This window comes from Rhinoraja longicauda, chromosome 2 (genome assembly GCF_053455715.1).
Source record: "Rhinoraja longicauda isolate Sanriku21f chromosome 2, sRhiLon1.1, whole genome shotgun sequence".
In the NCBI taxonomy this organism is placed as follows: Eukaryota; Metazoa; Chordata; class Chondrichthyes; order Rajiformes; family Arhynchobatidae; genus Rhinoraja; species Rhinoraja longicauda.
The window spans coordinates 68,304,425-69,227,499 of record NC_135954.1 but is presented as its reverse complement, the minus strand read 5'-3'; the positions used below and the strand labels follow the sequence as shown (position 1 = coordinate 69,227,499).

Sequence of the window (923,075 nt, the reverse complement as noted above, 5' to 3'; positions counted from 1 at the left end):
AACATGTCTGTTAACACAACAGTGATGTAGCATTGTTTGTTCTGCAATATTAAAGGAACTCTGTAAATGCATTATTGACCTGAAATACCAGCTTTGTTTCTCTTCTCACAGATGATACCTGATCTGCTGAATATTTCCACCGCTTTGGTTTTTTGACATAGAGTCATACAGCAGGGAAACAGGTCCTTTGGCCCAAGTTGTCCAGGCCAACCAGGATGCCCCTTCTAAGCTAGTCCCATTTGCCCAGGTTTGGTATATAGTCACAGATTACTTTGGATCTTGCTGAGGACTCCTGATTTTGCACCTCCGACAAGGCTTCTAGGTGTGTGTGAAACAGCTAATCATTCAAAACATATGAGCAAATGAACAACACTAGTAATATAAAGGTAATAAAAGATAATATGCAAACTGTCACTTGTATGCCAAGATCATCAATGTGTCGGTGCTATGGTTACCTTGATTTTAGCCATTATTGTTTCTGACAATTGAATTGCTGTTCTAGGTTGTGATTAAACACTAACTGGTTCTATTACTTCTGCCCACCGTGAATAAGACGGATCCTTCCCTTAAATAAGTCTCTTGCCAGTATTACTTTCATTGCATTCAAAGATGTATCCATTTCAGCACCAGTCTTTCTTGCTCATCAGAATTGACCAAATGCAGACAATCTCACAGAAGATTCCTGACAGATAGCTTCCAAATAATAGGAAAAATACCTGACTATGACAATTTACAATAGTCAGCATTATGACTGCACATGGGCAGAATTTCACAGGCATAGTCATCCACTTGCCAGATGAAGTAGTTGAGGCAGGTACAATAACAACATTGAAAAGTTTGTACAGTACATGGATAGGAAAGATTTAGAGTGATAAGGGCCTAATGAAGGCATATGGAACTAGCTTAGATGGGGCATCTTGGTCAGCATGAACAAGTTGGACCGAAGGCCCTGTTTCCATGCTGTTTGACTCTATGACAGTGCATTGAAACCCAGTCCCATATCGCTGGCAATTCTCATATAAAAAATTAAATGTCATTTAATCTTCTTGGGCTTTTTTGTCTTGGAAGGTGATTCTTTGATAACATTCCTTCAGAATTGTCCTGAATTTTGACAAAATAATGGTGAAGGCGTAAAAAATAAACTGCATGGAAATAAATGCAAGCTAAACAGAATAATTTCCCTGAAATGTATCAGCCAAAGTGCTGAGAAACTATGCATACATCACATGCATAGGATGTTAGCAAATACTCTTGACTAAAATAGTAAAACCATGCTCGGGACCATAGGAGGAACCGACACTTTTATACAAAGATGTTAAAAGTCAAGTGAAATAATTCAATGGATATTTTTAAAATCATTTTATTGTGAATGATTGAATAGCTTTATTTTGTCAAATAATATTAATAAGTACTTGCTGATTGCTAAACAACCGAGATAACTGACCACTTGCATTAACTGATGGCTAATTTTGCACTCACCAGAAACACCTCTTGACTTGTCAAATCATTAGGCTTAATATTCACTTCAGTTGGGCACCCTGGATGGTAATGGAGTATATACTGGGTGGCTTGATACTGAACATCTCCTTTAAATGTTGGCCTTTTCACCTTAAAATGATGTCCTTTAATCTTTGACATTTCGACTCTGGGAGAAACATTCTGACTGTCTACCCTCTCTATGCCTCTGATAATTTTATATTTAATAATTTTTTATACTTCTATCAGATCTCCCTCAACCTCCACCATTTCAAAGAAATCTGAAGGCGATTACGGGAATTTTTTGGGGAATTAAGTGGGATTCATATGAAAGGACATTTGATGGTTGGTGCAATATTTAAAGGGCTTGTTTTCATGCTGGCCGGCTCTCTGACCTTGTGCATATGTATTTGAAATTATTTGTCAGTAATTTCTAGAGCAAAAAAGACACTACAGACTTTGGTTATTGAGTAGAACAAATGCTCATGGAAAAAAAGCTGTTTTTATGTCTGGCTGTGGCTGCTTTGACAGTCCGGAGTCACCTTCCAGAGGGAAGTGCTTCAAAGGTTTTGTGGCCAGGGTGAGAGGGGTCAGAGATGATCTTGCCCGCTCGCTTCCTGACCCTTGCTGTGTACAGTTCGTCAATGGGGGGAAGGTTGCAGCCAACAACCTTCTCAGCTGAGTGAACGATCCATTGTAGCCTCCGGATGTCGTGCTTGGTGGCTGAGCCAAACCAGACCATGATGGAGAAGGTGAGGACGGACTCAATGATAGCAGTATAGAATTGGACCATCGCTGCCTGTGGTTGATTATGTTTCCTCAGTTGCCGCAGGAAGTACATCCTCTGTTGGGCCTTTTTGACTGTGGAGTCGATGGTGGCCCCCCATTTAAGGTCCCTGGAGATGATGGTTCCAAGGAACTTAAATGACTCCATAGATGTGACTGTGGTGTTGTTGATGGTGAGTGGGGGGAGGGGAGGGGGATCTCTTTGAAAGTCTACAATTAGTTCCACTGTCTTAAGAGCATTGAGCTCCAGGCTGTTACGATGGCACCAGGATGCCAGCTGTGTCACTTCCCCTCTGTAGGCAGATTCCTCCCCATCCTGCATCAGTCCAATCAGGGTAGTGTCATCCGCAAACTTGAGGAGCTTGACAGAGGAGTCTGTGGAGGTGCAGTCGTTGGTGTAGAGAGAGTAAAGCGCGGGGAGAGTACGCAGCCTTGCGGTGCTCCTATGCTGATGGTCTGTGGGTCCGAGATGTGCTTTCCCAGCCTCACATGCTGCTTCCTGTCTGTCAGGAGGTTAATGATCCACTGACAGAGGGGTTCAGGCACAGTCAACTGGGAGAGTTTGGAGTGTAGTAGCTCTGGCACAATGGTGTTAAAAGCAGAGCTAAAGTCCACAAACAGAATCCTAGCATAGGTCCCCTTGCGGTCTAGGTGCTGGAGGATGAAGTGCAGGCCTAGGTTGACTGCGTCGTCCACCGATCTATTAGCCCTGTATGCAAACTGCAGAGGGTCCAGCAGGGGGTTTGTGATGCTTTTCAGCTGGGCCAGCATGTCTTTCAAAGGTCTTTCAAAGGTCTTCATGACTAGAGTCCCAGGATTATGTTTCTGTTTCTCGAACCTGCAGTAAAACTCGTTCAGGTCATTGGTCAGCTGATGATTGTCCAAGGAGTGGGTGGGTTTTCTCTTGTAGCTGGTAATTTCTTGCAAGCCCTTCCAAACTGAAGAAGAGTCATTAGCTGAGAACTTTCTCCTCAGTTTCTCAGAGTACCTTTCCTTGGCAGCTGTGATTCCTCTTCTCAGCTTGTACTTGGCCTGCCTGTAGAGGTCTGCATCCCCGCTCCTGTAGGCCTCATCATTTGACTGGTGAAGCTGTCTGAGTTCTGCTGTGAACCAGGGCTTGTTGTTGTTGAACCAGATCCGGGTCTTCGTGGGAATGCAACTGTCCTCGCAAAAGCTGACATAGGATGTCACAGTGTCTGTGTACTCATCGAGGCTTGTGGTTGCTTCCCTGAACACATTCCAATCAGTGCAGTCAAAACAGGACTGTAGTTTTTCAATGCCCTATTGCTAGATGTTTAGAGAAATAAATAGTGTTTATCAATTTCAGTGGATACCATCAGCATACCTTTTTGTGGATACCATCAGTCAATCTAAACCAGTGCAAATGGCACATTTGATGCTAAGACTTGCAGTATATTTACATTTGAGATTTTCTGCAAAGTAACATTCATAAAAGATTTCTTGCTAAAAGCTGTTCCAAGGCTTAAAAAATGCCCACAGTGGCAGTCATTGAGATATCTTGCTTGTAAGTTAAAAAAAAAAATCTGTGAAAGAAGAAGTGGTTATTGTTAGGGAAGTTGCAATATACTATGACAATATAAATCTACACTAATGTTCCTCATACATCATCTTCAGATGGAGAATTAACCTGTTAGTTAGTCTAAAAAAAATGAAAATAGCTTCCTTGAGCAGTATGTTTTATGTCAGAGGGTGTGTAAATCCTGAAAATTTATTTCAGATGCCATTCCAGCTTCCCAGAAAGTACATATTACTTAGCATTAGTTTAATTCGGTAAAATTTCTCTCCTTTGAAGATGTTGTTATTTGAGTTTGGATCAGAGCCAGCCATGTGCAGAATTAGGTTTCTTAAGCAGCAATACATATAACATTTCAAACCGCCAAAAAATGTCATGGCATAAGAACTCAATTGAATGCGCACTGCAGAATGGCAGCTGTAATAGATTGTTGTATAGACTGTATCCATTATTTCCATGCAAGCACCAAGCAGTGACAGCCACATGACTTGCTTCAGCAGCCACTATTATTACTGCAGCAGCATACAAATGATTTGCAACCATCAGCTGAAGGCACAGGATATAATTGTTACAAGTGCAAAAATGCTTCTTTGTGACAGGATTTGATTCAGGTGTTGGTATGGGAACAGTGTTTATGTATTTTTTAAATTTCTCTGTTGCCCAAACATGTGATTATCATGAGATAACATTTTAAACATTTCACTTGTTTAATAGGTCTACCTTTGATTTAAACCAGCATCTGCAGTTCTTTCCTGTACATCACTTGTTTAATGCTTCATTCAAACAGTATGCCAAGGTAAATATTGTTTGTCCATCATTCAGGCGCATTGATTTAGCCTTGAAATTCCTGACAATTTACTTTTGAATTAGACCATATCTAACACATTAAATAATATAAATGTGTAGTGTAATAATACCACAATTTTACAAGAGACAGAAATTATTTCCGTTTCTCAGAATTTGTCTGCAGTTAAATTATACACACTGAAACAAGATTCCGAAGGACCAAGATATATAAAAAATCAATATCTAATACAATTATAGCACAACATGAAAATAGTACAAAACAAGATTTGAAGTCATTGCAGGTTGTGATCTTAATATTTATATTAAAATGAAATATAATGTTATTTCATACCTGCTACTCAGTTCAACCATTGATCAAGTTTTTGGTTTCCAGACAAATTTTTAATACCTTTTTTCATCAGGATGGTTTCAAAGTGATACGTGACAATACATCTGAATTACCCAAACTTCCTTGCCTAAGCCAAAATCATTTACGTCACACTGTCATAACCAAAAAGCTTAAATACATAAACAAGATTTCCACAATCATCCTCAAAGGTAACAAGTAAAATCTACTGTCGTGCAATAGAAAACTAACTATGGCTTTAGTTAATAGTGGTGAAAAGAAAAAAAAGGAATTTCCCTTAATTGTAGTAAAGTAACATTGCGGAGCAACAATCTGCTGGAGAAATGCATGGAGTCAAGCAGCATACTGTGGGGAGCAAGTCCTGATGCAGGGTTTTGACATAAAACGGCAACAATTCCTTTCCTCCAGTAGGTGCTGCCTGACCTGCTGAGTTCCTCCAGCAGATTGTTTCTTACGAATGGACGCAAAAAGCTGGAGTAACTCAGCGGGTCAGGCAGCATCTCTGGAGAGAAGGAATGGGTGACGTTTCGGGTCGAGACCCTCTCGGGTCGAGACCCTCTCGACCCGAAATGTCACCCATTCCTTCTCTCCAGAGATGCTGCCTGTCCCGCTGAGTTACTCCAGCTTTTTGTGTCTATCTTCGGTTTAAACCAGCATCTGCAGTTCCTTCTTACACAGATTGTTTCTTACTGCAGATTTAAGTATCTGTAGTGTCTTAAGTATCTCTGGTGTCTCCAACAATGCTCAACTCATATTTAAATCGTACAATGACTTCTATTGTCTGCCAAGTGTAAAATGTATAATCAGTAATGTAGAATTTCTTCTTGAAGCACACATATAAAATTATACCCAATATGTGGTTGAAATTGCTCTGGTTATCGAAATACTAAAACTCTCATTTGTTTGTTTGTTTGTTCCTGAACTACAGCCAAAACGGTACACAATAGCGCGACAATTTTAGGCCCACCTTACTCACCGTCGTCCCTTTGGTGCTAATGGAAGAAGTTTCATTGAAATCGGTGTTATATTTTTAAAGTCACTCACATTTTAAAGTTTAAATCTATCTTCTAGGGAGGGAGGGGGGAGAGGGGAAGGGAGAGATGGGGAAGGGAGGGAGGGGGAGGAGGGAGGATAAGGGGGGTTGAGGGGGATGGAGTGGGGGAGGGGAGGGGAAGGGGACAGAGGGAGGGAGGGGGTAGGGAGGAGGGAGAGAGGGAGAGGGAGAGGGAGAGGGAGAGGGGGAGGGGGAGGGGGAGGGGGAGGGGGAGGGGGAGGGGGAGGGGGAGGGGGAGGGGGAGGGGGAGGGGGAGGGGGAGGGGGAGGGGGAGGGGGAGGGGGAGGGGGAGGGGGAGGGGGAGGGGGAGGGGGAGGGGGAGGGGGAGGGGGAGGGGGAGGGGGAGGGGGAGGGGGAGGGGGAGGGGGAGGGGGAGGGGGAGGGGGAGGGGGAGGGGGAGAGGGAGAGGGAGAGGGAGAGGGAGAGGGAGAGGGAGAGGGAGAGGGAGAGGGAGAGGGAGAGGGAGAGGGAGAGGGAGAGGGAGAGGGAGAGGGAGAGGGAGAGGGAGAGGGAGAGGGAGAGGGAGAGGGAGAGGGAGAGGGGGAGGAGAGGGTGCTGCACCAATGCAGGAGAGGTTTGGGCCCAACAGCTTAACATCTGTGTTAAAAACAGAGAACGCTGATAAACTTAGATCAGGCAGTATCTGTGGCAAAAGAAACAGTCAATGTTCTGGGTCAGAACTGAGAAAGAAAGTGATAGCAATTCTTTTCAACAGGAGAAGCCGTGAAGTATGTGTAGAACAGGTGAAGATGGAATGACTTCATGGCTGTAGTTACCAGCACATTAACTATCAAGTTTCTTGGTCTGTGTAATGAACGCGTTGTTAAAGAAAAAGTTGTGGGACTTGCCTAGCAGGCCAGACTATCAGGTTAAGAAAATCGGCACCAACATTATACGAAAATAGACAATGGAAAATGTTGGACAAACTCAGCTGGTTAGGCAGCATCTGTGAAAGGAGAAACATTGATTTAACATTTCAAGTGAAGGCTCCTTCATCAAACCTGAGAAGAAGTCCCCAGATGGACTTCTACCCTCTCTAGATCTTTTTATTTCTAACTGCTGGCAGGACATCAACTATCTTCATTTTTCGACTATCTTTCCCTTTACCTACTCTAACCGCACCCGCTCTGAATGTATAGCCCTCCACTCAGTTGGCAATAAACCTGACATTATCATCAAACAATGTCGACAGAGAGATGTCGTTGTAGCTTGGCGAGCTGACCTCTACCGTGCTGAGGCCAGGCGCCAGCTCTTGGACACCTCCTCGTACTTCCCCTGGATCATGACTCCACAGATGAGCACCAGGCCATTATTTCCCAGACTTTCTCTGATTTTATCACTTCCGGCTGTTTGCCCTCCACAGCCTCCCACCTTATTGTTCCCCAGTCCAGCATGGGCTGGTTTTACCTCCCTAAAATGCATATCCAGAACTACCCATTGTTTCTGCATGCACCTGCACACCAAAATCATTTCCACATAATCTGATTCTATCCCATCCCTCCTTCTCCAATCCATTCCCACCTATGTCCAAAACACCTCATACACCATTCAACTCATTAATAACTTTCGGTTTCCAGGCCCACTTTCCCTCATCTTTACTATGGACATTCAGTCCCATTACACCTCCATCCCTCACCAGGAATCCCTTAAGGCTCTGTTTCTTCCTTGACCGCCAATCCCGCCAATTTTCCTCTACTAATAGTCCCCTATGCCTAGCGGAACTGGTCCTCACCCTTAACAACTTCTCCTTCCACTCCTCCCACTTCCTCCAAGCCAAAGGTGTAGCCATGGGTACTCACATGGCCCCCAGCTGTGCCTGCCTCTTTGTAGGGTACGTTGAACAGTCCCAGTTCCAGATTTTAACTGGGCTTTTCCCTCAACTCTATCTCCGCTACTTTGACGACTGCATCGAGGCTACCTCCTGCACCCATACAGAACTCAATAGACACAATGTTCTGGAGTAACTCAGTGGGTTAGGAAGCATGAGGCAGATGGGAAATTGTTCAACCTACTTTGCAATACCATAAGATGACCAATCACCAACCACTTCTGCAAGCCATGAAAACTCTACCTGGAAATAACTAAATCAATCTACATTCACAACATCTGTGATAGCAGACAATTAAATGTGCTGGGCTGTGCTGCCCATAGACAGCAGAATCATATCCTTATTCAATGCTTCCTTCTCTTTTATCCCAACTTAAAGGCTTTGCACAGGCTGATGATGAATAGAAGCAATCTGCTTTCTCTCTCAATTTAAACAATATACAATTCTTCTACTCCTCCTATCAACATGGATTGCCTCAGTTTTCTCCATATTAACTCCACTTGCCAAACCTTTGTCCACTTGCCTAACTGTCCTTTGGGACTGTCTTCGTTCACACCAAATGTATTTCCCCCTATCCATATATTGCCAGCAAATGCTGCTTCAGAACACTGCATCCTTTTATCTAAGCTATATATTGCAACCAGCTGAGTGAGGCTCCAGCACGGATTCCTGTGAAATCTCACTAGTTACAGCTTGCCAACCTGAAGATGATCCACTTGCCTGACTCAACTTATTGATTGCATTCTAGAAATAACAATACGTCATATTCACCATTCCCCCAAATCCACTCTGCTTATTACAAGTTTAAAAATTCTAATTTGTCAAACATAATCTCAGTAAACCATCGTATAAGTAGTCTTTGCCATTGCAAGTGAGCAGCCTTAAACAGGTTGACTGTAACCATGTGAGGAGAACACCATGTATGAGCAGCAGGACATGCAGAGGAACAGGGAGTGCAGGCACTGAAATTGTGATGCAATGGATGATTATCAGCTTGAGAGGAAAAATAAGATGGAAGCTGTGGTGCAATGTAGATTTCTTTCAACTTACTGGGAGTTCTGCATTTATTGATCCCCACTATTTACCACTGAGAAAGTGGTGGAGAGCCACCCTCTTGACATGCTGGTGAAGGAGCTCCTAAAGTGCTATCAGCTAGGAAGTTTAAGGATCTTGTCCCATGGACAAATATTAAGGGGGGGGGGAGGGAGGGGGGGTTTATGCATCTGTATGTTTGTGTGTGTGGAACAAACTTTAACGTGGTAATCTACCCATGTAATTGCTGTCTCAGACTTCCCTGATGGTAAAGGTCATGCATTTGCTGGTTTGTTGAAGAAATCCTGGTGATTTGTTGCCATGGATGTTGACAATGGTATTGCTTCACAATAATAAAAAATAATTCTTTCTTTTCAGTATGAAAGTGGACGCACAAACAATATATTTTATAAAGCCAGACAAATATCATAAATACACAGTGTCAGGTCCAGTGGTGAAGTACGAGTTCATTTCTGCGGGTGATGTGGAACATTAGTCATTCACGACTTTTCCCGATGATTATCCAGTCAGCCCCTCTTGTAGAAATTTGCCCTACAGCTTTAATTTATCACTGGAATGACTGTGTGACACTGAAAGGTACCAATAGTTCTTCCTATGTATTTGTTATAGCACTGATTGTAAATCGAATGCACAGACTTTATTTGCAGGGATTAGCAGCATGTTAATCGCGGGGCTTGGGTCGGCCCGCTGTGGACCTTTCACCGTCCGGCGCGGCCTGGAACGTGGCAACTTCAACAGCCTGACCGCGGGAGAAGATGGCAGGGAAAGAGAAAATACATTCTGGCCTTCCATCACAGTGAGGAGGTGACTGGAGGAGACTCACTGTGATGGATGTTTCTTTTTTTTTTTTTTTTCGTGTTGGTTGTGATTGTGTGTGAAATTGTTTATTTTTATTGCTCTATTGCTGGACTGTGGGTGACCTTTCATTTCACTGCACATCTTGTATGTGTATGTGAGAAATAAACTTGATTTGATCTCTATTTTGGTATATTAAATAGTGTAACAATAGTTATAGCCAGCAACAAATACCACAGGAAGTAAGAGCTGATTAATGTAACCATGGTGACTGGATACAAAATTGGAGTAGGTTGAATCTCTTTAAAGATATTTTCCAAATGGGCTTTTGTTATTCGGTGTCACAGTCAGTCTTTTCAGCTCCAAATAATAGTTTATTTTAGTTAGTCATAAATTCTCAATGTTTAGATTATATGTAAGTGGGTGTCTATAATCTGAGAGAAAGGGTTGCAGTTTAGAGGTAGAAGATTGCGAGGATTTGAAGAAGAATTTTTGGTTGAAGTCTGAAATCTGCAACTTGATGGGGAAGTGGAAGCAAGTAAACACACAGTATTGAATTGAATTAAATTGAATACATTTTATTAGCCAAGTATGTATGCATGCATAGAATTTGCCTTGGTGCTTTGCTCGTAAGGATAACAACACGATATACAGTAGACAGTAGTAAAAATAAAACATTATAATTTAAGCCTGTGAAGAATAAAATAAAATACCAGAGCAAAAGGAGGCTACAGACTTTTGACTGTTGAGTAGAGCTACTGCTCGTGGAAAAAAAGCTGTTTTTATGTCTGGCTGTGGCGGGTTTGACAGTCTGGAATCGCCTTCCAGAGGGTATTTAAGTGTATTTAAATGAGGACTTGAAAAGCAAGAGGATAGAAGGCTATGAATTGAAAATAGGATAGTATAATTGGTTCTTGATGGGATGAATGGCCAGCTATTGTGCTTGAGTCTACAACTCCACGACTCCATGAAAATGAATGCTGCAAAAGATGTTGTCCCAGGAGAATTCACCAGACACAAGATTGAAAGCCATTGTTAGTTCAGTGTAACAACACTTTAATCTTTGCGTCAAATATCATAATTAAATTTCCAATGCATGATTTTAGAATTAAAGATCTAGGCTGGCATTGAAGCAGGTTGAGTTAGTGCGACACTTTCAGAGCTACTATTTTTTAGTTCATCAATTCAAAGCCAAGGCTTGTCTACCTATCTGATGACTCAAAGTCCATTGAAGAAATGGATCACTTAACAAAACACTGCTGATGTGGGAAATCTTAAATAAAATGGAGAAAATATTAGAAGTCAGGCAGCATTTGTGGAGAGAGAAACATAGTTAATGTTTTTAATTGAAGATCTTTCATAGGAATTACTTTCTGCTGAAAGGTTATTGACCTAATATGTATCTTTGTTTACCCGTCTGCAAAGGCAGTCTGACCTGCTGATAATTTCTATTAGTTTCTGTTTTTATTTGAAGGAGTGCCGCATTAAACATAGATCAAATGTTAATTCATCTCTTTCCAATTTGTGAGTTTTTCTTGTGCAAAAATCACATTAATAACGACAGAATAGCACACCGTACCTCATTCTGTGTAATATGTTTAATAAATTACTGAGGCTTATGACACAGAGCTAGGCGTGTCCAAGTTATTTTCTTCAATGGCATCAGCTCTTTTACAAGAACTACCCATGCAAAGAAATTCTTCAGCAAAATGGTAATGGACGCATGTTGGGAGCAAAACCAGCATGGAATTTAGAGGCTTATTATCAGCATACAATTATCAAAATGGGAATAGAACTCATAATGACAAAACAAATGTACAATTTTTCAGAATGTTCCCATAAACCCAACTAAATATGACCCTTGGGATTGACTCTTGATAGGTAGATTATCTATATTTTATGCTTATTGGAGTTGTGGAGAAAAGGGTAACATTTCATAATGTTGCCCCAAATATACCTTTCTGGATGCAATAATGAACTCTATGGTCAGGGTGCTAAATATTTCCCTGCAGATTTTACCATCAAAATGAAGCAAGAATCAGAGTAAACAATTTTGTGAGCACAGTATGTTTATAGTCCATATTACATCCACATCATAACTCATGTTTGAACTCACGGTTTAGATCAGTATGGTCTCGTACCAGAGGTTCTGATTCATAGTTTTCCATAATGACAATGTCAGAATCAGATGATCCATTAGTAAGCGAAAAAAGTTAAAGTTATCTCTTGTGTATTTCATCCTTCCATTAGCACAGACAGCCCAGCAAATCTATGTAAAAGACATACATTGTAATTTACTTCCTGAACACCCACCAGTATATTCAGCTTTCAATTCCATCGTTATAAGCAGTACATCAGTTCTAAATTGATCATTGTTACATTCCACAGACCTCCTACACACTTACTCTGTCGCTTTATCACATATCCTGTGACTTTCCTGTGACTCCTGCTCTTTTGTGAGGCCTTGATCGTTAGTTTCCACTCCTCTACCCTACCATACAAGAAATATACGAGGCGATGTAAAGGGAAAGAAAAGACCTTTTGTGACCTGACAATTTTTAATGTGTTTTACAGCCATGAGATACTTGTGAGAATTACGCAGGCTGACTATGATTTATCATCACATATTGACCCATCTCTTGCTGTAAAGCACATCATTAAATAAACATTTTTTACATAAGTTGTACTGCATTTCAGCGCCTTGTAAATTTAATCCCCAAACATTCTTTTAAGATCTTATGCCCAGGCACCTTTCAATTAGGATAATTTTTATAAAATTTGTTTGCTAATAAGTTTTCGTTTTTAGTTTTAGAGATACAGTGCGGCCTTACAGTACCAGAGAGCTGGATTCAATCCTGACTATGGGTGCTGTCTGTACAGAGTTCGTACATTCTCATTATAACTACATGGATGCTTTGGTTTCCTCCCACATGCCAAAGATTTTCAGGTTTGTGGGTAAATTGGCTTTGGTAAAATTGTAAATCATCCCTGGTGTGTAGGGTTGTGCTAGTGTAGGTGATGATTGCTAGTTGGCGCGGACTTGGTGGGCAAAGGGCCTGTTTCCACGCTATATATTTCAAAAATGTGGAAACAGTCCAGCAAGTCCATTCTGCCCAAAAACCGCCCTGAAATGTGGGAGGAAACCAGAGCATCCAGAGAACACCCACGTGGTCAGAAAGAGAATGTACAAACTTCATACAGACAGCACCCGCAGCAACTCGACCGCTGTGCCACAGTGCCACCTTTGTTAACAGCCCAGTGATACAGCAAGAATATTTTTCTGCCCTAACACATGCATTGAAGTCGTGCTCTACAGTGATCCACCCAGTTTCTGCAGGTGCCACTGTTGCCTGGGTTTCTATTACATTCCTTGTGCAACAGCATGGTCCATGTTTTAGAATATGGCATATTCTTTACATACTTTCTTATGCAAACTTTCTTATGCAGTGCCACTAGCCCCATCAAGTCCATGCCATCTTTAAAGTCAAGCAATCTGATTAACCCAGATACTGTATTTCTTGGTAATCTATTTTTTACTATATTTCAATTTTCCCATCACCCACTTACACTGAAGATAATTTGCATTAGCCAATTAATCTACTGACTGGTGTATTTTGGGGATTTTTGCAATTTTGGGCTGTGGAAAGAAACTAGAGCTGCACAGGAAACCCATGCAGTCACAGGGGGAATGTGTGGCTCCATTCATATATTTCCAAGGGTCAAAATCAAACCTGGGGCACAGGATCTGGACAGCAACATGGACTGCAATATGGACTGCATCTATATGTTGCCCAGACTATTTTGCAATTGGCACATGTTAGCAAGCAAATATTGCAAAGGTGCATAGCTTCATGCAACTGGGCAAAGGCAGAACTGAAAATTTCTTCAGATAGCCCCTCAATCTACTTAACAAAACGTGTTACAGAAGAAAGACACAAAAAGCTGGAGTAACTCAGCAGGTCAGGCAGTATCTCTTGAGAAAAGGAATAGTCAAGTCAAGTCAAGTCAATTTTATTTGTATAGCACATTTTAAAACAACCCACGTTGACCAAAGTGCTGTACATCTGATTAGGTACTAAGGAAAAAAATGAAACATACAGTAGCACGCAAACAGTTCACAGCGGCTCCTCAATGAGCCTCAAACGCTAGGGAGTAGAAATATGTTTTGAGCCTGGACTTAAAGAAGTCGATGGAGGGGGCAGTTCTGATGGGGAGAGGGATGCTGTTCCACAGTCTAGGAGCTGCAACCGCAAAAGCGCGGTCACCCCTGAGCTTAAGCCTAAACCGCGGGATAGTGAGTAGCCCCAAGTCGGCCGACCTGAGGGACCTGGAGTTAGAGAGGGGGGTTAGAAGATTTTTGATGTAGGGGGGGGGGAATGTCCATTTAGGGCTTTATATGTGAATATGAGGAGCTTGAAGTTGATTCTGTACCGTACAGGGAGCCAGTGGAGAGAGGCCAGAATCGGGGTGATGTGGTCCCTTTTACGGGTACCCGTCAGGAGTCTCGCTGCGGCGTTTTGGACCAGTTGCAGGCGGGACAGGGAAGATTGGCTGATCCCAGTGTATAGGGAGTTGCAGTAGTCTAGGCGGGAGGAAATGAAAGCGTGAATGATTTTTTCTGTGTCGTCGAATTGGAGGAAAGGTTTGATTTTAGCTATGGTTCGAAGTTGGAAGAAGCTGGCTTTTACCACAGCGTTGACTTGCTTATCAAATTTTAATGCAGAGTCAAATATCATGCCGAGGTTTTTGACATGCGGTTTGACTAGGCAGGATAGACTTCCAAGACTGCCTGTTATCGATTTGATGGAGTCGGGGGGGCCGAATAGGATGACCTCAGACTTGCTCTCATTTAATTGGACGAAGTTCTGTGCCATCCAACATTTTATGTCCTCAAGGCAGTGTAAGAGGCTGTTTAAATTTGACTGATTGTTGGGTTTCAGGGGGAGGTAAAGCTGAGTGTCATCGGCATAGCAGTGGAAAGAAATGCCGTGCCTTTGAATGATTTGGCCAAGGGGGAGCATGTATAGAGAGAAGAGAATGGGGCCTCGGATGGAGCCTTGTGGAACTCCACAGGAGAGGCTAGCTGGAGCAAAGGAATAACTGCCTATGTTGATGGCGAAACTCCTATCTTTGAGGTACGAAGCGAACCAGCTCAGGGCAGTGCCATCAATGCCAACCGCGTACCGGAGACGGTCAATAAGGATGGTGTGGTCCACTGTATCGAACGCTGCGCTGAGGTCGAGAAGGAGCAGGATTGCACAGTCGCCGGTGTCGATGGCGAGAAGCAGGTCGTTGTGTACCTTCAACAAGGCAGACTCTGTGCTGTGGTGGGCTCTGAAACCTGACTGGAAACTTTCCAGGATGGTGTATTGGTGCAGGTAGGGCACTAATTGGTTTAGAATTGCCTTTTCAAGGACTTTTGACAGGAATGGCAGTTTGGAAATGGGTCTGTAGTTGCTAGGCAAGGTGGGGTCTAGGTTAGGTTTTTTCAGTAGGGGCTGGACCACCGCGTGCTTGAAACTGGTTGGAACAGTGCCAGTGGCCAGAGAACTGTTGATAATAGAGAGGATGCTGGGACCGGCTATTGCAATGACATCCTTCAGAAGGGCAGTGGGGGCAGGATCAAGGGGGCAGGTTGCAGGTTTCATAGTGGAGACAAGCTTTGCAAGGGAGGATAGAGTGACCGGTTGGAAGCAGTCCAATTTAGATGAACAGACTAATGAGACAGCTAGGTCACGGGTGGGAGGGGAAATGTTCATTTTAATGTTCTCAACTTTGTTGGTGAAAAATTTAGCGAATTCTTCGCACTTAGCAGGGGACCCAACTAAGCTGGTACTGGGGGCGGGACATATGACAGAGGTAATTGTTCTAAATAGGACCTTGGAGTTATGAGAGTTTTTGGAAATAAGGTCGGAGAAATATTGTGCTCTAACAGACTTTACTGCTTCCTGGTATTGGAGAAGATTGTTTCTCAGAATTTCGAAGGAAATTTGAAGCTTGTCACATTTCCACCTCCTTTCTGATTTTCTGCACTCCCTTCTTAGGGCTTTGGTGGTGTCATTGAGCCACGGCCGACCTTTGGGCTTAGGCTTTTTCATTTTAAGGGGAGCGATAGAATCCAGGATGGAAGAGCAAGTGATATTAAATAAAGAGGCGTTTTATTAAATAAAGAGGAATAGGTGATGTTTCAGGTCGAGACCTTCTTCAGTGAATGTCCCTGCTGAGTTAGTCCAGCTTTTTGTGTCTGTCTTCAGTTTAAAGCACTATCTGCAGTTCCTTCCTGCCCTTAACAAAAAGTGTTATTAGTTTCTGAATGCAAGAATTCTGCCCCATTAGATCTCCTCTAAAAAAATGGACAAATGGTGTAGATGGACTTGAACGTCATGGAGCGTGATCCTACCAACATAAAAAATTATCTCACTCAGATTTGTTGTTGGAGTTGCAATGTCGGAGTGCCACAAGAAGACACATGGCCATCGATGTGGTTCAATTACAGATGTACAGTGCGTGAAATCTGCAGAGACGACATTAAATCTTCATAATATTTCCTGCTGTTTATACGAAGTAGCATTCTGCCTTGCAAAAGGACAAATAATCTTCCTTTGAAAGCTTTTGCCCATCAGGTTTGGGTCTCCCAAATGTTTTTCATCCGTTTTAAACACATTCACATAAATACTGAAACACACATCTGGTAGCCACAGCACACACTTGATTTTGATTTTAACAGTATCACAGTACCACATTTTGTTTTTTTGTGAATGACAAGCTGTTACAAGTTGGTTCAAAACTGATACTCATGCTCTATAGTAGCTGACCAAGTGTATTTTAATGCTTTGGGCTAATTGTTTTTTTAAAGGGAACTCAACCCACAATGAAACCTGATTTTATAATGGTTAAATATTTGCTTGACAGGAAGTAGTTTCATTAAACTTGCAGAAAATGCACCTTAAGTCAAAACATGAAATCCATCATTATGATGCCATGTTGATTTAGGTAATTATTAATAATCTGGCCATGAGGATAAAGGTAGATAGAGCAAACAAAGACACTATTATTTCAGCACCTCCACAGACTACTTTCCAAATTCATATGTTATATATTAACTATAAGCATTCTTTTGATGTAATAGTAGGTGACGTTATTTGAGCATCAATCACCTCAGACAAAATCAGGTATTTGCCAAAATGACAAATCACCAGACACACATTGTGGGATATTAAGGGAACTGTTTGAGTGTATTTTCATGTCAACTCTATGTCAAAACAATGAACTAAATGAAGAAAATGTCCAGGAGTTTATTATCCAGATCTGCCATACTGAAGTCAAAACAAAATGCTAATGGAGTTTTTAAGTAGTGAGACTTAATATTGTTTCTGTTAAACAATGGTCAGAAAACCTGGCTGTGTGGCACCACTGTGTAGATACCAACAGCACTGAGATGGTTCAGCACGGTGACTCTCCTGAATGCACACATTTATTGAATGTTGCATTCTCCCTGCACCCAGTTTGTCAAGCCCTTTAAGTATGTTGCGAATTTTGATTCCGTGGAAGGAAACGGACAGATAATGCTTTAGGTTGAGACTCTTCTTCAAACTCAAGTCTGGAAAAATATCACAACCTGAAATTTCATCTGCCCATTTCCCTCCACAGATGCTGCCCGACCTGCTGAGTTCCGCCAGCAGTCTTCACCCTGGTTTACTCAATCTCTCCTCATGTAGCAAACACACCAGTCTGGCGCGTCATGCTGTATTCCATCTATCTTTTCTTTTGGAAAGAGACCAAAACTATACACAATACATCAAGTCAATTTCAACAAGGACATGTACAATTGCAGTCAGACTTCCTTATTCTTCGTGTAATAATGGCCAACAAAACTGTTTCCCTCCTAATTACCTGCTACACCAACATATTGACCTTCAACAACTCGTGTACAAATACACATAGTTCCCTCAGGACATTAAGACTACCCATTCTCCCATCATTTCACAAATACTCTGCATGTCTCCTATGTGCATCAAAGTGAATGAGCTCACATTTTTCCACATTAAGCTCCATCCGCCATGCTCTCAATCATGCACTTAGCTTGTGCGTGTACTTTTGAAACCTCTGTACATCTTCCTCTAACCTCACAATTCCTCCTAATTTAGCATCAGCAAACTGAGAAAACTGACGTTTTGTTCCCTCTGCCAAATCTTTGACTTTGATCATGAGCAGCTGGGGATCAGGTATCAGTCCTTGTGCTGTCCTATCCGCCACAGCCATCCACCCTGGGAAGGAACGCTTTATTTTCAGACTTTGCTTTCTGTCATAACAAATTCTCAATCCATGTCCAGTGAGGAACACTTGGTCAGTGGTCTTCTAATTGTCAAGTGTTTCTACCCTGGAGCTGGTGGAAATACTTGCACCATTTCCCATTTTACCAGGAAGGGCGGGTCACTGAGATCCACTGTCCAAAAAGAATCGAGTGTGTTTCATGTTTGCCAGATGTGGTCTGATCATGAAAGATCCTGAACAACCCACATGAATACATGAAGAATGCCAGCTATTTCATTGTTCAGTGGGCTATTGACCACACTCAATTGCTTTGCAGGAGCCACATGCCATGTCAGAGATATATGATCATCAATCAGAATTCCATTGCTCCATGTTCAGCCACCATATGATCATACAGAGAAAGCCAATGTCAAGGCAGCAGACACGATGGTTTCATTCTGCAATAGTCAGTTGTGCCCATCTGCACGTGAGTCACATTGCCAAATCCTAGGGTGGCTACCAAGTGAAATGAAGCCTCTATTGAGGGAAATGGCACTTGACTCTGGCCACACACACACTCACACACACACACACACTCACAAAGTCATGTTGGCACCTGCACATTGATAAAACAATCCTATGGCATGCTCAGACAATGATGTGATTTTACAAATTGCTGCAGATGATGATCTAATGCATGGCAGCTACAATGATCACTTCCAGCTGCGCTGCTGGTTATGTCGTGAGCAGCTGCAGAGCCAGAGGAAAGGGAAGAGAAGGGAGAACAGGAATACGGAGGGGAGGAGGAGGTAAGTATGTCTATGAACAACTCATCTGACTATGATATCTTAACCCTAATTCTCCATTCATCAAGAGTAAATGCTTTACTTTAGATGGAGTCAAAGCAGAAGAGGGATGAATGTGATAAGGTGGATTCAGATAGAGAAAAAAAGGAATGGAAAATATTAGTTTAATGATATTTTAAGTTAAATAGTAAATTTTCATTGTAATCATTCATTGACAATGAATTTCAATTACCATCTTATTAATAGAATCTCTTTCAGTTCATCAAATATTAATCAAACGTGTCCAAACGTTGAATTAATTAGTAACTACTGTGCAAATAGCTCATCACCTGTCGACTCACCTTATTTTAATGGTGTGCCAGCAGAAAAATGTCACCTTAATAAAGCTAATAGCAAGCTAGTTGTAGAGCAATGTTTGAATTTTTTAATTTAGTTTCACTCTCATCCAAGGTTAGTGTAGTTTTTGCATTTAAATATACAGCTATCTTGCTGTTATTGTGACAGCAAATTGTGGACTACGGGAACACAATGTATTTGTTGACAGAGCCACTTGGAGCACCTGGATAGAACTCTGCTGTTTTTGAAATAATGGCATTGGATCTTTAACATACACAGAATGAATGGAACAGAAAAACATGATAGTATTATCAGTTTGCCCACCATGAATAATAATCCTTGAGTGCTGCAATGATGTAGCATTATGAATCATATTTCAAAATCCAAATGGAAGCATAAACTGAGAAGCTTTTGTTTCAGATATATACTCTAACACTATTTGTAATGTATAAGTTTATAAGTCATCGGAGTAGAATTAGTCCATTCGGTCCATCGAGTCTACTCTGCCATTCAATCATGGCTGATCTATCTTCCCCTCTCAACCACAATCTCCTTCCTTCTCCCCATAACCATTGACACCATTATTAATAAAGAACCGGTCAATCTCCACTTTAAAAATACCCAATGACTTGGCTTCCACAGCCATCTATGGCAATGAATTCCACAGATTTACCACCTTCTGATTAAACAAATTCCTCCTCATCTCCTTTCTAAAGGTACGTCACAGAGTCATAGTCATAGAGTGACACAGTGTGGAAACAGGCCCTTTGGCCCAACTTGCCCTCACTGGCAAACATGTCCCAGCTACACTTGTCCCACCTGCCCATGTTTGGTCCATATCCTTCCAAACCTGCCCTATCCATGTACCTGTAGAACTGTTTCTTAAATGTTTCTTAAATGTTGGAATAGTCCCAGCTTCAATTGCCTCCCCTGGCAGCTTGTTACATACACCCACCACCCTTTCTGTGAAAAAGTTACCCTCAGAATCCCATTAAATCTTTTCCACTTCACCTTAAAATTATGTCTGGTCGTCAATTCACCTACTCTGGGCAAGAGACTCTGTGCATCTACCCGATCTAATCCTCTCATTATTATATACATCTCAATAAGATGACCCCTCATCCTCTTACGCTCCAGTGAATAGAGTGCCAGCCTACTCAACCTCTCCCTATAGCTCAGAAACTCTAGTCCTGGCAACATCCTCATAAATCTTCTTTGTACCCTTTTCAGCTTGACAACATCGTTCCTATAACATGGTGCCCAGAACTGAACACAATACTTTAAATGCGGTCTCAAACAACTGCAACATGACCTCCCAACCTCTATACTCAATACTCTAACTGATGAAGGCCAATGTGCCAAACGCCTTTTTGACCACCCTATTTACCTGCGACTCCACCTTCAAGGAACCATGCACCTACACTCCTAGATCTCTCTGCTCTACAACGCTCCCCAGAGCCCTACCATTCACAGTGTAGATCCTGCCCATGTTAGACTTCCCAAAATGCAACACCTCACATTTTATGACATTCAATATCTTCCCTTCCAGAAGCATTCTGGTAACTTATTACTTTAGCAATGTGAATCCATTGACAGAGGAAATTATGCTGGTTACCAATTGTGAGCAAAGAACTTCAGCCAATGCCGCAAGACTGGACTTTTTAGTTTTTAATTTTAGAGATTCCACAGCATGGAAACAGGCCCTTCAGGCCACCAAGTCTGCACTGACCAGCGATCCCTGCATATTAACATGATCCTACACACACTAGGGACAATTTACAGGTGTAGGAAAGAACTGCAGATGCTGGTTTAAATCGAAGGTAGACACAAAATGCTGGAGTAACTCAGTGGGACAGGCAGCATCTCTAAAGAGAAGGAATAGGTGATGTTTAGGGTCGAGACCCTTTTTCAGACTGATGTCAGGGGAGTGGGAATGTAGTTGGGGACAGTAAGACTGGTGAGAGAACTGGGAAGGGGAGGGGATGGAGAGAGAGAGGGAAAGCAAGGGCTATTTGAAGTTAGAGAAGTCAACATTCATACCGCTGGGGTGCAAGCTACCCAAGCAAAATATGAGGTGCTGTTCCTCCAATTTGTGCTGGGACTCACTCTGAAAATGGATGAGGTCCAGGACAGAAAGGTCAGATTGGGAATGGGAGGGGGAGTTAAAGTGCTGGGCAACTGGGAGATCAGGTAGGTTAAGGCGGACTGAGCAGAGGTGTTCAGCGAAACAATCGTCGAGCCTGCGCTTGGTCTCACCGATATACAGGAGTTGACACCTGGAACAGTGGATATAAAGTTGATGAGGTTGGAAGAGGTTCAAGTGAACCTCTGTCTCACCTGGAAAGACTGTCGAGGTGGAGTCAAGGGGGGAGGTAAAGGGACAGGTGTTGCAACTCCTGCAGTTGCAGGGGAAAGTACCTGGGGAGGGAGTGGTTTGGGTGGAAGAGACGAGTTGACCAGGGAGGTGCAGAGAGAATGGTCTCTGCAGAAAGTAGTGGGGACGGGAAGGTGTGGCCAGTAGTGGGATCCCGTTGGAGGTGGCGAAAATGTTGGAGGATTATATGCTGTATGCGACGGCTGATGGGGTGGAAGGTGAGGACAAAGGGGACTCTGTCCTTGTTATGAATAGGGGAGGAGGAGCAAGAGCGGAGCTACGGGATATTGAGGAGAACCTAGTGAGAGCCTCATCTAAAATGGAACTCCCGTCCATTATAGTCCCCCCGAACCTCCGTTCCCTAAAGATTGAGGACATCTCCGATTACCTGGTTTGGAAAACCACATCCTGGGTGCAGATGCGGCATAGACGACGGAATTGGGAATAGGGGATAGAGTCTTTACAGGAAGCAGGGTGGGAATAAGTGTAGTCTAGATAGCTATGAGAGTCAGTGGGTTTGTAATAGATGTTAGTCAATAGTCAGTCTCCTGTGATGGAGACGGTGAGATCTAGAAACGGTAGGGAGATGTCGCAGATGGTCCAAGTGAATTTGAGTGCAGGATGGAAATTAGTCGTGAAGTTGATGAAGTCAGTCAGTCAGGGACAATTTACAATTCTATCAAGCCAATTAACCTACAAATCTGCACGTCTTTGGAGTGTAGGAGGAAACCGAAGATCTCGGAGAAAACCCACGCGATCACGGGGAGAACGTACAAACCCCCGTAGTCGGGATCGAACCCCGGTCTCAGGTACTGTAAGAGCTGGAAGGCAGCAACTCTACTGCTGTGCAACTGTGCCGCCCTCAGTAGTTTACTTTAATATTTACAGATAATTATTAGTGTACAACCATCACCATCACTATCACTTTTAAGAATTACCTATTGTCATTCTATGGTCACACTATGACCAGTGTGACAGAAAGTCACACTGATTAGTTGATACAGTATTACTTTTCCTTGTTAACTTTATTCTCATTAAAAAATCAAATGTATTCATTGCCTTTGCTGTAGAAACAAAAAACAGAGTCTGCAGGTCCCTGATTGGCCTTATTGCTTACTTTGGAACCCATGTATATTCAATCAATATGTTATAGATGGAAGAAAAATAAAATAAGTGACATTTTTAATTACCATTGTTTGCAATATTGTTTCTAGTTATTTCAAGTGATCTGGATGACTTTGTCTCCACTTTTTTTTAAACAACGTTTAAAAAATCTAAAACAAATATTAGGATAGATTTTAATTCTTTTTAACATAATTTACCCCTTAAAGGTAAAATTAACAGCAACAGCAAAACCCAGGTGATATTGGAAAAGTTCTATTCCCTGAAACCTTGAATCTAGTATCTGATTGTTTCTGTTCAGCCTGAGAAAACTTGCTTTGGTGGGTGTATTGTCTGTTAATCTATATTTGTGTAATAAGTCTATTGCATCAATTCATGCACATCTGGTGTTTGATTATCAAACATTATCACTGACCACTGATAATCCTTTGTAATAAAAACGTTAAGACATAATCTACATTTCATAGACATCGTAAGCATATTTACCCTAATCACTATTTCTATATGATTTTCTTTTTGGATGGTTTTAACCAATTTTGTGGAAGGCAAGTTCAAGCAACAACTCTGTGCAATGTTTTCAGAGATTTTATTTTTGTGTTCCCTTTCAGCAACATATTCCAGGATATGACTAGATAACTTTAACATGCATGAACTTAAAAAGGAAAAATTAGTATCTATTTGTTTGTTCTTTCTGTCTTCAGTTTTAAAAACAAACATTGTACAATGTCCAATAATAATGGGAATAAATCACTCGGTGACATCGTAATCTGTGGAATAGCGCTGATGATAACCAAAAGATCCACTTTTCTATTAAATTATTTAGATACTGTAGCAAAGATTTCACAGAAAGACTTTGACAATGACACTTCTTAAAATGTTATCAAAATGTAGTGAGGGGCAAAGAATGTTTTAAAATTGGAAGTGTCTGATTTGACTCCCAAATAAGTATTACTATGAAGGCACTGAAAGCAGAACGGTAATCTAAAGCTGAGCAGCATGCAGAATTTGCCTGTCACCACTTTGAATTGGAGCTCCCATATGTCGTGCAGCATGCTCAATTAAAAATGGCACTTTTCAAAGCAGGCTAAATGGTGTCCTATGTTTCTTTCATGACACAAATGGCCTTTTCAGTAGCTGTGGCTTCCTGCTCACCCATTTTACATTTTACGTCAATCAGAGAGATCATGGATGCAACGAGATTGGAGAGTGCATTGAAGGAATCATTAACTGCTGTCAGGCAAATCATTGGTTGCTTTATTTGGACTGTCAGACTGCAGCTTTTGACTTTTTTTCTTTGTGTTTTAATTTTAGGAACTGACAGTAATTGCTTTTGGTATTAATTTGCCAGGGTAGCTAGTGGTTTTGATCCATGCACTGGAGGCAGACTTCTGACTTATTTTATTGGGCATGATGCTTGCACCACAATAGTTTGACGGAGGAAGAGCAGACAGGTCTATGGTGAGCTGAGGGGGGAGTGGAGGAGGAGGGTGCTGCACCAATGCAGGAGTGGTTTGGGCCCAACTGGACTTGGTCTAGTCATATCTAAATGGCACACACAAGTATGGCATCACCCTTCAGTGTAAGCTGATCCATTGACATTGCTGCACATATCCAGCACAAGATACAAATACACTGGGAAAGCCGGGTTAAAACCTTTCAAGAAGTGTTATTAAGTTTTAGATAAAAAACAATTAAAAATACCATTAAATGTTTAGATATATCAATGTTATGATAAACATTATATTTCATGTTTAGGCACCATTGGAGCATTGTGTCTAATTTTGGCACAACATTTTAGCATATCATGGATAGATGCTGAAGGGACTGAACAAAATGATACATTTGCTGGGGACCTCATTTACCTGAGGAAGCAAGAGAATCTAATTTTTCCTTTGAGAAGAGAATGTTTATGTGAGGATTAAGTAGACGTTAGCAGAAATGCAATGTTTTGATGGAATATTTGGTATTTGCTTTAGTAAAATTATTATAGATATTTAGAGCTAGAGATACAGCATGAAAACAGGGAACCTTCAGCCCATCAAATCCACACTGGCCAACGGTCACCTGTACCATACTACGCATTAGGGACAATTTACAGAAGCCAATTAACTTACAAACTCACAACTTGCGCATCTTTGGAATGTGGGAAGGAACTGGAGCACCCGGAGAAAACCCAAGTAGTCACAGGGAGAATGTCCAAACTCTGTACAGACAACACCCGTTGTGAGGATCAAACCCAGGTCCCGGGTGCTGTAAGGCAACAATTCTACTCCCAATGCATATCTAAGAATACATTGGTGGAAACAATTGCAATGGTAATTTTCAAAAAGCAAATTGAATGTATTCTTGAAAGAAAATATTTGCAGAGCCTGAGGAACGAGTAGGGGAGTGCGAATAACACTAGACAACTCCTTCAAAGAGGCACATTGAGCCATTTGCAAAGTGCAAAAATAATCTAAGCAACTGCAATATTAAGTGTAATTTATGGATATTATCAAATGTATAAACATTTTCATAAATTAGAACATGAAATCAGGATTACAAAAAGAAAATCTCAGGGATATTAATACAGTATATCAAATTTAAATGCTAGATACATGCTGCAAAGTACCGGAGCTCCCTCTGGTGGAGTTGCATGGAATGTGCACATCTTTTGACATTCCAGTTGGCTGACGACGTTAAGGCACTTGTCGGTGCTATTAAAGTGTTTTATAACATCATTGTTATACATATTTAAAAAAATGTGAAATTAAAAGAAAAACGAAGACAATATTACATTTTACACGTTCATCACCATCCATTTAGAATCATAGTCTCACAGAATCATTCGTAGAATTCAATTGAAAATTGTTTCAATTATTTCCCAACTATCCCTGCCCCAAACGCTCCATTACTCATATATTGTTTTCTAGACCAGTCTTTGCTTCCAGCCCATCAGACCTAAACAATGATAAGAGTGAGGCACTTAGTACTTGAGGTACAGGATGTGGTTAAGCTAATGCTTCGATGTTTTCTAAAAGACAATTGGTGAGTATAGACAAGTCAAGGGAATGAAAACACTCTGCAGATATGGTGAGATGAAGCATTAGAATGGGAGTTTGCCTGTGGGTGTAATGTGGGCTGGGTTGGAACACTTTGCACTTTCTAAATCTAGCCAATTAAATACAACACACAAATTAATGGCTTGGATGTTTTTTTATATGATTCACTCAATTTTATTATCTTTGTTCATACTCCTCTCCAAAAATTAAAAAACTGTTTCATGTCCAATACATCACCCAACTGTTTTTCCTTTCCATACGTGAACAAAACTTGGTCTTCAATCACCATTGTAGCAGACGCTACAAGGCCTTCTACGCCCACACCTCCAGACTCAGGAACAGCTTCATCCCCAGTGCCATAGCTGCTATGAACCGGTCCTGCTGAGCTGGGTGGTCACATCGCACAGTGAACCGACACTTGGACTTTATTCTGTTTTAAAACTGTTCTAATTTGTTTCATTGTTTTTTTTAATTAATACTGACTAGCTAATACTGACTAGCTGACTGCGGCACGGTGGCGCAGCGGTAGAGTTGCTGCCTTACAGCGAAATGCAGCGTTGGAGACTCAGGTTTGATCCTGACTACGGGCGCCATCTGTACGGAGTTTGTACGTTCTCCCCATGACCTGCGTGGGTTTTCTCCGAGATTTTCGGTTTCCTCCCACACTCCAAAGACGTACAGGTATGTAGGTTAATAGACTGGGTAAATATAAAAATTGTCCCTAGTGTGTGTAGGATAGTGTTAATGTGCGGGGATCGCTGGGCGGCGCAGACTTGGTGGGCCGAAGGGCCTGTTTCCGCGCTGTATCTCTAAATCTAAAAATCTAAAATCTAATTAATTTATTGCATCGTATGGGAGGCGCATTCACAATCTCGTTGTACCCCTGTACAATGACAATAAAGATATATTGTATTGTATTGTATTGTATTCTTTTCCAATTGAGCTTTATATTAATGTCTATCACGAAATTCTATATTTCCTGAATAATCCCAAATAGTGAAGTTGATGTATCTGGGCACCAAGTAAAAACAAATCCTAACACATAATTAAGGGTGGAAATTTTTTTTAAAAAGTATTTTTCACTGTAATGATTGAGAAAATGTTTATTCCTTCCAGTCAATGTCTCGTTGCTGAAAATTAGCAAGGGTGTCAAGAAGGGTCCCAACCCGGAACATTGCCTGTCCATTTCCCTCTGCAGATTAGCTGATTTACTAGTTCCCAAAGTTTGATTTGATTCACTCTTTGATATTGCATTTAGCAAAGGCATCAAAGAGAATAGAAAGACACAGCACAGAAACAGGCCCTTCAGCCCAATTTGTCCATGCCGATCAAGATGCCCCACCTACGCTAGTTCTACCTGCCCAAATTTGGCAATATATCCCTCTAAACCTTTTCTATCCATGTATCGGTCCATATATAATTTAAATGTTGTCATAGTACCTGCCTCAATTATTCCATATACCCACCACCCTCGGTGTGAAAAGTTGCTCATCAGGTTCCTATTAAATCTTCCCCCCCTCACTTTAAACCTGTCCTCTGGTTCTTGATTCTCTTACTCTGGGTAAAATACTCTGCGCATTCTCGCTATCTATGCCCCTCATGATTTTAGACACCTCGAAAAGATCATACCTCAGTCTCCTTTTCTTCAAGGAATAGAGTCCTAGCCTGTGCAACCTCTCCCTACAGCTCAGGCCCTGGAGTCCTGGCAACATCCTTGTAAATATATAGTTGGACTTGCCCCTCTCCCATTCAGCTCAAATCAATGTTGCTGGAAGTTGTTGTTATTTCTCAGAAAGGTTGCTGGGATCCGAAAGAACAAGGTAACCATTTGGATGTATACTTAACCAAGGGATTCAATGACTGGAAATAAACACAGGAAGAAATGAATTACGGAGTAAATTTAATTAATGTCAAATTATGTGTAAAAGAGAAGTAGAGGAAAAGTAAATGGAAGCAACAAATAAGAAAGACAGGAAAATTAAGAAAAAGTTTTTTTTAATTGATTTTTTTTTTTTAAACTTCAAAATAAATTAGACCCTTGATCAAAAAACAAACTGCTAGAGCTACTCAATTAGTCAGCAGCAAACGTGGAGGGAAATAGACAGGTAACATTTCGAGTTGGGGCACTTTTTCAAACCATTATTAGTTTTCAGCAAAGAAACCCTAACCAGAAGCATTTAATGTTGGTCCCATCATTAAAAATGAAAATTATGATTTTTAACTTTCACCCTTAATTATTTGCGTGGTTTTATTTTTACTAATTGTCCACATTTAGATACTTCACTGTTTAGGATTATTCGGGTTTATAGAATTATGTGATAGGCATTAATTCAAATCAGAACCAGTTATCAGAATACCTGTTCCAATATAAATAAGGATAGCTTTGTAAATAAACAGTTACAGACAGCAGAGCACTGGCTCATGGCCTACTGCAGGAGCCTGTGTGTCCATCCAAGATATATGATTTGCAAATGGACATGACCATGAGACATTCTTGTATGCATCAGCAGGAAAGGGGAACGAGAAGGAAGTATTAGTTGAAATTGAACATTTCAATTTTAATATTTTTGGGTTGCAGGCTACCCAGCGGCAATGAGGTGCTGTTCTTCCAGTTTACATGTTATCTCACTCTGGCAATAGAGGAACCAAAGGACAGAAAGGTCGATATGTGAATTGGGAAAGGGAGGTACAATGAATTGCAACCAGGAGATCCAGCAGGCCTTTACAGACAGCGTGCAAATATCCGGTGGAATGGTCACCTAGACTATTTGTGGTCTAGCCGATATACAGGAAACCACATCAGGAGCACTGAATAATATTTGATGGTTGGCATGGACATGCTGGGCTCAAGAACCAGTTTCTGTACAGTATAATTCAATGACCATAAGATATCATGACATTAAAAATAATTTGTACCAGCATCTGCAGTTATTTTCCTACACAACATGACATTAAAAAGAATGCTTTTTCAGAAATGTACAAATGATAACATTTTTGGCAAGTTAATTCCAATTTGCTAGGTACTGTGAATACAGAAATATCCTCCCATTCTACACATTTGAATAAATCAGACAGTGAGAAGCATCTTGAGCAGCTACTTCTGGATTTGACTGTGTTGCAGCCCTTCTGGTTCTGTGCATTGAGATAACTGTACAAATTCTGGGCAAACCATGGGGAATTTGGAATCTTCATTATTTTAATAAATTCTCATCCACTAAAATAAGCATGATCAGGAAACAAATCACAATTCATACGTTACCCTTCAAACAAATTAGTCTGTTAAGATCCTAATACTAATATCAATGACCCTTCACTGTGCATTGACACCATAGTGAAATAATTTCTCCATCTAGTGGACACTATGCATTTTCTTGCATTCTAGTACTACACCAGATGAAGCTCAGAATTCAGTGCTGTGTACATGTTCATACTTTACTTTAGTTGGCTTTCTATTTGACACTACTTCCATCAAAAAAGAACAAGGAATCCAGGCAGTATTGACAGGAATGTGGGGAGAAATGAATGGAAGAGGATAATGTAAAAGAGGGTGGTTGATGGCCAATGTGACTTGGTGGGCCGATTTCCATGCTATATCTCTCTAGGACTCTATAACAAAATGATGAACTTGCTTGCTCCAGCAGACTGTGTCCTCAGCTTAGCCCAGAATGCCGGTGTTTTCCAGCAGCCAAGCATTGTTTGTGATGTTGATTGAAGGCTTCCTCTGGCCTGTCAGTCAGTGATAGAGATTGGAGCGGCCCTATGGGAGGGCATATCATCACATTGCACTATCCTTTTTAATTAGGACTGGTCACACTACATGGCAGCCATGGCTGGAATATATCAAAATCGCCATCATACAGCATGGAAACAGGCTCTTCAGCCCAATACATCCATGCCCACCAAGTTGCTTCTCTAATGTAATCTCATTTGGCTCATATACCTCTGATCCTTTCCTTTCCATCTACGTTCAAAAGTCTTTTAAATGTTGTTATAGCACCTGGCTCATCTACTTTCCCTGGCAGCTTGTTCCATTTAGCCACCATCTTCTATGTGAAAAGGTTTCCCCACAGGTTCGTATTAAATATTTCCCCTCTCACCTTAAACCCATGCTCTCTAGTTCTTGATTCTCCTACCTTGGCAAAATGACTGTATTCACCCAATCGATTCTCGGTCATGGTCTATAAGATCACCCGTCAGCCTCATGTACACCAAGGAAGAAAGTCCCAGGTTGTCTAACCTCTCCCTATAGGTCAGGCCATCAAGTCTGGCACCATCTTCGTTAATCTTATCTGCAGCCTTTCCAGTTTTATGGCATATCCATGCAGCAGGGCGAACACAATGGAACACAATAATACAAGTGTGGTCTCACTAACATGTTTAGATCTGTAACATAACATCCCAATTTCTATACTCAATTTTCTGACTGGTGAAGGCCAATGTGCCAAAAGCCTTCCTCACCACCCTATCTCCCTGAGATGCCACTTTCTGGGAATGACTTATTTATACTCCCAAATCCCTTTGCTCCACAACACTCCCCAGAGGCCTACCTTCACTATGAAGATCCTGCTTTGATTTCCAAAAATGTAACACCTCACACTTCTCTGAATTAAACGTCATTACCTATTCCTCAGACCATTTGCCCAGCTGATCAACATCCTACTGTAATTCTTAATAACCATTTTTACTATTTACAAAACTGCTTATGTTAGTGTTATCTGCAAACTTATTAATCATGCCTTGTACATTCTCATCCAAATCATTGATATAGATGACAAACAGCAACGGGCCCAGCACCGATCCTCCGAGGGACATCAGACCTCCAGTCTAAAAAACAATCTTTCAACACCACCTTCTGCTTGCTACCATGAAGCCAATTCTGTATCCAATTAGCTGGCTCTCATTGGATCCTGTGCAAAATAACCTTCCAGAGCAGTCTACCATACAGAACATGAAATGCCCTGCTAAATCACATATAAACTACGTCTATGACCCTGCCCTCGTCAACATTCTTGGTTTCTTCAAATTTGTGAGACGCGATCCCTAACCCACGTACAAAACCATACTGACTATCCCTAAATAACTCCCGTCAATCCAAATACATGTATATCATATCCCTTATAATCCTCTCCAGTAACTTGCCTAATTTATTGTTTCCCTTAATATTATGCACACTAGTCTGCAGTAAGCACCTAATAACTGAAAATGTCACATACTTAGTGTCACACACAACTATTGACTGAGAAGATGCTGGTTTAAACCGAAGACAGACACAAAATGCTGGAGTAACTCAGCGGGACAGGCAGCATTTTGAGGGAAGGAGTGGGTGGCGTTTCGGGTCGAGACCTTTTTCTGAGAATCCTCAGTGTATCTGAGGCTCCAGCTGCCAAATGCCCGCTCAAGCTCTGCAGCACAAAGCACCTCTCTCTGTTTATATGTCCGGGATCTTTGGTAGACAGGAACACCCATTTTATGCCCAAAACTATCACCGGTGTCAAGCACTGTATGTCAATGTGAGAGTTAAAGGTTGGCCAACCGTGAAGATCAGCTTTGCCGCCCTTTATTCAGACTCATGGAGTGGAGGAGAGGATGCAGGCAGCACTTTGTGTTTCCCCAGTGTGGGACTGGGATCAATTGTATTTTCAGTGAGTGAAGGAGGAGCAAGATGACCCCTGTTGGCCGATGATCTAAAGCAGCGGATCCCACCCACACACACGCCGGCTTCCACTTCCCCACCGTCTGCCTCTCTCTCCCTCCCTCCCTTTGCAGACAAGCCGCCGCCTCGGGGCAAAGAGTCCCCTGGCTGCTCGCCTCGTTGAAACAGGCGAGTTTGGTATAAGAAGATAACTTGCAGATGCTGGTACAAATCGAAGGTTTTTGATTCACAAAATGCTGGAGTAACTCAGCAGGTCAGGCAGCATCTCGGGAGAGAAGGAATGGCTGACGTTTCGGGTCGAGACCCTTCTTCAGACTCAGTGAGGTGCCGGGCCGAGGGAGGCAGGGTCAGGGGGTTTAACGAAGCGCCGCGCCCTCCGTCCGTCCTGTCCCCGGCGTTAGTCCCCAAACACTGCCCTTCGTCTGCGGACCCACCGCCTGGAGACTCCCCTCACTGACACTGTCCATTGACGTCGCCCAACCACGGGAACGTGGTTCCTGTTTCCAGTCTTTGGCTGGCATTTTACCAAACCGATACAGTCAGTCAACCCTCCCTTCCCCAGGCAGGTCCCCCGGGAACAGGGCAGCGCAGTGGGAGCATATGCATTTCAGTGGAGTCATGCGGGAAAGAACCGACTTAAACGCTATCTGCAAGTTTGCAACAGTACACGCACACACAACTGGCAGTCGGAACACGACATAACTAGCAGTCGGAAATAACCAGCTCATTACGTTAACATCCCACTGCACCATTTTTATTTCCACACATGCAATACATCTATTTCTACGTCTATTTGAAGGTGCTTATTTTCCAGTCTGCTACAGTCCTGCTAACTTTGTCGCACTCGTCAAATTAATAATTGTGCTCGGAAGTCCAGTGAGAAGCTCAATCATGTGATTACTTCACGTGACTAAACCCGTGGTACTTGGGCGAGCAAGTTCATATTTAGCAAAACGCAAAGTGCTGGAGTGACTCGGGCAGCATTTGTGGAGGAATAGATCGGCGACGGGTCACATTGACAGATACAGGAGTTGGGGGAAGGACGCTGAATACACAGGTGTGGAGGCAGTGTTGCGCTACTAATTTGTTAGGTGCCGCAACTGTCACTGGTGCCGGAGCGGTGCTCCGATGAGCTCCGGCAGTACTGCACCCCTGTGCAGATGGGTGGAGAAGTGACAAAAGGGTTGCAGATAAGGAGGGAAAATGAATTAAATGTAAAGCCAAGGGGAGGGGTGGGATAGTGGGAGCAATGGGTGTGTTCTGGTTTGGGGGCAAAGGGAAAAAGAGAGGGAGGGAGTTATCACTTAAAATTGGAGAATTCAATGTTCATTGGGTTGTAAGTTTCCAGAACCTGTTCCTTGTTTCAGTATTCATATGATATGATATGATATGATATTCATATTTATAAGGGTCATAAACAGAACCAATGTATGTTTTAATAATAATAATAATAATATTCATTTATTGTCATTGCAACCAGTACAACGAAATTAAAAAAATAGCCAATCCTGACGGTGAGTAAAAACATATATGCAATAAATGCGAAAACAAATAAATGCAATTATATTAAGTACAAAAGTTTTAACAGTGTTGCCTAGTGCAGAAAGTAGTGTTCAGTTCCAATGTGAATTGTAAGATAATATATTTAAATAAATCAAACAGGCGATGAGGCTTTTACTTCCCTATTCTTTCTGTATTTTGGCGAGCAGAAGTGTACACAATTCTTGTCCAACCATTGTTTTATACAACTTCAATGATCCTTCCTGACCTGCCGAGTTACTTCAACACTTTAGTCCTTTACTTCAAGATTTAGAGTGGTGTCGTCCAAATATTGGCAGGTGAGACTAGTGTATTGGGGGCATTGTGGTCGGCATAGGCAAGTTGGGATCAAGGGCTTGTTTCTGTGCTGTATGACATGACTAAGAGGATTGATAAATGTTTTGAATTTATATTGCATTGCACAGAATGCAGGTTTCCTTGAATATGAATGTTTTTCTTTTCATGGCATTTTCAAGAATTTGCCAACTAAGTTAGGCCTTGATTTGTTTGTTGGTAAGGGACCTTGAATTAGAGAATTGCTTTGCTGTTCTGTTTTTCTTCATTAATATAATTTACATTGACTTTTTACACAGTTATGTTTCCCATGGCATAATGACACTGGGGTTATCTGTGTGTTTACCATATACAAAAGAGGCATTTCACATGGTTAGCATCTTTTGCTCAGATGAACTGTGATACATTGTGAGAACTGCCCCCTAAGTCTCATTCTGAGTCAAGGTGGGTCTGCAATTGCTTGTCTTGTTCTCAACTGGAATCTATGTGTACAATCAGAACTGTACTTTTGGTACAGTTTCTTGTGAGGAGAATTTGTCTCATGTGGTGATAAAAAATAAAATGCACAGAATTGTTGTAACATATTGTGCAATGCATTTCACAGTGCATGTTGATTGCTTCAATTATTGTACACTGTACCTTTGTAGATTTAAGGTCCAAATTTTAATTACAATAGTCTGCCATTCTGCGTCAGCCTGTCCAAGAATTGGGTAATGTGAAGCACTTGTTTTGTCAGTGGTACAGACTTTGATCTCCCCTGGGGTATGGGTTCGCCTGTAGTGAAGGTGGTGGTGTTGCTGAAGGTAGATCAGTCTGGATCTCCATCATTGTTGATGAGGTTGCACTTGGAGCGTTGTGTTCAGTTTTGATCATCCAGCTATAAGAAAGATGCTATTAAGCTGGAAAGAGTGCAGAGAAAATATACAAGGATGTTTAACAAGACTCAAGGGATTGAGTAAGAGGGAATGATTGAGCAAGTAGGGTCCTGATCCAAACCGTCATCGATCCTTTTTTGCCAGAGATGCTGCCTGACCTGCGAAGTACTCCAGCACTTTGTGTTTATCTAGGATTGTCCTTGTTAGAGGAGACTGTGGGGTGATCTTCCAGAAATTTATAAAATCATGAGGGGAATAGATATTGTGAATGCACAAAGTCTTTTAATCAGGTTTGGGGAATCAAGAATTAGATTGCATGTATTTAAAGTAAGAGGAGAAAGATTTAATAGGAAGCAGAGGGGCAACTTTTTCCACAAAGAGTTATATGTACATCTATGGAACGGACTGCCAGAGGAAGTGCTTATGGCAGGTACAATAACAACATTCAAGACATTTGGAAAAGCATGTGAAGAGGCAAGGTTTCTAGGGATATGGGTCAAATGCTGGCAACCGGGACTAGTTTAGATGGGCACCTTGATCAGCATGGATGTTGGGCCAAAGGGTCTGTTTTCATTTTCTCCTCCATCAGTTTCTGGTTTGTTTCAAAAAGCTAGGGTGTATTTTGGAATGTGCTGCTCCCAAACACCATGAAATTGGTGTCCAAGGTTCGTTGTTCCTCTGACTTCTCAAAAAACAGCATCTAATTGCCTTGCTCTTAATCCAATCATTTTAGTTTTGTTGTGATATCCAATTCATATTGTGTTTATCATGCCAGGTCGTCTTTCTTCTTGAAACATTTTCTTTATTGCCCTGAAGAGGATAAATAAAACTGCTGTTACCTGCTCTCTTCACACAGGTTTTAAATGCCCTGCAGAGGGCAGCATGCCATTTCAATCTGCAGTTGACAGGAATTTGTAGTACAAAATAAAACTGGCACAGGCAAGACAAACAACAGTCAATTCAGATGTTATGTTTTGTATTGAGACAAATAAGTTGGAACATTGTCCTAGTAAAAATAGAACTGGAAGAAGCTGCTGCTGCCCAGATTATCAGCAGACATTGAGTCATATTTGCTGTGGTAAAGGGAAGTTTCTTATTTTATTACAAATATGTGACATCTTAGTGTCTCTCCTCTACTTTGTGCCTTACAGCTACAGTGCCCCCAGTTTGATTCTGATCACCATGCTATCTGTACGGAGTTTGTAAGTGCACCCCTGAGTATCTTGATTTCCTCTCTTTCCCTCAGATGTGCATGGTTGTTAGGTTACTTGCTTGTTATAAATGCCCTCTGTGGCTTTTGAAAAAATCAGGGTGTTAACGGCATATATGAGAGAAAAGGTTTGCAGAGAAGGAAGTGGAGGAATTACATTGATTGGACTCCATGCGGCCTCTCATGTTGTCAGGAAGAATTAAACAAAAATACTGATACTATACTTCACAGTTTCTCTCTAAGCAAGCCTACAACGTAGAAATTGATTTTGCATGATTCCACATGAGCTCACCAGTGTCTTTTGAAAAAGTGCAACTAGTAACAATGGTGAATTCTCAACACAGATTGATTAATGAACAGTAGGATTGATCTAGACTGAGAATTAAGCACAATGTGTAAGTAATGCAAGAGCATAATTACCAATAAATGTACATCATCTGCATTAATGTTGACTTTATAAAGCACACTCATACAATTATTAAGATTGACTAGTGTGTTATGCCAGACTGTTTAAATAATTACGGTTTGATTTACAACTCTACAGCTGGAGAGAATTTTTTTTTTTTGCTCCGTCTAAATTTTTACTTTCCTGTATGTTCTTTAGGATGTGGCAGACACGACTATTTGCCATGGTGCTCATCTCCATTCAGCCAATCTGCACTTCTGGGAAGTTTTCTTTTCTCCGTCGCATGTTTAAAGAGGTCACGGTTTCTGTTCCACCGACAGGAGATGTTGATCCTGGGAAGCCGCTTTTCCTCACTCCCTACCTGGAGTCTGGACAAATTGAAAAAGGTGAGTGAAAATAGTTATCTACAGTCTACATGATTTCAAATGGCATGCTTCTTGAGTCCAGCTCCAAAGAGCACATTGAGATTTGTTCCATTTGTTTATCTTCAAGTTAGTTTTCCAAATTTATGATTGATTATAAAAGCATTAATTACAAAAGCATTAGAATACAGATTGTATGTTAACAGGTTTTAGCAGTGAATTTCTTGTTGGGATTTTGACTGCTTTTGATAGCAAGCTAAAATGTAGGATATATCTGTTTTAAAGTTGGCTGACGTAATTCATGTCAAATATTCTAAGTAAACAATCACAAGGACACATTTTCCCTGCTATGTCTCATTTTATTGAAAGGCACTAGTTCAGATGCTAAAAATCTGAAATAAAATTAATGAGTGCTAAAATTATTCAGCATCTCAGGAAAACCTTTTCAGTCAGAGTTGTAAATCTGTGGAATTCACTGCCTCAGAAGGCAGTGGGGGCCAATTCTCTGAATGCATTCAAGATAGAGCTCTTAAGGATAGTGTGGTCAGGGTGTTTGAGGAGAAGGCAGGAACGGGGTACGGATTGAGAATGATCAGCCATGATCACATCGAATGGTGGTGCTGGCTCGAAGGGCCGAATGCCCTACTCCTGCATCCATTGTCCATTAAGAGGAAACTGGGTTGAAGATTTGACTCAATGACCCCTTGAGACCCTCTCTCCACAATAACTACCTGACTTCAAAACTATACTTTGTGGCCTGGTTGGTTCTTTTTAAGCAATGACAAGAGGTTTTTAGGACTTCGTGCAGTGAATTCTCCCAGGGAACTTTTCAAAACAAAATCTGACTGAGCCATGTATGATATTAAAGTAGGAAAGTAGTCATTGGTATTGTGACAGAAGCGTCTCAAAAAGGCAGGAGGAGTAGACGAGCCAGAGGTTTAATTGCAGATCTTGGAGCGTGGCAGCCGAGTTCACTGCAACATGAAGGCCTGAGCTATAGGGAGAGGTTGGGCAAGCTAGGACGTAATTTCTTGGAGGCTGAGGGGTGATCTCATAGAGGTGCGAAGGTAGGATCATGATGGGAATAGATATGGTGCATGCACAGAGTCTTTTACCCAGAGTAAGGGAATCAAGAACCAGGAGAAATAGGTTTAAGGTGAGAGGGGAAAGATTTGAAAAGCATCTTTTTCACACTGAGGGTGGTAGGTATATGGAACATACTGCCTGAAGAGATTGACGAGGTGGGTAATATAACAATATTTAAAAGGCATTTTGACAGATACATGGATAGAAAAGATTTAGAGGGATGTGTGCCAAACGCAGGCTGGTTGGACTAGTGCAGACCAAATGGAAAAAAAGATTAATTTCTCTGGCAGAAGTGAGTCAGAGGCACAGCTTATTTTTCATCTTGGTCAGCATAGGTAAGTTGGGCTGAAGGGGTTTATGCTGAAGGGCCTGGTTCCGGACTGTATGGCTCTGTGGTTCAGCTTTAAAATCAAGTATTCACACGAAGCACAAAGTGAAGTTTGTATATATCCAGTAATGTTCATAAGGCAGAAGGATGTAAATCAAGTTTGTGAAATAGTCATAATTATGGCATAAATTGATCCATTATAATGTAGCAGCTATTTTAATTTTAATACCTAAAATATATGTAACACAGCAGCAGACTGTTCAGTGTATTATGTCTAAACGGTACCTCTGACTCTCTTCAACCAGTGAAATTAATCTTTTTAAATTTTCAAATATTTATTCACTTCCCTTGAACTTGTCTCCACAAAATGCTGTTTTCGGCAATAATTTTTTTGTGTTTGAAATCCTTCGTGAATTTAGATATGTTAATCATATCTTCCCTTAATCTGCTTTTTCTGATGGCAAAAAACAATCTGGGTTAATCTTGCCCTGCTCCATGACTTCTGGTTATCAAATTACAGAATATGATTCAAATCCTGAATTTCCATGTAGTTATAAGCAATGTAATTTATCCAGCAGCCTTGAAGCAGTGACCTTGGTTAATGGTTTGTATTCAGAACCATTTTCTAGCTTTGTTTTTTTATTTTGTTTGAGGGATGGGTTAACTTTTTAAAGTTTTTTAAATGAGTTCTATGGAGAATTTGCAAAAATACTGATTTTTCCAACTTCAGATAGTTCCTCGGTCCCTCTCTTTCCCCTCCCCTTCCCAGTTCTCCCACTAGTCTTCCTGTCTCCTACTACATCCTATCTTTATCCCGCCCCTTCCCCTGACATCAGTCTGAAGAAGGGTCTCGACCCGAAATGTCACCCATTCCTTCTCTCCCGAGATGCTGCCTGACCCGCTGAGTTACTCCAACATTTTGTGTCTACCTTCGATTTTTCAGCGAAGTCAGTAACACTGTATTGTGTCGCATGAAGATATTGTCTCTGTGTTTTTTTCAGCCAGAGAGCTAAGTTTAGTGGGGCCTCTCGATGGGCCACGTGTGAAGAGCTACTCGGGCTATTTGACGGTGAATAAGACCCATAACAGCAACCTTTTCTTCTGGCTTTTCCCTGCACAGGTAAATATTCATAACCATGTGAACAAAACAAAAACCCTTCCTCGGAAAACTACTGAAAGAGTGTAACAACAATTGAGCGTAGATTTTTCTTTTTTGCTTGCTTTGATTAATAACATCAATTGAAATAATTCTAAAAGTTAAATAATGGGAGAATGAAATATATTATATTTGTATTTCCCTATGGTTACTGGACGTATGAGTGTTTTTCGCAAAACCCACAAGATAGCTATAGTGGAACTTTTAATAGGGAGGGCAGGATTTAAGAAAAACCACCACTTTGCTAAGGTAGAGATCCTTATTAATACATAACCTGGAATCGAGTGGAAAAACTAGATTTATCTTTAACTTTGTCAGTGGTCATATGAATTCTCACCTTTTTATTAGAGCACTCATGATCCATTTGATCTATCAGCAGACTTTTCTGTTCTTAATACACCTGTAATTTTTTCAAACCATGTGGTAGTGCTTAAAGAGAGGAGGCTGAAGCAGAAGAACACATGGATAGGAGACTGCTAAAACAGACTCAAATAGCTGCAGCAAGGAATGTAGACTGGGAGAGTCATAGAGCATAGAAACAGGCCCTCCGGCTCAACACACCCAGGTCTGAGGACGGGTCTCGACTCGAAACATCATCCATTCCTTCTGTCCAGAGATGCTGCCTGTCCCGCTGAATTATTCCATTCTGTTTTAAACCAGGATCTGCAGTTCGTTCCTGCACCTGCCTTGATGCCCATCCAGGCTGATCACATTAGCCTGTCTTTGGTCCACATCTTTCTGAACCTTAGCTGTGCATGTACCTGACCAAGTGCCTTTTAAATGTTGTTATTATAACGGCCTCAACCATTTCCTCTGAAGGCTTGTTCCACATACATACCACCCTGTGTGACATAGTTCCTATTAAATATTTCCCCTTTCATCTCAAACCTATGCCCTCTCCAAAGACGTACGGGTATGTAGGTTAATTTGACTGGGTAAATGTAAAAAATTGTCCCTAGTGTGTGTAGGATAGTGTTAATGTGCGGGGATTGCTGGGCGGCGCGGACTTGGTGGGCTGAAAGGGCCTGTTTCCGCGCTGTATATATATGATATGATATGATAGTTATAGATATTCCAATCCTGGGGAAAAAAGACTATATGCAATGACCCTATTGACAGCACTCATGTTTTTGTAAACTAATCTGAATTAAACTCCATTTCCAATTCCTCAGCCAACTTACCCAGCTGATTAAGATCCCGCAGTAACTCTTGGTAACCTTGTTCACTTTTTACAATGCCACCTATTTTCATGTCATCTGCAAAGTTACCAATCATGCCTTGTACAGTGGAGGACTGAGAGCAGCTTTGAGAGCTTATTAAGGCAGCACACAGGACTAATGTGGCTGAAACTAAATAGTGGAAACGAAAAACTGTAGAAATAATGAAAGTGAAAGAGTAAGAGGAAGGTAACTGGGTAGAAACAACATGGAGAATAGAAATACAGGCTGTTCAAATGGTCAGAGAAAGTTGGACCGCAAGAATCAAAATGAGATCAGGGAGAGGGAAGTGACGGGAAGCCAACAGAAGTAGATTGTTGGGGGTGAGAGACAGTGGGACCAAAACAGTGAGAGACATCAGGGACATCTGCGAAACAAACAAGGCTGGTTGAATTAAAGATGATATAAACTAAGAGGAATATCTTCCATTAAAAATATATATTTTTTTTTACAGTAGCTATTTGTTCTAATTAAGTTTAAGATATTGATTTGAATTGGGTAAAAATATTTCCATGGAAAGTTGAGGGAGAATCCCACTTTTGACAACCTCAGGCAGATGGCGCTGTGGAGCTGAGCTGCACCGTGACCTGGGAAAAGCCAATGTTGGCAGAAACTGAAACCCCAAGTACAACATGAATGTATAGGAAATCTAAACCTGATCAGATTAAACCAGTGTGACGGCTTGTCATGGCTGAAATAACTTTATCTCAGTTTCCTGCTGGTAAGGGAATTGAAAACTAGATGTTAAACCTTTACTGTCTTTGTGATGAATTCTCAGATTGAATAGGAGCATACAGTTTCTGTCATCTTTCTCTTGTCTTCAATATTTATCTTTTTTGCTTCTCTCTCTTGCTCGTACGATTCTTTTTTGGTTCTATCTTTCTTTTTGAATGCAGGGGAGGTGGTTGATGATGGGAAAGGAAGTTGATTAGGGGGAAATGTTGTGCATTATGGAACAGTGCAGCACAAGAACAGGCACTTTGGCCCACAATGTCTGTGCCAAACGTGATGCCAAGACTATAGAAACATAGAAAATAGGTGCAGGAGTAGGCCATTCGGCCCTTCGAGCCTGCACCGCCATTCAATATGATCATGGCTGATCATTCAGCTCAGTAGCCTGCACCTGCCTTCTCTCCATACCCCCTGATCCCTCTAGCAAAAAGGGCCACATCTAACTCCCTCTTAAATATAGCCAATGAACTGGCCTCAACTACCTTCTGTGGCAGAGAATTCCACAGACTCACCACTCTCTGTGTGAAGAAATGTTTTCTCATCTCATCTTTTATCTACCTGCACATGTCTATATTCCTCCATTCCTTGCACATACAAGTGCCGATCCGAACCGCTCTTACATGACACTATTGAATCTGCCTTAGCCGCCAAGCCCAGCAGCTCGTTCCAGGCACTCGCCACCCCCTGTGTGTAATAATAATAATATCTTTATTTTTTAAAGTTGCCCTGCCTATCTCCTTTGAACTTTACCCCTCGCACCTTGAAGCAATGCTTTCTACTATTTATTTTTTGCATCCTGGGAAAAAGGTTTTGGTTGCCTCTCGTAATTTTTTACACTTCTATCAGGTCTCCCCACAGCCTCCGGCATTCTGGAGACAATAACATGAGTCTGACCAACCTCTCCCTGTAGTTAATATCCCTAATCCAGTCGTCATTCTGTTAAACCTCGTCTGGACTCTTTCCAAAGCCTCCACATCCTTCCTGTAGTCGAGCGACCAGGACAGCACTCAATACTCCAAATAGGGCCTAACCAAAGTTCTATAAAGCTGCATCATGATTTCCTGACTCTTATATTTGATGCCTGACCTATGATAGCAACCCTACCATGTGTTTTTTACAACTCTATCTGCTTGTGTTGCCACTTTCAGGGAGATATCGACTTGGACCCCAAGATCCCTCTGTACATCAATTTTGTTAAGGGCCAAGCCATTAATTATATATTGTTCCCTTAAATTTGACCTCTCAAAGTGCAACACCTGACACTTGCTTGGATTAAACTCCATCTGCCATTTTTCTGCCCATTTCTACAGCTGATCTATATCCTGCTGTTTACTTTGACAATCTTCCTCACAGTCTGTGTCCTGACAATCTTAATCTCATCTACAAACTTACTAACCAACCTGTCCACGTTTATGTCCAAGTCATTTGTATATATCAGAAACAGCGGAGTTTAAAGCACAGATTCCTGTGGACCTCCAGTGCTTACAAATCTTCTGTCTGATGATTGTCCTTCCATTACAACCCTCTGTCATGTGCCAGTATGTCAATTCGGAATCCATATAGCCAAGTCACTGTTAATGCCGTGCATCATAATCTTCTGAATCAGCCTACCATGGAGGAATTTATCAAATGTCTGACTAAAATCCATGTAGACAACATCTACCACCCTACCCTCATCGATCACCTTTGTCACCTCCTCAAAAAAAAACTTGATCACGTTTGGTTTATGGTGGCAGTTACAGGATAAGCAGGGTAGTTAGCAATATGCACATCAACCCCTTTCCCACCTGTTCCTGCTGTTCCCACCTGTTCTCTCCATTCAGATAAAGGTCAAAATTGGGCTATTTTCTGTCTTCATGGGGTACATGATGCACATTGTTGAGACAAAGTGCAGTGCAGTTTCTCTCCCCTTAATTCACTTCCCACCATCCTTCTCGTTTGCAGTATCCCTGCCAACCAACATCATTAAAATAAAAATGATCTGGTTATTCTCAAATTTCTACACATGAGATCTTGCCACATGAAATCAAAGTTTGCATTTCCTAGATTACAAAATGCTTGCACTTATGGCAATTTCCTTAGCCATATAAAATAATGTGGCCCGTTTGAAAGGCATTTCCTAAATACACTTTTCTGGATTTCATGTACATTAACTTTGAGAAATTATAGTTGAGATAATGTGCAGAATTGCTGTAGTTGCTATTTTAGTGCTTCATCCAAAATTGAAACCTACCTTGGTCCAATGGAATGAAACAGCTGTTCAGTTCCAATATAAAGTGAGCTGAGGGCTGCCTCGAGCTAGGTGTTTGTGTCCCACAGAATCTTCTGCAATCCATTCAGAATAAATTATTTTCTGGCAACAAATGCTGGTTTAATTCGTGGAAAAGATGGCAGGCTGAACGAAAGGTGCTCCGGGTTAAGGTGAAATTAGAACTGGAGATCGGTGATGAACCTGACTGTGCCTAACACAAGAATAGGCTTTTTGGACCTTCTCATCTGCTTCAGCATTAAATAAGGTCTTAGCTGAGCTTGTCTCTCAGCCCCACTTTCCTGTACTAATTCCATATTTCTTGATATTCTTAATTTAGTTTAGGTGCACAGCTGAATAATATTACTGCGATTTTTAGTTTAGTTTAAAGATACAGGGTGGAAACAGCTCTTCGATCCACCAAGTCCACGCCGACTATCGATCATCCATTCAGTAGTTCGATGTTATCCCACTTTCTCATCCACTCCCTCCACATTAGAGACAATATATTAGGCCAATTAACTCGGACTCAAACATCTTTGGGATGTTGGAGGAAACGGAATCACCCCGAGGAAACACATCTAGTCACAAGGAGAAAATGGAAACTGCATGGACGGTAGTTGAGTACGGATCAAACCCAGGTCTCGGGCGTTGTAAGGTAGCAGCTCTACCAGCTGTACCTCTGTGCTGCCCAGGTTGGTGGGTATGAAAAGTGTAACATTTTACAGAATTAAAATTCTTTAACTTAATGCATAAAAATAAGTCATAAGGTCATAAGTGATATGAGCAGAATTAGGCCATTCGGCCCATCAAGTCACTGCCATTCAATCATGGCTGATCTATATCTCCCTCCTAATCCCATTCTCCTGCCTTCTCCCCTTAACCCCTGACCCCTGTACTAATCAAGAATCTACCTCTGCCTTAAAAATATCCATTGACTGCCTCCACCACCTTCTGTGGCAAAGAATTCCACAGATCCACCACCCTCTGACTAAAGAAATTCCTCCTCATCTCCTTACTAAAGGAAGGACCTTTAATTCTGAGTCTCTGACCTCTTGTCCCAGACTCAACCACTAATGGAAAAGTCCTCCCCACATCCACTCTATCCAAGCCTTTTGCTATTCGGGAAGTTTCAATGAGATTCCCACTCATCCTATTTAACTCCAGCAAGTACAGGCCCAGTGCTGTTAAATGCACATCATATGTTAATCCACTCATTGCTGGGTTCATTCTTGCAAACCTCCTCTGTACCCTCTCCAGAGCCAGGACGTCCTTCCTCGGATATGATACCCAAAATTGCTCACAATGCTCCAAACCATTTTGGAGGCCTGACGAGCGCCTTAAGGAGCCTCAGCATTACGTCCCTGTTTTTGTATTCTGGACCTCTTGGAATAAATGCTAGCATTACGCTTGCCTTCCTTACCAACGATTTAACTTACAAATTAACTTTTTGGAAATCCTGCACCAGCAGTCCCAAGTCCCTTTGCACCTCTGATTTCTGGATTCTCTTCCCATTTAAAAAATAGTCTACGCCTTTGTGCCTACTACCAAAATACATGACTCCACACTTTGCTACACTATATTCCTTCTGTCACTATCCTTCCCACTCTCTGAACCTGTCCAAGTCCTTCTGCAGCATCCCTGCTTCCTCTACACTACTGCACTACACACGCATTCATTTCCTCCCGCCTAGACTACTGCAACTCCCTATACACTGGGATCAGCCAATCATCCCTGTCCCGCCTGCAATTGGTCCAAAACGCCACAGCGAGACTCCTGACGGGTACCCGTAAAAGGGACCACATCACCCCGATTCTGGCCTCTCTCCACTGGCTCCCAGTACAGTACAGAATCGACTTCAAGCTCCTCCTATTCACATACAAAGCCCTAAACGGGCTTGCCCCCCCATATCAAAAATCTTCTAACCCACCACTCTATCTCCAGGTCCCTCAGGTCGGCCGACTTGGGGCTACTGACTATCCCGCGGTCTAGGCTTAAGCGGTTGCAGCTCCTAGACTGTGGAACAGCATCCCTCTTCCCATCAGAACTGCCCCCTCCATCGACTCCTTTAAGTCCAGGCTCAAAACCTATTTCTACTCCCAAGCGTTCGAGGCCCTCTGAAGGGGCACTGTGAACTGTTCATGTATGTGCTGTTATGTTTGTGTGCCATTGTATGTTCGTTCTTAGTACCTGAACTGATGTACAGCACTTTGGTCAACGTGGGTGGTTTTTAAATGTGCTATACAAATAAAATTGACTTGACTTGACTTGCCCCTCCACCTATTTTCATATCATCTGCAAATTTGAAATACAGCTTAAAATTATCAAATGATTGGTCAGCAGGACAAGGGGGGCTGGAAGAGGTTATTTCTGTGCTGCACATTTATATAATTGTATGATTGCTTTTCTCTGTGGATATTTTTTTCTGCAGCACAATTTATTTTAATACCAACATGTTGTTGCTTTTACAGTCCTGCAGGTTCCAATAAATGTTGATAGGATGGTATGGAGAATATCTTCATTTGACTTCTGCATGTGCAGAGATTTGCAGTGCCTGTAAAAATGATATTTTACAGTTTTTTCCTGGTGATTTATCAAGCTGTTCTATTTCTGTTCATGGCCTCTTTCGTGTTTCTTCTGATGAAACATTGATTTTCTATAGTTCTTATAATTTACATTAGTTTTGATGCTAAGCACTCTGCTATATATCCTCACGGGCATTTTTAATCAATGTTATTTATCATGATCATTTTTGTGAATGTTAATTTTCAGACCCGGCCTGAAAATGCTCCTGTGCTGCTGTGGCTTCAAGGTGGCCCTGGAGGTTCATCTATGTTTGGCCTTTTTGTTGAACATGGGCCTTATGTTGTGACTAAAAACCTGACGTGTAAGTGCAACCTTTTTCCAATAGGCTGAATGTTTACTGTAATTAAGTTTTTCTTTAACTTTTCTTTTGAATCTCTTTTTGTGTCTCCCACAAATGTTTTGTAGAATCATCCAGTTTTTCAAGATACCTGCGAGTTGGGACTTTTTACTTTATCCTACATTGTTTTAATTCTGAATGTTAAGATAAAATATATGGTGCTTGCAGTTAATTAGTTGTGTATTTTTTATGTATACTATGATTTAGGAAGGAAATATTTCCATTTGGTTTTAGTAAGTTATTTTGATATCTGCTTTACCTTCCTCCAACACCAGAGTACACGGCACTCTGATCAGATGATCATTGAAATGTTACTTGTATGTGAATAATCAATGCCTCTTCCATTTCCTTATTTAATGTCAACTGATGTGAAAGTAATCATTCTATTACTTCAATCATATAACAAGCAAAAGAGGATGTAGGGCTTTGATAGTGCTGTTGAGATATTTTTCAGATTAGATTTTTGTTGAAATATAGAAAAGGTTGCAAGGAAACTCCTTGTTCATAAGCCCACGGGATAAATAGTATGCTTACAGTAATGATAAATACAACATTAAATACAATGACGCATGCAAGATTGTAGTTCATAATCTGTGTAGAACAAAAGAATAGTAAAGTACAGGGCAGCATGGTGGCTCGGCGATAGAGTTGCTACCTTGCAGCGCCAGACACCCTGGTTCGATCCCCACTACGGATGCTGTCTGTACAGAGTTTGTACATTCTCCCTGTAACTGCATGGGTTTTCTCCAAGATCCTCTGTTTCCACTCTCACTTAAGTCGTACAGGTTTGTATGTTGATTGCCTTGATACAAGTATAAATTGTCCCGAGTGTCTAGGATAGTGTTAATGTGCGGGGATCGCTGGTCGGCGTGGACTCAATAGGCCGAAGGGCCTGTTTCCGCGCTGTATCTCTAAACTAAACTACAATAACCAATGTGGTAGAGTTTATAGTATGTGGCAGCAGCACCAAAACTGACCTCTGGTGTTCTGCATTTGTTAACTGCTTTACGTAACTGCATAGAATTGTCAATGTATGAAAATAGCAATCTACCAACTACAAAAGCTATCCACTAAGTAGAAACCAATACTTTAAATATATGGTGCTGAATTATGGGTAGACACAAAATGTTGGAGTAACTCAGCGGGTCAGGCAGCATCTCGGGAGAGAAGGAATGGGTGATGTTGTGGGTCGAGACCCTTCTTCAGACTGATGTCAGGGGAGGGGGTGGGACAAAGATGGAATGTAGTCGGAGACAGGAAGACTAGTGGGAGAACTGGGAAGGGGAGGGGATAGAGAGGGAAAACGGGTACTATCTGAAGTTAAAGAAGTCAATGTTCATACTGCTGGGGTGTAAACTACCCTGTTGTGCTGAATTATTTTGCAAAATGGGAACTTTATATTCTAGAACAGCAACAGGAAGCTGAGAGTATTAGCCATGATTATGTATGAAAAATGTGCATTGCATTTGAACGTGAGACTCATTTTATTGAATTTAAATTTAAAAATAGTGAACCTACAATTCACGAGCTAAAGTGAACTTTATTGTTCTGTTCTGACTACTTCCTTTGGGGGTTTAGAACATATGGAGCAGAAAACAGCACAGAAAAAGAGTTTTAGTTTTTAGTTTTACAGATACAGCGTGGAAACAGGCCCTTTCGGCCCACCGGGTCCGTGCTGACCAGCGATCCCCGCACATTAACACTATCCTATTCCCACTCGGGACAATTTTTACATTTACCAAGCCAATTAACCTACATACCTGTACTTCTTTGGAGTGTGGGAGGAAACCGAAGAAAGCCTTCGCAGGTCACAGGGAGAACATACAAACTCCATACAGACAGCACCCGTAGTTGGGATCGAACCCGGATCTTCGGCGCTGCATTTGCTGTAAGGCAGCAATTTTACTGTTGCGCCACCATGCCATACTGGAATAATTGAGTGGGTTCAGGCAGTATCTCTGGAAAACATGGATAGTTAATGAAGGATCCCGACCCGAAACATCATCTATCCATGTTCTCCAGAGATGTTGCTTGACCCGGTGAGTTAATCCAGTGCTTTTTTTAATGTAAACCAACATCTGCAGTTCTCTGTAACAACAGAGCACGGAACAGGACCTTCGGCCCACAGTAGGATTACCATAGTTGGATATCATCAGGGCCATGGACAATGTGTAGACAAATAACATCCAGTGCATATATGGATTCCCATTTTCAGATCATGTTATCAGTCCTCAAATGTTTGTTGATGTTTACATACGGTGTAAAGAATACTTATACACTGTAAAAGTACCATTTTGAGAATCATTGTTATGAAAGATTGATCTTTCTTTGCTACTTACATGTTAATCAAAATATTTTTTTTCTGTACCGCTCAAATTTAGTGGAAGCCCGCAAGGTCCCATGGACATCAAAGTATTCAATGCTGTACATCGACAATCCTGTAAGTTTTCTAATTGTTATGTGGGTTTAATTGAATTAGCTATTTAGTAGTAGGATTCAGAAATACATGTTCAAAAAGTGATTTTATTAGATTTATCGGGCTTCCTAAATTGGATTCCTGATTGAAGACAAATCATATTCGTACTCTTATGGGGAGTTTTCTTGATTGATGATGAATTCCTGTTTTCAATTTCCAGTACAACACTCGGTATCCACTTTAATCTTAATTAAAAACTCTGAAAATGTCATGGAGGAAGATATTGTTTACATTACAAGCAAGGTCCCTTAAAGTATTTATACTGCGGTAACTAAAATAAATACCATAAGCTCTGTTTCATTACTGACAGTTGCAATATGCCATTAAAAATTACAGTCCAGCAGTGAATGAAGCACAGTTTCAAGCTCGCAGATCATTCCAAAATCCAAGTGAAAGTGCAAACGATACCATATTTTGCATTCTCTTTTAAAATCAGCAAATTGAAGGGCAGTGAATCTGCACACATGTTCCTGCGTTTACCATCAAAGGTTTTCCAGCATGGAAAATATGCATGCAAATCAAGGACCCAGAAATTTAAATTCAGCCTTTTCACTATTAAAATACACATTTAGGATTATAACTATTTTAATCATTAATAACTTGACTAATAAAATTTTGACTGTCGAGTCCACCTTTATTTTGCCCAATTTGGCCAATGCGTTTGAGATCAGAATAATTATCGGACATGGAGGATTATCCTCTCTAGAGCTATGGAGAAAATTGCAAATGACCAACTGCAAGTGGAAGATGTTAGCATCTGTTTTGATTGCTTTGGTTCCAATTAAATGATCAAAATATAACATGGAAATCTAAGCCACATCTATGGTACATGCAGCATGTTATTCAGCAAGTATGTGAATATGAAATATTCTGGTAATGACTGTGGACCACACAATTTAAATTGAATAATTACACCTGCATGGATATAATGAATGGCTTTCCATCATTTATCTTTGTTTTTTCAAGTACGATAGTTTTGAAATGTTCTTCTCGTAAAAGCCAAATTACAAGCCTTTCAAGTATGATAACAATAAATCAGAAGTATTTTCTATAATTTAAAAGTGAAATTGTACTTGCGCGCTAATAGAATCTTTCTGCAGTATCTTGCTAACTTTATACACGCTTACAACTGACCTGTCTCACTTTTTTCATTTTCCTTCTGCTGCTGAAGGATTCTTGTATAAAAATGCTGCAACAGTATACATTCCCTTTTTGATTTTTTTTTGCAGTACTTTTCCATATTTATATTAAAATAATTTTGCCAAGACAGAAGTGGGGTCACATTTAGTTCAGTTGAGTTTTGCTGCTATTTTATGTGCTCAAAACAAAATGAGAAAGAAGTTGGCTATTTCCTATCGTTTTTACTGAATTTGAGATTAGCTGAAAATTTGTGTAGAAATTGCACCATTGAGGGGAATCAACAAAGCAAAATGGCCCAAAGTGAAATGAGTGACAATAACCAAAAACCTCAATCAAGGAGGAAGCTTGTAAAGGTAATCTTATAGGAACAAAGAGAGTCACGTGGCAGAGAGAATGAAGGTGGAAGTTCTGAAGCTTGGGAACTAGGCAGTTGAAGGCATTGCCACCATTGGTGGAGTAATTATATATGGAGATAAGTATATGGAGTAATTATATATGGAGATAAGCATGGAGATAGGAATCAGTAAGTCCACAAAGTATTATAAACAAGAAGATGACTTTTAAATCGAAATACATTGAGACATATGAGTATCATAGACCTTACAGGCCATATTAACATACCACATGATTTATAAAAAAACATGCCAAATTAATTTAATGTCTCTCGGCCAGTTCTTGAGCTTCCCATAGTGATCGCACCAGGGTGGAGGCAAGGCTCCACACTTGCGCTGCTAGAAGCACACAGAAACAAGGCAGTCTCTCAGAACCCAGGCCTGGAAGGCCCAGTTTCAGACCACAGCGATTTCTATAATTGAGCATTTGGCTCGGCAGACCACTTGTGTGGAATCATAATTTTATAACTCGTAGGAACAGAATTATGCCATTTGGCTCATCAAGTCTTCTCTGCTATTCAATCATGGCAGATCTACCTGCCCCTCTCAACCTCCATTCTCCTGCCTTCTTCCCATACCCTTTGATTCCCTTACTAATCAAGAACCATTCAATCTCCGCTTTTAAAATACCCAATGACAACCTCCACAGGTGTCTGTGGCAATGAATTCCACAGGTTCACCACCCTCCGAGTAAACAAATACCTCTTATCTCCTTTCTAAAGGTACATCCTATTATTCTGAGACTGTGCCCTCTGGTCCTAGGCTCTCCCACGAGTGGAAACATCCACTCCCTTCCACTCTATCCAGGCTTTTCACTATTCAGTAAGTGTCAATGAGATTCCCCCTCATCCTTCTGAACTCCAGCGAGTACAGACTCAGAGCCGTCAAACACTCATCATACATTAACCCAATCATCCTCTGAATCATTCTCATAAACCTCCTCTGGACCCTCTCCAATGTGAGCACGTCCTTCCTCACACATGGGACCCAAAACTGCTCACGATACTCCAAGGGTGGTCTGACCAGCTCCTTATAAAGCCTCAGCATTACATCCCTTTTATATTCTTGTCCTCTCAAAATGAATGCTAGCTTTACAGTTGCCTTTCTTACTACCGATTCAACCTGCAAATTAACCTTTTATGAAATCTGCACCAACAGTCCCAAGTCCCATTGAACTTCTGAATTCTAAATAGAAAATAGTCCTGTAATGCAAAGAGCTATGGAGGCTGATTTGTTGAACATATTAAAGACTGAGAGGTTTTTTGATAAAGGGGAAATGTAGCATTTTCACTATCAGGAAGGAAAGTCGCTTTGAGGCTAAAGATCGTTGAGTGTTTTGGGAGCCGTGTGCTCCACATTTGCTTTGATTTCTCATGTCCTTGGGAATCGCTTGTATAGTGGTGATGGTGGCAACGTGAGTGGTGCTCTGCTGGGAGAGGGGGAGCTCCACTGCTGCCATTGGAGTCATGGCCTTCCCCTGGGTGGGGCTGCTTGTCATTTCCTGGAGAACTGACTGCTGCAGTTCTGTAACACCCTCAAATACTGCCTGCTGCCAACCAGAGTTCTGAGATCTCGGTAACACTCACAGATTGATGACTTCTTGTGTTGGAACTGTGTCTAGGGTCATCAGTTGCTAAATATTTGCCTGGACAGTAAGTATGAAAACCAGTGCTGGCCATCATTTCCATGCTGGAAGGAGATGCTCCAGGCTCTGAAAGACAAAAACATCCTCTGCCCTCTGCTGTCTCACAGAGGCATTTGGGAAGGGTGTGCCTGATTCACCTTTTAAATAAGCCACCCCATCAAAGTTCTCTTATTTTTACTGTAAACCCACCTACATCTCTTTAACCTCTTCCAACTCTGTCTTCTGTAATGATACCATCCCTTTTCCTCAATGTCTTTGTCTCAGATATTCCCAAGATAAGGCTTTCTGCTCTACAACATCTGAAACATTCTCTTCCTTCTGGAAATGAAACATGTCCATTTCCACCTGTCTCATCACCTCCTTCCTCACCACATTCCCGGGATCTAATTAGTCATTCTATGTGGGACGAAGAATCTCCTGCACCTCTTCCGGTCTCGTCTATTGTATTTGGTGGCTTTAACGTTCGCTCTTCTACATTTGTAATATGGTGCATAGAAAAATTGTCCTTTTGCAGAACACTTAGTGCCTGAGGATGTATGGGGAATATCTAAGTTTGATGGAAGTCATAAGTGGGGATGAGTGGTGGTGTGTAGTATGGAGAAGTATGCAAGGCTAATTGTGCAGTTGTTTGAAGGTGTGATGTGTTGAAGATTTTATTGATCATCACCTTGTCTGAGGTCATTGGATCATGTCGAGCAAAGCATGTATTCCATGGGAGTATTATTCCCAGCACGGACCCATCTGTAGCCTCCATACTGTTGCTTGACTCAATATTTGGAGGCCTCTTGGATCCTCAGGTGTGGAGAAAGTCTCTCCATCTTAACCACTGTGGCATGCAGAGCCATGGCTGAAAATTATGGTCCCAGCTCTCTGTCATGCCCAGACTTGGCTTTCAGTGAGCACCCCAAACTTTAGTGATGGCTTCCACCAGTGGTTCTATTTGTCTCTATTTATAAAGTGCTGGTAAGTGCTGGCTTAATTCCATACCTTGTATTAAATACCTGTTTGGTTGAACTAGTTCTAGAAAGGTGGGAAATAATACCATAAACAACAGATGGTGGTTGCTAGATGCAATAATCACAATAACACAGATTTTCTGTTGACAGATAGGTGGTGCTTAACCTGTACTATTTCACACCCTAGTCTTTAAATCCAAATTAGAAGTCACTCTTTTGTAAGGCTAATTTTGGGGTGAAGTCCAAAGCATAGTTTCTCCCTCAACTGGAACCGAGGATGAAGAAGGGACCTAAAGGTCATTAGATTTGAAATGAAACGGCATTATTAGCTTGGGCTCTGAAACTGAAAGATCAAATTCAGAGACCAGCTTTTCTAACTGGAAACAAAGCTATTATAGAGAAGTAAGTAAATCAGCCATTGAAAGGGACAGGACATAGTTTATTATTTCTCTTTTAGAGGAGAGATGTGATAATACACAGACTTTGATTTAAGTGCACATTTATTTCCAAAGTCAAGCATCTTATCCAGCATCCCCCACTGATTTATATCCAGCATCCCCCACTGTCTTTTACAATGCAATGTGACATGGGTGAAGTGTACAATATCCATTTCAGGAGACAGGGAGGTCCGGAGAAGGTCATTTGGGAAGTCTGGAAAAAGTGCCCCTTTTATTTCTAAACTTTTTAGCTTGGTCTTTGGTCTCAGGCTCTCACTTTGGGTGTGGTGTATATATTTTGTTTTAAAAAACACTTTATTAAAACATAATTAATGGATATGCTCTTCATACTGGCTCAGCCAACATTGTGGTAATTAAGCATTGTTTCTTACTTTTGTAACACTTGCCATGGAGTGACATTGCTATTTGTTGACACTGGCTTTTGTCATAAGAACTAGCAGTCATGAATCTACAACCAGTCTCTTCTATTCACTTTCGTCATTGAATAAAACTGCTGCCATGTCACTTCTGCCACCATCACAGTGCAAATGGTAACCCTGATGCATCCAGCCCTACCACCCCTTTTCTTTTGCTACCTGCGCCTACAACTTTTAAATATCTGTTCATTCTGTGTAACTCCGTTCTTCAACTCAATTAAGCATCTTGAATTGCAGCCATCAAAAATAGCAGTTACAGAACAGTAGATGCTTAAAATTGCCACCAATATTGTTGGCCTTTACTAAGGTATTAGAGTAAATTAAACTTCTCTCGTCGGTATTTCAAGGCTCCTCCCTGAAATGAACAGGTAAGCTAGTGGATGTGTTTCTCAGTATTGCACAGGCTGTCTGAGTAGTATGTGAAGATAAGTGGGTATCATCCAATGTTGAGTGAGCTTCAGAAAAGTATTAATTACTGGCCATCCTTAGTTTTTAATTGACTGCATTGTTCTTCTGCTTCCCCTAACACTACTTGGCCGATTTATTTTTTCCCTTGCACCACAAACCCAACCATTCCCAGCCCTGGCCATCTTACCATTGCTCCTAAACTTCAGATTTGCTGTGATCTGTGAAAGTGTTTGAATAAAGAATGAAAATGACTGATGTGCCAATAGGTGACATTCCACAACCTGCAACTCCAGTGACATAGAGTTTGTTATGAAAATTGTAACGTTATTAATTTCCATCAGAATTATTTCAGGAGATAATCCCCAATGTAATGGGATGTAATGCTGAATTAATTATGAAACTTGATGTTTGCATAATTAGTGCGAGGCTGGCTCTGTAATGGAAAAGGTGATCAAAATATGGTTTCATGTGTTTATGGCACATGTTACAAATAGAACATGTTAAATGTTATCTGTTGCTGTTAAAATTGTTTAAGGACTGGTTAAAAACATGATTTATGACCATTAATGGGCCTCGGCATTTGTGACTTGCTCAGGTTAATGGTAATGGAAGAAGAGGACTAGAGTTCTGATTTATCATTGTGGTAATAAATCTGATGGACAGTGCATTCTGCAAAGATTGTAATTCCCCCATTGAAGTAACTTTAATCCCTCGCATGCCAGTGGGCTGGTACTGTTCAGGTTACACCCTTGAATATCATAGCAACACCCGATTGAAGACTGGGCAGGGTGGTAGACCTTATGGACTTCTGGTAGGCAGTTGGCAAAATCCCGCATGGTAGGCTGGTCTAGAAGGCTGAGAGATCCAAGCCGAGTTGGCTAATTGGATTCAAAGTTGACTTGGTGATGGGTGGCAGGGTGTGGTGGTGGAAGGATGCATTTCTGATTGGAATTCTGTAACCAATGGTGTACCTCTGACCTGGATGTTAATGTAGAAAATGGTTAGTAAATATGATAAGCAAAATTCAGTCATAGTATGGATAGTGTGGAAGATTGTTTAAAGCTACAGCATTGTAGGAGCCATTTTGCATTTATTTGTTGTTTTTGCTTATTAATATCATTACCTTGTATACTGCTGTAGTTTGGACACTATAGAGTTAATGCAATGCTTACATAGGGGCTGGGCGGAGCTAGAGTACGGGCAGTTGGGTACGTGCTGGGAGAGCGTGTCTGTGAGCCAAGGAGGTGCTGACAGAGGGTCAGCCAGAGGCACCGCCAATAGATTATTAGCCGAGATGTAATTGCCTGTTTTATTAACAAGGTGATTAATACAAACTATGTCGAAGTTATATCTGGCAATTCGTATCGATCCCATAGACTGTGGTACGATATGGAATTTTAACTAGTAAATCAATAACAGGTCGATGACAAGAGATATGCCAATATGTTTATTGCACCTTCAAATAAAGAGGACTAACTGTTCAAATGTCGAGGAGGATCTCTGTTATTATTTGTTCGAGTCATTACGCTTATCGCTCACCCGGTCTATGCAAGTGGCAGCTTGGGAGCTAATTGATAGACGAGAAGCTGGCTGCTACAAGCAGTATATTAGATCTGATGGAAGGCTGGGCAGAGTGCTGGCAGATGGAATGATGTAATAATTTGGGAAATTAAATGGTGATAGGATATGTACAGTAAATGGCCAGTCGCTAAGGAATGTTGATTAACAAGAAGATCTTGAAGTTCAAGTCAATAGCTCTTTGAAAGTGGCAACTTTGGTAGATAAGGTGGTGGGAAAAAGCACATGGCATGCTAGCTTTCATAGGGCATAAAATATCAACGTTGGGCCATTATTTTGCAACTTTACAAAGTACTGCTAAGACTGCACTCAGAGCATGGTGTGTAGTTCTGGTTGCCACATGAAGGAAAAGGTGAAATTGTGCAGGAGTGAGTGCAGAAGAGAGTTGTTATTATTTAGAAGGATGAGGGGGGATCTTATTGAAACGTATAAGATAATTAGGGGATTGGACACATTAGAGGCAGATAACATGTTCCCAATGTTGGGGGAGTCCAGAACAAGGGGCCACAGTTTGAGAATAAGGGGTAGGCCATTTAGAACGGAGATGAGGAAGAACTTTTTCAGTCAGAGGGTGGTGAAGGTGTGGAATTCTCTGCCTCAGAAGGCAGTGGAGGCCAGTTCGTTGGATGCTTTCAAGAGAGAGCTGGATAGAGCTCTTAAGGATAGCGGAGTGAGGGGGTATGGGGAGAAGGCAGGAACGGGGTACTGATTGATAGTGATCAGCCATGATCGCATTGAATGGCGGTGCTGGCTCGAAGGGCTGAATGGCCTACTCCTGCACCTATTGTCTATTGTCTATTGTCTATTGTCTATTGGCACTTGGATTGGCGGACTTTGAATATAACAGTATAACAGAGCTTTATTTGTCATTCGGCACCAAGGCACCGAACGAAACCACATAGCAGTCACACACAAAAAAGAACACAAGACACACAACCCCAACACAAACGTCCATCACAGTGACTCCAAACACCCCCCCACTGTGATGGAGGCAACAAAACCTCCACTCTCCTCCCCACGCCCACGGACAGACAGCTCGTCCCTGACCGACCCGCACAGCCCCCGCAAGGGGATGGAAGTCCCCCCGGCCGAGTCGCACCGGGCGCCGAAACGTCTCGCGGCCGAGCCGGGCGATGGAAGGCCCCGCGACCAAGCCCTGCGCATCAAGTCCCGTGGCCGAGCCGCACTGGGCGATGTTAAGTCCCGCGGCCGAGCCGCACCAGCGATGAAAAGTCCCGTGGCCGAGCTGCACCGGGCGATGTAAAGTCCCGCGGCCGAGCCGCATCGGGCGATGTTGGGCCCCGCGGCCGAGCCGCACCGGGCACTGTTAAGTCCAGCGGCCGAGCCGCACCAGCGATGTAAAGTCCCGCGGCCAAGCCGCACCGGGCGATGAAAAGTCCCGTGGCCGAGCCGCACCGGGTACTGTTAAGTCCAGCAGCCAAGCCGCACCGGGCGATGCAAAGTCCAGCGGCCGAGCCGCACCGGGCGACGCCAGGCCCCGCAGCCGAGCCGCACCCCGCGCCGCGAGGAAGAGACCCAAAAGAGAAAAGTTTCCCCCACCCCCCCGCGGGAAACATTGGATATGCTGGGTTTGCTTTCCCTGGAACAAAGGACGCTGAGGGATGACCAGAGAGAGAGAGATACAAAATTATAAGAGACATAGATAAGGGTCAATAGTCAGAATCTTTTTCACATACAAGAGACCATAGATTTAAGTAGAGAGGAGGGGGTTTTTGATAGGATTGAACAATACACAAATTGTGATTGATATCTATCTGTAACTCGTGCCAGAGGAGATGATGGAGTCTGATACAATCACTTTGTTTATCACTTTGTTTAGACAGACACTTAAGTAAGCAGGATATGAGCCTACTGAGGATTAAGGGGATTTGTATATTTTTACAAAACATCCAGCACAATATTTATTTAATGCTAAACTGTCTTCTCGGCAGAGATGAAATTGCTGGCAAAGATTTAAAAGCCGAAAACTACCATTTTTATTCTCTTAAAATGAATTGGGGGCGTGGCTGTGCTCTGCAGCTGCGGCTCACCGGCAGTCTCTCTGTTTTTTTGTTGTTGTTTTTTGTCATTGTCGTCGTTAAATGTACGTTTTGTTTTATTTTTAACTCTGTGTATGTGGGGGGGTGGTGGGGGGTTGGGGGAAACCTTTTTTCAAATCTCCTCCTCAACGGAGATGCGACCTTTACCGTGTCGTATCTCCGTTCGCGCTACGGCCTAACATCGTGGAGTCGGCGGCCTCCAGCTGGGATCGACCTCAAAGACTCCGGTCGCATGGCCTGGACTTACCATCTCGGAGGCTTCGGCCGTGGGCCCTGCAGATCGCAACATCGGGAGTTCGCAGGTCCCTGGCTGGCGACCGGCTTTCGGGAGCTCCAGCCGTAGCAGCTTCAACCGCCCCGAAGCGCGAGGTATGATCAACCCGCTCGCAGGCCCTTCATCGCCCTGCGTGGCTCGGCCCTGGGACTTTCCATCGCCCGGTGGGGGCTCAGGACTTTCATCGGCCTGCTCGGCTCGGCTTGGCCCTGGGACTTTCCATCGCCCGGTGGGGGCTTCAAAAAGTTGGGAGCCTCGATCACCTCGTGGCACTACGGGAGAAGAACGAGGAGGAGATAAGACTTTGCCTTCCATCACAGTGAGGGTATGCCTAGAGCAATCACTGTGATGGCTGTTTGTGTAAAAAATTATATCTGTGTGTCTTGTGCTTTTTAATGTCTACTGCCGGACCCTGACGTGAGAGGACGCTGGCGTTGAGTATTCGCCGCTTTTCCGTCAGGATAGTTTGTCTGTTTGTTTCTATGTTAATTGTTTTTGTAAAGCGCTTTGAGCATGTGATAAGGCGCTATATAAAATAAATGAATTATTATTATTATTATATTGTATGTGCTGGTGCAGAGTTTCCTCTCTGCAGCTAAACGTTGTATCATCATTCATCTATGGAAGTAATGTGACTACAGAATGTTTTCTGTCACTAGTTATTGGTAAAGGTGTAACCAGGATAACAATACCCAAAACAATATCATGGGCAGCTGATGTGTCTTGAACCTTTCATAGAAATGCTACCAGAATGACAATTAGAATATAACTGGGGAAAGCTTGCTTCAACATTACTTGCTACTTCTAATGTTCATGCATTAGTCTTGGCAGTCAACCAATAGAATAATCAGGAAATGCGTACCAACATAAATTAAATTAATTACATTAGAATGAAATTTTTATTCCACAACTAATGGCACTTGTTTGGGGAGCTTAGGATCTGGAAATTGCTATGACAGGAGGGGGTTATGGAGAATGGATTTCATAAGGTCATAAATGATCGGAGCAGAATTAGGCTATTCAGCCCATGTTTACTCCACCATTCAATCATGGCTGATCTATCTTGCCCTCTTAACCCCATTCTCCTGCCTACTCCCCATGAACTCTGTCACCAGGACTAACCAAGGACAATCTTGTTATTTGCAAGAAAGAAAAGGAGGCTGCATTTACCTTGTGCTTTTCACAACCTCTGGCGTTCCACAGTTCTCAAACGCTATCGTTGGAAAGTAATCACTGTTGAAATATGAGAAGTGCAACAGCCAATTTATACTGGGCAATCTCCCATGAACAACATGTGAAATCCACCTGACAATTTGCTTTTGGTAGTGTTGTAGGAAACAAATAAATGTCAGGATGAAATAAAGTGCGAGAAGATCTGTGAAGAACCAACATTACCCAAGACCTGTTGCATCATCTGTCTGCACCTTGTGTCATATATGATGACAACAATTACTTGGCTTGTACAATAATAAGAGCATGAAAAATTTAGAGCCGTCAAATTTAGGCTCTTTGGTACAACTTGTCTCGCATGACTGTGATGCCTCACTTTGCTGATCCCATTTGCCCATACTATGCATAATTCCCCAGTGTGACCTCATCAGTTTTTTTGTTTTATTGCAACATGACATTCAAACTCTTGTGCTCAATGCCTCGGCCTATAGAGGCAAGCATGCATTACCTTTTCCACCTGTTTTGCTATTTTCAGGCTGAGGTGAACTTTTTCCTCGGGGCTTTACCTTGAGGACTTTAACTCGTCCTACTCCTGAGGTCCCGGATATTTATTGTATATGTCCTTATTGATATTTGTTGTCCCAAAATGCATTACATCAAACCTACTGTATCTGGATTAAATTCCATTCTTCTCATCTTTTCATCTTTCCCTTGTATCTTTTCAGAATTTTCTTTGCTATCTACTAATCTACCACCTTTTTCTGTCATCAGCAAACATATGAATCAGTCCATCTACATTCTCACTGGTTACAAACTTACAATCAGAAAAAATACCCCACAAGCACTACCTCCTCCCTCCACCAGCTGAGACAATTTTGTATGCAGTTTGTCAACATATCTTGGATCTCATGTGTCCTAACTTTCTAGACCAGCGTACCATGTGGGACTTTGTCAAAAGCAGTTGCCAAAGTCCATATAAACCTGTCTATTGCCCTGCCTTCAACAGTTTTATCTATTGAATTGCAGTTTGAGATGTACGGAATTGAATAGTAAAAAGAATTCGATTGAATTCTAGTACGAGGTGTAATTTTACTTCAACTTAAACATGTTGAGATATTGTTTTATTGTTCCTGGAAATTAGGTTGGCACTGGCTTCAGCTTTACTGACAAGCCTGAAGGTTATGCGCAGAATGAAGACGACGTTGGAAGGGACCTGTACAAGTGAGCTGTTTCTGCATTCTTTGACTTTTCTCAGTAGTCTGTTATGGATACTCTATTTGATATTAAGACCATTACCCGCACTGTTCCCCCTCCAAAAATATCAATTAGCTTGTGACACACACAACTTTGATTACATTGCCTGTTAAGTGCAGCTGGTCAAAATGAATTTCTGCCTCAAATTGTCTTGATAATTATTTCAGGTCTTTTTTCAATCTATTCCCATAAATAATTTCACCTTATTAGTTATTTCATTCTGCATTGCCAAGTCTGATGGAAGTTGGTTTACATGGAAAATCAATAGGGCTCGGCTAACTGGATATAGATTGACTTAATATAAAGACGTGACCCAATTTCCCTCTTTTCATTTTTGACGTCTTCCATGTCCTTTGAACTTAAACTTATTTATTTTTAAGCTATGCTAAAGTTGATATTTAGGACAAGAAACTGTTTTAATCAAGATCACTTTGCTTCAGCCTAGTTTGAAATTCTTATAGAGGCTCGACAGAATGAGCCTTTATGAAACTTCAGGGACCAATATTAAACAAATGTTCATAAAGCTGTTATAAAATGTGGACAGGCTCTTTGGCATTTGGCTGTGGCTCACTAGACCTTTCCATACTCCAACTAAAGTTGCGTTTACAACTTTCCTTATTTCTATAGGCAGCGGGAGAGTTGCTGCCTTACAGCGCCAGAGAGGCAGGTTCGATCCTGACTGCAGGTCCTGTCTGCATGGTGTTTGCACGTTCTCCTTGTGAATGCAAGGGTTTTCTCTGGGATCTCTGGTTTCAATAGACAATAGACAATTGTCCTCCCACATTCCACAGACGTGCAGGTTAATTGGCCTCTCTGTAAATTGTCCCTAGTGTGTTGGATAGAACTAGTGTACGGGTGATCGTTGGGTGGCGTGGAAGGCCTCTTTCCACACTGTATCTCTAAATGAAACTAAATTAAATGCTGTAGCTTCTGCACCCCAGAGCACTGCACATGGACTTTAAAACTAAATTAATTAAAATTGAAACTTTCCTTTCTAAGCTTTCACTGGTGGCAAACAATTTATTTTTATTGTAGCAAAATTGTTGGAAGAACTCAGCAAGGCAGGCACCAGTTTAGAGAAAGGTTTGGCCTGTTCCTTTTCCTCCACAGATGCTGCCTAACCCACTGTTCCTCCAGCAGTTTGCTTTTTGCTCAGGATTCCAGCATCTCATGTCTCCTTGATTTTATTATGTTAGCGAGCCAATTGGTACCTTCTGCATTACTCTAGTGATGTTGTGGTTTTACTTGTATGGGTTAGATGTCATTACAAATTTTAACATTAATTTTTTTTTTAAATTTGCAGATGGTGGAAATCTTAAACAAAAACAGAAAACACTGCAAATACTCAACAGGTCAGGCTGCCTCTGTGGAAAGAGAAACAGAGTTAGCATTTCAGGTCAGAGGTCTTCTGAGAGGTCTTTGACTTGAAATGAAGGGTGTTTTTCTTCCCACAGGTACTGCTTGACCTGAGTATTTCCAGCATTTACTGTCTTTATTTTAACAAGTTAAATTAGTTACAATTGTTACTGACAATATATGGCTGTCCTCTGTTAGCTGACTATTGTTTATTTATATGGATATATATAATATGAAATTGCATTGCTGTCCTACCAGCATTGATCGGGTTGTGGTTGCGAACAGCCAAAGAACAATGTAATTAAATGATAGGAGTAGAAGTTGTCGGGTACAATGTCGAGCTATAAGCTTATTAAAAATGCAGTGTTTCTTTGTTTCAGTGCACTAATCCAGTTTTTTCAGATATTCCATGAATATCAGCAGAATGAATTTTATGCTACAGGAGAGGTGGGTAATCCAACTATTTCTGCACACACAAAAAAAAACTTTCCTCAATTTTAACTATGTTATGTTTCATAGTCTGTGATATATCTTGCCTGTGCAGTGAAATTCAAAAGTAGTATTATAATCCACACAAGCATGTTGTGTGAATGTGACATTGATGTGCTTTTCTTTTGTCTTCTGTTCTCCCATTTCATGATGGAATGCACAAAGAAAATTTATGGTGATCCCTGTCTTTGTAATTGTTATTTTAGTGCAAAATCTGACACGCTTAGTTGCATTGTTACAAATAATTTAGTAACTTTGTGTTTGGATGAAATTCTTAAAACGTCAGATTTCTCATTAAAATTAATTATGTAATTTATTAAAAACTTTATAACCAGTGCCTCTATAAAGCCAAGTATTATTTTACATAACATTTAGTGAAAATGTGATTTACAATGTGAGGATTGCGCATCGGTAGAGTTGCTGCCGTACAGCATTAGAGACCTGGCTCTGATCCTGATTACGGGTTCTGACTGTACGGAGTTTATACGTTCTCCCTGTGACCTTGTGGGTTTTCTCCAGGTGCTCCAGCTTCCTCCCACACTCCAAAGATGTACAGGTTTGTCAGTTATTTGGCGTCGTTAAAACTGTAAATTGCTCCTAGTGTATAAGATTGTGTTATTGTACAGAGATTGCTGGTCAGCGTGGACTTGGTGGGCTGAAGGGCCTGTTTCCATGCTGTATCTCTGACGTCTCTAACATAATGTCTAACATCTATTGTGTCCGGTGGGTCCCATTTCAATCGTATTCTATATGGTCATATTTTCTGGAGTCCACATGCTTAGTCAATCTCGCAGAAATGTATAATTTTCCAGCCTTTTCTGGAAGGTGAGTGAATGGAAAATCATTAAGCTCCACAAAAGAAAGCAACCACCCATGACTTTCCTCTGTACACTCCGGTACTGTAGTCATTGCTCCGGTACTGTAGTCATTGCACGGAAGGCAAATCTAGCTTTGCCTGCAAATTTTAATCTATATTGAGGACAATGCTGCAAAATTGCTATTCTTCAGAATAAGTATCAAACCATCGGTGTAGAAGATCCATTAGAGCCACTTGATGAAGTACAGGGAGTTCTCTGTATTCCAACAGTCAACACCACCAGGAAAAAATTGGAGTGATGAACCACCTTCTCTTTATTGGTTTGCTGTGGCAAATCATAGTAAAAGTAAAACTTTTATCATTGTTCAACTTCTATCAAGGAGAAGTTATACTTCACCCTTGTTAGACCACATTTGAACTACGCAGTTGCAGCATGAGATCCATGCACAAATAAAAACATTTCTTCCATCGAACGTGTCCAAAGACAGGCAGCTCGTTTTGTTACAAATACCTATGAGAGAGAAGCGGGTGTTACTGAACTTCTAAATTCATTGGGGTGGAACCCGCTCCGAGACAGGCGTAAAGCCCACCGTTTGACCTGTTTTTACAAAATGTTAAATGGTCTGCTCGACGTAGATTACCACATCTACACCAAACCCAAACCTATCAGGAGTTAGCGAGGGCATTCGAATCAATTTGAGATACCAGCTATCAAGACAGATGTGTATAGCAATTCATTCTTCCCTCACACAATTAAAGCATGGAATAGTCTTCACCCTACTATAGTTACTCAACCAGACGTAACTAAATTTAAGGCAGCTCTTCTCCAAGAAGCCCTTCTTGCTTAAGTCCATACTCCACCACCTCCAGTTTAAATTCAAATTGGAATATTTTGGAGGACCAAGAATCAAGAACCAAATAACGATCACTTACTGTGCATCCAAACATTTCTGAGAAATTATACAAACGTGTTTCTGATGGCCTGCAAGGTGAACTCAGATTCTCTTTCCATAGATGATGCCTGATTGAGGACTATTTGCAACATTTTCTATTTTTATACCACTTGAGTTTAAACACTGCATGTTAATGTGAACTATCTAGTGTGAGAACATTGCACTGAGTTGAGGAAACATAGAAACATAGAAATAGGTGGTCCTTCAAGCCAGCACCGCCATTCATTGTGATCATGGCTGATCATCTACAATCAGTAATCTGTGCCTGCCTTCTCCCCATATCCCTTGATTCCACTAGCCCTTAGAGCTCTATCTAACTCTCTTTTAAACTCATCCAGTGAATTGGCCTCCACTGCCTTCTGAGGCAGAAAACTCCACAAATTCACAACTCTCTGGGTGAAAAAGTTTCTTCTCACCTTCGTTTTAAATGGCCTTTCCTTAATTCTTAGACTGTATCCCCTGGTTCTGGACTCCCCCAACATTGGGAACATTTTTCCTGCATCTAGCTTGTATAGTCCTTTTATAATTTTATACGTCTCTATAAGATCCCCTCTCATCCTTCTAAACTCCAGTGAATATAAGCCCAGTCTTTCCAATCTTTCCTCAAGTGGCAGTCCCTCCATCCCAGGGATTAATCTCATGAACCTGCGCTGCACTGCCTCAATAGCAAGGACGTCCTGCCTCAAATTAGGAGACCAAAACTGCACACAATACTCCAGATGTGGTCTCACCAGGGCCCTATACAACTGCAGAAGGATTTCTTTGCTCCTGTACTCAAATCCTCGCGTTATGAAGGCCAACATGCCCTTAGCTTTCTTCACTGCCTGCTGTATCTGCACGCTTACTTTCAGTGACTGGTGTACAAGGACACCAAGGTCTCTTTGGGTCAAGTTGTACTTCCCCTTTACCTAATCTGACACCATTGAGATAATAATCTGCCTCCTTATTTTTGCCGCCAAAGTGGATAACCTCACATTTATCTACATTATACTGCATCTGCCATACATCTGCCCACTCAACCTGTCCAAGTCACCCTGTAACCTCCTAACATCCTCTTCACAGTTCACACTGCCACCCAGCTTTATGTCATCCACAAACTTGCTCGAGTTACTTTTAATTCCATCATCCAAATCATTAATATATATTGTAAATAATTGCGGCCCCAGAACCGAGCCTTGCGGCACTCCACTCTCCACTGCCTGCCATTCTGAAAAGGACCTGTTTATTCCTATCTTTGCTTCCTGGCTGCCAACCAATTCTCTATCCATGTCAATACCTTGCCCCCAATACCATGTGCTCTAATTTTGCTCACCAACCTCCTGTGTGGCACCTTATCAATGGCTTTCTGAAAGTCTAGATGCACTGCATCCACTGGCTCACCTTCATCCATTTTACTTGTCACATCCTCAAAAAATTCCAGAAGATTAGTCAAGCAAGATTTCCCCTTCATAAATCCATGCTGACTTGGACCAATCGTTTTACCGCCACAAACAACATTCAATTAGAAATTGTTGGTTTAGAAGATGTATTTTATAACATTTTACATTACATGTAATGTTTACCTGTAATCATGCCAAATTATAGCTATAATTGGACCATAACTGGGCAAAGGAATACTTTATTTGCAGGAACTCTCTGCATATCAGTTTTATCATGTCATGGAGAGAAGCAGAGCAGGCCTGTCAGCCCACAGTTATGCTAGCCATTAACCAACATTTTGCACTAATCTTGCATTAATTTCATTTGATGTAATTTCACCACATGCTCACCACCTCTTCCCAGGTTCTATCACCCACCTACATACTTGGGGCACTTTAACAAGACCAATTACCCTATCAGCCCACACATCTTTGGTTTGTGAGAGGAAACTGGAGCACCCGAAAGAAACCCACATGGTTACAGAAAGAACTTGCAAACTCCACACAGACAGCACTGGAAGTCAGAGTTGAATTTGGGTTACTGGAGCTATGAAGCAACAAATCAACTCAATCTATAGATGTAATCATCATCCTAGGGCACAGCAGTCAAGGGCGTTTAATCATCATATGTATCCACAATGAAACAATAACATTCATACTTGCAGCAGCTTAATGGCCATAAACTCAAAAGTATAGAAAAAACAAAATAATCCAAAATCCAAGTGTAATGCAATCCAAGACGCAATCTAAATACGTTTGTAGTTCTAGAGATTAGTGTTGTGTGGTCGTCAGGAGCCTGATGATTGTTGGGAGAAGCTATTATTGAACCTGGTAGTCACAGTTTTTAGGCTCTTGTACCATCTTCCCAATGATAGGAGTGAAATTAGTGCGAAGGGTTGTATGGTTTCTTGATATATTGGCTGTCTTTTTGAGTCAACGCCTCCTGCAGATACCTCCGATAGTGGGGAAGCCAGTACCTGGCAGTATTTACCAGGTCAATCACAGGAAACAATTACTGGGTGTTTAGTTTTAGTTCTTGTAACGCATATTCATGATTGAAAGACTGCTGATTTGGCTTGCATGTGAAGAAGGGGCATCTAGATAAATTTTGGTACATCAAAAGTCGCAATATAGTATAGACATTAAACTGTTAATTTCTGACTATCTCATTTTACTACTATATGAAATATGATTGATCATTCTTTATGAATATAGAATTGAATATACTCTTTTATTGAATGTTGATACCCAACGACCAAGTAGCAGAATCATGATGTAATAGCAATTTCAGTTGTTTTGTATCTTTCTTTAGTCCTATGCCGGAAAGTATGTGCCTGCAATTGGTTACTATATTCATATCAACAATCCCACTGCCAAACTAAAGATCAACTTCAAGGGAATGGCCATTGGAGATGGACTCTGTGATCCTGAAGTAGTAAGTGGTTTTGCTGTAAATTAAACGGCGTACTTGAATTATAATTTAGTTTTATCATGATAAAAGGAAGTCTGTTCTCAGACAACTTCCTCATAACTTTAAGACACTAATTTTTACCATATGTTCATCCAGCCAGTAACGACTAGATTGCTTTAAATTATACCTTGCTGACCATGCTGATTGCAGTCTTTGACTTTGAAAAATCACTCTGGTACTTTTTGAAATAGAATTTTTGTAAAGTGACAAAGTTACTCCTTTGTTGTGTATCTGTTACACAGATGTTAGGTGGTTACGCGGAGTTCATGTACCAGATTGGGATCATCGATGAGAAACAAAAGCAGTATGTCCAGCAGCAAGCAGACAAAGGAGTGCATTACATCCAGCAGAAGAAATGGGTGGAAGCCTTTGATGTATGTACCAGGGACTTGGTATTGGCCTCAAAATTAGAAACATCTGAGTTCTGCAGGGGTCAGGGCAATGCATGATGGAAGGTCAGAGGTTTGCTGCTTGATGGCACATTGTTCAGTTTAAATGCAATCAATGTTGTGGCATTCTAATGAGCTCTCCCTTTCTAAAGCTTTTCCAAAATGTACGATAATCTGCATTTCACAACAAGAACAATTCTAAATTATACCTCTGTTTTAAGTAGCATCTTTCTGTCCTGATCCAAATTTGACACTGGATGAGATTTGACACCGATGAAAAGTATAACGAACAAGAAAGTTCTTGTGATGTGAATATTAAAAAAATATCTGTCTGTTTCAACTTTGCTTTGCTTATACTGGAGTAATTTTAATGATATTCCATTTTTTCATTAAGTAGCTTTCTCCTTGTCTAATTCATTGTTGCACTTACAGCTACCTGTCAAAATTGATTGCCATTCCTACAAACAAAGCTAAACAATGAAGATAGACACAAAAATCTGGAGTAACTCAGTGGGACAGGCAGAATCTCTGGAGGGTGACGTTTTGGGTTGAAACCCTTACTCAGGCTATACAATGCCTATGTTTCAGTCATGTAGATCTTTTCAATCTACTGGAATGGTACAACTTAATATTTGCGTAACTTCCCATGAATAGCTTATTCTAGATATATCTTTACCAAAATCACACAGCATCATAATTTTTAATGTCTGTATTTCAAGCATGCACAAAAATAAAGGTGCACTTCAACAACTTATGATGCATACCTCTATTGTTCTTATAAAGTAGTTCTTCCACAATTATGTTAGATAATATTTTTCATGGGACTAAGAGAACAATTTCCTTTCCCTAACCATATATATTTTTCCTAGTTTTCTCTTCCACCTCTGAACGGCACTGATGCACTGTACAATTCCTTTGCTCTTTCATTATGTTATGCAACCATCTTGTCTTCACACAAAATTGGTGGCAAATAGCATTTTAGGCTTGTAAGACATTGTAACCAAACCCAACTCTATCTCCATCTTTTACAAGCATGCTTCCAGAAGAAGTAATTAGATAATGTTTTGTCGTGAGAAGATCTGTAAAATTCCATCCTCACTTTACCCAAGTATCTCCCTTTTCCTTTTATTACAGGATGTGGGTGTAATTAGCAAGACCAGAATGTCTGGTCTAGCTGTAATAGCCTTGAAAGATGGTGGTGACCCACATTCTTGGACCCCAGTAGTATTTCTCATGATCAGTTGTTTGGTAGGAAGTTCGGGCATTTAAAATGAGTGGTAATGCAGGAATGGCAATATTATATCCAGCTCATGGAGGCAGAGCAAAAAAATGCAAAGTGCTGCATCTTGCCAGGAAGAACAAGGTGAGGCAAGATAAGTCGGCGGCCAAAATTAATAAAGGAATGCAAAATAAAGAGTGAGTGCATATGTGCAAAATTTGGGACAATGTGAGCAAATTCACAATGTGATTTTAAAAATGCATTCCAGATACTGAGAATTATAAACTGAGGCACATAGAACAAGAGCAAGGAAGCCATGATGAACTTTTACAAAATACCTGTTTGGTCATAACGAGTGTCTTGTCCAGTTCTGCATGCTGTAAATCAGGAAAAGCAATACATTGGAGAGGGCATTGGAATCATTTCAGAGATATACGGCTTTAGTTACATATATAGACTGGAGAAACTGACATTATTTTCCATGGATGGAGGAGGTTGAGAGGGAATTCGAGTGATTTTAAAATCTTGAAACATTTAGACAGAGATGTTGGAGAGAAACTGTTTCCAGTGGCCAAAGAGTCAAGAACCATAGAAGTCAGATTGAAGATGATTGGCACTAGAACCAAAAGTAACGTGTAAAAAAAATTCTACGCAGCGGGTGATTAGGATATGGAGTACACTGTCCGGAGCAGTATTAGAGGTGGCATTCAAAAGGGAGCTATTTAAGAACTTAAAAGATTTTGCAGTGTTATGGGGTTAGGATAGATGAGTGGAACTATCTTGATTGTTCTTGCACAATGCATTATGCTGCAGGCTAGTTCCTTTTAGTTGAGAGAGAGAGAGAGAGAGAGAGAGAGAGAGAGAGAGAGAGAGAGAGAGAGAGAGAGAGAGAGAGATAGATAGAGATCTGTAGGCCTCATGAACATGTATGTTTGTATTGCCTCATTTTCATTCTTTTGTAGTGTAATGATGTGACCTGCTTAATGTAGTGTTGCAGAACAAAATACTGAAGAAGCTCCTTGCTACATTGCAGAATGTGCCAGACGTAAAATATTGAATGCTAATGTCAACATAACAGTCACAGGCAAACACTGCCCTGGCTTCACCCTGTGGTTCTGGTTGCAACATTGGAATGTATTCCAGTCAGAACTTCCACACTAAAGTTTGTCTCCGAGTAAGTTAATTTTTGCTGACGGGCCCAAGAAAAAAAAAAAAACATATGAAGATCCTTTCTGGATGGGACCTGTTGTTAAGCTCTCTTCTCCCTCTTATGGCAAGTTGCCCCACTCTGTCTGACTCTGTCTGACTTCATTCTCCCAGGCAAACTGCATGCCAGGGGCAATAATAACTCCAACGTTTCCATCTGAAATTGTGGCCAGAACTTTTCCTCCCACATTTTTCCTTCAGGCTTGATTAATAACAATAATCTCTGAAAATGATGTATTTGCCTGGCCAACACTCTGTAGATCATTTAGGATGTAACTAGCAAGTAATGGATCCCTTTAAACAGTGCAAATGGGGAACCTCATCTTTGTGCTAAAGATTTGATTCTCTGTGCCGATTGGATACATAGTATTAGTTGTACCAGTAGAAGCCCAATTTGGCTTTTAATTAGGCTTGTCATAATTGATTGATGTTATGATCTTCAAACTCTGCCTACGTTCATTGTGTAAAAGCATTGCCACGCTAATACTCTTGAAACCCAACCAGCCCAATTCACGCTGCAGATCACACTAATTAGGAATCAAATCAGTATAATGGGGCTTAAGCAATGGATCCTGCAAGGTCAACTATTCCAGTGTAAATATTGTGTGTCATTCATAGACCTTTTTTATAGTAATGCACAGAAGGTGACTATTTGGCCCATCAACTGTGCTAACACATGACGGGCTGAATAGCCTAAATTCCACTACATCCCTGCAATTTTTTCACTTCCTTTCTGTAAGATACTGTTGTATCTGTCTCCATGATCCCATCTTGCATCCTGGCATTTTTTCTCATATTGCCTCTGGTGAATTTATCAGCCACCTGAAATCTCTGGTCTTCATTATCAGCTGCTTGGCAATGGAAACAATACTGCTCTATTAACTAATCCAAACGTTCAGTAAACTATTCTTCATACCCTAATCAAAGAAACTATTTTGAATATTCCATATCCAAATGATAAATGCCTGTAGCAAATTAAAGTAATTATTTTGTGGCTGGTTATCTGTGAACTTATCTCAAAATATGTTCAGAATGGTTTATATCTCTGCAGAAGGCAAATCTGTTTTGAATGTCAGCCTCTTAAAATGCAATCTATGCATCTGTGTTCCCATTGCTTTTACTTCAAAGGAATGTAATATACCTTTTCCGAATTAATTTGTGGAAGTAAGGGGCAGCACAGTGATGCACTTGTAGAGTTGCTACCATACAGTGCCAGAGACCCGCATTTGATCTGACTACAGGTGGTGTGCAGAGTTTGTACGTTCTCCCTGTGACCACACAGGTTTTCTCCAGGTTCACCAGTTTCCTCTTGCATTCCAAAAGACGTGGCTTTGTCAGTTAATTGGCTTCTGTAAATTGTTCCTTGTGTGTGGGATGGAACTAGTGTATGGGTGACTGTTGGTCCTTGTAGGCTCGGTGGGCAGAAAGGCCTGTTTCCACGCTGTATCTCTAACCTAAACTAAAAGAAAAACATAGGAATGCAAAGGATATCAATATTAACCATATATGCTGCTACTTCATGACTTAGCATCTAGCAAATTTGAGTGATGCAGCCCAGATATCGAATTATATTGGAAAAGGAAGTTCTAACCTCATCCTACCACTGTCTCCACTCCCCTTGTTATCAATTATCTTGCTACAACTAAATGATTTTGCGTTAACCTAATTCTGTCATAGAGTTGCAGACACAACATGTTTTCCAAATGTTTTCACCCTAGTTAATGTGCATTACTTAAGAGAGGCACATTGAGACTTATTGTAGTTCTGTATCATAGCACGCACTTTAATCATCAGATAGTTTGGGAGTATTTTTACTTGCACGAGGAATACATCTATCATTCGTTCTTCGAGGTTGATAAGAAGGTCCATTGGTCTCTGTTACAGGAGTCAGTAGTTGTACTAATTTATAGTTGGGTGTTTTTATTTTAATTTGTGCTGCAGGCAGGAAGATCATAAAATAAAAACATTCTTCAACAATCTCTGATACTGATCAATCTATTTAAAAAAGCCAGATTGTTTGTTATTCACTTTGAGTGTAATGCAACTTTTTAGGGGGTAGTGTACTTCAAGTAGAACAAGCTCTTGAGGAGATATCAGCAAAGTAACAAATTTCAAAATGTCATATGTAGCATGAAACTTTTCTCAACCATCATTCTTACAATTTCAAGGTGAAATCAATGAATAAAAATAGAGATTGAGAACTCTGACAACCTGATTTATTCTTCTGTTTGATTCTGATATTAAGATTCATATATTTGATTAACATTCTTCAGGTCTACTTTAGAGTTAACAAATGAATTGTGATAATATTGTTAAAATGATGACTTCGATATAATATTTCCATCTTTTCTGTATTTATTTCTTCACTTTAGGTTTTTGATCGTTTGTTGAATGGAGACACGGTTGAATATCCATCTTATTTTGAGAATGTGACTGGATGTTCCAACTATTACAACTTTCTCCAGTGTACGGTGAGTGCCTGGAATCTAAACATTTCAACAGGTTTGTGAGTCATAGGATGGTAAGATAAGAAAATGCTATAAGTGAGGTCATGTGGCATAATACTTGTGTGAAACATCTCCAAATATATTCATTCAAAGTTTACAACATAAGTCATTGCCAAACATGTGCTGACCATAGGAGGTCAAATAGGAGGATGAAGGGCATGATATCATTATGTTGTAACAAAGAAGCTCAATAAGGGATTTGGTAGAGGAGTACAAAATAATACCTGGTTTTGATGGGGTCCATAATGGTTCCTGTCAGCAGATGATCCAAGAACAAAGGGATGCCAATCTAGAATTTTGGGCTGAAAGTAAACGTGCAGGTACAGCAGACATATTTATTCAGAATTAGGTGAATTACATGTGGTTGGTATCATAATACTTATGGGTTTTTTCTATTCTAAAGGATTTACTTGATGTTCACACAGCATTTCTGTCAGTCTTACTAAAAACAGCAAGAATTATGAAGGAATGAGGCCATATAAGGACATACTGCCTGAACAAAAGTAGTGTTGACAAGTGGAGAAATTGAACATGCTGTTATTAAAAGAATTTGTGTTTGGAAGATCATTGGAAGAAATTACTTTTACCTTGTGTACTTTCTATGATCACTCATCAATCTCCTCTAAAAATTAAGAACCCTCAAATCTAGTGAAGGTGTAGGCTGTGGAATAAAAAGATGAAGATGGGGAAAAATGGACACAAGGAAAACTAGACGAGGTCAGGCAGGGAAAATGGAGAGAAGTGGGAAGAAGTGAGTTGGTGAAGATGGTATAAAAAGATTGAGCAGCACAAGAGGTGGGGGGGAGGGGGCAGAGCAGTTAGGGGTTTTGCTGCAGAGGTAATTTTCTTGCAATTTGCATATTGTAACACAATTTCTAAAGCAACCTTTATAGATAATGTCTCTTAAAGAGAGTGGTGATCCTTTTAATCTGATTTATTTAGACATTTTAACTGATTTATGTTATGTAATGTTAATCTTATAATTTATTTTGTCTTTTCTCATATTGTTACTTGATGTTGTTCATGGATTTATTCCTAACAGGAGCCACCAGATCAAAGTTACTTCAATAACTATTTATCGCTTTCAGAAGTGAGGAAATCCATTCATGTGGGTAATTTGACTTTCCATGATGGATCAAAGGTGGAGTTACACCTGCTGGAGGATATTATGCAATCAGTGAAGCCATGGTTGACAATATTAATGAATAATTACAGGGTAAGAGCAACTTTTAAAATCAATTTTACGAATGCTCAAAGTTCACATTTTGAAACATTGTGGATTTATAGCACCTGTGAGAATGGTTCTCATATTCTGGCAAAATCATGTGTACAACGGTGAGAGGGCATATGAAACAACAATAGTTTACCTTTATATTGCATTCATGGATATGACATACATTGGGCATCAGTGATGTAATGAACAAAAATGCCCGCTGAACCAAAGGACATGTTCAGTTACATTGAGAGGAACCAAGGTTGAAGGCAGAACCACCTGTCAAACCGTTGAAATATATTTTTTAATACTTCTACTTTTACGACTAAGTTATAGCCTTAAAACAAACACTCAAGCCCATCATATCCTTGCTGACCATTAAGTAATTATCTATACTCATCTCATTTAGCAACACTTGGTCCTTAGCCTATTGTCTGTGAAGGTGAAGCAGAGCATGTTCCTATTGGGTTCTAGTTCTAATTAATGGAGTAACAGAGCAGTGTCTGAGTCTAATGATGCAGTGGTGAGATCAAGATCCTGAAGATGTATTTGGCAGTGAGGATTACTTTGACAACACATAAGATTGTGTGGCTCAGCTTGCTGGTCATCCCACATTGATTCCTGACTCTGATCTCCACAGTTATTGTCACTAATTCCTGCATGTGTATTTGAAGGGCTTCCTGGCTCCTTGTACATATGGACAGGTCTTTTTTTCCCCATCTGCTCCAATAAGTCATCTAGTGAAACGACAAGAGGGGTTGTGCCACAAGTCATTTGACAAAAGACAAATGGCATCAACATGACCGTAACAAATCGCAGCAGACATATTAGGCACCTTCCCCTGAGTGAACTTGAATCAGCCATTCTTAAAATGGGAATCCTGGTTGAAGTTATAAGTGCATGAAGAGGACAGTTGGTAGGATCCTGCCATGGTTAAAATGAGCAGCTGCACGACTTCAATTTTCTATTGCACCAGATCAAATTGACATGGTTAATCCTCTTTTACAGTCCATTCCGCCTATTTATGGGACTTCCAAATTCATCAATTTATTGGTCAACTGGGAAAATGTTTGAGACACAGAGAAAAATGTCTCTGGCATATTCTGGACTAGTGTAGTGATCTAGTGTAGTGATCATCATTAAATGGTGCAATAACAATAGACAATAGGTGCAGGAGTAGGCCATTCGGCCCTTCAAGCCAGCACCACCATTCAATGTGATCATGGCTGTTCATTCTCAATCAGTACCCCGTTCCTGCCTTCTCCCCATAACCGAATGTCCAGAAAAATAGCCGTTAGAGGGGCAATGCATGGCAGGTACGTAGATAGAATCTAATATCTGCAAACTACCTCACCATAATATCCCTACCTCAAAGATATTTTTGATCATTATTCTTTCCACCTAACCATATCTAATCTCTATTGCAGTTATTCAAATATTAACACTCAAATTCTTCCAGCAATCCCATAATCTGGCTTTGACCTTTAGATAGTTTAGAGATACAACATGGAAACAGACCATCGAATCCACGCCGATCATTGATCAACCGTTTATATTAGTTCTGTGTTGCCCACTTTCTCTTCCACTCCCTACACACTGGGGACAATTTATTGAGGTCAGTTAACCTACAAACAATTGCATCTTTGGGATGTGGAAGGAAACCAGAGCACTCAAAGGAAACCCACACGGTCACAGGGAGAATGTGCAAACTCCACAGACAGTTCCTGAGGTCATAATTGAACCTGCATCTCTGACGCTGTGATGCAATGGCTCTACCAGGTGCGCCACCGTGCTGCCTGTTGGAACAGTGTTGACCATATTCAAATCCCCTTGGCAAATGCAACAGGTTTTAACCAAAACTTTTCTGGGTTCCATTGACCCAATGGGATAAAGATTGTTGAAATTTGTGTGGCTTCCACCTGCTTTAAGCAAGTACTTCATCTGCCTGCAAATTTCTTCAGGTTAACCAATGCAAACATTTGAAATCTGATCAAATAACTAAGCTGCTCATTAATAATTAATCCCCTTGGTTCCAGAGGAGGGATTTAAAATAAATTCTGATATGCACAACATTGTTTAAAGTTTTATTGCAAGAGGATTTGGATGTTTGTGTGGATGGTCCACAGAATATTACTAATGAAGGAAGTGTTGAAGGAAATGATATGCTCATTAAATACTTCTGCTATTCTCTGATCTCCTGGCACATTTCCTAAGAGGATCTGGCTGTCTTTTGAGCTTACTTAACTAAATATTCCCTGGACTTCTTGCTCTAACCTGTCATTTATTTGTCTTGTCATATCTGATTTGTTAGGACTCCTGGCCTATGTTCATTTTCTATTTTTTTCATCTCTTTTTAAAATACTGCTCTGCCTTTAAGTTATTTTGAAGGCCATATTTAATGATTGTAACCCCACTTTTCTTTAAATTTGTTGTGTTGCTCCATTTTCACATTATTTTTTTTAATAAACACCTTGCTTCCCATTTCGTTTTTCCTCTTAATACACACAAGAGCTGTTTTCTTAGTTCAAACTTTTCTGTTTCAAAGTCATGGACACTTGTCCTAGTTTGCCCTTGGTGATTGCTGTAGTACAAAATCCAAATATACAATAATTATTGGAGTCAAATCTTCACTTAGTGACAGAATGCTGATTGACTGCTCAGACCCTGAGGGTTACAGCGACAGTTTAAAAATAAATGCATTTCGGATAAATAAAGCAGGCAAGCAAAATATATTGCACGTGTTCAAAAATGAAGTTTTCCCTGTTGAAGCGATTTGGCCATTTAAAACTGTTTGGTGAACACATTCCTTCTGTTTCTTCTCTTCTGCTTGATTGGAAATAAAATGATTTCTGTCCTACATTATAGAAATTTCACAAACAAATAATTATTTAAAATCTTTAAACCTTTATCAAAGTGATTACTGACAAAGGAATTTGTCAGTTGCAGAAATTAATTCATGGATTGTTATCTAGACTAATTTGGTCCCTCAGGCCTGATTGACGTATTGTACTTTAATCTCTGTCTTGTGTTCAGGGACCACTTGATTATTTCCACATTGCAACATTCACACAACAGCTGTGAGGGTTCTGAACAGAACACTTAGCAATTGTCCTTTCTTTTGGGTTCTGTTTCTGAAAGCATAAGTAAATCCCTTTGCAGTCAATTTATTGGGTTATTTTATCTGCATTATGCCTCATGTTTAAATATTTTATATTGCATGAGAAGGCAAGCAAATGATTGAACAACTTGCACATGAAACAACATGATTAAGATTCCAAAAACCAAGTAAAGATACTTCTGAAACTTGGGGTAAAGTTAGTTACACTTAAACTTGTGAACATGCTGTTCTCAGATTCCTAATCCTTCATGTAATCTATTTGAACATAGTGCTTCTTGCAAACATCATTCATATTTCTTATCCTCATATTTGTTTCTTTCTTTATCAGGTATTGATGTATAGTGGCCAGCTTGATATAATAGTAGCTGCTCCTTTAACCGAGCGTTTTCTCCTGACTGTGCCATGGGACAAAGCTGCAGAGTACAAAAAGGCAGAGAGACACTTTTGGTTTGTCAATCCCAGTGACAAAGAAGTGGCCGGCTATGTACGAAATGTTGGGGAATTTCATCAGGTACGATAATTCCAAGTCCAAAAATTAATCAACAGCATTGAATTATTGTTCCTCAGTGTTCTGATGGCACTTACTACAGGTTGAACACTGATTTTCAGGCACCCTCTGTTCCAGAGCCTTTCTAGATTATCCTTTTTTTTTTTTTTAGCCAAAAGAGGTCACATGAAAATGAAACTACAATACACCCCTGGCCCGCTAATGTGTCCTGTTTCTCAAAAGCACCATGGAGAGCCAGAAACTTTATGTTTTAAAAATATATATAAAATATAAGTTTAATGTGAATGAAATAACCTGCCGACCCATCCCTGGCTTCCACTGTCTCCCCGGCTTCCGACCCCACTCCCGACTTGCAAGTTGTACCAGTGAACCCTTCTCACCTGCCGATGTTTCTTGCTGTTCCCCCACTCCCAGAGTTGCTGACATTCTCCACCTTGGAAGCAACAGCAGGTGAGAGGAGAGGGAGTACCATGGTAACCGCACCAAGTTTTAAAGTGAAATGACACAAAGTGGAGTAACTCGGGTGGAGTAACTGGAGTTACTGGAATAACTCAAAGTGGAGTAACTGGAGTAACTCAGCCGACTGAATCTGTTTGAGGAAGGATCTGAATGTTACCTATCCATGTTCACCAGAGATCCTGACCCGCTGAATGACTCCAGCGGGCCAGGATCTCTTTGTGTCTTTTTGTCTATTAACCGTCATCTGCAACAGCGGACCCCACCCCTTCCATCATGCCCGGTTTACAGTAAACCTTTGTTATAATGGTTTATAGCAGAGGGAGCGGTGTCTGTTATTGCCGATGACTGCAGATGATGGGTCGTCCTCCAAACCCCACACCATCCTTACCATTGGTGGATTCTGGAAGCCACTTGCTGACAATGTTGTGGGTATATACACATATACAGTAACAATTCCCGCAGTTCACAAAGGCAGATCACGCGGCAACCAGGGTTGGCCAATTAAACACTGGCTCTGTTTGTGGAACCCACATCACTTAAATGAACATTTTTTTTTTTAAGTATCCACCAATTAATCTTCTCATGTAGTTTCCTAAAGTTACCTTCTCGAAGGCTGGTGATGCCGCACTTGGAGTATTGTACGCAGTTTGTCTCACTGTTATAGGAGAGATCCATAAAGTTGGAAATTGTGCAGGGAAGATTTACGAGGATGTTGCCAGGATACAAGGGCCTGAGTGTCGGACCTGAAAGGTTGGGCAAACTAAGACTTTATTAATTGGAGCATAGGAGACTGAAGGGTGATCTTACAGAGATATATAAAATCATGATGGCAATAGATAGTGTGAATGCAATTGGTCTTTTTTCCCCCAGAGTAAGGGAATCCAATGCGAGGCCATAGATTTGTGAGGGCTGAAGATTTAATAGGAAAACATGAAGAATACCTTTTTTCACACAAATGGTGTGGGTATGTGGAATGTACTGCCAGAGGAGCTAGTAGAGGCAGCTACAATAATAACATTACAAATATACTTGGACATGTATATGTATAGAAAAGATTTAGAGAGCATGGGTCAAACGTTGGACAAAAATTGAGTATGTTTAGGCAGGGCATCTTGGTTGGTATGGACAAGTTAGGCCGGAGGGCCTTTTTCCATGCTTTATGACTCCGATTCAATGACTACCTCAGAATTTCATCATTTATAGTTCAGAATTTTGATTCTCACCTACAAATGCCATCATCCCCAAACCCCTAATCTTTTGCAACCTTTCTACGTATATGTCCATGCACATCTCCTCTTCTAATTTTGCAGCATGTCATCTGGCAGCAAAACTTGTACTGCTAAGCCAGAGCCATGCTTAAGCCATGCTCAATGGTAGAGAATTTGTTCTGTCTATCCTTCTGTCTTCCTTGCTGTCTCCTCATGTTATAAAACCTTAGCTCTTCAATTGTGCCCTTGACACCTTCATTGTTGGTCAGTGGTAACATTGCGACCTCTTCAGCCCGTCCAGGTTAACATTTAAGAGCATGAGCCTAAACAAAGACCCAGATTGTTCTGTCATTTGGATGCAAATCAACCAACTTCACGAAAATAGTTTATTATTGTGTTGTTGTTTGCGCAATCTTGCAGCCATTTTTTTACGGCAGTGTATAGAGATTAAGATGTATGCAAGATGTTAGAAATATGAAATTAAAACTGAGAAACTTCGAAATGCTCAAGTTCAACAGCATCTGTGGATAGAGAGAAAGGGTTAAAGATTTAGGTTAATGACCTTGTTTCCAAACTCATTCACTCACCTTTGCTGCAAAGTGTGCTGTGTTGGTCTAATGTTATGCAAGTCCTCCCCGTTTCTTAAAGAGCAATTTCATTTTAATGAACAACTTGTGGAGTAAATCAGCTTGATTTCTTAATCTAGGTAATATTGTGAACTAATTTTTGTACACTGTGCACATTTTGCTTGATTTGTTTTTGATTACAGGACCCCTAAAGCTTCAAATTTAGCAATTTATGGAGACTCCATTTATGTAAAATTAAAGCAGTTAAAGTCCAAATTATACAATCCCCAAAATCTTGTTTCAGTACATTTGAGCAAATTCAGAAGCCCGCAGATCCCTCAAACACATCCAGATGGCAACAAGCGTGACACGGGGAGGAGGAAGCTTGATTTTTTTTTTTTTTAACTACAAGAACAGTGCAATTATGTTTTCACTTTGAGAGAAAAGTTTGCACATGTGCAGGTTTGTGGGGGAAAAAGTCCACAGTTTGAAAGCTGAATTGGATTTCAAAACATGTGAAGGGGTTATCTCCTGTTTGTATGTATACTCGTACAAGCAGAAGCGTAGACTATTTATGATTAGATCATAGGTCAAGGTCCGATTTTTAAAAAAAGATCATAGATCCAATTTTAAAATAAAAAAAAAAAAAAAAAATCTTATCCAAAAGAATGTTGGTTAAAATTAAACACATGCATTTGAAGGCAAGGTTGCTCAAAATGCAAAGCAGATTATTCGACATCTTGGTAAAAAAGGCAAGAGCCTAAAACATTCACTCTGTTTCCCATTTCACAGCTATTGCCAGACCTGGTGTGTGTTTCCAAAGTTCTCTTTCTCAATCTGCTTTTCAACATCTGCAGTTCCTTTCAAATATACCTAAAGACAAGCTCACGTTTTGAATGAAGAATTGCAATGAGTGTTAAATTGAACAGTGAGATGGTGTTACAGCATCACCATCTCTTTGTTTAAAGAAAAGAAAAAATGTAACGTGAAATTATCCCAAAATCCTTTACAGTTAATTCAATATTTTTGGACTATGTCACTATTGTAATGTAAACTGTTAAAACATTATTCACAGGGTGGAATAATCAAATAGTAGACAGCATAGCTTTAAGGTGAGAAGGCAAAGTTTAAAGGAGATGTGCGGGGCACAATTTTTACACAATGTGGTGAGTGCCTGGAACACACTGGCAGGGGTTATGGTTGAGACAGATACAATAGTGCCATTTAAGAGACTTTTAGATAGGCACATGGATATGCAGGGAATGGAGAGGTATGGATTATATGCAGGCAGATAAGAATTGGTCTTGGCATCATGTTCGGCACACACGTTGTTGGATGAAGGGCCTGTTCTTGTGCTGTACTGTTCTATGTTCTAGGACACATGGCAAGTAGTTTACACACACCAAACTCTCAGAAAGAACTTAGGCCTGAAGATTTTGTGAAAGTTTCATAAAGGTAGAGATTCTCCATCATAAGATTCACAGAACAAAGTTGCTGGTTTTCCATATGTAACTGCTCTGAACACTGTCAATTTCAGTGCAGCTTTCCCCATTGATGTATTGCAGTTCTGAACATCAAGCACAGCAGATGTGACCTTTGCAGCCAGTTCTTAAAGAGATAAACAGTATAAACAGCACTCTTCCAGATACAGGGAAGTGGTGCTACTGAATGAATGGATGCTGCAAAGAAGTGATACTATGGAAGAGGTGTCCTGGAAACTGAATGAGATTGTTAAGAACATTGCCCTCAGTAGGAAAGGAATTTGGTTGAGGGGGTCACAGAGCCAACCAGTGCTGCCAGGGAGGACTCCATGAAGGACCAAGTGCACTTTCTGAGTACTTGCATTTAGGTGGAGGCCTGCATTGCATGCAAATGCCCGTGAAAGCTACGGAAAGTGTAGGTCTTATTTCCATAAATATGAAGAATTGGTGTTTTTCAGGCCAAATGAATTAATTTTTAGTATTATACTATTGACATAATTTGGGGAGATTTAATCCCAGGAAGAAAGGAAATCACTTCCAAAAATGAAGCAATCTACTTATCAGGAGCTAAACACCTGCATGAATTTGCTGCATCGAATTAAGATAATTTCCAAGAAAACAACACGTTTTTGGCATTGTGCGTGTAAACATTTTGGTAATTTGTTTTAGTAATGTTCATTAAGGGATAAATATTGACTGGGGGAGTAAAAGAGTCATAATGTCTTACAATGTCTTAATTTTTGACAACCATCTTCTCTATCTGTCATCTGCAAACTTGCTAATCATGCTTCCCAACTCAAATACCACCTCTCTACCAATAACCTGTATGAAACTTTCCAATCCGGATTCCGCTCCAACCACTGTACTGAAACTGCGCTCCTCAAAATCACAAACGACCTTTTCCTCTCCTCCGACGCTGGCAACCTCAACATCCTCATCCTACTTGACCTCAGCGCCGCCTTTGACACCATAAATCACTCCATTCTCCTCACCCGACTTGAAACCTCCTTTAACATCACCGGCACAGCCCTATCCTGGTTCAAATCTTACCTCTCTGACAGGCACCAGTTCATCTCCATTAACAACTGTAAATCCCCCACCGCTCCCCTCCCCTAAGGTGTCCCCCAAGGCTCAGTCCTTGGCCCCCTCCTCTTCATCCTCTACCTGTTCCCCCTTGGTCAATTAATCCGCCGTCATGGTCTCAACTTCCACTGCTTCGCCGATGATATCCAGCTCCTCATCTCCACCAAGTCAATCTCCACCACCACACACACTACACTGACAAATTGCATCTCTGAAATAAAATCTTGGCTTCAATCAAATTTCCTCAAACTCAACTGCAACAAATCTGAAATCATCATCATTGGTCCAAAAACGCTCACCAAATCCACCCAAAACTTCATCCTCAATATTGATGGTCTCCCAGTATCCACCTCCCCTCACATCCAGAATCTTGGAATCATCTCCTTCGACAAACACATCAAACACATCACAAAGACAGCCTTCTTCCACCTCAAAAACATTGCCCATCTCCGTCCATCCCTCTCCTTCACAGCTGCAGAAACCCTCATCCACGCCTTCATCACCTCCCGTCTGGACTACTGCAACAGCCTCCTCTATGGCTCACCCTCAAAAATCATCAGTAAACTTCAATACATTCAAAACTCCGCTGCCCGTCTACTCACCCACTCCCCGATCCGTGACCATATCACCCCCGTCCTTTACAAACTCCACTGGCTCCCCATCCCCCAGAGAATCCAATACAAAATCCTCCTCATGACCTACAAAGCCCTCCATAACCTGGCCCCATCCTACCTGACTGACCTCCTCCACAGGCACACTCCCACCTGCACCCTCCGCTCTGCTGCTGCCAATCTCCTGTCCGTCCCCCCCCCATCCGGACCAAACTCAGATCCTGGGGGGACAGGGCTTTCTCCATCGCTGCTCCCACCCTATGGAACTCACTACCCCAAACCGTCAGAGACTCCTCCTCACTCACCACATTCAAAACATCACTGAAGTCTCATCTCTTCAGCACTGCCTTCAACCACTGAAGATCACCTCACCTTCTGTCTCCTTTCTCTGTTCGTTTACTTATTTATCTATTTATTCACTTCTCTATGTTCTAGAAATCCCTGTAAAGCGTCTTTGAGTGTTTGAAAAGCGCTATATAAATGTAATGCATTATTATTATTATTATTATTATATGTGTCCTCATCCAAATAATACGTTCCCATCCATCAATCTCTGAAAGACTGCCTCTAAAACAGTCCATTGCTTATAAAATGTAAATGTGCTAGATATCATCCTATCAATATTATGAGACAACAGCCATAGAAAGATCCATAACGGGCGTTTGAAGCAGTAAGGTAGTTCAAATAACGTTTGCTTCTTTAATTGCTTATTGTTGCATGTGTTTCAATATGGAAATGAAAAGCAATGAAGCTGACAAATGTGTTCTAAATAGAAAAAAAAACATACAAGTAATCATGGATTTGTAATTGTGGATGAACTTTAACAGTATTTAAATATTTTTGACTGAGACAATGCAGGAGTAATTAGTTTACCCTACACTTGGGCTTTTGTATGAGAATTTCAGGCCTTTAAATTTGATTGCTGGGTCACTGGATTCTGTTTATATTGATGAGTTGCCAAAGTTATGACTTTATAACCTAAAACTGACGAGCAAATGCAGTATCTGCTTTTGTAGGTAATTGAGTGGCTCCCGGTTATACTCCAAACCAAAGATAGACACAAAAAGCTGGAGTAACTCAGCAGGACAGGCAGCATCTCTGGAGGGAAGGAATGGGTGATGTTTCAGGTCGAGAAGGGTCTCAACTCGAAACATCATCCATTACTTCTCTCCAGAGATGCTGTCTGTCCCGCTGAGTTACTCCAGCTTTTTGTATCTATCTTTGGTTTAAACCAGCATCTGCAGTTCCTTCCTACACATATACTCCAAACTAGATGGCTGTCGGCCATGTCCCAACAGTAATTTTCATTCAGATTAATTAATTTACATTGAACTGTGTGCGAAAGTGATATTTGGAGTTTCTAGTTTTATAACTTGCCGATGTCTTTGCCCCACTCCTTTTGATTCCTCAAAAAACACATGCAATGAAGGAGAGAGTGTTGAAAAATATCTTGTGTAATTAAACTCAAACTCATTCCTTTGTGCATTGCTCTCATGTTCACCAACTTGGTATTTTGAGTGTAAAAAAGTGCCTTGGTGTGAAAAAGTTGGTTTGTGGAAATTTTAATTGATGATGTAAAATCTTTTTCCAAGGCATCCTTTTATACAGGATCTTAGGCCTGTATAAAACCTATGTTTTATGCTTTCTACATTCTTGGTCCTACAGAACTGCAGATATGCTCAAAGAAATAGATGGTCTGGAAAGAACTTCTAACTACAGCTGTACAAATAATAATGATAAAACATACTTTCTGAAGGTTTTTGGAAGGCTTTGGCGGATTCAATTGCTTATTTTATTTTATAATTGCAACACAATGCAGAAATAACCCGTCGCTTAGAGACGCAGTAATAAAATAGTGAGATCTTTAACATGAAGAAACCAACCAAAAGCTGCATCCGTTTGGGCAGTGTTTCTGATTGCTTTCTAGGGAAGGATCTTTACATATATCTTTTGGAGACAATATGGATATTTATACATCTGAGCACAGATTCCAAGGCATGATTGTTATTTCTTCAGTCTGAATCGTCAGTTTATAATCATCAATCAGAAGAAGGGATTTGACCTGAAACATCACCTATCTAAGTTCTCCAGGGATGTTGCCTGACCTACTGAGTCACTACAGTACTTTGTGTCCTTTTGCTGTATCTTCACTGTGTTAGAATATGTTGGACAAAATCTGCTGTGCAATAAACATTAGCCAGTCTCTCTTTTCAAACCTTTGAAGAATAGGCTGTTGGAAGTATTCTCCAGAGCTGTTAAATATTTTGCATGTTTTGGCAATGACTAGGGAGTATCAAAAAACAAATGGTGGGGAAACTCAGCCAGTGAGGCAGCATCTATGGAGGAAAGTGTTCAGATAATGTTTCAGGTTGGAACCCCTCTTTAGTGGAGAGAAGAACTCTGATCATAAGATCAAAGGTGATAGCAGAATTAGGCAGTTTGGCCCATCAAGTCTACTCCACCATTCAATAATGGCTGATCTATCTCTCCCTCATAACCCCATTCTCCTGACTGCTTCCATAACCCCTGACACCTGTGCTAATCAAGAATCTATCTATCACTGCCTTAAAAATATCCTTGATTTGGTCTCCACAGCCATCTGTGGCAAAGAATTCTACGGATTCACCACACTTTGACTAAACAAATTCCTCCTCATCTTCCTAAAGGAACGTCCTTTAATTCTGAGGCTGTGACCTCCAGTCCCAGACTCTCCCACTAGTGGAAACATCCTCTCCACATCCACTCTGTCCAAGCCTTTCACTATTTGGTAAGTCTCCATGAGGTCCCCCTCGCCCTTCTAAACTCCAGCGAGTACAGGCCCAGTGCTGTCAAACGCTCATCATATGTTAACCACACACAATCCTGGGATCATTCTTGTAAACCTGCTCTGAACCCTCTCCAATGCCAGCACATCCTTACTCAGATATGGTGCCCAAAATTGCTCACAATACTATAATTTCTGCTGGTAGAAAGAATGAATGGGAAGAGGTGGGAAAAGATCTGCTTAGTGACAGGTGTATCCAGGTAAGGAGGGGTTGGTTGGCAGATAAGTCATGTTGGAAGACGAGATTGGAAATGGTCACAAAGAACTAAATGGAGAAGACAAAGGGCTCCATATGGTGTAATCTGATAAGAAAAGAATATGAAGAGTGAAATGTAGAATCAGAGGTAGGGATGGTGGGTAGATGAAAATGAGGAGATGGTGAAAGGGGTAGCGGGAAGTGGTAGGGGTGGGTGGTGTGCAGAAGGAGGAGGGGAGAAGAGGAAAGGAATTGGGTGACAGGGGAAGGGACATGGATAGAGAATTGGGCCGGGAAGGGGGGGGGGGGGGGGGGGGGGGGGAAGGAAGGGTGCGGTGGTAGGGAATTACCAGTAATTAGAGATTTGAATGTTTATTCCTTTGATCGGCAGGTTATCCAAATGGAATATGAAATAATGTTCTTCCAGTTTGTGTGTGGCCTCCCTCTGATGGCGATCTAACCGATGTAGAGGAGACCACATGGACAGTGTTGAATGCAATTGACAAGGATGGAGGAGATGTGTAAATTTGTCTCACCTGAAAGGGTTGTTTGGGTTGCTGATGGAGGTGAGGGAGAAAGTGTAGACACAAGTATAACACCTTCTGTGATTGCAGAGCAAAATGCCCGGGGAGGGTTAAGGGGGGTGGGGGAGGGATGAGCGGACCATGGAGCCAGCTCTTTCCAGCTTAATGGCATCTTTCCTATGGTAGGGTAACCAAAACAGAACACAATACTCCAAGTGTGATATCACCAATGTCTTGTACAACTGTAACCTAACATTCCAACTTCTATATTCATTTCCCTGACCAATGCCAAAAGTCTCCATCACCCTATCTACCTCTGATGTCACTTCCAGGGAACTACATACTTGTATCCCCTGGTTCCTCTGGCCCTACTGTTTACTGTCAAGCTTCTGCTCTGGTTTAGCTTCCCAAAATTCAACACCAGTCATTGAATAAACTGCAGGTTGAAATGGACAGATTTTTGGATTTAAGGGGAGTTTAGAGTAGGAAAGTTAGATCAATTCTGATTATTGTGTAAAATGGAGCAGCCAACGGGCCATATGGTTTCTCCTATTTCTCGTTATTTTTACAACAAAATATGTAATTTTGGCCTGTTATGAAAAAAATTAATTCTGAATTTTAGTTATTGCATATTTCAGAAAGTGTAACACAAACTGTAAAAATCACTGATGCATTTAACATGTGCCTCAAATTAACTACCCTCTTCTCCATTAGATTTTCCAATAACGTATCGGATATAATAAGCACAAATCCTTTCCGAAGACAGGAACTTGACTGTTTTCCTACTAAAATCCCAGAGAGTTTAGCAGAATGTTTGACATGTTTAGCCCTGACTTAATATAAGCTTTAAAACTATTTAGTCTAAAAGAATTGCAAATTACAAATGGTGTTTTGAAAGGAACATTTCAACTGAAATTTGCATTAGCTTCTTCCTTTGTGGTCTATTAATAAGTCAAAGAGCCTATCAATTTTTAACATTCCAAAAAATTGTAATGGCCAGTCGATTGTCTGAAATAATTTTGACAATGGCTGTAAATGAATTGAATGTAAAAAAAAATAATCTAAAGCTATCCTTTCCATTGAAAATGCTTTCAAGTAGATCTATTGCTCAAACTAGTTGGTATGCTTTGGGACTAAATGGTGTAATTCTGGCCCTAATTCTCCATGTGACCTTTCAGTCCAGCCAGGGAGATAGAAATCTCTCGTGGCATAAATAAGTCTTTCCCTTGCCCAGTAAGAAAAATGAAATCTGAAGGTTTTGAGTTGCACTATGCCTCTCCAATGTAAGATTGGACAGCGTTGCTGGAAATCCAAGAACAAATTCCTAGCCTATCCTTTCAATCTATTCTAGAAGAGACAGTAAAGTGGGTAAACTAACAGGACTGAGATAATCTACAGCTCCAGATTGCTCAGAGTTGAGTTACAATTTTTACAGGGTATTTTGCAAGTTTCAGAATCAAGTGGCATTTACTCATCAATATATTGTTCATTGATGCTCAGCTTGAGTTTCATTGGGATCGCTTATCTCTTGATCACATTACAGGGTGGTAAAAATTGGATGAAATAGCTAAGTTTCAGAGATGACAGCGGTCACTCTTGATATCAAGGCAACATGATTCAGTATTGCATAAAGGAACTCTTGTAGAACTGAAGTTATTGGGATTTGGGGAGATAATTCTCCATCGGTTGAAGTATTATTGGGCAGGAAAGAAAATAGTTGTAGTTGTTGGAAGCCATTCGTTGTAGACTCCACATACGAGTTCAGAAGTCAATGCTACAGAAGTTCCATAAGGCAGTAGTCACACTCGGCCATCTTTTGCTTCATTAACACAATTCCATCCATCATATCATCAGAAACGTTCATGCTCACTGATGATTACAATGTTCAATTCCACCCAGAACTTTCCAGATAGTGAAGTCTTAAGATGATAGTGGCAAGTTAAACTCCCAGCACCTGTGCCAGCCCATTAATGAGGTTCTAGGAGATACCATTGACTTGATGATCCTCTGACCTGAAAATGTAATTGCTATTCTTCTCCATTAATGATTGTACGTACAATGCTAGAATAGTATAGGAAAGTTAGTGCTTTCTCAGCTAATTTACAGAACAGCCCATTTGTCCTGTGCACAACTGTCATACTTGCTGATGTGGTAGTTTAATGAGTATTGGATGAATGTGGTTAACACTTTTGGGTGAGAATTCCTTCGTGAGAAAGTTGCAAATTTGCAGAGATCAGCCACCTGATCCAGAAAACGCTCAGTAGAATTTGTCGAGAAACTTAGAATGGTCGAAGAGAGTTCTGATATAATATATTGGTAGCGCAGCGGTAGAGTTGCTGCTTTACAGCGAATGCAGCGCCGGAGACGCAGGTTCGATCCTGACTACGGGTGCTGCACTGTAAGGAGTTTGTACGTTCTCCCCGTGACCTGCGTGGGTTTACTCCGAGATCTTCGGTTTCCTCCCACACTCCAAAGACGTACAGGTATGTAGGTTAATTGGCTGGGTAAATGTAAAAATTGTCCCTAGTGGGTGTAGGATAGTGTTAATGTACGGGGATTACTGGGCGGCACGGACTTGGAGGGCCGAAAAGGCCTGTTTCCGGCTGTATGTATATGATATGATATGATATTAAATGGATTTGTGTATTCCTGCTCTTCAAACAGACAATGAATAATCTGACACTGATAATTATGGCATTTGTGATGCACTCTGAGTTCGTGAGAAGTGCAATAACCATAAGGATTTGTCAGTATGATTTAGAATCGATGGCCTCTGCGTTTATGAGGGGAACAGATGATTTTTTTCAGTCAGGAAACTAGGAAATATGGATTTCCCCTGTTGCATGTTTAAGGCAAGACCAGCTGGCCCTTTTGGAATTATTTTCCTGGTCACATTTGTCACCTGAGTTGGTCTGTGACACTAGCTCGTGCAGGGGAGAGTAGAGGCAAAGAGGATCATCCATATTGAAGAGTGAAGATGGACACAAAGTGCTGGAGTAACTCAATGGGTGAGGCAGCATCTCTGGGGGGAAAAGGATGGGTGATGTTTCGGGTTGAGACTCCTCTGCAGACGTGCAGACTAGTCGCGCGAGTCAGTCCCGACCTGAAACGTCACCCATCCTTTTTCTCCAGAGATGCCGTCTGACCTGCTGACTTACTCCGGCATTTTATGTCTATCTTTGGTATATACCAGCATCTGCAATAGTGTGGAAGAGTGGGCTGATTGCAGAATGGGAGTGAACTAAGATGGGGCTGAAGGGAGGATAAAAGAGTTACCCCAATTAAAAACAAAAACGTTGCAAACACTCAGCAAGTAAAGCAGCATCTGAAAAATGAGAAATAGGTTGGAAAATCCTTCATCAGAACTGAAAACTGGGAAAGCAAGATAGATTTCAGTTGATTGGGGAATGGATGGAACAAAGGCAATTACTCTGACAGGGTGAAGGCAGGGTTGCTGTGGTAACACTTAATAGATAATATGGTAATATGTGGTAATACTTGATAGATTAATGAGGGCAGTTATTGGGAAGACAAAAGGATAAAAGCTGTGAAAATGTAGGTCGGAGCTATTGCAAAGAACAGAGGCATTCTTGTCATTCATCCAACCCTCTCCCATCCACTTTTTCAAACTTGGCTGCTTTCTTTCTTTCCCAATTTTGACAGTCTCTAACCTGAAATGTTAACTTTCTTTTTCCAAAGGTGCTGCCTGACCTATTGAGCATTTTCAGCATTTCCTGTTTTTATTTCAGATTTCCAGCAACCACAATATTTAGATTTTCAGTTGCTCTGGAGAAGAGTAATTTATGGAGGACATTGAAGCACTGGATAGATTAACTATGAAAGTTCTCAAAGTGTTATTAGGGGTGGAGAGGACATAATTCTTTCTTCTCTTGGCCTGCAAGCGGTTTTAGAAAGGTATAACAGTGATTGTCCTCTCCCTCCAGATGTTGGGTGTGCAGATCCCCAGAAAACCTAATCAATCAATTATAACTATGGGTAAAACCAAAAACACAAGCCCTCATTAGAGAGCAGTGCTTCCATACCAACACACCCGCCTTATTTATTTTGTTTCATTTCCCATTGGACCCTAATTAATCTATTTCCTTTGAGGAAGCCACTGAACTAAAATAAATTATTTTAATTGCACGTTTTCTGTAAGTATTTTGTTTTATTGAAGGATGTAATTAAGGGCAATTATAATTCATGATAGTTGAGAATTGCCTCTGCTCAAGGCTACAGGGTATGGTGTAAGATGCATTCAGTAGAATTGAACAGGAAGATGTCCTCTGAATTTTTTTAATAACACAATGTATGAGTTATGAGTGACCTTGGGTTTTGTCTTTTAGTATGGTAGCTTTTTTTGTTTGATCTCTGATGGGTGGAATGTGCATGTTCTCCCTGTCATTGCACACATTTCCTCTGGGTGCTCCAGTTTGTTTCCTCTTTGTGAAGATGTGCAATTTGGCAGGTTAGTTGGCCTTTGTAAATTGCCTCTAGTGTGGGTGAGTGGTAGAATCTGGGGGGAGTTTGTGAGCAGGGAAGGATTTTATTTCATTTGGGTTTGCACATTTTAATTTCTTTACCCAGATGTTCATGGCCTTTTTGAAGGAATGGACCCAAGAGTTTAATGTCTGTCCCATTCTAATGTGTTTTTATTGAATTTAAAACGTTGTTCAAATGGTTCCTCCAAAATGTATACGAGAACAATGGACAATTTTGTCAAATTTTCCATTCAGTACTTTTCAAATAAACAGTGAAGTCAGGTATTAAAGAGCTTGCAAACATCTACCAGAGAATATGTTGCATAGGTAACTATTGGGTAAAGTTATCCTACATGATCCGATTGCATTAAATAGAGGGAAGAATAGGAAGTAGAGGTGAATATCCTTTTTGAAAACATAACATAGTTGGCTGATTAAATTACTCATTTTTATTTTCCTTCAGGTCAGATGAGAATGAGTGCCAATGAAAGGGATGCAGCTGCTAGATATTGTTTCACATGAAACCTGCTTCTACACAAGCTGAAATCTTGTTATTGTTTTGATTTGTTGTTGTTTTTTGTCCACTTGAATAGAACTCCATAATCCTGTGTGAAATGAAGGAAATGGTTTGATGAATTAGTAGTTTACTCTTGAATGGAGCTTTCCTTGAGGTCACCAGATGTACATTCTGCACGTAAATAGAATCCTGTCAAGAAAATATTTACATGTAAACACAGAATTGGATCAGAATTGGCAGGTGAAAGTCAAACGCATTAGGCTCCAACATAGGTGACCAGGCAAAGTTTAAAAAAAATTGCTGGAGGAACTCAGCAGATCAGGTAGATCATATTTTGTGTCGAGACCCTTTTCAGTCTGATGGAGTAGAGGTGAGATGAGTGATAGAATGAGGTGAGGGGAGGGATGAGGCAAGAACTGGCATGATAAGTGGATCCAGGAGAGGAAGGGGTAACTGGCAGGTGAGTCAGATGGGGAAGAAAGGGTGGAGAAAGTGAAAAGACAAAAGGTTGCAAATGGTGGAATGGTGACCAAACGGGTGTCCGATTTCCTTCTCCATGTATACTTGTGGATTATATGACTTTTTTACATTCATTTGATAGTTTCATAGTCACTGAGTCTAGATTTTTAAAATGTCAGATTTACTTAATTACTTGAATTTAAATTTCTCATCTATCATGATGGGATTTGAACTTTTATTCCAGAATCCATAGCCCAGAGTTCTGGCTGGTAGTCTAGGGATATAATCAGCCACCAGCTTAGAAATTCAGATATATGTTTTGTTTAAAGATTAGAGACAGGACCTGCGTTCACTGGACTGCAGCCAGGTCAGGGAAACAACTTGAGCGAATGCCAGTTCACCAAGATCTCACGCACGTTCACTGCAGAGGACTCGGCTGTAGATGTTGATGCAGAAGCCTACAGGGGGCAGCCATTGGGAAATTCCTGGCGCATTGCCAGGCTTGTCAGAATGCCAGCGTACACTGTCAGGGCGGTGGAGGATTCCAGCACCAACATGATGCAGGGTTTTGTGCAGAACCTTTGTTAAAGTTCTTGACCTTGTAACTTATAGACAACCACGCTAATCAATTTAAAACACAAAAAGCTTACCCACTAACGCCCAGGCGGGAAGTGGCAGAGCCGGCTACAAGTATGTTGCTATACTTGCCAGATCTGAGCACCCACTTCAGCAATAGCAGGATACAGCTTCTTTTTATTATGGAGGTGACACGCAAAATCCACAAACAGATGGCTTTACCATATATGGAATAAACCTGCTCCAAAAGTTAGCTATCTGAGCTAAACTTTATGCACGTTTCAGTGCTCAAGGAACATAATAGAGGCACACAATAGAGGCAATTATATTGGTGTAACCAGACATGAAGGCAGTTTAGGTCCTTGTTACATTCGGACATCCAACCATGTAAACAATAGAGGCAATTATCACACTGGGGTAACCAGACATTAAGGCAGATTCAGCCATTAACAACCTCCATGCAACTGACACAATAGTTAAGTATCTCTGCAACCAAATTAGCTGTCTGGGTTTGACTTCTGCAGTACACACATTTTTTTAGCTACATTTTCTTTAGTCAAGCATCCCATCAAACTGATGATAAAAGGCACATGGAGACGCTCATTACTTGATGTTAAGGTTAAACGGGGAGTTGATGTTGGTAGCGACCATCACCTGGTCCTGACTATTCTCAAAGTTAAACTGAGGAAAACAGGGAGCAAAAAGACAGGCAGGCAACAGTTTGTCGTTGAGAAACTACATGACCCAAAAGTGAAAAGTTATTTCGTGCTACAATTAAGGAACAGATTTCGGGCACTAGTAGATATGGATGATCACACAGAGCCAAATGCAAATATTATTAATATTAATACTGTGTGAGAACAAACCAAAATAGCTTGTGTGAAAACCAGTGAAGCCTGCCTGGGGTTCAAGCAGAAGATAAAGAAGAAATGGATAACTGAAGACACATGGCAAACCATTAAAAATAGGAGAAAATTAAAGAAGCAAATAAATGAAACAAAATCCAAACGGCTGCAAGAAAGATACAAGAAGCAATATCAAGAAGCAACAAAGCAGTTCAGAGGAAAGGCAGAGCTGACAAACGGGCATGCGTACATACCTGGAAGATCTAGCCAAGCAAGCAGAAGATGCAAATAAGAAAGAAGAGCAAGGGAAGGTCTACAAGATAACCAAAATAATCTGTGGCAAACATCGTTGAACCACTGAGACACCAATTGTGGACAAAAAGGGCCGACTCCTAACAACGGAACAAGAAGCCCACTGGGTGGAACACTTTAATGAAGTATTGAATAGAACACCGCCCATAATAGAGGCTATCACCCAACAAGCAGAGGATGACCTAGATATTAGCACTGAATCGCCAACTAAGGATACCAAAGAAAGGCAACTTAAGAGAGTGTAACAATTGGAGAGGGATCACTCTTCTATCAATTCCAACCAAGATTCTGGCAAAGATTATAATACAACGTACCTCAGAAGCAGTAGACAAACAATGCAAGTGTTACAGGGTATGGGGGATTGCATAAGTCCTTCAGTTCAACCTTGAATGTCCACCAGATACTGCATCTCTTTCATTGATTTCAGTCTGCCATTTTCATCTGCTACTGTTGGGAAATATTAAGCACATATTAAGCCCCTTCCTACCCCACAGATCAGTAGTGAACTGTATGGAGAAGTGGGGAGGGAAAAAGTCACATGCTTATCTCTTTTGTTTCCTTCAGCAATCTAAGCTGAAATTGAGTAATGCTCCATGGCATGAAGAATTACGAAATAAAATACACGGTGGTTATTCATGAGGAAAGAGTGAAGAATGATTTCATAAACGGTTATGATATCTATGGCTTTAGAAAATGTCTTCCAACAAGATGGCTGCAATGATTCTTGACAGATAAACAATATAATATATAAAATTGTTGCTGGAAACTACATAATATTCAGGAAGTGTTAATTTGCAATAATGGCAAATATTTTTTTTTGCTGCCATCATTGTAATAAGATGGATTTTATTATTTCTGTTCAAGGTAATTATTCGAGGTGGAGGACACATACTGCCATATGATCAACCTGAAAGAGCCTTTGACATGATTGACCGCTTCATCACCAACACAGGATTTTTCTTTTGATCTTTGTTGTGGAATGAATTATGTGGAGCAGCAGGTGGAAGGGATTGTATGTTAATGAGATAATAAAGAATAAAACATTGTTGTGCAATGTAATGAAAGCTTTTTTTAACCATTTGTCAAGGCATGGAAGATGTGAATGGAAAAATAATTGCCTTATTTTGTGGACTTACGACCTGCAGTCACTTCCTATTCCCATGTGTCGAGTATTAACAACCTCTTGTGCCAGATGTGTTAAAAATGTCAATGAGTATTTCCTCAATGGGAATAAAAATTAAGTTGACTTTGAGTAAACTAATTACAAATTCACAATGAAGTGTTATTTTTTTTAAATAAGTGTACAGAAGAATGTTTTTCCCTTGGAGAGAGCTCCTCATTTAAAAGTCAGTTTAACCCTTGGGATGCCAAAACTGCTCGTGTTCAGGGATACAGTAAACCCTTCATTCCTCTTCTTTCCAGCAACCCACCTTCAACCCATCTCCATTTTCCTGATCTTTACCTCCAATTTCAAATGTGATTCTCTTCCATAAAATTGAGAAATGTGAGATTCTGGGACCAAACCTCCTGCAAGAGAATCTATCTATGCCTTAAACTCTGATATTTCTCTAACTTCTCTCTTCTTGCAGTCTCTGAAGTGTTTTTCTGTCCATGAGATGATCTTCCTTGCCACCATACTGTTGACAGTTTCTTTCCTCTTGTTACCATCCCGCAATTTAAGAAAAACTCTGCTATTGTGACCATTCTGAAAAAAATTCCCTCTGCTTCTATATTACAATGCCATCTCCAAATTCTATTACACCTCCGTTCTGGCTCCATCTCCCACCTCTCCTGGTTCCACGTACCAAACACTCACACTCCCTCCTCTCCCCTCGGTATGCTGGTTATCTTCTATCTACAATGCCACCTCTGAAGCAAGGTCACAATCTGAAACATTGTCCTTTTGCTTCCACAGATGCTGCTGAGTTCCTGCAGCCGTTGTTTTTTGCTCCAGATTCCATCATCTTCAGTGTCTTGCATCCCCTAAATATGCTATTATCTCCCAAGTCCAGGTCAACTCTTCCTTGAACTCCATATTTTAATTCATCCAACTGTACTGAAAGAGCTCTTGTGCAGTCACACACAAAACCCAGTCGGCACAGCAGTGGAGTCACATGCCTAAAGGCATGTGACTTTTGACCAAGGCTCAATCATGACTACAGGTGCTGTCTGTAGAGAGTTTGTTCATCCTCCCTGTAGGTTAATTGCCTTCAGTAAAATTGTAAATTATCCCTAGTGTGTAGGATAGCACTAGCCGATGGTCGGCGTGGGCTGAAGGGCCTGTTTCCGCGTTGTAGCTCTAAATTCTAAAGTAAAGAAAACCCTATGTGACGGTAACAAAAATGATCCATCCATCCCTGAATTGGAGCTGTGGCCGGACGACCTCAGGAGAATGAAAGTGTCATAGATAGGATTTGTTATGAGGTGGCCACGCCCAAGGTGCAGATAGAAAGTAGATGGGTGACCACCAGGAAGGGTAAAGGGCTTAGGCAGAGAGCGCAAGAATGTCCTGCGGCTGTCAAGTGAAAACACTTATACCCTTTTCAATACTGTCGTGGGGGGATGACTGCAGGCGAAAGTAGCAGCAATCAGATCTGTGGCACCAGGACTGGCACTGAAGAATAACAGGGTAGGTTGAAGTGAGATATGGGCGATAGTGATAGGTGATGTTATAGTTAGGGAAACATACAGGAGGTTATATGGACGTAAATGGGACTCCAGGATGGTCTGTTGTCTCCCTGCTGTAGTATGTCTCGGGGCAGCTGGAGAACATTTTCAAGAAGAGAGTGAGCAGCCAGAGATCATTGTGCACATCAATACCAATCACATAGGTTGGAAAAAGGATGAGGTCCTGTGGAGTAAATATAGAGAATTGGGAAAGAGGTTTAAAAGCACAATGTTGGGTGTTAATCTCTGGGTTGCTCCCAGTGCCACATGCTGGTGAGGACAGGAATGAAAGGATAGACCAAGTGAATGTGTGGTTGACGTGTTGGTGCAGTGGGGAGAGATTAAAATGTTTGGATCACTGGGATCTCTTCTGGGACAGAGGTGTTCCAGAGCAAAAGGTAGACAGACAAGAGGTTGTGGGCAAATACTGTAATCAAAGAGAACAACATTGGCAGCAGGACAGGCAGGTGCACAATAAAAAGAGAGGAAAGACTGATGGTATTCAAAACGCATTAAATTTTAATGCTAGAAGCTTACTAGGCAAGGCGGTTGAACTCACACATTCGATTGGCTCGTGGGACTGGGATATTATAGCCACAACAGAAACTTGGCTATGTGAACTCCAGGACTGGCAGCTAAGTATTATTGGATAAAGATGCTACAAGCATGCAGGGAAGAGAAGGGCATGACAGATTGGTTGTCTTTTTGATCAGCGAGGACATAATAAAAGGGTTTCGAGAGAATATTCTCATGGGATTGTCCTGTGAGGCTAAATGGGTAGAATTTAAAAATAGGAAGGGAATGATTGCACTGATGGTAGAAACTGTGGTGGATGTTTATGTTAACTTTTATGTAGTTGTGTGTCTTGTTGTTTTTTTTTTGTATGGCTGTATGGTAATCGAGTTTCACAGCACTTTAATTGGTACACGTGACAATAAACAGACCTTTGAAACCTTTGAAACAAGGAACTGCAGATGCCGATTTTTTTTTAAAGACACGAAGTGCTGGAGTAACTTGGTGAGTCAAGCAACATCTCTGGATTTCCAGAGATGCTGCTTGACCTACTGAGTTACTCCAGCACTTTGTCTTTTTTACATTGATAGGACTGTTTTTATAGTCCTCCCATTAGTCAGCATGAATTAGAGGATGTTTGGGAGATTGCAGATAGCTATGAAAATAATAGAGTAGTAATATTGGGAGATTTCAACTTGCCTTATATTGACTGGATCACCCATAGTGTAAAGTGCTTGAACAGGGTGGAATTTGTTAAATGTGTCCAGGAAGGTTTCCTTAACCAATGTATGGAGGGTCCTACAACAGACGATCTATTCCTCTACCTGTAAGAGGAAAAAGTAGAGCAGGTGACTGAAATGTCAGTGGGTGTACAGTTTGAGACCAGTGACCTTAATTCTTTTAGTTTTAAAGTAGTTGGGAAGATGGATTGGACTGGATCATAGTTAATGTCCTATATTGAGGGCAAGACCAATTTTGGAGTCATTATCAGAAACCTGCAGAAGTCAATTGGGTGAATCTGTTTACAGGGAAGGATATATGAGACATCAATTTAAGAGTCTGATTACTGCAGGGAAGTAGTTTTTCCTGAATCTGGTGGTACGTGATTTCAAGCTTCTGTATCCTCTGTCCAATGAGAGAGGGGCGAGGAGAGAATGACCAGGATATGAATGGTCCTTAGTAATGCTGGCTGCTTTCCCAAGGAAGCATATAAAAGTGCCAAAGGACCAAAGCATCTATCATAAGTCCCTATATAGGAAAAAGACAGGACATCAAATGGGGATGTGTTATAGGACAGAGGGTTCTAGGAGTGCAGGTATATAGTTCCTGAAAGTGGTGTTGTTAGTAGATAGCAGGAATGATGGTGGAACTGCAATGGATGGAATTTCTGGGCATAATCCGGAAGATGCAGGATCATTTCATTCCAAAGCGGAAGAAACATTCTAAGGGGAGTAGGAGGCAACTGTGCCTGACAAGGGAAGTTAGGGATGGAATAAAACTAAAAGAAAAGATGTATAACACAGCAAAGAGTAGCAGAAAGCCAGAGGATTGGGAAACTTTCAAAGTACAATAGAAAAGATGAAGTACGAGGGGAAGCTAGCCAAGAATATAAAGAAGGACAGTAAAAGCTTCTTTAGATATGTTAAGAGAAAAAGATTAGTAAAGACAAATGTGGGTCGCTTGAAGGCAGACACGGGTGAAATTATTATAGATAGCAAGGGAATGGCAGATGAGTTGAACAGGTACTTTGGATCTGTCTTCACTAAGGAAGACACAAACTACCTCCCAGATGTACTAGAGGACAGAGGATCTAGGGGGATAGAGGAACTGAAAGAAATTTGCATTAGGCGAGAAATAGTATTGGGTAGACTGATGGGACTGAAGGTTGATAAATCCCCAGGGCCTGATGGTCTGCATCCCAGGGTACACAAGGAGTTGCCTCTAGAAATAGTTGATGCAATGGTGATCATTTTCCAATGTTTAATAGATTCAGGATCAGTTCCTGTCGATTGGAGGATAGCTAATGTTATCCCACCTTTCAAAAAAGGAGCGAGAGAGAAAACGGGGAATTACAGACCATTTAGCCTGACATCGGTGGTGGGGAAGATGCTGGAGTCAATTATTAAAGAGGTAATAACGGTGCATTTGGATAGCAGCAAAAGGATAAGTCCAAGTCAGCATGGATTTATGAAGAGGAAGTCATGCTTGACTAATCTTCTGGAATTTTTTGAGGATGTGACAAGTAAAATGAATGAAGGGCAGCCAGTAGATGTAGTGTATCTGGACTTTCAGAAAGCCTTTGATAAGGTCCCACACGGGAGATTGATGAGCAAAATTAGAGCACATGGTATCGGGAGTAGAGTGTTGACATGGATAGAGAATTGGTTGGCAGACAGGATGCAAAGAGTAGGAGTAAACGGGTCTTTTTCAGAATGGCAGGCAGTGGAGAGTGGAGTGCTGCAAGGCTTGGTGTTGGGGCCGCAACTATTCACCATATATATTAATGATTTGGAGGAAGGAATTAGAAGTAACACTAGCAAGTTTGCAGATGACACAAAGCTGGGTGGCAGTGTGAACTGCGAAGAGGATGTTAGGAGGTTGCAGGGTGACCTGGACAGGTTGAGTGAGTGGGCAGATGCATGGCAGATGCAGTATAATGTAGATAGATGTGAGGTTATCCACTTTGGCGGCAAAAACAAGGAGGCAGATTATTATCTCAGTGGTGTCAGGTTAGGTAAGGGGGAAGTGCAGCGAGACCTGGGTGTCCTTGTACACCAGTCACTGAAAGTTGGCGTGCAGGTACAGCAGGCAGTGAAGAAAGCTAATGGCATGTTGGCCTACATAACGAGAGAATTTCAGTATAGGAGTAAAGAGGTTCTTCTGCAGTTGTATAGGCCCCTGGTAAGACCACATCTGGAGTATTTGTACAGTTTTGGTCTCCTAATTTGAGGAAGGACATCCTTGTAATTGAGGCAGTGCAGCGTAAGTTCACGAGATTGATCCCTGGTATGGCGGGACTGTCATTTGAGGAAAGATTGAAAAGACTAGGCTTGTATTCACTGGAGTTTAGAAGGATGAGAGGGGATCTTACAGAGACATATAAAATTATAAAAGGACTGGACAAGCTAGATGCAGGAAAAATGTTCCCAATGTTGCAGGAGTCCAGAACCAGGGAGCACAGTCTCAGAATGAAAGGGAGGCCATTTAAAACTGAGGTGAGAAGGAACTTTTTCACCCAGAGAGTTGTGAATTTGTGGAATTCTCTGCCACAGAGGGCAGTGGAGGCCAAATCGCTGGATGGATTTAAGAGAGAGTTAGATAGAGCTCTCGGGGCTAGTGGAATCAAGGGATATGGGGAGAAGTTGGGCACAGGTTACTGATTGTGGATGATCAGCCATGATCACAATGAATGGCGGTGCTGGCTCGAAGGGCTGAATGGCCTCCTCCTGCACCTATTTTTTATGTTTCTGTTTCTATAAGGTGGTCAAGTGGGCTTGCAGTGCATTGGCCTTCATCAATCAGGATACTGAGTATAGGAGTTGGGATGTTATGTTAGAATTGTACAAGACGTTGGTGAGGGCACATTTGGAGTATTCTGTTTTGGTCATCCTGCTAGAGGAAGGCTATTGTTAAGCTAGAAAGAATGCAGAGAAGATTTACAAGGATGTTGCCAGGAGTTGAGGGCCTGAGCAATAGGGAGAGGTTAGACAGGCTAGGACCATATTCCTTGGAGTGCAGGAGGCTGAGGGGTGATCTTATAGAGGCGTATAAGGTCATGGGGGAATAGATAGGGTAGATACATTGAATCTTTTACCCAGATTAGGGAAATCAAAATGGATAACTTGTTCACATCTGATGGGCAACATTTTCACACAGTGGGTGGTGGAATATGGTATATGGGTGGTGGGTGGTAGTATACAGAAGAGGTAGTTGAGGCAAGTACTATAACAAAATGTAAATGACATTTGGATAGGTACACGGACAGGAAATGTTTCGAGAGACATGGGCCAAATGTTGGCTGGTGGGACCTGCATAAATGGGGAATCATGGTTCCTCAGGTCTCCACCTCACCGTGAATCAGGCTCCACGCTGCATAGCTCTATGACTCTGACTTTAATGATAAAAAATCATCTCCTTTGTACCCCAGCTAATTCTAACTTACTGTACATTGAAGTGAATTGAACTAACTATAAAGTTGGAAGGAACGTATAAAAGGAGAAAAGAGATTTGGAAAGGTTTAGAGAAGACATCTTAAAGCTACCATTACCAATGGTCCAGTGAAAATCAGTGAATTTGATTACAGATTACAATGATGGGGAATAGAAAAGTCTCTAGAAGGATTTAAAAAAGATGAGTATTTAACTAACTCCTTTACTCTCCTTTACTCTCTCTACACCAACGACTGCACCTCCACAGACTCCTCTGTCAAGCTCCTCAGGTTTGCGGATGACACTACCCTGATTGGACTGATCCAGGATGGGGAGGAAGCTGCCTACAGACGGGAAGTGGCACAGTTGGCGTCCTGGTGCCATCGCAACAACCTGGAGCTCAATGCTCTTAAGACAGTGGAACTAATTGTAGACTTTCGAAAAGTGCTCCCCCTCCCCTCCCCCCCACTCACCATCAACAACACCACAGTCACATCTGTGAAGTCATTTAAGTTCCTTGGAACCATCATCTCCAGGGACCTTAAATGGGGGGGCCACCATCGATCCCACAGTCAAAAAGGCCCAACAGAGGATGTACTTCCTGCGGCAACTGAAGAAACACAATCTGCCACAGGCAATTCTATACTGCTATCCTTGTGTCCGTCCTCACCTTCTCCATCACGGTCTGGTTTGGCACAGCCACCAAGCACGACATCCGGAGGCTGCAACGGATCGTTCGATCACCTGAGAAGTTTGTTGGCTGCAACCTTCCCCCCCCATTGATGAACTGTACACTGCAAGGGCCAGGAAGCGAGCGGGCAAGATTATCTCTGACTCCTCTCACCCTGGCCACAAAATCTTTGAAGCACTTTCCTCTGGAAGGCGACTCCGGACTGTCAAAGCAGCCACAGCCAGACATAAAACCAGCTTTTTTCCACGAGTAGCAGTTCTACTCAATAACCAAAGTCTGTCGTCTCTTTTTTGCTCTGGTTTATTTTCACCCACATGTTTAGACCATAATGTTGTATCCTTATTGGTCTGATATGGTTATGCTTTATTCTTAATTGTTAACTGTATGTTTGTGTTGTCATTTGTGAGTGGCGCACCAAGGCACATTCCTTGTAAATGCACATACTTGGCCAATAAACTTATTCACTCGTTCATTCATTGAACTCAGCAGCATTGCTAACGAGTATTTAACTAACTCAGCAACTAACTCAAATATAACTCAACAACATTGACAAAGTAGATGGTATCAGTTGAATACAATCAGGAGATCTTGGATGAATACAACTTAATGGAGGTTGCAAGGCTAGCCAGAAACCATTCAAAAAGTAAAACTTTAAGTTAAAGATATGGATGACGATTTCAACAGTACTTGAATTAAACTTTGTACAGCGAGGATGTGGCATCAGAAAGTCAGATTGGGTCAAATAACTTTAAATCTCAGCACCAGACAGTGGCTTTAGAGAAAGGAATGAAACTGTTAGGCTTGGAAATGATCTGTTGGCAGCAGACAAGGGAAACACCCACAAATTTCATAATATTTAATTGTATGAAAACTTTGCTCATCTAATCCTGGATGTTGGACAAAAAAATATGACATATCAGAGGCAGCGGGGAAGAATTGAGATGATAATGATGTAGAGCAAGATGTCACTGGCATTTGGGTGGAGCCCTGTTGTCCATCTGGAATTCCAGAGGAATTAAATTCCAATTAAAGGACAAGCACAGGGAACTGCACACAGTGGAAATGGGAATTGCTGGAAATAGGTGAGGCAGCATCTGTAGAAAGAAAAACAGAATTAACATGTCATGTCAATGATTTTGAGAATTGGGGATATATTTTAAAGATGGATATGCTTTAATTTGTAGAGAAGACAGAGAGAACTCAGGCAATGTCTGTGGTAAGGTGGAGACAAGGGAAGATCAATGACCCAGACTGGTGTCCGACGGAGATGCAAATAGACGGACAGCGGAAGGAAAAGACCTGCTCAAAGTGTAAGATACAAAACACCGCAGCCTGAAATGGATAAGAATGCTGACAACACACAGATCATGCAGTAATTTTGGAGAGAGAAAACTGGAAATATATTGGAACCAGCCAGGGATTGAAAAGCAAAAAAAAACATAATTGCAAATGCTGGAAATTAAAACAAGAACAGAAAATGCTGGAAACACTCAGCAAAGGATCAGAACTGATGCCTCAGGCCAATGAGCACCCCCTCCCCTTGACCACAAGAGACCATGTCCCCAACCCCCACCCCTCCCAGCCCATGCTGCCCAACCCACTGAGCTGCTAAACATTACCCGCATTTTCTGAATTTATCCCACGTGGAAGAGGAAACATTCATCACTGGAAAATACTCCAGAAAACATTGTTTTGTTTTTCTCCCTGGCCTGACCATTCCTGAAAACAATACAAAAAAAAAGACATTTCAATCCTTGCTTTCCAGTTGCTTACGATCGATAAATATTTAAATACATGATGTAAAACATTGGCTGAATGCCTTTGCTCGCCACTGAATTCCAAAGAAAGTTCAGACATTCTTTGTGCACTAACTCATATAGAAAGTTGCATTCTGTTGTCAGTCCATACCTTCTGACAAAGTCCTGCATGACAACACTTTAGCAACATAAATTCTGCCATCAAAGCACCTCAGAAAAATTTTGATACTGGACATTAACAAACATTCAAAAGTTTTTCTGACATAAAATGTAAAAAAACATTAAATACTTAAAGCACCTAAGAGTAGTTTATTAACAATTTGTTTTTAAAATGTCTTAATGCCTAGTATTCTCCATTGATTAAAATGACTATTTTATGCAATGCCATTCCTATACACTATGTCTCACTGCACATTTAAGTTTCAGAGGTTATTATAAGACAAAACCAGGTCTAACATTCAAGCTATATTATTTAAATAGGAGCTAAAAACCATTCAGAAATTTTGTTTGGCTGATCTTATGGATTCAATTAGCACACATGGGAAACATTTTCAAGTAGGATTTTACTTTGTCTCTCTGGGAGGCTAGTCATCCTGTGAGCTGATTCGGTGGGGTGCCCTGGGCCAAATATCTGAGAATTGGCTGAGGATCACAGTTACTATTAACTATAAAATACTGCTCCCTCTCCAGGATAAGTACAAAGGTAATGAGGAGAAAGAGGAGGATACAAAGATCTTCCTGTTAATGCAGTCAACTATTTCAGCCAATTCTCTCCAAGGTTTGAATTTCAACAGTTTTTAGGAACATCCATCATTTTTTATTCATTTTTGGTCAAGCTGTGGCTTAAAACACCTCCTTTCCTTTAAGAGTAATTAGTGTTTGTGTTTGTGTTACTTGTCGGATCTTTTGTTCAGATAGATTGAATTGTGACAGGCTGGTGACTGGTTTTGGATATACAAGAGCCAGAAATCCTTTCCTCAACCAACTGTTGCCAATTATGGTTCAAGAAGGGTTAATGTCCCTGGCTCTGGACTGCTGGTATTGAAACTCCACCCTCAGAGAGGCAAACCTCTCTAGCTATGTTTTGCTGGTAATTCTACTACTCCCTCTGAGAGGGGTGAGCTTGTCTGTACAAACATTCTAACGGTAAGTGTCTATTTAATACCTGTTTCCTTAAGAGTCTCAACTCAGAAACAATAGCTTTCTTTGCTGGACTAAGAAACCCATGTAGTTTCACGTTTGCTCTGTGCTGACTCTTCAATATCCCTTTTTCCCCTCACCTGTTTTCATTTAACTCACTGCTGTTGTTACTTGCTCATTTTCAACTTTCATCTCTTTATCTCCACTGTGTCAGACTCTGCTGTCTAACAGATAGCTGCAATGCAGGAGGACACTGTCCCAGGAATGGTATTACTAGTTTGTAAATCATCATACTCTTACCCATTCACAACTGGGAATCTTTCAGTCTGATGATCCTTTTACTTTGGTGCAACTGAACCTCAATTCACTTGCGCCAGGATTTTTAAAAAAAAACACTTTCTCAGTTTATGTTCAGTTTTATTTATTCATTATATTTCATCTCCCAAGTTTCTTCATTCAAATGTCAGCATCTCACTCCTGATGAAAGATGTTTCATATTCTTTACCTAAGTTCGTACAATCACTTTGGATTTATTTTCCCCAGTCTATAGCTCACTTCCCCCTCTCAGATCATTAATTGTAATCGGTCCCTATTTAAATGGCATTCTTTAGTTTGGTTTATCATTTAAAACTGTGCTCATCTTTAAGTAAACTGTTGCTCCTTTGTTGTAGTCTGTGTCCCTTTGTAATGGTCACTGTTTTTATGCACTTGATGAACTTTTATATCCAACTGTGAGCTTCTGGATGCTATAATACATTAAACTATGAGGGAAAATTAACGACAATATAATTACTATTTTGATTGCTTTGCAGTGGTAGATCTAGACTGTTCAAAGATAAAACTTTGCGCATTGCCTATCCCCATAATCCAAATCTCTGCTGCATGTGTATTATCCCTCACCAACTCCTGAACATCCTGTGTTTATGATCCACACCAGCCTCAATTTTTAAATAATGATTCTTGCTTCAAATTCTGCAACTCTCCATCTCTTACTCTCGTAGAGCTTTCCAAGATATCTCCACTCTCACAAATTGGGCTTTTTGAGTATCATAATTTGAATCACTCCCCCCTTTGCTGGCCATGCCTACAACTTTTCCAATAGCCTGGATTTCCCTCCTTAAGCATATTTCACTTTTTCTCCCTTTTAAGATACTTCTTAAATGTAACCTCTTTCATCAGATTGTTGTTCCTTGCCCTATTCTCTCTTTATGTAGCTTTGTGTCTCAAATGTTATCTGTTGTCACTCCTGCCAATTGTTTTAGGGCATTTTTGCTGCCAAATATATTCTTACAAGTTATTGTTGTTTCTTGTATTTTAATGGCGAAGAAATACTCCGGTGATGCTAAGGAGTTCAAATGAGGTTAGACAACAGCATGTTTGTGCTTATGGATGGGCACGTGCATGTGCACTTGTTTAAGTGTGTGCGTAATACACCATCTCCAAAGGTGGTTAAATGTATATTCTTGTCCTCTGCGTATGAAATGCAATCACTAACTACAACAAGTATGGTGTATATATCAAGTTAACCGGTTGAGAAACATATTCAAGGCTCAAATCAATGTATCCTTGACTAGCTCAGTGGACTATCCCTTTAAATCTCCTTGCAAGAAGCAAATGCAGTCTCAGTTCTTGCTTTTTGTAGCTCCACCCCAATAGTCGATCTGTGTTTGTAGCTGTTAACTCTTAGTGAACAGGCATGATCTTAAATGCTCAGCACTATGCAGTAATACTTGCAAAATCTCTATTCAATATTGATATTGATATTTTGGCAAGTGTTCAAATTCACCAAGTAACTCATTACAAAGGCCCTACATTGAATGTCCTTGATTGACAGTATAGCACAATGACATCACAGGATTCATATTGTTATTCCAGTTAAATTCCTCAATTATCATTACCAAAAAATTCAGACAAAGTTCAAGTCTGAGCTAGTGAGTACCTAATAACTTTAAGCATTTGATTCTGCATAATATAAGAAAATTATGTCCAGCATGTTATCATGTAATCCATAATCTGTAAAATAGCAACACAAACATCCATATTTCTGAAAGTGCCTTTACGGATGGTCTGGCTGGATTAGGAGCTACCATCTATTTGTAAGCTTTGTTTAATATTTCCTTAAATTCTATTTGGACCGCTCTACCAATCCCAGACTAAATGAAGTCGGTTGTTAGATCTGTCAAACCATTCATGACAGGGATGTAATTAACTGCTACTTGCCAGTTCATTAACAATGAATTTGAACATCCGGATGGATGCATTTGCCAGCAAAAGCTTACAGATAGACTTCTTCATAAACAGGCACCAAAGCACTATTAAATGCAATAACTTTCTTGGAGATTGTTTATAGTAATAGTAAACTATGAAAGCAGTTCAAATGTGAATAAATGGGGGGCGGGCGGGGGAGATATTTGGCTGGAGTATGCAGTGGATTTATGAAAAGCAGGTAAATCCAGCTAATCCACACTTAAGGATAGTTCTGTTTATTATTAGTTGGATAACTTTCCTTAACCTTATTTTACTAATTTATTGCATTGAAGTTTAACCCTTTTTAATGGTTTCATTTCATTTCCATCTGTGGGTTGCACATTCAATTTAACATTAAAATTGAAAGTGTCATAATTTATTTGCAAACAATCCCACTGGAGATTATAATATACGTGATTATATATCACTTGTGATTTATTAGGGTTCTATACCTGTAACTAGAACAGTATTTACTTTGATTGGAGCATTGTAGTACTTGTAAAAATACCAAGAAAGGAGTGTGCAAATTTTTGAATTAAACTTACTGTCTGGGTTCCATCCAAAATCGGAAAAATGGATCCGAGGAAATAATGGTCTTCACTACTTTCAAACGGTTGGGTATGTTTTTGAAGAAAACATATTTTAATGAGAATCACGTGTTTCATTCTAAATGAAGCACGCTGTTGTGTGTTTGCAGATTCCTTGAAGCCACTGGCAGTGAAAGTGTCCTGGACAGTGTATCTCGATATTATACCACTCCCACTCCCTGCTCGACCTTTGCATAAACACATCTGCGTTTTGGCTGAAGTCTCTTGAGGGAAATGCAGGGAAGTACAAATTTCCGGCTGTTTTGGCATATATTTGTGCATTTTCTAAATCTGTCCTCGTCCAACGTTCCTTGTTTGTGTCTTGGTGCTTTCACGACTGTGAAACACAACTATTAGGGGCACAGTTTTGGTGTAGTTGTGGGGTGGGGGTGGGAGCAGCAATCTTTGCTGACGTTGGCCTCTTAGGCTGCTCTTCACAACCAGGGGAATGTAATTGTGCTTCCAAATGAAGTCTGCAAAAGAAGTTAACTGGGAGCCTTCATCCTGTTCGCGTACTTAACAAAGCATAGAAGCGAGGAGCTGAATATTTGTAAAACAATTGCTCGGCTTCTTTGTGGAAAGGTTCAAATCAGGCGAAACCCCTGCATGGAAGAGGGAATGCAAAGGATAATAAAAACCAAGGCACTGACCACTGGGAATGGAAAGTTTACGGATGGTCTGGCTGATGTTTCTTTGTTTGACCCGTTCCGCTAACTCTTTCTGCCCTGAGCAATGTGAATGTCAGCATCAGCATCTCCTCTGTGCAAACCGAGGTCTCCAGACTGTGCCGGAAGCCCAGCAAAATGCCATGGACGTCTTGACTTACAGCCTAGGGGGCAATTTTATCAGCAATATCTCGGACGTCGATTTCACTAGTTTTACCAGGTTGCTTCGATTGGACTTACAATTCAATAAGATTGAACACATTCATCCGAAAACCTTTGAGAAACTTTCGAGATTGGAGGAGCTGTACTTGGGTAATAACATCATCTCAAACATTCCTGCTAATGCTTTCAATTATCTCCGGAGACTGAGGCTCTTAAATATGAATAACAATAGTTTGAAGAAGCTGAATCAAAATGTCTTTTCACACCTAGATAACTTGGTTAAGTTAAGACTTGATGGAAACTCTTTGGAGATCCTGCAAGATGCAATTTTCAAACACTTGGGTAATCTCCTTTACTTGCAGTTAGAATCAAACAAGATTCATGTTATCAGTGGGAGCACCTTTATAAATTTAAGGAAGCTCATATATTTAAACCTTGCCAAGAATAACCAGACATCCATACACAACAGTGCTGTGTTTGCACACCTTGGCTCTCTGACAACTTTGATCCTCGATGAAAATAATATCAAATATATTGGAAACCGAGTTTTCCAAATGTTACAGAAACTCTCCAGACTGTCTCTCAGTAAGAACAAGATTTCTTACATTAGTTCCGAAGCTTTTGGAGGCCTTTACGGGTTGAAGGAGTTGTTTATTGATGATAACTTACTGAGAGAAATCCCATATAAACTGCTGAATCCTTTGGTAAAGTTGGAACAATTAGATCTCAGTCAGAACCAGATCACCAGTGTCCACCCACATGCATTTAAACAGCTGACGGCTCTCAAGGTGTTGAAGTTGAAAAACAATCGTTTGACCTACTTATCTGGAGACACCTTTGCGTTTACCAACTCACTGTACAGCCTTGATCTGAGCAACAATAATTGGACGTGCAACTGCAGGCTGAAAGGCTTAAAGCGGTGGATGAGCTTGGCACATGCCCAGGGCAGGCTGCTAACTGTATTTGTCCTGTGTAATAACCCCATCGGTTTGAACGGGAAGTATCTGGATTACTTGACGGACTCCGAGATGTGTTATTCTCATAAAGCTCAGTCGTTGTTAAACTTTTCCAAAGGCTCTGTAATTGATGTTCAATCAGACCAAGAGCGCATCCTGGACGTAGAGAACATGCACACTGATGGACATTTAGGCCAGCAACAGAAACCGTCTTCTTCACCTGTTCCAGTCACCAGCCTATCGCCCAGAAGTAAGCATCTTGTTCTCCAATCTTCATCGATTAAGTCAGTTACAGTCAGCCCAAATCAATGGGAAGCCTTAGAGTCTCTGATCACAGCCCGGGAGACCTTGGATGTTTTAACACCTTCCACCACTTTTCCAATTTCATCGAAATCTGAGCGATATTATCTCCTGAAATCTAAGGATAAATTGGTGCAAAAACCGCTGATAACAGACCCTTGTGAATTCAATAAGCTCTACATTACCAACCTGACAATGGAGGAGGTGACCTCATCCACTGCCACCATCAGATGGAAGGTGGCACATCCAGGCTTCAGGAATACTGTGCATTTCCGTGTGCTCTTTGACAGGTTCGGCCAGTCGGTGACGTTTCACCGCTTCATATATGTCAAGGATAAGTCGGAGTGGGTCACTCTGAGGGAGCTACGGGAGGAGACTCCTTACATCGTGTGCCTGGAAAGTGTCATCGCTGAGCACGTGTGTCAAGTGGCATCCCGTGACCATTGCCTGGGTGTCCTTACCTTGCCACCAACGAGAGGCCCTCTGGATGTGCAGCATTTCATTTTGATTTTATCAGGCACCAATGCTTTCTTGGTGCTCCTGGGACTCATCATCTGGGCGTCCAAGGCGCTAAGGAAGCTGCGACGGAAAAGAGCACCAGTCAATGTGCGGCGGATGTACTCCACACGACGTCCACTACGCTCCATGGGCTCTGGTGTCTCAGCAGGAGATTGCGGAGGCTTCCAGTCCAACAGATCGAGATCAGTCATGTATCAACTCAATGAGGCAGATCTGATGGACTTTCAGTCAGATCGACTCATGGACATTAACTTGAGGAGGGAAGATATTGGGCAACGGTACGGTGATTAGTGCTCATCATTAATCAAGTCATTACTCCATGATGGTAAAACAAAGAAAAATATACAATGTGATGCCCTGTTATTACTATGATCTGTTCATTCTGACTGGCAAAGCATTATCTGAAGTTTCTCGCCATTCCAGATTGCTGCAAGGGTTGCCCACAGCTCATGGTCTAACCAACTTAAGGTTTCAATAGGGTTGAAAAATGTTTTGTCAATAGATGATAACATTGTTTGACAATGTCTGTTACCTGTGGATAAGAGTACAGAAAGAAACTGCCACAATAATGTGTTTTCAGTGACTTCAGGGCATCCCAAAACAAATTATAGCTAATGAGAATTTTAAATGTTAATGGTAATAATAAAGTTGGGAAACAGCAGCCAATTTGTGTACAAGGTTGCACTAAGTAATCAGATTATTTGTTTTGTATTGTTGCTTTGGAAACAAATGCCAAATACTAAAATCACATAATATCTATAACAAATACCTAATCACCAAAATTATTCTGTTTATCCCATTGGAAAGGGATGCATGATACCTCTCCATTCATCTAAGGAGACAGATCAGACAGTTTAATATCTTATCCGAAAGGTGGCATCTCAAATGAGCATAACTCCCTTGATGTGCAGTGGTTGTGTCCATAAATTTATGTAAGTACTCAAATATCTTGATTAGAGTTTTGAACTACAAATCTTCTCACTCAAAGAAAGAAATATCAAAAGGTGATAAATCTGGTTCTGTCACAGTAAGATACCAAACTTAATTTTGCCTTGTTTCCAATCCTGTCCATTAAATTAATAAATAAGACCATGTGTCCCATAGTTTATTCAATGTTGCTACTGGGATTAGTTATTACTTAACTTGGAAGTATAAAGGACACGTTAAAGCAACATGCAATATTCATCCTTTCGGATAAAGTTTTTATGGGGAGCAAAGCAAGTTTCAAAATAGTAATAGTGTCCCCTAATGTGTGTCTTTCTTTTTTTTCTTGTGATTTTCTATAAATTTAGTAAAATAGTAAGTCACAATCTCTCAAGTCATACCAATGAGTTTGCTTTATCTGAAAATTTTGAAATGAAGGTTTTCATCTGATGGACACTATTACTGCAACACGTTAAAGTACATTACAAATGATTACCAATTTAATGCATTTATTGAAATTTCCTGCATGTTATATTTGTATCTATTTTTCCCTTAACTGTTTTCTAAATCTCTGTCTCATTTCAAGCTACCAACATTATGACAGGAAGGAAAATAAATAGTTTTGTGCTGTCATTCTCCGATGTGGAACTAAACAATTATCTTTGATTTCATGGATTTCCATTACCAAGTAGCACCTAAACTGAGTGACCTGCAATTCTTTTATATGTAGCCAGTAGAGTTCATGCATTTGGAGATTCAGACATCTCAACTAACTTCACTTCACACAGCAGAGTAGAAGGCCATTCACCCCATCATGACTGTTCAAGTTCCTTGAAATAGCTTTTTAATAGTTGGCAGTTGTAATTGACATTCTTTCAGGTGGTACATTCCAACTCACTCAAATCAGCAATATAAAGTCTCCTCAATTTTTCCAATGTCATTTGGCAAACAACCAGATAGCACTAACGTTAGACACAAAAAGCTGGAGTAACTCAGCAGGCCAGGCAGCATCGCTGGAGAAAACAAATAGATGACGTTTCGGGTTGGACCCTTCTTCAGACTCGGATAGCACTGATTGATGATGATCAGTTCTTCCGCCGCAGGAAACTGAGCACTCTATCAAAATGCTGATAGCATCGAGCACAGTATTAAATCTTCCCTTAGCTTTCTGTACTTCAAGGGGTGCAAAGCCCCCCTGATGTCAATATTCCAAGAAATACTCTCTGCATACCACCCGAGGCCAGTTTAAAATAAGGTGCCCTGTATTGGATACAATTTTCCAGTTACCTCCTGGAGGATTGCTTGCTCCGTTCTTCCCATTTATAAAGTCCAATGTTCAATATTTCCCAGCTTGGATACAGCAGGATGTATTGCATAGTCCTGCAGGTGATTTGAGAAATGATCTATCATCTAAAGTACGTACTATATAGCAGCATCAGAGTACTTGTTCATTTGCTATTGTAAATCTGTGCAATCTTTAGCTTGAGAAGGATGTTTTCCACTGATTACTCAGAATTTCACAGGTAGATCAGAAATTGCAAACCATTTAACAGATCTGCTGCATATTTAACTGGTTAACAAGTAGAATTTCATATATTTTATAAATAGAAATTATACATTTTAGTACATTCGAACTTATCACAAGAGGAGGCAGAGGATGATCTGATTTTTGTTAGTAGTCAATGAGAATGTTGTTTTGAATCATTTTGTTCAATTTAGTTAGCATTTGGGAGGCGATTTCTGAAGATTCATAATTGAATTAGTTGCTAAACGTCAGCAGAAATTTATTTATCAGTTTATCATGCTGAATTTCAAAAGAATGCACTTAGTTCAAAGCAGTTGCTTAGAGTGAGCGATTACAGAAATACAATTTTGGAAATTAGCCTAGATAATTTTTACTTACTCAAATCGGCTCATCCTGAAAGCATCAAAGAGGTAACAGGCAATAAGCTGTTTTTGTCCATGCACTTAAATAACTTTTCAGCAGTGAAAATGAACTTCAGGCAAACAAATTAAGTCCAGTCTAGTCAGGTTAAAGACTATGTTAATGAAACAGAAATGGCAGATTCAAGGAATAATCAATGTTTTTATCTTCCGTTTAAATGTCTTAACATTTATTTTCATTAAAGATTAAAAAGAGGCTGCTAACCAAACATGCAGATATTTTCAGTAAATTTATCTTTGTCATAATTATTTTCAAGTTTGTTGTAATGAGCCACATTTAGCAGCTGATGCACCAACACATAAGATATTAGATACATTTTATATTAATGGAAATGTTCCTGCATGTGTTTCAATTGCTACACCTCTCCATAGCTCTGCACCATCTTCCTGTCCTATTACCACACTCATCAACACCATACATGACCAAAATTCACCATCACGTGAAATCCTCCATCATTAATTCTTGCTTTTTCAATTACCCAGATCATCAAAAATCCTGCCAATTTTTGCTAAAGTTCTCAGCCACTACATCTGTTCTCCTTAGAATTATATCAAAAATCAATCTTTGAACAGGATTTTAGTTTGTCCTCTGAATCATTTATTCTTCATCAGTGTCTTGTTTAGTTGTGCCTTTGTGAACAAATTCAAGCAATGGAGATGATAAGAAAATTGCACTTTCTTGTTGAAATGCATCTAGGTTGTTACCATTTTCCAAGCACAACCTTTTGTTCAGTGAATTTGTCTGGATCTGCAAATAATCCTTTCTGTTGGCAATGTGTTATTTTCATGAGCTTACATTTTTCAAAAATCAGATGCAATAGCAATTAATTTGAGCCTTCTTATCCATTTAATCTCTTCAGGAAATTTCAACGAGGATGTATGCTTTATGGTACATTACATCTGTGTTTTGAAATCTGCACTTTTCCAACTGAACATCTGTTGAATATTAGTTAAAGGATGCAAGAGATATAAAAAAAAACATAACTGCCTATCAACTCAAACAGGAAGACTTTGAACCAAACAAATAATCAGTCTTGAGGAAGTAAATGAATAACATCAGAAACCTCAAGTTATGTGCCCAACTATATCCTTCAGTAATCCTTGTTGATAAACATAAAAAGCTGGAAGTATGGACAAGTTTTGGGGAATTGAAATTAAACTCTGTAGAAAGAGCAAAAGTATAACATGAAAGTATTTCAGTAAAGTTGCACCACCTGCAAAAATTGATCACGGCAGTGCAATCAGAAGTAGAAACTGCCACTAATGTACCCCACCTCAGCATAGTAACACATAGAACTCTAACTAAGCTTCAGCTGATTTCCCCCCTCAGTTACACAAAGATTTTCCTTCTTCAATCTGTTTGAGCTAGTCACTGGATAAATAGTGATTCATTGAGCCATTTATCCTCATGAATTTAACTAATTCACCAAAATTTAAGAGAACAAATTTGGATTATACACGTCAGACAATATAATGATTACATGAGTCATGTGGTGAAATTAATTAGACTTTTTGGAAGTGGTTTTGCATAAATGCTTTATTCATGAAGTAGTTTGTGAAAGAACCTTGTGTTGCTGTATGATACGATGGATTCCTCACATTCTTTGCTTTTCCCCCAACATTTAGACTTTGTTTTTTCTGTCAAACTGGACCTCAGTGCTATCTGCTTCCTGCAGCTAGCTAATTTACCAGATTTTTTTGTCTTATTTGCTCTGGGGATTAATTTGATGGTGGATGAAGAAAGAGGGCTGGTGATGCAGCAGAGTAAATTGTGGCTTTGGAAGTAAGGAGTCATGATACTTCAGGCATTATGACTGTGATGTAACTTTAAAATGCTGTATTTTTTCCCACTGATGTTTGTTTTCCTCTATTTGGTTATCTGTATACCAATATAGTGAAGTGTGTTTAATTGTCATATGTACTGGGAGTGAATAATGTAAATCTTACCTGCTGTCTCTTTACAATAATGCAATGCATTGTTAATCAGTAATACTAGGTAACCAGATTATAATAGTGTAAAACTAAAGTATGTGGTGTAACCAAAAACAAAGTCTATCGTCCATTAGGGCGTCACAGTGGTGCAACGGCAGAGTTGTTACCTTACAGCGCCAGGTTGATCCTGACTACAGCTACTGCCCGTGTGATGTTTGTACATTCTCCCTGTGACCGCATGGCTTTTCTCCGGGTGTCCCGGTTCCCTCCCACACTCCAATGACGTACAGGTTTGTCGGCTTGTACGTTAATTAGGCTTCGGTAAAATTGTAAATTGTTCCTAGTGTGTGGGATAGCGTGAGTGTATGGGATGATCGCTGGTTGGTGCAGATTCGGAGGGCTGAAGTGCCTGTTTCCACACTGTAACTCTAAAGTCTAAAAGTCTAAAGTAAATTGTTGCTAGGGTAGGATTGTGATTTGGTTTGTGCAGTGTGATTCAAGAGCCTGGTGGTTGCTGGTCACAATACCAGCCATCAATTTCATTTCTTTACTTTCAACAGAATCTGAAATTTAACCAGATTTTCACTAAAATGGGTTTAACATTTGATCCTGTGTTAAGCTTCAGAATGCATTTCCCCATACTATCTCTAAAACCACCCATTCTGCTCTTATTTCATCTGAAACTCTATTTCAGCTACTGATGAATCTATCCACACCTTTATTAGCTCCAGGCAAACCTATTCCAACACTCTCCAGACTACTTGTTTAAATCCTTCCCTCTGTAAACATGAGCATATCCAGAACTCCGTTGTTCATTCTAATTTGCAGCAAATCCCATTCACACTTCAGTTCTGTGCTGCTGCCCAATGTTGTCTCTCAGTTAAACCTTGCTTTGATTCCTAAAGTTTAATCTTTTTGTCTAATCCTTCCATGGCCTCATCCTTGTCTATCTCTGCAATTCCCATCAGCTCCATATCCCGCCATGTAATCTGCATCCCTTCAATTCTAACCTTTTTCACCAAATTTAATCCCTCTGCCGATGGTGGCTGTTTCTTTAGCAACAAAGACGCAAAGCTCTAGAGTTCCTTCTGCTGATCTCTCTGCCTCCCATTGATCCTTTACGGCATCTTAAAAAATTATCTCTTTGACCAAACTGTTGTACACCTGCCCTAAGTTTTCTTTATGTGGCTTATCCAATTTATGAGGCTCCTACAAAGCAACCATTGACAATTTGATATTTGGAGAAGGCTCTAAAAACACACATTGTTGTTATTTGAGCTTCAATTATGTGAGAGAAATAAAAGCTAGCCTTCGAGTGTTAGTATTTCATTGCATAACTATAGGGTTTCTTTTAATGAACAGTTCAGATGCAGATCTGTGTTTTTTACATCAATTTTGGATAAAAACAACTTGACAATTTGTTTTTCAATGATTTAATACATATCAACAATGTCTGATGATTTATTAAAATAACATGTTCAGTCACTTATGTTACTGTGCAGGTGCCTTTTCCATTACACAGTGCCTTGGCAACATTAGCCATAGTAAGCAGAGATTCAATGATGGTCAGAAAAAGATGTGGCACTGAGCCAATTCTGCTTGCACATAGTTGCAGAGGAACTGAAAGGCTATTTGTCAAAACAAATAGTTCTGGTAGCAGGCTTTGCAAACCAAACTATTTTTAAATAAATGGTGTAAGGATTTATGTTGCAACTGATAATGTGAAGATGTTGCATTTTCTTTCTGGCAATTGCCAATTATGTTTTTTTGAATATAGTTACCTGAAATAATGAATTTTGACGGTTTATATGAAATCGCCTTGCTACTGGATAGCAGCTTTGACCTCAAATTCAGCAGTTTGATTTCCTGACTTAGATTTTGTGTTTTTTGAAATAGTTGTATTGTTGGAATATGTGTACCAAATGTTTTGAAGATTTCATTTCTTTTGAATACATAAATTATTCAGATGAAAATAATCATTGTGGTATAATTTGGTCCCAGGTATCGCTGTATGTACCATTAATAAAATAATTTTCATACATATTTTTGTCCCTGTATTTTAATTCTCCAGAATAATCAACATGAAAAGGCTTTGCTTTATTTAGTTTCACTCTGTACACCATTCCCACTGTTATTAATCATTTCAAAGGATTTCCTAGTCCTCTGATTTAGCCGTGCTGTTACATTGGCACTGTTTGTAACCAGAGGTAAATATGATTGAATGAAGTTCAGAGGGGCACAGTGTGTGTGACAGTATACTTCCATTACCGAAGGACACGTGACCCAGTCATGTGGGCATATTAGCAGACTTACTTTCTGCAACCTTTCTCCACCGACACCAGCACAATCATGACCTAATTTAGTGGAATTAATGGGAGCCTTCTTTGCAAATGCAGAATCCCATTATTGAGAAGGGTGTGACGTGGACCCTTCATGAGGATTATTTACATGCCCTGGTCTTCACAGGATGAATTTACCTTATGGTCTAGAAGTTCATTTGCAGACCACCTGAGGTGTTGCTCTGGTTGTCTAGGCTTAATTTTTTTTAAACTCTATAAATAAATCTCATTAATGGCAGGATTATTAAGGTATCCGTTGCTCTATTTCAGGGGAAGAACATAAAACGTACTCTCCACCCAACTCTCCTTTGCCATTTGATTACTCCAGATGGCCTCCTAATGGCCTGAGTGTTCACCACAGCTTACGAATGACTGTTTACCAACAAAGGACTGTGCAGACATGATAAACAGGCCCCATGGGTGGAGGCATCCTTGCCAAGACATTGTGTTGCAAATTATTTAAGCGATGATGTTTAACCACTTTCACTGCTTTAGAACGCTTAAGGGCCCAAATGAGACTGTGGTAACTGGTCAGTTCTGCTTTAAATCAGTGGGATTTATAATTTTACTCGGTTAATAATCACAACATGAATTTGTGAAATGAGCTATCTCGGCAAATACCAGTTTAGACTGAGTCTATGGTATATACTGAATCAATTAATCTAATCTGAGTTTTGTTCAATTGTGAAGCTTCAAAAGCCAAGTTGACAACTAGTCGGAGTCAAAACGTGGTGCTGAAGCAAAGCCGAAGAGTCAGACGTCAGGCAGACCCATGGTAGTTGGGGACTCCATCGTGGGAGGTACAGACCAGGCAACAGGCAGGATTCAAGGATGATGTGTTGCCTCCCTGGTGCCAGGGTCCAGGGCATCACGGAACGACTGCAGGGCATCCTCAAGGGTGATGGTGAGCAGCCAGAAGTGGTAGTGCATGTCGGCACAAATGACGTCGGGAAGAAGAGCAAAGAGATTCTGCGAGGCTGAAAAGCAGGACCTCCAGGACGGTTATCTCCGGTTTGTTTCCAGTTCCTCGTGCTGGTGATCTGAATGTGTGGCTGAGGAGCTGGTGCAGGGGGCAGGGATTTAGATTCTGAGACCACAGGGATCTGTTTTGTGGTAAGAGTGAATTGTACTAAAGGGAGGGGTTGTACCTTAACAGGCGGGGGACCAGCATTCTGGCAGGCAGGTTTCCCACTGCTATATGGGTGGGTTTAAACTAAATAGAGTGGGGGGGGAGACAAATTGGAAATGCAAGGATGAGGGGTGGCATAGGGGCTGATGACGAAGAATCACTGTGGATAGAATTGAGGAATTGTAAAGATTAGAAGACACTAATGGGAGTTATCTACAGACCCCCAAACAGTAGCCTGGATATAGGGTGCAAGTTGCAGCAGGAGTTCAAATTTGCATGTAACAAAGATAAAGCCACTGTGGTTATGGGAGATTTCAATATGCAGGTAGACAGAGAAAATCAGGTTGGTTCTGGACCCCAAGAAAGGGAGTTTGTAGAGTGCCTCCGAGATGGATTCTTAGAGCAGTTCATATCATATCATATATATACAGCCGGTAACAGGCCTTTTCAGCCCACCAAGTCCGTTGTACTGGAGCCTACCAGAGAGAAGGCAATTCTGGATAAAGTATTATCCAATGAACCATATTTAATAAGGGAATTCAAGGTAAAGGTACCGCTAGGAGGTAGTGACCATAATATGATAAGTTTTATTCACAAAATGCTGGAGTAACTCAGCAGGTCAGGCAGCATCTCGGGAGAGAAGGAATGGGTGACGTTTCGGGTCGAGACCCTTCTTCAGATAAGTTTTGACCTGCAACTTGAGAGGGAGAAGGTTAAATCAGAAGTGTTAGTGTTGCAGTTGAACAAAGGGGACTATGAAGGCATGAGAGTGGAGCTGGCCAAGGTCGACTGGAAAAGGATCCTAGCAGGAATAACGGTGGAACAGCAATGGCAGGAATTTCTGGGCATAACCCAGAAGATGCAGGATCATTTTATCCCAAAGAGGAAGAAAGAGTCTAAGAGGCAATTGTGGCTGACAAGGGAAGTTAGGGATGGAATAAAACTAAAAGAAAAGGTGTATAACATAGCAAAGAGGATTGGGAAACTTTCAAAGGACAACAGAAGGTAACAAAAAGGGCAATATGGGGTGAAAAGATGAAGTACGAGGGGAAGCTGGCCAAGAATATAAAGAAGGACAGTAAAAGCTTCTTTAGGTATGTTAAGAGAAAAAGATTAGTAAAGACAAATGTGGGTCCCTTGAAGGCAGAAACAGGTGAAATTATTATGGGGAACAAGGAAATGGCAGAAGAGTTGAACAGGTACTTTGGTTCTGTCTTCACTAAGGAAGACACAAACAATCTCCCAGATGTACTAGAGGACAGGTGATCGAGGGAGACAGAGGAACTGAAAGAAATTTACATTAGGCGAGAAATGGTATTGGGTAGACTGATGGGACTGAAGGCTGATAAATCCCTAGGGCCTGATGGTCTCCATCCCAGGGTACTCAAGGAGGTGGCTCTAGAAATCATGGACGCATTGGTGATCATTTTCCAATGTTCTATAGATTCAGCATCAGTTCCTGTGGATTGGAAGATAGCTAATGTTATCACACTTTTCAAGAAAGGAGCGAGAGAGAAAACGGGGAATTATAGACCAGTTAGCCTGACATCGGTGGTGGGGAAGATGCTGGAGTTAATTATTAAAGAAGTAATAACAGCACATTTGGATAGCAGTAAAAGGATTGGTCCAAGGCAGCATGGATTTATGAAGGGGAAATCCTGCTTGACTAATCTTCTGGAATTTTTTGAGGATGTGACAAGTAAAATGGATGAAGGAGAGCCAGTGGATGTAGTGTATCTAGACTTTCAGATAGCCTTTGATAAGGTCCCACCCAGGAGATTAATGGGCAAAATTAGAGCACCTGGTATTGGGGGTAGGGTATTGACATGGATAGAGAATTGGTTGGCAGTCAGGAAACAAAGAGTAGGAATAAACGGGTCCCTGTCAGAATGGCAGGCAGTGGTGAATGGAGTGCCGCAAGGCTCGGTGCTGGAGCCGGAACTATTTACAATATATGTTAAAGATTTAGATGATGGAATTAAAAGTAACACTAGCAAATTTGCAGTTGACACAAAGCTGGCTGGCAGTGTGAACTGCGAAGAGGATGCTAGGAGGTTGCAGGGTGACTTGGACAGGTTGAGTGAGTGGGCAGATGCATGGCAGATGCAGCATAATGTAGATAAATGTGAGGTTATCCACATTGGCGGCAAGAACAAGGAGGCAGATTATTATCTCAATGGTGTCAGATTAGGAAAAAGAGAAGTACAACGAGACCTGGGTGTCCTTGTACACCAGACACTGAAAGTAAACATACAGGTACAACAGGCAGTGAAGAAAGCTAATGGCATGTTGGCCTTCATAACGAGAGGATTTGAGTATAGGAGTAAAGAAGTTCTTCTGCAGTTCTACAGGGCCCTGGTGAGACCACATCTGGAGTATTGTTTGCAGTTTTGGTCTCCAAATTTGAGGAAGGACATCCTTGCTATTGAGGCAATGCAGCGTAGGTTCACGAGGTTAATCCCCGGGATGGCAGGACTGTCCCATGAGGAAAGATTGGAGAGACTGGGCTTGTATTCACTGGAATTTAGAAGGATGAGAGGGGATCTTATAGAAACATAAAATTATAAAAGGACTGGACAAGCTAAATGCAGGAAAAATGTTCCCAATGTTGGGGAGGTCCAGAACGAGGGGCCACAGTCTAAGAATAAAGGGGAGGCCAATTAAAACTGAAATGAGAAAAAACTTTTTCACCTGAGAGTTGTGAATTTGTGGAATTCTCTGCCACAGAAGGCAGTAGTGGCCAATTCACTGGATGAATTTAAAAGAGAGTTAGATAGAGCTCTATGGACTGTCGGAATCAAGGGATATGGGGAGAAGGCAGGCACAGCCTACTGATTGTAGATGATCAGCCATGATCACAATGAATGGTGGTGCTGGCTCGAAGGGCCAAATGGCCTCCCCCTACACCTATTTTCTATGTTTCCATGTTTTCTAATGTTACTATGAATGGACTATCCTATCAGGGGGACTCCAGTCTTTGTGAAATTCTATCCAGGTGTGAATTAGTGTCTTTGAAGGAAAGAGAATGGACATAATTACATTCATCATATCAATGGCAAACATGTAAGGTCTCTTTGGAGCTCAAATAGTCCTGATGGACCAAACGGCCGCCTATTGTGTCATTATAAGAATATATCAACTTCAAAGGTTTCAAAGGTTTCAAAGGTCTTTTATTGTAACAATTAAGGTACAGTGATATGCGAATTACCATACAGCCATACGAAAAAAAAAGCAATAAGACACACAACTACATAAAAGTTAACATAAGCATCCACCACAGCGGATTCCCCACATTTCTCACTGCGATGAAAGGTAAAAAAGTCCAAACATCTTCCTCTTTATTCTCCCGCAGCCAGGGCGATCGAAGCTCCTGCAGTCGGTGGTCGAAGCTCGCGCGTCGTAACGATCGAAACTCCCACGTCGGGGTGATTGAAACTCCCGCGTCGGGGCGATCGAAACTCCTGCGGCTTGGAGTTCCCAAAGTCGGTCTCTGACCAGAGACCGCGAGCTCCGTGATGTTAAGTCCGCAAGCACCCATGGTTGGAATTCTGAGGTCAATCCCTAGCAAATGGACCGCGGGCTCCGCAATGTTAAAGTCCCGTTGTTTCCCCGCGGTGGACCTCTCAAAAGTCGGTCTTCAGCAAAAGCCACCAACCCCTCGGTGTTAGGCTGCAGTGCGGAGGGCGATACGATATGGAAAGAAAATCGCATCTCCGTCAAGGTAAGAGATTAGAAAAAGTTTCACCCACCCCCCACATAAAACAAGCTAAAGAACACTAAAAACATACATTTAACGCAGACTATTAAAACACAAAGAAGGAAGGGCCAGACAGACAGATTGTTGGCGAGGCAGCCATTGTTGGCGCCACACGGTGTCTCTCGTGACATTTTCTGGATGGCTGACCGGATGAATCCGGGATGTGTTGACTCTGCTGCAACTGGTCCTGTATCTCCCAGTGTGACGGGTGGGCTTGTAGTTCCAGGTGCTGTTGTATGATATCAGAGCTCTGAGATCCTTGTTGCAGACACTCAATCGTTTAGCCCTTATCGATGCTGTAATCGCTCCAGAGCAGGTGCTGATATTGCACTGCTTCATGTTTGCATTCCTTGAAAGATGTTCTCATGATCTGTGTCATAAATCAGCCTGGAGCGAAAGGCTTGATTCAGGAGTCTGGAGTTTTGCGTCCGAAACAACATGGCTGGCCCTCTGTTGTTGAAGTCAGAGGTCACTGCTTTCACTTTAGCTGTGCTCATTTGGCAGAGGATACTGGTATTGTTCATCTCCCCCAGGCCCGGCTGATGATAATTATCATCCAGAATCTATCTTAGAAAGAGAATTTTCATCTATGAAAGATCTCCTGGATGGCTTCCAGCACAGCTGGAAGGGTCATTTAGCCCATTGGTTCCGTGCTGACTCCCAAGTGAGCAGTGCCGTTTGACCCATTCCCGCTTACTTCAATATTGATGTCTGGCTTTGATGGATCCTGCTCTGGATCTCAGCATTCACTCAATGAAATGACACAAGTGAATAAGGACAGAGGGCAAGGAGAAAATGCAGAAACACAATGTTAGGGAGGCATATTCTGAAGGGTCAATGAGAGCTGCAAGCACGTGTGACAGGGGAACAGGATTATAAATAGACTAGGTGCTTGAGAGGGTTTCAACACATACATGTGAGACTTAATAGAAAGTTAGCATAAAACTTATTTGCAGATAAGGGTGTGGGGACATTGAATGCCTTTCCACAAGGAATGTTAGAGGAAGAAACCATTGTCATATTTCTAAATGAGCACTAAATATTTAAAGGAGAGAGAGATATATTGTTATTGAGAGAGCACCAGGCAGTGATTCTGATTTCTAATGATCCCAAAACATACATAGAAACATAGAAACATAGAAAATAGGTGCAGGAGTAGGCCATTCGGCCCTTCGAGCCTGCACCGCCATTCAATATGATCATGGCTGATCATCCAGCTCAGTAGCCTGTACCTGCCTTCTCTCCATACCCCCTGATCCCTTTAGCAAAAAGGGCCACATCTAACTCCCTCTTAAATATAGCCAATGAACTGGCCTCAACTACCTTCTGTGGCAGAGAATTCCACAGACTCACCACTCTCTGTGTGAAGAAATGTTTTCTCATCTCGGTCCTAAAAGACTTCCCCCTTATCCTTAAGCTGTGACCCCTGGTTCTGGACTCCCCCAACATCGGGAACAATCTTCCCGCATCTAGCCTCTCCAACCCCTTAAGAATTTTATATGTTTCTATAAGATCCCCCCTCAGTCTTCTAAATTCCAGCGAGTACAAGCCCAGTCTATCCAGTCTTTCCTCATATGCAAGTCCCGCCATCCCAGGGATTAATCTGGTGAACCTTCTCTGTACTCCCTCTAAGGCAAGAACGTCTTTCCTCAGGTTAGGAGACCAAAACTGCACACAATACTCCAGGTGCGGTCTCACCAAGGCCCTGTACAACTGCAGCAGAACCTCCCTGCACCTAAACTCAAATCCTCTTGCTATGAATGCCAACATACCATTCGCTTTCTTCACTGCCTGCTGCACCTGCATGCTTGCTTTCAATGACTGGTGCACCATGACACCCAGGTCACGTTGCATCTCCCCTTCTCCCAATCGGTCACCATTCAGGTAATACTCTGCTTTCCTGTTCTTGCCGCCAAAGTGGATAACCTCACATTTATCCACATTATATTGCATCTGCCATGCATTTGCCCACTCGCCTAATCTATGATGGTTTCATGATGGTTGAATAGCTCACTATGCCACTCACTGGAAATGTACAAATCTACATATAAGTAATGCAATCTGATTTTCCCATCTTGTCAAATTGATCTGTATTTTATTGCAGAATGCAATATATTAATAGTTGAAGCAAGAATTGGACAGAATATTCCAACTGCGGCTTGATAGGGTATTGACATGGATAGAGAATTGGGTGGAAGACAGGAAGCAAAGAGTAGGATAAACGGGTCCTTTTCAGAATGGCAGGCAGTGGCAAGTGGAGTGCAGCAAGTTTGAAGATGACACAAAGCTGGGTGGTAGTGAGAACTGCGAAGAGGATGTTAGGAGGTTTCAGGGTGACTTGGACAGGTTGAGTGAGTGGGCAGATGCAGTATAATGTGAATAAATGTGAGGTTATCCAATTTGGCGGCAAATGCATGGAGGCAGATTATTATCTCAATGGTGTCAGATTAGGTAAAGGGGAAATGCAACGAGCCCTGGGTGTACTTGTACACCACTCACTGAAAGTAAGCGTGCAGGTACAGCAGGCAGTGAAGAAAGCTAATGGCATGTTGGCCTTCATAACGAGAGGATTTGCATATAGGAGTAAAGAGGTCCTTCTCCAGTTGTATAGGGTCCTGGTAAGACCACATCTGGCGTATTGTGTGCAGTTTTGGTCTCCTAATTTGAGGAAGAACGTCCTTGCTATTGAGGCAGTGCAGCTTAGGTTCACGAGGTTAATCCCTGGGATGGTGGGACTGTCATATGAGGAAAGATTGGAAAGACAGGGCTTGTATTCACTGGAGTTAGAAGGATGAGAGGGGATCTTATAGAGACGCATAAAATTATAAATGGATTGGAAAAGCTAGATGCAGGAAAAAAAATCCCAATGTTGGGGGAGTCCAGAACCAAGGGCCACAGTCTAAGAATAAAGGCGAGGCCATTTAAAACTGAGGTGAGAAAAATCTTTTTCACCCAGAGAGTTGTGAATTTGTGGAATTCTCTGCCACAGAAGGCAGTGGAGGCCAATTCACTGGATGAATTTAAAATAGAGTTAGATGGAGCTCTAGGGGCTCGCGGAATTAAGGGATATGGGGAGAAAGCAGGCACAGATTACTGATTGTAGATGATCAGCCATGATCACAATGAATGGCGGTACTGGGCTAGAAGGGCCAAATGGCCTCCTCCTGCACCTATTTTCTATGTTTCTATGAATTCCATAAAGTTTCAATATAGCATCTGTAAGAACCATTTATTCTACATTGTCCCTTTTTGTTTTATTCAAAATGTATTACTTTATATTTTCATCTTACCAATTCAATATCCAGTTCTGGATAAACCACTGTTTCCTCCTGTTAACCTCTGAGAGATCCCCAGCACAAACTGTCTGCCTTTTGCTCAAATCCTGCTCTTCCCTCCACTGTCTGGTCATAAACGTGGCATTCTATTTGACTGCAAGCTGAGTTTCAGAGCCCTGCTGCATTGCTCATCTCCGCTCCCCCCTCACCCTGTCTAGTGTTTAAAACCTCATCTGTGCTTTTGTGACCTTCAGGCCTAGGCATTTCAATGCTTTTTATAACCCAGGGTACTGCTCAATTCACCTCTACCCCATTGAGGCCTAGAGGTCTTTGTGTAAGGAACTGATGCGCTATAACATACTACAGTGCCGAGACCTATGTTCTGCACTCCGTGTATCCCCTTTTGCTCGATCTATTTGTTGTACTGGTTGCACTGGTTGTATCTATGTTTGGTATATCTGATCTGTTTGGAAGGCATGCAAAACCAAGTTTTTCACTGTACCTCAGTACATGTGACAATAATAAACCTAAACCTTTCCTCATTGAAAAAAGACACAAAGTACTGGTGTAACTCATCAGGTCAGGTAGAATCAGGTAGAGAAAATGGATAGATGATCTTTAGCTTTGGGATCCTTCTTCAGACTGATTGTACTGGGGGTGAGGGGGAGAAAGCTGGAAGAAAGGATGGGCGGGTCAAAGCCTGGCAGTAAATAGGTTGAGAAATGTGAGGCAGGTTATGGAGAGGCAGCTGGTTGGACAGAGGCTAGAGATGAAAAGACAGCAGGTGTGAGACAAAAGGATTGAAGAAGGGACTGGACCTGAAACGTCAGCTATCCATGTCCTTCAGAAATGCTCCCTGACCCGCTGAGTTACTCCAGCACTTTGTGTCATTTTTTTGTAAACCAGTATCTGCAGTTCCTTGTTTCTACCCTTTTCCCATTGATTTTCGATTCTCCACTCTTCATAAACTTGTCAACAAAAGCTTTACTGTTGCTTCCGATCTCATGTGCCAGTCATCTCATGATTGCTGGCTCTTGATGGCTGTGATGGCTCTCCATTTCCCCAAATGCACACTAACCTAATTTTACCACTCACGTACTCAAATTCCTCATGGCCTTGCATTTCCTCATGGCCCTTCCAGAACAAGGGGTCACAGTTTAAGGATAAGGGGGAAGTCTTTTAGGACCGAGATGAGAAAGTTTTTTTCACACAGAGTGGTGAATCTGTGGAATTCTCTGCCACAGAAGGTAGTTGAGGCCAGTTCATTGACTATATTTAAGAGGGAGTTAGATGTGGCCCTTGTGGCTAAAGGGATCAGGGGGTATGGAGAGAAGGCAGGTACGGGATACTGAGTTGGATGATCAGCCATGATCATATTGAATGGCGGTGCAGGCTCGAAGGGCCGAATGGCCTACTCCTGCACCTATTTTCTATGTTTCTATTATGAATTCTCTCTTTAAGCCTCTCCCCTGACAATGCACTCACCTAAAACCGGTCTCTCTGGCCATGATATTATTCATCTCTCTGTATCCCCTTCTTTGGTGCAGTTTCTGTTTGATCTTTCCATAAATCACTTTGACATGCTTTTTGACATTAAAGCTGTTATATAAATAAATGCTATTGTCGTTATGCCATCATTATAATTTGGGTGAATTTGTAGGTTATGTGTGCATGTAATATTTGTGACTATGATTTTTGAATCGTGAAGGATAAGTCCCATCGTTAATGCTGTGTTGTAGCAAGGTACTGATTTCTGTCATTCTTTTAAATTTGAAACTTTTTTTTACCTTTGCATTCATGTCGAATTTATGGTGCTTGTCAAGATTTTGACATCATGAAAGCTTGTAGATTTTATCTAAACAATTTCACTTTCATCACCATTATGTCTAAATCTAGCAGCAGTCTACCTGATGGCACTACATGAGTATCTTCCCTGAATGAACTGCAGTAGTTTAAGAAGGTGACTCATTACCACCTTAAGAGGCAACTTGGGATGGCCACTATTTAGCCACACCAGTGATCCCCAGATCCTAGAAAATGCGTGAAGAAATAAAAACTCGGAATGATAACTGGACGCTGCTGGTATCTTTTCACTGCTACGTGTTTGTTCACAATGAGAATCCAATGGTTCTTTATTATCACATGTATCGAGGTCAGGTAAAATTTTTTTTTTTTTTTGCAGACAGTTCAGTAAATTATTACTATACTGAAGCACAATCCCAGATTAAGTACAAAGTGCATAGAAATTGTCCACTATTTCAAGACCATATTCAAGAGTCGCCAGGTTTTGGCACCATTTTCAAAGTCCAAGCTGCAGCTCACCATTTAGGTTTATTGCAGCCATTGCCTTGATTCGGATCGGCCAGTGAACGGTCGTCCATCTCCGTGCCGGGCCACCATTCAGTTTTTGTGCTCTGAGGAAGCCTCCTGCGGCCAACCTTAAGGGTGCAGAAGGTAAGACCACAGCTCCTCTTACTAGCCCTTTTGTTCTTGTGTCCTTTGATGCTGGCACCCTCCACCCTCCTCTCCAGTTCTCTGTTCCTCAGGGATGAGCAAGGGCTGGGCTGGGCTGGGCGGCTTCCCTCTTCATGCACTGATTTGTTTTGTCTCCAGTGTTATTTGTCTGTGTGTGTCGTCCCTGGTGCACTCCCATGCTGTGCCTTTGTCTATTCGATGCTGAGTGAAAGCATGTATTGGAAAAAGGAAGGAGAGAGGGGGGGGGGTGAAGGGTGAGGGCAGTGATAAAACTCAGTGTCAAAAATGCAGCCGTGAAACAAATGGAAAATGAAAGGCTGCCTTCTGCACTGTGATTTTGCAAGTCTTAACAGATCAAAGCAGTGTTTGGAGCAAAGCAAGGGAGAGTGATAGTTGAATACGATCAGTAGATGGGGAAAAATGGTCTGAGATCCAGGAAAGGAAAAGTTATGCTGGAAGGGAAAGGTGAATAAAAATACAAATAAAGAAATTAAATGCTGTTTGAAAAGGCAGATCAAAAGTGGGAGAGTCAGTGGGGTCTGTTCAACAGGGTGGAAGTAATTACAAACAACCCCCAAGCAGTGACTGCAGACCACTCAAGTACAAGTGACAGGAGCAGGAACAGTGGAGTGCAGGGGAAGGTTGGAAACAGCCAAGTGCTGGAGACTGTGGGTCAAAGCCACCGAGACTCCAAAACAGGGAGGAGGTAAAAGGTCAGGTCAGTAGTGAAGGAGCAGGATAAGATAGGGCAAGGTTACTGGAGGTGGAGTGAAGGTCAAGTCAAAGGCAAGGTTAAGTTCAGGGAATAGACCATAGAGACAGAGTCAGGCAGCACAGAATACTCACAACTCATACCTGCCAACCATAAACCTAACCATGCTAATCCCATTTGCCCATATTAGGCCCATATCCTAATGCTATCTAAATGCCTTTTAACGATTGTAATTTGATCTGCCTCTTCCATTCAACCACCACCTCAGTGAAACAATTGACATGCAGATCTCCTTTACATCCCCCCCCCCTCCCCTCACATCACATATGACCTCTGGTTTTAGAATACCCCAGTCCAGGAAGATTATTATGACTATCTACCCTATTTACGCCCCCAGATCATTTTATAAATCTCTATAAGGTCACCCCTCAGCACCCTATATTCCAGTAATATTAAACCCAGTCTATCCATTCTCTCTTTGCAAACAAAATACTCTGTTCCAGGCAACATCCAGGCGAAGCCCTTCTGCACAATCTCTAATGTTAACGTTCTTCCTGTAGTGTGGCATCCAGACTTTACCCAATAGTCTCAGTGAGGCCTTACCAATGTTTCGTAGGTAAGTTCGGGTGTCAGTGGTTACAGGGAGAAGGCAGGAGAATGAGGTTGAGAGGGAAAGATAGACCACCCATGATTGAATGGTAGAGTAGCCATGATGGGCTGAACGACTTAATTCTGCTTCTACCACCTATGAATTTATGAACATCTTTGAGACCAACCTATTGCATGGAACTTTATGATTTTTTTTTCCAAAGTCCATGTAAACAATGTCTACTGCCCCAAGTCAATGTCAATTACCCCAAGTTAAAGTTAGTTAGTATATTATTTTTGTATGAAATTAATGGAAAAAAGTAGAAAGAAAATGGAGAAAATTAAAATGATCGTTCATTTATCCAGTTATTGTCAAACTTTTCAACTTCTCTTAAATAGCATCTTTCCTCTTTGACCATTAGAAGGCCATTCCCCATGATAAAAAAAGGCGGCACAAGAGAGTGGCTGCTCTTAAAACAGTTAAAACAGCCTTTTATGATCGCTTCCCCTTAATATCTATCTGCTCCATTGCTTTGAAGGTCATTACCTTCAGAGCTGAAAGTCTCCTGTCAATCACTGCTATTTCAAAGGGACTCATGGAAATACTGATCTTTATTAGTCCCGGTGCACAGTGGAGAGCACTAATGAAGCAAGGAAGTCCACCAGTCGGGGAGGCTCCAGGTGCCGCTGAAGCGACTGGGATTTTGGACCTCCCACCTCCCCAATGTATTTCTAACTTACTTTCATTCACGAGAACAAACTTGAAGAGCTCAGAGCAAGGATGCTGTTTCAAAGAGAGATCAGGAACTGCTTTGTTTTACTGAAACAGGATTCACCCCGACTCACCTGATCCCACTATATAACCTGAGGGATTTCCATTTATCATGTGGACTGTACAGAATCATAGAATATAGAACATAAAACAATACGGCATGTGAACAGGCCCTTCGGCCCATAACATGTGAACAGGCCCTTCGGTCTGTGCAAAACATGATGCTAAGTTAAACTAATCCCCTCTGCTTGCATATGGTCCATATCCCTTCATTCCTTTCATTTCCATATACCTTTCTAAAGCCTCTTAATTGCACTATTGCCTCTGCTTTCACCAGCATTCCATGCACCCACCACTCTCTGTGTAAAAATGACTTGCCCCGTTCATTTACTTTATGCCCCATACATTTAAATGTTCCCCTCTGATTTTAAAGCTATGTCCTCTAGTCTTTAATATTTCTACCCTGGAAAAAAGATTCTGTCTGTCTACCCTATCTATGCCGCTCATAATTTTATTCTTTCAGGTCTCTCCTCAGCCTCCAACACACCAGAGAAAACAATCCAAGTTTGATGCTCGGGCAAGAGGAAAGACAGTAGTGTCTGTTTTTTGGTCAATGTTGCATGGTGCACTGATATGATAGTCTTAGCTCAAATTCTGCTTCTCTCACCTGACATCCAAGTTGATAAAATGCTCTCCCGTTTATCTTCCAAAGGAATTTGTCTCTACCATCTTGTTGGCAGTCTACTTACATCCCCAAGCCAATCCCAAGGTCGCAGTGGATGAATTATACTTGGTCGTCAACTCTCTAGAGCCATTGAACTCTGAGTCCCCATCCATCATTGCTAGTGACTTCAAGAGTAGTCAATAGTGTTTAATTGTTATATGCACCATGAACAACAATAAATTCTTATCTTCTACAGTTTTACAGGCACATTAACACAAAACACAAACAAACACACATACAATAAGCAGTAATACCATAAATTATCAGTTCTACCAAACAGACTATATGGTGTGAAGTAGGGACTCGACCCAAAACGTCACCTATTCATTCTCTCCAGAGATGCTGCCTGTCCCGCTGAGTTACTCCAGCTTTTTGTGTCTATCTTCGGTTATATTAATGCAAGTATGTGGTGCAACTGACACAAAGGTCACAGTAGTGGGACTAAGGTTGGGACTGGGGTGGGACTATGGTTAGGATTGTGCAGTGTGGTTCAGGAACCTGATGGGTGATTGGAAGAAGTTGTTCTTGAATCTGGTGGTGATGGTTCTCAAGTTCCTGTAGCAGCAAAATGTGAGCTTGGCCAGGGCGGTGTGAATTTTTTTCATGATATTAGCTGGTTCTTGAGGCAGTGCTTCCTGTAGATCCCTTCAATAGTGGAGAGGTTAACACCCTTGATGGACCAGGCAATACTGACAGCAGCCTGCTAAAAATTCATGTGAACAATGTATAATATAGCAAACAACAGGCATTGTTAGACACTGTGGGAAGCCTGAGAAGAAATTGCAGGCACCCTGCCTGAGATATACAAATCATCATTAGGCATGGGTGATGTGCCGGTAGACTGGAGGGTGGCTAATATTATGCCACTATTAAAGAAAGGATGCAAGGAAAAGCCAGGGAACTATAGACCAGTGAGCCGAACATCTGTTAACCGCAAACAATTTGTTAACTAACAACAATCTGAAGAAGACCCAAAATATCACCTATGCATGTTAGAAACATAGAAACATGGAAACATAGAAAATAGGTGCAGGAGGACACCATTCGGCCCTTCAAGCCAGCACCACCATTCATTGTGATCATGGCTGATCATCCACAATCAGTAACCTGTGCCCAACTTCTCCCCATATTCCTTGATTCCACTAGCCCCCAGAGCTCTATCTAACTCTCTCTTAAATTCATCCAGTGATTTGGCCCCCACTGCCCTCTGTGGCAGAGAATTCCACAAATTCACAACTCTCTGAGTGAAAAAGTTCCTTCTCACCTCAGTTTTAAATGGCCGCCCCTTTAGTCTAAGACTGGCACCTGGTTCTGGACTCCCCCAACATTGGGAACATTTTTACTACATCTACCTTTTATAATTTTATATGTCTCTGTAAGATCCCCTCTCATCCTTCTAAACTCCAGTGAATACAAGCCTAGTCTTTTCAATCTTTCCTCATATGACAGTCCCGCCATCCCAGGGATCAATCTCGTGAATCTACGCTGCACTGCCTCAATTACAAGGATGTCCTTCCTCAAATTAGGAGACCAAAACTGTAAACAATACTCCAGATGTGGTCTTACCAGGGCCCTGCAGAAGAACCTCTTTATTCCTATACTGAAATCCTCTCGTTATGAAAGCCAACATACCATTAGCTTTCTTCACTGCCTGCTGTACCTGCACGCCAACTTTCAACGACTGCTGTACAAGGACACCCAGGTCTCGCTGCACTTCCCCCTTACCTAACCTGACACCATTGAGGTAATAATCTGCCTCCTTGTTTTTGTCGCCAATGTGGATAACCTCACATTTATCTATATTATACTGTATCTGCCACACATCTGCCCACTCAATCAACCTGTCCAGGTCACCCTGCAATCTCCTAACATCCTCTTTGTAGTTCACACTGCCACCCAGCTTTGTGCCATCTGCAAACTTGCTAGTGTTACTTCTAATTCCTTCATCCAAATCATTAATATATACGGTAAACAGTTGCAGCCCCAACACCGAGCATTGCGGCACTCCACTCGCCACTGCCTGCCATTCTGAAAATGACCAGTTTACTCCTACTCTTTGCTTCCTGTCTGCCAACCAATTCTCTACCCCCAATACCATATGCTCTAATTTTGCTCACCAATTTCCCGTGTGGGACCTTATCAAAGGCTTTCTGAAAGTCTACATACACTACATCCACTGGCTCCCCTTCATTCATTTTACTTGTCACATCCTCAAAAAATTCCAGAAGATTAGTCAAGCATGATTGCCCTTTCATAAATCCATGCTGACTTGGACTTATCCTTTTACTGCTATCCAAATGCACCGTTATTACCTCTTTAATAATTGACTCCAGTATCTTCCCCACCACCGATGTCAGGCTAACTGTTTTCCAGAGATGTTGTCTGACCTGTTGAGTTATTCCAGCATTTTATGTCTTTCTTTGGTAAACCAGCATCTGCAGTTACTTGTTATTGTAGTCTAACTTCTGTGGTAGGCAAGTTACTGGAGAGGATTCTGAGTGATATATATATATTTCTATTTGGATAGAAAGAGCAGATTAAGGTTAGATAGCATGGTTTTGTACATGGGAGATTATGCCTTATGAATCTGATTGAGTTTTTTGAAGAACTAAAATGCTGAGGAGAGCAAAGCTGTAGACGTTGTCTATATGACTTCACCAAGGCATTTGAAATCGTTCTCCATGGTAGGCTGCTCTGGAAGGTTAGATCACATGGGATACAGGGAGAGCTAGCCAAATAGATAGAGAATTGGTTTCATGGAGGGAAGCAGAGGGTGATGGTGGAAGGCTGTGTTTCGGACTGGAGGTCTGTGACTAGTGGTGTACCTCAGGGTTTGGTACTGGGGCCATTGCTGTTTATGGTTTATATCAACAATTTGGATGAGAATGCAGAAGGCATGATTAGTATGTTTGCAGATGATACTAAAGTGGGTTGTATCGTAGATAACAAGATAGTTATCTATAATTACAGCAGGATTATGATCAGTTGGAAAGATGGACTGAGGAATGGTTAACGGAGTTTAATACAGATAAGTGCGTGGTATTGCATTTTGGGAAGTCAAAGCAGGGCAGAACCTTCGTAGTGAATGACAGCACCCTGGGGAGTGTTGTAGAGCAGAGGAATCTAGAATGCAGGTACATAAATTAGATCCTTGAAAATGGTGTCACAGGGAGATAGAGTGGTCAAAAGGCTTTCGGTACATTGCCCTTCATTGGTCAGGGTATTGAGTCTTTTACACAGCATTAGGGGAATCATGAAACAGAGGACATAGGTTTAAGGTGAGAGGGGAAAGAATTTATAGGAACCTGAGGGGCCACAGAGGGACAGGCATCCAGTCCGATAAATAATCTTCCACTATTACCTTCCGCTTCCTACCATGAAGCCAATCCTATATCCAGTTAGCTCCCTGGATCCCATGTGATCTAACTTTCCAGAGCAGCTTATCATGCGGAATATTATCAAAAGCTTTGCTGAAGTCCATATAGCCTATGTCTGTGGCTCTGCCCTTGTCAATCTTCTTGGTTATTTTTTCAAAATCAGATTTCTGAGCTATGATCTCCCACACACAAAACCATGCTCTATCTCTATCCCTGATTAACCCCCTGTCTTTCCAAAAGCATGCACATTTTACCCCGCAGGATCTTCTCTAGTAATTTTGCTGACACAGTTGTTAGGCTAACTGGTTTTTTTCTCTGCAGCCCTTCTTAAAAAGTGGCACAACTTGATCTGACTATCTTGCACCTTCTTTACAGGAATGTAAGTCGTGCCAGTGCATCAGTAACAGGCTTAAAACAATAGGTATTCTCCATAGTTTGCAATATTGTGCCTGTGCATTTTTATTTATGAATAACATGCAGCAAATTAATTTAAGAATTTAATTGCTTTTTCTGTTCTTGACTTGGTAGCCTGATTTGACAAGTTATGGTGACAGTTTTAATTGCACATTAATTGCCCATTCTCAGTGCCTCCATTGAAATTTCTTTCACTTGGTACTTATGTCTCTTTTCCAGTGTGGGTTTAGGATAACAAATGATAAGCAGCATTTAACTGTGGGGGAGGGTCATGGTGGGAGAAATGTGTGCGTGCCGGGATGGGGGATGGGGCGGGAGGCACGGGAGAGAGGGTTTCAAATCACATCATGTAAATTGATTTGTGTAACCAGGCAACAGCACAACCTTAGTACTCCACAACTAAACAGGCGTGAGCAAAACAGCAGTCACAATTCCACAGATTAATTTATTCACTTAACAGTGCCCAGTAAAAATAAAGTGCTAAAATCACTGCTAAAATGAAACTAGAGAAAATGCAGAGATTTCAAGTTTTTGTACAGTCTCCATAGGACATTAAAGGGAAAGAAAGGTTCTTAGAAAATCAAGGATATTAATAAACACAATAAGGCAAATTAACATGTTGAAATGAAAATAACTCTTTTTGTAGTGTGCTGTGGACAAATGTGGCTTGTGAGGGATGCTACTAGTTTATATCGGCAGTACAAAATAACCTCAAAATATATCCATATATCAACTGGTAATCATTTCAGTAACAACTCAAATAATCTATACATTTATCATTTCAGCAGCTCAATACATTTCTTTCTCTGTAAGGAATTTCCCCACCCCACAACAGTGAGGTATTTTGTTTATGTTACACATTCTGCAGCTGCATACCAGCAGCGGGGTTCCTTGCACAGTTGTTTTGCTGCTCATCTGTTTATTGTTTTAGTGGTGGCAATGTTCCTTTTCCTTTCACTATTTCAATTCATTCAGATTTCATTCAGATCGTCTCAATCTCATCACTGCATTTGCTTTCTGCACAGAGTTGGCATCTGGACCCAGCTGTAAAATATTTTGTGTTACAGTGCAGGATTTCTTTAATTACCAAGAGTGATCAATGTGAGAAGTTGGTAAATGTTTAAAGATATTCAAATCCACCACAAAAAAAAGCATAGTTGTGGTTAAATATGCAACATGATTGAATGGCGAAGTAGACTTGACAGGCCGAATGGCCTAATTCTTCTCCTATCACTAATGAACTTATGCAATGGTCTCAATGTTGGTCTCCCATTGCAGGTTAAAATAAGATGATGGGGTGTAAAGAGAATGTCCCTAATCAAGGGCACACGGCCAGTTGACATTTCATGGTGACCCATTTTGGGGCATCTGAGTATTCCACACAAGAAAGGCAAAACATTTCATAAATATAACTAAATCCATTGAGCTCTCACAATTGAGGACTGTGAATGTTTCACAATAAAGGGGAGGTGGGATCAAGTCAGCAGGAGTAGACGGCATCACAGGGCTTCCTTTGGTCTCCGCCCACTCATTGTGGCCTCTTCCACGGCCCCTGACCTCCTGTACTCAGCCCCAAGCTCTCCTTACTCCCTCCTGCCAATCATATCAGGACCCATTCCCTCGCTAGCTCTCCAGTCACAGACATCTTCGCTTCCACTCTCACTCCCGACCCTGTTTTTCTCACAGCTCCGATTGCTACAGTCCATCTCCAGGCAGCCCGCCCACTGCCTGGTGCTGCTGGTTTTCCCACCCAACAGATGGTCACACTGCCTGTCATCCCTGTTGTTGGAGTAGAGACAAATGAAAAAGGTTGGCTGAGGTCCTGCCATTGGGCTCAGCCTGAGCATCTGCAAACTGGCTGGAGAACATGTCCATTCTTTCTACCATCTTACTTGCACCCTCTCACTACCTCCCCACAACTATCCTCACTCATAGAGGTCAATTTGAGTTTGACTTTTGCCCATTTATAGCTGTAAAGTGAAATAAAACAGCTGCAAACTTGTTGCTGAAAATCTGATGTGTTCTGTTGTGATTTGACTTGAGTAGCCAATGCACCTATTGACAATGAGCAAGGAATTTGTTAGTATTTCTCAGCTCCTGCTGTAATTTTGCCCTTGCCTTTCTTGATGCCGGTTTTTCAATCTTTCTGCTAATCATTGTTGGCAGAAGACGGAAACAGCCATTTCCCAGATGTAATTTAAGAGACCCTCAGTTGAAAAGCTGGGAGGCACTTTTCTTTTCGCCTTCAGGCAGTTTGGCCACAGGTTATTTTAAAGATCTTTTAAAGGGTGTACAATGTCCAGAGCTCTTAAAAGGTACTGGTGGCAGAACACTTTTTATTAGGGTCCTTTTGTCAGTTCCCCCGAGGCTGAAGGAAGTAACAATTGGAGAGGAGAAACATAAATGCATCTCTGCAAAGCATGGATATCTGGGCATTGCAATATGGGACACTTTACAGACAACCTGTACTCAGACTTCACCTGCAAATAGTAATATAATAACAACAAAATGCTGTAAACACTCAGTAGGTCAGGCAGCATCTTTGGGAAGAGAAACAGGGTTAACTTTTCAGCTTAAAGACTCTTGGCCACAATTTGCAAAAATATGTTTAACCTGAAGTGTTAACACTGCCATCTGCCGCAGATGCGTCCTGGCCTGCTGAGTGTTTCTAGCATTTTCTGATTTTATTTCAGATTTCCTGAATCTGAAGTTTTGTTTTGATTTCCAGCAACAAGATGGCCACGGCGATCATGACATCGTTCCAATGATCTGGAAACTCTAGGCATGCTGTGCAGTCACATCGATGACGATTTTGTTCATTTGCCCACTTCAGTTGTCCATAATGTGCTGCCAGAGGTGGTGGTGGAAGCAGTTTCAATGGTAGGATTTAAAAGGCTTATGGATACGTTGGGAATGAAGGGATATAGATTATGTGCAGACAGATGAGACTAGTTTATTTTGGAATCATGTTCAACACAGACATTGTGGGCCAAGTGCCTGTTCCTATGCACTGTTTTATGTTTTATGTTCCGTGAACATTTGTTGAAGTTGATTGAGAGCACATCCTGGTCATGGCATGAAAGGGTTTTTAGAAAACCTAATGAGACCTTGATGGGTCTCAACTGCAAGCTAACACCACTGGCAGAGCAGACTATCCAGGTACCGTAGCAGAATGTGGGGCTGGCTCATGTGTTCTCACAAAGTCACAATCTCCCGACTTTGAATTGAAAGTACTATCTCTGTGGCACTGTGGACTCTGGAGGAAATGAGCCGAAGGGAGGCCAAATAGGAGGCGAAAAGAATGTGGCAATTCATTACAGGCTCTGGCATCTAGAGAGCATATAGGCCAAAACAGCTGGGGAACAGTTCACGGGGAGAATAAACTACTTTAAGGAGGCAGTGAGACAATTGACTTTTCTCTTGCAACAAGGCATGGACCCCACAACTACAGATAGCACTGCATCACCAATGCAGTTAACATTTTTTCCATCCTCATTGTCTTTGCTTCCAGTTTCTCCAGGCCATCAAAGATGAAAACATTGGTCAATCTGTTGTTGGGCAGCTAACTGATGTTGTGCTTGTTCAAATTATTTTCTCTGTTAGCAACACAGAACAGCAGGGAGGACTCTGGGATTCACTACTAAGTCACTACTTGATGGTTTTTATCTCTTTTAATATGCAACGGGTGATAGATCACGTGCACTGCCTCTTACAGGTCTGTACCTGTATTGTGAGATGAAGTGTACAACTAGACTTCAGCCCTGGTGCTGCCATTACCTTAACAGTCAGTTCCTCATTAGTATCTACACAAGGTTTATGACACCTTTAGCCTTGGCATAGTGTGCAGGGCGTGCTGGGTACAGCACCAGGAACAGCTTGGAATCTTTCCTTCCTTGTGTGTGGAAAGACAAAGGCTGGAAAGTTCCATTCTCCATCTCAGTAATAATTTTATACAACTCAATTAAATCTCATCTCTGCTTCCACTCGTTCAAAGAAAGCAACCCAGGTTTAGCCATTTTTTGCCTAAAGCTAAAATTTACCACTGGGAAAATCCTCATAAATCTCCCCTGCACTCAACAGTGCGATCACTTCCTGCCTGGTTTGTGTTGGCCAGACTATACAACTGCACTAGTAGTGTAGACCTCCAGTAGACCTCCACTACAATGCAAGCTGCAGCCAACCTTCACCTTTGTGCAGCTCCAGTACAACCAAGAGGTAAAAAATATAAATTGGCCCTAGTTTGTGACATAGTGCTAGTCTACGGGGATCACTGGTCGGTATGGACTGGGTGGGCCGAAGGGCCTGTTTCCTTGCTTTATATCTAAAATAAACTAAACTAAACTAAACTAAACTAAATAGTAGGAAAAAACACCTGAAACTACTGGAAATCTCAAATAAATCAGATTGTATTTCACTTAAGCATAATCTCCTTCTTAGTATTCAGATAAAGATAAAGAGCAACCTCACCAAAGTATAGGAATTATATTCCCTGCCCTCTTTTCCAGCATCTGGAAGGCTATTTTTCAGGGATGGCTCAAAAGGAAAGGATGGAACAAGTTAACTAGATTTTTTCTATGTAGTAAGTAGTGGAATCAATTAAATAATGACATTTAATTACATTTAGTTGTCATTGTAATTAATTACGGTTATTGGCAGCTTTAGTTCGGAAATCCTCCCTGTATAACTCTCTTCTTTATCTGTTTCACTTATTCTTTTACTCTTTATATCCCCCTCTCTTTTTCTGGTTACTCTCCTGTGATGCATCTTGACAATTTGCTGTTGAAAATAACGCAGCTCAGGAGACTGTTTGGCTGAAATTGCCTGTGCCTGCCTCTTTGAAAGAGCTATCTAATTGGTCCCACTCCTTTGTTCATTCATTCTGATAAATTTGCTTTTCAATAACAAATTCCAATTTGAAAATTCTTTATTGAATCTACTGCTTCCAACCTTTCTAGCAACAAATTCAAGATTATGAAAACATACAAGCCAAAATAATCAATTTCCTCTGCTTAACAGGTCTCTTGGCCATAGAAATGGTTTCTTCTTATTTTGTTATTATTAAAACCCTTCATAACTTTGAAGACCTGCATTAAATTCTCTCTTAACCCTCTTTGCTCAAAGGAGGAACTTTTAACTGCTGTTGAACATTACAGAAGATGCTTATCCTTGGAACCACTTTAATAAAAACATAAATCTTGATAAGCTTTGAAATATTTTGAGGAAACACTTGCATTTATATTATGACTGCAAGTTCCACAGATTTTTATAGAAAAAAACATTGATTTTTGTCTTAAAGTATAGTCAGTGTTTTAATATAGGAAACACAGCAGTAAATCTGCACACAGAAAATTCCCATAAACACCAGTTTTAACATGCCTAGGACCAAATAATACCCTGAATTTTTTGAAAATGGCTTGTCTCAGTCATGCCTCAGGTGAATATTCATAACAGGTTCGTATTGAGCAGACTGAACTTGCTGAAGGCAAGCCTAGATTTTAAACGGCAAGGTCATGTAGCCTGAGCGATCCACCCAGCAAAAGTGTTGTTTTCTTCAATACCTTTGTGCTGCTGTACACTGTGGCAAGTAGCAAAGATAGAGTTACCAATAAAACACCCCTTCTTGAAAATCATCAACGTGCAGCTCAACAACGCATCAAGTTAAAGCTCCACGCTGCACATTTCTTAAAGGTGCGACCACATTATAAATCTGAATATCCCTCATTGCTTCAAAGCTTCTGAAAGTCCATGAAGTATTCCAGGACACTGAATGTTTTTTTTAATTGCTCAAATGCTGTAAAAAAATTTAAATCAATTATGCAGAATTACTTAACAAGAAATTTAATTTGCCTTATTTTGACCGTCCTTCCTTGCAGTTATTCCTGTTCATTCAAATGAATAGGATTGCAGATCTAGCTGAATGGAAGTGCTGAGGAGTTCAGGAAATCTGTGGTCCACAGTTGAACAAGTCAGACAGCAGCCAGTGGTCTGCTGATGGGGCTGAGTGAGCAACCTGGAGGCTGTCAGAGAAAGTTGGACATGGCAGGCACTTATGAAGGTAAAAGCTGGGATTCACCAGGAAATTCCTTCTTTTCATTGACTGAAGGATGAATCAGGGAAAGCACACATGCTCTTCTTTCAGTGTGGGAAGTAGTACCATGTGGACTTATAAAGTGACCTGAGAGAGCAGACAGGGGCTTTGATTAATGATTAATATGACAACTACAGTTTAACATATTATCTGCTGATTCTGCAATATCTAAGTTTAACATGTATATGGTGGTTTTTATGTACTTGTTTTGTTTTTTTATTGAAATGTCTATTATAGATTCTTAAGTTTAATTCTCAATAATAAAATCAATCCTGTTTTGTTCATTCTGCATGAACCAAAAGTTGAACACCAAAACTGGTTACGTTTAAACGGCATGTTTCTTTAAGACTACATTACTTTCTCTGCCAAGTGATCTCTTCCCCTCTCCGATCCTGCACAATGTCCCCTGCTGCATCTTTATGACTTTTACTGCTGGCAACTGCTTCAATTACATTTGAACTGTTTTCCAGAGCAATAGATTAAAATATAGATAGCGACAGAGATAAGAGTAGAGACAGAGGACTTTGTCTCTTTCACTTCTGGGTCTCTGGCATGAAAGACATGGATGTTCAAAGTCATTATTCTGCTAACATTATCTGTTACATTATATATTACTTTCATGGCAACATTTGCATATCGTTTATATTTTCCTTGTCTTCAGCTCGCACTCTATCCTACCCGCCTCCCTTATCCCCAGACAATTCATTCCTTCACTGCAGGATTCTCAGAAATCCCATTTCCTGGCTACATGTTATCCTGACTTCAAGCCCCAGCCCTGGTCCATGGGCCCACATATCTGAAAGCCTCAACACCAGCTGCTACTATTTTCATTGTTCTTCAGTAACTGGCTGCAGTCTGCTCCAAATCATTACATTCATGCTAGAATTTCTCTTGGTGTGGCTGATTAAAAGATGTCACAGAATATTTCTTGCATCTTAACTAGTAATTTAAACGCTCCAAAAGCAGACCCTCCGGCATTTACGTGCATGAAGCTGAAGTGACAGCCTGAATTATATGCTGTTATTCAGACAAATCTGCTACCAGTTGAGCCAAGCAGTTGTGGGCTATCAATTAGTAGGCTCTGGGAGCAAAAAGCATTCTGTCACTTTACGCCATTTGTCTCAAATTTCCGCTGAGTTTCTGTTAATTGAATTGGAAGAATCCCTTAAAGGGAGATTTCTTTCGAAAATTCACCTCTTGTTGGTTTTGTTTAAAAAATGCGGGTCATAAATTTAAAGGAAATGTAAACCAAAACGTATAAAGCGATGCATAATGCTTTATGACACAAAGATCGGTGGGTGAACAAATTACGAGAAGGACATAAAGAGTCTAAAAGGTAAGTTCAAAGGTTAAATGATAGACAAGTAGATGGAACATGCAGTGTAAAGTCGGGAAAATGTGAAACTATTGACAGAAAGGAAGAATTTATTACTTAAATGTAGTGAGATTAGAAGATGCTGCAATGCAAAAGGATCGGGAGGTAATAATGTTAGATAATGTTTGACGCAACTTTAGTGAGCATGAGAGAAATGGCACCATTAGTATTGCATACAGTTTAGATCTCCATCTTTAAGGAATGGTATTAAAGGAGCAATGCAGGGAGGTTTCACCAGGTTGATTCCTGGGTTTAAGGAGTTGATGTATGAGAAATTGGAGCAGTTTGGCTTGGATTTTTAAAGAATGTGTTCTCATTGAAACATGTAAGATTCTGGGAGAGGTCAACAAGTAGATGTGGTGAGTATCCAGACGTATAGAGAGAGGTAGGTTCACAATAGTGCGCATCCATTTAGGTCAAAGATGAACAGGAATTATTTTCTCTCAGAATGTCATAAATCTCTATCTGAGAGAACTGTGGAAGCAGAGTCATTGAATATATTTATGGTGGAAATTGACAAGCACTCAAGTACAAGGAATATAGGATGAGAATGGGAAAGTGGTGTTGAGGTGAAGTATGGGTCAGCGATGATCTTCCTAAAGAGTAGAACAGGCTCAATGGACTGAGTGGCCTACTCCTGTTCCTGTTTTTTCTGTTTATGCGTGACATCATTAATGCTGTTTCTCTGTGCCTTTCATCAGTCTGGCCCACCACCCACCTGCTTTTGGCTTGAATATGCAACTTTATAAAATAACGTTTGGTTTAGAGACACAACATGGAAACAGGTTCTTCGGCCCATCGAGTCTGTACCAACCAGCAATCCCGCATGCTATCCTACACACGCGAGGGACAACTTACAATGTCACAGAGCCAATTAGCCTACAGACCTGTACGTCTTTGGAGCTTGGGAGGAAACCGGAGCACCCGGAGCAAACTCACGTGGTCACGGAGAGAACGTACAAACTCTGTACAGACAGCCCCTGTAGTCAGGATCAAACCCGCATCTCTGGCGCTGTAAGGCAGCAACTCTACCGCTGCGCCACCGTGCTGCAGATCCATGTCTTTATGACTCTCGCATCCAGTCACATGTCCAGCAGATGTCTGTTATAAAAATGAATTAAATGATGCACATTTTCAGCAAAAAGCCAGCCTGAAAAAGAGAAGTATATCAGTATTATGGCAAAAACACTGCAATCGTTTCCATCCCATAACCATGTCTCATCACAGGAAAAGAAAAAATATTGAATAAGGTTAAAATGTGATACCTAATCTTATTGTTTTAATATCATATATATCAGACTAATTATATTAAATTATTATTATTGTTTGAAAAAACATAACAATTAAAAGTAAAATGTTTCTAAAAGGCCATTAGGATGCAACAAAGTAATTTCATATTTGCATTGTATAGTTGGCTAGCCTGGTTTCAATTCAAAATTCTGGTTTAGATTTCAATTACTTATTAATCTAATTTTACCCAGATTCATCTTGCTTATATAACCATTTTGTTGATTATTATTTTGGAGCTCCGCGTTTATCTGAGGTTTTGTATTTCAACTGGGCATTAAATTGATATTCCAGCAGCCTGATTTTTTTTCATCTCTGTGGAAATAAATACTACTGTACGTGTGTGAAAGAATGCTTTTCTAAATAAAATGAAATGTTGCTTCTTATAAAAAGGAGGCAGCTGGCCTGCAGGCTTTAGCTTTAATTATCTCATGTTTCCCTTCGGTTCCTTTTGCAATGTCCAACTTGCTGGCACAAAGAAATCCCAGTAAGTGAAAGATTCAAGTCGCAAACTTATTAAATAACTTAGTTGGTAAATTAATTCCCTACTGACAATGAAACTCAAGAAACAAACAGTATCTGCTGGTCACTAATCCGTGCTGTGTTAGCTATTCATACTAAGGGTGACAAGACTGATGCAACAGTTTGAACATTCCTCGCACGGTGGCGCAGCGGTAGAGTTGCTGCTTTACAGCGAATGCAGCGCCGGAGACTCAGGTTCGATCCTGACTACGGGTGCTGCACTGTAAGGAGTTTGTACGTTCTCCCCGTGACCTGCGTGGGTTTTCTCCGAGATCTTCGGTTTCCTCCTACACTCCAAAGACGTACAGGTTTGTAGGTTAATTGGCTGGGTAAATGTAAAAATTGTCCCTAGTGGGTGTAGGATAGTGTTAATGTACGGGGATCGCTGGGCGGCACGGACTTGGAGGGCCGAAAAGGCCTGTTTCCGGCTGTATATATATGATATGATATGATATGATAAGCTGAGGAACGAAACTGAGGAGCAACACCAGCTGGAAAAGCTTGATATGCAGATTTAAAGTTATGATTGGACTAATTAGACTTACAACTCATAGAGTCATAGAGTAGCGTGGAAACAAGCCCTTTGGCCCAACATGCCCACACTGGCCAACGTGTCCCATCTACACTCGTCCCACCTGCTTGGATTTGGTCCATAACTAAACCTATCCTATCCATGTACCTGTCTAAATGTTTCTTAAATGTTGTGATAGTACCTGCTTTAGACAGCTCATTCCATACACCCACCACCCTTTGTGTGAAAAAGTTATCCCTTCTAAAGTTCCTATTAAATCTTTTCCCCACTCATCTTAAACCTATGTCCTCGTGTTCATGATTCCCCTACTCTGGGCAAGAGACTCTGTGCGTCTACCTGATCTATTCCTCTCATGATTTTATACACCTCTATAAGTTCACCCCTCATCCTCCTGCGCTCCAAGGAAACTCCTTCCACAATTGAGCTATTGACTGCCTTTAAGGGACTGAAAGCTCACAGCAAATGCATTATATGTTTCCTGGTGATATCAAGAAGGAAGGGGGTGGAGACAGTAAAAATGTATTTATTTCTTTTAAAAGTACCTTAGCTTTTATTGTTTTCTCATCAGTTACATTGTCATTGATTACTGGAAATCCTGCACCACCTAAAGCATTAATCCTATCAACGTCATGTGGACGTGTCTAAAGTACAAACAAGATGTTTCTGTCATATGCGTGACTATTGCATGGTCATGAACTATGCTTTCCTCCATATGTGAAGAAAAAGTTAGAAGCGATATGGAGAATTTCCATAATTCATTTCACTTGAGTTACAGTGTTCCCTTTTCAACCTATCTGCTTATTATGGGAGCATTAAATTCCCGACTATTTCATCTATGGTAAACCACTGTATATTATCCACAAATTGCTTCTATAAATTCTTTCTCTACGTTTTATTCCCAGTATGGTGATAACTCCATTAATATTTCATCATTAGCTCCAGACAAAATACAAGAAACACCAATAATAAAGCACCATTTCTTTTATAGTTGTTGCTATGTTGATAAGATCACTATCTCTTCAAGATCACTATTGATAAGATCACTATCTCTCTTTCCTGCTTCTGAAATGTTTGTGCCTGCAAGTACTGAATTACCTGGATTATTCTGGGTTGAAACCCTTTATTTAGAGAGAACAGGAAGCATTGCTAGTATATAGCAGTGTGAGGTGGAAAGGGAGTATTAGAGACCGGTAGGGTATAGGTAGAAGCAGATGTGAATGGGATAGTGGACACATTGAATCAAGTGGAGGAGAGGGAGTTGGACAGAGGCTGGTAGGAGATGTGTGGAACCAGATGGGGTTGGGATCATTGGTAGATGGAACCAGGCAGATAGAATCGATGGGAGGTATGAAGAAAGGGAGAAGGGAATTACATGGTCAGTGTGTGTGTGGGATGAGAACACTGGGGATGTGGGTTACTCAAAATTGGAACATTTTATTTTCCATAGCAAAATTGGCTTAAAAGACACCAAAGCAAAATATGAGATGTTGGCCTTCCAATTTGCATTTGGCCTCTCTGTAAAAATGGAAAATGCTAAGGACAGATGAATCAGTACGGGACAGAGTGTTAAAATGACATATAACCAGAAAGTCTGGACAGCCAATACAACCAGAATGTAGACACTCTGCCATATATTGGTATTAGTATTGCTTCTTTGGACCAATGTTCTATCACAAAATATTGATAAATTAGAAGAAATGTACATGACCTGTTCACTGCTTCAAGTTAAAATCACAAGGAAAATATTTTTATAGCTGGGCTCCTTTTCTTGTTTAGAATTTGCCCACTCACCTGCACACTTGGGGCAATTGGCAGTGGCCATTGAACCTATCAACCCACACATCTTTGAGGTAGAGAGAAGACAAAAGCACCCAGCGAAAATCGATGCATTAAGGCAAACTCCACATGTGCCACTCCTCAGGTTACGATTGAATCCAGGTCTCTTGTGATGTGAGGCAGTGGCTCTACCAGCTTTGCCTCTGTACCACACTCTTTTCAGTAATGTTTACTGGGTTCAGTTTATTTTCGTGTGTACAGTGAAAAGCTTTTGTTGCGTACTAAAAAGCTAGCGGAAAGATTATACATGATTACAATCGAGCCATTTACAGTGTATAGATACACAATAAGGGAATAAAGTTTAGTGCGAAGTAAAGCCAGTAAAGTCTGATCAGAGATAGTCTGAGGGTCATCAATGAGGTAGATAGTAGTTCAGGACTGCTCTCCAGTTGTGGTAGGATGATTCAGATGCCGGATAACAGCTGGGAAGAAATTGTCCCTAAATCTGGAGGTGTGCGTTTTCACACTACTATATCTTCTCTCCGGCACGGTGGTGCAGCGGTAGACTTGCTGCCTCACAGCGCTTGCAGTGCCAGAGACCCGGGTTCGATCCCTACTATGGGTGCTGTCTGTATGGAGTTTGTACGTTCTCCCTGTGACAGCGTGGGTTTTCTCTGAAATCTTCGGTTTCCTCCCACACTTCAAAGAGGTACAGGTTTGTAGGGTAATTGGCTTGGTATAAATGTAAACTGTTCCTTGTGTGTGTAGGATAGTGTTAATGTGCGGGAATCGCTGGTCGGTGCAGACTCGGTAGGCCGAAGGGCCCGTTTCGGCGCTGTATCTCTAAACTAAACTAAATTAAGCCCGATGGGAGAGGGGAGAAGAGGCAGTGGCTAGGGTGCGACTTGTCCTTGATTATGCTCACAATAACAATAACAACAACTTGTACTCATGTATGTGCATTAAATATAGTTAAATGTTTCTAGGTACTTTAAAAGAACAACATCAGAAGGTTTAAACTCAAAGGATAGCAGACCTAAAGACCAACGGTTTGGTCAAATAGATTGGTTTTAAGGATCATTTTGAAGAGATGAAAGGCAGAAAAGCTAGGAAGTGAATTTCAAATGTTTGGAGATTATTATCATTATCTTTAATCAGACTTTAATGGACTTTATCTTGCACTGAATGTTATTCCCTTTATCCTGTGTCTATACACTGTGGACGGCTTGATTGTCATAGAGTCATAGAGTGATACAGTGTGGAAATAGGCCCCTCAGCCCATACCAGCCAACATGTCCCAGCTACACTAGTCCAACTTGCCTGCTCTTGGTCCATATTCCTCCAAACCTGTCCAGTCCATGAATCTGTCTAATTGCTTCTTAAACGTTGGGATAGTCCCAGCCTCAACTACCTCCTCTGGCAGCTTGTTCCATACACCCACCACCATTTCTGTAAAAAAGCTACCCCTCAGATTCCTATCTTATACAATTGCAACATGACCTCCCATCTTCTATACTCAATGTATGATGAAGGCCAATGTTCCAAAAGCCTTTTTGACCACCAAACTTCTTAACTTTTGCAATCATAGATTTTCTTTTCGCTGACTGGATAGCATGCAACAAAAAAGCTTTTCACTGTTTCTCAGTGACAATAATAATAAACTAAACTATACAAGGATCTGTAGTTGCGAGAATCTTGAGCAAAACACAAAGTGATGGAGTAAGTCAGAAGGCCAGGCAACATCTGCGGAGGAAATGGATAGGTGACATTTTGGGTCAGGACCCTTCTTCAGACTGATAATAGTAAGGGTGGAAAACTGGAAAGGAAAAATGTTGGGGGACATAGCCTGGTAAGTGATAGGTGGACACAGGTGAGGGGAGATACAAGGAATTGCAGATGTTAGTTTACCAAAAAGTCACAAAGTGCTGGAGCAACAGTGGGTCAGGCAGCATCTCTGGAGAACATGGATTGCTGACATTTTGGGTCGGGACCCTTCTTACTGGTGTTGGTGTGGTGGTGGGGGGGGGTGGGGGGGGTGGGGGGAAGAAAGCTGGAAGAGGTGGGGACTGGACAAAGTTCGGTGAGTGATAGGTGGATCCAGGTAAGGGAGGGGTGGGTTGATAGGCAGATGGTTAGAGAAAGGACCGAGACGGAAAAACAAAAAGTGTGAGATAAGAATACAAGAGGTGAAAATTGTGATGCTAGGGGAAAGAATATTGACAGATTGATTGGCAGGTTTGATTAACAAATGGATGGAGTAAGTGTTAAAGGCTAGAGATGAAAAGGAAACAAAAAGGTGTCAGATAAGGAAAGACGAGAAGTGAAATGTAAAGCTAGAGGTGGAAGAGGAGGACGGGGGATGAATGCGTAATAGTGGGAGAAGTCATGCACAGTGGGGGCCTTGGGGGAAAGGGGAGAAAGGGGGGCACAGGAAAGAAAGAGGGGGAATGGGGGTAAAACTACTAACAAGAGGAGTTAAGTATAGGAGCAAAGAGGTCCTTCTGCAGTTGTACAGGGCCCTAGTGAGACCGCACCTGGAGTACTGTGTGCAGTTTTGGTTTCCAAATTTGAGGAAGGATATTCTTGCTATTGAGGGCGTGCAGCGTAGGTTTACTAGGTTAATTCCCGGAATGGCGGGACTGCCGTATGTTGAAAGACTGGAGCGACTAGGCTTGTATACACTGGAATTTAGAAGGATGAGAGATCTTATCGAAACATATAAGATTATTAAGGGGTTGGACACGTTAGAGGCAGGAAACATGTTCCCAATGTTGGGGGAGTCCAGAACAAGGGGCCACAGTTTAAGAATAAGGGGTAGGCCATTTAGAACAGAGATGAGGAAAAACTTTTTCAGTCAGAGAGTTGTAAAGCTGTGGAATTCTCTGCCTCAGAAGGCAGTGGAGGCCAATTCTCTGAATGCATTCAAGAGAGAGCTGTATAGAGCTCTTAACGATAGCGGAGTCAGGGGGTATGGGGAGAAGGCAGGAACGGGGTACCGATTAAGAATGATCAGCCATGATCACATTGAATGGTGGTGCTGGCTCGAAGGGCCGAATGGCCTCCTCCTGCACCTATTGTCTATTGTCTATTGTCTATAAAATTAGAGAATTCAGTGTTCATACCGAGGGATTATAAGCTACCCAAGTGGAATATGAGGTGCTGTTCCTCCAGCTTGCATGTGGCCTCACTTTGGCAATGGAGGAGGCACAGGACAGATAGGTCAGTATGGGAATGGGAGTTCAAATGATTAGCAAACGGGAGATCCAGCAGGCCTTGGGTGATTGATTGCATGTATTCGGCAAAACAGTCATCTAGTCTACATTTTATCTCATCAATGAAAAGGAGGCCACATCAGGAGCACCAAATGCAGTAGGTGAGGTTTGAAGAGGTGTATGTGAACCTCTGTTTCGCCTAGGAGCTTCTAGCTGGAGGTGAGAGAAAGTCTAGGAACAGGTGTTACATTTCTTGTGGTTGCTGAGGAAAGTACCTGGGGTGGTTTGGTTTGGGTGGGAAACAAATAGTGAACGAAGTTGCAGAGCGGGTGGTCTCTGTGGAAATTAGAAAGGTGAGGGAATTGGAAGATATGACTGATGGTGGGATTATATTGAAGGAGCCGGAAATATCGGGGATGCAAAGTATGGTGGGGTGAAAGGTGAGGACCAGGGGAACCTCTATCCTTGTGGAGGGGTGGGTGGAGGGGTGATTAAACTCAGGAATGATCAAGATGCAAGAGAGAGGGGAAGGCAGCTATCTTGGAAGGATGTAAGACTGGCAATATAGTGTGAGGTAGGATGAAGTGAGATGAAAGAGGAAATTGGTAAAAAGGATGAGAATGCTAAATTTGAGATTTTTTTTAGCTGAGCACGAGCATAGATCAGCAAGCATAGGACATGGTGGGAGTTCTGACATGGTAGCTTTGTCGTAAATGGCATCAAGGGAAGCTGGCCAGGAATCTATTAGGAGTGAAGTAGTGAGGAAATGGGAAAGAGTGTTGTCAAAGAAATGAATGTTGAATGGTTAAGGAACTGTTAATAAGTGGTCGTGGCCCTTTGCTTATCTCGAGATAGAATATGACACTAACATTGACCTAGTCTAGTTCAGAATCTAAAAGGTTCCACAGACAGGATAAGGGGCCACGGTGGCGTAGTGGTAGAGGTGCTGCCTTGCAGCGACTGAGACCTAGGTTCAATCCTGATTAGGAGTGCTGTCTGTACGGAGGTCTTATGTTCTCCCTGTGACTATGTGGATTTTCTCCAGGTGCTCTGGTCTTCACCCACACTCCAAAGACAGAGGTTTGTAGGTTAAAGAAAATAAGAAGGGTCTCGACCCGAAACGTCACCCATTCCTTCTCTCCCGAGATGCTGCCTGACCTGCTGAGTTACTCCAGCATTTTGTGAATAAAGAGGTTTGTAGGTTAATGGCCGTCTGAAAATTGTAAATTGTCTCTGGTGTGTAGGATGGTGCTAGTGCATGAGGTGATCACTGGTCGTTGCGGACTCGGTGGGCCGAAGGGCCTGTTTCCACACTGTATCTCTAAAGTCTAAAGCTTCAGTAACCAGGGCATTAACCTTGTGGCAAGAACTGAAGGCTTTAGCCTGCTCTTCTGGCTACTAGTATTTTGGGAGAGGAAGGAAAGATATATTTAACAGGTAGGGGAGATGTTTTTTAACTTTTACTTTGTGTGCTGTACATAATGTTGCAGTTTGTTTGGTAGGAACTAAAAATAAACTAGGTCGTCCTTTACATATTCTTCAGAAATATTATGGGCTTTTATTTTATGTGTGTAGAATTCTGCCACCTTGTGTTCAATGTGACTTATAACATGTGAAGATGGCATATTGTCAACATAGAAATTCAAAAGTCCAGAAACTGTTGTTGAAAAGCTTTATCCTGGCAGAAAATGAGCAAGATATTGAGGTAGAAATTTCAAAAGCAATCATGTAATCCACTTTCTTGAACAAAAAATATACTACCATGTTCCAAGAGGTCAAATCAATGATACAGCAACAGAAGATAGACACAAAGTGCTGGAGTAACTCAGCAGGACAGGCAGCTTCACTGGATAGAAGGAATGACGACGTTTTGGGTTGAGACCTTGACCCGCTGAGTTAGTCCACCACTTTTTGTCTATCTTCAGAATAAACCAGCATCTGCCCTTCCTTGCTACACATACAGCAACAGCTCTTTAAGAGAACACTTGATATTCTTGGTATCAAAATACTTTGTTCTTGTTCATCCCTGACATCCTCATTCACCAGAGTATGTTTTATTCTATCTCCAAAACATATTGCATTGACGTCAATAGATGAATCATGGAGGCCAAGAAAGACCAAGTACAATGCACTAACATGGCTGTGTAGTGCTTTTAGCAGCAGCAAGCAAGGATGAGTTCCTCTGCAAAAATTATACTTTTTAAAGAGGGATGGACCTCTTCAGAGAAACTGCAAAATATATATATAGAAATGTCAAGGCAATGTAAATAGCTTTGCAAATCTACTCTCTTTTACTGATTCTGTATTCAATGCTTCAGTTCACTCGAATGAGCGGATTCAGATCAGCAAGGTAGCGGTGTCTGCTGGTAATGCTGTATGGGATGTGATATACATTGATGTCCCAAGTATCTCTCTTAGCAGGCTATAGTAATAGCAACATGGCTCGGGACCTACAGTTTAGAATTTTTTCCTATTCAATGGGCATCAAAATCAAAATGATGATGCTTTTTTAAGGTTAAAACTATGGGCATCTGCAATGTTCATGAGGTTGCTGATTCTTGATAGAAACATAGAAACATAGAAAAAAGGTGCAGGAGGAGGCCATTAAGCCCTTTGAGCCAGCACTGCCAATACATTGTGATCATGGCTGATCATCCAAAATCAGTAACCTGTGCCTGCCTTCTCCCCATATCCCTTGGTTCCACTAGCCCTGAGAGCTCTATCTAACTCTCTTTTAAATTCATCCAGTGAATTGGCCTCCAATGACTTCTGTGGCAGAGAATTCCACAAATTGAGATGGAGGATCAGTTGTGATCCCTTTGAATGGTGGAGCAGGCTCAAAATGGCCTGCCCTTACTGCAATGTTTCTGTGTGGAAGATGCCAGGCAATGAATTCAGAGGCTTACCACCTAAGAGGTGTATGCATAGGAAATTGCGAAGGACACTAATGGACACAAATTGTACACTGTCTTGTTTAATGAAATAATCTTAACATGCTTAATGATTATTGGGGTGGGGTGGGCAAGAGAACCATTCCCTGGATGGGCAGACATCCTATGTACAAACACCACACATGCAGTGGAAGGGCAAGATTCTTAGAGTCAGAGTTATACAGCATGAAAACAGGTCCTTCAGCCCAACTTGCCCACGTCGACCAACATACGCCATCTACACTTGTCCCACCTGCTTGCATTTGGCCCATATCTCTCAAAAACTATCCTACCCATTTTTTTTACCTGTCTAAATGTTTCTTAAAAGTCGTGATAGTACCTGCGTCAACTGCCTCCTCCAGCAGCTCATTCCATACACCGGCCATGCTTTACCTTTTACTGTTTACATCCTTTAATCGCTTGTCTATATGTATTGTATTGTATTGCACTGTCTAATTGTATTGTACTGTATCGTATTGTTGAGTCCTGACAACATCCTCATAAAACGTCACTGTATCCTTTCCAGCTTGACCACATCTTTCCTACAACATGGTGACCAAAATTGAACACACTAAATGTGGCCTCACCAATGTCTTATACAACTGTAACATGACCACCCAACTTCCCTGCTCAATATTCTGCCTGATGAAGGCCAAAGTGCCAAAAGCCTTTTTTGACCACCCTATCTACCCATGATACCACTTTCAAGGAACTTTGTACCTGCACTCCTGGATCACTCTGCTCTACAACACTCCCCAGAGCCCTACAATCCACTGTATATGTTCTCCCCTGTTAGACTTCCCAAAATGCAACACCGCACATTTCTCTTTATTAAATTCCATCAACCATTCCTCAGTCCACCTGGCCAACCAATTAAGATCCTACTGCAATGTTTGACATCTATCTTCACTATCTGCAATACCACCCACTTTTGTTTCATCTGCAGGCGTGCTAATCTTGCCATGTACATTCTCATCTGAATCATTAATATGGATGTCAAACAATAAAGGGCCCAGCACCGAACCCTGAGGCACACCACCAGTCACAGACTTCCAATCCAAAAAACATCCTTCCACCATCACACTCTGCTTCCTTCCATGAAGCCAATTTTCTATCCATTCAGCTATCTCTCCTTGGATCCTATGCAATCTAATTCTTCTTGCAATTTTTCATCGCATATCTTCTTCCATACTAGGCATTTGGATCGAATGCACTACTGTTAAAGTAATTTTAATTGTAAGCACCATATTGTAAATTATTCAGTAAAGCTAATTTATTTTTGTATAATATATTTATTACTTGGAGAGCTTTTAGTGATATCTTAGAAAATACAAAGTCAAAATATTTATATTACCTGGACACCAGAGGTTATTTAATAATGTGGTTTTTAACTGTGCCTATTTAGTTGAATTATCTGTAGATGAGAAAATGAAATTGGAAAAAAATAACTGTTTCAATTATCCTGCTCTGTATTAGGTGAATGGTGTATGGAAATACATACTTAACTAAAAATTACGGTTCTTATTACACACATGAAGTCATTATCTGTTAGAATGAGCTTGGGGAGAAAGAAGAGTATTATTGTGGAAGATTGCCTGAAGCATTTATATAATACACTTTATAGAACACATTTGTTTCATTTTCCAGACCATTCATTTGATTAGAACACATGAACTTATCCTGTGACCCTCAGGGTGAATAGCATTTTAAAGTAATTAATCTGAAGGTTTACTGAGCAGAATTCCACTGATAGGGCAGCTTTGTGTTTCCTAAGAATCATCAACACAGATCCAGTGTAAAGGAGCCAAGTGGGGAGTGAATGAGAGGAACAGATTCCTTCAGGACCTTGTAGCCCACAATTTTCCCACAATATTTTCACAAACACTGATTTCCAGTGTAATTACTTAATTATCCTGTGCATGTTTTTAGTAAATATAGTCATAAGCTAATTGATACAAGTGATGGGAAAATATTAGGACCTCAAAATTAGATACAATAGCACTGGAATTTCTTTCAGCTTCACGGGTCCTGATCCGTGCACAGTTCTGTTTGAGATTGAGTTAGGAGTTGAGTGAGAAAGGATATTGTGGTCAATGAGACTACAGAGAAGATCTTCACTGGTATGGCATTGCAGAAGGTTGAGCGAAGACTTCCATGATTTTGAACAAATGTGATGGTTCTGCTGTGGGCCTCCAGCACAACCAACAGCTGATAAGGCCGAGAGGAGGCTGAAAGGGGCACGGAGCAAGGGCTTAGACCAGGAAGGCCATTAAACCTATTGACAGTAGCTGGCTAGGGACAATTGTCCTCCCTCAATGCATCTGCACTGAGAGGAAGGAAGTGGTATTCAAATCTATCATCTTCTGCAGGCACAACTCGTTGATTATATATATATATATATATATATATATATATATATATACATATATATATATATATAATTTGGACAAAATGTCAGTGGGCTGTTTAGTAAGTTTTCAGTGTACCAAGACAATGGCGTAGTCGTGGACAGTGAGAGCGGTCAAAAGATACAACAGGATCTCGATCAGTTGGAAATATGGGCAGAGAAATGGTAGATGGACTTTTATCCAGACAAGTATGAGATGTTGCACTTGAGGAGGTTAAATGTAAGAGGAAACTATAATGGCAGGCCCTTAGAGGCACTGATGAACAGTAGGATCTTGGGGCGCAAGTCCATTGCTCCCTGAAAGTGGCAATATCAATAGCCAGGGTGGTAAAACAGGTTTAAAGCATACTAGCGTTCATCGGTCAGGGAATTAAGTATAAAAGTTTACAGATAATGTTGTGGCTCTATAAAACATTGGTTAGGACATTTTGGAGTATCGTATGCAGTGCTGGTTGCTACATTACAGGAAGGATGTGGAGGCTTTGGAGAAGTACATAAGAGGTTCACAATGATTATGCCTGGATTAGAGAGTATAATCTATAAAGAGAGATTTGACAAACTTGGATTGGAGTGTCAAAGGCTGAGGCACTGAGGGCTGTGCAATAGGTACCCGGAACACGCTGCCAACAGAGGTGGCAGAAGCAATGTTTACATGAACAGGCTGGGAATGCAGGAATATAAACCATTTGCATATTTGCATAAAAAACATGAACCGTGATGTTCAAATTGGCATCATAGTTGGCACAAACATTGTGGGCCAAAGGGCCTGTTCCATTGCTGAACTGTTTTACGTTCTATGTTCAAAATTAACCATTGATACACTGACTGATAATTTCTGGCCAGCACCCTCAAGGAAAGAGAATTCGTCTTATATTCAGATTACTCCCATTTTCTCCATTCAATCAATGAGACTTATCCCCCTTTTGGATCACTTCCCTATCCCCTCACAACCCCACCATCTAGATGCTCACCACATGACTGAGACTCTTCCTGTGGTTCAAATATTCCCCAACCCCTATAGTCAATCCCTTCAGGTTCTGAACCCCCATCCCTTCCCCCATTATGTCACTCATTCGTGCTTATCTGCTCTCATTGATTTCTTCCATATTCTCAAAGCAGATTCCAACTTGTCAAACTGCCTAAAAGTAGAAACTCCAGTAAAAAATGCCTGGAATTAACATCTGCACAAAATAAGAAAACCCTCTCTTCACTATGTTTTCCACAACAAAATAGTGCTACTTTCCCCACCCACACTCGTTCCCCACACAGAATTCACTTCCCTGGTAAAACCCAGGTGAACTTGTAAAACTACAATAATCCACTACCCAATTTTTTGATCATTTCGAAGGTTCAGCATCTGGTTCACTGGATGTTGTTTCCCACACTTCCTTTAAACATACTGGGTTGACTGGAAAAGTTATCTTCCTACTTACCATATTACATCTTCAAAACAAGAAGTGAATTAAGAATGTGTTGGAGTATTAACAGGAGCAACATCCAGCAGTCCAGAAAACCACCAGTCTGACCTCACCAAAGTCCTGAGAGTGCTGGATTATCGGGGTTTTTACAGTACATCATAAAATGGGTTTTCTTTACAGCTCTTCTTAAATAGAGGCACAACTTTAGCCAATGTATGGTTTCTGGCACCACTTTTGTCTCATGCTCATTTATATGTCACATCAAGGGCTCCCGCAATTTTTTCTCTAGCATCCCACAGTCTTTTATCTACATTCATACATTTTTGGACATCTAGTACCTCCTCGACTGTAATATATTTATTTACAGACCTTGCTCCAGACATAGGTGACCTCCTTGGTTTCAGATGAGTCCTATTCTCTCTTTAGTTACCCTTTTCCCCTTAGTATACATACAATCTCTTTGGATTCTTCTTAATCATATTTGCTCATTGTTCCTTCATAGGGTTGGAAATATTCTTCAATACCAAGGCTGTTTTTGTGAATGTATGCATCTGCACACTTAATATGAAGCTATGCTTTCCCTTTATGATTGGAGCCACACTGATAAATTTTCTCCTGAAGATTAAAATAAATCATATTTCAAATGCAAGCATGTTCATACTTCTTGCAGAAAAATATTAAAATATGCCAAGTTCAGTAATACCAATACATTATGATTAGACATTCAATGTTAAATGTTGAATTTGTTTGTTTGCAATGACCAGTTAGGCCCAGACTTCCTCTGAGCTGCTTGCACACTTCTTATGCAATCTCACTAAAATGTTTTCTCTGTTTCATTTCCACATAGATCAATAGATCAAATATGTTGAAGGCATAGATAAGAGAGAGAAAGGTGGTAGAGCTGCTGCCTCACAGAAGCGCAGGTTCAATCCTGACCTCAGCTGTCTGTGCATATTCTCCCTTTGACTGCGTGGGATTCCTCCAGATGCTTGGGTTTCCTCCTGCATCTGAAAGAGGTACAAGTGCGTAGGTTTATCGGCCTCTAAAATTGACCCAAGTGTGTAGGGAATCAATGAGAGAGTAGTGTAGGAGCCATTTATGTTTAGGCTAGCTACTGTTGGCATATTATATTATTTTGTCTCGATATCTTGCCGTATTATTTTGGACACTTGGGGGCGATCATTAGATGTACAGTGTATATATATGGGCATAAGGGACTGGGAGTGGCCAGATACAGGGAGGGAGTTCTTACCAGACCTGGACAGACCATTGACTAGAAAGACCTGAGAGCTGGGACCAGACCAGGAACAGAGCAGCCAGCTACGACTTGTATGCGAAATAAGTATAGCCTGGTATGTTCATCTCCTTGTTTGTACAACTACTTCAATAAACAACTAATTAAACTGGAAAAAATGACTGGAAGATGTGTTCTGTTGGGTCTGCGTAAGATCACTCCTACTCCCTGTGCAGTAATGGCAATTAGAAAAGAAGTCACTGGAAAAGTCAGAAAGTTGCCATTACAAGTAGGATAATATAGAACTAATGTGAATGGGTGATCAATGGTCTGCGAAGACTCAATGGGGCGAAAAGCCCGTTTCCATTCTTTATCACTCTAATATTAAAAACTAAAGAAACAGCAAAAAAGGTAAATGGTGGTGTAATATTTGCTCCATGCTCTTCAAAATTCAGAAAGCATTTTAAAATGTATCCATCATAATAATTATACTTTATACTTTATATTTTTAACAAGAGGCATGTGTTGAATTCTGGAGCCAGCAGAAAGCCTCTAATTTTCATATTCAGCTTTGTGAATGGTTGGAAAATGTAAACAGGCTGATCACTAACATCTGGGAGAAATACTTCAGAATTATTACCATTTGTGAAAGAGCGAGAGGCAGAGACTAAGTAATTAAAAAAGTGATTAAGAAAAAATTAAAGAGAAGATAAGTTGTGCATTCATTATTTCAAAGTAATTATTGTGAAAAGGAAGTTCAATTTTGAAAGCATGCTCTATCTTTCCATCAAAAGGCGAGCGTATGGAGGACGGTTGGGAGAGAAAGAATCAGGCAAAGATGCAGGATTTGATAGCTCCTACCCTTGGGGGAAGCAAGGGGAAGCAGTGGATTGAGGGGAGTTTGCTATATATTTCAAGGGTCAAGGGCTTACATTGCTGATTTAGCCAAGAGTCTATTTTCCAATGAAAGACACACTTATCTATCAGGATTTACTTACTTTATTTTCCACAAATGTGAAATAGTGAGAATTCTTCTTGAGCGCATTGTTCACGATTGAATTTGCCCAACCAAGGTCTCTCAAGGTAATTTACTTTCAAAGCTTCAATGTCCATTTATTTCTAAGGCCCTTTGTAATAATTAGAGCTTTCCATTCCATGCTGTGACCTCCTTTATTCTCACACAGTGTGCTGTACCAGACAACGTAACTGAGCTCACAATCCTAAACCAAACTGAATTGAAGAAGAACATGACGGTAAACTAAAAGTAAAGAGACATTACTACTTTTCACCTCCCACCCACTCCCCCACCATCATTTATGGTGTAAGAGTTCATTCCAATGGTCAGGTGCTAGTCATGAATTTATTGACATTCAGCACCTGATTGATCAACTGTTTGAAACATAGGGCTGAAAATGAGGCTCCTCTTTGAAAAGGTAGTAGCATTGTTGTGTGGCATATAATAACATTGTTTGTGGAACATTTAACTTCCTGAGTTTAGTCATAGAGTCATAGAGTGATACAGTGTGGAAACAGGCCCTTCAGCCCAACTCGCCCATACCGGCCAACAATGTCCCAGCTACCCTAGTCCCACTTTCCTGCCCTTGGTCCATAACCCTCCAAACCTGTCCTATCCATGTACCTGTCCAACTGTTTCTTAAATGATGGGATAGTCCCAGCCTCAACCTCCTCTGGCAGCTTGTTCCATACACCCACCACCCTCTGTGTGAAAAAGTTACTCCTCTAATTCCTATTATATCTTTTCCCCTTCACCTTGAGCCTATATCCACTGGTCCTTGATTCCCCTACTCTGGGTAAAAGACTGTGCATCTATCCGATATATTCCTCTCATTTTACCAAAGACGTACAGGTATGTAGGTTAATTGGCTGGGTAAATGTAAAAATTGTCCCTAGTGGGTGTAGGATAGTGTTAATGTACGGGGATCACTGGGCGGCACGGACTTGGAGGGCCGAAAAGGCCTGTTTCCGGCTGTAGATATATGATATGATATGATATGAAGATCTCCCCTCATCCTCCTGCGCTCCATGGAATAGAGACCCAGCCTCCTCAACCTCTCCCTATAGCTCACACCCTCTAGTCCTGGCAACATACTCGTAAATCTTTTCTGATCCCTTTCAAGCTTGACAATATCTTTCCTATAACACGGTGCGCAGAACTGAGTTGTGGTTCAAGTTTCTTTATTGAATTTTGGGCAGTTAGAAATCTAGGCACTCTGAAAAAGTGAAGCTTTTGCTGATTGATCTGTCATGTCTATATCTTCTAGGTAAACATTATCAATTCACCCGCTGGGACTAGTGAAAGAAGATGATAGTGCAAAACAGGACAGCTTTAATTTTCTCGCACTATGGGAGGAATATGACATAAGATATTGGAGGTTCTGCTTCTGCGATTTGGAACGTTATACAATTGTTTCTCTCCTGACACCGAAATCATGATGACACAATTTCAGTGACATAAATTGGAAATTCTGCACGCAGTTTCTTGGACAGACTTGATTCTGCTCTGACACAGATATACTTGCCTCCTTCCTGACTTGTTATTGTCATCCATCTCCAAGGCCAGAAGACATTCCTAATGGGATGCCAATACTGTCCAAAAGACTGCTGTGATCAGTGAAAAAGAAAAGAACATTAACTGAAAAGTAAGAACGAAAAAGATATCCAAAAGAAGAAAGCTTTACTATTATAATTGTATAACTACCAAAACTAGTTCAAATGACGAAATATTACTTTTATGAAAGACAAGTCGCACTTCCTCTTCTCCTCTTTCCCATCAAGCAAGAGGTATAGAAATGTGAAAACACACCCCTCCATATTCAGGGACAGTTTCTTCCCAACTGTTATAGGGAAACTAAACCATCCTGAAATAAAATCTTGGCTTCAATCAAACTTCCTCAAACTCAATTGCAACAAATCTGAAATCATCATCATTGGTCCAAAAATGCTCACCAAATCCACCCAAAACTTCATCCTCAACATTGATGGTCTCCCAGTATCCACCTCACCTCACATCCGGAATCTTGGAATCATCCTTGATCAAACCCTCTCCTTCGACAAACACATCAAACACATCACAAAGACAGCCTTCTTCCACCTCAAAAACATTGCCCGTCTCCGTCCATCCCTCTCCTCCACAGCTGCAGAAACCCTCATCCACGCCTTCATCACCTCCCGTCTGGACTACTGCAACAGCCTCCTCTATGGCGCACCCTCAAAAATCATCAATAAACTTCAATACATTCAAAACTCCGCTGCCCGTCTACTCACACACACCTCGATCTGTGACCACATCACCCCCGTCCTTTATAAACTCCACTGGCTCCCCATCCCCCAGAGAATCCAGTACAAAATCCTCCTCATAACCTACAAAGCCCTCCATAACCTGGCCCCATCCTACCTGACCGACCTCCTCCACAGGCACACTCCCACCTGCACCCTCCGCTCTGCCGCTGCCAATCTCCTATCCCCCCACATCCGGACTAAACTCAGATCCTGGGGGGACAGGGCTTTCTCCATCGCTGCTCCCACCCTATGGAACTCACTACCCCAAACCGTTAGAGACTCCCCCACACTCACCACATTCAAAACATCGCTGAAGTCTCACCTGTTCAGTACTGCCTTCAACCACTGAAGGTCACCTCACTTTCTGTCTCCTTTCTCTGTTCATTTATTTATTTACTTATTTATCTATTTATTCATTTCCCCTATGTTCTCAAAACCTCTGTAAAGCGTCTTTGAGTATATGAAAAGCGCTATATAAATAAAATGTATTATTATTATTATTATCCTACTGACAACTAGTGAGCAGCCCTGAGCTACTGTCTATCTCATTGGAGACCCTTGGACTATCTTTGATCGGACTTTATTGGAATTTATCTTGCACTAAACATTATTTGTGTTATTCTCTTTATCACATTTGTATACACTGTGGATGGCTCGATTGAAATCATGTATTGTCTTTCCGCTGACTAAACTAAATTAAACAGGGTATACAGTGCAAAGTGCAGTCGGAAGAAGGGTCTCGACCCGAAACGTCACCCATTCCTTCTCTCCAGAGATGCTGCCTGTCCCGCTGAGTTACTCCAGCTTTTGGTGTCTATCTTCGTATACAAGTGCAGTCAGGCACATATTTATCCGTTACATAGCGGCTGTGGAGAAATGATATACCTTTTCTTCATAGATATTCAGTTGATACTTCAGCAAAGCATTACGATTTACGGTAGATCTAAATGTTTCTATAATGTTGCAAAAAATGTAGAGGCAACTTGCTTATTAGCAAGAGGTTTCTACAGCCACCGACCATTTATATATACTGTCAATCTTCAATTTATGAAAGGAATGCATTTAGGGGAAATGTTTCATGAAACAGAATATTATAAATTGTTCGGGTTAAACAAAATGCATTGTGTTTCTGTGTATTTCTGTGCATAGTATGTTATTCATTACAGTAAAAAATAGCTTTGCAGATCAAATAAATCGAACGTTTGCATTATAGCAAACATTTCTAAACTGAACATTTTAAAGTCAAGGAATTACCATTGATACTATAATTTAAAAAAACAGAATAAAGCAATCCTTTCGTTCTTGCTATTGCTGATAATGCCTGAACAAAGTGTCCATTATGAGTTGCATCAATGGTATGCTCGCCCAACCCAATCTAAGTTCAGCAAAAATAATAATAAACTGATAAATGTGTCCAAAGAGATGGGATTTCGAGTTGGCTGTGTATTAACCAGATACCATCTACAAGATATATAGGAAGGAACTGTTGACGCTGGTTTAAACTGAAGACAGACACAAAATGGTGGAGTAACTCAGCGGGACAGGCATTATTTCTGGAGAGAAGAAATGGGTGACTTTTCGAGTCTGTACCCTGATGGACTAAAATGATGATCAGACTGATGGACAGTCTGAAGAAGGGTCTTGACCTAAAACATCACCCATTCCTTCTCTCCAGAGATACTGCCTGTCCCGCTGCGTTACTCCAGCATTTTGTGTCTACCAACTACAAGATGCTGTTTTCCCAAACATGAAAAAATTCAGCGCTGGGACCAGAAACAGTAACACCTTGTGTGTGAATGTGGCTGCTCTTCACTGTGATGGCTAAATCAAGATTTCCAATTAGCACTTGCTGATCACAAGAAAAGTCTCCCACCATCCATGACTGCATTAGAAATCTGATGCTGATGATCGATCAGCTGCATAAATGGGCCACATGTTTGAATGTCTCAGGGGAGATGTTGGGTCAGCAATTAACGCCAAGCAAAGATGATAAGATTTAAAGGTAATGTCTCAGCCCGATTCGTAACCTATATTTTTGCTGATTACATGGGAAAAGGCTTCTGAGCATTATATTATTGATAGCTTCTGATTTTCTAAAGAAATTGATTGCTTTGAAGATGCAGTAAATTATAAAGGCAGACACTAGGTGCCAGTGTAGCTTGCCAAATGAACACCTGGACCAACAGTAAGGACAGCAGCCATTATAATTAAAAAAGAGAGCACTCAGTCCTTACAGAATTCAGGCATTGCTCAATAATTGGGGCATCCGCAGAGACAAGTTTAGCAAATGTGTCTGCAGATTTTGTAATTGACGATAATGATGTAGACAATCAGTCTGCTGGACAGAGAAAATAAAGCTGTGAAGGAAGCTATGAAGTGCAAACGTGTAATGAAATCAAACAGACCTACACAAAGCACCCCATGGATAAAAGACGCAAACTTCCCCAAATATTAAAGGTTATTACAGATAAAAGTGTATTTAAAGTGGATGCTTTTGGCAGAGGATGGAAGCAGAGTTTTGTTTACTCGATAGTGTGGAATTGGCCCACTATATTCAAGCTATTTAAGTTAAAATCCCTTGGTTTAATAAAAAAAAGAAATTTAACTGTGCTGAAAGAGAAACTATTGGGCATCGTAATTCTTTTAAACTGATTGCTTTTTAACAGAATTCTATTGATGTTAATCACATATTTTTCTAAATAATGGATTTTAGTCTTAAATAAATGTAATATTTCAGCTTTAATAAGTGACACAACATTTTTCATTTTTGACTTAAAATCAGTTTTTATCTGTTAAATTTTTGCTCTAAAAGTCCATATCCATAGCTGGCAAGTTTGGAAATCACTTCTTGTGGCATTATGAGATCAAAGAGATGAATTAGAAGCCCTCTTCAATAACATATACATACATTCATCTCCAAACAATGAATCATGCAGGCATGATATATTTTCTGACAGACGTACTGTCACGCAAACTGCAGCCACCGGCTCTGCCACACTGGTGCCATGAAGAGAACAGTGGCCCTGAAGTAACCACCACACACATACACAAAACAGATATGTATCGCATGTGTGTGCATTCATTCACACACAAATCCCCCAAATCCACTGATAGGATAATTGAATCATATCCCAGACTCAAATCCCCAGCACTGAGGCCCACAACCACTCAAAGTAGAAAAGGATATCAGGATGGCATTGAGAACCATGAGTGCATTAGTCATTAGGATAGAGAAGCCCTATTAAATGGTGGGAGGAACAAGCGGTGGCACTGCGGTGCAGTGGGCAGCACAGTGGCATGGCTGGCTGAGCTGCTACCTCACAGCGCCAGAGACCTGTATTTGATCCTGACCTCAGGTGCTGTCTGTGTGGAGTATGCGCATTCTCCCTGTGACTGCATTGGTTTCCTCCAGGTGCTCCGGCTTCCTCTCACATCCCAAAGATGTACAGGTTTGTAGGTTAATTGGCATTTGTAAAATTGCCTCTAGTGTTTAGGGAATAATTGATAAAGTAGGATAACATAGAACTAGTGTGAACATAGCTGGACGCTACCCTCAACGACACCATGCGGATCATCACTGGCTGCCTACGTCCTACTCCGACGGATACTCCTCGCAGGTATCGCAGCCGCCAAGCTTCGCAGAGAGTTCTTCACTCATCGGCTGGTGTGCAAGGCCCCATCGGACGCCACACATCCTTTGCACCACCTCGCCCAGGATTCACAGCAACTGGGACCTCAACGCCTGTCATCTCGTCGCCCTTTCTCCCGTCATGCAGCGACCCTCTGTGGCTCCGGTTTCAACATACTAGGAGCATGGAGAACCAGCTGGGATCAGACATCACAACCTCCTCAATTCACTGTTGCACCGAACACCACAGCCCCACCCGGATCGGACATGCCCCGCAAAGAGTGGGTCGCCCTGAACCGGCTCCGCACTGGGGTCAGTCGGTTCAATGCCAACATGCATAGTTGGGGGTTGCGTTCATCAGCAGCCTGCGTGTGTGGAGCAGATCAGCAAACAGCGCAGCACGTCATTTTTGACTGCGCTGTCCTCCGTCCCCCTGGTGATGGGGTAGACCTCACGGCCCTCGACAATAGCTCATTGCACTGGCTACAGCGCCTGGAGGGCAACTTCTGCTGCCTCAAACGCAAGAAGAAGAAGAAGTGTGAACATATGATCAATGGTCATGGACTTGGAGGACTGAATAGACTATTTCCATGTTTTATCTCTCGGCTGAATTAAACTGCTGTCCTGTCCACCCTACTAAGCTTGACCTATCTATGGCAGACTTTGCAGCTCTCACAGTTGTCTGACCATCCACTTCAGAGCCCATACAACTAGGGTGGAAAGTCACACGGACTTTTTCTCCATATGTTACTAGTGGAGACACAATGGAGACTGCAGGAGCTGGAATTTTCAGCTGGAATAAACTGCTGGAATATCTCAGCGGTTCAGGCAGCATCTCTGGAAAGATGTTTCATGTTGGGATCCTTCTTCAGATTCATGGAGTGGAGGGGGATGAGGGGTGGCGGGGGGGGGGGGGTGGAAGCTGGAAAAGAGAAGTGGGGACTGGGCAAAGCCTGGCAAGTAATGGGTGGACACAGGTGAGGAGGGTGGGGCATGTGACTGGTAGATGGGTGGAGAGATCGATAATGCCTAGATGGGAAAAGAAGACAAACGTGTGCCAGGTAAAGAAATAAGCAGAGGAGTGTGATGTAAAGCCAGAGGAATGGAAAGGCATATGTTACTGTATCCACCTATCACTTACCAGGCTTTGGCCCCACCCGCACCTCTCTTTCCCAGCATTCTCCCACTTGCGCCGTCAGTCTGAAGAAAGTCCTGAGCCAAAACATGTGTCACCCACGGCCAATGTTTTGCTGGCTCACAATCAAAAGGCTTAAAAGTTTTAAAAGATTAGTCGAGAAATAGTGGAATTGGGATGTTCAGTTTGGCCATTTACATCTTGAACCCATAAGCCTGTTTGTACTTTCTTCGGACATGACCCTCTATAGTTTAAGCACAATGGGGTTTTTTTAACCAAAAATGAATTTCATCAATTATTACAAGAATAATATGTACAATACAAACAATACCAACAAACCCACTCCCAGCAGGACAGGCAGCATTCCTTCTCTCCAGAGATGCTGCCTGTCCCGCTGAGTTACCCCAACTTTTTGTGTCTATCTTCGGTTTAAACCAGCAGTTGCAGTTCCTGCCAACACATTTTGTCTGCTCCGTTGCGAAATCTCCTCAAGGTATGTCTACTTTGAAGAATTTCTCCTCCTCTCCCCGACGAGAGTTCTGCAACATCCTCGCTCCCTGCTCCCCCTCTGTGATTCCTCCTGCTCTCCGACTATTCAGTGTTCCTTATCTCTCTACATCATCGTCTATATCTCTCGTTTCCCTTATCTCCTATTAACCAGTCTGAAGAAGGGTTCGACCCGAAACTTCACCCATTCCTTCTTTCCAGAGATGCTGCCTGTCCCGCTGAGTTACTCCAGTTTTTTTGTGTCTATCTTCGGTTTAAACCAGCATCTGCAGTTCCTTCCTACACAGTTTTGAAGTAGCTGCATCGCTCGCAGCAGCCCATGGTAGCGCGTCTACCTCACTGTCCAGCAGGTGGCAACCCTCATCCATGAAGCCAGGGATGAAAAGGGTAATTCTATGAACCAGTTAGCAACTGGGGAAACCTCTCAGCTGGCAGCGAAGAAGCAAATGCTGCAAATGCAAAGAAGAAATGGTGCTTGTGCAAGTTTTAGGGAGCTGATGGACTGACTGGTAGGCATTGCAGGCCCTGTATCTCTGCACCATTTGTTTGTAGTGACAAATTTGTTGAAACGTTTTTTCAGCGAGCTGAGTTTCAGCTGAAAACACCCACTCATTCTAACAGCAGCATCTGCAAGATGTATCTCAACTCACAGGGTGGAACTGGATAAACAAATGAGTAAAGAAATTCCATGGCAACATCACAGACTGACACTTTGTTTTTCACATTCACATATTGGCTACATTTTAAAAAAAAGAATAACAAGAAATTAACTGCTGAGGTTACTCCAAACCAAAATTGTTCATAGAGCATTTGTTCATTAGAGTGCCTTACATTGGCAAAATGTGTTGAAGTTTAAATGGACTGTGGGCTTTCATTGAAGAGGAAATTGTTAAATAAAGAATTATAAAGTCATAATAAAGAGGACATCTGCCCATTAAGCCCATGCTAGTTCTTTGCAGGGCATTTCAACTATGTGCTCTCTTCATGTGCTTTGCAAATTATTTTCCTTCAATTAACCACGCATTCAGGTTTTGTGTTGTCTTTACATTTTGGATGCATATCAATATAACTAAAAAACAACAGTTTTCTTTGTACGAAATGCAGAAAAAATATTCTCCACCATCTTAGAGCCATGAAATCAGACAGCACGTAAAACTGTTCCTTTGGACCTCCATGTCCTTGAGAGCCATCCATTGTGCCAGATACTGACTTCTGTGGCCTGACTATGAGTGAGGAAGACCATCTGTACATCTTTGAACCATGAACAACAATGAACAAAGCCCTGTTTGCTGGGATAGCGGTCCAGGCCAAATTAATTGTGATGCCGTGGGACAACGACCAGAACAATATTAATGACAATAATGGCAAAGTCCGGAGAAGGGTCTCGACCCGAAACGTCACCTATTCCTTTTCTCCAGAGATGCTTCCTGACACGCTGAGTTACTCCAGCTTCTTGTGTCTCTCTTCAGTGCAAACCAGCATCTGCAGTTCCTTCCTAAAAATACTAATGTCATTCTTGTCCATTCCTTAGGGATTCCTAGAATTTCGGAGTACTTTTTTTCTCTTCCCTTTGTTTCTCTCTTGTTCCGATGTCCTTTTAAAAATACTTTGTTATCCTGAGTGACCTGTTCCAATCCTTTAGCTCTTACTTCCCTTTCCACGTTTAAATTATATATTTTTACTTAATATAAAAATTAATTCCAATAAATGACACGGGAAAAGTCAGTTCACTTTAAATGTAATGGTGTAGCGACCATAGAGAATGGTCCAGGTCGTCGAACCCTCGGATTGGCCAGCGAGGTCACGTGGGAACGCGACCATGGGGATTGGTCCAGGGAGCGACATCGCTGATTGGCCAGCGATGTCATGTGCGCGTTTGGCGCCCGATTTAGTCAGATCGGCGAAGTCTTCAAGGAAGACAGTAAGTTTGTGATGGTTGTCCTTTACCTTGTTGTTTAACTCTGTATTCGAATATTGCGGCTGCAATAAATTTATTCTACAACCAACAAGTTTCGGACTCGCCATATTGGTGACCCCGACGTGATCTGGACGATCACCGACTGAGCAGGAACCCGACGCCTCGTTGACGATGACCGAGCCGGGCACACCGGAGGCAAGCACCGGAAGCGTTCATCTTCCGTGGTTTTGGACGCACGCACCGCAAGCTTGGTTTATCCACACCGAGGCTCAATTTCATATAAAGAAGGTGTACATCCACGATGTACTACTACCTAGTCAGCGCTCTATCGCCGGACACAACCAAGCGCGTGATGCGGTTCATCATGGATCCACCTGCGGAAAACAAGTACGAGGCCATGAAGAAAGTATTACTGCGAACCTTCGGGTTTAATAAGCATGGTGGTGCGGCAAAACTTCTACACCTACCAGATCTTGGAGACCAACTGCCTTCCGTCCTCATGGCCGAAATGATGATGCTAGCCGGGTAGCATACGGATTGCCCTATGTTCGAACAGGCATTCCGCGAGAAACTTCCCGAGGATGTCCGACTGCTGCTCACGGATTGTTCTTTTAAGGACCCCGAAGCATATGCAGCGAAAGCGGACGCGCTCATAGCGGCAAAAAACAAGGCAAGTGGTTCGATCAACAATGTCTCGACATCAGTGACCACGCCACAGCGACGGCAAGATGGCGCCACGTCTCCCGCCAATTCTCCGAAAGCCCGCCAAAAAGATCCGCACAAGCGCGGCTGGTGCTATTATCACCTACGATGGGGTAACGAATCCCGCAACTGCCGTTTGCCTTGTACCTTCGCGGGAAATGCCTCGGCCGATCGTACATAGGGGCAGTTACGATTGGCCAGAACCGGGGCCTCTATGTCCATGATCGATTCACGGACACAGAATTTTTGGTAGACACGGGAGCCATCGTCAGCATAGTGCCGCCGACCGACCTCGAAACCAGATCGGGTAAGACAGGTCCCACCCTCATCGCGGTTAATGGCAGCCCAATTCGCACTTTCGGTACACGGAAGATGTCCCTTGTGTTAGGCCTCCGCACGTACGAATGGCCATTCATCATAGCCGACGTTAAACAAGCGATCCTGGGCGCAGATTTTCTCTGGGCTTTTTCACTGGTTCCTGATGTCCGCGGTAACGACCTCCGACCCTTCGCCGAACATGAGCACGTCGCTCCGACAATCGCCTCCTCGCCCAGCCCTACTGTCCAGGCCGTCGTCGCGGCCCCCGACTCGTATGCTGCGATTCTGGCAGAGTTTCCGGAGCTGCTCGTCCAACGTTTTGACACGCCTTCGGCTAAGCACGGTGTGGTCCATCACATCCGCACCGAAGGCCCTCCCGTTTTCGCTCGGGCCAGGAGACTACCGCCAGACAAACTGGTGGTGGCAAGGGCGGAGTTCAGGAAAATGGAGGAAATGGGAATTGTCCGTCAGTCTGACAGCCCGTGGGCCTCGCCGTTACACATGGTCTCCAAAGCATCTGGGGGGTGGAGACCATGTGGCGATTATCGGCGTCTCAATGCTGTCACCACGGCTGATCGCTACCCCATACCGCACCTACAGGATTTTTCATCTGGGCTGGAAGGAGCGGTGGTGTTTTCCAAAATCGATTTGGTGCGAGGATACCATCAGATTCCGGTGCGACCGGAGGACATACAGAAAACTGCAACAATTACTCCGTTCGGGTTGTTTGAATGGTTGCGTATGCCTTTCGGTTTAAAGAACGCGGCACAGGCTTTCCAGCGACTGATGGACCGCGTGGGCCGGGGTTTACCGTTTTTGTTTATTTATTTAGACGACATCCTGGTAGCCAGCCCCTCCGTGCAGGAACACCAGGCCCATTTGCGGACCGTGTTCCAGCGGCTCCAAGACCACGGGCTCATAATCCAACCCTCCAAATGTCAATTCGGCCTTCCTGCTCTTGATTTTCTAGGGCACAGAATTACCCCTGCCGGCGCCGCCCCTTTGCCCGAAAAGGTGGAGGCTATCCGGGCATTTCCTAGGCCCACCACAGTAAAAGGGCTACAGGAGTTCGTAGGCATGGTTAATTTCTACCATAGGTTCGTTCCGGCAGCTGCGCGAGTCATGCGCCCGCTCTCCCAGTGCCTTGCAGGGAATCCGGTAGAGTTGTTGTAGTCCCCGACCGCTGAGTCGGCTTTTACAGCAGCTAAGGCAGCCTTGGCAGACGCCACCATGTTGGTCCATCCGAGCCCCTCCGCCCCCACGGCCCTGACGGTTGACGCCTCTGACGTGGCGGTGGGCGGGGTTCTGGAGCAGCAGGTCGGTGGCCGTTGGCAGCCTTTAGCGTTTTTCAGCCGGCAACTAAATTCGGCCGAGCTGAAGTATAGCGCATTTGACCGAGAGCTTCTGGCTCTCTATTTAGCTGTTCGTCATTTCAGGTACTTCCTCGAAGGCCGCCCATTTGTGGCCTTTACGGACCACAAACCATTAACATTTGCTTTTTTGAAATTGTCTGACCCATGGTCGGCCCGCCAGCAGCGGCACCTGACTGCTATCTCCGAATTTACCACCGATGTCCGTCATGTCGCGGGTAAGCTTAATGCCGTTGCTGACGCCCTGTCTAGACCTGCTTTTCCCCCTATTTCGGCGGTGGACTGCGAAGTGGATCCCCAGGAGCTTGCGGAGGCACAGCTTCTGGCGGATACCGTTTCGGCTTACCGGTCCACCACTTCGGGATTGAAGTTGGCCCAGGTAGCTTGTGGGTCGGCGGGCACAAAAGTCTGGTGCGATGTTTCTCTTCCCCGTCCCAGGCCGGTAGTACCGCCCTCCCTTCAGCGCCGGGTTTTCGATGCCATTCATGGGCTGGCGCACCCGTCCATCCGCTCCACCTCTGCCTTGGTAGCAGCGAGGTTCGTCTGGCATGGCCTACGGAAACAGGTAGCGGGGTGGGCACGTTCCTGCGTGCCCTGTCAGACCGCTAAAGTCCAGCGCCACGTCCAGCCCCCCGTACAGGATTTCGAGGTCCCGGCTGTTCGTTTTTTCCACATCCACGTGGATTTGGTCGGGCCCTTGCCTTCCTCCCGGGGCTACACCCACCTCCTCACGGTGGTGGATCGGTTCACCCGGTGGCCAGAGGCTTTCCCATTGTTTGATATTTCGTCAGCGTCTTGTGCTAGGACTTTGGCCCTTCATTGGGTAGCTCGTTTCGGGGTCCCGGCAGTTATTACCACTGACAGAGGGCCACAGTTCACTTCGTCCCTCTGGGCCGCACTTGCAGAACTGTACGGGTCCAAGTTACAACCCACGACTGCATATCACCCCCAGGCAAATGGACTCGTAGAAAGGTTCCACCGCCAACTTAAGGCGTCCCTCAGTGCAAGGCTTGAAGGCCCGGACTGGGTAGACCAGCTCCCTTGGGTTCTGTTGGGCATCCGGACTGCTCCCAAGCTAGATCTCGGTGCGTCGTCCGCAGAACTAGTATATGGCTCGACACTTCGAGTACCCGGAGATCTGTTTCCGGACCCTTCAGACCAGCTGCCTACAGTCCCATCAGTGTTAGCGTCTCTCCGGGAACGGGTGGGCTCCCTGGCTCCAGTTCCGACTTCACGTCATGGGTGTCCCATGGTACATGAACCGCCTTCCCTGAAGGACTGTGAGTTCGTTTTTCTGCGAAAAGATTCCCATCGCGCCCCGTTGCAGAGGGTCTATCAAGGGCCGTTCCGGGTTTTGCGTAAGGGAACGGCTACCTTCACCTTAGACATGGGCGGCAAGAGTGAGCTCGTCTCGGTGTCCCGGCTAAAACCTGCCCATTTGGATCCGGATCAACCAGTCCTGGTCGGTCAAACCCCTAGGAGAGGCCGACCTCCGTTAGTTCCGCTCAGTCCAGGACCCCCCCGTTCCGACAGTCCCTCCAGGACCCCCCGTTCCGGCAGCTCCTCCAGGACCCCCCGTTCCGGTAGTTCCTCCAGGACCTCCCGTTCCGGCTGTTCCGCCAAGTCCGGAACCCCCGGCTCCTGTGGTTCAGGCTGTCCCTCTCCGTACTCGTTATGGTCGCGAAATCCGGCTCCCTGCTAGGTTCCGCACCTCGGGTTCTGGGGGGGGTCATGTAGCGACCATAGAGAATGGTCCAGGTCGTCGAACCCTCGGATTGGCCAGCGAGGTCACGTGGGAACGCGACCATGGGGATTGGTCCAGGGAGCGACATCGCTGATTGGCCAGCGATGTCATGTGCGCGTTTGGCGCCCGATTTAGTCAGTTCGGCGAAGTCTTCAAGGAAGACAGTAAGTTTGTGATGGTTGTCCTTTACCTTGTTGTTTAACTCTGTATTCGAATATTGCGGCTGCAATAAACTTATTCTACAACCAACAAGTTTCGGACTCGCCATAATGGAAGCAATTTACTCCTTGCTCTAATCAGAAATGCCACAGCTTCTCACTGGTTAATCAGCAGCCTGCTAGCCTGTGATGTCACTGACTTTTCCCATCATGCTACAATCCAGGGGTGTTGCAGGTAACTCTCCCCTCAGTTTGTTTTCCTGCTTATAGTACTCTAGGTAAGTGAGAGCCTGGAACCTGGGCTTGGATTTATCATCTTCCACTTGGTCGTATCTCTGCTGTAGCCAGTGCTTTCAAGACTATCAGTTAAATATACTCAAGGCCAGCATTTGTGCCTACTTGCCAACGGTTTGAACTATGGCAGTCCATCTGATGAAGAAACTCCCACTGGGATGTTTATGGAGGGAGGTACTGGATGATTTAGGGACAGTGACACATTTCCAAGTCAGGACGTTTAACGGCTGATTTAGGAATCTCAGCCATCTTACAGTTAATGAGAGGATGCATACATCTGCAATGCAATAGTGAAAATCAGGGCAAGGAGATCAGTGGATACAATGAGAAAGTAATGAGAAAAATAAAATAAGGCATAATTGATATTGCTCCTTTCACATGTTAATAATGTCCCCGTGTGGCTTACATATGTAAATACATTCAATAAATACAATGCATAAATAAATACAATTTGGAGGAACCTCAGTGGTTAATTTCTTATTATCCTTTTAAAAAATGTAGCCAACAACTTACTGTTGTTACATGCATCACAGTAGAAAATGGCAGGATCAATATCTCAGCACATTTGAAGCTACATTGTTGTATTGCATCATTATATTGAAAAACAGGCAGAACTGGAATTTCTTTGTGGTAAAATCAATACCAACTGAAAATCAAAGGTGAGGAGATATATCACAATATCTAACTATGTCCAAGGAGTGCACAGCCGTGACTAACATGTACAGACTTAGCCAGAAGATGTTTCCATGGAAACACTTGACTAGAAGCTTTGAATTAGGTTATGTTCATGCAAGAGTGTTGTGCAAGCTGTTTCCATCTGTGTGCAAACATACGTGCAAATGCAAATTGTGTTTATGTGTACTGTTGCATTTTTGGGTCTTTTGCTTGTTTTTTAAAAAATATGTTCTGTTTAGCGCCAGCATGGAGTCTGAGAAGAAATACTATTCTGCACAAACTGGAATATGCCTTTGCATATAATGCCTTGCTATCTCCCGGGGGCTGACAGAAATTCTTGCCTTCGCATTTAGTTGATTGAATCTATCACTAACTCCCTTGTGACACCCATTTTCAGACCCTGATGAATTGGAGAAATATAGTCTACTGCATGAACATTAAAATAACAAATAAGTAAGGTATTAAAATAACTTGGTAGTCTACAGAACATGTTGGGACAAAGTTAGCCCACTAGTGTCTGATTTTTCCTTGCTATCATTTTCCTTAAACTTTCAGAATAATATTCCTTGTATATATGCAGACTTCAAAGATAGTGACATCAATCAACAGGCAACACTGTTTTCAAAGAGTCGCAGAGATATCCAGCACACAAACAGATCCTTTGGCCCAACTCGCCCATGCTGATAAATTGCCTAACCCAGCTAATCCTACTTGCTAGTGTCTGACCTGCATCCTCCAAAACGTTTCTATTTGTGTAACTATGGTAGTGTTCTTTAAATGTCATCAATATATCTGCCTCTGCTCTTTCCTCTGGCAGATCATTCCTTATATGCACCACCCTTTGTCTCGAAAAGGTTTCACTTTGGGTCCCTTTTTCAATCTAGCCTATTCACCCTCTCCTTTAAAGCTCAACCCCTCCAGATCCAACAACTTCCTTGTAAATCTTTCTTGCATCCTTTTTAGTTTAATTACATCCATCCTAAAGCAGTGTGACAAGAACTCTGGATGGTATTCCAAATGTTGCCTTATCTTGTATGGCTGTAGCATGACAAACCAACTCCTGTACCCAATATCCTGAACAATAACGGCAACCAAATGCGACCTTCACCACCCTGACGATCTGAATCTCCACTTTCATGGAACGATGTACCTACATCCCAAAGTCTCTCTGCTCTAGAATGCTCCCAAGGATCCTGCAACTTTTGACAACAGCACAACCAGTTTGGAGCTCAGAGTTTCACCTGTGTCCTCGCTTAACCTCCCACAACTGAACATAACAATAGACAATAGACAATAGACTTTCTTAGAGAGAATCTAAACATCAGCCAACCGGCCCCACCCTTCCACAAGTTCTCCATACAATTAAATATATCGTCAGCTATTCATTGGTTGATCTCTGGTCTACTCCTTCTGACCGTGGCTTAAATTCCACACATTTTACCTGATTTCTACAACTTCAGGAATTCTGGTAAGGGGCCAGGCAGTGAGATGTTGTTCTGCTGGCTTCAATGCTTCTGCAGAAACCACCAGAATAGAGTAATAAATCTTCCTGTTGGTATTGATCGTGACTGGGAGCATGAGGGGAGACTGCAAGACATAAAGGAAGCAAATGGATCTCAGCAAGTGCCCATCTGTGTGTAGGGAGTGTAGTGACTGTGGCTCTAAATATCTACATGTCTGGCTCTTTCCAGGTTTCTGTTGGAGATGTAAACAGTGAATCTTGGACTACAGTGCATGGCAGCAATAAGGGATGACATAAAGTTAATGAAGGTAAGAGATCTTCAACGCATTTCTCCTGCTATCCTGGTGGGGGTATTGAGCACAATTGTCCACGAGCAATGCAGATTTTCCAGCATATGAATTTGTCATTCTGTTGATTTCTGTAAACCTTCACTCTCCATCCCTTTTCCTTGTGATGTGGAGCGGATCATGTTGCTCCAAGTGTAATCTCATGATAACTTCAAACAAGCTGAGAATAGTTTCTCACCTTTTCAATTCCATTCCTCATGAAGCAAAGTGCAGCACTTGGACTGCTCTATTGATGACCATTTTAAGAGTAGCAATATGCATTATGTATTTGCACTCCAAATGTCATACGTTTCTTACTGAATGTAATACACTCTGACTGGTGGCAAATTTTAACATTTGTTTGTCTATTCTGGAAGGTTTTATTTAGCTTGTTAGATGCACTGCTCTTCAGAGTTGATCAACTTTCCACCAGTGTCCTCCACTGGTTTAGTGTTATGAGCAGGAGGGCTGTGTGTGTGTGTGTGTGTGTGTGGTCACCAAATGACCGTTCTGATCCCAGCACTTTTCTCCTGACCTTTGACAGCTCATCGAGTCCATACCGACCAGCTATCACCGCGTACACTAGCACTATCCTACATACTAGGGACAATTTACAATTTCACCGAAGCCAATTAACCTACAAACCTGCACATCTTCGGAGTGTGGGAGGAAACCGGAGCACCCGGAGAAAACCCACAAAATTCTGTATAAATGTTTCTGATAATCAGATGCATGAAGGCAGTAAATGCATTGTAATTTAAAAAAAATATATATTAATAAGTGTTGGTTAATTAAAAAGACAAATATATTGTTATAATCTATGTATTAAATGTAAAAATATATCTATTTAATATAGGTATATAAAGATATATTATATATCCTTAATATATCTATATTAAAGATACATTTTAAAAATTGCTAAACCTTTAAAGGAAAATGGGCAACTCCATTAAGTGAAGGAGGCAGCACTGTATGTGCAGTGATTGAGGACTTAAAGCTGAGGGTACTGAAATGAACTGTATTCCCCTTTGGGGCTTTGTAACTTATGCAACATTTCTGGACTTGGGAGTGATTTTTGCTGTCGTCCCAGCACCGATCTTGTGGGACCCCATTTCCCACAGTTTGCAACTTGACTGTCTTTCTTTTAGCTCCATTCTCTATTTCCCTCTAACAATCACCTGTCTGCTACTTGACCCCCTATATCTGCATGATCTGATCTTATTCAGGTGTATTGAAGTCCATTTGGAAATCTAAGATAAATTATATTTACTGTATAAACTTGCTGATTCTCTCTACTCCTGCTTCAAAGGATTCAATGTGGTTTATCAAGCTAGACTTTTGCTTTCAAAATCCATGCTGTCTGTTCTTTTTCATACTTCCGCTTTCTAAATACATTTCTATTTTCTCTTTCTGGAGAGGTTTTATTATTTTTGCTACTACTAGTAATGGGGTAACGAATCCATAGTTCCCTCGATACTTCTATTTCCCATTTTAAGTATAATTTTGATGTTAGCTATCCACTAGTTCTCCAACACTGCAGCTTTTTCTGATTAGTTGCTAAACATCTGCAGTAATGTCTGCAACTTCTCTGCACTTGAAATTAAAACGTGTGGATGCAATCTGTTCATGCAGCCAGTTGTATCCTCTGAGACTGTAAAGGTGATTTAATATTTCTCCTCTAAATTTTAAAAATGTGATCCATATTGATTTGTTTATGCTTATTCACTTTTACTGTTGCCCCCCTTTGTCATATTGGTTTAAAACTTTTGCCACCTCTTATTTGCCACCTCTTATTTGCCAACTTTTATTTGCCATCTTTTATTTGCCACCTCTTGTCCTCCAGTTCAGATGAAGTCTCTGACCCATTAGTACAGCTGCTTCCTGACTCAGTCCTAATGGCAGAGTCCCATGAAAAGGAACTCTTTCCCACAATATTTCTTGAGCCATGTGTTAATTCTCCTGATATGCCTGGCTCCATGCCAATTTATGTTTAGTTCAGTCACAGGTCTGGCAGCATTGCCAACAAGTGCTGTTCTTTAAATTAATTGCATATTCCTTTTATTCCCACAGTAGATACAATTCCCCATCCTTTTCATTATCAATTGTTCAGATGTGAACCATGACAATTTGACCATTCCATCACTTTCCGACTTCCTCTGCAGTCACCATGATACGTCACGTCCTATTGATTATCTAGGCAATGCTCCCATCAGGAATCTTGTTCATGACTGCAAAATATGCTTTTTATCTCCGTAGTTATCACCATCCCCTATCACCACCACATCCTGATTCTATGTTACACTCTCTCCCTTTGGACAGTTTATTGAAATGTGATTCTTCGGTGCATATTGTGACGGAACATCCTGCAGGTTTTCCTTTTGTTGTCATAACAAATACATTGTGATGGTGGAACCTCCTTGTCAACCTCCCTCCCCACCAACAGTCATGCTGTCCTTTTGTTGGACCTGTACTTTCATCCAGGGTGGGGTCTCTGGGTAAAATTATCCAGAAATTCCAACTCCTCCCTTCTGTCTCAGTGTCTCTATCTCACATTCCATTTCAATGACTACGAGCTGGAGTTCCAGAAGGCAGAGATTGTTCCTGCAGATGTGGGAATCAGAAATGATCTTGCTCTTCAGTTACTCCCAAATATTGCACTCCTCATGCACCCTCTGCTTTGGCATTGTTGTTGAGTGGCCAAATTAAAAGTATTGTCAATGTTTTTTAAAAACATTTTTTTTGTCTTATCCAACACTTTCACTTAAACTTTCTCTTCTGCTTGCCAAGAATGCCTTTTAGCTTTCATGGGCCCTTCACTCCATCAAATAACTCAGATAGTTATGTACATTTTCTCAGCTATTGGCTTTACTGTCCACTGCTGATCTTTTGCTGCTTCGAACTTGCTCATGCTCCACGATACTGATCTATAAACCTATAAGAAGCCAACCCCTGATAATCTCATACCCACAATTTGTTTGTCTTGCGATAATGCCTTTCTCTTTAGAATTTATTTCTCGATATTGAGCTAATGCTTTGGCTGTAACATCATAAGGGTAGTATTCCAGTCAGCGTTAATGAGCTTGGCTGATAACCACGGTGTTTACACATTACATGCACTGCGGACCCAGAATGACGATGTTCAGTGCATTACAGACAAGAAAGTATCCAGTCATGGTCTGGGCCAATAATCCTGAACAATCAGTGTACGAGTTCCTTTGCTTTTTTTTCAGTGCCGTCTGCCACCCTCTTTGCTTGGCCTTGGGAACTTCCGATCAGTAAACACATTCCTGGTGATATATTCCCGTACTCGCCCTAGAGTAAAAACATGTTTTAAAAAGTACTCAGAATATTAAATACTAAGCCAATTAATCCTGCCATAAATAGATCTAGTTAATGACATAGAGAATCTTTATAGTTACTTGAGATTGCATTTAATTTATCCCCTACTGCAAGCGTTTTATTACAATGAGGCATTCAGAGAATCAGCCAATTGCATTTAGAAAGTGCTCCTTGTGATAACAAACAGAACAATTTCCTAACTGAACGGTGTTACCGTCTGTCTTCTGGTTTCATTCTAGTCTGCCTCAGATGGTAGAAACACTGCCTTAATTAAATGAGCAGTTCCTTGCATGAGTCACTCCAGAAATAAATTTCACCTCCATTTTAGGATGAATTTTAAATTAAAAAATGCTGCTGAGAACAAAATTGCAGAAATGTTAGTTTGACTTTATTGATAGTGATAATTTGCATAAATCAGTAGACTTGTTTATTTAGGTGGGGTGAAGTTACAACAGATTAACTCAGAAAGACCTCTGTCGAAATATTTTGTTCTTGCCATTAATTATACTTTGAGAATCCTTGTCCTGCTTCATCCATCAGCTATCAATCTTGGCAGCGTAAATCTTCACAGAGCAAACAAACATAATGGTGGAGGTACTCAGTGGATCAGGCAGCATCTGTGGAGGGAATGAGTGAATTAATGCTTAGAACGAGAAACTGGCCTGGAGATTGAAAGGGGCTGTTTTGCTCTCTTTCACCTTCGTTTTGATCTCATCCCAAGTAAAAGCTCCACCACCCTGATGAGACAAACTGATTCCCTGAAATCTGCAATCGTGCCACTTGGTAAACTCTTTGATAGTTGGCCTAGGTCAATCTCCCTCCTGCACTACATTTCCAGAATAGAGAGAGAGACAGTGTACAGGCTGATGAGATTAGTTTAAATTTGTAATATGGTTAGTACAGACATGGTGGGCCGAATGGCTTTCTCCTGGGCTATGTTCTGTACGTGCACTATTTTGCAGCATTCGTTGAATAATTCAAGAGCTGGAACATTTTCATTTCATGCCTGGTCTAAGACACTAAATCTGGAAATAAACCTGATGGATTTTATTGCAAAATAATGATGAACTACTCTGTGCTTGCCTCCAACAGTTATTAGGTGAAGAACTCCCTCAACTCATTTAATTCAAGACACAACAAAGCTTCAAAGGCGTATTTTGGACCACTCATTTTGTGCCAGCCTTAAGTCAGTCTTGCTTTACTGTGTCAGAAGGAACTGCGGATGTTGGTTTAAACTGAAGATAGACACAAAAAGCTGGAGTAACTCAGCGGGACAGGCAGCATCTCTGGAGAGTAGGAATAGGTAACATTTCAGGTCGAGACCCTTCTTCAGACTGCCTTACTGTATCAGTCAATCCCTTGTTTCAAATCAGACTTAGACAAGTCTTCATCCAACAAAATGTAGATAAGGTGGGAGTGGCTTGAGTTCGAAGGTCATTGTTATGCCGTGCCTGCTTTTATTTTACAGCATGCTGCTTATATAATCAGCATTTTACTTTCCATTAGCATATTTATTATATTGTTGCTGAAGGCATTTAACAGCACACATCACTGCATGACCATATCATTTTGAGCTGATTCTAACACAACAGAATATACAATACATTGGATTTTTTGATCAGCTGAGAAGGAAACTAAATCACCGATGATTATTTAAAAAATATATACTTTTGGTGATAGTCCAGATGGGAACTTGGGAGAATTCTCAATTCACTATATGTCAAAGGGGCTGTCCATGTGTTCAATGTTATCACATCAAGTTTCTGAAGAAAGTCCTGCCTGCAAAGTTGGAGGCAACAAGGCTATATCCCCAGTCTCACCCATTAATCAGTCTTGAACCTTTTAAGAAATGTTTCTGATAACATCCAAACCATTAACTTTCAAAACAGTCTTGTAGTTAAAAATCTTTATTGTTCTATATCATTACCATTTTAGCAGTTTTAAACAGTTTCAGAGATTTTTAAACATTTAAAAAAATCTAAATAAAGTCGTCATCGGTGATTTTCCATTAAAATGCTTGAAATTATTTAAAAGATCTTTCACATAGGTTAAGAAATATCCATGTGTAGGAAGGAACTGCAGATGCTGGTTTATATTGAAAATGGACACAAAATGTTGGAGTAACTCAACACGTCAGTTAGCATCTCTGGAGAAAAAGTATCGGTGACGTTTCGAGTCTGCCTGAAGAATGGTTCCGACCCGAAACGTCACCTATTCCATTTCTCCAGAGATGCTGCCTGACCCGCTGAGTTACTCCAGTATTTTGTGTCTATCTCCTTTAAAAATATATCAATTCCCACCCATGCCTCTCGAAAATAGGTGGCATCGCAGACAGTGAAGAGGATTATCAAGAATTTCAATGAGATTTTGATCAGTTGGATAGGTAGGCCAAGGAATGGCAAATTAATTTTAATTCAGATAAATGCAAGGTAAACCATGTAGGGAAGTCAAACCAGAATAGAACTTTCACAGTGAATGATAAGAACCTGGGAGTGTTGTAGAACAGAGGAATCTGAGAGTACAAGTATATGGTTAACTGAAAGTGCAACTAAATAGGGTGATGAAGAAGGCGTTCAGCATAGGAGCCTTCATTATTCGGAGAATTGAGTATGGAAGTTGGAATGTTATGTTACAGTTATACAAGATGCCGGCAAGGCTGGACTTACTGTATTATGTTCAGTTTTGGTCATCGTGCTATAAAAAGTATTCCATTAAGCAGGAAAGAGGGCAGTAAAGATTTATGAGGTTGATGCCAGGACTCAAGGGCCTCAGCTGTAGAGAGAGGTTAGGCAAGCTAGGACTTTATTCCTTGAATTGCTTGAGGCTGATGGGTGATCTTATACATGTATAAAATCATGAAGGGGATAGATGGGGTGAATGAGCCTTTCCTGGGTTGGGGGAATCAAGAAATAGTGAGGTGTAGGGTGTAAGGTCAGAGAGGAAAGATTGAATAGGAATCTGAGGAATAATATTTTCACACAAAAGGGTGGTGGGTATGTGGAATGAACTGCCATGGGAAATAGTTGAGGCAGGTACAAAAACAACACTTAAAAGACATTCGGATAGGAAGGTTTCGAGACATATGGGCCAAACAAAGAAATGGGGCTCTTGGTTGACATGGTCGAGTTGAGCTGAAGAACCTGTTTCTGTGCTTTACGACTTTATGACGATTTTCCACTTTTCCCCATTGTCATTTCTCTCTGTAAGACCAAATGAATCTTTAACAATTATACAAGTCATCCAATAATGGGAGATTCAGTGCAATTAGCTTTATCCTCCTGGAAAACTTTGCATCAGCAACTGCTCAGAAAAGTCTAAACTAAAAGTCAGGCCTTTTAATCACCTATCAACATTCTGGTTAATCATTAAATGCAGTATTCCTGGCTTGTGCCAGTTTTGCAATGGATGATTGCCCAAAAGAATGGCTTCAACTGGCACGGCTTCACTGTATTCTGCGATCAGCAAAAGTCATGTCAAGCCTCCCACGGACTTTTTATGGGTAAAAAGAAATAAACCACAAATCTTCAAGATTAGAAATAAAAACAAAGTGCTATGGATATGCTACAGATCCATTAATGTCGGAAAAGAGAGAGATGGCTTAATATTTGGATAGATTTAGATGAATATTTATCTGAAATATTAATCTTTTAACAGATGTTCATGCATCTGCTATATATTTCCAACATTTTCTGCTGCATGCTAGAAGTAAACTGATACCAGGTGGCAGTGACTGTGGCAGCGGCAGTGATTATATTCACTCCCAATGCGTTTTTATATATATTAATCGCATTTGCCAGGTTCAAAAGTTGACCCTCTTAGCTGTGGCTCAGTGATTAACACTTTCACCTCTTAATTAGAAAGCTGGAGATGGGTTCAATTTGCTTGGCTGCCTGCAACTCTGAACTGACATTCCGACACAGTACTGGGCAAGCGTTATGGTGTTAGAGGTGCATTTTTTTCAATGAGAGTATAACCTGAAGGTGACTGCTTTTTTCGCACGTTGTGAGAGATCTATTGTACTTCTCCAAAAAAAAAGGTATATCCAGCATTCTGGCCATTATTTATAACTCAATCCCAGTGACAAAAGTAGATTATGTGGTCATTATTAAATTACTCTGCTTGGAGCTTCTAATATATCATATATTACAACAGAAAACACATTTCTAAAACGACTTGGAAACAAAAAATGCTGGAACTCAGAACAAAAAACTCTTTAAAAAATGTCCTAACCTGAAACGTCATTTGAGCATATCCCTCCATGGTTGCTGTCTGACACATTGAGTTTATCCAGCAGTTTGATTTTTGCTCCAAATGAACTTTTAGATTTTAAATTTAGAGATACAGCGCGGAAACAGGCCCTTCGGCCCACCGGGTCCGCGCCGCCCAGCGATCCCCGCACATTAACACTATCCTACACACACAATTTTTTTTTAACATTTGCCCAGCCAATTAACCTACATACCTGTACGTCTTTGGAGTGTGGGAGGAAACCGAAGATCTCAGAGAAAACCCACGCAGGTCACGGCGAGAACGTACAAACTCCGTACAGACGGCTCCCGTAGTCAGGATCGAACCTGAGTCTCCGGCGCTGCATTCGCTGTAAGGCAGCAACTCTACCGCTGCGCCACCGTGCCGCCCTTTTAGTCAACTTTGTTGACTATAAAACAATTATATGAAGCTTCATAATTGTGAAAAGTGCTACATAATGCATATTTTTTAATTTACAAAGCACCACTTTAATTTGTCTCACTTGGAGAATTATGGAGTCAGTATTTTCAGTATTTTCCCATCTCCTACATCTCCCTACCTTTTCTGGATCTCACCATCTCCGTCACAGGAGACAGACTAGTGACCAACATCTACTACAAACCCACTGACTCCCACAGCTATCTTGACTACACTTCTTCCCACCCTGTTTCCTGTAAAAACTCTATCCCCTACTCCCAATTCCTCCTATATAAGGTGTTCCATATAAGGATGTCCTCATTCTTTAGGAAAGGGGGGTTCCCCTCTTCCATTATAGATCTTAGGAAAGACATTCTTGCCATAGAGGGAGTACAAAGAAGGTTCACCAGATTGATTCCTGGGATGGCAGGACTTTCATATGAAGAAAGATTAGATAGACTCGGCTTGTACTCGCTGGAATTTAAAAGATTGAGGGGGGATCTTATAGAAACTTACAAAATTCTTCAGGGGTTGGACAGGCTGGATGCGGGAAGATTGTTCCCGATGTTGGGGAAGTCCAGAACAAGGGGTCACAGTTTAAGAATAAGGGGGAAGTCTTTTAGGACCAAGATTTTTTAAAAAAAATTCACGCAGAGTGTGGTGAATCTGTGGAATTCTCTGCCACAGAAGGTAGTTGAGGCCAGTTCATTGGCTATATTTAAGAGGGAGTTAGATGTGGCCCTTGTGGCTAAAGGGATCAGGGGGTATGGAGAGAAGGCAAGAACAGGATACAGAGTTGGATGATCAGCCATGATCATATTGAATGGCGGTGCGTACAGGCTCGAAGGGCCGAATGGCCTACTCCTGCACCTATTTTCTATGTTTCTATGAGGCTCTCACTAGAGTCTCCTCAATATCCCGCAGCTCAGCTCTTGCTCCCCCTCCCCCTATTCGTAACAAGGATAGAATCCCCCTTGTCCTCACCTTCCACCCCATCAGCCGTCGCATACAACAAATTATCCTCCAACTTTTCCGCCACCTCCATTGGGATCCCACCACTGGTGACATCTTCCCATCTCCACCCCTTTCTGCTTTCCGCAGAGACCGTTCCCTCCTAAACTCCCTGGTTCACTCATCCATTACCAACAAACCACCCCCTCCCCAGGTACTTTCCCCTGCAACCGCAAAAGATGCAACACCTGTCCCTTTACCTCCCCCCTCGACTCCATCCAAGGACCCAAACAGTCTTTCCAGGTTTGGCAGACGTTCACCTACACATCCTCCAACCTCATCTATTGTATCCGCTGTTCCAGATGTCAACTTCTCTACATCGGTGAGACCAAGCGCAGGCTCGGCGATCGTTTCACTGAACACCTCTGCTCAGCTCAGTCCGTCTGAACCAACCTGATCTCCCGGTGCCTCAGCACTTCAACTCCCCCTCACATTCCCAATCTGACCTTTCCTGGGCCTCCTCCATTGTTAGAGTGAGGCCCAGCGCAAATTGGATGAACAGCACCTCATATTTCACTTGGGCAGTTTACACCCCAGCGGTTTGAACATTGACTTCTCCCACTTCAGGTAGTCCCTGCTTCCCCTCTCTATTCCCTCCCCCTTCCCAGTTCTCCTACTAGTCTTCCTGTCTCCATCTACATCCCATCTTTCTCCCACCCGCTACCCTGACATCAGTCTGAAGAAGGGTCTCGAGCCGAAATGTCACACATTCCTTCTCTCCTGAGATGCTGCCTGACCCGCTGAGTTACTCCAGCATTTTGTGTCTACCTTTTCTCTTCACTTCTGTGTTGAATGCCAGATTGTACAATTGAGTAATCCTCCATTGAGATGATTTAATCTTCATGCTGGTGTTGTATGAGTCATTAAGCCAGTTGTAGTGCCTATTATCGTAGTGCTGCAGACAGCCTCTGGGAGTCACTGGATGAATGTCAAGTGACTATACAAGAATATTTTATCCAGAACATGCCTGATAATTTGTGACCAACATTTGTACGCAATGTTTTGGGTAAGAATTAATACCATTAAATAAGAACTTAATCTCTAAAGCATTCCCATACAGCTACATGTAAGCATTTTCTTTGAATTCCAATGTAATTCATAAAGCAGTATTCAAAACATCATTTAATTTATGAATTCTTAATGTCAGATAACATAAATGTTGAAAAACAATCCAGGGAGTACACAATGAAAACAATAAGGATTGTTATTACTAATTGTGGATTAAATATAAAAGAAAGTGACATCCTGAGGCCGCTGTCATCAGTCTTGATCACATGCACAAGCGCTTCAGTTTTATCTTCATTTTTAATACTGTCCCCATGGACTGCCCACATCTTCCTCTTCGTACGTCTGAAGGATGGATGGAAGACATAATGAAATGCTTGTGGGAAAAACTGAGATCTAGAAAGCCATTTTTGATACCAAGCTCGAGCGGTTTATCATAACAGGGAAAGGATGCACTCAGTTAGATAATGACACAATCCACTGAAGGTAGAAAAAAAAATGAGAGGACTGGATTTAAACCATTACTTCCATAAGCATTTGGGATTATTATTATTATTATTATTATTATGTCATTTGCCTAAATACTGAATACAGGGTAAAGTTTCAACCTGCTGCTATTTCCTATGGTTGTAGAAAGTATCCTAATTTATTTCCAATAATATTGATGGAATTTAAACTTGGATGGTTTGCATCGCACTTTGTCAATGGTAACATTATTTTCACAAGATCAGTTGAAAATCTACCAGGTTAATCACATCAGCTAATGTGGCAACAGCAGACATCGCATTGGGACCTCTCCTGAGCGATGTGTCTCAGTCAACCATGTATATACGGCCAAAAAAAGAAGTTCTGATTGCCAGGGGATGGGGGGAAATGAAACTAATCCTCTATCAAGAATGCAATTGCATTAGAAATATGGTTTTCAATAAGATAAGATCCCATTAGGGATTATTACTTTTGGTCAAATAATTTTAAGGTAATACAAATTGTAATTGAATGGAGCAACAAAATGCACTTGCTTAGCAGAACTGGCAAACCACTAAACTACACCAAAGCTCCTTGCTCTGTTCTTCACAAACAGATGAGTAATACCTGAGACATGATTCATTTCAAGCTCATGCTCCGTAACAGAATCCTTTCATGCTGGCTTCAAAATGCTGCCATGTTTTTTTTAAACTTTTGTATTACAAATTTCATTAAGGTAATGAAAATAACTTGCCATTACATTGCTCGTTTCACAAACCTGGTATGCCCCACAACACTTCACAGCCAATGAAGCACTTTTTGAAGAGTAGTCCCAGTTGCACAGTGGAGAACATTTTGTCCGAAGATGTTTTCATTTGTTAGGACTAAAATTAATCCATGTTCCTCCCTGCATTGTTCTTGGATGAGAAGGAGTCAGGAAAGGGAATGCCCCTCTTGCTCTTTCAGCAGGCCTCTGCACAAGGTAAATCTGCTCATGAGTGTGAAGAATAAAATAGGAAACACTTGTGTGGGAGTGAAGGACAATATTCCTTTTGTTGACTTGTCTAGACTGGATTTAAAAACTGTCTAAATCACAGCTTTGTAAGATTTTGTAGCATACTTTGCATAAATCTACTCTGGAGATGACAGCAGACCTTCCAGGAAAAATGCTGACACATGGCAGCTCGGCTTAAGGCCAGACTACATTAACACGATCACAGAGCCACCTAAGTGACTCCAGTTTATAGCTCCATGCATAATATGTTTAAATCTTTGCATCTTTGCTGAAAAAAAGTATACTTTTGTATGTTGTTTGTGCTTTCCTTAAAATGGCATTCATGTTCATTTAAAATGTTGAGGTATTTTAGTATTGGGAACTTTAAAGACTTTTAGGAGTCATGTTTGAGTACAAAACCAATCTTTCTAATCATCAATAAACTGCAGATAAATGATTAGATATAGCAAACACTGAAATCAGTGCAGGGATTAGGAGATTATGCTTGGCATGTGATGGTCTAACAATTGATGTGACTATTTATAAATCCATGACACTCCTGGTAACAATCTAATGATGGTCACGATGCAACTGGCTTGTCAGATTTATGCAGGTTGGAACGGAATGATCAGCATTTGGGCAAACAACTCTCAAGAGTATTTGTGATGAAAGATTAAAGTGCAGAACATTGTCTCCATGGTGAAATGGTCTAATTTGTAACAGATTCTTTAAATTCAATTGAAATGCTCACGGGTTAATAAATTAGTAGGATACGTGCTTGGAAAATCATCATTTTCCAGCATCATATAAATTTTAAAAATAATTATTTTCTGAATGTGGCATGGTAATGATCTTTTCTGGGTGACCTGTGTCACTCTGGAAATTCGACAAGACATTTCTTAGCACGAGTCACCCTTGAAACCTCCACACGGTTTCTAAAGCAAGGGTGCTTCAGACACTGCCTTTTAGAGCATCTTAGAGAAATTTGGACCATGTTGCCCTCAGGGTGCTTGGCATCGGACACACTTGGAGCAAAGTGGTCTTTGGAACACAGCACCATTCAGGGGGTCCTACTCTGTAAGTACTTAAGTACATCCTGTTACTACCACCATCACTTCTGCCAATGTGGGTGCTTTAGTTTAGTTTAGAGATACAGTGTGGAAACAGGCTCTTCAGCCCACGAAGACCATGATGCCCAGTGATCCCCGCACACTAGTACCGCCCTACACACACTAGGGACAATTTACAATTTTACCAAGCCAATTATCCTACAAACCTCTACGTCTTTAGAGTGTGGGAGGAAACCGGAGCACCCGGAGAAAACCCACACAGGTCACGGGGAGAACGTGCAAACTTCATACAGGCAGCACCTTTAATCAGGATCAAACCTGGGTCTCTGGCGCTGTAAGGCAGCAACTCTACCACTGCACCACCTCTACCGTTGCTCCTGATGCCCACTGAAACCCAGGTGCTACCCACCATCATACCCTGCTACAGACTATGCTATCTGTCTCCCACCACCACCCCTGGCCACCACCTAACCATAATTCCAGATTTTCTGAATGATGAGTTTGGTTTTGCTATCTCACCCTGAAATAGCATGCATCATTAAATATTACTTAAATAAGTCTTGAATCCAGTGAGAACAACCTAGTCCATGGGTTGTTAGGCAAACAACTTTGTTCGGAAGCAAAGATACAACACTGAATGTTGACAGCAACATTTGGTGTCAATCATAAGGAAGACTTTGCTATCAAGGTTTGTTTTTACACAATGTTCATTGAAGATGGGGGGGGGGGGGGGGGGGGGGGGGGAGAGAGAAAAGATGTAACGTGACACAGTAATGCCTCATATCTTCATGAATTGGGTTTAATCCTGACCCCTGAGGCTTTCTGCACATTCTTGCTGTGACTGTGGGTATCCTCAGGGTGTTCAAGTTTCCTTACACATCCAAAAGACATATGAGTTGGCAGGTTAATTGGCCACTGTAAATTGATCTTAAGCATGTAGGTGAGTGGGAGAATCTGGGTAATCATGGTAACATGAGGAAAATAAAATGGGTGAGAATAAAATTGGATGCTTGATGGTCAGCATGGACTTAGTGGGCTGAACGGCCTGTTTTCATACTGTATTTCTCTACAACTAATCGTTGAATAGCTATGTTCTCATCCAGGTTAGGTCACCACCACTGGAATGTTGGTCTTTTCCTATCACTTTAGAGCCCTTGGGCTCTCCGAATGGTGGATTAAGTGAAGTTTAATCTTGGTCACCCTTTGTATTTCCTCTTGGGAGAAGAATAAAGTGTTATGTCGTCTATCTTAATGCCTTAAACCAATTTTCTTATCTCTTGAGATGAAATCTAAGAAAGGCCTTTGTCATTTCTACTAAAGTTGATAAAATGTCTAGAATATTTTATAAATAAATATCAATATATTGTGGCGGATCAGGCCACTCCTCGGGTCAGCCCCCTCGTTACGTGACGGACAGGTGAAAGGGGTTAAAAGCCAGACCAAGGGAAGGCGTGGATCATCCCTAGGAGAACTACGCTGTGGGCACCAGCTCACAGCCTAATAAAGAATCTAACTAAACACTGCCTGGCGTCTTGCCTTTTCTCTGGCCTCCGCCAGGCCACTACATTGGTGACCCCGACGTGATTTGAACACGCAGCCTCCGCCAGGCCACTACAATATGGTCAAATTACTTACAATTAAGCAGGAATGCAGGTGAAAATACAGTGAGTAAAGAAAGTATGGAGAGATCTGACAACTGATGAGCTGATAATGTTTAAGCAGGAGAGTCTGATATCATACAGCTGCCGTAACATTGTAAAATCATCTTCACTGCATGTCAGCACAGTTTCTGGCCCCAGCATTGACAAGTTTCACACAGGAGGCTGTGGAGCTAAACTGTGTTTTTTTTTACAGGATCCCACATGTGAAAAGCCCAGTTAACAGAATAGCTTTTCTGTTGAGCAGGGTGTACTCCGTGAAAGTCTACAGGAGTGGAACTTACAGCTGTGACATGGAGCGGAGGGGTACTAGCCTAGTCAAGGGAGAAAGCAGGGTGCGGGGTCTAGGCGGTTCTTTGTAAAGCAATGGTTCTCATTAGGAAGGGCTGGGCTGTTGTAATGAAAGGTGGAAAGCCTGTGCGACCAGAAGGGGCAGCACAAAGGAAGGCCAACTAAGATGGAGTTTTTAAAATGGATAATGAATAAGAAGATACAACAGGAGGTGTGTGGCAAGATTAGTTATGCTGGAGGATATCGCATGGACAGAGAAAGAAGCTACCAGGATTAGTTTGATTTTTCCCGATTGTCAGCAAAGCTTATTTGAACATCCACTGCCTTTGGTCCTGATTGTAAACCAGTTGACCTCAGCAAAGCTTCCATAAAAAATCCAAAGTAAACCCCAGATGATATGTCAAGCAGAAAATAAGCAATTTAAAAAACGGCCCAATGCCATCATCACATTCAAAAACATAAGTTTTGCTTTCAGTCAAACCGTCGTGCAGTGCTCATAACACATCACAAATTAAGTTTTTGCAGATTTAATCCACTGCACACCTGAGCAAGATCATTACTTTGATTTACTGTTCACTGTAATTGTGGCACTATGCAGCACTTATATCAAGTTCCAAAACTGTTAATGTCAGTTTTATTGTTTGCAGTTATCACTGACTCATCTCCACAACTCAAACCTGTTCTCTGTTGATTCCATTTTTTTTTTGCATGCCCATGATTCAACAATCAAACTAACTCTAGCTGTATCTTAGTAATAGGGTTATATCTCTCCAGCTAGTCCACGACTTTGCACTTCCCTTCATCCCATTTCCCTATTCTCTGTTTGTTTACGATAACTACCATATATTGGTCAGAGCAATGATGGATATCCGCAGCTCCGCTCTTGCTTCCTCTTCCATCATTCATAACAAGGACAGAGTCCCCCTTGTCCTCACCTTCCACTCCATCAGCATATACAGCATGGAACATATAATCCTCCAACATTTTCGCCGCCTCCAATGGGATCCCACTACTGGCCACATCTTCCCATCTCTACCCCTTTCCACAGAGTCCGTTCCCTCTGCAACTCCCTGGTCAACTTGTCCTAACCACTCCCTCCCAAGGTACTTTCCCCTGCAACCGCAGGAGATGCAACACTTGCCCCTTTACCTCCCCCCTCAACTCCATCCAAGGATTCCAACAGTCTTTTCAGGTGAGGCAGAGGTTCACTTGCACCTCCTCCAACCTCATCTACAGTATCCGCTGTTCCATGGGTCAACTCCTGTACATCGGCGAGACCAAGCGCAGGGTCGGTGATCGCTTCGCTGAACACCTCCGCTCAGTCCACTTTAACCTACCTGATCTCCCGGTTGCTCAGCACTTTAACTCCCCCTCTCATTCCCAATCTGACCTTTCTGTCCTGGGCCTCCTTCATTGTCAGTGAGGCCCAGTGCAAATTGGAGGAACAGCAACTCATATTTCGCTTGGGTAGCTTACACCCCAGCGGTATGAACATTGACTTCTCTAACTCCATCCCCTCCCCCTTCTCATTGTATCTCTGTCCCGCCCACTCCCCTGACATCAGTCTGAAGAAGGGTCTCGACACGAAACGTCACCCTTTCCTTCTCTCCAGAGATGCTGCCTGTCCCGCTGAGTTACTCCAGCATTTAGTGTCTACTCTAAATTCTCCTGTTTCTTTCACTGATTTTACCAAAGTTCCAGTCTGTGAAAATAAACCTCACAATTGCAGGGTTGCCCACATGAAATAGGGAAGGTCACTGTGCCACTCTGGAAGCATATTAGATTCAAATTGAGACATTTGCTCTACTTCTTACATGGGGGCAGAGGATTTGGTTCAACAGAGCTTGCACCACAATTCAACATTGTGTTTTCACAACCTCAGTAACTGATTACTTTATAAATAGCCTCCTGTTAGTTCATCTGCTGTTAATCATGAAAGCAGATCTAACTTCAAACGTTACCTCTGAAATATCAGCCTTTGTCTTACTTTGGTGCAAGTTTACTGAATCAGCCCCTCATTTGTTGTATTTGTTGGTATTTTAAGTAAGGTGGTAACTTACAAATGAAACATTACAGCAGTGGTTTGGTTATTCTCAGTTCTGCAGTTTACAAAATTTGTCTTGTGGTTTAATTGCTGCCTGTATATTTAAAAAAAGGTGTGCCAGCATTTGTGCATTTGTGCATATCTGCCACTGTTATCAGGTAACTGAACCATCCAACCTCTACAACTAGTGAGCAGTCCTGAACTACTATCTGCCTCATTGGAGACCCTCAGACTATCTTTGATTGGATTCTACTGGCTTTATCTTGCATTAAACGTTATTCCCTTTAGCATGTATCTTCTATACACAGTGGATGGCTTGACTGTAATCATGCATTGCCTTTCCGCTGATTGGTTAGCATGCAACAAAAGCTTTTCACTGCACCTCAGGACACGTGACAATAAACTCAACTCACCAACCACATGTCCTTAACAAAGCTGCTTCCAAAGCAAATTTCCATAAAAATGTCAAAATCCCAGACTGTATATCAAGCAATTTTAAGCAAATTCAATTTAAGCAATTCAAGCAAAATAAGCAATTTAAAAAACATCGCGATGCCATAATAACAATCCAAACACAATGAGAGAATGTGTCTTGAAGTAAGGGAAGCAAGTTCCACCCCTGCATAAGCACAACAGTTGAGACCATCACTCACCATACTCCTGGTGAGCCACCTATTTTCCAGCCTCTCTTAATAACCTCCTTTAAGATTATGCTGTCTACGTCCAACTTTACTATCCTTTACCCATAATCACCATGTTAACAACCTTGCATCATCCCTGACAGTTGGCTTTATTTTACAATTCTCATTATTGATTTCAATTCCCTCCATAGCTTCACCCTTCCTTTTCTCCATAACACGTCTAGTACTGAAATACTACACCTTATGAGTTCAGGGATGAGCACATAAAATATCTGGAGCAGCTCAACATTAAGAAGGAGGTGGTTTTATATGCCATAGTGACACAGATGCTTTATAAATCCCCAGGGCTGGATGTTCCCAAGTTGTTATGGGAAGCAATGAAGGAGATTGCTGAGGAGATTTTGGCATCTGTAGTAGCCATAGTTGCCAGAAGACTGGAAGATCAACAGAAATAACCTACATAACTAAAGGTCAGTAAGTCCTACATCAGTCATAGGAAAATTACTGGGGACAATCCAAACAAATAACATTTATGTACATTTGGAAAGGCAGGAGCTGATCAGGGAAGTCAGTATGCTTTGTGCAAGGAAAATCCGGTCACTCAAATTTAAGATTTTGCAGAAGTAACCAGGAAGATTGATGAAGGCAGAATGATAGACGTTGTCCATATGGACTTTAGTATGGCCTTTAGACACGTTTCTACATGTCAATCTAGAACTTCAAGGAATCCATAGTGAGCTGGCTAGTTAGATCTAAAATCGGTTTGGGGATGGGAGGCAGAGTGTGGTGGTGGAAGGTGTTTTTCTGATAAGGTCTGTGTATCACAAGGATCAGTGCTGGGACCTTTGTAATTTATGATGATATCTGAACTACTTGGATGTGAATGTAGAAGATTAATTAGTAAGTTTATGAAAGACATAGAATGGTGGTGGTGTGGATAGTGAGGAAGATTGTCAATGGCTACAGCAGGAAACATATCAGCTGGAATGTTGAAGGGATCATTTGTGAATGAAATTTAATGCCAGCAAGTACAAGATAATCTATTTTGGGAAGCTAAATAAGGATAGGACACAAACTGCAAATGGTAAGATGCTCAGGAATGTTGATGAACAAAGAGACCATAGGGATTCAAGTGGATAGTTCTCTGAAATTGGCAACACAGGTTTGTTGCGATGGTGAAGAAGGCATGAGGCATTAATAAGTCGGGGCCTAGAATATAAAAGTTGGGACATTACATTGCAACTTTACAAATTAGATAGACCACACTTGGAGGATCGTGTGCAGTTCTGGGCACCACGTGTAGAAAAGCAGTCATTGCACTGGAGAGAATGCGGAGGTGATTCACCAGGATGTCATCTGGATCGGAGGACTTTAGTTATGGGAGAGAATGGATAGGCTGGGATGTATTTTCTTGGAATGAATCAAGTTGAGAGATGACTTTATGGAAGTACGTAGGATTATAAGAAGCATAAAATGGGTAGATAAAATCTTTCCACGGTTGGGGGTATCAAAAACAAGGGGGCATATGTTTAAGGAGCAAGGAAGTTGTTTTAAATGGGATCTAAGCGGAGAGTTGTTGCACAAAGTTGTTGATATTTGGACTGCACTGCCAAAGGAAATGGTGAAAACAGATACAATCACTCTGTAGAAACATTTAGACAGGTACCTGAACAGTAAGGCATCGAACTTTATAAACCTAATGCAGGCAAATGGGATAAGTATAGATGGACAAAAAGATTAGCATGGATGTGATGGGTCAAAATGCCTGTTTCTATGTTGTACGTGTTTTTATGACTATGTTACTCCAAGCTGGCCTCTTATAGACCCTAGTTTTTAAACTCTCCTCTGTTTATGGTATGCCTTTAGGCCAAAGGCCTTGAGCTCTGAATCTGCCTTTCAGCTTTTGTTTTCTCTCAGGGGAATCTTGAAAACTCTGTCTCATACATTTGTTGCAGTGTCAAGTTTTGATTAATTTTCCAGTGAAGTGGTTTGCATAAGTTGTATAAGAAAAAATCTTATAAGTTGCATACATTGAATGAATGCAAGTTATTTTTAATTTTGTTGGGTACTTGGAATTACTGGGCAGTTAAAGTTATTCACCTTAAAAATAATATTTTATAAAAATCTAAGGAATGATTTGGGATAATTGAAATTAGAAGTGATGCAGAAAAAGTTGTTGATATCCTCAAGGCTGTAACTGAGGAGCCAAAATTCCATAGTAGTCCTTGTTGAAAGTTGAGGACATACAAATGCCCCATGGAAACTTCCTTCATGTGAATGGTATGCACCTCATTCATCACAAAATATAAATATTCCTAGAACTCAGCACATCAATCTGCAGTCATCAAACACCATCTCTCCTTTACATATCAATGCTCAGCAGCTTTCCATAAACAGGCTCCCTTCCCAGTTGTATATTTTGAGTAGGTGTTTATTAGATTACCCATAATTAACAGGATCGGTTTGGATATAATTTATGTCCCTAGATTTGCATCTCTTCCATCTTCTACTCAGAGCAGGCACTGGTACTGGAAATGCCACAGAGCAATTTGGCCTTGTGCACTGTAAATAATAATTGTTTTTAAGGGAGTTATTTAATCCATCTTCTTCATGAAATGAACACAATTATTCTACGTAACCTTGCTCTATTATGAGTCACAATGTCATGTCGCACAAATGGGCTCTTTGACCCACTACGTCCAGACAAACCATAAAATACCTATCGATACTAACTCCATTTCTCATCATTTACCCCACCATGCCTTGGTAATTCAAGTCCATGTCCAGATCCTTCTTAAATATTATGAGAGTACCTGCCTCTTCCATCTTCTCAGGCAGTGTGCTTCAAATTGCAACCACACTCAAGATGAAAGCATTCTTTCTCAGGTCTCCTCTAAACCTCTCACTCCTCACCTTGAACCTGGTCTTGATCACCACAGGGCATCGTTTGAGGGGAAAAGATTTGATACGACCTTGCAGGGAAAGCTTTTTCACACAGGTTAGTGGGTGTCTGAGCCGTCAGCAAAGGTAGTTGAGGCAAGTACAATAACAAGATTTAAAAAACTTTTGGATGTGTACATGGATAGAAAGAGTTTAGTGGTATTTAGGCCAGTCGCGGGCAAACGGCATTAGCTTAGACAGGCCATCATGGTTGGCATGGACGTGGGGCTGAATTCTGTGCTGTATGTCTCTATGGCAATGACTCCATGACTTCTGCCATTGGCATTTACTACCCATTTCAGTTTCTTCTTCACAGGATCAAACACCAATTATGATCTGAATCGAAGTGAATCAACCCCTTGGTTGTGATGTTTCATACATGACAGAGTTTTTAAAGTATTGAAAAGTGAAGCTGAGATATTGTAAAATTATGATTTACTCCTGGCTATCAAAGCAAAGTAGTTATTCAAGCAATTTGAAGTATTGTGGTAATTATCCCTTAAAATATTGCATCAATGTGAATGATTTCATTATATGTGTAGTCTCCTCCCTGTAGATATAGATCTCAGCCAAGCAATTACTTAACCTGTGGGTTTTTGTATGTAATCGGTGGTTGGCAGATTGCTCAGCACATTACTCTATGGTGTCTAAGTGATGTAAAGGTGATTGGACTGAACCACAGTTATTAATTCTCCTTTGTAGCTTATATTTCTAACAAAAGGGCACTTTAATATCTGTTTAATAATAGGTTTCTAACTTGAGCCTAATACTATGGTAGCAAAGATAAAGACAATGGCTTTCAAATTCTGCTGCAGCCGTAAGGGTATGTTTGAAGGTGATTGCAGCACCATGCCAGTGACCTTCAGTAACTCCCAAAGGCGGCTGAGGGCGGTCAAGGGTTTCAGAAGTCAACTGGGCAGATCAATGGACAAGAGCGATTGGAAGGTTTGTGTGAGGCTCAAAATTAGCAGAAATGGGATTTTTACTTGTAAGTCCCAAATCCAGTGCTGAACTACTTTGATATGTTTGTCTCAGTGTCCAATGATAGGTTTCTACCAGGAAAGCATGGTATATTTTCCCTGGCACTACACCAAAGAGGAGCTTATACAGGGAAAGGCATAATTTGATATGTGCCTGAGGTGAGAATTGTGGCTCACGCTGAGAAATGTTCAATTGAATTTCTGAAGAATTGTAATATAGGGTAGTGGTGTTTGTTGCTACATCAATAAATAATCAATAGTATAAACATGAAATGGACAGCACCATATAAATCAAATTTTCCAATTTCAAATATTCTGCACGCTCTCCAAAGCCTCCACATGCTTCCCATAATAGCACGACCAGAACTGCACACAATACTCCAAAAGAGATCTAACCATAATTCTAATAAATGACGTCTTGACGCTTACACTCAATATTTCCAATGTCTAAGGCCAACATATCGTACTCCTTTACCTACTTGTATTGTCACTTTCAGGGAACTATGAACTTTGACCCTGATATCTCTCTGTATGTCCTTGCTGTTAAAGGTCTTGCGATAAGCTGTATACTTGCGTCTTACATTCAACCTCCAAACGTGCAACACCTTGTACTTTCCTACATTAAATTTCACCTGTAATTTTTACAACTATATCTCTAACTGATCTATATCCCACTGCATCCTTTGATAGCCTTCACTGTCAATTTTGCTGTTGTCTGAAATCCTCCGAACCAATCAATCATTATTTCCCCAAGTCATATACAGTGGCCTCCATAATGTTTGGGACAAAGACCCATCATTTATTTATTTGCCTCTGTACTCCACAATTTGAGATTTGTAATAGAGAAAAATCACATATGGTTAAAGTGCACATTGTCAGATTTTATTGAAGGGTATTTTTATACATTTGGTATCACCTTGTAGAAATTACAACTGTGTTTATACATAGTCCCCTCATTTCAGGGCACCATAATGTTTGGGACACATGGCTTCACAGGTGTTTGTAATTGCTCAAGTGTGTTTAAATGCCTCCTTAATGCAGGTATAAGAGAGCTCTCAACACCTAGTCTTTCCTCTAGTTTTTCCATCACCTTTGGAATCTTTTATTGCTGTTTATCAACATGAGGACCAAAGTTTTGTCAATGAAAGTCAAAGAAGCCATTATGAGAAATAAGAATAAAACCGCTAGACATCAGCCAAACCTTAGGCTTACCAAAATCAACAGTTTGGAATATCATTAAGAAGAAAGAGAGCTTACTAATTGCAAAGGGACTGGCAGGCCAAGGAAGACCTCCACGGCTGATGACAGAAGAATTCTCTCTATAATAAAGAAAAATCCCCAAACACCTGTCTGACAGATCTGAAACACTCTTCAGGAGTCAGGTGTGGATTTGTCAAAGACCACTGTCTTCAGAAGACTTCATGAACAGAAATACAGAGGCTACGTTACAAGATGCAAACCACTGGTTAGCCGCAAAAATAGGAAGGCCAGGTTACAGTTTGCCAAGAAGTACTTCAAAGAGTAACCACAGTTCTGGAAAAAGGTCTTGTGGACAGATGAGACAAAGATGAACTTATATCAGAGTGATGGCAAGAGCAAAGTATGGAGGAGAGAAGGAACTGCCCAAGATACAAAGCATACCACCTCATCTGTGAAACCTGGTGGTGGGGGTGTGATGGCCTGTACATGTATGGCTGCTGAAGGTACTGGCTCACTTATCTTCATGGATGATACAACTGCTGATGGTAGTAGCACAATGAATTCTGAAGTGTATAGACACACCCTATCTGCTCAAGTTCAAATGCCTCAAAACCCATTGGCCAGTGGTTCATTCCACAGCAAGACAATGATCCCAAACATATTGCTAAAGCAACAAAGGAGTTTTTCAAAGCTAAAAAATGCTCATTTCTTGAGTGGCCAAATCAATCACCCAATCTGAACCAAATTGAGCATGCCTTTTATGTGCTGAAGAGAAAACTGAAGGGGACTAGCCCCCAAAACAAGCATAAGCTAAAGATGGCTGCAATACAGGCCTGGCAGAGCATCACCAGAGAAGACACCCAGCAACTGGTGATGTCCATGAATCGCAGACTTCAAGCAGTCATTGCATGCAAAGGATATGCAACAAAATACTAAACATGACTACTTTCATTTACATGACATTGCTGTGTCCCAAACATTATGGTGCCCTGAAATAGGGGGACTATGTATAAACACTGCTGTAATTTCTACATGGTGAAACCAAAATGTATAGAAATGGCCTTTATTAAAATCTGACAATATGCACTTTAACCACATGTGATTTATTCTATTACAAATCTCAAATTGTGGAGTACAGAGGCAAATAAATAAATGATGGGTCTCTGTCCCAAACATTATGGAGGGCATTGTACATGCAACGGTGAATGATAAGGGTAGGATGGTGGTTGTTGGCTACATGCATTTAAGACATCTAATAAAGTCCCTCATGGTAGGTCGATCAAAATGATCAAGAAGCATGGGATCCATGGTGACTTGGTGGATTGGATTCAGAACTGGCCTTACCTATGGAAGGCAGAGGGCAGTAGTGGAAAGTTGTTATTCCGCTGGAGATCTGTGACCAGTGGTGTTCCGCAGGGATGTGTGCTGGGACCTCCGTTGTTGGTGAGAATATATATATCCAAACTGCCAAGTCACCATGCATCCCATGCATCTTGATCTTTTTGACTGGCCTACCATGAGGGAATTTATTAAATCTCTTACTTAAATTCATGTGGTCAAAAATCACTTCCCTACCCTCATCAATTACCCAACTAGCACTCTATTCTTAACCATTCTCCCATAATCTTACTTCAAACACCAAATGGTTCCCACTAACCTTTTTCACCCCAGACTACCGCCACCCCCTTCGGCCATGTTCCTTCAAGACCTTCTTGATCAATATCCGATAATCCACTCAGCACCCACCACATCACACCATCCCAGAAATTACATCATCACTACTTACATGGAAATCAATGTATTTGATTGGTCCTGACAGAGTAAGTAACCCACTTTCCAATCAGAAATCATGCTGCCTTTTGGATCACATCAAAGACCCCAAGGCCATCAGTGCCGCTACGACGATGAATCCAATACCTAATGGTTGTGGGGCCACCATGCCGCTCTGTTGAATGGCATTAAAACAGGATGCAATATTCTGAACTATCAGAAGCTGGCTTCAGGGGCGAGGTCTGCAGGACAATAATCTGACAGGAAAGAAAATATTGCTCACTGCTATCTAAACCAAGAACACATTGCCAGAAACAATGGTATATCTCAGATTTTTTTGCTGGCATTTCTAAAGCACAGAAATAAAAGTGCCTAAAATGAATGGTCCACAGAAGTAATGGGAGTATGAATAAGGATAAATAGTTGATCTGCTTCACTGGAACTGTTATTAAGTACAAATAATCATTCTGAAGTAGTTACTTATTGTAATATCTGCATTGCCATAGTGCTTTATTAATTATATTGCAGCGAAATTTAATATTTTTACAAATGCTCGTCTTTTCTAATAGGATAAGAAAGAAATGTAAAAATTAAAAATATTTCAACAGATTTAATATCATTATTATTCACTTGCAACAATGAATATTCTCATTAAGCTTAAGCTTAAAATACAATAACAAAAAAAACATAAGTGCTGATAAACAAGTATTTACAAGTATGTACCAAATATTTACTCCTTGTACCAAGGAAAATGGTGAACAAAATCTCCAGAAGAACACAAGATGACTGTTGTCCACACTGTGATATCAATGAGTACCAAAGCTTATAAAGAGAGGATGCAATCTGCTGGCACACAATGATAATGTTGTTACACGGTTTGAAGCGGTTTAACAAGATTGTTGAACAAACAGTATAGGACATTTTACCAAAGTGGAAGCAGCTTCAGCAACACATGGATCTACATTTGTATATTTGGAAAATATATTCCAGATGAGTCAAAAGAAGAGAACACTGTCTCAATGAAGAGCTGAGCGATTAACCATTATTTCACACTTGGACTTAAAGCATGTGGCCACAGTTACTTTTGTGATTGTTAGTGTATTCAGGTGCATCGACATGGCTTTGGAGAAAATAGACTTTAATGAATTTCTTTTTTGCCACATTGCTGGTACACATCAATCTCAATTATCTAAACTGAAAGCATAGGGTGGTCCAACTCTGGATTTTGCTTTTTAAAAGCATTTAAACTGATAAAGGATAAAAGCTACATTGCTCTCATACTACTAGGCATCAAAATCTGTCCTTTTAACAGAGATGACAATTATCAAACTCTCTTTAAGGCAACATGGAAAAATTTATAGGTATGATTCAGGAAAGTCTCCCAATAAACAAGCCGTTTAGTGAAACATCCGTGTTCCCTAAAGTGCCCATATGCCCCGAATAACATTTCTAAATTTTCATAGGCAAAGAAAGTACATCCATTTCTAGAAATCAATACATTTTTGTCAAGCTTTCTAGTAATAACCATTCCAAGGAAGCATTATGGAAAGCTGATTACGATTGTTCAACACAAAGAAAAAAATACCCTTTTTAATTCAAACATCTTTATCAACCATAATTATATTCACAGTGCTTGTTGGATAACATAGTTTCCAAAAATAAGAGAGCCTATTAAGTTTCTATTTGAGTTTGTAGAAACTGGAGAAATATGCCATTTGCTTTTCTAACATTACAATTGGAGTGAAATCAGTTTTGAAACAGAAATTCTTCTGAAAATAAAATCGATAATCCTCTCAAACATTAACAAGGATATCATGTATTAGTTTCTCCAATAAGTATCAGTTTATAAATGCAAAATCATTTCATTAAATTTTCCCTGGAATGTTGATCACATTAGAAACTTAGCACCTTATAGGAAAATCTAAATAAACTTCGACATTTATTTGGTCCTCAAGAGTGAATGACACTGTCAACCAGTTGAAATCCATTGCTTATTATTTTATAAACTGATGAAAAATACAATTAATAAAACTAATATGGAATTCACTCATCAAAAAATGAACATCCCAAGACCCCCAACAGTTCCAAGCTAAGCATAGATACTCTTATTGTTAGGCATAGTCTGAATAAATATTTGGGACATTACATTACCACTGGACATTCATCAAAGCCCAGTTACAAGGTTTCAAGATTTTATACAGAATTGCGTGGAATATAAATCCATAGAAAATCATTTCATGTTAGCCAAGAGCTCACCTGTGAAGCAGAATGTGGTTTTGTGGTTTTAGAGTATATTTAAATTCAGATAGCTAAGTGATGGATTCGCTCAATCCTGCACTATATTGCTAAGGATTCAAATTCATAACTGAAGCAACCCCCCACATCAATAGAATTAAAGTTTGTTCCTGATGCTGTCATTGTTTTGTATAAATCCATATGTTTGTCCATACTTTTTGAATTTATAGGATGTGACTGCTTGATTTTCACAATGACTTTCAAACAAAGCATTTGTCAGTAACAAAAGTGCATGAATTCCATCCAAATTCTGTTCCATCTTCCCTTTTAATATTAAAACCATAATTTCAGTGAAGCAATCTTGTGGGCCTTCTGCATTAGACTTTTATGCATGAAGCAATATGTCAGATTGAATTTGTCATTGCGATAACAGACTGTAAAAGACAATTGTAACAGGAATTAAATTGGAATCATTAATGTAAACAACATTTTTGTAACGGGGATGCGCATTAGATAGTCTCATGTTGCTGTGTAACCTAGATTCTGTATTTTAGTGCAACCAACATCAGGTAGGTTGACAGTCCAGGTAAAGTCTAATGTGTCAATTATAGAACCTTGAAAGGCAAAACTAAATTATGGGTCCACCATTCATACTTGCACATGAAAAAAAACAAAGTGCACAAATACAATGCATGCCAAAGTTAAGTAGAATATGATCCTTCTCTTAGCTTAATACCCAAATTTATTCATTGAGTACCATTAAACACCAATGATGCATGCCCCTTTTTCCCCTTAGATTTAAATCAGTTACAGATTCTGAAGAACAATTGCCACGTATAACACAAAGAATGATGGACCACAGCTAATGTAGATTGAAGAGCGTATCAGACAAATTGTCAAACATGCCTAGTGATAAAAAGAAATAATACAATAGAATAAGCTAGGAGAAAAGTTCAACTCTGTAAAGTGCTGTTCAACATGCATAGACTCTGCTTCACTTTAGATCCTTTTTTTATACTAGTAGGGTTTTTTAACCCACAAGCCCTTCAGGCAGTCTTTGTAAAAGCACAGAAATTTTGTTCTGCTCCTATATATTTTATGAATAATGGTTCCATGCTTGAAGGCAATGTAATTCAAAGAATCAAGTGTATTTGGGTCCAATCTAATTAATGCAACTTTGATATTTAGTGAGGCCAAGATGTTATCAATATTGAAATTAATTCAATAGCAAAAGTCACATCCAGTGGAGTCATTTATACAATATTGTAGATTTGTACTGAATGTACTTTTATAATGTTTAGTGTTTTAATCATCCAGAGATTTTTCTGATAATATTAAAGAGGATGGTTAACCATCATGGGTAACTATTTTTAGTGCAAAGCCCTTAACTCCTTTTCTTTCATGTGGTTATGTTTCACATTTACTATGAAAAAACATTTGTTTTATAAAGAGTAAAAGCTTACTCTCCAGCATTGATGACTGACGTTCCTTTGCTGTCATTTGAGATCTCCAGAACTTGGATGAACTGTAATTGTCCAATGAGTTGGGGGTGCTACACTGAACTGAGTTGGGAAAACTATGGGCCAAATATGGCTTAAATGTAAAATATTGGAAGACAAGGTCTGATTCGTAGTGAACCATGAAAAATCTGCTGATCATAATTAATAGATTGACCAAATATCTATATATGATTGCCATCATGTTATACCCATGTCTTACGATTTACAAACGTGTTAGGCCCATTTTCTTTGGTGTAAAATGGTGCAAAACAAACTATGAAATCCCATTAAACGTATGCAACTTTTTTTGGATACTTTGGGTATCTAGGGTAGATACCTAAAAATGCGTGCAAGTTCACTTAAAAATGTAAATTACAGGTGTAACACATTTTGAAGGAATATTGAAAAATTAGTCTTTGTTGAGTGTGCCACAGACTCCACATCCTTTGGTGACTGGAACTTATACCACTTATTGGAGCTGCTTGGAGCTCCTGCCAGAGTTGATTCGTGGTGTTCCGTAGAAGAAAACATTGACAGCACAAATTACCTTTACTCATTCCATTCATTCTTGTCAGAAAAAAAAAATGCTTGGGTATATAGAGCAATCTTTTGGTTAAATGCTTCAGATTTACATGTATGTAGACAATAGACAATAGACAATAGACAATAGGTGCAGGAGTAGGCCATTCAGCCCTTCGAGCCAGCACTGCCATTCAATCCGATCATGGCTGATCACTCTCAATCAGTACCCCGTTCCTGCCTTCTCCCCATACCCCCTCACTCCGCTATCCTTAAGAGCTCTATCCAGCTCTCTCTTGAAAGCATCCAACGAACTGGCGTCCACTGCCTTCTGAGGCAGAGAATTCCACACCTTCACCACTCTCTGACTGAAAAAGTTCTTCCTCATCTCCGTTCTAAATGGCCTACCCCTTATTCTTAAACTGTGGCCCCTTGTTCTGGACTCCCCCAACATTGGGAACATGTTTCCTGCCTCTAATGTGTCCAATCCCCTAATTATCTTATATGTTTCAATAAGATCCCCCCTCATCCTTCTAAATTCCAGTGTATACAAGCCCAATCGCTCCAGCCTTTCAACATACGACAGTCCCGCCATTCCGGGAATTAACCTAGTGAACCTACGCTGCACGCCCTCCATAGCAAGAATATCCTTCCTCAAATTTGGAGACCAAAACGGCACACAGTACTCCAGGTGCGGTCTCACCAGGGCCCGGTACAACTGTAGAAGGACCTCTTTGCTCCTATACTCAACTCCTCTTGTTATGAAGGCCAACATTCCATTGGCTTTCTCACAAAGACCAAATACAACCACTGTGGTCATTAAATGATGTATATTTCCAATGAAACCCTTTCTACATAATTTGGCACTCCCTTTTAAAAGGTACCTTCAACAAGCTGGTGCTAAATGCTGTCAATTTCTCCTCAGTTTGAAAAACGTGAGGTTTGTACATAGAGAGATTTTATTTTAAAGATATCAAGTGAGGCATCAGCCAGCCTAAACTTTCTAGTGTGTTAATAACTTTTGTTTCATTGTGTATTTTCCCTTGTTAAAAAACAATTAAAAACAAGTTAAGCTATTGTTATAGAAGGTTGATTTTTTTTTGTCCACTGGTTAATGAATGATTTCAAGTATGTGATATTGTCAGCACAAAGATGGGATGTAATTCACTTCAGCGTGATATTGGTTGTGACAATTTAAAAACACTATTTCTCCACAGTGAAGAAATCTAAATTTGATAAATTATGAACAGTCTAGTCTTTGAGTTCAAGCATCAATTTCCAGTTTGATTTGTTGCACAATTCTTTCACAACAGTACTTTCAAACAAAAATCTGATCAGAATTACAACATTGCCTTCCAATGTTTCAGAGCTTCATGCATTTTCACTCTATAAAAACCAGGGCTACACTATAATCACCACCTCTCCTCCTAGAGTTTGCATTACGTCTGGATCAGGATCACTTAGACCAAATCCAGTCCCAAAAGGTTTGCTTTTAGGTTTAGCTTGATTCACTCCATGTGACAGATGGTATTAAATTACCAGCTCAGTGCATGTGTAGAGCTTTTCCCTTCCCCATAGGAAAAGGCTGGAAATTTGCAGTAAAGGCTGATGCAAGTCATCTGCTTTTCAATGCCAATTTCAATGCCAAGGGGTGGATGTTTTATTCCAATCCCTGGATAATGCTCAATTTATATTTGAATGTTTAGGTGAAAAATTGAATAAAGATTTGCAGCTTGATTGCAAGTAGCCAGAATTTCAGAATTCACATGGTAATGAGTTTAATAATCATGGGGAAGACTTATGGTGAAGCGAGAAGTCTCCAGATCACACACAAATTTTGAGGTGCAGCATTCCCTTCAAGCTTTTAAAGAGAAAAGAATGAGGCTCTTTTTGTGTAAGCGGTTTATCAAAATTGTTACACTTCACCTCTTCTTCCCTCTGCCCTTGAATTTTCACACCTAGGTAGGCTACCTGGTGAAACACATACTGGACAGCATTACAGCATTTAAAGGGGGCAGGCCAGTTTAAATTTATCTTTCTTTAAAGTAGAGGTAGGTAAATACACTCAGCGCCGTAGATGGCTGCTATTTGTATACATTGGGTATGCAAGCAAAGAATTTCACTGTGCCTAGTCACATGTGACAATAAAGTATTCCATTCCATTCCATTTCCTACTGCTCATTTTCACCTGCCCTCTCCAAGATAAAGTATACTCCCATAGTTGGGCATTCTTGGGCCGATGTGGCACCAGCAGTAAGTTTAAAATGAGTAAATGATTAGCCAATGTCCCAGTGCTATGGGCTTTCATTTTCTAGGCAGCCTTTCCCGGGTGCAGTTATTTCACCGTTTTGCATCCCGCTCATTCATTTTTATACTTATGGACCACACTGTGAGAAGTATCCAAATTAGGCTTGATATTAACTTAGTGTTGCTTTAGGTTCGTCCATTAAAGGTGGTTCAGTCAACCAATAGCAGAACCTGTTATTATTGAAGTTGCTATGGCAAATTTAAAGCCAGTAGGTTGGCACATCTGATAGCAAATTATAGTCTTTCAATAATAATTAAAGATGAAATAACAGAAGATACGTTTTAAAGACCATTCACTGAGATTTAGAAGGATATGGCCCAAATATAGGCAAATGGGACTAGCTGAGGGGGACACTTTGGTTGCCATGGATGCATGGAACTCAAAGGTCTGTGTCATATAGCTCCATAACTCTATGACTCGATAAACTTTTACTGTTATATTTTTCCACTGAATATGCTCCAATGCATAAATCCTTCAAACATGTATACCTTGAGTGCCAAGCCTTTAGTCCCAATCATCAATAATTTTTTTGAACATTACTACTCTTTCCATTTTGATGCTTCAAGTAAATGGGGATGTAATCGGCTTAACATGGACTATAACCAATTGATTTCATACGCTGTTCTTAGGTTTATAAGAACATCAAATATGCTTTGTCTCTATGGCTACACTTCCTCCCGATTTGATCACAATGTTTATTAACATTTTATACACGAGACTTTACTCATGTAAACTGTTTTTGCACAAATAGAACTGTTGCACCTTGCATGAATGATGACCACTATTATTGCATTGTCAATGGGATGTAACTGCATAAGGTTAAGCTCAGTAGATCGTTCTTATCAATCTTAAGAGATGATGCTGGAGTAGATAGCAAAATAGCTCCTGTAAATGGAGAAAGTGATGAATGCAAAACAGATTCTTCAGATGTGCAGACAATGAAAGTTACAGCTTGTATTAAATTGATATTGTGGAAAAAGGAAGACGAAGTGACATCATATTTCTAATACTGAAATGCATTCTTCAATATATTCTGCTGACTCAATTAATGACTCAATTATCTACTCAATATCAATTCATAATATTTGATCTTCAGTGCAAATGAACAATTTTAAGAAAGAAGCTGCATTATGGCTATATCTATAGCTTAGACTGGAGGCTTCTTTTCAGTGATGACATTGCCGTTAGATACCTTAGTCCAGTTGTTAATTTGCAGGTTGGTTAGATACCTAGATCTTGCCGCTGATAATAAGTGGAGACTATATACATGGTAATAAAATTCAGAAAGTTCAAAAAATTCTTAGCAGAATCTTCAAATTGGTACCAGCAAGTTATGAGAAGGCATTAAAGCATTCCCAAGCTATCAGCATTTTTAATTGCATATTTCCCTTTTTCATAACTAAAGTAAAAAAATTAGCATTTTGATAACTATTAAAATGAACAGCGAAAGTCTTTTTCTCCCTAAAGTCTATTTAATTCCAGAATTATCTTGTTCTTTCAAAAGTCCTGACAAAGTGTCATTTTTTTGTTTCTCCTGCCAATGCATCCTGATAGAAGGCAGCACTTAGAGGATAGGGTTCCGATCTGTTCTCTGATTCCCAAGCTGGGTGAGGGTGGAGCTGCCTACAACCTCACTGTTGGCAGTTGAAGTGCTAATTGAATTGTGCTGGATGACTTGTTGTTGAGAGCAAACAGGGATAGGGCTTCCAGGTGGACTGTTCTCAGGACCTAGGGAAAAATATATTACATAATCAGAATTAATATAACCTGCAGCTTGAAAAGATTGCAGTAAAATACTTTGTTTTAAACAACATCAAAAATGCACAGATGGAACAATGTGTGATAACGTGTAACAATATGGAGCAATTGACCATATTCTATCTACATATTACATTGTTCCCTTTCCACATTATTCTGCTAAAATGGACCCAAATTGTAAAATAGCCATTGCTTCAGAAGGGACAAGTAAATATCAAACACTGCAATCTGAAATAAAAGTTCTGGTAATACACAGTTGAGAGAGTTAGGCTGGGGACTTGCTGAAAATACACAAGATGAACTTCCTACTTCTCTCCACTCACCATCCCCCACCAGCCACCCCCACCACCAAACTCGCTAAACAGAATATTAACGACCTTCCCAAATGTCATCAAAGTAAATGTTCCCTGGGAACTCGATCCCAATGTGCATCATGTTATGTCTTTCCTCCATGTACAATTTTTTTTTGTTTTAGAAGAAAATACATATTTTGTGAAGTTACTGCACATGAAGGTCATCTGATGGTGGCTGTACACACAACAGGAAATAAACATTGTAGTTGGGTTAATTTTACTGAAGGTCCTGCAGATATCAAGACCACTGCTTACCCCCTGCAGGACAGGACTCCTGCAATTGGTGGGCTGCTGCAGTATTGGTTTTTATCCTGTATTTAGGGGCATCTAGGGAGTGTATATTGATACTTTTGGAAAGTAACTGAATTGTGTGGGCTGCTGCAAAGGGGTTCCATGCTGCGTGAATATAAGAAGTTTGATAACAGGTTAAAAAACAGAACCTCGTGGGTAGTAGTCTCTGCATTACTCCCAGTATCACGTGCTAGTGAAGGCAGGAATAGAAGCATGGACCAGCAGAATACAAAGTCGAGGAGCTGATGCAAAGGACAGGGGTTCAGCTTTTTGGATCACAGGGACTTCCTCAGAGGTGACCTGTACAAGAGGGATGGGATGCACCTGCACAGGAAGAGAACCAATATCTTGGGAGGGAGACTTGCCTAGATCATATGGGATCCAGGAGGAGCTAGCTAATTGGATACTAGATAGGATTGAAAGGAGGAAGCGGTGGGTGATGGTGGAAGTTTGCTTTTCGGGCTGGAGGCCTGCGATTAGTTATGTGCCACAGGGACTAGTGCTAGGCCCATCGTTGTTCATCATATATTTATATGCTTTGGATGCAAATCTACAAGGACTGATTAGTAAATTTGTACTAATATTACACTACAGTATGAGATATTCCAAGTAGTGAAGAAGGTTGTCAAAATTTACAGTAGGATCTTGATCAGCTGGGTAAATGGATGGAGTAATAACAAATGGTGTGCTCATTTGCCATTCCTCTCCTTCTTGTTTCACTGTTGTCATTGGGAAGATGCCTGAAAGCTGTAACATCCAGGTTCAGGAGCAGCTTCTTCCCAACAATCAACAAGCTATTAAACACAATCTCCAAATAAGCTCAGAACTACATAGACTTGGGGGCATTGCTTTCGTCTTTGCATTATTATTGTTTTTTTTATATACACACTGAACTATTTTTTGTTGTTTAGTATGTTGTTTATAAAGTAATATGTTTATATGTTTATATATATTACTAAGTAATATGTTTATATATCTGTTGTGTTGCTGCAAGTAAGAATTTTATTGTTCCGTTTCATTTGTCTCTGTTGAATCAGATAAGTGGGAGGTACATGCATTTTGGGGAGTCATAGGACTTTCATAGTAAATGGTAGTGCCCTGGGGATGTTGTGGAATAGAGGACCCAGGAGTACAAGCACATAGTTTCTTGAAAGTGGGACCATAGGTAGACAAGGTGGTGAAGAAGGCTTTTGATGTGCTGGCTGTCATTAATGTGCCAGGACATTGAGTACAAGAGTTGGGATGTTCTGTTGCAATTGTATAAGACACTGTTGAGGCAGCACTTAGAGTATTGTGAAGAGCTTTGGTTACTCTGCTATGGGAAAGATGTCATTAAGCTGAAAAGAATGTAAAGAAAGATTACATAAATTTTGCCTGGACTTGAGGGCCTGAGTTATAAGGTTGTCCAGGCTAGGACTTTATTACCTGGAGTGTAGGAGATTGAGGGATGACCTTATAGATATGTATAAAATCATGAGGTGCATAGATAGTTGAATGCAAATGGTCTACCTCACTGAGAAAGGGAATCAAAAACTAGAAGGCATAGGTTTAAGGTGAGAGGGGAAACATTTAAAAGGCACTTGAGGGGCAACAGATGTTGTTGCTGGAGTGATTGAGGCAGGTACAATAATATTTGAAAGACACATAGGCAAGTTCAATGACACAAAAGGTTTATAGGGATATGAGGTAAACATGGGACTAGCTTCAATAGGCACCTTGGTCGGCAAGGATGAGTTGGACCTATGTCCATGATATATTATTCTCAGAGTGTATGCAAGTACCAATAATATTGCAAGGAACACTGAGTTTTAACTTGCTCTTGCCAAAAAAATACATGCAAGCATTGGCTGAAAGCCAAACTTCTTACGGTCAATTGTTATTCTCTTCAGACGATCACCCCAACTAGTTTCAAGTGGGATCATTATTAAAATGTTAAGTAATGAATCTGCTCAGCGGTCCTCCTGCAGTCATCCGTCAGAAGGAATAGAATATGCATCTCTGACTAATATTCACTTTGTGTGCTTTGCTCCATCCATTGGCTTATAGTCATGAAAATCAGACCATTTCTCCTGCCATTTAATTACCCAAGTGCCGTGTCGGTCCAGATTCAAGGAATAATTGATCTTTCAATGTAAATTGAAACAAAAGTTGGAGGGGAGAAATGTCTGTGGCCATGTATAGGAGACTGGCAAAGTGATAGAATGCTGATGATGGAATCTTGAGCAAACACACACATGAGCATAGCTTTAAGATGAGAGTGGCAATGTTCAAAGTAGATTTGCAAGGCAATGTTTTTTTTTTACACAGAGAGTGCTGAGTGTCTGGAACGTGCTGCAGGGGTTGGGGTGGTTGAGGTTTAGAGATACCATTTAGAGATTTAGTTACTTGGATTTTCACTTCTGCCCATGCGTACTAAAATCTCAGAATATGTAAAATTTACAAAACTGTACGTTATAAATATTACTAAGTGATCTCCAAAATAATTATTCAGCAAAATTAAAGCCTCTGCTCATGTTGTGCAATTGATCATTTTAATTACTCTCAATTTTTATTGAATCGTTCATGGCACATAGACATCTTGTGCAAGGCTAACATTAAATGCTCCTTCCTAATTGCTCTGAGAATGAGAAAGGGGCTGAGGACCAACCACATTGGTAAGTCTGAGTCATAGAGGGTAAGATTTCCTGAAGGACATGAGTGAACCAGCTAGGTTTATTATGACATTCTGGTAATTCTATGATCACCATTACACATACAATCTTTTTAATACCATTTTGGATATGTTTCTGTGGTATTTAAATATGTTTTTTTTAATCCAAGGGCAGATTTCAAGGGGTGGAAGCTGTAATAAAAACCTCGACTTTGTTTCCCAATGATGTGCTTTCCAGCACGTTCAGTGAACAGGACAGGCAGGAACATGGCAGGGAGTGAAGGACTGTTGGATTAAATTGCATTTATTTTAATGTGACATGCCTGATGGGTAAGGCAGGTACGATAAATACATTAAAAAAGACATTTGGATAGGTACATGGATAGGAAAGGTTCAGAGGGATCTGGGCCAAATGGGACTAGCAGAGATGGGGCATCTTGGTCAGCATTGACAAGTTGTGCCAAAAGGCCCTATTTCCAGTAAGACCATGATTTCAACACACCAGTATTGCTCCTGCTGTGAGTTCCAGGCTGTGGCATCCTTTATTTGGTGAGGTGCTTGTTACTCACTCAAGTAGCCTTGTGATTCCTTCTGCATTGTGATTGGACAGTCTTTATGCGTCAATAGCAGTTGTTTCAGCTGTGCCACTTCGTTCTTCAGGAGGGAGACTTCATTCTGTGAACACAGTTTACACATCAACATTATTTGCTGTCTTCACTTCTGAGACCTGGGTGCAAACTGATGGATAAAAATGAGGGGCAGAATATTACAATTTACCTCATTGGTGACCCTCGGATTATTTTTGATCGGACTTCACTGGCTTTATCTTGCACTAAACGGTATTCCCTTATCATGTCTGAAGAAGGGTCTCGACCCGAAACATCACCCATTCCTTCTCTCCAGAGATGCTGCCTGACCTGCTGAGTTACTCCAGCATTTTGTGAATAAATCGATTTGTACCAGCATCTGCAGTTATTTTCTTATATGGTATTCCCTTATCATGTATCTGTGCACTGTGAATGGCTCAATTGTAAACATGGTCTTTCTGTGGACTGGTTAGCACACAACAAAAGCTTTTCACCGTTCCTCGGTACACGTGACAATAAACTAAACTGAAATTACCATTTTACAAACAAAAAAGGGGGTAAAAAGAAAATCTAATTTGAAAAAGGACACAAAGTGCTAAAGTAACTCAGCAGGTCAGGCAGCATCTCTGAAGAACATGGATAGGTGACATTTCAGGTTGAGACCCTTCTTCAGACTCTGAAGACTATCCATGTTCTTCAGAGATGCTGCCTGCACACATTGATTACTCCAGCACATTGTGTCCTTTTGTATCTGCAGCATCTACTGTTCTTTGTTGCTACAGAACAAATTTGTAACTTTTTCTGTCTTTGAGCTTTAATGTTGGCAGCTTAAGGAAGGCAAGGGCCACAGTGGCTGAACAAGTGTCTGGGTTTCTGGCACTGCTTGGAGTCATTCAGAGCAGGCATGTTTCATCATGGAGTACTATGGCAACCACTAAATTTGCCGGTGATTTTACCCACACGTCTTTTCCCAAAAACACACTTGTAAATAAGTGTCCTTTTATTGTCTTACATGAGCAAATTGTGATCTCAATCTCTTTCTTCACACTCTCTCCAGCCCCATCATGAAAGTTCACTTTCTCCATTCCTCCTCCACACTTCCTACCTATGTATGATTTGGTACCACAGTCAAAGATCCACAAACCCATCTTCATCGATGGGATGGTCGTGGTGAGAGTCGAAAACTTCAAATTCCTGGTATATTTATATATATATATTGGTGTTTACCGAGTACTGTGTCTGTTGTGTTGGTGAAGGTAAGAATTTCACTGTTGTGTTTCAGAACATATGACAATAAAACACACTTGACTTTTAATTTTTAATTTTATTATCATTATCATCATCAGTGAGCCCTTGACATCTCTCCAATGTCAGCATCTCGCTTCAATTGACTGTAGCTGGAGTTTTAGGCAGGGAACGTTGTAGCAAAGTTTTCCAAATATCATAGAAACATAGAAACATAGAAATTAGGTGCAGGAGGAGGCTATTCGGCCCTTGGAAAACTTTGCTATAACGTTCCCTGCCTAAAACTCCAGCTATAGTCAATTGAGGCGAGATGCTGACATCGGAGAGATGTCAAGGACTCACTGATGATGATAATGATAATAAAATTATCATCATTTTTAAAAATAAAAAGTCAAGTGTGTTTTATTGTCATATGTTCTGAAACGCAACAGTGAAATTCTTACCTGCACGAACACAATAGACACAGTACTCCGTAAACACCATAATATATATATATTAATTATATATATATATACCAGGAATTTTTTTAACTCCAGGGCACAATTAAATAAAATGCCTAAGATAGACATGTAAGATAGACATGCTGGAGTTTTAAAAAGTTATATAGTACACAACAACAAAATAATGTGTTTCATTTAGATGCACAATATGTGAAATTAAACATTTCATATAATGTTATTTGATATTGGCGATTTATTTTCGAAATTCCAATTGATTCCCTCTGAATCAATGGACAAGTTTTCAATTTTAATGCTAATGTTACTAAAAGACATCAATACCTTCATAGTCTCTTGAGCCAACCCTGTAAATCATATTATAAGCAGATTCTTTGGCTTACTTCATGTTTTGGCTTTATTTGTAATGGATAATGTACTCATTGAAGAGATGAGATATTTCATCACTGATTAAATAATTTTGTAGCTACCAGATTTGGAACAGAAAGCATAATGAGAGACATAATGTGGTTGCATTAGAGACTTCAATATATTTGCTCTATTATGCCTACCTAATATTACAGTTATTAAACTATTATATTTTTGATTATTGCATATTATCTGTGTGTTGGTGCTTTAACAGGCTGCTAAACTGCAGCAAATAAGAATTTCATTGTTCCGTTGTCGCTACATATTACAATAACTAACTCTTGAAAAACAGAAAATGACAAGTACAGTACTCTTACGCTTCATATTCTCAGAAATGTAGTTAATTTATATTTGGTGCAAACTTGGTGTTAAAATATCTTAGGTAGTAATAAGATTTGATTGTGTTTACTGGCCTGGAACTTTTGCTAAATGGCAAAGACTTAGACTTGACTTAGACTTGAAAATGCCATAAAATATTACAATTGAGATGAAACTATTTATTTAAGAAGACATGATTAATGATTGATAAGAAAATATCATACTTGAAGTTGCATGTTTGTTTGCGTAAGTTCCTCTGCTTTCTTTTCCAGTGATATCACCCACACTTTCCTCTTCTGCCTGCAACGGGTTGCAGCTGCACGGTTCCTTTCGAGAAACTTCCTCCGTCTTTCATCGGGGTCTTCATCGACCACTCTTCTCCTGCGGCCCCCGCTACTTGGATTCGGGTGTCCTGATTGAGGAGACTGTATCTGCTGTGCCCCAGGTGAGACCTTGAAGAAAAGTTCAAATATAAAAAAAAATTGTGCCGGTCTTTATGAAGCAAGGAATGTGTCAAATAAATTCCAAATAATCCAATTCATCAGTTGAGTTTAGTATCAAGATACAGTGTGGGCCTGTGATCCTCGCACATTAACACACATTCGGGACAATTTTACATTTATACCGAGCCAATAAACCTATAAACATGTATATCTCGGAGAAAACCCACGCGGTCACAGGGAGCACGTACAAACTCTGTACAGACAGCACCCGTAGTCAGGATCAAACCCAGGTCTTTGGCACTGAAAGCACTGTAAGTTCAGCAACTCTACCACTGTACCACTGTGCTCAGTTGTTGGATATGAGGCAGGAATCAAATGGGTAATATCAGAAAATAACACAAAACAATTGAAAATAAATATTACATTTTAGCTTCCTTTTACCTTGTGAAAAAACTATAGTTCATAAGAGTCCCGGTCTCATATATAAAAAGCACTTTGTATTTTAACTGGCTAATCTTGTTTGGCCCTCAAACTGTTGCTGTCTATGTACAGGAACCCTTGTAAAATATGGCAGGTATATTCTGTAACATCCAACATGTCCATGTACACTGTCAACTCCCAGAAAACAATATAACCCTAGCTTTACAAATTCAATGGTCAGGATTTTCCACTTTGAAAATTGCAACTATTAAAATACTGCAGGCTTAGGCATTGCACTGCCATTCCCCCTCCTGTCATTCCTCCTACTCCCCTCTTTTCTTTGCCCCTTTCATCCACTCCAACATCCAAAAACCCAAGTAGTAATAAAAAATCTCTAGAGTTGAACTCAGAACTTTGTGATAAACAGCAATCAATATTTTTCTTTTCCTTTTAATACGCCCACACATATCAAGGGAATACATTTTGCGGCCACATTTAATGAGATCCCAGTGGAGATGCTCCCAGATATTTCCTTCGTTATTTATGGGAGTTATTCAAGGGAGTCAGTATGACTTCAACAAAAATCCTGTCTGCATATAATTCTTAAACAGCATAGAGGACGGGTCATAACAACAGACTGAGAATGTTACTTCTATCCATTCATTGAGAATGGAAAAATGTGAAAAAATGAGTCATTCATTTCCTTCAAATCTAACTTCAATCCTGAAGCATACCAATTCTTTCCACATTAAGAGGGAAACGATTGCTAGCAGTAACTTTATTTTGGAGATTATGTCGGGTTTTTTTCCAGAAGAGGACGGTTGAGGATGAGTTGAGAAGGGTGAGAAGGAAAGATGAATACGCAGATTTGTGAACTCTGATTATTTCAGATCCTTTTTGTTAACAACACAAACAAAATATAAACTTTTTTAAATGTTGTTGATATGTACGAATGCAGAAGCTTGAGTAGTACAAAAATGCCCCATCATTTAAACTGAATCTTGATCGGGTGTTTTTTTTGCCATTAAAGCTATACTTTGTCATTTTGATTGCAGAAGAACATGGATTAGGAGATATAAAAATGCTATGGTGAAAATAATGTGGTGAATACTATAAAAAGGAAATAATTAGCAATTATATGAGAGCTAACCCTGTCAGTGAGATGAGTATAAGCAAAAGTAAATGAAATAATATTACCAGTATGGACCTTTGTGGCATGAAAATACAGATCATAGATTTAGGCATTAATGTATATTCCGACATCATTTGCTCATCTCTTTACTGAGCTTTTTTAAAGGTTTTTTTGTCTTGTAATGTCAAATGCAATGCTGTAAGTGGTTCACATTTAGTTTTACTCTGCACACTTAAAGATACTGAAATTAAAAATATTTTCCCCAGAGCTTTCACAAATAGAAATCGGTATGTGTTGCACTCATTTTACAGGCATTAAACAGATGCAAAGCATCATCAATTTAGCAATGAGTCTCTACAAAGAGAGTAAATTATGAGGACAGGTTGCAGAGACTAGGTTTGTTCTCCCTTGAGTATAGAAGATTAAGTGGATGAGCTAATTGAGGTGTTTCAGAATGATTAAAGGACTTGACAGACACTATTTCCTCTGATGCAGAATCTAGAACAAGAGAGCATAACCTTAAAATTACAGCTAGGTTATCAGAAAGCATTACATTAAACCAAGCTGATGGAAATCTGAGTGTGCATTCCATAAAAGCTGTTGAAACAAAGCTAATTTTAACATTTTCAGTTTGTGTTTTTGTGCATGAATATGTTGGACACAGACCAAAAGCATGTAAACAGCATTTTTTTTAAAATCATCGTTGATCTAATTAGATCACACAATGGCCTATTGGGGTTAAATGGCCCACTCCACTTCCTTTCTCCTGGGTGGCTGCCTAAAATAGGTACTTTACCTTGTATATATTAATTAAGGGCTTAACTTATTAAAGAACAGTTATTAAAGTACCTCCTGTGTAAAATCTGCAACTGTTAAGAAGGGTGGGTGTCAGGCCTGCTCTACTCAATATTCCTAATGATCCCAGTGCTTTCTTCCTATTGCTAAGATGTTTAATTGTTTTATGCAAAGCCACTAGAGTGTCTTCTGCCTTCAGTCCTAGCAACTTCCAACACATCCGACCCACATTGCATGACTCAATAACCCAAATCATTCCTAAATTCTGGGAGGCCTGGTAAGGTTGGCAAACAATTTTTTTCCCCAGAAGGTGAGAAATGGCTGGGCGCATTCAAATAAGGAACAATTTATGCTGTTTTCCAAGTTTCTTCTTGCAGGGATGTGCTACCTCCACGACCTTGGGCCCAGTTGTAAATCTACCCAAATGCTTTTTTAAGATTTCACTATTATTATTAGTTGACAAAACCATTATGAATTTACTTTGAGATCGCAATCCCAAGCAATTCTTACCTCCTTGCATGATGCCACAGAAAAATGTTCTCTAATATATGCATCAAATAATTTGAATCTTATAATTGAATGAAATTCCTAGTATTGATATAATGATGAAATACAAAAGTTATGATCACTACTTCTGGCAGAAGGTGGTGAATCTCTGTACCCACCCAGGAGATTTATGGATCATGGGGGTATCTAAAAAGGACGCACTTAAAATTTTGAAAGATCAGGGCATTTAATGTAATGGGGCACTGGGCCAGAAGGCCTGGGCAGATCATCATGGACATACTGAATGGCAGGAAAGGCTTGAGGAGCCAAATATTCTCTTATGTCATCATCACATCATATTCCATTTCAACACAGTTTACCTGTAATAATATTTTAAAAGATCCTTGTGATTTACCTGATTTTGTGCTCCCGTGGGCAGAGACTGAAGTGGAGGGTTGTGGTGCTGTGGGTTGTGTGTGTGTAGGCTTGGATGGGGATGGGAATGGGGATGGCTTTGCTGGTGGTGGTGAGGATGGTGCTGATGTGGATGTGGTTGATGCTGATGTGTGAAGGGGTGTTGTGGTGCAGGCTGGTGTGCGTGTGAGTGCATGGGATGATGCGGCTGTGGTGCCTGGTCCTGTCTGGATGTCATCATCTCCATTACTTGACCCATCATATTCATGTTTCCGTTCGACAAAGCGGTCGGGTGATGATTCAGTGCTGCTTTAAGTCTCTGCAGAGTAAGCAAAGTAAGAAATCCTGATTAAAATCTCATTGCTTTTCATGTATTTAGAATATTAATGATGTTATACTCATTCTCTACCCAGTATCCAAAATTTCCAGTTGATTCAGTAAACAATAGGTCATGCTGGTATTAAAAATATATAATCAAACATCTCTACAAGATTAATGCTTTGCATTTCATTGACATTTGGACTTTTTGTTTTTTAAACAGGCCCTTTTTATATAAAGTTTTTCTTCCTTGTAAAATATTCTGAGCCCAATCATTTTCTTTTTATGTTAATGCAGCAATAATCATTACATTCTTTGAATAAAACAGGTCCACAAATATTTATATGTATTCTGGAGACTCAAGAGACTGCAGATGGTGTAACCTGGAGCAAAAAACCCCCAACCTGCTGGAGAATTTCAGCGGGTTCGAGCAGCATCTGTGGAAGAAGAGGGATGCTCAATGTTTCTGGTCAAGACCCTACATCAGGAGGGTGTCAATATGAAATGCCAACTATCCCTCAGCCTCCACAGATGTTGCCTGACCCACTGACCTCCTCCAACAGGTTAGTTTTTGATTTGCATGTTTTCATTGTATCGTGTTTAAGATTTAAAACTTGAACCCATGAAATGCGTTCAAAACTGTTCAGGGGTTTTGCAATTAACTTCTTTAAATTACACTGTTAAACAATCTTAGCATTGTGAATATTTTAAAATAATTTTGCTTTCATAACCTCTGAGTGCTTACAATTCTCCTGCACAACTGTTTATCGCAGTTTCTTACTCCTCCTCATTTCCTCCATTTGTTCAACGCAAATTCTATAATCCTAAAGTGTCAGCAATTCTGACATCTCCCCAATTTTCTTCATCAGAGATAATCAAATTGTTTGGTTAACGGGCCATATCTTTAATTCATTGTCCAATTTACCACCAATTTTAGTGTAATCTGTAAATTAACTTATCATGCCACCTACATTCACTTCCAAATCATTAGTATAAATAATGAATAACAATGCTATTCATGTCCTTGCTACAGGCCTCCAGTCTGAAAAACAACCCTCTACCTCCACCCTGTTTCCTACCTTCAAGGCAACTTTGTATCCAATTGGCTAACTCACTCTAGATTCCATGTGATCTAACCTTCCACACCAGGTAACCATGTGGTACCTTGTCAAAAGTTGCTGAGGTTCGCTTGAACAATGTCTATCACTCTTCCCTCATCTATCTTCGTCATCTCTTCAAAAAAACTCAAATTCATGAGACACAATTATGAACACAAACCCATGTTGAATTTCCCTAATCAGTCATTGACTGTCCAAAGTGCTTGTACCTTCTGTCACTTAGAATGCCCTGCAATAACTTACCCACCAGTGAAGACTCACCAATCTGCAGTTCCTAGACTTTCCTTTTCAGCCTTTTGTAAATAAAAACACAACAGTAGCCATCCTCTAATCTTCCAGCACCACATCGATGGTTAGTGATGTTACAGATATCTTTGCCAGTGACCCTGCATTTTTCCCCTGGCTTCCTACAATGTCCAAGGATGCGATTAAATAGCCCCTTGGGATTTATCCACCTTTATGCATATTATGACCACCAGCACCTCTTCTTTGGCAATGTGGACTTTCTTCAAGCCATCACATGTCTGAGACACATAGCATCCCTGTCTTGCTCCATCACCTGAGCATCCACACATAAAACATTTTGCTTGCCCTTATAGAGATCCTATTCTCTCCCGAGTTAATCTTTTGCCCTTAATATACATGTGGAATCACTATAATGATGCTCACCACCAACTTCTCAAAGGGAATTAAGAATGAGCAATAAATGCCTTGGTAATGACGCGTACATTGTGACGAAAGACTAAATAAATATCTTGTATAAAAGATAATGGAAATGGAATAGTGATTAAACTCAAAATCGTCAGTTACATTAGTATGCACAACTCACAAAGCAATAAGGTCATAAGTTCTTAAGTGATAGAAGCAGAATTAGAACATTCGGCCCATCAAGTCCACTCCATCATTCAATCATGGCTGATCTATCTCTCCCTCCTAACCCCATTCTTCTGCCTTCTTCCCATAACTCTTGACCCCCGTACTAATCAAGAATCTACCCATCTTTGCCTTAAAAAATATCTATTGAAGGCCTCCATAGCCTTCTGTGGCAGAGAATTACACAGATTTGCCATCCTTTGTCTAAATAAATTCCTTCACCTCCCCTTCCTAATGGAACATCTTTTAATTCTGAGGGAAGATTTGTTTGCCCCACCCTACCTTCCTCTGCTAGCTCTGGAATTGTACACCATTTACATTACACTCAAGACCTAGAGATTTAAGTGCAATGGACTATCAACGTGGGCGTGTTATGCAAAAAACACCATACTGGGGTAATTTTGCTTGAGGTGCAAAATAATTCCCAGGCAATTACTACTAAAATTCGTACTTTTGACGAGTAAAATTAAAATGATTAAAAAAAGTTTAGAATTCCATTATAATTCAAGAAGGGCAAAGCTGTGGATAAATATTGGAAAATGCTACAGGGTAAAAGGAATAGGAGAAGAGCAAACTGGAAGTGAGTTTTACCAGACACACTGTGCTCAGAACAACGAGTGAGAAAATCCAAGCTATAAAAAAGTAAAATTAACAGGCTAGGTTAAGATAAAATATATGAAATATTTTTAGATGCACTGTTATTTGTGGAACGCGTACTGGAGCAGAGTCACATTCGAGAGGATTCTGAAGTCAGTTTGGCAGAGGTTCTGAATAAAACTGGTTTTGGCCTATTGCCTGGATTTACCTTCACCATGTGGATGTCAAACCAGCCAAACCTCCAGCATCCCAAGAGGTGCAACAGGCTGTAACTGGTGAGTAGGTCTTTGCAACATCCCACTAAAGTCCCACTCCAGAACACCTTGACAGCGTGTGAGAGTTTTCCACAAAGACTGAATTGTTTTAAATGTTTGATCTTCAGAGTGTCCAAGCAGATTTAAATAAACAAATAAAATAAAGTTTAAAATTAAAATAATTAAAACTTCTTAAACTATAACAAGTAACTAAAAACATCAACAGAGTTTAAAATAATACAAGCACGCACTTTTTCCCCAATAACCCCATCCGAATGGTGCCTCTACCTGTCTGCCAGCCAGCCCTGAGTTAAACTGAGGGCACAGATGAAAAATGTATCGGGCTCGCTTTCCTCAGCACAATGGTGCTCTGTTGCTAGGCTCAATGATGAGCCCAGCATCAGATCTCGAGCATTTGTACTCAATATTTAGCCGAGCAAAGATGGAAGTTCAGGAAGGGCTGAGCCACAAGCACCTGAAAGATTGCTGTCAATCAGCTTGTTTTAGTCCATTAAGCATCAATGCCTAGGACTGGAAGACTGAAAAGATGTTATTCGCATTGCACAAGAATAATAAAGCTGATCGAGAAAAATACAACGTAAATTGTGCTGAGAAGGCATTAACATGCAACGTTAGTTCTCTTTTACGATGACAGGCCTTACAGAGAACTGATCAAGGAGTTTGTGGACTGGTGCCAGCGGAACCGCCTCCGGATCAACGCAGGGAAAATCAGGGAGATGGTGGTGGATTTCCGCAGGCGCAGCCATGTCCCCCCGACAGCAGTGAACATCCAGGGAATGGACATCGGGAGGGTGGACTCTTATAAGTACTTGGGTGTTTACCTCAACAATAAACTTGACTGGACCGAAAACATCAATGCACTATACAAAAAGGGCCAGAGCAGACTTTATCTGCTGAGGAGACTCAGGTCCATTCGAGTGCAGGGGGCACTCCTCAGGACCTTCTACAACACTGTGATTGCATCAGCCATTTTCTATGGAGTGGTCTGCTGGAGCAGCAGCATCTCAACAGCGGAGGGGAAGAGACTCGACAAGCTGGTCAGGAAGGCCAGCTCTGTCCTGGGTTGCCCCCTCGACTCAGTACAGGTGGTGGGAGAGAGGAGGATGATGGCAAAGTTAACATCGCTGCTGGACAACGACTCCCACCCCATGCAGGACACTGTCACTGCACTGAGTAGCTCCTTCCGTGACAGACTCCTTCACCCCAAGTGTGTGAAGGAGAGATATAGGAGGTCCTTCCTTCCCGCTGCTGTGAGATTGCACAACCAGCACTGCTCCCAGCAGACGAGTCAACAGTAACAGTTAAGGAATACACAGTAACTTGATGACAATTTATCCTAATCTTTATTTTTATTTATAATGAATGATCTCTTGCTATCCATTTTGTTGCTGTAACACTGCAAATTTCCCCGGTGTGGGACAATAAAGGAATATTATTATTATTATTATTATTATTATTATTATTATTATTATTATTATTATTATTATTATAATTATTATAATTATTATAATTATTATTATTATAATTATAATTATAATTATAATTATAATTATAATTATAATTATAATTATAATTATAATTATAATTATAATAATTATTATTATTATTATTATTATTATTATTATTATTATTATTATTATTATTATTATTATTATTATTATTATTATTATTATTATTATTATTATTATTATTATTATTATTATTATTATTATTATTATTATTATTTTCTCTCTTTACAGAAGCTGGCTGGCCTGCTATGTATTTCAAGCATTTTTCCAATTCCAGTGTCTGTGGTATTTTACTCCAGGAAACCCCAAGCAAGTTGCCCTCACTATCATCAGTAGAAAATTAAAAAAAATAGAATGTGCTGAATCCGCCAGGGTACTTGCAGGTTAGAATGTAAGACTCCAACTTGTCCATTTCCAAACAGCTAACTATCCAAACATATGGAAGGCCACCACAACATGTTAGTTACCTGGCACACCAGTACCAACAGTTGGTAAATGATTTTGCTTTGCTTTCAACACACTATTCCTATCAGGAGGAAAACCTGCAAATTCAGCCACTCTTTTTCTTTTTATTCTGTGCTCTGAATATGGTATATCCTGCTGCCATTCCCAGCACAGAACATTACATAACTTTTACAATTGAAAGCACGACCACAGTCACCTGCACAACAAACAGCAAAGCAGCTAAAGGCTGACACTCATTCCTTGCAATAAAACACAGCCTTGGACTTTTGAAATGTGGCATTGCAACCAGTCAGAGATTTTAATAAACAATGAATATGTAGAATCTAAACCCTGCATGCAGCTGGTCTTCAGTCAAGAAAAGTAATTTCAAACGATTAACAGAATTTTGCAAGCTTTTCGTTCAGCAGACCCCAGTGTAAAAGTCAACCAGATGGGCTGGATCACAGAAACAGCATGAAGCTCAGTGACCTGCAGCAGGATTGTCCAAGGCACCATTGATCAGACCCTGGTGCCTCATTAATTTTTGCAGAAATTCTTGATCCTCCATGCTGAGACTGATCAATGTGTTCTTGGCCAACGATATTGCTCACAACAGCTGCAGCCCAGTTCGGTCTGCTCAGTTAACTTTGTAAACAGAAGGGTAACAGTCATGATGGTGATCTACAAACAATTCACACAGTCGGGCCCAGATGAACAGATATCTGAATAAGCAGAATTATGTCCATTGTTTAGGAATGCAGAAAAAAAACAATCAATCACTTTCCACATGCTCTCGAACATAATGATGGAAGCCAAATACTGCAAATATTTTTAAATTTCTCATTTGGGTAAGAATGTAATCCCAGGATTCAACCATAATCCCAGTTGAAAGCACCTCTTGGCTGTGTGTGCTTTAGGAAGAATAACTGCATCAGCTGTAAAACAACTGAATATACATGCACAAGTTTTATATCAGGATTGCAAAGTGACAATTGGAGTAATATTTCATAAGAAGTATTGTCACAAGAGTTTTTTCGTAAGCATTGTGCAATCATTGGAGGAAGTTAATGTTAACAGTGTACTTTCACTAGATGAGGAACTTAATGTTAGAATTGTACTGTCACCAGAGGATGTTAACGTGAGCACTGTGTTGTCATGAGAGGAGTTTAACATCTGGACCATACTAACACTGGAATGCAAGTTTAATATTGAGGCCTTAGAAACAGTGCTATTTCAAAACAGGAACAACATGCATAATTTAATATCAGGCCTGCATGGATATTGTAATAAAATTACAAATTATTCTTCCAATACAGTAAACCTTTGTTATAACAGACCATGGGGGGGGGGGGGGGGGGAGAGGAGGATTGGTGTCCGTTATTGCCGATTGGCCAGTGTCCAGCTATAATCCAGTGAGGGTTCTTCCCCATTGACATCATTGTCTGGGCGCCGGGTCAGAATCTTGAGCCCCGTCACTGAGAACTCGGTGGGCCCTCCCTCATCACACAGAGCGCAGCAGCTCATTAAGGCTGCCTGGCACCACCTTGTCCAGTGCAGCTGGGGAACAGCAATGGCCGTTGCCCCGGCTGCTGATTCCCACATTCAGAGACTGAGAGCAAAATGGGTCTGGGACATTAGGATGGTGAGGTGAGGAACTCCTGTTCCGCTCTCCCACTGTGAGATTCCCACGATCAGCTGCCCGCCCCGAATTCAGGGTGAAAGGACATCGACCTCTAAGCCATGGCTCATTAATTACAATGGTTTGTCAGTTTTGCTATAGTCCGCTATAACCAAAATCTGTCATAAACGAGGGTTTACTGTATATAGCTTTAGAAATGCTTTTGAAGTTTTTTTTAATGGTGGCACGGTGGTGCAACGGTAAAGTTGCTGCCTTACAGCGCTTGCAGCACTGGAAACCCGGGTTCAATCCCGACTACGGGTACTGTCTGTACGGAGTTTGTACGTTCTCCCCGAGACTGCATGGGGTTTTCTCCGAGATCTTCAGTTTCCTCCCACACTCCACAGACGTACAGGAATGTAGGTCAATTGGCTTGGTATATGTATAAATTGTCCCTTGTGTGTGTAGGATAGTGTTAATGTGCAGGGATCGCTGGTCGGAGTGTTTCTGCGCTGTATCACTAAAACTAAACTAAATGGGAGCTGCACATAAGAGCTTAATTTGGTGGGAGATCATGCTGGCACAGGGTATATTACCCAAATAAGTTCATGGATGGAGAATCCTACAGGGCCCAATAATCTCTGACATTCTGAGGAAGGTAACAAAACTTGTGTATTTATCCTCATTGGAGGGTTAACACTCTGTGGTTGCACAACGTATGACATAGTACTGGATATCTTTATCTCAGAACCTTTTGTTAAAGTATTATTCTGTTCCACAATTAAGCAACATTCTTTTGATATTATCACAACATATTATTCATGCTGAAAAGCACTTGTAGCAACAATTTCTAAACTCTTTTTACATTTATACCTCATCGCTATTTGTCATTTGAACAAAACTTTCCTCTACACATGGTGAAAAGATGAAAGACCAAATTCTTTACACCAGGTTAAACAATAAACGTTTCCAAAATGGCATTTTACTTTATTGATATTATTATTACCTCAGAATCAATTACCCGTGAGACCAGTAGCATCATAAGAATTTTTTTTAAAGACACTGCAGAAGATAAAAAAATATTTTGATGCAATTCGGATTTAGAAGATATTCCAACTATTGTAAAACTCTAATAATCTGCTATCTGACTATTCAAAATCCCATAGGGTCAGCATCTGGATCATGGGGTGATGTTTGTCATGCACCCTTCCCATTCACAGGACCCCAGTTTCCATGCTTCCTTTAAACTTACCTGGTTCACTGGAAAATGTTTATTTTCCATGTGGGACAACCTGTGCAAATATTGACACAATCTAGTCTAAACGTTTAATAAATAGGGTTGATTATGTGAATGAAGAGTGCTATGATGACAGAAAACTAATTTTATAGATTATTCATTAAAAAAAATATGCCAATGAACAAATGTTGACAAATGGGCAGAATTCTGCTCTTTAAAACATTGAAAAAATCTGGAGTAATAGCTAAAGTATGACTATTAAAAATATAGAAACAATGAATGAAACAACGGTTTTGAAAAAAAGAGTTGTTCTAGATCTTCCAACTGGACAATAACATGTCAAAGCATGACAGTGCATGATTGTGTTCCATGATGTGGAAACACAGCATTTAATCAGACCAAGACCTTTCAGAGGTTTCAAATTAATATTGATAACATTTCATTTCAATAAATTTTAAATCTAAAGTCACCTAATAATTTCACTGTGCTTTCCTACTGCAGTGCTTCAATGCTCTATGACATAAAGACTGAAGTTTAAGAATATTGATATAACCATATGATTAAGATACACATTTGATTCATTTTACGTGTCAACCATTTATGGATTACAATTAATACTATTGAGTCTGAAAAAAGTTTATTTGATTGGACATATTGGATATTGGACAATCATACATATCGCCACATGTGGCCAGCATGTGTTAGTTTAGTAACGGGAAGGCCACAATTTAGTTGAGTTCCTTCGGAACATTGAATCAATTTAGCTGTGGTGAGAAACAAACCACTACATGTGTTCAGCGCCTTTCACTGCTAAAATAATTGTGGATCTGTCGCACAACAGAATTCCTTCACCTCTCTAATAGAATTCTTGAGTCACAGCTTTAAGGTTCATCTCTGGAATATATTTCCAAACATGGAAAAACCTTAAATTCATTAACTGTATTAAATTTCACATACAAACTTCCAGTTGCATAGTTACGCTATGTGGAGTAGAACAGAAATGTAAGAAAATCCAGGAACAGATTAAAACACTAACTGAGCGTGCAAGGCCAGAATGAGAAAGGGCCTTTTTGCGTGCATATCCAGATAACTATTTTCAATAAATATGTAACTTCCTTCTGGAGCTAGTTTGAATATAAGGTAGACTCTATATTTATTTTAAATTATTTGCAAATAACAACTCTTGGCATTGGTAGGCTATCATGCCTCACCCCAAATTATTTGCAAATAACAACTCTTGGCATTGGTAGGCTATCATGCCTCACCCCAAATTTGCAAATTCTGTAGCAAATTTGATAGAATGAGTCCCTTTTTTTTGCTATAACTTGATGGCCATGAATCTCCCATCCATAGTCACTGCAAACATTCACCTCTCACTGGGATTTACTGCAGCTGAAAGGATGATGCTGCTTGACCATGTGGTCTTGGAGCTGAGGGATGAGGTGTTGAGTGGAGACAAAACCTCAGACCATGGAAAGGAATGAAAGTGATGGGTCATTACTACATCCGTTCACAAAACCCACCTGGATACATTTGACAGTTGCCAAAGCCCGACTCCTGGCTTTTCAGGCTTCAATCCAATTAGGTTCTTTCCAATATGTCTGAATCTCATATATGTAACTAGTGACAATGAAATAAAGCATTTTCAAAATTACTTGTTTCCCACATCAAACTTGATTCATTGTCCCTGCTTCAGTCACACATAAGCTCCAGTGTTTCATAAGTGAGACATGTGGGGATAGATATCACTGGCATTATGATTGGCACACATTTTAAAACCTTTTGATTTCCATTTCCATTAGCCTCAAGAGTCTGGAAATTTCCACTGTACGCATTTTGAGTCACATTACCCGTCTGGCACTTGGGTAGTAATTGAAAATCTTCCTATTCCACTGAAAACTAACTACAAGACGCACTAAATACACAGGCTCTCTGTAGAGCAATCCAATCTGGCCCATTACCCAGATACTTCTGCAACCCTGCAAGTTTAATTCACCCAACATACGATGACCATCCAGCCCCTTTTGCTTCCCTATATCAAGCCTGTTCTGCTTTTTAACAAGATAATATCAAATTGTTTACCTTACAACCATTCTCCTGCATTAATCTCCACATCCCTTAATTCCTCCAATATCCAGAAATGATCAATCCAGTTTTTAATATAATTAATGACAGAGTCTCCACGATTCTGCCAGGTGGAGAATTCACCACCATCTAAATGAAGTAATTTTTCCCCAGTTCAGTCCTATACGGTGTACCCATCTTTACATTGTAATGCTTGGTTCTGGAATCTTTGGTACATTAATTTCCCCTGCAACTAACCTGGCAGGTTCTCTTAAAAAAAATCAATGAGTTTGCCTTCCATTTTTCTAAACTCTACAGAATAGTAGCTGAAGAATGATTGAAACATGAATCCTGACAGCATGACGGTGTAGTGTCAAATGAAAAGATATAGCTACAAGAAAGGGTGCCAGACATTGACCTACCCAATCGTATTATTGTTTTCTAAGTGCTTTTATTATGGGTTCCAACATTTTCCCAGTTACTGATATCAGGCTGAGAGGTCAGTCATTTTCTGTTTTCTTTCTCCTTTCTTTCTATAATGGTGTGCTGATATTTGCTTCAATTTACAAGCATCATTCCAGAATCTATAGAATTTGCAAGATGATAACCGAGCATCCATTATCTCGCCGCCTGCATTGAAACTCTAGGATGTAAATCATCAGACCTTTGTGATTTATCACTTTTCAGGCTCATTAACTTCTCTGGTGGTATTTCTTTACGGATTCTAATGTCTTTACTTTGTTTGGACTGGACCCCAGGTTCTCCAGTATTTTTGGAAATAATTTTGTGCAGCCTAGAAATCAGAGTCACACAGCAGAGAAACTGGCCCAACCCTGTACCACCCATCAAACAACGATTTACACAAATTATTCAGATTAGTTTATTGTCACGTGTTACAATGGAAAGCTTTTGTTGCATGCTAACCAGTCAGCGGAAAGACAATACATGATTACTGTAGGAGCCATTTATGGCAGCCAACTGCCATTACAATTACAATGGAGTCATTTGCAGTGTATAGATGCATGATAAGGGAATAACATTTAATGTAAGGTAAAGCCAGCACAGTCCGACTAAGGATAGTCTGAGGGTTACCAATGAGTTAGATAGCAGTTCAGGACTGCTCTCTGGTTGTGGTAGTATGATTCAGTTGCCTGATAACAGCTGGGAAGAAACTGTCCCTGAATCTGGAGGTGTGCATTTTCACACTTCTATACCTTCTGCCCGAGAGGGGAGAAGAGGGAGTGGCCAGGATGTGACTCTGCCTTGATTCCACCCCAGTTTTCTTTTAGCTCCTTCCAGATTCTACCGGTCACATGGCTGCTAGAGACAATTTACAGTGGGTGATTTATCTACGATCCACATATCTTTGGAATGCGAGAGGAAATCCCTGGAGTCAAAGGGTGGAACATGTAACCCGCATGCAGATAGTACCAGATGTTTGGTTTGAGCCAGGGTTGCTGGAAGCTTGATGAAGCAACTGGACCGGGTGTGCCAGTGAGCCTTTTGATTATGCCATTTTGTAATTCCCCATTATAAAATGTCGCTTCTCTATCTGGAAGGGACTCACATCTGCCCTTGCTTGTTTTTTCATCACATTCCTGTGGAAAGTCTTATAGTATTTATTTTAGATTTTCTAATTGGCATAAGTGTAACCGGGTGCCTATTTAGCTTCCACTGTCCTCATCAATGAGTTCCAAGTCATTATCACTCACTGCAAACATGTTCTTCCTCAGATCCCATTTGTATACTAACGCATTGAGACTTATGCTCTCAAGTCCTTTTAATATCAGCTAATAAGAGTTTTTCCCTGTATTTATAAACCTATCACAAACTTCTCCCAAGCTCCCAGCAATTTATATTAGCTTAAAACCCTCATCGCTGGAATTCCTCATCCCTGGAATTCTTCTGGTAAATCTTCTTGGTATGCTTCCAAGAATCTTCATATCCATCTTAAAGTGTAGGGCCCAGAGCTGGGTGCAACACGCAAGCTTGTTGCCAAACCAAAGCTTTGTAAACATTCACCATAACTATATACTTTTGGACTCAAAACCTCAATGTAATAATATCTCGTACTATGAAGGGAATGCATGCTTGAATGCAAAACATTTCATAACATAAGACCATGTAAAGACACAAAAGATAATTATTCACGAGACTAGGCTGAATGATTTGAATCAAATAAAATAGGAAAAGGCGGCTCCAGGCCAACCTTTGTTATGATGATTTTGTACTTATAACATTATAACTCATGCTTTGTAACATGAGATATTATTCTATCTTCATACCAAGAGCCACATGCTTTGCTAACTGCTCTCTCCACATATATATGTTGAACTATTCATCTGAAATTTGGTTCCACTTAACTCAGCAGAATTAAATTTCAGAACCAAAGTTCAATCTGCATTTATTTTCAGGTGGATTTAGTGAAAATGGAAAAGAAAAACTAGGGCAAAAATGAACAACAGATGACTTCTGTTACACTCCCAATAAACCAGAAATGAAAATAACTTTTAAAAATCCATTGTTCCTGAAAACGGCGAGGAAATCATGCTGTTTAATTACCTGTTGGCTGTTAATTGCTCACTTTGTGCTGCCTGCTCGTTTAAGTGATGTGAGCATTCAGGAAGCTATTACTGTCCTTTACTTTTCACAGATGCAACCGCAGGGGGATAGAATGGTGGAAGGCTTGCACTGTTTAAAGGTAGCTTGTACCTCTTAAAGGGAATGTTTGTGTGACTTGCGCAGTTCTTGAAGTTAAAAAAGAAGTATGAGTGTGATGGGTTTATGGACACTCCACTGAGATCTTTGCAGAAGTGAAATGCAAAGTTAGAGGAGTGTATCATATGTATAGGCATTTAGAAGGACAAACCAGGAGGTAACGTGAACAGATTGGGGTCAATAAGCTCCAAGGACTTTTCGACAATTTTGCAAGAAGTCCAAATACCTCAAATCAATGGTCAAAGTCAGTTAGAGCATCTCTAAGTTGCGCATCTCACCAACTGTACCACCAGCCCTAAACACTACTATTACATTCCATCATTGCCATCGTAAATGTTTTGATGATTCCAGAAGAATATCTCTTATTCAGATGCTTCATCAAATTCCTTCTTAAATCTCCAGGTAATCAAAGACAGCTTGAAGCAAGGGCAAAGTGGGATTTAGAAAGGATGTTGCATGAAAGTTCGGCCAGTTACAATTAGTTTCATTTAGAGCTACTGCGTGAAAACAGGCCCTTTGGCCCACCGAGTCCGCGCCGACCAGCGATCCCCGCACACTAACACTATCCTACACACACTAATGACAATTTACACATACACCAAGCCAATTAACCTACATACCTGGACGTCTTTGGAGTGTGGGAGAAAACCGAATATCTCGGAGAAAACCCATGCAGGTCATGGGGAGAACGTACAAACTCCATACAGGCAGCACCCGTAGTCGGGATCAAACCCGGGTCTCCGGCGCTGCAAACGCAGTAAGGCAGCAACTCAACCGTTGCCCATTGTTTGAACCTATTTGAACCCATTGTTCCACAGGGTCAATAATGCCATCTGTCTGCTTACCTAACATCCCTTCCATAGAGTTTGGGATTTGCAGCTATACCTGTCCCTTCCTGTTAGCCACCACTCTCAAGGCTTGTGCATGGCTGCAATTCAGACATGACATCCATATGAGCCAAAAAGATAGCATAATACTTGATGGCATTAATTGCTTCCCACTTACAGGACAAGATGTTGTACGCCCAGAGTAAGGCAACACCTTAACAAGAATGGTGCAGCTTATCCCCAATTGGAGAAATCTTAAAAACAGGCTTGGCAAACGATGGTGATTTGCACACTCAGAATCACACACCAAGTATAGCACAGGTGCCAGCTCACAAGAGGATAAGGTTGCAAAAGATTTGATTGGGGCTTTAAATAAGACAAGATGCAGAACAATGTGATACCCAATGGTACAGGCGGTGCAAAGGGAAGACTACTTTCATTCTGGACCGCATGGAATGATCTGGCAGTTGCCTGGCACAAGGCTTCGCAAAAGGTTATAACCCATTCGTTGCATGATTGAAATGGTTGGCAAACTCTTCCGACATGTCCAATCATGGCGTGGTTTCTGATTGCTACTGAGATAGCACTCTTTGACTGCCGGAACAGCAATGTAATGACAAGAGATGAAAATGTTGAGAAACTGAAACTGATGAGAGGCTCTCACCGTTTACACTAATGCAAATGTCCACTCTTTGACTGCTGGAACAGCAATGTAATGACAAGAGATGAAAATGTTGAGAAAATGAAACTGATGAGAGGCTCTCACCGTTTACACTAATCCAGCAAAATATCTTGTAAATCTAAACCAAAACCAGAAAACGCTGGAAATACTCGGCAGGTCAGGCCAATAGAGGGGAAGAAAAATAAAAGGATTTCTGACCTGAATTATTAACTCAAGCCTCTTGGACACAAAACTGATTAGTTGACTTTTTATACGTAATTTGGCAAAATCTTTTCTCTACACTTTGGTTTGAATGTTTATTTTGTGCTTTATGTGGTTGCTGCAGTAGACACGGACATATGGTGACACCCGCTCTACATGCTGCAGGCTCCTCCACAGCAGCAGAAATCACTGCTTCAGTACTCCTGCAGTACAAGATTCTGCATGGCAGCTTGGATCTCACTGTATACAGGCTGCAAGTGTGCATTATAAACTGAATGCTTTGTACAAGTGGACGGTCTCTTTCACCCATTACCCGCCTTTTAGTTTGGCAAAGCAGATCGCCTCGGATTGAAGCACTAATAGCTTCTGCCAGTATGTGTTGCTAACTATACTCAAATGCAAGATGGGACCTCCAAGGTCATGAAATCTATTTTGATTCCATTAGACCGGAACTGATCACATATCAGTAATGTAAGGAGTTTGTACGTTCTCCCCGTGACCTGCGTGGGCTTTCTCCGAGATCTTCGGTTTCCTCCCACACTCCAAAGACGTACGGGTATGTAGGTTAATTTGACTGGGTAAATGTAAAAAATTGTCCCTAGTGTGTGTAGGATAGTGTTAATGTGCGGGGATCGCTGGGCGGCGCGAACTTGGTGGGCCGAAAAGGCCTGTTTCCGCGCTGTATATATATGATATGATATGATATGATATCAATCCTATTATTACTGACCTACATCAAACCCTTGTCTTCAAATGTCTAAATGTTCAGATCCCTTCATTCCTAACTCTAACCTTCTCCGTTCCCACAACCTCCTGGTATCTCAGCTGCACACTCGAACACCCTCCCAAAACTCAAGTTTGTCCACCTCCTGTAAGGCTTTGCTTAAAATCCTTCACATTGACCAAGCTTTCAGTTCTCCATTCTAACATTGGCTCAAAGCCTATTTCCATTTTGTTCTCTTGAAACTTATTTTATGTTAATAACACTGTTTAAATGTGTTTTTTTTTAGCTAAGCACACAGCTAGTTAAACTTTCATTCGGGATATCTGAACATAGATGCTTAGCATCCATAATAATGTCAGGAAAAATGATAACCAACCATTCAGGGAATACACATTCATTCCAACAACAGTCCCCACGACACAAACCAGCATGAGCATATAAATTCATGATAATACTAAGCAATAACTACAGTCCTCGTGTTATCAGGTCAGACTATAATAAATTCCTCAACAAGCAACTCATCATTATATACAATTTACTGACACACTCAGGATACTACACGCTTCAGCAGTCAAGCAGATTTTCCCCTTCAGAGTGTCAGGCAACTGCATGATCACTGCAGTCTAGAAAAGTAATAATATATGATCAAAATGGCAAATAAGACTGTCTCGTGGCTGGTTGGTTGGAACCTCTCCAAATAAAAGAGTAGACACTGAATTTTCCAGTAGCAAGGTTGCAGCAGTAGGTGATAATTTATTGCACAATCTGGCAGTGTGCCAGCTGGCTCTCGTCAGAGCTGTTTATTAATTGAATCACACAACTTGTTTATCAGCAGAGGCCACATTCTCCAGTCACAGGCCAGGTCCTGATAGTTCCAGTCAGTCTACTGCTGTGCTTTGATGACATATGAAAACTGCAAACACCATAGTTAAATGGCTTTCAGGCTGGCAAAAGAAAGGCTGCATTCATTTATCACCTCAACAGGTGCTAACAGAAAACACTGCCATAGCTAGTTATTAACATAGCAGGCACACAGTGTGGTGAATAAGGACGGATACCCCAAGCTCATCTTTGACTTTCAGGTGCATATCTGATTACAACAAAATAACGTCTGTCATACATTCTAGGTTTTCTCCATGGCTTTAGCGTTTCAAAGGTGAACACTTGAGCTGTGCGGGAGGATGTTTTTCTTCAAGTCTTCCCATACATCTGTCACTTCAGCAAAGGTTCAGCAGGAATCTTGTCATGGGTCATTGGGTTCTCCACTGCATATATGACAAAATTACTATAAATTGACTCTGAGAAACCTCACCCTCAACAATTCAGAATTCATTTGAGTTCAACACGAGATATGCAGGCCATGATTCAAAGTTTACTCAAGTGGGAAAGAAAACTTTTAAACAGAGTTATTAATGGCAACATGAAGCAATGCAAAAACAAAATACTTCAGATGCTCGAAATCCAAAAATAAATCCCAAAAATGCTTGGTGTTTTGCAGATCAAGTAATATTTGTGGACAGGGAAACACAGTTTATATTTTCAATATCGTTACACTTCACCAGATCCAAATTGAGTTGGCTAATACACGCTTTTCCTACTAGTTACAAGAGCCAGAGGCGGCTGATGCACATATTTCAGGGCATGGCGGAGAAGTGCTGTCGTTGAACAGGCCCCGATGTGCATGGGCTTCCTTGGAGTGACATGTGCCTCACAGAACTTTCTTATAGACTAGAATTGATCAAGAGACAACTAAAGTGATGTCTGACAGAAATCACATTGAGGCCAGTCATGATTTTAATCCCCAGGATACATGACAGAACTGATTATGATATAAAACAATTTTTGTAAAATTCCAGAATTTTTTAGCTCAAAGCAAATTCAAATTACTTTTAAACTTGCATCCTTTGAATTTTAGCCTTGACATCTGTATTTCAAGTAATGTATTGTGGCATAGTCTCTGATATATGCAGCACTTTATGAGGACGACAATTATTCTGTAGCTAAGAGACATGATGTGTTCTCGGTGATGGAGCAGATATATGGTCAAAAGCTCATCCCAAAGTGGAACGTTATGCCAAGATTGTGGAAAAACTATTTTAACCTTGGAAAATGGAAAATCAGGGTTGGGGTTTGAGATCAGGGATTAGAATTTGTGTCAGGGATTGAAAACAATGGCCACAAATGATGAGCATTTCCACAATAACAGATAGCCACAAAAGAGGCAAAGACCACACTTTTTGTCCAACATCCATTTCTGGATGAGCAGAAATTCCCTGTAAAAAATATTGAAGCATTGAAGATATTATGTTTGATCATTAACTTTGTTCAAGATCTACTGTATCATTCCCATTCCTTGTCCATATCTTTAAATCAGAACTCTCACAATCTTTATGATATATTTACTCTGGGATAAGCTTTTGACTGCACATCCATTCATTGACAACTCTCATTGCCACTTCTGTATCAAGACCCATTATCCACAACTTCAATTCTTGTTCTTGCTTTTATTCCTTCCAGACTATGTTATTTCTGCACTCTTCTGCCTGGCCTCCCAGCTTGTAAACCATACAAACGTAAGTTCATCCGAGAATCCACTTGCAAAAACTGCTGTTCATCTAATACTTAACCTTTAACTTTCATATCTCACCTTTAACAATGCCTCCTATAGTTTAAAGATTCCTTTAAATCCAACAGGAGGCATGCATTATGGTCCCTAGGACCCGGGGCAGAATTTGCTGATTGCATCTTCTGGATTTCCATGTTTGCATTTGCAAGTATGGAAAACTCAAAGTTACTGGCAGATTTGCAAGGCGATGACAGAGAATGCTGGCAGTTTCACCAACATTGCTGAGCTAAATCCCAGTCTTTGTGTCTGACAGCGGAGGAAAGCAGATTCCTGCCTCCCTTCTGCGGGATTACACATTTCTGATCTTGGCAATTAGTAAATGAATAGAAGAAAATGGAGAGAATGAGTCAAGTTAAGGAAGTACAATGATTAAGGCCCGGTTATTGAGTGGCAATCCTCATGGGAATGGTGTTGTCAGAGATTTGGGGACAAGTGAAGGAGTAGGAGATGTGATGCTTGTGAAGAGCCTTGAAATGGAATTGTTATCTATTGCTTGCAAGAAATTGTTTTTTTTAGGTGTTTTATTGGGTTGATGATTGCCTTTATGAATATGTTTTTAGTTAAAAAATCCATGATTGTTATAACTTAATAACACCCTACAGCACAGAAACAGACTATTTGGTCATTTCCGTGTCATTGAAAAAAGTACTAATTACCATAATGAACTGAATCCAATACAATTGTCTGACTAAGATTTTCAACATATATGCCTCGGACAGAATATTACTTAGCATTATGTACAATTTTATCACATCAAAAAATGATATACATCAAATCTCAAAGCATGTAAACTCACCAACCATGATTAATAAACAAATCAGTCATTTTGAAGTCAGCCATTGTGACTCTGAGGGACAGGGGGATCTGTCTCCATTTCACTCCGGAGAGACTGTCAACTGGTTGTGGCTTCTATGTTCACCGCTATCAAACCACAAGGACATGCACTGGAATTTGATTTTGACTGCTTTTGGACGATCATTTTAAACACATATTATGTACACTTCTATGCATCTATAATGGAGGGACATGGTTTTCTGCTTCCACCATTCATCTTGCCCACTAATCTAATCTCAAACTCTTTACTCACATACATAGGTCAGAGCTCAGAGTATACATGTTGCTACGTCCCAATTTGTATTTCTTTCTGTAAAATCATTTATATGATGTTTCAATTTCTGTAGTCTGCGGCTGCCCTTTTAGAGTTGCAGGAGATTTGTAGTTGTTTGATGGAAATTAGGTGAATTTTCTCATAAAAGCATATGAATATGGAGTTTCAAAAAAAAATCAGCCAGTTTCAGTCGTATACCATAGATTAGTTCTTAAAGATTCACTCCCATTTAAGGTACTTTGAAGCCTCATCGTATTTTTGTTTGATAGCCTCTTTCTCAAGCTGCTTATATTTAAAAGTCGTACTTGCAATAAACACAGATAAATCAAAGGTACCAGATTAGCGACTGCTAAGGACCAACTAAAATTACATTTATTGTCTAAAAAGACAACATTTGGATTGGAGGTTATACACTGAGCACTTGGGTATGATAATGAATCATCCTACCACAACCACAGAGCAGTACTGAACTACTATCTACCTCTTTGGTAACCCTCAGACTATCCTTGATCGGACTTTTATTCACAAAATGCTGGAGTAACTCAGCAGGTCAGGCAGCATCTCGGGAGAGAAGGAATGGGTGACGTTTCGAGTCGAGGCCCTTCTTCAGACTGATGTCAGGGGGGCGGGACAAAGGAAGGATATAGGTGGAGACAGGAAGATAGAGGGAGATCTGGGAAGGAGGAGGGGAAGAGAGGGTCAGAGGAACTATCTAAAATTGGAGAAGTCAATGTCCGCATTGACCAAACTGATCTCCCGGTGGCCGAGCACTTCAACTCCCCCTCCCATTCCCAGTCTGACCTTTCTGTCATGGGCCTCCTCCAGTGCCATAGTGAGGCCCACCGGAAATTGGAGGAACAGCACCTCATATTTCGCCTGGGCAGTTTGCAGCCCAGTGGTATGAACATCGACTTCTCCAACTTTAGATAGTTCCTCTGTCCCTCTCTTCCCCTCCTCCTTCCCAGATCTCCCTCTATCTTCCTGTCTCCACCTACATCCTTCCTTTGTCCCGCCCCCCTGACATCAGTCTGAAGAAGGGTCTCGACCTGAAACGTCACCCATTCCTTCTCTCCCGAGATGCTGCCTGACCTGCTGAGTTACTCCAGCATTTTGTGAATAAATACCTTCGATTTGTACCAGCATCTTCAGTTATTTTCTTATACTACTTGATCGGACTTTGCTGGTTTTACCTTGCACTAAACGGTATTATGTCATCTTATATTTACACACTATAAATGGATCGATTGTAATCATGTATTGCCTTTCTGCCGACTGGTTAGCACACAACAAAAGCTTTTCACTGTACCTCTGCATGCATGACAATAAACTAAACTGAACTAAACATAAAAATAATGGTGCCCTTAAAATTACAGTGAAGAGAGTAGATTACTAACTTTCTCACTGAAGTGAACAAGCACTTTAACTTTGAGAACACAGTCTTATCATCTAAAATAATAATATTCTGAAATCACAAATGATTCAAAAACATGAAATGAATAAAAAGTATTAATTACAAAGGGTTTACGGTAGTTTTCTACCCAGGTGAATGCCGGATTTGTTGAGAAAAATGTTTTTTTCAATCCGATTTCCTTGTTCCAAAACAAAGTATACATCTTAAACAGGGTTATGCAACTCGCCTTAAAATTACCACAATAAATCAATACAGTTTCTTTCCCCGGACGAGGCTTTCACTGAAACAATCTCCTGAGTGTGGACATGCCATCTGCCGTGGATCTACTGCTCTCCACCTTGAGGCTAATTATAACCATTAACTTTCAAATTCAATGCATTAATTACTCTTATCAGATCCGCTGCTCCTTTCCTTCTTTGGGGAGGTGATATGCAACTCCCCCGGGCTATAATTTGGTTTACTAGAGATTGTAAACGTTATTAATTTTTACTCTATCAAGCAGATCATTGACATGCGTTTGTGGCAGCTCCTCAATAGGATTAATGGGGAAGAAGTACCTTTAGCACACTAAGAAAGAGGTCTGTAAATATTCATACTGGAAGCATTTGACCTTCAAACTGCTCAATAACTTTAAGTTCTAATTACAGGAATGTAACTTCCACTCTTACTTTTAATTCTGTCATCTCCTCTTTTATACCCTTTCCATTATTCAAATATCCATAAATTTGACGTAAATTATAAGGAAACTAAGTCTGATGCAGTCCATTTTTGAAAAAAAATGTGTATTGGCACCTCTCCCCCAGCCAAAAGGGGAAAGGGTACCTTATTTTCAAAAAAAATCTGATGGTAGGAAAAAAAACTAACACTGGCTGAATAAGCAGTTGCATGATGAATTTTTTTTCTGGGCAGTCAAACATATTTAATTCAACAAAAGAAGCTTTATACATTGCAGGGCTTTGCTTCTTTGCTTTTCAGGTCTGCATGAGTCATGTGCCGATGGTAGACAGGAGAGTGAGTGTGCAGGACTTCAGTCGTAGAGTCATAGAGCACGGAAACAGGTCCCTCAGCCCAACTTGCTCATGCCGACCAAGATGCCCCATCTATACTAGATCCACCTGCCCATATTTGTATCCATCTAAACCTTTCTTGTCCATAAACCTGTCCAAATGTCTTTTAAAAGTTGTAATTGTACCTGCCTCAACTACCTCCTCTGATAGCTCGTTCCATATACCTACCACCCTTTGTGTGAAGGATGGTGTTTGAACATTCACAGAAGGCTCAGAAAGCAGAGGGTGATAACTTCCATTAGGTATTTGTTGCTTCCCATGAGGAAACTCTGCTTGGGGCTTCCTCATGGATGAACAACTGAGTCTTGACACTCAGCATCATGGACAGACTATGATATTGATGGGAAGCAGTTTATTGCATCTCCAAAAGATTTTTCCCTTTAGTTTTGGAGTTTTTTAACTCATAGTTGCTTACTGCAGAATAACTTCCACTAGTGGCACCTTTCAAATAATTAACTCTGCAGTTTAAAAAAATCAATCTTCTCAACGTTTAAAGCATTCATACCACAACCCTTAATCGTGATCCAGCTTGGTCACTGACTTTACTTGTTGTGAAGCCAAATAACTTTCCATCAAGAAATAGTTAATAATTTCAAGAACAAGGGACTTCTTAAAATTCCCATGTTTTGGCTCAGGGTTGCTAAACGAATAACCTGGCCAAACCACTGTGAGGCCTGTTAGAACATTATTGGTACAATTATGGGCCTTTCTCTAATGCTAAGCTAATTATACTATAAAGGCCTGGTTTCCAAATCACTAAACCAGTATACACAGACAGATGGAGATGTAAATAAAAATCATCATTAAATCACACAAATGGCATCTCAGCAGAGACAACAATAGCACCAATTTTTTCTGGTCTGGATTAAAAATGATATAACTTCTTCATAGCTAACCCAATGGCAGTGGTGACATTAAGATTGCAAACTAAACACTCAATACACATGAAACTAGAAAGCTGCATATAATGCAACTGTCTCCATTTTCAAGAATCATTCAGTGCTCTATGGGATCAAAGAGATCAGGAAGGCCACGTAACCTCAATGAATTGAAGATGAATTGCAGTTATCTTACAAATACAGTGCCATATATGAGGAGAAAAAGTTGTTGACTATAATTTTCAAAAGATAGCGACAGAAAGAGATATTGACTTCATTAATAGAAACCCCAACAGATTAATTCAATCACAAAATTAATACACTTGCTCATTTATTTTAAATTATTTCCCTGATTGAGGGAATTGTTTTTTTATCCATTAAAGCCTGACAGAAAAACATTGCTTATTTTTATTATAAGCTTCCCCAAATGCTACATTAACTTTCAAAACATGGATATTGGCAAAGAACCTGCATCTGAATGGAATGAAAGGTGAAAAGACTTATCTCCAATGCACCACTTCGTTACATGGCATTTTACATCAAAACCAACAGAAACCTAGTAGAATAATGAGTAGTTTAAAAATGAATGAACAGAAATCTTTCCACTCCATTTATTATCATTTTGGAACTAAAAATTACACCCTTCAATGTAAGTTCAGTGGTCTGAAATATGAAAATTTAGTTAGATTTAGATCTAGCTCTGGGCTAAAGGAATCAAGGGATATGGGGAAAAAGCAGGAACGGGGTACTGATTTTAGATGATCAGCCATGATCATATTGAATGGAGGTGCTGGCTCGAAGGGCCGAATGGCTACTCCTGCACCGATTTTTCTATGTTTCAATGTGTCAATAAAAACAGTTATTTGCGTAGAAATTTGATAGCATGAGGATATTTTCACAGGAATCATGAGGATATTTTCCTCCCTCAAAATGCTCTGCCAAATGCTGCCTTTTCAATGTGATCAATCAGTTCTCATTCTTTTACATTTAGATTAGGTTAGTTTATTATCATGTGGACTGAGGTACAGTGAAAATCTTTTGTTGCATGCTAACCAGTCAGTAATGTTTAGTGCAGGGCAAAATTCAGTAAAGTCCGATTAAAGATAGTCCAAGGTTCTCCTTTGATGTAGCTAATAACTCAGGACTGCTCTCCAGTTGTTGAAAGGATGGTTCAGTTGCCTGATAACAGCTGGGAAGAAACTGTAGGTGTGCATTTTTCTACTTCTCTACCTTTTGCCTGATGGGAGAGGGGAGCAGTGACTCATCCTTGATTATGCTGGTGGCCTTGCCGAGGCAGCGTGAAGTGTAAATTGAGTCAATGGAAGGGGGATACACACAAAATGCTGGAATAATTCAGCGATACAGGCAGCATATCTGGAGAGAAGGAATGGGTGACGTTTCGGGTCGAGACCCTTCTTCAGACTAGTCAGGGGGAAGGGAAACGAGAGATATAGACAATGTAGAGAGATATAGAACAAATGAATGAAAGATATGCAAACAAACAGGTAACAATGGCCTATTTCCTTTATCATCGATATTTTTTTATAACTATAACCAATGAAGAAGGGTCTCGACCCAAAACATCATCCATTCCTTCTCTCCAGAGGTGCTGCCTGAACTACTGAGTTACTCCTGCACTTTGTGCCTATCTTTGCTTTATGAAAACACCCACCCATTGTGGATAGCGAGCTGAAGGGAACACATAATGTAAAAGCCCAAAGATAGATGCTTGTGAAAGAACATTTATACTGACTGACCACGAAGCCCATTCCGTTACATCGGACAAACAATTCCAACCTTAATCATACTCTCCATGTGCATTCATTTCACAGACTGCTAAAGTTCCAAATGTAAGAAGCTTGAAGTACCATTTCTATTTATGATTCATGATGCAGATGTCAGCAACAAATAGGAGGAATTTCAACTTTTAAATAAATGAATATTGTTTACATTTTAAAATTTGTCACTTAATGATTCTGCTTTCTATCAATTACCAGTGCCTGCATTTTTCCTGGGACAACATCTCTCTGTTGCTTTGTTTTACTGTTTCAATGGCATTCAACATTTTTTAAAATATCATTTTTATTCACAGAATATGAGTATCTTTTTTATTTAGAACTGGAGACTTCCAAAATAATTCCTTTAAATTTTCTTTATGCAAACAACCTGAACATTTCTCAGTTGGATCCTTTCTTCTCTGTTCTTCCCAGTGAGAGAAGTCACCAATCAAAAATGGATTTAACCAGCTTTTCGATGGCTCAGTCAGCACTTGTTAATTATTTACAGTGACTCCTGTTTACAGGAAACAACCTCAGCTATGGTGATCTTTACAACTAAATAATCCATGTGTTCACCAAGCTCATACACAAAGGCTGGCCACTTGGATAAGGTAATACAGTGGAGTAACTCATGAAACTAAACTCAGAGTGGAGGACATGCCTATAGGAAAGGAGTGAAAAACAATGGTTGAGATGAAGGGGATGTTTTTTAAGAAATCATTTGAAAGTATTCATTGTAAATGTTTCCTGTTCAAGGCACCAAACCCAATGGGGAGTGAAGAAGAATATTTATAATGCAATTAATCAAACATAATAATCTTGTAATTTATTCCAAGAATCTGACCACCAACGGGAGGTTTAGCACTTCCACCTAATTTAAACCTAGTTTAGGATATTCAGCCTTTGTGTTCTCTTTATCTTTTTCTCTATGTATGCATTTTGAAAGTCTTTGTCAAGATAAACGACTCAATATTAATATAATTACTCCATCCTGAAAATCCATCTGTCATTTAAATGATAATCAGTGAATTAGAAAACATGCTTACTTCACATAAAATTCCTCCTACCATCTTGGTGCAATTAATAAAGAAGTGCTGCTATTCGTCTGAACCCACGTAATTCAATTGTGTTTTTAAGTCAGTGGATACACCCAGTGTTTACTGCTGCCAGAACCTCACTGTAGATTTATATTGTTTACAAGATGCTGTGAAATTATGAAATCAAATCTCTCCAATAAAACTAAGCTGTCAATTGAAGCACAGTAATTTTCCCAACTCATTGTTGTGTGAAATGTGAATTCAATCGAAATGAAATACATCTTAGTGACAACTGTGAATCAGGATTAGAAATCAAATTGAAATTAAAGAAGCACTATTTAAAATGGTTCTCATGAAAGAAAATAAGTAACACAATTGAAAACTGGAAAATCTAAAATTAATAGTTGAGAATTATATTTGTCTTGCCTTTTTTTTTACTTTGGTTTTGCCAACATTTTTAATTTCCAGGTATGATCCATTATTTTGTTTTGACTTAATCACCCCCATACGCCCCCACCCACACTTATGGCTCTTCCTTAATAGGCAGATGTCATGGTAATTTACATCATATTTAAATGCATCACGTGTTACTATGAGTCAAAAGGGTCAGAGGAGACATGTTGCGGGGATGTAAAGGAATGGCGGGCGAATAAGCCAAAAAGTTTATGTTCAGTTTCCTTGAAGCGTGTTTATTACCTTCGGATCCAGGCGAGGATCTGACAGCAACTATACTGGAAAATAGAGCAGATGTGCAATCTTCGCTAAATCTTTCACCTAAGATAGGGAAGCTGAAACTGCACACTGAACAATGTTCGTCAGGATCCCAGAATGACTACTCCAATTTTCTCCCTCTTCCTTGATTTCTCTCTCTGAGAAAGGAGAATCATGGATGCAGCTTCACACACGACACTTTGTGTTGCGGCTTCCGTACATTGTATTTGTGATGCATCACCCTTGGACAGCTCTTTATTGAGAAAGCATACGTTCTCTTGAACAAAAGGATTCCCAAACAAATCTCTGTACTAGCCTGACATTATGCATATGGCTCTCTTCAGTGGAAATGAATGATAACTTTTCCTTTTGGAATGCATTTCAGTTGCGTACTACTGTACAGAATTCAATTTAGGCATAATGTGATTTTTTTTCTGCATCTCAGCCTTGAAATAAATTTCACAGGCATATGGCATCCACCTACTATAATCTACATGCAACACTATAATTGCACAGGGCATACACCACAGAAACTAGTTAAATAATACATGCTGATTTTTGTTGTTGTTTGTCCATTACACTTTATCACATTAGAATATTACTCTGACAGAGCAACAACAATTTAAACATGATTACAATGATAAAGCTACCGGGGGGAGGGGTTATATTTAACAACTTCATCCTTGATTTGACCCTAACCAGATCATTATTTCTGCTCTCAATGTCAGTCATTATTTATATTAGATCAGGTATTTAGGATTACAGATTCCAGCACGTATATCAAATCTTTGCAAATACACAGAGGAAATGTGTATATTGTCTCAAAATATGTCATTGATATCTTTGTGAATTAGCTCCGGTCACAAAAATACAACACTTTAAAAGAAAACAGTGAGGAGGAAATGACTCAGGGTCCTGATATTGAGCCCAGCCCAGTGCTTGTCAGGGAAAGTGAAGCACGACACAGAGTTTCTACTTCACTACTCCATCGACCAAGGTTTGATCCTAACCTCCCATGCTATCTTAGAGGAGTTTGCATATTCTGATAATGACTCTATGAGTTTCTCCTTGGTGAATGATTTGGCCCTCGGGAGTGTTGTAGACCATAGGGATCTAAGAGTATAGGAATTTTAGGATGGTCAAAAGGCTTTTGGTATATTCGCCTTCATCAGTCAGGGTACTGAGTATAGAAATTGGGATGTTATGTTACAGTTGTACAAGATATTGGAGAGGCCACATGTTTTGGTCACGCTGCTAAAGGATGTCATGAAGCTAAAAGGAGTGCAGAGAGAATTTATGAGGAAATTTCCAGGACTTGAGGGCCTAGTTAGAATTTTATTCCCTGGAGCACAAGAGGCTGAGTGGTGATCTTATAGAGGTGTATAAAATCACGAGGGGAAAGACTGGGTCTTTTTATCTGGAGGGTGCTTGATTCCCCTACATACCCAAGATAGGGAAATCAAGAACCAGAGGGCATAATTTTAGGGTGAAAGGGGAAGGATTTAATAGGAACCAGAGGGATGACTTTTTCACACAGTGGGTTGTGAGTATATGGCACAAGCTGTCAGAGGAGGTAGGTGAGGCAGGTACTATAACAACATTTAAAAAACATTTAGACCGATACATGGTTAGGAAAAGTTTAGAGGGATACGGGCAAAACACAAGCAGTTGGGACGAATGTATATGGGCATTTTGGTCGGTATGGGCAAGTTGGGCTGAAGGGTCTGTTTCTGTGCTGTATGACTCTATGATGTGTACTGAGGTACAGTGAAAAGTTTTGTTTTACATGCTATCCTATCAAATAAGATAATACTATACATAAATACAATCAAGTTGAACTCAAATACAATAGGTAGAGCAAAGAGCAAGATACAGAGTGTTGAATACTCTGTATCTTGCTCTTATGGAAGAGCACTAGTTCCAGAAAGAAAAAAAAATGGGGTAAGGTGACTAGGACAGTACCCTAGCTTATGGAAGGACCATTTAGAAGCCTGATAACAGAGGGGAAGAAGATGTTCCTGAGCCTGATGGTGCGCACTTTCAAGCATCTGTATCTTTTGGTCCACAGGAGTAGGGAGAAGAAGGAATGACCGGTGCGGTTAATTGGCTGCTGTAAATGACTGAAATTGTAACTGGGCAGTAGTTGTTGGGCACGTGAGAGAGAAAAGCTGGCATGTCTGGCGTGAATAGTGGGTGGATGGGATTGCTCATGTGCTAGCACAGATTTGGTCAGGTGAATAGCCTCCATCTATGTTGAAAGAAAATATGGAAACAAAGTCTGACCACGTGTGAGTTCAAGGGAATCTCTCCTCCACAACTAAAGTTTGGACTCTGATGTCCGTTGGCAGTTGCTTGTTGTTACTCACAAATTCCTGAAGGTTTGAATGCAGCAATTTCATTTCCAAGAGGTATTCGAAGAAACTGTGTTTTTTCATTAACATACCAAAGATATCAACATCAATTTTAGCCATTGGCCTGAAGTTGACATACTTTGTGATCCTTTATGCTAAAAAGCCTGGTATAATATGCACCAAGTAATTACAATAATAAATGTACACATTTGATATTTCCTAATTATTTCAACGATGCCATTTATTTTCCATAATCTCCTTTTCATTGGGCAGGCAGTTCTTCAGCTTCAAAGAGAACTTAGCCCCACTTTAGTTTTGTGGGTCCTGAGGTGGGTAAATTATGCCAATATTGAAATTCCATACTCTTCCCCCGATGGGGCAGGGGGTATCTGACAGAGTGGATGGGTGGGTAGTTTGAGAGGTGCTCTACTGTTTCCACCACTCAAGCAGCCCTTCTGCATGATCCTGATGCATTGTCTCAAGATTCTCCTAACATTCCTCAATGTTCCTTCACCACTTTGAGTGGTCATTGCCCAGAGATTACTTCATGAGCAATTTGAGCACATCCTTGAGGCTTTTCCTCAGTGGCCTGGTGATCTCCACCCATGACATAGGTTGGAATAAAATGTCTAATCTTGGAGTTGAATGTAGGACTTGTGAATCATGTGACCTGGCCAATGTAACCAATCAAGAGTAACTCACGCCTTTGTGCTGTGCCTTTGGCTGAGAGATGACCCAGGTTGTTTTACTTGCCTTTCCAGTGAATTTGCAGAGAACTTTTTTTGAGATTTTGTGGGAGGCCCTTCCTATCAAATCCTTCCTATGTAGTCAACATCTCATTTGCAGCACCCACTGCTCTTGAGATGAAGATGAGACAATCACTCACTTCTTTGTGGACTATGGATTTACAAACAAGGTCTAGAAAAGGATGTTCAGGTCCTTGTCAAGGTGCATCCCAAGTAGCTGTGTAACGGAAGACTCTGATCTCCGGGCTGTTTCCAGGGAACGCATACTGAAAGAAACTTCACCTGCTGCTGAAAGATAATCATTTCAATGAACGACAGACTTTGGCCTGACCAAAACCAGTTGGTCTCTCAGTACAATGGGATGTCAGCAAGGGAATGCTGCCGACTGGCACACTCCAGGCTGCAGGAGTACCTGCTAAAGGGTGCACTGAAGCTTGGTGCAGTCAACACAAAGGCTTTGTAGGGACGGACTGCAGGCTGAGGTACTGCTGTCACAAGATATTGAGGACTGAGTTCTGTGAACAAACCTCTCAAATACTCTTGTGTCCAAATAGGGCACATGAGTGGCAAAAGTTCCTTGTACAAAGCGTGAGCTAACACCACAAGCGAATGCACCTGATGGCACTATGAATGTACAGATAAATAAAACTATATATAGATAAATCGTGCAATGAATGGAAAGAAAACTGTGCAATGAATTTATGTTTCTTGTGTAACTTTTTAATGAGTAAAGTTTATTTTGAAATAAAAATAGAAGCAGGTGAGTAGTGGAATTGTCCCTTTCAGAAGATGGACACAAAATGGTGGAGTAACTCAGTGGGTCAGGCAGCATCCCTGGAGAAAAGGAATAGGTGATATTTCGGGTCGGAACTCTTCTTCAGTCCCTTTCAGATGTTGACTCTAAGGCCTATGCATTCGCACATTTAAGTGAAAGCATCGAGAATGGCTTGGAGTTTGCTTCTGAATATGTGCAAACCCGAGTATTGTCTGCATAGTGCAGATCAACTACTGAGGTTTGGGTAATTCTGGAATGTAGTTGTTATCGGTTGAATAACTTCCTGTTAGTTCTGACTATTAGCTCCACTTCTGAGTAATATTTGCTGCCTCGGTTGCAGATGGTTTTCCTCCTCTTCAATCCAAAAATTTGGCAGTGAAGAGTTTGATTCACAAATATTAACCACAAATAAGTCAGCTTCAAGAAAGCAGTCGTGTGACTGTGTTAACTGCAGATACATCTCCCTGGTGTCGCAGTGACTGAAAAGCAGTTTCTGAATCACAGAGTGAATATAACCTTCACATGAACACTTGAAGAAAAATGCTGGGGACAGCACTAACTGCTCTATCTTCCCAAGGCTTTTATCTTCATCAGTTGTGAGGGACTGTGGAACGCTCTCCTCATAATCAGCAGCCCAGAACAATTCATCTCATGTATAGGAAGGAACAGCAGATGCTGGTTTCCACCAAAGATAGACACAAAATGCTGGAGTAACTCAGCGGGCCAGGCAGCATCTCTGGAGAATAGGAATAGGAGAAGTTTCGGGTTGAGACCCTTCGTCTTAACCCAAAACGTCATCTATTCCTTTTCTCTAGAGTTGCTGCCTGACTTGCTGACTTACTCCAGCATTTTGTGTCCATCTAATTCATCTCAAGTATTTGCTCAAGTCATATATCCTCTCAAAAAAGATTAAAATTCTGACTAACATAACTTATGTTTCCTTGTAGTGCAAATTCTCTGTCACAACTGATTTTCCATAAAAGTAACTATGTCACCAAAGAGCATCACTATCTCATTTATGGAATGACAACTGCCACTAATTTGAACTAGTGAATGGAAAACACTAGTTGAAGCAAGAACAAATCTTAAACAATCTAGCATCATGCTGAATAAGAATGTAACTCTTGTCTTCTTAATTCCATATACCATTTGAATTCGGAAAACAAAGTTAATTGTATTGTTAGAATTCGTTTAACAGTAGAGGTAAGAAGTCAACTACTTTTCTCCAACAAATTAGGTATTGATCTTCATTCAATTTTGTTTTGTGGTTTTATTCCTTTTTACATTTATTTCTGTCTTAACAGAAAATAGAAGATGAACATTTTTTGTACCACTTTAAACGTTAAAATCCTTTGCAATTAGTTCCTGGACTGTTCAACATTGTCTCAGTATCACCATATTTTTAAGAAAGTGAATTGGCTTTACTGATTGGCCACAAATCCCAAGATAGAATTTATAGCTAGTTCTCAAAAGGATAACATTTTCCATTCTACTTTACACAATATCATGGATATGTCAATTATTTTTATTGTCTTGGTGTAACACAATACTGATTTCTGTGTTTTAACCAGCCATCTACAAAGAGACTGTGGTAATGCACATCACCACTAGATGTTGCCTTTGTAAAAACAATTTCCAAGACAATAAAAATGGAAAATGATCAACTATCCTTTGTTAAACCAAATGAATATGTGGATATTTAACCAAAATTCATACAGTTCAACAGAGCTTTATTTGTCATTCGGTACCAAGGTACCGAACGAAACTACATAGCAGTCACACAAAAAAAGAACACAAGACACATAACCCCAACACAAACGTCCATCACAGTGACTCCAAACACCCCCTCACTGTGATGGAGGCAACAAAACTTCCACTCTCTTCCCCACGCCCACGGACAGACAGCTCGTCCCCGACCGACCCGCACAGTCCCCGCAAGGGGGTGGAAGTTCCCGCGGCCGAGTCGCACCGGGCGCTGAAACGTCTCGCGGCCGAGCCGGGCGATGGAAGGCCCCGCGACCGAGCCTTGCGCAGCTAAGTCCCACGGCCGAGCCGCACCGGGCGATGTTAAGTCCAGCGGCCGAGCCGCACCAGCGATGAAAAGTCCCGCGGCCGAGCCGCACCAGCGATGTAAAGCCCCGCGGCCGAGCCGCACCGGGCGATGTTAAGTCCCGCGGCCGAGCCGCACCAGCGATGAAAAGTCCCGCGGCTGAGCTGCACCGGGCGATGTTAAGCCCCGCGGCCGAGCCGCACCGGGCGATGTTAGGCCCCACGGCCGAGCCGCACCGGGCACTGTTAAGTCCAGCGGCCGAGCCGCACCAGCGATGTAAAGACCCGCAGCCGAGCCGCACCGGGCGATGAAAAGTCCCGCGGCCGAGCCGCACCGGGCACTATTAAGTCCAGCGGCCGAGCCGCACCGGGCGATGTTAGGCCCCGCGGCCGAGCCGCACCCCGCGCCGTGAGGAAGAGACCTAAAAGAGAAAGGTTCCCCCCCCCCCCCGCCACCCCCCACCCACACCACCACCCCCCACACATACACAACCAAAACAAAAAAAAACCATCCCAACACCGACACACATCAACATAAAAAAGTAAAAAAGACGAACAGACTGCTAGCGAGCCGCAGCCGTTAGGCGCCGCCTCTTCCGCTTATTTTACCCATGTAAAATGACAGGCCTTTCTCTTATCAACAGTTTCTCATTCTCTTTGTCTGTCGTTCAGCTTTAATGAAGAACCAACATATGCCCCAAAAAGCACATGATTCTCTGAAACCCGAAAATGATCTTTTCCTATCCCAAAATTACTCTGAACATTTAAAGTTAATCAATGTACCCTTGGCTGCTATATGTATGACTCAGATAAATATGCCAATGAATTGTTTAAATATGAAGAATATATTAATTAATACCTCACATTGATCTTTGTCCCACCTGGAAAGGCTGCTGGGATCCCTGGATGAAAGTAAAACAGGAGGTGTAGGGACAGGTGTTTCATTGGGGCAGCACAGTGGCACCGTGGCAGAGTTGCATTACAGCACCAGAAAACCAGGTTCAAACCTGACTACAGGTTCTGTCTGTACAGAGTTTGTACGTTCTCCCTGTAACCGCATGGGTTTTCTTCAGGTGCTTGGGTTTTCTCCCACATTCCAAAGACATGGAGATGAGAAATATATGACCGGGATCACATTTTAGGTGGCAGAAATGTCAGAGAATGGGGTATTGGGTACTGATGCTGATGGGGTGCAAGGCAAAGACGAGGTGAACTCTTTTCTCGCTCTGTCTCTGGGGAGATGGAGTGAGAGCAGAACTGCATGACAAAGAAGACACAAGTGAAGGCTTCATCGGCAACTGCATGGGGCAAACTATTTTCACTGAGGAAGGAGGATGTCTCGGCTGTCTTTGAGTGGAATGCAGACTGAAGGAACAGCATCTCATATTCCGCCAGGGTAGGTTACAACCCAACTGTATGAACATTGAATTTGTCACTTTCAAGTAATAACCCCCTCTTTCTTCTCTCTTTCCAATGTCCCCTCCCCACCCTATGCTCACCCATTTCTGCCACCATTTCCCAACCCCCAGTCACCCTGCTCCTTTCCCCTTCTTCATACACTCATCTCCCATCCCTGAGTACCCTATTTTCCTTTTAATCCCCCCTCTTTCTCCTCCCATCTATGCCCTTTTCTTCCACACATATCCCTCCCTCTGGCCTTAAATTTCACTCCTCTTCTTTCCTTCTCTGACACCCTTTTGTCTTCTTTTCACTTCCAGCCTTTTTCATATGCTCCATCCATTTGCCACTCAAACCAACCCCCCATTACCTGTATTCATATATCACTTGCCAATCTTTGTCCTGCCCCCACCACTCTTTTCCAGTTTTCTCCCCCCTATTCCAATCAGTCTGATGAAAGGTTCCAACCTGAAACATCATTTCTCCATTCCTCCACAAATGCTGCCTGACTCACTGAGTTCCTCCAGCACTTTGTTTTATCCTCAAGATTCTATCATCTGCAGTTCCTTACATCACCAGGACGTTGCCCAGATTATAGGATATGAGTCATAAGGAAAGGTTGAACAAATGTGGTTTGGTTTTTTTTGGAGTCCAAGACTGAGGGGCGGCTTGATAGGAGTTTATACAATTATGAGAGGCATAGAGAGTCTCAGTCAGAACCATATCCCTAGGGTGGAAATTTCAATGCTAGAGGGCACAGCTTTAGGGTGAGAGGGGAAAATTTAAAGGAGATGAGCAGGGTAAGTTTTATTTTTACACAGTGAGTGATAGGTGCTTGAAGCACTCTGCCAAGGGTGGTGGTGAAAGCAGATACAATGGTGGTGTTTAAGAGGCTTTTAGTTAGGCACATGGATATGCAAGCAATGGAGGGCTATGGATAATGTGCAGACACAAGGGATTAGTTTAATATAGCTTCATGTTCGATACAGGCATCGTGGGTCAAAAGGCTGGTTCTTGTTCTGAAGTGTTCTATGTTCTTAAAGCTTTGGTTATTTTTTATTAGTTCACATGTTCTGATTATTCCAGGTTAGTCCAACCCTGTTGTCCATCTCAAATTTCCCTTGAACAAAATTATTTCCTAGTTATTTCAGATAGGGTACAGTTAAAAGTCAACAAGATAAATGCCAGACTAAACCAGCAGATAGACAATAATAGACAATAGACAATAGGTGTAGGAGTAGGCCATTCAGCCCTTCGAGCCAGCACCGCCATTCAATGCGATCATGGCAGATCACTCTCAATCAGTACCCCGTTCCTGCCTTCTCCCCATACCCCCTCACTCCGCTATCCTTAAGAGCTCTATCCAGCTCTCTCTTGAAAGCATCCAACGAACTGGCCTCCACTGCCTTCTGAGGCAGAGAATTCCACACCTTCACCACTCTCTGACTGAAAAAGTTCTTCCTCATCTCCGTTCTAAATGACCTACCCCTTATTCTTAAACTGTGGCCCCTTGTTCTGGACTCCCCCAACATTGGGAACATGTTTCCTGCATCTAATGTGTCCAATCCCCTAATTATCTTATATGTTTCAATAAGATCCCCCCTCATCCTTCTAAATTCCAGTGTATACAAGCCCAATCGCTCCAGCCTTTCAACATACGACAGTCCCGCCATTCCGGGAATTAACCTAGTGAACCTACGCTGCACGCCCTCCATAGCAAGAATATCCCTCCTCAAATTTGGAGACCAAAACTGCACACAGTACTCCAGGTGCGGTCTCACCAGGGCCCGGTACAACTGTAGAAGGACCTCTTTGCTCCTATACTCAACTCCTCTTGTTACGAAGGCCAACATTCCATTGGCTTTCTTCACTGCCTGCTGTACCTGCATGCTTCCTTTCATTGACTGATGCACTTTGGTGAACTGGATGAGTTTATAGAATAGTCTAATAGTTCTGTAGTCAGTAATACTTTTATTCCACATAATTGAGTTATTTGCTTTAAAATAATCCAGATGCCTTGATGGGGTTTGAGCTCAGGTCACATACTTCTTCACCTCTGTGCATGAAAACTGAGACAAATTGGCACTTTACTGTAGAAGATAACCACTTCCACACCTGCCATTCACCAAGCAGCAAACAGCCAAGGCATTCATCTAATCTGTAATAATAAGCTACAACACTTGTTATTTTAGGGTCATGCTCACATCAGGCAGTTCTCATCAGCCAGAACCTGATTCTAGAGACAATCCACCGATAAACGTGGCAAGTCAGTGCTTAAAAACCGGCACGGTGGCGCAGCGGTAGTGTTGCTGCCTTACAGCGAATGCAGCGCCGGAGACTCAGGTTCGATCTTGACTACGGGCGCTGTCTGTACGGAGTTTGTACGTTCTCCCCGTGACCTGCGTGGGTTTTCTCCAAGATCTTCGGTTTCCTCCCACACTCCAAAGACGTACAGGTATGTAGGTTAATTGACTGGGTAATATGTGAAAAATTGTCCCCAGTGTGTGTAGGATAGTGTTAATGTGCGGGGATCGCTGGGCGGCGCGGACTCGGTGGGCCGAAGGGGCCTGTTTCCGCACTGTATCTTTAAATCTAAATTTTTTTATCCGGATTCACTGGTGTCGACAGCTGCCCATAGGCCTTGTACAGCTTCATGCTGTCACATGGACAGGCCAGAGCAAGCTTGCCCACAAAACCACTAAACAAAATCTTTGACAGCTTGCAAAGTCACAGCCCAAGATTAGACAACTGTCAAACTTGTCAAGCACATTGAATCCATCAGACTGATTGAGAAACATTCAACGTCTTTTCAAAAATGTTAAAATTAAAACATAACGAATGGTTAAAAAAACATTAAAATATGACAACTAAACATTCAAACAACTGATGGCATTATAGCAAAATCAGTTAATTAAAAACCATGGTAAATGTGCCTTATATCTAAGCCACTCCAGTCTTTCCTCTCCATTCAATTAATGGATTCATGTTTTTAGACTAAGTGTAACCTAACGTCAGCTCTCTAGGCAGTTCGTCCGCATAACTGCTGGGGAGTTACAACAAATTCACACTCTGTTACTACGTTCCAATAGTGAAGCGCGACAAAGTGCACTAAACAAGTTCGGGATTTGCATCTTTGTAGGGGAATCACAAAGTCGATGGTACTTACACTGAAAGATGCCAGTGTTTTGGCATGCACTTCCCAGCAGATTAGACTCCAATGTAATTGCCACTGTACCTATTTTCACTCCTTATTAATTCTTTATTAACTTTTGTCGGTTCTACAATCCCAGGCATAGTAATGCAATTATTTGGCATAATCTTGAGACCACCATTGCTAATCCATCTGAATGTGTCCAAATTCTTCAAAACAGTCTAAAATTTCAAATTCAACTTAAACTAAAAGTTATTATAAGTAAAAGTAAATGCATATGCAATCCCCAATTGGTTCCTCTGCTTAATGAGTCCAGTGCCAAACCAGCAAAGTTGATTCGTAGTAAATCTGTCTGCCTAGCAAACCAATCCACTACTAACAAATAAATTATAAGATTGCCCATATCCTGTGTAAAATGTATTAAATTTTAAATAATTTCTTACTGTATTGTTCAATGAACAACATTGCAAAATGGAAATGTAATCATTTTAATAGAATCATTAATGTAACTAATGTGCACATTTGCAATTATTGTGGATAAAGATAAGAATAATTTCACCCTTTTATCAATCGTCCCACAATACTCAAATCTCTCATGCATATCACGGTCAAAGTTAGAAAACTGCATCCTCAATTCAAAGCCAAATGAACTAGAAAGTCTATGGTCTAGTCGTACCTGTAATTTATTAACCCTCTCTCACCTATTGATTTTTTTTCCAGTGCAGCCTATCTGGTTCCAAGAATATACAGTGAGCTCATCTAGGCTCAGTCTCACTGCCAACTTTAATTAGCAAATGAAAACACCAAGCATGTTTCACTTAAAGAATACGCAAAATGCCTGAATTTTTAAGTGGTATTCAAGCAGCAAACTAATTCTTTTTCACTGTATTTTTTCCTTCTTTTAAATAAGAAAAGGCATGGAAATGATGTGTAGTTGCTGTGAAGAAAATTTTGTATAAGGTCATTTTAAGTCCAAAAGGATCCTTTTCAACGTAATTTTAAACCGTAAAGGATAAGTGGCCCAAATGAACCTCCTGATCTTTGAGTTAATGATACTGAACGCTGCACGCCGAAACGTGAAAATAAAATCTTATCAGTCAGCTCTGTTTATAAATCAACATTAAATAAGGATATGAATGTCATACTTAGAAGATTACTTAGAAAATTGGTCCGCATGGAATAGTGTGAAACTTGTACAAAATGTCTACGTTATTGAATGTGCACTCTTGACTACTGTATCATTTATGTTTTAGCTAAGGGTATCTTAAATTTTGATGGTCGATTTTGCAAAACTGAGAATAAGATGACTGTTGGGTACATTAGAATTACTAACCAATTAAAGATTGCTAATGATGTACAGAACATTCCTGTTAAACACTGCTCAGGCCCAAAGACTATGAACAACATCTTCTGCATATCCTGCAGAAAACCGTTATATCTGTGAATGTTTAAGCCAAGTACTTAACAAATACAATGAAACTCTTCAGTCTGAGAGTAGATAACATTAATATGTTTGGGGATTTCCAAATAATCTATTTCAAAAGACATTGCAATGTAACATTTGCACTGTGAAAGCCAATGCTGTCTTATTGCTATTTTTAAAAGTCAACCAGTTCTGCAATTGTACAGAACTCACAAACAAAAGACTGTTTAAGACACAGACTATAACAGAAACTCGCACAGGGATCAAACTGTACAAATAAAATACAAATCCAGTATAATCAGTAACCATTACTTCAAAAGCTGAACTCATCCAGTTTCTGGCTTGTGATTTTAAATTGACAAATTCTTGAAATTATTAATAAAGTTGCAGTCAATGTTTGTAGTTTTACTGAAATATTATGGGCACTGTAAAATCTTATGCCCCAGCCAGTTGAAGAGAGGGTCTGATAAACCTTGTAAAGAGAAAAGGAAATATTCATCAGTCAATGAAATACAATAGATTTCAATTTCCATCATGTGATGTGATTATGCTTTCATTGTAGCTTTAATGAAAGAACACAATTGCTATACTCAGATAGGATTTTCTTTTCAAAAACATTAAACTCTACATCACTTGTGTTAGTTCTGCAATGTTAATACACAGTTTAATGTTGAGGCCATACTACCTGAATAACATTTTCAGTGGGTGTCAGTTTTGAGACTGTCTTGCACCGTTAAAGAAACACTAGTTAGTTGTACTAATAAGTCCCAGCCTGCACACTGTAGATTCAGCTGTGTGCAGTTACCTCACCTTCCTTCTCCAGTGACCTCACCCTCTGACAATGCTTCTTTTCAGACAGATGTTGTGGAAAAACTTGCTTACAAAAGCTTCATTTTTTTGCCAGATTAATGAGCAAGTGCTACCATTCTGATTTTTAAAAAAAGAAATAAAATAAACTGCATTTTAAGTACAGCTGCAAAAAAACTGTTGTGGTATGTATAAGTTTCTGTACACTTAAAGCCCTTGTTCATCTTTTATATAACAGAATATTTAAAGTCTTAGCCAAACAAGGATGCTGGAAGTATTTCAAGATCTAAAAGTTGGAACAAAATGTTAGTTTTGGTCGGATTATACATAATATTTGTTCTAATTCAATTGCTATGAATTTTTTTAATGTATAAATTTGTAAATACTTTTCTCCAAAATGTTTCAAATTTTAGTAATGCACTAGTAAAATTGATACATTATGTGGAAAACCATGTTGCAAATTTCAAATATCCATTTTCAACTATAATGGAAAAACAAAACGACTTTAGAAAATGCTAGGTGTTTTCACTCTTATGATTAATAAAAACACTAGTTATTAAATAAGAAATTGGAAAATACAAAAATCTTCCATGTAACACACCGTCATCATTTGCTCAGGAAGCAAAAGCTATTGTATTTCATTGATTGAAAAGTATTTCAATTTTTCAGTACATGCTTACACCACAAAAGTATACTTCAACATAATAAACCTTTTTAGGTGGTGCATTAAGAATAAACTAGTCCAGATCATGCCTGATGAATATTGAAACAGAAGAGTGAATAGAAGACGGATATCTAATTGAGAGATGCAGCTAATGTCATAAAATTTAAGACTGAAGCTTGGAATGTTTATAGCTGATATCCGGAACTGACTCTCAAGAAATTAAAAAAGAAAATGAGTGATGCTTTGGCTGAAATTTTTATTAGAGTTTTACTAACACTGGGGCAGTACCCAAAAAGTAAAGATAATAAATATATGCAAGATACAAAAGAAATAAAGCCAATACACATAAATTATAGGACCATTAATTAAAAGTCCATCGTGGGAAAGTGCTGAAGGGAATTTAATAAAATTCCATTAATAAGCATTCAGAGAACATGTAAGAAGCAGTAGTGTAATCCTAAAGATAACAAAGTATGGTGTGGTCACAAGTAGAATTCCCAAAGGAAGAGTGCAAATGATGGATATGGTCGTGTGAGTAGATATTATTTTTTTGTTTCTTTTCAAATAGTTTGACTGACACTTCAAAGGATGCTCATGGCAAACTGTGAGATATTTATTTATTTATAGAATGTGAGCTTCACTGGCAAAGCCAGCAATTACTGCTTTTACCTAGCTGTTCTCGGAAAAGTGTTCATTAAGTCACCAAGCAGCCCTAAATGTTGGGTGCTATGTGTGTGAGTTTGCATGTCCTTCTTGTGAACTCGTGGATTTTTTCCAGATGCTTCATTTTCCTCCCACATCCTAAAGACATGTGTGTTGGTAGATCAATTTACCGCTCCTAATGACTTCCAGTGTGTTGGTGAGTGGTAGACTCTGGGGGGTGGGGGAGATGAAGAACATATGGGGAAATATTAAAAATGGGATTTGTGTTGGATTGGTGTAAAATGGAATGTTGATGCTACCTCGCTGGGATGTCAATTGGCAGAGAAAAGATACAACATGGAAACAGGCCCTTTGGCCCATCAACGCAGCATCAAACATCAACCGTCCATTTTACACTAATCCACCATTAACCCCATTTTTTTGGATCCAATTTCTTGGATTACTGTTGCCCTGTCTTTGAGGGTACTTCCACAGTGTTGTTCCAAACCCTGAACGCAATGGTAGTGAATGAATACAAATATGTTTCCAAGCCAGCATGGTGTGCAAAAAGCCGCAAAGTTGACAAGGTGAATTGAGACTCTGATGACATACAGAAACTCGGGATTCAATGGAAAATAATCAAAAAATGTAAATATGTAAATGTAAATGATGTTCTGGGGAGATCTGACCTGAGACTTTCTTCTGATGGTGTATTATGGTTAGTGTAAAAAAAACAGTTGATGAGAATGTGTGAATATTCTGTGGGGTGGGGTGCCTGAGCCAATAAGGAAGGCTGGTGTAAGACATTTTATCGGGAATCAATAATAAAAGGATCCATGCATTGGAGTTCATAGCGATTGGTTGGGTCCGATTATTACCATTTAAGTAGCTGTGTATCCTTTTTAATGAAGGCCTGCCGACACCAGTCATTGGTCATGCATTTGTAAATCAACTAACTGTAAGGGATATGAAAACGTGTCATGTGTGACTTGATACCATTGTATCCTCCCAGATGCCTTTGGGCATTGATCTGATATATGCATGGGAGCCCAGCAACAGAGTGAGTGCTACAACGGAATGATACAGTTAGTACGAAGGGATTAAAAGTACCATTAGCAAATTTGCAGATGATACTATGTTGGGGGGTAGTGTGAATTGTGAGGAAGATGCAATAAGGCTGCAGGGTGACTTGGACAGGTTGTGTGAGTGGGCGGATACATGGCAGATGCAGTTTAATGTAGATAAGTGTGAGGTTATTCACTTTGGAAGTAAGAATAGAAAGGCAGATTATTATCTGAATGGTGTCAAGTTAGGAGGAGGGGGAGTTCAACGAGATCTGGGTGTCCTAGTGCATCAGTCAATGAAAGGAAGCATGCAGGTACAGCAGGCAGTGAAGAAAGCCAATGGAATGTTGGCCTTCGTAACAAGAGGAGTTGAGTATAGGAGCAAAGAGGTCCTTCTACAGTTGTACCGGGCCCTGGTGAGACCGCACCTGGAGTACTGTGTGCAGTTTTGGTCTCCAAATTTGAGGAAGGATATTCTTGCTATGGAGGGCGTGCAGCGTAGGTTCACTAGGTTAATTCCCGGAATGGCGGGACTGTCGTATGTTGAAAGGCTGGAGCGATTGGGCTTGTATACACTGGAATTTAGAAGGATGAGGGGGGATCTTATTGAAACATATAAGATAATTAGGGGATTGGACACATTAGAGGCAGATAACATGTTCCCAATGTTAGGGGAGTCCAGAACAAGGGGCCACAGTTTGAGAATAAGGGGTAGGCCATTTAGAACGGAGATGAGGAAGAACTTTTTCAGTGAGAGGGTGGTGAAGGTGTGGAATTCTCTGCCTCAGAAGGCAGTGGAGGCCAGTTCGTTGGATGCTTTCAAGAGAGAGCTGGATAGAGCTCTTGAGGATAGCGGAGTGAGGGGGTATGGGGAGAAGGCAGGAACGGGGTACTGATTGAGTGATCAGCCATGATCGCATTGAATGGCGGTGCTGGCTCGAAGGGCTGAATGGCCTACTCCTGCACCTATTGTCTATTGTCTATTGTCTATAATCATTTAGGGTTTAGGTTAAATTGCTGCGTATAAACTGCAAATACATTTGTTGATGACATATTATTCAAATGCAGATTATAATTGGAAAGGAAATTCAAAAAGAATATTAATAATTATGTAGCTATACAGAGATTCAGCAAGTGGATTTTAATATGAATAAATGTATTCTAACAATCCCAACTCGAGGTCAGTAGGTCCTGTTTCAAGCTCTCTAGGAAAAAATTGAGCCTCTGATATAGGCTGGTATTGCAGAAACATAGAAACATAGAAAATAGATGCAGAAGGAGGCCATTTGGCCCATCGAGCCAGTACCGCCATTCATTGTGATCATGGCTGATCATCTCCAATCAGTAACCTGTGCCTGCCTTCTCCCCATATCCCTTGATTCCACTAGCCCTTAGAGCTCTATCTAACTCTTTTAAATTCATCCAGTGAATTGGCCTCCACTGCCTTCTGTGGCAGAGAATTCCACAAATTCACAACTCTCTGAGTGAAAAAGTTTCTTCTCACCTCAGTTTTAAATGGCCTTCCCTTTATACTTAGACTGTGTCCCCTGGCTCTGGACTCCCCCAACTTTGGGAACATTTTCAATGCATCTAGCTTGTCAAGTCCTTTTATAACTTTATACATCTCTATAAGATGCCCTCTCATCCTTCTAAACTCCAGTGAATGCAAGCATAGTCTTTCCAATCTTTCCTCATATGGCAGTCCCTCCATCCCAGGGATTAACCACGTGAACCTACTCTGCACTGCCTCAAAAGCAAGGACAACCTTCCTCAAATTAAGAGACCAAAACTGCACACAATACTCCAGATGTAGTTGCACCAGGGCTCTATACAACTGCAGCAGGACCTCTTTGCTCCTGTACTCAAATCCTCTCATTATGAAGGCCAACATGCCATTAGCTTTCTTCATTGCCTGCTGTACCTGCACGCTTACTTTCAGTGACTGGTGTACAAGGACACCAGACTCGTTGCACATCCCCTTTACCTAATCTGACACCATTGAGATAATAATCTGCCTCCTTGTTTTTGCCGCCAAAGTGGATAACCTCACATTTATCTACATTATACTGCATCTGCCATGCATCTGCCCACTCACTCAACCTGTCCAAGTCACCCTGCAACCTCCTAACATCCTCTACACAGTTCACACTGCCACCCAGCTTTGTGTCATCTGCAAACTTGCTAGTGTTACTTCTAATTCCATCATTCAAATAATTAATATATATTGTAAATAGTTGTGGCCCTAGCACCGAGCCTTGCGGCACTCCACTCTCCACTGCCTGCCATTCTGAAAAGGACCTGTTTATTTCTACTCTTTGCTTCCTGTCTGCCAACCAATTCTCTTCCCAAGATAATACCCTACCCCCAATACAATGTGCTCTAATTTACTCACCAACGTCCCGTGTGGGACCTTATCAAAGGCTTTCTGAAAGTCTAGATACACTACATCCACTGGATCTCCTTCATCCATTTTACTTATCATATCCTCAAAAATTCCAAAAGATTAGTCAAGCAGGATTTCCCCTTCATAAATCCATGCCTGCTTGGACAAATCCTTTTATCGCTATCCAAATGCGCCATTATTACCTCTTTAATGATTGACTCCAGCATCATCCCCACCACAGCTGTCAGGCTAACTGGTCTATAATTCCCCGTTTTCTCTCTCGCTCGTTTCTTGAAAAGTGGGATAAAATTAGCTACCCTCCAATCCACAGGAACTGATCCTGAATCTATTGAACATTATAAAATGATCAGCAATGTGTCCACGATTTCTTGATCCACCCCCTTGAGTGCCCTGGGATGCAGACCATCAGGCCCTTGGGATTTATCAGCCTTCAGTCCCATCAGTCTACCAAATACTATTTCTCGCCTAATGCAAATTTCTTTCAGTTCCTCTATCTCCCTAGATCCTCTGTCCTCTAGTACATCTGGGAGATTGTTTGTGTCTTCCTTAGTGAAGACAGATCCAAAGTACCTGTTCAACTCTTCCACCATTTCCTTGTTACCCATAATAATTTCACCCGTTTCTGCCTTCAAGGGACCCACATTTACCTTTACTAATCTTTTTCTCTGAACATACCTAAAGAAGCTTTTACTGTCCTTTTTATTCTTGGCCAGCTTCGCTTCGTACCTCATCTTTTCAGCCCGTATTGCCCTTTTTGCCATCTTCTGTTGTCCTTTGAAAGTTGCCCACTCCTCTGGCTTCCCGCTACTCTTTGCTATCTTATACATCTTTTCTTTTAGTTTTATTCCATCTCTAACTTCCCTTGTCAGCCACTGTTGCCTCTTACTCCCCTTAGAATTGTTCTTCCTCTTTGGAATGAAATGATCCTGCATCTTCTGGATTATGCCCAGAAATTCCTGCCATTGCTGTTCCACCGTCATTCCTGCTAGGAATCTTTTCCATTCGACCTTGGCCAGCTCCTCTCTCATGCCTTCATAGTCCCCTTTGTTCAACTGCAACACTGACATTCCTGGTTTAACCTTCTCCCTCTCAAATTGCAGATTAAAACTAATCATACCTCACTACCGCCAAGCGGTTCCTATACCTTGAGTTCCCTTGTTAAATCTGGTTCATTGGACAACACTAAATCCAGAATTGCCTTCTCTCTGGTAGGCTCTACACTACAAACTCCCTTTCTTGGGGTCCAGAACCATCCTGAGTTTTCCAGTCTACCTGCATATTGAAATCCCCCATAACCACAGTGGCATTACCTTTGTTACATGACAATTTTAACTCCTGCTGCAACTTACACCCTATATTCAGGCTACTGTTTGTGGGTCTGTAGATAACTCCCATTAGTGTCTTCTTACCTTTACAATTCCTCAACTCTATCCACAGTGACTCTACATCGTCAGTTCCAATGTCATCCCTTGCAAGGGACTGAATTTCATCCCTCACCAACAGAGCTATCCCACCTCCTCTGCCCACCTGCCTGTCCTTTCTATAAGACGTATAACCCTGAATATTCAGTTCGCAGTCCTGATCCCTCTGCAGCCACGTCTCTGTAATCCCCACAATGTCATACCTACCAATCTCTAACTGAGCCTCAAGCTCATCCACTTTACTTTTTATAATGCGCATTCATATATAGTACTTTTAATCCTTTGCTCATCTCAGCTTTCACATTGATTCCTATTACACTTGGCCATTCTCTCCTATTCATTCGTGAGCTTTCTTTCCTGTTAATTCTGGGGTGTTTCTTAATTTTTCCTATACTCTCTTTCCCTTTAACTCCATCCTTGTCTATCCCATTTGAACCCCCCACTATTTAGTTTAAAACAACCCATGTAGCAGTGGCAAACCTGCCTGCCAGAATGCCTGTTGAGGTGCAAGCTGTCCCTTTTGTACAATCGTAGAGTGGTCTTGTCTCTCAGATGAAAGATTAAAGTGACCACCCACCTTTTTGATATATATAACACATTCCATTTACTTAGGAATTCATAGGATATACAGGGCAACCCATGCCTTCTGGTATTTATACTCCACTTAAAGCTTCTCCCTCACATCTTTGCTCAAGCTCTCTTTAAATGTATTCATACTGGTCATTACAATCACCATTAGTGGTAGTAAGTTATATGTTTTCACAGGTTTGGCATCATTTTCAATTGTATCCTTCTGGAAATAAAACCTACTAATCTATAAAGCAACTTTTAGTTATTGGTGCATCTGGACTTCCTTTGTTCCTCCACCTCACTTAGATATGCACACTCTAAGTAATATTACACCAGGTGCTGTCCGACCACCCCATTATCTGTGCTAATTTACCAACTATTATTCATTCTACAAATTTATTAGTCCTACTTTAATTTATTGCCAATCTACTCAGTTTTGACTATTCCTCTCAATCTTAGAAATGTTGTTTTTAATTTCAATGTCTAAATCATTAATGTAAATTCTGAAGAACTCTAGCCCCTGCGCTGATGATCTGAGTGGAACACCCCCATTTCTGAAATCTGAAGTCCGAGTCTGAAGAAGGGTCTCAACCCGAAATGTCACTCATTCTTTCTATCCAGAGTGGCTGCATGTCCTGCTGAGTTACTCCAGCATTTTGTGTCTATCTTCAGTGTAAACCAGCATCTGCAGTTTCTTCCTACTATTTCCCACCTACTTCCATTGTTGAGGGTACTCTTTATTCCCTTTCTCCACTTTCTGTCCTGAACACTGGCAGCATTTCATTCTGCTACTTGGCCCGGTCTCTATCTGTTCTTATGTTTGTTAGTCTATTTTGCAGGAACATTTGGAATCTAGTTTGGTTACACTCACCACATTACTGCTTTTTAATCTGTTACCTCCACAAAAATAAGACTGGCTGAGTAAGACCTTCCATTTTGAAAACCATGATGACTAATCATTATTATACTTTTCATTTAATAAGTAAGTAGCAACTTTTGGTAAGCTAAACTAAACTAAATTTCTCGGTCTTCCTCTAATCACTCATTTAGTAATTTTTCCTACTTCTGATGTCAAACTGACTGGCTCATAATTCTCTGGATATATTCTCAAATATAGTTTGGCCAATTCTTTCGCACTGCAACATTTTATAACAGATGATCAAATTTGTGAAGTAATGCTTCTGCTGTTTCTTCCCTTGATTCTAATAAAATGCATGGATTCAATACCTCTCAAGAAGAAGTGTTTGATTAGTTTATTTAAAGTACCTCCTTTTATTCCATTTTAAATGCATTCATCTCATAACTCAACTTTCCATTCACTATCATGACCATCTGTTTTATCTCCCTGGTAAATATAGAAAAAATAATGATTTAATATTTCTGCCATCTTCCTTTCTTTAGTGCAAGGGGGTTCACCTTGTGGCCTGGACAATATACCCATCCAACCAACAACATAGATACATAATCTGAACACTTATTTCGTCTGGTGTATGTAAATTAGCTACTGCAATTTGCAACATTAAAACAATGACCACGTAAGTAGTTTGTGAGCTTCAAGGCATTGAAATATTCTAAAGGGGACTGCTTAAATGCCAAGTCCTTTCCTCGTTAACCATGGATGTGATGATACAGCCAGGGAACAGCAGGAATTTGAAACCATGTGTGGATAATCATGAACGTCAAGGCAACAGGGGTTCTTTTAAGAATCCTTCGTAATCATGACTGATACGTTTCTGTGCATTGATGTCCACTGGAAGTTGGATCAAGGCTCATGAACTCATTTTGTATGTGCGTGGACTGCACTCAAACCAGACTCCCTGAGGTGAAATCATCCTAATCCACTGATTGACAATAAACAGTTCCACCCCTTCTGTGTGCCCAAATAACTGGCAATAACAGTGTTTATGAAGCACGAATCAAATGTTTCCGTCTCCATTATTTTGCAGACTTGTTATTATGAATTTAATTTATTTGAACGTTTTGGGTGTAACAATCTAGCAACCAATCTTTGCCACAGTGCTATCCGGACAGCAATGTGCTAATATTAGAATTTATTACAACGAATCATTAACTATGCACCAAAGTCCTAACTACCTCATGAACAATTTAGCTGTACCGTCAAGGAAGGCTGTACCACAGCTGAGCTCCCTCTGGGCTTGAGTAATCAATTACCAGTCATTAAATCTAACAGTAGTACATAGACAACATTATTACACCCTTGGGTTGAAATTTGAAAGGTCAGTGGCTAAAATGTAGTTACATGAAATAGGGCAATTTAGACTATTGCCTGAAACTAATTTCAATATTCTGCATTGGTGATACCCAGGTCTAGAAAAAATAAAAGGCTGTTTGTCTATAATAGGCTGTGAATCAACCAGTATGTTTTACTGAACCCTCTAGTATTTCAAGTCCTACTCCAAATGCCCTACTATGAAGTGTAAACTTAAATTTTGAAAAATTATTTTTTCAATGTCCAAAGATAAACAGAAAATTGTTTGCTATTGATGGCTGACCTTCACTCTACCCAGTAATTTTTCACAATGCTTCATTGAACGAAAATACAATGAATATAAAACATTTCCCAACACATTGTGCAGAGCACATGGCCTATCTCGATAGTCAAACTTTATCTCAATGAACATGATCTCAAACTTTGACCTCTCATGTTTGCTTGTTGGAGCTTGTCAAACATATAGCATTACTCCAAATTACTATAAACACATGTAATCACCAGTCAACTTAGTCAAAGTTATTAAAGCAACAGCCAACAGTAGATTAAAAGTGGAGAGAACTTGTCAAGAAAACAAATATTTAAAAAAATCACAGGGTTCAAGGAAGACAATCGGAAGTTCAGAAAGAGCATAACTGTAATGGGACATAATGAAACTAAAATCAGCAGAATTCTGGGCCAAATGCAGTCAGATTTGCACAGAGTGCTTGAGTACTCACACATTGCTTGAGTGTTGGCAATGTGGTGATTGATTGATTGAAAGATACCGCATGGAAACAGGTCATGGTACAAGCTCACCAAGTCCACTCCAACCATCGTTCGTTCACCTGTTCATACTGATTTTACGTTATCCCATTTTCACATCTACTTCCTAAACACTAGGAGCAATTTAGAGCAGTCAATTAGCCTACAAACCTACATGTCTTTGGGATGTGGGAGGAAAATCGAACACACAGATAAATCCACGTAGTCACAGGGAGAAAGAGCAAACTCCACACGGACAGCACACAGTTCAGACCGGTATTTCTGAAACTGTGAGGCAACAGCTCTACCTGTTGAAAAACTGGTCTCGAGTCTGTTTCTCAGTATTTCTATTTAGAGTAAAGTAAATCTCTGTTATTCCGACATGTTTGGGACATTGGTGGTATTGGATTAGCAACTTTTCAGAATTATTGAATGTTATCCCTTTTAATACACCATTCTTTGTATTCATTTTTATAAAGAGGAAGTTTACACTATAAAATAATATTCTTCAATAAATCTGAGAAGTTTAAAGGGAACGTGGAGGAACAAAGCCCTGGTAAATTTCATGGGATCATGGAAAACTGAAACAGGTGATTTAAAGAGAGCACCAGAACCTGGATCTTGATGTGTTAGAGGGTGTGTGGGAACTGTACCACACAGTATGTGAAAGGCAGTATGAGAACTGGAAACCTGGGATATTAAAGATCAAGCAACCCGAGAGCCAGATACCAAACCATTGGGTTTCAGAATAATCAACGGGCCAATTATTGGAGTGTTACTATACCAGACTTCACGTGTTTTCAACACTTAAAGAAAACACAGGCCTTGAAGTTCCACAACAAAATCATCTACGCAAGACGCTGCCTCAAAAAGATGGCAACTATCATCAAGATAACTGTTAACTTTGGGTAGGAGGCACAGAAGCCTGAAGCCAGCCAAATCGTCAGGTTCAGGAACAGCCACTTTCCAACAACTATCCAGTTCTTGAGCCGAACCACACAACCCTAATCCCACCATAAGCAATGGAACATTTCGGACCACCTCTGGCACTACCATGGTGTTGTTTTCGAATTATGTATTTTTGCACTAATGTCTTGTTTTTTTGCAGTCTTTTTCTTTTCAATGCCTTGCAGAATATAGGTTTATTTTATGCATAATATATCTATGTTTTTGTGGGAGGATCGAACTCGGGTCTCTGGCGATGTAAGGTAGCAACTGTAGCAAATATGCCAGCAAATAAAGAAGATGTGGTCAAGGGCTCTATCTGCTCTGGGGGGGAAACCACTGATCTGGAAACCTTCAGCCCATCAAAGGCTGTGATGGTGTTCTGTGGCTAGTGGGGGACCAGGATTGGCCTCACGAGTAGGAATTCCCACCAAAGCTCATGAAACATTGATGGATGAAGAACCAGGTGTGTACAATCACTCCAATCAACCTTCCACATCAGGTAAATGTGGGCAGGTGTGAACGATGGGTTAGAGTGGGCAGATGGAGTTGGATTCAGTTCAATGCATTTCTGCTGACGTTATGTTCGTTCGGAATGCTGTGTAACTGTTCCTGTTTTGTGGTTTATCTAGACCATCATAGCAAACTCCAAACCAGACTGAGGTGTTTTGAAGAACACAGAAAAAGTGCGTTTCATTCAAGCTGCATGCTTTACCTGATTTGAAACTTAAAAGTATGAACAGCAACATCCACCATTATGACACCTTTGATGAAGCAAATCATCTCATTATATCTCAGGGTAGCAATATCAGTCAAAGCCTGATATTGGGCCATATACCGAAATATTATATCAGATTATAATAGACTTTGTAAAAAAAAAACTACACGATAAATTGTAGGTGGAAAAATATAGAGAAAAGTTAACATTTATGGAGGACCTAGCCAATTTGTTGAGGCAAAAGATGAAAATGACTAAGTGGATAATTGGAGACCAGAACTAGATGAACAAAGCTATCTCAGCACATTGGATAGACTGTAGAGACTAAGGTAGGTAAGGTTATGCAAGGATGTGAAAACAAGAATAGGAATATTAAATCCGAGATGATGCTTAATAGGAAACTGATGTAAGTCAATCAGCATGGTGAACAAGATAGTAGGAGTGAGGACATGGACAGTCGGACCATATGGAGTACTGTATGTGAGGGGGCAATCAGGAGTTTGTTGGAATAGTCAGGTTGAGACCTAACAAAGGTGCAGAAAAATATTTTACCAGGGGGTGGCGAAGCCAGTGGTGGCATCAGGTGATATTACAACAACAAAAATATATAACATTTGGTGATGGTTGAATGTCTGAAATGTAGCTCATGGTCATATACAACACAGATTCATAAACAATTAGGTGTTTATTAAGAGAGTTTGTGAAAGATACTGTATTTGGTTTTCCCAATACTTGAAGGAAATCATTGAGAAGACCAAAGCCATCGCCTTTTCTTTAATTGGAAGATATTTTGCTCATCTGCTTCTGGATACCAGTCGAGCAATCTGCAAATTCAGAGGCAGGGTGTTAAGTTCACGAGAGATGGAGGTGATGAGACAAAGCCCGTGTCATCAACGTCTATGTGAAATCTGTCACTGTGTTTTTATACAGAGTTACAGGCTATGTGGGGGCTCTGGCACAAATTTTCAGAGCCTCTCTTGCAACAGGGGATGTAACGGAGGACTGGAGGATAGCTAATGTGGTGCCATTATTTAAAAAGGGCAGTAGGGATAAACCTGGGAACTACAGGCTAACATCGGTGGTGGGGAAGCTGCTAGAAAAGATTCTGAGGGACAGAATCAGTCTTCACTTGGAGGATCACTTGGAGGATCGAGGGTTAATTAAGGATAGTCAACATGGCTTTGTTAAGGGAAGGTCGTGTCTGACTAACTTGATTTAATTTTTTGAAGGGGTGACCAAGGAGGTAGATGGGGGTAGTGCAGTGGATGTGGTATACATGGATTTCAGTAAGGCTTTTGACGAGGTCCCACACAGGAGACTAGTCAAGAAGGTAAGAGCCCATGGGATCCAGGGCACCATGGCAAAATGGATAAAAAAACTGGCTTAGTGACAGAAGGCAGAGGGTGATGGTAGATGAGTGCTTCTGGGACTGGAGGCCGGTGTCCAGTGGGGTGCCGCAGGGATCGGTGTTGGGTCCCTTACTGTTTGTAATCTACATAAATGATCTGGATGTCAACGTACAGGGCATGATCAGCAAGTTTGCAGATGACACAAAGGTAGGGGGGGTGGTGAATAGCGAGGAAGGGATCTGCAAGCTGCAGGAAGATATAGATGAGATGGTCAGATGGGCGGAGCAGTGGCAGATGGAATTTAATCCTGAAAAATGCGAGGTGATGCACTTTGGCATAAAATAACTTGGAGAGGGAGTACACCATGAATGGAAGGACCCTAGGGAAGACAGGGGTACAGAGGGACCTTGGAGTACAGGTACACAAGTCCTTGAAGGCAGCAGGACAGGTGGACAGGGTGGTTAAAAAGGCATATGGGTTACTGGCCTTCATTAGCCGGGGCATCGAATATAAAAGTAGGGGGGTAATGATGGAATTGTACAGAACACTGGTGAGGCCACAGCTGGAGTATTGTGTACAGTTCTGGTCACCACATTATAGAAAGGATGTGATAGCTTTGGAGAGGGTGCAGAGGAGATTCACCAGGATGCTGCCAGGGATGAAGGGCCTCGGCTATGAGGAGAGACTGGGCAGACTGGGGTTGTTTTCCCTGGAGCAGAGAAGGCTGAGAGGGGACATGATCGAGGTGTACAAGATTATGAGGGGCATAGATAAGGTAGATGGCGGGGAACTTCTTCCACTGGTGGAAGGTTCAACAACGAGGGGACATAGATACAGGGTAAGGGGAGGGAGGTTTCGGGGGGATGTGAGAAATAACTTTTTCACCCAGAGGGTGGTTGGAGTCTGGAACTCACTGCCTGGGGTGGTGGTGGAGGCGGGAACACTCACAACGTTTAAGAGGCATTTGGATGGGCACTTGAAATGCTACAACATTCAGGGCTACGGTCCAAATGCGGGAAAATGGGATTAAAATTAGACTGTGTTTGGTAACGGGCGGCGCGGACACGATGGGCCGAAGGGCCTCTTTCTGTGCTGTAGGACTCTATGACTCTATGTTTTAAAGGTGTTCAGGACAGAATATCCAAATGAGACAGTTACAGTAGCAAACAAGAGGAAATAATTTACAATATCAGCTTATGGGGCAAAGAAGGGAAACTGAAAGAACAACATTTTACTGGAAGAGGTCAGAGGAAATAGGATGACGAGTTTCCTGGACAAAACGTGTTGCATTAATTTAGATGATGGTTTTTACTTCAGACGTAGTATATACAAGCCCCGTTCAAGAATGAACACACACAATCTGGAATGGTATTGAAGATTTTTGGATTTGAGTCAGTGAATTTTGACCTGCCATCTCTTGTGTCAGGTGTACTATTTTTGTGATTCTGGCAGAAGCTCAAAATCCGACAGCCCCACTGAATTAAGTGACCTTGTAGTTCTTCTGATGGCTCCCATAGCCAAAATTATTCTCTTAGCCAACAAAATGAAAAGCAGATTAATTCATCAATCACAGTACTTATTGCTCACTTTACCTTGCAATGGTTTTCTATGGTAATGCTTTTATTAAATGTTTTTTTAAGTCCCTGAGGTGAAAGATACAATACAAGTTATTTTAATCTGCATTTTAGTTGCAGGTTATAGAGCTGTAAAGATATTGCGGCACACGAGAAGGCCATTTGGCATCAAGTCAATAGACAATAGACAATAGACAATAGGTGCAGGAGTAGGCCATTCAGCCCTTCGAGCCAGCACCGCCATTCAATGCGATCATGGCTGATCACTCTCAATCAGTACCCCGTTCCTGCCTTCTCTCCATACCCCCTCACTCCGCTATCCTTAAGAGCTCTATCCAGCTCTCTCTTGAAAGCATCCAACGAACTGGCCTCCACTGCCATCTGAGGCGGAGAATTCCACACCTTCACCACTCTCTGACTGAAAAAGTTCTTCCTCATCTCCGTTCTAAATGGCCTACCCCTTATTCTTAAACTGTGGCCCCTTGTTCTGGACTCCCCCAACATTGGGAACATGTTTCCTGCCTCTAATGTGTCCAATCCCCTAATTATCTTATATGTTCCTTCTAAATTCCAGTGTATACAAGCCTAATTGCTCCAGCCTTTCAACATACGACAGTCCCGCCATTCCGGGAATTAACCTAGTGAACCTACGCTGCACGCCCTCAATAGCAAGAATATCCTTCCTCAAATTTGGAGACCAAAACTGCACACAGTACTCCAGGTGCGGTCTCACCAGGGCCCGGTACAACTGTAGAAGGACCTCTTTGCTCCTATACTCAACTCCTCTTGTTACGAAGGCCAACATTCCATTGGCTTTCTTCACTGCCTGCTGTACCTGCATGCTTCCTTTCAGTGACTGATGCACTAGGACACCCAGATCTCGTTGAACATCCCCTCTTCCTAACTTGACACCATTCAGATAATAATCTGCCTTTCTATTCTTACTTCCAAAGTGAATAACCTCACACTTATCTACATTAAACTGCATCTGCCATGTATCCGCCCACTCACACAACCTGTCCAAGTCACCCTGCAGCCTTATTGCATCTTCCTCACAATTCACACTAACCCCCAGCTTAGTATCATCTGCAAATTTGCTAATGGTACTTTTAATCCCTTCATCTAAGTCATTAATGTATATCGTAAATAGCTGGGGTCCCAGCACCGAACCTTGCGGTACCCCACTGGTCACTGCCTGCCATTCCGAAAGGGACCCATTTATCCCCACTCTTTGCTTTCTGTCTGTCAACCAATTTTCTATCCATGTCAGTACCCTACCCCCAATACCATGTGCTCTAATTTTGCCCACTAATCTCCTATGTGGGACCTTGTCGAAGGCTTTCTGAAAGTCGAGGTACACCACATCCACTGACTCTCCCCTGTCAATTTTCCTAGTTACATCCTCAAAAAATTCCAGTAGATTTGTCAAGCATGATTTCCCCTTTGTAAATCCATGCTGACTCGGAATGATCCTGTTACTGCTATCCAAATGCTCAGCAATTTCGTCTTTTATAATTGACTCCAGCATCTTCCCCACCACTGATGTCAGACTAACTGGTCTATAATTACCCGTTTTCTCTCTCCCTCCTTTCTTAAAAAGTGGGATAACATTTGCTATCCTCCAATCCACAGGAACTGATCCTGAATCTATAGAACATTGAAAAATGATCTCCAATGCTTCCACTATTTCTAGAGCCACCTCCTTAAGTACCCTGGGATGCAGACCATCAGGCCCTGGGGATTTATCCGCCTTCAGTCCCATCAGTCTACCCAAAACCATTTCCTGCCTAATGTGGATTTCCTTCAGTTCCTCCATCACCCTAGGTTCTCCGGCCCCTAGAACATTTGGGAGATTGTGTGTATCTTCCTTAGTGAAGACAGATCCAAAGTAACGGTTTAACTCGTCTGCCATTTCTTTGTTCCCCATAATAAATTCCCCTGCTTCTGTCTTCAAGGGACCCACATTTGCCTTGACTATTTTTTTCCTCTTCACGTACCTAAAAAAACTTTTGCTATCCTCCTTTATATTATTGGCTAGTTTACCCTCGTACCTCATCTTTTCTCCCTGTATTGCCTTTTTAGTTAACTTTTGTTGCTCTTTAAAAGAGTCCCAATCCTCTGTCTTCCCACACTTCTTTGCTATGTTATACTTCCTCTCCTTAATTTTTATGCTGTCCTTGACTTCTCTTGTCAGCCACAGGTGTCTCTTACTCCCCTTAGAGTCTTTCCGCCTCTTTGGGATAAATTGATCCTGCAACCTCTGCATTATTCCCAGGAATATCTGCCATTGCTGTTCTACCGTCTTCCCTGCTAGGGCCTCCTTCCAGTCAATTTTGGCCAGCTCCTGCCTCATGCCTCTGTAATCCCCTTTACTATACTGTAATACTGACATTTCCGATTTTCCCTTCTGCCTTTCCATTTGCAGAGTAAAACTTATCATGTTGTGATCACTGCCTCCTAATGGCTCTTTTACCTCTAGTCCCCTTATCAGATCAGGATCATTACACAACACTAAATCCAGAATTGCCTTCTCCCTGGTAGGCTCCAGTACAAGCTGTTCTAAGAATCCATCTCGAAGGCACTCTACAAACTCTCTTTCCTGGGGTCCATTTCCAACCTGATTTTCCCAGTCTACCTGCATGTTGAAATCTCCCATAACCACCGTAGCATTACATTTGTGACACGCCAATTTTATCTCCTGATTCAACTTGCACCCTATGTCGAGACTACTGTTTGGGGGCCTATAGATAACTCCCATTAGGGTCTTTTTACCCTTACAATTCCTCATTTCTATCCATACTGATTCAACATCTCCTGATTCTATGTCACCCCTTGCAAGGGAATGAATATCATTCCTTACCAGCAGAGCAACCCCACCCCCTCTGCCCACCTGTCTGTCTTTTCTATACGTTGTGTACCCCTGAATATTCAGTTCCCAGCCCTGGTCCTCTTGTAGCCATGTCTCAGTGATCCCTACAACATCATACTTGCCCATGACTAACTGAGCCTCAAGCTCATCCACTTTATTTTTTATACTACGCTCATTTAAGTACAACACTTTAACTTCTGTATTTACCTCCCCTCTCACATCGGTCACAAATGGCCCTGCCCTTAATCTCTTTTCCCCTCTAGAACTTCTGTTCCCATTCTTCCGAGAGTCTTCTGCAATATCTCCTGTATTCCCTTTAACCTCATCTTCATATTCACAATTTGTTAACCCCTCCCCCCCACTACTTAGTTTAAAGCCACAGGTGTCGCACTAGCAAACCTGCCTGCCAGAATGTTTGTCCCCCTGCTGTTAAGATGTAACCCGTCCCTTTTGTACAAGTCACCCCTAGCCCAGAAGAGATCCCAGCGGTCCAGAAATCTAAATCCCTGCTCTCTGCACCAGCCCCTCAGCCATAAATTCATACCCTCTATCTCTCTGTTCCTGGCCTCACCAGCACGAGGTACCGGTAGCAGTCCAGAGATAACCACCTTCGACGTCCTACTTCTCAGTCTTTTTCCTAACTCTCTAAACTCCCGCTGTAGCACCTCCTTCCTCTTCCGTCCGACGTCATTCGTGCCCACGTGCACAACGACTTCAGGTTGATCGCCTTCCCTCACTAGGATTTTCTGAAGCCGGTCCGTGATGTGCTGAACCCTGGCACCAGGGAGGCAACAGACCATCCTCAAGTCCCTCCTGCTGCCACAGAATCTTCTGTCCGTCCCTCGGACGATGGAGTCACCCACCACTACGGCTCTTCCTGACTTCGGTCTCCTCTGTCGAGTATCCTTGCCATGTCCATGTCACATCTCCGTCCGTCCAAAGTCCATGTCACATCTCCGTAGAACAACCCAATCAATCTATTGTGTAGAAAAGAACTGCAGTTGCTGGTTTAAAACGAAGGTAGACACAAAATGCTGGAGTAACTCAGCGGGACAGTAGCATCTCTGGAGAAGGAATGGGTGACGTCTGAAGATGGAACTCGACCCGAAACGTCACCCAGTGATGCTGCCTGTCCTGCTGAGTTACTTCAGCATTTTGTGTCTACCAAACAATCAATTCCTGGCTCTTTCTTCTTCTACACTGTAATGTTTTTTTCTTCAAATGTTTCTTTTGGTATTCATTCATCACCTGAAATTTGTGACCTCTAGTATTTGCATCAGCAGCTTGACGGCATCAGCCTTTCTTTGCATATATTCTTATCTAAATCTGTCATAATGTTGTACACCTCAATCAAATTGCCCTTCAACCTCAAAAGAGAACAAGGTCAGCTTCTCCATCCTAAGCTTTTAATTACGATCCCTCAAACCTGGAACCATGCTTATAACTCTCCTCTGCCTCCTAAAGGCCCTTTGCAAGCTTTCTAAGCTGTGGAGATACAAGCAACAGCAGATGTTGGAATCTGCTGGAAGAACTCAGCAAGTTGTGGGTGGATCAGTATTTGTGCACACTGTCAAACTTGCCACAGAAATCACAGATTTACTCATTTGAATGGAAATATTTTATACTCGTGTGGAAGGTTATAAATAGAGCATAGAACAGTACAGCAAAGTAACACACCTTTGGCTCTCAGAGATATTGCCTGTCCCGCTGAGTTTCTCCAGCTTCTGGGTCTGTTTTCCACATGAAAAAGTAAGGTGGGATGTTGCTTTGACTTTACATTGTCACCTGATACAATAACATATGCAAAGACTTGCGACAAAGTCTCTTACACAGAACAAAAAAGGCCCATGAATTTTGCGTAAAGTATATTGCTAATGTGCTGCCATTGTTCATGGAAAACTATTACATGACTAGTTGATTCAAATTGTCCAAAACCACATTGCTCTCTGCCGGATTAACTTTTACAAATGAAAACTGAGTTCAAACAAGTTAGGCCTTAATTCACAATAGAAAATAAGCACTATTGAGTTAAGTCAGCGAATGAGTTATCAGTTTTCCCCTGCGGATTTCACCTTGTCCAGTCACAAAGATTTCAAGGGGATGAAATTAAATTAAATTGTGTCACGGATGATAAAAGATTAAATTGAGCATTTTTATAATCAGGTAAAGGTTTCAATATCAGTGCGAGACAGTTGTTACAGACCAAAACAACTGCACATCATCACATTACCAGATAACATCAGTGATTCAGATACTGCAAACAGCACCATCTCCATTGTTTATATCGCTTGAAATTTGAACCATCTGCCTGTCATCAGACAACGACACACAGATATGGTGCCAACAGAGATCCGGATCAACTAGCTTAATCAAGTTTGTTACTTTGCCCTAAATCTTAAATAGATTGCAGACAATATTATTTAATCAACTATACGAAATAGTGAAATAATTTTTGAACATGCATTTTATAACATTTTACCCTGATTCAGAAATGCTTCCTGCACAAAGAATTATCAAGATGTGCCATCACAATTATGTTAATAAATATATGAGTTAGTACAGCAATATTCCTGCACCAACATTAATGTATAGGAAGGAACTGCAGATGATGGTTAATACTGAAGATAGTGCTGGAGTAACTCAGTGGATCAAGCAGCAACAGTAATGTGGTTTAGTTGTACAATAGGTAGACACAAAATGCTGGAGTAACTCAGCGGGACAGGCAGCATATCTGGAGAGAAGGAATGGGTGACGTTTCGGGTCGAGACCCTTCTTCAGACTGATCTGACTGAAGAAGGGTCTCGACCCGAAACGTCACCCATTCCTTCTCTCCAGAGATGCTGCCGGTCTCGCTGAGTTACTCCAGCATTTTGTGTCTACCTTCGATTTAAACCAGCATCTGCAGTTCTTTCCTACACATTAATTGACCAATACATTTGGTGGTCAAGACATCACAAAATCAATCTGTTCTTACATGGCACTGCACTGACTGGTCTGTTGGTTTAACAACCCAAGCTTGATGTTGTCAAGCTGGAAAGGGCACAGAGAAGATTTACGAGGATGTTGCCAGGACTAGAGGGTCTAAGCTATAGGGAGAGATTGAGTAGGCTGGGACTCTATTCTGTGGAGCGCAGGAGAATAAGAGGTGATCTTATACAATTGTATAAAATCATGAGAGGAATAAATCAGGTAGTTGCACAGAGTCTCTTGCCCAGAATAGGTGAATCGAGGACGAGAGGACATAGGTTTAAGGTAAAGGGGAAAGGTTTTAATAGGAATCTGATGGGTAACCTTTACACACAAAGGGTGGTGGGTGTATGGAACAAGCTGCCAGAGGAGGTAGTTGAGGCTGGGACTCTCCCAATTTTTAAGAAGCAGTTAGACAGGTATATGGATAGGACAGGTTTGGAGGGATATGGACCAAACACAGGCAGGTGGGACTAGTGTAGCTGGGACTTCTTAGCCGGTGTGGGCAAATTGGGCCGAGGGGCCTGTTTCCACACTGTATCGCTCAATGACTCTATAACCCAAACTTAGAATGAGACCATAAGTTGCGCAGTACTGCATTGAAATGTCAGGCAAAGTCACAAGTGGGATGGGTCTTGAAAATGGATAGCTTTGATTCAAGGAAAGAATCCTCATAATGATCTATGCTATTAATAGGATATCCTCAAAACCTTCTAGGATTAATTCATTCAGAACTCATTGGTACTGGCTGATCATCTGCTGTAACCAGACCTAAGGTGCAAAGCTGCAACATTAAATTGTCATAGACAATAGACAATAGACAATAGGTGCAGGAGTAGGCCATTCAGCCCTTCGAGCCAGCACCGCCATTCAATGCGATCATGGCTGATCACTCTCAATCAGTACCCCGTTCCTGCCTTCTCCCCATACCCCCTCACTCCGCTATCCTTAAGAGCTCTATCCAGCTCTCTCTTGAAAGCATCCAACGAACTGGCCTCCACTGCCTTCTGAGGCAGAGAATTCCACACCTTCACCACTCTCTGACTGAAAAAGTTCTTCCTCATCTCCGTTCTAAATGGCCTACCCCTTATTCTTAAACTGTGGCCCCTTGTTCTGGACTCCCCCAACATTGGGAACATGTTTCCTGCCTCTAATGTGTCCAATCCCCTAATTATCTTATGTTTCAATAAGATCCCCCCTCATCCTTCTAAATTCCAGTGTATGGTGGTGGGTCATGATTTACGAACATCTCTACAGCATTACGCCGAGAGGACACTGACCCCAAAGTCAGTACGTTTCCTTGGGAAGCTGCCACATGGCACCAGGGAGAGGCACAATTTTAAATCAGTGAATGTGAGAGGTCCCAAAAGCTGTCAGATTTTCTGCTACATGCTGGAGGCTTAAAGTCCACAGGCCAGCTCTTTACTTGGACTCTGATCATGATTATGATTAGAGCAAGTAGTCAGATGACAAGGAGCAAAATATACAGCAAGCTGAATTCAAATTTATTTGAGATTACAGCCACTGGCTCATACACATTTCTGAATGTAGTCACAAGGTATTAAGTAAATATTTATAACAATATATAGTTCCAAACTTTGGAAGCTTGCGATAAAAATAAAATGCCCTTCTCAACCAAACAATATCTCATAGGTTGTTTGCAGCTCAGAAGCATTTTGAAGTACGGTCACTTCCGTGAAGAAGGAAACACAAAAGTCAATTGATACACAGCTAAATTCTACAAATAGCCTTGTGGTAATTGACTTGAGAATCTCTTCTGGAGATTCTGATTGAGGCATAAATAAAAGTCACCGGGGAAAGAAAGGGCTTCCACGACAATGTCTCCTTGGAGTACAAGAGATAAAGATTAAAGTGAAAAAACAAAGAAAGACAAATTGAGGATTTTAAATCCAAGGGAGAATTGAGATGAACAAAGAAAGTATAGAGGAGGAATAAAGGGATAGATGGAAAAGAATGAGAAAAGATTGGAGGCTAATATAAAAAGGAATGCTAATTACTTTTAGAAACATAAAAGGATTGTCAAAAGGACCACATAAGGATCAAGAATGCTTGCAGAAATATTGCACATCGATGAGGTATAGAGTATTTTTCTCCTGCCTTCATTACATGATATAAAAATAGAGAAAATACTTAAAAGGCTCACAATTCCAAAGAAAATCCCAAGGAACTGTTCATTTGATTTCAAAAAGGGAAAGTCAGGACATCGCAACCAGTTTACATTGTGGGTTGAAGGTGAAGACAGTCAGCAGCTTCAAACCCCTGGGCATTAACGTCTCAGATGCCCAGTACTGAGCCAAGCACATAGATGTACTCACTAAGTAGACAAGGCAATGCCTCTACTTTCTCAGAAATTTAACAAAATTCATGTCACCAAACATTTTAACTTCTACAGATGCACAATAGAAAGTATACTGACTAATTGCATCATGGCAATTCCAATGCACAGGAATGCAGGAAGCTGCAGGAAGTAGTAAACTCAGCCTTGTCCATCACAGGCACAGCCATCACCAACTCAAGAAGGTGGCATCTATCATCAAGGATTCCCACCATATGGGCCTCTTCCTTCTGCTACCATTGGGCCGGAAGGACAAAAAAAAAATTGCACACCACTAGGTTCAGGAACATCAAACTTCCTAAAACATCACTTTCTTGAACCAATTCATACAACCCCAATCCTAGCTTGACAACAGACACCTTAGACCACCTCTTCTACTACCATGAACTTGTTTTCCAATTTTGCCCAGACTAATTATTTTCCACTGTCTTGAATAATTTAATATTTTCATGTTATCTGAGGTTATGTGGTTGTGATGCTGCTGCAAGCAAGATTTTCATAGTACCTGTACCTCACTGTACTTGTACATATGACAATAAACTTGACGAAATTAGTGAAGTCATATGGTTCATAATTAATGCTTCCTAGATTTCTGGGGGAAGTTTCTGGAAACAATCCTTAGATCAGAAGATAGGGCCACGGAATGGAAGGTTTGCAAATATTACACTTAGGGGAAAGGGACAACTATCACAATTAAAGGTAGTCAACCCAATGTTATGATAAGGACTTTTAGAGATGATATTCTGGAACAAATTGAATTCCTGTAAAATTATAAGCAAGTAAATGAGAGTAAATGAGAGTCATTACAGATTGGATAAAGTAAATTACTGATTAATCTGACAATTTCAAAGCAGTAGAGGTGATGGTGCAGCAAACATTGGATGCATGGACTTTTGAAAAATGTTTGACAAAATCTGCCAGACTTAATTTAATTAAAGCCATACTAATAGATGGTAGTAGCAATGTGGATTAAAAAAATGGTTGAGGGCAGAAAGCAAAGCAGAATGGTAAATACTTGTTCATCAGACTGGAAATTACAATAGTGTTCCCATTAGTTGCTGTTAAGATAACAGCCTAGATATAAGATAAATTGCCTGGATATTTCAGGTTAGAATATTTTTACATTTACAAACAATATAAAACTTTAAAAATGTAATGAAACTATAGAAAGTACAGAAACAATTTTCAGGTCATGATACATGGCACATGTAAAATATGTTGCGTAGAAGTGTGAAGTGATATATAATGTCAGAAGAATAAGTGCCCATAAATTAAATGATAATGTCACAGAAACATAAAGATCACAAATCTTTGAAGGTGAGAGGACAAGGTGAGAGGAAGTGCTTGGCTTCAGTAATAGATATAATTATAAAAAGGAAGTAATGCTAAACGTTTACAGACCTCAATTGGGCCTTGTCTGAAATATTTAGCATTACTTTAAGTGCCATACTTTTGGATGGATATCAGGGTGCAGAAAAATATTACCAGAGATGAGAGACTTTGATCTTATCTGGAGGGATTGCACATGCTGGGGCATTTCTCCTGAAAGGACATAAGCAGCTGGAACAGAAGTGGGCCATTGGTAGGATTGCCAACTTTCCAACTCCTAAGTAAGGGACAAAAGCCGCCCGGGATGCGCCCCACGTGACCTCACCCGGTCACCGCCCACGCCCCATGTGACCTCACCCAGCCAGCGGCCACATGCTCCCGCTCCACCAATGGTGGTCGCCCGGGCCAGGATGCTACGCAACCTCCGATCGGCGAACACACTCAGCCCCGCTCCCAAACACACTCCGTTAGCCTACACTGTCGGGGCCTACAGCGGCCCCCGGGCCTACAGAGTCCGGGCCTACACTGTCCAGACCTACAGTGCCCCCTGGGCCTAATACGGGACAAGGGCGGTCCTGTACGGGACAAACCAGTTTAGCCCAAAATACGGGATGTCCCGGCTAATACGGGACAGTTGGCAACCCTAGCCATCGGGCTCTTCACATTTGGTGTAATTTGCATGTAAAAATTGTCCCTAGTGGGTGTAGGATAAGTGTTAATGTACGGGGATCGCTGGGCGGCACGGACTTGGTGGGCCGAAAAGGCCTGTTTCCGGCTGTATATATATGATATGATATGATAGTAAAATATTCTCTCAGTACCTACCCTTTCAAGCCCCCTCAGATTCTCACACACTTCCCATTTTTTCCAACATGTATTGACCCAATCTGCTCAGTCTATCCTCTTAATACAATCCTTTCATTCCAGGAATCAACCTTGTGAAACCTCTTTAAAGAACAAGTATATCATTTTTAAAATAAGGAGCATAAAATGCAGAGTAGATGAAAAGACATTACGCAGACTAGAATATTAATTACTTTTCTCCCTCCACAGATGCTGGCTGATATGTGGAATATATCCAATATATTCTTTCTCCTTGTCAAAACCACTCACAGTACTTCATCAACACCTGGCACACTTATCAACACCCTGTGCAGCTATTCCAAGGCATCTTGAACTCGCTGGTCTTTGCAATAAAGACTAATGTTCAATTTACCTTTCTCATCGCTTGGTGCACTCAAATGCTAATTTCCTGTGTTTCATCCAGGAGAACATCCAGATATCTCTGTATAACAGCCTTCCATTATTCCTAATCATTTGAAAAATATTCTGCTTTCTGTTCTTCCTACCAAAGTTGATAACCTCACATTTCCCCATTTCTTCCAAATTTATATTTCTTTGGTATATTGAAAATTCAGATTTAAGGCACTTAACCAAAAGAATTAGACACAGTCTAAGAATAAAGGGGAGGCCATTTAAAACTGAGGTGAGAAGAAACTTATTCACCCAGAGTTGTGAATTTGTGGAATTCTCTGCCACAGAAGGCAATGGAGGCCAATTCACTAGATGAATTTAAAAGAGAGTTAGATAGAGCTTTAGGAGCTCTAGGGGCTAGTGGAATCAAGGGATATGGGGAGAAGGCAGGCACAGGTTACTGATTGTAGATGATCAGCCATGATCACAATGAATGGCGGTGCTGGCTTGAAGGGCCAAATGGCCTCCTCCTGCACCTATTTTCTATGTTTCTTTGTTTCTGTGTTAGAACAAGAGATGATATGAAGAATATTTTTTTAACACAGGATGTTATAGCGATCTTGTGTGTCATGGCTGAATGAATGTTGGGCAGCAGATTCAAAAAGAAGTTGGATTATTATTCAAAAGCATAACATTCCCAGAGATTCGTTTAAATTAATTCATGGAATGTTACGATTCAGGCAAGGTCTGCATTAAATGCTCATCCCTAAATTTGCGTGGAAAGATTATCGTGAGTCTTCTTGAACGGTTGCAGTCTTGGTGTGAAGCTCCTATGTTCCGTTTGAAAAGCAAATAATGTGTCGCTGGGATGGAAACGACCATTCATATTCACACAAATGGAGGGCACTTAAATGATTGATGCTTTCAAAGATCACAATCAGAGGAGTGTTTTATTATTTTATTAACAGGATCTCAAAATAGTGAAAAGACACAATGGCACAGCTGCTGTCACACAACTCCAGCACATAGGTTCAATCCTGAACTTGGGTGCTGTCTGTGTGGAGTTTGCATCTGTCTATGATTTCATGGGTTTCCTCCCACATGCCAGAGATACCCGAGTTGATAGTTAAATTGGCCATTGAAAATTGTTCCTTGTAAAGGTAAGTGCTAGGATCCAGGGAGAGTCAATGGGAATGTGGGTAAAATAAAAAATTAAATTAATTTTTTTAAAATTTTTTTAATGTGATTAGTGTTCGGTTAGGATATATTTGTACTTGATGGTTAGTTTGGATTTGATGGGCCATAGGGAACATTTCTGTACAGATGTTTGAAAATGCATACCTCCAGATTCAGGGACAGTTGCTTCCCAGCTGTTATCAGGCAACTAAATGGTCCTCTCATCAACTAGAGTGCAGTCCTGACTAACCCACCCACCTCATTGGAGACATTTGAACTATCTTTAATGGGACTTTATCTTGCACTAAATGTTGTACCCTTTATCATTTAATTGTACACTGTAGACAGCTTGATTGTCTTAATATGATCTTTTCTTTGACTGAACAGCACGCAAACAAAAGCTTTTCACTGTATATCGGTACATGTGACAATAACAAACTAAACTCAACTAACCTAAACTATGACGCTTGGTATTGGTCTATTATTGTCCTGTGTAATGAGATGCAGTGAAGACTTTTGCTTTGCATGCTGTCCAGGTAGATCATCCATACATGAATATAAACAAACCCCTTTGACTATGTCAGAATTTTCAAATGAGTATTCATGTGGTGGTGCCTTGGTAACACAGTGGGGAATAATATCCTCGCCTGAAATGGTGTCACAATGTACTCACTTGAGGCTAGATGAGGCATCAGTTTAACTTCTCATATGTAACATTGAGGCATAGGAAGCCTTGTTGCGCTTAAAAAGCAGGCTGTATATGCCAAGGTTTCACATTGTAATAATAACATTGACCCGAATGAGTAATAACTATCAAATGAGCATGAAATGTTAGGGCAGAACTAAAGGGTTACTCTAATTAGACTTGGAACTTCTTTATTTGCTTTTTTTCCCTTAGACATTCTCCCTAAATATTTTTTAAAGTCTGTTTAAACTATTTAGCTCATATTTTTTTTTAATCAAATGTCATCTACATATTTCATCATTATCAATCACCAATTGTTGAAAAATGGAAGCACTCAATGAATGATATGTACATAATTTTTAAATAAGATCATGTGCTCTTTAGGTTTGTTCTCGGAGGACCAAACATTTATCTCAACTGGATCAATGTTTTCAATAGCAACCATAGATGGAAAGGTCACTGGAAACTCAAACATCTGGTTTGAGTCAAAGGCATATGGTAGTAACAAAACAATTTTGTCCATACAGGTAACTGTGGTACAAAATGCTATGGGATTTGCTCCACATGATTCATTTATGTTGCACAAGCCATTGATCATAAGTCAAATAACATGATGTGACCTGGTTGTCATTGATTCTATTTTCTTTAATGAAAACTACATTGGGGGCCAAACATACTCTATATAGTAATTAATTCAATGAATTATTAGTTATCCTTGTAAATGTTTACTCTTCAATTAGCTCATACATTTCTTTATTCTCAGTTGTGTCGATAGAAAATAGTGTTTAATGAAAATTGTATGTTGTAATTTTTTTTAGAAGTACACTACTAGTGCCTATCTATCCATAAAATATGAAAATGACAATGTTTCTCTTTGAAATAAATAAATATATTGCACCACAGTGCAACTTATAATTGGCATTTCAGAAAATATTTTACACTCAAGTACTTTCAAAATAAATGCTGTTTTACTTTGTCAACTTTCTTCATAGGGAGAAAAAGTAATTCTACTCTAAAATCTATTCACTTCAGATATCTTTAGAACAAATGATTTGATCAAAGTAAACTGAGATTGGATTTTACCTATTCTGGGTGAGTTTTCCTTAAGGGCCTGTCCAACTTAGGCGATTTTAAGGCGACTGCCGGTGACTAGGCTGTTACCGAACGTTCGCCAGGGAGTTGCGGGCATGATCGTGAGGAGTCTTCAATGAATCGTAGCGGATCTCGGCGCGTCGCGGAAAAAAATTCCAGATAGAAATTTCTCGCCGACAGCTGGCTTGTCGCCAGGTATCGTAGCTTATTGCGGGCGCTGTCGCATGCTGTTCCCAGGTTTGCTAGATTGTCGCAGATGCATTTAGAAGCACGTAATATTAAATTAAGAAAAGGCATTTGAAGATACCAGAAGATAGTTTTGTTTAACCAATTTATTTACCGTCAGGACATTTGACAGGTAGATTGGAGGCGACAGTTTGACGGTCAGGTAAGCGTGGGAATTTCACGATGTTTCTGAAGATGGTGTAATCTCTTAGCCAGGTGCTAGTTTCATAAAAAAAGTCATCTGTATCGACCTGACTCGGCATTGTCGTGGTCATTGTCGTAGGGTAAATGAAAATTTCGGCGATCTGCTACGACTTTGACAGTCGCCGGCAGTCGCCTAAAAAATCGCCTAAGTGGGACAGGCCCTTTAAGGGTAGGATTGAGGATTGTCTACGATCACCCTCAATCTTGATTCTAAAATAGGTCGAACTTTGTTTGGAAGATGTGCCAGTTACCCTTCTCAAATAGCTTCTGCCTCAAACATGAGTTGAACAGTAATAGATTAACTATTACTGAAATTGCCCTTTGAATACATGCCCCAAATTTAGACATGTATTCCCAAAATTAATTGACTTGGTAGCAGGATGGCTTAAGTCCAATCCTGCTACCAATTCAATGGCTGGAACAATATTATTAATGTGTCGATAGATAATCAGTACAAAATAATTGCCTTCAAATACTGCCACGAGGCAATTGAAGGAAAACTAGTTTAAACAAAACCCCAAGATACTCAGGTGAAGATCATGGTACTGAGAATTGGGGTGCACAAAGGGGGCATTTAGTGGTAGCGTGGAAGTGAAATGCTCTTCCATGTGGATGCGATGCAGATGCAATTGGGGGCAGTCCTATCGTTTTTAAGATTGTTAATCTAAAGGTCTTCCACTTGCTCCTTTTGCTGGTGTGTGCTGGTATGCATTAACAAACAATGCTCTTTTTTTCCCAGATATCACCAACTTTATTGCTGGCCGAGTTTTAAACTAATGGAACAATTTAAAACACAAGGCAGTTTCTCAGGCAGATTGACAGAGCACCTAAAACTTTCTTATTCTGGATTTAAACGTCTAAAATACAAAAAGGAACACCAGTTTGTTAATATATCCTAAGCATTGCATTTTAATTATGCTAGATGTTTCATGAAGGATGCATATTAAGTTTGGATCAGTCTAGTATATCTCATATTAGCATTATTATAGAAAATGGTCTTCTAATTGCTTGAATGAAACACAGGAAAGAGACAAATGTTTAGATTAAAATGCAACTAACCATTGAACATTTCTTGCAAACTATAACCGTGGAATATTGCTCAATGAAAACATGTTTTACTTTTTTGGCTTGGATTCAAGTGGTAAAAGTTCAAAAAATATTGTGGTATGATCAGTCTGTTTCCATGGTAATAAATAGTATGATTGGGTTGGGGGCACAGAAGACAATGAATCCTAGTATAAACCAATTCATTTTCACAGTCTATAAAGTACATGTGCTGACCTTTATTTCCTTTGATATCAGAGCAGTCAATAATATTAAAATCTTTGCCTAAATTCTACCCCAAACTAAAGGATTTAGGAAATATATCTGTAAAAACATCTTGTCTTTCTTTCCTTTACATGCTGAGATGTCAAGGAAAAGATTAGAAAAGACTGATTTTTACATTTGTAAAACATATAATACGTCAAAACACATAATACATTGATATTTCATTAAAAGAATATACACAACTATTCTGGTGGAGAAGTGGTCAATGTAGAATGGTGGGCATTTGTTGTGAATGTGAACTTTCATGAAACCTAATACCTTTTCATTCGAATTATGAGTTGTGGGACTGCAATAAACATTCACATGCTTACTAAATCAGCACAAATGAGTAGGTATAATGTTACATGGAGTACAGTTATTTTGCCCAAAATGCTCAAGAGGTGTGGCCAGAATTGATCAATTGACTTCATAAAATTGGAAACAAAACCAGAATCTAATCATTAAAATCTTTATAGATTTATAGCGCAATGATTGAAATGTGATCACACTTAATGCAAATATGATAATGCTGATACCTTCAATGTATGTCGCTGATATTTATAAGCCATAAAAAGATCCTTTACATACAAAGGGGGAGTCGTGATATTCAACGTATTCTTTGTAAGAACTTTCTATCAAATTTCCTCACGATCTGATATAATACTCATTATTTTGGTTACAAAAACATTTAGCATAATTTTTGAAAAATCATCTCCAGATCCGTACTCATTTTGGCACCGGGAATACAACTGATTAGAAGAAGGCATTACGTAGTTCATTCCATTTCATACATTCATTACAGAACTGCCCAATTGGACAACATCAAACTGAAACAGCTGAGCTCATAACTCAATGAACAAAGTTGCAGCATGTTATGAGGCTGAGTCATGTTGACAACAAAACTTTATGTTTAATGTTTAGTGATCATGATCTCAATTTCAGAATCTCGGAAAGACAGGCATCATAGATAATCTTAACTGACTATTAAAACAAAAGCATTCCAGCTGTTCACTGACATTCTGATAAGAGCCAGGAGTAGGCGGTGCTCTGGAGATTGAAGAACACGTCTTGTTGCTGGAATAAATTTGGGTCCAAAATCTTTTCAAAGGTTCAGTTAAGTTCACCCAGGGACGGTACGAAAGTAAAGCAGAATCACTGTAAGGTTCTGGAATTTATAGCAGTTTTCAAAGATAACTGGTCCTCACCAGCCCATTGTTTAAATAAAGGAAACTGCGATTTAACCAGGACTAGATATTACACTGTCAAGCAGCAAAGAGATAGAGCAGAAGTCACAAATTATGAAGAACGAATGAGATAGAACTGGCTTTTTGCAACACATAAATACAAAAATCACGAACAGAAATAGGCTAGCCATCTCATCATGATTGTTAATGATCTAATCTTTGGCTTTATCTCCACTTTCTTGTCCGATGCTCCTATCCTCTGATTTGTCTGTAATCCAAATACTTATCTTAAGTTTAAAAATAATTATCAATTTGGTGCCAACAGTGTTTTGGCAGAGAGAATTCCGAAGCATCATAGTCCTTTGAGACATGAAATTCTTCCGCACCTGAATGTTAAGAGCCCCTGCTCTGTCTCTCTTGGGTTTAGATTCTTCGGGGGAAATATCCTCACATAATCATTCTTGTCAAGTCCCTCAAAATATTGCATGTTTATGAGATCACCACACATTTCTCCAGTTTAGAGATTATATACCCATTCTGCCCAATCTTTACTTATTGACAATCTCTTCATCTCAGGAGATAATCAAGTGAACCTTTGTAGCACCACAGCTAAAACAAATTTATTCCACTTTATATAAGCTGGTATTCCAACTCTGGCGCTACCAACGCAAAGCACAAAACATCCTTTCTCCTCTTCATACTCCTTGCAGTGAAGGCCAACACTATATCCTCCTAATTACTTGCTGTAACTGTGTTAACCGTGTTAAATGTACAGACAGCCAAGATATTTTAGCATTCTATAGCCTTAAACTAATTAAATAATATTCTTCTTTGTTATTCCTCCACCCCTTCACATTCCACTCAGTATACTCCATCTGATCGTTCCACTGAACACCTCCGCTCAGTCCGCCAAGACCTACATTATCTCCTGGTTGCTAAACACTTTAACTCTCTCTCCCAATCTCATGCTGATACTGCAGATACTGGCTATACTAAATAGCCAACATAATGGAGTCAAGCAAGTGTGAGATGCATTTCAGAGTGAGGTTCAGTTTTAAAAAAGGATAAGGAAATGTAGGATAAAAAGGACATAGAGATTCCTGTTCAGGCCTGGATAATGGGGTCATCTTAGTGGAGGTGTAACTTGAATAAAACGTTGATGGGAAGTAGTAGAACCAGGTGTCTCAATTAAACATTTACCTTTTCCCAATTGACAATTGACAAAGAATCAGCAAAACCTTGATCAGTGGTTGTTTTTGCATTGAAGGTAGAAGTGGCATAAAAGGATAGTGTGATGAGGCAGATCTAGTGAAGAAATGCATGGTTCTTTGTATTGCAGAAAGATCCTCAGACAAATGACAATTGGGAAAAGGTAAATGTTTAATACTAAATCTAAGCTTGACAGATGTTTAATGGCTATGAGGAAAACATGAGTATACTGGGTTTGCCACAAATCATCTGAGATCTTGACTGAATGGCAGAATAGGCTCGAAGCAACTTTTCATGTTCCTATGTTCTTCTATATTTCCCATCTCCAGCAAGACTACAATTATCTCAACTACAAGACTACAATTAACGCAATTGATATCAATGAGGCTTACTGAACACAGATCACTTGCAGAACTCTGTACATTCCCCAAATAATGTAAATACCCATGTGTTCCTCTTGCAGCAAAGTACAAATCAATTGATATCCCTCCCTCAGGACAAAACTTATATTTTCTTTACTGATCCTTGTTCCAGGAGCAGCCTCATGAACAATATAGCAAGGGGTGGTTAGTTTGTACTGAACAGATTTAATGTCCCTAATACTCACATATACATGGACATGTATTCACAAACATGCATACTCAGTCACTCTCCCTCTCAGCTCGCTTCACCCTTCCTCATCCCCCTCAGTTCCCCTGATCTACAGCCCAGGTGAATCCCAGAATGTGGTTCCCTGGTGAAGGAGGTCAATTCATCCTGTAGGAGCAGAAGCATACCATTTGGCCACCGATCATCGCACAGCATTCGCAAGGACGTGAAAGTAATGGGTCCTCTGTTTCGCCGAGGGCAACTCTGAGGACCTCAAAATCTGCATGAAACCCGACAAATCCACCAACATTTGCATTTCAACTCACCAGTTAACACACTGAACTTTACAGGCAAATTATGCAGCTAGTTAACTATGTGCTTCCTTTGACAGGAAATTCCAAATGTTTGTAGAATGCATTCCCACAGGTAGATTAAATTAGTTTGGCTACATGAATGAATGTATACAGCTGAAACCTAACTAGTTTCATCAGTGTGGTTTAACTTTTAATACACTTACATTCGTTTTGCGTTGCAGACCTGAGTTTTGCACACACAGATGCTGAAAAAAATGATCTCCCTTAAAGTGTCTAATTGATTGCAGACAAGGATTTGGTAATGAAGGGTGCCTGGAGAAAACAGACTCCAAGTTATTAATTTGTTCGCAAACCTTTGTAGTATCATTGGTGTTTTGTACTCTGCCTCCAAAATTAATTGTAGCTTGCATAAATTTAGTTTGCATCAGCATGATTAGAACAAAATCCTCTGTCATCGGTTGCTGAGCATTAAGACACATTGCACTAACAAGTGAATATTACTTTGATGTACTTTTTAATGAAGGGCAGTGAGAATGTGTAGAACACAGGATGCCAGCTGGGAGCCCAAGTTATGAACAGCAAGAACAAGACAAACAGGTTGACCAGTGCTTTGTGATCTGTATAATTTGACTCATCTGCACCTAGCCACTTTACACAGCCATGGATCAAACAGTTTTGTTATGGAACAAATCAAATCTGCAGCCAGGAAATGGCTAAGTTTCATGCCACAACAAAGTCACATCAGCCGCTTCTCACCATTTGATATGGCTTTGGTTGATTGAGAACATCTGTTAGAGGCCCTGCAAAAATCAATGAGCAGCTGCCCATTTACAGGGGTTTCAAAGTGATAAACAAATCATTGGAGTAAGGTTGCAAAGGTAAAACAATAAAGACATTTCAGGCAGTGCTATCATGATTTTTTTTGGGGGGGGTGAAATCTAGGAGTGCATTCTAAGCCAGAGTAGTTTATTGAAATGGAATCTGTTGCAATATGTCTTGGAGTTGAGAGGTCACAGAGCAAATATTCATTACCTAATTTGATTTGGGTCGCATAGCATTACCATAGTCATGGAAGTGAATTCCAGAAGCTGCTGAAAATGATGTACAAATCACTTCCAATGGTTGCTTCCATTTTTTTGTTTGTAATTTACGTAAAGAAAGTTTCTACATTTTGAATTTTATGCTACAGGGCTCCAAGGAAGAAAACAAATGTAAAATGCACTACAGATTAAGTGACCACCATGGAGAGAGAAACAGAGGTAACTTTTTATGTTGGTGACCTTTAATCAGACGAATGAATGAACGAATGAATGAATGAATTAATGAATGAATGAATAAGTTTATTGGCCAAGTATGCATATAGAAGGAATGTGCCTTGGTGCTCTGCTCACAAATGACAACACAAACATACAATTAATAATTAAGAATAAAGCATAACACATCAAAACAATAAGGATACACATTACAGTCTAAACATGTGGGTGAAAATAAACCAGAGCAAAAAAGAAACCGGAAGCCGCAGAGATTTGTGGTGACAGAAGCAGAGAACGAAACAAGCTTAATTCTCTTTAGTAGAGAGAGAGAGAGGTAAGATTGAAAACTTGTGGAAAATCAGACTAATGAAAAATTGCCGATTTGAAACATTAGCTCTCCATAGATGCTGCCTAACTTACTCCTGTTTATCTATGTATGTATTTCCGATACAAGATGGCTGTCTACGTCAAGCTGTGCTGATTGCTTCAACCAACAAATGGGATAAGAGGTCCATGCACTAATGTTTATTCATTTGCTGCCATTTTAATTTGTTCTGATTGGAAAATCAGTGTAAATGCTGAACTGTTTTGACCAGCAAATACTGTGGCTAAGGTCAAAACAAAATTAATCTCCAATTAGCTCAGCTGGAGTTGCATTTTAGTCTTCCTGCAACATTCACTTAAGGCAGAGCACCATGGAGTGATGCTAGTGTATAACAAGTTTAGCATTATTGACCAGGGCAGAATTTCTTCTTATTTGGATTACTTCAACCGATCAATATGCCAGCCTCCAGTCCCAGATAATACCTTGACTGAACTAAGGCAGAGGATCACTGGTGATCACACTTCATTCTCACACTTCATTGGGCCTATCTGAGCAACATCATTTCCACTTCACATTGCACTGGAATCATCAGGATTCACTTCAACTGGATCACTGCCATCTTCAAGTGGTTTCCAGACTCCACAGGACATTTGGCAGATGAGAAAGGGAGCTTGTTAACAGCTTTCAGTGTAACATGTTACTCACCTAATAAACTGAGAAAAAACATTTATTTACTCCTGAAACAATGGTCGCAGTCTTATCAAATATGCAGAGCATAGGGTGAACAGTATTTCACTGAGAGAAACCGGAAGCCGCAGAGATTTGTGGTAACAGAGGCAGAGAACGTAACAGGCTTGTTTCTCTTCAGTAGAGAGAGAGAGAGAGAGAGGTAAGATTGAAAACTTGTGGAAAGACTGGAGACATGTCATGGAGAGATTGAAGTAAGGAGCAAGGAAAACCTTGCAAATGTTAAGTTGGTCCATGGACAAATAGTGGCATTTGGGTATCTGTACTGTACGCCTTGTCAGGGCTCCGGGGGAATAACCTTTGGGTTACTTGAAGTAGAGAAGCCAACTGCGTGGTCAACCCCTAGACAGCGTGTGCGCCCAGCACCGTGACCGTGTGTGCGCCCAGCACCGTGACCGTGTGTGCGCCCAGCACCGTGACCGCGTGTGCGCCCAGCGTCGTGACCGTATGCATGCCCTGCACCGCAACTGTGACTACGTGTGCGCCCTGCACCGCAATTGCATGTGCGCCCGGCACCGTGAGTGCATGTGCGCCCGGCACCATGATTGTGTGTGCGCTCTGCACTGTGATTGCGTGTGCATCCATGCACCGTGATTGTGTGTGCGCCCTGCACCGTGATTGTGTGTGCGCCCTGCACAGTGATTGCGTGTGTGCCCTGCACCATGATTGCGTGTGCGCCCAGCACCGTGAGTGCATTGCACAAGGTGAAGGCTACAGCATGATAGATCTCAGGATGGTTGACAAATTTCCAAGGTTTCCCCAAGGCACACAATTCACTCTGGTCAATAATGTCAATTCCAGGATATTCAAAAGGAATCTGTGCAGTTGCTGCACATGGGCTCCAACAACCTACTGCACTTGTAAACCCTGAATATGAGATTTGTTACAAGTTTAAAAGAAAATTAAAAAAATTTAGAGACACAACATGGAAACGGGACCTGCAGCCTACCCCAACCATTGATCATCTGTTCATCCAAGTTCTATGTTATTCCATTTTCACATCCAAACCGTACACATTCGGGTCAATTTCAGAGGCCAATTAGGCTGCAAACCTGCACGTCTTTGGGAGGAAACTGGCGCACCCAAAGGAAACCCATGCGATCACAGGGAGTTTGTGCAAACTCCATACACAGAGCACCCAAGGTCAGGATCAAACCCAGGTCTTCCGTGCTGTGTAGCAGCAGCTCTACCAGCTGCACCACTATGCTGCCTTTAATCTATTTATGTTGTGCACACCTCATCATTTTCACAGTACGACAATGATAAATCATCATCATATTTACACAAGGCTCCCTCAATCCATGTGGAAGTATTTGGAGAAAAAAAATCTTTAAAGGCACAAAAATTCAACAGGAAAAGTGGGAATCAAAAGAATAAATCAAAAGAAGAGGCTTACAAAGTTGCCAGAAATAGCAGCTGGCTTCAGGAATGGGAACATTTTAGGAAAGAAGAATTTGATGAGGATAGAAAAGATAGAATATCCAAATAAAATTCAAAGAAATGAGAAATTTGAAGGAATGAGAAATGTCTTCACATAGACAATACTGAATCTTTGAAATATCCTCCCCTGGAATGCTGTGGAAACTCAGTCACTGAGTTTGTTTAAACATAAATTGATAGATTACTGGATACGAGGGGAATCAAAGGACATGGGAATACTGGAGAAAAACAGGACTGAGGCAGAAGATCAGCCATGAACCCAATGATTTTTAGAGCAGATAAGAAGGGACAAATGGACTCCATCTCCTCACCATTCCTATGATCTTATAGCAAAAACTGTGTGGTTTCACAAGAACAAGAGAGACGAATGGATAGAGCCAGCCGGTAAATAATTATTAGATTATTCCTTTTCATTCAGAAGGTCGATTGACTCTTTGCCAATGAAACCAACATCCTGATGATGTCCCTGCGCCATCCCAAATGATGCTTGGCCAAACCCTTCCTCCCACTCCCTCTGCCATGTGTTCTTCCCTGGTTCCCTTATCCTGATTGCTGTCACGACCTGCAGTCCACCCAGATCTACTGGATGCCAGTCTCTTTACTCCCTCCCCTCCTCTCTTCCCTCTCCCCTCCACCCCTGCTCTTCCCTCCCACACCCTCCTTCTGATCTCTGCTGATCACCATCACCAACATTTTCCCAGTGTTTATCTTCTTCCACGAGCTTTCCCACCTGGCCACCCCTCTCGAAATGGACAGTTGTCAGTCAGTAAATTAGTTGAAAATATTATAATGGGATCCTGCGTTTGAATAGGTTGGTTTCTGCCTTCCCTGTATATCAAGATTTATATCATTAAAGACACGTGCCACCTCTGCCGTACCAAACATTGGTTCAGTCTCTCAAAGAAATGTATCACCATTTTCAGACACCAGACTGTGTCTACGATTAGAAACTGTTGATTACACAAAGTCACCTCATGTGTCTGAGAAAACCTTGTGAGTGAATGCTCTGCATTGGATTTGCAACATTAAGCACAAAGACATTTGAATACTTTTGTCTGGCCAGGCAATATTTTGTAACCAGATAACATTTCTATACAATAATATTCTTCACCTTCTTTTGTGTTACACATTTATCAAGCATGTGTGTCAACATTAAAAGATTTATACTTGGAAGAGAGCTTTGGCTTAAAGCCAATTACATTTCATCAAGTCCAGAATCAATTCTCAAGTTTTGTTTGTGTAGTTCTAGATGGGTTATAAATTGTAAATTCAAAAACTGCAATGTGAAAACAAAGTTAATTAAACCCAAAAGATCCAAAAGTCCAAAAGATCACCAAATAACTAAAATATACAATGAACCTATTTCATGAGCAAATAATTCAGATGCCAGCCATTATGATCTTGGGACATACTAAATAATCATATCAAACATACAAACAAAGAATACAGATGGTGGTTTACACAAAAGGACATAAAGTGCTGGAGTAACTCAGTGGGTCAGGCAGCATCTCTGGAGAAAAAGAATGGGTGACGCTTCGGGTCAGGACCCTTCTTCAGACTGCCTGACCCGCTGAGTTACTCCAGCACTTTGTGTTGATCTATCATATCAAACACATATCGATAAAAATAGTATTAATTTTGGACACAGCTGACATTTTAAAAAACATTCTTGGAAACAGAGCAATCCCCAATAACGCTACAAGAGAGAACCTATTGCCATTCAAAGGAAAAGTCAGGGCCCAAGAGATCACTGGAAACAAATTATTCAATCGATGCTAGCTAAAACCATTTTATGTTACTAGATTTTGTGGCACTACAAATAATATAATTAATTATATATTATTTATATTTAAAACTGTAGCTGACAGAAATTCTGGATAACACTTCATCCTTCCACCCACATGCACATTCACACTGATAAAGGTGCAATTTGATGTTTATTACCATTTTGGCCTCGGAGTGCATTTGGTGAACTTGAGGGGGTCCAGGTATCCCCATGATATTAGAACTCATGGATAATTGTCTGTCCATCTTTGGAGAGAAAAAAGAAATGTTTTTTTAAATCAATGTTAAACATTTAGCAAAATAATCATGCAGAATAGATATAAAAAAATAATTGAAATGAGTAAAATCACATTTTGATGATGGGCTGTACCTATTTGCCGTCGAATATCAAAAAAAAGATTAAATAAGGCCATCTTGAATATTTTGATTTTATTTGCAATAAAATGAATTCTTGTACCAAGATCAGGAGTAGAGGGGGCAAACCTTTAGAATTCCTTTGGCATCCTGGACAACTGAGTAAAGTCAGTCATTGTCTGCTCATTCAGAAATTTAAAGAGACTGATAAATTTTCTGGACATGGAGGGAATCAAGGGATCTGCTGGAAAATGCCACTGTGGTAGAAGATCAGCCCACAGTGTTGATGAATGGCACATCAGCTCCAGGGATTGGATGACCTACTTCTCCTTTTATTTTTGTTTCTTATATGTAATCAGTAACAATCATGACAAAATAAATATCATTTTATTTTATGTTTCATTAGTTGCAAATCATTTAGCATGTTTTAATCAAAAAAGATTCAATTCTTAACTGCACAACATTGTTAGATTCAGCAGAGACAGGACTGTTTTGAAGTTGAATGACTGTTTTGCTCTGCTAAGTTATCTACTTTAGGCTTACGGAGCAAGAGAGAGCAGTTTAACATGTCTGAACGTCTCATGCATAGAAATAAAAATTGGTCAAGCTTCACGTTCCAAGGAGAACTAATCCAAGTGAATGTGTAGACGTTGTATCGGAACAAGATCAAACTCATTGGTGTGGTCTGTTAGATGAATAGCTTGACACTCACTGTCAAACTCAAACATGAATTACAGCCATGTTGGCCGGGCGCCAGAGCAAACTGGCATGCGCCTCTGCAACAGTCAGAGCATTCAGGAAAGGAGGAGGAGGGGAGAGATGTGGCAAAATATAAAATATTATAAATTTGTCAATCTTACTCATCTCGCTAAACCTGTCTGAAAATTTTACGCTGCCTCGTCAGCTATTTAGTAACTCTTGTAATTCTACAAAATGAGAATTGCACCATATTATATACCATTAAATCAACCTGCTCAAAACATTCTAGCAATATGCCAGAATCTTTCACAACAGTTCAACCATACTATTGTGTTTCCATCCATCGCTCCAATATCATCTCCAGGAGCATAAAGCATGTGGTTTTTGTCCAGACCTACACAACATCAGTTAGATTCCATTTCATATTTCTCTGCAGTTAGTACTTTTAAGCTCGAGGCTTAAACTTTCAAACATGTTCAGATAGAGGTGCAAGAATGATAAATTAGTAATGTCAGCTTTGTTCTGATTCCAATAATTTTGAAATCATGACTTTTCACTGGTTCCATCTACCTATTATCCTTCCCCCTCCTGGTTCCATCTGCCTATCATTCCATCTCCCATTTGGTCCCATGTATCACCTGCCAACCTCTATCCCACTGCCCGACACACTGCTTTATACTGGAAACTTTTCCTCTTTCCTCTGAGTTCTGATGCCGGCTCTCAACCTGAAATGTGGATTTTCATCTTTTGACTGCTAAGATGCTGCGTAACTCACTGATCCTTTCCAGCGTTTAATTTTTTGCTCTCAATAATTTCCAGCATCTGCACTCTCTTTTGTCTTCACCAACATTCATGAACTGATCATTGAAGCAAACTAAAGAGGCAGAAGATGAGCAGCAACTGTCAGCCTTGCTTCAGTTACAGTTTTGGGACTGTGAACTGAGATTAATGGACAATGAGTGCTGCTTTGGTATTATGCAGTCACCTGCTTTATGTTATGACAAAAGCAGAATCTGCTTCACAATTGCAATGGGGTTCTTATCAAATGGCATAGATATTATGCAAAACTATCAAAATTATGTTTTAAAAGCGTGCTGCATGCCAGGAAGATAGACTAGAAAGGATCAAGTATCCAATTCACATGGCAAGTAAGTGAAAAAGATTACAACTGATGCCACACCATTTTGGGATTTTAAACTTTCTAGTCTGAAAGTTGAAGAAATTTGAATTAAATGCGCTACAATCAGTCAGACCTATTTGCTTGATTGCACATTGCAGGCAAGGGGCCAATTCTTAGAACCAGAACCTGAACTATATTTACAGAGGGATTGGAAAAAGTCACATAAAGAAAACTGAAGCATGACAGTAAAAAAAACATTTTAAAATGTATTCATGGAGGGCTTGGAAAAAATAATCACAAAAAAAACTGAAGCATAACAGTAAAATTACTAAAATGCATTTACATTTATTTTTAAATTTTAAACATTTTAAGGAGCCTCAATATTCTCATATATGAATGATTCCCGAATCAGCATGTTACAAATGTTACAAGAATGAAACAAAAACCTGACATGTAACAAAATCCAGAGGTGAAAGAAAACTTAACTCAGAAATATTTAGCCGACAGCGAGAGCAGAATGATCTAACTACATTCTCCCCAAACCTTTAAGAAAAACTGGTATGTGGAAGATTAATTTCCAAAAACAAGTAAAACAAATTTCTAGTTCAGAAGCCTTGATAAAATGTTTTGAATGAAAACATATTTCTGTTCTGTCATCTTGAAACTAAGGCAGGAAGTAGTTTGGTAAAGGAAACCGTTGACTGTGACTGCTATAAATGGATGTGAATCAATGTGTCAATGCAAACCTTTCTGAGAATGTGTGCAAGTTCTTGAAATTATCAGGAGAATGGAAAGGCTTGGGAAATTGAATTGATGACAAATTGAATTAGATTGCATTATTTTAGTTTTAACATACCTGATTTGAACATTATAAATTCACACAATTACTGTTAAGTTTAACAAACACTATCAAAGAAAGTTGGAAATATTTCCATTTGAAATATTAATCTGCAGAAGATTTGATTCATTTTCAACAAGTGATCATCATTAGCACGAGAGGAACCGACTTGACGTCAAACAATAGCATTTGAAATGCACATATTCCAGATTACCCATTTGTGTGGGGAAATAGCTGAAAGCATATATATGTCTCAATCGGCCTGTTGAAGTGGCCCTTTTTGCAGGAACTGCCAGTTTGTCTCAGGGTCATGGCAGCCAAATTCCATCATGGACAACATTCAATGAATAGTGCTCAACAGGTGAAGTGCAAGCAAAAGACTTTCTTGCATCAGTTCTGTCATTGTCTAGAAGAGGAGAAGTCAGTCGTTTGGTGCATCAGCATGGTGGAGTAGGAGGTTGGGGATTGTTTAAGGGAGGACTTTATAATTACGGGAGATAGAGAGCACTAAACTTGGAATCTATGGTGATGACAAGGGCTGATTAGAAACATCAGAGAGAGTAGTCGTGGGTGGTGGTGCTGGTGGCAGGGGTGTGGTGAATAGTGGTTTGGTTTAATCTAGGGTTGCCAACATTGTAATTCAAAAGTACCAGGTAGTTGTTGCTATTCACTTCTTTCTTTCTTCCCTCCACCTCTTCGAGATGTAGCAGTTAAATAATTTATTTTTGGAGAGAGGGCGGGTACCAGGGGTAGGAGGAAGGCAGGTCGTAATTAGTTGTCGGAATTTTGTGGTTGTAAAGAGCAGGGTTTACTGATACTCTTAAGAGGTATGCATAGGTAACATAGTTACTATGTGGAAAATCACATTGATATCGATTTATCATTGTCACATGTACATACAGCAGAAGTCAGTCATTTATTTTGCTTACCAGTGTTGGAAACCACTGTTCAAAAGTTCACAGTATTAAATTAATGCCTGACAGTGGTTCCAAAGCATCTCTGGACCACCATTATCAGCACAATTCACTAAAAATCAATTCTTTATTGAATAGATTAAGTCCCCGATACTTACAAACCTAACAATTTGCAACAGTAATTAATATATGTGAGTCAATTCAGTGGTTTTTCAATAGACTTGAAAAAGTGCAAGGGCATGAAGTATTAAATCAAATTCTTGACCCACAATTTCCATCATGGTGCAAATCTAGGTGTTTAGGCCAAAAGGTCACGATTATTATACCTTCTCCTACACTCCCCCCACAATCCCACTTAATTGTTAATAATGCCAATGGTATTTGGGCAAATGAAACCTACAGTGAAATTGTGACATTTATTTTTAATGCAAAACCACACACCACGCAGAGTTAACTTTTCATTTGACTGTACAAGGAAATTGAATTCAGCGGAAATTCCTTTTTAGAAATGCATCTGCAGTCAAGTGAATTCCTGAGGGGGAAATGTAATATTCTGTACTGATTTCTACAATAGCAGCAAATAAGTTCATTTGGTCACCTTCTTAGTTCTCAGCTATAATGTTTTGGGCTCATACTACCCTGGAGAATTTCAAGCTGCTGGAAAAACTGCCTCTGAAATTCTGCAGTGGTGACCGATCTCCCACTATTACTGTTGGTTCACAGGAGGCGCATTAGTCTCCTGCTAAAGGAAATTGCAAGGGCCTATTTAGGCCATTAATGGTGTCATTATCCAAATGCCAGGATTTTGGTCCTCTCAATTATTTTCTGCAGTTATTAATTTGCCCAGCATATCCGTCATCTCTATCTTTGACAAAGAGATACCAGTGAAGCTTTAACTCTCTTCCACCCTGCTTGTCCATGTGGTGCAGGCATAAGGATATTTAGATCACATGGAATCCAGGGTGAGCTAGCTGACTGGATTCAAAACTGGCTTGGAGGAAGGGGTCAAAGGATAAACACCGAGGGTTGTTTTTCCGATTGGAGGCCTGTGACCAGCGGGGTGCCGTAGGTCTCTCTGCTGGGTCTACTGCTGCTTGTTATTTAAATTAATGATTTGGATGACACATTGTCAGTAAGTTCACATTGTCAGTAAAGTTGCAGATTATACCAAAATTAGTGATATAGTATACAGTTGGAAAGTTAGACCAAGGATTAGCGAATGGAATTGAACTCTAACAAGTTCATGTTCATAGGTTATAGGGCCTGAATTAGGCCATTTGACCCATCAAGTCTACTCCACCATTCAATCATGGCTGATCTGTCTTTGTGTCTCACCCCATTCTCCTGCCTTCTCCCCATAACCCCTGACACCCTTGCTAATCAAGAATCTGTCAATCTCCATCGACTTGGCCTCCACAGCCATCTGTGGCAATGAATTCCATAGATTCACCACTCTCTGACTAAAGAAATTCCTCCTCATCTCCTTTCTAAAGTGTGAGGTGTTGTACTTTGGTATGTCAAATGAGGGCATGACTTACTCCATAAATGACTGAGCCCTGGAGAATGTTGCATGACAGAGAGATCTGGGAGTACAGGTGCATGTCTCCATAAAAGTGGTAGGCCAGATGGACATTGTGGTGAAATAAGGCATTTGGCAAACTAGCCTTCATTGGGAAGGATATTATTGAGTGCAAATAGTGGGATATCAAGCTGCATCTGTAAAAGTAATTAGTGAGACCACACTTGGATGTTGAAAGACTGGAGCGGCTAGGCTTGTATACACTGGAATTTAAAAGGATGAGAGGGGATCTTATCGAAACATACAAGATTATTAAGGGGTTGGACACCTTAAAGGAGGATAGTAAAAGCTTTCTTAGGTATGTGAAGAGGGAAAAAATAGTCAAGGCAAATGTGGGTCCCTTGAAGACAGAAGCAGGGAAATTTATTATGGGGAACAAGGAAATGGCAGACGAGTTGAACCGGTACTTTGGATCTGTCTTCGCTGAGGAGGATACAAACAATCTCCCAGATGTTCTAGTGGCCAGAGATCCAAGGGTGACAGAGGAACTGGAGGAAATCCACATTAGGCAGGAAAAAGTTTTGGGTAGACTGATGGGGCTCAAGGCTGATAAATCCCCAGGGCCTGATGGTCTGCATCCCAGGGTACTTAAGGAGGTGGCTCTAGAAATTGTGGACGCATTAGTGATTATTTTCCAATGTTCTATAGATTCCGGGTCAGTTCCTGTGGATTGGAGGGTAGCTAATGTTATCCCACTTTTCAAGAAAGGAGGGAGAGAGAAAACGGGAAATTATAGTCTGACATCAGTGGTGGGGAAGATGCTGGAGTCAATTATAAAAGACGAAATTGCAGAGCACTTGGATCGCAGTAACAGGATCGTTCCGAGTCAGCATGGATTTACGAAGGGGAAATCGTGCTTGACTAATCTACTGGAATTTTTTGAGGATGTAACTAGGAATATTGACAGGGGAGAGCCGGTGGATGTGGTGTACCTCGACTTTCAGAAAGCCTTCGACAAGGTCCCACATAGGAGATTGGTGGGCAAAATTAGAGCACATGATATTGTAGGTAGGGTACTGACATGGATAGAAAGTTGGTTGACAGACAGAAAGCAAAGAGTGGGGATAAATGGGTCCCTTTCAGAATGGCAGGCAGTGACTAGTGGGGTACCGCAAGGCTCGGTGTTGGGACCGCAGCTATTTACAATATACATCAATGACTTGGATGAAGGGATTAAAAGTACCATTAGCAAATTTGCCGATGATACAAAGCTAGGTGGCAGTGTGAACTGTGAGGAAGATGCTATGAGGTTGCAGGGTGACTTGGACAGGTTGTGTGAGTGGGCAGATGCATGGCAGATGCAGTTTAATGTAGATAAGTGTGAGGTTATCCACTTTGGTGGTAAGAATAGGAAGGCAGATTATTATTTGAATGGTGTCAAGTTAGGAAAAGGGGACGTACAACGTGATCTGGGTGTCTTAGTGCATCAGTCGCTGAAAGGAAGCATGCAGGTACAGCAGGCAGTGAAGAAAGCCAATGGAATGTTGGCCTTCATAACAAGAGGAGTTGCGTATAGGAGCAAAGAGGTCCTTCTGCAGTTGTACAGGGCCCTAGTGAGACCGCACCTAGAGTACTGTGTGCAGTTTTGGTCTCCAAATTTGAGGAAGGATATTCTTGCTATTGAGGGCGTGCAGCGTAGGTTTGCTAGGTTAATTCCCGGAATGGCGGGACTGTCATATGTTGAAAGACTGGAGCGACTAGGTTTGTATACACTGGAATTTAGAAGGATGAGAGGGGATCTTATCGACACGTATAAGATTATTAAGGGGCTGGACATGTTAGAGGCAGGAAACATGTTCCCAATGTTGGGGGAGTCCAGAACCAGGGGCCACAGTTTAAGAATAAGGGGTAGGCCATTTAGAACAGAGATGAGGAAAAACTTTTTTAGTCAGAGAGTTGTGAATCTGTGGAATTCTCTGCCTCAGAGGGCAGTGGAGGCTAATTCTCTGAATACATTCAAGAGAGAGCTAGATAGAGCTCTTAAGGATAGCGGAGTCAAGGGGTATGGGGACAAAGCAGGAACGGGGTACTGATTGAGAATGATCAGCCATGATCACATTGAATGGCGGTGCTAGCTCGAAGGGCTGAATGGCCTACTCCTGCGTCTATTGTCTATTGTCTATTGACAAGTTAGAGGCAGGAAACATGTTCCCAATGTTGGTGGAGTCCAGAACCAGGGGCCACAGTTTAAGAATAAGGGGTATGCCATTTAGAACGGAGATGAGGAAAAACCTTTTCAGTCAGAGAGTTGTAAAGCTGTGGAATTCACTGCCTCAGAAGGCAGTGGAGGCTAATTCTCTGAATGCATTCAAGAGAGAGCTAGATAGAGCTCTTAAGGATAGCGGAGTCAGAGGGTATGGGGAGAAGGCAGGAACGGGGTACTGATTGAGAATGATCAGCCATGATCACATTGAATGGTGGTGCTGGCTCAAAGGGCCAAATGGCCTACTCCTGCACCTATTGTCTATTGTCTATTGGAGTACCGTGTGCAGTTCTAGTCATTCAGCTATATGAAGGGTGTCATTAAGATGGAAAGGGTGCAGAAGAGATTCACCTGGATGTTATCTGAACTTGCAGGCTTGAGATATAGGTTGGATAGACTGGGATACTTTTCTTTGGAGTTTAGGAGGCTGAGGGGTGACTTTTGAGGTGTACAAAGTCATATGGAACATTGATAAAGTAAACACACAGACTTTTCCCCTCAGTGGAGGATTCTAAAATTAGAGGGCATCGAAAGAAGATAGATTTAAGAAGGACCTCATGGGTAACTTTTTCATTTAGTTTTACATTGATTCTATTACTCAACTGAAATGGCAGACATTGCCATGATCAACCACTATGGGATCTTCGCTAAAGAACAATGGTTTCCCAGTTCCTGAAACTTAAAATGTGCATTCATATTCTCACTTTACACTCTTTGTGTGACTTTCTTCTAGAGCATCCAATCCAATCTCACAATTTCCACATCCACAATAGAATTCCCTTCCTAAATGTTTCCATTTTAACTTCCCTCCTTAAATCCCATAATTTTTTAGCATGTTTCTTCCATTTCTTTTTCTCACTTGGCTTCCAGATTTTCTTCATTCAGCCGCTGAATCACCTTGGGGTAATTTTCCATGTTACAAGGGTGGAGCATAAATGCATGTTGTCACTGCTGAGTTGCTTATTAAGGGGTTGCTGCACTGATTACAAAGTCTAAATGCTAATCAAATATATCAGTCAACAATTTCAATGTGAAAACCATATATTTCTTACTGTAGACTCAATATGAGCATAATCTGCAGGTTCACTAGCGTACGAAGGTTAAACACTTTCAAAATAAAACCCAGTCCCTACTCAGTTTGTAGAGTAAGGAGTGGTTCCTTCATTGCTTTTACATCTTAAAACAGTAGTTCATATTGTTCTGGTCCAGTAAATAATGGAGCCACTGAATGAACTTGTACACTACTTCTCTGTATATATGTCTTCACATTCCACTGAGTTTTTCTAAATATTGACTTAACTTGTTTGTAATTACAAAATTACTACCCAGTCAAATGGTCCTTTCAAACAGAAATAATTAACATATGTGCACAATGAAGAATTCTGAAATTTATTCCATTAAATATATTAACTGGCATAAATATACACATCTTTCTGCAATACAAAGTAAACTCATAATTCAACATTGCTTGCAGCTGGAATCTAATGCTGCCTGTATCCTACGATTTTACCAGAAAATTACTTTGCGTTGCCAAAAACAGCATTAGCAGTTCCCTGAAAATTGCTATCTATATGGCATCCTGCCAAGAAGGTGGAAGGTGGCTGTTATATGGTTACAGGTCCTAATTGTCTAGTTAACTATTTGTGTAGACACAAATGAAATAACTGATTTAGGCAAGTATTATTTGCGGCACACTTTAACAGCTTTATTTTAAGCAAAGCTTTCTGTAAATACTCAATCTTTTTAGTAGTTCGTAACTTTTCATTAATCCATTGATTCTCTGTTAGAACAACAAACAATCTTCCTGAGGAACTCATTGGGTCAACCAGCTTCTATGGATGAAAAACAATGGTCAACGTTTCTGGGTGAAACCCTGCATCAGTTCCAATGCTGATTGACCCAATGATTTCCTCCGGGAGTTTGCCTCCAGTTTATTGCTCCAGATTTCTGCAGTCTCTTGCGTCTTGACACTGTGAGAGTTTAGTTTCAGTCCAAATAACAATTTTTATCTGTGAGCTTTGACAACAAAATTTTTGCAACATAACTTTTTTTCTTCACCTAAAATCCAAATATGCACATGTAAAAGTATAGAGATCAAGTTCAAGATTCCCGACTATCTTTTTGCTTTTTATAAAACCAATTACTGTGCTTGTTTTGCCAATTCTGGCTGAGAACAAGTGACCAATTTCAGCAAGGAAGTTGAACTGGGACCTCTGGACTTGCAAACACTTCATAGGAGATTAGATTATTCTTTGATGATAACTCATTACAGGTGATAGCAAATGGGCAGTTTGTATATTCCATCGCTCTTGTTTTTCCCATTAATTTCAACGGAAAGTCAACAGTTGATTCCTGATCATTCCTCTGCACACATCTCCAAACTCCATAAAAGCATTGTTCTCAGCATCTGACCCACAACATGCTTTATTGGTCCCTTATTAGTTGTAAGATCTTTAGTAGCCAAATAATCTCTTTCCTGGGAGTTTATAGTTGTATTATATTGTAGAAGTATTTCTGTTGATGAAAAGTTGGCTGTTAGTGGTGCCAGAGTACTGAAACATATCAGTTTTACCGCATGAAGGATTTAACAGCAACAATTGTTAATGCACTGTGTGTTAATGCACACAATTGCTGTTTATGCACTGGTTCCTCAGTTTGCAAAAGGAGCCTAAAACATCAATGCATGCATAAATCTTGTGCTTGATGTAAGTTTACAGAACCTAATCAGGAACTTTCTCAATGATGTGAAGGTGCTCACAAGACAATTACAGTAAACTTTTAAGAAGATTTGGGATTTATAAAGCATCAAATTCAAATGCAAAAGATAGGCACATATACTTTGCTAGGCACATTCTAACAGGTTGGTAGTAACTAGTGAATTCTCATTTGAGGAGAGGAACCATGCGCCAATGAAATTGGTAAAGTCCTTATCTGTCATAATTCCCTCTGATTCCATTTCTGTCAGTGAAGACATCCTTTAGCATGAAAGGGGAACGCATTAAGATCAAAAAAGTTGCAGTAAGCAGAAGTGAAACTTCCAAAACAGTCAAAAAGAGATTTAACACTGGAGCCCACAACATAGGACCTCACTAGCCAACTGCAAATATTGAAAATTTAGATGTGTATATATTTTTGTGTGAAAATTTTCTATTTTCATTTAAATATTTTGTAAATTCTTTCTGAAATAATGTCGCTCCCTCTATCGACCCACAGGATAGTAAATTATCCAGTGTCAGATTATATGAATGTGAACGTAACTATAGGAATAGTATACAATATTTAGTATAACTTTTGCTGCAGTGTTATATGAGCCTCTGCAGTTTGGTGAGGGTTTAATAAAGCATGTTTTGTTGGTAGCTCTATTCTTGCTCCCTGCCTTCAGTAAAGAGTAATGCAAAGGAATCGACATTAATTATTAGTTTGGATAATATTGCAGTTTGAAGGAGTACCTCTAAAGTCATAAAGAACAGGGGTTGCAACAATTAGCCCTGTATGTATAACTTGTGTTCCTGAGAGCAAATAATATTGTCAAGATTCTGAGGGAGGACCCACAACAGAGAGATGAACTTCACCTGGAATGGGTACAATGGAGATGTTAAGTTTGGCCTGAAGGATAGAGTTTACAGTTGAGAGAAACACATCTATGAAAATAATAGCTTAATTGCATATTATCATGTTTATAGTTAGCCGCTGTATAATTTAGTGTCTACAGATAGATGATGGATGGGACTTTCTAAAAAAAATAGATATGAATATGAGTAAACGTTCATTATTTTGTTCACTGCGTTTTATGACTTTTGAATCATATTTGGTTGTTGGTTGAATGTTCACCTCATTTAACCAATTACCCGATTGCAAGCATTGTCTCACCTAAGTTGCAAAGCTGAGCATTGACATCCTAACCAACTCCCCACCCCTGGCCGCTTGTCTGGCCGTCAAAACAACAGCTGACCTCCGGAACAGGTTGTCTGCTCTAAACATTTCTCCTTTCCCCAGCAGACCATCGCTACCACCATCTTTAATGTCCCATAAGATGCAGGGGGTGGCATTGGATATTCTGACATTGACAGTGGCAGGCCCACAACCAAAGTCCACTTTGCATTGGGTGTACAATGTGCCCACAGAGGTACATGAATATTTCCAGAAGTTCCTTCAATGAAGAATGTCTTGTCAGTTGCATTAGTAAGCAGGAATACATATGGACGTAACAAACCTAGATCCTACAAAGGTTCAGTATTTCAATTATTAAATCACAGGAGCATTTAAATTTTTTTAACAATGGCTAATTGTCTGGAATGGTTTGTTCTTTACAGGTGCTGATTAATCTTTAATGCATGGCCAAACACTGCTGTTATTTATATTATCTAAGATGTGGAGCGTTTACTTTCTGTTTGAGAAATATTCTATTTGTGTTTCAACTTTTTGTGGTTTAGTTTCTGTACAAAGCTGGAAGCCATTTTGGACTTCACTAGTGTTTTGCCAAAATTACAGCAGGAAACCTCAAAGGGCCCCAGGGAGGTTTGGCAGAAACACCTTCAAAGCATGGTCTGCAATTTAGATTGTAGAGCACTGTTGAAACAGCATTTACCATTAATAGAGTGAAATGTGATACTGAGGTTTCTGGATTCTTTTTAATCACATACACATTTCTGATTCTGTAAAGCACCTTTTGGATGATTGCACGGTAAATTAGACTACTTTGTCCCACATGACCATGACTAAACCCAAGGCAAGTAAACAGACTTCAACTTCACGAAGAAAATTACATTCTCTCCTTTAACTGTTCATCTACACTGCCTGGATAGAGACACGCCAACCAATCATCTCCCTCCTCACTGACTATCAATACCATTAGGCCCCTGATGGAGGCTACAGTCACCCGAACCGCCAATGACTCCTTTGCCTTCTGATTAGTCCAGGGACTATTCAGAGTCGGCTAATTTTTACCATTCCCAGCCCAGCAATCCTGAAATCCCCAATGGAAAACCCGATCTCCACAATTTCCCACTCTAGCTAATTAGCTCATTGCAAGCAACATCCCCACTCCAGCTATATTACTGAGCACTTATCTCTGATCCGACCAATCACCTCAGGCCACTTGTCTGATTGCGAAACCAGCACCAGGCCCAGGTCAGTTGTCCACACCAACTGTTTCTCCTGCCACCCTTCCAAACACCACTGTCCCAGTCCTCATTAAGCACCATGAATGGCCTGAAACTGTGCAATTGACTAAATGGTCTGGACATACAAAACATGCATGTTGGGTAAACAAATCTCCTGTACAATGAGCCCATGTAGGTGCATCAGAATTTATGTTCATACACTTTAAGAAAAGGCAGTTGGCAAAATCTGAAACAAAAAGCATTAATTAATTTTTAAGGGATATCTAGTTTTGCAAGTTCTGATATTGCATCACAAAATCAGTTTTAAGGTAACTACTTTCATCAGGGAAAAAAACATATTTATAGGCAGACATCATTTCACCTATGTAGGTTTAGATGGTCATGTAACAAGAGCATCTAAAGTTGAAAACACACTATTCCAAAATTATTATGGGGTGGCACTATGGCGCAGCAGGTAGAGTCATAGAGTGATACAGTGTGGAAACAGGCCCTTCGGGCCAACTTGCCCACACCGGGCAACACTGGTCCCACTTGCTTGCGCTTGGTCCATATCCCTCCAAACCTGTCCTATCCATGTACCTGTCAAACTGTTTCTTAAATGATGGGATAGATCCAGCCTCAACTACGTCCTCTAGCAGCTTGTTCCATACACCCACCACCCTTTGTGTGAAATAGTTACCCCTCAGACTCCTATTAATTCTTTTCCCCTTCACCTTGAACCCATGGTCCTCGATTCCCATACTCTGGGCAAGAGACAGTGCATCTACCCGATCTATTCCTCTCATGATTTTGTACACCTAGAGGTGCTGCCTCACAATGCCAGAGACCCAGGTTCGATCCAGACCCCAAACTCTGTCTGTGGAGTTTGAATGTTCTCTGTAATGGGAACTTTCCGACTTTTCCAGTGACTTCTTTTCCAATTGGTATTACCACACAGGGAATAGGAGTGATCTTACACAGACCCAACAGAACAGATCGTCCAGTCGTTTTCTCCAATTTAATTAGTTGTTTATTGAAGTAGTTACACAAACATGGAGATGACCATACCAGGCTTTACTTATTTCATATACAAGTTGTAGCTGGCTGCTCTGTCCCTGGTCTGGTCTTTCCAGTTGATGGTCTGTCCAGGTCAGGTAACAACTGTACGCTCTTCCTCCCAATACAGCACGGCTGTTGCTGGTCCATTTTGACAGCATGAATCCTCCCATTTGGCAGAGAACAGTCAGGTCACTTACCATTTGAACTGCTTCCTGTTCCGAAGTCATGGATTTTAAACAATCATCTACATAGAAGTTGTTCTTTACTGTGTTTGTCACCTCTGCTGGAAAGTGAGCTTTGTTGTCCTTAATGCAAAGTTTGCACAACTTGGTGACGACATAGCTCCAAAAAGATGTACCTCCATTCAACAAGATCTTGCTGCACATCACCATCGGGCCATCACAGAAATCGCAGATAGTCAATAAGCTTTTCTGATACCTTGATCGGATGAAACATTGCTTTGATGTCAGCCATCAAAACAACTGGTTCTTGTCTGAATCTGAAGAGAACTCCAATAAGTGAGTTGGTTAGGTCTGGACCCTGCAGTAGTTGGCAGTTAAGTGATGGTCCTTTGAAGACCGCACCACGGTCAAAGACCACCCTTAAAGTTCCTTTCTTTAAATGATACACCCCGTGATGAGGGATGTGCCAGATTTCTCCATCACTACGATTCAACTGGTCCAATGGTAACCTTTCAGCATAACCATTGTCAATTATTTCTGTGAGGAAAAATTTATTTTCATCGTGAAACTTCTCATTCTGGCCAAACTTGCATTTGAAGCTCTGGATGCGCTGCTCAGCAATGCAACGGTTGTTTGGCATGCTGCCATTTTCTTGTTTAAAAGGTAAGTCTAGATAATAGTGTCCATCTGTCATCCTCGCTGAGCGATTCACAATATCCAAGAACTTTACATCTTCTCTGTACATTTCCTCTGTTTCCTTGCTGGTTCCTTCACTGAAGTCGTGATTGTACTGTTTGACTAGTAGCTCCTCCAGGTTTGCAATGGATATTCGATTGATAGCAGCAGCAGAGCAGCCATTTACATCCCTGCTGTCATGGTCACTTCTCAGGGGACCATAGGTGACCCACCCAGTAGGGTTTTCACGGCGTATGGTCCATCCCCTTGGCTGTTGACCAGCTCCCAAGGTTCCAATACCTTTGAAGCATTTGTCCCGATGAGTAAGTCAATGCCAGAGTCTATTTCAGGAATCTTGATATCCTTCCAGTAAGGCCATTGTGTCAGGTATTCGTGTCCGGGAATGTTTAGTTGAGAAACAGGCATGGTCTTATGTGTGAACCCATTAGATAGTTGAATAAAATCGTCTTTGTCCAGACTAGATATTTCCAAACCTGAGATATGACGACTAATCACAGGCTTCACTTGGTTCATTGTATATTGCTCTAGAAAATGTAAGCGGTCACGGTTAACATTAGTCTTTCTTTCCACTCCTCTCTCAAATACTGTGAAAACTTCATACTGCAAAGGATCACCATCATAAACAGGAATGTCTCTTGGTGGTAAAGTAGAAGAGAGATTTTGTTGAGCCAGAAGAACAGTGATGTCATTTCGCTTCTGAATTAGGTTACAGATATCAACTTGGTTTCCATCATTCGGTACAGGTGGAGTAGTGCAAACATGCCCCTGCATTCCCTTTTGCTGATGTCTTTACATTTTGCCTTTGAAGAGAGTGTTGAGTTAAATGGGTCCTATCACGAGCTCTAGCAGATGGTCCGTGAGTTGGTTGTTTTGGTCTAACAACCTGTTGCTGGGAGGAAGATTCAGTTCCCATCAACACATTCTGTCTTTGTTGCACTTGATCAGGCAAGTATTCAGCTGCATGTGGATCTAATTTAGCTGATGTTTCCTTTTGAGCAGCTCCTTTTCTCAAATAAGAGTTCATCCCATCAGATACTCGAGAGCTGCTTCTTGATCTCATGGCCTCAAGAACAATGATTCTTGCATTGGTTGCTGCTGGTTCAGCATCTAGTTCCAGCAATTCTTTCTTTCTTCTCAGTTGTTCTTCTTTTATTTTCAATTGACTTCTCTTCTGTTCTTCTTCTCTTTTGAATTGTTCTTCTTTTATTTTCAATTGTACTTCTTGTCTCTTCTGTTCTTTCTTTCTTTTGAATTGTTTTTTTTAAATTTTGAATTGTTCTTCTTCCAATTGTTCTTGTGCCTCAACCTTATGCTTGTCTTTCAGGGCGGCAGCCCGTTTCATGAGAGCAGCTTATTTGCCTGAGCTTTAATGCGAGCCGAGAACATTGAAGATTCACATGATGAAAAACTCGATTTGTGGCTTAATTTAGGCTTTAAGATATTTGAAACACTGTCAACAGGTCCAATGTCATCTGAGTTTACAACACTCTGTTGTATGGCACTTCCAGCAATGGAGTGTGTCGTTTGCTGACCAACATCAGATAACCACACCTTTACATCTTGTATAATACCAATAAAAGCTTCCATTGTTTGTTGAACCCACTGATTTTGCTTTTCAAGTTCATCTTCAGGCATGGTAACTTCACCAATGACTCGTAATTTTTTTTGACTTCATCACAGAGCTTGATTAATTGAATCAGGTTAGATTGTAGTTCATTTACATTTTCCTTTGATTCCATGAGCTCTTTCAGCATTTCCATTAACTTGATAGCTTGTTTACATCTCAAGTTTCTTCTCTTCTTGTGCTTTTCAATTTAGCAATTCCAAGCCTTTGGCAGTGTGTTTAATAACCCTTTTTTTCTTTTCAGAATCCTTTCCAACATCACCATCTTGTGATTGAGCATCAGACCTGACCACAGACATACTTGTACACTATCCCTTTAAGACGCGTAGATGTGAAAGCCATAGCAGCACAAATATTTTAAACAACTGATATCGTGCGATTCTCAAGGTCACTTCTTTGTTCTCAATTCACTATTACAGTAGCCGTTTTCCAATACAGCTTATCACATATAGCTTCTTCAATAAAGCTTTATGCTGTATGTACTCACTTTTCCTGCGCGTTGGCTTTCGAGGTTTTCAATCTCCGTTAGTCAGATTAGCGCAGGTGGCCACCTTGTCCAGTCAGTGAGATTCGGCGTCAGGCTTGTGAAATAAAACAATCCTTGTTCTGTCCTGTTGATTCACAAGCTCCAGTCTCATTCATAGAGCCAGTTCTCACTTAAAATGTAATGGCAACTTTCTGACTTTTCCAGTGACTTCTTTTCCAATTGCCATTACTACACAGGGAGTAGGAGTGATCTTACGCAGACCCAACAGAACACATCTTCCAGTCATTTTTTCCAGTTTAATTAGTTGTTTATTGAAGTAGTTGTGCAAACAATGAGATGAACATACCAGGCTTTACTTATTTCGCATACAAGTCGTAGCTGGCTGCTCTGTCCCAGGTCTCAGGTCTTTCCAGTCGATGGTTTGTCCAGGTCTGGTAAGAACTGTATGCTCTCCCTCCCTGTATCTGGGCACTCCCAGTCCCTTATGCCCATATATATACACCACCCTGTAATCTAATGATCGCCCCAAGTGTCCAAAATAACACGGCAAGATATATCTAGACAAAATAACATAATATGCCAACAGTAGCTACTCTAAGCATAAATGGCTCCTACATTCTCTCTGTAGGTTAACTGATCACTGTAAATGTAGGGATAGTGTTTAGGGAGTGGATGATAAAATGGGATAACATAGAACTAGTATGAATGTGATCGATGGTCGGCGTGGACTCAGTGGGCCGAAGGGCCTTCAACGCTGAATTTCTAAACTCTAAACACTGAGACGATCATCCATTTCCAATCACATTGTTATAAATTCGTAAGTCATGGGGCTACAATTAGGCCATTTGGTCCATCGATTCTTCTCCTCCGTTCAATCATGCCAGACGTATCTTTCCCTTAGAACCTCATTCTCCTGCCTTCTCCCGGTAACCTTTGACACCCTTACTAATCAATAACCTCTCAATCTCCACGTTAAAATACCCAATGTCTTGGCCTCCACAGCCATCTGTGGCAATGAATCCCACATATTCACCACCCTCTGACTAAAGAAACCCCTCCTCATCTAAGTACTCACCATGCCACTGCTCCCAGCAGGGTTCATGTGCCATCCGTCCCATCAGAACAACTCACTCCTTCCCCAATACTGATGACAATGTCCCTCGAATTCAAACCCACTTCCCCCACACCAACTCTTTAATCATCTCAATCCTACACCAATTTGTTTGTTGCTCAAGTAGCAATCCAGAGATTATTATTACCTCGTTGGTTCTGCTTTTTCATCTAGTCCCTAGTTGCTCAAATTCCCTCAGCAGAACTTCTCTCCATGTTCTACCTACACCACAACAACCAAATCCCCTCCCACCACAAATTCCTCTGCAGGTCAAACGAGATGTCCCAAACCTGGGCACAAGGCAGGCAATGACAGGGAATCATGTCTATTCGATGACAACTAGTGTCTCTTCTCTCCCTTCTTGAATGGCCCCTGATGTATCATCCGCATGATCCATGGGACTAACCAGACCCACGGTTAGGCTTCTCTTCCTTCCTACAACCTTCGCACTCTTCTGCACAGGGAGCAAGAATTTCAGACATGCTGGACAAGCTCAAGAGCAGAGGCTCCTCTAACACTGCTTCTTGGATACGCCTACCTGCTTCACTCCAGTCACACCTTCTCCTTCTCCTGACCACAGACCAAATTGGAAGCAGTTAATCCCACAGGTGTGACTGCCTTCAGAAATGCAGTGTCCAGGTAATTTTCCCCATCCCTGATGTGTCACAGTGTTTGAAGCACAGACTCCATTGCTTACTCCATCAAAGCAAGCATGAGCATTGCTTTCATTGAAGCACAGACTGCAACTGAGAGCATAGACCAAGACTGACAATTGGTCAGCTGTCATCATTGCTGCCAGCTGACCAACACATCTTCCCCTTCCCCACTCCCTTCTGCTTTTTGTAGGAACCATTATGTTTATGTCTTCCTCATTTGCTCACCGTTACCCATCCACACCTCCCTGTCCCCTTTCACTTACACCTGCAACTGTAGGCGGTACAACTACTTCACAGGGGTAGCTTCTTGCAGTCTGATGTCAGGTTTCTGAACTGTCCTTCCAAAGACAATGGTACCGTCCGATTCACCTCTACCCCACTGAGAACATGGGACTTTGCCTATGGAACTGATGCTCTACAGTCGCTTTTGCCTACATTGTTACCCCATTAGGTCGCCTACTGTAAAGGGCCAATATGAGAAAACTTTCACAAAAGTTGAAATGTTAACATTCCATTTGGGAGCAAGTGATGCCATATGTTGCTTACCATGTTACAATGTCGAACATCAGAAGGGGATCGGAGTGCAATATTTAGAGCAGAAAAAAACATGAATACGTACAGGCATCAGTACTGCAGAAGATCCGGGCATAGTGGAATTGGGAAGGTTGCCAGGCATCGACCCTGGCATGGGCTGTCTTTGCCTGTTTTGTAGATGGAGTAGGGAAGATAGAGATCCTGGAACAGGCCTATGGAATAAACAAAGGCAGGTGTATCAGAAATCAATTTTATAGCTTAGAAAGTGAGAAACATCTTAACAAAGCACAATTGCTTCAATGATGCATTCCAGAATAGTCAGGAAAGAGTGAGTGGGACGGGACGGGGTTAATGATTTTAAAAGGAGGGAAATTTTTCACAATACATTACACATACGTGAGTGGGCTGTTTTATAGCAGCAGTTATCAAGGACAATCCCACCACAACTAAGTAGGAAGTTCAATCGATACGTGTAGATCAGTATCACGCAGTGAAATTGAGTGTTCGATTTAGCAATTGCACTCCTTCACAAATTTCCGAAAGACTTGAAAACCTGGCAGTGATAGGAGCCAGAAGCCCTGCAAGTACTTTGTGCAACTCCTTGTTGTTTTATCACCATCAATGGTGGTTTTGCTTTCATCTGCCCTGATCATTAATCTCCCTCCTTCAATTTCAGTATTTCTCATCCTCCAGAGTGTAACACACTTTATCCTATCACTGTAGCATGGTTACATTGCTGTTTAGTAAGGCAACTAACAAGGAAAGAGCATCGAACCAAACATTCTTTGTTGATGGCAAACAACATTGAACTGACGGCAGTGGGTGATTCAATTATATTGAAACACATCGTTCTTAAAGAAATATACACACTCATTATGCTACACGGTTCCCCTTCAGAAATGGAACAAACCCAGATCAACAATATCCATCAACATATATTAAATTACTTGACCAATTAACTATTTACGTCAAGACAAAATTATATATATATATATAAATTACTTACAAAACATACATACACAGTCAATTCAGCAGAAGGAAAATCTACTTATTTTCTTTTTTTTTTCAATTACTACATTCAACATAAACTAGAGAATAATTACATATCTCTGATCCACGAAGTGACTTCTCCAATGGGGTTTATATACAACAAAGTAGCCACTATCCCGCAGTAAATACTGTTTGCTTTACTTACTAATGAGATAAGCATGAGCATTGCTTTCATTGGACTCAAACATTCAACACTGCAAATCCATGGGTTCGCAAAAACACCCTTACAATTCTCACTTTGTCACAGAAAGTATATTAAAGATCTCTTCAGATTGCACTGGACGAACTGAAATGCATCTGCACTCACATTACAATGGAGAAAGCCACCTGTTCTCTTCCTCAAAAGTACCTTTCCGTGCCTTTCCAGCAGGTGAAAATGTAGCTGTTTATTTCTCATTCTCCATGGAGAGTCACATAGTTAAAATTGCAGAAGTTAATCTGTGGGGTTGGTGAGGCATTTCTGGAAATGGCTTTGCCAATGGCCATCTTGGTTGGAGCCAGAGTGCCCACAGCTCAATTTGTTCCAGCATCTGAAACACCATTCATTCAGAGTCTAATTGTTCCTCTAATTTGTGTTTGTCCTCAAACTGGCAATGGAATAGACAAGACAGTGTGGAATGCAAAAGAGAACTAAAATGGCAAGCAATCCAAACGGTCACAGTTGACTGACCATAAGTGCTCAGCAAAGCAGTCGCCTAGTCTGCGATTGGACCCTTTGTAAAGGAGCTACGTTGAAAGCACCAAATGCAATAGCCAGTGTTTGAGGATGTGCAGGCGAATGAATGTCTGTCTCACCCTGAAGGGCTGTTTAGGTCCCTGGATAGAGAGGTGAGGGTGGATGATGGAAGTGTAAGCATAAGTGCTACGCCTCATGCAGTTGCAGTGGAAAGTGTCTGGGGAGAGGATTAGGTGGGAAACAATAAGTCAAGGAGGAATTTGCAGCAAGTGGTGGGGAAGGTGTGACTGGTGGTGGGGAAGGTGTGACTGGTGGTGGGATTTATCCAGACTTGCTATGATCTTTTAAAAATAAATTACAAAATAAAATCTTTTAACCTCATTCATTGGTTGCAAAGTCAAGAGAATTTAAGAAAATGTTTCCAACATAGGATTGACTTATATTTAAATAACTGCAATGCTATCTTACTTCCTTGTGCACTCAATGAGGCTTTACAGTGTTAGATAAATATAGAACTCATGAAACAGATGCAGTTCTGTGGAAACAACCCTATGCTGCTTTAAAAATTTGATCAAGTAGTAAGTGATCTCTAAGTGTAAAGTTGCAACAGTCACACCAATCCCCCATTACCCGAGTTTATTTGAGCAGATATGTGAAACTTCTACTTGTCGGGGCATTCACGTTTGATACAAATGCATCAATAAATTCTATCTATTTATCCTTGGAATAAAAGAAAGACCAATGTTTATTACCCATCCCTGTTTCCCTGCAAAACTAGTGAGCAGGTCTTCTTGTAGTACTTCATTAATCTAACTTGGGTAAATCGGGCAGCACGGTGGCGCAGCGGTAGAGTTGCTGCCTTACAGCGAATGCAGTGCCGGAGACTCAGGTTCGATCCTGACTACGGGCGCCGTCTGTATGGAGTCTGTACGTTCTCCCCATGACCTGCGTGGGTTTTCTCCGAGATCTTCGGTTTCCTCCCACACTCCAAAGACGTACAGGTATGTAGGTTAATTGACTGGGTAAATGTAAACATTGTCCCTAGTGTGTGTAGGAAAGTGTTAATGTGTGGGGATCGCTGGGCGGCGTGGACTCGGTGGGCCGAAGGGCCTGTTTCCACGCTGTATCTCTAAATCTTTTTAAAAATCTAAAAAGTCAGTTTAGAGTTAAAATATGCAGATCCAGTTATCTATCGACTACATCAGCAGATTTCATACTGAAAAGGAAGTTAGTGAACCATGTTCACAAGCTAAGAGCCATATGATAACTGTTACTCATACCAGCTTTTTATTCCTCCGACTCCCAAGTTGGTGGAATCTAAACCCTTAATTTCAGGATGCCAGCCTGATCTCTGAATTACTGACCCAAAACCACACATTGCTGCTATTTTACCATATGCTTGCAAACTGAAAGCAAGTGTTAATTTCAATGTCTGAAGATAGTCTGGGTGCCAAAAGTAACAAAAACTTTATTTTCTCAATGCAGGGCACTGCATAATGCAGGGTTTATGCTAATTCCTCACTTCAGACATCAGTAGGTCAGCGACTTTAAATGTTAACTAAAGGGAATGTCATCTCAACCAGTTGCCTTTGCAGCCAGCACCTTTTAACAGTGGCAAATATCATCGCCTCCAATTGTCCCAGCAAGGAGAGGTACAGAAATCTGCTTCCGTGGAGCATGCGAGAACCTGATTAAAACGTTACAGCTGTCACGTGGTTTTCTTCAGAATATGGAAACCCAGATGCGGAAGAAAGATTTTAGATGATTTCCGAACAGTCCCTGTGAGTTAGAAGCAGAAGTAGTTCTCTGTGATTCTCCTTTTCCACACGTATCTCAAAGGAGCCAGAGGCCAACTTAGTTCTGGTTGCCAAACCTTTCTGCCACTTTTCAGTTACAATTTCTGGAATCTTCCATATCCCAATCATTAGGCTCTATGGCGTGTGAATGGTTTTGAGAGTGCCTGCTATGGTATTCCTAACTAAGTTGGGTTATTGCAAAGTGAGAGTCAAGCCACAAAGAATAAACAAGTTCCTGTGTTTAAATCATCAGGACATGCATGTCCCATGGACAGTGATTCTTTAGGCACTTTTGCATTAATTTCCATAAATATATGGATCCCATAACTTTTTTCCAAAGCAGCATTTTTATTATAAATTCAGAACCCTTCTGCCGACTAAGCATGGTTTCTATGCATTTCCGATACATGGTTTCGAAAGTCTTGATACCATGCTGAATATTCCTTCTCCACTTTGAGCAGTCATAGGCCAGAGATTCCGAGAAGTCAGTGGGGTTGTTATATTTCTTTAAGAAAGCTCGGAGGAAATCCTTTCCCTTTGTCTGCCTGGTAATCTCTTCCCGTGACAGAGCTCAGCATGGTCTAATTCAGGAGTCTGATGTCAGCCATCAGAACACCGATTCCCTGCCAATGCAGTCAACTGAGTGCAATGATAACTTCGGTGGTCGAGATCTTGGCCTTGGAGAGACCGATGACTCCACCAACCCTTGCATTGACCATCTTTGCAGAGGCTTGCATTGCAGCGAAGCATTTTTCTGTACAGTTCAGGCCATGCTTAGTGGGCTCATTATTCAAGCTCCGCTGTCCTGATAATGTTCCTTGAAGAAGTGAAGAAGGTCGAATTTCTAAACTTGAATATATCATCTTCACATAATTGAGGGGGTTAATTGTAGGAGTTCATCACACTGAAGCTAAGGGGGTAAGTACCGACTGGTGATTGTGGATGTAGGATCTCATACGACAGGTGAAAAATCCACCCTCCCCCACATTCCAGTGAAGTACAAAGGCTGAAGAAGGGACCCAACCTGAAACGTTGCTTATCCATTCCCTCCACAGATTCTTCAAAACCCGCTCAGTTATGCCAGATGTTTGCATTTTGCCTAACATTCTAGCATCTACAGCTCCTCGAATGCACAAATTTCTAGGGCAGGAGGAATTTGTACACTTCTCAGTTAGATCCTCATATTCCCTGTCATGCTGCAAATTCCATGTGGAAAGGGTTAATACCTTACAGACATAACATCCTTAACTGTAGTCTGTAGTCCTAGTCTACATTGTTCCATTGTATGCCATTTCTCCCCCTGCTCCACAATAATGCATTCAATAATATGTTGTACCTAATCTTGGTAGGAGTGGATGATAAGTTGCAGATATGTCACAATCTCAGAAGCAGGCAAAAAAACAAGTCCAGATTTTCACAGGTAGAGTGGTAATAAAAAAAAGCCAAAATTCCAGTTGTAGAAATTATTACTGAGTCTCTCTGCAGCCTGGAGGCTTATAGATTTATCGCTCGGCTCTGTCTGCGTTAGCGGATCATGGCAACAGCTACACCTTATAGTTCCCACCCTAAATTACACAAAGTGCAATTGTGAAAGCTAACAACTCAGAGCTGTAGTGGCACTGCTCTTTGCTGCAGTAATGTTGGTAAATGCTGCAGCTAGACACAAAAAGCTGGAAAAACTCATGGGACAGGGAGCATCTCTGGAGAGAAGGAATGGGTAAATGTGGGTCGAGACCCTTCTTCAGACTGTCTGAATGCTGTAGTCTCTTTTTTAAATTCAGAGTGCTAGTTGTACCTAGCCATTCTTTTTAATCTGCTTTTTCAACCCTCTCAACTATATGTTTTGTTGTTAGTTTTGTGTTTTCCTAACATATTTATGCTTCAAAGTTTACTTTCTTTTTACAATAGGCAATAGGTGCAGGAGTAGGCCATTCGGCCCTTCAAGCCAGCACTGTCATTCACTGTGATCAAGGCTGATCATGCCCCGTTCCTGCTTTCTCCCCACATCCCCTGACTCCGCTATCATTAAGAGCTCTATCCAACTCTCTCTTGAAAGCATCCAGAAAATTGGCCTCCACTGCCTTCTGAGGCAGAGAATTCCACAGCTTCACAACTCTCTGAGTGAAAAGGTTCTTCCTCATCTCCGTTCTGAATGTCCTACCCCTTATTCTTAAACTGTGGCCCCTGGTTCGGGACTCCCCCAACATCGGGAACATGTTACCTGCCTCTAGCTTGTCCAATCCCTTAATAATCTTATATGTTTCAATAAGATTTCCTCTCATCCTTCTAAATGCCAGGGTATACAAGCCCAGTTGCTCCAGTCTTTCAATGTACAACAGTCCCGCCATTCCGGGAATTAACCTCGTGAACCTACACTGCACTCCTTCAATAGCAAGAATGTCCTTCCTCAAGTTTGGAGACCAAAACTGCACACAATACTCCAGGTGTGGTCTCACTAGGGCCCTGTACAACTGCAGAAGGACCTCTTTGCTCCTATACTCAACTCCCCTTGTTAAGGCCAACATTCCATTGGCTTTTTTCACTGCCTCCTGTACCTGCATGCTTCCTTTCAGTGACTGATGCACTAGGACACCCAGATCTCGTTGTACGTCCCCTTTTCCTAACTTGACACCATTCAGAAATGAATCTACCTTCCTGTTGTTCTTCCCACCAAAGTGGATAACCTCACATTTATCCACATTAAACCGCATCTGCCATGCATCCGCCCACTCACACAACCTGTCCAAATCACCCTGCAACCTCATAGCATCTTCCTCACCGTTCACACTGCCACCCAGCTTTGTGTCATCTGCAAATTCGCTAATGTTACTTTTAATCCCTTCATCCAAGTCATTAATGTATATTGTAAATAGCTGCGGTCCCAGCACCGAGCCTTGCGGTACCCCACTAGTCACTGCCTGCCATTTTGAAAGGGACCCATTTATCCCCACTCTTTGCTTTCTGTCTGCCAACCAATTTTCTATCCATGCAAGTACCACGTGCTCTAATTTTGCCCACTAATCTCCTATGTGGGACCTTGTCGAAGGCTTTCTGAAAGTCAAGGTACACTACATCCACCGGCTCTCCCCTGTTCATTTTCCTAGTTACATCCTCAAAAAATTCCAGAAGATTAGTCAAGCATGATTTCTCCTTCGTAAATCCATGCTGACTCTGAATGATCCTGTTACTGCTATCCAAGACTTTATTGCTTTACTGCTTTACAAGACTTAGCAGCCCAGTTCAATGCATAGTTACAGCATTTTCCCAGTTGTTAGTCCCTTAATTTTCTTACTATATTACAGGTGTTACAGAGCAGAAGGCAACCAAGACAACCAGAAGACAACCAAGTATTTTTTTTACCAGCCCTTTGCTAGAACAATCCAAAACTCATCCTCACCTCCTTTTTTCACATTCTCCTGTATTCCATTACACTTATGAATTCCCATCGTGGCTCTCTAGGAAGTGAGATCCTCTTGCTTGCTATGTTTCTGTTTCTCTACTGGGATGAATGGACTCGGGTCCACGATGTTAAACTGTAATATTTCGTCTTGGCTGTTAAATTTGGCCTTAAAAGGTAATAACCCAATAAGACATTGTCCTACTACAATGGGCAATGGAGAATGAAGGGCAAAGTTGTGGTTGACGTGCCTCTCAATTTTACAGTTATTACTTTTTTGAACCTAGTTCTCTGACCAGGGTGCATATAAACTGAGGCTTAGGAATATAAAAGCAAAAAAAAAATCTTGTTTTAATATTGCATCTTTCACAGCTTCAGGACATTATTTGTGAAGCCAATTAATTACTTTTGAAGTGCTGCTGCTGTTTTAATGCAGGAAATGCTGCAACCAATCTGTGCAGCTTCAACAAACACAAAGTGATGATGACCAGATAGTCTGTTGTATTATGTTGGTTTTAAGGATATTGGCCAGGATATCGTGGCAATCAGTCCTGACCATCTTTAAAACAACATACAGATACTTTACATTCACCTATGAGAACAGTTGGGCTCTGATTTAATATTCCATCCAATTAACGATAATTCAACAATATAGCTCTCCCTCAATACTACACTGGAGCGTCATTGCATCCTTGACTCCTGGAATCCTCGACTTGCATCCTTGACTCCTGGAGAGTGTCTTGAATACATAACCGTCTGGCTCAGAATATAACTCAAGACCATCTTCAATAAATGAAAACCAGGATTGAGACACTAGAGACTGCAGATGCTGGCATCTGGAGCAACAATCAATCTGTTGGAGGAACTCGATGGGATGAGCTGCACCTTTGGGGGGGAAATGGGCAGTCAGTTTTGGGTCAAGACCCTTTATCAAAATGCCGACTGTCCATTTCCCTCCACAGATTGAGCTTGACCCACTGAGTTCCTTCAGCACATTGTTTGCAGAATGAGAACTGACAGTGATTCAATCTCATCCACTTTCATTTTATTTTTGTTGCTTGAATTTTAAAGCTTCTTGCAATGAAGTTAAGTATTTCACTAAAAATCAGGCAACAGTTGCACTTCACAAAACCACACAGCTCTCCTTCCCCTGATTCAGGAGTTGAGGAATCAGAGCAACTTTCTTGGAAAAAAATGTGTAAAACATGTACTTCTAATTATCCATGCTACCTCTAAGTTTGGTGTGCTTTGAAAAATTACCAGTGAGACATATTAATTCCCTCATCTAATTTTTTTATGGTACTCTAATGAAACTGGCCAAGGTATTTAGTTTTGATCCAACCATTTTATCCATCATAATTTTTCCACTTACTTTGTAGCTATTTCACCACCTGTATTTGCTCCGTTTCTGCCTGGAAACACCTGAAAAAAATATTCATTTGGCAAAGGTACTATGTTCTTAACCACCGCAACCGATGAACCCAAACATTTTTTAAATACACCATTCCTCTTAAATGCTCTCTGGCCTGGATTTTTGACCATAACTTCTACTGTTCATCCACAAGAACTTTGACTGAGAAACCCTGGAAGAGCAGTAACTGAGGGAAAGATATTCCTTTGTATCAAAATAGAGGTCTTGAAAGATTTAATATCTTGTGCATCCTTTTCAGGATGTCACATAGACTCTTTTGCAGTTAATTTTAAACTGTAAAGATTACCCTGCTTCAAACTAATTATTTGTACAATTGGGCAATATTTCTTGAAGAAATTCCTTTGAGGCAAGAGATTTAATTGCCATTCTATTAAGTAATATGTCCAGCAACATATTGTTAGAGGAGTCAAAAGAATTGTATTTCTAAAGGTACTAATTCACAATGATCACAAAAGGATTAAGATCGCTGAGTGAAAAATTGAATACTGAAACAGTATTATTACTTTCATTCATTCTTCTTTTCTCCTACTGCCCGAGCAGATTGACAGAAACTGATACTATCTTTTTAATTATGTAGAATACCGACAGTGTCCTGATCATTCTTGCGACTGTTGGACTTAATGAACCCTTTGTCATGTAACCTATGTTGTTACAGAGGTAACTAGAACTCTTTACAAGACCAATAAAACTTGTTGTCTGAGTTACTTTAGGTTTTCTCTTATTAAATTTCCATCGATTTAAAAGCAAGCACACACAACCATACATAAAACTGAATTAAAAAGAGCGGATTTTAAACCTAAGTTGGCTCAGTTGAGATCTAATTAGATTTGATGGCACTCAATCAATAAAAACAAATGTATCTTCAAGTCAAACAAACTAACTGGAATCCAAATTTGAACTTGAATTTTATCTTCTCATCTTATTTACAAATTTTAAATATGAAGCTTCACATTTAAATCTCCAGTTTGAACCTTCATTATCGCCTTCAAAGAAATCAGCTTGCATGCAAGAATAATTTGCCCATTTTTGATTTTTATCATCCTTATTTTGTCAAATGGTTTATTGTGCCACGTTACAATTTTGCACTATCACTGAACAAATTCCTGAACAGTCTGTCATTGAATAGCCTGACAAACTAAACCACATCATCTTTTTCTGATAATCAAGCTCTTTGACACCTCTACCAAGACATATTAAATGACGCTTTTAGCTAGCAGAAATTTTCCCTTAAAGAATTCATAAATCATGTCCAAAATTTGAGATGTGGAATAAAACTCATTCTCACAGCTGTCATGTGCAAAATCTATCTATATATCTATATCTATATATATATATATATATATATATATTACACTACTAAAACTCAGATCTTATATATATATATATATATATATATATATATATCCGTATGTATCTATATATGTATTTCTGTGATTTTGCCAAAACAGTAAACCATAGCGCCACAATTTTTGTGCCACCTTAATCACCACTCTCGCGGCGACTCTTTAAAATAAATTTCATTTAAATTGGTCTTATATTTTTTTAGTTAGAGACATTTTAAAGTTCAAAACTCTCATTTCAAAACACATTTTGGTGGTGGGGGAAGAGAGAGTGGGGGAAAGGGGGGTAGTTGGGAAAGGGGGGGTGGGGAGAGTAAGAGTGGGGCTGAGGGAGGAGAGAATGGGGGGGGTGGGGGGAAGAAGAGAATGGGGGGGTAGGGTGGGAGGAGAGGGTGGGGAAAAGGGGGGTTGTGGGGAAAGGGGGGGTGGGGGAGAGTTAGAGTGGGGGTGGGGGAGGACAGAGTGGCCTCCTCAGTCATATAAGAAAATAACTGCAGATGCTGGTACAAATCGATTTATTCACAAAATGCTGGAGTAACTCAGCAGGTCAGGCAGCATCTCGGAAGAGAAGGAATGGATGACGTTTCAGGTCGAGACCCAAAACGTCACCCATTCCTTCTCTCCTGAGATGCTGCCTGACCTGCTGAGTTACTCTAGCATTTTGTGAATAAATCGGCCTCCTCAGTCACACCCTCTCCCCTTCCCTGCCCCCCCCCCCCCCCCCCCCCCTCTATGATGAATGGGCTCAACGGGCCCACTTGGTCTAGTGTATATTACTAAAACTCTCATCTTGTATCTATATATATTTGTATGTATGTTTGTTCCCGAAAAACAGCCCAAACTGTACAACAATTTAGGCCCACCTTACTCACCATTGGCCTGCGGTGTGCAGAAGCAAGTTTCATTCAAATTGTTGTTATATTTTAAATGTTATTCACTTTTTAAACTTTAATAAATCAATCCCACTTGCCTTGCCCGTCACCTGTGCCTGCACAGTGATACCTCCGTGTTCGACAGCACAATGGGAACCCAACGGGTCATATTCAGAGAGAAGGTGAAAGAAGATGGCCGAACATGCGAACATGCAGGACGAACATGCGGCAGCGCCTTGCGGCCGCTCTCCTGCTGCTGGCCGCTGCTATGGATGCCCAGGACCGGGATAAGTGGCTCCCTCTCCCCTTTCCTCTCCCCCCTCTGGCTTATATCATTTATTGGTGCTAGACCAATAAATGATATAATAATAATACTTAAAATATAATAATGTAAGAATATAAAATGTTATATTGTAAATCTATTAATATATATCAATCTCTTGCTGGGGGGGGGTTGACTGATTCTGGGGGATGAGAAGGGTGCTAGACCAATGCAGGAGAGGTTTGGAGCCGATTGGGGTTGTGGTTCCAATGCAAGGGTTATTTGAGTATAATCTGAGTGGGATCTTGTTGTGCTTTGCAGGGGAGTCGGGATGTGGGGGGTCTGACTGATATTCGGCGACGTGGAGGGTGATAGACCAATGCAGGAGGGGTTTGGAGCCAATTGGGGTTGTAGTTCAAATGCAAGGGTTATTTAAGTAAAAACTGGGATCTTGCTGTACATTGCAGGGGAGAGGGATGTGGGGAGTCTGACTGATTCTGTGGGAGGGGAAGTCTGGAAATAGTTTAACCGGCAGCCGCACAGCCCGCTCCGCCTGCTGCTCAGTTACTAAAGAACCTTCAGTAACAACGGGACCCAACGGGTTCACGGGTCGTCCAGTAGTAAATAATAAACAAGATGTCTTTATTTCAACTCGTGTTTTTTTTAGTCATGTGGGCTGTTCTTAAATGGTGCAGGATACTTTACCATATTCAGAAAGCGATATAAATTCATGTTATTGTTTTTGTGGATGTGTAATTCCTCGGTCCATCCAACCTTAACCCTTCCAAATACCTTCCAACTATTCCAATCCTCCGATTTTGTCCTTTCAGGTTCTGCCCTTTTATTCACCTGACCATGTAGCCAGAGCCTTCAATTATCTGGGGCCCCATTTTAGGAATCACCTCTTTACACCCTTTTATATTGCTCCAAATGTAAAATTCTTCTCAAAAGACACTCCGCTGAACAACTTCCCAGGGAAAATGCCTGATGTACCACTTTCTGCAGGTTGTCATTTTGTTTTCCCACTGGGCTATACAATCAATCTCATATAATTACAAAGAAATTACATAGATTTTAAGTCAAATTTAAAGGGTGGCACAGTGCATAGCAGTCGAGTTGCTGTCTTACTGCGGCAGAGACCTTGCTTTGATCCTGACTATGGGTGCTGTCTGTACAGAATTTATACGTTCTCCCTGTGATCGCGTAGGTTTTCAATGAGAGCGTGGAGGACCTCCGTGAGGGAGGGGGGAAGAACAATGGCTGACCCGGCGTAGGGGGACCGCCATGAGGGGGGAGGGGGGGGGGGAGAAGAACAATGAACAATAGGGACCTGGCGTGGGAGGAATCGCTGTGGGGGGGGGGGGGAGGGAACAAAAGGAGGAGCCAACGTGCTTTGTAACTTTGTTAGCGCTGTAGGTGGCCGCTATTTGTATACATTGGGTATATAAGCAAAGAATTTTACTGCGCCTTGTCACATGTGACAATAATTCATATTCCTATTTTGGTTTAAACCAGCATCTGCAGTTCCTTCCTACACATCCTGTCTAAATATGTCCATTGGACCAGGCATTTCTTATTGCGGTTCACCAGTGCAGAGGTCACATTTCTGCACTGTAGTTTGCACAGGTAATGGATTCACATGTGTGTGTAAAGTAATTAATTGCTTAACACATAATTTGCATTGTGCCATCTGACCTTCATAAGTAACTCCCAGTAAAAGTAGCAAATCATGGTGAAAGAATTTAAATATACCTGATTTAAAGCGATCCCTGGAAAATGATTTTTACATGTTAAAATGCACACCTGTAATTTTCTTGTAATCAATCCCCCTCTACAAAGATCAAGATATTTGTGAATTTAAATAGTCCTTGCTTTCCTTCTGTCTTCATTCCCTCCCCCTTCCCAGTTCTCCAACTGCATTCTATCTCTGTCCCGCCCACTCCCCTGACATCAGTCCGAAGAAGGGACTCGACCCGAAACGTCACCCATTCCTTCTCTCCAGAGATGCTGCCTGGCCCGCTGAGTTACTCCAGTATTTTGTGTCTACCTGTGAATTTCTACCTATTGTCCAAAGACCTGTCACCTTGTGAACTGATACAGCCCTGGATTGCAGGATTTGGGCCAGGAATGATAAAGTCACGGCATGCATGAGGAAAAGTAGAAAAGTAGAAAAAAACACTCTCTATGGCAGTATTGGGTCAAATTGGTATGAATTAGTCATAAGGGATAGGACTGGAATTAGGCCATTCGGCCCATCAGGTCTACTCTGCCATTCAATCGTGGCTGATCTATCTCTCCCTCCTAACACCATTCTCCTGCCTTCTCCCCATAACCGCTGACACATTCCTATATAGCAGCAAACGTTACATGACAATGTCCATTCAAACTGTTACTGTACACCCTGGAGAGCTCACCAACACCAATAACATTCTGTATTATTCCACCACCTAGGTTTGGATGGAAAATATTTCATTTTGATTCCAACTAGACTGCATAATATTTTCCTCTTCACCTATTAATTATGTAAGTAGAATGTATATTTTCATACATTTATTGACTGTTACCACAATCCCACTGTTTCAAAGTAGGCCTGCACCTTACCTGGGATTCCCGGATTACTTTGTTTTCCAGAAATCGGTGCCTTTTAATATGCGAAAGCAAACCATTTTTCTTGAGACAGCCATGAAATGGTATTACCTCACAACAAGTCTTTTACAAAGAAACAACAGTTTCTGTCCTGTGCCAACATGCAGCGCAATCAAGTGATTCATGAGAAAAGGAAGACAGAAACTCTTTGACAGAAACAACAAATGTTGCTCAAGGCACATTTTCAGGTGATTAGGGCAACCTAGCCTGTTTACATGTGTGGAAGCTAATGTGAGGCATTTTTTGTTTCTACAGTCAAGTAATGCTGAATTCAAATGCACTTGACAATTCAGTTCAGTTTACTTTATTGTCACGTGTACCGAGGTACAGTGTAAAGCATTTGTTGAGTGCTAACCGGTCAGCAGAAAGACAATACATGATTACAATCGATCCATTTACAGTTTTTAGATGCAGGGTCTGTAATGATTGCAAGAACTTTGACAATTTCAAAGATTTCATCAGTTTTACCTAGTTTATGTAGAAACCTAACTAACCTAGTTAATTCAACGTTACCAACTGTTCCAGTTCCCATTGATTCAGATCATCTTTCCTTGACCTTAAAGCTTGGAAAAATTAGATTCACCCTGTGAATCATCTGTAAAACAACTGGGTTTAATTTATTCATAAACTTAGTTAATGCAGAGCGAATTATTTTTGATTTAGTTTAGAAACATTCTTGCTAATCACATCCATCATGGAATCTTTAGGCTTATTTTTGTTACGTGCACAGATGTATAGTGAAAAGCTTTAGTGTCCAAACAGGAAGATAGAGTGTGCAGAATATAGTTTTCAGCATTGCAGCACAGCTCCATAGACAATGTCTAATGCCCGCAATGAGGTAGAGGTGAATCAGATCATACCCTAGCTTATGGAAGGACCATTCGGACAACTGATAATAGAGGGAAAGAAGCTGTTCCTGAGTCTGGTGGTGCGTGCTTTCAAGCTTCTCCCCAACAGGAGCGAGGAGAGGTAAGAATGACTGGGGTGGGACAAGCCTTTGATTATGTTTCCAAGGCAGCGTGAAATATGTAGATGGAATAAATGGTGAGGAGTCTTCCCTGTAATGGACTGGGCTGCATTCCCAACTCCTGCAGTTTCATCTTGGGCAGAGCTGTTTTCCAATGAACCGATGCAACCTGAAGCATGCTTTCTATGGTACATTTATAGAGATGTGCTTAATTTCCGCAGTCTCCTGAGGAAGAAGAGGCATCAATGCGCCTTGTTAGCTGATTTGGACCACAACAGATATTCAGGTGGTCATTTCCAATGTTAAACTACCTTGTCCTGAACAAAAAACATCTTGTAACTGACTGTAATTCCACTCAGAAAATGAAAAGTAAATCAACCTAAAAGAGCATTTGATATGGAACTGTCTCTAATAAACTTTACACGACAGTGATCACAAAGTCCAGCTGCATCACTGATGGCTGTTGATAACTGGCACCATCAGCCCTACAATCTCACCTTTTATGCATAAAGTGATTTATAATAAAATCTTTTTTTTTTAGGTATTACTTGCCACTCTTGGGTTTACTCCCTGTTAAAATATTCAAGGTTAAATTTAACTATCCATCAGAAGCAGCAATATTTCATCTTTTACACCTCTCAACATCTCAACATCTATGAATGAATAGTAAATTAGTTAAAAATCCACTGATGTCTCTCCAACTCCCATCTTGGGTACTGAAGCATTGGAATGATTAGACAATTTCTGAGCAGCATTGTGGACAATTACTTCAGTATCTCCGATTTTATTACACAGTGAGTTCCCCAGTTGCCCACACTTTATCAGGGTAGGATAGTGCATTTGGAGGCCATGGGTTTCTTCACAGAGAGCAAAAACAAATAGGGGATGAATAGGAACAAATCGTCCCCTTTACTTTGACCAGTTATTGACAGACAGACATACGGCAACATACACACTGCCTGTCTCTCAACTAAAACGTGAACTATAAATTGCAAAAAAATACCTGAAGCTAGAAGTCCCACTGCCTACATTATACAAATTTATGACAGAATTCTGGAAGTCGAATCATTCAATAACTTGCTGGAGAAACTCAGCGGGTCAAATTGATGGTGCCTGACCCGTTGAGTTGCCCCGGCAGTTTGTTTTTTCCTCAGAGATCCAGCACATGCAACCTTTAGTCCTATCATTAAATTACTTTGCAGGACTCCTTTCTATTCTGCTATGTAATTGTATTTTCTTCCCTATGCTGTACTTTTTTTTTTTTTTGACAAATTATCAATATGGGCCAAGAAATGACAGAGCCTTCAAATGTTGTGAAATCACTATTTATGAATTGTAGTACAGTTCCAGCCACCTGGAACACATCCTGAATCAATGGCGGAGCATTGTAATGATAGGAAATATCAAGGAGGGATCGCCTGCACAGTGACGGCGGCATGCAGACTATGAGAAATGAAGGCAGATCTGCATCGTGGTCTACCATGCTTTGATTGCATTCTGACAATGATCTCTGATCAACACTGAAATAACAGAGGAAAGATTAATGGAAACCCTCGAGAAAAAAGTTGCAGATGTGCTTCAAAGGTAAGAAAGATTGAAAAGCCTCATTGTTTCATTCTAAATGAATATAGCTTAAGCAATTCTGATCTTTATCTTAACAGTTCTCACGTAAAATTAATGTTGAATGACTCCCAGCTACCTGTGTGTCGAGTATGTAGTACATTCCATTTGCACTGCATTTACTTTCTCAGTACTTACACGAGTTCTGAATTGAAATAAGCTCAATCAGCTTCATTACTATCATTGTTTAGGCAGTCCTGCTTCAGAAAAAAGCACTTTAATTTTGTCCTTATTTTTTACCAAATTAATCCCACATGTGCTCTCAATGATTAAAGGGGAAAAAATCACTTCAACTGATTTAAGATTATATATAACATAAGATCAGCTTTCATCAGTTTACATTTAATACACCACAGTTCGTATAGTCTTTTGTTACAAATGAGAGTGCAAACTCCTCCATAAGTGCATTAACACTTCATTGCTAAAGAGCTGCAAAGATCCACAAACCATCAGAAGTCACAAGTCACAGTCAGCTGTTGGCCACAGACAAGTGTCAGACTAATCCCCGAGAGACCAGGTGAATACTTTGCAACCCTGCCCTTTGCTCTCAGATTACTGATCTAACTAGAAGCCTGCACATTACATCATCATGTATAGGATTGCTCACCGGACCTTTACTCTGCAGGCAAACCGAATAAGCAGAGGAATGAGACAAAACTAAAACAATCAACTCCATATGCAGGATTACCATGATAAAGTTACACCAAATGAAATGATCCAAAAGACAACTTTTGTAAAGATTACAAAACCTGCTTAATAACTAGTAAATTAAAGTTGAAAACTGATAACAAACCTCATGGACATCACTGAGCTTGAATTCCCTGCTGATGTACAGAACATGAGAGCAGTGTGTACATGAAGGATAAGAGCCAAGGCTTAACTAGCCCGGGTGAGTCATATCCTTCCCATCTGACTCCTTTCCAGGCAATGATGTAATGCACTGGCCACTCTCCCCAGCTCAGCACTATGAAGTCACCACTATATCTGGCAAGCTCCGAGGTAAACTCAATGTAACCAAAACAACCCCAGGCCAAGTTCCAGACATACAGAGACTTGGTGGTGCTATTACCATTGGAAACGGGATAAACAGACAGAGAAACAGTGCCGACTCAAAGAAGCAGCAGCTGTTTAAAGTTCAGAATAAATACTTTGAGCAGTGCAAGTGATTTAACCAGAACCAAGATAGAGCGAACTGAAATGCAACAGGCACAGTTCTTCTATTTCACTCCAAGTAAAATCAGATAAAGTAAATCAAGATAAGCTCCGACAGTCACCCCGAGCAGAATGTAGAGACTCTAATTCTATCAGGTTTCTTGTAAAGAATTAAAACAATTTCTGCTGTTCAGTACACTGCAAAGTTATTGAAAAGCTAACAGGAGAAAAAACTTATCCAGTATATGATGAGAAAAGAAATATCAATTTCAGTATTGCACCATCAAGCATTCTGTATTTGAAAAAAATACATTGCTTTATTTACATAAAGTCACAGTTGAGCACAGCTGCTTCAAATGCTATTTATAATGCGCGCCACTATTTAAAAAAAGTAAGTATACAAAAGTTAGTCAATGATAATTGGCTGGAACTTAGTTACTAATATTTATGTTTGAATGGATTTGTACTATTTGTCATGCCTGTCATGACACGATGGGTAAAAAGATCAAAGGTGTTACCCCTCCCACAGTTGTGCACTCCCTTGATGTGCAGCTGGAGGAGATGCAATATCAACTCCAACTCCAACTCCTCCTCCTCCTCCTCCTCTCCCACTCTCTCAAGCTCCAAACCCACTTTCCAGGTGAAGTACATTTATTGTGCTGTGTTTGCTCCTGATTATGTGGACACCTCCTCGTTGGGGTATCAGATGCAGACTTGCAGAACACCTTTCACTTGCAACCGAATCTTCCAGCACCTGATGCTATAAATACTCCACCCACCAGCACTCTGCATTCCATTTCTTCTCATGCACTGTCCCAAATACTTTACATCTTAAAGCACCAAAGAGGAGGGCCAGGCTGACCATCAAGTCCACAGCGATTCCCTTATTTCCCTGTATCCATGCAATTTATTCTCTCTCACATGTATGCATCAACCCCTATGTGATTCATCTTGCCATTATCCTACACTAAGGGGAAATTTACCAGGAACCAAAATAACCTACTGGTGTGCTCTGAGCATTTGGAAAGCCACAAAGCCATGGAGAGAATGTGCAAACTCCAATCGGGCAGTGATTGAGAACAGGATCAAACCCAAGTCGCTGCGACTGTGAGAAGCAGCAACAGTACAGCACCCACGTAATATTGGTATTGGTTTATTATTGCCAGGTGCACCAAGGTAGAGCAAAAAACCTTTGTTTTGCTTGCTATCCGGGAAAACATACCAGACATGTGTATAGCAGATAGTATGAAAGAAAATAAATCGTGCAGAATATCATGTTACAACAGCAGAGAAAGTGCAAATATAAAAAAAGTGGACAAGGACATATTGTTGGCGATATTTACGCCTAGGAACTTGAAGCGCACACATGGAGGGAGGTGTTGTTGTCTTGATATCATGTTACTACTCTCTCTGTCTCCTTCCTATACTCCATCTCCTCGTTATTTGAGCTCCAGCCCACTACAGGGGTGTCATCTGTAAACTTGTAAATGGAGTTAGAACAGAATTTGGCCACGCAGTCATGAGTGTATAAAGAGCACAGTGATGGGCTGCGAACGCAGCCTTGCAGGCCTGCTAGCTTATAACTTTTTCCATTTACCCTGAAGAAATATTAGAACCATTTGTAGTTTTTACATCTAATCCCTCAAATGGTCAAAATAGTATGCAAAGTTATATGCATCTACCCAGATTCCTACCCAGATTCCTACCCAGATTTTTTTTCTCCATTATTCACAATGGATGACTCCATTAACAGTCAGGCATAACAGCTCTAGGTTGCACCAAACTGCACAACCCACTATGCACAGGGTACTGCAAATGCTGGTTTTAAAAAAACGATGCAAAGTACTGGAGTAATTCAGTTGGTAAGGCGGCATCTCTGGAGAAAGCAGATAGGCAACATTATGGGTTGGGACCTTTTTTCAGACTGACTGTGATGGGTGGGGGTGTAGAAAGCTGGAAGAGAGGTGGGGTCAGGATAAAGTCTGGCAAGTGATAAGTGGACATAGGTGAGAGGAATTTTTGATTGGCAGATGGTTGGACAAATCATCCAACCATGATTTGGATGAAAAGACAAAATGTGAGATAAGGAGTAAAGAATAGAAGACGCGCAAATTGTGAAGCCAGAGGAAGGAATTAGTTTGGAAGTGGTCAGTGGGAGAGAAGGGGAAAGGGAGAAATGGGTGTGAATTGGGTACAGGGAGGAGTTGAGAGGAGTTGGGGGGTAGTGTAGGTCTGATGAAGGATCTCAACCCAAAACATCACCCATTCTTTCTATCCAGAGATGCTGCCTGTCCCGCTGAGTTACTCTAGCATTTTGTGTCTATCTACCCAAGCAGAATATGAGGTGCTGTTCCTCCAGTTCGCATCTGGCCTCACTACGGCAATGGAGGAGGCCCAGGACAGAAAGGGCTTCCTCCATTGTCAGAGTGAGGCCTCATGCAAACTGTGGCCTCAGTTTGGGAATGGAAAGGGTGGTTAAAATGTTTAACTACCAGGAGAACAAGCAGGTCTTGGCAGATTCAGCGCAAGCATTCATCTAAACAGTAGCCTAATATACGCTTGGTCTTGCCGATGTAAAAGAGGTGACATTGGGAACAATGAATGCAGTAGATGACGTCAGAGAAGGTGCATGTGAACCTCTGTCTCACCTGGAAGGACTGCTTGGGTCCCTGGATAAATGTGAGGGAGAAGGTATAAAGGCGGGTGTTACATCTCCCAAGGTTGTAGGGGAAAGTACCTGGGGAGGTAGTAGATTGTGTGGGAATGGATGTGTGAACAAAGGAGTTGCAGAGGGAAGAGCTTTTGCAGAAAGCTGAAAGGGGTGGGGATGGGAAGATGTGACTGATGGTGGGATCACGTTGAAGGTGGCGGAAATCTCAGAGAACGATGAGTTTGATGTAGAGGCTGGTGGGGTGAAAGGTCTGGATCGGGGAACTCTATCCTTGTTCCATCAGTGGGTGGGAGAAGTGAGAGCAGAACCATGGGACCCAGCACAGAGGCGGGTAACTGATCCATCTATGACAGTGGGGGGGCAACCATGTTTACTAAAAAAAGAGGACATTTTGGATGTCCTAGAATGGAAAGCTTCATCTTGGGAGCAGATTCAGCAGAGATGGTGAACCTGAGAGTGGGGAATGACGTCTTTGCAAGAGGCAGGGGTGGCGGAGAGTAGTCCAGATAGCTGTGGGAATCGATGTGTTTAATGTAGATATCAGTCAAAAGTTTGTCCTATGTGATGGAGAAAGAGATCAAGAAAAAGGAGAGAGGTGTCACGTCAATCAGAGGGTAGGGTGGAAGTTAATGGTAAAGTTAATGAAATCATTAAGTTCTGCTCGGGTGCAGGAGACAGCCCCAATACAGTCATCGATGTAGCGCAGAAAGAGTTGGGGGATGGTGCCAATGTACGTTTAGAATAAGGACTGATCGACATAACCTATAAAAAAACAGGCTTAGCTGGGGCCCATGTGAGTGTTCATGGCTCTACCTTTAACGTGGAGAAAGTGAGGGTTATAGAAGGTAGTGAGAGTGAGGACGCGTTGTGCCAGGCAGAGGAAAGTGTTGGTAGGGGGAAACTGAACAGGTCTCCGTTAGAGGAAAAAACGGAGGGTCTTGAGACCTTCCTGGTAGGCGATAGAGGTGCAAAGGAACTGGACGTCCATGGTAAAGATGAGGCAATGGGGTCTAGGGATTGAAAGTGATTGCAGAGTTGAAGAGTTTGTGAGGTGTCTTGGGCAGTCCATTACTTGCCCAATTGAAACTGCCACATTGCCAGTGCATTTCTTACTGCGCAATACCAGTTGACTACTTTTGCCATTTTCCTTTGGAGTGCATTACCTCATGAAAAATCATCCCATAGCAAACTCACAGACATTAGCTGAATTTTAAAATCTAATCCTTCTCTCTCAGCATAAACTCTGGACTGAAAAATATTCCCACTTCAATAACCTTTATCTGGATCCCAGCTTCCCAACCTGTTTTGCTGACGATCCCATAATATCACATTGCAACCTTTCACACAACCTTTGCACTAATATCGCACAGCTTATCTTAAACCTCTCTATCTCATACCATCTTCTACCATTTTGCGAACTGGCAGAGCACCTCAAACTATTTCCTCTGGTTTTCTCCACCATGTACGCTCCCCAACTCTCTCACAAATTTACTCAAATTCTCATTTCCCTTGCCTTTAACTCTCTGTCAACCTCCTTGAACAGCCCTCCCAATTACTCCCTTGCCTCTTTAGGTTTCCCGTTTGACACCATGAAATGTACAACACAAAACTGGATCTTTAGCAACAATCTCACATCAATGTAGGGAACTAATTTTGGGATAGACATAAATAACTTCATATTAAACTGAAATTGAAGTAGTATGCTTTGCAAACAACAATTTTTACTTTAAAAGAGTTCCTATAGATTAGTTAGCAATAGATTTAATTGAATGGGGACAAAACAAAATTAAGGTGATGTATATGTGATAGAAGACCACACCTGGAGTATTGTGTGCAGTTTTGGTCTCCAAATTTGAGGAAGGACATTCTTGCTATTGAGGGAGTGCAGCGTAGGTTCACGAGGTTAATTCCCGGAATGGCGGGACTGTCATATGTTGAAAGACTGGAGCGACTGGGCTTGTATACTCTGGAATTTAGTAGGATGAGAGGGGATCTTATTGAAACATATAAGATTATTAAGGGATTGGACACGCTAGAGGCAGGAAACATGTTCCCGATGTTGGGGGAGTCCAAAACCAGGGGCCACAGTTTAAGAATAAGGGGTAGGACATTTAGAACGGAGATGAGGAAAAACGTTTTCACTCAGAGAGTTGTGAAGCTGTGGAACTCTCTGCCTCAGAAGGCAGTGGAGGCCAATTCCCTGGATGCTTTCAAGCGAGAGTTAGATAGAGCTCTTAATGATAGCGGAGTCAAGGGAAATGGGGAGAAAGCAGGAATGGGGTACTGATTGTGGATGATCAGCCATGATCACAGTGAATGGCGGTGCTGGCTCGAAGGGCCGAATGGCCTACTTCTGCACCTTTTGTCTATTATCTATTGTCTATTATCTATAAGACAGTAACTAATGTTAATATAGCTCCATTAATGTAGCGAAATCCATTGCAGGAACATAATCACACGTCCTCCCAGCATAGAAGGGAACAGTAGGAGAAATCTACTCTGTCAACTCAGAAGAGGAGAGCGAGGTGGTAAGGTAGAGAAATTTGAGGAGGAAATTCCACAGCTCAGATCCAAGGTGGCTGAAGACATGTCTGGAAAAACAAGTATTTGGTGTAAAGGAAAGTGCTGAAAGGTGTGAAGGAACATTGAGTTCCAGAAATACAAACAGATAACTCCTATAATGTTTACATTGCAGTAAACAGTTCCATAACAAAGGTCAATGGCATTTTAGGTTTTATAAATAGGACAGTGACAAGAACAGAAACATTATAGTAACCTAAAATCTGGGCCAGTTCTAGTCCAGATGTTTGTCTGCGTGCCTTCCCCCATACCCACAAGATCAGTCTGTTTAAATATTTTGGTCAGGCTCCTGATGCTTGCAGTGGGGGTCAGGAGCCACATATTCTTCAATCCCTACAACTTTATCTCAACTTTTCACACAATAAATATCATGTCACATTTTGAATAGAAACTAGCTGCTTGCATTGCCCCAAAATGGTCTCACCTCTCAACTTGTGTTCCAGTAGTTGATGGTGCAGCAATTCAGTTTGTACCTCCCCACTCTCTATCTTGCAGTGCAGCGAAGCTCTACTGTTACCAAAATTATTGACTGCCGCTTTCTAGGTTACTCTTTCTGATACTTAACCATAAATAAAAGTGAAAAATGGAGCTACTAAATTATTTTTAAGTCGCCATAAACCACATTTTTAGCAGGCAGAGTGGCACACCTAATAGAGCTGCTGCATCACAACTCCAACAACTAGGCTTCTGCCTGACCTCGGATGCTGTCTGTGTGGAGTTTGCATGCTCTTCCTGTGACTGTGAAGCTTTCCCCTGGATGCTCTAGTTTTCTACAGTGCACTTAAATAGATTAACTGGTCAATCTAAATTGCTCCTTTTGTGTAAGTAAGTGAAGGAATCTGTGGGGAGTTGAAGGGAATATGGGATGAATAAAGCTTAATTTATTTTACTTTATTATTATTGTCACTAAACAGTGACAATACTGAGGTACAATGAAAAGCTTTTGTTGCATGCTGTCCAATCAAAAAGATTATACATGATTACAATCACACCATCCACAGCGTAAGATAAAGGATAAAGAATGCAACATTTAGTGCAAGATAAAGTCCAATTAAAGATAGTTCAAAGGTCTCCAATGAGGTAAAATGGAGGTCAGGCCCACACTCTGGTGAGAGGATGGTTCAGTTGCCTGATGACAGCTGGGAAGAAACTGTCCCCAAATCTGGAGGTGGATTTTTTTAGACTTTTGTACCTCTTGCCGATTGGGAAGAGGGGAGAAGTGGGAGAAGTGGGAGTGACCTGGGTGAGACTCGTCCTGGATTATGCTGGTGGCGTTGCCGATGAAGCTTGAAGTGTAGATGGCTTCAATGGAAGGGAGGCTGGTTTGCATGATGGTCTGGGCTACATCCACAACTCTTTGCAAATTCTTGGATAGAGCTATTCCCCAATAATGCTGGATACATCCAGTTTAAATGCATTCTACGGCGCACCTGTAGAAGTTAGTGAGGGCTGATAGGGCGAATTTGTAAATTGGTATTTGGCTGCACAATCATGAGCGTGTAAGTAATGTAATAGGGGGCTGAGAACACACCCTTGCAGGGCACGAGTATTGAGATTTATCATAGTGCATGATTTGTCACCTATCCTCATTGATTGTGGCTGCTGGTCAGGAAGTCAAGGATCCAATTACTGAGATTCCAATTTCCACGAGTTTGAAGATGAGGATGGTTGTGATAAAAGTATTGAAAGCTGAGCTGTAGTCAATAAATATGAGTCTGACATAGGTGTCCTTCTTATCCAGGATGTTCCAGGATTGAGTGTAGGGCCAGGGAGATGGCATCAGCCATGGACCTGTTGTGGTGGTAGGTGAACTGCCGTGGATCAAGGCTGTTTGGTAGGTTGGATTTAACGTTTGCCTTCACCAGTCTCTTGAAGCACTTCATGATGATGAATGTCAAGGCCACTAATTGGGAGTCATCGAGGCATGAAATCTTTATTTTCTTTGGGACCAGAACGATAGTGGTCTTCTTGAAGCAGGTGGGGACCTCAGAACGGACTAGGGAGAGATTAAAAATGTCTGTGAGCACTCCCACTAGTTGGTTCATGCAGTTCCTAAGGACATACCTAGGGACCTCGTCTGGGCCAATTACTTTCCGCGGGCTCACCCTCGGGAAGGCCGGACTAACCTCCAACACAAACCCTCGGAAGAGGCACATACAAGTCTGATGTCATCGCCCTGTTGGCCTTCTGCTCAAAGCAAACATGGAAAGCATCAGGTTGATCAGGGAGGGCCAAACTATCATCAGTGATGTTGCCTGACTTCGCTTTGCAACCAGTTATAGTATTCAGGCCTCGCTACAGTTAAAGGGTGTCCAAATGAATATAATGTGTCTCAAGTTTGTCCCGGTATTGTCTCTCAGCATTCCGAAGTCTTTGTGAAAATGGGATTGGTGTAGGATTAGTGTAAATGGGTTTAAATGACCAGAGCCAAAGGGCCTCTATAAATGTATATACATCATTAAGACAATATTTCATGGTGACATTGGTGATTGACTTGGGTTAAAATAGCAAATTATGCACACATAATATAAAACTATCACCCCTTCTGACACCCAGGTTATTTCAACCACATCTCCCAGAGTTATAAACAAGGCACCGCTTTCGCTGCATGGGAAGACCACCACATGAAGATTTTTTCGACAAGTCACAAGATATCTTGTCAGTCCATCTTTGTCGCTAAGTCCAAATTCTCGAACTCGCTACCCATCAGCATAGTGGGAGCACCTTCAGCAAGTAAAAATAGCTATCACTGAAGAAAATATGAAGCAATTGAGCGACTTCAGATGAGTGAACAAAAGTCTGATTCTTTTTCTCAGTAATTGAAAATTTACAATTTTCAAAAAAAGCATTTAAAACAAATTCTGAAATGCTTAGCATGATTATATATACCCACTAAAAACCGTATGTTTCTAACTTTTATCGTTGAAAGTATTTTTGAAGGCTAGGTCCCATCTCAAAATGCTGGGCTTTGACTGGAAATTTTTGATGAAATGCCAACCGCATCTGAAAGAATTTCACAGCATGGATCAAATGGTTTCTGAGCTGAAGGAAAGAATGCCTTTCATCCAAGGTGGATTTGTGAGGTTTTTTTTGCTTTTCCCAAAGGAATTTGAATCAAAGTGGAGACTGAATTTGTACAGTCAAATTTCATTTTTAAAATATTAACAATTGTTGCTTCTCTAAATGACATTTGTGACAATTAATTCTTTGTTTACTGTTAAGACGCTATTTATTTTGATTTTGAGAATGCTGCTGTCAACGTAAATTTTGGAAAAATCTTTTCCTGCTTGGTTAGAAATGGTTTCCTTTTTATTCGTGGCATGGTGGCTATGACTTTTACTGTGTGGAACCACTGGAGACTGCAGATGCTGGGATCTGCAGCTAGTGGAGAAGGAGTTGTAGAATGGTGCCAGTGTAGGTTGCTCCATGTCACCAATGAAAAGGCAGATGTGGTTAGAGCCTATGCGACTACCTGGGGCTGCACCTTTGATTTGTAGAAAGTGGGAGAAATAAAAAAAGCCCTTCAGTGTGAAATCATGTTTGGCCAGGTGAAGGAGAGTGTTAGTAGAGGGGAACAGGTGTGATGCATGTTCTGGAAAAGTAAGAAGAGCCCCAAGATCTTCCTGACAGAGAATGGAGTTGTATGGAGATTAGACGTCCATGGTGAAGCTGCGACGGTGGGAGATGAGAATCAAAGGTTGTCAAAATGGTGGAGAGCAAGCAAGGTGTTCTGGATGTAGGTGGGAAGGAAGTGGACAAAGGGGGACAAGATGGATCGAGGTATGAGAAGATAAGTTCAGGCAGAAACAATGGGCCTACCTGGGTCATCCTGCTTATGGATCTTGGGGAGATACAAGCGGGTAGAATGGTTGGGTCACTGTCAGGTTGGGGGAGGAGATCTCCTAATGTGATGAAATCTGAGAAGGTATGGGAGGCCACTGCTGCATAGTATTTTAGATCATTGAGAACCGGACAGGCACAGAGTGAGTTGTGCTACAGTATATATTTGTTTCATTCAATTATTTTTGTTTAGGACTCGGGGGAAATTGCCAGCTAGATCAGCATTTATGGCCCTCCCTAACTCTCCTTGAGAAGGTAGTGGTGAGACATCTTCTTGAATTATTGCAGTTCTTCTGGTGGAGGAACACTCAGAATTGCCAGTTGAGATTTCCAAGATTTATGCCTGACATAATGGTGATAGTCCGGGGTAACCATGTGAGGAGTGGTATAGTTAAGAAGGGTTTGCAACAGCACAGATGAACAGTTGGAGACCTTGTGACTTTGTTGGTTTGCAATAACAGGTATTGTTGAATCCTTGTGGTTAGCACTTCAGACATGTTGAAACTGGAGAATATCAATTTCAGCTACATACTGAAAGTTAAAGTAAACTGTAGTGAACTCGTGTTTGGATACAACAGAGCAACCAGCATTCAGAGGAGAAGTTGAGCAGGCTATGACTCTATTCGTGGAGTGAAGGAGGATGGGTGATCTTATGGAGGCGTACAAAATCATAAGAGGAATAGATCAGGTAAATGCACAGAGTCTCTTGCCCAGGGTAGGGGAAATAGAGAACCAGAGGATAAAGGTTTAAGGTGAGGGGAGAAATTTTTTAATCGGAACCCGAGAGGGTAAACTTTTCACACAAAGGGTGGTGGGTGTGTGGAACGAGCTGCCGGGGGAGATAGTTGAGGCAGGGACTATCGCAATGTTTAAGAAACATTTAGACAGGTACATGGATAGAATAGGTTTAGAAATAATATGGGCCTAGCGCAGACAAGTGGGACTAGTGTTGATGGGACATGTTGGTCAGTGTGGGCAGACGGTCAGGCAGCATCAGTGGAGAGAATGGACTGGGAACATTTTGGGTTGGAACTCTTCCTCAGACTGATTATAGTTGGGGTGAGAAAGCTGGAAAAGGGAGGTGGCGGCGGTATTTGAAAGGTGCAGACAGGTGAAAGGGATTTGATTGGCAGATGGGTGGACAAAGACTATAGATGAAAAGGAGGCAAAAATTGTATCAGATCAAGAGAGAAGAGGAGTGAGGTATAAAGCCAGACTTAGGGATATGGGGTGAAGGGGCCATCTGGGAGGAGGAGTAAGGGGGCAAAGAGAGGCGGGATAGTGGGAGAAATGGGTGCACACTGGTAAATCTCATCCCTGCAGCCTCAGATGCAAATCCCTTGTGCAACACCATTTCACTCTGTGTTTCTTAGCATGTTCTAACTTCTTGGCTTTTGGTTAAGACTTTAAGATGCGTGTCCTGCTTTTGTCTAAGGGATGTTCACAAGAGAGGAGCATATTCTTCCTAAGTTCTGACCAATAGCCATATGTTAATTAAAATCACAAACACAGTTTCAGTCCTACTACTGGCAAACCGAGACAGCAAGGGCCAAAATGCCTGAGTCAGGCCCAAAATTAACCCCCGGGCATCATAAGTACATTCTACCATAACAGTAGAAGTAACTGTGTGTGTAAATTGTGCATTTAACAACTAAAAGATCATATCTTACAGACTTTCAATACACTTGAAATGTATCCACTCATGACGTGAAGAAACTTGCAGCCTGTTGCATCTCCACAAGCTGCTCAAAAGTTGAAGCAAGTGACCTGAATTTCTTGCTCTCCAACAGTAATAATTCATAAGTAGGGAAAGGGTGTTGGAAGTGGATTACATTTAGAGTCAATTCACGCTGAATTCGGAGTTACAAAGCATTCAGACCAACTTTTGCCGACATGAAGGATTTTTCCAAAGAGCCACACTTTAGACTTCAGCACATAGACATACCGCGCGTAAACAGGCCCTTCGGCCCACCAAGACTGCACGATCCTACTCACGAGGGACAACTTACAATATAACCAATGCTAATTACCCTACAGACCTGCACATCTTTGGAGTGTAGGAGGAAACCGGAGCACCCAGAGAAAACCTATGTCACAGGGAGAACATACAAAGCCTGTACAGATGGCACCCATAGTCAGGATCGAACCCACGTCCCTGGTGCAGTCAGACTGCAGCTCTTCTGCTATGCCACTCCACCCACACGTTTCAAATGAGTTTTACAGCATGATCATTCAGCAGGAGTTTGGCCCTACTTAACATGCAAAAGACCATCATCCTATTTTAAGAAGATAGACACAAAATGCCAGAGTAACTCAGCGGGACAGGTGAGAATGAGTGACATTTCAGGTCAAAACCCTTCTTCAGAAATGTCACCCATTCCTTCTCTCAAGAGATGCTGCCTGTCCTGCTGAGTTACTCCAGCATTTTGTGTCTATCTTTGGTGTAAACCAGCATCTGCAGTTCCTTCCTACCCTATTTTAAGAAGATGATCAGAATGACTAATCAGAAAACCATGCTCATTATATTTAATGGTGGGTTAGATCTCTTTAACAGATTAAGTCCAGGTTGGCCTACTCCTACATTAGTCAGCATTATGTCTTATCTGCACCAAAGAAACTGATGCAACATATAGCAGTTTCTACCGAATTAGGTTAGTATTGTCTTTCTATTCAAATTATCTTGCTGAATGCAAATTGGTTGCAATTTTCTCCTCATCATGAGTGGGTACATTTCAAGTGTATTCAAAGTCGGTAACATATGATCTTTTGGTTGATAAATGTACAATTTATATGCACAGCTCCTCCTACTGATCGATCACTATTTACATGCAATGGAACTATTTTCTACTTTAATATTTGTCAATGTTTCTTCGGAACCTCTCCCCTCCCCTTCCTCCCTCCCAAAAGCAACTTCTGTGTTGCTTTTTTGTCTTCAACATGAACTAAATAACAGTAGCAATTGAGAGTGACATTTCTGTTGCAGTAGCTAAACCTCACTCGAAGAAATGGCAGATCGGATGATTAAGTGTGGTGATCAGTATGCTCAATACATGTGCTCCAGATATTTTGGTAATAAAGTGAAAATGAATAATTAGAAAATTGTGAATGGTGCAAATTAGGTATGCTGTCTCCTGTGCGTGATTGATGGAGCTTCCCACTGTCAGGCTGCACAAAAGGAGTGCTAACTTGTAAAATTTCCCCCATAAACTTGCAATTCTGACAGCAGTGTTGAGAACTTGCTGATTTATTGTTAAGGCATTGTTCTGCATAACTCACAGAAATATTCCTTCAACAATGGATCTTTTGAAATCTGCCAAGTATTTTAACTAGATTTAAATGAATTATGACTGGAACTGCTCCTCAAAACCCAGAACAAATCAGCTTTGTGACTACAGAAACTCAGTTCAATTCCAAATGATTAAAGAGGTCACCTATTTTACCTTTTTTGAAAAAGAAAACAAGTATTCTCTATTTTATCTTTCAAAAATGTTTATACTGAATTATTGTATTATAGCTAATATGTCAATGTAATTCCTTCCTCTTTCATTAATATGCTAGAAAAGTGCAATAGTTAGTAACAATGTATTTTAATGTTCACTATTGCTGGCAATTGATAACAATTTCAAAAATACACAAAGACTAGAATTTTTTGAAAAATGCAACAATGTACAAAACATACAAATGTTTTCAACTGGAGGGGGGCATTTGGCTCCTTGAACCTGTTCTGCAATGAAATCAAATGGGCTGATCTGATTGGACCTTAAGTTGGCAACCTTGCTGAAGTATTTGTGATTTAAGGTGACAGAGCTCATGTTTTTAAGCACGAATGCAAACATATGAACAAAAAATGTTTTAGTGGCATATGCCCCACAATAGAACAATGAAATTATAATATTATAAAGTCTCAGACCTCTCTTCCAGCATCACAGATCATAGGATCAGCCCTGATCTGAAAATCTCTGTCATTCTCCTGAACACCATATCTCCCCTCTAAGCATTACTCTCAACCCAAAAATCAAATCCCCAAATAACTCCCCCGAGTTGTAAAGCTATTTGCCAAAGACAATTATTGTCTGTGCTTTCATAATTCAGCTATTGCAGAAACCTGGTTCATAGAAAGGATAATAATATATATTTTTTAAGTGAATACATTTCATCAAGGGTGTCAGCTTCAAAAAGAGGTGACATGGTGACACAGCACGTAGAAACAATGTCTCACAGCACCAGAGGTGCAGATTTAATCCTGACTTTGGGTGCTGTCTACGTGGAGCTTGCACCTTTTCCACTGACTACATGGCTTTCCTCCAGGTACTCCAGTTTTCATCCACATCCCAAAAATGTGCAGGCTGGTCATTGTTGATTATTTCTGGGATGTAGGCGCATAATTGAATATAGAGGGAAATTGTTGAGAATGCGAACTGCAAGATTAACGAAAAAGAGTGGCTGATGGTTGGTGCAATTTTGGTCAGTCTGCAGCAGTATCACTCTAGTAGTTAGGTTAAAAGTGAATGTGGTAGTTCAGTTATCCAAGTGTAACACTCCACAATGAGTACAAATATAAGAAAATAGACCCAATAAATCTGTATGAGTTTGAATCATACTTCCTGCCTTATTCCCATAATTTCTTCACTCCCAAGCAGATATTGAGTTACACAAGTGATCGCTTTGCTGTTAGCAGTGTTCCAATATCTCTCAGCCAGATTGCTAAATGTCAATGCTTAAAAGTTGAAGTTCACCAGTATTTGGTGGATTAAGCATGTTCAGCATACAGCAGATTTACACAGATGCAGCAGAAATCAGAGAAGTCGGGCAGAAATTTTAAATTACGGCATTATGATATTAGGCATGTGGAATCGTGCATTGAAACAAGGGGAGAGTGGGAGTGTGGGGAGGAGGGGTGGGAGGAAGGGGGACAGTGGGTGAGGGGGACAGTGGGTGTGGGGGGCAGGGGAGGGTGGGGGTGAGGGGGTTGGGTGTCGGGGTAAGAGAGAGTGGGGGTGGGGGGGAAGGGGACAGTGTGGGGCAGGGGAGAGTGGGGGTGGGGAAGAGGGGAGAATGGGGGAGGGGTGATGGGAGGGGAGAGAGGCATGTGGAATCGTGCATTGAAACAAGACCGTGTCTGTCCTGTCAGGTGCTGCATGAACTGCTGCTCCACTGCTGAACTGAAGCAGTGCTTCAGGCCATAAAAAAACACTTACCCAGGTATTGGTGTGGTGAAGCTGCAGAAAAATCTTGTATCGAAAGTGAGGGGAAACATAGGTGGGGGAAGGGGGAGAGGGGGGGGGGGAAAGAAGCAGTTCATGGTAATCAACCGTGTGTTTGGGCATTCTCTCCCCTCCCTGTGATGATCTGCCTCAATTGATTTAGTATCACAAATGAAGCTATTGTGAAAAGGCAGGCTGATCAAGAGACCTGTGATGATAGCATGCAGTTTACATTTGTCCCGCACAAAAAGTCTGCAATGAGTAATGGGACTCTCACTGCTGCAGATCCCATAATCCTGACCATTGAAAATCTAGGTCTGCAAGCATTGTGTGCAAGTCACATTTTTGTCGCAGTGCAGACCCTTTCATTGCTTGTCTCATTGAACAAATTACCCAGGGATTGGCAATGTGTTTTTTTTCTGCAGGTGATCAGTGAAGTTTAAAAACTGCAGAAACTAAATTTTCTGCCAACAGAGAACATGCACCATGTACTGTGATTAGATGTGCCACTGACACCAGGAAAACATTAAAGGGATGAACACGATCATATGGATCAAATATCCAGACTTGGATGTCTTGGATGCTGCATTGATAGAGGACAGGAATACCATCCTTTGTAAATCAACAAAGCACAGTGTCCATTAATACAAAATCCAGAAACGATAATACTTAATTGCTCAAGTGAAATTTCTGTGCTCTCCTCTGAAAGTTATATACTTGTTATAAACGGCCACTTTACATTTCAGTTTCGGCTTTATTATTACTTAGTCATAGAGTGATACAGTGTGGAAACAGGCCCTTCGGCCTAACTCGCCCACACCGGCCAACAATGTCCCAGCTATACTAGTCCCACTTGCCTGCGCTTGGTCCATATACCTCCAAACCTGTCCTATCCATGTACCTGTCTAACTGTTTCTTAAAAGATGGGATAGTCCCAGCCTCAACTACCTCCTCTTATAATTTATTGCTGACACATTTGATATATTACCAAATGGTGTTATTTTTCTCGGCATTCAATGCAATTGCACCTATATTAAATTAAGTCACAAGCCCTTGAATTGAAGTTTCTAGACTGCGTTAACATTATATACATTGGGTATGCAAGCAAAGAATTTCACTGTGCCTAGTCACATGTGACAATAAAAGTATTCAATTTCATTCATATTTACTAAGCAGAACCTTTTAGAGAACAACCTGTGTGGTAAACTGAAGCTTTTCATTGTGTTTAGTGAAATGGCTTAAATGCAAAACCAAAATCCTGAGTCTGGTGCAACAGAAAAAAATATGTGGCGGGTGTTACTGATTACATGCTCCATTAAACCTCGTGAAGTTCAGCATGCTTTTGTAAGGTCACATTGTTACAGGTTACATGCTTCAACAGTGCACACATTCTGTACAGTGAATACCAACAAGTCTTCATTCTGTTTGTTTGATTTGTGCAATATATATATACACATTCTTAGAAGTAAAATTCAACACATTTTAATTATCTGTAGATAAGAATTCTGAAAAGATAAATTTTGGATGAGTAGTTATTCTTGTTAGATTTGAATAATTTATTGAAAACATCTTCTGTTTCATTAAGCTATAGTGATTGTATTTTATATTTTATCTATTTTAATTGAACATTTGTGAAACAATAAGCGATTTGATATGAAATTTACAAATGCAGCAATTGGCCTTTATTGAATAGGTTAAAATATTTTTTGTGTGTGATATTAAAGTTTTATTCAAGTTTTGCTTCTCAGATACATGAAAGATTTGTTACAATTAAATTTAACAAAGATTTTGACTGATGGATTCCTTAAATAAATTATCAATGAGGCAAGTTTTCATTATAATTATACCAAAATTATATTTTTTCATTCATTTTTAGTGATTGCATCATTTATGAGACAAACATTTGCTGTCATCCCCAATAGCCCAAGAGAAAATGTTGCTGGGGCATCTTCATTCAAACTGTCCTTTCGCAAAAGAGTGAGAACACTTGAACAGGGAATTCCCAAAGAAGATGAGGAAGCATTGATGCATCGCCAAATCAAATTGATGTATGGCTTGACGGGAAATTGTAAGTAGCCATATTCACTCTGGCCTGAAACGTCATCTATTCATTCCTTCCGCAGAAGCTGCCTGACCCACTGAGTTATTCCAGCACTTTTTTTTAAAACGCAAGATTCCAGCATCTGCATTCATTGAGTGTTCCCATTTGCTTTCTCTTTGCCTTTCTAGATGAAAGCGATTGAGGGTTTGGGAGGTGCTTTTGTAAAAGCTTTGCATTTAAGCCCAATGAATTAGCAGGCATGATTTGAAGGTATTTATTCACAAAATGCTGGAGTAACTCAGCAGGTCAGGCAGCATCTCGACCCGAAACGTCACCCATTCCTTCTCTCCTGAGATGCTGCCTGACCTGCTGAGTTACTCCAGCATTTTGTGAATAAATACCTTTGATTTGTACCAGCATCTGCAGTTATTTTCTTACAGCAGGCATGATTCGTTCAGAATGCAGAGGAAAAATGTAAAGTAAAGGATCATGTTAGACATCAATAGGTTGAAGAAACAAAACAAAATGCTAGAATCAGACAACATCTGCAAAAATAAAGATGGAGTAAGCTCTTCAGATTGATGATCTCCCATCATTATTTCTGGTAAGGGTCTTCAATGCAAAACATTACCTATCTTTCTCTTTCAACAGATGCTGCCTGATCTGCTGAGTATTTCTCCAATTTCAACTTTTGAATGACATTCAGGTGATAACACTGCTTGTGATTGCCCACAACTTTGTTAGTTATAATGTGCATTTCTGGGTTCAGCCATTAGTAAATAAATGGCTGAACTTAGAAATATGAAGTATATTAACAAAGTCCAAATTGAGCCCAACGTTATGTCTCTGAGGATAAAAACATGAAGAACACATAGCACAGCAGCTGTCAGCCTCATACATACATATGCTGCACAAGGGGCTCATGTATGCTGTAAATGTTCTGTTTGCATGTGCAAAGGTCTAACATCTGTTTCAGGTGTGAGCCCTGGACCCCAGAGGGGGAGTCTTCACCAACATGGTAGGCATGCATATTGAACAAGGGAGGGTGTGTCTACCGCAATAATAAGCACGTATTTACAGTCTGTTAAAAAAAAACAGCAATATCAACTTTCTTGTTCAGACTAATTTAACCCTTTACATAATCAGAAATAGGACCAGGTATAGTGAACAAGTCAAAATGATTGCAGTGACAAAATACACCCTGGAACTTAATCAGATGAAAACTAGGTTCTAAAATTATGATGGGTAATTTTTGGATCATAAATATTATAGAGAGATTACTGAATGGATAAACATCCCAGTACACTTTCTTCATATTTATGCACTTAGCTAAATGTCTCATTTTGTGACTACTCGGGGAGTGCCAAAGATAAATGGCACCATTTCATTCTGGGGGCCATCTTATTTCTGACAGTCTCTGACCATGAGAGATAGGAGCAGAATTTGGCCATTCGGCCCGTCGAGCCTATTCTGCCAATGGCCTTGAAAGACCTGAAACATTAACTCTGTTTCTCTTTCCAGAAACACTGTCTGGAATGCTTCCCGCATTTTCTATTTTTCTATCTATTTCAGAGCTTTCAGTCCAGAATGAGGATAAATAAGAACGGATAAGAGATAAAGAATGTTGGAGGGAGTTTCTTTGATAAAGAGTGAAGACTGAGGGACAATTATGTTCACCAATCTCCACTCTACAGCAGCATTCTCTTTTTTACTTAAGATGTCAATACCGAGCTGCTGACAGCTTGTAATCTATCTGTCTGTCTGTCTGTCTGTCTGTCTGTCTGTCTGTCTGTCTGTCTGTCTGTCTGTCTGTCTGTCTGTCTGTCTGTCTGTCTGTCTGTCTGTCTGTCTGTCTGTCTATCTATCTATCTCTCTCTCTCTCTCTAAAACTCTGTCCGTGTGTATGTGTTTATGTGTGTATGTGTGCAGCCAAAGCCAAAACGGTACACCATAGCGCCACAATTTTTGGTCCACGTTACTCACCATTATCCTAGGCATATTATGTAACAACTCTCATTCAAATTGAAACTATATTTTTAAAGCTAGAGAGATCTTAAAGTTAAAAAAATTCCTTTCTAACCCATTTCTTGAAGGTCTTTAGAGTGTGACGTCACAATGGCACCCGTACGACTGTGAGAGATGAGCTCGCGCTCTCCCCCCCCCCCTCGCTGGTATTCAGCGTATGATGTCACAATGCGACCCGCACGTCTCACTCCCCCCCCCCCAGACCTTTAACTAATGCGCTCCCCGCCCCCCCCCCCCCCCAATGCACCGCCGCGCGTCCTGGCATGCCTCGTCCCGGATATTCCTCAGATCGGGCAGTGCTGACCGCCGGGTAGTGTAGTCGCCTCTCCCGCTTGGGGGGGGGGGGGGCGGCGGCACTCGCCACCCGCCCGACTGACGGCAGTGTTGTGCTCAGTGCCTTCCTCTCCCCTTTCCTCTCCCCCCTCACACGGAGGAGCTTTAAACGGCATTCCCGGGCCCGTGGGAGGGGGGTTCGATTGAGTGGAGGGGAGGGGAGGGTGGGGTTGGGAGGGGAGTGTGGGTGGGGGGAAGGAGAGAGTGGGGGAGGAGGGGGAACGGTGGGGGGAGGAGAGTGGGGGGAGGGTGGGGGGGAAGGAGGTCGGGGAGAGTGGGAGTGTGGGGAGGAGGGGTGAAGGGCAGGGGAGGATGGGGGTGAGGGGGTTGGGTGTCGGGGTAAGAGAGAGTGGGGATGGGGGGGACAGTGCGGGGCAGGGGAGAGTGGGGGTGGGGGATAATGGGGGAGGGGTGGTGGGAGGGGAGAGTGGGGGTGGGGAGGAGGGCAGGGTGGGTTGGGGAGAAGGGAAGAGTGGGGGCGGGGGAGAGTGGGGGTGGGGAGGAGGGAAGATTGGGGGTGGGGGATAGTGGGGTGCGGGCAGGGAGAGTAGGGGTAGGGGAGGGAGATGGGGGCGAGTGGGGGGAGGGGGATGGAGGGAGGGCTGGGGGGAGTGGGGGCGGGGGCAGGGGAGAGGCAAGTGGGGGTGGGTAGGCAATTGCAGTTAAGAAACTGGCCTTAATGACATGATTTTTCTTTTAGTTCTTCAAGTAACATCAAAATAATGCCTCCATATTTGGGAAGAAAATAGCAATGGACACGACACAGGCAAGGCCATGGTGGAGCACAGAGTGAACATCTGCCATGTGTGCAGAGGAGGACTGTACCATCATCAATTTTCATGCAATACTGGTTTGATGTCAACACTGTCAGTTTGAAGCTGTGTCTGATTTGTTTTCCATAATTTCCCTACCATTGATGTTAGATTAACTATTATATGAATTGGAGACACAAGAGACAGCAGATACTTGAATTTTGAGAAAGAGCGAGAAATAATTTTTACATCCTATCCCTTACCGCTACTCCCTCCACGTCCCCTATTCACCACCGCCACCCCTCTACCATTCCCATCTAACTACCATCCCTCCTCTCTGGTGCTACATTTCACTCCTCGCCTTTCTTTCTCATCAGTTTCCACTATCTGTAGCTCTTTGTCTTCTCCACTGGTCACCTCCAGTCTTTTTTACTTTGATATCCACCCTTCCCTCCCCAGATTCATCTGCCAATGAACCCCTCCTTAGCTGTATCCACCTATCACTTGCAAGCTCTTGTCATCAAGCTGCATTGATGTCCTCAGCCATATCAACAAAGCAGTTAACAGTGAGAATGAGCAGACAGCAGAAAACAGGCCCAATGCTTGTTTTGCAATCAATGGATCTCAACTAGTTTAGACATACAGCATGGAAAATAGGCCTTTCGGCCCACCTAGCCTACGCCGACCATCGATCACCTGTTCACACTAATTCTATGCTATCCTAATTTTACGTCCACTCCTGATACACAGGAGACAATTTAGAGGCCAATTGACCTAAAACCCTGCACGTCTTTGCTATGTGGGAGGAAACTAGAGCACCCGAAAGAAACCCATGCTGTCACAGGTATAATGTGCAAACTCCACACAGACAGCACCGGAGGTCTGGATCGAACCCGGGCCTCTGGCGCTTTGAGGCAGCAGCTCCACCAGCTGTGCCATCATGTCACCCTGCATATTGTAATCCCAGCATTGCTTTAGCGGGATATTAATCTCAGCCTCTGAGTTAGAAATAAGGTTTCAGATAGGAAATCTGAATAAGCTTTCTGGGGGGTATTCATAGATAATCTGACATCCCATCTGCTCTTCACACTCAGTGTTGTTACAATTCTTCACATTTGAGCTCTGCAGGGGTCGTTGCCAAGATAACATGATGAATTCTGTTCTTGATGGGAAGTTGTCAGTTTTGACTAAATCTCACAGTCAGAATTTTTTTTGAAAACTAACGTGAAAAGTTGTGAGAACACAAAAATATCAGATAGAGATGAGAAGATTAAAAAAGACAGGTGTGTGCAGGAAGCGGACATTCCTCCTGAGCAAAAAAACAGATTTGAGTAAAGTGCAACCAAATTTCTTTACCATGGAAATAATAATCAAATGCAATGGAAACTAGCATTGAGAGAAGTACAGAATAGGCTACTGATTCTCCACTGCTACCCAAGCCACAGTCTGGGCATGATTGTCCTCGATCATTATTTTCCTTCCAATAACTAAAAAGATAAACTGATCAACTGACAAACTGCATCACTGAAATAAAATCTTGGCTTCAATCAAATTTCCTCAAACTCAACTGCAACAAATCTGAAATCATCATCATTGGTCCAAAAACGCTCACCAAATCCACCCAAAACTTCATCCTCAATATTGATGGTCTCCCAGTATCCACCTCCTCTCACATCCGGAATCTTGGAATCATCTTTGATCAAACCCTCTCCTTCGACAAACACATCAAACACATCACAAAGACAGCCTTCTTCCACCTCAAAAACATTGCCCGTCTCCGTCCATCCCTCTCCTCCACAGCTGCAGAAACCCTCATCCACGCCTTCATCACCTCCCGTCTGGACTACTGCAACAGCCTCCTCTATGGCGCACCCTCAAAAATCATCAGTAAACTTCAATACATTCAAAACTCCGCTGCCCGTCTACTCACCCACACCCTGATCCGTGACCATATCACCCCCGTCCTTTACAAACTCCACTGGCTCCCCATCCCCCAGAGAATCCAGTACAAAATCCTCCTCATGACCTACAAAGCCCTCCATAACCTGGCCCCATCCTACCTGACTGACCTCCTCCACAGGCACACTCCCACCTGCACCCTCCGCTCTGCTGCTGCCAATCTCCTATCCCCCCCATCCGGTCCAAACTCAGATCCTGGGGGGACAGGGCTTTCTCCATCGCTGCTCCCACCCTATGGAACTCACTACCCCAAACCGTCAGAGACTCCTCCTCACTCACCACATTCAAAACATCACTGAAGTCTCACCTGTTCAGTACTGCCTTCAACCACTGAAGGTCACCTCACCTTCTGCCTCCTTTCTCTGTTCGTTTACTTATTTATCTATTTATTCACTTCCCTATGTTCTTTAAATCCCTGTAAAGCGTCTTTGAGTGTATGAAAAGCGCTATATAAATGTAATGCATTATTATTATTATTATTATTAAACCTGCCAGTATGATGGAGACACAAAAGGCAGCAGATGCTTAAATCTTCAGCAATAAACAAACTACAGAAGAAACTCAGGAGGGCCACAATCTGAAGAAGGGTCTTGACCCGAAATGTCATCAGTCCATATCCTTCCACAGGTGCTGACCCACTGACTCCCTCAAACAGTTTTTGGGTGGAGCAGCTCACTGGGTCAAGCAGCATCAGGTTTAATGTATTCAAATATCTGATTCATTGGTGCCAAGACATTGGACTACATCTATTTCTAGTGTGCTAAAGCATGGTACCATAGCACTCTGATGCAAAATTCTATCCCGATAAAAAAATTATGAAAGTGGCCAAAATCCATATTTAAAAAGCAGAGTGATTTACATTCAGAAACAACGCTGGACAAGTGACCTGCATGACTCCCAGTACGAGTTCATCCAGATTTGTACATCTCTCGATATTTGGGAGTATGTTTGTAATGTCAACTATTAGCTTACCTTATGCGAAACACTGTGAGTTGGGAGGTTTGTAATGTTAACCTCATACAGATCCATAAAATGGAAGGGAAGAGTCAGTGATTATCTTCTGAAGGTGCGGGTAGGATGGAAATTGGCAGCAAAATTAATGAAATCATTGAGTTCTGTCCGAGTATAGGACGAGCACCAATGCAATCATTATGTACTGGAAGAAACAGTTGAGGGAGCAGGTTGAACTGAAATATCGACTATTCCACAAATCCCATAATAGACAGGCACAGCTTAGGCTCGTGTGAGTGTCCACAGTTACACCTTTGATCTGAAGAAAGTGAGTGGAGTTGGCAAGTGAGTGATAATGGCACAGACACAAAATAATTGGATCCCATCCAAATACTTAGAGGGTAAATTTCAATTGAAACAAATGAAAACTTTTCAATCTAAAGACTTGGGCAAAGGCTTCAAAAATAGAATTGTTAAGATGACTGACACCAAAAATATACATTAAAGTAGTAGTTTCAGTCCTCAGAAGAAACACTAGAATCCTTTTAAATCCTGACTTGCTATGAATGCAGAATGACGTGTCCTGGATCAACTCTTTAGTCCTTCTTCGCCACATGGAGCAGGAACCCAGTGCAAATTAATACCTTGTCTACTTTGGCGGAGAAATTCCAACTCCCAAAATATTTACATGGCTCATTAAGGCTTTTTCATCTGATTTCCCGGCTTGTTCATTGCGCAATCACTATCAGCTGAACGATTCCCTTAACCGCGTAAAGACGCAAAACACTGGAGTAACTCAACAGGTAAGGCAACATCTCTAGGGAGACATAGACGTTTCAGCTTGGGACCGTTAAATTGCCTACCCATGTCCTGGACTGCTGAGTTACCCCAGCACTGTATCTTATTTTGTAAACTTGCATCTGCAGTTCCTTATGCCTATGATTCCCTTAACTGAAATGGTTATCATTCTCCATACCTCCCTCCCCCACTAGCAGCCCCCCCCCCCCCCCCCCCCCACGACTGCAAAGATAATACAAGCAGTCGCAGGTTCAATTTTGAAGTTGTTTTTGCCAGACATAGGTACCAGCAACATGTAACCTCCATGCTTAGGGATGGGTCCTAATGTGGGCTCATGTGCTACCTCCCTATTGTCGTCTATCCATGTCTCTTAGAGATGCTGCCTGACCCCGAGTTACTCCTTAATAGAGAGTCTGTCATTTAGAACCTCCTCCTACATCTTCGACCACACTTTGGAGCTGAGAAATAAAGAAACTGGACGATTAGTTAGTAGGAAACAGAAATAGAAATAAAAGAAACCTGGATTATTTTAGACTCCTTTTGCTCATGGAAAGTTACTTGCCTAAAAATGGTAACACATAGCACCATGTCATTATGAAATACATAATATTATTTTGATGAGAAGTCAATCTGAAAGAAAACTGGTGAGTTGCCATTTCGAGATACTTTTAATGGATCAGCTGTGCTTCTGATGTAGCATAACAAAGAGAGCCCAGATATTTGCAGCCGTTTCCAATAGTATTTAATCATCTGGATGTCACATGCATAATTTTTAATTGTTTCATTGTGGCTTAGGAACAGCTTTGGCTACATATGCAAACATGAAGTATGCTGCAACATTATTTCAAGAGTATCAGTTCCAGCCGGTCTCACCCCATGAAGTCACCCAGTTCAGATAGATTTGTAAGTGGAATACTCATCGAAATTCTATCTTGGGCCCAACCTGGTCACAAACACCAACGACTACCAATTCCCAGTTACTGCCCATCCTCTGATGACCAGATCCTTCTCCCGACTCTGAAGCCCCACCACCAGTCTCCAATGTTCCCTCCACCACCATGCCTTGCCCCTTCCCCACTGCTCCTCCTCCACAACCATGTTCTGACCCAGACTCTGAAGAAGGGTCCCAATCTGAAACATTACTATTCATGTTCTCCAGAGATCCTGCCTGACCCACTGAATTACTTCAGCACCTTGTGTCTTTTTTTGTAAACCAACAGTTGCACTTCCCTGTTTCCCATCTAGATTTGGGCTCCCCCAACCCTTGGTAAAAGTCTGTGACTATTTTCCCTATCTATGCCCTCAACATTTTATTAACCTCTATAAGGTCAGCCCTCAACATCCTTCAACCCACTGAGAACAATCCCAGCCTACCCAATCTCTCTTTGTAATGAAAGCCCTCCATTAAAGCAACAGCCTGAATTTTTGTGCACTTTTCCTAATGCTACCATATCCTTTCTGGATTGTGGTGACTAGAACTGCACAGAATAAAGAACTTAAGCCTAATCCAATGTCTTGTAAAGTTGAAACAGTCACAAATTTCATACCCAATACCTCTGCCTATGAAGACAAGCAAGCAAAAATTCACTGCTCTTTTTCACTACCCTATTCCTCTTTGACATCATCAATTTCAGAGAGCTATGAACATGCAGCTCAGTACATCAGTGCTTCTAAGGTCATTGCTGCTAAATGTACATGTCGAGGCAGTGTTAGATGACCCAAAATATATTAACATACTTGAAAAAAACCCACAAAGAGCTGGAGTACCTCAGCAGGTCAGGCCATAACTCTGGAGAACATGGATAGGTGATGCTTCAGGTCAGGGCCCTTCCTCAGACCAATTGTGGTTGTGGGAAGGGGGGGAGGGGGGGAGGAGACAAAGTTGGAAGAGTGATAGGGTGGATACAGGTGAGGGGGGGCTTCAATAGGCAGATAGTTGGACAAAGGCCAGAGATGAACAAAAAAAGGTGTGAGATAAAAATAGAAGCGGTGCGATTTGTAAGGCAAGAGGAAGGAATATAGGTGGAAGGGGATGGGGGAAGGTGAGAAATGGGTGTGGGACCAGTTGGGGCACAGGGAAAGGAGTGGGTGAGGCAAAAGGGATACCTTACCTGTGGAGAAGGTCATGGAGGCCAAGTGAGGAAAATAACGAGTGTTGTATTGGAACATGCCCACATTATAAATGAGGATGTGCTGGAAGCATTAAGGCATGTTAAGGTAGATAAATTCCTGGAGCCTGATCAAGTGTATCTTAGGATATTGTGGGAAGCTAGGGAAGAAATTACAGACATAGATATTTGCATCATCTTTTGCCACAATTGAGGAACAAAAGGATGGAGGTTGGTTATTGCTGTGCCTTTATTTAAGAAAGGCTGCAAGGGAACTACAGGCTGCTGAGCTGAACGTTAGTGATGTGAACATTACTGGAGGGGATTCTGAGGCACAGGCTTATCCAGCATTTGGAAATGCAAGGATTGATCAGGGATGGTCAACATGGTTTTGAAATAATGTCCCACAAATATAAATGGGTTTTATTAAAGAGATGACCATGAGCAGTGTCGAGGGTATCCCGCAAATGATGTTAACATGGACTCTAGCAAGGCCTTTAGCAAAATTCCACATGGAAGTCTAGTCTGAAAGATTAGGTCACATGGCATCCAGGTGAGCTAGAAAACTGAATACAAAATTTGCTTTGTGGAAAGAGTCCGAGAGTGGTAGTGGAGGTTGTTATTCAAATTGAAAGCTGTGACCTGTGTTGTGTTACAGGGATAGGTGTTGGTTCCACTTTTGTGTGCCTTCTATACTTATGATTTAGATAACAATGTTGTTAACATCATTAATATATTTGTAGATGACACTAAAACTAATTAGAAGTGGATATTCAAGAAGATTATCCGAGTTTACAGTTGGATCTAGATGTACTGGAGAAATGTGCCAATAAATGGCAAATGAAATTTAACTCTGTCAAGTGTAAGGTGCTGCATTTGGTAAGTTAAACTAGAGCAGGATTTACACAAGAAATGGCAGGGCCTGGAGTGTTTGTAGAAGAGACAGACTTAGGGATCTAGGAACAGAGTACCCTAGAAGAGACAACACACGTTGGTCTAGCATGCTTGCTTTTATCTTTCATTGGATTTGAAATGTTATGTTACAACTGTGTAAGCCGTTGGTGACACCACACTTGGAGTATTATTTGCATTTTTGGTCAACCCAGTTACAGGAAGGGTGTCAGTAAGCTGGAAATGGTGCACTGAAGATTCATGAGAATGTTACCAAAATTGGTGGGTTTGTATGATAAGGAGAGACTGGATTAGCAGGGGCTGTTTTCACCTGAGTACAGGAAGTTGAGAGCAACCTTAGAGTATATAAAATCATGAGGGTATACTAAAATCATAGTCACCGTCCTTTTCCCAGTATACACAGGCAAAAATGACTAGCTCAGATAGACACCTTGGCCTTTTTATGCACTCGTATGAATTTGTATGTATCTAATTTTGTTTTGCACTAATGTATTTTTTTGCAGACTTTCTTTTAGAATTTTATGTAAAATGTACATGTAACTTGTCTCAGTGTGTTTGTCTGTCTACATGTCCGTGATGCTGTTGCAAACAAGATTCTTCATTGTACCTGTACCTCACTGTACTAGTGCATATGACAATAAGCTTGAACTTGGTCAGGATGAATGAGTTGGGCTGGAGGACCTGCTTTCGCGCTGCGTAACCCAATGACCATCTCCATTTTGATTTATTTCTGGCTAATGCATTTCCTGTCAGTCGGATACAAAAATTACAACCTAAACAATCAGATTAATTTTCTGATTGGCAAGAGGAAATTTGTGACTTGCATATGTATGTATGCCAGAAAAAGTAATTACAGTATAATGGTTTGCTAAAGTGAATAAATACAAAGTTGCCAAGTCTCCAGCAGATTCAGCACAGTGAAGTTAAAAGCACTGCAACTTCAGAATTCAAAGTCAATGTAATTACTTAAATAATAAGCCTTTGATAAGGTACCACACGAGAGGTTGGTGAGCAAAATTAGAGCACGTGGTATTGGGGGTAGTGTATAGACATTGATAGAGAATTGGTTGGCATACAGGAAGCAAAGAGTAGGAATAAACGGGTCCTTTTCAGAATGGCAGGCAGTGGAGAGTGGAGTGCCGCAAGGCTCGGTGCTGGGGCCGCAACTATTTACAATATATATTAATGATTTGGATGATGGAATTAGAAGTAACACTAGCAAGTTTGCAGATGACGCAAAGCTGGGTGGCAGTGTGAACTGCGAAGAGGATGTTAGGAGGTTGCAGGGTGACTTGGACAGTTGAGTGTGTGGGCAGATGCATGGCAGATGAAGTACAATATAGATAAATGTGAGGTTATCCACTTTGGTGGTAAAAACAAGGAGGAAGATTATTATCTCAATGGTGTCAGATTAGGTAAAGGGGAAGTGCAACGAGACCCGAGTGTCCTTGTACACCAGTCACTGAAAGTAACCGTGCAGGTACAGCAGGCAGTGAAGAAAGCGAATGGCATGTTGGCCTTCATAACGAGAGGATTGGAGTATAGGAGTAAAGAAGTTCTTCTGCAGTTGTATAGGGCCCTGGTGAGACCACATCTGGAGTATTGTGTGCAGTTTTGGTCTCCTAATTTGAGGCAGGACGTCCTTGCTATTGAGGCAGTGCAGCGCAGGTTCACGAGATTAATCCCTGGGATGGAGGGACTGCCACTTGAGGACATCCTTACTATTGAGGCAGTGCAGCGTAGGTTCACGAGGAAAATCCCCGGGATGTGGGCCCGTCATATGAGGAAAGATTGGAAAGACTGGGCTTGTATTCACTGGAGTTCAGAAGGATGAGAGGGGATCTTATAGAGACGTATAAAATTATGAAAGAACTGGACAAGTGAGAAGCAAGAAAATGTTCCCAATATTGAGGGAGTCCAGAACCAGGGGCCACAACAGTCTAAGAATAAAGGGGAGGCCATTTAAAACTGAGGTGAAAACTTTTTCACCCAGAGAGTTGTGAATTTGTGGAATTCTCTGCCACAGAAGGCAGTGAAGGCCAAATCACTGGATGAATTTAAAAGAGAGTTAGACAGAGCTCTCGGGGCTAGTGGAATCAAGGGATATGGGGAGAAGGCAGGCACAGGTTACTGATTGTGGATGATCAGCCACAATCACAATGAATAGAGTAGGGCCAAATGGCCTCCTCCTGCACCTAGTTTCTATGTTTCTAATATTGAGACACGTGGAACTTCAGATGCTGGTTAACAAAAAAAAGGCACAAAGTGCTGGAGTAATGCAGCAAGACACGCAGCATCTCTGCAGAACATGGATATGTGATGTTTCGGGTCGGGACGGTTCTTCAGACCTAAATAATATTAATGCTATAATGTCGACATGAAATTAATTTTAATTGCAGTTCTTTCATTAATCCATGTGGATACAGGAATTAAACAACAGTTAAATCAAGCACATGGTAGAAGATTGTTTAATACATTTGAGACTGTAGGACTGTAGGACTGAATCACCCAAAAACATAAATCTTCATGATTCGTTTATTAATATGCAATGAAGCTGTACCTTTAACACCCCAGTTCTCTGACCTCAAATCTATGTTGCTGTAAGCCAATGTCATTGAATCATTTAGAGACAATTTAAGAGTAAACATAAGGGCTCAAAGACAAAAACATCTAAAAGTGCATGATATGACTTACAAAATTCAGTATCAGATTATATGCATGGATTCATTCTCCCCAATAGCAAAAAAACAAACTCATTGTCTACCTTTTCACATCATACAAGTTTAGTGTGAGCTCAGAGGTCAGTCCAGGAGAAAACTGTAGTGAGAAATTAATGAACCACAGCAATGCTTTAGCGATGGAAAACATACTTTAAATAGCACCCATGCTTTACAATCATCTAAAGTACAAGAATTCAAGTTAATTATTTGGATTTATATTTTAATTATATATGCTGAATATGAACTTTAAGAAATCTATGAAAGTAATTAATTGCAGTTTTGATATTTAATTTGGAACGCTATCAGTTCATAAAGGTTAAGGTAGATTTCTCAGGATGGACGCCTTAAGGATGAAAATCAGCAAGCCTCCATCAATAAATCTGGATACATCACTAATGAAAGGACACACCTATTCTAGGTCCTGAAAACATTGGAATGATTAGTTAGAACATAAAGATAGCACTGCTATAACACAATAGTTGTGTTCCTGAGAAACCTCATGTTATAGAAAATAGCATTAAAAAGATAATTGTGTCAATGGAGGAAAGGGGATTGTTTCAGACTCACAATAACCAAGTTATTTTTCCCTACAAATACAGGTGTTTTGAATAGCAATGTATATTTTTGTTACTGCATCCTAAAAATACCAAAGGCTGAATGTTACGTTGTTTAATAGAGTGTCTTTGTCCAAGCATCAAAATAAGTATTTGCTTGGTTATTTTGATGGCCACCTGTAGTTAAAGTAGCAGCCGTGTTCCAAAGGAAGTGACTGCTGGAGATTACATGGAAACAGGTTTTTTTTAGCATCCAATACTGTTTAAATCTAAGACCGCTTTTTAAGCTTGTCAATTTCCAAAGAGGATAAAAGAGGTGAAAATTGTGAAACCAGAGGAAAGAATATCGGTGAAAAGGGAGGAGGAGAGGGGAACAGACAGAAATGGGTGTGAATCCAGGTGTAGCACATGGAAGAGCGAGTGAAAGAAATTTTTAAAAATCAAAAAAGGGAGGTTGTTTATAAGTTACTTTTCTAAAAGTGGAGAATTCAATGTGCAAGCTACCCAAGCAGAATCGTAGATGCTGTTCCTTCAGGTTGTGAGTGACCTCATTCTGGCCATGGGAGTGTCATGGGACAGAAAAATCAGTATGGAAATGAGAACGGGATGTAAAATGGTTAGCAACCAAATGATCCAGCAGGCCTCGGTGGACAGAGCACAAGTGTTCGGCAAAACAGTTGCCGAGACCACACTTGGTCATGCCAATGTAAAGGAGGACATAATCGGAAACACAGAATGCAGTAAATTAGCTTAGAGGAGGTGCACATAAATCTTTGTCTCACCTGAAAACTGAAACAAATAAATTAGTGTAGTTTATTATTGTCACGTTTACCGAGAAATAGTGAAAACTTCAGTTCAGTACATTACAATTAAGCCGTCCTAGGTGTACAGATACAGGATAAAGGGTATGACATTTAGTGCAAGATAAAATCCGATAAAGTCCGATTAAAGGTAGTTTGAAAGGTCTCTAATGAGGTAGATGGGAGATCAGGACTGAACTCTAGCTGGTGAGAGGACAGTTCAACTGCCTGACAACCGCTGGGAAAAAACTATCCCTGAATCTGGAGGTATGTGTTTTCAAACTTCTCTCTCCCATTAGGCAAGAGATACAGAAGTAGAAGTAACCGTGGTGACACTGGTCCCTATTATAATATTGTTTATTTTGGGGATAAGCTTGTCAACAAGTGACTGGGAACAGTTGGAGAGTGAGAACATAGACAAAAGGTGACAAACAAAGAAGAGATGCAGAATGCAGAGCAGGAAGACATGACATGACCAGCAGCTCCAGAGGGGAAAAAATAAACAAACTGGGGACAAACAAACAAATTGACCAAATATGACAGGTGGATGACCAATACAGGGAGAGACATCGCAATGAGTCCAGCAGGTTGCAACATGCAGACAGATGAAGTGCAATTCCTCAAGCTTGTGTTGGGCCTTGTTGTAACAATGCAGGACAACACAGACTGAAAGGTCAGAACAGAAGTTGGATGGAGAATTGGAGGCAGGTAACGGGAAGCACAGGATCAATCTTGTGGCTGAATGCAGGTGCACTGCAAAGCAGTTTCGAACACCATTTTGTTTTCTCCATTGCAGAGGAGACCACATTGTGTTCACTGGATCGATAAAAATAAGTATGGCCTGGCCTGTAGTAGCAAGAGAAAGTGTTATAAGAAGGGGGGTGGTTGGTGGAATTGGAAGAGTAGAGCAGGAAATTAAGAGAAGGGTTCCTATGAAATGGAGGAGAGAAGATGCGTCCAGTTGCCGTATTTCTTTGAAGGTGGCGGAAATTGAGGAAAATGATTTGTTGTGGAAACTGTTGAGCCGGAAAATGAGGACCAGGGGAGCTCTATCCTTGTTCTGTGTTGCAGGAGGGGGTGCAGAGAAAAATGGAAGGCCACATACACACATATGCATGAATGCAAAGATGGACTCACATGTGCATGCAATGACACACATATGTACACAAGCAAACAAACACACATACACAGCATCAAATTGTCCCCGTCCCATGCGTCCATTCCTCAGTGTGCCCACAAGTGTAATGGAGGAAAAGCCAAAGCCAATTTGCGCAGAACAAGCTCCTGTAAAAGCAATGACATAAAGCTCAGATCATCTCTCCGACTTCTGCAAAATACTGTCCAAACAACTTTTACCTCTAGTTCTGAGAATATTATGAACTTCATTTCAAAATCTCATGCAAAAGGTGGTACCTTCTGCTATGCAGCATTCTCCTTGCAGAACAAGCTACATCTTTTATCTCAAGTCTCTGGAGTAGATTTGAATGAACAACCAAAAGATTCAGAAGTGAGAGTGTTACCAATTGGGCCATTGGATTGAGCAAAAACTGGGATACTTAGGATGAGGAGATACTTCCAAATTTAATAAACTATTATATATTTTTTCCTGTTTCCCACTCAGGATCGGTTCGATCAACAGGTTGGCCAACTAACAAACCTGGGGGGAAATGGCAAGAGGGTGCAGCTGAAGATCCTTCAAAAATGGTCGCGAGCAATATGGAGGGATGGAACCAGGTACAGAGACTTGATGATGAGGCTGGAAAAAAAGGCATAAATGAGGGAGAAAGCTCAATGTTGAAGGCTGGGGTAGATTGCTCACTCATAATTGTGTTGGGCACGTGGCTAGTTATATTTATATTTCTCAACATTAGTGAGATTGTGGAGAGGTGGCACATTGGATATTTCTGTGATCAAATTGCTAGTTCGTAACAGTGCAATATTCTTTTCAACCAAAGAATGATGTTAGCTGGTGATATAATGAGTTAAGAGTCATGGGATAACAACAAAACAAATAAATACACAATAAACAATAATACAATAAGTTATCAGTTATACAAGGTAACCAGACCATAATGATGCAAAGTGAAGTACGTATGCAACCTTATATAAAGCTCTCTCTCTCTCTCTCCCTCTCTCCCTCTCTCCCTCTCTCCCTCTCTCCCTCTCTCCCTCTCTCCCTCTCTCCCTCTCTCCCTCTCTCCCTCTCTCCCTCTCTCTCCCTCTCTCCCCCTCTCTCCCTCTCTCTCTCTCCCTCCCTCCCTCCCTCCCTCCCTCCCTCCCTCCCTCCCTCCCTCCCTCCCTCCCTCCCTCCCTCCCTCTCTCTCTCTCTCTCTCTCTCTGATTATGCAGGTCAATGATGAAGGAACAATGCATGGGTTAGTGCTGGCAAAGCGAGCATTGATGATTACATAACACAGTTGTCTACAGCAGACAGGGAGATGTTGGAGATCTCTCTTGAACCAGACTAGAAAGAACCAATGGCAGAAAAAAATTGAAACTGCTAATGGCTGCATCGGCAACGTACGGCTGCCTCACAAATCAAGGGTAACAGATCTGATGACCCTTTACACTGAGGCTTTCAGCTGCTTTCGTGCAGTAGCAGTAAATCTGTAAGCCATCAATCTTGCCACATTTTACTGCATGTGTCGAGTTGCTAGGATTTGTCATTTTCTAATTTAAAATCAACTACAATGGCATAAAAAATTAATGTAAAACAGAACACCACCTGCCTGGGACTAACTACCCACCCATGTAAACATTCAGTGAGTCAAAGTGGCATTGATCAGAATGCACTGATGAATAAGCTACAAACTTCCCCGATGCCACATTAATTGCTTGTCTCGCTTGTTAAAACCAGACCGTCAGGTATAAAACCAAGGTTCGTAATTCTGCCTGTGCCATCCTTAGACAAGTACATCCATACATTTATAATATACGGTTTACTTCCCATTTAATGATAATGCAGACAAAAATGCAGAATGAGTACATCAAACATTGACCATGCACCTGTCACATTCTGTCTGCTAATATAGTTAAAAAGATGTATTGTTATTTTATGCAATTCTATGAAATAATTTTAAGGACGTTTAAAAAAATGCACATGCTGAATGAATCATTATAACTGCACGATGACAAAGGGACCCTTTAGTATATGAATGAACATTCCTGGCCGATCCAATCTTCCAGTGCTGGTCTGTAACCCTGAATAAGGAACAGGAGCAGGCTAGTTATACCCATGAGCCTGCTCCACCATTCAAAGTTTGTGGCACCTCAACATCAATTTTCTTGCTCTGTCCCCGTCCCTCTGTCTGTCTTGCTGTTCAATTCTATGTCATTCTCTGCTTGGGATGTACTGTATTCAGTGCTTGTCTCTGGAACTCTCTACCGTGAAGAGATATGGAAAAGTCACCACCGTCAGAGGGAAAAAAAATCCACTTCATCTCTGTCTCAAAAGGGTAACCCCATTTAAATGAGTGGGTGTTGGAGAGAGTTAGTGACTTCAAATTCCTGGACATAAAGATCTCAGATTACCTGCCCTAGGTCCAAAATATTGGTGCAATCATGAACTAGTGCTTCAATATTCTTAGAAGTTTAAAGAGATTTGGCATGTCACTGAATACTCCAACAAACTTCAACAGATGCACTGTATAAAGTATCTTGAATGGTTGCAATCTGGCCTGGTCCAACACACAGGAACACAACAGAATTCAGAGGATTCAGACACTAAGCCCCATTCACCATGGGCATGGCCCTGTCCATCATGCATCTTTATAGGTTTCTGACCCAAAAAAGCAGCATCTATCATCGTAGATTCCCACCACGTGCCCCATGTTCTCTTCATGCTGCTACCATTAGGTAGGTGGCATAGAAGCCTGACGATACACAACACCAGGTTCAGAAAGAGATACTTTTTACATTCACCACTCAAACTGACTCGCACAACTCTTATCCTATATCAATAATGAAATATGGTAAACCACTCTTGCATACCATGGACTTGTTTTCTAATTGTGTTTTAATGCATTAATGTTTTTTGTACTCTTCTTTTTCACTGTCTTGTGTAATTTATGTATAATATGTTGTCTGTGTCTGTCTGAGTCTATGTGCATGCCTAGTTGCTGCAAGCAAGGTTATCATTCTATCTGTATTTCACTGTACTTGTGCATGTCACAATAAACTTTGGCTTGACCCCTTGTTCTAACACGATGCACCTTATTTCTAGGTAACTCCATCAGGGGAACATTCACTTAGCATCCAACCAGAGTACCTTCCCCACCTCTCAGAATCAGACATTCTCCTTTGTGCTCTCCACTCTTCCCCATTCTCTGCAAATTAAAACAAACTTGATGTCTAACTTTTTCCTCAATTGGAATAAAAATGAGTGTTTGACGGCACTGGGCCTGTACACACTGGAGTTTAGTAGGATGAGGGGAAACCTCATTGAACCTTACTGAACAGTGAAAGGCCTGGATAGAGAGGATGCAGTGAGGATGTCTCCACTAGTGGGAGAGTCTAGGACTAGAGGCCATTGCCTCAGAATAAAAGGACACACCTTTAGTAAGGAGATGGGGAAGAATTTCCTTAGTCACAGGGTGGTGAATTTGTGGAATTCATTGCCACAGATGGCTGTGGAGGCTGTCATTGGGTATTTTTAAGGCATACATTGACAGATTCGTGATTAGTAAGGGTGTCAAGGGTTATGGCGAGAAGTCAGGAGAATGGGGTTGAGAGAGAAAAATATATCAGCCATGATTGAGTGGGAGTAGACTCGAAGGGCCAGATGACCTGCTTCTGCTCCAATGACTTCTGAAATCATTGACAAAAAATCTTCTCTATTTCTTTCATCTGCTCTGCTATTTCCAGTATTTTCTGTTTCTATTTTAGATTGACAACTTCTGCAGTTTTCTTTGCTCTTGTTTCCTTAAGATCATAATAAATAGCACTAGCTCAAATAGCCTCTGAAACCTACTCTGCCTTTCCTTGTGGAAGCTCATCACTCAATCCATATATTCTCCGACTATCCAAACATTTACCAATCTCAGTCTTAAAGATGATTAGGTGTCTACAGTCAGAAACAATTCCAAACATTGGAAATGCTCCGAATTAAAAAAAAACTATTCCAGTCCTTAATGGCCAACCATTCATCCAGAGACCGAGTTCTCTCATTCTTACAAGGAAAGTTACACCCAAGTCTACACCATTCCAATTTGTCAAAATTCTGAAACTTCAGAATAAATCTGAATTTTCCTACGTGCCATTCAAAATATATTTTGATCTTAATCCTGTTGGATAGCCATCAGAAACCATAACCAGTGGCTCTTAAAGTCTGTTTCCATGCATACATATGATTTGAATGTTTTGAAAGAACTTTTAAAAACTGGAACAATATTTTTGAAATGTGAATCTCTTTCCACATGGGAGGAATACCAACCATTTTAATGCACACTCGTCTTAGTTCACAGATGCAGAAATAAATATTAAATAATCATCCATAATATCCAGATTGAAAAACATTTTTAGGGGAGAGATGATTTATTTAAATCATGCACCTTTAAAGGATGCTTTTCTCATAACAAAAAAGGCTTTGTGTGCTTCTTTCCTCATTTGAAGAAGGAATGGAAGAGTGCGAGATAGAAAAAGGCAGCTTGACACCATATTGAAGTAACTTACAGAGATCACGTGCTCTGAAACAGGGAACAAATGGCTCTGGAGTTACCCAAAAGTGTTTCCCCTCATTCCAACAATCAGAGCTTTATTACTACATCATGGGAATCAGTCACTCCATCTATTTAAATATCTGTTAATGACCTTTGCGCTTACTGATTTTAATGATCAGAGATAAATGAATAGATTTCTGACCTTGTAGGAAAGTTGATTGCTGATGTGACTTTGGGTTGTGATATTCCTTGTCAAATTTGCGTCTGCTGCCAGATGAAAATCTGGCAATATCTTAGTGTCTCAATTAAATGGGTGCATCGGCATTGGATCCATAAGCCAAACTTGGTCAAAAATAGATTTTTCCAGATGACTTTTAAAACGCTTTTATGGCTTGTAAAGAAAAATATGAAGATGTTTAAAGGTACTGATTTGGAGAAAGGAGTCAACAGAGAGAATCAACGGAAGGACAAAGACAAGGAGAGGAAAAGGAAAGGCTAGAATCAGCAGCAGATGGAAGGGCAAAGGAGTTCACAGACAGAAGGTTGCTGAGGTGTTCAAGAGATTTGAAGAAGTGGACAGGTTCATGAATCCACTGGGAACAGGAATTTGGACTGGCAAGTCATGATTGATTGTCAGGTTTATTATAATTTATTGACAGAACAAGGGTGTCACTGGCAATGCCGGCAGTTACTGGCAGTCCCGAATTGCCCATTGAGAAGCACCTGGTGAACCGTCTTGCTCCAGTCATTGTTTTAAGTATTACAGGAGTTGTATTTATCAAGGCATGGGGAGAGTATTACATCAAGCTCTTGGTTGATGGTAGAATGGCTTTGATAGCCAGGTTGGGAGTCACTCATTAATTGATACTCTTGTTACTGTGTCTGGTCTAGTTCCTGGTCAGACAAGAGCCCCAGGATGACAATTGTGTGGGACACTTCAATGAAATGCCACCAGATGCTCAGACGACATGAGTACATTTTCATTGTCAGGTATATAGGCCAAGGATGTTACATGTCACTTTTTGATGCCTGAAGATATTTTAAGCCGTGCTGCAGGCCAGGCACAAGCTGCTTCTTTCTCTGAAGAGCCACAAATGGAATTGAACTTTGTGCGATCGTCCGTGACATATGCAATCATCAGTGAACATCCATTATAAGAAATGAGGAAGGAAGTTCATTAATGAAGCAGCTGAAGATGGTTGGAAATCGAGAAAGTGATCAACAGAGAAAAAATTTGGATGACACATTCATTGGTGCATAATTTTAAGGTAAGAATCGAGATGCACAGGACTATAGACGTGGAAATAAGTAGTCTTATTGATTGATAGACGTGGTGTTTGAAGCTGAACTCTGAATCAAACAGGAAACCAAGGTCCAATGATCTAATTCAGCTTGAGTGAGTGGCTGGGGGAGGGGTTAATGGCAAGAGTTTATGCTGTGAGCCAAAAACAACAGCTTCAACCTTCAGGAATGTGCACTTGGAAGAAATTATGACTCATGCACAAATTGATGTCAGAAAGGCAGTCTGACAGTACAGAGGTGGTTGTGATATTGAGGGGCATGGTACAAAGGTAGATCTGGATGTCATCAACGTACATACAGAAGCTGATTCTGAGAGCCCAGACATTGCCATCATGAAGCAAAATATAGAGAAGGAAACTAAGGGAGTATAGCATGATATTTTAGGGAATTCCTAATAATCGTTATACTACTGGAAAAACAGCCGTCACTAGAGGTGCTGGCTATTCATGAGGTGATGCGTGTTCTTTGTGCACTATTTTAACTCAAAGGACCTCTACTAAATTACTCTCCAGATGGCATCTTAAGGCACAAGCAGTGGCTAGACTTTGCAGTAATACTGAAGAAAAACTATGAGTCCATCTGTATTACTTTGTTAAACTGACAGCAACTTCTGGATTTCCACACAAACATGTTTGAGAACAAGAATCCAGAAGTGGCTGTCTGCAATTTAACACTAATTATACTCTGATGTTCAGCTCAACATGGGAGTACAACCAGGAAATGAAAGTTTAAACTGACCAATATCTAATGAGTGAACAAGCCAAGGATTCAAAGAAGATGAAACAAATGTTTTTGTTGTTGATTATAATGGAAGAGAATGATATAAGAGACCCAAGAAATAGCTTGTTAAATTACAAAAATCCATAGTTTATCAATTTTTTTAAAGTATATTATTTTCTCTGAGCATCACTTAAAGAAAGTCTGCACATTTTAATGGAGGTCATTGAGGATTACTCATGGTTGACTGCAAATGTCTAAAAAAATGTAGTTTTAGTTTAGCTTACTGTCACGTGTACCGAAGTACTGTGAAAAGCTTTCTGTTACATGCTAACCAGTTAGCAGAAAGACTATACATGATTACATTAAGCCGCCCACAGCCGTCCATGATACAGGATAAGGAATTAATTTTCAGATCATGATAAAGTCCAATCAAAGATAGTCCAAAGGTCTCCAATGAGATAGATGGTAGGTCAGGACCACTCTTTAGTTAGTGGTAGGAATGGTTAAGTTGCCTGATAAAAGCTGTGAAGAAACTGTCCCTGAATCTGGTGATAGGCGTTTTCACACTTCTGTACCTCTTGCCTGATGGGTGAGGGAGAAGAGGGGAATATGTAGGTGGCCTTGTCAAGGCAGCGTGAATCAAATGGAATCAATGGAAGGGAGGATGGTTTGTATGATGGTCTAGACTGCGTCCACAATTCTCTGCAAATTCTTGTGGCCTTGGATAGAGCTGTTCCCAAACCATGCTGTGAAGCATCCCGATAAAATTATTTCTACGGTTTATCTGTAGAAGTTTGTAAGAGTTGTTAGGGACATGCCGAATTTCCTAAGACTTCTAAGGAAGTAGAGGCGTTGGTGTGCTTTCTTGGCCATTGCTTTAATATGGCTAGTCCTGAACAAGTTGCTGGTGATATTTAGGAACTTGAAGCTTTCTACCATCTCTACTTCAGTACCATCAATGCATACCAGGGTATGTGTACCGCTTCACTTCCTGAAGTTGATCACTATCTTCTTTGTCTTGATGACATTGAGAGAAAGGTTGTTGTCCTGACACTAGGTCACAAGAATCTCAATCTCATTCCTGTACTCCATCTCATCATAACTTGATATCTGCCCCACTACAGTGGTATCGTCCACAAATTTGTAAATTGAATTGGATTTGTATTTGGCTGCACAGTCGAGGGTGTACAAGGAGTAAAGAAAAGGGCTGAAAACGCATCCTTGCAGAGCACCAGTGTTGAGGATTATTGTAGAAGATGGTATGTCCCCTATCCTCACTGATCGTGGTCTGTTAGTCAGGAAGTCGAGGAACCAGTTGCAGTGATGATCGCTGACTCCAAGTTCCACAGTTTTGGCAATGAGCTTGGATGGGCATTAAAAGCGGGGCTGTAGTCTATGAATTGAAGTCTGATATAGGTGTCTCTCTTTTCCAGGTTTTCCAGGAATGAGTGTCAGGCCAGAGAGAAGGCATCAGCCATGGACCTGTTGTGGTGGTAGGCAAAGTGCAGTGGGTCAAGGCTGCTTGGTAGACTGGATTTAATGCATTCCATAACCAGCCATTCAAAGCACTAAATGATGGTGGATGTTAAGACCACTGGACGGTAGTCATTAAGGCATGTGATCTTGCTGTCTTCTTAAAGCGGGTGGGTACCGCAAAACGGAGTAGGGAGAGATTAAAGATGTCTGTGACTACTCTCTGCACAGTTTCTAAGCACGCAGCCAGGGACTCCATCCAGGCCAGTTGCATCCTGTGGGTTCACCATCAGGAAGGCCGATCCAACTTCTGCAACAGTGTTGGGAAGAGGCACACTCTTCCTGGGAATATGCACACTTGATGGGAAGGATGTCATTATCCCATTGGCCTTCTGCTCAAAGCGAGCTTGGAGAAGATTAACTTTATCATGGTGATAGGGCAGCACTATCACCAGTGATGTTGCCGTACTTCACTTTACAGCCAGTTACAGTGCACAGACCTTGCCACGTTCAAATGATTGTACTGGGACTCACGTTTGTCCCGGCTAGACTTGTTACCTAAAAATGATTATGTAGCAGTTGTTATCTGAGAACAACTCAATCCCAGTTAAAGGTGCCCACATTATCAATGTCCATGAGATAATCAGATGGGCTAAGAAAAAAATGAAAATAAAAGCACCATTCCCACTAATTCATTGGAATTCTTGTCTCTTTACTGCTCAAAGTGAAAAAGGACAATCCAGTTTCACTTTATGAAAATTGGGTCCATGAATCATAAGCATACAAACTACACATCTGGTCAGGAGAGTATAAGAGTCTTTGGTATTTGTATTGGTATAGGTTTTTTTATTGTCACCGGTACTGAGATGCAATGAAAAGCTTTGTGTGCTGTATAAGAGTACAATTAGGCCATACACAAGTACGACAGGGGGTGCAACGAGGATAATACAAGAATGTAAAATATAATGTTATAACAGGGCGGCACGGTAGCGCAGCGGTAGAGTTGCTGCTTTACAGCGAATGCAGCGCCGGAGACTCAGGTTCGATCCTGACTACGGGTGCTGCACTGTAAGGAGTTTGTACGTTCTCCCCGTGACCTGCGTGGGTTTACTCCGAGATCTTCGGTTTCCTCCCACACTCCAAAGACGTACAGGTATGTAGGTTAATTGGCTGGGTAAATGTAAAAAAAATAAAAATTGTCCCTAGTGGGTGTAGGATAGTATTAATGTACGGGGATCACTGGGCGGCACGGACTTGGAGGGCCGAAAAGGCCTGTTTCCGGCTGTATATATATGATATGATATGATTACAGCGACTGAGAAGGTGCAGGTAAAAAAAAAGTACGAGGCCCAGAATGGGGTACGTTGGAAGATCAGGACTACAGCCTAGCTGTATGGGAGGTCTAGTAATCAGGCTGCAATGCTGGGTTTTTCAGTCACCTTAGAATCCACAGTACCTGACAAATGGAATATCAAAGATAGTGCACAAGAAACAGCTGGGCATACCGAGGAATATTTCAAAACTGAATCATCCTCCAGATACTAGAAAACCTCTTCTGTATGTGAAGCGAAGTACAAGCAGCCTAAATGACAGCTTTGATTAAATCAGAAATATGCTTGTGAGGAGCATAGAACTCTGTTTCAGATGGTGATACAATCCTTTGATGGATCTCTTACATAAAATTAAAATTTAGCAGCACAATGCAGCAACCCAAATTGTGCATCATTATTCATAATTTCACTCACCAGCCCTCTAATTGTGAACTACAGCTAGTAGTCAATTTCAAAAGTCCGGGAGCAGAGCAAGGACGCCCGTTGGCTGAGCATTAAAGTAAGTGCTAGTTTAAGTGAGAAGTCAGGTAAATTGGACAATCAGGCAATTTAATTGGTAATATAAGCAATACTTGCAAAAGGGTGCAGCCCAGTGAGGGAAGTGCCCAGTGAGGGAAGTGCCCAGTGAGGGAAGTGCCCAGTGAGGGAAGTGCCCAGTGAGGGAAGTGCCCAGTGAGGGAAGTGCCCAGTGAGGGAAGTGCCCAGTGAGGGAAGTGCCCAGTGAGGGAAGTGCCCAGTGAGGGAAGTGCCCAGTGAGGGAAGTGCGAGTCTTTGCTGCGAGTCTTCGGCGAGGAGGCTGAGGTGAGGAGGATACCATTGTTTTAAGCCAGAGCTGGTTATAGGCACAAGGTGATGGCGGAAAAGTTGGTGCGGTGTGTTTCCTGCAGGATGTGGGAAGACAGGGACGTCGCTGGAGCTTCTGGGAGCTACACCTGCAAGAACTGTGTCCAGGTGCAGCTCCTGAAGGGACATGTGGTGGAGTTGCAGAGGCAGTTGGATGACCTCAGGGCCATCCGAGAATGCGAGAGTTTCCTCGACAGGACCTATTGTGAGGCTGTCACGCCAAGGGTCCAGGTCGAGCGAAGGTGGGAGACTGTTTCAGGGGGGAGTGGACGTGGACTACAGGAGACCCCAGTGGCTGTGCCTATTGCAAATAGGTATACCCTCTTGGGAACTGTCGGGGCAGAAGACGTTTCCAGTCCGAGTGGCGGACCTGTTGGCAAGGATACTCGACAGGGGAGACCGAAGTCTGGAAGAGCCGTAGTGGTCGGTGACTCCATAGTCCGAGGGACGGACAGAAGATTCTGTGGCAGCAGGAGGGACTTGAGGATGGTCTGTTGCCTCCCTGGTGCCAGGGTTCAACACATCACAGACCGGCTTCAGAAAATCCTAGTGAGGGAAGGCGATCAACCTGAAGTCGTTGTGCACGTGGGCACGAATGACGTCGGGCGGAAGAGGAAGGAGGTGCTACAGCGGGAGTTTAGAGAGTTGGGAAAAGCGCTGAGAAGTAGGACGTCGAAGGTGGTTATCTCTGGACTGCTACCGGTACCTCGTGCTGGTGAGGCCAGGAACAGAGAGATAGAGGGTATGAATTTATGGCTGAGGGGCTGGTGCAGAGAGCAGGGATTTAGATTTCTGGACCACTGGGATCTCTTCTGGGCTAGGGGTGACTTGTACAAAAGGGACGGGTTGCATCTTAACAGCAGGGGGACAAACATTCTGGCAGGCAGGTTTGCTAGTGTGACACCTGTGGCTTTAAACTAAGTAGTGGGGGGGAGGGGTTAACAAATTGTGAATATGAAGATGAGGTCAAAGGGAATACAGGAGATATTGCAAAAGACTCTCGGAAGAATGGGAACAGAAGTTCTAGAGCGGAAAAGAAATTAAGGGCAGGGCCAATTGTGAACGATGTGAGAGAGGAGGTAAATACAGAAGTTAAAGTGTTGTACTTAAATGCGCGTAGTATAAAAAATAAAGTGGATGAGCTTGAGGCTCAGTTAGTCATGGGCAAGTATGATGTTGTAGGGATCACTGAGACATGGTTACAAGAGGACCAGGGCTGGGAACTGAATATTCAGGGGTACACAACGTATAGAAAAGACAGACAGGTGGGCAGAGGGGGTGGGGTTGCTCTGATGGTAAGGAATGATATTCATTCCCTTGCAAGGGGTGACATAGAATCAGGAGATGTTGAATCAGTATGGATAGAAATGAGAAATTGTAAGGGTAAAAAGACCCTAATGGGAGTTATCTATAGGCCCCCAAACAGTAGCCTCGACATAGGGTGCAAGTTGAATCAGGAGATAAAATTGGCGTGTCAAAAATGTAATGCTACGGTGGTTATGGGAGATTTCAACATGCAGGTAGACTGGGAAAATCAGGTTGGAAATGGACCCCAGGAAAGAGAGTTTGTAGAGTGCCTTCGAGATGGATTCTTAGAACAGCTTGTACTGGAGCCTACCAGGGAGAAGGCAATTCTGGATTTAGTGTTGTGTAATGATCCTGATCTGATAAGGGGACTAGAGGTAAAAGAGCCATTAGGAGGCAGTGATCACAACATGATAAGTTTTACTCTGCAAATGGAAAGGCAGAAGGGAAAATCGGAAGTGTCGGTATTACAGTATAGCAAAGGGGATTACAGAGGCATGAGGCGGGAGCTGGCCAAAATTGATTGGAAGGAGGCCCTAGCAGGGAAGACAGTAGAACAGCAATGGCAGGTATTCCTGGGAATAATGCAGAGGTTGCAGGATCAATTTATTCCAAAGAGGTGGAAAGACTCTAAGGGGAGTAAGAGACACCTGTGGCTGACGAGGGAAGTCAGGGACAGCATAAAAATTAAGGAGAGGAAGTATAACATAGCAAAGAAGAGTGGGAAGACAGAGGATTGGGACTCTTTTAAAGAGCAACAAAAGTTAACTAAAAAGGCAATACGGGGAGAAAAGATGAGGTACGAGGGTAAACTAGCCAATAATATAAAGGAGGATAGCAAAAGTTTTTTTAGGTACGTGAAGAGGAAAAAAATAGTCAAGGCAAATGTGGGTCCCTTGAAGACAGAAGCAGGGGAATTTATTATGGGGAACAAAGAAATGGCAGACGAGTTAAACCGTTACTTTGGATCTGTCTTCACTGAGGAAGATACACACAATCTCCCAAATGTTCTAGGGGCCGGAGAACCTAGGGTGATGGAGGAACTGAAGGAAATCCACATTAGGCAGGAAATGGTTTTGGGTAGACTGATGGGACTGAAGGCTGATAAATCCCCAGGGCCTGATGGTCTGCATCCCAGAGTACTTAAGGAGGTGGCTCTAGAAATAGTGGAAGCATTGGAGATCATTTTTCAATGTTCTATAGATTCAGGATCAGTTCCTGTGGATTGGAGGATAGCAAATGTTATCCCACTTTTTAAGAAAGGAGGGAGAGAGAAAACGGGTAATTATAGACCAGTTAGTCTGACATCAGTGGTGGGGAAGATGCTGGAGTCAATTATAAAAGACGAAATTGCTGAGCATTTGGATAGCAGTAACGGGATCGTTCCGAGTCAGCATGGATTTACGAAGGGGAAATCATGCTTGACAAATCTACTGGAATTTTTTGAGGATGTAACTAGGAAAATTGACAAGGGAGAGTCAGTGGATGTGGTGTACCTCGACTTTCAGAAAGCCTTCGACAAGGTCCCACATAGGAGATTAGTGGGCAAAATTAGGGCACATGGTATTGGGGGTAGGGTACTGACATGGATAGAAAATTGGTTGACAGACAGAAAGCAAAGAGTGGGGATAAATGGGTCCCTTTCGGAATGGCAGGCAGTGACCAGTGGGGTACCGCAAGGTTCGGTGCTGGGACCCCAGCTATTTACGATATACATTAATGACTTAGACGAAGGGATTAAAAGTACCATTAGCAAATTTGCAGATGATACTAAGTTGGGGGGTAGTGTGAATTGTGAGGAAGATGCAATAAGGCTGCAGGGTGACTTGGACAGGTTGTGTGAGTGGGCGGATACATGGCAGATGCAGTTTAATGTAGGTAAGTGTGAGGTTATTCACTTTGGAAGTAAGAATAGAAAGGCAGATTATTATCTGAATGGTGTCAAGTTAGGAGGAGGGGGAGTTCAACGAGATCTGGGTGTCCTAGTGCATCAGTCAATGAAAGGAAGCATGCAGGTTCAGCAGGCAGTGAAGAAAGCCAATGGAATGTTGGCCTTCGTAACAAGAGGAGTTGAGTATAGGAGCAAAGAGGTCCTTCTACAGTTGTACCGGGCCCTGGTGAGACCGCACCTGGAGTACTGTGTGCAGTTTTGGTCTCCAAATTTGAGGAAGGATATTCTTGCTATGGAGGGCGTGCAGCGTAGGTTCACTAGGTTAATTCCCGGAATGGCGGGACTGTCGTATGTTGAAAGGCTGGAGCGATTGGGCTTGTATACACTGGAATTTAGAAGGATGAGGGGGGATCTTATTGAAACATATAAGATAATTAGGGGATTGGACACATTAGAGGCAGATAACATGTTCCCAATGTTGGGGGAGTCCAGAACAAGGGGCCACAGTTTGAGAATAAGGGGTAGGCCATTTAGAACGGAGATGAGGAAGAACTTTTTCAGTCAGAGGGTGGTGAAGGTGTGGAATTCTCTGCCTCAGAAGGCAGTGGAGGCCAGTTCGTTGGATGCTTTCAAGAGAGAGCTGGATAGAGCTCTTAAGGATAGCGGAGTGAGGGGGTATGGGGAGAAGGCAGGAACGGGGTACTGATTGAGAGTGATCAGCCATGATCGCATTGAATGGCGGTGCTGGCTCGAAGGGCTGAATGGCCTACTCCTGCACCTATTGTCTATTGTCTATTGTCTATTGTCTATTGTCTAATTGGAGGTTGAATTTCTGAACCTCTAAGCATGGCTGGATGCCATCTAAGTCTCTGTATGAAAACCCAGAGACTAAATCATGCACGAGTTTCCAATGCATTGTCATTGTGTAGAAGATATCTGAATGCATGCAAGGATTGCCATATTAATAACCATTCCTTTCTTAAACTGCTTTATAATTTACATTTTTAAATCAATTTAGAGATGTGGCTAAACACTAGTTCATTAAACATTTGCAGAATTTTCATTAACTGTCCTGACATGGAAGAAGTTCGCTGGTTCCTCACCTCATGGTCAGGGTGCATTCCCAGGAAGAACACTAGTGGAAACACTATTAAAAGGGATCATGATACAATTATGTACAATGATACATGTATTACTTTGCTGGGAGCATGGTTGAGGGCACAGCCCTTTGCTGGCACTGCCACAACATTAAAAGATCCCATCTCTGCATGGCTTAGTGTGAAGTGAGCACTTGAAGCAATGCAGAGGCTGTTTGTTAGGGTTGGTGCTGGTTGGGCTGGAGTGAGTGGTGCATTCACATGAAGGGCTCAGGTTTTGTAACCTGGCCTCTTGCAGGAGGCCAGCAACAGCTGCTCCATGTATCCATACACTACCCAGATCCTTTGGTCTCTCTCATTGTCCCCTGTTGGATGTGATGGAAGTTGCTGCTTTCCCCTCTCTGACTAGCTGCACAGTTCCCTCCAACCCGAAGATTTCTCTGTGAAAACAAGTTCACAGCTGCTTTCGCAACCCAAGATAAGGGAGATAACAGCATCCGGGCAGTCTGTCAAGAAATGGAGCAATCGCAGCCAATTCCCAGCAATTATTAATCCCGCTGGGGTGCAACTCTGAGCCCCAACATCTTGGTGTCGATCAGCCACACGGCCCTCACCACTCCCCATAGGCGGCCTTTGCAAAGCATCTCAGTCGCTCACTCCACACGGAGCCATGCAGTGGTAAGGTCACTGCTTCATTGCTGCAGGAGTGCCAGCAGAGGGCAGGGGGTTTACACCATGGTCATAGCACTGCAACATATAGATTCATCCAGTGTCTCTTTTAGGAATGAGGGGTTAAAATGTGTGACACCAGGACCAAGAGCACTATAACAAGTCAGCATCATACAGGTTAGTGTTTAAGGGCCTGTCCCACTTAGGCGATTTTAAGGCGACTGCCGGCGACTAGGCTGTCACCGACAGTTCGCCGGGGTGTCGCGGGCATGATCGTGAGGAGTCTTCCAAGAATCATAGTGGATCTCGGCGTGTCACTGAGAAATCAACCGGTTCTAAATTTCTCGGCAACAGCTGGCTTGTCGCCAGGTATCGTTGCTTATTGCGGGCGCTGTCGCATGCTGTCCCCTGGTTTGCTAGGTTGTCTTAAATGCATTTAGAAGCACGTAATATTAAATTAAGTAAAGTCATTTGAAGATACCATAAAATACATGTTTAACCAATTTATTTACCGTCAGGACTTTTGACAGGTAGATTGGAGGCGACAGTTTAACGGTCAGGTAAGCGTGGGAATTTTGCGATGTTTATGGGCATCAGCGATTACTTTTAAAGTATGCTCCCAACCCAGATATGCAACCCAGAAACCAGATATGCATCTCCCATACATTTTCAAAGCATGTCCACATTCCGCACAAAAATCCATTTAACCACGTTTAAAATTAAGTTTCTTTAATACTGCTGTTAGTAAACTGGAAGTCGATCCAGTTTATGCCTTGTTACCATGAAGCTTGGTTTTCAAATAACCTGGGCAAGATGTTATATTTCAAAACTCTCAAGTAATTACAGACTTGTCTGTGATTTCAGTGAAAATTAGGACGCCGGAGAAGCATTGATAAGCGTCGAAATTTCACAATGTTTCCGAAGACGGTGTAATCTCGTCCTAACTCGGCATTGTCATGGTCATTGTCATAGGGTAAAAGAAAATTTTGGCGATCTGCTACGACTTTGACAGTCTCTGGCAGTCGCCTAAAAAATCGCCTAAGTGGGACAGGCCCTTTAGTCAGGGACCAGTGTAACTCCTGCACGCTTTGGCTGTATTCTCAGGCTCAGAGTTGTCAAGGTCAGAAGAAACAGTGCAATTGAATTTATTGATCTTCATTTGCCTTTTCTCTCACAAAACTTTATATTTTAATTTGTATCCTGGATTGGAAAAAAAATCATTTTGGAATGAAATGCTGGAGTCAATCTGGATATAATCCGCTTCTTTCTGTAAAAGTATCCTCTTACTCATTTTGGGGAGAATTCTGCAAAGCAGCTGCCATGAATTGAATCACAAAATACCTCTGTGCTTTGTGAAAATCAATTCCTCACATTTCAACAACTGCAGTATTTTACTCGTTACCTGCACTTTTAATTGTCTTCATATTAAATCAACTCTGTAATTCCCCCTTGGGAAAGATCTAATTACTCCTGCTCACAGTAAGCTTACCCACATTCCCTGGGCTTTTAATAGTAGTGGAGGATTTATGTTTAAGTTATACAATATTTACATGAAAAGCAGCAAATCATGCTTCTGCAAACAGATCACTTACATAGGCAGGACATTGACATAAGGTTATCTTCCAGCAACATTGACAGAAAATATGCAAAGTAACATGTTTGCTCTGCCACAGTAGAATTAATTCAACTGAAATTTTCACATTAGATTCTCACACCTCCTAGCTGTCTCAGGATACATTCATGAGATAGGTTGATGCTGGAAGGCACCTTTACAAACACATTTTAAGAATGTTTAGGTCCTTCTTAATATCTTGGCTGTGTCCCAACCTCCTCCCATTTTACCAGAGTTAAAACATCTTTCTCAGTGGTACAAATTACAAAGTTACACCAATTTTACCCTTTTTATTTGTAAAATGAACCAAGTATGCAAAATACCAAATAAAACACTCTGGGCAAGATTGTGAAGAGTTATTTAAAGAGCAGATGAAGAGCTGACTTTACCAAGTGAATTAGGGATCAAAATCAACCTAATGTGTGCATTTAAACCTCTGTGTTTCTTTAGATGTTCTCAAAATAATTTGGTGCATCCCACATGCTTTCTAATAAAATATATCCTATCCTAGTTTTGTCTTCTACTTCTTACCACCGGCACAGTAGCCAGCGGTAGAGTTGCTGCCTTACAACATCAGAGACCCGGACTCGATCCTAACTATGGTTGTTGTCTGTATGTTCTCCCTGGGTCTCCCCTGGATGCTCCAGTGTCCTCCCTCACCTAAGACATGCAGGTCTTTAGGTTCATTTGCTCTGGTAAAATTGGTACATTTGACTTAGTGTTTAGGATAGCGCTAGTGTATGGGGTGATCGCTGGTCAGCGCAGACTCGGAGGGACTTGGGGCATGTTTCCTCGTTGTATCTCTAAAGTCTAAATTCTAAAGTAAAACCACAGTCCATTTTCAAAGGTGAGGAGGTAAGCACCGTGGAGGTTGAGATATGCATGAAGAGATTAATTTTTATGAGACCTTTAAAAGTCGCATAAAACCTGCTACATGGGTAGCAAAGTATTATCTATTAAAGCACAGGCAATACAATAGGAACAAGTAATAGACAATATTTAAAATAGCACTATCATACCCAATTTTGCTTAACAGTATGTCCGATTAACTAAAGAACCCAAATTTAAGGTTAACAATTCAGTAACTTCAGTTACAATTCCCTTGCTTGAAAGGATGGCATTATTTATGACACAGTTTGGCACATGTATTACCATGCACAATCCCAGCCTGGATGAACCCTTGAATACTGTAAATTGTGTACACATTGCTTAAGCGTGTCACGCCTCAGATGGATAAATCTGTACACTGCTCAGTCGACTTTGATTTGGAAATTAAGAACCCAATGAGCACACAATTGTTACATTGCTAACAAGGATTTGATGGTGAAGATTCACAGCCAACATGTTGTTGTGGACTTTAAGTGACCACAGTGAAACTCATTCATCTAGAATACCCTCATCACGTATCTATACACTGTAAATCATGTATTGTCTTCCTACTGACTGGTTAACACGCGACAAAAGTTTTTCACTGTACCTTGGTACACGTGATAATAAACTAAACTCAAACCTCTGGGAATTTCGGAATGGCGGAATTTCTGGACTGTCGTCATTAGAAAAAGAGAGCAATGAGTACACACTCATCCATACACTCACACTGATCAAGTGCCCATTTTTACTTAATTCCTACCCTAACCCATGTTTTGGGATGTGGGAGGACACCAGAGCACCTGGAGAAATGCTGGGTGGTCACAGGGGGAATGTGCACACAGACAGCACTTGGTTGTCAGAACTGAACTTGGGTCATGCATTGGAGCTGTGAGGCAGCAGCTAATTCACTGTTGAATGTTGTTCCCAATGATACACCAACACACATATACAGTAAACCCTCTTTATAATGGGCCATAGGGGGAGGAATGGGGTCCCTTATTACCAATTATCCACTATAACTATATGGGATTAGTACTGTAGTAGAAACAAACAACTGACGTTCTGGGTCAAGAACCTTCAGACTCTGTCTGGAACTGGTTCTGGAATCCAGGTGAGTTGACGGCCTCAGCCTCCAAGCGGTCAGGGGAGAGGCGAGGACCAGTGGAGTCATCAATCGCGGCCTATGGGCGGTGGTAGTGCAGGTAAGAATTGGGGACGGCTGCGGCTCGCTGGCAGTCTGTTTGTCCTTTGTCCTTTTTTTGTTTGTGTGTTGGTGTTGGGGTGTTTTGTTTTTGGTTGTGTATGTGTGGGGAGGGTGTATGTGGGGGGGGTGGGGGAAATCTTTCTTTTTTTAGGTCTCTTCCTCGGGGCGAGGCTTGGCCGCGGGGCCTTCCATCGCCCGGTGCGGCTCGGCCATGGGACTGAACAGTGCCCGGTGCGGCGCGGCCGCGGGACTGAACAGTGCCCGGTGCGGCTCAGCCGCAGGGCCTTCCATCGCCCGGTGCGGCTCGGCCGCGGGGCCTTCCATCGCCCGGTGCGGCGCGGCCGCAGGACTGAACAGTGCCCGGTGCGGCTCGGCCGCGGGACCTTCCATCGCCCGGTGCGGCGCGGCCACGGGACTGAACAGCGCCCTGCGCGGCCGCGGGGCCTTCCATCGCCTGGTGCGGCGCGGCCACGGGACTGAACAGCGCCCGGCGCGGCTCGGCCGCGGGACTTTCCAGCGCGGCGCGGCCGCGGGACTTTCCATCGCCCGGTGCGGCTCGGCCGCGTGGACTTTCCATCTCCTTGCGGGGGCTGTGCGGGTCGGTCGCCACGGTAGGGGTCGAGTTGTCTGTACGTGGGAGGGGCATGGGGGAAGAGAGAGGGGAAGTTTTTGGCCTCCATCACAGTGAGGGGGTGTTTGGAGTCACTGTGATGGATGTTTGTGTTGGGGTTGTGTCTTGTGTTTTTTGTACTGCTGGCTAAGTAATCTCGTTCGGAACGAATGACAAATAAAGCTATTTTGGATTTGGATTTGGATTTGGGACAGGCGCAGCCTGGAAGCGGCTGAGGAAGCTGTGTGGGCCAGTGTTGGTGGCAGTAGGTCTGGCCTGGAAATGGCTGGGGTGGCAGTGCGGGCCGGCAGTGGCATTGGCAGCCCGGCCTGGAAGTGTCCAAGAGGCGGTACGGGCTGGGGGTGGCTTCAGCAGTCTGTTCTGGAAGCAGTCTGTTAGCTGCCCAGCCTGCAAGTGGCCAGGGATGGCAGTGCAGACTAGGGCTGGCTTTGGCAGCCCAGCCTGGAAGCGGTTGGGGAGGCGGTATGGAGAGGAGGTGGCGTCAGCAGCCCAGCCTGGTAGTGAAGGTCAGTGGGTCCATCCACCGTAAACTGAGCCAGGAGAATTTAAAGGGAGTGCTGGAAATAGGGACACTGGGTTTAAGGGCTCCAGTGATAACAGGCCCTGCTGAGTTTAAAGGGAGTGCAGGATACATAATCTGGTGAGCCAATTGTTGAACCACTGGGATTTCTGAATGATTGGATAAATAATTATTAGTTGTATTGCATTTTATTTAGAATAAAGAAAAACATTTGGACAGATACACAATTAGGAAGGTTTTGGAAGCCTATGGGACACTTCAGGCAAATAGGACTAGGCCTGTATTCCAACTTGGTCAGCATTACCTAGTTGGGCAGAAGAGTCTGTTTCCATGCTGTACAACTCTATGACTCTTTGTGAAAACAGAAAAACATGAAAGGCCAATTCCAAACCTGCTATATGGAAATCTCTGCAATTATGAAAATGCATGAGCTCTCTTCAATTCAATTCAAATGAATATAATTTTTTTGAGGGGAAACAATATCACCAGAATTGAGGTGGAGGGAAAAATATGAGGCACGAGGTTGGATTCCAATGCAAAAGGGGAATACTGTTCATGGAAACAGACTCAGACATTTATACAATGTTGGTAAACTTACTTGCCTTCTTCTGACAACCTTTTACATCATTTTGCAAAATCATAGAAAATAAACGCAAAAGCATTCAATCCAGCATGCAAACCATTCAATCCCAGAAGCAAAATCCAGCCTTTTGGAGAGGTTATTAATACTTGTTCAAAAAATATTTGATTGTTCTAAATATAGTGGTTTACAACGTTATTTCAAAGTTTGTTTTCGTTAGTGGCGGTTGAAACAGAACTGTTTTGTATTAGAAGCATCAAATTAGCCTGTTCGCAGCAAGTAGTTCGTTTTCAGACCGTTTGAATTAACTTTGCTGTAATCTTGAACTGTACACGATGCGCTAAGTTTCTGTGTGGTGTAACTGATGAGCATGTCCAGATCAATTTTCTAAGAATGCAAGATCTAACATGCAAATGGACATGCAAGACATCTATATCCATTGAGGTGATGAAGGAATTTTGGCCAGAACCAAATGTCAGTGTAAATGCAGTAATGAATAGCAGGAGCAATGGTGGGAGCTCCAAAATGTTATGGGGTAAAATGATCACTAAAATATAGATAAGATGTGCAGGAGTACAATAATGTTTGCAAAATCTGACTGACATGCTAATATAACAAGCACCAAGGAGGAAAGTCTTTGCATACTGGAGGAAGTGTTTATTAGATTTCACAAACATGTTAACCATAAAAGAGACTAACGTAGCTTTGTGCAGATGGAAATTATTTACTTAGGTCTACATCTAGATGAAAACAGGCTTGCGCCAGTTTGAGAAAGTGAGGTCTTCATCAGAACCAGAAATCCCTCCACCAAAAATATTTTGGCTTACAACTATATATGAAACAACAGGCTTTAATCTATCCTTCCTACAAAGACCATTCACATTAGTTCCTGCCCTTCTGCCAACTCCATCAACTACAAACTTGGAAACCCATACTTCCTCCAGGTCAGTTAGTGTACATAATAAACAACTGACAGCCAAGAACTGCTCCCTAGGGTGTTTCACTAGTTACAGTCACCCAGCCTGAATAGGACCCATCTATTCCAACTCTTTGTATTCTATGTGATAGTCCGTTTTCAACCCATACTAAAACACCCTCCAATACCTTGGATGCCAATGCACCTGTCTCCTATGTACCGCCTTGTCCAATGCCTTTTGAAAATCTAATTACATTCTATCTACACGTTGTCCTCTATCGACTCTCCCTGTCTCATCCTCAAAAGATGTCAAGTTTGTCAAGTATGATTTACCTTTCATAAAGCCACATTGACTATATTTGATTATACAGTATTCAGCTTTCCTAAATAACTAGCTAATTCCTGTTTGATTATTGACAATAGACAATAGACAATAGACAATAGACAATAGGTGCAGGAGTAGGCCATTCAGCCCTTCGAGCCAGCACCGCCATTCAATGCGATCATGGCTGATCACTCTCAATCAGCACCCCGTTCCTGCCTTCTCCCCATATCCCCTCACTCCGTTATCCTTAAGAGCTCTATCCAGCTCTCTCTTGAAAGCATCCAACGAACTGGCCTCCACTGCCTTCTGAGGCAGAGAATTCCACACCTTCACCACTCTCTGACTGAAAAAGTTCTTCCTCATCTCCGTTCTAAATGGCCTACCCCTTATTCTTAAACTGTGGCCCCTTGTTCTGGACTCCCCCAACATTGGAACATGTTTCCTGCCTCTAATGCGTCCAATCCCCTAATTATCTTATATGTTTCAATAAGATCCCCCCTCATCCTTCTAAATTCCAGTGTATACAAGCCCAATCGCTCCAGCCTTTCAACATACGACAGTCCCGCCATTCCGGGAATTAACCTAGTGAACCTACGCTGCACGCCCTCCATAGCAAGAATATCCTTCCTCAAATTTGGAGACCAAAACTGCACACAGTACTCCAGGTGCGGTCTCACCAGGGCCCGGTACAACTGTAGAAGGACCTCTTTGCTCCTATACTCAACTCCTCTTGTTATGAAGGCCAACATTCCATTGGCTTTCTTCACTGCCTGCTGTACCTGCATGCTTCCTTTCATTGACTGATGCACTAGGACACCCAGATCTCGTTGAACTCCCCCACCTCCTACCTTGACACTATTCAGATAATAATCTGCCTTTCTATTCTTACTTCCAAAATGAATAACCTCACACTTATCTACATTAAACTGCATCTGCCATGTATCCGCCCACTCACACAACCTGTCCAAGTCACCCTGCAGCCTTATTGCATCTTCCTCACAATTCACACTGCCCCCCAGCTTAGTATCATCTGCAAATTTGATATGAATGATATGAACATTCCAACAATTGATGTTCAATTTGCAGGCCCACAGAAGAATGTTTTTAGAGCTTGAGAAATGGAGTGGACCGGGAGACTAATTGGATCGCTCTTCCAAACCACAAGCATGGGCACCAACGGTCTAATGGCTTTTCTATGTTATTTTGTTCTATAACATTTTAGCATTTACAACCAGTCATTGTTTTACTGAACAGACCAGATTGCGGGAGGAGAGTAGAGCATCATGTGGTTGAGCTGTAGTTTGGCCACCTGCATGGCCCTCCTCAATGGGCTCCCTAATGAGTAGACCCATCATCTGCAGGGTCATTTCCTCCAGATGATTTGGGGTTACGTGATTCAAACACTCAGGACACAGCTGGTTACTTGTCCTTCTCTTCTGCCGTGTTATTTTCCTGCAGTCAAAAGCAGCTTAGTGAATGTTTTGCAAATACTACCATATTTTTCCAATTAATTAATCTCCTTCCTAAGAGTGCAATAACTTCTCTGTCCAATGACAGGGAAATAAGCAGAGCTCCCACCACTATAAATGATGGTTAAAGAAGAGGCATATAAAAATTGTAGATGCTGGTTTAAATCGAAGGTAGACACAAAATGCTGGAGCGGGACAGGCAGCATCTCTGGAGAGAAGGATGTGTGACATTTCGGGTCGAGACCCTTCATCAGACTGTTATCAGGGGAGTGGGCGGTACAGAGATAAAATGTAGTCGGAGACAGTAAGACTGGTAGGAGAACTGGGAAGGGGGAGGGGATGGAGAGAGAGGGAAAGCAAGGGCTACTTTAAGTTAGAGAAGTCAATGTTCATACCGCTGGGGTGCAAGCTACCCAAGTGAAATATGAGGTGCTGTTCCTCCAATTTACGCTGGGCCTCACTCTGACATTGGAGGAGACGTAGGACAGAAAGGTCAGTGTGGGAAGGGGAGGGGGAGTTAAAGTGTTGAGCAACCGGGAGATCAGGTAGGTTTAGACGGACCAAGCCGAGGTGTTCAGCGAAACGATCGCCGAGCCTGCGCGTGGTCTCACCGATAAACAGAACTCCACACCAGTAGATGAGATTGGAGGAGGCGCATGTGAACCTCTGCCTCACCTGAAAAGACTGTTGGGGCCCTTGGACAGAGTCGAGGGGGGAGGTATAGGGGCTGGTGTTGCATCTCCTGCGGTTGCAGGAGAAAGTACCTGGGGACGGGGTGGTTTGGGTGGGAAGGGATGAGTTGACCAGGGAGTTGTGGAGGAAAGGACTCTCATATAAAAATACTAGATTGTCACTGCATCTATTGGTGTTACCGTAGTATTTTGGTTAAACTAGATGGATGAGAGAAGAAATGCAATGCACACAGAAAGTGTATAATTCCATTAACTGGAAAGAAAGCGGCATCAGTAGCCAACAATCCTTTCATTTGAATACACTCCCAGATCTGTAAACCACTGCACCTCTTTGTCATTATGTTCTGTTCTATCAGTAGTTGCAGCTTACATCATAGTGCTGATATTCCTTCAATGCTTTATCCTGACACTCTTCACATGCTCCAACCAAAGAAAATACAAGGTACGTCGTACCAAAGACTCCATGCTATAATAACAAAAACAAAAACATTGTAACACAAATAAAAATGTTCTCCTTCTTTAAAGATAGTTCAGAATTTTTGTTTGCCTGCTATTGATAAAGCAGTGTTCTAGTATCAAATCCACTCCATCATGCTATCACCCAAGTAAGGGTAATGAAAATCTGACCCTTAGTCTCATTACTGAATGTCACTGCATCTAACTCTTCCAAGCACCAGCCTAATACATTCACCATGGACATGACAATGGGAAGGAAAACTGAATGGTAACCCAGAGACAGCTCACAAGCAGAAGCATTATACATTGGGAGTAAGGATGAAGGATCTGGCTTGACTGAGCAATCTTGAGCCCTGCACTGCAAGGGCTTCGCAATCAAATCTAAACAAAAGAGATATTCAAGTTCACAAGTATCATCCTATGGCTCTTCTTTCTTGAACACAAGTTTAATATCAGCCACGTGGTCACAATAATTTTGGGGAAATTATGTTTTATGGATTCCCCATCTTCTACTGTAGTGTACTCCACAGCCAGTGTACAGTTCAAGTGCTCACTTTCCCCTAATTAATTAAACTGCTCTGTCATACATGTGTTGATTTAATATTCTAACAGTTCAAATTGATGGATTTTGAAGGTCTTACTTTAGGATGGATGCTAAGGCCATCACAGGGATAGGATAGGGGATCAACTAAATCAGAATGGGTTTATTACGAGATTTCCATTTTTAATATTTTTCATCAGGAATCATTTTCCTTTGAGCAGATTGAAAAGATGTGCGGGGCAAGTATTTTTTTATACATACAGATGGTGGTGTGTGCCTGGAATGTGCTGCTGGGAGTAGCAAATACGATAGTGGCATTTAGGAGCCTTTTCGATAGACATCTGAATAAGCAGGAAACGGAAGTATATGGATAAGGAACAGGCAGATAAGAGTGGGTCTTGGCCAAAGATAATAGAGCAGAGCAAGATAGACCACTCAACCTTAAAAGCCGTAGAATGTCATGGTGCCATTTTAGTAGGCAAAAACATTTTAAAAGAAAAATAACAAAAACCTGTGAATTGATAGATGAGACATATTCTGCATTTTAATGGTATCATCACACATACTGTTCCCCCAAAACACTGATTACACTGCGAGAGGCATAGCGAACGGTGGGTTTTGCCTACTAAAATGGCGGACGTTATGCTCCTTTGCGTACTACACTTCAGTATACGCGATTTCAACGGAGTGGTCCATCTTGTTCCTCTGGTATCTTTGGTCTTGGCATCTTGTTTGGCACATACATAATGGGCCAACGGGCCTGTTCCTTTAGTGTAAGAATGTTCTAAGAATAAGGATTAAAGACCTTCAAATATAGAAGGAAAATAGGGAATATTGATTTCTGGCAGTGGCGTAATTTTGAGATCACTAGAAGAACAAATAAGTTAATTGTTCATACAGAGGGTTGCTAGGTTTTGGAATGTCCTCAAGATGCAACAACAGAAGCAGAATCCATGTTAAATTTATCAAAAAACTCAATAAATATGTGAACCAAAACAGGTTTGGAAAAAAACAAGGATTAAATAAATATAAAGATCTTTCAAAAAGTCAGCACAGGTTAAATTTACCATGACAACCTACTTTTTATGTACAGTTGTTTGCTTATTCTTATCCTGTCTTCTTAATAGAATGTCTTACGCCATTTAAAAAAAAATTCTGACTACAAAAAAATATTTGTGTGTAATAATTAAAACTCTACTTGCACTTTAAAAAAATTCTGGCACTATTTCAATAATGTTACATAATATCTCTGCTGATATTTTACAAGAGCAATACTTGCATGTTATGTAAATTCTGAATTGATACTTATCTTCAATCTTTTAGCAGATTAAAGGTTAAGTATTGCAAATTGCATGTAGTCATTTGTAAACAATGATACATGACAGAGAATGTATACCTTTCAAGTCACAAGGGAAATACAGCACACAAAAATGTGAAAGGCTTCTGAGTTCCATGTCTATGAATCAAAATTATTATTTTCAGCACTTAAGGAAGCTTGTTGTTTATTGTATGTCAAGCTCACATCCAACATTGCTCACATTATAAACTGCAGATTCCAGCCATTTTTTGACTAGGATTTTTATGTAGCCCCAGGGTATTCCTTACTGTAACTTCAATACAGATTGATTTCTGTGGTTTTTAGCCCCAACTGCAATATATCACATAAAGTCTTGAGCTAATGGTACCCTTACAGTCCTCTTCTCAACATAAATTGTCTGGATTAAAGCATAAAACTGTTATCACAAAATACAAATACATGACATGAAGTGTTTAAATGCATGGCTAGGTTCCAGCTTCTGGAAAGGAAACAGCTTAATTGCAGCGGTGCAAATGACTTTACTCTCTGTTAGTCACTGCATCCTCTAATGAATGCAAAGGACGATGGATATTGGAGATGGAATATTTCTCTTTTATTTCACTGTTTCTCACACACGATTATTCTTCTACTTTCTCATGAAGTCTTTGGTCTGCTCTATTGTGCCCCAGTAATCATCTGGCAGCTCATTCAATATACCCACCACGTCTTTAAAACAAAAAAGGATAAATAAAATATGATACACAAATTTCACATTCAGTAAAATGTTAAAATGCAGTTTGTAGAGAAGCAAGTAGGTACGTAACGAATATATTCACTTGTTGAATTTGCTGACATTTAGTCCAACCATTTAGACTTATATGCAAACTGTTTATAGTTTGTAGCTACTATGAGCATGAACAATAATTTGACAACTGTCTGCAAACTAAGTAGTTGCCATTAATGGTCTTGTACTGTCGTACAAGACCATTAATGGCAGTTGTCCTACAAGCCATCCCCGGTTACAGGCAGGCTCTGTTTTTACAGATGTTACGTTGATTTTGTCCGTAAGTCAGAAAACACAAAAAAAACATTTGATGTGCTAATCATACCTCCATAGTATATTAATGAATGGTATTGAGGAGGCGAGTTAACTAGAACATATTGTATTCCACTGCCTAGTTACAATAGTGCAGAATCAGGATATCCCACGCTCAATGGCTGGTTTAGTGACTGTTACACTGTTTAACAGAGTATCATTACTATCAATAGATGCGATTGCTTATCAATTTTCAAAGCAATTCATTTAAGTGGCCTTCCACAGTGAAACTGGCAACCTATATTCTTAAGAGTAAATATTGCGGGGAGTAAGGAGACAATCTAATTGGATATATTATTGATTAATTTTCCAGACTGGTTCTCATTTGAATTTAATAATATTTACTGGAGCTTGTTCATATGTATGTGGTGTCCGTTGTAATTTGGGCATTTGTAAGACTGGGGGGGACCTGTGTTCTGTCATAACAAAGTAAATAATCGGATCTAAATGCACAAAATATAGCCTCGTATTCTGATGCAGATATTACTTGCAGCTCACACATACACTTACATTTAACTCAGCAGAAAGCCATCCAAGATAGAATACAGTGGTTGACAGGCTGAATTATGGCATTTTCAAAATTAGCACGGGAGGAAAAATCTTGAAAGCGTTGGCTCAAGAATTTTTTGAAATTTATCCAAAAAAATTTGGACATGACTTTTAGCCTTTCTAATGAATGCTGTCTGTCACACAAGCAGATCCCTGGGGCATTAAAACTCTTCCTGGGTTTGGGAGGTGTTTTGGCAATCGATTGCCTGGGATGGGGTTTGATATCAGACCAAACTAATTTTAACTCCAAGCCCACATGCATAATAATTATGGGGTCTGCCAGAAAACTCAACTTATAAAAAAATTCAAAGTCTGTCTGAAGGTATTACATTATGACAAACACATCTCATCCTTAACCACTTAACAGTTCTCATGCAATTGAGAGTCTCTGCAGAAAATATATATTAACAAAGACCATGGAGTAATATTTATCATGGTCAGGGAAAATGTAGATTACAGGCATGTCAAGCACTTCACGGGAGATGCGTGAACTACAGGCAAGTGAGGGAATGGCTTGCATCAGCTGGAATAAGAAATAATTATGCTTGATTTTGTGAATATGTCAAAGCTCTATTTTCATGAAAATGTTCCATTTAAGAAACAGAAAGCATTGGTCTAAATTACCTGTTGAAAAACAGAAATTGCCTGGAGCATGCAGAAAAAGATTCATTTTCCAGTTATTGTACAGTGATGTGGAAACTTGCCTGCCTCCAAATCAGGTACAAAGTTAAAATCACAGATAATGCGCCAATGCACCCTAATAGGAGTCAATCACCTCTGCATAGGAGCCATTATCATTATGTACCCACAATCCAATCTTATTTTTATTACTAGATATATTTATTAAAACTTTAGATTAATTAAAACACTATCAAAACTATACTAGCAATCATTAAAATATGATTTTAAGGCTACGGATGTTTTTTTGAGTTTGTTTTTCCCAATTATATTTGAACTAGGAATAACATATATATATATATATATATATATATATGAGTTATTATATGTGTAACCCCATTGTAATTACCGGGGTTTAAGTTCCAAATTGTGAAAGTCTATTTCAATAGTCATTTCCAGTGTTGCAGTGCTAATTTTGCAGGTGCCGAAGCTGTCACCGGTGTCGGAGCGACCGCTGTTAAATTCCCTGCTAGTTAAAATTCCCTGGTGTTTATTTTGGCTTTTATTTAGAGGTGCCGGAGCTCCGGCAGCACTGCACCCCTGGTCATTTCTATTTAAAATAAATATCCAGTTATTTGGGAACCAAAATAATGAAAAATGGGAATGCAGTTATAAAACGTAGATTTATCGGGATCATGAATAACTGGGCCAAGGGGCTGAGAAATGGCAGATGGAAATTATTTTAGAGTTCTGCGAACTGTTGCAGTTTGCTAAGACAATCCAGGGCAGGACTGGAAGGTTAGATTGTATGGGATATCCAAGGAGACAATCTAATCGGACATATTATTGATTCATTGTTAGGACATCCCATTACGGGAATGTTGTGGGTCTTTCAAGAGAGTTTGGAAGTGGTTTATCAGAATGCTGCCTGGATAAGAGAGCATGAGTTACAAGGTGAGGTTGGGCAAACTTGGGTTGTTTTCTCTGGAATGCCGGAGGCTGAGCAGAGACCTGAAAAAAGAATATAAAATTATGAGAGGCATATGTAAAGTAAATAATCAGAACCTTTTCCATTTCAAAGGCTAGACATCATAGCTTTAAGATCAGAGGTGGAAAATTTAAAGATGATGTGTGGGCAAGTTTTTTTTTACTGCACAAAGAGTGGTGGGTGCCTGGAATGCATTGCCGGGGGAGGTGGTGGTGGTGGCAGAAATCAAAGCGATGCTTAAGAGGTTTTTAGATATCCACATGGATATGCAGGAAGTGGAGCGACATGGATCATGTGCAGGCAGAGGATATTAACTTGGCATCATGTCTGGTGCAGACATTTTGGGCCCCCAAAGGGCCTATTCCTATGCTGTACTGTTCTATGAACAGAGGGTGTTGACGGAGGAATGTAGAAACAAGGAACTGCAGATGCTAGTTCAGAAAAATACCCCACAAACGCCTGGAGTAACACAGACAGTAACACTGGAGAACATGGATGCTGCCTGACTCGCTGTGTTACACCACATTGTGACGATTGAAGGTTGGATTTTGGACTGGAGCCCCGGACTGTTGACTAGTGTTGTACCTTCGGAGTTGGTGCTGGGCCGAATGCTGTTTGTCATTTGTGGTTTGGATGAGAATGTACAAGGCATGATTAGTAAATTTGCATATTATACTAAAATATATGTCTTGTAAATAGTGAAGAGGGTAATCAAGAATTACAGTGGGACTTTGATCACCCAAGTAAGTGAATCAAGGAATAGCATATGGAGCTTAATTCAGATTAGTGTGAGGTATTGAAATTTGGAAAGTCAAATCAAGCTAAGACTTTAACAGTGAATGGTCGGGCCCTGGGGACTGTTGTAGAAACCTAGAGGTGTAGGTACATAGTTCTGTGAAAGTGGTGATACAAGTAGACAAAGCGGTGAAGCCGGCATTGGGCATGCTTGCCTTCATCGATCCTGTGTGTTAAGTACAGGAGTTGAACGTATGTTACAGTTGTACAAGATGGTGGTAAAGCCACATATGGAGTACTGTGTACAGTTTTGTTCACTCTGCTGTAGGATGTCAGTAAACTGGAAAGGATCCAAAAAAGATTCATGAGAATGTTACTGGGTCTGGAAAGTTTGAGTTGCAAGGAGAGGCTGGGTCTTTTTTCCTGGAGGTTGATGGGTGACCTTGTAGAGGTTTATAAAATCATGAAGGACTTGGATAACATGAATAGCCACAGTCTTTTCTGCAGAAGACAGTCTAAAACTAGAGATCGCAGGTTTCAGCTGAGATGGGAATAATTTAAAAAGAGCCTGCACAGCGTTTGGTGCTTATGAGGAACAAGCTGACAGAGGAAGTGGTAAAACAGGAATAATTATGACTTTTAAAAGCCACTTAAACTGGTACATGGAAAGGAAGTGATTGGAGCGATATGGGCCAAGTGCAGCTAAGTGGGACCAACTTGGTTGGGCAACTTGGTCAATATAGATGACGTGGGCTGAGGGCCCTGTTTCAATGCTATGTAGCTCTATGACTCTATCACACTAGTAACCGAAGAAAGTGATTAAATTAAGATCATATACTGTGATCAATATGGATAATGATCTGAAAAATTATTCTTTCTCAGGAACAATTCAAACTCAAATTAATATTTTTTAGGTCAATAATTTTCAGATAATCTTAATAACTTGAAAATAGCAATGTGTAGCTTAAACTTCACTTAATTCTGAGGCACAGGATAAATTGAAATAATGTAGAGCAACAAGCTTAGATTGGAAAGGTTTTTGGCAGCTTGTTTAGTATTGATTTCCGTATAAGTATATTTTTCATTCTAGCAAAGAAATGAGGCAGCATTTAATTCTTGACAGTGAAATGAGGCAGGACAGTAGTTAGTGTGTATGTTAGTCCACATTTAGGAAATGTGATCACAATATAAGTAGACAGCTCAAAAAAAGAGAAAAACAACAAAAAAAGCTAATTTCAACAAGGAAACCAAACCAGGTAAATGTAAAATAAACATTAGCAGGAAAGGGAGCAGATAAACAATCTGAAGAACTCAGGTCTGGAACGATGGAGGTTAGATTTGGTCCATTGAAAAATTAAAGTACAAGATGAAAACTGGAGTTTCTTAAAAAAAAATAACATTAGGTTTGACATAAACAGATCTTTTGACAAATAGAGAATGAATCATATAAAGTAACAACAAACATGGAAAGAAATACAGCCAGCAAGCAAAAACTGTGAATCACAAAACCAGGCTGACAGAGCAGGTAAGGAAAATAAGGAAAATGTTTATCTTAAACATATCATATCATATCATATCATATATATACAGCCGGAAACAGGCCTTTTCGGCCCACCAAGTCCGTGCCGCCCAGCGATCCCCGTACATTAACACTATCCTACACCCACTAGGGACAATTTTTACATTTACCCAGCCAATTAACCTACATACCTGTACGTCTATGGAACAGGACAGCCCAGAAAGAGAACAGTCAGCCAATCACACCTGTACTAGCTCTGGACAAACTGACCAATTAGTCTCTGTCGCCAGGCATTTCCAGCAAAGCCTTGAAAATTATTCAATTAAAAATTCTGTGTAGTTTCCTTTTGAGAACTAATGAACTTTTACAGTTTTGAGCAACTGCATTCCAGATCATCAGTTTGTTGCATACAAGAAATCATCTTGTTATTTTCTGGAACCTTTGCCAATTTCCTTAAATTTATGTCTTCTGGTCAACAAGCACCTTGCCAGTGAAAACAATGTCTCCCTGTCTGCGCCATCAAAATGACTTGATGGCACCAATAGGAAATTTCCCCCATTCATCCCTATTGCAATGAAAACAAATCCAGTTCCCGGAAACAAAGTCGCACTTCCTGGATAACATCTCTTTATATCAACCCAAAGCCCTTAGCTTCTATCCTAAAGCAAGATGTCCAGAATTGTATACAACACACTAACTATAAACCTAATTACAGCTTTATGGAAGTTTAACAAACCTTCTTCACCTTTTAATCTGTGCTCTTAATTAAAAAGCAAGAGTTCATTTGATTTCTTGAAAGACTTTTCAACTTGCTCTACTGCTTTCAAACATTTGTCGAGGTATAGCTCAACTTTTCTCTGGAGACAGATGACTTCTCTCCCCACTCCATCAGTCTGAAGACCCGAAACATTAACTGCCCATTTCTCTCCACAGAAATAATAGTCAAAGAGTAAATAAGTTAATAGGGATGACAAACCTGAATTTGCAAATTGCAAGGCAGGTCTCAAATGTAATTGAGATCTTTGATGAAATGTTGAAACACTTTGTAAATGGAAAAGCAGTGGATACAGCAGGTACAACATTTCAAAAGATAATTATCTAAATATTGCAAATGGCAAAATTCTGATCAAATTAAGGTGAAAAGTATTAAAGAAAGAATCTGATAAACAATAAGGAGGTGGCGAACAACAGCTAATAATGATTAATCAGAAATGTTTAGACCATTGTCAAGCCTCTGAAGGAGCAGTGTTGGGATGACTGTTATATACAATTCCTAAATATATACTGGGGTTAAATTGGATGGCATCAGAAAACAGAATGTTGTAACATGCTATTGACACTGGCCATTCCATTCAGAGTCTGCAATGCTCCAGATTTATTTTGCCTTCTAATTGAACTTGATTTCAACATGCAGCCAACACAACTGTTGATTCTCTTTGTTCCAAACAGGAGGCTATTTTCATGAGTGGCTCACATCGGCTGTAGACGCCTTGCAATGGTTAAAGCCAGCCACGACCTGTTGAAAGCATGCAATGTGGCTACGGAAGGTGGTTATTTGGTAATCATTGGTATTTGCTACAATATAATGATGTTAGAGAAGATTGAGGGATGATTTGAGAAGAATAGAGTTGCAAGACAAGATGACAGGCGAACTAGACATGCAGGGTTAAGAGCTGACGATAGCTGGATTACTGAACTCTAAAGTTGTTGTGCAGGTGTTGAATCGATGTTCACGACTCACTGACATCACAATGTATTTGCTCCACATGCTTCCCAAGGAGAGTTTCTTCTGCATTGTGCCACCACTTTGTTTATAGTATATTTTGATTTAATCCACGAGTTTTCACACACCACAGGCACAATCCTGGAACTCCATGAATATCGAACACACTCAGAAAAGTGTCCAAAAAACAAGTGCCAATTATATCCATTTCTCATCCTTTGTTTTGCATCGTAACTTTACTAACTATACCATTTTGTTCCCTCTCATGCACAAGTAACAATAAATTGACCAACATGGCATGAGCTGCAGGGGCTTCAAAATTAAAGAAGAACATTTATAGCAGGCTAGATTCCAGAGATGACACACTGTAAATTAAGTTACCACTCACAAGACACCATATTCTGCCAAATATGGTTTGTTGGCCCTGCTTTTCTTTGTAATAACCAATTAATTCTATATTATAATACTAGATATGTTTTAGTTTTAAAATAAGTGTAAACCAGTTCAAAAACACTTGAGAAGAATTAGCAAAGAAAAGGGTGATAAGGTGCTGATGGGCTTTCATGGACAGAAACGGGTAAATTTATTACAGGAATGAGGTTTTGACAGAAGAATTAAACAGATACTTTGTGTCAGTCTTCAGAAAAGGCACGAAAATCTCCCAGAAATTATGGGGAACCAAGAAACAGTGAAAATAAGCTAATAAAGGAGAGCTAATGAGCCTGAAAACAGAAGTCAGGGACCTTCTTCACACCAGCATTTTGAAGAGGTGCCATTGGAGATGACAGATGCTCTGTTTATCATCTTCCAGAATTTTATAGATTAAGGAATTATTTTCGCACAATGGATGATGCCAAGCTAAATAAGAAAGATGTGCAAAAGGAGGATATTTAGAATTGTAAGGTTTTTAATATGGCCTATGACTGGAGGTTGCTGAATAAAGTTGAGCATGTGGAATTGGATGTAATTGACCAATCTAGATTGAAAGATATCAAACTAGAAGTAGGAATAACCAGGCACTTATCCAATTTTGACTAGTGGGTACCACAGGGATCAATGCTTGTGATCCAACAATTCACAACCTAAATAGATCACTTGACTGATATGAAAGAACGTTGTATTTCCAGGTTTGCTGATGAGATGAAGCTAAATGGAAATGTAAGTAGTGGTAATTATGAAGATGCTACATGGCTTCATGAGGTTATAAACAAAATAGGTGAGTGATAAAGACATGGCAGATAGAACACAATGTGGAAAAAATGTGAGACTCTTCACTTCAGTGGAGAAAAAAAAGAAATACATTACAGTTGGGTTTTTTTCCCGTAAGGTGAGCGACTGGGAATTGATTAACATGCAGGTGATTAGGATAATGGTAGGGTGACCTTTATTACTGGAGAATTTGAGAATAAGAATAAAAATGTCTTATCGCAATTATATGCAGTCCTAACACAAGCTCACCTGGAGTACTGTACACTATTTTGGTCTCCTTCCTTTTGTAGAACGAGTGAAATAAAGGTTCAACAGAGTGACTCCTGGGAATGGTAGGTCTCTCACATGAGGCAAGAGGAGTAGGCCAGGCCTCAATGTTCTGGGGTTTAGAAGAATGAGAGGTAACCGGATTGAAACATACAAAATTCTTACATGGCGTAACAGTGAAGGTGCAGGAAAAATGTTTCTCCTGGTTAAGTGTCTTGAACTGGGAATTACAGTCTCAAAATAAGAGGAAGACCCTTTAACTCTGAAGAAAGGACAGTTTTCTTTCACTCAACAAGTGATTAACCCTTGAAATGCTCCATCCCAGAGGACTCGAGTGGCTCAGTGACAGAATATATTCAGATCCAATGATATCTGGATGTGAAAGGAATTAAAGGATACGTGGCCACCATCTCGTTGAATGGCAGAGTAGACTCAAGGGGCCAAATGGCCTGCTCCTACTTCTCATGTACCTTTTAATTTTTTTTTTTTTAAATCAGATGACCGCCCACAAGCAAAGGATAACCCGTTGAGCTTGCACTCCATGAGGGAGATTAGTTCCAGATTGACAATGTTAGATGTATTGTTGGGCCTTGCATATGATTGATTGTCCAACTACTTAGAGAGACGTTTTTGATACGTCTAATCAAACAGATTTAAATTAATTAGAAACCATTATGTATATAAACTTTTATAACTTATGTCAATGGTCTTTATTTCAGAAAAGATTTATAGCTGTCTTAAAACAAATAATTGAGACCTCAGCTACCCCAAATCTATTTTTAATTTCTCCTTTATCACAATTGGCTCAAACCCCAAAAGAACAACTTTTTCCACTACTTCACCAAAACCATTATCAAAACCAGCAAAATCTAATTTTACTTCAGTCATACTGGTAAAGCAACATACAATATTTTAACTTTTTTTTGACGGAGTCAGAACTTACTATAATGCACATAATGATGAATGGTCTCTCAACAGATGCTGTTCAATATGCTAAATATTTCCAGTATTTTCCATTTTCATTACTGCAATGCCAACGGACTAATAAAGCTGCAGCAACCTAAATTTAAAGTTGATTTTTAGACTTAAAAGAAGTATTTTTCTACTGCAGCCACATTTCTTTCCTTGGTAATATTTAAAATTTAATGTGGTGCTTTTCTGGTTGGGGAAAACTTAGAGAATTGTTAGTAGCTGAAGTAATCGCAGTGGGTGGCCCACCCGGTGACATTGGAGACAGGCCCAAACATTTTCATTGTTCAGACCTTAGTACAATACTTAGAGCAAACGATCTGTGCCTAACGAGCCCTGACATGAAACTCCGGCTGCTTTTTCCTGATATCCAATCAAAACAGTTTCTGAAGGCGAGGTCGGGGCAATGAGTAACCGGCAACAGGTGAGCACATTTCTGAGAAAACAAAGGTAATACTTCTGCTCGTCCTGTCTCCACTAAAATCAGTGACACCGTGTCTTTTAGTTGAGTGCTTGCAGTGATCGTGATTGGCAACTTCAACTTGATTCCCCGTGTTGGATGCAAAAGCCATTTGCCTTTTTCTCAGTCGATTCCAGGATCACAGTAGTACTCCTGGCCCATTCCCACCAAAAACACAGAGCTGAAAGTCATGCTGAAAACTAAAGGACAGCTTTATAAAATTAATGGCATGAATGCCTCATAATCTGTTTGTGCCAAAACACATTGTGCAGAGCATTTTATATGAACATTGTTAATTAAGTTCCGAGGCACAAGGTGCTTTCAACATATTTTATCTGCCCTATCAGCTTCAAAACAACTAGGTACAGTTTGCTCTTTTTGGCAATCAAACATTTTGCTCCACACATTTGTTTTTACCCTGTGGATATTAAATCTTATTTGTCTCATTGCCATGTTTTGAAGATGTGAGTTATTTTTCCAGCTTACAGCTTGAACAACTAAGATTAAAGATGTACAGATTTCTGTTTTAAATTAAAGATGTTTTTAATCTCGAAGTGTATTTACCATTTGGGGTATTTATGAATGCAAACTTCACAAAAGAAAGTAAATGATCATAATTAATTACAGATCTATCCTATTACTTTTTAATCTAGAATCGTAATGATGTAATGATGTATCTCACGGATGTAAATACCTCCTTTCCAGGGATGATGGGGATCATAGAGAAATTTAATTTCTATGCAGGATATAAATTGAATATTTCAAAAACTCAAATCCTCCTATTTAATTGTGCGCCTCCAGAAGAAATGAAGCAAAAGTATAATATTAAATGGGATTCAAAATCAATCAAATACCTAGGGGTATATATAACGAAAAATATATCAATGTTGTATGGGGCCAATTATAATCACATCAACCAAAACATAAGAAAGGATATAGAAAGATGGTCCACCTACTCAATGGATTTTAGTAGTAAGATAAATATGGTGAAAATGAATATTTTGCCAAGGCTATTGTACTTGTTTCAATCTCTGCCAATAGAGGTACCACTAAAACAATTCACAGAATGGGATAAATTAATATCTAGATTTATTTGGGGAGGAAAGAAGGCCAGAGTTCGATACACTACACTCCAGTTGCCAAAGGACACAGGTGGAATGGCACTTCCAAATTTTAGGATATATTTCTATGCAGCCAACTTTGACCACTAATTAATTGGTGTGAGGATAGCTACATAGCTAGATGGAAAGAGATTGAGACATATATCCCTGACTTCCACATCCAAACACTCTTGGGAGAAAAAGCGCTTCCTGGACATATCAGGAAAATAATCGATCCAATAACGATATTTACTTTAGAAACCTGGTTCACTCTTACCAGACAACTTAAATTGAATAAAGGACAAAAAGTGTTAAGATGGATAGCTTTGGATAGTGAATTTAAACCAGGGTTGTATGACTCAATATTTAAAGAATGGATGAAAAAAGGAATGACTGCATTTTGTACTGTTACTGAAAATGGAGACCTAAGAAGTTTTCAAGATTTGAAGGACAGATTTGCACTTGTTTAGAACCAAGACTTGTTTAGATACCTCCAACTGAGAGAATATTACAGCAAAAAAGTAAAAAGGGAGGCACCAGAAGAAAATAATCCAGTGGTAGAAGTGATAGTCAATGCGTATCATCAAAAAACATCAAGGATTATTTCTAAACTTTATCATAGTTTCATGGAATGTCAAGCTAAAACTACATTTGATGTAAAATTTAAGTGGGAATAGGAATTGAACATCATAATCTCAGTAGAAGAATGGCATCATATGTGTGTAACACTACAGACATCCACTAATTCACAAAAATGGAGAGAATTTAATTGGAAAAATTTGATTCGTTTCTTTATTACGCCTAATATAAAAAGGATGCAAATTCTGAGGCAACAAATATGCTGGAGGCAATGTGGCCATACAGATGCAAATCATGCACATATATCTTCTGGTGATGCCCCAAAATTGAACCATTTTGGGACAGAGTGAATTCAGTATTAAAGGAGGTATTAGGATATATAGTCTCCAAGAAGTGTTCCATTTTATACCTGGGTAATATAACTACAGTGGTGCTGAAGGAAGATCACTACTTAGTTAAAATCCTACTTACAGCTGGCAGAAAGGCCATTACAAGAAACTGGCTTGTAACGGACACACCCAGACTTACACAATGGTTAGACATAATACAGGAAATATTTGTGATGGAGAAAATGATATATGTGTGTAACACTACAGACATCCACTAATCCTGGAGATTATTATCTGAATGGTGTCAAGTTAGGAAGAGGGGATGTTCAACGAGATCTGGGTGTCCTAGTGCATCAGTCACTGAAAGGAAGCATGCAGGTACAGCAGGCAGTGAAGAAAGCCAATGGAATGTTGGCCTTCATAACAAGAGGAGTTGAGTATAGGAGCAAAGAGGTCCTTCTACAGTTGTACCGGGCACTGGTGAGACCGCACCTGGAGTACTGTGTGCAGTTTTGGTCTCCAAATTTGAGGAAAGATATTCTTGCTATTGAGGGCGTGCAGCATAGGTTCACTAGGTTAATTCCCGGAATGGCGGGACTGTCGTATGTTGAAAGGCTGGAGCAATTAGGCTTGTATACACTGGAATATAGAAGGATGAGGGGGGATCTTATTGAAACATATAAGATAATTAGGGGATTGGACACATTAGAGGCAGGAAACATGTTCCCAATGTTGGGGGTGTCCAGAACAAGGGGCCACAGTTTAAGAATAAGGGGTAGGCCATTTAGAACGGAGATGAGGAAGAACTTTTTCAGTCAGAGAGTGGTGAAGGTATGGAATTCTCTGCCTCAGAAGGCAGTGGAGGCCAGTTCGTTGGATGCTTTCAAGAGAGAGCTGGATAGAGCTTTTAAGGATAGCGGAGTGAGGGGGTATGGGGAGAAGGCAGGAACGGGGTACTGATTGAGAGTGATCAGCCATGATCGCATTGAATGGCGGTGCTGGCTCGAAGGGCTGAATGGCCTACTCCTGCACCTATTGTCTATTGTCTATTGTCTATTGTCTATTAAGAGTGAAAGAAGACGAGTTTAACAGAAAATGGGAAAAATGGATTAGGTATAGAAATAAAGACATAAACACTGTATAATTTTATTGACAATAATGTAAGTTATTGGAAAATGTTTTAATAAGAAAATAGTTCTGTATACTGCATCATTAATTGTAAACTGTTGTAAGTCTCGTTGTTATATGTGTGTTTTATGTGTGTATGTATAAAAGCAATAAAGACTAAAGTGTAAAAAAAAGAAATAAACCTTGCTGCAGAACAAATAATATTTTATGATATTCTCACCAAGTTTCTATCAGTTTTAACTGATGACTCAATTTATTTTAATTTGAACAATATGTTTTCATCAACCTTTTATATTAAATTAGTTCACTGCTTCCTTTTAATCCATAGGAACTTTTACTCTCGACTTGACACAACCCACTATTTTGTAACAGTGTCTTCCTCATTATTTCAAGTAATGCAATACAAAATAATTTTTGTTTTGCCAAATTTTGTTTTGCATTTCAACCTCTTAGCTCAGTCTAAGTTAAAACATCATCATTATGATGGATTTGGGTGAATCCACCAACACAGCCATGTGCAATGTATTAGGTTATTCACAGATAAACATATAATTGCATTAACTACTTTCTTTCAAAATTGTATTTTTTAAAGTAAGCGATCTGACAGAAATCATCATCATGAATTTTGCTCAGCTCTCCTCATTTACTCTGCAGGGAAACTGAGGAGTATCTCACCAAGTGGGATACAATGAGGCATCCAAATTCTGTCACCTATGAATAATTTCCTGCTCTCAGCTGGAGCACTGGAGGGAATACTAAGGAGAAGAATGATCGAGGTTAGTTCTGTTGTTTGCCATCCCCTGTCTTTTGCTTGAAGTATACGTGTGTTGATATTGGCCAAACCCAGGTTTTGTCTTTCATGCTTTTTACAGTTAGATAGTCTTTCAACATTAATTAATAATCCTCAAACAGTTGATCAATTGTGCAAAGTTCAGGAGGGGTTGATCTCTGCATTGGCATGCAATCAAAGCCTTCACAAAGGGAAAACCAGCTAAGAAAAATATAACAAGAAGAAAAAGCAAAGAGGTATCTGGTAGTAAAGTGTAGTTAAGGCAAACAATCACTTTAGCCATGGTCCTTCAGTATAACAGAGCAGGTGGGAAAAGGTCACATGCCCTTCTTCTGCTCTTATTTCTGGTGTTCATACATTTTTATGCACGTCAGGGTAAGGCTGTCATTTTGATTTCTTTACTGGGATTTTATTCTCGGGGAAAAAAACATGTTGTGTGTTGTTCTAATTCAGTTTGTCGGCCAATCTGTTTCAGTCAAAAATCCTCAATTTAAATGCCCCTGAGATCTGGCAATTTAAATTATTTCAAATCTATTTAACCAAAGGACAGCCAGACCAACAAGGAAAAATCAGACGGCTTTTGTCAGTGGCTGCTGCAAGACCTCAAAACCGAAATGCCTTAAAGCAATGGGCTGTCAAAAACTTTGGCACAATATAAAAATCTATCAAACTACACGTAATATATTCCTTGAAAAATGGACCTCATTCCACCCCAAGGAATTATTACCTCTACTGTGCCACAGTTATTTTCCACATGTATTTTAACCTCATAATATCTTTATCACTTAATAAGGCCAACTTTTTTTCACCGAGGTGGCAATGCTTGACATGTTTATTGACACTCTAATCCTGATGTACATTTGCAGAATTTAGGGGGGAAATTGGGTACTATCGCCCCAACCTTTGGACAATAAGTGAGCAATTCAAGTCTAAAATGATTGCATTAGTATTCAGCAAGTATGAATCATCCAATAATGCATGACCGAGAGAATGAGTGGAGGACAAGCTGCTGACAGAGTGAAGAGGAAGAGAAGAACTAATCGGTTTATGTAGAGTCCCCATATCTAAGCAATGGTACACTTGCTTTGCAGCCAGCATAATATTGATTTATTAAGTTGCTTTCTGGAGCGAGGGGATTGAGCATTGAAGGGAGCTTGAGGAAGGTTAGCCTATCCTGACTGGAGTTTGAAGGAAGGAGAGGTGATTTGCTTAAGACATGCAAGATTTTGATCGTGATTAACAATTTAAATGCTGAGATGCTGTTTCCTCCAGCAGGAGGACACTGTCTTTCAGGAGGTTGTTGATGCTTAAACTTCGAGTATATTCAAGGCTGAGCTGAACAGATGTTCGAATGTTAATAGAATCAAGAAGATTGGGATTGGACAGGAAATTGAGCATGAAGTACTCGATCAGCATACTTCAAAAGTGAAGTACATAACCCTTGTACATAACCCTTGTACATCATCCTTGTACATCACCCTTGTACATCACCCTTGTACATCACCCTTGTTCATAACCCTTGTACATAACCCTTGTACATCACCCTTGTTTCTATTCTTTTTTCTACGTCTTTAAGGAAGAAAATTTCTCGGGGGGGGGGGAGCACATCCACTCAGGAGTTGAAAGACCAATCTCCCTACCTGAAGTTCAGAGGAATTACATGCAAGATGTCTGCTCTTCCATAAGATGGTCGAAAGCTTCAGGTTCCTAGGAATAAATATCAGCAGCAATATGTCCAGGACCAGTAACATCGAAGCTATGACCAAGAAAGCACGCCAACGCCTCCTCTCCCTTAGAAGGCTTAGGAAGTTTGACATGTCTTCTACAACCCTCACTAGTTCCTACAAGTGCACCATAGAAAACATCACAACCTGGTTTGGGAACAGCTCCATCCAAGATGCGAGAAATTGCAGAGTTATGGACATAGCCCAGACCATCACACAATCCAGCCTCCCTTCCATTGACTCCATCTACACCAGCAAGGCCGCCAGCATAATCAAGGACCACTCTGACCCCAGTCACTCCCTCTTCTCTCCTCTCCCATCAGGCAACAGGTACAGAAGTTTGAAATCACATACCTCCAGATTCAGAAAGATTTTCTTCCCAGCAGTTATCAGGCTACTTAATGGTCTTCTCATCAGCAAGAATGTGGTCCTGACCTCCCATCTACCTCATTTGAGACCTTTGAACTATCTTTAATCGGACTTCATCGGAACTCAGTGTTATATTTTGTACTGAATAGTGTCATCTTTATCCTTTATCTGTGCATTGTGGAATGGCTTGATTGTATTCATGTATTGTCTTTTCATTGACTGGATAGCATGCAAACAAAAGGTTTTTGATGTACCTCCGTGTATGTGACAATAATAAACGAAAGGAAAACATCATTCATTTTTTCACCCGATGCAACCTACCTGTCAGTTACTATTAAAGTAAGCAAGATTATGTACTTTAAGCATCTCATTGCTTTCCGACTAGAGCAAAAGGAAAATGCAGCTTTTCACAGTTTTCTTTCCATTATTTAAAGAAGTCATCAAAACTCAAGATCTAAAAATAAATGACTTTTATTCTCTCTTCACAAAGGCTAGAGACCAAAGGTAATGGCTTGATGAGGATTACTGTCACACCTCTGAAGCAGGACGTGTTAGCGTGCTCACATATTGCTTCACAGACACAGAATGGCAACTCTGCCTGTTTTTTTCCTTAAATAATTCTCCTCAGATACCTAGGCGTTGTATGGCCAGAAGCACTAAATCAACATAAGGAAACCCTGCCAGTGGTCATCATCCTGCATGAGCCAGGTGTGAAAGTTGCATCTAAGCTACCATGACAAACCAAAGACTGAATCCTAGACAACAGAGTACCTGCTGACTATGTGGTCAATGTCTGGTACACAGCCAATCATCACATGGACAACAAGCATACAATGAAAGATGAAATACAAAAAATATAATGGAGCTACACAGCAGCATCTATAGAGAAAGAAGTAATAAACTTCTTGAACATGACATTGATGAAGATATCAGCACTTGTATAGGGAAAAAGATGCAGCAAGCATACATGCCCCTCAGTGAGTAGGGGCTATCCCTGTAGCCGTGAGACACTTTTTTCTGATGCAGCCAAAACTATAACCTACCCCCCACTGCTGTCAAACATTGCTGATCACATAATGTTTTTGATGACACAACTTCATTCTGTACATGCCGAGAGATATAGCAGTAAGGTTTGCAACTATGTTAAATGTTAAAATATAGCGAAGCATATGAATGTCTTGATTGATAGTGATTCTTGGCATGGTGAATTTACAACTGTTTTTTTCTCTCCTGGTTTCCGATTTTCCTCCAGTGTTTCCATCTACCCACTGTCCCTCCGTCTGCTTCAACATTGCTCTCCTCGCCTTCCTTTCCACCATCTGTAGTCCTTTGTCTTCTTCACTTATCATATCTAACCTTTGTGACTATCTTCACTCTTCTCTCCCACAACTGACCTAGTTGTCCACCCACCACTCCTTACCAGGAACCTCTTGTCACTTTACTACATCTTGCCCCACTCCTTCCCTCACCTATTTCTACCAGGTTTCTCCCTGCTACTCCAGTCTTGAAGAGGGGTCCTGATTGAAAATATCATCTGCCCATTTCCCTCCACAGATGTTGCCTCACCGACTGAGTCCCTCCAACAGTTTGCTTTTCGGCTCTAAATTCAAGAGTTGCAGGCTTTAACACATGATATTGACTGCCCAACACACCCAGAGTTGGTGATCTGGTTGAAGAATGGCTCCCATCTGAAATGTCACCTATCAATGTTCTCCAGTGATGCTGCCTGACCCGCTGAGTTACTGCAGCACTTTTTTTTGTAAACCAGCATCTGCAGTGCCTTGTTTCTACACCAATCTGTTCTAATTGGACATGAGAATCATTATAATAAAGCATCAGTTGGCTTGATGTCTATTTTAGCATGAATGGTCCATCTGTCAGTTTACTTGCAGTAATAAAATGCAGAGAAGTTAACCACAGCTTTGGTGAGATAAAACATTGGCAAGATTTGAAATAAATAATACAAAACTGTTTCAGACAAGTTAAAAATAAACTAATCTCTATTTAGATGAGGTAGATTTACCACATCATTGTCATATTAAAAATAAAATCAGAGTTGCTAATTCTGCTATTTTAGTGGAGAAACTGACATACATATATATCAGAGTTCTAAAACCTTTTGACTGCATTCAAAATGCCACTGCACTACTAATCACTGGAATTGCCCCTGTAAACCATTTGCAATAGTGCAAGAACAAAGCTGAAAAGGTTCTAGCAATTAGGGGCAATAGTGGTTATTGCTGCTCAAACTCTCCTTCGAGGCGTTCCTTTTCTTTCCCCTCCATTTCTTCCAGCTATCTATTTTGTAGTAAGAATTGGTCCATTATTAGGGAAAATAAATTATGTCTCTACCATGCTGGAATGTAAAGCATAATTACTTTTCTAGACCAGTACCTCCCTGTGCCAAGGCAAATATGGTCCTCTGCATCGTATAAATGTTCCCAACCACACAATATCAGATCAAGACAGGTTGTAAGTATAAATTTTTTAACTAACATCTGTTGAAAGTTTACTCAGAAAATGATCATATGTTTGTTCAGAAAACAACTCAAGGCAGAAAATCATAGTGATTATAATTCTATACTAAGACACCAAGTTTAAAAACCCACTATAATCTAACATTTGTGTTTGTGATCCATTTTAAATTAAAGGTCCTGACAAGAATGAGGCAAGATGTCCACAAACGTATGTCAGCCACATTGCACAAACATATATCTGGCAAGCTGACCAAAAATAGTTGTGAAAATTAGAACTGCATGGCAATATTTATACACAAGCCCTTTTCATCATCCAATCAGATTTCTTTCGAAGGCCCATCACAAAGTTTGTTCCACATAATTTAAAAATCTACATCAATGCTCTTATGAGTTTCTGACTCATCTATTTATCAATAGACACTGTAAATAAGTGTATATTGTGTCATGTGAAAAAAAAGTGTTTTTTTTTCACTGATTAAATGGAACAAAATTGGTTACTTATTTTTTAAATGTTGCATATCTGCCTTGATTTAAATTTAGTTCAGTTAGAAACTGCATGGAAACAGGCCTGAGGGCCCACCGAGTCAACTCGACCTTTTAACATTAGTTATATGTTATTCTACTTTCTCACCCACTCCCTATACACTAGGGGCAGTTTTACAGAGGCCAGTTAACCTACAAAGTCACACGTCTCTGGGATGTGGGAGGAAACTGGAGCACCCAGTAGAAATCCATTCAGTCACAGGGAGAACGTGCAAATTCCACGCAGACAGCACCTGACATTAGGATCAAACCCAGAACTCTGGCACTGTGGGGCTGCATCTCTATCAGCTGTGCCACTGTGCTTTCATGTTTTTGCTTCTGGCATGCCTTATTTTGCAGAACCTGTTTCTGAAATGTGTATCCAAAGGCAAAGCTTTGCATTCAAAAGTATTGAAATTACTTCCATCAGCCTGATCCAATAAAGAAAAATAAATGCTTCTGTTACTTTACATTAATTCCATTGTATGAAAATTACAGCTATTGTTCATTAAGTTGAATCAAGCATAGTGGGCATTTAATTCCTAAGAAACGAATGTTGTTGTGGTAATGATGAATGGAATTGTGCAATCCACAGCCACAATGCTATTATACTGCCCTTAGCTGCTGTTAGATCCTTACAATTGAGCTGAGTAGAATGATTCACTGTCCAAAATAGGTTTTTCTGAAATCCTCAGAAATAAACCCAATGTCTGATCTCTTATTCCTGTCTCGTTGGTGACTAATTACATCACATTTTGTTTTTCACTCATTTTCTAACATGGGCAATAACATTAATTCCATTTGAAATTAACTCTGCATAAACTGCAGCCTTTCTACAATTCTGGCCCCAAAATTCAGACATGGCACACCCTTCATTCCTCTGACTTGAAAATCTATCCCACATGCCTCTGCTCCACCATCAGATGCTGTTTGAACGTATTACTAAGGAACCATTTTTATTGCCTCGACTCAACTTTTTCTTTCATTTATTCAGTTCTTCTTTTAATGCCAGGTGTTCCCTTCACCATCTCTCCAACAATAAAGTATTCTGAAGTGTTACCCCAGGTGGGGAATTTTGAGCAATCTCATGATTTTAATCAGGAATTGATGTAAGGTAGTAGATGCAATTGTGTTGGGACAACTGAATGAACAGAATAACAGACGGGGTGCCATCAGGTGGGCTTCTTTATCCTAGAAGGTGTTGAACTTCTTGAGATTAACTGGGGAAGGTAGAGTTTGATTTAGAAAGGTGAAGTATAGAAAGTATATCAGAATAGATTTGGAAGGCTGAGAAACTGTTAAGTTTGGTCCAAACAAAAAAAAACATTAGAAGTGCAAAAGTTATCAAAAATGGTGATCATCTTGGTCCTGTATTCCCAGAAGCAAAAATAAATTCATGTTATCTACATTTTAGAATATAATTTATTTAGTAAATTAAAAAATAAATAGGTTATACTCATACTAATAACATTTTCCAACATTTTGATTTCAAACATTTGTTTCACCGGGAATGAATAATCCACTATTCACCATGATCAGCTGGTCAGTGTTGCACTGGACCTGTAATAATTGGAGGATGGGTACTTAAAAATGTATTATTATTAAAACCAAGGTCACAAATTGTCACTGAGAAGAACCAAGTGTCATTAATTGATTCATCAAGCTCCATTCTAATTCACATTCTAATTCTGATTCTAATTCATTCCACAAGGCATCAACTAATTTATCAGCCAACAAAAGCTACACATACTGAAAATCCAAAACAAATACAAATGCTACCATTTTCTGCTTTCACCAGAATGTGTCTGGCTCTCAGCTAAGTCTTCGGATGGAATTCCAGGATGATTCATAAACAAAAGCCATACTTTCTTTGAGAGAACATTTGAAGGAACATTCTATATCCTCCTACTTTCTCACAATAATTCTTACACAAATATTTCTACCCACCTGTAGAGGATTCTCCTTTCCCTCTTCTTTCACAAGCAGAATAACCAAGCACAGGAAATTAATATCATCTCTCAAGTGTGTAAGAGAATTATTATTGACATCTTAACTGTTTATTAAGAAAAGGAATAATGTCGAGAAGCGTTGGAAAAATATGAACCAACAAAAGTTTAAATATCAACCATTCCAACCACAAATTGATGCAAATGCTGAGATGCACATCATTTAAACCCAAGTAATCTATCATGGGAATTGACATGAGGAAGATGGTATCTTTTGAATTGTATGCAAAAGGATAAGGTGATAAATGCACAAAAATGCTTACCATTTGACTAACTATATGAGTTATTCAAGTTTTTCATTATCATACCCAAACTGGTCTATGATACATAAAACAAACATTAAACATTGTAATTTGTGGTTACATTATTGTCATCACATTTATTATGTTATTGATAGAAGCATTAAGTGTCACAATCTCCTACCTTGTTGATTGATAATTAATGGCAAAAATTCCCAGGTCCCACATTTTGTTTTGAAAGAGAAAATATTTATGGGTACTTTACGAAGAGTAATTATCAAAGCACAGTGAGTTGCATGAACTTATTGATTAATCATGAACATTATTTAAAAAAGGTTTAAAAAAGAATGAAGAAGGTATGTGAGATTATATGTGTTATTATATGTAAACATATTAGTGCAACCACATTGAGAAAATATAAACCAATGTTGCTCAGTTTTTGATAGATTTACAAAACAGCTATTATAACCAAGCCAGGGGATAGCGTTTGCAGCTTTCAACAATTGAGCATCATATTGTACACCCATTAAAGAAACAATTTAGTAAAAAGGTTTATGTCTGATCTTAAGCATGATCATTCATCTATGTTTTGGCTCACATTCTCATTGACTTATACAAGTCCTGACTTTAAAATCTTATTTATAATAGTGCTATGAAATATTTGAAAGAGGTTTTAAAATTAATTATAGAAGGATCTTATGCACTAAAACAAATGCAAACAAATCAGAAATGCAATGAAATCAGGAAAAAAAATCTCTGCAACTGACAGACATGAGCACCATTTGAAAGATTGAGGTTAAGTGCTCACTTACGTCTTTTCTTGTAAAGAACTGCTCATTAGAGATCTTGACGTTCCCCGTCATCACAATATTACGTGTTGTCAAAAGCTACAGGCATATACACCAAATAAAAAAGCGAGCCATTGCCATGTACTGTGTTGGTTTAGTGAAGAACAAATAGTAAGAACTTAGAAGAGGATCCAAATTGAAAATTGTTTCATGTAACTGCACAATGACTAACTGATAACTATAACATCAAACTGTTCAGACTTTTAACTATTCGTAAACTGATCAAATCTCTTAGGGATCAAACTAGATATTGAGATGCAAATGAGACCAGTTCACAATTATACAAATAACAGTTACATTCTTAGGAAAGGTTTTTACAGTGTTTCAGTCAAAAAGTGGAGTTCTTTGATGAGGCTGGAATCTGGAGCAAAAAAAACAAACTACTGTGGAACTCAGTAGTGTTTGTAAAGGCAAAGGATAGTTGATGTTTTGGGTCGAGTACCTTAGGTATTCTGCTTGGGTAGCTTACAACCCAACAATATGAATGTTGAATTCTCCAATTTTAGATAATTTGCCAAAAAAACTCCCACCTCTTCTCTGCTCCCCACTTGTACTCACACCCACTCATTTCTCTGGCCTAACAATTCACATCCTGATATCATACCATCAATCCTGAGATCATAGCTTTAGTTTTTTCTGGCCTTTGTCCAACCACCTACCTATCAACCCCCCCCCCCCCCCACCCACGTATCCATCTAGCATTTTTTAGGCATTGATCTGCTCCTCCTCCTCTCTTCTAGCTTTCTTCTCCCACACCACAATCAGTCTGAGGAAGGGTCCTGACCTAAAATATCACCGATCCATGTTCTTCAGAGATGCTGCCTGACCCACTAAATTACTCTACCACTTTGTAGCTTCAAAATTAGATTGGTAGAAGGAGTCAGTTGGTACTGGTCTGTAACCAGTGGTGTGCCACAGGTATCTGTGCAGGGTTGTTTCTGGTCTATATTCATGATCTTAATGACAATATATTTAACGTGGTTAGAAAAGTACACCAAAATTGGCAAGATAGTGGACAGTTTGAAAAGCTATCTATGTTTTCAAAGGTTTCTGGATCAACTAGGGAAGAGAGATAAGGAACGCCAGGTGAATCTGTCTCGGACAAGTTTGACATGAGGCATTTTGGAAAGCCAAACTTGACAGGGCTTTCCCAGTAAATGGGAGGGCCCTGAAGAGTGTTGTAGTACTGAGACATTGGGGTACAAGTACATAGTTCTCTGAAAGTGGCCAGGGTGGTGAAGAAGGTATTTGGCACACTTGCCTTCATTGGTCAGGGGGCTGAATACAAGAGTCAGGACATCATGTTATAACTGTGCAAATTGTTAGTGAGACTAAACATGGTGTACTGCGTGCAGTTCTGGTCACCCAACAATAGGAAGGATATCATTAAACTGGAAGAGGTGCAGAGAAGATTCAGCAAGATGTTACCAGGACTGAAAGACTTGAATTAAAAGGACAAGCCGGATAGGCTAAGTGTTTCCCTGGAGCATAGGTGGCTAAAGTGTGACTTTACAGAACTATACAAAATCACGAGAAGCACAGATAAGATGAATCATCAGTCTTTTTCCCTGGGTAAAGGAGTCCAGAATTAGAGGGCAAGGGTTTAAGGTGAGAGAGGAAAGTTTTAAAGGAAACCTGAGGGGCAACTTCCTCACACAGAGGTGGTGCATATATGGAATGCTTTTTAGTTTTTATTTTAGTTTAGAGATACAGCATAGAAACAGGTTCTTCGGCCGACCGAGTCCGCACCGACCATAAACAATAGGTGCAAGAGTAGGCCATTTGGCCCTTCGAGCCAGAACCGCCATTCAATGTAATCATGGCTGATCATTCACAATCAGTACCCAGTTCCTGCCTTCTCCCCATACCCCATGATTCCGCTAGCCCTAAGAGCTCTATCTAACTCTCGTTTGAATGCATTAAATCGGCTTCCACTGCCTTCTGAGGCAGAGAATTCCACAAATTCAGAACTCCCTGTGTGAAAAAGTTTTTCCTCATCTCATTTCTAAATGGCCTACCCCTTATTCTTAAACTGTGGCCCCTGGTTCTGGACTCCCCCAACACTGGGAACATGTTTCCTGCATCGAGCATGTCCAATCCCTTAATAATTTTATATGTTTCTATAAGATCGCCTCTCATCCTTCTAAATTCCAGTGAATACAAGCCCTGTCGCTCCATTCTTTCAACATATGACAGTCCCGCCATTCCCTTAATCCTGGGAATTAACCTCATGAACCTACGCTGCACTCCCTCAATAGCAAGAATGTCCTTCCTCAAATTGGGAGACCAAAACTGCACATAATACTACAGGTGTGGTCTCATCAGGGTCCTGTACAACTGCAGAAGGACCTCTTTGTTCCAATACTCAACTCCTCTCATTATGCAGGCCAACATACCATTAGCTTTCTTAACTGCCTGCTGTACCTGTATGCTTACTTTCAGTGACTGATGTACAAGGACACCCAAGTCTCGTTGTACTTCCCCTTTTCCTAACCTGACACCGTTCAGATAAAAATCTACCTTCCCGTTCTTGCCTCCAAAGTGCATAACCTCACAATTATCCACAATACACTGCATCTGCCATGCATCTGCCTACTCATCCAACCTGCCCAAGTCACTCTGCATCCTCATAGCATCCTCTTCACAGTTCACACTGCCACCCGATCCCCAGACATTAACACCATCCTACACACACTAGGGACAATTTACAATTATACCAAGCCAATGAACCTAAAACCTGTATGTCTTTGGAGTGTGAGTGGAAAGCGTAGATCTTGAATAAAACTCACACGGTCACTGGAAGAAAGTACAAACTCCATACAGCGAACACCCCTGGTCGGGATTGAACCCGGGTCTCTGGAGAATGGATATTTAAAGAAAAAAATAATAATTTAGAAAAATGATGTGCATGAGTTTTGACAACCTCAGGATTTTGTTATCTTGTTTTGGAAGTGTGAATAAATTCAAACAACTTTACCTCTGTAATGTTAAGCTGTAACACTGACAATGGTTCATGTTCATTTGGTAGTTATTATGAGTAGTAAAGGCAACTTCACATCATTACTTCATATGTACCACAATTATGTTTTGCGATTAAATGTGCAAAATGATGTTTTAAAGTTTTAAATGTGGTTATTGTTATCGTCATTTTTTTTGGTTAAAGTTTTGAATTTCCCACACAGGCCATCTGCTATCACAATAGGAACAGACAAAAACCTGGAACCGCACACACGAAAAAAAACAATATTTACACATTCTTAAATTAGATACTTGCCCAGAAATTACATGGGGACTATCACTAGTTGCTTGCTCTAATATTGGCAGAATACCAGAGAAATGCTACAGTCAGCTGTTTGTTCTGTTTCTCCAGGGTTTCCACCATTCTCTTGCCAAATTTACAGCAGGAGACAATGGAAGTCCCATGACATTTCAGACCTGGTATGTTCAGTTCCAATTTAACATATAAATTATACATCTGTGCATTTTTAATTATTATTCTTGTCTTTTTCTCTGCAATGTAGTAATTTATTAAAGAAATTCATGCACTACTGTTTTTCTAAGTGGTGAGTGGGAAGTCTTTTGTTTGCTGAACTTTGATTATATGATTGCAACAGTCTGAACAAAGAATATCATATTCATGTTAAAACTCTGCTTTGTTTTTTTTAACATTATTATTGTTGTTGTCACTGTTATCATTATCATTATTCTGCGAATACTTTTGAGTTCAGGCAGAAAGACCAAATCTGCTCCAAAAAGGTTAAGATAACACAGCACTGATTAGAAAAGGAGACACATGTTATTACAAACCTTTCACTAACACAAATGTATTCATGTGAACAAAGTCATTTGTTGATTTTCCATTGAATTCAAAGTTATATTAGGGTGAGGCATAATTAAATGATCCTGTACCAGAAAATGCCACATGAATATTATTGTGATTAATGCACAGAAAAATCAGAACTAGGTATATGTGTTTGTTTTTGCCTTGTGGACTTTTAATTTACTCAGGGGCACTTTCATAAAATGATTACAAGTTGCTTGATAAAAAGCAAGTCCTCCAACAACAAGCAACTGAAAGTCTGCGCAGTGTGCATGAGTGGAAAGGCAGCAGCAGAGATATTTTACCCAACTTGTATTTTAAATGTATTGGACTGGGTTTTCTGGAAATGCTGTGCTGCAGAATCTAAAGACTCCACAAAATGTCATTCAAAGTGTAATTGAAAGTATGCGGTTGTAGATGAATCCCTTCTACTCTGTCATCTTCAATCTGCCATGTAACTGACACAGATCACTGACTTGTTCTTTTACAAGCACACGCTGACTGGAAATGATGTTGTCCTAGGTAATAATCAAAGTGGGGACAAAGACAGAGGATATCTGCCGGTGCCTGAGGCAAACATAAAACTAAATATTACTGAAGTGTTACCGTGCACAGAATATAAGTTTCTCTTTTTGAAGAGGCTACCTAACCACCTGCCCTACAATTTCCACCATTTTCAATTTTAATTATGAAAATAATATATTTCTAATCAGTGACCTGCGATTTTAAAGCCTTCTACAGTATATGTTGGTCAGCAGGTTAAGTAACACGACATCTATTCAACCAGTTTGCCGGACGAATCTTCAGTATGAGATGTACAAATATATTTTACATCTAGGAATGACTTTGTTGAGTTCCGGTGAAATGTTAAAATGTTAAAAATCTCAAATCTGACCCCAAACATTTGCTAAACAGTTGATTACTAGGTTAAGTGGGGCTGTGAATGGTGAAGATAAGCCACTAATCCTCACCGAGGATTTTCCATGTTTCAATAAAGTTGGACAGTTTCACATTTAACCAAATTTTGGGTTTGATCTTTATTGGCTGCTTCACGCCTTTGGAAATGATCAACAACTGAAAGGAGGTTTCAGCTTGAAGGAATGTGGCATTACAGCACTGGTCATGGACCAGGGGGCACAGATGTGCTTCCCCACCCCTGAAATCCCCACCCTTGCCTTAGATCACACTCCGCAAGCATCATCAAGCATTGTACCTCCCATAGGGTCATAATTGGAACCCCTAAGAATGGAATCTCACCATGCCACTGCTAACAAGCAGATTTAAATTTTTAGACTTTAGACTTTAGAGATACAGCGCAGTAACAGGGCCTTTGGGCCACCAAGTCCCCACAGACCAGCGTTCACCCCTTATACTCATGCTATCCTACCCACTAGGGACAATTTTACTGAAGCCAATTAACCTACAAACCTGCACGTCTTTGGCATGTGGGACGAAACTGTACCACCCAGAGAAAACCCACGCAGGTCACGGGGTGAACGTACAAACTCCATATATACAGCACCCATAGTGAGGATTGAACCTGGGTCTCGGGCACTGTAAGGCAGCAAATGTGCCACTTGTGAAAGGCCTTCAACTATGGAATGTGCCTTGGACCTCTTCATTTGTTGTCAATGGGGAGCTGGAGTTGTATGAGCAACAATGACAGGTGTAGCCATTTATTTAACTTTTACTTTGCCCAAAACTGCTTTGTTATTGCTGCTATTAGCAGGATTCATAAGGTAACATGTTTGGAAAGAATGAAAAATCAGAAAAATGCCTAAACACAACATGTCTGAACGCAAACCCAGCCTCGAGAATCTTTTCCTCAAGAAAATACAATCTGTCGGGTTAACTTAGTAAGTCGAGCAGCAACTGTGGAGGGAAAGGAAATGTTAACCTTTTCGGTCAAGACCCTGTGTCAGGATTGAGAGCAGAGAGGGAAGATAGCCAGTATTATGAGAGGAGGCGGAGCAAGCTGTGCCAGTAGGTGATTGGTGGACCAAGGATGGATACAGGATGACTTTAGGCTTTAGCCCACAGCGGTAGAGTTGCTTCCTGCGTTCCTCCAGTAGAGTGTTTGGTGGTCACAACCACTGTGATAGCAAACCCCCAATGGGCAGTAAAATAGATTTATTTTCTGACCATTATGCACAAAGGGTCTTCAGAACCGTTGTCTAATCAAAGCATACCTCACTTTATCTGGTATTCCTCAAAAGGAGGCATGTCAAAGGGGGTCATGAGCTAACCAGCCTGTCAATTTCTTCAAGAGGTACATATTGTTCCAAAAATATCAGCAAAACTAACTGTTATGAACAAAGAAACCAGTTGGCTGACTGGAGTGCCCAATAAAATGTCTGATTCTGCAGAGGACTTGAGGATACACTCTTTGTCCATGTGTTTTACAATGTACAATTCCAACAATTGTGGGAAATGATAGAGACTGGATTAAGCTATTAGAGAAACCTGAAATAAATGCTTCACCTCAGCAACTCAGCAACGGCAGTCACAATTATCTCCAAATTTCAGCACCAGGCCTGGTAATACAAGGAAGAGGAGTAAAAATAAGGAACTGCAGACGTAGAAGGGTCCTGACTCGAAATGTCACCTATCCATATTCTCCATAGATGCTGCCTGACCCGTTGAGTTACTCCAGCACATTGTGTCCTTTTTTGAAGAGGAGGAGTAATCATTCAACCCTATGTGCCTGCTCTGACACTCAATGTGAACATAGGCTAATCCTCCACCAAGGCGTCACTTCTTTTACACACACCGTGTATCCCCTGATTCCCTTAGAACCTAAAAACCTCTAACAATCTCACTCTTCAATTACAAATCCACTATTTAAAATAAAAGGATATTGTTATTATGACACTTAATGGTTTCTGGGTGTCTGAGAGGAAAAAAAAGGTTTAACGGAATCATTATAGAGGATATAATGTTTCTCCTTCCTCTGTTGGCTTTTCAATGTATGTGGTGCTGGGAGCTTTAAGGACATCCAGTGAAATATTATTCCCTGCTAGCAGAAGGAAGAAGATAGTGACACCATGAGGGCACAGATTACATTTCTGCCTGTGGAACCTTACTGAATACAAATTCAGTAAAGCATTCGACAAGGCTCCGCATGGTAGGCTGCTCTGGAAGGTTAGATCACGTGAGATCCAAGGAGAGATAGCTGAATGGGTAGAAAATTGGCTTCATGGAAGGACGCAGAGGGTGAAGGTGGAAGGTTGCTTCTCAAACTGGAGGCCTGCGACTAGTGGTGTGCCTCAGGGTTCGGTGCTGGGCCCGTTACTGTTTGTCATCTACATCAATGATTTGGATGAGAACATACAGAGCAAGATTTGCAAGTTTGCAGATGAATCAAAAGTGGGTGGTTTTGCAGATAGTGAAGATGGTTATGACAAATTGCAGCAGGATCTTGATTGATTGGCCAAGTGGGCTGAGGAATGATTAATGGAACTTAATACAGAGAAATGTGAGGTGTTGCATTTTGGGAAGTCTAACATGGGCAGGACCTACACAGTAAATGGTAGGGCTCTGGGGAGTGTTGTAGACAAGAGGGATCTAGGAGTGCAGGTGTATGGTTCCTTGAAGGTGGAGTCGCAGGTAGATAGGGGTGATCAAAAAGGCGTTTGGCACATTGGCCTTGATCAGTCAGAGTATTGATGAGAAAAGTTGGGAGGTCATGTTGCATTTGTGTAAGACGTTGGTGAGGCCACAACAGGCCAAAATGTTCTGTTCCTGGCATGTGTTATAGGAAAGATGTTGTCAAGCTGGAAAGGGTACAGAGAAGATTGACAAGAATGTTGCCAGGGCTAAATGATCTGAGCTATAGGGAGAGGTTGATTAGGCTGGGACTCTATTCCTTGGAGCACAGGAGGATGTGTGGTGATCTTATTGAGGTGGATAAAATCTTGAGAGGAATCGATTGGGTAGATGCACAGAGCCCCTTGCCCATAGTAGGTCAATCAAGGACCAGAGGACATAGGTTTAAGGTGACGGGGAAAAGATTTAATAGGAATCTGAGGGGTAACTTTTTCACACAAAGGGTGGAGGGTGTATGAAACAAGCTGCCAGAGGAAGTAGTTGAGGCAGGGACTATCCCAACATTTAAGAAGCAATTAGAAAGGTACATGGATGGGACAAGTTTGGAGGTATATGAACCGAACGTGGGCAGGTGGGACTAGTGTAGCTGGAACATGTTGGCCGGTGTGGGCAAGTTGAGCTGAAGAGCCTGTTTCCACACTGTATCACTCTAGGACATGATGACTCTAAATGGCTCCCATGTTTGTAACTACACAGCAGAAGGACTTCTTTGCTAGTAATGTACTTTTGAGATCCTGCATCATGAGAAACACCAAACAAATTGAAGTCTTTCTTTTTGTTTTACTTACAGCAGGCTATTTATTGCACAAACAATGAACCATTTTATCTGGAAAGTTACTCTTGAGTCAAATCTAACTAAGTACATTGTTCCAGAACAAAAAAACTTTCAACAGATATTAGATTTTTATAAAATAATGTATTTTCAGCTTTGGCAGACTTCTAAATTAAGTCAATGTTAATACAAAACAATAAATATTAAACAAAATAAAATAGACCTGTGTTTTGGGAGCTAGCTAGCCACTTACCAAGTTTTATTCACAAAAGTGCTTTGTTTCTATACAGTACACTTAACATAGTCTGTGTAATGATAATTGCAGTTACTGCAATGGTAAGAATACGAGCACCTGTACAATGACTTTTCATGCAGACATATTTCATGTAATTCACTCAAGGGTGATTTTTAATGAATGACCCAACCAGTAATGCATGTTTGCTGCACTCTCCTTGTAAGATCAACAGGCAAGTATTAACAAGGGCCAGGAATGAAGATGTTTAGTTTAGTTTAGTTTATTGTCACGTGTACCGAGGTAGAGTGAAAAACTTTTGTTGCATGCTATTCAGTCAGCAGAAAGACAATACATGATTACAATCAAGCCATTTTGCAGTGTATAGAGACATGATAAAGGAATAATGTTTAGTGCAAGGTAAAGACTGCAGTCCGATCAAGGATAGTCCAAGGGTCACCAAAGAGGTAGATAGTAATTCAGCACTGCACTCTGGTTGTGGTAGGATGATTCAGTTGCCTGATAACAGCTGGGAAGAAACTTTCCCTGAATCTGGTGGTGTGCGTTTTCACACTTCTATACCTTTTGCCTGAAGCGAGAGGGGAGAAGAGGGGCTGCCCAGAGTACGACTCACCCTTGATTATGCTGCTGACCTTGCTGCGGTAGTGTGAAGTCTAAATGGAGTGAATAGAATGGAGGTTGGTTTGTGCGATGGTCTGGGCTGCTTCCACAATTTGCTGGAATTTCTAGCGGTCTTGGATGGAGCTGTTCCTAAACCAAGTTGTGATACATCCTGATAAAATGCTTTCTATGGTGCATCTGTAGAAGTTGGTGAAGAAGTTGGTGTAGAAGATGTTGCCATGAATTTAGAGGGAGAGGGATTCCCAAGGTAGTAGAGTCTAATGTTTTCTTATTGGTTCTAGAGAAAAGCCCATTCTATTCCTCCTGTCTACCAGGAGACAGAATAAATAAAACTATTTGACTCTTGTGAGCCTCTTCCAGTCCACCTATTTTATCAAAAAGGTTCAGGTAAGATTGCAATTGAGCTCTGATAAAATTGTAAGAGCTAGATTGAACACTTCACGCAGGACACCAAAAATTATGATAAAATCTCCTCACAGGGCAAAAGAGAAAGGCAGCTGAATCAGAAGTGATAAATCATTTTGTAAGAAATAAGACCACGAGTAGGACCTCGAGCCTGCTCCACCATTCAATAAGTTCATTCAATAAATTCTTCTCATTGACTTTCAAACCCTATGCCTAAAAACCTTAATTTCCTTACTGATTTTAAAAAAATCTCAGCTTTAAATATACACAAGGATTCACTTTCCACAGCTTCCTCAGACAAAGAATTCCAAAGACTCAAAATCCTTTAGAGGAAGAACAATTCTCTCATCGTAGTCTTAAATGGGGCAACGGCTAATTCTGAAGCAATGCACGATGGTCCTCGACACGCCCACAAAGCAAAACTTCAATGTCCAGATTATTGTGTTTCATTAACATCACCTTTCACTCTTCTAAACTCCAATGACTATAGACCTGACTCATACAACCCTTCCTCACAAGGCAATCCCACCATAGATAGGATAATCTGACTGAGCATTCTCTGTAAAGCTTCCATATAATTAACCTTTCGTTTAATAAGGGATATGAATAAGCACACTGAAACCTAGATGTGCTCTCACCATCATCTACAATTACCTTCCTTACAATTCCACCAATTTTCTGTAATCTTCCAAATCAAACCACGTACACTTCCATCCAAATTATTCAGACAGATTACAGATGACAAAGGTCGCAGCATTGATTCATGTAGAACACATGGACCTCTAATCAGAAAAGCATCCCGTTATATTGCCTTCTCTTTTCTATGATCAAACCAATTTCAGATCCAATTTACCAGCTCCCTGTAGATCCCATGTGACTTATTCTTATGGGTCAGCCTACAGCGAGGGGCCTGGTCAAATGCCTCACTAAAGTTAATCTAGACAATATATTTACTAGCCGATCTTCAACAATCATCTTCCTCACCTATTCAAAAATCTCAATCAAATTTGTGAAACAGGACCTCTCCCACTTAAAGCCATACTGACTATCTCTAAGAAGTCCATGCTTTCCCAAATTAAAGAAAATCCTAATAAACAATCTCCAATAATTTACCTAACACTGGGGTAAAACTTGCTAGTCAATAATTTTCTGGTTTGGCCCTGTTGCCCTTCTAAAACAAAGGAACAACACTCGCCCGTTTTGCCTGAATCTTTCACTGGTAAGTCTATTTTTAAATGTCAACAGGAACTGGTTAGAAGAATTTAAAGAAAGCTTTTTAAATAATTGCACAATGATATTACTGACAGTAATTACTAACTTAAATAATTACCTTTTAAAATATAATAATCTAGGAATACGTTAAAACATGCAGTTTTTCAATTTTTAAGAAAAATGTTAAAAGGTTATTCGTTACTTCACTTGATGAATTGTTCCATATCATCGAATGTTTCCATTAATTTTAGATGCATTACAGATTAAAAGATATCTGAGCTATGTGCCAATGATCCATTCCATTTGACGTGACATTGTTTTCTAAAGGATTTGCTCCTTTAATATATTTGCTCCTTTTTTATATATTAATTCAAGGGATGAGGGCTGAGCGAGTATTTAATTGCCCATCCCCAGTTGCCCTTGAAAATAATTTTATATTATATTAAGTGTATATGTATGTTGATCATTATCCATCAAAAATGTTAAAAAGCTGTTTACTGATATGCTAACATTGTTTTGTATTAAATTAAACAGAAGGTACATGTGCATTCTGACTGGTACTTTGCAACAAATTGTTAGCTTTCCTTGATGCCTTTTGTGAAGGCATGTTAGAACCACAAAGCCACAACCGTCATCTTCAATTATTTAGTAATAAATTTACAACCTCAGTATGTTAGTGACAGAAGGAGCTTTGCATTTCTTTCCCTCTGCAGAATAACCAGTATATATGAGTAACTTCAAGTCAGCCTGCTACCTCAGACTTACTATCAATTGTTTTGCAGAAATTCTAACCAGCAGCTAAATATTTTTCTGTCTTATTCATGGTGGTTTAAATGTTCCAAGTGTACAAGCATCGTATTTGAAATATATTTTGCTTGGGTCGGCGTCTAGAGTTGGCAGAAACCACTTTGTTGAAGTCATTATTAAACAACATTTGTAACATATGTTTTGCACTCACCAAACTACAGAGAGACAATAAATTTATAGACCTCAATCAAAAGTGACAGTTGAAACTTCATTCTGTTTATACAGTCCTGCAGATTTTTTTTTAAAGCAATGTGTAGAAAAGATAATGGAGGAGAAAAGCAAATTAAAATAATCTTTGTCCAAAATGAAGGAACAATATTTTTTAACGGTCTCTATTAATTAAAGTGAAATAAATCTGAATCTGAGTCAGCCTCAAATCTTCCAAAGCAAAATTGTGTTGAGTGTGCCAAGTAAACGCGAACACTTCTGCCAGCTTTCAATTATCAAAATGACGTAAGTGACGTAAGTGTCAAACTTATATGCACATGCTGTGAAACATAGAAATCAGCAAGTTACACACAGATTTCAGAAGCTGCCCCCCATGACACAGGATCCAAATATCAATTCATTTCAAAGTGAATGGTGGGGAACAATAGAAGAAACAGAGTCAATGTTTCAAGGTTGATGACTTTTCATTAGAACAGGGAATGGTTAAAAATCAAATAAGTTTGAAAGAAAAAGGAAGGTGAATTTGGAAAATGTGGATTGGGGAAGAGAGCAAAAGGGAAGTCAGTATTGAAGCTGAAGGCAGGAGAGATGATAAAAGGAATAATAATCCAGGGTGAGCAAAGATGGATCAAATAAAAGTTAGAAAAGGATCTCTCTGGAGGAGGTATAAATGCAGAGTAATTGTCTGAAATTATCACAATGCTTTCACACCCTCCCCTTTCCCACTACCAAAGTCAGGTTAGGGTTCCCTTTTCTCTCACTTTACAGCACATAATCTTCACATACTCTGCAATATCTAGCACCTCCAAATGTGCTGCCACCAAGAGATGCATCTTGCCCACTCCTTCTCTTTCAGTACTTCGAAGGAAACATTTCCTCACCTTTTTCTTCACCTTTGGCCATTCTCCTTCCCACAACACCATCCTGTACAACCATAGGAGATGCCCTATTACCCCATCCCTATCTACCAAATCCGGTCCCAAAACAAACCTTCCATGTTATTTACATGGTACAAGCATAAGTTTAATATACTGCAACCAATTATCACAATATCTTCTCAGCTGAATGATTACAAGAAATAATAATATCCAAATGCTATCCATTAAATATTCAGCTCTAAGGACATTGTTATATTGAATTCACATTTCCATTCCCAAATCTTCCTTTAACTGTGATTATGCTTGAAAGTTATACAACATCGCACTTCTTTTCAACAGCAAAACTTTGACTGGCAGGGTTGTTAGCAGTTACAGCACTTACCCTATTTGCCTGTTGGTAGAAGGTGCTTGCGTGATGACTGAATTGGAAGTTGGCGAAGGCATAGATTGCTGATTTACAATTCCGGTGTCATGGTTTGGCATCCGAGTGGGAGGTATCTGATGAACTGCTTGACCTGACATTGCCCCTTGCACTGACCCATGCACTGATATGTTCTGGAAAAAAAACAAATATGTTGATAACAATGCAAAAACAAATGATGTAAAGAAAAGGTCAGCCTTCTATTATCTATGTAACATTGCAAAAAATGCAAAGTGTTTACAAACCCACTTAGCGTGTAACATGTTGAACAGCATTTGGGGGAGAGAAACAAAAAGTCAAAGTCTCAGTCAAATGACTCTTCATCTGAACTATAAAAGTGAGAAGACAAACATATTTTAAATTATAAATTGGAAAGATAGGAAGGAATGGTGAGAAGAAGTAATGTCTCTGTTAGAGTGCAGACCAAAGTTATCGAGATAGCAATTACACAATAAACCAGCAGTTAGAGAGAAATGTGGAAATCAAAAATGAATTAAAACAGAAACGTTGAGTCACATCAGTGGAAAGAAACAATCAAAATGGTGGCTATCTGAAATTGTTAAATTCAATATTAAGTCCTGAGGGATGTAACATGCCCAGATGGAAGATGAGATATTGTTCCTTGAGCTTACATTAGATCTCGTTGAACACTGGAAGTGAAAGACTGAGAAGAATTGATTGACTGGCTGATTGATTCATTGAAAGATACAGCATGGAAACAGAGCTTTTGGCCCACCGAATCCACATTGACCATCGATCACCCGCTCATATTAGTTCTATGTTACCTCACTTTGGTATCCACTTCCCACACACTTGGAGCAATTTACAGAGACCAATTAAGCTAAAACCAAGCCATCTTAGGGATGAGGAAGGAAACTGGAACACCTGGAGAAAACCCAAGCAGCCAAAGGGAGAACATGCAAACTCCCCACAGACAGCATCCAAGGTCAGGATTGAACCCAGGTCTCTAGCACTGTGAGGCAGCAGCTCTACCAGCTGCTCCACTGAGCTCCTCATGGTGATGGAGAATTAAAATGGCAATTGAAAGCTCAGATTTATCCTTGCTGAATGGAGGTATTCTGCAAAGCAATCGTCTTTTCTGTGTTTGATTTCTACAGTATAGTGACAATCACATGCAATATACTAAGGTGGAAAAAGAACAATTGAATGAAGTTTCACCACTGTTTTGAGCCCAAGATGATGAAAAGTATTAAGATAAAGGTATGTGTCAATATTTTCAACAGTTGTATGAGGAAGGGTTATGTAAAGGGAACTAGTTGGTGAGGATATTGGCGGAGGCAGGAGAGCAAACCAGGGAGTCACAGAAAGAATGGCCTCTTCAGAACAGTGAAAGAGAAAAGGGGAAGATGTATCTAGTGGTGGAATCTTATTATGATGCTCCATTGAATGAGATGACTCGTAGGGTAGAAAGAGTGGACAAAATAAACCAATCTTTACTCTGCCTAGAGTAGAGGGAGTGAACGCAGAAGTGCAGTAAATAGAGGAGATACTGTTGAGAAGTCTTTTGACTATGCTAGAAGAAAAGTTCAAGAGAAGAAGAAGACACATTCAAGGCACTGGTGTGGGAAGTCTCATTATCAGAGCACTTATGAAGAGATGGAAAAGATAAGAGAATAGCATGGAATCCTTATTAAAAGAAAAGCGAGTCATGAAAGCTATGGGAGTCAGTGGGTTTATATTGAATATTAGTCACTAACCTATTCCCCAAGATAGAGATTGAGATGTCAGAAATTGACAAGCAGATGAATAGCTCATGATCTACCTGAATAATGCTGGACATCAAGATTTTGTTAAAATTGCCAAGATGACTCAGTTTTCTGCTCTCTTTACTCTTCCCAACACTCTAAACCATCCACTTCACCTCTTCCTAATGCACAAACATTGCCTGAGTAGGTGTGGAGTTTCCAAGGTGGGTCTCTTGTCGGAATTGTATACAATTTTTGTAAATCTTCTGTTACATTTCATAACAATCTATTGGGCGAAACTTCAAAATGAACCAAGAGCAGAATGTAGTCAAAATATACAGCAGGATATAGCTCAATTACAGAAATGGGTGGTGAAATGGCAAATGGAGTTTAATCTGAGCAAGTGTGAAATGTTGCACAGGAGGTTGAATGTAAGGGGAAAGTATACAATTAATGGCAAAACCTGAACACCATTTATACACAGAGGGATCTTGGGGTCAAAGTCCATAGCACCCCTGAAAGCAGTAATACAAGTAGATGATGGTAAATAGATAGTGACAAAGAAGAATATGGTATGTATGGCTTTATTGGTCATGTATAAGATTCAGGAAGTCATGTGAAGGCTTTGGAGAGGGTACACAAGAGGTTTACGAGAATGTTCGCTGGATTAGAAGGTATTTGCTATGAGCAGAGGTTGGACAAACTTAGATTGTTTTCTTTGATGAATTGGAGGCTGAAATGCAACTTGATAGAACTATATAAAATTATGAGCAGCATAGATAGGGTGACAATTAGAATCTTTTTATCAAAGTGGATATGTCAAAGACAAGAAAGCATAGCTTTAAAGTGTGCGAGGCAAACTTTAAAGGCATTATGCGGGGTAAGTGTTTTATACAGAGAGGTGGTGCCTGGAATGAGTTGTCAAGGGTGGTGGTGGAGACAAATACAATAACAACATTTAAGAGGGTTTTAGATAGCCGTATGGATATGCAGGGAATGGAGCGATATGGATCATATGCAGACAGACAAGATTAATTTAAATCTGATATCATGTTCAGCACAGGCATTATGGGCTGACAGGCCAGTTCATGTGTTGTGCTGTTGCATGCTCTTGTTTTATGTTCATTGAAATAAACACTGTCTATTGACCAATGGAGAATTTTATGATTTTTGTAGTATAGTAGCATCCTTCAGGATATTTAATGTTTAGTTCCATGTAAAGTGAAAACCAGAAGCTTGATACCTCAGGATATAACCCAATCTGTTCCATTGTTTACCTTTTCAGGTCGAGTTGCAGATACTATCCGGGATAGAGTCGATATTTGAGCTGTGCTGTCAGTAATTGATGTCTCTTTGCTCTGTACCTCAGCTAGACTGGAAACATTCAGCCCTGCCGCAGCCTGCAAAACAAAATGAAACTAAAGCTCGTGTTTGGTGATTCTTCCACAAACAATAATTTATGATGAGCCAAATGTAAACTTTAGAACTTTTTCAGTTCAGTTTATTGTCATGTGTACCATGGAACAGTGAAAAGCTTTTGTTGCAAAAAGACAATACATGATCACAATTGATCCATTTACAGTGTAGAGATACATGATAAGGAAATAACTTTTAGTGCAAGGTAAAGCCAACAATGTCCAATCAAGGATAGTCCGAGGGTCATCAAAGAGGTAGATAGTTGTTCATCACTGCTCTCTGGTTGTGGTAGGATGATTCTGGTTCCTGGTAACAGCTGAGAAGGGATATGGGGTGAATGGAAGTGCAGAGTTAAATCATAACAATCAAGATCGGAATGAATGGCAGAAAATTAAAATGCAATTATTGTATTGTGGTTTCTAAACCAAGGAATAAAAAGATGTAAAAAGTTCCAAAGAATTCATTGGAAATGCAAACAAGTTAAAATAATAATAATTCTTGTAATTTGCTTTTATACTGTTATGATATTTAAGCCAATCATATGTATTTGTGACATGTAAAAATTCATCCATTGTCCCATGTGCTAAGCATGTATGTGTCTGTTTAATAGCATACGTAGATTTTTTTAGATTTAGAGATACAGCGCAGAAACAGGCCCTTCGGCCCACCGGGTCCGCACCGCCCAGCGATCTCCGCACACTAATACTATCCTACACCCACTAGGGACAATTTTTACATTTGCCCAGCCAATTAACCTACATACCTGTACATCTTTGGAGTGTGGGAGGAAACCGAAGATCTCGGTGAAAACCCACGCAGGTCACGGGGAGAACGTACAAGCTCCGTACAGACAGCGCCCGTAGTCAGGATCGAACCTGAGTTTCCGGCGCTGCATTCGCTGTAAGGCAGCAACTCTACCGCTGTGCCACCGTGCCGCCAAGACGTACATTGTAGTTCAGTTCCAAAATTTGGTTCCATTGACTTCAACGGAATTTAATTTTTAATATACTAACACATGGCACAGATGATGAATTTCCAGAACAATGTTTGAAACAGAACCACCAGAGCAGGCATATTGCCTGTTCCAATTAATAAAGCAGATTTTCACATGGACGACGTAGCCTTGTACAAGAAACAATACGCCCCTGGATTTTTAAAGACCAGGACAGGAGAAAGCTTTGTCCCAGGGTGCAGCCTTTCCTGACAGTGTAGAGGTCACAGCCATGTTGGTGACCATACCTTATTTAAATAGAATGGGCAAGTAGTTCACTCCAAATGAGTACATTGAATTACTGGGAAAAATTAGATAATAGTAATAATAAATGAATCCAAGCATTGCCAAGTCCAGGCAGCACATAAGTCATATAATCACCCATGAGTAGGAAAGATTCCCACAGGAGGACTTTCAACTGACTCCCTCTCTACCATCAGCTTGTTTCTGCTTTCTCCTGGTGCTCCTCTTCATCACTTGTGTCAAAGGGTGCTGATGAAAACGGCCCAGTTCCGAAACTGCTTAAATGTTTGAATATTCCATTGCCACTACAAACATTTCAAAACAATCTTAATATCCTTGACCCCTTCTGCGAATCTCTAAAATCTTAATGGCATTACCCAACAAAAGCCAAGCTATAGTTAAAGATGAACTGAAAATGGCCACTGCCAAATATGTGTTAGCTATGATTTATGCGTGTGGTACAATGGAAAAAAATGTATTTCCATTTACAGATGAGGCCTCGATTCAATGCCTACTTGAATGATAGTGGCTCCTAGAGAGCTGTGTTCCCTTTGCATTGAAATGTCAGGCTGAATTTATTTTTTGAGTTTGAGTCTCTCCAGTGAGACTTGAGTTTCCAACAGTCAAAGGTAACACTTAGTTTTGTTTAGAGATACAGCGTGGAAACAGGCTCTTTCGGCCCACTAGGTCCACGCCGACCAGCTGTCCCCGCACATTAACACTATCCTATACCCACTAGAGACAAATTTTACATTTACCAAGCCAATTTACCTACAAACCTGTATGTCTTTGGCGTGTGGGAGAAAACCAAAGATCTCGTAGAAAACCCACGTGGGTCACGGAGAGAACGTACAAACTCCCGTCGTCAGGATCGAACCCGGGTCTCCCGCGCTGTATTCGCTGTAAGGCAGCAACTCTACCGCTGCGCCACCGTGCGTTTATTTACATAAATTCATTAAGAGACCTCCCTCAACAACCCTTACCCCAGACTGTTTCTAGCACAAGTCCTGTGTTGTCCATGTGAAAGTCCTTCTTTAAAAATTGGAACAGGCAACGACCTTGATCTGTTGGTTAGGTTTTATATCGTAGTTTTGGTTTCTCATTAAGAAGTAAACAAAAAAAAGAGCAAGGCAATCATACCTCAAGGTCGTTAGTTTTGACTGATTTATTTGTTAATAGGTATGAACTTTAGACAATCAGCATGGATGCCAGACACTGAATACTTTGTCAGAAGCAACAAATTCAATCACCTGATTAAGATAGTAAAATCCTGCAATAGAGTCATGTAGACACAGATCAGAGGTTCTAGCCTAACCAGCCTCTCCCTATAACTCAAGCCCACAAGTCCACATAAATTCATGGTGAATCTCTTCTGCTCCCTTTTCAATTTCCAAGCTAATTAAAAGCAGTTTAAAAGTCAACATCTCTCTTCCCGTATAAAGCTGCATAGTACCTCAATTAGATGAGGAACCACCTTTTAAAATATCACAAATGCTATTGATAAAAATGTTGATGTTCAGCATAGGTCTAATATTTTATGTGCCTCTCAAGAAGATCACTTATTGCATTCATATCATGAACATGAATTGAAAATGTCCAGATTCATTTACCTTAGGGTCATTAACAAATACTGGAAGGAGTACACATTTATTTCATGGCCTGGACTAAATCGTATCCAATTTCCATAAGATTAAAAAATAATAATGCAAGACATGTTCTTTTCTTAGCAATGCTCTTATACACTATAGTGGCCTTCTCTCCAAATTCTCTCCAATTTCTTCTTCTCCCTGCTCCCATCCGGCAGAAAGTACAGAAGCTTGAAAGCATGCACCACCAAACTGAAGAGCAGCTTCTTCCCCTCTGTTATTCAGTTTCTGAATAGTCCTTCCGAAAGCTAGGGTACTGTCTGCCTCACCTCTACCCCATTGTAGGCATTGGACTTTGTCTATTGAACCAATGCACTCCAATACCGAGAACTATATTCTGCACTCTGTATCTCCCCTTTGCTCTATCTATTATACATGAGTTTGACTTGAATGTATGGTACATCTGATCTGTTTGGATAGCATGTAAAACAAAGCTTCTCACTTCTCACAAAGACACAGACATGTCTTTATACATGTCTTATATGTAAAGACATATAAAAGCCATATATATGTCTTTACTGTGACCTTGGCTCATCTGCTGGAGCAACCTTCTTCCTGTTTTGTAATGAGGCAGAGCTACCCTATTAGACATGTCACCTTTCAAATGAAAGTTTAAACTAAAGCCTCTTTTGCTCTCACAGGTGGATATCAAAATTTCTTGACACCATTTCCAAAAAGTGATTAATCATGCCATTATTATCATGCAACATGTAGATTGGCAAATTTGAGTTCAAGTTGATTCAGTGTCCTGTTGAATCTCTGAGCTTTGGCTGAAGATACAATTTGACATTCAGTCCTTCAGGGCTCAGCCAGTTTAGTTGGTACATTCTGTTCCCTTAGTGATCTCATAGCTTTTCCATGTTGTATCCTAATTAAACCATGCTGGTTGACCAACTGAACAGTAGATAGTAATCAGTGGAAAGTTTCTTCTTCAATGCCTGATTTAACGATGAGACCCCATTAAGTCTCACGTCAATTGTTATGACTCATAGAAGCACACTTTCAGTGGTACGCAGCTGTGCTGACACTGATGGGTCCATCTGGTGGTAAGACACTATGTACTTTGCGTTGTTGGCAGAAAGATATCTCTGTGTGTAACATGCCATTGTTTGTTTGCTCTGTGGGAGCACACCTCTACTTGGGAAATCCATCACCTGATATCTGTATAGATGATTTTGCAGGAGTGTGTGCTTTTGGCATTTTTAGAACTCCTTAATTTGGTTGATGCCAGATTTATCATTCAATGTTGGGTTTTGGTATGAGATAGATAGAATTGAATGAATGATTTGTACCTTGTGCCAACCTCCAAATGCATTATTTCATTCTGGAAAGATTTCATATTAAGAGTACAAATTGATAGAACTATTCATTAATATAATGTCTGCTGGAAGTTCAATGCATCATCTGACCACTTTTTAAACCTAATTTCAGGTGGGATTGACGTTTACATCTTCAGTGTAAAGCTCAGTAAACATAGGAATCATTTAAACTTTTATCACGAGGCAAAAAGAAACAGGCAATAGCAAATTAGTAGACCCTTGTATATCACACAATCTTTTATGTTCATAAGTTCATAAGTGATCGGAGCAGAATTAGGATATTTGGACCCTCAAGTCTACCCCGCCATTCAATCATGGCTGATCTATCAGGCCTCTTAACATCATTCTCCTGCCCTCTCTCCATAACCCCTGGCACTGTACTAATCAAGGATTTATCTATCTCTGGCCATTGACGGTCTCCATAGCCTTCTGTGGCAATGAATTTCACAGATTTACTCCCAGCTGAGGAACATGAATCTACAAATACATGAACGTCATTACCTGACTACACAAATTAAATTCTTGACTCAATTCAACATGGAATTGGCATTATAACTCTGATTTAACTTTTTTATTTGAACATGATCACCAGGACCAGACTATGGGCGTATAAACTTTATTTACCTTGTTGCATGGAGGCCATTTTCTATAAACTCAAGGAATGAGAATTTAGTTTTTATAATCAATCTGTTGGGTGTCTCTAGTCTTTGGCTCATTTGTCTGTATAATTTTACTTTGGTGCAAAATAGACAATAGACAATACACAATAGGTGCAGGAATGGGCCATTCGGCCCTTCGAGCCAGCACCACCATTCAATGTGATCATGGCTGATCATTCTCGATCAGTACCCCATTCCTGCCTTCTCCCCATACCCCCTGACTCCGCTATCCTTAAGAGGTCTATCTAGCTCTCTCTTGAATGCATTCAGAGAATTGGCCTCCACTGCCTTCCGAGGCAGTGAATTCCAGAGATTTACAACTCTCTGACTGAAAAAGTTTTTCCTCATCTCCGTTCTAAATGGCCTACCCCTTATTCTTAAAAGTTTCAGGACATTTGCCAAAATTATCAAGATAAAACATAAATAGATTTTTTTCTATATTTTGTTAATACTCATTAATTTTCACATTACTCAACCCATTTTTGATGTACATACTATTCCCAAATTAAAGGAATTGGTATCTTTTCTAGCTCCCCATCTGTTCCATCTTCCAGAATTAATATCTAGTTGGTAATGGTCATTTGTAATGGTAGAAATACTACTAGTTTATTTTCCTTCCTTTTCTTCAGAGCCAGGGACGCCTCCGTTTGATATTTTTATATATCCCCACCTCAAGGCAGCTGAATTCGGCTTGGAAAAATCCAGCACATATCCATGGTAGACATAAAGATGAAAATTGTTGGACATTACTGGTTAATTAGCAAATGTGAACAGAAGGAGCCAATGTTTTAGGTCAATGTCGTGTGCCATATGTAGATATTCCAACATCTCTGCCAATGGTACTTATTCTGTTGTGATGCTGGTCCCCACTTTAAGGTGGACCATTTTCATAAACCATTGCATTGACAACAAAGGATGCTATGTGTGAGTATATTCCATATATTATGCTCTGCTTTTGTGCAAGATCTCCCAATTAATTTAAAAGCTCTTCTTTAATTATAAATGACGAGTTCCTTTTGCAAAATTGCTCTGTCTGTGATATTCATTCTATCAACTTTTAGTGAATATCAAGACCCACAACTGCATTATTTCCAAGATGTTTCATGGCAAAATGCACAAACGTAGGAAGTTAACTCTGAGCCATAAATAAAAGAAAATAGAGTACTCCATCACCAGAAAAACACAAAAGGTAGTTGCAAGGATTACCACCTCCACTATTTAGAGAGGTTTGACATTATTATAATATTTAAATGAAACTCCCAATACATTGGCACCTAAATCGAAATTTAAAATCCCAAAAGAGAATTCAGGAAGCTGGCAGTGAAAAGGTAGAAAGCTATTGGCTCAAGCAGGGAAGTAATTTCATATTCATCCCTAAGGAATGAAATTCTGTCATTTCCTTCTATCTTTCAAGCAAACCTTTAGTCTCCCTTCCAGCAATCATATCATCTCTGCCCTCTGTTGTAATCTTCAGCTGTACTGATTGAGAATGATCAGCCATGATCACATTGAATGGCGGTGCTGGCTCGAAGGGCCGAATGGCCTCCTCCTGCACCTATTGTCTATTGTCTATTGTCAGCTAACCCCCCCAGCCAACCCACAATTTCCAGCCTTCACCATCAACCTAAACTCTAATCTCTTTGCTCCAGACCATCCCTGATTGCAGCTTCCTGCAGATGGTTTTTCCAACCAGCAACCAACCAGCAACCAGAAGTGAATCTGATTATTGACCAGCTGAAACTGGAAGTTATATAGAAATCCTGCCAAAACTCTCCCTTTTCTTGACCAATGCCACTGAACATCACCATAACTTTCAGGCTGCATGTTTAGTCCAGGTAATAGTTAGCATGGGCATGATGGATCAAAGGACCTGTTTCTGGAGACATAAAAAACTGTAGGTGCTGGAATCATGAGCAAAACATACAGGAGGAACTCAACAGGTCAGGCAACATGTGTGGAGGGAACGGACAGACGATGTTTTGAGTTGGAACCCTCCTTCAGATTGATGGGGTTTGGGGGCGGAAGAAAACTGTAAAAGGAAGGTGGGGTAGAGCAACGCATAGCGAGGGACAGGTGGAAACAGGTGAGTGAGGGGAGAAGGGTTGATTAGCAATGGATGGGGGTAATTGCAAAGGTGTAAAGGAGACAAAGGAAGATGAGTGAAATGAAAAGCCAGGGGGAAGGATATGATTGGAAGGAGACAAGTTGAGGGGAAAGAGGAGGGATAAAAGGAAACATGAGACCAAGGGATTGGAGAGGAGTGTGCAGGAGGAAAAGAGAAGGGTGACTGGGGTGATGAAAGATATTGGGAGTAATGGGTTCACACTGGATGGGAGGGGAAAGAGAAGGAGAGTAGAGGGAGAATTGTTTGAAATCGGCGAATTCAATGTTCATTCCTTTGGGTTATAAGCTTGGAATACACAGTGACTATTTCTGTGCTGTGCGAGTATGACTCTAAATAAGGGGGCCAGAGTATTGGTCAAAATAACAAATAGCATGATATTGTCTTTTTATTTCTGTTATTTACTTGTATACTATTAATCCACAACTGGACAGCAAGACAATATTGTACAAAGCATATGAGATGGATTGGGAGAAAATAACGCAAAGTATCTAAATCAGCTCCCCATACCCCTAGTTGACCTGGTAAAGACAAGTTAATAGTAATTTAAACCAAGACATTCGTTTTAAACTTGATTGACCGTAGATTTGGCAAACATGTTTATGTTATCCTTGCTGAGTTTCCATCACAGCAATCTTACCAATTATTTCCTTCTGCAATCAGACACTGAGGGCGAGGACATAATGATGCTTAAAATTAAATTTCAAAATGTTTGTCACAGTTGGAGAAATGTATTGTGTCATTATATTCAAATGGAAGCACACTGAATTAATAAATCTGCTTTTTTTGATAATGTGTTTGAAGAGAGAGACAGACCTACAATCTGTCTTTATGAAGCAGAATTATGCCGCTGGGCGGTGAACCCAGGAATGATCCATGATGAGGATTCATACTGTTTATTGATTAAATGATTTCTTAGTTTGCTCACAAATATCTGAAAAGTACATATAAAGTAATTAATCAAAACGTGCACAAAATTTGCCTTGAAATCACTATTACTCTGGAATAGGGTGTTATTTATCAGTAAACATTGAAGTACCTCAAAATATTGCCTGTCAATCTGGAGAGGAAAAACGCAGACTAAATTTTTTAAATGATATTCACATACCCTTTTATTGTCCTCCTCTTCCTGTGCTTTCCTAAACTCCTGCTCTAAAGAACATGCAAGTTCGTTAAAGAGTCCAACTTCTTCGCAATTCTTCAGGAACCGGGTAGGGGTAGGGGTTTGATCTACAAAGAAATGTGTTAGATTATTAATTCAATTCAATACCAAAACAAGACCAAATATAGATTATTCTCCAACCAATCATTCTCCAACATAGATCGGTGTCATAGCCACAATGTTTTCTTTGCTCTTCAAGCCAGCCTATCTAAAATTGAAGGAAATGGTCTATCTGACTAAATTATGGAGCTACAACTCAGAAAGACTGGCAAAAATTGGTTAACATATCTACTGCTTTCGGCAAGGTTCAGTCTAAATTTCTAGGTGTAATAACTGAAGAAAAACAGACCTTGCAGTGAGTAGGGTGCAACCTGCTCTCATTGCTGATGAGCTGATCCAATTTCTATTGCCTTAATTGTACACTGCTGAAGACTTTTTAATGAAGTCAGCCAAACCCCGAGTAAATTCTTCACTCGCCCCTTCACATAAAGGAGGGTGGGGGGGAGGTCAGAACAATCTCTGACCAGGAAACATCTGCAGAAAAACGTTTGACAGCTGGCTAAGCCCTGCTGGCGAACTTAGCTGGCTGTCAAAACGTAACGTTGTCAATCCAAGGAGGAAAAGTAAATAAATCTTGAACCAAAATGCTTCCCATCCTTTGCTCCTCCCCAAAGTCAACAAACATCTCAAGATCCTTCATGGAAATATCACGCCAAAGTATAAATTAAAGTACACATATTTTCTAATTTCTGTAACTTCTTTCCACACTATTCTTCTATCCCAGGGCAACATGCAGTGTAGTACACACCGATATTTAAATAAAACCTAAAAAATTTATAAACACTAAAGCAAACTTGAGGGCCTGGTGCAAGTTATTCAAGTGGATCCTCTTCTTAAGTTGTGGAGAAATGCAAAAATTTATACTCCACTACTGGACAATGGTGGCCTGTGTCAATGTGCATTTGGTGATAATAGTTCAAGATTTCTGAATGCACCATTATCCTAATCATGCTTAGGAAGGGAAAATGCCAACAATTAAGACTGGGCCATTGTATTGAAATTCTCTCTTCTGTGTGACCTCCTTGTGGCGCAGAATTTGAGCAAAGCTTGTATGAGTGGTAGTGAAGGCATACAAGAAGCTACCCAATTTCTGCCGTCCATGCTCTAGGATTGTTACTGCTGGATCAAGCAAAGTCTTCTTCCTAAACTTGACCGGAGCGTGGCTGGCCAGATCAGTGTTAGGTTGTCAAAGGGTAGGAGGTCACTGACCTAGAAAAACAGTGGCAATAACAGCACAAGCATTTAGGTTGGATTCGGCCCATGCTCTGGGCTGTGGAATGCCAGCTTTTCTTGTGAAGCCAAGTTCAGCACACTTCTTCATCCGACATCACAATGACACCAGGTTCGGCAGTGACTACACCATCATTCACGATAGGGTGAGCTCATGTGATATGTTTTATTTACAGCGACAAGAAAGTCCAGGACCGCATTGGGGCACTGTTCCTCGTCATTAGCGCATATGTGCGGTACATTGGCAATCTCGAGCTTATCCCGGCAGCTCAATCCTGGTCTCAAAGGAAGAGGCGTGGCAATCTCAGTCATCTCCCTGTCGTTCAACCTTGCCTTGAGAGGAGGAGCTGGCAGTCTCAGGGTTATCCTTGTAGCTCAGTCTTTGCCGTTATGTGTGGGCACAGTCCCTCGTTGTCCGTGCAACCAACTGAAGAGCAACCAGCTACAGAAACAGTAGAAGAAAGAAGGCTGGAACTTTGGCAGTCCATTTTAACATGGCTTCCATTAAGGCCAAGACTGAGAGACTGGGGCAAGCCTGAGATGCAAGGGCTGAGACTGTGTGATTAGATGCCTTGTGTGGAACACAGTTCTATGAGAACTACTGTCCAAACCCACCATATTCAGCTGTTTTACCAATAACTTTCCTCTCATCAAAACACCAGAATTGGAAATGCTTGGAGATGATTGCAAAATGTTCCATTTCATTTACAACCCATCAGTAAATGATGTAACCCAGGCCTGCATGCAGCCTAATATGGTCAACATGCAGGAGTGCTGATAAGCGAGAAGTAATATTTGTGGCACAAAATCTCTTGGCATTGACTGTCTCCAACTAAAGAGAGTCTAACTACCAAACCTTGAAATGTCTTCTGAAGGCTCCTGAGAGTCACCATCGATCGGAAGGTCAAATGGACCAACTACATAAATATTGTTGTTAAAAGAGCAGAACAGAGGATGGATATCCTGCCGCAAAGGACTGAGCACCTGACTTGAAATCCATTTTGTACGGACAGTTGCTTTTGATTATATTTTATAATTACAATTATAATTACAAAATATTACTAAATGTATCCGGATGCAAATTTTATCATTATACTATTTCAAGTACATATTAGAGTAGTTTGTCAGAGTGGTCATGTGCAAAGATTGTAATAAACATTTAGGACCAAAACAGCTTTCCCCATTTACCATTCTGAAATTCTAATTGTCAGGTATTATTCACTTACCTGATAAAATATTGTCTGTTTTGATCGCTGGGAATTTCAATGTCATTTCATGTTTATGGCTGTGAATCATGAGGTGGTCCTCAGTTGGAAACCTCTGTCAGACAAACAAAATTTGTGTTAATATACTGGTGTTAATTAAGTGTTAAGAAAAATCCGGGCAGTTAATTTTAAGAGAATTATAAAAAAATTGTTTCCACTTAATAATTTTTCAAAATAAGACAGAAACTGATCTATTAGAAATATCATATTGTTGGCATTTGCCAATTTATCTAACTTTATCAGGCATCACCTGAAAATTGCAAGCAACTTCTATAATTGGCACAACATTTCTGAGCAAATCAACATGTCTTTGAAAAGTAAAAGTACACAGTAATACCTGATATTATGAGGCCCATGCACCAGAAGAGCCTCCTGGAGCCTCCTTTCCCTCGTCCTTGTGATAAAACATCCTTATGTGTAGTGTTATATAACTGCCCCTTTAACAAAATTTTCATGCAACACATCCTCTTTGCAATCCTAAGTATTACTATTGATTTATCATAAATTTGAATTGTACTAGTTACTATCCAGTATATTATGTCTGCAGACACAAGGATGTCTGAAGAGGGGTCCCGACCTGAAACATCGCCTATCTATGTTCTCCAGACATGCAGCCTGACCCACTGAGTTACTCCAGCACTTTGTGTAATTTTTATATTATCTCCGCTATCATTTTTGCACATATTGAACAGTACTCTCTTTGGCAACCAAGCAGATTCTGATCTATTGCTTCTTTGGGTCATCTGCAGATATAACACAAAGCATACGATTTAGTCACAGTAATGTCAATAACATTCACCCCAACCTGAGTGTCTCTAGCCTATTTGCCCATGTTTCCAGCATCTGACATGTCTCTGGAAGCAGCTTGGCCTTATCCAAAGGGTGAATGCTGAACTGCCTGTCTTGCTATGAGTAAAGACATCAACATGAAGGCGATCGTGATTTTTAGCCAGAAAGTTGGAAGTTATTTAAACAAAATACTGCTGTCGTATCCCCTAGTGTCCTCTTCGGATCCAAAGTAGACAGAATCAGCTCCTCCAGTCTATCCTTGTAACTAAAGCCACTCATCCCTGCAATCATTTTGGCATTTGTTTTCTGCACATCTGCCTCACACATCTTCCCAAAATGATTCGACAAAATTATAGGGGAGTGAACTGGTATCAATTCTTAACATTATTTTTTAATGAATTTAGAACCTACTGACACACATGGTTTTCATCGCAAAAAAAATAGGATATGTATTTCATAATTTTAACAGGAATCATCATGTAATTGCAGAAGTGAGTGAACTCTTGCCAGAGAAACCAAGGATGTGACATTGTGAAGTCCGAGTCTGAAGAAAAAAAAAACGATCTGAAATGCCACCTATCTATGTCCCCCAAGATGCTGCCTGACTCAATGAGTTACTCTGGCACTTTGTATCTTTTCCTGGTATTCTGTTCTTGTTTTCAATATGCCACCACTATAGCTAATGCCAGAATTGTCAGAAAGTAGACTGGTCTGGGGATTTGACATTGTCCAACCTGTGACAAGGTTTCCAGGAGGGTTTCATGAGAGTGGACCATGTGGCTGCCTATTATGTAACAACTGCTACATGGTGTTCCATGTACTTTCATTATATTCCTTATTTCAGACTTACTCACAACCCAGGAATTCCGAGGATGCTAGTTTATGTTCAGCAGAGATGTGCTTAAATAGGCTGGCCAAACTTACATTTTTTGGGCTCAACCTGGGATTTTAGTGTACACTTTAGAAAAATTATCAACTTATTAAAAAATGAAATTATGTGACTCTCCATTCCTTCTTTGCACAATACCCCCTTTGGGCTTTAAACATCTTACAGCAGCTGTTGCACAATAAGCATGCAGATGGTCCTCTCCCATAAAACTCTCCTGGTACTTTGTAGGACTTTGGATGTGCCTCCATGTTATAGGAAAGATGTTGTCAAAATGGAAAGTGTGCGGAGAAGATTTACGAGGATGTTGACTGGACGCGAGGGCCTGGGCTACAGGAAGAGGTTGAGCAGGCTAGGATTCTGTTCCTTGGAGCACAGGAGAATGAGGGGAGATCTCATAAAGGAGTATAAAATCATGAGAGGAATAGATCGGATAGACGCACAGAGTCTCTTACACAGAGTCAGGGAATCGAGAACCAGAGGACAGAGGTTTAAGGTGAGGGGGGAAAGATTTAATGGGAATCTGAGAGATATTTTTTTACACAAAGGCTGGTGGATGTATGGAATGAGTTGCCGAGGAGGTAGTTGAGGCAGGTACTATCGCAACATTTAAGAAACATTTAGACAGATACATAGATAGGATAGGTTAAGAGGGATATGGGCCAAATGCAGGCAGGTAAGACTAGTGTAGATGGGACAAGTTGGTCGGTGTGGGTAAGTTGGGCTGAAAGGCCTGTTTCCACACTGAATGACTCTATGACCCCATGACACCATGACGTGATTTATCTAAGAATGCAGCGGAGTCTGAACATGCATTATTCACAAGGTCTGAGTCCGAAGAAAGCTGCCGACATGAATCCACAGATGCTACCTGATCCGCTGAGTTCCTCCAGCAGTTTTTCTTTTGCTCAAGTTTCCAGCATCTGCAATCATCCATGTCTCCTTATTCACAAGGTTTATCTGAGCTACAACTCCTCAACTAATTAGTAAAAAAGTACCCTGAAGAGGGCTGAATGCACTTCAATTCAAGTTTCAATTGAAATGATTATTTTGAGTGATAGCTATTTAGAAGTCTGTCTTCATTGCAACCTGGTATACTGGTAAACAGGACTATCCTTCAAACAGTATGCACTGCATTATAATCTCCGGGCCATGAATCAGTGAATGGGCATAATTCTGTCTACCAGATTTTGTGGCAAAGTTTAAAAAGGCAGGAATAAGCATTTACAAAATTGCCACCAACTGGCCTACAAGCAGTCATACCGCATCATCAGCTCACATTTCCAATCCGTCATCCCTGCAGACAAGCTAAATCAAAACACCCTCATGCAGTTTGCTTTGCACTCTGCTTTTTCTGAAAGCATTTGAAACTATTATGCATTTCTACCTAAAATGTCTTCATCAACGCATCATATGTAAACCTGAAAACTAAAGAATATTGGAGCACGGTAATCTAACTCAACATATAGTTTAAAAAGTGCATAATTTCTAAGAAAAATGTGTAAGCACAGAATTAACCAGCAGTTAAAATGCAGTTACCTTTTATTTTATTTAAGTAGAATATTTTGCCTGAATGAGGGCTGTTCCAACAAATCTCACAAACTTCAACACCATCAAGGAGAAAGGAATCCATCTGATTGGCAATCCATGCTCCACCCTGAACATTTATTCCCTCATCATCAGCACACAGTGACCACAGTGTGTACCATCTCCTATATGCAGTGCAGTTACGCACCAAACAACTCACTCTAACAACATCTCCCAAATCTGTAACCTCTGCCACCAGATGGATAAGGGCAGCATGTAAATGAGATACACTTGTGTATATAAGACAGACACATGTGTATGAATAAGAATGAGACATGTGCTATTCTGTCTTTATAGTTGTCATTGTTTCTTCATTGTCTAAATTCAAGAACCCCCCTGCTCAGGTGAAACAGCCAAGTCTGAGGCATTTGTGGACACCTTCCGCCAGAAGTGCCAAGTGGCAGATTCATTTTAAGCACTCCTAAACCCTCAACATTAAAGAACCAGTCTTCAACCAACTTAGTTTGTTCACATGATAGAAAGAAGCAGCCAACCACACTGAACTTGTATTCTAGAACCAGGTGCCATCTATCTCTGTTCTAGTTTAGCACAGGTTTACCTGCCTGACAAAGACTACAATAGCAATCTTGCTTACTCCTGCTCCTAATTCATATGCTCGCAAGTTATGTCCTCTTGCATGACCCTGTTATTCACCTCCTGCATTCTGAAAGACAGGATATACAAACATAGAAACATAGAAAATAGGTGCAGGAGTAGGCCATTCGAGCCTGCACCGCCATTCAATATGATCATGGCTGATCATCCAGCTCAGTAACCTGTACCTGCCTTCTCGCCATACCCCCTGATCCCTTTAGCCACAAGGGCCACATCTAACTCCCTCTTAAATATAGCCAATGAACTGGCCTCAACTACCTTCTGTGGCAGAGAATTCCACAGACTCACCACTCTCTGTGTGAAGAAATGTTTTCTCATCTCGGTCCTAAAAGACTTCCCCCTTATCCTTAAGCTGTGACCCCTAGTTCTGGACTCCCCCAACATCGGGAACAATCTTCCCGCATCTAGCCTCTCCAACCCCTTAAGAATTTTATATGTTTCTATAAGATCCCCCCTCAGTCTTCTAAATTCCAGCGAGTACGCCTAGTCTATCCAGTCTTTCTTCATATGAAAGTCCCGCCATCCCAGGGATCAATCTGGTGAACCTTCTCTGTACTCCCTCTAAGGCAAGAACGTCTTTCCTCAGATTAGGAGACCAAAACTGCACACAATACTCCAGGTGCGGTCTCACCAAGGCCCTGTACAACTGCAGTAGAACCTCCCTGCTCCTAAACTCAAATCCTCTTGCTATGAATGCCAACATACCATTCGCTTTCTTCACTGCCTGCTGCACCTGCACGCTTGCTTTCAATGACTGGTGCACCATGACACCCAGGTCACGTTGCATCTCCCCCTCTCCTAATCGGTCACCATTCAGGTAAAACATATGAGAAAATATCCCCAATGTTGAGCTTCCAATAAAGGGAAGTTGTAGGCGGTTGTTTGTAGCCTTGAATCACTGCTTCACTAATGTGCTGAGCCAAGTTGAGCTTTGAGCAGTTTTCTTCCTGGTGAGCATTGCTTCAGGCAAAGGAGAGGCTTCTCCCTGACTGACATTGACTTCTGCTCGGCGGGGGCTTCAATGTCGGGAGCCACGACCACCCCGACGTGCAGCGGCGGCGTCTTCGCCCGCCCCGGATCGCGGGGCTTGGGTCGGCCCGCTGCGGACCTTTCACCGTCCGGCGCGGCTTGGAACATGGCAACTTCAACAGCCTGACCGCGGGAGAAGACGGCAGGGGAAGAGAAAAGACATTCTGGCCTTCCATCACAGTGAGGAGGTGACTGGAGGAGACTCACTGTGATGGATGTTTCTTTTTTTTGTTTTGTGTTGGTTTGTGATTGTGTGTGAAATTGCTTATTTTTACTGCTCTTATTGCTGGACTGTGGGTGACCTTTCATTTCACTGCAAATCTTGTATGTGCATGTGACAAATAAACTTGACTTGATTTGACTTGACAATCATAAGTTCATAAGTTCAATTTTGCTCGGACTGTTGGAAGTATAATTCAGCTAAATACTAGATGGTGCATTTTGGTAAAGACAAATGCAAGACATCTAGTAAATGATAGTGCCCTGGGGAGTATTGCAGACCTGAGAGACCTCGGGACGCAACTACATAGTTCCATGAAAGTAGCGACACAAGTGGACTGGGTGTTGAAGGTGTTTGGCATGCTTGCCCTCATTAGTCTGTGCATTGAATACATGGTTGGAACATTATGTTACAGCTGTACAAGATGTCAGTGAGGCTACATTTGCAGCACTGTGTACAGTTCTGGGCACCCTGCTAAAGGAAGGATGTTATTAAACTGGAAAAGGATGCAAAATGATTTATGAGGATGTTACTGAGTCTAGAAGATATGAGTTGTGAGGACACGATGAATAGGCTGAGTCTTTTTTCTCTGGAATGTAGGGGACTGAAGTGTGACCTTATAGAAGTTTATAAAATTATGAGGGGCATAGATAAGCCAAATAACCAGTCTTTTCCCTTGGATAAGTCTGAAATAAGAGAGCATAGGTTTAAGGTGAGAAAGGAAAGATATAAAGGTGACCTAAGGGGCAACATTTTTAAACAAAGGATGGTACTCATATGCAATGAGCTGCCAGAGAAAATGGCAGAGGTAGTTACAATTACGACATTTAAAAGACGACAGGTACATGATGAGAAAGGTTTGGAGAGATAAGGGCCAGGCACAGAGAAGTGGGACTACATGTTTAGGCAACTTGGTTGGCATGAATAAATTGGGTCAAAGGGCCTGTTTCCATGCTTTAGAGCATATTTACTCTATCTCTGACAATGACAAAAATGTTGCTGTGAATTCAAAGTTAGACATTCTACAATCAGGACAATAACAGAATATTCTCTACTTTTCGGGATGAAATCAACTCAGCAATAATCAGGACATTCTCCACCACCAAAGAACATTTAATCTACTTCAGTCAAACTCAACCCAATCCAATTTAAATGTTCACTCCTTCCGTCATTGATCCACTGTTGTCATTTTGGTGCTTCATAGAATCACCTTGCAACACCTTGGCGTAGTGTGGCATTCAAATAAAAAGTGCACTGAAGAAACTTAACAAGGCTTCTTTGTTAGCATTCTCCAAATTCAAAACTTCTATTGCACATCAGAATGAAATCCTGGAACTCCCTATTTAACAGCAGTGTGGGAGTAATGCTATGTTGGAATGCTTAAGAAGGTGCTCATTATAGCTTTCTTAAGGGCAATTATGAATGGACAAGAAATGATTGTCTTCCCATCTACACCCACATTCTTGCATTTCTATTTATAAAAATAACATGCTAACCTATCCCTTTCTGTCTTATTACCCCACTCCCTTTTGCATCTTTTGCTGAAACGTTTTGATTTGCAAATACTCCTTAAAGTTCACCATGAACTAGCTGTTGGCCATTAACCATGACATTTTTGCAATACAGCTCTGACCAAGCAGACACTTGCTTCCACTTCTGATGCCAGAGTGACTTCTCATTGGAAGTCCCCACTCACTCTCACCCTGGCTCTGTACTCTGGTATGGTTCTTGCCTCTGCTTTCTTCAGTTCAATGGGTTCTGACTCATCCAAACATTTATGGCCAAAATCTTAGCTTCGGCATTTGTTTCCAGATCTGGACAACATAAAGCATAATCAGGCCCCATTCCCAACTGTCTCATCATTCCAAGGTCATGATAGAAAGATAATTATTGTACTCTTTTCTCCAGTATAACACTTCTTCTTAAACCTCACTTCTCTGTCCCTTCCATACCCACCTTCAATTATAAGCTCATGGATTTGTTTTGTCTTTGTCATTATGACTGAGACCCTTTTGCAGATTTCCTCTTTTTTCCAAGCCCAAACCAAAATTCCTCTGATTTTCCCCACACCTTAACTTGCATATTTGTCAATTTTCTCTCCCTTTACCCTAGACGCCCTCACCGGGTTTACCATCTTTTATCATATTTACACCCTGTATCTCAATTCCAATTTCCATAAAAAGTGTTGCAATCACGCTTCCCTTGCTAGTCCCCATGTTAGTTGAAATAAATCAAATTACATAATGAAGAGGTTGAGGAATTTGTGTTGTTATGTCTCAGGTACCTTATTGGACACTGAAATAAAAACCACAGAACTCTTCACGGAAAGATAAGCTGAATTTGAAAAAAAAAATGTTTTAGATAAATTTGGGGAAGTCTCAGAAAGGAAAACAGGCATGTGGATAGATTTTGACAGCTGACAGCACATGGAGCTGTGAACATTAACATCACGGACTCCGCAATGGATCACACAAGAGAAAATCATGATAAAGTTACATGGTCGTATGAAGTAGGATAGAGGCAGAAGATAAACTGATCAGGCACACAAATGTAGGAAACTGAGGTGAACTTTAACCTGGGGTAGATTTGGGGAAAGAATGGCTGGGTAAAAACGTACACGCAAAGACGTACAGGTATGTAGGTTAATTGGCTGGGTAAAAAATGTTTAAAAATTGTCCCTAGTGGGTGTAGGATAGTGTTAATGTACGGGGATCGCTGGGCGGCACGGACTTGGAGGGCCGAAAAGGCCTGTTTCCGGCTGTATATATATGATATGATATGATATGAATGGAAACTATGTGCAGCTTTAGTGGTGAATTGACACACTCGGCTGAAGTTCAAGCTACTTAAAGTCCTTGACTTCAATTCTCTTTTGATAAGATGGGAAGAAGACACAAGCCAGCTGCTTGCTAACTTCTGAACAAGGTTTCAGGAGGGTACTTGTGGAACTTTGGGTTTGAGGGAGTATGTAGTGGGTAATAATGGAACGTCTGGAGAAGAGAAGGGGGGGGAAAGATTTAATAGGAACTTGTGGGGTAATTTTTTTACACAAAGGGTGGTAGTTATATGGAACAAGCTACCAGACAAGGTAGTTAAGGCAGATACTATCATAATTTTTAAGAGACATTTGGACAGGTGCATGGATAGGATAGGGTTAGAGGGATATGGGTGGACACAAAATGCTGGAGTAACTCAGCGGGACTGGCAGCATATCTGGAGAGAAGGAATGGGTGACATTTCGGGTCGAGACCCTTCTTCAGGCTGATGTCAGGGGAGTAGGGGGGTTAGAGATAGAATGTAGTCAGAGACAGTAAGACTGGTGGGAGAACTGGGAAGGGGGAGGGGATGGAGAGAGAGGGAAAGCAAGGGCTACTTTAAGTTAGAGAAGTCAATGTTCGTTACCCAATGTAAGCTACCCAAGCGAAATATGAGGTGCTGTTCCTCCAATTTGCGCTGGGCGTCACTCTGACAGTTCAGGACGCCCAGGACAGAAAGGTCAGATTGGGAGTGGGAGGGGGAGTTAAAGTGCTGAGCAACTGGGAGATCAGGTAGGTTAAGGCGGACTAAGCGGAGGTGTTCAGTGAAACGATCATTGACCTGGCGCTTGGTCTCGCCGATATACAGGAGTTGACACCTGGAACAGCAGATACAGTAGATGAGGTTGGAGGAGGAGCAAGAGAACCTCTGCCTCACCTGAAAAGACTGTCGGGGTCCTTGGATGGAGTCGAGGGGGGAGGTAAAGGGACAGATTATATGCTGTGTGCAACGGTTGATGGGGTGGAAGGTGAGGACAAGAGGGACGCTGTCCTTGTTATGGATGGGGGCAGGGGGAGCAAGAGAGGAGTTGCAGGATATCGAGGAGGCCCCAGTGAGAGCCTCATCTATAATCGAAGAGGGGAACCCCCGTTCCCTAAAGAATGAGGACATCTCCAATGACCTGGTATGAAAAATCTCATCCTGGACGCAGATGTAGCGCTGACGGAGGAATTGGGAGTAGGGGATAGAGTCTTTACAGGAAACAGGGTGGAAAGTAGTGCAGTCAAGATAGCTATGGGAGTCAGTAGGTTTGTAGTAGATGTCGGTCAATAGTCTGTCTCCTGTGATGGAGATGGTGAGATCTAGAAACGGTAAGATGTCGGAGATGGTTCAAGTGAATTTGAGTGCAGGATGGAAATTAGTCGTGAAATTGATGAAGCCAGTGAGTTCTGCGTGGGTGCAGGAGGTAGCATGAATGCAGTTGTCAATGTAACGGAGGTAGAGTTCGGGGATAGGGCCAGTGTATGCCTGGAACAGTGATTGTTCATCGTACCCTACAAAGAGGCAGGCATAGCTGGGGCCCATGCGAGTGCCCATAGCTATGCCTTGGAATTGGAGGAAGTGGGAGGAGTCGAAGGCGAAGTTATTAAGGGTAAGGACCTGCTCTGCTAGGCGGAGGAGAGTGTTAGTAGATGGATATGGGCCAGGTGCGGGCAGGTGGGACTAGTATAGATGGGGCATGTTGGTCGGCGTAGGAAAGTTAGGCCAAAGGGCTTGTTTCCACACTGTATGGCTCTATGACTCCATGAGAAGCCATGAATTTCTTTTTGTAGTGGAGCACTAATGTGAATCAAAACTTTATCAAGGATTTTTTTTTAAATTAGAAGAGCTATTCAAATCTTTTAATCAATTGTTGCTGCACAGTCTAAAAACCGCACCAGGTCACCTCTCAAGTCCTGATCGAAGTGTCATTTGGGTTGTGCTGTTCTTCTAGAAACCTGATTCACACGAGGTGTTGCAGCATTCCTCTGCTTCCAGCCTCCTGCCAGGAAACAGGCCTCAGCAGTGCCAATCTCTAGCAGCCTCTGTTATGTTTACAGCACCATCTATTGGCCAGTCGATACCTGCAGCACCTTGATGCCTCTCACCTCTCAGTTTTACAGATATACAATGCACATTTACAAATGTCTTAAATATAATTTACAATAATGGAATCTATGTGTCATTAGTTTATGCATTACCAATACTATGATTGCCAGTTAGTCACGTAAACATTGCTTCTCGGTATAGATAGCTTATCATTTATTTAATCAGTAATAATCACCTGTGCACAACCTGGAGCACTGCAAACGAATGGCCGGTCTTGCTCCAAATTCATAACTGTCTTTGAATTAATCTGACAACCAAATGCACAACAGAAGATACATTAATAACATCTGCAATTACATTTAAACGAGCTAGCTTATATTCTATAAAGAAATGTAGTTATGTTTGTTTACTCGTCATAATCTTTAAGAGCTATGATAACTACAAAAGTTTTTCATTTTCAATTAAACTCTTAACTGAGTTATATTTGACAATCAAAGATGTCAAACAATTGACCATAAAGTATTATCATCATCATTTCAATTCAGGTCTCAGTGTTCAGCACTTAATTTTTGCATTTGTGGCTTTCTCAATGGTACATATTTCATTACAGTGCCAAATTGCAAAATCTTAATTTTCAAAGACTACTATTTAATAGTCCTCTTAAATTGGAACATGGCACTTTTGCTTGATATGACGTTTTTACAATCAATATTATTCATGACTCAAGTTTGTTAAACTTATATTTTCACCACACTGCTATCGATCTAACATTGAGGCGGACAGTTTTTCATCTTTGTGAATCAGCTGTCATCACTGCCTGTAAAAGTTCAGGTTTAAGATGAATTTTAACATCGCAACCAGCCCAGATGGATATCTGCTGTGGCCAATCCTGTGATATAATCACGTCCCCTATCCCAACAGGCATGGCATCACAGAAAACAAAGAAATCCATACAAACTTACTTTAAGGAACGACATTTACAAGAAAATATAAGCCAAAAAACAGTCAAAATATGTGAGGGATTAACAATTGCACTCTTAGGCTGTTATAAAAATACACATCTAGAATCCTTTGATTGCCATGTTCCTTTGCACTACAATATCAAATGGTTGAGTAGTTATTTTGAATAGGCACTTTTCTGCAGAACCTGACTTTCTACCCGAAGCCAAACTGTACGTGTTCTTGTACTTGGGATTGGGCGGGTTTTGTAAAGTCAGTACTTTCAGCACAAATGCGCAAAGTTACAATATTTGGAACGTGCCTCTATTTGATGTCAGGTACTCAGGCTTGGAACAGATTCAGATGGTGATGGTAGGATGTGATTAGATCCAGGTTTTTAATTTTATACTAGACAGACCTCTACTTAGTGTCATAATGCAATGAATTCATATAGCATGGAAACAGGCCCTTTGGCCCAACTCATTCACACTGACCAAAATGTCCCAAGCTAGTCCCATTTGCATGCAGATATCCTTCCAAACCTTTCCAATTCATGTGTCTATCCAAGATAATTTTTTTATGCTGTTAAGAGTATCTACCTCAACTACATCCTATCGCAGCTTGTTCCATACACCCATCACGCTCTGAGTGAGAAAGTTGCCCCTCAGATTCCTATTATATCTTGCCCCTTTCATCTTAAACCTATCTCCTCTGGTTCTTCATCCCCCTATCCTGAGTTAAAATCTCTATGCATTCATCTTATCTATTCCCCTCATGTTCGTATACACCTCCTTAAAGATCACCCTCAGCATCCTGCGTTCCAAGGAATAAAATCCTAGCCTACCCAACCTCTCCCTAGGACTCAGGTCCTCAAGGCCTGACAATATTCTCATAAATCTTCTCTGCACTTTCCAACTTAATGACATCCCATCCTAAAGCATGGAGGCAAAACAAATATGGCCTCACCAATGTCTTGTACAACTGTAACATAACATTCCAACTTTTAGAATTACTGCCCTGATTAATGGCCAATGTACCAAAAGCCTTCTTTACCGCCCTATCTATCTATGATGATACTTTTTGGGAATATGTACCAATAATCTTGTACTCTGAAGAAAGCTCCTTACCCAAAAAAGTGGCTGTTCATTTCCTCCTGTTTGCTGCCTGACCCACTAAGATACTCCAACACTTTGTATTCTACCTATACTCCAAGATCCCTCAGCTCCACAGGGCCCGACTTCTCTTTTGCTCCAGATGGAAATAGTGACTTGCGATCACAACAGTGAAAGTTGGATGCTCATAAAAAATAAAAGAATAATTTTATTCTTTGATTGTTAAGATGGCGGAGCGTCCAGACGCAGCAGCTTTGCGCTCCCCAGACCAATGCAATTCGGAGCAGCCCAGCACCAAACGCGGCTGCGAAAAAAACCAGGAAAGTACACCCATAAAACCCATAAAACTAACTAGGAAAATTGACAGGGGAGAGCCGGTGGATGTGGTGTACCTCGACTTTCAAAAAGCCTTCGACAAGGTCCCACATAGGAGATTAGTGGGCAAAATTAGAGCACATGGTATTGGATGTAGGATACTGACATGGATAGAAAATTGGTTGATAGACAGAAAGCAAAGAGTGGGGATAAATGGGTCCCTTTCAGAATGGCAGGCAGTGACTAATGGGGTATCGCAAGGCTCGGTGCTGGGACCGCAGCTATTTACAATATACATTAATGACTTGGATGAAGGGATTAAAAGTACCATTAGCAAATTTGCAGATGATACAAAGCTGGGTGGTAGTGTGAGCTGTGAGGAAGATGCTATGTGGTTGCAGGGTGACTTGGACAGGTTGTGTGAGTGGGCGGATGCATGGCAGATGCAGTTTAATGTGGATAAATGTGAGGTTATCCACTTTGGTGCTAAGAATAGGAAGGCAGAGTATTATCTGAATGGTGTCAAGTTAGGAAAAGGGGACGTACAACGAGATCTGGGTGTCCTAGTTCATCAGTCACTGAAAGGAAGCATGCAGGTACAGCAGGCAGTGAAGAAAGCCATTGGAATGTTGGCCTTCATAACAAGAGGAGTTGAGTATAGGAGCAAAGAGGTCCTTCTGCAGTTGTACAGGGCCCTAGTGAGACCGCACCTGGAGTACTGTGTGCAGATTTGGTCTCCAAATTTGAGGAAGGATATTCTTGCTATTGAGGGCGTGCAGCGTAGGTTTACTAGGTTAATTCCCGGAATGGCAGGACTGTCATATGTTGAAAGACTGGAGCGACTAGGCTTGTATACACTGGAATTTAGAAGGATGAGAGGGGATCTTATCGAAACGTATAAGATTATTAAGGGGTTATTAAGGGGTTGGACATAAAAACATAGAAAATAGGTGCAGGAGTAGGTCATTCGGCCCTTCGAGCCTGTGAAAGGGACCCATTTATCCCCACTCTTTGCTTTCTGTCTGTCAACTAATTTTCTATCCATGTCGGCCATTCAATATGATCATGGCTGATCATCCAACTCAATATCCCGTACCTGGCTTCTCTCCATACCCCCTGATCCCTTCAGCCACAAGGGCCACATCTAACCCCCTCTTAAATATAGTTAACTCCCTCTTATGTCAACTCCCTCTTAAATATAGCCAATGAACTGGCCTCAACTACCTTCTGTGGCAGAGAATTCCACAGATTCACCTTTTAAATGTCTGGTGACACTTCAGCATACAGTGTTGCCAGGTCAAACCTGAACAAAGGTATAAAAAGGGCTAAAGACACCCACAGGCAACAGGTGGATGACCACTTCAATACCACGGACACCAGAAGCATGTGGCAGGGTGTCAGGGACATCACTGACTACAAGAGCAGCCCTGCCTTCCCCCACAGCGATATCACACTAACCAACGAGCTTAACACCTTCTTTGCCCGCTTCGAAACTGGCAACACCACCTTGAGTGGAAAAACCCCAGCCGAGGTGGAGGGACTGGTCTTGCAACTGAGCACACAGGAAGTACAACGCGCTCTGCAAAGAGTCAACCCACGCAAGGCTGCAGGCCAGGATGGAGTTCAAGGAAGGGTACTTAGGCACTGTGTTGAACAGCTGGCTGAAGTATTCACCAGGATCTTTAACCTGTCGTTATCTCTGGCTACGGTCCCCAAGTGCCTGAAGTCAGCTATCATAGTGCCGGTGCCGAAAAAAGCAAAAATCACCAACCTGAACGACTACTGTCCAGTTGCCCAGACTCCTATAATCATGAAGTGCTTTGAAAGGCTGGTCCTCTCACACATCAAATCCAGCATCCCTGCCTCACTGGACTCGCATCAATTTGCATACAGGGCAAATAGATCCACAGAGGACGCCATCTCTCTGGCTCTTCACACTGTCCTGACTCATCAGGAGAGACAGGGCACGTATGTGAGGATGCTATTCATTGACTATAGCTCTGCCTTCAACACGGTCATCCCCACCAAGCTCATCATCAAACTCCACCAGCTAGGCCTCAGCTCGTTGTTATGCGACTGGATCCTGGACTACTTGATGGAGCGACCACAGGCAGTGAGAATGGGCTCGCACCTGTCCTCCACTATCATCCTGAGTACCGGCACACCAAAGGGCTGTGTTCTGAGCCCCATGCTCTACTCCCTCTTCACACACGACTGTGTTCCTGCATTCGACACCAACACCATTGTCAAGTTTGCAGACGACACAACGGTGATCGGGCTGATCACCAATGGTGATGAAACAAACTACAGAGCGGAGGTGCAGAACCTGGCAGACTGGTGCTCAGATAACAACCTGTCCCTAAACAGCTCCAAGACCAAGGAGTTGATCATTAACGTCCGTAGGTCACACAACGGGGAATACGCTCCGATCTTTATCAACGGGGAGTGTGGAGAGAGTGTCCAGCTTCAAGTTTCTGGGCACTCACATTTCAGAGGACCTAACATGGTCCACTAACACCACTGCATTGGTCAAGAAGGCGTAGCAATGAATGTTCAACCTGAGAACACTGAAAAAGTCTGGTCTGCCCCAACAGCTGCTGACGACCTTCTACTGCTGCACCATAGAGAGCATCCTAATGCATGGCATCCCTGTGTGGTATCTCAGCTGCACGGAGGCAGAGAGGAGAGCTCTTCAGCGGGTAGTCTATAGAGCTCAGATGATTATCGGAACACAGCTACCAGCCTTGGAGGGCATCTACAACACACACGATGCCTCAGAAAAGCCACCAGCATTCACAAAGACTCCTCACACCCCTGCAATAGTCTGTTCGAACTTCTACCGTCTGGCAGATGCCACAAGGCCTTCTACGCCTGCACCTCCAGACTCAGGAACAGCTTCATCCCCAGGGCCAGAGCTGCTATGAACCAGTCCTGCTGAGTCGGATGGTCACATCGCACAGCGAACCGGCACAGACCTACTTGCACTTTATTCTGTTTTAAAACTGTTTCTAATTTTGTTTCAGTGGGCTGTCTAAAGTTATACTGATTAGCTAATTAATTTATTGCATCATATGGAAGTTACATTCCCAATCTCGTTGTACAATGACAATAAAGATATATTGTATTGTATAAATTTGCAACCTAAAATTGAATTTATACCACCAAGAGAACATACTGATTGGGCTGCGTGAAATCATGTTGAGGGAAGCAAGTTTCTCATGTTGTGGCAGAATGCAATAGCGCACACCTAGGGTGCAAATCTCAGGGGATTTATCTCCCTCCCGCCACCCCACATCCCCATGTCTATCCTTCATGTCACTCACTTCCAGACCCTGCCTCAGAGTCAGTTGGTACATGCACAACCACAAAAAGCTGCAATGCCCTTACAATTCCAGCTGGAGAGATAGGCACTATTCAAATTCACAGTGTCTGGCCATTTTGGCTGCAGTGGGATTTCTGGACTATTAAATGCATTTTTTGCTTTAGGTTTCATTATAATTAGGAACATGTCAAGAGGCAAGCCAAATGAATTTATAAATACAAGTATAAATACAATAGGCAAAATACTACACAAATGATACTTTACTATTCTTGTGTCTGCAGCTGTTTTAGTACATGTTGTAGTCAATCTTTTCCCTCTTTTTATTAAAGTAATTTTCCCCAAATTCTGCTAAGTGCACTGTAATGATTATGGCTGGACACAAATGACTCTTTGTGTTGTATCATTCAATGATTCCATCAAAACAATAAAAATAAGAATTTATCAGTCCAAAGGATGGAATTTAAAAAGCAATGTTCAAAAGTTGCACAATCTATAACATATATTTAAAAGTACACCAAGCATATTCATTGCCTGGATATGAAAACTAAACAATACACATCCTCATGCCCCGCTGACTCAGATAAGCTTAAGTATAAATATTCCAAAATAAATGATGCGTATTCAAAGGAAATTGTTCTGTGAGAAAATAGTATTTATGCAACCATGAAAAAAGATAAATAATTTCTGATAAGGAGACCTAAATGCATATTTCTGCTCTGATCCCACATAACAAAGATCTGTTTCCGTTTAAACAAAATAATTGCAGTAGGTCTACAGAGCAATAAAGTACAACAGATGGAAAGGGGCTTAACATTACAATGGCTCCAGTGCATAAAATGTGGGTGCATTTCTTAAGTCTCAACTACACAATAAAAAGTGTAATGTATGTGAACATACAGTAGATCAGCCAGATGTTGAAACAGAGATGTGTCCTGTGCAAGTTCTTCACTTTTTTCCATCAATAAACAAAAATAAAGGCAAGGTTTCCCAGAGAATTGCAGAACCTGTCTAATCCTCTGTTTACCTACATTTAAAACAACTTAACTACAGTTCATACATGTAAGACCCAATTAAGTCCCAATTTGAGTACTGTGTGCAGTTTTGGTCTCCAAATTTGAGGAAGGATATTCTTGCTATTGAGGGCGTGCAACGTAGGTTTTCTAGGTTAATTCCCGGAATGACAGGACTGTCATATGTTGAAAGATTGGAGCGACTAGGCTTGTATACACTGGAATTTAGAAGGATGAGAGGGGATCTTATCAAAACGTATAAGATTATTAAGGGGTTGGACACGTTAGAGGCAGGAAACATGTTCCTAATGTTGGGGGAGTCCAGAACCAGGGGCCACAGTTTAAGAATAAGGGGTAGGCCATTTAGAACGGTGATGAGGAAAAACTTTTTCAGTCAGAGAGTTGTGAATCTATGGAATTCTCTGTCTCAGAAGGCAGTGGAGGCCTATTCTCTGAATGCATTCAAGAGAGAGCTAGATAGAGCTCTTAAGGATAGCAGAGTCAGGGGGTATGGGGAGAAGGTAGGAACGGGGTACTGATTGAGAATGATCAGCCATGATCACATTGAATGGCGGTGCTGGCTCAAAGGGCCGAATGGCCTACTCCTGCACCTATTGTCTATTGTCTAAGTCAATGTTCCTAAACATATTTATATACTGAGATAAAATAATCACCCTTGTACACACTCTTAATGCCTTTCTTTTTTGTGCCTTTGCCAGTCTTACTGCTCTTATGTAGTTGGCTGCAACCAAGAGAGTAGAAGGTTATTCAATTGCAGTGAAGTAGGTGGGAAGCGGTTGTTGAAAATAACCTTGAGCAACTCTAGACTTAAAATGTTTCAGATTCAAAGTGCTACCGCCCACAACAGGTAGCAGTCTGTACATGCCAGCTGTCAGGCAACAGGAATGGCACAGGCAGAGTGCCAATGGTAGAATTCCAACATCCATCTTCTTGGCAGAGGCCAGCAGATTCATCATCCCAGGCACTCCCCTTGGTGGACCCGTCACCATCACAACCCGTTGGAGAAAGGATTATTGGAGTGCTATAACATCCCCAAAGTCTATTTGAGCACCAGTAGCCACACCATTATGCCAATTGGGGCTTATGCCAGTTTGAATGCCAGAAAAGTCAACTGTCAGATAGCTTCTAAATGTGCAATCAAAGCTAAAACCTCAGCCAATGTTCAGTAAATGATGACTGAGTTCACAAATTTTGAAACGATGGGTACATGTGCTTGCTAGCTTTGCGCAAGACTATGTATAAGGTATTAAGGAGTTAGACTCTTCCAAATTGTTTGACATTTTGAGCAGTTCTTGCAAAATTCCATTCAGCGGGGTTTGCATGTCCATTACCCTCCATTTATGGTTGCTATATCAAAGGAGGAGGCTAGTCAACAATTCCATATTGGATAGGAAATAAATGGGCCACAAACTGTTCTATCCCATTTACGGTGCAACACCAGCCACTTCTTCTCTTGCACGATGCCCAATGTAAAACGATCAAGTCTAGTGATAGTTCTGAGCTGAAAAACTGTGGGCAATATCTCTGTCTCTCTCTCAATCTAATCTTCTTTTCCCATTTTTTATTTCACCCTTTGTATCTGATTTGCCATTGAATTAATTATTCTTAATGAATCAATTTCTGTCATGGACTCTGTCCTACTCAGTAATAATTCTTCAGTTTGATTGTTAAGGAGTTGTTAAGGATTGTTATGGATATCCGTACCTTTCACATTACTCCTGGATGCCATGTGGAGGGTATGACACTATCTGGAAATCACATTGATAGTAACTTAACATGCAAAATATTCCATGGATATTCACTGCAAGCCATAGAAGAGTTAGTCTATAATTTAAGTTTTAGGATTACTAAATAACATCTTCAACATTTTTTTGATGTTCAGTTTAATTAGTTGGGCCCTACCTGTTGTTGGATGTCACATCTCAGCCCTTCAAAATTAACTCAATAAGTCTATAATGGTACCAGTAATTGTAAAAAGCACTAATTTCACAATAATAGAAGATATTAAACATGCTATAAGGGAGATGCCAAAAGATTTTATCTTAATTGTGAAAACGATATCTATTGCTGGTCTATTTACATTAAATTAAATTTCAGTTGCCTGTTTATTTACTAACATTTGTGAAGTGATATATTGACATCTCTGAGAAAGTCACATAATTCCGAGAATATATATTTCCAGTCTGAAATAATACAATAGTTCAATGATTACATTATTGTCATGTGTACCGAGACACAGGGAAACACTTGTTTTGCGTGCTATCAGTCAAATCATATCATACATTAATAGATCTGCTTCTGGAACAACATACACAGAGTTGCCATGTTCCGGTGCCATTTTGCAACTTCCTAATCTCTGGATTGTCTGATCTAGGCCTAAGGAGACATGCAATTCTTCTGTTTCTCACATTGAAGCCCAGTGTTCTGGCGGCACTAGATCGTATGGATCGGCCTGAGGCCTGAGGGGTCCCACTGAAGCTTGTTGTAAGTGATGTGCAACATTGCAGTGCGATGGATTGAAGAAAGTATTGGAGCAATAACACAGCCCTGTTTGTCATCAGGCTTCACTAAGAATGGTTAACCTGCAGAACTGCAAGTTAGCTTTATGATTTGCATGCCATCGAGGAGCCAATGTAAGATGAAGGCAAATTTCCGTGAACAGCCCAATTTGACCAGAATGTTCCACCACCTCTGCAATCCAATTGTTTAGAACACTGCACAGGTCTACATTGATGAAGTTCATTTATATAACCAGATAGAATGTTTTCATCTTCCTGCATTAGACTACACAGACTGACCCAATTTTTATTCCGTACCAGGCCTTCTGTGTCCAAATTAATTTTTTTTCAGTAAAACACATGAGTGCTGGAGTAACTCAGCAGTTCATGCAGCATCTGTGCCCCACCATAGGCAGCCTATCCATCCCCTCCAAAGATGCTGCCTGACCAACTGAGTTACTCCAGCACTTTGTGTTTTGTTCAAGGTTCCAGTATCTGCAGTTGCTTGTTTCTCCAATCTTTTCAGTGTTAAGGTAGGATTAGTGTAAACAATTGGGTGCTTAATGGTCGGTGTCAATTCAATCAGGACCCTTCTTCACTCTGATTGTAATATGGCGGAGCAACCTGGAAAAGTGCCCTGTGGGAAGGATCCCGACCTGAAAAGCCATCTACCCATTTGCCTCCACAGATGCTGCCTGACCCACTAAGTTCCTCCAGCAATTTGTGTTTCAATGTTGGTACCAACTGTTTAATCATTGATAGTAAGCATGGTGGCAGAATTCTTGCACATATACAGGAGGAACACTCAAATGTTCCACTCATGATACCAGACTATTTTCTGGTGGAATATTTAACTTCCTGCCAGCAGCCTCCCAACAGGGTTCCCAGCTCAACTGACTGGGCAGAAGTTAGAGATTGGCTGCAGTAGACTGCATATACAATATTCTGATGACCTCTAATGGGCAGATGTTGTCACATTTCCTGATTCTTTCCATTATATTCGGTTACCAAGATAAAACTAGTCATTCGAGAGTAGACATATATGCAATTATCCTTTCTTCTTTAGGCTTCAGACTTTAGACATTAGAGATACAGTGATACAGTGAGATTCAGTGCGAAAACAGACCCTTCTGCCCACCAAGTCCGTGCCGACCAGCGATCATCCCCTACATTAGGAACAATTCACAATTTTATCGAACCCAATCAACATACAAACCTGTACGTCTTTGGAGTCTGGGAGGAAACCAGAGCACCCATAGAAAGCCCCTGCAGTCACAGGACGAATGTACAAACTCCAAACAGAAAGCACCAGTAGTCAAGAGTGAACCCGGGTCTCTGGCGCTGTAATGCAGCAACTCTACCATTGCGCCACTGTGACTTCTCTTTGGAAGTCAATTTTGGACTCGATTTCATAGCTAGCAGGCTCAGATAAATGCTGTTTATATGTAATCCACAAGTATGCCAAGGATGGAAGGGGGGGTAGGGGGAGCTATCCTACCATGAAGGAACTAGCTCACGGCCCAGTTATGTTCTTCTTCACACAGACTGTTTGAGTATAATCTTCCCTTCCTTGGTCCAGGGCACATATTAGCTCCATGGAATCTGTAATTGACCTACACCAGGAATCCAGAAATTCATTGGCTCTCGGGGACACATGGAAAGGAATTACTGCATGCCAAACCAATTACTTCATATGGACCTGCTGCTACAAAATGTAGCAGTGCCAAGGATAAAAGGCAACATGTGAATGAATGAAGTACCCTTACACATTTCCATGCTATGCTGTATTGGGGATCAGGCAAAGGAAAGTCTATGATAAATCTGAGACTGTGTTTAGATCAAAAGAATTGTATGGGGAAAATGGCTAGTTGTAAGAAGTTGGGGGTCAGATCAGGGACTCGGGTGGATTTTGAAGGTCACATTGAAGCCTTGACTGAATGTCAGATCAGAGGTTAAGGTGAGGATTGGGATCGAGTCAGCACTTTGGTGAAGGAGTCAACGCAGGAGTCAAGTAATGGTTGATGAATTAGAGACAGCGAGAGGACAATCAGATGTCGAGGCCATAATTGGAAGCCATTGCAGTGGGTGTGGGGGAGAGAGGAGATCAAGGCCTGTCAGAATGTCAAGGATCAGAAGTAGTCAGTACCCTGGATTGGAAGGAAATGGATGCTGAGGAAAGAAAGATAAATAAGGAATCCCCCCTGGGTAGGGTTCCCAATCTAGGCTGAAGCCTGTTCAGGGAGCAGCGCTAATAAAACAGTTATTGTGAGAGAACCAAACAACAGGCACACTGAAGAACAGTATGACCTTATTTCCTGGGCAATGTACAAATTGAGCATTCCACAGGAGTGATATCATTCCATGCATGTCTCAAGAGCAAATAGTGTCATTAGTACAAGCTTGATTTGTAACCAACAGTGTTCTGTCCAATTTCTGGAGTGGTGTAATTCAGTTTCAGCACAATTCCCATTTGACTTCAGAAATAGCCAAACTTTTATCTGTTTGCTGCTGAAAAATGTGCTGGGTTAAGGAATTTTTACACCACCATTTGTCTGCCGAATAGCTTTCAAATTGCAACTTGCCCTCTTTGCAATGGTGTCACTGTGGGTTATTTTCATTATGGCGTATCATAGCCCAATTAATACAATAAAGTGAATTACCAATTAGCCATTTTTAAATTCTCTGAGGCAATGGTCTTCCTTTGTAATTTGCAGTCTTTTTTTTAAACTGTGTGCTCCTTTAAGAGTGCTCCTTATCTAAGTAATCTTCCTAGTTGCGACCTTTTAGGCCTTGTGTTTGCATTAAGTAAGATCACGATTGATATTTTATCTCAGTGCCATTTTTCTTAACTAGCCATGATCCCTTCATTCATTTAATATCCAAAAATATATCTCAGTCTTAAATATACTCATTAACTGAGCCTCTCCTGCCCTCTGGAGTAGAGAATTCCAAAGACTCACTTACACTGGGTAAAGAAATTTCTTCTCATCACTGTCTTGAATGCCAACCCGTGGTTCTAGACACCCAGCCAAAGGAAATATCATCTTTACATCTACTTTGTCAAGCAAGATTTTCATTGTATCTGGACCTCTCCATGTGCATATGACAATAAACTAGACTTTTACTTGACCCATTTGAACATTGTATGTTTCAGTGATATCTTTTTTTCCCTGAATATAGAATCTGGTCTTCCAAACTCTGGAGATCATAGCATCAATCTCTTCACATAAATTAATCTCCAACAAGCATAGAATTTCTTAGATAGGGCAACTAGATCAGGTCTCAATAGGATAGACACGAAATGCTGGAGTAACTCAGCAGGTCAGGCAGCATCTCTGGAGAAAATAGGTGACGTTTGAGATCGAGATCCTTCTTCAGACTCTGATCTTGTCAGGATCTTATTTAATTTCTATAAGATGGTATTAATTTTATGGACAAATTCTCCTGCAATGAAGAACAATGTAGCATTTCCTTTTCTAATCGCTTTTCTCAGTTCATTCATAGAAACATAGAAAATAGGTGCAGGAGTAGGCCATTCGGCTCTTCGAGCCTGCACCGCCATCCAATATGATCATGGCTGATCATCCAACTCAGTATCCCGTACCTGCCTTCTCTCCATACCCCCCTGATCCCTTTAGCCACAAGGGCCACATCTAACTCCCTCTTAAATATAGCCAATGAACTGGCCTCAACTACCTTCTGTGGCAGAGAATTCCACAGATTCACCACTCTGTGTGAAAAAAAACGTTCTCTTCTCAGTCCTAAAAGACTTCCCCCTTATCCTTAAACTGTGACCCCTTGTTCTGGACTTCCCCAAAATCGGGAACAATCTTCCTGCATCTAGCCTGTCCAACCCCTTAAGAATTTTGTAAGTTTCTATAAGATCCCCCCTCAATCTTCTAAATTCCAGCGAGTACAAGCCGAGTCTATCCAGTCTTTCTTCATATGAAAGTCCTGCCATCCCAGGAATCAATCTGGTGAACCTTCTCTGTACTCCCTCTATGGCAAGAATGTCTTTCCTCAGATTAGGAGACCAAAACTGTACGCAATACTCCAGGTGTGGTCTCACCAATGCCCTGTACAACTGCAGCAGAACCTCCCTGCTCCTATACTCAAATCCCCTCGCTATGAATGCCAACATACCATTCGCTTTCTTCACTGCCTGCTGCACCTGCATGCCTACTTTCAATGATTGGTGTACCACGACACCCAGGCCTCGTTGCATCTCCCCTTCTCCTAATCGGCCACCATTCAGATAATAGTCTGCTTTCCTGTTCTTGCCACCAAAGTGGATAACCTCACATTTATCCACATTATACTGCATCTGCCATGCATTTGCCCACTCACCTAACCTATCCAAGTCACGTTGCAGCCTCCTAGCATCCTCCTCACAGCTAACACTGCCCCCCAGCTTCGTGTCATCCGCAAACTTGGAGATGTTGCATTCAATTCCCTCGTCCAAATCATTAATATATATTGTAAATAGCTGGGGTCCCAGCACTGAGCCTTGCGGTACCCCACTAGTCACTGCCTGCCATTCTGAAAAGAACCCGTTTATTCCTACTCTTTGCTTCCTGTCTGCCAGCCAGTTCTCTATCCACATCAATACTGAACCCACAATACCGTGTGCTTTAAGTTTGCATACTAATCTCTGGGATTCATTTTCTGGGATCTGGATGTCAATGATAAGGACAACATATACTACCCATCTCCAATTGTCCTTGAACCAAGTGGCATGCTTGGCATTTCTGAGGTAATTTAAAAGTCAATTAGACATTTTCCGAACATTTCTAGCATTTTCGGTTTATATTGATAGGTTACACCGAGCAGAGTTTGCAAGTTCCCTCCTCTTAAAAATAATGGTGAACTGGGTAGGTTTTTACCACAATCTGTTGGTTTTATATTCATCATTACTAATGATTACTAATGTTTTTTTCCTCCTTTAAACTGAATTCAAGTTCCATAACTACCATGGAGAGATCTGAGTGGGTTTCTGGATTTAGTGCAGATCCCAGGATTACGAGGAATTGAAGCATTGCGCAGCTACCATATCTTTCAGTAAATTTTGCACACCCCTTTTAAAATTAATATACCTTCCAGTCTCTTACTAATTAAAATATATTCTGTTGTTCTATTGCCCTGCCAAAATGGATTTTACTTCAGTTATTGTTTCCACAGTTGCCTTTTATTCCAGTGATCTTCCCTGATTTCAGTCTTTCACTCAGACGTTTTTGCTCAAACGTTGCCTTTCACTCCACTCATCTTATAATTACTGCAATTTGTTCCTGTCTCTCATTATTGCCGATTTTTACACACAGATTCCTTGACGATCCATTGATATCCCCCAAATTCTGCTTGTTATTCCTATGATCGTTCCCAGTTCTTATCTTTACCCCAATGATTCCACCAAATGCTGCCTTTTATTTCAGTATCTTCAAGTAAATCACTTTCACTGGAACAAAGGAGACAAAAAGTAGCCTTACAGAGATTTATAAAATTATGAGAGGCAGAGCGAAGTCAGAGTATTTTTCCTATGTTGAGGAAGTCTAAACCCAGAAGCCATCAGTTTAGGAGAGAGAGAAGAAATTGAAAGGGATCAAAGGAGCAGATTTTCCACACAGAGACTGGTGTTTCGATGGAACAAGCTATCAGTGGAAGTGGTAGAGGCAAATACAACTACAATGTTAAAAAGACATTTGGGCAGGTACTTTGACAGGAAAGGAACTGAGGAATACAGGCCAAATGCGGGCAAATGAGATTAGCTTGTCAGCATGGGCAGGTTGAGCCAAAGGACCAATTTCTGTGCTGCAGAACTATATGATACTATTGCTTAAGTGCACCTGCTTCCATTGAATGGTATCGCCAAGTAAACAGTACAGGTACAAATCTAAGGATGGTGCACAACCAAAATAAAGGAAGTCAATGCTGAAAGAAAATCTTTCATGCGATTACTAAATTAGTAATTTTGTAGTGTTTAGTTTAGTTTAGTTTACAGATCAGGCCCTTCAGCCCACCAGCGATCCCAGCATATTAACACTACTCTATACACACTAGGGACAATTTTACATTTATACCAAGCCTATTAGCCTGCAAACCTGTGCATCTTTTGAATGTGGGAGGAAACCGAATATCCAACCGAAGATAATATTTGTCCAGTAGTTAACCATGAAACCCACCGAAAACACTCAAACCAAGTGAATTTTAATTAACCCAAGATCCCTGAACATTTAATTGTCTCAACATAGACTCTCAATGCTTCTGATTTTGATTATTATAGAAGAATACTTTTTAAAATAATTTACTCCGTAAATATTCAGCTATTGTGTGACTGTTCACGGCACAATATGCAAGCTAATGATCAACATCTTGGCAGAAGTTGCGATACCTTCATTCTGTGATAATTTGCAGTTGACCCACTACTACAAACCAGTGGGGGGCAAGGTCCATTCACTGACCAAATGCCTTCTAGTTGAAGAGCACAAGTTATGTACACATGAACAACATGCAAAAAAACAAATGTCGACTGCCACACCTGTGAATAAGGAGATGACAAAAAACTCAAACACTGATTCTACTACCCACCCACTCAGAAAAATCCCGACTAGGCTCAGTCCAGCAAACATCAGGTCTGAAGAAGGGTCTTGACCCGAAACGTCGCCCATTCCTTCTCTCCAGAGAGACTGCCTGTCCCGCTGATTATTCCAGCATTTTGTGTCTACCTTCGATTTAAACCAGCATCTACAGTTCTTTCCTACACAAACATCAGGTGTTTTCTCTTTACACAGTCATATGGTGTGGAAACAAGCCTCCTCGGCCAACTTGCCAACATATCCCATCTACACTGGTCCCTCTTGCCTGCGTTTGGCCCATATCCCTCTAAAGCTGTCCTATCCATGTACAAATTTACCATCTCTGGGATTTAGCCCTTGCGGACAGTAATACAATAAACAACTGTAAAGCAGGCAAAGGATGGGCCAAAAGAGATTAAAAAAAATATATAGAACTAAAGAATTGCAGATGCTGGTTAATACAAAAATGACACAAAGTACCGGAGTAACTCAGCAGTTCAGGCAGCCTCTCTGGAGAACATGGATAGATAGCATTTCGGGTCGAGACCTTTCTTCAAACTCAGGATCTGAAGAAGAGTCTCGAACCGAAACATCACCTATCCATGTTCTCTAGAGATGCTGCCTGACTTGCTGAGTAACTGTAGCACTTTGTGTCTGAGGAGTAAGAGAAGAAAGAGGTGATGAAGGAAGAGAAAGAGGAGAATAAAAAACAGAAGAGGAAGTTAATTTATACAGCCATTTCTATCTAGGTTGTCTGTGGCACTCATTTAATGATATCAAATAATAAATACACCAATTTTCTCATTCACTAACAGTTCCATTTCATTCCTGCTGTGATTAACCATAACATCATCCATTCAATCACCATTCCAAAATAAAAGACACCACAACATAAATAAATATATCAAACATCACTAGACATCACTAGACATTATAGACACACAGAAGTGCAGATTTTGAGCAAATCACAAAGTGCAGGAAAAACTCAGCATCAGCAACTCAGCATCACGCAGCATCTGTGGAAGGAATGCTGAAGGCACTGAAGGCACTTGACACGAAACACTTTGTGTTTTGTTCACCAAACATTCGTTACCAACATTCCCTTTGTACAGGGCTTCCAAGTGCTTCCGCTATCCTTATGCTCTACATAGTGCCACCCCATCCCGCACCACATGAGGTTGTGGCAGAGCTGGTTGAAGGCTATCAAGCTTCACGGTTGACATGCAATAACAAGGGTGGTTGGCAATGGTGAGACTACAAATGCTTTCGTCCTTCACTGCCAACCCCCTGGGGTTGCACCTTAAGTATTTTAACTAATTTACTCGAGTACAGATTGCTGGGCGACTTTGATTTGCAACAAGTTCCTACGGAAACTGCAATTCTGAATCATAATTACACACTCTGATTTTGCATGACAAAGGGCAGAGTTTGTAAGACAAAAGCCTAAGCTTCCACTGCAGCTCTCAAACAATAGATGATTCTCTGTCTCTGAACCTGAAACAATGGTCAACAAATGCTGCATTATATGTAGGTTAATGGAGGGCCACCAATTTCATATTGAAGAGGATGAACTACAAGCTCTGCACAATCACTGTTCAAGGTTAGTGCTGAGCTCCTCCACACCTCTCGTCTCTTCCATCAAAGTCCTCGTCCTTAACCCATGCAGAAGAACAATTATGCGACTCGCCCTCCAGTGATCTGACAACATTGCTTTCCTTTCCTCCCATCTTAGGTTCAAGAGACTTTTGTCTGATTATTCACCACTTGCAGTACATGCCTGTTAGCAAACCTCAACATTTTGTGCCAACTCATTATCTAAGCTGTTGCCTGAGGATGTTAAGTAAAATTTAACTTGTACAATGATGTTGAGTTCTAGTGTCGGAAGGAACTGCAGATGCTGGTTTAAACCAAAGACAGACAAAAAAGCTGGAGTAACTGAGCGGGACAGGCAGCATCTCTGGAAAGAAGGAATGGGTAATGTTTCTGGTCGAAACCCTTCTTTGTCTGTCCCGCTGAGTTACTCCAGCTTTTTGTGTCTAGCTTCAATGTTGAGTTCTTCCTTTGCCTCTGCCTCTGTGCCTATTTCACTGGCGGTCCTCACCACCGCCCCCCCCCCACCCCCCGTGATGACCCTTTCTCCCACCTTCAACACACCTCCTCCTCACAGATAGCCCCTGCCACCTTCTACCCTCTTTCAACCTTTGTATCGACAATTGCTGCCATGACATCGACCTTCTTGATTTCTTCATTCCCCTCACCCTCTTAAACCTCACCCCATCCAAACGCACAGCCATATGTTCACGCAGTACCCATCTCAATACTGTTAAAGCTCTCTTTTCCAGCTATCTTCTTGTCATTCAATCAGTCTGAAGAAGGATCCTGACCCAAAACATTGTTTGTCCATTCCCTTCACAGATGCAGCCTGGCCTGCTCAGTTCCAGCATTTTGTTTTTTTGCTCATGTCCAGGATCTGCAGTCTCCTGTTCTCCCTTCCTAACTTCATCTTCACTCTACTTCTGATTCTGTACCACCACTTGACAAGGTTACTATTCTTGGTTATTGGATACAATATAGGCACAAAGACCCGAGTGAAGGGAGTAAGAGGTACATCACCCGTGATGGGTTTATGGTATATGGGAAATGTGGTGGCAGTGGTATGAGGGAATCATCATTTACTATGGTTTCAGCCCCATTGCTCCCTTCAGCTTAATAATGATACCTTCACTTTCTTTTCTGTTCCTGACCTCTCCTGTTATCTGCTGCTTGAAACTAAGTGCCAACTTGTCCAGAAGATGAGATATGACAAGTGGTGGTGTAACAGATTTATTTCAACGGCATGCCTGTCATGATACAATAACTGTCGTGTGCTAGCTCGAAGAAACATGTTTGGGTCTTGCAACCATTTCTACTTGTAAAGGTGTATGGGAGCATAGAAATGCTTGGTATAAATCTCGAGCGACAGAAGTTATCAGTGAGTGAATGGTCAGATTGTGGTGCTTTGAACTACGGACAAAACTCCAATTCATGGGATATAAGATTTCCAGGAGTGATGACTGACATTGATCACCTTGCAGCACTTACTGCATGGTTTGGCCTCCTCAACTGCCTCTTCCCGATGCTTTTTCAGCAAATGTTTTCTCTGGGATCAATGGTAGAGCAAGTGGCCGCTGAGCCCAACCAATCCATTACAGTCTCAAAAACCTTTTAGATCCCTGCAGAAGCAGAATATTGCTCCTCCTCTCCAGCCCGAGCACAGCATTGCAAATCCATGGAATCCATCTCCCTGTTATGCACTTTTGAATTCCTCCCCAGTTAACATCAGTTGTAGAATGCTTGCAACCATCTCATCCGTCACTTGCAAAAACTGGTCTGCTGCTGAAGTAACAAGTCCACAGAGCAGCAAAAGAACCGCACAAATCCCATATACAGTGGGTCAGTCACATCAAAATCCTTGTGTCTGTTTTCAGGAGTTATTCAATTTGGTCAACCAGTGAGGACACTTTCATCTGATTGTGTGTGGTTCATATGTGGTTCATACATTTCAATGCCCACAGAAAGTTTAATGGAAGTCACACACTGTTCTCTCACTGCTGGTGACAAGTCGGGGCTATTGTTCGCATTTGTTCATCTATGTCTTTGAGGCAGCATTTACCCATTGATGTCTGACAAATGGCAGGTTCTGGGACACAGCTGTGTCAGTAGTGTTCCACTTCTGCTTGAGCTTCATACTTGCCAGTTGCAATACTGCCCAAAGTGCAGAATGTGCAGGGCATGGTTCCACAATCTCATTTACCCCTCTTTGATCCATTTGTCCTGATGCTAATACCTAATGTAAACACGCAAAGGAAAGTTTGAATTATTTCAGAAGTGCCTTCAAACTTTTGCTCTAAATAGAGTCGAAATGCTGGTTAATTTGAGGATTAGAATATTAAACAACTGAACAGCTTCACCTAGCTCCAAAGATATACAAAACACAAATGAATTATCTGAAAGAAAACAGAAGAGGCTGGAAATACTCAGCAAATCAGGTAGCATATGTGGAGGGAGAAACAGAGTTAATGTTTCAGGTTATTACCGACTGTTCATCAGAACCCAGAACGATTACAATTTAAAGAAGTTTTATGTTGCAAAAGAAGAGGAGAGCATGGAGAGAATATCCCTCCACTGCTAGGAAAGGCCACGTGCAAACTGGAAGAACAGCACCACAGCACCACAGATTCTGCCTGGGGAGCCTACAAACCAATGGCATGAACATTGAATTATTTTCCAATCTCAGGTACACCTCATCTACTTGGTACTACCACCCCCACCCCCCCCCCCCCCCCCCACTCAATGCCGATTATATATTGGAGATAAGGGGAAATTGAATGACATAGATGGTGATAATGGTGTGTCTGGAGGAGATGTAAACTGGAGGAGATGAATGTGGTTGCTGAAGTGATTTTTTGTGAATATCTTACCAAACATAAGTTGAACAGAAGCAAACAAAACTAAAAAAGATAAGAGAGAAAAATAGAAATCTCACCAGAGTAAAAGGCAGAGCTACTTCATGATGGGCTTGTCATTATTGTGGCTTTTTAGTAAATAATTCTCCATTCAAGAATTAATATTTGAAGGTAGGAATTCTACTAACTATTATAATATTAAAACATTTAACTTAATTAAATAACAAGTTTGCAATTTCATCACAGGTTCATATCTTCTGGAATAGCTCTTATCTCAACATCAAGTCATTGGTGAGGCAAAACCAAAATATGCTAGAAGTAATCAGCAAATCATACAGAATCTATCGATAGAGAAAGCGGAACACTGCTTCAGATCAGTTACCCTTCAACCAAACTCGAAAAGTTGATATGTAGAAGAAGGCTGGAGGGAATAAAGGGAATGCCTATGAAAGTGAACAGACCAAAGTTATCAAAGCAACAGTTGTTTTAAACACCAATGGTTCAAGACAGCAAAAAAAAGCATTGAAAATATTTGCATTGAAAATATCCAGCAACATCTATGGAGAGAAAAAGAAGAAACCTGAAATTGTTTAATTTGACATTGAATATTGCATCCTAAATGCTGCAATGAACAGAAAATGAAATGCTAAGCCTTTAAATTTCAACAGACATTGATAGTGCAGAGTAGGTGGCTAAAGATGGAGGTTAGAACGGGTGGGGGATGGAGAATTACAGTAACAGGCAACTGGAAATTCTGGGTCAGAGAAGTTGTTCTGCAAACAGTCAATCACTTAAGTGTTTGATTTTGTAAATGGACACCATATTATAAGCACCTAATACAATACGTTAAATTAGAAGATGTACAAATGATCTGTTGCTTCACCTGAAAGAGATATCTGGGTCCCTGGGTGGCAGAAAAGAAAGAGGCCAAAGGGCAGGTATTGTATTTCCTGTTGCACATGAAAGTGCTGTGAGAGGAGAGTTGTTAGAGATCACTTCAATGAGTCACAGAGGGAATGGTCCCTTTGTAATGACAGAAAGGAAGGGGACGAGAAGACATGTCTGGCAGCGAAATCCCATTTAAATTGATGTAAACCTAGTGTGAAGACTGGTATGGTGCAAGGTGAGGACAAGGGAAGTCATTGTTCTGGCTGAGAGAAGAAAGGGTGTGAGCAGTAGTGCAGGAAACCAAGGAGCCTCGTTGAGATCCCTATCAACCACCGTGGAGAGGAAACAATAGTTAAGGAAAAGGGAAGACACCTCAAAGGCATGGGTGTGGAAAATCTTGTCACTGGAATAGATTTTAAACAGACAAAGAATCTGAGCAAATGGAATATAATTGAATTGTTACAGGAAGCATGGTGGGAGGATTACACTGTGCTCCAATCATTATATCATTAATAAGACACCCTGACTGAGATTATTTTACTGAACTGATTTCCATGAGCAGTGGTTTGAATGCTGCTGTAGCTATGCTGTTAACTCTGCTGTTATATCTCAAAGGGTCTGCAATATTATTACAAAACCAGAATAATATAATTTTTCCAAATGCAAAATAGTTTAGATGCTGGACTAACTCAGAGGGACAAGCTGCATCTCTGGAGAGAAGGAATGGGTGATGTTTTGGGTCGAGACCCTTCTTCAGACTGATATCAGGGGAATGGGTGGTACAGAGATAAAATGTAGTTGGAGACAGTAAGACTGGTGGGAGAACTGGGAAGGGGGAGGGGATGGAGAGAGGGGGAAAGCAAGGGCTACATGAAGTTAGAGAAATCAATGTTCATACCCCTGGGGTGTAAGCTAAGCAAACAAAATATGAGGTGCTGTTCCTCCAATTTGCGCTGGGCCTCACTCTGACAATGAAGGAGGCCCAGGACAGAAAGGTCAGATTGGGAATGGGAGGGGGAGTTAAAGTGCTGAGCAACCGGTTCGATATCCTCATATTCTATTCTAATAAAGCCTACTCACAAAACAGCATCCATGTTGCACTAAGAAATAGGGATGGCTCTAGCCCACTTGGCATAATAAATTGAAATGAGACCACCCAAACCTATTTCACATTGACTCAACCTGCCAGAAGGTGCTTTCAATCCATTTGATGAATCTGAGTTGCTGGAATGTGGGCATGTAATTGAGGCCCTGCACTGTTTTCTGATCTCCACGCCTGAATTCCTAACATGTATTCCTGACAAGCAAAGCTCTATGATAGACACAAAAAAACTTGAGAATTCTGCGGGACAGGCAGCATCTCTGGAGAGAAGGAAAGGGTTTCATTTTGGGTCGAGACCCTTCTTCAAAGCAAAGCTCTATATTTGTTTAAGAGGTTGGATATGATTTGAATTATGTATTGGAACTGAAACACTAAGCATGTTCTGGTGTCTTATTATTGAAAACTTTAAATCAAATGAGATAAAGAATTATACACAGACACACATGACACTTCTTCAGAATGGAAGAAAATAATTAGGGTCTGAATATAAAAAATATGAAGTTATTGTATATAACATCATAAAAATTGACTTGCAAATAAACCTTAAAATTAAACTAATGTTGTTGCCAATATAACATGGGAAGTCTCTAAACATTAAGGAGTCAACAAACTAAAAACCAAGGGATTTGAATAGATCATGGGACTGCATTAGCAAGTAGCAATATTGCATAATAAAGATATGGTGAAAAATATATACAAAGTGAACAACAATCCACAGGAGGCAATGCAGGAAGAGGTGTTGGAACAAAATAATCAATAGCAGCTTTAATGTAGCAGCAAAATTAAAGGAAAAACTAAACTTAGTACAGTGTATTAACCAGATATATATACAGCACAATCAATAGACAATGGACAATAGACAATAGGTGCAGGAGTAGGCCATTCGGCCCTTCGAGCCAGCACCGCCATTCAATGTGATCATGGCTGATCATTCTCAATCAGTACCCCGTTCCTGCCTTCTCCCCATACCCTCTGACTCCACTATCCTTAAGAGCTCTATCTAGCTCTCTCTTGAATGCATTCAATTGGCCTCCACTGCCTTCTGAGGCAGAGAATTCGACCTGGACCCTTGGCATGACAGCCTCACAGTAGGTATTATTTATCATTCACACAACATAATCACAGCATTCTATTAAGCATAAGTTCAAGTACTTATAAAGTTCTATTGACTTGGCTACAGTGAGAAAATGTGTGTTTTTTTAAAGTATTAGAAGAGGACAATAAAGGTTAAAATGTATCAGCTACCTAAGCTAAAAACTAAAATTGAAAAACACGGGTATGTATAAAATGGAGAGAAGAAATGTTGTGGAACATTTTCATTATTTATTCTTTCTTATTGAATTCTTTGAAAAGCTGAAACGTCAACTGTCATTTATTTCACAGAGACGTTGATGAAGCATATTGTCTGGGCATCCTGTGAAGGTGGAAATTGCTGTCAAGTCTAACAGGAAGATGATATTATTTGAAATTGAGGAACAGCCAGGGGAATGCAATGTTCTTTTCCAATTCCGGCTATTCCTATGTTCTGATTTTCTTCAAAATAAGGAAGAGTTGCCATGTGATTGATGATGGTGGTTTAAATATCTGATTACTCTGGGATCCATGATCTTTGCTTCTCATCCCACCTCAACCCATCTGCATTTCAAGCAGATAGTATAAGTATCCTGCTGACATGAATATTGCTATTAAGCCTGTACTGGCAGATTGAAAAGAAAGTTGTCTCTTGCTGTATGTTGCAAAGTAACAGGCCTAAAGGTGTACATTTGCATCTTTTAAGAAATGCCAATAAAATCTGGATAAACCATCAGCTTATTAAATAGCCACCAGCTTGTTTCAAATACCACATACCAACCAATTTTACTGGAGTCTTAAGATGAAAATGGAAAAAATGAAATGACTAGACAAGACTTATTAATCATTTTTGGACTTCATTCAGAAAATGAAGTCTTATCCTTGAATTGCAATATAATAAAGTATAAAATTTCCATTTTTAATTCAAATTGGGAAAGAAAATAGCACATTTAAATTTGAAAATGAAAATGAAAATGTTTATACTCTGGATAACTGGAAATATTTTATGAGCATATTAAATAAACAATTTTATTGAATTTAATTCAATATCTGATTTATATTTAGATTGTTTAATTTATAGAACAATTCTTAAAAATATCAGTATGGAATTATTCTACATGATATTGCTGATTTAACTAAAATAATTATTATATTTCAACCAATTGCTTTACTTTTATGCAACATTGTTTCTTAAAAGTCAATACAGTTCTGCTCTTCAGTGCTATGACTGTTTACCCAGCAATAATCTTTCTGCTGATTATCTCCCTCCATACAGTAAATAATTTAATCCTCTTTGGTAAACCAGCGCTGGCTTGCATATTTAAGTATCAAAAGAACCAATAACAATTTATTCTATAACCAATATGAAAACAATTTGCTTGCACCGCCCCCAAAAAAACATTATTGTGTTCCACTATATTCTAATTGTTCTGAATATCAATGTTAGATTTTGTAATTTGTAAGATTTTGTGAACAGTAATATTTTAGACATCTAAATGCAGACAAAATATAATGGACTAGAAAATAAATTATGCTGTTACTTTGAAACAATTCTTAGGTTGGTTTATAGTAATAACTGCACAATATATTATAGTTGGATAAAATATTTACCCCTTGCAAAAAAGCCATGGAATTAAAAATGTTTGTATTTGCTGAATGTTCAACCTACACTGAAGAGCTGCATTGTGTCAGAAAATGTGATCATTGGGAAAGTGCCCATATTCATTCCTCCAAGAGCTCTTATAATTCTCAAATACATCAGCTTACACCAATAAATTGATTTTTAAAAACATTTTTAATGACATGAAGTTGTCGTCATTTTTAATATATTGATATTTCATGATAGTCACCAAGAAATCCAATAAGGTATTCAAAATGTTTTTTTTACTTAAAGAGCGTCAAGGATGTGGACCTTGCTATGATAATACATGGTCGAAGCCAATCACATTGATGCATCTAAGGCAAAACTGAAGTATCAGGCAGAGGGAATGGAGGGTTACAAAGTAATGTTCAGATGAGATGAAATGTAAGAAAGGCTGAGTGCAGCATTACGGCTGACATGGATTGATTGAGCTGAATGGTTCCCTTCCATATCACGTAAACGGTTTAATCCTATTTTTAATTGCTAAATAACTAATTAATCCATCATGAGGTTGAGGACTGAAATTGAATTTTCTATCCATGATGGTCTGTTTTTTTATTACTTTTTACCTAGTGATAACTATTGTCAACTACATTTATTTTTCCCTATATCGATGCCACTGCTGTTCCTTTCTTACAACTAGTAGCCTGAGAATACAATAATTAGTATGGTGTAATAATTTGATCTCAGTCACTTTGTTTATTGCCCTCAGTTGAAGCATGATGAAATGAGTAATTGTTATAATTGGGTTGTGCTTTTTCATCAATCAATGGCCCTTCTCCTGGTCTCAGAACTGCAATTTTTTTAATGTTTTAATTAATTCTTGGGAAAGATCAATAATATTGTCCATTGCTTGAAACGATAGTATTGGATATGTTCCTGAACCATTCTGCCTCTACGATGAATGTGTTCTACAATGCTGCTGTGCATGACAGTTCTGGTAGTTTTGTCCACCAACAATGAGAAGATCACAAAATTTGTCCAATGTTGTAAGGTTGGGTAATGTAGGATAGGGAAAGAACTGAGTTGAACTTGGAAGTGTCAGTGGTCCAACACAATCCACCTTCAGATCACCAGGATATCGCTGCAATGCAATTAAAGGATCAACAAACTCATAATGCCAGGGCGGATGTAGGCCATATTACTTCTGAGCACCATACTAGCATCAGCATGCACACCATCCCTCCCCAATTCTTATTATGTCCTTCATTGCACATATATTTGCTCTTTTAACAGTAATTTTCACTATTCCTTTAGCACTTCACACCTCTGCAATCCTTCACACAGCAGTAATCTTCTACCCTGGTGTGCATGTCCTCAGGGCCTATTCCATCCTGACACATGTCATAGTTTCTTGCTCGTCCAGGTCAAATGTAGCTGGTCACAGGAGGAAGGCTGTGCTTCATCCATGTGTGTTTCCCACTTGAAGGGCAGGTTCTGGCATTGTGGACAGGGATGATCTACAAGTTTAGCATATCATAAGGTGGAAGGGCAAGGATTTTTAACTAACCACCTTTGAATCACAATTATAGATTTGATGTTTGATGGCTTTTGGCTGTTTTCGAAGTGCACTCAGCCCTCTCTAACTCCTCGTGGCACTATCTCCCTTTCAGACAAGTTTGGCCAAGAAAACGAACCCAGCAGGAACCAAAGGGAAGGATTACAAAAGCAGGATAGAAAAGAAGAGAAATTTCTAGATACCATTTCAAATTCTGTTGCCATATAGAAAAATGGAATGTGGGATTACAAGAGGGGGTGTTTTTAGGGAAATGTCCCAACTTTTTGTGTCCGTGAAAATAGGGGCTGGGTAATAGGATACTCCAGAAAGCAGCTTGCCAAATGGCATTCTCACATCTTAACCCTGCCACAGAGGATATGGAGACCATTGAGAAAACATGGCAATGTGCAGCTTCTTGGTGCACTGTTCTGTCTGCTTATTGTTCACAATGTTGGAGATCATTGAATTTTTTTTAGCCTTTGTTTAGGCTTTAGGTATATTATTGAAAGTGTAAAGGGGTCGTCAGCTCCACGAATGTGTCAGAAGACCCACTTTGATGGAGCATCAGTGGAAGCTAATATTGCTGCTATCTTGGCTTTATGCTCCAGAACGGTTCTGGCTTAGAAAGCCTCAGGAAAATTATGGATGTGCACTTTGAGTGTTTTACCAATTCATGGATGTTTGAGGCCAGGAGAATAGATGCCAACCTGCATGACTCCACGGTCGGAAACGTGTTAAGTATTGAGCAAATGAAAGCCTATTATGTTGAGAAACAGTGCTGATTCACAATGGGAAGCTAGTGGGGCTTCATGCATGCAGTCAGTGATGCTCTGCCTAGCAATGTAGGCAAATCTCAGTGCTCTTTCCTCCTGATGTCAGCCACCAAGGGAGAGCTAATGAATTGCTGGCACCTTACGAACAATGAGTCAGTGACCTCCTGAAACGCCACGTACACAGCAAACTCACTGATGTCATTGGTGTCATCAGAAGCAGCGTGGATGGAGCTAAAGGCATAAAAATCAGTGTGACCTTCACAGTGCATGCTCCAATGGTAGGTTTGAATTCTCAAACCAGCAGGTGGCATTGGCAAGTGACTGACTCCCCGGAGGTGTGCAACTGCCTTGCACACTACTCCTCTGGGAGTTTTATGTTTAATGTTCCATTCGGATAAACTGCATTCTGTAATGCTTTTTCATCCTCACAAAGATAGTTGCTGCTGTTTTCCCTTGTTCAACATCTGAGGGGAGAAAACATCTCCTGTGAAACAATTTCAACCCTCAATAAATTCAATCTGTTAAATTATTAAAAAATAGCTAAAGGTTAGTCCATGAACACTCCAGATGTCTCTAAAAACTAACAAGAGACTTACCTCAATGGAAGCAAAGATCAGTTTAAACATCACGTCTAGAATGCTTGTCAACCCTTCATGCATGATTTGCTACAGGTTAAAGTGACATAACAGCCACACGCAGACACAAATTGAACAGAAGATTCACATTTCAGTCCCAGACTCCATCACATGATGCCTATGTTTTCTGGAGATGACTCAGAAGTGCCTTTCAGACACCGAAACCAATGTGGGTTCTGTGCACATCCATAACTTTGTAACACTACTGAAAGTCACACTGTAGAATGTGACTTTGAGACACTTGTTCTCCATCTAGAATAAACAGGAAATACACAGCAATTTACAATGCCCTCCATAATGTTTGGAACAAAGACCCATCATTTATTTATTTGCCTCTGTGCTCCACAATTTGAGATTTGTAATAGAAAAATTCACATGTGGTTAAAGTGCACATTGTCAGATTTTAATAAATCATTCAACCGCAGGAGATGCAACACCTGTCCCTTTACCTCCCCCCTCGACTCCATTCAAGGACCCAAACAGTCTTTCCAGGTGAGACAGAGGTTCACCTGCACCTCCTCCAACCTCATCTATTGTATCAAATGTTCCAGATGTCAACTTCTCTACATCGGCGAGACCAAACGCAGGCTCGGCGATTGTTTCGCTCAACACCTTCGCTCAATCCGCCTTAACCAACCTGGTCTCCCGGTGGCTGAGCACTTCAACTCCCCCTCCCACTCCCAGTCTGACCTTTCTGTCATGGGCCTCCTCCAGTGTCATAGTGAGGCCCACCGGAAATTGGAGGAACAGCACCTCATATTTCGCTTGGGCAGCTTACAGCCCAGCGGTATGAACATTGTCTTCTCTAACTTTAGATAGTTCCTCTGTCCCTCTCTTCCCCTCCCCTTCCCAGTTTTCCCACTGTCTTCCTGTCTACACCTATAACCTTTCTTTGTCCCACACCCCCCTGACATCAGTCTGAAGAAGGGTCTCGACCCGAAACGTCACCAATTCCTTCTCTCCTAGATGCTGCCTGACCTGCTGAGTTACTCCAGCATTTTGTGATACCTTCGATTTGTACCAGCATCTGCAGTTATTTTCCTAGAATAAAGCACCTGTACTTTTTAATTTGGCAGTTAACCGCCAGTTTTGGAGAATACACAATACATCCAGGAGGAAGAAAAATAATTATCAACAACATTTTTTTTGTTTTCCCTAAGAAGATTTAGCTCTCATTTCAAAAGTTATCTCTGAACTGTAGCCCTGTAAAAATTGTATGAAAACTTTAATTAAATCAAAATAACTCTTCCCAAACCGGTTTCCAAAATATTAATAGGCAATAAATGTTGAAGAATGGATTGGCAAGGTGCTCAGTTTATTGCAGTGACCAAGGTTTTTGCTCAGTGCCCATTTCATGTGGTGAAATAAGGTAGTATTTTAAGCCAATAAATTTCAACCTACAGATCTACAAGAAATTTATGTTGTAGACTGGGGGAAAACCCCGTTGTCATAGCACTAACGGTATTCTGTTATGAGCTGGAAAGTAAAATTTATTTTTTCTTTGTACTAACCGATGAAGAGCTTTAGTCTATTTCCTTCAAATCAATGTCGACTGTAAGCAAACAAAAGAGAGCCACCAAGTCTGTACTCCAAAGACGTACAGGTATGTAGGTTAATTGACTGGGTAAATGTAAAAAATTGTCCCTAGTGTGTGTAGGATAGTGTTAATGTGCGGGGATCGCTGGGCGGCGCGGACTTGGTGGGCCGAAAAGGCCTGTTTCCGCGCTGTATCTGAAATATGAAATATGAAAGGGTAACTGTGGAATTCATTTTGTGGAACTCCATGGATTTACACCAAGAGACAGATGGTTGGTAGCATGAATTAACACTGGCAGGAACACTGGCTGAATTTGAGAAGATATCAAAGTCACAACCAAAATTTAAGTGTAAGCATTAAATAAACACATCTTTAACTGTCACTCTTAAAAATAATGATCTAATGGCATTTCTGTCTTAAGTTTCCATGCAACTAACAATGCAAAACACATTGCCCAATTTTGAGGGACAATTGATGCTGCTAACTAAAACATCTAATCGATTTTGTCAAACCTATATCGTTCCTTCCTACTGATAATATTGATTACTGTTTGCAAATTCTTAGTGTATACAATTAGGTGTTAAAATACTATCAACTTCAAAACCCATCAAGTTTATGCCGACTCTTGCAAAAGAAATGAAGCCAGCCCCAATCCCTGCCCTCTCCACACAGCATTGTATTTTCTTGTGTAGGAAGGAACTTCAGATGCTCGTTACACCTGTGGGTGACCTTTCATTTCACTGCACATCCTGTATGTGTATGTGACAAATAAACTTGACCTGACTTGAAAATGCTGGAGTAACTCGGCGGGTCAGGCAGCATCTCTGGAGAGAAGGAATGGGTGACATTTCGGGTCGAGACCCTTCTTCAGACCCTTCTTTCTTTCCCATTCACATACTTGTCTAGTTCCCTTCTCAATACCTTGACTTATTGTGCCTTCACAACCGCATGGGCGGCTCAGTGGCACAGCGTTAGAGTTGCTGCCATACAGCACCAGAGACCTGGGTTCGATCCTAACTACGGGTGCTGTCTGTACAGAGTTTGAACATTCTCCCTGTGGGTTTTTTCCAGTTGCTCCAGTTTCCTCCAACACTCCAAAGATGACAGGTTTGTAGGTAAATTGGCTTTGGTAAATTGCAAAATTGCCCCTAGTGTGTGTAGATTAGTGTACGGTGTGATAGCTGGTCGGCATAGACTCAGTAGGCCGAAAGACCTGTTTCCGCGCTGTATCTCTAAAAGTAAAAAAATTAAAACCAACCCTTGCACTGGATCCTGATTGAATCATTCAATGCACAGAAATAATTTTTCTCATCTTATTTTTTGATTCTTTTGTCAAACATCTTCAGTTTATGTTCTCTAGTTCATGAATGTAACCATTTTTTTCCTCATTCAACTCTGTCTAGGCCATTCATGATATCAACTCCCTCTATCAGGGCCCCTCTCATCGTTACCTATTCCATGGAGCACAACCACAACTTCGCCATTCTGCCCATATAATTTCTATTCCTTTAATCATTCTATCCTAAATCCGTCACATGTTTCATGAGGTGTGTTGCCAGAACTGGACATGGTTCTCCAGTTGCAGCTGAATCTGAGCCTTGCGAAAGGTCATCATCATTTCCTTACATAATAGCCATACTTCTTTTTATTAAACCCAGGGTACCTTACACTTTCTTAACCTACCCTATCACTTCCAATAATATATGTACATTTAACCCCCAGATCACTCTGTTCCTGTACTCTTTTGAAACTATGCCCTCTAGTGTATATCATTTCTACTCATTCTTCCAACTAAAATGTTACAATTGTGTTTAAAATTTCTTCTACCAAAGGCCCGTTTGCCCATTCCGCCAGCCTATCTAATATCCTCCTTATAATGCACCATGCTCCCAGGTTTGCTATTGTCTACAGATTTGGTACAGATCCCTGTACATACACATTGTTAATATGTATGCAGAAAAATAATTGTTCCAGTACTATCATTAGTGGAACTCTATTTCATGCTTCCCTCCTCCACTGTTTCCTGTCATGTAGCCAAGTCTGTATCTATGATGCCACTGTCCATAATAAGCCTGCTACGTGGCACTTTATCAATTGCCTTTGGAAAGCCACAAAACACTACATCAACTGCACACCCTTTTGTCACCTCATTGGAAACAATTTGCCTTTAACAAATCTCTGTTGGCTTGTCAAAGTAATACACAGTTGGCCAGGTGACCTCTAATTCTAACCCTCATTTTCATTTCTGGAAGCCTTTCCACTTTTTAGGTTACATGACGGATCTGTAGGTGTGGGCTTTATCTTACACTTAGTATCATGAACAAAAATGTAACATTTCCAATATACTAACTATAACTTTGTATGATGAAACTCCTGCAACATTTTTTGGTTAGTAAAGACTAATTTAATGTACAGTCAACCCTTGTTATAACGGATCATCCATTATAACCAGGTAATGGATTATAATTTTATAAATAGTAGAAACAAACACCTACAGTTGCTGGTTGATATACAAAAGGACACAAAGTGCTTGAGTGACTCATCAGGTCAGGCAGCATCTCTGGAGAACATGGATAGGTGATGTCTCGGATCCAGACACATTTTATGACGCTGGGCCTGGAACTGGATCTCAAATCCAGGTGAGTTGATGGCCGGGGGAAGAGGCGAGCAATGGCGCAGTCGTGGCCCATGAGCAATCGGAGTGCAAGAAAGGATCAATGGCGGCGGTGGTGATGGTGGCAGTGGTGAAGGTGAATTGGTGGCAGTGGCACCTTTGATGATGGTGATGGTGGTTGTGGTGCAGTGTGGCAGTGGGGGCAATGACAGAGGCAGAGGCAGGCGCAGCCTGGGAATAGTCAGGATGGTGGCGGCGCAGGGAGCTGCCAGAGAGGCAGTGCAGGCCGGTGTGGCAATGGTGGTGGCAGCAGCATCGGAAGCAGCCGGGGAGGTGGTCGGCGAGGTGGCATGTGCCGGTGTGCCCCCGCCTGGCAGTGAAGGTGGGTATAACCAAAATCCGTCATAATGTAGTCTGTTAAAATGAGGGTTTACTGTAGGTTTTTTGTACCTTAATGATGCCCTCTACTCTGAGTAAATTTCCTTTTAGTCATTGAATGTCTCACATCTCTTCTCACTACCCATTTATTTTAAATTCTGCTTCTTAAACTCTGATCTACTTGGAGGAATTTTGTTTGAGATTAGCACACTCCTGCTCTTTCAGTTCTTTTGGAAAGACCCCAAATGATAATGTCTACTCATGCTGGCTCTGGAGTAGCCATCTGAAAAGTACAATGCAGGAAATTCAGCTTCCTTCATGCCTCACAGTGACCACAGCTGCAACTCAAACTCAAAAATCTTGAACTTGAGAACAGTTATCTCCTCTACTTTTAATCCTCAGAACATGTGTAGTGTCCTTGAGTTCTCAGACAGTTCAGGAACTGCAGGCAACAGCTCTCAGATTCCTTTCCTTGTATTTATTTTCTTTATTTCCTTTTAGACAAGCTTCTGACCAATTTGTTACCCTGATTGAACTATTCATTCTTTATTTGTTAACACTAGTTTCACTATTTGAGTTTTAAGTTTGTGAATGATTAAATAATCATTATTTTCTCCGGAATTTAACTCTATATCATTTTTAAGTATCAAGCAGCATCTCAGCTCTTTCCACAAAAAATTCCTTTGCTCGTGAATTTCCAGTTGCTTAACATTCAATAGATGCCGCACTCTCTGAAGACTTCACTCCGAGTAACCTCCATGGGTGACAATAGCAGAATTATTATCAACAAGTGCTCTCCAAAAAATAGAACGATGGTTTGATCTATACTTGTTGAAAATGCCAGTTCTGGAAGACTGTAAAGGGTCTAATCCAGTGATGATATGCTGTAGATAGATACAAATGCATGGGGGTCAAGCAGCATTTCTGGAGAAAATGGATAGGTGATGATTTGGTTCAGGACCCTTCTTCAGACTGATTGTAATGGGGGTGGGGGAAACTGGATTTGAGAAAAAAAAACAGGACAAATCAGGGCTGGCAACAGATGGCCTCAGGCAAGGAAGTTCCTTGATAGGCCAATTTCGTTTTGTTTCCTTAAGAGATACAGCGCGGAAACAGGCCCTTCGACCCACTGAGTCCGCACCGACCAGCGATCCCCGCACATTAACACTATCCTACACACACTAGGGACAATTTACATTTATACAAAGCCAATCAGCCTACAAACCTGTACGTGTGGGTGGAAACCGAAGATCTTGAAGAAAATCCGCCCGGTCATGGGGAGAACGTACAAACTCCATACAGACAGCACCCGCAGTCAGGATCTAATTCGGGTCTCTGGCGCAGATAGCGCGGTAAGGCAGCAACTCTACTGCTGCACCACCCAATTGTTGGCTGGAGGTGGAGATACATTGTTGCAAACTGGAAAACTAGTTAATGGACACTTAATGGAGGAAGAGGAGAAGGGGAGGAAGAGAGAAAGGGGGGGAGGGGGGGAAGTGATTGTTGAAGTTACCTGAATTTTGAGACTTCAACCTTCATACCACTGGGTTATAAGCTACTCAAGCAAAATATGAGGTACTGTACATCCAATTTGCATGGGGCCTCACTCTGGCAATAGAGGAGCCCTAGGACAGAAAGGACAATAGGGGAATTGGAAGGGGATTTAAAGTTAAGAGTTAAAGATGATATGCTGAAAATGCATTTGGAGATTATGCCCCAGGCCCTCAGTGATTTGAAGGAAGGGAGTATATGGCCAGATGTTGCACCTCCTATTCTTGTTTTTTATATCTGCTGACAGATCAATTTCCCTCCTGGGATAAATAAAGTCCTATCGTATCATATCGTATCATATTCCTACACCGGAAGGTGTAGTTAGAAGAGTAGTCAGAGCCGAGGACAACTGAGGAAAGAACCAGGTGTCATCGAGAAATGCCCAAACAGAATATGAAGGTATAAAGTTGTTTTGCACATGTATATAGGGAAGTACATGGCTGCTTTTCATGTAAAATCTTTAATAATTCATCATTAATTTCCTGACATTAGTGCAGTATTCAGAAAGTCAACTTAAGTTATTTTCCCTTAATTGCCACAAAATATCTTCAGCATTGTTTAAAATATTTTACATGTCACTATTACCATAAGGTTATAAGGGATAGGAGCAGAATTAGGCCAATCGGCCCACTAAATCTACTCCACCATTCAATCATGGCTGATCTATCTCTCCTATCCCCATTCTTCTGCCTTCTCCCTATAACCTCTGACACCCGTGCTAATCAAGAATCTATCTATCTCTGCCTTAAAAATATCCACTGACCGGCTCATCAGCTTTCTGTGGCAAAGAATTCCAGATTCACTATCCTCTGACTAAAGAAATTCCTTCTCATCTCCTTCCTAAAAGAATGTCCTTTAATTCTGAGGCTATGACCTCTAGTCCTAGACTCTTCCACTAGTGGAAACATCCTCTCCATATCCACCCTATCCAAACCTTGTTAAACTTGGCAAACGTTTAATGAAAATAAGGAGATTATGTTGAGATCTATAAATGTTGGCAGCAGGAAAGGTGACCACCAAATAGAATCACAGAATGCAGCATGGAATGAGGCTATTTCTGCTGTCATGCCTTTACACTGTGCAAGAGCAATCCTGAACATTCCACCACCTCACCATCCCCACAGCTCTGCAAATTTTCTCCGTTCAGAAACCTATCGAGGTCCCCCTTGAATGAAGCAAATGTTGTACAGATGTAACTAAGAAGAAATGCTAAAATGAAGGAAGGCAAAATTTAGTTAGGGTCTTATGAAAACTAAATAGCCAGAGGTAGGATGGATCTCCACTGGAATTCAGACATAATTAGGACATTTCAGCAAGCAGAGCATGAAGTAAAATTATACAAAGCAATATGATATGCCATATTTTAAAAAACTCACCAAATCCATGCAAGTACGTTTTTATTCCAATGGAGCAGAAAGCAGACAAACAAAATTTCCCACTAAGCTCGTCTCTTTATCCAAGGCTGTTTATGTATACTGTTCACCAATTTTATGCGTATCCATATAATTTATTACCTTCACTTTATTATCCAGTCATGCATCTGTCATGGAATTATTGGTATCATAAATGTCAATCTATAGAAAGGAAAATAGAAGCAATTATAATTTTTTGATTAGTTCAGAAATTTTATCCATGATAGAAGACTGATGCTGAAAGCAATAATCCTCCTTTACTCAATTTTAAGCTAAGTCATTATTTCTTTGAAATAAATCTTCCATTTATGTAATAATGAAGGAACAAGACTTACGTTCACTCGAGGACTTACAACTGTGAAAATAGCATCTGAATGTATGTGGTATGATAAGGCAAAAGAAAACAAACATTGCTGCAAAAATACTTGGAAAAATAATACTGATTTACACATATACTTTTATTAAGATTTGTTAAAATTTATATTTACCTGTATGTTACCACATGGACATATTTAATTTCAGCATCAAAAGTTAAAATTAGGATCAAGAGGAGAAATGGTATCAATTTTTAAAAAAAATTAAATCTTCCCATTGTCACTCACCTTGAAATATTTTTAATTCATTTGTTCTATGTCTCTCTACATCACTGTCTATATCTCTCATTTCCCTTTTCCCTGACTAGTCTGAAGAAGACTCTAAAGCTGAAATGTCACCCATTCCTCTCCAGAGATGCTGCCTGTCCCACTGAGTGACTCCAGCATTTTGTGTCTATCTTCGGTTTAAACCAGCATCTGCAGTTCCTTCCTACACATTAGATTATTGATAATATACAATTAAGTTTGTATGCCTCTTTTATCCTTTTTGCAATATGATTTAAACCATACTATAAAATGTCAAAAATTTAGTCCACCAGAAAAGCAGTGCCAAGGCCAATCAGTTACAAAATGCAGGAACCATTAGATTTCTCTTATTTCATGGCTAGCCATGTTAATCTTCTGCTATTCACTCTCTCGTACTATGTCTAAAGACGTACAGGTATGTAGGTTAATTGGCTGGGTAAATGTAAAAATTGTCCCTAGTGGGTGTAGGATAGTGTTAATGTACGGGGATCACTGGGCGGCATGGACTTGGAGGGCCGAAAAGGCCTGTTTCCGGCTGTATATATATAATATGATATGATATGATATTCCTCTCCTGTCCATGTCCATTTGCATGTGCAGGAATACTCCAGGTTTGATTTTGTTCAGAAGGGCCTAAGATAGACGTTTGAGTTTAATTACAACTGGGTCAAGATCAAACAGAGTGAACTGGTAAAATAAGAATACAAAGAAGGAAATGAGTTGAGGTGAGGGATGTTTGAAGAGATATATTAGTCACAGATTGTAACAGAGATAAACATTTTTTTTAGTTGAAGAATCAGACATTATATTGTTAAATACAGTGAAGGAGGGAGAGAGAGAGGGGAGAGGGAAGAGTAAGACAGAGCATGATGAGCGAGAGAGTGATGAGAGAGAAAGAGAAGTGTGGGGAGAGAGCAATGAGAAAGAGGAATGGGAGAGAAAGAGAAGGGTGGGAGAGGAAGAGAGCAATGAAAGAGAAAGAGATGCATATGATAGAGTGTGATGGGAGAGGAAGAGACAGAAAGGAGGGAAAGAGTGGAATGGTGGAGAAAGAGTGGGATGGGAAGGAATTTGTTGACAAGAAGCTGATTAAATAGTTTATAGTGTACAGATAAATTCACCAAAAAAAATTGTTTTAGCCTAATGAGCCTTAAATGTGATATCTTAAACGTGAGGTTCAATCTAACCAATGAGCTAACAGACCAATGCCAAGTCCTTCACAAAGGAAACCCAGTATTGAGACCAAGATTATTGAGAAAGGGTTACATTTGTGGATTTTAGTTTTCTCACTCCCAAGATTAGCCAATAGGACACAGAATGGGTGCTTCAGCCCACCACTTACATATAAGCCGTTTTGCCCATCTACATTAATCACTACAATAAGTCTGCCTCCTTCTTTGCCTTGCTGGGAACATAACATTAAATGATATAGCTGTACATTAAGAATACTTTGATGTATGGCAGTGAATCTAATCAAAGTTTTTACAATGTAATTTGATTCAAATATATATTTGCAAAAAATATCTTCTATGCAATTATATTTTCTTTATTATCATGTTAATTAAAAACCAACCTCCCTTTAATGTACATTCAAGAGTATGTATCAATGTATGACAAACTCCCAAGATGAAAAGGCTTTTTAGTTTTCAACAGTAAACTGATGTCTTAATTTATATAAAGTATACACTCACATTCACAATGAAATATTGTATGGATAAATTAAAATGATCTTCACATAATGCCTTCCGACTACTATGATGAGGTACACCCACACAAGACTGCAAAAGGATGGTGAATCTTTAAAATCTTTCTGAAGAACATTAAAATATGTATCTTTTCGAGAATAGGGTGGCGTGCCGGTGGTACTTTTTATCAAGGCCTCAACTGCTCTAAATGACCCTTCCATTGAAAAGCCGAGATAAAATACAATTCTGGCAAAGTGGTTAAATGTTGCTCATTTACGGGTGACAATGAGTAACTTCACTTGGCCAAGTGTTCAGTTGGCATTAGTTTTTCTTTTACTTTAATTTCAAGGTGAACGTTCGGTCCGACATAAATTTGCCGTTTTTTCTTACTTCTGTGAATCTATTACAGAGTGTAAGCTATCACAATTTAAGGCTGGGTATTTTGTAAATGACCATGCAGTCACTGTTTCGAAAGGAACTGCAGATGCTGGTTTGCAACCGTAGACACAAAAAGCTGGAGTAACTCTAGTCCAGATACTGTCACTCTATCCTTTAAATCGTCAAAGGTACGCATGGATCTTACTACCACTGAGTTTCCCAAAACAATTAGTACTTTAGTGTTTGACTCGGTGGGGGATCCACGCTACTATTTAACCAAAGAGCTCAATCAATCAACAATGTGTTCTTCAAGGGGTCTACACGGCAGAAGGCTATACTGGGTCTGGTAGTCACGGGCATGTCCAGTAAAAACTGCGCTATTCCAATCACACTAACTGCAGGCCTCGCAAATTTTAATTTACCTTATTATTCATCTGTCTAGAACCCTCATGCATTCAACAATTTTGTGAAAGTTTCGCAGTTAATGAGAGTCTACCGGCGATGCTGACTACTCCGTTCAAATGCTTGTCTCTCAAGAATATGATGTCGTGAACAGTGCGCTATCTCTGAAATGGTTTAATAAAGTGTTCCCAATTATTTAAAGTTGCGCTTTTTTTTTCAATCTTCACCATGAACGATGATAAACTGAACTCTTGCTAGTCTATATGCCATTTTCTCAGCTCTCAGGGCGCACGGTTCCTGGTGATCGTACTGATTACATAAAATGTTGGTTACTTTAGGGGCGAAAAGCTCACTTTCAACTTTGTAACGGCAGAAGAGAAAACAAAGTATCCAGAGCATGCATGATGCTAAAGAGGCTTAGAGAAATCAAACTTCGCCGCGGCTTTCTCTTTAAAGCAAAGAAGCGAGTGTCATTTTTGCAGCTGCGCGAAACGCTTCAACTGCAAAAAAAAAAAGCGAGCTTGGCCCGGTGTCTAAACTGAACTCGTTGATGCGTGCACTCTGGAGGAATTCCTCGGCATTCCGGCAATCAGGAACTACAGCGAATGATCAACGCTACAAGTGCAACAATGCCTGCCTGACGTTCGACATTTAAAGTTGATCTACAGTCGACAGTCCTTGTACAGTGGGTCTGCTGTACGTTTGATTGTGCACAGCTCGGCAGGAATGCTCAAATTCCACCCCTGAGAAACTTCATATGAGATTTGTTGACACACTGCACTAAAAGAATAATTATGCATGCAAAGCTTTTGCAAAGCAAAAGTATGATATGAGATTGAAGTTTAATTTGTTCTCTCCCGCATGGCGTCAATTCAGATTCCCAACTTGTCTCTTAAAGTTGCTTAAAAATCATCAGTGACGGGTTCGACAAACTCAAGATGAATGACTGAATATACCTCTTCATCAATAATAGAGAACACGTTTCAAGTTCGAATGTATCGTTTTACAAGTGCAGTGGTCATTAATGATTGTCCGGAAAGGACAGCTCCATAAAAAAATAAAGTGAAAATGACTGGAAAAGTTCACTTGTTAAGGTTTTAAGATATTTCATCTTTAGATATTTTTCAAACGGATGGGCTCTAACAGTGCGCTTTGTCAGCAGATCTGCCCCCCTGAACCCTCAATATCGCGGGCTGTTAATCAAACATGCTTAATAGGCTGCAGAATGACGTAATGGCCAACTATAACCCTGCTCTCATATATAATAACAAAATATCTTTCCTGATAGCAATTTAAAATGGACAAATCTAAATATATAGTGATCAATGGACCGCAGCAACGAAGGACATAGTCAATCATAATTTCAAAAGTGTTCTCATCTGGCAACAAAAAATCTAAATTTAGCATCTTAAAACGTCCAGAAGAGACTTGTGTTAATCCCAACACGTGTAAAACTCCATGGATCTGCACCAATTGAACACTTGTATTCAAAACTCATTTGGAAGCGTCCGACCAAGAGTTACTATAACGTACAACAGGTCCATTACATGGAGTGTATACTTGACAGCAAAATAACTAACAATAAACGGTTAACAACTGAATAACAGTAAATAAATGCTTTTTTAAAATGTTTACACACCAATCAGTTTTTTTCACAAATTGTGAAAATTCTCATTTGGCGTCCCTGTCCTTTGGAGGAGACTATCACAAGCCCAGACAAAAACAGCGCAAGAATACTAATGATTTTCCATTGAAACATTTCTCTGAAGAACTTTCATTTAAGCACACTTTTCCCATAAAATGGACCCGTTTTACGTGACAGCGACTCGCAGTTTTCAACTTATTAGCAGTAACCATCAGCAGTTTCTAAACCGTAACACACCCCCGGTGCCCGCACCGATACTGTTACTGTTTACCATTTAGCATCAACAGAAAAAGAGGAAAAAATTGCTAACAGATGCAAATTAACAATGTTTTACAGAAACAACTCAGTTGGAAAGTGCACAAAAGGGTCAAAATACCTGGGAGGTTGTCGTCCTTGTGCCTTTCGCAAATTTTTCAATAAGTTAGCGAAAGTCCAATTGAAGAAGCGGGTCTGTGAGGAACCACGTTGGACTGAGAGAAGATTACAATACATTCTATTTAGAGAAGCATTACATCACCCTTTGGTGACGTCACGTGGGATTCCTGAACTTCTAAATCATTGCCGTCCCAGAGCGAGCGGGGCGACGCACGGCCGAGCGTCCAACGACGTCAGCACGTAAGTGAGTACAAGGGGGCGAGGATTGGGGGGGTGGAAGTGACGTGACGTTGAAAGGAACAGCGTCCGCACGCCCAAGGGGGGGGTGGTCAAGCACAAGGGGCGAGGCGAAGCGAAGCACAAGGGGTGGTGCAGGGAGGAGCTCGCTACACGGAGGAAATGCACTGAAGTTTCCGCCGGAGCTCAAAACTACACTCAGCAAACATGGTGCAGAATTCAAATAGATGTTTCACTGAGTCTACGTTTAGATACATAGCTAACGAACATTACAATAGTAAGAGACAGGTCGTTTCACAAGCTGCAGTGCAATTAATGGTATTTCCTAAGAACTGATGCCACTTTATCAATATCAGCTATTTGGATTTGGGATTGCAGAGCATAATTTCAAAGCAATGTTTTTTAAAAACTGCTGGGGGAACTCAGCGATTCGAGGGGCATCTTCTATGTGAATGGGTGGGTGTGTGGAATTGCGACTCAACATCAGGACTGAGCGTGGAGTGGATAGATAACGGCTGTTTTCGACCGGACATAATTTCATAATTTAAAAATCCACAAATAACATTAAACTGGGAAATATAACCAGTGAGGGATTGGAGAAACGAAATGACCGGTCACATGGCTCATGTCATTTAATATTGTGAAAATTGATTATTGTCAGTGGGAAAGTATAGAAAAGATTTTAGGAAACACATATATAACAATTATAAAGGATGTGCAGAGTTATAAAAGAACCAGAGTTATAAATGTTCAGGGTAGGTGAAGAAGCTGCTAACGTGCTGTATGATTCTCTATAACTGCCTTTGAATGAGAAACGTAAATAGGCTGTTAATGCAACAAAAAATACTAAATTTATCAAGGTGCACAGATCATTAAAGGAAGAAAGTTATGCTGGATTTTTATTAATTGTTGATTAGGTCCACGATGGAGTACCATGTCCAATTCAGACTGCATTTTAGGAAGGTCTTGGGAGGAGCTTAGAGGTTAACTAGAATGGCGTAGGAAAGAACTGCAGATGCTGGTTTAAATCGAAGGTAGACACAAAATGCTGGAGTAACTCAACGGGACGGGCAGCATCTCTGGAGAGAAGGAATGGGTGATGTTTCTGGTCAAGACCCTTCTTCAGACTGATAACTAGAATGGTATTCAGCAAGCTTCCCTCTGGAGTAGAACTATAAGCTGAAGAATTAAAAACTGTTCAATCTCCATCATCAAGGTGATTCCAATCGCAGAGAAGGGAGTGCAATACTATTGCTGATGTGCACACTTAGAGGTCATTGTTAAAGCATTTATGGAAGAACATGAGTGAATGAGCCTTGTACTAAACACCAAAAGCAAAGAATCTCAACCAATTTGCTCAGACTGCCCAACACTGCCTACTGCTTCACAGTAATACCTTGGGGAATATGGATCACTTCCTCTGCCTTGGTTGGTGAAGGCAAATGTTGATCATGAGATTCATAATTACCTCTGTAAGCACTGTCCAGCCATCTGAATGGGGCAAATATTCAAAGCTCACTGACTAATGAAGAGCAGTAATAACCATGCTTCTATGAACTTCAGAGGCATGGACACCTTACTATAGCCACCTCAAAGCATGGAAATTATCATCAAACCATCTCTCCAAAATCCTCCAAATCCATTGGCAATAGAAGCAAAAGTAAGCACTTTATCCCGCACTCGTAATGCAACTCTATTTCATTTCCTCTTGCCATTGGCATCCTACATTTCAGGTCTTAGGCAGCCCCTCGGAATTCAGAATAACATACTTCCTCTTCTAGTTCTATGTTCCAAAGACACCTTCATATATTTAGCAGAATTTTAAATGCTTGCCATCACATAATGTCACTAGTCATTGCTTGAATGGACAGAGCTACTTTGAAGAGTGAGAAAATCGAAGCATATCATCAGTATTCAGACTCAGCGGAGAATACCATGGAGCGATAAGGGAGATGCTGAGTAAGTTACTCATATTTAACCAAACTTCCACTACTTCATTCCAGTTTTCTGGCCTCTGCCATAATTCATAAGACAGAATGTGTCTTCGTATTTCATGAATCTAATATGGAATTTCAGTGCAACTATGTCTCATAGGTTTTGATGAGCTCAGCAATATATCAAGGGTGGCTTGATATTACAATAAACTCCAAATCAAAGTTCCCAGGAATGTGCAACACCATTCACTACTTCAGACTATTCCAAAGTGAATCCAGCCAATAAAGTATTTTCGAAGTGCACCATTGTTGTGATGTAGGAAAATACAGAAATGTTTGTATTAAGGTTGCACAATCAATGATGGAATAATGATCAGGTCATCTATTTTGCTTATGGGAGGTTGAAAGATCAAGTGTGGCTCAATGGATAACTTGTACAATACTGAAGGTTATGGGTTGTAGTTCCGCTTCAGGTATTTCAGTACATAATCGAAACTGACACTTCAGTGTGAGGCTAGTGGAGTGCCACATTGTCAGATTTCCATCTTTCAGATGGTATGTTAACTTAGGCCCCATTTATCCTCTCAAACATGCATGCCAGATTCCATGGCATTACTTCAAAGGACAGGAAGTTTTCCCCAGTCTCTCGAGGTCAATATTTATCCTTCAACCTCCCTCAAAAAAAACAGATGACACTACTGTATTTTCCTACATCACAATAATAGCTGCACTTTAAAAATACCTTACTGGCTGGATTAATTTTGGAATAGTTTGAAGTAGTGAAAGGTGTCATACATGCCTGGGAACTTCGATTAAGAGTTTCTTGTAATTTATAAAAATTAACTGCTCTTTGAGTATTGGTCATAAACTCCCAGCCTGTGCAAACACTTGCATACTTGGGCCTCTTAGTGTACAGTTGAATTCGAGCCTGCAGCTCATGCATGCAGCAGGCTCCAGATTTTGTGTGAATTCTCAATGTCAGAATCAAAGTATGTGTGAATTGCAGCCTGGGCGAAAAGGTCTTGGGGTAAGTGCATATGAAACACTCCCAGTATGTTGCCATTTAAGTACAGGTTTCTTCTTAGTATGTGTGTGGATGTCCTAGAGATTTAAACATCTTCTTCAAAATGCATATTCCAGGTGAAAGATATCCAGAACTTTCACATGTTCCATGTAAAAATTGAAAGTCAACAATGTGCAGTGTCCTGATTTAGGGTTTCAAAGCAAAATGTTAACCACTTCGTTCCATGCACCCATTGCTGTTCAATCTGCTAAATTCATCCAAAAGATTGTTTATTACTCCAGATTCGAGGCATCTCTCGTGCCTCCAATATACAGGGTTCCACAGTGCCAAAGTGGAAAAGAATAAAGAGCTATTTTCCTATTTTGTTGGGCCTCACCAGATCTTTAAATTTTCTCCAGTAGTTCTTTTTAACTTCTACCATAATATATGTAACCATAAAATGTTAATTTAATCCTACTATCAGTGCATTATTTTCTAGAAATAGATTTCTCATCATCCATGAACCTTCACACAACTCTTTGATAATTATTTTACAGAGAATATACAGCACATGAACAGGCTGAATTTCTGCGTCATAATTTTATATACTTTTATCAGGACACCCCTCAGCCTCCAAAGTTCCAATGCCAACAATCTAGGTTTGTCCAATGTCTTCTTGTAGGTAATTAACTCCATTCCAGCAAACATCCCGATGACGCTTTTCTGCACCCTCTCCAAAGCCTCCACGTTCTTCCTGTAATGTGGCAACTAGAATTGCACACAATACTCCAAATGTGGCCTAACCAAAGTTATATATATATATATATAACTGCAACATGACATCCCAACTTTAAATTCAATGCCCCAATTGATGACGATTGCCAGATGGGAGGCATTCCAGACATTGCCTCCTTCAACATTGCATCCATTTGCTTGTTGCCCCCCTAAGGAAGCTATGATTGTGCTTCAAGTCCCTCTTGTCCATTAATATTTCTAATGAATCTGCTATTTTCTGTGTACTAATGGGAACCTATTCTCTCCCTAAGTAAACCTTTGCTTTTAATATACTATACTGGGAGAATCTTTTTTGATGACTTGATTCTCCGATTGTGGGAGAATCTTTTTTGATGCCTTGATTCTCCGATTGTCCTTTACCTTAGCTACCAATGTTATATTTCATGTGCAACTTTTGTCATCCTGATTGCCCCTTTTCTATTTAAATTAACAAATGTTCTTTAATTCTGCCAGCATTGCTCTTCCTCCTAACAGAAACATGCTGAGCTCTCCATATTGTGCTTTTTAAAACCTCCCACTGGCCATGCAAACCTCTACCTACCATCAACCTCTTCCAAACAACCTTTGCAAGTACCTGTCCAATGCCTTCTGAATTTAACTCGCCCCAATTTAGTCATTTAATTCGATAATCAGTGGTATCTTTTTTAAACTAATGGAGTTATGTTCACTGGTCCCAAAGTATACTACACCCTTCCCCCACCCCTGACACTTCAATCAATTGCCTCTTTTCCCAATAGGAAGTTCAGCATCGCCCCCTTTCTAGCAGGGGGCATTTACAGGTTGTTTGGGAGAACTTTCCAAGACACATTTAACAACTTCTTCCCCATCCAAGTGATTTGCACTGTGGCAATCCCAGTCTAGATGAGCAAAATTTAAATCACCCAGTATTACAACCAAATTATTATTTTACAGATAGCTATGATCCCCCCACATAATTGCTCCTTATTTCTCACTGATTCAGCTTTTTCACACATAGGGTGGTACATATATGGAAAAGCTGCCAGACGAAGTGATTGGAGAAACAACATTTAAACAACAAAGTGGTTGGAGTGTACAGAAACAACATTCAAACAACATTTGGATAGGTACATGGATAGGAAACACTTAGTAGTATGTAGGTCAAATGCAAGCAGATGAACTTAAATTGGCATCTTGGTCAGCCAAGACAGACCAAAGGTTTCCTTGTAGTACAACTCTGGTCCCATCTACCCTGTAAGAGAGCCTAATGATCCACATTCCTTATTATCAGATATATTTAATTTAGTTTAGTTTAGTTTAATTTAGAGATACAACACAGAAACAGGCCCTTCGGTCCACCGAGTCTGGACCTACCAGTGATCCCCGCACATTAATGCTACCTGACACACACCAGGGACATTTTTTTATATTTATACCAAGCCAATTAACCTACAAACCTGTACGTCTTTGGAGTGTGGGAGGAAACCGAAGATCTCAGAGAAACCCCATGCAGGTCACGGGGGATAACGTACAAACTCTGTATGGACAGCACCTGTAGTCAGGATCGAACCCTGGTCTCTGGCGCTGTAAGGCCGTAGCTCTACCGCTGCGCCCCATTATCTCATCCAGATCATTTATATATATCATAAACAACACGGCGGCACAGTGGCGTAGCGGTAGAGCTACTACCTTACAGTGCCATAGTCAGACCCGGCTTCGATCCTGACTATGGGTGCTTGTCTGTACGGAGTTTGTATGTTCTTCCTGTGACCTGCATGGGTTTTCTCTGAGATCTTCAGTTTTTTGGTTAATTGGATTGGTATAAATGTAAAATTGTCCCTAGTGTGTGTAGGATACATACATAGATACTTAGACAATAGGTGCAGGAGTAGGCCATTCGGCTCTTCGAGCCAGCACCACCATTCAATGTGATCATGGCTGATCATCCACAATCAGTACCCCGTTCCTGCCTTCCCCAAATCCCTTGATTCCGCTAGCCCTAAGAGCTCTATCTAACTCTCGTTTGAATGAATCGGCCCGCACTGCCTTCCGAGGCAGAGAATTCCACAAATTCACAACTCTGTGTGAAAACGTTTTTCCTCATCTCCGTTCCAAATGGCCTATCCTTTATTCTTAAACTGTGGCCCATGGTTCTGGACTCCCCCAACATCGGGAACATATTTCCTGCATCTAGCATGTCCAATCCCTTAATAATTTTATATGTTTCTATAAGATCCCCTCTCAACCTTCTAAATTCCAGTGAATACAAGCACAGTCGCTCCATTCTTTCATTGTAAGACAGTCCCACCATCCCGGGAATTAACCTTATGAACCTACGCTGCACTCCCTCAAGAATACAGCAAGACTCTGCAAGAATGTCCTTCCTCAAATTAGGAGACAAAAACTGCACAAAATCCACCAGGTGTGGTCTCACCAGAGCCCTGTACAACTGCAGAAGGACCTCTTTGCAGCTATACTCAACTCCTCTCGTTATGAAGGCCAACTATTAGCTTTCTTCACTGCCTGCTGTACCTGCATGCTTACTTTCAGTGGCTGATGTACAAGGCCACCCAGGTCTCGCTGTACTTCCCCTTTTCCTAACCTGACACCATTCAGATAATAATCTGCCTTCCTGTTCTTGCCACCAAAGTGGATAACCTCACATAGTGTTAGTGTGCGGGGATCACTAGTCGGTAAAGGGCTTGGTGGGCTGAAGGCCCTGCTTTCACGCTATTTCTCTAAGCTAAACTAAACTAAACATAACAGATGTCCCAGCACTGACTAGTTGCAGAACACTACTGTTCACAGATTTCCAGTCAAAGAAACATCCCTCCATCACTATCTGTCTTCTATGACCAATTATTGATTTTTTCCTTCATTAGATATTATGAATGTGTATTGTGCTTACAGGCCTGTTCTGCTGCTGCAGCTAAGAATTTCATTATTTTGTCGTCAGTACATATGACAATTAAACACTCTTGACCTCGACCAGGGCACAATATATTTATTAAAGCAGTTTCTTTTTCCTTTAAAATGATTTACTATCCTCTTTATATTCCAAATTATCGATTAATGGATCTGCAAACTAAACTAAGCTAAACAAGGCAATAGAGGCCAATTCAGTGGATGAATTTAAAAGAGAGTTAGACGGAGCTCTCGGGGCTAGTGGAATCAAGGGGTATGGGGAGAAGGCAGGCACGGGTTACTAATTGTGGATGATCAGCCATGATCCCAATGAATGGCACTACTGGCTCGAAGGGCCAAATGGCCTCCCATAGAAAACATTTTCTATGTTTTCCAATTTACTGATTTTACTATTTACTAACCCCAATGAGGATTCAGTTTTATTTTAATCTCCTTTTTTACCACAAATTTGTGGTTCTTGGTGCATCTCTTTTCCCCTTGAATTGCTGTATAATATTTTCTGCTTATTTTGTTTAAAAAAATCATTTTTCTCACTGCAGGTTCCACATATTTCTGTCACTGACTATTAGCCTGTTTAACTCAGAAACATCAGCATCCATGAACGTTTTCTCTTAATCAATATTCAAAATATTACCCATACTATTCAAAGGGAAGATATCTAAAGTGGAGAAAGACTCGGAAACAAGAATCCTTGACTATTTAGAAAAGTCATTCTTATAGGAAGATGAATATGGAGAGAATTGAGGAAAGTTATTTTCAAGCTTTGGGCTGGTGCAATTCTGCTTTGTTCTGCATGAATCATTGCCACAACATAAGCCCTGTATCACTGCATAACATAATATACAGTTCTGAATCCTGTATCGCCCCTTCACATTCACTGCTACATCAGTTTCACATGGCCGGACATCAAAATACGCATTTGAATTATGCACTTTGAAGGCATCTAGAGAAAACAGGGTTGTTCATTTTTTGTCTTTGCAGACTTGTAACCTGTCAGTAGAGTCTGTGGTTCAGAACAAGGCCGGATTAGACTGCTATTCAAATCTCTCTCAACAGTTTATAAAAAGAACAACATCCCAGAGATGGGGGTGTCAAATGAGGATCAAGAACCTGGAAGGTTGAATTTTGTTAGCTGTTTCCCTCTTGCTTTTTAGACAGTAGATTAAATTACTTATCAGGTTAGCGAAACCATTTTCTCTTGATTGTCCTTCAAATGCAGGTACAGCAGGCAGTGAAGAAAGCCAATGGAATGTTGGCCTTCATAACAAGAGGAGTTGTGTATAGGAGCAAAGAGGTCCTTCTGCAGTTGTACAGGGCCTTAGTGAGACCGTACCTGGAGTACTGTGTGCAGTTTTGGTCTCCAAATTTGAGGAAGGATATTCTTGCTATTGAGGGCGTGCAGCGTAGGTTTACTAGGTTAATTCCTGGAATGGCGGGACGGTCATATGTTGAAAGACTGGAGCGACTAGGCTTGTATACACTGGAATTTAGAAGGATGAGAGGAGATCTTATCGAAACGTATAAGATTATTAAGGGGTTGGACACGTTAGAGGCAGGAAACATGTTCCCAATGTTGGGGGAGTCCAGAACAAGGGGCCACAGTTTAAGAATAAGGGGTAGGCCATTTAGAACTGAGATGAGGAAAAACTGTTTCAGTCAGAAAGTTGTGAATCTGTGGAATTCTCTGCCTCAGAAGGCAGTGGAGGCCAATTCTCTGAATGAATTTAAGAGAGAGCTAGATAGAGCTCTTAAGGATAGTGGAGTCAGGGGGTATGGGGAGAAGGCAGGAACGGGGTACTGATTGAGAATGATCAGCCATGATCACATTGAATGGCGGTGCTGGCTCGAAGGGCCAAATGGCCTCCTCCTGCACCTATTGTCTATTGCAAGGATGTTGCCAAGTAAATTTTAGAGGATCAGCAAATGATTTAAGCTATGCTGGTCCTATTTCCAGGACAACTGATAAATGTAGACCTCACAGAAGGGGAAATCATGCTTGACAAATCTACTGGAATTTTTTGAGGATGTAACTAGGAAAATTGACAGGGGAGAGTCAGTGGATGTGGTGTATCTCGACTTTCAGAAAGCCTTCGACAAGGTCCCACATAGGAGATTAGTGGGCAAAATTAGGGCACATGGTATTGGGGGTAGGGTACTGACATGGATAGAAAATTGGTTGACAGACAGAAAGCAAAGAGTGGGGATAAATGGGTCCCTTTCGGAATGGCAGGCAGTGACCAGTGGGGTACCGCAAGGTTCGGTGCTGGGACCCCAGCTAATACGATATACATTAATGACTTAGACGAAGGGATTAAAAGTACCATTAGCAAATTTGCAGATGATACTAAGCTGGGGGGTAGTGTGAATTGTGAGGAAGATGCAATAAGGCTGCAGGGTGACTTGGACAGGTTGTGTGAGTGGGCGGATACATGGCAGATGCAGTTTAATGTAGATAAGTGTGAGGTTATTCACTTTGGAAGTTAGAATAGAAAGGCAGATTATTATCTGAATGGTGTCAAGTTAGGAGGGGGAGTTCAACGAGATCTGGGTGTCCTAGTGCATCAGTCAATGAAAGGAAGCATGCAGGTACAGCAGGCAGTGAAGAAAGCCAATGGAATGTTGGCCTTCATAACAAGAGTTGAGTATAGGAGCAAAGAGGTCCTTCTACAGTTGTACCGGGCCCTGGTGAGACCGCACCTGGAGTACTGTGTGCAGTTTTGGTCTCCAAATTTGAGGAAGGATATTCTTGCTATGGAGGGCGTGCAGCGTAGGTTCATTAGGTTAATTCCCGGAATGGCGGGACTGTCGTATGTTGAAAGGCTGGAGCGATTGGGCTTGTATACACTGGAATTTAGAAGGATGAGGGGGGATCTTATTGAAACATATAAGATAATTAGGGGATTGGACACATTAGAGGCAGGAAACATGTTCCCAATGTTGGGGGAGTCCAGAACAAGGGGCCACAGTTTAAGAATAAGGGGTAGGCCATTTAGAACGGAGATGAGGAAGAACTTTTTCAGTCAGAGAGTGGTGAAGGTGTGGAATTCTCTGCCTCAGAAGGCAGTGGAGGCCAGTTCGTTGGATGCTTTCAAGAGAGAGCTGGATAGAGATCTTAAGGATAGCGGAGTGAGGGGGTATGGGGAGAAGGCAGGAACGGGGTACTGATTGAGAGTGATCAGCCATGATCGCATTGAATGGCGGTGCTGGCTCGAAGGGCTGAATGGCCTACTCCTGCACCTATTGTCTATTGTCTATTGTCTATTGTCACCCAGGCACTAACCCTCCTGCATAAAAAAACGTTTCTGTAATCTGTTTTGGTAAATTTTGCACTTTAAAAAAAAGCTATAAACACTATAAATGGCATTTAAGTGTACGAAAATAACTGCAGATGCTGGTACAAATCGGAGGTATTTATTCACAAAATGCTGGAGTAACTCGGCAGGTCAGGCAGCATCTCGGGAGAAAAGGAATGGGTGACATTTCGGGTCTGAAGAAGGGTCTCGACCCGGAACGTCACCCATTCCTTCTCTCCTGAGATGCTGCCTGACCTGCTGAGTTACTCCAGCATTTTGTGAATAAATGGCATTTAGTCTTTTATTTGTTTTTTCAATATATTGCTGGTCCCTCCTGTAATATTACTTTGTTTCAACATGGAATTAAGAAAAAAGTATTAAAAAATTGTGAAAGATAATTTAAAGTAAGTCATTTTAAAAATAAACTTTAAAAATATGAAACATAAAAGAAGAGCAGGACAGATGGTTGACTGTTCCCATCAGAATGAGCTTCAACCTGTACGGCACCTGGGGGTGCATTTAGCTAAAAACAGACAATGGGGGATATATATTTAATATCATGATAAAGAGAAACAGAAATACATTAATAAAATAATTTCTTGAAATTAAAAATATTCAATGCATCATTAAATTAAATCAATGTAAATTCTATTTTTGAATTCATCATTTTAGATTCCATTGGCTGAGTTTGTTCATAACTGATGTAAGTCACTCAGAAAAAACAATGGCAAAGACAATAAAGCAACTACATCGAATTAGTTATATCTGTTCAAAATTGTTTGAATGCCGCTTCACGGAAACCTATGGAGGAGAGATGCAAGTGATATAGGTGTCATTGCTGAAGAATTAAGCAAATGCCCTTACTTCAGGATCTTAGAATTTTGATATTAGATTCTGAATATGGATATTAAAATCAATGCATGCAACTATGAAACTAGACCTTTTCAACAGACTATAGCCTGTAATGGATTCTGCTGTTGTACTGAATTTCCTATTTGGAGGTTCACCTTCCAACAGGACGACGACACTAAGCACACAGCCAAAACAAAACAGCAGGAGTGGCTTCGTGACCAGTCTGTGAATGTCCTTGAGTGGCCCAGCCAGAGCCTGGACTTGAACCCGATCGAACATCTCTGGAGGGACCAGAAAATAGCTGTGCATTGACGCTCCCCATCCAACCTGACAGAGCTGCAGAGGATTTGCAGAGAAGAATGGGAGAAATTACCCAAATACAGGTGTGCCAAGCTTGTAGCGTCATACCCAAGAAAACTTGAGGCTGTAATCACTGTCAAAGGTACCTCAACAAAGTACTGAGTAAAGTCTGAATTCTTATGTAAATGTGACATTTCAGTTATTTCTTTTTAATTACTTTGCAAAAATTTCTAAACACCTGTCTTTGCTTTTTTATTATGGGGTATTGGGTGTAGATTGATTAAAAAAATATATAATCCATTTTAAAATAAGGCTATAACATAGCAAAATGTGGAAAAACTGAAGGGGTCTGAATACTTTCTGAATGCACTGTACAGGGCAGGAAAAGGACATCCAGCCCATGATGTATACAACGTCTATGATTGCATTGTAGGTAATCCCATCTGTCCATACATGGCCTATATTGCTCCATTCCCTGCCATTCTAAATGTCTTAAACATTGCTATTGCAGTTGCTTCTACCACGTTCCCCTAGTGGTGCGTTACAGGCACCTATCACTCTATGTAAGATCATTTGCCTTGCACAGCTCCATTAACCTTTTCCCCTCTCACCATAAATCTAAGCCCTCCAGCATTTTACCATTCCACCTTGGGCCAAAAACTCTGACTACCTATTCTATCAATGGCTCTCATAATTTTATATACTTCTATTAGGTCACCTCTCAGCCTTCAATCTCCAGAGAAAATTATGTATACCTCTGAGTTAAATAATCATATTTGAAAATAACTTGTGACCTGCAAGATGTTGATCAAGGATGCTTAGGTAAGTATAAAAACAGTAAGAGTGCCTTAAATAATATCCCTAATTAGAAAATCTGTATTCTCAACATAAATCTCAGACCTTAACAAAGTAGATGGCCTTGATAATGAGCTTCCGCATGGAAGACATTTTGCCATTATTCTCTGCACTTAATTTGACTCCATACTATTACCCCATTCATTAAAGCCAATCAAGAGGAAATGTTGTATCTGCCTGGGTGCGTGGGCAAATGCTTTCTATGTGAAATCTATTTGCATGAAGTAATAAGTCTAGATCACTAAATTATAATTCTCATAACATATATGATCACAAGGTGTAGAATCCTTGTGGATAGAATTCGGAAACTCCAAAGTTAAAAAGACTATGGGAGTTGCCTACAGGCCTCTGAACAGTAGCCAGGATGTCGGGTACAAACTACATCAGGAGATACAATCAGTATGTATGAAAGACCATGTTAAAGTGGTTATGGGGGATTTCAATGTGCAGGTAGACTGGGAAAATCACGAGGATTTGACGGTTCTGGGCATGTACACCGGAGTTTAGAAGGATGAGAGGGGACCTCATTAAAATTTACCGTATAGTGAAAGGCCTGGATAGAGTGGATGTCGAGAGGATGTTTCCTCTCATGGGAGAGTGTAGGACCAGCGTGCCTCAGAAAAAAAAAGAGGTACCTTTAGAAAGGAAATGAGGAGGAATTTCTTTAGTCAGAAGGGGTGCATCTGTGGAATTCATTGCCAGAGACAGCTGTGGAGGCCGTCATAGAGTATTTTTAAAGTGGAGATTGACAGATTCTTGATTGGTATGTGTGTCAAAGGTTATGAGAAGACACGAGAATGGGGTTGAGAGGGAAAGATAGATCACCCATAGTTTCTCCTCAGAGCCCTTCCAAAACCCTCTGACTCCTCACCTTAAACTTATGCATTCTGGCAACAGATTGTTCTTGATGAATTTTATTTGGAATCCTATTTTGATTAAGTTACCTGGTGTTATCTTATTACTTGTATTTTAACAATACATTAGCGTTAACACCAGAGGTTTTCTTTAATTCTAGGCCATATGCAATAATTGGTTCCCATGTTGTGTCTCACATTTCCAACATGCATCTACCATCATCTTCTGCAATTTCAGATTTTATTAAACTTCTGGTATTTATACTTTCTATTCCACCCTCTTTCAGCTAGCACCACCAAATATTGTGCCATTCAATATCTCGGTCTCCATCCAATTAGTTTCATTTTTCTTTCTCTGTTTCTTCTCCCACTCTTTGCAAACTAAAATTTGTTTAGCCTAATTATTTTCCTCAGCTCTAATGAAAGGCAATTGACCTGAAACATTAACTGTTTCTCGTTCCAGAGTTACCTGAATATTTCTAACAGATTCGATTTCAATATTTTCTGGTCATCGTTGTCATTTGAGAGACCTAATTGATAGCAGATGGGATGCCTTCTTTCTTCCATCACAATGGTGATTAACACATTATAACTAATTTCTGCAAAGAGCATTAAGAAGGTCATACTCCCACTGTGGAATCAGAGTACATGATCAATACACTGCAGGACTGCTGCTTGCAGAATTATGCCCATATTCAAGCACGTTTTTTGACTGTGAACTGCTTTGGAAAATCCAAGGAAAAATAAGATGCTTTAAAACTTAAGATTTTTTGTTGAACGTTGTGCATAATTTTGAGATCCTTGCTCACCATTCCTGGAATTTTTGGAAAAAATAACATCAATAACTGCAAATGAATATTTGTCTCACAAAAACCCACTTTACCTTTTGGAGGGAGGCACCACAGTGTATCCCATTTTACAGCAGTGCAGATAATAGAAATTTGCCCTTATGGAACTCATAAGAGGCAACCAAAAATGTTGAGATGCTGAATATGGGATTTATGTTACAAAAAAACAGCAAATATATGCACGTTTACGAAGTACAATGATGGCAGATTGCCAGTTAACAGCAGGCGATAACTTAAGGAATTTGCTTTGGAAATAAAAAGATAATCTCTTCCATTGATTCTTGCCATGATCACAGACTGCCAGATGGGGTCATTTAATGGCTTTGCTTTGGACACTGATAAGATAATCCCTTGATGGTGTCCAACTATACTTTATTAAACAATATAACATTCATTACTGGTTAATAAAGCAACAATCCTTTTTCTTCTGCTAAGCTTATAATCAAAATTCCCATACCTATTGACTACACACCCGCAGGGGCTTTACTGTTGAGAGAAGAACTTCCCACAGTAACACAACTCCATTTTAAACATGGTAAACATGGTATTCAATGGGGGAAAGGGTTTGGGTCTTGGAAAATCATTATAAGGATATTTTTCTAGGAAAGTAAGCTGAATGTAATATGGACTACACTGTGGTTTGCTCCATATCTGAGGATGAATTTTCCTCTGATCTGCCGTTTGTATCAGGATGTTAATGGTCTTCATGAAACCATGCTATTTCAGTTAATTTCAGTTGCCTGACAAACCTGAGAACAAAATAACTTTAATAACTTAAGGACAAAGGAGCAGGCATTGTCTTGATAATTCACCTCCTACCATGTTTACGATAAATTGGAATAGAAAGAAGTGCCCCTGTAAACCCCAAAGAAGATAGACCTCTTCAGCTGCTCCTCTTCCAACAGAACATCAGGTTTCTTTATGAAGTGACAATACTGAGCAATATTCCCATGCCAAGCTCACATTCCAAATCCAATAGACTTCTGTAACCTGTGAAACAGCTGCATTTTGAGTTTTGGTGCTAAAATTTATCTTTGATATTTGAAGCATGTAGTGACTCTCTTCATGTTTGGGTCTAACAAACCAGTTTAACATTGGATTCAGGCACAGATTTTGAAAACAGCTGTGAGGTCATTGGAAGTTAGACACAAAATTCTGGAGTAACTCAGCGGGACAGGCAACATCTGCCCCGCTGAGTTACTCCAGCATTTTGTGTCTATCTTTGGTTTAAACCAGCATCTGCATTTCCTTCCTACACAGGTCATTGGAAGTGTCACTTCTGGTCAACAGAAATTAAAACTAGTTAACTTTACACCAAGAGTAGCACAGTGGTAATAGGACTCCTTAACTATAGGCCCATGAGCCTGATGTGTGATTTGAAAGTTGTTCGAGGGGATTCATAGGGGACAGGATCTGCCAGCATTTTTATAGGCAAGGACCGATTACAAAAGTCAGCTTGACTTTGTCTGCAGGAAATTGTGTCTCACAAATCCGATAGAGCTTTTGAAAAGTGGTCAACGAGAGGATTAATGAGGGCAGGGAAGTAGACATTGTCCATATGAACTTTAGCAAGGCCAATGACAAAGTCCCACATGGTTTGGAAGGCAAGAGTGAATGGAATCCAAGGTCTAGCCAAATAGATTCAGAATTGGGTTGGAAGGAGTCAAAGGGTAGTTGCGGACGGTTGCTTTTCTGATTTGAGGCCTGTGGCCAGTAGAGTGCCACTATGGTCTATGCTGGGTCCCCTGTTGTTTGTCATCTACATTAACGATTCCGATGACAATGTAGTGAAATTGCAGATGACATGAAAAGTACATGACAGGATCTAAATCGCCTGGGAAGGTGGGCCAAGGAATGGCAAATGGATTTTAACTTTGACAAGTTGAGGTGTTAAGCTTTGGTATGTCAAATCAGAGCAGGACTTACACAGTAAATGGTAGAGCTCTAGAGAGTGTTGCAGAACAGAGAGACATGGGAGTATAGGAGCAGGATTCCATGAAAATGGTGAATTCTTAAACCAGAGGGCAAAAGCGTAAGGTAAGAGGGGTGAGATTTAAGAGGGACCTCAGAGGAAAGTTTCTAACTCCTGTATCCTGAGGGTAGCTGTATCTGGAATGTGCTGCCAGACGAAGCGAAAGAAGTGCTGTAATTATGGTTTCAAAAGCCATTTGGACAGATACATGAATAGGAAGGGTTTTGAGCACTATGGGCAAAATATAGGCAATGGGACTAGCCCAGCATGCTAATTTGCTCAGCGTGGACAAGGTGGGCTGAAAGGCCTGTTTGCGTGCTGTATAGCTCAACATGAGGTGACCTCAATGAAATATTTTAATGGAGCATAACAGTGTATTCAGGGGATGACGTTACCCAAGCAGGGATATCCAGAACCATAAATCATGGTCTCAAAGGACCATAGAAAATACAAGGAATAGGTCACTTATTCAAGCTTGCAATGCTGTTGAATATGACCACTGTTAAAATTATCTATCTCAAAACCACATTTCTGCTCCAACCCTGGCTGCATCTTGTACCAAGAATCCGATTTAAACTCTGAAGTAGGATTTTCTGGAAATTATAAGAATATGGGGCAGGTTTGGACAATTGTTAACGCAAGAGCCTCGCATACTAGCGAAGCATGATGGGGAATGAGCCTAAAATAGTGAAGGTAACTTAAAGGTTATGTCATTAAATCGGGGAAATGTTTAGATTGCAAGGCATAGTTAGCTGGAGCAAAGATAAATGGAGGATGTTTGTAAACCAGGGGTGAGGGCAATAAACCCAATGATCCGATAAAAGGAGTTACTTTGTGACACCGATTTACAGAGCAAGTGGGCATTTTTTTTTTTAAGTACAGGAAGCACAATCCCAGCCGTCAGGCAGCCAGAGGCAGGCTCATTAGATATAAAATTATGATGAAAGATTGCAAAGAAATGTGGTGAATTATTGCAAAAATGTCAAATTCAAATGTAACCATTATAACAGGAATGGTATAAAATGCTGTCATAGAGTCATAGCATTATAGAGTGATTCAGTGTGGAAACAGGCCCTTTGGCCCAACTTGCCCACTACGGCCAACGTGTCCCATCTACACTAGTCCCACCTGCCAGCATTTGGTCCATATCCTTCCAAACTGTCCTATCCATGTACCTGTCTAACTTTTTCTTAAATGTTGGGATAGTCCCAGCCTCAACTACCTCCTCTGGCAGCTTGTTCGATACATCCACCACCCTTTGTGTGAAAAAGATACCCCTCAGATTTCTATTAAATCTATTCCCCTTCACCTTAAACCTATGTCCTCTGGTTCTCGATTCACCTACTCTTGGCAAAAGACCCTGTGAATCTACCCGATCAATTCCTCTCATGATCTTATAGACCTCTATAAGATCACCCCTCATCCTCCTGCGCTCCAAGTAATAGAGTCCCAGCCTACTCAACCTCTGCCCATAGCTCAGACCCTCTAGTCCTGGCAACATCCTCATAAATCTTCTCTCTACCCTTTCCAGCTTGACAACATCTTTCCTATAACCCAGTGCCCATAACAGAACACAATACTCTTAATGTGGCCTCACTAACGTCTCATACAACTGCAACATGACCTCCGAACTTCTATACTCAGAATTCTGGCTGATGAATGTCAATGTGCGAAAAGCCTTTTTGACCACCCGATGTACTTGTGACTCCACCTTCCGGGAACTATGCATATGCACTCCCAGATCTCTCTGTTCTACAACACTAACAGGAGCCCTACCTTTCACTGTGTAGGTCCTGCCCCTGTTAGACTTTCCAAAATGTAACACCTCACATTTTGCTGCATTAAATTCCATCAACCATTCCTCAGCCCACTTGGCCAATTGATCAAGATCCTGTTGCAATTTTTCACAACCATCTTCACTATGTGTTTTCAATCAGGGAGTCACTTTGGGACCTCTCAGAGTACTTCCCAGAACGTACTGTCAAAGCCTGATTAAACTGACTTCTTCGAGAAATTCACCACTGAGGTATGAGTTTTCTACGTTTGCTGTACCAATCTGAGTCATAATTAAGAGGGCAACTGGTCCCCACATGAAAATCATGCAGGTCATAATCCCTCAACAACCTCCTCCCTCCACGATTGAGAATTCCATCACCGGCGAAGTACAAAAAATTCTCAACTCAGTCCCAAATGTTTTAGTCCATTTCCTGATATTATGATGTCAGTGATCTAGCCTCCCTAGGGAGAGGAAATATCATCCTCGCATCCAGTCTATCTAGCCTCTTTTGATTATGTATATTTCATGGTGACCCCCTCTCATTCTTCTAAATACTCCTGAATATACTGTAGCTCTAATTAATCCAATCTCTCCTGTCATGAGGAATAGTGAAAGGCCTGGATAGAATGAATGCAGAGGATGAACTTATTCTATCCCAAGAATCAGTTTGGTAAACCTTTGTTGCACTTCTTCGATGGTAAGTGTAAGCTTTCCTAGGTAAGGAGACCAAACCTGTATACAATACTACAAGTGTGGTCTCACAAGACTCTGGAAAATTGTATCAAGATATAAAACCTCTTGCAATGAAGACTAACATATTATTTATGTGCAGGTAGTTAAGTGAGGGTTTTGGATCATGTTCGGCACAGACATTGTGGCCTTGGAAGGTCTGTTCTTGTGCTGCACTGTTCTATGTTCTATATTCTATTTGTCTTCTTAACTGTGTCGTAAACCCACATTTTTGCTCTCAGTAAAAGTACAAGGACACCCAGGTCCTTTTCTCCATTAATATTTCCCAATCTTTCATCCTTTAAATAATGCTCTTAGACCTGCCATTTAGCACTGAGGTGAGAAGAAATTTATTTCGCCTGAGGTCAGTGAATCATTGAAATCCTCAAAGTAAAAAGGCTGAGAATGCTCAGTTACAGTATAAAATCAGTACATGCTTCGTTATTAAGGGAATATAAGGAATATGAAGATAATGCAGGAAAATGACACTGAAGTAAGAAATCAGCTCTGATTTTGTAGAATGACGAAGCAGGAATGCATGTGCTATTGGCCTATGGCATGTTTGTATTTCCTGTTCTTAATTACATTTTTTAATTTGCATCAACATTTCTCAATTTGTGGTTTAAACATTTGTGAATCCACCTCAAACATTTTGGACTTGAGGCAAATTTGCATTTATACTTATGCTGCTTCCTCAATGCTGACCACAGCCTTTTCCAAGTTACATTTCTTCAGGAGCAGTTTAGAGCCAGAACTTAAAGTTACTGGAGAAGTAGTCTATCATGCATTAACCACAACTCTATATCTGTATTAAAAAAAACATAAATTATAACCTAGTGACCTAGTGGGTCAAGCAGCATCTCTAGAGAACATAGATAGATGACATTTCAAGCAGGGACCCTTCTTCAGACTGATAGTGGAGAGGGAGGAAGCCGGAAGAGAGGAGGAACAAGACAAAATTGACAAGTAATAGATGGATATTAAATAGTAATTAATTATATTAATAGTAATAGAAGCTCATGTACGAGAAGGGTTCACAGACGGGCTGAGTCGCGATCAGCGCCACAGATGGAGGCAGAGAGAGACATGTGCTGCTGTAAAACGGACTCTGCACACACCAAGACAAGTATTCTTCCTGTTCTCTCTCTTGCCAATAAATCTGATGTGTTCATGTTCGAGAGGGTTCACCGATGGGCTGAGTCACGATCAGCGCCGCGGACGGAGGCAGCGAGAGAGAGGCGTGCTGCTGTAAAACTGGACCCCGCGCATACCGAGACAAGTATTGTTTTTGTCCTCTCTTGCCAATAAAACTGATTTGCAACTAAACAGATGAGTGAGACTTTTTCTGTTCTACTAATCAGATCATTGAACCTGTTCCCTTGTAAAAATTGGGATCTGAAGAAGGGTCTTGACCCGAAACGTAACCTATTCCTTCTCTCCAGAGATGCTGCCTGTCCCGCTGAGTTACTCCAGCTTTTTATGTGTATCTTCGGTTTAAACCAGCATCTGCAGTTCCTTCTTACACAAGTAATAGATGGATATAGGTGAGGGGGGGGGGTTAGTAGGTAAATGTTGGTCAAAGGCCAGAGATGAAAAGACAGGTGTGACATAAAAGGATTGAACAGTTGCAAATTCTGACGCTAGAGGAAGTAATGTGGGTGGAAGGGGGAGGGGAGAAATAGGTGTGTGTCCAGATGGACTTCAGTAAGGCATTTGACAAGGTTCCACATGGAAGGTTGATTAAGAAGGTTAAATCGTTGGGTATTAATAGTGAGGTTGCAAGATGGATTCAACAATGGCTGAATGGGAGATACCAGAGGGTAACAGTTGACAATTGTATGTCAGGTTGGAGGCCAGTGTCTAGTGGAGTGCCCCAAGGATCTGTGTTGGGTCCACTGTTGTTTGTCATTTACATTAATGATCTGGATGATGGTGTGGCAAATTGGATTAGTAAATATGCAGATGATACTAAGATAGGTGGAGTAGTTGATAGTGAGGTAGATTTTCAAAGTCTACAGAGAGACTTGGGCCTTTTGGAAGGGTGGGCTGAAAGATGGCAGATGGAGTTTAATGCTGATAAGTGTGAGGTGCTGCATTTTGGTAGGACAAATCAAAATAGGACGTACAGGGTAAATGGTAGGGAATTGAGGAATGCAGTGGAACAGAGGGATCTGGGAATAACTGTGCATTGTTCCCTGAAGGTGGAATCTCATGTGGATAGGGTGGTGAAGAAGGCGTTTGGTATGCTTGCCTTTATAAATCAGAGCATCGAGTATAGAAGTTGGGATGTAATGTTGAAATTGTACAGGGCATTGGTGAGGCCGAATCTGGAGTATGGTGTGCAGTTCTGGTCGCCAAATTATAGGAAGGATGTCGACAAAATGGAGAGGGTACAGAGGAGATTTACTAGAATGTTGCCTGGGTTTCAGCACTTAGGCTACAGAGAGAGGTTGAACAGGTTGGGTCTTTATTCTTTGGAGCGTAGAAGGTTGAGGGGGGACTTGATAGAGGTTTTTAAAATTTTGAGAGGGACGGACAGAGTTGACGTGGGTAGGCTTTTCCCTTTGAGAGTGGGGAAGATTCCAACAAGGGGACATAGCTTCAGAATTGAGGGACAAAGGTTTAGGGGTAACATGAGGGGGAACTTCTTTACTCAGAGGGTTGTGGCTGTATGGAATGGGCTTCCGGTGGAAGTGGTGGAGGCTGGCTCGATTTTATTATTTAAGAGTAAATTGGATAGGTATATGGATAGGAGGGGATTGGAGGGTTATGGTCTGAGTGCAGGTAGATGAGACTAGGTCAGGGAGAATGGTCGGCGTGGACTGGTAGGGCCGGACAGGCCTGTTTCCATGCTGTAGTTGTTATATGTTATATGTTATGGGGCATAAGGGAGGGATGAGAGGTGGGGAGAGTAAAGGGGGTGGGGAAGAAGGGGCTGGGAGGCATTTTAGTACCTAAAATTGGAGAATTCAATGTTCATAGGTGGTGGTTTCACATTTGAGGTGACAGAAATGTCAGAGGATGATGTGTTGGATGCGGAATATGCTGGGGTGAAAGATGGGATCCAGGGAATTTGGGAGGAGGGGAAGCGAAGGCAGACGTACGGGACACAGAGGAGATGTAGGTGACGGATCCCTCCATACCACAGGGGGAAAAGCAAATTTAATAAAGAAATAGGACATCTCAGAAGTCCTAGAATGGAAAGCCTCATCCAGGGAGCAAATGCAGCAGAGATATTGAATGTAGAGGATAAGGTTTTTGCAAGAGGCAGTGTGGTATTTATTTCAGGATCCATTTCTGTATCTTGTCGTAGGATTATCCACAGGAGTGCCAAAGAAAAAAGTACTGTTTTCCAGCACTCAGTCTTAAAAACAATTGCTCTTCATTGTGCTCCATTGTTTACTCTCACATTATTGTTTTGGAATATAAAATGTTATGACTGCATAATAAATATGAAGCTACCAATATTATGAAGTTGAGGCACAAGAGATTGCAGTCAAGCAGCATCTGTGGAGAGAAATGGACAGATGACACTTCGGGTCTGAACCCTTCTTCAGACTGATAGGAGTAGGGGGGAGAAAGTTGGAAAAGACCAGACACAGGAACTGCAGTTGCTGGAATCTTGAGCACAAAAACAAACTGCTAAAGAAACTCAACTGGTCAGGCAACAGTTGTGGAGGGAAATGAAGGGTTCCCACCTGAAATGCCGCCTGTCCAATTCCCCCACATATGCTGCCTGACCTGCTAGGTTCCTCCAGCAATTTGTTTAATATGATGAGGTCATTCGTACTCCCTTCTTTTCAAAAGCATCTGAAATAGGAAATAATAGATTAATATTTCAGATAAAGCTACTTTTCATTGTTATCTATAGTTGTTCTTCGAGTCATTTACGCTGCTCTGTTACAGCTGTTGACCAGGTCAGGCGCTACCTAAGCATACAGACAATAATTTTATTTTAAAATAAAGGCCTGTAATGTTCAAAGAGGATGTGGAGCAGTGCTTTGAAAGCTGGGACAATCCTACCAGAATGATGGAAAGAGAAACAATGGTTCAATGGTCCTTTATTGTCACGTGTACCGAGGTACAGTGAAATTTGATTTGCCATACAGTCATACAAAAAAAAGCAACAAGGCACATAAATACATAAAGATTAAACATAGACTCAAACAGCCACCACAGTGGCGTGTGAGAATTCCCAGGGCTCACAGCATGAAAGAATGAATGACTGAATGAGTTTATTGGCCAAGTATGCATAAGCAGAGACCCACAGCCATCAGTTCAATATCCGTGCCATACACACTCCTTCACCGTGATGTGACCAGAGTTGTACCAACTGCTGTCGCTCTCTCTCTGCAGTCCCTGTCCGCCCGAACAGTCAGCAAGCTGTCCACACTCGCACTAGAGTCTGGGATATCCTCATGGAGCGATGTCCCAGCAAACACTGAGATCACTGCACTCATGGCATACCCTCCAAGTCCTCACCAGTACAGGCAGCACGTCCATCTTGTTTTTTCAGCGACCTCACATTCCCCACTGTGATGGAAAGAAAATAACATACCATCTTTCCTCCTTTTCTCCCGCGGTCGGGGCAGTCAAAACATCCGCAGTCGGGGCAATCGAAGCCCCCGCATCGGGGCGATCGAAGCTCCTGCGGTTGGAGCTCCTGAAGTCGATCCCTAACAAAGGGACCGCCAACTCCACAATGTTAAGGCCGCAGTGCAGACGGAGATACGATACGGGAAAAGTTGCATCTCCGTCGAGGAAAGAAATTTTTTAAACTTTCCCCCAACCCCCACATAGTACAAAAACTAAAAGTACACAAAAACATACAAGTAAAAACAGACTATAAACACCAAAAGAAGGGACGAGACAGGCTGTTGGCGAGGCTGCCACATAAGGCGCCACCCGGTGAAACAGATTAAATATTCAGGTCAAAGACCCCTCACCAGAAGGTGCACCCTCATCAAAAAGAATTTTCTTACCATAATGTTGGCCTCTTGCACTTCATAACAGTAATATTTTATTGAGCTAGTCAATCGCTTTATCTGCAAAAGATCATTGTCTGCAAATTTGGTTGCAATGTGTTTGTATTTTATAGCGTGACGTATATAAAAATTGGTTGATTTTGGAATGGAATGTTTTAGCACCCACTTCCAGATTGAATCACACAACTCTAGAAATTTGACTGCTTACTTCCAGTCACAAATAGTGATAATGCCTATAATTTGTTTTCTGCATCAGATGCCAATGGCATCAATCCTTACACAAAGCACTGTTAGAGAGGGTTCCTGTTCCGAATTAGGTCACATTATTTAAAATTGTGGTTCTTCCAGGCAGTTACAACCTAACCAGGTTTTAATAACACCATTTATTTTGTGGCTGAACAATTTGAAGGATCATTCTCTGTGCAAAATGTGTGGAGATTATTGCTCATTCTAAAAGCTACTCCAATTGACCATGATGAGTTTAACTGGGCCACACTTCTATTTCAGCCCTTGAAAACAAACAATAACTATTTGGTGGTACCTGCAGCTGTGTTTTTTACAAATAAAACATTTTAGAAGTGTTCATGCACAAGGGGCCTGCCCACACAGAGAGGACAAAGACCGACACACCTACATTAAAGTTTCCAAATCATTATTGAAAAATACATAACCATTCTGTGTTCAGTGCTCCATCCATGAAACTGTACTTGGACTGTTCTGCCTACAGATGTCAAGATTACTCTTACCCTAATCTATGAGTCATTCCATGCAGCTTTAACTGATCTAAACCATATCTTATAGCATTTTCGTAGATCAAAGTTTAGTTTACTTTTCTATATTTATGGAGAAGGGACTTCCTCAAATTCCTTTTTTGATAGTGTCCCGCATGGTGTCCATCTTCGAGAGTTTTGTTACAGCTGAACTCACCCAGGCAAGCAAAGATGCCTATATAATAGCAATTTACCATTGCAGCTTATTGTCCGTAGGGTGTAACATGAAATTCCTTTATAATATTTGCCTGTACATAACTGGATATCAGTTGATCCAGTCAAATTTCCAATCTTTACACTGGAAAAGAAAGTTGGAAAGAAAGTCATGGGATTCATTGCCACAAAGGGCAAGTCAATTGATATTTTTAAGGCAGAGATTGATAGATTCTTGATTGGTACGGGTGTCATGAGTTATGGGGACAAGGCAGGAGAGTGGGGTTGAGAGGGAAAAATAGATCAGCCATGATTGAATGGCGGAGGACTTGATGGGCCAAAGGCTTAATTCTGCTTGTATCACATGAACATGTGGAAGACAGACCCCATTACACTGCATTATTTGCATTTTTGTCCTCACTTCTGGGCGTCACTTTGAGTGCTTGAGCTCCTTACTACACAATCAAAGGGCATGGAACCCTATGCTCATAAAGCTTATTTTTCCAGATAAATAATTTCTGTGTGCAATGCCAGATATAAGTCTGATTTTGGCATTATATGAGCAAATCTAGTGGGTGAGACTGGTGGAACGATAGCATCAAAAGTCGATAATTTCACTTTGGCTGTTAGGTATCATAGTCACAAAGGGCCATTGTGGCAATGCGCATGAGGTAATACGAATATCACTGTACCTTAATTGGTACACATGACAATAAAAGACCTTTGAGGTGTTTGCTAGTTGTCAAAATGCTTGACGTGGTTTACCCTTAATAAGATTAACACATTGGCTTTTAATTTACATTTTGCTTTGACTTTAGTTTCCACAAAAGCTGGTTTCTTTTGAATGAACCACATCACCTCCGCTCATCCTTATTTCAGAGTCAGTTAACAGTCACCAACTCAGGGTCTCCATCGGTAATGCAATCATAAGCTGATGACGAGTAATGCTGCTTCCTCACTTGAGTGAACACTAAGGACATTTCTTACATTCTTCCAATCAGCATAGCAATGGAGGTCGCATCGTTATGGAGGGGAATGGGACAGTCTGTTACATGCTCTGTCTCAAAGACTTTAGAGAAGGGGCGGCATAGTGGTGCAGTGGTAGAGTTGCTGCCTTACTGTGCTTGCAGCGCCAGAGACACGGGTTTGATCCTGACTTCGGGTGCTGTCTGTACAGAGTTTGTACATTCTCCGTGACCACGTGGGTTTTCTCCGAGATCTTCGGTTTCCTCCCACAGTTCAAAGACGTACAGATTCGTAGGTTAATTGCTTCGGTATAAATGTAAAATTGTTCCTAGTGTGTGGGATAGTGTTAATGTGTGGGGATCGCTGGTCGGTGCGGACTCCGTGGGCCCAAGGGCTTGTTTCCACGCTGTATCTTTAAACTAAAGAATCTGTTATACACTCTAGCTTTTTACTTATGTCAGAGTCATACCACATGGAAATAGGCCCTTCGACTCATCAAGTCTTTGCTGACAACTAAGCATCCATTTAAGTCATCCTGTACTAATTCCACCTTATTCTCATTTTCCTCTCAAACTCACACAAGATTCCACTACTCGCTTACACACTAGGCACACTAATGTAAGTGTGAAAGGAAGTTCAATTGGGTTCCTGATCCAACAGAAAGCATGTGAATTTGTAAACTTAACCTCATCAAGATATATTTTTGTGTAGTACTCATAAACAACCTTGTGTGCCACCACACTTGATTTAGTTGACCTACTACTGCAAATCTTACTTCACCTGTGGCTTTCATCAAGCTGTTGGAAGCCACCTCGATGTCCTTCCTGTGTCAGCATGTGACCTTGTCCTTAACTGCTTCATGCCCAACGGATATTTATGATGTGGCACAGTGGCACGGTATAGCTGCTGCCATACAGCACCAGAGACTCAGCTTCAATCCTGACTATTGGTGCTTTCTGTACATTCTCCCTTTGTCCATGTGGGTTTTCTCCGGGTGCTCCGGTTTCCTCCCATATTCCAAAGACGTGCAGGTTAATTGGCTTCTGTAAATTGTTCCTAGTGTGTCGGATAGACTAGTGCATGTGTGATCGCTGGTCAGCGAGGACATGGTAGACTGAAGGACTTGTTTCCATGTTTTATCTCCAAACTAAACTAAAATGTCCTATGTGCCTGGGGTGTGGATTTGGCCTGGCCCAATGACCAAGAATTCTCTCTTCCAAGCTAGAAAGGGACACATTGCTCCTATTATATCATTCCTTGATGAGGTTATATTTGGAATATTGTGATATTCTGATATTCTTACCTCAGGGAGGAAAAACGTGCAATTGAAGAATGCAGGGAAGGTTGACCATATGAATTTCTGCAAAAACAAACGTATTGAATGAGTAGAGATTAAGCAAATGGGTTATCAATGGTCAGTCTGGACACAGAGGGCCAAAGGGCTTGTTTCCACACTGTATTTCTAAAACTAAAACAAAACAGAAATGAGACCTGCACTTATTTGAGTTCAGAAGAATGAAAAATAATCTTATTGTAATGCAAAAAGTTCCAAAGGAGTTTAACAGACTTGATGAAGATTGATATTTCCCATGCCTGGGGTATCTAGAATCAAAGGTCAGTCTCAGAAAATGGAGTCAACCAGTTAAGGTGAAGATGAGAAGAAATGTTCTCACCCATATGATAGTGAACCTTTGGAATTCACTACTGAGAGGATTGTCATTGAGCAAATTCAAGAGATCTTTAGATATTTTAACCATTAAGCGTATCAGGGAATTATGCAGTCAGTGTAGGGAAGTGGTGCTGAACTAAACAAACAGATCTCATTGAATGGCATAGCAGGCACAAGGACTAAATGATTTGCTCGCACTTGTATTTCATTTGTTATGATACAGCCTCTGCGATGAAACAGCAGCAATAAATACTCGAAATACTCATCGTTTAGCTAACTTCAGGCCTCATGAGGAGCACATGGTATCTACAATGAAGAGTTCCACAGTTTAATCAAGTAGCCACATTTTCATAAAAATTAAGTCCCACATTTTATTCCAGTGAAGTTACAACATGTTTGCCCAGTCATGGATGGCACAATGGCACAACTGGTAGAGCTATTGCCTCACAGCCACAGAGACCCACATTCGATCTTGATCTCAGGTGTGCGGGTTTGTAGGTTAATTGTGCGGGTTTGTAGGTTAATTGGCCTCAGTAAAACTGCCTTCAATGTGCTGGGAGTGGGTGAGAAAGTGGGATAACATAGAAGTAATGTGAATGGGTGATTGATGGTCACATGGACTCGGTGGGCCGAAGGGCTTTATTTCCATGCTGTGTCTCTAAAAGCACATGCAGTAAACAAGAGGTCAACCATCCCACAAATCAGATCAAGGTCCTGCACTTCGACCGTATCCAGCCATGAGTGAGGTTGACCAATTAAACAACAAAAGAAGGATGTTCCCTTACCTTTCCATTCTTCACAAAAGGAGGGTATTGTTCCTGATTGAAAAATACATATTTGATGCATTTGAAGACAGCTTCAGTCAGAAGCACCGAATGGATGGCCACTTGCGCCTCGTAGTGAGGTCCCTGCCATCACAGAAGCATTCTTTCAGCCAATTCATTTTACTCAAAGAACATCAGATAACAGCTAAGAGCCATGAGCTCAACAAAGTTCCAGTTTTAGGTCTGAAAATACCAGTTCCAGACCCTTTTGCAGTCTAGCCAAGATTGTTCTATACAGCTATGATATTTACTCCAATGAATAATGTGATTAGTTCTCCAGGAATGTCCACATTGATCCTGTAATTTATGAACAATGGAGGGAAATAGACAGATATTTGGATCAGCATCCTTCTTCAGACTGATTGAGCAGCAGAAAGATAACTGGAAGATAGAGGTGAGCGGAAGGGCTGGGGGCAAGAGCTGGCAGATTCTTATGTGGATCCAAGAAAGGAGGGGTTGATTGGCAGATGAGTCATGTTTGAGAGAAGGGTGGAGATAGTAACCAAGACTGAAGACTAAGTGGAGAAGGCAGAAGGATGCAGATGGTGGAATCTAATAGAGTCAGAGTGATAGTGTGGAAACAGGCCCTCCGCCCACCTTGCCCACACCGGCCAACAATGGAGACCCAGCCTGCTCAACCTCTCCCTATAGCTCACACCCTCTAGTCCCGGCAACATCCTCGTAAATCTTTTCTGAACCTTTTCAAGTTTGACAATATCTTTCCTATATCATGGTGCCCAGAACTGAATGCAAAATTCTAAATGCAGTCTAACCAACGTCTTATACAACTGCAACATGACTTCCCAACTTCTATACTCAATACTCTAACTGATGAAGGCCAAAGTGCCAAAAGCCTTTTTGACCACCTTATCCACCTGCGACTCGACCTTCAAGGAACATTCACCTGTACTCCTAGATCCCTCTGCTCCACAACACTACCCAGAGGCCTACCATTTGTGTAGGTCCTGCCCTTCTTCGACATCCCAAAATGCAACACCTCACACTTCTCTGTATTAAATTCCATCAACCATCCCTCCGGCCACCTGGCCAATCAATCCAGATCCTGCTGCAATCTTTCACAACCATCTTCATTGGCTGTAAAACCACTAACTTTTGTATCATCAGCAGACTTGCAAATCTTGCCCTGTATGTTCTCATGACAAACGGTAACAGGCGCAGCACCGAACCCTGAGGCACACCACTAGTCACAGACCTCCACTCTGAGAAGCAACTTTCCACCATCACCCTCTGCTTCCTTCCATGGAGCCAATTTGCTATCCATTCAGCTATCTCTCCTTGGATCCCATGCGATCTAACCTTCCAGAGCAGCCTACCATGCGGAACATTGTTGAATGCCTTACGGAAATCCATGTACACAACATCTACAGCTCTGCCCTCATCGACCTTTATGGTCACGTTTTCAAAAAAATCAATCAGATTTGTGAGACACGACCTCCTACGTACAAAACCATGCTGACTATCCCTAATCAGCCCTTGCCCATCCAAATGCCTGTATAATCTATCCCTCAGAATACTTCTAATAACTTTTCAACTACAGATGTTAAGCTCACCGGCCTACAGTTCCCAGCATTTTCCCTGCAGCCCTTCTTGAAAAGAGGCACAACATTTGCCACCCTCCAGTCTTCCGGCACCTCTCCTGTATTTAAGGACAACTGTAAATTTCAACCAGGGCTCCCATAATGTCCTCTCTAGTTTCCCGCAATGTCCTCGGCTATATCTGATCAGGCCCTGAAGATTTGTTGACCTTCAAACACGGCAGTACCTTCAGTACTTCTTTGACAGTAACACTGACTGCTCTCAAGACACTTCCATTGACTGCCCCAAGTTCCTCCATCCTAATGTCTTTCTCCTCGGTAAATAGAGGAGAAATGTTCACTGAGGACCTTGCCAATTTTCTGTGGCTTCACACAGAGATGATCGATTTGATTCCTGAGAGGTCCCACTCTCTCTCTCGAGTTACCCTTTTCCCCCTTATGTATTTATAAAAACGTTTGGGATTGTCCTTAATACTACCCACCAGAGCTCAGGCCCCCTTTTGCCCTTCTGATCTCCTTTTTCAGTTTACTGATTTCCTTTTTCAATAAGAAAGGAATCTGCTCTCAAGATGAGGCTTTCCATTCCAGGACATCTGTGATATCCTATTTCTTCAGGAAACATGGCACTCGCCTGAAATTGAAGTTGTGGATGGAGCCCTCACCTGCTCTGTGTTTCCCGCACTTCTGTTCCCAACAAAATAACGGATGGAATATAACATGGAAAAAATAGTTAAGATGAAGATGAGAAGAAATGTTATTTCTAGTCACATCCTCGAAAATTTCCAGAAGATTAGTCAAGCAGGATTTCCCCTTCATAAATCTATGCTGACTTGGACCAATCCTGTTACCACCATCCAAATGCACCGTTATTACCTCTTTAATAATTGACTCCAGCATCTTCCCTACCACCGTCAGGCTAACTGGTCTATAATTCCCCTTTTTCACTCTCGCTCCTTTCTTGAAAAGTGGGATAACATTATCTACCCTCAACAGGAACTGATCCTGAATCTATTGAACATTGGAAAATGATCACCACTGTGTCCACGATTTCTTGAGCCACCTCCCTGGGATGCAGACCATCAGGCCCTGGGGATTTATCAGCCTTCAGTCCCAACAGTCTACCCAATACTATTTCTCGCCTAATACAAATCTCTTTCAGTTCCTCTGTCTCCCTTGATCCTCTTTCCACTAGTACATCTGGGAGATTGTTCGTGTCTTCCTTAGTGAAGACAGATCCGAAGAACCTGTTCAACTCTTCCGCCATTTCCTTGTTACCCATAATAATTTAATCCGTTTACGCCTTCAAGGGACCCACATTTGTCTTTACTAATCTTTTTCTCTTAACATACCTAAAGAAGCTTGTACTGTCCTTCTTTATATTCTTGGCCAGCTTCACTTCGTACCTCATCTTTTCAGCCCGTATTGCCCTTTTTGCTATCTTCTGTTGTCCTTTGAAAGTTGTCCACTCCTCTGGCTTCCCGCTACTCTTTGCTACCTCATATATCTTTTCTTTTAGTTTTATTCCATCTCTAACTTCCCTTGTCAGCCACGGTTGTCTCTTACTCCCCTTAGAATCTTTCTCCCTCTTTGGAATGAAATGATTCTGCATCTTCTGGATTATGCCCAGAAATTCCTGCCATTGCTGTTCCACCGTCATTCCTGCTAGGATCCTTTTCCATTTGTCCTTGGCCAGCTCCTCTCTCATGCCTACTTAGTCCCCTTTGTTCAACCGCAACACTGACATTCTTGGTTTAACCTTCTCCCTCTCAAATTGCAGATTAAAACAAATCATATTATGGTCACTACCTCCAAGCGGTTCCTTTACCTTGAGTTCCCTTATTAAATCTGGTTCATTGGACAACACTAAATCCAGAATTGCCTTCTCTCTGGTATGCTCTAGTACAAGCTGCTCTAAGAATCCATCTTGGAGGCACTCTACAAACTCCCTTTCTTGGGGTCCAGAACCAACCCGATTTTTCCTGTCTACCTGCATATTGAAATCCCTCATAACGACAGTGGCATTACCTTTGTTACATGACAATTTTAACTCCTGCTGCAACTTACACCCTATATCCAGGCTACTGTTTGGGGGTCTGTAGATAACTCCCATTAGTGTCTTCTTACCTTTACAATTCCTCAACTCTATCCACAGTGATTCTACATCGTCAGTCCCAATGTCACCCCTCGCAAGGGACTTAATTTCATCCCTCACCAACAGAGCTACCGCACCACCTCTTCCCACCTGCCTGTCCTTTCCATAGGACGTATAACCCTGAATATTCAGTTCCCAGTCCTGATCCTTCTGCAGCCACGTCTCTGTAATCCCCACAATGTCATACCTACCAATCTCTAACTGAGCCTCAAGCTCATCCACTTTACTTCTTATACTTCGCGCATTCATATATAGTACTTTTAATCCTTTGCTCATCTCAGCTTCCACATCGATTCCTATTACACTTGGCCATTCTCTCCTATTGCTTCGTGAGCTTTCTGTCCCGTTAATTCTGGGGTGTTTCTTAATTATTCCTATACTCTCTTTCCCTTTAACTCCATCTTAGTCTATCCCATTTTAAACACCCCCCTCCCCCCCCCCCCACTATTTAGTTTAAAATCACCCATGTAGCAGTGGCAAACCTGCCTGCCAGAATGCTGGTACCCCGCCTGTTGAGGTGCAACCACAACCTTTTGTACAATCCACTCTTACCCCAAAACAGATCCCAGTGGTCTAAGAATCTAAAACCCTGCCCCCTGCACCAGATCCTCAGCCACATTCAAGTCCCGTACCTGTTCCTGTCCTCACCAGCACGAGGAACAGGAAGCAAACCGGAGATAACCACCCTGGAGGTCCTGCTTTTCAGCCTTCTTCCGAGCTCTCTAAAGTGATATTGGCTTTCATGAGGCTAATCTGAAATATCATGAATAATTTTGGCCTCCTTATCTAAGAAAGGGTAAATTTGCTGGCATCACAGAGTTGTACCGCACAGAAACAGGCCCTTCGGCCTACCATTTCCTTGCTAACCTTTTTGTTCATTTACAATATTGTCGCACTTGGTTTGTATGGGGAGAAGGCAGGAACGGGGTACTGATTGAGAGTGATCAGCCATGATCGCATTGAATGGCGGTGCTGGCTCGAAGGGCTGAATGGCCTACTCCTGCACCTATTGTCTATTGTATCTTTCTCATCTGCTAAGTAGCTGTCTTAATGTCTCTTAACGTAATGATTGTACCTGATCCACCACCTTCTCTGGTTGCATGTTCCCGATATCAACCTCTCTGTGTAAAAACAATATTCTCTCAAATCTATTTTAAAACTCCTTCTTTAACCTATGCCCTCTTGGTTTTGATATGCCCGTCATGGTAAAATAGATTCAATCTGCCCTATCTATGCCTATTATAATTTTAAGTACCAATCTCTTCGGTCCTTAGCCTCCATTTGCTCCAGGGAAAACAAACCTAGCCTATCCAAACTCTCCCCATAACTGTTCCAGGCAACAGCTGAATTCTTTCCACACAACCAACCCTGTTCATCATTCGGTGATCAAAACTGCACACAATGCTAAAAATACAATCTAACCAGAGTTTTGTGAAGTTGAACACAATGTTCCAACTTTTATATTCCATGTCACAAGGCAAGCAAGCCATCCCAGCTAACTGTGTTGGCATTTTCGGGGAAATTGCAGTGAAGATTCACCCTATCAATTTCTGGGATGGTGGGTTTGTTATCTGAGTGATGAATAGGCAAGGCTTCTATTCTGTCAATTTTCAAAAAATAAGAGTGAGGGTGATCTCATTCAGAACTCTAGAATTAGGAAGGTATCACAAAATGCTGGAGTAACTCAGTGGGTCAGGCACTATCTCTGGAGAGAAGGAGTGGGTGACGTTTCGGGTCGAGACCCTTCTTCAGACTCTAGAATTAGTGGTCACAGAATCAACTTAAGGGCTAGGCTATTTAAGACTGAGATAAGGTGAATTTCTATATTCAGAGGGTGGAATATCTTTGTAATTCAGTACCCAGGGGTGGTGTACAAGCTTAGTCATTGATTGTTTACAAAACAAAAAGTTGGATGGATTTCTAGATATTAAAATAATAAAGGGATGTGAAGTCGATATAATGAGACAGAGGATCAGCTTTAATTCTGTTGAATGGTAGTGACTTAAATGGCTCAATGACCTACTTCTTATTCGAAATGCTGTATAAAATGGGTTAATTAAAATAAGACATTAATGGTCTTATAACAACATTTGGATGTTGTTTCATTTTTATTTTGTTTATAAACAGTGCATACTTATGTATGGTCATTGTGTCAGATTTCCAGAAACTGTGGGTAATTTTGTTTGTGGTTCTCGTTAACCCATTATTAAACAAGACATTCCCTAGAAAGCAGGAGAAAAATTTCTGCGAATCTCTTTGCAGGTGGATTGCTCAGAAGCAAAATGCTATTTGGCATGGGGCAGTGCGAGGTAAGGTGCCATTCATAACTGGAAATTCTCAATAGGATTTGCCACTCGGTACGCCTGTACTCTAAATAACTCCTTACCTTTCTTGGAATTATATGGTGATTTATAATAATGTTTATGCTTGGAAGGGATAAAGTAGGTGACCCCAGCCTCACCGCCCAAGGAGAGTGGTGTGCACGGCGTGCCAGTGTGGTGGCGAGGGTGGGAGGGAGGGCTAGCTGGCCGCCGTGCGAACAGTTCAGTGGGTGTGCGAGTCCCTGCGCTCACTCTGTGCTCCCGCCCCTCCCCTCCCCTCCCTCTTGCCGCCCGGACCCATGTAGCACCATGACCGGCATCGCCGCCGCCTCCTTCTTCTCCAATACCTGCCGCTTCGGGGGATGCGGGCTGCACTTCCCGACCCTGTGGGAGCTGATCGAGCACATTGAGGACAACCACATCGGTAGGAAGGGGGGAGAGGGAGGGAGGGAGGCGCCTCTCCGCCGCGCTCCGACTCCGGGCCCCGCGGGCAGCCGCGGCTCGCGTGGAGCGACCGCCCGCCCGCCCGCCCGCCCGCCCGCCCGGTGGGAGGGAGGGTGGGTGGGAGGGGGTGACGGCGGCTGCACTGTACTGGGGCCGCAGTCCCCTCTCCGGTCCCCGCCCCGGCCCCGCCTGGGCTGCATGGCCGCTGCGCCGCGGGGCCCCTGTGGTTCACAGGCCGCCGGCCGCGCACTCACCCGACCCGCTTCCCCGCCGCGCCGCGCTGCGCCGCTCGCCCCTCCCCCGGTGAGGCTGGAGGGTGCGGCCACCGGGAGAGCGCCCGGCATTCAGGGCAGCCGGCCGGCAGGGAGGGAGACAGGCAGGCCCCGGACCGGACGGGTGTCGAGGTTCAGCCGCTGTCATGGCAACGGCTGCAGGGGTGTGGAGGAGGTGGCGGGGAAATGAAGCTGCCCCGGGGAGGGGTTGGGCCTGGAGAAGGTGGGGCTTCACCCCTTGCCTGCAGGCATACAAGGGTTTGCACCTGAACTCTCACTGAGAGATTAGCTCTGCTCACGCTTTTGGGCGGAATTAACGCCCAACCCCTCCATTGCAATTGAGTATTTGAGGGGAGCTGAAAGTTTGCGTGTCATTTGAAATGCATTACATTAGGTCTCCGAAAAAGTTTGGCAATTTGGCTTGTTGAACATTTAAACCAGAAGTTAAACTCAATTTTCAAGGAGGGCGTGGCCTGCTACAGTTTTGACACAGTAATAATAATAATAATAATATTCATTTATTGTCATTGCAACGAGTACAACGAAATTAAAAAAATAGCCAATCCTGACGGTGCGTACAAACATATATGCAATAAATGCAAAAACAAATAAATACATAAATACAATTAAATACAATTATATTAAGTACAAGATTTTTTAACGGTGTTGCCTAGTGCAAAGGTAGTGTTCAGTTCTCGTATGGCCCTGGGGTAAAAACTGTTCTTAAGTCTGTTTGTTCGGGATTTGATCGACCTGAAACGTCGACCAGAGGGCAGATGAACAAACAGACGGTGGCCGGGGTGGGATGGATCTTTTATTATTTTGCCTGCTCTACTGAGGCAGCGTAGGCTGAACAGGTGCTCCAGGGAGGGCAGTGAGCAGCCGATGATCTTCTGGGCAGTCGTGATGACCCTCTGAAGGGCCTTCCTGTCCTTTTCTGAGCAGCTGGCATACCATGTGGTTATACAGTATGCCAGCACACTCTCGATGGAGCAGCGATAGAAGGACAACATGAGCTTCTCCTGCAGGTTGGTTTTCCTGAGGATCCTCAGGAAGTGGAGTCTCTGCTGTGCCTTCTTTACTGTGGTGATGGTGTTGGTAGACCAGGTAAGATCCTCTGCGATGTGCGTACCCAGGAACCTGAAAGCTGGTACCCTTTCCACACAGACCCCATTGATGTAGAGTGGGTCGTAATCTCCACTGGTTTTTCTAAAGTCAATTATAAGTTCCTTTGTTTTGGAGGAGTTCAGGACCAGATTGTTCACTGAACACCATGCTGCCAGCCTTTGGATTTCATCCCTATAGGCTGTCTCATCTCCTTCTGAGATGAGTCCAACCACAGTCGTGTCATCCGCGAACTTGATGATGGTGTTGGTGGGATGGGTGGGGGCGCAGTCGTGAGTGTAGAGGGAGTAAAGGATGGCAACACACAGCCCTGTGGTGAGCCGGTGCTCAGTGTAATGGTGGAGGAGAGGTGAGGGCCTATTTTGACGGTCTGGGGGCGGTTGGTCAGGAAGTCCTTGATCCATTGGCAGATGGTTTGGGAAAATCCAAGGTCGGAAAGTTTGGTGACCAGTCTGCTCGGGATGACCGTGTTAAAGGCAGAGCTGAAGTCGAGGAAGAGCATCCTCACATAGCTCCCCTGGTGTTCAAGGTGGGTCAGTGCAGTGTGAAGAGCAGTGTCGATGGCATCCCCTGTAGACCTATTTGCTCTGTAGGCAAACTGGTGTGGGTCGAAGGTGGGTGGGAGGCTGGCTTTGATGTGCTGCAGGACCAGTCTCTCGAAGCACTTTGTGATGACCGGTGTGAGTGCTACCGGACGGTAGTCGTTAAGACCGCTGATGACAGACTTTTTCGGCAGTGGGATGATTATGGCGGACTTCAGGCAGGGAGGGATGGTGGATTTTAAAAGGGACAGGTTGAAGATTTTTGTGAAGACCTCAGATAATTGGTCTGCACATTCCCTCAGCACTCTGCCCGTCACACCATCGGGGCCTGCAGCTTTCCTGGGATTCACTGCTCTGAGCATGCGCTTAACATCATACTCCTGCACAGTGAAGGTGTTGCTGTCAGGTGCTGGAGAGGGTGTAATATCTGCCACTGTAGCTTTCACCTCGAAACGAGCAAAGAAACAGTTAAGTTCCTCAGCCAGCGAGGCGTCGCCGTCGGCAGTCGTGCGGTTGCTGGTCTTGTAGTTGGTGATGTGCTGGATGCCTTGCCATACCCGCCGTGGGTCATTGTTGGAAAAGTGGTCCTCAATCTTCCTCTTGTAGGACGCTTTGGCATCCTTGATGCCTCTCTTCAGGTTGGTTCTAGCAGCACTGTATAGAGCTCTATCACTAGACCTGAAGGCGGTGTTACGGTCCTTGAGGAGAGACCTGACATCCTTTGTCATCCAGGGTTTTTGATTGGGATACAACCGGATGCGTTTGTCGACGGTGACATTGTCAACACAGTTTTGGATGTAGCAAAGTACAGTTGATGTGTACTCCTCCAAGTCCTGATCCTCAAAAATATCCCAGTTGGTCCTTTCGAAGCAATCCTGCAGCTGCGAGGAAGCTCCTTCAGGCCATGTCTTAACAGTCTTTCTGGTGACTGGAGCTTTCCTCCTGAGTGGGGTGTATGCTGGAGTTAGGAATATGGACAGGTGATCTGACTGCCCCAGGTGTGGTAGTGGTGCTGACCTGAAACCCTTCTTAATATTTGAGTAAACCTTGTCTAGTGTGTTTTTCCCCCTGGTAGCACATCTTATGTGTTGTTCAAGTTTCGGGAGAACTGACTTTAGGTCTGCATGGTTGAAGTCCCCGGCTATGATGTGGGCTGCTTCTGGATATGTGCTCTGTTGTGAGTTTATTGCACCGAGCAGGTAGCCTAAAGCTGTGCTAGCGTTAGCATTCGGTGGGATGTAGACTGCTGTTACTATAACCCCTGTAAATTCGCGAGGAAGGTAAAAAGGCCTGCATTTAACTGTTAGGGACTCCAGATCAGGAGAACAGTGGCTATCTATGATTTGGATGTTAGTGCACCAGCTGTTGTGCCAGCAAGTGACAGCATTTGGAATATGCTTCATGTGTTAAATAGTTAATGCATGTACTAAATTCTGAGCATGATGTCTTGCACCTAAACTGCATGTGACATGATAGATTGCCTGTGTTGGTCATCACTCCTTAAAGCTTTGGTAAGTACGACCTGAAATCAGGGTTCAATGCAACATGCAAGGAATCTGCAGATGTTTCAGGATTTTTCTACAAAATCTTGGGAACATCAGCTGTAGATAACGTCGTTATTCACACAACTTCATACATCAGCATAATATGTTCAGTACATGTTTGTGGTACTTCAGTGATCCTGAAAAGAATAACATACAGTAGTACTGCTCCCAGGATTGTAGGAATTCTGTTGTCTGCTGCTCGTCTGTATTTCACTCCTGTTTTGGACATTGTAAGATCAAAGCATACATGTCATTCTCACCTCTGTATGCCCTTTCTTTCCTTCGTGCCAAAAATCTATCAATCTCAGCCCTGGATATTTTTGGTCCCAAATCCACCCACCAACATAAACAAACTTGAATACAATAAGAGCTCGGGTCCACTCATTTTGGCTGCTCCCTTTCAACTCTAATCCCACTAATGTGTTGGTATTCAAAACATAAAAATGTCCCATTTTATAGTTCTCGTTCCACATTATGTCTTCCTAAGCCTCCATTTTTCTCCTTGACAGTTTCTGCCCTGCACCAGCCAAACATGAGTTCCTGATCCCGAGGTTCCCTCTGACATATTGCCAAACCTCACTCTCATCATCCCAGTTTCCACCTTACTTTTTCGAACCAAAAATCTTGATTTATTTATTTGGTGGCTAGTCTATCTCCAAATACCACCGAACAAGATGTCAGGTGACTCTAAGCGTGCTGTTCGCTGAAATGGATCTGCAATCCTTCATAACAATCGTTCCACTCTTTAAAATCTTTATTTGAACCCTTTATCCCGTATACTGTGGGTGGCTTGATTGTAATCATATATAGGCCTTTAGCTGACTGGATAGCATGAAACATAAAGCTTTTCACTTTACCTCAGTACATACAATAATAAACTAAACTAAACTATCACTAAGAATGTGTCTTTTGGCTTCATCTTGTCCAAAATACCAACTGTCCCAGAGTGTCTCGAGCCTTGTGGAGTGCTTGCCCCATTCCACTCTGCATTCTTGATTTCTGGACTGCTGTAGACCCTGAGTTTCCATGCCTATTTCCTTCCTTGAACATGGGTCTCTGGGGCATCCTGCTTGAACCTTGTCATTCCCTGTCTTGATCTCTGGGCTGGTCTGCCTCATCTCCTCCCCAACTATGCGCTGGCATCTGCCTTGTCTGCCCTCTTCCTGCAAGCTGCATTACCCCACCTTACACATTCATCTGCAGCTCCACTTACCCTTGCTGAATCCTTTCCCCTGTGCTGCCATGTTAATTGCTGCCCCCCCCCCCCCCCCAAACTCACCCACCCACCCAATAACTCTCCAATGGTTTGGAGAAACAATACCCAGAAGACTCGTCAGTCTGAATTTCATCGTCTCGGTTGAAACTAATGAAATCAAATTCTGCAGATGATAGGTTTGATACACCTGCTTTCACCATGCATGAAAGCATATCTGAACATAATGACAGCTTAAAGGGTCTGTCCCACTTAGGCAATTTTTAGGCAACTGCCGGCAACTGTCATAGACATTGCAGGTTGCCGTAAAAACGGAGACTGGACCCCCCCACGACAATGTCTACGACAAGCTACAACAACCTACCACCTAGTCGACGTCAAGCTACGGCAAGCTACCGACAACCGGTGACCCAATCGTTGCGACTTCGAACATCCTCCTACGACTGCACCTACGACAACCTACGACCACGTAGGCGACAACCTACAACAACTGAAGCCAATCTATGTCCACCTGCGACAAGCTACAATCCTGTCGGCGACAACTGAAGACAATTTACGTCATTTTGGCCTCTGGTTTTGACCTGACGTAGGTTGACGTAGGTAGTCTCCAATGGAATTCACCGAAGTCAGCACCGGTGTCAACCTACATCACCTGGCGACAACCTGGAGATAACCTACGACAGCAGCTACGTCAGGAGACGTCAAGCTACGATCATTGGTGTCAAACCAACATCAAGCTACGATCATTGGCGTCAAACCAACAGTAAAAATCATTTAAACATTTCAAAATCCAGTGGCGACCAGAAAAACGCTACGGCTCTTTGGAGACTCCTCACGACACTCCGGCGACTGTGTGGTGACAGCCTAGTCGCCATTAGTCGCCTAAAAAAAACGTGTAAGTGGGACAGGGGCTTAAATCTTGGGCAATCAGTACTGATGTAAACGTGATGTTGAGTTTATCGGAAAAGTGTTTTATAATACGTTGCCATGGATTTGTTGGGGATGGGCAGACGAGGATAGAGACAATGCCATGTGCATCAACAAAACAACAATACTACACAAAAAGCTGTTTGGCCGCTTTCAAGAACTTCTTATGTCCTGAAATATGCCATGGAATTTCTAACATTTAAGAATTAAGGCCAGAAGTAGCAGACTTGTCAAGCTTGGTCCAAAATTTATCAAGATCTTAGCTGACAAATCTTTTGCCTCCACAGATGCTGCCCGATCTGCTGACTTCCTCCAGCAATTTTTTTTTGTTGTTGCTCAATTTACAGCATCTACAGATTTTTGTGTTTCCTGTGACACTGCATACTTTTGGTCCATCAAAATTAGATCCAAAGTTAGCTTTGTCATAAGCGTATATAGTGATAGAAAGATTTTTTTTTGACTGGAAGTCTGTGATCAATGGTGTTCTGCAAAGATCAATGCAAGGATCTGTTGTTTTCAATATATATTAATGACTTGTATGAACATGTAGCTGTTCTGACTTGTAAGTTTGCAGATGGCATGAAAATTGGTGGATTTGTGGATAGAGAGAAAGATTGTGAAAGGATGCAGCAATGTATAAATCATTTGGAAACTTGAGTAGAGAAATGGCAAAGCAGGTGGCAAAGAAGGCATACAGTATGTTTGCCTTCATTGCTCATGGCATAGGGTATAAAAGTGGGGAAGTTGTGTTGCAGCGATATAAACCAATCCATCCAAGGAGTATTGTGTGCAATTTTGGCTGCCGCATTGTAGGAAAGGTGAGGATGCTTTGGAGTGGGTGTAGAAGGATGTTGCCTGGATTGGAGTGTATTATCTACGGGGAGAGGCTGCACAGACTTGGATTGCTTTTGCTTTTGAAGCATCGGAAGTTGAGGTGCAACCTAATAGAAATATATAAAATTATTAGAGGCATAGATATGGTAGATAGTGACTTTTTCCCAGGTTTGAAATGGCAATTAATAAAGGACTTTGGTTTAAAGTGAGAGGGAGAAAGTTAAAGGGGTTTTGCACAGCAACTTTTGTTTTAAACACACCGAATAATCATTATGTGGAATACACTATGAAAATAGCATATATGAGGCATTTGGGCAGACAAATGAGGGAAGGTATAGATGGATACAAATCATGTGCAGTCAGATGGGATTAGTTTTGATTAGCATATTGGTCATCACAGACATGATGGGCCAAAGGTCCTGCTCCTGTTTTGTACTTTTCTGTTTTTATCCTTATTGATACACATGCACACCCTGTCATCCATGACATCCATTGTCATCCATTTTACCTATAATCCATTTCTTTGTCATTATCTATTTTATGAAGGTTAATGAACACGTAAGCTACTGCCTTGCCATCTCCTCCATGGTCTGCTCCAATGTGCAAAGGCGCATGATATCCAGATCAGGGGATTTGTCTTCATTTGATTCTGCGAGATTGTCAATCATTTTCTCTCTAAATCCACTCGTATTCTTTTGCAGCTCAGTTGCAAGTTTAATTACATTGAGTAGTATGCAAGGCCAGCACGTTAGATTGCTGAGATCCACAACAATCCATTACCAAACTCTTATCTCCCACCCAACACCTATCTCTTTTTGGTAAAGGACTTAAGCATAAATGAGAATATTTTGCTGAAATCAATGCAGTTACTTATGTGAACTGAGTAAGCACAGTTTGATGTTTGTCCAGGCTAAGAACATCCATATTTTAAGTTAATCAGTTAGCAGCATTGTAGTGGTACTCCAGATATGCAAAGTGTTAAAGTGTAAATCTTCAGTGTATATGCATGTATTTCTGTAAACCAAACTGTGAGAAACAGCTAAGGGAGCTTGCAACCAGAACTGCAACGCCATACAAGAAAGGGATATTGCTCTGAAAAATCTGGGGTCATGCAAATGCCCATGGCAAGTATGGCAATATAGCCGACACCTTTGACTTGCCATGGGCATTCACAAGGGCCCCAGCTCTGCCTGCCTTTTTGACGGTTATTTGGCACAGTCTTTGTTCCATTCCTCTACTCTTTCTCCGCTACATGGATGACTGCATTGGGGCTGCCTCCTGCACCTGTACAGAACTCGTCGATTTCATGAACTTTACCACTTTGTACACTTTATATACTTAGTAGATAAAATCATGAGATGAATAGTAGATGCACAGAGTCTCTTGACCAGAGTAGGCAAATCGAGGACCAGAGGATATCGGTTTAAGGTGAAGGGGAAATGATTTAATAGGAATCTGAGGGGTAACTTTTTCACACAAAGGGTGGTGGGTGTATGGAACAAGCTGCCAGAGGAGGTAGTTGAGGCAGGGACTATCCCAACATTTAAGAAAGCATTAGACAGGTACATGGATAGGACAGGTTTGGAAGGATATGGCCCAAACGTGGGCAGGTGGGACTCGTGTAGCTGGGACATGTTGGCTGATGTGGGCAAGTTGGGCTGAAGGGCCTGTTTCCTTACTGTATCACTCTATGATACTAAGCTTCCACCCTACCCTCAAATTCCCTTGGACTATCTCTGACGCCTCTCTCCGTTTTCACGGTCTCTCTGTGTGTCTCCATCACGGGAGACAGACTATCGACTGATGTCTACTATAAGCCCACTGACTCCCACAGTTATCTGGACTACACGTCTTCCCACCCTGCCTCTTGCAAGGATGTCATCCCCTTCTCTCAATTTCTCCTCCTCTGTTGCATCTGCTCCCAAGATGAGGCTTTCCATTCTAGGACTTTTGAGATCACCCCTTTCTTTAGCAAATGTGGTTTCCCCTCTGCTGTAGCAGGTGGATCCCTCACCTGTGTCTCTTCCATGCCCTGTAGTTCTGTTCTCGCATCCCCTATCCCAGATTGAGCATGAGGTAGTAGCAAGAAACTGTAGCAGATGGATCCCTCACCTGTGTCTCCTTTGTGTCATGTAGTTCGGTTCTCACACTCTCTATCCCAGATGGAGCAAGAGTAATTCCCCCAGTCCTTGCCTTTCATCTCACCAGCCTCCGCATCCAACACATTGTTCACCAACATTTCTGCCACCTGAAAAGTGATCCCACCACCAGTCACGTCTTGCCATCCCCATCACTTTTCACATTGAGACTACTCCCTCCACAACTCTTGGTTCACATCTCTTCCCATCTAAACCGCCCCTAGGTATTTTGACCAGTCATATAGCATTGAAACAGGCTCTTCAGCCCAACTTGTCCATGCTGACCAAGATGCTCCAACTAAGCAAGTTCAATTTACACATGTTTGGCCCATACCCTGTAAACCTTTCTTATCCATGTACCTGTGTAAGCGTCCTATAGTTGATGTTGTAGTACCTACCTCAACTACCTTCTTTGGCACTTCATTCCACATACCCACCACTCTCTGAATGAAAAGGTTGTTTCACAGGTTTGTATTAAATCTATCCGCTCACACCGTGAACCTCTGTCCTCTGGTTTTTGATTTCCCTACCCTGGGTTTGCCGTATCTATTCCCCTCATGATGTTATATACCTCAATAAGATCATCTTCCACGTTTCCCTGCAACTGCACAAGATATAATACCTGTCCTGATGCCTTCTCCATCACTTCCATCCAGGAACCCCAGCAATGTTTCCAGGTGAGACAGAGGTTCACATGCACCTCCGCTAACCTCATCTACTACATTCGGCACAACTGATGTGGCCTCCTTTACAAGGCCCGGTTGCTCCCGGTGGCTATATATTTTAACCACCTTTCCCATTCCCATGCGGTGACCTTTCTGTCCTGGGCCGCATCTATTGCCAGAGTGAGGTCAGCCACAAACTGGAGGAACAGGAGGGAACTGGACAAAGCCTGGGGTGAGTGAAAGGGAAATACAGGTAAGTGGGATTTTGATTGGTAGATGGGAGGACAAAGGTTCGAGATGAAAAGGAGATAAGAGGGGACAAGATGGAAAGGAGACAAAGGGTGACAAAAAAGAGACTAAAGGGTGTCAGATATAGAGAGAACAGGAGTGAAAGAGGAGTGAAATGTAAATCCAGAGGGAGGGAGAAATGTGAAAGTGGCCAGGGTGGGCGAAATGGGTACTCACTCGGGTGGGTGGGGAAGGGTGTAAAATTGGAGTATTCAATGTTGATTGGTTCTTGGTTCTTGGTCCTCCAAAATATTCCAAATGGAATTTAAACTGGAGGTGGCGGAGTATGGACTTAAGCAAGAAGGGCTTCTTAGAGAAGAGCTGCCTTAAGTTTAGATTCCGCTACCCAAGAACCATTATGCTCACTATTGTGCACCCCGGCCCCTTTCACCTACATCCCTCCCTGTGGATTTACATTTCACTCCTATTTCACTCCTATTCTCTCTTATAAAACATATAAATTGCTGACTAATATTATTTTAAATATTTAAGGAAACAAGGGAAATGAAGTTCATGCAGGGCAGCATGAGCTTACATGATCTCCCGGTTGCTAAACACTTTATCTCCCTCTCCCATTCCCATACTGACCTTTCTATCCTGGGCCTACTCCACTGTCAGAGTTTGGCCCAACGCAAATTGGAGGAACAGCACCTCGTATTTTGCTTGGGCAGCTTACAACCCAGCAGAATGAATATCGACCTCCAACTTCAAGTAACCCTTGCTTTTCCTCTCTCTCCATCGATCCCCCCCCTTTTAGTTCTCTGACCAATCTGACTGTCTTCCTGATTAAATTTTATCTTTGTATGCTTTGTTGTCACCTTCCCCTAGTTATCAATGATCTATTCTACATTTTCCTTGTACTTCGCCCCTTTAATGTCTCGTTTTGACACCTTACCCTTCTATATCTCTGTGTCTCGCTCTCCCCTGACTCTCAGTCTGAAGAAGAGTCTTGACCCGAAACTTTACCCATTCTATCCAAAGGTGCTGCCTGTCCCACTGAGTTTCTCCAGCTTTTTGTGTCTGTCGACACTGAAATAAAAGATCAGCCACAATCTCACTGGTGGCAGCACAGTCAATGGTACTGCGGTAGAGTTGCAGTCTCACAGCGCCAGAGACAATAGACAATAGACAATAGGTGCAGGAGGAGGCCATTCGGCGCTTCGAACCAGCACCACCATTCAATGTGATCATGGCTGATCATTCTCACTCAGTACCCCGTTCCAGCCTTCTCCCCATACCCCCTGACTCGGCTATCCTTAAGAGCTCTATCTAGCTCTCTCTTGAAAGCATTGAGAATTGGCCTCCACTGCCTTCTGAGGCAGAGTATTCCACAGATTTACAACTATCTGACTGAAAAAGTTTTTCCTCATCTCCGTTCTAAATGGCCTACCCCTTATTCTTAAACTGTGGCCCCTGGTTCTGGACTCCCCCAACATTGGGAACATGTTTCCTGCCTCTAACGGGTCCAACCCCTTAATAATCTTATATGTTTCGATAAGATCCCCTCTCATCCTTCTAAATTCCACTGTATACAAGCCTAGTCGCTCCAGTCTTTCAACATATGACAGTCCCGCCATTCTGGGAATTAACCTAGTAAATCTACGCTGCACGCCCTCAATAGCAAGAATATCCTTCCTCAAATTTCGAGACCAAAACTGCACACAGTACTCCAGGTGCGGTCGCACTAGGGCCCTGTACAACTGCAGAAGGACCTCTTTGCTCCTATGCTCAACTTCTCTTGTTACGAAGACCAACATTCCATTGGCTTTCTTCACTGCCTGCTGAACCTGCATGCTTCCTTTCAGTAAATGATGCACTAGGATACCCAGATCTCGTTGTACATCCCCTTTTCCTAACTTGACACCATTCAGATAATAATCTGCCTTCCTATTCTTACCACCAAAGTGGATAACCTCACACTTATCCACATTAAACTGCATCTGCTATGCATCTGCCCACTCACACAACCTGTCCAAGTCACCCTGCAACCTCATAGCATCCTCCCCACAGTTCATACTACCACCCAGCTTTGTATCATCTGCAAATTTGCTAATGGTACTTTTAATCCCTTCATCCAAGTCATTAATGTATATTGTAAATAGCTGCGGTCCCATCACCGAGCCTTGCGGTACCCCACTAGTCACTACCTGCCATTCTGAAAGGGACCCATTTATCCCCACTCTTTGCTTTCTGTCTGCCAACCAATTTTCTATCCATGCCAGTACCCTACCCCCAATACCATGTGCTCTAAATTTGCCCACTAATCTCCGATGTGGGACCTTGTTGAAGGTTTTCTGAAAGTCGAGGTACACCACATCCACCAGCTGTCCCCTGTCAATTTTCCTAGTTACATCCTCAAAAAATTCCAGAAGATTAGTCAAGCATGATTTCCCCTTCGTAAATCCATGCTGACTCGGAACGATCCTGTTACTGCTATCCAAATGCTACGCAATTTCGTCTTTTATAATTGACTCCAGCATCTTCCCCACCACTGATGTCAGACTAACTAGTCTATAATTTCCTGTTTTCTCTCTCCCTCCTTTCTTAAAAATTGGGATAACATTAGCTACCCTCCAATCCACAGGAACTGATCCTGAATCTATAGAACATTGGAAAATTATTACCAATGCGTCCACGAATTCTAGAGCCACCTCCTTAAGTACCCTGGGATGCAGACCATCAGGCCCTGGGGATTTATCAGCCTTCAGTCCCATCAGTCTACCCAACACCATTTCCTGCCTAATGTGGATTTCCTTCAGTTCCTCCGTCACCCTAGGATCTCTGGCCACTAGAACATCTGGTAGATTGTATCTTCCTTAGTGAAGACAGATCCAAAGTACCGGTTCAACTCCTCTGTCATTTCCTTGTTCCCCACAATAAATTCCCCTGCTTCTGTCTTCAAGGGACCCACATTTGCCTTGACTATTTTTTCCCTCTTCACATACCTAAAAAAACTTTTACTATCCTCCTTTATATTATTGGCTAGCTTACCCTCGTACCTCATCTTTTCTCCCCTTATTGCCTTTTTAGTTATCTTCTGTTGCTCTTTAAAAGAGTCCCAATCCTCTGGCTTCCCACTCTTCTTTGCTATGTTATACTCCCCTTTTATTTTTATGCTGTCCCTGACTTCCCTTGTCAGCCACGGGTGTCTCTTACTCCCCTGAGAATCTTTCCTCCTCTTTGGGATAAATTGATCCTGCAACTTCTGCATTATTCCCAGGAATACCTGCCATTGCTGTTCCACCGTCTTCCCTGCTAGGGCCTCCTTCCAGTCAAATCTGGCCAGCTCCTGCCTCATACCTCTGTAATCCCCTTTGCTATACTGTAATACTGACACTTCCGATTTTCCCTTCTCCCTCTCAATTTGTAGAGTAAAACTTATCGTATTGTGATCACTGTCTCCTAATGGCTCTTTTACCTCGAGTCCCCTTATCAGATCAGGTTTATTACACAACACTAAATCCAGAATTGCCTTCTCCCTGGTAGGTTCCAGTACAAGTTGTTCTAAGAATCCATCTCGGAGGCAATCCACAAACTCTCTTTCCTGGGGTCCATTACCAACCTGTTTTTCCCAGTCTACCTGCATGTTGAAATCTCCCATAACCACCGTAGCATTACATTTGCGACATGCCAATTTTAGCTCTTGATTCAACTTGCACCCTATGTCGAGGCTACTGTTTGGGGGCCTGTAGATAACTCCCATTAGGGTCTTTTTACCCTCACAATTTTTCATTTCTATCCATACTGATTCTACATCTCCTGATTCTATGTCACCCCTTGCAAGGGCATGAATATCATTCCTTACCAACAGAGCGACCCCACCCCCTCTACCCACCTGTCTGTCTTTTCTATACGTTGTGTACCCCTGAATATTCAGTTCCCAGCCCTGGTCGTCTTGTAGCCATGTCTCTGTGATTCCCACAACATCATACTTGCCAATGTCTAACTGAGCCTCAAGCTCATCCACTTTATTTTTTATACTTCGCGCATTCAAATACAACACTTTAACTTCGGTATTCACCTCCCCTCTCACAGCGATCACAATTGGCCCTGACCTTACTCTCTTATCCCATCTAGAACTTCCCTTCCCATTTATTCGAGAGTCCTTTGCAATTTCTCCTGTATTCGCTTCCCCTTTAACTCCATCTTTATACTCCCAATTTGTCAACACCTCCCCCCCACTACTTAGGTTAAACCCACACGTGTAACACTAGCAAACCTGCCTGCCAGAATGTTGGTCCCCCTGCTGTTAAGGTGTAATCCGTCCCTTTTGTACAGGTCACCCCTACCCCAGAAGAGATCCCAGTAGTCTAGAAATCTAAATCCCTGCTCCCTGCACCAGCCCCTCAGCCATGCATTCATATCCCCGATCTCTCTGTTCCTACCCTCACCAGCATGAGGTACTGGTAGCAGTCCAGAGATAACCACCCTCGACATCCTACTTATCAGTCTTCTTCCTAACTTTCTAAACTCACGTTGCAGTATCTCCTTCCTCTTCCTCCCGACGTCGTTCGTGCCCACGTGCACAACTACTTCCGGTTGATCGCCTTCCCTCGCTAGGATGTTCTGAAGCCGGTCCGTGATGTCTTGAACCCTGGCACCAGGGAGGCAACAGACCATCCTCAAGTCCCGCCTGCCGCCACAGAATCTATTGTCCATACCTCGGACAATGGAGTCACCCACTACTATGGCTCTTCCTGACTTCGGTCTCCCCGGTCGAGTCTCCTTGCCTGGATTAGAGCCTCGGGTTAGATTCAGTTCTGTCAGTTTCAGTTTCGTTTATTGTTACGTGTACCGAGGTATAATAAAAAGCTTTTTGTTGCGTGTTAACCAGTTAACAGAAAACCAATACATGATTACAATACAGATTCACACTATAGATGCTCTCTGTAAGGAGTTTATACGTTCTCCCTGTGACTGCGTGGGTTTTCTCTGGTTGCTTTGATTTCTCGCCACATTCCAAAGATATGCAGGTTTGTAATTGTCCGTGGTGTTTGGGATAGAACTACTGTATGTGTGATCGATGGTCGATGTGGACTCGGTGGGCTGAAGGGTCTGTTTCCACGCTGTATCTCTAAAGTAAAAGCAATCATCATGACACCTTTAGAAATGAAGATTTGGTGACCAGAAGTTCAGAATAAGAGATATGCAATAGTCTGAGAAGGTGGCAAGTCTCTGGAAGATTATGGAGATGGCGAGAGAGGAGGTTTTTGAAGGATTTGAGAAGGTGAATTTTAAAAATCTAATATATTGCTCACCGAGGGACTTCTTAAGGCCGGCAAGCACAAAGGTGATGGGTGGAACGAATTGCGTGCTTGTTAGGATATCGTATGCTGGATTTAGCATAATCTCTTCGACATGCTGACATCAGTTAATAAAGGCATGGATGTGAGCTTCAAGCTCACACATACTGATGCAGAAGTAGGGTTGGGCAATGCCATTTAAGTAGAAGTAGGCAGAGATAACTAAGAGAGTAGAAGTGTGGTCTGAAGCTGATCTCAGTGTCAAATATGACACTAATGCAGAAACAGTCTAGTTTAGTTTTCGTCAGTCAAAAGGTACAGTGCAGAAAATGTGCTAGGAAATGATATTTGGGGCGGGTCACCAAAAACACAGTCTAAAGACTATTAGTCCTCCTGTAGAACAAAATGGCAGATGAGCAACTGATAATTTAGATAAACAACAGTACATAGCATTAGATAATGTACTTCCCTAAAAACACATCAAACATGCTGACTTTCAGGTAAGATTTCATTAAATAATTGTGACTATCTGGCTTCATGGTAGGATTGAGAGGGTGATGGTGGAAGGTTGTTTTTCACACTGGAGGACTGTGACGAATAGTGTCCCTTGGGGATCATTGTCGGGCCCATTGTTGTTTGTCATCTATATCAACAATTTTAATGAGAAGGTACAAGACATGATTAGCAAGCTTGCAGACGGCACTAAAATATGTGGTATTACAAACATTGAAGGTGGTTATCAAGAATTACAATGGGATCTTGATCACCTTTGCAAGTGGGCTGAGGAATGACTAATGCAGTTTAGTTCAGATAAGTGCGAGGTGTATTTTGGTAAGTCAAGCCAGAGCAAGACCTTCACAGTGAATGGTAGGTATCCTGGGAGTGTTGTACAACAAAGGGATCTAGGAGTACAAGTGCAGCATCTCTTGAAAGTGATATCACAGGTAGATATTGGGACATTATGGTACAGTTATACAACATGTTGGTGAGGTTATGTTTGGAGTATTGTATTCAGTATTGGACACCACAAAAGGTAGGATGTCATTAAAGTGCGTGGAGAACATTTGCTTAGATGTTAGAAGGGTCTCGACCGAAACGTCACCTATTCCTTCTCTCCAGAGATGCTGCCTGTCCCGCTGAGTTACTCCAGCTTTTTGTGTCTATTTTGGCTTAGATATTGCCAGGACACGGGAGCTTGTGCTATAGGGAGAGGTTGGACAGATGAGAACTTTATTCCTTGGAGTGCAGGAAGCTGAGGGGTCCCTTTGTTTTGACCCAAAATGTCACCGATTCCTTCTATCCAGAAATGCTGCCTGTCTCGCTGAGTTGCTGCAGCATTTTGTGTGCGTGTGTGTGTATATATATATAAACATAGCACAAAAAGTAAGGAAATTTGTGTTTGGTAGATTATTTCTTTGTTGTAACAATGCTTCTTGGCAATAAATCTTATACCGTTGGAAAGCCTGTTTATTTCCCTTTTAAATGGTGCCACATTTGTAAGGAACATGCATTTGTGGGATGAGCAGCAGAGCTGAGTATATGGGTTGCGCCCATGAAAAATTTGCCAAATCTTCTCTGCCAATGCCAAACAGCTTATTCTGCTGTTGCTATTGACTCTTGTTTTGAGCTTCTGGTACCCCCAGGTGCTGACAAGAATGGGATGCCATCCCACAACAGTGTGTGACCAGGCTGGTGACCAGCATGAGGAGGAGGTGCCAGGCTGTTATGGCTGTGTATGGTTCTTCCACACGCTACTGTGGCTCCTGTTTATTAAATGAATAAATTGTTAAATTGCCAATATGTCTTGTTTCTTCAGACTTCAATCATCCAATCCACCAAACAACACCGAACAAGAGTCAATGGCAGAATAAGCTGTTTGGCATTGGCAAATTTTTCATGGGCGCAACCCATATACTCAGCTCTGCTGCTCATCCCACAAATGCATGTTCCTTACAAATGTGGCACCATTTAAAAGGGAAATAAACAGGCTTTCCAACGGTATAAGATTTATTGCCAAGAAGCATTGTTACAACAAAGAAATAATCTACCAAACACAAATGTCCTTACTTTTTGTGCTATGTTTATATATATATATATATATATATATATATATATAGTTTCTGAAGATGACAGGACAACTTCAGTTGAATCCTAAAAAGCTATACTGTATCCTTAGCTTTTTAACTTCTTAAATGCAAAAAGCAGCACCGTGTACTATTTTTAAACATTAGTTAGAGCCAGATTGGGTTATCACTATCAATACGGGGCACCACATTTTTGGCCGGATGTGCAAGGAGATCAAAAAAGAAATTTACTGGAATGGTGCGTGGGATGAACGTTCGGTTAAGTACTTAGAAGAGTAAGTGAGGAATAAGTTTGAAAATGCTATTCAAATTCATGAGTTTTGACAGAATAAATGAGGGGAAACTACTTCCAGTAGTAGAATGGATGGTAACCAGATGACACAGATTTAAGAATAAAATTGAGTTAACGTGATCTGGGAACCATTGTGAGACAATTTTGTAATATTCTGAAGGGAAGAGAATAAATGGAAGGGAAATATTTAAAGTTCTGGGGAAAAGAAAGAATGCAAGACAAATTGTAAAGCTCTTTTGAAAGAGTTGACAGAGCCATATTGGACCAAATGGCCTCCACCTGTTCAGTACTTTTTTTACTTTTATAAATCCATAGGCCAGAGCTAATGAATCCCAGCTGTTTTACCACAACAAAGATCTCTCTTACTAGTGTCATTCACCTTTGTTCAGTTTAAGATTATTAACAAGCATAGAACCATTAACCATAGCCAACACAAACACCTTTCTGAAACCGATCAGTACTACTGTATATCTCAAACTTTAATAAAACACAACCACAAAGTTTTGTTCTCACTGCTCCCATTCACTTATTGACCATATTATCTTGTTAACAGTTTATCCCAATAGTCACTGTAGTTTTAAACAATAGACAGTAGGTGCAGGAGTAGGCCATTCGGCCCTTCGAGCCAGTGCCACCATTCAATGTGTCAATGTGATCGTGGCTGATCATTCTCAATCAGTACCCCGTTCCTGCATGCTCCCTATACCCTCTGACTCCGCTATCCTTTTGTGTAAGAAAGAACTGCAGATGCTGATTTAGACTGAAGATAGACACAAAAAGCTGGAGTAACTGCGGGACAGGCAGCATCTCTGGAAAGAAGGAATGGGTGACATCTGAAGAAGGGTCTCAACCCGAAACGACACCAATTCCTTCTCTCCAGAGATGCTGCCTGTCACCATAGTTTTGCTCTGTCAGAGATGCTCTGCTTTCTCAACCTTCCCTGCAGTTAACAAACTTATTTTGTCTACTTCCCAGTTCTGCAGAAGAGTCTTTGACCTAGCATCAGTTATATTTCTCTTCCCATAATTGTGGCCTGACTTGAGGGTGTTTACCAGGTGTTTTTACCTTAGATTTCCAGTAACTTTTTTTTCATGATATTGTTCATCTTCCATTTTATGCAATTCCTTATGGAAATAGAATAGTGGTCATGCTCCTTAGCATGCGTATAGGATGGTAAAGAAGGGAATTGAGTGTATGTTGGGAAGTCATGTCGAAGCTGTATAAAGCTTTGGTTGGTGTAGATTTGGAGTATTGTGCGTAGTTCTGCTTGCTGCATTATTGGAAGGGTGTGAATCCTTTGGAGAAGGTGCAAAAGAGGTTCATCAGGATGTTGCCTGGATTAGAGAGTATAAACCATAAGGAGTGGTTGGACAAACTTGGATAGCTCTCTCTGGAGCTTCAGAGGCAATGGGGCAACTATATAATATGGCAAAGATTAGTGGGAAGCTAGAGGATTGGGAAGCTTTTAAAAACCAACAGAAGGCAACTACAAAAGTGATAAGGGCAGAAAAGACTAGCCAATATTATAATGGAGGATACCAAAAGCGTTTTCAGATATATAAAGAATAAAACGGGCAAGAATGGACATTGGCCTGCTGGAAAATGATACTGGATAAGTAGTAATGGGGACCAGATGGACTGCACTCCAGGTTTCTGAAAGCGTTTGCTGTCGAGATGCGGAGGGATTATTAGTAATCTTTCAAGAATCGCTAGAGTCGGGTATAGTTCCAGAAGACCGGAAAATCACAAATGTAACACTACTGTTTAAGAAGAGAGCGAGTCAAAAGAAAAGAAATGGTAGGCAGATGGCCTCGAGTACTCTCTCAATGGAGAGAGGATTCAGAAATCGGAGGTGCAAAGGGACTTGGGAGTGCGAGTGCAGGTTTCGTAAAAGGTTGATTTGCAAGTTCAGTCGGTGGTCAGGATGGCAAATGCAATGTTAGCATTCATTTTGAGAGGATTAGAATATAAAAGCAAGGATGTAATGCAAAGCTTTATAAGGCCCTACTCAAACCACATTTGGAATATTGTGAGCAGATTTGGGCCCATATCCGAGAAAGGATTGGAGAGGGTCCAGAAGAGGTTTACGTGAATGATCCTGGGAATTAATGGATTAATGTATGAGGAGCGTGTGATGGCTCTGGGCCTGTACTTGGTGGAATTTAGAAGGATGTGGGGAGATCTCAATGAAATTGATCAAATATTGGAAGGCCTAGATAGAGTGGATGTGGAGAGGATTTTTCCTGGAGCGGGAGAGTCTCGGACCAGAGGCCACAGTCTAAGAATAAAAGGATATATCTTTATAATGGAGTTGAGGAGGAATTTCTTTAGCCAGAGGGTGGTGAATCTGTGGAATTCATTGCCAGAGACGGAGGTGGAGGCCAAGCCATAGGGTATTTATAAAGCGAAGATTGATAGGTTCTTGATTAGTAATAGTGTTAAGGCAGGAGAATGGGGTTGAGAGGGAAATGTACAGGTACACCTGGCAACTGATGGTCCGGCACCGCCTTTAATCTGGACAAAATTATGAGAGTGCACTTGAAATTCTCCCCGGAAGTCGTCCCCCCACACGCAAATTTGGTCCTACATTTAACACTGCTCTTTTATGCAGTCTTTTGCCCCGTGGTGCATGCTTGAAATGGTACTCTTTGAAAGTTTGACTTCTTTTAACAATCACTGAGACTGGAATGAGTTGCTCATTCCCTGAGGATTCTGCACTGGACAGTTAGGCAACTGAACCAAAGGGGACAATAATTGGATGTAGCCCATTTTTATCATAAGTTCCCCAAGGCTGTGCCACGAGCAGTTCTTGGAATGACCATTCAAGAAGTCTTCAACCTGCAATTTCTCCAGATTCATAACTGTTCCTCAAGTTTAGAAGCCCTTATTTTGAACCTGAGCTCGCTTGAATGGTGGCAGTTCTTTGTGCATATCAAGAACATTTGAGTTGTCTGAATGTTCCCACGTGACACAGTATTGGAGGCATTGGATCTCAGATTTAATATATAGCAACCCAATATTTCTTCATAATATCCAGAAAATTCTTATCTATCTCTCCAGCTAGTTATAGGTAGCAGATTCATTGAATTTTGGTTTTTTTATCTGTTGAGGTCATAAGGTCATAAAGAATAGTAGAATAAAGCCATTCGGTCCATCAAGTCTACTCCGCCATTCAATCATGAATGATCTATCTCTCCATCCTAACCCCATTCTCCTGCCTTCTCCTCATAACCTCTGACCCCCGTACTGATCAAGAATCTATCTCTTGGGAGGTCTCGTTAACCACACATAAAAGTATGCATTTAATGCGATTTAAAAGTGCCAATATGTTTATACGGTCATAAGGAATAGGAGTAGACTTAGGCCATTCGGCCCATCAAGTTTACTCTGCCATTCAATCATGGCTGATCTATCTCTCCCTTCTAACCCCATTCTCCTGCCTTCTCCCCATAACCTCTGACACCTGTACTAATCAAGAATCTATCTATCTCTGCCTTAAAAATATCCACTGACGGTCTCCACAGCCTTCTGTGACAAAGAATACCACAGATTCACCACCCTCTGACTAAAGAAATTTCACCTCATCTTCCTAAAATAATGTCCTTTAATTCTAAGGCTATGACCTCTAGTCCTAGAATCTCCCACTAGTGGAAACATCCTCTCCACATCCACTCCATCCAAACCTTCCACTATTCTGTATTTTTCAATGAGGACCCCCTTTGTTCTTCCAAATTTCAGCGAGTACAAGCCCCATGTCGACAAACGCTCATCATAGAGCCAGCACAACCTTCCTTAGATATGGTGCCCAAAATTGCTCACAATATTCCAAATGTGGCCTTACCAGCGCCTTATAGAGCCTCAACATTACATCCCTGTTTTTGTATATAAGCCTTTTTGAAATAATTTGAATTTGCTTTCTTTACTACCGATTCGACTTTCAGATGAACTTTTTGGGAATCCTGCACCAGCAATCCCAAGTCCCTTTGCACCTCCGATTTCTGGATTCTCACCCCATTTAGAAAATAGTCTATGTCTTTATTCCTACCACCAAAATGCACGATTCTACACTTTACACTATATTCCACCTGCCACTTCTCTGCCCACTCTCCCAACCTGTCAAGTCCTTCTGCAGAATCCCTACTTTCTCTACACTACCTGCCCCTCCACTTATTTTCGTATCATCTGCAAACTTTGCCACGAAGCCTACAATCTCCTCGTCCAAAACATTAATATACAACATGAAGAGTAGCAGCCCCAGCACCGATCCTTGCGGAATTCCACTTGCCACAGGCAGCCAACCAGAAAAAAGCCTCCTTTATTGCCACTCTTTGTCTTCTGCCATCTAGCCAACTTGCTATCCATGCTAGTATCTGCCTTTTGATACCATGGGCTCTCAATAGACAATAGGTGCAGGAGGAGGCCATTCAGCCCTTCAAGCCAGTGATCATGTGATCATGGCTGATCTTTCTCAATCAGTACCCCGTTCCTGCCTTCTCCCCATACCCCCTGACTCCGCTATCCTTAAGAGCTCTACCTAGCTCTCTCTTGAATGCATTCAGAGAATTGGCCTCCACTGCCTTCTGAGGCAGAGAATTCCACAGATAACACTCCTCTTCCTAAGCAGCCTAACGTGTGGCACCTTATCAAAGGCTGTCTGAAAATCTAAGTAAACACCACCTACTGACGGATGTTACTGTATTTTAATGAATGTCTAATTTCATTCTGGAGCACAGCCCACTTTTCATTTGTGTTTACCTTTTGGTACCCCAAATTCTCTTGCTTCTTGTCAAATGTCTCTGAGATTCTGCTGCTATCCCTGTCACCTTGGGTCTCTACAGTACGTTTCCAGATAATTTGGAAATTAGGAAATGAATTTAAGAACTTTGTTTCAAATAAAATTTGTTTTTTGGATGAATACTTTAAGAGGAATATTTTTTTCAGGCCTCTGGAAAATAGCCAGGATAGTGGTAACAACTGATAACATTTTATTAAAGAATTGACATGGGTACAACAGACTAAATGGCATTCTGCATTTGAATATGTCCATTTTACTAGAGATATTCTCAGTTTTAGGGAACTCTTAGATAACCTGCATTTTCTTAGCAAGTGTGTTATTTTGTGAAATTTGGATTGCATCTGTATACTAATATAAACTTATATTCAATTTTAAATAACTTGGAAATACAATAAATGGATTCTTTTCACAAGTGTCGCAAAATTAGATTTTTTTAAGATCACAGAGTTTAAAAGGTAGTAATTCTGAACGTAAAATATTTTAAATATTTTGCAACTGTTATGTATCTGTTCTTAAAAAAAAGTGAAACCAGCCACATCTTTAAATTTATTGCTCTGGAGAGGAATGTATTTATGCAGCTGCAATGCATAAACAAAACACTGTTGCCTGGAAAATCTATTCTCTTTAGAGAGAGACCAATGAATGTTTTTCCGCTTAAGTACTTTACCTGCAAATGTCCACCTTTCTCATTCCCACAACCTTCTGCCTTAACCTATTAGCAACACCATACACAAGAAGCGATGCAGGGAAACGATTTGTTTCTTAAACAGTAATGTAAGTATTTTATGCTATATAATTTCTTTAAATATCTTTCAGTTTCTACAGATTTTCTTACAAAATACCAAGATACTCTGATATGATACTGTCTTTATTTAATAGTTAACATTAATATGACAGTAAAATGATGTTATTTTTGCTTTGTTTGATTATTTTTCCATAAGTTTGGATGCCAAAGGTAAATCAACTTATAAATTCCCGCTGACATTTAAACTAACTTTTATAGCCTAACTTGCCAGCAAGATAATCATTGTGGTTTGGCGAGTCGAGGCGGCAAATTGTTTTCTTTGAGTTTGTTTATTGTAAAGAAACAACGAAAACAATGACAGTGTCGTGGACAACCAATTTCTGTACTTGCTTCTCCGGAACCTTCCTCAGAACTGCACTAACACACCCCGATCACGTGACTCTTCTAACCAATCCCGAGGGTTCGATTATCGGAGCCACCACCGGGTGTCGCTACAGGACCCCCCCAGAACCCGATGTGCGAAACCGAGCGTGGAGGCAGACAAGGCGGCCCGAACGAGTGGCAATATGAACGGGGACGGGCGTAACAGCGGGGGCTGGCAAAACAGAGCCAGGAGACAGGGAAGGAGCCGGAGCAAGGTGAGAACCAGGGTGGGGGATCGAAGCACTGTAGGGGTGACAGGACTGGCCGGCAGACGACCTCTACGCTTGGGCTGTGCAACCACCACTGGACTGTCCACATCCACGTGAGCCGGCTTGAGCCGCGTGACAGAAACAATGTCCTGACGACCCCCGACGTCCAACGTGAACGTCGCAAGGCTAGCATGTAACACCAGAAACGGCCCCTCGTAGACACGCTGAAACGGAGATCGATGGGCATCCCTGCGGACAAAGACAAAGGGACAATCGCGCAAACCCGACAGCTCATGCGCCGCAGGCAGACCATGGCGCGAGGTGGGCACCGGGGTGAGGGCGCCAACCAGCGCACGGAGGGACGCCAGCAACGCCGGGGCAGAGTTCATCTGCCCTGGAACCACCGGGAGGAAATCACCAGGCACGCGTAGGACGGAACCGTAGACCAACTCTGCGGATGAGGCGCCCAAGTCCTGTTTGGGGGCGGTGCGAATGCCGAGCAACACCCACGGCAACTGGTCGACCCAATCGGGACCGGTGAGCCGGGCCCGGAGCGCCGACTTAAGGTGACGGTGGAAATGCTCCACGAGTCCATTAGCCTGAGGGTGGTAAGCAGTGGTGTGATGCAGACGGGCGCCATATAACTGCGCGAGAGCGGACCACAAGGAGGAGGTAAACTGGGCACCCGATCAGTGGTGATGGCAGCTGGAACCCCGAACCGCGCGATCCAGTGCGCTGCGAGGGCACGAGCGCAGGATGCCGCAGAGGTGTCAGACAGGGGAATAGCTTCTGGCCACCGGGTAAAACGGTCCACGACCGTAAGTAAATGAGTGGCACCGCGGGACGAAGGCAACGGGCCGACCAAGTCAAGATGAACGTGGAGGAAACGTGCAGACGGAACGGCAAACTCCCGCACCGGAGGCTGCGTGTGGCGTTGAACCTTGGAGGTTTGACACGGGAGGCAGGCGCGAGCCCAGGCTGCCACCTGCTTGCGGAGCCAAGTGGTAGGGACGATGGGGTGAGGGCGACCAGTGGAGATGTCGCGGAGGACAACCGTGCCCAGGGGCCCACAAGGGACCGCGGCCAACCGCAGGCCCGAGACAGCAGTACGATAGGCCGCCACCGTACCCTCCAGGCGCTGCGCCGCCGCGAGCTCCCGGTAGTCCAACTCGCAATCCACGGCTGAGACGAGGGGGGGGACAAAGCGTCCGCGACCGCGTTAAGCTTACCCACGCACGTCCGTGGTGAACTCGGAAACAAAGGCCAGGTGCCGTTGCTGACGAGCAGACCATGGGTCAGACTCCTTGCCGAAGGTGAAAGTGAGCGGCTTGTGGTCTGTGAACGCGATGAAAGGGCGGCCCTCCAAAAAATAACGGAAATGCCGAATGGTTAAGTATAAGGCAAGGAGCTCCCGATCGAAGGCACTGTAACTTTGCTCGGGAGGCTGCAACTGACGGCTGAAGAAATCCAGCGGCTGCCAACGACCGTTGACGTGCTGCTCGAGGACGCCGCTGACCGCCACCTCAGCGGCATCGACCGTGAGGGCCGTCGGGGCAGAGGCGCGCAGGTGAACGAGCATAGTGGCATCAGCCAGAGCCGCCTTGGCAGCCGCGAACGCCGCATCCGCATCGGCGGACCAAACGAGCTCCTTCGGCTTGCCTGCGAGGCACCGGAAAAGGGGGCGCATGATACGGGCAGCCGCCGCCACGAAACGGTGATCAAAGTTGACCATGCTGACGAACCCCTGTAACCCCTTCATCGTGTAATGTTTTATTACAGTAAACAAATTCAAAGAAAACAATTTGCGGTCTCGACTGGCCAAATTGGTGACCCCGATGTGATTGAACGAAAACCGATCAACAAAAATGCAAGCCGCTGCCGTTCCCGAGGCACAGCAGAACTCCGTCGGCCTCAAGCTGCCCGCGTTCTGGCCTGAACAACCGCAGGTCTGGTTTGTGCACGTAGAAGAGCAGTTCCACCTCCGGAACATCGTGGTGGACGAAACTACGTATTTTTACATCGTCAGCACCCTCCCACCCGAAACTGCCTCGCGGTTGCTGCCGTTCCTTCGAGATCCCCTGGCCCTCACGAAATATGACGGCCTCAAAGACCTTCTGTTCCGCACCTTCGGGCTCAGCCGCCGGTCTTCTCCACATGGCCGGATTGGGTGACCGCAAGCCGTCCGTCCTCATGGCTGAAATGCTGGCCTTAATGGACGGCCACCACACGTGCCTGCACTTTGAGCAGGCGTTCCTGGAACAAATGTCGGACGACATCCGTCTCATGCTCGCGGGGGTCGACTTCACGGACCCCATCCGATTCGCAGAGCGGGCCGATGAACTCTGGGCGGCGAAACAACACAACGGCGGGGCAATCGGCCGGGTTTCCGCTCCCTCCCACCCGTCGCCTCGGCACGACAGCGGCAGGGCGCCGCCCGCAGTTCCCGCCGCTGCTCCAAAGCCACTCCCGACGGATCACAACAAGAGTGGTTGGTACTTCTACCATCTCCGCTGGGGTGCTGAGGCCCGACGCTGCCGCCAACCCTGCTCCTTTCCGGGAAACGCCTCGGCCGATTGTCTGTAGAGGCGATCGCGATTGGCCCTAACCACCGCCTCTACGTCCCGCGGCCCTGCATCTTCATCCAGCCCACGGCTCAACGCCATCGCTGCGGTTACCGGTCCCTATGCCTCCCTCGCCAGTTTTCCGGACCTGCTCGCCGCTTGCTTCAATGCGGTGGACCCTAAACATGGGGTCGTCCATTATATTCCCACTGTGGGCCCACTAATGCACGCCGCCTCCCGCCGGATAAGCTGCGTATCGCCCGGGACGAGTTTCAGCTTCTGGAAGATATGGGGATTGTCCGGCGATCCGACAGCCCATAGGCCTCCCTCCCCGCTGCACATGGTCTCCAAAGCATCTGGGGGGTGGAGACCGTGCGGGGACTATAGGCAGCTTAACGCCATCACCACGGCCGACCGCTACCCCATTCCCCATATCCAAGATTTTTCTGCTCATCTTGCTGGTGCCGCTTTCTTTTCCAAAATTGACCAGGTCCGCGGGTACAATCAGATCCCCGTCCACCCGGACGACATCTCGAAGACCGCAACCCCGTTTGGCCTTTTTGAGTGGTTGAGGATGCCTTTCGGGTTGAAGAACACCGCGCAGGCGTTCCAGCGGCTCATGGACCGGGTCGGCCATGGCCTGTCTTCCGTCTTTATTTACCTGGACGACATCCTGGTTGCCAGCCGCACCGAACTCGACCACCCTATTCCAACGCCTCCAGGATCACGGCCTGGTCATTAATCCCGCTAAATGCCAGTTTGGTCTTCCCTCCATCTCCTTTTTGGGGCACAGCGTGACGTCCTTCGGTGCCTCTCCCTTACCCTCGAAGGTCGAGGCCGTCTGTTTGAAAACAACGAAAACAACAACAGTGTCGTGGACAACCAATTTCTGTATTTGCTTCTCCGGAACCTTCCTCAGAACTACACTAACACACAAGAGATCACGTGACTCTCCTAACCAATCCCGAGGGTTCGATTATCGGAGCCACCACCGAGTGTCGCTACAGTGGTATCAAACTCCCAATGAACCTTGCAAACTAGAAAAGGCTGGAAATACTCAGCTAGCGAGGCAGCAAGTGTGGCAGGCAAACTACATAACACTTCAGATCCAAGGATCTTTCATTAGTATTTCGGTTATTGGAGTGAAACATAAGGAGAGGAGAGTACAAAAAGCATGTGATACTGTTACTACGTCGATTTTAAATTGCATTAAACGATACGTCTCTTATCTGGTTTTCATCCTCCAGCACAATCCTAATAACTTAATCAAAACCAGATGTAAATATGCACTTTTAAACTATTAATATTGATGTGTATTGAGTTATTTAATTTTCTGTATTGGTTTTTCAATGATTATGGCTCTTACCTGAAACGGCTGTTTGATGCCTTGTAAATCAGAATTTCAATATAAAATCTGGTGTTCAGAGGTTATGTTATACAAATTGTAGCAGTCACACTAGCACTACCTAAAAGGGCTGTACTTTGAAGTGTCACAACATTTTTAAAGGTTGTGGTTGTGTGGTTGGAGGGAGAGGAATAAGAATGCTTCTCATGGACTTGTAGAAATAGTGTCATCCGCTGCTGGCCAAAACTCACCTCCCATCCGTTTTGCCTCAAAAAATACCTCCTTGCAGCTTGCTTAATAATAGTGTGATTGGTCAGACCACAATAAGGAAGCTTCACACGAACATCCAATTGAAATCCACAACTTGTCTCTTTTCATATAATTTGGATTGAATATCAAATTTTGCTTTAGGCTCAATATGATTAACACAGTGCACTCAGATTGTGTTGCACATTTATTGACTTGATTTGAATTTCCCCATTTGTGGCACTGTATCATCATCATCAAAATATTACATAATTTTATGTAACACAGTGATCCTTCCATTAAATTAGTGTATCATCTTGCTTATCATTAGAAATACAAGACACAATATAAGCATAGCAAATATAATAGACCATTCATTGCAATTCAATAGCACAAGTACATTCATGCAGATATTTTGCCGTTGCTTAATAGAATTTCCATAAAGCAAGAACAATTTAGAATTGGGTAATGAACGGGTTTTTTGCTTCCATCCATAAGTTGAATTAGTCTGCAAGTCAGAGAATGCACAAAATCACTCAATATGGTTGCCATACCGCCACAATATTGTAATCAATAGTAGCAAATTAGCTTATTGGACTGATAAGAAGGGATAATTGAAATGAAGTGGAAGAATGGAGAGAAGAAGCTAGTTCTGCCAATTGTAGGAAGGAACATATGTGGGACTTTTTAATTTAATAAAATGTACGTGGGTATGTCCATAAACCAGGGGTTCATGACAAAGGATGGCCTGTATATCTGTGGAAGCTCTGTGTTTTCTATGATATTGCTCGTTTACCTTAATTATCTGGCTTCTTCCTTTTCTTTATTTTTTGTTTAGTTTGTTAAATCTTTAACAGTTTCAAAAATGTCACTGTTCTCTGTCCACCACTTAAATGTCCAATTCTGTATACTTTTTTTCAATTTGGTCCCATCCTTAACCTTTTTATTTAGTCTTGGATGGTGTACTGTCTTGTGAGCTTTTATTTTTTCAGCAGAATATATATTCCTTTGTTGAGATATAAGAAATATGTCCTTTAACCGCCTTCAACTGCTGATCTACCATCCTATCCTTAAATCTATTTTCTCAATCCCCTTTCACCATTCTGACCTTTACTACATATTATTAGTAAATCAAAATTTCTCACACTGACTGAATTTGATATTCAACAACACCATGAACACTCTTACATTGGGAATGTTTACTATCAGATCAATAATTAATCCTGTCTTACCATACATACCTAATTTCCTCACCACTACTACCTACAAAGCAAAAACATATCTTATGAGTCGAAATAATAATTACAAGGATGAGTTGTAGATTAATTCTGTTCTTTGCAGGTTCATAAGAAGTAAACACGTCAATTGTTATAGATTTTATCCAGCATTTACAAATATCTCAAAGGAAAGGATTTCTCTTTTTTGTGTGGGCTGCAAAAAAAGCTTTGTTTCAAATGCAACAGTTTAAAATATTTCATTATAGCTAAGCAGCTGTTATAAATGAAATTAGTCAGTATTTCTTACTTTGCTGCATTGGATATCATCATAGTTACTTGAAGAATGGTGACATCTGCTGGTAAAATGGCAAATATAATGTTCTAATGCCTGGAAATGCATTACTGGTACCAATGCACTAAAAGCACTGTATGGTACGGGAAGCTCATTTTGTTCGATTGACATCAATAACACTAAATTTTAGAAGTGCTTAGAATTAGTTTTCATTCGTATATAGTACATTTACTGACATGAAAACAGGATGTATTTCCAGTTAATAAAAGGAAAAGTGTTCGAAATATTTAGCAGGTTAAGCAGCTTTGTGGAAAGAGAAACTTAATATTTCAGGTCTGAGTCCCTTCATCAGAACTTAGAAACAGAAAAACAAGTTAGTTTACAGTGGCAGAGAGATGGGGGAGGGTGGGTGGAACAAAGGCAATGTCTTAGAGAGAGTGAGATCGAACAGGTTAATCGGGAGCAGCAGGAATAGCAGTGAGAAAAAACATGTAGCTTCTATTTCAGTCATGTATCGTTCATAGTAAGGCTATGTGCCCAGCAGGGGAAACTGCATGAATAGAAAAAGAAAAACTGAGCTAAAAATTATAACTGGCTGAAAGATCCAATTTTAATATAGATTTTTGTAAAAACCTAAAATTGGAATATTAAATACAGAAAGCTGCAGTGTGTCCAAGCAGAAGATGGGGTGTTATTCCTTGTATTGAACCTCACAGTAAAGCATTTTTTAATTTTAATTTACTACTAGGGCAATTTTGGTTGGTTGGGGAAGATGGAAACTGATTGATGGTGACAAGAGGAGTTGAGTATAGGAGCAAAGAGGTCCTTCTACCGGGCCCTGGTGAGACCGCACCTGGAGTACTGTGTGCAGTTTTGGTCTCCAAATTTGAGGAAGGATATTCTTGCTATGGAGGGCGTGCAGCGTAGGTTCACTAGGTTAATTCCCGGAATGGCGGGACTGTCGTATGTTGAAAGGCTGGAGCGATTGGGCTTGTATACACTGGAATTTAGAAGGATGAGGGGGGATCTTATTGAAACATATAAGATAATTAGGGGATTGGACACATTAGAGGCAGGAAACATGTTCCCAATGTTGGGGGAGTCCAGAACAAGGGGCCACAGTTTAAGAATAAGGGGTAGGCCATTTAGAACGGAGATGAGGAAGAACTTTTTCAGTCAGAGAGTGGTGAAGGTGTGGAATTCTCTGCCTCAGAAGGCAGTGGAGGCCAGTTCGTTGGATGCTTTCAAGAGAGAGCTGGATAGAGCTCTTAAGGATAGCGGAGTGAGGGGGTATGGGGAGAAGGCAGGAACGGGGTACTGATTGAGAGTGATCAGCCATGATCGCATTGAATGGCGGTGCTGGCTCGAAGGGCTGAATGGCCTACTCCTGCACCTATTGTCTATTGTCTATTGACTTGTCCATAAATGCTAATCTTTGGAGGATTGAGAAACTGACTGCCCTGGTTGAGTGTAAATCAAAATAAAGTAAAGGATGATGGGATTAACAGGATAATTCAGTGGATATTCACAGGATGGAAATTAACCCTTCTTCAAAGTGGCTTGACCCGAAACGTCACTTATTCCTTTTCTCCAGGGATGCGGTGTAGGAAACAACTGCAGATACTGGTTTAAATCGAAGGTAGACACAAAATGCTGGAGTAACTCAGCGGGACAGGCAGTATCTCTGGAGAGAAAGAATGGGTGACGTTTTGAGTCGAGACCCTTCTTCAGAGTCTGAAGAAGGGTCTCAACCTGAAACGTCACCCATTCCTTCTCTCCAGAGATGCTGCTGTCTCACTGAGTTACTCCAGCACTTTGTGTCTATCTCCAGGGGTGCTGCCTGACCCACTGAGTTACTCCAGCTTTTTGTGTCTATCTTCAGTTTAAACCAGTATCTGCAGCTCCTTCCTACACCAAATGTTCCTTGTAATCCCCATGGTAAATTACGGCAACTATTCCCACCACACTATTCTGCCCCACCTTCCACCTGATGGGAGGAAGGAAGAGGGAGAAAGAAAGAACAGTTGAAGGAAAAGTAAAAATAATTGGAGATGGATGAAATAGATGAATTAAGGCAGGCAGTACAGACACCATACTGTAAGCAGCATCACAGTGGATCTATGATTGTTTTATTATTTGAAACTGAAAATGCTGCCAAGTAAATAGGTCAGGCAACATTGGCAAAACTAAAAATGGGACTAATACTTAAGATTGGTGAAGAAAATGAGGGAAGGAGCCTGAATAGAAGAAAAGTGGATTTAAGGAATTATCTGTCCCAACGTGTGGTGGAAAATGTATTATTTGGTGGAAGTGAAAGTATTTAAAGTAAAGGTGGATAAATATTTGAAAAAAGGGGATTAGAGGAATATGAAATGATGGATTTCAATGTCAAGATTAGACTATTGAAACTATTTGTTCTACATAAAAGTTTGAAAGGAGATCATGACTGGTTATGATTGATAGAGAGTAAAAGTTCCCATTAGCAATAGTCTGGCCAGGGGCATTCAAAATCTTAGAGAAAAGATTGTGAGGAAAACCTTCTTAACAGCATTATTATGATCTGGAACTTATTGCTTCTAGGGATGGTGAAAACAGAATCCATCATTTTTAAATGAAATTGGATAAAGAGAATTTGCAGGACTTTCAGGAAAGATCAGCTAAACGGGACTGTCAAGATTGTACTATTAGGAGCGAACATAAACCTCCATCTGTGCCCTAACAGCACTATGGTTTGTGTCCTTCATTCATTCCTCATCTGCCAAATTATACTGATTATGCCATAAGTGGACCCTGGCATGTGATGGCAAATAACTGATGTTTTCGTATTTGGTTTTGTGAGACATATTTTTGCTTGTGAAGTTTTCACATTTAAAAGTATATATACCATTAGACCCAGACATTCTTGTGACCGATGTCCAAAACGTGAATGCAAGCTGTACTCTCATGTTTGGATGAATGAGGAGTGGTCTCAATGAAACATGTCTGTTCCAGAGTGGGTGTGTTCATTCTGTGTCTATAGTCCTCCCAAAGTGCATCACATCGCATTTATCAGGATTAAATTCCATCTACCGTTGCTCTGCCATTTTACCAACCGATCATTATCATCTTGTGGCCTCTTCTCCCTTTCTCCCTTCTCCCTTTCAACAATACTACCAATTCGCTTGTCATCTGTAGTCTTACTAATCAAACCTACAATTCTGTCCAAATAATTAATATATATGACAGACAATGGCAATCCCAGCACGGATCTCTGTGGTACAACATTGGTTAAAGACTTCTAATTACAAAAATGCCACTTTCCACCATTACCTTCTGCCTTCTATTACCAAGCCAGTTTTGGATCAAATTTGCCAATTTGGATCCCATAGGCTCTAACATTTTAGATCGGTCTCCCAAGTGGGATCTTATCAAACCATTGCTATAGTCTACATGAACTGCTCTGCTCTCCTCAGTACATTTTGGCATTTTAATGAGAGATCACTCAAATTGGTTAGCGTTCAGAAAATTTGACTTTTATTTAGTGTAACTTTCACATTTAATCCTGAAATGGGCATTTGGTTGAATTGTGGGGCTTCATAAAAGTGCAGACATCCATGCCCTTACATACAGGTTATTATCAACCGCCTGCCATGATTGCCCTTTTTAGAAGGATTCTTCGTCCTAGATGTACTTTTTAGAAAACTCTAGGATTCACTGCCGCCTTGCCTCATTATCAGAGGCCTTGCCTCATCAACTGTTCCTTGCCAGCACTCCATAGAAGTTGGAACAGTACTTGTTGTGGCTTGACCTGTTGGTTGCTAGTTCCTATGTTCAAACTGTGAGGAAATGGGAACTTGCTAGGTCTTTTCCACCTGGTGCAAGCCAATTTTACAGTTTAATTTCTAGGAGTTTTCAAACACTGACTTGCAGTAGGGCAGATGAATTTAACATTTAACATAGACCAGTACAGCACAAGAATAAGTACAGCCCTTTGGAAAAAGGTTTTTGACTATCTACCCTATCTATGTCTTCCATAATTTTATAAATTCTATTAGGTCTCTCCTCAACCTCCTATACTCCAGAAACAAACTATGTTTGTTCAACCTCTCCTTATAGTTGTGGAAGCAAGGAACTGCAGATGCTGATTTACACAAAAGGATAAAGTGTTGGAGTAACTCAGTGGATCAGGCAGCATCTCTGGAGAACACATGGATAGTTGATGTTTCAGATCTCACCGTTCTTTCTGAAGTAGGGTCCCAACCCAAAATGTCACCTATCGATGTGCTCCGGAGTTGCTGCCTGACCTGCTGAGTTACTCCAGCACTTTGTGTCCTCCCCTCATGGCTAAGACCTGCTTATCCAGGTAGCATTTTGATAACCTCTAAAGCACCACCCTCTCCAAAGCCTCCATGTTCTTCCTGCAATGATTCAACCAGAACTCCAAACAAATGTTGCCTTACCAATTCTTTATAAAGCTGCAAAATAGCTTCCTGACTCTTTTATTCAGTGCTTCTGTTGAAGGCAAACATACCATGCACTTTCTTTGCCACTATCTTCTTGTGTTGTTATTTTCAGAAATCTATGGACTTGCACCCTATGTACATCAATGCTGTTAAAGTTCTTACCATTAACTGTGTACCTTTTCCTTCCATTCAACCTCCCAAAGTGCAACACCTCACACGTGCTCGGATTAATCTCCATCTGCCAAGTATCCGCCCATATCTGTAACTGATCTAAATCCCACTGTATCCTTTGTCAAACTTCCTCATTGTTTGCAATTCCACCAATTTTGGTGCAGTCTGCAAATTTACTAAACAGCCCATCTACATTTATGTCCAAACAACAGAGGTTTTAGTGCAGATTCCACTGGTCACAAAGCCAGAAGAAAACCCTTCGCTACCCTCTGTCTTCTATGGGTAACCCAGTTCGGAATCCAAATGACCAAGTCACTGTTGTTCCCATGCATCTCCTGGATCAGCCTACCAGGATGAACTTTATCAAATGCCTTACTAAAATTCATGTTGACTATATCCTCTGCCCCACCCCCATCAATCACCTCCACATTTAGGGCATTTCCCCTATTTTTCTAAATATAGTAACACCAGATTTTCACGAATATTGACAAAGCTCTTGCACCCTCTCCTAAATACTCACCTCCTTCCTAAATTGTAGAGTTGGAACTGGATACAGTTTTTAATTGTGCATTTTATTTAGTTTTTTTTAGAGATACAGCTTGAAAACGGGCACCTAGGCCCACCAAGGCTGTGCTGACCAGCAATCACCTGCACACCAGTTCTGTCCCACACACTTGGGGCAATTTACAGAAACAAATTAACCTACAAACCATCATGTCTTTGGAACATGGGAGTAAATCGGAGCACCCGGAGAAACCCCACGCGGTCACAGGGAGAACATACAAACTCTGTACTGAAAGCACCTGTAGATCAAACCTGGGTCTCCAGTGCTGTAAGAAAGCATCTCTACCGCTGCAACACCATGCCACCGCGTGCGTGGCTAAAAGTTAGATATAGCTCTTGCGGCGAATGGAATCAAGGGATATGGGGAGATAGCAGGTACGGGGACTGATTTTGGATGATCAGCCATGATCATATTGAATGGCAGTGCTGGCTCGAAGGGCTGATTGGCCTACTCCTGCACCTATTTTCTATGTTTCTATGAACCACCTGTGGTTGTTTTTCATAAAGGTCCATGCCTCTTTTTATAAGTACATTCATAATCTGCCTGCCACTTTCAATGAACTATATGCCAGTTCAAAAAAGAAAGAAAAAACCCCGGAAAAGCAGGACAAAGCGTGGCAGATAAAAGGTCATACAGTTAAGGGGGGGGGGGGGGGGTTGATAGGCAGATGATGCCAGAAAGGCCAGAAATTAAAACAGAGAATGTGTGAGACAAAAGGATTGAAAACTTGCAAATTGCAAAACTGGAGGAAGGAACGTAGGTGTAAGGAGAGGGGCGATATAGGCGCGAGTCCAGATGGACCACAGGGGAGAGGGGTGAGAGTGGTGTGGTGTGGTCGGGGGGAAGAAGGGAGAGGGGGAGTGTTTTGTAATTACCTAAAATTGGTGAAATCAATGTTCATACTGTTGGGCTGTAAGCTACACAATATGATGTATAATTCCCCAGATTGCACTCTGGCATTGGAAGCGGCCCAGGACAGAAAGGTCAGTATTGGAATGGGAAGTGGACTTAAAATGGTTTGTAACCGGAAGATCGTGTAGGCCTTGGTGGACTGAGCACGTCTTTGACCGAAACGGTCCCCAAGTCCGTTTGATCTCGCTAATGCAAAGGAAGCCACGTCAGGAACACCAGATGCAGAAAATAAGGTTTGAGAAGATGCATGTGAACCCCTGTCACACTTGGCGGTATAGGGACAGGTGTTGCATCTCTTGCAATTGTAGGGGAAAGTACCTGGAGAGGGAGTGGTTTGGGTGGGATGGGATGAGTGAACCAAGAAGTTATGGAGGGAGAAGTCTGTGCTGCAGGCGAAACGGGATGGGGATGGGAAGATGTGACTAGTGGCGGGATCAGGTTGGAGATGATGGAAGTGTCCAATGATGATGTGGTGGCTGGTGGGGTGAAAGATGAGGACCAGGGGAGCCCTATCCTTGTTCCAGCTGGGGGGAGGGGGAGTGAGAGCAGAACTGTGACACAGATGAGGCACAGATAAGTTGAGATACCTCTTGTGAGGGATCCATGTATGATAGCGTGGGGGGGGGGGGGGGTCATCATTATCGGAGGTCACTCTCCATAGAGGACGCCTGTGCATCACTTTGTTTAACGTAGGGAGACTTCTGCACAGACAGCCACCACACGGTCCTTGACAGATCTGGGTCAGTGTCCAGTGGCAAGGTCCAAGATGACCGGGGACCCTTTTCTGCTGCAGCCTTCATACCCCTTCCCAGCCATTGTGACACTCCACTAAAGTCAGCCATCATCCTCCGCTTGTTCCACCACTGAGGTCTTGATTGGATTTCTCTTTGTCAGGGACCTCCCCCTCGACCTTACCGCCATGGCTGACCCTACCAGGAGCATAGCTCCAGACGGCATCCCTCTCAGGACCACACAAGCTTCTCCACCACGACAAGGTGACAATCCATGGAGAAGGGGGGGGTGACCATGTACATTTAAGAACGAGGACATTGTTCTTGAGAGATGTAACACCTTTCCCTATATCTCCTCCCTCACCTGCATCCAAGGACCTTAGCAGTCTTTCCAAGTGAGACAGAGGTTCACGTGCTCTACATCTACTGAATTCGGTGTTCCCGATGTGTTTTCCTGTACATCGGCGAGACCAAGCGTCGACTCGGAAACCACTTTGCCAAACACTTGCTCTCGGTCCGCCAGCATCAGTAACCCAGCATCTGTAGTTCCTTGTATCCATATACCCCAGTTCAATGCACATATACCCCAGTTCTTTCTATTCATAGAATTGTGCTCTCAAAATATAACAATTCACATTTTTTAACATTTACTTTCATCTGCCTATGTTTCTATTCCTCAAATCTGCCTGTAACCTCCTTGAAATCTATTACACACCTCACAATTTACTACACCTTAAATCCTTGTTTCGTCTACAGATTTTGAAATTGTGCCCTGCAGTTCCAAGTCATTAATATCTATTAATAAAACAAGTATCCTAGTGGTACCCAACTTTACAATTCCCTCCAGTCTGAGAAACAATCTTTCACTGCTACTCTCTATCCTGTGGCTCAGCCAATTTTCTGTCCTACCTCCTGCAGATCTTTGTATTCCATGCCCTTAAAGCCTGATGACAAGGCTATTATGTGGCACCTTATCAAAGGTGTATTGGAAAATCATTTATGGCACATCAAGCACATTTTCTTCACTGTTATTTCATCAAAGTAAAACTCTTGTCTAGTTAGGTAGACATGATCTGCCTTTCATGTAATCTTTGGTGGCTTTCTCGAATTAATTCATACTTGTGATTTATTCTATCCTTGATTATTATTTCTTGAACTGCCCCACTTCCAAGATTAAATATACAGATTGATCTCAATTAATATTTCATGACTAATTATGATCCCTGTTGTACATATCAACAATAGATATAAAAAATATCATCAGTGGATTGAAAATTCCTGGCTGGCAAAACTAATACTTTAAGTAATTGTCGCTCAAGATTTGGATGACGTTCACAAAATTAACAAAAACCACTACCCTTGAGGATTTCCACATTGTGTTAAAACAAAATGAAACTTTTATTATACATTGAAATTCCTCCTTAATTTGTGCAAATAGTTTTACAAATGTGAATCATGGGTTTGACAGTTAATGTATCTATACCTAGTGATTATAAGATACTATGTAACTATAGAAATGATGAAGAGGCATGTATATATGTATGTATGTGTGTATGTATCTGTAATATACACACAGTGCTCTTTACTGCCTCTGATTATTCCAAAACATGTTATGACTTACAACTTGTGCTTGAGTTGCTGTTGCTGTTACTGTTGTAATGGAGAAATTATGATCGTCAGTTTGTAAGAGGAAGCTTCCGCAAACATCTAGATGACCATGAGAAGATAATCTATTTGTGATATTGTTTGAAGGATAACAATTGGCTAGACACTGGGATTAACTCCCTTGCATAGAAATGGCGTTATGGCATCCTTTGTTTCCACTTACGTGTTAAATGGGGCCCAAGTTCAACACTTTGTGTCACAGTACCTCGTACACAAATGCTACTAAATGGAAATGTGTGCTGAGATTTTTGTCTGCAAATCTTTGAAATTGGACTTGACCCTGAAAAGTTCTGATCTGAGAAGAATATGTTAATAATTTGAGTAGGAAAATAACTGCAGATGCTGGTACAAATTGAAGGTATCACAAAATGCTGGAGTAACTCGGGCAGCATCTCAGGAGAGAAGGAATGGGTGACGTTTCGGTTCGAGACCTTGAGATACTCCAGCATTTTGTGATACTGTTAATAATTTGAACTCTCTAATTGCTATTCTGCATTAATAAATGGCAATTGAGAGCATTGATCAACAAAGTAGCAACAATTAACCTTGATATTGATTGAGGGGCAGAACTAGAACTGGAGTGGTGCAGATCTTCACTGCAATCCAGTGTATGTTCTGGTATTATTCATGTATGCCATCGTTTCCTAGAATCTCTACCCAATTGTAACTGAGCATTCTGTGCACGTTTTTGGGAAGTTCAAAGCCAATGTTACTAACAAAGTACACGGATGAGCCAAAACATTATGACCACTGACAGGTGAATTGAATAACATTGATTATTTTGTTACAATGGCACCTGTCAAGGAGTGAGATATATTAGGCAGCAAGTGAGCAGTCAGTTCTTGAAATTGATGTGTTGGATGCAGGAGAAATGGGAAGGAGTAAAGACCTGAGTGACTTTGACAAGGGCCAAATTGTTATGGCCAGACGACTGGGTCAGAGCATCTCTGAAACAGCAAGGCTTGTGGGGTGCTCCTGGTCAGCAGTGGTGAGTACCTACCGACAGTGGTCCGAGGAGGGACAAACCACAAACCGGCGACAGGGTGTTTGGCACCCAAGACTCATCGATGAGCAAGGTCAACGAAGGCTATCCCGTCTGGTCCGAACTGACAGAAGGTCTACTGTGGCACGTCGCAGAAAGTTTTAATGGTGGTCATGGGAGGAATGTGTCACAATACATTGTGCATCGCATCCTGCTGCGTATGGGGCTGCACACGGAGGACCAACAGCATATTAGGCAGGTGGTCATAATGTTTTGGCTCAGCAGGTCATAATGATTTTTTATATATATATATATAATATATGAAGGTAAAATATTGCATTATATGGGTATGATTTTGGATCTATTACAGTGCATATGTCAGGTGAGGATGGACTGTTTACTGATATTCATAGAAGACAGAAGCTTTAACTTTTAATTAGAGATAATCAGAATTTTATAAAACCAATTTCCGATTAATATGTGTTGTGGGTGTTTGTCTAACTATTTTTCACAAGTGATTTCCTCCTATGATAGTTAATGGTATCAGAGGTATTGCCATACTATCATATTTAAGAAATAGAAGAATATTTCTTAATTCCAGTAAGGACAATAATGTCTCTTCTACCCTTATCATGATCCTTGGCATTCACACACAAACGCCAGGGGTAATGTTAATGTCAGTTTGAATATGTTGCTATTGGGTCAGATTATGATTTCAAACACTTGCCATAGATTTGAGCTTTTGATTGTTCAGCACATTCCCTGATGGAGTGCTCACACCGTGCTGTTCAATTGAAAGTGTTAATATTTGGTACCGGCCTCCCTCCAGGAATAGAAATATGTTTCCATGTTGGGATTATGATTTATAAGAATAGAATTTCTTGTGCTCCTGCCACCCTAGATTTTCTTGGTGTCGGAGGCTGCAGGTTTGGAAACAACTGCTCGGGTAACTGGTGAGTTGCTGTAGATAGTATTTCAGCAGTCAGTGATTGTCACACTGCTCTGAAAGATTGCTGTGGCTGCTGCACTTGGCCACACTTGAGCAAGTGTCTTACATTGACATGCTGCAAGTTCGGAGATGAGATGTATGAATTCAGAATTTGTTTGGAAAGGTGAGAAAATAAACAGTTCTAATTTTGACAATCCCTGGCAAGGTGAATCTGTAAAAGATGAGTCTGTAAGTTTGGTTGTAGCACACTGATCGCCTTGGGAAATCAATGACCTCTTAAGCATTGCTGTGCAAAGTGCTGTGCAAGCTATTGAGGGTCCTTGAAATGGTGCTACTGAGTGGGAGAATGCTTCTTCCATAACACCGGGTTCTCGTGCATGCTTTACACATGGTGTCAACTGGATTATCACAATCCAATTTAATGGCAAGGGCATCATATCATTGTGGCGTGAACAGCACTCCCTACATTCACCTGGCATGTACACACAACATACGGGCTATTGTGTTGGACATTTTACCCAATAAGGTTAGTTCTGTTGAAATTTGTGCTCGCCATTTGAAAATAAAACTAAAAGCAAATCAGTGCTGCAGCTACACAGTTCAGATTGGTGGCTAAGGTGTTTTATTTCATTGGTTGATGTATACCTACTGACCTTATTTATCTGCGTATGATTGTATGATTTACAACTAAACCAATAAATATTCCATCAAATTGCCTGTAGAGGGAGACAGAGTTCAGTGAAATTAGATATTTTAAATTTGAAAATAATGCTGAAAAAGGCAATTATTTTTTCTAGCATGTTAGTTTTGCAGCAAATGTGTTGCTGTACCAGAAAGTGCTAAATCACAAATCCTGCTTTCTTTAATTTCTTAATAATTCTGTCTTCACACTGAAAAGGAAATATTTAATGTCTTTAATATTTTCTGCCGTCCTTTTTCTTTATTGCTGCTGCATGATTTAAGTGAATTGTTCACCCACCCTGGATATTCCTTGACAATCATCACACCTTATCTATCCACTTTAATGTTTTATCAAATCAGATATCTACCACTTCCATAGCACTGAAGCAGCCCTAATTAACATCATGTGACATTCCTGTGTCTTTTTTTTAACTTCCTTACAACCTTTGAATTGATTGGTTATATTATCCTTCACCTACCTCATTGTAGTCTGGTTGGCCATGCTTGGTTATAACGCTAACTGCCACCCTCCCCCCCAGGTAGCTCCAGAACCTCCAATAAAGGCTGATGTCAGAAGCATAGCGCCTTGGTTCCCTCCTCTTCCTCATCTATATGCAGCCTCTTACTCACAACATCCAAAGACATGGCATTTTTCAGATTTACATCTCTTGTTAAAACCTCTTGTTTTACTTCTCGGGTCATTTGATGACTTCAGTAGAATTTATATTGTGAGCCTGGTAATCTGACATCCAGTCTTAGATAAACAATATTTTCCTTCAGCTAAATGTATGGATGATGGAAGCTATGGTCAAAATCTATGGCCTGTTATTAATTCTGTCTCACCGTCTGATGACAGTCTCAATTTGGACATGACTGCTTGAAAAGTTTAGACTGAGATCAGTTTCAAATCGTTTATTCCCCCTTTCACTAATACCCAAGCTCCATCTAGGTAACATCACCTAACTATAAGCAGTACTAAATGTGTCTGTGTAAGAAGGAACTGCAGATGCTGGTTTAAACCAAAAATAGACACAAAATGCTGAAGTAACTCAGAAGGACAGGCAGCATCTCTGGAGAGAAGGAATAGGTGACGTTTTGGGTCAGGACCCAAATTTAGTACTATAAGCAGTACTAAATGTGTCTGCTTTTGTCTCTTGCCTATTCCTCTACCATGTTCAAGATAGACTATTTTGCTATTATTTTGACCAGTAAATCATCCTCTGTAATTTTGAGGCTGTTATGCTAATGTGTGCCATGTTCTGACGTGCAATTCATCCAAATCCACTGATAACCCCAGTATAATACATCTTTGTGTTCAAATCTATATATGGCAATATCTTGTTCGATCGCTTAAAATGTCTTACTACCAATAATATTGCACGGCACATATCTGTTATATAATTTCTAACTTTGCATCTCAAATTATTTCCAAAGCTGGTGACAGACCTGAAACCATCAGCGGTTCAACTTTGACCGCTAAAATTACACCAGCTGCATTCTACACATCATTCGAACCCTGTTGATTCATGTAGCCCACATGTTCACTTACCTTGGTAGGACAACATCTATAATTATAATCCCAGACACTTTTCACATATCAATTATTAGTGTATGTAAAGCAAAATGGAGATATTCATTATATTTTCTTAAGAACGTGGTATAATATTGCTCTCTAAATCTTTATGCGGTTTATGGCTCCCTGAAACAGTTAAGCAGTGTGTAATATTAAATTGAAGAATCACAGTAAAAAATACAGATGGTAGTTTTTGTTTTAAATGTAGTGGCTGGCCCAATCTGAGTGGTTATAATGTTGTTAAAATTGTTTGACAACTATAATGGGGCTGAAATAAAGATAAAATAAAAATATCTGACTTGATTTCAAGTCTTTTGAAAGAAACATGACATAACCATGTTCACCTGCCCTCACTCCCCTCCTAACAAATGTCATGTTTTTACGAATTACAAACAATTCCGAATAAATATAAGATAGGTGTAAAAGTTCTAACTTTCTGGATTTATGTGTGTTTAGTGAATCTGCAATTTGAGACAAATAAATGAATTTGGGAATGTTGGGAATTTTGTAAAGTTTTTTTTGTATCAAAATGCTTAATCTAGGAAACAAAGAACAAATATAGGCTACAACAAAAAAATCCTTTCTAATTCCAGTATAGTCCTTCCATATAATATAATAATAATAATATATTCCTTTATTTGTCACACACCGGGGAAATTTAGTGTTACAGCAACAAAGTGGATAGCAAGAGATCATTCATTATAAATAAAAGTAAAGACAAGGATAAATTGTCATCAATTTACTGTGTATTCCTTAACTGTTACTGTTGACTCGTCTGCTGGGAGCAGTGCTGGTTGTGCAGTCTCACAGCAGCGGCAAGGAAGGACCTCCTATATCTCTCCTTCACACCCTTGGGGTGAAGGAGTCTGTCACTGAAGGAGCTACTCAGTGCAGTGACAGTGTCCTGCATGGGGTGAGAGTCATTGTCCAGCAGCGATGTTTTCTTTGCCATCATTGCTCTCTCCCACCGCCTGCACTGAGTCGAGGGGGCAACCCAGGACAGAGCTGGCCTTCCTGACCAGCTTGTCAAGTCTCTTCCCCTCCGCTGCTGAGATGCTGCTGCTGACCACTCCATAGAAAATGGCTGATGCAACCACAGTGTTGTAGAAGGTCCTGAGGAGTGCCCCCTGCATTCCCAAGGACCCGAGTCTCCTCAGCAGATAAAGTCTGCTCTGGCCCTTTTTGTATAGCACATATGCACAAAGAAGAAATAACTCAAGACATTGTTTAAACATCATCAAAGTCAAGCTCAGAAAATATTTTCCCCTCTAAGAAATATGTTTAATAATTAATATAAAATATTTTCCCCTCTTAAAAAAGACAAAACATAATTTAAACATGTATATGTGAAAAATAACAGCTTTTTTCTAATGTACACCTTGTGAACTGATGAACATTAATGATAAGCATGGAATGTTCATTTTATTGTCTACATTTAAGCACATAAATGGAAGATAACTATAAGCGATGTTCAACGACAGATTGTATATGCCTGAAAATTGGCTTATTAGACTGTTCAAAATGTAATATCACAAAATGACAATGTGTTAGATTTTCTATATTAAGGTTGGTGATGATCTGCTCCAATAATAGAATAATGATTTGTAAACTTGTAAAAATTCAAATGATGGGAATGTACTTTTAAAAAAACACCTCAAATTGCATCAGAGATTCTGCTCCACAAGGTTGATTTATTTACTAATTAGTTGGCAGCCAGTCATTTTGCTTCATTTCTGGGTCTTCAGAGAAGAGCACATTTTTTTCTGGCTCACAAACGAGCAAAATGTTTTCCAATGGAGCTAATAAGGTTGTTTCTGACTTCTGGCTATTCTAACCATAATATCAGTTTCTGCTGTGGAATGGAGGATCTTCAAGTTAAAGCAGAGGATAGTTAGTCTGCGTTTCTTGTCATCTAATGTTGGAAAAGTTAGCTTAAAAACGCTAGCTGTTTTTCAGTAAGACATGTGGTAAGAATGGTTAAAAGAGAAGATTTTTATGCCTGAATTTTCTTTTCAAACAATTCCCCATGAGATTTCAGAAGCAATAATCCGATTTGTGCCATAACATGAAACAATTCCCTGCTGAAGACTGTGTAAATGAGGTAGCTTGCTCTTGTCAAGACCTCACAGGTCAGTGGTATGAAATGTTTTTAACATTGAAGATACTTTTATATTGGTTGACTGGTGGCTGTAAATGTGGAAACAATTTCCTCACTAATTTGGGACAATTGGTATGTTTTCCTCAATCAAAACGGAAATAATAAAATTTAAAAACGTTTAGAAGCGCCCACCACTTAGTTCGGTTGCACCTGGTGTTCCTAATTACATTTGTTTCGATCATCACTCAAAACTTGGAGGCTAAATAGCCACCATCAATACTTATGAATGTATATTGGGTATTAACTTGTAAAACAAAATTATGGGAATTGTGTGATATTGTTAAATCCAAGGTGATGACATTTTTGATTATTTGAAAAGTTGACTTTGTTATAATTTCAAGGTCAGAAACCATTTTGGCCACACAATTTGGTTTCTGACAATTTTAAATACCACGTTTTTGCCCATGAGCTTTGAATTCAGTTCTTGTGGTTAATTTTAACTGACCATTCTTTGCTAAAGAGAGAAACTTCAATAAAATTTAAGTTAGGGTTGCAGAGACTGCTGGGGCAGTTTCAGTGTTTATCTGATAAGAAAGCTTTCTGCTTAGTACCATAAAATTATCAAAGAGGCATCTGTTCAATGCAAAAGGTTGGTTGATTTTTTTAATCTTAAAAGTAAGCTTGGCGAAAGTAGACTTTTCATTTATACGTTTGCCCTTGAGGCAAGAATAACGCCCCATAAAGTTTGCTATTTCTTGCCACAATATTGCAATGGCTGTAGCCAATTTTACTTATTCCAGTCCTCTCTTAGGTCTGGAATGTCTTGCCTGGCAGCCTTTTAACTAGGTCAACAGATTTCAAATGTTAAATTTAGTAGCTGCATGCAAAAATTAATTGTTAACAGAATCATTATAACCAACAGTAAAATAGTTAGATTAAGTGATGTCTCCATGGAAATGACTACAAGTTTCCTTAGAAGTGGATGAAATGAAATGCCTGGTTAGACATTTGTAAATGTAAGAGGGTTACATTGTTTATTAACATCAATGTGCTTTTTTAATGTAATTTTAAAGAAAAATAAATAAATTAACACAATGAAAGTATATATAAACTTAGATGTTTGGAATATTTTATTTTTTCAAGTTGTCTCCAAAGAAACAACCCATTCCAACCATATAATTTAATTTTAGATAGAGATTGCTACAAATTATCACAAAGTATTAAAATATGATGTTTTCCGTTGGTTTTGTGTTTCAGCGATTTCAGAATCATTTTTGCTGGAGCAAGCTGGTACTTCATAAAAATGTCACCAATCAAATTCTACATTAAGCACCTACCCATTTTGCCCCAGGCTGTTGAAATAAATTCAGACCAGGTGTTCCTCTCATAATGGAACTCTCTGATGTGTTCTGATAATGAGCTTGAAAACGGAAACTGTCATTTTTCAAATGGCTTGAAGAATGCAATTAGAGCAGTTTTAAAAGTGCCATGGGACAGTATTCCATCAACAAAGCATTATTTTCATGGACATTCATTTTGTACTAAGAGCAATGTTTTCCAAAACGTAAGGTTGTATGTTTTTGTTTTTGTTTTGATTGTTGGCAGATGCTGTTCATGATATACCTGTTGATGTAAAATAATCCATTGACAAGCCAACCAAAGATCTGTTCTTGGCAGTTATGATAAACTTATTAATGCATTGTAGATATGATGATCTTCGATGCTTCAATGGAAGCAGATTTTATTATAGATCCTCTCATCAGAGCTTGAGAGTTCTTCATATTACAAAAGTGGACCATTAAGGAACATTTGCCATAAATTGCTTTTGGACATCACGTGGTCATGAAATATACAAGATATATTCAAAAATCGTGTCGATTTCCCAAAATGTTTTCGAGGTAACAACTGCACAGAAACTTTCCTTCAGGAGGAGCATTTGAATTTGTCTGTTGGAATGAAGAAGTAAAATTGACCCATCCCTTTGATTGGTTGCAGAGTGTCAATGGTGGACTCTGATCCAAATTATTGACAGGACAGTCGATAGGCTACGGCTTATTGGGAATAAAAGGTTTAAAACAGGAAGCCATGTAACCAGAACTCTTCTACTTCAAGGAAAATATGTGTAAAATTGATTCATAACCTCTAGTTTTTGTTTTTGTGTACCTTGTGTGTTGTGACTGTAGGCAGACCAATTTCTCTCCAGGGATGAATAAAGTTTTATTGGATCTTGGCCATTATCAGTACTTTTGTAATGTATGCATTTATATCAGCTTGTACAGAGTAGTAAATAATTACATATTTTGAGCATTATTTTGCTAATAGATCTGTGGTTGCATTAACGGGACAAATTAATTCAAAAACCTAATTTTGTTATATAATGTGAAAAACTTACTTTTTTCTATGCATGTTTCTGAGTAAAGAGGTCATATTTATTTATTTTGACCTGAATTGATGATGCCATTTCTTTGCCATTAAAATGTTCTAGTATTGCAATATTAAGAAAATATTTAATGGGAATTGATTGTTGCAATAATCAATGTTGATTGCCTCTGGGTCAGCTTACAGATGACCCTGAATGATCATCTGTGAGCTACTGATTAAGTTATAGAGCATAGCTTTTAGTTTTTACTTTAGACTTTAGATTTTAGAGATACAGCACGGAAACGGGCCCTTCGACCCACCAAGTCCTCGCTGACCAGCGAACACCCCATACACTAACACTATCGCACACAATGGGACAATTTACAATTTTACCAAAGCCAATTAACCTACAAACCTGTACGTCTTTGGAGTGTGGGAAGAAACCGGACCCACATGGTCATAAGGAGAATACACAAACTCCGTGCAGACAGCACACATAAGCAGGATCAAAGCCAAGTCTCTGACGCTGTAGGCAACATATCTACTGCTGCGCGACTGTTCCGCCCACTTTTAGTTTTGAAGATAATGAATGGAAACAGGCTCTTTGGCCCACCAGTAGTATAAGAAAATAACTGCAGATGCTGGTACAAATCGATTTATTCACAAAATGCTGGAGTAACTCAGCAGGTCAGGCAGCATCTCGGGAGAGAAGGAATGGGTGACGTTTCGGGTCGAGACCCTTCTTCAGACTGATGTCGGGGGTGGGACAAAGGAAGGATATAGGTGGAGACAGGAAGATAGAGGGAGATCTGGGAAGGAGGAGGGGAAGGGAGGGACACCATGTCCATGCCAACCATCGATCATCCGTTTGCACCAGTTCTATGTTATCCCACTTGCGCATCCACTCCCTAGGCATTAGGGCAATTTACAAAGGTCAATGAACCTAGATACCCCCTCGTCTATGGGATGTGGGAGGAGTACCCAGAGGAAACCAACGCGCTCCCAGGTAGAACATGCAAACCTCCATAACAGACAGCACCCAAGGACAGGATCAAACGCAATCAAAAACCCTGTGAGGCAGCCCATCTACCAGCTGCACCACTGTGCCGCCAAAAACAGTTTTGATTCCCATGAAGAAATTGCTGCAAACCTGTGGCTAAATGCTGCCTGGTTCAACATGGGAATTTCTGTTGTGCAATAATTTAATTTACTGCAGATATTCTATCCATTTTGCCAAGTTATGGAATCCAACAAAAAATGTTGATTAAAAAATTTGTAGTGTAAACATAGATGGGTTATAAGCAGCAATAAAACAAACTGCTGGAGGAACTTAGCAGGTCAGGCGGCATTGTTGGAGACCGAGGGATGGTTAATGTTTTAGGTTGAGACAAGTTATATATTTTTTTAAACAAATTCTATGGTGCACACAGAGTTAGGACTCAGTATTGTCTTCATTTAAAGCAGGTTAGATGAGGAGGCCCTTCCATTCAAATCAAGTGAAAAGACAATAGACAATAGGTGGAGTAGGCCATTCGGCCCTTCGAGCCAGCACCGCCATTCAATGTGATCATGGCTGATCATTCACAATCAGTACCCCGTTCCTGCCTTCTCCCCATACCCCCTGACTCCGCTATCCTTAAGAGCTCTATCTAGCTCTCTCTTGAAAGCATCCAGAGAATTGGCCTCCACTGCCTTCTGAGGCAGAGAATTCCACAGATTTACAATTCTGACTGAAAAAGTTTTTCCTCATCTCCATTCTAAATGGCGCACCCCTTATTCTTAAACTGTGGCCCCTGGTTCTGGACTCCCCCAACATTGGAAACATGTTTCCTGCCTCTAATGTGTCCAATCCCTTAATAATCTTATATGTTTCAATAAGATCCCCTCTCATTCTTCTAAATTCCAGCATATACAAGCCTAGTCGCTCCAGTCTTTCAACATACGACAGTCCCGCCATTCCGGGAATTAACCTAGTGAACCTATGCTGCACGCCCTCAATAGCAAGAATATCCTTCCTCAAATCTGGAGACCAAAACTGCACACAGTACTCCAGGTGCAGTCTCACTAGGGCCCTGTACAACTGCAGAAGGACCTCTTTGCTCCTATACTCAACTCCTCTTGTCATAAAGGCCAACATGCCATTAGCTTTCTTCACTGCCTGCTGTACCTGCATGCTAACTTTAAGTGACTGATGAACAAGGACACCCAGATCTCTTTGTACTTCCCCATTTCTTAACTTGACACCATTCAGATAATAGACCCGTGTGTCATTCTGTCTGTCTCTCAATCACTCTATTAGTCTCTCTGAAAGTTTTTTATTTTCCTTTTCACAGATTTCACAGATGTTTCCCATGCTTAAGCAGGGTAATGTCAGATGACTTAAACATTTTGATGACATTTCCCTGCAATATCTAGGGTGCTATATTGGTGGGTAAATGAAGCATTCTCATTCCTGCACCTACTTTCAAGGCTACCTAGCTTCTAAGCATATTTCACATGAGTGACATGGCAAATTGTGCATGATTTTGGCTGGTTGATTGCAGTGTCATTATTGATAATCACTGTAGGCACTGAGAATGGCAGACACCATCACATGCTAGAAATTGGCCATTTTGATGGAAGGCCCTTGCATTTGAAATTACATTAAGGATAGCTGATGCCTGAGGAATGATAGCCATCACTTTATCTGATTTTCCTATATTCTAGTAGAAAACTTTTAAAGTAATGGCAACTTCTATGTATATTACATGATATTTTCAAATCATATGCAATATGCAAATTAATATGCTTTTTCAAACTTGTTTTCTGTGTAGCTGAATTGAGTAAAATCTGAAATATTCAGATCAGTTAGTTTAAAATCCATTATTATCTTGCAAACTATAGTTAACCAGCAGTTTGGAAACAAACTGCTTCCTTTTGTTTTGGGTATAATCCTGGTATGAACTATATGGACATATTTGTTGTTTTTTATGATATAGTTCACCAGGTGCTGAAAATGAACTTGTCAAAAAATCTTTTGTTTTGCTTTCTCTACATCTTAAATTTAAATTCATATGAATATAAGGGTTGATTGCCAAATCTCATTTTAAAAAGGTGAAAGCTAATAAAGATCTGTAGGCAAATTCTAATAACAATATAATGTTCATGATTTGTTGCAAATGTAACTTGAAACACTCCAATTTGAATATCTTTGGCACCCTTCCCATATGATCCATATCAGTGAACTAGGTTGCCAACTTCTTTACCTGTACTTGAAACTGTTAATCAACTTGATCATGCATATTAATCTGTGGATGAAGGAGTTTTCGTGTATGAAAGAAAGAATAACTGTATCTGAAGCACACAGTAGGTTGCATTATTTGTTATTGGTAAAAGAAACCTGCATTGTTTATGTCGCAACTTCGGGTGAGTGCTTTGTGTGCTCTTCATGGTTGATATTCGCAGATTTTCTAATTGTTTTCTCTGCAAAGTTATCTTCCTTTGCATTAAACTAAATATTCTCCAAGGTTCAAGGTTATTTTGATTTCATTCTCAAATTCATTAAAAAAAATCAAAATTATTCAATAAGAAATAATCTATGCAGATTGAAATCTTTTAGAAAACGTATGATTAAAATTGGATTAAAAATGTGTACAGCAAAATTCAATCATCCAAAACTAGCTGGACTAGCAGATTTTTTAGGACTATTGAATGTTACTCCAGTTAATCCCCAAATGCAATTTTATGTCACTTTATGTAATAATTCCACTGAACCTGTTGAGTTTAAAAGGAGCAGGAAATGTATGTGTAGTCTAGACCCTAACTCCAATCTCAAGTCTACCCATTGTTATTGACCCTTGGTGTTCCAGATCCCTGCCCTAACTCAGGCACACATCCTACTTACACTCTGGATTCCCATTTCATCTTATGGGTTAATGTGCGAGGAAGATGGAAATCCATAAACATTTCTAAACAATCCAATGCTGGATTATTGGAGTTTTACTGTAGTGAGCACTTGCCATTGGACCAATGAACCTGATCAACACTGATGCCTGAGGTTTACAGTGATGTCAGCTTTGGATCCTTGTTACCTGTGGAATATGCAGAACTGTTGTTCTTGATGACATCATCTATCCTTAATGGAGCAGCTTCAAGCACAATGGCCTTGCCCGGCACGGTGGAACAGTGGTAGAGCAGCTGCTTGTGGCGCCAGAGACCTAGGTTTGATCCTGACAATGGGTGCTGTCTGTGTGGAGTTTGAACTTTTTCTCTGACCTCGAGGGTTTTGCCCGGGAGATCCAGTTTCTTCCCATATGATACGAAGTGGAGGTTTGTAGGTTAATTGGCTTCTGTAAATTGCGTCTAGTGTGAAGGATGCGAAACAGGGATAACCTAGAACTAGTGTACAGGTAATTAATGGTCGACATGGGCTCAGTGTGCCGAGTGGCCTGTTTCCATGGTGTATCTCGAAGCTAAAGCTATAGATGTGCTCATTTCTAACATGTGGCAGCAGGGATTCCACAATAATTATAATTTCTCAACGTAGAACCAGTCTATGTAAAGTACACATTTATACCTATTTCAAGACTGCGAGGATAGCGATCCATTTTGGCCGAGAGGGAGAGAAAGGTAGAGAAGGAAAGTTTTCAGACCGCCAATGATTGGGAGGTGCAGGTAGATTTGGGAGGAAAGCTTATTCTGCAGGTAATAATTAGTACCAGTTTGAGGCCTGATATACTGTCATGGTCAGTTAGTCAGTGGATAGTGTGTTTTATAGAACGGTGCCTTGGGAGAACTTAGTGGATGAGGCTTATGAAAGGAAAAATCTTAGATATGTAGAGTTGGCAGCAGAGGTTGAGCAGCGAGGATGGAGAGCAAGTACGATCGGTAGAGGTGGATTGTAGAGGTTTCATAGCACGATAGACCACGTCGCTATTTGGAGGGCAAAGAATTTGTGGACAAAGTTTGCGTCAGGCCGTAAAGCAGATGTCAGAGGCAGCAGAGCAAGGCAGTAGGTGGATTTGGTGGAGAAGAAATTGTGTCAGTTGGGGGCAGAAAGAAAACGTATGACATGCAGTATGTGTCTTTCTTTGTAATTGTAGTCTGTAAGTGTTTCCCAGTCTTATGCAAGGGTGATATTTGTGGTGTTACAAATTTAATGATGGGCTCAAATTAGTGGAAGATAGGATGCAAGCTAATTGGCTGCAGCGTCCGTTATTTTAGTAGATACTGGAAGCATAGGTATTGAGGGGGTTTGTTCTAGTACGCCAAACCAACTGTTGAGCCTTCCGAGGTGTAGTGGGCCTGACTCAACGAAATAGTGAAGGGGGAGGCCCACTTGATAACCCCAATCATGTACGCATAATTTTTACTTCAAGCTATGCCACTCATTGTGTGCAATCCAGGGAGAACATTTTGCCACATGAACACCTCTGCTCAGTCTGCCTAGGCCTGCACAATCTCCCGGTTGCTAAACACTTTAACTCCCCTCTTATTTTCAGACAGACCTTACTGTCCTGGGCCTCCTTCACTGTCAGAGTGACCGCTGATGCAAATTGGAGGAACAGCACCTCATATTTTGCTTAGGCAGCTTACAATCCAACGGAATATATCTTGATTTCTCTAACTTCATAACCCTTGCTTTCGCTCTTCTTCCCTCCCCCATCCTACATCTCTGAATAGTTCTATTGTCCTCCTGATTAGATATTACTGATTATGTGCCTCGTCATCTTCCCCTCAGCTAACAGTGAACCATTCTACATTTCCTTATCATTATCTGCTTTGATCTGTCATTTTCACAACTTATCCTTCCATATCTTTAGACTCCCTCTCCCCTGACTCTCAGTCTGAAGAAGGGTCTTGACCAAAAACGTCACCCATTCCTTCTCTCCAGAGATGCTGCCTGTCCCGCTGAGTTACTCCAGCATTTTGTCTTTCTTCGGTGTAAACCAGCACCTGCAGTTCCTTCCTACACAGAGCATTTTGCCTGTTCCATTATATTTAGATCGATCTCCTTGTATCTATTTGCCATAGTTTTAGTAGTGTGACACCACCCTCCCCTTTGGATGTTGTTGTTCTGATCTCGAACTGGCTGACAGGTCAGGAGAGCCCAATCCCTAGCATTACTGGTAACAGCTGGGTTCAATTAGCTGATATTGATTGGCCACATGAACCCAGTCAGCCTACTCCCTATAAAACCCAGGCATTCTGGCCAAACTAGTCTCCCTCCTTACCAGTGGGATGCCCTGCTAGCTGTGTTCCCATCGCATGCTTGAGGAAGACTGAGCCTGGAACAAATCCGAGACCACCAGCGCCACTGTGTTGTCAAGACTGGACTGCCTGGAACCAGGTCCTAGACAGCCAGTGCCTCTACCTGAGGCAAAGACTTAGTGGCCGGGGCAAGACCTAGATGCCAGAACTTCTTCCTGCCTGCATACAACAAGGGGCTGCGCCAGCATGGTTGCCAGGATAATCCAGAGACTGCCAGCGTTGCCTCTTCATGCCCAAACCTGAGCCGCCAAGATGAAACCTGTACCATCAGCGCCTCCTCTCGAGGCAAGGGTGAACTGCAGGAAGAAACCTGTGATTGCCATGCTTTCTCCTTCAGACTAAGCTGCTGGGACCAGCTCGAGATCACCAGCGTCATTGTACATGCTCTCTGATGCCGAGGAACAGCGACCCCAAGCGGTCCTGGACTTTATTACCACTGTAAATAAAATATATCATGAGAGTTCACATTTCTGCAAGTGTCGGTATGGTCACTGCCGAGCCTGGCGCCATACCTGTCCCCATAGTATCTTTTGGTCAAAACTTCTTATCAGTCTCATATTTATTGTGTTCTAGCAGATTGTGTTATTACTGCAGTGTATGGAAGTATTTCAAACTTTTAACATCTATATATTTTGAGATTTCTTATTTTCACATCTGTGAAACCCTGTCTAACTTTTTCTCTGATCCTGAATTCTCTAATTGGCAGAAATATCTATTTATCCATTAGCTTCAAATAATATCTTGAAAACCTTTTTGATCAAATAATCCCCAGAAAATTCTAGGGAGGAAATGGAGACTAGGTAACTGTCATTTGTATTGATGTATTAATGCCTCCTTGCCACATAATTCCATAACTTCTAAATAATACTTAACAGCTCCCTTTCACACTGTGCCCTCTCCAGTATCACCAATCTCAAGGTAAAAACATTTAAGAAAAAAATGAAAGTTCAGGAAATAGAAGCAGAGAGGGGATGTGTAGAAGGGACAATAGAGCAGGGTAAGAAATATGTGATTACTTCAAGATATGATGGAATGAATTTGGTGTACTGTGCAAAGCCAGAAGAACCATTGTAATATATCAAATATCTTGTATGAGCTTGTAATTCCTGTTTGTAACACTTTATTCAAGTGCCGTGAATTTTGTGCCATGCCTATTTATTACTTCTGTCTATAAAGAATGTTTACCATGGCATTTGTCTTTTTAGTATATCTACATTTGTTGACACTGCAGATTCTTGTATGTCTTTTTCCAAATTCTGTTTCTACTGTTCCTTTTGGTGTAGCCTTTTAGCAGCTGACTGTTGTCAAGATTCCGATTGCCCTCTGCACATCTTCAAATCTACTTGTTCCCATAGCAGTTGTAATTTATCTTAATTTGCTGATCTGAAGTTTTGTGAGGTGCATGGCTGTTTTATCAGGTAACATTATCAGGATCATTGAAGATCAAACAAAAATTGCAGATGCTGGAAATTTAAAACAAAAACAGAAAATGCTGGAAGTATTCATTGGGTCAGGCTGCACCTCTGGGAAATGAAACAGTCATTGTGACAGGTAGTGACTCTGTTCCTACAGATGCAGCCAGGCCTGATTTATTTCTAGCATTTTTGTTTTTTGTTAATAGGATTATTGATTTTTATCAGCAACAAGAGGAGTTTGAGGAACATTATTAAGGGAGTCCAGGATCTTGCAACTCTGGACCGCAGTGTCATACATCCCCCATCTATTCTTTTTTTTTATCCTTGGATCTGACTATTTGTGACAAGCTTCTGACATCTCCATAAATTTGAGGTCATCCAGAGCTTTGCTATCTGTGTCGCAACGTGCAATAGTTCTAATCCATTCATTGTGCTCTGCTTGCAGAATTACATCGGCTCTGTAAAGCAAAGCCAAGATTTTATCAATTTGCAGCCTTGTTCTCGTATCTTTCCAAGGCCCCCTGCTTGTTTCTATAATCTTTCCCAGCTCCACAGCTGACCGAACTCCCTGAGTTCTGGCCTGTGAGCATGCAGTGGTTTAATTGTATTTCTTGTACCATCCTTAATTTCAGCAGTACTTTTGCTGTGACTCTTTACCTCTACTTATTTGTGACAATCCTCAAAGCTCGTCTCTTTGATCAGGCTCTGGATTGTCCACTATCACATTTCCCGAGGATACAAAGAACTGCAGATGCTGGTTTACCAAAAAAAAGACACAAAGTACTGGAGTAACTCAACTGGTCAAACAGAATTTCTGGAGTAAATGGTCAACTGACATTTTAGGTCAGGGCACTTCTTCAGACCTTCATCACATTTCCTGAAATGGTTTGGTGTTAAATTTTATTTGATAATGCCCCTGGGAGTTATCTTGTATAGCTCTGCTATTTTACAGTTCTCCATTCACAACTGCATGTTGTCATTAAGGTCTAACAACATTAATATGAGTGAGATCTAACTGCTTATGGTTAGAGCATTAAAGCCCACTGTTGGCTGGGGAAAATGTGCTAATAAGAGGGATTCAAGGCGTGAACAGTGGAACTGGCAGGACAACTATGTTGGAGAGAGATGGAGAGGGAATGCAGTCGTTACTTGAAATTAGATAAATCAAACTCATATTGCTGGGTTGTAAGTTGCTTTAAGCAAAACATGAAGTGATGATCCTTCAATTTGCATGTGGCTTCACTCTGACAGTGGAGGCCCATTGCAGAAAGGTCAGTATGCGAATAGGAAGGGAAGTTAAAATGTTTGGCAACCGGAAGTTCGTGTATGCCAAGGCGGACTGAAAGTAAGTGTTCAGCGAAACGATTGCCTAGTCTACGCTTAGCATGGATAGAATATTAGCTGAAAGAGTGGGAATAAAGGGAGTTTTTTCTGTTTGGCTGCCAGCAACTAGTGTTCCACAGGGGTCGATGTGGGGCCGCTATTTTTCACATTGTATATTAATGATGGAATTGATGGCTTTGTGGCAAAGTTTGCGAATGATACGAAGATATGTGGACGGCCAGGTAGTATAGAGGAAGCAGGAAGTCTGCAGAAGGGTTTGGACAGATTGGGAAAGTGGGCAAAGAAATGGCAGATGGAATATAACATTGCAAAGTGCACGGAGGAATAAAGGCATATACTATTTTCTAAAAGGGGAGAGGATCAGAAATTGGAGGTGTAAAGGGACTGTTTGCATTCGTATTGTGAGCAGTTATGAGCGCCATATCTGAGGTGGGATATATTGGCTTTAGAGAGGTCTAGAGGGGGTTTACAAGAATGATCCCAGGGATACTAGGGTTAATGTTTGATGAGTGACAGCTCTGCGCCTCAACTTGTTCGAGTTTAGAAGGATGGGGGGGGGGGGGGGGGGGGGTACTTCAATGAAACTTAATCAAAGGCCTGGATAGAGTGAACATGGAGAGGATGTTTCCACTAGTGGGAGAGTCCAGGATCAGAGAGTTCAGCTTCAGAATAAAAGGGAGATGAGGAGGAACTTCTTTTAGCTAGAGGGTGGTGAATGTGTGGAATTCATTGCCACAGACGGCTGTGGAGGCCAGGTCTTTGCATATTCTTAAAGCGGAGATTGACAGGTTCTTGATTAGTGATGGTGTTAAAGGGTATGGGGAGAAGGGAAGAGAATGGGGTTGAGAGAGAAAGAAAGATCAGCAATGATTGAATAGTGGAGTAGACACGACAGGCCAAATGGCCTAATTCTGCTCCTGTGACTTATGAACATGAACCCAATGATATCCATCCATCAATCCATCCATCCATCCATCCATCCATCCATCCATCTCTCTCACAGATCTTGTGTGTGTATGTATATATGTATATATATAAATAAATATATTTGTATGTATGTATATCTCTCTGAGAGACATGTGACATGTGGACCTGCAGCCAAAACGGTAAACCATAGCGCCACAATTTTTGCGCCACTTTAATCACCACTCTCGCGGCGACTGTTTATAACAAGTTTTATTTAAATCGGTCTTATATTTTTTAAGTTAGGGACATTTTAAAGTTCAAAAATCTCATTTCGAAACACATTTTTCCAAGGGCTGCTGTGCGTATGATGTGCGTATGGGGAAAGGGGAGGTGGGGGAGAGTGAGAGTGGGGGAGGAGAGAGTGGGCTCCTCAGTCACACCTTCTCTCCTTCCCTGTCCCCCCTCTACGAGGAATGGGCCCAACTAAACAATAGTTTATATATGTTTGTATATATAGTATATATGTTTGTAACAGTGATTTCGGCTGATTTCGGCAAGACGGTGAACCGTAGCGCCACAATGTTTGCACCGCCTAATCACACCGCTGGACGGTTGCCGAAAATGATGTTTTTTATTTAATTCGGTCCTATATTTTTTAAGTTACAGAGGTTTAAAAGTCAAAACTTTTTTTCTCTCAGTTATTTCGGCTGATTTCGGCAAAAACGGTGAACCGTAGCGCCACGATTTTTGCACCGCCTTAATCACCACGCTGAACGCTGCTGGAAAATGATTTCTTTATTTGATTCGGTCGTGTCTTTTTTAAGTTACAGAGGTTTTAGTAAAAAAATAAATATTTCAGCCGTTTTTTCCATGGCCTTCAGCGTGTGACGTCAAAATGCCCATTTGACAAGAGCTCGTGCAACCCCCCTCCTGCTGATTTATTGAAGGCTTTCAGCGTGGTGCGTCTGTGCGTATGGGCTCCCCTCTCCTCTCTCCCCTTGCTTCTCTCCTCTCCCACACCCGGGAGACCCTCTCCCCGCTATCCCCCCCCCCCGGACCTTTCACTGATGCGCTCCCCCCACCCCCCCCCCCCCCCCGGACCTTTCACTGATGTGCACCCCCACCCCCCCCCCCCCCCCCCCACCCTGGACCTTTCACTAATGCGCTCCCCCCATCCCCGGACCTTTCACTGATGCGCTCCCCGCACCGCCCCCCCCCCCCCCCCCCCCCCGGACCTGTTGGTGCTGGGGGCAAGAGAGAGTAGGGGAAAGGGGTGTGCTGGGGAAAGGGGGGTGGGGGAGAGTAAGAGTGTGTCTGGGGGAGAGAGAATGGTGGCGGGGTCTGAGAATGGGGACTGGGGAGGGGGACAACAGGGGTCGTCCGGAGGGGGCTTGGTGGTGGGGGAAAAGGGGAGGTCGTGGGGAAAGGGGGGGTGTGGGGAGAGTAAGATTGGGGTTGGGGGAGGAGAGAATGGGGGGGGTGGGAATGGGCCCAACGGGCCCTCTTCGCTAGTATAATATTAAAACTCTCATCGATTTGTGCATATATATATTGCATTTTTGTACATGCCCCAAGTACTGCCAAAACGTACACGATAGCGCAACAATTTTAGGACCACATTACTCACCGTTGTTCTGCGGTTCAAATGGTTGTTATATTTTTTAACTTTTTCACTTTTTTAACTTTAATAAATCACTTTTTTAACTTTAATAAATCACTTTTCCACTTGCCCTGTCCGTCAGCCATGTTCGACGTCACAATGGGAACCCAACGGGTCCGCGTGTTCGACGTCACAAGGGGAACCCAACGGCTCTGCGCCTGCGCAGTTGGGGCCCGTTTATCTAATACTTTCGTAAGATGGCCGCCGGATCATCGCGTGCACAGAACAAACGGGTCCGCGCCTGCGCAGTTGGGGCCCATTGATCTAATACGTAAGATGGCCACCGGATCTGCACGTGTGCAGTTGGGGGAGGGTTGCCACTCGGAGGGGGGGTGGGACCTGCCTGAGTTACAGGAGTGGCGGCCAATGGGTCCTCGCCCGGCTAGTGAACATTAAATTCTCCAATTTTAGGTCACTTCTCCAAACACCTCCTTTGCCCGGTCCCCTTTCTCTCCCCCCCCCCCCACCCCAACCCCCCAACACGCCTCATCCCCTTCCCCTGAAACTTGGCTGACCTTGTACCAGTTTCTGGATGTTTTTGTCAGGGATGTATTTGTGAGGGTATACATACACCATTTAAAAAAAATTCACAATGCTGAAAAGTGTAGGCTCATATGGTAAATCACCGCACAGCGGGCTTTGACCACATACTCACACCATTACTAAAAACACTATTTTAATTTCACTAACATTGCCTGACTTTGCTCCTGAGTCAGCTCATTTGCTGTCAAGTGCTCCATGTCTTTGTTATCTCAAGACCACCAAAGCATTTGCTCCTTGCTTCCCTCGTTATACTCGAATCAGTCAAAGGTCTGCTTCTCTTGTCCAATCTCGTCATTTTTTAAAATTCAGCACAGCTACTGACGTAAATTAGTTCCAGCTCAAGCAACAATTTAATTTTTAAACTCCACTCTGTTTACACACCATTCCAGACTTAAAGTGTCCACAATCTATGTGCTCTAATTCTGGCTACTTCAGCATCCCTCAGTTAATCACTCCTTTGTTGGTGGCCTTGCTGTCAGATGTCAAGGCATCTCAGGGATTCCATTACAAAATCTGGCAGTCTTTAACTGCACTTCTAAACCTACCCCTGACCAAATATTTGGCCATATGCTCTATTATTTCCTTGTGCAACTCATTGTCAAACTGTGATAAAGCTCATCTAAAATATTTTAGAATGTTTCATTCTATAAAAGATATGCAAAAACTATTAATTGCTCATTTAGTTAACTTCCATGCATTATATTTTATGCTATGGATGCTGGTTTATGGTTAGTATGTCATAAGATCATCAAATATTGCTGCCAGCCTTTTAATGTTTATATACTCAATTTGATGATCAGGTCTTTTGTTTCCAATATTGGAAGATTGGGAGAGCTTTAGGTTTTTGCCACAATTGTTTATTTTTACTAAGAATGCTGTTTGGTTCATTGGAAGCTAATGCTTGTTTTACAGGAATGGATTTAACACCATGTCTGAGAGAAGTATGAGTAAAGCCTAGAAATATAATTGTTAACATTCTGTTCACATTTATAACTTTGTAAAGAGGAAGATGGTTGTAAATGGCCCATTCTGAAATTCCCCTCTATGATGTGTAGATTTAGATTTAGATTTAGAGATAAAGCGCAGAAACAGGCCCTTCGGCCCACCGAGTCCGCGCCGCCCAGCGATTCCCGCACATTAACACTATCCTACACACACTAGGGACAATTTTTACATTTACCCAGTCAATTAACCTACATACCTGTACGTCTTTGGAGTGTGGGAGGAAACCGAAGATCTCGGAGAAAACCCACGCAGGCTACGGGGAGAACGTACAAACTCCGTACAGACGGCGCCCGTAGTCAGGATCGAACCTGAGTCTCCGGCGCTGCATTCGCTGTAAGGCAGCCACTCTACCGCTGCGCCACCGTGCCGCCACCGTGTACTTGCATCTATATGTATTACTAATAAATGGTTTATATGTAACAAATCAAAGTAAGGAAGGAATATTTTTCTTTTGAATATAACATTGGCATAAACTGAACAACAGATGTTAAAATAAAGGTTATTCATTCAGTATGTTTTGGATTGGAATTTGCACTTGAGCAAAGTGGTAGCGTTCATCTTTGACCTTGAAATCTACCCACAATGATCTGAGAACTTCAGTGGTGCCTGAGAACATTTTGTAGTGCTCTAAGCCTTCTGATCCAACAGATCCCATGGTCTTCAGACCAGGAGTGCTGCAAGTTACATTGCAGAATTTTGAGACAACAAATGAGGAAATAAAAAGTATAATTTTTGACAAGTATTTAAAGATTTTTGAAGAGTGCATGATGAAGATTAGGAAATATATAAGAAATTATTATGCCTTTAAACCCATTTATATTCCAAAATAATTGCAAGTTAATTAAAAGATACACAAATCAGATTTTTAGGTGGTAGTAAAGATGGCAAGTAGTAAATAAAGCAAATATATACTCACTGACCTCTTGTGCACCAAAGTCTAAATTTCTTGGTATATATAAGCAGGTAGATGACAAATATCCAAAGTTTCTACAACAAAAATGTACAATATTTCATAAGTAAATATTTATAGGATGTGCAAATCGATGATACCAACTATGGATTTTCACCTTTAATTGTGTGTCTACTTCAGAGTTTGCTGTTCGTTTCTTGCTTTAATTACAACTAAGACTATGATTTTGCGATAATTTCAACTGCAGAATCTTGCACAATGGAGACACAGGTGTTGTAATCTTAAGCGATGAACAAAGTACGGGAAAAACTAGGCAGACCAGGCAGCATCTGAGAAGGAAAGGACAGATCATCTTGAGACATCTTTATTTGTTCCCATCCAGATTCTTGAGGTTCTGTTGCTAGGTTTCCGAGGTTTCCCATCCATGAAGGAGTTTAGGCACAGCAACTGTATGATTGGCCTGATGTCCTTCCTCAAGTCATGTGCAGTGAAAATGGATGGGAGCATTTTCCCAAAACAAGCTTTTGCCATCTGGATCTTGTGTTCAATTATGATATTAGCATTTTGAGAGAGGTGGTGACTGAGGCAAGATCTGAGGCAGGCAGAACGAAGGCCTTAGTCTTCTGCCTATTATGTTCTTTGGCTATGGTACGTTTGTGCAGAAAGATGCAGTGTGGACTGAAGGTTATTCTTAGTGTGTATGAGTATGACAGCATGATTAGCATACTGAAGGTCAGTAATAGGCCACTTCAGTCATTGAGTGAGAAAGACTTTCCCAAATAGGCAGAATGCCAGAAACAGCCCTCTTTTATCCTATTGATCAGGGCTGCTTTAATTGTTTTGTGGTCACTGAATAGTGCCACATGGATAATTTTGTGCAAAGTCGTGTACTTTCTGGGAATTTGGTATCAGTTCTGCTCTTTGTTAAAGAACTTACTTTTATAAAATGTGAAATAGATTTTCTGCATAACATTCATAACCCTCAACAGGGCTTGTTGCTTGGTTCCTAGTTTCTCACTTGCGTACATCTGGTTATCTTGAATGCACTTATTATTCATAAGTCACAACTGTTTTAAATTATTTTAAAATAGCAACACATTCTGTGGAGACCAGTTTCTGTCTGACAAGGAACCAAAACTTGTGCTTGGTCTTCCTAGGCCTGCAAGATCTCAATGTTGCTAACCATGTTAACTCCCCTTCCCATTCTCATACCAACCTTTCTGTCCTGGACCTCCTCCATTGCTAGTATGAGGCCACACATAAACTGGAGGAACAGCACCTCACATTCCACTTGGATAGCTTACAACTCAACAGTATGAAGATTGAATTCTCCAATTTTATGTAAACACGTTCTTCCCCTTCTGTTCATTGTGACCCACCTGGGAGTGTAACCCCCCCCCCGCTCCCCAATTGTCCCCAGTCACTTAGATCCTCCACTGGCTTCACATTTCACACATTTTCTCCCCTTATCATGCACCCTTTTGTCTCCTTTTTATTGTTAGCCTTTGTACACCCCTTCACCTGTATCCACCTATTAGAAGAGTGCCGACCTAACACGTCACCGATCCATGTCTTTCAAAGATACTGCCTGACCCACTAAGTTACTCCAGCACTTTGTGTTTCTTTTTGAACCGAAAGTAATATTCAGTTGCTGGAATCTGCTGATCCTGGAGTTTTGATCGCTGAGTCAATTGCCCTGTACCAAGTTACGAGGACTGTTTATGTCTTGAGGAATACACACATGGATATCGCTTGTTAAATAATTCAGAGCATAGATAGCCTGAAATTCAATGAACGAGCAACACAAGCAGTAAAACTGTTTTTCTAAACTAGCATTCCAGCACATTGCATTGATATGTCATCTTAAACCAAGCAGAAGGCTTTAAACTTAAAGGTAGTGCAACATGTTTTGTGATGGTACCGCACTTAAACGCCACAGTCTTAATGTACTTTCACTTTTTACTAGAATTTTGCAGCTTCCAAAGAAGATATCTCTATAATTGTTTCCTCTTTTCAGCAGTCACTTTTATTAAAGACTGTGTTTGGTCCTGCATTCTAGTGACCTAAACTGGAAATTTACAATGTGTGAGTCATTTGAAATGTGATGCATTTGTCTTCATAAAGATGAAGAAAAACAGATGACTACATTAAGCTAAACTTGAGAGGTTTGAATTAATGCATAGAAATACACACGCAGGCATAATATTTTCCTTCAGCACCTTTTTAAAAAGATTCTTTGGTATTTCTCAACTGGTTGGTAGTTTGGAGAAGTCTGTCTGTTCTCTGTTATTAAAGAAAACAGGATGCATTTTTATGTATATCTGTATTTTATCAATTTCTTTTCATCTATATGTTCCCTATCTTCTGTAGTCAACTTTTGTTAATTTAATCTCCTATGTCATTTACATTACATTGTTTGTTGGGTATTAGGATCTGTCCCAGTATCTGCTAGTGCAAGACAAAAGTGCAGTGGACTGAAGTAATGGATGTACTATGTAAAATGTAAATTAAGAAAGGAGGTGCAAAGGGACTTGGGAGTGTTGGTGCAGGATCCCAAAAGGTTACTTTGCAAGTTGAATCGGTAGTAAGGAAGCCAAATGCAATGTTTGCATTCATTTCAAAAGGACTAGAATATATAAGACAGATGTAATGCTGAAGCTTTATAGGGCATTGGCCAGACTGCATTTTGAGTATTGTGAGCAGTTTTGGGCCCCATATCTGAGGAGGGATGTGCTGGCGTCAGAGAAGATCCAGAGAAGATTTGCGAGAATGATCCCCGGAATGATTGGAATAACGTATGATAATTGCTTGGGCCTGTACTCACTCGAGTTTAGAAGAATGAAGGGAGACCTCATTGGAACTTACTGAATAGTGAAAGGCAGGGATAGAGTGGATGTGAGGAAGATGTTTCCACTGGTGGGAGAGTCTAGGACCAGAAAGCACAACTTCAGAATAAAAAGACGTACCTTTATAAAACAGAAAAGGCAGGATTTCTTTCGTCAGAGAGTGGTTAATCTGTGGAATTCATTGCCACAGATGGTCATGGAAACCAAGTCATTGGGTATTTTTAAAGTGGAAATCGACAGATTCTTGATTAGTAAGGGTGTCAAAGGTTATGGGAAGAAGCAGAATAGGATTGAGAGGGGAAAGGCAGATCAATCATGAATTAATGGTGGAGTAGACTCGATGGGCCAAATGGCCTAATTCCGCTCCTATGACTTATGAACTGATGAATGGTTCAGCAATAATAATTTTGCGCCTATTTTTGTTGGACACAGAATTCCTGGTTAACATCAATAGTTAAATGGATGCATGCCTCAGTCCTAAGCTCTGGAATTTTGTGCCTGCACCCATTTTGCTTCTCTGCCTCTAGTTGTCATTGCTCTCATTCTTAACTCTTTGATCAAGCAATTAGTTGTTTTTCTTTATCATCTATATACTAAAACTCTCGTTCGTTCGTTCGTTCGTTTGTTTGTCCCTGAACTACAGCCAAAACGGTACACGATAGCATGGCAATTTTAGGCCCACCTTACTCACCGTCGTCCCTTTGGTGCTAATGGAAGAGGTTTCATTGAAATCGGTGTTATATTTTTAAAGTTATTCACTTTTTAAAGTTTAAATCTATCTCTTAGCGAGGGGGGGGGGGAGGAAGGGAGGGGGAGGAGGGAGGATAAGGGGGGTTGAGGCAAATGGAGTGGGGGGGAGGGGAAGGGGGGAGGGGAGGGGGAGGGGGAGAGGAGGGGGGGAGAGGGTGCTGCACCAATGCAGGAGAGGTTTGGGCCCAACGGGTCCACTTGGTCTAGTTACTATTAAATTTTGTTTGTAAACACTCTTGTAAAGGGTCTTTGTTAAACCAAATGCAAGTTTGTGAATACCTTTTAAAAAAATCATGTGGTGAAGTTTGGGGCTATGGGCAGTAGTTAGAGGTAATGGAGTTTAAGGTGCAGGAGTTGGGCAGGGAAGTGTGGTTGGGGCAGATTGATGAGGCAGACTACACTCTTCTAGTTCGGCAAACATATCCTTCTTCAAATAATCAGTGCAATACCAGGTCATCGGAGATGTCCTCATTCTTTAGGAAACGGGGGTTCCCCTCTTCCTTTATAGATAAGGCTCTCACTAGCGTCTCCTCGATATCCTGCAGCTCCGCTCTTGCTTCCCCTCCCCCCATTCGTAACCAGGACAGAGTCTCCCTTGTCCTCACCTTCCACCCCATTAGCCGTCGCATACAGCATATAATCCTCTGACATTTTCGCCACCTCCATTGGGATCCCACTACTGGCCACGTCTTCCCATCTCTACCTCTTTCTGCTTTCCGCAGAGACAGTTCCCTCCGTAACTCCCTGGTCAACTCGTCCCTTCCCACCCAAACCACCCCCTCCCCAGTTACATTCACCTGCAACCACAGGAGATGCAACATCTGTCCCTTTACCTCCCCCCTTGATTCTGTCCAAGGATTCCTACAGTCTTTCCATGTGAGGCAGAGGTTCACTTGCACCTCCTCCAACCTCATCTACTGTATCTGCTGTTCCAGGTATCAACTCCTGTATATCGGCGAGACCAAGCGCAGGCTCGACGATCGTTTCGCTGAACACCTCCGCTCAGTCCGCCTGAACCTACCTGATCTCCCGGTTGCTCAGCGCTTTAACTCCCCTTCCCATCCCCAATCTGGCCTTTCTGTCCTGGACCTCCTCCATTGTCAGAGTGAGGCCCAGCACAAATTGGAGGAACAGCACCTCCTATTTCGATTGGGTAGCTTACACCCCAGCGGTATGAAAATTGACCTCTCTAACTTCAAATAGCCCTTGCTGTCCCTCTCTCTCCATCCCCTCCCCCTTCCCAGTTAGAAACATAGAAACATAGAAAATAGGTGCAGGAGGAGGCCATTCGGCCCTTCGAGCCAGCACCGCCATTGTGATCATGGCTGATCATCCACAATCAATAACCCATGCCTGCCTTCTCCCCATATCCTTTGATTCCACTAGCCCCTAGAGCTCTATCTAACTCTCTCTTAAATCCATCCAGTGATCTGACCTCCACTGCTCTCTGTGGCAGAGAATTCCACAAATTCACAACTCTCTGGGTGAAAAAGTTCCTTCTCACCTCAGTTTTAAATGGCCTCCCCATTATTGTCATAACTTCCACGAGTTTTTGTTTCCGTGTAGAAAGTCACAGTACATGTTTCTGCTCCAATGTTAAGGTATTGACAGTTTAGTTAATACCCCTGTTAGTTGTTATTCTAGTATTTTCGAAATGAAGTGAGACACTGTTGAAATGGGTAATGTGTAATTCCAGATAGAAGGCACCAGGAAGAAACCAGTATATAGAAAATATGTAGATATATCTGATGGCCTGAGTTCAAATTTGAGTCCACAGTAAGGAACCGTGTTTTTTATTGCCAGGCCTCCTGTCGATGCCTACAAAATCAGAGCTATAATGTACCTCAGAAGAGATTCACCTCAGAACCAAATAATTTGCGAGAATCTTTGAAAAATATATCGTGCCATAGTGTTGTTGGAGGTAGCCTACAAGTCGATATAAACCGTTGTTCCAAATTTTGAGTTTTATTCTTGTGATGTTGCTGTAACTGATGCTTCATTGTTTTTATCTTGTCAAAACAACAGAGGTAGTGGAGAGAAACAGTCAGAAAGAGAAAAACTGAATAATTTATCCCTTGACATTCTAAATTTCAGGGCAAACAGTATCGCATGGATTTGGATAGCAAATTTAAATGCAAGCACTATTGTGCATTATCACTGTGAAAAAAACAGTTCAGATATGATGTTCCCAACTTAAAAGTAGAATGTCGGAAATATGCACAAAATAATGTTCCTTTTAATTTAAGTGCTGACGTACGCAGTTGAATGTTAGTCAGTGGCATATATAAATGCTATTTCCTGCACGGTGCAAGTGGTAAAGCTGAGCTGTTACTATATAAATCTGTTTACAAGATAGGAATATTTAGCTGATCTCCAATGATAACACGCGAGTGTTATAATTTGACTTCATGAGTGCTTGTACCACACAGTTCTTTTCGGTTTGGGTTTTAGAAATGGGTTATGTTCATTGTGCATCATGTTTGATTGTCAAGTATTAGAATTAACATCGAAAGAAATCTGGCCATTAATTAATGTGAAATACATCTTGGAGAAGGGCTGAGTTGGTGGTTGTGGTCTGGGGAACAGAAGCGGAAGCAAAAAATAAATCGAACTACAAAAACTTTAACTTCGATTTAATAAAGAAATTTTGACTACAGTTGTCAAAACTCGGGTTATTGCTAGTCTGAAAATTGTGGCAGCACAGTACAAAACTAGTTTACTGCATGAAGTAGACAAATGAACTTTAATTATCAAGAAATGTCAACATTAAGCTCAAAAGGTTAACTTTGAACTGTCTGTAGCCAGTGCATTAGGGTTGTTTACCAGAGGATTTCAAGATTGAAATAAATCTTGTCTGATCACATCCTGAAAGAAACTCGGTGTCTTCTGGAAAGGTCACATGTGAAGGTTACTTATTTTGTAGCGTTGATATATGTGTCCTCTGGATTCCCATTATCCAATAAAATTAATTTTCAGACAAATGCACATGAAACACAAGGAGCTCAGAACAACATTTGATTCAAAGTCTCCTCGCAAATTGCCTTTCCAGAACATTCTATAAACATCGTTGCAACCTAGAGAACAGTTAAGTCACATAATGCGATCTTTAAGGATGTAACACTTAACCACCAATCTTTGTTTGCAACAAACTTTATAACAATGACCATGCGTTTCTGTTCTAAAATGAATTTGACGTTACTTAATGCATATACAAATCCTGCATTGGTTTCTGGTACAGCAAGATTTGATAAACAAATTTTCACCATAACACCGTTAACTCTTTTGGGTATGTGTCTTCAATTTACTAAACTACTTGTTGCTCCTATTGGTTGCTGCATGTGTGTGTATCGTATGAATGTGCCCACACTGATTTTGCCCAGCTTTTAAATTTTTTAATGTTTCAATTAACAAAAATGTTTTCTAGGAAGGCATCCCTTTCATCAACCAAGGAATAGCTGAATTCATGGTTAGGGAGTTTTGGGACTTTATAAGGAAGGAATAAAGCTGGCCGCTACAAGATTTATAAAACTTTCATTAGGCTGTATTGGAAGTATTATGTGCACTTTTGGTCGCCCCATTACATCTTTAGAGAGGGTGTAGAAGTAGTTTACCAGTAAGTTAACTAGATTAGTGGGTATTTCTGTAAGGAGAGGTTGGACAAACTTGGATTGATTTCTCTAGAGTATAGGAGGCTGCGGGGAGGCCTAATAGAACTTCATAAAATTTATGACAGGCGTAGATAGGGTAAACGGTCAGAATCTTTTCAAATTCTGGAGAGCATAGCTTTCAGGTAACAGGGGGAAAGTTTAAAGGAGGTGTGAAGCAAACATTTTTACTCAGAGAATGATGGGAACCTGGAATGCGCTGCTAGGGGTGGTGGTGGAAGCAGATGCAAGTGGCATTTAAGAGGCTTTTAAATAGGCACATGTATGTGTGGGAAATGGATGGATATGGATCACTGCTAGGCAGAAGGGATTAGTTTATTTTGGCATCATGTTCGATGCAGACATTGTGGGCAGAAGGATCTATTTCTGTCTGCACTGTTCTATATGCTTGTGTCGGGATGGTGGTTTGGAGAGTTAATGTTTGGTATGGCGGATGGAATGTCACTTGAGCAGGCTGAACTGACCTGGATAGGAACGTTTTGTGTTTTATTTGAGCAGCATTCAATTATATTGGATAATGAAGCCAGGGTTGGTTTGGGGATGTCTGGTAGGGGCCATTCAGTCAAGTGGGTTAATAGGGGATTTAGAGATTAACAGCACAAGGTAAAGATAAGTTGTGTATTGTTAATTGTAGGGCTATGGAATGTGCCCAGCAGGCTGTACTTTACTGATGAACCAATATGGTAGATAGATAGCCTGGCCTGTTCTGTTCTGATACAGATGGAGAAAACATGTTACCCAAAGTTAGAGAATTGAATATTGAGGAAAGAAGGCTGCAATATGCACAGATGGAAGATGCGATGTTACTCTTGAGCCTTGTGTCAGGCCACGAGAAGCCCAGGATCACTCATGAGGACTGGATGCAGATGCGTTTGACTTCTCAATGCAGTTCTGAATTATACTGAGCATGATGATAGTGCCACTCAACAATGTAGGTGTCCTCAGCTGAAGATGAACATTTGTCTTAAAGAAACTACAGTTAATCATTCCTATAAATGTTGTAATGGACATTTGCTTCAGTGCGTACATTGGAAAGATGAGTCCAGTGGGTTTATTTGTCATTTTGGTTCACCTCTTAACAGTTGCAGACCCATAAGTACTTGAGCAGCTTTGTCAATGTGGCTGCTACCAAGCCACTCTTGATAGAACGAGTGAAGCCTGAAAATAAATGCATTCTGTGCTTTTGCTATTTAGGGTGAATTTTTCAGTTGCAGTTTCCGATTTCATGAGTTTTCACGATTTCACGGATTCCACAGCTGACAGAACATGTTAGATGATAATCTGTCCAAGGTTTCCTTGCCCAAGATTGACTTGCTAAAGTAAGACTCATGATGTTCAGTAAATGTTGTGGGTTTTGTGCTTGTTGTGAGTCTGCTGGTGCACATAACTCAGCCTGGGTAATCGTGACATATATTCTTAAATACATATGCAGCATGTGACGGAAAATATACTGGTAGAACCACTAATTTATGACTCGTAAAATATGAAATTCTATTTTATTGTATCCTAGAACTTTTGTGTATCAATTTGGGAAACTGACGATTTGCTGGTTTCAACAAAAAATGTTCAGTTTTCGAAGTTGGTATCAAAGCAAATAACTTCCCGCATATAGCACAATATTTTATACTCCTTTCTACTCTTATTAACCCTCTCTTTTCTCTCTTTTACTCCTGAAAGTCAGAAGGATTTATTAGCATGGCTGCATTTGCCAGAGAGGGGAAAAAGTAATGGATCCAGAAATTCAAGATGTAATGAATAAATCGGGAAACTGTCATAGCTAGTTGGACTGTTGAAATTCTGGACTTCTTGAAGAATATGGATGGAGGGGGAGAGCGAGTGAATGAGGTGGGGGTGGTGGCCGGTACAGAGCAGCCATGATCAAAGTTTAAAAAACAGCTCAAAGGAATGGAAAGTTGGTTTTGAGAATGAGCAGTGAAGGACGATTTTGCATATACAAGCTTCTCTCTTTACTAGAGGTTATTAGTGAATGTAGCAATGAATACAGGTTAAAAAAATAGAAGGCTGGAGGAATGAAAGGTAGATGTGAAACCAGCTTTTGAGGGGGGGCAATGAGAGCTTCCACCAGTGTTCAGAATGATTACAGCATAAAGTTAATAGCAACTTCAATTCACTTTCATTGAAATCTGCACAAGAATAATGAACAAGCTATTTGCCCAGCGTGCCGATGAAATACCTAGAATTTAATCTCTCAGGAATAACAGAAGAAGTAATAATTACTTGTCAACACCCTATCAGGCCATGAAGATTTTTATATATGGCGTCTCATTCCTTTGAACAACAGTTAACACCTCAGACATTATTTTTTAATAAATACATCCTGCACACGACCCGAAACGTCACCCATTCCTTCTCTCCAGAGATGCTGCCTGACTCGCTGAGTTACTCCAGCATTTTGTGTCTACCTTTGATTTAAACCAGCATCTGCAGTTCTTTCTACATGCTGCACATAGTTTTTATCATTGCTCTTTTACATACAATCCTATTGCATGCTTTTGTGTGGTTTTATGAGTTGTTCTTTCATGTCTCTGACTTAATCTTGTATTTTTGTCAAGACAACACTTGAAATGTAATTTATATTACCTGTATTGTTTTTGTTTTTTGTGAAGAATATTCTGACTGGTTGGAAGGTGAACTCACTGGTTTGTGGTATGAATACTGATTTCTCTAACTTCAAGTAACCCCGGCATTCCCTCTCTCTCTATCCCTCCCCTACCCAAGTTGCACTAGCTTCTCGTTTTCACCCAACAGTTAACAATTTATTCACAAAATGCTTCACAAACAGTTAACAATGGCTTGTTTCCTTCATCGTCGTTACTTTTTTGCATATCTTTCATTCATTGTTCTTTATCTCTTTACATCATCATCTATATCTCTCTCTTTCCCTTTTCCCTAACTAGTCTGAAGAAGGGTCTCGACCTGAAACATCACTCATTCCTTGTCTCCGGAGATGCTGCCTGTCCCGCTGAGTTACTGCAGCATTTTGTGTCTATCACTGGTTTCCCGGCTGATTGCTCAACTCGTTGATGCCGCGGTTGCCCTGTAGAGGGCAGCAAATTCAAACAAATGATGCACAATCAGACTTCCAGGTTGACAATGCCACTTGAAGTCTGTGCGCAACTGGGTAGCAAGGGTGAAATGTTATCCTTGGCTGCTGACAGCAAAATCTGCAGCATAATTAAACCATGAGAAGTTTGATTTCTGATTTGTGCTTTTAATAACAAGCTGTGACAGAACCTGATGACAAAAAGAAGCAAGCATAATTGGGAAAATTATTACCATACATAGTGGACATGTCAATATTTTATCTTGCAATCTCCTTAATTTCGATTCAATTCAATTTCAGTTGGAAGAACTACATACATTGAATATCCCCTTTAAAGAATTTTTATTATGAATCTTGGAAATAAAAATATTGTAGGGCAAAATGCTTTTAAAACCAATTAATTGAGAAGTACCTATAACATCAGGAGCAAAATACATAGTCATGAAGTAACTCAACAGGCCAATCAGCAATTGATGAGGAAATGAATAGGTAACATTTCGAGTTGTGGCCCTCCTTCAGACTGATTGTAGTAGTGAGGAGGAAACTGGAAACGATGTGAGATAATTTTTCAATTGCTGTCATAAAAAAAGGGGAGGCATCCACAGTGATTTTAGCAATATTAATAACTCAATCAACATCACAAATACACGTGACCAAATCATTATGACATGATGGGTTCATCGTTGTGTGTACAGGACAGACAAGGAGGTTCAGTAGATGTTTACTTAGATTTTCAGAAAGCCTTTGATAAGGTGCCATACGTGAGGCTGCTAAGGAAGATGAGTGCCCACGGTATCAAAGGGTAGATACTAGCATCGATAGCAGGTTGGCTGGATGGCAGAAGACAAAGAGTGGCAAAAAAGGAGGCTTTTTCTGGTTGGTTGCCAGTAACTAACGGAGTTCCACAGGGGTCGGTGCTGGGGCCATTACTCTTCACTTTGTATATTAATGACTTGGACGAGGGGATTGAAGGCTTTGTTGCCAGGTTTGCTGATGATACGAAAATAGGTGGAAGACCCGGTGACGGCACGGTGGCACAGCGGTAGAGTTGCTGCCTTACAGCGAATGCAGCGCCGGAGACTCAGGTTCGATCCTGACTACGGGCGCCGTCTGTATGGAGTTTGTACGTTCTCCCCGTGACCTGCGTGGGTTTTCTCCGAGATCTTCGGTTTCCTCCCACACTCCAAAGACGTGCAGGTTTGTAGGTTAATTGACTGGGTAAATGTAAAAATTGTCCCTGGTGTGTGTAGGATAGTGTTAATGTGCGGGGATCACTGGGCGGCGCGGACTTGGTGGGCCGAAAGGGCCTGTTTCCGCGCTGTAGAATCTAAATCTAAATCTAAAAACCAGGTAGTGTAGAGAAAGCAGGGACTCTGCAGAAGGACTTGGTCAGGTTTGGAGAGTGGGTAGAGAAGTGGCAGATGGAATATAGTGTGGCAAATTGTGGAGTCATGCATTTTGGAAGTAGGAATAAAGGCGTAGACTATTTTCTAAATGGGGAGAAAATCCAGAAATCGGAGGTGCAAAAGATCTTGGGAGTGCTGGTGCAGGATTCCCAAAAGGTTAACCTGCAAGTCGAATTGGTAGTAAAGAAAGCAAACTCAATGCAATCATTTGTTTCAGGAGGGCTTGTATACAAAAACAGGGATGTAATGCCGAGACTCAATAAAGCACTAGTCAGGCTGTATTTGGAATATTGTGAGCAATTTTGGGAACCATATCTGAGGAAGTGATGTGCTGGCTCTGGAGAGGGTCCAGAGGAGGTTTACAAGAATGATCCCAGGCATGAGTAGGTTAATCTATGATGAGCGTTTGTCGGCACAGGGCCTGCACTCGCTGGTGTTTCGAAGAATGAGGGGGGCCTTATTGAAACATACAGAATAGTGAAAGGCTTGGATATGGTGAATGTGGAGAGGATGTTTCCACTAGTGGGAGAGTCTAGGACTAGAGGTCATAGCCTTAGAATTAAAGGACGCTCTTTATAAAAGATGAGGAGAAATTTCTTTAGTCAGAGGGTGGTGAAACTGTAGAATTCTCTGGATGACATGGATAGGCGATGTTTTGGGTCGGGACCTTTCTTCAGATAGGCCACGTTTCGGGTCAGTTTCCTTCTTCACCGCCCTGCCCCACATCCAATTTTCCCACTAATCCATCCCCACCCCTTCACCTACCCATCCCCTTCCACCTTTATTTCTCCCTCTGGCTTTACATTTCATCCTTCTTCACTCCTGATCTGACACTCTTTTGTCTCCTTCAATCCCCATTTTGGTTCCTTTTCATCTCTAACCTTTGTCCACGTATCTGCCAATCAAATGCCCTCTTCACCTGTATTCACCTATTACTTGTCAAATTTTGTCCCACACCCACCTCTTTTCCAGTTTTCTCCCTCCTACTGCAATCAGTTTGAAGATAGGTTCCAAAACATTGCCTATCCATGTCTTCCAGAAATACTGCCTGACTGCTGAGTTACTTCAGCACTTTGTGTTCAACACATAGTAAATCACCAAGGTATATGGATGAAAACTCTGACCAGAGCCTGATATAATGTTAGCCAGTCATCCCTTTTCAATAGATACAACTACCTTTTGCCTTCCAGTTGCTTGCTGCAACTCCATGGTTCCTTTCTGTATCTTGCACACCAGAATTACTTTGAATACAAACATTTATTAGTTTGTTCACTGTTCAAAAACTATTCTGTTTCTTTCATGCCAACTGACTTTGTTTGCTTTGCTTGGATTAAAAAGAGCAGGGTGATTATGAGCAGTGAGTGGTTTTCGATAAAATTATTGCATTGTAGACATTTCCTATGATGATTGCTTGGTAACTAATAATATAAACTATATTTTCTGAATGAACAATTTTCAGCAGCGGTTCTGGTTCAATGAGCTTAATAAGCTCATAGTCACTTTCAGCTAAAGCTGCAGTCAATTTCTCTTGGAAGTTTGTCATATTATTTTCTGGTTTCATATGCTTAGTGCCTTTGAGGGATGTGCTATAAATCTTGCATTGGAAAGTCTTTTCATTTGCAATAAAGTTCAATTGATGATTCAAGCTATAAAATCAACTCTTAATCATAGGACTAACGCAGGTTTTAAAATTGTGGATTGAACCTCTCCTTGTACTTTCTGTGCAAAGTACATGTAATTAGATCATTTATTTAAATCAAGTGAATTTGAAGAATCCATGAAGGTTTTATAATTTTTGCTTTTTTGTTGTTACTCGGATTATTTTAAAAATATTAGAATTTTGTTGTTTTCATTACATTTTTAGTTATGTGGACTAATTTTTCCCAATGATGTTTGCCCTATCTTTTGTCGCAAATTACTGTTGCATTATTACTTTGGCTAAAGAGGTAATCCAAAAACAAAGTGTGAATATATTTAGCTTCCTTGCTCATGGCAATCATGAGGGAAGAGGCATGGCATTGCATAAAAAATCTGTTTGAATGTCAATGGCCTGCATAAATGGTGGTGTAAGGAGGCGCCAAGACAGAAGGTTGGCGTACCTTGAAAGTGAATTGGTGTGACATTTGATGTGCTGAAGTAAGCTAAAATCTGCATAGTTGAGGGACTGAATGGATATTGATATCAAGATGTAGATAAATCTGTCACTATGCTTGTCTGAATTATTTCCAGCTTTGAATCTAGAATTAGGGAAACACAACTCCGATTGCCGACAATGCAACCTTGCAGTTACATTACTCAAGAAGCCACCAAGTGCTGAAGTAGCTCAGCGGGTAAGGCAGCATCTCAGGAAGAACTGTCTGCGCCACTGACCTACTCCAGCACTCTGACTTCTTTTGTAAACCAGTCACCTGCAGTTCCTTGTTTCTACTGTTACATCATTCATCTCTGTCAAGGCTCTTCCAGCTAAGCCCACTCTCTTAGAGGAATTGATGCAGTAGTAAGCCTTACAGTCTCTTGCCTCCCTCTCCCCCCCCCCCCCCCCACCCCATCCATATCCACCATGACATTGAATGAAGAGTCAGTAAATCTCAGTTATACAGAACGTTGTCTGATTTCTTTGTACTGGCAGCCATCCTCATAACTTTTCAAATTTCATATTTGCAGTGTATTTTTAATAGTGGATAAAGGGTTTTATGTTTTGAAAGATACTGCATGGAAACAGACCCCTCAACCAATGGAGTCAACGCTGACCGTTGATCACCCGTTCACAACAGCTCTATGTTATCCCACTTTTTCATCCACTCCCCACACAATAGGGACAATTTAAAGAGACCAATTAAGATACAAACCCACACATCTTAGGGATGTGGGAGGAAACCAGAGCATCTGGAGGAAATCGATGTGGTCACAGGGAGAATGTGCAAACTCCACATGAGCACACAACGAAGGTATTTATTCACAAAATGCTGGAGTAACTCAGCAGGTCAGGCAGCATTTCAGGAGAGAAGGAATGGGTGACGTTTCGGGTCGAGACCCTTCTTTAGAATGGGGTCTCGACCCGAAACGTCACCCATTCCTTCTCTCCTGAGATGCTGCCTGACCTGCTGAGTTACTCCAGCATTTTGTGAATAAATACCTTCGATTTGTACCAGCATCTGCAGTTATTTTCTTATACTACATGAGCACACAAGGTCAAGATCGAACCCGGGTCACTAATGCTGTGAGGCAGCGGCTCTACCAGTTGCGCCACTATGACGCCTACTCCTATCCTCAGGTGCTGTTGGTATTGAGGTTTGCACGGGTTACAGAATATTTTTTGACAATAATTTTGTGACAATCAGAATGTTGATAAAGTTGGTATAAAACAGAGGAAAAGTCCCTGACCTATTAAACAAATTAGACCTGATTTTTTGTAATTGATTAATAGACTTAGGAGTACAATTAATAACGAACAAATAGGCTATTGGTATTTTCTCTTAAGGATAATAAAGTCACAAGACTACAGCAGTAAATGACCCGAGGGGCAGGCAATGGAAAAGCTACTGGATGTAAAAGTATTAAAGGGGCCATAGTCTTTTTCCTAAAGCAATTTAACCCTGGCAGGTAATAGATTTATGAACATAACTGGTCACCCGAGAAAATGTGGCAACTAATATGGGGCCTGTTGAGGACGGGTGATGTTTGGAGAGGTGATACATTAATTGATTAAAACAAAGGGACGTTCTATGATCAAATTTATGAGCAATGGTCTCATTTTGGGATATTGGTTATACTGTATGCTTGTATGTTGCTCAAGGAAGTGCTCATTTATGATAGATAACCTCAGAATTGGTTGAAACTGGTCTCGTCTAGTTATGCTTTGTATAATAATACTCTATATGGTGTGATTTATGAGGCTCCCAGAGCTCTGTATCCAGGTGATTTCCTTGCAGGTTTTTGAATAAAATGGCGAGCATTGAAGTCTCTACTGATTATTATGGAGTGCGCAGGGTGACTACTCCAATTACAGTGTCACTGGGCATTGATTTGTGTATGCTGTTATCAGCAAAACATTACTTATTTATGTTCTCGAGAGATGCTGCCTGACCCCTGAGTTACTCCAGCACTTTGTGCCCTTTCTGCTCAGTTTAGTTTGTTTGAAAATCCTGTACTCCAGTAGCTGGATTACAGACACACCAACGAATCCAATGCAGGAAATTGCCTCAAGCTACCTTTGCTGCCTAATGCCTCAGGCTACCTTACCTAAATTCTGCTCTATCTGGCCCAGTTCACATTGGATATTAATATTCAATCTAATTTCATTCATGCAATATAGTTGTTTCATATTTCAAGAAATATACATGCGTATTTTGACGTTTCATAACAATTTTGTCCATTTATTTTCATCTTAACTGCAATATAGTGCGACAAGCCTGAAGTTGGTAGTCGGTGAGAGCATTTTGCCCCATTGTATTCTCTTGCTGCCAAATTCAATTTCTTTTCTAATGAGACTATATGTCCTATATTTGACCAAATGTCCAGACCATTTGTAGATGTCATGTTTAGTGTTCTCCTTATAGTTAGACCCTGATTTACTTTTTCCATGTGAAAATAAATATATTTAGCGGCTGATGATAATTTGCTATAACCCTGTCAGTAGATTTGAAGGTTTTGATGGCACAGTCCCAGTGCTTTGAGATGCCTATTATAGGTGGGGTTGGAAAATAATGGCACATTAAAGAGGAATTTGAAATGGGATGTGATTTGCGGGGAACTGAGAAAATTGCTGATACAAGGTCTTGGAAATACCTTTGTTTTTTTTACATATGTGCGACAAGGCCTTTTTTACATATGCGTTAAAGATTCCTCTTGACTCTCCTTACTTTGCTGCTATGACTGGAAACACAGAGAGTTTTTAAATATACTTCCAATAAAGATGCGGTAGTTGTGGAACGACAGCATTTCCAAGGAAATTCCTGGTCTCACATCCCACCTGCAGCTTCAATGCACATGGTCTAGGAATAACTCTCAAAGATATGTATTAGATTTTCCTATAGATTTTAACTTCATTATCATTTGATAAATTATGCGCTAATTTGTTGTAAATTGCAATAAAATGTACATTATTTCACTACTGAGCAGTGACTGATATCAACATGTCATGTGATATATTTTAGTGTTAACTTGACCAGTGTAAAAATACACTTGTTAATAATCTGTACACTTTTTATTCCCCTGCAGATACTGATCCCCGGGTTTTAGAAAAACAAGAACTACAACAGCCAACCTACGTAGCTCTTAGTTATGTGAACAGGTAAGATTACTTTTTTTGTAAGAATGGTTTGTATCTTCTTGGAACATTCTTCTGAAGTGGATGTACACAGCTTCGTGAAACCATTATTTTAGATACTGTTGATTTTCCCTACATTTGAAATCTCAAACCTGACTGCTATATTTACCAACTTTTCCATGTTTGGTATGTTTGCGCAAGAGTGGAAAATTCATGTTGGTGAAAGTATAGTTCAGTAACAATTCACAAATAAAAAATTGAACACTTTTAATGCAGTCATCTCCTGGCATATTACCACCTTTGCTGCAAGGAAGATTGTCACTCCAGTGTAGGTGCAGAAGATTTGACAGAACCTGGGACAAATAAATCCCTGATTTATTGGTAGATGGAGATGGGAGTTAGCTGTTGGGAGGGTTGTCAGTAAGGGGCTGATGGGAATTTAATGCAGTAAACCAGACATGTCAACTTCACAAATAGTAACCTACCATTTGTTCTGAATTTCATTGTTAAATGTGGTGACCCATGAAGTACGAATTTGCCTTATTAATGTAATGTTATCAATTCATTTATGCATTTAATTTTTCATTGCAATATTAATTTAAAGTTTCAAAATTTGATGTAAAGGTATTTCCCACTCCATAGTCTTAAGAAAATTTGATCAGCAGCCCAAATGAAAAAATGTCTTTTTTGTAGGTATATCTTAATTGAAAGGTAATCTATAATAGGTACCAGCATCTTTTATGGATGCCATTCTAGAAATAGATGGAAGAATTTATTAAGACTTGGGGTACTTGAGCAACGAAGTGGCAAAAGGATTATCATCGGGCTTGCTCTCCATGCTGCATCACAAATACTCTGAATAAACCATTCAGTTTAGACATCAGAAGCACTTTAGAATCCTATTCTGTTGTTAGAATCACTTTTCATCATGCAGTCTTGCTCCCACTGTGTTGTTCTTTCATGGAATTTATTCTCACATAAACCGAATCATCAGATAATTGTCAACCTGACCATTCATAGTTGTAATGTGTCGTATGTTTAAAAAAATCATGGCATTTAGGTTCGCAGAAGCTCCATGCTGTTTTGTGTGCTTTCATCTCTCCTGTATAAGGAAGCTTGTGAAATAAATTGAAGAAATTAACTTATATTATTCCTACAATAGCTGGCTGTATTTTTGAAATGCATCCTAGAGTCATGGAGATAGGCCCTTTGGCACATTTGTCAATGCCGTCCTGGTCTTCTTAGTGAATGTTTAAATATATACAATTAATTTTTTTTAAAATTGAGAAGCCAGTTACACACATAACTTCATTCCATTCCAGTTTTGAGATGGGCAAAGTTACTGTTGGTAACTAATTTAATCAAAATACTGGTACTTTTGTTGTGCTCTCAAATCAAAGTGATTATACTACCAGAGATAAATAACATTCAATAATTCAGAAGCAACGTTGACTTGGTAACAGACAAATAGATACTAGAATACACAGGAACACCGAAGAAAAAAGTTGAATTACTTTATTTTATGACATAGCTTTGATTATCTGCATGATTTTATAGTCCTCAATGAGTCCCAAATTATAATGCCGACTTAATCACCTGCATGAATAATTGCATGGGAGCTATTCATCATGTGGCATCTTGGCCAAATGGCTCCTCTTTAGTTCTGGTTGGCTATTGAAGCGTGAAGGCAACTGAAGGAAAACAGAAACCTTTCTATCTAGCATTTTAATATGTTGACTTTTGACTGAGATCATCGATTTCAAATCAAGAGTAAGCTATAAACACCCATTTAAACTTATGAGGAAGGAATATAGATCTGCATTAACAAGGTTTGATTACAAGAAGACAACTCCATATGGAAGTCTACTGGTTACTGGGAGGGAACTGCCGGCGTTGAGTAATTGCAACAGAAATAAGACCTGGGCTTGCATAAAGCATTTGTAGCTCCAAGACGTGCAAGCAGCAGGTGTGGCATACCATAAAGTCCAGCAATAGAGCCTGATCTTGCTGATGCAATATTATGGAATCCAGTCGTATCAATAAAGATTCCGATTAGGAACCAAAGAAAAAGAAAGATTAAAGTAATATTTCAAGTAAGTTTAAATTAGTTATTTTTAATTTTAGTTTTGTTTAAAGATACAGCACGGAAACAGGCCCACCGAGTCCACGCCGACCAGTGATCCCCACACACTGTAACACTATCCAACACACACTAGGGACAATTTGGTCAGGGAGAATGGTCGGCGTGGACTGGTAGGGCCGGACAGGCCTGTTTCCATGCTCTAGTTGTTATATGGTTATATGGTTAATTTACAATTATACCAAGCCAATTAGCCTACAAACCTGTACGTCTTTGGAAAGTGGGAGAAAACCGGAGATCCCGGAGAAAACCCATGCAGGTCGAGGGAGAACATATAAACTCCACATAGAGGCAGCACTTGTGGTCAGGATCGAACCCGTGTCTCTGCCGATTTAAGGCAGCAACTCTACCGCTGCGCCTGCGTTTAATCCGTTTTAATTAATTGATTTTACTTATTTTTTTCTTTCCCCTTTAATTTACTTGCATAAATGTTAATAGATTTTAATGTCCCTGAATGTCAAAATCATTTATGGTCTTTTAACAGACTGCAAATCTCCACCTGCAGCTGTGCCTGTTGTCAGTGAAGGGCCAGTGTGATTGGTCCTCCACACCTGGTGCAGATGAGTGCCTCCGGGTAGTGGGCTAAGTTTAGGAAGATCTAGCCCAATAGCAGGGAGGACTTCCCATTTCCAAATGTTTGCTCCTTTTAAACACCAGCCTGTCTGCCAGTTCTTCTAATCATCTGCATCTAGCGACGGCCCAGTCTTGCTGAGAGTCAGCATTTTGCATGCATCCGGGTCAAAAAATAGCACCGAATATCACCCCAGCTTCTTCAACACAACAATGAATTACCCCAAGTGGATGTGTTCTCTCTGGGAGCAGTCATGAAACTGATGCACTCTCCATATTCCTAGACAGATGACCTGGTGTGATGTTACACAAATGAAAATTGGATTTGACTGTTAAGTGTGCAAGTAGCACATAATATTCAATAGTTCAATAGTCGTTGTCAAATATCAAATAGCAGGCAAATTATCATGAAAATCTGATAATTTTCATTTTCATGTGAATTAATTTTCTCAATTTTTTTTATTCTGTCTGTTTTGACCAGTTAAATGCCATTTTTTCACAGAGGTTCAAATATTTTAAGTTCAATACCCAACTTGTTCTAAGTTTGCATGTGTGCAGTTCACAACCTGTAATTAAAAACAATGATGGCCACATGAGGGAGCTCTTTTACTACGCATCTGAAAATCTTCCGACATAATTAGTCAAAAATACAAGCACACTGTAATTGCCTGATTACATGTATTGTTGTAATTATGGCATATGTTTTGGAATGGGAACGTAACCATGAGTGTAATGGAATATTTACTTTGTTTTTGTAATCTGTAGTCTTTCTAGTTCTCTGTTCATTAAAAATCTTGCCCTGTTTCTGCATTTTCTGAACAGTTGCACCCGGTATTTCATGGCAAAAAACAACATTGTCACATAACAAGAATCTGAGACAATTCTTAAGTGCTGTTGCGTGTAAGGCAGCCAGTAACACAGATGGTTTTGCTTATATACAGGCATTTTCACACCGTAGAATTTGAGTAAATTTGTAGATGGGACCAGCGGAAAAGGAAAATGCTGAAGCATTTTTAAAGCAACAATTCATGCATCCATTTCTTTTTGCCTAATTAAATTTTACCGCAGCGCTTACAATACTGGTTCTTTATCTATTTAGATTTCTACAGATGAAAATTGCAAACCTCGTTTCCTTACTACCGAGACACTGGTCCACTGCCAAAATATTTTTAACAACTAGACAACCTATTGTATTTTTTTATGAGCAATACTTAGGAGACGATAACTACAGACAGACACAATGTGCAACAAAGAATATACTGCACTTAGCAACGTACTTTGTTTTGCTTTTTTCCAACTTGGTAATAGAATTGAGAACATTAAGGTCTGTTCCCAAATCATGGGTTAAAAAGAGGATGTGTACAATTACTGGATGTAGGCTGGGAAATACATAGTAGAATGGGCTAATGAGTAGAAGATGGGGGAATCCAGCTTTTCAATGTGGTTGCAGTATATTCTATCACATGGAGGAGGAGCAAAGCTGTCAGTAAGTGAATGGGATTAGGAATGGAGAGCTCTTTATACGTTTGATGGGTCCAATTTTTACAAACCTGGAAACACCAGAAACTCCAGAAGAGTCCAGTATTCTCATGGGTTATATTTGATGATCAGAACCAAGTAAAAGAAAATAAGCCAAGAAATGGCAAGGTTGTGGCAGAAAATCTTGCACTTACAAGAAGTCGATTTTTGATTGTTTGATTGGTTCCACGCTGTTGCTTGCTGTAAGTCGAGTGAGAATAACTTTGAAAAACATGGATCATCTATGGAATTGCTGACAATAACTTGACTATGATAATGTTTGTAAATTAAAGAATAAATTTGTTTTTGTTCATAATGAAGAAGAAATAATAATTGACATTACATCACAACAATTATCTTTAGTTTCCAAAAAAAATGTTAATGTAGTGATTATTAGAAAATCTACAAAACATTTGATGACATTTCTGGAGGATGGAGTTAATAGCTTTTTATTAGTCCAGATTTTTCACACTCACATCTGCTTTGGCCAGAAGTATCATGTGAGATGTATATTCATGTAGTTGAACTGCAGGCTTCTTACCTTTGAAATCCTCAGAGCCATCTGGAAGGAGGGGGATGGCTGGGAGGTTGAGAGCCGAGAATGTGGAATTGCATTGGCAAAAGGAAGTGCAGTATTCCAAGGAAAAGCAAGAGTCATCAATCCTACCAGCTGCCAGACTTTATGGAAGCAAATCACTGAAGATTTTTTTGTTACAGAATTTTCCATACCAACCTTGCATCAATAATAATATCTACTATTAGACACCATTCTTGAATAGAGAGGATCAAATACTAATCCAAAGAAACAATACCTACGGAGTAACAATTTCCAGAGCGTTATACTCATTTGCCTGATCTGGTACTCATAAATTTGTAGGTAGACACGGAGTGCTGGGGTGGCTCCGTGGGTCAGGCAGCATCTCGGGAGAGAGAGAATGGGTGACGTTTCGGGTCGAGACCCTTCTTCAGACTGATGTCAAGGGAGGGGACGGGACAAAGATAGGATGTTTATTTTAATTTTTAAAAAGAGTTTCGAAGGATGAGAGGGGTTCTTATAGAAACATATAAAATTATAAAAGGACTGGACAAGCTAGATGCAGGAAAATGTTCCCAATGTTGGGGGAGTCCAGAACCAGGGGCCACAGTCTTAGAATAAAGGGGAGGCCATTTAAAACTGAGGTGAGAAAAAACCTTTTCACCCAGAGAGTTGTGAATTTGTGGAATTCTCTGCCACAGAGGGCAATGGAAACCAAATCACTGGATGGATTTAAGAGAGAGTTAGATAGAGCTCTAAGGGCTAGTGGAATCAAGGGATATGGGGAGAAGGCAGGCACGGGGTATTGATTGGGGAAGATCAGCCATGATCACAATGAATGGCGGTGCTGGCTCGAAGGGCCGAATAGCCTCCTCCTGCATCTATTTTCTATGTTTCTATGACTTTGAGCAAATTCTACCAATTCTGCATTTCTGCATTGTGGCCAAAATGCTAAACTGCTGAACAGTACAAACAAGTATGAGAATAGAAGGTAGACACAAAATGCTGGAGTAACTCAGCAGGACAGGCAGCATCTCGGGAGAGAATGAATGGGTGACATTTCAGATCGAGACCCTTCTTCAGACTGATGTCAGGGGAGTCGGCGGGATAGAGATAGAATGTAGTGGGAGAGGGACGATTGGGGACGATCAGCCATGATCACAATGAATGGCGGTGCTGGCTCGAAGGGCCGAATGGCCTCCTCCTGCACCTATTTTCTATGTTTCTATGTTTCTAAAACTCTAGAAATAAATACCTAGTTTTCCCATCTTTCTGCTCAAGATAATATTTTTTCCCCAGCCCTTCTCACTAATTCAAGACTTCCTATTTATGGTATTGCCAAAATAGTGTTTCTTTTAGAATCTAAGATGTAAGAACACTTCAAAGTGATGTAGACCCTCCAACCTGCACACTTTTCAATAACGTAGAAACAAAGAACTGCAGATGCTGGTTAATGCACAAGGACACAAAGTGCTGGAATAACACAGCAAGTCAGGCAGCATCCCTGGAGAACATGCATAGGTGACATTTCGGTTCGAAACCCTTCTTTAGACTGGAAAAGGATCTCGACCTGAACCTGAAACTCCTAACTACTTTCTGGCCTGTAGTATTTTGCCTGGAAAAATATTTCAAAGAAGCATACAGTGGAGTAGGAGGCCATTTGACTCATCACATCCTTTGAAAAAGCAATCCAGTTAGTCCCACATGCTGCTCTTTACCTCAAAGTTTTCCTTTCAACGTATATGTGCATGCTACATGTGCATGTTCAGGAAATGCATTCCATATCATCATCATAGTTTGCATTTTTAAAACAAAGTTCTCTTTCTCCACTGTGTTTTTCTGATTAACATCATTGTTTTTCCTGTGCACACTTACTTGCCTACAAATGAAAGCTGACATAATTTAAAACGATTCTATTAAAACCTCTTCAGTTTTCTTTGCCCTCAGAAGAGCACGGCATGCCTAGCCTCCACATAATTCAAATATCCCAATACTGGTAAATCCCTCCAACCTCTCCCAGACCGTGATAACCTGAAACCTATTCTTCATGGGAGTGGTTTTGGATCATAAATAGCAGAGACACATGGAGGATTTTGGCTGCAGGCAATGAAAGACATGATCCTAGGAGCAACATTTTGGGGAGCACCACAATAGAGGTAGCAAGTTTTTGGATAGAAATTGTAGAGCTGAACCGACAACTGTCAATGGTGGACTGATTGAAATAAGACCAAAATTGGAGTAATTAGCTGTGAGGCATATAATGTTAACAATTCTTTGATACCAATGAGCTGCTTGAGATATAAATTAGTGATTTTTGACATTGCTTCCAAAGTAAATCTCAGGTTTTAAAATATGTTTATGCTGCAAGAAACTGCACTGATCAGTACCACAAAAATATTTTTATCAATAACTTAATGTAGTTTGTTTTGTTGTGGCAATTCGGGTGTTTATTTCACATATTAGTTATATTTAAAATGTTTAACGATTCCTGCTAGACAGATATAGAGCAGAGAAGAAAGCATATCAGTGGTTTGTCAGTGTACCAGTGCTGCACATTCTCCCAATAAGCTGGTTTTCTCATCGTATTAATGTGCAAATTGTGAGGTTTTATTTTGCATTTCCCTTTGGTCTTTGTGTTATGAAATGAATTTTTTTTTGTTTTCATTTAGTCAGTAAATAAATAAGACAATGGTAACTTATTTTTTGGGAGTGGTATGTAAGATTTAAATAAATATACGTGGTAGACTACCTGGATTTTGGTGAACGTTGCCAAAAAAATCCATACTCTCCAGGGATGCTGCTTGACCTGTTGAGATACTCCAGCACTTTGTGTCCTTCCACCATTCAATAATGTTGTGACTGATCTGTTCTTGGCCTTAACTCCACTTTCCTGCCAGTCTCCCCAAATTTATGATTCACCTAAATTCTAAAAAAATATATTCTGCCTCGGCAATGATGAAAACGTAATGATTTACCCCAAACCTGCATCATCTGCATTTATGAGGAAGGAAAAACAAAATCAACAGGGGTACCTGAGTACAACATTGCCAAATCTTGTGCAACCTAACTATTTACTCCTTTTCTGTCTCATACATTAACTAAGCGCCTGTAAGTTGCTTCAGTAGCACACAGGTGTTATTATGGTTTCTGGTACCTGTGGTGTAGCAATGGGTTGCTGTGCTACAAAATTTGCTTTATAGTGTGCTACAGATGTAAAGTGTTTAAAGGAATAACAGCTGTTGCATCACTTACACAGTCTGGAGCAATTTTCTGCTGTTTCTCTCCGTTTTTATCCTTCAACTGGAATTCGTGATAGAGATTCATTGAACATCAAATGCACAAAATGCAAATGCAGATAGTGTTGGGCTATAAATATGTGTATGATGGAGGAAGCAGTTTAGGGAATTACATCTTCTTTTCTGTTCATGAAGTTGTAGCAGAAATGTGTAGTCACTGCTAAATAAGTATAATGCTACAAACTGGTGCTTCTTTGTTATTGCTATTGGTACATATGCCAGCATAACATGCATGCATGCATGCATACTACATATAGGTCAGGCAGTGCTCTTTCACACTCTTTTCTTTGTCTGTTGAAAGGTAAAGGTTGGCCAACCAACCCCAAAATGAGTTTTAAAGAATGCAGGTGTGGGTCCATGGTTGCTTGTTTGGTAAGTTAACTGTCATAGTTGTGTTAAGTTACAGTATCCATAAATCTTAGGAACAAATTATGGAGAACCATTACTGGAAACCTGATAGCTGGCCTCCTAACTACTTCCTGGCCTGTAGTATTTTGCCTGGAAAAATATTTCAAAGAAGCGTACAGTGGAGTAGGAGGCCATTTGGCTCATCGCATCCTTTGAAAAAGCAATCCAGTTAGTCCCACATGCTGCTCTTTACCTCAAAGTTTTCCTTTCAACGTATATGTGCATGCTACATGTGCATGTTCAGGAAATGCATTCCATATCATCATCATAGTTTGCATTTTTAAAACAAAGTTCTCTTTCTCCACTGTGTTTTTCTGATTAACATCATTTTTTTTCCTGTGCACACTTATTTGCCTACAAATGAAAGCTGACATAATTTAGAACGATTCTATTAAAAACTCTTCAGTTTTCTTTGCCCTCAGAAGAGCACAGCATGTCGAGCCTCCACATAATTCAAATATCCCAATACTGGTAAATCCCTCCAACCTCTCCCAGACCGTGATAACCTGAAACCTATTCTTCATGGGAGTGGTTTTGGATCATAAATAGCAGAGACACATGGAGGATTTTGGCTGCAGGCAATGAAAGACATGATCCTAGGAGCAACATTTTGGGGAGCACCACAATAGAGGTAGCAAGTTTTTGGATAGAAATTGTAGAGCTGAACCGACAACTGTCAATGGTGGACTGATTGAAATAAGACCAAAATTGGAGTAATTAGTTGTGAGGCATATAATGTTAACAATTCTTTGATACCAATGAGCTGCTTGAGATATAAATTAGTGATTTTTGACATTGCTTCCAATGTAAATCTCAGGTTTTTAAATATGTTTATGCTGCAAGAAACTGCACTGATCAGTACCACAAAAATATTGTTATCTATAACTTAATGTAGTTTGGTTTGTTGTGGTAATTCGGGTGTTTATTTCACATATTAGTTATATATAAAATGTTTAATGATTCCTGCTAGACAGATATAGAGCAGAGAAGAAAGCATATCAGTGGTTTGTCGGTGTACCAGTGCTGCACATTCTCCCAATAAGCTGGTTTTCTCATCATATTAATGTGCAAATTGTGAGGTTTTATTTTGCATTTCCCTTTGATCTTTGTGTTATGAAATTAATTTTTTTTGTATTCATTTAGTCAGTAAATAAATAAGACAATGGTAACTTCTTTTTTGGGAGTGGTATGTAAGATTTAATTAAATATACGTGGTAGACTACCTGGATTTTGGTGAATGTTGCCAAATAAATGGTTCTCATGAAATGTCATTGTCTCTTCCACTGCAGAAACTATCTGATCTCTTGAGTATTTTCTATTAAGATTTTACAGCATTCACATAGTTTGCTTAGATGGCTCTTGATTTGATTTTTGATTTTGAAGATAATATCAAGGTGTGGGGTACTTCAGATAAAGATGAACAAAGAAATAATATCAATTAATGGAAAAAAAATAATCTTTTACAATAATCCTTTCCTGATCAATGATTCTTTTGTTTTTTACTTATTTGATTTAAGGTTCATTTAAACTGGAAACATAAGCATTCAGCTTCTGAAGGAGACCTAAGAATTTTCATAACATTTTCAGTTGCCAACTTTTTTAAAATCTGAACTGAAGTAATTGCAAAGGAAAAACATTGGGTTGAGGTGGTAGGGGTGTGGTTTCCACCATGGTGCCTGTGGCTACGTGCCATTGAGAGTCCACAGAGTAATCCTAATAGCAGCTTAAATGCAATTTAAAGAATACTGCTCATTAACAATTTATAGTGAATAGAATACAAACAGCTGGAGATGCCCAGTGAAATATTGGTCCAAGGAAGGGTGTTTGAGGAGAATAATGGTGCCCTTAAGTTACAGAAGCCAAATTTCCATATTAGGAAGGTGTTATAGGCTGACACAGGCCGACAATCTAATTGTCCAGTGTTTGGCCACCTTTAACCTGCCGAAAGGAAGTGTGTGATGCTTTCCCACGGGTGAGTGTGAAAGGATCAAACTTCAGAGAATGAATACTGTGTACAGAATTACTGTCAAACCAAAATTCCAATGTCTTGGAGCAGCCTGTTCTGCTCGACAGGTAGATTACATAATAGGTTTAGGAGCAAGGAGGTCCTAGGGCCCTGGTGAGACTGCACCTATAGTATTGTGTGCAATTTTGGTCTCCTAATTTGAGGAAGGGCATTATTGCTATTGAAGAAGTGCAGCTTAGGTTCACCAGGTTAATTCCCGGGATTGCGGGACTGACACACGTATGATGAAAGAATGGGTCGACTGGGCCTGTATTTGTTGGAATTTAGAAGGATGAGAGGGGATCTTGTAGAAACATATAAAATTCTTAGAGGATTGGACAGGGTAGATGCAGGAAAAATATTCCCGATGTTGGGGGAGTCAGAACCAGGGGACACAGTTTAAGAATAAGGGGTAGGCCATTTTAGGATTGAGATGAGGAATAACCTTTTCAACCAGAGAGTTGTGAATCTGTGGAATTCTCTGCCACAGTGGAGGCCAATTCACTGGATGTTTTCAAGAGAGAGTTAGATTTAGGTCTTAGGGCTAAAGGAATCAAGGGATATGGGGAAAAAAGCCAGAACGGGGTACTGATTTTGGATGATCAGCCATGATCATATTGAATGGCGTGGCTGCCTCGAAGTGCCGAATGGCGTATTCCTGCACCTGTTTTCTATGTTCAACCATGATAGTAAACGGTTGACCCTTCTGCTCTCTCCACTCTCTCTACCCGCTATTCATATTCCCACCCTATGACACCTTTCTTCCTTGCTTTCCAACCTCCCCCATTTTCACCACACCATCTCTCCTTCTCCTTGCCACCTTACCTACTGCTGCTCTTTCTGCCCACGTCGCCTGTCCTGTCCCACCTCTACCCCGACTCCACCTCCCATTCAATTCACCACTCCAACTTTTACTCCTCTCTCTCGCTCTCTCACTGTCTTTCCTCTCTCTCTCTCTCTCTCTCTCTCTCTCTCTCTCTCTCTCTCTCTCTCTCTCTCTCTCTCTCTCTCTCTCTTCTCTCTCTCTCTCTCTCTCTCTCTCTCTCTCTCTCTCTCTCTCTCTCTCTCTCTCTCTCCTCTCTCTCTCTCTCTCCCTCCCTCCCTCCCTCTCTCTCTCTCTCTCTCTCTCTCTCTCTCTCTCTCTCTCTCTCTCTCTCTCTCTCTCTCTCTCTCTCTCCCCTCTCCCCTCTCCCCTCTCTCCTCTCTCCTCTCTCCTTTCTCCTCTCTCCTCTCTCCTCTCTCCTCTCTCTCTCTCCCTTCTCTTATGAACCTGTAAATTTCGACTAATTTTGCTTTGATTTATACCAACCATCTAACTCAGTAGTCTTTACTCAGGCAGGGTTTTTAAAAAAAAAATAGACCTTTTTTCATTTACAACTTGTATGGTAGTACATTAGTTCAGAGAAAATTATTTTGAAAGTTCTGCCTTTGAAATTAATTGCAGGGGAATGGAATTTTTTAATGAAAGAACAGGGTTGCAACTGAAGTCGTTTTTTAATATTGTCATTGTCATAATGCAAAATGTTACTAAAATATACTTTATTGTAACATGTAGTGATTGATAATCAATTTTTAAACTTAATTTTATCTAATGAATTTCAAGTATTCACCTTACATATAGTCTTGCAACTCAATTGCAGCAAATAAAGTGCAAAATATTTGACTTCTACATTTAAATTTTTTTCTAAATGTATTCTCAAATGAGTGTATTTGTTTCTTTGCAACTCCCTCCACATTAGATCCCATCAACTGAAACATTCTGTACAGATAACAATTATTAGGTGATATTGATGAGAAAGTTGCGTGATTCAATCTATTGTCAGCACATGCTATTTCTTACACTCAATTTGGAGAAGTATTTTGTTAAAGTCTTTAAAAGCATAAAACTGTTAGTAGTAATAGTTGCACGTCAATAAGTAAGAGATGAATGAGCTCTAAAATGTACTGAGGGAAAAGATTAAGTTTAGTATTTTCTACTGTAGCTGAACATGATTAGTATGCCTGTTTTAGCCAGACTCCACGTGTGGATATGGATTTGATTTATTTTCATAGAAAACACTAATGGCAACATTTATGATACCTCGGCTGCATTTTGTAGATCTGTCAGGAGATTAGACCATCTGAGGTATACATTTTGAATAAATGTTTAAGTAGAGTTTCAAATAACTGCCTGGCATAAAAATTCTGGATCTTGCACATCCCATTTATGACTCCATTTCCTGCCATGCATTCAGTGCCTAACATTTTAGGTTGGGGGTGTGCTGGGGACAGGGGAAGGGTGGGGGGTTGGAAATCAATTGTTGAGTCAATTTGATACCTCCACCAACCCCCCTTTTCTCTGCTATTAGATCTGTAATTGTTGAATCCATGACCTTTCCTGTTTCTCCTCCCAACTAACTAACCCCATCTCTAGCAAGCAAAATGTAATTGAGGATAAGTGAGAAAAGTGTTTTGTGGTGGCATTCATGCCATGTAGAACATATTAGATTTGGTGTTCAGTGGGAATAGGGGAAGGGTGGGGGTTGGAAACTGATGCTGAGTAGCAAATTTAAAGTGGCACATCGTTTAGAATATTAAGAACAGCATGTGGGGAAAAAAAAATGTTGTTATGTATTAGAACCTTTGGCTTCTAGCACAGCTCTACTTTTAGCATCAATTAATTAAAAAATAATCTTTTGATGTCAAAGGCATAAATGAAAGATCATAGTGTTTTAAAAAAATCCAAGCTTTGTATTGCTCCACTGTGTGGTTGAGAGGAAAACAAAGAGCAATGATGACTCAGCAAATTTGAGTTTCGGGTTAGTAAATCAACACGTGATTGTTGGTGGAGACCAGCACATCAATTAAAAAAGGATAGAATAACATTTGAAATGGAGGATGATGATAGGAGGGGTAAATGTAGTTACAGGGGATGAAATTTGAAAATTTTAATAGTTCTGTGAAATTCTGCATTATTAAGACAAAGCCCATTACATAATTTTGAGGTGCTGATGTTGAACAGTACTCCTATTGAGGCACAGAGTTACCTTAAGTATTTATTATGGTGAGAAATTGGAAAAGTTGCACAAAGGGAACAAAATTGTTTTTGTTTATGGGGATTTTCAGGAACTGTTTGATAAAAGTCCCACACAAAAAACAAAGTTGTGACTTCTGGAATTGAAGGGTCAGCAGCAGACAAGATAGAACATTGACATAAAGGCAGAAGGCAGAAAGTAGAGGTAAATAGATGGATTTCATACTGGAGAATGGATGAAAATGGTGTTCTCCAGGGGCTAGTGCTGGGACCATTACTTGCTGGTACAAATGAAAGAGTTGGATATGGGTGTTCAAGGTAAAACTTCCAAATGTTCTTACAACTCAAAAAATTGGAAGTGTGGTTAATAGTGAAGAGGATAGTAATAGACTTCAGATAGATGGGTAGCTGAATAGATACATTTTAATACACCATTTTGCAAAATTGATTCTGAAAAAAGGAGAGATAAAGAAAAAAAGGAACTATATTATCTGTGGGTCATACATCAGTGGTAGGGAAGATGCTGGGATTTATAATGAAGGATCTATTAACAAACCACGTTTAAAAGAATAATAGGTTTGGACAGAATCAACATGCATTTGTAAAGGCTAAATCATATCTGATTTAGCGTCAGAGATGTCCTCATTCTTCAGGAAATGGGGCTTCCCCTCTTCTACCCCGCAGCTCCGCTCTTGCTCCCCCTCCCCCCACTCGTAACAAGGACAGAATCCCCCTCGTTCTCACCTTCCACCCCACCAGCCAGCAGATCCAACAAATCATCCGCCAACATTTCCGTCACCTACAACGGGACCCCGCCACTGGCCATATCTTCCAATCCCCTCCCCTTTCTGCATTCCGCAGAGATCGTTCCCTCCGTAACTCCCTTGTCCACTCATCCCTTCTTACCCAAACCACCCCATCCCCGGGCACTTTCCCCTGCAACTGCACGAGATGCAACACCTGTCCCTTTACCTCCCCCCTCAACTCCATCCAAGGACCCAAAGAGTCTTTCCAGGTGAGACAAAGGTTCACCTGCACCTCCTCCAACCTCATCTATTGCATCCGCTGCTCCAGATGTCAACTTATTTACATCAGCGAAACCAAACGCAGGCTCAGCGATCGCTTCGCTCAACACCTGCGTTCGGTCCGCGTTGGCCAAACTGATCTCCCGGTGGCCGAGCACTTCAACTCCCCCAGCCATTCCCAGTCTGACCTTTCTGTCATGGGCCTCCTCCAGTACCATAGAACCACCGGAAATTGGAGGAACAGCACCTCATATTTCGCCTGGGCAGCTTGCAGCCCAGTGGTTTGAACATCGACTTCTCAAACTTTAGATAGTTCCTCTGTCCCTCTCTTCCCCTCCCCCTTCCCAGATCTCCCTCTATCTTCCTGTCTCCACCTATATCCTTCCTTTGTCCCACCCCCCTGACATCAGTCTGAAGAAGGGTCTCGACCCGAAACGTCACCCATTCCTTCTCTCCTGAGATGCTACCTGACCTGCTGAGTTACTCCAGCATTTTGTGAATAAATCATATCTGACTAATCTGTTGTGGGTTCATTGAGGATGTGACTTGTAGTGCAAAGAGATTTCCAGAAGGTTTTTGATAACATGTCACACAGGAGGTTGGTTCCAAGAAATTGGAGATAATGTGGATGGTAGTATCAGGATTGTTCCGAGTCAGCATGGACATTTGGATAGTAGTAACAGGATTGCTCCGAGTCAGCATGGATTTACGAAGGGGAAATCATGCTTGACTAATCTTCTGGAATTCTTTGAGGATGTAACCAGGAAAATTGACAGGGGAGAGCCGGTGGATGTGGTGTACCTTGACTTTCAGAAAGCCTTTGACAAGGTTCCACATAGGAGATTAGTGGGCAAAATTAGACACATGGTATTGGAGGTAGGGTACTGACATGGATAGAAAAGTGGTTGACAGACAGAAAGCAAAGAGTGGGGATAAATGGGTCCCTTTCAGAATGGCAGGCAGTAACTAGTGGGGTACCGCAAGGCTCGGTGCTGGGACCGCAGCTATTTACAATATACATTAATGACTTGGATGAAGGGATTAAAAGCACCATTAGCAAATTTGCAGATGATACAAAGCTGGGTGGTAGTGTGAACTGTGAGGAAGATGCTATGAGGTTGCAGGGTGACTTGGACAGGTTGGGTGAGTGGGCGGATGCAAGGCAGATGCAGTTTAATGTGGATAAGTGTGAGGTTATCCACTTTGGTGGTAAGAATAGGAAGGCAGAGTATTATCTGAATGGTGTCAAGTTAGGAAAAGGGGGCGTACAACGAGATCTGGGTGTCCTAGTGCATCAGTCACTGAAAGGAAGCATGCAGGTACAGCAGGCAGTGAAGAAAGCTAATGGAATGTTGGCCTTCATAACAAGAGGAGTTGAGTATAGGAGCAAAGAGGTCCTTCTGCAGTTGTACAGGGCCCTAGTGAGACCGCACCTGGAGTACTGTGTGCAGTTTTGGTCTCCGAATTTGAGGAAGGATATTCTTGCCATTGAGGGCGTGCAGCGTAGGTTTACTAGGTTAATTCCCGGAATGGCGGGACTGTCATATGTTGAAAGACTGGAGCGACTAGGCGTATACACTGGAATTTATGAGGATGAGAGGAGATCTTATCGAAACGTATAAGATTATTAAGGGGTTGGACATGTTAGAAGCAGGAAACATGTTTTGGTAGGACAAATCAAAATAGGACGTACAGGGTAAATGGTAGGGAATTGAGGAATGCAGTGGAACAGAGGGATCTGGGAATAACTGTGCATTGTTCCCTGAAGGTGGAATCTCATGTGGATAGGGTGGTGAAGAAGGCGTTTGGTATGCTTGCCTTTATAAATCAGAGCATCGAGTATAGAAGTTGGGATGTAATGTTGAAATTGTACAGGGCATTGGTGAGGCCGAATCTGGAGTATGGTGTGCAGTTCTGGTCGCCAAATTATAGGAAGGATGTCGACAAAATGGAGAGGGTACAGAGGAGATTTACTAGAATGTTGCCTGGGTTTCAGCACTTAGGCTACAGAGAGAGGTTGAATAGGTTGGGTCTTTATTCTTTGGAGCGTAGAAGGTTGAGGGGGGACTTGATAGAGGTTTTTAAAATTTTGAGAGGGACGGACAGAGTTGACGTGGGTAGGCTTTTCCCTTTGAGAGTGGGGAAGATTCCAACAAGGGGACATAGCTTCAGAATTGAGGGACAAAGGTTTAGGGGTAACATGAGGGGGAACTTCTTTACTCAGAGGGTTGTGGCTGTATGGAATGGGCTTCCGGTGGAAGTGGTGGAGGCTGGCTCGATTTTATTATTTAAGAGTAAATTGGATAGGTATATGGATAGGAGGGGATTGGAGGGTTATGGTCTGAGTGCAGGTAGATGAGACTAGGTCAGGGAGAATGGTCGGCGTGGACTGGTAGGGCCGGACAGGCCTGTTTCCATGCTGTAGTTATATGTTAATGTTGGGGGAGTCCAGAACAAGGGGCCACAGTTTAAGAATAAGGGGTAGGCCATTTAGAACTGAGATGAGGAAAAACTTTTTCAGTCAGAGAGTTGTGAATCTGTGGAATTCTCAGCCTCAGAAGGCAGTGGAGGCCAATTCTCTGAATGCATTCAAAAGAGAGCTAGATAGAGCTCTTAAGGATAGTGGAGTCAGGGGGTATGGGGAGAAGGCAGGAACGGGGTACTGATAACAGGTATAACAGAGCTTTATTTGTCGTTCGGTACCGAAGTACCGAACGAAACTACATAGCAGTCATAGAAAAAAAAAAGAACACAAGACACATAACCCCAACACAAACGTCCATCACAGTGACTCCAAACACCCCCTCACTGTGATGGAGGCAACAAAACTTCCCCTCTCTTCCCCACGCCCACGGACAGACAGCTCGTCCCCGACCGACCCGCACAGTCCCCGCACCGGGCGCTGAAACGTCTCGCGGCCGAACCGGGCGATGAAAGGCCCGCGACCAAGCCTTGCGCAGCTAAGTCCCGCAGCCGAGCCGCACCAGCGGTGAAAAGTCCCGCAGCCGAGCCGCACCGGGCGGTGTTAAGTCCCGCAGCCGAGCCGCACCGGGCGGTGTTAAGCCCCGCAGCCGAGCTGCACCGGGCGGTGTTAAGCCCCGCAGCCGAGCTGCACCGGGCGATGTAAAGTCCCGCAGCCGAGTTGCACCGGGCGGTGTTAAGCCCCGCAGCCGAGCTGCACCGGGCGATGTAAGTCCAGCGGCCAAGCCGCACCGGGATGTAAAGTCCAGCGGCCGAGCCGCACCGGGGGATGTTAGGCCCCGCAGCCGAGCCGCACCCCGCGCCGTGAGGAAGAGAAAAGTTCCCCACACCCACCCACCCACCCACACCCACCCCCCACACACCACCACCCCCTCCCACACATACACAACCAAAAAAAAATATATAAAAATCATCCCAACACCGACACTCAACAAAAAAAAGACGGACAGACTGCTAGTCAGCCGCTGCCGTTAGGCCATGATCACATTGAATGGCGGTGCTGGCTCGAAGGGCCGAATGGCCTCCTCCTGCACTTATTGTCTATTGTCCATTGTCTAATGTGATGATGAAGAATAAGAATTGATTATTGGGCAAAAAACAAACTGCTGAAGAAACTCAGCGGCTTTGAAGAAGGATCCTAACCAAAATGTCGTCTATCCATTTCTTCCACAGATGCTGCCTGACCTGCTGAGTTCCTCCAGCAGTTTGTCTTTTTGGTCCAGATTCCAGCAGCTGCAGATCCTATTCAGTTTGGCAAATTGTGGGCTACAGGAGTGATTGGTGTAGGGGCATGATCTAAATCAACAATTAGGCAGTGGATATAAAATGTCATATTTCCAAGTTTCCTAATGATACTAAACTAGGTGAGTATCAAGGAAAATGTAAAGATGCTATTAGTGGGGAGGGGGGTGGAGGTAGAGACGAGCAGAATGAGGGGCAAGAACATGGCAGATGGAAAGTAACATGAAAAAAATGAGATAATCAATTTTGATTCATCTAACTAAAAAGCAGATTGCTTGTTAAATGGTGATCGATTGAGCGATATTGATGTTCAAAGGGACCTGGGAATGCTTAATTACAAGTGGGACTGATGAGATTGCTCCACTAGGAGTTGGCATAAACGGCTAATTTTTGGCAACAAATAGCTAATTTTTCTCCTAAAACTATAAAAATATAATAGCTTTAAAAATTTCAATATACAATGGGAACAATATACATTGTTCATCGTGCTTTAGGTTTGTTTCTTATGTGAATTTTATATAGATAGTCATTTCTGAGAGCCATGCATATTGATTCATAGCAGTTATCTGCTTGAAATCTTAATATTAGTCAACCATTTTGGAATTTAAAACTCCTTTTTAATGTGTAAAAGGTTTTGTACGGTTATGCGGCTGTTGTATAAATCTACGGTCTCAGACGCAAAAACAAATCTGAGCTTGCATAGTTTAGCTGCAATAAAACTGCATATTTTCCGTCACTGATGCAAATAACTGACGTTAAATGTTTAGTTCAATTTTGTTTTTTTTCCTCATTACAGGAATTGATATTTTCTTGTGGTATGGTTGATACTCCTTTATTGTGATTTTTTACTCTGTTGACTGTGTCATGCAGAACAGAATTCACTTTTGGGTTGGTAAGTTTGTATTCGAGTGTTAACTGTTTTGTAAAGCAATGCTACTTTATATCTTATATATTAATAATTAATCAACAAAGCTTCCACCAAAACACAACTAAACAGTTTTTTGTAATGCTTTTAAAATTGATTTGTTGCTTTTATATAATGTAGTTGCAGTAGTTTTTATTACAATCTATATAACAAAAGTGATAACTTATAACTGTGACAGTTTATTAAAGTGGAAATAAAAACCTCCTGAAATTCTGGTTTTATTATTCAAAGAACAATAAGTATTTGATTGGTTGATGCAAAATTACATAGTGAAATGCTCCAGTTTAATTAAATTTAACAATAGTATGAGCATTTGTGACCAACTCTTCCCCATGGACCCACTAAAGTGCTTCATTCCCCATACAGTGTTGAGCTTAAACCATGGGACATGTTATTAGGCTGTGAAGCCAGAGTCTAAAAGAGCATCCGTTCCCATTGTTTAATCATATTAATACTTTCAGCTAACTGTGTTGTATTGTGCATTGTCACTTGGTCCCAAAAAAAGGCATAGCCATCAGACTTTATAAATTATGAGTGTAAACTAAATAGGTTATAATTTCACTTGCAGAATAGCATGAAATATATGAGTAAAACTACAGGAGATGTACCATAAATGTTTAAAAGCCTCAAAGAAAATGCCACTTAATCATAAAACAGCAAGGGAAAATAAGAGGTAAATTTATAGTCATAGGAATATTGTGAAGAAAGTTTTACAAGAGCTCCACATTCATGAAATTACTTGCCACTTTCGCACTTGTACGTAGGTAATTTGACCAGTCTTTGGAGCATTATGCTGCTATTTAGCAGTTGTAATTATACTGTCACAACTCTGCAACAACTAACCACCACCACTATTTGTGCTATTGCTTTTAATTGCTGGGTTAAGTGCAGTTTTTGATTATCTAAGAACTGACAATTGTATTTAATAAAATAATTACGGACAATGTTAAGGTTATAGAATTCAATCTGTCTTGCCAAGTATTTAACTGCTGAATAATCAATATTAATATGTTTAGTCATTGTGATTGATATAACCTCCACAAAAAACTAATTTTCTGTCACTTATGATTAACTATCCAAAAATAACCTCAACACTACATCAGCAAAGTGAACTATTTTGAGATTATTTGCCTGATAGTTCATTATCAAATTATAGTTGATTACAAATTTAGCTAAGGGAAATCTTACAGGAAAGGTATGTCTAGTTTAGAGCTGTTATAAATAAAGCACTTTGTTTTTGAGTACCACAAATCAATAATGTATTTTCTGATTTTGAGCATTTCTGCATTTTTGCTGTGCCATAAAATACTGATTTGTTTCCTTGGAATAGAAGCCTGAGGATTGGGAGGATTAAAAAACACAACAAAGAATGACCAAACACATTTGCAAAAGAAAGGAAAAAGAAGGTAATGAAGTAGGCATGCGTCTCACGGTCTGAGAAAAGAAATATTGTGGAAGGGAATAATGAGATGGTCGAGATGATGAACAAGTCTTCATAGTGGAAGTCCCAAAAAGTATTCCAGATATAGTGGAAAACAAAAGAACAGTGACAGTAAGAAAGTCAAAGTAATTTTTTTAAAATAATTAAGTACTGGAGAAACTAATGAGACTGAAGGCTGACCAGTCCCCTGGATCTATTGTCAGCATCTGGAGGTTAGGTTAGGCATCTGCAGAGATCATGGATGATTTGCAAGGAAGGAAATAATTGGAGTATGAGATAAAGCTAGCCAGAAACACACAACAGATAATGAGAGTCTCTATGTGCATTTAAAGAAGAAAAGATCTGGTTCTGTAGAGAACAAGTCTGGGGAATTAATAATGGAAAACATGGTAATAACAGTTGAATTAAACAAGTATTTTGCATTAATCTTCACTGTGGAAGATGCAGCTAACAGCCCAGAAACAGCTGTACATGAGAAGCTCAAAGGAAGGGAGAAACCTCCGGAAATTTCAAACACTGGGGAAGTGCTCAGCAGATTGTTGGAGCTGTGTATCTTAATGGACTTCATCCTGGGAGTTTGAAAGAAGTGACTGGAGAGATATTTAATGCATTAATTTTAATTTTCCAATATTATCTGTATTCAGCTAAGGTTCTTTGTATTAGAAGAAAACAACTTTAATTCTACCTCTCTCCTTTACTGGGAAAAAAATGCAGGAAACCACAGATCAGTTAGCATAATGCCTGTCATAAGGAAAATGTTAGAAACGATTATTCATGATATTAAAGTCAGACATAAACATCGAAGATAATCAGACAAAGTCAACATCGCTTTGTAAAAGGAAATTATGTTTGACTAGTTTAGTGGTCTTATCTGAAGAAGTAACGCGGTGGATAAAGAGGTACAGATGGATGTACTAAGATTTCCAGAAGGCAGCCATTTGACAAGGTGCTGCATCATAGGATATTGCTGTTAAGATGTATTAGATGTGGATAGAAGATCACCTGGCTAACGAAACAGAATCGACATAAAAGGGCTTTTCTGCTAATTGGAAGGTGCAATGAGTGGTGGGCAGCAGGGATTTTTGCTGGTTCTTCAACATTTAACAATTTGTACCAATGACCAAAGGTATGATTGGTAAATTTACTGATTACATAACTACAGAAAGGAAAGTAAGTTGTAAAGAGGACATGCAAAGAGGTTCTAGATATGTTATGTGAGTGGACAAAGTTTTAGAAAATAGAATATAATGTGGGAAGATCTGAAGTTTCCCTTTAGGCAAAAAAAACTTTAACCTAATTTGTGAGACTTGGTGGAACTCTGGACCGAACCCTTTCCTTCAAGCAACACAGGGTAAAGGTGAAGGGTAAAGTGAGGACGAGGAACAGCCTCAGCTCTCCTACGCAAGCTGGCAAACTCGTCATGGGGTACCAATGCATCCACACTGCGGTCATCTGCTCTTGCGCTGTGCCACGCTGCTGCAGAGTATGCTTGTCCTGTCTGGGGGAGATCATCTCATGCGAAGAAGGTTGATGCCATCCTTAATGCAGATGCATCACTGGCTGCCTAAAACCAGCAGATAGCTTGCATGTCTTGGCCAGTATTGCTCCATCAGGAATCCGCAGATCAGTTGCCGTTAGAACTGAACGTAGTAGGCATGTTGGGGACACCCGCCCTTCTTGTCACTCTCATCACCCAGCCCCAAACTGCCTGAAGTTGAGGAAGAGCTTCCTTCACACAGTCGAGTCACAGTCTCCTCAAGCAATCAGACTAGCCTTGAACTGATGTCCATGTCCTCACTCCTCCCCTCCTCCACTAGCCTGCTATGACAGGTAAACATTGTTTGCCATCACCTCCCTTGAGACGAGGATATGTGTTAGTGAGTGCAGTATCTTTCTATGCATCTGAATGATATGCTTCTCATGGTTGAATAGCTGGGAGTTTGAGAGTTATGGATATGGGGATTGGAATAATGTGTTTATGTTGGGGTTTATTAATTTAATTTAGTTTAGTTTGGTGATACAGTGTAGAAACAGGTTCTTCAGCCCATCGAGTCCATGCCAACCAGCGACCCATACACTAGTTCTATCCTACTCACTAGGGTCAATTTACAGAACCTAATCAACCTACAAACCTGCATGTCTTTGGAGCGTAGAAGGAAACCGGAGCACCCGGAGAAAACCCACGTGGTCAGAGGGAGGACATACAAACTCCGTATAGATAGCACTTGTAGTCAGGATCGAACCCGTCTCTCTGCCATGGTAAGGCAGCAACTTTACCGCTGCATCACTGTGCTGCCCTTGGTGTTACTGTTCGGTAGGAGTCTTGATATATAGTTGCAGGATGAAAGATGGGTAGCTTTGTGGAGTCGTGAGTGAGGCCATTGGTTCAGTTGTTGGAAGAGATGCTTTGGTGATGTCTGATCGATGATGTGGTAATCTATGACCCGTGGCCATACATGTGCGGTCACTGAACTTGTAAATGTTAAGAAATATTATTAACACGCCATTTTCCGGGTACTTCACTCCTCGCTTTAAGCTCAAGTGCACCCTTGTCCCATTGCCATTTCATTATTGAATTTAAGTGTTTTCAGTGATCATGTGAGTTGATGGCCTTTCTCTTTTTCACACTATTTACTCACAGAGTGCAGAGAAGATTTACGAGGATGTCACCAGAACATGAGTGCTTGAGCTACAAGGAGTGGTTGAGTAGGCTAAGACTTTATTCCTGGAGTGCAGGAGGATGAGCCGTCATCTTTTTGAGGGGTGCAATATCATGAGGGGAATCAATAGGGTAAATGCACAGTGTTTTACTCAGAGTTGGGGAATCAAGAACCCCACTTTGGGTAAAAGTTTGCAGATGACACAAAAGTAGATGTTATTGTAGTTAGTGAAGATAGTCGACAGAATTGCGGCGGGATCTTGATTGGTTGGCCAGGTGGGCTGAGGAATGGTTGTTGAAATTTAATACCGAGAAATGTGAGGTGTTGCATTTTGGGAGCACTAACATGGACAGGATCTAAACTGTGAATGATTGGGCTCTGGGGAGTGTTGTGCAGCAGAGGGATCTAGGAGTACAGGTACATAGTTTGTCGAATGTGGCATCACAGGTAGAGAGGATGGTGAAAAAGACTTTTGATACATTGGCCTTCGTCAGTCAAGAGTATTGAGTATAGAAGTTGGGAGGTCCTGTTGCAGTTGTATAAGATGTTGGTGAGGTCACAGTATTGTGTTCAGTTTTGGGCACCATGTTATGGGAAAGATGTTGTCAAGCTGGAAAGGGTGCAGAAATGATTTACGAGGATGTTGTCAAGACTTGAGGGCCTGAGCTAAAGGGAGATGTTGAGCAGGCTTGGACTCTAATCCTTGGAGCGCAAGACGATGAGGGGTGATCTTAGAGAGTGTATAAAATCATGAGAGGAATAGATCGGATAGATGCACAGAGTCTCGTGCCCAGAGTAGTGGAATCGAGAACATAGGTTTAAGGTGAGGGAGCAAAGATTTAATAGGAACCTGAGGGGGAACATTTCCACACAAAGAATGGTAGGTGTACAGAACGATGGAACAGGTGTGATAGGAAAGATATAGAAGAATGTGGTCCAAACGGGGGGAGGTGGGACTTGTGTAGATGAGGCATCTGGATCGGCATGGACAAGTTGGGTCGAAGAGTCTGTTTCCATGCTGCATGGACTCACAATGACTCTATATATGGCCATGGGTCAGCAAAGACCTCACCAAAGCATCTCTTCCAACAATGTACCACTTCCGACTTAGAGTGCCCTCCCTCTGCCATGGGCCTTCGTCCGAGGCAATGAGTGAGCAAGAATTCAGTCTGCACCAGTTAACTTCGATTGGTGCCAGTCACTCACAAAATTATAGTTAAGTAACAAAACGCCCGACAGATTATAAGGCAGAGATGAGAACTTTATGTGCTACACTTGTGAGTATCGAACTACTAAATACTGAGAAAATAAAGAACTGACTTTACTTTCATCTTCTGAATGCTTCGTTCACCTGCTTGCAGAAATACACACAAAAAGCGAAATAACATTCATCAAGCGAACCCTCATAACTATGATACATTCCAGAATTTGTTTACCTACAATGATCATTTATCAAGTTGGGATGAGTGGAGTCTCTTATTGTATCAGATCTTCTGTAAGTTGGTTTATCTCTTAGACATGGCTACCTTTGCTTTGATTTTGCGTGTGTTTTCTGTTGCTACAGCATTAAAATTGGACGGCAGTTTTTCCATGCGTTTTCCAATGCCTTGCCAGTGCACTGTATTTTACAAGCCCGCTGTATAGTATTTTACAGCATTCCTATTTTATAGCTGCAGCTGAACCCTGCTGTTGGGGATCAAAATAACCTAATATGAATTTCCTGTTCTTTAAAAAAAAATCAATGGAAAAATTAATTGGTTTATTTTTATGAAGACACTTTTTTCAAATAAACATTTGTGAAGCATTGTGTTCATACTGAATAAAATATGTCCTTTAGCAAAAAGTTAGAGCCATGACAGCAAACTCTGATTCAAAACCGAACCTTTCTGAAGAAGTTGTATTTGCTGTTGGTGAAAACAAACCTTGGGTGGAATTAAAGCAATTAGCGACTGAAAATTGAAATATCAGCATCTGGAAATATTTTTTTCTGAGCATCATAATAATAAACACGATGTAAATTAAGTTACAATAAAGTGAGGAAAAGTAAATCAAAGCATGCATTACAATGCAAAAAGACACAGCAACGGTCAGTTTCACAGCTTATAAAATAATCACAATGTTACAAAATGCAATAAAGCAAGAGCTTCAAACTTATCACTAGAAATGCTGAACATGTTCTCGTTTCAAAAGAAAACTATTGAAAAGACTTAATTAGTCCATAAAAAGTAAGAAAAGTAGTGAAAAGCATCAATGGAGCTGGAGAAACCAATGGTGCTGAAAGCTGATAATTCCCTGGGGCCTGATAATTTTCATCTCAGAGGTGACTGTTGAAATGCATTGGTTATCATTTTCTAGAATTAATAGTGGGGAAAATGCTTGAAACTGTTGTAAAAGATTGAATAACAAGGCACTTCGAAAATATCAATCTGATTAGACAAAAATAAGCGTGGATTTTGGGAGAGATCTAGTTTTCTCAAAAATACATTGGAAATATTTGTGAATGCAACTGATAGCAAAGTTTTGTGAGAACCACTGGACGTGGTGCAATTGTATATTCAAACAGCCTTTGATAAAATCCCACATGAAGGGCCAGCGTATAAAATTATAGCCTATGGTATTTTAGGTAATGTATGAGCAAAGATTGAAAATTGATAGTAAGGTAACAAAGTAAGAATAAGTGGGTTATTTTCGGGTGGCAGCCAGTGATTAGTGAGGTGTATCGCAAGGATTACTGCATTAGTTTTGAATCGGGACCCTTCTTCAAAGTAGTTAGTCCTTTGTTAAATTGAGGATGAGGGGTGAACAGAAGAAGGATTGAATGAAATGGAGCCAACAGAAGGAGTTGAGTGAAAAAGAACACTGCTGATCAATTTTGCAAGTTTCTCAAAAGCTGCAATGTAAGGTTTCTCACCTGGATGGAATGGGTTTGAATATAAAGTTTAATAACATAGCTGAGAGATGGTAAAAAAATTTATGTGGCATCGTAGAGTTTGAATAAGAATTTACTGAGGAAAGTTGCGTTAGACCAACAATATAATTTCTTAGTAAGAACCAAACTGGATTGATGGGTGTAATACAATGGTGTCAAGAGATATTTTTGGAAGACTTTTCACAACTTCTCACACAGGAGACTGATCAGAAAAGTTGTAACCCATAGTTTCCAAACGGCATCAAATCTAGAATTAGCCCTGTGGGAGGTAGCATCAGGTAATTGATGGATGTGTTAATGAATGGTAGGCTCCTTGGGAAGTTTTTTTTTGTTGCTTTCTGTGGCATCTTTGTAATGTATTTCAAATAAAAAAGCAAATTAGAGTTGTAGGCCGAGGTCTAAGATCTATGTGATTACGTCAATAGTGACTACATGAAAGACGCTGACATTGCAATGTAAAGGGCAGAAATTTATAATGTGATTAATTGTTTGAGCTGAAGTCTGCAATGATTTAAGACATTCCTTATAGCCTAGTTCTTGGACTTAGTATTTAATTATCCGAGCTTTAATCGACAGGATATAGATCAAGATATAGGGCGGCACGGTAGCGCAGCGGTAGAGTTGCTGCTTTACAGCGAATGCAGCGCCGGAGACTCAGGTTCGATCCTGACTACGGGTGCTGCACTGTAAGGAGTTTGTACGTTCTCCCCGTGACCTGCGTGGGTTTACTCCGAGATCTTCGGTTTCCTCCCACACTCCAAAGACGTACAGGTATGTAGGTTAATTGGCTGGGTAAATGTAAAAATTGTCCCTAGTGGGTGTAGGATAGTGTTAATGTACGGGGATCACTGGGCGGCACGGACTTGGAGGGCCGAAAAAAGGCCTGTTTCCGGCTGTATGTATATGATATGATGATATGAAATGAAGGGGCCTTACTGAAGGGGCATCATCTTTGAAATAAGATGTTGTTGAGGACAAAATCACATGTGGAGATGGAAAATGCTCTAATTATTGAAGAAGAGCAGCTAGGTGTTGTAGTGTCTGCATTCCAAGCCATCAAAACAGAATGATTAACTTGCATTTAGAACTGTTTTATGTACAAATTATCTGGTGTCACTACTTATATAATATTTTGCACTTGTAAAATAGTGTATTAAATGTGAAACATTTAGTTTAGAACAAAAACAGAACAGGCAACTTATACCCTTTGTCTCCACAGATGCTGCTTGACCCACTAAATTCTCCCAGGGTTCTGTTTTTGTTCTGGATTCTATTATTTACATAATGTGCTTGAACAACAAAAGAGACAACGTGCTGGAGTAACTCAATGGGTCAGGCAGCATCTCTGGAGAACATGGATATGTGATATTTCGAGTCGGGATCATTTTTCATAATCAATCTGAAGAAGAGTCCCCACCTAAAACGTTACCTCGTGGAGTCTTCTCCTTGCGTATGGCGTGCACAGCCTAAAGTTGTAGGTCAAGGGTAGACATCCAGGCTTGGGCAGCATCAGTTGCTGGGTGGATGGCCTTGATGCCATCAGGAAAAATCCTCTGCGAGCAGCCATTCACGATGTGTGGGATGGTCTGGTCTGGATATCCGCAGTCGCAAGCAGGGCTGTCTGTCATTCCCCACTTGTGCAGGTGATGGGCTGTTCTTGCATGGAGGATGCAGATCTTGTTCAGGGTAAGCCATTGCTTGTGATGGAGGTCAAATCCCGGTGGTTTCACTGTGGGGTCTGTGATGACCTCTCCGTTGTTGGTGTTGGCATCTTTCCAGGCTCTGCGCCACTCGGTCTTGGGGTCAAAGTCTTCCAGGGATTTGGCTGAAGACCAGAAGGGTTTGCGGGACTTCAGGCGCATGTTGGGGAGATTGTTCAAGTCAGCATGGATGGGAAAGTCAGGGTTAGCCTCGATGGTGCACCAATCTTTCAACATCCTCTCCCTTCTGCATATGCTTGGAGGAGCGATGTGAGAGTGGGGTGGGGGGAGGGTAGTGGGGGGGACATGGACCATTGTGATTTGCTGTTGAAGACCACTGGAGCAAGTATGTCTTCAATGAAATTAGGTATGTGCAGTTTTAAATGAAACTCTTTCTTCATAACTTAGTCATACATTTTATGACCATTGTTCTTTTATTCAATACCAAGAGAATTGGGATGTGTAAGGAAAAAGCAAAATAGAAAAAACAAAACAAGACAATTTTTCTTTGTGTTGTAAACAGTATTTTGGTTCAATAGTCTTTCTATAAATAGTAGTATATACTCATGATAGGCCTGACATTATACATGTAGTCCAAGAACTACAGACTGTTGGAAATAAAAGTCGTTTTTCACACATGAATGTAGCGCAACGCGTATGCGCATTTGGCATGCATTTGTTTTTGCTGAAAAGTTGCATAACCCGCCATATTATGAATTTTGAATTTTGGACATCAAAATTATGAATTTGTAAAATCAAATGTTGGGAGGTCTCCTTGCTTTCAGTTTATCAGCCACCCTCTTCGGGTGTTCACGAAAGACGAGGGGGTGGTCCAGGGTGACTCCAAGGTACTCGGGGAATTCCTCATTCTTCACCGGCTTACCACAAAAGGACACTCGGAGCTTTGCATTGGTGAGCTGATTGCTGAGGTGAAAGGCAGTGACAGTTGTTTTAGATGGGTTGGGGCGAGGTCGCCAGAAGGTGAAGTACTCCTCCATCCCCTTGAAGTCTTGGGTTAGCACTCTGTTGATATCCTCAAGGGCAGCTCCCTGGTAGGCAAGGGCAAGGGCAAGGTCATCTGCATATGCAAACTTCCTGGACGAGGTAGTTGGCAAAGGGTTTCTACAGATGTAAGTAGTGGCTCCATCCTGTATGGCTTTGGTAGTTGTTGAGGCCCCACCAGGCTCACTAAGTGTTCTCAGCTATATTGGAACAAAAGATAGGGATTTGCTACCCAGTTGCTCATGCAGCAGGCATGGACCTTTAATAATAAATTAACTTTTGTTTCTATCACCCTAAATAGCTTCCTTTAGAAATCCTGATCCCGAGGCAAGCACAGCTCTGTTCACAGGCTGCAGCTTCTACACTGGATCAGAGCAAGGAACTCCCGGCCTGCAGACCACGTTGAGTCCATCTCAGCTGCAGATGGTTTGCAGCTTCCCTTCTGAATCTCAGCTCAGTGAAATGGAAACCCTTGATGGAGAGAACTGCCACAGCAAGTGGAGTAGTATGTCAAACCTTGGCATGTGCTGCAGGGATCTTGCTGAAATTCAAAGACACTTTGTGTGATTTTTTTTCTCTCGCTGTAAAAGCTTTCAGTAGGGGTTGGTAAAGAAAGCTGCTGAATATTTCATATAAAACTCACACATGTCCTCTGTGCTTGCCAGATTCACCTACACAAGTAGAGAAGGTAAAATAGTTACTGAAAAATAATCTTTCACTTGGGGATGGAAGGAGAAGCTGCTCAGTAGTGCACATAAAACTCATACGCATGTTCTTCTTGCTTGCCAGATGCACTTACTCAGGTTGAGGAGGTAGGAGCAGGAGTGAAGGCAACTTGACACTGGCTTATTGAGCTCTATGGAGTGCTCAGTGCTGCAGTGTAGGCCTCAATCCTCTATCCTCTACCTTTGGTGTCCACCTAATTAGAAACTCCTTAACTGGAGTACAGTGCTTCCAAAATGATACGCCAGCAATTGCCAATAGTTCGATATCTAACTGCCAGATAGATTTTCTAAGAGCCCATAAATTCTGCCAGTATATTTTGATAGCAAGGGAATTGTTTTTGTGCAGTATGCATTTCTGCCTGTAGATGTCACTTGTACACTTCAGAAAGCATATTGTTATGCGTGTTGGAGGGAAAAAATATGTTTACAATCCATTTTTACAAGTAGTAGCATTAAGCTAATTTAGAATCTCTCAGGGTCTGCACCTAATTTTGATAATGCGAGGAAGTGCATCTCAAATGTTCACATCTGCCCTAGAAAAGATTACTGACGTTAATCCACACTGGATGGTGTAAGCACTTTGGAATCTCTGATTGCTTCAGGGTTGATCTATCTTGTTTAACTTGCACATAAAACTGTGGTGGGGAAGGAGCAGTCTAAAAGGATTAAATAGAGTTTTACCATGCAGTAAACACATTTCAACTCCGCAGGCTGGCTTGCTTAGCGGCTCCCACCGGTCTGACGCTTTTCAAAAGGAAATGGCATTTGTTATGTTTCTGTACATTTACACATTCTACATATTAGGTTTGCCAACATAACCAATCGTTTGTTTTTAATTATATATCCATTCTCAAAGCTTTTTGTAATGGAAATTGTTGCATGGAAAGTCAGGCCAACATCTACACATTTCCACCAAAGCTATCGGAATTGTTTCCTAATTAAACACACATCTACTCAGTCTTTTCGGTCAGCTTTGTATCTAAAGATCTCGGTCTGAATGTAGATCTGGTGCATTAGAAACCAGACTGTCACACAGATGTCTTTCTGGAGAGTTTCATGTGTTACTTTTATAACTATCAGGCTTCTTTGTCCATGGTTACTTATACATTGGGAGTGAAATTTAAAACTTTTTAAGGGTTATATCTCATCTGGTAGATGACATATACATTTAAAAGATATATTTTTAATACAATTTAGGGGAAAAGTAATACAGCTCTGAAGCATAAACAGTTTGTGTTTAATGTAAGTAAGGGACAAGAAGGAATAATTTGATCAGTATCTCTATTTCAATCTTTTTGAAATAAATGTTACACAGGCCTGAACCGTTGACATGGTATGGAAAGATGACAACTTTAATTCCTGTGTTGTACTCCAGATTATTGGCTTATGGTATCATTTCCAATAGTGTAACACTAATGTTCTCTGGTGCAGTAAAACCTGATTACTGTGGTGTGATGAAGCATGGCATTTATTTTTCTGAACAACTGTGTAGGAAAATATAGGGTTTGCATGGATAAAAATCTCAGCATTCACTTCCATAGCAGCTTCCATAGTAGGATTTGCATATTTGTGTCATCTTCATGGTGTTACAAATACATTTCTTCTAAGTGAAGATCAATTCTCACGTTAGCTCTTACCCTGACATGAAAAGACAGGGCATCAGAGTTAGAGTATTGGCATTTGTTCCCAATTTCACTATATTGTATTCAATATGTTCTGTGATATATGGTGCCCAAGGCCAAATTGAGGAAGATTTATTGGTTCATTAAAAGTAAGCTAAGTATGCAAAACTGCAAACTTTTAAAGAATGTCATACTTTTTGAAATTCCTTTACCAGCACTGCTCCATTATTGGAGTGGAGGGTTGTGGGCAGAAAGTAGGTGGGTTTTTGATGGGTAGGAGCATAGGGATTAGGGTTGACTGCTATGGATTGGGCAGGGGCAGAGTTTGTAGTTGGCGATTTGTTTGGTATGATGTGGAAGGAGGAAGTAGATTTACTTTACTGAAGAGGAAAAAAATAGTCAAGGCAAATGTGGGTCCCTTGAAGACAGAAGCAGGGGAATTTATTATGGGGAACAAGGAAATGGCAGACGAGTTGAACCAGTACTGTGGATCTGTCTTCACTAAGGAAGATACAAACAATCTCCCAGATGTTCTAGTGGCCAGAGATCCTAGGGTGACGGAGGAACTGAAGGAAATCCACATTAGGCAGGAAATGGTATTGGGTAGACTGATGGGACTGAAGGCTGATAAATCCCCAGGGCCTGATGGTCTGCATCCAAGGGTGGCTCTAGAAATCGTGGACGCATTGGTGATCATTTTCCAATGTTCTATAGATTCAGTTCTTGTGGATTGGAGGGTAGCTAATGTTATCCCACTTTTTAAGAAAGGAGGGAGAGAGAAAATGGGAAATTATAGACCAGTTAGTCTGACATCAATGGTGGGGAAGTTGCTGGAGTCAATTATAAAAGACGAAATTGAGGAGCATTTGGATAGCAGTAACAGGATCGTTCCAAGTCAGCATGGATTTACGAAGGGGAAATCATGCTTGACTAATCTTCTGGAATTTGTTGAGGATGTAACTAGGAAAATTGACAGGGAAGAGCCGGTGGACTTAGTGTACCTTGATTTTCAGAAAGCCTTCAACAAGGTCCCACATAGGTGATTAGTGGTCAAAATTAGAGCACATGGTATTGGGAGTAGGGTACTGACATGGATGGAAAATTGGTTGGCAGACAGAAAGCAAAGAGTGGGGATAAATGGGTCCCTTTCAGAATGGCAGGCAGTGACTAGTGGGGTACCGCAAGGCTCGGTGCTGGGACCGCAGCTATTTACAATATACATTAATGACTTGGATGAAGGGATTAAAAGTACCATTAGCAAATTTGCAGATGATACAAAGCTGGGTGGTTGTGTGAACTGTGAGGAAGATGCTATGAGGTTGCAGGGTGACTTGGACAGGTTGTGTAAGTGGGCGGATGCATGGCAGATGCAGTTTAATGTGGATAAGTGTGAGGTTATCCACTTTGGTAGTAAGAATAGGAAGGCAGATTATTATCTGAATGTTGTCAAGTTAGGAAAAGGGGACGTACAACGAGATCTGGGTGTCCTAGTACATCAGTCACTGAAAGGAAGCATGCAGGTACAGCAGGCAGTAAAGAAAGCCAATGGAATGTTGGCCTTCATAACAAGAGGAGTTGAGTATAGGAGCAAAGAGGTCCTTCTGCAGTTGTACAGGGCCCTAGTGAGACCGCACCTGGAGTACTGTGTGCAGTTTTGGTCTCCAAATTTGAGGAGTGATGTTCTTGCTATTGAGAGCGTGCAGCGTAGGTTTACTAGGTTAATTCCCGGAATGGCGGGACTGTCATATGTTGAAAGATTGGAGCGACTAGGCTTGTATACACTGGAAGGATAAGAGGGGATCTTATCGAAACATATAAGATTATTAAGGGGTTGGACACGTTAGAGGCAGGAAACATGTTCCCAATGTTGGGGGAGTCCAGAACCAGGGGCCACAGTTTAAGAATAAGGGGTAGGCCATTTAGAACAGAGATGAGGAAAAACGTTTTCAGTCAGAGAGTTGTGAATCTGTGGAATTCTCTGCCTCAGAAGGCAGTGGAGGCCAATTCTCTGAATGCATTCAAGAGAGAGCTAGATAGAGCTCTTAGGGATAGCGGAGTCAGGGGGTATGGGGAGAAAGCAGGAACGGGGTACTGATTGACAATGATCAGCCATGATCACATTGAATGGTGGTGCTGGCTCGAAGGGCCGAATGGCCTCCTCCTGCACCTATTGTCTACTTGTTGGTGAATAAGTCGCTGGTAACCTGTTGCTAATTGAACTTAGTTTACCTTGTTATTCGTTTCTTGTCAGCAAGTAATGAAAGTATTTTGCAGGTTTGATGCCATCTCACCTCCCATACATCATGATAAAATAGCCAGGCAACATCCATCTTCGTAATGTCCTCCAGTTTTATTATCTTTTTAGGATCTTCAATCCTCTAATTCAAACTTCTTACATATCCACTTTCCCCTTGGTTCTCCATTCATAGGCTAAGCAGCGCCTTTACCACCTTAGACAATTGAGGAAATTCAGAGTGTCTCTGAGGATCCTTCATTGCTTCTACTCTGGGGCTGTAGAGAGCATCCTGTCCGGCAACATTACAGTCTGGTTTGGGAACAGCTCTGCCCAGGACAGGATGGCCCTGCAGAGAGTAGTGCGTTCGGCAGAACGCACCATGGGAACTACACTCATCCCCCTGCAGGACCTATACATCAGGAGGTGCAGATCCAGAGCAAGCAAGATCATGAGGGACCCCTGCCACCCCAGTAACGGACTGTTCCAGATGCTACGATCAGGCAAACGCCTCCGCTGCGGAGAGGATGAGACGGAACTTCTTCCCACAGGCCATCAGGACTGTCAACTTTTATAACCCCAGAGACTAAATTTTTGTCGACACTAATAGTAACTTATTAACTTTATTTATATGCTGTAACTGTAATTCTTTTTTGTGCACAACCCGCAGGCATTGCCACTTTCATTTCACTGCACATCGTGTATGTGTATGTGACAAATAAATTTGACTTGACTTGACTTGACTCTCAGGTTTTCAAATTCCCCCACCACACCTCAATCATTTTGCCTTTTTACTTCTATTGTTTTTGTTACAGAAGACAATCCTTAAAACCTTTGGTGACATGAATAAATCCTATTGGTGTCCGATTTACTGTGAGAAGTCTTCTTTGAAGGATCTTGGACAGACAATGTTTTGGGTCTGGACCCTAATTCAATCTGATGAGTTCCGACCCGAGACATTTTTGTTCAAAACAATTTCCTCCACAAGATGTGGCCTGACCCATTGAGTTCCTCCAACACTTTGTGATTTGTTCAGGATTACAACATCCACAGTTCCTTATGTTTCCATTGTGGTTAGGTTAGGTTAGGTAAATTGCCAGATCTTTTAAAATTTCAAACACCCTCTCTGTTGGTCTGATGTAAGCTTGTCAACCTGAACTATAAGTGCCAATGAGATGATTTTTTTTCTCTTCATTGAAGAAGGGGACATAGCATCAATTTAGGGGTCAGCCATTTCAAATTGACAATAGTCAATAGACAATAGAAAATAGGTGCAGGAGAAGGCCATTCGGCCCTTCGAGCCAGCACCGCCATTCAATGTGATCATGGCTGATCATTCTCAATCAGTACCCCGTTCCTGCCTTCTCCCCATACCCCCTGAATCCGCTATCCTTAAGAGCTCTATCTAGCTCTCTCTTGAATGTGTTCAGAGAATTGGCCTCCACTGCCCTCTGAGGCAGAGAATTCCACAGATTCACAACTCTCTGACTAAAAAAGTTTTTCCTCATCTCTGTTCTAAATAGCCTACCCCTTATTCTTAAACTGTGGCCCCTGGTTCTGGACTCCCCCAACATTGGGAACATGTTTCCTGCCTCTAACGTGTCCAACCCTTTAATAATTGCCATTGGGACATTCAAAGTCTTTTGATTTCTTGGAGGGATATGGATATTCTGTTGTCGAGTATGCTCCAGACAGAGATACATATATATTTTTAAGCGTTAAAGGAATCAAAAGATTTGTGGTTCTTGCATGAAGAAGATCAGATATGATTTTGTTGAATAGTGAAACAGGCACAAAGGGCAGGGTGACCTAATCCTTTTCCCATGTCTTTTATCTTTCTGTTTTATTCTGAAATGTATGCTCCCTTATTTCATTTGCTTAATGACTCAAATGCCATTTATATTTCTTGTTCTTTAATTTGTTGCGATCTGCATGCCTTCAATCTGATTGGTTGAAGAGTCCCTCTGCTGCCTGAACTGCTCAGATTTGCCACAAATACCCAGTAAAGTGCACCACATTGGATTAGCTTCCATTGACAAACCCACAAGAAATCTTTGGACAAGGGTAGAGGTAAATTGCAAATGACCATTACTCAAACCAAAAGCTGGCCCAATATGCTTTTTGTAAATTATGAATACGTCTTCACCTTTGAGCAGTTTAATGTTGAATTAGCAGCGGATAAGAAACATTGTCCATTTTCTATCTTTCTTTACTCTGAATTAATGCTGGCTATTTTGCATGACCCACAAAATCTTCTCAAAGCTTTTACTTTCCATATTATTTCCATTGTATAATTTCACTCATTCAATAATTATCATGAAAATACAGTTTTATTAAACAAAATCTTTAAAATGCATTTACCATGAATATGGGAGGTGTATTTTAATTGAGTGAATATTTGATTGAAGAGGAATACCTGTAAATTGCCATGGTCTCAATGATGTCTGCTGGATTGGCTTTGTAAACTTCTGCTACAACCTGTTTTTTTGGGAATGATAAGGTGCTGTCTGGGAATTGGGTCAAAGATGCCAAATTGAGGGTATTGGGATGGCTATGGGTAACAGGTCTGAGCAAAGGCTTTGCTGGGCCTGCAGGGACTAGGAGTCCAGAGAAGCAGAGGGATTCAGCCAAGGCGAATAGGTTTGATGTTTAGGATTTGACCCTACTTTGCTTTGAAAGGACAGGGGTAGGGGGACAGACAAAGGAGATCTAGAAGGGGGCAGGAGGAGACAATGATTGGCCAAATATGATGACAGTGATGAGATAAATGATGAAGACTTTGAATGTCAAGGAATCCACTGGGCTATGAGAGAGTTGGGTTTTGAGGATTAGAGGTCAAGCCTGGGCCTTGGTTGAAGATCCTCTAATTCTTGGCTGACTGGAATTATCACGGGAAACTAAGGAACTTGCTGATGGCTGCAACAATTCAGCATTCTGTTGATTGACCTAACTATCACAGGAATGACCAAGAATAGTTCAAATGCCCCCACATTCTTCCAAAAGGAATACATGATTAGGAATGGTATCATCTTATACATCCTGATACAGGAATCACTTTTGGAACAAGGGTTTGAATTTTTGGAGTGACTTAAAATCTTTCAGCAATCGTGGCTTTCAATCCATATTTCACATGGCTTGCAAAGTAATAATTTAAATCAACATTTCTGATCACAATGGTCAACTTACCTTGTCCACCTCCTAACAGATCTCAACATCTCTATTATCACTTTCAATGCTTTTTCTCTAAATTATTCCAGGATTTTTCCAAAACTATTTATTTTTATGTTTATCCACTTATTTTTCTCCCCTTGATGACCTACAATCAATTTTACATTTATCTTTCACTATTTGGAGCTTCTTGGCCCTGACCTAATTTGATTTTTAGAAACATTCATGGTGAACATGTACCTGTCATATATTAGTCTCCTCTAGTTCAGGTTGTGCAGACCAGGTTTTTTTTACTATAACTTTTAATCAATATTGTTGCTCTTAGAACAGCTTCTTGTGTTTGAATGTCTGCTGCATTTGGTGGTCACCAGAATTGTAGGTAGTAAACTGCAGCGATGCTTCTGTTTGAGCAGAGTAACCGAGCACCAAGACATCGACCCATTCATCAAAGCATGCGAGAGGTCTGCAAGGCCAAGATCCTCTACCCGTCTGTCCTTGCTCATATACACATGATTGTCTAACAATAGAGGATCACAACATGACCCTGGAAAGCATGAATCACTTCCCAAATCTTGAGAAGAACTCTCTGTGAAGACAGACGTCAATGATGAAAGTGACCATCGCCTTTGATGCACTAACATGGCCTTTTGTAGTTTGAGGAAAAGGATATTGAAAATTAAGTCTTCAGACCTGATCACAACTCAGCCTACCAGACAGCTGTGATCCTTGCTTTCCTATATGCTTCTGACACCTTGACAACAGGCAAATCAAAGCACTGGAATAATATCACCCCTACTGTCTGTGTAAAATCCTCCATGTAAACAGACTGATGTCAACGTCGTCTCCCAGAGCAGCACCCTGGCCTCATGAATCTCATTCAGCTGCATTGGGCAAGCCATGCCATTTGCAAGCCTAATGTCAAAATCCTGAAACAAACACTCTTCCAAACTCTGTCATGAGGGGAGATTACCAGGTGCACAGAGGAACAGGTTCAGTATGTACTCAAAGCCTCTTTCAAGAGGTGCACTGATTCTGGAAATGTCTAGCTCATGATTGCTCAAAATGAAAAATAAGTATTCAGGATGACTTAAAAAACCTCAAGGCATTGCATCAAGAACTCACAGAAGGCCTGCATGTGTGATGGAAGTAGCGCATCATCTCACAAACTACCCATCCAAGCTGTCGGCTTTCTCCTGTCCCACCTGTGGAAGAGTCTGCTTTTTTAGCCCTGGAGTGGAAGGAGGTCCTCCTTGATCCTGAAGGACTGCCAAAGAAAAGAAGACATAGCAAATTAAATGCAGAGCACTCGAGTCATAAAGTTGGAGAAAAGTACAGCACAGAAACAAGCTTTTTGCTCCACCATGTCCATGTTGACCAAGTTGTCATTGTAGACTAACCCTCTGAAGCCATCCAATCATCAATCCGTCCAAATGTTTTTAAAACTTGTAATTTTATCTGTTTCCATAGCTTCCTCTGAAAGCTCATTCCACATATGGACCATCTACAGAGTGAAAATGTTGCCTCTGAAATCCCTCTTAATATTCTCCCCGCTCACCTTTGACCTATGCCCTCTGGTTTTAGAATCCTCTACCCTGGGAAAAAGACTGTGTGTGTTTATTTCATTTATGCTTCTCATGACTCCGGAGAGTCTGGATGGTGTTTACCTGGATTTTCAGAAGGCCTTTGATAAGATGCTGCTAAAGAAGATGACAGTCCATGGTATTAGGGGGAAGATACTAGCAAGGATAACAGGTTGGCTGAATGGCAGAAGCCAAAGAATGGGAATAAAGGGGGCTTTTCCTGATAGACAACCTGCTATCCTTGCTAGTATCTTCCCTCTAATACCATGGACTCTCTTTTCCTGGTTGGCTGCCAGTGACAAGCGGTGTTCCACAGGGATCGGTGCTGGGGCCGCTACTCTTCACATTGTATATCACCGATTTGGATGAGGGAATTGAAGGCGTTGTGGTCAAGGTTGCAGATGATGTGAAGATACATGGAGGGGAGGGGATTCAGAAATCGGAGGTGCAAAGGGGACTTGGGAGTGCTAGTGCAGGATTCCCAAAAGGATAATTTGCAAGTTGAATCGGTAGTAAGGTAAAGGTCTAGAATATAAAAACCGTGATGTATTGCTGTGGCTTTATGAGGCACTCTTGTCACAGCGGACCACATTTGGAATATTGTGAGCATTTATAGGCCTTGGAGAAGGTCCAGGGGAGGTTTACAAGAATTATCCTGGAGCTAATTGGGTTAATGTATGATGAGTACTTGGTGGCACTGGTTTAGAAGGATGAGTCGGGACCTCATTCAAACTTACTGAATCGTAAATGGCCTGGACGTGGAGTGGATGTTTCCAATAGTGGGAGAATATAGGACCAGAAGGTACAGTCTCAGAATAAAATGATGTTTCTTTAGAAAGATGAGGAGGAATTTCTTTAGTCAGAGGGCAGTAAATCTGAGGAATTCATTGCCACAGATGGCTGTGGAGGCCAAGTCATTGGGTATTTTTAAGGCAGAGACTGACAGATTCTTTATTAGTAAGAGCATCAAGGGTAATGGAGCGAAGGCAAAAGAATGGAGTTGTGAGGGAAAAATAGATCAACCATGATTAAATGGCGGAGTAGACTCGAAAGGCCAAATGGATGAATTCTGCTCTATGACAAATGATTGTTGGAGAACAGTGTCTTGTTCATCTCGGTAGGTCACGCTCAACTTCCTACGGTCCAAAGAAAAAAGTCTCAGCTTACCTGACCTTTCTCTGTAACCCATGCCCAGATAACATCCTGGCTAATCTCTTCTGCACCCTTTCCAACTTAATAATATCCTTCTTATAGCAGCTGCGCACTGTTCTCCAACGACTTGTACAACTACATTGTGATGTCCCAACTTTTGTAGTCAATACCCTTCTCAATGGAGGCAAGCATGCCAAATGCCTTATTCACCACACTGTCCACCTGACTTGCTAGTTTTAGGTAACCATGCAGCTGCACTCACTGATTTCACTGTTCTCCAACAATCTCCAGAGCTCTACTATTTACAGTGTACAAATCCTGTCCTGGTTTAACATACCAGGACATACATAAGTGTAATACCTCTCACTTGTCAGGGTCAAATTCCATTTGCCATTCCTTGATCCATCTTCCCAACTGATCCAGTACTGTTTATAAACTTAGATAACTGTCCTCAAAGTCAACTACACCACCTATTTTGGTTTGATGTGCAAACTTACTAACAATGTTAACTGCATTGTCATCCAAATCGTTAATGTGGATATCAAATAGCAGCATGCCCTGCAACGATCCATGTGGCACTACATTGGTCATAGGCCTCAATCAACGAAAAACAACCTTTGCCTCCTTCCCCCAGGTCAATTTTGAATCCAATTGGCCAGCGTACCTTGGATTACACACTTTGTAGCTTAATCACTAACTGACTTTTGTTCTCTTAAGATTATGTAATTTATTATTCTGTTGACTTGTTAATTGCTACTAGCATTTATTCTATGAAGGTTGCTTTTTCCAGCCTCTTGAAATTTAATTCGTAACTTTACCAGCACCATTCCTGATGTAAAGATCCTGTCTATTTTCCTTTGCATACAGTGCCCTCCATAATGTTTGGGACAAAGATCCATCATTTATTTATTTGCCTCTGTAGTCCACAATTTGAGATTTGTAATATTAAAAAAATCACATATTGTCAGATTTTAATAAAGGCTATTTTTACACATTTCGGTTTCACCATGTAGAAATTACAGCAGTGTTTATACATCGTCCCCCCATTTCAGGGCACCAGAATGTTTGGGACACAACAATGTCATGTAAATGAAATTAGTCATGTTTAGTATTTTGTTGGATATCCTTTGCATGCAATGACTGCTTGAAGTCTGCGATTCATGGACATCACCAGTTGCTGGGTGTCTTCTCTGGTGATGCTCTGCCAGGCCTGTAATGTGGCTATCTTTAGCTCATGCTTGTTTTGGGGACTAGTCCCCTTCAGTTTTCTCTTCAGCATATAAAAGGCATGCTCAATTGGGTTCAGATCGGGTGATTGACTTGGCCACTCAAGAATTTACCATTTTTTAGCTTTGAAAAACTCATTTGTTGCTTTAGCAGTATGTTTGGGATCATTGTCTTGCTGTAGAATGAACCGCCAGACAATGTGTTTTGAGGCATTTGTTTGAACTTGAGCAGATAGGATGAGTCTATACACTTCAGAATTCATTATGCTACTACCATCAGCAGTTGTATCATCAATGAAGATAAGTGAGCCAGTACCTTCAGCAGCCATACATGCCCAGGCCATAACATCCCCACCACCATGTTTCACAAATGAGGTGGTATGCTTTGGATCTTGGGCAGTTCCTTCTCTCCTCCATACTTTGTTCTTGCCATCGCTCTGATATAAGTTAATCTTCGAAACATCTGTCCACCTTTTACTAGAACTGTGGTTGCTCTTTTAAGTACTTCTTGGCAAACTGTAACCTGGCCATCCTATTTTTGCGGCTAACCAGTGGTTTGCATCTTGCAGTGAAGCCTCTGTATTTCTGTTCATGAAGTCCTCTGCGGACAGTGGTCATTGACAAATCCACACCTGACTCCTGAAGAGTGTTTCTGATCCGTCGGACAGGTGTTTGGGGGTTTTTCTTTATTATAGAGAGAATTCTTCTGTCATCAGCTGTGGAGGTCTTCCTAGGCCTGCCTGTCCCTTTGTGATTAGAAAGCTCACCAGTGCTCTCTTTCTCCTTCATGATGTTCCAAACAGTTGATTTTGGTAAGCCTGGCTGATGTCTCTAACAGTTTTATTCTTGTTTCTCAGTCTCATAATGGCTTCTTTGACTTTCATTGGCACAACTTTGGTCGTCTTGTTGATAAACAGCAATAAAAATTTCCAAAGGTAATGGAAAGGCTGGAGGAAGGATTAGGTGCTGAGAGCTCTCTTTGTTGATAAACAGCAATAAAAGTGTTATTGACACACCTGAGCAATTACATACACCTGTGAAGCCATGTGTCCCAAACATTATGGTGCCCTGAAATAGGGGACTATGTAGGAAAACACAGCTGTAATTTCTACATGGTGAAACCAAAATGTATAAAAATACACTAATAAAATCTGATAATGTGCACTTTAACCACATATGATTTTTGCTATCACAAATCTCAAATTGTGGAGCACAGAGGCAAATAAATAAATGATGGCCTTTGCCCCAAACATTATGGAGGGCACTGTATGTAGTACTTTGCCCAGATCTGTTAATGTTCTTTCCACTTAACATATTTGGTCCAGCTATTCTATAATTCCTGAGCTTCCCCACCTGACTGCATTGCCTTTTCAAGTTTGTATCTTCTGTAAATTTGGTTACTTGGCATTGTTTTGCGTCTAGGTCATTTATGTAAATTGGAAACAGTAGTGGGCCAGACACTGAGCCCTGAGGCAGCTCACTCAGTGCTAACCTCCCCTCCCCACCCCCAGCTATTTTGGCATGGCTCCTCTAACGAGTACTTGTTTCCTACCCTTCAGCTAGTTTCTTAACCATTCCCAGGGTTTACTCTGAATCCCCACAGCTTTGAATTTAATTAACAACCTTTTACTGGCAATTGATCAAGGAATAATACGTCATAGGACTTACCATAGTCCACTTGGGTTAAGATTTCCTGAGAGCAGTCAAGGAGGTCGGTCAGTCAGGATTTTCCCCTTATGGATCCTTGCCAACTGCTGTTAACAAATGATGTGATAAATCACAAGAACAGAGCTGAAACTTTTTTATGACTACCATGATAACTGTGAGTTTAAACTGCTGCTTCAAATTCAGTACTCGACTTTACTTTCAGTTTTTTAATGCCTATCAAAGTTGTTTCAGAATATGGTGGTTAACAGTAAGCAAGAAGAAAAAAAAAGAAATAACAGGGCATATGATAAGTGGAAACCAAAGATGTAATCAAGAGGAGAGTTTTGAGATTTCTCAAGAGAATTGGGAGCCAACATTGCAAAGGGAAATGGGAAGAAAATTCCAAAGGGTAGGACATTCATGTCTGAATGAACACAGCTGCTGGGATACAAAGCAAAAGGAGATCATGAAGACAAAATTAGCACAAATGATAGACTTATTTCGAACAAGAATGAAAGTCGTGCAGGATGGGTTAGTAAACAGGAGGTCTGCACACGTGGGAGTTCCTCATTGATGACACTGTGAACATTGTCCAGGTGAGGATACACACTATGGTACTTGGAGTGGTGTGACAGTGTGGAGGGAAACCAGATGGAAGTTATTGGTATTACAATGTAGATTTGATCAAGCAGCTAGGAACTACCAGCAAAAAATGACAGAACATATGAGGAAATGGGCAATTTTCCAGAGCTTTTTACAATTTTATCTGGCACTTTGATTCTGATCACTTTGGCTGGATAGTGTGTTTACTGTTTTCCAAACACTCTCCTGCTTAAATGCGCTTCACTTCATACCCCCTGACTAGATCCGATACTACTTCCTTTGATAAATAAGGAATGAATGTAAAAATTGTAAAACATTATTTCATGCCCTATTGTCACCTGCCTGAGTGATGGTTAATATCCTGGCCAAGTTTTATTCCTCAAATGATATGATTAAAACAACTTGTGTGGTCATTTATTTCATTATTATTTGTGGGCAGGTTTTGCACTGTACACCAGTAACTATACTTAAAAATATCATGGTTGCTATTGGTGTACACTTTTCAAATGTGGCCACTTGCAACAGGCACCTCAAAGCACTGAAGAGATATCATTAATGCTGTCTCTGCAAAATTTTCCATATCAATTATCAGGATAAGTAAATCAACATTAGCGTCCTTTCCCAGCTCAACATCCTCAGAATTGGGGGCCTAATTACAGTCAGTTTGCTCCATTGGGCAGGCCACATCGTTTGCATGGCCGACACCAGAATTCAAAATAGACATTCTATTCCAAACTCCATCACAGCAAGAGATTACCAAGTGGGCAAAAGGAAAGATCCGTAGTTGATCTCTAAATCTCCTTGCAAAAGTAGAATATCCCTACTGACCTATGGAAATCCACAACCGGCAATCTGCCAAAATGCAATAGGTGCACCCAGAAACTCAAATTCATTAGCTGAGATCACACACAAACTCAGTAGAAATAGCAGAAAAGGAAGCCACTTAACTGCCCATCCTGTCAAGCATCTCCTGCTCTATCTGTCGGAGAATCAGGGTCCCATCAGCCACCTTGGAAACCACAGAACTAGAGTAGAAGCAAATGATCCTCGACCCTGAGAGACTCGAAAAAAGACAGAGGTAAATTAAAGATTTCTATTTTTTAGTTAAACGTGGTAAAACTTGTTTTCAGCATCGTAAATCTACCAGTGGACCAGAAAAATGTGATCTCTTCATTACTAAAGCTTGTATGATGTTGCCAGTAAAACTGGTCTCCCTCTGAGTGAATCAGAAAAAAGTATCTTGGGTAAACTTGAAGGGATTGTATGACCCTTTTGCTGAGGTGACATTTGGAAGCCATTATTATACCATGCAAAATTTCAATGTTAATCCTGTATTATGCTGATTTCCAAGTGCCCAAGATTGTAATGCACAATGGTATTTTGGTGGAGTTTTACTGTGCCTAGCTTTATCATTTTGACAGCTCCACTAATAAAAGGCCACAAAAGACACAGAAACCCTCAGCTTTATATATGCTGGCTAAGAGAGCATTTTGGGAATCTTGTCTTTATTGTGGATCCTGGGTATTCGTTACCAGTGACACACATGCTGTGATGCGATCATTGACAATGAATCCTGTTATTAAGCAGGTCTGTTGAGATAATTAGCACTCAAGTTTGCATTTTTTAATCGGACTTGAGTCAGATAATTTATCACAGCAGTACCAAGCTGTCAGGGTCACATTATAAATGCTTGTTAATAATGAATAGAGATTAAACACAGACTGAATAGAAAATTAGGCCAAGCAGTAGTTACCAAAGGTCTGATTTTGATGTTTGTAGTGCTAATTTAGCATTATTTTGCAAACAGATCAAGACCTAAGCTTTATTTGCAATTTGGAAAATGGAGAAGATGAGACAGCTAACAGTGGTTTAAGTTTCAAACAGTGAAAAAATAATTATTCTTTTGTTTCTAATTGATTTTGAGAAATTATTCCGTTTTTGAGGAGCTGAATTAGCACAACATTGCTGACAGAACCAGGTGCTTCAGAGAAATTAGCTGACATTAGGTTTATGAATAGAAATTTTTGCATATTGAGTGAGGTCTAATTTGCTAGCATTAGTAAAGTACAGCACACTTAATTTAATCTAACCAGTTTGTTTATGACCCATTTAAAGATAACAACTTGGTTTGTATTGTAACTAATCTTTAATATGTAGAAAAAATGTGTTTTCTGCTCGTGCACCTTTTGTACTTGAATTTTTACTATTCTGTAAAACAGCGATGAAGGGTCTTCGACCTGAAGCATTGACTGGTTTCTCTTTCCACAGATGCTACTTGACTGCCTGAGTTCTTCCAGTGTTTCTGTTTTTATTATCGTTGGTCCGTTTTCTTCAGTAAGATGATGATTATTCTTAGCTCAATTATAATGAGTTTTTCACATGTATTTTTTAATAAATGCTGGAGAGAAATAATGGATATTCATCAGTGGTTTTGTGCTAGATATCTAACTTCCACAAAGATTAAGCGGCCCAAAATTAATTGTGGAAAGAGATTTCAATATAAAAATGCAATATCAGCAAATCATTATATAGCAAAAGCCAGCCTTTGAATGTGTCTTTTCTGTATATGGGGCTTTTCAATTGCATTCTCCAAGTGCCAACTCACAGTGTGAGGTGCCAGATCAGCTTTCATTTTTCTTCCACTGTTACAACAATGTCCATTGGAGTTTTTTTCCCCCTTTAAAACGCTGTAACAGACTGCCAAGTGCAGCAAGACAACGGTGGTCTAAGTGTGTGTCTACATGTGACAGCTTTCCTGATGTGAAGAGACATTGGTTATAAAGCAGCTACTGTAGAAAACTGTAAGAACTTGAATTATTATCCAGGACTGAATTAGTCATAATCTTTGTTGACCTATTGAAGTCTGTTTTATATTTACACTGGCCTTAAAGTCTTAACACCTAGTAAAGAAAATGTAGGTTATTATGTTGTAGAATTGCAATCTGTATAAAATGTGTTTATGGGGAACAAGCAAGTGGATACCTATCTGATTTGGGCTTGATTTGCCATTCTACGTATATTATAATTTTAGGGTTCTTTGTGCACATTTGTTATGTTAGGCAGAAATTGGAGTTGCAGGATATCTAGGGAATGGTGAGACACACAGAGCACTCCTACCACTCAGAAAAACACTCAAATATGTTGCCTGCCCAAGGTCCCGAACAGTAATATTCTGGTATTTGCTGACAGAAGTAGGAAACAAATGGAAGAGCAATCTGTTCATGAAGTGAGGTGGGAGCAGAGTGAAAATATTCCGTAGTGGAAATATTTTTGAAAATGGTAACTTGGCGTAGGTTTTAAAGTGTTTCAGAACTCATTGATGTACAAGTGAGATGTGAATGTATAAGAGTATAATCTTAACAATGGGTTTAATTTTAGACCTGCCCAGTGGGAATAGTACCGGAAAAGTGGTTGGGGTGGTGGTTGGTCTATTTTCCCAGGGCATTTCCATACAGCTGGCAATCTAATTTTGCTTCTTCTTGCCAATCCTGATGTATTTCCCCTGAAATTACTTGAATTTCAGATTCTCAAACCAGATACAGGTGTGGTCATGTTGAAACTTCCAGGAAGAAGGTTGTTTCAGTGAGTCAGTACCACAGAAATGTAGGAATAGCCACTAATGGCAAGGGGAAATCATGCTTGACAAATCTTCTGGAATTTTTTGATGATGTAACAAGTAAAACGGACAAGGGAGAGCCAGGGATGTAGTGTACCTGGACTTTCAGAAAGCTTTTGATAAGGTCCCACATAGGAGATTAGTGGGCAAAATTAGAGCACATGGTAATGGGGGTAGTGTATTGACATGGATAGAAAGTTGTTTGGCAGACAGGAAACAAAGAGTAGGGATTAACGGGACACTTTCAGAATGGCAGGCAGTGACTAGTGGGGTACCGCAAGGCTCGGTGCTGGGACCGCAGCTATTTACAATATACATTAATGATTTCGATTAAGGAATTAAAAGTAACATTAGCAAATTTGCAGATGATACTAAGCTGGGTGGCAGTGTGAACTGTGAAGAGGATGCTATGAGGATGCAGAGTGACTTGGACAGGTTGGGTGAGTGGGCAGATGCATGACAGATGCAGTATAATGTGGATAAATGTGTGGTTATCCAATTTGGAGGCAAGAACGGGAAGGCAGATTATTATCTGAATGGTGTCAGGTTAGGAAAAGGGGAAGTACAACAAGACCTGGGTGTCCTAGTACATCAGTCACTGAAAGTAAGCATACAGGTACTGCAGGCAGTGAAGAAAGCAAATGGCATGTGGCCTTCATAATGAGAGGAGTTGAGTATAGGAGCAAAGAGGTCCTTCTGCAGTTGTACAGGGCCCTGGTGAGACCACACCTGGAGTATTGTGTGCAGTTTTGGTCTCCTAATTTGAGGAAGGATATTCTTGCTATTGAGGAAGTGCAGCATAGGTTCACAACGTTAATTCACTGGAATTTAGAAGGATGACAGGGGATCTTACAGAAACAAAATTATTAAGGGATTGGACATGCTAGATGCAGGAAACATGTTCCTGATATTGGTGGAGTCCAGAACCTGGGGCCACAGTTTAAGAATAAGGGGTAGGCCATTTAAAATAGATGAGGAAAAACACTTTCACACAGAGAGTTGTGAATTTGTGGAATTCTCTAGCTCCGAAGGCAGTGCAGGCCGATTTACTGGATGCATTCAAAAGAGAGTTAGATAGAGCGCTTAGGGCTAGCTGAATCGAGAGGTATGGGGAGAAAGCAGGAATGGGGTACTGATTGAGGATGATCATCCATGATCACATTGAATGGCGGTGCTGGCCCGAAGGGCCGAATGGCCTACTCCTGCACCTATTGTCTATGTATCTATGTATGTAAGTTTACCAAACGCAGTACATCACACAAACCTGCCTCTCCCTCCATTGACTCCATCAACATTTCACACTACCTTATCTATTCCTCTCATGATCATATACACCTCCATAAAATCGCCCATGAAGCCACCTGTGCTCCAAGGAATAAAGTCAATAGACAATAGGTGCAGGAGTAGGCCATTCGGCCCTTCGAGCCAGCACCACCATTCAAATGTGATCATGGCTGATCATTCTCAATCAGTACCCCGTTCCTGCCTTCTCCCCATACCCCCTGACTCCGCCATCTTTAAGAGCTCTATCTAGCTCTCTCTTGAATGCATTCAGAGAATTGGCCTCCACTGCCTTCTGAGGCAAAGAATTCCACAGATTTACAACTCTCTGACTGAAAATGTATTTCCTCATCTCCGTTCTAAATGGCCTACCCCTTATTCTTAAACTGTGGCCCCTGGTTCTGGACTCCCCCAACATTGGGAACATGTTTCCTGCCTCTAATGTGTCCAACCCCTTAATAATCTTATATGTTTCGATAAGATCCCCTCTTATCCTTCTAAATTCCAGTGTATACAAGCCTAGTCGCTCCAGTCTTTCAACATATGACAGTCCCGCCATTCCGGGAATTAACCTAGTAAACCTACTCTGCATGCCCTCACTAGCAAGAATATCCTTCCTCAAATTTGGAGACCAAAACTGCACACAGTACTCCAGGTGCGGTCTCACTAGGGCCCTGTACAACTGCAGAAGGACCTCTTTGCTCCTATACTCAACTCCTCTTGTTATGAAGGCCAACATTCCATTGGCTTTCTTCACTGCCTGCTTTACCTGCATGCTTCCTTTCAGTGACTGATGCACTAGGACACCCAGATCTCGTTGTACGTCCCCTTTTCCTAACTTGACACCATTCAGATAATAATCTGTCTTCTATTCTTACCACCAAAGTGGATAACCTCACACTTATCCACATTAAACTGCATCTGCCATGCATCCGCCCACTCACACAACCTGTCCAAGTCACCCTGCAACCTCATAGCATCTTCCTCACAGCTAACGGTACCTTTGTATCATCTGCCAATTTGCTAATGGTACTTTTAATTACATTCATCCAAGTCATTAATGTATATTGTAAATAGCTGCGGTCCCAGCACCGAGCCTTGCGGTACCCCACTAGTCACTGCCTTCCATTCTGAAAGGGACCCATTTATCCCCACTCTTTGCTTTCTGTCTGTCAACCAATTTTCTATCCATGTCAGTACCCTACCTCCAATACCATGTGCTCTAACTTTGCCCACTAATCTCCTATGTGGGACCGTGTCGAAGGCTTTCTGAAAGTCGAGGTGCACCACATTCACTGACTCGGAACGATCCTGTTACTGCTATCCAAATGCTCCGCAATTTTGTCTTTTATAATTGACTCCAGCATCTTCCCCACCACTGATGTCAGACTAACTGGTCTATAATTTCCCGTTTCCTCTCTCCCTCCTTTCTTAAAAAGTGGGATAACATTAGCTACCCTCCAATCCACAGGAACTGAATCTATAGAACATTGGAAAACGATCACCAATGCGTCCACGATTTCTAGAGCCACCCTGGGATGCAGACCATCAGGCCCTGGGGATTTATCAGCCTTCAGTCCCATCAGTCTACCCAACACCATTTCCTGCCTAATGTGAATTTCCTTCAGTTCCTCCGTCACCCGAGGATCTCTGGCCACTAGAACATCCGGGAGATTGTATCTTCCTTAGTGAAGGCAGATCCAAAGCACCGGTTCCACTCGTCTGCCATTTCCTTGTTCCCCATAATAAATTCCCCTGCTTCTGTCTTCAAGGGACCCACATTTGCCTTGACTATTTTTTTCCTCTTCACATACCTAAAAAAGCTTTTACTATCCTCCTTTATATTATTGGCTAGCTTACTCGCGTACCTCATATTTTCTCCCCTTATTGCCTTTTTAGTTATCTTCTGTTGCTCTTTAAAAGAGTCCCAATCCTCTGGCTTCTCACTCTTCTTTGCTATGTTATACTTCTTCTCTTTTATTTTTATGCTGTCCCTGACTTCCCTTGTCAGCCACGGGTGCCTCTTACTCCCCTTAGAATCTTTCCTCCTCTTTGGGATAAATTGATCCTGCAACTTCTGCATTATTCCCTGGAATACGTGCCATTGCTGTTCCTCCATCTTCCCTGCTAGGGCCTCCTTCCAGTCAAATCTGGCCAGCTCCTGCCTCATGCCTCTGCAATCCCCTTTGCTATACTGTAATACTGGCACTTCCAATTTTCCCTTCTCCCTTTCAATTTGTAGAGTAAAACTTATCATATTGTGATCACTGCCTCCTAATGGCTCTTTTACCTCGAGTCCCCTTATCAGATCAGGTTCATTACACAACACTAAATCCAGAATTGCCTTCTCCCTGGTCGGCTCCAGTACAAGTCCTAGCCTTTCCAACCTCTACCCAGAGCTCAGGCCCTCATGTCCAGGCAACATCCTTGTAAATCTTCTCTACACTATTTCCAGCTTGGTGACATCCTTCCTATAGCAAGTTATAAGAACCTCCCAGGCCCCTATCATTCACTATGAACATCCAGAGCCGGTTTGACTTGCCAAAATGCAACACCTTGAACTTGATAAACCAATACACATATATTGGACACTTCTATCCCAAGATATTTGTGAATGCTTCAGCAATCTTTTCACTAGAGTCACCTTCTCCCACCACGTATTTAATTTGTGATTAGAGTGCAGAGCCATTGGTTGGGAGAATAACTTGGCTTTGTCCATTACATGTTGCTTTTGCTGGTCACACACATGTCATTCCATTTTGTAGCTTAACCAATGGCCTTACAATTTCTATTGTAAAGTTTTAAAACTCATTCATAGGATTTGGACACCACTGGAAACTCCAGAATTTATCAAGTAAAGTCAAGTGGAGTTTATTATCATGTGCGCAAGTGGGAAATCTGTACCCCACCGTGATTGTGCATTTGACCATAAATTCGACTTGACTATTGACCTAATTGACCATTAATCGAGTGACATTCAATTAATGTTCAGAGGGTGGAAAAATCAGCCAAGTTGTACTTGGTCCTGTGTTACATTTAGGCCTAATTGGGGCCCCCCCATGTCCCTATTAATCATTTTGCCCATCTGAACATATCTCACTTGCGCGGGACTACCGTCAACTTTGCTTTAAAAAGAAGTACAAAGCAGAGACTAAAAAACTTCATGACTGAAAAGTAAGAAAAAACAGTATGTCGAATCACTAATATTCAATGACATGGACAAAATTCCTTCAACAGTTTGTATAAGAAAATAACTGCAGATGCTGGTACAAATCGATTTATTCACAAAATGCTGGAGTAACTCAGCAGGTCAGGCAGCATCTCGGGAGAGAAGGAATGGGTGACGTTTCGGGTCGAGACCCTTCTTCAGACTGATGTCAGGGGGGTGGGACAAAGGAAGGATATAGGTGGAGACAGGAAGATAGAGGGAGATCTGGGAAGGGGGAGGGGAAGAGAGGGACAGAGGAACTATCTAAAGTTTGAGAAGTCGATGTTCATACCACTGGGCTGCAAGCTGCCCAGGCAAAATATGAGGTGCTGTTCCTCCAATTTCCGGTGGTTCTATGGTACTGGAGGAGGCCCATGACAGAAAGGTCAGACTGGGAATGGCAGGGGGAGTTGAAGTGCTCGGCCACCGGGAGATCAGTTTGGCCAACGCGGACCGAACGCAGGTGTTGAGCGAAGCGATCGCTGAGCCTGCGATCCGAAATGTCACCCATTCCTTCTCCCGAGATGCTGCCTGACCTGCTGAGTTACTCCAGCATTTTGTGAATAAATCCTTCAACAGTTTGTCCGGCTCTTGTGGTACTGATTGGTGCATTGAAGTGCATTACTGTATTTCCGAAGTGGGGGAGAAACAGCTTAAACATTTGTAAAATGGGACATTGCCCAGAGGAATAGTTCATCATTTAACTCCTTTCACATATATTTGTTGCATGAGGTATCATTTAACTTTGCAACTTAATTAATATAATGTTGCAATTAAATTACTAATATTCTAATGTAATTATGATAAACTACAGCTGCATTCTGCTGACTGAAGTTTATAAACCTTATTGAAGGAGCTGCTAATGCTGGAATCTTGAGTAAAACATAAAGTACTGGACTACAATGAGCCAGGCAGCATCTGGGGAGGGAATAGATAAGTGATGTTTCAGGTCAGAACCCTTCTTTGGACTGAATAAGCTATGTGCAATATAACCCTGTTAGATACAATAAGGCCCAACTCAAGCTTGAGGAACAGCACCTCATCTTCCATCTGGGCACATTACAGCCTTCTGGATTCAATATGGAATTCTACAATTTAAGGTTGTACACGACTCAGCTTCTTTGCTTGCTGCGTATTTTCCCCCCTTTTTTTCTTTTTTTTTCCTCGGGTCAAGAATTTGCCCAGATAGTTCTAGATAGTTTCTTGACACTGGCACACCAACCTGAAAGGATCAAGTCCCAGACTAGTTTCAACCTGAATGAGTTTGAAGTGTCTGCATCTGCATTGCCTGCAGTGGCCTGACAAATGCTGATGCCTTGCATTTTTCAGTGAGTGGCTGACCTCCAAATGAATTGAAGCTTACTATGGAGTGAGAATTTCCAAGAGCCTAACAAGCCAGAATAACTCTAGTTCACAACTTGGGCCAAAATCAAACTGCTGGAGAAACTCAGTGGGTTAGGCGACATCTGTGGAGGGATTGGACAGATGACTTTTTGGGTTTGGACCTTTCTTCAGACTCCCTCCCTCAGTGTCCCTCGTCCACAACTTGTTAAAAATGAAGATATCAATAACCATAATCCAAACAGAGTTGGCTACATTTCATTCCCTCCTGCCAGGTAACAGAAGGTTGAGAGAGCACACAGCTGTCCTGGGATTTGGGGGTTCTTTGTGTTGCAGGGTGCCATTGGTTACAGATGTATAATTTCATAGGCTTTGCACTCAACAAACAGAAAGGAACTCTTATTTCTCCAACGTTCAAAGGTACATCATATAAAAGAAAATCCAGCAGTGGACATGTTGTGCTTATTGTGCAATAATGAGCTATGGCAGCTGCATTTAAGCCACCCAGACAAGCCAAATGGTGACTATTGAACAGCAAAAACCAATGGTAATGAATTGCTACGCATATGCATGTACACACAATGGTTCAATGGATCTTTGTTGTCACATATGCACAGCACAGTGACATTCTTTTGCACAACTACAAAAGCATAGTCGCCACAATTTTGGTGCCGTTTAAAATTACAAAAGAAACTGAAAAGCCATTTCAAATGACAAAAAAACGGAAAGCTTTTCTGCCACTCTACCCATAGTTTCTACTTTCTGTATCAAGTTTTGCTGTATGCATGTCAAGATTCCTGACGCTCTGTTACGGTGTACACCTTTGCCATCATGAGCAACAGCTTTTTTTACCAATTATAAAATCAGGAGCAAGAGAAGGAAGAATTAAATTCTGTGCTGTTTCATGCTAATGTCAACCTCTTGTGACACAAAGCTGGGTGGCAGTGTGAACAGCGAAGAGGATGTTAGGAGGTTGCAGGGTGACTTGAACAGATTGAGTGAGTGGGCAGATGCATGACAGATGCAGTATAATGTGGGTAAATGTGAGGTTATCCGCATTGGCGGCAAAAATAAGGAGGCAGATTATTATCTCAATGGTGTCAGATTAGGTAAAGGGGAAGTACAACGAGGCCTTAGTATAAGAAAATAACTGCAGATGCTGGTACAAATCGATTTATTCACAAAATGCTGGAGTAACTCAGCAGGTCAGGCAGCATCTCGGGAGAGAAGGAATGGGTGACGTTTCGGGTCGAGACCCTTCTTCAGACTGATGTCGGGGGTGGGACAAAGGAAGGATATAGGTGGAGACAGGAAGATAGAGGGAGATCTGGGAAGGAGGAGGGGAAGGGAGGGACAGAGGAGCTATCTAAAGTTGGAGAAGTCGACGTTCATACCACCGGGCCGCAAACTGCCCAGGCGAAATATGAGGTGCTGCTCCTCCAATTTCCGGCGGGCCTCACTATGGCACTGGAGGAGGCCCATGACAGAGAGGTCAGACTGGGAATGGGAGGGGGAGTTGAAGTGCTGGGCCACCGGGAGATCAGTGGCGTTAATGCGGACCGAGCGCAGGTGTTCAGCGAAGCGATCGCCGAGCCTGCGCTTGGTTTCGCCGATATAGATGAGTTGACATCTAGAGCAGCGGATGCAATAGATGAGGTTGGAGGAGGTGCAGGTGAACCTCTGTCTCACCTGGAAAGAATGTTTGGGTCCTTTGATGGAGTTGAGGGGGGAGGTAAAGGGACAGGTGTTGCATCTCGTGCGGTTGCAAGGGAAAGTGCCCGGGGTTAGGGTGGTTTGGGTAGGAAGGGACGAGTGGACCAGGGAGTTGCGGAGGGAACGGTCTCTGCGGAATGCAGAGAGGGGAGGGGATGGAAAGATATGGCCAGTGGTGGGGTCCTGTTGTAGGTGACGGAAATGTTGGTGGATGATATGTTGGATCCGCTGGCTGGTGGGGTGGAAGGTGAGAACGAGGGGGATCCTGTCCTTGTTGCGAGTGGGGGGATGGGGAGCAAGAGCGGAGCTGCGGGATGTAGAAGAGACCCTAGTGAGAGCCTCATCTATAATGGAGGAGGGGAAGCCCCGTTTTCTGAAAAACGAGGACATCTCGGAAGCCCTAGTCTGAAACACCTCATCCCGGGCACAGATGCGGCGTAGACGGAGGAATTGGGAGTAGGGGATAGACTTTTTGCAGGGGACCGGGTGGGAAGAAGTGTAGTCCAGATAGCTGTGCGAGTCGGTGGGCTTGTAATAAATGTCCGTCACTAATTTTTCTCCTGTGATGGAGATGGTGAGGTCCAGAAACGGGAGGGAGATGTCAGAGATAGTCCAGGTATATTTAAGGGCAGGATGGAAATTGGAGGTGAAGTGTATAAAGTCAGTGAGTTCTGCATGGGTGCAAGAGGTAGCACCAATGCAGTCGTCGATGTAGCGGAGGTAGAGTTCGGGGATGGGGCCAGTGTACGTCTGGAACAGGGATTGTTCGACGTACCCGACAAAGAGGCAGGCGTAGCTAGGGCCCATGCGAGTGCCCATAGCTACGCCTCTGGTTTGGAGGAAGTGGGAGGAGTCAAAGGAGAAGTTGTTGAGGGTAAGAACCAGCTCTGCTAGGCGGAGGAGAGTGTTGGTCGATGGGGATTGGCTGGTTCTACGGTCGAGGAAGAAACGGAGGGCTTCGAGACCATCCTTGTGGGGGATGGAAGTGTAGAGTGACTGGACATCCATGGTGAAAATGAGGGAGTGGGGGCCTGGGAACCGGAAGTTATCCAGGAGATGGAGAGCGTGTGAGGTGTCTTGGACGTAGGTGGGGAGGGATTTGACCAGGGGGGATAGGATGGAGTCGAGGTAGGTAGAGATAAGTTCGGTGGGGCATGAGCAGGCAGAGACAATGGGTCTGCCGGGACAATTGTGTTTGTGGATTTTGGGTAGGAGGTAGAATCGGGCCGTGCGGGGCTGGGGAACTATGAGATTGGAGGCACTGAGGGGTAGTTCGCCGGAGTTGGTGAAGTCGGTGATGGTGCTGCTGATGAAGGTCTGGTGTTCATCGGTGGGGTCATGGTCCAGGGATAGGTAGGAAGAGGTGTCTGATAGTTGTCGTCTGGCCTCGGTGCGGTAGAGGTCAGCACGCCAGACTACCACAGCCCCTCCCTTGTCAGCGGGTTTAATTATTAAGTCCGGGTTGTTGCGGAGTGAGTTGAGGGCTGCACGTTCAGGAGGCCTTGGTGTCCTTGTACACCAGTCACTGAAAGTAAGCGTGCAGGTACAGAAGGCAGTGAAGAAAGCGAATGGCATGTTGGCCTTCATAACGAGAGGATTCGAGTACAGGAGCAAATAAGTCCTTCTACAGTTGTATAGGGCCCTGATGAGACCACATCTGGAGTATTGTGTGCAGTTTTTGACTCCTAATGTGAGGATGGACGTCCTTGCTATTGAGGCAGTGCAGCATAGGTTCACAAGGTTAATCCCTGGGATGAAGGGACTGTCATATGAGGAAAGATTGGAAAGACGGCTTGTATTCACTGGAGTTTAGAAGGATGAGAGAGGATCTTATAGAGACGTATAAAATCATAAAAGGACTAGACAAGGTAGATGCAAGAAAAATGTTCCCAATGTTGGGGGAATCCAGAACCAGGGGACACAGTGTAAAAATAAAGGGGAGACCATTTAAAACTGAGGTGAGAAGAAACTTTTCAACCCAGAGAGTTGTGAATTTGTGGAATTCTCTGCCACAGAAGGCAGTGGAGGCAAATTCACTGGATGAATTTAAAAGAGAGTTAGACAGAGCTCTAGGGGCTAGTGGAATCAAGGGATATGGGGAGAAGGGAGGCACAGCTTATTGATTGTAGATGATCAGCCATGATCACAATGAATGCCGGTGCTGGCTCGAAGGGCCAAATGGCCTCCTTCTGCACCTATTTTCTTTGTTTCTGTGCTGTACATACATTCAATACACCAATTACATAAAATTACTCGCCACTCATGTGGCCCACTGGCGTGCAATCCCTTCCCTTATTTTGAGGGGCATCTCCACCACACCCTGACCCCATGTCCAGCAGCAGAAGGACCCTAGACTGCGGTCCTCCCCCAACCCAACCAGGGGCTAATGCTGTTGCAGCAGCATTGCTAATGGAAAAGAACTAGGTTTCAGTGGAAGCAACAGGATATGATCTTGGAAGATCACTTTACGTCAAGTTGAGTTTATTGTCCTATGCACAATCATGGTAAAGAACAGGTACAATGAAAATCTTGTTTGCAGCTGCATCAAAGACACATAGATTCAGACAGACACTATTACATAAATTATGCATAACATAGCAACTGGATTGCAACACCTCAGTTTGAGCATTAGCTGCCAGGGCAGGCTGTCTGATAGGCAACTTCGAGAGGACTGGTGAAGCGACAGTGATACTACAGAAACATAGGAAATAGGTGCAGGAGGAGGCCATTGAGCCAGCACCGCCATCCATTCATGGCTGATCATCCACAATTAGTAACCTGTGCCTGCCTTCTCCCCATGTCCCTTAATTCCACTAGCCCCTAGGGCACCATCTAACTCTTTTAAATTCATCCAGTGAATTGGCCTCCACTGCCTTCTGTGGAAGAGGATTCCACAAATTCACAAATTCATAGGTGAAAACGTTTCTTTGCACCTCAGTTTTAAATGGCCTCCCCTTTATTCTTAGACATTGTCCCCTGGTTCTGGACTCCCCCAATATTGGGAACACTTTTCCTGCATCTAGCTTGTCTAGTTCTTTTATAATTTTACACGTCTCTATAAGATCCCAACTCATCCCTCTAAACTCCAGTGATTACAAGCCCAGTCTTTCCAATCTTTCCTCGAGTGACAGTCTCTCCATCCCAGGGATTAACCTCATGAACCTACGCTGCACTGCCTCAATAACAAGGACATCCTTCCTCAAAATAGGAGTCCAAAACTGCACACAATACTCCACATGTGGTCTCACCAGGGCCCTGTACAATTGCAGAAGGACCTCTTTGCTCCTGTTCTCAAATCCTCTTGTTATGAAGGTCAACATGCCATTAGAAAATAGACAATATGTGCAGGAGTAGGCCATTCGGCCCTTCGAGCCAGCACCACCATTCAATGTGATCATGGCCGATCATTCTCACTCGGTACCCTGTTCCTGCCTTCTCCCCATACCCCCTGACTCCGCTATCCTTAGGAGCTCTATCTAGCTCTCTCTTGCATGCATTCAGAGAATTGGCCTCCACTGCCTTCTGAGGCAGAGAATTCCACAGATTTACAACTCTCTGACTGAAAAAGTTTTTCCTCATCACCGTTCTAAATGGCCTACCCCTTATTCTTAAACTGTGGCCCCTTGTTCTGGACTCCCCAACATTGAGAACATGTTTCCTGCCTCGAACGTGTCGAACCCCTTAATAATCTTATATTAAGATCCCCTCTCATCCTTCTAAATTCCAGTGTATACAAGCCTCGTCGCTCCAGTCTTTCAACATACGACAGTCTCGCCATTCCGGGAATTAACCTAGTAAACGTACGCTGCACGCCCTCAATAGCAGGAATATCCTTCCTCAAATTTGGAGACCAAAACTGCACACAGTACTCCAGGTGCGGTCTCACTAGGGCCCTGTACAACTGCAGAAGGACCTCTTTGCTCCTATACTCAACTCCTCTTGTTATGAAGGCCAACATTCCATTGGCTTTCTTCACTGCCTGCTGTACCTGCATGCTTCCTTTCAGTGACTGATGCACTAGGACACCCAGATCTCGTTGTACGTCCACTTTTCCTAACGTGACACCATTCAGATAATAATCCGCCTTCCTATTCCGCCCACCAAAGTGGATAACCTCACATTTATCCACATAAAACTGCATCTGCCATGCATCCGCCCACTCACACAACCTGTCCAAGTCACCCTGCAACCTCATAGCATCTTCCTCACAGTTTACACTACCACACAGCTTTGTATCATCTGCAAATTTGCTAATGGTACTTTTAATCCCTTCATCCAAGACATTAATGTATATTGTAAATACCTTGCGGTACACCACTAGTCACTGCCTGCCATTCTGAAAGGGACCCATTTATCCCCACTCTTTGCTTTCTGTCTGTCAACCAATTTTCTATCCATGTCAGTACCCTACCTCCAATACCATGTGCTCTAATTTTGCCCACTAATCTCCTATGTGGGACCTTGTCAAAGGCTTTCTGAAAGTCGAGGTATACTACATCCACCGGCTCTCCCCTGTCAATTTTCCTAGTTCCTAGTTTGAAGATTCGCTTTCTTCACTGCTTGCTGTACCTGCACGCTTACTTTCAGTGACTAGTTTACAAGGACACCAAGGTCTCGTTGCACTTCCCCTTTACCTAATCTGACACCATTGAGATAATAATCTGCCTCCTTGTTTTTGCCGCCAAAGTGGCTAACCTCACATTTATCTACATTATACTGCATCTGCCATGCATCTGCCTACTCACTCAACCTGTCCAAGTCACCTTGCAACCTCCTATCCTCTTTGCTGTTCACACTGCCACCCAGCTTTGTGTCATCCGCAAACTTGCTACTGTTACTTCTAATTCCACCATCCAAATCATTAATATATATTGTAAATAGTTGCGGCCCCAGCACCGAGCTTTGCGGCACTCCACTCTCCACTGCCTGCCATCCTACTCTTTGCTTCCTGTCTGCCAACCAATTCTCTATCCATGTCAATACCATGTGCTCCCAATACCATGTGCTCCAATTTTGTTCACCAACCTCCCGTGTGGGACGTTATCAAAGGCTTTCTGAACGTCTAGGTACACTACATCCACTGGCTCTCCGTCATCCATTTTACTTGTCACATCCTCAAAAAAATCCGGAAGATTAGTCAAGCAGGATTTCCCCTTCATAAATCCATGCTGACTTGGACCAATCCTTTTACCACTATCCAAATGCGCCATTATTACCTCTTTAATAATTGACTCCACCATCTTCCCCACCACAGCTGTCAGGCTAACTGGTCTATAATTCCCCGTTTTCTCTCTCGCTCCTTTCTTGAAAAGTGGGATAACATTAGCTACCCTCCAATCCACAGGAACTGATCCTGAATCTATTGAACATTGGAAAATGATCACCAATGCGTCCACGATTTCTTGAGCCACTTCCTTGAGTACCCTGGGATGCAGACCATCAGGCCCTTGGGATTTATCAGCCTTCAGTCCCATCAGTCTACCCAACACTATTTCTCGCCTAACGCAAATTTCTTTCAGTTCCTCTGTCTCCCTAGATCCTCTGTCCTCTAGTACATCTGGGAGATTGTTTGTGTCTTCCTTAGTGAAGACAGATCCGAAGTACCTGTTCAACTCTTCCGCCATTTCCTTGATACCCATAGTAATTTCACCCGTTTCTGCCTTCAAGGGACCCACATTTTTCTTTACTAATCTTTTTCTCTTAACATACCTAAAGAAGCATTTACTGTCCTTCTTTATATTCTTGGCCAGCTTCGCTTTGTACCTCATCTTTTCAGCCCATATTGTCCTTTTTGCTATCTTCTGTTGTCCTTGGAAAGTTGCCCAATCTTCTGGCTTCCCACTACTCTTTGCTATCTTATTCATCTTTTGTTTTAGTTTTATTCCATCTCTAACTTCCCTTGTCAGCCACGGTTACCTCTTACTCTCCTTAGAATCTTTCTTCCTCTTTGGAATGAAATGATCCTGCATCTTCTGGATTATACCCAGAAATTCCTGCCATTGCTGTTCCACCGTCATTCCTGCTAGGAACTTTTTCCATTCGACCTTGGCCAGCTCCTCTCTCATGCCTTCATAGTCCCTTTTGTTCAACTGCAACACTGACTTTCCTGGTTTAACCTTCTCCCTCTCAAATTGAGGATTAAAACTAATCATAACTTGAATGTTATTATGGAGAGAGGACAGTTTTTTGGCACAAAGCCCTACTTCCACTGCTCCAGGATGGATCAAGAGTCAATATAGTCTGTTGGAGGTCAGATTGCTGAAGAATTGTCAGACCCTGCAAGCTGTTTGCGCACACCATAATTACTATTATGATTGCACCAATTTGAATTTTAATAGCAGTTAAAAGGTCTTATATTACAGCAGTATGAAATTCCACAACCGCATTCATGTTTTGGATGAGTGTTGCTTGATCTGCAGTGGAAGTTGCATTGTCACTTGTGAGAGTCTGCAACACGGTGGGATAAGCTTCGGATTTTGCACAAAGTCCTGTATCAAGTTGGTACCAAATATATCCATGCTCTTTAACACCTAATACAGACCTTCAGGAGAGATTCCTAATGCACTAAGCATTTCATTGTGCAGATCCATCATCATTTGAAAGCCTTCTCTACCAGTGCCTTCATCTGAATCTTTTGAAGCAGAACATCCGTGTATCATCTTCCATCAACTTCCTATGAGCTGGCCGTTCCAATATCTTTGCCTCCTATCTGTCCACAGACCACTTGTGCTTGCTGTTTCGCTACCTGGAGATTCTCCCCCTCAACTGTCCTCTAAATGTGGAGTGTCAGTATCTAAGCTGATGGCTGAGAACGGAAAGTTGACCAATGATCTTCATCATCAATCGCTTGTCATCCCTCCCTTACTTGGCCAGGTTGTAGTTCTTTGATATCTGAGATGGAAAGACACAAAATGGTTTAAAAAAAAAGAAATTAATGTGTGCATGTACGTAATCCGGACATGTTAATGAGCGAGGTGGAGGTAGAATGTGAGAGGGAGGATTGGCTTGAGGAAACGTTCACCCTTGGTGGTTTCAGATCCACTGTTGGTTCTGGCCTCAGCGAGAGACTTCACAATATTGGTCAATCACATTTCCTTATATGCCTTTTCATTTAGACCTCTAGTTAATTTGGTCCTTTGTCATCCTGTAAGAAATGTGTCAGAGTTCTGTGGAGTCTGTTTGGTGATATGACTCTCATGGTCGAATAACTGAAAAGCTGAACGATCTTACGGCAAGGCTTCAAATGCAACAATCTTGGACCCCACTCATTTCAGACAGTGTCATTCTTCCTGTTATTCTCAGTCTGATTTGCTCGTACAATAATTGCTGCAACATCTCTTCTCAAGCTTCCCTTTCATAAGTTATATTTTCTTCCATCTGACATGGCCACCTAACAGCGTATTTGCCACTGACCGACTGTTAAATTCATTGAAATGAATTGGCTGCATGAAGTTGCTCCAATCTCTGCCACATTGCTATTCCAGGCTTATCAAACTTAACCTCTAATTCTTGTGCATTTGGATGGAACAATGAGCCAGCAGTCAAATACAGTGGCTTAAATAGGTCATTAAACTTTTAGTCAAAATCCATTTCAGCATTTGTTAATTGATCAAAAGGATCAGAATCCTTATTCCAATGCTCCATTGGGTTATTCATCAATTTGCATCATCCATTCTTGAACATTCTTGTGTTGTTAATGATGGTCTAGAACTGATCCAGTTTTATAAAATGGATTTTATTATTGTAGTTCGGGTTGGAAGCTACACAGATTTCCCTTTTTTGCTCCGTCTCTTTGACAACTTAAAGAAGGAGAATGTTTGAAATGCTGTGGCAAAACATACATATTTTTAACTCCAAAATAGAAAAACACATCAAGAATTTTTGTATTGTTGCTTTAACATTTATTTTGTTCTCGCACAACTATGGAGTTGTGTGCAGCTTTAACAATTTGCCTGTAGGAGGCTCCGTTACACCATGTATTTCTAACATCCTGTGAGTCCTGTCCTTATTTCAGACATGAACCGGTGGGGTGGGGGTGGTATGGCACACTCCACAAGTCTTCCATCACATAAATCTGGCACACAGACTGAAGTGTGGGCGGACACTCTTTGTGGGCTGTCCAGTCTGGATTCATTATTTTAATAGTTTGCACCAAGCTCATGTAGCAGCAAGAGTCCACAACTTACAGGGTAGGAAAATCTGACTTTCAGTCAAGGATCTTGCTTTTGAATGAAGGATGCATATAATTCAGTTTTGTTTTCCTTTTTTGGGAATGAGAATTATCAACAGATTTTTGGGTCTTCTCGTTTCAAAATGGCTGCCCACTAATTAAAACAGAATTTGGTCTGATACTGGTGAAGTGCCAGTAAATGCCACTAATCCACTCACGGACAAAACTTATTGGATGGCAAAAGGCCATTTTCAATGAATACTGGAACAGAGATAAAGAAATGCCCAAAATGGAGATATTGTCAAAATGCTGGTTTGCCCCATGTTTGGTGCCCAAATACACGTTGATAAAGGAATTTAAGCCAGCAATAGGAATGGCCACCAGGAGGCTTATTAAACACCTCATTGCCACTTAAAATACCTATGTGTGCTCATTAAAGAGACTACACGGCATTTTGGTGACTACAGCTTCAACTAACGCTCTTTCTTAACTGTAACCAGCTGTTTTTTAATGAATATGGTGTCAGCATTGATTACTACTTAAAGGGATATTCACCACTCAGAGATACTCACCAATTCAGGCTCATTGCCACAGGATCTATGAAGAGGTCCACGGAATCACATTCAAAAACTTCCTGTGTGTCTTTGTCATCGATATTCAAGTAACATTTACTCCAGAAATTATGTTGCGAAGTTCATGTAAAAGATTACTTCTTTCATAATTAGTCTTATTATGGAAGTCACCAGTAGAAGGAATGATTGCTTATTAGCTTCTTGCAAGAGATCCACAAAAATTGTATCTAATCTGCAGGTGTTTGTGTATTACATCCAGACAAATTCAAATAATGGTACTCAGCAATTAAGATCAAAATTGTGTGCTAAATCCGGACTTTTAAAGTGTCAGTCTTGTTAGCACTTATCTTGTTACCTGTTTACCGCCTGTTTTTACCCTTTGGCCAAATTAATCCCCTTGCTAATTAAAAACAAAATTGCTGGGCATTCCTATTTGGATATTTTTCTTTTTGAAAAATATTTCCATCCAATTGACTTTCTTGCAGTTGAGTGACTGATTTTGCTGTAATATATCATCTACTAGAGGCCCATTCTCTCAATGCACCATCTTTTTCATTAGCCTTCTCCGACCCTCCTTCACTGTTAAGTAAGGCTGTGGTTTATTAAACTTTCTCTGTTTTCATGCTTGTAATGATCCTTCAGTAGTGGCTATCCTTTGTTAACCACTTTTTTTCCCTATTTAATGAAAACCCTATTATTGCGCACTAACTGTGCCTATGAAATGGATCAAACACAGAGGAAGGAAACTCCTGCTGTATGTTGCCTTAGAGGCTTTTGCATTCTTATGCAGTCAGATGCTAAACCATTTCCATCTTAGCGGGGTTTCTGCTTCTTTTCTACCAGACCAGCAAATTATGCCATTTTGGTTTGACAAAATCTGTGCATTTTATGATCAAAATTTAACATAATTCCTTATTTTGTTTATACGTCATTTTTTTCTCTTTCATCAGATTAAGCCAAATTTTCAGTATTTGGAATTGTGTGGAAACATTTCATAAAGACAATGTAGAAAGCTGCTTGTAAATCTTTAGTAATTTTGCAGGTTTATTAATATGTAGCTAATTCAGAAAACCATTTTCATGCATTGATCTCAATTATTTTAGGAGCTATGGTTTAATTATTCACAAAAAGTTGAAGCAGAAATTAGATTCTGAAAGGGTTACTCTTGGATTTCAATGAAGTACAGTTGACAGATGGTGTAAATAGGTTTACCTGAAATTGTGGAATATTAGCAGTTTTGGGGAAGGGAGTTCTCTGTTTTGCTCTTTGCCAAAAAAACATTCTTTGCATGGCCTTGCATTTCAGTTTATTTTTGGTTGAGGCATATGGAATATTTGCCCTGTCAAATTACCATATTGTAATTTACTGCAGTTACTTGGATTTTTCACATTTCTTTTAATAATAATAATAATAATGCATTACATTTGTATAGCGCTTTTCTAAAAACTCAAAGACGCTTTACAGGGTGAATAACACATAGAAAAAAGAAAAAAAAAGTAAACGAACAGAAAAGGAAGAATAAGGTGAAGTGACGGTCAGTGGTTGAAGGCAGTGTTGAACAGGTGAGACTTCAGTGATGTTTTGAATGTGGTGAGTGAGGAGGAGTCTCTGATGGTTTGAGGTAGTGAGTTCCAGAGGGTGGGAGCAGCGATGGAGAAAGCCCTGTCCCCCCAAAATCTGAGTTTGGTCCGGATGGGGGGGGACAGGAGGTTAGCAGCAGCAGAGCGGAGGGTACGGGTGGGAGTGTGTCTGTGGAGGAGGTCAGTCAGGTAGGATGGGGCCAGGTTATGGAGGGCTTTGTAGGTCATGAGGAGGATTTTGTACTGGATTCTCTGGGGGATGGGGAGCCAGTGGAGCTTGTAAAGGACAGGGGTGATATGGTCACGGGTCGGGGAGTGGGTGAGTAGACGGGCAGCGGAGTTCTGGATGTGTTGGAGTTTGTTGATGATTTTTGAGGGTGAACCATAGAGGAGGCTGTTACAGTAGTCCAGACGGGAGGTGATGAAGGCGTGGATGAGGGTTTCTGCAGCTGTGGAGGAGAGGGACAGACGGAGACGGGCGATGTTTTTGAGGTGGAAGAAGGCTGTCTTGGTGATGTGTTTGATGTGTTTGTCGAAGGAGAGGGTTTGATCAAAGATGATTCCAAGATTCCGGATGTGAGGGGAGGTGGATACTGGGAAACCATCAATGTTGAGGGTGAAGTTGTGGGTGGATTTGGTGAGCGTTTTTGGTCCGGATGATGATTTTGGATTTGTCGCAGTTTAGTTTGAGGAAATTGATTTGAAGCCAAGATTTTATTTCAGTGATGCAGTTTGTCAGGATAGAGTGTGTGGTGGTGGAGATTGACTTGGTGGAGATGAGGAGCTGGATATCATCGGCGAAGCAGTGGAATTGGAGACCATGGCGGCGGATTAATTGACCAAGGGGGAACAGGTACAGGATGAAGAGGAGGGGGCCGAGGACTGAACCTTGGGGGATACCTTGGGGGAGGGGAGCGGTGGGGGATTTGCAGTTATTAATGGAGATGAACTGGTGCCTGTCGGAGAGGTATGATTTGATCCAGGAGAGGGCAGTGCCGGTGATGTTAAAGGTGGTTTCAAGTCGGGTGAGGAGGATGGAGTGATTGATGGTGTCAAAGGCGGCACTGAGTAGGATGAGAATGTTGAGGTTGCCAGCGTCAGAGGAGAGGAAAAGGTCGTTTGTGATTTTGAGGAGTGCAGTTTCAGTACTGTGGTTGGAGCGGAATCCGGATTGGAATGTTTCGTACAGGTTATTGGCAGAGAGGTGATGTTTGAGTTGAGAAGCTACAGCGCGTTCCAAAACTTTGGACAGAAAGGGTAGGTTGGAGATTGGTCTGAAGTTGTTTGGGGTGTCAGGGTTGAGTCCAGGTTTTTTCAGAATAGGGGTGACAGCAGCGATTTTGAGGGATGGTGGGACGATGCCAGTGGACAGGGAGGAGTTTATTGTTGCAGTGATAAGTGGAGAGAGAGCAGGAAGGCAGGCCTTGACAAAGCTGGAGGGGATGGGGTCCAGAGAGCAGGTGGCAGTTTTCATTCCTGTGAGGAGTTCAGAGAGGTCGGTAGGGGAGACTGGGGAGAACTGAGACAGGGGTTAACAGGATAAGGGGGGGCAGGTGGTTTGAGGGGGAGCAGGTGCGTTGGTGGTTAAGGTGCTCTAGATGTTGTCTATTTTGCTTTGGAAGAATGAAAGGAAAGAGGTGCATTTGTCGACTGTGAATGACTGGGAGATGGTGTCCAGGGGGCTGAGGAGTTTGTTTATTGTAGAGAAGAGTGCTTTTGGGTTTCCGGAGCCAGAGTGAATTATTTGAGAGTAGTAGGTGGAGTGGGCGCGGGAGAGGGCATCTTTGTAGTGCTGCAGGTGGTCTTTGTAGGCTTGGGAGTGAATTGTGAGACCTGTTTTGTTGCGGAGTCTTTCAAGTTGGCGGGCATGGGTTTTGGTTGCATGGGTCAAGTTGGCGGGCATGGGTTTCCCTTCCAAAACAAGAGAATACAAATTCTGCTTAAAGTAAATTGTCTTACACTGCAAGCACTGTGTATTTTTGGTCATGAAACACAAGGAAGATACTTACACTTAAAGGCAATGTGAAAAACTATGGAATTGATCTTTAGTGTCAGAGGAGTGTGAAATCTGCAACTTACCTGTAAGCAGTCCTTGAGAGGGAACCTCATAGAAATGTATATGACATATGTCCTCATCTTACTTTCCATACTTGCAGTACAGTACACACCATACTTTCTACACCATGACATTGTGAAGCTTCACTGCCTTCATTGGAAATGAACGAAGTTTTACCCTTGCTCACAGATTCCAGAAATCTCTCACTTCTATGTCTTTGTTTCCATTTGTCCACTTTAACTCAACCAAAGATCAAGGAACTATTTTCACGACAATTGCCAGAACATATCAATGACTAAACAATAGGCAGAATTAACATAAAGATAGTACAAAGCAAATCTACTTCTTTTGTCATTCTTCACAACTAGAAAATAGGGCAGATACATTTTTATTTCAAAAGTAAATTATTTGAAATAAAAAATATACACAAAATCAAAACTGCAAACACTCTTCATGCATTCTCAGTGTCTATACATACAATCGTGTACATACATACAAGTCTCATATTCAGTAATGTTCACAGCAATCTTTAAAGAAAACACCTTTGCCCTCGTGCCCCCCTGGGGTGATATCCCTTCCCATGTTTGAGGAGTGTCACCACCGGACTCTGCCCCTCAATGTCCGGAGCGGAAATGCCCTAAACTGTGGTCCTTCCCCACAGAGCACTTACCGTTACCTGCACCAAGCTTCAGTGCGTCGCTCAGCGTGTACTCCTGCTGTCTGGAATGAGCCAGTCGGCAACATTCCCTGACGGATATCTTACTGTGCTGGAAGACCAACATGTTTCGGGCAGACCAAAGAACGTCTTTCACCAAATTTATGGTCTTCCAGCAGCACTTAATATCCTTCTCCAATAGTGTCCCTGAGAACAGGCCACAAATCAGAGAGTCCTCTGTCACGGAGCTGTTCGGGAGGAACCATGACAAGGATATCCTTCTTCAGGCCCTCTTCGCAAATCCACACCCTGCAAAGACATGGGCAATTGTCTCTTCTCCACAGCAGCTGTCCCGAGGGTAGAGTGCATTGGTATTAAGACTCAGACAGTACAGGAAGAATCTGACTGGGAGGTCCCCCCACATGGCAACCAATGAAAGGTCTTGCTGCTTCATGGTGAGTTCTGAGGATGAGGCATTTTGCCAGAAAACAGGATAGATACAGGAAGTTTAAATGAGATTAATTTTAGTGATTTGTACTCGAATTCGCAGGAAATGGATTTACTATTTACACTGCCCACAGCATGCATAAACTAGGCTGAATTTTTAAGTGTTGCATATTGGAGATTAATTTTTATTTTACTTTGATGTTTTTTTTAAACCTGTGGTGTAACTGAATTAACACCAGACTATAAATATAGACTTGGAGGTCTCACTCAAAGCTTTGCAGGATAATTATTGGAGTTTCTACTTTGTTCTATGGAAATCAGCGACTTAAAACTTTTTTTTAAATCATCCAACGTTTAATTATCAATTTCACTGCTTTCTATTGTACATTGATGGGAGCAATCTGATAGTTCCCGTTGCCAACCATGCTAAAACTTGTCTTATGCAGCCAATTTTTCAAAAATGAAATAATCAATCACAGTACACATGGAATAATGTTCCAACATTCAGTGGGACTAAACCACTGGTTCTGCCAATCATGTAAATCATAAAATAAAAATGTGCTTCGCAAAATGCCAGTAAAAGTCCCAAGTATTACAAATTAGATTTGACATGCTCACTCACAGTAAAAGGTTGGTTCTAAATGTGGGGTTCTGGTAGTAAGAACAAATTAAAAGGATATAATTGACGAACAGGTTGCCAGATGGCAAGTGGCAGTCTTGTTTCCGTATGTTTGCCACTGTAAAATGTAACATGTTTTCTAGCTATTTCATGGTCCTGCCAGCATTACAGTTAAGTCCCAATGCTCTAAGTTCCAACATTAGACATGAGCTCTGATTATTTCCAGCATAAAATTGAGAAATAACTTGTCTTGAGGTATTAGATTGAATATTTGGACTGCAAATACTGTTTTATTTTTCAGGCAAGAACAACCAAATAATTTATGAAATAAAATAGTGAATTTAATTTTCATTCAGCTACCTGACAGAAAACTGACCTTAGAAGTTATAAATTATTGGGGGGTTTTCTCAGTAATTAGAATTCTGCTTGTATGCCTTTTTAAAGAAAGAAATGTTTGCATGCTTTATTATTGTCCGGAGTTGGTGGATCACAGGTGGCTTAAAAAGTAGGTGCTTACATTTGAAAGGTATAATATGTGATATAATATAGAAAAATAAGAGGCTATGCAATTCTTTGGGAAGAAAACAGAACAGAAGTCATTCCACACTTGTTGCTTCACCATTCAGTGAGATTCTTGTTGATGATTTTTAAAATCACAATTGTTACTCTCCTGCACTAATCCCAATACCCCCTGGTTCCTTTAGTATCTAAAAATCTATTGGTAACCACCTTGAATACACTCCATAGCTGAACCTCCAAATCCTCTTAAGTAGTGAATTCCAAAGATTAACCTTCTGACTGAAATAATTTCAGTTCCCTCTTAGAAAAGCTGAATAAATGAAGAAGTAGATATTGCTGTACATAGGGTAAATGGTATGTTGGTTCTGGAAAACAGAATATGAATACGTATAAGTATAGTACACAGTGAGAAAGGGAAATTAAACATTGGTCATTTTACAAGGGAGGTCAGTTTTTAAGAAAGAAGGGAGAGAGAAAACAGGAAGTTATAGACCAGTTAGTCTGACATCAGTGGTGGGGAAGATGCTGGCGTCAATTATAAAAGAAGAAATTGCGGAACATTTGGATAGCGGTAACAAGATCGTTCCGAGTCAGCATGGATTTACGAAGGGGAAATCATGCTTGACTAATCTTCTGGAATTTTTTGAAGATGTAACTAGGAAAATGGACAAGCGAGAGCCAGTGGATGTAGTGTACCTGGACTTTCAGAAAGCCTTTGATAAGGCCCCAAATAGGAGATTAGTGGGCAAGATTACAGCACATGGTATTAGGGGTAGGGTGCTGACATGGATAGAAAATTGGTTGGCAGACAGGAAACAAAGAGTAGGGATTAACGGGTCCCTTTCAGAATGGCAGTCAGTGACTAGTGGGGTACCGCAAGGCTCGGTACTGGGACCGCAGCTATTTACAATATACATAATGACTTAGATGAAGGGATTAAAAGTAACATTAGCAAATTTGCAGATGACACAAAGCTAGGTGGCAGTGTGAACTGTGAGGAGGATGCTATGAGGATGCAAGGTGACTTGGACAGGTTGTGTGAGTGGGCAGATGTATGGCAGATGCAGTTTAATGTGGATAAATGTGAGGTTATCCACTTTGGTGGAAAGAACAGGAAAGCAGATTATTATCGGAATGGTTCAGTCTGAAGAAGGGTCTCGACCCGAAACGTCACCCATTCCTTCTCTCCTGAGATGCTGCCTGACCTGCTGAGTTACTCCAGCATTTTGTGAATAAATACCTTCGATTTGTACCAGCATCTTCAGTTATTTTCTTATATTATCGGAATGGTGTCAAGTTAGGAAATGGGGAAGTACAAAGAGATCTGGGTGTCCTTGTTCATCAGTCACTTAAAGTTAGCATGGAGGTACAGCAGGCAGTGAAGAAAGCTAATGGCATGTTGGCCTTTATGACAAGAGGAGTTGAGTATAGGAGCGAAGAGGTCCTTCTGCAGTTGTACAGGGCCCTAGTGAGACCGCACCTGGAGCACTGTGTGCAGTTTTGGTCTCCAAATTTGAGGAAGGATATTCTTGCTATTGAGGGCGTGCAGTGTAGGTTCACTAGGTTAATTCCCGGAATCGCTGGACTGTCATATGTTGAAAGACTGGAGCGACAGGGCTTGTATACGCTGGAATTTAGAAGGATGAGAGGGGATCTTATTGAAACATATAAGATTATTAAGGGGTTGGACACATTAGAGGCAGGAAGCATGTTCCCAATGTTGGGGGAGTCCAGAACCAGGGGCCACAGTTTAAGAATAAGAGGTAGGACATTTAGAATGGAGATGAGGAAAAACTTTTTCAGTCAAAGTTGTAAATCTGTGGAATTCTCTGCCTCAGAAGGCAGTGGAGGCCAATTCTCTGGATGCTTTCAAGAGAGAGCTAGATAGAGCTGTTAAAGATAGCAGAGTCAGGGGGTATGGAGAGAAGGCATGAACGGGGTACTGATTGTGAATGATCAGCCATGATCACATTGAATGGCGGTGCTGGCTCGAAGGGCCGAATGGCCTACTCCTGCACCTATTGTCTATAGTACGGAATTTTTGCTGAGATTGCACAAAACTATAAATTTTGGATTCCTTAACCAACAAACATAGAGTCAATACAGTTTAGATTCACTCAATTGATTCCTGGGATGAGGGAGTTAGCCAATGAAGAGAGATTAGTAGAATTGATCTTTATGCAAAGGATTGAGATCCACAAAATTCTGAGGGATAGACGATTTTGTGGCTGAAAAGCATTTTTCAAGTCTTCCGAATTCCCATGCTGTTTTTTGCATGGCACTATGGTGCGATTAGTAAATTAGTTAATATGTTTTGATGCTGTTGAGTTAATCCAGATAAACACTAAAATGGAGTCTCCCTATTGTGCCTCATTCAATAGATACATTCTCTTGGGTTGTGTCCCTCTATTAGTAATGTAATGAAGCGGTAATTTAGCTTGTGCCTTCAAGTCGCGAAGTAGAGCATATACTGTACAAGTTATTCTGCCTCAGAGATGAGAGTTCAGAGATGAGAGACTTAAGCAAACATAGCATTTCAAAGATATAATCAGTAATTGAACTCATTGGTTTATCATTGCAGAATAGCACATGAGGTCTCATTACAGACCATTTATTTTAAAGGTGTGAGGTTTTAGCAAATTAATGTCAAATTTCCCCTTCTACATTCCTCCCACATTATTTTTTTCATGTATCCTAAAAGGTTTGATACAGTTAAAGTGACCTGGGAAAACGTTATTTCTGGTAGGAAGGCCACAAATCCTCTGTGCTTTGTTTTGCTACTGCAGATTTATGACAGATGCTGCTCGCCGGGAACAAGAAACCTTGAAGAAGAAGATTCAGCCGAAACTCTCTTTATCATTATCAAGTACAATTGGTCGAGGAAGTATTTCAACACCGCAGCGTCATAACAGCGGCAGCCTTACTCCTCCTGTCACGCCACCCGTAACTCCATCGTCATCATTTCGAAGCATCACTCCCACAGGTACAAAAGAACAATTAGTCCCACTGAATATGCAAGTTTGTTCTTTTAAAATTGACCGATATCAATGGCCTTGCCATTTCTAAACTATGGAGAGGAAACACTCAGGTTGTGCTGCTGATTCTGAATACAATTTCGTAAAACCCTACCAAAAGATACATGTGAGAGAATGATGGTCACTCAAAGTCAGGAAGCTTGAGCAAGCGGAGTTAGATGTTTTGTTTGAGAAGTGGCAAGTCTATTATAAGAAATTGATTCTGTGTGGTAGAAGCAAAAACAAGATTAAACTTCATTAATACTTTTTTTTTAAAACCAACTGTAACACCTAGAAAAACCTGAATTTCATCAGGGGAGTAATTCAGAAGAGCTTTTGCATTTTTGAAATTGGAGATGAAATGTCCTTTCCAACTGAACATTTGATCACATGAAACCGATTTACAAAGTGAAGAAATGAAAATGATTCCACCCGAACAGAGTTTACACATTCTCCCTGTGTCGGGTGGGTTTCCTCTGTGTGTTCAGGTTTTCTCTCACTTTGCAAAAGGCAATAGTTGATAGGTTGATAAACCACTATTTATTGTACCAAGTGTGTAGATGGGTGGTAGAATGTGGAAGATGTTGCTGGAAATATAAGGACAATAAAATAGGATCAGTGCAAAGTAAGTGTTCCCACCCTGCTTCCTGTAAAGACTATCTCCTACTTGTAATTGGAACATAAGACAATGATCTCAATCTTCCCCTGGAGGGTATTACTTTTAATCTAGTAGTGGATGTTGGACAGGACGTGTGTTAAATCAGAGACATGTCCCTGCTTGAGGGATCATGGTGAGGTGTAGCTGGTATGAAATATCATGGTCCAATCACTAGAGAGGAAATAGAGGAAGCCTATAAAAGATCCTAGGATACGATTACATTTATTAATGTCACGTGTACCAAAATACATTGAAAAGCTTGGTTTTGCATGCTATCCTGTCAGATCAGATAATACTATGCAGAAATGCAATCAAGTTAAACTTGAGTACAATAGGAAGAGCAAATTGGGTTGAGGAGAATCGGACAATGCCGTAGCTTATGGAAAGACCATTCAGAAAGGAGATTGATGGTTATATTGTATACATGGATTTTAATAAGGTTTTTGATAAAGTCCCTTATCATGGGCTAACTCAGAAAATTAAGATATACGGGATTCACAATGACTTGATCATATGGATTCGGAACTGGCTTATTCACAGAAAGAGGGTTATGGTGGAAGGTAAATATTCTGGCTAGAGGCCTTTGACCAGTGGAGTTCCAGAGGGATCTGTTGCTGGGGCCTCTGCTGTTTGTTATTTAAATAAATGACATAGACATAAATGTGGATAGGTTGGTGAGTAAGTTTGCTGACATCACCAAAGTTGAAGGAGTTACAAACCATGGGGAAGGCTGTCGGATACAACGGGATATAGATCATCTGCTGAAATTGATAGAGAAATAGCAGATGGAGTTTAATCCGAGCAAGTTAACTAGAATGTTGCCTGGGTTTCAGCACTTAAGCTACAGAGAGAGGTTGAACAGGTTGGGTCTTTATTCTTTATTCTTTGGAGCGTAGAAGGTTGAGGGGGGACTTGATAGAGGTTTTTAAAATTTTGAGAGGGACGGACAGAGTTGACGTGGGTAGGCTTTTCCCTTTGAGAGTGGGGAAGATTCCAACAAGGGGACATAGCTTCAGAATTGAGGGACAAAAGTTTAGGGGTAACATGAGGGGTAACTTCTTTACTCAGAGGGTGGTGGCTGTATGGAATGGGCTTCCGGTGGAAGTGGTGGAGGCTGGCTCGATTTTATTATTTAAGAGTAAATTGGATAGGTATATGGATAAGAGGGGATTAGAGGGTTATGGTCTGAGTGCAGGTAGATGAGACTAGATCAGGGAGAGTGGTCGGCGTGGACTGGAAGGGCCGAACGGGCCTGTTTCCGTGCTGTAGTTGTTATATGGTTATATGGTTATAAGCGCGAGGTGTTGAACTTTGGGAGGTTGAAAGTATGGGGAAAGTGTACAGTTAATGGCAAGACCCATAACAGCACGAATGACAAAGGGATCTTGGAATCCAAGTTCATAGCTCTCGAAGGATTGCTGCACAAATAGATAGGGTGATATAGAATGCATATGGTATGCTTGCCCTAATTGTTAGGGCATTGAATATAAGAGTCAGGAAGTCATGAGGCAACCCCTATAGGACTTTGGTTAGGTTACATTTGGAGTATTGCTTGCAGTTCTCGTTACCCCAATACAGGAAAGATGTGGAGGCTTAGGAGAAGGTGCAGAGGAGTCTTACCAGAATGCTAAAGATAAACTCAAAATGCTGGAGTAACATCGGGTTACCACAATGCTGCCTGGATTAGAGGCATCCAGCTGCAGGGAGAGGTTGGATAGACTTGGTTTGTTTTCTCAGGAACGTGGGAGGTGAGGGAAGATGATGGAAGTACATAAAATTATGAGAGGCATAGATAGGGTAGGCAATCAGAACCTTTTTCTCAAGATGGAATTTTTAAACACTAGAGGGCATAGCTATAAGGTGAGGGGGGGACGTTTAATGGAGATGTATGGGGTGTTTTGTTTCACAGATATTGGTGGGAGCCTGGAACGCATTGCCTTGGGTGATGGTAGAGACAGATACAATAGTGTCGTTTAAGAGGCTTTTAGATTGGCACATAGAAGTACAGGTAATAGAGGTATATGGATCATGTGTAGGCAGATGAGATCAGTTCAGCTGGGCATCATGTTCAGCACAAACATTGTGGGAGGAGAATGGTATGATAAACTGTGCCAAAGATTGCATACAGGCTGAGAGTATCAGGAACTAAGGTTTAACAAAATTGCAATTAAATGGGATATAGCTCTCAGATTAATGATTAATGTCCTTTCTTATTTGTAACTAACCTATGACTGGTTCTGAAACTAAAGTTCTGATATATTGTAATTTTATTTGGTGCCTCCTAGATTGTCACAGCTACAGGTTCTAGTTGAGAACAGAATCAGTAGCTAATTTCATTTTTTCCCCACCTTCTGACATCTGTATTGCATGTGCTGCGAATGTCTTAGTTTGTGGAAGGCCCAAACCTGCTCTTAATAATACTGTAAAGAATATAGCAAAAGCAATGCAATTGCTGTGAGTCAGAACAGTGATTAACAAAGTTGTTAAAGATAAATCCTTTCTGCATTCTGTTGTGAAGAAATAGTTTCTTCCCTTAAGTACAATATTATCAAAATGAGTAAGTGAGCATAAATTGACAGGGAAGTTACTTCAAAAGATATTTGTTAATATCAGCAATTGTACTCGACAGCTGTGGCAAGGCTTGCATGCTATCATTACCTACAACTTGAAACCAGGTAGCATTTATGGCACTGGTACATTAGTTTTGGATGAGCTCCAATGTTTTTATGCACATTTTGAAAACATGAACAATGATACCTACATGAGATCCCACACCCCCTGACAACCTTGTGTTCTCAGTCTCTGAGGCCGACATCAGAGCATCGTGCAGAAGTGTGAATCCACGCAGAGTGTCCAACCCAGACAGTGCTACTAGTTGAGTGCTAAAGACCTGTGCAGACCAACTGGCTGAAGTATTTAAGGATATTTTCAACCTCCTTGCTTCTGTGGTCTGAGTTTTGGTCCCACTTGCTTCAAAAGGGTATCTATCATACAGGTTTTTAAGATGAGCATGGTGATGTGCCTCAATGACTACCCTCCAGTAGCACGCATCCACTGTAATGAAACACTTTGCTAATAAAGCAACTCTTGCCTCAAAAAATAACCTGGATCCGCCTCAATTTGCCTATCACCCCAATAGGGTCAACAGCAAATGCTATTTCGCTGGCTCTCCAATCGACTCTGGATATCTAGATAACCGGAAGACTAATGTTATGCTGCTGTTCATCAATTATAGCTGCTGTTCACCACAATCATCCTTATCTAAGATCCAAAACCTGAAGTTCTGTACCTTCCTTTGCAAATGGATTCCTGACTTCCTCACTGGTAGACTTGATGTCAAATCCTCCTCACAGATAGCCAGCACAGGAGTTCCTCAGGACTGCGTGCATTGCCTCCTTCTTTACTGTATGACTATATGGCTAAGCACAGCTAAAATGACATAGTTTGCTAACAACACCATTGTTGTTGTTGTTCAAATCACACGTGGTGATGAGTCAGTGTACAGGACAACGTTAGAAATGCTGCTTGTGTGGTGCTGCAACCACATCTCGCTCAACGTTAACAAAATAAAATTCCTGGGCATTAACATTTTGGATGACCTGTCCTGGGCCCACCGTGGAGATGCAATCACGAAGAAGGAATGCCGCCATTCTCTACTTTCTGTGAAGTTTAAAGAGATTCAGCCTGTCACTGAATACTGTAACAAATTTCTGGAAATTTATGGAAAATATCCTCTCTGGCTGCATCATGCCTTGATGCAGCCAGACATTCCAACACACAGAAATGCAAGAGGCTGCAGAGAGTAGGGGGAGACAGCTCCATTCATCAAAGGCACTGCCTTCCATGTCAAATTTGATGCTCTACATGATGCTCTGCCTCAAGAGGGTAGCATTTATTATAGAGGATCACCACCCTCTTCTCGCTGGTACGATTGGGCAGGAGGTACAGAAGCCTGAAGTCTCACGCCACCAGGTTCAGAGAAAGCTGCTTTCCTACACCCGTGAGGTTGTTGAACCAACCTGCATAACTCTAAACCTACCTCAGCAAAGGAACACTACGGACCACCACAGACTTGTTTTTGTTTTTTTGCAGTTTTATCTTGTCACTCTCTTAGAGTATTCATGGATAATTTATGTGCAATTAATGTTTATGTGTTGTCCGGGTCTGTGTGCCTGCGATGGTGCTACAAACAAGATTTTTGTTGTACCGTTTTAACCTCACTGTACTTCAGATCGATAAATACCTGAGTTGGCTTGAATAGGTACTCGCACTTCCATGGCTAGACCGCAGTTATGTGTCAGTAGAGCTGCTGTGTTTGCTTGCATTTATAATTGGGAACTGGCACAGAGGCGCATTTACTTATAACACTATAAATTATGTACATTAATGTTGTTATCATTTTAATAAGGAAAAATCTATTTTAAACAGCACACCTCTATAAATGTAATTTACATTTGTCAAGATGGTAAACAATGCCTTTTGTGGTATTGATGAGTGTGCCTTCTTGATCCTGTGAAAAAAAGTTAAAGGCTCCTCAAGAGTTTGGAAACTAGGCACAAGTGCGCTATTCCCCTGCATCCACCATCAGCTGCTGACATCACAGTAATAAACTGCGGGTTATTTCTGCTTCTCAGCTTGTTCCTTTACTGTGTTCACTTGTTCACTCGTTTTCGGTTTCCATGACATTCACAAATTATTCTGTTTAAAACCTGTCATCTCAACCTACCTAAGCAGCAGCTGATTTACATTATCGGGTCTTTAAATTAGTGTTGCTGACTTGAATGGAAAGAAACTCAAAAGTTATTTCCTCTTTTCATCTTTTTGAGACAATTTAGAAAGTAATTCCTAAGGAGCATATCAGGAGAGTTAAATGGAGATTTCCAACACTGCAGTATTTTGTAAACAGCTGAATAAATATGGGTAGCAAAAGGGTTGATGTGAAATTCTCAAAGGTTGCCGTTAGCTGCCTTGTTCCCACTCATAAAACCTTCATCAAAAAATATGAACCACTTTAATTGGAACTTCAAAGATACATATTTAGTATATGCAGCATTATCCGTTCAACATTTTCACAAAAGCTGCAGTCTTAAGTTCTGTATGGTGTTTCTGTCAAATACAGACTGTATAAATAATCAGGTTAGGCAGCATGGTTCCTGTAATTGCCCGATATGAATCATTATATCCTCACTTCTGGACATAGAGGTAGCCAAAAACTATGAGAGACCACAGGATAGAATCGCGTCATAGACATATATCAATCATCTCTCTGGGCAGTCTAAAATTATGTAAGAGTCATTAAAAAAATCTTCCGACGCAACAGAACCAAGGTGTTGTCTTTAATTAGAAAACAAAGATTTATGGGAAATTAGCTATCTTTGGATCTTTATTTCTATTGAAATTATGGTCAATCCTCGTTTTAACGGACCCCTTTATAATGGAATCCGGTTACAGCGGACAGACCCCTGACTCACACCACCTTCCCAGCCTCTTAGAGGTCAGGCTACCGAGGCCCCAGCCCAGCCAGCAAGGTGCACCAGCAAGCATTTCTTCACTCACTGCGTGGTACCGGTTGAGGCGGCTGTTGTTGCGGCTCACACTGTAGCCCCCCCCCACCCCCCAACCCCCGGGGGGGGACAGTGTTTTCTTCGAGCTGCAGCTGCCGGCAGGATGCGCTCAGTCACCAAGGGGCTGCCTCCACTCGTTTCTCTCACTTTGTCCAATCAACCACCAGCGCCTCCTTCTCCCGTCTCTCTGTCCACTCGGCCTCTTCCCCTCTCCCTCCCAGCACCACCACCGCCTCCTCCTCTTTCGCTCCCGGAGTGACGGACTTATTCCACCTTGGAAGCAGCAGCAAGTGAGAGGGGAAGGAGCCCCTCGTAAACCGAGCGCTTCTTGTCGTTGGAGGTGGGGTTACAGCATAAGCTTCAATAACAGCCGCGTCAACCGGAAAAGAAGGGCTGACCAGCGGTGTTGGCGCCTAGCTTTGAGGTGAAACAATACAAAGTACTGGAGTAACTCAGCAGACTGAATCAATCTGAAGAAGGGTCCTAACATCACCTATCCATGTTCTCCAGTGATGCTGCATGACCTGCCGAGCTACTCCAGCACTTTGTGTCCTTTTGTGTATTAACCATCATCTGCAGTTCTTTCTTTCAACTAAATACAATGATAATACCTTACTTGGTATCCCCCCCCCCCCATGGTCTGTTATAACAAGGGTTTACTGTAATACTGGTTTTCTATCATCAGCTTAAGATAATGCCATAATTATGGCATAACTAAACCAAAGGACAATTAAGGGAATCACTATCTTGAAGAAATGTTTTGACATTTATATTATGTAGTAAAGCAAGCCTCATGGTTAAGTCTACATCTGGCATGCTGTTATTTTTCTTGCATTGTGCTCCACAAACAGTGATCACTTTCACATTGAGAGGCTCTACAGTTGTTCACATCTATTGTGTGATTACCTTTCTTGAACCCATCAGGTCTACATTTCTTTAAAGCAGATATGAGGTGTTGCACTTTGGGAGATTGAGTGTAAGGAGAGAACATACAGTTAATTTCAAGACCTTTAACAGCATTGATATGCAGAGGGCTCTTGGAGTCCAAATTCATAGTTCACTAAAGGTGGCAGCACAAGTAGGTAGGGTGGTAAAGAAAGCAAATGGTATGTTTGCCTTCATTGCTAATTAATATAAGAGTCAGGAAGTCATGATGCAGCTCTCTCGGACTTTGGTTAGGTCGCATTTGGAGTATTGAGTGCAGTTCTGATCGTCCCATTACCTGTGAGATGTGGAAGCTTTGGATAGGTGCAGAGGAGGTTTACTAACATGCTGCCTGGATTAGAGGGTTTCAGCTACAGTGAGAGGTTGGATAGACTTGGTTTGTTTTCTCTGGAATGCTGGAGGTTGAAGGGAAACTTGATATGAACTATAAGGTATAACTATTAGGTAGGGTAGACAGAACCTTTATCACAGGGTGGAAATGTCCAACACGAGAGGGCATAGCTATAAGGTTGAGAGAGGAAACATTGAATGGAAATGTGCGTGGCAAGTTTTTTGACACAGGGTGGTGGGAGCCTTGAACGCATTGCCAGGGATGGTGATAAAAGGCAGATGCAATAGTGGCATTTAAGAGGTTTTTAGGTAGGCACTTGGAAGTGCGGAGATCAGTTCAACTAGGCATCTTGTTCGGCACAAACATTGTGGGTCGAAGGGCACATTCCTGTACTGTCATGTTCTATGTTCTACGGCAGTGAATGTTATCCTCACAGCATTTATTTATATTTATTTATGTATCAGTGCCGGGTGGGGTGAAATTGCAGATGCTGTAAATCTGAGACTTATTTAGAGAAGGCTGGAAGCATTCAACATTCTGATTTTATTTTGTCTTTGGTCATAGAACAAACCCAAGTCAAAGGAGATGTTATCACAGCAACCTTAAAGAATCACTCAAGTGCACCTTTTATTTATTCTGCAACTGCAGTGTTTTAGTAATGGAGGATACAGATATTGTGGTGACAGGCATCTACCAATGATTTAATTCATCTTGGATCATAATGCATTTTTTGATGTGATATTGTAATTGCAGAGCATGATGAAACAATCTTGCATTTTGTGGGCTAGATGTTGATCTGGGATGTGTAGGCCAGTGGAGAGCTAGCAGTGTAGGTCTTCACCATTATCATCAAAATGTTGTTTGTGATATTTGTATTCACATTTATTGATATCACACAGACCACATTAAATTGGATAGGTACTGGTGGTGACTCCAGGTGGTGACTCCAGGTGGTGACTCCAGGTGGTGACTCCAGGTGGTGACTCCAGGTGGTGACTCCAGGTGGTGACTCCAGGTGGTGACTCCAGGTGGTGACTCCAGGAGAAGACTGATCAGCATCATCTATCCCGAACCTGAAAATGGTGCAGAAACTCCTGTTTCTCCAGTAGCAGTATGATGGGTTCCAGTGCACTTGAGAATTGCTAGTTCTATACTCTTCGCCACCCAGATTGCTAATCCTATGGGTTCTCAGCCCCTTACTATACTCCCTGTACATTCGTGACTGTGTGGCCAAATTCTGCTCTAACACCCATTACAAGTTTGCAAATGACACTACAGTAGTAGGGCGGATCTTGAACAATGAAGAGAAGGAATACAGGAAGGAGATAGAGAGCAACAGCTCTGCACAAGACATTGCACAGTTATGGAGAGAGCCAAACATGATGCCAAATGTCTGAAGAAGGGTCTCGACCCGAAACGTCACCCATTCCTTCTCTCCCGAGATGCTGCCTGACCTGCTGAGTTACTCCAGCATTTTGTGAATAAATGCCAAATTAAATTCATTCCTTCTGCCTGCACACGAGCCGTGTTGCTCCATTGCAGTGCATTTCGGGCCCTACCACTCCCTGATTAAGAAAACTTGGCCTGCACATCTTATTTCAAGTATCCACCTCACCAAGCTATAGCCTTTAGTGTTTGACATTTATTCCCTAAGGCAACGATTCAGACAATCGGGATCTTTTTCCTAAGGTGGAAATGTCAAATACTATCAACACCTTGCAGAGTTTATTGATTTCTCTCAGGTCTCACCTCAGCTTTCGACGCTCCAGAGAAAATTATCCAAGATTGTCCCACCTTCTCCTTTAGCTAATAACCTCTAATCCAGCAGTTTCCTGGTAGATCTTCACTGCATCATCTCTAAAGCCTCGACATCCTTCCTGTAACGGGGCAACCAGAGCTGCACACAGTACTTCAAACGTGGCCTAACTAAAGCTTTGTTATCACTTCCTGACTCTTGTACACAATGACCTAACCAATGAAGGCAAGTATACTAGATGCCTTCTTTACCACTCCTATCTACTTTTAGGAAGTTATGAACTCGGACCCCAAAATCCCTCTCAATTGTATTCATGTATAGTCTTTCCGCTGACAGGTTAGCACGCAACAAAAGCTTTTCACTGTACCTCGGTACACGTGACAATAAACTAAACTCAAACATCAAACCCTCTGTGCATCAGTGCTGTTAAGGTTCCTGCATGAACTGTATATTGTCCCCTTACATTTATACCTCACGCTGCCTCGGCAAGGCCAGCAGCATAATCAAACTAAACTACATTTGGTAATTAAATGCCCTAAATGTTGTGTCTTTTTTGTTCGTGCAGGAAGAATCTGAATTTTCAGAGATTACATTTGGTTTATCTTTCTGGAATACATAATTTAAAAATAGGCATCCTGATAGCACAGTCTTGGCGGGATCTCATCTATCCTAACAGAAAGCTAGATAACATTTCAGATTTCTTCTGTTTTCCTCATCCCCATCCCCCATAATTACAATTATTATTGCTTACTCTCTCAGATGGAAAATAGGGTTTCCTTTCTTAACACAAAATAATTCAGGAAGATGGATATCGAACGTGAGAAAGATTAAAATGGAATATAGTGAATATATAGTTAATGAGATGCATGTGGATTGCTGAAAATGTGCTGTTATGTTGTTTACAAGCCTCATACGTTTCTACATTCTCTATTCATCCTATTACAGGGATAAAACCTGCCAAGTGAGCAAAAAAAATATGTGGGGTATTTGAATATCCAAAGGCACAGGGTCTCAGCCCAATTAAAATCACATTTTCCAGTTTCATGTTAAAATACAACGTGCAAGGCCAAAGTCAATTCAGTTTTACAAAGATACAGTTTTCTAATAGCTCCCCAGGTAAAGATATCATGGATAGCTTTTGCCTTGCATATATATAGTCTTGTGTTAAACTATTTTATGGTGGAATTAATATTAATGTGATCCCTGAAATATAGCTTTCATTATTCCATTTTTGGCAGCACGGTTACCACCGTCAATTATGGTCTCTGGAGATTCTGTGTTTGTCAGGTGATTTATTTTTGCATGTCATCATTTTATTTAGCAAATATTGGTATCTATATATAGGGGAAAAATCACGCAGACTTTGAAAGGAAACAGAAGTTCAGTGGAAAATTGATTAGGCACAGAGGATATGTTTGGCAACATAGATATGAAGTTGACTGGATAATTTAGTGTAAGAAAATAACTGCAGATGCTGGTACAAATCGAAGGTATTTATTCACAGAATGCTGGATAACTCAGCAGGTCAGGCAGCATCTCAGGAGAGAAGGAATCGGTGACAAAGGAAGGATATGGGGCGGGACAAAGGAAGGATATAGATGGAGACAGGAATATAGAGGGAGAACTGGGAAGGGGAAGGGGAAGAGAGGGACAGAGGAACTATCTAAAGTTGGAGAAGTCAATGTTCATACTGCTGGGCTGCAAGCTGCCCAAGCGAAATATGAGGTGCTGTTCCTCCAATTTCCGGTGGGCCTCACTATGGCACTGGAAGAGGCCCATGACAGAAAGGTCAGACTGGGAGCGGGAGGGGAGTTGAAGTGCTCAGCCACCGGGAGATCAGGTTGGTTAAGGCGGACTGAGCGAAGGTGTTGAGCGAAACGATCGCCGAGCCTGCGTTTGGTTTCGCCGATGTAAAGAAGTTGACATCTAGAGCAGTGGATACAATAGGTGAGGTTGGAGGAGATGCAGGTGAACCTCTGTCTCACCTGGAAAGACTGTTTGGGTCCTTGGGTGGAGTTGAGGGGGGAGGGGACAGGTGTTGCATCTCGAGCGGTTGCAGGGGAAAGTGCCCGGGGATGGGGTGGTTTGGGTAGGAAGGGACGAGTGGACTAGGGAGTTACGGAGGGAACGGTCTCTGCGGAACGCAGAAAGGGGAGGGGATGGGAAGATGTGGCCAGTAGTGGGGTTTTCAGACTGATGTCAGGGGGGCGGGACAAAGGAAGGATTTTCAGACTGATGTCAGGGAGGCGGGACAAAGGAAGGATTTTAACCTGTTACAATTAGCCTGTTACAATTATGGATGCATTGTGGTCATTCTCGGGTACAGAAAAAGGTGTACACCAAGACGTTTAAACGCCATTTTGGTGGAAAGCTGAAATGCAACTCTTGGACCAAACGTTAACCCCTTTTGTTATTGCTGTGAAACAAGACTTCATGTTCCCTGACAATATAGTAGAAGGCCATTTAAGCTGTCTCATAGAGCAATCCCATTCCCACCGTAATGTTCCCTGTAACCTATTCCCCTAATGTTCCCATTAATTCTGCCACCCACTTCCACCAGGCGAAATTCACTGTTATCTGACATCCTGCATGACTTTGGGGTGTGTGAGGGAACCAAAGCACTGGTGATGGGGCCGGGGTGGGTTCCACAAGATCCCAGGAGCTTCTACTGTTGCACCACTGTGCTGCTCTTCATTACAGTGTCACAGGTAAATGAATTGTGAGTAGGATTTGCCTTGGGTGTGTGGTCCTGGGTTTTAAGATTTTATATGAAACCAATATTGATGTGTTGATTGAAGATTTGCTTCATTATTACATTTTCCTGTTATACAGGTACAATGATGCAAAAGCAATCATGTTTAGTAAAATTGATGTTCAGCACAGAAACAGACACTTCAACCCACTGCACCCATGGTGATCTTTTTACCCTTTTACATTTTCCCGCTGTAGGAGAGTATTCTTCTGTGTCTTGCCTATTTCAATGTTTGTCTAAATGCCTCTTAAGTACATTAAAAAAACACATGCTCGAGTAACTCAGGGGGCCAGGTAGCATCACTGGAGTACATGGTTAGGTGCCATTTTGGGTCAGGGCCCTTATTTTTGCTGTGAAACAAAACTTCATGTTCCCTGACAGTATAGTAGAAGTTCCTGACCCAAAGCATTACCTATCCATGTTCTCCAGGGGTGCTGCCTGACTTGCTGAGTTACCTCAGCACTTTGTGTCAGTTCCTTGTTTCCACATTGTGCCTGCCTCGTAAGCATAATAATTATATCTAATGCCACCACTGCCTCTGGCAGCAAGTTTCGAATCTCAACCACTCTCTGTGTAAACAATACCTATCCTTCAGATACCCTTGAAAACTCCTTTCTCTCACCTTAAATTTATACCTTCGTTTTTGGTATTTACAATGAGAAAAATACTTTAATTACATACCTTTGCTTTTAATAATTATATATATACTTCTGTCAGCTTCCAAGGAAAACAAGCCTAGCACATACAATCCTCCCCACAACCAAAGTTCTCCTATCCAGTCAAAGCCCTGGTGAATCACACACTACTGTGGTACAACCACACACCCCTCCCCCATCCACACTACAGTGTGGTGACCAGAACTACTCATCAGGTTTTCCCAGATCAGTGCTCTACAAAGCTACAATGCAACATTGTGACAAACACAACAATCTGTACTCCACCCCACAATATATGAAGGCAAGTATGTCAACTGCCCAAGAATTCTGTTCATCAATGTTTTTTAGTGCCGTATCATTTCCTGTATATGCACCTTTTTTTTTTACTTCCCAAAATGTATCACCTTGCACTTATCAGATTCAATCTGCCTGTGCTCCAACAACCTTCCATTTGATCTATTATTCTGCTTTAGCCTTAGATAGCCTTGTTCGCTTTCCACACCACTAATTTTTGTTTCACCTGCACAGGGTCAACGGTACAATGCAATGTATTTGACAAGACAACGGGTCACCTCAGCAGTAATATTCCAAGGATAAATAAGATTTTTAAATGACATTAGTAAGGTAAAAAGACAGTATTAAAAATAGTTAAAAAGACAATATTAAAAAATAATCAACATATATGATTTGAAATGTGTTTATGAGTTCAGAAGCCTGATGGCCTGATGGTAGAAACTGTTCTTAAGTCTGGTGGTACGCTCAGCCATACTCCTGTATCGTCTGCCTGACGGTAACAAGGAGAACAGCCTGAGTGCTGGGTGGCTGTGGTCCTTGATGATGCTGCGATGCTGAATGGCCGGGAGACAGTTGTCAGTGATGTGCTGTGCCGTCTTCACCACTCTCTGTAGTGATTTGTGGCTGTGAGCAGAACAGTTCCCGTACCAGACTGTAATGCAGCCCGTCAGCAGGCTCTCGATGGTGCATCTGTAGAAGTTTGTGAGGATGCTGGCGTTCATGCCAAACTTCCTCAGTCTTCTCAGGAAAAAGAGTTGCTGGTGGGCCTTCTTTGTTATTGTGTCCGTGTGCAGTGTCCAGGAAAGGTCCTCAGTGATGCGCACACCGAGGAACTTAAAGCTGCTGACCCTTTCAACCTCAGCATCACCGATGTGGATGGGGAGGTGTCCACTCCCCCACTGTCTCCTGTAGTCCACGATCATCTCTTTAGTTTTGCTGACATTGAGAGAGAGGTTATTTTCCTGGCAGCTGTTTAGTGCCTTTACCTCCTCTCTGTAGGCTGTCTCTTTGTTGTCTGTGATGAGGCCCAAGATGGTCGTGTCGTCAGCAAACTTTAGGATGCTGTTTGAGCTATGCTTAGCAGTACAGTCGTGCATGAACAGGGAGTACAGGAGAGGACTGAGCACACAGCCCTGTGGTGTGCCTGTGTTGAGGATCAGTGAGGAAGAGGTGTGGCTGCCAATTCTCACCACCTGGGGCCTGCCCATCAGGAAATCGAATATCCATCCGCAGATGGAGGTCTCCAGTCCAAACAATAAGGATACAACATTACGGTCTAAACATGTGGGTGAATATGCAAGTTGTTAATATATATTGTAAACAGTAAAGTTCCCTGCATGGATCCCTGTGGTACACCACATATCTCAGTCTTTCAATCAGAAAATCACCCTCTCAACATTACTCTGCGCCTCCGAAACCAAGTAAATTTTTGATGTAGTTCCGATATGCCATAACCTTCTGGACCAGCCTACCATGTGCGATCTTGCCAAATGCCTTACTTATGTCCATGTAGAAAATATCTACCAAACTGCCTTTATCGCTTTTTTGTTACCTCTTCAAAATGTTCAATCAAACGTAGTAATTCAGGGTTTCCCTAAACTATTATCCCGAAACAATCCCTCCCTCTGTAAATATACATAAATCCCCAGAAAACTTGGAATCTATGTACTAAAACTCTCGTTTGTTTGTTTGTTTGTTCCTGTTCCTGAACTACAGCCAAAATGGTACACGATAGTGCGACAATTTTAGGCCCACCTTACTCACCAGTCTAGTTTTCTCCTAAAATTTCCCATTCGCAAACATAAAACTAACCACTGACGTAAGGTTTGCATGTCATTCTGAAATGTTCATGCACATCTCAGTTAGTTGTATTTTAAGTATAGTGATATGTGATAGAAATAATTGCTTCATAATACAAAAAAGATAGAATACAGCGACAAATCAGTTGGAGTTAATTTAGATTTATTTATCCATCTTTCAAATACTGCAATATTTCAAACATTTTCCATTGTATATTAAAATAAAATATTAATGTTTTTTTTCTTTTGTCCTTGCTTTCATATGGTTGGTGAAATATTTTGAAGATAAGAGAAACATAAAGTTGTGCCACTGTAGCCGTATTTGGTGATCAGGTTTTGAAAGTAGTCATTGAAGGGGAGAGAAGATATGGGACCAGCATTTTTAATGGATAGTAATGGTGGTGGGTTGGGCTGGAGAGCAAGGGCCGATTGTTGGGATTAGTAAATGCAAATGACAGTGTGATAGCTCAAAAAGTGTAAATAATTAATTCTTCGGAGTGTTTCCAGCATTTTCTGTTTCTTAATACATGCAGGTACAGTGTTTCTTATATTCATGTTTTACCAGGAGTAGCCAACAGTGGGCCTTCCTAGGATAACATGAACAACAAATGTGGGGCAGAATAAATTTAGGAAAACCTTTAAATGGATAACGTGTATTCCCACAGAATATGTTATTTAAACATGTAAATCAGGGTCAGAGGTTGCTCATACTCAATATGATACAATAAAACTTTATTCATCCCCAGAGGGAAATTGGTCTGCCAACAGTCACAACACACGACAAGGTACACGAAAAACATGAAATTAAAAAGTGAAAACAAAAGGAAGAAACCTCGCAATTTTGAATGTCTTCTTTGCAAGAGTAACCCATACCTGCAAGTGCCCAGTCAAATTTAATGAGTAGCATAAAACCATTCCAAGATGATCATTCTTACTTTGCACTTAAAGATATTTAATTTGTCAATTGTATAACATTGAAAAACACCTGTATGTAATTGACCTTCTGGACAATTACAAACTATATTATAGAATTGCAAACAAAGTAAACGTGTACTCTGCCCAGATATTAGGAAAACTCTAGGGAAATGGTGGCTCATAGCTTGGCAGAACATAATAAGGGTTCAAAGTTAAAAGATTTTGTGGCAACAGGGCTCCATTCCATTTATCACCAGGAAATAATAAAATGTAGCACCAAATTAAGGTAGAAATTTGGCAATACGTTGATATCTATTTTTAAGAGGGTTTTAAATGGGTGATTTGCAATCCCACAATAATTTTGTTTACACATTTAAACATTGGTGTGAAACTACTTACAAAGAATTGCATTATGGAGTGTCTTTCTTAATCTTGGAATGCCAAACCACACCCTACAATTAATGAGGTACATTTAATGAATATTTACCATTGTAATACAAGAGAAAAACTCAGAAGTAGGTACGTGTTTTTTTTATGGAACATTTATATTTCTGACTTCATAGAATGCTTCAGGACTTTATCAGACTGTTTATGTCTTTTCTGAGAAGTTGACCAATTTTCAAACTAGTGGCCTTGAGTGGCCACTTAACCCTAACTTTGTACCCGTTTGACTCAAAGTTGAAAATTGTACCCTCAACAGTCTCTCATCTTTGGACAAATTGAATGATCAAAAAATATATGTTTTTAGGTATTGTATTTATCTGTGTGATCTCCACTGCTGTCCAAGTAGGCTGTCACTGATTAGTTGTGTTTGCTTTCATTTTCTGTATCCATACATGGATATCTTTTAAACTCCCTAATGGGTGGGAGTTGTGTTAAATTAGTAAGCATTTGAAATTGCACCTCAATCTGCTCTGAACATACATTCTGACTCAACAGCAGCCTTTTCGTGGGTGTGCAAGTTACTCACTTTGGAGAACTCGATCTGCAATTATACAATGTTAACAAGGCTCTGTTCTTTAGATTTTGGCCGTCACTTAAGTTTAACACTGGCTCCTGGAGTTTTCCAGGGTTGGGGAAACTCAGCAGCTAGAGAGAGGTAGAAACTGCCAGATACAGCAGTTGTTATTAATAGAGCAATGCTTGTGAGCCAGAAGGAGCTGGAATGCTTCTCTCTCCAGCTAATCTTTGTCTGCATGGCAAGGTGCCCCATCATTAACCAGAGTCATGGCTGGAAGATGGGCCTTCAGTAGGTGGGCTAGAAGGTTCCAGGCACAGTTGGTGGGCTGGAAAGTGGCTGCGTGTAACTCATTGCCACCCTGTGACCATGGAAGTCAGGTTCTGATATTTGAGTTATTTCACAGATGGAGAGGATACAAATCAGTTTATTCATACATTATAATGGTTGGGTTAGCAGCAATTAATGGAACACATCCAACATACTTTCAGTGTTACAATATAATATCTCTGGGGTTGTTTTAACACCCTTTTTGAATATCAGGAACTATTGTTTTCCAATAAATGAAGCATTTACCTAATTTTCTAAGCTGAGTGAGACACTGTGCAGTGATTTTCCTTTTGAAAGATTTTCAGTTCAAGTTTATGCACTTTTGTTAATGTCCATTGTTTCGGTTAGATTTCCCAACTTTCCTTTTTTTGAGTTCAGGAGTATTACAGCTCCTCTATTACTTCTTAGGAATATTTACACAGGAATTATTATGGGTTTCAAGCAACATTACAGTTTGTAATTTACCCAATACAATGTCCTCAGAAAAACAGATTCATATTCATAAATTAATACTTACTCAAAGTTAAAATTGTTCCATGTAACAGGTAGTTCATTGCTTTTCTCCTTCACACTACTTAATATTGGACATTAAACAAAGGAATATTTAAGCAGAGGAACAACAAGAGAAGAGATAAAGGTTTTGGATAATTAAAGGGACTTACACTGTGTTAAAAATCAATTCAGCAGCAATTTAGAATGGTTTAGGCATCAGACCAGGAGGGTCCTTTTCATCTGAAGTAGGGTATGGATGTCTATGATCTATTAATGAAAGCCATTTCTTTGCACCTTTTGATTTCAAACATAACTAGCTAGCTAAAAACCTGCTGTGGTTGGGCTGCTCATATGTTAAATATTTGGCAGTCGTTCCTCACTGCCCTAAAGGAAAAGATCAGTGGGAAGTAGTTCCCAGTCCCATTGCCAACTGACTTTATTTTAAATATGTTTTAAATCAGCCTGTCTGTAATATTTCTGCTGTATGCATAGTGCTGAATGTCACACAAACACAAGTTCATTCTTATGTTTGATCTATAGAAATCTCACTGAGAAACTTATAAACTGCACTTTGTTTTTGTAAATGTTAGATGTCAAAGCTGTGAATGATTTAAATTCTTGAGCTCTCAGTTTCACTGCTTCAAATCTCCACATGCTCACAGGATTGCATGCTTTTTAACCAAATATCTACAGTGAGGGGGAAATTATTTTCCCTTGTGTTTTTCACTTTCTGTAGATTCATTATATATAGGAATTTACACAATCTCAAAGTGGAAATGCCATTTGTTCAAATAACTTGTTTTAAAATCAATTCTACATCGATAGATTGAAAAGGCTAGAATGATGAAACATAGATTTCAGAATGATGTATATTTGGGACCAGAATTGGGGGTCAGGGTATGGGTGAAGGTATTGGATTCATAGTTGGTGATGGGATCAATGTGTGTTCTACAAGTTATGGATGTTTAGAACTTATTATAAGCTGGCAAACCTGCTGGGTGGGATCAGAATAATCTGAAACCCACTATAATATGAGCAGCAAATCCATTAATCCAACAGCATAGTTCTCTTTTTTACTTCTATTGCCACAGCAGTTTGATTGCACAGTTAAAACTGCTAAAAATCAGAATGCTGCTCACAAATCATTCCCAGTGAGACTTGGATATCATTTAAGGCAGGAGGATCACTCCTCAACTTCAAATCCATACTACTGCCAACTCTTAAACTGCTTGGCCCTTCTTCCCATCATCAGTGGCTTGCCAAGGAAGGATTGCATTAAATCCATTTTCAGATAAATTATTTCATGTTTAGACAAATCTGCAATGTGAATATATTTTCTTTGCATCTTAGGGCACTGATTCTAATATCCAGCTCAAGGTTTGGCATAAGCGATTATGAATATTGATCGTTGAATCAAAGAAATGTACAGCACAGAAACAACACTCGCCCACGTTGTACATGAAGACTCTGTTGCCTATCTACATTAATCCCATTTATATATAATAATAATAATAATAAACATTTATTTTATATAGCGCCTTACCAGAAGCTCAAAGCGCTTTACAAAAACAATCATAACATAAAAACAAACAGACAAACTATCCTAACGGAGAAGCGGCGAATAAACAGCGCCAGCGTCCTCTCACGTCAGAGTCCGGCAGTAGACAACAAAAAGCACAGGAGACACAGATACAATTTTAACACAAACAGCCATCACAGTGATTGCTCCAGGCACACCCTCACTGTGATGGAAGGCAAAGAAAAGTCATTATCTCCTCCTCATTCTTCTCCCGTGGTGCCACGAGGTGATCGAGGCTCCCAACTTTTTGAAGCTCCCACCGGGCGATGGAAAGTCCCAGGGCCGAGCCGAGCCGAGCAGGCCGATGAAGGTCCTGAGCCCCCACCGGGCGATGGAAAGTGCCGCGGCCAGGCCATGCAGGGCGATGAGGGGCTTGCGAGCGGGCCTGTATCCCTCTCCTTTCATATCCAAATCCCTTACTGAATGCCTTTGAAACATTTGTAATAGTATCAGGCTCGGTTACCTTCTCTCACAGCTCCTTCCAAATATTTGCCATCCTCGATGTGAACAACCTCTGCAAGAAGAAATTTGCAGGAATCTCCATTTTAAAGTGACTGCCTCCTAATCTTGTAACTGTGATCCTTCGTTTGAAATTCTTCTACTCATGGGGAAACATTTTAATATCTTCCATGCCATGTCCTCTCAGAATTTTCCATGTGTCAGCAAGATTACTCCACATTCTTCTAAATCCAAATAATATAGGTGTGTTTAGCTGCTCATAATGAAACTCCCTCCTCCTCCATATAGAGTCATAGAATGTTGCAGTGTGAAAACAGGCCCTTCGGCCCAACTTGCCCACACTGGCCAACAATGTCCCAGCTACACTAGTCCCACCCGCCTGCGCTTGGTCCATATCCCTCCAAACCTGTCCTATCCATGTACCTGTCTAATTGTTTCTTAAATGATGGGATAGTTCCAGCCTCAACTACCTCCTCTGGCAGCTTGTTCCATACACCCACCACCCTTTGTGTGAAAAAGTTACCCCTCGGATTCCTATTAAATCTTTTGTCCTTCACCTTGAACCTATGACCTCTGGACCCCGATTCCTTACTCTAGGCAAGAGATTCTGGGTATCTACCCGATATTTATCTTTTCTTAACTAAACTTACCAAAACTGTGCAGAATACTCCAGTTATGGCCTCTTTATTACCTTGTACAATTGCAACAATACTTCCTCATTTCGAAACACAAACCCTTTTGCAATACAGGTCAATTGCATTTGCATTCCCAACTATTTGCTGCACAAGCCCATTAACCTTTTGCAATTCGTGCACAAGAATATATGGAGTCCTCCTGTATTTCCTTCACCTACAGTCTCTATCCATTTCAATAAAAGTCTGCTTTAGGTTTCTCTTACAAAATGTAACAATTTACACTTCCCACATTAAACTCCATTTGCTAAACTAAACCTGTTTATATCCCATTGCAGAATACAAATATTATCGCAACATGCCCCATCATCTATTTTTGTGCCATCAGCAAACTTGGATATCTTACACTCTGCCTCATAGTACAAGTCATTAATATAAATTATAAACACGTTGGGGTTAAGAACTGATTCTTAAGACATTTGCTCATTATATTATTCTAATGTAAAAAAGCTCTTTATTCTGATTATCCTCAATCCATGCCAATACTTCCCCAATGTCATGAGCTCTTATCTTGCGAACCAGCCTTTAATGTGACACCATGTCAAATTGGGCAGTATGGTGGCGTAGCGGTAGAGCTACTACCTTACAGCACCAGAGACCCGGGTTTGATCCTGACTACGGGTGCGTGTCTGTATGGAGTTTGTCCGTTCTCCCCGTGACATGCGTCCGAGATCTTTGGCTTCCTCCCATACTCTAGAGACTTTGCAAAGGCCATATTAAGAGCATGCTCTTCAGCCCCCTTACAGGTCTATTAATACTGCAATAAAACATGGATCAAGGAGATGAAAATTAAAAACAAAACTGCAGGTGCTGGAAATCTGAAGCATAAACAAGAAACTGCTGAGAAGTCTGAATATAACATAACAAAACTTTATTGTCATTCGGTATAAATACCGAACGAAATTTCAGCAGTCACAAGACACAGCAAAAAAGAAAAGAACACAGGACACACGACCCCAACACAAACATCCATCACAGTGACTCCAAACACCCCCTCACTGTGATGGAGACAACAAAACTTCCCCTCTCTTCCCCCCGCACCCACGGACAGGCAGCTTGAAATATTTTCTGAATATTAACACCAAAGCACACAAATATTCATGAAAGAAAATGTGGAGAGAAGATGGGGAAAATTGATTAAAAATAGTGTGGTACACAGACAATGCCGTTGGATTATAACTAGACTATATTTGTTGTGGTTACCGAACAGTAAAACAGCTGCTTCTTTTATTCTCAATTCATAATTGCAAATTCTAAACTTTTCTTTCAACATTTGCCAGAGCACAATTAATTTGCAATGACTGAAAATGGAAACATTTCCTTTGTGCCCGAGTGTCTAAAGTATCTGGGCCATTTTTATCCTCAAGTAGCTCAAGTAACTAGACAAATGCATAAAAGCCAAGTATTTCATGGGGTTGTCAGAATTTCAGGCCACAACAAATGTGCAGATATCTGCCAACACAGATCAGAACCAACTGGACATTCACCTGAGAGGTATATTCATTCACTAATGAAAAGAGTTTTAGCAACAACATGTTGGAGGCAACTGTTTTCATGACAACAAAATTTCCCTCCACTTTGTGTGAACAATAGAATCACTTTTAGTTTAGTTTAGAGTTACAGCGTAGAAACAGACCCTTCGGCCTACCAAGTTTGCCCCACTAACGATCACCCATACATTAGTTCTGTGTTATCCCAGTTTCACACCTTACACACCAGGGGCAATTTAATCTACAAACTCACACACACATCGAGGAAACCGGAGCACCTGGGGCAAACCCATACGGTCACAGGGAGAACGTACAAACTCCAACCGACAGCACCGTAGTCAGGATTGAACCCGTGTCTCTGGTACTGTGAGGCAGCAACTCTACCACTGCGCCACTGTGCCCCCCTAAAATTTCCACTTGCGTCTCTTCTATCAGTGGCAGGCTTAATCATGATCTGTACTGCAGGGATTGATGGGAGAACACATGGAAATAGTGAGAAAAAGGAAGTGAAGGCAAAAGGGAAATGTATAACAAGGAGGAAGGGATTTATGTGTTTCATATTGAGAAAGACAGGGTGAATGATGGAACAGTGAAGGCAAACGGTATGAGAAGAAATGCTAGATTTAAATGAAGGCAGGTGATGCTATTGTCTGTGGTGGTGGTGGTGGGAGCATTGCAGAGCATTGAACTGAGGAAAAAATAGATCAAGATTTAATTGAGAGAGTTGAACGGATGGTTAAAATGCCTGAACTGCATGGTAGTCAAGGGGATGAAAAACATTGAATGAATTTAACTGGGTTTGAAGGGAGATGAAACACCAGATACAATTTAGGGAAGATGAGGTAAAGAGGGCAAGTTTAAACAGGGATGACAAAAATGGCCAGCCTGAATTGCAAGGGATAAAATTGGTACACTGTATGTTTCTGTGAATAGGTGAATCTTTTAAGTATGAATGTGATTAATGAGATAACAGAGAAGAAACCATAGGAAATCCAAATATTTCATTTTGAAATATTAACTCTGCTTCACTCTCAATAGATACTGCCTGACCTGCTATGTATGTCCAGATTTTTCTTTTATATTTCTAGCTTCTACAATATTTTGATTATGCCCCTCATCCCTTTTCCTTCCATTAAAAATGTCTGGCATAAAAAATATTTTGTTTTTAACTGGAATTAATATTTTGAATGAATTAGGCATTTCTAAGGAGCAAGCCCCGACATTCCTGGAAATGGAAATACATGAACAGTTTTGTGCATTCAGCATTTGAATTTTTTCTCATTGATACTTAATATTTTTAAGTTAGATATTTATACTGTTTTAATTATAAAGCACTTGAGATGACTAAAAGTCATTGGAAAATGCATATTTGTTGCAACTTGAGATGTACTCACACCTCACTTAATTACATGAAAACGTGATGTTTGGAAGTCTGTTCTTGGTTATTTATCTTTTGGTGGATTGTGAAAACTCTTTTGAAGCTGTATTCATGATAGCTTTCTAGATGCCACATGGCAAATGTTCCTAGAATGGTACTAGGCTTTTTGGTATTAGTTTATTTTTTGTACCAGCCGGAAGAGTATTGTAAGGAATTATAAAAGTCTTTTTGGACTTTCGACTTAGTGTAGCTTCTGTTTAGGGTCGATAAATTGAGTATATTTATTTTGTGAAATCTATGCTCAGATCCATCGTGGATATGACTGCAAATTGCATTTTGCTTTTAGACCAGTGTTTTACCAATGGTTACTCATGTTTCAAAGGTTCAGGTAATGTTGAAGACATAAGAAACTGCAGACGCTGAAACCTTGAGCAAAGGCAAAGGGCTGTTAAATCCCAGCAGGTCAGGCAGCATCTGTAGAGGGAATGGACAGTTATCAGGACCCCTCCTCAGTCTGATGTTGTTTGATTGCTGCATTAGAATTTTAACAAGGGTTTCGTCCCAAAAAGTCCCCCATTCCTTCTCTCCAGAGATGCTGCCTGTCCCGCTGAGTTACTCCAGCTTTTTGTGTCTATCTTTAGAATTTTACGGATTGGAGTAAAATGAGCTTTGTATACAGACAGAGAAATCTATCTGAGATTCTGAGTATGTCTGCTGGGAGTGCATGTGTGAAGGTCGTAAAAGGACTGAATTTCCTCTTTATTTTAAATCCACGTTAATCTGCTGGATAAATATCTCACTTTCTCTTTGTGCCATTAATTTGATTTTGACCTACATCATCAAAACTCTAATCCACAGGTGAGAATTCTTCTCACCCACAGTACACAGGGGTTATCAACACTAAGTGCATACTATCCAGCAGTCACCTTTGATGCAAATAAAATGTTAGTTTATTTTGTCCTTACTGTGGGAACATTGAGACTAATTGTTAAATCTCCAAAAGTTATCCAAATGAGGTAAGTCACTTTAGCACATTCTGCAAATTGAAACCGTATCCAAAATAAATCTCATATCAGAAATTCAAGTTACCCTTGAAAATCAAAAAAACAATGCAATAGCTGGAACTCTGAAATAAAAACAAAAACTGCCCCTTCTCATATGTAGATAAATATACTCAGTGCATATTAACTCTGTTTCTGTTCACAGAAAGTGCTGGAAAAATTAAGATTTCACTACATTTATCCTGTAGGTTAGGAAAAGAGGAGAATGGAAAGTTTAGCTTTATAAACTGTTTGAGTCAGCCTGTTCAGTTGGTAATTGACTTTGTAAGTTGCTGCAACATTACCTTGAAAAGTACCATTGTTGCTCTTTGGCAGCATATTGCTTCTTCGGGCAGCCTTGGAGCACCTCTAGTGCTTGTTGAAAAGTGTTTTTTTGCAGACAGATGTCTTGTACGGCTGGAGCAAGGCTTGCACATCTCCCAATAGTCCAGCTAACTGTCATTCATAATGCCTACATTATGCTACAGTTGAATGGTAATGACTAATTATTATTCAGAATGCAGAACAGTAGAGTTTTTGCCCTTCTGTAATTTGATTTTAAAAATATCAGTAGTTTACAAATTGTTACTCTAACCAGTGATCTTTCGTGTTAAAACAATACAAATCTTACTACTGCTTTTGGTTTCTTAGGTTATGATAGTTTCTTGGGTTATGATCTTTATTAATGTTTACATTAGCTTTTATCTCTGCAGTATGTTAGCTGTGTAGGAAAACTCCAAAAGAGCCAATTTAATACATTGGAGCAATATTTTTGCGACCCTGTGATCGCCAGCTGCCTTGCCTTAGAACAAGCTGCCAGTATGGTCCTGGGTGCAGGCTTCCCTTGTCTGAGGGGCTGATATCTGGCTGATGAGCATGCAACGCAGTGGCGTCAGGCCCCGTCGGTCATTAATTCCCGTTACAACGTTCTGTGGTTTGCTGCAAGGATTGGATACTGTTGGAATGTATGGCTTCGGAACTGTGAATTATGCAATTCTACGTCCTATTCATTTCTGTTCACAAAGATGGCAGGAAGAGTTAAATCAGTCCACCTGATACCAAAGTTGTAATTTTTCAGGTCATGTTCACAACAGATTCAACAACAGCGCTGCTTAAACTTTCAATAACTGGTATCCTATTTACATTTAGGGTCGACAGAGGATTTTTTTTAAAGCAAAAGGAGACAAATATGAATTTCTTGTAACATTAAGACATTCTGAATGACAAAAGAGAGATTGATTGTAAAATAGGGAAAGGTTTAGGAGGGGATGGTGGTTGGACCACAGGCATCTACTGACTGTTTAAAACCACATTGGTTAATGGTGCAGCAATTCGGACATGTTAGAAGGTTGGCTGCTGTCTCTTCTAGTTCACTTCAAAATGGTGCCGGATGCCACCTATTTCCCAGTGCTTTACAGACTTCATTTGATTGGCGTGAAGCCTATTTGTAGACTAATAACAGTACAAATTTCATTGGGACTGCTTTACCGGCACAGGTCTAACACAATTCACGGTCAGCAGCCTGAGAGCTAGAAGGTCTGGAAATTTAAGAGATATAAAAAGTTCTTGTGGAAGATCTGGCCCATTATTACCAAGAAAAATTGGAGCAGCAACTTAAAAAAGTAAATAACCTAAAATGTGGCATATTACTTGGACCAACATTTAATTTCCAATTTAGGGGTGGTTTTGGGTAATACAGCAAATAAGTCAATATACATTTATGAAAGATCATGTTTGACAGACCTATTAGTTTTTGAAACTATAATTGGCTCAACTAGTTCGTCTGGTGTTTCTGGACTTTCCGAATGTTTACAATAATGTGCCGCCACAGACGGAGACACACACAGAAAGAGACACACACACACACACAGACACACACACACACACACACACACACACACACACACACACACACACACACACACACACACACACACACACACACACACACACACACACACACACACACACATACACACACACACACACACACACACAGAGGCACACACACACATACAGAAAGAGACACACACACACATACAGAGACACACACACAAAGAGGCACACGCACATACAGAAAGAGACAGGTACAGACAGATGCAAACATACACAGATAGACACAGACAGCGTGAGAGGCAGACAGAAAGACGGAGACACAAAGACAGGGGTACAGAGTGACAGACACAGAGAGAGAGACACACACACAGACACAGACACATGAGACCCATACTTGCACACACATACAGACAGGCACACACCCGCACACATACACACACACACACAAATGCGCACAGGGAATGGGCTGTAATATACAGTGGGGATTAAGGATAGCTTCACAGGCAGACAGAAGAATGGTAATTAACGGATTAATTCCAGGCTATGACTAGTGGTTTGTTGCGGGGTTTGTTTTTGTGCCCTCACTGTTGCTGACCTATGTCAGTGATTTGGATGAGTACTGTAATGCACCCATGTCTGTGACGATACCAGGCTGGTCAATGTGGGTTGTGAGGAAGATACAGAAAACTTCAGGGGGAAAAAGGCAGATTAAGTGAATGGGCAAGGATATGGCAGGTGGTATATTTTATATAAATTGTCCATCCAAAATTCAAATACCACCACAGCTTCTACTTTGGAATAAAATCATTATTCAAATAAAATATATATATTTTTTTAATGATCAGTGAGTATAAGTATTCTGAGAAATCTGGGTGTCCTTGTCCGTGAATCCTTGTACAAGAATCACTGAAAGTTAACATACAGGTGAAGCAAGCGATGAGGAAGGTATAATGGAAGGATGGATCATGCTGGTTTCTCTATACTGGAAAGCAGAAAACAGCAAAGTGTGATTGTTAAAGATTGTTAAGATGATGGAAGAGTTTGATGTGGTAGAATTTGAGATGATCCATTATTGGAATATGGAACTCACTAAACTGAGAGCTGGTTGAAACATCAAATATGGATTTATTTAATGGGAATCTAGATAAAAGCGAGAGTGGAAGGAATAGAACAATATGGAGAAGTGATTCGATGAAGACCAGTGAGAAAAGATATGGTTTAAACACTGGAATTAACTTACAGGGCCAAATGGCCTCTTCCAATTGCAATACTGCTCTAAATGCAGCAGGAATGTTAAAAAAAATAGGCTGTTAATTGTTCTTGTCTCCACCTCCCACGCATCATCCCCTTCCAACTCAGTATTGGATGGTTCAAACTGTTCTGTACATTTTCAACTCTGAGTGGTTGGTTGGATAACCAGGTTCTTCTGCTGTGAGTGATTGGCAGTGGTATTAAATATTCCTTTCAGCATGAGCTGCCAATAACAATTTGTATTTGAAGTGTTGAACTTAATCCCAAGTTTAGCATTGCTGATTTGTCCTTTGGAGTTGTGGGCAATGGTGGTCAGAAGAACTGTCGGCATCTGTCCTGGCATATTCTATCTCCACCTAAGGAGTGGTGCAGACTTCAAATGATGACTAGCCTTGTCCCTTGCACAATTGCCTCTAGTTTGTTCACAGGCATCTGCTGTTTACATGATTAAGCATATGAAAGTGGTTGTTGTGAAGTCGTAGTCTTGGGAACAGAGGAAAGAACTTCAGCCCAGTGATAGAGCCCATTATTGGCACAGAGACTAAAACGTAGCAGAAAGTCTGCAGGAGTACACCTGGGTATAATTATCTGCTGTTATTGTTACCCTTCTGGATGGAAACATTGAGGAACATCTGGCATGGTGTATAACATGGAACATTTTGGTTCCAGAGGTTACCAATGGAGAAGTGGCTAATTTAGCTTACTTGGTGACATCATTGTGTACACCTTTCTGTTTTAATTTTTCTGTGACAACAGCTTTTTACATTTCAACCTCACATGGCAGAATCTGACAAAGCCTGTTTGGGGGGGTCTCTAATACTGCAGTATTAATCCTGCTTTGAAAGGTATTGGGATTCTTTTGGACTTCTGGATAGCTGTGACTAGTGCCAGAAATATCCCCACCACTTTCAGTTTGGATTGATTCTTTCAGGACAGCACTTTGGCAAATTGATGTTAATAAGTGGGTTGAGCCTGCGTGGGAAGCTGCTGTGGGATAGGGATGGAGAATAGGGGCTGAAGAGCTGGAAGGTGGCACTGGGCCGCTTTCTCAGAGGAAGTGGGTCCTCGGATGCCAGACCTCAGCTTATCTGTGCGCACTCCTGACAACGATCTTCAGTGCACCACTTTAGTTCGATCCACATAACCCATCTACTGATCAATGAAAATGGTACAAAATGTTAAGGCCGCACTTGGGAGGATTGTGTGCAGTTCTCATCACCAAACTAACGAATAGATTGGTTGTGCTGGAGAGAGTGCTGAGGAGATTCACCAGGATGATATCTGAATTGGAGGACTTTAGTTGTAGGGAGAGATTAGATAAGCTATCCCTGTTTTCTCTAGAGAAAGGAGGTCAAAGGGGGTGGCCTAAAGTATATAAGATCATGAGGCACAGATAGGGTAGATAGTCAAAATCTTTTTCCCATGGTAAGTGTATCAAAAACAAGAGGGTATAGGTTTAAGTTAAGAGGAAGAAGTTATAAAGGGGATAGACACATAAAGCTGGAGTAACTCAGCGGGTCAGACAACATCTCTGGAGACAAATATGTGACGTTTCGAGTCAACACCCTTCTTCAGAATGGTCTCGACCCGAAACTTCACCTATTCCTTTTCTCCAGAAATGCTCTCTGACCCGCTGAGTTACTCCAGCTTTTGTGTCTATCCTTGGTTTAAACCAGCATCTGCAGTTCCTTCCTGCACGTTTTAAAAATAATCTGTTTTTTTACATAGATTGTAGTTGATATCTGGACGCACTGACTGAGGAGGAAGTGGAATCAAATACAATCAGTTTTTAAGAGACATTTAGACAAACACTCAAATAAGCAAGGCAAGGCCAGAATGTGGCCAAATATAATTTTAATTGCGTAATGAAAGTTCCGGTTGCAATCAGAGACTTCGTTTCATGTTGAACGTTTTAGTGAAAGTGACAGCAAGCAGAAATAAAGTGGGAACTGTGCAGTATATTGAACCCCAAATTCTGAGTGAACCACTGTCATGGTTGAAGAACAGTGTAATCATCCACACACTGATTTTTTTTTTAGATTTAGATTTAGATTTAGATTTAGAGATATAGCGCAGAAACAGGCCCTTTGGCCCACCAGGTCCGCGCCGCCCAGCGATCCCCGCACATTAACACTATCCTACACCCACTAGGGATAATTTTTACATTTGCCCAGCCAATTAACCTACATACCTGTACGTCTTTGGAGTGTGGGAGGAAACGGAAGATCTCGGAGAAAACCCACGCAGGTCATGGGGAGAACATACAAACTCCGTACAGACGGCGCCCGAAGTCAGGATCGAACCTGAGTCTCCGGCGCTGCATTTGCTGTAAGGCAGCAACTCTACCGCTGAAGTGAATGCAAGTGACTATCCAGAATCTGCAAGTGGCAAGTAAAATATAACTAGTAGAAAAGTGAAGGATTGAACCATAGATGTTATCCATGTGTTCAAGACATTGAAGTGAATAGATAAACTGAATCCCAATCATAAATTTTCAAATTGCCATTAATTCCAAACTCAACGACTCAAATAGTGAAAAAAGAATATATATGGTTTGTTTTACTGCTTTATATTGAGGGTGTTCTATATACAGAAAAGATGTCCGAAGAACACAGTGGAGGGAATAGGAAAGTTTGCAGAAAAATTGGATAAATGTTGAAGATGTTATTAATTAATGGCCATGTATGTTTAAGATGAACATCTTAAACATACCTGGCCTGCCCCTTTTCTGGGTTAGCTGGCAGCCTGGCATCCTAGGCAGGTTGGGGACACAGGAGCACCAATACCTGAAGTTTCCAGCATCATTTACTCCTACAATAGTGGTTGTTTTCAGGGATGGCATAAGCTCAGTTTTGACATCATATGTAGAATCTTCAGCACAAGGTCAGGAACCAATGTAACTGTGTCCCATTCAGAGAGAGTAGTGACTAATTACAACAGTGATTTACTGGGTAAGCCACGGTCCATCTGGGGCTAGACTTTTACAAAATATCTTCAGTGTGAATGGTCCTGACCGGAAATGTTGCCTGTCCATTCCCTCCCCAGATGCTGTTTTGATCCGCTGAGTTACTCCAGCACTATGTGCCTTGATTTAAAAAATGAACACTTCTATTTTTATTATTGACTTCTCCCATCTGTTTATGTCTCTCAGGTAGCGAATATGACGAAGAAGAGGTAGATTATGAAGAATCGGACAGTGATGAGTCTTGGACCACAGAAAGTGCAATTAGTTCAGAAACTATTCTGAGCTCCATGTGCATGAATGGAGGAGAAGAAAAACCTTTTGCCTGTCCAGTTCCTGGATGTAAGAAGAGATACAAGGTATGTTGGATGGTAACAAATCAAAATAAATAATTTAACTAGGATAAAATGTTAACGTACAATATCAATAGATTGGGCCATCATCACTCAAGAATTTTTATTTTATTTTTTTATTTATAAATTTTTATGCAGAGTTTTACACTACATTGTCAAATTATCTGGAGATTCAACCATAAGTTGCATTTAAAGTATATTTTCATGATTTCGTTTTAGAGATACTGCATGGAAACACAACCTTTGGCCCACCGTGTCCACACCAACCATCGATGATAACCCATTTAAACTAATTCTATGATAAGGGGCAATTTACAGAGGACAATGAACTTACAAACTTGCATATCTTTGGTATATATTGGATTGTTAAAGATGTAGAAGAAAGTAGTCACAAAAGCAGGTGAACAGTACTCTTCATATACTGGGATTTGTCCTCGATATTCTTGTACAGTTATAATTTAATCCTGGGTGGCTAAAAAGGAATGCAAAACTCATCATAAGTATGTCCCCGTTGTAGATTTCCCATCTGCATGAACTGTCATTGTCAGGATCAAACCACCACGCTCATCTGTATGCAGCACTTATGTGGTGATTTCCCCTTAAATGACCAGCACGTAGCATTGACTCTTACAATGGCATTACCCAGATGTAACCTACATACACCATATCACCAAAGTCTTATGGCGCAACGGTTGAGTTGCTGCCTTATAGCGAATGTAGCGCCGGAGACTCGGGTTCGATCCTGACTACGGGCGCCGTCTGTACGGAGTTTGTACGTTCTCCCCGTGACCTGCGAGGGTTTTCTCCGAGATCTTCGGTTTCCTCCCACACTCCAAAGACGTACAGGTATGTAGGTTAATTGGCTGGGCAAATGTAAAAACTGTCCCTAGTGGGTGTAGGATAGTGTTAGTGTGCGGGGATCGCTGGGCGGCGCGGACCCGGTGGGCCGAAGGGCCTGTTTCTGCACTGTATCTCTAAATCTCTAAATCTAAAATCTTATCTTCTGTGTAACACGATCTTCCTTCTCCCCACATTCAAATGAAGGTTTATTCTGTCAATTCACTTCTCGGCCAATAATGTGACAACATATTTATTCTTTACATATCCATCTGCCAATAATGCTAAGTGAATAGTGCAGTATTAATTAAGTGGTGTCTTTTTTGTATGACTGTCACTTCCTTGATTAATATCAAAGTGAACCTTGTCTAATTTATCCTTTTCTAACACTGAGCGACCCTGCCTGTCTTTCTGTCAGTTTTCTAGAATTTGACTTTGATACATCTGGAGGGTAGTAATATAGAGCTGCTTATCCATTGTACAAAGAATTTATGCAATGAATGGTCCTTCTACAATCACTGGTACTGCACACATAGCTTGCACCAGTCAAATGCTGCTCTCTTAGAGAAGCGGTGATGTTAGGTAGTTAAAGCCCAGTCAATGCTATTGCACTATCAAATAGCTCATCTACTAGTAGCTATCAGATCCTAGTAAGATTGCAGTCGTCGATGTTTGGAAACATGGAGTGCTGCAAATTCTCTCCCCTGAGGTGACAATTTGATCTAGCTTCCAGTGATGCTGAAACTCACCCCACTGGTGATTGAAACCAAATGGAAGTTTTCCTGGTGACATCATGAGTGAGAACTCGAGACTTTAAAATCATCACCTAAGTTGCCACAAATTCTCAGACTTGAAGGAGGTAAGTCTGCATGCAGGTGCAGCAGGCAGTGAAGAAAGTGAATGGTATGTTGGCATTCATAGCGAGGGGATTTGAGTATAGGAGCAGGGAGGTTCTGCTGCAGTTGTACAGGGCCTTGGTGAGACCACACCTGGAGTATTGCGTACAGTTTTGGTCTCCTAATCTGAGGAAAGACATTCTTGCCATAGAGGGAGTACAGAGAAGGTTCACCAGATTGATTCCTGGGATGGCAGGACTTTCATATGAAGAAAAACTGGATAGACTCGGCTTATACTCGCTGGAATTTAGAAGATTGAGGGGGGATCTTATAGAAACGTACAAAATTCTTAAGGGGTTGGACAGGCTAGATACAGGAAGATTGTTCCCGATGTTGGGGAAGTCCAGAACAAGGGGTCACAGTTTAAGGATAAGGGTGAAGTCTTTTAGGACCGAGATGAGAAAGTTTTTTTTCACACAGAGAGTGGTGAATCTGTGGAATTCTCTGCCACAGAAGGTAGTTGAGGCCAGTTCATTGGCTATATTTAAGAGGGAGTTAGATGTGGCCCTTGTGGCTAAAGGGATCAGTGGGTATGGAGAGAAGGCTGAGTTGGATGATCAGCCATGATCATATTGAATGGCAGTGCACGCTCGAAGGGCCGAATGGCCTACTCCTGCACCTATTTTCTATGTCTATGTTTCTATGAGGCCATTCAATCCATTGGGTTTATTTCACATCCAAAGAAGCAATCCCATTAGTTCCGTTTCCCCTCCTTATTTTCCTGCAATTTATTATCTCTCATGAGTGCCTGTCAATTACCATTGTGTCTTTATGTCATTTACCTCTTGTAGTAAGGGGCTCTTTAACAGTGGCCAATTAACCGATCTGAGCATCTTTGGAATGTGGGAAGAAATCCCCTCGCACCCAGGGGAACCCCAGTCCATCACTGGGAGAAAATCCAAACATAGAAGGGCGGCATGGTGGAGCAGCGATACAGTTGCTGCCTTACAGCGCCGGAGACCCGGGTTCAATCCCGACTACGGAGTTTGTACATTACCCCTGTGACCATGTGGGTTTTCTCTGAGATAGAAACATAGAAACATAGAAAATAGGTGCAGGAGTAGGCCATTCGGCCCTTCGAGCCTGCACCACCATTCAATATGATCATGGCTGATCATCCAGCTCAGTAACCTGTACCTGCCTTCTCTCCATACCCCCTGATCCCTTTAGCCACAAGGGCCACATCTAACTCCCTCTTAAATATAGCCAATGAACTGGCCTCAACTACCTTCTGTGGCAGAGAATTCCACAGACTCACCACTCTCTGTGTGAAAAAATGTTTTCTCATCTCGGTCCTAAAAGACTTCCCCCTTATCCTTAAGCTGTGACCCCTGGTTCTGGACTCCCCCAACATCCGGAACAATCTTCCCGCATCTAGCCTCTCCAACCCCTTACGAATTTTATATGTTTCTATAAGATCCCCCCTCAGTCTTCTACATTCCAGCGAGTATAAGCCTAGTCTATCCAGTCTTTCTTCATATGAAAGTCCTGCCATCCCAGGGATCAATCTGGTGAACCTTCTCTGTACTCCCTCTAAGGCTAGAATGTCTTTCCTCAGATTAGGAGACCAAAACTGTACACAATACTCCAGCTGCGGTCTCACCAAGGCCCTGTACAACTGCAGCAGAACCTCCCTGCTCCTATACTCAAATCCTCTTGCTATGAATGCTAACATACCATTCGCTTTCTTCACTGCCTGCTGGACCTGCACGCTTGCTTTCAATGACTGGTGCACCATGTGCACCAGGTCACGTTGCATCTCCCCTTTTCCTAATTGGCCACCATTCAGGTAATACTCTGCTTTCCTGTTCTTGCCGCCAAAGTGGATAACCTCACATTTATCCACATTATATTGCATCTGCCATGCATTTGCCCACTCTCCTAATCTGTCCAAGTCACTCTGCAGCCTCCTAGCATCCTCCTCGCAGCTAACACTGCCACCCAGCTTCGTGTCATCCGCAAACTTAGAGATATTACATTCAATTCCCTCGTCCAAATCATTAATATATATTGTAAATAACTGGGGTCCCAGCACTGAGCCTTGCGGTACCCCACTAGTCACTGCCTGCCATTCCGAAAAGGACCCGTTTATTCCTACTCTTTGCTTCCTGTCCGCCAACCAATTCTCTATCCACCTCAACACTGAACCCCCAATACCGTGTGCTTTAAGTTTGGACCCCAATCTCCTATGTGGGACCTTGTCGAAGGCCTTCTGAAAGTCCAGATATAACACATCGACTGGTTCTCCCTTATCCACTCTACTAGTTGCATCCTCAAAAAATTCTATAAGATTCGTCAGGCATGATTTGTCTTTCATAAATCCATGCTGACTTTGTCCGATGATTTCACCACTTTCCAAATGTGATGCTATCACATCTTTAATAACTGACTCTAGCATTTTCCCCACTACCGATGTTAGGCTAACTGGTCTATAATTCCCCGTTTTCTCTCTCCCTCCCTTTTTAAAAAGTGAGGTTACATTACTCCAATCCTCAGGAACTACTCCAGAATCTAAAGAGTTTTGAAAAATTATCACTGATGCATCCACTATTTCTGAGGCTACTTCCTTAAGCACTCTGGGATGCAGCCTATCTGTCCCTGGGGATTTATCGGCCTTTAATCCATTTAATTTACCTAACACCACTTCCCGACTAACCTGGATTCCCCTCAGTTCCTCCATCTCGTTAGACCCCCGGTCCCCTGCTATTTCCGGCAGATTGTTTAAGTGTTCCCTAGTGAAGACAGAACCAAAGTAGTTGTTCAATTGGTCTGCCATCTCCTTGTTCCCTATGATCAATTCACCTGTTTCCGACTGCAAGGGACCTACATTTGTCTTAACTAGTCTTTTTCTCTTCACATATCTATAAAAGCTTTTGCAGTCAGTTTTTATGTTCCCTGCCAGTTTTCTCTCATAATCTATTTTCCCTTTCCTAATTAAGCCCTTTGTCCTCCTCTGTTGGACTCTGAATTTCTCCCAGTCCTCTGGTATGATACTTTTTCTGGCTAATTTATATGCTTCATCTTTTGTTTTAATATTATCCTTGGTTTCCCTTGTTAGCCACGGATGCACTACCTTTCCTGGTTTGTTCTTTTGCCAAACTGGGATGAACAATTGTTGTAGTTCATCCATGCAATCTTTAAATGCCTTCCATTGCATGTCCACCGTCAACCCTTTAAGTATAAATTGCCAGTCTATCTTGGACAATTCACGTCTCATACCCTCAAAGTTACCTTTCTTTAAGTTCAGAACACTTGTTTCTGAATTGACTTTGTCACTCTTCATCCTAATGAAGAACTCCACCATATTATGGTCACTTTTGCCCAAGGGGCCTCGCACAACAAGACTGCTAACTAACCCTTCCTCATTACTCAATACCCAGTCTAGAATGGCCTGCTCTCTGGTTGGTTCCTCGACATGTTGGTTTAGAAAACCATCCCACAAACATTCCAAGAAATCCTCTTCCTCAGCACCCCTGCCAACTTGGTTCACCCAATCTATATGTAGGTTGAAGTCACCCATTATAACTGCTGCACCTTTAGTGCACGCATTTCTAATTTCCTGTTTGATGCCATCCCCAACCTCACTACTGCTGTTAGGTGGCCTGTACACAACTCCCACTAGCGTTTTCTGCCCCTTAGTGTTTCGCAGCTCTACCCATATCGATTCCACATCCTCCGAGCTAATGTCCTTCCTTTCCACTGCTTTAATCCCCTCTCTAACCAGTAACGCTACCCCACCTCCTTTTCCTTTCTGTCTATCCCGCCTGAATATAGAATATCCCTGGATGTTGAGCTCCCAGCCTTGGTCACCCTGGAGCCATGTCTCCGTAATCCCAACTATATCATAATCATTAATAACTATCTCCACATTTAATTCATCCACCTTATTACGCATACTCCTTGCATTGAGACACAAAGCCTTCAGGCTTGTTTTTACAGCACTCTTACCCCTTATACAATTATGTTGAAAATCTTAGGTTTCCTCTCACACTCCAAAGGTGTACTGGTTTGTAAGTTAATTGGCTTGATATAAGTATAAATTGGTGGGTGGGGGTGGGGGGGAGGGGTGTGTGTGTGTGATTGAGTGATTGATGGTGTTGGGGATCGCTGGTCAGTGCGGACTCGGTGGGCACTGTATCTCTAAACTAAACTAAACAGCTTCATCCGAGGTCGGAACCAACCCTGGTTCTCTGGAGATGTCAGGCAGAAGCACTAACTACAGACATTGTGCCATTCAGATCCTGCAGATGCCTGGTTCCTGAACATTCGCCTCCTCAGGCACATACCTATATGTGAAACACAAAATTCTGGAGGATCTCAGCAGGTCAGGCAACCTGACAGTGGAAATAGGCAGACAGCTTTTCGGGTTGGATGCTTCTTCAGGCTGATCAGTCCAGTTCCTCCGGCAATTTGTGTTTCGCTCAAGATTCCTTTTGTCTCCGATGTGTCCCAGCCTCTATATCCCAGCCTCTATATCCCAAAGCCATATGCAACATTCTCCTCATCTCTACCAAGAGTGTGCTGTGACCTTTCCCACTTTCTCCCCTCTGTTCTATCACCCAGTATTTATAGACAATAGGTGCAGGAGGAGGCCATTCGGCCCTTCGAGCCAACACCGCCATTCAATGTGATCATGGCTGATCATTCTCAATCAGTACCCCGTTCCTGCCTTCTCCCCATACCCCCTGACTCCGCTATCCTTAAGAGCTCTATCCAGCTCTCTCTTGAATGCATTCAGAGAATTGGCCTCCACTGCCTTCTGAGGCAGAGAATTCCACAGATTCACAACTCTCTGACTGAAAAAGTTTTTCCTCGTCTCAGTTCTAAATGGCCTACCCCTTATTCTTAAACTGTGGCCCCTTGTTCTGGACTCCCCCAACATTGGGAACATGTTTCCTGCCTCTAACGTGTCCAACCCCTTAATAATCTTATACGTTTCGATAAGATCTCCTCTCATCCTTCTAAATTCCAGTGTATACAAGCCTAGTCGCTCCAGTCTTTCAACATATGAAAGTCCCGCCATTCCGGGAATTAACCCAGTTAAAAACAGCTCAATTTGCCATGTCCTCACCAAATCTGGGTGATTAGGCAAAGAAATGTTGGTCTCTGCAAGTGTGGATATCGCTGGTAAGATCAGCATTTATTGCTCATCCCTAATTACCCTTGACGAGGTGGTGGTGAGCCACCAACTCGAGCTGCTGCAGATGATTCTTCCAAAATGTTTCTGAGTAGGGAATCCAGAATTTAGAACATTTATATCACAGTTTAATTTTAACACCCTCCTGACAGTACTCTTCTTGCTGCTACTATCAGGAAGAAGGTACAGGAGCCCGACAACTGTTATCTCCAGGTTTAAGAACACTAAGATTGCACTGCATACTTTGGCTTGTGCTATCGTGGTCTGGTTTCACTAGAGGAACTGATAATTTATTGTGTATTTTTTTGTTGTCTGATTACATTTAATGTTCCTGTCAAGCTGCAGGAAGAAAGAATTTAATTGTTCTGTTCCTAGTGCATATGATAATTAGACACACGGCTCTTGAACACGTCCAGAATTTACTGTTCCTAATGCCTTATGCCAGATTTTCCACTATTGAATTTTGCCCAAACACGTGTTGGTGTAAGTTGGTATTAACGCAGAGAGGAAGGCAGGGCATCTGGGTTCTGAGTACACAGGGTAACCAACAAGTTCCATCCTTAACCAAGGGAAAGATTAATAAAACTGCAAGCATTCAATTTCAAATTAAGTTACAGGAGATTAGGCAAAGGAAGAGAGAAACAAAGAAACCAGGACAAATATAGAAATTAAGACAAATTCAAAAAAGAGAAATGAGACCTCACTTAAGATGGATAATTTTCAATATCAAAGAGTTTTGATATTAAGAGGGGCAGTCAAAACTACATATTGTTAAAAAGATAATCAACCAAGTAAAATCAAAAATTATGGAGCATTTATTGAACAAATACAACAAAGTTCTGGTATAAAAACAGCTCAATACTGCTTTCATGAAACTAATGACAGAATGACACGTGAGACAACAGCATGTTCAAAAAATAGCACATCAAAAACTGCTGCATTGTTAACCCCTCGATTCTGGCAGATGCTATTAGCATTGTTGTTATTTTGACAATAATGTTTTGCCCTGTGCTTCAAAGAAGAATTTCCTTTCCCTATTTTGTTCTGCTCGGGAAAAATATAGGTAACAATCTTGACTTAATTTCAATGAATTGTTTGTTGCTCAGAATAACAGTAACATACCATTTTGTAACTGAAAGTAGAATTTTCTCAGAACAGTAAAGATTATTTCCATCATGCTGGAAATTCAACCAGGCACTTTGCAGCTGATGTAATTTTCCTGTCCATTGTGCAAGGTGATAATGTGTTTTGCATTCAATTCTCTTATTAGTCCCAGGGTAACCATGTGTTTGTAATATCCATGCTGGATTGGGACCCCTTTAACTAAGGTTTCCTAATCACCTTTGTTTGTCTGAGCTCTCTGCTGCTGAATTAATTAACCTTCTCCACACTCACCACAAAACCAAAGTCCAGGCCTTGGTCTTCTGAGGCTTCCATCAGGCGGTGAAATTCCTGATCTCTAATCCCCAGTTCTTTCCTCTTCCCCTGGCCCACTTACCTAAAAATCAGGTTTTGACTTTGATTGCCTCATTTAACCCTCCTCCCACAGCAATTCCAGAGAACTTAACTGTAGTCAATTGGAAGAACCACTGAGGAATACTGCTCTAATATCTAAATGTTGAGGTTTTGTAAGTTGTGTAACAGCCTCAGAGTTCTACTTGACCTTGAGCTGAGCTTCCTACTAAGATCATTTACACCAAAAAAAGTTTGCAATTCCTCTTTCCTGCTCATGAAACGCTTTGCTCTCTCACAACAATTACTCTTTCGTTTGCTCTCTCACAAACTAACTATTTTTATAATCCATTCCTGAGTTGCAGGTTGCTCACGGATATTTTGCTTAATGCAAGTTTCCAATTCCCTTGAGAAAGTGGTGATGAGCCACTCCTTTTTTGAACCATTGTAATCTCTGCGGTGAAAATACTCCCACTGCCTGGTCAGCATTCTGCATAGCATGTGACAGATAACATTAATGCCAGGCAAGCAAGTAGTAGTTAATGAGTCTTCAGCAAGACAGATTGTAACCACTACCCTTGACATTCAAAGGCATTAGTAACAAGGTTGTGAAGAGGTCAAGAGCCAATCAGTCCTCAGGAAACACAAAATGAGCATTGAAGAATAGGTTCTCGATGAGTAATTGCTGTTTGATAGCATGAGCTTCCATCACTTTGCTGATGATTGAGAGTTAACTGATTGGACAGTCGTTAGGGCGATTGATTCTGTCCTGCTTTTAGTGAACAGGAAGTACCTGGGTAATCTTCAGCATCGTTGTGTCGGTGCCAGAGTTTTAACTGTACTGGAACAGCTTGACTAGAGGTGCCACTAATTCTGCAGCAGATTTTTAATACCAACAGTTGGAATGTTGTCTGATTCTGTGACCTTTGCCATGTCCATTGCACTCAGCCATTTCTCCACGCAGCTAAATTATCCCGCCACAGGTGAGAATTTGGAAATGACGATAGATTTTAGTAGATGCAAAGCCACATTTTTTATTCCATGGAACCAATCGGTGTGCTTATTCATCCGAAAGCAGTTGAGTACAAAGATTGAACCAAATCCTTTAAAATTGTCAGTTCCTGAGTTGTCTCTTCTGACAACATAATAAACATTAAAAAGAAAATGAAAGCATGATCTATGCAGCGTTACTCATTAAAAGCTAAATAATAGAAGTTATTACAAAGTGCATAGATATGAGAATCATGAACACTCCGTTAAAAATATTCTGGTCTGATTGAATATACAGTACTGCTTGAAGCTGGAGATGCTAGAAAGTGGGAGCTTGTAAAGGCATAATTCGTTGTTCAGGAAGCAAACAGTCCATGGCCTTCTCACAGAAAGATGATTTCCCTGGAGACTACCAAAACATTGAGAAGAGCAACTCCTCTTACAAAAAAAAATCCCTGTAATTTGCTGTAACCTGTCTGCACTTTGTTTGACAGCTAGTCTTTTCTTAATTGCCCCATAATTCCTGGTTTTCTTCTGGAGTCTCTCGGCCCTCATCTGAAATTCAGGAGGGCTGTCTCACTGATATCTTGCACACCATTAGTGTGTGAGGAGCCAGACCTGGAATTAATTCATGATTGATGGCAGGCTTGATAAAATGGGAGAAAAGGTAATGATGCAGACATAAGAATCTGCATCAACCGACATTGTCGATAAGATTAGGGAAAGCTAATCTAATTAAAGAGCACGTTAGTAAGTTTCAAAATGCCTGTATTGTCGGATGTTCAGAGAACATGCAAGTTGATGGTAGTTTGAACATCTTTACTTACATGGCACCTTTCATGACCACAGGAACCCCAGACTGCTTCACAGCAAGTGAAGTACTCTTAAAGTAGTGCATAAACTATAATAAGCAGCCAAATAGGCTGCTTTCAGTGATATTGGTTCAAAGATCAGTATAGGTTCGACAACAAAGAAATTTGCTCTTCTCAAAGTACTGATGGATCTTTGTAATTGTGGGACTGTAAAGTAAAAATGCCTAACTATCGTTAATGTCCCTTTTTCATTATCATGTCCCTTCAAGTGGAATAGCATATTTACCCCATCAAATTTATTTAATACACCTTGATCAAATGATTCCTCAATGTCTGTATTCGAAGAATATTTCAGATGTTTTACCTACCTAGTAGTCAATTTCTAATGGAAAAGCTATTCACTGAAAGGTGAAGTTGTAGCAAATACATCATAGACTTCTCACAGCAGGAACATTTGGTGCTGAAATCTGTGGTAGATACATGGAATGAACTGCTAGAAGCTGTAGAGCCGGATACAATTACAATACATTTAGGCAGATACGTGGTTAGGAAAGATGTAGAGGGATATCGGCCAAATACAGGTGAATGGAAGTGGCTCAGATAGATAACTTGGTCATCATGGATCAGTTGGGCTGAAGGGCCTGTTTCCGTGATGCATATGCTCCATAACTAAATGGAAGCAGATCATTGAGGGAGTTAATGCTGTCTTTCTGCACCTATCTAAATCAATTTTACCGAGCAGGTTTCAGGAAGGGAAAGTGACAATGCAGAGAGGTCTACCTAAGCCCATGTAACTGCTGCCCTCTGTAAAAGCTACTAGGAACTGAATTCAAGCTCAAGAAAGTGCTTTTTTAAAAAAAGGTTATAGGATACCATGTGAATGAGCAAAAGTGGAGACAAATGTATCATATATGGCCTAAAATTATCTCTTCTTTCTGCTAAGCCACATTTGACAGATCACAAAACCTTTACGAACTACAGGTCGGGAAAACCTATTCTGCAAAAAAAGTATTTCTCCAAGTCATTGCTTTTCTGCCTGTCCCTTTAAATCTATATCCCTGGGTTCCTGACTCTTCTGCCCTTGGGATCAGTTTACATTTTCACTTTGTCTAAGTTAAGAGACCACCAGGTTTAAAGAGCTAGTGTGATTTGTGCTTGTTTGTAAAATGTGCCAATGTACTTTGTTCCTGCAGACTATTTTTTTTGAACAGTGATGAAATCAGTATCAAATGTTTAACTTTATATATTACCGGTTAATTCCACCAGCGAAAGATGGTTGATACCAGTAGTTAATCTTGATTTTATTTTGGGACTGAAAGAGAATGGGGGTTTTTTCATACTTAATTTTTTGACATTCTGTTGAAGCATTTTGACTAAACCTGCTGCTGTTAATCATTTTAGCATTTTTACAGTTTTGAAAGCTCAAAGCCCTTGATATAAAATGGATTGTAGCATCAAGGAAACAAAATCAACTTAATAATAGGAAATAGTGTTTTTTGTGCTTAAAAAAAATAGTGCATGGATGTTGCTTGGGTATATGTACTAAGACTATTTGTTTTACTATGTATTAAATGATGTGTTTCATTGTTTTGGGAAATGTTTCAATGTTGTCAGATCATAAAAAGAACTTGGAAGGTTGATAAACACCAACTAGACTGATTTCAAGTGCAGCTGATGAAATTTAATATAGAAACTGGGACTGGTTGAGAGGTTTTCTGATTTTATCTTTGATTTGGACAGCACTAGAATTTGTCTTGTTTTTAAACAGCACAAATGAATCTGTATGATTTTCAACTGTATTTGCTCACATTCTGTACCTTTATAAGTGAATCCTAATTTAATTCTCCTTTGTTTTTCCCACAGAATGTAAATGGTATAAAATACCACGCCAAGAATGGCCATCGGACGCAGATACGTGTCCGCAAACCAATCAAATGTCGCTGTGGGAAAAGCTACAAGACTGCACAGGGTCTGAGGCATCACACCATCAATTTCCATCCTCCCGTGTCTGCTGAGATTATCAGAAAAATGCAACAGTAAACATGTACCCATTAGTGTGTATAATATATACTATATATACACAAACATAAATAGAATATGTATCTGTGCTGGTGGGCTATAACCAACAAATCCAGAGATACGCCAGCAGTTGCAACCTGAGATGTCCTCTGCAGGATGGATTCAGCAACCTTTCAAACACTACTAGCTCTTTTAAGTGCGTGCTTCAATTTGTTTGTACCTTTTAGAATAGTGTATCTTTGGACTCTAGAGTACCGTGCTATTGTACATGTGCATGTTCATAGTATCTGGAGTCCATTGTTATTACATCAGGTGCTAAAAATATTCTGTCAAATGTGTATGCTGCCAATGTTCACATTTCATTAAGTTTATATGCAGTGAATACATTGACTTATTTTGTAGCTGTTGTATCTTCAATTTGTTCTGTTTATAATTTATAATTTTATTGCCTCGATATGTAACCTGAAAGCTGGCTGGCCAAAGTGGACCATGAGATGTAAAATGCTTCTAATTATTTGGAAGATGCAGTGGGAAGTGTAATATTTGGCATCAGTGTAAAGTAATGGTTAGCCATCCGGCTGCCTATTATAAATCTTTCTGAATTTCGTTATCCAGTGACTACAAAGAGCGTAAAAACTAAGAGAAATATAATGTGCTGCCAAGCTGAAAATCACTAGTTTTCTTCTGTAGGCATAATTTAAAGTTAACTCCACTGTCTGTAACTTATTTAGAATTTGTTGCAGCCTTAACTGCAATCTTTTGGTTCACATCAGCAAGCATTTGTAGTGTGATAATTTTGTGGATATTTTACTACATTAAAGATACATCAGTGTGGGAAATATGTTGACGTCTCTGCTGCATGTAAAGCTACAAATTTACAAATCTTTATCAAAATGATTAAACCAGAGTGGATAATGTGCCAGGGCTTTGCACATTACTTTATAAACAATATGTATTTTCTTTTAATTTTCTCCTCCCAGGAAATATTTTCTTTCTTGGTAATTTGTTATATAAAAATTAATCTTTTTCCAGTTAATATACCACTTTGAATATGTTGTTTTGTTATGTGGAACTGAACAACTTCATCACAATTGATGAAGTTTATAAGCACTTTGTAGTTAACTGTTGCAAGTAGGGTTAAATATTTCTGTTGCCAATTCCTACAACCACTGTATCTGCATGTGCCTGTGGTTGCAAAGAAAAAGCATGTTATGGAGGTGGTTAAAGGAGTTTTTTTTTTGTTAGTTAAGCCTCCTACTCATGGTTCTGTATTTTTGTGAATTCTCTTGTATTAATAAGCTCAATGCCTTGTTCCTGAAACTCACTGCATTCCATTTGTAATTGTTAAGCTTTCATCTTCGTGTCACAGTGCTGTATGTGAAGAACATTTGCCATTCTAGCCTTACTGATAGCGAAGTGTTCTGCTTGTAGCCAGAGGATAAAATTTGGTCTCTACTAAGTCTTGTTGGCTTACTGGCAGGAGATCAAAATAGTCTGTGCCCTTCTTGGTACTGCTCCATATTTTTTTAAAAAGGAATCAGCATTTGGATGTTAAAATGCATAAATTTGTCATCAGTGCATTTAAATTTTTGATTAATAAATAACAATAATTACATTCTACAAGTATTTACTTCTACCTTGTGGCAGTATTAAGAAACATATATGGATAGGGTTACTTTGTGCATAGCAATTTGTATCGTCAAGTCTGTAAAGTGCGCTCTAAATTATATTTTTCATATGTTCTATTGGGATGATGTAACGTTACTTTATTGGAAGTAAAGTTGAGGTGTGAGCAACTGAAGGCAACCAGATAAATCACACAAAAAAAGCTGCTTTCTAACTGTAAGATGTCACAATTAAATAAATAAAAATTCCTTTGATTCAATAATTACATCACCATCATGACAGTATGATTTGGGGGGGGGGGGGGAGTAAGGGAATGGAGGAGAGGGAGGGGGGAATGGGTGGGGAGGGAGGGAGGAAGGGAATGGAGTGGGAAAAGGAGGAAGGAAAAGGGAGGATGAGGGGGGAGGGAAGGAAATGTGGAGAGGAGGATGGATACTTAGAGAAGAGGGAATTGAGGAGATGGGGAGTGCTGGGTGGTGGAGATGGAGAGTGGTGAGGGATTGAGGGGAGGGGTTAGGAAAAAGGGAGGTGGGCATGTGGGGAGGGGGGTTGAGTTGAGGGAGTAGTAGAGGGGTAAGAACAGATGACGGGGTTGGGGCGAGGGGGAGCGGAAAGGTAGGGCAACCTGAGGCAGGAGCGATGAGGTATAGGGTAGGGGAAGGGGGGACGGGAGAGAGGCTTGGAGGGGGAAGGGGGAGAGGAGGGGGAAGGGGGGACGGGAGAGAGGCTTGGAGGGGGAAGGGGGAGAGGAGGGGGAAGTGGGGACGGGAGAGGCTTGGAGGGGGAAGGGGGAGAGGAGGGGGAAGGGGGAGAGGTGGGGGAAGGGGGGACGGGAGAGGCTTGGAGGGGGAAGGGGGAGAGGAGGGGGAAGGGGGAGAGGAGGGGGAAGTGGGGACGGGAGAGAGGCTTGGAGGGAGGAGGGGGAAGGGGGAGAGGAGGGGGAAGGGGGAGAGGTGGGGGAAGGGGGGAGGTGAGGGCAGAGCTGATGGAGGAGTGGAATGGAAAAAGGAAAGATGGAGAGAAGATGGCAGGGGAGAAGGATGGATGAAGGCAACGTCTTCGTAAATCTTCCCTGCACCCTTTCCAGCTTAACAACATCTTTGCTATAACATGGTGACCAAAACGGAACACAATACTCTAAATGATGTCTCACCAATATCTTGTACAACTGTAACATGACCTCCCAACCTCTATACTCAATACTCTGACCTGCTAGGCCACCCTATCTACTTGCAAAGAACTATGTTGCTGCACTCCTAATTCCCTCTGTTCTACAACACTCCCCATGGCCTTAACATTCACTGTGTAGGTCCTGCCCTGGTTTGAGTTCTCAAAAAGCAACACCTTGAATTATTCAGTACTAGACTCCATTAACCATTCCTCAGCCCTCCCACCCAACCAATCTAGATGCTGCTGCAATCTTTGACAACCATCTTAATTAGATACAATACCACGACTTTAGTATCATCTACAAACTTACTAACCATGCCTCATACATTCCCATCCAAATCATTGATATAAATGACAAACAGCAATGGAACAAGCACTGAACACTGTGGCCCACCACTAGTCACAGTCCTCTAGTCCGAAAATCAACCTTCCACCATCACCTTTTGCTTCCTTCCATGAAGCCAATTTTCCATCCATTCAGCTATCTCTCCTTGGATCCCATGCAATCTAACCTTCCAGAGCAGCCTACCATGCGGAACCCAGTCAAATGTCTTGCTGAAATCCATATATACGCCGACAGCTCTGCTCTCATTAACCTTTGTGGTCACATCTTCAAAAAACTCAATCAGATTTGTGATACACAATCTCCCATGTACATGCTGACTCTCGCTAATCAGCCCTGTCAATTTAAAAGCAATTCTGTCCTATCCCTCAGAATACTCTGTAGTAATTTTCCTACCACAAATGTTAGACTCATTGGCCTTCTGTTCCCAGGCTTTTCCCTGCATCCCTTAGTCATAGTGTGATACAGTGTGGAAACAGGGTGTTCGGCCCAACTTGCCCACACCGGCCAACATGTCCCAGTTACACTAGTCCCACGCGCCTGCACTTGGTCCGTATCCCTCCAAACCTGTCCTATCCATGTACCTGTCTGTTTCTTAAACGTTGGGGTAGTCCCAGCCTCAACTACTTCCTCTGGCAGCTTGTTCCATAACTCACCACCCTTTGTGTGAAATAGTTTCCCCTCAGATTCCCAATAAATCTTTTCCCTTGCACCTTGAACCCATGTCCTCTGGTCCTCGATTCACCTACTCTGGGGAAGATTTTGTGCATCTACCTAATCTATTCCTCTCATGATTTCATACACCTCAATAAGATCACCCCTCATCCTCCTGCACTCCAAGGAATAGAGCTCAAGCCGACTCAACCTCTCCCTATAGTTCAGACCCTCTAGTCCTGGCAACATCCTTGTAAATCTTCTCTGAACCCTTTCAACCTTGACAATATCTTTCCTAAAACATGGTGCCCTTCTTGAATAGACACATTTGCCACCCTCCAGTCTTCTATCACCTCAGCCATATTTAATGATTAATACATCTCAGCCAGAACACCTGTAATTCTCTCTGTGATTTTCCAGTATCCTCAGATACATCTGCAGACCTCTCAACCCTTCCGAATTTGGCGGAAAGTTTCCGCTTTCTTATTTCATTTCCACCGTTCCGATTTGACCTCACGTTTTTCTGCAAAACACATGCCTCGCCGCTCGCCTCGCCTCGCCGCTGGCCCAGCCTCTGTACTCGCCTCGCCACGGGCCCGGCCTCGCCGCTGTATTCGCCTCGTCGCTGGCCCGGCTTCGCCTCTCGCTGCTGGCCTCGCCTCGCTGCGGAGCGTGAAGCCCGTTGATGTTGAGGGGACGGGGGGGAGGGGGTTAGGGTGCACGGGAGGGGGGCGGGGGGCAGGGGAGTGGAAGGAGGGAGTGGGGGTTGGGGGGGTGGAGGAAGGAAGGGGAGAGTGGGGGTGGGAGGAGAGTGGGGGAGGAGGTGGGAGTGGATTTGGGGGGAAGGGGAGGGGAGTAAGGGGGAGGGTTGGGGGGAGTGGGGAGAGGGGAGAGGAGGGTTGGGGGGGGACAAGGACTGTTGTGATTTGCTGGTGAAGACCACTGGAGCAAGTATGTCTTCATTTCAATAAGGTATGTGCAGTTTTAAATGAAACTCTTTCTTCATAACTTAGTCATACATTTTATGAACATTGTTCTTTTATTCAATACAAGATAATTGGGATTTGTAAGGAAAAAGCAAAATAGAAAAAACAAAACAAAATTTTATCTTTGTGTTGTAAAAATTATTTCTGTTCAATAACCTTTCTATAAATTGTAGAATATACTTATGATAGGTCTGACATTGTACATGTAATTTAAGAACTACAGACTGTTGGAAATAAGTCATTTTTCACACATGGATGGAGCGCAACACGTACGCGCATTTGGCGTGCATACCTTTTGCTGAAAAATTGCATTACGTGCCATATTATGAATTTTGATGTACAATTCTGAATTTTGGACATCAAAAATCTGAATTTGTGAAATCAAATGTTGGGAGGTCTGCATCTGGTCAGGCCCTGGAGATTTGTCCACCTTCAGCAGGACCTTCAGCACCTGCTTGACCATAATGCTGACTGCTCTCAAAACACTTCCAATGACTGCCCCAAGTTCTCGATCCTCGTGTCTTTCTCCAGGAATCAGGCATCAAGAAACTGCTAAAACTGAATTAATTATTTTTCAATGGAAAACAATCCAACAATGTCACATTATGAAAGATGGTTGGCCATTCAACCCAGCCCCAGTACATTGCTGCAAGAAATCCTCAGGCGGTGTCTCTGGCCAACCAATTGTAGTTGCTTCAAGAATGAGTTTCTTTCCACCTTAAGGCTAGAAATGGGAGTCTTCACTTACAATCGCAGGATGTTCAATTTCATTCGAACCTCTTCAGTGAAACTCTTCAGTGAAACCTAAACAACATTCAGGAACTCGCTAGTAAGTTGCAGGGAACATTCACACCATGCACATACTAGGCAGTGATCATCTCACATTCAATTACCACAGTCTTTACAGTCAAGTTCTTGGAGGTCACTAGAAACCCAGCTGGTCCAGGCACATAAATAAAAACTAAAATGCTGAAAGAACTCAGCCGGTCAAGCAGCATCTGTGGAAAAAGAAACCAGTCAGTTGAAGACCTTTCTGATGAAGATCTTTGAGTGAAATGTTAACAATATTCAAGAAGCACCACATCATCCATTTTGGTTAGCACTTGGCTGTAAACCTAAACATTCATTCCATCTGCAAAAAATATACTGCCATTGTTCGTTTAGGTTAATCAAATAAATGGAATAGGAAAGAGATTGCAAAATAATTAAGCAAGTCAGATATTAAGAAATTTGAGATAAAGATAATAAGCAAAATGGCAAACAAGCTACTTTTAACTCAATAGTGAAGTCGGCCAAACTATTGCTTTCTTCAGTTTTAAAACAACAATTATGTAATAGAAAAAATGCTCCATAAGAGTCATAAAGATCATTCCAAAATTCGGAACATGCTGTCAATATCTTGTACCATGCTCATTCCAGAAATAAAAATCACAAATATTTAATGTTTAAGAGGCTTGGCGATTGTTAAAATTTGGAAACAATGATTGGACAAAATGTTTAATAAAAAAAAGAAAATCTGCAATTGAAACAGAAGATACCGCAAACACTCGACTATTCAGGCAGTAAGTGTGGAAAGAGAAAATGAAATGGGCAGAATTTCATTAAAGATACTGCCCGACTTGCTGAGCGTTTCCATATTAAGAACTCTTACTCTATTATACATTGTAAAAACATTCTAACTGGAGTACAATGAGTAAAAATGACCTGATCTATGTATGCCTTTTTAACCTTCAGATTAAATTGCAATGCCTGATTGAGCACAACCGAAGGCTACGAGATATTTAGACTAAAGATGACACATTTGGCCAGTTACTCTACAGCAATCCATGCAGCCTATGGAACATCACGTATTCCTTTTCTCCGGAGATGCTGCCTGACATGCTGAGTTACTCCAGCATTTTGTGTCTATCTTTAACCTATGAATGAGATCGGGCCCATAAATAGCTCCAATATTTCTCATAACTTGTGACAGAGCGCTATACAGCATGGAAGTGGCACCTTTCCACCCAAGCAATGCCGACTCTTAAGCACCTGTTTAAACAACCTCTGTACCAATCCCAGTTCATTCTCCCCACTCCTTTGAGCAAACTACTGGATCATAAATGACTATGTTTTTGCGTTTTCAAACCTCATGTGGTCAACACGATTCCCCCTCGCTCGTTCGAGAATTCAGCAAAGAAATGAGGCAAAATGAGTGCTGGAGTAACTCAGTGGGTCGGCCAGCATCTCTGGAAAACGTTGATAGGTGGTGTTTCGGGTCGACATCCTTTTTGTAAACTAACATCTGCAGTTCCTTGTATGCCAAAGAAACGCAGCAGACACCTAGTAAAATTTAATGGGAGTTGACAGGAACGCAGGGGAGAATAAAGTAGGAATTAGTGTGGGATTGATGCAAAGGTTTTTTTGTGAGCATGAACGCTGCGGGAACTGATGGAATTGTTTTATTTTATATGACCATCCTACCATCTCTGATCCAAAAAAACAACAGATTGTCTCTGACTCCCACAGTACAAGCCGTAACGGAGCTAACTTGGAAGGGGGGGGCATAAACCCATAAAAACACATTTCAAATCGCAGTCATCCTGGGAAAGAGCAGCTTCTGGCACAAGCCCGATATCTAGATGAGAGGAACCACGAGACATTGATAATAGGTGCAGGAGTAGGCTATTCGGCCCTTCGAGCCAGCACCGCCATTCAATGTGATCATGGCTGATCATCCACAATCAGTACCCCGTTCCTCCCTTCTCCCCATATCCCTTGATTCCGCTAGCCCTAAGAGCTCTATCTAATTCTCTTTCGAATGCATCCAGTGAATCGGCCTCCACTGCCTTTGAGGCAGAGAATTCCACAAATTCACAACTCTGTGTGAAAAAGTTTTTCCTCATCTCAGTTCTAAATGGCCTACCCCTTATTCTTAAACTGTACCCTGGTTCTGGATTCCCCCAACACCGGGAACATGTTTCCTGCATCTAGTGTATCCAATCCCTTAATAATTTTATATGTTTCTATAAGATCCCCTCTCATCCTTCTAAATTCCAGTGAATACAATCCCAGTTGCTCTATTCTTTCATCAGATGACAGTCCCACCATCCCGGGAATTAACCTCGTGAACCTACGTTGCACTCCTTCATAGCAAGAAGGTCCTTCCTCGTTAGGAGACCAAAAGTGCACACAATACTCCAGGTGTGGTCTCACCAGGGCCCTGTACAACTGCAGAAGGACCCCTTTGCTCCTATACTCAACTCCTCTCATTATGAAGGCCGACATGCCATTCACTACCTACTCTACCTGCATGCTTATTTTCAGTGACTGATGTACAAGGACACCCAGGTCTCGTTGCACCTCCCCTTTCCCTAACCTGACACCATTCAGATAATAATCTGCCTTCCTGTTCTTGTCACCAAATTGGATAACCCCACATTTATCCACATAGTACTACATCTGCTATGCTCTGCCCACTCACCCAACCTGTCCAAGTCACCCTGCATCATCATAGCATCCTCTTTACAGTTCACACTGCCACCCAGCTTTGTGTCATCTGCAAATTTACTAATGTTACTTTTAATTCCTTCATCTAAATCATTAATGTATATTGTAAATAGCTGTGGTCCCAGCACCCAGTCACTGCCTGCCATTCTGAAAGGGACCCATTAATTCCTACTCTGTTTCCTGTCTGCCAACCAATTTTCTATCCATGTCAATACCATACCCCCAATACCATATGCTCTAAATTTACCCAGGAATCTCCTGTGTGGGACCATATCAAAGGTTTTCTGAAAGTCCAGGTACACCACATCCACTGGCTCTCCCTTGTCATTCCACTTGTTACATCCTCAAAAGATTCCAGAAGTTTAGTCAAACATGATTTCCCCTTTGTAAACCAATGCTGACTTGGACCACCGATCCTGTTACTGCTATCCAAATGCGCCACTATTACATCTTGAATAATCGACTCCAGCATCTTCCCCACCACCAATGTCAGACTAACTGGTCTATAATTCCCTGCTTTCTCTCTCCCTTCTTTCTTAGAAAGTGGGATAACTAGCTACACTCCAATCCACAAGAACTGTTCCAGAATCTACAGAACATTGGATAATGATCACCAATGTGTCCAGGATTTCTAGAGCCACCTCCTTAAGTACCCTGGGATGCAGACTATCAGGGCCCGGGAATTTATCAGCCTTCAGTCCCATCAGTCTACCCAACACCATTTCCTGACTAATGTGAATTTCCGTCAGTTCCTCTGTCACCCTAGGTGCTCTGCCCCCTAGTACATCTGAGACGAATGCAATGAGGGAAACGTGCCTCATTGCCGATGCTGCAGCACTGATCCCAGGGTCCAAACCCCCACGAAGAGAGTAGACAGCCCTCAACAGACTCCACACAGCCCATGGATGATGCGCCCATCGGCCCCAGAAAGGCAATGTGGATGATTCGTAGTGTAATTTGGGTCACAAGTCCCAAACCCCACAGAGCACACGGGAGTGGGCCTGCGGATGGCCATCTAGCTGTGTGCAGTGTCTGATCAGAAAGCACAACCCGCAATGGTCAACATACTGATGTAAAAGTCATCCCCAAGTTTACCCTCCCTCAAAGTTGTTAAATCCCACAGAACCAGTCTCAGTCCGAAAGGTTGTGGCTGTACTGAGAATGGGTTGTAAATAAAGTAACTCAGTTGCACCTGGAATGGATGAAGTTTAAAAAGTACGTGCATCTATAACACGCTGCTCCCAGCAACTCTGCAGCTAACCCTGGTACCAGAATCACACAATGAATCACCCACTGGTACCATTGAGATGCAAAATAACATTAACTCCGCTTAAAACAACCCGCTACATAACTCCTGGGCTATTACACGTGTAAACATGGGAAGACGAGATTTTGCAGGACACCAGCGATTCCAGACAGAAGCGGGTCCATTAAACCGCATTCAATTTATATAATCTACCATCCCCATGTGCAGTCTCCGATTCCATTGCAAGTGGCAGTTACTTAACACCTGGAGAACTTAAAAATGAACTGTCACTTACCACAGTAAGAATCTTGAGTGGCAATGAATGAGTTGGGCCAAAGGGACTGTTTCCAAGATATATCTCTATGATGATAAGAAGCAGAGTGTGACACTCATCTTGTCCCTGATTATTATCTTCACTGTTATATCCAAAAAATACATTGCAGTGGAATACACAGTGCCAACTGCCCTGGTCCCTGTTCCATCTCCATTGCTCTACCTGGCAGCTGAGTGCAAGTAACACTCAGCTGAAACTGACTGTTGCAGCTAAAGGACTGCTATTTGTGCACTGGACAGAATGCATTCTCCATCTGTTGTGCAGATTGTTTCACCAAGTACTTTAATGAGCTACAGTGCCCCCCATAATGTTTGGGACAAAGACCCATCATTTATTTATTTGCTTCTATATGCCACAATTTGATTTGGAATTTTAAAAAATCACATATGGTTAAAGTGCACATTGTCAGATTTTATACATTTTGGTTTCACCATGTAGAAATTACAGCTGCGTTAGACAGTGCCCTCCATAATGTTTGGGACAAAGACCCATCATTTATTTATTTGCCTCTGTACTCCACAATTTGAGATTTGTAATAGAAAAAATCACGTGGTTAAAGTCCACATTGAAAAATCCGACAAAGCTCAAAAATTGTCAATTCTTGAGTGACCAAGTCAATCACCCAATCTGAACCCAATTGAGTATGCCTTTTATTTGCTGAAGAGAAAACTGAAGGAGACTAGCCCCCAAAACAAACATGAGCGAAAGATGGCCGCAATACAGGCCTGGCAGAGCATGCAAAGGATATGCAACAAAATACTAAACATAACTACTTTCATTTACATGATATTGCTGTGTCCCAAACATTATGGTGCCCTGAATTGGGGGGACTATGTATAAACACTGCTGTAATTTCTACATGGTGAAACCAAAATGTATAAAAATGGCCTTTATTAAAATCTAACAATATGCACTTGAACCATATGTGACTTTTTCTATTACAAATCTCAAATTGTGGGAGTACAGAGGCAAATAAATGAATGATGGGTCTTTGTCCCAAACATTATGGAGGGCACTGTACATAGTCTACCCCATTTCAGGGCACCATAATGTTTGGGACACATGGCTTCACAGGCATTTGTAATTGCTCAGGTATGTTCAATTGCCTCCTTAATGCAGGTATAAGAGAGCTCTAGCCTTTCCTCTACTCTTTCCATCACCTTTGGAAACTTTTATTGCTGTTTATCAAAATGAAGACCAAGGTTGTGCCAATGAAAGTCAAAGAAGCCATTATGAAACTGAGAAACAAGAATAAAGCTGTTATAGAGACATCAGCCAAACCTTACGCTTACCAAAATCAATTGTTTGGAACATCATTAAGAAGAAAGAGAGCACTGATGAGCTTACTAATTGCAAAGGGATTACAGGGCAAGGAAGACCTCCACAGCTGATGACAGAAGAATTCTCTCTATAATAAAGAAAAACTCCCAAACACCTGTCCGACAGAACAGAAACACTCTTCAGGAATCAGGTGTGGATTTGTCAATGACCACTGTCTGCAGAAGTTCATGAACAGAAATACAGAGGCTAAACTGCAAGACGCAAACCACTAGTTACCCACAAAAATTGGATGGCCAGGTTACAGTTTGCCACTTAAAAGAGCAACCAAAGTTCTGGAAAAATGTCTTGTGGACAGATGAGACGAAGTTTTAACTTATATCAGAGTGATGGCAAGAGCAAAGTATGGAGGAGAGAAGGAACTGCCCAAGATCCAAAGCATACCATCTCATAGCATAACGAATTTTGAAGTGTATAGACACATCGTATCTGCTCAAGTCCAAACAAAAGCCTCAAAACTCATTGGCCGGCAGTTCTTTCTTCAGCAAGACAATGATCCCAAACATACTGCAAAAGCAACAAAGGAGTTTTTCAAAGCTAAAAAATGCTCAATTCTTGAGTGGCCAAGTCAATCACCCGATCTGAACCCAATTGAGCATGCCTTTTAAATGCTGAAGAGAAAACTGAAGGAGACGAGGCCCTCAAACAAGCATGAGCTAAAGATGGCTGCAATACAGGCTTGGCAGAGCATCACCAGATAATACACCCAGCAACTGGTGATGTCCATGAATCGCAGACTTCAAGCAGTCATTGCATGCAAAGGATATGCAACAAAATACTAAACATGACTATTTTCATTTACATGACATTGCTGTGTCCCAAACGTTCTGGTGCCCTGAAATGGGGGTCTATGTATAAACTGCTGTAATTTCTACATGATGAAACCAAAATGTATAAAAATGGCCTTTTTCATTAAAATCTGACAATGAGCACTTTAACCACGTGATTTATTCTATTACAAATCTCAAACTGTGAAGTACAGAGGCAAATAAATAAATGATGGGTCTTTGTCCCAAACATTTTGGAGGGCATTGTATTTGATAGAAACGATTCTGCCCCCCTTCCCCAACTTTTACCTGCCTCCTGCTGTTTCAGCTCCAGGTGTGCCAACTCAGGTCAACACTGCCACGATTAACAAGGGTAGGACTCTGGGACAAAGTGGAGGTGGCAATTTACCGCTGAGATCTGGGAGGAACTCAGCATCACGATGAGGTGCTCCAGAATGCGGTAGCTCGTAAGAGTCACAGGCTTCACCTCAGCCTGCAGCTAAACAGGTGCAGGAATCCCAGTGTAAGCGCCAGTAAAATCGGAATATCTGCCCTTTAAAGCTGCCTACATCGGATTTTTTATAAATGGCACCAAACCTCCCAACATTTGATTTTACAAATTCAGAATTTTGATGTACAAAATTCAGAATTTTACACCAAAATTCATAATATGGCACGTAATGCAACTTTTCAGCAAAAAAAAGTATGCACACCTAATGCACGAACGCGTTGCGCTACATTCATGTGTGAAAAACGACTATTATTTCCAACAGTCTGTAGTTCTTGGACGACATGTACAATGTCAGGCCTATCATGAGTATATTCTGCTATTTATAGAAAGGTTATTGAACAGAAATACTTTTTACAACACAAAGAAAAAATTGTTTTGTTTTCTCTATTTTGCTTTTTCCTTACACAAAATGTATCACTAAGTTATGAAGAAAGTTTCATTTAAAACTGCACATACCTAATTTCATTGAAGACATATTTGCTCCAGTGGTCTTCAACAGCAAATCGCAACAGTCCATGTCCCCCCCACCCCACCACCTCCCTCTCCCCTCCCCCTTTCCCCCGACTCCCGCCCTCCACCCCACTCCCGCCTACCCCCCTACTGCCCTCCCCCCACTCTCCCCTTTCCCCTCCCTGCTCTCCTTTTCCCCCCACCTCCACTCCCCCTCCCCTTTTCTCCCCACCTCCACTCCCCCTCCCCCCTCCCTCCACCCCCCCCTCCCCATCCCCTCTCAACATCAATGGGCCTCGCGCTACGCAGCGAGGGGAGGCCAGTGGCTAGGTGAGTCCGCGGGCAGCGGCAAGGCGAGTGGCGTGAAGCGAGTGGGGCGAGAGGCAGGGCGAGCAGCGAGGCAAGTGTTTTGCGGAAAAATGTGAGGTGAAATCGGAATGGCGGAAATGAAATAAGGAAGCGGAAACTTTCTGGCAAATTCGGAAGGGTTGGGAGGTCTCTGGTATTGTCTGGATTGACCGACTGGACTTGTATTTTATGGAGCCAATCTATCACCTCCAGCCTTGTTTACGATCTCTCCCCTCTCATCTGCCAAACAACCCCATCTTACCCAGTTCCACCTCCCCCGACAGCTTTTGCCCACCCTTTCTCCTCACCACCATTATTCTGATAGACCCCTACAGAAAACATCCGCTGGTCATTACCCATCAATGATGCTATCTGACAGGCTGTTTCCTCCAGCAGTTTGTTTTATGCAATGAAACTTCCTGTGTCCTATTTCCAACCTCAGAATTGTTTGCAACTCATTGTTCTAGCTTTTACTTGAGAAAAGATTAACACATGAAAGCACACTCTAAAATAATAGGCTACTTCTCAATTATTCAGTTCAGTAGGAATAAAGGCTCAAAATGTGCATGTCTCCCAGCATATCCTGCTGGAACTCCAAGTTGCACTGGAGAAGGATCCAGATCCGAAACATCATCTGTCCATTTCCTTTCTCAGATGCTATGCAACCCACTCAGTTCCGCCAGCATTTGTTTTTTTACTTATCATTCCCAGATCCATCTTTAAAAGAAAACATCTGAGAACACCATGCTCTCCACCATGGATAACATGCTTTGAATATTAAAGGTTGACATTTTGCCACATTCAACAGATTTTTAATGCTATGAATATGCCTCACTGCTATGGCAATGTCTATATTCATCAAATATCCATAACTTCTGCAGTTCTCACTTCTCTAATGTTTACATTTTGAAAATCCTTTCTAATCCTTCTTAATTTGTATGTTGGAGACAAAAAACAGATCCAGCTTATTGCCAGATATTACTGTCAATTACACCAGTCCACCATGAATTTAATAGAAAATTACAAAGATTTACCTTGTTCTAGGTAAATAAATTTCTTCATATCCTGGACATCTACTTATTTTGAGACCGTGACCGGTGGTTCTACCTCATCCCTGCATCTACCCTGTCAAGCCACATAGGACTTTCATACCTCTTGATGAGATCACCTCTCATTCCTCAGAACGCAAGACAGTAAAGGCTCAGTGAGCTTAATTTCTTCTGATATGCCGCACACTCCATCCCAGGAATCAACACGGTGAACTGTTGCTGCACAAGTATATCCTGTCTTAGGTAGGGAGGCTAAATCTGTATACAATATTCCAGATTTGGCCTCACCAGGGACATATCATTGGAATGAGATGCTCTGCTCCTGCACTCAAACCTTGTTCCAAGAGAAACCAACATAAACGCCAAACATCAGTTGGATGATTTGGATTAGAGCAGGCTGTGGTGATGATCAGTTTATAGATCTGTAAAACTTTGGGCTAGCTGCAATGTTTCTGAAGTCTAGCTCACCACTGAATTCATGGGTATCCCACAATAACCTGGTGTGAGGGACTAAATCTGATGATCAGAGATATTTGGAAACACCACAGGTTGTTGGAAGGTGGTTTGTGGTTGGATTCTCAGTTTGCCTGAGATCTAATCTCTGGCAAACTTTATTTATGGGATGGCCATGACGGTAAAGCCTTGAAGTGGTTGGGAGCCATGGAGATGCAAAATGTTGGCACGACCATTGGGATGATGCAGAGGCAACTGCAGGACAGGGTGATCCAGCTCATTTATTGGGTAAAAGGGAAAATACTCTGGTCCACTGTTCATCTGAAGATAGAACAAAATGAACATTTCAGGGTAATGAACACAGTTAAATCCGATCTGCTGCTGCCGAACCAGTTGCCGAATGTACTTCCAGCAATTGTTCTATTTTTCTTTCAATCTTGATAAAACCCATCAATCAATAGTACCACTTCTCCAGCACTGCATGGGAATAAAGCTGGACAGGTGGGTCTAAGATCTTGCCTTATTTCCCTCATTTGTAACCCCAAACTAAAACTTTGAAAATACAGCCTTTTTATTGCCAGTTGTGCAACAGAGAGGTATCCCCAGGTTAATACTGCATTGAACAGACTATTCAAGTAAAGACATCTGAAGTTTTACAAAACTTTGTTGCCGTCATTTCTGTTAATATGTTGCACTGAAGCCTGAAAGCATTCTACCATTTATGTAGAGCAGTGAAAGTGTTTGACTAGGGAAATAAACTTGCTTACATGAACTTTTTAAAGACAACTTCACTTATAATATTTTATATTGTTCAGTTTATAGAAGAATCCAACAAATGAAAGATTACAAACACCATATTGTTAATTACATGGAATTATCTGTGCAACCAAAACTTACATAAGACAAATGCACAGAGAAAAATGCAAACCCATAAGATTCGATATAAATTACTTTGATGAAAGTACCCATGCAACTGAAAGTAGAGTGCTTACCTCTTTGTTAGCTTCCAAGCATGGTAATAAAAAGTTATGCTTACTGTTTTTAAGTCATTCAATAATTACTATCAAACATCTCTCTGGCACAGAAAATTTCATTGCCCAATCTTAATTCTTAATTGAAATTGTAAAATTATTTTAAAATGTTGACTTTTCTCTCTCTAATCATATCTCCCGTCCCAAGCTGTTAGACAATTTATGCATTAATTTTACCCATTGCATTGTACACTTCGATTAGACTCTGGTTGTGTCAAAGAGGATTCTTCAATCAAATATGAAGAGCTTTGCTGTTTCTCAAAGCAGGGGAAACTCCTGTTTCGTGATCTCCAGCTTGAAATGTTGTCACGGGATGTTTTATAATCAACTGATCTAATGTTTCATTGGAAAGATGGTAATGAGATGAAGTGGATGGGAAGTGGGATAGAGATATTAATTACATACGGTTGGATTGAATCTAAATGAAACAGTACACCTCCTAACTAACTTGTCCTTATTAGATAGGAAACAAAGACGTATTTTGCAGGCATTGAAGGATGGAAGGTTTGTGCTTGAGCAGGTTGATGCCCCTCTCAGTTTGACCAATTCTTAAGAACAAAATTGTAGATTTACTAAACAGTCACAATAATGACTTGTCTGGTGATCATTAATTTGTCAAATTTAGATAAGAGTGCGCACCCGATATTCAGTACAGGAATACCTTTGTTGAGAAAACCAAATATTACAAATAAAGTGATCCACTGTTTACTGTATATTTGGATGGTTATATGAATCTTTGGGGGACTTCCTAATTGGCTCCCACAGTTCCCCCAACATATCACGTAGTTGGGATCACAGCATCCAATATCTGTGCTGACCCTGCACAGAATGTCCAAGGACCATGTATGATAAATGTCCATAGTTGATGCCCATATGCTGTAATTCTGGAGGGGGAAAAAGCAGAGGGGATACGGAGAGATATACTGTCTTTAGGTCAGCCACATAGGATATTATTGGGGTTTTGATGAAAGACTTTTGATATTGAGATGTAATGTAAACTTGAATGGAAGGATTCAAAAATAAGTATGGAAAGATGGGACGAGAGTTGACATACAATCAAGAAAATGAGAAAGGGAATTTGGAGATGGACAGGTATTGAGGATTTAGTGTTGAGAGGAGTGATGACAGCAGAAATGAAGTAAAAGGGCACAGCACCCGAGGCAGGGGAACTGGTAAAGTTGATGAGGGCATGATTTGCCGAGTCAACTTTTTGGTGAGCATACAGTAACAGATCAGCAAATGGGTTTCTAAGATAGAAAGTGCCAAGATGCAAATGGAGAGTCGGAGGAGAAAGATTATACTACAAAGCAAACTGCTGGGATGACACAACAGGTTGAGTAGCGTTTTGTTGTGTTTTTCCTTTTGCTCCAGATCCCAGCATCTGCAGTCTTTTGCAAGTCCAAAATAATATTAATACAAGTCATGAGCCCCACACACTTTGTTGACATGCAGATAAAGACAGGGAATAGACTTTCTTTGGAAAACTCTTTTGAGATTGCAGCTTAGCATGCGCCCGTTTGATTATCCACACTCCGCTCTCCTGTTCTTCCACTGGATGATTGTGAAATGATAATGGGTATTTTGTCTTGAGCAGCTGTGATGTAATCCATGATCACTGGATAGATTAGGCAGACCTGGCTTTATTGCAGAGAAATTTCACCGAAACAAAGCTGGATACATCATTACTATTGAGAAATTCAAACTTAAATTCAGTTTTGTGCTTAGACTTAACACAATAGCAAAATTATTTGCAAAAACATTTACAGAGAAGGGCTATTCAAACTCACATTCATGGTACAGGAGGGTGTGACATTTTAGTGGAAATGCAATTGTTTTACAGAATATGTATTCAGTTACAATTGTTCATAGATTCAAACTTCATTTAAACCTTTATAAATTTAGAATAAAGAAAAAATTCAAACTCAAGCATAAACTAATTGGCTACTAAGTATCTGTATATAGACAGAGGTTTTGAAAGCTGAAACACGATATAATTCAGAATCCTTAATAGATTAAACTCAGGAATTGTACTTCTGGTTGCTGACACAAAGATAAACTGCAATCAAATTCAAGATTATCATCTATGGTATAAGAATGCATTGCAAGAAGAGTTCAAAAAAGTTACACTTTGTTGTTTTCTATGCAACTATGCAAATAGGTAACATTGTAATGATTATTCTCATGCTTCCAATAACATAGTTAAATTATATTTGTATGATGCAATGTAATCATCAGCTTGAAAATTCTTTAAAAGAATACAGCAGACTGCTTGCTTAAAAGTGGCCTTCAGTGATAAGATATAGTGTATTTGCTAAATTATTAACATTAACCAACTTTAGTTATAGAGCAAAAAATGGTAAATATGCTTTGCAATTTAATCAAAGCGCTGAATGTTTTCAGGAAAATGTGTCAAGACGTGTCTTTCAAAAATACTTTGGTCAGAATCTGGCGCAAATTGCTCACTGCACATGGGACACACCTTCCAGTGACTTTCAACATGTTCTTCAAATTTGCTCTGATCATAACTCGGAGGAAACACCACATCACAAAGTGGACACTTCTTGTGAAGATCAATGCTACAAAATTAAAAATGCATATCAGATTAATGAAGAATTACTTTGTAGTCAAGGGATAAAAAGTTAGATGGCAAATAAATTTTGGTGAATTGTAAAAATAAACTTACCTTGAATTAAAGCAGAAGTGAGCACCTTGCTCACGTAGAAGGAAACTTGGTGGATTAGAAGTGCCTGGCGGTGACATATTGTCATCATCATCCTGTCAAAGAACAAAAATATTACAGTATAAATAAGAAAATGAACAAATAATGATTACATAACCGATATGGAAATGCATGCACAATACAGAAACAACAAAAACAAAGTACAATTATGTAATTTTGTCAGTGGAAAACATAGCACCAACATATTTTAAAGTGCCAAGTAATATCTTACTTAAAAATATGTAGGAATTTTGATGTTCTTAGTATGCATCAGTATCAACAACAAATTATTAGCTTTAGAGCAGATTAGGGTAATGGATTTATGTTCCTTCAGCTTCTCACAATTAGATTTCATAAAAAAAGAAATGGAATCATCGGCAGACAATTAGGTGATAGAAACATAGAAAATAGGTGCAGGAGTAGGCCATTTGGCCCTTCGAGTCAGCACCGTCATTGGATAGGTTAGGTGAGTGGGCAAAGGCATGGCAGATGCAGTATAATGTGGATAAATGTGAGGTTATCCACTTTGGTGGCAAGAACAGGAAAGCAGACTATTATCTGAATGGTGGCCGATTAGGAGAAGGGGAGATGCAACGAGACCTGGGTGTCGTGGTACACCAGTCATTGAATGTAGGCATGCAGGTGCAGCAGGCAGTGAAGAAAGTGAATGGTATGTTGGCATTCATAGCGAGGGGATTTGAGTGTAGGAGCAGGGAGGTTCTGCTGCAGTTGTACAGGGCATTGGTGAGACCACACCTGGAGTATTGCATACTGTTTTGGTCTCCTAATCTGAGGAAAGACATTCTTGCCATAGAGGGAGTACAGAGAAGGTTCACCAGATTGATTCCTGGGATGGCAGGACTTTCATATGAAGAAAGACTGGATAGACTCGGCTTGTACTCGCTGGAATTTAGAAGATTGAGGGGGGATCTTATAGAAACTTACAAAATTCTTAAGGGGTTGGACAGGCTAGATGCAGGAAGATTGTTCCCGATGTTGGGGAAGTTCAGAACAAGGGGTCACAGTTTAAGGATAAGGGGGAAGTCTTTTAGGACCGAGATGAGAACGTTTTATTTCACACAGAGAGTGGTGAATCTGTGGAATTCTCTGCCAAAGAAGGTAGTTGAGGCCAGTTCATTGGCTATATTTAAGAGGGAGTTAGATGTGGCCCTTGTGGCTAAAGGGATCAGGGGGTATGGAGAGAAGGCAGGTATGGGATACTGAGTTGGATGATCAGCTATGATCATATTGAATGGCGGTGCAGGCTCGAAGGGCCGAATGGCCTACTCCTGCACCTATTTTCTATGTTTCTAATATGATCACGGCTGATCATCCAAAATCAGTGCCCCGTTCCTGCTTTTTCCCCCATATCCCTTGATTCCCTTAACCCTAAGAGCTAAATCTAATTCTTGAAAACATCCAGTGAATTGGCCTCCACTTCCTTCTGTTGCAGAGAATTTCACAGATTCACAACTCTCCAGGTGAAAGAGGCCCTTCAGACCTCCAAGCATTTACACAATGCTACTCCCAGCTTTGTATTATTCTCCTCATTCTTGTAAACAACTTCTCTGATTCTACAACTCACTTACACACTAGGGGCAATTTGCAGTGATGACTTAATTGACCAAATCATGACTTTATGATATGGGAGGAAACTGGAGTACCTGGAGGAAACTATTTTTCACGTTATATGTCGATGATCTGGATGATGGAATTGATGGCTTTGTGGCCAAGGTTTCGGATGATATGAAGATAGGTGGAGGAGCACGTAGTGTTGAGGAAGCAGGGAGTCTGCAGAAGGACTTGCACAGGTGGGAGAGTGGGCAAAGTAGTGGCAAGTACAATACAGCATAGCAAAGTGGACAGCCATACACTTTTGCAGAAGGAAAAAAAAACAGGCTACTTTCCAAATAGGAAGAAAATTCAGAAATCAGGGGGTGCAAAAGGACCTAGGAGTTCAGGATTCTGAAAAGGCTAATTGGCAGGTTGAGTCAGTGGTAAGGAAGGCAAATGCAAAGCTAGCATATAGAGTCATAGAGTGATACAGTGTGGAAACAGGCCCTTCGGCTCAACTCGCCCACACCGGCCAACAATGTCCCAGCTATCCTAGTCCCACTTGCCTGCACTTGGTCCATAACCCTCCAAACCTGTCCTATCCATGTACCTGTCCAGCTGTTTCTTAAACGATGGGATAGTCCCAGCCTCAACTACCTCCTCTGACAGCTTGTTTCATATACCCACCATCCTCTGTGTGAAAAGGTTACCCCTCGGATTCCTTTTCTCCTTCACCTTGAACCTATGTCCTCTGGTCCGCGATTCCCCTAGTCTGGGTAAAAGACTCTGTGCATCTACCTGATCTATTCCTCTGATACCTCTACAAGATCTCCCCTCATCCTCCGATGCTCCATGGAATAAAGACCCAGCCTACTCAACCTCTCCCTATAGCTCACACCCTCTATTCCTGGCAACAGAAACATAGAAGCAGAGAACATAGGTGCAGGAGGAGGCCATTAGCCCCTTTGAGCCAGCACCGCAATTCATTGTGATCATGGATGATCATCCATAATCAGTAACCTGTGCCTGCCTTCTCCCCGTCCCTTGATTCCACTAGCTCCTAGAGTATCTAACTCTCTTTTAAATTCATCCAGTGAATTGGCCTCCACTGCCTTCCGTGGCAGAGAATTCCATAAATTCACAACTGTCTGAATTTCCTCATAATTTCCTCAAACAACATCCTCGTTGATCTTTTCTGAACCCTTTCAAGCTTGAAAGCAAGGATATAATGCTGAGACTTTATGAGGTACTGGTGAAGCCACATATGGAATATTATGAGCAGTTTTGGACCCCATAATCGAAGGATGGATGTGCTGGCGTTGGAGAAGGTCCAGAGGTTTACGAGGATAATTCCGGAGATGATTGGGTTAATTTACGAGGAACGTTTGATAGCTCTGGGCCTGTACTCGCTGGAGTTTAGAAGGATGAGGGGAGATCTCATTGAAATCTATCGGATAATGAAGGACCTAGATAGAGTGGATGTGGAGAGGATGTTTCCACTAGTGGGAGCGTCTAGAACCAGAGGGCAGAGCCTCAGAATGATGAGGAGGAATTTCTTTAGCCAGTGGCTGGTCAATCTGTGGAATTCATTACCACAGGTGACTGTGGGGGCCAAAACATTGGGTATTTTGAAAGTGGACATTGATAGGTTCATGATTCGTAAGGGCGTCAACGGTTACGGGGAGAAGGCAGGAAAATGGGATTAAAAGGGAAAAGTACATCAACCATGATCAAATGGCAAAGTAGACTCGATTGTGCGAATGGTCTAATTCTACTCTTACTCATAGAAACTCAGGTGATCACGGGGATAATGTGGATATTCCACAGTCAGCTTTGAGATCAGACTGAACTGGGGTCACCGGCATTCTAAGTGCAGTGGTGCACTATGTCATCCATTTAAAATGCTCACTTTCGAAGACCCATAGAGTTTCATTCATCTTTACAGAAGAAATGCCTTTAGATGCCAGTGCATGAAGTTTTGAAAGTCCCTTACAAAACGTCAAAATCTCTTTTTCTATGTAAAATGCTTCATACATTTGTCCTATTTCTTGGCTGACTTTGATGAGACATCTGTCAATCACTTTAGGGGTTTACTATGTTGTAAATCTATAAAAATACAATCTGATGATGTACTTAAGTATTTATGATGTTTGCAGATGAATAAAATTTGTACGTGGAATATATTTTATTGAAAACACATGCAGGGATGTGTTTCTTTTCTATAATGTAAGTGAATTTGAATTCAAATTTTACTCAATGACAAGGTGTGTCTAATCACAGAGACACTTTAGTTTCAAACCCATTGTGTAAGTGTAAACATCTGTACATTAGTTTTCAGAGGTTATCAACTTTAAAAGTCTATCATCTCATGAGCGTCCTGTTCAAAATAGTTATTGATGATTATTTTTCCCTTGTTAGGACTTGGACTTTGCAAACAAAATTGGTATGCAACTCCCTACAACTTCAAAGATTGAAATCATTTTTCAGTAGCAACGTCAATGATATGCAGTCTTCACTGCTTTTGCACTTTTGATTTAGGCAAAATGTTTTCCCATATTTACTGTTAATATTCAGAAAATTCCAATCATCAAGATCCTTACGACTGGCAATATGCCCAGGTATATGAATGTAACCATATACATATACAAAACCTCACTGATGATTTATATTGCGTACAGCATCTAGTGAATAATTGCAATAAAAATATTAACTTTGGAAAGCTTAGAGGTAAAAATTCAGTCCAGGTCACCTAATTTTGCCCCTAATTACCCTAGTCCAGCAGTAATCATGATACACACTGGTGGTCCATTCGCAGTATATCTTGGCAGATTTGCAGCCCTGTTTCTTTTCTTATGAAGTGTGATTTCATTTTGCTTGGTAGAAACCCAGATTGGCAAGATTACTTCTATCATTAATTAGAGACCTGGGGCAATACTCATGCCAGCCACATATTCTCTTGTACGATGTATTATAATGGATCCAGAGTATACCTGAACAAGGCAGTGTATGCAACAAATGCTATTAAAACCATATGCAAATTACCAGCAAGAAAATACTAACAGAATTGGTGATACTTCAGATTAACCAGGACTGATATTTTAACAGGGATATTAATCAGAAGGTCATCTGGTTAAGACTTACAGGTGTGAATTGGCATTTCACAACTCCAGGTAACATAATAATATGATTATTACTGAAATCACGCAGCACATAAATTTTAACTGCAAATTAAATAGAATTTATTTCACAGAAATTGACCATTTTATGGTAGAATTTAGTTCCACAAGAGCCATCAGCTTGCATACACTTTCTCTCTTGTGCATTTATTTTGTTCCCTCTTTAATGCATTTATAATATATTTGAACCACGCCCTTTATTTGCAAGTTCTACATTCTGACACAAAGAAAAATCCCACTGAATGTCATACTGGATTTATTGGTGAGTTATCATACTTATGGGCCTTAATTTTTTTTTATGGCAACAGTGTAACTTGGAAGTGTGAGATAAGGATGATTTATTTTAATCTATGACATGAAGGGCAGGGATTCAGTGCATTTAATTATGAACTGATAAGTTGCTCCAACACTTTAAAAATTGCATAGCCCATATTTGTTTTAAGTACAGGTTTGAAAGAATCATATATCGATGATGGCTCTTTAAAATTTGCTGCTTCACCAAGATGAAGTTACTATTATAAATGAAGTTCATTGTGCACACATTTTATTTATAACACCTTTTCATCATTGAACTTAGAGCTAAATTATCTCCCCCAATTTCTCTCAGCAGAACATAATGGAGCATGGCTGACTGAAAGTCACTGAGAGTGGAAAACATGTGGGCTGGTATTTAGATGGGGATATCCCATCAATAGTTGACCACTGGTCTAGTGTACATTAATAGAATTTGCCCACTTTTCTTTTGCCACATCTCTGAGCTTCAGATGTCTTCTCAGCTAGATTTCCCATGTTTTCCTTCTGCCCTTATATTTTAGCTGTACCACTTTCACCACCCCTACCCCATGCCTGGATCTTCTAGCCCCATTGAAACATTTGCAACTTGAAATATTAGCCCACTATCTCTCTTTACAAAAGTTGTCTGACTTGCTGCATGTTACCAAAATATTTTTTTAATATTTCAGTTTACAGCACAAAACCATAATAAATTTAAAAAAATAAAATTCTCTCTAATCATTCTTTGGCTTTCAAAGATGATTTTTGTTAAATAATTCATTCTCAAGAATGCTTTTCTTTGTGCCATATTACCCCACAAGGTATTCAGTTTACATGTTGTGAAGGACATGTTGCTTGTGAATGAAAGCTCAACAAACCAGTAATCATTAATACTATTAGTTACATTCTTGATTTCAACAGTTGTAGTTTTGACTTTATATTTTAATTTTGCAAAGAATATCAATGAATATCCAGGAGACTGTTTGACTGGAGAACTTGAGTTATAAGAAGAAATTGGATAGGCTGGGAGCATAGAATGCTCGTGAGTAACCTTTCAGAGATAAAATAATGAGGGACATAGATAAGGAGAATGATCACAATCTTTTTCCCCAGGATAGAGAGGTCTAAAACTAGAAGGCATAGATTTAAGGCGAGGGGGAAAAAAGGGGGAAAAAGGGGACAACCTTTTCCCACATGGAGGGTGGTGGAGATGTGAAACAAACTGCCATTGGAAATGGTAGAGGGGGTGCAATAACAACATTTAAGACACTGGGATAGATTGAGGGGGGTATGAGCTAAATGGGCAAATGGATTACCTCAGGTCGGCAACTTTTTCGGCATGGACAAGCTGAGCCATGTAACTCAATGCCGTGTAGCTCAATAACTAAATCATGTCATATGTTATCTTTATAGAGACCTAGCTCCACTTCCTGAAAGCGCTCACTTGCAAAGCTTACATATAATTTAATAAACTTGAACAGGGAGGTTAATTTAATCCTGTCTGCATGTTTTTGTCAGTGACTGCCAATCGAAGAAGTGAAAACATATTTGTTTAAATCTGCCTAAAGTAAACTGGATTCTAGATTCACAGGCCATGTGCTTATCACGACAACCATTGAAATATTGATTTAATTAAGACACTAATCCCTGAATCGCAACATAAGGAATTAAGAAAACAGAAGATCTATAAAATACCCATTAATATTCTAACAATCTATTTTTTAATTTTTATTTGCCTTTAAAAATTTCACCCTCAGTGTTATGGTAACAATCTTGGGGGGGGGGGGGGGCAAAAGTTGCAGATTTAAATCCTTTTCCAGAAATGTATACACCTAGTTTAAATTGAAGAGGGAAGTGCAGTATTATTGCACAAGGAATAATCACCTTTTGGGTGAGGCATTAAATTGAGGCCATATCTTTGCAATCTTATATACTAAAACTCTTGTTGTTTGTTCCTGAACTACAGCCAAAAAGGTACACGATAACGCAACAACCATTGAAATATTGATTTAATTAAGATACTAATCCCTGAATCACAACATAAGGAATTAAGAAAACAGAAGATCTATAAAATATCCATTAATATTCTAACAATCTATTTTTTAAACTTTATGTGACTTTAAAAATTTCAACCTCAGTGTTATGAAGGACGGGAGGGGAGGGGAAGGAGAAGGGGGGGAGGAGTGGGGAGAGGGAGGGAGGGGGGACGCGGGGGAGGGTTGGGGTGTGGGGGGTAGGGGTGTGGGGGGGTAGGGGTGTGGGGGGTAGGGTTGTGGGGGGTAGGGTTGTGGGGGGTAGGGTTGTGGGGGGTAGGCGTGTGGGGGGTAGGGGTGTGGGGGGATGAGAGGGTGCTGCACCAATGCAGGGGAGGTTTGGGGGGGGGGGGGTAGGGGGGGAGGGTGGAGGAGGGAGGAGGGGGTGCTGCATCAATGCAGGAGAGATTTGGGCCCAACAGGTCCACTTGGTCTAGCAGATTAATAAAATCCGATGCGAAGATCTCCTGGCATCTTTTCACTCCTCAATAAATATTAAGATCACAGATTGCAGTCATTACCTTAATGCAGATCGGAGGGTACTGTATGCAAAATTGACTGTCAATGAGAAAATGAATTATATTTTTTACTTCCTCTGACAATTCAACACAAGATTGAGAGTTCTCCCAAAGGGAATTTGAATACCTGTATTCTCTCTGGCATGGTGGTGGGCAGCGGACTAATGCACTGCCCAATAATTGACAATAAAGTTTCAATATCAGCAGCATTCAAATAGATATTTATCCAAATGAAATCCATCCTCCAGTGCCATACCAAGGGCATGCTGCCAGAGGTGACATGCTGTGGATGATATGCCAAACCTTTTCAGACAATGAGAAATATGACAAGGCATAATCTGAGACATAACTGGGGAGTTAACTCCAGAATCTTTGTCAATATTTATCCCCTGACCAGCATCATCAAAACTTTAATGTAATAAAAAGGAACTGCAAGATAGCCACAAAATGCTGGAGTAACTCAGTGGGTCAAGCAGCATCTCTGGAGAAAATGAATAGGGGATGTTTTGGGTTGGGACCCTTCTACGGACCAAGTAAGGGTCCTGACCCAAACGTCACCTATCTATTTACTGAGCTATTCCAGTATTTTGTGTCTATCACCAAAACCTTGTTGTTTGCAGAAGATTGCTGTGCACAAATTGGCTGCCATGTTTCATACATTAAGAAAATGGCTAGCATCACAGACTGTGAAGCGATTTGAAATGCCTTGATATTTTAAGTGAAGTGAAATAAATGCACGTTTTTCATTGTTTACTCATTTTTACAACTTGAGAAATTAAAGAAATGTTTTTTCTTGAAAAAAAGACTAGTCAATAAGGTGACAATGAAAATCCAAGTGTTTATATTATCTGGCACAATAGATGCAACAATGATCCACACAAAAAGAATGATGCAGCCAAAAGACCATATTACCGAACAGGGGAAAAAAAAAATTCCACATGGAAAAGAAGCCTTTAAAAACAGGAGAGCTGTCAATTCTAATTCTGCAAAATCTGTCAATCATGATCTCCACAAGAAAAAACACTGTTCAGCCCTGCACTACGCTTGCCAGCGGTCAGTTCTGAGTGATCTGTATATCCAAGTAAAGCTAGCCAAGCGTGACACACATGTCACGGTGCAGTCAGATGTATCAGCTAAATTGCCCAGTTGGACTGCTCCTCTCATCAGTTCTGTCAGCAGTGCTCTCATTTCATGTGCACTAACAGTGCATAAATAGCTGCAGCAGGCACTGATGAGGATCACTATTCTGATGGACAGCAAGATCGGCCTCAAAGCACCCATCAACAGTCAATGAGATGCTGCATCACTGGAGGACGTGGCCAAATCTGCTTGCAATTTGAGAAAACATCTGCCGACAAAGTTATGTAGGGATCACGTGCACCAATGAGCAGAGATGCACTGAACAAATAAAATTACCAGCAATTAGATAATAACTATTTAAACATTATTGCTGAACTAACACTACTGCTTTAGGATTACAGTAAAATAATTTGGAATTACAAAATAGGTCAAATATTTTACCGTGGATATTTTAAATTTAAATGCTTATGGAGAGCACTGATGCCGTCTTCATATTTACATTTCAGCATCTGGAAGTGGATTACTGTATGTGTGCAACTGTGCATGTAGAGATCTTCCTCCTGGCCACCGGAATCCATATTTCAACATCAGTGCAATTAAGAGTTCTAACTGGATGGAAAGCATACCAAGATTTGCAGGTGCAATCTTGGCTACTGAAATCCTCAAAGAAAGCATACATTTTATTGGATCTGGAAGGTAATAGGTGAAGCAATATTTGTTATAATCCTATCCTTAAAGATGTTCTCTTGCCATTTTTCCATTTATTTTCAGACATACTTGCATTTATATTGTGATAAAGAAATGGTTTAACTAGCCCTTGAACTGTGACCAGTTTATTGCTATTTTCAGAAGTCCATTGACCTGTGTTTAATCCTGACCTTGAAAGCTGTCCAAGTGGGGTTTGCACATTCTTCATAACTACGTTTATTTCGTCCAAGTTCTCTGGTTTCCACTCACAAATTCACTGATAGGCTGATTATACCCGAGTGGTATAATCTAGGGCATGTTTTTCACAAATGTGGCGAGAATAAAATTGGTTTAGAGCAGAATTAGTGTAAAAGGGGATGTGAGATGGTTGGCACAGACTCTCTGGGTTTTAAGGCACGCTGCATGACTCTCTGTGATTCTAAAATCAAGGTCAATGTAAACATCTATGCACCTACAGTTCATGGACATGAGTTCCCTTCTACATACAAAGAATAATTTGAATTCACTCCGTGCATTTATTGTAAAATATTCCAAGATACTTTACATAGACTAAAGAGGGGGGAAAATAATCTGGAGGGTGACAATGTTTGATCAAATTAGTACGGTCCAAGTAGTAAGTTCCAGAGTTAAATGCACATGTGCCAGATCTGCCAAACAGGGAGTGCTGATGTTAGAAGTCAGAGTTTGAGCAACAAAGATTTCTTCAGTGAAAGGAGGTTACAGAAATGCTGCAAGGGATTGAATGAGGTGGTGATGAACTAAGAATCAATTTGATTTGTGAGCAAGGAGGTAATTATGTGCATGGAGTGAAGTATGGTAAGCAAGTCAGGAAAGCATTAGAACAATTAGATTGGAGTCGGAAGTTGGAAACAACAGGCAATTAAATCATCATGTTTGCAGTACAATTGATAGAAGTTGCAAGTTATCCAGGTTTCAGTATAATCCAAGCATAATAGCATCACAAATGGCAGGATGGGAGAGGTAGGTGGCAGAACTGGTTCTTGGCTGCATACACATGGGGTCTAATATCATACCTTTAGCAAACATTGCTGAGCGATAGCAATTGGACGAGACACAGACCAGGATGGAGGCACAGATTTACGGGTGAAATGGAAGCCATTCTGGGAATTATTTGGATGAATTGTAATCTTAATAAACAATTGCCAAATAACATGCAAGGACAATCTTACTCAGCTTGGGCAAGTAAGGGCTGGACTTGGAGCGAGATGGCATGGCCAACCATGTTAACAAAGTTTAGTGCTCTTTGAGCATAGTCTCAGCTGGTGCCATTTGAACTTCTGATTAGGCTAATTATTGCAGAGACACGAGTAAAAAATGTTTTAGGGCACTGGTGATTTTCTACTCCATGTGCTTTAAAACTGTCAATACCTCCACTTTCATAATATGCCAAAACCTTTTTCTTTGGTGTGTGGGAAGTTGAAGGGTAATTTTTTCCCCAGGGTAGAGTTGAGATTTAAGAGGGACCTCTCTTCAGTCAGCCAGTAATCAGCATCTGGAATGAGCTGCCAAAGGAAACGATACAAGTGGATACAATTGCAACTTTCAGAAGACATTTGCACATAAAAAGGGTTGGGAGGACAATGGGCCAAATGCCCAAAGTTTATTTTTCCATGGTTTGTAGCTCTACGACTATGAATTGCAGTGGTTGTGTGTCTGTTATGAACCTTCGTATTTCAACAGTTTAATCAAATAAAGGTTAGCAATTCTAACTTACCAATAGTGGAATTGGTAAAGTAACACAAACGCCTTAATTTGTTTTCGCATTAGCATAATGTCTTGGTTATACCACAAAGAACTGCCATTATTTATTTCTTATTATTTATTTTATAATATGTATTATTATATACTCTTTGTATAAGAATACTCTTATTTATTTCTGTGGGTTCATGTGACTTCCAGAATGTAGAAGTGAACTAGATGGACCTTGGCCAATTTCCTCTCATATTTCCCACGTTCCAATAAATTTAGCAGTTTAATATAGTTTGACCAGATACAGGACTATCATTGAGGTAATCAATTAAGATAAGATTATAAGCAAGGTCACAGATGCAGCAATAACATTACAAGTGATGGATCAAAATAAATATTCATAAAACACAATAACAAAAAAATGTCAAACAATGAATGTGAAATTTGTCATATTGAACATAATAAATGTGTCTTAATATTTTTCTTTTTATCTATTTAGTTTATTAATATATCTATTCGTCTGCTTTGGATATTCTAAAAAGGATCCTGAAATTGAATCAATGCTGTTAAAGAGCCTGCATCAAGGATGATCTAATTGAGCATCACTTGTCATGAATGACTTATGAAAAACAGAAAAATCATGCCATTTGCTGAACCATTTTAAGAAATCAAAGACTATAATCTTTTTTTTTTTAAACACTTTTTGGTGTTTTTCCTCAGCAAGACTGGGCAAGAACACACCAATATACTTCCGACTAGTCATTAACTTGGAGTTTGCACTTTTTTCTTGATAATCAAGACTTATTCCCTTACCTATCTAAAGCAGCAAATATTAAATATGTAATCACAGCTGATTTGTATAAAATTAGCCATCAGTAGTGAACATGCTTCAATATGCAAAATGACCTTTCTTCAAAAAGGAATGCATTAAATGTGAACAATGCAGATTTAGAACAAAACAATAAGTAACTGCAGATGCTGTATATCTGAAATAAAAAGTTAAACTTTAAATACTCAGCTGAGTTAATAATGCAGGTAAATTAAATTTCAGCAAAACCTTTCAGATCAATATAGCTTAGCTATAAATTGGCCATATAAAAAATAATTACATATCATAATCTATCAAATTATGCCAGTCACAAAATGCAGTCCGATGTCCTCTACGCAAAATGATGTTCAAGGTTTGATTGGCATGGTTGGTGTTAGGAGCTTTAATTCATCTGTGGTATCATCTGCCATCAATTATTTACTCAAAAATGCATCTTATTTTGAACTACCCAAGACCACCATTTAAGTCACTATAATCTTTCCAAATTCTGTAGTGTGAAAATAGCTTTGTAGATATGGGGACTGCCATTGCAAATGGGTCACAAAGCTAATTTTGAGCTCCACAGCACTGGAAACAGCACATTACTGCATGGTACTGTTGCACAAGCATCCAACGTTTTAGTTTCAACAATGTAAATGTAGATATAAAATAAACTAGATGGGAAGGAGAATAGAAACATAATAGTCAAAGACTATGAAACTGTAGTGTTTTGAATACCTAAAATTGCATTGATAAAGTCACTTCTACCTTTGTACGTTTATACGTGATATAGAATTTTAAATAAATATCTATTAAAAAATTGTAAATCATGACAATTTCGTTACAATAAAATAACATTTGTGCATACAAAAGATTTCTTTGGAATATTAACCTTAAATATTAAAAGCAAATGTAAACATTGTTGCTGCAGCAAAATGACATTTTGGCTGAAATAAAACTCCATGATTCAATCTAAATGATTTTCAACTAACCGCACATTTGATTATGTGAAGAATCAATTGAATTTTCGTCCAAAAACATGTTTTTGGATGACAATAAAGGCTATTCTATTCTAATTGTACATAAATAATTAGTCTTTTGCATCAGAATGAAATAGTCCGATAGAGGTATATTGAAAGTACCCTCGAAAACAAAGAAAACAATATAATCTATAATTTCTGAAATATTTAAATAGTTTCATGTTCTTTAAGGAATTGCAATTCTGTAAAACCTATGACCCACAGACAATGTGCTCATTGGAACACATTAGAATCCCTCTGTCTCATTACAAAAGCTGAGCTATGTCAGCAAATGAGCACAAGACACAAGCGTTCTTCCTCATGGGTTTGCAGAAGGGCAAAGAGGATCAAAGGCATTCAGATCAGAGTGAATACAGTGCTAATTAAACTGCAGCAGATGACGAAAATAACTTGTCACATGTAACACTTGCACTGGGGATGGTCATATTAACAATGCAGAATGAGCACCATGGTAGGTAACATCTTCAAGTGCACATTTCTATTCTTTCAATGTGCTTGTGACAGTTTCTCTAATTATATGCAATAACAGGCAGAAAAGGATAAAAGTCAGGAAGGTGAAAATCATTCTCCTTTTCTCAGATGCTCAGCCATAGATTTGAAATCATTTCTGTCTGTACACTGTTCAGCTTCCACAAAGGTTAATAGCAATTAAATGCAGCAAACTAGATCAAATGAGAAACAGGTCATGATACTGCTGTACTCATTGTGAACAAAATTCCAAACAATGGAACACTGCAATTTGAAATTAGCCAAGAGCATAAAAGATTTACCAACTGAAAAATAAATTCTCATTCATCTTTTCTTCGAACCCTTCCAATCAATAATTAGAAATTATTGTTCAACAATTACATGAAAATAAAATACAATTAAAAGAACAGACAACAAATACTTGATTAGATTTCTAACTGGAGATATTAACTTTCATTAATCTACAATACGGCAGGGGAAGAGAAAAGACAGTCTGGCCTTCCATCGCAGTGAGGAGGTGACTGGAGGAGACTCACTGTGATGGATGTTTTTGTTTTGTTCTTTTTTTGTTGTATTGGTTTGTGATTGTGTGTTATTACTTATTTTTATTGCTCTTATTGTTAGACTGTGGGTAACGGAATTTTGTCCCAAAGACTTCTTTTTTGGATGACAAATAAAGGTTATTCTGATTCTGATAACATTGTGCTCAGTTCATCCACAACTGAAATTTCCGGCAATACAAATATAACCCTTAGATTTAACTTTCTCAACTTTCAATTTCCAAACAGCTAACACAAAGTTCTACTGAAGATTCACATCTTTTCTACTCGGGCAATTACTTGGGATCAAGAGCGATTTACTTCCACTTTTGTGGGTTCTGAGGTGCCAATGAAGCCAATGTAGAAAGCACACATTTTTCTCACTGATAAGCAGATGGTGCCAAACAGGTTGGGTGGATGAGTATCTTTTGAGGTGGTGCAATCTTTCTGCCATTTATTCAAGGCTACTGAGTGCTACTAATGGATGGACACCATTCTTAATACCCAGCCCTAATGTTCCTTTAACCTCTGCAGTCATGGGTCACGAAATCCAAAAGAGGCTTTGAGTACATTCTTGAATAATTTCTTCTGCCTGCCTGGGGTGTAATCCATGCATATGAAAGAGCTCGGAAAAACATCCACCAGGTAGGGCAGAACAGCAGCATAGCCGTTAAGCGGTATAGCAGTAGGCATGGTGGCGCAGCGCTAAAGTTGCTGCCTTACAGCACCAAAGACCCAGGTTCGATCCTGACTACGAGTGCTGTCTCTATGGAATTTGTACATTCTCCCCGTGACCGTGTGGGTTTTTTCTCTGAGATTTTCAGTTTCCCCCCACACTCCAAGGACATACAGGTTTGTAGGTTAATTAGCTTGGTATAAATGTAAATAGTCCTTAGTGTGTGTAGGGTAGTTAATGTGCAGGGATCACTGGCAGACTCAGTGGGCCAAAGGGCATGTTTCCACGCTGTATCTCTAAACTAAACTAAAAGTTGCTGCAAGCGCTATCTGAGCGGAATTTATACATTCTCCCTGTGACCACGTGGGTTATCTCTGGGTGCTTCGGGTTCCTCCCACATTCCAAAGATGTGCAGGTTTGTAGGTTAATTGGCTTCTATAAATTGCACCTTGTGCGTAGGATAGAACTTGTGTATGGGTGACCACTGGTTAGTGCGGAGGGCCGAAGGGACTGTTTCCACACTGTATCTATAAATTAAATTCTAAGCTAAACTATAACATGTCTGCTTCAGGAATCTTGTGTCAGGCATGTGAGTGACAGAGTCCTCAGAGGAGAGACTGAGAAAAACTAGACGCTCAATTCTGTCAATATAAGCCTGGGAGAGGATAATTACATTGTTTCTCTTATCCTTCCAGTGAATGTGGAAGACATTGAAGTGTGAGTGCCTGGTAGTACCTGCTTTGTAAAGTCCAAGTCTTAGAGCTATATAGAGGGCAGGGATAACTGCTGACATGTAGACCTTGAGTTCTGTACTTAGTGCGAGGTTTTGATTTTAAAATACCCTTTTCCTCAATGTGTTGTGGTGGTTTATTAAAGATAATGGGAAATTTAATAATCATTGTGTGCCTTTGCTGAGCAATGGGTCTTGAGACATGGGAACTGGTCAATATTTTCTAAGTTTGCTATGAACCTTTATTGTTGGAGGATGAAGGCGTACACAGGGGTGGAGTGTTGTTATCTTGCAGTTGTTTTATGTGACCCATATACCTTTATGCTTCAGCAAACATGTAAATTATAGGTAGGAAAAAACTGCAGATACTGGTTTAAATCAAAGGTAGACACAAAATGCTGGAGTAACTCAGTGGGACAGGCAGCATCTCTGGAGAGAAGGAATGGGTCTCGACCCAAAAGGTCACCCATTCCTTCTCTCCAGACATGCTGCCTGCTCTGCTGAGTTACTCCAGCATTTTATGTCTACCTTCATGTTAATTATAGGTTGGCACTTTATACAAACATCATTTTACTTACTGTAGCGCAATTACGAAGTCTACGCTCGCTAATCTACACTGATCCTCATCTAAGTTACACAGGTCTTCAAACTGGCAATACCAAATTTCTAAAATAACTTTCACATCCCACTGCAGTATCATCTCCCACCTCCCTCCTGTCTGCAAGCTGAACCAATTCAGCAACCCTTTGCAATCTCTGTAGTTCTGACATTGTTCATGCTTCAAAATGGCAGGAAAATGCAAAACTCAGGGATTACCTTCTGAACCTCTAGAGTAATTCCCTATTTTGTCAATCCTTAAATTTTACTTCACCGTGAAGACTATTGGTCACCTTTCCCAGAAGCTGGCTTGCCATCCAATTTTCTCTCATACCATTCCTCCCAAAACTCCAGCAGATATGATGGCAAACATACGCATTTCTCCACTCACATCTCACTAATTTCTCCCTTCTACTTCATTGCGACCCATTGCTCCACACCATCTGCAATTATTATTGGTTTTTAAATTTAAATTCCTGGCAGAATTTGCATTTCCAAGGCGCCAGTAATGCGTAGCTTCTTCTGGATGATACTCAAATTCTGCACTAACTTGGACACAAATAGATATGAAAGCCTATTTCCTAGGCATTTGATAATCTCTTGAACAATTCCAATTGCTTTTCAGAAACACTTTTTAGGTTGTAGAAGGTTTTTATTTCTATATATTCCTTGGTAGCAGCATCTTGCCTGCCATGCCACAATTCCTCTGTCTTATTGAAATTTAAGGATGTTTAGAAGAACATAGTGGGGAGGGGGTGGGGGGAACATTTCATTGAAACCTACTCGATAATGGAAGGCCTAGATAGAGTGGACATGGAAAGGATATTTCCAGTCATGGGGGAGTCTAGACACAGAGGGCACAACCTCAGAATAAAATAATGTAACTTTAGAATGGAGATCAGGGGAATTTCTTCAGCCAGAGGGTGGTAAATCTGTAGAAAACGTTGTCACAGATGATTGTGAAGGGCAAGACATTGGATAATTTTAGAGCAGAGATTGATAGTTTTTTGATTCATAATGGTGTCAAAGATTGCATGGAGAAGAGAATGGGCTTGAAAGCCTAGATCAACCATGATTGAATGACAGAGTTGACTTGATGGGTCAAATGGCCTAATTCTGCTCCTATGTCTCATGGTCTTAAATCAAAAGTTCAATTGTTCAAATAAAGCTTGAGATTTCCTATTGACTATGTTTCTACACTGCAGCACAATCTTGATACATCTAAAATAACCATGTTCATCAAAATCTCAAAATACTTATTAAAGTCTAGTTTCAAAGTTCATAAATTCATAAGTTATAGGAGCAGAATTAGGCCATTCGGCCCATCAAGTCTACACCACCATTCAATCATGGCTGCTCTATCTTTCCCTCTCAACCCTATTCTCCTGCCTTCTCCCCATTTTGTTTTTGTTCAAATTTCTGTTGAAAACGCATCAACCAGAAATGCCAACTACTGCACTCTCCACACTGTGTTCGTTATGATTCCCACATCAATCAATTTTAAATGCGAGTTAAATGATGAGTATGACCCTTATACAAACATAAAGAGATCACATGGTATAACTTTGCAAACTATGCCCACTGGAGACACAGTATCTTCAGGTAGAGATGGCAGTGAAGTACAATTAGTTCAGTGCATTTACCAGAGGTGAAAAATACTTGGTTTGATTTCTAAAACCATCCACTGTTAATTTTGAAATTGCAGCATAATAAATGTTTGAATATTTCTGTGATAGACATAATGCTGGAGTAACAGGGAGCATCTCCGGCGGGTATGAATGGGTGACGTTTCGGATCGAGACCCTTCTTAGACTGTCAGGGTAAAGGGAGACTAGAGATATGGAAGGGTATGGCGTGAAAACGACAGATCAAAGCAGACAATGGTCAAGGACATGTAGAATGGTTCATTGTTATCTGAGGGGAAGGTGACAATGAGGCATACAATCAGTAAAATTAATCAGGACAGTGATATTTCTGCATCGTCAAATTGAAATACTGCCATAATTATTACAATTAAAAGATAAACATGAAAAAGGGGTATTTTATGAGTCAATGCAATACACTGACATCAAATGTGTATGAAAGGAATTCATTGCCCCCAGTATCCAGATGGTTGATGCACAAGTTGTATTAAAACCATTACTCGCATTTACTTATATTTTTGGTTGTGAGAAAACTTATTTCTGACACTTAATTGTACAACGAAGTAAACTTTGTTGCTGAACTACAGGTGGCCCGAAATAATGACATGTCAAAGCCTTTTTTTTTGCAGCAAACTGAATATAATTTTCTTTAAAAGCAAATGAAAATCAATTAGAACTTGCATTAATAAGCTCTTCAGGGTCCTCAAGCCCATCTGGCCGACTGAAGTTACGAGAGGGTTGGCTGCAGACCACAGCACTATCCGATCCCCATGGGTGGATTCCTGCAGATACTTTATGGATCTCATCAGAATAAAGTGTTCCAGCTGCTGCATCTAAACCTAAGCATAAGGAAAACGTGTCAATTTATTCAGTGACGAAAATGGCTGATATTTTAGCGGTACCTAATTTATCAATAATTTCACGTTGATCTGTCTTCATATAGCAAGAGGATGCATCAGAATAATAACACCAACCTCTTCCAGGCTCTGCATAAGGATTTCCAAATAGTAGTCCAGGTTGTTTAATAGGCACCAGGGGAGGGTCCAAAGAATATGGATTTGGATATTGAAGTATTTCCTGATCATCTTGGTGTTTTGAATTTTGTGAAATGTCCTCTTCAGGGACTCTTTCTCCATCATGCCTGCTCACCTCTTGTGAAAATTCCTGCAAAAGAGAGAATGCAGTTGGTGGTGGAATAATGTAAACCTCAAGAGCCAAAAATAAATAATATTAACATAGCTATAAATATTTGTTATACAGCTATGTTTTGTCCAGAAAATAACACTTAAAAATTAGGTAATCTACTTGTTTTCTGTAACTTTACTAAAAACCAAAAAAATATTTCCGTTAGTGCTTCGGAAATACTCACCATTGTCCTGGGGAGTGTTTAACACAAGTTTCATTCAAATTGGTCTTATATTTTGAAAGTTAGAGTTGACGGCCAATGAAGCAGGAGGGGGCCCAGGGAGTCGCGGCTAACTTTAACAAATGCGCTTCCCCTCCTCCCCCCCGGGAGGACCAGCAGGAGGACTGGCGCCCATCCCGGCGTGCCCAATGACCTTCCTCCCGTGGTGCAGCGCCGGAGGATCCAACAAGATGACCGTCGCCACCGTTCCTTGCCGCTCACCGCTGATCAGCGCTGGGCGCACAGGGCCCAGGTAAGAGGCTTTTCCATTTCGCCCCTCGCCCGCCCAAGGACCCGAGGAACACGCCCCGGCAACAGATCCACGGTTTGCTGGGCCCGCAGGATCGTCATTTGCGGGAGGGTCACCCACTCCGCAGGAGAGACCCGCAGGAGAAACGGGGCAGACGTCAGTGGCTTTTCCCTGTCCCCCCACACCCCCCCGGGGGATGCTCCCCGCCCGCCACCAGCTCCCGGCTCCCACCCACGGCCCCAGGGGACAGCCCCGCCCGCCAACGGGTCCACGGATTGGTACGGTCGCTGGGCCCAGCACGACCCCGGGAGACATTCACCACCCGGCAACGGGTCCACAGATCGATAGGGTTGCTGGACCCGAAGGAGAGCTTTCCATCCACAGGAATGTGAGTGAGGTAAAAAAAAAAAAGAGGAAAAGAGCCGAGGCATACAGTGGGGGTCAACAAATTTGTGCGTTTTTGAAAATTTACACACAAAATTACTAATTTCAAGCCTCTTTTAGTGCATTTTAAAGTAAAAACAGACATTACAAAATAATGTGAATATGTCACCGTATATATAACATTTTTATTATTTTAATTAATTTAGTTATATAATCTTGCACTTAAATTTAATATTTACTTATTCCAGTTCCACCACTGATTTTCTGGCACTCTTGGTTCCAGAGCTGTGCTGGTTTATCTAGCCGGCCAAAGAAGTCGGCTATCGGGATAGATGTGCTGGCTCCAGCTGGGCTGGAGTTCCAGAGCCCCAGCCGCAGGTTGCAAATTCAACCCACCGACCGGCCGTGGAAGTCCCGATGAGGTCGAGATTGACTGCCTTGCCCAGCCTAGGTGACACATTTGCGGGGAGACTTCCAGGGCACAGGGGATTTCTCGCAGAACCCCTAGCAAAACTCTAGTGTTCATTACAAGTCGATACATCGTTAATTTTCTTTTTTTTCTTTCTTTTTTCAATCCGATTTCTCCGTTTATTTGGCAATGTGAAAAACGCAAAAATTACGCAAAAAGCACGGAAAATGGATTTTAAAAACGCAGAAATCTGCGGAAAGGCGGAAACTTCACATGCCTGCACCCAACGGTTCCAGTCTCAAACCTCTCCTGAATGATCCAGCACCCTCTCCTCCCCCCCCACCATCGCCCCTTAACCCCCCCACCTCCCCACTGAACCCCCCTTATCCCTCCCTTCCCCCACACTCAATCCCTCCTCAACCCCCTTTATCACTCCCCCTCCTTCAGCCGCGCCCGCAGGACCACCCGCAGCAGAGATTTGCACCCAATGGGTGCACATCCATCTTGTTATATAATAAAAATTAGAAAATGGAGTGGATAAAACTGAAACACGTGCCTTCTTCAGTTCCTCCAGCATTTCTTTCTCTTTGTCAATTTTTGCCAATTTTGCTTTGAATTCCTGTATTTCCTGCTCTTTCTCTGAGAGTAAAACCTGGAAGAAACAGTTGGACAGCAAGAAATGATATTGCTTCTACTCATTAAAATATTACTCAATCATAGGAATGGTGCCAAGTGTTTATGACTGTACTTGTGCCTGCCATAATGTGTACAACAGAATAGTACAGCCCAGAAAAAGCAAACATGTCCTTTACCCTCATCTACTTGTTATTTCTTTCAGGGAGCCATGGACTTGCATGCCAAGGTCCCTCGGTATATCAATGTTCGTAAGGGCCCAATGAAATACGTATACTTTCTCTTTACATCTGACCCCACAAAGTGCAACACCTTATACTTGACCAGATTAAACTTCACCTGCCATTTCTCTGCCCATATGTCCAACTGAATGCCATGTCAAATTAAACATAGTGAGAAAGCTGGCTCGAAGGGCAGAATGGCCTCCTCCTACACCTATTGTCTATTATCCCAATTCTCTTGGTATTGAATAAAAGAACAATGGTCATAAAATGTATGACTAAGTTATGAAGAAAGAGTTTCATTTAAAACTGCACATGCCTAAAATCATTGAGGACATATTTGCTTCAGTGGTCTCGAACAGCAAATCACAACGGTCCATATCCCCCCTCCCCTCCTTTCCCCCCGCCTCCACTCGCACTCCCCTCCCCTCTCCCCCCATCCACCCACCCCATCCCCTCTCAACATCAGCGGGCCTCAGGCTACGCGGCGAGGCGAGGGGAGGGGCGAGGCAAGGCCAGGCCGGGCCAGTGGCGGGGTGGGGCCAGGCCGGGAGAGCGAGCGGCGGGGCCAGGCCGGGCGAGGCGGGGCAACGCTGGGCCGGGCGAGCAGCGGGGACAGGCCAGGCCGGGCAAGGTCAGGCCTTGCCAGCGGCGGGGCCAGGCCGGGCGAGCGAGCGGCGGGGCCAGGCGAGCCCAGGCTGGGCCGGGCGAGCGGCGGGGCCAGGCCGGGGAGAGGCCAGGCCGGGCGAGCGAGCGGCGGGGCCAGGCGAGCCCAGGTTGGGCCGGGCCAGGCCAGGCCGGGCGAGCGAGCGGCGGGCCCAGGCCGGGCCGGGCGAGCGGCGGGGCCAGGCCGGGGAGAGGCCAGGCCGGGCAGAGGCCAGGCCGGGCAAGCGGCAGGGAGAGGCCAGGCCAGGCCAGGCCGGGCGAGCGGCGGTTCCAATAGTAGGTTATTTAAACTTCCCTAATAGTGACCAGGACTGTGTTAGTGTTAGAGGGATTAGATAGAACAAAATTTATGAAATGTGTTGTGAAAGTTCACCCAGAGAATGACATACAAAATAGTGAAAGGCTTGGATAGAATGGATGTCGAGAGGATGTCTCCACTAGTGGGAGAGTCCAGGACAAGAAGTCATAGCCTCAGAATTAAAGGATGTTCTTTTAGGAAGGAGATGAGGAGAAGTTTCTTTAGTCAGAGGGTGGTGAATCTGTGGAATTCTTTGCGACTGAAGGCTGCGGAGGCCGTCAGTGGATATTTTTAAGGCAGAGATAGATAGATTCTTGATTAGTACAGGTGTCAGAGGTTATGGGGAGAAGGCAGGAGAATGGGTTTAGGAGGGAGAGATAGATCAGCCACGATTGAATGGTGTAGACGATTGGCCGAATGGCCACATTCTACACCGATCACTTTTGATATTATGACGAATTTAGAACAATTCAACAACTTTATTGACAACTAGACCAAGTGGATCCATTGGACCCATTCCTCGTAGAGGGGGCAGAGGGCAGGGGAGAAGGTGTCAGTGAGCGAGCCCTGGAACCAAAGCCTCTCCAGTATTGGTGTGGCACCCTCAACCCCCCACTCAATCCCCCTCCCCCCCTTTCCCCCCACTGACCCACTCCATCCCCCCTACCCCACCCCCACTTGCACCTCCCTTGCCCCCACTCCCCACAGCCCTGCCTCTTCCCTCCCGACCCCTATTCCCCCCTCCCCCTCCCCTCACCCCAACCTCCCTCTCCCCCCACCCCAATCTTCCCACCCCCATTCTTCCCTCCTCCCCACCCCACCCTCCTCCCCAGCCCTACTCTCCCCCCCACCCCATTCTCTCCTCCCCCACCCCCCACTCTCTCCTTCCCCATCCCCTCCCCCACTCTCCCCTCTTCCCCACCGCCCCCATCCCCTGTCCCCCTTCCCCCCACCCTCACTCTCTCTTCCCCCCACCACCACCCCCCTCCCCCACCGTCCCCTTCCCCCCACACCTCCTCCTCCCCACTCTCCCCATCCGCTCTTCCCTCCTCCCTACCCCAGTCTGCCCTCCTCCCCAGCCCCACTCTCCCACCCACCCTCACCTCCTCCCCCACCCACTCTACCACCCCCCGCTTTCCCCACCACCCCCCCTTTCCCCCTCACTCCTCCCCCCACCCCCTCCTTCCCCACTCTCTCCTCTCCCCTCCACCCATTCAGCCCCCTCGCCCACTCCCCTCCGCGGACCCGTTGGCGGCGAAAGCCACTTAGCACTATCCGTGCATGGAGGGAGGAGGAGGGAGCTCCGGAGTGTGGCCGTGGCGGCGGTGGCCTAGCCGAGGCGGGACTACTCGAGGCGGACAATGCGGCGGCAGAGGTGGGAGACAGATAGCGCGGCAGGGCGGCGGGAGCTGGGATTACTCGAGGTCAGCTGCGGCAGCTGGGACTACTCGAGGCGGACTGCGCGGCGTGAGGCGCGCACAAGTTGGCGGAGCGTGAGGAGGAGAGCGGCCGTTCTTTTTCTACAGTCGCGACGGGGCTGTCGGTGGAAGCAGCCCTCGTCGACGGCACCGTCGGTAGAAACAGCCGCTGAAGGAGGAGGAGAAGAAGCTGCCCGCTGGGGCTTGTGTGCGGTGATGGTTCGGGGCGCTGGGCCCGAGCGGCAGCGGGGACTCGAGGAAGCCGTGGGTTGAAGGGACGGAAGGTAAGGATCAGTGGACCATCAGTCCGTCCATCTCCCTTGGACACGCTCGGAGTGTCCCCCGGGTGTGGGGAGAGAGAAGTGGGGAGAGAGGAGAGAGGAGGGCAGCGGCCTCGCTAACGGCGTCCATCTTGTTCAGGCGAGTGAGAGAGATTGTGCGTGCCCTATGGTGACGTCATATGCAGAGCACTTTGAAGAATTGGGTTTGAAATGAAATTAGAAATGAAATTTTGAAACTTTAAAATCTCTAACTTAAAAAATATAAGACCAATTTAAATAAAACTTGTTCTAAACAGTCGCCAGGGCAGTGGTGATTAATGTGGTGCTAAAATTGTGGCGCTATGGTTTACCGTTTTGGCTGTTGGTTCACATGTCCAAAACCAAATTTCAAAATTTCAGAGATACATATACATACAAATATATATATATATATATATATTATATATACACACACATGATCTGCGTTTAAGTAATATATATATACTAGACAAAGTGGACCCGTTGGTCCAATTCCTCGTAGAGGGGGGGCAGGGAAGGGGAGAGGGTGTGACTGAGGAGGCCACTCGCCCCTACCCACCCCCACTCTAACTCTCCCCACCTCCTTTCCCCCCGACCCCCCCTTTTCCCCACTCTCTCTTCTCCCCACCCCCACATTCTCTCCTCCCCCACCGCCGTCTCTCACTCTCCCCCACCTCCCCTTTCCCCACCACCCCCCTTTCTCCCACTCTCTCTTCCTCCACCCCCCCATTCTCTCCTCTCCCAGGCCCACTCTCCCCCACCTCCCCTTTCCCCACCACCCCCCGTTCCCCCACTCACTCTTCCCCCCACCACCAACCCCCCTCCCCGCCACCACCGCTGTCCCCCTCCCCAGTCCCACTCTCCCTCTGACCCTCCCCATCCCCCCCACTCTTACTCTCCCGGAGTGGCGGACTACTGGAGACGGGCAGCGCCGTGGCGGCTGTGGCCTAGCCGAGCTGGGATTAGTCGCGGCGATTGTGGGGGAGAGGGGAGAGAGAAGCGAGGGGGGAGAGAGGAGAGAAGGGAGGGGAAAGAGGAGAGGGTAGCCCCTGATTGCGGGCGGGCGGCTCCGCTAACGGCATCCATCTTGTTTGTGCAAGTCAAGAGAGAGTCCGTGCGTGCGATATGGTGACGTCACACGCACAGCAGCCCTTGGAAAAATGTCTTTAGAAATGAGACTTTGGAACTTTAAAATATCTCTAACTTAAAAAATATAAGACCAATTTAAATAAAACTTGTTATAAAGAGTGGCCGCGAGAGTGGTGATTAAGGTGGCACAAAAATTGTGGCGCTATGGTTAACCGTTTTGGCAAAATCACAGAAAAACATATATTTACATACGGATATATATATATATATATATATATATATACACACACACACAAGATCTGAGTTTTAGTGCATACTAGCAAAGAGGGCCCTTTGGGCCCGTCCCCACACCCCCCATTCTCTCCTCCCCCATCCCCACTCTTACTCTCCCCACACTCTCCCCTTTGGCCCGTCCTCTTAGGGTTTCCATTGTAACCGGGAGGGGGGGAGGGAGTGAAGGGGGGAGGGAGGGAGAGGGAAGTTTGGGGGAGGGAGGTGTGGAGGGATCGAGGGGAGGGAGTGGTGGAGGGAGGGAGGTGTTGAGGATGGAGGGGGGAGGGAGGGGGGAGGGTGATGAGAGATGGGGTGGTATTTGTGGAGGGGGGAGGGAGGGGGGGGGAGAGTGGGGGGGGAGGGGAGGAGGGAGGGATGGGGGAGAGGGGAGGGATATGGACCTCCCCTTTTCCCAGTACCCCTCTTTCCCCACCACCAAGTCCCCTCCGCACGACCCCTGTTGTCCCATTCCCCATGGGTGCGGGGGATCGGAGCAGTGAAAGGTCCGGGGGGGGGGGTGCGGGAGATCGCATCATTCAAAGGCCCGGGGGAGGGGGGGGATAGCGGGGAGATGTTCTCCCGGGTGTGGGAGAGAGGAGAGAAGCAAGGGGAGAGAGGAGAGGTGAGCCGGTGATCGCGGGCTGGCGCCGCTAACGGCGTCCATTTTTTTTGGTGCGAGTGAGGAGATGCCGCGCATGCGTGCTGAGCACAGAGTGAGGAGATTCCGCGTATGCGTACTGAGCACAGCCGCAGCGCCCCCTATAGAAACCTCAATAAGGGGGGGGGGGGGGGGCAGCGCTTTAAAACCTCTGTAACTTAAAAAATATGCGACCGAATTAAATAAAAACATCATTTTCCAGCAGCTGCCCGCGTGGTGATTAAGGCTGTGTAAAAATCGTGGCGCTACGGTTTACCGTTTTGGAGAAATCAGCAAAATCAAATATATATACATATATATTAACAAGATCTGAGTTTTAGTAATATATAAGATAGATAGATATATATATATATATATATAGATAGATATATAGATAGATATATATAGATATATAGATTTCCATCTCTATTCCTTATCACTTTTGAATCATTTATAGCCTGGTTAACAAAAGTTGAAAGATACCCATGTTAAAGAATACCACGCCACACTTTTTATCTGATTTAATCATTGCTCAATGGTTTTACCTTGTACTGAATATCCTCCGCAGTTGCTCGCTTCAGGTCGTTGTTTATTTTTAACTGCTGATTCAATTTTTCTTGTACATGAGCCAGTTCTTCAGCAAAAGCTTGACTTCTTTCACTCTCTTCCTGAGGATAAATTACAGACAAAATTAGTCAGTAAAGAAGAACATTTAGATCTTATTTCATCTCTCATTTTATGTTTCAGTTAAATTCCTTCTAAATTTCTTTCCTTCTAGAGAAATGAATATTCATACCGCTGGGTTGTAAGCTGCTCAAGTAAAACATGAGGTGCTGTTTCTCCAATTTGCATGTAGCCTCACTCTGACAGTGGAGGAGGTCCATTGATAGGGAACCGAGGAGATCCACCACATGTTGTCCGAGATGGCATTGCAGTTACATTGAGAAAGTAGATAGGTTGGATGTGTTTTCCTTGGAGTGGGAGATTTGAGGGAGGGGAACAATAAGACTACAAAATCATGGAGCACAGATAGGATATAAAGTAAAAAGCTTTTCCATACATGCAGAGGTGACCAGAGGATGAACTTTGTCACCCGAGGATGATTGAAATCTGGAACATGCTGCCCAAGTGATGGAGGAGCCAGGCAGTACATGACCCACTTGTCTGCTGCAAATGTTTCCTGTTAATTCAGTTTGGATCAATGGAAACACTAAATGCAAGGTAAATTCATATTTGGGTTAAGTTATATGGTCATAAATAAATAAAAGACATGCAAATAAGATTTGCCAGAAAATAAATTATGTGAGGTGAAATTCCTTCCATCTCTTCATTAAGAGAACCATGCTGTATGTCTTCTTTACCACTTTCTCCACGCCGTTTGACGTTCATAAAGAAACCAATACATGGGAAGTAGTTTTACTGACAATAGGTTCACTTACATCAAACATCTGTTTGCACTTCTTGTACTTCACTGTTTTTTCATTTATTTCTTGACTCATTTTACTGATTTTTGTCTGCACCAAGAGATCAAATGTGTAGTCGAATGGAGCAGGCATGACCGCTATTGGGAAAAGAGCAGAACGTTAACATAAAAGTTATTCAATGAAATTATGTTACAGCTAAACAACCATGAAGGATGCAACCTTAAAAATTAGGACCCAAGTCGGCAATTCATCCACCTGTGTTTGTTCTGCTGAGCAATAAGATGATGGCTGATCAGATTGTATCATCAACTTCCCATTTGTTACCATTCCCCCAAAATTCCATATATTGTTTATCATGCATCAATCACATTCAGCAAATAGGCAAATAATAAGCTTCTACTGCCTCCAAGGAGGGGTTATAAAAACTCTGTTTGAGAAAAACAAACAAGAAGGGTCTCGACCCGAAACATCACCCATTCCTTCTCTCCAGAAATGCTGCCTGTCCCGCTGAGTTACTCCAGCTATTTGTGTCTATGTTCGGTTTAATCCAGCATCTGCAGTTCCTTCTTGCACATCTCTTTCATAAATGGGCAAACCCTTATTTTTTAATGCTACAGCTTTGGAAATGTTTACTCATGATATCTTATGTTCAATCTGGTCGCCCCTTGTTGTTCTAAGCTCCAGCAGGTAAAAGATTAACTTGATCAATTTACCACATCTTAGTCATAAAGTCATACAGCATGGAAACAGGCCCTTCAGCCCAACTGGTCCATGCCGACCAAGATGCCCCAACTACACTAGTCCCACCTGCCCACATCTGGCCCATATCCTTCTAAACCTTTCCTATCCATGTACCTGTCCAAATGTCTTTTAAATTTTGTGTTTGTACCTGCCTCAACTACCTCCTCCAGCAACTCATTCCATATACCCATCACCCTCTGTGTGAACTGCTTCATTAATATCTCCCCTTAAATAAAACCAAAACTGTGCACAGTACCCCAGTTGAGGTGTCACTCGTCCCCTATAAAAGTTATGCAGATCCCTACTTTAATATTCAATTCCACTCATAAATACAATATTCAGTACAAGGCAAAAGATTCATACAATCTGAGGAGAAACCAGAATACCAGTTTGTCTTCCTTGTTATTTGTTCTACCTGCACACTCGCCTTTTGCGAATCTTGCACAAGGCCACCCTCTCATTTAAGCATTTGCTTGCATTTAGTTTTCCTATCAAAATGGACTAATTGATATTTTCTCACATTGTACTCGCTCAGCTTCATCGTTGCTCAGCTTCATTTAACTTTTTGTCTTAGTCCGTAGCCTCTTTATGACCCCTTCACAACTTTATCCATCTTTACGATTGAAACAAAGTTAGTCATCATGCTTTTGCTGACTTCTTCCAAGTCATTTCTGTACATTGTAAAAAGTTGAGGTGCCAGCACCAATCCCATTGGCACACTTTAAATCTTGCCAATGAGAAAACTCATTTATGCCCACTCTGATTCCTGTTAGTCAGCCATTATTCTACTCGCACCAATAAGCTATCTCCTTCATCGTAATGATTTAACCTCAGGGAAATAATTAATAGCAAGAAATGTATTTAATATTATTTTTTTGGTGATTTAATTACTCCGAATCACCTGCCAACTTAACATTTTCAAATTAGAGCTTCATCCTTGGCAGATTACATGTGCATTAGTTCAATAGTATACCATCACTTTTTATGGAGAAAATAACTGCCTCATGGCTAAGAATGCAGATTCTGATGATGGAAAATGTTATGACCTCCTCCATTGACAAAGTGATGCCACATGCAAACTGGAGAAACTGTACCTCATTCATCTTGGCGATAGTTTAGAGCCCAACACAGAACCAATATCAAGTAATAACACCCTCCTGTAACCCTTCTTTTTCCTATGCCACCCCTCCTATGTTTGCACATTTCTTCCAATCTCCCATCCCCCATGTCACCTTCATCCTTTCCCCTTCTTTGTGTGGTTCTCTCAGCCCGAGTCCCCCATTCCCTTTTATCCCTCTTCTTTTCCCTCCTTCCTGTCCCCTCACATCCATATCTCCCCTTCCAGCTTTACATTTCATTCCTCTCCTTATCGGACACTCTTACCTGTTTTTCACCTCTAGTTTGCCACTTAGTCCACCCATCTGCCAACAAAACCCTCCCTACCATTGGAATCCACCCATTACTTGCCAGTCTTAATTCAACCCCCAACCTCTTTTCCAGCTATCTCCCCCTCCCCCTACTTCAATCAGTCTGAAGGATCTCGACTCAAATGTCCAGTCCATTCCCTCCACAAAAACTGCTTGACACCCGCTAGTTCCACCAGCACCTTCTTGTCAAAGCCAAGTGGGTTGATAGTGTTGACCTGAAATTATCCACTGTGCAGGATTCCACTGTTGATATAGATTTTGGGTGGGAAGTTTGTGTTAGACATTTGCCTGATTATGATTACTAACATGTCAAACTTTGTGTTACATCAGCGCAGAGACTCGCAATTCATTAACTGAATTTAAAATGCAAATTTATCATCTGTGTCCATCAATTTCTGAATAGTGCACAGTGATTTGCTTTTGTTCCAAAATAATCACGGTTGATGGATCAAAACATGATTATATAATTAAAGCAGATATTGGAGCATCGGAAGAAATTCAGACAATAAATTATATTTTGGAATATTTCTGTAATTAAATTGCAGATTTGCAAAATGTTCAGTTTATTGAGCAGTTATGAAGTCCAGATATATCATTAAAATCTCACTACTTTAGATTTTCAGAAAATATTCCATAGGGATTAGTTCATATGTACATTATATTCCTTTCAAGTTCATGTGATTTCACCTCAATAACTGTGGATAAGATTGCAGTCTATAAAAGTGCCCTGGATTGCTGACAGCAACACTGGAATTTCCATATTAAATTGGATGTGTAAAAAATCCTCAGGCTGTTGTTAATTTAATGGAGTGATGGCAGATCACACTCAGCAGCGGAGGGGAAGAGACTTGACAAGCTGATCAGGAAGGCCAGCTCTGTCCTGGGTTGCCCCCTCGACTCAGTACAGGCGGAGGGAGAGAGGAGGATGATGGAAAAGATAACATTGCTGCTGGACAATGACTCCCATCCCACGCAGGACAATGTCACTGCACTGAGTAGCTCCTTCAGTGACAACTCCTTCAACCCAAGTGTGTGAAGGAGATATATCAGAGGTCCTTCCTTCCCGCTGCTATGAGACTGCACAACCAGCGCTACTCCCAGCAGACCAGTCAACAGACCAGTTAACAGTAACAGTTAAAGAAACAGTAAATTATGACAATTATCCTTATCTTTATTTTTATTTATAATGACTGTCTCTTGCTACCCACTTTGCTGCTGTAACACTGCAAATTTCCCCAGTGTGGGACAAATAAAGGAATATATTATTATTATTAGTTCCTCCATCATTACGCAAGCTATAATACATACTATTTTTTGTGGATTTATTCACTATAAACAAATATACAAATTCACGCAACAACTACATGATGTAAAGATGCAGAGGGTATGCAGACTTCATTTGCATTTTACAAAGAGAAAAATATGTAGACAAACTATTTTGAGAAGTATATGTTAATTAATGCAGGAGACCTAAAATTGCAAGTTTACCATTATAGATAGAGGCTAACAAATTGCACAGTACCTGGAAAGGTATCTTGAGTAAAATCCGTTGCAGACACTGGAGGTGATCCAGTATTTGTTTCATTATCAGTTAGTTTCTGCTTGTTAGAGAATGTTCCATTTTTTTTCTCTTCCTATTAATATAATTACATGGTTAGATTGACCTCTTTAAGGAATTATTAGGGATTATTCAGGGGTCATAAATTATGACCAGAAACCAGAAAACTTGTTCTAGCATATATTGCAGGTTGTAATCAGTCTGAAATTAAAAAGGACAGCTTTGTAAAAAACTGGGCTGTCTACTGACAAGACCATGGGAAGTTCTTGTATGCTAAATGCAAGATAATTGGGTATGTTAATTGACCTATATCAAACCGTACATCTTCAGCCAAGTTATTTTGCACCATTATGGCAGAGATGAAGGAAACCTCCAGACCAGACTTATTTTGTCATTTGGCACATAAAACATAGTTATTGGCACATTTGTCTGTTTATCAATAATTAACAGTATTTGTGTGCTCAAGAGAGTCAGCCCTCACAAATCACCCCCTCCCCATCTCAGAAGCTTTTAGACCATCCATATGAATTAGTTTGCCCCAGCAAAGGCATCTGTTCAATTCCACTGTCAAAGTGTAATTTAAATATACCATTTGTCAGACTTAAAATACAAAATTAAACATATCAATGTAGCTATTGAAATTATACTGAATCGTGTCCTGTTTACTTTGATCTGAAGAGTATAACAAAACAGATGCACTTTGAGTTTGGGAAATTCTATTGAGATGGACTCCAAGTTTTTTCAAATTGGCTGAGTTCCCAATTCAACAGCAATTAACATATTTGCAAAAGAAATGATGAAAGAATATGCATTGGTTTTCATTAAGATGGACACAAAATGCTGGAGTAACTCAGCAGGACAGGCAGCATCTCTGGAAAGAAGGAATGGGTGATGTTTCGGGTCGAGACCCTTCAGTCTGAAGAAGGATCTCGACCCGAGACATCACCCATTCCTTCTCTCCAGAGATGCTGCCTGTCCCGCTGAGTTACTCCAGCATTTGTCTCTCTTCAGTTTAAACACTTATCTGCAGATTCTTCCTACAAATTGGTTTTCATTAGTCTGCTTTGGTCTATTTGACTTAATATAGTGCCATGGTGAGCAGCACATTATATGCTAAGAATTTTTGTGAATCTAGCAATTAAAATTTCACTATTCGGTAATTCACAAATAGTCCCATGATGAAAAAATGTTAATTGCACTCCAAAAAGAATATCACAAAACAACTTCTAAGAGACAAGTTTCAAGTTTAAAACAGTTCCAGAGTGTGGCACAGTGGTGCAGCTGTAGAGTTGCTGTCTTACAGCACCAAAGACCCAGGTTCAATCCTGACTCCGAGTCTTATACGTTCTCCCTGTGACCGTTCTGGTTTTCTCTGGGTGCTCCGGATTCCTCACACCTTCCAAAGATGTGTGGGTTTGTAGGTTAATTCGCATCTGTAAATTGTCCCAGAGTATTTAGGATAGAAACAGTGTATGGGTGGTCACTGGTCGGCACAAACTCGGTGGGTTGAAGGGCCTGTTTCCATACTATATCTCTAAACTAAACTAAACTAATCCAAAGACGTACAGGTATGTAGGTTAATTGGCTGGATAAATGTGAAAATTGTCCCTAGTGGGTGTAGGATAGTGTTAATGTGCGGGGATCACTGGGCGGCACGGACTTGGAGGGCCGAAAAGGCCTGTTTCCGGCTGTATATATATGATATGATGATGATATGATAATAATCAAGAAACCTGCACATGCTGGACATCTGCAATAAAAACAGAAAATGCTGGATAAACTCAGATCTGGCAGCATTTATGGAAAGAGAAACTATTAATGGTTCAGCTCTGGGACGTCCAGAGCCTATTCATGGTTGCTGCCTGACCTGGTGAGTTTGTCTAGCATTTGACTTAGCTTAGTTCAAAGTCCTGACCAATAAGCTTCAGTGCAAAAAATCTACTTTGACACTTTAATGCATTATTGTCAGCCCTCTGCAACATCAGAGATGTCTTGTCTATTGAGTGGCACATTAAACCAAAGCACACTCAGGATCTCATGGCAGTACTTCAAAGATGAGCAGGGACAGTGAACAAGGTACTATCTACTCTGTGATCAACATTTCCAAAGTGGATTATCTGGTCATTATCACACAGCTGTTTATGGGAGCGCGTTGAAAGGATTTAAAAGGATCTACATAATTGTAAGTCTTTATTGCCAGTACTCTTGGTGCTCTGTGGAAAACATTAAACTTCTTGGTCGGAGAGAGTCTGTGCTTCTTCTACAAATGTGAAATTCCCATACTAATAAAATAATGGTGGGTAGCATTTAAAATTTTTTTTAAAGCGCTAATCGTCATGCACAATTATCATTCAATTCTCTCTGAAAGATTCCCTACCGGCTTCTTGGGTGCCAACAACCTCCAGTAACTTTCCCTCAAATGAACATGGCATATGAGATAAACGTTTTACAATGAGCAATGCTAGGCTACAGAATAACGATATCTCAACTATTCATTCATGTTTTCCGCAGAGTTCCTTCAATATTTATACTGTCCGATTTTCCCATCCCATTCTAATTAGCAAATTAATTACTTCAAAAGTGCGCATTATTTATTTTGTAATTACACAGCAAAGTCCCACAAATGGCAATGCGATAGGCCAATCAGCATATGCATAGGTTTCCCAGCTTTATGTTGTCCACCAGCACTGAATGGTTTTGCTTAATATCAATTAACAGATTGTTTGCTTGAGAATTCTCATATACTGAATGGAACAAGGCCATACAAGGTAATACACAATATATACTGTTGGTAGAATCTTGGATGAGAGAGAAAGGTAAACAAGGCAGCATAGGTTACATTATATATTAGCAAGCCAAAAAAACCTGCAAATTCTAAGCATGGGACTTTAAGCTAAAGGCTACAATGAGAATCCCCACATAGTTATTTCAGAAAACTTTCAATAAAATTAGAATCTTATGTTACAAGAATTCTGAAATACAAATGATCATGTTAATTAATCTACTGAAAGAAAGAAAACCAGCCAAATAACTTTATATTCTAATCTTTAATTTTTTTTTGCATCGCCGAATGAGAAAATCTAAATATTCAACTCACCAACTGCTCTGTGAGTTTGACAACTTGCTTCTGCAATTTTTGACAGTCCTTGTATTTGTCTTTGTAATGTTCTGCAGCCATTTGAAGCCTAAGTTTTAAATCTTCAACCTCTTTATGTAGTTCTTGTTCCACAGTACTGCCAGCCACCAAAAATCCCTAGTTATAAGTTTCATAATATTATGTCACTTTACATCTTATCATAAACTCTCAAAACCTTGCCCACAAAGATGTTTTTATTCTTGAGGTGAATGTACTACCCTCTAGAGCACAGTAAATTAAATAACAATCCCCAAAGCCTATGTCAATTAAAAGGGAACCAGGAGAAGAGAGTGTGGTGATGAAGGAGGATGGCAAAAGACAACTGGAGGTGAAAAAGGAAGAAAAAGAACAGGATGTCAAGAGGACGGTGGGAAAAGGAAAGGGGGGCCTGGAAAGGGGGAGGTTAGAAGGAGGTAGGTTGGAGGCGCACAGGACAAGAGAATGCAAAGAAGATACAAAAGGGGACAAAAGAGTGAGATTGGATGAAGATATGGAGGGAGAAAAGCATGCCTTGAGGGAGAGCGGGAGAGACTTTACATATTCTAGTGGGGTAAGAAAATAGTGAGAAGAGTGAAGAAAATAAATCTCAACCAACCAAAAAATCCAATCTCATCAAGAAAGAAATATATACCTTCTCCTTTCTTGATAAAGCAGCTCTTAGCATTTGTATTTCTGCTGTATACTTATTTTCAGCATCGGCAAATTCCTTTTTTAGCAGATCGATTTTTATTCTTGCATTATGCAGATCACCCATTGTTTTGTCGCGAGCATTGGCAGTATCAGCAAGCTCCCTAGCCATCAAGACAACTCTCTGATCACTTGCTTGCAGGTGCTCCTCAGCTTTTCGTAATGATTCACGAAGAATAGAAACTTCATCCTAACAAGCACAGCATGGAAAGGAACATACTTTAGTTCTCTTAATGGCACACATTAAACAATTGGAAGTTCCCATTATAAATAAATATAAGCTAGAAACAATTCTATGACCAGTTTAATAAACCAGCAAAGAAACTGAGAATTAGAGCATTCTAAAGTGCTATGGCAGTAAAATAGTGTCCTGCTACCACAGCAGTCCCACAGTAAAACACGTTTTCAAAATGGCTAAGAAACAAGGAGTAAGAGACAGCCATCAAGCCCCTCATGGTTGATCTATGCTGGCCTCAACTCCTCTTCTGTGCCATTTCCCCATACCCCTCAATTCTTCAATATTTAAAATATCTATGTCTCTACTTTCTGTTTAGAAGACAAAAAGTGGAAAGATATACTTTAACAGTATATCTAATGATCTGACCTCTACCCTCTTTGGTGGCAGAAAATTCCAGAGATTCACTACTCAGAGATGGAAGAGAAGATCTACGCCACATTTCCAAGGAACTACTCACGGTACTTGACCTTTTCAAACTTGAGTTGTTCAAGATTTTAAGAGACAAACCATGCAATCTTATACAAAGACAAATCACCACGTAGATCAAAGGCACTTTAGCAATGAGATTCAAAAAGAGACATTTAACGCAGCTCAGGAATGACGAGTAAAATTTTTCTAACGTAGGGGACCCAAAAACACAATGTTAATCGAAATTAAGGTTAGTTTAAATGTAGCAGAAGAGACAAACTTATTTTGAAACAAAATTCCTTTTTTGTCATTGAAACATTAATTTGCAGCCAGAATTGATGCCCGGAGCAAGGCAATTATCCTAAGATCTGCTAAAGTCTGCAGTGGCAAAACCTTGTGTGGAAATAGGGCTTCACACAATGAAATGTTATCACATGAACGGGCCAGAACAAGTGTTACATATGAAACACTGAAAGCAGCTCTGGCTGCTTAAAACACACTGCTGAACTATGTCAAACATGGCACAAACAATCAATACTTCTGAATGTGCTGTCACTCAAACATTCAAGAATTATGAAAAAGTAGTTTAAATGTATTCATTTATTAATTTAAAAACATGATAATACTTTTAAAAAACACTATTAAAACCTGGTCAAATTAAATTTTAAAAAATTGAAGATAAACTAAGACTAAAAATATACAACATATCATCATTCGCCACAGTAATTCCTCTCCACTGACATGAATGGATTAATTTCTCCTGATCCAGGTTAAACCTGGCATAGGTTCAGTGGGTAGATTCCTGAGGAACTGCAGACAATTTACATTCTTCCCTCAGACTCCATGAGGAATCCAACATCAGAATGCTGTGAGGAAAGTCCTAGAATAGAGTAACCAGTAAGTTAAGGATCTCACCTCATCCATGTGGTAGTCTTGAAAATCCTGACAGGGGAATAAAACAAAGGCAGTGTGGTACAGAACTGCCGCAATTTCCAAAAGGTCCTGATCCGTGTCTTTGTTTTTTAGCATAAGCTGAAATTCATACAATTCCTTTGAGCTTTCCACTCTTTCTCTACTAGGCAGATGTATCATTGCAACTCACATATTTATAATTATTCTCATTTCCAGATGCTCTCTAACTCCAGTAATTTCTTCATTCCTTTTGCCATTTAAATTCAGATTTTTTTGCTGCCTTGTTGCCATTTGCCTCACAACTGTGCCTCCAGTATTCTCCCACATAACAAGGGGCAAGGCAGAAAGGACCTTTATCCTCAAGATCCTTCTAGCCATTATGTGTAACGGCTTGACATTGATTTCTTGATTTACAGAAGGGATGCTTTGCTGGAAAATAATTTGCATAGTGACATTTTGTAGTGGAAAGGCTGGTGAAAAGCATCACGAAAAGTCTGGTACATTATACTTTAGAGTGTGGAAATAGGCCCTTAGGCCCACCAGCAATCACCCCGTACACTAGCACTATCCTACACTAGGGACAATTTTACCAAAACCAATTAACCTACAAACCTGTACGTCTTTGGAGTGTTGGGGGAAACTGGAGCACCTGGAGAAAACCCACGCAATCACAGGGAGAATGTACAGGCAGCACCCGCGTTCAGGTTTAAAACCTGGTCTCTGGCGCTGTAAGGCAGCAAATCGCTACCACTGTGCCACCATACCACCCATGGGAATGCCATGCTATTGGGCATGGAATGCAAACTAGTCATTATTAGTAATAAATATCTTCATAAATTGAAGAATTGGTAATGTTATAGCAAAAATATATATTAAATGTAAATTGGGAATACTTGAGCTTGTTTTAAAATGTCAACTTATTGGTTTGAATATATTTAGAACTGGAACAAAATTGATTCTCCCTCTGATTTTATACCTCCCCTTTTCTATCTCATTGGTGATAGAAATTGGAATCTACTGGCACTGGTACTGGAATTCTCTCTTGGTATCCCTGATAGCCTTATTGAGATATGCTCCAGAGATGTTTCCTGACCAGAGCTCTCCAGCACTTGTGCTGGGCCTTATTGAGATCATACTGACCTTCTTGTATCATAGGAGGTCATCCTTTTTGAAAGCTACTGGGCTTCAGGAAAGAGTAAATCTCTCTGGCATGCAAGGTTTCTGGTTAGGGTAGACCCTAATAATCTCTTTTTGTCAACTATTTTTTGATAAAACTGGTAACGACAGAGCTATATTCATTCAGGTTGGATGAAGTGGTCTTGAACATGTCCTAATCCAGACGCAGGACAATCCTGAAATAGATCTTCAGCATCCATGGATCACTACTGTATTACTTGCTTTATTGATGCCACTCATTTTATTCCATTTGTAAACCAGCAATAGCAGCAGCAACAGCAGATAATCATACTCCCCAAAACAAGGGCAAGGGATAGTGATATAGGGAGAATTGATTAAGGCACAGCAGTAGGAGAAGATCTAGAATGTGAACACCCTAACTGGGACTGGAAACATGCCAAAGTATTTGGGCAGTACCTTCCTATAGTTTGCTTGATTGTCATGCCATAGTATAAATGCTCAATGTAATGCAGCTTGTAATGAGTTTACAGATGTGGAAGTTATTGTAAATGTGGATTTAAAATTTAAAATTATGACAGTATGAAAGGCTTGGCCAAAAATTCAGTTAGTAACTCAGTTTTGCATAATAATTTTAATAACATTAAAAAAGGAAAATGAATATAATTAAAAGGACCAATTTGTGGGGCTAAAAGGTAGCCTAAAACATGATGGAATCATGTTTTTGTGTATTCCTTGAGAGCAAAGGATTTTACATCTCATGATAAAGACAGCAGTTCCAACACCATGACATTCCTCAACACTACAGTCATCATACTGGAGTGCTGGATATTTCTTTGCTCAAGTCTCTGTAATGAGACTTAAGCCCAACCTCTGATATAGAACAGTAATCCTAACAACTAAACCACATGCTCATAATCATGTCACTTGCCATCCAGCAAGTATAATAAAAGTTAGAAATGGTCTAACTGTAATTATGTAGGATCACAGAACCAGGCACTCGGTATAGCCAAGTACTATCTCTGAAAACAATTAGCCTGCAAAAGCCAAGTTCATAAAAGAATGCCAAAAAGAGTAAGCAGACACTTTTTGTAACTACCAGCTGTTTCCAATTTAACATTCGAGATAAGTAAACATTGACTGGTCTGTAAAATCTTACAAATAAATGGACAAAACTGTCTAGACAGATAAGAATATCTGGTATTGTCCCTAAAAGGTCACTTTCTTATCAGTTTGGTGCCGGGTTAGAAGGGTGAGAAATCAGGGAATTGAACATCTTCTCCAGCAGCTAAGTTTACACTTCAGTGTCTTTTGTTCTCCGGCCTCTAGGAGAATGAAAGATGACCCAATTGAAACTTAAGAAAGTCCTGCATATCTCAAGAACATAGATGCAGGGGGTAATATTATTCTCGGGTGAGCAGACTATAACTATTTTCAGAAGATAGGAAAGGCTGTTTAGAACTAAGATGGGGAGAAATTTCTTCCTCTGTGGAGAGTGATGATTCCTTGGAATTCTGGCGGAGGCTCTTAATTCTTTAAAAACAGAGATTGAAACATTTCTGAAGAGATAGGGAATCCAAGGAAATATCAAGAGTGCCGGAAAATGGAGCAGAGGCAATATCTTGATAAATGCCAGGGCAGGCTTGAAATACTAGGTCATCTCCTCAGAGTTCTTGAACATTCGCATTATTATTAGACAATGCATATCTTTGTTGCAAACTACAAATTTGAAGTCTGTGTCTTTCTAAATCCTCCCCCATCACCCACTTGATAACATGTGCAACAATTGAATGGGAACAATCATATGGATTAATTACTTAACTTGCCTGTACATTTTTAAATGAACTGATATACAATAACTACGAGGAAAACATGAAGCAAAGTATGAAACAATACTGCCAATAATCCATGGGTTGTTGAGACACGAAGAAATTTTGATAAAGAACTCATGTTACTTAAAAGTTTGTCTTCTGAAATAACAGTTCTTACCCTGTCGGAAGAATGAACCAGCATTTCCTTTTGCAATTTCTCTTTTTCTGACAAGCACTGTTGTAATCTTCCTACTTCTTCCTTGAAATGGGTCAGCATGCTCTCTTTATTTACATCAAGATTTTTAAATGACTGCATCTCTGTTACCAGTTTTGTGTTTTCAATCTCTGTATTCTTTGCATGAACCTGAAAATAATTAAAATTTGTTAAAAGGGTAATTACATGGTTTGATGGCAAGTACAAATTACTACTGAATAGTTTGGTTCTGCTAAATCTCATGAAATGTAGCATCGTGAGTAACCACTTGCAAGTTTGTTACAAATCCAACAAGAATTGATTTTTAGTAGAGATGTTCTGAGATGGTTGATTTTTCAAGAAAAATTCTGGGACAGTGGAGCTTGAAATATGGTCAGTTTTCCTGAAGTATGGTCAATTTTCTATTGTAGGACAGATTCCAGAGTTTTAGTGGGTGTTTAAACAAATGTCAAATGTATACAAATACAATTGTGAAAAGGCAATAAGGAACATAAAGGTAGCTGAATAAAAATTGCTTTGCTATTATTGTTGCTTAGGTTTATTTTTCCTGGATCCATATGTATCTGCAATCTAGCTAGAGGCTGTGCAATTACAGGCTATGTGGTCTGCAAATTGCTCGTGAGAGTTTACTTCGATACATCTACTGTGCAAGTGCACAAAGTGGCTGCAACTGGAGTTTCATATTTTAAATAACCATTACAAACATACAATAAACATATCATTTAAGGTTTGATAAAGTTCCACGCTGACCATTCCCCACACTGCAACTGAAATTTCTCAGGTCCCATAATAGGCCAAGCTTAATGAAGAACATTAAAATTATGTAGATTTTGCTTACCAAGTACAGCAAGATCAGAGGAAATTATTTGAAAATATCTATTTGCTCATATAAAACCAATTCCATTATGGTGAACTTAATGTGTGCGATTTTTGTTAAAATGTTTGACCCAAAATTCAAAGAGTAATTCGAACTCCGCAATGATTATATTTCTTCATTTTTGTTTTGAAGATAAAGGAAACGATGTCTTTATATCATATCATATCATATCATATATATACAGCCGGAAACAGGCCTTTTCGGCCCTCCAAGTCCGTGCCGCCCAGTGATCCCCGTACATTAACACTATCCTACACCCACTAGGGACAATTTTTACATTTACCCAGCCAATTAACCTACATACCTGTACGTCTTTGGAGTGTGGGAGGAAACCGAAGATCTCGGAGAAAACCCACGCAGGTCACGGGGAGAACGTACAAACTCCTTACAGTATATGCTGAAGATAATTAGGGTTAGGGAACCTAATGCTTATGAAATTCTTAGATATCTATCAAGCGTGGAACATTTCCCCACCCGAAACAATTTTATTTATTTTTGAGTGTTCGAGTGCTTGTGGAAATGAGAGATAGCGGCAGTTTTGTTTTAGCTATTGAGATTGACGAGTTGCTGGAAAGGCCAGTGTGTAATGTCCTTGGGAAGGTGACGATGATCACTTTATTGAACCACAGACATTTTACAGTCCTTTGACTTTAGACCTCAGAGATATAGCATGGAAACAGACCTCTCGGCCCATTGAGTCGGTCGGTGCTGACCACCAAACACCCCGCACACTAGTGCTATCCTACACACTATTTACAATTTACAGATGCCAATTAGCCTACAAACCTGTATGTCTTTGGAGTGTGGGAGGGATCCGGAGCACATGGAGAAAATCTACGTGGTCACAGGGAGAGTGTACAAACTCCATACATACAAAACCCGTAATCAGGATCGAACCCGGGTCTCTGGAGCTGTAAGGCAGCCACGCGACTACTGCGCCGCCCTTTTTTAATTGTTTTTTCAATCAAATGTGATTGTCAACTAGAAGTATTGATTATTCAATCCACACGTACACTTTGTAAATATTCTTACTAATCTGTAAGGAGGAAGTTTGAAGATTTAAACCATATTGCAAAAAAAAGTTATATTTACTGGTCAAGATAGTGTGCAACTTAGAGACAAATCTTCCTGTGGTGATGTTCCTACACAGCTGTTGCCCTTGCCCTTCAAGGGATGATGCAAGCTGTAGGTTTAGGAGGATCAGTCTTGGAATAGTCCAGGCAGGTAACGTGAATATTCATTATGACCGGAACAAATGCTTAATATGGCGGTCAGTGTATTTTGCTCTATTTGAATCATTCCTTTTAGGCTCTATCAACCTTCAACTACATAAAACAAATAAGCTCATCCCTAAACTTTGGCCTTAGGGCCTCCATCTGCAACTGGCATCTGGGCTTCCTGACTGGCAAACCTAAGTTTGTTAGAATTAGTCATGATATATTTTCTGCACCCAGACTCTCCATACTGGTGCACTTCAAGGTTGTATGCTCAGTCCCTTGGTCTATTCCCTGTACACTCATGATTGTGTGGCAAAATACTCCAACTTGATTTTAAATTTGCTGTTGGTACTACTGTTGTTGGCTGGATCAATAACAACAATGAAACCAAGTACAGGAATGAGATAACAAACATTGGAGTCATGCTATCAAAGTAACAAACTAGCCCTAATGCCAGCAAGACAAAAGAGTTAGGTATTGATCTAAGGAAACAAAGGGGTAAACATAATCATGTGCTCATGTGATCGACGGCTTCATGTCCCTCGGTATCCATTTCACCAGCAACCTAACCTAGTCCCTGTTCTTGATCAGTAAGGGTGTCAAAGGTTACAGGGAGATGGCAGGAAAATTGGGATGAGAGAGAAAAGTAGATCAGCCATGATTGAATCGTGGAGTAGACTCGATTGGCTGAATGGCCTAATTCTGCTCATATGTCTTATGGCCTTACACCGAAGGGGGGGGATCAAGAAAGCGCTTCAACGTATTTATCTTCATAAGACATGGGAGCAGAACAAAGGCCATTTGCCCCATCGAGTCTGCTCTGCCATTCAATCATGGCTGATCTATTTTTCCCTCTCAACCCTATTCTTCTGCCTTCTCTCCATAACCTTTGACGACCTTTAATATCCAATTTAAAAATACCCAATTAAATGCCCTCCACCACCATCTGTGGTAATGAATTCAACTAATTCACCAATCTGTGGCTAAAGAAATTCCTCATCATCTCCATTCTAAAAGGTATGTCCTTTTATTCTGAATCTGTGCCCTCTGGTCCTAGACATACTATTGAAAACATCCTCTCCACATCCATTCCATCTAGGCCTTTCTTCATTCAGTAGTTTTCAATGGAAGGAAGTCCAGAAGATTTACTTTTTTTTGGTGTTTGAGATAATACAGCATGTCCACCAGGATTCTTTTGAACTTCTACAGATGTGCTATTGGAAATATTCTGAATGCATTTCAGCCTGGTATGGCAACTGCTCTGCTCTTGACAGCCTGAACCTGAAAAGAGTGGTGAACCCAGCCATGTCCAACTTCCTTCCACCTCATCACTTATACCTGTGAAATATCTATGTGTATTATTTCTTCCCCTCCACTCCACCTCAGTATTTATTGGATATAGTTGCTTCCCTCACATCTTTTCACTTTAGATGACAGATCACCAATTGCACAAGTTCTCAAGGTGTAGGAGTAGAATTAGGCCATTCGGCCCATCGAGTCTACTCCGCCATTCAATCATGGCTGATCTCTGCCTCCTATTCCCATATTCCTGCCTTCTCCCCATCACCCTTGACACCCGTTCTGATCATGGCTGATCATCCAGCTCAGTGGCCTGTGCCTGCCTTCTCTCCATACCCCCTGATCCCTTTAGCCATAAGGGCCACATCTAACTCCCTCTTAAATATAACCAATGAACTGGCCTCAACTACCAGACACGGAGACCAGGTGCAGTATTTGCTCTCGCTGGCAGTCTGTTTGTCCATTGTCCTTTTTGTTTGTGTGTTGGTGGTGGGGTGTTTTGTTTTGGTTGTGTATGTGGGTGGGGGAAATCTTTCTTTTTTTTATTTTTTAGGTCTCTTCCGCGGGGCCATCGCCCGGTGCGGCACGGCCGCGGGACACCATTCTGCTTTAGTTAAACATTTTGTTCAAGATGGCCGCGCCATTGTGTTTGGCTGCCTGCCACTGTATGTTTCTTTTTTTTTTTCCTAATCAGATGTGCAGCACTTTGGTCAACGTGGGTTGTTTTTAAATGTGCTATACAAATAAAATTGACTTGACTTGACTTCCTTCCACCTCGTCCATTTTCACAGTGCATTGCATGAGGAAGGCTGCAAGTATTGTCAAGGTTGCCTGATTGATATCTCATTTAGTTAGTCCAAAAATTATTCTTCGATTTCAGATGGGACCAATTTGGCAGCATTCTGCTATTTTAGTCACACTTGTATTTATTGTTCAATGGGAAATTTCAATTTAATTGATGTATATAACAATAAACTAAGTTGAATCTGGATCTGTGTTGCTTTATATTTTAGGCTTTAATCGATTAATTCAATATTTACCAAGAAACCAGAATGAATCCCATTTTTCCCATCAATATGAATCCCATTTTTTTTTCACACAGTGAGATGGCCTTGATTGTTTACATGACTGAGATTTGAGACAAATTATACAAATAAAATCAAAAGCAATTCCTATTTTTACCTTGTAGAGCTCCTTCTCATCTTTTTCATTCTTCAATTGTAATTCTAATTGTTCTTTTTCAGCAAGTAATCTCCTCAGTTTGTTCCTTATGCTGGTGAAACAATTTAACATCAAGTTGTACATTAATATACATTACAAGAAAATAAAGAACATAACCTAAGTTGTAGAAGATTTTATGGCTCTCAAGTCTGCTTCACTGCGCATTGTCCACTTGGCTATCTAATCCTCATATTCATTTCCTCAAGGTCTGAAAATCTTTAAAGCAACTCCCTTACCTTCTCAGCATTTACATTGTCATTCATTCTTAAAATTTCATATTACTCAATGATATCACCTCAAGTGCTTCAGATTTCATTGAGTGTAATTTCAATCTCCTACGAGTATGATTTCCTTATCCCAGGAATAAATGTAGTGAATTTGTGTGGGACTGGGTCCTGCCTATTTAAGAATGACCAAAACTGCATTCCATACTCCAAACAGAATCACAGAGCCCTGACAAATCTCCCTACATCCGTACCCTAACATTTTGCAATAAAGGTAAAATATCACTGACTTTCTGATTATTTGATTGCGGAGTCCCTATGTCCTCTCACTTTGCAGGAATTATACTGGACTTTGGTGCATTGTAGATTCAATAGATTTTTTTCTAAATTGAGATTGTGCCATGAATAGAAACGGAGTGGGTTAGACCATTGCTCACTGCAAGTGGAAGACCAAGAGGTAATCATAAAACAATGAGGGGTAAACAATAATGCATGATTAAAAATCTAGAACGGGGGGGAAGTATAGTTTAAGCATTAGGATTTGATCATTTGAGACTAAAATACTAAACGCCTTTATTTAATTGCCAATGTTTCACCAGATGGCTTTGGATGCTCAATCAGGTGTACAGAAAGTTCAGTAGAGTAGGTTTTTGGAACAAGGAAATACATTTGATATGGGGATCTGCAGAAAAGTCAAATGGAGGTATTGTATCATTCATGATAGTGAATAACTTTACACCCTACTGCTCTTTAAGGACCTACTTGAAAAATGTATGTTGCTGGCGAAAGCAGCCGGATGAAAAGGGATATCAGAATGGTGCTGTAAAAAAAAAACATGAATGTGGTGCTCATGCTACTTTGGGCCAGAACTTGCCATCAGCAATGGGCAGTCCCTACTTTTTATAGCACTTCCCAGCAAGCTCTGGCCAAAATTTGTAAACGACAAAAAGTCAGCACAATTTAAAGAATTTAATACAACATGCCCATGCAAATCACAGACTCCTGTAATAATTATGAATCAAAATGGGAAAGTAACTATACAGCATATCAACATTTTCCCAACCTATCCAATTCAGTTTCCTTTGCAATCGCTTTTTGATTGGCAGTTACTATGTCTTCTTCAAGTTGTGTAATTCTTGCAGCAACTTCCTTATACTTCTTTTCAAAATCATCCTTCTCGATTTTCAATGCTTCTGAACTCTGAAAGAGGTCCTATTCGTACAAATTATAAAAAGTGTTAAAAAGAATTAAGGCAAAATTTATTTTTTGCACACATACATGTAACAAATATTTTCATGTGAACATAGTTGCTCTTCTACGCACAAGAGCATTAACTGCTGCACTCTTCCAGATTTGGCTGCTCTAATGTTCAAACCATACTGAATTTACCTTCTTTGTTATTTCTATCACCAAAACTTTCATCTCTGTAATATAGGTAATTTTTTTTAAGCAGTTATTTTCTAGTGTCCGCAACAAAAAACAACATTCTGAAGGGACTCAATGGATCATGCAGCATCTGCAGAGGTACAGGGATAGTCAACATAATGGATTTAAACCCTGCATGAGCAAACCCAGTAGATATATAGTTCTTCCAATTTGCATGGGGTCAGTCTATAGGAGGTTCATGTTGAATTCTTTTATTTTAAGTAACTTCTGCCTACACTCCCTTCCCCTATCACTCCCTTCCTCTGCCCTAGTCATTTAACCAGTTGCACAGTTCACCACATTGTATCCCTCATGTGATCACACCTTCCCAACCAAATAATGGGCCTACCACCTGCCCAAGGTAATTTGTTGCCGGCACTGATTGGTCTTGGTCTTTCCTCGCCTCCAGCTCTTCATTCCCTCCCCCCCACCACCACCTACTTTCAAACTGTAGGATCCCAACCCAAAAGCCCACCTATCCTTTTTCTCCAAGATGCTGCATTACCTCTGAGTTACCCCAGCACTTTGTGCCCATCTCTGCATAGAAGAGTCTGTCAAACAATAATGTCCAATAATAGGTTGTGCTGATGGTTCTGCATTAGCTAGAGTACATTTTCAAAGTATGTTGTGGAGCAACTCTATTTCCTGAAAAACACATCTGGTTTAGGCTAACACAACAGTTAATACAGAGGTATTCAGCCAAGAATTATTTTCAGTAGCTGGAAAGCTTTTGTTATTGTGTAAATCCAAACCACCAAATCCAAAGGTGCATCTCCACATCAGCACATAAAACCACCACGCCCTCCTATGTAATCAGCTTCGATAAACCTGGCAAAGTTAAGAGTCAAATAAAACTATGGATATTCATTTCATACAAAACTGAACTTTGACTTTTAAATATTCTTTACTATACGTTTCAGCTAAAAATAGAGGAAGTATGTTGAATAAACTATTGATTTTTTTCAATATAGTATGAACTCTAAAATCCATTTATCTTCATACCTTGTTATCCTTTTTTATTTGGTCGGAGATTTCTTTCTCGTGATGAATATCTTTATCAAACTTTTCTAAGCGCTCATATAATTGACAAAGTTCCTCTTCATGCTCAGATTTAACGTTCAAAAGTTCCTCTTTTTCTTTGAGCAACATTTCAATCTTTTGCTGAATTCACAGAAAAAAGACTAATTTTAATGCCGTGCCAAGAATCCAATTTCAACTTTAAAATAACCTATAACAGTTGGACACTTACAACAAACTTTACAACAGAAACAGCAAATCAAACGTCCACAGGTTGACATTTCTTAACATTAATTGTAATCTATTGTTTAAAATCATTTCAAAAAACATATGCAACAAACAGCATCAAGGTGACTTACATATTGTGAACTGATCTCCACAGTTCCTGTCAGTTGTTAGTGTATCATTCTGGTCTCCACCTAAACCTGCAGAGTCTATAGCAGCCCAAACCCAAACACACTTTGGTTGAAACATAACAAGAGCAGGGACAGGCCATGATGTCCTCGATGACCTTTTGATCTGATCATTGGCCTGAGCTCTATTCGCCTATTTCATTGTCAGTGCTCAGAATCTGAATTCTACTTCAGCCTTGAATTTACTTAATGACTCAGCAACCATAATTCCCCAATATGGACAATTCTCCAATATGGACAATTCTGAAGATTCACAATAATTTAAGAGAAAATTATTGTGAGATAATGCGCCTCTAGTTCTAGATTCTGCCATCTTTCTCATTACTGGTGCCCCGCAAGTCTATGTTCTCAGCCTCTTAATATCCTCCTTATGACGGAAGAGGCTTCAGAGGGATAAGGCATACATGCACTTGAATAGACAGGGGCTGATTAGAGATAGTTTTGTACACGGGAGATAATATCTGACAAATCTGATTGAGTTTTTTTGAAGAGGTTTAATCAAAAAGGTTGACAAAGGTAAAGACATAGTCCATATGGATTTCAGGAAGGCCTTTGATAAGGTTCTGTATGGCAGGCTGGTCTGGAAGGTTAGATTGTATGGAATACAGGAAGAAATAGTCGACTGGATAGAGAATTGGTTTCATGGAAGGAAGCAGAGGGTGATGGTGGAAGGTTTTTCAGACTGGGGGCCTCAGGAATTGGTGCTGGCCATATTGCTGTTTGATTAGGCATAATTAGAAAGTTTGCAGATAACACTAAAGTATGACATGACCGTCACAATGAATGGTATGGCCCTTGGGAATATAATAGAGCAGAGGGATCTAGGAGCACAGTTTAGTACCAAAGTGAATCAACTCACATTTACCCACATTATATTCCATTTCCATACAGAAAAGGAAAGACTATATCTTATAGGTTGTGAGGTTGAGTGGTGTTGATATTCAAAGGGGTCTTGATATGCACGCATGCATGTCATTGAAGGTTTACACACAGATACAGCAAGCAAAAAGGGGGGCAAAGACTACATTAGCCTTTAATATGAGAAAACAGGAGTACAAAAATATTGCAATTGTAAAAGGCCTGGAGAAGACTGCACCTACTCTACTATGTACAGTTTTGGATCTATTTAATGTACAAGGAATGTAGCAAAGACCTGCTGGACTGGTTCCAAAGATGGCGAGTTTGTTATATGAAGAGATCGAGTAGATTTGTAGTTTCACAACAAGCAGTAAACCATTAAGATTCGGTTGGAGATAAATTTTTTGGGTGAAACTGCAATTTTCTACCCAGCAGATCTACGGAAGCTCATTGTTTATTCAAAAAGATATAGATTTCTGGACATTAAGAGAATTGCAGGATCTAGGGACAGTGATGGAAAATGGCACTGAGGTAGAAAATTAGGAATGATCTTAGGCTTGCAGAAATATGACGTGGAAACAGACCTTATGGCCCACAGAGTCCACCCTAACCATTAAGCAGTCATTACACGAATCCTACACTAATCTAAGTGGACGTTTGACAACCTTGCTTGATTTTTCTCATAAAGGCAGCTGCCAGTTTGTTTAGATAAATGATGTACATCAGATCAAAATTTTGCAATCTAATTTACGTAAGATGGTGTTTTGATGCCAATGGATCACAGAGATTCTATTTTAGGTTAATTACTTTCACCTCTTGCAAATGATAGCCTTTTTGCTCCCCCTATGTGTTGGATACTGGTCTGCATATTGTTATGGTGTACTATACCATCTACACCTTTACGAGCAAAATATGAAGTCCTGGAGATACTCAGCGGGTCTGGCAGCATCTGTGGAGGGAATGAACAGGCGATGATTCGGGTCGGGAGCATTCCTTCCAGACGCTGCCTGACCTGTTGAGTTCTTCCAGCACATTATGATGTGCTCAAGATTCCAGCATCTGCAGTTCTCAGTGTCTCTAGATGTCTAGAGACAGTTTTTACACCATATCTAGTCATTCAACCACATGAGCTTTCAATCCTTGGTGACCTGGTCTTTTTTTAGCAGAAATCTTGACAACAATCAAATCCAGGAAATATCATTATATTTTCCTCTCTTTCGCCCAGCTTTTCTTGGGGACACCGACAGTCGTTTCAGAATGGATACCAAACCAAAGCAACTAGGAATATGGATCTTTTGAACACAACATAAAACACTAAAAGTTGAAGATATCCCACCTCAAGAAAGTTTGTTTTTGTTGTCACCACGATCATGTCAGAGTTCGTGTCATCTTCTACGGTAAGCAGCTCATCAGTGGGTGACAGCCCACGGAACTGGAAAGGTGTACTTGCACCTCGGATTTCCCCCTTGTGTGTTACATAGCAGAACTGATAAAACTCTCCATCATCATTGGGAAGATAATAACCTAAAGATTTAAATGTTACATTTTAATAAATATTATTCTCAAATTTAAGGTAACTTTACAAAAATATCATGAAGTACATACTTTTATATAATTAATCTCAAGCCAAATCAAATCATGGATTTTTTAAAATTACGCAATTACTGTGCACTGGTGACACAAATGGCTAAAGTTCATCTCCACAGATAACACCCGATCTGTTACACATTTCCAAAAATTCTGCCTGTGCCACAGCAGTCGTGGTTTGAAGGTTAGCTGAACTCCGGCGAATGAATAGTTAATTGTTTTACCTTGGAAAACCACAAGACGAGTATACGAAATTCCTTCCACATAACCTTCTGGTACTTGAGACCACAGAAATGTATAATAGTCACGAGCAGTGCTCCAGCCAACCTACACATTGAAAAAAACATTAAAAATTAAGCATTTGCATTTTATCCCACTGTATCCTAAATTCCATGTACATCAAAAATGTTGATTTTAAAGATTTCTTCTCAAAATTCTGTTTATAAAGAGGTGCATAACTTCACTATCAATTGATTAAGAGAATAAAAACTGTCCAATAAACATTTAAAAATAGAAATTAGCCATGCATGTGTGAAGAATGCCAGTTAATCAATACAACCAATATTTTAAATTAAAACAGGGATCATTGCAATGGGCCTTCTGCAATGGAGGGGGCCCATGACAGAAAAGTCAGACTGGGAGTGGGAGATGAAGTGCTGAGCCACTGGGAGATCAGGTTGGTTAAGGCGGACTGAGCGAAACGATCGCCGAGCCATCGTTTGGTCTCGAACAAATGTTGACATCTGGAACAGCGGATACAATAGATGAAGTTGGAGGAGGTGCAGATGAACCTCTGCCTCACCTGGAAAGACTGTTTGGGTCCTTGGATGGAGTCAAGGGGGGAGGTAAAGGGACAGGTGTTACATCTCCTGTGGTTGCAGGGGAAAGTACTTGGGGAGGGCGTGGTTTGGGTGGGAAGGGACGAGTGGACCAGGGAGTTACGGAGGGAACGGACTCTGCGGAAAGCAGAAAGGGGTGAAGATGGGAAGATGTGGCCAGTAGTGGGATCCCATTGGAGGTGACAGAAATGTTGGGAGGATAATTTGTTGTATACTTTGGCTGATGGGGTGGAAGGTTTAGACAAGGGGGACTCTATCCTTGTTACGAATGGGGAGAAGGGGAGCAAGAGCAGAGCTGCGGGAGATAAAGGAGGCCCTAATGAAAGCTTCATCTATAATGGAAGAGGGGAAGCCCCGTTTCCAAAAGAATGAGGACATCTCTGATGCCCTAGTGTGAAGCACCTCATCCTGGACGCAGATGCGGCGTAGACGTTGGAATTGAGGGTAGGGGATAGACTTTTTACAGGAGACGGTGGAAAGAATTGCAGTCAAGATAGCTGTGGGAGTTAGTAGGTTTGTAGTAGATGCCGGTCACTAGTCTGTCTCCCGTGTTGGAGATGGTGAGATCCAGAAACGGGGTAGGGAGATATCGGAGATGATCCAAGTATGTTTAAGAGCAGAATGGAAATTAGTGGTGAAATGTATGAAGTCAGCGAGTTCTGCATGGGTACAAGCCCCAATGCAGTTGTCAGTGTAGCTGAGGTAGTGTTCGGGAATGGGGCCAGTGTATGCCTGGAACAGGGATTGTTCAACGTACCTGACAAAGAGGCAGGCGTAGCTAGGGCCCATGCGAGTGCCCATAGCTACGCCTCGGGTTTGGAGGAAGTGGGAGGAGTCAAAGGAGTAGTTGTTGAGGGTAAGATCCAGCTCTGCTAGGCAGAGGAGTGTGTTAGTAGACGGAGATTGGCTGGTTCTACGGTCATGGAAGAAACGGGCTTCAAGACTGTCCTTGTGGGGAATGGAGGTGTAGAGTGACTGGACACTCCATGGTGAAGATGAGGGAGTGGGGGCCTGGAAACCGAAGTTATTGAGGAGACGGAGAGCATGTGAGGTGTCTTGGACATAGGTGGGGAGGGATTTGACCAGGGGGGATAGGATGGAGTCGAGGTAGGTGGAAATTAATTTGGTGGGACACCAGCAGGCAGAGACAATGGGTCTGCCAGGACAGTTCTGTTTGTGGAATTTAAGGAGAAGGTAAAATCGGGCAGTGCTGGGAAGGGGAACGATAAGGTTAGAGGCATTAGAGGGCAGAGTACCGGAATTGCTCAGATCAGTGATAGTGTTAGTGAGATAGACTACTTAGAATAGAACTGCAGGTGACATAAATTAATGCAGAAACAACATATTGCACTGGGAAAGCAAATTCAACTTATACAAAAAATAATTCTCTTTTATTGAATGCTCGACACATTAAAAATCTATTCAAAAGCATTATTGCTTAAATAATCTTAACGACAACTCAACTTCAATTAAGACCAAAGCAAACTAAAAACCAAAGATAGACAAAATGTTGGAGTAGTTCAGCAGGTTAGGCATCATCTCTGGAGAAAGCTTAGGCATTTTGTGTTTATCTTTGGTTGAAAACAAGCATATACTATTCCTTGTTATCTACATACTAAAACTCTTGTTTGTTTGTTTGTTCCTGAACTGTAGGCAAAACGGTACACAATAGCACGACAATTTTAGGCCCACCTTACTCACCATCGTCCCTTTAGTGCTAATGGAAGTTTCATTGAAATCGGTGTTATATTCTTAAAGTTATTCACATTTTAAAGTTTTAATCTATCTCCTAGGGAGGGGGGGGGGGCGGAGAGGTGGGGGGGGGGGGGGGGGAAGAGGGTGCTGCACCAATGCAGGAGAGGTTTAGGCCCAACAGGTCCACTTGGTCTAGTTACATATTAAAAACCATTTGTATTAAACCACTCATTACTTCTTACAATTAGGTAAACTTCCATCAATAATGAACCCAAACGATTATTTCAAATGTTTCATTTGCAATATGAAGGATTGTTGTGATATAGATCTGAGTGATTTAGTTTAGTATATATTTATTACAGGAGACATTATTTATTTTCATATTTAATCATGTAAAGATTCCAATCATAAACACTCTTTATTTACAAAAGAAAACTGGTTTTCAAATGAATGAATCCCAACTCTAGTTAAATTAACTTCAAATCAAGAATTATTGCAAGAACTGTTAAATGTGTAATGCACAAAGAAGTGTTTTTGTTAATCTCTTTCTGCTGTAGCTAACACCACGCATTGTGATGTTGCAAGATGACTTACTACAAGTGTCGTATGTAAAGGTTAGCATTAAATATAAAACTGGGGAGTGGTTAAAATTATTTAGTTTATTGCAACTGTAAGCTAATTGGCACGTACTTACAGTATAAGCATTTTAGAACTCGCCAATTGAGTAGATGGTGGAGGCTAAGATCATCACATTTTAGAAGTATCTACTCAAATCACCAAGGCATTGAATGAACTTTTCAAATACTGAAAAATGGGCATAGTACAAATGAAAAACAGAAAATAGGTGCAGGAGTAGGCCATTCAGCCCTGCGAGCCCAGCACCACTATTCAATATGATCATGGCTGATCATCCAAAATCAGTATCCCGTTTCGGCTTTTTCCCCATATCCCTTGATTCCGTTAGCCCGTAGAGCTAAATCTAACTCTCACTTGAAAACATCCAGTGAATTGGCCTCCACTGCCTTCTGTGGCAGAGAATTCCACAGCTCTCTGGGTGGAAAAGTTTTTCCTCATCTCAGTCCTAAATGGCTGGCCCCTTATTCTTAAACTGAGAGCCCAGGTTCTGGACTCCCCCAACATCGGGACCATTTATCCTGCATCTACCCTGTCCAATCCTCTAAGAATTTTATATGTTTCTAAATCCTTCTAAATTCAAGCAAATACAAGCCCAGTCGACCCATTCTTTCATCATATGTCGGGCCCGCCATCCAGGGAAATAACCTAGTGAACCTATGCTGCAATGCCTCAATAGCAATAATGTCCTTCCTCAAATTAGGAGACCAAAATTGCACAAAATACTCCAGGTGCAGTTTCAACAGGGCCCTGTACAAATGCAGTAGGACCTCCTTGCTCCTAAATCAAATCCTCTTGCAATGAAGGCCAACATGCCATTGGCTTTCTTCACTGCCTGCATGCATACTTTCAGTGACTGATGTACAAGCACACCCAGGTCTCGTTGAACCTTCACTTCTCCTAATCTGACACCTTTCAGATAATAATCTGCCTTCCCGTTCTTGCCACCAAAGAATTTGAATTCCAACAAAACCCCCACCTGCATCCCGTACTACACATTTACAACGACATCGGCTAGCTGCAGGATAAGAGGCAACGGCAACTTGCTAATCCAGCATTGCTGTGAAATATACAGGGGGATCTTCTACGAAAGGACAGATGTCACATTAACATCGTTGGATCCCATCAGCACAGTAGCAAGCTTGTCAAAAATGTTTGCCTGTTAAAGTCGCCCTCTGCCAAGAACTGTACCTATAATCTAAGATTATTCCATTTCCTCCAAATCCAAGGCATAGATATGGGCACTGGCATGGGCCCCAGCTATGCCTGCCTCTTGGTAGGATAAGTCGAACAATCACTGTTCCAGGCATGCACTGGTCCTATCCCCGAACTCTGCCTCCGCTACATTGACGACTGCATCGGTGCTACCTCCCACACCCATGCAGAACTCACTAACCATCAACTAAACGACTAATCTCCATCCTGCACTCATATTCTCGGCCCGAAACATCACCCATTCCTTCTCTCTAGAGATGTTGCCTGTGTGTGCGTTACTCCAGCATTTTGCGCCTACCTATAATCTAAGATGCAGTTTTAACTGCTGCACCGCATCACAGACCAATACTCCACTAACATCCTTTTTAAAAGAAAATAGGAAAATAGAAGTGGAAATAAATGTGTTGAATTTTATCATGAGTTATATATTAAGAAATTATGTATGAAATTAGCACTTTGTTAGCAAATGGAAAAAAAACTAAGCATCTGTGAACACAAACAAGCAACACCAACCACGAGGAAATAAGACCAGGGTTTCATTTCATCAGAAACAAAGTCTGCAAGTCACAAAGCATGTTGGGATCCACAGTACCATTCTAGCTATTATAAATAAAGTTAATATACTTTGTGTTTGTGCCCAAAAGTTAATGCTGCACTTTTTTAACCTTCTTCCTATTTTAAAATTTAACTGTTTTTGAAAAAAAACTTATGATTTTTGAATTTCTATTTCAAAGCCTTGACAGTTTTCATTTCTATTAATTAACTGCAAGACAGTAGCATTTCTTTATAAACATCATTTTTGAGACTAAAATTACCAATATATTATTTATAAACAACTTTTCTGGTGGAAAAATGTAATTGATCGTACTGGCCTTCCAACGGCTTATGGACTGTGTGTGCCGTGGCCTGGAATTCGTCTTTGTGTACTTGGACGACGTACTCGTGGCCAGAACTATGCGCCCACTCTTCCACCTCATGGCTGGTCGCCGCAAGAGTGGGACGACGAAGCAGGAGCGGCCTTTGAGCAGGCTAAGGAGGCCCTAGCCAGGGCCACGATGCTCGTCCATCCTAAGGAGGATGCCCCAACCGCCCTGACCGTGGACGCTTCTGAGGTGGCGGTCGGTGCGGTGTTAGAGCAGCACATCGACGGGTGTTGGCGGCCACTCGCCTTCTTTAGCAGGCACCTCAGCGGGGCCCAACGGCATTACAGCGCGTTCGACCGGGAGCTCCTCGCCCTCTACCTCGCGGTACGCCACTTTCGGTACTTCCTAGAGGGGAGACCCTTCACCGCGTTCACAGACCACAAGCCACTCACCTTTGCGTTCGCCAAGGTTTCGGATCCGTGGTCTGCGCGGCAACAGAGACAATTGGCTTATGTGTCGGAATACACCACCTCAATTCGGTTCGTGGAGGGAAAAAACAACAGGGTGGCCGACGCCCTGTCTAGACCCGCGATCCACGCCGTCCTACAAATGGCCGGGGGGATCGACTATTCCACCCTAGCAGCCGCACAGCTGGGGGACGAGGAGATGGCCGCCTATCGTACAGCCGTGTCCGGCCTGCAGCTGGAGGACATTGTCTGTGGCCCCGGGGATACAACACTGTTGTGCGACACCTCCACTGGCCTGCCTCGGCCCATCGTCCCTGTCGTCTGGCGTCGCAGGGTATTCGAGGTGCTCCACGGGCTGTCTCACCCCTCCATTCGGGCGACGGTGGCCCTTGTATCCTCCCGTTTCATGTGGCACGGGCTGCGTAAGCAGGTCGCACACTGGGCACGCACCTGCATCCCGTGCCAAACTTCAAAAATCCAGCGACACGTGCGTGCGCCTCTGCAAGAGTTTCGTGTCCCTCGGCAGCGCTTCGACCACATTCATGTGGACATCGTGGGGCCGCTGCCGCCGTCCCGGGGCATGGCCCACCTCTTCACTGTGGTAGATCGCTTCACGCGGTGGCCGGAGGCCATTCCGCTGGCAGACACCTCGACGGCCACCTGCGCGCGGGCCTTGGCGGCGCACTGGATCGCCCGGTTCGGGGTGCCACTGGACATTACATCCGACCGGGGGCCACAGTTCACTTCGGAACTGTGGTCGGCCATGGCAAGACTCTTGTGTGTCAGCCTACACCACACTACGGCGTACCATCCACAGTCGAACGGGTTGGTGGAACGCTTTCACCGCCAGCTGAAAGCTGCCCTGAAGGCTCGGCTCACGGGCCCAGACTGGGTGGACGCCCTGCCGTGGGTTTTGCTGGGGATCCGCACCGCACCCAAGGAGGACTTGGCCTCCTCCTCCGCCGAGTTGGTGTACGGGGCCCCCTTGACGGTTCCCGGGGAGTTCATCCCACCAGCGCAGGGTCGAGTGGAGCAGCCTTCTGACGCCCTGCAACGTCTTCGGCAGACGGTGGGCAGGCTGGCACCTGTGCCCACGTCACGTCATGGGACATTCCAGCCACACGTCCCTGCCGCTCTGGAGGACTGCCAGTTTGTGTTCCTGCGCAGGGACGCACACCGATCACTTCTCCAGCGGCCGTACGAGGGCCCCTTCCGGGTCCTGCAACACGGCTCGGCCACATTCGTTCTGGACATGGGGGGTCGCAGAGAGACTGTTTCGGTCGCACGGCTGAAGCCGGCACACGTGGACATTGATCGGCCGGTGCCGGTTGCACAGCCCCGCCCGCGCGGTCGCCCCCCGTCCAAGCTACCCCCTCCAGTGTCTGCTACGACCCCTCCACCTGTCGGTCAGTCGCCGGTCCCTGCGCCGGTCATGGTGCGCACCCGGGCTGGTCGCCTCGTGCGCCCTCCTGTCCGTTTTGTACCTCCGGTTCTTGGGGGGGGTCCTGTGGCGGATCAGGCCACTCCTTGGGTCAGCCCCCTCGTTACGTGACGGACAGGCGAAAGGGGTTAAAAGCCAGACCAATGGAAGGCGTATCTTATCCCTAGGAGAACTACGCTGTGGGCAGGAGCTCACAGCCTAATAAAAGAATCTTACTAAACACTGCCTGGCGTCTTGCCTTTTCTCTGGCCTCCGCCAGGCCACTACAGTACAGTATAATATTACATATTATCTAACGTACATGATATTTCTTAAATTGTTTCAGATCTGTTTAGACATGTGTTTGTTCTTGTAGAAAGCACTTTGGGCTGCATTCAATTGCATGAAAAGTGCTATATAAATGGTTATTATTATTATTATTTTACATTTTTGAATCATCAGTGCTGAGCATTTATGTTGGTATATGGCCTTTTAATGCATTTCACTTTTAGATTATATTTTATTTAACTTATTTTTTACATTTGTCCATCCCATGAGATATGCCTTTTGGAACCTGCAATCATCCTGATTAAATCGGTCAATAATGGGTACAGAGTTCCAGGATTTAGAGCTTAACTTGATAACAAGTGTAAAGACATTATTTCAGTTAAATGGGGCACTGGTGAACCAGCACCTGGTAAAGGTTCTCTTCAGGTTTAGTCACCCAACTATGGAAATATATGCTATTAATAGAAATGGATGCAATATAGATTAGTTAGACTTATTCTGAAAATTAGGGGTGCGTACTGCCACACTGGTGTCAACACTCTAGATTAGAAAGGAATGGGAGCTATTGTCAATGAAACAAGACACCTCTTGAAGCATCTGTTTGTGTGTGGAATCATTATCTGTACAGCCTGAATTGACTTTTCATAGCCAAGTTGATCAGAGTTAATCCATTAAAACAATTACAAGATTAAAAAGTGAAAATACAAAGCTAGACAGAGAGAGAAATGGATGGAAATCTAAATGAAAAGTCTACCAACATACAGTGCCCTCCATAATGTTTGGGACAAAGACCCATCATTTATTTATTTGCCTCTGTACTCCACAATTTGAGATTTGTAATAGAAAAAAAATCACATGTGGTTAAAGTGCACATTGTCAGATTTTTAAAAAAGGGCAATTTTTATACATTTTGCTTTCACCATGTAGAAATTACAGCAGTGTTTACGCATAGCCCCTCATTTCAGGGCACCATAATGTTTGGGACACAGCAAATGCCATGTAAATGAAAGTAGTCATGTTTAGTATTTTGTTGCATATCCTTTGCATGTAATGAATGCTTGAAGTCTGCGATTCATGGACATCACCAGTTGCTGGGTGTCTTCTCTGGTGATGCTCTGCCAGACCTGCATTGCGGCCATCTTTAGCTTATGCTTGTTTTGGGGGCTAGTCTGCTTCAGTTTTCTTTTCAGCATATAAAAGGCATGTTCAATTGGGTTCAGATCGGGTGATTGACTTGGCCACTCAAGAATTGACAATTTTTTAGCTTTAAAAAAAACCCTTTGTTGCTTTAACAATATGTTTGGGATCATTGTCTTGCTGTAGAATGAACTGCCAGCCAATGAGTTTTGAGGCATTTGTTTGAACTTGAGCAGATAGGATGTGTCTAGACACCTCAGAATTCAATATGCTACTACCCATCAAGCTCTTTCAAGTACTTCTTGACAAACTAATGCGGTCATCCTATTTTGCGGCTAACCAGTGGTTTGCATCTTGCAGTTTAGCCTCTGTATTTCTGTTCTGTTTGGCGATTTTTCTTTTTTGCAGAGGGAATTCTTCTGTCATTAGCTGTGGAGGTCTTCCTTGGCCTGCCAGTCCCTTTGCGATTAGCAAGCTCACCAGTGCTCTCTTTCTCCTTAATGATGTTCCAGTTGATTTTGGTAAGCCTAAGGTTTGGCGGATGTCTCTAACAGTTTTATTCTTGTTTCTCAGTCTCATAATGGCTTCTTTGACTTTCCTTGGCACAACTTTGGCCCTCATGTTGATAAACAGCAATAAAAGTTTCCAAAGGTGATGGAATGATTGGAGGAAAGACTAGGTGCTGAGAGCTCTCTTATACCTGCATTAAGGGGGCATTTAAATACACTGGAGCAATTACAAATACCTGTGAAGCCATGTGTCCCAAACAGTATGGTGCCCTGAAATGTGAGGACTATGTATAAACACAGCTGTAATTTCTACATGGTGAAACCAAAATGTATAATACCCTTGAATAAAATCTGACAATGTGCACTTTAACTACATGAATTTTTCTATTACAAATCCCAAATTGTGGAGTAGAGAGGCAAATAAATAAATGATGGGTCTTTGTTCCAAACATTATGGAGGGCACTGTATCAAATTCAATATAGTATACAACATAATCAGAAAATTTCAGACAGTCCTTGGTACTAGATATTAATCTGAATCTTTGAATTGTAAACTAATTTCTGGCCACAACAAATTGAGTAACATATCTAGTTAACCTGAAGATGAATACTATTTCTTTATTCTTGCTAGGCCCAAATCTTGCGACTGGATCCTATAGCAGTACAAAATATCTTTCTCACAATAACAATTGCAGATGGGCAATAAATAATGACCTTATGAGCAACACCCTCATCCCATATAATAATCAGCAAATTTTATGTACAATTTATTTTTGATGTCTTTTATTTCTGCTAAAAGGACTATACAACCAAATAATCCATCAGCCCTGCAACATGCAAAAGGCACCAGGAGAAGGCAGCAGTTTTCCTCCCTGTAGGTTTCAGATGCGGCACTCAATTAAAAATTTAAAGTTATCATTTCTGTGGGCCGCAATTGTTTTCACTACAATGTTATTAATCACAATTGTGCATAAAATCCATTTAGTCACCAGCCACAGAAGACAAAGATAATCAGCAGCTGGCCAAACTATGTTGAATTAATCGACCGTCTGTTAGCCTTTTCATTAGCATCTTCGAAAGCAGAATAGGCTGTCCCGGTTTGAGCTTTCATGACTACAGATTGATCTCATTAAATGTTGCTCAAACATATTTTCTAGTGGATCAAAAGGTACAATAGGATAAAACATGCTATTTTTTTGCACGTGGTTCCACAAAGAATCAGAGACAAAGTCCTCCCTGCAGGTTAGCTGGAACTTCCATACTTTCACATTAAAATGCAGGAAACAGAGGCAGGTTGAATATCTGACTTCTTGCTCCATTGAATCAGGTTACCTGCTCCATTGAATCTAATGAATCTGGATGCAGAGTGCTGATATGTGTGATCCATGTGGCTAAACGTTCTTTCCATTTTGCTCCTAAACTTTTCTCCAACCATTGCTGACCTACATTCTGCAACCCTACTTATTTGAGATTTAAGAGATTGCGAATTCTAGAATCTTGAGCAAAAATAAAACTGCCAGAGGAACAGGCAGCATCTGTGGAGGGAATATGAACTACATTTAAGTACATTTAAATGTACATCATTCATTTTTCTTCATTTTATTTTTCTGGTTAATTAATTTCAAGTTATTTATGGAACATTTAAATGAATGTATTATTTTTATTGTTTTTAAAGTTATAAATGATTTTTATCACATTAAACTTCTAGACCCCAACCTCTGGATCTACTAACTGAGGTACATGATCTGGTTCAAAATAGCTCCACGTAAATGTGGAAGCGGGCAAAAATACAAAGTACAACAAAAAAAATTGCTAAACTTTTGAATCTATTCTGTTTTACAACACTCACTCAGTCTGTGAAATTTCAACCCTGTTTAATGCGATATAATTCAACACTTTGCACTAATCTGAATTAAACTCCTTTTGCCATTCCTCACCCCATTTACCCAGCTGTAATTCCTGACAGTTTTCTTCACTATCTACGATACCATCTAGTTTTGTGATATCAGCTGTTGACAGAGGTCATCTGTTGCCAGAGGTATTCTGCTGTTGGCCCTGATTTGTCCTGCCTTTTCCCGCCACTCTACCCACTTTAATCAGTCCGAAAAAGGGTCCCGACCCAAATGTCACATGCATTTTCTCCAGAGATGCTGCCTGATCCGATGTTACTCCAACATTTTGTGTCCATCTTTGGTAAAAACCAACAGCTGCAGTTCCTTTTTATTATATTGGTATTCTGGTATACCAGTCTTCAGCATCCTCTCCAAGACCTCCACATTCTTCCTGTAAAGGGCTAACCAGAACTACAAACAATACCTAAAATCCAACCTAACCAAAGTCTTCTAAAGCTGAAGCATGACCTCATTACTCTAAAACTCAATGCCCCAACGGATGAATGCAAGCATATAATACATATTCTTTACCACTTAATGTACCACTTTTAGGAAGTTATGGACTTGGATGGAGGTTAGCCCAAAGAAGTGGTTTGCATATAAACACTGTGTACAAGAATTATATTGTCAAAATTTCAATTGAATTTCCTTGCTCCCCCTGCTGAAGGAGAGGAAGGATTACGCTGAAAGTCAAAAAGATGAGATGGGAAATTGCTACAAAAAAAGTGAAAGGAAAGACAGAAATCCATTGTTTTTTTTAATGATCTATTTAATTCCCACATCCCTCTTGTCCCACTCCCCTTTCGACAATTCCCTCCATTTATTTTCTGTAAACAAAAATTATTTATTTTGATTCAACTCATCCAGTCCACAGGGAAAATATTTTTTTTTCATGTACAACAGTTATACCTTCAGTATAAGAAAATAACTGCAGATGCTGGTACAAATCGATTTATTCACAAAGTGCTGGAGTAACTCAGCAGGTCAGGCAGCATCTCGGGAGAGAAGGAATGGGTGACGTTTCGGGTCGAGACCCTTCTGAAGAAGAAGGAGGGTCTCGACCCGAAACGTCACCCATTCCTTCTCTCCCGAGATGCTGCCTGACCTGCTGAGTTATACCTTCAGTTATGTACTACTTCCAGAAACATCTTACAGAAACTGTAGACTGTCAGTTGCACTGCAGCATGAATCAAGCAATTTAAAAAACTCAATCGTTACTGTAAATGATGGAACTCACCCTAAAGATGCCAACCCAGTCTTTTTGATGTGGCTTAATGTATGGAGTCAGCGTGTAATGGCACTCAAGTGGAGCTTGAGGGAGATAACTTTTTGCCACATTTTGAAAGATCACATGAGCAAAATTCGATGACAGCATTGTGCTGCTTGATGGAAGCTGAACATGTACGATATCCATTCTTTAGCACAATATCTGTAAAATTTAAAAAATGGTCAAGTTACTCAAACTGTTTTAGTTTCCAGTTTATATAATCGCAATACAATCAAGGTTCAAACATCCTTTTAAGCATAACAAAGAAATAATGACAGATTCAGCTGGAAAACAAAGATCCTACATACAAAAGGAAGAGCATTTCACCTCATTTTTATACAGCACTTTTGGAGATGTCCAAAAGACATAGGAACAGAATCAAGCCATTCAGCACATTATGTTTACTCCGGCATTCAATAATTTCTGATCTACCAGCTTGGTGACATTCAATAGTCTGTAGCCATATAACTGCAAAGTCTCCAAGTTCAAACACCAGTTCGCTGACCTCCCAAACATTGCCTTTTACGTTTGTGTTGGATGCCTGGATCCAAGTCTGGGATAGACATAAAATGCTGGAGTAACTCAGCGGGACAGGCACCATCTCTGGAGTGAAGGAATGCGTGACATTTCAGGTCGAGGCCCTTCTTCAGACTGATGTCAGGGGAGTGGGCGGGACAGAGATAGAATGTAGTCAGAGACAGTAAGACTGATAGGAGAACTGGGAAGGGGGAGGGGATGGAGAGCGGGGGAAAGCAAGGGGTATTTGAAGTTAGAGAAGTCAATGTTCATACCGCTGGGGTGCAAACTACTCAAGCAAAATATCATATCATATCATATCATATATATACAGCCGGAAACAGGCCTTTTCGGCCCTCCAAGTCCGTGCCGCCCAGCGATCCCCGCACATTAACACTATCCTACACCCACTAGGGACAATTTTTTTTTAACATTTACCCAGCCAATTAACCTACATACGTCTTTGGAGTGCTGTTGAGGTGCTGTTCCTCCAATTTGCGTCGGGCTTCACTCTGAACCAGGAAAGGTGAGAATGGGAATGGGAGGAGGAGTTAAAGTGCTGAGCAACTGGAAGATCAGGTAGGTTAAGGCGGACTAAGCGGAGGTGTGAGGCGAAACGATCGCCGAGCCTGCGCTTGGTCTTGCCGATATATAGGAGTGGACACCTGGAACAGCGGATACAGTAGATGAGGTTGGAGGAGGTGCAAGTGAACCTCTGCCTCACCTGAAAAGACTGTCGGGGTCCTTGGATGGTGTTGAGGGGGGAGGTAAAGGGACAGGTGCAGTAGCAGGGGAAAGTACCTGGGGAGGGGATGGTTTGGGTGGGAAGGGACGAGTTGACTATGGAGTTGCGGAGGGAATGGTCTCTGCAAAAAAGCAGAAAAGGGTGGAGAAGGGAAGTTGTGGCCAGTAGTGGGATCCCGTCGGCGGTAGCGAAAATGTTGGTGGATTATATGCTGTATGCGACAGCTGATGGGGTGGAAAGTGAGGACAAGGGGGACTCTGTATTTGTTATAAATGCGGGGAGGAGGAGCAAGAGCGGAGCCGCGGGATGTCGAGGAGACCCTCGTGAGAGCCTAAAGAATGAGGGCATCGCCGATGACCTGGTATGGAGTAGGGGATAGAGTCTTTACAGGAAGCATGGTGGGAAGGTTTAGTCTAGATGGTTATGGGGGTCAGTGGGTTTATAATAGATGTCAGTCAATAGTCTGTCTCCTGTGATGGAGACGGTGAGATCTAGAAACGGTAGGGCGATGCCAGAGATGGTCCAAGTGAATTTGAGTGCAGGATGGAAATTAGTCGTGAAATTGATGAAGTCAGTGAGTTCTGCGTGGGTGTAGGAGGTAGCACTGATGCAGGCGTCAGGTAGAGTTTGGGGGTAGGGCAGTGTACAGTGATTGTTTGACGTACCCTATAAAGATGCAGACATAGATGGGGCCCGTGAGAGTGCCCATAGCTACGCCTTGGATTTGGAGGAAATGGGAGGAGTCGAAGGAGACGTTGTTACGGGCAAGGACCAACTCAGCTTGGCAGAGGACAGTGTCAGTAGACGGAAATTGGCTGGTTCTGCAGTCGAGGAAGAAACAGAGGGCTTTAAGACCTTCCTGGTGAGGGATGGAGGTGTAGAGTGACTGGACATCCATAGTAAAGATGAGGGAGTGGGGGCCTGGAAAATGGAAGTTATTGTAGAGATGAAGAGGGTGCGTGGTGTCTTGGACATAGGTAGGGAAGGATTGGACCAGGGGGACATAGGATGGAGTCGAGGTATGTGGAAATTAATTCAGTGGGACATGAACAAAACAGAAACAATGGGTCTGCCAGGACAGTTCTGTTTGTGGATTTTGCGGAGAAGATAAAACCAGGCCGTGCGGGGCTGGGGAACGATAAGGTTGGAGGCGTTAGAGGGCAGAGAGCCGAAAGTAATGAAATCAGAAATGGTGATATTAAGGTCTAGTGCTCGTCTGTGGGATCATGGTCCAAGAATAAGTAGGAGGAAGTGTCTGAGAGTTGTCACCTGGCCTCAGCCGGTAGAGGTTAGCGCGCCAGACTACTGCAGCACCTCCCTTGACGGCGAGTTTGGGATTAGTACTTCTAGTTGCTTTTAAGGATAAATACATGCATAGAGAGAGATCTAGGAACAAGGATCTGAAGATGCTGGTTTACAAAAAAAGACAAAATGGTGGAGTAACTCAGCAGGTCATGCAGCATCTCTGGAGAATGTGGATAGGTGACATTTCGGATCTGGATGCATACTTGCACAAAGCCAGGATTTATCTTAGTTACTACATACACAGCCCTGAAACACATTTCTACCACAACCAAGCATGAAAAATAATCATGCGAAATATTCATGACCAAAACCAGTGAAACGATACATCGACAACATTTAAACATGAGATGAAGAGAACCGGCAAGCAAATGAGCACCAAATATCTTAATATTGACCAATAAATAACTTAGAATAATTTATTTTGGTCATTGATTTGAGATATTAATGGACATCTAACTCCTTCTTACACTGAAATGAGAAACTGCATTGAGATACACAGTGCAAAATCTCAAAAACATGTCTTGAATAATATATAAAGTTTATTGTTCCACATTACTCAAGATTCCACACATTCATCTACGATATTTCCAATAATCTTGAGTAAGCCATTGGCCAGGACAGTGGGGAAATTATTGTTTTTCTCAAAATAATGTAGTGGGATCTTTAGCATTCAACTGAGTGTGTAAATGGGGTGTCAGCTTTTTGTTTCACCCGATAGATGTCAACTTCAGCACTGAAATACTCTTTTGGTATTGCACTGGTATGTCAGCCCACATTTCAAGTCTGTGGAGTGGAGCTTGAAGCTCCAATTTCATGAGTCAGATGCAAATGAGTTATAGATCAAGACGAAGATTAGTTTAGTTTGCGTACAGCACGGAAACAGGTCCTTCAGCCGACCGAATATGCGTCAACCAGCGATAACCGCACTTGCACTATCCTGCACACACTACAGACAATTTACAATCATACCTAGCCAATTAACCCGTAAACTTGTAAATCTTTGGCGTGTGGGAGGAAGCCTGAGATCCCATAGAGAACCCACGCAGGTCATGGGGAGAATGTACAAACTCTGTAAAGACAAGCACCCATAGTCAGGATCGAACCTGGGTCTCCGGTGCTGTAAGGCAGCAACTCTACTGCTGCGCTATCGTGCTGCTCACGGTGAGATTGAATGAAGTGTGACTTTCTTTTCATTGTTGCTCTACATATTATATACCTTTAAAGGTATTTAGTAATTCACTTCAGGCATCATTTCTTTTACTTTCTTGGTGTGCCTACAAACCAGTGTACTGACAGACGACACCATTTCCACTTTAGTTCAATAACATCCTGGATGATATAATCATAAGTCCAAAGACGTACAGGTATGTAGGTTAATTGGCTGGGTAAATGTAAAAATTGTCCCTAGTGGGTGTAGGATAGTGTTAATGTACGGGGATCGCTGGGCGGCACGGACTTGGAGGGCCGAAAAGGCCTGTTTCCGGCTGTATATATATGATATGATATGATATGATATGATATGATAATTGAATATTGGTCAACGTAGGCATCATTATTACAATGTAAGTGTCCAAGACAGACTCAAAGCTGGTGAAATAATTGGAAATCATTTTGCTTTATCTAAATCTCAAAATATATTATGTCATATATAATAAAGTCGATTTGTTGTTACAGCATACCTGAATATTCAATTAGTTTTATCACTGAGGCGTCTTCATGTTATAAGAACACATGCGATTGCTCATCTATTCATTTATATACAAAATGCTGGAGTAACTCAGTAGGTCAGGCAGCATCTCAGGAGAGAAGGAATGGGTGACGTTTCGGGTCGAGACGTTTCGGGTCAGTCTGAAGAAGGGTCTCGACCTGAAACGTCACCCATTCCTTCTCTCCTGAGATACTGCCTGATCTGCTCCAGCATTTTGTGAATAAATACCGTCGATTTGTACCAGCATCTGCAGTTATTTTCTTACACTATTCATTTATATAGATCATTTCAATTACAATATGAACACAGATTTATAGCGTAACTAAAATTTATAATATTTTACAGATGTAAATTTGCATTTAGATATAAATATACGTAAACCTGCTATCAACTTTTCAACTCTAAATTTAGAATCAAAACTGCCAATGCAAATCTATGGTTAATTGAATATCTACCGATTCGATCCTCAAGTTATTTCTTTTGGTTTATCATCCATTTTACCACTGACCAGTATTTAATGTTGACAATCTCTAAGACTGGATTAAAACGCTTCTTTGGAAATATGACCATTGCAGTTAATTAATCTCTGCAAATTTGTTTTTGCCATTGTCAATGTGCCAGTGTAACATTTTAAGGATATTAATAACTTGAAAGACTTCAACGATGATTTATGGTAATTGGGAGGTTTTAACTGATGACAGACAGAATGGCAACATTGACAGATAAACAGTGGTTTCAAAAGCTTCATAGAAACATAGAAAATAGGTGCAGGAGTAGGCCATTCGGCCCTTCGAGCCTGCACCGCCATTCAATATGATCATGGCTGATCATCCAACTTAGTATCCCGTACCTGCTGGTAGATCGCAGATGCCAGTATTTTTAGCAAGACCGCATTAGCCAATGACATCTTCGGTTGTGGCGGATGTGACAGACTGTCTTTGCAGAATTAGTTTATTTAATCATAGACAGAAATTCTATACACCCAATGTGATGGTTGAATAATCATCATCTCATTTTGAAGGAAAAATGCTAACCACGTAAAAAACAGTGTTTAAAACTGTTTCTCTCTTCAGACTGGGTGATACCGATTTGAGTCATCAATATGTCGAATTCAGCAACACCAAATATTTTTTTAAAAATCAATAATGTGTTATACTGCATTTGGAGCCAGTATTTAAATTGCGTCTCTTGAAGCAAAATGCCAGTGGTGATTCCTTGGGACAAATGACTTATCTGTGCAGTAGCATTCTTAAATAACTAATCAATTTTAATTACAAGAAATCTTCATAAAACATAGTTTTATTTATTGTCACGTGTACCGAGGTACAGTGAAAAGCTTTTGTTGCATCCTAACCAGTCAGCGGAAAGATTATAAATGATTATAATCGAGCCATCCATGGTGTACAGATACATGATACACGGAATAAAGTTTAGTGGAAGCTAAAGTCAAGTCCAAGCGTCTCCAGTGAGGTAGACAGTGATTCTGGACCGCTCTCTAGTTGTTGATAGGATGATTCAGTTGCCTCATAACAGCTGGGAAGAAATCGTCCCCGAATCTCGAAGTATGCGTTGTGAACCTCTTGCCTGATCAGAGGGGGGTGAAGAGGGAGTAACTGGGAAGAGAGTCATCCTTGATTATGCTGGTGGCCTTGCCGAGGCAGCATGAAGTGTAAATGGAGTTAATGGAAGGGAGGTTGGTTTGAGTGATAGTCTGAGCTGCAATTCACTGCAATTTCTTGTGGTCTTGGATGGAGCTGTTGCCAAACCATGCCATAATACATCCCAATAAAATGCTTTCTATGGCACATCTGTAGACGTTGGTGAGAGTTATTGGGGACATGCCGAACTTCCTAAGCCTTCTAAGGAAGTAGAGGTGTTGGTATGCTTTCTTGCCCATTGCTTCAATATGGGTGGTCCAGGACACGTTTTTGGTGATATTTACTCCTCGGACTTAAAGCCTTCAACCATCTCTTCTTTGGCATCATCAATGGGCATGTACAGCTTCACTTCCTGAAGTCCTTCACCATCTCCTTTGTCTTGCTAACGAGAGAAATATTGTTGTCTTCATACCAGATCATGAGGTTCTCAATCTCCTTCCTGTAATCCACCTCGTCATTATTTGATATCCACAATGGTGGTGTCGTCCGCAAATTTGTAGATTGAATTGGATGTGTGATTGGCTGCACAGTCGTGGGTGTATAAGGAGTAGAGAAGGGGGCTGAAACGCATCCTTGCGAAGCACCCGTGTGGAAGATTATCATAGAGGATGATTTGTCCCCTTCCCTCACTGATTGTGGTCTAATAGTGAGGAAATCGGGGATCCAGTAGCAGAGATGAATGTAGTGAGAGAGAAGATAGATAAGCACCTATTAAAGTTGCATGCAATTCTAGTCATTCTTAATTTTGTCAAAGAATTAGATCCATATTGGGCTTGAACTGTATCAACTGTTTTAAAGGAGTGATGCCACATTAAGTCACATCGAGTACATGAAGAAAATTTAAGCAAAGAAAGCGAAATATGCTTTCAGTGTTACATCTGCACTTCAATTAGAAACATTTAATTACTCATTAAAAACCAAGTTGCTTAATGCTTTTTAGTCTACAGGAAAATTTGGGTGCGTTACAAATATAAAAGACCCATTTTCTTTTGTTTATGGATCGTGGTTGTCCATTACAATGCCAACTGCAGGTCCACCTGGTGAAAGTACTCCCATAGTGCTGTTGGTTGAAAAAATTCAGGATGCAGATACAGTGACAATGAAAGAACAGAACAATATTTCAGATGCAAGGGAACATGATTTGATAAGTAAAAGTTGCTATTGTCCATCTCAGCAGTAGAAATTGCAAGTGTGGGAGCTTCTAATAAAATGGTCCTGGCAAGTAGCTGCAGTGCATCTTGGAGATGGTGCATATTTCAATCACAGCAATTCACTGATGAAGTAAACAAACATTTAGAAAGGTGAACAGGGTTTGACGGTATTAGCTGTAAGGAAAGGTTGAATAAACTTAGGATTGTTTTCTCTGGAGGTGTGTATGAAGGGAGACCTAATAGAAATACATAAAATTATAAGAGGAATAGATAGGATAGACAGTCATGACCATTTTCCCAAGATTGAAATGACAAAACTTTAAGGTGAGAGGGGCAACGTTAAAAGGATGGTGTGTTGCCACCCTGGTGCCAGGATCCAGGACGTCACAGACCAATTGCAGAGCATCCTCAAGGGTGAAGGTGAGCAGCCGGATGTGGTTGTGCATGTCGGCATAAACGACGTCGGGAAGATGAGGAAAGATATTCTGCAGCATGACTTTAGAGAGCTCGGAAGAAGGCTGAAAAGCAGGACCTCCAGGGTAGTTATCTCTGGTTTGCTTCCAATTCCTCGTGCTGTTGAGGGCAGGAACAGGGAGATAGGGGATCTGAATGTGTGGCTGAGGAGCTGGTGCAGGGATTTAGATTCTTAGACCACTGGGATCTGTTTTGGGGTAAAGGGGGAATTGTACAAAAGGAACAGGTTGCACCTCAACAGGCAGGTGACCTGGGCAGTTTGCGGCCCGGTGGTATGAACGTCGACTTCTCCAACTTCAGATAGCTCCTCTGTCCCTCCCTTCCCCTCTTCCTTCCCAGATCTCCCTCTATCTTCCTGTCTCCACCTATATCCTTCCTTTGTCCCACCCCCGACATCAGTCTGAAGAAGGGTCTCGACCCGAAACGTCACCCATTCCTTCTCTCCCGAGATGCTGCCTGACCTGCTGAGTTACTCCAGCATTTTGTGAATAAATCGATTTGTACCAGCATCTGCAGTTATTTTCTTATACTTCTGGCAGGCAGGTTTGCCACTACTACACAGGTTGTTTTAAACTAAATAGACATCAAATGGGATAGACAATGATGGAGTTGAAGGGAAAGAGAGTATAGGAAAAGTTAAGAAAGACCCCAGAATTAACGGGGGAGAAAGTTCATGAAGGGATAGGAGAGTTTGGCCAGGTGTAGTAGGAATCAATGTGAAAGGTGAGATGAGTAATGGATTAAAAGTATATATGAATGCATGAAGTATAAGAAATAAAGTGGATGAGCTTGAGGCTCAGTTGGAGATTGGTAGATATGACATTGTGGGGATTAAAGAGACATGGAGGAGGATCGGGACTGGGAACTGAATATTCAGGGTTATATGTCCTATAGAAAGGCAGGTGGGCAGAGGAGGTGGGGTAGCTCTGTTGGCGAGGGGTGAAATTCAGTCCCTTGCGAGGGGTGGCATAGGGACTGACGATGTACAGTCACTGTGGATGGAATTGAGGAATTGTAAAGGTAAGAAAACTACTAATGGGAGTTATCTACAGGCTCCCAAACAGTAGCCCGGATAATGTGTAAGCTGTAGCAGGAGTTAAAACTGGCATGTAACAAAGGTAATGCCACTGTGGTTATGGGGGATTTCAATGTGCAGGTAGACTCGGAAAATCAGGTTGGTTCTAAACCCCAAGAAAGTGAGTTTGAAGAGTCCCACTGAGAAGCTTGTACTGGAGCCTACCAGAGAGAAGGCAATTCTGGATTTAGTGTTGTCCAATGAACCAGATTTAATAAGGGAACTCGAGGTAGTGACCATAGCATGATTAGTTTTAACTGCATTTTAAGAGGGAGAAAGTTAATCAGAAGTGTCAGTGCTGCAGTTGAACAAAGGGGACTATGAAGGCATGAGAGAGGAGCAGGCCAAGGTCGACTGGAAAAGGATCCTAACAGGAATGACGGTGGAACAGCAATGGCAGGAATTTCTGGGCATAATCCAGAAGATGCAGGATCCTTTCATTCCAAAGAGGAAGAAAAATTCTAAGGGGAGTATGAGGCAACCGTGGCTGACAAGGGAAGTTAGGGATGGAATAAAACTAAAAGAAAAGGTGTACAACATAGCAAAGAGTAGCGGGAAGCCAGAGGATTGGGAAACTTTCAAAGGACAACAGAAGGTAACAAAAAAGGCAATACGGGCTGAAAAGATGAAGTAAGAGGGGAAGCTGGCCAAGAATATAAAGAAGGACAGTGAAAGCTTCTTTTAGGTATGTTAAGAGAAAAAGATTAGTAAAGACAAATGTGGGTCCCTTAAAGGCAGAAATGGGTGAAATTATTATGGGTAACAAGGAAATGGCAGAAGAGTTGAACAGATCTGTCTTCACTAAGGAAGCCACAATCTCCCAGATGTACTAGAGGGCAGAGGATCTAGGGAGACAGAGGAACTGAAAGAGATTTGCATTAGGCGAGAAATAGTATTGGGTAGACTGATGGGACTGAAGGCTGATCCCTAGGGCCTGATGGTCTGCATCCGAGGGTACTCAAGGAGGAAGCATTGGTGATCATTTTCCAATGATCAATAGATTCAGGATCAGTTCCTGTGGATTGGAGGGTAGCTAATGTTATCCCACTTTTCAAGAAAGGAGCGAGAGAGAAAACGCCAAATCATAGACCAATTAGCCTGACATCGGTGGTGGGGAAGATGCTGGAGTCAATTATTAAAGAGTTAATAATGGCGCAATTGGATAGCAGTAAAAGGATTGGTCCAAGTCAGCATGGATTTATGAAGGGGAAATCCTGCTTGACTAATCTTCTGGATTTTTTTTGAGGATGTGTCAAGTAAAATGGATGAAGGAGAGCCAGTGGATGTAGTGTATCTAGGCTTTCAGAAGCCTTTGATAAGGTCCCACATGGGAGATTGATGAGCAAAATTAGAGCACATGGTATTGGGGGTAGGGTATTGACATGGATAGAGAACTGGTTGGCAGACAGGAAGCAAAGAGTAGGAATAAACGGGTCCTTTTCAGAATGGCAGGCAGTGGCGAGTGGCATGCCGCAAGGCTCGGTGCTGGGGCCACATCTATTTACAATATATATTAATGATTTGGATGATAGAATTAGAGGTAACCGTAATAAGTTTGCAGATGACACAAAGCTGGGTGGCAGTGTGAACTGCGAAGAGGATATTAGGAGTTTGCAGGGTGACTTGGACAGGTTGAGTGAGTGGGCAGATGCATGGCAGATGCAGTATAATGTACATAAATGTGAGGTTATCCACTTTGGCGTCAAAGATAATGAGGCAGATTATTATCTCAATGGTGTCAGATTAGGTACAGGGGAAGTGCAACGTGACCTGGGGGTCCTTGTACGCCAGTCACTGAAAGTAAATGTGCAGGTACAGCAGGCAATGAAGAAAGCTAATGGCATGTTAGCCTTCATAACGAGCGGATTTGAGTACAGGAGCAAAGAAGTCCTTCTGCAGTTGTATAGGGCCCTTGTGAGACCACATCTGGAATATTGTGTACAGTTTTGGTCTCCTAATTCGAGGAAGGACATCCTTGCTATTGAGGCAGTGCAGCGTAGGTTCACAAGGTTAATCCCTGGGATGGCGGGACTGTCATATGAGGAAGGATTGGGCTTGTATTCACTGGATTCCCAAGGATGAGAGGGGATCTTCTAGAGACGTATAAAATGATAAAAGGACTGGACAAGCTAGATGCAGGAAAAATGTTCCCAATGCTGGGGGAAGTCCAGAACCAGGGCCCACAGTCTAAGAATAATGGGGAGGCCATTTAAAACTGAGATTAGAATAATTTTTTCCCCCAGACAGTTTTGAATTTGTGGAATTCTCCACCACAGAAGGCAGTGGAGGCAAATTCACTGGATGAATTTAATAGAGTTAGAGCTCTCGGGGCTAGTGGAATCAAGGGATTTGGGGAGAAGGCAGGCACAGGTTACTGATTGTGGATGATCAGCCATGATCACAATGAATGGCGGTGCTGGCTCAAAGGGCCAAATGGCCTCCTCCTGCACCTTATTTTCTATGTTTCTATGAGACATGCAGGGGAAGTTTTTTTTGGGTTTTTTTTAATCACACCCACGGAGGTGTGCATGGTGATTCCTTTTTAAACACAAACTCTGAGATGTGTTTCTAAAAACAGACAGATGTGCAGGGAAAGTTTTTTTTACACACACAGTGGTGGGTGGCTAGAATGTGCGGCCAAAGGTGTTGGAGGCAGATATGATAGTGACATTTTAGAAGCTTTTAGATGAGCACATGGATATGCAAGGAATGGAGGGATAAGGATCACATGCAGGCAGAATTTATCTAGGCATATTTGGCTAGACATTGTGGCCAAAAGGGCCTGTTCGTGTGCTGTACTGTTCTGCGTTCATTACTAGTGAATGTCATGGATAAAAGACTATATGCACTCTTCTTGGAGACAAATATTGTCTGACACTTGTGCAGCACAAACATTACTTGACCCTTATCAGTCCAAGACTGGCTATTATCTCAGTTTTGCTGCCTGCATGCATGAACCATTTTATCATGCAACTGTGATTGCAAACAGAATTGAATAGAGATAGAAGTGGGACAAACTGTGATGGATTGCAAGATCTTAAGACCGAAGCATCCAGAAACTCCTGCATTAATGTCCTGTGTTTGATGGATATTTGCCTTGATATTTTTTAAAAAGTTAGAGTCAAGAGTATTTTATTGTTATGTCCCAAAATGGAATAACAAAATTCTTAATTGATACACCAAATCAATATTTTGCACCAGTTTTGCCAGCAATGTCAAAATAAATGACACATACATACCGATGAATAGAAGGTATCAGGGAAAAATATGGAATACCATACAAAATAAAATCTGAAACAAGAACATATTTGCTTTTAACTTTAAAAATATATATATATTTATAAACTATAAAGCTGGTAGTGTAAATTTTAAAGCCAGTTGTTTTCTCATCATTTCAGTAATAAGCAATTAAATAAATTAAAAATTAATACCCAACCTAGTAAGATTTGGAGCCATGCAAAGTTAAAAGAATGTTTGCAATAAATCGGATACATTGTTATGCAATCACCTGAAAAAGGTGCTTCTAAAATTTTGAAATAAACATGATTTCATAGACAGAACCAGATGGAATATGGATTGCAGAAGAGTGAAGGAAATTAGATAGATAAAGATTTGAAAGGGAATGTAACCCAAAGTATTTTATAAATAAAAAACAGTTAAAGAAACACAAAAAAACTTTGAAAAAGGTGCATTAAATGAAAACCAATAAAGGTGTTCAAGGAGAATATTTCCTGATGTTTCATTTCTTGCAGAATTTTGGAGGGTTGAAGATGTACAGTAGGTGGTCTGTATTAAGAATGACAAAGGAATTAAAGTGGAGTCCTGGAGATTAAACTGCCGGCAGACATTTAGATACAAATACAAGTGACAGAAAGCAAAGTAATGGTGAACAGCAGCAATACCTTCATTACCTTGTAGAATTCTCTGCCTCAGAAGGCAGTGGAGGCCAATTCTCTGAATGCATTCAAGAGAGAGCTAGATAGAGCTCTTGAGGATAGCGGAGTCAGGGAGTATGGGGAGAAGGCAGGAACGGGGTACTGATTGAGAATGATCAGCCATGATTACATTGAATGGCGGTGCTGGCTCAAAGGGCCGAATGGCCTACCCCTGCACCTATTGTCTATTGTCTATTTCGAGAGAGCTTGTTTACAAAAACAAGGATGGAATGCTGAGGCTCTATAAGGCACTGGTCAGGCCGCATTTGGAATATTGTGAGCAATTTTGGGCATCATATTTGAGGATGGATGCGCTGGCTCTGGAGAGGGCCCAGAGGAGGTTTACAGGAATGATCCCAGAAATGAATAGGTTAACCTATGATGAGTATTTGTCGGCACAGGGCCTGTACTCGCTGGAGTTTAGGAGAATGAGGGGGACCTCATTGAAACATACAGAATAGTGAAATAATTGGATAGATGGATATGGAGAGAGAGCCGAATGGCCTCCTGCACCTATTGTCTATTACTGCCCCTTCTGTATTATTTTAAAGACTCCAATTTAAAATAAAAGTACAATCACAAAGTGTGTCAATGATACAAAAGTTTAAATTGATGGTAGAAGTTGACAATGGTAAAAGACATTAGGAGGACATGGACAGGAGAAATTTCATGATTATTAGGAAAAATGAATATACAAAATAAAATAATCAATTTCAAAATGAATACTCAGACAAGGGTAGACAACATTTCGTACATGGTAGTGAAAATAATGACTCTTCCTCTGATCTGAAAGAATGGAGGGAAGGTAGAAGCAGGGTCTCGACCCGAAACGTCACCCACTCCTTCTCTCCAGAGATGCTGCCTGTCCCGCTGAGTTACTCCAACAGTATAGCAAAGGGGATTACAGAGGCATGAGCTGGCCAGAATTGACTGGAAGGAGGCCCTAGCAGGGAAGACGGTGGAACAGCAATGGCAGGTATTCCTGGGAATAATGCAGAATTTGCAGGATCAATTTATTCCAAAGAGGAGGAAAGATTCCAAGGGGAATAGAGCGCCCGTGGCTGACAAGGGAAGTCAAGGACAGCAGAAAAATAAAAGAGAAGAAGTACAACAAAGCAAAGAAGAGTGGGAAGCCAGAGGATTGGGACTCTTTTAAAGAGCAACAGAAGATGACTAAGAAGGCAATACGGGGAGAAAAGATGAGATACGAGGATAAACTAGCCAATAATATAAAGGAGGATAGCAAAAGCTTTTTTAGGTATGTAAAGAGGAAAAAAATAGTCAAGGCAAATGTGGGTCCCTTGAAGACAGAAGCGGGGGAATTTATTATGGGGAACAAGGAAATGGCAGATGAGTTGAACCGGTACTTTGGATCTGTCTTCACTAAGGAAGATACAAGCAATCTCCCAGATGTTCTAGTGGCCAGAGATCCTAGGGTGACGGAGGAACTGAAGGAAATCCACATTAGGCAGGAAACGGTGTTGGGTAGACTGATGGGACTGAAGGCTGATAAATCCCCAGGGCCTGATGGTCTGCATCCCAGGGTACTTAAGGAGGTGGTGCTAGAAATTGTGGACGCATTGGTGATCATTTTCCAATGTTCTATAGATTCAGGATCAGTTCCTGTGGATTGGAGGGTAGCTAATGTTGTCCCACTTTTTAAGAAAGGAGGGAGGGAGAACGGGAAATTATAGACCAGTTAGTCTGACATCAGTGGTAGGGAAGATGCTGGAGTCAATTGTAAAAGACGACATTGCGGAGCATTTGGATAGTAGTAACAGGATCGTTCCGAGTCAGCATGGATTTACGAAAGGGAAATCATGCTTGACTAATCTTCTGGAATTCTTTGAGGATGTAACTAGGAAAATTGACAGGGGAGAGCCGGTGGATGTGGTGTACCTTGACTTTCAGAAAGCCTTTGACAAGGTTCCACATAGGAGATTAGTGGGCAAAATTAGAGCACATGGTATTGGAGGTAGGGTACTGACATGGATAGAAAATTGGTTGACAGACAGAAAGCAAAGAGTGGGGATAAATGGGTCCCTTTCAGAATGGCGGGCAGTGACTAGTGGGATACTGCAAGGCTCAGTGCTGGGACCGCAGCTATTTACAATATACATTAACGACTTGGATGAAGGGGTTAAAAGTACCATTAGCAAATTTGCAGATGATACAAAGCTGGGTAGTAGTGTGAACTGTGAGGAAGATGCTATGAGGTTGCAGGGTGACTTGGACAGGTTGTGTGACTGGGCGGATGCATGGCAGATGCAGTTTAATGTGGATACGCGTGAGGTTATCCACTTTGGTGGTAAGAATAGGAAGGCAGAGTGTTATCTGAATGGTGTCAAGTTAGGAACAGGGACGTACAACGAGATCTGGGTGTCCTAGTGCATCAGTCACTGAAAGGAATCATGCAGGTACAGCAGGCAGTGAAGAAAGCCAATGGAATGTTGGCCTTCATAACAAGAGGAGTTGAGTATAGGAGCAAAGAGATCCTTCTGCAGCTGTACAGGGCCCTAGTGAGACAGCACCTGGAGTACTGAGTGCAGTTTTGGTCTCCAAATTTGAGGAAGGATATTCTTGCTATTGAGGGCGTGCAGCGTAGGTTTACTAGGTTAATTCCTGGGATGGCAGGACTTTCATATGAAGAAAGACTGGATAGACTAGGCTTATACTCGCTGGAATTTAGAAGACTGAGGGGGGATCTTATTGAAACATATAAAATTCTTAAGGGGTTGGAGAGGCTAGATGCGGGAAGATTGTTCCCGATGTTGGGGAAGTCCAGAACCAGGGGTCACAGCTCAATGATAAGGGGGAAGTCTTTTAGGACCGAGATGGGAAAACATTTCTTCACACAGAGAGTGGTGAGTCTGTGGAATTCTCTGCCACAGAAGGTAGTTGAGGCCAGTTCATTGGCTATATTTAAGAGGGAGTTAGCTATGGCCCTTGTGGCTAAAGGGATCAGGGGGTATGGAGAGAAGGCAGGTACAGGTTACTGAGCTGGATGATCAGCCATGATCATATTGAATGGTGGTGCAGGCTCGAAGGGCCTACTCCTGCACCTATTTTCTATGTTTGAATGACTGTCATATGTTGAAAGACTGGAGCGACTAGGCTTGTATACACTGGAATTTAGGATAAGAGGAGATCTTATCGAAACGTATAAGATTATTAAGGGGTTGGACACGTTAGAGGCAGGAAACATGTTCCCAATGTTGGGGGAGTCCAGAACAAGGGGTCACAGTTTAAGAATAAGGGGTAGGCCATTTAGAACTGAGATGAGGAAAAACTTTTTCAGTCAGAGAGTTGTGAAACTGTAGAATTCTCAGCCTCCGAAGGCAGTGGAGGCCAATTCTCTGAATGCATTCAAGAGAGAGCTGGATAGACCTCTTAAGGATAGCGGAGTCAGGGGGTATGGGGAGAAGGCAGGAACGGAATACCGATTAAGAATGATCAGCCATGATCACATTGAATGGCGGTGCTGGCTCGAAGGGCCAAATGGCCTCCTCCTGCACCTATTTTCTATTCAGAGTTGCCAGGCTGTTGTCAGAAAGGGAGGATCTGGGTAGAGGGGTGTCATGTCCGATCAACTGAACTCTGACAACTTGCATTCATTTTCCACACACTTTATTTACTTGGGCACAAGGAGAGGAGCACAATCCCAGTTACTGTACTACTCTAAAGTTCCACTTGCAACAGTCAATTTTTTATGTCGATTTTAACCCTTTAAATTGTGCGCACTTTCTAATTTCTTATCATTAATAACCATACGTTCTCAAAACACTAGTACAAATGCAATAATACTAATACAAGTAAAACAATATGCTATTTAATCCTTTATTTAATGTTCAAATATGACTATCAAAAACCTTGCCGTGTGCGTCAAAGAATACCTATCACGAACATTGGTGTGTGTTAATGAATGCCTAAAGATTGTTGCGCTGTACAGCTATCTTAACATTTGTCATGCTGCAGCTTCCACAAGGGGGGGGAGAGAGAGAGAGAGAGAAGAAGCAGGTTACTAAAATCTGAATTCAGTTATTGAATACAATGTCCTGTTTCTCTAATCTGAAAACCATTTTGACACATTCCATCCCCTTTCCCCTCAACTAACTCCATCCATTTCCTTCCTCACCGATCATACCCATGATCTTCCCATCACAGCCCAGTTCTTGCCCCACCCCCTCATATGTATATTTCAGTCAGGACAAGCGTCTAAGCACAAAACATCAACTGTCCATTTCCCTCCACATATGCTGCACAACCCAGAGTTCTTCCAGACTGTTTTTGCTCAAGGTTCCAGCATCTCGTCTCTCATGTCTCCTCAAAGTAAGAGAGTATCGTATACATATTTGACTAAATGTTTGCAACTCAGAAATTGCTAAAGAGCAACCTTCAGTTCAGCAATCGGATCCTTTTGCAGCAAATGTGTCCATGTTCACAATCTACCACTGTTCTACACACTTATAAAAACCAACTCTACATTAGTTACAAGGGATTTTCAGAATCCCACTCGAATCAAGTCGACTTTATTTATTTAATTTAAATATTAGCCTGTTTGAACTTTGATTGTTTGCTTTCATTCTCGTATTTACACTCTCCACTTTCCGAGCACAAGAGAACTTGGATTATACAAAAATATTCCAAAGTCACATAAACTGCAAAATACAAACGACAACTGAGAGCAAGTGCTGGAAGTGGCGAGGAAACCCATTCACTGTTTAGCAGCGCACAAGACAGATCGCCAAAACTGAAGGGAAGCGGAGGCAGATGTCGGGAGATTATCGGGGAGTTAGTCACGGTGCCGCCGGGTGCAGCTTCGTACCAACTGACGGCCTGGGTCACACAGGGCCGCACTCAGCGGGCTCCGACACCGGGCCCTGGTAGTGGGAAAGTGGCGCCCGTAGCCGGGGCTGCGGGCCGGGCCGAGCCACCAGGTCCGGAGCTTGGTTCCGGACAAACAAGCGGCGATCGGGCCCAACTTTAAACCTGCCGTTGCCTCCTGTTAACCCGGTGACACCGGAGGGCGAAATGTCCGCTGCCCCGGAAAGAGCAGGGCAGAGCGGGCGAGGAGAGGAGAGGAGAGGACACACTCACCTGGCCGTCGCCGCGGTCCCCGCTGCCGCTGAACCCTCGGCCGTCACCGCCAGCGCCGCCGCTTCCCAACTCCGTCACCGAGGCCAAGCGCCCTGTGACGGCATAATCCAGCCACATAACAACTTCCGGGGTCAAAGGCCGGCAGCACCGAGGGCGGGGCAAGGACGGAGGGGAAGTGGGATGGGGACAGGGGAGGGAAGATGGATGGAGACAGGGGAGGGAAGATGGATGGGGACAGGGGAAGGAAGATGGATGGGGACAGGGGAGGGAAGGTGGATGGGGACAGGGGAGGGAAGAAGTGGGCTGGGGACAGGGGAGGGAAGATGAAGCGGGATGGGGACAGGGGAGAGGAAGTGAAGTGTGATGGGGACAGGGGAGGGAAGATGGATGGGGACAGGGGAGGGAAGATGGATGGGGACGGGGAGGGAAGATGCAGTGGGATGGGGACAGGGGAGGGAAGACGCAGTGGGATGGGGACAGGGGAGGGAAGATGCAGTGGGACAGGGACAGGGGAGAGAAGGTGAAGTGGGATGGGGACAGGGGAGGGAAGATGCAGTGGGATGGGGACAGGGGAGAGGAAGATGCAGTGGGATGGGGACAGGGGAGAGGAAGTGAAGTGATGGAGACAGGGGAGGGAAGATGAAGTGGGATGGGGACAGGGGAGGGAAGATGAAGTGGGATGGGGACAGGGGAGGGAAGGTGAAGTGGGATGGGGACAGGGGAGGGAAGATGAAGTGGGATGGGGACAGGGGAGCGAAGATGAAGTGAGATGTGGACAGGGGAGGGAAGATGAATTGGGCTGGGGACAGGGGAGGGAAGATTAAGTGGGATGGGGACAGGGGAGGGAAGATGAAGTGGGATGGGGACAGGGAAGAGGAAGTGAAGAGTGATGGAGACGGGGATGGAAGATGAAGTGGGATGGGGACAGGGGAGAGGAGGTGAAGTGGAATGGAGACGGGAGGGGAGGTGAAGTGGGATGGAGACGGGAGGGGAGGTGCGATGGGGAGGGGAAGTGAGGGGATGGGGATAGTAGAGGGGAGGGGAAGTGAGGGGGGATGGGGTTAGTAGAAGGGAGGTGAAGGGAAGTGGGATGGGGAGGGGTGGGAAGGTGAAGTGGGATGGGGACAGGGGAAGTGAAGTGGGATGGGGATGGTGAGCTCGTTCTCCTCGTAACCACGGTCCTTTCGCTGCTGCATATTGGCGCAGGGTGTGGTGGAGACACCCCTCAACTCTATATCACTCCAGGGGGCCACATGTGGCAAGGGTGTCGGGTAAAATATTTGTGAACGCTACCATATAACGCAAATGCATGTATGTATAGCCACTGAGAATGTCAGAATTTTGGCACAGTTCCTGTTTTGTATATATTTTTTACTCTGACGAGAGTTTATTTTGATTTTTTTTTTAACTCTCCCTGCAATGTGAGTGAATATATTTCTGAGAGGGATCCGCTCCATAAGAGCCTAGATCACTGCACTGTGGGCAGTTTAACTGCACAAGGGAGGAGCAACAGTCTAAGGGTGAGAGTGGTTGGAGGCACCATAGTGAGTGGCACCTTAGATGCGAATCCAAGTTTAGTTTATTGTTATTGTCATGTGTACTGAGGTATAGTGAAAAGCTTTTGTTTGCGTGGTATCCCATCAAAGTAAAGACAAAGTAAAGTAATTACAAACAAGCCGTGTGCAGTGCACCTACACTTTCTTCCTCTTCCTACTATAAAGAACATTATTAGAACAGTTGCAGGGCATTTTTAAGGCATAGGATAAATACCCAGAGGTTAGGGTTTATTTTTGTGCAAACGCTATTGATAAAAGAAAGATGTACAAGGTCCTACAATGTGAATTCGAGAAGCTAAATAACTAGCTTAAAGAGCAGGACCTTGAAGGCTGTAATCTTTTTGTTTTACTTTCAGCAGCATGTGCCAGCAGGTGATGAACATGTGTCTAAAGGAATAGCATAAAGGGGAGGACTTTAGCTTTTTAGACGAATGGGATTGTTTTTGCAGAACTGAGGTCATGTTCAATCTGTATGAGTTGCATTGAACTGAAATGTATCCAACATCATTTTGTGAGGTTTGCTGGTTAAATCGGGAGAATTTAAGATAATTTGGCAGTCAAATTGGACACTGAGGTATTGGAATAGGATATTTAAAGGTACTATCCTGACAGAAGTATCACAATTAAGTTTCAATGTTAAGCCAAGTCTGCCCTTCCAGGAAGATCCAAAATATCCAATATTTTTGAATAAGAAAAGGAGATTCTACATATTGCTGGTCAGTATTTTTCTCATCCATTTTTCACAAAAAAAGTAGTCTCATTTTGTTGATCAGCTAAACCGTCCAACACACCGTTTATTACACCAGTGACAATATTTAAAACAAAAATTAAATATCTAAACTACTTTGACACGTCCAAAGGTCATGAAATAAGCTATTTATATGAATTCCTTTATATACAAGAATGAAAATGTAGGTAGCTTTGGATGTCAGAAACATTAAGTAGTACAGGAAGCACATTTCCCACTGTTTTCCACTGCAGCTTCTTAAATTGTTCTCTTTTGTGGTGTACGTAGCAGAATTGAACACCAATGTATTGTAAAGCTCCTGCATAATCTTTAGAGATGTACAATTTATTGTCTGGCAGTACACTCCTGGTTTTGTTGATTGGTTTGCTACGTCTGTTTAAAATAAATTTGGAACAATTTCTGCAGGCACAGTTTGACAATAAATGGAGAACAGTGCAGAGGTTGCATTATCTTTTAAATCCACTGTAATAACAAGGCCCGTTTACTTCCTGAGGAGATATGAATAACAAGAAATCTTAAGTAGTTTAACCACTGTTTTTCCACATTCCCCCAAAGATAATTTATTAAAATGTTTATTCTATTGGCCATTGTGCAACCATTTATGTGTGATTTTATTTGCGTTGTCTAAAATTGTATCACTGAATGAAATCTTTCTTTAAATCCCTTTTGTTGCACACCCTTTTCCAGTAGCTTCAAGTAGACTTGCACCTAATTTTGTTGACCGAGTCTTTTAAAATGGATTAGAAACAAAATGAAAGAATACTTGGCCCAACAGAACTTCACATCTTATCCCGCCTGACTTTACAAATTTTGAATACTTTTTTTCTACAATTAGCCGATTCCTTCAGCCTTACATATAACTTGGTATCTGTTGGTGATAAGACCTCTACAAGCCTAGTACTGCATCATCCTACCATATAGAAACATAGAAACATAGAAAATAGGTGCAGGAGTAGGCCATTCGGCCCTTCGAGCCTGCACCGCCATTCAATATGATCATGATATATTTATCTCTTTTGTAGCCCATGAGAGTTGTCCCTGGAATCCGAGGTTGAAGTTTAGTTTGGTGATTTTGTTAAAGGAAAGAAGAAAGAAGCAAAAAGAGGACGAAGTCTGGGGAAGGGGGCAGCACAAACTGCCTTCTGTGCCTAGACTGTCAAATTGTTCTCAAAATATGACTCAATAAAATAATGATTTTTATACAGAATGAATAATCATTCCATCGCATAAACAGTTACAAGGCATCGATTTTATATGAATGCTGGACCATTATAAACTAGAATTGCTCAGCTTCTGAGACCTGGGAGGAAGACCCAGCCAGCGCATGTCGTTGCTGATTGGTGAGAGCGCGTTGCTGCCCTTCACTTGTGTATTGGCGCTGCCGCTGTCAGTTCAGCTTCAGCCCAAAGCTTCCGCTGGCTCTGCGATAGGCTGGTTCCGAAGGAGTTGCAGGAGGTAGAGGTCGTGAAGACAAGATTGAAGCATGGCGGCTCTAGTAAGGAGCTTAGTGAGCTTCCCACTTAAATACCGTGGTTATGTTCGTCATCGTGTTGGTAAGGAGTCCTCCTTATTATGCTCAAATTAAACAACGAGTTGAAATTGAACACTGATTGGTGTTGAAGGCGAGGGTGCCGTAATAAGTCTGAAGGTTTTGCAAGAGACTAGTTCCCTCCGGCAAGTTGGAAGCCAACGCAACCTACTAGCAGTACATATTTTGTTGATCTTATGGATGTCAACCATCATACAAAATAACTCAATATAACACTGACTTTAAGGTCTAAATTAAAGAACCATTTACATGGTTGGATATCCCTTTCTCTTGTTTCAGGTGTATACATTGGTCTGGACCAGTTGCTTTATTTTTTCAACTATACTAATCCGACCTGAAAGTGTGTAATTTTATACTGTAGAATGAGACATGTAGATAAGTAACTCAAGCTATTTTACATTTAATGTATTAGGGTTATTTTGGGCATCTGTTTGCTCTTGATGAATTGTATTATATGTTTGCCAAAAATAGATTCCAGCGGAAAAATGAATTCTTGTTAAACACTGCATTGTTTTGTAATGGTTTTGTAGATCTTTTTTAAGACAATCTCAAAATATTTTGATTTTATCAAGTTCATTATGGATTTATTTGAATGCTGGTCATTCACCAAAATGACTGCTTGCAAATACCGTGGTGAAGGATGTACGTGGCTGTGTTCTTGGCAAGCTGAGGTTGTTATTGTTGACTGGAGACATGGAGGTCAAAAGAAACACATTGGATAAATTGAATCTAGAGATGACAAATACAAGTGATGATAATTTCAGTCGTTGAACATCTCAGTCAGTGGAAGTATTGTGTGTGATTTAGACAAACTGTGTGGGGTTTGAAGGTCATATCAGGTCGAAGTTCAAGTATCAATTGGTCCGCAGAAACAAGTCAAGTCAATTTTTATTTGTCACATACACATACACGATGTGCAGTGAAATGAAAGTGGCAATGCCTGCGGGTTGTGCACAAAAAGAATTACAGTTACAGCACATAAATAAAGTTAATAAGTTACTATTAGTGTCGACAAAAATTTAGTTTCTGGGGTTATAAAAGTTGACAGTCCTGATGGCCTGTGGGAAGAAGCTCCGTCTCATCCTCTCCGTCTCATCCTCTCCTGATGTATAGGTCCTGCAGGGGGACGAGTGTAGTTCCCATGGTGCGTTCTGCCGAACGCACTACTCTCTGCAGGGCCATCCTGTCCTGGGCAGAGCTGTTCCCAAACCAGACTGTGATGTTCCCGGACAGGATGCTCTCTACAGCCCCAGAGTAGAAGCAATGAAGGATCCTCAGAGACACTCTGAATTTCCTCAGTTGTCTAAGGTGGTAAAGGCGCTGCTTAGCCTTACCCACCAGTGCGGCAATGTGCGTTGCCCACGTCAGATCCTCTGCGATGCGGACTCCCAAGTATTTAAAACTGCTCACCCTATCCACAGTAGACCCATTTATCTCCAGTTGGATGTTGGGTTTCTCTGGCGAGAGGCATTGAGGTCATTTGTGTGTAGTTTTATTGGTGCGCGCCTTCTACCTAGGGAGCAGCTACTGTCAGAATTACCTACATTTCTTCCAGAATTCATGAAGCTCAATGCTGACATAAGATGGGAGTGGCATTTTATGCTCTGCTATAGAGTCCAATATGTAGTGCAGATGTTTGCAGACTTCTCAGCTCTGAAGCTAAGAAATCTACCTGCTGAAGACAGACGCAAAAAGCTGGAGTAACTCAGCAGGACAGGCAGCATCTCAGGAGAAAAGGAATAATCCAGGAGACCCACTGAAATCAGTGGAAGGAAGAACTGCAGGATGACAATGAGTAGAACTTTATTATTTCATTTAGTTGTTGCAAGTTAGTTTAAATGTATTCAAGTATTTTTGAGATTTTTAGTGTTTTGATTTTTCATGATTTCAGTTTTAAAATATTTTGAATGTCAAAATATTTGCATCAATTCAATTTCAGTGATAGCTTTAACAGCTGGTGAGCTGGAGTAGAGATCTAGCTAGTTGTCAAAGCCATTCTGAGAGCGCACATGGACTGGGAGAGGACCTGCTGTTTGCCAGTGCATGCCAATGTATTGGGATCTCGTGTCCCTGTCTCTTACATAGCACTGGAGGGAGCATCGTAATCTGAGAGCGAGACCAGTAATCCCAGGATCAACAGAATATCTGCAAGGGAATAATCGAGAAACACAACTGAATTTCATCAACCAATTGAAGCTGGCTTTGCCATTACACTAAATATCATCAATGATTATGTAGTGTGTCAGGAAGTGGATGGGGCTAAGGACAGGTGTTGCAGGAAGGAGTCATTGGTGGACACTGGACATGTGCATTCAGATAAATCGCTTGGGAAATACTGAAGAGTACATACATGGAGTTGGTTAAAGAAGGTGAAGTGAAGGAGGATTTTGTTTGCTCAACAGCCTATAGCTCTGCAAAACAACAGCAAACAAGGATAAGGTTGTGCAGGCATTGTCACAATGCAAATCAAATAGAGTCCATGTAGGTTCTGTAACTGTTTAAAGATGATTATGGATCTGGAATGGAATGGAATACTTTATTGTCACATGTGAAACTCTTTGCTTGCATGCCCAAGGAATGCAAATAGCCTACGGTGCTGACAAAGTTAAAAGTACGGCGGCTCCTCCTGTGTTTCCCCCCCACCCCTTCCCACAGCAGTTCCCCCACACCAGGTCCCCAGTGTCCATTGTTCACCCCCCTCCCTCCCCATTGTCCATTGTTCTTCCTCCTCCCTCAAGGCGGTTCTCCAAAGCTCTCATCGACCGGCGATCGTGGGTTGAGCTGTAAGGCTTCGCTGAGGCCCCATTGCCGCGAGGCTCCACCACCGCTGTCGCCGAGGACCCATCGCCGTTGAGGCTTCACTGCTGCCGAGGCCCCACCGCCGCGAGGCTTCAACACTGCCAGTGCTTCACTGCCGATGAGACTTCACCACTGCCGAGGCCCTACTGCCGCGAAGCTTCACTACTGCCACCACTGTCGCTTCACCATTGCCGATGCCCCACCGCCGCCGAGGCCTCATCGCCACTGATGCTCATCACTGCTGTCGAGACTCCATTCAGCCCAGGCAGGCTTCGCCGGTCGGCTTTTCTGCAGCCTCCTGGGAGGCCAGTGGGGGCGGGTCTGGCCTACCGGGCACGTTCCAGTCCATTGCGCAGTTGTTCGCGTGCTGTAGACTGTAAAGAAGAGTAATTGGAAATGGCGGCAGTTGCTGGAGACAGGCAAGATGAAGTTCACAGGTACATGATGCGATTGACCTCCTAGGATAATTTTCATCCATTAATAGGTAACACTCAAATGTATGTAGATCACTTTAGACTTGAGTTCTTCAAATTTATTTGCAATATAATATCTTATAACAGAGTCAATAGACCTCAATGTACATCTTTAATGAGTTTGTTTGAGACACATTAAGGTATTGTAGCTTTTATTTTTAATACTGAAAAATCGCAGGTTATTTAATGGAAAACTCTTGAGGTAATGAATATCATTACATGCATGCAAGTTGGTACAAGAAGAATAATATATAGCATGTAATGTGCTTTACAGCTTGTTTGTTATCCAATGTTTTGTTTTAAAGAAAGAAACCAGTTATCTGATGCATTGTATTCCTGTCAAAGAATTAAAGTGCTTAATTTAGTGTTGGCAGAGTTCAAAATTAAAAAGTGAACTCCAGCAGAACATTGCATTATACATTTTATAACTTTTAAACCGCTGCAATAAAATACAGGCCCTATGAGGAGGCGCTGTGAACTGTTTATGTATGTGCTGTTATGTTTGTGTGCCATTGTATGTTCGTTTCTTAGTACCTGAACTGATGTGCAGCACTTTGGTCAACGTGGGTTGTTTTTAAATGTGCTATACAAATAAAATTGACTTGACTTGACTTGACTACTGTCTTTCTATTGCAACCACATTATTACGAGGTAATCAGAAAAACATGCCATGCTCTTAAAGGTACAGGGGAAGGCATTGAATGTTTCACATTTGTCCTGAAGCATCAGTTTGAATTAAATATTAATGTTACAACTTATCAAACTTTCCTCAATAAATTATAAATAAACTCTTTTTTTAATTTGCATTATATTTAGACTTCCTTCTTTAAAGCTGTAATACATGGAAGTCTTGGTTCTGTTGTATGTTTGTGGCATGCCAGATTTTACATTTTGTTGAATATACAAAGCAACTTCTTAAAGAAAAGAAAATTGAGCACACCCATTTTTGTGTTGTTCTTGCTGAAATTCGCAATATGCTTTCCGAGTTTGTTTTTGATTGTGTGATCGCTATGTGTCAGGGATTTAGATCCATTGATGGATGAAGGATTGGCTATCTGTTTTCACTTGATTGCTGCTTGATGCCACAATTGCTCAACAGGTGTCCTGATGTCACTCTTGCCGAACTTTGCTTTATGTTTTCCTGTCATTGAGGCAGAAACCTATTTTCCCAACTATTAGGACCATATAACTTTGCACAAAATAAATTTAGCGTAATGAGCTTGAATGGGTCATGGAGCCATGTTTGAAGGCAGCATCTGTGGAGGGAAATGAACAGTTGACATTTCAGGTCGAGACCCTTCAATGTCCAGATGAGCAGTCTCAACCTGAAATATCAACTGTCAATTTTCTTCCACAGATGCTGCCTGACCCCCTCAATACCAGCATTTTGTTTTTTTCTCTAAATTCCAGCATCTGCATTCTCTTGTGTTTCCTTTGAATGGGTTTGATTTGGATTTCTAGGGCTCGCGGGTTACATTATTTGATATGGACTATACTAATTCTCGAGATATAGGTTTTTATTGCTGTTTGGTACAGTTATATTTGCACATTATATTATGACAGTTGTATAAAATATGTAATTGCAATTGTATGCGATTGCAATTTTAATAATAATAATAATCCATTTATTTTATATAGCGCCTTATCACATGCTCAAAGCGCTTTACAAAAACAATTAACATAGAAACAAACAGACAAACTATCCTGACGGAAAAACGGCGAATACTCAACGCCAGCGTCCTCTCACGTCAGGGTCCGGCAGTAGACATTAAAGAGCACAAGACACACAGATAATTTTTTTTTTTTTACATAAAACAGTAATTTTTTACATAAAATTTTAGAAGGACATTTAACTATAAATGATTGAATATCATGGACATTTTGGGGATGTGACTGGACAATAATGGACAATAAAACTATATAAGCAAAGTCATTATCAAACTTGTTTATATCATTATAGAATTATTTTGTAAAACTTGAATGCAAACTGGGTAAATACTGCATCATAATGCCATTATTAAAAAATCATTGTGCTAATAGTATCTTCCAGATCAATGGCCTCTAAATCAACAGTGGGATTTGTTGGACTGGGCAACATGGGTAATCCAATGGCACAGAATCTCATAAAGCATGGCTACCCCATTATTGCTACTGATGTCTTCCCAGAATCGTGTAAAGCAATACAGGATTTAGGAGCACAGGTAAATTGCATCTTAATTGTTTATTGTGACAATTGGAAAGTGAATCACTTTAATCGTTTGTTCTCTGACTTGGTTCCACATGAAGAATCAATTGTTACCATTGCTGTTGTCGCAACCAGGCCAGCGTGCATTTCTGAAGGGAATACTAAGAGTTTTGTAGACAGATTTATATATTCCTCCCCTATTCCCTAGCATTATTGTTAAGGAATAAGTGTACATGCTGTTAATGCCAAAAGATTAGAAAGGAACATGAGATATTGAAGGATATTCCTAAGAAAAACGTCACCCGCCGAGTTACTTCGGCATTTTGTGTCAACCTTCGATTTAAACCAGCATCTGCAGTTTTTTCCCGACACCCAAGAATTTAACATTCATTGTAGGTCAAATATTAGAAATGGACAGGGGTATTTGCTTCAGAGCGAGGGAAGATATATATATGGTGTCAGGGAATATCTGACAGGGATTTGTATTGAATGTACTGCACAAGTGTGGAAAATGTTATAAGGCACTTTTTTGAGTTTTGATTCACTGCTTTATCCAGATAAGTGTGAGGTATATCACTTTGGGAGTTCAAATGTAAGAGAAAATTATACATAGATGGGATAGCTTTCCTAAATCTTTTTCGCAGAATGGAAATGTCAATACTAGAAGACGTAGCATTAAGATTAGAGGGAAATGCTTAAATTAGATTTTTTGAGGCAAGTTTTTTTGCGCAAAGAGTAATAGGTGCCAAAATGGGATTCGTCTAATTTGGCATTATTGTTATCACAATCATTATTGCCCTATTCTGTACTGTTCTATGCTCTATATTTTCCAAAAGCAGAAGAAACAGGTAAGAAAGGTACTTGCTCTTACCAGATTTGGCATATTCCATAGAGTATAAAGTGAACCAACCTGTATTATCAAAACAAAACTGCAGATGCTTGAAAACTGAAATAAAACCAGAAAATGCTTGAAAGACTTGGCTGGTCAGGTCAGATCTGCGGAAAGAGAAGTGACTTTAATAAATATTTCAAGTTAAAGACTGACTGTTCTCGTAATCATGCTGTTGCAACCTGTAAGAAAACATTATTATTTTACACATTAATATTTGAGAGGTTTTCTCTTTTTCCTCTTCCCTTGACTTCATGGATGCTGGACTTCCGTGCCCTGTTTCAGGAAAAGTACATATCAGTACTGTATCTTGGATAGGAAGGACTTGCATAACCTGATGTGACTACCATCACAGCAACGTGCTGTTTTGTAAAGAATCATATACCATAGAGAGAACCTGTTCTTTGCACTTGTAGTGGTTTTCAAAAAAAACTAATTCCTCTCAGATTTGTTTCTCCGTCACCCCCCATAGCTAAGCAAACCTTTTCACAAAGGAATGGGTGATGTTTCGGGTTGAGACCCTTCTTCTGATGTCTGAGAAGGGTCTCGACCCAAAACGTCATTCATCACTCGGAGATGCTGCCTGACCTGCTAAGTTATTCAGAGATGCTGCTTGACCCGCTGAGTTACTCCAGCATTTTGTGTCAACTTTCGATTTAAACCAGCATCTGCAGTTTTTTTTCCTACATGTGTTGTTATACAATTCAGTTTTGAAACTTGCACTTGACTATACTTCAAATATCCTTTCAGACAATGTATTCCGGATCAGAATACATTACTCAAAAGAATCAATCCTCATTTTCCTTTGATTCCATGCAATTTTTTTGTCTTTTGATTGCTAGTCCTTCCTGCCATAGAAACCTTTTTCCAACTACTGTCAAAACTCCTGCAACTTTAATAAAAGCTTTTTTTTTCTTTTTCTATTGGTATAGTTCGGCCTATTGAACATGTCACTTAGCCTTATTCTTGGCAGCACATTGGCTGGATAAGGTAGCATAATCTGATTCTGTCTGCTACATTAACTGATTTGATCTTGCTTCTATCAGAGATATTGCCTTTGTTTCATCCATCTCTTCTCCACCTTCTATGCTATTGAAAACTAGCTGGTTTCCCCTCTTTCTCAGTATTGACAACGGATCTTATACCTGATATGTTGACTATTTCGCATTCCATGGTTGCTGCCTCACCTGCTGAGTTTTCTGATTTCATTTCAGTCCTTTGGTGTTTTTTCTTTTTTTTGATCTCCATCAACTTTATCTACTCTGAAGACAGAAAAAGCTTCTCTGTAAATGATAGCAATCTTGACACCTATTTTGAGTCTCTGACATCCTTCCCAAAAGTGTGGTGCCGAGAAATGATCTCACTATTTGAATTGAGTTTATACTAATAATCTTGTAGTCCTTAATTTTATACTCTTAGGCTTCTGCAAATAAAGCAAGGTCCCATGTGCTTTTTTGATGAAGTAATGGAGATGGTTGATGAAGGTGTAGATATTGTTGTTTATCAAATAGCTTCTAAAATTATTATTAAATCCCACATAAAAGGTTGGTTAATTCTCACCGTTAAAAGAATTAAAAGACCTGTCAGAGCTTGGATTGGAAATTAAAGGCTAGGATATGTATTTTAAAATTGTCACTGCCTGACCTGCTTTGCCCAGATGGATTATTGAATAATTTTCGTGGACTTTTATTTCATAGATCGTGGACTCTCCTGTTGAAGTGGCTGAACGAGCTGATCGAGTTATAACCATGTTACCATCAAGTCCAAATGTGATTGAAGTGTATACTGGTGTCAATGGCATTTTGAAGTAGGTATTTGAATGTTAAAAATAATAAGGAAACTTGTTTATTTTTATGTACCAAATTTTTGCAAATCATGTGCTTGGACATTCTGAGGTGAATGGGAATGGTGAAAAGCCAGTTGTTATACAGTGCCCTCCATAATGTTTGGGACAAATACCTATCATTTATTTATTTGCCTCTGTACTCCACAATTTGAGATTTGTCATAGAAAAATTCACATGTGTTTAAAGTGCACATTGTCAGATTTTATAAAAGGGTATTTTTATACATTTTAGTTTCACCATGTAGAAATTTACAGCTGCGTTTAGACATAGTCCCCACATTTCAGGGCACCATAATGTTTGGGACACATGGCTTCACAGGTGTTTGTAATTGCTCAGGTGTGTTTAAATGCCTCCTTAATGCAGGTGTAAGAGAGCTCTCGGCACCTAGTCTTTCCTCCAGTCTTTCCATCACCTTTGGAAACTTTTATTGGTGTCTAGCAACATGAGGACCAAAGTTGTGCTAATGAAAGTCAAGGAAGCCATTATGAGACTGAAAAACAAGAATAAAACTGTTAGAGACATCAGCCAAACCTTAGGCTTACCAAAATCAACTGTTTGGAACATCATTAAGAAGAAAGAGAGCACTGGTGAGCTTACTAATCGCAAAGGGACTGGCAGGCCAAGGAAGACCTCCACAGCTGTCTATAATAAAGAAAATCCCCAAACACCTCTCCGACAGATCAGAAACACTCTTCAGGAGTTGGGTGTGGATTTGTCAATGACCACTGTCCACAGAAGACTTTATGAACAGAAATACAGAGGCTACACTGCAAGATGCAAACCACTGGTTGACCACAAAAATAGGATGGCCAGATTACAGTTTGCCAAGAAGTGCTTAAAAGAGCAACCACAGTTCTGGAAAAAAGGTCTTGTGGACAGATGAAATGAAGATTAACTTATATCAGAGTGATGGCAAGAGCAAAGTATGGAGGAGAGAGGTAACTGCCCAAGATCCAAAGTATACCACGTCATCTGTGAAACACGGTGGTGGGGGTGTTATGGCCAGGGCATGTATGCCTGCTGAAGGCACTGGCTCACTTATCTTCATTGATGATACAACTGCTGATGGTAGTAGCATAATGAATTCTGAAGTGTATAGACACATCCTATCTGCTCAAGTTCAAACAAATACCTCAAAACTCATTGGCCGGCGGTTCATTCAACAGCAAGACAATGATCCCAAACATATTGCTAAAGCAACAAAGGAGTTTTTCAAAGCTAAAAAATGGTCAATTCTTGAGTGGCCAAGTCAATCACCCGATCTGAACCCAATTGAGCATGCCTTTTATTTGCTGAAGAGAAAACTGAAGGGGACTAGCCCCCATAACAAGCATATGCTGAAAATGGCTGCAATTCAGGCCTGGCAGAGCATCACCAGAGAAAGACACCCAACAACTGGTGATGTCCATGAATCGCAGACTTCAAGCAGTCATTGCATGCAAAGGGTATGCAACAAAATACTAAACATGACTACTTTCAGTTTCACAGGGCTTGGTGCTGGGGCTGCTCTACATGTTGGATATTAATGATTTGGATTTGGAAGACTTTGTGGTCAAGTTTGCGGATTATATGAAAATAGGTGGAGGGGCAGGTAGTGTAGAGAAAGCAGGGACTCTGCAGAAGGACTTGGACAGGTTAGGAGAGAGGGCAGAGAAATGGCTGATGGAATATAGTGTAGCAAAGTGTGGAGTTATGCATTTTGGTAGTTGGAATAAAGGCGTAAACTATTCTAAATGGAGAGAGAATCCAGAAATCGGAGGTGCAAAAGGACTTGGGAGTGCTGGTGCAGGATTCCAAAAAGTTAATTTGTAAGTCAAATTGGTAGTAAAGAAAGCAAATGCAATGCTACCATTTATTTCGAGAGAGCTTGTATACAAAAACAGGGATGGAATGCTGAGGCTCTAAAAGGCGCTGGTCAGGCCGCATTTGGAATATTGTGAGCAATTTTGGGCACCATATCTGAGGAAGGGTGTGCTGGCTCTGGAGAGGGCCCAGAGGAGGTTTACAAGAATGATCCCAGAAATGAATAGGTTAACCTATGTTGAGCATTTGTCGGCATGGGGCCTGTACTCGCTGGAGTTTAGGAGAATGAGGGGGACCTCATTGAAACATACAGAATAGTGAAAGAATTGGATAGATGGATGTGGAGAGAATGTTTCCACTCGTGGGAGAGTCAAGGACTAGAGGTCATAGCCTCAGAAATAAAGGATGTTCTTTTAGGAAGGAGATGAGGAGCATTTCTTTAATCAGTGGGTGGTGAATCTGTGGAATTCTTTGCCACAGAGGGCTGTGGAGGCCAAGTCAGTGGATATTTTTAAAGCAGAGATAGATAGATTTTTGTTTGGTACGGGTGTCAGAGGTTATTTGGAGAATTTACTGTGTAATTACCGTGTACTCTTGAGTTTTATGTGAATAAGGAATTTCATTGTTCACAAAAGACTTAAAGTGCTGCAGTAACTCAGCGGGTCAGGCAGCAGCTCTGGAGAATTGGATAGTTGATGTTTCATTGTACCTTCGGTGTATTTGACAATAAACCAATCCATCAGATGATTTTTTTCTCCTTGATGCCCATTAACACCATGTTTAGTTTTTTGATCCCATACTCGATCAAAAAAATATTAATTTATTTGACTTAACCAAACTCTTAATGTTTTAAAAAGACATAAACAAATGATAGCGGCTTCTATATTCTGCATGATAGGAAGATAATGGCTTTAGTGCCACATGTGGCTCTATTTAATATTCTTTGTTGCTGTTGGAAATGTGATTATTTGTTCAAACAGCAATTGGGAAGGGAGACGAAAATGAAATGTATTCAGTCTCAGGACCTGTATCCAGGACACTGGACACTTTAAAGTATTCTTTTTCAAGACTGCAGATCTCTAGTATTGTAGGAGAATTGGACTTTGTTCATGTATTTTGCTTTGGTAAGTTAATCAATGATTGTTGTCTTTTTGGAATGGACCTTGAGTGACAACTAATTCTGGAATGTGAGTGAATCCAACTATTGGAATGGAGCAGGTTCAGCGAATGTTCACTCTATCCCTCAGCAGCTCATGCCTGGTGCCTTGGCTTGGGGTTATCTCTGCATTCTGTATGTAGTTTTATAGCCTACAGAGTGAAGTCACAAACACTATTTTGATGTGCTTGGATTTCACCACCAATTTTGACATATGAGATACTTTCCTTTAGCTGAGGCATAAACCATAAGAACATGGCAATCACGCTAGAATTGTTAGGTCACAACTTTCCATATTGTGTCTAGTTCATGTCACTCTATTGATTGTGGTAGAGAGGATGCAAAGGAGATTTATGACTATGTTGTCAGTATTGGACAGTTTTATCCACAAGGAAAGATTGGGTGGCTTGCGTTGTTTTCATCAGAGCAGGTAGGGTGGGGAGCCTCTTTCGAGGTTTATAAAATTGTGAGAACCTACATAATAACAAACAGGAAGAACCTATTTCCCTTCTCTGTTAGATATAAAATACCAAGGATATAAATTTATAATAATTGCAGAATTGGAGAGAAAATTAGGATTTTGTGCAAAATATTGTATTGTTCCATCTTAAAAGCTCAGTGTAATTACTATTTTACTATTTTGACAAAGTAAGTAACTGTTTTATCGTTATACTGTTCAACTACCTCTTGATTATAACCCATGATTCATTCAGAAAGAATGTGTAACGAAGATGTGGATCATTTGACAGCATTCATACATTTAAAAAAAGAGAGTACGATGTAAAGGGATTTGTATTTGACCCCTGGTCCAGATTGTAATCTTGAAAATCTTAAGTGCTCAGCATGAAAACAGACACAAATGATCAATATTAACTGAATATGAACCAACAGTGCAATTTTTAAAAAATAGTTTTGAGTGTTAATTTTACAGCATATCAATTTTATTTGTAAGGGTTGATCTGATGTTTGGCATAATTTAATGAACTGCATTGTTTGGGTTATAGTACTACTGCCTGCTCTGCTATTTCTTGAAACAAGACATGTCAAGTTTTCTTAAAATCAGTAGACTGGGGGTGGAGGAAGGTTAACCAGGGCTCTACTCCAAATTTCACTTGTTGACCTCACCAGAAAGTCTCAGATACCATATTCTTCATAGCTGATAAACCACCTGATTTTCACAGGAACGTTTTAGTAAATTCCTAAACCTAGTGATGCCATTGAAACTCTTTTGTTGCTCTCACTATCAGTAAAATGGGATGAAAGTTTTTTAAAATATTTTGTCTGATTTGGCACTAAATTGTGTTTTTTTTAAAGTGTCACATGGAGTGCAGGATTTTTCTATGGAATCAATGGCCAAATGTTTTGAAGGTTATGCTTCATCTTGAACTAATTTGGTATTTCTTCACAGGAAAGTCAAGAAGGGATCATTGCTCATTGATTCGAGCACTATTGATCCTGCAGTTTCTAAGGAAATGGCCAAAGCAGCAGACAAGACTGGAGCTTTATTCATGGATGCGCCTGTATCAGGAGGTATGCTTGCTTAAGAAGTAAGACATTTGCATAAAAGAAATGCCTGCAAGGAAGCTGTCCATCATGGAAGTAGAGTGTGTTTAACTTTGCTTCCTCTTAACTGACCAAATGTAGAAATCAGTAAACAAAGTAAATTTCATGTGTGTGCATTTGTACAGAAGGTACATCCTTCTCCCAGCTCAGTAAATTGGGATGAGGCTCCTGATGAGCGAGATGAAATTTAATGGCAGACAGGAGTCTTTGCAGAAAGCATTAAAAAATATTTTGTAAATTCCCATCACTTTTAATTTTGTTGCACGAGTTTTTTTTCTCCCTCCAGGGTCCTGGATTCAATTCAGACCTTGTGCTATCGTTGGGAGATTTGTACAGTCTCCCTGTGACGCCTCTGGGTGCTCTGGTTTCCTCTCGCACACTAAAAGTGTGTTGATAGGTTAATTGCCCCTGGTATGTATGGGTGGCAGGAAAATTGGAGTGAGATGATGATCCCGTGAAGGAGAATTGGTTACAAGAAAAAAAGTGGGGAGATGGAATAAGTGGGGTTGCTCTGAGAGAGCATGGCCTTCAGTGGCCAAACAGCAACATCTAGTTATCAGAATATATAAAACCCATTTAAAGCATTCTTAACAATGACAGCAATGTAAGTTGAAGAAGAAACAGTGCTTGGGATCTGTTTAAGTACTTAATTGACTTAGAATTAGTGGGAAATGCACTGGGGAAAAAGGGACAATTATCGGGCTGACTGGGAATATATAGTGTAGGGTAAATTTTAGTTTTTAGTTTAGAGCTACAGCGCGGAAACAGACCCATGCTGACCAGCGATACCCGCACACTAATGCTCCTGCACATTATTCTATCCTTGGGCCAATTTACAATTTTACCTATATCAATTAACCTACAAACCTGTACGTCTTTGGAGTGTGGGAAGAAACTGGAGCACCCGGAGAAAACCCATCCCGGTCACTGGGAGAATGTACAAACTTTGTACAGATAGCACCCGTGGTCAAGATCGACCCCGGGTCTCTGGCACTGTAAGGAACCAACTGTACCATTGCCACCATGCAAATTAATAATTCAGAGCAATTTGACCGAGTGAGATATTATGTTGCAGGAGTTGCGTGACACAAACTGCATGCATATGCATCTATTTTTGATAGTTAATCTGCTTCTGCTTTACTATCACAAACAGATTCACAATAAGTCCAAAGATGTACAGCTCTGTAATAAATATTGTATAAATGAAGGCCATAATATCAGACTCAATGATTTACAGTGACGGTGATTACATGGCTTTGTTGGATTTTTGTCAGAAAGCCATGATTGGAAATTAATTTTATATAATATTCCCATTCCCATAGATTTTATTTTTAATCGTAACTCCATTTTAATCCCCCAGGGATATTGCTGGACTAGCGTGTGCCAATTGGTGTTGGGTGTCAGGTATTTGGCAATGGAGGGAAGGAAGGTGGCTTTGCATGAAAGTTGGGTTGGGGTGTAGAATCTGGGCACATGTTTGACTGTTCAAGAGCAGTAATTTTTCAGTCCACCAATAATAGGGGACCAATGTGAAGGATTGTAAGGTGGTTTCTTGTGATTTAATGCCATTTTAGTCAACAAACACTTTTAGATAGCAAGCACTTTCAGAGTTGGGGTGGTGAAATGCAGGTTTGGCTCTCTGTCATTTCTGATTACCTTGATGTGGAAGAATCTGGAATGGAGTGTGATTTAGAAGTTGCCCGTTTTTAATGTTGTTGAATTCTCAAAGTAACCACATTTTCTGGAAGGTGTGAATGGAGCTAGAGTATCTTAGATGATTTTTATTTCCCAAAACCTTAGCAAGGCAAATCACTGAAAGATTTACGCTAACTAAGAGCTATTGGAAAGATATGAGCTTGTGATTGGCCTGAAGAGTTTGATGGAGCACTTAAAAGAAAAATACTCTTTTATTAAAAACATTCGTTTTTGGGGGTCAGATGTGCGTGACATTGGCAAGTTAAGCATTTGTTGCCTGTCTCTAAATGCGCTTGAGCTAGTGGAATTGAAATGTTTGTGAACTGCTGATGGGTCAAGAGTTGCAGGATTATGACCTAGTGGCAATAATTATATATTTTCAAGTTTGGATGATGCATGGTTGGAGAATCCGCAAGTGGTAGTGATCCCATATTTCTGTGCCCTCCTCCATCTTGCTGCTAGTAATTGCAGTTTTACGAATGCCAGGGAAGTCCTCTTTGAGGAAAATGCAATGTATTTTGTAGGCAGTACACACTTGAAAGTGGTGAGTGAAGGGGATGAGGTGGTGAAGAGGGCCTTTGGCATGCTTGCTTGCATTGGGAAGGGTATTGAGCGCAAAGGTCAGGACATCATGATGCAACTCATGCACAATACATTGGCGAGACCACACTTGGAGTACGGTGTGCAGTTTTGGTTGCCCAGCTATATGAAGGATATCATTATATATGGGGTGGCACGGTAGCGCAGCGGTAGAGTTGCTGCTTTACAGCGAATGCAGCGCCGGAGACTCAGGTTCGATCCTGACTACGGGTGCTGCACTGTAAGGAGTTTGTACGTTCTCCCCGTGACCTGCGTGGGTTTTCTCCGAGATCTTCGGATTCCTCCCACACTCCAAAGACGTACAGGTTTGTAGGTTAATTGGCTGGGTAAAATGTAAAAATTGTCCCTAGTGGGTGTAGGATAGTGTTAATGTATGGGGATCGCTGGGCGGCGTGGACTTGGTGGGCCGAAAAGGCGCTGTATATATATGATAAGTTGGAAAAGGTGTGGAAGAGATTCACCACGATTTTACCTGGGTTTGCAGGCTTGAATTATAGGGAGAGGTTCAATAGACTAAGATTTTTTTCTTTGGAGCGGAGGAAGCTAATGGATGACTTCGTGAGGTGTCTAAGATCATGAGGGGGTTCACAGTCATCATGTTATGGTAGAGGATTCTAAATCTAGGGGACATGGGCTGGGGTAAGAAGAGAGAAATTTAAGGGGAATCTCGGGGATAACTTTTTTTCACTAAGAGGATGGTGTGTATCAGAGGAAGCTATGGTATCTAAGCAGATACAATTACAACTTTCAAAAGATATTTGGACCCATATATGGATAGGAAGGGTTTAGAGGGATATCTTCCAAATGCCAGCAAATGTGACATGCCCAGAATGCCAAAAGATAGAATTGGACAAGTGGGCCAAAATGCCCTTTTCCATGCTACATTGTTCTGTCTATGACTGCTGCCATGAAAACCATTGGTGGAGAAGAATAAAGGTTTAGGCTGATGATTTGAATATTGATCAAGTGGGCTGCTTGTATGGTTATGCAATGCTTGAATGTTATTGAAGCTGCACTCATCCAGGTATCATCCCTTCATGCTCCTAACTTGTGCCTTGTAAATGCTGAAAAGTTTTTAAGATGTCAGGGTGTACGTCGTAAGACACAGGATACTCGGCCTCTGGGCTGATCTCGTGGTCTCACTATTTATGTGGCTTGTCCAATTCTGTTCTGGTTGACGGTGGGGAACTTCGTGATGGCTGTGACATTGAATGTTGGGGTAGGTGTTTATGTCTCTCCTTATCTTGTTGAAAATGATCATTTCCAGGTTTTTTTGATGGCACGAATGTTACTGCTTATCTTCAATGTCTGAATTTCATTCTGCATGCAATATGGACTAATTTATTTGCTGAGGTGTTGGAAATGGAATTGGACATTTGACATTTGAAAAAACGTCTGCTTATTGAAACCGACGGTTGATTGTAATGCCTGTCTTTTGAATAAGCCATTTATAGGACAAATTATTACTGATTCAATTATGGGATTGGGAGATAACAATGGAAATCAGTTATGATTGACTATCTCTACAGTATAAAGAAGGTCTCGACCTGAAATGTCACCCATTCCTTTTCTCCAGAGATGCTGCCTGTCCCGCTGAATTAATCCAGCATTTTGTGACTGCAGTATACCACATTGTTGATGTATTTATTCACAAACTGCTGGAGTAACTCAGCAGGTCAGGCAGCATCTCAAGAGAGAAGGAATGGGCGACGTTTCGGGTCGAGACCCTTCTTCAGACTGATATCAGGGGGGCGGGACAAAGGAAGGATATAGGTAGAGACAGGAAGACAGTGGGAGATCTGGGAAGGGGAGGGGAAGAGAGGGGAAGAGAGGGACAGAGGAACTATCTAAAGTTGGAGAAGTCAATGTTCATACCACTGGGCTGCAAGCTGCCCAGGCGAAATATGAGGTGCTGTTCCTCCAATTTCCGGTGGGACTCACTGTGGCACTGGAGGAGGCCCATGACAGAAAGAGCAGACTGGGAATGGGAGGGGCAGTTGAAGTGCTCAGCCACCGGGAGATCCGATTGGTTAATGCGGACTGAGCGCAGGTGTTGAGCGAAGCGATCGCCGAGCCTGCGTTTGGTTTTGCCGATGTAAATAAGTTGACATCTGGAGCAGCGGATGCCCCCTCCCATTCCCAGTCTGACCTTTCTGTCATGGGCCTCCTCCAGTACCACAGTGAGTCCCACCGGAAATTGGAGGAACAGCACCTCATATTTCGAAGAAGGGTCTCGACCCGAAACATCACCCATTCCTTCTCTCCCGAGATGCTGCCTGACCTGCTGAGTTACTCCAGCATTTTGTGAATAAATGGCGGAAGAGTTGAATAGGTACTTCGGATCTGTCTTCACAAAGGAAGACACAAACAATCTCCCAGATCTCCTGGTGGACAGAGGATCAAGGGAGACAGAGAAACTGAAAGAAATTTGCATTATGCAAGAAATAGTATTAGGTAGACTGAAGGCTAATAAATCCCCAGGGCCTGATGGTCTGCATCCCAGGGTACTAAAGGAGGTGGCTCAAGAAATTGTGAACGCATTGGTGATCATCTTCCAATGTTCAATAGATTCAGGATCAGTTCCTGTGGATTGGAGGGTAGCTAATGTTATCCCACTTTTCAAGAAAGGAGCGAGAGAGAAAACGGGGAATATAGACCAGTTACCCTGACATCGGTGGTGGGTTAGATGCTGGAGTCAAATATTAAAGAGGTAATAACGGCGCAATTGGATAGCAGTAAAAGGATTGGTCCAAGTCAGCATGGATTTATGAAGGGGAAATCCTGCTTGACTAATCTGGAATTTTTTGAGGATGTGACAAGTAAAATGGATGAAGGAGAGCCAGTGGATGTAGTGTATCTGGACTTTCAGAAAGCCTCTGATAAGGTACCACACGGGAGGTTGATGAGCAAAATTAGAGCACATGGTATTGGGGGTAGGGTATTGACATGGATAGAGAATTGGTTGGTAGACAGGAAGCAAAGAGTAGGAATAAACGGGTCCTTTTCAGAATGGCAGACAGTGGAGAGTGGAGTGCCGCAAGTCTCGGTGCTGGGACCGCAACTATTTACAATATATATTAATGATTTGGATGATGAAATTAGAAGAAACACCAGCAAGTTTGCGGATGACACAAAGCTGGGTGGCAGTGTGAACTGCGAAGAGGATGTTCGGAGGTTGCAGGGTGACTTGGACAGGTTTAGTGAGTGGGCAGATGCATGGCAGATGCAGTTTAATGTAGATAAATGTGAGGTTATCCATTCTGGTGGCAAAAATAAGGAAGCAGATAATTATCTCAATGGTGTCAGATTAGGTAAAGGGGAAGTGCAAGGAGACCTTGGTGTCTGTACACCAGTCACTGAAAGTAAGTGTGCAGGTACAGCAGGCAGTGGAGAAAGCTAATGGCATGTTGGCCTTCATAACGAGAGGATTTGAGTACAGGAGTAAAGAAGTCCTTCTGCAGTTATATAGGGCCTGGTGAGACCACATCTGGAGTATTGTGTGCAGTTTTGGTCTCCTAATTTGAGGAAGGGCGTCCTTGCTATTGAGGCAGTGCAGCGTAGGTTCACGATGTTAATCCCTGGGATGGAGGGACTGTCATATGAGGAATGATTGGGGGTAGGGTACTGACATGGATAGAAAATTGGTTGGCAGACTGAAAGCAAAGAGTGGGGATAAATGGGTCCCTTTCAGAATGGCAGGCAGTGACTAATGGGGTACCGCAAGGCTCAGTGCTAGGACTGCAGCTATTTACAATATACATTAATGACTTGGATGAAGGGATTAAAAGTACCATTAGCAAATCTGCAGATGACACAAAGCTGGGTGGTCGCGTGAACTGAGGAAGATGCTATGAGGTTGCAGGGTGACTTGGACAGGTTGTGTGAGTGGGCGGATGCAGTTTAATGTGGATAAGTGTGAGGTTATCCACTTTGGTGGTAAGAATAGGAAGGCAGATTATTATCTGAATGGTGTCAAGTTAGGAAAAGGGGACGTACAATGAGACCTGGGTGTCCTAGTGCATCAGTCACTGAAAGGAAGCATGCAGGTACAGCAGGCAGTGAAGAAAGCCAATGGAATGTTGGCCTTCATAACAAGAGGAGTTGAGTATAGGAGTAAAGAGGTCCTTCTGCAGTTGTACAGGGCTCTAGTGAGACCGCACCTGGAGTACTGTGTGCAGTTTTGGTCTCCAAATTTGAGGAAGGATATTCTTGCTATTGAGGGCGTGCAGCGTAGGTTCACTAGGTGAATTTCCGGAATGGCGGGACTGTCATATGTTGAAAGACTGGAGCATCTAGGCTTGTATACACTGGAACTTAGAAGGATGAGAGGGGATCATATCGAAACATAGAAACATAGAAAATAGGTGCAGGAGTAGGCCATTCGGCCCTTTGAGCCTGCACCGCCATTCAATATGATCATGGCTGATCATCCAGCTCAGTAACCTGTACCTGCCTTCTCTCCATACCCCCTGATCCCTTTGGCCACAAGGGCCACATCTAACTCCCTCTTAAATATAGCCAATGAACTGGCCTCAACTACCTTCTGTGGCAGAGAATTCCACAGACTCACCACCTCTGTGTGAAGAATTTTTTTCTCATCTCGCCACTCTCTGTGTGAAGAAATGCTTTCTCATCTCGTGAGGGGTTTATTAAGGGGTTGGACACGTTAGAGGCAGGAAACATGTTCCCAATGTTGGGGGAGTCCAGAACCAGGGGCCACAGTTTAAGAATAAGGGGTAGGCCATTTAGAACGGAGATGAGGAAAAGCTTTTTCAGTCAGAGAGTTGTAAATCTGTGGAATTCTCTGCCTCAGAAGGCAGTGGAGGCCAATTCTCTGAATGCATTCAAGAGAGAGCTAGATAGAGCTCTTAAGGATAGCGGAGTCAGGGGATATGGGGAGAAGGCAGGAACGGGGTACTGATTGAGAATGATCAGCCATGATCACATTGAATGGTGGTGCTGGCTGGAAGGGCCGAATGGCCTACTCCTGCACCTATTGTCTATTGTCTAAGATTGGAAAGACTAGGCTTGTATTTACTGGAGTTTAGAAGGATGAGAGGGGATCTTAGAGAGACGTATAAAATTATAAAAGGACTAGATAAGCTAGATGCAGTACAGAGATTGATGAATAATTATATTAATAAGCCCTGTATACATGTCTTAGTAGTTGACCAAATTGTTTTCTAAGAATAATTTCATTTCCGTCTCCACTCTTCTCTGCAGCTTGGGTCATAAATTTTTGGTTATCACTATCAGTAGCCCGCTTGGATTTACACATGAAGTTTTTCATATTTTTGTGCCTAGACTTTGAGTTACAGCTGTCCATTTCCAGTATCAAGAGTATTATGTTTAGTCAAATCTATTGTGGCCTTTTTTACATTTATTACATGATAAATTTTGATAAGCAATTCTACTCTTTTCTCCTGGTAGTCTGGATACCAAGACTACTTCAAGCTCCCTGGACATATTCTTGCCTGAACAGCTAATTCACTGCAGAGAAACGATTGAATCATTATCACATCAAGTAGTATATTTTCTGCAAACAAATCGGGAGATAAATACAAATTGCAAAATATAGGTCTGGACTTCATTTTCATTCGTCTTTGACACGAAAGGATGGTATTCAAATCCACTGCATTGCCCCTTTACCAGTCCCCCTGGTATTAATACAATTGTGTTTTGTTAACGTAATAGTAATAATCTTCACCAGGAAGGTAAAGCCCTGGCAAGTGTTTTAGCCCCGCAATGTTATTTCATTGGTACACCTGGACCCAATTATTTGCCACCGGGTGTTAACATTAATGCAGCTTTTTAAATGTTTTCATGTTTTCACATCTTGTGTGATTTGATGTGCATGTTCCATACATTACGTTTTCCTGTGATAAATTTGTTTATTTTAAAGAAAACTAAAAATAACTGGATCATCTGAACCAATTTGAAAGATCATAGATAATATCATTATGGAAATGAACAAGTCACTCAAGACATTCTAGATCACATATTGGCCTCCATTTATGAAACTTTTGGCAATGTCACAAAATATAATCTGCTTTATGTTACTATTTTTCATTGTTACCAGCCAGCCACATCTCTGTTTATGTTAAGCAAGCACTGGGAGCCTTGCATGCTAATTCTGTTTTGTGTGGCAGCACCAAGCTTTGTAGCAACTAGTAATGGTTTCAAAAGGAAGGCTGGTAATGGCTTGTAAAGTTATTTATTTAAAATAATATATAAATTGGCTGTGTGATAACCTGGAATTCATTTTTTTGGCATAAGTAACTTATGGACGGGAAGCAATTTATTTTGTCATATATAAGTAAGTTGAATTGGTTTTAAGTGGAGTTTAGGAAGTTCAAATGAAACCTATTTAATTCAGTGCTGAAATCAGTACATTCTAATTACCTTGTTTAATATGATAGGAGTTTGTGGACACACACAATCATATCAATCTGTCATTGATTTAAAGACATGTCTGGTATTGTACACATCAAATGCTGAAATTACTTTAGAGTCTTCTAACTTGAGTTAATGACAGTTTTACTCAACTCAGGACTTAGTGGAAAATGAAGCTGGGTTGTAAATTACCTCCCCAAGACCATAAACTTTAGGATATGTGGATTGTGTGGTCCTTGATTTAGATTGTTTGTTTATCAACTGGCGCCTGGTCTGGAGTTGAGATTTGTAGATGTAAATCTCTTGACAGAACTTGAAAACTCCTGCTGGCTGCTTTCTTTATGACTTGGGGTAAATTGATTTGAAAGTTCTGCTTTAATAATGATACATGTGTGTTCCTTTCCAAAGCATTTTACCGAAGTGCCCTCGTTTGGAGCATTTGAATTGTGACTCATTGTTGACACTTGCGTCAAGAGGCAGCAATTATCATTATAGCTGTGAATATCCCTTTTCACAATGATTTATCAGCCTATTAGATTTCATAACAGACGTGGAATATTTTGCAGACTTTTCATGACCCTGACAACAAGTAATAAACTATTTTACAGAAATTAAACAATATTCAACAAAAAAACCCATTAATGAAGCTTTGGTTGATCAAAAGAACTATGACTAATAATTGCTCTTCATCCACTGTACATCAAATGTACCATGTTTATAATAATTAAATATAACATAAAAATATTGCATTGGATTTTAAATATTTTGAATTCTCTGTCAGTTTGATTCTAAATGATTACCATGAAAATAATTCAATGTGGATACACTGAAATTTTGAAGTAACTGGATGTAAGGTGGTGAAATGAAATGATCACTTCCACAGTACAATCATAACAGTACGTTAGCCACAAGAAAACATCCATGGTCCGTGGAATTATCTGCCACAAAAGGCAGTGGAGACCAATTCACTGGATGTTTTCAAGAGAGAGTTAGATTTAGCTCTTAGGGCTAAAGGAATCAAGGGATATTGGGGAAAAAGCAGGAACGGGGTACTAATTTTAGATGATCAGCCATGATCATATCAAATGGCAGTGCTGGCTCGAATGGCCGACACCACCTATTTTTCTGTGTTTCTATGTTTCTCCAAGAAGATGGTGATTTGTCATAGTTTTGAGCTACTGGATTGTTATGTATACTATGGGTGTCCAATTGGTGGTGCCATTTCCTCAGTGTTAGTGGCCCAGGTTCGACACTGACCTTGAGTGCTATCTGTTTCTGTACTTTATCTCTCTGTGACTGACTGATGCATCCATAATGATGTTTATTAAAAATGTACTATATTTTGATTTGGCAATGCAGCAGGAGGGGTTATTGTATTTCCAAATCAAGTTGTGTTTGGGCTTTTTAACCTGCTTTGAACGGATTCTGATCAAATGTTAGTCCTTCTTGGTAAGGCTGACTCTATCTTCTGTTACAGAACTGCAGGAGAGAAAGCAAGAACAGTCCCACCCAAGTGTTGAGCTGATTTAGGCCTACTCATCAAGTGCATCAATATCAGATTTGTTTGTGAAAGAACCCATGACTTGTTAGCAAAAGGAGAGAACTTCAATCTTCTAGTCTAGAATAAAATTCCAAGATTTTGAAACAAAGGGTTTTGTTCATGCTACTCTTCTAAAGCCTCTACAAAAGAGGGAATGACTATTCATTCATACGTGAGATAATTATGCTATTGCTGGATTTTTAAATATTCTGTGTCTTGGACATTCTCCCCGGAAAATATAAATTGCAGGCAATAACCGAAGTTCTGCAAACTCTGGTCCCTCTTAGTTTGTTTTCCCCGTATTTAATTTTCTTTTAAGATATGCAAATGAGGGCCTGCAATTAACTACTCAATTTCATACTGTTCACCATGACGTGCATTGAAATTGCCTGTCAAGTTTATTGTTATTTTGTGTCATCACACAACTGTTTGCCAATAGCGAGCAAATTTTAGTGCCATGTCTTTGGCCTCTGCAAGATCCTTTACAGTGCATGTGTCATGCAGCATGTCACAGCTCAGGAGATGTTCCATAATCTGGAGGCCCCATCTGCACTTGCAGTCTGCCGCATCTTCAGTATATCCCCACTTCAGCATGTTCGATTTGCTCCTCTCCATGCCTGTCCGCAGTCTTTTGAGACTGTGCCAGGTTATCTACGGTTGGTCGGAACCTTGTGGGAGTTTCTCAAAGGGATCGATTGCCATGTGAATGTGTTCTGGTGATTTCTCAAGTCTCTCTTCCCAGAGTTTGAACCTTCTGCATGATGCAATGCAGTCCAGGGGATGGACAGAAGAGAGGAAACTTCTGCGTGATTTCAAATGCTGAGGTAGTAAAGGGTGGTCATGTCGGGGGTGTCTTTCATCTTCTGATTGTCTGAAGCGTTCGTTATGACTGGCTACAGCTCTTCTGATTCCAGGAGGTGCAATGCCAGAGAGTAGGTAGTTGTTGTCAGTCTTGGTAGGTTTCATGCATTCAGGTTTAGCACAGGATCAATCTTCCTTGCATGAGCTGAGTGCTCCCATACTGCGCAGGCACACTCAGCAGTGGAGAAGCAGAGAGCCAGAGCTGTTGATCGAATGGTTTTAAAATTTGCTCCCCATTTTGAGGTACTCGGTTTGCTAAGAAGAGCATTTCTGGAACTGACTTTTCCTTTAAGCTTGGTGATATGTGCTTTGTAGGTCAGAGATCGATCAAGAGTCATACCGAGATAGACTGGATTGTCACAGTGCTCCAATCTGACTCCATTCCATATGATCTTCAATCTTCGATTTGCATACTTGTTCTTCAAGTGAAAGGCGCAGACTTGGGTTTTAGATGGATTGGCTCTCAAGTGATTCTCTTTGTAGTATGAGGACAGGTTGACTAAAGCCTCACACAGAGTAGCTGCTGCCTCGAAGTCAACACTTTGGGTTGTAATACACAGGTCATCTGCATAAATGAAACTCCTGGTTTTGGGATGGATAGGCTGGTCGTTAACATAGATATTGAGCAAGGTGGGTGCCACGACATTTCCATGAGGGAGGCCATTTTTCTGCCTGCGCCATCGACTTTTCTTTCCCGACAGCTCGATACAGATGCGTCTGTTTTCGACCAGAGTCTTCACCAGGTTGGTTAGATGCAAGTTGTGTGTCAAATTCAGTACTTTTTGTAACAGTCGGCGATGGTTTACTGTGTCCTAAGTGGCTTAAAGGTCTACAAAAACAGTGCCTGTGATAACACCTTCCTGAAAGCCATCCTCTATATGTGTGTGAGATTGAGAGGCTGACTTGTGCAGGACTTCCCAGGCTGGAACCCTGTCTGCTCCTTTTAGGTTTGGCTCTATCACCTGGCTGAGGCGGGTAAGGATGAGTCGCTCAAACAGCTTGTAGGTGTGGCAAAGAAATGATATTGGCCTGTAGCTCTTTGATGCTGAAGGAGCTTTGCCTGGCTTCAGCAATGCTATGACACGAGCAGGAGCGTTCTCGTCGCGGTCCCTGTCAGATTCTACAAGGCACACTTTATGTGTCTGCTTTTTTTGCTGCTGCTCATTTTGAAAATGAAACCTTTTAATTCCCCAGTTCATTAAAATCTATACAACCTTTTGAACAGGGCACCGTAAGCGAGTTCGCAGTTTAGAGTCATAGATCTCTCGCACAGAAACGGGCTCTTCAGCCCATCTTATCCATGCCAACCAAGTTTCTTCCCTCATCGACAGCATTGGCTCGGTCATGCTGGGCACTTTGAAGGAAATGCAGATACCAATAACTGCACAAACAACATTCAGCCAGGTGCAAGGTGGCATTGCAGATTGGTTACGTTATTAGTGTAACTTTTCACATATATATGTGCTGATCTTCATAGCTCCCAAGAACTTGTAAATTGGATACAACAATTTACTAAACCCTTTTGAATTAATTAATATAGCTGAACAATTCTTTTAAGTGGCATATACTGCTTCAAGTCTTGTTCAAAATAGTTCTTAAATTGTTAAATCAATTTGAAAGGCAAGACCCACATTAAATGGATCGAAGTGCAGGGAGATCAAAGTTGTTCCCTGGAATGGTTAGTTGTAAAAGTCTGAAGGTTGTGTATCACAATAAACAGAGTTCTAAGGTTTTAAAGTTCTGGGAAAGGATGAGAGGAGTATATCTTGATGTGTAGGAAAGTACCTTCACTGTCGTAAAATTGTTCAGTAAATTATTTGAATGTATTTTGTTTTTGTCTGAAAATGTGATGGATGTACAGATGCTTTGCAATTGTGTTAAGACTTTAAGAAGTACTGGTTAACTTCTCAACCCTCATCTAATGCACCAGTAGATGGCATTGTAGCCAAATCTGGCGAGCCTTTCAAAGAGGCACAATTGAAACTTTTACCTAGCATTCATTATTTAACTCTAATGGCAGGGAAAGAATTCAGTCCTGTGAACAAAATAAGTTGTGTAGTTGTGCCATTAATCAGGCAACAAATGTATTAATCTTCTTTCCACCCGCAGACCTGAATTTATTATATGTGCATGTTGCAAATGAATCATTTGTTTTATTTTTTTATTTTAATTCAAATCCCAGAGATATGGCAAGAAATTCTAATGAAATTGTGTTGCTCTTATATAAATTCCAAAGTGGGTTTTGAAGAAAGGGTGAATGAAGAAGCATGTTTAATATTATACGGTGAAAATCTTTTTGCTATTTTCCTCATAATCTTATGCGCACACATGCATAAAAAAATGTGAAAATGGTGTGCCTTACAGAATTACTGCTGGAAATCCTTTCAGTTAATTGCTAATGTTATTTTGTTAAAGGTGTATTTGTTTCTAGTTATTAAAATCACACTAGTAACTGAATCAATGCAGCTCTTCAAATTTAATTTTTTTTGGAGCTATTAAAAATTGTTGTACATACTCCTTCAACCTTGCAAGAAAATTTGGATCTGTTGGATTTTTATTGGTCTTTAGAAAATGTTGATCTGTCAGTTTCAATGCTGTTATTTGTATTTGCTTCTCTTTATGTTGTTTACTTGTGATTGGTCTTGATACCTCAGTTTTAGTTTTGTTTCCAGAGTCCATTTTCCTTTTGGTTGAGATGCTAAATCAATGTCCCGATTGTACGCTCAGGTGGTTGTTAAAGGTCTTGATGTTAACATTTCATTGTTAACTGTGCTGTAGAAGCACTTCATTGGTTGTAAAGATGTCCTGAGGTCATGGAAGGCGCCATATTAGTGCAAGTCGTTTACGTTTCTTGCAACAATGCTGTCTTTGTTGTTGTGGACTCTTGCTGTTTCTGCCTCACATGTACTTTGGCTTGTTGCCTTCCATTTTCACACTCGGACTGATTCATTTACTTTTTCCTACCAGCTTTCAGATTTTCCTTTTGCTTATTATGTTAACATGCCATTTCTGATTTTTTTTCAAATCTGAGTTTTGATCTTGATTCAGTTGAATGACTCCTCCATTGCTCTCTTTTATACTGTGCTCTGGGCAATCTGTCAATGCAGCCCTTCAACTGGTTCCACTGTTAATTAGATCCACTGTTAATTAGTGCCAGGGTCCAACATAATGCATTGGCTCCACGCATACCTTAATTAACCAGTCATAATCCAGTGCCTTTTTGTGTATCCATGATGTCTTTGCTTTAGAGTAGGTGGATTGATTTACACTCTGCCAATTGTGGAAGAAGTGTGCAGGTACAATCAGATTCACCCAATGTTTTCACATGACTGGTCTATATGAGAGTGAAATGTATTAACTAAAGTTCTCTCTCCGTTACCTTCCTGGTTTAGTTTGTAGGTATACTTCAAATCTCAGAAATAAGTGTGGTGTCATTGGTAGAAGGTTTACGAAGAGCAATAATGTGAAGACAATATTTAGCACTTGGGGCTAAAGTAATCAAGGGATATGGGGGAAAAACAGGAACGGGGTAATGATTTTAGATGATCAGCCATGATCATATTGAATGGTGGTGTTGGTTCAAAGGGCCGAATGGCCTACTCCTGCACCTATTTTTCTATGTTTTCTATCTCGGCTAACGATGGCAACCACTTGCCTTCCTGCCGGTGGTGTTATGCTTCAAGTAGTGGAAAACAGAAGGTGGCAACAGAAGCTCAGCAAACTTTTCGTATTTCAGTAAATCATTCCTCAAAATGTCTAATCACGTCTCTTTTGATTGTTAATGTTTGTGTTAATGTTCTCTGGTTTGTTTTATGCGGGGGGTGGGAGAGGGGGTCGGGGATAACGTTTTTTTCTATCTCTTACCTTGCCAGAGATGCGATTGTTTTCCGGATCGTATCTCCGGTCGCTCTGTGGCCTAACATCATGGAGCTGGAGGCCTTGTTCGAGACTGACTTTGAGCCCCACCGCAGGGGCCGTGGGCTTACCATTGGAGCCTGCGATCCCTGGCCTGGGATCGACGCTCCAACCGCGGCCTACAGATTCCAACATCGAGGGGCTCACAGTCTCGGGTAGAGGCTGATGTCGGGAAGCTCCAAAGTCACAAGAGGTTCGATCGCCCGGCGCGGGGGAGCTGAGATCCCCTCGATGCGGGAGCTTGATCGTCCTGACGCGGAGGGCTCGACTGCTGGCTATGGGAGCCAAGATCGCCCTGACAACGGAAGGCTCGAGGCCCCCGACCGTGGGAGAACAAAGGGAACTTTGAACTTTTTTTCGACTTCCATCACAGTGAGGAATTTGGAGTAGTGACTGTGGTGGATGTTTATGTTAAAATGTATTTTGTGTGTCTTAGTAGTATGACTATGGCAAATCAAATTCCTTGTGTGTTGCAAAACATATTTGGCTAATAAAGTATGATTATGTAAAGGTAGAAAGTGCATTGTGATCATGAGTACTTTCTGTATTTATGTCTATTAAGAAAATTATTCTCCTCGCATTCACCTTTTATCTTTTCCTAAAACTTTAAATTTGTGACCACTGGTCCATGAACCAAAGCTACACCTCTTCCAAATCTCTTTTTGACCTTCTTTACTACCAAGTGAACAACCTGAGTCTCCCCAGGTAACCCGCAGCTAAAGACCCTCTACTTTGGAATGATTCTAGTAAATCTTTTCTGTATGTTCTCTATGCTCTTCATATTCTTGCCAAAGTGAGGTGACCAATAATCAATCCAGAACTCCAGTTGTGATCTAGGTGGTTTATCCAGGTTGAGTTTGGGCTTCTTGCTTTTGCGTTCACTTATAAATAGAAACATATTTTAATTTGAGATGGTAGTTCCTGAAGCATAAGTATTTATTAACTGGAAGTAGATAAAATGTTGCCTAGTTTGCATTAACTATGTTATGCTCGTGTAAACCTATGTACATTTTTATGGAATTTTATCCCTGAAATGCAGTATTTTGTGAAAGAAGATATATGTCACTGTGATCTTCAGTAGAAGTTTTCAGAAGCTACTGCGGAGGCAGAGGAAACCAGTGATGGTCATAAATGCCAGAAACTGACAGCATTGGATGTTGCAGGCAGCGTAGTATTCGAGCTGCAGGTGGTCTGAATGTTCACCCCCGCATATGAATGTTTTTTCTCCCCTTGTAACTTTGCTTTGATGTTCTTTTATAGATCAACCTTCAACATCACGACATATCTTCAGTTTAGAATTAAATCTTGTTGCAATGTTTTTTTTATGTGCAGGAGTATATATATGATGCTTCTTCCATAGCTGTTTGTCAATCGCAGTCAGTGACATAAAATCCACTCCAGCCTTCTGCAGTTTATTTAAAAATTGTATCTTAGACGATCTTGTGTGTTGCTGTTCTGCATTAATGCATGAAAAACACAACAGATCTTGCTGCAAAGTGGCTGTACCATGACTATGTATTAACTAGTGTTAACTGCTTAAAGTTCATCTGGAATACTGGCACTGTTGGGATCACCAAGTGTCCATATAATTCAGTCGTTGGCAGACCTATGCTGCATTTGAAACGCATGTTGACTAGGACCAGTGTAATTATCGACAATCATGAATGTCCATTAGGGGTCAAGGAAAGAGCGTTCATGTCGTGGCCCTGTTTCCACCACCACGCTTTCTTCACTGCCTGTTGTACCTGAATGCTTACTTTCAGTGACTGATGTACTAGGACTCCCAGGTCTCGTTGTACTTCCCCTTTTCCTAACCTGACACCATTCAGATAATAAGCACAATTGTACGCAGATGCTGAGAAGTGTATTCAGCTCTGGCTGAACAATTTCTAATCTTGTGATGTGGACTCGATAAGAAGAATGTCCATTAGAAATGCGGGACCTTTTCTCTTGAGCTAAGCACAAGTGCTGGAGGAATTCAGCGGCTCAGGCAATATCTGTGGAGGGAATGGACAGGTGACCTTTTTGGGCTGGGACTCTTTGGACTGATGGTTTCTATTTTGAAAAATGAAAATGCTGATATCTGGTCCTTCACTCACTCGCAGTTGGTAGTCAATAAAGATGGATTACTCCCATGACTGTCCCAATTATTGTATGTTATGAAAGATGCAAGATAAATTTGAGATGGGATACACTTGTAAATTCCAGGTCATAGATGACCTGCATGGCAGATGCAGTATAATATTGTGGATAAATGTGAGGTTATCCACTTTGGTGGCAAGAACGGGAAGGCAGATTATTATCTGAATGGTGTCAGGTTAGGAAAAGGGGAAGTACAACGAGACCTGGGAGTCCTAGTACATCAGTCACTGAAAGTAAGCATTCAGGTACAACAGGCAGTGAAGAAAGCTAATGGCATGGTGGGCCTCACCTAAGGCTTCTCCACTGTCTTTGAATTAGTAGTTTGCCCTATATGGTTTGAGGAACAGACATTTCAAACCAGCCATTGCATCTCGTTCAACTCTAACTTTCTGTTAGAATTTTATGCAGCTTTAGTAGTCCCTTCCAATAGAGGTAGAAAATAGCCACATTTGAGAAAAAAAAATATGGATTCAGAAAATTGAATTCCTTTCTGTCATGGAAAACACAAATGTTAAGTTTCCAAATCTGTAACTGGCCTGTTGTACATTTGTTCAGGGATTAATGCTCTGTTAACAATTTACAGACTTGAGGCATCTGGTGACTTTATCAGCAGCCATTTCATAGGCATCATTATATTGCATTTGGTGATCAGCAAATCTGGAAAGCAGCTCCAAAAGCTAGAGAAGCATGCTCATTTGATATTATTGTCTTGACTTTATTGCCCAAAAAATTGGCAATTTGACAGGGATTTATTACCATCAGCCTTGGCAGTGTACAAACCAATCCCCTTACATGATATTTCAAGTCCCGTGAATGAAGAAAACAATTCCAACTTGTGATACATTTGCAGGTGAACTATATAGTGTATTAAAGAACCAGAAGGACGTATTGCAAATTGATCCATTTCCTTTTCACAAAAGTGCAATTTATTGAATCTACTTTTTTTGTACACTATAGGTATAACATTTTTAGTCATAATCAATGTATTAAATAATTGTCTCTTAATTCCCTTAGTGGTCTTGGTTTTCTCTTCACTGGTGCCCTCCCCAATCTCTGTCACTGGCATGAACTCTGGCCTTATGAAAATCATCCTACTTGTCAGCTTTCTCGGCTTTTCTCCCAACATATCAGCTTTTTTCAAATGTAGACACAAAATGCTGGAGTAACTCAGCAGGTCATCTTGGGAGTGAAGGAATGGGTGACATTTCGGATTGAGACCCTTCTTCAGACTGATGTCAGGGGAGGGGGCGGGACAAAGATAGGATGTAGTCTGAGACAGGAAGAATGGTGGGAGAACTGGGAGGGGGGAGGGGATAGAGAGGGGAAGCAGGGACTACCTGAAGTGGGAGAAGTCAACGTTCATACCGCTGGGGTATAAACTACCCAAGCGAAATATGAGGTGCTGTTCCTCCAATTTGCACTGGGCCTCACTCTGACAATGGAGGAGGCCCAGAACCGAAAGGTCAGATTGGGAATGGGAGGGGGAGTTGAAGTGCTGAGCCACCGGGACATCAGGTTGGTTTACTCCAGTCCAGATCGGACTGAGCGGAGGTGTTCAGCGAAACGATCGCCGAGCCTGCGCTTGGTCTAGCCGATGTAGAGAAGTTGACATCTGGAATAACGGATACAATAGATGAGGTTGGAGGAGGTGCAGGTGAACCTCTGCCTCACCTGGAAAGACTCTTTGGGTCCTTGGATGGAGTCGAGATGAGAGGTAAAGGGACAGATGTTGCATCTCCTGTGATTGCAGGGGAAAGTACCTGGGGAGGGGGTGGTTTGGGTGGGAAGGGACGAGTGGACCAGGGAGTTACGGAGGGAATGTTCTCTGCGGAAAGCAGAAAGGGGTGGAGATGGGAAGATGTGGCCAATAGTGGGATCCCGTTGGAGGTGGCGGAAATGTTGGAGGATGATTTGTTGTATGCGATGTCGGAGATGGTCCAAGTATATTTAAGAGCAGGATGGAAATTAGTGGTGAAATTGATGAAGTCAGTGAGTTCTGCATGGGTACAAGAGGTAGCACCAGTGCAGTCGTCAATGTAGTGGAGGTAGAGTTCGGGGATAGGGCCAGTGTACGCCTGGAACAGGGATTGTTTGACGTACCCTACAAAGCGCCAGGCATAGCTAGGGCCCATACGAGTGCCCATAGCTATGCCTTGGATTTGGAGGAAGTGGGAAGAGTCAAAGAAGTTGTTGAGGGTAAGGACCAGCTCTGCTAGGCGGGGGAGAGTATTCGTAGATGGAAATTGGCTGGTTCTACGGCCGAGGAAGAAACTGAGGGCTTCAAGACCATGCTTGTGGGGGATGGAGGTGTGGAGTGACTGGACATCCATAGTAAAGATGAGGGAGTGGGGGCCTGGAAAACGGAAGTTATTGAGGAAACGAAGAGCATGAGAGGCGTCTTGGACATAGGTAGGGAGGCTTTTTCCAATCTTTTGAAGAGCATTCATACAAGTCACTGTTTAGAGTTTGTTCATGTCACTCCCTCTTTACCTCAGGGGTGCTCTATATAATGAAAGACACTATATGAATGCAAGTTAATTTAAAATTATATTTGTAATGTTTACAACTGTAACAAAGGATTGTTATTCCAGCAACAATAACATTATTACAGTGATAAATTGGTTCCCTTTGGTCATATTCAATGACATGCAAATCTGCAATCTGACTCCCAGAACGCCCAGTGCCTTGAATGTGTTCCAACCCAAGCCCTAGAGTGCCTCCAGGGCATTTGCTGCAACTATCGGATGCTGGAACTCAAATGCTCTGCATTTACCTGGAACTTTCTTCTCATGGTACTGAGATTGCATGTTTAGGTAATTATCCAGGTTTTCATCGTTTCAATCCTTGTATTTATTTATAATGCAGCAAATGCTTGGGTCAGATGTTTAAACTAATTCACCACTTGATGTTTTTCAATATTTCTAAATTATCCATTTATCTCTCCCTCCCCCACCAAAATAAATCGTGAAAATATTTAATGTAGAAACAAAGAAACTTATTCCTGTGATATAACAAAGCTGCTGCTGTAATGTTTGGATATTGAAAGATTTGGATGTAAGGGTATCAAGCAAAACACAAACTGCTGGAGGAACTCAGCGTGTCAGAAAGCATCTGTGGAAGCAGAGAGATGGCTGATGTTGTGGGTCGAGACCCTCTTTCACAATCAAAGGTAGCAATCATCCCATAATTGATGGGATTTATGTCGAGGACAATTGCTGTCCACGCACAACAATTTTATTGAGCTCGATGAGGCTTTAATCAAGGTGCATACATTTCTTAGCAAATCAGTCATTTAATGAAAATACTAATCTTAATATGTTATTTTCTTTATATTCTTTGTTTCTTGAAAAGATTAAGAATGATGTTGATAATACTTTAGTTCATATTTTGTTATTTTTAAAACCATGGAATTTTCATATGTTACTGTGAGGGATAGATCTTCCATTCATAAAATTAATTTCAAGCCAGATAAGTTAGTCAGCAGAATTTTGACTTTCCATTTTTTTTGTGAATGAACTATAAGATGTTGATGTTCATATAAAGTCACTCATCTTTGTGGTCTACTTGTAGAGCTACTCCTAGAATGCACTCACTAAAAATAGTTTCTAAATGTTATGTAACTCAGAAGTTGTCATCCATTTATCATCATTACAGTTGCCAATTCTGACTTCCTTACTGCAATTTTGTCTAGATGCGGAATGGAGGCTCATGGAGGAGCAGTTGAAATTTGATAGCAACCTCCTAACTTCTGCATTTAATGCTCCATTATGTTAAGGGCAAGAATTCACTGTTGACTGATGATGACCTCACCTTTTATTCTTATTGTGAAATCCCACCTAATGCATAAAGAATGAGAGAAAAATGTGTGCCAAATAATTACTCTATGAAAGATATCAAAGCCGTATGTAAAGCTTGAAAGGATCTGGGGTGAGGATGAGGAAGAGGATGGGAGAAAGGATGGAGTGGGTGGAAAACTAACAGACCCCAAATGGTCAATATTCCTCACTATGATGCAATAATGCATAACTGTGGAGTGCTGAGTTGTATTGCTGGAATCGATGCACAAGAGACTGCAGATGCTGAAATCTGGAGCAACAAACAACCTGTCGGAATGACTATTCAGCATCTGTGGAGAGTTGCGGTTGTTGCATTTCAGATTGAAACCTTGTAACAGGACTTAGAGTGGAGAGGGAAGATCACCATTTAAAGAGGAGAGGAGGTGTGGCGAGAAGGGGTACGTACGGTAGGTGATTAGTGGACCAAGGATGGATGAAGGATGACTGGCAGATGGAGACAGGAAGGGGAGGGGGAGAGATTTATTGTGAGACAGAGGCAGGTGAATGACAAGAAAACGGCAGATGCAGCCAGGGGCTTAGGGTTAAGGAAGGGTGAATGGGAAGACAGCTAGGAAGGTGATAAGCGGGAACACAAAGGCTACCAATGTTGGATTCTTAAGGATCAGTAAGAAAGAATGATAATGTGAAACATTTGGGGAGAGGTGAAGGGTAGTTGAAACCAAAAACTGATGACGAGCCAGTGGTCAAAATATATGATGACAGACACAAAAAGCTGGAGTAACTCAGTGGGTCAGACAGCATCTCTGGAGAAAGGGAATAGGTGACGTTTCGGGTCGAGGTAGCAGGTGTATTTATCAATATGATTAAGTATATTGACGATCATTGTGGTTTTGTAATGTTTGGTCAGAGGTCAGGGACTTTTGTCTTTGCACAGTAATGAGATATATTAAGGTTCTCTGGAGAATAAAGGAAAGAGACTCATCCATTAATTAATACTGATTAATTAATACGTGAGCTTGTTAGCTTCGGAGGATTCAAATTAAATGACAGTATAATATTAGAACTGTGCAAGTTTGACCTGCTGAAGAAACAGTGACGACTCGTGTCAGGAGATTCTTCTTATTTGATCACATTGAGTTGAGCAAAAAAACAAACTGCTGGTGAAACTGATCAAGTTAGACAGCATCTTGGAAGGAAATAGACAGATGATGTTTGGGGCTGGGACTTTTTTTCATTCTGATGTGGTAGAGGGGAGAAAGATAAGAGGGAACGGGGTGGGGCGAATGCTAGCAAGTGATAGATAGATCCCAGTGAAGTGGGATTGATTGGCAAATTGGGTTAAGTAATGGAGTTGTATTAATTTAAGAAATTGTTCAATGCTGTGTATTTATACAGTATTGGAATGCAGATAAATTGTATAATTTGAATCTGATTTGTGATAATCTACCATTGAAAATAGCCCCCAAAAAGTTGAAATTTAAAAGTAGCAGAAAGTGTAAACAAGCGAATGATCTTTACTAATAATGTGAACATATCAATGCTTGTGAACTCTTACTTCCTGGATGTTATGAATGGTTTGCAGATTGATGATGCAACAATATTGATAAGTGTGTGTAAATATCTATCTTCTATCTATCTATTATTATATTACTAAAACTCTCTGTCCATGTGTATGTGTGTTTGTGCGTAGCATAACTTTTATGGTTCGCACAGCCAAAACGGTACACCATAGCACCACAATTTCTGCACCACCTTACTCACCCTGCCCATAGATTTTTTTTAGTTATTACCATAATAAATGATCTTCCAACACCCCGTAGAATTCGTATTTGATTCAACAAATGTATAACAAGCATTTCTATTTATAGTATTTGTCAAGAATTTTACCTTTTCTCTCAAGAGTAAAGGTAGATCACATTTTCAGCTTATAAACTGCTTTTCTCTTTAAGTGCATTGTGTTAAATTGTACCATGTTTTCTCTTGTTTTCCGTTGCTCATATTTTAATGATTTACAAGATAAAAGAAAATATTTTTGCATACTTTTCTGTATGTGAAATCGCTTTTAACCATGGGGCAGCTAGCACCTGTTTTGCATAAATTTATGTTCAGCAATCATTGACAAAAACTATCAAGTGATCATTATTTTACGCTCATTAGCCAATGAGAAACGCTCTATATATTCTGTTTATTCACTTTAAACATATGTTTTGCATGTTATTGATGGATATATTGCCTGGTTGGAATATTTGAACTTGTTGTAGGCACCTTTAACAGTTAAAATACTGCATATGGAAGTCCCTGCAGTCATATCATACTGTACCAAGAGAATTGCTAATCAAGAGTAAATGAGGTAGTTTTGATGAGAAAAAATGTGAATTGCTTGCCTGTTTAAGATTAGTTTGAAGAGTAGTTAGCTGGCTGTAATAGGGCACACTTGAGTAATTGCATTTGTATAACAAGCCCAGCTGAAGAGATCTGACAGGCGTAGAGATTTGTCTGCCGAGGATCTCCAGATGGACATGACCACACAGCAGCTGGGTGGCACGTTTCTCAGCATGGTTAGCAATGCCCAGAGTGTCAGCTGTTCCCTATGACCGCAGAACCTTAGTAGACCAGCTGGTGTTTGTTGACAGGCAGCAGCCCTGGTAGACTTTCTCTTCAAACTGGCTGTCAGTGAGCAAAGCCAGGAGGGATGACCAGCGCAGCATAACGAGTCACTGCTGAGAGTCATTAGGAGCGCTTTGAAACTTGCTTTTGCCAAAAACTGAAAATTTAAACCAGAAGGGTGCATTTCTTAATAATTCTATTCATTTTTCCTTTTAAAAAATTACAATTTCATTTTACTGTTGAGCATCTTGCAGCATCATTCAGTAAAATAACAAATAATGGGTTTATTTCGTACATGTTGCAACAGTTGTGGCCCCTCAGAGAAAAGTGAGGAGAAAATAGTTGAGGAAGCCTGCCTATTCGCACACTATTAGCCATTCTAGGAGCATAGGAGCAAAGAGGTCCTTCTACAGTTGTACCGGGCCCTGGTGAGACCGCACCTGGAGTACTGTGTGCAGTTTTGGTCTCCAAATTTGAGGAAGGATATTCTTGCTATTGAGGGCGTGCAGCGTAGGTTCACTAGGTTAATTCCCGGAATGGCGGGACTGTCGTATGTTGAAAGGCTGGAGCAATTAAGCTTGTATACACTGGAATTTAGAAGGATGAGGGGGGATCTTATTGAAACATATAAGATAATTAGGGGTTTGGACACTTTAGAGGCAGGAAACATGTTCCCAATGTTGGGGGAGTCCAGAACAAGGGGCCACAGTTTAAGAATAAGGGGTAGGCCATTTAGAACGGAGACGAGGAAGAACTTTTTCAGTCAGAGAGTGGTGAAGGTGTGGAATTCTCTGCCTCAGAAGGCAGTGGAGGCCAGTTCGTTGGATGCTTTCAAGAGAGAGCTGGATAGAGCTCTTAAAGGATAGCGGAGTGAGGGGGTATGGGGAGAAGGCAGGAACGGGGTACTGATTGAGAGTGATCAGCCATGATCGCATTGAATGGCGGTGCTGGCTCGAAGGGCTGAATGGCCTACTCCTGCACCTATTGTCTATTGTCATTCTACTTATGGACCAATTAACGATACAGGTCAAATTTCGTCATATGCAGAAAATAATATTTCTTGTCAGGGGCTTCATTCACTTTGCAATGATATTATAAGCTGTTTCATAGTTTACCAAGAAGCTGAATGTTTCACTGAACGACAAAACCTATTATTTCAAAAACAATAAAGCTACTCGGGTTTTAGATCTTGAATTTGAATACTTTACTACTTAGCTGAGAATCATTTTAAGAACTCTTTCTATGGCAATAAACTGCTTCCCTTATCTTGATCTTTTGTAGTTCTGATGAGGTGAGGCTGCCTCTTGTGAGAGCAGATCCAATCCTGAATTTTCATTTGCTAGTCTTCTAGACCTGAAGTTACCTGAAGTTACTGAGGGCCTATTTCACTGATTTAGTCCAGTGCCAATATCCCATTAATGACTAAACAGTAGGTGGTCTAGTGTGGAGGTACTGTACCATCACACCTTGTACGGTTTGACAGATAAATTATTGCGGTATAACTTTCCCTACAATCAAAGCCATCTGTGGAGCGGATGGGTAGGCAACAACTCTACTCCATACTGTTGGAATAGGGGGGAGGAAATTGAAATAGAGTAGAAGGGGTGGGTGAAAGCCTGGCAAATGATACAGGTGAGAGGATGATTGGGACATGGGAGGAATAAGTGAAAGATGAAGCCCAGCTAAGCCTGTCTTTTTAGGAACACCAAATGCAGTAGAGGAAATTAACCTCTGTCTCACCTAGAAGTGTTGTTGAGATTCCTAGATGGAATTGACACCTACCCCTTAACTATGACCCTGTTTGACAAACACCAGACCACTATCTCTGAACTGTCATTGATCTCTGGTGATTCCCCTACCCCCAACCCCAATCCTACAAAGCTCATTTCTATTTTCTCCTAAAATTCACAAGCATGACTGCCTGGTAGACCCATTGTTTCTGCCTGCTCCTTCCCCACCAACATCCACTTGAAGTACCTTAATTCTGCCTTGTCCCTTGTCCAATCCCATTCGCTCTATATCCAAGGCACCTCGGACATTTCACCACTTTAACTTTCAATTCCTAGACACCCATCACCTCGTCTTAACCATCGATGTCGTTAACAATCGTCTTAACAATCCCTTTACAATTTCATTCCCCAACAAGAAGGTCTCGGGGTCCTCCAATTCTTTCTTGACCAGAAACCCAAACAGTTCCGTCAAATTGCCTTCTCTGCCTGGAGCAAATTTCATCAACTATACTACTAACTTCCAATCTTCTCTCAAATGTACTCGGACCATCTCTTGACACCTCTCCTCCCTTTCTCGATCTCCCGGTCTCCATCATAGAGGATAGACTATGTTCTGACCTCCACTACAAACCCACCGACTCACATAGTTACCTTAACTACACCTCTTTCTACCCTCCTTCTTGCAAGGATACCATTGCTTACTCTTAATTTCCCTGTCTCCACCGCATCTGCTCCCGAAATGAGACTTTCCATTCGAGGACATCTGAGTTTTCTTCTTCCTTCAGTAAACATGGTTTCCTCCGTGCTGTTGTAGATGGAGTACATCTCCTCTGTGTCCCGCAGTTCTGTTCTCACTACCCCTACCCCCAAAAAGTAAAGAGTTCACCTGATCCTTGTCTTTCACCCCGTCAGCCTCCACATCCAACACATCATTCTGCAAATTATTTTTTTTCCCGCCACCTTCAACATGATCCCACCTGTCACATCCTCCTTTCGCCGCTCCATTCCATTTTCCTTGAGTCCACTCCCTCCACAACTACTTAGTTAGCTCATCCCTTCAACACAATCTTTCTCCCCAGGTACTCCACTACAGTTGCTTATCAATTTAACTCCCATACCCATTCCGACCTTTCTTAGCAGAAACTAAATGAGGTATGGTTAATCCCTTGACAGGTTTAGTGGCTAATAAGATAGTGCCCTCCATAATGTTTGGGACAAAGACCCATCATTTATTTATTTGCCTCTGCACTCTTTGAGATTTTTAATAGAAAGAAATCACATGTGGTTAAAGTGCACATTGTCAGATTTTTTAAAGGGTATTTTTATACAGTTTGGTTTCACCATGTAGAAATTACAGTCGTGTTTATACATAGTCCCTTCATTTCAGGGCACCATAATGTTTGGGACACATGACTTCACAGGTTGTTTGTAATTGCTCAGGTGTGTTTAATTGCCTCCTGAATGCAGGTATAAGAGAGCTCTGAGAGCCTAGTCTTTCCTCCAGTCTTTCCATCACCTTTGGAAACTTTTATTGCTGTTTATCAACATGAGGACTAAAGTTGTGCCAATGAAAGTCAAAGAAGCCATTATGAAACTGAGAAACAAGAATAAAAATCTTAGAGACATCAGCCAAATCTTAGGCTTACCAAAATCAACTGTTTGGAACATCATTAAGAAGAAAGAGAGCACTGGTTCGCTTGCTAATTGCAAAAGGACTGGTAGGCCAAGGAAGACCCCCACAGCTGATGACAGAAGAATTGTCTTTATGATAAAGAAAAATCCCCAAACACTTGTCCGACAGATCAGAAACACTCATCAGGTGTCAGGTTTGGATTTGTCAATGACCACTATCCGCAGAAGACTTCATGAACAGAAATACAGAGGCTACACTGCGAGATGCAAACCACTGGTTAGCCGCAAAAATAGGATGGCCAGGTTACAGTTTGCCAAGAAGTACTTAAAAGAGCAACCACAGTTCTGGAAAAAGGTCTTGTGGACAGATGAAATGAAGATTAACTTATATATGAGTGATGGCAAGAGCAAAGTATGGAGGAGTAAAGGAACTGCCCAAGATCCAAAGCATACCAACTCATCTGTGAAACACGGTGGTGGGGGGGTTATAGCCTGAGCATGTATGGCTGCTGAAGGGACTGGCTCACTTATCTTCATTGATGATACAACTGCTGATGCTAGTAGCATAATGAACTCTGAAGTGTATAGACACATCCTATCTGCTCAAGTTCAAACAAATGCCTCAAAACTCATTGGCCGGCGGTTCAATCTACAGCAAGACAATGATCCCAAACATACTGCAAAGCAACAAAGGAGTTTTCAAAGCTAAAAAATGGTAAATTCTTGAATGGCCAAGTCAATCACCTGATCTGAACCCAATTGAGCATGCCTTTTATATGCTGAAGAAAAAACTGAAGGAGACTAGCCCCCAAAACAAGCATAAGCTAAAGATGGCTGCAATACAGGCCTGGCAGAATATCACCAGAGATTGTTCAAGCAGTCATTGCATGCAAAGGATATGGAACAAAATACTAAACATGACAACTTTCATTTACATGACATTGCTGTATCCCAAACATTATGGTGCCCCGAAAAGGGGGGACTATGTATAAACACTGCTGTAATTTCTAAATGGTGAAACCAACATGTATAAAAACGGCCTTATTAAAATCTGACAATGTGACAATGTGACAAATGATTTTTTTTTCTATGACAAATCTCAAATTGTGCAGTACAGAGGCAAATAAATAAATGATGGGTCTTTGTCCCAAACATTGTGGAGGGCAGTGTAGATCTGACTTACTTAATCAAAAATGAAGATCTAAATGCATTTCGTGAAAATATTCAATGTAAGGAAAATTAACTTTATTCATATGGTGTTTGCATCACCAGCACGGCCAGTCTTTGTGCCTAAATCCTAGTTGTCTTTCCTGATTACCTTGAATTAATGTGCACGAAGGAACTGCAGATGCTGGTTTAAACCGAAGATAGACACAAAAAGCTGGAGTAACTCAGCGGGACAGGCAGCATCTCTGGAGAGAAGGAATGGGTGACGTTTCGGGTCGAGACCCTTTTTCAGACCGAAGGAGGGTCTCGACCCGAAACGTCACCCATACCTTCTCTCCAGAGATGCTGCCTGTCCCGCTGAGTTACTCCAGTTTTTGTGTCTACGTTGAATTAATGTATAATTTTAGACATACAGCATTGAAAGCAGGCCCTTCGGTCCATCAAGGCTGCGCTGCCGTACAATAATTATATCCTGCACACTCGGGACAATTTACAGAAGCCAATTAACCTACAAACCTGCACGTCTTTGGGATGTGGGAGGAAACTTAAGCGCCCGGAGAAAACCCACACGGTTACAGGGAGAACGTGCAGACTCTATGCAGACACCACCTGTAGTCAGGATCGAGCCCGGGACTCGGGCGTTGTGAGGCAGCAACTTCACCACTGTGCTGCCATATTGTCTTGCTGGGCTATTTCAGAAGGCATTAATACACATTGCAGCTAATGGACGAATTGTGGATCCATCGCTGTGAGGTTTTGTTTAGGTTTTATAAACCTAGAAGCTTGAATGGACCAATATAAAGAATACCCAATTTGTGCCTGGAGAATCAGTGAACTGGCATGAAAACAAAATGCTGGAAATACTCAGCAGATAAAGCAGCATCTGTGGAATGAAAAACTTAACATTTCAGATCTGGGACCCTTCATCAGAACATTTTCTGGTTTTATTCCAATTTACTTTTAAAGCAAGTATGGTTTGATTAGCATTTGAATGAATTCAGGTCTTAATCTTGGTATGTTTGTGCAAGATTCTGCAGTATTTAAAAATACCTTTCTGCCCCCCAATTGGGTCCACACCTTATCACCAATAATACACTTCGTTTTGCAATGAAATAAAGGCACGTTTCACAAATAATTTTTGACAATTGGAATGATAATTTTCATTAAAATTGTTTAACTGTATATATTATGTATCATGGTTTTATTTTATATCCCAGTTTAATCTTAATGAGTAAGATTATGCATGATTTATACGTTGCATATTTTAAAAAGAATAGAAAAGAGTATTCAGTGATCAAAAGTGTATTGTCCATGTACATTTTCGGTTGTTTTGCCACCCAGCAACTTCAACATGTTTTTGACTGGGGTGGGATTTTAATCTGCAGATTATTTTGAGGCTATCATGAATATTGAATAGCTGCTCATCTCTACTATAATTAAGTGTAGGGGGGAACTGCAGATGCTGGTTTACACTGAAGATAGGCAAAAAATGCACCATGTAGTGCAAGTTCTTCAGACCTGAAGAAGGGTCTTGACCCGAAACGTCACCCATTCCTTCTCCCCAGAGGTGCTGCCTGAATCCAGCATTTTTTGTCTACTATAGTTGAGGTGATTTTGCTTTTTAGTTTCTTTTTTTTAATGCATGCTTTCCAAGTTTTTGCATTTATAATTATAAAATACAGAATTAACTTGCATTATTCTAGTTCTGGCTCCAGGTGAAGTAAGCCTTTATCTGCCCTCTGCCATAACATTTCTGTTCATCTAAATCTACTTTGCCTTAAGACTTGCCTAATAGCTAATGTTGAATCATACATTTGCAATTCAGTTGCCTTTTTACACAAGGTATTCCAAGTTTGCTCTATCCTCAGAATGATCTTTATATGTATCACTTATAAGATAGCAGACTGCAAAAAGATGACTTCTTAAACGTAAGAAGTGTCTCCTGTCTATGTATAATTGGAAGACATTTAGGTAAAAATAAATCAGTAAACTATGATGACAATTAGCTCTCAAAAATACAAGGGAGTGCTAGGTAGAATAAAGAGCAAAATTTGTCATTAAAGTGACACAGTTGAAAATTTGGTTTAAATTGAGTACATCAGTGTTCTATATTTGTCGTACAATATCAAGTATAACATTTTACGTTGAGGTATTTTTGATGATTATGTTTTTAGGGGTACATTTTTTGTAATGGTAAAAGGTTGAATAGTCATTGACTCCTAGATAGAAATGGGAGCATTTGGATTAATCTTTTAGTGGTAGGATGGATTATGGTGGTGGTGATTGGATACAGATTGGAATATTAATATCAATGAAATATTGCAAATGAAAATTTATATATTGAGGATTTTATATTGCCATTTTAACCCAGCAGCGAATTTTATTACGTGTATTCTTAGTTAAGAAGGAAACAGAAAAATTAGGAATTGTAGCCCACTAGAGGTCATTGTTCAGTTGTATCCAGTTAATGAACCAAAAACATCTGAGAGGGCAATAACTTACACTGTGGATTTTTCTAATTATAAATTCATGCTTAATCATTCAATGACAAGTAGATTGTGGCAGCACATCTATGTATTTTGCATACACAGTTATGCTAATGTGCTATTATATTTCAGTAGATGTTGGTTCTTCATCATTAGAGCAGTTCATTAAAGAAAGCTCTTTGCCAAATCATAATTGCTGATTATGGGTAATAATTAACTTTTCTTCCCCTCTTTATTCTGTCTGTTTAGTCAATAAGACCCAGTTCAGCTTTTCCATGATTTTCTTAACTTCTGAGTTTCTGTTATCAAGCTCCTCTTGATGTCGTCCTCAGCACACCATTCTGATAGTTATCAGAATTCAAATCCAGGCTAATTAAAAATCCTGCTGACAGATATTCGGATAGCACTTTGACTAGTTTTTGATGGTCATTATGAGCATATAATGAACCAAGCCCTCAATTGCAGCAGCTGCCAGCTCTGGGCTATGTTGCATCTAAACTAGTAAAGGGCACTTAGTAATAATGAATATTTTCAGTGACTAGTACCCCCACTTCCAACAAGAGAAACAAAAAACAATAAAAAATCACACCTACCCTATTATATTCTCCAGAGAGGCATTTTTCGGTAAAGCATTCAGCATTGGAGTCCATTGAATTAAAGTTCAAAAAAGTTCTTTCACTACTACACGGTGCATTTAATGAAAGTGGCCAAGATTTAATTTCTACCCTTATGTATTTCAAACATATTATTTAATGAAATTCAGCATTAACAGCATTAACTCCAATATATTTAGGAATTAAATGGGTTTTTAATATTTTCATGACAATATTATGCTAAAATTGCCTTTTGGATTCTGTGTTAATGCTTAAATACTAAATGCTTAAAGATTCACAGTTCAAGAAAGTGGCAGCAAAGGTGTAAAAGAAATGAGGAAATCTTTGAATAATTTATGTCATGATTATTTGTGTTGATTTTAAAATGTTGATCCCATCTCCAAAATCTTTTCCAGCCCTAATACTTTTCTGAGACGTCTACAGTCCAATATTAACCTCCTGACCATCAACAATTTTAATTTTCTCACCACTGTCAATCATCTGTTTTAAGTTCTGCTCCATTGACCAAGCTGTTAGTCAAACGCCATACTATCTCCATTGGAGATAATACTTAAGTGAAATGTTTGCACTGTTTTATGTGGTAATGATATTGTATAAGTACATTTTTTATTCATTACTTTGGCTTTACTCTATGTAGTTTTAAATGGTTAGTTACTTGTAGAAAAGGAGAGCAAAGTTTTATATTGATATACAAGTGCAACACAATTTTCAATGTAAGCTCCTTCATCCATTTCTTTTGGTACCTTCCACAAGGGCCATAATTTGAGTCATTAATGTGTGAAGTTGTCAGGAATGTCACAGGGAGCAAGAGAGCCTTTTTAATGAATCCCTTTTTAAGGTGTAATGATCCATTTGTAGACACGAGAAACTGTAGATGCTGGACTCGTGAGCAAAAAAACCAAAGTGCTGAGGGAACTCTGATTCAGGCACATCTATGGAGAGTCATAAGTGGTAGGAGTAGAATTAGGTCAGTCGGCCCATCAAGTCTACTGCGCCATTCAATCATGGCTGATCTATCTCTCCCTCCTAACCCCATTCTCCTGCTTTCTCCCCATAACCTCTGACACCTGTACTGATCAAGAATCTATCTATCTCTGCCTTAAAAATATCCTCTCCACAGTCTTCTGTGGCAAAGAATTCCACAGGTTCACCACCCTCTGACTAAATAAATGTCTCCTCATCTCCTTCCTAAAAGGACGTCCTTTAATTCCGAGGCTATGACATCTAGTCGTAGATTCACCCACGAGTGGAAATATCCTCTCCACATCCATTCTATCCAAGCCTTTCACTATTCTGTATGCTTCAATGAGGTCCCCCCTCATTCTTCTAAATTCCAGTGAGTACAGGCCCTGTGCCGACAAATACTCATCATAGGTTAACCTACTCATTCCTGGGATCATTCTTGTAAACCTCCTCTGGACCCTCTCCAGAGCCAGCACATCCTTCCTCGGGTATGGTGCCCAAAATTGCTCACAATATTCCAAATGCGGCCGTACCAGCGCCTTGTAGAGCCACAGCATTACATTCGTGTTTTTGTATACAAGCCCTCTTGAAATAAATGCTAGCATTGAGTTTGCTTTCTTTACTACCATTGGAAGGATGGAATTCCTTCCACTCCCTCCACAAATTCTGCTTGATCAACGGAGTTGCTGCAGCACTTTGTTTTTTGCTCACAATCCATTTGTCCATAGTCTCATAGCCCCATATGGACAAAGATATATGAGAAATCTTTGTCCCAATGAGAAATTAATTTGAAGTATAAAATGCTATTTCTATGAAAAAGAGCAATTACATACCCTTACTATAGAATTTACACTGCGGCAGATCTTTGTATAATGAAAAAAAGTAATATGATTTTTTTTCTGTTGCAAAGTTTGTCACTTGATCTGTAGTCTTTATTTGTTGCTTGTTTTACGTACACAAGGCTGGGTGCTTAATCATGTGAAATGGACCTAACAAACAATGAAACATAGTGATTGATATAATTATTTTTTTGTTCTCAGGAGTTTACAGCCTATAAATTGCTTTTGAAGTGGACTTAATGTTTTGCAAATGCAACAACCAACTGGGTTGCAACATTCCACAGATGTATGACCGATACTTGAAAATTAAACTCTTCATTTTTGGAGTTATTGAATCAGGATGTTGCTCCTCCTCCTTTCTAAATTTGAAGGCATTCCACAAAAGCAAGTGCATTAAAACTTTAGTTATTCAGTACTTTGCAAGTTCTAGTAATACCCATGCAGGAGTGTAATTTTTTTTTAAACTACAGACAGACACAAAATGCTGCAGTAACTCAGTCGGTCAGGCAGCATCTCTGAAGAAAATTGATAGGCAACATTTCGGATCGGGTCCCTTCTTGAGACCGCTGGTGGGGGAGTGTAGGGGGAAACTGAAAGCAAAAAAAAAACCATTACAAATTGGTACTGGAAACAGATGACCTCAGGCAGGGAGGTTCCCAAATGGGCTGATTGTTGGCTAGGAACGGTGCGATCCCACGAAGGATACATCATTGCGAACTGTGGAGCTGGTTAACGCTCTTTTAGTGAAGGAAGTGGGGGGGGGAAGTATTTGTTAAAGTATTTGTTAGAGAATTCCACATTCATACTGCTAGTTTGTAAGCTACCCAAGAAAAATATGAGATACTAGTCCTCCAATTTGCGTTTCGCCTCACTCTGGCAACGGAGGAGGCTCAGGACAGAAAGAACAGTATGGGAAGGGGAGTTAAAATGGATAGCAACTGGGAAATTCAGTAGGCCTTGGCGGACTGAGCGCAAGTGTTCAGTGAGACGATCTCTGGGTCTATGCTTTATCTAGACATCGTATAGGAGCCCATATCACGAACGTCTGATGCAGTAAAGTCATACAGTCCTACAACGCAGAAATAGGCCCTTCAGCCTAACATACCCACGTCAACCAACATGTCCAGTGTATACTCGTTCCATATGCTTGCATTTGGCCCATATTCCTCGAAACCTATCTGTTGTACTTCGTGGTCCGGTACCTGTTGTACCTTTGGTGACTCTGGAAGGACCACAAGTACACTTGTGTAAAAGGTTACATTGCTGGAGCTCAACTCCAGGCTGTTTATTCCGTGGCCACCTGCATACAGAGTGACCGCCTAATCACACCCATCACTTATATACACAGCCATACAAAGTAGTTCTTGGATACACAAAGTAGTCCCAGCAATATCACAACATCCCCCTTGTCTTATATATTACAACATCCCCCTTGTCTTATATAAAATTGTTTTCTTTACCATTCGAGGGCTAAAATATATTTAACAAACAAAACCAAAACACCATTGCTATTTGCAAACAAAACCAATAACACAACTAAACACAATTAAACACAATTGCTTTTTTCCGCCATCATGGTGGTCACTCCTCTGCGGAATTTCACTCATCGCCGGGTGGTCACTCATCTCCGTGTGGTCACTCATCTCTGTGTGGTCACTCATCTCCGTGTGGTCACTCATCTCCGGGTGGTCACTCATCTCCGTGTGGTCACTCATCTCCGTGTGGTCACTCATCTCCGGGTGGTCACTCATCTCCGGGTCGTCACTCACTCCGTGTGGTCACTCCACAGATATATACATTTATACAAAAGCATCAAATATAATACATTAAGCTTTCATTACACAGATCACTACACAGGTCATTAAACACAAAATATTAATTTTGTTCCATATCTTCCCCTCAAGAAGACGTGCTGTGTAGATCAAACGTCGTGTAGGCTCTAGATGCTCCACCACCATGATTTGCCTGCCACTGCTGGCCTCCCACTGCTGGGCTGGCACTGCTGGGCTCCCACTGCTGGGTTGGCACTGCTGGGCTCCCACTGCTGGGTTGGCACTGCTGGGCTCCCACTGCTGGGCTGGCACTGCTGGGCTCCCACTGTTGGCTGGCACTGCTGGGTTGGCACTGTTGGGCTCCCACTGCTGGGCTGGCACTGCTGGGCTCCCACTGCTGGGCTCCCACTGCTGGGCTGGCACTGCTGGGCTCCCACTGCTGGGCTGGCACTGCTGTAATCGCGGTGCGATCGCGCCTCCGCTGCAGTGCGCTCTGGCCCCGCCCACAGGTGCTCCCCGGCAGCTGTCGCTCAACTTTTCGAACGCGCTGCCGCTGGCCCCGCCCACAGGTGCTCCCGGCAGCTGCCGCGCAATTCCAACGCGCTGCCGCCGCCTCGGGACCAGGGCCGTCCCGACTCTACGGTCGACGCGCCTGGGTGAGTATTTAGTGCCTCGGCCTTACCACCTCCGCGGGTGGTCGGTCCCTCCGGTCGCCGACCCCCTCCGGTCGCCGCACACCTCCGTGGGTGTCGGTCTCCTCCAGGGCTCTCCCGGTCGCCGCACACCTCCGTTGGTGTCGGGTCTCCCGGTCTCCTCCGGTTGCCGCACACCTCCGTGGGTGTCGGTCTTCCCCGGTCACCGCACATCTCCGTGTGTGTCGGGTCTCCCGGTCTTCCCCGGTCACCGCACATCTCCGTGTGTGTCGGGTCTCCTGGCCTTCCCCGGTCACCGCACATCTCCGTGTGTGTCGGGTCTCCCGGTCTCTCCCCCGCGAAGCAGTCGCAGGCTTCTAATCTCGGGCCTACACAGGTGCTGGGGAGCGACGTGGGCCTACATGCACCGCCCCCAGCAGCTTGCAGCAACTCGGCGCCGTTGTGTTTGGCTGCCTGCCACTGTATGTTTCTTTTTTTCCTAGTCAGATGTGCAGCACTTTGGTCAACGTGGGTTGTTTTTAAATGTGCTATACAAATAAATTGACTTGACTTGACTTGACTACTGAGCAGGTAACTATACCAACTCACACTGGCCCTGTCGGGATGCACTCCAAAAGCTGGAAACTTTTCTTTTGTTTTGTTTCCCTTCAGGGCTTTTTTTTCTTCTTTTTTTTCTTCTTTTTAACCTTTTCTGCTCGGGCATGCTTCATTCCCTCCCTAGGCGAAACACCAAGCCGCTGCCACCATGTTGTACTTTGTGTACCTGTTGTACCTTTGGTGACTCTGGAAGGACCACAAGTACACTTGTGTAAAAGGTTACATTGCTGGAGCTCAACTCCAGGCTGTTTATTCCATGGCCACCTGCATCCAGAGTGACCGCCTAATCACACCCATCACTTATATACACAGCCATACAAAGTAGTTCTTGGATACACAAAGCAGTCCCAGCAATATCACAACACTATCCTATTCATGTACTCCATGAATACATGAGAATACATCCTATCCTACTCCAGCTTTTTGTGTCCAAAATATTTTTTTAAATGTGATGATGGTAAATGAAGTAGATGAGGTTAGAGAAGGTATATGAATCTCTGCCTCCCTTGGAAGGGCTGTCGGGGGTCCCTGGATAGAGTCAAGGAAGGAGGTATAAGGGCAGGAGTTACTTCTCCTGCAGGTGCAGGGGAGAGTAACTGGGGAGGGGATGGTTTGGGTGGAAGGAATGAGTGAACCAAGGAGTTGTCTCTGCGGAAGGCGGAAATGAGTGGAGATGGGAAGATATGGTTAGCAGTGGGATCACGTTGGAGGTGATGGAAATGTCGGAGGATGATGTGTAGGATGTGGAGGCTGGTTGGATGAAAGGTGAGGACCAGGGGAACTCTGTCCTTATTGCATCTGGGGGGAGGGGGAGTGAGAACAGAACTATGGGACACATCGGAGACACGTGAGAGACCTATCTATGACGATGGAGGGAAACCACGTTCACTAAAGAATGAAGACATCTTGGCAGTTCTTGTCTGAAGAAGGGTCTCGACCTGAAATGTCACCTATTCCTTTTCAGCCTGACCAGCTGAGTTACTCCAGCTTTTTGTGTTTATCTAAGAAATTGCAGGGCCTTTGGAAAAGATGTTTGGTATCATTGATAGGTATGGGTGAGGTGCCGAAAGACTGAAGGGTGGCTAATGTTGCACCTTCGACCCGAAACATCACCCATTCCTTCTCTCCTGAGATGCTGCCTGATCTGCTGAGTTACTCCAGCATTTTGTGATACCGTCAATTTGTACCAGCATCTGCAGTTATTTTCCTACATCTCTGATGTTTACCTGCATTGACCTGTTTCATTAAGAATCTCCTGCCCAACCTATGGCATGGTCATCAGATGTCACATTGGCCTCTGCCACCTTGGGTCTGGTGTGGGAGCAAGTTCTCCGCAAATTTGAAGGATTGGCAAAAAAAAAATATCAGCTCAGCATCCTTGTTGCTCTTCAGCTGTTACCCCACGTAGAAATAATAGCTGCATTTACTGGTTGAAACCACTAAATTTCTTCATACACATTATTAATAGTTTTGAAGGCAGCAGAGAAAATTGCAAGTTTTGCGATGTTAATGTCTCTTGGCGTGTTACTAACCAAACAATGAATTCATAGGCACACTGGTTTGATCTTGCTGTAACTACAGGGACATCATAATTATTCCTTGAGATTTGGGCTGGATTTGACATCTCGGTTATCTGCTGTACATTCACACAAAATATAGATGCAGCATCACATGTGATGAATCTAATTGTATTCATGGAAAAGCAAATCCCCATTTCTTCTTCAAAGCATCCAGATTTTTCTTAGTGGTCTTGTCTCCACAACTCTGTTCAAAGACTGATCGTGCTTTGTGCAAAGTACTTTCTTGACAACTGCTTTAAATCTGCCTTTTGTTATTTTGGACATTCTGCATGATCTAAAACCGTTTAGTCTTGTATAAACAGTTTACAATCCTATCTCTCGGTCCTTTTTTAAAAAAAAACCATCATCAGCTTTGATTGGCTTCTTCTGGTTTCTACAAAAGCTGTTTTTGTTTGTTTTGTTGATTGATATTGTGTGATTGGATATCAAGTGTAAAGTTTGTTAACACCCTCGCATTCAAATGAACCTAAACTACTTTGATGACTTTATAGATTTTGTTCATTATCTATTTTGTTTTCCGTCAATGACTAGAGGCATAGTTTTAAGTTGAAAGGCAAAGTTTAGAGGCAAGTTTTTCACACAGTGAAGGGTGCCTGGAATGGCATGAGTGGTGGTAGAGGCACATACCATAGTGCTATTCAAAAGGCTTTCAGATAGGCACATGTATATGCTAGGAATGGAGGGGTTTGAATCATGTGTAGGCAGATGAGATTAGTTTATATTAACATTATGTTCAACATAGCCATATTGTGCCGACAGGCCTGTTCCTGTGCTGTACCTTTCTATGTTCTACACATGCAATTATTTCTACTGTTCAAATTGAACATTGTTTATATACTATAACAGCAAGATGCAACATATGGCAAACCAGCCCTTCTACAGCAAAACGGGCCCTTCACTGGAATGTTTGACATTGTGATATGTGGAGATACTGAATCCACATGTCTAAAATTTTGGTGAGAAGGTTTAAAAGAAAGTCGTAAAGGTGGACAAATAAATAGCGATGAAGAGATTTGAGAAGGAACAGATTTTGAGGCCTTGACCATTGAAGTTAATATTGAATTAACATTTAGAAAGATCAAGGGGTAAGGTTTGGAGATTTACTGATATTTTAGAGGATTGTGGGGTGAAGGAGGTTATCGAGGTGGGGAGGGATTTAAAGTATAGATGCTGCTTAATTTATAGAACAACGTGCAAAAGATAGTTGAATGGGATATGGCAAATGTGAGCATAGCAGCAGATTTAAGGATAACTTCCAATAAACGTAAGATGGAATGAGGGAGATCAGCTAAGGTTTTGGAGTTGGAAAACTAGGGATAACAAAAAAGAGTGAGGGTTTCAGCAGCAGATGACCAGACGTGAGATTCAATGGGATGATGTTACAGAAAAGGAAGCAGCAATTGATAGAGTAAGGTTGGTGATTAGGGAGCACAATTTGTTATGGGCAACAGAAAAGCCTAAAGCCTTCCCAGGGCATAATGGGAGTAATATCAAATGTTGGGCAAGCAGTATGACAGTTTGGTGATGGGTCAAGGGTGGCAGCAGAACTCTAGAAGAATACTGTGCTTTCCATGTCCTTGTTGAGGGCCAGCAGGTAAATGCGGAATGTGATGAGGCAAAGAGTAGACCCTTGCTCTACCCCAGAGATTAAGTTACAGGTTGTGAAAAAAAAGCCTTTGCACTTGCTCCTATCCCACAGAGCTGCACACCGGAGTAGAGGTTTTAGAGTAAGTGGTGTGTTGAACCGTAAAAATGACTGCAAACAGATAGAAATGAACACTTCGGGATATTGCCAGATTTGGCTACGTTCATTATCATATACACCAGGATGCACTGCAATTCCTTATCCACATGAACCTCAGAGTAAACCATATACATGCTAATCGAAGTTTAAAGGAGACTAGACCAAGTAGCCCGTTGGGCCCATTCCTCGTTGGGTTCCTATCGTGACATGGGAAAATCGCGTTTGTTCTCTAAAATAAATGGCATTTTGTTCTTAAAAATAAAATAAATCTTATCTGGAATATTTTTGCTTATGGTTAAAATCCTCTCGGAGATCCTCGAGACTGTGCCTCATTCAGCAGCAGCGTCAGCTCGACTGCGATGGCAGTTGCTTTGAGCGGTAAGAAACTGCTCCCCCCACGTGGGAGCCGGACCAATCGGGCGTCAAGCGGGAGGTTGTAGCCAATCAATGGACCCCACATGGGGGTGCGCGGCAGGATCAAATCATGGACGCACCGGTGACCAATCAGAGTGGGGAGAACCGGTGCTCCCCCCACGTGGCACTCGGGCCAATCGGGTGTCGAGCGTGAGGTTGGAGCTGAACACAAAATGGCAACCCTCCCCAACTACGCACACGTCGGAGCTGAAGATAACATGGCAACCCTCCCCTAACTGCGCACACGCCAGAGCTGAACACAAAATGGCAACCCTCCCATAACCGTGCATGCGCGGATGCGACATCCATTCGTTGGTCTCAAAGCTCTCCTGCATTGTGTAGCACCTCCCCTCCCCCACTTCCACTGCCCACTCTCCCCACTCCATCCCCCCCACTCCATTCCTCAACTCCAATCCATCCCCCCTCCTTCTCCCCCCACTCACCCACTCCATCCCCCTCCATTCACCCACTCCGTCCCCCTCCCCCACCCTCACAACCACCCCCCCTCACTACCCCCCCCACTCCCCCTCCCCCCTCCCTCCCCACTTGCCCCCCACCCCATTCCCCTTCCGGGCGGGGAGTGTGTCCCAGGGCCGTAGGGGGGCAGAGGGGTGAGGGTGCCACTCATCTCGGCCCCGTGCTGTCAGCGCTGCAGCCAGAGCGAGCCGTGAACACAATGCCTCCTGCATCGGTGTAGCGCCCACCCCTCCCCCCCTCCCCTACCACCCCCTACCCTACCACCCTCACCCTATCCACTCCCCCCTCCCCTCCCCAGCCCTACTCCCCCTCCCCTCCTCCCACCCCCACACACTCTCTCCCCCCATCCCCACATGCCCCCCCCACACTTCCCATACTCCCCCCCCACTCCCCCTCTACACCCCCCTTCCCCTTCCTCCCACCTCTCCCCCTTCTCCCCCCACCCCCACTCCTCCCCACCCTGCTAAAGAGAGATACCTGTTGTTCAGGACACAGGGTGGGTGAAATGGGAGATCGCTTGAGCAGATCCGTTGAGAATAGGTTGTGTTCACTCCATTTCTTCCTTCAATCAACACCTAACTCATTTACCTTACTGGTGTTAAATGCTAGGTTGTTGGCCTGACGTCATGATGCTAGATTCTAGATATCTTTCCAGTACTTCATCTCATCTTTGATGTTGTTCCGGGTGACAACAGTGATACCATCGGCAAACTTAAAAGATCGAGTTGGCACCAAGCTTGGCCATACAGTCATGGGTGTACAGAGAATGAGCACGCAATGATGAGGGGCACCTGTCTTCAGGGTTCAGATGGAAGAAATGTTATGACCAATTCTAACTGACTGAAGTGTGCCGGTCAGGAAGTCCACAAACCAGTTGTGCATAGAAACCCCAAGGCCAAGGGCTAGGAGATAAGGGAGGGGTTTATTTATTATTATGGTGTTCCAGGCTGTGTTGCATTCAATGAATAGCATCCTGATCTACTTCATTATCGAGGTGATCCACAGCTGAACGTCGTGCAAGGGAGACGGCACCCTTCTTAAAACTATTTTTCCTGTAATAAAGGGAGAGGCTGACCACAGTGTGGTCAGCTGATTGCTGCGCAATTTCAGAAGCTGTTCAGAAACTCCATCCAGGCCGGCCACTTTCTGAGAGTTTATCCTGGTGACAGCAGATCAAACTTCTGCCACTGCGATGTAAGGGACAGGATGGTGGACATGCCTTGGCGTAACTTTGTTTTCGTGTTCTGAATGAGCTTGAAAAGCATTGAGCTCATTGGTAGAGATGCATCAATATCAGAGACCCCCCCCCCCAAGTTGAGTTTGCCGCCTCTGATGACATTCACACTCTGCCACAACTTGGCATTTGGTTGATTGAGCCTTTAGATGACTCTGGAATTCTCCCTTACATCCCCAATAGCCTAGCCTCCCTTACATCCCCAGTAGCCTTGGCCGCCTTGTACAGCACCTTGTGGTGCATGGCCGGTTGTACAGTCATCCTTCTTGGAAAGCCTTGGATCCGGACTTCAGCTGAGAAAGAATTGCTCTATTCATCCAAGTTTTCTGGTTAGAATAGACCCTAAATTTCTATGTCGGGCCGCAGTTGTCAACACATTTCTTGATGAAACCGGTAATGACTGAGGTGTATTCATTCAGGCTGGATGAAGTGCCCTTGCAACTATTCATTGCATTTGACAGCATTTTTTTGAGTACTGCTGTAATTATTGAACCTTGATTCGGGATGGGGTGGGGGTGAATGCTGACAAGGAAGTTCCAAGAAGAACAGCTATGAATTTGGGATCTTATCTGAACATAATCTGAACATTTCACCAAACACAATAGGACTGTGAATGCTAAGGCTAGACAATGAGTTAAGTAATCAGACTTATTTGTACATGTTTTATCTGTGCTATTTGTGCTTAAAAGTTGCTTTGTGCGTTAGATTATGCTTGCAATCATTTTTGCTCATGCTACAAACAGCCTGGATGTCAATGCAAGAATAATGATTAGTTTGCTGATAACGCAAAGATTACAGAAAGGTTACCTAAGGCAAGATGCAGATCAATTGGAAGATTGTGGTGAGTGTTGAAAGATGGAGTTTAATCCTAATATGTGTAAGGTGACGCATTTTGAAAGTCAAATAAAGACCATAGTTCCCTGGAAATGGCAGCGCAGGCCGTTAGATTAAATTAGTTTGTCATATACTATGGGGTGCAATGAAATTCCTTGTCTACAAGCATCTCGCAAAGCAAGCCGTATGCATACGGTAATGATAAATACAACAATAAATGCAGCGAGTGCAAAACAGACGATGAGTGACGATAGGTTTGTGAAGAATGCAAGCCTTCACAAGTCAGGGCATTGAATATAAGAATTGGGATATATGTTGCAACTTTCCAAAATGCTGGTAAGGCTATACTTCGAGTATTGTGTGCAGTTCTGGGTGCCAAATTGAGAAAAGGATATAATTCTAATGAAGTGAGTGCAAAGGAGATCCAACAGAATTTCACCTGGCTTGGAGGTCTTCAGTTAGGGGGAATGATTGGATAGACTGGGCTGTTTACCTGGTGTGAAGGAGACTGAAGGTGATCTGATGGAAGTATATGATTATGAGAGGCATTGGTAGGGCAAATACTCAAAATCTTTTTCCCATTGTCAGGGTATCAAAAACAAGAAGGTAAAATTTTGAGATGTGAGATATTAGCTTTAGTGGGATCTTGGTGGTAAAGATTTTGCATAGAGAGAGGCTGGTTATTTGAAATGCACTGCCTGGGGAGGTGGTGGAATCAGATACAATTCCAATGTTTTCGAGGCATCTAGACAGGTCTTCAGTAGACGAGGCATAGAAGGATGCGGTCCTAATGTGAGTTAATGGGATTACTCTAGATTGTCAAAAGATCTCTGCGTGGACGTGATGGATAGAAGAGCCAGTTTCTGCGCTGTACAACTCGGACTGTACTCCCTGGCAGCCTTTTCTGCCACTGCGCTGAGGATGCCACGGAAAAAGTCTTTAAGTGCTGACTTATTGCCAACAGTTTGTCAGGTATTCAAGTTCAAGACTGGAACAATGAAATTCTTTCTTGCTACAGCTTTACAGGCACATAAATATATAATTAATTATTAGATATTCTAGGTAAACCAGACCATGATAGTCCAAGTTACATTATATAGTGCCAATAGTAGTACAAAGTCCAAAATAGTTCAGTGCTAAGATAGGTTGTGATTAGAGTTGTGGCAGTTCAAGAGCCTGATGCTTAATTGAATAATGTGATGCCGATGCTGGTTTACACCGAAGATAGACACAAAATGCTGGAGTAACTAAGCGGGACAGGCAGCATCTCTGAAGAGAAGGAATGGGTGATATTTCAGGGCGAGACCCTTCTTCAGACTGTGTCAGGGGAGAGGGAGACACAGAGATAAGGAAGTATAAGGTGTGAAAACGAGACATCAAAAGAGATGCTAATCAGGGAAAATGTAAAATATACCATTGTTAGCTTGGAGAAGGCGACAACAAACCAAAGAGAGATAAAATGTAATCGGGGGCAATCAGATTGGTCGGAGAACTGGGAAGGGGGAGGGATGGAGAGAGGGAAAGTAAGGGTTACTTGAAGTTAGAGAATCAATATTCATACTGCTGGGGTGTAAGCGTACATTTTCCTTGAGCTCACCTCCTTTGATGTCTCGTTTTCACACCTTATACTTCCTTATCTCTCTTCCCTGACTCTCAGTCTGAAGAAGGGTCTCAATCCTGAAAACCATAATTTTGCCCGATGATAACAGCGGCATGAGACTGTGGCCAGGGTAATGTGCATCTTTGATGATACAAACACAATTTGGAGATTCTAATTGTAAACTTTGAGGTCCTGTTTTATTGAGTGCGCTTTTGTGATAAACACCATCATCCTTTTTTACCCCATAATTTAATTTAATTTTGTGAACTCTTTGTGGAAAGTTGGGAATGGGTATTAATACAAGCAACAGAAATGGTGATTGTCTTGAAGGGGCTGACAGAGGAGATGGTTGCGGTAGATACAATTACAACATTTAAAAGTTCACGGAACTGGGTCTCTGTGGATCCCTCTGCAAATTGGATCCTCGACGTCTTCATCCACAGACCACAGTCTGTTTGAGTTGGCAGAAACACTTCTTCCTCATTAACAATCAGTACGGGAGCACCTCAAGGCTGCATGCTAAGCCCCCTGCTCTACTCACTCTATACTCATGACTGTGTAGCCGGACATAGTGCGAACTCCACCTTCAAGTTCGCCAAAGTCACCACCGTCATTGGACGAATTACAGATGGTGATGAGTCAGAGTATAGAAGTGAGATCAACCAAATGGTGCCAGCACAACAACTTGGCTCTCAATATCAGTAAAACCAATGAACTGATTGTGGACTTTGGAAGAGGAAGGATGAGGACCCACAATCCTGTGTAGAGAGTCAAAAACGTCAAATTCCTGGGCGTGCATATTTCCGAAGATCTTTCCTGGACCCAGCACACTGATGCATTTATAAATAAAGCACATCAACGCCTCTACTTCCTGAGAAGATTAAGGAGATTTGGTATGTCAAATAGGATTCTTTTGAACTTCGACAGATGTACAGTAGAGAGCATATTGACGGGTTGTGTCATGGCCTGATCCGGCAACTTGAATGTCCAGGAGTGGAAAAGACTGCAAAAAGGTTGTGAACACTGCCCAGTCCATCACTGGCTCTGACCTCCCCACTATCGAAGGGATTTATTGGAGTTGCTGCCTCAAAAAGGCAGGCAGCCAGCATCATCAGAGACCCACACCATCCTGGCCACACACTCATTTCACCACGGTCATCGGGAAGAAGGTACAGGAGCCTGAAAACTGGAACATCCAGGTTCAGGAACAGCTTCTTCCCGACAGCCATCGGGCTATTAAACACTACAACCTCAAATAAGCTCTGAACTACAATAGACTATTATTATTATTATTATTGCATTATTATTATTGCACTATTATTGTTTGTTTTTTTAGTATGTGTGTGTATATATATGTGTGTGTGTGGGTGTGTGTGAGTGTACTTGTGAATATGTGTCTATATACACTGAACTTTTTTTTCTCTTTATCATATTGTTTACAGTGTACTATGTTTACATATTCAGTTTTGCTGTAGCATGTAAGAATTTCATTGTTCTATCTGGGACATATGACAATAAAACACTCTTGACTTGGATAACAAGACGCAGAGGGATACAGGCCTAATGCAGGCAAATAGGATTAGCGTAGTTAGGCATCATGTTTGACACGGATGAGGTGGGCACAAAACAGTGTGTTTCTGTGCTATGCAATCTTATGATTCCATGAAGCAAAGTTACAAAAGGAGTGATTCACTGCAGGCCAGTGCATAATTAAAAGGTAATGTGGGGAAGAACAATGGATTGCATACCAAAATGTACAGCAGTACATATTGTATTTAATAACAATTTCCACAATCAGCGAGTGGATGCATTAATCTTATTTTAAATGCATGCTACGATGCTAAGTACATCCTTAGCTACGTGGGCGGGCTTTTAATTAAGGACTAAAACTTCCACCTTGATTGGAACTTAAGGTGATCATCTCAAAGTAGTATTCCTGTAATTGTGCATTGGGAAATTGATTTAATCACATTTTTAAATCATTCTAGTATTTTTAGTACAGTAAGTATGAGAGAGCTTTTGGGAGGGAGACTAATTGATTGGGTTCCATCCCTGAAACACATTCAATAATACAAAATGATAATAGTTACAGCGTATAAATAAATGCAGTGTAGTACTAATATAAAGTGACACTTGTGCAAAAGGGTAGACACATTGCAGCTGATGATCATACCAAAAATACTTGCTAACAAAACGTAGTAACCGTATCGTGTAGAATAGGGTTACAGAATTCTGTATGCCTTGTTCAGGGAATAAGCATGAAGATTTAAATCAGCCACTAAATAAAGAGGTGTATTTTAAACTGATTTAGATTGACTAACCCATTCACAGAGTTGTACATCTGTGCATTTGAAGCCTCTGGAGAACTGTCAAACACAGAAATGGGAATAACAACAGAAACTGGTTACAAATGAAACATGGCATGGTCTTAAACCAATTGTGCATGGTTATCTTTGGCCGAATAGAAGACTAATTGAACATGATAAAGTGTAAAGTTAATTAACGCACACAAGTTTCTTGATTACCTTCACAGGATTATATTGTTCTATTGCGACCAGCTTTCCATCCCAGCTGTCTCCCTTTCAGAAAATGTCATTGGTAAACAATAGAGACACCATAACAAGTCGTAAACTGCGCCAGTGACAGCAGCCCCTAGTGAAGCTACATCTGTAGAAAATGATTGTGTCTGATTACCTTTTGAAGACAGCAGCACACACATTGCATACTAAGTATGACTTTTGCATCGCCTTACTTTGCACCTGATGTATCTGTTCCCCATTCTGATTAAAATGCATTTCCAAAATGCCGCTTTCAATGCTATCAAATTGGTATTTGAAGGAAAATATTTTGACATGGCTCTAATGTCTAGGAATTATGACCCCAATGACAATGTGTTCATCTGTCTAGCACTTGAGGGAAAAGATATGTATAAAATCCTTAAGAGCTTGTTCAAGATGCTTTATCTTCTTTAACCACAACAAAGACTTTAGTAACAAGTAGGCACCATTTAGTAAGCTTGAGGCTAACCAAGGCATGCTGCATTAAGAACAAAGTTTAAGTTGAATCCATTGGACAAGTGAAATGTTGGCATATGCTTTTGAAGAACAATATTACTGTGTGAGGTTTGAATGAAAAAGGAGAGAAGGACTGAACGATCTATACTTGAAATAAGCTGCAGTCGGATTTTTATTGGAAAGTTTTACTTGGGGACAGATATTTTGTGGCATTATTTGTCATCTGAATTATTTTTGCTCGTGTTAAATCATAGAAAATATGTGGTATTTTTCTCTTTTAAAGATCTTTCATTTTTGATCTGCTGAGTGAATTGATGAATAACATATTTTTAAGGACTTATTACTAAAGATTTGTCAAGCAGTTTCCCACATCACAATTTGGCTATATTAATGTATTATTCCTTCATCTAACATAAGTGTTTGTACAATTGAAAAACTGCAGCTGTCGAAAGATTAACCAGCTGAGGAGTGTTGTCAACATTAGTTCAGGTCTAATAAATGAGATTCTGAAGCTATTTATCAATCCCTTGTCCAGAGTAAAAACTTGGCCGATTGTAATAGTATTCTGTATAAAAGCTTTGACAATGCTAGCATAATTGCTGTGCTCATTTTTATATGAGGCACGTTAAAGGGGTGGGGGCAATATAAACAAATATCACAATTCTTTTAAAACCAAATGCCCATGTGCTACTTTCAGGTGTTGGTGCTGCTCGAGCTGGCAACCTCACATTCATGGTTGGTGGATTGGAAGAAGAATTTAATGCAGCTAAAGAATTGCTGAGCTGTATGGGAACCAATGTGGTTTACTGTGGAGTGGTTGGAACAGGACAGGTAACAAGAACAAATATCTAATTTAATTCTGGAACTGTGTAATTTAATTAATAATTACCCACACCGGTGGGAATATTTAATGTTCCTATAATTTGCGGCCTATTTTTGGAACCCCATGTACTTAGAACTAAGATTTTTTTTGTAGTACATGATGATAGGCTGGTAAATTGTTTCATTGTTGCAAATTGTAATTATCAGTTTTGAAAAGACTTTTGTAAGTAGAATTATTTTGACTTTGCCAGTCAAGAAAATCGTTGGCAGTCACTCAAAACATCACCTCCACCCTCCATCAGTCACTCAAAACATCACTCTCCATCAGTCTGAAGAAGGGTCTCGATCCAAAACGTTACCCGTTCCTTCTCTCCTGAGATGCTGCCTGACCCGCTGAGTTACTCCAGCATTTTGTGTCTACTCTCCACCCTGTTGTACTCAGCACCGGCTGGAGAAGGAACTGCTAATGCCTCTTTTGAATTATTATCAAAATAAAATTTCACGCAGACGGAGACATTTACTCCTTTTCCTCAAACATTTTTTTCTGCAATAAGGGCATTCAGCATATTTGAAATTTAGTAATCATGTGTTTTTTTAAAGATATTTAGCACTTTTTCCCCGTTCTGTTTTTGTTACCTCTAGGCAGCAAAGATCTGTAACAACATGCTCCTCGCTATTAGTATGATCGGAACTGCTGAAACAATGAATCTAGGAATCAGGTTTGATGGGTTTCTATTCTACATTTCCTTCCCTATTGCTTCTACATCTACCACCTTCATTCGCTTTGCACTGATGTAGTTGTAGTCACTTTCGCTGATATTCTTACCAAACAAAACTATGTCCTTTTCGGTCTTGAGATTTTCAGCTGACCCATCATCTAAAGCAGCCGCCTTTTGTGCTGAAAGTGCGCCCTGATTTCTCAGCTTGAATAAATTTAGCATTGTGCCCCATCGTTCAGTGTGCACCAAAGGAAGTAGATGTCTGTCTTTTGAATTTGCAATTTTAAACATATTTGAAGTTACGAGTCCAAAGAGAGGAGACATATTGAGTTTGCCTTAACCATATAGACGTAGCTTGGCTATATTAACTCTACAGTAAGATTATATTGGAAATTTATTTTTAAAATGTCTGCTTATCTGCAGTACCTGCTATCTCCTTAAATCTATCTTCCAACAATAAGTAAGATGGTCTCAAGAACATATTCCCAAAGAATGGAAACCAGTATTTCTCTTGCCTTTGTTGCTATCTGACTGACTTGCTGAAACTAGGACTTTTTAATCCTATTTCCTCTAATACGATCTCTAAGCATCACAAGATTTACTCGAGTTCCAACTGCTGACCGTCTTTAAATTGCTATATTTTTCCTTTCTGCCTCAGTATTCGCTATTTGTTAAATAATTATGGAATGAAAATTTTATAATTTGTCATTAAAATCTTTCAAGTGCAGTATTCAGAGAAGGAAATCTGCAGTCTTTAGCAATTTTGGCCAAAGATAGCTCCAGCTCCAAGCATCTATAAGGGAAAACAGACAATTAAATACATATCATGGAATGGATTTCTCATGTACATTGATGACATGCAGTTTGTTTATTCAACATTTCTGAAATCTAGTTTTGGAAGAATTGTAGTTTGCTTTTATTAATTTTGCTTCACCATTTCTAATGTCCTCTAACAAAATGTTCATACTTTTCACATTGGTTCCATCTCCTCTGCACCTGGCATTGTGGGTTGCATCATGTCTTCAATATCCAATTGGATATTACATTAAAAAATACTACCTGTGTTTTCTCCCTCAAAAGACCTCTTTCTTCCATCTCCATATCATAGGTTGTTTTTGCTCTGATTACTTTGCCTGTTATTTAAACCCTCATCCATGACTCTATCACCTTGACTTATTCTATCTATTGTGAGCCTTCCAATCTCCATTATCCATTAATTGTAACTCTTTTAAAATTCTTTGAATTATCTTTCAGTTTGTAAAACCGTTACCTCAGATCTCAAGATTAATATTCTCTCAGGAGCACCGTACTTGAGCATTTTTCAGTTTTGACATTTGCCACTACCCCTTATGACTTGAGAGATACAGGGTGGATGCAGTCCCTGTGCCTACTGAGTCTGCGCTGACCAGCGAGCGTTATTCTACAAACTAGGGACAAGTTACAATTTTACGAAAGCCAATTAATCTACAAACCAGTACGTCTTTGGAGTGTGGGAGGAAACCGGAGCACATGGAGAAAACTCACGCGATCACTGGGAGAACACACAAACTCCATACAGGCAGCACCCATAGTCAGGATTAAACCCAGGTCGCTGGTGCTGTAGGATAGCAACTCTACCGCTGCGCAACTGTGCTGCCCCAAAATGCTGGCAGAGTTTGCAACTAAATCTTTTTGATTAGATTGCTACAGCAATTATCAGCATCAGCTACCATAAGTAAGACTACTGTTTCTTCAATCCATGGTTTATAGATCAACCTCATTACTATGCATTCATGGTGGTGCTGCAAGGACATGCATAGCTGCCGAAAAGTGGGCAGAAATCTGTCTTGTTTCATTTGGGCATTATTTTAATACTTAAAGGATGAAAAAATAGTCTTCAATAATGAATACAAAGATAAATCTCAAGAAGAAGCTCTTTTTTGTTTCATTGCAGTTCCAGGCATTTTAAACTTATTAACCTACCAACTTATTAACCATAATGCTGTTCACATTTCATTTTTGATTCACGCAAAACAATATTTCATCAATAGCCCATCTACAGAAAAAGTAACAAATACCCATTAGATACAATCAGATTAACTTTTTTTTAAATCATTCTACTTTAAAAAATACCTTCGAAAATTTGGCTAATATGCTGCATAATTTTAATTGGAATTTTTGGAAGTTAATTCCATAATTTGTTTAATGTTCAACACAGTAATGCATAAATGAACCTCTAATATTTTGAGGCCTAATATTTTGCAATACCACGTTTAAAGAATCTGGAAGGGGAAACATTATTACATGCAAAGAAGGAAGAGGGAATAAAGTAATTCAAAGATACCACGTGCATTCTTATTCAGTCACACTATCTTTGCAGCCATGCCCGTTATGAAAGTTCAGCTGTAGTTACAGGGCCTAAATATATAACCTTTCAATGTTCTAAATCGCAGCATTATTTTTTTATCACAAACAAGAGTACTTGAATGCATGGTTTTAATAATTATTGGCAGATTTTATGATGTGAGAAGTTTTTATATAAATGTTTTCAACTTGAGGGTGTTTGTTCTTTTTCTCCTTCATATATTTTGGTGTCTGCTCTCCAATGTTGCTTCTCGGAGTCTGATATGCAGCTGAGGAGTTTTTTCAGTCAACTGCATCCCGTCTGCACCTAAAGTTTGCAGCCCCGGAAGGCTGGAGTAATATCCAGCGGCTTCCACTGTCACTTTGTGTAACAAAGACAGAGAAATTATGGACAGGAGATAGCCGAGTGATTTGATATAAAGACTGAATACCCTGTTATCAATGAACAGGGTCAGTACTGTCATAAGGACGCAAGGCAAGTCTATGGTTTTAATCTAAATGTCAAACTTTTTCTTAATGACATAAATCAATTTGATTTTACTTATAATGTGTGATCACCATATATCATACTTGCCGTTTTCTTGCCTGTAATTACTCTCTTCCTAGTTTTCACTATGCTACTTCAATACAGTAATATCATCATGAATTATGTAGTTTTGTCTGCATTGGGCAGCAAATTTCATTTTGCAATTGCAATTTTAATGCAACAGTATTTACTCGTCAAGACATTTTATTATAATTTGAAGATATGCTTGTTCAGCTACCGTGGCCTTGCCTCAGATGTGAGACCATTTCTACCTATTAAGCTGTCATCATGAAACAGAGATAAAAGAGGAGTTAAGCCAGAAGAGACTAATTGGATTGTCAATATATAATGCCATTTACATTTTAAAAGCAACCCTCTGGAACAGCCAATTGTGATCTTCATTTGGTCATTGAAACTGTGGATTGATTGACTAAGTACTAAGTGATACTTTTGCCATGTATCTGCCGCTTTGAGGTCAGCTTGGTGTCACAAATTATTTTGCTGCTACCTATTAAAATCTGCTTAAGACTAAGATTACTTTACTTTTAAATGAGAAATATTGCAGCTTTGTTCTGAATATTGAATCATTTAAAGCCAGGCTGAAAAATATCCTGGAGACAGGAGACTACAGATGCTGAAATCTTGAGCAAAAACAATGTACTAGAGGTACGCAGCAGGTCAGGCAGCATCTGTGGAGGGGAAATGGACCCATTTTCAAGGGTACTGAACTGAAACAATGTTTTATGCTTCTGTAGAAAAACACTTTTCCTCATTGAAAATGGGGAAGCGGCAGGGACTCGGGTTTGATCTTAACAGGTGCTGTCTGTACGGAGTTTGTAAATTCTCCCTTTGACCGCATTGGTTTTCTTCAGGTGCTTTGGTTTTGTCCCACATTCCAAAGATGTGCAGGTTTGTAGGTTAATTGGCTTCTTATAAATTCTCCCTCGGATAGAACCAGTGATCATTGGTCAGCACAGACTCCCTGGGCCAAAGAGTCTGTTTCCACGCTGCATCTCTAAACTAAACTAAACCAATAATCTTCATGTCATTCACATTTATTATTCATAGCTCCTGGTTCACATCCAGTTTGTGTTATATATATCACTGGGTTATAGCAGTGATGGACGCAACCAACTGAAGTTACTGTAATCCTGAGGAACAAAAACACTTCAGGAGGTACATAATAAAGGACTGCAAATGCTGGTTTATACCAAAATATCTTGCAAAGATACTATCCCCTACTCGCAATTCCTTTGTCTCCACCGCATCTGCTCCCAAGATGAGGTTTTTCATGCAAGGACTTCTCAGATGTCCTTATTCTTTAGTGAACGTGGTTCTCCCCCCTTCTCATAGATGGGTCCCTCACACGTGTCTCTTCTACATCCCGTAGTTCTCCTCTCGCTCCCTCTCCCCCCCCTGGCGCAGCAAGGACAGAGTTCCCCTGATCCTCACCTTTCACCCCACCAGCTTCCACATCCAACATTTTAATCACCTCCAATGTGATCCTACCACTAATCACATCTTACCATCTATACCCCTTTCCACCTTCCGCAGAGACCACATCTCCTTGGCTCGCTCTCAACCCCTTGGTTGGCAGGGAATGTGAAGATGCTATATCAAAATGTTTTGGTTGTAGGCATGACAGGGTTGGCACAATGCATCTATGGTGACATGCTGATGAAAGCATTGAATTTCCAGCCTTGTATGTGGGGTGCCAATCATGCTGCTTTGTCCTGAATAGTACTGAGCCTCTTGAACATTATTGGACGTGCATTGATCTATCCAAATAAAAAGTATACATCATACTCTTGACTTGTGCTTTATAGACGATGGAAATAATTTGAGGTGTAAGCTAAATATGATAATTTGCACAGAATACTCTTTGATCTCTTCTGGCCATATAATTTTTGTGGCAAATCTAGTTAAGCTTCTGTTTAATGGTGATAAAGCAGGTTTTAGTGACAGTACAATTAGATGTCACACAATGATGGGTAGAATTCTCTTGCTGGAGATGTTTATTGCTGGGTACCTTTGGGTCATTAATATTATTATATTTTAAAGCTTTTTTTTTAAACATAGAAAGTGGTTGAGATCTGGAACTCCTTGCCAGAGGAGGAGATGAAGTCACATACAATCACAATCAGTAAGAGACAGATATTTAAATAGGTATAGGATTAGGATACAGACCAAATGCAGGCAAATAGGATTAGGGAAGATAGGCAAAAGGTTACCTTGGACCTGCTAGGCTGAAGGGCCCACTTCTGTGCTGAACAACTCTATTATCTAAGAGACTTGGCAAGTAAAGCAAGCTTTTCTTTGTGTTGCCTCTGAGTTTGTTAATTTTTTATTGTGTGCCCTGTCATTATTGGTTCATCATCTGTTGGAAATAATTTCTCTCTTGAAATTGTTTATTATTTTTAACAGTATAAAATCTTCTCGTTACCATGTAATTGCAAACGTGACTAGAATTTACATCTAACTGTGCAATGATGAGGCATTTTATTGCATCTACAAAATTTTGTTTGTACCTCCGCCAAAGCATTTGTAATATTTGTGCCTACAGAAATAGCTGAATTACTACTGCATCCTTAACTCCGTACAGATTTAACTCAATTTTCTGTTTTTCCTTCTCATTGCTTTGTTATAAAACTAAGACTCCTATATATTTCATTAACTGCAATGTTAACCTGATACCACCAAAGGGCAGGAACAGAGAGATCAGGGATATGAATGTATGGTTGAGGGGCTGGTGCAGGGAGCAGGGATTTAGATTTCTAGACCACTGTGATCCCTTCTGCGGTAGGGGTGACCTGTACAAAAGGAACGGGTTGCACCTTAACAGCAGGGGGACCAACATTCTGGCAGGCAGGTTTGCTAGTGCTACACGTGTGGCTTTAAACTAAGTAGCGGGGGGGGAGGGGTTGACAAATTGGCAATATGAAGATAGAGTTAAGGGGAAGCGAATACAGGAGAAATTGCAAAGGTCTCTCGAATAAATGGGAAGGGAAGTTCTAGATGGGATAAGAGAGTAAGGTCAGGGCCAATTGTGATCGCTGTGAGAGGGAAGGTGAATACCAAAGTAAAAGTGTTGCATTTAAATGCACGAAGTGTAAAAAATAAAGTAGATGAGCTTGAGGCTCAGTTAGACATTGGCAAGTATGATGTTGTGGGAATCACAGAGACATGGCTACAAGAGGACCAGGGCTGGGAACTGAATATTCAGGGGTACACAACGTATAGAAAAGGCAGACAGGTGGGCAGAGGGGGTGGGGTCGCTCTGCTGGTAAGGAATGATATTCACTCCCTTGCAAGGAGTGACATAGAATCAGGAGATGTAGAATCAGTATGGATAGAAATGAGGAATTGTAAGGGTAAAAAGACCTAATTGGAGTTATCTACAGGCCCCCAAACAGTAGCTCGACATAGGGTGCAAGTTGAATCAAGAGCTAAAATTGGCATGTCGCAAATGTAATGCTACGGTGGTTATGGGAGATTTCAACATGCAGGTAGACTGGGGAAAACAGGTTGGTAATGGACCCCAGGAAAGAGAGTTTGTGGAGTGCCTCCGAGATGGATTCTTAGAACAGCTTGTACTGGAGCCTACCAGGGAGAAGGCAATTCTGGACTTAGTATTATGTAATGAACCTGATCTGATAAGGGGACTCGAGGTAAGAGCCATTAGGAGGCAGTGATCACAATATGATAAGTTTTACTCTACAAATTGAGAGGGAGAAGGGAAAATTGGAAGTGTCAGTATTACAGTATAGCAAATAGAATTACAGAGGCATGAGGCAGGAGCTGGCCAGAATTGACTGGAAGGAGGCCCTAGCAGGGAAGACGGTGGAACAGCAATGGCAGGTATTCCTGGGAATAATGCAGAAGTTGCAGGATCAATTTATCCCAAAGAGGAGGAAAGATTCTAAGGGGAGTAAGAGGCACCCGTGGCTGACAAGGGAAGTCAAGGACAGCATAAAAATAAAGGAGAAGAAGTACAACATAGCAAAGAAGAGTGGGAAGCCAGAGGATTGGGACACTTTTAAAGAGCAACAGAAGATGACTAAGAAGGTAATACGGGGAGAAAAGATGAGGTACGAGGGTAAGCTAGCCAATAATATAAAGGAGGATAGTAAAAGCTTTTTTAGGTATGTGAAGAAGAAAAAAATAGTCAAGGCAAATGTGGGTCCCTTGAAGACGCAGGCAGGGGAATTTATTATGGGGAACAAGGAAATGGCAGACGAGTTGAACCGGTACTTTGGATCTGTCTTCACTAAGGAAGATACAAACAATCTCCCAGATGTTCTAGTGGCCGGAGATCCTAGTGTGACGGAGGAACTGAAGGAAATCCACATTAGGCAGGAAATGGTGTTGGGTAGACTGATGAGACTGAAGGCTGATAAATCCCCAGGGCCTGATGGTCTGCATCCCAGGGTACTTAAGGAGGTGGTTCTAGAAATTGTGGACGCATTTGTGATCATTTTCCATTGTCCTATAGATTCAGGATCTGTTCCTGTGGATTGGAGGGTAGCTAATGTTATCCCACTTTTCAAGAAAGGCGGGAGAGAGAAAACAGGAAATTATAGACCAGTTAGTCTGACATCAGTGGTGGGGAAGATGCTGGAGTCAATTATAAAAGACGAAATTGTGGAGCATTTGGATAGCAGTAACAGGATCGTTCCGAGTCAGCATGGATTTACGAAGGGGAAATCATGCTTGACTAATCTTCTGGACTTTTTTGAGGATGTAACTAGGCAGGGGAGAGCCGGTGGATGTGGTGTAGCTCGACTTTCAGAAAGCCTTTGACAAGGTCCCACATAGGAGATTAGTGGGCAAAATTAGAACACATGGTATTGGAGGTAGGGTACTGACATGGATAGAAAATTGGTTGACAGACAGAAAGCAAAGAGTGGGGATAAATGGGTTCCTTTCAGAATGGCAGGCAGTGACAAGTGGGGTACCGCAAGGCTCGGTGCTGGGACTGCAGCTATTTACAATATACATTAATGACTTGGATGAAGGGATTAAAAGTACCATTAGCAAATTTGCAGATGATACAAAGCTGGGTGGTAGTGTGAACTGTGAGGAAGATGCTTTGAGGTTGCAGGGTGACTTGGACAGGTTGTGTGAGTGGGCGGATGCATGGCAGATGCAGTTTAATGTGGATAAGTGTGAGGTTATCCACTTTGGTGGTAAGAATAGGAAGACAGATTATTATCTGAATAGTGTCAAGTTAGGAAAAGGGGATGTACAACGAGATCTGGGTGTCCTAGTGCATCAGTCACTGAAAGGAAGCATGCAGGGACAGCAGGCAGTGAAGAAAGCCAATGGAATGTTGGCCTTCATAACAAGAGGAGTTGAGTATAGGAGCAAAGAGGTCCTTCTGCAGTTGTACAGGGCTCGAGTGAGACCGCACCTGGAGTGCTGCGTGCAGTTTTTGAGGAATGATATTCTTGCTATTGAGGGCGTGCAGCGTAGGTTTACTAGGTTAATTCCCGGAATAGCGGGACTGTCATATGTTGAAAGACTGGAGCGACTAGGCTTGTATACACTGGAATTTAGAAGGATGAGAGGGGATCTTATTGAAACATATAAGATTATTAAGGGGTTGGACACGTTAGAGGCAGGAAACATGTTCCCAATGTTGGGGGAGTCCAGAACCAGGGGCCACAGTTTAAGAATAAGGGGTAGGCCATTTAGAACGGAGATGAGGAAAAACTTTTTCAGTCAGAGAGTTCTAAATCTGTGGAATTCTCTGCCTCAGAAGGCAGTGGAGGCCAATTCTCTGAATGCACTCAAGAGAGAGCTAGATAGAGCTCTTAAGAATAGCGGAGTCAGGGGGAGAAGGCAGAAACGGGGTACTGATTGAGAATGATCAGCCATGATCACACGGCTCGAAGGGCCGAATGGCGTACTCCTGATCCTATTGTCTATTGTCTAAGATTTGGACACTCGTCTCAGTTTTCTCGATCATTAAACAAAAGGAAAAATCGAGTGAAATGTTCTGAGGTTTGGCAGCATCTATGGAGAGAGAATCAATTAATTTTTCGGGTGGATCTCCTTCCGTCTTTACTGACAAAAGTTGTAAATAAACTGATTTTAAGATGCCAACAAAGTCCAAAGAGTAGGAAAGAACAACAAGGATGATCTGTGAGACTGGAAAGCCAGCGAAACTATTTTTTATTTAAATAGAGAGAGTGCATTGTTTTTAATGGGATAATAAGGAAACAACATGGCGCCCTTGTCATTGTGGAAAGCAAAGTCCTAATTTAAAATGCATTTGCAGCATTTTGCTTTGGTGAAATTGAACTATGAGATGTGGTAACAAAACAAAACCTGAAATATTTTGTAATTAAAAGTACAAAACGGTGGCCTTGTTCATAGGCCCTTGTTCAAGGCTGATTTTTGTTGTTCTGCTTTTAACCATTGACTCAAATCTATTCTTTCTGCTTCTCTATCACACATCTTCTAGAACAATGCTCTCCTTTCTACTCTTCCAACTCTTTATCTCCTCACACACCCCCATCTCTTGTTTTGTACCCCATCACACCCCAATTCCACCTCACCACTAACAATCCTAGACTCCAGTTTTCTACTTCCATGACTATCTCTTCTGAATCTCCACACCACATTTTATCCTAACCTCCCTTGATCACTGACAATGACACCCACACTCGTTGGTTAAGCTAGTCTGAAGAAGGGTCTCGACCCGAAACGTCACCCATTCCTTCTCTCCAGAGATGCTGCCTGTCCAGCTGAGTTCCTCCAGCTTTTTGTGTGTAAGCTATTATACCTGCTCTCTTGTGCTTTGCTGACCATTTTCAGATTGTTATCAGGTTAAGGGTGGTAATACATTCAGAGTTACTGCAGCAGACAAGAAAGTTGAATAGTTGAGAGCAATTGTGATGCATTACATTGGGGAATAAGATTCAATTTAGTCACATTTAAAAAACAGTTACCAAATTGGATAGCGAGGTCCAACCCTTTAAAAGAGACTATCGGAGAGGAACCACTGGAAAAATTGGATTTTGCTATGGTTTTACTGTTATTTCCCCCTTGGCAAATATTAGATGGCAATCTGCAATACAGAAACCTGAAACAGTTTGTATGCATTTAACAATCATCATTATTGTCTGGATCTGACAGCCAAGGATTATAAGCCTTTTGGGTATTTAATTTCATGCAGTTCTGAAGATGCACTTCTTCAGAAACCCATCGGCAATTTATTTTCATTATTTTAATGTTTTTGTTTGTAAGTAAAAGTTGAATGAATGGAAATGATTTTTGATCGCCTGCCATAATTAGAATTGTTTTTCTTTTCACATTCAGAGTAGCTTTCCCACTTGATTTTCTTTCTGACAAAAGCACACTTTGGAGTGTTATACTGTTAATCTATTCATGCTTCAATGCTCTTGCTGCCTCTCCTCAACCCAGAAAATAGGCCTGGTATCTAGCAGATTTTGAGAAGATCGACAGGCCACTTAGGAGACAGTTTTTCTTACAGGAGTATCTCAGTTGATTTTCCACAGGATTATGGTAATACCCTATTATTTGTTAACGTTAAATTTCTTTCAATTAATGTAGGTGAAGTAGTGTAGAATTTAGCCTTTCAAAAAGTAATGGTATTCTGAGCAAAAAGACTTCTTTTGAATAAAATATTAAAATAGATATCCTTGAAAAGTATACCTTTAAAATGAATTTCAATTTGACAATGGACCTTTCAATTATATTTATTTTGTCATCATAAAAACCCGTAAGGTAATTGTGTCCACTCACTTATTGGTCATTTTTCTATTGTGTATTTGACAACAGTGGGCACTAGATCAATTTAAAATAAAAAATAATTATTCAGTGAAGTTTTTTTAGTGTGCATAACACCACATTTAAAAATCATACTTTTAGGTCATTATTACTTGCAGAGGATGACAATAGACAATAGACAATAGACAATAGGTGCAGGAGTAGGCCATTCAGCCCTTCGAGCCAGCACCGCCATTCAATGCGATCATGGCTGATCACTATCAATCAGTACCCCGTTCCTGCCTTCTCCCCATACCCCCTCACTCCGCTATCCTTAAGAGCTCTATCCAGCTCTCTCTTGAAAGCATCCAACGAACTGGCCTCCACTGCCTTCTGAGGCAGAGAATTCCACACCTTCACCACCCTCTGACTGAAAAAGTTCTTCCTCATCTCCGTTCTAAATGGCCTACCCCTTATTCTCAAACTGTGGCCCCTTGTTCTGGACTCCCCCAACATTGGGAACATGTTATCTGCCTCTAATGTGTCCAATCCCCTAATTATCTTATATGTTTCAATAAGATCCCCCCTCATCCTTCTAAATTCCAGTGTATACAAGCCCAATCGCTCCAGCCTTTCAACATACGACAGTCCCGCCATTCCCGGAATTAATCTAGTGAACCTACGCTGCACACCCTCCATAGCAAGAATATCCTTCCTCAAATTTGGAGACCAAAACTGCACACAGTACTCCAGGTGCGGTCTCACCAGGGCCCGGTACAACTGTAGAAGGACCTCTTTGCTCCTATACTCAACTCCTCTTGTTACGAAGGCCAACATTCCATTGGCTTTCTTCACTGCCTGCTGAACCTGCATGCTTCCTTTCATTGACTGATGCACTAGGACACCCAGATCTCGTTGAACTCCCCCTCCTCCTAACTTGACACCATTCAGATAATAATCTGCCTTTCTATTCTTACTTCCAAAGTGAATAACCTCACACTTATCTACATTAAACTGCATCTGCCATGTATCCGCCCACTCACACAACCTGTCCAGGTCACCCTGCAGCCTTATTGCATCTTCCTCACAATTCACACTACCCCCCAACTTAGTATCATCTGCAAATTTGCTAATGGTACTTTTAATCCCTTCGTCTAAGTCATTAATGTATATCGTAAATAGCTGGGGTCCCAGCACCGAACCTTGCGGTACCCCACTGGTCACTGCCTGCCATTCCGAAAGGGACCCATTTATCCCCACTCTTTGCTTTCTGTCTGTTAACCAATTTTCTATCCATGTCAGTACCCTACCCCCAATACCATGTGCCCTAATTTTGCCCACTAATCTCCTATGTGGGACCTTGTCGAAGGCTTTCTGAAAGTCGAGGTACACCACATCCACTGACTCTCCCTTGTCAATTTTCCTAGTTACATCCTCAAAAAATTCCTGTAATTCCTTCAGTGAACATCATATGAACTTGCATTCATACTTAAACTAAATCACAACACCAGGACTTATACAACCCATTTAATATTGAAAATGGTGGGTTCAGAATTAGAGGAGAAAATGGGTCAGTACCATCAACACTTATATATTTAATTTGTAAATATTTTTTGAAATGCTTCCAGATATGAATGGATGATGAACCAAAGAAAATGATCATTGGTGACAATCTAGGATTTGTCAACAGGGTGGAATTGAAGGACTTTGGAAAGATGTGAAGGAGTCAATTTTCAAGAGAGGGAATGTTGGACCAAAGGACCTGATAAGCTGAAGGTGCAGCTATCAATGATGAGTGTGGTGATGATGAAATTAGAGAATCAAAAAAACATCAGAAGGCATGTTGGCCAAGTGAAGATTCCTGAGATGATGGTAAGACCATGAAGTGATTTAAACATAAATTTGACGATGAGTGGAAGTTGGTGGAAGATTAGAAAAACAAGACAGTAGGGAGTATTGAATCAACTTTTTTAATGTTTTAAAGATAAGAAATAGGACAAGAGAGAGTTGAATTTGCAGATTACAAAGACATAATTGAGAGCTTTAGTGTCAGATGGAATAAACAGTTAGATGCAAGGAATTGAAGGTGGAGGTAAGTGGTTTTCCCGAGACAGGGCATTAGGTCAGAAAAGGCTTGTATGAAATAGGTTGCTGAGTTTGTAGACAATCTGATTTAAGCTGTGTGACTTGAAAAGACTAAGGAATTGTTAGTAAAGATCTTCAATTTGTCAAAAACTGTGGCTTCGGTTTTTCTTATCTTTACTGGAGGAAATTTTGGGTCAACAGGACTATAATTTGAATGAGCATTTGGCCAACGGGCAGGGAGCACTAAAGACGTGAGGTGGGGCAGTACTGCTATCATTTGTGGTCTGCAGCTAACTGCTGACTCAAGCCATTGGTGATGTCACCGGGGGGACATAAATTAAGTAGAAAAGGGAAATGAGGATAAATCATCTGGGAACAGCTAATGGTGCGTATTTGAAACAGCATTGTAGGTGATTCATTGACTATGGTTTGATGGATATAAATTTTAACAAAGCATGGGTTTTCTTGTGGAACTGGACAACAGAGTAGAGGTGTGAAAGGAGTAAAGTATGGTTGACTATTTCGGAAGCAAGGGAGAGGGCAAGAAGGAACGGTGCACCAAGGTCACAATCACAAAGGAAATCATTTGTTACATTAATTAGAGCTGTTCAATGCAGCGGTGGAGACCTGATTCAATCGTGTGGCAGAATTCCAATTACAACTAAATGGAGCACACATTTGAAAATTAGCTCTGCTTAAGAATTCAGCTTATTTTGTGAAATTGTTTTTATTTTGTTATAGTTGAATTTAAGGTTCCAATATGTAGTTAGTAAGAGTTATGCAGTACAAGATGTGTTAATGTCACAGTTAAATCAGTGCAGCCTGTTCTCTGTACAAGTGGTGCTTTCCAAAGAATTGTAGAATTATTAAAGAGGCTTTGGTTATCACCTACAGATTTATAGGTTTCTAAATGGCCAGAGAAAATTGCTATCAGCGAATATAAATTTCCAAGAAAATATTACCGTGCCACAAAAGAGAAGCTACCTATGTAATCATTTGATGCACAAAACTTCCTCACTTGGCAAATTTACAGTATAAAAAAAAATGTAGCACATACATTGTTAATGGGCGTTCACGTTAAGGTGAAGACCTGTTTTATTTAATAAATCGGTTTGGGATTTTCTGCACTGAGGGACGCTGGAGTGTTTGTAAGTATGTGCTAGTGTGCTCAGTGACATGTTATTATGAGGATTGACAGTGTCTGTCAAGCATTTCGATAGCCTGAGCAGTAGATCATTCAAACAGCAACAATGTTCCAATGTAGAAAATATCACATGTTCCCCCAATTTACAGGGAAACAGCAATAACATTTTATCATGGTTGAGGGCCCAGTAGCTGCTTCCTATTAAACTTGGCCTTTTGGATACCTGTCCAGGATTAATTTGTTGATTTCAAATGGAAACTCGGTCCCCTCCACTGAAGCATGACTTGCTAGGAGCGGCACAATCTGAATAACAATGATGCTGTAGACTGGTTTTAGGCCATTACAAACATGGACCCAGTGGAAGGCAAAGATTTCAGTAGCTGATTTTAATAACATGTCCAATTTAAGCTGTCAGTTATGTGTACACTTGTGGGATGGTTCTAAGAAGGATAACATAACAAAAGTTGTAACGTGCTATTATAATGATACACTTGAAAAAATGTTTTGAATTAAAGAAGTAATGGTTTCCCCCAAAGAGATTTGTATCTTATGCTAAATGGCAGCGTTTAAAAGTTGCAGATTAAATAGTGAGCTATCTCAGGAGATTTTGTTCATGTCTGTAATGGTTACTTTTCATTTCTTACATTTAATAAGGATACATAAATCACGTTATGATTTCTCTTGGTGCTATAGTTATTAACTCTGATTCATCCTCCTCAACATCCCTTGGCTTCTGCAGGTGGAGGTGGGTGGGTGAATAAAATATAATTTGAACATTAATGTGTGTTTAATGCTTCTGTTTGTCGATAGTCGATGGTCACTTCTTAAAACATTAAAAACTAGATTTCAAATTTTTAGAATTTTTAATATTACAAAAAGATTAGTAAAGGTTTAAATAAATAAATGAATAAATTAGGCAGCCAGGTCCTTCAGCAGCTTAAATAACTTGGAGGATGACAATCCGCCACAGACAATAAAAAAGCAAGGAACGGCATCTTTTTGTCCACAAAAAAACATTGGTTTACTACATTAATATTGGTATGTGTTTTAGAATGTATTTAATTATTAGATATGAAGAAATCTTTCTCAAAACCAATTGCATTTTCAAAAATTGGCCTATAAACATAATGGGTCACCAGAGACATTCTTTAATCTAACCTGGTGACCTCTGTTACATGCAAGTGGAATGAATGCAGAATTGAGATTGCAATATTATTAACATGTTCAAGTGTTTAAGCTTTGAACTTGTACTATGTCCCCCCAGAATTATTTTAAAAGAAACAAAAGTTTTGTTCCTGGATGTTGAGATGGGATTATGATAGTTTTTATATTTTCTCTCCATTGGTCCCATTATTTTCCGTGACATGAAAGGATATTGTTTCACTTCAAAAATCCACTTAGATCAAGAGATACAATTCATGACATTATAAACCCAATTAGCTTTGAGTGGGTTATTTTTCCCCATAATGTTAAACAATTAAGTTTTCAATTGGTCAACTTTAAAAAAAATTTTTTTTTTATGGTTCCCTTGCAACAGGATTTTTAAAGTTAAAAATGTATTATTAACCTTGCAGTGTGAACTGAGTTCTTGTATTTTTTAAACATTTTAAACACTAGTTTTTGATAATCACCATGGCATGGCTTGATAAAAAGTATATTATCGAGGAACATCTTATTGATATGAATTCTTTAAGAAAATCTATGGCAAAATTTGGTTTAAATTGTAATGTTACTTCCCTGCCTCTTGCATTTTTCTGGCCTAGATTGTACTGATTCTCAATTAATTAACCTGCAAAGGTTCCATTTCATTTCAACTAAAATTAAACATAATTAGTTATTCATTATGAACTTGCCCAACTTAGCTGTTAGCAGATTATTGGATGACAAAGATTCTTCCAGCAAGCTGCATTATTACTTGACATCTGTTAGCCATTTTCTTAATCACAAAGCAACCATTGCCTATGCACCCTCAGCACCACACAATGATAAGAATCACTTTTATATTTGGGTGGATCTTCTACTACTTATAACACACTTGGATGCAAGGACCAGTGTATTGGATACGAAACAGCAATTGCAAAGCTGTTCCATATCAATTTGATAATAGATCCTTTTAACTGATCAGTCATTGAGTCCAAAGCAGAGCAGTAACAGACATATAGGCCACTTAGCAAATAAAATATAATTGTATGGTACAAGTCTCTGAAGTGTCTATTTCAAACATAGAGACAATCCTAATTACATCAAAACCAGAACCAAAATAGACTGCAATTGAAGAAGGTGTCCACAGTGCACTTGGTTTTAATGTTACCGATCTTAGTTTTAAAGTAAACTATGCCACCACCTTTATGAGAAAATAAACCATCTCTTTATTAGTGTGGCAGTTGTAGGCCCAAATACTTGCAGACTAAAGATAGACACAAAATGCTGGAGTAACTCAGCGGGACAGGCAGCATCTCTGGAGAAAAGGAATGGGTGACCTTTTGGGTCGAGACCCTTCTTCAGACCCGACTTGCAGATTAAATTTGGATTCTCCCTTACCCAGAGTGCGGTTAGAATATGGAATTTCTTTCCTTGTGGGATGGTTGAGGCAAACACAAAAGATAGCTTTAAGGGTAAACTAGATAAGTTTCTGAGAATTAAATACAAGGTACAAGATACAGATACAGATTGGTTGTGTAGAAGACAACTCCATAGAACTCCTTTTAACAATGCATATTTTCAAATGGAACATTCGTGAATGCATTTGCTAAGTAACATGAATGGCTTTCCTGGCAGAAAAATCTTTGAAAACGTTTAATTGATTTAGATCTGGTTAATAATGACATTTTAGAACTTTCCTAAACTGGTTCCTCCTTCCTTATCCACTTGAGCACTGAAAGTAACACTGCCATCAATCTATTCACAAAATGCTGGAGTAACTCAGCAGGTCAGGCAGCATCTCGGGAGAAATAACTGCAGATGCTGGTACAAATCGATTTATTCACAAAATGCTGGAGTAACTCAGCCTGACCTGCTGTATTTTCTTATACTGCCATCAATCTCCTGGATGATTAGTTAGTTCTACCATAGCAGAATTATTTAACTGATATTATGTTGGTGTGACTATTCCTAAATGAGGTAAAAACATGTCAACATTGTAGATATCTTTCTGAAAATTAGTAGGTCCCCAGTGGTGAGTACATTTCTGGGAATAAGGAGGTTGGGATTATCCATTGTTCATCTAAAACTACTTGCAAAAATTGCAAATATCAGCAGTACAAATTAAAAAATCAAATTCATCTGGAGTCAGTGAACGAATTAGATCAATCCTGATGGTTTCCTTTGTGATCTTTGCAATGAAGATGAAATGTAATATATCTGAAGAATGGTTCCAATCCTAAATATCATCCATTCCTTCCACAAATGCTGCCTGAACCTTCAGTTCCACCAGCCCTTTGATTTGCTCAAGATTCTAGCATCTGCAGTTTATTGTGGCTCTCTGTAATATGTCTCTCATGGTGGGAGTAATGATTACGTGCCTATGGGAACCCAAATATTTTAAATATCTGCGGGGGAGTGGAAGCAGGCAGTGGCATGCCATCATGATATTCAAACTACAGTTAACCTCCTATCTGGTATTCTGTAATGCTTAAGGGTTGGGAAAAGCTTGCATTCCCTCTTTATTAACATTGAAGGGGATTTGGACATCCTTCTATGGATGTGGGCTGAAAGCATATTTAGGCTCAGCTCTGAGGTCCATATTGTTCAAATAACGCATTGACACTGCCAGTAGTATCAGGAGATTCTTTCTTCACAATAGCAAACAGCGGCCATCAGTAAAGAAAAAGCACTTATTGAAATCAAACAGTACAGCACAGTAACATGCCCTTTGGCCCACCATGTCTGTGCTGGCCATTATGCCAAATTAAGATCAGTGTAGGAATGGGAAGAAGAATTAAAGTGTTTAGTAACCTGGAGATCAGGTAGGTCCAGGCTGATTAAGCGAAGGCATTCAGTGAAACGATCGCCCAGTCTACATTTGGTGCTTTAACACTTTAATTCTCCTTCCCATTCCCACACTGACCTTTCTGTCCTACGCCTCCTCCATTGTCAGAATGAGACTAAATGCAAATTGGAGGAACAGCACCTCATATTTTGTTTGGGCAGCTTACAACCCAGTGGTATGAATATTGATTTCTCTAACTTCAAGTAACCCCTGCATTCCCTCTCGCTCCATCCCTTCCCCACCCAAGTCACACCAGCTTCTCTTTCTCACCCAACAGACAGCTAACAATGGCCTGTTTCCTTTATCATCATTACTTTTTTGTGCATTTGAAGGCAGTTAACTGAAGAAAGGACAAATAAGTAAAAGTGACCTTTACGATTCAGTTTAGTGATACACTTCAAAAATTTTAAATCGATATATCACTCGGTTTTGAAATTCTAATTTTAAAAATATGCCCCACTGTGTTCTTGCAGGTCTCAGTCCTTGGGGTTGTGATTTATCTTATGTATTCAGATCATGGACAATAGTGCATAATAAAAGCTTCTTTACCCTGATTGTTATTGTTCATTGTGGCAATATTAGAGTAAGAAAAAAGTTTAAGCTAAAAATAGTGAGAAAAGCAGGAGATTAAAAAAATTATTTTATCTTATAGGTGTTTTGGTATTTTTCCATATATAATTAAATGTAGTTTGGGATAAATGAAACATCTTGTGTCTCTCTGATTAAGGTCCCACTAAATTACCATGGTGCAAAAGTATGATAACTGGCCACAGCATATTTATTTGGAAAATAATTGCTGTTCTGACTAAAGACTGCCTGCTCAATCTTCTTTGATCAATGCAATGTAGATGTATGTCACGGCATTCGAATGTGGTACCAAATATGCATTATGACAAGCTTCACGATATGCATTCTGGAGGAATGAAATTAATGTTTGCACAATAAGCTGAATTTCAATTTATGTAGCATTTTTCAGCGAATGAAAGAGGCTGATGAAAGAATTTAGAGAAGTGACCAAAATTATAGTAAAAGATGCCCAAATCAAAGGAATGGTTGGCCTCACAGATGATGGTGGAATTTTACGTTTGATGGGTTGGGGGCAGAAAGTTAAAGTATAATGATGAAAGAAGTGTTGAGCTACTATGAACAAATGATGAGCAGGCCTAACTGCAGAACATGATGCCGACAGTGAAGTTTGGATGATTTGGTGTTGATGAAAAATGAAGGTTGAAGGCCAGAAGGAAGATAATAAAGAAATGGAGCTGAGCTTAGTGTGACATTGCAAGAGTCCTGAGTAAAAAAACTTAAATAGTAATGGTGGAATACTGAAATAGAGACAGTATTGGGTGAAATACTGAAATAGAGACAGTCAGTTCTTCAAAAATTGAACTATTTGATCTTAATGGATAGGATGTGAGCTCAGAAAGTATCAAATAGAGCACTAAGATTATATTTATTCTAAGCAAACAGACAGGAAATTAGATAACATTTATGTCAAGGGGGCTAGATTTAGAGATCAAAGATAATTATATTGCTTAATTGGAGGGAATTTTGCTCATTCATAAATTAATATCTGATAATCTCATCATATAGAAAAAGAGGGTCATAAGAAAAAGAAAAAAACTTGAATTTATTTAATGCCTTGCTGAATCTTCTCGTGGGGCGGCACGGTAGCGCAGCGGTAGACTTGCTGCTTTACAGCGAATGCAGCGCCGGAGACTCAGGTTCGATCCTGACTACGGGTGCTGTACTGTAAGGAGTTTGTACGTTCTCCCCGTGACCTGCGTGGGTTTTCTCCGAGATCTTCGGTTTCCTCCCACACTCCAAAGACGTACAGGTTTGTAGGTTAATTGACTGGGTAAATGTAAAAATTGTCCCTAGTATGTGTAGGATAGTGTTAATGTGTGGGGATCGCTGGGCGGCGCGGACTTGGTGGGCCGAAAAGGCCTGTTTCCGCGCTGTATCTGAAATATGAAGAAAAGAAAAAAAATGAAATATTTCCAAAGCCCTTCAGTATCATTGCCTGCCCTGCACCTGACTGCTTTCCCACCTTGGCTCCCAGATGTTTATCTGCACTTGCCTCTGTTCCACAACAAATTACCTGACCCAATCTCGTTGAACTACCTACCCCGTAAGAGTAACAAAATTTGAGAAACAATAAGGTGCAGATGTAGACAGTTTCACTACTGGAGTTTTGAAACTTGCCAATGAGGAACGTGAGTCACAGATTCACAACCTTGTCTCCCACAATTGGGAAAAGAAGCACATGTCAGGAGACCTCAGAGACCCTATGATTTAAATGCCTGCAAGAAAGGAGATACCTCCCAATGGCGACCCACAGATGTATTTCCATGCTGGCTACCACCAGAAATGTCATGCCAGGTTCCTCAATGAGCTTCTCCTCCCAGCAGCTCCCTGATTCATGATACAAATTTTATCCACTAGTCATATGATGGATTTGATCTTCACTGCATGTCCACTCCAAACAAAATACATAGACCAGGATCGACCACTATATGTGTCACTTTTTGACTCGCCAAAGTCTTTGACTACCACAGTTGAGATGCACATTCAAGTATTCTTGAATTATAGTAATATATAGATATATATATATATATATATATATATATATATATACTCGACCAAGTGGACCCGTTGGGTCCATTCCTCGTAGAGGGGGAACAGGGAATGGGAGAGGGTGTGCCTGGGTGAGCAGTGGACCCAAAGCCTCCTCTATTGCTGTAGCACCCTCAATTCCCCCCCACCCAATCCCCCTTATCCCCCCCCACTGACCCACTCCATCCCCCCCATACCCCACCCCCACTTCCCCCTCCCCTATCCCCACCCACTACCCCATATCCCACCCTCCTTCCCCGACTGACCCACTCCATCCCCCCTACCCCACCCCCATTTGCCCCTCCCCTGCCCTTACCCCCACTCCCCCAGCCCTGCCTCCACCCCCATTCCCCCCTCCCCACCCCTATTCCCCCCTCCCCTCAACCCCACTCACCCCCACCCCCTCCCTATCCCCTCACCACCACTCTCTCCTCCCCACCCCCACTCTCTCCTGCCCTCCACTGCCCCCCTTCCCCTCCACCCCACTCTCTCTTCCCCCACTGCCCCCTTTCCCCCTACCCCTCCTCCCCCTCCCCACACCCCACTCTCCCCTCCCCCCACCCCCACTCTCTGCTCCCCCCACCCCCACTCTCTGCTCCCCCCCGACCCCCAGCCCCCACCCTCGCTCTCCCCCTCCTCACCCCACCCCCACTCTCTCCTCCCGCCACGCCCACTCCCCTCCGTGGAGCTGTTAGCGGCGAAAGCACTTACCGGTGCCCGTGCATTCAGCGCTGACTGCCGACGTGTGAGTCTCCCCCGGAACCGTGCGGGGGAAGAGGTGCGAGGGGCCGGGCGAGGGGTGAGAGGCCGGGGCCGGGCGAAAGGCGAGGTGCAAGGAGAGAGGGGCGAGAGGCCGGGGCCGGGTGAGAGGCGAGGGGTAAGGGAACGACTGAGCGTGGGTGGGCCCGCTAGCGGTGGCCATCTTGTTTAGGTGAGTGAGGAGCAAATGAAGTCGAACCACCCATTGTGACATCATACACTGAGGAAACAGGTTAGAAAGTGCATTTTTAAACTTAAAAATGTCTCTAGCTTTAAAAATGTAGCTTCAATTTCAATGAGAGTTGTCAGACATTATGGACAGGATAATGGAGAGTAACGTGGGCCAAACATTGTGGCGTTGTGGTGTACCATTTTGGCTGTGCGTACCAAAAAAGGTTGACACATACACACAAACAAACACAGAGTTTTAGAGAGAGATAGATATATAGGATGGATGGATGGATGGATGGATGGTTGGTTGGTTGGTTGGTTGGTTGGTTGGTTGGTTGGTTGGTTGGTTGGTTGGTTGGTTGGTTGGTTGGTTAGTTGGTTAGTTAGTTAGTTAGTTAGTTAGTTAGTTAGTTAGTTGACCTACCATGTAATAAACCTTGGTTTGGCCCTTACAATAGACTTTAATATTATTATGAGTAAGGTTGGATATGGTCAAGGTTAGTATTTGCATTTGAAAATAAAAACAAAGTGGATGCTGGAAATCTGAAATAAAAACAGAAAATGCTTGAAATACTCAGCAGGTCCGGCTGCGTCTGTGGGAAGGGAAACGCAGCTTAAGTTTCAGATCATAGGCCTTTTGTCAGAACGGGATAATAGTCAAAAGTGCAGGGAGAATGGGAGGGGATTATCTCTGATAGGGTAAACCCTGGGTTCCCATGGGGATAACCTGTAAATAAAGTAATTTGACCAATGGGTGAAAGAGATCAGGAGAACAGAGTTAACAGTTGAAGTCATTCCCACCCTGACCTGCCTGAAATGTCTTCCTGCTTTGTATTTCAAAACTCCTAAATTATTTTGCCTTAGTTCCCATTCACTCATTGATGAGATAACATTGATAACAGTTTATGTTCATGGTTTTACTCTATAAGAGACATACTCCTCCCGCACATCTCTACAGCTTCGCAAATTCATTCTGTCTCGTTCCCAGGACTGCCAAAGAGTTTCTGACCTGAAATGTTAGCAATGTTATGAATCCCACTGATGTGGCCTGACCTACTGAGCATTTCCAGCATATTGTCTTTATTATTAGATCATTAGACATAGGAGCAGAATTAGGCCATTCGGCCCATTAAGTTTGTTTTGCCATTCGATCATTTTCTCCCCATAACCTATGACGGCTTTACTAATCAAGAACCTACCAATCTCCGCTTTAAAACAACCAATAACTTGGCCTCCACGGCCATCTGTGGCAATGAATTCCACAGATTCACCATCCTCTGGTTTAAGAAATTCCTCCTAATCTCCTTTCTAAAGATGTGTCCTTTTATTCTGAGGCTGTGCCCTCTGGTCCTAGACTCTCCCACTAATGGAAACATCCTCCCCACATCCTTCTCTTATCAATAGCATTGATTAAGTTGCAATTAATTTTCAGGTGGAAGCATATTTTACCTTTATCCAGAACATAAAATGTATATTTTATAATTATATTTTTTATTCTCATTTTACTTTATTTTGCCTCTCAAAATATTCTAGTCTTTTCTCCTAAATATTTTTTGCTGACAACTCATGATAGAACTCTATTGGATGTCCAAACTTGCAATAACAATTTAGCACAGCTGTGGCAGCAGTGGTTTTAATTTGAATGAGTTTTTATGTATATTACACCAACGTTTTAGACATATGTGAAAAAATGACCTTATATCTTTGCCTCCTTTTCCTTCATGGACAAACTGCTTCCCCTATTACAAAATTAACTTTTTTAAAATTGTATGACACGTGGACCACATTTAAATTCAGGTAACAACTTTGATAGAGTTAGGCAATAAAGATGGGAACGGGAATTTGTGTGTGTCATATATAGAAATTGCAAAAGGAAGAATTATTGACATTAGATATTGGGTTCTGCATGTTATGAAGTAAAAAAATAGTAAAACAAAAATGGAATGTTATGTGCATATTCTTTTGAACTTTACATATATCCAGCCAATGCAAGCCATTGAAAACACTGCCTCTTTAAAATTTATTGACCATGTATTTAATAGCTTGGTTCAATTTGTATATGCTGGGCTGAGTTAGAATCACTTTAATGTCATGTCATAAATCCAAAATATAAGCAGTATCATTTTAGAAGACGCTTACCAGAATGAGACAAATGGCTTTATGGGGTCAAACAGCAGATAACTGGTCAACCCTGCTTGAATCTTGACCTTAAAACTGTTCAACTGCGACTTTTGACAGGCTGGGTCTTGACCCGAAGCTTCTGGCGACAATTCTGAATATGAGCTCGGGTCGTTGCTGGTCAAGCGATACCTACAACCCAGTACCTGGAGTGATGGATGGTGTGCCTTCTGCTAATGATTACCACGGTGGATTTGCTACAGCCTTAATGGCAAAGGTACAGTTGTTTTTTAAAAAATAATAAAATGATTAGCATCCATTTTTTTCCTGTCATGTTTAGATCGTCAAATATCACATTGAGCGAAGGCAGGAAAACTGCACTCGGGTTCCAAATTATCTCATCCTTAACCATCTGATTTTGGGGTGCCCTGTAATACCATTAAGGCTAATTGTTGACAATCAAATCCTGTCCACAATAAGATTATGTGACTTGCTTCCCACCAATCACTTTTATTTGTAACTAGACGGGTGTGCACCCGTTGGGTGCAAATCTCTGCTGCGGGCGGTCCTGCGGGCGCAGCTGAAGGAGGGGGGTGATAAGGGGGGTTGAGGAGGGATGGAGTGGGTGAGGGGGGGAGAGGGGAGGAGAGGAGGGGGGTTGAGGGGGGGATGGAGTGGGCGATTGGGGGAGGGGAGGATGGGGGATAAGGGGAATTGAGGGGGGGAGGAGAGGGGGCTGGACCTTTACAGAAGAGGTTTGGGACCAGAACCGTTGGGTGGAAAGCTCTCCTTCAGGCCCAGTAACCCTCCTGATCCGTGGACCCGTTACCGGGAGGGGAGTGTCCCCCAGGGCCGTGGGCGGGACGTGGTGGCGGGCGGGGAGTGTCCCCCCGGGGCCGTGCCGGGCGCAGCAACCCTACCGATCCATGGGCCTGTTGGCGGCGAAACCCACTTACCTGAGCTCCGTGCGTGCAATGCTGATTGGCGGGGAACGGCAGCGACAGCCATCTTGTTGGACCCTCTGGCGCCGCGCTGCACCAGGGGAGGCATGTCGGGGCGGGCACCAGTCCTCCCACTAGTCCTCTGGGGGGTGGGGGGAGCACATTTGTTAGTCCCCCCCCCCTCCTCATTGGCCGTGACTCCCTGCCCCCCCTCCCTCATTGGCCGTCACTCAGGCGGGTCCCATTGTGACATCACATGCTGAACATGGCAAGCAATTGGTTTAAAAAGGTAATTTTTAAACTTTAAAATCTCTCTAACTTTAAAAGTATAAGACCAATTTGAATGAAACTTGGATGAAAGTGTCCCCAGGACAATGGTGAGAAAGGTGGTCATAAAATTGTCGCGCTATTGTGTGTGTGGATGAAAACCACACACACAAACGGAAGAAAAAGGTGCACAAGAAATGCATGCCCAACGGGACATACAAACACAATGGGACAAACAAGATGGGAGTTTTAGTAATATACTAGACCAATGGTGCAGCACCCTCTCCTTCCCCACTCCCCTCTCCTTCCCCATTCCTCTCTTCCCCCCCTCCCTTCCCCCCTTCCCTTCCCCCTTCCCTTCCCCCTCTCCCCTTCCCCCTCTCCCCCTCCCTCCCTGCCCCCTCCCTCCCCACTGCCTCCCCCTCTACCCTCCCTCTCCCCTCCCTACTCCCTTCCCTCTACCTCCACCTCCCCCTCTCCCCCACTCCACCCCCCTCAACCCCCCTGATCCTCCACCCTCCCTCCCTAGGAAATAGATTTAAACTTTAAAATGTGATTAACTTTAAAAATATAACACTGATTTCAATGAAACTTCTTCCATTACCACCAAAGGGACAACGCTGAGTAAGGTGGGCCTAAAATTGTCGCGCTATCGTGTACCGTTTTGGCTGTAGTTCAGGAACAAACAATCAAACAAACTGAGACTTTTAGTATATAGATAGATCTAGTCAAGGTGTTGACAACAAGCATTTGAAAAACAACTGTTTGTAACTTTAAGAATGGAATAATTTAAGTTCCCCTCATTTGACATCTTGTGTACAATTGTTCTTTATTCAGCAGGGATAGTTCTTAAAGAAACATAATTCCTCAGGTGGCAACTCTTCTATTTTGCTTCTTTCTGATTAGCTCCATACCACATGACACAGTGGTGAACAGAACTGCACACCATATTCAGACTTTGGCCAAACCAATTTTTTATAGAGTTATACTGAGACCTCCTCCATCTTGTACTCTACCTGGGCTAATGAAGGCAAACATCTCGTATCTTTCGCTCCTCTAAACAACCATGCTGCCATTTTCAGTTATCTTTGCACCTAGGCACGGCATTCCCTTTGTTCCTCGATATTCCCAAAGGCTTTACAATTCGTGGCAGATGTCCTGGACTTCTTTATGATCCTGTAGAACACTTGTATGGTGTTGATGGGAATACACTCCTCTACACATTTCCTTATGAAATTGGTAACAACCGTGGCAGATTTGTTCAGGTTCATTGCCAACTCCTTGAACATCCCCCAGTCTACTGATGTCAAGAAGTCACAGAATCATTCCTCTGCATCCACTCACCAGCTCTGTGCAATACTCACCACTGGAGCAATGCTCTTCAGTCTCTGCCTATGCATCCCACTCACCAGTGATGACTCTTTATTCCAATGACCTATGTTTTCTGACATTGAATAATCTTCAATTCACACCAATATATATTACCCCCAGTACTGTGAGCTTTAATCTTGTTTCATAATCTCTGTGAATAGCACTTTAGTCAAAGTCCATCTGAAAATCCAAATATGCTGCAAATTTGAGAAACAGCACCTCATATTTTGCTTGGGCAGCTTACTACCCAGTGGTATGAATATTGATTTCTCTCATTTCAAGTAACCTTTGAATTCGTGGGTGGCGGGTCTGATTTATTTAGTACCTTTTCATATCTCTAGCTTCCCTGTCCCCTGATTCTCAGTCTGAAGAAGGGCCTTGACCCGAAACGTTACCTATTCCTTTACTCCAGAGATGCTGCCTGACCCACTGAATTACTCCAGTATTTTGTGTCTATCTTCGGTGTAAAGTAGCTTCTGCAGTTCCTTCCTACATATAAAATTAATCTGATCTTTTCAGAAGCTTGCTTTGTGATTTTTAAATATAATTTTCTCCAGACAGCTTAGTGAGAGATGAAATGCTGGAACTTTAATTTATTATCATTATTGTATAGCTAATTATGACCTGAATAGCCATAATAAATTTCAAAAGTCAGAGCAAATAAGTCATTTTTAACTCTAATTTTCTTCTGTTTAGGATCTGGGATTGGCACAAAACTCTGCCACAAACACTAAAACCCCTGCAATATTGGGCTCATTGGCTCATCAGGTTTACAGGATGATGTGTGCACGAGGTTACACGCAGAAAGATTTCTCTTCAGTGTTTCAGTTCCTGCGTGAAGAAGAAAACGTATAAACCAGTCCAGCATCAAAATGCATCTTGGAAAATGTAGTCTTGAGAGTTTGTCGGTGAATTGTCAACTAACTTCAGTTATCTAACATAACAAAGACAGAGCAATAGCCTCAAATCATGATCCCAATGTGACTTGCAAGTTTCCTAAAGAAGAGATTTTGTATTGTGCACCCAGAACTCACTATTTTAACTGTGGGATTAGATAATAAAAGCATTTTGAAACTGGATTGCAAACAAGATGACCAGGAAGATTTAAGGTATGAGCCCGTTACATATTATGTAGTCTATTGATTTATTACAGAGGGGAAGGTAAGGAATTAACTTTTTATTTTAAACTTTGTGAGTTTCATTGCCATGTCAAGTATTGATATGTAATGAATTTTCATTTTACCGTTGAATTTTATTTTCCTGGATCATAAATTGATCAGAGTCAATTACATATTATAAATTCATAATAACTACTATTTTTTCTTTAAATATTAAATTAAAATGTGATGATAAATTGAAATAAAATTCTATTAATCATGTACAGGATTCAATCAATGGTGTTTTTGTTTGGAGCAATTCAGGAACCTTGATCTATTTAATTTGTGCTCTCATGTTAGTTTTGTGTTCAGATCCAATTGGACACTAGTTTAGTATTTAGCTTAGAGACATATCTTGCAAATAGGCCCTTTGGCCCACTGTGTCCACACCAACCATCGATCACCCATTCATGCTAGTTCAATGTTATCCCACTTTCTCATCCACTCCCTACACATTAGGGTCAGTTAACCTGCAAGCCCGTGCATCTTTGGGACGCGCAAGGAAACCGGAGCACCAAGAGTAAACCCACCCACTCACAGGGAAACTCCACACAAGCAACACGCATGGTTAGGATCGAACCTGGGTGTCTGGCGCTGTGAGGCAGCAGCTCTACCAATGTTGCCCCTGTGCTGCCCACGTTGAGGTGGCCCAATGTTTAGTTCAGATATTTGAGACTCAAAAAAGGAAAATTAAAAGTAATTTGGGGGCACAGATAGCTCTAGTTTGAGATTAAAATGTCTTCTACATGTTTCAGATTCTCCATTGTTATCACATCTACCAGTTTGCATGTTGCTCAACTCAATTTAGCACTTGAACTGCCAAACCGAAATAAGCCTTGCCTAACCGCCTAACTGCTGGAAAATTGTATTAGTATGGATTGATATATAATGGTTAGCATACACATGGTGGGTCAAGGGTCTGTTTCTGTGTTCTATAATTCTGTACATTTTTGACTATATACTCTATTTGGCAAATTAATACAAAATTAATAAACCTCTCGGTTGGTTTCTCGGAAACCAATTCTTTAGATTTCAGTATATTTTTCTTTCAGAGACACTACAAGATCTGTACAAAAATCTGGTAACAATAATAATAATAATAATAATAATAATGCATTTTATTTATATAGCGCTTTTCATATACTCAAAGACGCTTTACAGAGATTTTGAGAACATAGGGAAATGAATAAATAGATAAATAAGTAAATAAATAAATGAACAGAGAAAGGAGACAGAAGGTGAGGTGACTTTCAGTGGTTGAAGGCAGTACTGAACAGGTGAGACTTCAGCGATGTTTTGAATGTGGTGAGTGTGGAGGAGTCTAACGGTTTGGGGTAGTGAGTTCCATAGGGTGGGAGCAGCGATGGAGAAAGCCCTGTCCCCCCAGGATCTGAGTTTGGTCCGGATGTGGGGGGATAGGAGATTGGCAGCGGCAGAGCGGAGGGTGCAGGTGGGAGTGTGCCTGTGGAGGAGGTCGGTCAGGTAGGATGGGGCATACAATAGCATACAATTCATGGTTACATTATTTCACCAGTTATCTTATTCCCTTCATCTGAAATTGTTGACTTCTTTTTGGTATGCCCTTCCGTATGTCTGTTGCATTGGATACTTTGACAGCAGGATGTTATCCACATGGGAGTCTGATACTGAGCACCTTCTTGCTCCTTCACTGCAGAGCATAATTGCAGTGTTAATCTTGTCTTAATATTTTAACACAAGTGGTAAGTTGGTAAGTGGAAGCAGCGTGCGTCTTAGTGTTCTTCCATTATCCTGACATTTCCCTTTTGCCTGCTAAAAATTACATAGGGAGATATGTTCTTCTTATCACCCAAACTAGTTGTTCACCATCCCCAACCATAAAATAAAATGGCTTCCCTTCCAGTGCAAGCATTCAAGAATTTTGATGGGCAACTAGTTTGGAGATTCTTAGAAATCGGAAAGCAAATAAAATTCAAAAGTTGTTTGAGAGAGACCTCTATTGTGTTTTGATTTTTTTTAAAGAAAGGCTCTATTTGGTTAATGATGTGGATACATTGCTGAATAATTGTTTCTTTTCGGATTAATTGACTGCTCTAGCAAAAAAACTTTCTTGAACAGTCGGAGCTTAATAATTAAGTAACCATCTGTTTCTCCTTATTCAGAAAGTGCTTAAACACGGATAGAAGTTGTTCTGTTGACTGGGCAAGATTCAAATGAATATTAAAATAATCCCATGAAATACATGGTGTTTCAGAATAGCAAACGCCGTTTTGAGGAAGCAAACGCTTTAAGGATTATTGTCAGACAACTATTAATGTGAATAATGTGCAACAATTTGCAGAGCACCTTTTGATTAGACTGCTGATTGCAGTGTAAAAGTATTAAATTGTGAATGGATTCACACTTTGACAAACACGAGCCAAATATGACCGGGTAGAAGTATGTACATTTGAGGCATATACAAAACTAACTTGTAACTCTTCTTCCAGAAGTTATTTTACAAGCTTATTAAGTACCAACTTAATGGTATGGATATTGCATTCTGAATGCCAACTGCGCTGACCAGCACTCATATTATGAAGAAAATTGAAGAATGGCTTCCTGAATCTGCAAATGCGGAATTAAATGCAGAAATCCGAACAGTACTTTCTGAACTCGTACACAGACTCTCTAAAGCAGCACCTTGTTAATCGATGGAGCAAGTTCCCTTTCTCAAGACGTGCTGTACTTACATACCGGGTACCCAATAAACATATCAGAAATAGTTAGATCTTGTGCTTTCACATATTACTGAATTTGTAACAGTGCGTTAAATTGTAATTATTGCCAAGTACAACTCACACCGAAGATGTAATTTTACAACTATGGGAGTTCTTCAGAATACAATGTTGCAGATTTTCTTTAAATTTACTATTTTTCTTTCTTTCCTCTAATCTGAAATTAATCCCTCAATTAAATTTAATTTTTATTCTTGGTTTAGACTGTGTGTCTCAATGAGAATTCTTCTGTCTGATTGAAGAACCTTGCTGTCTAGTTCCTGTTTAATAGTTTGTCAGCAGTCTGGGCAGATACAAACATCTGAGTGGATGTGGAGCAGAGTGGATAGTAAGTGCAGATCCATGACTGCAAAATTAAGCCTCTATGTTTAAACTGATTTGCTGCAAAGTGTAATTTTCAAACCATAATAATTCAAAATAAAAGTTTATGTTGCCATCCATCTATTTATTATATTACACAATCATCTCTGTTGTCTATAGCTGGCCCAGCAGTAGATATTTAGAAACATAGAATATAGGTGCAGGAGGAGGCCATTTGGCCCTTCGAGACAGCACTGCCATTCATTGTGATCATGGCTGATCATCCACAATCAGTAACCTGTGCCCAACTTCTCCCCGTATCCCTTGATTCCACCAGCCCACAGAGCTCTATCTAACTCGCTCTTAAATTCATCCAGTGATTTGGCTTCCACTGCCCTCTGTGGCAGAGAATTTCACAAATTCACAACTCTCTGGGTGAAAAAGTTCCTTCTCACCTCAGTTTTAAATGGCCTCCCCTTTATTCTAAGACATACTCGCCCAACATTGGGCACATTTTTCCTGCATCTAGCTTGTCCAGTCCTTTTATAATTTTACATGTCTCCATAAGATCCCATCTCATCCTTCTAAACTCCAGTGAATACAAGCCTAGTCTTTTCAATCTTTCCTCGTATGACAGTCCCGCCATCCCAGGGATCAATCCCGTGAACATACGCTGCACTGCCTCAATTACAAGGATGTCCTTCCTCAAATTAGGAGACCAAAACTGTACACAATACTCCAGATGTGGTCTTACCAGGGCTCTACGCAACTGCAGAAGAACCTCTTTATTCCTATATTGAAATCCTCTCGTTATGAAGGCCAACATTCAAAACATTCAAAACATCACTGAAGTCTCACCTGTTCAGTACTGCCTTCAACCACTAAAGGTCACCCCACCTTCTGTCTCCTTTCTCTGTTTGTTTACTTATTTATCTATTTATTCACTTCCCTATGTTCTCTAAATCCCTGTAAAGCGTCTTTGAGTATATGAAAAGCGCTATATAAATGTAATGTATTATTATTATTATTATTAACATGCCATTAGCTTTCTTCACTGCCTGCTGTACCTGCACGCCAACATTCAGTGACTGGTGTACAAGGACACCCAGATCTCGTTGCACTGCCCGCTTACCTAACCTGACACCATTGAGATAATAATCTGCCTCCTTATTTTTGCCGCCAAAGTGGATAACCTCACATTTATCTATATTATACTGCATCTGCCACGCATCTGCCCATTCACTCAACCTGTCCAGGTCACCCTACAACCTCCTAACATCCTCTTTGCAGTTCACACTGCCACCCAGCTTTGTGTCATCCGCAAACTTGTTAGTGTTACTTCTAATTCCTTCATCCAAATCATTAATATATATGGTAAACAGTTGCGGCCCCAACACCGAGCCTTGCGGCATTCCATTAGAAGAAAATACATTTACTGTTCCAAATTCTCCCCCTTTCACCCTAAAATTTGCGTTGTCACCAGGATCAGCAAATGTCACATACAACCCCAACACATGCAAGCATCCCTAAATGCACACTCATGCATATCCATATACACATACATACTTGCATTTGCACAGTTTTGTATGTGTATAGGCTTATCCCTACACGGACACATTTAGGTTTATTATTGTCACATGTATCGAGGTACAGTGAACCTTTGTTTTTGTGTTATCCATTCAAATCAGATAATGCAATAACATGGACACTATGAAGCCAAACTCGAGTACAAATAACTAGAGCAAAGAGAAAGATACAGACTGCAGAATATAGTTCTCAGCATTGTAGCGTAACAGTGTCAGAGCAAAAGTCCAATATCCGTAATGAGGTAGGTTGGAGAAATGGGGCTATATCCTTGCTTATGAATGGACTGTTCAGAAGTCAAATTATGGAGATGGACCAAACACAGGCAGGTGGGACTAGTGCAGCTGGGACATGTTGGCCAGAATGGACAGGTTGGGCCGAAGGGCCTGTTTCCACACTGTATCAATTTGTGACTCCATGATTATGTGATCATTTAGTGGGTTGCACGCAGTAGCGGATTTTCTGGCTGCATCCACTCTTGCTGAGAACAAATGTAGTATCTCAACTCTGATCAGTTAACTCTGGATCGTTGCTTGGATTTAGGATTTCTCCGTTCTCTGCTCATAGCATCATTAGTGGTTCCAGTCTGTTTTCTGTAGAAAAAAATTATATTATCACTCATTTTCTTTATGCGTTAGGAAACATGATGCAAGTTAACAGGAAGGAAAAAGGTCACAAGGCATAATGGAGTGTGATTTGTTTTGCTTAAACTAAGTTGTATCATTATGTCATCTTAGAGTTGTCATTATGTCATCTTAGAGTTACAGATACAGCACAGGAAAAGGCCTTCTAGGTCCATGCCGACCATCTAATGCCCATTTATATGAAACCTACTCTAACCCAATTTATTCTCCCTGCATTCCTATCAATCCTCAGATTCTATCACTCACCAGCATGCTAAGAACAATCTAGTAGCCAAGTTACCCACCAACTCACATGTCTTTATAATTTTACTAAATTTCTATGTATTGCAAACATGAGAAGTTTCATCAGTTGAAAGAGCTTGAACTTGGGATATTGAACCTTGAGCTACCGTTAATATCACCGTGGATTACCTGTGAGGTTGAGTGTTTCCTTGGTCACCCTGGAGCTCAGACTGACACAAACAAAGAGAGACTGGGTGACTGTAAATCAGAAAAGAAAAACAGATAGTTCAGGAGGGACGAGACACAAGTCTGAAGAAGGGAGTGAAAATATGATTTTACCCATTATATGCTTATGCTATAATGTACAAGTTAATCCTGCACTGTTTCTCTCTGCTTCACCAGCAGATACAGAGAATGAGTGTGAAATATTGGTTTGGATAAACATAGAAAAATGAATGAATGAATGAATAAGTTTATTGGCCAAGTATGTGGACATACAAGGAATGTGCCTTCGTGCTTCGCTCGCAAGTAACAACAAGAACATACAGTAAACAATTAAGAATAAAACATAAAACATTATAACATTAATACAACATTATAGTTTAAATATATGAGTGAAATAAACCAGAGCAAAAAGAGACTACAGACTTTTGGTTATTGAGTAGAGCTACTACTCGCGGGAAAAAAGCTGTTTTTATGTCTGGCTGTGGCTGCTTTGACAGTCCGGAATCGCCTTCCAGTGGGAAGTGCTTCAAAGAGTTCAAAAAGGGAAATATCATAGGGTACAGCAGTTTTGAAAACAATAATGCAGGTTAGTTTATTGTCATATACGTCAGGGCACAATTAAATTCAAAATTCACATGAAACTTACAGAGTAAACAGCATACATAAATAATGATAAATATTATAATAAGTACAATGATGAATGCAAAGCAATAGTTGCAGGGTTGCAGTGCAATCAGAAATAGTGCAAAAAATATTAAATACAATCGTGGAATAATTGAATGAGGCACAGTTAAGAGTAGGAGTATGTAGCAGCACTTCCAGCAAGGGAATGTTAAAAAGGTGATTGGTTCAGGACAACGGTGGGGGGGGAAGCTTTTCTTGAGTCTAGATGTCTAAACTTTCAAACTGCTGTATCTTCTCCCAGAGGGTAGAAGAGAGAAAAGGGAATGGCCAGGGTAGCAGCCATCTTTGGCAATAGTTCCAGCCCTCCTGAAGATGGACTGGAAGGAAGGAAGTGACGAACGATCCTGTGATGGATTGGACTATAATGCACTTTCTGCAGGTTTTGACAGTCAAGAGGGGGCAGAGACAGATCATGGGGGGCATTCAGCAGGTCCGATTCAGAGCAGCTATAGCCTTAGGAATAAAGCTGCTTCTTAGTCTGGTGGTGCGGGCGTAGAAGGCCTTGTAACGTCTGCCAGATGGAAGTAGTTCAAACAGACGGTGGCATGGGTGTGTGGAGTCCTTGTAGATGCTGGTGGTTTTCCTGAGGCAGCGTGTGTTGTAGATGGCCTCCAGGGCTGGTAGCGGTATCCCAATGATCCTCTGCGCTCTGCAGACGACCCGCTGAAGAGCTCTCCTATCCGCTGCTGTGCAGCTGAGATACCACATATAAATGCCGGATGTCAGTATGCTCTCTGGTGCAGCGGTAGAAGGTCATCAGTAACTGTTGGGGTCCTTTTCAGCGTTCTCAGGAAAAACAGCCGTTGCTGTGCTTTCTTGACTAACACAGCAGTGTTAGTGGACCATATGAGGTCCTCTGAGAAATGTGTGCCCAGAAACCTGAAGCTGGACACTCACCACTCTGTCCCCGTTGATGAAGACTGGAGCGTATTCCGCATTCTGTGACCTTCTAAAGTTGATAATTGGTCTCATTGTTGATCCGGCTAACAATAGTGCTATCATCTGCTAACTGAAAAACTAAGTAGGCACTTAATCTGACTGCACATATGTGTGTACAAGGAGTTGAGCATGGGACTGAGCATACAACCCTGTGAGGCACCAGTGTTGAAGGTCAGGGTGGGGGAAATGTCATGACAAATTCTAACCGACTCATGTCTGCCAGTTAAGAAGTCCCGAAGCCAGTTGCAGATGGAGGCCCCAAGGCCAATGTCCAGAATTTAGTGGATGAGCTTATTCAGTATTATGGTGTTGCTGAGATGTATTCTTACTACAAGGTGATCCAAAGCTTAATGTAGTGAAAGAGAAATGGCATCCTCTATAGATGGGGTTTTTTCCTGTATGCAAATTGTGAGGGGACTAGATTGTCTGGAAGCTTGGCACAGACATGGGTGTTAACCAATCTTTCAAATCACATCATTGTAGCCGATCTCAGAGCTACTGAGCAGTAGTCACTGGCACAGGTCACTTTATCTATCTTGGGGACTGGGATTATTGAGGTTTCCTCGAATTCAGATAGGAACAGGAGAGGAAGGCTGTTGAAGTAAAAGGTTGAGGATGTTGTCAAACTCTGCAGCCAGTGGAAAGTACACGATTTCAGACCGCATCCAGGGACTCCATCCAGGCCGGTCACTAAGAATTTATCCTTGCAAAAGCAGATTTGCCACTGAGATGTATTGGATGGAGCCAGCAGGAAATGGGGTGGAGATGCACCCAGGTGAAACTGTCTGTACAAAACGGGCGCATAAAGCATGTTACTGACTTGGTGTAGGAAGGTGAGCTAAGCTCAGGTAGCTCTTTTTGTGACTGGCATGGGCCTGGTGGGCGAAATGACCTTCCTCTGTGTTGTAAACTTTCATTGATTCTATTTTTCTGAATCAATCTCAAAACAGAAAGGAAATTAAATAAATACATCCACAGCAGTGTGGCAGGCACTATGCAACAAATCATACTTTTGTATTCTGGCAGATGTACTTTGTTGCCTGCAGTGAATAATCCATGTTAATGCTAGGTTGGAGGAATGGTGCATTTCTCCAGCAAATAAATTGGATAATTGTGTTCCTCCAGGATAGGAAACTTATTTTTTTGGTTTCTACCAGTAAATTATGTTTTTGCTATTCATTTGCAGACAGCAAAATAAATAACCATAACGAATCATTTCAATTAACTGAAATATATCTCCACGTGTAATCTGGTTAAAGCGGCTCGTTGGGATGATAGTTCTTATGATAGTGATTTGTTATTTGTCATTTTGCTTTTTTTATGGACCAAATATCACTTCAGTAGCATTTGGCTTTCTGGAGCCGTATTGCCTCTGAACGTTAATATTAATAACTACTTCCTCAAGCTGTTTTCTGTAAGTGGAGGGGACTAGTTCAGATAACTCTTCCAGCTTTTGGTAAAATAAGTTAATAATCATTGTATTCATAATTCTGAAAATATTTTTTATATATGGAGAGAGGAAGCTCTCCCTGAGTTAACCAGTGTATTGGTCATAATATTTCCAGATGTAGTGCGTGCAGCTGCACTAGTGTATGCGATTGTAGAGCTTATGTTGAAATTCTTCCAATGGTAATGGGATGGGAAACACTTTATGCAAAAAAACTCTAATTTATGGAACTAATTTATTTTTGTTAATATTCCCAAGTGTTTAGTGTTGTCAGAAAATATATCCCAGCTTGAGGAACAAAGTGCATGTCCACAACTCCCTGAAGGCAATGAGATGGGTATGTAAGCAACATGGAAAGAAGAACTTTAGCCCAACTTGGCCTTGCCAATCCTTTTGCTTAACTGAGCAGGTCCATTTTCTGTGCCTGGCCATATCTGTGCAAACCTTTCTCATCAATGAACCTATCGAAGTGTCTTTTAAATGCTGTAGTTGTACCCTCCTGTAGACAATAGACAATAGGTGCAGGAGGAGGCCATTCGGCCCTTCGAGCCAGCACCGCCATTCTATGTGATCATAGCTGATCATTCTCAATCAGTACCCCGTTCCTGCCTTCTCCACATACCCCCTGAATCCGCTATCCTTAAGAGCTCTATCCAGCTCTCTCTTGAATGCATTCAGAGAATTGGCCTCCACTGCCTTCTGAGGCAGAGAATTCCACAGATTCACAACTCTGTGACTGAAAAAGTTTTTCCTCATCTCAGTTCTAAATGGCCTACCTCTTATTCTTAAACTGTGGCCCCTTGTTCTGGACTCCCCCAACATTGGGAACATGTTTCCTGCCTCTAACGTGTCCAACCCCTTAATAATCTTATACGTTTCGATAAGATCTCCTCTCATCCTTCTAAATTTCAGTGTATACAAACCTAGTCGCTCCAGTCTTTCAACATATGATAGTCCCGCCATTCCGGGAATTAACCTCCTCTACCACTTTCTCTGACAGCTTGTTCCATGTTTGCACCACCCACTGTTTGAACAAGTTGTCCCTCAGGTGCCTTATAGATCTATCTCCTCTAACCTCAAACCAGGGCCCTCTAGTTTTCGATTAACCTACCTTAGAGAAAAGACTGAGGCTATTCTCATTTATGCCCGTCATGATTTTATAAACCTCTATCAGCCTTCAGCCTCCTACGCTCTTGAGAAAGATGTCCCAGCTTATCTAAACCCAGTAACATCCCCATGAATCTTTTTTGCACCCTTTCCAGTTTAACGGCATCCTTCCTCTAGCAGGGCGACCAGAACTGTATGTAGTACCACAAATGTGGCCTAACCAATATATTGTACAGCTGTAACATGACGTCCCAACTTCTATACTCAAAAGCCTGACCACTGAATACACTGCCATGGAACTATGTGCCTGCACCTCAGTCTCCCAGTTATGGCACACGACCCAGGGCCCGACCATTTTCTATGTAACGCTGGTTTGTTATATCAAAATGCAACACCTCGCATTTATCTAAAATGAACTCTATCTGCCATTCCTCTGCCTATTTTATCAAGATCCCATTGTAATTGTAGACAACCTTCAGGGTGGCATCGTAGAGTTGCTTCCTTGCAACCCCAGAGACCCGGGTTCGATCCTGACTTCGGATACTGTCTGTACGGAGTTTGTATGTTCTCCCTGTGACCTTATGAGTTTTCTTCGGGTGCTCTGGTTTCTTAGATTAGTTTAGTGTAGAGATACAGCGTGGAAACAGGCCCTTCGGCCCACCGAGTCTGTGCCGACCAGCGATCCCTGCACATTAACACAAGCCCACACATACTAGGGACAATTTACATTTACACCAAATATACAAATCTAAGCCAATTAACCTACAAACCTGTACGTCTTTGGAGTATGAGAGGAAATCGAGGATCTCGGTGAAAACCCATGCGGTCACTGGGAGAACGTACAAACTCCGTACAGATAGCACCTATAGTCAGGATCGAACCCGAGTCTCCGGTGCTACAAGCGCTGTAAGGCAGCAACTCTACCGCTGCGCCACCGTGCTGCCCTAAATTGAATTCCTCACAGATTTCAAAGACATGCAGGTTTGTAGGTTAATTGGCTTCTGTAAATTGCCCGTAGTGTGTCGATGTGAAACTGGGCTAACATTGGGCTAGTGTACGGTTGGTCAGCGCAGACTCTGTAGGCCGAAGGGCTTGCTTCCACTAAACTCTATCTCTAAACCAGACTAAACTAAACTAAACTCATCACTGTTCACCGTACAACCAATAGGGGCTAGCGGAATCAAGGGATATGGGGAGAAGGCAGGCACAGGTTACTGATTTTGGATGATCAGCCATGATCACAAAGAATGGCGGTGCTGGCTCAAAGGGCCAAATGGCCTCCTCCTGCACCTATTTTCTCTGTTTCTACGTTTAATATTAATGTCATCTGCAAACTTGCTAACCCGCCCACCTACATTCACATTCAAATTTATTAATTATTAATATAAATAACGAACAACCAAGCCATATCCCTATGGTATACCACTTTTTCCAGACCTCCAGTCTGAAAATAACCTTCTACCACCATTCTGTTTCATATCTGCAAGCCAATTGTGTATCCAATTGGCTAGCTCGCCCAATGTGTTCTGACCATTTCAGACCAGAGGAAGTGATAGAGGCAGGTACAATTACAACTTTAAAAAAAACATTTGGATAGGAAAGGTTTAGAGGGGTATACCAAATACAAGCAATTAAGATTACGTTAGATAGGCATCTTGGTCAGTATGAACGAGTTGGGCCGAAGGTCCTGTTTCCATACTGTATAACTATGAATCTATGAATCTCAGCGATAAATATATGAAAATGTTTATTTAATTATCAGTGGTGACTTTGTAGATTATTTGCCTTCTCATGTCTCATACTCCTGCACAAATAAAAGGACATGTAGCTTGTCCAGATTATAGATATGCACATCTCGCCGGTGAAAATCCCTTCTAGGGCAATGTCTAGAAAATTTCTTATAATTTTGAGCCATTTTTGAGCTCTATAATGAAATTTATTTCTCTACTATAAAGACATCATGCAGTTTCAAAATGTGTTCACACAAATCATTCTCTTTGGAGCACATTAGGATAAAATGAGCCAAGTAAATATGACTAATTTGTGCTAATATATATTTAATGTGATGATTTATGAATTGCTTTCAACAGTTGAGCATGCATTTTTTAAATTGTGTGATGCGCTCTCCAGCTTTTCTGTAATGAATAACTATCAAAGTTTGTTAAGTAATCTTAATATTTTTAATGTACAATAACTGGATATCTGGTTTACAAATCAGAAATTTTCAATTGTGTCCATATTTAATTCTAGGATATAAAATGGCTGGATGAATGCCAGATTGCTGTAATTTTCATTTTAAGGATATACTCTGTTTACTGTGGAATTCATGCAGAGATAAGATAATGGATGGGGGTAGGTGCAATAAAAGTAAAAGAATACTGTATAAAAGAGTAACCTTTTTAACTGCCATAAATTTTAATTCCTCAGAGTTTAGGGACTTTGAATGTTGCAATTCTTTCGTTTAGTAGGAGCATTAATAACTGCTGCTTGAAAGGAATTGTGGGCCTTGAAAGTCTAGTTTGCACATTTAAATATCTGAATGGTCCAGGCAGGGACAGAAACTGCTCATACCCTTCCAAGTCCACCTGCCATATTGCTTCAGGAGGATCTTGGATGCCTCATCTAATACTGGCACCCCTAATGAGAAATATTAAGGAATATTAACCAATCTCTCCGTATTTGGATGGTGAGACCAATTGTGATGCATTTGGACGGCATCTTTGGACTGATTCAGAATGATTTCAGACTTCAGGTTTGTAGGGACGGGGTATGAAAGCTGGAAGAGAGGAGTGGCAGGATAAAGCCTGGTAGATAATAGGCAAACAATGGCTGCCTCGCCAACAGTCTGTCTGTCCCTTCCTTCTATATTGTTATAATAGTTTGTGTTAAATGTATGTTTTTAGAGTTCTTTAGCTTGTTTTATGTGGGGGGTGGTGGGGGAGTTGGGGGAAACATTTTTAATCTCTTACCTCAACAGAGATGCGATTCATTTTTTTTCTGTATCGTATCTCCATCCGCACTGCGACTCAACATCGAGGAATTGGCGGCCTTTGCTGTGGACCACCTTCGGGAGCTCCAACCGCGGGGCCTGCGGTCTTACCATCGTGGAGCTTGCGATCTTTTTGCCAGGGATCGACCTCAGAGCTCCAACCGCGGGAGCCTGCAGACTCTAACATCGTGGAGCTCGCTGTCTCTGGTTAGAGACTGACTTCAGGAGCTCCAAGCCGCAGGAGCTTCGATCGCCCCGACGAGGGAGCTTCGACCGCCGGCTGCGGGAGCTTCGATCGCCCCAATGAATGGTTCAACTGGCCCGACCATGGAAGAATAAAAAGGGAGAAGATTGGACTTTATTGCCCTCCATCACAGTGAGGAATGTGGGGAATCCGCTGTGGTGGATGTTTGTGTTAACGTTTATGTAGTTGTGTGTCTTGTTGCTTTTTTTTGGTATGGCTGTATGGTAATTCGCATATCACTGTACCTTAAGACCTTTGAAACCTTTGAAGCAGAGGTGAAGAGGGTTATTTGATAGGTAGATGGTTGAACAAAGGCCAGAGATGAAAAGGTGTGAGGCAAACTCTTCAAGAATTGCAAATTGTGAGCTAGAAGGAATAAAGATGGAAGGGGAGAAATAGCTGTGTCCAGGTGGGCACGAGTGAGGGGGGAAGGGGTAATATGGGGGAAAAGGTGGGGAGGGGTTAAGTGGTTACCTAAAATTGGCAAATTCACTTTTGAGAACATTGGGTCATAAGCTACCCAAAAGGAATATGACGTACTGTTTCTCCATTGTGCATGCGGCCTCACTCTGGCAATGGAGGAGGCCCAGGACAGAAAGTTTTGTAGACTTTAGTGGTACAGCATGGAAACAGGCCCTTCAGCCCACCTAGCCCATGCCGACCAGCGAATACCCTTACACTAGCACTATACTACACGCTAGGGACAATTTACAGCAGCCAATTAAACTACAAACCTGCGCGTTTTGAAGTGTTGGAGGAAACCGGGACACCTGGAGAAAACCCATGCGGTCACATGGAGAACGCACAAACTCCACACAGACAGCACCCGTAGTCAGGATCGAACACTGGTCTCTAGCCCTTTAAGGCAGCAACTCAACCGCTGCGCCACTGTGCGTCAGTATGGGAATGGCAAGAGGCGTTAAAATGAATGGCAACTGGGAGATCCTGCAGGCTTTGATGGACCGAGTTCCCAGAGGAGGTAATTAAAGCAGGGACTGTAAAAACATTTAAAAGACATTAGGCAGGTACATGGATTGGAAAGATTTAGAGGAATATGGGCCAAATGCAGGCAGGTGGGACTAAAGTAGATGGGGCCTCTGTTGCACTAAACGTTATTCACGTTATTCCTTTTATCCTGTATGTACACTATGGACGGCTCGATTGTAACGCAGTCTTTCCTCTTACACAACAGAACTGGGGAGCAATGACATTTGCTACCACCTTCACTCAGGGCTGCAGTAATAATGGGGAGACAAAGAAATTAATTTGTATGCAAATGCATCTTTGAAAATATATGTTGGAAGGATCTGCCGATGCTGGTTTACACCGAAGATAGACACAAAATGCTGGAGTAACTCAGCGGGATAGGCAGCATCTCTGGATAGACGGAATGGGTGATGTTTCGGGTTGAGACCCATCTTCAGACTGAGAGTCAAGGGAGAGGGAGACACAGAGAGAAGGAAGGGTAAGGTGTGAAAAGGAGACATCATAGGTGATGGGGATCGGGAAAATGTAGAATAGATCATTGTTAGCTAGGAGAGGGTGCCAACGAAGCAAACAGAGATAAAATTTAATCATGGGGACAGTCAGACTGGTTGGAGAACTAGAAAGGGAGAGGGATGAAAAGAGAAGGAAAGCAAGGGTTACAGTACTTGAAGTCAGAGAAGTCAATATTCATACTGCTGGGATGTAAGCTGCCCAAGCGAACTGTGAGGTGCTGTTCCTCCAATTTGCGCTGGGCCTCGCTCTGACAGTGGATGAGGCCCAGGACAGAAAGGTCAGTATGGGAATGGGAGGGGGAGTTAAAATGTTTAGCAACCGGGAGATCAGGTATTTTTAGGCGGACTGAGCAGAGGTGTTCAACAAAATAAGTATATTATCTATTTAGGTAATGGTCTAAAATGTTTATTTTTAATATTCCTATAAGAATTATGGACAAATGTTTACTGTACATCCCAAAGTTCCCCTTGAACCTTGCTTGTTAGGCTATTTCAGAGGGGATCTCTGAGTCTCATGCAGGCTAGATCAGGTAAGGGCAGCATTTTGACTTCAAGAGAAGAGTTATTAATATCACAGGAGTGGAACTGCGTATTTAAAGAAAGCATTAATAGAGATTAGTGTAGCAGATGGTAGTTTACAAAAATCTGCTGGATTCATAGTCAACGTGATTGATGCTAGCTGTTTAACTCCTGATTCATTTAATTACTTTAATTTCATTTCCCAGCTGTTGTAATGGGGTTTGAACTTTTATCAAAAGTCCAGGCCTTTGGTACTGGTCCAATAATTTAACCATTTCCTTGCTGCGCCCGTCTGCCTGTATTGTTATGACCAGTAAATTATTTTCTTCATATTTGAGAAGAATCAAAAAAGCAACAAGGCAGCTGGTGGAGGAAGTATTAGGATGGTCTCATTTAGAACTCATAAATTCATTTGATCCTTGATTTTTGCTAAACTATGCCAAGCCTCCTGGAACACAGAAGAGGTTACTGAGTGATGGTGGTTTGCATTGAGGGAGCTAGTCAAGCAGGTCCACCAGTCCTTGCTTTTGTGAACAGCTCAGTAAATGCTCATCAGCATGTGTTTGCATATCACAACCCCAAATATTAATGAGCTGTGACGAGTTAGAGAATTTTTTTTTAATGCATTTACATGAATTGTGGAAGTTTTCTAAATAGATTCTTACCTTAAGGGGATCCTCATTATTTCCAGCTAAGGCACTCAAACTGTAACTGCTGTTAACTGAGAATAGTTGTAAATTTTAAAAAGAAACAATTTCCTGGCATGTTTTGCACTGAGAAAAAAATAGTTGAATGATAGTGCTGCAAGAAATGAGACAACTAACTATATTCTTATGAGCAGTTCAATTCAAAATACATTTATATTGCCTCCATTTTGTTTTATTTATCCTTAAAAAATAGGACTGCTTCACACTCCCTGCTGTTCACTGATATATGACTCAATTGTGAAATAAAGGGTCTCATTGCTACATTTCTAGAAACAACCTCCCAAATTCAAATTGTGAATCTGATCATCTGACAGAAAATTTCTTGAGCCAGTTTTGAATCTGTAATGTTATCAGTTCACCTTTAACTTGGTAATATGTATTTTGTTGGAAAGGGAGTGGGAAATAATTACTTTGGTGCAGCATTGTAACCAATTTGTTGCAGGATACGTAGAATTATTTTTGTTAAATTTGTTTGATATCTTTCAAATACATGGCTGGGGAAGCAGATATAGCTTTTTTTTAACGACAAAGTTATCAGTTCATTCAACAGCTTTAGGTCGGGTAGTATGTATTGAAGAAGAAACAGGTCATTTATCAGGTCTGAGACCCTTCTCAGATCGAAGCCCTTTCTGACGAATGATTTGCATCATCTGCTGGAACATAGCTCAAGTGACTTCCTGTGTTAGCTCGTAGAACTTCCTGATGTCTTCAGGTGAGACAGTGTGAATGTTTGTAACAGCACCATGAATGGACATCTTAAGAGTTTGCTATGTGGACTATGGTCTGACCTGAGTGGCCACAGTCACAATTTATCTTGTTCCTCATGCTCCACTTGTGCAGCAGGGAACCTCATCTTTCGTGCGCTGACTTTAAACGGTTGAGAGTTCAGTTCAGTTTAATTTATTGTCACATGTACTTAGGGTCACCAAAGAGGCTGCTCAGCAATGCTCTCTGGTTGTGGTGGGATGATTCAGTTGCCTGATAACAGCTGGGAAGAAACTGTTATCCCGGTTCTGCTGGGAAAGTTAAAGTTGTTAAGGTCAGTTACCAGGATGCAGTTGATTGCGTTTCCCTACCACTGAGTTCTATGTAAGTCTTTCAGTCAAGCTAAAATGTCCCCGACTGAGTTGGCCGATGGCTGTTTGGTGAGAATAGCCCATGATGAGGTAAGTGTGGTCCTGAGCCTCATTGGCAGTGGTCTACAAGATAATGTTGCAGAAACAACTGATCTTAACTGCGCTGTAAGCTCGGCAGAGCAACCTGCCTATTCTCCTCGGTTTCACAAAGAAGAAATGGCATTAGGGTGCTCAGGTCTATGAAATCACATACATTAGAAGAGGGGGCATAATTTTATTTCCCCCCAAAATAGGCAGTTCTGCTGCTGTAACATCCAAGGCATCTTTCAAGAAGTATTGTTGAAAGCTGATTTGGGGCTGTCTCAATTTTTGAATTTTAGATTCTGGGAATACAGGGTCACCCTATATCTTTTACACCTGTTCACCTTCAGTTTTTAATTCATGCTTACCATATTAGTGGAGAGTCAAATTCTTGGAACACTCTCTGTCTTCCTGGCATTTGGTGATAAATTAGAAAACTCATGTTATTCCTCCTTATGTAATGAAAAGTGTCCTCTGAAGTAAAATCACTGTTGTAAAACATATAGATGCAGCAGTCAATGTCATGGAATTATACAGTGGTGACAGAACAGAGGAGATAATTCAATTCCTCGCTGGCCTGGGAGCATCTCTCCAGTTCCATCTCCTGGCCTCCACACTCAACAAAATCGCACAAAAATTTTAAAATGATTGGAAATTTGTTTTGATGGTGACTAAGAGCTCAACATTGCTGAGACACCAAGAAAACCTCCACTATGCTGCTTTGATATATCATCGTATGATCTCAAATGCCTGGCTTATTGCGCTAACAAGCCTGAGTTCAGTGACTGGTCAGAAGGACATCATATCTGACTGTGCAATTTGCTCAGGGCAATGCTAGAAACCCTATTCTTGACTCAGGCAAGGGTGTTTTTGTTGGACCACAACTGTTGCTATTTAAATTATGGTTGATCTCTAACAGCAGAATAAATATTTCCAGAAACAATGAAATATAATATCTTTATCCTAACATTCTTAACATTCCCGAGATCAAAGCAAATTGGGGAGAAGAGAATTGTTAACGTGATGAGTTGATGACTTCCTCCATGGATTACACCTGTACGATACCAACACAAAGTAAGTACCCAGCTAAAGAGGTAACTATCAATTGCCCTTATAATTGCAAATTGTTCATCAATAAATACAAATAACATCCATAAAGTATGGTTAAGGGAGTAAAACATCTCAGGATCTCAGGCAAAAAGTATCAAACAGTCTGGCAATAAACCATATCAGGAATGTTCAGGACAGGTGTCTATAAACCTGCCATGGGTAGGTGTAGAGTAGGTAAAGAGGTGAGAGCAATAGCACGATGGAAAGGTTTATGGAGGAAATTCCTGAACTTGCGATTTAGACAACTGATACTTCTCAATCATGGAATGATTTTAAAGTGAGGAAATGGAAGTGATCAGACTGGTTTGCATATGTAATTAGTAAGGGAATGGAATTGCTATGTGAACAGCCATAGATTTGCTGGGCTGATTGGCTCCTTCTACATTGTAAGAAAATACAGGAAATCTGGCCAGCATGTTTACAATAGAGGCTCATAACCTCTCTGATATGTTTCAATGACTCTCTTGTTTTTTGAGATTGATTTGAGAATAGGTTGGAATTTTTTAACAGATAAATTCCTATTGCCTTAACTTTCAAGAGCCAAAGCAACAACATTCTTCCCATTATTTAGTTGGATATTATTAATTTATGCAAGTATAAAATTTGGATATATGATATCACAAATGAGAGATTGTTAAGCGTTTGAGATTGTTGCTGAGCGTATCTGAAACCTGATGTAGTTTCATATTATGCTGTAGCTTAAAAATGAGAATCAGGAAGAGGTCTAAGGGGTATGAGGGGTGTTTAACAGCTCCGGGCATGTACTAGGCTGGATTTAGAAGGATGGTGTGGGAGGGAGGGAATCTCATTGAAACCTATTGAATAAAGAAAGGCCTAGAGTGGTTGTGCAGAGGATGTTTCCAAGAGCGGGAGAGACTAGGACCAAAGGTCACAGCCTCAGTTTTAAAGGATGTACCTTTAGAATGGAGATGAGGAGGAATTTCTTTAGCCAGAGGGTGGTAAATCTGTGGAATTCATTGTCACAGATGGTGGTGGGGGCCAAGTCGTTGGGTATTTTAATAGTAGAGATTGATAGTTTCTTGATAAGTACGAGTGTCAAAGGTTATGGAGAGAAGGGAGGAGAATGGGTTGAGAGGGAAGAATAGATCAGCCATGATCGAATAGCAGAGCAGACTCAAGGGGAAAATAGCCTAATTCTGCTAGAATGTCTAATGTATTTATGAACTTATAACGTTAACTTCTAGGAGATCTCCAAAGGAAGTAGTCTGGGAAGTAGAAGTCATTGCCATTGTAATTATCTCATTACAATTGGATGGATAAGCAGAACCTGGACATCACTCTGTTCATGGCAGAGCATTTAATGGTATTCATTGCTCCTCTAATACTATACATGGAAGCATAGTAAGGATCTCACAACAAATGCATATGTTGTGAACAAGCAATCCCAGTAGTGTAGGAAAATAACTGCAGATGCTGGTACAAATCGAAGGTATCACAAAATGCTGGAGGAACTCAGCACGTCAGGCAGCATCTCTGGAGAGAAGGAATGGGGGACGTTTTGGGTCGAGACCCTTCTTCAGACTGATGCCAGGGGGGGGCCGGGACAAAGAAAGGATATAGGTGGAGACAGGAAGGCAGTGGGAGAACAGGGAAGGGGGAGGGGAAGAGAGGAACAGAGGAACTATCTAAAGTTGGAGAGTCAATGTTCATACCGCTGGGCTGTAAGCTGCCCAAGCGAAATATGAGGTGCTGTTCCTCCAACTTGCGGTGGGCTTCACTATGACACTGGAGGAGGCCCATGACAGAAATGTCAGACTGGGAGTGGGAGGGGAAGTTGAAGTGCTCAGCCACCAGGAGATCAGGTTTGGTTAAGGCGGACTGAGCGAAGGTGTTGAGCGAAATGATCGCCGAGCCTGAGGTTGGTCTCGCCGATGTAGAGAAGTTGACATCTGGAACAGCGGATACAATAGATGAGGTTGGAGGAGGTGAACCTCTGTCTCACCTGGAAAGACTGTTTGGGTCCTTGGATGGAGTCGAGGGGGGAGGTAAAGGGACAGGTGTTGCATCTCCTGTGTTTGCTGGGGAAGGTGCCTGGGGAGGGGGTGGTTTGGGTAGGAAGAGACCAGGGAGTTACGGAGGGAACGGTCTCTGTGGAACGCAGAAAGGGGAGGAGATGGGAAGATGTGGCCAGTAGTGGGACGAATGTGAGGAGGGGGAGCAAGAGTGGAGCTGCGGGATATAGAGGAGGCCCTAGTGAGAGCCTCATCCCATTGTCATCTTTGTTCACTGTTGACGCTGATCTGGCACTTGACGTTGACGTTGCACTTGACCAGTGAAAGTGCAACCTAAGGCTGATTGACAACTCTGTTACTGAATCAGTAAATTACTAATGAAAGATATTATAATCTACAAATTAATTCCTGGAGAGAATGACAAACCTGAAAAACTGCATTTGACATAGCTTTTCACAAGGTCATTCCCTATTCTTACCAATGCGCACCGAAGCTCTCTGGGCTTTAGTCTGTGAGCATTCTTTAACCAACAGCAAATTCTGTCTCAGTGGATTTTCTCAGAGACTTGATTTTGAAATTCTTAAATGTAAACATTGATTTTGCACTTACTTGACAATACACTGACAAAAAAAACACTCTAATTCTAACTTATCAGCTCAGCAATAGAAACCTAACTTTAAATGTGAAGTAACTTGGATGATTTTAAATATTTTTCTCCAAAAGTTTGAGTG

At 41.3% G+C, this 923,075-nt stretch overlaps 6 protein-coding genes across 15 annotated transcripts; 4 read left to right on the top strand and 2 right to left on the bottom strand.

The window, feature by feature from the left end:
- Nucleotides 1–31,295: 31,295 nt before the first annotated feature.
- On the top strand, nt 31,296–95,075 carry cpvl (carboxypeptidase vitellogenic like). Of its 3 annotated transcripts, none has more exons than XM_078428500.1 (13): nt 31,296–31,432; nt 35,787–35,974; nt 38,366–38,484; nt 45,490–45,604; nt 48,022–48,080; nt 59,755–59,834; nt 61,604–61,670; nt 66,213–66,335; nt 66,614–66,745; nt 71,558–71,656; nt 72,735–72,908; nt 76,352–76,534; nt 93,538–95,073. In XM_078428500.1, exons 2-13 carry the CDS (start codon nt 35,788–35,790, stop codon nt 93,637–93,639), a joined length of 1,440 nt encoding a protein of 479 aa, XP_078284626.1. In that variant the 5' UTR covers nt 31,296–31,432; nt 35,787; the 3' UTR covers nt 93,640–95,073. The 3 variants fall into 3 exon arrangements, with proteins under 3 accessions (XP_078284626.1, XP_078284634.1, XP_078284615.1); XM_078428489.1 differs by lacking the exon at nt 31,296–31,432 and adding an exon at nt 32,156–32,321 and having other exon boundaries at nt 93,538–95,072; XM_078428508.1 differs by lacking the exons at nt 31,296–31,432; nt 66,614–66,745 and adding an exon at nt 32,155–32,321 and having other exon boundaries at nt 93,538–95,075.
- Nucleotides 95,076–107,081: 12,006 nt separating this feature from the next.
- LOC144610020 (TLR4 interactor with leucine rich repeats-like) lies at nt 107,082–109,316 on the top strand. The gene has a single exon (XM_078428476.1). The coding sequence runs from the start codon at nt 107,082–107,084 to the stop codon at nt 109,314–109,316; it is 2,235 nt and encodes a 744-aa protein (XP_078284602.1).
- A 93,349-nt stretch (nt 109,317–202,665) lies between these two features.
- creb5b (cAMP responsive element binding protein 5b) lies at nt 202,666–521,211 on the bottom strand. The gene is made up of 14 exons (XM_078420628.1): nt 521,067–521,211; nt 514,301–514,423; nt 513,150–513,206; nt 446,439–446,510; nt 436,194–436,287; nt 433,624–433,745; nt 425,397–425,519; nt 422,375–422,547; nt 312,433–312,559; nt 293,349–293,435; nt 216,096–216,413; nt 212,629–212,856; nt 209,961–210,066; nt 202,666–206,067 (listed from the first exon to the last, which is right to left on the bottom strand). Exons 1-14 carry the CDS (start codon nt 521,154–521,156, stop codon nt 205,904–205,906), a joined length of 1,884 nt encoding a protein of 627 aa, XP_078276754.1. The 5' UTR covers nt 521,157–521,211; the 3' UTR covers nt 202,666–205,903.
- On the top strand, nt 520,594–714,117 carry jazf1b (JAZF zinc finger 1b). Of its 2 annotated transcripts, XM_078420651.1 has the most exons (6): nt 520,674–520,792; nt 562,345–562,463; nt 597,926–597,998; nt 669,384–669,580; nt 699,938–700,107; nt 712,089–714,117. In XM_078420651.1, the coding sequence occupies exons 2-6, from the start codon at nt 562,448–562,450 to the stop codon at nt 712,263–712,265; spliced, it is 633 nt and encodes a 210-aa protein (XP_078276777.1). In that variant the 5' UTR covers nt 520,674–520,792; nt 562,345–562,447; the 3' UTR covers nt 712,266–714,117. The 2 variants fall into 2 exon arrangements, with proteins under 2 accessions (XP_078276768.1, XP_078276777.1); XM_078420642.1 differs by lacking the exon at nt 562,345–562,463 and having other exon boundaries at nt 520,594–520,792.
- A 15,542-nt stretch (nt 714,118–729,659) lies between these two features.
- Nucleotides 729,660–810,288, bottom strand: tax1bp1b (Tax1 (human T-cell leukemia virus type I) binding protein 1b). 3 transcript variants are annotated; one of them, XM_078420613.1, is made up of 19 exons: nt 810,011–810,287; nt 792,317–792,508; nt 780,346–780,448; nt 779,871–780,058; nt 777,249–777,407; nt 775,885–776,033; nt 774,559–774,649; nt 769,948–770,133; nt 765,211–765,456; nt 764,541–764,696; nt 761,408–761,519; nt 757,733–757,854; nt 756,839–756,961; nt 751,316–751,411; nt 749,286–749,475; nt 748,993–749,150; nt 730,723–730,814; nt 730,519–730,615; nt 729,660–729,724 (listed from the first exon to the last, which is right to left on the bottom strand). In XM_078420613.1, exons 2-19 carry the CDS (start codon nt 792,491–792,493, stop codon nt 729,722–729,724), a joined length of 2,448 nt encoding a protein of 815 aa, XP_078276739.1. In that variant the 5' UTR covers nt 792,494–792,508; nt 810,011–810,287; the 3' UTR covers nt 729,660–729,721. The 3 variants fall into 3 exon arrangements, with proteins under 3 accessions (XP_078276739.1, XP_078276722.1, XP_078276733.1); XM_078420596.1 differs by having other exon boundaries at nt 729,660–730,615; XM_078420607.1 differs by lacking the exon at nt 751,316–751,411 and having other exon boundaries at nt 729,660–730,615; nt 810,011–810,288.
- Nucleotides 810,289–811,135: 847 nt separating this feature from the next.
- Nucleotides 811,136–905,424, top strand: hibadhb (3-hydroxyisobutyrate dehydrogenase b). Of its 5 annotated transcripts, none has more exons than XR_013548843.1 (9): nt 813,733–813,867; nt 819,176–819,336; nt 821,907–822,016; nt 826,423–826,544; nt 874,175–874,308; nt 874,942–875,018; nt 898,623–898,779; nt 901,778–902,190; nt 904,710–905,424. XR_013548843.1 is itself a non-coding variant. In XM_078420583.1 (8 exons), the coding sequence occupies exons 2-8, from the start codon at nt 819,190–819,192 to the stop codon at nt 901,934–901,936; spliced, it is 906 nt and encodes a 301-aa protein (XP_078276709.1). In that variant the 5' UTR covers nt 811,136–811,281; nt 819,176–819,189; the 3' UTR covers nt 901,937–903,228. The 5 variants fall into 5 exon arrangements, 3 of the variants coding, with proteins under 3 accessions (XP_078276709.1, XP_078276701.1, XP_078276683.1); XR_013548842.1 differs by having other exon boundaries at nt 904,707–905,424; XM_078420583.1 differs by lacking the exons at nt 813,733–813,867; nt 904,710–905,424 and adding an exon at nt 811,136–811,281 and having other exon boundaries at nt 901,778–903,228.
- Nucleotides 905,425–923,075: the final 17,651 nt, after the last annotated feature.

Excerpts from the sequence above, each read along its gene's own strand:
- hibadhb (XM_078420557.1), top strand. The coding sequence starts at position 813,798 with ATGGCGGCTCTAGTAAGGAGCTTAGTGAGCTTCCCACTTAAATACCGT. Across the intron at positions 819,337-821,906 it reads TACAGGATTTAGGAGCACAG|ATCGTGGACTCTCCTGTTGA; the intron begins GTAAATTGCATC and ends TTTATTTCATAG. Across the intron at positions 875,019-898,622 it reads ACAATGAATCTAGGAATCAG|GCTGGGTCTTGACCCGAAGC; the intron begins GTTTGATGGGTT and ends GACTTTTGACAG.
- creb5b (XM_078420628.1), bottom strand. The coding sequence starts at position 521,156 with ATGCCGGGCGCTCTCCCGGTGGCCGCACCCTCCAGCCTCACCGGGGGA. Across the intron at positions 446,511-513,149 it reads GCACGTTTTTCCTCCCTGAG|ATTAATTCAAAGACAGTTAT; the intron begins GTAAGAATATCA and ends TTTGGTTGTCAG. Across the intron at positions 293,436-312,432 it reads CTTCTGCAGTACTGATGCCT|ATGGACAGACAATTATCCAT; the intron begins GTACGTATTCAT and ends TTCTCTCCAAAG.
- LOC144610020 (XM_078428476.1), top strand. The coding sequence starts at position 107,082 with ATGGAAAGTTTACGGATGGTCTGGCTGATGTTTCTTTGTTTGACCCGT.
- tax1bp1b (XM_078420596.1), bottom strand. The coding sequence starts at position 792,493 with ATGGATATCGTACATGTTCAGCTTCCATCAAGCAGCACAATGCTGTCA. Across the intron at positions 780,449-792,316 it reads ACTGGGTTGGCATCTTTAGG|GTTGGCTGGAGCACTGCTCG; the intron begins GTGAGTTCCATC and ends TTCAATGTGTAG. Across the intron at positions 761,520-764,540 it reads TCAAACTCACAGAGCAGTTG|GAAGAGAAAAAAAATGGAAC; the intron begins GTGAGTTGAATA and ends TTATATTAATAG.
- cpvl (XM_078428500.1), top strand. The coding sequence starts at position 35,788 with ATGTGGCAGACACGACTATTTGCCATGGTGCTCATCTCCATTCAGCCA. Across the intron at positions 35,975-38,365 it reads GTCTGGACAAATTGAAAAAG|CCAGAGAGCTAAGTTTAGTG; the intron begins GTGAGTGAAAAT and ends TGTTTTTTTCAG. Across the intron at positions 66,746-71,557 it reads AATGGGTGGAAGCCTTTGAT|GTTTTTGATCGTTTGTTGAA; the intron begins GTATGTACCAGG and ends TCTTCACTTTAG.
- jazf1b (XM_078420642.1), top strand. The coding sequence starts at position 520,678 with ATGACCGGCATCGCCGCCGCCTCCTTCTTCTCCAATACCTGCCGCTTC. Across the intron at positions 597,999-669,383 it reads GCTCTTAGTTATGTGAACAG|ATTTATGACAGATGCTGCTC; the intron begins GTAAGATTACTT and ends TTGCTACTGCAG. Across the intron at positions 669,581-699,937 it reads TCGAAGCATCACTCCCACAG|GTAGCGAATATGACGAAGAA; the intron begins GTACAAAAGAAC and ends TATGTCTCTCAG.